Source organism: Erythrolamprus reginae, chromosome 5 (genome assembly GCF_031021105.1).
Source record: "Erythrolamprus reginae isolate rEryReg1 chromosome 5, rEryReg1.hap1, whole genome shotgun sequence".
NCBI lineage: Eukaryota > Metazoa > Chordata > Lepidosauria > Squamata > Dipsadidae > Erythrolamprus > Erythrolamprus reginae.
Window position 1 is genome coordinate 103,315,563 of NC_091954.1, and position 1,072,500 is coordinate 104,388,062.

General features: G+C 40.9%; 2 protein-coding genes across 4 annotated transcripts in view; both read left to right on the forward strand.

The window, feature by feature from the left end:
• Positions 1–59,342: 59,342 nt before the first annotated feature.
• On the forward strand, positions 59,343–695,956 carry NLGN1 (neuroligin 1). Of its 3 annotated transcripts, none has more exons than XM_070753652.1 (6): positions 59,343–59,906; positions 280,033–280,092; positions 304,705–304,857; positions 676,562–676,774; positions 688,456–689,245; positions 693,045–695,956. In XM_070753652.1, the coding sequence occupies exons 1-6, from the start codon at positions 59,393–59,395 to the stop codon at positions 693,859–693,861; spliced, it is 2,547 nt and encodes an 848-aa protein (XP_070609753.1). In that variant the 5' UTR covers positions 59,343–59,392; the 3' UTR covers positions 693,862–695,956. The 3 variants fall into 3 exon arrangements, with proteins under 3 accessions (XP_070609753.1, XP_070609754.1, XP_070609755.1); XM_070753653.1 differs by having other exon boundaries at positions 676,562–676,747; XM_070753654.1 differs by lacking the exon at positions 59,343–59,906 and adding an exon at positions 94,658–94,728 and having other exon boundaries at positions 676,562–676,747.
• A 349,964-nt stretch (positions 695,957–1,045,920) lies between these two features.
• NAALADL2 (N-acetylated alpha-linked acidic dipeptidase like 2) overlaps positions 1,045,921–1,072,500 on the forward strand; it is a 716,175-nt gene continuing 689,595 nt past the window's right edge. The window contains exon 1 of the mRNA XM_070753658.1: positions 1,045,921–1,046,091. The gene's annotated coding sequence lies outside the window, so the exon portion shown is untranslated. The remainder of the gene's footprint in view (positions 1,046,092–1,072,500) is intronic.

Sequence of the window (1,072,500 nt, forward strand, 5' to 3'; positions counted from 1 at the left end):
ACTGAAGTTTATTACATCCAGTTTCAATCAACAGAGACTTTGGAAAAAGTGCATCTAAGATGATTAAAGGCCTGGAGACTAAAATATATGAACAATTCAATTCAATTCAATTTATTAGATCTGTATGCTGCCCCTCTCTGAAAACTCGGGGCGGCTCACAACAACAATAAAAACAGTATAACAATGGAACAAATCTAATAATAAAATTACATTAAAACCCCCCAACAATTTAAAAACCATACAACACATACATACCAAACATAAAATATAAGAAAGCCTGGGGGAGATGTCTTAATTCCCCCATGCCTAGCGATATAGTAACTTGCGAAAGACAAGGAGGGTGGGGGCTGTTCTAATCTCTGGGAGGAGTTGATTCCAGAGGGCCGGTGCCGCCACAGAGAAGGCTCTTCGCCTGGGGCCCGCCAAACGACATTGTTTGGTCGATGGGACCCGGAGAAGGCCAACTCTGTGGGACCTTATCGGCCGCTGGGATTCGTGCAGTAGAATGCGGTTCCGGAGGTTTCTGGTCCAATGCCATGAAGGGCTTTAAAGAACAGATACAAGATTTGGGTTTGGCTGTCCTAAGAAAAGAAATAATACAGGCAGTTCTCAAATTATAGTGATTTGTTTAGTGACTGAAGTATATAATGGCACTGGGGAAAAATGACTGTATTCATAAGTCGAGGACTCCCTATATGTGTTTTTTCTTGTGTTTTTTCTTAACGGCTATTATAGTCTATGAACTTGTTAATGGACTCCAGCCTAAAGGTTGGAAAATCTTTGCCCCATAAAGCAGCGATGGGCTGCTGTCCCCACAAGAGGGGGAACAGTGGGGGTAGTAAGATTAGGCACTATTTATTGAATACTTAATAGTTTTTTTTAATTGTCCATCCTTCTCTTAGTATGATCCTTAATTACTTTTAACATAGGAAATACAGTGTTCCCTCATGACTTCGCGGTTCACCTGTCGCGGTTTCAGTACATCACAGATTTTTTTAATGTAGCAACCCGACGAGGAAGTGAAGGGAGGGGGCGTGGCCTGCTGGTCCCCTCAGTTCACTTCCTCTGGCAGGGCGGCGCAAGCCCCGCCCCACCCTGAGCAGCACCCTGCAGCTGGGCAGTTCCCCACTCCCCAAAATAGGCTTCTTTTGCGAGTTTGATGAGCCCCCTCTGGGGAGACAGGAAGGAACAAGAAAGGGGAAGGAAGGAAGAAGACCCCCTCTCTCTGCATTGACCCCCCACCCCAAGAAGAGAGACCCCGCTGGGAGTCCTGCAGCTGGAGGGAGGAAGAGATGCTGTACAGAGAGGCAAAGCCCTTTGTTGGAGAAGGGGGCACAGATTCCTTGGGGGGCTGGGTGGATAGAAGGGGGCAGGCCTCTTGAGGGAGTGACCTTCTGCACCCTGGCCTCTGCCCTGCCATCAGGTGGCCCCCAGGAAGGCGTGAGGGGAGGGGGCCCATGCGGATGGTTGAGGAGAGCGCTCAGAGGGGGGAACCGGGTCCAGCCTGCCCTCCGTTCTCAAACATGCTGAATACTTATTCACTGATTATGAACTTTTATCCTCTCAGTGGGATAAATCAATCCTATTAAGTAGACCAGACCAAGGTATCAACTACATGGGAAGGCTACAATGACTGTTATTGAAATAAGCAGTAATAACAAAGTCTTTCAAGTCTGTTTGTGTTGTATCTTCTTCTGCTTCCTATAGTTCAGTGAAGTAGGGATTTGTCTAAACTCCTTTTGAAACTTGTGTGGACATTCTGGGCAGAAAAAATGTTTTTTTAACCCCTTGTAGCCTTTGCAAGGAAGGTTAAATTGGGACTCCAATGGGTGACCAGCAATGCGACCCCAATGGGGAAGTAGCACAGTGGAGGTGGTTGGTTGAGTAACAACAGATCCCACTTCTTTCAACTCCGTTCCCAAGTTTGATTTTAAATTATTTTTAAAATATTTTGATGTTCACGTATATACCAGTTTTAATGACTGTAAGCTGCCCAGAGTTACCCTGTGGTAAGATGGGTGGCAATGAATTTTATAAATAAAAAAATAAAATGCATAAAAACATATACATACATACATACATACATACATACATACATACATACATACATGTTGTGGTTGGCTCTGGCCCAGCTCCTGCCCCAAGGAGTGTGGAGGTGGATGTGGGGGAGACATCCACATGCCGCAGGCCTGTTTTGCTCCCAGTAGAATCTGCCGACAAAGCGTCCTCTGACCAAGGAAGCGTGAGTGACAGGGAAGAGGGGAGTTTGGCAGACAGCCCAGGAGGAGATCAGTCATCTGTATCATCCCTGGATTCTGAACAAGAATTAATGACACATCCACGCATGCATAGAGTGATGCCTAGGAGACAACAACTGAAGGATTATTACAAGAGAAAATGAGGCCACCTGTGGTTGGGTGGGGCTGCTGTAATTAGTGCTACAGATAAAAGTGCAGCCTGGTGTTTTAGCCTCATGGCAGTTTATCTGATTCATTGTTTTGTCAAGATCGTGGTTTTTGCTCTTCAAGAATTTCCCCGTTATTGGGTGAGCAATTGGACTGCATTTAACCTGTGCCTTGTGTGTACCAGAAAATCCCTTTGACATTTAAAAAGGGAGCTGTTTCTGTTTTTCTGTTTATAAAAACTTTTGGGTTTTCCTTTTATCGTGTGGTGTGTGTCTTCCTGGACTAATTACCCTGTAATTACAGGCAGTTGAGACACATACATATATAACTATCTTTGGCAAGGGTACAGTTAAGATTCCATTATTAATCATGTCATATCATGTCATGCCATCCTACTATGGCCGTAACTGGAGAATATTGATTGCTCATTGCTCATGTCTGTTCAATATTGCATTGCACAACATATCACTTTTTGCAATAATCATTAATAAATCGGGTTATAAAATTTATCACTTACAGATATAACCTCCGGTCTCTACAGGTTCTGTTTAAAATGGAAGTTTAAAATGAAATGGATGTGTAATGGTGTACAGTATGCCTTAGAAATGTTTGCTTATTGTTGTAAAAGCAGATAAAATATATATAATGCAGGGTGGCTTGATGTAATCAAACAGATGGCAGAAATGTGAAATTTAAAAAAAAGTGTTGTGAAAAGTGCTTTAATTCTTAGCAGAGTTTCTCTAAGTTGGAAAATATCTGCAGTTCCACTGATGGTGTTGTTTTGATCCCTTTAGCTCAGGTTTTTTACAGAACTGTTTTTAGGTTTGGGCATTTCGTAGAATATTCAAAACCTCTGTAAAAACATAATGGAAGTTGAAAAGTTGTGTTTTGAAAATATATGGCCAACAACTGAGATACAGCAATTGAGTAAAATGCTTTCACCCCCTTTTTCCAAAACCATTTTTGAAACCTCCTTCTATTACATGAAGATTATATTGCTATAACTGGTTTTTGTTTTTTGTTTAAAAGAGGATGCACATTGTAGTAAAGGCTCCCTGGAGCTGAGCTTGACTTCTGATGAATACCAGAACACATACAATAGTTTGCTTGCCATCATCATGGTGGTAAGATATCATTGACTTCTCCCAATGTATGTTTTCCTCTTCTTTCTCTAACCTGTCCTGCTGAGATTCCCTACTGATCTTCCATTAAAGTACAAAACTCTACCATCCTTCCAAAGATGATAAGTGTTGAACTCTCATTCTGCACTACTCTGTATAAAATAACTTTGCCTGATCTTGGAAGACAATAAAATATCTCTTCTATTTGGTATCATCTGGGATTTTTTTTTTATTCCAAAACTTTTTTAATTTTCAATAAAAAGACATACAAACTTACAAACATTTAAACACATAATAGGGGTTACAATTACCCCTCTTTTCTTGAAGTCAATTATTAATACAGAAAAAAGGATAAAATCTTAAATCTTTAAGTCAAACTAATATTCTAATTGAAAAGAAGAATTTTGTTTACATATTCTAATAAACATAGAGTTAAATTGATAAAAAAGAAAAACCAACAATAGCAACAACAAAAAATATCAATAAGATTTGATTATATACATACAGTTTTCATAACCTTATTTTCAACTTTATTCTTATCTATCCAGGTATAAACTTTATCCCAAATAATATAAAAGTCAGATTCTTCTTGATCATTCAGCCTTCTTGTCATCATATCCATCTCTGCACAATCCAAATTTTTTTTAACTACATCCTCTTTTTTGAGGACATCTTCCCCCTTCCAATTTTGTGCATAAACTATCCTGGCTGCTGTTAAGATATGTACAACCAGATCTGGTATCATCTGTTAACCCCCTGCATGAAATTGAGGAAGAAAAGAATAGACAACATGGTTTTCATAGGTATCCAGGTAACCACAATCAGTCCTTGTGCACCTAAAAGGGTTACTTGTTCTATTGAATAGTATAGTGTTTTATTTTAAAATTTTATTATTATTTATAAGATGTATATATGGCCGCCCATCTCATGGAAAGTGACTCTATTTTTAAAGAGTAGACTGGCATATTCCGTACTGAAGCAACAGTTCCATCATGATAAATGAAGGCAAATGGATCCATCATCTGCTGCGAGAGCAATCATGGGCTTTCCCAAATATGCCCATGTTACTCCAGCACTCCGCAGTTTGCATTGGTTGCCGATCAGTTTCCGGTCACAATTCAAAGTGTTGGTCATTACCTATAAAGCCCTTCATGGCACCGGACCAGGGTATCTACGAGACCGCCTTCCCAGCGACCGGTTAGGTCCCACAGAGTTGGTCTCCTCCGGGTCCCGTCAACTAAACAATGTCATTTGGTAGGACCTAGGGGAAGAGCCTCCCTCCAGAGATTAGAATTCCCCCCACCCTCCTTGCCTTTCGTAAACTCCTTAAAACCCACCTCTGCCGTCAAGCGTGGTGGAACTGAAACATCTCCCCCTGCCTATGTAGTTTTTTGTGTATGATGACTGTATGTATGTTTTTATATACAGTATTGGGGTTTCTGGTTTTTTAGACTTTTAAAAATGTATTATTGTTATTTTAGATTCCAACTATTAGATTTGTTATTATATATTGTTTTTATCATTGCTGTAAGCCGCCCCGAGTCTACGGAGAGGAGCGGCATACAAATCTAATAATAATAATAATAATAATAATCATCATCATCATCATCATCGTCGTTATTTCCATAAATGTCTTTGAGATCTATCTATGTCATTTAAGTACTTTTGGATGTTAAGAATGCAAAAGTCTATTTGTTTTCCCATTCTGGATTTTCTCCATCTTTTACCTACACTCACATACCCATAAACCTTGTACAAATAAAAATAAAGATACAAACAGCAACAATAATGGCAAATGGCATGGGCGATTGACATCGGATGCTTCATAATAGAATGGATCCATAGTGTGAGAAATCAGGAAACCCAGGCAGGTCAAATGAATATAAAGGTTTATTGCAAGCTTAAGCTCTCTAAAAGAATCTCAACTACTAATGGTCCAACCAAATTAGAAGTAGAATAGGGTCAATATGCAAGGTGGGTTGCATTTAGATCACTAGGGACAAAGGGACTCAAGACTCAGGACACATTTGACCTCTCCCTTGGAGTCAGTCTTGGTTATCTCCTATGGGACCACATTTTATGGACTTAGTCTTTGCTGACCTTAAACTATTTATGATTTTAAAAGGGCAATTATAACTTTGCAATTGTGTATTCAATTCTTTTCCCCTTCTCTCATGTTAACATTTGTCATTAAATGATTTTTTGGAAGATCTCTGGGAGACAATCCTAAAGGTTTCAGGGACTTTTTAAATTTTATTTCGAGAGCATTAGACTGAACATTTCTGCTTTAGATGATGGTGAAGTGGCATTTACTTCACTCTTTCAACTTGAAAAAAAAAATCTCTGACACATTTATAGCGGGTTGAAATTCTTTAAAGGAACTAATTCTTTTGTTCCACTGTTTCCAAGAACACGTCACATTATGGTTTCAGGGAATGTTGGAATAAAATAGTATTCTCAAAAGAGTTTGACATTGCTATAAGTATGCCAGCATTTTTAAACACTTTTCAAAAGAAATGGTAGTTGTCAGATGCTTTGCAGAGCATCCAGTTCTGTTCCATCCAAGACTCTCTAACTTGATATACTTTTTCTTAAACTTTAGAGTGGAATTTTGCCAGTTTGGGGGAAAAAATAATTTCAAAAATTAGTAGTAAAAACGAATATATTGGTTCTGGTGTCTTAATTCATCATAGACCCTTTTGTGGGTGTTGGAGTTCACAACACATTCTTAAAACTTCAAATCTAGTTCAAAAAGTTTTTCCTAATCGTAGGGAAAAAAAGACAAAATTAACTTCATCGTGATTGTATTAAATGTGAATGAGTTGAACATTTGGCTGAATATATCTAATTCTGAGGATTAACCAAAACATGGGGCAGGCTAGGAAGATAAAGCCATTGAATAGAGAGGCTATTGTGTGTATTTATTTAAATTGATACATGATACATTTCCCCAGTCACATTTTTATGACAATATCTGCAATTGTTCCACATTCAAAACTGTGCTGTGGTGGCGCAGTGGTTAGAATGCAGTAATGCAGGCTTATTCTGACTGCCAATAGTTTGATCCTGACCAGCTCAAGGTTGTCTCATTCTTTCATCCTTCCAACGCTGATAAAATAAGGACCCAGACTGTTCGGGGCAATATGCTAACTCTGTAAACTGCTTAGAGAACCACCATAAAGCAGTATGTAAGTCTAAATGCTATTGCTATTTTAAGCTTTTTTTTGTGTGGATAATGGTTTAAGCTTTTTATTTATTTATTTTCAAATTAAAGTGTATTCTCATTAACCTAGGGATGCCTCTTAAGAATTTATTTCAATAAGGTTTTGTTGATTTGGGAGGAAGAGCCGTGCATTGATTGACAGGTCCATTAGCTAGACCAGTGTTTCCCAACCTTGGGAACTTGAAGATATCTGGACTTCAACTTCCAGAATTCCCCAGCCAGCGAATGCTGGCTGGGGAATTCTGGGAGTTGAAGTCCAGATACCTTCAAGTTGCCAAGGTTGGGAAACACTGAGCTAGATATCAGATACTCCCCAATTTGATTACTTTCAGATATCCATTGCCCTGCTACCTATAAATCAGTGGTTCTCAACTTTCTAATTGCTGCGGCCCCTTAATACAATTCCTCATGGGGTGACCACCAATCATATGTCTTAGCACCACTTCTCCCAACAGAGCTTTAAGCTGATTGGCAGGAAGATAAGAGGGACACCCCACTGTAAATGGCTGATTGGTCAGATTGTAAAAATATGTTCCAAGGTGCCAGAATAGAAGCTTTAGTTCCTAACACCATGGGAAATTTGTCTTTTCCCATGGTCTTAGGTGAACCCTGTAAAATGGTCGTTCGACTCCCAAAAGGGTCCCGACCCCCAAGTTGAGAACCACTGCTAAATGATTATAGTTATAGTACAATACATTTAAAACACACCATTTTGGAAAGACTACTAGATTGTTGAAACAACTATGAAATACTCGAAATACTCTTCTCAATAGTTGAGAACATTTGTAGCTCAGGTTTGAATCGTGGGCCCTTGGGTTTCTGTGGGCTTGGTTGTTTTCTTACAGATATTTTATTATCTAACCAAGTAGCTTCATCGGTGTTAGCAGAGTTGGCTCTTTATTTCTCTACAGTAGCTGCCTCTGTCAGTGTTGGTAGGAAAGTTATTACCATAGCAGTTCCTTGATTAGGCTGTTGTTTACTCTTTGATTGGTGAATTAGTGTTACTCCCTGGTGTTAATCTGTGCTTATTTGGTTGTTGACTGCTGGTGAAGAAATGTCTTCTCCTTTTTCCCTTTTTAACTTTTTGATTGACTTTTTAAAATGGAATATAGAGCTTGTTTATCTCTATGTGCTTGTTGATGGCCTATTTTGCCTAAATGCTAGGTTTCCAGAAATTCTCTACTCTGAGAGCCAGCCTGTTGAAGATCTACTCCTACCACACATAGTAGGCAGGGAGAGGAGACCCATTGGTGACTGATCTCTTCAGCTTGTTTGTCAAGATGAAAGTGTTCTCATGCACATGGCCTTCTCAAGCTTGTAAAAATTTGGGGGCTTGGGAGGAGGGAAAGACATTTGGGGGGTGAACACTATGGAATTATTAGCAGAATTATTAGTAATTACTACTGGTATAATATAATGTTGTTTTCATAAGATGGATTTTGTAATTTGACTAAGTTCTATGTGAGATAAAATGGTTGTATATAAATAAATGGCTTTTCATCATTACATAATTATCCAGCTGTAATTCCTATGTTAGCCAACAATGTTCCCTTTATACTCTGCATGGTTTTCACTGCAATTGTCATTTGAATAATTTGTTAAGAGCTTTATTGATTGGGTTTTCTAGCACAGATAAAGAGAAAACTCTTAATGCTGAATAAGTGGGAGGATTAGCACAATGTGTTGAGTCACCAAAATGGCAGCAATAGGTAAACATGGTTTCTTTAGTAAATGGGATAAGGGAAAACCATCTTTTAAAACAACAATGATGACAACAACAATGTAATTTATTTTCCCCCCGGCAAACAGTATCATGTTCAGCCTGCTAACAATACAATACAACAATCTATCCTATACAGTGATCCCTCGAGTTTCGCGATCTCGATCTTCGCGAAACGCTATATCGCGATTTTTCAGCAATTGTGACCATCTCGATCTTCGCGAACGCTATATCGCGATTTTTCCCACCCGATGAGGTCACTCTCTTCCTTCCTTTCTCATCTTTCTTTCTCTCTCTCTTTCTCTATGTTGCTTCTTCCTCTCTCACACTCTCTTCCTCCCTCTCTCATCTCTCTTTCCTTCTCTCTCTTTCTCTCCCCTCTTGCTCTCGAGTGGCCGCCTAGCAGCTGATCTGCTCGGCAGCGCAGCAGCAGCGAGGAGCCGAAGATCTTCGGCTCCTTGCTGGTGCTGCGCTGCCGAGCAGATCAGCTGCTAGGCGGCTGAAGGAACCTTCCCTGGGTCTTCACCGCCACCTCGGATCCCGCTGATGCCCGCCCGCCGTTTGCCGCTTGCCCCGTTCGCCCGCCGCTCGCCTCGTTCGCCCGCCGCTCGCCTCGTTCGACCGACGCTCCCCTCGTTCGCCCGCCCCGTTCCCTCGCCTGGTTCGCTCGCCCCGTTCCCCCGCCTTGTTTCCCCGCCTCGTTCGCTCGCCCCGTTCCCCCGCCTCGTTCGCTCGCCCCGTTCACCCGCCTCATTTCCCCGCCTCGTTCACCCGCCTCGTTCCCCCGCCCCGTTTGCCCGCCCCGTTCACCCGCCTCGTTTCCCCGCCTCGTTCACTCGCCCCGTTCACCCGCCTCGTTTCCCCGCCTCGTTCGCTCGCCTCGTTCGCTCGCCCCGTTCCCTCGCCTGGTTCGCTCGCCCCGTTCCCCCGCCTCGTTCACTCGCCCCGTTCACCCGCCTCGTTCACTCGCCCCGTTCACCCGCCTCGTTTCCCCGCCTCGTTCGCTCGCCCCGTTCCCTCGCCTGGTTCGCTCGCCCCGTTCCCCCGCCTCGTTTCCCCGCCTCGTTCGCCCGCCTCGTTCACTCGCCCCGTTCACCCGCCTCGTTCACCCGCCTCGTTCGCTCGCCTCGTTCGCTCGCCCCGTTCCATCGCCTGGTTCGCTCGCCCCGTTCCCCCGCCTCGTTCACTCGCCCCGTTCACCCGCCTCGTTCCCCCGCCCCGTTCGCCCGCCCCGTTCACCCGCCTCGTTCACTCGCCCCGTTCACCCGCCTCGTTTCCCCGCCTCGTTCGCTCGCCTCGTTCGCTCGCCCCGTTCCCTCGCCTGGTTCGCTTGCCCCGTTCCCCCGCCTCGTTCACTCGCCCCGTTCACCCGCCTCGTTCACTCGCCCCGTTCACCCGCCTCGTTTCCCCGCCTCGTTCGCTCGCCTCGTTCGCTCGCCCCGTTCCCTCGCCCGGTTCGCTCGCCCCGTTCCCCCGCCTCGTTAACTCGCCCCGTTCACCCGCCTCGTTCACCCGCCTCGTTTCCCCGCCTCGTTCGCTCGCCTCGTTCGCTCGCCCCGTTCCCTCGCCTGGTTCGCTCGCCCCGTTCCCCCGCCTCGTTCACTCGCCCCGTTCACCCGCCTCGTTCCCCCGCCCCGTTCGCCCGCCCCGTTCACCCGCCTCGTTTCCCCGCCTCGTTCACTCGCCCCGTTCACCCGCCTCGTTTCCCCGCCTCGTTCGCTCGCCTCGTTCGCTCGCCCCGTTCCCTCGCCTGGTTCGCTCGCCCCGTTCCCCCGCCTCGTTCACTCGCCCCGTTCACCCGCCTCGTTCACTCGCCCCGTTCACCCGCCTCGTTTCCCCGCCTCGTTCGCTCGCCTCGTTTGCTCGCCCCGTTCCCTCGCCTGGTTCGCTCGCCCCGTTCCCCCGCCTTGTTTCCCCGCCTCGTTCACTCGCCCCGTTCACCCGCCTCGTTTCCCCGCCTCGTTCGCTCGCCTCGTTCGCTCGCCCCGTTCCCTCGCCTGGTTCGCTCGCCCCGTTCCCCCGCCTCGTTCACTCGCCCCGTTCACCCGCCTCGTTTCCCCGCCTCGTTCGCTCGCCTCGTTCGCTCGCCCCGTTCCCTCGCCTGGTTCGCTCGCCCCGTTCCCCCGCCCCGTTCACCCGCCCCGTTCACCCGCCTCGTTCCCCCGCCTCGTTCGCTCGCCCCGTTCCCCCGCCTCGTTTCCCCGCCTCGTTCGCTCGCCCCGTTCACCCGCCGCTGTCGGGACACCCCCCACCGCAGCACTTTGAATCCCGCCGCTTCTGCTGGATACGTGCGATCGGGGGGCGAGCTGCCACAGCCCTGGCTTCCGCGCCGCTGGTCCCACCCACCGCCCGCCAAAGACGCCCAGCGAGAAAGAGGCCTCCGAGCCGGACTTGTTGCTTCTGCCTGCCAAGAGAGCCGGGCGTAGGCAGCAGCCGAGAAAAGTCGGCGCGGAGGTCTCTTTCTCGCTGGGCGTATTTGGCTGAGGCTGCTTTCTTTTTTCCGGGGGGGGGGGAGGGAGAGAGAGCTTCTCCCCGCCACCTCTCCTCCGCCGGAGCTCTGCCGCGTGCGCCCCTTCGCAGCCCCCTCGCTCCTTGTTCTGACAGGCCCCCCCCACCGCAGCACTTTGAATCCCGCCGCTTCTGCTGGATACGGGCGTTTCACTTTCCCTCCCAGGCAAAAAGGTGCCGGCATTCTGGGATGATGGGGCCGGACTTCCCAGGCGGAAGGCGTGCCCCTCTCCCCGGCATCTTTTTGCCTGAGAGGGAAGGTGAAATGCCCCGCGTAGCAGCTGCTACGAGTGGCGTTTCACTTTCCCTCCCAGGCAAAAAGGTGCCGGCATTCTGGGATGATGGGGCCGGACTTCCCAGGCGGAAGGCGTGCCCCTCTCCCCGGCATCTTTTTGCCTGAGAGGGAAGGTGAAATGCCCCGCGTAGCAGCTGCTACGAGCGGTGTTTCACTTTCCCTCCCAGGCAAAAAGATCCGGCCCCATCATCCCAGAATGCCGGCATCTTTTTGCCTGGGAGGGAAGGTGAAATGCCCCGCGTAGCAGCTGCTATGAGCGGCGTTTCACTTTCCCTCCCAGGCAAAAAGATGCCGGCATTCTGGGATGATGGGGCCGGACTTCCCAGGCGGAAGGCGTGCCCCTCTCCCCGGCATCTTTTTGCCTGGGAGGGAAGGTGAAATGCCCCTCGTAGCAGCTGCTCCGCTTCTCAGCTGGGAAGCGGAGCTGGCAATGGCGGACGGCGCGCGCGAGCGCGGGGATACCCCAGCTCTGCTTCCCAGCTGAGAAGCGGAGCTAGGGTGTCCGCAAGCGCGCGCGCGCTTTCGGGACACCCCCAGCTCTGCTTCTCAGCTGGGAAGCGGAGCTGGCAATGGCGGACGGCGCGCGCGAGCGCGGGGATACCCCAGCTCTGCTTCCCAGCTGAGAAGCGGAGCTATGGTGTCTGCAAGCGTGCGCGCGCTTCGGGACACCCCCCCCCTCCGCTTCTCAGCTGGGAAGCGGAGCTGGCAATGGCGGGCGAAGGGCGGGCGGCGGTGGAAGTAAAAACACCATCTGCGCATGCGCAGATGGTGTTTTTACTTCCGCACCGCTACTTCGCGAAAAATCGATCATCGCGAGGGGTCCTGGAACGGAACCCTCGCGATGATCGAGGGATCACTGTACCTTTATCTATCCTAACATTTCTTCTATTCCCATATCTCTTCTATTCTTTCATTGATATGATCTATTACTATATCTTCTTTTCTATTGTTTCTTAGATATATTTTACTATGAGTATCTCCTCTATAAACTTCATCATGTATTTTACTATGTGTATATAGATATATACCCACTAAAACCCTCATTGTATTTTGGACAAAATGAGTAAGTAAGTAAGTAAGTAAGTAAGTAAGTAAGTAAGTAAGTAAGTAAGTAAGTAAGCAAGCAAATAAATAAATAAATAAATAAATAAATAAATAATTGTAATCATATAGCTGCTGCCAGAATTTCTGGATTATATTTCTGAAATAAAATAAATAAATAAAAATCTAAAATTGTAACCATCTCTTGTTGTTAAAAAGGAAGGAAAAGTTGGGAAAATATAGTTGCCTTTCTCCTTACAGACAGAATATAGAAATATAGAAATCAATATAGAAATATATTAATTTCTATTTTTTTCAAAGGAAAAATGAAAAGAAGGAATGTGCAGCTGTGTTGCCAAAAGAAAAAAAAGAGAGAGAGAGAGGAAGAGAATTAGAGAGAAAGAGATGTTATGGTCTGGATAAGCTGTATATGCATAAATCAGCTTACGTATATATAAACAGATTCATTGGTGCATAAGCGAGTGACCTACCAGCATAAATGAAATGTGTTTTTAAATAGGGTTGCAGGGCTAAGTCATGCTAGCTACCTAGTAAACCTCACTGAATGCAGTATTGAATGCAGTATTGCCAGTAGGTTTACCTAGGGATGCCCAGCGTTACAAATTCTAGTTGATGAAGAATAATTTCTGCTGCATATTTTTTCCTACACCTCTTTCAGGTTAAATGAATAGTGTTTTTTCAAAACTGGACCAAAGCAGGCATCGTGTCACCAGAAAACACTCCCCCCATCAAAGGAAATCCCTCCCTTCCTTCCCCGTTTTTTACCTAGGCAGCAAAAGCAAATTCCCTTTGACAACCGAGTATGAAATTACTAGTATTGAATCAGGCTGATTCAGCTTTGCTCCTTCCACCTGCCTTTGAAGATCTGCATGTTTTCCCAACATGCGCTATTTTATTTTTATTTTTTTCATAATTACCGACTTCATACTAGATAAATGGTCAAAGCAATGGAAACTGCAGTTTAATGTTTCCAAATGTAAAATAATGCACTTGGGGAAAAGGAATCCTCAATCTGAGTATTGCACTGGCAGTTCTGTATTAGCAAAAACTTCAGAGGAGAAGGATTTAGGGGTAGTGATTTCTGACAGTCTCAAAATGGGTGAGCAGTGTGGTCGGGTGGTAGGAAAAGCAAGTAGGATGCTTGGCTGCATAGCTAGAGGTATCTCAAGCAGGAAGAGGGAGATTGGGATCACCTTATATAGAGCGCTGTTGAGACCACATTTGGAATACTGTGTTCAGTTCTGGAGACCTCACCTACAAAAAGATATTGACAAAATTGAACGGGTCCAAAGACGGGCTACAAGAATGGTGGAAGATCTTAAGCATAAAACGTATCAGAAAAGACTTAATGAACTCAATCTGTATAGTCTGGAGGACAGAAGGAAAAGGGGGGACATGATCGAAACATTTAAATATGTCAAAGGGTTAAATAAGGTCCAGGAGGGAAGTGTTTTTAATAGGAAAGTGAACAGAAGAACAAGGGGACACAATCTGAAGTTAGTTGGGGGAAAGATCAAAAGCAACGTGAGAAAATATTATTTTACTGAAAGAGTAGTAGATCCTTGGAACAAACTTCCAGCAGATGTGGTTGGTAAATCCACAGTAACTTAAACATGCCTCTGATAAACATATATCCATCCTAAGATAAAATACAGGAAATAGTATAAGGGCAGACTAGATGGACCATGAAGTCTTCTTCTGCCATCAGTCTTCTATGTTTCTATGTTTCATAGTTAATGCTGCGCTGGGCTACCAATCTTCTAGCAGCAGTTGAAAACAGGTGGGGCTGATTCTGAACGGAAAGCTATTTGTTCCAGTTTTTAGATACAAGAAATGTCCTGCCCCATAACTTTCTCAGCTCATCAACCTGCCTGCCTTGCCTCCCCTTTTCCACCAATACCAACCAGCAAAGGGTCCAAGAACAGTATTGGCCCCAGGGCATCCTTCAAGAGCAAATTGAGTTATTGGGAAGGACAGCTTGCCATAGAAGGCACCAGCTTCCACTTTCTTAGCAGCCTTTAAAGAACGCTTGGATAACCACTTGTCAAGCACTATTATAGAAGGGTATTTAATAGCTTGTCTGGGGAAATCAGGTGTGGGACATACCATTTTAACAGAAGTGCTGCTGCTTCCAAAGGTTGGGAAAATCATTGCTTTCGGCCATACGTGCTTCTCTATGGCCCAACTCTACCATTTTTATTTTGAAAACTTCATTTCAGCCAATGCGTCTAAATAAAACAATTTAGAAATCCTGCATTCACATCTTGAAAGGAAATTTTAAAAAGTATGCATGAGAAAAAAATGAATTCAGGATAAGAGAGTTCTAAAGCACTGGAGTTGCTTTTTGTAAAGAATCTATTATTTATTTTCCTTCCTTCTTTCTTTCTTTCTTTCTTTCCTTCTTCCCTTCTTCCCTCCCCTTCTTTTTTTCAACAGTTATTGAATAGAATAGAACAGCATAGCATAGCATAGGATAGAATAGCACAGAATAGAATTTTATTGGCCAAGTGTGATTGGACACACAAGGAATTTGTCTTGGTGCATATGCTTTCATAAAAGAAAATATAGATTTGTCAAGAATCATATGGTACAACACTTAATGATTGTCATAGGGGTCAAATAAGCAATGCAAAATAATAAAAATCTTAGGATACAAGCAACAAGTTACAGTCACACAGTCCTAAGTGGGAGGAAAAGGCTGATAGGAATGAGAAGAAAAAACTAATAGAAATAGAAATGCAGATTTAGTAAAAAGTGACAGTGTTGAGGGAATTGTTTGTTTAGTAGGGTGATGGCATTCGGGGGGAAAAAACTGTTCTTGTGTCTTGGTGTGCAGTGCTCTGTAGCGACGTTTTGAGGGTAGGAGTTGAAACAATTTGTGTCTAGGATGTGAGGGATCGGTAAATATTTTCCCCACCCTCTTTTTGACTCGTGCAGTATACAGGTCCTCAATGGAAGGCAGGTTGGCAGCAATTGTTTTTTCTGCAGTTCTGATGATCCTCTGAAGTCTGTGTCGGTCCTGTTGGGTTGTAGCACCAAACTAGACAGTTATAGAGGTGCAGATGACAGACTCAATGATTCCTCTGTAGAACTGTATCAGCAGCTCCTTGGGCAGTTTGAGTTTCCTGAGCTGGCGCAGAAAGAACATTCTTTGTTGTGCTTTTTTGATGATGTTTTTGATGTTAGGTAATCCCTGACTGTAAATACACAATAAATAGTACAATAGTTTATCAGAGAGTTTTCCTATAGGAAAGTTTAGGGAAAAGTCTGTTAGAATGAATGTAAAGAGGTTATAAATGACTTCTACATTCATAGACATTGGAAGAAAAAAGCTGTGTCAGCCTACCGTGGCACAAAATTAGGAATCTGTTAGTGATTAACAAACCATATTTAAAAAGATAACTTTCATAAGCTGAAAAAATGTTACCAGGTTTTAGAAAAACAAAACAAACAAAAAACAACAAACAAAAGAAATGTTATGGATGCCTTTAAATACCGTATTTTTCGCTCCATAAGACGCAGTTTTTTTCAACCCAAAGTAGGATGAAAAATCAGCCACGTCTTATGGAGCGAAGATGCAGGCAGGGAGGGGGGGAGGCGCTGGAGCAGAGGGGGGGCCGCGATATACTCATCTGGAGACCGCCGCCTCTGTCGCCGCCTCTCCTCTTCCCAACCCCGAAGAGAGCCGCGCCTTTCGGCCTCCGGAAGTGCTGGGCCGGGGGACGCCTCCACCGCACAGGTTTAGGAGGCGGAGCGGCACCGGAGGAGCGTTGGCGGTTCCGAGCCTTTGGGAAGGCTACGGGAATCGCTTCAGGAGGCGGGGAGGTCTCGAAGCACCGTTCACGGTGTCTTCGCCCCCGCTAGCCACTTCCGCCCGGCTGAAAACAAAACAGCTCCAAAAGTCGGACGGGCTCCCGGGAGGCGGTGCGCGACTGTTTCCTCTTTGCTGCAGAGCCACACGGAGGCGAAGACACGGTGCCCGGCCACGCTCCGCCTCCCGGGAGCCCAGCCGATTTTTGGAGCCGTTTTGTTTTCAGCTGGGCTCCCGGGAGGCGGAGCGTGGCCGGGCACCATGTCTTTGCCTCCGCGCGCCGCCTCCGCCTGGCCGAAAACAAAACGGCTCCAAAAGTCGGACGGGCTCCCGGGAGGCGGTGCGCGACTGTTTCCTCTTCGCTGCAGAGCTGCCGGGCAGAGGCGAAGACAACGGCGCCCTCCACTCTCTCTCCCTCTCTCTCTCTCTCTTTTTCTCTCTGTTGCCGGCGTGGTGAACGAGAGAGAAAGAGAGAGAGAAAGAAAGGAGGGGAGAAAGAATGAGAAAGAAAGCGAGAAAGTAAGCAAGAGAGAAAGACAGGGAAAGAAAGCAAGAGAAAGAGAAAGAGAGGGGGGAAGAATGGGGAGGGAAAGACATAGAGGGAGGGAAGGAGGGAGAGAGAAAGAACAAAAAAGAGGGAGGAAGGAAGAGAGAAAGGAAGAGGGATGGAGAGAGAGGGAATGAAAGATGAAGGAAGGGAGAGAGAAAGGGGGAGGGAGAGATAGAAAGGAGGGAGAAGGGGGTAGTTAGGGAGAGGGAAAAGGAAGGGCTTGGAGAAAGGTAGGGGAAAGAAAGATAGAAAGGAAAGAGGGAGGGAGAGATAGAAAGGAAAAAGGGAGGGAGGAAAGAGGGAGGGAGAGATAGAAAGGAAAGAGGGAGGGAAAGATAGAAAGAAAAGAGGGAGGGAGAGATAGAAAGGAAAGTGGGAGGGAGGAAAGAGGGAGGAAGACATAGAAAGGATAGAATTATGGATGCAAGAACTTGCTCATGTGTGATAGCTACTTTTTGGCTCAAAATATTTTTGTTCTATTTTCCTCCTCTAAAATCTAGGTGCGTCTTATCAGCAGGTGCATCTTATAGAGCGAAAAATACGGTAATGCAAAGTTAATTTTGGAACCTAGCATGGAATTAGTGGACACATTTCTTTTAAATCGTACAGTGGCTGCAAGTGCAATCTAATTTTGTCAGAAAATTGAAAATGCTTATTGATGAATACTAATGGAATTTACAAACTTTTAAGATTATGACTTTCACTTTGCTTTTATTCATTGATCAAATTGTGGTCCTTTTAAACATTTGCTGAAAAACAGAGTTAATCTGTTTTTCTAAATTGTTCGTAATATTTGAAATATATCTAATGGTTGGTATACGGTTCCACAAGTAGCCATTAGCTCTAATACTTGTTCTTTAACTTTCATACATTTCAATTAATTTAAATTATAATCTATTCTAAAATTGTGTCATAATATTGGGTGGAGAAAACAATTCAAATCCACCAAAAACCTTTGTATATCTAACATTTTTATCTTGATATAAACTGATATGTATAGTATTAATAAGCTTTCTTTACTCTTTAAGCTGTTGTTTTTGGGGGGTGGGGTGTTATACTTTGATGTTCTGTCGAGATCTCTGGTAGAATCCTCCCGAAAATTCACAGATACAAGTTTCAGACAAACACACATTTGAAAATTCAAAACAATATTCTTTATACCGAAAATCCAAATAAACTAAGCACTCTTTTTGTATAGCAAAGAGCACTCATCTCCAAACAAACTGGTAATTTGTACAAGTCCCTTATCAGTTCTGTGATACTTAGCTTGCAGCTGTGAGGCAATTCACAGTCCTTCTTTCACAAAGTGAAACACACTTTGCTCTGGTTTAGTTTCAAAGTGGGGAAAAATCAGCACACAAAGGTCGAAGTCAGCAAGGCAGGCCTGAAACACAATGATCAGATAATCCTCCACAATGGCCAAACCCACAGGCTGCTATTAATAGCAGCCTCACTAATTACCACAGCCGCACCCAACCACAGGTGGCCTCATTTTCTTTGATAATAATCTCTCAGTTGTTGTTGCCTATGCATCGCTCTCCGCATGCGTGGCTGTATCATTAACTCTTGTTCCGAATCCAAGGAGGGGCTAGATAATTGATCTCCTTCGGAGCTGTCTGCCACACTCTCCTCCTCCCTGTCACTCATGTTTTCTTGGTCAGAGGAGCCTTCATCAGCAGACTCCACCGGGAGCAAAACAGGCCTGCGGCATGTGGATGTCTCCCCCACATCCACAGTCCTTGGGACAGGAGCTGGGCCAGAGCTAACCACAACATTTTGCTCTGTTAAAATATTGATATTTTCTTTTGTTGTATTGTGTATTTTTTCTTTTATAAATATATTGTTACTACATTATTTATCTTTTTGTGGGGAAAGTGGTCTGGAAATTTGGTTTTTTATAATCAACCAAGAGAATTGATGAATCTATCTCTGTCCTATGGCTATTTCTACATATACTGTAATATACTGTATACAGATATACTATAATCACTATTTTTATTGAGTTAATAATGCCTAGAAATCCAAGCATGCTTTTGACTAATGCATAAAAATGAGCTTGGATTAAAGTAAGTTAAAATAAATATGTAGCAAGTATAATAAGAATGTGTATTAGCCGAGATGTAGATACAAAATACATAAGCTGATTGAATGTAGGAAGAAACTGATGTACGGGAATTAGTTTTCAGTTACTTACATTAAAAGCATTGGAATTACTTTGCCAGAAATGATTTAAAATCACTCAGGTAAGTACTCTTGAGTTCAATCCATCTCTACATTTTTCTTCATATAAAGCTTAATAAATGTGAAATTGTATAAATGTGAAAAGCTACTGGCTAATCGTGAAACAAAACCAATGAAGAAATACTGTCTAGCACAGTGTTTCAAACTCGATTACATTGAAGACTACATCAGGGTTGTGTTTGATCTCAGGGGGCTGGATGGTAATGCCCAGGTAGGCTTGACCAGGGTGGGTATGGCCATCTCAACATCACTCCCATTAGTGGTACCTGTGGTGGCCTGGGTGGGGCTGAAAGGGACCACTTTTGCTAGTTCAATGGCACCTCTACTTAAGAACTTAATTCATTCTGTAACCAGGTTCTTAAGTAGAAAGGCTTGTAAGTAGAAGCAATTTTTCCCATAGGAATCAATGTAAAAGCAAATAATGTGTTGTGGTTAGCTCTGGCCCTGCTCCTGCCCCAAGGACTGTGGATGTGGGGGGGACATCCACATGCTGCAGGCCTGTTTTGCCCCCCCCCCCCCGGTGGAATCTGCTGATGAAGGCTCCTCTGACCAAAAAGACATGAGTGACAGGGAGGAGGAGAGTGTGGCAGACAGCTCAGAAGGAGATCAATTATCTAGCTCCTCCTTGGATTCAGAACAAGAGTTAATGATACAGCCACGCATGCGGAGAGCAATGCATATGCAACAACAACTGAGAGATTATTATCAAAGAAAATGAGGCCACCTGTGGTTGGGTGGGGCTGTGGTAATTAGTGAGGCTCCTATAAATAGCAGCCTGTGGGTTTGGCCATTGTGGAGGATTATCTGATCATTGTGTTTCGTGCCTGTCTTGCTGACTTCAATCTTGGTGTGTTGCTTTTCCCCCGCTTTGAAACTAAACCAGAGCAAAGTGTGTTTCACTTTGTGAAAGAAGAAGGACTGTGAATTGCCTCACAGCTGCAAGCTAAGTTTCTCAGAACTGATAAGGGACTTGTACAAATTACCAGTTTGTTTGGAGACGAGTGCTCTTTGCTATACAAAAAGAGTGCTTAGTTTATTTGAATTTTCATTATAAAGAACATTGTTTTGAATTTTCAAATGTGTGTGTGTCTGAAATCTGTACCTGTGAATTTTCGGGAGGATTCTACCAGAGAGCTCGACAGAACATTAAGTAGAAAGGTTTGTAAGTAGAAGCAATTTTTCCCATCGGAATCAATGTAAAAGCAAATAATGTATGCAAACCCATTAGAAAAGAAATAAAAGCTCGGAATTTGGGTGGGAGGAGGAAGAAGAAGAGAAGAAGGACAGTTGCTGCCAAAGGAAGAAGGTGAGGTGAGGGGAATCAAAAAAATCCAAAACTTTTAGCTTAAATAAAAAAGAGGGACTCTAAGGCAGCGAGGAGGTACATACACCTCCCATACACCCAGCGCGAGGCTGCCTCCCATACACTGCGCCAGAGAAAGAAACCCAGGCGGGTTGACTGAAAGGCGGCGTCTGCTGCTGCCTGCTTTAGCTTCCTTCCCATGCTGAAGGGTTCCCCTCTCCTCTCGCTCGCTCACTCGCTTTGTAGCCAGCACCTTTCCTTCACTGTGGTGACTCCTCAGTTTGGTTGAAACCGAGTTGATCCGGCCGGGGCGAAGCGACCTCTTTTGCCTTTCCACGCACAGATGCTCCAGGAGGCAACCTGGTGCCAGGTGTATCAGAGGCAGCATGAGGGAGTCACCACAGCGAAGTGGTTTATTCCCTCTCCAAGCGCCCAGAGAAAGGAAAACGCTCCGTTCGCTCTAGACTGTCAAAGCCCCCTTAAAGGCTCCTCTGGCAGCCCAGAAAAGCCTGAGATGGTTTGGATTAAAGGGGGAATCACAGGAAACTGGCCAGGCCTTCGTGCTACTCTCAAATTTCCTGGGAAAATTTTCCGAACTCAGATTCTTAAGTAGGAGATAATTTTTGAGAAGAGGCAAAAAAATCTTGAGCACACGGTTCTTATCTAGAAAAGTTATTAAGTAGAGGCGTTCTTAGGTAGAGGTACTACTGTAGTTTGTCTTGCTAGCACTCTGCCAGAGAAAATGGAGCTCGAGGGGGGGGGGCAAAAATATTTTCATTGACAGGGACCGTAGGTTGATCCTTTGCTGTTTCCAGGGTGGTCCCCCAGGCCAGGTCTAAACACTTTGTGAGTTGCATCCACCCCGTATGTGTGTGAGAGTTTGAAGCCCCTGGTCTAGCACAATTACGTTCTATATATGATTTTGTGTGTGTGTGTTTAGACATAATTAAATGCCCAGTACAGTAAACAAAATAAGATGTAATAGATTAGACCAAACTTTTGCGGTAGTCATCCTTCAGTTCACATTGGTCAAGGGGACCCATAGGATCAAGCAGATACAAGTTTGGAAGTCTATTTAATGGACAGAAATAGAACAGCACTCTCTCTATTCTGGCTGTGGTATTGGAAATACAGTTATATAAACCTTTTCAACACCTGAAATAATTGGATTCTGACATCAGGCAAAACCTGAATAAATTGAAAAAGCATCCAGTGTGGAATTTTATTTACTCTTGTTTACCCCTTTGACCAATTCTCTCCTTCTATAATTAATCACTATATGTGTGTGTGTAGTCTTTTTTCATCTTGTAAAACTTAAGTGTTTTTAATAGGAAAGTGAACACAAGAACAAGGGGACACAATCTAAAGTTAGTTGGGGGAAAGATCAAAAGCAACATGAGAAAATATTATTTTACTGAAAGAGTAGTAGATCCTTGGAACAAACTTCCAGCAGATGTGGTAGATAAATCCACAGTAACTGAATTTAAACATGCCTGGGATAAACATATATCCATCCTAAGATAAAATACAGAAAATAGTATAAGGGCAGACTAGATGGACCAGGAGGTCTTTTTCTGCCGTCAGACTTCTATGTTTCTATGTTTCTAAGTTAATTAATAAAATATTTAATGAAGAATTTTACCAAATGCCCTTTAAGCTATCTGGCTAGGTTCATATTCACATTTTTTATTCATATTCTCAAGAATTCTAAAATATAGTAAGAAGGGTTTTACCTTGCCTTTCTGTATATTAATACTCTTGTCTGTAATGATGCTCTATGCCAGCTTTCTAAGAATAGACATTAACTTAAACAAATCTAAAATTTTCTATATATTCCCCAAATTCTTTTTTTAATGATTGAAATTACATTGACCTTACCTTAAGTTGGTAATAATACGGTCAACTCTTCACCTCTTCTAATTGTTCCATGTCCCTCTTCTCCATTTAACACCGCCTAAAGAGCTTATTCAGGCAGGAGAAGAAGCAATGGTTGGAAACTAATCAAGAAGAGAAGCAACTTAGAGTAAGGAGAAATTTCCCAACAGTTAGAACAATTATTCAGTGAAACAATTTGCCTCCAGAAGTTATGAAAGTTGTGAGTTGTGAAAAGCTAATATCATCAGATAGTTTGCTTGCCTCCAAACTGCTTTTCCCAATGATCCATGTATTTTTAAATTTCTTATTGGTGTTATCATTGTGTACTTTAATGTGCATTGTTTAATTTAATGTGTTTTTAAATTTATGTTTCCTTTTGGTCTTCTAGACCAGTGTTTTTCAACCAGTGTGCCACGGCACACTAGTGTGCCGTGAGACATGATCAGGTGTGCCGCGAAGCTCAGAGAGAGAAAGCAAGCAAGAGAGAGACAGAGAAAGAGAAAGAGAACAAGAGAGAGAGAAAGAAAGCAAGAGAGAGAAAGAACAAGAGAAAGAAAGCAAGAGAGAGAGAAAGAGAGGGAGGGAAGGAGAGAGAGAGAGAGAAAGACATAGAGGGAGGTAGGGAGGGAGAGAGAAAGAGAGCAAAAAAGAGGAGGGGAGGAAGAGAAAGAAAGAGGGAGAGAGAAAGAGAGCGAAATGGAGGAAGAGAGAGAGAGAGATAATTTTTTTGTCCAAATTTTTTTTAGCGGCCCCCCCCCGCTCAATGTGCCCCAGGGTTTTGTAAATGTAAAAAATGTGCCGCGGCTCAAAAAAGGTTGAAAATCACTGTTCTAGACCAGTGTTTCCCAACCTTGGCAACTTTAAGATATTTGGACTTCAACTCCCAGAATTCCCCAGCCAGCATTCGCTTGCTGGGGAATTCTGGGAGTTGAAGTCCAGATATCTTCAAGTTGACAAGGTTGGGAAATGCTGTTCTAGACCCACTTTGTTTTTCTTTCTTAAAGATTAAGTCTACATTTCTAAGATGGTTGTCACATCATAAAGAGAAACTGTAGAGGTTTGAACCTGTTGTGTTTTGATTGACATGTTTTGTTTGCTATGTTTCCAGTGTACAATATTTATTTTTTTAATGCCACATTTGAGAAATATCTTCTGGGATCAAAGATTTAAGCAGAAAAGTTCTTTAGTCTATGTAAGAGAATAAAAGGAATCAAAATAACATTGAGAAGACCAATAAATTGTTCTTGATTGCCCGAGAGGTTAGAATTTGCTTGGGTGGATTTATTTTGCAGCGTTTGAATTGTGGGAGAAACAATCTGATCAGTTGTCTGTGGAGATTCTTAGTTATCGAGGTCATGATTGTCCCAAAGGTGCCTTTTTGAGAATTGAACAGCCTTCTCTCAACAGATGGGGAGGGATACTGTAACGCTCTCTACATGGGGCTACCTTGGAAAAGTGTTCGGAAACTTCAGATCGTGCAGAATGCAGCTGCGAGAGCCATCATGGGCTTCCCTAAATATGCCCATGTCACACCAATATACAAAGTACAGTGATCCCTCGATTTGCGCGTTCTCGATTAGCGCGAAACGCTGCAACGCGGTTTTTCAAAAAATATTAATTAAAAAATAAGTCCGCGTTTTTTTTCCCTACACCACGGTTTTTCCCGCCCAATGACGTCATACTGATTGCTGATTGGCCAAAATCAGCAAAAGGAGGGAGGGTTGCCATTGCCATTGCCGCCAGCGCTGCCCCAAGAAAGCCGGTGAGAGGAAGGAAGGAGGGAAGGAGGGAGGGAGAGAAGGGAAGGAGGGAAGGAGGGAGGGTTGCCATTGCCATTGCCGCCAGCGCTGCCCTGTGGGTAGCGGCAAGGAGCCCGGAAAAATCACCATTGCATTGCCAGCCTCCGAACTTGCGTCGCTCCACCTTCTGCGCATGTGCGGCCATGGAACAAAGGGCGCGCATGCGCAGATGGTGTTTTTACTTCCGCATCCAGTATAACGCGGAAATCGGTTAGCGCGGGAGGTCTTGGAACGCAACCCCCGCGCTAACCGAGGGATCACTGTACTCACAATTCTCTACCTACTATTCTCTGTTACAGTATTTAACTACAATTCTTCAGCCACCACAAGCCACCTAAATTACAAGCCATCTAAACCATACAAAGCCACAATACCTTCAAGCCAAGCCACAAGCCACACCTATGCAAAGGTGCATTATGTACTTTTGTCAGTCAATCAGGTTACATTACAATTTGCATATTCAGTGACTAGGCAGTTTTACATTGTTAAAGTTATACAATTCTCTCTGCAATTTGGAATATTCTCTCAGGTAGGCCTGGTCCTGACAAGTAACATATTTTAAAATAATGAAGGCTATTGGTGTTTGTCCAAGGGGAAAAAAGATGAAAAAGTCACAAAGGCTATGTGAATATTGAAAAAGACTATGCCTGCAGGTGCAGAAAGTGTTACTGAGAAAGTTTTAAATATGGAAATTGTTCAATCATACAATGAGGGATTTATTTAATCTGCATGCAAAGACTGTAATCGGTGATTGATGATGGGAATGGTGCTAATATTGTCTCTGCACACAGAATGAAAATACTAAGAGTGAATGCAGAAACTATAGGGGAAAATATTCTAGCAAACAAACAGTATGTCAAGGTTCCAGATAACATCCGGACTAAATCAGTCCCTGAGTCAAAGTATTCTTCAAAGTTCCCAATTTATTTTTGGAGCCATGCTGGCAACTGTTCTGCCTGGCCTTGAGCCACCCAGGAACAAAGTAATTAATCAAGCACACACACACAGATTTGTAAAAATCAAACAAGTAATTAATCAAACACACACACGCAGATTTGTAAAAATCAAACAAGGTTTGTTCTTTATATACAGAATGCTGTACGCCTCTATGAATGCAAGAGCAATGTTAGGATATTAGTCCAGAAGGTCAGAGTTACTCAAGTCAGCACAGTACTTTCAGGTTTATGTTAGCCAATTACTCACTGCTTGAGTGTCAGAAAGTTCATAGAGATCCAAAGGCCAAAACGAAACCACGATGCATGAATGTCTCTCTCCAAAGCTGAAGGATAGACTCCCACACAAATCACTCCAACCCTCCCCTTTTTCAAGGTTGCAGCAGCGTCATTAAATCTTATCACTTGTGACCTATAATTTGTATCTGCATTTGCGCAGCTGCTCTCGTCTTCCCAGCATTCTCTACATCTGAGCATTCAGAATAGGGTTGTTCATTAACTCTTCCCCTTCTGATTCAGATGAACCTCTGGCTGGAAATCTGAGTGACTCCATTCCCCTCTCTGTCTCTCCAGTCCCTTCCTGCTCCATTTCTCTCCCTGTCTCTGCTTCTGGTTCACTGTCTGATTTGTCCTCCAGTCAGACTGGTCTTCTGTAAACAGACGGCTCCCACTCCTCTGTGTCAAAATCAGCTGCTACAGGAGCTGGCCTGAAGCCAATCACAACAGCACCTATGCAGGGAAACTTGAAACTGAGATCTCACTCAGTTAAAAGTTCACATCCCCCACCCACAACTTGTCACATTGTCCACACAGATTGTGCCACTGTGGCCAAATTCTTTCTTCTCTTCCGCCCCGGTTGGAATGCCCTTGAAATAATGTTTTGTAGTTGCCTCTGCTCCTTCCTGGAATTCTCCCCTCCCAACTCGCACATACATTTGTCTCGTAAATATAATGTGGTAAGCCATTAATTTTCATCAACTTCTGCAGCGGCTTGACTCAGTATATATTGGAAATACCCTTTAGATTTCTGATTGAAAAAATAGAACAATAAACAAAATTAGGAAGTGGCTCACAGCTTTCTGTTGGGCAAGGATGTTTGAAAGGTACAATTTATTTTTTTTAAAAACAGAATTGTGTCCATGATTGCCCCTCTGAGTTTTATATGTATCACAGATGTGCTACCAAAACCAGGCAGGACTTTCACTACAATATCACGGCTACCACCTTCATATTTTGACCATACTTTGTGGATGTTGAAAAGCAATATGAAAGGTTTTTTTTCTTCTCATTGCTGTAGGGCAAGGAGAAAGAATGTTTTTAATACTGTTTGTTGATAAAGACAATGCATATGATGAATTAGCTTGAATGATAACATGCTTTGGGTGAAGGCAGAGTTGAAGGATTGTTGCTAAATGTGATAAGACCAATGAAGGGCTGCAATTTTTTTTACTACCATACTGTGGGTGTGGCTTATTGTGTGGGTGTGGCTTGATGGTCATGTGACCAAGTGGGAGTGGCTTGACAACCATGTGGCTGGGGTGGCTTAAAGGTCATGTGACTGGGTGGGAGTGGCTTACCGACCAAGATAAGTTTTCGAATAGGTGCTTGGACTCTTTTTCAGTTGACTAAGTCACATTATTTGAATAGCCACAAAAAAGGACAAAGGATACACATGTACAGCATTATTTGTTGAGGAGCACAGTAACATTTTAAGGTTTTGTACTGAACCCACAAAGTTCAGTATGATAACAGATTAGGCAAGTAGCTCAATTTTATTTTTATTTATTAGATTTGTATGCTGCCCCTCTCTGTAGACTCTTTAATTTCTTTAATTGCTATAAATGTTCAGTCCTAGATAATGATTAAAACGCTTAAAGCGTTTATGAGTAAAACCATACTATTTAATTATTTCCTATTTTAAAAATAATTAAGGATCATACTAAGATACTAGAGAAGGAAGGACAATTTAAAAAAACCTATTAAGTATTCAATAAATAGTGCATAAACCTACTTACCCAGTTATGGGCAGCCCATAACTGGGTAAGACCATAGTTGATGAAAATAAAATAAGTATGAGAATAAGTGAGTGTGCTGGAAGATCAGAGTATTTTTGCTAATGTGATAGCAAAGAATTGTTCTGTAGCCTACAGGCAGCACAATATCGGATTAAAAAAAAACTTTAGAGACTACAAACAATCCACAGGCCTTGCTTGATGACAGTGGACTTCCTATTACTAAAAATGGCAAGTAATGTTGTTTTTTATTGAGCCAACAAAGTGCTAAATCTCCACCATGCTTTCAGGAAGCCCTGAAAACAGGCTGTATATTAATAATGTGTGGATTCTGCAGTCCCTTTGTAAGTAGTCACTTTGGTTTGAATACAAATTCATAGCAGAGAATGAACCTTGGTCTTAACCTTGGGTCTGCCTGTATTTGTTCTTATGCAGTGCTCTCCAGCAGTCTTTGAGAACTAATAGACAAACATGTTGATCAAAAAAAAAGACTTGTCCATAGACACCATGCTTCATCTTCTCTATACAGTGATCTCTCGGTTAGCGCGGGGATTACGTTCCAAGACCTCCCGCGCTAACCGATTTCCGCGTTATACTGGATGCGGAAGTAAAAACCACCATCTGCGCATGTGCGCCATTTTTTTCATGGCCGCACATGCGCAGGTGGTGGAGTTTGCGTGTGGGCGGCGGGGAAGACCAAGGGAAGATTCCTTCAGCCGCCCAACAGCTGATCTGCTCCGCAGCGCGGAAGCAGCGAGGAGCCGAAGATGGGGTAAAGGCAAAGGGGAAACCCCATCTTCGGCTCCTCGCTGCTGCCGCGCTGCGGAGCGGATCAGGTGTTGCCGCTTGCCAGTCCAGGCCCCCCTGGATGAGCGGCCCCGCATGGCCCCAGCGTCGGACTCCGAACGCCGAAACCGGAAGGGGCGAGGTGGGGGAGAACGGGAGGCTCAGCATTCCGTCAGTCGCAGCGCTGGCTGTCAACTTTTCTTTTTAGCACTGGGGAGGCAAGTCAGCTCCTGCCCAGTTTTAAAAAGAAAAGTTGACAGCCAGCGATTGTTCCGCTGCCGCCAGCATGGCCTGGCTGGCAGCGGAAGATGTAACGGAGCCCACGGGGGATTCGCCTTCCTCCCACCCGCAGCCGAGACTGATCGTGGGCTCCTTCGCAACCTCGGAGAGCTTCCAGGGCATGAAAGCTCACGAAAACCAGGAAGCTCTCCGAGGTTGCGAAGGAGCCCACGATCAGTCGGCTGCCGGCAGGAGGAAAGCGAATGCCACGGGGCTGGGCTCGGCTCCCCCCTCGGCTCCCCCCCTTACCAGCCCCGCCGCGGAAGGCTCCATTCTGTTCCCTGCCGGCCCGATTGAGCGGCCGGCGGTCTCCATTCAGGGAACAGACGTCCACCCCCTCCTCGGAGTCCCCGGCACCCAGCGTCCCCACGCCGCCTCCACCTCCCGGTAATGCGCCCGACCTCTGCCTCTCTCTTTCTCTCTCATATACCACGCCGGCAACAGGGAGAGAAAGAGAGAGAGAACTAGCGTGGACTTATTTTTTATTTTTTAATATTTTATTTTTTTAATTAATATTTTTTGAAAAACCGCGTTGCAGCGTTTCGCGCTAATCGAGAACGCGCAAATCGAGGGATCACTGTATACTGTATTTATACAGTTCACTGAATCTTGAGACCACCCTCTCCTCCTATGAAAGCAACCTTGGTTTCTCTAAATGCATATAAGTACACTTGCAGATAGTTGTCCTAAATGCGACATAGGAAGTAATAACATTTTATTTGGCAGTGTGCCAAACATGGCACCACTATACAGTGGAACACAAGATCCGCTAGAGTAAGAATGGATTGTATATTGCTTTTTATGCACTTTTAAATATTTGACGTTGGCTTGTAATTCTAATAATAATGCGATAGACCGATTGATAAATAGGGTTATAATTTAAGTATTTTAATCTCTTAATAGCTTATTAATTTGCCATTTTGACGTTCTAGTAGCTGAATATATTAATATTTTATTTACTTAGTAATGTAGCAATTTACTAATTTGAATAAATCTGAGCTTTACGACTCCCTATGGAATTGTGCTCTGTACACAGATTGTGTGATGCTAAAGGACTATGGCTCTGAAAATGAATCTATCTAAGATTAAAGTAGGGATTATCACTGAGAAAATGGTGTGAACAGTGGTATGTTATTCATACATGGCAAAGTACTGTAAATGCATTTGTGTGTGCAGTAAAGGTGGAAATGTACAGGAAATTCCTGAAATATACAAAAGGTAATGGACAAGAAGGAGAGTGATATACAGTGATCCCCCGGTTATTGCGTTCCCGACCATTGCGAACAGGCTAATTTGCGATTTTTGAACCCGGAAGTCAAAACACCATCTGCGCATGCATGACCTTTTTTTCTATGGGCACGCATGCGTAGATGGTGCCGGGCAGATCAGCTGCTGGGCGGCTTCCCTAGGTCTTCCCCCTCTTGGCGGGCATCAGCGAGGAGTTTCCCCACCGCCCACGCAAACTCCTCGCTGCTGCCGCTTCGCTCGGGCCGCTTCCCAGCTGAGTACTCAACTGGGAAGCGGCCCGAGCGAACGGCTTGTCCGCAGCCTGCCTGCCCGCGCGCCCGCGGCTCGCGCGCCCTTCTCCTGCCCACGCCGTTCGCTCGGGCCGCTTCCCAGCTGAGTACTCAGCTGGGAAGCGGCCCGAGCGAACGGCTTGTCCGCAGCCTGCCTGCCTGTGCGCCCGCGGCTCGTGCGCCCTTCTCCCGCCCACGCCATTCGCTCGGGCCGCTTCCCAGCTGAGTAGTCAGCTGGGAAGCGGCCCGAGCGAACGGCTTGTCCGCAGCCTGCCTGCCCGCGCGCCCTTCTCCCGCCCACGCCGTTTGCTCCCCCTCTTGCTGGCGGGAGGGCGAGAAGCCCTCCCCAGCACCCGCTCGCCCGCCCTTCGCCGCTTGCCCGCCCTTTGCCGCTCGCCCGCCCTTCGCCCGGCCACCCGCCGTTCGCTCGCTGCTCACCCGGGTTTGGGGGGGTGCTGGCAAGCCACCCATGCCGGCGGTGACGTTTTAAAACAGCCGCGCGGCTTTCCAATGAGTCCCGAAGACAAACGCAGAAGTTTGACGTTTGTCTTCGGGACTCATTGGAAAGCCGCGCGGCTGTTTTAAAACGTCGCCGCCGGCATGGGCGGCTTCCTAGCAACCCCCCAAACCCGGGTTGGGGGTCCGGGGGGTGCTGGCAAGCCGCCCATGCCGGCGGCGACGTTTTAAAACAGGAACCCCAATCTTCGGCTCCTCGCTAGCGCTGCGGGAGTAAAAACACCATCTGCGCATGCGCAGATGGTGTTTTTACTTCCGCAGCGCTACTTCGCGAAAACCCGATCATTGCTAGGGGTCCTGGAACGGAACCCTCGCAATGATCGGGGGGATCACTGTATCTATCTATCTATCTATCTATCTATCTATCTATCTATCTATCTATCTATCTATCTATCTATCTATCTATCTATCTATTGGATTTGTATGCCGCCCCTCTCCGCAGACTCGGGGCGGTTAACAGCAATAATAAGACAGCATATAATAATAATCCAATACTAAAAACAATTAAAAACCCATTATAATAAAAACCAAACAGACATACAGACATATCATGCATAAAATTGTAAAGTCCTAGGGGGAAAGGGTATCTAAATTCTCCCATGCCTGGCGGCAGAGGTGGGTTTTAAGTAGTTTACAAAAGGCAAGGAGGGTGGGGGCAATTCTAATCTCTGGGGGGAGTTGGTTCCAGGGGGCCGGGGCAGCCACAGAGAAGGCTCTTCCCCTGGGTTCCGCCAAGCGGCATTGTTTAGTTGACAGGACCTGGAGAAGACCCACTCTGTGGGACCTAACTGGTCGCTGGGATTCGTGCAGCAGAAGGTGGTCCCGGAAATAATCTGGTCCGGTGCCATGAAGGGCTTTAGAGGTCATAACCAACACTTTGAATTGTGACCGGAAACTGATCGGCAACCAATGCAGACTGCGGAGTGTTGGTGTAACATGTGATATAAGTTCTGTTGCAAAGTGAAAATGCTTGTTTGTAAGTTGTGTTCTTAACTACTTTATACAATAAGAGAAGACCAGCTGCTTGAAGCTAGTCGGCGGTTGCGGCAGGGCGCAGGGGCATAATGTAGTTTGAGGGCGGGGCATTGAGTCTTATATAGAGGCAGGCTTGCCACCCACCGCCCGCTTTTCCCTGCAGCTCATTGGCACAATTGCAGGCACCTGCCCGCCCTCACCTTTTCTCAGTGTGGCTAGTGGTCACCTACAGGGGCCGAGTAGGAATTTTTGGCACCGCAACGCACTTACGTTTCAGCCATTTTTTCGCCTACTCCACATTATATGGAACCCACATTGCATATCTGACTTCAACACAATTGGGAAAGTCCAGAAATATTTCACAATAAGAGTTCTTCACTCCTCTTCTCACAACAAAATACCTTACTCCGCCAGACTTGAAATTCTTGGTTTAGACAACTTACAACTCCGTCGTCTCCATTCCGAATTTATTACGTGATCGTGTGTTGTTGCGCTTGAAGTTGAAGTAGTCACTAAACATGTTACTGTGTGTCTGAATGTAGCACTAATCTGAAACTATTTAAAATAACAGTGTCCTTTGTTTTAGGATCACATGGACAGTACAGAAGGCAGCTGTGCAATTTCAAGAAAAATTGCAGCTACTTGGAAAAGTTGCTTTAGAATATGTTACACGTTTTATATTTTAGATTTATTGGGTACCTACCGGATAATTTGTTGGTTATTCACCCTGACAGATTTGTTGCTTAAATTGACTGATGGTGATGTCTACTGTCTGTTTTTTTTTACATTCTTTAAAATTGTATTTGTATTTTATCTTTTCAGCTTGGGAATCACAATACCTTGCTTTTTTAATATATAAATTAAAAATCAAAGAAAAATTGCTATGTTTGCACCCCCCAAGCTTTCCAAATACAGCTTTGGGATAGATTTGAATTGTTGAAATGCCCTTAAAATTGTTTCCTCTGTTGCAGACAGGCATATTAAGACTGAACTACAATACCTTGCCCGAAGCCACTTCATACTTTTAAAACAGTGCTGTGATTTAAATTGGATACTGTCTGTGCTAAATAACATGGGAGCATGGCATTTACCATAGATTCTATCGCTAAATGGAATTCTATCACTAGATTCTATCATAAATGGCAGTCAGCCATTTAATACTTCTGACTTTGCTTGATAGGTTGCAATTTTGAAAAAAAAAAAAAGAATTTGGAGGTCCCAACCTGTGTTTTGCCCAGTTCTGAATTCGTGTAATTTAGTGTGATATTGCCTAGCAACCACAATGTAATGAGATTTAGTGCAACTGCCTAGAACCATAACATATTCCTTTCCCATCTCACATTTTTAAACTTTATGATGGGTCTGTAATAGCGGTGATATTTGCATCACATTTTGTTCCGTCGTTTGCCCGTCACCCAATTTTGGAGGTTCGCCCCGTGATGAACTACAACCTAATCACATGGATAGTGTTTACAATGCCTAGCAGATTAAAGTGCAGTGGGCAAGCTTGTGATTTTGTGTGGCACTGCTCAACCCGTGACCATTTTAGAGATATTTTCTTACCTAAACAGAGGAAAAAGTGAGTGAGCAAAACAAGCAGGGAAAACAGGAGTAATGTCTTCTTGCTGGTTTCCCATTGAGTGCAGAGAAGAGCTATGAAGATAATTAGGGGAATGGATTGAAGAACAGTTGCTAGAACTGGGGATGTCTACTTTAATAAAAAGAAGGACCAGGGGAGACATGATAGCAGTCTTCCAATATCTGAGCGGTTGCCACAAAGAAGAGGGAGTCAAGCTATTCTCCAAAGCACCTGAGTATAGAACAAAAAGCAATGGATGGAAACTAAACAAGGAGAGAAGCAACTTAGAACGAAGGAGAAATTTCCTGATAGGTGTTGTACATACTCTTGATCAGTTGGAGGATGATGAAGATATTGAGGACTCAGATTCAGATAGAGTTTATGAAGTAGTGGGGTGCCCGGGGTTACAGGTAGTAGAACAGGTGGGAGGCCAGCCACAGGATGGGGCTATGAGTTCAGGATCTAGTGAGGGAGAATCAGACGCGTGCTGGGTTAATCCTAAATTCAGAAGAATTCAGAAACGTAGAGAGCAAAGGTCTGGAAGAAGATATTAAGGAGAGGAATGGGTTAAATATTGTAGTGAGGTAATTGGCACGTCAGGGGGCTTGTGGAGAAGAAGGGTGGTGTTTCAACGTTGCCGACAAGAAATATGAAGGGTTTTTTTCGCCATGCTAAAGTAAGCCAAAGTATTTTGTATTGTATTTAGTCAGAGTGGCTGTTTTTTATAGCTATGTAGTTAGGAAATAAATCTTGTCTAAGTTAAGCAGGAAAAGGAATGTGAGGAATGCTGCTAGAAGAGAGATAACGGACCGAATGATGTCGGAAATGTGCTGAAGTACAGGAGAGCAGAGAAATAAATGGAATTGCTTTATTCATAAAATGATGCATTTAATGAGAGTTATTTGTAATTACTAAACTTCTACCAGAAACCAGAACAATAGTTAGAACAATTAATCAGTGGATCAACTTGCCTCCAGATGTTGTGAATGCTCCAACACTGGAAGTTTTTAAGAAGATGTTGGATAACTACTTGTCTGAAGTGATGTAGGGTTTCCTGCCTAAGCAGGGGGTTGGATTAGAAGATCTCCAAGGTCCCTTCCAACTCTGTTATTCTGTTCTGTCCCTCTGTGGCAGACGTTCCTTTTGTAAAACAACATTTTTAAAATGTTGCGACGTCACGTTGGCGCACAGTTTTTTTCAAAGGGAAAAGAACGCCGGGGCAAGCACAGTTTGTGTGTATGTGTGTGTGAACTACAGTGGCGGCTTCCTTCAGCCTGCGCGGTAGCTGAGAGAAGCCGGTCTCTCTCAGCAGTCAGCAGTGATGGGTTGTTAACAATACAGGGAGGGTTTTAAAAGTCCAAATACTCATTAAATACACACAAAAATAGCATTCCTCTACTTCACGGAAATTCATTTTTCGTGGGTGGTCTTGGAACGTATCCCCCATGAAAAACGAGGGATCACTGTATATAGGTAGATATGAACTTAGCTAGCGGCAAGGTCCAGATATTTTGCAAAGTCATAATGCAGTTTGCTCATGTGTTATCCTGATGTGCAAGATTTGTTGATGGGATCAGTGCAAGGGTGACTTCTAACTTACCTTGACACCGATTTGCTTCCTCTTGTGCCAAGTGCATGTGCCGTGCGCGCACACATGCACAGTGCTGAAAATTCACCAAAAATTCACGTCATATTCCAGGCGTAAATTGTTTCAACTCCTACCTTCAAAACAAAGCTACAGAACACTGCACACCAGACTGTTTTTCCCCAAATGCCGTCACTCTGCTAAACACATAATTCCCTTTTATTTTATGTACCCTGAGTTCATATGCACCTAGACAAACTCCTCCTGTGTCCAATCACACTTGGCCAATAAAAAAAAGTATATTTTATTCTATTCCATTAGCACGAATTCAGACAGAAAAAATAAATCATTGTAGGCCTTTTATAGAAAAACTTTGGGAAAATATGATCCCTCCTCCCTTTGTAATAGCAAATTTGTTCTCTCCTACCCCTATTTTTATTTTCATGCGTGTAAGAAACATTTTTGCGCCACAATTTTACTGCTGTCATCACCACAGACTTTATAGATCTGAGAGGTGTGAGCATATTACCTTTAGCCATATTGCTTTTTCTTGTCTGAAACCTTAAGGGTCTTGCAGCCACGTTCTCATTCTAAAACCTCATAAAAAAACCAGTCTTGCCTCCATGCGTATTAATTTAATTTCCTCTCTATAAAGCAGCTGAGAAGAAATACAAACAAACACGCACGCACACCCTTGCATACTGACTTGTTCTCACACAAATGCATTTAAAGCTAGCAATGACAGACAAGTAGGCATGGGGCTAATTAGCCTTAATTATGCCTTACAGGTGCCAATGAGGAAGTTTTAATTAAGAATAAAACAAGGTAATTATGAAATTGAACTTTAGAACACACAAGTGATGTGATAACCAGAGACGTACCAGGGAAACTCAACTCTAGCTCAGTGTCAGAGTTTGTAAGTGCGTTTTGACTTAGGCCCAAGATCCTAATTTGGTCACTTTCCAAAGATTCATTAGAATCCTTAGAACAGGGGGTGTCAAACATGGGGCCCATGGGCCAGATGATGATGATGATGATTATTATTATTATTATCATTAAATATCTACAGAGAGGGGCGGCATACAAATCCAATAAATAAACAAATAATAATAATAATAATAATAATAATAATAATAATAATAATAATAATAATAAATAAAAACAACAACAACAACTGACAGAATCAGATATGAAAGATCAGTGCCATGGATAAATTCTAGTTCAGAAGATTTATTGTTCAAGCCCATACAGAAGGATCTACAGTGATCCCTCGATTTTCGCGATCTCAATCTTCGCGAAACGCTATATCGCGATTTTTCCACCCGATGACATCACTCCTTTCCTTTCTCATCTTTCTTTCTCTCTCTCTTTCTCTATCTTGCTTCTTCCTCTCTCACACTCTCTTCCTCCCTCTCTCATCTCTTTCTTTCCTTCTCTCTCTTTCTCTATCTCTCCCCCTCTTGCTCTTGAGCGGCAAGCGAGCAGCCGGGCGGGCGGGTGAACGGGCAAGCGGCAAGCGATCTTGGGGTTTCCCCTTTGCCTGGGCGGCGGGAAGACCCAGGGAAGGTTCCTTCGGCCACCCAGCAGCTGATCTGCTCCGCAGCGCGGCAGCAGCGAGGAGCCGAAGATGGGGTTTCCCCTTTGCCTGGGCAACGGGGAAACCCCATCTTCGGCTCCTCGCTGCTGCCGCGCTGCGGAGCAGATCAGCTGCTGGGCGGCCGAAGGAACCTTCCCTGGGTGCCGCCCGCCGCCCACGCAAACTCCACCATCTGCGCATGTGCGGCCATGGAAAAAAGGGCGCGCATGCGCAGATGGTGTTTTTGCTTCCGCAACCCTACATCGCGAAAAATCGATTATCGCGAGGGGTCTTGGAACGGAACCCTCGCGATACTCGAGGGATCACTGTAGTCAACTAACGCACTAAATTGGCGCTAGATAAGGATTAAAGGAATTCAAAGGGCAGTAGACTATGATCATTTGTGGCAACGTAAGGACTCTAGACTGCTGATATGTTTTAACTCTACCTCCCAGCTCTGCCTGCTTTTCTCCTAGAGAAAGTAGGCATACCGACTTTTCTTCAGGACACATTATAGAAAGCTTCAGGACAGATTATAGAAAGCTTTTCCACCATGCAGTAGAGTTTTGAAATGTAGTGATTCAAATGCAGTATACCTAAAGGAGTGTGAGTTTCCATGGCTCCACACTACATTGGCTTTACTCGGGGTGTGGCTCAGCAGTTATGCAGCTGCTGAGACATGCTAGAGTAAGTAAGTAAATAAAGAAAATTGGGGTGACAGGTAGGTCAGAGAAATGAGCTGTTTCTAACCACCAGTCTGTTATTGTGAGCTCAAGATTGTTAATGGCCTTTTGTTCTACTGTATGTTGAAGGGAGATGCAACAGGCAAATAGCTTACAGTGTGTGATATGTTTCCTTCCTATTAAAATGCTAAATGGGACAAGGGAGGGAATGAAGCTACCCTTCTTGGCAGGTTTCCTAATGTGAGAGCTTTGATAGATTTGCTAAACAGCACATTAGAAGGTCAAATCTTATTTATGTCATTCCATGACTAGTCCCAGATTACTAAATTCAGTGCAAATTATAACAAATTAATTCCTCACTGATCCAAGGCTAATATGTCTAGCAACCGTAATGGTTGGTTTTTTTTTCCAAATTTCATTACTCAAGGAAAGGAAGCACACTTCTATCCGGAAAAGATTAATATTTTGCAGGGAAAGGCATACAATATATACATTCATGGACACATGGAACTTTAATAGTTTAAAATGTTCTTAGCTTGTTTACGTTTGTGTTAAGTAAAATGAAAAGGATCACTTTTCACAGCCCAGAAAGTCAACCCTACATGTATGAAAGTGAAAATGGTGCAGAACTAACTCTTCATACAGTAATTGCCCCTGATTTGTTAGATGCATGTAGCAATATAAACTCAAGGGTTGTAGGTTCTTTAGAACTAAGTTTCCTGTGTGGGTTAATTCATGTACTGTATTCATTTTAGAGCAAGTTTGATGTAGTGGTTGATGCTAGGTGATTTGGACCATCACTCTCTCTCAGATCAATCTTGCTCACAGAGTTGTTCAAAAAGTTGGAAGGAAGGGTGCAACATACAGTATATCACGTTGAGCTTGTGAAAGCAGGTTCTCTCACCTCTACCTTGTTCCATTTGCCAACAAGGGACAGGTCTCAACATTTGAGGACTGGTGAATACTGTACAATTATAGGAGAGAGGTCTCTATTTAGTATTCTTGTGATGGCTTACCTATGGCACGAGTGACATAGGTGGCACATGGAGCCATATCTTAGGGCACATGAGTTGTTGCCCTATATCAACTCCAACATGCACGTGCACACTGGCCCACTGATATAATAATAATAATAATAATAATAATAATAATAATAATAATAATAATAATATTATTATTATTATTATTATTATTATTATTATTATTTAGATTTGTATGCTGCCCCTCTTCGAGGACTCGCAACAATAAAACATATACAAATCCAATATTTAAAAAGTCTTTAAACCCCCCCCTATTAAAACAGTCATACAGCCCAAACACACTATCCATAAAGTCAAAGGCAGCTAAGGATATATCAATTCCTCCATTTGCTGAATTCCAGAGAGCGGGGGAGGCAATTTTCACCCTCGCCAGGCTTCAGGAAAGCCTATGAAGGGTGAAAAACAGACCCAGCAGGCCTATTGGAAGTTTGTTTTTTCGAATTTGTCGTAGGCCCGTTGTGCCATTTTTGGCCTTCTCCAGGCTTCAGGATGCTTCCTGAAGCCTGAGGAGGATGAAAAACAGCCTAAACTTCCGGTACGCCCGTTTGCCATCCATAGGTTGGCTCCATTTTCGCTACCCCATTGCATTCCCCCCCTCCCATCCAGGCAGTAGCCCACCCCTGGAGAAGGCCCTTATTCTGGATCCCACCAGATGTATCTCATTAGGGGATGGGACCCGCAGCATTCCTTGCCTCTCCAAACTGCTAGGGAAGGAAACTTCTTAATTCATTTTCCCCTGTTCAAACTCTAAGCTTTGCTGTCTCTTTTCCCTCTGGAATTTATCCCCTCCCTCCTGGGTTTCCAGACTACATTCCATCACAATTCCCAACTGTGGTTGTAAATTGAGAACTCCTTATATAGCATAAGTGGAGGGCAATCAAATTGTCGTTATATCTCCTGAATTGTTTGTGTAAGTCAGAATATTTGAACATATACTGTCTTGGTAATCATTTGCTAGGCGAGAATTAGAAACGTTTATCACATTAAGCATTTATCTTTGTTATAAAAATGAAATATGGAATATAGGGGAAGTGTGTGGGGCATATTCCACTTGCCAACACTACTGGTGAGCTTCCTGCAGAGCTCTGTGACTTTGGCACACGCGCACACTTGCGTCGGAGTGAGATTTGCTTCCTGTACATGTGCAGGAAACCAAATCTCACATGAGGATGTACATGAACATGAGATTTTGGTGATTTTTGCTGATTTTTTTGCTTCCGTGCATGCGTAGAAGCAAAAAATTGGCAAAGACCACTGAAATCTCATGCTCCCCTGCGTCCTCATAGAGAAGTCTGTATTTTAAATTTGCTCCTGTATTCTGCAGTTATAGGGCATTATTTTATTTTTTAAAATAAATTTCTTTATTGAGTTTTCACATATAGTTCAAATCACACATTATTCTGTTTTACAGATTATAAACCATCTCTTTTAAAATTCTTATAATAAATTTTTACCTGTTACATTCCATTATATACATTATATTTCATACTTTTATATTCTAATATTTATTATATTCAATAACTGGTAAATAAAACTTTTTACAAGGTAACTGTAGATTGTTTCCATTGTACTATTGCTTCTTATTATATTGTTTTTATATTCTCTTTTGAACCCATTCATGCCATTTTTGCCATGTTCGTTTTGATTCCATGATTTTGTTTCCCTTGATTGAGTTAGTGAGTTCGTCCATCTCCACGCATGTATATATCTTATCTATAATTAATTCTTCCATTGGGGTCTGGTCATTTTTCCAGAGTTGTGCTATCGCAATTATTATTATTATTATTATTATTATTATTATTATTATTATTATTATTTATTAGATTTGTATGCCGCCCCTCTCCGAAGACTCGGGGCGGCTCACAACAGTAATAGAAACAATATAACAGTGAAACAAATCTAATATTAAAAATAAAACATATATAAAACCCCAGCAATTAAAACCATACAACACATTATTTCTACCTTTACTTTCTTACTCTCCTCCAAGTTGCATATTTACAATTCTGCAAATTGACTGAAGTATTCAGACCGTTTAAGAGTTAACCACAAATCGCTAAAAGGAATAAACATTCACTTCAGTACCCATTATATTCCAAGCCAGCACATCTGTCATTTTAAATTTAATTCTGTATTACTTAGCTGTCTAAAACTTTGCATGTAAGTGACAAGAATTATCCCCCCTTTTTTTCCTTTCTTTTCTTTTTGTTTTTAATGTGGAAAATCACATATATTTTTTTGTCACCTACACACTCGATAAAATGTCATAGTTCTGCTCTGCATTAAGAAGTTTGGAAAATAAATAACTGGGTTTTTTGTTTGTAAATCCTCCATTAAAGTATAGACATGGTTTAAGAAAGAGAGAAAGGGCAAAAAACATTTTAATGTAACTTTGGTTCTACATCCAAATTAATGTGATAATAAAGTGAAGTGGGTTGTCAGTGTTAAATCAGTTTGTTTTTATTAAAATAACAACAGTGATAAATTCAACTCATCATCCTATGGAACTGAAGGATAGGTGTAACCAGAGGTGGATTTTTTTCCAGTTTGGACCAGTTCACCTGAACCAGTAGAAACCTGTTGGCGATGTCATGGAACCAGATTGGTTGCTGCTCCTACGTGGAAGCTGCTATCTTTTTTTTTTTTAATGATTTTTTGGAATATTTTTATTTTGGAATTTTTTAAATTTTTTTTTCTTTGGAGCATGCACAGAAGCTGAATTTACGGCACTGCTCCTGCATTGCTATCTTGTTTTCAGCTTTTTTGGGGGGGGGGATTTTTTTCTGATTTTTTTTGCTACTGCACATGTACACATGTGCAAAGCATGCATGCGGCCGTGCAGTCTTGCCACGCAAAGTGGGAGGAAATTCCGGCAGCAAGGTTATTTAGAACCCATCCCTGGATGTAACAGGTAGTTTTCACTTAGCTATAATAATTGGGACTGGCAATTCTGTTGCTAAGTGCCAAATGGATAAAGTGTATCTTCATGTCTAAGTCCATTTTGATAGTACAGTGATACCTCGTCTTACAAACGCCTCGTCATTCAAACTTTTCGAGATACAAACACGGGGTTTAAGATTTTTTTTGCCTCTTCTTACAAACTATTTTCACCTTACAAACCCACCGCCGCTGCTGGGATGCCCCACCTCCCTACTTCCGTTGCCAGCGAAGCGCTCGTTTTTGCAATGCTGGGATTTCCCTGCTGGGATTCCCCTGCAGCATCGCAAAAACACAGAAGTCTGGAGGTGTGGTTTCCCATGGAGGGGAGCTTCAAGGAAATCCCAGTAGTGCAAAAACGGAGGCTTCGGCTGGCAAAAGGGATGAATTTTGGGCTGGCACGCATTAATCGCTTTTCCATTGATTCCTATGGGAAACATTGTTTCGTCTTACAAACTTTTCACCTTAAGAACCTCGTCCCGGAACCAATTAAGTTTGTAAGACAAGGTATCACTGTATTAATGTAAATAAAATTACCTTCCTTTTTTTTCTCTTTGTACCTGGTCCTTGTATGAAGTCAAAATTTATCATTGCATTAAAAAGTAAGTGAGACTGCTTTGGTTGTCAAGTGTTTAAAAAAGTCGCAAAGCCTATTTTAAAGATTTGCTTACAGTATATTGTAATATTTCTGTTGCTATCAAATGTAAACCCACACTTCAATATTACTTATTACAACACTCAAGTTGGAAGCTCAAATGTCTGTTTTTTTCTCCCCTCTTATGTATTTACTTACTCCAGTGTATTTACTTGGGTTCTCTTGTACAGTTTTCTTACTTTTCAAATACAGTATACACATGTATATAAATTGTAAATAGAAGGTATTCTGCCTTCATTCAAAACTACTAGTAACAATTCCTGTGAGAATCTGAATATAATTTTAACAATCTGAAGTTAGTTGGGGGAAAGAGCAAAAGCAACATGAGAAAATATTATTTTACTGAAAGAGTAGTAAATCCTTGGAACAAACTTCCAGCAGATGTGGTTGGTAAATCCACAGTAACTGAATTTAAACATGCCTGGGATAAACATATATCCATTGTAAGATAAAATACAGGAAATAGTATAAGGGCAGACTAGATGGACCATGAGGTCTTTTTCTGCCGTCAGTCTTCTATGTTTCTATGTGATTGTGCAGATTTATGACAGCAACTTTGGCAATCCCAGTTCTCATAGTTAGGTGAAGCCTGTGCCATTGCAGCATCCTATCTTTGTGTGATTCCCATTTGCGATCTCCAACCAACTTCTCCAGTGGCTTTTGTTTGCTAGCAGGGAAAATTGCAAATTGTGACCACTGATCATGGGCTGCTGCCATGACATAATTGTGAATCAGTTGCCAAGCATGCAAATCATGATCATGTAGCTAAGAGGAAACTACGATGGTTCCAACTGTGAGGATCCATTGCAAATCTCCTTTGTTGAGTACGGTTGTGACTTTGAATCGTTGCTTAATAAGTGATTGTTTAGTGAAGACTACCTATAGTGCGAGGATATCAGATTAATGGCCCGTGGATGAATGCTTAGATCTGGCAAGCAGGGCTGTCCTGGCAACAGAAAAGGACAGGCTCGTGGTGCCTCTGCCATAGAAAATGGACCCCGAGCTCTATTTTTGGCTATGACAGCCTCCTGAAGCCTACGTGCAGCCCTCCTGAGCTCCTTTTTCACCGGCAGAGGGTTGCAAGAAGCCATCAAAGCTGAAAATGGAGCTCCAGAGCCAGTTTTCACTGGTGGAGTGCTCAGGCCCCCACAAGCTCTCCCCAACATGAATGATGTCGAGCTGGCCATGCCCACCCTGGTCACTCCTCCCAGATCAATTCATCCCTGATGCCGCCCTCAATGAAATCAAGTTTGACACCGCTGCTACAGGGCAATCTGCCTCTAGGCCAGGGTTTCTCAATTATTTTCTGTTACGTCCCCCCATAGGAAGAAGTAAACATTTCATGCCCCTCCAACTCTCCACTGGAATGATTGTTTGCAATAATCAGTACATTTTTGCTGAAAAATCTCAAACGGCTTATCAGTGTGATTGGGGTGTAATGTATTTACCATATTTTTCAGAGTATAAGACGCACCTTAGTTTTTGGGGAGGAAAATTGGGAAAAGAATCTGCTTGCCAGGTATTCATCTGGCTAGCGTCCTTAGTCTGGTCAGCTTCAGCACATTATTTTATCCCCTGGTTAAGGGCTTTAAAAAATTATTCTGAGACAGTAACAATGAAAGAGTTTGCAAGCCAGTAAGAGCTGGGAACATCATTATTAGTACCTGGTTGGGTGTGGAAGTAAACATTTGGAGCAAGTTAGACCAATGGGGAAAAAAACCCTGCTAAGATTTAGGGCCCCTTCGCAGAGAGTAACAATGAAAGAGCTTGGTTAGGGCTGGAAAGAAATGTCTGGAACAAGTAAAGCAATGAAAAAACTCCCTACAAAGACAGGGTTTGGAATACATTATTGGCAGAGTAACAATGCAAGAGCTTGCAAGCCGGTAAGAGCCTGGGAGCATTGTTAGCACCTAAGGGTTGGAAAGAAACTTACTCAGAGCAAGTTAGAGCAATGGAAAAAACCCTTCGAAAGACTTGGGGCTTAGAAAACATTCTTCTCAAAAAGAAACAATGAAAGAGCCTGCAAGGTAAGAGTTGGGAAGATCATTAGCAGCTAGTTAGGGCTGGGGGGGAAAACCCCTACATTCAGAGTATAAGATGAACCCAAATTATCAGCCTCTTTTGGGAAGGAGTCTTATACACTGAAAAATACAGTAAGTGTCACCTTAATTTATTTGGCTTCATGCTGTCCGCTACCAACTTTTTTAGACACAGGAAACATATCGGTCTTTCCTCATCTCCCACCATAGTCACAGTTGAAGCCAAATACTACATAAGCGTCATTATATCTCCTCTTAGCTTTTGGGAGACTTACATTTGTCTCATTATTTCCATCTCTCCCCTCCTTTCTTTTCATTCCTCTTAAATATTTTTCCGTGGTGTCTCTTAAGGATTTGTTTTACGCAGTTCATATTTCCGTCTCTGTGGTGTGTGCTATTGTTCAGTGCAAAAATCCCCTACTCCCTACGATTAAAAAAAAGAACATTCCCTGGGGTCACGTGCACCCCCTGGTATCGCTCCGCACTCCCCCCGGGGCGCCTGCCCCACTATTTGAGAAACACTACTTTAGGCTGATGATGATGTGTTGCTATCTCTCATACTATTTGTTGTGGTTAGCTCTGGCCCTGTTCCGGCCCCAAGGACTGTGGATGTGGGGGAGACATCCACATGCTGCAGGCCTGTTTTGCCCCCGGTGGAATCTGCTGATGAAGGCTTCTCTGACCAAGAAGACATGAGTGACAGGGAGGAGGAGAGTGTGGCAGACAGCTCAGAAGGAGATCAATTATCTAGCTCCTCCTTGGATTCAGAACAAGATTTAATGATACAGCCACGCATGAGGAGAGCGATGCATAGGCAACAACAACTGAGAGATTATTATCAAAGAAAATGAGGCCACCTGTGGTTGGGTGGGGCTGTGGTGATTAGTGAGGCTGCTATAAATAGCAGCCTGTGGGTTTGGCCATTGTGGAGGATTATCTGATCATTGTGTTTCGTGACTGCTTTACTGACTTTGACTTTTTGTGTGCTGATTTTTCCCCGCTTTGAAACTAAACCAGAGCAAAGTGTGTTTCACTTTGTGAAAGAAGAAGGACTGTGAATTGCCTCACAGCTGCAAGCTAAGTATCACAGAACTGATAAGGGACTTGTACAAATTACCAGTTTGTTTGGAGACGAGTGCTCTTTGCTATACCAAAAGAGGGCTTGGTTTAAGTGAATTTTCATTATAAAGAACATTGTTTTGAATTTTCAAACGTGCGTGTGTCTGAAATTTGTACCTGTGAATTTTTGGGAGGATTCTACCAGAGAGCCCGACAGAACACTATTTGGCCTAAAAACAGCACTGCACATGCAATAGAGCTCAAAATTCATCACATAAAAACAGGGTTTCCATTTTTTTTTGTTAAACACCCTCAAATTCATGCCTGGCAACTGAATAGGATGAGTATACCTGCAAGTATTTCACACTATTGGAAAACAAGGAAAGTTTGTGTTTGTTGGCTTTGATACCGTAAGATGTGCCGCATAGAGTGAATTTGGAATATAGATCTCCAAACCAATTTAAGCAAAGCCTCACACTCTGATATTTATCATATTCTTCCAAAAGCGTTTGCTTCACTCTCCTATTTATAATTCTGAAATGTCATACGGCTATCGCTTTAGACAAGCTATATAAATTGCCCTCAGCAGTCTTCAGTTTTAAGAGTAGTCCTGTGTACCAATGAAGGTACATAGGGATATTTATAGCTCAGGATTGAAATGAGGAATCTTTGGTGCTCTATGAATTTGGTTATTTTGGTTCAGACGTTTCATTACCCAAACCAGATAACATTATCAGTGCTGGTAAAAGAGTTGAGTTTGTTCCCAGTTTCTGTTCCAGTGGCTTGCCCTGTCAATGTTGATGTGGGTGCACTCATGTATGTTCAATTATGGATCAATAGAAGCTCAATTGTATCTGGCCATAGGTCTATAATAAACAGATTTTAAATTTGTATTTCCTTGTTTGTATTTGCAGCTATTAATGCAAATCTGAATCCAGAGGGCTGCATTTTCTTTTACTACCATACTGTGGGCGTGGCTTATTTTGTGGGTGTTGCTTGATGGTCATGTGACTGGGTAGGAGTGAATTGCCCGCCATGTGACCCGATGGGAGTGGCTTGATAATCATGTGGCCGGCGGGTGGCTTAAAGGTCATGTGACTGGGTGGGAGTGGCTTACCGACGAAGATATGTTTTCTAATACGTACTTGGACTTTTTTTCAGTCGGTTAAGTCACATTATTTGAATAGCCACGAAAAGGACAAATGATAGACAGCATTATTTGTTGAGGAGCACAGTAACATTTTAAGGTTTTGTACTGAACCCACAAGGTTCAGTATGATAACAGATTAGGCAAGTAGCTCAATTTTCTTTAATTGCTATAAAAGTTCAGTTCTAGATAATGATTCAAATGATTAAAGCATTTATGGGTAAAAACATACTATTTAATTATTTCCTATTTTAAAAGTAATTAAGGACCATACTAGGGTACTAGAGAAAGGAGGACAATAAAAAAAACTATGAAGTATTCAATAAATACTGCATAAACTTGCTACCGCCACTGCGTTTCTCCATTGCATCTGGAAGGAGAGTCCAACATGGGTAATACTCCAATCCTATTGGTAGAGACTGAGTTAAAAATTTACATATTAATTGAGCACCGCCCCCTCTGCTCTCCCCATGAGCCAGTTTTAAAAACTCAGTCTCAGAGTAGAGACATACTGAGTTGTGGCTTAAGAGTTTAAGTACTTTAAAATAGTAAAAATAGTAAAATAAAATGTTGTTACCGTTTTAATCCTTTTCTTTGTGTTTCAGATGCAGAAGACTGAAGAGGATCAGATGGTCAGGGGTCTGTCCTCAGCGGACAACACCCCCAACGAATCTTCTCAGGGGTTGTTTGCCTTCCCCCAGTGGGAGCACCCCATGGAGAAGCACCCAGCCTGGGGGTCCCTGGTCTCCGAGACCATACCGGGGCTGTCAGCCAAAGGTGGGGGGGTCCGCCCCCCCCCCACTGGGAGGCTTGAGAAAGGCGCGCACGGAGCGGGCGAAGCCGAGTGCCTCACAGCTGACAGGGAAGTCAGCGGAGCGGCCGCTAGAGCCGCCGCGGAAGCCGCAGCCGCCAGAACCGCCAAGCGCCCTAAAGGGGATCGCAGCGGGTACCAGCCACCCTTGGAGTACAGGACGGGGCGGGGAGACCCTCCCCGGTAACGGAGGGGCCCCACAGCGGCCCGAGGAGCCACGGAAGCTGGGCGCCGCCATTTTGAATGCGGCTGGAGCGGCAAGGCGTCTTTGGGGGCGAAAATGTTTATTAAGGCGGCAAACAAGCGTGAACGGGCGGAGCAGCCCTAGTGCGCAGGCGCAGGCCCAGGGAGGCTAAAGGCGCCATTTTCTGGGTGATTCTGATGAGGATAGCGAGATCCAAGCTACCGGTGGTCAGAAAGACACAAGCCTGGGCTAATATTGAGAAGGAGGTTCACATCTTATTCAACAGCCGTGAGTACTATGGAGGAGCATCAAGGGAAGGAGGTCCCCAGCTCTCCTGCCTCATCTAAGGACAAGGCAAAGGGAAGGCCAAAGAGAAAGCAAAATCACACTCATCTGCCTCTTCCTCCTCCATTAAAGAGGCTGAAAAACGTATTAAAGCGTTGGAAAAAAAGCTGGAAGCAGCATTACAGGCATCCCCAGTGGGTCTCCCTCTGACTCAGAGGCAGCCTTCAGACCCTATGTCACCCCCATCTACCTTTGGGCCTACAGGGGTTACGCCAGAAGGGGACTGGTCACCGGATAGGCAGTTTCTGCCCCTGCCCCAGGTTATGCCTTCGCCCAGCACATCCTGGGCCAGACCAGGCTCGGCAGCACAGGCAACAAGAGGCCTCCAGGGGCCAACAGCCACCTTTACGCCCACAGCGGCGGGCTTGCGCTCCCAGCCCGGGGCGTGGCAGAATTTGCCCCCAGACCTGCAGGACTTTATCGCAAATGCGTACTCGCAGGGCATGGCTCCAGGGGTGCAGCAGTATGGAGGGCCTCCTCAACAAGCGACAGGTTCATGGTCGGCACCGCCCCCCTCGGGTTTTGTTTCCTTATTGGAAGAGCAGGAACAGTTTGAGGACAGTGAACCAGAATATGGCTTTTCCGAGGATGAGACTACACCCGAACAAGCTCCTTCGGTTGGCCTGTTCAAACCAGCGCTCTTCAGAACCTTATTGTCTAAAGCCAAGCAAGTGATGAATCTGCCTGGCTCAGCTAAGACTCCAGAAACCGCTGAGTCGGGTCAAACTTCGGCCTCGCTACTGGAAGAGCCTCAACCCGAGTCCGACCATTTTCCTGAGTCAGGCATTTTCGTAAAAGGGATAAAAAAGACCTTGGCAGCAGCCAGCGGCGGCTCAAGGGCCTTCCAACCTCGAGAGGAAATTTTATACCTTTGACGAGGAGGTGGAAAAGCTGCTCGAATTTCCCCCAATCGACCAGCCGGTCGTTACGCTTGTCTCCAGCGCGTTGGTTCCCTCAGAGACCGGGGAATGCTTAAGACCAGAGGAGAGGAAAGCGGAGACATTACTACGTAAAGCACACCAGATGTCTGGCTGGGAATTCTGGGCAGCGGCGGCAGCGTCATTCATCAACCGCACCTCGCTCATGTGGATCAAGGAAATGCAATCCCGCCTAGGGCCCGAGGACGGGCGCCTCCGCCAGGACTTAAGTAAGCTATTGGCGGTGACAGAATTTTCGGCGTACGCCACTCTTCACGCGGCCAAGTTCTCCACCAGAAGCATGGCAACCACATTGTCATCGCGCCGCCTGCTGTGGCTATGGAACTGTCAGGCGGATCTTAAATCTAAGTGGCGCCTAGCCTCCGGCCCCTTCCAAGGCTCCACCCTCTTCGGGGACTTGTTGGAGAAAGTCTTAGTGGAGGACAAAGATAAGAGGAAAGTACTTCCTAGAGCTAACAGGCGACCGGACAGGAGGTTCACACCTTATTCAAGGCGCCAGTCCTTTCGTTGGGAACCCTCCACCGGCCTCGCTCAGAACCAAAGGTCCTTCTCCCAGGGACAGTACAACCAACAGTCCTATAGGAGTGACCGTGGCTCCTTTCAGGACAGGACAAGGGGCTATCATCAATCCAGGAGACCCTTTCGTGGAAACGCTCAAAGAGGGTTCAAACGCACAAAATGACGCGACCGGCCCTCAGCCAATCAGAGGGAAACTACAGGGGTTCTACACGGCCTGGCAAGCGACATCCTCCGACAGATGGGCCATAGCAACAGTTACACAAGGGCTCCGATTGGAATTCATCCAACCACCTCCCAGCCGTTTCCTGCGCTGTCCCATAATAAAGGACATTTCAAAGAAACTACAATTGCGCAAAGAAATCTCACATCTGTTAGACATCCAGGCCATAGAATTGGTTCCGCAACAGGACGAGGGCAAGGGATTTTATTCCATGATTTTCATCGTCCCCAAACCCTCAGGAGGCTGCAGGTTGATCCTCAACCTGAAGCAACTGAACCTCTTCATAAAATACCAAAGGTTCAGGATGCACTCCTTGCAGACCATTCTGGCTTCCATCCGATACCGAGACATTTTAACATCCATCGACCTCAAGGAGGCATATCTGCATGTCCCTATTCATCTGGACCATCGCAGATTTCTCAGATTTTTCACCGAAGGCAGACACTACCAGTACAGGGCCATGCCATTCGGCCTGTCATCGGCCCTAAGGACGTTTACGAAGCTCCTGGACGTACTGACTGCCAGCTTAAGAGCACGATCCATCAGGCTGATGGCGTACCTGGACGACATAGTCATTTTGTCCAGGTCCCAGGTAGCTGCAGAGAGAGATCTCAACGAGACAGTTCGCACATTAGAACTCCATGGCTTCACAATCAATGTGGCGAAAAGCCAGTTGGTACCTACCACCAAGCTACTATATCTAGGAGCTATTATAGACACGCAAGAGGGCACGGTGTCATTGTCACCAGAGAGACAGGACAACATCTGGCGATTGATTTCCGGTCTTCGCAAGGGGCCAATATCATTATCGCTGCTGTCAAAAATATTGGGAACCCTGGTGTCAGCCATTGGCATCGTTCCCTGGGCCAGGTTCCATATCAGGACACTGCAGTGGTTCCTGCTTCCCGCTCAGAGGATCAAGGTGAGCCATTCCCACAGACAAGTCTGCTTGCCACAGAGGGTCAGGGAGTCCTTAAAATGGTGGACATCTGCCGCCATAAACAAGGGATCCCCCTTCCAGATAACAGATCAGGTCATTCTGACCACTGACGTCAGTCTTACCGGATGGGGAGCTCACATTGGAGTTCACATGGCTCAAGGTCTGTGGACAGCGGAGGACCTTTCATCGGTCAACATAAACTTCCTGGAATCAAAAGCTGTGTTTCTAGCACTAAAGGCATTTGCTCCCCTGGTTCAACCACAGCACGTGTTGGTGCTCATGGACAATGTGGCGACCAGAGCTCACTTGAACCACCAAGGGGGCACAAGGTCGCAGCGTCTCATGGAGGAGACGGAGGCACTATTCCGCTGGGCCGAACAACATCTGCAGTCCCTAGCAGCGGAGCACATTGCGGGGATCACCAATACAATTGGCTGAGCCGCTCCACCTTGGATCCATCGGAATGGAGGCTGGATCCGGCCCTGTTTCAACAGGTGGTGAGTCGGTTTGGACTTCCATTAGTCGGTTTGGACTTCCATTAGTGGACCTTTTCGCCAGTCCCCTGAACGCTCAACTTCCAAGGTTCTACACGAGGTTTCCGGCACCAGGCGCAGAGGAGGTCAACGCTCTCCTAACATCCTGGCCGCCAGGACTACTCTATGCGTTTCCACCAACAAATCTTATACCAAGAGTAGTGGAGAAGATCCTGAGGGAAAGAGCGGAGGTGTTGCTGGTGGCTCCACACTGGCCTCGACGTCCGTGGTTCTCCAACCTGGTGGCACTGTTGGTGTCAACCCCATGGAGGATTCCGGACCGGATGATATCCCTCAGCCAGGGGAACCTGCAACATCCAGATCCCCAGTGGCTTCAACTGACCGTTTGGCACTTGAACGGGTCAGGTTACGAGGATTAAAGCTACCGGAGAAAGTCATCAACACCATGCAGGCTGAAAGGCGTCCATCTACCTCCCGGATTTATCAGACGACATGGGCAGCCTTTTGCGGCTTCTGCGACAAACAGCAAATCAATACTGGACAAGCTTACAGTTCTGGAGTTCCTGCAGGCTGGCCTTGATCGTGGCCTAGCTCCAAATACACTAAAACGCCATGTGGCAGCCCTCATGACCATGATACAGGTTGAGGGAGTCCGTTCCTTGGCTTACCATCCTTGGGTTAAGGATTTTCTACGGGGAGCTGCAAACCAACATTCCCCACTGATTCGGAGGTTTCCCTCATGGGACCTCCAATTGGTCCTCAAAGCCTTGACAAAACCACCGTTTGAACCTTTGAGATCAATACCGTTGCGACTGCTGTCAATCAAAACAGCCTTCCTAGTGGCTATTACGTCGGCACAAAGAGTGTCAGAGTTAGCTGCCTTATCAGTACGCCCTGACCTCTGTATCTTTTACCCAGACCGAGTGGTGCTGAGATTGGATCCTTCCTTTATACCAAAGGTAAACTCAGAGTTCCACAGGAAACAGGAACTCATCCTGCCTGATTTTTGCGCCCATGGCAGTCACCCATCGGAATTGCGATGGCATAAGATCGATGTACGCCGTGCGGTCAAGATTTACATTAGACGCACAGAGACTTTTCGGAAGACGGAAAAATTGTTTGTTTCGTTCTCATCGGATAAAAAGGGACTTGGACTTTCATCTGTTTCCATTAGTCGTTGGATCAGGGACTGTATTGCGGACACATACAGAGCTCGTAACCAACCGGTTCCACCGGGAGTGACTGCTCACTCAACGAGGAGTGCGGCGACCTCAGCAGCCTGGGCCACCCAGGCGTCCATAGATGACATCTGTAGAGCTGCAACGTGGTCGGTTCCGTCACCTTTCATACGGCATTTTAAGTTGGACTCCTTCGCTTCCGCAGAGGCGGCATTTGGGAGACGTGTGTTGCAACGAGTTTGTTTATCTCCAACGTCCCTGACAAGACCTTCTCCCTCCCATGGGCCGTAAATCTCTGGTATATCCCATGTTGGACTCTCCTTCCAGATGCAATGGAGAAGAACCGTTGTACCTACCTGAACGGTCTTCTCAGTGCACTGGGAGGAGAGTCCAAACCCACCCGGTATAGTTTGGGTGCAGGGACGCCGGAGTAGGCAGTTAGTCAGTTATTAGTTGTTAACAATAAAACTTGGTTATCCTCTTACTATGGTTCTTTCGTTTTTAAAACTGGCTCATGGGGAGAGCAGAGGGGGCGATGCTCAATTAATATGTAAATTTTTAACTCAGTCTCTACCAATAGGATTGGAGTATTACCCATGTTGGACTCTCCTTCCAGTGCACTGAGAAGACCGTTCAGGTAGGTACAACGGTTCTTCTCCTCCCCATGGGGACAGTAGTCCATTACTGGTTGAGGCCCAAATATCCTGCGTATGGTCCAATATTTTCTCCAGGCATTGAATAAACATGAGGAATGCTTTTTCAATAACTAGGATATATTAGTAAGAAATAAAATAGAAACTTATTTAATAATGTCCTGATTATTTACAATTTACCTGATTTATTTTTCAATGCATTTTGGTGCCCGTTAGTTGGTTCATATATAAATCTTGTTTTTCCATTAACGAGCGACTTAACCATTAAGCAAATCAGCATGACATTACAGTAATGAATGATGTCCTTTTAATGGAGAGGTCGTTAATTTTGATAAATTCTTTGTGCAAAAAGTTGAGTGAATTATATATTCATCAAGAACAAAACAAGATTTATGTATTGAGGTTCTGGGAGTCAGCGTCAGGAATTATTATTATTTTTTTAAAAAAACCCATGATTCCTAAATTTATGTTTTCAAAAATAAAAGCGAAATTTTATTTGTTAGAAAAAAAGTCTTTGTAGGTGTATTCTGTGGAACCTGATTGTTCTGTTGGGCTCTGTGGTAGAATCCTCCCAAAAATTCACAGGTACAAATTTCAGACACACACACGTTTGAAAATTCAAAACACTGTTCTTTATAATGAAAATTCACTTAAACTAAGCCCTCTTTTGGTATAGCAAAGAGCACTCGTCTCCAAACAAACTGGTAATTTATGCAAGTCCCTTATCAGTTGTGTGATACTTAGCTTGCAGCTGTGAGGCAATTCACAGTCCTTCTTCTTTCACAAAGTGAAACACACTTTGCTCTTGTTTAGTTTCAAAGTGAGGAAAAATCAGCACACAAAAAGTCAAAGTCAGTAAAGCAGTCACGAAACACAACGATCAGATAATCCTCCACAATGGCCAAACCCACAGGCTGCTGTTTATAGCAGCCTCACTAATTACCACAGCCCCACCCAAACACAGGTGGCCTCGTTTTCTTTGATAATAATCTCTCAGTTGTTGTTGCCTATGCATCGCTCTCTGCATGCGTGGCTGTATCATTAACTCTTGTTCTGAATCCAAGGAGGAGCTAGATAATTGATCTCCTTCTGAGCTGTCTGCCACACTCTCCTCCTCCCTGTCACTCATATCTTCTTGGTCAGAGGAGCCTTCATCAGCAGATTCCACCGGGGGCAAAACAGGCCTGCAGCATGTGGATGTCTCCCCCACATCCACAGTCCTTGGGGCAGGAGCTGGGCCAGAGCTAACCACAACACTGATCAAGACTGGACAGTACACTTTTCAGTGCATGGCTTACAGTATTTCACACCTTTCTGTGCAAGGCATGAAAGATCAGTGATGCAGCATGAATAGATTCTTCCAACAGATCTATTGAAGTGAAAAATTGTCTGGGCCTATAGTTTTGGATAGAAGTTATTCAAGTGAAGATACAATGCAGTAGAATTGAGTACTCTATATAATACTATATAGAATGCTATAATATTATATTATGCAGATCCAGAAATAGAGATACAAAGAAGGGATTTATTTTTTCTCAGCTTGTTAAAATTTCTATTCAACCTTCGTAAATAATGGGAGATTCAGAAGGCATATTTTTTCATATAACATGTGGCACAAAGATGGATGGCTTTAATATTAAAAAGTCTGAAGAAATGAATAGAGTACAAATAGTTCTTGAGTTATGACCATTTATTTAGTGTCTGTTTTGAAGTTATGATGGACCCCCCTGATTCTGAAGTTTTGATTAATGTCCTTTATCCTATCTTGATAACTAGTGATGGGCGAACCCAACGGTGTTTGGGTTCGGAAAGTTTGGATGAACTTCGTGCAAAATTCGGTCGAACCTGAACCCGAACGGTTCGTGACGTCAAAGCTCCGCCCCCGGAATCTGTTCGTGGGAGGGATACTCTAGCTCCTTCAAAGGGAGGTCTTTTCATGTTAAAAAAAAATATTTTTATTTTTACGAAAAAGAACGCCGCAGCGGCACCGCAAACAAAGGGAAGTCCTTTCACGTGAACATAAAAACTTTTATTTTTACATGAAAAGACCTCTCTTTGCTTGCAGCGCCGCTGCGGCATTCTTTTTTGTAAAAATAAATTAGGAGCCCATCACTTGGTACAGTGATACCTCGTGATACGAACCCCTCACCATACGAACAATCCGAGATACGAACCTGGGGTTCGGAAATTTTTTGCCTCTTCTTCCGAACTTTTTCCATCTTACGAACCCGCCGCCTGAATGCTGAACCCAGAAGTTCAGCAAATGTTCGGGTTCGGGTGGCCGCCGAGAAGCCTCGCCACCTGGTTGTTGCTTTTTGAAACAGCCGGGGGGCTTCTCGGCGTCCTCCCGAACCCGAACGCCAAACCCGAACTTTTGCCGAACTTCTGGGTTTGGCGTTCAGGAGGCCGCCAAGAAGCCCCTGCGTCCAGCTGTCGCCTTTTGAAACAGCCAGGGGGCTTCTCGGCGTTCTCCCGAACGCCGAACCGGGAAGTTCAACAAAAGTTCGGGTTTACCGTTCGGGTTCGAGAGGACGCCGAGAAGCCCCCCAGCTGTTTCAAAAGGTGACAGCTGGGCAGCGGGGCTTCTCGGTGGCCACCCGAACCTGAACTTTTGCTGAACTTCCGGGTTCGGCATTGGGAGAACGCTGAGAAGCGCTCGACTGTTTCAAAAGGTGACAGCCGGGCGGCAGTGGTTTTTTGCGTTTTTTTTCTTGCACACATTAATTCATTTTACATTGTTTCCTATGGGAAACAATGTTTCGTCTTACGAACCTTTTGCCTTACGAACCTCCTCCGGGAACCAATTAGGTTCGTAAGACGAGGTATTACTGTATATGTACAGCATATTTATATCTACCTATATCAGTAGTTGGTTCAAAATGCTTTTGCTACCGTTTTGCGCATCCCGGGCATGTGGGCAGAGTCTCCCGCCTTTGCCAGTACCAGTTCATGGAACTGGTCTGAACTGGGAACAACCCACCACTAACATATACCTGTAAATAAGCATGTATCTTATATATCCATATTTATAAGCCCAACAGTAAGTGCCGTTCATATTATCTTTGAACTTTGAATCTTTATACAAAATAATAATTATCCTTTAAGAAGTATCTGTCAAGTATTTTGAATAGATGTTGAATTGTAGTATTTGCAGTATTACAGAAAAGAGAAAGAAAAAAAGAAAGATTATCTCCAATTCTCTACATTCCAGACAGATTTTCTGATCCCTTGTGGAGAATGATGGATATACGCCTGCCTTAATGCATTTTTACAGAAAACTGTATTAATGCAGTTAATTAAAACAGTTTTTACAGAAAACATGTTATTAAAATTAGAAAAGAGATGATAAAGCGTGAGTGAAATAGCCCAAAAGCTCCTTTTATTGCTTTATTGCCTTTGGAGAAAGATTGTTCAAAAAATATGCACCCCTCCCTGCTATTCTATGCCGCTTTTTATAATCTCCTTTGTAAAATAAGTTAAATGCCAAAGCAGATGGGCTTTTAAGCAGATTCACCTTTTGAATTTGCTCTGCAAAATTATGTAAGGCGCTGATAAAATATATTCTCATTAGAAACTGCTAATTCTCCTTTTAATAAAAAAACAACCCAGTCTCTTTCTAGTAAAGGTGAACTGTATTTTCTTGTATATTTCTTTTATAGGCAATAAAATGCACTTGGAGGGGGGGGGGAAGCAAAAATAATATGATTCTTAGTGAACAATGTTTTTCAGAGAACTCCGCTAGTTGCCTTCATTACAGAGGAAACATGGAGGAAAAAAAGAATTTGGAATTTTAGAACAGTGAATGGCAAGTTAAAAAGTTACTTAGATAAGATATAGCGCCTGAGCAATGTGCTAGAACAGTGATGGCAAATCTTTTTTTACTCTGGTGCCGAAAGAGCATGGGCGTGTGCTATCCCATGTTACACCAACACTCCGCAGTCTGCATTGGTTGCCGAACAGTTTCTGATCACAATTCAAAGTGTTGGTTATGACCTATAAAGCCCTTCATGGCACCAGACCAGACTATCTCAGGGACCGCCTTCTGCTGCATGAATCCCAGCAACCAGTTAGGTCCCACAGAGTGGGCCTTCTCTGGGTCCTGTCAACTAAACAATGCCGCTTGGCGGGATCCAGGGGAAGAGCCTTCTCTGTGGCGGCCCCGGCCCTCTGGAACCAACTCCCCCCAGAGATTAGAATTTCCCCCACCCTCCCTGCCTTTCGTAAGCTACTTAAAACCCACCTCTGCCACCAGGCATGGGGGAATTGAGATACTCTTTCCCCCTAGACCGTTACAATTTTATGCATGGTATGTTTGTATGTCTGTTTGGTTTTTATTATAATGGGTTTTTAATTGTTTTTAGTATTGGATTATTATTATATGCTGGCTTATTATTGCTGTTAGCTGCCCCGAGTCTTCGGAGAGGGGCGGCATACAAGTCCAATCAATCAATCAATCAATCAATCAATCAATCAATCAATAAATAAATAAATAAATAAATAAATCGCATATCCATGAGTGCCCACACCCATAATTCAATGCCTGGGGAGGGCAAAAACATCTCCCCCTGTCCCTCGGAGGCCTTCTGGAGGCTGGAATTGGCCTGTTTGCACATTCAATTATACACATTCAACCTTGCTTACTGCGATAGGGTAAAAACGCCCTCCCCATCCCTCAGGAGGCTCTCTGTAAGCCAAAAACGCCCTCCCAGAGCCTCTGTGCAAGCCAAAAATCAGATGTCTGGCACACACATGCACACTGGACTAAGCTAGGGCAACGACTCACATGCCAGCACATATGGCTCCGCAGGCCACCTATGGCACCTGTGCCATAGGCTCGCCATCACTGTGCTAGAATATAGAATAACAAAGTTGGGAGGCACCTTGGAGGACTTGGAGGACCTTGGAGGAATTAAGTTCTTAAGTAGAGGTACCACTGTATGTTTGGGGTCTAATTAATCTGTTATCAGTACAGTGTTCCCTCGATTTTCGCAGGTTCGAACTTCGCGAATAGCCTATACCATGGTTTTTTAAAAAATATTAATTAAAAAATACTTCACGGTTTTTTTCCTATACCACGGTTTTTCCCACCCGATGATGTCATACGTCATCGCCAAACTAATAATTTTTGCAAATAAATAACAAAAAAAAATTATTGTTAATAAATAATTATGTTTATAAATATCAGGATCACTAAGTATCTTATTCAATGGTAAGTACCAATAATAATGGTGAGTAAATGGTTGTTAAGGGAATGGGAAATGGTAATTTAGGGGTTTAAAGTGTTAAGGGATGGCTTGTGATACTGTCCACAGCCAAAAATGGTGTACAGTGATCCCTCGAGTTTCGCGATCTCGATCTTCGCGAAACGCTATATCGCAATTTTTCCACCCGATGACATCACTCTCTTCCTTCCTTTCTCATCTTTCTTTCTCTCTCTCTTTCTCTATCTTGCTTCTTCCTCTCTCACACTCTCTTCCTCCCTCTCTCATCTCTTTCTTTCCTTCTCTCTCTTTCTCTATCTCTCCCCCTCTTGCTGGCGGGCGGCGGGTGGCGGGCGGGCGAGCGGGGGCATCAGCGAGGAGCCGGGGTTTCCGCTTTGCGTGGGCGGCCGGGAAGACCCAGGGAAGGTTCCTTTGGCCGCCCAGCAGCTGATCTGCTCGGTAGCGCAGCAGCAGCGAGGAGCCGAATCGGGGTTTCCCCGCACGCAAAGGAGATAGTCCTTAACTTACAACAATTAATCAACACAGGAAAAAGTGACAATTTTTCACACTTATGACCGTTCCAACGTGGATGCGTGATCAAAATTCAGATTCTTGGCATCTGACTCACAGTTATTTCAGTTTAAGAAATTTGAGAAATTGTTAATTTAAGAAAATACATACTAGGTGCTGGTGTTGTGACAGCAGGACCTAAAAATAGAAGAAATAACTTCTGTGAGTGAGGATGGCAGAATGATGGGGAGGAATTACAGGGTTGTACAGTGGTATCTCTACTTAAGAACTTAATTCATTCCGTGACCAGGTTCTTAAGTAGAAAAGTTTGTAAGTAGAAGCAATTTTTCCCATAGGAATCAATGTAAAAGAAAATAATGCGTGCAAACCCATTAGGAAAGAAATAAAAGCTTGGAATTTGGTTGGGAGGAGGAGGAGAAAGAAGAGGAGGAGGAGGAGGACAGTCGCTGCTGAAGGAAGAAGGTGAGGTGAGGGGAATGAAAAACAAATCAAAAACTTTAAGGCTTTAAAAAAACCAAGGAACTCTAAGACAGCAAGGAGGAGCACGTGTCTCTCATACACCCGGCGTGAGGCTGCCTCCCATACACTGCGTCAGAAAGAGAAACCCAGAGGGAATGGCAGGAAACTGGCTGGGCCTTCGTGCCGCTCTCAAATTCCTGGGAAAATTTTCCGGGCTCAGGTTCTTAAGTAGAAAATGGTTCTTAAGAAGAGGCAAAAAAATTCTTGAACACACGGTTCTTATCTAGAAAAGTTGTTAAGTAGAGGTGTTCTTAGGTACAGGTACCACTGTATTATATTACCATTATTATCATAATCTTTTATTTTATACTTTTGTATTACAGTATTATTATTATTATTATTATTATTGGTGACTTTCTGACAAGCTAAATCAATGGGGGAGCCAGATTCACTTAACAACCTATTTACTAACTTATCAACTGCAGTGATTCACAGAAAAGTCTTAAAATGAGGCAAAACTCACTTACCAAATGTCTCATTTGGCTAGAGAAATTGTGGTCGTAAGTCAAGGACTACCAGTATTGTAACTCTTCCTTGCTTCACAAGACCATGAGGCATTTGCTATCTATTTCAAGTGATTTTAATTGCTATTTTTAACGTATTGCAAGTCAGATTTTTTTTTTCAGGACTAAGCCAAACTATTCAGAAAAACCTGGTTGTAAATTTTTCTTTAACTTATTCAACAACCCAGGATGATTTCATAAGGAAATAATATGTTTTCATATGTGAGGATTACTGAAGGAGCAGTAGAAAGAATTAGGCTCTTTGGATCAAACCATATTTTCATAAGTTACTTCTAAACTAGTATATTGGAAGAATTAATTATATTTTGCTGACTGCTGGTAATATATTTTATATCATCCAGGTTCTCTGTAGAAGTTTCATACCACCTTAATGTTTCCTGCCTCTCTCAGAGTTGTATAAAATTATAATTGATTTGTGGTTCCAAATTGCCTAATATTAATCAGTTTGAAATTGATCACAAAGCCTCTTTGTTAGTTAAAGAATGCAGCATTACAAATAAACTGTATGCACATTAATTCCAGCTCTTAAATCCATGTGTCCAGTTGTAGAAAAGTAAAAATAAATGCTGCATTTCTCTAAAGAAATTCAGCAAATGACATCATAAATAACTGGTTAATCAGTCTTTTATCTTCCATTTCGGGAAACTGTAAATTACTTGCATATATTTTTTTTACATGGCTCTGGTCACTATTAATAAACGCGCAGTAACTTGTAAAACATGTACTGTAGTTATTATTCTGCCTATATTAATTCTTTCATACTAATGATTTACTTTTCATTTTCTCCAGGCTATAGACCTGAAGTTAACTGGAATTGATTTATAAGTGAGGAATCTGTATTAAATGGATGCTCTCTTCATCTTGCTACAGTGGAAAACTGAAATGTCAATCGAATGAAGCCTGATAAATAGGACTCTGAAGATGCTGTATCAGCAAGAATGAAACCATTGGAAGTTACCATACAAAGAACCTTTTGGGTATTCTTAGACATTTGATTTTTGATTTTTTCCCCCCTGGTTTCCGTGGGAGGGACAAATCCTCCTTTCTGCCTTGCTGGATATAAACCACCTTGTTTTAACCATAGATGTACAACTCATGTGGGACCATGGCTTTTCCAATATCTGTATGGCTGAACTATGTGTGGAGGGCAACGAAAGCTCGCTTGTTGCACATGGGATTGGATGTCACATTTACCTTTTGCGTGCTTGGGTTCTTGATTCACATGGCCGCCGTATCATCTCAAAAGTTGGATGATATTGACCCCGTGGTGACTACCAATTTTGGGAAGGTGCGGGGGATGAAGAAGGAATTGAACAATGAAATTTTGGGGCCGGTGATTGAGTTCCTTGGAGTTCCTTACGCTGCCCCGCCTATTGGAGAACACCGATTTCAACCGCCCGAGCCACCTTCTCCATGGCCGGACATCAAAAACGCAACGCAATTTGCACCAGTGTGTCCTCAAAACATCATTGAGGGCAGATTACCCGAAGTCATGCTTCCCGTTTGGTTTACGAATAACTTGGATATAGTTTCTACTTTCGTACAAGATCAGAATGAGGACTGCCTCTATTTGAATATATATGTCCCAACTGAAGATGGTGAGTTATTTACTTCTGGAGCAGGGGGGAAACTTTTGTTTACTTTTCTGTTTGATATTTCTTTAAACAATGAAACCATGTGTACTGGTAGCCAGCACGGCTTTTTCTGTCTGCATGCTAATTTTTTTCCCTTGTTTTTTTTTTTTAAACCTGTGTGCATGTGGCTTTTCTATGTATGCATCAGTACTTAGCCAATGCTGTCCTTTTTCCTCTCTTAGTCTAGACTCCTTTTCAGCACGTTTATCCTTAGGTCAAAGTTGGTACCCAATTCTCATTCCCATTGACTCCTGAGAAAGATGCATCAACATCTCGATCCATTGCATGGATAGGCAAGAAGGAGACTCTTCTGCGCTCAAACGATACATATAATAAGCAGCCCATATCGAAGCTAATGGTATTGCATGCTCCTACCGTCTATCATTGGAGCTCCATGTTATTTTCTAGTCTTCTATTCATTTTTCAGTCAAAAGAATATCCAAGGAATGTGCCAGAAAACCCGGCAAGAAAATTTGTAGAAAAGGAGGTATGTATAAAAGTGGACACATAAGAATCCTGGGTTGGAAAACAAAATAAAAACTTAAACTGTTCAAAACCGTAGGGAGGAACCCCACCAGCATTCTAAAAGAGGATCAGGTTGTTGCTGTGGGTACAGAAAGAAAAAAAAGTTCATAAATAATAGGGTTGGAAACCAACGAAATAGGACAAACGTTTTAGAAACAAGAAGCATTAATGCACAGGGTATTGGAGAGTTGTTTGTATGTAATCATCCAATAAAGAAGTGGAGTTCAGTGGTAATGTGTGCTTTTCACATGTAGAGCCAATGACTTAGTAGAGAGTTTAATGAGCTGAAGCTTTTATAGCCTCGATTCCCTTGAATGCGACAGAGACGATGTTTGTAGTTGCTGTATAAAATTACTCCCCCTCCCCACTCCCGGGTATCTGATTAAAAGACTGAATGCTGTTTCCAAAGAGATAGAATTACAGTTACTTTCTTCTGGCGGAAGAAAAAGTATGGATTGTAAAGTAATTACTTTGTTTGCCAGGTTGATCGTTTCATATTATTTGGACTGAAAGTGTACATAACACTTCATACTGGATTTATATTGCTAGTAATACACAGTTTTGTTTTGTATTGGATATCATATCACAGAGGGAGATATAGTCGACTATCATCAATTGACAAATGTTTTCAGATTAGGTTTTGTTTGGGGTTTTTTGAGGTGTTATATTGAAGATTTTGAATTGTTTTCCTTTGTATTTTCAATTTTGTTTAGCTTTGCAATGCTAATTGACTGTTTATCAAAACAAAGTATTGTGGCAATCAGTTTAATTGAGCATTCAATTAAAACCTTTATGGCAACATAACGTCCTTCAACTATCACCAATACAATCAAACCTTTGACAATGATCATTTGACAAGCCATTGACATATTTGCTAGTTTTCTTTCTTTGCTTTACAAATCTGTTCAGTGGGGGAAAATGATGTCATTCAACTTTATTTCTCAAATCAATAGTTCTGGAAACACCCATAGCTTTTGCTATTTTATTTTTTATTTCCTGAATATTAAAAATGGAAATGGTCAACATTTGAATTGAACTGAAATAAAATTCATGAGTTTTCTATTTGTATTGATAGAGTTCAGGTGATTGGTTTATGAAGCTGGGAATAACTTTGGGAAGAAAATATTTTAATACTTCTTTATCATGAATTACATCCAGTAAGAAAATATTGGCTTACTGTATATTAATCAGATTGCTTGTTTCATAGTTTGTTAACTACCGCTAAACTAAAGTTTGAAGTGGGATATAATGCTACCTAATACAAAAATTAATTAATGGTAGCATACTGTCCAAGGAAGATCACTGCTTCATAAGCTTATAACACCTCAAATAATTTTCTAGATTGATTCATTATTTTCATGTTTGAAAAGTATGTCAGTAAATTTTACTTTATGCATAAGATGTAGAAATCTGAGGCGACTAAAGAGAAGAGCGATGTAGAATATAATTACACAATTATAACCACATTAAATGCTAGTCAGGTACTATAATACATTCTGTATTCTGTGACATTTGAAAGTTCTGTTCCAACACTAGCACCTTAGAATATTTACTTGTTTACAAATTAAAATCAAACATTGTAACAATGAGGTAAGATTAATATGATTACCTTTGGATTGTGAACTTACAATTCTTTCAGAAAACAGAAGAGAAAAATATTCCTGATTTGTTTCAAAGATTCTTCCTTCCCACTGCTTCAAAATTTTTCTTCTATTAAGAAAGTTTTTTTTTTTAAAAAATGGATCTAGAAATAAAAATGGAGGTTGATTATTTCTCTCATTCTTCCAGTGTTGCTAAAGTTGAAAGACTTTATCTTAATTTGCACTTTCTTTCTTACCAGTAGAGTCTATAGAGGGCTATGTGATCAGATACAATATACCACTGACCTATTAACTTGAATTAGCTTATTTTCTATGTTTGTACAGTACATTGAATCATAAGCTAACTAAACAGGCTGGACTTTTCAATGAGTCATAAAAAACCAAGATGTGGTTAAAACTTTCGATTAAATTAGCAAATTAATCTCACACTACTAACCAGAGCATACAAAACTTTTGCCAGACCAACACTTGAATACAGCTCATCTGTCGGGATCCACATCACATTTCTGACATAAACAGTTTAGAAAATGTCCAGAGATACTTTACTAGAAGAGCCCTCCACTCCTCCAATCTAAACAGAATACCCTATGCAATGAGACTTATAATCCTAGGTTTAGAAAGCTAAGAACTATGTCTTAGTTTAAGACTTTAAACTCGACCTAAGCATAGCCCATAAAATAATTTGCTATGTCTTACCTGTCAATGATTACTTTAGCTTCAACCACAACAACACATGAGCTCACAACAGATGCAAACTTAAAGTAAACCGCTCCAAACTCAACTGCAGGACTTTAGTAACCAAGTAGTTGATGCATGGAACTCACTACCTGGCTCTGTAGTATCATCACCTAACCCGCCAAACTTTCCCTTTAGACTATCCACTGTTCACCTCTCCTGATTCCTAAGAAGTCAGTAAGGGGCATCTATAAGTGCACCAGGTGCCCTGGCCTAATTTTCTCTTACTAGTATCATGTATATAAACATTGTTATACCTTTGTATATCAGTTCATACTTAAGTGAATGAATGAATGAATAAATAAACAAACAAACAAACAAACAAACAAATTTAAATTCTGTACAATGTTTAGCAATTTAAACAGTTGTGTAAATCAGCTATTGCGGTATCCTAATCCTGAATTAATAATACACACATCCCCTTGTTCCAACTCTTCTTTAGAAGCTTGATTTAGATTCCCTTGGACATAGATTCCATATGTCCAAGGGTCCATTCCATAGGAGTAAGATACAACTCATTCAAAGTATTATGCGTGAGAGAAAGAAGGTGAAGACAGACCCTCCCTAACAGTTCACAGGCTTTATTGTAGATGCAGATAGTAGAATCTTCAGTCTTAAGTATAAAACTTATCAGGAAAGATTTAATGAATACAATCTGTATAGTCTGGAGGACAGAAGAGAAAGGGGGGACATGATCGAAACATTTAAATATGTTAAAGGGTTAAATAAGATTCAGGAGGGAAGTGTTTTTTTAATAGGAGAGTGAAACAAGGGGGCACAATCTGAGGTTAGTTGGGGGAAAGATTAGAAGCAACATAAGAAAATATTATTTTACTGAAAGAGTAGTAGATGCTTGTAACAAACTTCCAGCAGACCTGGTTGGTAAATCCACAGTAACTGAATTTAAACATGCCTGCGATAAATAAATATCCACCCTAATATAAAATACAGGAAATAAGGACAGACTAGATGGACCTTGAGGTCTTTTTCTGCCGTCAATCTTCTATGTTTCTATGTTTCTATGTCTGCAAGACTGATCTCAGGCCCCAGACCAAGTGTGACATGTGGCTATTCTTCCAAACTGAGTTATTTATTGTTTCACATGTACAACCATGGTCTCCTTTCTAATTCTATCCCACATACAGAGCCACAATGTGCAAGGGATACTGACTGAGTTGAGATCCTTTCCCCGAGGACTCTCTCTCTCTATTGCTATAAATACTGTTTGACTTTTCATATAGTATTAATATATAGACAGTTGACGTACAGGCACATTAGAAGGTGAGATGAGCCCATATTGTCTTGCATGCTCTCTTATTCAGACCCAGAGGCTACTTTATGGGCAAATGTCACCATTCAGATCTGGATCCTATGGGGAGATGCCAGTAAAACCCCCTCTCTGGTTTAAAACAGTGATGCTAAAAGTCTGTTGATATTCTGTGGCAAAACATTCAATTGATAAACAACACTGCAGCTTTTCCAGAGTCTGCTACTTCTATTGTATTGTGTTGAGTTCTATTATGCTGCCAAAATGTATGAACTAGCTTACAGTGACCATACCTTCTTTAATATGAAGGACAATCCTTTATTCTCACAAAGCTGCGGATTTTGATTTATTTGTGTTTCCAAAACTCATTTGGTCATCAATTTACAAGTATAATTGTGTCAAAATTGCTAAGTGAGACAGTTGTTAAGTGAATTTTGCACCTTGATGACCTTTCTTGCCACAATTGTTAAATGAATCTTGGCTGTTACTCAGTTAGTAACACAATTGTCTTCGGAGAGGGGCGGCATACAAATCTAAATAATAAATAAATAAATAAATAAATAAATTGTACAATAAATCTGGTTTTCCCATTCTTTGCTTGTCATAAAGTTGCAAAATATGGTCACATGAACCCTGGAAACTGCAACCGTCATAGTAAGAACCAAGTGGCCCACCAGAAGTTGGGAAACAGGCCATTTCCAGCCTCCAGAGGGCCTTTGGGGGCGGGGGAAGCTGTTTTTGCCCTCCCCAGGCATTGAATTATGGATGTGGGCACTTGCACATCCATGACAGTAAGCATGCACACTCATTTGGCACCTGAGGGGAAAAAAGTATCACTGGTATAGAGTTTACTGCTTAGCAAGGGGTTGGATTAGAAAACTTCCAAGGTCCCTTCCAACTTTATTACAGTAGTACGTCGTGATACGAACCCCTTGTCATACGAACTTTTCGAGATACGAACCTGGGGTTCGAAATTTTTTTGCCCTTTTTACGAACTTTTTTCGCCTTATCAACCCACCGCCGCTGGGATGCCCCGCTTCCGGACACTTTTCTGGGTGCCGCTGCCCGGCTGTCACCTTCCGAAACAGCCGGAGCCCTTCTTGGCGTTCTCCCGAATGCCGAACCTGGAAGTTCTGCAAAAGTTTGGGTTTGGGTTTGGGTTCGGGAGAATGCTGAGAAGCGCCGCCGCCCGGCTGTCACCTTCGCAGAAGAGCCGTGGAGCTGCCATCCGGCTCAAACAGAGGTGGGGAATCCCAATAGGAAATTCCAGGGGCAGAGCTTTGACGTCAGGGCTGTCACCTTCACAGAAGAGCCGTAGAGCTGTCGTATGGCTGAAACGGAAGTGGGGAATCCCAATAGGGAATTCCAGGGGCGGAGCTTTGACATCACGGAGACATCCTTCCTGGCTGGCCGAAACATGGACTAGATAGATAGATAGATAGATAGATAGATAGATAGATAGAGAGAGAGAGAGAGAGAGAGAGAGAGAGAGATATTAGATAGATAGATAGATAGATAGATAGATAGATAGATGATAGATAGATAGATAGATAGATAGATAGATGATAGATTAGATAGATAGATAGATAGATAGATAGATAGATAGATAGATAGATAGATAGATAGATAGATAGATTTGTCAGTCATGAGCAGATTGTCTATCAATGTAGCTTTTGTATAGACAAGTCCAAATAGTCCTGGACTTGTGACCACATTTCGGATCAGAATTTCTGTTACTAAGCAAGGTATTTAAGGGTTGGAATGTGTGGTTTTTTGCATTTCTTTTCTTTGTTTGTTTTAATTAAAGCATTCTTTATGTGCCCCCCCCATCCCAGTCAGTGTATATGTCACCACATATTATCCTTTTGTGTTTTGCTCCCCCTTTTTTTAGCATTTAATGAAATGCAATAAAAAAGCATTTTAAATAACTGCAGCCTGTTAGGTATCCTGCAACTGCCATTTGCCCACCTTCAGCATAGCATAAGCTGTTTTAGACTCAGTGAATAATATGTTTAGAGAAAGTTGTGGCCACCCTGAGGTTTTCTGACGATATGAATACATTTTAAAATACAGTTCATATAAAAATGGCTAGTTGTAGCTCTAGCAGCTTTTGCAAGTTCAATTCATTTCTTAGGAGACTTAATTTTTCCTGCAGCCTTTTTTTTTTTTGTGGTATTATGAAGACGCCACGTATTGGCTCTGAGGTTTGCAGATGACCAGAACAATGTGTATCAAGAGAAATCAGAAGGCTCTTTGGAACAGTAGCCACTCTGCACCGCTCTGTCTACTTTGTATGAAAATGACTGCAGCAATGTACTGTACATGCCTCAACTAATGTGCATTGCAGCCCTGGTCTTGGCTGTTGTGCTGTTTATCAAGCATGTGCAAATTAGCTGAGTGACTTTCCCCTGCTATTATGAAGCATTGATTTTGCATAGTCATATAAGTAAAGAGGTGAAGTTTTATCATTGTTAAAAGTACAAACACCAATCAGACGGCATCAACAATACCAGCAAGTTTATTTATTTTATTTATTTTATTTATTCATTTGTCCAATACACAAATACATAGGAAGAAAATAGACATGTGGTAATATACATAAGGGTAAAAGTGAACTTAGAGGAGAGGATATATAAAAGGAAGAGAACATATATGATAGGTGAAAGAAAGGAAAGACAATTGGACAGGGGACGAAAGGCACACCAGTGCACTTATGTACGCCCCTTACTGGCCTCTTAGGAACCTGGAGAGGTCAATCGTGGAGAGTCAAAGGAAGAAATGTTGGGGGTTAGGGGTTGATAAAGAGGTATCTGTAGGTGCAGAAATGGCCAAATTAATCATTTTAATCAAAGGAAAGAACACATCCAAATTTGTTTCTTACTTGAAAGCTGCTTTTAGATTTTGTGCTTGAGAAAGAAGAAAGTGACGTGAACATTGTCATGAACAGTGATATGAACATGTTGATTAGATAAACTTGCTGTTATAGAAATGTATAGCCTAAAAACCAATGAATAAACTTTTTTTTTTTAAAAGAAATGTATAGCCTAAGTATGCAAAAGTAAAAAGTTGAGGCTGCAACATTAATAACTAATTATCTCAGATAATCCCCACTTGGTTAAAGACTTTGGTATACTAATAACAAAAGATTTAAGTGCCAAAGCCCACTGCAACAACATAGCCAAGAAGGCTTCAAGAGTTGTAAACCTAATCCTACGTAGCTTCTGCTCTGGCAATCTCACAGTGCTTATAAGAGCTTACAAAACTTTTGCCAGACCCATCCTCGAATACAGCTCATCTGTTTGGAACCCATATCGCATCTCAGACATTAACACCCTTGAAAATGTCCAAAGATACTTCACCAGAAGAGCCCTTCACTCCTCCACTAGAAATAGAATACCCTACGAGACTAGACTTTCAATCCTGGGCCTAGAAAGCTTGGAACTAAGACGCTTTAAACAAGATCTAAGTATTGCCCACAAGATCATATGCTGCAACATCCTGCCTGTCGGCGACTACTTCAGCTTCAACCACAACAACACAAGAGCACACAACAGATTTAAACTTAATATTAACCGCTCCAAACTTGACTGTAAAAAATATGACTTCAGTAACCGAGTTGTCGAAGCGTGGAACTCATTACCGGACTCCATAGTGTCATCCCCAAACCCCCAACACTTTACCCTTAGATTATCTACGGTTGACCTATCCAGATTCCTAAGAGGTCAGTAAGGGGCAAGTACAAGTGCACTAGAATGCCTTCTGTCCCCTGTCCTATTGCTCTCCTATATGTCCTATACCTTTGTTCTATTCCTATATCTCTTCTTCTGTTCTTTCATTGATATGTTCTATTATTATTATATCTTCTTTTCTATTCTTTCATAGATATATTTTACCATGAGTATCTCCTCTATAACCTTCATCATGTATTTTACTATGTGTATATAGATATATACCCACTAAAACTCTCATTGTGTATTGAACTAACTAACTAATTAACTAACTAAGCAAACAAACAAACAAACAAACAAACTTTAATCTACTGCGCTGAAAAGAGCTGGAAGTTAATATAATTCCCCCCCCCTGTTTTTTCCTTCATCCCCTCCTTTTCTAGTCTGCTTTCCCACCATCTTTATTTTTACTTGTGTTTTATATTTTGATCACATACACACACATACACACAAAGAGGCTTCTGTTGTTAAGCAGCTGGTGAATTTGAACTGCGGAGCAATGAAGAGGTTTGACCTTCTAAATGCTCTTCTAACTTTTTAAGTCCGTTTAATGCTATGCTGAATATTTGCTGCTGACCTTTGGTCCATTGAATTGTGTGTATTGGGGGTGGAGATAAAATGTACTGTCTATTTCAAGACCTAGGTAAGAATAATTACATTTATGGCATGATAGCATGAAATACCATCTTCGTTTTGGTTGCTTCACCTGGAATCCATTCAGTGTTGTTGTTTTTTAAAAATAAATAAAAAAAAATAAAAATAAAAAGTAAGAACTGTAACTGGATTGCTGCTGTAATACGTGTGAAACACATTTCCTCTTTTAATAATAATAATAATAATAATAATAATAATAATAATAATAATAATTATTATTATTATTATTATTATTATTATTTATTAGATTTTTATGCTGCCCCTCTCCGAAGACTCATCTTGGTTTTGGATGAGTGGATACATAGGAAATTTCATTATTTCCAAATATTATTATTATTATTAATTATTATTATTATTATTATTATTATTATTATTATTATTATTATTATTTCGATTTGTATGCCACCCTCTCCGTAGACTCGGGACGGTTCACAAAAATAATAGTAAAATATATGACAAATCTAATAATTAAAAGTCATTAAAAACCCCTTATTTAAAAAGAAACATACATACAAACCTACCATGCATAAACTGTATAGGCCCGGGGGAGATGTCTCAGTTCCCCCATGCCTGGTGGCAGAGGTGGGTTTAAAGAAGTTCACGAAAGGCAAGGAGGGTGGGGGCAGTTCTAATCTCCGGGGGGAGCTGGTTCCAGAAGGTTGGGGCCACCACAGAGAAGGCTCTTCCCCTGGATCCCGCCAGACGACATTGTTTAGTCGATGGGACCCGGAGAAGGCCAACTCTGTGGGACCTAATCGGTCGCTGGGATTTGTGCGGCAGAAGGCGGTCTCGGAGATATTCTGGCCCGATGCCATGAAGGGCTTTATAGGTGATGACCAACACTTTGAATTGTGACCGGAAACTGATTGGCAATCAATGCAGACTGCGGAGTGTTGGAGTAACATGGGCTTACTTGGGGAAGCCCATGATTGCTCTCGCAGCTGCATTCTGCACGATCTGAAATTTCTGAACCCTTTTCAAAGGTAGCCCCATGTAGAGATCAATCAATCTTATTGTTAAATTATAGCAACCATTGGAGATGTTTAGATAGTCCCTTGTAGGTTGGCTCTTTCTTGCTTACATTAAATGATTCTTATGGAAATTACACATACAGCAGCACCTGGCAGGAATTTTCTGCATGCCATTATTATAGCATGCATGCTTATATCTAAAGAAATCTACTCTGCTCTTATAAAAAAAAAGAATATGGAAGAGATTTATACGGGTATTGTTTATAAGCAGAAGGTAGGATGTAAACATATTAAATACTTCATCGCATCCAGATTAGACTGTCAATTAAGTGTGGAACTGGATGTTTATGATAATTAGGTGGGGGTTTTTTTGCCAAGTGTCAAGGCAGTGATCAGGTGCCCAGACAATTGGTTATTTTGGGTCAAAAGACAATAAGCACATCAGTGAATAATGGGATTTTAAGCTTTATTATTAGCTCAAGAAAACAGATTTAAAAGCATAACATAGAAAGCATAAATACCAGGCAAAATGATACCCAAATCTCTTACAAGCTGTCAGGAGCTCTTTAATAATGACAGCAGAGATGTCTGCGTGACTAGTTTCCACAATACCCAATTCTAGATTCTTTGCAGAATCTCCTTGCTTAAAGGCTAGTCCTGGGGATTTTGTTAAAATCTGCCACCCTGACTTCATGGTCCTGTTTCTGTGGTCACGAGACTGCAAGCCATCGATCTTGACGTTGCGTTGGGAATTGAAAATCTGAGGTTTTCACAGATTTACAGCTATGTCAAGTTTTCCACCCTCTTCTCTTTTATTCAGTAAACTAGAGTAAAAAGACAAGCAGGTTAGCTCAGAAGGAGTTCAAGGCTTCTAGGCCAGTGAGGGTGAACCTTTTTTGGCTCTTGTGCCAAAAGGGTGTGCATGTGCGAAATAGTATTTGTATGTGTGTCCACACACCTAATGCAATGTTCTCCCGTCTGCATGTGTGCTGCCCCCCCCGTATGTGCACAATCTCCCCGTGTTCGACCTTCGTGTCTGTGCACAGGCCTCACTGAAATCTTTCTAGTAGGCTTCTTGGGTGTTTTTTTGCTCTCTCCAGGGTTCAGGAAAGCCTCCTGAAGAGTGAAACATGGCCAAAAGGGCCAACCGGAAGTTTGGAAATGAACTTCCGGTTGGGCCGGTGGGTTCCCCAAGCTTCCGAAGGCTTTCCTGAACCCTGAATGTGTGCTGAAACAGACATAGGGCAATGCCTCACATGCCCTCAGATATGGCTCCGCCTGCCACCTGGCACATGTGCCATAGTTTCACCATCACTACTCTATGCTTTTCTTAAACAAGGATGAGATGTAAAAATATATCATTAAAACTCCTTGGAATAACGATAGTCTTCTACATTGCTATGGCAGGCAGCTATTTAGCTGGCTCAAAAATCATAACCATATTTAAAATTTCATCGCCGTAGTTTTTTCCCCTAAACTAACTCATCTGAAAGAAACCAAAAAGTGTGACGATTAGTACTGAATTTAGGAATGGCTTTTTTTAATTTAAAAAAAAATCTTTCTCCCATAGGTGATATTCTGAATTAGATTTTGATAGATGCTGGCATAGTAAATTGAATAGCAGTACAGTGGTTCCTCTACTTACAAACTTAATTTTTTCCTTGACTAGGTTCTTAAGTAGAAAAGTTTGTAAGAAGAAGCAATTTTTCCCATAGGACTCAATGTAAAATCAAATAATGCGTGCGACTTACAGGGAGGGTGGAGGCCCTGTTTCCTCCCAGGAGATTCCTAGAGAGGCTCCATGGAGGATTCTCCCCACCTTTTCAGCCCTGTTTCCTCCCAGGAGATTCCTAGAGAGGCCCCACAGAGGCTGCTCCCTGCCTTTTCTGGTTACAGTTTTGGAGGCTCGGGATTGTAAGTGGAATATGGTTCTTGAGAAGAGGCAAAAAAATCTTGAACACCCGATTCTTACCTAGAAAAGCTCGTAAGTAGAGGTGTTTGTAGGTAGAGGTACCACTATATTTGCATAACATGCTTAGTTTGATTTTTGTACATTTTTTAGAATGTGTATAATATATTGAAACATACTAACCAAACAGACTGAGATGGGTTTTTGTTTTTACATCAAGGCAAGTCCCCTCAAATTAATCAAGAACAACAGACACCAAACATACCAGGATGTGTGAAAGCAACTGCTAGGTCATTGCCTGGCCTTAGGAAATACATTGTGTGAACTCAACCAATTATTAATCTAAGGAGACCTGGTTTTCCAAGCTTGGAAACCTTGAGGCAATCACTTTTTTGAATTTCTACATTGTTTTGTTGTGAGTATAAAAGGGAGAATACAACATTAGTAGTTTTTGAAGGATAAGCAAAGTTATAATGGTACTCTGTGTTGTCAGAAGAATAATCCGCGGTTCCAACTCCAGCTGGGCTCGCAAGAATCTATAAAATAAAATAAATAAAAATGAGATCCAGACAGCTGTGGGAAAAGTAGAAATATTTATATCTAAAAGCAAAACAGCTTGCTTTTCTTGCACCAACATCAATGGGGAAGCTGATGAAAAGTTGCAATCAAGTGAGGTACGCGGTTAATTGAGTGCCAAAGTCTTCAGTTCACAAATCAAACCACACCCAGCCACCGGTATTTATAGAAGGAAGGCAGCTCAGGTCTCGCAGTGTTCGCCTTAGAACAAGGACAGAAACACCAGCCTGAAGATGACGAGTGAGACCTCGTCGAAACGTCGCCAGAAATTTCCAAGAATTATCCTCTAGGTTACAGTATCCAATCCCTTCAGCATACATACACACACACACACACACACACACACACAATATCTTTAATAAAAGAAACTATTTATAATATATCACATACTTCATAAAATAAAGTTCCATATGTTTAAGATCTAAACAATGAGTAAATGTTGTGTTACATCATTATATATTTCTCATCTTTGCCATCAGGCTTCCAAAATTTAAATTAAATTCTCATATTTCTGTTTTTCCCAAAATTAACCTACTACTAATACATACGTATCTCTTAATTTTCTATCCAATCATAAAACGTCCCCCAATTTTAAAATCTTCTCGACTTTGCACTTTATGATCACAATGCTTAATGAGGACAATTCCAGCCTCCACTACAGTGATACCTCTACCTAAGAACGCCTCTACTTATGAACTTTTCTAGATAAGAACTGGCTGTTCAAGATTTTCTTGCCGCTTCTCAAGAACCATTTCCCAATTACAAACCCGAAACTGTAACTGAAAAAGGCAGGGAGAAGCCTCCGTGGGGCCTCTCTAGGAATCTCCTGGGAGGAAACAAGGCCGGAATCTCCTGGGAGGAAACAGGGCCTCCACTCTCCCTGTAGTTTCCCCAATCACACACATTATTTCCTTTTACATTGATTCCTATTGGAAAAATTGCTTCTTCTTACAAACATTTCTACTTAAGAACCTGGTCACAGAACAAATTAAGTTCGTTGTACAGTCATTGTTGTACATACTGCTGATCAGTTGGAGGATGATGAAGATATTGAGGACTCGGATTCAGATAGCGTTTATGAATTAGTGGGGGGCCCAGGGTTACAGGTAGTAGAACAGGTGGGAGGCCAGCCACAGGATGGGACTATGAGTTCAGGATCTAGCAAGGGAGAATCAGATGCTCGCTGGGTTAACCCTAAATTCAGAAGGGTTCAAAAACGTAGAGAACAGAGGTCTGGAAGAAGATATTAAGGAGAGGAATGGGTTAAATACTGCAGTGATGTATTTGGCATGCCAGGGGGTCAGTGGAGAAGAAGGGTGGAATTTCAACGTTGCCGAAGGGAAAATGGATGTGTTTTTGCCGTGCTAAAGTAAGCAAAAGTAGTTCTGTGTTGTTAACTGTCAGTTCTGCTGTTTTTCAAAGTTATGCTGTTAGGAAAATAAATCTTGTTAAGTGGAGCAGCAGGAGGAATGTGAGGAATGCAACTAAGAGAGATAACGGACCAAGTGCATGTATGGAATGTGTTTGAATTAAAGGAGAGCAGAGAAATAAATGGAGTTTCTTTATTCATGAAATGATGCATTTAATAAGAGTTGTTTGTAATTGCTAAAGTTCTACCAGAAACCAGAACAGTCATTAACTGAGGACTACCTATAAACAACAGATAGTTATATGTTCCTCAGCCCTGAAGCTAAATTCATTCTGGAAAGTCATAATTTGACTTCATAATCTACACCAGTGCTGCCTCAAAGGATCAAGCACAATCATTTGCATTCATTCAGTTTCAGATAACTTTGTCAGGTATTTCTTTTTCTTTCCTTATACTACTTAAATACCTCTCCTATGCAGCTTTTCAACTCATAATTCACCCAGTCAGATAATGAACCAAACATTTATCTAGTGCAGAACTTTAGATTCTTTTGTAATCTAAAGCTGTTAGTATCACCAAACAATATGAGAATGCTTACATTTAACATAAAATGTTTGAAATTGCCATCCTTTGTATTGTGATCTTTCTTGTAAAAGTAAGACTTATTGGATGGGCTGCCAGGTGCTACATGTGAAAATTCATTCCTCTTTTCTGCCTGTACTAAATTCATATTTAAGAACGAAAGCTTAAGAATGAATATGTGCTTTGCTTTATTGCCTTCATAACTTCCCTTTGACTTCTGTCAAAACTGCAATCTTATGCCTACCAGAAAGAAAAGTCATTGAAAAATAAAAAAAACATTTCTGTGTTCGTGTGTGTGTGTGAGAGAGAGAGAGAGAGAAAGGGGAAGGAGGGAGGGAAAGAAGAAAAAGAAGGAAGGGAAGGGAGAGAGGGAGGGAGGGAAGAAAAGAAAAAAGGGAGGGAAAGAAGAATAGAATGAAAAGTAAGGAAAGAAAGAAAGAAAGAAGGGAGGGAGGCAGGGAGCGAGGGAAAGAAGAATAGAAAGAAAAGGGAGGAAAGAAAGAAGGAAGGAGGAGGAAAATAATAATAATAATAATAATAATAATAATAATAATAATAATAATAATAATATAATTATTATTATTATTAAAATTATTATTATTATTTATTAGATTTGTATGTCGCCCCTCTCCATAGACTCGGGGCGGCTCACAACAATAACAAAGACAATGTAAGAACAAATCTAATAATTTAAAAAACACTAAAAACCAACCCCATTATTAAAAGCAAGCATACACACAAACATACCATGTATAAACTCTATAGGCCCGGGGGAAATGTCTCAGTTCCCCCATGCCTGACGGCAGAGACAGGTCTTAAGAACTTTACGAAAGGCAAGGAGGGTGGGGGCAGTTCTGATCTCTGGGGGGAGCTGGTTCCAGAGGGTCAGGGCTGCCACAGAGAAGCCTCTACTCCTGGTTTCGCCAAACGACATTGTTTCGTCGATGGGACCCGGAGAAGGCCAACTCTGTGGGACCTAACCGGTTGCTGGAATTCGCGCGGCAGAAGGCGGTCTCGCAGGTATTCTGGTCCGATGCCATGAAGATAGAAAGCTGGGATACAATATCAATTGCCTTCTTCAGGGAAAAAGTTAGATTTAGACTAAAGAAAATTCATTGCAGAATAGAATACTACACTCCAACCAGTAGGCACCACTAGGCAGTCTCAGCAGATCTTGAAAAACTAAGGAAGATTGGATTGCTGAGCTTTAGATTGCGCTGGGATATTTAAATAAAATCAAGGTGGCACTGGAAAGCCATGTCTATATTGTTGCCAAGAAACTACCACAGCATGTCCATGAAGTCATCAAGGTTTTTTTTCCCTGTAGCCGTTCATTGATTTTATAAGTGCAACACACTGTAGTTGTTTTATACATAGCATAAAGGTTAAAAAAGAAACAATATATGCAGTGCTATCTTCATTTTAGATGTCAAAAAGGTTTTGTGGCTCTTGAGGATTTTTTTTTCCCCTGTGGGAGATGGGTCCTAATACTGTAGTTCTTTGAGTGTTTAAGGTTGCCAACCCCGGTCTAGTCTAGTGAAAATAAGGACTGGGATGACTTGATAGCAGTGTTCCAATATTCGAGAAGCTGCCACAGAGAAGGTCAACCTATTTTCCAAAGCATAAGAAGGCAAGGCAAGAAACAAACAATCAGCCCCTTCTCTTGAATGGTATAAGGCAGTGATGACTAACCTATGGCACCGGAGCCAAAGGTGGCACATGGAGCCATATCTGCTGGCACACAAGCTCTTGCCCTTGCCCAGCTCCAGTGTGCATGTGTGGCTGGCCAGCTGATTTTGGCTTGCACAGAGACTCTCGGAGGGCATTTTTGGCCTCCAGAGAGCCTCTAGGGAGATGGTGGAAGGCGTTTTACCCTCCTCAGCTTCAGGGAAGCCTTTGGAGCCTGGGGAGTGTTCTGTTGGGCTCTCTGGTAGACTCCTCCCAAAAATTCACAGGTACAAATTTCAGACACACACACGTTTGAAAATTCAAAACAATGTTCTTTATAATGAAAATTCACTTAAACTAAGGCCTCTTTTGGTATAGCAAAGAGCACTTGTCTCCAAACAAACTGGTAATTTGTACAAGTCCCTTATCAGTTCTGTGATACTTAGCTTGCAGCTGTGAGGTAATTCACAGTCCTTCTTCTTTCACAAAGTGAAACACACTTTGCTCTGGTTTAGTTTCAAAGCGGGGAAAAATCAGCACACAAAAGGTCAAAATCAGTAAAGCAGTCATGAAACACAACGATCAGATAATCCTCCACAATGGCCAAACCCACAGGCTGCTATTTATAGCAGCCTCACTAATTACCACAGCCCCACCCAACCACAGGTGGCCTCCTTTTCTTTGATAATAATCTCTCAGTTGTTGTTGCCTATGCATCGTTCTCCGCATGCGTGGCTGTATCATTAACTCTTGTTCTGAATCCAAGGAGGAGCTAGATAATTGATCTCCTTCTGAGCTGTCTGCCATGCTCTCCTCCTCCCTGTCACTTATGTCTTCTTGGTCAGAGGATCCTTCATCATCAGATTCTACCCGGGGGCAAAACAGGCCTGCAGCATGTGGATGTCTCCCCCACATCCACAGTCCTTGGGGCAGGAGCAGGGCCAGAGCTAACCACAACAGGGAGGGTGAAACATGAGCCTACTGGGCCCACAAGAAGTTGGGAAACAGTCCATTTACGGCCTCCAGATGACCTCTGGTGGGTGGTAGAAGCACTTTTTTGCTCTCCCCAGGTATTGAATTATGGGTGTAGGCACTCATGCATACGTGATAGTGCACATACATGCTTTTACGGCACTTGAGGAAAAAAAAGATTTGCCATCAGTGTTATAGGTTCTCCTTCTTGTGCAGGGGACTGCACTAGAAGACCTCCAAGGTTCTTTGCTACTCTGTTATTCTATGTCTGTCAGTTACGATAATGTTCATCAACCTTGGCAACTTTATGATTAATTATTCCCAGAATTCCCTAGTTGATATTTGCAGGGTTTGATTTATTTTTTTCTAAGTTTTGATATTCAAGCTTATTATTAAGTGTCTGAAAATACTAGATTTTTATTCTTGAAATGTCTTTTCTGGAATTGCTATTTAAAGCATGCCTTTGATTCAAAGCTGGGATTCATTCACATGACACTGTTAACCAAAAATATGGCTTTATCAGCAAATTTAATCTCACAGTGTCCCACTTATTTTTTTTTTATTTCTCTCCTGAGAAATGGGAATGGTGTGGGTTTTAAGCTGCTATCTATACTGTATTATAAGTTAAACACAATATCCAAATGTAGATTATGTCCGAGTTCTGATTGCTGCAAATCACAGGATAGAGCCATGGTTTGTGATGGTTTTGAAGTACAGTGGTACCTCTGCTTAAGAACTTAATTCGTTCCAATTCCAGGTTCTTAAGTAGAAAAGTTTGTAAGTAGAAGCAATTTTTCCCATATAAATCAATGTAAAAGCAAATAAATCATGCAAACCCATTAGGGAAGAAATAAAAGCTCGGAATTTGGGTGGGAGGAGGAGGAAGAAGAAGAAGAGAACAGTCGCTGCCCAGAACGAAGGGAGTGTTTCTTTTCTTTGGGTGCTGGCAGAGGTTTATTCCCACTCCAAGCACCCAGAGAAAGGAAAACACTCCATTCCCTCTAGACTGCCAAAGCCTCCTTAAGCGCCAATGAAAGGCTCCTCTGGCAGCCCAGAAAAGCCCAAGATGGCCGGGATTAAAGGGGGAATGGCAGGAAACTGGCTGGGCTTTCGTGCTGTTCTCAAATTTCCTTGGAAATTTTTCTGGGCTCGGGTTCTTAAGTAGAAAATGGTTCTTAAGAAGAGACAAAAAAAATATTGAACACCCGGTTCTTATCTGGAAAATTTCTTAAGTAGAGGCGTTTGTAGGTAGAGATACCACTGTATACATTCTATGTTGAAAAGACTTCTCCAACAAGAAAACACAGAGTTTTGAACACCGCACTACACCAGTCATTTCGTGCAATAACATACAGTATACCAGAAGATTGACTACATTATTTTATGATTAAATAAGTCTGCCAGTCTGCCTGATGTCTATATCCAACCATTCTTCATTTTTATTTATGTACATCTAACCTTTGTTTTATGTCCCATGCCAATAAAACAGTGTCAAATTTTAATTTATTCAGGTCTGTCCATTAAACAAAGCACTGACTAATTTAAATATGCTGAGGAGTATGGCTTAGATATCTTAATAATCCATTTATCTGAGAATGTCTCAATTATTAAAATGTTAATAATCTACTAATTGTCTTCCTTTAGCATTTGGCTAGCTCTCTTCAGTGTACATTTCAGATTTCTTCTCAGTTTCTTCCACATTTACACATTACAATATTAACAGATACAGCATAAAGAGAGATGAGTTAGGTATGATAGCCAAAAATAAAAAAAAATGTGCCTGGTGGCATAGTTTCAAATTTATTCCTTCTAATAAAGTCTGTTAGCCTGAAAAATGCTAGGAGGCTGTTTTCCAGTACTATTAGTTATATACAGTGAAGAACTGAAAAAAAAATTTACTACCACACTGTGGGCATGGCTTATTTTGTGGGTGTGGCTTGCTGGCCATGTGACCAGGTAGGAGTGGCTTGACAATCATGTGCCTGGGGATGGCTTAATAGTCATGTGACTGGCTTAAAAGTGGCCAACTTGACATCACTCACATCAAGGGTTTGGGTTAGGGTTAGGGTTAGGGTGCCTGGCCTCTCCTCGCCTCAAAGTGATAAAATTTCCCTATCTATTTACTATTACTGAGCATTCAAAATATACTATTTAATCTTGTGTATATATGCCATATGTGTACATAACCATTACACACAGGCATACAAAAATATACATTATCTACTATATAAACTGCATGTTTCAATGAACAGAGTCAATGGTCAGTAATTTGGAACAGGCTGAACTGTACGGCAAGGCCAAAATTCCTTTTCCTGGTGATGCGGTTTTTAGATAAACAAAGTAAGGCAGGATATAGGTTTCTTTTCCGATAACTGTATATTTTTTGGGGGGGATAGGGTGGGCTCATTGGCAAGACTATGGCAAATGACAGGATAGCAGTGTTCCAGTATTTGAGGGACTGCCACAAAGAAGAGAGAGTCAACCTATTCTGCAAGGCACCAGAAATTAATCAATGATATAATTGATGTAGAACTAAGGAAAGATTTCCTGAAAGCTAGAACAATTAATCAGTGGAACGTCTTGACTCCAGAAGTTGTGACTGGAGGTTTTTGAGAAGAGATTGGACAGTCATTGGACTGAAATGTTGTAGAATTTCCTGCTTGAGGAGGGGTTGGACTAGAAGACCTCCAAGTTCCCTTCAAACTCTATAATTCTGTTAAATTTCCCAGATACCTGGTTCATCAGGCCTTACCAAGGCTCTAGGCTTGTCCTTAGGAATGGAATGTTTCCTGAATCACTCTTCGGAGAGGGGCGGCATACAAATCTAAGTAATAAATAAATAAAGTAATAAATATGCCATTGTATAAATGAAGGCCATTATTCTGTGTTCTGCACTTTGAGACAGCAGTAAACAGGACATGTTCTTCTGGAGGATTCATAATGTCTCCACTGTGTCGTTTGCTTTTATTTCAGGACACTATTTCCAATCCCCTTGACTATTCTTTGCACCTGGTCCAATTTGTATGAAATCTTCCTTTAAAATGTAGCGGAGCCCAGAATACTTGAAGTAGGATCTGCCTAATGTAGCATAAAATGGAATAATTACTTCCCATGTTTTGGAAATCGTATTTCTTTGATGCAGTCTAAAATTATGCTCACCCTTTTGCAGCTTTCCTATGAAGCTTATGATCAACGACAATTCAAAGATTTCTTTCATATACCAAGCAAGCAATTTCTCATCTCCTTTTCCTTGGCATTTGATGCCGTTTTCCCGCATCTCCATTAAAATCTCACAGTGTTATTTCCAGCCACTTCTCTTATCTTATCAAGCGTGCTTTTAATATGGCTTTTGTCTTTTAGAACATTAATGATCTCATTTGGCGTGGTGTCATCTGCAGTTCCCTCCGTTAGCTTTTTTTTTTGGGGGGGGGGGAGAGAGGTTGGTACTGTTTATAGTGGAAGACAGTAATAATGGAGATGGGTTTTTACCTTTATGGATGTTGTCTGAAAAGAATATACATGCAGTATAAAAAGATGTAATATGTGTCTTTTGGGTAAAGGATCGCAGCGCTAATAGGTAGAGAACAGATGGTAACAGTTTTAAAGTACCGCCATTACCATGGATTTTACGGTATTTCCCATGTAATGCTTTTTATTCCTGAGGGCTCTCCGACATTGACTTGATACGTTTATCAGGAAGCTTGACTGGAACTAAGTAGGAATTAGGATGCTCACATTTTACTGGCTGAAAAGTGCATGGGAATCTTTCTTTTGCTCATGTTAGTATAGAGTATCTGCTGTAATAATAAGCCTGGGGTGTCCATTCACCCTGTTGGCGTTAGCTATGTTGTTTGATAGTCAGATGGGTGGCATATACATTTAAAATTGGTTTAGAAACATAGAAACATAGAAGTCTGACGGCAGAAAAAGACCTTCTGGTCCATCTTGTCTGCCCTTATACTATTTTCTGTATTTTATCCTAGGATGGATATATGTTTATCCCAGGCATGTTTAAATTCAGTTACTGTGGATTTATCTACCACGTCTGCTGGAAGTTTATTCCAAGGATCTACTACTCTTTCAGTAAAATAATATTTTCTCATGTTGCTTTTGATCTTTCCCCCAACTAACTTCAGATTGTGTCCCCTTGTTCTTGTGTTCACTTTCCTACAAAAACACTTCCCTCCTGGACCTTATTTAACCTTTTAATATATTTAAATGTTTCGATCATGTCCCCCCTTTTCCTTCTGTCTTCCAGACTATACAGATTGAGTTCATTAAGTCTTTCCTGATACGTTTTATGCTTAAGACCTTCCACCATTCATGTAGCCCGTCTTTGGACCCGTTCAATTTTGTCAATATCTTTTTGTAGGTGAGGTCTCCAGAACTAAACACTGTATTCCAAATCATAGTTCCCTCTAAGCTGAGCAGTGAGCAATGGCTCACTTAAAAATCATCATCAACTCAAGAGTTTTTCAAACCTGCCCAGAAGCTGAGAGGGAAAGAGTGAGAGGGAAAGAGTGCCGCCCAGTCCCGAAGGGACTGCCGCTCAGACACTATACTTTTCTGCCCACCCCCCAAAAAATTTAGAGGGAACACTGTTCCAAATGTGGTCTCACCAGCATTCTATATAGCGGGATCATAATCTCCCTCTTCCTGCTTGTTATACCTCTAGCTATGCAGCCAAGCATCCTACTTGCTTTCCCTACCGCCTGACTGCACTGTTCACCCATTTTGAGACTGTCAGAAATCACTACCCCTAAATCCTTTTCTTCTGAAGTATTTGCTAACACAGAACTGCCAATACAATACTCAGATTGAGGATTCCTTTTCCCCAAGTGCATTATTTTACATTTGGAAACATTAAACTGCAGTTTCCATTGTTTTGACCATTCATCTAGTAAAGCTAAATCATTTACCATATTACAGACGCCTCCAGGAATATCAACCCTATTGCACACTTTAGAGTCATCGGCAAATAGGCAAACCTTCCCTACCAAACCTTCCCCTATGTCACTCACAAACAGTTTGATGTAAAAACTGATTGTGAGCAATCCTATACTGCAACCAAAGTATTGGATTTCAGAAAAACAAATTTTAATGCAATGGGGGAATATTTAAATAATGAATGAAAGGGGAGGGATAAAATGGCAGGAGCGAGCACCCAGTGGACTGTATTTAAAAAGGCCATCTTAAAAGCCACTGGACTGTACCTAAGGTAAATAACTAAAGGTAAAAGGAAATATTATTTTACTGAATGAGTAGTAGATCCTTGGAACAAACTTCCAGCAGACGTGGTTGGTAAATCCCCAGTAACTGAATTTAAACATGCCTGGGATAAACATATATCCATCCTAAGATAAAATACAAAAAATAGTATAAGGGCAGACTAGATGGACCATGAGGTCTTTTTCTGTCGTCAGTCTTCTATGTTTCTAAGAAATAAAATAAAATAGGACTTGTAAAATCCACAATATGACTCAGACACCTTATGCTGAAGGTGCTTTTTCAAAAGGCAACATGACTTCATTTTTCCTTGAAGACATTTCGCTTCTGTAAGAAAAATTAGGGGCCTATATATTAATTAAGAGAATTCTGTAGCATATTTTGGCAATAGAAACTCTTGGTTCCAATAACAGGCCTGTCCAACTCTGAGCAAGGGAAAAGTGACGCAAGGCAAGGAGATAAACAAGAAGATAAATATCAATTAAGGATGAAATGTCAAAAAGGGACTCGAAGGATAACAAGGAGAAAATGGAGTAGAAGTATTGGAGATAAACAACTCTAAATAGGGACAGAAGGAAGGGGCGTAAACAAGACATCAAGAAATCTTTAAAAGACGCACCCTGTATTCAGTGAACCACCCCCAGAGATCCACGGGTGCCTCTCCATGACCTCTTTGGGTCACTGTATGCATACTGGTCTCTTTTTTTCTTTATTTTGTTGTCAATAAAGTATTTTTCCTTTTATTCTCTTGGTCTCCTGGAGATTTTTCTAACAGCTTCTCATCCCAAGAAGCTTCTAAAGAACTCTCTTCAGAACTGGAGAAGCTTCTTGGATATGAAACAAAACATCCTCAAATAAAAAACAAAACTCCAGTTGCCTTTTAGAAAAGCACCTCCGGGACAAACATGACCTAGATGATTGAGAATCTCCACCTTATATTTTAAGCAAACGGTGGAGGCAGGAAAATAAAATAGGATGTATTGATTGATTGATTGATTGATTGATTGATTGATTCATTCGTTCGTTCGTTCGTTCGTTCGTTCGTTTGTTTTGTCCAATACACAATAATACACAATGAGGGTTATAAAGGATATAATCCAGTGATGGGCAACCTTTTGAGCTTGGTGTGTCAAAATTCGCCAAAAAACTGAGCATAACTCGGGTGGTGTGTCACCTTGAGAAAAAAACTGGGCGGCATAGAAGTATATATATATATATATAGGTAGGTAGGTAGGTATATAGGTAGATAGGTAGGTAGGTAGGTAGATAGACAGATAAACAAACAAAAAATAAATATAAATATAAATAAATAATAAATCCCTTCTTTTTTATTAAAAGAAATTAATAATAAAACAAAACCAAACTCTATTACTATTAAAACTAAAACAACCAGCAAATTCAAAAACATAACTATTAATAAAAACAGGTGAGGGTTGGGGTTTTTCTTTCTCTGTTATTATTTAAGTGCTTTTACCATATGCTTTAAATCAGTGATTTTCAACCTTTTTTGAGCCGCGGTACATTTTTTACATTTACAAAATCCTGGGGCACACCACCAACCAAAATGACACAAATCTAATAAATAAATAAATAAATACATACATACATACATACATACATACATACATACATACATACATACATAACCCCCTCATATATACAATCCCATGTAACATCCCCTTATAAATACAGTCAATCATCAATCATCCCTCCTGAAATTTATACCACTGTCTCATTTCTGGGTACTTCTCCTGTCCTTCCCCCTTTTCTCTCTCATGTTTCTCATTTCTCTCTCTTCCTCCCTTTTCCCCTCATTCCTTCTCCCTCTCACTTCTCCTCTTTTTCCATCCCTGTCTCTCTCCCCCCCTTATGTGTGTGTGTGTATACACTCACCATTTCCAAAACAGTTGAGGGCTGGTTTTTTTTAATCTTTTATTCTTTTCAAAAACAGGTGTGGGCTGGGGGGGGGGGGTTTCTTATTATTTGGATGCTTTTTACCATATGCTTCAAGAATCACCTCTCTCTCTCTTTTGTTTCTCTCTCCTCTCATTCTCTGCCTCAATCATTTTCTCATTTCTCCTTTTTTCTCCCCTTTTTGTTCTCATTTCTCTCGCTCTCCTTTCCTCTCCCTATCTGTCTTGCTTTCTCTCTCTTGCTATCTTTTTTTCTCTCTTGCTTTCCTTCTCTCTCTCTCTCGTTCTCTCTTATTTTCTTTCTCTCTCTCTCTTGTTCTTTCTCTCTAATGCTTTCTCTCTCTTGTTCTTTCTCTCTCTCTTATTTTCTCTCACTCTCTCTCTCATGCTTTCTCTTGTTCTTTTAAAAAAATTTAAAAAGTGTGGGCGCACGCTACTACGCATGCGTGAGTTCTGACATCCATAATTCGCTACCCCTCCTCTCTCTCTTTCTCTCTCCTCCTTCCTCTCTCATCTCTCTTTCCTTTCTCTCATTCCCTCTTTCTATCTATCCTTTCTATCTCACTCTTTCCTTCTCTCCCTCCCTTTCTCTCTTTCCTTTCTCTCATTCCCTCTTTCTCTCTATCCTTTCTATCTCTCACTCTTTCCTTCTCTCCCTCCCTTTCTCTCTCTTTCCTTTCTCTCATTCCCTCTTTCTCTCTATCCTTTCTATCTCTCACTCTTTCCTTCTCTCCCTCCCTTTCTCTCTCTTTCCTTTCTCTCATTCCCTTTCTCTCTATCCTTTCTATCTCTCACTCGAACGACGGAGCCGAAAGGCAAACGGTGCATCCCTCCAGAAGCAGCAAAAGCCGCCCTAAGCGGCGGGGCGCACCGTTTGCCTTTCGGCTCCATCGTTCAGGCTTTTGCTGCTGGTGGAGAGGGGGTTGGCAGTGCCGAAAGGCAAACGGCGCACCCCGCCGCTTAGGGCGGCTTTTGCTGCTTCTGGAGGGGTGGGCGCCGATGCAGCAAAAGCCTAAGCGGCGGGGTGCACCGTATGCCTTTCGGCACCGCCAACCTCCCCTCCACCAGCAGCAAAAGCCTGAACGATGGAGCCGAAAGGCAAACGGTGCATCCCTCCAGAAGCAGCGAAAGTCTAAGCGGCAGGGCGCACCGTTTGCCTTTGGTGCCTTCCCCTCCACCAGCAGCACAAGCCTGAATGACGGAGCCGAAAGGCAAACGGTGCATCCCTCCAGAAGCAGCAAAAGCCTAAGCGGCGGGGCGCGCCGTTTGCCTTTGGCGCCTTCCCCTCCACCAGCAGCAAAAGCCTGAACGACGGAGCCGAAAGGCAAACGGCGCGCCCCACCGCTTAGGGCGGCTTTTGCTGCTTCTGGAGGGGTGGGCGCCGATGCAGCAAAAGCCTAAGCGGCGGGGTGCACCGTTTGCCTTTCGGCACCGCCAACCCCCCCTCCACCAGCAGCAAAAGCCTGAACGACGGAGCCGAAAGGCAAACGGCGCGCCCCGCCGCTTAGGCTTTTGCTGCTTCTGGGGGGGTGCACCGTTTGCCTTTCGGCTCCGTCGTTCAGGCTTTTGCTGCTCGTGGAGGGGGTGTGTGTTGGCGGTGCCGATGCCAAATGCTTTCCCTCCGCGGTGGGGGGTGCAAATGGCGCGACGTCTACGCAGGGTTTTTTTTTAGACTCTCTTTTTTGCGAGCCCGGCATGATTTTTTTAAATTACAAATTAATAATAACCCCTCATCCTTCCCCTCTTCCCCTCCCTCTTTTTCTCCTTCTCTCCCTTTATATTTAACCCTTCCTTCCTCTCTCCCTCTCTCCCTCTCTCCCTCTCTCCCTCTCTTTCACTTTTCTCTTTGGTGAACCCCCCAAACTGTTCAGACTCAAGAAAAAGCTTATCAAGGGGGGTGGGGGGGTTGTGAAAATCTAGTTATGAGCCGCCAAAAGAGGAAGCAAATGGTGCGACGTCCACGCAGGGTTTTTTTTCCACTCTCTTTTTTGCGAGCCCGGCATGATTTTTTTAAATTACAAATTAATAACCCGGTAAGGGTTTACCTGTAACAGCTATAAGAGAAACGGCAATTAAGTTATTCAGCCCTCCCCGATGCGATCGACCCAAGGTGAGGAGACACCATGCGCTGCTCATCGAGGGAAAGAAGCGAAGGAGGGGAGGGGAGGTTGGAGTAGATTTCCTGGCGGAGCGATATGGGATGAGCAGTTTAATGTAAGCAAAGTAGGACCCCGGGTAAATAGCCCTGGGAGTGAAATTAAAATTGCAACCGGCGCAATTTTTTAAAAAATTGGTGCAAAACAAAATTAAGGGGAGAGGAAAAATAATAATAATAATTGCAGTTGCTGTACTTGCAGTCGGTGGGAAATTGGAAAGGGGGGAGATTTGCATCTTCACCACTCTAAGCTCCCTGTTTCTCCGGCGGCCGCGTGTCACCTAAAATGGCTTCGCGTGTCACTGCTGACACGCGTGTCATAGGTTCGCCATCACTGATATAATCAGATATAATGTATTAAAGGGGGAATAGAGGAGAAAATATAGGAGTGAAATATAACTATGAGAGAATAGCAGAAAAAGTTATAGGTATAGAAGCAAAGATATAGGAGATATAGGAGAGACAATAGGACAGGGGATGGTAGGCATTCTGGTATACTTATGTACGCCCCTTACTGACCTCTTAGGAACTTGGTGAGGTCAACCGTGGATAGTCTAAGGGTAAAGTATTGGGGGTTAGGGGATGATACTACAGAGTCCAGTAGTGAATTCCACACTTCGACAACTCAATTACTAAAGTCGTCTTTTTTACAGTCAGGTTTGGAGCAGTTAATATTAAGCTTGTATCTGTTGTGGGCTCTTGTGTTGTTGTGGTTGAAGCTGAAATAGTCTTTGATAGGCAGGAAATTGCAGCATATGAGCTTGTGGGCAATACTTAGATCATGTTTGAGGCGTCTTAGTTCTAAGCTTTCTAGACCCAGGATTGTAAGTCTAGTTTCGTAGGGTGTTCTATTACAGCTCTTCTGGTGAAGTATCTCTGGACATTTTCGAGGGTGTTAATGTCTGAGATGCGATATGGGTTCCAAACAGATGAGCTATATTCTAGGATGGGTTTGGTGAAAGTTTTATAAGCTCTGGTAAGTAGTGTGAGATTGCCAGAGCGGAAGCTACATAGGATTAAATTAACAACTCTTAAAGCCTTCTTGGCTTTAAGAGTTGTTAATCTAACCCTACGTGTTTGCCATCTTGAGCTATTATTGTAGAATGTGTTTGCCATCTTGAGCTATTATTGTAGAAATAATGAAGTCAGGAAATGACAAAACAAATAAGTAAGCAAGCAGCACCAGGGGATGAAGAATGGAGTCATGCAGCAGAAGAATAAGAAGAAAGTTGGTGCATGGGTTTCAATTTTATAGAAAAGACAGTTGGCTGAGAATAAGTCATGAGAATCAAGATGGTGTATCACATTAGAATTTGGGAAATCCCCAAGATTTCCCAAAGACTGAAGAGATGGCATTAAAAGCCATAGTAGAGTTTGTTTAGCTTCTGCCTGTCATGTTGTGAAAATCCAATCATTTGTCAACAGTGATTTATGATGTGGGATGATGCATGAAACCATCCAATTATGCTATATTCAATACACTAACACAGTTAAGCAAACTGCCCTACAACTGTGCAAATCCAGCCAGTGTGGTTGATTTATGGCATGAACCCAGCCAATTGAACTAATTCGGTAGTCCATGGTTAAGAAAATCAAGAGTTGCCACAAGAAGGGAAAATGCCCCGTTTTTATGCCTCGCCTAATTTATAGAGTTGCTTTGAAAATAGACGGATTTGGATCAAATGAGTTTGCCTCCAGATGCGCAATTCTAATAGGCATAAAATTGAAGCGCTGAGAAATGAGTTGCTATCTGATTTCAGGTGCGCTGTATTTTATTTGAAAGTGAGTTAGGAAGGGGAAGATATGCAAGACATTTAATAGGAAGTAATCATATGCCATATAAATGCACAGCATTCTGTGACTGAGAAACTTCTGTAGATGACATTTTACCCATTTTAAGAGGCTTCTTGCAAGTACGATTTCACTGAAAATCAGGTATTTATACAATTACCGTAATTATATCTATGCATCTGCTGTGTGTATCTATAATTATTTCATTAAAAACTGTAATTATAACATAATTGCAGGTGAAAACGAAGTGTTTGGAGCACATTGCAGAAATCCTTAATATGGGTGAACTCAGAATCATTTTACAGCTATGTACTTTATTTTCATGGAAATATCAGAAGTATTACCACAGCTAGTGAACTGGCTGCAAATATTATGCCGAAATCATTTTTTTTTTCTTTCCTGGCAGAAAACATTACATACAGACTAATATATGTTGTGGTTGGCTCTGGCCCAGCTCCTGCCCCAGGGAATGGGGAGGTGGATGCAGGAGAAACTTCAACATGTCACAGGCCTGTGTTATTGCCGACAGAATCAGTTCAGGGTTTAGTTTCCTCGGACGAAGAAGAAGGTGGGAGTGACTCGGCAGAGGAGGGCTTGGCACACAGCCAAGGCAGTCAATCTCCCTTATCTATTCAGATGATGGCATTTTGGATCCACGCAAGCACAGAATTATGCGTAGAAGAGACCAAGTAAGAACACATTACAGGAAATAAGGGAGGCCACCTGTGTTTGGGTGGGGCTCCAGTAATTAGGGCTGCTGCTATAAATAGCAGCATATGGGTTTGGCCATTGTGGAAGAATATCTGATTGCAATTTGTCAGGATTCTTGTGTGCTGGACTTTGTTGCTTTTTCACGCCTTTGAAACCAAAGCAGAGTAACGTGTGTGTGTGTCACTTTGTTGGGAGAAGAAGGGGTGTGAAGTTTCTTCACAGCTGCTAGCTAAGTACTTAATGACTGCTTAAGGGAAATTGTACAGACTACCCGGTTGTTTTGGGACGAGTGCTCTTTGCAATGCAAAAAGAGTGCTTTAGTTTATTTTGAATTTTGTGATAAAGAACATTGTTTTGAATTTTCAAACATGTGTGTGTGTCTGAAATTTGTACCCTTGAATATTCGGGAGGCTCCTATCAGAGAGCCCAGCAGAACAATATATATGCCAGAAAATCCCCCCACCTCCACATCGTGGTAGCTATTTATGTAGTTTACTTTAGAAAAGATGAAAAAAAATAATGACAATCCTTACAGAAAATCCAAAAGAAACAGCAGATCCCACAGGGGAAAGGAGATTAATAGGGACACCAAGTAGCATTAATTAATGCTAATGTATACACATATACAAAAATTGTCATTGAAAGGTGATATGTGGGAATGACTTTAGAAGAGAGGAGGGGGAGTTGCAAACTAGACACCAGTCAGACAAAAGGCAGCCAAGCCTGCAGAAGGAATGGGAGCATAAGAAATCTTCCCTAGTTTCCTAATCTGTAAAGGGGAAGGAGTAGACGTTTCAAGCTTTTTGTCAATGTAATAGTTATACTGGAATGAATATTTCTGGTTATGTTTCTGTGTGCACTACTCAGAACTCTAACACCTTTAGAGAAAGGGCAGACTTCTCTACAATAAGAACTTCTTAGCAATCGTTGGAAAAAACAAATGCTACAACATCGTGAGTTCAGAAAACATTCTTACATTCAACAGGAATATACCTAATGCAGTGAAGGGCTGCAAAAAAATTTACTACCACACTGTGGGCGTGGCTTATATTGTGATAAGCCTTCCCGGCTTGCAGGATTTTTTCATTGCTACTCCAGCCCCTAAGTCTTTGCAGTCTTGTTTTCATTGCTATTCCCTTTGAAAAAGGTTTTTTTCAGCCCCAACCAGGGGATAAAATGATGTGCTGAAGCTGACCAGACTTAAGACACTAGCCAGATGAATACTTTGTAGGTAGATTTTTTCCCCTATTTTCCTCCACTAAAACTAAAGTGTTTTTTGTACTTTGGTGCATCTTATACTCTGAAAAATTCGGTAGTCAACAATGTTTAACTAATAGTGAACCCTGAAGTACAGATCTAGTTCTCTAGAAATGTGGGGCTTCAGCCAATGGAAGAGGTAAAATCTTTAAGTCAGGTCCAGCTCCTGATGACTTGACATCAGGGGTATCCAACCTATAAGACTAGTGGATTTCAATTTCAAGAAGTCTACAGCAATTTTGAAGTCCACAAGTCTTAAAGTTGTCAAGGATGATGGTTTGGCACAGCTTTTTATCTTGTGTGTGTCTGTGTGTGTTTTTCTCCCCAGCCTAAAGTTTGATACTCACTTTGAGCTTCCCATCTAAGTACTGACCAGACGCAACCTTGCATAGTGCCCAAACCCAGATAGGCCAGATGCCTTCAACTGATGCTTTGAAAATGACTCAGAATGTGGTTGTTGACTTCTTTTAGCAACTGCAACAAGGATGGATACATTCAGTCATATCAGAAATCTTTTATAATCCATGCGTACCTTTTTTCTTAGTGTGTGAGGGAGGGCAAGAAGAGATATTACACAACACTCAATGCCTCTGAGAACTGCTTCCTTGAAGTATATTATGAAATTGCTTCAGCATCCTGAGTCCTAACCCTACCAGTACAAGTTCCCAAAATAACTAATGAATTGCTTTCCTCAAAACTCCAGAGAAATTAGGAGTCAGTCAAGGAAGAATGAAAAGAGAAAGGACTATAAATAAATGGAATGCATCAACCTAGTACAGTGGAACCTCTACTTACAAACTTAATTCATTCCGTGATCAGGTTCTTAAATAGAAAGGTTTATAAGAAGAAGCAATTTTTCCCATAGGAATCAATGTAAAATCAAATACCACAGGGGATGTGGAGGCCCTGTTTCCTCCCAGGAGATTCCTAGAGAGGCCCCACGGAGGTTTCTCCCTACATTTTCCGGCCCTGTTTCCTCCCAGGAGTTTTCTAGAGAGGCCCCACAGAGGCTTCTCCCTGCCTTTTCTGGTTACAGTTTCGGAGGCTCAGGTTTGTAAGTGGAAAATGGTTTTTGAGAAGAGGCAAAAAAGTCTTGAACACCCGGTTCTTATCTAGAAAAGTTCGTAAGTAGAGGTGTTTGTAGGTAGAGGTACCACTGTATAACTATTTTTTCTACATCTGCTTTTTCCCCTTCTGATTTTCAGATTCCTTCTGCTAACTTTTTTGTTGCCCGTCATAGCATAGGCATATGCAGGGTGTCAAAATGGCCGCCCGTGGGCCAGATGCATCACGCATAGGCCACACCCATCCCAGCTCCGCAAAGGGAAAAAATAATGCTACATCATGTTATGGCAATGTAATACAGCAAGTTTGACATTCATGGCATATCATCTTCATTATTAAGTTCTAAATCAAAATAACTAACAGAATATTAAAATCTGCTGTCTGCCATAGCGCTTTGATGCTTAAACACTGGAACTAAAATCCTAGGATTAGAAGCATTATCACAAAATGTGGGGCTTGTTTGAAAAAAAAGTCGATTGAGTGGAATAGGCTATTTTATTTAGCTTGACGATAAATCCTATCCCCAATACAGTTATACATTGTTCCTTTAAAATAAATGGGATTTTTTTTAACCCCGCTTACTGAGAAATAAATTGAACCTGACAGGAATTTCTTCTTAATACATCTGTATGCATCATTTTATTTTTTTCAGCAGTTTCAGTGTTATATATGGTCCTCCATAACTTTGTTCTATCCTGTTTCCATACCAAGATCTAAATAAATTTATGTTCATGTGCAATTTCACCAAATTCACAGCTACTTTGTCTGCATTTTCAGATACACATTTTGTATGGAGGTTTTGAACAAAAAAGCAGGTAGTTCTTGTCTGCTTCAGTAAATTCAGACAAAAAAAATTGCACCACCAAATTTAGCAAGATTATATTCCAAAGGATAATTCTGCAAATTAGTCTTGAAAGAAAGGTAGTTGCTTACAAATGTGGCTTAAGTGAATACTTTCTCCATTGTGGAGGTCTGCATAAAACAACTTTTGAATGATAAAAAATTACATAAACTTGTAGAAAGTGAATTTCATGGAAATAGCTGGATTTGTCCAACATTTTAAATTAAAATCCAAATAGTGAATTTTAAGCTATCATCAAATCAACATAGTGCAGTTTAATTATGTTGTGTGCAAAACAACCAGTATGGGTTCTTTTGAGACATTTTGCATACAGTTGAATTCTAGAAGCAAAACATGTATGGATGGAAATATAACTTGATAGATCCAGCCATCTAGGTCTATCTATCAGATATATTAAGTCACGGGAATAATAATTCATCTTTGTTTAACTGCATAGACTACCCTGAGGAGTTTACAACAGGTAGCCTTTATGGAGACCCAATTCAAAAAGAAATGGGGACTTAACAGGAAATTCCATGGATCATTTCCCTTGCTATCTACAATTAGGTTTACCAGATGTCTGCACAGGCAAAGGAGGATACAGGCCATTTGAAAGGAGGATACACACAGTTTAGCTCTCTTGGCATCTGCTGCAAAAATTATAGCAAAAAAAGTAAAAACAAAGCCAAAATTCTACATACAATATACATAAAACGAATCTTCCTAGCATCAGAAAAAACACTTTTGTTATGAGGTAAAAGCCTTCACTGTCGTAACTGATTAGGATCTTGTCAATCTCAAATGCAAACTAATCAATACAAGAAGCGTAATTAACAAGATGTCTGAATTCTTCCTACTAAACACTGACACCTTTGACATTATTTTTGCCTGAGAAACATGGCTAAATGCAACCTTCCCTGACTCCATCATCACAGCAAGAAACTACCTTGTCTTCGAGGTCTGAACGTGAAACCCGCAGAGGAGGCAGAGTAGCTATCTTCTACAAAAAGACACTAAACCTAAAAAGATCTCACCCTTGCTGAAAGCATCATCTGTGATCTATTCTTATATGCCACACTTGGTTCCTACTTTGTTGCAGAGCCCGACACTACAACATTACACGTGCCCGAGACTATAACCTCACTGCTAATGTGGACAACCTCCTGCCCATGGAGACATCAATCTACCTCACATCAACTGAATCCTAAACAAATGAATGACTGAACCTATCCATACAGCCCTATTATTATTATTATTATTATTATTATTATTATTATTATTATCATCATCATCATCATCATCATCATCATCATCATCATCATTTATTAGATTTGTATGCCGCCCCTCTCCGAAGACTTGGGGCGGCTCACAACAGTAATAAAAACAAAATAGTAGTGGAACAAATCTAACATTAAAAAACATATAAAACCCTATCATTATTTTAAAAAACCAAACAGCACATTCATACCAAACATAAAATATATATATATAAAAAAAGCCTGGGGGAAAGGTGTCTCAACTCCCCCATGCCTGGCGGTATAAATGAGTCTTGAGTAGTTTACGAAAGACAAGGAGGGTGGGGGCAATTCTAGTCTCCGGGGGGGAGTTGGTTCCAGAGGGCCGGGGGCCGCCACAAAGGAGGCTATTCCCCTGGGCCCCACAAAATGACATTGTTTAGTCGACGGGACCCGGAGAAGGCCAACTCTGTGGGACCTTATCGGTCGCTGGGTCGTGCGGTAGCAGGCGGTTCCGAAGGTACTCTGGTCCACTGCCATGTAGGGCTTTAAAGGTCATAACCAACACTTTGAATTGTGACCGGAAACCAATGCAAGCCACGGAGTGTTGAAGAAACGTGGGCGAATCTTGGAAGCCCCACGATGGCTCTCGCAGCTGCGTTCTGCACAATCTGAAGTTTCCGAACACTTTTCAAAGGTAGACAACTATACAATGCTGTTACCAATCTGGGGCTCGACCAGTGATGGGCTATCAAAATTTTTACTACCACACTGTGGATGTGGCTTATGCATTTTGTTTCAACATCTTTCAGTGCAAATTGGATGCTCTGGGATGGAGATCCATTTTCGCTACGCCACTGGTTCTACCCCGTCCGGGCAGTAGCCTGATTATCTGCTATATAAAGTGTATATACAGTGTTCCCTCACTTTTCGCAGGGGATGTGTTCCGAGACTGCCCGCGGAAGTCGAATTTCTGTGAAGTAGAGATGCAGAAATAAATACACTATTTTTGGCTATGAACAGTATCACAAGCCTTCCCTTAACACTTTAAACCCCTAAATTGCAATTTTCCATTCCCTTAGCAACCATTCAGATTATTACTCACCATGTTTATTTATTAAAGTTTATTAAAAACAATATTTATTAAAGGCAGATGAAAGTTTGGCGATGACATATGATGTCATCGGGTAGGAAAAACCATGGTATAGGGAAAAAACCTGCAAAATATTTTTTAATTAGTATTTTTGAAAAACCGTGATATAGACTTTCCGCGAAGTTCGAACCCGCGAAAATCGAGGGAACACTGTACTCACATGCACGCACAGCTCTTCTAAAATTATACACATTCAAACTCATTTACTGCAATAGGAAAAACATACCCAGGGCCCAGAAGATCAGAAAAGGAGCAATGGATAGAAGCTGACCAAGGAGAGATTCAACCTAGAAATAAGGAAGAACTTTCTGATGATGAGAGCAATCAACCAGTGGAACGGCTTGCCTGCGGAGGTAGTGAACGCTCCAACATTAGATACTTTCGAGAAGAGATTGAACTGCCATTTATCTGGGGTTTCCTGCACTATCAGGGTTTGGACTAGAAAACCTATAAGGACCCTTCCAACTCTAATAAATAAATAAATAAAAACAACTTTTTAAAAGCCAACTATGAACTCAAAGACACCAACCTCTCAACTCTGGCAAACTCTATTCTCAGGCTGTAACTCTGCTGATGACCTCTATAACATCTTCTTGCTTAAGGTCAAAAGAACTATCAGACTACATGTACCACTAATAACCATCCTAACCAAGAAAAACAAAGTACCCATATCAATAAGAAAGCTACAATCCAAAAAAAACCCCCAACCCTCTGGTGAAAAAACAAAACAGGCTATATAGCCAACTTCAAAAAGGAGTTTAAGTAAGAAAAGGAGGAGAAAGGAGGAACTAAGCCATCCTCCAATCAGATTGAATCTACATAGGCTGGGGAAAGAGCAACTGACTCAGAACTGTGAATCTGAGTAAGAAAAGGAGGAGAAAGGTAGGGTGTGTGTAGGTATTTTGCAAGATGAGTGTGGGAGTATGGTGAGAGATCTGTATCCTGGTTGAGTTATATTTTTGTATCCTGGTTCAGTTATATAATTCATTCCGTGACCAGGTTCTTAAGTAGAAAAGTGTGTAAGAAGAAGCAATTTTTCCCATAGGAATCAATGTAAAAGCAAATAATGTGTGTGATTGGGGAAACCACAGAGAGGGTGGAGGCCCTGTTTCCTCCCAGGAGATTCCTAGAGAGGCCCCACGGAGGTTTCTTCCCTCCTTTTCTGGCCCTGTTCCCTCCCAGGAGATTCCTAGAGATGCCCCACGGAGGTTTCTTCCCTCCTTTTCTGGCCCTGTTCCCTCCCAGGAGATTCCTAGAGAGGCTCCACGGAGACTTTTCCCCTCCTTTTCCAACCCTGTTTCCTCCCAGGAGATTCCTAGAGAGGCCCCATGGAGGCTTCTCCCCTCCTTTTCCGGTCCTGTTTCCTCCCAGGAATTCCCAGAGAGGCCCCACGGAGGCTTCTCCCTGCCTTTTCCAGTTACAGTTTCAGAGGCTCAGGTTTGTAAGTGGAAAATGGTTCTTGAGAAGAGACAAAATAGTCTTGAACACCCGGTTGTTATCTGGAAAAGTTCATAAGTAGAGGCGTTCTTAATTGGAGGTGCCAGTGTATTGTATGTATGCGTATATATATATATGTGTGTGTGTGTGTGTGTGTGTATGTGTATATATATTATTTCATGTGCTTGTGTGTGTGTGTGTATGTGTATATATATTATTTCATGTGCTCAAATGCCTGAACAGGGCGACCCATTAGGTAGACCCATGCACATCAAGAAAGCTTTCAATTTGTTGTTTGCCATTTCTCATACAGGGAGTGAAAGTTCATTTCCAAATGCTGATAGCGTGTTTAAGACATTTTCTCCCAGTTTCCATATCCTCTTTAGTTTCAGATCACAGGTGCGCAAAGCAATTTCAGAATAAAGGAGAACTCATCAGTGCATTATAGCAGAGGAATTGGGTTTGCAAAGAGTTTAGATAGCTAGAAGTGAAAGGTTTTAAAGATATCTCAGTTTGATCTCTGTGATCCTGAAGGGTACAAATTTGCCCTGCAGCTGAAGTATGAATGATAGCAGATAGAGTTGATTTAATTTTCCCTAGCGCTCAGTCTTGTATGAGCACTTTAATTGTTCAGCTATAAGACTTCCACTTGAAACTTCACAAGTGGAAGATAAACAGATAAACAAGACCAACACAGTGATTAGATTCTCACTGCGCTAAGCCACAGTTTGTTGGCAAAGCTGCAATTTCCAAGCAATCTAAAGTACATCGAGTCAAAACTAAACCCAGACCAGTAATATTTTTCCATAATATAGAGAAAAACCCATTCATGAAAATAGTATTTGCGTTTAAACTTGATTTTGGCTTCATTCAAAATGTAGGTTTCTGTATTAGCAACCTTATTATCTCCCCCATTTCCTATTTAAATTTGGCATATTTAAATTCCTTGGGTAATAGGACAATGCTATGGCTTAATTTAAACTCATAGGTTTATCATACGGTGAATATTATTTGGACATAAGTATAACCAGGTTTCAAGTAACTTCAAAGTGTTGGTAATGACCTATAAAGCCCTACATGGCATCAGACCAGAATACCTATGGGACCACCTTCTGCTGCACGAATCCCAGCGGACAATTAGGTCCCACAGAGTCAGCCTTCTCCAGGTCCCATCGACTAAACAATGTCGTCTGGCGGGACCTAGGGGAAGAGCCTTCTCTGTGGTGGCCCCAGCCCTCTGGAATCAACTCCCCCCTGAGATTTGAATTGCCCCCACCCTCCTTGCCTTACGTAAGATGTTGAAGACCCATCTATACTGCCAAGCATGGGGGGATTGATTTCTCCCCTTCTCTTTCCTGACTCAACATATGAGATTGGTATGATTGTTTTAGAATTGTTAGTTTTATATAATAATGGGGTTTTTAATATAGTTTATATTGGATTTCTATTTTAATGTATCTACTGTTGTTGTGATCTGCTCCGAGTCCTCGGAGAGGGGCGGCATACAAATCCAATAAATAATAATAATAACAATAACAACAACAACAACAACAACAATAATAATAATAATAATAACTTGTATTCTTCAATCCTTTTTTCTATCTACTCTCACATATAGTCAGTTATTACAAGATTCTTAAATAAATATGATATTTTTAAACTGTTTTAAACTTATTCATGAATGTTTTATAAGCTTCCTTTTTTTCAAGCCATTCGTAGAATTCTTTCCATATTTCGTAATACTGTTTCATGATGTTTTGGTTCAAGAAAGTTCTCTAGTATGCTGAACTAATAGAGCTATAAAAAATACCCATTATACTATAAGACTGAATAGCTTCTATCACAGGGATGGCGAACCTTTTTTCCCATGGGTGCCAAAAGTCTGTGCATGTGCGAATGGCCACACCCATAATTCAATGTTTGGGGAGGGTTAAAATGGCCTCCCCCTCCCCCTGGAGGTCCTCTGGAGGCCAGAAATGGCCTGTTTTCCAACTTCCGGTGGGCCTAATAGGACCATTTTTCACACTCCCCAGGCTCTAAAGGCTTCCCTGGAGCCTGGAGAGGGCAAAAATACCCACCCCCATTTCTCTGGAGGCCCTCTATAAGCCAAAAAGGCCCTCTCATAGCCTTCCTGTGAGCCGAAAATCAACTGGAGCTGAGCTTTGGCAATGCCAGCAGGTATGGCTCCACGTGCCACCTGTGGCACCTTTGCCATAGGTTCGCCATCACTGTTCAATCAGGTAGAACCAACCGTTTTTGTAATAGAGTAGGAAGCTATCTGGGTTGCAAAAATATAAATGCACACTAGATGGCAGTCAAAAGAAGCAGAAGCATCTAATGCTGGGGTAGGCAATTAATTTCCCCAAGGGGTCACATCAGAAATTGGGATTGTCATTGCAGGCCAAACCAATAGGGCTGTGAGGGGGGGGGGGGGTAGAGAAGACATTACTTTTCAAAATAAAAGCAATCCATGTGGGCTAGCCAGGAAACACCCAAAGGGCCGGATGTGGTCTAGTAAAATGCCTAGGTCTGATTTTACATTTAGTTGATGACTAGTGGTTATCTACAATAGAGTTACACTGTTGTTTTGCAGTTGAAAGTGTCCACATTTTTTCCATGCTATTTTTGTGATAAGGGGGACCAAAATTTTGTTTCCTTTCCTTTTCTGTGAGTTTTTGGTTCATACCAAGCTTTCAAAGATGTAACACAGTTTCATTGGGGTTTTTTTTTTTTCTTATCAAACATTGACGGGGATTTTTATTACATTTATAAGCTGTAGAAAAACATTCAGCGACATGCATATCTATAGTCTCCTAGCACTATGGTAGATAGATACAGTATATGCTCTTTATATTTTTCTAATCAGGCAAACTAACCTGTTAGTGATGTGGTTAACAGCAGGCTTCTGACTTTTAGAGCAATTCTGTACAAAGTATTGGTTTCTATGGAAATAGCTGGAGATGAGTCCATCTCACAAAGGAATTTAAAAACAAATCACCTGAGCTTTTATATAAATCCATCATGATGATAGAAAACATTCGGAGTCATTTGAGTTCAGCGCATCTCTATTTAGATAATCCTTTCATTGTCTCCAACTTTTGGAACAAAATTACCTTTTAATTGAAGGAGCGAAAGGCAGTGCAAGAGCTCTCATTCTTCTTCCACAGTTGTCGATTCTTCATCATCATCATCATCATCTTCAAAATAAAATTCACCTATTTGAAAGCTCCTGTAAGTTCAGTTCAGAAACACCAAATAATTCAAGCTTGGTGTTGGTCGCTCCAGGCTTGACTGTGGGGAATATGGCTTTGGCAGTCGAGTTGTCGAAGCGTGGAACTCTTTACCGGACTCAGTAGTGTCAACCCCTAACCCCCAACATTTCTCCCTTAGACTATCCACGATTGACCTCTCCAGGTTCCTAAGAGGTCAGTAAGGGGCGTACATAAATGCACTGGTGTGCCTTTCGCCCCCTGTCCAATTGTCTCTCCTTATCTCATATATCATATATCTTTACTTTCTTTCATATATCTTCTCCTCTACTTTTATATCTTTTCTTTATATATAATACTTCATGTCTATCCTCTTCAGTATGTATTGTGTATTGGACTAAATCAATCAATCAATCAATAGTTCAGTTTGTTATTCACGAGATGTGCAAGAATCCATATTTTTTTCCGGATCTGCTTGCTTTCAGTGAACAAGTTTCATTTATTTAGAACTTGTCCTCTCCCGCCATTGGCAATTTTTCAATTAAACCTGAAGCTCTGTCTTTTCACAGTAGCTTGATTTGTAGCAATTAATTATCAGTCAATATTGTTTATCACAATGACACCTGCTGATCAATGCTAGTTGTACATTTAAAGCTGTAGTTCCAGGAGCTAAAAATTGACAGTCCATTTTTTTTTTACTACTGGTTCCGTGGGCATGGCTTGGGGGATATGGCAGGGGAATGATACTGTAAGATCTCAATTCCCACTCCGGTTACTGCAAAATTCCCATTTCTGTCCAATCACCTGGGACTCAGAAGGCAAAGAATAGATGGGGGTGGGGCCAGTCAGAACTACTCAAAATTTCTGTTATTGAAACCCACTTCTGGTGTCGAATCCTAAACTGGGGAAAGAAAAAGCTGAGAAGCTCATCTAAAAGTCAACAAATCTGCCCAGCTACAGACCACAAAGAATGCAGCACACACAAAGTCTGTACAATTTACAGTTAGTTTATTAATTAAGGATTACTAATGAGCTTTATTAATAGTCATCAAACACAAATATAGTTTAAAGCAGTCTTTTCTGAACACTGACTGTTAATTCAGCTTCATTAACAGGCAGCACAAATCCATAAAATAATAATCCAATTCTGAGTTGGCAAAATGCCCAGAAGCAATTTGCAGGAAAAAATGCCAAGAGAGAGAACAAGGGCCGATCAGACATTTCTAGAATCAGGACACCAAGGGATATGAATGAAGTTGCTTCCTGCAAATTGGATCCTTCATCATCATCCCTTCAATAGGCTAGGGGAGTGGCCAATTAGCCCTAAGCCTTACTTCTGAGGGGACCTCTTCCTGATGGGAGCTTCTGAAGGCCCTGACTGAATCTTTGCCTCTGGTATCTTGTCCTCACCAGCTTCTTTACTGTCCAACTCAGGTGCCAGCTGCACAGGCCTCTGGTGCATCACCACATCAGCCTCTTTGGTGTCAGAATCAGCTACCAGCTGCACGGGCTGCTGGTGGGTCACAACAGAATTATATTCTTCTCACTAATTGTCTGTATCAAAATTGATCTTGAAGAGTTTCTTTGTTCCACATAAGTACATTAGGCTTTGAAGTGTTTCCTTCTCTGGGAAGCTGACTCATGTTTATATATAGAATACACAAGTAAACACTTTAATCCCAGTAATTTAAACTCTTTAGAAAATTGTCCAAAATTGCAGGACTTTAGTACTTCATGCATCTGGGCATTCACAAATTTGCATATCATTCTGCAAAATGTAGCCATGTGAGTTCAGATACAACTAACTGGAAACCAGACCCAGGGAGTTTAATTCAGACACCTCTTATCAGAATGTCTAGACGTTGATCGTCACAATCGGCAGCTAACAGCTGATCAATGCTATTGGTGCTTATAGTTCTCTTTTCAGTAGTTAGTTGTAGCCCACCCATCACTCTTTTGATTGAAATCTTAACAGCTGTTAATAGAGAAAAAAGCACCTGGATACAGTTTACCTCTGGTGATTCTTGAGGCTGAGGTGTATACTTTGGATAACAGATTGATCCACAAAACATGTTTATTGAGGTCTATTTATTTATTTATTTTATTTTTATTTATTTGTTTTTGTCAAGTATGTATTGGTAGTATACAATGATATAACAATGTTTATATACATGATACTAGTAAGAGAGAAACATACAGTTTATGCATGGTATGTTTGTGTGTATGTTTTGCTTTTTAATAAGGGGTTTTTAGTCACTTTTAATTATTAGATTTGTTATACATTGTTTTATTATTGTGAGATGCCCCGAGTCTACGGAGAGGGGCGGCATACAAATCTAATAAATAATAATAAAATAATAATAATAATAATAATAATAATAATAATAATAATAATAATAATAATAATGATGGGACGGAAGGCATGGTGGTGCACTTATGCACGCCCCTTACTGACCTCCTAGGAAACATAGGAGATTTAGCCGCGAGGGGGGCGTGAGGCTTCACCCACCTGCCCAGACACCACCATTTGGGTTCTTTTACCCTCCGCGCATGCACAAAGAATTCTGTGCATGCGCAGAGGATAAAAGAACCCAAATGGTGGCATCCCAGGAGGGCAGAGCCTGGCGCTCCCTTTGCAACCAGCTCTTCAATGACCCACAAGCTTGAGCAAACCGGGAGCATTTAACCCCTGGTTTTATCCTACTGTCTTCTGAAAGGTTATAGTTAATATGCCATCTTAATGAGTACTTAGCGTATCTTTGTTATGTGCATACATAAAATAGAAGTGGAAATGATCCTTGTCAGATGGCATATAGATAAAAGCTGCGCAGGCTTCCCAAAATTACTCAAAAGAATTGTTTCAGAGCTTACCGAAGTGCCAAACCTCTTGCTATACATTAAAGCAGTGTTTCCCAACCTTGGCAACTTGAAGATATCTGGACTTCAACTCCCAGAATTCCCCAGCCAGCGAATACTGGCTGGGGAATTCTGGGAGTTGAAGTCCAGATACCTTCAAGTTGCCAAGGTTGGGAAACACTGCATTAAAGTATGGACAACCTTTTTCATGTGAACTTTAAAATGTGAACTTTGTGTGAGACTCAAACACACACACCCCTATTGCTGCTTTAAGAATTGTATTAAAGACACACCGGCTAATTATTTGACTCACCTACACAGTGTTCTGTCAGGCTCTCTGGTAGACTCCTCCCGAAAATTCACAGGTACAAATTTCAGACACACAGACGTTTGAAAATTCAAAACAATGTTCTTTATAATGAAAAGTCATTTAACCTAAGCCCTCTTTTGGTATAGCAAAGAGCACTCGTCTCCAAACAAACTGGTAATTTGTACAAGTCCCTTATCAGTCCTGAGATACTTAGCTTGCAGCTGTGAGGTAATTCACAGTCCTTCTTCTTTCACAAAATGAAACACACTTTGCTCTGGTTTAGTTTCGAAGCGGGGAAAAATCAGCACACAAAAAGTCAAAGTCAGTAAAGCAGTCACGAAACACAACGATCAGATAATCCTCCACAATGGCCAAACCCACAGGCTGCTCTTTATAGCAGCCTCACTAATTACCACAGCCCCACCCAACCACAAGTGGCCTCATTTTCTTTGATAATAATCTCTCAGTTGTTGTTGCCTATGCATCGCTCTCCACATGCGAGACTGTATCATTAACTCTTGTTCTGAATCCAAGGAGGAGCTAGATAATTGATCTCCTTCTGAGCTGTCTGCCACACTCTCCTCCTCCCTGTCACTCATGTTGTCTTGGTCAGAGGAGCCTTCATCAGCAGATTCCACCAGGGGCAAAACAGGCCTGCAGCATGTGGATGTCTCCCCCACATCCACAGTCCTTGGGGCAGGAGCTGGGCCAGAACTAACCACAACACACAGTAGTATTTTTAAGTTGGTTTTAAGTTCTTTTCATATCTCCATGTACAGAAATGTGCAGTTGGTCATCCCATCAATAATGAACACGAATATCTTTGTTTAAAAGGAAATATCTCACATATAAGGCAATGGCAAACATTTTTCAACTCCCCCAAGTGAGATATTCACCAAAGATGTTAATTAAAGAGCTCAGCTTGGCTAGGCAAAATTTGTTTTCTCCTGCCTCCATTTTCAAATTGCAAGTTTAATCCATTCCGTTTATGATTTTTTAAAAAACATTTTTACCCAACTTGCTATTTGCTTTTATTGATCAGACATTTGTCCTATTTTATCTTTGATTTTCTGTTGCATTCAGCAGGATTCTAAACATTCTGTGCACCCAGTCAGAGATGGATGGGTTGAGTGACAGAATGAAAGGGAACACAAAGGAAATGTTTCTGTTTGATTAGTGTTAGCTCCAAGAAAAGAGGTTCATAACTGCATATAAATAGCTACAAAGAACTCTTCCAAGTGCTAAATATATTCTTTAAACCAGGAGCGCTGGTGATGCAGTAGTTAGAATGCAGTATTACAGGCTAATTCTGCCCACAGTCTGCAATTCGATCCTAATGAGAGTAACTCCACTTTCTATCTTTCTAAATTTGATAAAATGAGGGTTCAGATTGTTTGGAGCAATATTCTGACAGTGTAAACCACTTAGAGAGGTATAGCACTATGGAGCAACATATAAGCCCAAGTGTTATTTTTGTTGCTATTATTGCTGTTAGGGTTTGGATATGATGAATGCTGTTATTTGATATGATGCACGCTATTGACCAATCTGAATCTCTGAGAAATCTGGCTTGTATGAACTGCCAAGAACGCTAGCTGGATTAGGCCCTGTTTCAGTACAGTGGCACCTCTACTTACGAACTTAATTTGTTCCATGACCAGATTCTTAAGTAGAAAAGTTTGTAAGAAGAAGCAATTTTTCTCATAGGAATCAATGTAAAAGCAAATAATGTGTGCGATTGGGGAAAACGCCTCTACTTACAAAATTTTCTAGATAAGAACCGTGTGTTCAAGATTCTTTTGCCTCTTCTCAAGAACCATTTTCCATTTACAAACCCAAGCCTCCAAAATTGTAACCAGAAAAGGCAGAGAGAAGGCTCTGTGGAGCCTCTCTAGGAACCTCCTGGGAGGAAACAGGGCCAGAAAAGGCAGGGAGAAATCTCTGTGGGGCCTCTCTAGGAATCTCCTGGGAGGAAACAGGGCCGGAAAGGAGGGGAGAAGCCTCCGTGGGGCCTCTCTAGGAATCTACTGGGAGGAAATGGTGGAAATCACACTCATGCACAGATGGTGCAATTGCACACACAGTGCATGGGGGAGTCACATGAATCCTGTGCGCAAAAGCTGTGCGCATGCCCAGATGGTGCAGTTTTGCATGCAGCTCACAGGGGAAGAGCCGCATATTAGTGTGAATGGCACACGTGCATGAGAGCACACTATGTGTGCACCCATTTTGCACTGTTAGGTGTAAAAGGTCCGCCACCACTTCCTACTCTCTACCCCCAAAATTATTAAAAATATATGCACAAGGTCACTTTGCAATGATTTTAATGAGATTTTCAATCTCTTCTAGGTTTGTCTCCATGTACATAGTAATATGATTCACGGTCTTCATAAATCAAGAAAGATTAATTTCTTTTCTTCAGAGTTTTCATGAAAACTCATCTCAACCCAGGTAGCAACGTAAAACTCATTAACATTTTAGATGCTAGAAAAAAGCATAGAAATCTGTTCCATCTAATATCCGGGTTCATGGAACTCTTAGGACGTTAGGATATTTTTAATAGTAGTCGTATCCTCTTTCTGGATTACTCACATCTAATATTGTCTGATTCTGAATTAATCTGGTTGTGCAGCTATTTTGTTATAGCCTAAACTTTTGGCATAATTTATCTTTTTTTTTAAAAAAAAATAACGAGAGGGGAATATATGGTTGTTCCAATTCATAAAGCCACCAAATGTAGCCATTATTCATGGAAACCACTAGGCCTAGGTCAGGGAATAAAATCATTTTTTGTTTTCTGTTTTTTGAAAGGGGAAGATTTATTTTCTTTGCAAGCCATTATATAAAATTAATTCTAATCCTAATCTTTGATGCTAACCCTGTATTGGAACCCATCCAACTGCTCCAAAATTTTGTGTTCAATAGAAGAAAAAAAACTATTTTGAATAGTTTCCTTAATACAAGTAATTATGAAATTACTAGCACACTTTGGATTAGAATTTTCATTGCTACTTTACTAGAAGAAAATACTTTACTAAAATAGCTCTCCACTCGCAACAGACTACCCTACACAACTAGACATACAATCCTAGGTTTAGAAAGCTTAGAACTACAGTATGTCGCCTTAAACACGACCTAAGCATAGCTCATAAAATCACCTCCCCTCCTGACCAATGAATGCTTTAGTTTGACTGTTGAATGAATGATATTGATAGGTTTTTAATTAGTATTTTAAGATTTTTTTAAAGGTATAAATTGGATTGTTATTATTGTTTCCCGTTTTTCTGTACATGCTGTGAGCCGCCCCGATTCCTTGGAGAGGGGCGGCATACAAATCCAATTAAATCTAAATCTAAATCTACTACAATGTCCTTCCTGTCAATGACTACTTCAGCTTCAATCACAACAATACACAAGCACACAACAGATACAAACATAAAGTAAACCACTCCAAACTCGACTGCAGGAAATATGACTTTAGTAACCCAGTAGTTGATGCCTGGAACTCACAACCTGACTCTATAGTATCATCACCTAACCCCCAAAACTTTACCCTTAGACTATCCCCTATTGACATCCCCTGATTCCTAAGAGGTCAGTAAGGGGTGTGCATAAGTGCACCAGCGTGCCTTCTGTCCCCTGCCATAACGTTTCTCTTTTACTAGTATCATGTATATAAACATTGTTACTATCTTTGTATACTACGAATACTTACTTGACAAAACAAACAAACAAATAAATAAATAAACTGACGTCGGTGTTAAATGAACTGTGCTCACTTTTAGCACTGTTTTGCTGTGATTGTTAAGCGAATCACCATGAACATTAAGCAGATTATGCTGAGGACAAAGAAATATTAACTTGTGAAACAAACACAGATTACATTGATTATGCAATTTGAATTAATTTTCCTTTGCACTAAAATCTATTTTATACATTTGAACAATTTATTTAGAAGAAGAGGAGAAGAAAAAGATGGCAGTTAGAAAAGAAGCAAGGAACTCTGACTGCAGAATCACCAGGCTGCCACATGCTTAATCTTTTTCTTGCTCCTCTATGAGATTATGCTACCTTAAAATGACTGTAATTGAACAAAAGCTACATAATTTTTTTCCATCTAGTGCATCCTTTTTAAATATTAGGTCTAAGCTTTTCAAGTAGGTTGATACACAGTTGCTTTCTTTTGAGAATTTTGTTATTAGCTCTGGATTAAGGAAAGTAAAATTAATGTTGGGCTTTTTTCTTGGGTTTGCATGTCGTGGGTTTAGCCTACTTTAAATTAAACTGGAAATACCTAGTTGAAAATCAAAGGGCATGTTTAGTGGTATTAAGCATCTGAAGGGCTTAATGCCTCTATTTTTACCTTTAACAATTTTCTCATTACATTCCTGGACACATCTGCGCAAGCTCTGACAGGTTTCATGGCCATCGTTGGTCTCTGAAGATTTTAAATAGCAGTAACCATCTGGAGTTGACTTAAGCAGAGGAGAAGACTTAAAACTTCCAAGACTTTCTAAGATTATCTTAGTGCTGGAGATCCAAACCCAGTGACATTGACATTTGATTTCATAATATATTGACCACAATATATTATTATATTATATCTGAGTTGGCAGCTCTATCAATCAGACAGGACCTCTGCCAGTTCCATCAGGACAAGATGGTTCTGCGCCTGGATCCCACCTTTCTACCCAAGGTCAGTTCCATGTTCCACAGATCCCAGGATATTGTCTTACCTTCCTTCTGTCTTCAACAAAATCATCCCCTGGCAAATAGATGGCACACTCTGGACCTTACTAGAGCACTGAAAATTTATATTCAGCGCACAGGACCCATTCGGAGGTCTGAAGCACTCTTTGTGGCCTATCATCCCAGATCCATGGGATCCAAAGTGTCTTCAACAGTAATAGGCCGTTGGATTAGAGGGACCATATCTAAAGCCTATGAGTCAGCTTCCCTCTCCATTCCAAAGAACATTACAGCGCATTCCACCAGAAGTGCTGCCACATCTGCCGCTTGGGCGACTCAAGCCCCATTGGAAGAAGTCTGCAAAGCAGCCACTTGGGCCTCGCCAAACTCCTTCATAAGGAGTTTGACGTAAGATCGATTCTTACGTTTCAGCGGACGCTGCCTTCGGCAGAAGGGTACTCCAATCCGTTATCTCTCACGATAGCGAACTAATCCCACCCTAGGGACTTATCTATTGGGTATGTCCCACGTGACTGCTGGACCCGCTCCTTCAGTACGGAGAATAGGCGTTGATTGCTTACCTGAACGCCTCTTCTCGTACGGTGAGCGGGTACAGCAGTCACTTCCCTCCCCTTTATGTGGTCTTCTATGACTTCTTTAACCTACCTTTCTTCTAACACATGAGAGTTGAACATTATGGAGCTTTCACATCTGAGCCTAAGTCTACGGATTCGCAAATTCTGGGGAAGGGGCGGATCCAGCAGGCTTTTTTAATACTAGGCTCAGTCCCATCGGATTGGACAGGAGAAACCCACGTGACTTCTGTACCCGCTCACCGTACGAGAAGAGGCGTTCAGGTAAGCAATCAACGCCTATTCCCTTGACTGGCAACTGAGTTTTGCCGCAACAGAGGCATTTGGTGGCTTTTGCTAAGAGGTAACACCAAAGCAAGCAGCTAGCGAGAGATAAGCTTGAAGGACAATGCAGAAATTAAATTTGGCTCCTGCTTTTAAAATCGTAGGCTATTGATATTGTTTATTTTACGACTGTGTCAGGACACTTTCTCTTTTGGACGCCTAAAAATTCAGTATACAAATTTGAGATGGAAACTGTCAAGGTATTCCAATTAGCTCTTGCAGCATTTCCCTTCCTTTTAAGCATTTTTCTTTGTTTGGGAAGAGACATAAAAGACAAAAACAATGAATTTTCTCACTGTTCCTTGTGCTTGCTGTAAGTATGTCAACATCAAAGTGGTGTTCATACATCACTTGAATCATGAAGACACTGTTATTCTTGCTGGGCTCCTGCAGTAGAAAAAAAGCAGCTAAATGAATTGTGGAAATGCTTGTCCTGGTTTGTTTAGCAAGGCGTGCAAATTGTGAATGGTGGCTTCTTCCTGGTCTATCATCACAACTGGAATCCAGAAATGAAACATGATTGTCGCCTCCAGAGTTGGGCTGCTAAGGTGGAACTTGGGGTTTTGGTGGACAGCTCAATGAAGATGTCAACCCAGTGCGCAGCAGCAGTAAAAGAAAAAGCAAATCCCATGCTTGGTATGATTAGGAAGAGAATCGAAAATAAGTCAGTAAGTGTTGATCGATGGTGAGACCACACTTGGAGTACTGTGTACAGTTCTGGACTCCCAGAATTCTCCAGCCTGCATTCGCTCACTGCGGAATTCTGGGAGTTGAAGTCCAAATACAGTGATACCTCATGATACGAACTTAATTGGTTCCAGAAGGAGGTTCGTAAGGTAAAAAGTTTGTAAGACAAAACAATGTTTCCCATAGGAATCAATGTAAAAGCAAATAATGCATGCAAATCATTCAGGAAAATCCCAAACTTTAGAAGGGAGGCGAACAGAGGGCAGGGAGGAGCAGCTAAAGGGGGCGGGTGGAAGAAGCAAGGCTAGGCTAAAGGGTGAGTGGGAAGGAAGAAAGGCAAGGGGGGCACCCTTCCCTTTTCTTTCTTCAAAAGACACCCTTTCAGTGCCTGTGCAAGCACGCTGTTCTCCTACTTTTTAAAATGCAAACTCTTTCCCCCTCCAAGCCACCCCTCCCTTTTCTTTCTCCAAAAAAGGGGGGGAAAGAAACCCCTTCATCCCAGCAGCAGCAGCTTGGGTTCGTAAGGTGAAAATAGTTCGGAAGAAGAGGCAAAAAAATCTTAAACACCGGGTTCGTATCTCGAACAGTTCGTTAAAAGAGGCGTTCGCAAGATGAGTTACCACTGTATCTTCAAGTTGCCAAGGTTGGAAAACACTGTTATACAGCATGAAGAGAATAATATTGTAGATAAATGTACAATCACCCTTGTGGAGAGATGGGCTAAAAATAAATTTAATACATAAATCAAAATAAAATACAGTAGTGGGTATGTATGCATGTATGTATATATGCATGTATGTATGAATTTGTAATAAATATAACCATGGAATGGATAGCAACCATATCATTACAAAGAAATACACTTCTGTAAGTGTTGCGTGGGCATTTGTGGGGTTTTTCCCCCCCAAAAAAATCTAATGTGAGAACTGGTAGTATACAATAGAGCAGTGGACTTTTAAAAGAGATTGCTTACTTGCATGTTTTATGGCACCACCTAAGCCCTTGACAAGTGACTAAATCAGATACTGTAGGTTTCTCCTGCCTCTTCCCTCGCTTTTCAAACCCCACATGAGTAGAAAAAGAAAAGTAATAGGATGAATATGAACTCTGATCTACTTATTGCATTTAGTTGGTTCTTTTGGTGACTGGAGCACTGTGTTTATAGATTTATGAGCATGGCTTGAAAGGGGGAGGGGGAGCTTACAGTGGTACTTTTACCTAAGAATGCCTCTATTTACAAACTTTTCTAGATAAGAACCGGATGTTGAAGATTTTTTTGCCTCTTCTCAAGAACCATTTTCCACTTACAAACCCCAGCCTCCGAAAGTGTAACCGGAAAAGGCAGGGAAAAGCCTCCGTGGGGCCTCTCTAGGAATCTCCTGGGAGGAAACAAGGCCAGAAAAGGTGGGGGGAAGCCTCCGTGGGGCCTCTCTAGGAATCTCCTGGGACGAAACAGGGCTGGAAAAGGCAGGGCAAAGCCTCTGTGTGGCCTCTCTAGGAATCACCTGGGAGGAAACAGGACCACAAAAGGTGGGGAGAAGCCTCCGTGGGGCCTCTTTAGGAATCACCTGGGAGGAAACAGGGCCTCTACCATATCTGTGGTTTTCCCCCATCGCATGCATTTGATTTTAGATTGACTCCTATGGGAAAAATTGCTTTTTCTTACAAACTTTTCTACTTAAGAACCTGGTCACGGAACGAATTAAGTTTGTAAGTACAGATACCACTGTATTTTCTTAACAAGGCTCCATTTGCCTGCAACAAAAGATTCTTAGAAGTTAGAGCTGTAAATACCCCTGCTTTTCTTTTGTTCTTTTCCATATGAAGATGTCCATATGTGTCTGTGGGTGACCAACATTTAGCCATTCTTCTAATCTCATGGGAGCTACACCTGGAGACTCATGACAAGCCTTCTTGTTAAGAGGAAAGGTAATTTGAGGCTCCTTTCCAATATATAGTGAATCATTCTGTAAGTCTCCATCAGTGCTGCTGCACTGAAGTTAGAAGAAGCCACTTATCTAGCAAGGACAGATTGTGGCCACATGGGTTGAATGATGACCTTTCCATTTGTCAGGCTATAGACAAAACATTTTTAGTGACTTTCATGCCAAAACAGAAATGCCTAGGGAGTTGTTGTTATTGTTTTTTTCCTGTAGAGAATTGTGAGGTAAAACTGTAACTGTGTATAAGATTAAACTGCCATGTAGAAAATTGTCCCATTGACTCTGCTGACTCAGGTGCTGAAAGGGCCACGTTTAGGCCGACCAGGAAGGATGTCTTTGTGACGTCAAAGCTCTGCCCATGGAATTCCCTATTGGGATTCCCCACCTCCCTTTCAGCCTCCAGATCGGCCGAAAACGCCGCCTCCGATTGCAAAAACGGCACTCTGTTGGGCGGCGCCACCCGGCTGTAACCTTCTAAAACAGCCGGGCGCTTCTCGGCGGCCTCCGGAACTCGGACCCGAACTTTTGCCGAACTTCCGGGTTCAGCGTTCGGGAGAAAACCGAGAAGCCCCCCGGCTGTTTCAGAAGGTGACAGTTCGGGTTCAGGAAAATGCCGAGAAGCCCCCCGGCTGTTTTAAAAGGTGATAGCCGGGTGGCGGCGCCCAGCGGAGCACCATTTTGCGATCTGCAGTGTGTTCGTAAGTCAAAAAAAGTTTGTAAGAAGAGGCAAAACATTTCCGAACCCTGGGTTCGTATCTCGAAATGTTCGGATCACGAGGGATTCGTATCATGAGGTACCACTGTATCTACTTTCCCTGGCTCTGAAAAATCCACTACAGATAATGATTGGTCCTAGGCCTGCAATTGATAAAACCTCATAGGGAATTCTGTTGATAATCAAAAATATATCATCAATTTCAAATACTTGCAGATGAATGAATGAATGAATGAATGAATGAATGAATGAATACATACATACATACATACATGCATGCATGCATGCGTGCATGCATACATACGAAAAAGACCTGAGGGAGGAATAATCCTAATTTATTTATTTTGGTCCAGCAGCTAAATAGATTAACTGAATTGATGTGAAGACTCTACTTTCCAAAGCCTAGAAGCTAGAAGGGTGCCATGTTTTGTATAAGGATTATACATAATACTTTTCATATTTTATTTGAATGTTGAAATATTGCACTTACAAAGTATTATATGTTCAAAATTTGAGTGTAAAAGCCATTTTAACTAAACAATGTAAAAATCAATAGTACATATATAAATACTCAAGCATATCTCCCTATGTTTATTTAGACATGTTAAGTACTTAACCAATCCTACTTAACCAATTGGACCACTTGTCTATCTGGTCCAGTAGTCTAAACCAGTGGTCCCCAACCTTTTGGGCACTAGGGACCGGTTCTTTGGAGAAAGAGTTTTCTGTGGACCAGCAGGAGTATGATTTCATGTGCTGCCTGCCATCCCGCTGATAGGGTTTCCCTTGTTTATTGATTGATTGATTGTTAGAGTTGAAAGGGACCATGAAGGCCATCAACCCCCTGCCCAAGCAGGAACCCTATAGCACACCAGTCAAGTGGCAGTTCAATCTTTTCTTAAAAATGTCCCGAGTGTTGGAGTTCACAACATCCGCTGGTAGGTTGTTCCATTGGTTGATCGCTCTGACCGTCAGGAAGTTCCTCCTTATCTCCATGTTGAATCTCTCCTTGGTCACCTTCCAGCCATTGTTCCTTGTCCGGCCCTCTGGTGCCCTGAAGAATAAAGTGATCCCCTCCTCTCTGTGACATCCCCTCGTATACTTGTAGACTGCTATCATGTCCGCTCTGGCCCTCCTTTTCTCTAAGCTATCCATCCCCAGTTCCCTCAGTCTCTCTTCGTAAGTCTTGGTTTCCAATCCCTTAATCATCTTGGTTGCTCTTTTTTGCACCTTCTCCAGAGTTTAAATGTCTCTTTTGAAGTGTGGTTGTTGGCGTGGATCAATTTTTGGCATGCTGTGGACCACTGCCCGAGATTGGGGACAATATAAATTATGAGGTCAGTAAACTGAGGACCCAGATTGTTGGGGCAATAACCTGCCTCTGTAAAACACTAGAGAATGTTGTAAAGTACTTTGGAATGGTATATAAGTCTAATTTCCATTGATATTATTAGTTCTCACAAAGATAAATAAAAGGAGGAAGGAGGAAAGAACATTCTGACTTGTATGAGGCTGTTAAAATCTGTTAATAAAAATAGACTAAGCCTGGATGACTTTGGTATCCTAGTCTGGTCTACCTTGAATGGATGACATCTGTCCCATCTCTAGCTGCACCCTCTGTTCAGCTGATAATCAGCCACAACTATCTAGAATTAAATGTGTGAGCGGGGGAAAATAATATCATGCACTCCCCCTTAGACAGATAAGTACTGGATGGTAATCCTTTCATAATAGTAGAAAGGGCATAAGAGCCAGATTTGAAAGAACTAATATAATTATCCAGAACACTTATCTATTATCCAAAGCGAGTGTCACTTTTTAAATAATTTTCCTCATATGGTACAGTAATTTCCCTGCTCATTGTTGGCTGTTCATTGATATCACGATCTGGATTCAGTACTTCTCTTTCATTTGAAGAAATAAATAAAATAAATGTGAATCTATGCCTTCCATAAGAACATAAGGGGAGCCATGCTGAATCAGGCCAAAGCCCATCAAGTCCAGCATTCTGTGTCCCTTTCCCTTGACCCCCAACAAATGGTACTCAAGGGAATCCTGCCTGCCTCAACCAACAAAGAAGCAGCACATGGACATACGTTTTAATAACCACCGATACAATTGGCATCCATGAATCTGTCTAATCCTGCAAAAAAGGGCAACAAGTATGATCAAGGAAATGCAGCATCTCCCTTATGAAACCAGGTTGCAACACCTGGGTCTCTACAGCCTTGAAAGACGGCGTTTAAGGGGTGACTTGATTGAAGTGTATCAAATCATGCATGGGATAGAAAAGGTGGATAGAGAAAAAATATTTTCTCTATCACACAATAGTAGGACGAGGGGGCACTCCCTAAAGCTCATAGGTAAGAAAGTGAGGACAAATCAAGGGAAATATTTCTTCATCCAGAGGGTCATTGGTTTATGGAATTCACTTCCAGAAGAGGTCATGACAGCTGTCAGCCTGGATAGCTTCAAGGCACGATTAGACAGATTCATGGATGCCATGTGTATCTGTGGTTATTGAAACGGATGTCCAAGTGCCGCCACTATGTTGGTTGAGGCAGGCAGGATTCCCTTGGGTACCATTTGTTGGGGGTCAAAGGAAAGGGAGGGTTTTGTCCTCTTTTGACTTGGACCTGTATACTGCATGAGTCAAAAAAAGGGCAGGGATAATATTTACTGACCCCTCGCATCCTGGACATAAACTGTTTCAACTTCTACCCTCAAAACATCGCTACAGAGCACTGCACACCAAGACAACTAGACACAAGAACAGTTTTTCCCCGAACGCCATCAATCTACTAAACAAATAATTCCCTCAACACTGTCAGACTTTTTACTAAATCTGCACTTCTCTTCTACTAGTTTTTCTCATCATTCCTATCCTTTTCCTTCCACTTAGGATGTATGACTGTAACTTGTTGCTTGTATCCTAAGATTTTTTAATTAATATTGATTGTTTCTTCATTGCTTATTTGACCCCTATGACAATCATTAAACCACATGATTCTTGACAAATGTATCTTTTTCTTTTATGTATTCTGAGAGCATCTGCACCAAGACAAATTTGTATTTGTATTTGGATTTATTAGATTTGTATGCCGCCCCTCTCCGAAGACTCGGGGCGGCTAACAACAATAAAAAAGACAATGTGAACAAATCTAATATTAAAAATAATCTTAAAAACCCCAATTTAAAGAACCAATCATACATACAAGCATACCATGTATAAATTCTATAAGCCTAGGGGGAAGGGAAAATTTCAATTCCCCCATGCCTGACGACAGAGGTGGGTTTTAAGGAGCTTGCGAAAGGCAAGGAGGGTGGGGACAACTCTGATATCTGGGGGGAGCTGGTTCCAGAGGGTCGGGGCCGCCACAGAGAAGGCTCTTCTCCTGGGTCCCGCCAAATGACATTGTTTAGTCGACAGGACCCGGAGAAGGCCAACTCCGTGGGACCTAACTGGTCGCTGTGATTCGTGCGGCAGAAGGCGGTCCCGGAGATATTGTGGTTCGACACCATGAAGGGGTTTATAGGTCATAACCAACACTTTGAATTATGGCCAGTAATTGATCAGCAACCAATGCAGACTGCGGAGTGTTGGCATAACATGGGCAGATTTAGGGAAGCCCATGATAGCTCTCGCAGCTGCATTCTGCACGATCTGAAGTTTCCAAACACTTTTCAAATTCCTTGTGTGTCCAATCACACTTGGCCAGTAAAATTCTATTCTATTCTATTTTCTGCTCAAGATCCCCAGGTACAATTGGTGGGCCACTGTGTGACACAGAATGCTGGACTCAATGGGCTTTGGCCCGATTCACCATGGCTCTTCTTATGTTCTTATCGGTTGTTTTCATCCAAGTTCATCCAGTCATGGCGGTTTCTTGGATAAGAAACAAAATGTTTTGTGCTTCTTCCTCCTTGAGGAAAACAAAACAAAACAGTCTAGTTGCCTTTTATAAGAGCATCTTTGAGACAATTGTGACCTGGACGACTGAAAATCTCCACAGACATTGCTACGGATGATTAAAGATTACTGGAAAAGCTGAACAGTTGCTGAAATGATTCCCTTGATGTGGTCTCCATCCCTGAAGTACTGAACTTCTGCTCTCAATTGTAAGAGAAGGTTAACACGGAATTGGCATGTGGCCAGTTTTGTCTGGAGTAAAGGGCATAATAAATGCCAGAAGCATATGATTATGGTTTACTTCTCTCCTAATTAGATATGATCAGCTTTCTGTTAATTAAATTCTACTGTGGCTTGATTGCTAAAGGCATAAAGCTGTCAGGACTTAAGTAAATTTTCCGACTCATGGTTTCCCACCCTACCCCCTCATCCTCTTTGCCATGCATTGTTGCAGAACACATTCTGTTGATTGGATTAAAATTCTTTTATTTTAGAATTTCATGCCTCCCATGTATAAGATAATCTTACGGTTGAAACGTGTATTTCTTGGACGGAGTGATAAGGTCTGTGATGGACTCCTATAGGTAGGATCAGGCACACAGAACACACACACACACACACAAAAAATCATATTCATTTTATACATTTATAATGTTTATAGACCTGCTCATAGAATCACGGAGTTTGCAGGCATCTAAGAGATCATCATATACTACACCACGTACACTGCATGATTGATATCACCATCTCCTATAGAGAATTATCTAGCCTCTGTTTGAAAACCTTCTGCATAGGGAAGAAACCACTACAGGCAGTAATCTAGCACACTTCAGTGGAGCCACATGTTCCTAGTCAATATGAGGAGAGAACATGAGAGAAAACATTTTCATTTGAGGGAAATTCAGTGAAATATAATAAGTAATTCCTAATTCCGTACATTATTACCATCAAACTTTGCCTAGGATGAATTACTCTAAGAAATATCTATTACTGATTGATCAATATATTGTTTGTTTGATTGATTGATTATAACCCATCTATGATCTGCTGCCAAGATAAATTGGGAAAACAATCTGAAACATGTTAACTAGCAGTCATACTAGCTGTAAAGTCAAAAATTCGAAATCCCTCAAATATCGGGAAAAGATATAAAGGGTGCAGAGAAGAGCAACAAAGAAGATTAGGGGACTGCAGGCTAAAACATATGAAGAATGGTTGCAGGAACTGGGTATTTCTAGTTTAATGAAAAGGACTACAGGAGACATGGTAACAATTCAAAGTGTTGGTCATCACCTATAAAGCCCTTCATGGCACCGGACCAGGATACCTGCGAGACCACCTTCTGCCGCACGAATCCCAGAGACCGGTTAGGTCCCACAGAGTTGGTCTTCTCCGGGTCCCGTCGACTAAACAATGCCATCTGGCGGGACCCAGGGGAAGAGCCTTCTCTGTGGCGGCCCCGGCCCTCTGGAATCAGCTCCCTCCAGAGATTAGGACTGCCCCTACCCTCCCTGCCTTTCGTAAACTCCTCAAAACCCACCTCTGTCGTCAAGTGTGGGGGAACTGAGACTTCTCCCCCTGCCTATGTAGTATTTGTGTATGATAGGATTGTATGTATGTTTTTATATATTGGGGTTCCTTGTTTTTAGACTTTTAAATGTATTATCGTTATTTTTATATTTTAATTATTATATTTGTCATCATGTACTGTTTTTATCACTGTTGTGAGTCACCCCGAGTCTCCGGAGAGGGGCGGCATACCAGTCTAATAAATCATAATCAAATCAATCAATCAATCAATCAATCAATCAGTGTTCCAATATCTCAGGTTGCCACAAAGAAGAGGGAGTGAAGTTATTCTCCAAAGCACCTGAGGGTAGAACAAGAAGCAATGGATGGAAAATAAACAAGAAGAGAATCAACTTAGAACTAAGGATAAATTTCCTGACAGTTAGAACAATTAATCAGTGGAACAGTTTGCCTCCAGAAGTTGTGAATGTTCCAACACTGGAAGTTTTTAAGAAGGTGTTGGATAACCATTTGTCTGAAGTTGTATATGTTTTCCTGCCTACGGAGGGGTTGGACTAGAAAACCTCCAAGGTCCCTTCCAACCCTGTTGTTGCTGTTATTATTAATAATAATATTATGAATATTATTATTAATATCATTTGGGAAATACTGTTTTAAAAGATACGAGTTGAGAAAGAAACTGAATGGAAGTTGTGAGGTACGTTCCTGAAATTGTTAAAACCTAGATTTAAATAAATGGGAAAGTGCAGGATTATGCCAGGTTAAGTTACTTTAAACAATCTATTCATCAATGATTAATTGTATTCCATTGAAAAAAATAATGGAATAATTAACCTATTACACAAAATATGGCACCACATAAACCCAGCTATATAAAATATAATTCATGGGTATTTTATTTTTCACTCTCCAGCAAATCTATTAGTTTTAAAGCATTCATCAATGAATAGGAGCAGTTAGGATTAATTGCCGACTATAAACACAATAAAAATAATATTCTTATAAGCAAACAAACTAGATTTGATAAAATAATACCTTACACTCCAATCCGTCATTTTAATTTCTAGCTAATGCAGTGTTAAGCCCAGTGATGGAGTGTTTTAGTCATACATTTAAAATCTCTCTGACTCTCTCTCTCTCCTTTCCTATATTCATTTCTCTGCTTCAGATCTGTTTAGTTTGCAGTTTGAAAAGTTTAAATTGAAAGCTGGGGAGAAGAGTCTTTGATCTGTATCACCTCTAAATATAAACAACATTACAGTTCAAAGTGAAACCTACCATCCTATATGAATAATATTCCATACAATAACTCACATCATTTTATAAAACTCAGAGAAAATAGACCATTATCTAAAAGTGTCAACTTTGATCTACATCATTTCCTTATTACAAATGTTCTTGTGCCTGAGACTTTCTGCTCAGATGTAAATGACTTATTTTTCTCTTACAAAAGCTGAGGACTCGCTCCCCCCTCCATTTTTTCTCTCCCTATGTGGAGTTTATAATGCTAATCTCTTTTGATCTCTGCTACTTCACATAGAATATTAGTTTATGTCTTAAAATAACAAGATGAAGCTCCCACGGAGATTGTCAAAACAACTCCAAACATTAGAGTAATGGCATTGTTTCATAACTATTATGGCTAAATTCTGCCCTAATATGCATTTTATGTAGACAGAAATATAGCAGCATAAGTATATCTAATGACTTAGTTCCCAGATTTAGAAACACATGGATGGGTGTAGACATAATGGAGAGAGATATGTTGTCTTTGAAGTGGAAATAATACAGTTCAGGGTTGGCTGCAGCATGCACCATAATGTATAAGCGCTGGTGAATTCCATAGTTTGAACACATTTAGATATATCTGAATAAATGCAGAAATTGCTTCAAATGAGAATAAATGCAAAAGCAGCACTGGTTTTTATAACCAGAAGCATCTACAGGCACTCTGAAATCCATTTGCATTTTGCCATGGGAATATTAGTACATATGATATTTAGTCCAAGCTGAAATTTTGTCCTTCTCACAAGAACCTAAAACGGTGAACATCATATGTGCTCTTTCTCTTTTCCTTTTATTGCCCTCTGTTTTTAATTCTCTTAGCATTCCTTTGAAACAAGTAAAACTAGAATGGTGTTACAATTCAATACAAAGAGACATTGAAACTCTGGAGAAGGTGCAAAAAAGAGCAACCAAGATGATTAAGGGACTGGAAACCAAGACTTACGAAGAGAGACTGAGGGAACTGGGCATGGATAGCCTAGAGAAAAGGAGAGCCAGAGCGGACATGATAGCAGTCTACAAGTATACGAGGGGATGTCACAGAGAGGAGGGGATCACTTTATTCTCCAGGGCACCAGAGGGCCGGATGAGGAGCAATGGCTGGAAGCTGACCAAGGAGAGATTCAACATGGAGATAAGGAGGAACTTCCTGACGGTCAGAGCGATCAACCAATGGAACAACCTACCAGTGGACGTTGTGAACTCCAACACTCTGGACATTTTAAAGAGAAGATTGAACTGCCACTTGACTGGTGTGCTATAGGGTTCCTGCTTGGGCAGGGGGTTGAACTCGATGGCCTTCATGGTCCCTTTCAACTCTAACAATAAATAAATAGGACAATTATTATTGGCCTTCAGCACATCTTAGTGGGAATTAGATAAATATATACATGATGGAACCAAAACCAGCCAGTACAAAGTTGTTGTTCCTCTAGGGCAGTGATGACGGACCTATGGCATGGGTGCCATAGGTGGCACACGGAGCCATACCTGCTGGCACGCAAGCCGTTGCCCTAGCTCAGCTCCAACATGCATATGTGTGCTGGCCAGCTAATTTTTGGCTCACACAGAGGCTCTGGGAGGGCATTTTTGGCTTCCCAAGAGCCTCCAGGGGGATGGGGAAGGGCATTGCTACCCTCCACGGGCTCCAAGGAAGCCTTTGGAGCCTGGGGAGGGCGAAACACAAGCCTACTGGGCCCACCAGAAGTTGGAAAACAGTCTGTTTACGTCCTCCAGAGGGCCTCTGGGGAGCTGTTTTTGTTCTCCCCGGGCATTGAATTATGGGTGTAGGCACTCATGCTTACGTGATAGTGTGCACACATGCTTTTTTGGTACCCGAGGAAAAAAGGTTTGCCATCGCTAGTATAGGGTCTTCTTCTTGTGCAGGGGACTGCACTAGAGATCTCCAAGGTCATTTCCTACTTTGGGCCTCCTGGCTGTTTTTGTCCTCCCCAGGCATTGAATTATGGGTGTACACACTCGCGCATGTGTGATAGCACCCACCCGTGCTCTTTTGGCACCTGTGGAAAAAAGGTTCATCATCACTGCTCTAGGGTATCCTGCACCACTATGAGGTTGGACTAGAACAGTGAGTTTCAACCCTTTTTTGAGCCGCGGCACATTTTTTATATTTACAAAATCCTGGGGCACACCGCCAACCAAAATGGCACAAAATGACACTCTAACACAGTACATATTATACATAGAGTTAATAATATAGTTTCTATATGTATTTATACTCAGTGTGAAATCATGGCCCTGTTTCGATGAACACAAAGGGATATCCTGGCAGGAATTTATTTATTTATTTATTTATTAAATTTATATGCCGCCCCTCTCCGTAGACTCGGGGCGGCTCACAGCAGTGATAGAAACAATGTACAATACAAATCTAATAATACGAAGTTAAAAACCCATAATTAAAAAAAACCATGCACACAACACACCATACATAAATTATAGAGAGAATATATTTCAATTCCCCCATGCCTGACGGCAGAGGTGGGTTTTGAGAAGTTTACGAAAAGCAAGGAGGGTGGGGGAAATTCTGATCTCTGGGGGGAGTTGGTTCCAGAGGGCCGGGGCCGCCATAGAGAAGGCTCTTCCTCTGGGTCCCGCCAAATGACAAAATGGTATGGTAGAAAGACACACACGAAGCTCTTCCTGAACAGTTCTCAGTCTCTCTCTGTTTTTAGTTTTTATCACAGTCAAGCTTGAGAAGCTCAGCTCACATAGATATGTGGTTGAAAACAGGAGCAATCTTTGTTGACCAGAATGGGGAACTCCTTGGCAACAGATAACCAAAAACTGTCCAAAGGAAGATCAGCAAACTTTAGCTTTTAAACCACGATTAGGAATCGGGACCACGGGGAGGAGTAGCAGCTTCAACTACTTGCCATGGCCACACAATGACAAGTTTGCGGCAGCCCGAGTGGGGACCTTCCTCGGTGTGGATGAGAGGCGGCCTGCTATTGGTTCATCGCTAGTGGTCGGGATGAATCCTAGAAGGTGATTGGTCAGCGAACGTTCCCTGTGCCTCTTCCTGTCGATGATAGCTGGAGGGATTGTGAGGGGAATGTTTATGTTCCGATGGAGGTGGCTGGCGGCGGGCCAGATAAATGGCCTCCGCGGGCCGTATCCGGCACATGGCCCGTAGTTTGGGGACCCATGTTTAATTTCCCCAAGGCACACCTGACCATGGCTCACGGCACGCTACTGTGCCGCGGCACACTGATTGAAAAACACTGGACCAGAAGACCCACAGGGTCCCTTCCAACACAAACTATAAATTTTAAAAAGTCTAGGCTTTGCTTGAACACAACCAATGATGGGAAAAAATCATTACTTCTCAGAAAAGTTAGTTTCACTTAAATGTTCACTTAAAAGCAAGTAGGATGCTTGGCTGCATAGCTAGAGGTATAACAAGCAGGAAGAGGGAGATTGTGATCCCCTTATATAGAGCGCTGGTGAGACCACATTTGGAATACTGTATTCAGTTCTGGAGACCTCACCTACAAAAAGATATTGACAAAATTGAACGGGTCCAAAGACGGGCTACAAGAATGGTGGAAGGTCTTAAGCGTAAAACGTATCAGGAAAGACTTCATGAACTCAATCTGTATAGTCTGGAGGACAGAAGGAAAAGGGGGGACATGATCGAAACATTTAAATATGTTAAAGGGTTAAATAGGGTTCAGGAGGGAAGTGTTTTTAATAGGAAAGTGAACACAAGAACAAGGGGACACAATCTGAAGTTAGTTGGGGGAATGATCAAAGGCAACATGAGAAAATATTATTTTACTGAAAGAGTAGTAGATCCTTGGAACAAACTTTCAGCAGACGTGGTTGGTAAATCCACAGTAACTGAATTTAAACATGCCTGGGATAAACATATATCCATTGTAAGATAAAATACAGGAAATAGTATAAGGGCAGACTAGATGGACCATGAGGTCTTTTTCTGCCGTCAGTCTTCTATGTTTCTATGTTTCTATGTGCTGGCTAACTATTCAAAGATTCAACTGGAATCTGTTTTTCTCTAATTGAAATCATGATTCCGTGACCTATATAACGTGGAGCATACTTTGGTGAGTCATGGACATAAGGATGAGTGTGCTAGCTCATTGTTTTCCTTCTATAGAGGAAATTATCGTGCTAGTGGTCGGGATGAATCCTAGAAGGTGATTGGTCAGCGAACGTTCCCTGTGGCTCTTCCTGTCGATGATAGCTGGAGGGATTGTGAGGGGAATGTTTATGTTCCGATGGAGGTGGCTGGCGGCGGGCCAGATAAATGGCCTCCGCGGGCCGTATCCGGCACATGGCCCGTAGTTTGGGGACCCATGTTTAATTTCCCCAAGGCACACCTGACCATGGCTCACGGCACGCTACTGTGCCGCGGCACACTGATTGAAAAACACTGGACCAGAAGACCCACAGGGTCCCTTCCAACACAAACTATAAATTTTAAAAAGTCTAGGCTTTGCTTGAACACAACCAATGATGGGAAAAAATCATTACTTCTCAGAAAAGTTAGTTTCACTTAAATGTTCACTTAAAAGCAAGTAGGATGCTTGGCTGCATAGCTAGAGGTATAACAAGCAGGAAGAGGGAGATTGTGATCCCCTTATATAGAGCGCTGGTGAGACCACATTTGGAATACTGTATTCAGTTCTGGAGACCTCACCTACAAAAAGATATTGACAAAATTGAACGGGTCCAAAGACGGGCTACAAGAATGGTGGAAGGTCTTAAGCGTAAAACGTATCAGGAAAGACTTCATGAACTCAATCTGTATAGTCTGGAGGACAGAAGGAAAAGGGGGGACATGATCGAAACATTTAAATATGTTAAAGGGTTAAATAGGGTTCAGGAGGGAAGTGTTTTTAATAGGAAAGTGAACACAAGAACAAGGGGACACAATCTGAAGTTAGTTGGGGGAATGATCAAAGGCAACATGAGAAAATATTATTTTACTGAAAGAGTAGTAGATCCTTGGAACAAACTTTCAGCAGACGTGGTTGGTAAATCCACAGTAACTGAATTTAAACATGCCTGGGATAAACATATATCCATTGTAAGATAAAATACAGGAAATAGTATAAGGGCAGACTAGATGGACCATGAGGTCTTTTTCTGCCGTCAGTCTTCTATGTTTCTATGTTTCTATGTGCTGGCTAACTATTCAAAGATTCAACTGGAATCTGTTTTTCTCTAATTGAAATCATGATTCCGTGACCTATATAACGTGGAGCATACTTTGGTGAGTCATGGACATAAGGATGAGTGTGCTAGCTCATTGTTTTCCTTCTATAGAGGAAATTATCGTGCTATGGAGAATCTGTTCCATTTATAGTCACTTTATTTCAGAGCTGGTCTACCATTAGGTAGAATGATAGTAGCCTCAGGAGAGTAATGTTACAAAGATGACCATTAACTTAGGGTCAATAAGTTACCACATGACCTGTCTTTTGCTGTCTGAACTAACTTCTGTCTCCAGGTGCAAAACAGAATGATCCATTACTAGAGTCATTGCATGACAAAGATGAAACATGGTACAAATTTTAAAGAAAAGATCATAGCAGTTCTTGGGAAGAAGGAAAAAAATACTGCTAAAAATAACTAGAGGTAATAGTCGCATTTGTCCATCCTGGGTGATTTGGGCTTTCAAAAATTCTTTGTATAACAAACTGATTAGAAGGAAAAGAAAGAAGGACTGTATTTGAGATATATCTGTATTAGGATATAAGATAATACAGGTAGTAACTAGTGTCAGATTATAGAGCAGGGTTCTCCCAAAGCATATTAGAAAGAAGCAGATGGCAAATTCTCAATTTTGAAAAAAATAACAATCCTGCTATTAAAGTCAGGATTATTTCCAATTTCTGGAAGTTACTCAGTTCCGTTGCCTGATAGACAAAGGGGAAACCAATTTTATATTTTAAAAAATCTGAGTTGTTGATTTAGAATACGTTGATAAGATATGGTCCAGTTTGCATTAACTCTTCTGTTTTGACTCAGCTTCCCGAACATGACAAACCCTCTGACGTGAACTCAGAGATTATTAGGCATGCCAGCAGCATTGGCAAAAAGTTCCCAAAACTTCCCCAAAAGTCCTTCCATATTTATTTTTATTTATTTGTTTTTTTGTTTGTTTATTTATTTATTTATCATACAAATATATTATTGTAGTATGTTTAACATAATATAAGTATAAAGTAGGGATAGAAAAGACAAAAAAGTCATTAGGACAGGGACCGTAGGCACAAAGGTGCACTTATACACGCCCCTTACAGACCTCTTAGAAAAGGGGAGAGGTCTATTGTAGATAATGTGCGGTTGAAGATTTTGGGATCCGGGGAAGAAACAACAGAACCCTGTAGTGAATTCCAGATGTTGACCACTCTATTGCTGAAATCGTATTTTCTGCAGTCTGGAGCGATTTACATTTTGTTTGTATCTATTGCGTGCTCTTGTGTTGTTGTTAAAGGCGAAGTAGTCGCCAACAGGGAGTACATTGAGATGTATGTTTTTATGAACAACGGTTAAATCAGTTCAGAGGCGGCATAGCTGTAAATTTTCTAAACATAGTAATTGAAGTCTGGAGGAGTAAGGTAATTTGTTGTGTGAAGAGGAGTTGAGGGCTCTTCTTGTGAAGTATTTCTGGACTCCTTCAATTGTATTAATGTCTGTTATGCAGTGTAGATTCCATACAGGTGAGCTGTATTCAAGAATTGGTCTGACAAATATTTTATATGCTCTAGTTAGTAGATGGAAGATGAATAGTTGTCTGCCACACCTATTCATCTCCACCTCCTGCCTTTTATCCCCAGAACTAGGGTGGGGCTTTGTTAGCAATGGTGTCTCTTCCTCCCCTAGCATCAGACCATGAATTTCCACTGCTCTCCCCTTCCCTGCCTTCTGCACATCTGCACTCCAAGTACTGGACCCAGCTGTTCCTCTTCTTCTTCATCAGTCACCTCCATCACTTGGGGGCTGTTGACTCTCCATCTGAGGGCTGATGGATAGCTCAGGCTCCGCTTCTCTCTCTCTCTCTCTCCCTCTCTTCCTCCCTCCCTCTCTCTCTCTCTGCCAACTCCATTTCCTCTTCCACCTCAGAACTTCCAGGTTTCCCTGATGCTGACCCTGACTCCCATGCCTCCTCCTCCAATTTGGCTACTGGAGGGTCTGGTGGCTGATTGGCCATCACATCTTCTTTTAATTTTCAGACACCTACAGTTGGAATCAGTGATGGGCTGCCAAAATTTTTACTGCCACACTATGGACATAGCTTATTTTGTAGATGTGGCTTGATGGTCATGTGACTGGGTAGGAGTGGCTTGCTGGCTATGTGACCATGTGGGAGTGGCTTGACAATCATGAGATGGAGAGGTGGCTTAAAAGTCATGTGACTGGGTAGGAGTGGCTTGCCGGCCATGTGACCACATGGGAGTGGCTTAACAATCATGACACTGGGGGGTGGCTTAAAAGTCATGTGACTGGGTGGGAGTGGCTTACCAACCAAGATAAGTTTTCAAATACACGGTAGGTGCTTGGACTCTTTTTCAGTTGATTAAGTCACATTATTTGAACAACCACAAGAAGGACAAATGATAGACAGCATTACTTTTTGAGGAGCACAGTAACATTTTAAGGTTTTGTACTGAACCCCCAAGGTTCAGTAGAATAACAGATTAGGCAAGTAGCTCAATTTTCTTTAATTGCTATAAAAGTTCAGTTCTAGATAATGATTAAAATGATTAAAGCGTTTATGGGTAAAAACATGCAGTTTAATTATTTCCTATTTTAAAAGTAATTAAGGATCATATTAAGGTAGTAGAGAAGGAAGGACAATAAAAAAACTATTAAGTGTGTCCTCTCCCCCTGTGGGAACAGCAGCCCATCATTGATTAGAATGGCCCGGTTCTGAATAAGAGATTTGTCTTGACTTTGATTGTATAGAATAGAATAGAATATAATTTTATTGGCCAAGTGTGATTGGACACACAAGGAATTTGTCTTGGTGCATATGCTCTCAACGTACATAAAATAAAATATACATTTGTCAAGAATCATGTGATACAACACTTAATGATTGTCATAGGGGTCAAATAAGCAATGAAGAAGCAATATTAATAAAAATCTTAGGATATACGCAACAAGTTACAGTCATACAGTCAACATGGGAGGAAATGGGTGATAGGAATGATGAGAAAAACTAGTAGAATAGAAGTGCAGATTTAGTAGAAAGTCTGACAGTTTTGAGGGAATTATTTGTTTAGTAGAGTGATGGCGTTCGGGAAAAAACTGTTCTTGTGTCTAGTTGTCTTGGTGTGCAGTGCTCTGTAGCGACGTTTTGAGGGTAGGAGTTGAAACAATTTGTGTCCAGGATGCGAGGGGTCAGTAAATATTTTACCCGCCCTCTTTTTGGCTCGTGCAGTATACAGGTCCTCAATGGAAGGCAGATTGGCAGCAATTGTTTTTTCTGCAATTCTGATTATCCTCTGAAGTCTGTGTCGGTCCTGTTGGGTTGCAGCACCAAACCAGACAGTTATAGAGGTGCAGATGACAGACTCAATGATTCCTCTGTATAATGTATAGGAGTAGCATTGAGGGCAAAATTAGGCATGCTCCCCATCTGAAATTTCTCTTTTTGATGTTGTTACAGACCAGAGTCTGTAAATCTCAGAGTTTCAGAACATTGATGATGTTTAATTTGATACTACACTACAGGACTGTAAGAAAAAGGGTATAAAAGATGAGGATGTGTCTCATAGCATGGCCACCGATTGTAGCTGCTCCTTGCTGGACCTAGCTGTCATCCCTGGACCTCATTGCAATGAGTTTTTGATGTCAGTTGTGTTTTTAATGATGGCTTTTTCTCATGTTCTCAATTGCTCATGAAATAAACCTCTGAATATCAAAGCAAGATTTATTGTTTATGGTTTTTTCTATGTTCCTATTTTTGTTAGGAAAAAATATATATTTTTCTCACAGTACAAATTGTACACTCACTAAACTTGATAATAGCAAGTTAATTTTTTTTCATTTGTCCCAATTGTAAACTATAATATTCAAAGAAGCATAAGGAATTTAAAAAGCTTTATTTGACATAGTCTTCTTTCCTCCTTTCTAACCTAAAAGATTAGGAAATTCTTTTTTTTTTTGATCTGCCAGAGTTGTTTGTTTTTTTGAAAAATGCCAAGAAAATAAATGAAAACAGCAGACAGTAGCTCATGGCAAGGTGATATAAAATGTCTTTATGACCTTCCTTCAAAGTTTTAAAATGAGAATTGAGGAAGACTGATGTCTTGATGGATAATTGGCACTTAACTTCTCCCTAACTTGAAATACCTTCTAAAATGCAGGAAGAGATTTATAATAATGTTATTGTAGGCATCATTCTAAACAATATCTTTTGGATATTGTTAGATATTTGGAGATCCTCATAAACAAAATCAGTACTGTATAATTTTGTTGGATCTCACCTTGACACATCATATTACTCAAGATCTGGTTATTCGGATTAAAAAATGAATTTGATTTACCAGTAAAATCAAGAATCTGCTCTTATTAAACTCAAGGCAGGGAGTTTTTAGAGGTTTCACAAAGGTGCTGCCTAAATTCTGAATTTTCCCAAGATTTTGACATTCCAGATTGTGATGTAGTCCAGCATTTGAGTGGGAAAATGCTCAAACTCTATGGGTTGATGCATCTGAAGCTAGTTGTTAGGACTTCAAGTTGCTGGTTGCACAGAGAAGTTGCCTAGTAAAGAAATTCCTTGTTGAAGTCCGTCCCTGTCATTATTCCCATAACTAACACAAATGATTTAGATTTATTCCTGGTATGGAGCCAATACATTTTCTTAATAGAAACATAGAAACATAGAAGATTGACGGCAGAAAAAACCCTCATGGTCCATCTAGTCTGCCCTTATACTATTTCCTGTATTTTATCTTAGGATGGATATATGTTTATCCCAGGCATGTTTAAATTCAGCTACTATGGATTTACCGACCATGTCTGCTGAAAGTTTGTTCCAAGCATCTACTACTCTTTCAGTAAAATAATATTTTCTCACGTTGCTTTTGATCTTTCCCCCAACTAACTTCAGATTGTGTCCCCTTGTTCTTGTGTTCACTTTCCTATTAAAAACACTTCCCTCCTGAACCTTATCTAGCCCTTGAACATATTTAAATGTTTCGATCATGTCCCCCCTTTTCCCTTCTGTCCTCCAGACTATACAGATTGAGTTCATTAAGTCTTTCCTGATAAGTTTTATGCTTAAGACCTTCCACCATTCTTGTAGCCCGTCTGTAGAATATCCATGTTTAATTATGAATGAACATTTGTGTGAACAGGTAAATCTCAACTAATGACCACAATTGACCCCCAACATCGAGACATTTGTTAAGTAAATTTTATCCCATTTTATGACCTTTCTTGGCACAGTTGTACAGTGAACCAGAGCAGTTATTTAGTTAGTAACGTGGTTGTTGAGTGAAACCAGCTACCCCATTGATTTTTCTTGTCAGAGGGTCAAAAATTGTGATTCCATGATCCCAGGACTCTACAACTATCATAAAAGTGAACTAATTGCCAAGCATCCGAATTTTTGTGACATGGCCTTGGGAATGCTGCAGTGGTTGTATATGTGAAAACATGGTCGTAAGTCACTTTTTTCAATACTGCTGTAACAGTGAATTGTCAGTAAATGAATTGTTGTAAGTCAAGGACTGCCTGTACTTATACCACGTGATTCCTTAATTCTATTCTTCAGATTTAATTTTCTTCATCATCTGTGGTATATTGAACCATAAAAATAAACAAATGTATTGGGTTCATATAGAACAATAAGCCACAGAACGCTTCTTGGAATGGAGTTTTACAATAAAATGCCTCCTAAAACACATGTAAGCACACTGGCCTTGCCTCCAGTTTAAAACAAACAAAGCTAGAGTTTTGATCAGCCAATATAACATAGTGATTAAGGCCTTGAATTAGGGATGAATGTTCAGTAGGTCCAAATCTACTCCCAGTCATAGATAATATTGGGCCAATCATTTTCTCTCAGTTCAACTTGCCTTGTGGGACAAATATGGAGGACAGACATCTTTCAGCTGTGGCGAGGGGGGCATTTGCCCAGGTTCGCCTGGTGCACCAGTTGCGGCCCTATTTGGACCGGGAGTCACTGCTCACAGTCACTCATGCCCTCATCACCTCGAGGCTCGACTACTGTAACGCTCTCTACATGGGGCTACCTTTGAAGAGTTTTCGGAAACTTCAGATCGTGCAGAATGCAGTTGCAAGAGCAATCATGGGCTTCCCCAAATATGCCCATGTTACTCCAACACTCCGCAGTCTGCATTGGTTGCCAATCAGTTTCCGGTCACAATTCAAAGTGTTGGTCATCACCTATAAAGCCCTTCATGGCACCAGACCAGGGTATCTGCGAGACCGCCTTCTGCCGCACGAATCCCAGTGACCGGTTAGGTCCCACAGAGTTGGTCTCTTCCAGGTCCCGTCAACTAAACAATGTCACTTGGCGGGACCCATGGGAAGAGCCTTCTCTGTGGCAGCTCCGACCCTCTGGTATCAGCTCCCTCCAGAGATTAGAACTGCCCCCACCCTCCTTGCCTTTCGTAAACTCCTTAAAACCCACCTCTGCCGTCAAGCGTGGGGGAACTGAGACATCTCCCCCTGCCTATGTAGTTTTTGTGTATGATATGACTGTATGTATGTTTTTATATATTGGGGTTTCTTGTTTTTTAGACTTTTTAAATGTATTATTGTTATTTTAGATACTATTAGATTTGTTATTATATATTGTTTTTATCATTGCGGTAAGCCGCCCCGAGTCTACGGAGAGGGGCGGCATACAAATCTAATAAATAATAATAATAATAATCTTCCTCAAGCTTCTGGAGAAAATATGAAATATAAATCTAACCAGTAAAGAAATCAACAAACAGAGCATATTGTTTGTGGTTGCAGCCTTCAAGTCTTTAATGAACTTGCTTAATTGCATTGTGTGCACACAGCACTTAGATAATTAGAAATGCATCTGATTTGTCTTAGCTATTCAGTATTCCATTAACAATGGGTAGAAGTGGAAAACAGTGCTTGGGGTGTTCACAAGGTGTAATAAAAATACTGTATAAAGTTGGTAGTCCCAATGGTATAATTGACATTCCACCCATTTTTATACAGTGCTTATTTTTCCATATGTTATGGACGTTCCTGGAATATAATACAAACATAATAGTAATAATAATAATAATAATAATAATAATAATAATAATAATAATAATAATTTAAAAAAATAGATTTGTATGCCGCCCCTCTCCAAAGACTCTGGGCGGCTCACAACAACATAAACAGTGTACAAATCCAATTATTAAAAAATACAGTTTAAAACCCTTATAATAAAATAATCACACAACCCAATCAAACCATACACCAACCTTGACAATTGGGGTGTGTGTTAATTTCCCCATGCCTGGCGGCAAAGATGAGTTTTTAATAACTTACGAAAGGCGAGGAGGGTGAGGGCAGTCCTAATCTCTGGGGGGGGAGTTGTTTCCAGAGGGCCGGGGCTGCCACAGAGAAGGCTCTTCCCCTGGGTCCCACCTGACGACATTGTTTAGTTGATGGGACCCGGAGAAGGCCAACCCTGTGGGACCTAATCGGCCACTGGGATTCATGCGACAGAAGGCGGTCTCGGAGGTATTCTGGTCCGATGCCATGTAGGACTTTATAGATAACATAATAAGCAATTTATACAATTTATGTATGGTATGTCTGTGTATATGTCTGGTTTAATAATGGGTTTTTTAAAAAAAAATTATTAGATTTGGGTTAATTTTTTAAATTTATTAGATTTGTTGTGAATTGTTTTATTATATGTTGTGAGCCGCCCCGAGTCTACGGAGAGGGGCGGCATACAAATCAAATCAAACCAAACAAACAAACATAATACAAACTTATTTTGAAATAAAGGCTTCTATAAATCAACTCTTATAGGAATAATTACATTAGTGGGCTATTTTTCTGTATTCTTCTACAACTGTATTTTTTGCCTGTACATTATTATTTTATTTCATGTATTTGGTAGATGGCAATGTTGTTGGTTCATCTAAGTTCCGATTAATTCAGGGGATAGTGGACTAGGTCAGTTTATAATGCCATTTGCTATGATTGCATTCTTTATACAATGCTGTTTCCCCCCCCTCCACCCTTCGTATCCAATTACATGAAATCGTTTCGCTGTTTCTGTGGTAGATGACTCTTCACACAATACTGTGGAAAGAAAACATGACAATTAAATGGGGACAACACTGGAGGCCTGTACAAGATTGTTTTGAAAAAGTAGAATGAATTAGGACGTCCCTAAAGTCCCTTGTGTCATTGAAAGGCTTCTCCGATCAAACTAAGTTTTCCTGTGACTATCTCGTCCAAGTTACCTTCCCTACCTGTTCGCATTGTGATGGAAGTGTGTGTTTTGTGCGCATGTGCTTTGCTTGCTGGTGCACTCATTTCACATAACGCAAAACACCTGGAAATTGCCATCTGCGCATGTGCAGAACCCTTTGCGCATATGTAGAGGAGGGGTTTTTTGCAAGCGGCAGCGACCGGAGGACCGTTTCATGAGCGTGAATTTCTGTTACCGGTTCTAAAGAACCAGTCTAACCAGTAATTGAATGCTGCCTCCACAGGTGGGGGGGATGAAGTCATGGTAGTAAGTTTATACAGTGGAACCCCGACATAAGAGCTGCTCTACTTACGAGCAACTCGAGATAAGAGCTGGGAGGGGAGAGATATTTTTGTTCTACTTACAAGCCCAAATTCGCTAACTTCCGCGTTCGGCTTCAGGAGACAGCTGCGAAGCGGCGCACGTGTTTTAAAAGGTTGCAGCCGGCCTGGGGGGCTCGGGGGGTGCTTGCAGCCGGCCTGGGGGGCTTGCCAGCACCCCCCCGAGCCCCCCAGGCCGGCTGCAACCTTTTAAAACATGCGCGCGGCTTCGCAGCTGTCTCCTGAAGCTGAACGCGGAAGTTAGCTCTTTTTCTTTCTCTCTTTTACCTTCCCTTCCTCTATTTCTTCTTTTCTTTCTCCTTCCCACCTTCTTCCCTCCCTCCCTCCCTCCACTCATTCCTCTCTTACTCTCCCCTTTCATAAGTTTCCTTGCTTCCTTCCTCTGTTCCTGTCCCTTCCCTCTTTCCTTCCTTCCTTCCCACCCCCCGTCCATTCATTCACCCATTCCTCTCTTGATCGCTTAAAGCCGGTCCCTGGTGCAATAAGGGTTGGGGACCTCTGTCCTACAGGATTGGGTGGCAGAGAAGTTGAACATATGTAAATTTAAAAGTTTAAGAAAGTTTACAAGTTAAGTGAAAGAAACTTCATTATTCATTTATATGTACATGTACATTTCTTCATTAAAAACTTGTCTTTCTGCATAATTTAGACTAACTTTGTGAGTTTTTTGAGGGCTGGAACCAATTAAAATTATTTACATTAATTCCTATGGGGAAAAGTCGTTCGAGATAAGAGCTGCTCGACTTAAGAGCCCAGGTCCGGAACGAATTAAACTCGTATCTCGAGGTACCACTGTACACTATTTATTGAATCCTTAATAGTTTTTTTATTATCCTTCCTTCTCTAGTACCTTAGTATGATCCTTAATTACTTTCAAAATAGGAAATAATGAAATAGTATGTTTTTACCCATAAACACTTTAATTATTTTAATCATTATCTAGAACTGAACTTTTATAGCAATTAAAGAAAGTTGAGCTATTTGCCTAATCTGTTATCATACTGAACCTTGAGGGTTCAGTCCAAAACCTTAAAATGTTACTGTGCTCCTCAAAAATAATGTTGTCTATCATTTGCCCTTTTTCTGGCTGTTCAAATAATGTGACTTAATCAACTGAAAAAGGGTCCAAGTCATCTTGGTAGGTAAGCCACTCCCACCCGGTCACATGACCTTTAAACCATCCCCAGTCACATGATTGTCAAGCCACTCCCACCTGGTCACATGGCTGGCAAGCCACTCCTACTTGGTCACATAACCATCAAGCCACACTCTCAAAATAAGTCAGGCCCACAGTGTGGCAGTAAAAATTTTGGCAGCCCATCACTGGGTACAAACCACCATTGATTGTCTCATGAAAAAGGACCTAGGACAGACAAGAATCCATACAACCAAAATACACATTTGCAAAAGGAAGGAGCAAGGGTGAAGAAAACAGTAAAATTTGATCAGTGCCACAGCTGAGAAGACCTTTTCCCTTACAAAAATGAGATCATAGATGTTTTTAACTATTTACCATAACATTGGAAAAGTATAGTGTACGTTCCTGGTGGCATCACAGCTTAAAACAGGTCCTGGTGTTGGATGCAAATATTTAAGTCATGGATTTAATGATGTATGTTTTAAACATGCCCATGAAAACCTATGAATGGAGTCAAAGCAATGCTTCCCACAGATTCTAAGGCATCCTTCACTATCTTTTCCTTCTTGAAGACTATTCAGAAATTAGAACTGGGCCAGGATGTACAAATATCAATTGGGAAGTGACCAAAATGTGAGTGACGGTAAGCAAGGATTCTTGGACCACAAATTTGTACAATCGGCACATAAGACAAATAAAAAGAGTGTTACCATTATGAAATTCAAACAAGTGTGGAAATGCATTTGTTTACCAAACAATACATGAGCACTGTTTGGCTAAGAAAATTTGCTGCTCCTCAATTGACAATATGGTCGACTCCTGGTTCTCTGGCAGCTCTGAAAAGTTGCTGTCTTATTCTCACTGTATCCTCATAAATTATTTCATCAGAACAACGTCCTGAAACTCTAGCTCCTTGTGAATGAAAGAAAGATTGGTTGGCTGGAAGGGATTCCCAAAGTAGCATTTTATTGGATGAATGTGGCATGGATTCAGTTTTATTAACTGATGCAAAAGCAATCTTATTTTGATGAACTGTGTTTGTATTTTAGCTTGAATTATCTTGTTTTCTAAAAAATACGTTTTACCTTAAATTCAATTTTAATGATCAATAGTCCTCTTTTATTTTGTTTAAAAAAAGAAAGGAAAAATGAATCTCTAGGGTCAGCTTCATTCTGAAGCTTCTACTTAGTTTCAACTGAACAACAAGGTGAGAACTATTATCACTCACCAGGCACCAACAAAAAAGATATTTGAGAAGATGCTTTTCACATCTCACGGTGTGAGTATTGATTAAGCCTTGGATACATATACTTCAAGTGTCTAACCAGCTTTGAGGAGTGGCGTGACAATCACTGTTTTTTTCCTTTGAGACTTAGTAAGCAGACTAGGTTACCCCCAAAAAATTGAGATATAAATAATGTTTGCTGCTCCAATGTACTCATAAACCACCACATAGACACCTCTAAACTGGTAACAGCTGTATTGGAGAATGTCAGCATATTCCTTAATTTAGTGATGGGTTCTAATTATCTTGCAACCAGTTTGCTTGCTCGTGTGCCATCTGAGCACACGGGCATGCACAGTGCCAAAAACTCAGCTTTTGTGCATGCACAGAACCAAAAAATAGCTTCTGTACATGTGCAGAAGCCAAAAACAAAATGGTAGCATCTAGGACGCTGCCGACAGAGCCAATTCAGGGACCTGTCCAGCTGGTGATCGCTCCTGGTTTGGCAAAAAGGGTGGGTGGGTGGAATTACCACTGCTGCTTCTATAGAACCAGTCCAAACGGGGAGCAACCCACCTGATTCAATCTGTTATATATATAGTTCTTGTTTAATAACCACACATCAGGTAGTATTTTGATTTTACGTATTGCCCTCTAACAAGCCCTAGAAGATAGGTCTCTGGTTTTAATTGTAAATCGAATTGCAGTACAGTGTTCCCTCAATTTTCACGGGGGATGCGTTCCGAGAACGCCCGCGAAAGTTGAATTTCCACGAAGTAGAGATGCGGAAGTAAAAACACAATTTTTGGCTATGGACAGTATCACAAGCCTTCCCTTAACACTTTAAACCCCTAAATTACCATTTCCCATTCCCTTAACAACCATTTATTCACCATTATTACTGGTACTCACCATTGAATAAGACACTTAGTGATCCTGATATTTATAAACATATTTATTTATTAACAATAATTATTATTATTTTGTTATTTATTTGCAAAAAATATTATTTTTTGTTATTTATTTGCAAAAATTATTATGTAATCGGGCAGGAAAAACCGTGGTATAGAAAAAAACCAGCGAAGTATTTTTTTAATTAATTTTTTTTGAAAAACCATGGTATAGGCTATTAGCAAAGTTCGAACCCGCGAAAATCGAGGGAACACTGTATATCTTTTATCCATCCTTTAATTTTTAGCCAATAATTACGTGCCTGGGGGCATAACCACCACAGGTGATAGTAAGTTCCAAAATCTTTTTTACATTTCCAGCATATGGGATCTATATTAGGATAGATCTTAGCCAACCTGGCGGGAGCATAATGCCATCGGTAAAACATCTTATAGAGGTTTTCCTTATACGGTACCGATAATGTTAATTTATAGTTTTCTTTCCACAGTTTTGTCCATTCTTCTAAGTGAATTGGATACCCAAAATTCTTTATCCATGCCAACATGCTGTCTTTTACTATTTCTTCTAAGTTATCAAATTTTATTAAATAATTATACATTTTTGTTACGAATTTTGTGGGTGGGCCTAATAAAATTTTGCCTATTATATTTAATTTAGGGCTTATTCCATATTCTTCAGAATCAATTTTATATCTATTTTGAAGTTGTGTATATGGAAACCAATCTATATGTTTCCCTTCAGCTTCTAAAGTTTGTCTGGATTTAAGTTTACCGTCCTGGTCTAACAGTTCATCATATGTTCTCACTAGTGATGGGCGAACCCAGCGAAGTTCGAGTTCGGCGGTTTCAGGCGAACTTTTCAAAAAATTCTAGTGACGTCACAGAACCCTGAACCCAAACCCAAACCGAACTCCGAACTTTTTAAAAAAGAGATCCGTGGAAGGCAGCGCAGCCCTGTGCTTGCCCACACAAATTAAATTTGCAGGAGGGTGAACGGGGACGCAGAGTAGCAGGCATCACCTTTTTCACAGTAATTCCGTGTGACGGAAGGCCATGCGCTCTGTGGCGCCATCGATCTCTGACCTCTGTGACCAGTAGTAACAGCTTGAGGCTTCAGCTTACACAGAAAAAGGAAAGGCAAAGAAAGAAGGTGGTCCTGCGGTTGCCCACAAATTAAATTGAGAGTTAGCGCTAGTGGTTCTGTCTTGCATAGAAAAGGAAGGGCAGAGAAAGAAGGTGGTCCTGCGGTTGCCCACAAATTAAATTGAGAGTCGGCGCTAGTGGCTTTGTCTTGCGTAGAAAAGGAAAGGCAGAGAAAGAAGGTGGTCCTGCGGTTGCCCACAAATTAAATTGAGAGTTAGCGCTAGTGGCTCTGTCTTGCATAGAAAAGGAAAGGCAGAGAAAGAAGGTGGTCCTGCGGTTGCCCACAAATTAAATTGAGAGTCGGCGCTAGTGGCTTTGTCTTGCGTAGAAAAGGAAAGGCAGAGAAAGAAGGTGGTCCTGCGGTTGCCCACAAATTAAATTGAGAGTCGGCGCTAGTGGCTTTGTCTTGCATAGAAAAGGAAAGGCAGAGAAAGAAGGTGGTCCTGCGGTTGCCCACAAATTAAATTGAGAGATAGCGCTAGTGGCTTTGTCTTGCGTAGAAAAGGAAAGGCAGAGAAAGAAGGTGGTCCTGCGGTTGCCCACAAATTAAATTGAGAGTTAGCGCTAGTGGCTCTGTCTTGCATAGAAAAGGAAAGGCAGAGAAAGAAGGTGGTCCTGCGGTTGCCCACAAATTAAATTGAGAGTTGGCACTAGTGGCTTTGTCTTGCGTAGAAAAGGAAAGGCAGAGAAAGAAGGTGGTCCTGCGGTTGCCCACAAATTAAATTGAGAGTCGGCGCTAGTGGCTTTGTCTTGCGTAGAAAAGGAAAGGCAGAGAAAGAAGATGTCCCTGCGGTTGACCCAAAATTACATTTAGAGAGAGTGAACAGGGGGACGCAGAGTAGCAGGAGGACACAACAGCAGCCACCCACCAGATTTTGCACAGCAGTCCTGTATGATTGGAGGGCGTGCGCTCTGTGGCGCGCTGGGTCACTGGCCACTGTGGGTTTCCATGGTGGATGTCCTTGAACCACTTGAAAGAATGCTTTATGGCTGCTTTATGAAAATCAATGCTTTATGAAAATCACCCGTCCCATGTTCCCATAAACATCAGGCCTTTTATAGATAGTGTGGCAAGCCGTTAATTTATCACCAACTTCTACACAGGTTTTTAATGTATCGAATGGGATGGGGTAAGCTAGGATTTCAAACCACTAATCAAATCTTAGAATGTTGTGCATAAAAGTAGGATGGATGGACACACAGTACAGGCCTGTTTTGTGTAAAATGGAGCAGCAAGATTTGGAGTGGCGGGAAGCATGATTTGCTCTTGGCTCTGGAACTGGAACAACAACAAAAAAAAACCCAAGCCCAGAAGCTGCAATACATATATAAATTTAAAGAGAATTTCAAACCTGCTCTTCCTTATGGGGACTCTTAGGAAGACAGTAGGTAGTCATAATCAATATCTTACAACTGCTCCAATGGGTCATTTCTGTTTGCAGATGATTATATAATAAGCTAACAATGGGCTTGCAAACCCTTTTTCTCAACAGAAAATCAATGCCGAAATTGCAGCATGTAACACAATAGATGGAGCATCAAGTGAGCTACATCAGACAGTTTCTTAAATACCACAGAAACAAAACAAAAAACCACTGCAGAGGCATTCCCTTTTGAAAACATTCCTTTCATGCCTCAGATCCATCAAGCTCCGTAGCTTCTCCTCTGACAGGGAACAGCTCTCTGAGGTCACAGGGTAGGCAACAATTTCTATCTGACAGGGATTGAACTGGGATCTTTGTGAAGCAAAGCATGTGATTTAACAGGGAGCTTTGACTCACCCTCCACATTCTGCATTAATGGAAACGGCGATGATACAAGAAAGAGGCCGGGAATGAAATGAGTAAACCCCCTCTGTAATGTGGACTTAAAACTCTTTTAGTGCAGAAAGTGCATCAGTTCCTGATTTCCGCTGAACCATGAAGGTGAATTGACCAGTCATTTCAATGCTTGATAAGCCATTCCTGGTATGAAATATAAAGCAAGCTTCTTCAGTCACTGTGTTGACCATGGGTCAATGTTTTCATCTATTCTTTAAAAAAAAAACCCCTCCTCTGCACTTAATTCTTAAAACAAGGAATTCCACCGAGATCCCCATCTTGTCCATTAAACAGAAATGGAAGCGGGATGCTTAACCACTTTAGAATTGCAACTTTGTTCTGGTACAATAAAAACAGAATGTTGCATGGAAAAGGGGTTAGTTTAAAGATGTAATACCAGAATGGATAATGGAACCCATTAGAACTCATCTTCTGAACTTATTATTTATTTATTATTTATTAATCGGGTTAAAATGGCACTAATTGAATTAAAAATTAAATAGTTATCTAAAATCCCAAATATTAAAATCAATCATACCCATTCGTACAACGATCATACAAACATTTGTTGGCCAGGGACCAAGATCTAATCAGCCCACACCTGATGACATAAATGAGTCTTCACACTCTTATGAAAGGTGAGGAGGGTGGGGGCAGTACATATCTCTGGGGGGAGCTGATTCCAAAGGGTTGGGGCCTCCACAGAGAAGGCTCTTCCCCTAGGCCCCGCGAAACGACATTGTCTAGTTGACGGGACCTGGAGAAGGCCGACTTTGTGGCACCAAACCGGTTGGTGGGATATAAAGATGTCAGGACCCTATGATACACAAAAAATAATGATTCATAATGAGTCTTGTTAGTTAGGTTTCTTGTCAAAAAGGCAAAGGATTAAAATTCCAAATCTTGGAAATGGAATTAAACCCACATTTTATCCTTTGTTAAAGGGTGGGGTATCTCCTTGAACCTCTTTCTTCCTAGAATGTTGTGCTTCAAGGCTTTTTCTAAGATAAGATAAATCTGAAACATCTTATTTGCACATCATTAATTATGTTTTGAGATATTCCTGTTTCTTCCGAGCTCCAGAGACTCTCTTACAAGAGTTTCTTGTATTACAGATGGCCTGGATAGGAGCTGCATTACAATTGCACCAAGTACATGAAAAACAGCTCACCGGTGGCCATAATGTAAATAAGTTTTTGTCAGCTTTGATCCTTCAGGTATTGGCTAAGATTTCTGGGAGTTGTAGTCCTCTGGAGAGTACAAGGTTAAAGAAGGGAGTTGTAGTCAGACAACTTACAAGAAAAAGTTGTTTGCTTGGCTCATCCCATGACTGTTTGGTTCCAAGCAGGAGAATATTTGACAGAAAAGGAAGATCATGAATAATAAAGTTGTTTCCCGAATGCAAAAATAAATGAAGAAAAAATATTGTAACAGCTGTAAACATCTACTGTAGTTTGATTTGATAAGCAGCTCTGTGACTTTCAACTCAAACATAATGTTTCCTGTCATCCCAATGCAAAATAGATTTGACTATCTTTTTTCTTTGGGATAGTGATGAAATGAAAAGAAATCTATTTCAATGGATTGCAGTAGAAGGCAGAAATAATGGCTGAATTATACAATTCTAATTTCAATTATCCTGTGCAAAAAAGATGCTAGGCTCATACCAAACCATGTCACTGCAAAATTAGCATCCCCATGAGAGACTCTACTTTTACATGACAGGAAAGTTTAAAAAAAAACCACATTGAAATTAATTAATGCATTTAAAATTTAGGATGTGGTCTCTTACTTTGAGAGAATGGTTCATTTTTTAAAAAATTACTTGGTTGTTATAGGAAGTATATTCGTTTTTACCATTACAATTATTATAGGAATCATTGAGGAAGATTTATTCCTTTAGGACAGCGATGGCGAACCTATGGCACAGGTGTCACAAGTGGCACACGGAGCAATATTTGCCAGCACACATGCCATTGCCTTAGCTCAGCTCCAGCACGCTTGTGCAAATTGGCCAGCTGATTTTTGGCTCACATGGAGACTCTGGAAGGGCATTTTCAGCTTCAGGAGTGCCTCCGGAGGGATGGGGGAGGGCGTTTTTGCCCTCCCCGGGATCCATGGTGTTCTGCCTGGCTAATTGCAATTAGCCACCCACGAGTCCAGAATTAAGTCAAACACACAGCAATTGAATCAAGAAAGTCTCTTTTATGTACAGAGGCTAAAATGCCAGCTTGAAATGCAAAACCAATTACTGTTTTACTAGTCCCAAAGGGTTACAGTTACTCACACCAAAAGTTCACTTGACACACTGAGGCTAGTGCCAGAATAGAGTGATTTATGAATCAATAAAGCCAGAGTTCCGCACTCCAATTCTGCACAGCCTTTTCTGGCTTGAATGTCACAGAGTTCACACAAATCCCAAAACCAGAAATCAAACCACGCTGCTCAATTTTCTTCCTTCTTCCAAAACGCTAACGATAAACACCCACACCCAGCACTCCAACCCTCCCTTTTTATCAGGGTTTCAGCCACATAATTAACTTCTGAACAGCTGCACTCCAATATCTGTTTTTACGCCTGCGCAGCTGTTCCTGCCTTCCCAAGATCCTGTGGGGATCCCAAGACATGTGGGGATTCAAGATAGGGTTATTCATGACGTCCTCCCCTTCTGAGTCCGAAGATCCTCTAGCTGGGGGGGCTAACTTGTGGGGTGGCTGCATCCATTCCCCTGTCTGTCTCTTCCCCCTCACTGCTTTCCTCTGCCTGCAATTCGGCTTCACTGTCTGAGTCGTCTTGTTGCAACCAAACCTGGCCTTTTATAAACAGATGACTCCCATTGTTCCACATCAAAATCCCCAGCTTATAGGAGCTGGCCTGGAGCCAAACACAACACAGGGAAGCCTCTGGAGCCTGGGGAGGGTGAAAAACAGGCCTACCAGGCCTACCAGAAGTTGGAAAATGGACTGTTTCTGGCCTCCATAGGGCCTCCGGACGGGCAGGGGAGGGAACTTTCCCCCCCCAGGCATTGAATTATGGGTGTGGGCAATTACACAGGTGCATTAGTGTGTGCATATGCGCTTTTGATACCTGAGGGGAAAAAAGGTTCACCATCACTGCTTTAGGACATCATGCCCACAACACAGTTGGTAAAATTACAGTATGCACAGTGCTGAAAAATCCTGGGAAAAAGACAAAAACAAAATGGCAGCCACATGCCCAATGCTGGAAACTGGGCTTCTGCGCATGCTCAGAATACCAAAGATATTTCACCCAAAGAGCCCTTCACTCCTCCACTCGAAACAGAATATCCTACGAAAATAGACTAACAATCCTGGATCTAAAAAGCCTAGAACTACGACGCCTAAAACACGATCTGAGTATTGCCCACAAGATCATATGCTGCCATGTCCTACCAGTCAATGACTACTTCAGCTTCAACCGCAACAACACAAGAGCACGCAACAGATTCAAACTTAATACGAACCACGCCAAACTTGACCATAAAAAATATGATTTCAACAATCGAGTTATCGAAGCTTGGAACTCATTACCGGACTCAATTGTGTCAACCCCTAACCCCCAACACTTCTCCCTTAGACTCTCCACGATTGACCTCTCCAGGTTCCTAAGAGGCCAGTAAGGGGCGTACATAAGTGCACTGGTGTGCCTTTCGTCCCCTGTCCAATTGTCTTTCCTTTCTTTCTCCTATCTTATATATTCTCTTCCTTTCATATATCCTCTCCTCTAAGTTCACCTTCACCCTCTTTTATATTATCACATGTCTATTTTCTTCCTATGTATTTATGTATTGGACAAATGAATAAATAAAATAAAATAAATAAATATTTTTTTTAAAAAACACCACTATTTTTTTTTAAAAAAAGATTGTAGTACCCACAGACTGGCTCCTCAAAGTTAAGATCAGGAGCCCACATGGTAGTGAACACAAGGTGTTCTTTCCGTTCTTTCTGCTCTTTTTTCTCCCACCCACTTCCATCTTGTGTGAGAGAGGGATGACCGCAAAGTCCCCCCCATTATTAGCCCTTTGAGATAGTCCAGTCAAAGTGACCAATCAAGATTACTTCATTGAACCACAGTACCCTGACAGTTGAAGAAGCCTTAGCTTACGGGTTGCTTGGTGCTTTCTGAGCTTGGTGGTTTTATTGCAAATGTTTCATTGCCCAACCAGATAATATCATTGGTGCTAGAGAAGAGTGGGGTTTACTTGCTGTTTATATATACAAGTAGCTAGTCCTGTCAGTGTTGGTGGATGTGTTCTTGATGGTTTCTTGACTAGGCTGTTGTTTATTGTTAGCTTGTTTGTCTGCATTGTTAGTTCCTTGATGGGGTATTGTTTACTTGATTTATTCATTCTTTTTATTAAATGTGTTTGCTGCCCATCTCATTGACTCTTGGTGGCTTACAACATCAAAATAAAACTGATAGTTCTTCTAATGGTAATCTTGGTATTTATCTATGTTCATATGGATGTTGATTGCTGGTGAGAATGTGTTTTGGTGTTTTTGTTTCCTATGGGGATTTTTAATTGTCTCTTTAGAGTGGTATGTAGATATTGTTTACTTCTCGGTGCCTCTTGATGGGCGATTTGTCTGAGTGTCAGGCCTTCAGGAATTTATTTATTTATTTATTCATTTATTCATTCATTAATTCATTAATTCATTGATTCATTGATTCATTGATTCATTCATTGATTCATTCATTGATTCATTGATTCATTCCATTTCTTATGCTGCCCTTCTCCTTAGACTCAGGGTGGCTTACAACATGTTAGCAATAACACTTTTTAACAGAGCCAGCATATTGCCCCCACAATTCGGGCCCTCATTTTACCCACCTCGGAAGGATGGAAGGCTGAGCCAGTGATGAGATTTGAACCGCTGACCTGCAGATCTAGCAATCAGCTTTACTGCACTCTACCCACTGCACCATCTCGGCTCATTATCTGTCATTTTTGGACTTGGCTTGATCTAGGATGCTCACAGTTTCCCAGACTTGTCCACGAGTTGTAAAATTAAGGCATTTTCAACACTCGTTCACCAGTAGACTTTGCTTCTTCGGTGTCGTCCACGATTATGCACCTAGCAGAATAAAAGAAAAGTCAGATACAGTACATCTCTTTTCTTGATGGTGTCAGCCACGTTCTCCCTTGCCAAGGCCACAGCTATTTATAACCATAGCCCATAGGCAGGAAGGCCTGTGTACCCGTAGTGCTGTTTTTGCTTTCCAGTGACTCGCATTATTGCTACCACATTAACTCAAGATAACTATGTCAATAACTCTTGCTGTCCCACCAAAGACACACAAACACACATAGTCAAGTGCTAATAAATACAATTAACACAAGGACCTGCAGCGAAAGTCCTTGGATTTCTTTTGCAGCAATATGATTAAGGGAATAATAATGATAATAAAATAATAATAAAGTCTGCAGAACAGTCTGTACTCCTTTCCTGTACTGTGAACTGCAAGGCTTTTATGTATTTACAGATTGCATCACACAAGATGCTTATCCTGATTACTAAATGGATCTATTTTCTAGGTTTTCACAAAAAATTGACTCATAACCCACAGTCCTTGTTCAAGCACAATGGCAACAGTATGCAAAACCACACATGTACGGCACGCATGCATGCACACAAAACATCCCCACCTAGGGTTTGTAATCTGAGAGTAGATTTTAAAGAAATAAAAACAAAACTAGATTTCATTTTGTTGAATTCTGCAAATATTATCCTCAGCTGTTACAGTAGAAACATAGAAGATTGATGGCAAAAAAAGACCTCATGATCCATCTAGTCTGCCCTTATACTATTTCCTGTATTTTATCTTAGGATGGGTATATGTTTATCCCAGGAATGTTTAAATTGAGTTAATGTGGAAGTTTGTTCCAATCATCCATTACTCTTTCAGTAAAATAATATTTTTTCACATTGCTTCTGATCTTTTCCCCAACTAACCTCAGATTGTGCCCCCTTGTTCTTGTGCTCACCTTCCTATTAAAAACACTGAACTTTATTTAACCCTTAACATATTTAAATGTTTAAATCATGTCCCCCCCCTTTCCCTTCTGTCCTCCAGAAATCACTACCCCTAAATCAGTGAAGGGCTACCAAAATTTTTACTACCACACTGTGGGCGTGGATTATGCATTTTCTTTCAACATCTTTCAGTGCAAATTGGGTGCTCTGGGGTGGAGCTCCATTTTCGCTACCCCACTGTGTCCCCCCTCCATCCAGGCAGTAGCCTACCCCTGCCCTAAATCCTTCTCTTCTGAAATTTTTGCTAACACAGAATGCCAATACAATACTCAGATTGAGGATTCCTTTTCCCCAAGTGCAGTAGGGAATGTAAATTTCAAAATACACATGGCAATCACTCTATTAAAACTGATGTCCTGTGGATTTTATCCCCCCAAGCAGGATTACAAAATGTAAAGCTTACAATCTTGCCTAGACAAGCTGGTTAGAATGCAGTATTGTAGGCCAACTCTGCTCACTGCCAGGAGTTCGATGTAAAGCTTACAATCTTGCCTAGACAAGCTGGTAGGGCAATGGTTAGAATGCAATATTGTAGGCCAATTCTGCTCACTGCCAGGATTTCGATCCTAATTAGATCAGGGTTGACTCAATCTTCCATCCTTTCAAGATCAGTAAGATGAGGACCCAGATTATTTGGGACAATCGTTCAATTTTCAGTCCCTAGTCATTTCATGATTGAATTATGGTCATGCACTGTACCTTGAAGAGAATTCAGTAGCTACAACAGAGTTTTGGGGTCCCCAAGAATTGTCAGTCACTGCTCCACAAACATCTCCTAGAGAGAAGAGCCTATTAAACAGGATAAAACTGAATTCTAAGTAGATTCAGTATTACTTTTATTGTACATGTAATCTATAGAGAAAAGATTTTTAATGACTTAATACAAGGTTCGACAAACCCAGGCGCCTGGTCGCCAGTGGCGCCTAGAAAATGTTGTCTGGCGCCTAGAAAATGTTGCCTGCTGTACTGTATGTCAGCGTTTCCCAACCGGTGTGCCGCCTGGGCAGGGCGCTGCGGTGCCTCTGACCTCTCCGCTCCTGCCCGATGCCGCGGTTTCTGGCGCTCTCCTGCTGGGTCCCAAAGAAGGCAGGCAGGAAGGAGAGCTCCATTCTTCGCGCCTTTTTCCCGCCTTCCTTCTTTGGGGCCCAGCAGGAGAGCGCCAGAAACCGCGGCATCGAGCAGGAACCGGGAGGTCGGAGGCACTGGCACGGCAGCGCCCGCCCAGCTGAAGGTTCCCTGTCGTCATCGGCAAGTGTCCTTTGGGGCCCGGCGGGAGGGCACTGGCGGTGGGAGCGGGGGGGGGGGGCCGCGGCTGCAGCGGCACAGGCAGTCGCGGGGAGATGGCGGGGGGAGCGGGGGGCGGCTAAAGCGGCCCCGGGCACCGTTCCCTGTACGCTTTTCCAGGGGCGCGCAGGGAGCCGCGGCCACCCGCCCGCCTACCGGATTTCCCTCCGCGCGGCTGGGGAGGTGGATTCGCCGCCCCCGCCAGCCCGATCTCCCTCCAGTGGCTGGTGACGTAGTTCTACCGCCCTTGCCAGCCTGATCTCCCTCCGTGGGGGGGTGGGGGGCGACGAACCGACGACCGGGGGCTGTCCGTCCGTGTTGGGTGGTGCAAGGCAGGCACAGGCAGCCCCAGGGGAGAACAAGGGAGGGAGAGAAAGGAAAGAGAGAGTAAGGGAGGGAGAGAAAATTGAATGAAGGAGGGAGAGAAAGAAAGAGTAAGAAGCAGAAAGGATAGAGAAAAAGGAAGAGAAAGGGAGGGGGAGAAAGGAAAGAGGGAGGAAGGGGGGGAGAGAAAATTGAATGCAGGAGGGAGAGAAAGAAAGAGTAAGAAGTAGAAAGGATAGAGATAAAGGAAGAGAAAGAGGGGGAGAAAGGAAAGAGGGAGGGAGGCGGGAGAGAAAATTGAATGAAGGAGGGAGAGAAAGAAAGAGTAAGAAGTAGAAAGGATAGAGAAAAAGGAAGAGAAAGGGAGGGAGAGAAAGGAAAGAGGGAGGAAGGGGGGGAGAGAAAATTGAATGAAGGAGGGAGAGAAAGAAAGAGTAAGAAGTAGAAAGGATAGAGAAAAAGGAAGAGAAAGGGAGGGAGAGAAAGGAAAGAGAGAGAAAGGGAGAGAAAGGGAGGGAGAGAAAATTGAATGAAGGAGGGAGAGAAAGAAAGAGTAAGAAGTAGAAAGGATAGAGAAAAAGGAAGAGAAAGGGAGGGGGAGAAAGGAAAGAGGGAGGAAGGGGGAGAGAAAGAAGATATGAAGGAGGGAGAAAAAGAAAGAGAGATAGGAAGGAAAGAGGGAGAGAAAGGAATGAGAGAGAAAGGGAGGGAGAGAAAGGGAATGAAAGAGGGAGAAGGGGTGAGAGATAGAAAGGATAGACAGAAAGGGAGAGAAAGGAAAGAGAGAAAGGGAAGGAGAGGAAGGAAAGAGATGAGAGAGGAAGGAGGAGACAGAAAGAGAGGAAGGAAGGAAGAGAGAAAGAAAGAGGGATGGAGAGAGAAAGGAAGGAAGAGAGAGAAAGAGGGAGGGAGAGAGAAATAGAGCGAAAGGGAGGAAGAGAGATTTTTTTTGTCCAAACTTTTTTTAGCGCCCCCCCCCCCATGTTCCCCAGGATTTTGAAAATATGAAAAATGTGCCGCGGCTCCAAAAAGGTTGGGAAACACTGCTGTATGTGTATACAGTATATTTTTCCCGCCTTGTGTTTACGCCCAGAAATGGTACATCTTGGCTTCCGTAGCTCCGCCCATCAACCTCGGAGCGAGCTGCTTTCCCAGCGTCCCCTGCGCTTGCGTGCGTCTCTCCCTCCCCCCCTTGCCTCCATTCCGCCTCCTACTCGAACCCCTTCACTCCCCCCCCACCGCACACAGACGCTCCGATCTTGGCCGCTCACCCGCCTTCGGAGAGAAGCGGAAGCCCCTCCCCTCCCGGCGTTAGGTTTTGTTCATTCCTCCTCCGGCCGCGTGCGCGGTGACTTCCGACCAGTAACCCCTCCTCCCCCCTCCCCCCCTCACCCGCGTCCCCGGCCCGGTCTCCCTTTCCTTCTTCTCTGTTTCGGTTTCTGACTAACGGTCTCCCCTCGGATCCCGACGGGAGTACAGCAGAGCCGGCTCGGCGGAGCCAGGCCTGCGCCGGGGGGGGAGGGGGTGAAAGCGATGTCAGGTGGAGACTCGGCAAAAAACCAAGTTTGCTTAAAAAAAATTCTGGCTCCTAAATTTTTTGGCTGGCTCCTAGATTCTGAACAACTTTGTCGACCCCTGACTTAATAAATTCCAGTGAAAAGTATATTGATTTATTAGGACCTTATTAGAACCTCTTTTGTCTTTCTTTTCTCTGCTCTCCTCTGCTCTGCTCTCCACTCCTCTCCTTCCTTTATATGCTCTCTACATGGGGTTACCTTTGAAAAGTGTTCGGAAACTTCAGGTCGTGCAGAATGCAGCTGCGAGAGCCATCATGGGCTTTCCAAAATATGCCCATGTTACACCAACACTCCGCAGTCTGCATTGGTTGCCGATCAGTTTCCGGTCACAATTCAAAGTGTTGGTTATGACCTATAAAGCCCTTCATGGCACCGGACCAGATTATCTCAGGGACCGCCTTCTGCTGCATGAATCCCAGCGACCAGTTAGGTCCCACAGAGTGGGTCTTCTCCGGGTCCTATCAATTAAACAATGTCGCTTGGCGGGATCCAGGGGAAGAGCCTTCTCTGTGGCGGCCCCAGCCCTCTGGAACCAACTCCCCCCAGAGATTAGAATTGTTTCCACCCTCCTTGCCTTCCGTAAGCTTCTTAAAACCCACCTCTGCCGCCAGGCATGGCGGAACTGAGATACTCTTTCCCCCTAGGCCTTTACAATTTTATGCATGGTATGTCTGTATGCATGTTTGGTTTTACAATAAGGGTTTTTAACTGTTTTAATATTGGATTGTCATATGCTGTTTTACTACTGTTGTTAGCCGCCCCGAGTCTACGGAGAGGGGCGGCATACAAATCCAATAAAATCAAAACTCAAAATCAAATTTCCTTTCCTTTCCTTTTCCTTCCCTTCCCTTCCCTGTCCTTCCTTTCCTTTCCCTCTTCCACTCACCACTCTCCTTTTTCTCACTTACAAATTACACTGTAATGCCTTCCTTCAATATGAATAAATAGCTCTCTACGCTCAAATGCTTTATTGGTGGGTGATGCACTCTTTCCAATGACTTCCTGTAGAAGAGGGATTGTGCATTCTTGCAATTTTCGACCATGCTCATAAACCACTCAGGCAAGAAAATCCTGATAAAAATAAAGCAGGGCATCTGTCTGCGCTATTTGGCAGCTGGGAGCAAGAAATATCAGGTCAAGAATGTAGATCATGCTGGACAATATTTTCCGAGTTAAGGAGGAAAAAAAATCAGAAAGCATTGTATGGATAATAGCTTTCATATTACGTTTGTTGTACAGAAAATGTTAATCTCCTGCACCCAAATGGCCATTCATATAAAATAGTTGCATCTGCTTCAGAAAGAAGAAAAAAAATGGCAGATTGGAGATCCAACTGCACTTACTGTATATTGAGATAATGATTATTATTCTCTCCAAAGGATCTGAAGGCAGGACAAGAAACCAAAGACCTCATGGTCCATCTAGTCTGCCCGTATACTATTTCCTGTATTTTAGGATAGATATATGTTGTCAACTAAACATTGTCAACTAAACAATGCTGCTTGGCCGGACCCAGGGGAAGAGCCTTCTCTGTGGCGGCCCTGGCCCTCTGGAACCAACTCCCCCAGAGATTAGAATTGCCCCCACCCTCCTTGCCTTTCGTAAACCACTTAAAACCCACCTCTGCCGCCAGGCATGGGGGAATTAAGATTCCCTTTCCCCCTAGGCCTTTGCAATTTTATGCAAGGTATGTTTGTATGTATGTTTGGTTTTTTATATTAAGGGGTTTTTAATCATTTTTAGTATTGGATTATTATTGTACGCTGTTTTATGATTGCTGTTAGCCGCCCCGAGTCTTCGGAGAGGGGCGGCATATAAATCCAATAAATGAATGAATGAATGAATGAATGAATGAATGAATGAATGAATAAATAAATAAATAAATGTTTATCCCAGGCATGTTTAAATTCAGTTACTGTGGATTTACCAACCACATCTGCTGGAAGTTTATTCCAAGCACCTACTACTTTTTCAGTAAAATGCATTTCTGTAAAATGCAGTGATAATTCTGAAAGCTCCTTTGGAAATGAACAGACATCTGGGCTATTCTGTTACATAGCCTCAGTCCATCAAACGATTGAACTATCCCAAATGGAAGGGGGGGGAAATGGTTCACCAAGTGATAAATAATAAATTACTTTGTAAATGAATACATGAAATGAACCGAACCTGGCAATAAATCCAGTTGGATCCAGTCATTTACTTTTGACTCAGCGAGCTCAAATTATAGAAACATGAATTTTAGCAAGAGATCTTTAGCCGGTTTTTGCCTTTTAATTAGAAATTCAACAGCCTTAATAGAGAAAAGGTTACCCAGGAGAATTTGCAAAGAGAAAACAGGAAACACTTCAAAGGGAAGGAGGGAATTATCCAAATTTTGCTTGGCTGTTTTTCTTAATGAATCATTGCATGTACAAAAAAAATGAAAACTGAAGTCTTGACCTGTTTGGTTCAGCACCCTCTGCTAGAATACAATCTCCGATTGGCGAGAAGATCGTTTTGGCTGCACTTGTTTGAATAATTGCTAATATCTCAACTTAGCTGTGTCTCTATATGATTCCCCCCTCCCCATAACCTTTTATAGCGGGATTGTTTTGTAGCGCTGTGGTTAAAGTGCAGAACTGCAAGCAAACCCTGCCCTAAGCTTGGAGTTAGATCCTGGTGGGGCTCAAGGTTGACTCAGCGACCTGTAGCCTGTAGTACTGCATTCTAACCACTGTTGCACCAGGGCATTGTAGAATGTAGAAGCATTTTTTGCATGTTGACCCCAACAATCTGGATCCCCATTTTACCAATCTCAACACGCAAATAATGCTTCTACATTCTACAACGCCGTGGCGCAACAGTGGTTAGAATGCGGTACTGCAGGCTACCTCTGCTGACTGCCAGCTGACTGCAATTTGGCAGATCGAATCTCACCAGGCTTAAAGTTGACTCAGCCTTCCATTTCAGAGAGCCGGAGTGGCGCAGTAGGTAGAGGGCTGTACTGCAGGCCACTGAAGCTGACTGTAGATCTGTAGGTCAGCGGTTCAAATCTCATCACCAGCTCAAGGTTGACTCAGCCTTCCATCCTTCCGGGGTAGGTAAAATGAGGACGCAGATTGTGGGGGCAATAGGCTGGCTCTATTAAAAAGCGCTATTGCTAATATGTTGTAACCCTCCCTGAGTCTAAGGAGAAGGACGGTATAAAAATCAAATAAATAAATAAATAAATAAATTCTTCTGAAGTCAGTCAAATGAGTACCCAGATTGTTGGGGGCCATATGCTCATTCTGTAAACCGCTTAGAGAAGGCTGTAAAAGCACTGTGAAGTGGTATATAATTGTTATTGCTATTGCTAAACCATCCAAAGAGTGCTGTTAAGTCCTATGGGGCAATATAGAAGCCTAAATGCTATTGTCCTTGTAACATGACCTACAAAGCCCTTCCTGGAATATCTCCGGGACCGCCTTCTGCCGCACGAATCCCAGCGATCAGTTAGGTCTCACAGAGTTGGCCTTCTCTGGGTCCCGTCAACTAAACAATGTCGTTTGGCAGGACCCAGGGGAAGAGCCTTCTCTGTGGCGGCCCCGACCCTTTGGAACCAACTCCCCCCCTGATATCAGAGTTGCCCCCACCCCCCTTGCCTTTCGTAAGCTCTTTAAAACCCACCTCTGTTGTCAGGCATGGGGGAATTGAGACTTTCCCTTCCCCCTAGGCTTATAAAATTTACGCATGGTATGTCTGTCTGTATGTATGATTGGTTTCTTAAACTGGGGTTTTTAAATTAACTTAAATATTAGATTTGTTTATATTGTCTTATTATTGTTGTTAGCCGCCCCGAGTCCACGGAGAGGGGCGGCATACAAATCTGATAAATAATAATAATAAAAAATAATAATAATAACAACATATCTATTAACCAGGCATCTGAGATCTGTACTCTCAAAGAGCTGGTGGAACAACAATGGATTGTTCTGCTGATCTGAAGGTTGGACAGGGCTGGCAAGAAACCTTGACTGTCAATACTTCCCAAGTACGATTACCCCTAGAGACCTAAGATCAAATGTTAATCTATAGAGATGGCTATCATTTTTTGGTAACCAACTGCGTGGAAGATTCTTTCCTCACATAATCATTATGGATTTTGAAATTAAATTTAGAGGTTGCTTGCTTTTTTGCAAAAGAGAAATAATCTGAGCAGCAGAAGAATGGCTACAGGCATGGTCATGTTGCTCGCAATTACGTTTTTTATTTCTTATATCGTTATTGAATTTCAATATCAAATATTAAAATACAAGCTAACATAAAGGAAAAGGAAATAACAAAAACAAATTAAAAGTGCAAAAAAATCAAACCAATATTGCAATAATGACATTTTTAGTACAGAGATAATAACAATGAAAGCACCTTTCTCTAAGTTTAAACAAATAACACCAACTATAAAATATATTAAAATACAGTACTACCAATCGACATACTAAAAAACCTTGTTTTTAATATATATTGGGGTTGCTTTTATGAATTTTTAAACCTAAAACTGTAATTTAGATTACTAAATATTAGATTTGTTACTATGTACTGTTTTTGCCATTGTTGTGAGCCGCCCTGAGTCTGCGGAGAGGGGCGGCATATAAATCCAATAAATCTAATCTAATCTAATAAAATAGAATAGAATAGCAGAATTGGAAAGGACGTTGGAGGTCTTCTAGTCCTGCTTTGGAAGAAAAATCTATACTATTTCAGACAACCTGTTGTCCAAAAATATTCCTCTCTTAATTCCATTCAAAACATAGTACATTGTCAAATGTGAACAACCTTATATATATAATAATAATAAACCTATATGTCTCTAATCAGATACAGTCTGATCTTCCAATTTCAAAAATCAAGCTTAGAGTTTTATTTTCAAGTGGAATGACTTGCTTTATGAGAAAAAAAAGGGTTTTATAGTCTTACCTGCATTTAGCCTTTTGTTGACCTGCTTTATGGTTTTTCCATTTCAAATCCTAATAGCAATTAGTAGCTACTCACATCTCACGCGATTGTGCCACCGCTCTCAAAGAGCCCTTTTCTCTTTCTACCATTTCATCTACCCTTTGTCTCTCTGTCTTGCTTTCTTTCAAGGCAACAGTGGCCAATATAGGATTTCCAGTTCCCTTTGAATGTTTCTCAATAAAATTACTAAAAGAAGAACCTCAACAGTTGTACAATGGTGTGGGAGAATAGGACATAGCTCCCATGGTTTAGTGAATTATTTGCAGCCCAAGTTCAATAAAAGATAAAATGTCAAGTGTGCAATTCTTCCTCTTTTTTTTAAAAAAAAAATTTCTTTCCTGCTGACAATGAACAAATCCAAAATTGCCCACAAGGTACCTAGAAACATAGAAACATAGAAGTCTGACGGCAGAAAAAGACCTCATGGTCCATCTAGTCTGCCCTTATACTATTTTCTGTATTTTATCTTAGGATAGATATATGTTTATCCCAGGCATGTTTAAATTCAGTTACTGTGGATTTATCTACCACGTCTGCTGGAAGTTTGTTCCAAGGATCTACTACTCTTTCAGTAAAATAATATTTTCTCATGTTGCTTTTGATCTTTCCCCCAACTAACTTCAGATTGTGTTAGTTACCTTTTTCTATATCTTCCCATTGCAGCCCTTTAAAATTCCTAAATCCCCTCAAAGAGTTTTCCCCAACTTTCACAAGGGTTTGCCTTTGGGAAATGAATGACAATTCATTTTAGGCATTATTTCTTTATCGTAACCTTCCTCACTTTTGACTTCCCGCCAAAACCCAACTGTCAGCGTCTTAGCCAATCAGAGGCATTTAACAAAATTCAACTACTGTATTTACATTGCTTCAATACATAGAAACATAGAAACATAGAAGTCTGATGGCAGAAAAAGACCTCATGGTCCATCTAGTCTGCCCTTATACTATTTTCTGTATTTTATCTTAGGATGGATATATGTTTATCCCAGGCATGTTTAAATTCAGTTACTGTGGATTTATCTACCACGTCTGCTGGAAGTTTGTTCCAAGGATCTACTACTCTTTCAGTAAAATAATATTTTCTCATGTTGCTTTTGATCTTTCCCCCAACTAACCTCAGATTGTGTCCCCTTGTTCTTGTGTTCACTTTCCTATTAAAAATACTACCCTCCTGGACCTTATTTAACCCGTTAATATATTTAAATGTTTCGATCATGTCCCCCCTTTTCCTTCTGTCCTCCAGACTATACAGATTGAGTCCTTGCAGTCTTTCCTGATACGTTTTATGCTTAAGACCTTCCACCATTCTTGTAGCCCGTCTTTGGACCCGTTCAATTTTGTCAATATCTTTTTGTAGGTGAGGTCTCCAGAACTGAACACAGTATTCCAAATGTGGTCTCACCAGCATTCTATATAGTGGGATCATAATCTCCCTCTTCCTGCTTGTTATACCTCTAGCTATGCAGCCAAGCATCCTACTTGCTTTCCCTACCGCCTGACTGCACTGTTCACCCATTTTGAGACTGTCAGAAATCACTACCCCTAAATCCTTTTCTTCTGAAGTATTTGCTAACACAGAACTGCCAATACAATACTCAGATTGAGGATTCCTTTTCCCCAAGTGCATTATTTTACATTTGGAAACATTAAACTGCTCATACTCAACATTAAACATACTCAACAGATACTTTCCAGAATTGCTGAATTGCCAGGTCCCTGTTGAAAAATCTGGGAGTTGAAGGCCCAATGTATCTGGATGGTCCCGTGTTAGAGAAAGTTGCTTTAGAGGAATTAAACTGCCCCCCCTCTTTTCTCTTCAATATTAATGAGAGTTTGTTTGGACCTGGGTGTTACAGGGAAGCATTCCCCTTGCGTACTGCAGAGTTGGTGTAAAGTAAACAAATGCACATCTACAAACCCTCACAGTGAATTGAGAACGCAGAGTGCATGGAGGAAAAAATAAATCTGTAAAATCTTCCACTTTTTAAATATGTATGTTTAATCCAATATGGAATTTCACTAAATCTGAATCTTCTTAAGAGACAAAGACATTCGATTTAAATAAAAAAGATTCCACAGAATATGCCCGATGTCAGTACAGATTCAAAGAGAATTCAGAACTACTTTTCATCGGAATTCACATATGGGTGATACATGTTTTGTGGCTGTGATATGCAAATATCCAGCTAGAGAACTGGAGAAAGAGAGAAAACTTTGGTTGAAGAAATTTTGTTTCCCCCCAAATATTTTGCAGTGATAGAGTTGGATGGGAATAGAGAGATCTAGTTTGAAATATTAAGGGCTATGATACCTACCTTTCCTCTCTCAAAAACTACACGTGCAACAAAATTTACTGTTTGGAAAAGTGTCCCAGGTATATAAAACTCATAATCTCTGTGCAGGAACAGATTAATATCCAAAGTTATATTCTATACATAGATGTCAATTAATCTCTAGTATAAAAAGATAGTCAAACTTGACTTGAATCCCATTGTTTCAGCTACAGAAGATGTTCATTTACCATGGAGTGTAGCTTCTGCACATTTTATTTTTATTTATTTTATTTATTTATTTAGTCCAATACATAATACACATTGAAGAGAATACATATTTAGTAATATAACTAAAGAAACGAATAGAAGAAAAGATATAAAAGTATAGGTGAACAAATTTGAAAGGAACAAAAGATAAAGGAGATAAGGGAGAGACAATTGGACAGGGGACGGAAGGCACACTGGTGCACTTATGCACGCCCCTTACTGACCTCTAAGGAACCTGGAGAGGTCAATCGTGGATAGTCTAAGGGGAAAATGTTGGGAGTTAGGGGTTGACACTACTGAGTCAGGTAATGAGTTCAATTTATCTGCTTGGAATATCTGAAGATTATCTTGCAATTATTGGTGACACTGACAATGAAATATTATTTATCATATTTATATGACTGCCCATTCTCCGTACTGAAGGAGTGGGTCCAGCAGTCACATGGGTTGCTCCTGTCCAATCCGTTGGAACTGAGCCTAGTATTAAAAAAGACTGCTGGATCCGCCCCTTCCCCAGAATTCGCTCAGTTCGCATATCCTGCGGTTGTATTGTGAATGCTCGTTCAACATTCTAACACCTTCCCTTCGATCTTTCCTTCAAAAAGTAGTAAGATTTATTGTCTTTATTTAATTACTTGCACTAATTGCGCCAGCCGTTTAAAAGAAAAAAAGAAAAAAACGCGGCTTGGCTTTATTTCCTTGGGAGAAGTTGCGGTTTCGTTTTCCCCCGGCGGTTTTGCCGGTTACGATTCCTGCGGCCGCTTGTGGATTCTTCTAATCCCTTGGCCTGGAGGTCCTAGTGCAAGTATTTATCCATTGAAATATTGATTATTTATTGTATATAAATATTTAAGGGCTTATAAAATACCTCCTGCGGAGTGAGACGCCTTCTAGTCTCCTGGACTTAGTCGATCGCTTTTCCCTTAAGAAATTCTCAGCAGCGATCTTTTCGGCGCGAAGGCCTTCGCGCCCTTTTTTAAAAATCTAGGCCTCTCGTGTTGGCCTTCTGCCAGCCGCGTAGGCCTCAGTCCACCGCGTGGATCCGGGAGCGGGCCTTGGGGGTCCCAGGCTAAATTCTCCACCGGCTAAGCCTCCAACCAGAGTGCCTTGGTTTACTTAATTACAAAGTTTAGGGAGGCTGGCCCCGCTGGATTTGGGGGCACGAACTCTGGGTTTGCCCAGATTGTCCTCACGTTTCAGCAGCTTCGAGGCCTCGAAGCAGGATCCATTCCTCTTGGGAAGTCCTTGAAATCTTCTCCTTATAATTCAGTTATTGGCTCAGCCTTGTCTTCTGTTAATTGTCAGACTATGGCTACTTTTCCCAAGAGAGGCACAACTAAAGGTCCCAAAGAGGTTAGGCCTACTGGTAATTCTACTGAAGTTCCCCAGGCCTCTTCCTCCTCTTCCTCAGGCACCCATTCCTTAGCCAAGCCCACCAGGGCTGAGAAGAGAAGGGACCCAGCCCTACAAAAAATACATGATAAATCAGCCAAACTTTTTAAGGTGCAGGCCCAAGTGCATATCAATCCAACCCCCCCGGAGGCCTCTAACCTGCCTCTTTCTGGGGTTCCTGTGCTATCCCTGGATGAGCCAAACCTAAATCCACCCCAACCTAACCTATGGGGTTTAGGTCCAGAGGAGCCAGATATTACTGAGGATTCCTCCCAGCCAGAACCTGCTCAGGCCCTCAGGGATCCTCCGGCTTTTCCGGCTGATATTTCTTCCTTGCCTCCGGAGTTTCAGTCTATCTTGACTATTCTGACTAACACCATTGACGCTAAACTCTCATCTTTCAATGTGCCTTCTCTGTCTCATCCCCCACCACGCTCCTCCCGTCCCGTGAGTTCTTCTCCTTCCTACAGAGCCCCAGCCATGGAGGTCTCTGACTCCTCTCAGGAAGAGGATGAGGATGGGGACGCAGAAGAGGATGATGACCCATTTCAGCGTCTGTCGGAATATGAGGAATCTCAGATTAAGATTCCAGCCCCAGCTGCTATCTTTCCTTCGCAGTTTTTCAAATCTCTCCTGTTTAAAGCTAGAGTATCCACGGGGCTAGCCGGGCAAGAAAAACAGGCTACTTCTTCCTCAGACCCTCCGGAGGAAAATCTTCCTTATTTCATGGAAGAACAGGAAGACAATGAGGTAATACCTTTGCCCAAGTTGTTTAAGGATGCTTTGCTTAAACAGTGGGACCACCCAACCGTTGGCCTTACTCCCACTCCCAAGGACAAGAAACTCTACAAGCTCTTCTCCTCCTATGAGGAACTCCTAACATGTCCCAAGCCAGATGAACCAGTGAAGACACTCCACTCGACTTCTGCCATACCGGGCGAAGCAAAGGAGGTCCTCCGGCCAGAGGACAAACGACTTGAGCAAATGCTCAAAAGGAGTCTCCTTGCAGACTCATGGGCCATTAAGAGTGCTGCAGCGGCATCCTTCTTTTCCAGAGCTGTGCTCTTGTGGCTTCGTCAGCTCCAACCACACCTGCCGCCAGATGACTTACAGGGTCAACAGGATTTCAACAATATCTTCGCAGCTCCCCGATATGTAGCAGATGCTTCCCGCCAATCTTCCAGATTTGCAGCCAGGTCAGTAGCAGCCTCCACAACGGCCAGAAGACTTCTATGGCTCCGCCCTTGGCAGGCGGGAGTAAGACAGAAGTGGCAGTTAGCCATGGGTCCGCTGAAAAGTAACCTCCTCTTCGGAGACCTTCTGGACCCTCTCCTTACGGAGACCACAGACAAGAAAAAGGTCTTCGGACCTACCACCAAGAAGGCCCCTAAACCGCAGCCCTTTCGGCGCACAGGGCGTCAACAGGATCAGGGCTTCGCATTTCAAAGGAATCCAGGTCAGTATTTCCCTCGGTTTCGATCCCAATCTAGAACCACCAGGGGCAGAGGTTCCCATTATCAGAGAGGATCCTCTTCTACCAGGGCTTCCAAAAGAGCCAGATGGTAAGTTTTCCTCCTTTCCCATAGGCGGTCGCCTAGCCTGGTTCTCTTCCGACTGGCACCGTTCTTGTAAGGACCCCTGGGTCATTAACACTGTGGAAAGGGGCCTAAGGTTAGAGTTCATTTCACCTCCCCCTAACCGTTTTATTTCTTGTCTTTCTCCCAGTTCCACTCCATCTCGTATCCGAATGGAGGAGGCTATTTCTCATTGTTGACTATTAGAGCTTTCAACCGGTCCCCTCTCTCCAGAGAGGTTTAGGCTTCTATTCCATCCTCTTCATGGTCCCTAAGACCTCTGGAGGCTGGAGAGCCACCTTAGATCTAAAGAATTTGAACCGGTTCATAAAATATAGGAAATTCAAAATGCATTCCTTATCTTCCATTTTAGCAGCTCTACATCAGGGAGACTTTATGGGGTCTCTGGATCTCACGGAGGCCTACCTCCATATTCCCTTTGCCAAGGTCCATAGGAATTTTCTGCGCTTTGCCCTTCAAGGCAGGCTTTTGCAGTATAGGGCTATGCCATTTGGGCTCTCCTCAGCTCCCAGAGTCTTCACTAAACTCTTGGGATCCTTGGCAGCTCATATCCGGGCCTCTCCCATTCATATTTTATGTTATTTAGATGACATTTTAATTCATGGAAATTCCAGATCTGGTGGGGCTGCAGACCTCTGTTTTACCATGTCGGTTCTACAGAATCATGGTTCTCCATAAATCTTAAAAAGAGCCACCTTGATCCATCCACTTCCATTCTGCATCTGGGATCTATCATTAATTCCGAGATATCCCAGGTTTTCCTCTCCACTGAGAGAAAACGCAGCTTTTTGGATCTCATTGCTCGCATCCTGCCCCAGCAATCTACCTCCATTGCCACCCTATCTTCCCTTTTGGGTAAAATGGTGTCATGTATTGGTATTGTTCCCTGGGTCCGTCTTCACGTCAGGGAACTACAGTGGCTCCCATTACCCTTCCAGAGATCGGGCCACAGCAACTCGAATCGTCGCATCACCATCCCACCGACGGTTCGCAGATCCCTCAAGTGGTGGACTTCTCCAGCCCTAGACAAGGGATCTCCCTCCCGGTGCCCCGACCAGTTTGTAGTCACCACAGATGCCAGCCTCTCGGGCTGGGGAGCCCACGCCCAGGGTCTTTTAGCTCAGGGCACATGGGCACCGGAGGAGGCTTCCAGGCCCTTCAATTGGCTAGAATTAAGAGCCGTGTCTCTAGCTCTAAAACAATTCCACTCTCACATCTCCAACCAACATGGGCTGATTCTCACCGACAATATAGTCACCAAAGGCCATATTTGCAGACAGGGAGGCACAAGATCCAAGGCCCTCATGAGGGAGGCCCGAAGTTAGGCCTTTGGGCAGAGAAAACTCTCCAGTCGCTTCTAGCCGACCACATCTCGGGGAGCCTCAATGTCCAAGCGGACTGGCTCTCGCGAGTGACCTTAGATCCAGGCGAGTGGAATCTCCATCAGTCACTGTTCCACCAGATCTGCCTCAGGTTCGGCCATCCAGTGTTGGATCTATTTGCGACCAAAGCCAATGCCCAGCTCCCTCGCTTCATCTCCAGGTTCCCGTCTCCGGGAGCAGGGGCTATCAATGCTCTCAGGAGCCCTTGGCCTCCAGGTCTATTGTATGCCTTCCCTCCAATTCCAATTCTGCCAGACGTGATCAACAAAATCCTCCTGGAGAAGGCCCGAGTAATTCTGATTGCCCCTCACTGGCCTCGCAGGCCCTGGTTCGCGGACCTCCAACAACTGTCCGTCCAGGACCCCTGGCGACTCCCCGTTTCGGAGGATATGTTGCGACAGAGGGCCTCCTTCCACCCGGACCCAGAGTGGTTCCACCTCACCGCCTGGCTATTATCCGGAGGGACTTAGACCTGCGAGGGTATGACCCGGACACAGTGGAAATCATCCTGAAGTCTAGAAGAGGGTCTACCAACCGGATCTACGACCATACTTGGTCCAAATTCCATCAGTGGTGCTCGCAGGAGGGTTTTTCAGCACCATCCGCCGACACCTGGCCGCCACTTCTTCCGTCTTGGCGGGGCCTCGCAGGCAGCCCCTCCGCTCTTTTCCAGAAATCCAAGAATTTCTAAGAGGAGTGGCCATCCTCAGGCCTTCTAAAATCCACAGATATCCTACCTGGGACTTGCCACGGGTTCTCCACTCTCTTACTCAGGCACCTTACGAACCCCTGAATTCTGCGTCCCTCAGGTACCTATCCTTTAAGGTAGCATTCCTGGTGGCGATTACATCCGCCCGACGCATATCTGAGTTGGCAGCCTTTTCTATCACACAGGACCTTTGCCAGGTTTCACCAGGATAAAGTGGTTCTGCGACTGGACCCCACCTTTTCTACCAAAGGTTAGTTCCATGTTTCGCAGATCTCAGGATATCATATTATCTTCCTTCTGCCTCCAACGAGAGCATCCCCTGGCAACTAGATGGCACACTCTGGATCTCACTAGAGCGCTAAAGGTTTATATCCAACGCACAAGATCCATCCGGAGATCTGAAGCACTCTTCATAGCCTACCATCCCAGATCCTTGGGATCCAGAGTGTCTCCTACAGTAATAGGTCGTTGGATCAGAGGGACCATCTCTAAGGCCTACGAGACAGCTCCCCTTTCCATTCCAAGGAATATTACAGCGCATTCCACCAGAAGTGCTGCCACATCTGCCGCTTGGGCGACTCGGGCTCCGTTGGAAGAAGTCTGCAAGCAGCCACTTGGGCCTCGCCAAATTTCTTCATAAGGCACTACAAAATCGATTCGTACGCATCAGCGGACGCTGCCTTCGGCAGAAGAGTACTCCAATCCGTTATCTCTCACGATAGCAATGTACTCCCACCCTAGGGACCTATCTCTTGGGTATGTCCCATGTGACTGCTGGACCCACTCCTTCAGTACGGAGAATAGGCGTTGATTGCTTACCTGAACGCCTCTTCTCGTACGGTGAGTGGGTACAGCAGTCACTTCCCTCCCTATGTGTGGTCTTCTTTACCTTCTATTCTATTTTCTTATAACACATGAGAGTTGAACATTAAAGAGCTTCACTACTGAGCCTAGTCTATGGATTCGCGAATTCTGGGGAAGGGGCGGATCCAGCAGTCTTTTTTAATACTAGGCTCAGTTCCAACGGATTGGACAGGAGCAACCCATGTGACTGCTGTACCCACTCACCGTACGAGAAGAGGCGTTCAGGTAAGCAATCAACGCCTATTTAACATTAACTCTGGGAAGCATACAACAAAGTTAAAACAAGTATTAATATCATCATTCTTAAGCATTTTAAAATAATAAAAGACACAAAACTAAAATAAATTTTAAAAATGGGCAAAGAGCAGGTGTTAGGTTGGAGTTTTACATTACAAAGTCTAAAATAAATTTTAAAAACCCCAATAGATAAAATACATACACACAGTCATATCATGCACAAAATTACATAGGTAAGTGGGGGATGTCTCAGTTCCCCCAAGCCTGACGACAGAGGTGGGTTTTAAGGAGTTTACGAAAGGCAAGGAGGGTGCGGGCAATCCTAATCTCTGGGGGGAGTTGATTCCAGAGGGTCGGAGCCGCCACAGAGAAGGCTCTTCCCCTGGGTCCCACCAGACGACATTTAGTCGATGGGACCCGGAGAAGGCCAACTCTGTGGGACCTAACTGGCCCCAGAACACCCAATTTGCACTGAAAGTTGTTGAAACCAAATGCAAATAGCCACGCCCACAGTGTGATAGTAAAAATTTTGGTAGCCCATCACTGCTCAGAACCCAAAATCACTCAGATGGCTGGGCTCAATTGTACTCCATTCACATACTCACATTGTTCAGTAACTTGTTTAAGACATCTACAGCATTGCTTAATTTGCCAGGTGCAGAGATATACAGTATAATTGGGTATTGTCAGCATGCTGATGATACCTCACATCATGGTGACAGGTAAACTCACCCAGTGGCCTCATGTAGATGTTTAATAGAAGTGGTGAAAGTGTTGACTGCTGTCAGTAGGGACCAAGGATAATAAGCAGATGGCCATTCATTGGCTGCCATGATTCTAATTTATTAGAATGGATTCATCAAATACATACAAACAGAGGGCTATTCTTTCTCAGCATATGATGGTATCATTAAATTAATGAATAAACACAGAGAGCAAGCAACAAAATTATAGTGAGCTGGCTGGTTGTACTAAAGCCAATGACTTGTGAGATAATTTTGAAACAGGGATACTAAAATTGTTCCCTCCCAGTTGTATTTTACAGTGGTTTGTTCTTCTAGTTTGGGTAATAATATAATTATTCTTTATTAATTGAAACTTTGTTTTTAATGGAGTAGGTTTTACAACAATACGTAGTTTATTTATATTAACCAAGGAGAAGTTTAATAAATATTTGGCAGATTAAAATGATTTGGATTCAGAAGGTGTGTGATTGATAGATGATATAGTACATATGCTCTGACAAATGACAGTCAGAAAAGAGTCCAGTAGGAATTACAATTTCCATCTCTCTCTGTCGTAACCATCACCTGCTAACTTTATAAAGCATCAAGCTATTCCTTTTAACAGAAGGGAGGGGCATTGGTGGTGGGTCTTATGGTTTCTCTTTCAGCAAATAGGATAAGAAACATTGATGAAGACAAAAGAAGATATATGAAAAGTTTATTATAGAACCATTTAACATAAGTCATTCTGTTTTTGCACAGGTGGTCCTCCTCACCTTACAGATCATTTGTTTAGTGAACATTCAAACTTACAAAGGCACTGAAAAAAGGTGACTTATTGACATTTTTCATACTTATAACCAGGGGTGGACAACTGCCCGGACAGGGAGGGAACGCAGTAGAGCAGAAAAAATGGAGCTGCACCTCAGAGGACCCAATTTGCACGGAAAGAAGTTTGTTCATTGATTGATTGATTGATTCATTGATTCATTCATTGATTGATTGATTGATTCATTCATTCATTCATTCAATTTTTTATGCCGCCCTTCTCCTTAGACTCAAGGCAGTTTACTACATGTTAGCAATAGCACTTTTTAACAGAGCCAGCATTTTGCCCCCACAATCCGGGTCCTCATTTTACCCACCTCGGAAGGATGGAAAGCTGAGACAACCTTGAGCTGGTGATGAGATTTGAACCACTGACCTACAAGCAGACAGGTTTAGTGGCCTGCAGTACTGCACTCTACCCACTGCACCACCTCGGCTCTTACTTTACTTCTTTTAACAAACATTGATATTTTTAGCAATGTGCTAAAAGTGCTATCCACCACCTTTTTTACAGGTATTTGTACTTATTCAACAAATTCTATCCCTTTTCCAATCTCTAGTAAATGTCTTAGCCTGCTACCTGTTCTGCCGGACTCTCTGGTAGGAGCCTCCCAAAAATTCAAAGGTACAAATTTCAGACACACACACGTTTGAAAATTCAAAACAATGTTCTTTATCACAAAATTCAAAATAAACTAAGCACTCTTTTTGTATTGCAAAGAGCACTCTTCCCAAAACAACCTGGTAGTTTGTACAAGTCCCTTATCAGTGCGTAAGTACTTAGCTTGCAGCTGTACAGAAAGTCACAGCCCTTCTTCTTCCACGAAGTGAAACACACTTTGCTCTGCTTTGGTTTCAAAGTGGTGAAAAGTCAACAAAGGCCGGAGTCAGCAAGACATTCATGAAACACAACGATCAGATAATTCTCCACAAAGGCCAAACCCACATGTTGCTATTTATAGCAGCAGCACTAATTACAGCAGCCCCACCCAACCACAGGTGGCCTCATTTTCTCTTGTAATAATCCTTTAGTTGTTGCTTCCTATGCATCACTCTACGCATGCGTGGATGTGTCATTAATTCTTGTTCAGAATCCAGAGATGATACGGATGATTGATCTCCTCCTGGGCTGCCTGCCAAACTCTCCTTCTCCCTGTCACTCAGGCCTCCTTGGTCAGAGGAGACTTCGTCGGCAGATTCCACTGGGAGCAAAACAGGCCTTCTGCAGGTGGATGTCTCCCCCACATCCACCTGCACATTCCTTGGGGCAGGAGCTGGGCCAGAGCTATCCACAACACTACCCAAATGATTCAAATTGCTTTACTTTTTCCCCTCTGTTTATGTATAACTTGCAATCATTTACTTCCATTTTCCTGTCAGACATTGTATTTGGTGTTTGGTACATTGATTTTCATATCCAAACTCTTGGTTGCCTCATAAAACTGTCTTAACATTTGCTGTAGATCATTAGGAGACTTAGTCAACATCCCTAGAGGCTGAATTCACACAACAAACTGATCTTCGTATCAACCATTTGCTTAACAACATGCTGTTCATATCCACCCAGTGAGAGTTTAATTAGATGTGAGTGGAACTCAGATATGATCAAACTCTGAAAGAGGTCATGACTAGATAGATTTTGTGTTGTTTTCTTGTGCAAGAGAAAAAGCAATCCCAGGCAGATATGGTAAAAGGCAGCTTTTTTTAAAGAAAGGCAAAATATAATGTATTGTAAGACTTAATCACAAGAGGTTTTATAGTTCTCTGATGGGTCCATTGGCTTCAGTCTATGTGGAAATCAGAATTATGTTTCATTCGACTTGGAATAAAATGTCTACAACTGGGATCTTCAACCTTGACAGCTTCGCAAAATATATTAGACAATCAGTGGAAATAGAAGAATTAAGTGAAATATGTTGAAAACTGACTTGCTTTGGAATTGGAAGGAGAATGGCTGATGTACCTTGTACCTAGGATTGGTCTGACAAATGTTTTGTAAGCTATTGTTAGCAGTTCAAAATTACCAGAGAAGAAGCTGCGAAGGATTAGGTTAACAACTCTTAAAGTTTTTTTGGCAATGTTGTTGCAGTGGGCTCTAGGACTTAGGTCATTGCATATGAGTACTCCAAGGTCTTTGACAGATTGAGGGTTATCAATAAGTTCAATTCCTCCAAGTTTATATTTAGTATTCTGATTCTTTTTACCAATGTAAAAAGAGCATTTTACAGAGCTTTTAGTGGTGGAGATTTGAAGTTGCCAGGTTTTAGATCATTCTGCTACGTGGTCAAGGTCTTTTTGAAGGGTAGCAGCATTGTCGGTGGTATTAAATAGTTTGACATCTGCAAAGACATTACTCAGTCAAAGATGGGTGTGAATCTCTGCACATTTCTGAAATGAAGATGAGCAGAGATGATTCCACTTGAATCTGGAGCCATTGTAGAGAAGAACATTTGGATGCAAAACTGTTCAATGGAAGTAAAGAATTACTTCTATACAGTAAATGTTCATATTGTCTTAACAGCATGGACCTGCTATCTGGTCAGCCTTTGATCTTAAGCATTATCAATTTTAAGAAATGACTGCTTTCATTGTTTAACACAATAGTTGTATTGCATAATGTGTTGAACAATATTGAAGGCATAGTTTACCAAGTCACATTATCTGCTTTGTATGAACACCAGAAACTAGGTTTCCAAAATATATTCATAAGACATTACCTTCATATGTTGGTAGATCCACCAGATGTTTTCCGGTTAGTTACATGAGAATTTCACTTGACCAACCCTGATTATGTATCCCTGACATAATGCTACATTTTAACCTAGTAAATAGTTCAGTGTGACATATGAATTCAGAAAATCAGGTTGACTAAGTCATATTTAAGTGTATCAGAGAAGCATAGTGGCTGGACAAAATTTTATTTGATCTCATAAACACCATTCAAATCTATAAACTACTAAAGTTATCCAGTCTGTAGCCTTTAACTGGATGAAATTGTGCATTGCAGGTCAAAATATTTCCAACCAAAACACTTCAAATGGGCTATTTTACGAAATGCATCCAAAATCCAGGACCCCATGATTCCTGTGGTATTTAAATTTGGCAAAATTTATAAAACATTTGACAACATAAAAATGATCATAAAACATTTATGACACACTACATAATGTCATGAAACATTTCCTCTGGTCAACTCCAGATGTTTGATGGTGCTGTTTAGTTCAACATGGGCTACTTCCATGACAGATAGATCCCTGTATTTTTAAGAACTTTTCAAATGCATTAGAAGCTCTGTCATTGTTGAGGGTATTGAAGAATCTGACAAGGAAATATCTCTGAAAATGATGACCCAAGGGGTCATGGGTTGTCTAGATCTATTTATGAATCTTGCTTTGGCTTTCATCTTTTGTTTTCTTCATACTGGCAAATTTTTTGAAGCTCAGCTTTTCTGATCTTAATAATAGTTTAATCATTTAACATGCCTTCTTCATCTGGAACAATATATTTATCTCAGAGTCCTCTTGAAATATAAGGCTACAAGTATAAATGTACTATTGCCGTGATGGTGAATCTATGGGCATGCGTGCTATAGGTGCATTGATGGACTCCTAGAGGTATGGTCAGGTACACAGAGCCGATAGAAAAAGAAATCATTTTTTTTCTTTTTTTCCCTTCTGGGCTCTGGGTAGTCAATTTATTATTAGATTTGTATGCCGCCCCTCTCCATAGACTCAGGTATGTTTTTCCTATCGCAGTAAATGAGGTTGAATGTATAATTTTAGAAGAGCTGTACAGGCATGTGTGTACCTACACTTTATACAGTAGATAATGTATATTTTTGGGTGCCTGTGTGTAATATGTATGACATATGGCATGTATACATAGAATTAAATAGTATATTTTGGATGTTTAGTAATAGTAAGGGAAATTGTATCTCTTTGAGGTGAGGAGAGGCCAGGTACCCTAACCTAACACCTGGCAACTTGAAATATCAACCAACAAATGTTCTACCCTCCACATTGGCAAAAAGAATCCAAACCTCATATATGAACTGAATAAACAATCTCTCACTGCCAACCCACACTCAGTAAAAGACCTTGGAATACTAATATCGAATGACCTAAGTGCTAAAGCCCACTGCAAAAATATCACCAAAAAAGCTTGTAGAGCTGTTAACCTGATTCTACTCAGCTTCTGTTCTGGCAATCTCACACTACTCACAAGAGCCTACAAAACTTTTGTCAGACCCATCCTAGACTACTGCTCATCTGTCTGGAACCCATACCACATCTCAGACATCAACACCCTTGAAAACGTCCAAAGATATTTCACCAGAAGAGCCCTTCACTCCTCCACTCGAAATAGAATACCCTATGAAAATAGACTAACAATCGTGGGCCTAGAAAGCCTAGAACTACGGCGCCTAAAACACGATTTAAGTATTGCCCACAAGATTATATGCTGCAATGTCCTACCGGTCAATGACTACTTCAGCTTCAACCGCAACAACACAAGAACATGCAGCAGATTCAAACTTAATACGAACCACTCCAAACTTGACTGTAAAAAATATGACTTTAACAATCGAGTTGTTGAAGCATGGAACTCATTACCAGACTCAATAGTGTCAAGCCCAAACCCCCAACATTTTTCCCTTAGACCTCTCCAGGTTGCTAAGAGGCCAGTAAGGGGCATACATAAGTGCACTAGTGTGCCTTTCATCCCCTGTCCAATTGTCTTTCCTTTCTCTCACATATCATATATATTTTCTTCCTTTCATATATCTTCTCCTCTAAGTTCACTTTTACCCTTATATATATTACTACATGTCTATTTTCCTTCCTATGTATTTGTGTATTGGACAAATGACTAAATAAATAAATAAATAAACCCTAACCCAAACTCTTGACATGAGTGACGTCAAGTTGGCCACCTTTAAGCCAGTCATCTGACCTTTAAGCCACCCCCTGGTCACATGATCGTCAAGCCACCTGGTCACATGGCTGACAATCCACACCCACAAAATAAGCCACGCCCACAGTGTGATAGTAAAAATTTTTGTAGCCCTTCACTGCACAGGTGGCATGCTGAGTCATATGGGAGGGCATGTGAGGTGTTGCCCTATGTCAACTCTAGCACACATGTGTGCGCTACCAGTCGATTTTCATCCTTGGGGAAGGCTGTTTTTGCCCTCTGGAGGCTTCAGGAGGCTTCCCAGAACCTCCTGGAGTAGGAAAAATAGCCCAAGAGGCAAACTAGATGTTTGGAAAAATGGGAGGCCTCCTGAAGCCTGGGGATGGTGAAAAACAGTTCAATGGACCAACTGGAAGTTGGTTTTCACCCAGGCTTCACGAGTGTAGAGTACCTCCAGAACCGCCTGCTACCGCACGAATCCCAGCGGCTGATAAGGTCCCACAGAGTTGGCTTTCTCTGGGTCCCGTCGACTAAACAATGTCGTCTGGCGGGCCCCAGGGGAAGAGCCTTCTCTGTGGCGGCCTCAGCCCTCTGGAATCAACTCCCCCCGGAGATTAGAACTGCTCCCACCCTCCTTATCTTCCGTAAACTACTTAAGACCCACCTATATCGCCAGGCATGGGGGATTTGAGAAATCTTTCCCCCAGGCTTATTATAATTTATGTTTAGTATGTATGTGCTGTTTGGTTTTTAATTATGATAGGGTTTTTAGTTTTTAATATTAGATTTGTGCCATTATAATATTGTTTTTATCGTTGTTGTGAGCCGCCCCGAGTCTTCGGAGAGGGGCGGCATACAAATCTAATAAATAACAATAATAATAATAATAATAATAATAATAATAATAATAATAATAATAATAATTATTATTATTATTATTATTATTATTATTATTATTATTATTATTATTATTCAGTGAGGCCTGTGTACCTATGTGGGGGAAACATGGGGATTGTGTGCATGCACATGTGCCGCACGAATCCCAGCAACCGGTTAGGTCCCACAGAATGGGCCTTCTCCGGGTCCCGTTGACTAAACAATGTCATCTGGCAGGACCCAAGGGAAGAGCCTTCTCTGTGGTGGCTCCAACCCTCTGGAACCAACTCCCCCCAGAGATTAGGATTGCCCCCACCCTCCTTGCTTTTCGGAAACTCCTTAAAACCCACCTCTGCCATCAGGCATGGGGGAATTGAAACATCTCCCCCTTGCCCATGTAGTTTCTGGGTATGATTTGACTGTGTACTTGTTTTTTATATATTGGGGTTTCTTTTGGATTTTTTAACCTAAAACTGTCATTTAGATTGCTAAATATTAGATTTGTTACTATGTATTGTTTTTTACCATTGTTGTGAGCCGCCCCGAGTCTACGGAGAGGGGCGGCATATAAATCCAATAAATCTAATCTAATATAGTGTGCACACACACTGCCTTTTAGCATGTGAGCCAAAAAAAGGTTTGCCATAACTGTACTATTGTGTAATGCCATGCATTGTTAAAAAATATTTCGAGAGCAGGACCTCTCTGCTTTTCAATGGAATGGTCCAGAGAAGCTTTTCAGAATGACTTAAAGAATCCATACGTTGATATTTAACCTGATTCTTAAAACTCAACAGCTTCTGTCAGACTCACACGGAAGTCTAACAATTGTGCAGATACTTTAATGAATGGTTGAGAGGTGTCGCAACAACATGAGGTCCATCACCCTTTTTCCAAACTTTTGAAATGAGTCAATCTTGGATACTAAATTAGACCTGGGATATTTTTGTCAGTTCTAACATGGCTTGTGTGCTTTCTACTTGCTTCCTTAGGTTATACAGAGCTCTGGCTTCACAAGCATCACACATGGAACCATTTCCTAGGAGGATAGGGAGGTCAGAAGATGTATAAATTTAAGAATCAGAGGGCAGGTTACTACCTATTTGAGAAAGTTTGTTCTGAGTATGGGACTGCATTCAGCGGTGGGCTCTGAGCCAGAACGCTAAATTGTGCTTGCCGCTGAGGCTCAAAAGTTCTTCTTCTTATGAACTTTTCTAGATAAGAACCGGGTGTTGAAGATTTTTTTACCTCTTCTCAAGAACCATTTTCCACATACAAACCCGACCCCCCAAAACTGTAACCGAAAAAGGCAGGAAGAAGCCTCCTTGGGGATTCTCTAGGAATCTCCTGGGAGGAAACAGGGCCTCCAACCTCCCTGTGGTTTGGTTTTACATTGATTCCTATGGGAAAGTTGCTTCTTCTTACAAACTTTTCTACTTAAGAACCTAGTCACGGAACGAATTAAGTTTGTAAGTAGAGGTACCACTGTGTTTCGAAATTTGGATGAGAGAAGAACCCACACTACAACAATTTGAGCCACCCAGTATTCGTCTTTTAATCTAGAGATAAAGAAAAAAAAAATTTGCATCATTATAAAGCGACTCTGCCTATGTTAACTCTTCTACAATGCTCACATGAATGGAAGGTCAGACTCCTAACTCCATGGCCATTTCCCCATAAAAGGGATCAGAATCTTTCCACCTAGCAGCTTTATGGGTTTTGGAGTCTGTCAGTGTATGGGTATTTGCTTTGCCCCCCAAAATGACTAGATCAATGAAAGGGATATGATCAATTCAAAGTGTTGGTTATGACCTACCAAGTCCTTTATGGCATCAGACCAGAATATCACCGAGACCGCCTTCTGCCGCACGAATCCCAGTGACCGGTCAGGTCTCACAGAGTTGGCCTTCTCCGGGTCCCGTCGACGAAACAATGTCGTCTGGCGGGACCCAGGGGAAGAGCCTTCTCTGTGGCGGCCCCGACCCTCTGGAATCAACTCTCCCCAGAGATTAGGATTGCCCCCACCCTCCTTGCCTTTTGCAAACACCTTAAAACCCACCTCTGCCATCAGGCATGGGGAAATTGATTCCCCTGGACCATTTCTACTTTATGTATGGTGTATATGAGATGTATGATTGCTTTTTATATTAAGGGTTTTAAATTGTTTTAATTATTGGATTTGTATGATTTTACTGTTGTGAGCCGCTCCGAGTCTTCAGAGAGGGGCGGCATACAAATCTAATAAATAAATAAATTTCTATGCCAGGTCTGTCAAACTCCCAGCCCATGGATCGGATATGTTTGGTTTTTATAATAAGGTTTTTTTTAGCTATTTTAGTATTGGATTGGATTGTTACATGTTGTTTTTATCATTGTCATTAGCCGCCCCGAGTCTACTGAGAGGGGCGGCATACAAATCCAATAAATAAATAAATAAATAAAATCATGTGCTGACCACACACCATGGCCAGTTTGGTGAAGGGGGTAAAAAGTCCTGATACTTCATGTGACACCATCATGATTATGTAAATTTGACACCCCTGCTCGATGCTGTTTAAAGTTCGTTTCCCTTTAAGTCCTACAAAGATATCCATTAAGTCAACTCATGTACAGTTTTATAGTGTTTATAGATCATGTGGATTTTATTTTCTTTAAAAAGGTTTACAACAGGTTGCAAATAAAAACCCCAAACCCAAAGTGCATATATTTTACAAAAAGGGCTTTAAAATAGTTTTTCTTACGGAATATGTTCTCAGGTCCATGGAATATTGATGTCCTAGTGAAGTTATTCCATTAAGGGCCTCTCATTCTCCTTTTTGCTTTTTCTCTTCCTTTGCTCTTCATACATATATATTTATCACACTTCATTAAAGGTTACAACATTGGTAATTTGCGCCTGGCAATTTTGTGGCAACTCTTCTTTAATTGCAAACGCAGTGGTTGTTTAGTTAATTGGTAGCATTTTAAAATAAAGAGTTCCTGTTTATAAATTATGTATTAGCATGCAGTTTATGGATAATAGATGTGCTGATGCTATTCTTTAGTTCATTGGAAATTTTGTTAAAATTCTAGTGGCGATACAGAACAGAACCCTGATAGCTCACACTACAATTCACGGGATGTTGATACAGATGCCTGGGTGAGTCTGTTATTTTGGGTTGGGGTTTTTCTTTTTTCGAGAATCTATAACGCACCCACGGAATACCGTGGTACCTTTACTTAAGAAATTAATTCGTTCGGTGACCAGGTTCTTAAGTAGAAAAGTTTGTACGAGGAAGCAATTTTTCCTTTAGGAATCAATGTAAAAGCAAATAATGTGTGCGATTGGGGAAACCACAGGGAGGGTGAAGGCCCTGTTTCCTCCCAGGAGGTTCCTAGAGAGGCCCCATGGAGGCTTATCCCTGCCTTTTCCGGCCCTGTTTCCTCCCAGGAGGTTCCTAGAGAGGCCCCATGGAGGCTTATCCCTGCCTTTTCCGGCCCTGTTTCCTCCCAGGAGGTTCCTAGAGAGGCCCCATGGAGGCTTCTTCCTGCCTTTTCCGGTTACAGTTTTGGGGGGTTTGAGTTTGTAAGCAAAAATTGGTTCTTGAGAAGAGGCAAAAAAAATCTTAACACCTGCTTCTTATCTAGAAAAGTTCATAAGTAGAGGCATTCAAAAGTAGAGGTACCATTATATTGCAGAATTATAATTCCCAGATGATAGTGAAGATGGCAAGGATTTGTGGTTCAGCAGTGGTTCTTGAGAAGAGGCAAAAAAATCTTAACACCTGGTTCTTACCTAGAAAAGTTCGTTAGTAGAGGCGTTCAAAAGTAGAGGTACCACTATATTGCAGAACTTTAATTCCCAGATGATAGTGAAGATGGCAAGGATTTGTGGTTCTGCATCTAAAAGAGGCTGTTCTGTCTTAGGCTTCCCCACACCACAAAGGAAATTCCTCGCCAGGATAAAACTTCTTTTATTTAAATTAAATGGAATTCCTTTCTAGTAAAGACCCGGCAAACAGTTTTTCATGAGAATTCAAAGCTACAGACCTTCATCAGGCTTGGAAACTAGCCAGGCCAATATCTTTCAAACACTGTGGCAAAAATGCTTGGCAAGAAGTCAGGAACAGATCTTCACGCTAATGAATTGAACTAATTGTCTCCTGCAAACTCCCCTCCCCTTCGGCTCCTCTTTATTCCCTATGGGAGGGGCCATTCACTGTGCCTTTCCTCATGATTTCCTTAGATGTTCCCTCCCCCTGGCAGCTCTGTTCATGTGCACATTGGGCACAGGCTTCAGCTGTTTTTCTGCCCTACCAATATCCGATTCTGAAGGCAGCTGATAACTGTCGGATGGCCCTGGCCCCAGCTCTGCCTCCAACACAGAGCACTCATTAGAGCCTTTTCCCAACTCCAGGACTGGCCCATGTTCTTCCCCACTTCCTCCTCACTATCAGAGTCTGCCACCATGTCTGCTGGCCACTGGCAAGCCTTGTTTTCCTTGTTTTCAGGAATTATGGATTTTAGCCTAAGTGTAGTTCAGAGAAGAGAGAAGATGAGGTTTAAGAATGCTTGTTGGACAGCGTGATCAGCATCAAGAAAATAGATGGATTAGGCTTGGTCTTTATCCCAGAAAGTGCATAAGTTGTTTGCATAAAGTGTATAAATTTCATAAAGTGCATAAATATGTTTGGTTTTGGGGTTACTGGATGGTGCACAAGTTTTGGTAAAGTGAAAGGTGTGGCTTAACTCCCTGGGGTTTTTTTTTTTTGTAATATTTATCCTTTGTAAGTCAACAGTGGCAACTTTGAGAAGCAGAGGTTTTGTCCAGTGAAGGGCTGCAAAAATTTTTACTACCACACTGTGGCTTATTTTGTGGGTGTGGTTTGCCAGCCATGTGACCAGATGGGAGTGGCTTGACGATCATGTGACTGGAGGTGGCTTAAAGGTCATGTGACGGGCTTCAAGGTGGCCAACTTGACATCACTCATGTCAAGGATTTGGGTTAGGGTTAGGATGCCTGGCCTCTCCTCGCCTCAAAGAAATACAATTTCCCTATCTATTTACTATTACTGAACATCCAAAATATACTATTTAATTCTATGTATAGACGCCATGTGTACATACATATTACACACAGGCACACAAAAATATACATTACTCTGTAAAATGTATGTGTGTGTACACACACACATGCATGCACAGCTCTTCTAAAATAATAGATATTCAACCTCATTTAATGCAATAGGAAAAACATACCCAGAGCCCAGAAGGGAAAAAAAGGGGGAAAAATTCAAAATTTTGCTACGGGTTCTGCATACCTGACCGTACCCATAGGAGCCCATCACTAGTTTTGTCATGGAATAATACAATTAATCATATCATATTTCCATCTATTTCCCTCTTTTCTTACATTTAACTTACAATTCAGTGATGGTGCTGAGGTTTTGGAGAACTGCTTTAGAAAGCTTTCATTTCAATTTGTGCGTCACAGATTTAGGGGTGGGGGGAAGAAAGTTTTCTGTGTTCCAATGCCATATCACAGTTTAAAATTGGAGATATGGATAATTTAACACGGTGAATGAAATCTTCTGATCCTAGAGCTCCTACTGAGCTGGAGAGCAGTTACTTATTTATATGGCAAGAGACTATATCTTCTTGTTATTTAGAAACTGAGTTCCTACCCGACTTCGTAACAAGTGTACATTAATATTCACACATCTTTTAATGTCATCAAATAATTCTTTGTTAGAAAACCGAGTTGCTATAGTGCAGAAATAAATTCTCAAATGACCACATTTTCTGCAACTAATTTTATTGGATGGCATAACTTTAGTTGAGGAAAAATTTGATCCCCGTTCTGAAACTGTCTATTTTTTTGAGAAGCTGATAAGAAGAGACTCTTCCTACCTATCTACCTACCTATCTATCTATCATCGGACCAGAATATCTCATGGACCACCTTCTGTCGCACGAATCCCAGCGACCGATTAGCTCCCACAGAGTTGGCCTTCTCCGGGTCCCGTCGATGAAACAATGTCATCTGGCGGGGCCCAGGGGAAGAGCCTTCTCTGTGTCGGCCCCGACCCTCTGGAACCAAATCCCTCCAGAGATCAGAACTGCCCCCACCCTCCTTGCCTTTCGCAAACTCCTAAAAACCCATCTCTGCCATCAGGCATGGGGAAATTCATTCCCCCGGGCCGTTTCATTTTATGTATGGTTTGTTTGGGATGCATGACTGTTTTTAGAATAAGGGTTTTAAACTGTCCTTTTAAAACCATTAGATTTGTAGTATGTATCGTTGTTGTAAGCCGCTCTGAGTCTCCGAAGGCCGGCATACAAATCTAAATAATAATAATAATAATAATAATAATAATAATAATAATAATAATAATAATATCTATCTCTCTCTCTCTATCTATCTATCTATCTATCTATCTATCTATCTATCTATCTATCACCTATCAATGCACCCATCCATCCATCTATCTATCTATCTATCTATCTATCTATCTATCTATCTATCACCTATCAATGCACCCGTCTATCTATCTATCTATCTATCTATCTATCTATCTATCTATCTATCTATCTATCACCTATCAATGCACCCATCTATCTATCTATCTATCTATCTATCTATCTATCTATCTATCTATCTATCTATCTCTATCTCTCTCTCTCTCTCTCTATCTATCTATCTATCTATCTATCTATCTATCTATCTATCACCTATCAATGCACCCATCCATCCATCCATCCATCCATCTATCTATCTATCTACCTACCTACCTATCTACCTACCTAGGGATGGGCCTGGCTCCGGAACGGTGGGAACGCCGTTCCAGTAGTAGAAATGAAACTCATAGCATAGCTCCATTATTGCCGGGCTTGCACGCACCATGCATGTGCAACCGGCATGATTCCAGTGAAAAGTACTTTTTTTTTCTTCCATGCATGAGCGGAAGCAAAGAGATTGGGAATTTCCCCCCAAATCTCGCTGCTAGAAGGACCTCCCTGTGAGATTTCATCTGATGCACATGCACAGAGAGCTGAATCTCGCTGTGGTGCCTAGAGTGGCAGTTGGGGCTAGCCGCAAGAGCAGCCTTGTGTTGTGTTGTATGGTTTTAATGTTGGGTTTTAGATGTTTTTAATATTAGATTTGTTACACTGTTATTATTTTGTTGTAAGTCCCTCCGAGTCTACGGAGAGGGGCGGCATACAAATCTAATAATAATAATAATAATAATAATAATAATAATAATAATAATAATAATTATTATTATTATTATTATTATTATTATTATTATTATTATTATTATTATTATTACTACTACTACTATGTCAATACAACACAGCAAACGAGATCACTATGCTGGATTTTGTATTTCATCACCAGTCGGGCGCTTCCCAAGCACCTAAGACTGCGTGATGTAGTGGCGAATTATGTTTGCCGACCCCAGTAAAGCAGCCTTTTGCAATTGACAGATGGAGATTTTGTCAATTCTGATGGTTTTCAAATGTCCGCTGAGATCCTTTGGCACTGCGCCCAGCGTGCCAAGTACCACTGGGATCACTTTCGCTGACTTACGCCAGAGTCGTTGCAGCTTGATTTTTAGATCTTCGTATTTCACTAATTTCTCTAGCTGCTTCTCCTCAATTCTGCTGTCTCCTGGGATTGCGATGTCGATGATCCATACTTTCTTTTTCTCCACTATCAGGATGTCTGGTGTGTTATGCTTCAGAATTCGGTCAGTCGGAAGTCGGAAGTCCCACAGTAGTTTTGCTTGCTCATTTTCGGTCTTATGATCCCACCAGTTCTTTGTCACTGGGAAATGGTAGTTCCGGCATATTATTATTATTATTATTATTATTATTATTATTATTATTATTATTATTATACCTGAAAATTCAGAAAATCTAACTTGGCTACTCCAGTGTAGAGTTGTGTGTGGTTTCTTTTTCGTATACTGCTTTATCCTAAATGGCTTAAATGTGTCTCATAGGAGTGAATGTCTCCAGACAGCCTTAGTTTCAACCATAGATCCTCAGAGTAAAGTGTGCATAGGAACGTCCTGAAGATGAAATGATTTGTCGATACCTTTTTTTTTTAAAGGAATCTTCCATTCCCTTCGGTAACGTGTGATGACATCTTCATGAATAATTGCTGTGCCATTCACAGCCTATTGTTGCTGCAGAAGATGGAAAAGGCAATAAATGGAAAGGGTCATAACTGAGCAGTTTGCTCTGATGGGCACTAATGAACTGCCAGTTCAATTTGCTGGTGTGAATTCATTTCTAGTGTTTGATTTCCCCTCTAGCTACCACTGCAAGTTACTTTCTGTTAAGTGACTGCTGATAAACAGATGGTTTAACTTTTTTTCTTATTTAGGCTCTTGCACAGTGCTTTTCCACAGGGATGGCAATCTTCCCTTACTTAGGGCCCTCAGGATAAGCAGATCGAAGGAAGAAGGTCTCTTCCTTCCTTGCATATTTATAACAGCACGGTTGAGTTTCTGAGTATTTGTGGTGAACTTACTTCATTAAGAAAACTAGTAGTTGCTTGGTATGAATGTCTGCTTTTATCTCCAAACTCTATTCTTCATTGACATATTCTATTCTCATATCTTTTCTTCTATCTTTTCCCTGATATTTACTATTACATGTTTTTATTCTCTTTAATTTTCGATTTGTATTGGACAAAACAAACAAACAAACAAACAAACAAATAAACAAACAAACATGCATATCCAACAATCAGCTGGCTAGCACACATGTGCACACCAGGTTTTGGCACTGCCATCAGTGTTCCCTCTAATTTTTTTTTGGGGGGGTGGGCGGAAAAGTATAGTGTCTGAGTGGCAGTCCCTTTGGGACTGGGCGGCACAGAAATAATAAATAAATAAATAAACAAACAAACAAATAAAAAACCCACCCTGTTTTGCCTCAGAGAATTTCAAAATAAAATATTGTACTGTGTGTCTATAACAGTGAGCTCATAATAGGGCAACTCTATCACTATCAAAATGCCACTTAAATAGTTGAGCTAGTTTCAAACTAGATTTTGATTTTCTTTCTCTCTTCCTTACTCCCATTCTTTTTCTTTCTCTTTTCCTTCCTCTCTTTTTTCTATCTGTTTCTCTCTCTTCCTCTCTTCCTCTCTCTCTCCTTCCCTCTCACTCTTTCCCTCTCGGCTTCTGGGCAGGTTTGGAAAACTCTGAGTTGATGATGATTTTTAAGTGAGCGATTGCTCACTGCTCAGCTTAGACGGAACTATGCCCCTGGCCGATGAATGTATTGTGAGTTAGCTGATTGAATGGGAATGAGTGTCTTTTTATGATTTTGGGGTTTTAGACTATTAATTTAAATCAATTGGATTTAGGGTGTTATATTGTTCATTTATATGTTGTAAGCCGCCCCGAGTCCTCGCAGAGGGGTGGCATAAAAGTCCAATTAATGAATAATAATAAATAATAAACAGTTGCTAAGTAACTGGTTGTACGTTGAGGACAGTGAGAGAAGTAGCACTTGCCTTTCCAGAGTAATTTTTTAAAAAAATGTTTCCTACATTGGTGGATAGCCTCCAAGCTACAATGCCTAGAGATCATTATGTACAAAAAGAGCTAAACCATCCTGTTAGCTCACTATAGATAATTTCTTTTAAAAATCTTCATATACTACCCACAGCTAGACAATATAGAAAAGGGGTGCCAAACACAAGGCCTGTGGACTGGATCTGACCCACGACATGGTTGGTTCTGGCCCATAGGGCCATCCTGGAAAATATAAAGGGCCAATCTGCATCACTTCGCCCCGGCATACCCAATGTGAAAAGAAAACATGTCAGAAGTTTGGGGAGTGGTGTCAAGCTGGCCATGCCCACCCAGTTAGCCTCACCCAGTGAGTGGCATCAGGGTAGTCATAGAAACATAGAAGATTGACGGCACAAAAAGACCTCATGGTCCATCTAGTCTGCCCTTATACTATTTCCTGTATTTTATCTTAGGATGGATATATGTTTATCCCAGGCATGTTTAAATTCAGTTACTGTGGATTTACTAACCACGTCTGCTGAAACTTTGTTCCAAGCATCTACTACTCTTTCAGTAAAATAATATTTTCTCATGTTGCTTCTGATCTTTTCCCCATAACCTCAGATTGTGTCCCCTTGTTCTATTAAAAACACGTCCCTCCTGAACCTTATTTAGCCCTTTTAACATATTTAAATGTTTCGATCACGTCCCCCCTTTCCCCTTTGTCCTCCAGATTATACAGATTGAGTTTATTAAGTCTTTTCTGATAAGTTTTATGCTTAAGACCTTCCGCCATTTTTGTGGCCTGTCTTTGGACCCATTCAATTTTATCAATATCTTTTTGTAGGTGAGGTCTCCAGAACTGAACACAGTATTCCCAATGTGGTCTCACCAGCGCTCTCTACAGTGGGATCACAATCTCCCTCTTCCTGCTTGTTATACCTCTAGCTATGCAGCCAAGCATCCTACTTGCTTTCCCTACCGCCTGACTGCACTGTTCACTCATTTTGAGACTGTCAGAAATCACTACCCTTAAATGCTTCCCTTCTGAAGTTTTTGCTAACACAGAACTGCCAATGACAATACTCAGATTGAGGATTCTTTTTTCATGCCCACCTAGTCATGCCCACCCAGTCGGCCACCCCCCTTCCCCCAAGGTCAATCACAGCCCTGATGTGGCCCTCAATGAAATTGATTTTGACACCCTTGATGCAAAAATTAAAAGCACTAGATTGCAGGTAGGGAAAATGTGTGCTTAGTCCTTCTTGCTTTAGACACCCACACAAACATACACACGCGGACACAAGAACATTTAGATGATTTTGAACCAATGGCTCAAAAATTAAAAAGCCAAGAGCAAAACATTTGCAAAAAGAAAAAAGAAAAAAAAAGAGAAGGAAAATCACATTGTCAGGAAAGCTACAGGGATTTTCAGTTGCCAGCAGATAAGATGGACTATAAGTGTGTTGTGAAATTGCTACTTGAGATTCTTATATATTGCCCCTAAATTTATAAAGGTGGCGTGGACTTTAGGTTAATAATAAAATGGGTTCCTTCAGTAACCAATTAAATATTTGATGTGAATACAGCCACATATTCCCACAAGTCATTGTGGGAACCTCATATAGCCATGCACTAACATGCACAAGCTAGGAGCATCGAGCAAAACACATTAGGGTTGTGAATATTTGATTCTGCCCTCATTTAATTGCTTTCTAGCAGAGTTCCAGGTGATGTTTCCCTGTGTTAGACTTGGATGCAAAACAAAAAAGCTGACCTTCTGTATACCCCAGAGTCTTTTGTGCTTCAGAACAAAGTTTAAGCTAGGGAAGAATTCATTTCTTCTCTTTGCTTGCTCTCAGGAGCAAAGAATGCTCCCTTTTCTACCCTTCGCTCTCTCTGCACATATTCTGCCTTTAATTTATTTACTAATGGATGAAAGCATTGAAGAACAGTACTGAGAAAAAAGAGAGCCCCCCCTTCTACTGTTTCCCAAAGACAGCTGTGATTGAATACTGCAGCTGTTAGGATCTGCAGCTGAGGTGGGGGCAGCAAGGGAAAAAGTGTACCTCTAGATGGAATAATAATTTATGGTAATAATAATAATTTATTAGATTTCTATGCCGCCCCTCTCCGAACACTCGGAGCAGCTCGGAATGGACATGGAATGGAATGGAGTAGAATAGAATACAATACAATAGAATAGAATAGAATTCTTTATTGGCCAAGTGTGGTTGGCACACAAGGAATTTGTCTTTGGTGCCTATGCTCTCAGTGTACATAAAAGAAAAGATACATTTGTCAAGAATCATGAGGTACAATACTTAATGATTGTCATAGGGTACAAATAAGCAATGAGGAAACAAACAATATTAATAAAAATCTTAAGGATACAAGCAACAAGTTACAATCTTACAGTCATAAGTGGGGGGAAATGGGTGATAGGAACCATGTGAAGACTAATAGTAATAGTAATGCAGCTTTAGTGAAGAGTTTGACAGTGTTGAGGGAATTATTTATTTAGCAGAATGATGGCGTTTCTATATGGATCCAAATTTCAACCAGTATTGGAGCATCCAGAAGCTGGGACCAGCAACCTAGTCTTCTCTGATTATTATTATTTTAAATGTCAAGCTAAGTCCATGGATAACACTGAACAATTTAGCCAAAGTTCAGTACTTTCTTTGGTTATACACAGCAGACAGACTCTTGCCAGACTAAACCCTTACTACTGCTGGCGAAATGCATTTATCCTTAGAGATCCTAGGCAGAGATTATTTTATCGGCCTTTCTTTGTCTCTTATGTCCTTCTTGGCTGGACTGCCTCTTGTCTCCCTCCACTTTCGAGAATGTACTCCTTCCTTCCTGGGAAATTTGCAGTACATCACCCTAGCACCCAGTGAAGGGCTACCAAATTTTTACTACCATACTGTGGATGTGGGTTATGCATTTTATTTCAGCATCTTTCAGTACAAATTAGGTGCTCTAGGGTGGAACTCCATTTTCGCTACCCCACTGCATTCTCTCCCCCCCCTGTCTGGGCGGTAGACCACCCTTGCTAACACCCCTCCATGGGCACCATCTCTCACATTTACACCTCTTTCTGACTGTTTCATGTTTTGTCAAAGTATTGTGTTGTGCTCATCTATACCAGCGTTTCCCAACCTTGGCAACTTGAAGATATCTGGACTTCAACTCCCAGAATTCCAGCATTCGCTGGCTGTGGAATTCTGGGAGTTGAAGTCCAAATATCTTCAAGTTGCCAAGGTTGGGAAACACTGATCTATACTGTGTGGGCCAATGATAAAGGTTCGTTAAGCTAAATGTGGGCCCATGCACCCAATGAGCCACTTCGTGCCTTCGCAGAATATGCAGCTGTGTATGTTTTGCGGGGAAAGAACAGTTTTAGTGCTGCCTTTATTACCTACAAAATGCATGGAAACTTTAAAATTAATAGTAACCAATGTACAGTAGCAGAGCAGAAAATAAAAGGAAAGAAGCATCTGCCTCACTTTCACTCTCAGGGAGCAGGGAATGAAGAAGCACCAGGCCTTCCCATAAAACAAAGTGTTTCTCCATTCTCTCTTGCAGAATTATTTTCTTCACTCAGGGTTGTCAAAAGAGAGAGGGGTACATTGTGAAAACAATGTCCAAATTTAGTTTTTCTTGGGGGGGGTGAAACTAATTTTGTCTGAAACTTCCAGCAGACGTGGTTGGTAAATCCACAGTAACTGAATTTAAACATGCCTGGGATAAACATATATCCATCCTAAGATAAAATGCAGAAAATAGTATAAGGGCAGACTAGATGGATCATGAGGTTTTTTTCTGCCGTCAGTCTTCTATGTTTCTATGACAAACGAGTTCTTAAGAAAATATGCCTTACTCTATGGACCAAATAATTTTCATATTCCTTAATAACAATAATAACGACAGAGTTGGAAGGGACCTTGGAGGTCTTCTAGTCCAACCTCCTGCTTAGGCAGGAAACCCTGCACTACTTCAGACAGATGGTTATCCAACATATTCTTTAAAAACTTCCAGTTTTGGAACATTTACAACTTCTGGAGGCAAGGTGTTCCACTGATTAATTGTTCCAATTGTCAGGAAATTTCTCCTAAGTTCTAAGTTGCTTCTATGCTTGTTCAGCTTCCACCCAAAACCGCCACTGGTTTTGCTCTTGTAAAATTATTGGATAAATTCTTTTTCCATAAACTTGGGAGAAACCATCTACAATGGTGCCTCTACCTAATAATACCTCTACTTATGAACTTTTCTAGATAAGAACCAGGTGTTCAAGATTTTTTGCCTCTTCCCAAGAACCATTTTCCACTTACAAACCCGAGCCTCTGAAATTGTAACTGGAAAAGGCAGGGAGAAGTCTCCGTGGAGCCTCTCTAGGAATCTCCTGGGAGGTAACAGGGCCAGAAAAGGTGGGGAAAAGCCTCTGTGGGGCCTCTGTAGGAATCACCTGGGAGGAAACAGGGCCAGAAAAGGTGGGGAAAAGCCTCTGTGGGGCATCTGTAGGAATCACCTGGGAGGAAACAGGGCCGGAAAAGGTGGGGAAAAGGCTCTGTGGGGCCTCTCTAGGAATCTCCTGGGAGGAAACAGGGCTGGAAAAGGCAGGGAACAGTCTCTGTGGGGCCTCTCTAGGAATCTCCTGGGAGGTAACAGGGCCAGAAAAGGCAGGGAGAAGCCTCTGTGGAGCCTCTCTAGGAATCTCCTGGGAGGAAACAGGGCCAGAAAAGGCAGGGGGAAGCCTCTGTGGGGCCTCTCTAGGAATTTCCTGGGAGAAAACAGGGCCTCCACCCTCCCTGTGGTTTCCCCAGTCGCACACATTATTTACTTTTACATTGATTCCTATGGGAAAAATTGCTTCTTCTTACAAACTTTTCTACTTAAGAACCTCGTCACGGAACGGATTAAGTTCGTAAGTAGAGGTACCACTGTACTCAGTCCCTAAATTTGGGGCAATATTAATGTGGTCCTCACAATGTAGACAGAATCATGATTTTTTTTAAAAAAAAAATCAAACACTTTTTTAATGGTTATGGCAGAATTATTTTCAACAAGCTTCCCCCCCACACCCTCTTTTGAGTTGCAGTTGCTTTTTAAAAACCTTTTAAATTGTTCTAGCGAACAGCATAAGCTGTGTAGGTGTAAAAGACTTGAGAATTGGACTGTGTTATAAAAGCAATCCACATGCTGCTTGGAATTTGCTAATAGGCCTTGCTTTCTGCTGTGTTTGTGATGCCAATGCAAATATATTTGGCAAATTTATATTGGTGCTGTTTGTGACAGATGCACATCAATGCATTCACCTCCCTTTTTTTCCTTCTTTAACTCACATGTGGAGTGGGGGGGAGAAACAGCTTTTTTACACCTTTAATTGGGCTAATTAAACATGAGTGAAGCCTCCAATTATGACTATGTGCATGGTTTTCTTTAAAGACAGGCATAGAAATGGGGTAGGAGAAAAATTCTGTACCTGAACATTTTAACAAACCAGCACCATTTGTGATTTGCATGAGATCGTCAGCTGCATCAAATTTAGAAGCCATTCAAATGATTAGTGTGAATTTTATAATTGTATAACTTTTCTCCACTTAAAATGGAAGAGTTGAAATAGCACTAAAGGAGTGTTTCCCAACCTTGACAACTTGAAGATATTTGGACTTCAACTCCCAGAATGCCCAGCCAGTGAACGCTGGCTGGGGAATTCTGGGAGTTGAAGTCCAGATATCTTCAAGTTGCCAAGGTTGGGAAACACTGCACTAAAGGATGAAGTCAATACAGGTAGGTCTCAACTTATGACTACAATTGGGACCAGAATTTTTGTTGCTAAATAAAAAGGTTATTATTTGAGGCCATTGAGTTTTTTTGACATAGTTGTTAAGCAAACCATTCCAGTTTTAAAAATGAACTGGGTGGCCATTAAGCAAATCTGACTTACCCCATTGACTTTGTTGGAAACCAGCTGGGAAAGTTGCAAATGATAATGGTAGGGTTGCAGGAACTGGCTATGTCTAGTTCAATGAAAAGGAGAACTAGGTGAGACATGATAGCAGTGTTCCAATATCTCAGGGGTTGCCACGAAGAAGAGGGAGTCAACCTATTCTCCAAAGCACCTGAGGGTAAAACAAGAAGCAATGGGTGGAAACTAATCAAGGAGAGAAGCAACCTAAAACTAAAGAGAAAATTCCTGACAGTTAGAACAATTGATCAGTGGATCAATTCAATCAACTCCAGAAGTTGTGAATGTTCCAACACTGGAAGTTTTTAAGAAGACGTTGGATAAACATTTGGCTGAAGTAGTGTAGGGTCTCCTGCCCAAGCAGAGGGTTGGACCTACAGGGTCCCTTCCAACTCTGTTTTGTTGTTGTTGTCTCTAAACAAGAATCTGAACTACTAACAGTCAAGCAGTGAAAGGCTGCAAAAAAAAATTACTAGCACACTGTGGGTGTGGCTTGATGGTCATGTTACCGGATAGGAGTGGGTTGCCGGCCATGTGACTAGGTAGAAATGGCTTGACAATCATGTAACTGGGGGTGGTGACTGGGTGGGAGTGGTTTACCAACCAAGATAAGTTTTCAAATAGTTGATTGGACTGTTTTTCAATTGATTAAGTCACATTATTTGAATAGCCACAAAAAAGAACAAATGATAGACAGCATTATTTGTTGAGGAGCACAGTAACATTTTAAGGTTTTGTACTGAATGCACAAGGTTCAGTATGATAACAGATTAGGCAAGTAGTTTAACTTTCTTTATTTGCTATAAAAGACAATGATTACAAACACAATGATTACAATGATTACAGCGTTTATGTGTAATTAAACATACTATTTAATTATTTCCCATTTTAAAAGTAATTAAGGATTACACTAAGAGAAGGAAGGACAATAAAAAAACTATTAAGTATTCAATAAATAGTGCACAAACTTACTACCCCCACTGTGCCCCCCCCCTGGGGCGCAGCAGCCCATTACTGTGGTCAAAGCAAATTGATGGTAGATAAGAGTCAATGGAATTCAAGTAGGGCTGGATGAAGATCACTTATGGGCGTGAAGGGATTCCAAACTAATAGCCCGTTTGATCCCTCCCTTGAATTCAGCCTAGTCATCTCCTGTACTTCAGTATTGGAGCCTAGGAGATATTCAGTGTTTATTTATTTATTTATTTATTTATTAGATTTGTATGCCGCCCCTCTCCGTAGACTCGGGGCGGCTCACAACAATAACAAGAACAATGTAAGAACAAATCTAATAATTTAAAAAACACTTTAAAAAACCCTTATTAAAAGCAAACACACACACAAACATTCCATGTATAAACTGTATAGGCCCGGGGGAGATGTGTTAGTTCCCCCATGCCTGACGACAGAGATGGGTCTTAAGAACTTTACGAAAGGCAAGGAGGGTGGGGGCAGTTCTAATCTCCGGGGGGAGTTGGTTCCAGAGGGTCGGGGCCACCACAGACAAGGCTCTTCTCCTGGGTCCCGCCAAACAACATTGTTTAGTCGACGGGACCCGGAAAAGGCCAACTCTGTGGGACCTAACCGGTCGTTGGTTGCAAGGATAAAGGGTGGAGACAGACATCTGGGCTCCATGTTTGTAGATGTGTTGGATAGCCACAAAAGTTTGAATCCAGTTTATGTACCACCTCTGGCCAACCTCTGCAATAGTCTTGAAATTTCTGATTTTTTAAAATCTCTCTCGCTCTGATGTCTGAATAATCTTACAATCCTTAGCAGTTAGACTCCCCTAGTGGGCAGTAGTTGTACACGCTGCAGAGAAAGTCTTTTCTATTTTTTGAATATTTTGTATATTACAGGTATAACTCTATTAAAAGAAATATGCAGCTGTGTTTATTTCTCACAAGAATAGATACTTGCCACCTGGTACGTTCAGATATAAATACATGTTCTTAATAGAAATAAGTACCACTAGCAGGTTGGACTGTGGGTGACAACTGTTCATGCAGCAACTACAGTATTACAAAAACGAGGATAATGGACTGGAAATAAGAAACTTTCTGGAACCTGTCGTCTAAATTGCTCTTGATTTTTTGGTCTTCAGTTCTGAAAAAAAAAAGGGGGGGCAATACAGATATGATTGGTTGAGACGATTCAGGCCATTTAGAGAGCATTCTTACCCAAAACAGACATGCTAGCTCTGTGATTAGGACACAAAGTCTTAGACCAGTGATGGTGAATCTTTTTTGGCTTGGGTGCCAAAAGGGTATGTGCGTGCACTCTCTACTGCCCCCCTTATGTGTACAGGCCTAACTGAGACCAACCACTCTGTGCTTCCTCCCCCTCCTCATGTGCATAGGCCTAACTGAAGACTCCAGACTTCCGGAAGGCCCGTTGGGATGTTGTTTGCTCTCCTCTGGGTTCAGGAAAGCCTCCTGAAGCCTGGATAGAGCAAAAAATAGCCAAAAGAGCCAACCAGGAAGTTCAGAAACAAATCTCTAGTTGGCTCATTGGCCCATTTTTTACTTTCTCCAGGGTTCAGGAGGCGTTCCTGAAGCTTGGGGTGAGTGAAAACAGTCAAAAAGAAAGTCAAAGTTCAGTTGGCCAGCTCACACATGCACACTGGAGCTGACATAGGGCAGCCTTATGTGCCCTTAGATATGGCTCTGTGTGCCACCTGTGGCAGGCATGCCATAGGTTCACCATTACTGTCTTAGACCATTAAAGGCAAACAGTTTGGCAGTTCAAGACCCAAGGGCCATGGGATAGAGTGAGTTCCTGTCATTGGTCCCAGCTCTTAAGAACATAAGAAGAGCATGTTGAATCAGGCCAAAGCCAACCGAGTCCAGCATTCTGTGTCACACAGGGGCCCACCAATTGTCCATGGGGATCTTTTCTATCCCATGCATGATTTTATACACTTCTATCAAGTCACCTGTTAAACGCCATCTTTCAAGGCTGAAGAGACCCAGGCGTTGCAACCTGGTTTCATAAGGGAGGTGCTCCATTTCCTTGATCATTCTTGTTGCCCTTTTTCGCACCTTTTCCAGTTCCATTATATCCTCCTTGAGGTCCGGTGACCACAAGTGTACCCAGTACTCCAAGTGTAGTCTCACCATCGATTTGCCAACCTAGCAGTTTAAAAGCATGTACAGTAAATGCAAGTAGCACCTACAAGCACATGGCAAGATTACAGCGTTCCGCATTTTGCCATAAGCTTTTTGCTGCAGTGTGATATCTTGATGGCCGCATAACTGCAGAAACATCTCCAGACAAGGCTGGCTATTTGGCTTAAGAAACAGAGATGAGCACCATTCCCATTCCAATAGTTGGTCACAACTATTGGGGCAAAAACCTGCACAAGTATATAAGCACATAAGAAGAGCCATGCTGAATCAGGCCAAAGCCCATCGAGTCCAGCATTCTGTGTCACACAGTGGCCCACCAATTGTCCATGGGGATCTTGAGCAGAAAGAGAAGGCAAGACCCTCCCTTTCCCTTGACCCCCAACAAATGGTGCCTCTCTACCCTTACTTGCATGGTCCTCTTTACCTTTCACCTCCTTTACCTAAGGACTGGCAGGTGTTGGGCTGCACAGCAGCGCATCCTTAAGCGGCCCCTGTCTTGTGTTCCTACTGGTTTGTCACTTAAATGTCTTAATGATATCCTACCTTGAATGAGACACTTAGGAACAGCTTGCAAATTATTCCGTTCAAGCTGCAGGTTACAACATCGTCCGCTTCACTGCTGCGTCCTCTCACCAGTTTGCTCCAGGAACCAATTACCAGTCACTTTCGTTAAAGCTCCCAAATGCACGCATAAGCAGCTTTGAAGCAGTGCATGGGTGAACTTTCTTAAAGAGAGAGGAGAGGCATGGGGGAAAGCCAAGAGGGAAAGTAGACGCATCATGAAAATAAAACAGTATTTTTAATTTGTATTTTTTATTTTTGAAAAGGGAAGTTTTCAGATTTTAAATTGGAGATGTTCTGCAGGTCAGGCAACATGTTAAACCACCGCACTAGTGAGAAGCCTTTGCTGTAACTGACTTTATTCAGAAGAAGTTGGAAAAAATGAGGCTGGGGGCCTCCTTTCCTCCATAAAGCAGCCCATCAAAGCGAAGAGATCTTGTTAAAGAAAGGGAAGTGAAGCAGGCAAAGCTGAGAGCAGCTCTTCAGCTAAACAGAAATAGGAAAATACCCACTTTGAAATCAGAGGAAGAAAGCTTGCCTAAAGATTCTGTTTGTGATGCGCAAGATGCACTATTGAGAGAATACAGGAAAAAATGGTGAGCAATTATCTCCTACCAATACACTTTCCCCACTTAGCAGTTAGAAGGCTCAAATCTAGGAAGCCCCCACAGACACTTGCGCAACACCTGTTTACAAACATTAACATGGCTTCCCAGACGCAGGAAGATATATAGGTGATCCTACAGAAAAACTGCCAGGTTTCTGAAGTATTTCACCAGTAATGGACAATAGTGTTTGGCAAACCGAACCCGCACAATTCGGGTCCGTACCGAATTTTGTGGTGTTTGGCATGCTGGACCTGAACCCGAAGTTTTTAAAAAATTTGTGCTTCGGTTCGATGTTTGTGCCGAACACCGCAAAAGCCACCACCCGGCTGTGCTCTGCTGAGAAGAGGAGGAGGAGGAGCCAGGCGCCAGTGGCGGCGGAGGAAGGCAAACACCGGGGAGCTGTCGACCAGTTGGGAGGCTTGGAGGGAGGCACAAAAGGAGCTAAGGAATCCCACAAAGAGATTCCGGGGGCGGAGCTTTGACGTCACGTATACCGGCAGGTTGCTAAGGATGCCAAGGTGATCACTTCCTGGATTCCATCATTATTTTTATGTGAAACGACCTCCCTTTGCTTGGGGCACTGCTGCGGCATCCTTTTTTGTGAAAATAAAAATAAATAAAAATTAAAAATCCGTTAAAATAAAAAAAACAATGGGATTCTGGTGGCGGAGCTTTGGTGCCAGATTCTGGTGGCGGAGCTTTGGTGCCAGGGACCTTTCAGGTTCGGGTTCGGCCGAACTTTGCGTGAAGTTCGTCCGAACTTGCCGAACCCAAACACCGTTGGGTTCGCCCATCATATTGTCATGCAGCCTCTGCTGGGATTCACTGCATTTAAAAGATTTGTTTGTTTACATATAGTAAATATATAAGATTTTTATTAATATTGATTGTTTCCACATTGCTTATTTGTCTCCTATGACAATCATTAAATGTTGTACCTTAAGATTCTTGACAAATGCATGTTTTCTTTTATGTACATTTAGAGAATATGCACCAAAGACAAATTCCTTGTGTGTGCAATCCCACTTGGCCAATAAATAAATAATTCTACCGCATACAAACAAATTATGTTCATGCAATCGGCACACATAAATATTCTGTCGTTTACTCCACTACCCTAATAGTTAACAATTTACTAGCATACATTGACAGCATATAGATCAGAGAACTAAATGTTTTAGCAAATGGCTAACATTCTCCTTCTGGAATTAATTTTAGTAATTTTATCTAAACTGGAATTAACAAGCACTAGAATTACGGTCAGAACAAACTAGATGAATCAAATTATTTCTAATCTGTGTCACTGTTGCCTAGAGAATAAATCAGATCCAATTTCCATATGAATATGTAATTTGCTAAAAAAGAAAAAAAACTGTTGCAGAATTGAACGTTGAATTCCATTTAGCATAGGAACTGTCATATCAGATGGATTGGAACTGGCAAAGGTGAAATTTTTCTAAAATTACTTTAGAACAATTCACCTCTAAAATTTAGTTCGTTCTTTTGACTTGGGGATAATCAATCTATAGTAACTGTGAAGCGGAAAAGATCCAGCAGCTTTTTAAATTTATTTTTGGCTCTATTCACAAGGTATAAAATGTTATTTTTTAAATAATTGTTGAAAGAAAAAGAATTAGTGAAACTTTGCATTAATGCAAATATATACTGCTCAAAAAAATAAAGGGAACACTCAAATAACACATCTTAGAACTGAACGAATGAAATATTCTCATTGAATATTTCATTTGTACAACTGTTCCATTTGGACAACAGCATGTGAAATTGATTGTCAATCAGTTTTGCCTCCTAAGTGGACAGTTTGATTTCACAGAAGTTTGATTTATTTGGAGTTACCATATGTTGTGGTTAGCTCTGGCCCAGCTCCTGCCCCAAGGACTGTGGATGTGGGGGAGACATCCACATGCTGCAGGTCTGTTTTGCCCCCCCCCGGTGGAATCTGATGAGGAAGGCTCCTCTGACCAAGAAGACATGGGTGACAGGGAGGAGGAGAGTGTGGCAGACAGCTCAGAAGGAGATCAATTATCTAGCTCCTCCTTGGATTCAGAACAAGAGTTAATGATACAGCCACGCATGCGGAGAGCGATGCATAGGCAACAACAACTGAGAGATTATTATCAAAGAAAATGAGGCCACCTGTGGTTGGGTGGGGCTGTGGTAATTAGTGAGGCTGCTATAAATAGCAGCCTGTGGATTTGGCCACTGTGGAGGATTATCTGATAATTGTGTTTCGTGACTGCTTTACTGACTTTGACCTTTAGTGTGCTGATTTTTCCCCGCTTTGAAACTAAACCAGAGCAAAGTGTGTTTCACTTTGTGAAAGAAGAAGGACTGTGAATTGCCTCACAGCTGCAAGCTAAGTATCACAGAACTGATAAGGGACTTGTACAAATTACCAGTTTGTTTGGAGACGAGTGCTCTTTGCTATACCAAAAGAGGGCTTGGTTTAAGTGAATTTTCATTGTAAAGAACATTGTTTTGAATTTTCAAATGTGTGTGTGTCTGAAATTTGTACCTGTGAATTTTTGGGAGAATTCTACCAGAGAGCCCGACAGAACACCATATATTTTGTGTTCCCTTTATTTCTTTGAGCAGTGTACATAAAGCCTTTTTAAAGGGAAACAAAGAGATATATCACCCCCTGACAAAAGGTATCCTCTCTCTTTTTCTATGAATTTCTGTTCACACTACACTGAATTTGACTGTTTTTCTTCAAAAATGGCAAGCAAAGTTCAACATACAGTGATACCTCGTCTTACGAACCCCTCGTCATACGAACTTTTTGAAATACGAACCCGGGGTTTAAAATTCCTTTGCCTCGTCTTAAAAACCCTTTCTGTCTTATGAACCTGAGCCCGGGTCCGTGGGCTCTTTACTGTGCCTGTGCTCTCTGACTGCCGAAGGGATTCCCCTGCCTTGTGACTGTCACCGCCAGGATTTCCCATTTGCTTGCATGAGAATTCCCCATCCCCTTTTGCTTGCACCTGAGGCAGGGAACACCAGAGCTGCCCCATTTCCCTGCCACTTTCCCCTCTAGCCCTCTGCTTCCTCCGCTCCCTGCAGCCGCCCCATCCTATTGCCAAAATCCCCCCTAGCCTGCCACTTCCTTCACCCCATCTCACTGCTAAATTCATCCCTCCAAAAGCTTTCTATCTTACCCCAGATTCCCCCAAAAATCACCATTCCAAAAGCTTCCTATCTTGCAATAAATTCCCCCAAAAATCACCATTCCAAAAGCTTCCTATCTTACACTAATTTCCCCCAAAAATCACCACTTCAAAAGCTTCCTATCTTACACTAATTTTCCCCAAAAATCGCCATTCCAAAAACTTCCTATCTTGCACTAATTTCCCCCAAAAATCACCACTTTATTAGATTTGTATGCCGCCCGTCTCCGCAGACTCAGAAGACAGCATCGGAGAGGGATGGCATATAAATCTAATTATTATTATTAATAATAATATAATAATAATAATAATAATAACAACAACAACAACAACAACAGTTACTGTTATTATAATAACCGCATGAAAACAGTTACAATTGTTTTGAAGTCAGGGATCAGAAATTTTAATACGTTTAATATGTATTAAAAGCAGCCCGTTCCGAATCTGATTATCAATGCAAAGGAATTGTAATGCTAATATTAGGATGGTTTGCAATTTCAGATTTGGGATCATCCCAGAATTCCAGGTGTTTCCTTTATGCGCCAATTGATGTTTTCAAATATTTTTTGCTGGAGAGACGGAGTAACGACACGGACACCAGAGCTGGATTTAAATTGGGTCATTTTTATTAACATAAATTTGCATAATTTATTCAATACTTTGCATAAATTAGCATAATCAACTATGACCCGGAAATGGACCTGCAGGGTCAAACAAATACTTCCGGGGCGGAAATGACGTTATGCCAAAAAACATTCCTGGGCAACTCATGGGCGTATCTCGATGCAAGTCCAGGTGAGGGCCAGGCCGTCACCTGCGACCCTGCCATGCTGTGCATGAGGGGGGTCCCACCGGCTAACCCGAATCCGGGAATTAAAGGTGCAGGACCCAAAGACAGGTTCCCCCCAGCTGCTCAGGCAGAAACTCCCTCCATGAGCTTGCGGAGAACCTGTCAATCATCCCCAAAGATGCCCAAGGGAGAACGCGCGGTTGCTAAACCACCCCAGTTTTCCGCCCCTAACCTGCCTACCCAAATGACCAAAGGTAAGCCAATTAACCTAATAAATGCAAGCACCCCCTAACCGCACATCCATCACCTCAGTGTGGAATGGGCGAAAAAACAGCTCGGCTAAGAGGCAGAACTGCAAAAAATTCCCATTCGGCCCCCTAAGGGCGACCCCCTAAGCACACTGCAAAATAGTGGAGGGCGGGCGGGTGTCTGCTCGAGGCTCTGCAGTCCGAGCGAAAAGGGAGAGCCCCGGGCCTGCTCGCCCTTATATAGGGCAAGCAGGCCCTGCCCGGACCAATCAGGAGCCTGGCCAATTAGGCCCGATCTCCCGAGCGAAGTCTCGCATCGCGAGACTTCGCCCGGGATCCAAAATGGCGGCCGCCATGAGGGACCGTGTCTCCCGGTCCCTCCAGCAAAGCCTGCCGCCGGGTAAGTCCGGCGCTGCCGTTTTCAGAAGTAGACCTAGGCAGAGTATTTTGCAATAAATCTAACCTAGTTATGATCAAGCCATGTGTCGGGTAGATAGATAATCTTATTTTTCCCCCCTCAGAAGTATTAGTGGAAACTGCTTTTTAACCTTCCAGAAAGTCAGCACAGAAATTGCTGACTTTGTGATTGCCCCCAAGCCTCGTACACTGGACTATCATTCTAGTAATACATATTTTTTATATTTTTTATTTTTTTAAAAATATACTTTATTAATTTTTCCATAAAAGAACATACAAACTCACAAACATTTAAACACATAATAGGGGTTACAATTACCCCTCTTTTCTCAAAGTCAATTTTTAATACAGAAAAAAGGATAAATTCTTAAGTCTTTAAGTCAACATAGTATTCTAAATGAAAAGAAGAATTTTGTTTACATATTCTAATAAACATAGAGTTAAGTTAATAAAAAAGAAAAACCAGCAACAACAAAGAAAAAAAATTCAATAACATTTTGATATATTCATGCAATTTTCATAACCTTAATTTTAATTTTATTTTTATCTATCCATGTATAAACTTTATGCCAGATAGTGTAAAGTCAGATTCTTCTTGATCATTCAGCTTTAATACATATTTTTTAAAAGAGATGGACCATAACACTTTTGGGAGAAGGATGAGGTTACGAGAAGTTGTGAGAGCACTTAACCAAAGTGGAAGAAAGAACATCAGTGGTCATATACATTGAAATACCCATCTTAGAGAGACGTTTTGTCCTGAAAGGAAGCTCTTCTGATTACTTTCCACATCACGTTTATAACAAAAACTGTGGTATTTTAGCCATTGCTTGGTTGCCTAGGATACACAGGCTATGTAAGTCTTGGATGTTTCTGGCAGTCACACTTTCAGGCCACGGTTCTAAGGGCTGCGAGTAGCTGGTTGCTCTTTGAAGATGGAGGATAATGCTATTGAACTGGAAACAAAGTGGTTTCTTGAAAACATTTGTAGTTTTGCTAACAGATTGTCAAGAGCAACTTAATTATATAGCTTGGAGTAGTGCTGCTTATGAAACACAAGTTGTCCCAATGTAATGTAACCTACAGACAAAGTGCATGGTAAATATAATTTACTATTGATCTGTGTATGTAGTAGATTGAATGTAAGTGCTAGGAAAGAGTTGTGCGGTGTCCAGCAGTGCAGAAACAAAACAGTGACCTACTGTAGAATGATAAGAAGTTGTAAGATTGGGTGCTCTTGCAATTTAGGTTTCAAAATTTCCCTCGATCTTTGACTTGGGTATCATCTGAGTTTATTTTTTATTTATTTTTATTTATTTTATTTATTAGATTTGTATGCCGCCCCTCTCCGAAGACTTGGGGCGGCTCACAAGAACAATAATACAATATACAGAGTACAAATCCAATATAAATTAAAAACTAAATTTAAAATCCATAGATATTAAAAACAATCATTACTGCACAATCATATTGTTCTCATGTATTACAGTCAGGAAAAAAGGTGGTAGATATATACGACATAGATAGGTCTTCAACATCTTGCAGAAGGCGGGAAGAGTAGGGGCAATTTGAATCTCCGGGGGGAGTTGGTTCCAGAGGGCCGGAGCCACTAGAGAGAAGGCCCTTCCCCTGGGTCCCGCCAGATGGCATTGTTTAGTCGACAGGACCCAGAGAAGGTCAACTCTGTGGGACCTTATTGGTCGCTGGGATTCGTGCGGCAGAAGGCGGTCCCGGAGGTATTCTGGTCCGATGCCATGTAGGGCTGTATAGGTCATTACCAACACTTTGAATTGTGACCGGAAACTGATCAGCAACCAATGCCGTGGTTGCCTATTCCATAGGCAAACTTTTTAAAAGCTTTTTGTCAAGCTCCAAAACCCCAAGAGAGTTCCCTTAATTTTTGAGGAGGAAAATAAGGTGGGGAAAAAATCTGCCTACCAGGTATTCATCTGGCTAGAATCCTTACTATGGTCAGCTTCAGCACATTATTTTGTCCCTTAGTTTAGGCTTAAAAAATCAAATCAAATCTAATCAAATTATCACAGATAATCCCCACTCGATTAAAGACCTCGGTATACTAATAACACAAGATTTAAGTGCCAAAGCCCACTGCAACAACATAGCCAAGAAGGCTTCAAGAGTTGTAAACCTAATCCTACGTAGCTTCTGCTCTGGCAATCTCACACTACTTACCAGAGCTTACAAAACGTTTGCCAGACCCATCCTCGAATACAGCTCATCCGTTTGGAACCCATATCGCATCTCAGATATCAAGACCCTTGAAAATGTCCAAAGATACTTCACCAGAAGAGCCCGTCACTCCTCCACTTGAAATAGAATACCCTGTGAGACTAGACTTTCAATCCTGGGCCTAGAAAGCCTAGAACTAAGACGCCTTAAACAAGATCTAAGTATTGCCCACAAGATCATATGCTGCAACGTCCTGCCTGTCGGCGACTACTTCAGCTTCAACCACAACAACACAAGAGCACACAAAAGATTTAAACTTAATATTAACCGCTCCAAACTTGACTGTAAAAAATATGACTTCAGTAACCGAGTTGTCGAAGCGTGGAACTCATTACCGGACTCCATAGTGTCATCCCCAAACCCCCAACACTTTACCCTTAGATTATCCACGGTTGACCTATCCAGATTCCTAAGAGGTCAGTAAGGGGCGAGTACAAGTGCACTAGAGTGCCTTCGTCCCCTGTCCTATTGCTCTCCTATATCTCCTATACCTTTCTTCTATTCCTATATCTCTTCTTCTATTCTTTCATTGATATGTTCTATTACTATATCTTCTTTTCTATTCTTTCATAGATATATTTTACTATGAGTATCTCCTCTATAACCTTCATCATGTATTTTACTATATGCCCACTAAAACCCTCATTGTGTATTGGACTAACTAACTAAACAAACAAACAAACAAATAAATAAATAAGGCAGCAGCTGTGTTCCCCCTTTTTCTCCTACACAAACTGCACTGTCTGTTGCTATTTTGGAATGCAACCCCTCCCTCCTGAGAATCCAGACAACACTCCATCACATTTTCTTTCATCAATAAGATTATTGTTGTTTTGTTGATGGTTTGCCATCCAGAATCACATGCTGATTGGGTGGCCATATAAATGTATTAAATAAATAAAGACAGTCATGCCTGAAGAGAAGGTATAACAACAAATGTACTAGAGGGAATCTCCAGCAAATTCATGTTGCTTGCTGGTTCACTGAACAATTGTTGTACCCAGGTGCACAGCTGTTTATCTGTACAGAATGGTTTATACAGTACAGTTAAATCTGTTTCGCTCAAGTTACCTCTATGCTTCTATGCACAAATTCAGACCTGGCAAAGTCATTGTGTATCTGGCTGTCACAAAATAACAGCAACACAAACCCACCACATACTATAGAGAAGTAGATTGTTAACTAACTAAAAGAGTCAGATAAACTTTTGTTCCAGTTATTATCATACATACAATGTGGATATACAGTCATACCTCGTCTTACGAACCTAATTGGTTCCAGGGGGAGGTTCGTAAGATGAAAGGTTCGTAAGACGAAACATTGTTTCCCATAGGAAACAATGTAAAGTCAATTAATCCGTGCAACCAAAAAAAAGAACCGCAAAAAAACCGCTGCCGCACGGCTGTCACCTTTTAAAACAGCCTGGGGGCTTCTCAGTGACCTCCCGAACGCCGAACGCCAAACCCGAACTTCCGGGCTCGGCGTTCGGGAGGCCGCCGAGAAGCCCCCAGACTGTTTTAAAAGGTGACAGCCGGGCGGCGGGGCTTCCCAGCAGCCTCCGAACGCCGAACACGGAAGTTTGGGTTTGGCGTTCGGCTTCGGGAGACGGCTGGGAAGCCGCGCGGCTGTTTTAAAAGGTCACAGCCGGGCTGGGGGGCTTCCCAGCAACCCCCCCAGCCCGGCTGTCACCTTTTAAAACAGCCGCGCGGCTTCCCAGCAGCCTCCGAACGCCAAATCCGGAAGTTCAGGTTTGGTGTTCGTAACACGAAAAAAGTTCGTAAGAAGAGGCAATTTTTTTCTGAACCCCGGGTTCGTATCTTGAGTTGTTCGTAAGACGAGGGGTTCGTATCTTGAGGTACCACTGTATTTTCTTGAAAAACAGTTATTTCTGAAAGACATTAATCCTAAAGGCACATTTGATGTGTCTAAGCTGAGAGAGACACACACAACATAAAAAGTTAAGTGGAAAGTCCAAAAGACAGCAGAGTTACAACTTGTACATTAGTCTGGGCAGTGAAAATGACAAAGATTTCCATTATAGACTGAATAAAATTTTGGAATATATTAATTGTCAAGCCCTATTAGAAAAAAAATAATGAGATGCATAGGCCATACAATTAGATATGAATATGTGGCAGCAATTATGGGAAAGGAATTATGGGAAAGGAATTATGGGAAAGGAATTATGGGAAAGGAATTATGGGAAAGGAATTAGAAACTGACAATGTCCACAGCATTTAGAGAGAATGAATAAGATGTTTGATAGATGGCATATGTCACCAGAGAGACTAGCAAAAATGTTCAGAGATAAATCGATGAGATGTTGGAAATGTAGCTATATACCTGGTTCCTTTTATCATATGTGGTGGACTTGTATAGAAGCTAAAAGATATTGGAAAAGAATTCAAATATGGATTGAGAAGATTTTGAAACAGAATATTTAGTTATAACCTGAAATATTTTTATTAGGTATTTTGCCTGACAAATTTAATAAAGAAGAAATAAATTATTATTATTTTTATTTTTATTTTTATTTTTATTTTTATTTTTATTTTTATTTTTATTTTTATTTTTATTTTTATTTTTATTTTTATTTTTATTTTTATTTTTATTTTTATTTTTATTTTTATTTTTATTTTTATTTTTATTTTTATTTTTATTTTTATTTTTATTTTTATTTTTATTTTTATTTTTATTTTTATTTTTATTTTTATTTTTATTTTTATTTTTATTTTTATTTTTATTTTTATTTTTATTTTTTTTATTTATTTATTTATTTATTTATTTATTTATTTATTTATTTATTTATTTATTTATTAAATTTGTATGCTGCCCCTCTCCGAAGTAACTGCTTCTAGGATTGTTTACACACAGAATTGGGAATTGAACAGAATAGCAATGGATAGAGAAGTATTGACGAAGATTATGGATTGTGCTGTAATGAATTGATTTACAATGAAAATTAAAGCTAGATATAGAAGATATAGCATTTTACAAAATTTGGGGGGAAATTTATAAATGGATTGAAAATAAAAATAAATAAATAAATATATATATATAAGTATTTTGAAAGCAATCTAAAAGAATTAGTAATAAGGTTGTAAAAACCTGGATGACAAAAAGAGAAATGGTGGCAGTATTGGATAAATTATGTAACACTGACTTAAAGGGGTTAAGATCTAGGAATATGAATACAGTATTAGAAATTGGAGAACTTTCTATTATATATTTTGGTATATTATTTTTTTTCTTTTTAAATTCTATTTTAGATTAAAGTTAGTCTTTCTTTTGATTTTAGATATAATTTAGTTGTTGTAATATGAATTTATTACACAAAATGTTTATGTATGTATGTATGTATGTATGTCACATGTTTCTTTGCTGAATTTGAAAATTAAGGGAGTCTAGGATAGATCTATTTCGGCCTTATTTTGGCCTCATCAGCTAGCCATACCCTCACTGGGACTCGAACCTGCAACCTTTGCCTTGTAAGGCAGAGAATTAACTTCTAGGCTACAATATCCAATCCCTTCCCTATACACACACACACACACATACACACACACACACACACAGACCATTAGATATTGATGTATTTGTGTTTCTTCAGATATGATTGATTATGGTGATATATGTGTTTCCATTTATGTATTTTAAGGTTCAGAAAAATATAACACACACACACACACACACACACACACACACAAAAGAGAAAAAGAAAAAATGAATAATTGAAGATCCATGTATGTCTGTTAGCCACTTTTCATCCCGAGTATAATATTTTAGGGCAGCTAGTATATGCAACATTAACATTGCTAATAACTTAATTTCAAGACCTTGAATGGTTTAGCTGATTAGGTACAGTTTTTTTGTTTCCAGATTGTCTGTGTGTAAAGAAAAGGAAAATATTCTAAATTGTTCTGTGTTAAGTGCCATTTCTGTTTTGTTCTCATCATGGCCCAGCAGCAGCTAAATGACACAATAAAGATAATTACAGTATAGAATTAAGGATTTGCAGCTTGCTGAACAAGTCATATTGCCTCTTATTAATTGTCATTACAAGAAAAGCAAGGGACAGTAGTTTCCTGCACATAGCTAAATGCATGAGTTATGCATTTAACACTAATCCATTTTATATCTATTTTGCTCTTGAGATTTCTGGCTTGGAGTAAACTGTGGCATTTCAATAGCTAGCATACTAGATTATTCCTCTTCTCCAAATTTAGATCTCAGGCAAAGGAGGGATAGGAAAAATGAAATATATTTTTATCCACTTCTTATCAAGATCCCAGAAATCTATTCTCAAATAATTTAAGTGCACATACATCCTCACCACATTTACTTTTATACTGTATGTACTCCCCGAGTCCTCAGAGAGGGGTGGAATACAAATCCAATTAATAATAATAATAATAATAATAATAATAATAATAATAATAATAATAATAAATACTGCGTATGAAAATTGCATTGTTTTAGTTCTTTATTCTCCTTGCTCCTGCACATTAGTTGGTGCGAAATAATTAATTTGGTAGAAGAACATATCTTACAACCAGTAATGGGCAGCCAAAAATTTTACTGCCACACTGTGGGTGTGGCTTATTTTGCGGATGTGGCTTGATTGTCATGTGACTGGGTAGGAGTGGCTTGCAAGCCATGTGACCAGGTGGGAGTGGCTTGAACGATCATCATCGTTAAAGTGAACTGTTAAGTCCTCAACTTACAACCTCACCAGTGTCGCTCTCAATTTGCTTCCCGTTTCCTGCACTCTCCTTCCTGGGTCGCCCCCTGCCTCAGGTTGGGTAGCTAGGTGAATGGATACCGATCAGCTGTTGAGAAAAGTAGGGTTGCAATTGTGCACTATTCGAACCTGTGCAAAGCTCCCCCTTGCTACAACTGTCAGGCGTTGATATAATCTTAGCTGTGAATCTAGGAGGACACCCAAATTGCAAACCCGTTCTGAGGGGATTAATTATAAAATGGTGATTCAAGTAAAGTAAAGCAATTGCGGTGCTCTAAACTCAATAAATGGCAAATCCTAGATTAAATGAGGCATAATCAGTAATAAAAGGTGCACTAATTAATTTCCTACCCTTACCATTTGTAGTGTAATCATTCTGAAGCATTCTAAATATTTAAGCTAAAGGAAAAAACCTAGCTGCTTAAGCAAAGGCTTAACATTCTTAAGACGGTTTTCAGGATGAGAGAAAGTGTCAAAAATATAGAGACAAGTTGTAAAAATTAGTAAGTAAAGGCATTCTGAAAAATATAACTGTATATTAGAGATATTAAAAGGTTCAAAAAAGGGCAACAAGAATGATAAAGGAAATGGAGCACCTCCCTTATGATACCAGGTTACAACGCCTTGGTCTCTTCAGCCTTGAAAGGAAACACTCTCCCCCATCCCCTGGAGGCTCTCTGGAAGCTACAAACACCCTCTCAGAGCCTCTGTGTGAGCCAAAAATCAACTGGCGACATAGAAATCGAATCAATAAAATAAATAAATAAAAGAAAGAGTGTGAATAAATAGCATACACGGTTGCTTGATTTAGCACGGAGAGACAAAACCTGGCGTATTTTCTTATCTTTGGTTTCTTTTGTGAACCTGTGTTAGTCTCTGTCACCGAACAGCAGAGGTGGCTTAACTGTAGCATTGTTCAATTTGTCTTCATTGCTTAAAAATTCCCTGCAGGTAATTATATGTCCACACTTGATTAAAGACTTAGTTATGTTGGAATAACAGGCTAAAACAATTTCAGCTGTAACATAACAAAATGGTTTTCTGTTTGGCTGGGTGGCCTTGATGCCAGATATTGGCAAGAAATACAGTAGAAATTCAGTTGATTAAAATAACTGTGCTTCTGAGAAATTAAGGAAGCCGAAAAGAAAAATAGAAGAGGAACAGTACAAGAAGGAGTAAAGACCAGTAAACAGCAAAATTGGCAAGGAAGCAGTACATAAAACACAGAACATGCAATAATAGAGTTGTAAGGTACCTTGGAGGTCTTCTAGTCAACCCCCTGCCCAAGCAGGAGACGCTTTCATTTCAGTCAAATGGTTGTCTAGTACCTTTTTGAAAATCTCCACTTATTTATTTTTTTTATTTTTTTTTAATTTATTTTGTCCAATACACAATGAGGGTTTTAGTGGGTATATATCTATATACACATAGTAAAATATATGATGAAGGTTATAGAAGAGATACTCATAGTAAAATATATCTAAGAAAGAATAGAAAAGAAGGTATAGTAATAGAACATATCAATGAAAGAATAGAAGAAGAGATATAGGAATAGAAGGAAGGTATAGGAGATATAGGAGAGCAATAAGACAGAGGACAGAAGGCACTCTAGTGCACTTGTACTCGCCCCTTACTGACCTCTTAGGAATCTGGATAGGTCAACCTTGGATAATCCAAGGGTAAAGTGTTGGGGGTTTGGGGATGACACTATGGAGTCCGGTAATGAGTTCCACGCTTCGACAACTCGGTTACTGAAGTCATATTTTTTACAGTCAAGTTTGGAGCGGTTAATATTAAGTTTAAATCTGTTGTGTGCTCTTCTGTTGTTGTGGTTGAAGCTGAAGTAGTCTTGTGTTGTTGTGGTTGAAGCTGAAGTAGTCGCCGACAGGCAGGACGTTGCAGCATATGATCTTGTGGGCAATACTTAGATCTTGTTTAAGGTTCTAAACTTTCTAGGCCCAGGTTTGAAAGTCTAGTCTCGTAGGGTATTCTATTTCGAGTGAAAGAATGAAGGGCTCTTCATATTATTTTGATTCCATCTCTCTAATAATGCAGCCTAGGATTGCATTAGCTTTTTGGCTGTTGTCACACACTGTTGGCTTATATTTAAGTGACTGCCCAGTAGGACTCCAAGACCCTTCTAATAATTACTGGCATTAAGTCGTCTCACCTAGTCCTTATCTATACACTTGTTTTTTCTTGCCTAAGTGTAAAACCTTACTTTTATCTACATTGAATTTCATTTTGTTAAATATGGCCTAGAGTTCAAGTATATCAAGATCTTTTTGGATCTTGAGCTTGTCTTCTGGGATATTGACTATTCATATCAGCTTAATGCCATCTGCAAATTTAATGAGTTCCCTCTTCTAGATCATTTATGAAGGTATTGAATTGGATCTTGGGGTATACCATTGCTTATTTCCCTCCCTGTGGATGTAGTTCAGTTGAGGACTACACATTGAGCATGATTTATCAACTAGTTACAAACCCACCTGGTGGTTTTTCTGTCTATCCCATATTTTACTAGCTTTCCAAGATTAAAGTTGCAGTCTATTTTATCAAACGCTTTACTGAAATCTAAGTACACATCACATATACTGTGCCCACAGAATTTCATTGATTTGGTCACTTTGTATCTAGCTAACCTTCACCAGACCTCAAAAAAGGGTAAGCAGAGATGGACTTATTTAGCATTCAGATGGGAGAATGGATGAGAGCAACATTGAAAAATAAAAAAACATCCCAAAAGAAAGGCATGGCAAATTACTTCTCTGCATTATCGATGAAAGCGATTCAGAAATATCCAAATAACCAACAGGATTTGAAAGAATCTTTAAGAAGAAGAAGAAGTGGTAGTTATTTTCAGGTTTTTGTGTGGGGAAATTGTGTTTTAAAGCGGACCTAAGTGATTTTGCATGTAAACTTAAGTATTATCATTTGAAATGAGTTTCTTAGACATTTACAATGCAGGTCTCTAATCAGGAATGCCTTAAACATACAGAATTAATAGTTGCACAGATAGATTAGATGTGCAGTAAGGGAAATTGCATTGCATTGGCATCTTTTGGTCTCGATAGACCATGGTATCATGCTCTGGACTTCCCAGAGCATGCAGCCTGGGTAGTTTAGTGCTGTGGTTAGCTCTGGCCCAGCTCCTGCCCCAAAGAATGTGCAGGTAGATGTGGGGGAGACATCCACATGCTGCAGACCTGTTTTGCTCTCAGTGGAATCTGCCGACAAAGTCTCCTCTGACCAAGGGGGCCTGAGTGACAGGGAGGAGGAGAGTTTGGCAGACAGCCCAGGAGGAGATCAATCATTTGTATCATCTCTGGATTCTGAACAAGAATTAATGACACATCCACGCATGCGTAGAGTGATGCATTGGAAGCAACAACCAGAGGATTATTACAAGAGAAAATGAGGCCACCTGTGGTTAGGTGGGACTGCTGTAATTAGTGCTGCTGCTTTAAATAGCAGCGTGTGGGTTTGGCTGTTGTGGAGAATTATCTGATCATTGTGTTTCATGAATGTCTTGCTGACTCCGATCTTTGTTTGTTGACTTTTCACCACTTTGAAACCAAAGCAGAGCAAAGTGTGTTTCACTTCGTGGAAGAAGAAGGGCTGTGACTTTCTTCACAGCTGCAAGCTAAGTACTTACGAACTGATAAGGGACTTGTACAAACTACCCGGTTGTTTTGGGATGAGTGCTCTTTGCAATACAAAAAGAGTGCTTAGTTTATTTTGAATTTTGTGATAAAGAACATTGTTTTGAATTTTCAAACATGTGTATGTCTGAAATTTGTACCTTTGAATTTTTGGGAGGCTCCTACCAGAGAGTCCGGCAGAACAGTTAGTATGGGGGATAGACTGTTACCCAAGCAGTAGATCCCCCCCCCTCCACATCTCTGAAATAATCCAATGGAATGGCAAAGGCCAATACGATTGGTTCTAGCTATATCACAGAAATTATCAGAACGTGGCTGTTACACAGTAATGACCTGCTTCCAGAACTCCGGCTCCAGATTTTGCCTAAAGGTTTACTCTTGAAGCCTTTTCCAATGATGGATATAGCCACAAGGCAGTGGAGGTTTGCAATCAGAGTTATAAATATCTGCTGCACGAATCCCAGCAACCGATTAGGTCCCACACAGTTGGCCTTCTCCGGGTCCTGTCGATGAAAAATGTCATCTGGCGGGCCCCAGAGGGAGAGCCTTCTCTGTGGCGGCCCCGACCCTCTGGAATCAACTCCCCCGGAGATCAGGACTCCCCCCACCCTCTTTGCCTTTCGCAAACTCCTTAAAACCCACCTCTGTCGTCAGGCATGGGGAAATTGATTCCCCCGGGCCGTTCCATTTTATGTATGGTTTGTTTGAGATGTAAGAGTCTACGGAGAGGGGCGGCATACAAATCTAAATAATAATAATAATAATAATAATAATAATAATAATAATAATAATAATAATTTGTACTGTGTTTTGTTGTTGTGAGCCGCTCCAAGTCTCCGGAGAAGGGCACCATAGAAATCTAATTAATTAATTGATTGATTGATTGGTTGTTTGGTTGCTTGGTTGCTTGCTTGGTTGGTTAATTAATTAATCGATCGATTGATCGATCGATTGATTGATTGGAAAACAGAGAAGCTGATTGATAATTAAATCCCTTCCTATTTTTTGCATTTTTGTTGTGCTTGATTTTTATATATTGGGGTTTCTTTTTCTGGACTATTTAACCTAAAACTGTAATTTAGATTGCTAGATATTAGATTTGTTACTATGTACCGGTACTGTTTTTTACCATTGTTGTGAGCTGCCCCAAGTCTGTGGAGAGGGGTGGCATATAAATCCAATAAATCTAATCTAATCTAATTTTTATATTCCTGTAGTAATCCTTTCCTCTCCTAGTTCTAATCCTTTACTTTACATGACTACAGAAAAACAAAAACCCACCCCACATTAAAAAAGGCACTGTAAGGGTACATGCCTAGGGACATTTAATCTCTGTATAGGAGAGTCCTCTGATTTTATAGTACAGTAGATGGATGTCAGCAGAGAAACATGCCTGATAAATAAAGCAAGACACATTTCTGCCTCATCTACACAAATGTTACCTTTGCACACATATTGCTTCCAGCTTTACAGTGCAGGCTGTAACTTGGGTTTTCTCATTTAAAAAAGCCTTATATCTACTCTTTCATTTCATCGAGGCCTATGATTGACAGCTAGGAGTGACAGTTTTGTAGAAGGAAAGAACACACATTAACTGAAACAACAGAAGAATCGCATTGCCCTGGCTCCGTGAATTAGAAAGATGAAAGACTGGTTCATTATTATTGATTATAAATTTTCTCTGTAGCTTGAAATCACTTCCATTACTGGGTATTTTCATAAGATGTCAAAAAGACTGTAGAAACGAAGAAACAAAGAAAAATAATAATAATAACACAAATATCAAACGTACTTCTTAGAAGGACCTGGAGTAGGTATCCTCAACCAATAATAATTTAGATTGAAGCAAACACTTCATGCTTACAAGGTGAACTATTTCAATAGCTCTCTAGGTCGGCCAATCTAGAGAGTCATTGAAATAGTTCACCTTTTTTCTTTTTAAAAAATATACAGTATATTTATTAAATTTTTCCATTTTTTTAAAGTACATAATCATATTTACAGATGAATCTACATCATATATACATTCCTATCGACATTGTCTTCTAATTACTTTTAGATTTCTTGATATTTTATTTCAATGTTTCTTTTGAGTTTCTTTTTTTTTGCCCATTGGTACCATTTTGTCCAGGTTTCATAATAGTCCGATTCTTTTCGATTATTAAGTTCCATTGTCAATCTGTCCATCTCTGCACAGTCGTATATTTTCTTGATGATCTCATTGTCTTCAGGTATTTGCGGATTTTTCCAGTTCTGTGCAAATACAATCCTTGCAGCTGTTGTAATATGCAAGCTTAAATATTTTACATTTTTAGAATAGGTACCTCTCATAATACCCTGTAGAAAAAACTCTGGCATATATTCTATTTTTGTATTTGTTATTTGACACAACCAATTATTTATTTTTTTCCAATATTTTCTTGTCTCTGGACATAACCACCATAGATGAAAGAATGTGCCTTGAGTGTTTTTACATTTCCAACACATTGGACTATAACTTTTGTGCATTTTAGCTAGTCTTTTGGGTGGAAGATGCCAACGGTATAGCATTTTATATTGGTTTTCTTTGTATATTGTGGATTTTGTTAATTTGATATTTCTCTTCCAAATCTGTTCCCATTTCTCTCTATATATATATTATGGCCAACGTTTTTCGGCCAGGCAAATCATTGTACCCTTAACTATCTCCTCTGGTCTTTCATATTCCATCAGATATTTATATATTTTAGATATTGCTTTTTCTTCCAGGCCTGTCAATAGTTTGTCTAGTGGTTGGGTAGTTCTTTCTATACCTGATTGTTCCATATCCTTTTTATATCTAGATTTAATTTGTAGATATGTCCACCAATCTATATTTATATTTTGTATTATTAATTCTTCCCTACTTTTGAGTTTACAGTTCGTATCTAGATTAGATTAGATTAGATTTATTGGATTTATATGCTGCCCCTCTCCGCAAACTCGTGGCGGCTCACAACAGGGTAAAAACAGTACATAATAACAAATCCAATACCCACCATCTAATATTTCTTTGTATTTAATTTTTACTATTGAAAACCTGATAGGCACTACTGCTTATCAGTGGGTGAAGCTGCTTGAACTAAACCACTCTGGCTTAGTGTCTGGAACCATCCATGGTTGCCTATTTAGTCAATAATGTTGGTCTGGTGAAGCACAGTGTGTCTGAGAAGAGGCTCAATCAACCAGGTCATGTTTGTCTCAAAGGTGTTTTTTCCAAAAAAACCCAACCTCTCTTGGGGTTTTCCCCCCTCTTTAAAATGTTCTGCTTCTCATCTAAGAGGCTTTAAAGTTAGAACTGAAGAAGCTTCTTGGATGAGAAGTGAAACTTACACTGCAGGTCAGTGGTTCAAATCTCATCACCGGCTCAAGATTGACTCAGCCTTCCATCCTTCCAAGATGGGTAAAATAAGGACCCGGATTGTGGGGGCAATATGCTGGCTCTGTTAAAAAGTGCTATTGCTAACATGTTGCAAGATGCCCTGAGTCTAAGGAGAAGGGCGACATAAAAATCAAATAAATAAAATAAACTGCTAACCAGAGCATACAAAACTTTTGCCAGACCAATCCTTGAATACAGCTCATCTGTCTGGAACCCACACTGCATTTCAGACATAAAGAGCCCTCCACTCCTCCACTCGCAGCAGAATACCCTATGCAACTAGACTTACAATCCTAGGTTTAGAAAGCTTAGAACTACAACGCCTTAAAAACACTAAGCATAGCCCATAAAATCATTTGCTACAACGTCCTTCCTGTCAACGACTACTTCAGCTTCAACCACAACAACACATGAGCACACAACAGATACAAACTTCAACTCAACTGCAGGAAATATGACCTTAGTAACTGAGTAGTTGATGCATGGAACTCACTGCCAGACTCTGTAGTATCATAACCTAACCCCCAAAACTTTACCCTTAGACTACCCACTGTTCACCTCTCCCGATTCCTAAGAGAGTAATGGGCGTGCATAAATGCACCAGAGTGCCTTCCATCACCTGTCCTAATGTTTCTCTTTTACTAGTATCATGTATATAAATATTGTTATATCTTTCTATACCACCAATATGTACTTGACAAAACAAACAAATAAATAAAATAAATAAACTTATTTGGGGGCAGATGCTGCTTAGAAAGAGAAGACCAATAGAGATAGACATTAAAAAAGGTACTGATCTAGTAAAATGGGCTGATATATCAGATTTTTCTTTTTTTAAGGGTCAAGCTCTTGCAATGGCTCAGATTCAAAACCATGTCCACCAACACTCCGCAGTCTGCATTGGTTGCCGATCAGTTTCCGGTCACAATTCAAAGTGTTAGTCATTACCTATAAAGCCCTTCATGGCACCGGACCAGGGTATCTACAAGACCGCCTTCTGCCGCACGAATCCCAGCGACCGGTTAGGTCCCATAGAGTGGGCCTTCTCCGGGTCCCGTCAACAAAACAATGTCGCTTGGCGGGGCCCAGGGGAAAAGCCTTCTCGGTGGCGGCCCCGACCCTCTGGAATCAACTCCCCCCCGAGATTAGAATTGCCCCCACCCTCCTTGCCTTTCGTAACCTCCTTAAAACCCACCTCTGTCGTCAGGCATGGGGGAATTGAGACATTCTTTCCCCCTAAGCCTTTATAATTTATGCATGGTATGTTTGTTATATGGATGTTTAGTTTTATAATAAGGGTATTTTAGTTGTTTTTAGTATTGGATTTGCATGATGTTTTTTATTACTGTTGTTAGCCGCCCCGAGTCTACAGAGAGGGGCTGCATACAAATCCAATTAATAATAATAATAATAATAATAATAATAATAATAATAATAATAATAATAATGTCCTGCTTCAAACTGGTCAGCTCTGTTCTGTCCTGAAATTAAAATGGAGCTAGTACCCACAACTCCCATTTTGCAGATTGACCAAGTGTGCGTGTAACACTGGTTCTTCATCAGTTAGGAAAATGCCAATAAATTTCCACAGGTTGCCTGTGCCTTCCAGAAAACACCGTATAAATCTCTTTGGGTCTCTTGTCCAGCTGACTGAAGGCTCTATAAATCTTGCCATATCTCCTGTCCTCACCATCAAAGCATCCCTGGCTCTCTTCATGCCACCTGTCCCAATTCAGTGAGTTGAGGGACAAAGATTTATATATCTAGTTCCCTGCATAATAAATCTTTGTATCTTAATTCATTACACTGGGGATAGATGGCATATGGGTGAGTGGGTGAGTTTACAGTCATACACACATACACCGGATTTTTGATGGCAAAAATTGAGACAGGGATTTAGGCCAATAAAATGTTTGTGGCAAGCTCATCCCTAGCCCTCTTCCCGTAAAACCTTCCTAAATGGCAATTAAGCCATAAATTTCCAAACTTTGAATACCTGATTAATTTTTTGCTCGACAGTTGTGTGGACAGATCTACTGCTTTCTTTTGTTTCTTCCTTCCTTCCTGAAATTTACTAACCTTGACATGGGAGATATGTTGTTCATTTCCGTTTCTAATTAACAGACGAGAGGAGAGGATCAGATTTTAATGAGTGCTGTAATATAAGTGGGAACATAGAGTAGTGTGGCTTTATGGGTTCTTTTCTTTTTCCACACGTTCCCGTTTCCTTTATTCTTTCTTTTTAACTTTAAACTTTATATTTTTTAAATAATTCCTATATATTTATTTATTTATTCAATTTTTATGCCGCCCTTCTCCTTAGACTCAGGGCGGCTTACAACATGTTAGCAATAGCACTTTTTAACAGAGCCAGCCTATTGCCCCCACAATCCAGGTCCTCATTTTACCCACCTCGGAAGGATGGAAGGCGGAGTCAACCTTGAGCCGGTGATGACATTTGAACCGCTGACCTTCAGATCTACAGTCAGCTTCAGTGGCCTGCAGTACAGCACTCTACCTGCTGCGCCACACCGGCTCATTAGAATATATAAAGGAATTATTATTAATTAGGTTTAGCAATTTGGCTATAAATAATGCACTTGGGGAAAAGGAATCCTCAATCTGAGTATTGCATTGGCAGTTCTGTGTTAGCAAAAGCTTCAGAAGAGAAGGATTTAGGGGTAGTGATTTCTGACAATCTTAAAATGGGTGAGCAGTGTGTTCGGGCGGTAGGAAAAGCAAGTAGGATGCTTGGCTGCATAGCTAGAGGTATAACAAGCAGGAAGAGGGAGATTGTGATCCTCTTATATAGCGCGCTGGTGAGACCACATTTGGAATACTGTGTTCAGTTCTGGAGACCTCACCTACAAAAAGATATTGACAAAATTGAACGGGTCCAAAGACAGGCTACAAGAATGGTGGAAGGTCTTAAGTATAAAACGTATCAGGAAAGACTTAATGAACTCAATCTGTATAGTCTGGAGGACAGAAGGAAAAGGGGGGACGTGATCGAAACATTTAAATATGTTAAAGGGTTAAATAGGGTCCAGGAGGGAAGTATTTTTAATAGGAAAGTGAACACATGAACAAGGGGACAGAATCTGAAGTTAGTTGGGGGAAAGATCAAAGGCAACATGAGAAAATATTATTTTACTGAAAGAGTAGTAGATCCTTGGAACAAACTTCCAGCAGACGTGGTTGGTAAATCCACAGTAACTGAATTTAAACATGCCTGGGATAAACATATATCCATTGTAAGATAAAATACAGGAAATAGTATAAGGGCAGACTAGATGGACCATGAGGTCTTTTTCTGCCATCAATCTTCTATGTTTCTATGTTTCTATGGCTAATTTGGCAATATGGTGAGATATTATTCGGCTTTTCCTCCCCTTGATTTTGTTATTGGAAGTTTTTTCTTTGTAAATTCTCTTTTAATGGGCATGTACGATTAAAAAAAGGTTAATAAATATGCAAGAAAATTGATATGGAGGAGATATGGAGAAATTTGAATGATTTTAGCCTAACCAATTTAAGGTGATTTAAATTTGGAACAGCTTAAAAGGTGTATTAGTTAATAGCGTATTAGTATAATAGAAGAAACTGGAATAGCTATTTTTTTGTCCAGATGTCAAAAGCAAAGGAGACAGCATTGGATCTGTATAACATAATTTTAAATTTTATTTATTGTGAAGCAATTTGATGTTGTTGGTATTTTATATTGTATTGTGACTGGAGAGGAAAAAAAAATCTTTGCCGTGTGGCTGAAGATTGCAGCAAAAGTTTCTTTTCTGAAAGCTAAATAGAAAGACCTTTTTGTAAGCTATTTCTCCCTGAGAGGCATTCGTCCGAGCTATTTCATTGTTCAAGCAGGAGCTCACCCAATTCAGAGATTTTACTTCTACATCCTAATCCCTAGAAAACTAGCATCATCTTTGTTTATCTTTGTATGACTGTTTATCTTTGTGTGACTGTATGATTGTGACTGCCGCACGAATCCCACGACCAGTTAGGTCCCACAGAGTTGGCTTTCTCCGGGTCCTGTCGACTAAAAAATGTCACTTGGCAGGACCCAGGGGAAGAGCCTTCGCTGTGGCGGCCCCGGCCCTCTGGAACCAGCTCCCCCCAGAGATAAGAATTGCCCCACCCTTCTCGCCTTTCGTAAGCTCCTTAAAACCCATTTTTATCGTCAGGCATGGGGGAATTGAGATATTTATTTTAATTATTTATTTATTAGATTTGTATGCCTTCCCCCTAGGCCTATACAATTTATGCATGGTATGCTTGTGTGTATGTTCGGATTTTAATAAGGGTCTTTTAATTATTTTAAATATTTGATTTGCTATATGTTGTTCATTATTGTTGTTAGCAGCCCCGAGTCTACGGAGAGGGGCGACATACAAATCTAATAAATAGAGAGAGAGAGAGAGAGTGATAAGTTTTTATAATGTATTTTTAAATTAGGGGTTCCCCCCCCAATTTTTTAACATTAGATTTATATTTATATTGTATTGCTATTGTGTTGTGAAAAAATTGGCTAAATTAAAAAATAAAATAAAAATCTCAGTGAAAAGCTGGCTTGATCTGGTTATTTTTTTAAAAAATGGAACAAAAGCTTGCATGCTATCAGTCAAAGAAATAGGGATATAAATCCGTACTGTCATTGTGAGCTCTGCTTATGAAAGAGATGTAATACATTTTAATGCTTTTATCAACAAGAAGAGAATAAACCTTTTTCTCCTTCTGGTAAATGCTCAAGCACCATTTAGTTGCCCCAACTCCAGCCTATGCAAGGGATTACAGGGTCATTAAAAGAAAAAAAAAGTAGGACCACTCACCGCAGACAACTCACTGTGGGACAATTTTCCACGGCCATCTTGCTGTGGGAGAATTTGCTATGGAATTAGAGTTACACTAATATTGAAGAAATGATAGAATATAATTGGGCTTTTTTTGTGTGTGTGTATGATATGACTGTATGTATGTTTTTTATATATTGCGGTTTCTTGTTTTTTAGACTTTTTAAATGTATTATTGTTATTTTAGATTCTAACTATTAGATTTGTCATTGTATATTGTTTTTATCATTGCTGTGAGCCGCCCCGAGTCTACGGAGAAGGGCGGCATACAAATCTAATAAATAATAATAATAATAATAATAATAATAATAATAATAATGAAAGGATGCCAAAAAAGGGACAAAATGAAATATGAATTTCATTTGGAATATCCTGCTGTATCATTTTGAATATCCCGTTGTATGAATATCCCGCTGTAAAGAGCGCTGATGAGACCACACTTGGAATACTGTGTTCAGTTCTGGAGACCTCACCTACAAAAAGATATTGATAAAATTGAACGAGTCCAAAGAGAGGCTACAAAAATTGGTGGAAGCTCTTAAGCATAAAACTTATCAGAAAAGACTTCATGAACTCAATCTGTATAGTCTGGAGGACAAAAGGGAAAGTGGGGACATGATCGAAACATTTAAATATGTTAAATTGTTAAATAAGTTTCAGGAGGGAAGTGTTTTTAATAGGAAGGTGAACACAAGAACAAGGGGGCACAACCTGAGATTAGTTGGGGGAAAGATCAGAAGCAATGTGAGAAAATATTACTTTACTGAAATAGTAGTAGATGCTTGGAACAAACTTCCCGCAGATGTGGTTGGTAAATCCACAGTAACTGAATTTAAACATACATGGGATAAACATATATCCATCCTAAAGATGAAATACAGGAAATATTATAAGGGCAGACTAGATGGACCATGAGGTCTTTTTCTGCCGTCAGTGTTTCTAATTGAATTTTTGAATTGATCCACAGTGAGTTGTCCTGTGGTGAGTTAGCATGGCCAATTAGCCAGGGCGAGTTGGCTGAAGTGAGAGTTGTCCCATTCTGAACTAACCATATTGTTGGGAGAAAAAAAAGTACTTTCAGACAAGTTGTGCAATCATCCATCTCCAGCCTCCTTGTACAGCTGCTCAGATGACAGTATCTTACAAATTTAAGATTGTTTACATGGCTATGTAGTTAAAGAGTAAAAATCAAAATACCCGTGCAACATCCTTTGATTGCTACTGCTAAGCAACCATCCAAATGGCTACCCACATACTTAGCAATATTGTTTGTTGTACGGCATATCTTAATTTTATGACCAGAATGTAGTTGTCAGCCACTTCTGAAATGTTGCCAGGGAGACTGAATGGACTATCTATGTGAGTCACCAGGAATCATGGCTGACTTTGAAGGCCCACAAGAATAGCATCTTGGTCAATTTTATAGAATTGTTTTTTAAAAAACGTTTCCAAAGAGACAGAAATCTCACAAATAAATGCACACAGAGACAAACTCTTGAAATTGCTTAAGAAAAAGGACTTCTATGCAAGGAATCAGAAGGAGTTCATTTGGTTTGATAAAAATGTGGATTGAAATCTTACCATTTACAGCCATTTCTCTCTGCAAATTCAGCCCAGCCATCATCTTTGGAGAAACAGAACAGATAGTGACATCTTTAAGTCACCATGCTTTGGATGCAAAGAAAAAAAATCTGGTATTTTGCGTTGTAATGTTGAAGGGTTTGAGTGGGAATACATGTTCCCTGTGAATTAAAATGAAGGCACCTACAGGTAGAAGGGAAAGGACTAAAAACAAAAATCATGACATTCAACATGACTTAGGATAGTCCATCTTTAGCAAATGGTATAGAAGGAAAGAACATTTCCAAGGTTATCTACATTTTGAAGTGCCTTTTTTTTCTTATAGAGGGAGAGCAGGTTATCAGAACAAGGTTTATATCATTAAACACCAAGAAAAGTGGCTTGTTGAAATAAGGACAATCTGACCCCAAAACTGAATTGGTGAGGATGCAAAGTAAGGGCAGATTCTACTGGCTTTGTAGCTATTTCTGGATCTCATATATTACTTCATTATAAGTTGGGCACTTCTGCATTGCCCAAAAAGGACAAGAAGACACAGATTAGCATAAAATTTCATATGCTAATAGACATGTCTAAATGCAAATTTAGACCTAGTGATTATAATTTAAATAAAGAGTATAATCTCCATCACGTTGAGCTGAACTCCTAGTGACTACATGGTCATATTGTTGAGGTTTTCTTGAAAACAGTGCAGAAATGATTTGTTTGCTAGTGCTGCCTTTGTTATTTATTGATTTGTCAATTTTTAATACTGCCCAATTCCCAAACAACTTTGGGCAATTTCACAAGATTAAAAAGAAAACATTATATAGAAAAAAAGGACATACGACATCATAAAGGAATGTAGTAATAATTTGAGGGAACAACATAACACATTTTCTGTTGAGCTACAATCCTGGGATTTGTTGGTAGTTTACCTCCAATTAAGATGGATTTATTTTATTAAGCAAATTCATGTAGTTGTCCATCTACAGAACAATTTTGTGTTACACTGCTTTGTTTCTAGGAAGAGATCATTTTAACCAAACCACACACTAAGACATTGTTAGAGTAGACAGATTTTTTTCTCACAATTACCCACACAGTATAGGACAAACTTATTTTATTTATTTATTTTGTCAGTACTCATTGGTAATATACAAGGATATAAATATTGTTTATATACATGATATTGGTACTAATAATAGAAAAACATTAGTATAGGTAGGCACGTGGTGAACTTATGCATGTCCCTTACTGACCTCTTAGGAATTGGGTGAGGTCAACAGTGGATAATCTAAGGGTAAAGTTTTGAGGGTTAGGTGATGATACTACAGGGTTTGGTAGTGAGTTCCCTGCATTAACTACTTAGTTGCTAAAGTTGTATTTCCTACAGTTGAGTTTGGAGCAGTTTACTTTGAATTTGTACCTGTTGTGTGCCCATGTATTGTGTGGTTGATGCTGAAGTAGTCTTTGAAAGGAAGGACGTTGTAGCAGATGATTTGATGGTCTACCTAGGTCGTGTTTAAGGCAACGTAGTTCTAAGCTTTCTAAACCTAGGATTTTGAATCTGGTTGTATAAGGTATTCTGTTGCATGTGGAGGAGTGGAAGGCTCTTCTCATGAAGTATTTCTGGACATTTTCTAATGTTTTTATGTCAGAAATGCAGTGTGGTTGCCAGACAGATGAGCTGTATTCGAGGATTGGTCTGGCGAAATAAATAAACTTCCCCAAATTGTCTGATGAAATTTTGAAATGCTGGCTGCAAGGTCTCTTTTCTCACTTTTTATGACTGGGAAATCATTCAAGTACAAGACTGACTGCAATAGAAGAGAATATGTGTACTTCAATTGAATTGTGGGGTCCTTGTTGCTCACGAAGCTGTTTTCTTGTGACACTTCATTACCAAACTAAATGACATCATCAGTGCTAGAAGGGAGCAAGGTTTGGTGTCTGTTTATACAGAAGAGGTTTGCCCTGTCAGTGTTGGTGAGAGTGTTCTTCTCCGTACTGAAGGAGCGGGTCCAGCAGTCACTTGGGTTGCTCATGTCCAATCCGGTGGAACTGAGCCTAGTATTAAAAAAGCTTGCCGGATCCGCCCCTTCCCCAGAATTCGCTCAGTTCGCATATCCTGCGGTTGTATTGTGATAGCTCGTTCAACATTCGTTCAACATTCTAACACCTTCCCTTCGATCTTTTCCTTCAAAAATAGTAAGACTGTTTATCCTTATTTGTTTTACTTGCACTAATAGCGCCAGCCGTTTGCGGCTCGGCTTTTTTCCCTTGGAGAAGTTGCGGTTTCGTTTTCCCCCGGCGGTTTTGCCGTGTACGATCCCCGCGGCCGCTTGTGGATTCTTTTAATCCTTTGGCCTGGAGGTTCTAGTGCAAGTATTAATTGATTGCCTTATTGATTCTAATTATTGCATATATATTAAAGGGCTTAAAATATACCTCCTGCGGAGTGAGACGGCTTTCTAGTCTCCTGGACTTAGTCGATCGCTTTCCCTTTAAGGCATATTCGGAGCGATTTTTAGGCGCGAAGGCCTTCGCGCCCTTTTTAAACTAGGCCTCTCGTGTTGGCCTCCTGCCAGCCGCGTAGGCCTCAGTCCACCGCGTGGATCCCGGAGCGGGCCTTGGGGGTCCCAGGCTAAATTCTCCACCGGCTAAGCCTCCAACCAGAGTGCCTTGGTTTACTTAATTGAAAAGTTTAGGGAGGCTGGCCCCGCTGGATTTGGGGGCACGAACTCTGGGTTTGCCCAGATTGTCCTCACGTCTCAGCAGCTTCGAGGCCTCGAAGCAGGATCCATTCCTCTTGGGAAGTCCTTAAAATTCTTCTCCTTTTCTATTCAGTTATTGGCTCAGCCTTGTCTTCTGTTAAATTTCAGACTATGGCTTCCTTTCCCAAGAGAGGCACAACTAAAGGTCCCAGAGAGGCCAGGCCTACAGGCGATGAGATTACTAGTATCCCCCAGGCCTCTTCCTCCTCTTCTCCTGGGGCCCGCCCCTCGACTAAGGTCACCAGGGCCGAGAAGAGAAGGGACCTAGCCCTACAAAGAATCCATGACAAATCAGCAAAACGTTTAAAAGTGCAGGCCCAAGTACTCAGTAGTCAAGACCCCCCAGAGGCTTCTAGTTTACCTCCTTCTGGGGTCCCTGTGTTATCTCTGGATGAGCCTAACCTAGACAGACCCCAACCTAACCTATGGGGCATAGGGCCAGAGGAACCAGATATTATTGAAGATCCCTCCCAGCCAGGATCCTCCCAGGCCTTTAGGGATTCTTCTGCCATTCCTGCTGATATTTCTAATTTACCTCCTGAGGTCCAATCTATTTTTGCTGTGTTGTCTAAGGCCATTGATGCCAAACTCTCTTCCATCAATGAGCTTCCCTTACCTCCTCCTCCTCCTCGTCCCTCCCGCCCCTTGGGTTCTTCCCCAGCGGTTAGGGCTCCTATTCAGGATGATTCAGATTCCTCTCAGGACGAATATGAGGATATGGAGGATGATGAGGACCCTTTCCAAGGGCTATCAGATGATGAGGAATCCCAAATAAAGGTTCCTTCTCCAATTACCATTTTCCCTTCTCAATTATTCAAATCTCTCCTCCTCAAAGCTAGGATTTCTACGGGATTAGCGGCCCAGGAGAAACAAGCCTCCACTTCCACTGATCCCCCGGAGGAGAATTTACCTTATTTCACTGAGGAACAGGAGGATAACGAGGTAATTCCTATGCCTAAATTGTTTAAGGATGCCTTACTCAAACAGTGGGATTTCCCAGCCTCTAGTCTTAATCCCTCAACTAAAGACAGGAAGTTGTACAAACTTTCCTCTTCCTATGAAGAGCTTCTATCCTTTCCCAAACCGGATGAACCTGTCAAGATCCTTCATTCGGCAGCGGCTGTGCCGGGAGAGGCGGAGGAAGTCCTCCGCCCAGAGGACAAGCGCATTGAACAAATGCTCAAAAGAGGATTCACGGCAGATTCCTGGGCCATTAAAAGTTCTGCAGCAGCCTCCTTTTTCTCCAGAGCCACGCTGCTGTGGCTTCGCCAACTTCAACAGCATATTCCTCCCGATGACTTGAGAGGTCAACAAGACTTCAACAAGGTCTTTGCAGCTGCCCAGTACGTGGCTGATGCCACCTTGCAATCTACCAGATTTTCTGCTAAGTCTATTGCAGCCTCTACAACGGCAAGGAGACTCCTATGGATTCGCCCTTGGCAAGCGGGAGTACGCCAGAAGTGGCAGTTATCCCAGGGACCCTTAAAGCGCGACCTTCTTTTCGGTGATCTTCTGGATCCACTCCTCACGGAAACCACGGATAAGAAGAAAGTTTTGGGTCCAACCACAAAAAAGGCTACCAAAACGCAGTCCTTTCGTCGCCCGGGGCGCCAGCAAGATCAAGCGGCGTCCTATCAGAGATCTCCAGGTCAGTATTCCCCCCGCTTTCGTTCCCAAAGTAGGAACTCCAGGGGTAGAGGTTTTCGCTTCCAAAGGGGAGCTTCTTCTAACAGGGCCTCAAAAAAACCTAGATGGTAATTTTCCCTCTATTCCCATAGGGGGCCGCCTAGCTCATTTCGCCTCAAATTGGCGTCTCACCTCCAAGGACCCCTGGGTCATTGACACTGTTCAAACTGGCCTTCTTTTAGAATTTATTTCTCCTCCCCCCAAACGTTTTATTTCCTGCCCTTCTCCCAGGTCCTCCTCAGATTGTAACCGTATGGAGGAGGCCATTTCTCATCTATTGTCCATCAGAGCCATTCAACCGGTTCCTTCCGGTCAGAAGGGCCTAGGATTTTACTCCATTTTATTTATGGTTCCAAAATCCTCTGGAGGTTGGAGAGCTATTTTGGATTTAAAGAAACTAAACCTATTCATCAAATATAGGAAGTTTAAAATGCACTCCTTATCTTCTATTTTGGCCGCCATTCACTCCGGAGATTTCATGGTCTCCCTAGACCTCACTGAGGCCTACCTTCACATTCCTATAGCCAAATGCCACAGGAAGTTTTTACGTTTTTCCTTTCAAGGCAGGCATTTCCAGTATAGGGCGATGCCATTTGGCCTTTCCTCGGCCCCTCGGGTCTTTACAAAGCTCTTGGGGTCCCTGGCGGCCTATATCCGGTCGTCTCCCATTCACATTTTATGTTATCTTGATGATATTTTGATTCATGGGAACTCCCTAGAGAAAGTGAAAACAGACCTTTCTGTCACCATGTCAGTCCTTCAGGACCATGGTTTTTCCATCAACTTTGAAAAAAGTCACCTCCAACCTTCCACATCCATTTCTCACCTGGGTTCCATTATCAATTCAGAATCTTCCCAGGTTTTTCTCTCTCCCGAGAGAAAACTCAGTATAGGGGAGTTAATTTCTAACATTTTATCTAATTCTTCAGTATCCATAGTAACTCTGTCTTCCCTTTTGGGGAAGATGGTGTCATGCATAGGCATCATTCCCTGGGCTCGCCTTCATGCTAGGGAACTCCAGTGGCTCCTATTACCCTTTCAGAGATCGGGGCACAGCAACTCAAATCGGCGCATTGTCATCCCACCAAGTGTTCGCAGATCCTTCAAGTGGTGGAAGTCTCCGGCCATGGACAAAGGATCCCCGTTCAGATGCCCGGATCAATTTGTCATCACCACAGACGCCAGTCTATCGGGATGGGGCGCCCACGCCCAAGGGATGATAGCCCAGGGCACGTGGTCCCCGGAGGAAGCTTCCAGGCCAATCAATTGGCTAGAGTTAAGAGCCGTTTCCCTGGCTCTGAAGCATTTCTCTCCTCGCATTCCCAACCGGCACGTTCTCATTCTCACCGACAACATTGCCACAAAAAGCCATATCTGCAGACAGGGGGGCACGAGATCCAAAGCTCTCATGAGGGAGGCCCTCAAGTTAGGCCTTTGGGCGGAAAAACATCTTCGGTCGCTCCTAGCCGACCACATCTCGGGGAGCCTCAACGTCCAGGCGGACTGGCTATCTCGAGCAACGATAGACCCAGGAGAGTGGAATCTCCATCAGGACCTGTTCCATCAAATCAGCCTCAGATTCGGCCTACCAGTCCTGGATCTCTTCGCGACCAATGTGAACGCCCAACTCCCTCGCTTCTTTTCCAGATTTCCATCCCCGGGAGCGGAAGCAATCAATGCCCTCCGGAGTCCATGGCCTCCAGGCCTACTCTACGCATTCCCTCCAATTCCAATTCTCCCGGACGTGATTCACAAGGTTCTCACCGAGAGGGCCCGAGTAATCTTAATCGCCCCTCATTGGCCCCGCCGGCCCTGGTTCGCGGACCTCCAACAGCTGTCCGTCCAGGACCCCTGGCGACTCCCCGTTTCGGGGGATATGCTGCGGCAGGGGGCCTCATTCCATCCAGACCCGGAGTGGTTCCACCTCACCGCCTGGCTGTTATCAGGAGAGACTTAGGACTGCGTGGTCATGACCCCGATTCAGTGGAGGTCATTTTAAAGGCCAGAAGGGGTTCGACCAATCGAATCTACGACCACACGTGGTCCAAGTTTCACCAGTGGTGTCTACAGGAAGGTCTCTCCCCTCTGTGCATCCCCATACACAGAATTATTTCCTTCCTTATGCAAGGCTTCCATAAAGGACTTTCCACCAGCACCCTCCGGCATCATCTGGCAGCCATTTCATCTGTCCTAGGGGGTCCCCGCAGACAGCCTCTCCGATCCTTCCCTGAAGTTCAGGAATTCCTCAAGGGCATAGCCAACCTCAGACCTTCCAAGGTCCACAGGTATCCATCCTGGGATTTGCCACGGGTTCTCCATTCCCTCACGCAGGCACCATACGAACCCCTAAAATCGGCGTCCCTCAGGTACCTATCCTTTAAGGTAGCATTCCTGGTGGCTATTACCTCTGCCCGACGCATTTCGGAGCTGGCTGCCCTCTCAATCAGGCAGGACCTTTGTCAATTCCATCAGGACAAGGTAGTCTTGCGACTGGACCCCACCTTCTTACCCAAGGTCAGTTCCATGTTCCACAGATCTCAGGATATTGTCCTACCTTCCTTCTGCCTCCAACGAGACCATCCCTTGGCAATTAGATGGCACACCCTGGATCTCATCAGAGCGCTGAGAATCTATATCCAACGCACAGGACCCTTTCGGAGGTCAGAAGCACTTTTCATAGCCTATCATCCCAGAGTCATGGGGGCCAAAGTGTCTTCAACAGTAATAGGCCGTTGGATCAGAGGGACTATATCTAAGGCCTATGAGTCGGCCTCCCTCTCAGTTCCAAGGAACATCACAGCGCATTCCACCAGGAGCGCAGCCACCTCGGCCGCTTGGGCGACTCAAGCCCCGTTGGAGGAGGTCTGCAAAGCAGCCACTTGGGCCTCGCCAAATTCCTTCATCAGGCACTACAAGATTGATTCTTACGCTTCAGCGGACGCTGCCTTCGGCAGAAGGGTACTCCAATCCGTTATCTCACACGATAGCAATCTAATCCCACCCTAGGGACCATCTATTGGGTATGTCCCATGTGACTGCTGGACCCGCTCCTTCAGTACGGAGAATAGGCGTTGATTGCTTACCTGAACGCCTCTTCTCGTACGGTGAGCGGGTACAGCAGTCACTTCCCGCCCTTGTATGTGTCTTCTTCACCTTTCTATAATTCTTTTTTCCTCTAACAATAAGAGTTGAACACTACAGAGCTTCACAACTGAGCCTAGTCTATGGATTCGCGAATTCTGGGGAAGGGGCGGATCCGGCAAGCTTTTTTAATACTAGGCTCAGTTCCACCGGATTGGACATGAGCAACCCAAGTGACTGCTGTACCCGCTCACCGTACGAGAAGAGGCGTTCAGGTAAGCAATCAACGCCTATTTTCTTTTTGGCAAATTTGACTCTTGTTTGATGTTTGATTGTTTGAGTTGGTAGCTCCTTGACTAAAGTATTGTTTACTGCTTGATTGTTGGTCTGGTATTAATGAACATTAAGAACACTCCCCTAACACTGACAGGGCAGGGCATTTCTATATAAACAGAAAACCAAACTGTTTCTGTTTCCAATCTGACTACTTTCGATAAAGTCGACCACAATCTCCTAATCCACAAACTAGAAAAAAATGGAGTAGATTACTACACATGTAGATGGATAAACAGTTGGCTGACCAACCGCACCCAACGAGTTGTCCTCAACGGCACCAAATCCACATGGAAAAAAGTAGACAGTGGAGTACCACAGGGCTCTGTCCTGGGTCCTGTACTCTTTAACATCTTCATCAACGACCTGGACGAGGGAATAAAAGGGGAACTAATAAAATTTGCAGATGACACCAAGCTGGCGGGGGTAGCCAACACCCTTGAGGACAGGCTCAGAGTACAAGAAGACCTAGACAGACTATCACAGTGGGCCCATACCAACAAAATGAGGTTCAACACCAACAAATGCAGAGTCCTCCACCTCGGCAAAAAGAACCCTAGACATACATACAGCCTGGGAGATACCCCACTCAGCAGTAGTGACTGCGAAAGAGATCTTGGAGTCTTGGTGGACAATCAACTAAACATGAGTCAGCAATGTGCAGCAGCAGCCAAAAAAGCCAACTCAATCCTAAGCTGCATCAACAGAGGAATACGCTCCAAGACCAGGGAAGTACTAATACCACTCTACTATGCCCTGGTCAGACCCTACCTGGAGTACTGCATCCAATTTTGGTCACCTCACTACAAAAAAGACATCGAAACTCTGGAGAAGGTGCAAAAAAGAGCAACCAAAATGATTAGGGGACTCGAAACCAAGACTTACGAAGAGAGATTGAGAGAACTGGACATGGACAGCCTAGAAAAAAGAAGGTCTAGAGGGGACATGATAGCAGTTTACAGATACTTGAGGGGTTGCCACGGTGAGGAGGGGGTCTCTTTATTCCCCAGGGCACCAGAGGGCCGGATGAGGAACAATGCTTGGAAGCTGACCAAGGAGAGATTCAACCTGGAAATAAGGAAGAACTTCCTGACGGTCAGAGCGATCAACCAATGGAACTGCCTGCCAGGGGAGGTGGTGAACTTCCCAACTCTGGACACCTTCAAGAGGAGATTGGACTTCCATTTGGCTGGGGTGCTGTAGGGTTTCCTGCTCAGGCAGGGAGTTGGACTCGATGACCTAACGGTCCCTTTCAACTCTATTAATAAAATTAAAAAATAAAAATACTTACAGGGACATCTTCTGCCTCATGTGCCACGGTTAGGTCCCACAGGGTCGGCCTTCTACACGTCCCATTGGCCAGACAATGTGGTCTGGTGCAGGTGTAGGCAAAGTTGGCTCTTCTGTGGCACGTGGACTTCAACTCCCAGAATGCCTGAGCTAGCATGATTGGTTTAGGAATTCTGGGAGTTGAAGTCCATGAGAAGAGCCAACTTTGCCTACCCCTGGGACTTAGGGGAAGAGCCTTCTCTGTGGCGACCCCAGCCCTTTGCAACAAACTCCCTCCAGAAATATGCACCGCTCCCTTCCTCCTGGCCTTTCGCAAAGTTTTGAAGACCCATCTTTGTCAGCGGGCATGAGGGCTGTGAGATCAATTCCAGCCAATGCCAGGAGTGATTGACTAGGCGAATGTGGATGATTGTATTGGAATAAATGGGTTTTTTAAATCTTTTAGTTTTTTTATAGTAATTTTAATATTAGATTTCTATACACATGTATTATGCTGTATTTGTTATTTTGTACGCCATCCTGAGTCATTTGAGAAGGGTGACATTGAAGTCTAATTAATAAATAAATAATATTTACTTACTTACTTACTTACTTACTTACTTACTTACTTACTTACTTACTTACTTACTTACTTACTAGATTTCTATGCCCCCTTCTCAAACGACTCAGGGTGGTGTACAATACATACATTGATACATACATACATGCATACAGTACATACATACATACATACATACATACATACATACATACATACATACAAACATACATACATAATTCCCTTCTAGCGCTGATGATGTTACTAGTTGAGTGATGAAATATTTGCAAGAAAAAAACCAAGCTCAGAGAACAACAAGGATCCCACTCAAGATTGATTATTTATCTGTGTATTTTGTATCTCTCTCTCTTTCATCTACCAAGCAAAACATGGGAGCAATCCTTGTTTGTTTGTTCTTTAGCCTACCAACAAGAGATAACTTGAACTGAAAGCTAGCACCTGATCTCCCACCAGTTCTTTAGTTAGGAGTCTGAACTGGAACTGATTTCCCCACTATTTTTTATCTAAGTGTGAACCTCACAACTTTTTTTTTTCATTCGGGTTTTATAAAGATGAAAAGGAGTTCTGGTACAAGATTTTCAGGAAATGAACATCATTTTCAATTTAGGCTCAATATATCAATCGAATTGCTGTATAGGGATGAGATTTTCTGAGCATTCGCCCACAATGGTTTGACTGCCATTGGCTGTTCTTAAAATGATCACCTTAAACATTCATCAGTCCAGGAAGAAATTGTCTGCAGTTGAATCAAAACTTGAATCTTCCTGATGTCGGTTTGAGACTCTGATTACTACTCTACACTAGGATAAAATACAGAATAACAGCATTGAAAGAGAGCTTGGAGCTCTTCTAGTTCAACCCCCTGATTCAAGCAGGAGATCCCCCCATCATTTCAGACAACTGTATGTCCTATCTCTTTTTAAACACCTCCAATGATGGAACATCCATGACTTCTGAAAGGCAAGCTATTCCACTAATTAATTGTTCTGTCAATAATTTTTTCCATAATTCCTGGTTGATTCTCTCCTTGATTGGTTTCCATCCATTACTTCTTGTCATGTCATAGAAACATAGAAGATTGGCGGCAGAAAAAGACCTCATGGTCCATCTAGTCTGCCCTTCTACTATTTCCTGTATTTTATCTTAGGATGGATATATGTTTATCCCAGGTATGTTTAAATTCAGTGACTGTGGATTTACTAACCACGTCTGCTGGAAGTTTGTTCCAAGCATTTACTACTCTTTCAGTAAAATAATATTTTCTCATGTTATTTCTAATCTTTCCCCCAACTAACCTCAGATTGTGCCCCGTTGATCTTGTGTTCACTTTCCTACTAAAAACACTTCTCTCCAGTCCTTAGGTGTTTTGGATAATAGGTTGAACCTCTCTTCTCTGTGATAGCTCCTGAAATGTTGGAAGAGAATACAGTGTTTCCTCGATTTCCACGGGGGATGCGTTCCGAGACCGCCCACGAAAGTCGAATTTCCGCAAAGTAGAGATGCGGAAGTAAATACACCATTTTTGGCTATGGACAGTATCACAAGCCATCCTTTAACACTTTAAACCCCTAAATTACCATTTACTCACCATTATTACTGGTACTCACCATTGAATAAGACACTTAGTGATCCTGATACAGTATTTATAAACATAATTATTTATTAACAATAATTATTTATTTTGTTATTTATTTGCAAAAATTATAGTTTGGCAATGACATATGACGTCATTGGGTGGGAAAAACCGTGGTATAGGAAAAAAACCGTGAAATATTTTTTAATTAATATTTTTTGAAAAACCATGGTATAGGCTATTTGCGAAGTTCGAACCCGCGAAAATCGAGGGAACACTACATTATATAGAGTGAGAAGTAGAAACATGATAATCAGGAACTCTTTAAAATTGTTGAATATTTTATGTCCATTGTCTGGACCAACTTAACATCTGGGTATTAGGAAATTTTGAGAGTGGCAGCAGTAGAGGGTATTATAATACACTCTGAATGTTAATTGAAAAATGTTGAGTTAGGGAAAAGCCTAAGGAGGCTATTTCCCATCAAACTCTAAGTGGGATCCAAAAAAATCTGTCAACTAGAGTTGGATTTCTTGCCAGGCTGCAATTAAATCTACAGGCTTCCATTGGAGGGAGCAAAATGAAACTTGAAAAGATTCTCCCAGTATTCTGTTCATTTGAATTTTCAATCGTTTTTCCACTTATTTCAATATTTCCCAATGTGAATATTTGATTAACTGAAGCATCCAGAGGCAAAAAAGTAATCAAGCAAAACATATTCAAATATACATGACCAGGACATAAATGAAGTAAAAATGACCCTTTTGACTAAGATATTAAATTAGATTTATCACTTGCTTTATTGAAAAGCAGAGAATGTGCTGTTTTCATATTACCGCTGTTTCACAAGTGTCAGTCACCTTCAGCTACTGAATATGCCAACTTTATTAAGTAGACCACAATTGTTATTGCAGACTCAGCTATCCATTCCTCCTATTATCTGTTCTCATAGAATACTATCTGTTGTGGTTAGCTCTGGCCCAGCTCCTGCCCCAAGGACTGTGGATGTGGGGGAGACATCCACATGCTGCAGGCCTTTTTTGCCCCCGGTGGAATCTGCTGATGAAGGCTCCTCTGACCAAGAAGACATGAGTGACAGGGAGGAGGAGAGTGTGGCAGACAGCTCAGAAGGAGATCAGTTATCTAGCTCCTCCTTGGATTCAGAACAAGAGTTAATGATACAGCCACGCATGCGGAGAGCGATGCATAGGCAACAACAACTGAGAGATTATTACCAAAGAAAATGAGGCCACCTGTGGTTGGGTGGGGCTGTGGTAATTAGTGAGGCTGTTATAAATAGCAGCCTGTGGGTTTGACCATTGTGGAAGATTATCTGATTGTTGTGTTTCGTGACTGCTTTACTGACTTTGACTTTTGTGTGCTGATTTTCCCCCGCTTGTCACCAATGCGGAGTTTTGTTCAGCAGATATATTCTCAGTATGCACAGAGAGAAATATCTGCCTCTACTTTGGATCGAACTCACAGCCTCCTGACTATAAGGCGAGAACTCCACCTCTAGGCCACAAAAGCACTCATAGAACACCCTAGATTCCTTCCTTTAAATACTGCCACCTAGTGGTACCTCAGAAGCATGCCTTTTCCATGGTTGTCCTACCTTATGCAGTACCCTCCCTCCTCACTTAAGCCTTCATCCTTTAGATTTTTGGAAGTTAAGACTTGGCTTTTTACCCAGGCATTGAGAGTGAATTGTATAAATGAGTATGGAATGACAGTAACTGAAACATGGGGATGATTAAGGAGCCATGTTTTTGTTTGATTGTTTGTTTTATGGTTATGTTTTATAGTCATTGGGTTTTATCACTTTCCTGAGCCATGCTGGGTTATTTTGGCCTTACAAATATTTTAACTGAATAAAACAAAGAGAGAGGCACATTAAATTGAGCCTTTATTGGCAACCGTTGCAGGTTCAATTGACTCAAAGTCTCATAGCTACTCTACTTTGACAAGTACCTGGGTCAAAGGAGAAGGGATTGTTGCTTTGTGAGTCCACTTTGGATTCTATTGTTGCTTTGTGAATCTACTTTGGATTCTATTACTGTTAAGGAGTTAGCAGAGTTATTTAGCGTATGCACAGAGGACAAACATGGAGGTTATACCGTAGATATCCGGCTAATGTTCACATGACTACTGTAATGCTCTCTCCATGGGGCTACCTTTGAAAAGTGTTCAGAAACTTCAGATCGTGCAGAATGCAGCTGCGAGAGCAATCGTGGGCTTCCCCAGGTATGCCCATGTTACACCAACACTCTGCAGTCTGCATTGGTTGCCGATCAATTTCCGGTTACAATTCAAAGTGTTGGTTATGACCTATAAAGCCCTTCATGGCACCGGACCAGAATATCTCCGGGACCACCTTCTGCCGCACGAATCCCAACGACCAGTTAGGTCCCACAGAGTTGGCCTTCTCCGGGTCCCATCGACTAAACAATGTTGTTTGGCGGGACCCAGGAGAAGAGCCTTCTCTGTGGCAGCCCCGCCCCTCTAGAACCAGATCCCCCCGGAGATTAGAACTGCCCCCACCCTCCTTGCCTTTCATAAAGTTCTTAAGACCCATCTCTGCCGTCAGGCATGGGGAAACTGAGACATCTCCCCCGGGCCTATACAGTTTATACATGGTATGTTTGTGTGTATGTTTGCTTTTAATAACGGGGTTTTTAGTGTTTTTTTTTAATTATTAGATTTGTTTTTACTTTGTCTTTGTTATTGTTGTGAGCCGCCCCTAGTGTATGGAGAGGGGTGGCATACAAATCTAAATAATAATAATAATAATAATAATAATAATAATAATAATAATAATAATAGATATGAACAGTACTTCAAATAACTAGACTACAAAGAATAAACGTACAAATATCATTTACAGTCGACAAATAGCGTGGTCAGTTCCAGTCCTAGTCATTTACATATTACAGTAAGCAATAGTATTCTCAATACAAATACAAAGTAACTCTCATTCAATACATATAACCAACTGCAAGCTTACTTACATAATACAGATACATTAAACCAGCATATCACACAAAACAACTCCACAGCAGTCATACAGACAAACTAGCAGAAAAATAATCAATAAGAGATCAGGGAGATCTCTTATATGACATTTACTCACTGAATTGAGTACTGCAGTGTTCCCAGTATTCTTGAAAACTCTCAGAATTCCTTAGGTAGAAGACAGTGACTGAAAATTCTGGGAGTTGAAGTCCATACATCTGGAAATGGTGGGATGCCCTGAAATAAGGTCACTGATAATTTCCCTAATCTTATAATAATAATTTGTTAGATTTGTATGCCGCCCCTCTCTGAGGACTCGGAGCGCCTCTGTGCTTGGATTACTACCTCTGCAATTCTGTTCTTCTGCAATCAGGGGAGTGTAACTTAGTAGTAGAGCATGTTTTATGTAGAAGGCACCAGGTTCAATCCTTTGCAGACAAAAAGTTGATGAGAAAGTTCACACACTATGGAAGAATGGAGAGAACTGTTGCCAGGTAGACAGTTCTGGACAACTAGGACATATATGTTCTATTACTATATCTTCTTTTCTATTATTTCTTAGATATATTTTACTATAAGTATCTCCTCTATAACCTTCATCATGTATTTTACTATGTGTATATAGATAAATACCCACTAAAACCCTCATTGTGGACTAAATAAATAAGTAAGGTAAGTAAGTAAGTAAGTAAGTAAGTAAGTAAGTAAGTAAGTAAGTAAGTAAATAAATAAATAAATAAATAAATAAATAAGTCAAATTAATCTTTAGTTTCAACTTTACCTGGCCAAATACATTAAAGTTGAAACATACCAACTTGCATAAAATGTGTTTTTCTGTTTCCATTCTTTTTGTAAAGCATATCTCTGAAATGTTGTTATTGTTGCTGTTATTTTTGCAATCTAAGTACCCTGATTCAAAAGTAATTCAACCTGTCCAACTGCAGCATCCTTTCCTTCAGAATGAGAGTTTTTCACAGCTACATCTTACTGGTTTCATAAAATTCATATTGCTTTGGAGATGTCAGTTGTTATGAATCGGCTGTCATAACAAATATTTGTGGTGCAGTCTCCCCCCCTCCTTTTTTTTTTTGCTTCGGGATAAAAAAGAAAGGTTCAAGATCTTTTCATGATTAAAGAAAAATGTGTTAGAAAAATTAAAATGTTGGGTTTTTGGGGGGTATTGCAGTAAATTTGGTTATCGCTATTCTGTTATTTTTCCAATTATGAGTGTGTTACTTCTTAGAGGCAAAAAGTTGTATAAATTAGACGGGCCATCTTATGAATCCATCACCAAATGCAACATCTTTATCCTGTTTTGTTTTTACTTTATTTTTATTTGTGTTTTTAATTATAACCATAGTCTGTCTGTCTCTCGTTCTCACAGACACACACCCCTTGGAAATAATAGCAATAGCATTTAGACTTATATACCACTTCATAGTGCTTTTACAGCCCTCTCGAAGCAGTTTATAGAATCAGCAAATTGTCCCCAACAATCTGGGTCCTCATTTTACCCACCCCGGAAGGATGGAAGGCTGAGTCAACCTTGAGCCGGTGGTGAGATCTGAACTGCTGAACTTCAGCTAGCAGTTAGCTGAAGTAGCCTTCAGTGCTGCACTCTAACCAAATACCTGATCCAAACCCATAAAGTTATAGAATACATTACATAGGAGGCACGTGTGGCTGTATCATTAACTCTTGTTCTGAATCCAAGGAGGAGCTAGATAATTGGTCTCCTTCTGAGCTGTCTGCCCCACTCTCCTCCTCCCTGTCACTCATGTCTTCTTGGTCAAAGGAGCCTTCATCAGCAGATTTCACCGGGGGCAAAACAGGCCTGCAGCATGTGGATGTCTCCCCCACATCCACAGTCCTTGGGGCAGGAGCTGGGGCAGAGCTAACCACAACACCTTACCTTTAGAGATTGGTGCTATGCAATAGCTTTCTTCCCCAAGTTAGCTTTTGTTAGAAAAGGTTCGTTTTTGCTGAAACCTTTGTTACCAGTCACTTCTCTCTCCCTCCCTCCCTCCCTCTCTCTCTCTTTTGGTATATACAAAATATTTCAGCACCTTCTGTGCCTCTGAAGCTTAGATGCTAGTTTTAGTACAGTTTCATTCCAATTTAGACTCCTACCCCAGAGTCACTCGAGTTGACATTTGTTGTACATTTTCAGCCTCTGCAATATGCTTCCGATAATCCGCCTGCCAAAACTGCAAACAGGGTTTCAAATATGATCTCGTTAGTGATTTTTTTTTAAAGAAAGAACATGCAAAAGGTCTCCTAAACTTTGCAAGTTTAAGCGACTGTTTCTTGTCAAAATGCCACAAGAAGACGAGAGACCTTATTGCAAAAATGGCTAACTGTGAGTAACATCCTTCTATGGCATTTCATGACTTGTTTTGATTGTGATCTCAGATACTTTTTAAAAAGAACAGAAATTTTGGACATTAGACCTGAAGATCTGGGTATATTTTTGAAGCCCCCAGCCGAATAGTCCATCCACCATGCATGCAGGCAGGATAAAAAGTGATTTAAAACAAAAACAATAACTCCTGTTTTATTTTAAGAGTAGAATAACAGAGTTTGAAGGGACCTTGGAGGTCTTCTAGTCCAACTCCCTGCTTAGGCAGGAAACCCTACACTACTTTAGACAAATGGTTATCCAACATCTCCTTAAAAACTTCCAGTTTTGGATCATTCACAACTTATTTTTCTTCTAAGCAAGCATTTAAAAACAGTATTTTTATTCTTAGATGCACAAAAGCTGCTTTCTCTAGCCTGTAAGAACAAAGCAACTTCATTAAATGAACAGTCCTTCTAGATCTGTATTGTCCAGATTGACTGGCAGAAGCTGTCCAAAATTTCAGCAAGAGTCCTTCTCATCCTTCCCACCAGGAGCTGCGGCTAGTTGTAATTTGCACCATCTGCAGACAGAATACAAGCTTCTGTCACATAAGCCTGATCCCTTCCATTCTGCTTCTATGTTGTCGAAGCTAAAGCTGAAATGCTATTTTCAAAGATTAAAAAGTTGGAAGATCTAGAAACTATAAATGACAGGTCTGGAGAGATTCTTCGTCATCCAGGTCATGATTGTCCCAAAGGTACTTTTTCAGGAAGAAACTGGGCTTTCTTCTTTGCCTTAGTACATTGCCACCATACTGGCAATATACAATGTACATCTCATATACTTTTGTATGCTACATACTAAGTATGTAGCCCTAAACATACAGTACTTAGACCTGTTTTGTTTCTGTAAGGTGATACCTATTAGTAAATACATTAGAACCCTGGTTACCAACGTGGGGCCCATGCCCCACAGGGGGGCAATTTCATTTTTAACGGGGGCAAGTGGAACCTTGTTTAAACCTAGTTAATGCTCATTTAAGCTTTCTCCATGTGAGTACTTCACTTTTTGAATAACTCCAGATCGTGCAGAATGCAGCTGCGAGAGCAATCATGGGTTTCCCTAGGTATGCCCATGTTACACCAACACGCCGCAGTCTGCATTGCTTGCTGATCAGTTTCCAGTCATAATTCAAAGTGTTGGTTATGACCTATAAAGCCCTTCATGGCATCAGACCAGAATATCTTCAGGACCGCCTTCTGCCGCACGAATCCCAGCGACCCGTTAGGTCCCAAAGAGTTGGCCTTCTCTGGGTCCTGTCGACTAAACAATGTCAGCTGGCGGGACCCTGGGGAAGAGCCTTCTCTGTGATGGCCCCAACCCTCTGGAACCAGCTCCCCCCAGAGATTAGGATTGCCTCCACCCTCCTTGCCTTTCGAAAACTCCCTAAAACCCACCTCTGCCATCAGGCATGGGGGAACTGAGATATCTCCCTTTGCCTATGTAGTTTTATGTATGGTATGTTATATGTATGATTTTTAAACCATCGGGTTTTTAGACTTTTAATGTTAGATTTATTATTATAGACTTTTAATATTAGATTTGTCATTGTATACTGTTTTTATCACTATTGTGAGCCGGCCCGAGTCTGCGGAGGGGGGTGGCATACAAATCTGATAGATAGATAGATAGATAGATAGATAGATAGATAGATAGATAGATAGATAGATAGATAGATAGATAGATAGATGATAGATAGAAGATAGATAGATAGATAGATAGATGATAGATAGATAGATGATAGATGATAGATAGATAGATAGATGATAGATAGATAGATAGATGATAGATAGATAGATAGATGATAGATAGATAGATAGATGATAGATAGATAGATAGATGATAGATGATAGATAGATAGATAGATAGATAGATAGATGATATATAGATAGATAGATAGATGATAGATAGATAGATAGATAGATAGATAGATAGATGATAGATAGATAGATAGATAGATAGATAGATAGATAGATAGATAGATAGATAGATAGATGATAGACAGATAGATAGATGATAGACAGACAGACAGACAGACAGACAGACAAGAATTATATGTCATGGGTGGGGGAAGACCTCAGGATTTTAGAGATGCTTAGGTGGGGCATGGCCCAAAAAAGTTTGGGAACCACTGCATTAGACCAAGGATAAAGAATGCAAGATTATGCAATGACCATCCTGACTGGCTGCAATAGCAATAGTATTTAGACTTACATACCACTTCACAGTGCTTTACAGCCCTTTCTAAGTGGTTTACGGAGTCAGCATATTGCCCACAATAATCTAGGCCCTCATTTTACCCACTTTGGAAGGATGGAAGGCTGAATCAACCTTGAGCCTGGTGAGATTCGAACTGCCAAATTGCAGGCAGACCGCAGTCAGCAGAAGTAGCCTGCAGGGTTGCATTCTAACCACTGCACCACGGCGGCTCCTCTGTGGAACATCTGAAAGGAGGATTTTGCTTTAGACCAAGAGAGGACAGTATGATATTTTCTGTGTCTATCATGACTAGCCTGCATGAGTGATAATGAAAGATGATAATAAAGGAAGGGTTTGAAAGCTTCTCGCTAATACACATCGGAATCTCTGCCGTGGTGAACAGTTTGCTTTTGTTCACGCCATACAACTGCAAGGATTTTACAAAGACATTTTAATCCTATCAGTGCGACTAAAAAAGCAAATGTAGAATAGCAAATAAAAGTCTAGAACTCAAGGTTAAACTCTTCTTGTGTAATGTAGCTTTCAGGATGAGCTTGGGTCAGTCATTTTCTCTCAACCCTAGTCCATTTTCATAGGAATATAAAATTGTGCCATCCGTTTTTTTCTTTTACTAGCGAGGATCTTTTGACTGTGCAAAATGTGAAAAATAAATACATGAAATAAAACCCGGACATTTCACAGGAAGGTTAAAATCATAATGTGCTTGTCATTCAAGTGTTATTCAGATGTCCCGAAAGGGAATATGTGAAGAGACTGTGAAGAACTTCATTTCTCTGCCTTCAACTGTCCAGTGGTCATTTGGAAAATCCAAAAAACTTTATCGGAGTCCCATTTGTCTGCCTTTGGCCTTCCTATGCTGCCACAGAGCCATGGTGGTAGGTGGTAGGTTAGAACAGTGTTCCCCAACCTTGGCAACTTGAAGATATCTGGACTTCAACTCCCAGAATTCCCCAGCCAGCATTCCTTCCAAGGTTGGTAAAATGAGAACCCAATATGCTGACTCGGTAAACCGCTTAGAATAGGGGTGTCAAACTCGTAGCATCATAACAGCGTCACGTGGCATATCGTGACTTTTCCCGCCCTGGCTAAACCGGGCTTGGGCTTAGCCAGCACGTGGCACATTTGACCCACGGGCCACGGGTTTGACAGACCTGGCTTTGGGAGTGTTGGGAAGCACTATGAAGCGATATATAAGTCTAAATGCTATTCCTATTGCAATATTCATTTGGAAAATCTGCAGTGAGAACATTAATGGTTTGAAATTAACATGACTGCAAGCTTATATGTGATTAGAAACCTCTGCAGATTCCAGATCACACAGAGATCCTAAGATTCTGCCAGATTTGAACCCCACTCCAAACTTTCACCATCAGCCACAGCACTGGTTGTATACAAAGGTAGAATCAAAATTATTATTATTATTATTATTATTATTATTATTATTATTATTATTATTTATTAGATTTGTATGCCGCCCCTCTCCGAAGACTCAGGGCGGCTACTACAATATAGTAGTGGAACAAATCTAATATTAAAAACATATAAAACCCTATCATTTTTTAAAAAACCAAACAGCACATTCATACCAAACATAAAACAAACTATAAAAAAGCCTGGGGGAAAGGTGTCTCAACTCCCCCATGCCTGGCGGTATAAGTGAGTCTTGAGTAGTTTATGAAAGACAGGGAGAGTGGGGGCAGTTCTAATCTCTGGGGGGAGTTGGTTCCAGAGGGCCGGGGCCACCACAGAGAAGGCTCTTCCCCTGGAGCCCACCAAATGACATTGTTTAGTCGACGGGACCCGGAGAAGGCCAAAATTCTAAGGTAATTTGGAATTCCCCAAAAAACACTAAATGCATACAACAAATTACATTTTCTATTGCAAGGAAAAATGATCCAAGTACTAAAATGCTGAAGGGTGAAAAAGAAAGAAAGAAATTGAGCTATATGAGAATTTAGTGGCATTGTACCACTAACTGCCTTTTCCGCTTGTTTTTTTTTTTTTAATTTGACCAGAGGACAAATGAGTATAACCTCATAAAAATTCTATATTTCTCTTTCATGAATAGATCAATCATTACTATTGGCCAGCACAGAAACAAAATCCATAACACATTTTTATTAGTCACCTTAATGTGACTTGGAATGATTAAAAAGAGGAGAAAAGAACAGATTTCAAAATGTTGGAAAGGCTCCAGTTTTCCTTATACCGATGCTAATTAAGCTGCTAATTTATTTGCTGCTTAGCCACAAAAATAACGAGGCAGAGAAGGAGGGGGGGGGTTAGAACAGGTTGTAGTATTTGCTACGACAATACTTATATTCCTCAAGCTGCACATTTTATTTCCTGTTTGTTTTGCTTTTTCTCCTTGAAGGAAAAGAATGTGAACACAATCCAGCCACATTTTTAAATTCGACTTATTTTAGATGTAGAAGTGATGCCAGCATATACTCCATTTTCTTTCTCATGTCTTTAAAACCGTGTGCTTAGCTTTATTTATTGTTTTCCCAATGTTGAATCCTAAACTTAGAGTGTTTCTTTAATTGTCAATATTATAATTATTATTCTATAAAATCAACATACCTAAAATTAACATATATGTAACTAGTAGCTGGATATCCGTGCTTCGCTATGAAACTATGTGATGGGGTTTGATAAATTGACACTTAAAGCTTGAAAATTGATGAGTAGTTACAATTAGGCTTGGTATATTGACACCTAAAGCTTGAAAATTCATCTAGAATGTGTAACTCCTTAGCATCAGAACATGTTAATATAAGGCAACTGGCAGTTTGAACAGTTCTTTTCAGGTGGGGAGGGGGAGTAGAATGTCTAATAGGTCAGATGAGTCACACGCTGGCCACGCTCATGCCCATTTTAGCGAAAGGGTAGCATCAGAGCATGTTAATTTTAGGCAACTGGCAGTTTGAACAGTTCTTTTCAGGTGGGGAGGGGGAGTAGAATGTCTAATAGGTCAGATGAGTCACACGCTGGCCACGCTCATACCCATTTTAGCAAAAGGGTAGCATCAGAGCATGTTAATGCAGTATAAGGCAACTGGCAGTTGGAACAGAGTTCTTTTCAGGTGGGGAGTCTCCCATATTCTATCCTGATGGCTTAAACATTTGACCAAATAGCCTCTTGTGTATGTATGTATGAGTGGTGGGATTCAAATTCTATCACTACCAGTTCTGTGGGGGTGATGTGGTCTAGTGGGCATGGCAGGGGAAGGATACTGTAAAATCTCTATTCCCTCCCTACTCCCGGGGAAGGTTACCGCAAAATCCTCATTTCCTCACAATCATCTGGGATTTGGGAGGTAGAGAATAAATGGGGCCAGGGCCAGGCAGAGGTGGTATTTACTGGTTCTCAGAACTACTCAAAATTTCTGCTACTAGTTCTCCAGAACTGGTCAGAACCTGCTAAAACCAACCTGGTATGTATGTATGTATGTATGTATGTATGTATGAATGTATGAATGTATGAATGAATGTATGTATGTATGTATGTATGTATGTATGTATGTATGTATGTATGTATGTATGTAGAAACATAGAAACATAGAAGACTGACGGCAGAAAAAGACCTCATGGTCCATCTAGTCTGCCCTTATACTATTTCCTGTATTTTATCTTACAATGGATATATGTTTATCCCAGGCATGTTTAAATTCAGTTACTGTGGATTTACCAACCATGTCTGCTGGAAGTTTGTTCCAAGGATCTACTACTCTTTCAGTAAAATAATATTATCTCATGTTGCTTTTGATCTTTCCCCCAACTAACTTCAGATTGTGTCCCCTTGTTCTTGTGTTCATTTTCCTATTAAAAACACTTCCCTCCTGAACCTTATTTAACCCTTTAACATATTTAAATGTTTCGATCATGTCCCCCCTTTTCCTTCCGTCCTCCAGACTATACAGATTGAGTTCATTAGGTCTTTCCTGATAGGTTTTATGCTTAAGACCTTCCACCATTCTTGTAGCCCATCTTTGGACCCGTTCAATTTTGTCACTATCTTTTTGTAGGTGAGGTCTCCAGAATTGAACACAGTATTCCAAAAGTGGTCTCACCAGCGCTCTATATAAGGGGATCATAATCTCCCTCTTCCTGCTTGTTATACCTCTAGCTATGCAGCCAAGCATCCTACTTGCTTTTCCTACCGCCCGACCACACTGCTCACCCATTTTGAGACTGTCAGAAATCACTACCCCTAAATCCTTCTCTTCTGATGGATGTATGTGTGCATGTATGTGTGCATGTACACATGTATGTATCTATGTATGTATATAGGTATATGTGTGCCTTCAAATCAATCTTGACTCTTGGCAACTGCCTGGACTATTTATTTATTTCAGGGATTTATCCCATCAGAATAACAGAGTTGGAAGAGACCTTAGAGGTCTTCTGTTGCTCACTGGAAGCTTTTATAAAGAGATTGAGCATCCATTTGTCTGACATGGTATAGGATCTCCTCCTTGAGCAAAGGGGTTGGACTAGAAGACCTCTAAAGTCCCTTCCAACTCTTATTCTGTTAATCCTGGAATTTCTGGGTTTTTTCAGTTAAAAGATCTGGAAAGCATTAGATTTTAGAGGATGCAAAGAACTGACAGCTCTCTTTTTTGTTTGGAATACTTTAAAACACAGTTCCGATTGAGCAGCACATTGAACTATCTGCTTGCCAGTGTTCTAATGAAACACGTGGACAGAAATTACTCCTCAAGAGTAATTCAGAAATAAACGGAGTAGATTATGTCTCCATCATAATAGATTTTGGTTTGATTTTGTTTATCTGCAAATATATTGCTAATAGTTTAGTACAGTGGTACCTCTACTTACGAACTTAATTTGTTCAGTGACCAGGTTCTTAAGTAGAAAAGTTTGTAAGAAGAAGCCATTTTTCCCATAGGAATCAATCCAAAAGCAAATAATGTGTGCAATTGGGGAAACCACAGGGAGGGTGGAGGCCCTGTTTCCTCCCAGGAGATTCCTAGAGAGGTCCCACAGAGGCTTCTCCCTGCCATTTCCGGCCCTGTTTCCTCCCAGGAGATTCCTAGGGAGGCCCCATGGAGGCTTCTCCCTGCCTTTTCCGGTTACAGTTTTGAAGGCTCTGGTTTGTAACTGGAAAATGGTTCTTGAGAAGAGGCAAAAAAATCTTGAACACCTGGTTCTTATCTAGAAAGGTTCATAAGCAGAGGTGTTCTTAGGTAGAGGTACCACTCTTTGTACAAAGTGATAATGGTACCATGTTCCACATGAAGTAGCTTTGTGCATTCAGACATAACACGTGGGCCAGGAGTAAGCAAAAAATATTCATGTTTGTGATGGGACTTCTATTCTAGATCATTGGCTTGTGTTAGATCCAGAAGAGCATGAGGTGGAGCAGCACAGAAGGGAAATATCTAAGACTGCATTCTTATCATCTTAGTCATCATTTCAAGTTGTGAAATAGGAATCTTTCCTCCTTATTTTCTTCCAGATTTCATTGCAAATCCCATTGGAATAGACTTTATATTCAATGGGCCAAATTTCCATGCTGATTTACCTAAATTCATATAATGACATATTTAAACACATATTTGTAACTTGTCTAATTCATGAAATGGTGTCTTACTGCAAATGACACCCATTGGATTTATTTACTCTACAATTTACTGGCTCTTTGCCAGTAAAAAAATGCCCCTTGCATTAATTTGTTTTTTCACTATCATTAAAAGCCTTTCATTTCAATTATAAGAAATATAAAAATACTGGCAATTTGTTTAATTGAAAAATAAACCACATAAAATGTTCAGTTATCCATATAACCCAATCAAAATGTTACTTCTCTTCTTAGTTTAGAAAAGAATATGTGATGTTATTCTCCCTTACTTTGGAGCTGGTAAAAGCCAAAAATCTGTCAGAACAAATAAAATAGCAAACTACTATAATTCTGTAAAATTGTGACTGATTATGGAAACATAAAGTAGTCATTATTTAATTTGTTGGCCAAAAAAGCCAACACAGTTCCAGGCTGCATTAACAGAGGGATAGAATCAAGATCACGTGAATTGTTAATACCACTAAAGAATGCCTTGGTAAGGCTACACTTGGAATACTGCATTCAGTTTTGGTCACCACGGTGTAAAAATGATGTTGAGACTCTAGAAAGAGTACAGAGAAGAGCAACAAAATGATTAGGGGACTAGAGGCTAAAATATATTAAGAATGGTTGCAGGAACTGGGTATGCCTAGTTTAACGAAAAGAAGAACTAGGGGAGACATGATAGCAGTGTTCCAATATTTCAGGGGTTGCCACAAAGAAGAAGGAGTCAACCTATTCTCCAAAGCACCTGAGGGTAGATTAAGAAGCAATGGGTGGAAACTAATCAAGGAGAGAAGCAACTTAGAACTAAGGAGAAAATTCCTGACAGTTAAAACAATTGATCAGTGGAACGGCTTGCCTCCAGAAGTTGTGAATTCTCCAACACCAGGAGTTTTTAAGAAGATGTTGGATAACCATTTGTCTGAAGTAGTATAGGGCCTCCTGCCCAAGCAGGGAGTTGGACTAGAAGACCTCCAAGGTCCCTTCCAACTCTGTTGTTGTTGTTGTTGTTGTTGTTGTTGCTATCGGATTCATTTAGTAACAGTAGAAGAATAGGTCATAAAATCAGTCACAATTCACTTAATTAATTGCCTTATTTACCAATAGAAATTTGACCAATTGTGTTTGTAAATCGAGGACTCCCTGTCTATGGAAAAGTGTTTTCTTTCCATTCATGTTTGTTTTTTGTTTTTTGTTTTTTGTTTGTTGATTGGTTGATTGATTGATTGATTGATTGATTGGATTTGTATGCTGCCCCTCTCTGAGGACTTGGGGTGGCTCACAACATATCAAAAAACATTGCAATACATCTTTGTGCACATGTTGACATATGTTATTTATTAAACATTATGTTAAATGTTACGTTATATTAAATGTTATTGAGTGACTCTGGGAGGCATGTGACACCATGAAAACACAAATATAAAAATCCTCAAAGCATTAAAAAAACATTAACAACATTAAACAACTTTGAAATAATCAAGCTCTTAAACCCAGCTTATAAATGCATTTACAAACCTTGATTAAAAAATAGTAATAATAGAAGCACACCCGATATTTTGGCCCTAGCTCTTGTGAATGAGATGTGCCTTGCTGTTCTAATAGCTTCGATTAAAACACAGAAGGCATCTGAATAAAATTATATTAAATTTTCTGTCAATCCTTTGCATTCCCTGCAAAGCCCTGGAGGAATAATTCTTTTAAATACAAATCTCAGAGAAATTTAAACAATAACAGCAACAATTGTCAATTGGCTTATGTACAAAAACCGAAGCTACCCCAATGCTACCCTTGGCACCTTTTTTGCAAGACAGATGGTTATTAATGATGTGCTTAATGCTTTTATGTCTGCAGTCATTACATAATACAATTCCTTTTTACCCCATAGTGTGTTAATATAGTTTTTGTTATTAGAGGGACACTTCAGCAGATCATATTCCTACTCTTAGATAGAGCAGCTAATGCTTCTTTAATCAAATCGGCTTCTTGTTGGGCTAGAACAAAAGGATCGAGCCATCCATCTTGCACAAGACCCATTGTTAAAAGATTGAGCAGAAACAAGGAAATTCACTCTTGTGCTCCTAAAAGGTGGGTTTTCCTTTCTTCTAGCAGTTGGTGGCTTGGAGCATATGCCACCTTAGCTTGATCAGGATAGGAATGTGCTGTGTCTCTGATCAAATTCTTTGTCATTCAAGTCAAGTAGCATCTGCTCCGACGGACCCTGGTTTCCAAGGTATTTAGAAAGACAGATTTCATATCACCTGCTTTTCAGTTCTATTAGCTGGAAATACCAGTTTTTATCTTGGATCCTGCTGAAAGCGTAACGTATATTATACCACTGAGACAGAGTCACTCTCATTGACTGGCAAAAAGTAGTGAAATTAAAAATGGCATTTAGCCTCGCTGGATAATTTTAATGTTAAGGTAATTGCTAGGGCTGAGATTTCCAACATGATGGCCATCAGGAATGACTGTATGCTTGCTGGCATCTTTCTTAGTGTCTACCAGGCTACTAGCTTAACATGTGTTCAGATACTTGGTGTCTCCAACGATGCTTCTGTACCAGGCATCTATAGAGGATCTCCGCAGCATCATTTAGTTGCCCCAGGGTGAAGATATAAAGCTCGACATCACCAGCATATTGATGCACATCAGATCAACTAGACACAAGAACAGGTGTTTTTTTCCCCAAACGCCATCACTCGGCTAAACAAATAATTCCCATAATACTCAAACGATTTACTATGTCTGCACTACTATTAATCTTCTCATCGTTCCTGTCACCCATCTCCTCCCACTAATGACTATAACTTTGTTTCTTGTATCCTTACAATTTATATTGACTGGTTCCTAATATGATTTGATTGCTTATTTGTACCTGGACTATCATATATCTTATGATTCTTGATAAAACTATTATTTTCTTTTATGTATACTGAGAACATATGCAGCAAGACAAATTCCTTGTGTGTCCAATCACACTTGGCCAATAAAAAATTCTGTTCTGTTCTACTCTACCCTACCCTACCCTACCCTACCCTACTCTATTCTATTCTATTCTATTCTATTCTATTCTATTCTAAATAGATGTTTTGGAACAGGACAGAAAGAGAAAATCAAGTTTTTAACAATTTGGTTTTCTTATTGGAGTGTAGGGTTACTTAACATAATCATTATTTTGCCTTCACCCTGCATAAGTTTAACCCTTTCAGTCCCTTTTGATATAAACTCTGTTCAGATTGCTATAAATTTGAGTTTTCTACTCTGCAAAAATCATTAAAAAGATGTCTCTTCTTAGTTTGGGTAAGTTTCTATTGACTTTTTATAATTGTTCTTTGAGCAAATAAATACTTAACTGAAAATGAGCGTGCAAAACAGATACATGCAGTAATTTTTAATGCTTATTGACGATAGCCATTTGTGCAGTTTCTTAGGCTCTTTTCTTTGAATTTAATTCCTTTTCAACACAGTTATTCTGAATTTATATCTAGAAAAAACAATTTTTGTGTTTGCTTTTGTGTATGTGGTTAAATTTTAGCTGTGCCATATGCTTTGATTTTTGGAGGGGTTGCTTAAACACTAGGAGAAAAAAATAAAAACCAGCCTAGATAGACAGTTCCATCTATCTATCTATTAAATTAATATCCTCCTCTTTTTCTCTTGAGCTGATTCCAGACAATATGATGTCTCGCTGTTTCTCAAACCAATTTCAGATGCTGCTGACGGCTTTGTTTCTAACGCTTCATCCTTTGGAGTTCTTAGAATTGTCTCTGGCATAATAGCTGCCCTTTTAAAAAAAGTCAGAGCCACTCAAATACTGTGGTTCATAGATAAGAGTTTGTTGTTAGAGTCATCATTTTAAGGTTTAAGAAATCTGGCACTAGATTTCTTAATCTTAGAAGAGAATATCTGTACTTGTACTTATACTTACATGTCCATTCAGAACACTGCATAACTTTTCCCATAGGAATCAATGTAAAAGCAAATAATGTGTATGATTGGGGAAACCACAGGGAGGGTGGATGCCCTGTTTCTTCCCAGGAGATTCCTAGAGAGGCCCCACAAAGGCTTCTCCCCGCCTTTTCTGTCCCTATTTCCTTCCAGGAGATTCCTAGAGAGGCCCCACGGAGGCTTCTCCCTGCCTTTTCTGATTATAGTTTTGGAGGCTCGGGTTCTCGAGAAGATACGATATATGAGATATAGGAGAGACAATAGGACAGGGGACAGGAGGCACGCTAGTGCACTTATGCACACCCCTTACTGACCTCTTAGGAATCTGGAGAGGTCAACTGTGATAGTCTGAGGGTAAAATGTTGTGGGTGAGGGGAAGATACTATGAAGTCCGGTAATCTAATCATGGACAAATCATGGAGATAACCAATCTAGAACTAAGGAGAAATTTCCTGACAGAACAATTAACCGGTGGGAAAACTTGTCTGTTGTGAATGCTCCAACACCAGAAGTTGTTAAGAGAAAATTAGAGAACATTTGTCTGAAATGAGAATACAGTGGAACCTCAAGATACGAACTTAATTGGTTCCAGGGAAAGGTTCGTAACACGAAAGGTTCGTAAGACGAAACATTGTTTCCCATAGGAAACAATGTAAAGTCAATTAATCCGTGCAACAAAAAAAAAACAACCGCAAAAAAACGCTGCCGCCCGGCTGTCACCTTTAAAAACAGCCGGGCGGCTTCCCTCTCTCTCTCTCTCTCCTTCCTCCCTCCTCCTCCTCTTCCTCCTCCTCCCGTATTCCACCTCCCTCCCAGCCCGCTAGGCAGGCCAGTGGTCCCCGTCACGGCGGCCCGATTGAGGGGCCGGCGGTCTCCGCCAGGGAGAGCTTCCTGGCTTTCGTTCTTGTTGGATTCGTGCGTTTTCATGCCCAGGAAGCTCTCCGAAGTGAGGAGAACCGCCGCTGTCGCCGCTCGGCCGCGCCTCCTCGCCCGCCGCCCGCCCGCCTGCCCAGGATGCAGACCTGCTGCCTCGCCCTGCGCCTGCTGCCGGCCCGATCCTGCGTCTATTGCTTCTGGGCTGGTTCCATTCTGTTCCCTACCGGCCCGATTGAGGGGCCGGCGGGAGGAAAGCGAATGCCTCTCTTCGTTGCGCTGCCTGGCTGGCAGCGGAAGATGTAAACGAGCCCACGGGGCCGGTCTCCGTGGCCGACAGGGAACGGAGCCTTCCATGGCGGCTGCCTGCTGGGCTGGTAAGAGGGGGAGCCGAGCCCAGCCCCGTGAGCTCGGTTACATCTTCCGCTGCCAGCCAGGCCATGCTGGTGGAAGCGCAACAAAGAAAGGCACAATCTTTGGGGTTTTCGCTGGGGGGGGAGGAAGTTAGGAAGGTCCTACTTCTCCCCCCAGCGAAAACCCCAAAGATTGTTTGCTGCCATACGATTTAGCAGCAAAGTGACGTGGATGGATGGAAAGCTGAAACAGCCCGGTTTCAGCTTTCCATCCCTTCACGTCACTTCGCCGCTAAATCGTGTGGCAGCAAACAATCTTTGGGGTTTTCGCTGGGGGGGGGAGGAAGTTAGGAAGGTCCTACTTCTCCCCCCAGCGAAAACCCCAAAGATTGTTTGCTGCCATACGATTTAGCAGCAAAGTGACGTGGATGGATGGAAAGCTGAAACAGCCCGGTTTCAGCTTTCCATCCCTTCACGTCACTTCGCCGCTAAATCGTGTGGCAGCAAACAATCTTTGGGGTTTTCGCTGGGGGGGGGAGGAAGTTAGGAAGGTCCTACTTCTCCCCCCAGCGAAAACCCCAAAGATTGTTTGCTGCCATACGATTTAGCAGCAAAGTGACGTGGATGGATGGAAAGCTGAAACAGCCCGGTTTCAGCTTTCCATCCCTTCACGTCACTTCGCCGCTAAATCGTGTGGCAGCAAACAATCTTTGGGGTTTTCGCTGGGGGGGGGGGAGGAAGTTAGGAAGGTCCTACTTCTCCCCCCAGCGAAAACCCCAAAGATTGTTTGCTGCCATACGATTTAGCAGCAAAGTGACGTGGATGGATGGAAAGCTGAAACAGCCCGGTTTCAGCTTTCCATCCCTTCACGTCACTTCGCCGCTAAATCGTGTGGCAGCAAACAATCTTTGGGGTTTTCGCTGGGGGGGGAGGAGGAAGTTAGGAAGGTCCTACTTCTCCCCCCAGCGAAAACCCCAAAGATTGTTTGCTGCCATACGATTTAGCAGCAAAGTGACGTGGATGGATGGAAAGCTGAAACAGCCCGGTTTCAGCTTTCCATCCCTTCACGTCACTTCGCCGCTAAATCGTGTGGCAGCAAACAATCTTTGGGGTTTTCGCTGGGGGGAGGGAGGAAGTTAGGAAGGTCCTACTTCTCCCCCCAGCGAAAACCCCAAAGATTGTTTGCTGCCATACGATTTAGCAGCAAAGTGACGTGGATGGATGGAAAGCTGAAACAGCCCGGTTTCAGCTTTCCATCCCTTCACGTCACTTCGCCGCTAAATCGTGTGGCAGCAAACAATCTTTGGGGTTTTCGCTGGGGGGGGAGGAGGAAGTTAGGAAGGTCCTACTTCTCCCCCCAGCGAAAACCCCAAAGATTGTTTGCTGCCATACGATTTAGCAGCAAAGTGACGTGGATGGATGGAAAGCTGAAACAGCCCGGTTTCAGCTTTCCATCCCTTCACGTCACTTCGCCGCTAAATCGTGTGGCAGCAAACAATCTTTGGGGTTTTCGCTGGGGGGGGGGGAGGAAGTTAGGAAGGTCCTACTTCTCCCCCCAGCGAAAACCCCAAAGATTGTTTGCTGCCATACGTTTTAGCAGCAAAGTGACGTGGATGGATGGAAAGCTGAAACAGCCCGGTTTCAGCTTTCCATCCCTTCACGTCACTTCGCCGCTAAATCGTGTGGCAGCAAACAATCTTTGGGGTTTTCGCTGGGGGGGGGGGGAGGAAGTTAGGAAGGTCCTACTTCTCCCCCCAGCGAAAACCCCAAAGATTGTTTGCTGCCATACGATTTAGCGGCGAAGTGACGTGGATGGATGGAAAGCTGAAACAGGCGAAAGGCGAGGAAGCCTATTGTAGCAGCTGCCACAGCGGAGACATTTGGGGTTTTGGCTGGGGAGGGAGGGGAAGGCAGGAGGTCCGGCCCTTCATTTGCCCTCCCAGCAAAAGGCAAAGCCGCGCAGCTCCGCATCGCCGAAGGAGGCTTAACCCCACCACTCTGTCCCACCCCTCGGCCGTATCCGGCATAACTTCCTCCTGCCTATCCCCGCTCTTCTGCCGGCCACGGCCGAGGGGTGGGACAGAGGGGTGGGGTTAAGCCTCCTTCGGCGATGCGGAGCTGTGCGGCTTTGTCTTTTGCTGGGAGGGCAAATGAAGGGCCGGACCTCCTGCCTTCCCCTCCCCCCCCCAGCCAAAACCCCAAATGTCTCCGCTGTGGCAGCTGCTACAATAGGCTTCCTCGCCTTTCGCCCGTGCCTGGCGGGAGCTGAAGAGTGCTTTGCCCAGTGCAAAGTTGACAGCAAGCAGCTCCGCAGTCCCGAAAGGAGGCTTAACCCCACCCCTCTGTCCCACCCCTCGCCCGTGGCCGGCAGAAGAGCGGGGATAGGCAGGAGGAAGTTATGCCGGATACGGGCGAGGGGTGGGACAGAGGGGCGGGGTTAAGCCTCCTTTGGGGACTGCGGAGCTGCTTGCTGTCAACTTTGCACTGGGCAAAGCACTCTTCACCTCCCGCCAGGCACGGGCGAGGGCGTGGAAGCTTATTGTAGCTCGCCCATGGCCGGCAGAAGATCGCTCTTGCCCGGCTTCCCCGCGAGGCATCAGGTCAGCATTCTGGGCGGGCGGGCGGCGGACGAGGAGGGGGAAAGCCTCCTGCAGCAGCTGCCACAGCCGCCGGCTTCCCCGCCGCCCGCCCCACAGAATGCTGACCTGATGCCTCGCGCGGAAGCCGGGCAAGAGCGATCTTCTGCCGGCCATGGGCGAGCGGCAGGGAGTCGGGGCTGCTGGCAAGCGCCCCAGCCTGGCTGTGACCTTTTAAAATAGCCGGGGGGCTTCCCAGGAGCCTCCGGAAGCCAAACGCCAAACCCGAACTTCCGCGTTCGGCGTTGGGAGGCTCCTGAGAAGCCGCCCGGCTGTTTTAAAAGGTGACCGCCGGGCTGGGGGGCTTCCCAGCACCCCCCCGAACCCCGAACCTGGAAGTTCGGCAAAAGTTCGGGATTCGGGAGGTTGCTGGGAAGCCCCCCCAGCCCGGCGGTCACCTTTTAAAACAGCCCGGGGGCTTCCCAGGAGCCTCCCAATGCCGAACCCGGAAGTTCGGGTTTGGCGTTCGTAACTTGAAAAAAGTTCGTAAGAAGAGGCAAATTTTTTCTGAACCCCGGGTTCGTATCACGAATTGTTCGTAAGACGAGGGGTTCGTATCTTGAGGTACCACTGTATAGAGTTTCCTGTGTGAGCAAGGGGCTAGACTAGAAGATTTCCAAGGTCATTTCCAACTGCATCACATATGCACGACCGGCTGCTTAAACCGTCGGCCGAAATTGCCCCTGGAGCAGGGGGACGCTGCCGGCAGCTCTGCGGAGCTCTGAACTTCCGGGTTCCTTGGAACCCGGAAGTTCGGCTTCTGGCAGCGCGCCAGGTCAGCGCGCCACCTGCTGGTCGTAGGGGGAGGTCCTGGATTGCCCTATTTAAGGGCGATCCGAATAGGACCTCCTCCTTGGTTTTCCCGGTTGCTGAAGCGAACACTCGCCCACCCTCCGCTATTAACCGTGTGTCGTAAGGAGGTCACCTCGGGGCCGAATAGGAATTTTTTGCGGCCTCCCCTTTAGAGGCGGCCGTTTTTTCGCCTATTCCACACTGACGGTGAGGACTGCATTGGTTAGGGGGTGCAGCGCACTTAGATGTCAGTATAGGCCTCCCTTTGGTCACTGGGGTTTGGCAGGTTAGGGGTGGAAATGGGCAATTAGAAGTGACTGCGCATGCTCCTTTGGGCATCCTTTAAAGTGTGATGGACCGCCTCTCTCCAGGAACTAGAGGTTGGAACAACGTCGGGGATTGGAGAGAGGATATCCATGGGAATTTCCCACGGGGATTGGAGGGTGAACTCCTCCCACATGACAAAGGGGCGTGGCTTGGATCCAGGTGAAGGTGGCTACCTTCACCTGGTTCAGCAAGGAGTTTTTGCTCAATGTTGCCAAGGAAATTTCTGGTAGGAATTTCTGCCCCGTTAGTTTTGGCCTCTCAGGTCCTTAGTTATGTTTGAATTTAAATATTTAAATTTACGTATTTAAAGTTACATTATTTAAATTTATGTTAATTTAATAAAATGACCCTTATTTAATCCACAATATGTCTCAGCGTCTTTACTCCGCTTCCGGGGCAATTTATTCCCTCTGCCTTATTGTTTTGTTAGTCATATTTAATGGAAACCACCTTTTCTGTGTTCTGTTTCGTGCCCTCTTAAAAATTAAAAATAAACAAAAACAACCTCCCTATTTTCTTTCTACTTGCTTCCTCCTTTCTGCTTGCAAGAACAAATGGCATGTTTAATATATAATTCTCTGAAGAAACCTGAATACCAGTGACAGACAAGTGAAGCCTTTTCCATAATTGGCAAGAACAGTTGATCCTAGCTAAGAACAATATATTTCACTGTAACAGGAAGTGATACAAAACTTTATTCTATAACTTCAGCCCACATAGTCCTGGATAGTTATTTTATTCTCTGGAAGTGGAACGTTTTGGAATATGGGAATTAGGGGACTCTCAGTCTTTAGTTATCTGTAGGAGTTGCAGATTATTAATAGGATTATTAATTAAATCTGATTTAGGTAAGAACGAAATACTCTACAGAATTTAACTGGGTCATTCAGCGCTCAGAAAGGAAGTCTACCCTAGCAGAGAATAGATTAGACTAATAATATGATGATTCCTTGCATGTAAGTATTTTATTTGAGAAGTAGGCAGTACATTTACGTGTATTAGTTGAATCCAGGGTTTAGGTTAATGTAAAAGGCTTCGCTCCATTCCAAAATCCTTTATTTAGGGCAATCTCAGCCAACATGGGGTGAAAGTGAATGGAAATGTTAATTCCAAGATGTTTAAAGTGAGATTGTTAAGGGATGCCAGTAGTAGGAAGTAGTCACGAAGATGCCAGAGCCATCCTCGAATACAGTTCATCCGTTTGGAACCCATATCGCATCTCAGACATCAACACCCTTGAAAATGTCCAAAGATACTTCACCAGAAGAGCCCTTCACTCCTCCACTCAAAACAGAATACCCTATGAGACTAGACTTTCAATCCCGGGCCTAGAAAGCCTAGAACTAAGACGCCTTAAACAAGATCTAAGTATTGCCCACAAGATCATATGCTGCAACGTCCTGTATAGATAAGGACTAGGTGAGACGACTTAATGCCAGTAATTATTAGAAGGGTCTTGGAGTCCTACTGGGCAGTCACTTAAATATGAGCCAAAAGTGTGTGACAACAGCCAAAAAACTAATGCAATCCTAGGCTGCATTATTAGAGAGATGGAATCAAAATAATATGAAGAGCCCTTCATTCTTTCACTCGAAATAGAATACCCTACGAGACTAGACTTTCAAACCTGGGCCTAGAAAGTTTAGAACCTTAAACAAGATCTAAGTATTGCCCACAAGATCATATGCTGCAACGTCCTGCCTGTCGGCGACTACTTCAGCTTCAACCACAACAACACAAGAGCACACAACAGATTTAAACTTAATATTAACCACTCCAAACTTGACTGTAAAAAATATGACTTCAGTAACCGAGTTGTCGAAGTGTGGAACTCATTACTGGACTCCGTAGTGTCATCCCCAAACCCTCAACACTTTACCCTTAGATTATCCACAGTTGACCTATCCAGATTCCTAAGAGGTCAGTAAGGGGCGAGTACAAGTGCACTAGAGTGCCTTCCGTCCCCTGTCCTATTGCTCTCCTATATCTCCTATACCTTCCTTCTATTCCTATATCTCTTCTTCTATTCTTTCATGGATATGTTCTATTACTATATCTTCTTTTCTATTCTTTCATAGATATATTTTACTATGAGTATCTCCTCTATAACCTTCATCATGTATTTTACTATGTATATATATATACCCACTAAAACCCTCATTGTGTATTGGACTAAGTAAGTAAGTAAGTAAGTAAGTAAGTAAGTAAGTAAGTAAGTAAGTAAGTAAGTAAGTAAGTAAGTAAGTAAATAAATAAATAAATAAATAAATAAAAATCCAGTAGGTTCAGATAGGTTCTAGAGAACTGGTAGCATAAATTTTGAGTAGTTTATAGACCTGGTTGCGGAAATTTTTAGTAGTTCGAAGAACCAACAAATACCACCTCTGATTGGTCCCAGGGTGGGGTGGGAATGGAGATTTTGCAGTATCCTTCCTCTGCCACGCCCACCAAGCCACACCACGCCCACCAACCAATAGTAAAAAAATGAATTTCACCATTGGATGCATTATTATTAATTAAATTTGTATGCCGCCCCTCTCTGTAGACTGGTCTAAAGACCTCCAATTCTCATAAAAGTAGTTCTTGTCTTACATCAGTTAATTTAGTGACTTTTCTAAGTTACAATAGCTATGGAAAATTGACTTGTAATCGTTTTTCAAATTTATGCCCATTGCCTCCCCCTGGTCATGTGATTAAAATCCAGACACTTGACAAATGACTTATATTTATGATGCTTGCAATGTTCTGGGGGCATGTGATCCCCAATTGCAGTCTTCTGACAAGCAACAACGAGGGAGCCAGTCAACAGGGAAATCGGATTCACTAAACAACTAACTTACTAACTTAACAACTGCAGTGATTAACTTAACTGTGGCAAGAAAGGTCCAAATTGAGGCAAAACCCACTTAACAGAGGTCACAATTACAAAACTTTTGGGCTCAGTTGTGTTCGTAAGTTGAGGACTATCTCTACTGGAATCCCAGTTCACACAGTTTTGTGTGAACAGTTTTGTGTTCATGTGTCTTTCTTTCTTTCTTTCCGTCCTTCCTTCCTTCTTTCCTTCCTTCTTTCTTTTTCTTTCTTTCTTTCTTTCCTTCTTTCTTTCTTTCCTTTTTTTCTTTCTCATTCTTTCTTTCTTTCTTTCTTTCTCTCCTTCTTTCTTTTTCTTTCTTTCTCTTTCTTTCTTTCTTTCTCTTTTTTCTCTTTTTTCTCTTTCTTTCTTTCTTTCCTTCTGTCTTTCCTTCCTTCCTTCCTTCTTTCCTTCCTTCTTTCTTTCTTTCTTTCTTTCTCAAGGGGATCCATTCTTGTACTCAAAGCAAACCATAGAATTGATTAAGACTTGGCTACATGTTGAGTGAAAGCTTATTTAAAGAGAATGGATTTTAATGGTTTTGTTTCATGTGCGTTAAATCTCAATGAAACTGACCCTGCTCAACCTGTCATTTAGTCTTGATAAACTCCAAAATCTTCAGTCAGTCATAAAGCACAGGTATTATTTGTGAAGGGTTCCAGTTTGTAAAAGAAATGCCCTTCTTTTAATGATGTGTTCCATTTTTCAGGAAAGAACTTGAAAAATGAAGATTTTTCACCCTACTTTAAACACTCAAGAAACATATTCTTTAATAGCAATAGCATTTAGCATGTAACATATAATAGCAATAGCATTTAACATATAATAGCAATAGCATTTAGCATTTAACATATAACAGCTATAGCATTTAGCATTTAGATTCATTTACTGCTTTACAGTGCTTTATTGCCCCCAACAATCTGGGTCCTCATTTTACTGACCATGGAAGGATGGAAGGCTGAGTCAACCTTGAGTCCATCATGTTGTGAGCCGCCCCTAGTCTTCGGAGAGGGGCGGCATACAAATCTAATAAATTATTATTATTATTATTAAATTATTAATTATTATTGAGCCTACTGAGATTGGATCTGGCAAACTGCTGGCAGCCAGTGATCAGCAGAAGTAGCTTGCAGTACTGCACTCTAACCACTGCACCACTGAGGATCTAACCCTAACCCTAAAAGAACCACTTTTCTTTTTCACAATTGGGTGTGCGAGATGTTAACAGCGCAAGTTATACAGAATGCAGCTGCGAGAGCAGTCATGGGCTTCCCAAGGTATGCCCATTTAACACCAACACTCCGCAGTCTGCATTGGTTGCCGATCAATTTCCGGTCACAATTCAAAGTGTTGGTTATGACCTATAAAGCCCTTCATGGCATCAGACTAGAATATCTCCAAGGCAGCCTTCTGCTGCATGAATCCCAGCGACCGATTAGGTCCCACAGAGTGGGCCTTCTCCGGGTCCCGTCAACTAAACAATGTCGTTTGGCGGGCCCCAGGGGAAGAGCCTTCTCTGTGGCAGCCCCGACTCTCTGGAACCAGCTCCCCCCAGAGATTAGAACTGCCCCTACCCTCCTTGCCTTTTGTAAACTCAAAACCCACCTTTGTCGTCAGGCATGGGGGAACTGAGAAATCTCCCCCCGGGCCTATACAATTTATGCATGGTATGTTTGTACGTATATCTGCTTAATAATGGGGTTTTTAAAAATATTTAAAATTGTAAATTATTAGATTTGTTATGAACTGTTTTATTGTGTTGTGAGCCGCCCCGAGTCTACGGAGAGGGGCGGCATACAAATCTAATAAATAAATAAATAAAAATAAAATCTCGTGTATTGCAAAATACATAAATGACATCCTTCATGTTTTAGACTCTTCTTGTGACTTCATAAGCTGCTCTTGTGTGTGTACCTGTGTCTGCTTGCTGTGTTAAAATAACACACACACACACACACACACCTAGTTTGGTAGCATGTGTGTATGTATGTAAACTTGGAGTGAGGCAAGCATTGTACAATAATGCTATTACAGTGAGCAATTAGTTTAATTAGCTCTGATTATGGGTTGGAATTCGGAGGCAAGTGGGAGGAAAAGGTAGTGTCTTCTTAGAGAGCTAAATTCATTCGCAAATTTAACTCTCTCTGCAGAGCTGCCACCTGCATAAGGTTAGGTAGATCCCAGCTCAGTAATAAAGCAAGACATTAGGAAAGGGGAAATTAACATAGCTGCCCTTAAGACATATAAATTAGCTTTTTAGCACCGTGCAATAGGTGTTTGTGTGTTTCTTTTAAATAAACTTGCCAAATACTCGTCAGATAGTGGATCTTCTTATCACGCATTGAATACTTAATATGCAAAAGGTAACATCTGGTTATAAATGAATAGGATAGTCCAATCAAGAAACAACTGACTCAGTTCCAACTGACCGCCTTCTGCCACACGAATCCCAGCGACCGATTAGGTCCCACAGATTCGGCCTTCTCCGGGTCCCATCAACTAAACAATGTCGGTTGGCGGGCCCCAGGGTAAGAGCCTTCTCTGTGGTGGCCCCGACTCTCTGGAACCAGCTCCCCCCAGAGATTAGAACTGCCCCTACCCTCCTTGCCTTTCGTAAACTCCTCAAAACTCACCTTTGTCATCAGGCATGGGGGAATTGAGATATCTCCCCCTGGCCTATATAATTTATATATGGTATGTTTGTAGGTATGTCTGCTTAAAAATGGGGTTTTCTTAACTACTTTAAATTTTTAAATTGTAAATTATTAGATTTGTTATGAATTGTTTTATTATGTTGTGAGCTGCCCAGAGTCTACGGAAAGGGGCGGCATACAAATCTAATAAATAAATAAATAAATAAATACAGTTACATTCATATCTGAAACTGAATATGTTGGATCGCGTTCACGGCACATCGACACAAGATATAAGAATGCAAGAGAATACGTAAAACAAGGATTCGTGAAATTACTTTATGTGCCTACAACTGAACAAATTGCTGACGTGCTGAATAAACCACTGCCAGCTGACCAACACGAATACCTAGCCAAGAAAATGTGCCTTATGTGAACCAATGTCCCTGATGACTGCCAGAGAAGGGGTGTCACACTGAATATTGACAGCCCCAGAGACATTCAGAGTCATTCAGTAATGAAATAGTTAACTCTCTGTGTGTGTTCTACTAGCTCCTCCTGATATGATGTAAAATCCTGCCATGTCACCGTCTTTATCCCTTTCTCCATTTTGATACATTCATTCCTGTCTTAGCAGCCATCATGTGAAAATGTATTTTTCATTTGTCTCTCATGACATATTTTATTTTCTACTTTTATAATAAAAAGAAATCTTGCTTTGAAAACAAATGTCTGCTCTCTCAATCCATCGCCTCCAGGATGATTTAAGGTTCAAACGTACTTTAATTACACTCATCCTGACAATAACTACATTTGTCAAGGGACTGCAAGATAAAGGCACTTGTGTGTAAATAAAATAATAATAATAATAATAAATAATAATAATTTATTGGATTTGTATGCCGCCCCTCTCCGTAGACTCGGGGCGGCTAACAACAATAATAAACACAATATGTACAATCCAATAATAAAAAACAACTAAAAACCCCTATTATAAAACCAAACATACACACAAACATACCATGTATAACTTGTAATGGCCTAGGGGGAAGAGCTATCTCAAGTCCCCCATGCCTGGCAGTATAAATGAGTCTTGAGTAGTTTATGAAAGACAGGGAGGGTGGGGACCGTTCTAATCGGTGGGGGGAGTTGGTTCCAGAGGGCCGGGGATGCCACAGAGAAGGCTCTTCCCCTGAGGCCTACAAACGACATTGTTTAGTCAACGGGACCCGGAGAAGGCCAACTCTGTGGGACCTTATCGGTCGCTGGGATTCGTGCAGTAGCAGGCGGTTCCGGAGGTAATCTGGTCCATTGCCATGTAGGGCTTTAAAGGTCATGACCAACACTTTGAATTGTGACCGGAAACTGATCGGCAGCCAATGCAAGCCACGGAGTGTTGAAGAAACGTGGGCGAATCTTGGAAGCCCCACGATGGCTCTCACGGCTGCGTTCTGCACGATCTGAAGTTTCCGAACACTTTTCAAAGGTAGCCCCATGTAGAGAGTGTTACAGTAATCGAACCTCGAGGTGATGAGGGCATGAGTGACTGTGAGCAATGACTCCCTGTCCAAATAGAGCTGCAACTGGTGCACCAGGTGAACCTGGGCAAACGCCCTCCTCGCCACAGCCAAAAGATGATGTTCCAATGTCAGCTGTGGATCAAGGAGGACGCCCAAGTTGCAAACCCTCTCTGAGGGGGTCAGTAGTTTCCCCCCCCCCAGGGTAATGGATGGACAGATGGAATTGGAGGCAAGACCCACAGCCACTCCGTCTTGTCTGGGTTGAGTTTGAGTTTGTTGACACCCGTCCAGGCCCCAACAGCCTGCAGGCACCAGCACATCACTTCCACTGCTTCGCTGACTGGACATGGGGTGGAGATGTATAACTGGGTATCATCGGCGTATTGATGATACCTCACCCCATGCCCTTGGATGATCTCACCCAGCGGTTTCATGTAGATATTGAATAGCAGGGGTGTAGAAAACCCTATTCCATTCTACAGCTGATGATGTAACATAGTTGGGTAATGAAACATCTGCAAGAAAGCAACCAGGTTTCGAAAGCACTAAGGCTCCCACAGAATATGATATGGTTTGAAAGACCAGGAAGTCTGCGGAGAGGGGCGGCATACAAATCTAATAAATGAAATAAATGAAATGTTTCTGCATGCAAGCACATACACACAGAGAGAGAAATGTTTACAACAGAGTGACAGAAGAAAACAATACACCTGCATTTGAGCTCAATTTTTGGTAACTTCATAGGCCTTTCAATATTGTTTGCTTTTCAACTGCATGGGAAATATTTTGCCATTATTACTTCACGGATGCCAATTTCCTTATGTGGAAGAGCCTTCTGTTTTTCCCCTCTCTTCTTTACTGGGTTTAGGAATTTATTTCTATACACTGACTTCACTTATTGTCACTTTTATTGAAAAAAATCTGGGGGGAAAAAGGGTTGTAGAACCTCCCAAATGTACTGCCCATGTCTTCTTGTTGGCTAGAAAATGCACTACAAAATGTTGGGTTGCCAGGTAGCTTCTAATTTAGAGATCCTAACTGATGTAGAATAGAAGCAACGTATCTGGGATAAAATTAGAATTGGGGTGATCTATAGGCCTCCAGGGCAATCTGAGGAACATGACAACAAGATGGTGGATGAGATTACCCTAATGGCAGTAAAGGGAGATATTGTGGTTATGGGTGATTTCAACATGCCTGATGTTGACTGGAATATCCCCAGTGCCCTTTCATGCAAAAGTAAGAATATAGTACAGTGGTACCTCGAGATACGAGTTTAATTCGTTCCGGACCTGGGCTCTTAAGTCGAGCAGCTCTTATCTCGAATGACTTTTCCCCATAGGAATTAATGTAAATAATTTTAATTGGTTCCAGCCCTCAAAAAACTCACAAAGTTAGTCTAAATTATGCAGAAAGACATGTTTTTAATGAAGAAATGTACATGTACATATAAATGAATAATGAAGTTTCTTTCACTTAACTTGTAAACTTTCTTAAACTTTTAAATTTACATATGTTCAACTTCTCTGCCACCCAATCCTGTAGGACAGAGGTCCCCAACCCTTTTTGCACCAGGGACCGGCTTTAAGCGATCAAGAGAGGAATGGGTGAATGAATGGACGGAGGGTGGGAAGGAAGGAAGGAAAGAGGGAAGGGACAGGAACAGAGGAAGGAAGCAAGGAAACTTATGAAAGGGGAGAGTAAGAGAGGAATGAGTGAAGGGAGGGAGGGAGGGAAGAAGGTGGGAAGGAGAAAGAAAAGAAGAAATAGAGGAAGGGAAGGTAAAAGAGAGAAAGAAAAAGAGAAAGAAAGAAAGAAAGAAAGAAAGAAAGGGGGAAGGGACAGGAACAGAGGAAGGAAGCAAGGAAACTTATGAAAGGGGAGAGTAAGAGAGGAATGAGTGAAAGGAGGGAGGGAGGGAAGAAGGTGGGAAGGAGAAAGAAAAGAAGAAATAGAGGGAAGGTAAAAGAGAGAAAGAAAAAGAGCAAGAAAGAAAGCTGCAAGCCCCCCCCCGAGCCCCCCAGGCCAGCTGCAACCTTTTAAAACACGCGCGCCGCTTCGCAGCTGTCTCCTGAAGCCGAATGCGGAAGTTAGCGTTTGGCTTCAGGAGACAGCTCCTTGGCGCTTGTATCTCGAATTTGGGCTTGTAAGTAGAACAAAAATATCTCTCCCCTCCCAGCTCTTATCTCGAGTTGCTCTTAAGTAGAGCAGCTCTTATGTCGGGGTTCCACTGTAGAGGCCTTTACAGGAGCAGCTATGGCACAGCTAGTTAAGACACCAACTAGAGGGGAGAATATTCTAGATTTAGTTTTTACCAATGGGAATCGGGTTTCAGAGGTCAAGGTGGGAGAAAATTTAGGTTGCAGTGACCATCTATGTTTGTGGTTTGATGTAAAAACTGATGGTGAGCAATCCTATACTGCAACCAAAGTATTGGATTTCAGAAAAACAAATTTTAATGCAATGGGGGAATATTTAAATAATGAATTAAAGGGGAGGGATAAAATGGCAGGAGCAAGCACCCAGTGGACTGTATTAAAAAAGGCCATCTTAAAAGCCACAAGACTTTATGTAAAGCAAGTAACTAAAGGTAAAAGGAAGAAGAAACCGCTATGGTTTAGCAATGATGTAAGGGCTATAGTCAATGAAAAAAAAGCTGCCTATAGGAGGTATAAAGAGTCTGGAAGTATAGCTGATAGAGAGGTGTATAAAATGAGACAGAAGGAGGCGAAACAGATAATATATGCTGCTAAAGCCTCAAAAGAGGAAGAAATAGCAAAATCTGTAAAGAAGGGGGATAAAACCTTCTTCAGATATATTAGTGATAGGAAGAAGAAAAACTGCAGCATCACAAAGCTTAGTACCGGGAATAATACATACATTGATGGGAATAAGGAGATCGCTGACCATTTCAATAGCTACTTCTGTTCAGTTTTCTCAAAAGACACCTTACAAAATAATAATAATACTATAGAGGGATATAGCATTGCTTCCAGCTGTACGGATTCAGCTCCAGTGATCTTAGAAGCCGATGTCTTAGAAGAACTTGAAAGATTAAAGATAAATAAGGCAATGGGTCCAGATGGCATCCACCCCAGAGTTCTTAAAGAACTCAGATCTATCATTGCTACCCCCCTGACTGATTTGTTTAACAAATCCCTGTTAACAGGAGATGTTCCTGAGGATTGGAGAATGGCCAGTGTTGTGCCTATCCACAAGAAGGGCAGTAGAGAAGAAGCTGGTAACTACAGGCCAGTTAGCTTGACATCAGTTGTAGTTAAAATGATGGAGACTCTACTCAAAAAGAGGATAAATCAGCATCTAAAAAACAATAACTTATTGGACCCAAATCAGCATGGCTTTACTGAAGGCAAATCGTGTCAGACTAATCTCATTGAGTTCTTTGACTATGTCACAAAGGTGTTGGATCAAGGTGGTGCCGTGGATATTGCCTATCTGGACTTCAGCAAAGCCTTTGATACGGTTCCACATAAAGAGCTGATAGATAAATTAGTGAAGATTGGACTTAATCCCTGGATAGTTCAGTGGATTTCAAGCTGGCTGAAGCATAGACATCAGAGAGTTATTGTTAATGGCGAGTATTCTGAGCAGAGTCAGGTTACAAGCGGTGTGCCACAAGGGTCTGTTCTGGGTCCTATTCTTTTTAATATGTTTGTGAGTGACATAGGGGAAGGTTTGGTAGGGAAGGTTTGCCTATTTGCCGATGACTCTAAAGTGTGCAATAGGGTTGATATTCCTGGAGGGGTCTGTAATATGGTAAATGATTTAGCGTTACTAGATAAATGGTCAAAGCAATGGAAACTGCAGTTTAATGTTTCCAAATGTAAAATAATGCACTTGGGGAAAAGGAATCCTAAATCTGAGTATTGCATTGGCAGTTCTGTGTTAGCAAAAACTTCAGAAGAGAAGGATTTAGGGGTAGTGATTTCTGACAGTCTCAAAATGGGTGAACAGTGTGGTCGGGCGGTAGGAAAGGCAAGTAGGATGCTTGGCTGCATAGCTAGGGGTATAACAAGCAGGAAGAGGGAGATTGTGATCCCCTTATATAGAGCGCTGGTGAGACCACATTTAGAGTACTGTGTTCAGTTCTGGAGACCTCACCTACAAAAAGATATTGACAAAATTGAACGGGTCCAAAGACGGGCTACAAGAATGGTGGAAGGTCTGAAGTATAAAACGTATCAGGAAAGACTGAATGAACTCAATCTGTATAGTCTGGAAGACAGAAGGAAAAGGGGGGACATGATCGAAACATTTAAATATGTTAAAGGGTTAAATAGGGTTCAGGAGGGAAGTGTTTTTAACAGGAAAGTGAACACAAGAACAAGGGGACACAATCTGAAGTTAGTTGGGGGAAAGATCAAAGGCAACATGAGAAAATATTATTTTACTGAAAGAGTAGTAGATCCTTGGAACAAACTTCCAGCAGACGTGGTTGGGAAATCCACAGTAACTGAATTTAAACATGCCTGGGATAAACATATATCCATCCTAAGATAAAATACAGGAAATAGTAAAAGGGCAGACTAGATGGACCAAGAGGTCTTTTTCTGCCGTCAGTCTTCTATGTTTCTATGTTTCTATGTTTCTAAATTGGATTTTAGTTATGCTTGTGATACAAACACTTTATGTATTTTTTCAGACTATAAGACGCACCAGACCATAAGACTATAAGACACACCTAACACACTCCTGTTTTTGCTCTCCCCAGCAACCAGAAGCACTCTGCAGGCCAAAAATGGACCCGGTTTTGGCCTATAGAATGTTTCTGGATGCCAGGGAAGGCAAAAATGGATCAGGAGGTCAAAACCAGGCCAGTGTTCACTTTAGAGGAGTCACAGATATTTCCACCAATTTTTTTTTTTGTGGGGGGAAAGTACTGTACATCTTATGGTTCAAAAAATATGTTACAGGTTTCTTTACTATTATGTGGAACTGTTCCATCGACCATGGACACAATTAAGGCTGGTAATCTAATCTATCTATTCTTTCTAAAAAGCATTTAAGTTTCATATGAGTAAACCCATAAATGGGCAATGACATTTAAACTTCCTGGAATTATTTGGTGATGACTATGGCACATGAAAGCTTCTACTTTGTAATGTAAAGATCAGAAGTTAATTAATTAAGTGACAAAGGAAAGAGATAAAGAGAGAGAGAGAGAGAAAGGAATGAAGAAAGGAAAGAAAGAAAGAAAGAAAGAAAGAAAGAAAGAAAGAAAGAAAGAAAGAAAGAAAGAAAGAAAGAAAGAAAGAAAGAAAGAAAAAAAAATATGCCATGTAACTTTGAAACTGAGAGACAGGAAAAGCGTTTAAGCACATCTGATTGAATGTGGTCTTATAATATGAAATGGAATTGATGAATACATACAGAAAATCTTAGTTTAATGAAAAAGCAAAACAAATATATGCCAAAGGTATAAAGTTGTGATATTAATATTATTATGGTGGTATATGAAACTAAGAATTCATGGATTGGTAATAGTTGTAAATTACAATTCATAGTGATGATAACACACTAACACAAACACACACACACACACACACACCAAGAAACAGTTTTGAGAAGAACTGTCTTCCAAAGAAAAAAAGTCATTTCATTTAAGAGGCATGAAAGTGACGATGAGATGGAAGAGAATGTGATTGGGCAATTCATAGACCAAAGAATTTTTAAAGAAATATGGAGAAAGTATATGTGCATTTTTTTAAAGATCAGCCAAGTTGTTTAAACCTGTCTGTCCATGAATACACATGGCAAATGAAAGTATGTATCTAAAAGTGATTGGTTTTGATGGAGATTAAAATAATTAATGATGGATATAAGGATTTCAAGTGATCCCGAATGTGAGATAGATATAATGTCAAGAGGAGATATCAATCCAAAACAGGGCAATTGTGGGATAAACCTATGACATTCAAATCAGTATTTCCTAATCCACTTTACATTTCCAGTGCTATCAGCTTTTTAAGGCATTTTTTGGAGTGTCACAAAAACATAAAGAAAAAAAATCTTGGGTTGAATCAATTTTAGATCAAAAGAAATACATGTAATGGTCTTTAAAACTGTAACCATTAATTTGTTAATGTGGTATGTTTTAACTCATTATTCAGAGTTATTGTAACTATTTAATAATCACATTACAATGCTGTTTGTTTTATAAAGGATACTGCTGCCTTACATATAATCAAAACAGATAGAAATATTGACAGTACTTTGGGAGGTATAGACGCTGCTAACGGAACAAATTGTGTAACCAAAATATTTTCTAATATACAGTATTATCATTCTGCAGATATACTATGTTAAACTTGATGTTGTAGAAATTCAAGTAGTTTAAACACTTCATTAGCAATAAATTCAGTGTTAATACTTTTGATAATGCATGACTTCCAAACATGAATTTATCTGCAGTTTCCAGATAGGTGTTATATGCTTATTTTATGCATAGATTATAATTTATCTCCCATTTTAACAACTTGCAACTGTCTACTGCGTATAGAAAAAGAAATAGAGCTAAATCATGCCACAATATCAGAGGGATTACACAATAGCACTCTAATAATCTCTATTTTTTCAAAAACAAAACCTTGATTTGTTGCATACAATTAAAAACTAGAAGGGACTCCAAAGATAAAACTAAAAAGAAAAATAGACTGTTGAATTCCTTGAAATATTGTGTTAGAAGTAATTATTTATCCTATCCCGGCGTGGCTCCGAAGGAAACGGTGGCTACAGCAGCGGTGGCAGCTGTGGCTTCTCCTCTTCCTCCTCCTCCTTCTGCAGCTGCCTTCCCCTTGGAGCCTCCCGGCCGCAGAGGAGGCGGGGAGAGCTTTGCGCCGCAGAGGAGCCCGGTGCAGTGCTTCATCGGGAAAACTTTCAAGGAGGGTGGGAGCCCCGCCATTTGACAAGCCGCAAGGCAGCTTCCCGCAGGTGCCAGTCCACCCATGAGATTCCCTCCAGGCAGCCTGCGCTGTCTCCCCCCCACCAGCCGCCGCCCTCTGCCCTCGAACAAGGATCCCAATGCTGGCAGTAATGAGGAAAACGGGGTGAGTTTTGGGCTTGCACACATTATTCGCTTTCCCATTGATTCCTATGGGAAACATTGCTTCACCTTATGAACTTTTCACCTTACGAACCTTGTCTCGGAACCAATTAAGTTTGTCAGACGAGGTATTACTGTACTATTCAAAACACCTCAACAGCCATTAACAAGCTCATAATTAATAAAATATGTTTATTAAAATGACATTTAAAATATTCTGAGTATCTTATTTTATGTTCCATGATAAATTTTGAATAGTTGTTCTGTTCTACTAATTGGTTAGAGAGACATTCTCTGAGGATGGGTTCTAGCACGAGTCTGAAAGCTCGGAATACTAAACCTCTGGTCCCAGTGACCGAGCCAGATTGGATCTTGGAACATTATTCTGGGACACATATTCGCTTTCATTTCTGAATAGTTGTTAATCAAAATGGCTAAACCCTAAGATATGTTTTTATTTTATTATTTTATTTATTTTATTAATTGAATTTATATGCCCACCCTCCCTGGGGACTCTTTCCACTAATATATACCATATTTTTGGAGTGTAAGATACACCAGAGTATAAGACACACCTTAGTTTGGGGGGAGGAAAACAAGGAAAAAAGACCTTTGCCTCCCAGGAATTTGCCAAACAGCAAATGGCATCGGACCAGAATATCTCCGAGACCGTCTCCTGCCGCACGAATCCCAGCGACCGATTAGGTCCCACAGAGTGGGCCTTCTCCGGGTCCCGTCAACTAAACAATGTCGGTTGGCGGGCCCCAGGGGAAGAGCCTTCTCTGTGGCGGCACCGACTCTCTGGAACCAACTCCCCCCGGAGATTAGAACTGCCCCTACTCTTCCTGCCTTCCGTAAACTCCTTAAAACCCACCTTTGCCGTCAGGCATGGGGGAACTGAAACATCTCCCCTGGGCACGTTTAATTTATGCATGGTATGTCTGTGTGTGTGACTGTTAGCATATGGGGTTTTTTAAATATTTAAATATTTTAAATTGTCTGATTGCTTATGATTTGTTTTTTACATGTTGTGAGCCGCCCCGAGTCTTCGGAGAGGGGCGGCATACAAATCTAAGTAATAAATAAATAAATAATAATAAATAAACAGCATAGAACATATGCACTGTTTGCTGTGTATTTCTTTGCATGTGTACCTGACCCACAGAAATAACAAAGAATTGGAGAAATGTACATTACGGCAGTATATTAATCCCAGAAAGTTTTCGTAAACGTAATCACACTAACTTCTCCCAATTATTTAATTAGATCTACTCCAAACATGACTAAGTTGGGATTTATCTTAATACTAATACTTAATATTAACACAATACTAAAACAGGACATATCAGATTATACTTTTACAGATCTTTAAAACTGATGTAGCTTTCTGGAAGTAATCTCTGCTATTTTAAAAGAAGATACGATAGCACTGGGCCCCTTCAGATCAAGCATTTATTTTAAAAAGCTTCTTCATTTTGTTGAGTTGTCTAGAACAGTATTTCCCAACCTTGGTGACTTGAAGATATTTGGACTTTCCAAGTTGGCAAGGTTGGGAAACATTGGTCTAGAACAGCGTTTCCCAACCGGTGTTCCGCGGCACACTGGTGTGCCGCGAGACATGGCCAGGTGTGCCGCCAAGCTTCAGCTGGGCGGGGCGCTGCCAGTACTTCCGTCCTGGGGCTCCCGCTCGCAGCTGTCTCCTGCTCGATGCCGCGGTTTTCGGCGCTCTCCTGCTGGGCCCCAAAGAAGGAAGGCAGGAAGAAGGAGAGCTCCATTCTTCGCAACTTTTTCCCGCCTTCTTTCTTTGGGGCCCAGCAGGAGAGCGCCGAAAACCGCGGCATCGAGCAGGAGGCGGGGGACAGCTGCGAGCGGGAGCCCCAGGACGGAAGTACCGGCAGCGCCCCGCCCAGCTGGAGCTCCTCTTTCGTCGACGGCAAGTGTCCGATGGGAGCGGGGGGGTGGCCGCAGCGGCCGCAGGCAGTCAGGGGAGATGGCGGCGGCGAGAGGGATCGCTCTCTCTCTCTCTCTCAGCTGACTGCAAGTGGGAGCCCTGACGGTGGCGGTTGGACGTTCTGCTGGATGTCGTACATGCTGGCGCTGCGTGCCTGGCATATACGGTGTCCAGCACCACATCCAGCTGCCGCCGTCAGGGCTCCCGCTTGCAGTCAGCTGAGAGAGAGAGAGAAAGAGAGACATATAAGATGCAGAGAGAGAGAGAAAGAGAGACATAGCAAGAGAGGCAGAGAAAGAGAGACAGAGCAAGAAAGAGAGGCAGAGAAAGAGAGATAGAGAAAGAGAGAGAGAAAGAGAGACATAGCAAGAGAGGCAGAGAGAGAGAAAAAGAAAGAGAGACATAGCAAGAGAAAAAGAGAGACTTAGCAAGAGAGGCACAGAGAGAGAGAGAAAGAGAAAGAGAGACATAGCAAGAGAGACAGAGAGAGAAAGAGAGATAGCAAGAGAGGCAAAGAGAAAGAAAGAGACATATAGCAAGACAGTGAAAGAGAGAGAGAGAGCAAGAGAGAGAGAAAAAAGCAAGAAAGAGATAGCAAGAGAGACAGACAGAGAGAGCAAGGGAGAGAGAAAGACATAGAGGAAGGGAAGGAGGGAGAGAGAAAGAGAGCAAAAAAGAGAGGAAGAAAGAAAGAAAGAGGGATGGAGAGAGAGAATGAAGGGAAGGAAGGAAAAGAGAGAAAGAGGGAGAAATAGAGCGAAAGGGAGGAAGAGAGAGGGTTTTTTTGTCCAAACTTTTCTTTAGCCCGCCCCCCCCCCCCCTTTCAGTGTTCCCCAGGATTTTGAAAATACGAACAATGTGCCGCGGCTCAAAAAAGGTTGGGAAACACTGGTCTAGAACAATAACAAAGCAGTCTTTTAAAAATAAGTCTAATAATTTGAACATTCTATAGGCATTTATAGTTTGTTTATTTATTTATTTATTTATTTATTCAATTTTCATGCCGCCCTTCTCCTTAGACTCAGGGTGGCTTACAACATGTTAGCAATAGCACTTTTTAATAGAGCCAGCCTATTGCCCCCACAATCCGGGTCCTCATTTTACCCACCTCGGAAGGATAGAAGGCTGAGTCAACCTTGAGCCGGTGATGAGATTTGAACCGCTGACCTTCAGATCTACAGTCAGCAGTACAGCACTCTACCTGCTGCGCCACCCCAGCTCTTCCTTGTCGTTGACTTATCTCCCTGCAGCAAAATAAATAAATAGCCAGTTTAAGCCTTTGCCTCTCCCTGCAGCAATTTGCCTCCATGCAGCTTTAGTTTCACTTTTATTTTAGCAAGTGAGCTTGTGGACAATTTTAATCAATCAGCTGAGTGTGGGGAGGCCCATAATCAGTGACTTGTGCTAGTCAGGTTCTGATGCTGTTTGCTGCAAGAAGGTAAATTGTTGGCAGGCAGAGACCAAAGAGTGAGGGTGGTTGGGTGGATCTACATTAGGTGTATAAGACACACCCAAGTTTTCGCCCTCTTTTGGGGGATAAAAAGGTGGATCTTATACTTCCAGGGTACTTAATAGGAGACCCATCTCTTATTGTGGCACTTTCTCTTGTGGATGAAATGGAATTTCCTTTTTTTTTTAAAGGCAGCTTGATATTTTAAACCACCAATTTAATAGGTATCTATCTGTCTGAGAAGAACATCAAAGTTGCCCTTTTAGATTCTACAGATCTAACAAAGAGATCTAACTGAACTGAAAAGTGAAAAATGTACAATATTTTTGTAGGTCAAAGACTAAAGAAAAAAGTAGAAAATGAAATAGATGAATGCAGGAAAAAAGCATTTTAGTGGTTTGTATGGGAAAGATTTTACTATGTGGTAAAACTGAAATATATTTCAAATGTTATAGGCCAAGAAAAAAAATGAAAATAAAGTCATAATTACTATAATGCTGCTGTATAGTAAAGTTTAAATATAAACATAGAGAAATGCTATGGTATGGTGTGAAATATGTTATAGGTTCAATATAGAACGTGATCTTGTAATAACGTCTTAAATTAAAATGTTAAGCAAAACACAAATCTACACAATTTCATTGTATAGATATAAAAATTACAGAATAAACTCATACTTTACCCAAAATGACTAACTTTTAATGAGAAGTTTGACATAATTAATTGCTAGAAATAATTCAAAATCTCCAGCTGATATAAAAGACAGTGGCTACTGTAGTGTTCCATTGGTGAATTATCTTCAGAGGTTTTTTTTTAACATGTCTGAGAACTGTATTTAACCCCTGATGATTGAAATTTTTATTCCCTTTGGCCAAGGGAAAATGTAGAGAATTGGTTTATTCAAGTGTGTTTAGAAAACTGACAGTATTCTAGTAGAATAAATGAATGGAGTGGAATTTGGAATGGAATTTGACAGTATTCTGATTGAAAAGGTAGAGCAAGTGATATCAAATAATGAAATGGAATGAAATTTGGAATAGCAAGACATGCTCTTAAACCAACACAAACAACAAATTAAGTTTGAGAAGTTTAGTTAAGCTGCATGCAGATGAGACAATATGCAACATGGATTTTTGTTCTTTGCTCAGCCATTGGAAAATGTTCAATGAGAGAAAGGAAATGCATTGTGCATTTCTTGCCTTAAAATGTATGTGATGCCTGATGTCTGATGAGTTATTTTATGTATTTATAGATGGATGTGTAAAGAATGCTTGTGATGATGATTGAGGATAATAATGTAATGTATGTGTGCCTTTATATGCAGAGGTTGCCATGCTATTGGCCAAGAACCTGTATAACCCAAAGCAAATGTTAGACAGATGTACAAAGCAACAAGCAATAGGAATTTGAGAATTAATGTACCAAACACCAAAGTATTTGTGTTTGATGAGAAAAATAAGAGTACATTGCTTGCAGGTTGTATATACGGTAAATGGTGAATTATAATAAATAGATAACTTTTTATATTTGGGTAGACTATTAACTAAAGGTGGGAAAATGGATAAGTAAATGTTTAAATGATGCTAGTGAAATGTAGTGGATAGCATGCCATCTATTATAAGGATTTTTTTGGGGGTGGGTGGGGTTAAAATGAATAAAATGGTTGCTGCACGAATCCCAGCGACCTGTGTAGTCCCACAGAGTTGGTCTCCTAAGAGTTCTGTCAACCAAACAATGTTGGCTGGTGGGACCTAGGGGAAGAGCCTTCTCTGTGGGGGGCCCGGCTCTCTGGAATCAGCTCCCCCTGGAGATTTGCACTGCCCCCATCCTCCTTGCCTTCCCAAAGAGTCTAAAAACACATATTTGCCGTTAGGCCTGGTAACATTAGACCCTCCTCTGTCCAACAAAATGTTGTTAGCATGATTACTGTATGAATGTGAATGAATGTTTTAAATTAGAAATCGAAGAATTGTTTTAGTATATTAATTGGACAAACTATTGTCATGTATTTTGCTATAAGTTGTGAGCCACCCCAAGTCCTCGGAGAGGGGCGGCATTCAAGTCCAATAAAATAAATAAAATAAAATAAATTATTTGGTAATCCTGTAAGTAAACCTTAAGACCATCAAGAGAAACAGTAACTAAAGTAAGTTTGATGCAGTGGGGACACAAGAAACTCTCCACCATAATTAAATAAAATGAGAACTGAGAAGAACAGAAGGTAATATATTCATCACGTATGGTAGAGGTATGATCAAGGTTAGCTTGCAAGTATAAAAAGATATGGAGTAAGTGAAGCTGCTATTAAATAGTGTTGGATGTCCCAAAGGTGCTTTTTCAAAAACGTTCTTGTTTTTTCCTTGAAGAAGGGACGTTGGCAACTTACCGGCCGGCGGTGTTTGTGGCATGGGCAGGGGAAGGAGGCCGCCATGTTGGGGGCGGAGCCTGCAGCCCCACGTCAGCACAGGGGGCCGCAGTGACATCGGAACGGTGCGCTGGGCACCGATTGGTCGAGGGGCGGCTGGGGAGGCTCCCTATATAAGGGGCTTCCTCGTGGTGCCGCTCCTCTTTGTTATCGGCTCCGATCGGAGACACCCGCCCACCCTCCCTCTGTTACAGGGTGCATATGATGGGTCGCCCCTTAGGGGGTCCGAGTAGGAATTTTTGGCAGTCACAGTAGATTGGCCTAACTGTGGCTGGTTTTTTGCCTACTCCACTCTATGCGTGGGAGTGTGGTTAGGGGGTGTACTCACCAACTAGTTTCCCCCCAAGGTAACTGGGGGGAAGGCCAAAAGGGGGCGGAAATAGGCATAAGCAGCAACTGTGTGATCTCCTAGGGGCACCTCTAGTGAGGTGAGGGGCGATCTCCTTCTCGTATTACAGGGCTCGACCGGCTTGGATATGGGAGGGGGTCGCACCTGGGGCTCGCTGGCTGGGGCTTACCAGAGACCAGGGGCAAGCCATCCCACACGCCATGGGGGCGTGGCACGGGGTAGGGGGCAGGTGTAAGGTTACCACTCCCCTACGCCCAGGCAAGGAGCTTTCGCCCGAGAGTTGCTCAGAAAATGTTGGTGACAGTTGACTCCACCCCCATTTTGATTTATGCACCCCTGCAGGTCACGTGATTTAATTGGTTAATTAATTAATTGATATTGATTTAATAAAGTGACCCCATTATACCCAAACCTTCTGTGTCCGAGTGTTACTCCGCCTTTGCCGCAATTTCTCTTCTCATTCTTCAAGCTTCTTCACTTGTGGCAGAGTGATGGAGAATGGAAAGATTTATATTTTTTGCAATCATCTGGTCATTAGCACACTCTCTCTAGCACTCTCGTGCTAACGTCCAGATGAACTATCCAGAAAACCGGAACTCATATTTTGGCATATATTAATGCTATATACAGCTTCCGATCATAGTAATTTTTATAGTTGTACTAGTCATTTACATATTTAATTACAATATTTACATATTTTATATATAATATAATAATTAATAATTAATAATATATACAGTGATCCCCCGCTCGTTGCGAGGGTTCCGTTCCAGGACCCCCCGCAACGAGCGGGTTTTCGCGAAGTAGCGCTGCGGAAGTAAAAACACCATCTGCGCATGTGCAGATGGTGTTTTTAACTTCCGCAGCGCTAGCGAGGAGCCGAAGATTGGGGGCGGCGCGGCTGTTTTAAAACGTCGCCGCCGGCATGGGGGGCTTCCTAGCAGCCCCCCAAACACGGGTTGGGGGTCCAGGGGGTGCTGGCAAGCCCCCCATGCCGGCGGCGACGTTTTAAAACAGCCGCCCCGCCCCCAATCTTCGGCTCCTCGCTAGCGGGCTTTCGAGATGAGTCCTGAAGCGAATTCGCTTCAGGACTCAGCTCGAAAGCGGCGAGAGCTAGCGCCCAGCCCCGTGACATTCGCTTTCCTGCCGCCGGCAGCCGAGTGATCCTGGGCTCCTTCGCAACCTCGGAGAGCTTCCTGGGCATGAAAGCTCACGAAAACCAGGAAGCTCTCTGAGGTTGCGAAGGAGCCCACGATCACTCGGCTGCAAGCGGGAGGAAGGCGAATCCCACGGGGCTGGGCTCGGTTATCCCCCCGGCTCCCCTCCTACCAGCCCCGCCGCGGAAGGCTCCATTCTGTTCCCTGAATGGAGACCGCCGGCCGCTCAATCGGGCCGGCAGGGAACAGAATGGAGCGTTCCGCGGCGGGGCTGCTATGGGGGGGGAGATGAGCCCAGCCCCGTGACATTCGTTTTCCTGCCGCCGGCAGCCGAGTGATCGTGGGCTCCTTCGCAACCTCAGAGAGCTTCCTGGTTTTCGTGAGCTTTCATGCCCAGGAAGCTCTCCGAGGTTGCGAAGGAGCCCAGGATCACTCGGCTGCCGGCGGCAGGAAAACGAATGTCACGGGGCTGGGCTCGGTTATCCCCCCGGCTCCCCTCCTACCAGCCCCGCCGCGGAAGGCTCCATTCTGTTCCCTGAATGGAGACCGCCGGCCGCTCAATCGGGCCGGCAGGGAACAGAATGGAGCGTTCCGCGGCGGGGCTGCTATGGGGGGGGAGACGAGCCCAGCCCCGTGACATTCGTTTTCCTGCCGCCGGCAGCCGAGTGATCCTGGGCTCCTTCGCAACCTCGGAGAGCTTCCTGGGCATGAAAGCTCACGAAAACCAGGAAGCTCTCTGAGGTTGCGAAGGAGCCCACGATCACTCGGCTGCCGGCGGCAGGAAAACGAATGTCACGGGGCTGGGCTCGTCTCCCCCCCCCCCCCATAGCAGCCCCGCCGCGGAAGGCTCCATTCTGTTCCCTGAATGGAGACCGCCGGCCGCTCAATCGGGCCGGCAGGGAACAGAATGGAGCGTTCTGCGGCGGGGCTGCTATGGGGGGGAGACGAGCCCAGCCCCGTGACATTCGTTTTCCTGCCGCCGGCAGCCGAGTGATCGTGGGCTCCTTCGCAACCTCAGAGAGCTTCCTGGTTTTCGTGAGCTTTCATGCCCAGGAAGCTCTCCGAGGTTGCGAAGGAGCCCAGGATCACTCGGCTGCCGGCGGCAGGAAAACGAATGTCACGGGGCTGGGCTCGGTTATCCCCCCGGCTCCCCTCCTACCAGCCCCGCCGCGGAAGGCTCCATTCTGTTCCCTGAATGGAGACCGCCGGCCGCTCAATCGGGCCGGCAGGGAACAGAATGGAGCGTTCCGCGGCGGGGCTGCTATGGGGGGGGAGACGAGCCCAGCCCCGTGACATTCGTTTTCCTGCCGCCGGCAGCCGAGTGATCCTGGGCTCCTTCGCAACCTCGGAGAGCTTCCTGGGCATGAAAGCTCACGAAAACCAGGAAGCTCTCTGAGGTTGCGAAGGAGCCCACGATCACTCGGCTGCCGGCGGCAGGAAAACGAATGTCACGGGGCTGGGCTCGTCTCCCCCCCCCCATAGCAGCCCCGCCGCGGAAGGCTCCATTCTGTTCCCTGAATGGAGACCGCCGGCCGCTCAATCGGGCCGGCAGGGAACAGAATGGAGCGTTCTGCGGCGGGGCTGCTATGGGGGGGAGACGAGCCCAGCCCCGTGACATTCGTTTTCCTGCCGCCGGCAGCCGAGTGATCGTGGGCTCCTTCGCAACCTCAGAGAGCTTCCTGGTTTTCGTGAGCTTTCATGCCCAGGAAGCTCTCCGAGGTTGCGAAGGAGCCCAGGATCACTCGGCTGCCGGCGGCAGGAAAACGAATGTCACGGGGCTGGGCTCGGTTATCCCCCCGGCTCCCCTCCTACCACCCCCGCCGCGGAAGGCTCCATTCTGTTCCCTGAATGGAGACCGCCGGCCGCTCAATCGGGCCGGCAGGGAACAGAATGGAGCGTTCCGCGGCGGGGCTGCTATGGGGGGGGAAGACGAGCCCAGCCCCGTGACATTCGTTTTCCTGCCGCCGGCAGCCGAGTGATCCTGGGCTCCTTCGCAACCTCGGAGAGCTTCCTGGACATGAAAGCTCACGAAAACCAGGAAGCTCTCTGAGGTTGCGAAGGAGCCCACGATCACTCGGCTGCCAGCGGCAGGAAAACGAATGTCACGGGGCTGGGCTCGTCTCCCCCCCCCCATAGCAGCCCCGCCGCGGAACGCTCCATTCTGTTCCCTGAATCACTTTGAATCCAGCAGCTTCTGCTGGATACGGGCGGTGGGTGGGACGAGCGGTGAGGAAGCCAGGGGCTGTGGCAGCTCGCCCCCCCATCGCCCGTATCCAACAGAAGCGGCGGGATTCAAAGTGCTGGGGTGGGGGTGGGGTGTCCCGACAGCCCCCCACCCCAGCACTTTGAATCCAGCAGCTTCTGCTGGATACGGGCGGTGGGTGGGACGAGCGGTGCGGAAGCCAGGGGTGTGGCAGCTCGCCCCCCCATCGCCCGTATCCAGCAGAAGCGGCGGGATTCAAAGGGATTCAAGGCTAACTTCTGCGCTTGGCTTGAGGACTCAGCTGGGAAGCGGCACGGGTGTTTTAAAAGGTCTCCGCCGGCATGGGGGGCTTCCTACCCCCCCCCGAACCCCCAACCCGGGTTTGGGGGGGTGCTAAGAAGCCCCCCATGCCGGCGGAGACCTTTTAAAACACCCGTGCCGCTTCCCAACTGAGTCCCGAAGCCAAACGAACCCGGGTGGCCGGGCGAGCAGCGAGCAAATGGCGGGTGGCCGGGCGAAGGGCGGGCGAACGGAGGGCGAGCGGGTGCTGGGGGGGCTTCTCGCCCTCCCGCCAGCAAGAGGGGAAAGACCCAGGGAAGCCGCCCAGCAGCTGATCTGCCCGGCGGGGAACACCATCTACGCATGTGTGGCCATAGGAAAAAAGGGCGCACATGCGCAGATGGTGTTTTTACTTCCGGGTTGAAAAATCGCGATGTAGCCCATTCGCAATGGTCGGGGACGCAATAACCGGGGGATCACTGTAATATAATATAATATAATAATTAACAATTCCATCTGTCCGTCCGTTACCCTGGGGGCGCAACTTGGGCATCCTCCTCGATCCACAGCTCACATTAGAGAAACATCTTTCAGCTGTGGCGAGGGGGGCGTTTGCCCAGGTTCGCCTGGTGCACCAGTTGCGGCCCTATCTGGACCGGGACTCATTGCTCACAGTCACTCATGCCCTCATCACCTCGAGGTTCGACTACTGTAACGCTCTCTACATGGGGCTACCTTTGAAAAGTGTTCGGAAACTTCAGATCGTGCAGAATGCAGCTGCGAGAGCAGTCATGGGCTTACCTAGGTATGCCCATGTTTCGCCATCACTCCGAAGTCTGCATTGGTTGCCGATCAATTTCCGGTCACAATTCAAAGTGTTGGTTATGACCTTTAAAGCCCTTCATGGCATTGGACCAGAATACCTCCGAGACCGCCTCCTGCCGCACGAATCCCAGCGACCGATTAGGTCCCACAGAGTGGGCCTTCTCCGGGTCCCGTTAACTAAACAATGTCGGTTGGCAGGCCCCAGGGGAAGAGCCTTCTCTGTGGCAGCCCCGACTCTCTGGAACCAACTCCTCCTGGAGATTAGAACTGCCCCTATTCTCCCTGCCTTCCGTAAAGTTCTTAAAACCCACCTTTGCCGTCAGGCATGGGGGAACTGAAACATCTCCCCCGGGCATGTATAATTTATGTATGGTATGCTTGTGTGTGTGTTTGGGGTTCTCTTTTAAACTTTTTAAAATATTTAAATTTATTTGGATTTGTTACGATTTGTTTATGCCTTGTTGTGAGCCGCCCCGAGTCCGCGGAGAGGGGCGGCATACAAATCTAAATAATAATAAATAAATAAATAAATAAATATTTAATGATAATTTACATATTTAATTACAATTATATTTATTTTTGCAGTTTCCTGAATAAACATATAAAGTTTTTTGTATCAGAGAAACATAAGGCAGTTTAGATTTTTTTAAAATATACTGGTAGTCCTTGACTTACAACCACAATGGAGCCTGAATTTTCTGTTGCTAAGTGAGACGGTTCTTAAGGAATTTTTTCCCCATTTTATGACACTTCTTGCCACAGGGGGTTCCTGCACTGTAGTAGTTAATAGCACATTTCTTAAGTGACTTTGCTCTTGACTAAGTCTGTGGATCAGATTTATTGTAAATTTTAACTTCCTTTTTATATGAGGCGCAGGAACTGTTGGATGTGTAAGCAGAATAATTAAAACCGCTCTTGCCCCTGCGTGTATCTGGTGTACCAATCAGGGTTTATGGTCTTTTAAGTTTTTCCCCCTATGGTTATGCTTTAATCCCTTTAAACGAATAAATGTTATCTGCTCTGGTATCTCATTAACTGGAGAAGAATTACACGCTCCATAATAATTAAGCACCAATCATATTGGTATGTCAGTGCCTTGATCACATGCCCTATAGACATTCACATGTCTTCCTGCAGGCACACTTATCTCATTTGGAAGAGATACAGTATGATGTATTTTCCTCTTTGCTTTAAACCTGGTAGGTCTCCAAGGAGCAGGGTGAAAGGCTGAGTTATATTTTTTTAGTAGAAAATGAGAGCAAGGAGGAAATTTAAATGAAATTAATATACAGTTCACAAGGAGCTTCCCCTGTTTCAAATACAGCAGGGTGGTGGGTTTTTTTGTTTCTGCACCCCAGCCATTAATTGTTATTATGAGGTGCCATAATTCCGTTTGCTCCTTGCAATGCAGTCCTGGGTCACCGACCTGTGGTCCATTTCCCCATTAGTACTAATAAGTATCATGAAATAGTTGTGGCAGGAGTCAAATGTAAGATGACTTTGCAATTTGATGAACATCATAGCAATCAAGGGACTTTGTTTTACAAATAGTCTAGTTCATTTGCTAAGCAGACTATGAGGCATTATTTACAGCAAAATCCACCATTCCTACCACAAGTCATGACACTAGTTACATTTGTTGGGGTTAGGTAGTTATAATTCAGTGTCTCGGTGTACGTACTGCTTTTTGAGGTGGCTGAATTTAATTATGGCTTAATATTGTCCTAATGAGCCTGTGCTACATAGAGGCAGATATTTCTCTCTCTGGGCACATGGAGAATATATCCGCTGAATAAAACTCTGGATTGATTGATTGATTGATTGATTGATTGTTAGAGTTGAAAGGGACCATGAAGGCCTTCTAGTTCAACCCTCTGCCCAAGCAGGAACCCTATATACACCAGTCAAGTGGCAGTTCAATCTTCTCTTAAAAATGTCCAGAGTGTTGGAGTTCACAACGTCCGCTGGTAGATTGTTCCATTGCTTGATCGCTCTGACCATCAGGAAGTTCCTCCTTATCTCCATGTTGAATCTCTCCTTGGTCACCTTCCAGCCGTTGTTCCTCGTGCCCTGTAGAATAAAGTGATCCCCTCCTCTCTGTGACATCCCCTCGTATATTTGTAGACTGCTATCATGTCCGCTCTGGCCCTCCTTTTCTCTAGGCTATCCATGCCCAGTTCCCTCAGTCTCTCTTCGTAAGTCTTGGTTTCCAATCCCTTAATCATCTTGGTTGCTCTTTTTTGCACCTTCTCCAGAGCTTCAATGTCTCTTTTGAAGTGTGGTGACCAGAACTGAGTACAGTACTCCAGGATGGAGGGCAAATAAATCTTTCTTTTCCTTTTTCTCTTTTCTTCCTCTCTACATGTTTGGAGGTTAAAAACCAAAAATGAAGCAAGAAAGATGTTATTCTCTCTTGCACTACCCTGTTTTTTTCCAAGAGGAGTAAATATTAACTAACTGCCATTTTTAAATAAAATATCACCAACAGAGCTGAAGAAAAAGCCATTTTACCCACCCTTCAAGATGGAATGTTTCTTTACTTGTTTTATTATTAGATTGAGATGAGTTGGGCTGGAGGATACAGAAAAAAAAGGGAAATGGCGATAATAATTGAAGGTGAGCAGCCTGAATCTGCCTTTCTGAATACCATTTGATGCCTTTAATGACTGCGATATAGATATCATAATTCAACAAATAAAGCCTTTCTTAACATGGCAATGCAATAAAAGGGAGAAATTCATTTCCTGGATTCTTGTCAGTTATGCACCGGTCAAAAATTGCTCCTTTAGTTTCCATTTAGAAGGAGAATCACATTTTAAGTTATAGTTCAAACACTAGAAAGCTCAGTCCCACCCTTACACAAGGATTTATCTGCTGCCTCTACTGGTGTGTTGGGTCAGAACAGTTGCCATTTAAAAATGCACTTTTATGCTTAGGTTAGACTTCTACATTTTAGTTGTAACGGTAGTAGTAGTTGTTGCCTTTTTTGGCACAATGAGAGCAGTGTTCCCTCAAATTTTTTTGGGGCGGAAAAGTATAGTGTCTGAGCGGCAGTCCCTTCTGGACTGGGCGGCACAGAAATAATAAATAAATAAACAAACAAACAAACAAATTAAAAACCCACCCTGTTTTGCCTCAGAGAATTTCAAAATAAAATACTGTACTGTGTGTCTATAACAGTGAGCTCATAATAGGGCAACTCTATCAATATCAAAATGCCACTTAAATAGTTGAGCTAGTTTCAAACTAGATTTTGATTTTCTTTCTCTCTTCCTTGCTCCCATTCTTTTTCTTTCTCTTTTCCTTCCTCTCTTTTTTCTATCTGTTTCTCTCTCTTCCTCTCTCTCTCCTTCCCTCTCACTCTTTCCCTCTCGGCTTCTGGGCAGGTTTGGAAAACTCTGAGTTGATGATGATTTTTAAGTGAGCGATTGCTCACTGCTCAGCTTAGAGCAGGGGTCTCCAACCGCCGGTCCGCGGACCGGGACCGGGCCGTTGGGGGTTTTCAGCCGGTCCGCGGCGCCAGGGCCCCCTCGGCCTTTCCGCGCTGCCCACCGCCCGCCCGATTTGCCCCCTCTGCTCCTCTGCCACCTCCTGCCTTTCACCGCAGCTCCTCCCGCACCCGGAACGCACGCCCTGCCCGCCTCACATTTGCCGAGAGGACTTTCGCCCCGGGCTCTCAGCAAGGGGGCTGCATGAGAGGCGGGGCCGGCGGAAGGTGATATTCAATGTCGGGGGCGCACGGGAGGTTTTGCGCGCGCTCCCTATCTCCCTGCTAGCCCACTCGGAATACTGTATTCAAAATAAGAAAAGCCTTCGCCGGCAAAGGCTTTTCTTATTTTGAATACGTATTCCGAGTGGGCTAGCAGGGAGATAGGGAGCACGCGCAAACCCGCCCGTGCGCCCCCGACATTGAATATCACCTTCCGCCGGCCCCGCCTCTCATGCAAACCCCCTTGCTGAGAGCCCGGGGCGAAAGTCCTCTCGGCAAATGTGAGGCGGGCAGGGCGTGCGCGCGTCACCGCTGAGAAGAACGGAGAGAGAACGAGAGTGAGTGAAAGCAACAGACAGCAAGATAGAGAGAAAGTGAGAAAGAGAGAGTGAGAGAAAGGGGGGAGAGAAAGAGATAGCAAGAGAGAGAGAACAAGAGAGAGAAAGAGCGTGAGAAACAAAACAAGAGAGAAAGAGTGAGAGAGAGAGAAAGCAAAAGAGACAGAAAGAAAACAAGAGAGAGAAAGTGAGAAGAAGAGAGAGAAAGAGGGGGAGAGAGAGAGAGAGAGAGAGGGGGGAGAGAGAGAAAGAGAGGGAGAAAGAGAGGGAAAGGGGGGAGAGATAGCAAGAGAGGGAGAGAGAAAGAGAGAGGGAAAGGGGGAGAGAGGGGGGAGAGAAAGAGGAGATAAAGGAAGAGGAGAGAGAGAAAGGAAGAGAAAGAAAGAAAGAGGGATAGAAAGAGAGAGAGAGTGAGAGATGCTCAGTGAGCCTTTCTTTGAAGTTGCCTTTCTTTCTTTCTTTCTTTCTTTCTTTCTCTTTCTTTCTTTCTTTCTTGCTCTTTTTCTTTCTCTCTTTTACCTTTCCTTCCTCTATTTCTTTTCTTTCTCCTTCCTACCTTCTTCCCTCCCTCCCTCCAGTCCTTCCTCTCTTACTCTCCCCTTTCATAAGTTTCCTTGCTTCCTTCCTCTGTTCCTGTCCCTTCCCTCTTTCCTTCTTCCTTCCTTCCTTCCTTCCTTTCCTCCCTTCCTTTCCTCCCTCCATTTCTTGCTTTCCTTTTCCTTCCTCCCTTCTTTCCTCCCTCATTCCCTTCTTTCACTCCTTCCTCTCTTACTCTCCCCTTTCACACCTTTCTTTGCTTCTTTGCACCCTTCTTCTGTTCCTGTCCCTTCCCTCTTTCCTTCCTTCCTTCCCACCCTCCGTCCATTCATTCACCCATTCCTCTCTTGATCGCCCCTTTTACGGCGCCGCTGACAGCTAGCTCCCCCCCCCACCGGGCCATGGAAAACTGGTCTAGCTGAAAGCCGGTCCCTGGTGCAAAAAAGGTTGGGGACCTCTGGCTTAGAGGGAACTATGAATGAGAGCCCGAGCATTGTCTTACAGCAGTGATGGTGAACCACAGGTGGCATGCAGAACCATACCTGACAGCACGTGAGGCATTGCCCCATGTCAGCTCTGATTTTTAGCCTTCTTTTCTGTTTTTGTGAAAACCTGACCAACAGATCAACCGGAAGTTTGGAAACCAACTTCTAGTTGGCCCATTGGGCCATTTTCACCATCCCCAGGCTTCAGGAAGCCTCCCTGAACCCTAGAGATGGTGAAAAACAGGCCAATGGGAAACTCCAGATCGTGCAGAATGCAGCTGCGAGAGCAATCATGGGCTTTCCTAAATATGCCCATGTCACACCAACACTCCGCAGTCTGCATTGGTTGCCGATCAGTTTATGGTCACAATTCAAAGTGTTGGTTGTGACCTATAAAGCCCTTCATGGCACCGGACCAGATTATCTACGGGACCGCCTTCTGCTGCACGAATTCCAGTGACCGGTTAGGTCCCACAGAGTTGGCCTTCTGCGGGTCCCGTCAACTAAACAATGCCGTTTGGCGGGACCCAGGGGAAGAGCCTTCTCTGTGGCGGCCCCGGCCCTCTGGAACCAACTCCCCCCAGAGATTAGAATAGTCCCCACCCTCCTTGCCTTTCGTAAGCTCCTTAAAACCGACCTCTGCCATTAGGCATGGGGGGACTGAGATATTCTTTCCCCCTAGGCTTCTACAATTTATGCATGGTATGTTTGTATGTATGATTGGTTTTATAACAAGGGCTTTTAGCTGTTTTTAGTGTTGGATTGTCACATGTTGTTTTTACCACTGTTGTTAGCCAACCCGAGTTCACAGAGAGGGGCAGCATACAAATCCAATAAATGAATGAATGAATGAATGAATGAATGAATGAATGAATGAATGAATAAATAAATAAATAAATAAATGTTCATTTCTGAACTTCCAGTTGGCCCTAGGCTCGAGGAGTTCAGAGGATTCAGTGAGGCCTGTGTATATGTGTGAGGGGAGACAGCGGTTTGGAGTTGTTTCTGCACATGCTTGGGGAGCAACACAGGACTTATATGTATGGAGGCGAGGGCATAGATGTGGACATGCACATGTGTGCTAGTGTGCCCGCATGCACCCTTTTGGCACCCAAGCTAAAAAAGGTTCCCCTTCACTGCCTTACAGCATTGTCCATTTGTTCCTGGTTAACACGATGATGTTGAAGTGTACAAAGCATGTTCGTTTTTGATGCCAATGAGTAGGGATTTGAGTAAGCCACAACCCAGAAAGTGAGGCAAGAAAGGACACCATCTTTAACAATTGAAGATGTTCTTCTGGGTGTGTAGTATGCATTTGATGATCACCATCTCCATTTCTAATAGCATGATTTATTGCAAGGTTATGGGAATCGGGTGAAGATTTGTGGAGTTAAATATGGCCCTTATTTTATTTTATTTTATTATTTTATTATTTTTTTATTTATTTTGTCCAATACACAATGAGGGTTTTAGTGGAGATATATATATGTATATATATATATATATGACGGTCTTGGTATATTCGGGTTTCTTCCCGTGTAGGATTTGGAAATTTCTGGCGACGTTTCGATGAGGTCTCACTCATCATCTTCAGGCTGGTGTTTCTGTCCTTTTTCTCAGGCGAAGACTGCGAGACCTGAGCTGCATTCCTTCTATAAATACTGGTGGCTGGGTGTGGTTTGATGGCTCATCGAAACGTCGCCAGAAATTTCCAAATCCTACACGGGAAGAAACCCGAATATACCAAGACCGTCATACCTGTACCCGTGAAAATCTACGAAAACATATATATATATATATATATATATATATATATATATATATATATATATGTGTGTGTGTGTGTGTGTGTGTATGTATGTATGTATGTATGTATGTATGTATGTATGTGTATATATATATATATATGTATGTATGTATGTATGTATGTGTGTGTATATATATATATATATATATATATATATATATATATATATATATATATATATATATATATATATGTAGATTGTTCTGAGTTCGGGTTTTGCCCTGTGTAATATTTTGCATGTTTATGCGACGTTTCGGTGAAATCACATCCACCATCATCAGGCTGAAGTTTCCAAGCTTCGTGCTGTTGTAAAATGGAATGTTTGCAACTGTCATTTCTTCCTAGTATATAGTGTGGGGGTGGAGATTTGGTTTGAATGTAGCAAATAGATTGGGTGATTATGTTTCAGTGATCTGATTGGTTGGTGTAATCATAATTATTAGAAGGATTGACATGGTGATTTTTATGAAGTGTTTTTTGTTTAAGGCTGGTTTCCAAATTTCAAAATTCAAAATCACCATGTCAATCCTTCTAATAATTATGAATTTAGAATTTGGAAATTTGGAAACCAACCTTAAACAAAAAACACTTCATAAAAATCACCATGTCAATCCTTCTAATAGGTTTACAACTCTTGAAGCCTTCTTGGCTATATTGTTGCAGTGGGCTTTGGCACTTAAATCTTTTGTTATTAGTATACCAAGGTCTCTCCCCAGCATCACTGAATTGTGAAGCTGGATCTGTATCTGAAAGGAACATGGAAAGAGATGTCACTCTTTGCCTCAGGCAACTAACATTTTTGGCAGGGAAATCCTATGAGTGCATTTGGTTGTATTTCTCAGTCCTCTCTTCCACTGATGGTACTTTCTAATTTTCCATGGTGTGGGGTTGTGTTTGGTTTTTTTTACACTACCAATTTTGAATCAATTTACCATTTTACAGCCATGTGGAAAAAAATGATGAAAACAGAATATTTGATGCTAATTTTTTTAATGTTTCTTTGGACTGCTGTGCCTCTTTTGCCTATCCATGTTCTGGTGACTATCGCTCCCTTCTGATTTTTCTTTTGTCTGTAGTTTCTTTCAATTGTCATTTTATGCATGAGGTCTGTATTCTTTTTTTCTAACTTGGTGCTTGGCTGCCTTTTTTTTTTTCAAAAAACCTGAATGTCCTAATGATTTCACTGTACATCAGCAGGGACAAATGTCCCCCTGAGATGCATGCAAGTGACAAAAGTATGTTAGCACGAAGAAAGAGTAAAATAAATGTTTTGCTGAATTTTAGTTGTTTTGGTGTGTGCTTTCAAATTATGAGAATATGTCGTATATCCAAATAGTGTTTTTCATGGCTTTTGAATTTCTTTCTGGAGCAATTAGGGGGAAAAAACCCACTACAGAACACAGAATGCTTGAGGAAAACATTATCTATTTTCATTTGCAAAATGTGATTAATCTTGCATGGGTTAATGGTATTTTTGTCTCCTGACACCAAATGTTTTTAAAATCTTCATTCTTTTATTCTGATGAATCAGTGTGCAATGCCTTGACCTGCTAAGATGGTAATGAATTTTGTGAAAGAAACCCTTCCAGTGTTTGGTTTTTAATCCCTATTTTGGTATCTTTCATTTTTAACAAGAATGTCAGCAGGTATTCTAAAGTTCAAAGGGATTTTTATGTTCAGAACTGCATTTAAATTATATACACCAGGATGAAAAAAACACACACACCCGCCCCCAAGTCCTTACTTAGCATTGGAAATTATTAATTACTGTGGCTGGATTTAACAAAATTCAATTTGCATGTGTTAGAATGTTTCTTTTAAAACAATTTCCTTTAAAAAAAAAAAAAACACTTTATCTTGCTTTTACAATTTGGAATCTCTGTAATGTAAACCCAAAGCTAAATGGTTGTTCCCTGAAATTTATACATAAATAAATTTGTCAGTTCAGCAGATGAAAACATTCCTTGGCTGTTATTTTGTACGTTACAAGTCTTTTGATATTTTTGTTTCAATTAACAATATTCGTGCCCAGGTTTAATATAATTTCTGAACTTGCATATTTGCTTTTTACATAGAAGTTGATTAATAAGCATATACCCATTGAGAGATATTTCACTGGAAAACACATTTTCAAGCTAAAAAGATAATAATTACTTATTTCCAGGTGTGGGCTACTTCCTGGATAGGGAGGAACATAGTGGGGTAGCAAGAGCACCCAATTTGCACTGAAAGATGTTGAAAGAAAATGCAGGGTGTCCTGCATAAGCTGCGCCCACAGTGTGGTAGTAAAAATTTTGGTAGCCCTTCACTGCTTATTTCCCTTTTGGAGAGTTTTTCTCGAAACATCTTTGGAAGTATAATATTGACTTTTTTCTTCTTCTTCTTCAATCTTGTATATTCTTGAATTGTCTTTTTCCACCATTTTCTCCATTCTCAATCCTAGGTCCCCTAACAAAGAAACAGACAGATGATTTAGGTGCTAATGAAGGTGCAGAAGACGAAGGTATATTTTTTCTCCCTGCCGAACTGATTTGCATGACAAGGCTCCTCCATGAAAAACTTTTTTTCCCTTCCTTCTTTTTTTTTCTTCTTGTCTTCTTTTGAAGATGTGTTTTTTTTTAAATTCCCATTTTTGATGTGTCCTGTCTTCTTGCTTGTCGTTACATATTTTATTTTTTTTTAAAGAAAGAATGTTGTTCAGTTCTTTAAATAACAGTGATTTTTTTTGTTTTTGTTTTTTAAAGGAGGGTGTTTTGTTTTTCTTTTCTTGGGACCGACTTTTGGTGTGTTGCATCCCGACTGAATTTTGTCCATGATAACTAACACACTCTGGAAACACAAATTTCTTGCATGTTTTCTAACCTCTGTTTTGATCGATTTCACTCAATATCAAGGCGACATGTTTTGTTTCTTTTTGTCACCCACTTATTTCCATTTTTATAGAAATGTGTTTGAAAGTGTGATAAATGCTGTTATAAAAATGTTTCCTAAGCAACCATATTGCTCTGATGCTTCACATCTCAGTATCCTCAATGCAGTTTTACTGTTATGGAAAGGGAAAATGAGGGGAAAAGAGAGATCCTTAGGCAAAATATTATCTTCCAATTGGAGAACAGTTAAATGGAATCTTAGATGTTGTCCATCGTTTGTCCGTCTGTCTCTCTGTCTGTCCGTCCGTCCGTCCACCCACCCACCCGAAGAAAATGCTTAACTGAAATACTGTAGTATGTTCTGCAACCTAGAATATACACTGCTCAAAAAAATAAGGGAAACTCAAATAAAACATCCTAGATCTATAAAGCCCTTCATGGCATTGGACCAGAATATCTCTGGGACTGCCTTCTGCCGCATGAATCCCAGCGGCCGGTTAGGTCCCACAGAGTTGGCCTTCTCCGGGTCCCGTCGACTAAACAATGTCATTTGGCGGGACCCAGGAGAAGAGCCTTCTCTGTGGCGGCCCCGACCCTCTGGAACCAGCTCCCCCCAGATATCAGAGTTGCCCCCACCCTCCTTGCCTTTTGCAAGCTCCTTAAAACCCACTTCTGTCGTCAGGCATGGGGGAATTGAAATTTTTTCCCTTCCCCCTAGGCTTATAGAATTTATACATGGTATGCTTGTTTGTATGATTGGTCTCTTAAATTGGTGTTTTATAGATTGCTTTTTAATATTGGATTTGTTACATTGTTTTCTTTATTGTTGTTAGCCGCCCCGAGTCTTCGGAGAGGGGCGGCATACAAATCTAATAAATAATAATAATAATAATAATAATAATAAATCTGAATGAATGAAATATTCTCATTGAATACTTTGTTCTGTACAAAGTTGAATGTGCTGACAACAAAATGAAATTGATTGTCCATCAGTGTTGCTTCCTAAGTGGGCAGTTTGATTTCACAGAAGTTTGATTTACTTGAAATTATATTATGTTGTTTAAGTGTTCCCTTTACTTTTTTGAGCAGTATATTTTGCTACCTAAATATCCCCCCCCCCGAAATAATATTCTTGCTCTCTGAACACAATTAATTTGTAAAACCTAACTTTTCCCTGCTTTCAAGAGCCCTCCTATGCACCCATGAACTCCCAGATTCCACTATGTCATTAATTGAAAGGTTGACTAAAGAAACTGAGTTATTTATCCCTTAAAATAAAAAGAATAAACTGAAAATTGAGGGGTCAAAAGCAGAGAGATAATTAGAAAAGTGAAGTTAATTTTCCCATTAGTGCAACCACTGGAACCAAACTCATCTCATTCGGGTCAAACTGTAATATGCTCACTCCAAGCTTTTATCTCTATGTTTGACACTCTTTAAAAGGTCGTAAGCTTTGCAGGAATCTTCCATTCAAAGCACAGTCTTAGGATATTGGCATTCCTGGTTTGGGGTACTTAATTCTTAGCCTCTACAAAAGCTTTAGGATCGTTCATTTCTGACGTTAGAGAAAGAAAATTGTACTCTTTGCCATGTTTCCAAGATATACATACAGGAAGAGAAAAAAGGTTGAAATTATTCAGGTATACAGTGATCCCTCGTTTTTCACTGGGGATGCCTTCCAAGACCACCCGTAAAAACTGAATTTCCATGAAGTAGAAGAAAGATAATTTTTTCTATGTATTTAACGAGTATTTGGACTTTTAAAACCTACCCTTTGCATTAAACAGTCATTCTATAATGTTTCTCAGCTGGAACTACATGTGATTGAGGAAAAGGGCATGCTTGCGGCCGCTGTCGGCGTCTTTCATGCTGGTCGCTTCCAAAAATATTTCAAACTTCGCCATGTAGGCTGTCCAGGTCATTCTTTCTGGGTCAAAGAATTCAGGTGGCTGGACTACCGATGGAGTAGCCATGATAGCACACGGAGGGTCGATTTCCTCGTCGCCAATGTAATAACTCAAAGCAAGGTTGAATCAAATAAGGTTTATTTCGCTAACAGGACCAGGAAGTCAATTCAGTGAAGAAGCAATGGAGTATTGGGAGCTCTATACAACAACAGTTCTCCTATTTATACAGTCTAGGCCAGCAACAGGGTAGTTTTACAAAGATACATTTTAAGCACCAAAAGAAGGCAACCAATCAACATGCAATAAACAAATCTGAACTTTTGACTTTTACCCTGTCTGGGTAGGTCACCCAGGCAAATATCTAACACTACCAGTTTCTTTAATAGAGTACAGTAGTACTGTAGAAGAATTTTATGAATTTTTAATGGATTTAAGCCCCCTTTGAAAACCCGTGAAATAGCGAATCCGTGAAAGATGAACCGTGAAGTAGTGGGGGATTACTGTCTCCTATAATCATTAATTGATGAGCTATGAGAAAGTTGAATAACCAGTCTGACATTATATAAACAAATTTTTAAAAAAACAGTGTTGTTGATTATTATGATGGCTGAAAAAGAAATTTAAAAAAACTTCAAAAAACTTTTTAAAAAGGCAAGAAGTATTTCTGGCGAAATAAACCATTGGATTTTTAACATTTCCACATTTCAAGCAGTGTTCTTCTACAGACCACCACAAATTATGACCCACCAAAGTTTATGAAACAGATGGGATCAGTTGTTTAAAAGACTTACAAACCACAGGGTAAATGTTTAATAGATTGTTGAAAACACTCATGTTCTTACAGTCTCACATGAATAGCAAAATAGAGAAGTTGATCTGTTCATGACAGGCCACCATAATTAAATGGTGACTACATTAGCTTTGTAAATTAGACGGTCCACAGACCTATCCTAAGGTGATGTCTTTTCAGGTAGGAAAATACCTTCGGGATCCAACTCACACATTTTAAATTATGTTTTCTGCTGTTTTTTACTCACTGTCACAGTTTCTTACACATTGTACAACAAGTTATTAGTTATTTCCATAAACCTATTAACATTCAAAGCTCTGAGAACAATTCCCTCATTAACATTGGCCTTTCCTATACTATCAAAAATTAATAAATGGATATTAAGTGATATTAAGAGGTTCCTAATCCTAGTATTTAAGAAAGGGTGTGCTGTTTACAGAACTTGTTGAGAAATTACTTCAAAGATCAACTCTTCACCCTTCCAACTGTTGTGGCTTTTCTAATTTGTCGCATAATTGTGGGGCAGGCACTAATAGCTAGAACATCTGTCAGATTAATCAGTACTTTTTACTCTTTGGGGAAAAAAACGTAAGAATATCTGCGCAAAATAAACTTAGTTGGCAGTGACAGGAGAAATACCAGAAGTAACTCAGTTCTTTTTATGAAATTGATTGGGCGGCATCTTTTCTATTAGTAACAGGTGACTTTTGAAGTTAGTAATAGTGGCATTATCATACTTCACCAGAAGAGCCCTTCACTCCTCCACTCGAAACAGAATACCCTACGAGACTAGACTTTCAATCCTGGGCCTAGAAAGTTTAGAACTAAGACGCCTTAAACAAGATCTAAGTATTGCCCACAAGATCATAGGCTGCAACGTCCTGCCTGTCAGCGACTACTTCAGCTTCAACCACAACAACACAAGAGCACACAACAGATTTAAACTTAATATTAACCGCTCCAAACTTGACTGTAAAAAATATGACTTCAGTAACCGAGTTGTCGAAGCGTGGAACTCATTACCGGACTCCATAGTGTCATCCCCAAACCCCCAACACTTTACCCTTAGATTATCTACGGTTGACCTATCCAGATTCCTATGAGGTCAGTAAGGGGCGAGTACAAGTGCACTAGAGTGCCTTCCGTCCCCTGTCCTATTGCTCTCCTATTTCTATATCCTATATCTCCTATATCTCCTATTTCTTTCTTCTATTCCTATATCTCTTCTTCTATTCTTTCATTGATATGTTCTATTACTTTATCTTCTTTTCTATTATTTCTTAGATATATTTTACTATGAGTATCTCCTCTATAACCTTGATCATGTATTTTACTATGTGTATATAGATATATACCCACTAAAAACCTCATTGTGTATTGGACAAAATAAATAAATAAAGTTATGACAAATTATATTTAGAGGTTTCAGAATCTTTAAAAATAGAAATAGAGCATTTCATTTCCACCTGAAGCAAAGCCCCTATGGGTTGGTATGGGAAAATGAGAATAATTGGGGTTTTTTTGGAAACCTCTAAACAGAATTATGTGGAGGACTGTGTGCATTAATCAGTCAATCCCATGCTTCAGGATTCAAGTACACTTTTATACTGCATGAATGGATGATACAAAAAGCCTTAAACCTCTTTTGATATCCATGAAAATATCCCAAGTTAAAATTTCACATTATTTCAGCTTTCATTTTGCTATTGTTTTACATTTCCCTCCTTAGGGAAGTTTGCGCTGCATTATCAGTGTATTACATATTGCATTAGTAATACTTGAAGATTTGGGAAAAATAACTTCTGACAATGCACACAGGAATGAAGCTCCCATATAAATTTAAGCAATGGAGAATCTTCCAGCATTTCTATTGTCTGGTAGCGCATAATGTGAAGTCTTCTCTTAGTTTAATTACTGTTTTTCTTTCCAGAAAACTTCTTTTAAGTCTACAACCCTTCTTTTGCATATTTCAGCATTTCAATTTATTCTAGCTGTGGTTCATCAGCTTGAAAGTGGGCTAAACATAAATAGTACCATGACTCATGTATTTGTGGTCCTTGGTGCTTCCTGAACTTGGTGATCTTCTTGCAGATTTTCATTACCAAATTAGGTACCTTCATAGCACTATTTACCTAGTTTCATAATGAAATATTGAAAAGAAAGCCACCAATCTCAGAGAGTACCAGGGATCCCATAGTTTCACATTGAGCTACAGATATTCTCTTCTATCTTATATATTTCCTTGCTCAAGTCAGATTTGTCTTTCATCTAGATGGACCTCTCCTGATGGGAGGTCATCTGGATTTATTGGCTACAATTTTTGAAGGTTTTGGTTCTAAGATAGTTGAAAGGTACTATCTGACTGATAGAAAGACAATATCTCCAAGCAAGAAGGCAGAAATTCTCTCTTCTATAAACCAGAAGACTCTAACTAATTTGACTAATTTCCAATGCCTGTAATGAATCTCTCACTATTTTAAAGTGGCCCTCATTGGTACCATTGATCGAAGGATTCTGTAATTCATACATGGAACAGGCAGTGGGAAATGATTGATTGGTTACCTAGTAGAAGAACCATTCAGGAATCTCTGGGCATATTTTGAAAGTTTGTGTTTTCAATATTTTATTTACTTCTCTTTCTGGATAATCAGATACTGTATATCAAATATTATAATATGGAGGTGTTTACTTCCATTTCTGCAAAATCCCCACTCTCTTTTTCTCTAAATAGCAGGCAATCTTACATCCATACTCTGCGAGTCTTAGAATTAAATCATTTAAGAATCTCTTTTGCCTTTTGAAACCTTCCCAGATGGCTCTTGACAATAGCAGAAAAATTTGGCGTAAACCCACTCTTGTGAAATAATCATTTCATTTTTTTCCTTTGAGACTGAAGAAATAAAACAATAGTTGCCCATCCATGATTTAAATTTATTTGTCTGGTTTGTCCACCTGAAAATTATCTCTTGTATCTGCACCAGAATTTGTTTTTCCTAAGGTAGCTCTTATTTTATGAATAAAGGTGGTGGTGCAATGCTTTGAACGCAGTATGGCAGGCTGACTCTGCCCACTGGCAGCAGTTCGATCTTGACCAGCTCAAGGTTGACTCAGACTTTCATCCTTTCATGGTTGGTAAAATGAGGACCCAGATTATTGGGGGCAATATGATGACTCTAAACCATTTAGAGAAGGCTGTAAAGCAGCTGTGAAGCGGTATATAAGTCTTAGTTCTATTGCTATTATTAAAGGTCGGTCATCACCTTGAGAGATTTTTTCTGAGAGTCCAATTATTCAACCATCTTTAATAACATGTTTATGTAGCTATCAGAGTATTTACAGAACAGATAGAAAAGCAAAAATACAGAAATGTAATAATAATAATAATAATAATAATAATAATAACAACAACAACAACAATAACAACAACAACAACAATAATAATAATAATTTATTAGATTTGTATGCCGCCCCTCTCCGAAGACTCGGGGTGGCTCACAACAATAATAAAAAACAATATTATAGCGAAACAAATCTAATATTAAAAAAGAAGCATATAAAAGGTTGACTCAGCCTTCCATCCTTCCGAGGTGGGTAAAATGAGGACCCGGATTGTGGGGGCAATATGCTGGCTCTGCTAAAAAGTGCTACTGTTAACATCTGTTAAAAAGTGCTATTGCTAACATGTTGTAAGCCGCCCTGAGTCTAAGGAGAAGGGCGGCATAAAAATTGAATGAATGAATGAATGAATGAATGAATGAATGAATGAGCGAACAAACAAACAAACAAACACAAACAAACAAACAAACAAATAAATAAAACCCTATCATATTTAAAAAACAAACAACACATACATACCAAACATAAAATATAAAGAGCCTGGGGGAAAGGTGTCTCAACTCCCCCATGCCTGGCGGTATAGGTGGGTCTTGAGTAGTTTACAAAAGACAAGGAGGGTGGGGGCAGTTCTAATCTCCGGGGAGAGTTGATTCCAGAGGGCTGGGGCCGCCACAGAAAAGGCTCTTCCCCTGGGCCCCGCCAAACGACATTGTTTAGTCGACGGGACCCAGAGAAGGCCAACTCTGTGGGACCTTATCGGTCGCTGGGATTTGTGCGGTAGCAGACAATAACGAGGCTAGTACAAATGTCTATAATACAGTCATTTGATGAAGCATACACTCTGTTGTTTCCATGTGTCCAGAGTCATAGAGGCATTGTTTCTCCAGTTAGGTAACTTCACTGTATCACCCTTCAAAGGACAGTGAAGGCATGACATCATGCCAGAGCAAATGCCCTCCAGTAATTAGTTACCTTGAATTTAGTGAAGTATTTCATAGAGGAGGCAATTGTTAATTTAAGTTTTCAGAATTGAATCTGCCCTGGCTGCTCAAATGAACAGGAAATATCAAGAGTCTCATGGACCTTTGCTAATATACAATATCATGGGAAGAAGTCTGCCCTTGTTACCTCTTTGTAGGCATCTACATCCTAATTACATGAAGTACTGTGGAAATGTATTTTCAAATGTCAAGAGCAGAACCTTGTAATGGTGCAAATAGATTTATGAGCAGCTTCCTCCGATTATGAATTCTTTTGAAGTTACTCCTTCCGACATAGCAAAGTAAGAGAGAAAGAAAGAAAGAAAGCTTACTTTAACATTCCATAAATAACTTGAACAATTCTTGAGCGTACAACCTTTCTTGGGCTGAAGATCCCAATTCTTTTTAATAAAATATTTTTTTCTCCACAAATTCCATTTTTATAACAAAACACAGATGCCTTAAAATATATTAATAAGATACATATATGTTCTGTCGGGCTCTCTGGTAGAATCCTCCCCAAAAATTCAAAGGTACAAATTTCAGACACACACACGTTTGAAAATTCAAAACAATGTTTTTATAACAGAAATTCAAATAAACTAAGCACTCTTTTTGTATAGCAAAGAGCACTCGTCTCCAAACAACCTGGTAATTTGTACACGTCCCTTATCAGTTCTTAGATACCTAGCTTGCAGCTGTGAGGCAATTCACAGTCCTTCTTCTTTCACAAAGTGAAACACACTTTGCTCTGCTTTAGTTTCAAAGCAGGGAAAAATCAACACACAAAGGTCGAAGTCAGCAAGACAGACATGAAACACAATGATCAGATAATCCTCCACAGTGGCCAAAACAACACGCTCCTATTTATAGCAGCCTCACTAATTACCACAGCCCCACCCAACCACAGGTGACCTCATTTTCTTTGATAATAATCTCTCAGTTGTTGCTATCTACGCATCGCTCTCCGCATGCGTGGCTGTATCATTAACTCTTGTTCCGAATCCAAGGAGGAGAGAGATAATTGATCTCCTTCTGAGCTGTCTGCCAAACTCTCCTCCTTCCTGTCACTCATGTCTTCTTGGTCAGAGGAGCCTTCATCAGCAGTTTCCACCAGGAGCAAAACAGGCCTGTGGCATGTGGATGTCTCCCCCACATCCACATTCCTTGGGGCAGGAGCTGGGCCAGAGCTAACCACAACACATACACATTTTTAATATTTCATAAACCAATATCTTATTTTGCACTTTTTTCAACTCCTGTTCTTCAGTCTGTCTCTACACTCCCCTCCCTCAACTTTCATCCCCTCTTTCTACTTTATTACTCGTTCTCTCCCCCTTCTCCTCCCCTCCATTCATGATCTCTATTAACTCTCTATGTTTTTCTACTTTTTTCCACTCCTTCTTTTCTACCTCCCCCTTCTACTTCCTTTTCCTCCCTCTGATACCATTCCCTGTGTGTCTCTCATCCTCGCTCAACTTATATTTGGCAGACTAATATTATGTTCTTTATTTTTATGCTAATGGTGTCACTTCTCAAATAATTATTTTTGTTTCATTTCTATGTTTATAGAAACATAGAAATGTTTTGGCATATGTTACACCACTCTAATGGCACCTAATCCCCTAGTTTTATCTCCTGGTCAACCACCAATTAATTAAACTTTTATTCTTAAAACATTGCTATGACTTAATTTTACTAGCTAATTATTATTTACTCTGCCTCTTAATTTTAGGCCTTATTGCTTCCTCTCTTACTAGTAGTTTTATCTATGTTTGAGTTTCCTCCCCATTACAACCAGTTCCAAAAGCCCAATGAATAATCCACCTTGTATTTTTTAATTTATATCAAAATCTCAAGCTTGTTTTTACATTGTATTTACTTCAATGACATCAATAATCCTCAAATTCCTTTCATTGTATTATCATGTTTACAAAGTGTTCTCATCATACATCAGACATATCTTATATAAATAATAATAATTTTAGAATTTATGTTTTCTTCTAATAATTCATTTGATACAACCAGTCTTACATCAACCTAATAAAGAGTATAACACTACAAAGAAAATCTTCTTTTAATTCAATAATCACATTGTTTATTCAATCTAAACATATACCACATACTTCTAATCTTTAATCTTTCAGTTAAATTTTATTGGTCAGGAATCCTTGTTGGCTCCCTGGGGGGTTTGCCACCCCTCCCTCCCAAGCAACCTCCAGGATGGTTACGATTTGGTTCCGAATGAACCAGGTCACCCAAGCAACATTGGCATCGGGATTCCCCAGGGAGAGTGGGGGACTCCGTGCTGCCGTGGTGTTTGGCCATGCCCCTCTTCCAATTTTTAACTAACGTACAGGGGGACCCAGTCTAGATAATTGATGGGACCAGGACTAAGAATTAGATGGGTCAAGAATAAAAGTCACATTTCAATTACACAGTTAGTGAAATTTCTCCCTCATGTATTTAACCCTGCTGTTCTGTTCGGGTCGTATGTGACCCGAAGCCAAGTTTGAGTCCCTGTAAAAAATTTTCCCTGCATATCTGAAACTTGAAATTTCATGACTTTTCATCATTTCAGGGGTTCTCTCTATGAGAATTTTTTTGGGGGGGTGGGGGGCTTAGTTTTTGCTGAGCAAAAAAAGTTCCTAATGTTATGTTCGGGTCACATACGACCCGGACCGAAAACACTTCATTTGAAGTGCTTATGTTTGGTCAATTTGAAAACTTTTTTCACTTGGAAAGTAGTCTGAACATTTCTGCACACAATGATATGAAAATTGAAATGAAAACATTAATCCGTATTGGTTTATTTTGCACATAAATGTGCCGCCCCCCCCCGTTTTTGTGATTTTTTTTCAATTTATGGATAGTTTTGCTTGCAAAATCCATTCTATTTTACTGGAGTTGGTGTGGGATTGGTAGCTTGAACATTTCTGAATATAAGAAAAATATAAAGGAACTGAAAAAAATGATTCTTACTGGTTTTTTAACATCAGAAATAAGGCCTCCCCCCCCCCCCTCGGCTGCTTGCAATCATTTTCACTTTTTATTTTTTTATGCTCCAAATCCGAAATATTCTTTAAAATCTTAGGCATTCATTTACTCAATTTAACAATGCTGGTCATCAAAAAATATTTTTGGGGTGGTGGCTAATTGTTTTCTGGGCAAAAAAAAATCATAACTTAAAATCTGTTTCTGTTCGTATATGACAGGACCAAAAATATTTTTTTTAGGTACTTGAATTTAATCTTTTTGAAAACTTTTTCAACTGGAAAACTAGTTTGAACATTTATGAACATAATGATATGAAAATTGAACTGGAAAAATTGAGACTTATATTTTTATTTTGATCAAAAAGCCCCTCCCCCCATCCTTTCTGAATTTCGTGTCAATTTATATTTTTTAAGGCTACAAATCCCTAAGGAATTTTCCCCCAAAAGGTTTGATATACTAAATTGAACATTTCTGAACATGAGAAAAATATAAATGAACTGAAAAAAATGGTTCTTATTGGTTTATTTTTGCCACAAAAGGGCCACCCCCCCCGGCCTTGCTGTGTGCCATTATTGTCACTGTTTATACATATTTGTCTATAAATATTTGGAATATCCTTTTGAAAATCAACCACATTGTAGCCAGATAACTAATTTTATGAAAGAAATCCATTTTACTAAAAAAAAGTATGTAAGTTTGAAATTAACAGCATAATTTTTATATAAATTGAAATAAATTTATATGCAAAATAAACCAATATGCATCAATTTTTCCAGTTCAATTTTCATATCATTATGTTCAGAAATGTTCAAGCTACAAATCCCACACCAACTTTAGCAAAATAGAATGCATTCTGCTAGCAAAACTATCCATAAAGTAAAGACTATTTCACAAAAACGGGGGGAGGCACATTTATGTGCAAAATAAACCAATAAGGATTAATTTTTTCAGTTCAATTTTCATATCATTGTGTGCAGTAATGTTCAAGCTACCAATCCCACACCAACTTTAGTAAAATAGAATGCATTTTGCAAGCAAAACTATCCATAAATTGAAAAAAAATCACAAAAACGGGGGGGGCGGCACATTTATGTGCAAAATAAACCAATAAGGATTAATTTTTTCATTTCAATTTTCATATCATTGTGTGCAGAAATGTTCAGACTACTTTCCAAGTGAAAAAAGTTTTCAAATTGACCAAACATAAGCACTTCAAATGAAGTGTTTTCTGTCCGGGTCGTATGTGACCCGAACATATCACTAGGAACTTTTTTCGAACAGCATACAAGGGTTAATAGTTTTCCTCTTCTGTCACATTAAAACATAAAGTTCGTCATAAATTATGAAGCAGCTTGAAGAACAGTGCCAAGGCTTTGAAGGCTAAAAGTTGTATTTGCTTGGTTAGATATAAAATACATGAGTCTGGTTTGAAAGGGCCTCAAAACCTGGAGTAGGATCAGCTTCAAATTTAATTGGGGATGTACCAAAGAATAATTCTGTCAGATTGATTCATGTTAATTGGTTTTAAGATAATATTGTTACCTCCATTCTGGAGGGAAAATACTGACCGCTGATTGGCTAGACTGTCCAGCAGCTCCCTATAAAAAAGCTGGCTGTCAGAGCCTTTGTTGGGTTGTAAATAGTTGCCAAATAAAGAGCTATTGTTTTAAAGCCATTTTTGTCTGTTCTTCCATTCACCCTAACATAGAAACATAGAAGATTGACGGCAGAAAAAGACCTCATGGCCCATCTAGTCCTTACACTATTTCCTGTAATTTATCTCAGGATGGATATATGTTTATCCCAGGCATGTTTAAATTCAGTTACTGTGGATTTACCAACCACGTCTGCTGGAACTTTGTTCCAAGCATCTATTTTCTCACGTTGCTTCTGATCTTTCCCCAACTAACCGCAGATTGTGCCCCCTTGTTCTTGTGTTCACTTTCCTATTACAAACACTTCCCCACTGAATCTTATTTAACCCTTTAACATATTTAAATGTTTCAATCATGTCCCCCCCTTTTCCTTCTGTCTTCCAGACTATACAGATTGAGTTCATTAAGTCTTTCCTGATACGTTTTATGCTTAAGACCTTTCACCATTTTTGTAGCCCATCTTTGGACCCGTTCAATTTTGTCAATATCTTTTTGTATGTGAGGTCTCCAGAACTGAACACAGTTTTCCAAATGTGGTCTCACCAGTACCAGTACCAAATATAACTTGTCTTCCTTCATTTAAAGGAAGGACCACCATCAGTTGTATAAAATGCCAATGTTTTCTGGAAATCTGTTTAGCTGATAGGCTGTTAACTAGTGATGGGTGAACCGAACTCGCACAATTCGGGTCCATACCGAATTTTGCGGTGTTCGGTATGCCGAACACGAACCTGAAATTTTCTGAAACTTCGGGCAAAGTTCAGGGTTGTGTTTGGCATTCGTAGCTTTGACGTCACCGGCAGGTTGCTAAGGGCGCCAAGGTGATCACTTCCTGGATTCCATGGAATCCAGGAAGTGATCACCTTGGCATCCTTAGCAACCTGCCAGTGATGTTAAAGCTCCACCCCCAGAATCTCTTCATGGGAGGGATTCCCCAGCTCCTTCAAAGGGAGGTCTTCACGTAAAAATAAACATTGTTATTTTTATGAAAAAGGACACCTGTTTCAATGAACACAAAAGGGCAGGAATAGTAGAAAGACTCACACAAAGCTCTTCCTCAAAAGTTCTCACTCTCTCTCTGTTTTTAGTTTTTATCACAGTCAAGCTTGAGAAGCTCAGCTCACATAGATTTGTGGTTGAAAATGGGAGCAATCTTTGTTGGCCAGAATGGGGAAGTCCTTGGCAACAGATAACCAAAAACTGTCCAAAGAAAGATCAGCAAACTTTAGCTTTAAACCACGATAAGAAATCGGGACCACGGGCAGGAGTAGCAGCTTCAACTACTTGCCACGGCCACACAATGACAAGTGCCTGGCAGCCCGAGTGGGAACCTTCCTGGGTGTGGATGAGAGGCGGCCTGCTATTGCTTCATCGCTAGTGGTCGGGATGAATCCTAGAGGGTGATTGGTCAGTGAGCGTTCCCTGTGCCTCCATTCCTCCTGTCGCTGATAGCTGGAGGGATTGTGAGGGGAATGTTTACGTTCAGATGGAGGCAGCTGGCGGCGGGCTGGATAAATGCCCTCCACCGTAGTTTGTGGACCCATGTTTAATTTCCCCATGGCACACCTGACCATGTCTCATGGCTGGTTGAAAAACACTGTGCTAGAAGTTCTCTGAAGATGGGCTCCAGCATAAGCTTAGAAGACTAAACTTGGTCCCAGTGACCAAGCTAGATTGGATCTTGCAATTAAGTCCTTTGCTATATATAAATCTAATTCTGTTCAAATTGGTTTTAATGCCCAATTCTTTTATATAAGCTGAGGGGGATTATTATTATTATTATTGTTATTATTGTTGTTATTATTATTATTATTATTATTATTATTATTATTATTATTATTAATTGGATTTGTATGCCGCCCCTCTCCGCAGACTCGGGGGAGGCTAACAACAATGATAAAAAAACAGCATGTAACAATCCAATTAATAAAACAACTAAAAACCCTTATAGTAAAACCAAACATACACACAAACATACCATGCATAACTTGTAAAGGCCTAGGGGGAAAGAATATCTTAACTCCCCCATGCTTGGCAATAAAGGTGGGTCTTGTAATTTGCGAAAGACAAGGAGGGTGGGGGCCGTTCTAATCTCTGGGGGGAGTTGATTCCAGAGGGCCGGGGCTGCCATAGAGAAGGCTCTTCCCCTGGGGCCCGCCAAATGACATTGTTTGGTCGACGGGACCCGGAGAAGGCCAACTCTGTGGGACCTTATCGGCCACTGGGATTTGTGCGGTAGAAGGCGGTTCCGGATGTATTCTGGCCCAATGCCATGTAGGGCTTTAAAGGTCATTACCAACACTTTGAATTTTGACCGGAAACCGATCGGCAGCCAGTGCAGGCCACGGAGTGTTGCAGAAACATGGGCGAATCTAGGGAGCCCCACGATGGCTCTCGCGGCCGCATTCTGCACAGTCTGAAGTTTCCGAACACTTTTCAAAGGTAGCCCCATGTACAGAGCGTTGCAGTAATCGATGAAGGTATGTCTACACCGTGTTTCAGAAGTACTATCAGATCTTTCAGAACTCTGGAAAAATGGAATCCTCTCAATTCCTTTTTCCCTGCTATGTCCTTTCTGAGTGGAAAGAACCACTTTGCTTCATAGAGGTGGATTTCTTGTAGGTCAGCAGTGATATTTTTGACAGTGTAGCATGCAGAAAATTTATTTCATCTCTATTCTTATCTGCTATGGCATGTGGATAAATTGAGAGAAGTTTTCAGTACTGCCTGTCCTTAACCTTTTGGAGCATAATATTCAGAAGGAAGTCATAAAAAAAGCATTATGGAGGCTGAATTTATCCACAGAGCTCTTTATAACTTGAACTTGATTTCTTGCTAGAATACAAGGTTCAGGAAATAGATGTGACTGTTTCTCAAAAAAAGAGTCATTCTATTTGTCCCATTTGCCCAGATAAACCAAATGGTGCTACCAAGACTTCATTACTATTCACAGTCGGTGCTCTGTAATTCAATGTAATTTTAATTAAAGATGAATTCTTAAACAATCTCCTCCTGCGCTACCTACAAGCATACAATTAGCTGCTTACAGCTTCTGCTGTGAGCAGTCATTTAGTGGTTCTCAAATTAATAATTAATTTTTGGTCCCTACATTTTTGCATTCATGGTAGGAAAATAAGAAGCCAATGCTATAGGTGAAAAGCCACCATGGAGGAAAATGTTGCAGGAAGTGAGAATTATCCCTAGGTATTCTAATTAATGTTGAAACACGTGAAATACTTGATTCCATGGACAAAAACTAAATGTCAATTCAACCTGTAGTGTAATGCACAAATTGCCATTGTCCGTCACCTCTCTAAAAGAGGAACAATAATTGAAAAATGTGCAGATTTGCATAAGACAAACCAAATGGCAATATTAAAAGCATTCCAGAGTTATCTTACAAATATTCCAATGAACAGGTGAAAGTTCACTTGTTTATTTATTGATATCCTGCCTTTATTAATTTTTGTAAATATTCAGGACAACAGACATACTCGTGCAGAATGCAGCTGCGAGAGCAATCATGGACCTTCCCAGATAGGCCCAAATCTCGTCATCACTTCGCGGCCTGCACTGGCTGCCGATTAGTTTCCGGACCCAATTCAAAGTGTTGGTAATGACCTATAAAGCCCTACATGGCATCAGACCAGAATACCTACAGAACCGCCTTCTGCCACACGAATCCCAGTGGCCGATTAGGTCCCACAGAGTTGGCCTTCTCCAGGTCCCGTCGACTAAACAATGTCATTTGGCGGGATCCAGGGGAAGAGCCTTCTCTGTGGCGACCCCGGCCCTCTGGAATCAACTCCCTCCAGAGATTTGAACTGCCCCCACCCTCCTCGCCTTCTGCAAGACTCTGAAGACCTACCTATGTCACCAGGCATGGGGTAATTGATGCATTCCCTCGTTGACTAGTAAGATTTATGTGTGGTATGATTGAGTAGTATTGACTGTTTTTAAATAATAATGGGTTTTAGTTTCAGTTCATAATTATTGGATTTGTACTAAATTGTTTATTGCTGTTGGGAGCTGCCCCGAGTCTTCGGAGAGGGGTGGCATACAAGTCTAATAAATTATATTATTATTATTATTATTATTATTATTATTATTATTATTATTATTATTACTACTACTACTACTACTACTACTACTACTTAATAGTCCACCTCCTCCTATTTTTTCTACAACAGAAACACTGTGAGAAGGTTTGGTCTGACAGAGAGTGATTGACCCCAAAGTCACACAGATGGCTTTCTTGCCTAAAATGGAACTAGAACTCACAGTCTCCTGGTATTTAGCAGAAGAATCACTCAACTGGCTATCATTGCTAAGGCAGGACTAGAACTCAAGTCTCCCAGTTTTTTACTGGGTGCCTTAATCCCTAAGACAAATTGGCTTTTGGGATCTAAAGGTGATGGTTTCATGGCCAGCCTCACTTCTCTTTGGAGGGGTGGAGAGTTCCACAACAAGAATGCTATCACTGATAACCTTTCTAAAATCAATCTGCTATATAGAGCGCTGGTGAGACCACTTTTGGAATACTGTGTTCAGTTCTGGAGACCTCACCTACAAAAAGATGTTTACAAAATTGAACGGGTCCAAAGACGGGTCACAAGAATGGTGGAAGGTCTTAAGCATAAAACGTATCAGGAAAGACTTAATGGACTCAATCTGTATAGTCTGGAGGATAGAAGGAAAAGGGGGGACATGATCGAAACATTTAAATATGTTAAAGGATTAAATAGGGTCCAAGAGGGAAGTGTTTTTAATAGGAAAGTGAACACAAAAACAAGGGGACACAATCTGAAGTTAGTTGGGGGAAAGATCAAAAGCAACATGAGAAAATATTATTTTACTGAAAGAGTAGTAGATCCTTGGAACAAACTTCCAGCAGACGTGGTAGATAAATCCACAGTAACTGAATTTAAACATGCCTGGGATAAACATATATCCATCCTAAGATAAAATACAGAGAATAGTATAAGGGCAGACTAGATGGACCATGAGGTCTTTTTCTGCCGCCAGACCTCTATGTTTCTATGGTTGATGAAGAGCCATACTGTACTTCAATTGTTTAGGACTATACAAGTGAAAACGTGCATGTTGAATGTTGTTCAGACACAAGAAACAAACGAATAAGGCCATTTCCAAGATTGTTATTAGGAAGTAGCCTACAGTTTGTTCCTTTTAATTGACAGACCAAGTCAGCTATCTCATTCAGCTTAATAAAAGGGCTGATCTTGTGTTCTGTTCCTGTATCAATTGGGCCTCCTGTTGATATTTAGTCTAAACTTTTCATGATAGAATTCTAGCTATATATTTTTTTTCTACAAGACACCATTAATATTGCCCTGTATAACCATTAATACATGATCATCAGAGTGGCTTTAGTTCACCGAGGAGAAGTTTGGAAATGTCAGGGCATTGCTTAGGTTTAAGATTCGGTTTTGCTGCTGATTATAGCCTCTCAATAATAATAATAATAATAATAATAATAATAATAATAATAATAATAATAATAATAATAATAATAATAATTTATTAGATTTGTATGCCGCCCCTCTCCAAAAACTCGGGGCGGCTCACAACAATAATAAAAACAATATTATAATAGAGAAAATCTAATATTAAAAAACATATAAAACCCTATCATATTTTAAAAACCAAACAATACATTCATACCAAACATAAAACAAAATATAAAAGAGCCTGGGGGAAAGGTGTCTCAACTCCCCCATGCCTGGCGGTGTAAGTGAGTCTTGAGTAGTTTACGAAAGACAGGGAGCGTGGGGGCAGTTCTAATCTCTGGGGGGAGTTGATTCCAGAGGGGCGGGGCTGCCACAGAGAAGGCTCTTCCCCTGGGGCTCACCAATCGACATTGTTTAGTCGACGGGACCCGGAGAAGGCCAACTCTGTGGGACCTTATCAGTCGCTGGGATTTGTGCGGTAGCAGGCGGTTCCGAAGGTACTCCTCTATGTTTTGTCAAATACAGGGGGGCCTGTATTTCATCCACAAGAGCTTATCCCCCTCCTCATCTCTTCTCCAACTAAATTAGCTCTTTTATTTTCTTAGTTTAAAACTAATCAGCCAGGCTTCAAACCAATCCAAACTTAACTAAGGAAACACAACCAGCTCTTCTTCTCAAATCTATTTGGGTATTAAGTTGGCCTATTAACAAACATTGAAGACATTCGGTGATCTAGATTTTAAGAGGAATAGCTGTTTCAGAGTGGAGGTGGGTGTTCACTGTCGCATCTGCCAGCACCTTCTTAAATCAAATGTGTGTGTGGGGTTTTTTCCTAGGCAGTCGTGCGAGTCAGGGAAAAGACAAAGTTTCTTTAAGGAGTTGCTGACAGTGTGACGTCCACTCCCACTGTGCTTGAAATCAGCTTTTCCCCTTAAGATCCAGATCATTGCATAACCTTAACAAACCTTGTCCCATATATATACACTCCAGCAATTAAAGCCAGAACCGGAAGGCATGATTTATTTTGAAATAAATCACCATAACTCCATAAAAGCATAAGTTATTCTAATACGAACCTTCTCCTCTCTTTTCTGTTCTCCTTACAATTGAGTGATAAAGTTAGTGCATTTTTTTCCTGTGCATGTGACAAGGGAAAGCAGTGGCAAGGGAAAGCTTTGTTGATCTGAATTTATCACAACCAATTTTGTGATAAAGTTCCATGATTAAACCTTCCTTTATTGTGCTTATTCCTATTTAAAAAAACACAAAACCTTAGAGGTAGTCCTCAACTTATGACTACAATTGGGACCAGAATTTCTGTTGCTAAGAAATGAAATGAGTTACACCTGATTTTACAACTGCTTTTTGCCCCGCCATAAAGGGAAGGTTTGGTAGGGAAGGTTTGCCTATTTGCCGATAACTCTAAAGGGTGTAATAGGGTTGATATTACTGGAAGCGTCTGTAATATGGCAAATGATTTAGCTTTACCAAATAAGTGGTCAAAGCAATGGAAACTGCAGTTTAATGTTTCCAAATGTAAAATAATGCATTTGGGCAAAAGGAATCCTCAATCTGAGTATGGTATTGGCAGTTCTGTGTTAGCAAAAACTTCAGAAGAGAAGGATTTAGGGGTAGTGATTTCTGACAGTCTCAAAATAATAATAATAATGATAATAATGATAATAATGATAATAATGATAATAATGATAATAATGATAATAATGATAATAATGATAATAATAATAATAATAATTATTATTATTATTATTATTATTATTATTATTATTATTATTTATTAAATTTGTAGGCCGCCCCTCTCCGAAGACTCGGGGCGGCTCACAGCAATAATAGAAGACAATATAACAGTGAAACAAATCTAATATTAAAAGAAAAAAATGTATAAAACCCCAGCAGTTAAAACCATACAACACATACATACCAAACATAAACTATAAAAGCCTGGTGGAGGTGTCTCAGTTCCCCAATGCCTGGTGATATAGGTGGGTCTTGAGTAATTTGCAAAAGACAAGGAGGGTGGGGGCCGGGGGGGAGTTGATTCCAGAGGGCCGGGGTCACCACACAGAAGGCTCTTCCCTTGGGGCCCGCCAAACAACATTGTTTGGTCGACGGGACCCAGAGAAGGCCTACTCTGTGGGACCTTATCGGCCGCTGGGATTCGTGCGGTAGGAGGCGGTGAACAGAGTGAACAGTGCAGTCAGGTGGTAGGGAAAGGAAGTAGAATGATTGGCTGCATAGCTAGAGGTATAACAAGCAGGAAGATGGAGATTGTGATCCCGCTGTATAGCCTGGTGAGACCACATTTGGAATACTGTGTTCAGTTCTGGAGACCTCAGCTACAAAAATATATTGACAAAATTGAATGGGTCCAAAGATGGGCTACAAAAATGGTCTTAAGCATAAAATGTATCAGGAAAGACTTAATGAACTCAATCTGTATAGTCTGGAGGACAGAAGGAAAAGGGTGGGACATGATTGAAACATTTAAATATGCTAAAGGGCTAAGCACAAGAACAAGGGGGCACAATTTGAGATTAGTTGGGGAAAGATCAGAAGCAACATGAGAAAATATTATTTTACTGAAAGAGTAGTAGATGCTTGGAACAAACTTCCAACAGACGTGGTTGGTAAATCGACAGTAACTGAATTTAAACATGCCTGGGATAAAAATATATCCATCCTAAGATAAAATACAGGAAATGGTATAAGGGCAGACTAGATGGACCATGAGGTCATTTTCTGCCACCAATCTTCTATGTTTCTATGCCATACAGTGAATCGCTGCAGTTGTTATATGAAGCATGTAGTCATTGTGGGAATTCTGACTTCCCGTATTGACTTTGCTTGTCAGAAGCCAGGTGGGAAGGTGAACCAATGGTGATCACAAGGCCCCAGGATGCTATAACCAAGTGCCCAACTGTAATTGTGAGGATGCTGTAGCACAAGGACCAGAAGTCATGTTTCTCAGTTCTTTTTGTAACTTCAGATGGGCACTAAACAAATGGTTGTAAGTCAGGGACTACCATCCATATTAGATCCTTCAAAATGTAGATGTTTTTTTTTCCTCCTGGAAATCTAACAATTCCATGCTGCTCCCAGGCTTGCAGCTTTCTTGCCTGATTTGCAAGGACCTCCATTCCTTTCAAAGATTACTTGTAGACTACAATTCTGCATCTCTTCTCCTTTCTCACTTAGCCAGATGGCTTAATTAGAAATTTATGACAACATTAGAAGGAAACAAGTAGCTGGAAGGGTAGCCTTGCAGGCATACACTGTTTCCTTACTCATTTCCCCTAGTTTTTCTTAGAGGACTTTCTTTGCAAAGATTTAGGTGTGTCTGCACCCATAGTAAGAGAGCACATATTGAGATAGTTCGTCAAGATTGTTCAATATTTCGTATCCTAACATAGACAAAATAAACTATGGAAACTGGTGATGAGGATGTTGATACAAAGCAATCATCCAAAGCTATTATTGGTTTTTTTAAAATCTGCTATGAATTCAAAATAATGCATTAAGAAATATCTTCAGAAAGTGTCTTCAAAGTCTTTCCTGACTTTACATGGTCAATTTTAAACTGTGTTATTGCTCAGTTTTTTCTTGATGCCAAAAATTCTAGCTCATTTGTAGGATCAGTTTCCGGTCACAATTCAAAGTGTTGGATATGACCTTTAAAGCCCTACATGGCATTGGACCAGAGTACCTCCGGAACGGCCTGCTACCGCACGAATCCCAGCAACCAATAAGGTCCAACAGACTTGTCCTTCTCCGGGTCCCGTTGTCTAAACAATGTCGTTTGGCGGGCCCCAGAGGAAGAGTCTTCTCTGTGGCGGCCCCGACCCTCTGGAATCAACTCCCCCCCGGAGATTAGAACTGCCCCCACTCTCCTTGTCTTTCGTAAACTACTCAAGACCCATCTATACCACGAGGCATGGGGGAGTTCAGACACCTTTTCCCCAGGCTCTTTATATTTTATGTTTGGTATGTATGTGTTGTTTGGTTTTTAAACATGATAGGGTTTTATATGCCTCTTTTTAATATTAGATTTGTTTCGCTATAATATTGTTTTTATTATTGTTGTGAGCCGCCCTGAGTCTTCAGAGAGGGGCAGCATACAACTCTAATAAATTATTATTATTATTGTTGTTGTTGTTGTTATTATTATTATTATTATTATTATTATTATTATTATTATTATTATTACCTTCTCAGCTCTGATCTAACCCAGTGGTTGGTTCTTACTGGTTCAGATTGCTTCTAGAGAACAGGTAGTATAACTTTGTGGCCTGGGTCACTAGAACTGACAGTGACCCAAGCCTGCCACGCCCCTGAACCATCTCTTTCAGCGGCGCCGGAGATGCTGCCATCAAGGTTTTTTTGTTTCTGTGCATGCACAGAAGCTGACTTTTAAGAACTGTGCAGCGTGCCAGTGAGAAAACAGACAGAGAAGCAAACCGGAATCCATCCCTGATCTAACAAATTTGCTCTGTTTGCATCGTCAAGATGTTTCTATCACACCTACCTTTTTAATTGCAACTGCAACCTAATTAGTTTTCTCAAGTGCTAATTTGCACAGTTTATACAGAGTCCAGGAATACCAACAGTTTTAGGCTCTGGATAGATAGAAACATCTAAAATGGTGATTCTCACTCCTACCCAATTACCGAAGCACATCCAGGGACAGTATATTTGGTTGGAATTCTGGATTCCTTGACATTACTTGCGATCACAGGGAAGCTATATTACTGTTCAGGAATCAATACATTTTAAAGCTCTCAGACTGAAAGTATGGCATCTAGATCCATTATATGTTACATATCCAAAATATGGCACATTCGGGTTTCTTCCCGTGTAAGTTTGAGAGATTTTTGGCAAAGTTTTGACGCGGTCCCACTCGTCATCTTCAGGCTGGTACTTTTGTCCTTGTGCCAGGGCGAACACAGCGAGACCTGAGCTGCCTTCCCTCTATAAATACTGGTGGGTGTCTCAGTAGCTGCAAGCTGTGTTGAAACTTCCTGGTGATTCAGTGGGGTAACACCTGGGGTCATTGATGTAATTGATGTATGCTGATCAGTTGATGTTTGTGGATTGGGGGTGATATCCTGAGTAGTTGGAGCTTGCAGAATACTTAGCTGTTTTGTACTCCAGACACACATTTACAAAGATAGATAGATAGATAGATAGATAGACAGACAGACAGACAGACAGACAGACAGACAGACAGACAGACAGACAGAGAGTAACATATTTTTGCTGAATTGAAAATGAAGGGAGAGTAGTATAGAACTATTTGAAGGTTATTTCCTCTCATCAGCTAGCCATACCCTCACTGGGATTTGAACCTGTAGCCTTTGCCTTATTCTCCTAATCAGCTTTCTGGGTACCAGTGCCACTGTTATGGAACAATGGTCTTCCCCTGATCCAGATGTCTCCAACCCCGTTAGCCTTTTGTAAGGTCTTAAAAGAATTTGTTGTTCCTTCATCTTTTTGATCCAGATGGCAGGTGGTCTCTGCCTCTGTTGCCTTTGAAGACTCAGATTTGTATTTGTGACTTTGAGCGTTATGGTTGTTCCCTTAAATTATTGCTTTTAAGAGTCAGTTTTCTAAAATCAGTGACCGCATAAAGTGTACGCATACACTGTTTAGATTGTCTAAGCAACTGCCATGTATCATTCTGGCTTTTCAGCACGCAGGTATTCTGGAGGGAAAGAAACCCTACACAATGTTTCCTAAATTCAGATGGTGAATCTAGATGCAAGAAAAACTAAACAGTTCCAAAGTGCAATCATTCTTAATTTCCATTTTTGAACAGTCATGTTTTTAGGCTTCATAATAACATTAAAATGTCATGATCTGATGCTTAATAAAAGAAAACACCATAATAGCTGTTAAAGTTCAGTAAATGAAAAGAAACTTGGTTGAAAACTGTTTAAATGTAAAAAAAAAAAAAGTACACTGGGAACAAATGCATCGAAGACAAATTCCTTGTGTGTCCAATCACACTTGGCCAATATAGAATTCTATTCTATTCGTTTGTTTATCTATCTATCTATCTATCTATCTATCTATCTATCTATCTATCTATCTATCTATCTATTGGATTTGTATGCCGCCCGTCTCCAATACTAAAACAACTAAAAAACCCTTATTTATAAAATAAATATTATTATTATTCTATTCTATTCCATTCCATTCTATTCTATTTTTTAAAAAATGTAGTTTGCCATTGCCTTTTTCAACGTTTGTTTGGCTTCATTCTCTAGCCTAGAGACCTGAGATTTCTTGATGATTCTCCATTCAAGTGCTAACAAAATCCTGCAGTACTGACCTTTCCAAGATCTATCTACCATGGACCCCATTCCTAAGAGATCTGGGGGAATGGATAAATGCACCAGGATGCCTACCGTCCCTGTCCTATGGTCCCCATTTATTTGTACTCATTTCCTGTGTTCATGTCCATGTTTATACTTGTACCTGTTATCTCCTATTTCAGTGATGGTGAACCTATGCTAGGGCAACGGCACGCGGAGCGGTATCTGCTGGCACGCGAGCCATTGCCCTAGCTCAGCTCCATGTGCACATTGGCCAGCTAATTTTCGGCTGTCACGGAGGCTCTGGGAGGGCATTTTTGGCTTCCCGAGGGCCTCCGGAGGGATGGAGAAAGATGTTTTTGGGAAACCTGGAACCCAATGAGGTGAAAAACAGGCTTGCCGGGCCCACCAGAAGTTGGGAAACGGCTTATTTCTTGTGTACAGAAGGCCTCGGGGGGGGGGGGGGGGGCAGGGAAGGCAGGTATTGAATTATGGATATGGACACTTGGGCGGGTGCGATAGTGTGTACGCACGTGCTTTCAGCACCAAAGGGGAAAAAGAGTTGCCATCACTGTCCTATATGTTTGACAAGCTAAATAAATAAATGAAAATCGGCATAGATGTTACCTACCATCGCCAACAGCAGATAAAGTTGTAATAATTTACAATGTTGCTTGGGAAACATTAAAAAAAACAGCTTAGGAAAAAAGGACGACAACCTAAGACGTCTAGGCCCATTGTAACGTTCTTGAATTATCATGTTTCTTAATATTTTTCTTGCAGACATTCGAGATAGTGGGGGACCTAAACCGGTCATGGTATATATCCACGGAGGGTCTTACATGGAAGGGACTGGAAATTTATATGACGGCAGTGTGCTCGCAAGTTATGGCAACGTGATAGTCATTACTGTCAACTACCGACTTGGAGTACTTGGTAAGCAAGATTTTACTTTAATAATTGCCTTGTGTGGTTCTCTTTCTCTTGATTGGAAGATTGTAGGAACAGATGTTGATGTAGAGGTGGATTCAGATGTGGAGGTCAAGAGAATGTGGTTCTCCTTTTTATAGTGTTGCTCTACAGTAAAGGAAATACTGTATTGCAGTGTTTCCCAACCTTGGCCACTTGAAGATATCTGGAGGACTTCAACTCTCAGAATTCCCCAGCCAGCATTCACTGGTTGGGGAATTCTGGGAGTTGAAGTCCAAATATCTTCAAGTGGCCAAGGTTGGGAAACACTGCTGTATTGTGATTTGGTTGATTTGAATTTATCATTGTGTGGAGTAACCTGCAATTGTGTACTGTTCTAATGGCCAAAAGGGGGAAAAATCCATCTTTTGGAATTATATGTGGTTGCCTGTATTTGCTGTGAACATTAGAGTAATTAGTTGTACATATTGTCAAGTAATTTAAAGTGAATGGCAAATGGAAGATAAGATGCAATTGTTTCTGTTTGCCAGGAGACAAAAACGTGAACACTGTTCTGACAGGTTCATTATGTATTTCTGGATAATAAGAATGTTTGAGAAATGTTAATCACTGCCAGTGTCAGCTTTTATATTTAGCATAACACCTTAAAGCAGAAATGTATTACTACAGCTTAAGAGAATTCCAGACAGAAGAGGCTATTTCCAATAGATAATATTTTGTAGCTTTTGTTATGGAAAAGTACATTGAGGTTGTGTTGTTAACATGAAGGCAATCAAATTGGAAAGTCTGTTTCTTAGTCTATGTATAAGGTTTAGGAATCAGCTTTCTTCAAACTGGCCATAGCTGGCAAAAATTAAAATCTGTTTCAAATCATTTGCAGTTTCTCGCGATTTTGTGGACACAGTGATCTAGTTTTTTGAAGAGAGGTCTACTGGGATTGACTGTTGTGCAATGTAGTTTTTTAATTTCCATTTTATTATTATCATCTAGTCTAGATTTCAGAAGGCTTAGATTAGTAGCTGTAAATGCTTCTAAATAATGAATTTGACCTTTTGTTTTCTGAGTTCCTCTGAAGCACATCGTAAGATGCATTTAATTATTCTGGCAGTTACCAACAGCGTAAAAGAGTATGTAATACAGAGTGATAAAGCGATGTGTGATTTATAAACCTTGGTTTTCCTTAAATTGGGGGAAGATTGCTTGGTCATGTGGCTTAACTTTAGATTGTTTCTTCAACACTTGTGGGCTTGTGCTTTCCAATTGTTGGCTCTTTTGTGGAAATCACCTCTCTGCTTTTATTGGGCGATTACAAAAGGATGTGCTGGTTTAAAGATTTTTTTTAAAAAAATGAGATTTCACTTCCCTTGGTGTTGGCTTTGAATGAATTCAATCTTCAGGTCTTGAAATGTGAGGAAGCTATATGTTTTCTTCACCTGGGAATCCTTTCCTTTTTTTTGCTGGCAAAATGAACAATGCAATTTAATAGTTGTGTGTAACACAAAGTTCAGTATATATACATATATTTGCATGGCTACTTAATGAATTCTTCTCTTCCTCAGTGCAATTAAATATTGACTTAAAATCTCTAGAGACAAGTTATGCATTCATTTAAAATTATGTTTGTGGCCAGCTTGCAAAATCATCTTTCTGTTTAGCATAAATTTCTTATTTCTGTTGTGTGTGCTTCTGGGCACAGAATGTAGGATAGTCCTCCCTAAAGTCCATACAGCCATTACATTTTAAATCTATAAACCAAAGTATAAAGGATAGGAGGGTGGGAAGATATATTATCTAGAATAGAAAAATGTAATTATAAATTTGGAGACATTTTCCACTTTACAGAACAAAGGTAATTATATGCAATAGGTGGTAATATACACTCTAGTCACACATTTATTAATCCAACTGATCACCTTTACTTTTCCTTCCTTAGTGGAATAGCCATGTGATGGTAATACTACAAAGCATTGAAAAGAGGCAGAGAAGATTATAGTAGTCAAGTTTCTCCTGAGCTCATTACAAGTTGAACATACAACTCTATCGAAATGTAAAACCAGTGATTCATTGACTGCATTTTGTACTGGCTCTCATTGCTCCATATATTTTCTTCATATATATATACCTGTAGTTCCTGCAACTGGTACTTCATTAACATATGGGAATAAGCTTTTTGAATCATTTATTTGTTGCAACTACATATAACTTGTGAAAGGATGTAGACCAAACTTGGTAGGAATGGTTGAATTGTTACAGAACTGATTATCCAGTCCTGAAAAAATAGGGAAAAATAATCCTGCCTGAATTTTGTTTGGAATAATATGGATAAACTATGGCAGGCTTTCAAGATTGTTATTTTATGTTTTCATAATAACAACATTCCTCATTTTCCTGCTATCCCTATTTCTTGACTTTGACTAGGCCAAAGGTTTAATACAAATTGCCTTTCTAGTGTCAGGGTTCCAGAAAACAACCCTAATGAAATTAAACTCTGAGACTAGAAGTTCCTCAAAGTTTCAATTTATTTGAGATGTCATGTTGAACATCTAGGCAACTCTGAAAGCTTCCAGGGTTTCCCCATCCAGTTAGTTCACAACCCTGCCCCATACCACAAGCGCATCACAAGGTCCAATCAAATCTTCTCACTCAACTGGATACTGTCTCCATGAAGGTGCAGGCATTTGTTCTTGAGTAAAGAATTTTGTTTTGACTAAGTTTCTTCCACGCCAACAAAATTTTAGCCTAATTTCCTGAGCTAATATATGTGGCAATTGAAGCAAACAGAAATAATAGCTTCCAAAACAGACATTTGGGTATAATTTCCCAAAGCAGCTTACAAATATTGTAGAAATAGCAAATAATTCTACAATAAATATTGTAAAAAATCATCTGTGATATACAAAAATCCGATTTTGTAGGCTTCTGTGTGATTCTGTCCCAAATTTTATTTGTTCAGTTCATTAGGACAAATACTCTAAATTCCACATACTCACAAGAGAATAACTCCAAGTTATTAATGAGGAAAAAATAATAATTGTCTGGCAAATTGGAAATATTGTGACTCTGTGTTTGAGGAAGAGACTGGTTTTCTTTTTTTCTTTTTTTGCACAAAGTAATACTGATTTCCTGTTTCATGGCTCAGGGTTAATCCTCCTGATATTTTTTATCATGATAAATTTGGAATTCGTGATCATTTCTGAAGTTTGATGATTTAAGAAGTGACACTGTTATTTTTCATTATGATCTTGGCAGATATTTCTAAGGACTTCAAGTTTCTGAATTATGTTTGCTGTCCAGAACTGAAGCAATATAATTTTGAATGATTGCTGAAATTACCGGTATACCAAGGCATTCAGAAAGAAGAAATATCTGCTTGTTTAAAAAAATATTGAAATGTTTTTGAAACATTTGTAATACTGCTTATCGGAGCTGCTACATCACTTTAAGTGCTTCTATTTTCTTCTCACCAAAGCTTGGAAAGGCAGGTGACAGTGCCAATATGAGCTAATTTAGAACTAGCATGAATTCAACTGTGACACATCTGTTCGTCAAAAGAATACAATCATTTACAAGCTCCCCAAATCAATTGTTCATGACTTTTCTAACCACTGCATTATTTCGGAGAATTAGACAATGTATAAATGAGGCCATATCTACAGCTTGTTAACATATACCATATTTTTCGGAGTATAAGATGCACCTTAGTTTGGGGGGAGGAAAATAGGGGGGGAAATCTACCTGCTAGGTATTCATCTGGCTAGCATCCTTAGTCTGGTCAGATTCAGCACATCATTTTATCCCCTGGTTAGGGCTGAAAAAAAAACCTTTTTCAGAGGGAAGAGCAATAAAAACAAGCCTGCAAGCCAGGGAGATTGGTTAGCACATTGTTAGAGCTGAAAAAAAACCCCTTTTTTTGGAGGAAATAGCAATGAAAAGAAGCCTGCAAAGACTTAGGGCTGAAAAAATACAGTGGTACCTCATCTTACGAACGCCTCTTCTAACAAACTTTTCAAGATACGAACCCGGTGTTTAAGATTTGTTTGCCTCTTCTTCCGAACTATTTTCACCTTACGAACCCAAGCAGCTGCTGCTGGGATGAAGGGGTTTCTTTTCCCCCCTTTTTTGAAGAAAGAAAAGGGAGGGGCAGCTTGGAGGAGTAAAGATTTTGCATGCTTGCAAAGGCACTGAAACGGTGTCTTTTGAAGAAAGAAAAGAGAGGGGCGCCCCCCTTGCCTTTCTTCCTTCCCACTCACCCTTTAGCCTAGCCTTGCTTCTTCCACCCCCACCCCCCTTTAGCTGCTCCTCCCTGCCCTCTGTTCGCCTCCCTTCTAAGGTTTGGAATTTTCCTGAAGGATTTGCACACATTATTTGCTTTTACATTGATTCCTATGGGAAACATTGTTTCATCTTACGAACTTTTCACCTTATGAACCTCCTCCTGGAACCAATTAAGTTCGTATGATGAGGTACCACTGTACTTCGGAATAGCAATGAAAATAAGCCTGCAAGCCAGGAAGATTTGTTAGCACCTTGATAGAGCTAATAAACCTTTTTTGGAGGGAATAGCAATGAAAAAATCCTGCAAGTCGGCGCCTCTTTGCGAGCCAAAAATCAACTGGCCAGCACACACACGCATGTTGGAGCTGAGCTAGGACAACTGGTCATGTGCCAGCAGATATGGCTCCATGTGCCACCTGTGGCACCCATGCCATAGGTTCTCCATCACTGCTCTAGGACTAATTCTATTTTCTAAGTCTTTATTCCATTTATCCATTTAAATTCTCATATGATTAACAGTATTTTGTTTTTAAAAAATGATAGGGTTTTTATGGCAGTTGTGTTTATTATCATCCAATTTAATAACCACTTGTAGCAGATTAGTCCCAAAATGTCCAAATTGAGATGTCAGTTGATGTTGTAATTGGAAATGCTGCTACTAAGCTGCACTCATGAGATTTGTGGAGGGAAAAAATATAAATCTCACCAGACCTCCACATTCTTGCATGAGAACTTGTGTGATTGAGTTCTCTCTGAGATTAGAAATTAAAATGTTTTGCAGAAAAAGAACAGATGGTCATTTTTGTGATCTCAAATAAGCAAGTTGCATCCCTTCCTTTAAACTAAGACTCAAGAATAGGATCAAATGCATATGAGGGAGATAGATTTGGAAAAAAGATAACATCAGAGCAAGAAATAATGGTTTGTAGGTGTTGTGCTTAGCTCTGGCCCAGCTCCTGCCCTAAGGACTGTGGATGAGGGGGAGACATCCACATGCTGCAGGCCTGTTTTCCCCCCCACCCCCGGTGGAATCTGCTGATGAAGGCTCCTCTGACCAAGAAGACATGAGTGACAGGGAGGAGGAGAGTGTGGCAGACAGCTCAAAAGGAGATCAATTATCTAGCTCCTCCTTGGATTCAGAACAAGAGTTAATGATACAGCCATGCATGCGGAGAGCGATGCATAGGCAACAACAACTGAGAGATTATTATCAAAGAAAATGAGGCCACCTGTGGTTGGGTGGGGCTGTGGTAATTAGTGAGGCTGCTATAAATAGCAGCCTGTGGGTTTGGCCATTGTGGAGGATTATCTGATCCTTGTGTTTCGTGACTGCTTTACTGACTTTGACTTTTTGTGTGCTGATTTTTCCCCGCTTTGAAACTAAACCAGAGCAAAGTGTGTGTCACTTTGTGAAAGAAGAAGGACTGTGAATTGCCTCACAGCTGCAAGCTAAGTATCACAGAACTGAGAAGGGACTTGTACAAATTACCAGTTTGTTTGGAGACAAGTGCTCTTTGCTATACCAAAAGAGGGCTTAGGTTAAGTGACTTTTCATTATAAAGAACATTGTTTTGAATTTTCAAACGTGTGTGTGTCTGAAATTGTATCTGTGCATTTTGGGGAGGATTCTACCAGAGAGCTTGACAGAACAGTCAGATTGCATGTTCTGGGAGAAGTGCAGATTTAAAAAATGCATAAGTTAGAAGAGTTGTGTAAGAAATGACATGTGGGGGGGGGGAGGAATGAACCTGGGGTATGAAGAACAAAGAAGTGTACAAAATCAAATAGGACAATGTTGCATCTTCACTGCGGTGTCCCATTGCTCATCCATTACACAACATCTTTAGTGCTGAGCTTGCTGTGCTGGAAAATGTCATGCAAAAGAAATGTTTCTTATTTAATTCATTTATTAAACTTACAGCCTCCTACAAACTGACAATTCTTGGAAGCTTACAGAGTATCCAATATACAAAAGCTAAAGTATTCCCAGCATGATGAAAATAAGTAACACTGTAAAATCCTCACCAAGAACAAAAATTGCACTGTAGAAATTATAATCTTTTTTTCTTTACATATCAGAACTGCGTAACTGCAGAAGAAGAAATAAAAAGCCATTATTGTCATGCCAGTGATGGGACTTGAAGGTTAAATCCTAGGCCTATTTGGGGATCCAGCTATCTCATGCCTCTGTCACCAGCACTTATACTGCATTTCTATGTTATTGATGGGCTTAGACCAGGGTGTCAGACTCAATTTCATTGAGGCTGCATCAGGGTTGTGATTGATCTCAGGGGCCTGGGGGGAAAGGATTTGGCGAGGATGGGCATGGCCAGCTCGACATCACTCATCGAGGTTCCATTTTTTGCCAGTGGAAATGGAGCTTGGGGTGGCCACACGTGGCCCGCTCAACTCCATTTTTGGCCATTGATGCCTCCTGCAGCCTTCTGCTTCGCTGGGCTCTCTTTTTGCTGGCATAGGGCTTCGCTGGGCTCTCTTTTTGCTGGCATAGGGTTAACAGATGAAAACAGAGCCCAGACAGGCCACGTGCATTCTCCATGAGCTCCATTTTGACTGGCAGAGGCACAGCAAGCTGGTCCTTTTGGTTTTTCCAGGGCAGGCTTGCAGACCAGATCTAAGCAACCCATGGGCCATTAACCATAAAAGGACATACTCAGTTCTTGGCCCCAGACAAGCTGAAAGTAATCAGGAATAATGGAATAATATCCCCTTTCCTTCTTGTCTTTAAAACGTTTCCCCTGTTTTCACTCTATGATGCTACTGAACTACTAGGGTCGCCCAGAAAGTAATGCACCACATTTTTTCCCTCGGCCTACAGTAATGGTACAAATGTGATTATTTGAATTGTCAAGAGTGCATGTGTAAACTTTGCATTTCTTCAGACAGGTAGCGTAGCTGCAGCAGTGTTTCAAAATGGCGTCTGTAAATGATGTATATTATAAGCAGCCATTGAATTTCTCACTGCAGAGAAAGAAACTGTTGGGAACATTCACAAACATTTCTGTACAGTTTATGGAGAATCTGCAGTCGACAGAAGTATGGTTAGTCGCTGGGCACAGAGGGTGAGGCCATTAGAGGTGATTCACACAGTGCAAAAATGGCTTCATGACCAGAACAAGGAGTGGTACCAACAGGGCATACACACCCTTGTGTGTCGCTGGAAGAAGGCCATAGAATGGGATGGAGATTACAGTGATCTCTCGGTTAGCGCAGGGGTTACGTTCCAAGACCTCCCGCGCTAACCGATTTCCGCGTTATATTGGATGCGGAAGTAAAACCACCATCTGCGCATGTGCGCCATTTTTTTATGGCCGCACATGCGCAGATGGTGGAGTTTGCGTGTGGGCGGCGGGGAAGACCAAGGGAAGATTCCTTCAGCCGCCCAACAGCTGATCTGCTCCGCAGCGCGGAAGCAGCGAGGAGCCGAAGATAGGGTAAAGGCAAAGGGGAAACCCCATCTTCGGCTCCTCGCTGCTGCCGCGCTGCGGAGCGGATCAGGTGTTGGGCGGCTGAAGGAACCTTCCCTTGGTCTTCCCGCCAGATCACTTGCCGCTTGCCGCTTGCCAGTCCACACACGCCCCCCTGGATGAGCGGCCCCGCATGGCCCCAGCGCCGGACTCCGTTGCCGAACGGCGAAACCGGAAGGGGCGAGGTGGGGGAGAACGGGAGGCTCAGCATTCCGTCAGTCGCAGCGCTGGCTGTCAACTTTTCTTTTTAGCACTGGGGAGGCAAGTCAGCTCCTGCCCAGTTTTAAAAAGAAAAGTTGACAGCCAGCGATTGTTCCACTGCCACCAGCATGGAGCCCACGGGGGATTCGCCTTCCTCCCACCCGCAGCCGAGACTGATCGTGGGCTCCTTCGCAACCTCGGAGAGCTTCCAGGGCATGAAAGCTCACGAAAACCAGGAAGCTCTCCGAGGTTGCGAAGGAGCCCACGATCAGTCGGCTGCCGGCGGGAGGAAAGCGAATCCCCCGTGGGCTCCATGCTGGCGGCAGCGGAACAATCGCTGGCTGTCAACTTTTCTTTTTAAAACTGGGCAGGAGCTGACTTGCCTCCCCAGTGCTAAAAAGAAAAGTTGACAGCCAGCGCTGCGACTGCCGGAATGCTGAGCCTCCCGTTCTCCCCCACCTCGCCCCTTCCGGTTTCGCCGTTCGGCAACGGAGTCCAGCGCTGGGGCCATGCGGGGCCGCTCATCCAGGGGGGCGTGTGTGAATGCCACGGGGCTGGGCTCGGCTCCCCCCTCGGCTCCCCCCCTTACCAGCCCCGCCGCGGAAGGCTCCATTCTGTTCCCTGCTGGCCCGATTGAGCGGCCGGCGGTCTCCATTCAGGGAACAGACGTCCACCCCCTCCTCGGAGTCCCCGGCACCCAGCGTCCCCACGCCGCCTCCACCTCCCGGTAATGCGCCCGACCTCTGCCTCTCTCTTTCTCTCTCATATACCACGCCGGCAACAGGGAGAGAAAGAGAGAGAGAACTAGCGTGGACTTATTTTTTATTTTTTAATATTTTATTTTTTTAATTAATATTTTTTGAAAAACCGCGTTGCAGCGTTTCGCGCTAATCGAGAACGCGCAAATCGAGGGACCACTGTACGTGGAAAATAGGGAGTGTAGAAGAAACATCATTCTTTCTTGTGTGTAAGTTTCATTGTGTTCAATAAATAATTGTTGAATAAAAAAAATGTGGTGCATTACTTTCTGGGCGACCCTTTTACTTGAGAGTATTTACAACTGAATTTCAGGGACTTGGATAGATCAAACAGTTGCAACAAATTGCACTCAGTACAATGCAAAAGTTTATTACAACCATAATCCAGTAGTTATTTTTTAAAAGTAACGCAAGTAGAAACAAATGTATATCAAGCTAAAAAGAAAGTGCGAAATTCATATGAACTTTCAAATCCAAAAAAGGGAAGATCAGGCACCAAGAGCTACAGAACTTGAAAACCCTTAAAATATATATATCTAAACACTAGTCAAGCAGAAGAATAAGTGACAAATAGAAGTCATACCCTCTATTTCTTCTTCACTGTAGGAGCATATAGCTGAAAGAGTCTGAGTCATCCCAACAATATAAAGTACACTGATGAAAGGTAATGTTTTTGTAATGCCACATCAGGCTAGCAGAAAACAATGCATCCAGTTTAGCCCAGTAGAATTTGAGGACTGCTAAATGAGAAACAGAAATTCAATCAGAATTGAGGTGGAAGGGACTTGGAGGTCTTCTAGTCCAACCTTCCTGCTCAAACAGGAAACACTACATCAATGATGGCGAACCTTTTTTTCCTTGAGTGCTGAAAGCACCCATAATTTAGCTTTACTAGATAAATGGTCAAAGCAATGGAAACTGCAGTTTAATGTTTCCAAATATAAAATAATGCACTTGGGGAAAAGGAATCCACAATCTGAGTATTGTATTGGCAGTTCTGTGTTAGCAAAAACTTCAGAAGAGAAGGATTTAGGGGTAGTGATTTCAGACAGTCTCAAAATGGGTGAACAGTGCAGTCAAGTGGTAGGGAAAGCAAATAGGATGCTTGGCTGCATAGCTAGAGGTATAACAAGCAGGAAGAGGGAGATTATGATCCCGCTATATAGAGCAGAGGTCCCCAACCTTTTTTGCACCAGGGACCGGCTTTAAGCTAGACCAGTTTTCCATGGCCCGGTGGGGGGGGGAGCTAGCTGTCAGCGGCGCCGTAAAAGGGGCGATCAAGAGAGGAATGGGTGAATGAATGGACGGAGGGTGGGAAGGAAGGAAGGAAAGAGGGAAGGGACAGGAACAGAAGAAGGGTGCAAAGGAAGCAAGGAAAGGTGTGAAAGGGGAGAGTAAGAGAGGAAGGAGTGAAAGAAGGGAATGAGGGAGGAAAGAAGGGAGAAAGGAAAAGGAAAGCAAGAAATGGAGGGAGGAAAGGAAGGAAGGAAAGAAAGAAAGAAGGGGGGAAGGGACAGGAACAGAGGAAGGAAGCAAGGAAACTTATGAAAGGGGAGAGTAAGGGAAGAAGGTAGGAAGGAGAAAGAAAAGAAGAAATAGAGGAAGGGAAGGTAAAAGAGAGAAAGAAAAAGCAAGAAAGAAAGCAAGAAAGAGAAAGAAAGAAAGAAAGAAAGAAAGAAAGGTAACTTCAAAGAAAGGCTCACTGAGCATCTCTCACTCTCTCTCTCTCTTTCTATCCCTCTTTCTTTCTTTCTCTTCCTTTCTCTCTCTCCTCTTCCTTTATCTCCTCTCTCTCTCCCTCTCTCTTTCTCTCCCCCCTCTCTCCCCTTTCCCTCTCTCTTTCTCTCTCTCCCTCTCTTGCTATCTCTCCCCCCTTTCCCTCTCTCTTTCTCTCTCTCCCTCTCTTGCTATCTCTCCCCCCTCTCCCTCTCTCTTTCTCCCTCTCCCTCTCTTTCTCTCTCTCTCCCCCTCTTTCTCTCTCTTCTTCTCACTTTCTCTCTCTTGTTTTCTTTCTGTCTCTTTTGCTTTCTCTCTCTCTCACTCTTTCTTGTTTTCTTTCTCACGCTCTTTCTCTCTCTTGTTCTCTCTCTTGCTATCTCTTTCTCCCCCCTTTCTCTCACTCTCTCTTTTTCACTTTCTCTCTATCTTGCTGTCTGTTGCTATCACTCACTCTCGTTCTCCGTTCTTCTCAGCGGTGACGCGCGCACGCCCTGCCCGCCTCACCTTTGCGAGAGCACTTTCGCCCCGGGCTCTCAGCAAGGGGGTTTGCAGGAGAGGTGGGGCCGGCGAAGGTGATATTCAATGTCGGGGGCGCACAGGTGGTTGCACGCGCTCCCTATCTCCCTGCTAGCCCACTCGGAATATTCAAAATAAGAAAAGCCTTCGCCGGCAAAGGTTTTTCTTATTTTGAATACTCCGAGTGGGCTAGCAGGGAGATAGGGAGCGCGTGCAACCGCCCGTGCGCCCCCGACATTGAAGACCTCCGCTGAGAAAAGCCTTTGCCGGCATTTCCTCTCGGCGTCAAGGAGGCGCAGCGGCAAGCGGAGAGAGGGAAGGGGGGGCAGCGGCGTCCCTCCTGGCCTTGGCGGGCCGCCCGACCCTCCCCACCTCCTGCAAACGCGGCGGGCGGCGGGGGGAGAGCGAGGAGCCGGTTCCGGCGGGCGCGGGGCTTGGCTGGCTGGCGGGGGGAGCGCCGCTGGTGGTGCGGAAAGGCCGAGGGGGCCCTGGCGCCGCGGACCGGCTGAAAACCCCCCACGGCCCGGTGCCGGTCCGCGGACCGGCGGTTGGGGACCTCTGCGTTAAAGGGTTAAATAAGGTCCAGGAGGGATGTGTTTTTAATAGGAAAGTGAACACAAGGGGACACAATCTGAAGTTAGTTGGGGGAAAGATCAAAAGCAACATGAGAAAATATTATTTTACTGAAAGAGTAGTAGATCCTTGGAACAAACTTCCAGCAGATGTGGTAGATAAATCCACAGTAACTGAATTTAAACATGCCTGGGATAAACATATATCCATCCTAAGATAAAATACAGAAAATAGTATAAGGGCAGATTAGATGGACCATGAGGTCTTTTTCTGCCGTCAGACTTCTGTGTTTCTATGTTTCTATAATTCACTGCCTGGGGATGGTGAAAATAGCCTCCCTCTACCCACGGAGGCCTTCTGGAGACCTAAAACAGTCCATTTCCCACCATCTGGTGGGCCTGCTAGGCCCATTTTTCACCACCCCAGGCCCCAGAGGCAAAAATGCACTGCCTCATCCTCCTAGAGACTCTCCAGAAGCCAAAAATGCCCTCCCAGAGCCTCCAGATGAGCCAAAAATCAGATGGCCAGCACATTAGAGCTGAGCTAGGGTAACGGCTCCTATGCCAGCAGATATGGCTCCGCGTGCCATAGGTTCACCATCACTGCACTACATCATTTCAGACAGGTGGTTGTCCTGTCTCTTCTTAAAAACCTTCAATGATTAAATACTCACAAGTTATGAAAGCAAGTTGTTCCACTGGGATAATTGTTCTCACTGTTAGGCAGTTCTGCCTTAATTTCAGGTTGCTTCTCTCCTTAGTTTTCATCCATTGTTTCTTCTCCTGTCCACACATGGCCCTCCCAAGCTTTGTTTTTACAGGCAGAGGCATTGTGGTCCAGCCCTTCAATGATTCCAGGATGGTCCTGTGGGCCAGATCTAAGCACCTTGCAAGCAGCATCCAGCCCACGGGCCTTGAGTTACAATTTCTTTCCTTCTTTCCTTCTTCTTTCTTTCTTTCTTTCTTTCTTTCTTTCTTTCTTTCTTTCCTTCCTTCCTTTCTTTCCTTCTTTCTTTCTCTCTCTCTTGTGAGCCAACAACCCGAATATAGGCTCTACAGCAGTCTGTCCAATACAACATAAGCTGGTTTATTTACAAAGGACAAATTTTGATAATTCCTTTTGTGATAAAAAAGATTTTAGAGAGAGCAGAGATATTTGTATAGTGGGGGAATATACGTTCAGCTTGAACACCATTATTAACCTTGACAATTTGTTAATATACAGTTCCTAATTTTTTGCAGGAAATGTTGGTTATCATGGTCTGACCCAGGGACCTCAAGAAAAGCAGACGTCTTTTAGAGTGCTTTGAAAGAAAAGTCTCAGTGTCACATTTTAACAAGTCCCAGTTTTTATTCACGGAAGCCAATTTCTCAAGCACTGACATTACTGTTTAAGTAAAAAAAAGGCATTGCTTGGCTATAAATTCAGCTTTTCCTAAACTTCTCTTTGGACTGGCCTTACTTTCTATGGAAATCAGTAGAGGGCTGCAGCTGGTATGGTCAGGTGTGCAGTCCCAGTTGGAAAAATTAAGCCGCGCATGCAGCTTCAGCTGACCGGCCAGCAGGCAGGTGCGTCAGCATGAGATTCAACTTCTGAGAATGCGCAGGAAGCCAAATCTCATGTGAGGACACTCACACGCATGAGATTTTACCAATTTTGGTGGGTTTTTGCTTCCACGGATGCACGCTTCCATGCATGAGCAGAAGCAAATAAATCAACAAAAATCAGCAAAATCACATGTGCGTGAGTGTCCTTGCCCAAGATTCTGCTTCTGAGCATGCGCAGGAAGCCAAATCTCATGTGAGGACACTCACATGAGATTTGGCTTCCTGCGACACTCATGTGCATGAGACCAATTTTTGGTGGGTTTTTGCTTCCACGCATGCACAGAAGCAAAAAAAATAACCCAAAATCTCATGTGTGTGAGTGTCCTTGCCCAAGATTCAGCTTCTGAGCATGCGCTGGAAGCCTAATCTCATGTGAGGACACTCTTGTGCATGAGATTTTACCAATTTTGGTGGTTTTTTGCTTCCACGCATGCGCAGAAGCAAAACAATTGCCCAAACTCTCATGCACGCGAGTGTCCTTGCCAAGATTCAGCTTCTGAGCATGGGCAGGAAGCCAAATATCATGTGAGGACGCTCACGCACATGAGATTTTACCACTTTTTGAGGGTTTTTGCTTCCACGCATGCACAGACGCAAAAAAATCAACAAAGGTCAGCAAAATCTCATGCGCGCGAGTGTCCTTGCCCAAGATTCCGCCTCTGAGCATGCGCAGGAAGCCGAATCTCATGTTGACGCACATGCTCGTATGTGCGTGCGCCCATTGCTGGGAATACTCCAGTAGCACAGGTGATGGACAGCCCTTCCCTGATGGAAATGGTAGGTGAATTTGAAAGGGAAACTATGTTAATATGTTTAAGTTTATCGAAAGTTCACATTAACATGTACAATTATGATTGGTTGGACTATTTTAGTGGAGAAATTGCAACAATGTCAACCCTAGCCTGTTGCTAGGCTTTGACAGTATAAATAGATAGAGACCACCGCACTTTCACCCAGACCGTTCGCGCCTATTTAGCTAAGTGAAAGCTTTTACAGAAGGTTGCCTTTAACTCAAATAAACATAATTCTTTGCAGCCAGCTGTTTCAACTCCTTTATTTCAGAAACCATGAAAGCTGAGGGAAAGGTTGGGAGAGAATTGGACTCGTTCATTAGAGAAACTCTAGTTGTTTTTATTTAGCTTTGCTTAAATATCCCATTCAATTCTGTTAGAAGCAGAAGTTAATTTACTTACAATCTCCTTAGGTTTCCTTAGATCAGCGATGGCGAACCTATGGCACGGGTTCCCACAGGTGGCACACGGAGGCATATTTGCTGGCACGCAAGTTGTTGCCCCAGCTCAGCTCCAATGTGCATGTGTGTGCCAGCTGATTTTTGGCTCACGCAGAGGCTCTGGGAAGGCATTTTTGGCTTCCAGAGAGCCTCCAAGAGGGATGGGGGAGGGCGTTTTTAGCTTCCCCTGTCTCCAGGGAAGCCTGGGGAGGGTGAAATATGAACCTACTGGGCCCACCAGGAGTTGGGAAACAGGCCATTTCCAGCATCCAGAGGGCCTCTGGGGGGCAAGGGAAGCTGTTTTCGCCCTCCCCAGGCATTGAATTATGGCTGTGGGCAATCACGCATGTGTGATAGCGCATGTCCACACTCCTTCGGCACCCGATGAAAAAAAGGTTCGCCATCACTGGCCTAGGATTTAACCTTCAAGTCCCATCATTAGCAAGAGTTCCTTGATTTCCTTCTGGATCTCTAGGTGACTTAGAATCCAAGATTTGCTCCAGAATATTTCTCCCTTTTTATTCATTCTACCCAAGCAGATTTTCTCCTCACACAGTTTCTTCAAACAGGCAATATTCAACAGGTGCACTAGAACAGTGTTTTTCAACCAGTGTGCCGTGGCACACTAGTGTGCCGCGAGACATGGTCAGGTGTGCCGCAAAGCTCAGAGAGAGAAAGAAAGCAAGAGAGAGAGAAAGAAAGAGAAAGAAAGAAAGCAAGAGAGAGAGAAAGAACAAGAGAAAGAAAGCAAGAGAGAGAGAGAGCAAGAGAGAGAAAGAAAGCAAGAGAGAGAGAGCAAGAGAGAGAAAGAAAGCAACAGAGAGAGAGAGAAAGAGAGGGAGGGAAGGACAGAGAGAGAAAGACAGAGGGAGGTAAGGAGGGAGAGAAAGAGAGCAAAAAAGAGAGGAAGGAAAGAAGAGAAAGAAAGAGGGATGGAGAGAGAGAAAGAAAGAGGAAGGAAGGGAGAGAGAGAGAATTTTTTGTCCAAACTTTTTTTAGCCCCGCCCCGCTCAATGTGCCCCAGGGTTTCATAAATATAAAAAATGTGCCGTGGCTCAAAAAAGGTTGAAAATCACTGCACTAGAAGTTGGACCACATTTGCACTGGCTCTCTAAGACAGTTATGGCAGGAAGAACTTTAATTTAAACATGAGTATCCAGGATACTCGGAGTCTTCGGAGAGGGGCGGCATACAAATCTAATTAATAATAGTAATAATAATAATAATAATAATAACAATAATAGTAATAATAGTAATAATAATAATAATAATAATAATAATAATAATAATAATAATAATAATATTTAATTTAGATACCAAATTAATTAATTGCTGGGAAGATACTCTTCCAGTCATATAGAAGGGTTATCTAGAAAGTAAGATTACAAGGTACATACTGTACCTCTCATGGGGAATGTTCGTGGGGGAAGTTGTTATTACTATCGTGTAGCAGGAAGCCAGCAGAAGTTAACAAGCCAGTGGTCAGTAGATCATTGCCTGGCATTGTGGTGAAGATTAGAGATGAGTGTCCTCATTCCATTTCCCTCCAAGTGCGAAGTCCATGCTGTACTAATATGCTATCTGAATGATAAGGGCATGAACGCTGCTGCGATGGGTACCCAGGATTTGTGCGTGATGGGTGCCCAAGATTTTTCTCGATGGTTGCTGAGTTTTGAATTTTTTGGCTGAAGGAGAATGGGTATGGTGCCACTGTATTGATTGACGTTTGCTCTCTGGAGTATGGTTATAAGCCAAAGTTTCATCTCCTGTCATTATACAGTTGAGAAAAGTCTCGCCTTCAATCTAGAAATGGTCAAGAAATTCTTGGGCAACACTGACTGTCGATTTTGTGCGCTTCAGTAAGCATCTTGGGCACCCATCGCAGCAGTGTCCATGCCCTTAGCATTCAGATAGCGTATTACAGCACAGACTTCACACTTGGAGGGAAATGGAATGAGGACATTCATCTCTAACCTTCACCACAATGCCAGTCAATGATCTACTGACCACTGGCACTGCTCATTCTCTTCCACTGGCTTCCCATTACTTGATAGTAATATCAACTTCCCCTATGAACATTCCCTGCGAGAGCTACGTGCTTTGTAGCCTTATTTTCCGGATAACCCTCATAGTTAGTCTTAATCATATTTGATGGAATTCAGTTTTCCTTCTCGTCTGCTCTGCTCCAAGAACTGGAAAACAGTTTTAAATCCCACATCCTTATTTTCGCCTCAATATGAAGTACAGTGGTACCTCTACTTAAAAACGCCTCTACTTAAGAACTTTTCTAGATAAGAACCGGGTGTTCAAGCTTTTTTTTTTGCCTCTACTTAAGAACCATTTTCTACTTAAGAACCCGAGCCCGGAAAATATTCCCAGGAAATTTGAGAGTGGCACGAAGGCCCAGCCAGTTTCCTGCCATTCCCCCTTTAATCCCGGCCATCTGGGCTGCCAGAGGAGCCTTTTGGTGGCACTTGAATGTGGCCGCTTAAGGAGGCTTTGGCAGTCCAGAGAGAACAAAGCATTTTCCTTTCTCTGGGAGCTTGGATAGAGAATAAACCTCTGCCAGTGCCCGGAGAAAAGAAACGCTCCCGTCGCTCTGGGCAGCCGAGGAATCACCAGAGTGAAGGAAAGGCACCAGTTACAAAGGGAGCCAGCGAGAGGAGAGGGGAGCCCTTCAGCATGGGAAGGAAGAAGCAGAAGGTAGCAGCAGCAGCAGCCAGTGCATGGGAGGTAGTGTATGGGAGGCAGCCTCACGCCGGGTGTATTGGAGGCACGTGCTCCTCCTCGCTGTCTCAGAGTCCCTCTTTTTTTTTAAGCCTTAAAGTTTTGGATTTTTTTTATTCCCCTCACCTCATCTTCTTCCTTTGGCAGCGACTCTCCTCCTCCTCCTCCTCCTCCTCTGTTCTGTCTGGGTTCCCCCAGACCTCAACACCAACTGGAAAAAACAGCCAGACACTCTGGTAAAAGCCAAAAGTATTTTATAACTGGAAAAAATAAGCACAGAGGAAAACCTGTTCTTCCCAACAGACAGGATATAATACGGTACAGCAGGGTCCTGATGTCCAGTCAATACAGCAAGCTTCTTGCTGGCACCCCCCCCCCCCAAGGTTTCAATAGTCAAAGGCACAAACCAGGATTCCAAGACGCCAAAGTTCACAGTCAGGTCCCACGACTCTCAAAGATAAAACTCCACAAGCCAGGAAGGATGGGTCTGCCTTTTAGCCTTTCCCAAGAGCACCACACCCAAACCCAGCTGTTGCCACTTTAATGCTGAAAGTATTTAGCCAATTGATTCCGTCTCTGAGTAGCTCTTCGTTGTCGCAGATCAATTATGGCTTGTGCACTTTCCTCTAAGGAATCCAGGCTGCTTGCTGGGGAGAGCTCCCCCTGGTGGGACTCTGGCTGTCCTCCCTCTTCTTCAGCCTGGGATTCCTCCTCCTCGTCTGTCTGCACCTCCTGTTCCTCAGCCTCTCCCTCTGAGCTGGAAACCGACAGAAGGTCAGCCGTTCCCGGAGGGGCCTCAGACGGAACCACAACATCCTCCCACCCAAATTCCGAGCTTTTCTTCCTTTCCTAATGGGTTTGCACACATTATTTGCTTTTACATTGATTCCTATGGGAAAAATTGCATCTACTTAAGAATGTTTCTACTTAAGAACCTGGGCATGGAACGAATTAAGTTCTTAAGTAGAGATACCACTGTACAGTGTTCCCTCAATTTTCACGGGTTCGAGCTTCGTGAAAAGTCTATACCACGGTTTTTCAAAAATATTAATTAAAAAACACTTCGCGGGTTTTTTCCCTATGCCATGGTTTTTCCCACCCGATGACGTCATATGTCATCGCCAAACTTTCGTCTGCCTTTAATAAATATTTTTTTTAAATAAACTTTAATAAATAAACATGGTGAGTAATAATCTGAATGGTTGCTAAGGGAATGGGAAATTGCAATTTAGGGGTTTAAAGTGTTAAGAGGAGGCTTGTGATACTGTTCATAGCCAAAAATAGTATATTTACTTCCGCATCTCTACTTCGCGGAAATTCAACTTTCGCGGGCGGTCTCAGAATGCATCACCCACGAAAAGCGAGGAAACACTGTATTCTGTAAAACCTGAATAAATAATTTATTGTTTTTCAGAGAATGTTACAGTCTCCTGTGTGTTCGTGGAAGTATAAGTAATTTCCATCTAGATCTAAATAATCAATTTTAGCTGGTTTCAAAAAGCTAAGCAGAATCAGAGTTTGTATGAAAAATCACCCAAAAAAAATGATAGAGCTGTAAACTAGATCAGGAAGTTGAAAAACCAGCTCATTGGTGGCAAATGAGTTTTAGTGCCTTATCCATTTAATGAGATAGCTATCTAAATTCTGTCATCTATCTAAAATCATGAGTGAGGTGTGTCAAAAGGTGACAGTCTGAACATATTATTGCATTTCAGATGTTCTGAAATATCTTTATACACCTTTCACAGTCTTTTTATGTTTGATAAAATGAATGAACTGCTTTGGGGAGTCTTAATTTTCTGTATGCCACCTTCAGAGCCCTTGAAGCCCGGCTGGTTAATATGGAATGGATGGGTAGTGATGAAGTCACCACTTCATGACATGTGTTTGTGAAATGTCTGTTGCCTGCAGCTGCTGTGATTTATTTTGGTAATGTTTTTTTCCTGGAACTAGTCAATCAATCAAACTGTTACACTCCAAGTAGGTCACCTTTTATTGTTACCTTTTGTTAGAAGAAAGTCAATAGGTTTGTGGTTAAGACGTTGCAATGGATGGGGCATGTCTGTTTTTTTTTTAAAATGGGTATGAAAGAAAATAATAATAAGTTACTCTTTTATAATCAAATAAAATGAAATTCAATGCAGAGAAAAGTAAAATCCTACACCTAGGTAAGAAAAACCAAAGATATACATATAAACTGGGTGAAACCACACTCAATAGCAGCGACTGTGAGAGGGATCTTGGATACTTAGAACTAAGCTTAGAACTAAGACGCCTCAAACATGATCTAAGTATTGCAACGTCCTGCCTGTCAAAGACTACTTCAGCTTCAACCACCACAACAGAAGAGCCCACAACAGATACAAGCTTAATATTAACTGCTCCAAACTTGACTGTAAAAAATACGACTTTAGTAATCGAGTTGTCGAAGCGTGGAATTCACTACCGGACTCTGTAGTATCATCCCCTAACCCCCAACACTTTACCCTTAGACTATCCACGATTGACCTCACCAAGTTCCTAAGAGGTCAGTTAGGGGCGTACATAAGTGCACCAGAGTGCCTACCGTCCCCGTCTCATATATCTTCTCTTTTTCTGCTATTCTCTCATAGTTATATTTCACTCCTTTATTTTCTCCTCTATTCCCCCTTTAATACATTCTACCTGGTTATATCCTCTATAACCCTCATTGTGTATTATTGTGTATTGGACAAAAACAAATAAATAAAAAATAAAACTTGGTGGACAATCAACTAAATAGGAGGCAGCAATGTGCAGCGGCAGCCAAAAAGCCAATGTAATCCTAAATTGCATTAAAAGAGGGATACAATATAAGACTAGGGTGGTACTAATACCACTCTATAAAGCCCTAGTTAGACCACACCTAGAGTACTACATCCAGATTTGGTCACCGCACTACAAAAAAGACATTGAAACTCTAGAGAAAGTACAGAAGAGATCAACCAGGATGATAAGGGGACTGGAAAATATATGAAGAGCTGTTGCAGGAACTGAGCATGGCCAGTCTGGTGAAGAGAAGGACCGGTGATGACATGATAGCAGTGTTTGAATATTTGAGGGGCTGCCACAGAGAGGAGGGGGTCAGGCTGTTTTCCAAAGCACCAGAGAGCCAGACAAGGAACAATGTATGGAAACTGATCAAGGAGAGATTCAACCTGGAAAAAGGAGGATCTTTCTGACACCAAGGCAGTTAAATGAGTTGTGACTCCTTTTTGTCATCTTTTCATTGTTAAGTGAATCACTACAGATAAGTGAATTGTGTAGTCAAATCGGGGATTCCCCATTGAATTTACCTGTCAGAAGCTAAGTGGAAAGGTTATAAATGGTGATCCCAGAGACAACACAACTGCCATAAATTGCAATAAATTGCATTTATTCTGTTAAATGCATGCCAGGTGCCAAGCACCTAAATTTTGATCACCTAGCCATAGGAATGCTGCAATGGGATTAAATATGAAAAACAATCATAAGTCAGGTTTTTTTCCTGCAGTGGCATTGTAACTTTGAACGGTCACTAAATGGATGATATAAATTGATGACTACTGAAACAACTCTGAAAGTTGGCCCTTCGGAAGTATATTCAACGAACTTAATTCTGTACTTCTTATAAACAGATTGTGTTACTGATAAGACTGTAGTACTGTACTTGCCTAATTGGGTAAGAATGGATTGTAGCCTAATTTGTATGAGGCTTACAAATCGCTGCTACTTAATGATACAGTAGAAGTACTTTTGAACATAGTTACTTTATGTCTTCTGTTGGTGCCTAAATTTAGACAGCAAGAATAGATAGGAGAGCCAGTTTAGTGTAGTGGTGAATTCATTAGATTACAAGACTCGGAGACTATGAGTTCTAGTCCTGCTTTAGATACAAAGCCAACTCAGTGACCTTAGGTCAGTCCCTCTCCTCTCAACACTAGGAACTAGGCAATGGCAAATCACTTCTAAATACCTTGCCAAGAATTTTATTTATTTATTTATTTTGTCCAATACACAATGACGGTTTTAGTGGGTATATACACACACACACACACACACACACACACACACACACACATAATAAAATACATGATGAAGGTTATAGAGGAGATACTCATAGTAAAATATATCTATGAAAGAATAGAAAAGAAGATATAGTAATAGAACATATCAATGAAAGAATAGAAGAAGAGATATAGGAATAGAAGAAAGGTATAGGAGATATAGGAGAGTGTTGGTTATGACCTTTAAAGCCCTTCATGGCATTGGACCAGAATATCTCCGAGACCGCCTCCTGCCGCACGAATCCCAGCGACCGATTAGGTCCCACAGAGTGGGCCTTCTCCGGGTCCCGTCAACTAAACAATGTCGGTTGGCGGGCCCCAGGGGAAGAGCCTTCTCTGTGGTGGCACCGGCCCTCTGGAACCAACTCCCCCCGGAGATTAGAACTGCCCCTACTCTTCCTGCCTTCCGTAAACTCCTTAAAACCCACCTTTGCCGTCAGGCATGGGGGAACTGAAACATCTTCCCCTGGGCATGTCTAATTTATGTATGGTATGCTTGTGTGTATGTCTGTTAGTATATGGGGTCTTTTTTAAATCTTTAATATTTTAAATTGTCAGATTATTTATGATTTGTTTCCACGTGTTGTGAGCCGCCCCGAGTCTTCGGAGAGGGGCGGCATACAAATCTAAGTAATAAATAAATAAATAAAATAAATAGGACAGGGGATGGAAGGCACTCTAGTGCACTTGTACTCACCCCTTACTGACCTCTTAGGAATCTGGATAGGTCAACCGTGGATAATCTAAGGGTAAAGTGTTGGGGGCTTGGGGATGATACTATGGAGTCCGGTAATGAGTTCCACGCTTCGACAACTCGGTTACTGAAGTCATATTTTTTACAGTCAAGTTTGGAGCTGTTAATATTAAGTTTAAAGCTGTTGTGTGCTCTTGTGTTGTTGTGGTTGAAGCTGAAGTAGTCGCCGACAGGCAGGACGTTGCAGCATATGATCTTGTGGGCAATACGTAGATCTTGTTTAAGGCGTCTTAGTTCTAGGCTTGTGGCTGACTTGTTGAGGCAGGTGCCAGGAGCCGGGACTGAGGGTAGACTGCACCTGAGGGTAGAACAAGAAGCAATGGGTGGAAGCTAAACAAGGAAAGAAGCAACTTAGAACTAAGGAGAAATTTTCTGACAGTTAGAACAATTAATCAGTGGAACAGCTTGCCTCCAGAAGTTGTGAATGTTCCAACACTGGAAGTTTTTAAGACGATATTGGATAACCATCTGTCTGAAGTAGAGTAGGGTTTCCTGCCTGAGCAGAGGGGGTTGGACTAAAAGACCTCCAAGGTCCCTTCCAACTTTGTTGTTATTGTTATTGTTGACTCAAGCCATACATAAAGAGCGCGAGAGAGAGAGAGAGACTTCAATGGATTGGATGGATGGATGGATGGATGGAAGGAAGGATGGAAGGAAGGATAGGTAGATAGGTAGATTGTTAGGTAGGTTGATGGATGGATGGACAGACAGATGGACAGAGATACAGGTAGGTAGATAGATAAAGCTAAAATGTCACTGATGCAAGGATGCATTTTTAAAAAGTATTAATCATGGACTTTCAAAGTATGAATCCCTTTATATATATTTTTAAGATAAAGAACTCCTGCTTTATCCAATATTAAGTTGCTTTTCTGATTAACATCTTTATCTCACTATCCAACATTGTCTTAGAGTCTTCTTATTTTTACAGCTCATATTATATTATGAAGCAAAACTTAAGAAAATGTTAAATCATTAGCATATGAGTGACTGGCATATCTATTATCTTTTATGACACATTAAAAGTGCTGTCAAGAGCTGGCATTTTATTTAGTCTGCTTCTTCCGTGCCACCTCAGGCTCCCAATCCCCCCAGCTTCAGCACAAATGATAAATGATAAATGAAGGGAAGATTATATATATTATTGCCTAATTAAAGGTACATTAATGTGAAAATAAGATGAGAAATTAATAGCAAAACACATCAAGGCAGCTGTAATAGAAACTAACTTGTTTGAGCCTCCTGCATTTTTTAAAAATAGTTTTTTTATTTAAACAGTATTATTTTTAAAAAACAACATTAAAAAAACAACCACAAATACAAGTGGGGGGTGGGAGGAAAAAAACAAAGCAATACTTATCCTTTAGAATCATTTTACAGCTTTTCATATCAGCATACATAATTTGCTTTTATACTTCTCTGTTCTTCTTCCTATCCATTTACTGTACTTCTCAATAGCACTATAGTATAGTAACATTGTTATAATATATACACTATATATACATACATATATGTATGTATGTATGTATGTATGAATGTATACATACAGTATATATATATATTATATATAATTTTCAAATTAATTTTCAAATTCAGCAAAAAAAACACATGTGACATATATTGGATACTGTAGCCTAGAGGATAATTCTCTGCCTTACAAGGCAAAGGTTGCAGGTTCAAGTCCCAGTGGGTATGGCTAGCTGATGAGGACAAAATAAGGCCAAAATAGATCTATCCTAGTCTCCCTTAATTTTCACATTCAGCAAAAAAAATGTGACGTATGTATGTATGTATGTATGTATGTATGTATGTATGTATGTATGTATGTACCTAGAGGCAAAAAGGATCTGTGATGTTCCTTCAATATACCAGGGTGATCCGACATAAAAAACATATAGCCCCTCCCTGGTACAGAGCTGAAGGGATCAGGTCTGGTGGCTCAGCTGTTAATTCTCTGCCTTACAAGCTGCCAGATCAAATCCCAGTAAGGGTGTGGCTAGCTGATGAGGCCAGAACAAGGCCGAAATGGTGCCATCCTAGTCTCCCTTAATTTTAAAATTTCAGCAAAAAACATGTGATATATATGTGTGTGTGTGTGTGTGTGTGTGTGCGCACATGTATGTATGTATGTATGTATGTATGTATGTATGTATGTATGTATGTACTGTATACGTATATGTATATAATATTTTAAGAGCGACAATGGTTGCATTGACCAGTTAGGATCCTTTAACAATGGCATTCAACAGCTTTTCTTGCACACTGTCTAAATTGTGTGACCTACTTCATTGAAAACAGTTATTTTGAAATGTAAGCAGTATTCAGAGGATCAATTCTTGGCTTGTTTGAGATGCATTCCATGTCGTTGCTATGCAAGCCAGTAGCATGGCTACATATTAAGGTGCAGTTTCAATAGGTCTGGCAATTTCCTATTCTTCCTACAGATTAGTGGCTGCTCGGCTTAGGGAAATAGGTGAAGGCATTTATAGATTTATTTACACACACACACAACAGTGATGGGCTCCTACAGGTATGGTAAGGTACGCATAACTGGTAGGAAAAAAAATGATTTTTTTTTCCTTTTTTTCCCTTCCGAGCTCTGGGTATGTTTTTTCTATCATAGTAAATGAGGTTGAATGTGTATAATTTTAGAAGAGCTGTGCTGCATGTGTGTGTGTGGATCTATACAGTTTATGTAGTAGATAATGTATATTTTTGTGTGCCTGTGTATAAGTCCTCGGAGAGGGGCGGCAAGTAAGGAAGGAAGGAAGGAAGGAAGGAAGGAAGGAAGGAGTCTGCGGAGAGGGGCGGCATATAAATCCAATAAATCTAAGGAAGGAAGGAAGGAGAGAGAGAAAGAAAGAAAGAAAGAAGCAAATAAGCAAATAAATAAATAAGCAAACCCATATGGCATATACAGTGGTACCTCGAGATACGAGTTTAATTCGTTCCGGACCTGGGCTCTTAAGTCGAGCAGCTCTTATCTCGAACGACTTTTCCCCATAGGAATTAATGTAAATAATTTTAATTGGTTCCAGCCCTCAAAAAACTCACAAAGTTAGTCTAAATTATGCAGAAAGACATGTTTTTAATGAAGAAATGTACATGTACATATAAATGAATAATGAAGTTTCTTTCACTTAACTTGTAAACTTTCTTAAACTTTTAAATTTACATATGTTCAACTTCTCTGCCACCCAATCCTGTAGGACAGAGGTCCCCAACCCTTTTTGCACCAGGGACCGGCTTTAAGCGATCAAGAGAGGAATGGGTGAATGAATGGACGGAGGGTGGGAAGGAAGGAAGGAAAGAGGGAAGGGACAGGAACAGAGGAAGGAAGCAAGGAAACTTATGAAAGGGGAGAGTAAGAGAGGAATGAGTGAAGGGAGGGAGGGAGGGAAGAAGGTGGGAAGGAGAAAGAAAAGAAGAAATAGAGGAAGGGAAGGTAAAAGAGAAAGAAAAAGAGCAAGAAAGAAAGAAAGAAAAAAAGAAAGAAAGAAAGAAAGAAAGGGGGAAGGGACAGGAACAGAGGAAGGAAGCAAGGAAACTTATGAAAGGGGAGAGTAAGAGAGGAATGAGTGAAAGGAGGGAGGGAGGGAAGAAGGTGGGAAGGAGAAAGAAAAGAAGAAATAGAGGAAGGGAAGGTAAAAGAGAGAAAGAAAAAGAGCAAGAAAGAAAGCTGCAAGCACCCCCCCGAACCCCCCAGGCCGGCTGCAACCTTTTAAAACACGCGCGCCGCTTCGCAGCTGTCTCCTGAAGCCGAACGCGGAAGTTAGCATTTGGCTTCAGGAGACAGCTCCTTGGCGCTTGTATCTCGAATTTGGGCTTGTAAGTAGAACAAAAATATCTCTCCCCTCCCAGCTCTTATCTCGAGTTGCTCTTAAGTAGAGCAGCTCTTATGTCGGGGTTCCACTGTATTCATAGAATTAAATAGTATATTTTGGATGTTCAGTAATAGTAAATAGATAGGGAAATTGCATCTCTTTGAGGAGAGGAGAGGCCAGGCACCCTAAACCTAAACCCTTGATGTGAGTGACATCAAGTTGGCCACCTTTAATCCGATCACATGATCTTTAAGCCACCCCCCACCTGTCACATGGCTGGCAAGCCACACCCACAAAATAAGTCATGCCCACAGTGTGGTATTTTAAAAAAATTGCAGCCCTTTCCTCACGCACACACAAACACACAATTGCAATGTATTGCTTCTGGCTGGACTCAGGGCGACTGAATGGAGCTGAGTGTTTACTCGCCGGATGCCCTTCCTAACAACTATGCAGAGTTTACAGCAGATATTTTCTCTTTGCTCCCTGATAGAGAAACATCTGTCTTGCCTAGGATTGAGCTTTCAACCTTCTGAATGGAAAGTGAGCATCTTCACTTCTAGAGCGCCCCACTGCTCCTGTGTGTGTGTGTGTGTGTGTGTGTGTGTGTGTGTGTTTATTTATATAAAATATAAATACTGTACACATAATATTTAAAATCTTCCCATCTCATACAAAATAATCTGGGTATAAAAAAAATCATGATGCAGTGAAATCCTATATGTGGAATCCTGTGCATCCTGTTCCATTTAAAGGATTTTATTTCCTGATAGATTTACAACCTTAATTAGGCTTGTGCAGCAGGTGACCTATTAAGTCAAATGCAGCTCAGTTCATCAGCTCCGTACAATCTCCAGTTACCTGCAGGACTCGCATTTGCAAGCAAACTGAAAAACTTTACCAGGTCCCGTCAACTAGACAATGTCACTTGGCGGGACCTAGGGGAAGAGCCTTCTCTATGGGGGGCCCGCCCCCCTGGAACCAACTTCCCCCAGAGATGCACACTGCCTCCACCATCCTTGTCTTCTGCAAGAGTCTGAAAACTCATTTGTGCTATCAGGCTTAGGGCTATTAATTATTTGCCCCCTGGCTGATGAATGAAATGGATGCTTGCTGTTTGAATGGGAGTGATTGATTTTTAATGTAGGTTTTAGATTTGTTCGTTTTTAATTTAAATTGGAATTCATATGTTTTTATTGTCTTTTACATGTTGTAAGACACCCCGAGTCCTCGGAGAGGGGCTGCATATAAATCAAATAATAATAGAATAGAATAGAATAATTTAATGTAATATAATATAATATAATATCATATCATATCATATCATATCATATCATATCATATCATATAGAATAATAATAGAATAGAATAGAATAATATAATATAATATATTATAATAGAATAATAGAATAGAATAGAATAGAATAATATAATATAATTATAATATAATATAATACAGTATAATTATAATATAATATAATACAGTATAATTATAATATAATATAATATAATATAATATTGAAGTTCTTGGTCAGGAATTTTTCAAACTCCTTGACTTAAAAAACATTCCCTTCATTGGACTGAAACATTCAGTTCTTTCATTGTGTTTATACTGTAGTTGCATTTGCTCTTTTCTCATTTGCCAATAATTTGCAAGGGGAAATGCTTGCTCTTCAAATTCTCAGTAAGTAACTAAATAATTTCAGTACATTCAGGAATGCGAGGAGCACATTTCCTCCGCAACGCTCTTATCCTTGGTCCAGCTTCTGTTCCGCCCTGTGTGCCATTGTGCATTCATTACCTTTGCTTGCACTTTCATAATCAAATGTGCTACTTGTATTGATTGCGAATGAATTATTAAACATCTGAATCTGTCCTGTTTAATGCGATGTAATATTAGGCAGAAGAGAGAACTCTTACTTCATTTGCAAATTGTTCTGCGTAACTTGTTTCTAAGCATCATCATTTTTCTGCTTGTGCATACCCAGTGAAGGGCTGCAAAAATTTTTACTACCACACTGTGGGCGTGGCTTATTTTGTGGGTGTGACTTGCCGGCCATGTGGAGGTGGCTTGACAATCATGTGACCGGGGAGTGGGTTAAAGGTCATATGACTGGCCTAAAGGTGGCCAACTTGGCATCACTCACATCAAGGGTTTCGGTCAGGGTGGTTGGCCTCTCTTTGCCTCAAAGAGATACAATTTCCCTATTTGTTTGCTATTACTGAACATCCAAAATAAACTATTTAATTGTATGCATATATGCCATACATGTACACACATATTACACACAGGCACACAAAAATAATTCCAGCGAGCAGTTAGGTCCCACAGAGTTGGCCTTCTCCGGGTCCTGTCGACTAAACAATGTCTTCTGGCGGGACCCAGGGGAAGAGCCTTCTCTGTGGCGGCCCCGACTCTCTGGAACCAACTCCCCCCAGATATCAGAGTTTTCCCCACCTTCCTTGCCTTTTGCAAGCTCCTTAAAAACCCTGCTGTTCTGTTCGGGTCGTATGTGACCCGAAGCCAAGTTTGAGTCCCTGTAAAAAATTTTCCCTGCATATCTGAAACTTGAAATTTCATGTTGGTTCATCATTTCAGGGGTTCTCTCTATGAGAATTTTTTTGGGGGGGTGGGGGGCTTAGTTTTTGCTGGGCAAAAAAAGTTACAAATCTTATGTTCCTGGGTCACCCTGACCCGGACCGAAAACTCTTCATTTGCAGTGCTTATGTTTGGTCTTTTTGAAAGCTTTTTTCACTTGGAAAGTAGTCTGAACATTTCTGCACACAATGATATGAAAATTGAAATGAAAAAAGTAAATTTTATTGGTTTATTTTGCGGATATAATGCACGCCCCCCCCCGTTTTTGTGAAAAAAATTTCAATTTATGGATAGTTTTGCTTGCAAAATGCATTCTATTTTACTAAAGTTGGTGTGGGATTGGTAGCTTGAACATTTCTGAATATAAGAAAAATATAAAGGAACTGAAAAAAATGATTCTTATTGGTTTTTTAACATCAGAAATAAGGCCTCCCCCCCCCTTGGCTGCTTGCAACCATTTTCACTTTTTATTTTTTTATGCTCCAAATCCGAAATATTCTTTAAAATCTTAGGCATTCATTTACTCAATTTAACAATGCTGATCATCAAAAAATATTTTTGGGGTGGTGGCTAATTGTTTTCTGGGCAAAAAAAAATCATAACTTTGAATCTGTTTCTGTTCGTATGTGACCGGACCAAAAATATTTTTTTTAGGTACTTGAATTTGATCTTTTTGAAAACTTTTTCAACTGGAAAACTAGTTTGAACATTTATGAACATAATGATATGAAAATTGAACTGGAAAAATTGAGACTTATATTTTTATTTTGATCAAAAAGCCCCTCCCCCCATCCTTTTTTAATTTCGTGTCAATTTCTATTTTTTAAGGCTACAAATCCCTAAGGAATTTTCCCCCAAAAGGTTTGATATACTAAATTGAACATTTCTGAATATAAGAAAAATATAAATGAACTGAAAAAAATGGTTCTTATTGGTTTATTTTTGCCACAAAAGGGCCACCCCCCCTCGGCCTTGCTGTGTGCCATTATTGTCACTGTTTATACATATTTGTCTAGAAATATTTGGAATATCCTTTTGAAAATCAACCACATTGTAGCCAGAGAACTAATTTTATGAAAAAAATCCATTTTACTAAAAAAAAGTATGTAAGTTTGAAATTAACAGCATAATTTTTATATAAATTGAAATAATTGAGGCATACTTTATGTGCAAAATAAACCAATATGCATTTTTCCAGTTCAATTTTCATATCATTATGTTCAGAAATGTTCAAGCTACCAATCCCACACCAACTTTAGTAAAATAGAATGTATTTTGCTAGCAAAACTATCCATAAAGTGAAGACTATTTAAAAAAAACGGGGGGGCGTGCATTTCATCAACAAAATAAACCAATATGCATCAATTTTTCCAGTTCAATTTTCATATCATTATGTTCAGAAATGTTCAAGCTACCAATCCCATACCAACTTTAGTAAAATAGAATGCATTTTGCAAGCAAAACTATCCATAAATTGAAAAAAATTTCACAAAAACAGGGGGGGGCGTGCATTATATCCGCAAAATAAACCAATAAGATTTACTTTTTTCATTTCAATTTTCATATCATTGTGTGCAGAAATGTTCAGACTACTTTCCAAGTGAAAAAAGCTTTCAAAAAGACCAAACATAAGCACTGCAAATGAAGAGTTTTCGGTCCGGGTCAGGGTGACCCGGGAACATAAGATTTGTTACTTTTCTTAAACAGAACAGCAGGGTTAAAACCCACCTCTGTCGTCAGGCATGGCGGAATTGAAATTTTCCCTTTCCCCCTAGGCTTATAGAATTTATACATGGTATGTTTGTATGTATGATTGGTTCTTTAAATTGGGGTTTTTTTTGATTATTTCACTGTGCACACCTCTTACAGACCTCTTAGGAACCTAGTCCATCGAGAGTTCGTGAAATTGACCATCAACTGGACATTCAGGCAGTTCAGCTGGTACTATTGGAGCAGCAGAGGCAGGGCTACTATTTTATTCTGTTCCTAGTGTCAAAAACGTCAGGGAGTGGAGGGCAATTTTGAACCTCAAGGGACTAAATCAACATCTGGTTTACAGAAGGTTCAAGATGCATTTATTTTATTTTATTTATTTATTCATTTTGTCCAATACATAATACACATTGAAGAGAATAGATATGTAGTAATGTAAATAAAGAAACAAATAGAAGAAAAGATATAAAAGTATAGGTGAACAAATTTGAAAGGGAGAAAAGATAAATAGATAAGGAGAGACAATTGGACAGGGGACGGAAGGCACACTGGTGCACTTAGGCATGCCCCTTACTGACCCTAAGGAACCTGGAGAGGTCAATCGTGGATAGTCTAAGGGGAAAATGTTGGGGATTAGGGCTTGACACTACTGAGTCAGGTAATGAGTTCCACGTTTCGACAACTCAGTTGCTGAAGTCATATTTTTACAGTCAAGTTTGGAGCGGTTAATATTAAGTTTGAATCTGTTGCATGCTCTTGTGTTGTTGCGGTTGAAGCTGAAGTAGTCATCGACAGGTATAACATTACAACATATGATCTTGTGGGCAATACTTAGATCATGTTTTAGGCATCGTAGTTCTAAGCTTTCTAAAACATTCCCTTTGTTCCATCCTAGCAGGAATATGGGGTGGGGATTTCTTGACTTTTGTAGACTTCCCACAGGCAGGGGTGGGCTGCGAAGTTGGAACGGTGACATGTGCTCGCCCCCCTGGCTCTGAGTGCCGGCGTAGTCCAGCACAATTATGCCACTGCACCTGGGCAGGTAGTGCCCATGGTGTCCGTGCCCGATTTGGCTAGCTGCCCAGGTGCAGTACTAGAATTGTGCTGGACTCCAGCAGCACTCAAAGCCATGGGGGCAAGCACATGTCACTGTTCCACCTTAACAATCCACCTCTGCGCGGAGGTTTACCTCCATATCCATAGCCATCCAAACCACATATACTACCTGATTTTCTACTATGCCAAGTACCATTATCAATACACAGCTGTGCTGGCTGGAGAATTCTGGGAGTTGAAGTCCACAAGTCTTAAAGTTGCCAAGTTTGAGGACCCCTGCTGTAAGGATTCAATGTTACTCAGATGACCTGTTTATCCAGCCATGTGTGTATGTATGTGTGTGTGACTCTGTGAATCAGAATCAGACAGACATATACACTGACTGAGTCTTATCTTGTTTCCATCAAAACACTTAAAACCCTCTAAAACATTTTAAATGATTTAAAGGTGATTTTGCTGTTTGTTATAAAGCGTGGCGTTTATTGAGGGCGCCAATGTAAAATTAATATTCTGGGTTTGTATCCAATTGCCATACTACGAAATCATTTCTGAGGGACCTAGATAGAAGCTTTCCTGAAGTCAGTGTAGGACATAACGTTTTCCCATTGAAACCCAGTTTTTAATCAGAAGAGACTGGCATAATTGATGAGAGGAGCAGGGATCCAAGAATGTTGGAAAATAGATATATTTAGATATATATATATATATATATGACTGTCTTGGTATATTCGGGTTTCTTCCCGTGTAGGATTTGGAAATTTCTGGTGACGTTTCGACGAGGTCTCACTCGTCATCTTCAGGCTGGTGTTTCTGTCCTTGTTCTAGGGCAAACACAGCAAGACCTGAGCAGCCTTCCTTCTATAAATACTGGTGGCTGGGTGTGGTTTGATGGCTCAGCAATTGCCTGCTGTGTAGAAACTTCCTGGTGAGTCAGTGGAGGAAGAAACCCGAATATACCAAGACCGCCATACCTGTACCCGTGAAAATCTACGAAAACACACACACACACACACACACACACACACACACACACACACACATATATATATATATATATTATAATAATAATAATAATAATAATAATAATTATTATTATTATTATTATTATTATTATTATTATTATTTATTGGATTTGTATGCCGCCCCTCTCCGGAGCCTCGGGGCGGCTAACAGCAATAATAAGACAGCGTACAATAATAATCCAATACTAAAAACGATTAAAAACCCATTAATATAAAAACCAAACATACATACAGACATACCATGCATAAAATTGTAAAGGCCTAGGGGGAAAGAGTATCTCAATTCCCCCATGCCTGGCGGCAGAGGTGGGTTTTAAGTAGCTTACGAAAGGCAAGGAGGGTGGGGGCAGTTCTAATTTCTGGAGGGAGTTGGTTCCAGAGGGCTGGGGCCGCCACAGAGAAGGCTCTTCCCCTGGGTCCCGCCAAGCGGCATTGTTTAGTTGACGGGACCCGGAGAAGACCCACTCTGTGGGACCTAACTGGTCGCTGGGATTCGTGCAAATATATAATAGATATATTTATATTATATTCAAACATCATTGGGATTTTGCCTGCAATCTGTTATTGTGAAGTTCTGTGTTGGACTGTCTTCAAAGAGGCTTCATAAAAGTACAGTTTGTGACTGCTTGTTTCCTCTCAAGTTGTCTCTGCCAACTACAGGTAGCCCTCGACTTACAATTCTGTTGTAACTTCCTTGGCTTTTAAAGTTTCAGTGGAACTCAAAAAAGTGACTTATGACCATTTTTCGCATTTACAATCATTGTAGCATTTCAATGGTCATATGATTTACATTGGACCCTTGGCAGCTGATTCATATTTATGACAATTACAGTGTTGAGTCATGTGATTCCCCTTTTGCAACTCTCGGACAGGCAAAGACAATAGGGAAGACAGATTCACTTTAACCAACCGTTTTACTATTTTAACAACTTTAGCAATTCACTTAAGAAATGTGGTATTGAGCCAGTGCAGAAGTTGGTGAAAATCAATGCTTTGCCACACTATCTTTAGAAGGCTTGATGTTTATGGGAACTTGGGAGGGCTGATTTCATGAGCAAGCAGATACAGCCACAAAGCATGGAGAAGTTCAAGGCCAGCATATATCCACCACCTGGTCGGAACCAGTAGAAAGAATTGCCACACTGGCACAACCTGAATGGGCAACGTGACAAATTTGTGGGTGAGGGGCAAGGCATGTGAACTTTCAACTGGGTGGGTAGCTCAGGTTTGGGTTCCCCGGTGGAGGTGCCAGGATGGTCCAGAAATAAATTTAAACTTTGGGGAATGACTTGACTTGGACTCTGATTTAAATTTGGATTTAACCTGGAACCATCCTTGACATGTGGCAAGAAAAGTCGTAAAATAGGGTAAATCTTAATTAACAAACATCTCACTTAACCACATAACTTTGGGGCTCAGTTGTGGTTGTCGATCGAAGGCGACCTGCTTATTTATATTCAATTTTATTTTATTTATTTTTATTTATTTATTTTGTCCAATACACAATGAGAGTTTTAGTGGGTATATATCTATATACACATAGTAAAATACACGATGAAGGTTATAGAGGAGATACTCATACCGGTAGTAAAATATATCTAAGAAATAATAGAAAAGAAGGTATAGTAATAGAACATATCAGTGAAAGAATAGAAGAAGAGATATAGGAATAGAAGAAAGGTATAGGAGATATAGGAGAGCAATAGGGCAGGGGACGGGAGCCACACTAGTGCACTTGTACTCGCCCCTTACTGACCTCTTAGGAATCTGGATAGGTCAACCGTAGATAATCTAAGGGTAAAGTGTTGGGGGTTTGGGGATGACTCTATGGAGTCCGGCAATGAGTTCCATGCTTCGACAACTCGGTTACTGAAGTCATATTTTTTACAGTCAAGTTTGGAGTGGTTAATATTAAGTTTAAATCTGTTGTGTGCTCTTGTGTTGTTGTGGTTGAAGCTGAAGTAGTCACCAACAGGCAGGACGTTGCAGCATATGATCTTGTGGGCAATACTTAGATCTTGTTTAAAGCGTCTTAGTTCTAGGCTTTCTAGGCCCAGGATTGAAAGTCTAGTCTCGTAGGGTATTCTGTTTCGAGTGGAGGAGTGAAGGGCTCTTCTGGTGAAGTATCTTTGGACATTTTCAAGGGTGTTAACGTCTGAGATGCGATATGGGTTCCAAACAGATGAGCTGTATTCGAGGATGGGTCTGGCAAAAGTTTTGTAAGCTCTGGTAAGTAGTGTGAGATTGCCAGAGCAGAACCTACGTAGGATTAGGTTTACAACTCTTGAAGCCTTCTTGGCTATATTGTTGCAGTGGGCTTTGGCACTTAAATCTTTTGTTATCAGTATACATTGTTCATTGCAATGGTTCCTAGTGCTGATCTCAGGCTAGACTTTCAAGTGATCATTTGCCTACTGTAAGAGTATTTTTCTGCAGGAAGCTTTTATGAATGAGCGTGCTCTGATTTTGTTTTGTTTTTTTTCCCCTTCCCTTTTGGCAATGTCACTTTTTCTAAGACATTCAGAACAAGCATATCACTGAATACGGATTTATTTGCAAAGTTGTTTTTAGGGAAAAATCAGGGACCTCCTGTCAAAAAGGATAAAAGCCCAGAAGGTAGCACTGACCTGCAGTATGGGAAAACCAGCATGAGGTGAAAATTGTATTTAATCTGCAGTGTAAAGGCTGAATGGGATCTGGATGCACATGGACTCTTTTCTAAGCTGCCAGCTGGCTGATCTTAAAAATGTGCCTATAGTTGGCAGGTGTTCTCTTTTTAGTTCTTCTGTCTAGTTGCTTATTTGAGCCTCTGCTCTTCAGTTAGGGCTGCGTTAAAAATTCTGAGCACAGATATACCCTTACATCAGTGGTGGACTGCTGTTGGTTCAGACCAGTTCGGGTGAATCGGTAGTTCTGACGATCAGCTGGCCCCTGCCCTCTCCTGTCCTATATTTCATTCTTTCTGGCTCAGCTGATTTACCCGGCACAGCTGATTTCCATGCCTCCACTCGGTGAAGGGCTGCAAAATGCAGCTGCGAGAGCAATCATGGTCTTCCCAAGGTACGTCCATGTTACACCAACACTCCACAGTCTGCATTGGTTGCAGATCACTTTCCGGTCACAATTCAAAGTGTTGGTTATGACCTATAAAGCCCTTCATGGCATCGGACCAGATTACCTTCGGGACCGCCTTCTGCCGCACGAATCCCAGCGACCGGCTAGGTCCCACAGAGTTGGCCTTCTCCGGGTCCCGTCGACTAAACAATGTCGTTTGGTGGATCCCAGGGGAAGAGCCTTCTCTGTGGCGGCCCTCTGGAACCAGCTCCCCCCAGATATCATAGTTGCCCCAACCTTGCCTTTCGCAAGCTCCTTAAAACCCACCTCTGTCGTCAGGCATGGGGGAATTGAAATTTCCCTTCCCCCTAGGCTTATAGAATTTATACATGGTATGCTTATATGTATGAGTGGTTCTTTAAATTGGGGTATTTTTTAGATTATTTTTAATATTAGATTTGCCCCGAGTCTTTGGAGAGGGGCGGCATACAAATCTAATAGATAGATAGATAGATAGATAGATAGATAGATAGATAGATAGATAGATAGATAGATAGATAGATAGATAGATAGATAGATAGATACATACATACATAGATAGATACATAGATAGATACATAGATAGATACATAGATACATAGATACATAGATAGATAAAATATTTTACTACCACACTGTGGGCATGGCTTATTTTGTGGGAGTGGCTTGCCAGCCATGTGACCAGGTGGGAGTGGCTTGACCATCATGTGACTGGGGGTAGCTTAAAGGTCATGTGACTAGCTTAAAGGGGCCAACTTGATGTCACTCACATCAAGGGTTAGGGTTGGGGTGCCCAGCCTCTCCTCACCTCAAAGAGATACAATTTCCCTATCTATTTACTATTATTGAACATCCAAAATATACTATTTAATTTTATATATATATACCATATTATCTACTTTATAAACTGTATGTGTATGTACACATGCACATATGCACAGCTCTTCTAAAATTATACACTTTCAACCTCATTTACTGCAATAGGAAAAACATATCCAGAGTCCAGAAGGGAAAAAAAGAGAAAAAATCAATTTTTTTCTGCCGGTTCTGCATACCTGACTGTACCTATAGGAGCCCATCATTGCCTCCACTATTCTACTTACCAGTATTCTACTTACCAGTGTTCCTACTTAGAAGGAAAACAGCTGAGCTTCAAATTGCTGTATTTTGACCTCTGCACAAAGTGCGCAATCACTGAACCGGTTGTTAAACCAGTTGCAGCCCATCACTGCCTTACATTCTTTAATGCAGTGTTTCCCAACCTTGGCCACTTGAAGATATCTGGCCTTCAACTCCCAGAATTCCCCAGCCAGCAAATGCTGGCTGGGGAATTCTGGGAGTTGAAGGCCAGATATCTTCAAGTGGCCAAGGTTGGGAAACACTGTTTTAATATAATACTCTACCTCAGAATAACCCAGATAATAAGGAATTTGAACCACTCTAGCGCTTAGATTTACAATGTTCCAATTTCATTGGACGCTTAATAGGATTAGCATTTTGGTTTTACAGACTGCTTTGATTTATGGCGTTGAAATGGGCCATTGAAAAGACTTGCATATGGGCTAGAAGAGCACAGTGGATGATTGCCGTGCTTGAATCTGTACCATCAAAATGACAAAAATGAGTTTGCAGTCAACAGTAGCTTATCAATGAGAGATGCTTAAGTGGACAACTGCTGAGCACTGCAAGCTGAACATGGGATGGACACCCTGAATATGTGCTGAGACAAAAATTATAGAAACATAGAAGTCTGACGGCAGAAAAAGACCTCATGGTCCATCTAGTCTGCCATTTCCTGTATTTTATCTTAGGATGGATATGTGCTTATCCCAGGCATGTTTAAATTCAGTTACTGTGGATTTACCTACCACGTCTGCTGGAAGTTTGTTCCAAGGATCTACTACTCTTTCAGTAAAATAATATTTTCTCACGTTGCTTTTGATCTTTCCCCCAACTAACTTCAGATTGTGTCCTCTGGTTCTTGTGTTCACTTTCCTATTAAAAACACTTCCTTCCTGGACCTTATTTAACTCTTTGACATATTTAAATGTTACGATCATGTCCCCCCTTTTCCTTCTGTCCTCCAGACTATACAGATTGAGTTCATTAAGTCTTTCCTGATACGTTTTATGCTTAAGACCTTTCACCATTTTTGTAGCCCGTCTTTGGACCTGTTCAATTTTGTCAATATGGTTTTGTAGGTGAGGTCTCCAGAACTGAACACAGTATTCCAAATGTGGTCTCACCAGCACTCTATATAGCGGGATCATAATCTCCCTCTTCCTGCTTGTTATACCTCTAGCTATGCAGCCAAGCATCCTACTTGCTTTCCATACTGCCTGACTGCACTGTTCACCCATTTTGAGACTGTCAGAAATCACTACCCCTAAATCCTATTTTCCCCTAGCATTCTTAATCTGTGCCTGCTCTCTTCCTCCTTCTAGACATAACAATATCAATGTTCAGTTGCTTATTTCAGTTGATGTTTTTATAATCTACTATGTTTCCTAACATAGCAACAAAAGAGTTATAAGCACATTTGAGATGTCACTTGCCCTATTTGCACAACCTGAAAAGAGATATATGTACCACTAGGGGCAGCAGAACATTCTGGGGACATTGTATGATCAGCCCTGGTGTGAGTGGTGCAGTGGCCTAGAGGTAGAGCTCTCACCTCACAATCACAAGGCTGTGAGTTCGATCCTAGGTAGAGACAGATATTTCTCTCTGGGCACAGTGAGAATTTATCTGCTGAATAAAATTCTGCATTGGTGTTGTGAAGGGCATCTGGCCAATAAACACTCTCCATTCAGCTTCCTAGACTCTATCCCGCAAGGGATTATGGGGTCATAAAAATGGAAATGATGGTCACCCTTGGTGTACAGATAGAGAACAAGATTTCCACCTCTCCTGAAGCTTCAATTACAGTTATACCTCTACCTACAAATACCTCTACTTACAAATTTTTCTAGATAAGAACCAGGTGTTCAAGATTTTTTTTGCCTCTTCTCAAGAACCATTTTCCACTTACAAACCCAAGCCTCCAAAACTATAACCGGAAAAGGCAGGGAGAAGCCTCCATGGGGCCTCTCTAGGAAATTCCTAGGAGGAAATAGGGCCAGAAAAGGCAGGGAGAAGCCTCTGTGGGGTCTCTTTAGGAATCTCCTAGGAGGAAACAGGGCCGGAAAAGGTGAGGAGAAGCCTCTGTGGGGCCTCTCTAGGAATCTGCGGAGTCTGCGGAGAGGGGTGGCATACAAATCTAAGAAATTATTATTATTATTATTATTATTATTATTATTATTATTATTAATCTCCTGGGAGTGGAAACAGGGCAGGAAAAGGCGGGGAGAAGTCTCCGTGGGGCCTCTCTAGGAATCTCCTGGGACGAAACAGGATCTCCACTTTCCCTGTGGTTTCCCCAATCATACACATTATTTGCTTTTACATTGATTCCTATGGAAAAAGTTGCTTCTTCTTACAAACTTTTTTACTTAAGAACCTGGTCACGGAATGAATTAAGTTCATAAGTAGAGGTACCAATGTATTTAGGGAGAGGATCTTATACAGGTAGTTCTTGATGTATAATCACAATTGAGCCCAAACTATTTGTTGCTTAGTGACATATTTGTGCGTTTTGCCCCATTTTATGGCTTTTCTTGCCACTGTTGTGATTGATAAGTTAGTAACCTGGTTGTTAAGCGAATCCAGCTTCCCCGTTGATTTTGCTTGTTGGAAGGTTGCAAAAGGTGACCATATGACTCCGGGGCACAGCACTGGTCACAAGTATGAACCATTTGCTAAGCATTTGAATTATGCTAACATGGAGATTCTGCAAAGGTTGTAACTATAAGGATGGTCATAAGTGACATTTTTAGTGTTAACTTTGAATAATCCCTAATTGGACTGTTGTAAGTCAAGGACTATGACTACCTGTACATTGTCCTGATCAAAGCAGAAACCAATGGATTGTCATTTGCCTTTTGCTTCAAGATCTTTAGTGTGATGGTCTCACTACTCTAGGTAATTGGTTCCATTGTCAATTTGCTCTTACTCTCAAGACATTTCTATTTTTGCTCAACTGAAATCTATTACCCTTTAACACAACCCCATGAGATATAATTCTGCCCTTTAACCTCTTTATCGTTTACTCTGGGATAATCTTTCAGATAGCGAAAGATTGCTATCACATCCTATTCCGTGTTCTCTGCTTTGTGTGAAGTATGCTCAGTTCTTTTGGCTCCAGAACAATTCATCTTTCAGAAAAACCTAGATATTATTGAAGAATCCTCCATAAGCTGATAGGGAACATCAGCATCCCATCAGGCAGCTTTAAAGCCAATTAGCCAAATGGTTGTGAGAATAATCGCTGTTGTTTTCTTCTAACTCTTTGATTTCAAAGGGGAAATACTTTTCCAGGGATCCACAGCATGTGACTTTGATTGTTTGGCTGAGCTGCTGTTTTGAGAGTCGTTTGCAGGGATGAGCAGAGGGCTTACAGAAGAAGCAAGGGCTTGCGATAGCCACTGGTTTGTCTCCTTGCCAAGATTGTTCTCTATTATGCGGTATCAATGGCAAATGGCAACTCACATGCTGAAGGTAATTATTTGCCGCAACCTGTACATCTGAATTAAACCAAACTAAACAATGTCATTTGGCGGGACCCAGGAGAAGAGCCTTCTCTGTGGCGGCCCCGACCCTCTGGAATCAGCTCCCCCCAGATATCAGAGTTGCCCCTACCCACCTTGCCTTTCGCAAGCTCCTTAAAACCCACCTCTCAGTGATGGAGAACCCATGGCATGGGTGCCACAGGTGGCATGCGGAGCTATATCTGCTGGCACGCGAGCTGTTGCCCTAGCTCAGATTCAATGTGCATGGGTGTGCCGGCCAGCTGAGTTTTGGCTCACACAGAAGCTCTGGGAAGGTGTTTTTGGCTTCCAGAGAGCCTCCAGAGGGAAGCCTTCGGAGCCTGGAGAGAGTGAAATACGAATCTACTGGGCCCATCAGAAGTTGGGTATCAGGCTGTTTCCAGCCTTCAGAGGGCCTCCGTGGGGTGGAGGAATCTGTTTTTATTATTATTATTATTATTATTATTATTATTATTATTATTATTATTATTAATTGGATTTGTATGCCGCCCCTCTCTGCAGACTCGGGACGGCTAACAACAATGATAAAAACAGCATGTAGAAATCCAATTAATAAAACAACTAAAAACCCTTATAATAAAAACAAACATACAGACAAACATACCATGCATAACTTGTAATGGCCTAGGAGGAAGGAATATCTTAACTCCCCTATGCCTGGCGGCATAAATGAGTCTTGAATAGTTTACGAAAGACAGGGAGGGTGGGGGCAGTTCTAATCCCTGGGGGGAGTTGGTTCCAGAGGGCCGGGGCCGCCACAGAAAAGGCTCATCCCCTGGGGCCCGCCAAACGACATTGTTTTTTACCTTCCCCAGGCATTGAATTATGGGTGTTGGCACTCGTACATGTGCAATAGCACATGTGCACACTCTCCCACCTGAGGAAAAAAAGGTTCGCCATCACTGCTCTAGCTGATGAAGGGATATACTGAAGGTGAGCAAAGAGATTCATAAGTTTCAAAATGGCAAATTCTTGATAAGGCTGAGGTCAAAACAGAGCCCTGATTTATTTCCTGAATTTTGATGGGCAGTCTCTGGATAACTGCCTTCCCTGAAAGCTAAAGGTAGAAAATTGCACAGCATTATAGAACAATTTGCATTAAACTCCAATGGAGAATAAACAAGTTGACATTTTTTTTTTGACATACCATATTCTTAACTTACATCTCTCAAATTCCTGCCAAAGAAATCACATATCTTTTACTTTGAAATGACCTTAAATGTATAATTATGTGACCAGCTGTCCAAATACCAAGGGATTTATTTGAACTGAGGAATAAACTACAGGCGGATATTTTCAAGAGTCCTTCCCGCAAATGCTTATAAAAATTGATTAAGGACTTATTTATAATATTAAGTACTAATAATACCTCATTCTGAAGTACAGTGGTACCTCTACTTATGAACTTAATTTGTTCAGTGACCAGGTAGAAAAGTTTGTAAGAAGAAGCAATTTTTCCCCATAGGAATCAATGTAAAAGCAAATAATGTGTGTGATTGGGGAAACCACAGGGAGGGTGGAGGCCCTGTTTCCTCCCAGGAGATTCCGAGAGAGGCCCCACGGAGGCTTCTCCCCACCTTTTACAGCCCTGTTTCCTCCTAGGAGATTCCTAGACAGGCTCCATGGAGGCTTCTCCCTGCCTTTTCCGGTTACAGTTTCGGAGGCTCGTGTTTGTAAGTGGAAAATGGTTCTTGAGAAGAGGCAAAAAGATCTTGAACACCCAGTTCTTATCTAGAAAAGTTTGTAAGGAGAGTTGTTAGAGGTACCACTGTATTAAGTAATCTCTAGTATAGCAGTTCTATAAGTGCTAAAGCAAATTTATTTATTTTAGGGGGGGGAAACTTTAGGCACAAAGTCAATTGGGTCACCTTATCCAGAATAATAGAGTTGGAAGCAGCGGTGGGTTTTACATTATGTTATTACCTATTCTCTCATATTCACTCTGCTCACTTTGTCTTCTGCAAATGCTCCCTCAAAAACATGCCAACATAGGATGAAGTACAGTCAGGGCAGCTGGGTGGATCCGTTCAGGTGTACCGATCTGAACCGGCTGAATACCACTTCTGGTTAAAAGGAATCTTGGAGGTCTTCTAGTCCAGTGTTTCCCAACCTTGGCAACTTGAAGATATTTGGACTTCAACTCCCAGAAATCCCTAGCCAGCATTCGCTGGCTGGGGAATTCTGGGAGTTGAAGTCCAAATATCTTCAAGTTGCCAAGGTTGGGAAACACTGTTCTAGTCAAACCCCCTGCTTAGTCAGGAAAACTTATACATGTGATGGCAAACCTATGGCACACGTGCCACAGGGGGCATGTGGAGCCTTATGGTAGGGCACGTGAGACTTTTCTATTTTTCAGTTCCAGCTGAATTTATCCTTTAGAAAGGCTGTTTGGCCCTCTGGATGCTCTAGAGAAGCTTTCCTGAAACTCCGAGGCAAAAAAATCCTCCAATGGACAAACCGGAAGTTCATAAAAATGTACTTCCGGTTTATCCATTTGGGTATTTTTTTTAACCTAACAGCAGTGGTGGGTGGGGATAGAGCCGTACCAATATGAACCCACTGATTTTTGGCAATTCCCTGCCTGGAGTCTCTGTGTGGAAGAAGCCTTCAGCTGTGCTTCGGATGAAGGTTAAAGGTCAGCATTAAGATGAGGGGAGGCGGGAGGGCTTTTTCTGACATGGAGAATAGGGCAAAAATATTGCCAAAAATCAGTGGGTTCATATCGGTACGGCTCAACTCCATCACCACACTGATATGAACCCACCACCTACCAGGCTTCAGAAAGGCCTGTGCTCAGGGGTGGGCTGTTGCCCGGATGGGGGGGGGGAATGCATTGAGGTAGTGAAAATGAAGCTCCACCCCAGAACACCCAATTTGCACTGAAAGTGTTGAAAGAAAATGCAGGGCGTCCTGCATAAGCCACGCTCACAGCGTGGTACTAAAATTTTTAGTAGCCCTTCACTGCCTGCTAGCACACCTACATACACCCTTTTGGCACACGAACCAAAAAAGGTTCACCATCATTTCCTTATACTATTTCATACAAGTGGCTGCCCAATCTCTTTTTAAAAACCTCCAGTGCTTCAGGTATGCTGCAGCTTTATAGTTAATTTTTATAGTTAATTCTGCAGCTTCTTGTTATAATAAGCTATAATTATTAGAGGTTAATTATTATTAGTGGTTAATAACTCTTTTGCTGGATAACATAGGATCAAACATCTTAAGGAAATAAAATCTTTCTATAACCTTTGCTTGATGCCATCCTAGCAAAAAAATCTAGAAGGAGAAGGATATTAGTCTTGTGCTTGGATTTTAATACAATTTATAACAAATTAAATGCACGGCAATGCTCATGAAGTTGTGGGAACATTGATTTTAGCCCTAACAATTGCTTCCAGCATTGAAAGTGTTGAAAGAAAATGCAGGGCGTCCTGCATAAGCCAAGCCCCCAGCGTGGTACTAAAATTTTTAGTAGCCCTTCACTGCCTGCTAGCACATCCACACAAACCAAAAAAGGTTCACCATCATTGCCTTATCCTATTTCATACAAGTGGCTGCCCAATCTCTTTTTAAAAACCTCCGGTGCTGGATCACCCACAACTTCTGAAGGCAAATCATTGCGCTGATGAACTGCTCTCAGGAAATTTCTGGTTAATCCTAGGTTGTTCTCTCCTTGATTAGTTTCCATCTGTTGCTTTTTTGTCACGCCTACAGGTGCTTTGGAGAATAGGGTTTTCACACCTAGTCATACCTTCTCAGCTGGTACTGGCATTAGCCTTTCTGACAAACCAGATAATGAGCAAAAAATGCCTTGATAGCTTGGCTTTAAAACACAAATCCAAACAAACACAACACCATAACAAAATGTAAGTCTATTATAATTTTCAGTCTATCCCATTCTCATGTTTTATAGACAAAGGGTTATTCGACAAATTTTAGAATGGAAACACTGAATTTGGGTCAGGTTCTAGAGTAAAATCAACATTATATTATATTATATTACATTACATTACATTACATTACATTATATTATTTTTTTTTAATGCCGCCCTTCTCCTTAGACTCAGGGCAGCTTACAACATGTTAGCAATAGCATTTCTTAACAGAGCCAACATATTGCCCCCACAATCTGGGTCCTCATTTTACCCACCTCAGAAGGATGGAAGGCTGAGTCAGCCTTGAGCTGGTGATGAGATTTGAACCGCTGAATTGCAGATCTATCAGTTTTAGTGGCCTGCAGTACTGCACTCTACCCACTGCGCCACCTCAGCTCTTAATTGTTTTATCATTAATTGTTTTATAATCTGATTGCCCCAATTAGCACATCTAATGTAGAAGGGATGTGTCCAGAATAAATCCCTTTTATATTTAGTAAGCTATGCTTCTACCAATAAACACAGGTAGTCCTTGACTTACGATCACAATAGAGCCCCAAATTTCTGTTCTTAAGCGAAATATTTTGTAAGTGAACTTCATCAAATTTTACAACCTTTCTTGCCACCGCTGTTAAATGAATCGACGCGGTAGTTAAGGTAGTAACAGGATTATTAAATGAATCTGGCTTCCCATTGACTTTACATGTCAGAAGGTCGCAAAAGGTGATCACATGACTCTTGGACATGGCAACCATTGTAAATATAAGTGAATACAGTGATCCCCCGCTTGTTGCGAGGGTTCCGTTCCAGGAGCCCCCGCAACGAGCGGGTTTTCGCGAAGTAGCGCTGCGGAAGTAAAAACACCATCTGCGCATGTGCAGATGGTGTTTTTACTCCCACAGCGCTAGCGAGGAGCCGAAGATTGGGGGCGGCGCGGCTGTTTGCCGCCGGCATGGGGGGCTTCCTAGCAGCCCCCCAAACCTGGGTTGGGGGTCCGGGGGGCGCTGGCTCTCGGCGCTTTCGAGCTGAGTCCGGGAGCGAATTCGCTCCCGGACTCAGCTCGAAAGCGCCGAGAGCCAGCGTGGACAGGCCGTTCCTTGGCGCTGTCTCTCGGCGCTTTCGAGCTGAGTCCGGGAGCGAATTCGCTCCCGGACTCAGCTCGAAAGCGCCGAGAGACAGCGTGGACAGGCCGTTCCTTGGCGTTGTCTCTCGGCGCTTTCGAGCTGAGTCCGGGAGCGAATTCGCTCCCGGACTCAGCTCGAAAGCGCCGAGAGCCAGCGTGGACAGGCCGTTCCTTGGCGCTGTCTCTCGGCGCTTTCGAGCTGAGTCCGGGAGCGAATTCGCTCCCGGACTCAGCTCGAAAGCGCCGAGAGCCAGCGTGGACAGGCCGTTCCTTGGCGCTGTCTCTCGGCGCTTTCGAGCTGAGTCCGGGAGCGAATTCGCTCCCGGACTCAGCTCGAAAGCGCCGAGAGCCAGCGTGGACAGGCCGTTCCTTGGCGCTGTCTCTCGGCGCTTTCGAGCTGAGTCCGGGAGCGAATTCGCTCCCGGACTCAGCTCGAAAGCGCCGAGAGACAGCGTGGACAGGCCGTTCCTTGGCGCTGTCTCTCGGCGCTTTCGAGCTGAGTCCGGGAGCGAATTCGCTCCCGGACTCAGCTCGAAAGCGCCGAGAGCCAGCGTGGACAGGCCGTTCCTTGGCGCTGTCTCTCGGCGCTTTCGAGCTGAGTCCGGGAGCGAATTCGCTTCAGGACTCAGCTCGAAAGCGGCGAGAATGAACGGCGTGGGCGGGCGAAGGGCGGGCGGCAGCGAGGAGTTTGCGTGGGCGGTGGGGAAACTCCTCGCTGACGCCAGCAAGAGGGGGAAGACCCAGGAAAGCCACCCAGCAGCTGATCTCCCGGTTGCCATCTACGCATGCGTGCCCATAGAAAAAATGCACGCATGCGTAGATGGTATTTTGACTTCCGGGTTGAAAAATCGCGAAGTACCCTGTTCGCAATGGTTGGGGACGCAATAAACGGGGGATCACTGTATTGTAAATGGAACCAGCTACCTCCTGAAATCTGTACTGCCCCTACCCTACTGGCCTTCCAGAAAGCTGTAAAGATCTGGGTTTTTTCTGGCAGGTTTGGGGCCGTTGATCAGATGATGCATCATCTAGATCCGACCATAAAAGATACGCATTGGTTTTTATTATGGGTTTTAAATTGTCTTTTCAAATTGTTCCTCTTTTTAGATATTTTAAGACTAATATGTTGTTCTTTTAGGTCGTGAGCCACCCACAGTCATTAGGGAGTTGAGTGGCATACAAATTGAACTAATTAAATTTTTTAAAAATAGTCCATTGTTAGTCATCCAAATTTTTATCACGTGACCATGCGGATGCTGCAGTGGTCATAATGTTTATGTTTATGTTTATTGGATTTGTATGCCGCCCCTCTTCGTAGACTCGGGGCGGCTAACAACAGTGGTAAAAACAACATGCGACAATCCAATACTAAAACAGCTAAAAACCCTTATTTTAAAACCAATCATACATACAAACATACCATACATAAATTGTAAAAGCCTAGGGGAAAAGAATATCTCAGTTCCTCCATGCCTGACGACATAGGTGGGTTTTAAGAAGCTTACAAAAGGCAAGAAGGGTGGGGGCTATTCTAATCTCTGGGGGGAGTTGGTTCCAGAGGGCTGGGGCCGCCACAGAGAAGGCTCTTCCCCTGGGTCCCGCCAAACGACATTGTTTAGCTGATGGGACCCGGAGAAGGCCCACTCTGTGGGACCTAACTGGTCGCTGGGATTCGTGCGGCAGAAGGCGGTCCCGGAGATAATCTGGCCTGGTGCCATGAGTCTCTTTTTTCAGTGTCATTGCAACTTTGAACCGTCACTAAATGTTATAAGTTGAAAAACACCCATACTACAGCGGTAGGTTGCTTCTGGTTCCGCCTGGTCTTAAAAACGGGTAGAGATGATGGTGGGAGGCTCCGCCCACCCGCCCGACATTCTTCTGTGCATGTGCAGTAGCGTAGCGCGCACGAGAACCAGTAGTAAAGGGTTTTAGAACCCACTACTGCTATATTAGCAGCTCAGTTGTTATACAAAGTAGCAACCTAAATTCTCAAGACGTTCCATTCCATGCCCAGCCGAAATCCTATTGGTTGAATATTTAGGTATGAATCAGAATGCTTAAGAACCATTTTCCAATGACTTCTAATGAAATGACCAACCTTGGTTTCACTTTCTCTTATTTACTATGCTCTCTACATGGGGCTACCTTGGAAAAGTGTTCGGAAACTTCAGATCGTGCAGAACGCGGCTGCGAGAGCCATCGTGGGGCTTCCTAGATTTGCCCACGTCTTTGCAACACTCCGTGGCCTGCATTGGCTGCCAATCAGTTTCTGGTCACAATTCAAAGTGTTGGTTATGACCTTTAAAGCCCTACATCGCATTGGACCAGAGTATCTCCGGAACCGCCTGCTACCGCACGAATCCCAGCGACCAATAAGGTCCCACAGACTTGGCCTTCTCCGGGTCCCGTCGACTAAACAATGCCGTTTGGCGGGACCCAGGGGAACAGCCTTCTCTGTGGCGGCCCTGGCCCTCTGGAATCAACTCCCCATGGAGATTAGAAGTGCCCCCACCCTCCTTGTCTTTCATAAATTACTCAAGACCCATCTATTTATTTATTTATTTATTTATTTATTTATTTATTTATTTATTTATTTATTATTTATTTATTTATTTATTTATTTATTTATTATTTATTTATTTATTTATTTATTTATTTATTTATTTATTTATTTATTTATTTATTTATTTATTTATTTATTTATTTATTTATTTATTTATTTATTTATTTATTTATTTAGATTTGTATGCTGCCCCTCTCCGCAGACCGCCAGGCATGGGGGAGTTGAGACACCTTTCCCCCAGGCTTTTTTATATTTATGTTTGGATATGTATGTGTTGTTTGCTTTTTAAATGTGATAGGGTTTTTATGTGCTTTTTAATATTAGATTTGTTTTCGCTAGAATGTTGTTTTTATTGTTGTTGTGAGCCGCCCCGAGTCTTCGGAGAGGGGCGGCATACAAATCTAATAAATTGAATTGAATTGAATTGGGTTGCTCCCAGTTCAGCCTGGTTCTAAGAACTGATAGCGCTGGCTGGCAGTTGGAGGCTCCACCCACTCACATGGGATGCTTCTGCGCATGTGCGTACACAGAAGCTTCTGTGCATTTGCAGTAGCATCACACGTGCGTGCAAACCTGTAGTAAACGGTTTTCAGACTAAATACCGCTATATTAGCAGCTTAGTTCCTATACAAAGTCGCAAGCCAAATTCTCAAGACATTCCATTCCATGCCCAGTTGAAATGCTAAATGGTACAGGACGGCATACACTTTTCTGAGATTGCTGAGTCCGAGGATTTTGTTTTAAAGTTATTGTTTTCATTATTGGCCTATATGTCAGGACTCGGAGGAGAGTGAATGAAAATATGGCAAGAAAGAATTCTTTTTAAAACACCTTACCGATTCACAAATAGCTTTCCCCACTGTGTGTTTCCATCACCTATAGCAAGTTTGACTACCCAAATTCATTTGAAATTCAGCAAACAGAAATTGTTATTCCCTTCCTTATTTCTCCTTCTCACGCCTTTCAACAATGCTTACTGTGAAGAATTTCATATTACCAAGGTTGCATAGAAGCGCCCTGTAACTGATAAACAGAAATATCTTTACTGGAGCAGCTTCATGTAGGATACAGATGGAAATGCTAGGAAAGATAAAAGCAACAGAGGGGGGAGTGGTACCATAGTCACTCCATAATACAGTCCCTCGCCTAAACATAAATCCTGATTTAGATGAAATATTACCTGGAAGAATAGTTGTTGATTTTTTTATGACCGAAGAACATTGCTTAAGTACTTGAAGACTTCTTTGCTGGCCTTCCTTTCTGGCACCAGCATTTACAAATGAGAAGTGACCATCCTTGTACAGTGGTACCTCTACTTAGACCAGGTTCTTAAGTAGAAAAATCTGTAAGTAGAATCAATTTCTCCTATAGGAATCAATCTAAAAGCAAATAATTTGTGCAAAGCCATTTGGAAAGAAATAAAAGCTCGGAATTTGGGTGGGAGGAGGAGGAGGAGGAAGAAGAGGAAGAGGAGAGTCGCTGCCGAAGGAAGAAGGTGAGGTGAGGGGAAATTTTAAAAAAATCCAAAACTTTAAGGCATAAGGAAAAAAAAGAGGGTTATCAAGTGGAATCTGAATTTTATAAAATTTGGGAAAAAGTGTATAAATGGTGGAATTTGAGAAAAAAAGATTATTGAAGATAATAAAACAAAGTATGAAACAGTAAAATGTATAATTTTGAATGCAACTTACAGTGAAATTCAATGAATAACACGATTTCTAATAACTGAGTTTAACTATTTAATCATAATTATATAATCAATAGAAAATGTTTGAAATTTTAGGTTTATTTTTCTTTTCATTTTAGTATTGTATACAAACAGATATTTCATCGCTAAGTTCACTTCTCCGTACTGAAGGAGTGGGTCCAGCAGTCACATGGGTTGCTCTTGTCCAATCCGTTGGAACTGAGCCTAGTATTAAAAAAGAGTGCTGGATCCGCCCCTTCCCCAGAATTCGCTCAGTTCGCATATCCTGCGGTTGTATTGTGATAGCTCGTTCAACATTCTAACACCTTCCCTTCGATCTTTCCTTCAAAAAATAGTAAGATTTATTATCTTTATTTATTACTTGCACCATTGCGCCAGCCGTTTAAAGAAAAAAAGTAAAAAAGCGGCTCGGCTTTTTCCCTTAGGAGAAGTTGCGGTTTCGTTTTCCCCCGGCGGTTTTGCCGGTTACGATTCCTGCGGCCGCTAGTGGATTCTTCTAATCCCTTGGCCCGGAGGTCCTGGTGCAAGTATTTATCGATTACATTATTGATTATTTATCGTATAAATATATTTAAGGGCTTAAAATAATACCTCCTGCGGAGTGAGACGCCTTCCAGTCTCCTGGACTTAGTCGATCGCTTTTCCCTTAAGAAATTCTACGGAGCGATCTTTTTCGGCGCGAAGGCCTTCGCGCCCTTTTTTAAATCTAGGCCTCTCGTGTTGGCCTCCTGCCAGCCGCGTAGGCCTCAGTCCACCGCGTGGATCCCGGAGCGGGCCTTGGGGGTCCCAGGCTAAATTCTCCACCGGCTAAGCCTCCAACCAGAGTGCCTTGGTTTACTTAATTATAAAGTTTAGGGAGGCTGGCCCCGCTGGATTTGGGGGCACGAACTCTGGGTTTGCCCAGATTGTCCTCACTCTTCAGCAGCTTCGAGGCCTCGAAGCAGGATCCATTCCTCTTGGGAAGTCCTTGAAATTCTTCTCCTTATTATTCAGTTATTGGCTCAGCCTTGTCTTCTGTTAATTGTCAGACTATGGCTACTTTTCCCAAGAGAGGCACTACCAAAGGTCCCAAAGAGGTTAGGCCTACTGGTAATTCTACTGAAGTTCCCCAGGCCTCTTCCTCCTCCTTCTCAGGCACCCATTCCTTAGCCAAGCCCACCAGGGTTGAGAAGAGAAGGGACCCAGCCCTACAAAAAAATACATGATAAACCAAACTTTTAAGGTGCAGGCCCAAGTGCATATCAATCCAACCCCCCCGGAGGCCTCTAACCTGCCTCTTTCTGGGGTTCCTGTGCTATCCCTGGATGAGCCAAACCTAAATCCACCCCAAATTAACCTATGGGGTTTAGGTCCAGAGGAGCCAGATATTACCGAGGATTCCTCCCAGCCAGAACCTGCTCAGGCCCTCAGGGATCCTCCGGCCTTTCCGGCTGATATTTCTTCCTTGCCACCGGAGTTTCAGTCTATCTTGACTATTCTGACTAACACCATTGACGCTAAACTCTCATCTTTCAATGTGCCTTCTCTGTCTCATCCCTCTCCACGCTCCTCCCGTCCCGTGAGTTCTTCTCCTTCCTACAGAGCCCCAGCCATGGAGGTCTCTGACTCCTCTCAGGAAGAGGATGAGGACGTGGATGCAGAAGAGGATGATGACCCATTTCAGCGTCTGTCGGAAGATGAGGAATCTCAGATTAAGATTCCAGCCCCAGCTGCTATCTTTCCTTCGCAGCTTTTCAAATCTCTCCTGCTTAAGGCTAGAGTATCCACGGGGCTAGCCGGGCAAGAAAAACAGGCTACTTCTTCCTCAAATCCTCCGGAGGATAATCTTCCTTTTTTTCATGAAAGAACAGGAAGACAATGAGGTAATTCCTATGCCCAAGTTGTTTAAGGATGGCTTGCTTAAACAGTGGGACCACCCAACTGCTGGCTTTACTCCCACTCCCAAGGACTAGAAGCTCTACAAGCTCTCCTCCGTCTATGAGGAACTCCTAACATGTCCCAAGCCAGATGAACCAGTGAAGACCCTCCACTCGACTGCCGCCATGCCTGGCGAAGCAGAGGAGGTCCTCCGGCCAGAGGACAAACGACTTGAGCAATGCTCAAAAGGAGTCTTCTTGCAGACTCATGGGCCTTTAAGAGTGCTGCAGCGGCATCCTTCCTTTCCAGAGCTATGCTCTTGTGACTTCGTCAGCTCCAACCACACCTGCCTCCAGATGACTTACGGGGCCAACAGGATTTCAACAAAATCTTCGCAGCTGCCCAATATGTAGCAGATGCTACCCTCCAATCTTCCAGATTTGCAGCCAGGTCAGTAGCAGCCTCCACAACGGCCAGAAGACTTCTATGGCTCCGCCCTTGGCAGGCGGGAGTAAGACAGAAGTGGCAGTTAGCCATGGGTCCGCTGAAACGTGACCTCCTCTTCGGAGACCTTCTGGACCCTCTCCTTACAGAGACCACAGACAAGAAAAAGGTCTTGGGACCTACCACCTAGAAGGCCCCTAAACCGTAGCCCTTTCGGCGCACAGGGCGTCTACAGGATCAGAGCTTCGCATTTCAAAGGAGTCCAGGTCAGTTTTCTCCTCGGTTCGATCCCAATCTAGAACCACCAGGGGCAGAGGTTCCCGTTATCAGAGAGGATCCTCTTCTACCAGGGCTTCCAAAAGAGCCAGATGGTAAGTTTCCTCCTTTCCCATAGGCGGTCGCCTAGCCTGGTTCTCTTCCGCCTGGCACCGTTCTTGTAAGGACCCCTGGGTCATTGACACTGTGGAAAGGAGCCTAAGGTTAGAGTTCATTTCACCTCCCCCTAACCGTTTTATTTCGTGTCCTTCTCCCAGTTCCCCTCCATCTCGTATCCGAATGGAGGAGGCTATTTCTCTTTTGTTGACTATTGGAGCTTTTCAACCGGTCCCCTCTCTCCAGAGAGGTTTAGGCTTCTCCCATCCTCTTCATGGTCCCTAAGACCTCTGGAGGCTGGAGAGCCATCTTAGATCTAAAAAAATTGAACCGGTTTATAAAATATAGGATTTCAAAATGCATTCCTTATCTTCCTTTTTTAGCAGCTCTACATCTGGGAGACTTTATGGTGTCTCTGGATCTCACGGAGGCCTTCCTCCATATCCCCATTGTCAAGGTCCATAGGAAATTTCTGCGCCTTGCCTTTCAAGGCAGGCATTTTCAGTGTAAGGCCATGCCATTTGGGCTCTACTCAGCTCCCAGAGTCTTCACTAAACTCTTGGGATCCTTGGCGGCTCATATCCGGGCTTCTCCCATTCATATTTTATGTTATTTAGATGACATTTTAATTCATGGAAATTCCAGAACTGGGTGGCGGCAGACCTCTCTTTTACCATGTCGGTTCTACAGAATCATGGTTTCTCCATAAATCTTAAAAGGAGCCACCTTGATCCATCCACTTCCATTCTGCATCTGGGAACTATCATTAATTCTGAGTTATCCCAGGTTTTCCTCTCCACTGAGAGAAAACGCAGCCTTTTGGATCTCATTGCTCGCATCCTGCCCCAGCAATCTACCTCCATTGCCACCCTATCTTCCCTTTGGGTAAAATGGTGTCATCTATTGGTATTGTCCCCTGGGCCTGTCTTCACGCCAGGGAACTACAGTGGCTTCTATTACCTCCCAGAGATCGGGCCACAGCAACTCGAATCGTCGCCATTCCACCGACGGTTCGCAGATCCCTCAAGTGGTGGACTTCTCCAGCCCTAGACAAGGGATCTCCCTTCCAGTGCCCCGACCAGTTGTAGTCACCACAGATGCCAGCCTCTCGGGCTGGGGAGCCCACGCCCAGGGTCTTTTAGCTCAGGGCACATGGGCACTGGAGGAGGTTTCCAGGCCCATCAATTGATTAGAATTAAGAGCCGTGTCTCTAGCTCTAAAACAATTCCAATCTCACATCTCCAACCAGCATGTGCTGATTTTCACCGACAATGTAGCCACCAAAAGCCATATTTGCAGACAGGGAGGCACAGGAGCCTAGGCCCTCAGGAGGGAGGCCCTGAATTAGGCCTTTGGGCAGAGAAGAATCTCCAGTCGCTTCTAGCCGACCACATCTCGGGGAGCCTCAACGTCCAAGCGGACTGGCTCTCGCGAGCGACCATAGATCCAGGCGAGTGGAATCTCCATCAGTCACTGTTCCACCAAGTCTGCCTCAGGTTCGGCCATTCAGTGCTGGATCTATTGGCGACCAAAGCCAATGCCCAGCTCCCTCACTTCATCTCCAGGTTCCCGTCTCCGGGAGCAGAGGCAATCACTGCCCTCAGGAGCCCTTGGCCTCCAGGTCTATTGTATGCCTTTCCTCCAATTCCAATTCTGCCAGACGTGATCAACAAAATCCTCCTGGAGAAGGCCCGAGTAACTCTGATTGCCCCTCACTGGCCTCGCAGGCCCTGGTTCGCGGACCTCCAACAATGTCCGTCCAGGACCCCTGGCGACTCCCCGTTTTCGGAGGATAGGTCGCGACAGGGGGCCTCCTTCCATCCAGACCCAGAGTGGTTTCACCTCACCGCCTGGTTATTATCCGGAGGGACTTAGACCTGCGAGGGTATGACCCGGACACAGTGGAAATCATCCTGAAGTCTAGAAGAGGGTCTACCAACCGGATCTACGACCATACTTGGTCCAAATTCCATCATTGGTGCTTGCAGAAGGGCTTATCTCCCCTGTGTCTTCCCACCCACAGGATAATCACCTTCCTCATGAAAGGCTCCCACCAAGGCCTCTCTACCAGCACCATCCGCCGACACCTGGCCGCCATCTCTTCCGTCTTGGCGGGGCCTCGCAGGCAGCCCCTCCGCTCCCTTCCAGAAATCCAAGAATTTCTAAGAGGAGTGGCCAACTTCAGGCCTTCTAAGATCCACAGATATCTCACCTGGGACTTGCCACGGGTTCTCCACTCTCTTACTCAGGCACCTTACGAACCCCTGAACTCTGCGTCCCTCAGGTACCTATCCTTCAAGGTAGCATTCCTGGTGGCGATTACATCCGCCCGACGCATATCTGAGTTGGCAGCCCTTTCTATCAGACAGGACCTTTGTCAGTTTCACCAGGACAAGGTGGTTCTGCGACTGGACCCCACCTTTCTACCAAAGGTCAGTTCCATGTCCCACAGATCTCAGGATATCATATTACCTTCCATCTGCCTCCAACGAGAGCATCCCCTGGCAACTAGATGGCACACTCTGGTTCTCACTAGAGCGCTAAAGGTTTATATCCAACGCACAGGATCCATCCGGAGGTCTGAAGCACTCTTCATAGCCTACCATCCCAGATCCTTGGGATCCAGAGTGTCTTCTACAGTAATAGGTCGTTGGATCAGAGGGACCATCTCTAAGGCCTACGAGACAGCTTCCCTTTCCATTCCAAGGAATATTACAGCGCATTCCACCAGAAGTGCTGCCACATCTGCCGCTTGGGCGACTCAGGCTCCGTTGGAAGGAGTCTGCAAAGCAGCCACTTGGGCCTCGCCAAATTCCTTCATCAACGATTCGTACGCATCAGCGGACGCTGCCTTCGGCAGAAGAGTACTCCAATCCGTTATCTCTCACGATAGCTATGTACTCCCACCCTAGGGACCTATCTCTTGGGTATGTCCCATGTGACTGCTGGACCCACTCCTTCAGTACGGAGAATAGGCGTTGATTGCTTACCTGAACGCCTCTTCTCGTACGGTGAGTGGGTACAGCAGTCACTTCCCTCCCTTTGTGTGGTCCTCTTTACCTTCTATTCTATTTTCTTATAACACATGACAGTTGAACATTAAAGAGCTTCACTACTGAGCCTAGTCTATGGATTCGCGAATTCTGGGGAAGGGGCGGATCCAGCACTCTTTTTTAATACTAGGCTCAGTTCCAACGGATTGGACAAGAGCAACCCATGTGACTGCTGTACCCACTCACCGTACGAGAAGAGGCGTTCAGGTAAGCAATCAACGCCTATTTTCTGTATTGATCTAAAATAGAATTAGCTTTTTATTTTTGTATTAGGAAGACTTCTATAATAAGAGGAGCAATGGTAGCTCCTATATATGTTAAATGTTGCTAGTTCTGTCTGTCTTACATTTAAAAAAAATTCAAAAAAAATTATTCAAAAAAAAAAAGGCAGCGAGGAAGAGCATGTGCCTCCCATACACCTGGTGTGAGGCTGCCTCCAAGTTGATCCCGGTTGTTATCTAGAAAAGTTCTTAAGTAGAGGCATTCTTAGGTAGAGGTACCACTGTATAGGTAGTCCTTGACTTAAAGCAATTTGTTTAGTGATCATTCAAAGTTACAACGGCACTGGAAAAGCTTATGGTCGTTTTTCACACTTGTTTGTTTGTTTGTTTGTTTGTTTATTTATATATTTATATATTTATTGGATTTGTATGCTGCCCCTGCTCCATCTCTTGCATCACATGATCCAAATTGAGATGCTTGCCATATTTATGACAGTTGCAGTGTCCCGTGGTCATGTGATCCCCAAGTATGAGCCTTGGTGGCGCAGTGGTTAGAGTGCAGTACTGCAAGCTGCTTCTGCTGACTGCTGGCTATGTAGTTCACCAGTTCAGATCTCACCAGGCTCAAGGTTGACTCAGTCTTCTATCCTTCCAAGGTGGGTGAATTGTAGTAAGTCCTGTTTTTAAAGCCAGCAAAAAACCATGATTGGAACAAAAGTTTCAGTCTTTCCTGCTATAATCATATCCTGATTAGACTGGAATAGATTGGCAGCTGTCGTCTTCATTGCTCAAAATCTTACCAAGCTTCAGGTATGACTTGGCTCCATGCTACAGCTTTATAGTTTATTCTGCAGCTTCTTGTTATAATAAGCTTTAATTATTAGAGGTTAATTATTATTAGAGGTTAATAACTCTTTTGCTGGATAACAGGATCAAACATCTTAAGGAAATAAAATCTTTCTATAACCTTTACTTGATGCCATCCTAGCAAAAAATCTAGAAGGAGAAGGATATTAGTCTTGTGCTTGGATTTTAATACAATTTATAACAAATTAAATGCACGGCAATGCTCATGAAGTTGTGGGAATATTGATCTTAGCCCTAACAATTGCTTCCATCAGGACGGATTTATGCATAAACTTGAACGTATGGGTCGATGTTGGACTTCAAGTAGACCCATCTTAAGAAGGAAGCATGATTTGGACAGAGAATATGGCAATTTTGACAAAGTAACTTCTTTTGAAACGATCCAAAAGTAACTTAATTGGCATGAATAATTTAATTTCACTGGCTTGACCCTGTGTTACTAAATCCGGATTAAATCCATGGTCTCTACTTGGGTAGAATTTGAATAGAATAGAATTCTTTATTGGCCAAGTGTGATTTCACACACAATCTTTGGTGCATATGCTCTCAGTGTACATAAAAGAAAAAGATACATTTGTCAAGAATCATGAGGTACAACACTTAATGATTGTCATAGGGGTCAAATAAGCAATGAGGAAACAAACAATATTAATGAAAATTTTAAAGATACAAGCAACAAGTTACAGTTCCTCCCACAGTCCTAAGTGGGAGGAAATGGGTGATAGGAATGTTGGGGAAAAACTAGTAGTAATAATGCAGAATTAGTAAATAGTTTGACAGTGGTGAGGGAATTATTTGTTTAGCAGAGTGATGGAATTTGGAAAAAAACTGTTCTTGTATCTAATTGTCTTGGCGTGCAGTGCTCTGTAGTGACGCTTTGAGGGTAGGAGTTGAAAACTTTTATGTCCAGGATGCGAAGGGTCAGTAAATATTTTCACTGTCCTCTTGTAGTCTTGGCTTTGGGAATTAGGAAGAATTAATAGAACCATTCGATTTTCAGAAGAAGATTACTCGATCCTAAGAAATGGGAAAAAGTGAGAAAAGGAACTCAAAATGAACCTTACTTTGACTTTGTTTGGTGGGCCCCAGGGGAAGAGCCTTCTCTGTGACGGCCCCGGCCCTCTGGAATCAACTCCCCCCAGAGATTAGAACGGCCCCCACCCTCCTTGTCTTTTGAAAATTAGTCAAGACCCACCTTTGTCACCAGGCATGGGGGAGTTAGGGTATTCCTTCCCCTAGGCCATTACAACTTATGTATAGTATGTTTGTGTGTATGTTTGGTTTTTATAATAAGGGTTTTTAGTTGTTTTATTAAATTGGATTGTTACATGTTGTTTTTTATCATTGTTGTTAGCTGCCCTGAGTCTGCGGAGACGGGCGGCATACAAATCCAATAAGTAAGTAAGTAAGTAAGTAAGTAAGTAAGTAAGTAAGTAAGTAAGTAAGTAAGTAAGTAAGTAAGTAAGATGGGGCAGAGAGAAACTGTCAAGATTTCAAGTTCCTATTATCCTATTGCAAAACAGTAACAAACATTCCTGGAAACTGCCATACCTGTTCTTTGACCTTGCCATATGTCAAAGTAAAAATGCCTAGAACTGTGATGGTGAACCTTTTCAGCACCGAGTGCCAAATATGTCGAACGGAAACATCACATAAGTATATGCGTACCAGAAAAGCTGAACTTCCAGATTCTAGCGTGCATGCACATTTATCTATCTATCTATCTATCTATCTATCTATCTATCTATCTATCTATCTATCTATCTATCCATCCATGATTTGTTTTGATTTGTATGACACCCCTCTCCGTAGTCTCGACATGAATTCTCACCTGATGATCAGCTGGTTGGCGTGCATACGCAGGCCGGTTTTTGGCACTACTAAGCACGCAAAGGAATGGCGTTCAATAAAAGCCAAACCTCTGGATTCTGGTACACATGCAATAACACAAAAGCACGCGACAGGTTATCAACCTCTCCAAACTTGACTGTAAAAAATATGACTTTAGCAATCGAGTTGTCGAAGAGTGGAACTCATTACCAGACTCCGTAGTGTCAACCCCCAACATTTTTCCCTTAGACTATCCACGATTGACCTCACCAGGTTCCTTAGAGGTCAGTAAGGGGCGAGCATAAGTGCACTAGTGTGCCTTGCGTCCCCTGTCCAATTGTCTCTCCTATATTTTATATATCTTTTCTTCCATTCATATATCTTTTCCTCTATTCTTCATTGACGTATTCTATTCTCATATCTTTTCTTCTATCTTTTCCCTGATATTTACTACTACATGTTTTTATTCTCTTTAATTTTCAATTTGTATTGGACAAAATAAACAAACAAACAAACAAATAAATAAACAAACATGCATATCCAACAATCAACTGGCTAGCACACATGTGCACACCAGGTTTTGGCACTGCCATCAGTGTTCCCTCTAATTTTTTTTTTTGGGGGGTGGGCGGAAAAGTATAGTGTCTGAGCGGCAGTCCCTTTGGGACTGGGCGGCACAGAAATAATAAATAAATAAACAAACAAACAAACAAACAAACAAACAAATAAATAAACCACCCTGTTTTGCCTCAGAGAATTTCAAAATAAAATACTGTACTGTGTGTCTATAACAGTGAGCTCATAATAGGGCAACTCTATCAATATCAAAATGCCACTTAAATAGTTGAGCTAGTTTCAAACTAGATTTTGATTTTCTTTCTCTCTTCCTTACTCCCATTCTTTTTCTTTCTCTTTTCCTTCCTCTCTTTTTTCTATCTGTTTCTCTCTCTTCCTCTCTTCATCTCTCTCTCCTTCCCTCTCACTCTCTCCCTCTCGGCTTCTGGGCAGGTTTGGAAAACTCTGAGTTGATGATGATTTTTAAGTGAGCGATTGCTCACTGCTCAGCTTAGAGGGAACTATGACTGCCATGCGTGTGAAAGACAACTGATCATTATGTGTGCATGCGTGGTAGAAACCTGGAAGATAAACAAGCAAGGCCACGGATGCTAAGTCTCTCTGGGCATGTGGGCCAAGGGTTCGCCATCCCGGTCCTAGAAAATGTTCATTATAACCGCAAGCAGTGAGATTTTTAGACACGGTGCATTTATTAAAGGACAAGAAGATTATTGGGCATACTTTGCAGGTACATTAACCCATGTCTCATGTGCCTGGTGAAACATAAGGCCAAAGGCTATGTATCTTCAACTGCTCACATACTGCAATAATAATGCCGTAAAAAATACCCTGGAGCCTCTTAATGCTATTATAATAAGGACTTCTACTATTATACAGTGCAGACTTTTAAACAGAGCCATTTAAAAACTCTGTCTTTTTTTTTGTATAGTCTGCATTGCTTTTAATGAAGTAAACAATATACTGTACAAGAGAAATCTCATTTAAAAACTGGGAAAAATATTATTGAATTGAAATCCAGTCATATTACTATAAAACAACACAAACTTGGATAGTGATTAATTAATCCACCTTTTCTTTGGCTCATGCATTTCTCCGCTAATTAAATTTGTCCCATTTGTTTTGCCCTAATGTATAATTTCATTTGTTTTTAAATACATTAGCCAAACATGAAACTGCTTAAGAATATTTACATATGTTTGGATGTTGTGATTTATATTTCTTGGTTAAGGACATTTTTTGTAAAAAAAAAAAAAACCCACCCATTTGCATAATATATAAATTCTGTTTTCTGCATTATTTTGAGAGAACCATCCCAGCACATTGGAGATGCATGTTGCAGTGCAATTTAGTTGACCCTGTGGAATTTGTCCTTTTGAATTGGTAAAAGGAATGGTCAAACATCAATTAAGGAAGAGGGTATTGATTTGCTACTAAAGTAATAAAAGTTCCTTAAATGCCTTATGGCACTTTTAAGATCCATAAAAGTGCATTTTAGCATACTTCTTAATTTCTAAATACACTTTTAACCTCTTTCTGGTGCTAAAAAGGAAAATAGCAGTAGCATTTTTTTTAATAGTGTGGCCCTAGATCTTTTAAAGACTTAGAATAACTTTATTGTCACTTTGAATGTAATCGGCATACATTAAAATGAAATCTCGTTGCCTACAGCTCTCAAAGGATCACCACCTCCAATGTACACTACATAAGCATGGCAAAATAAGTAAATAATTACAAAATGATGCATAGGTCCACATGTATTACATGACACAGAGAAACAACACAGTCTAGTTTGGATATATACATGTATATGTCGAGAGAAACGAATCTTGCAAGTTTACCAAACGGATGGCATAAGGAACAAAGCTGTTACAGAATCTGATAGTCCTGCTACCCTGTTTCCCCGAAAATAAATCACCCCAAAAAGTAAGACATAGGAGAGATTTCGTAGAATTGCCTAATATAAAGCATTCCCCAAAAGTAAGACGTAGGAAACGTTTGGTTTCGCAGCATTCCCGAATGGAACATAAATTGCATCCCAAAACACTGCATCAATCAGATTTAAAACACATCCAACACCCATCCAACATGTGGCTGCATGTTTGGATGCATTTTTGCTGCAGCATCATACAGGATACAATTCATTGAAAAAAAACACGACATCCCCTGAAAATAAGACGTAGCACATCTTTGTGAGCAAAAATTAATATAAGACGCTGTCTTATTTTTGGGGAAACATGGTAGAAATACTTCTAAGCCTCCTCCCAGAGGAGAGCAACAGAAACAGACCATGCAGTGGTTGTGCGGGGTCTATAACAATGCTTTGAGCTCTAAGCACATAGCACTTATAAGCAATATAAACTCAATGTAAATCGCTCCAAACTCAACTGCAAAAAGTATGTCTTTAGTAATCGAGTGGTTGAGCCTTGGAACTCACTACCAGACTCTGTAGTGTCATCTCCTAACCCCCAAAACTTTACCCTTTGACTATCCAATGTTGACCTCTTCAGATTCCTAATAGGTCAGTAAGTGAAGTAAGTGAAAGGAAAGACTTCATGAACTCAATCTATATAGTCTGGAGGACAGAAGGAAAAGGGGGGGAACATGATCGAAACATTTAAATATGTTAAAGGGTTAAATAAGATTCAGGGGGGAAGTGTTTTTAATAGGAAAGTGAACACAAGAACAAGGGGACACAATCTGAGGTTAGTTGGGGGAAAGATCGAAAGCAACATGAAAAAATATTATTTTACTGAAAGAGTAGTAGATGGTTGGAACAAACTTTCAGCAGATGTGGTTGGTAAATCCACAGTAACTGAATTTAAACATGCCTGGGATAAACATATATCCATCCTAAGATAAAACACAGGAAATAGTATAAGGGCAGACTAGATGGACCATGAGGTATTTTTGTGCCATCAGTCTTCTATGTTTCTTTGTTTCTAAGCGCATAAGTGTGTAATAAGTGCATAAGTGCACCAACGTGCCTCCTGTCCCCTGTCCTAATGTCTCTTTAAGTCTTACTATCATCATGTATATGGATATTATTATCTCTAATGTTCTTCTAATCTTTTATTTATGTATATTAATATGATTATTTCTTCATATTTCTGCATTATGTACTTAACAAAACAAACAAATAAATAAAAATAAATTAAAAAATATCCTTCCTATAATTTTCTCAGCTGTCCTTACCATTCTCTGAATGGACTTTCTATCTAAGGCACTGCTGCCATCAAAGCAAACAGTGATGCAGTTTGTTAAAATGTCCTCGATCGTGCCAGGACAGAAGGAGAAAGATGTGCTTGTCCTCACCCAATGCAGGAAATGCACTCACTGGTTTGCACACTTCACTAAGGATGGTGTGTGGAGAGACCAGTTCAGATTGTTAGTGATCTGTACTTCCAGATACTTAATACAGTGATACCTCATCTTACAAACCTGGTTCCGGGACGAGGTTCTTAAGATGAAAGGTTTGTAAAACGAAATAATGTTTCCCATAGGAATCAATGGAAAAGCAATTAATGCGTGCAAGCCCAAAATTCACCCCTTTTGCCAGCCGGGGAGCATCAGTGAAATCGCAGCATCACAAAACCACCGAAGTCCTCAAAACCCCACTTCTGGACCTCTGTGTTTTTGTGATGCTGCGATTTCACTGAGGCTCCCCTCGCTGGGAAATCCCACCTCCGGACTTCCGTTGCCAGCGAAGCACCCGTTTTTGCGCTGCTGTGATTCCCCTGCTGGGATTCCCTTGCAGCATCACAAAAACACGGAAGTCCGGAGGTGGGGTTTCCCATGGAGGGGAGCCTCAGGGTAATCCCAGGAGCACAAAAACGGGTGCTTCGCTGGCAACAGAAGTCCAGAGGCGGGGCATCCCAGCAGCAGCGGTGGGTTTGTAAGGTGAAAATACTGTAAAAGTTTCTAAGAAGAGGCAAAAAAATCTTAAACCCCGAGTTTGTATCTCGAAAAGTTTGTATGACAAGGGGTTTGTAAGACAAGGTATCACTGTACTTCCTCTGGTAATCTATCTCCTGTTCTGAGGACTAAAGCCAACTTTTCCATCTATGACTTCATCAAATAGTTTAAGATAAAACGAGAAGGGAATAAGGGATGTGGTGGCTTAGTGGCTAAGACGCTGAGCTTGTTGATCAAAAGGTCAGCAGTTCAGCAGTTCGAATCCCTACTGTCCCTAAGCTCCCATTACTTGCCCCATCGTCTGCCAACCTAGCAGTTTGAAAGCATGAAAAAAAAAATGCAAGTAGAAAAATAGGGACCACCTTTGGTAGAAAGGTAACAGTGTTCTATGTGCCTTTGGCATTTAGTCATGCCAACCACATGACCACCAAAATGTCTTTGAACATCACTGGCTTTTTGGCTTTGAAACAGAAATGAGCACCGCCCTCTAGATTCAGGAACGCCTAGCACATATTATTATTATTATTATTATTATTATTATTATTATTATTATTATTATTATTATTATATTTGTATGCCGCCCCTCTCTGGAGACTTGGAGCGGATTACAACAACAAAACAATACAAATCCAATAGTAAAAACAGTTTTAAAAACCCTTAATATAAAAGCAGTCATACATCTCATACAAACCATACATAAAACGAAACTGTCCAGGGGAATCAATTTCCCCATGCCTGATGACAAAGGTGGGTTTTAAGGAGTTTGCAAAAGGCAAGGAGGGTGGGGGCAATCCTAATCTCTGAGGAGAGTTGATTCCAGAGGGTTGGGGCCACCACAGAGAAGGCCCCTTCTCCTGGGTCCTGCCAGACGACATTGTTTCACAAATATGTATGAGGGAAACCTTTATCTTTTATAAGGGAGATAGTATAAATGCATGGTGAAAATAAATGCATTCTCATAATTTTGGAACAGCTTAAATATTTTGGAGCTCACCATGCTCAAATATTTAACACAACTCAACATGCCAAACAATGTCATGACAAATCGTTCTCCATTCTCAAATAACTGCAGCTTTCCATGTTTTCAGGCAAAGATTTTTCCATTTGTACTGAATGAGATTTTTAATTATGAGATGCCACAGTTGGAAACTTTGCCCATGTATATCCAAAACATGTTCATTGCTGATTTTAGACTGTTATATAATGGACTGCTTCAAGGAAGAGCATTTTACCAAATAAATTGGGATTGAGTTCTTTTATTTTGAAGGATAAATGATAGATTTTCTAGAATCTTTCCGGATTGCTCATTTGCAGTCATTTTATTTGATTTCATTTGGATCTGTATCTACAGCCATCCTAACCCACTCCTGTTGTGATCATGTTATGACCCTGTTATGTGAATCATGACATAATTAATAGAACTGTGCAGTTTGAAAGCATCTGCAGTGTTTGGGATTCAAAGGAGAAAAGGTTCATCAGAGTCTAATTCAAAGCTCTGAACAGCCCTAATCGTTAATATTACATTATTCACTGTCAGGAGTTGGACTCTGAGCATAGCTGTAAATCCTGTTCTAGGCATTTAGATTCACATTCCCAAGTTGAGTAAAAAATTCATATGTGAGGCCTGGATATTGCAGTTCTGACAACAACTAGTATGAAGTGTTAGAGGCCTAAACAGTCAAGCTCTCTCTCTATGTATATCCCAACATATATATCCTATTTTTGTTTTGTTCTATCCTTTTGTTGTAATTGACCTCCTATCACCTGATTATCATGGCCCAGTGCTATTGTATCTTCTTTTAAATATCAGAGAATAATGTATACTTCCAGAAAGCCACATCAGTTTTAACAGTGTCTGTACAAGTATAGTTTGAAATGTAACAGTGTCCTTTTTAATATTAAGATAAGGCAGCTGAGTTAAACCCTGACTTAGTCATAGTCTGCGGAGAGGGGCAGCATACAAATCTAATGGATGGATGGATGGATGGATGGATGGATGGATGGATGGATGGATGGATAGATAGATAGATAGATAGATAGATAGATAGATAGATAGATAGATAGATAGATAGATAGATAGATAGATAGATAGAGTAAATCTATTTAAATAATTCAGAGGAGATAGTGTGATTACATTTAAGAAAATTTTCTGGCATTAATATACTGCCATAATGTACATTTCTCCAATTCTTTGCTATTTTTATGGGTCAGGCACACATGTACAGAAATACACAGCATACAACGTACAGTGGTACCTCTACATACGAACTCAATGCATTCTGTGACCAGTTTCTTAAGTAGAAAAGTTTGTAAGAAGAAGCAATTTTTCCCCTAGGAATCAATGTAAAAACAAATAATGTGTGTGGTTGGGGAAATCACAGGGAAGGTGGAGGCCCTGTTTCCTCCGAGGAGATTCCTAGAGAGGCCCCACGGAGGCTTCTCCCTGCCTTTTCCGGCCCTGTTTCCTCCCAGGAGATTCCTAGAGACGCCCCACGGAGGCTTCTCCCTGCCTTTTCCGGTTACAGTTTTGGAGGCTCGGGTTTGTAAGTGGAAAATGGTTCTTGAGAAGAGGCAAAAAAATCGTGAACACACGGTTCTTATCTAGAAAATTTCATAAGTAGAGGTATTCTTAGATAGAGGTACCACTGTATATCATCTGTGCTGTTTATATTGTTTGGCAAATTGCTGGGAGATAGAGGCCTTTTCCCCTTGTTTTCCTTCCTCAAAACTAAGGTGCATCTTATACTCCAGTGCATCTTGTACTCCGAAAAATATGATAATCTAATCTAGACTTCCCAAACCTTATTTCCTACAGATATTTGGTGGGAATATTGAGATTGTTGGTTTTATATTATTTAAGGTGCTCAAGGTTCAAAAATCCTACCAGAAAAATTCAACAGGGAGGGGAATGACACGAGAAATTTTACGTGCTGAGCTGTATGGGGTGAAGAAGCCATCTCCTGAATAGCTGCAGATTGCAAGGGTGATATCGTGAGTGTTTACTGATTGCCCATTATGAGTGACTGCTTCCTGCTGTGTAAGCAGAGTCTGTTACAGGCATGTAAGGCAGCCAATTCCCAGACTGTGGTTGAATAAGAAGAATTAACAAAGGTTTGGCAGGAAAGTCCAGTTTGAGATTTTTAATGGGGAATCTGTAATAAATTTTCCCTCGATCAAGAACTTGGCTGACCTTCAAAGAAGAAAAAAGAAGAAATAAAATACTTTCCGTTGGTAGTGCTCTAAGGAATAATGATGAAAAGAAGGTGACAGGAGTGTGCAAGTTTTCATTCGTGAGCTGTAATATATTTAAAGAATAGAGTAGATAGAATAGAACAGAACAGAATAGAATAGAATTCTTTATTGGCCAAGTAATGGCCAAGTAAACACAAGGAATTTGTCTTGGTGCATATGCTCTCAAAGTACATAAAAGAAAAAGATACATTTGTCAAGAATCATGTTGTACAACACTTAATGATTGTCATAGGAGTCAAATAAGCAATGGAGAAACAATCAATGTTAATAAAAATCTTAGGATACAAGCAACAAGTTACAGTCATAAAGTCCTAAATGGGAGGAAAAGGATGATAGGAATGATGAGGAAAAACTAGTAGAAATAGAAGTGCAGACTTAGTAAAAAGTTTGACAGTGTTGAGGGAATTATTTGTTTAGTAGAGTGATGGTGTTCGGGGAAAAAACTGTTCTTGTGTCTAGTTGTCTTGGTGTGCAGTGCTCTGTAGCGACGTTTTGAGGGTAGGAGTTGAAACAGTTTATGTCCAGGATGTGAGGGGTCAGTAAATATTTTCACTGCCCTCTTTTTGACTTGTGTAGTATACAGGTCTTCAATGGAAGGCAGTTTTTTTCTGCAGTTCTGATAATCCCATGAAGTCTGTGTCGGTCTTGTTGGGTTGCAAAACCAAACCAGACAGTTATAGAGGTGCAGACTCAATGATTCCTCTGTAGAACTGTATCAGCAGCTCCTTGAGCAGTTTGAGCTTCCTGAGTTGGCACAGAAAGAACATTCTTTGTTGTGCTTCTTTCATGATATTTTTGATGTTAGGTGACCATTTTAGGACTTGAGCTATACAAATACAATCTTCTTGTGATTCTTGAAGAAAACCAAGGACTGGAATAATTATCGTAAATAAGGACTCTGTGCTCAATGAGTAGAGGAGATCAACGCGTAAAGTTTATTCATCTACTTACAGGTGCAGATTCAAGTATTATTATCATTAAAAAATGGTCTTCGGACCAACCCAGATTGGGTCATACCTTACAGAGTTTAGTCCCTTTCTCATTGGCTCAAAGTATGTTTTTGCCTTACCTGCTTAAACTTTAGTGTTTTGCACATACAAAGGCACTTTGTTACCTTTTATGGTCTTTAAAACAGCTGAGCTGGTCCCTTCCCTACCCTAGAATATTCTGACAGGTGTGCTGATTTGTAACTGTGGTTCTCTTGTACATGAGCTGTCTGTTTAGAGATAATGGAGAAGGCCTTTATGTGTCTCTACACAATGAATGACTATACTTCAGCTGATAAGAATGGGTGAAGATTTATCGTCCAAAGAAGAGTTGCTGCAATAGAAACTGACAGTAGAAGCAACTCTGAATAAAGAAGACAAACAGAAGAGCAAGCTCTATGGATGAGCATAACAATAACAGCAAGAGACATAGGTGATATTCTGCACCATTAGAGGTTCAGGGAAAGATTACAGGCTTTTCTGGATAAAATTCTGATCAGCCTGTTAAATAAAATAGAGGTAGGACAGAATATAGAAAAACAGTTGGAAGTGACCTTATTCCAACCTACACAGGCAGGAGAACCTATATCAGTGATGGTGAATCTTTTTATTTATTTAGTTATTTTATTTATGTATTTATTGTCAAGTACATATTGGTAGTATACAAAGATATAACAATATGCATGATTGCATATACAAATAAATAACAATATGCGTGATATTAGTGTGTGTGAGAGAGAGAGACATTAGGACAGGGGACAGTAGGCACGCTGGTGTACTTATGCACGCCCGTAACTGACCTCTTAGGAATTGGGTGAGGTCAACAGTGGATAGTCTAAGGGTAAAGTTTTGGGGATGGGTGATGATACTACAGAGTCAGGAAGTGAGTTCCATGCATTAACTACTTGGTTACTAAAGTTGTATTTCCTACAGTCGAGTTTGAAGCAGTTTACTTTAAGTTTGTTTCTGTTGTGTGTTCGTGTATTGTTGCGGTTGAAGCTGAAGTAGTTGTTGACAGGAAGGACAGTGTAGCAGATGATTTTATAGGCTATACTTAGGTCGTGTTTCTTGTGTGCCAAAAATGGAAGTGTGTGCACTGGTGGACACATGTCACCACACAACACCCTGCACATGTGTGCATCCCCCTGCATGCAGTCCCCCATTGGGCCCTTTTTTACCTTCAGGCCTCCCTGAAGCCTCTGGAGTGTGAAAACGGCCCAATGGGCAGAAGCTCAAAAAAATGAACTTCCGGTTTGCCTGTTGTGCTATTTTTCACCTTCAGAAGGTTTCTCTCCATTTTTCCAAACTTTCTTTTTTAAAAAAATGTCTTTATTACGTTTTAAAGAGAACAAAAATAGAAAAAAATAACTTGTAATTGGTCTACAATAATTTGATTATAAGTCAGTACATTTAATATCTATATCGTAGAAATCACATAATATTAGGACATATTGAGGAGATGAGGAAAAGAAACAGAGAAACGAAAGAGATGAAAGAAAGGAAAAATGAAAGAAAAACAAAGAGAAAAGAAATATTGTTGGGAAAGAAAATAGAATAAAGAGGGAGAAAGTATAGGTAGGAAATAGAAAATAACCAGCAGTATGGCTGGTGTATTGTATCATTACGACATAAATTCCGCATGTGCCTATTGAATCATTTTTCTTACTCTGGAGGTTTCAGGGAAGCCATCTGAAGCCTGGGGAGGGTGAAAATGGCGTTCTTCAAGACCAATAATCAGTTGGTCAGTGTGCGTATGCACACTGGATCTGACATAGAGCAATGCTTTATGTGTTCTCAGATATGTTCCGCATGCCAACTTTGAAGGCAATTCATTCCACTGAATAATTGCTCTCACTGTTAGGGATTTATTCCTTAGTTCTAGGCTGGTTCTCTCTTTTATAATTTTCCATCCATTACTTTTTGTTCTGCCCTCAGAAATTTTGGAGAATAAGTCAGTGCCCCCTGGGAAAATAGCATGGTAGATTTCCAAAGGTCAGAGAGAATAGAAGAGTTGTACTAATAGATGACTCACTATATCAGAAATCAATACAGATATAGACCGATGTGAGTAATGACACTTGTGAAAAAGACTTCAGAACAGTAGGTGAAAAATGGAGGAATCTGAATTTATCATTGGTAGGAAGAGCAGCAACTATTAAAATGAACAGACTGCCAAGAATATTGTACTTATTTCAAATAATCCTGATAAAATTGGAAAAAAATATTTCTAGGAACTCAATAAAATAATACATAAGTATATTTGGCAAAGGGAAAAAAAGCAAGAATTGGTTTAAAAATGATGCAAGATATAAGAAGTAGAGGAGGCCTTTTGACTATCAAAGGGGGAACTCTACTATTAAGCTGCCATACTAACATGGATTGTATTGAGGAATACGAAATTACTGACTTTGGAAGGACATGATTTACAATTGGGGTGGTACGCCTTCCTAAGCTATGGGAAAAATAAGATACAGTCATACCTCGTCTTACGAACCTAATTGGTTCCAGGGGGAGGTTCGTAAGATAAAAGGTTCGTAAGACGAAACATTGTTTCCCATAGGAAACAATGTAAAGTCAATTAATCCGTGCAACCAAAAAACCCCCCGCAAAAAAACGCTGCCGCCCGGCTGTCACCTTTTAAAACAGCCTGGGGGCTTCTCAGCGACCTCCCAAATGCCAAACGCCAAACCCGAACTTCCGAGTTCGGCATTCGGGAGGCTGCCGAGAAGCCCCCAGGCTGTTTTAAAAGGTGACAGCTGGGCGGCGGGGCTTCCCGGCAGCCTCCGAACGCCGAACGCGGAAGTTCGGGTTTGGTGTTCGGCTTCGGGAGATGGCTGGGAAGCCGCCCGGCTGTTTTAAAAGGTCACAGCCGGGCTGGGGGGCTCCCCAGCAACCTCCCGAACCCCGGACATTTGCCAAACTTCTGGGTTCGGGGTTCGGGAGGTTGCTGGGAAGCCCCCCAGCCTGGCTGTCACCTTTTAAAACAGCCGCGCGGCTTCCTAGCAGCCTCTGAACGCCGAACGCGGAAGTTTGGGTTTGGAGTTCGGCTTCGGGAAGCTGCTGGGAAGCCGCCCGGCTGTTTTCAAAGGTCACAGCCGGGCTGGGGGGCTTCCCAGCAACCTCCCGAACCCCGAACTTTTGCCGAACTTCCGGGTTCGGGTTCGGAGGCTGTTGGAAAGCCGCGCGGCTGTTTTAAAAGGTCACAGCCGGGCTGAGATCAAAAGCAACATGAGAAAATATTATTTTACTGAAAGAGTAGTAGATCCTTGGAACAAACTTCCAGCAGATGTGGTAGATAAATCCACAGTAACTGAATTTAAACATGCCTGGGATAAACATATATCCATCCTAAGATAAAATACAGAAAACAGTATAAGGGCAGACTAGATGGACCATGAGGTCTTTTTCTGCCGTCAGACTTCTATGTTTCTATGTTTCTAAGACATCACTTAATACACACATACAGTAAGTGAAGACCAGAGAGGAATTACATTTGGGTAGATAGAGTTGATAACATTTGGAAAATGATGTTTACAAAGCAGATTTTGAATCGTTCATTTGGAGAGTCAGATGATTAGCTAGTTACACAAAACAACTGGAGAAATCAAATTAAAAATAAGGACATGCGACACCCTGGTTGCCAAGCTAAATGCCACAAATAGGGCATGAAAGAAATTACAACCTTCCACTTAGCAAACATTACTCCATGATATACCAACCTGGCATCTGGTAATTACATAGAATTGCCATGGCTGATAATCAATGATACCCATTTTAATTCTAATAAAATGTTGTCATAAATGGTTTTCGTATAATATCTTGAGAGTGGATTACAGCTAGTACATGCAGGTTAAACCATTGAGCCACATTTGGTTGTTGTAGAAACGCCTCTGGAGTCTGGGGAGGTCAAAAATGCTTCCCTGCCACCATATTGCAGGTGACCATTTAGGCCACGCCCACCATGAAGGTGTCTACCCAGCAACTGGGCACAGAACTCCTTGCTAAAACTTTCGAAGCCTGTTTGTTCCATGACCAGGTACTTAAGTAGAAAAGTTTGTAAGAAGAAACAACTTTCCCATAGGAATCAATGTAAAAGCAAATAATGCTGCAATTGGGGAAACCACAGGGAGTGTAGAGGCCCTGTTTCGTCCCAGTAGATTCCTAGAGAGGCCCCGTGAAGGCTTCTCCCCACCTTTTCTGGCCCTGTTTCCTACCAGGAGATTCCTAGAGAGGCTCCACCGAGACTTCTCCCTGCCTTTTCCCGTTACAGTTTCAGAGGCTTGGGTTTCTAAGTGGAAAATGGTTCTTGAGAAGAGGCTAAAAAATCTTGAACATCCGGTTATTATCTAGAAAAGTTTGTAAGTAGAGGCGTTCTTAGGTAGAAGTACCACTGTACTGTTCCCAATATCCTTACAGTCTTTTATATTTGTATCATACAGCGTCTGTTTCGTGGTCTGGCCTACCTGGAAAGGTTGATAGCTACTAAGAAGGAAATAATTGTTTGACTGATGACCTATCACTTAATACCTATTCAAAGTAGAGTTCAAAGGGATATCAGAGGCCTTCTAGTCCAACTCCCTGCTTGAGCAGGAAACATTTTACCATTTCAAGCAAGTGGTTCTATAGTCTCTTTTTGAAAGCCTCCAGTGATGGCGCTCCCATCACTGGTACAAAGCTACGCGGATTTGAGGTTCTGACACCTACCATCCTTCCTACCACCCTACTGTATTTTTTGGAGTATAAGACGCACTGGAGTATACGACATACCTTAGTTTTGGGGGAGGAAAATAAGGAAAAGAATCTGCTTACTAGATATTCATCTGGCTAGTGTCCTTAGTCTGGTGAGCTTCAGCACATTATTTTATCCCCTGGTTAGGGCTTTTTAAAAAACCTTATTTGGAGAAAGTAACAATGAAAGAGCTTGCAAGGTAGTAAGAGCTGGAAACATCATTAGCACCATGGAAAGAAACATTTGGAGCAAGTAGAGAATGAAGAAAAAAAACTTATATAGAAAGAGTTTGGAAAACATAGTTAGCAGAGAGTAACAATGAAAGAGCTTGCAAGCCAGTAAGAGCTGGGAACATCATTAACACTTGATTAGAGTTGGAAAGAAACCTATTCAGAGCAAGTTAGAACAATGAAGAAAAACCCTGCAAAGTCTTAGGGCTTGGAAAACATTCTTCCCAGACAGAAACAATGAAAGAGCCTGCAAGTAAGAGCTGGGAAGATCGTTAGCAGCTAGTTAGGGTGGAAAGAAAAAAAGCTACATTCAGAGTATAAGACACACCCAAATTATCAGCCTCTTTTAGGGAGGAAAAAGGGTGCATGTTATACTCTGAAAAATATAATATTTTCAGTGTCACCATGAATTTATTTATTTATTTATTTATTATTTATTTATTAGATTTGTATGCCGCCCCTCTCCGAAGACTCGGGGCAGCTCATAACAGTAATAAAAACAATATAGCAGTGGAACAAATCTAATATTAAAAAACTTATAAAACCCTATCATTTTTTAAAAAACCAAACAGCACATTCATACCAAACATAAAACAAAGTATAAAAAAGCCTGGGGGAAAGGTGTCTCAACTCCCCCATGCCTGGCGGTATAAGTGAGTCTTGAGTAGTCTTGAGAAGTAGTTTCTAATCTCCGGGGGGAGTTGGTTCCAGAGGGCCGGGGCCACCACAGAGAAGGCTCTTCCCCTGGGGCCCACCAAACGGCATTGTTTAGTCGATGGGAACCGGAGAAGGCCAACTCTGTGGAACCTTATCGGTCTCTGGGAATTATGGTATTTTATACCCAAAACCAGTGATTGTTTCCTATTTCGGGGTGGGGGGGTGGGGAAATGTGCTAAATCATGGTCACCTGCTTATAAATGAAAATGATTGAATATATGTAGTGATTGTTGATCATCCAAAATGCAGTCATGTATGTATGGGAGGAGTAGATATTGGAATTTCAAATTTTGTTTGTAATCATTTTTTTAAAGTCTGCTATTACAGTAATACCTCATCTTACGAACTTAATTGGTTCCAGGACGAGGTTCGTAAGGTGAAAAGTTCGTAAGATGAAACAATGTTTCCCATAGGAATCAATGGAAAAGCCAATAATGCATGCAAGCCGATTAGGAAAATCCAAAACATTAAGGCTTAAAAAAAAAAAGCTGCCGGCAGACGAAGCTGAGGCGAACGGAGTGGGGGGAGGGAAACCCATGGAGATCCAGAGGGGAGAATGGGGCAGGAAAGAGTGGAGAAAAACGGAGGAAACCCATGGAGATCCAGAGGGGAGAATGGGGCAGGAAAGAGTGGAGAAAAACAGAGGAAACCCATGGAGATCCAGAGGGGAGAATGGGGCAGGACAGAGTGGAGAAAAACGGAGGAAACCCATGGAGATCCAGAGGGGAGAATGGGGCAGGAAAGAGTGGAGAAAAACAGAGGAAACCCATGGAGATCCAGAGGGGAGAATGGGGCAGGAAAGAGTGGAGAAAAACGGAGGAAACCCATGGAGATCCAGAGGGGAGAATGGGGCAGGAAAGAGTGGAGAAAAACAGAGGAAACCCATGGAGATCCAGAGGGGAGAATGGGGCAGGACAGAGTGGAGAAAAACGGAGGAAACCCATGGAGATCCAGAGGGGAGAATGGGGCAGGACAGAGTGGAGAAAAACGGAGGAAACCCATGGAGATCCAGAGGGGAGAATGGGGCAGGACAGAGTGGAGAAAAACGGAGGAAACCCATGGAGATCCAGAGGGGAGAATGGGGCAGGAAAGAGTGGAGAAAAACGGAGGAAACCCATGGAGATCCAGAGGGGAGAATGGGGCAGGAAAGAGTGGAGAAAAACGGAGGAAACCCATGGAGATCCAGAGGGGAGAATGGGGCAGGAAAGAGTGGAGAAAAACGGAGGAAACCCATGGAGATCCAGAGGGGAGAATGGGGCAGGACAGAGTGGAGAAAAATGGAGGAAACCCATGGAGATTCAGAGGGGAGAATGGGGCAGGAAAGAGTGGAGAAAAACGGAGGAAACGCATGGAGATCCAGAGGGGAGAATGGGGCAGGACAGGGTGGGAAAAAACGGGAGGAACTCAAGTCTGGAGGTGGGGCATCCCAGCGGCCGGCGGCAGGTTCGTAAGGTGAAAAAAGTTTGTAAGAAGAGGCAAAAAAAATCCGAACCCTGGGTTCGTATCTTGAAAAGTTCATATGACGAGGGGTTCGTACCATGAGGTACCACTGTACTTTGAATGGCTATTAAACAACTGGTCATAAGTCAAGGACTACCCGTAAGTCCTGGACTGCCAAGCAATCAATTGTAACTTTTTGGTATTTATTTAGTAACCACTAAATGGTAATGATTTTTTTTTTCTGGCGTTCTTCTTCCCACCTTGGCTTTTTAAAGAAATAAAGGCCAGTCCATATGAACCTTATTGGCAAGTAAAAGAAAAAGAAGCTAATCAAAATGAAATGAATTTTTTAAAGCCTCCTCCTGATCTGATCGTATACTGCATACAGAAGCACAGGAAATCAATTCTCCTCCTTTTGGGGAGCGCTAGATCCCTTTCTCAAGGTATAAAACAAAATTAATCTGATTTGGAAAAAAGAAAAGAAAAAAAAAGGTCAGTATTCATTTTTGAAATGAATTTTTAAAAACTCACGTGCAAAAACTTTTTAGTGCTGGAGCAGAGAAAAAAGAAAGCTGTGCACATCCTGGAGAGCATCTCCAAAGCATCTCCAGTGGGAAAAATACAGAAGAAAAGTCACAATTCTAAGTTGACCGTAACATGGTCCTTCTATTAACTAAGACAAAGAATCTGTCAAGCCACATTCTGCTTGCCACATCAAGAAAACAAGAACTGCAAAGGTCTCAGGGAGGTATGTTGAAAGCTAGTCTCTAGTAAATAAAGAATCTTGGAAATTGTTAAGAGGAAATGTCTCAGTCTTATTCATACAGGTTCATTAATGCAGAAACTCTTCCAAGGTTTCTGGCCACCTTGTCAGTTGTCCTTATGAGACAGCCTGTCAACTGGCTTACAATGTCTTGATTGTTTATGTTTCCATCCGTTCCTCCATTCCTCTCCCTGCCATCCCATAATCTCTCACAATCACTGAACCTGAGAAAATATACATCAGAGACAAGAGTTATCAGAGGCACTAAACTTTAAATAGCTACACACCTGCCAGCACATATATAATCTTACGCAATATTTCTGGTTCAAACTTTGTTGCTTCTTTCTTAAATGGTTCACGACAAGATTTATGTTGGCTTCCTTGGATATGAATAGATTTTGACCTTGAATCTGAAGCTTTGGAACAAATGGCTCTTGGGTTTTGTTTGGGGTTTTTAATGTTTTCCTGTATAAAACAGAGGGATCTCTGGGATAGGATTTCCTTTTGTTCAAGAGGATTCCATTTGAAATTGAGACATGCATATTTGGAAAGACTACATAGCCTACACAACAAGGCAGATTGATTTCACAACAGTGGTCAAGACCAATGAAAGATACTCAAAAAGTACGTTTGAAATCACCCCAAGGTCAAGAATTTTATTTAGCTATAAAATTCACCCAGTGGTAAGTTTAAAATGAGACATAGGGGCTTGGGTCTAGGTTTCTGAAGATTCTTCTTGGTCTACAGTATGATTTGAAAACCTGGAACCTGAAGGCCATATCTGCTAGCACATAAGCTGTTGCCCTAGCATGTATGCACCGGCCTGTGTAGTATTCCTTGTGTAGGTCTAAGGTCACATTGTTGGATTAGATTAGATTAGATTAGATTTATTGGATTTATATGCCGCCCCTCTCCGCAGACTCGGGGCAAGCCCAAATGTGTTCCTAACCACATGTGGATGCTTTGTCACCTTATGCTGTTAGCATAAGTTAGCATGAGTTTTGAACTCTAGCTCTGCAACTATGGAGCTTGAAGTAGGCCTGGGAAAAATTCTGGCCTGTGGAAATTCTAGCTCGTAGCAAAATGGAACAGGAGTGTATTTGCTGACACCTCAAAGCTTACTGTCAAAACTTCTCTAGATTTGCCCTTGCAGTTTGTAACATCATGAATGCTTATTGTTCTGTGTGTATGAATGACCACATCATGTAAACTTCGCATGTACATATTTATTTTATTTATTTATTTATTTTGTCCAATACACAATGAGGGTTTTAGTGGGTATATATCTATATACACATAGTAAAATACATGATGAAGGTTATAGAGGAGATATTCATAGTAAAATATATCTAAGAAATAATAGAAAAGAAGGTATAGTAATAGAACATATCAATGAAAGAATAGAAGAAGAGATATAGGAATAGAAGAAAGGTATAGGAGATATAGGAGAGCAATAGGACAGGGGACGGAAGACACTTTAGTGCACTTGTACTCGCCCCTTACTGACCTCTTAGGAATCTGGATAGGTCAACCGTAGATAATCTAAGGGTAAATTGTTGGGGGTTTGGGGATGACACTAGGAAGTCCGCTAATGAGTTCCACGCTTCGACAACTCAGTTGCTGAAGACATATTTTTTACAGTCAAGTTTGGAGCGGTTAATATTAAGTTTAAATCTGTTGTGTGCTCTTGTGTTGTTGTAGTTGAAGCTGAAGTAGTCGCCGACAGGCAGGACGTTGCAGCATATGATCTTGTGGGCAATACTTAGATCTTGTTTAAGGCGTCTTAGTTCTAAACTTTCTAGGCCCAGGATTGAAAGTCTAGTCTCGTAGGGTATTCTATTTTGAGTGGAGGAGTGAAGGGCTCTTCTGGTGAAGTATCTTTGGACATTTTCAAGGGTGTTAATGTCTGAGATGCGATATGGGTTCCAAACAGATGAGCTGTATTCAAGGATGGGTCTGGCAAAAGTTTTGTAAGCTCTGTTCAACAAAAGTTGAAGAAAGATAATGTTCCTATAAGAAAGCTGTCTGGGAAGAAGTTTGAATTGCTTGATGGGATTGAAGGATTGCTTGGAGACTTTTGATGCATTCACTCATGGAATAAAGTTGGCTTCTTCCTCTCCTACAATGGTCTCTGCTTATCTTTGAAACCCTTCCCTGATGCAATAGGCCAGCTGATTTTTGGCTCACACGGAGCCCCTGGGAGGACATTTTCGGACTCCAGAGGGCCTCTGGGGATTGCAAAAGGGCATTTCCGGCCTCCTCAGGCTCCAAGAAAGCATCAGGCCTACTGAGCCCACCAGAAGTCGGAAAACGGGGAGTCATGCATAAATGCTCAGGCGAGGGGTAGCATAGGAGGTCACAAGCACATTTGCAGGAGGGTGGGACATGTGAGGGGCATTGAATTATGGGTGTCAACATAAATGCTCAGGGGAGGGGTAGCATAGGAGGTCACAAGCACATTTGCAGGAGGTTGGTACATGTGAGGAGCCATTGAATTATGGGTGTGAGCATGCATGCACTCGTTTTTATCACCCGAGGAAAAAAAGGATATTGTTCTCAACCATCTGGGTCTTCATTTTACCCACCTCGAGAAGGATGGAAGGCTGAGTCAAACTTGAGCCTGGTGGGATTCAAACTGTCGTTGCAGGTAGCCAGCAAGTAAAAGAAGCAGCCTGTAGTACTGAACCCTAACCACTGCGCCACCACAACAATAATCATAATCGTAAAACGGCCTCACTTTAATTTGCTAGAACTGTTCTTCTGTTCTTAAATGAAAATGGGGTGTGATCCCCTAGTCTGGCTTCTTTGGAGACCTCATTTTCATTTTTTTCCGTAAAATAAATTAAAAAATGTAACATTAAGGGGAGTGGGGGAAAAAACTAACAGAAAAATACCACCTTGGGGTGATAAAAGCATGCAATATGCAGTTAAGTGTTTGTACTAATGGGTATACACTTACAAATGTTGACAAACAGAATGAAATGAGCCCAACTAAAATGTAGTTTCCATCTCTTCATCCAAATTCACTCTGCCTATTAAGTTGTTTATTCTATGGGAAGGTTACATTGGTATCATTAAATCTGAGTGAAATTGCCCAATTTGAATTTTTGCAAAGATGATCTTAGAAGGCTTTCACAAATATTATTTTTGTGTGTGTGTGTGTGTTATTTTTCTGCATGAATTTTAAAAGGATGGAGAAAAGGATAAAACAGCTATACGCCAAAGCATTTATACAATTTTGATGAGGAATGTTTTTAATATAGTCCTTTAAGTAAGTCCTCTTGAGTTGGATGCAGAATTTAAGAATGATAACCAATCATTCATACGGTCTTTTTGGGTTTTTTTTACATTTCTCTTATGAGGAGGTAGGAAACTTCACAGTACCAAATTGCTCGATACATTTAGAAGGAAATCAACCCTGACTCTTCCTCGAAACACCTTGAGATGTTGAAGATGAAGCTCAAATACTTTGGCCACCAAATGTGAAGAGAGGACCCCTTGGAAAAGACCCTTTTGCGGGGGAAAGACTGAATGCAAACGGAGAAGGGATAGCAAAGTGAGATGATTAGTTAGTGTCATTCATGCAATGAGCATGAATTGAGTTAAATTCCGGGAGATGGACGAGGACAGGAGAGTGTTGTGTTTCTATGGCACTATGTTGTCCCACTCAGTCACATTCACACTTCAGTGTGGTTTATGGAAGGTTTTCTTCAGCATTTCTCTCCACCTAGCTTTAGAAGTGTCCCAATTGAAGCCAGCCACAAGTAAGCCCAGATTAATTCCTCAGGAAATAGCTAATTAGTCCAGAAAACAAATAGCAAGCTGCTCAGTCCAATAAACTAACATTGTTTTTGGATTCTGTGCATGTGCAGAAGCTGAGTTTTCAGGACTGCGCATTCATGCATGAGTGTTCAAAGAGACCACATAGCACGCAATGTGCGTGCAATCTATGGCGTGGGAGGAAGCGAACCCACATCTGATTATGAAATTACTTCTGGTCTGGAGTCTCACAAGCTTCCAGTGCTGCAATTACTGGAGAAGTAACTTGAGGGAAGGCACCTTCTATGTAACTTTTTGGTTTTTTCAGATCAAAATTAGTCAGGCAAAAGATATTGTGTCAAAGAAAAACACCAGAAAAAGGCTTTTCCTTCTGACAGTTGAAATAAGCTCATAACAGTAACAAAAGACATGTACGTTTAGGGGGGGGGGGGAAATTCCCCTTGGAAGCTAAACTTTATTTATTTTATTTTTATGTATTTGTTTTGTCCAATACACAATGAGGGTTTTAGTGGGTATATATCTATATACACATAGTAAAATGCATGATGAAGGGTATAGAGGAGATACTCATAGTAAAATATATCTAAGAAATAATAGAAAAGAAGGTATAGTAATAGAACATATCAATGAAAGAATAGAAGAAGAGATATAGGAATAGAAGAAAGGTATAGGAGATGTAGGAGAGCAATAGGACAGGGGACAGAAGGCACTCTAGTGCACTTGTACTCGCCCCTTACTAACCTCTTAGGAATCTGGATAGGTCAACCGTAAATAATCTAAGGGTAAAGTGTTGGGGGTTTGGGGATGACACTATGGAGTCCGGTAATGAGTTCCACACTTCGACAACTCGGTTACTGAAGTCATATTTTTTATAGTGAAGTTTGGAGCGGTTAATATTAAGTTTAAATCTGTTGTGTGCTCTTGTGTTGTTGTAGTTGAAGCTGAAGTAGTCGCCGACAGGCAGGACGTTGCAGCATATGATCTTGTGGGCAATACTTAGATCTTGTTTAGATCTAATTTCCAAGAAATTAGAAGGCAGATTTTGAAATGTTATAAATGTGGGGACACACACACACACACACACACACACACACACAAAACAAGTATAATTTCCCTGTTTTTATTGGCCTTTATGACTTATCTCCCAAGTAAACCAGTTCCCTCCTTTTCTTCCGTAAAAATATGGTCACACAAATCTATTGCCATTGTGAAATGCTTAACTAAAATTTTGGATGCCGAGTTTAGAAATAAAAAAGCATTTGAAGCAGCAAAGGTGAATTTTTAAGTCTTAGCCAAGAAATATTGGTAAACAGCTAGGAGAAAGAAATGATGGATAGAAAAAATATTGTATTCATTTTACTGTGTTTGTTTCAGCAAAACCAAATGTCACTGCACATTTTTGAGCAAGTGTTTTTTAATGATGCTTTCATAACTAGTGACCTTCAGTTTTATTATGTTCTTTTAAAAAAACATGTGCATGGAAACCAGTAAAACGAAGCTAAAATCTCATTGATTTGCTTTCCAGAGTATGAGATGTGGGTTATTGTAAAATATTCTGTGTCTTTTTATCTACACTTCATATTGTTTTGGTTTCTGGTGACAAATTAGAACAAGGTTTCTCACCCTCTTCAGACAAGAAGATACTTGGGGTTTTGAAAACCTGCAATGACTCATTGCAAAATTCCAACTCCTGGTAGAAAAAAGATATTCCATTGAGACATCAGCAGTTATAAAATATTGATTTACCAAATAATCACCTGCCAAGTTCCTAGCTCTTCCTTGCTTATATAAAGCTCTGGTCTCTGGCCACCATCCCTTGCAATGATCTAAGAAAGCGTAAGGTGTTCAAATAAAGTTGATATTAGAAACCCTTGGTTTGTTTATTTATTTATTCATTCATTCATTCATTCATTCATTCATTCATCCATTCATTGTTAGAGTTGAAAGGGACCACGAAGGCCATCAAGTTCAACCCCCTGCCCAAGCAGGAACCCTATAGTACACCAGTCAAGTGGCAGTTCAATCTTCTCTTAAAAATGTCCAGAGTGTTGGAGTTCACAACATCTGCTGGTAGGTTGTTCCATTGGTTGATCGCTCTGACCGTCAGGAAGTTCCTCCTTATCTCCATGTTGAATCTCTCCTTGGTCAGCTTCCAGCCGTTGTTCCTCGTCCGGCCCTCTGGTGCCCTGACGAATAAAGTCATCCCCTCCTCTCTGTGACATCCCCTCGTATACTTGTAGACTGCTATCATGTCCGCTCTGGCCCTCCTTTTCTCTAGGCTATCCATGCCCAGTTCCCTCAGTCTCTCTTCATAAGTCTTGGTTTCCAATCCCTTAATCATCTTGGTTGCTCTTTTTTGCACCTTCTCCAGAGTTTCAATGTCTCTTTTGAAGTGTGGTGACCAGGGCGTAGTAGAGTGGTACTTCCCTGGTCTTGGAGTGTATTCCCCTGTTGATGCAGCTTAGGATTGTGTTGGCTTTTTTAGCTGCTGCTGCACATTGTTGGCTCATGTTTAGTTGATTGTCCACCAAGACTCTGAGGTCTCCAAGGTTTATACATTACTACTTCATTTATTTTCATTTGTACTGTTTAATGCAAGGATATCAAACTCAATTTCATTGAGTTCTGCATCAGGGTTGTGTTTAACCTCAGGGGGCCTAGGTGGACATGGCCAGGGTGTCAGGCCAAAACCATTTTACTTGGGGTCTTTGGCCTGCCATATTTTATGCTATTTTAAAATGTATTCTTTGCTATGAGAATTTGGGAAGGGTAATTGCATGAGAGATGCCTACATGAAGCCATAACAAATTCCTTCTAGATTGTCAAGGTCATCCTTCGTCTTTGCACTCCTACACCTTCACAGGAGGAGATAGGAGTTTCTGCTAAGTTGGCTAGATGAAGATTGGTCAAGGTGATTGACTTGGGGGTGTGGGTCAAGTGATTGAGCTTTCAGCTGGGTGGAGAAACCCCTGAGACTTCCAATTTGTATTTCTTCCAGATGTGCCAACATGGCTCTGCTAATACATTGAACTTTGAGGAATATTTTGCCTCGGATTGTACTTTAGTTTTTGAAACTATTTGGAACCCTGACACTGGATGGGTGTGGCCAGCTCAGTGTCACTCATGTCTATATTTTGAATCTGGATTCAAATTTATTCTTCTGAATTGCAATTGAATAGTTAGTAACAACATTTTCTCTTTTTACGTATATCTGATTTTAGTCTTGGCACTAAACAATGTAAAATATAGCATTGTTTTCTCTTTTCAAAATATTGCATTAATGCTATTGCTTATGTGTATTCACCAGAGGCCTGATATAATGTATATTATTTCATGAAGAAAGTGAGCTAGCAGCAATAAAGCATATTGGAGTTGAACCAAGATGCAGCCCTTTACCTTATAGGACATGTATAGCTGGAGAACGATAAGGACCTACATCTGCTTTACAATAAGGCTTTTTATATGGTTTAGAAAACTGTAATCCTTTGTAAGCATAGCTCATGTATTGATTTATGAGAGAACAAATATGTTTTGGTAGAAAAAGCAGAGGATTCAAAATCTTAGTCTGTAGGATCTCTCTCTCTCTCTCTCTCTCTCTCACACACACACACACACCTAATAGATCTTTTAAAATTATACTAGTTTTTTTTCCCTGTAATGATCTGTAAAACTCTCCTTACCTAGAGAGTAGGGTCTAGCCCAGTGATGGTAAACCTATGGCACGGGTGCCACAGGTGGCACGCAGAGCCAAATATGCTGGCACGTGAGTCATTGCCCTAGCTCAGCTCCAACGTGCATGTGTGTGCCGGCCAGTGGATTTTTGGCTTGCGCAGAGGCTCTGGGAGGGCATTTTTGGCATCCAGGGAGCCTCCGGGGGGGGTGGGGAAAGGTGTTTTAACCTTCCTTCGGCTCCAGGGAAGCCTTTGGAGCCTGGAGAAGGTGAAACAGGAGCCCACTGGGCCCATCTGAAATTATGAAACAGGCTGTCTCCGGCCTCCAGATGGCTTCTGGAGGGGTAGGGGAAGCTACTTTCGTCCTCCCCAGGCAATGAATTATGGGTATGCGCGATATTGCACAGACATAATCTTTTGGCACCCGAGGAAAAAAAGGTTTGCCATCACTGGTCTAGCCTAACCCTTTTGGCTCCGGATGCTGAAACTGGAGTGTGCATGCTGGAACTTGGAAGGAGTAGCTCCCAGTGCGCATGCATGTGTTGTCTAGCTGCACATCCATGTCCCGGCATGTGCATGCATGCCAGACAGCTGCTCTCTTCCTGGTTCTGTCCCACACATGCGCATCAGCCAGCTAGTTGACCAGTTGTCCAATGTGCAGGTGCATGATGGTACCCAGAAGAGGAGCTGGTGATGGCGTGTGTGCCCACAGAGAGAGCTCTACGTTTCACTTCTGGCATGCGTACCATAGGTTGGCCATCATTGGTCTAGCCAATATAATAATAATAATAATAATAATAATAATAATAATAATAATAATAATAATAACAACAACAACAACAACAACAACAACAAGAACAACAACCAGGGTGGCACAGCAGGTAGAGTGCTGTACTGCAGGCCACTGAAGCTGACTAGATCTGTAGGTCAGCGGTTCAAATCTCATCACCGGCTCAAGGTTGACTCAGCCTTCCATCCTTCCGAGGTGGGTAAAATGAGGACCCGGATTGTGGGGGCAATAGGCTGGCTCTGTTAAAAAGTGCTATTGCTAATATGTTGTAAGCCACCCTGAGTCTAAGGAGAAGGGCGGCATAAAAATCGAATGAATGAATGAATGAATGAATGAATGAATGAATGAATGAATGAATGAATGGACAGACAGACAAACAAACAAATAACAGCAGCAGAGTTAGAAGGGACCTTGGAGGTCTTCTAGTCCAACCTCTTACTTAGGCAGGAAACCTTACACTACTTCAGACAAATGATTTCAACATCTGCTTAAAAACATCCAATGTTGGAGCATTCACAACTTCTGGAGACAAGCTGTTCCACGGACCAACTGTTTTGACAGTCAGGAAATTTCTCCTTAGTTCTAAGTTACTTCTCTCCTTGTTCAGTTTCCACCCATTGCTTCTTGTTCTACCCTCTGGTGTTTTGGAGAATAGCCTGACTCCCTCTTCTTTGTAGCAACCCCTGAGATATTGGAACACTGCTATCATGTCTCCCCTGGTCCTTCTTTTCATTAAACTAGCCATGCCCAGTTCCTGCAACAGTTCTTCATATGTTTTAGCCTCCAGTCTTTCGCAATAGTGGGGAATATCTGTAGCTTGGGTGTAGGACGAGGGCAGAGGTTCATGTGGGTTTGTGGGTTAGCTTCTGAACATTTTGTTTTCAGGCAAGGAAACGTCTTCAGTGGAATTTAGGGGATGCTGATGTTCTTTTGCTTATCAGAGCTTAGTGTGGTCAGTGGTGATGCAGAGGCCATGTCAAGTGAGGGTCACCTCGGGTGAGGGTCTAGTGATGGGTCTTGTAATGGGGATAAAACTCACAGGGTTATTTATTTGGCAGTAAAAAGACATCACACTGTAGTGTGACTAACACTGACTGGTACTCAGTTTATTTTGAAGCCTAATTCCAGATGCTGGTTTTGGCTACTATTTTTTCCCCATGTCATTTGCTTTGTATGTATTCCTAACTGTAACTCCGAGTAGTATGCAATAGATTTCTTTTTAAAAAAAAAAAAAGGCAAAACAAAACATTCCAATTAAATTTTGTTTTAAAATGTATTCTTCCAGGCTTTTTAATAATGAATTATGCCGTTGCAAACTTCTTCTTTTTCTGTACTGTGCTGCTTTGATGTTCCACTACAGTTTTCATTTTCTTGATTTCAATTTCTACTTTTATGGCTTGTTTTGTTTTTAACTAGAATTGTAACATTTGAGCGTAAAGTGCTTCAAGGTTTCTTTTTAAGTGGGGCAGAAATGGTTTTAAAGCTGATTTACAATTTAAAAAAAACAAACCTCCTTTTATTGCCATGCAGTGTTATGGAATGGAATTGAACGGAATAACAGAGTTGGAAGAGACCTTGGAGCAGGGGTGTGTTCCTCCTGAACTGGTAGTAGCCCACTGGTGACATCACCGACCTAGTTTGGTTGATGCCAATCCATGGGCACCACCATCTTTTAAAAAAATTAAAAATTCTTCTGAGCATGCACTGTGCATGGGGTCGCCATCTTGTTTTTGGTTTTTCTCCCTCCGATTTTTGGCACTGTACATTATTATTTATTATTATTATTATTATTATTATTATTATTATTATTATTAATTAGATTTGTATGCCGCTCCTCTCTGTAGACTCGGGGTGGTTCACAGCAATAATTATTATTATTATTATTATAATTATTATTATAATTATTATTATTATTATTATTATTATTATTATTATTATTAATTAGATTTGTATGCCGCTCCTCTCTGTAGACTCGGGGTGGCTCACAGCAATAATAATAATAATAATAATTATTATTATTATTATTATTATTATTATTATTATTATTAATTAGATTTGTATGCCGCCCCTCTCCGAAGACTCGGGGCGGCTCACAACAATAATAAAAACAATATTGTAGTAGAACAAATCTAATATTAAAAATGCTATCCCTTTCACTTTTGTTTTTCATGTTTTTATACATACATATATGTATCAGAAATAATATTTCAATACAGTAATACCTCGTCTTACAAACGCCTTGTCATACAAACTTTTCAAGATACAAACTCGGGGTTTAAGATTGTTTTGCCTCTTCTTACAAACTATTTTCACCTTACAAACCCACTGCCGCAACTGGGATGCCCCGCCTCCGGACTTCCATTGCCAGCGAAGCACCCGTTTTTGCTTGCTGGGATTCCCCTGAGGCTCCCCTCCATTGGAAACCCCACCTCCGGACTTCCGTGTTTTTGTGATGCTGCAGGGGAATCCCAGCAGCGCGAAAACAGGCACTTCGCTGGCAATGGAAGTCTGGAGGTGGGGTTTCCCAGCGAGGGGAGCCTCAGTGAAATCACAGCATCGCAAAAATACAGAAGTCCGGAGGTGGGGTTTTGAGGACTTCAGTGTTTTTGCGATGCTGCAATTTCACTGATGCTCCCTTCGCTGGGAAACCCCACCTCCGGACTTCCGTTGCTAGCGAAGTGCTCGTTTTTGTGATGCTGGGACTCCCCTGCTGGAATCCCCCTGCAGCATCGCAAAAACACAGAAGTCCGGAGGTGGGGTTTCCCATGGAGAGGAGCCTCAGGGGAATCCCAGCAGTGCAAAAATGGGTGCCTCGGCTGGCAAAAGGGGTGGATTTTGGGCTTGCACGCATTAATCACTTTTCCATTGATTCTTATGGGAAACATTGTTTCGTCTTACAAACCTTTCACCTTAAGAACCTCGTCCTGGAACCAATTAAGTTTGTAAGACAAGGTATCACTGTATTTGGCTTGGGATAGTTCTTAAATTAAAACACCTCAGGCATCCTCAGGCAAGTATAGCATTAAGGCAAACTTGCCAACGTGAAATATGTTATCCAACCATACAATTGGACTCTAGTAAAATATTTAAGAAGGAAAAAACAAATGAACAAACTGGTCCAATCTGTTCCAATTTAATGGGGTTTTCTTTTGCCTACACTTCTGGTTCTATTACAGACATTTATGAAGCTAATGGTGGATATTAAAAAAAGAGAGAAGGAAATAGATTTCTGCTTGATTTAATAGCTGTTATGCACAACATAATTTATTTATTTATTACTTAGATTTGTATGCCGCCCCTCTCCGAAGACTCGGGGCGGCTCACAACATGTAAAAAACAAATCATAAGCAATCAGACAAGTTTAAAATATTTAAATATTTAAAAAACCCCATATGCTAACAGTCACACACACAGACATACCATGCATAAATTAAACGTGCCCAGGGGGAGATGTTCAGTTCCCCCATGCCTGACGGCAAAGGTGGGTTTTGAGGAGTTTACGGAAGGCAGGAAGAGTAGGGGCAGTTCTAATCTCCGGGGGGAGTTGGTTCCAGAGAGTCGGTGCCGCCACAGAGAAGGCTCTTCCCCTGGGGCCCGCCAACCGACATTGTTTAGTTGACGGGACCCGGAGAAGGCCCACTCTGTGGGACCTAATCGGTCGCTGGGATTCGTGCGGCAGGAGGCGGTCTCGGAGATATTCTGGTCCGATGCCATGAAGGGCTTTAAAGGTCATAACCAACACTTTGAATTGTGACCGGAAATTGATCGGCAACCAACGCAGACTGCGGAGTGATGGTGAAACATGGGCATACCTAGGTAGGCCCATGACTGCTCTCGCAGCTGCATTTTGCACGATCTGAAGTTTCCGAACACTTTTCAAAGGTGGCCCCACGTAGAGAGCATTACAGTAGTCGAACCTCGAGGTGATGAGGGCATGAGTGACTGTGAGCAATGAGTCCCGGTCCAGATAGGGCCGCAACTGGTGCACCAGGCGAACCTGGGCAAACGCCCCCCTCGCCACAGCTGAAAGATGTTGTTCTAAGACACCGAACCCAGAGTTTATCAGGACACAATTACATCCAAAAAGGTTCAGTGCATTTGCACAAATGATATTTTGTTGGAAAATGAAATATCTGAGACAGAGGTTTAAAAATGTTGGTTTGTTGGTTTGTTTGTTTATAAAATTTATTGGCTGACCATCCTATTACAGAGCAGTTATGGGCAGCTTATAATGTAAAAAGATAACTATTGAAAAAGGGGTGAAATTCAAAATTTTTCCCCACCGGTTCTGTTGGCGTGGCTTGGTGGGCGTGGTGGGGCTTGGTGGGCGTGGCTTGGCAGGGAAAGGATACTGTAAAATCTCCATTCCCACCCCACTCCAGGGAAAAGATACTGCAAAATTCCCATTCCCACCCCACTCTGGGGCCAGCCAGAGGTGGTATTTGCTGGTTCTCCAAACTACTCAAAATGCTGAACCTGCTGAATTTCACCCCTGATGCAAAGGCTAAAAGATATAAGTACCCAAATAGGATCAACTGGTACCCATTTCAGCAGCCTAGCACTATTAAGAGGAGCAGCTTAAAATGCATGAATGGATGGAAGGATGATGAATTACATATTTTTTTAAAAGAGTTGCTGATGCAGATTTTGTGCATTTAGGATTGATTTAGACATAGATTTTTGGGTATGTGCTGATTTTAAGTGTTTCCTTGAAAACACTTTTTCAAGTGTTTTGTTTTAAGTACGAATATAATAGTTCCTACTAGTGATGAGTGAACCCAACAGTGTTCGGATTCGGCAAGTTCGGCCGAATTTTATGCAAAATTCATCCGAACCCGAACCGAACTCCAACTCGAACCCAAACGGGGAATCCCTCCCATGAAGAGGTTCCGGGGGTGGAGCTTTGATGTCACCGCAGGTTGCTAAGGATGCCAAGGTGATCACTTCCTGGATTCCATGTTTATTTTTACGTGAAAGGGACGCCCTTTGCTTGCAGCGCCGCTGCAGTGTCCTATTTTGTAAAAATAACAATGTTTATTTTTATGTGAAGACCTCCCTTTGAAGGAGCTGGGGAATCCCTCCAACGAAGAGATTCCGGGGGCGGAGCTTTGACGTCACCGGCAGGTTGCTAAGGATGCCAAGGTGATCACTTCCTGGATTCCATGGAATCCAGGAAATGATCACCTTGGCGTCCTTAGCAACCTGCCGGTGACGTCAAAGCTCTGAATGCCGAACACAACCCCGAACTGTGCCCGAACTTTGGAAAAATTTTGGGTTTGTGTTCGGCATACCGAACACCGCAAAATTCGGTACGGACCCGAATTGTGTGGATTCAGTTCGCCCATCACTAGTTCCTACTAAAAATTATAAATGTAAAAGGTATACACATCAAATATAAGGAAACTGCTCATCGTCTCCATTGGAACATACAAGGATTTCCAGAGCAGAGAGAAATTGTGATGTATATAGAATGAGTGCTTTCTAGAAGCATTTTGAAATGGTTGATGGCTTATCTATAGAATGTATTTGATTGTTCAGTCACATTTTTGACATCCCAGGAAAATTTGTCAAGAAGGTTTAGGATGACAGAGCTAGTCTGGTTTTAAATTTGACACAAGGGAATTGAAGTAGCAAAGATAAGAACAGCGGTCTGAATATTAATCAAATTGTATAACCTGTAAAAGCAAACTGCTGAATATCGAGTTTGGGGCCCGGTTTCATTGTGATCACAATATATGTTTCAATTTGTATCTTGAAAAGTGATAGGCCTTTTCCTTCTAAATTGGAGAATAAATATGTGAATAGGAAGATAGATATGGAAGCAAAAGACCATACATCTATCACTTACTTAAGAATAAACACACTGTTTTTTTAAAAAAAACCACATGCTCCAAAGGAGACTTTGCGCAGCATATCATGTCTTCTTGACCTGTTTTGAAGAGTTCAAATAACAAACAGTGCACTTTAATTCGTAAAATAACATAATGGTAGTCATTTGCTGAGCTGTTCCCAGCTGAGCTGTCCCAAGCCCTAAGGTATCTCCAGCCTTAAAGTGTGTTTGGAGATACACAGTCAAAGGGACCAAAACCAGAAGGAAGGAGAGGGGAGGAGATGGGAGGGTGGTAGGAAGGAAGGAAGGAAGGAAGGAAGGAAGGAAGGAAGGAAGGAAGGAAGGAAGGAAGGAAGGAAGGAAGGAAGGAAGGAAGATTTCTGTCTTGGTGTGCAATTGTATTTATTGTGTTTAATAATAATATAATAATAATAATTTAGTAATACAGTGTTCCCTCGATTTTCGCGGGGGATGCGTTCCGAGACCGCCCGCGAAAGTCGAATTTCCGTGAAGTAGAGATGCGGAAGTAAAGACACCATTTTTGGCTGTGGACAGTATCTCAAGCCTTCCCTTAACACTTTAAACCCCTAAATTACCATTTCCCATTCCCTTAACAACAATTTACTCACCATTATTACTGGTATTCACCATTGAATAAGACACTTAGTGATCCTGATATTTATAAACATAATTATTTATTAACAATAATTATTTTTTTTGTTATTTATTTGCAAAAATCATTAGTTTGGTGATGATGTATGATGTCATCGGGCGGGAAAAAATGTGGTAATTTTAATTGATATTTTTTGAAAAACCGTGGTATAGGCTATTCGCGAAGTTCGAACCCGCGAAAATCAAGGGAACGCTGTAATGTAATAATAAAACACAACATAAATTGTGTTTATTATTAAAAGTTTTAAAGAAAATATTAAAAAGTACCACTTGTTAGTACAGAATAAAAAAGAAAAAGAAAAAAATAGAAAAGGAAAACAACAAAAGTATAAAAGGAAAATATAAAAAGAAACAAAAAGAAAAAGCGTTTGATTCCGCATCCGGCAAATATAAGTACAATTACTAAGTTACCCTTTACTCTGTTTTGAAATAAAATAGAGTTCACATTTCTCAGAGTAATACCCAAGTATTTTACCTTTTCCTCAATCTTAAAACCCATTTGACCCCTATGACAGTCATTAAGGGTTGTACCATAGAAACATAGAAACATAGAAGTCTGATGGCAGAAAAAGACCTCATGGTCCATCTAGTCTGCCCTTATACTATTTTCTGTATTTTATCTCAGGATGGATATATGTTTATCCCAGGCATGTTTAAATTCAGTTACTGTGGATTTATCTACCACGTCTGCTGGAAGTTTGTTCCAAGGATCTACTACTCTTTCAGTAAAATAATATTTTCTCATGTTGCTTTTGATCTTTCCCCCAACTAACTTCAGATTGTGTCCCCTTGTTCTTGTGTTCACTTTCCTATTAAAAACACTTCCCTCCTGAACCTTATTTAACCCTTTAACATATTTAAATGTTTCGATCATGTTCCCCCTTTTCCTTCTGTCCTTCAGACTATACAGATTGAGTTCATTAAGTCTTTCCTGATATGTTTTATGCTTAAGACCTTCCACCATTCTTGTAGCCCGTCTTTGGACCCGTTCAATTTTGTCAATATCTTTTTGTAGGTGAGGTCTCCAGAACTGAACACAGTATTCCAAATGTGGTCTCACCAGCGCTCTATATAAGGGGATCATAATCTCCCTCTTCCTGCTTGTTATACCTCTAGCTATGCAGCCAAGCATCCTACTTGCTTTCCCTACCGCCTGACTGCACTGTTCACCCATTTTGAGACTGTCAGAAATCATTACCCCTAAATCCTTTTCTTTTGAAGTATTTGCTAACACAGAACTGCCAATACAATACTCAGACTGAGGATTCCTTTTCCCCAAGTGCATTATTTTACATTTGGAAACATTAAACTGCAGTTTCCATTGCTTTGACCATTTATCTAGTAAAGCTAAATCATTTACCATATTACAGACCCCTCCAGGAATATCAACCCTATTGCACACTTTAGAGTCATCGGCAAATAGGCAAACTTTCCCTACCAAACCTTCCCCTATGTCACTCACAAACATATTAAAAAGAATAGGACCCAGAACAGACCCTTGTGGCACACCGCTTGTAACCTGACTCTGCTCAGAATACTCGCCATTAACAATAACTCTCTGATGTCTATGCTTCAGCCAGCTGCAAATCCATTGAACTATCCAGGGATTAAGTCCAATCTTCACTAATTTATCTATCAGCTCTTTATGTGGAACCATATCAAAGGCTTTGCTGAAGTCCAGGTAGGCAATATCCACGGCACCACCTTTATCCAACACCTTTGTGACATAGTCAAAGAAATCAATGAGATTAGTCTGACATGATTTGCCTTCAGTAAAGCCATGCTGATTTGGGTCCAATAAGTTATTGTTTTTTAGGTGCTGATTTATCCTCTTTTTGAGTAGAGTCTCCATCATTTTAACTACAACTGATGTCAAGCTAACTGGCCTGTAGTTACCAGCTTCTGCTCTACTGCCCTTCTTGTGAATAGGCACAACACTGGCCATTCTCCAATCCTCAGGAACTTCTCGTGTTAACAAGGATTGGTTAAACAAATCAGTCAGGGGGGTAGTAATGACAGATCTGAGTTCTTTAAGAACTCTGGGGTGGATGCCATCTGGACCCATTGCCTTATTTATCTTTAATCGTTCAAGTTCTTCTAAGACATCGGCTTCTAAGATCACTGGAGCTGAATCCGTACAGCTGGAAGCAATGCTATATCCCTCTATAGTATTATTTTGTACGGTGTCTTTTGAGAAAACTGAACAGAAGTAGCTATGATTCATGACAAATGTATCTTTTTCTTTTATGTACACTGAGAGCATCTGCACCAAGTCAAATTCCTTGTGTGTCCAATCACACTTGGCCAATAAAAATTCTATTCTATTCTATTCTACTCTACTCTACTCTACTCTACTCTATTCTATTTTCTTCATTCTGTTTGATCTTTATGTGAAAATGAACATTAATCTGAACGAATTAAACATTAATATTTATTACTAATTTTAATACTTTTAATTCATTTAATTAATCACATTTGAAATTTTAATACACACAGGCACACCTTTGCAATTCCCATCCTACAGATCATAAATTGTTTATTGGTTTAAAATAAGTAGAGAGGCAAACTAGCAAAAGGAGCACACATAGATATTTACAAACTCAAGATAGAGGGCAGAAAGAGGTAAGCATGACATGACAGTTTATCGCATATAGAAATCAGCTGCACGAATCCCAGCGACCAGTTAGGTCCCACAGACAATGTTGCTTGGCGGGTCCCAGGGGAAGAGCCTTCTCTGTGGTGGCCCCGGCCCTCTGGAACCAACTCCCCCCAGAGATTAGAATTGCCCCCACCCTCCTTGCCTTTCGTAAGCTTCTTAAAACCCACCTCTGCCGCCAGGCATGGGGGAACTGAGATATTCTTTCCCCCTAGGCCTTTACAATTTTATGCATGGTATGTCTGTACAGTAGTCCCTCGCTCTATCGCGCTTCACCTGCCGCGGCTTCACTTCATCGCGGGTTTTGAAGTCAGCTTCATTTGAATGATTTTACCACACAAACAAGCGCTAGAATCCCCCAGCGGGACTCCCAAATGATAAGCGGGGCGGGGACTGAGCTCCGGCGGAGGCCCGTCCCCTCGTTCAATCCCCCTCGCCAGTGCCGAAAGGAAAAAAAAGAAAGGAACGCGACGCGGCGGGGATTTCCAGACTGGGCTCGAGGGCGGAAGAGGAAGTGCTCGAGGGCGAAAGAGAGAGAGAGAGAAAAAAAGAAACAGCCGGGGCAGCTCACCAGGGACTTTACAGCCGGGGCAAGGCAAAAAACACAACATTTGGCCGAACTTCTGCAAAGAACAGAGTAAGTAGTAGTGGGGGGGGAAGGTTAGCCGGCCGTTGCTCGCCTCCAGGCATCCGGAGCTGGTGGGAAGGAGGATAAATTCCCCATCGCGGATTTCACCTGTCGCGGCAAGGTCTGGAACGTAACTCCCGCGATAGGTGAGGGACTACTGTATGTACGTTTGGTTTTATAATAAGGGTTTTTAACTGTTTTAATATTGGATTGTTATATGCTGTTTTTATTACTGTTGTTAGCCGCCCCGAGTCTGCAGAGAGGGGCGGCATACAAATCCAATAAATAAATAAATGAAATAAATATGTGTGGTGGAGATAACCCAGTAGTGAGTCACAGTCTGTACATCTATGTTCTACTGCATTTGTTGTTGACAAGTCTATATAAATACTCTCATATTTACTATCACTTCACTTAGGAGTAGAATCAGCTCCTACCCAAATGCTAGGCATAAAAGTGAATGATTTCTATTCATTACTGTAAAGAATAATAAACCAATGTGGGCTACCTTATCACCTCCTTTTATTGTTTCCCTTTTCTCAATTCTTAATAGGGAAGGAGATACCATTATCCATTATATAAAGAATCATGGTTCCTTTGTGTTCCCCTTGCAAGACTATCAATCTTGAGAAACCATTCCTGCTTCTAAACTACTGTTGACTCTTGGTCAAAGAGAAAGCCGTAAAATTCATGGCTAGCTTTTAAGAAGAGAAAGAGCTTGTTGGTCTCTCAATTAGACAGGTTGGATAAGTAAAGTTCTCCCAGTTCTGCCCATTATTTATGAGATTCAACCTTAGTTCTGGCTGGCCATAATATTCAGCTAAGTTTGAATACAGAGTAACGTGTAATGAAGCACTAAATCAAGTTCCTCTTATTCTTTCTAAACTGTGTAGGAAAAGTTTGCGGCAATAATGTAAATGCACAAACCTAACCAGTAGTGCATATATAAGGGAACCGGTATTTCCAGAAATCTATGCTCGCTCGCTCTCGTGCATGGTTTGTGCTCTCTCCCTCTCTCCTTCCCTCCTATTGGGTATTTATTTTATTATTTATTTTTTTAGATTTCTATGCCACCCTTCTCAACTGACTCAGGGCGGCTTACAGCAGAAATAAATACAACGTTATTGAGGATTTCAGATTTGTCCACCTAGTTTTAATTAATTGGATTCAGACACTGTATTTTATTGTTCCTTTTGTATGTTGTGAGCCACCCCGAGTTCTTGGAGAGGGGTGGCATACAAATCCAATCAATAAACGAATAAACGAATGAACAAACAAACAAATAAACAAATAAATAAATGACAACACATGTAAGAAATCTAATATTAAAAAATTCTAAAAACCCATTTTCCTAAGAAACAATCACCCACATCCATCCAATTAAATTAACCATTCATGACATCAGCCAGAGTTATTTCTTAACATTTGCCAGCAAAAGTGGGTCTTCAGGGCTTTGCGAAAGGCCAGGAGGTGGGGGTGGTATGAATCTCAAGAAGGAGTTGGTTCCAAAGGGCCAGAGCCACCACAAAGAAGGCTCTCCCCCTAGGCCCCGCCAGACAATATTGCCCAGCTAACGGGACCTGGAGAAGGCCGATTCTGTGGGACGTGACCGGTCGCTGGGATAACTGAGACAGAAGACGATCCCATAGGTAATCTGGTCCTAAAACATGTAGAGGTTTATGTATGTGTCCCAAAGGTGCTTTTTCAAGAGGCAACTGTACTTTCTGGTTTTTCTTTGAAAACATTTCATTTCTCACCCAAAAAGCTTCTTCAGCTCTGACTGGATGGTGAAGAATGGAAGAAGAACCAAGTCCAGTCACCATCCAATCAGAGATGCAGAAGCTTCCTGAATGAGAGGTGAAATGTCTTCTAAGAAAAATCAGAAAGTCCAGTTGCCTCTTGGGACAAACATGACCTGGATTGTTGACCTGAAATCTCCATAGACATTTAGCTATCCTCCCTCTCCCTCCCTCTCTCCGTGTAAATCAATACAAGACCAGGGGAGCAGTGGATATACTTATTTTAGCATACTTATTAGCTTTGTTCATCCTGGGTTAATGTTATATATATACATCCACATTACTAAAGCAGAGTAATAATGTTCTGTTCCAATTCAGGTCATAGCTACACACATTTTTAATTAAATGAAGCTTCCAGATTTATCTTTCAGTTGCTCAAAGAATGCATTGAGTAATCTGCTCATTACAAAGAATCATGGATTATGGGAAAAGGTTGCACTTCATGATCACCTGATCCCAGGATGCTGCTAGTGGTGATAAATATAAGCCAGTTGCTGTTCTGTCTGGGTCCCTCCAGAGGCAAACACCAACCCAAAAAGAGAAGACAGACACACTGGTAAAAATCAAAGGCAGTTTATAGAATTCAAAGCAAACACAGGTAACAGAAAATGTCCTTACAAACAGGAACACGCTGAAACTTCAAAGATGTTTCACGAAGGCCATGAAGTAAAACAGGATTCTTGCTGTCAAAAACAACGCTGTTGATAACAAACATACGCCTCCCCCAAGTCTTCCAGTCTTCTAGGCCACAAGCCAAGATCAGAGACGCCGAGAAGCAAAGCAGGGTCACAGAACTTCCAGTTGATAACGCTCCACATGGCTGAAAGGGCTTGCCTGCCTTTTAAACCCTGCTGAGGGGAACCGCACCAAAACCCAGCTGTTGCCAATTCAGTGATGCCAATACCTTTCTAATTGGTCCCGTCTCTGAGCTGCACGTCGCTGTCTCACGTCAATTATAGCCTGTGCTTCCTCATCCAATGAGGCCAGGCTACTGGCTGTGGAGAGCCCCCACCCCGGGGCTCTCAGGCTGCTCCCCCTCATCCTCTTCCTGACTTTCCTCTCCCCCGTCTGCCTGGTCCTCCCCCTCCTGTTCACTGTCCTCCTCCTCTGGGCCTGGATCCAGCAGAGACGCAGCCGGTCCCTGAGGAGCCTCAGGCTGAATCACAACAGTTGCTAAGGGCCCCAACTGCAACCATGTGACTACAGGGAGGATGTAGTAGTCCTAAGTGCAAGTACAGGCAATAAGTTACTTTTTTCCAAGACCATCAAATATTTGAACAGTAAAGAGGACCATAAATTGAATATTAGTTACATACAATGACAATCCTTCTATTTTTTTTTTAAAAAAAAATGTGTTTATTTACCTAATAGTTATAGCCATCTATCTCATCAAAAGCAACTCTGAGTAGCATACATCAAAGTTAAGACACTTTTCATTAATAATTTTTTAAAGTATACAAACTATAAAAAAAGGTTAGCAATAAAGGTTTCCATTGCCCAGTCATGACTCTAGGGCAGTGGTTCTCAACCTGAGGGTCAAGACCCCTTTGGGGGTCGAATGACCATTTCACAGGGGTCACCTAAGACCATGGGGAAAGACAAATTTCCCATGGTGTTAGGAACAAAAGCTTCTATTCTGGCGCCTTGGAATGTGTTTTTACAATCCGACCAATCAGGCTGTAGTAGGGGTGTCCCTCTGATCTTCCTGCCAATCAGCTTATAGCTCTGTTGGGAGAATTGGCGGTAGACTTATGGTTGGGGGTCACCACAATATGAGGAACTGTATTAAGGGGTCACGGCATTAGAAAGTTTGAGAATCACTGCTCTAGGGGTTGGTACTCATCTCTGTCTCCTAGCTGAGGAAGCCAATGTCGTCTGAAGACATTTCCAGGGTCATGTGATTACACACTTGAATATAGTTTAGGTGTCAGGAACCCACACCGCATTTTGGACACAAACACTCTAGAAAACACCCAGAGAAAACACCCAGAGAAAACACCCAGAGCTCTCCACTCCTCCACTTGCAACAGAATACTCTATGCAACTAGACTTACAATCCTAGGTTTAGAAAGCTTAGAACTATGTCACTTTAAACACGACCTAAACATAGCCCATTAAATCATCTGCTACAATGTCCTTCCTGTCAATGACTACTTCAGCTTCAGCCACAACAACATATGAGCACACAACGGATACAAACTTAAAGTAAACCACTCCAAACTCGACTGCAGGAAATACAACTTTAGTAACTGAGTACAGTATTTGATGCATGGAACTAAGTACCAGACTCTGTAGTATCATCACCTAACCTGCAAAACTTTTCCCTTAGACTATCCATTGTTGACCTCTCCTGATTCCTAAGAGGTCAGTAAGGGGTGTGCATAAGTGCACCAGAATGCCTGCCATCCCCTGTCCTAATGTTTCTCTTTTACTAGTATCATGTGTTGTGGTTGGCTTTGGCCCAGCTCCTGCCCCAGGGAATGGGGAGGTGGATGCAGGGGAAAATTCAACATGTCACAGGCCTGTGTTATTGCCAACAGAATCAGATCAGAGTTTAGTTTCCTCAGACGAAGAAGGTGGGAGTGACTCGGCAGAGGAGGGCTTGGCACACAGCCAAGGAAGTCAATCTTCCTTATCTTCTATAGCTTCAGATGATAACATTTTGGATCCACACAAGCACAGAATTATGCGTAGAAGAGACCAAGTAAGAACATATTACAGGAAATAAGGGAGGCCACCTGTGTTTGGGTGGGGCTCCAGTAATTAGGGCTGCTGCTATAAATAGCAGCATGTGGGTTTGGCCATTGTGGAAGAATATCTGTTGCAGTTTCGTCAGGAATCTTGTGTGCAGGACTTTGTTGCTTTTTCATGCCTTTGAAACCAAAACAGAGCAGCGTGTGTGTGTGTCTCCCTGTGAAGTTTCTCCACAGCTGCTGGCTAAGTACTTAATGACTGCTTAAGGGACATTGTACAGATTACCCGGTTGTTTTGGGAAGAGTGCTCTTTGCAATACAAAAAGAGTGCTTAGTTTATTTTGACTTTTGTGATAAAGAACATTGTTTTGAATTTTCAAATGTGTGTGTGTGTCTGAAATTTGTATCCTTGAATTTTCGGGAGGCTCCTATCAGAGAGCCCGACAGAACAATCGTGTATATAAATATTATATCTCTATATACCACCAATACGTAGTTGACAAAACAAACAAGCAAACAAATAAATAAACAACTTGCCACACTATCTTTAGAAGGCCTGATGTTTATGAGAACTTGGAAGGGGTGATTTCATGAGCTATGCCCAACAATGAGTTTTCTTACACATTGTTGATGTCCAAAACAAATCAAACACAATTGACAGATAAACTAGATAAAAAGCAAGTTACTGACTGAGCAAGTTACCTTAATCAAAATCTGATTAGGAAGTTATCCAACCAAATTGAAGAATTGCGTAAAAGATTACTTAATCTCCTATCCCCATTTGTTTATTATTTGGCACACTGCTATCATGTCACCCTTAGTCCTTCTTTTCATAAATCTAAACGTATTCAATTCCTGCAATGTTCTTTGTACGTTTTAGCCTCCAGTCCCCTAATCATCTTTGTTGTTCTTCTCTGCACTCTCTCTAGAGTCTCAACATGTTTTTCACATCATGGCGACCAAAACTGGATGCAGTATTCCAAGTGTGGCCTTAAAGTCATATTAACACTTCATGTGATCTCCATTCTATCCCTCTGTTTATGCAGCCTACATACATACTTTCATACACAGACTATGTATATATACTATATATACCTGTGCATTTTGATTTTGGACTATATTTTCAAATGAAGCCAGTGAACATGCTGCCTGGGTTTGGAGTTCATCAATTTGATGAGCAATATTGCTATAGACTAAATTGATGGCCCAATTGTGTTTAGATTTATCTGGATACTTTCTTTTTGGCTTCTTCCATAGTTTGCCTGCGGTGTTTCAGCATATAGCATATCTTAATATATAACTAACATTTTCTTCCCTACTTTCTCTGCCCTCTTTATTCTCAATCTGAACAGAGGTAGAGTGTTACCTGCTGCTATAAAAACAATTTGTCCTAAAAATAGGCATTAATAAAATAGCCGCCTGCTGTTGTTTTTCTTTTACAGAAACTGCTTTTTAAATATTAATTTAGAATAATGCAGTAATACATATCATCAGATCCTTTGTGCACCTGCTGCTGTAAGCCAGCAGAGTTTATGCAAAAGCCACTTGGAGTTGTTTGACGCGAGATAGGCAGCAAATCAATGTCATAATAAATCAATCAATATTGCCCAACAGTGAAGAACTAGGACTGGAACCAATGTAGCATGGAAATGACCCAAGACAAACACCAAGCAGCACAGTGCTTAGTTCATGGCAACCCAGCTTATAAGAGTTACCGGTAATTGAAGTGTGTCACAATCACATGATCACAATTTGCAGTTTTCCATCCTGGTTTCCTATAAGCAAAGCCATTGGGGAAGCCAGAGGAAATCACAAGTCCTACTCCTGCTGGGGAGTATTATTATTATTATTATTATTATTATTATTATTATTATTATTATTATTAATTGGATTTGTATGCCGCCCCTCTCCTTGGACTAACAACAGTGACAAAAAACAGAATGTAAAAATCCAATACTACAACAGCTAAAAACCCTTGTTATAAAACCAACCATACATACAAATATACCATGCATAAATTGTAGAAGCATAGGGGGAAAGATTATCTTAGTTCCCCCATGCCTGACGGCAGAGGTGGGTTTTGAGGAGCTTACGAAAGGCAAGGAGGGTGGGGGCTATTCTAATCTCCGGGGGGAGTTGGTTCCAGAGGGTCAGGGCCACCACAGAGAAGGCTCTTCCCCTGGGCCCCGCCAACTGACATTGTTTAGTTGACGGGACCCGGAAAAGGCCCACTCTGTGGGACCTAACTGTCCTTTGAAGTGCACCCATCTGTTCTTATTAAGTAGCATCCACCTATTGCACCTTCCTACAGTCACATGTGACACCCACCTATCTATACTCCATCATGCCTATCTGCAACAATCCATGTGTTGGTATGTCTCAGTATAGCCAGGCTATGAGACCTTTGATATACACTGAGCAGAGAATTTTAACAGAGTGTGGATGAGTGGTAAAGCCAAAGAAAAAGACACAGACTTAGTTATGCTTAATAAGTACTATTTACATATATACAAAATAGAAACAATCCATAACAAGCACTAAGCCATCCAATATAATAAGCACTAAGCAAATACACTCCCCCCTCAAGGCAAAGCAAAAGTGAATGAGTGTTAAAGCATCATTGAGGTAAGGGGTACTGGCGCCCTCTTATGGCGAACCAGCCCAAAATATTTAAAGTGATAGTACAAGAGACTACAATAGGTAGTTTACAATGGCAAACCCTAACAACCATGTACCTTGTACCTGCCTGCCCATACCTGCTCATGGCACCCACTTGCCTCCATTCAGTGGAGCCTACTCATGGTGCCTGGCCACCCATATTCCATAGCATCTTCTGCCCGAATTGTGTTGTACTCACCTGCCAAAGTTTCATTATCTTTTCTCAGATAATGGTCAACATGAGGTCCTCACTTAACAGCCTGTACAGTCCTTGCTGAAAGATGGCAACAGGGACTGCTGGGTTCGTTGTTGCTAAACAAGGCCATCAGATGACATTACATTTTATGAGGGTCACCCAGAAAGTAATACACCACATTTTTTTTCTTCAACAATTATTTATTGAATACAATGACACTTACACACAAGAATGAATGATGTTTCTTCTACACTCCCTATTTTTCCATGTAATCTCCGTCCCATTCTATGGCCTTCTTCCAGCGAGACACAAGGGCGTGTATGCCATTTCGGTACCACTCCTTGTTCTGGTCAACGAAGCCATTTCTGCACTGTGAGAATCACCTCTTTGTCATCCTCAAAATGTGTTCTGTGACTAACATTACTTCTGTCGACTGCAGATTCTCCGTAAACTGTACACAAACGTTTGTGAATGTTCCCAACAGTTTCTTTCTCTGCAATGAGAAATTCAATAATGAAACGCTGCTTGTAATGTACATCACTTATAGACGCCATCTTGAAACACTGCTACGCTATCTGTCTGAAGAAACCCAGAATTTACACATGCACTCCTGACAATTCAAATAATGTACAGTGATACCTCTTCTTAAGAACGCCTCTATTTAAGGACTTTTCTAAATAAGAACCGGGTATTCAAGATTTTTTTGCCTCTACTTAAGAACCATTTTCTACTTAAGAACCCAAGCCCAGAAAAATTTCCCAGGAAATTTGAGAGCGGCACCAAGGCTTTATTTATTTTGTCCAATACACAATGAGGGTTTTAGTGGGTATATATCTATATACACATAGTAAAATACATGATGAAGGTTATATAGGAGATACTCATAGTAAAATATATCTAAGAAATAATAGAAAAGAAGATATAGTAATAGAACATATCAATGAAAGAATAGAAGAAGAGATATAGGAATAGAACATATCAATGAAAGAATAGAAGAAGAGATATAGGAATAGAGGAAAGGTATAGAAGATATAGGAGAGCAATAGGACAGGGGGCAGAAGGCACTCTAGTGCACTTGTACTCGGCCCTTACTGACCTCTTAGGAATCTGGATAGGTCAACCGTAGATAATCTAAGGGTAAAGTGTTGGGGGTTTGGGGATGACACTATGGAGTCCGGTAATGAGTTCCACGCTTCGACAACTCGGTTACTGAAGTCATATTTTTTACAGTCAAGTTTGGAGCAGTTAATATTAAGTTTAAATCTATTGCATGCTCTTGTGTTGTTGTGGTTGAAGCTGAAGTAGTCGCCGACAGGCAGGACGTTGCAGCATATGATCTTGTGAGCAATACTTAGATCTTGTTTAAGGCGTCTTAGTTCTAAGCTTTCTAGACCCAGGATTGAAAGTCTAGTCTCATAGGGTATTCTATTTCGAGTGGAGGAGTGAAGGGCTCTTCTGGTGAAGTATCTTTGGACATTTTCAAGGGTTTTAATGTCTGAGATGCGATATGGGTTCCAAACAGATGAGCTGTATTCGAGGATGGGTCTGGCAAAAGTTTTGTAAGCTCTGGTAAGTAGTGTGAGATTGCCAGAGCAGAAGCTACGTAGGATTAGGTTTACAACTCTTGAAGCCTTCTTGGCTATATTGTTGCAGTGGGCTTTGGCACTTAAATCTTTTGTTATTAGTATACCAAGGTCTTTAACCAAGTGGGGATTATTTCCTGCCATTCCCCCTGGGTTTCTCTCTCTGGTGCAGTGTATGGAAGGCAGCCTCACACTGGGTGTATGGGAGGCATTCTCCTCCTCACTGCCTCAGAGTCCCTCTTTTTTTTTTTTTAAGCCTTAAAGTTTTGGATTTTTTTGATTCCCCTCAACTCACCTTCTTCCTTCAGCAGCGACTCTCCTCCTCCTCTTCGTCCTCCTCCTCCTTCCCCCCCAAATTCTGAGCTTTTATTTCTTTCCTAATGGGTTTGCATGCATTATTTGCTTTTACATTGATTCCTATGGGAAAAATTGCTTCTACTTAAGAACGTTTCTACTTAAGAATCTGGACCTGGAACGAATTAAGTTCTTAAGTAGAGGTACCACTGTATATCTAAAGTTTCGCATTTGTACCATTACTGTAGGCTGAGAAAAAAAATGTGGTGCATTGCTTTCTGGCCGACCCTTGTACATCAGAATCACTTGTCAGAAATTGCAGTTGCATTTGCTGTCATAATTCAAGGACTATCTACGTGGTAATAGAGTTGGTCATTCTATTAAAAATCTGCTTGGTACTTTTTCCAGTCTTGAGGTCTAAATCTACCTGTCCACATAAATTAAGCTTCATACTTTTCTGAATTTCTTCTCTCTTTAAATCTCACAGTAGGGTCAAAAAGCCTTTGACATCTGCTAGTGATATATAGCTAGTGGTCTGTTTCATTTTTTTTTTTTTTTGGCTAGAAAAAAGGTGGTAGACATATTTCTTCAATCTACCTGGGGTTTTTTCTCCTTTTCCAAGTTGGTTGTCAGAGTTGCTTCTGTGAAAAGAAAGGAGGAGATGGAAATTGTTGGTATCCATCAATGCAGAGTAAAAATATCCATCAAAATGGGTGAACAGTGCAGTCAGTTGGTAGGGAAAGCAAGTAGGATGCTTGGCTGCATAGCTAGAGGTATAACAAGCAGGAAGAGGGAGATTATGATCCCGCTATATAGAACGCTGGTGAGACCACATTTGGAATACTGTGTTCAGTTCTGGAGACCTCACCTACAAAAATATATTGACAAAATTGAACAGGTCCAAAGCCAGGCTACAAGAATGGTGGAAGGTCTTAAGCATAAAACGTATCAGGAAAGACTTCATGAACTCAATCTGTATAGTCTGGAGGACAGAAGGAAAATGGGGGACATGATCGAAACATTTAAATATATTAAAGGGTTAAATAAGGTCCAGGAGGGAAGTATTTTTAATAGGAAAGTGAACACAAGAACAAGGGGACACAATCTGAAGTTAGTTGGGGGAAAGATCAAAAGGAACATGAGAAAATATTATTTTACTGAAAGAGTAGTAGATCCTTGGAACAAACTTCCAGCAGACGTGGTAGATAAATCCACAGTAACTGAATTTAAACATGCCTGGGATAAACATATATCCATCCTAAGATAAAATACAGAAAATAGTATAAGGGCAGACTAGATGGACCATGAGGTCTTTTTCTGCCGTCAGACTTCTATGTTTCTATGTTTCTATGAATTGTGTTCCATAGTACAGGTACTCCTCAATTCACGACCACGGTTGAGCCCTAAATTTATGTTGCTAAGTGAGAAATGTATTAAGTGAGTTTGGCCCGACTTTCATGGTGCACATTTGTTAAGTGAATCACTGCAGTTGTTTAATCAGTAACTTGGTCACTAAGTGAATCCGGCTTCCCCATTGACTTTGCTGATCAGAAAGTTGGAAAAGGGGATCACATGATCCCAGGACACTGAAACGGTCATAAATGTGAGTCAGTTGTCAAGCAGCCAAATGTAAATCAAGTGACCATGGGGATGCTGCAAAAGTCATACGTGTGAAAAATGGTCACGAGTCACTTTTTCCAGTGTCATTGTAACTTTGAAAGGTCACTAAGTGAACTGTTGTAACTTAAGTAGAGGACCACCTGTCGGAGCAGAGTGCTAGTGAGGAGTAGTTGATGTGATCAAATGTTAGCGTTGGATTCTAGGTGGTCTCTGACTTCTTCTTTTTTTGCAGATATTTTATTCCCAAACCAGGTAACAAGGGGAGTAAGATTTGTTGGCAGTTTAGATATGGTAGATTATGCCAGTATTTCCCAACCTTGGCAACTTGAAGACATTTGGACTTCAATTCCCAGAATTCCACAGCCAGTGAATGCTGGCTGGGAATTCTGGGAATTGAAGTCCAAATGTCTTCAAGTTGCCAAGGTTGGGAAACACTGGATTATGCTATCAACATTGATTGGCATGCTGTTTCTTTCTTGATTGTTCCTTGTATATTTTTATTTGTTCATTTTTTCATTGATCTTTTTTATCTAGAAGTTAGTTAATAGGTGTGGAATAAGTAAGAGGGTAGTTTGACTCTTTTGTTGGCCTCTGTTTGTCTGCTTTCTTTAATGACTTGTAGGTGAACTTTGTTTCTGTTAATGGGTAGGTTGTCAGAATGCCAACACTCTAAAAATTCTCTTGCTCATTTTTGGACCTGGCTTGGTTTTAAAAGCCTACTGTTTCTAACTGAAATAGTATTTTAATTTGTAAACGTGTTGTGAAATTAAGACATTTTCATCATATTATCTGATTGCCAATTTACAATCATTGATACATTCTGCCAAACCTATACAGACTTGTCCATCTTCATTAGCTTCTGGGGTCTTTAACTTTGGCTTTGCTTGTGAGTGCTTTGAATAGATTTGGTTGATTTGTGCGCAACTGAAAGGCCAAGTGGTTATAGCAGTGGTTGATAGCTCCAGAGACGTTTTTGAAGTATGAGTGATGTTAACTTTGTTTTGCTTGGGCCTAATCAGATTGGAACAAAGGAGCACCCATTCTCAGAAAATACAAACCAAACACACATATATTTAAAAAGGATTTGTACAAAACGAGGTCAGGCTTTTAGTCCATGTTGGCAGTGTTCCCAGTCAAATTGTCTAATAGATAAGGAGTGGGCTATGGCCGGGAGCCAAATCCAATTTAGACATTCCTCAGTGTTCTAATGTCCTTTAAACATACACTCACAAGTATTCATGTTTTCCTCAGACAGCTGCATCTCTGCACAATGAACTTAAAGGGATAACAGCAGTTTGCCAGCAAAGCATTTCTGGAATCTCATATTTAGGACCTTCACCATTACAAACATTGATTTTCCACGTCTCTTTTCCCATAAATCCTCACTTATATACTGTTTAGGAAACTGTCAATGTCTAGACTTTCTTCCATAGAGATTCGCCTTCTATAACTTTTCACATAAAGATATCACTGTCTGCTTTGTGACCTTCTTACCCTGGCATCTAATAGGGGCTCCTGATCCCCAATATCTCCCTACTCCTCTGAGTCAGACATTACCATAATTGGGGTTTCTACAGTCTCTGGTGGTTCCCCAGGTTTCTCAGGTTCCAATTCTCCCTCACTCTCAGACTCTGACTCAGCTGTCAAGAACACTGGCCTAGAGTACCAAGATGGACCCCATTCATCCTCCTCAGAATCTGTGACTAACTGAACAAATCATGGACCACTCACAACAAACCTTTCCATGGATTGCACAGGTTTTTTAACTGTATAAACGTAGACAAAAACATAGTTGGAGGCAGCTGAGGAATGTATTTCAGCAATAATTTTTCAGTGACATTGAACAAATAACCAAGAAATATTAGTTATGACCTATAAAGCCCTGCACGGCATTGGACCAGAATACTTGCAGGACCGCCTTCTGTTGCATGAGTCCCAGCGACTTGATAGGTCCCATACAGTCGGTCTTCTCCGTCTCATCCCAAATCAGTTGTATTCCATTGGAACAAAACTTGGTATGGTCTGAATGCCTCACTCCATCCTCAAAACATAACATTTTATGTTTGCTTTGAAACACTCAGAAAAGTCCATTTGTTCTTTTCTATGACTAGTAGTGCCAATACTATTGCCATGTGGAATGGCCAAGTTGAGTCCGGAGATCTTTTTTGTTCCAGTGTTGGAAAAAATATATCTGAGAACACATGTGTTTTGTTTCCAATTTGGAAAGCCCTACCATAAGCACACCTCCATTGAACAGCAATTATGTTGACCTGCAAGCCATGTCACTGACATTGATTGGCAAGAATTTTTTAGGACCACTTCCTCCACGGTAGCAGCAGAACTTCCAAAATTTTCACATGGTGCAGTCTGATTGGGAATTCTGAAAATGTGGTCACAAATCTCCTTGACATGGGAGGATATTAGAACAGGCTTTGGAAATCTGAAATCGCAGGTCAGAAGTTGTTTGCATGGAGTTGAATAGAATAGAATGGAATGGAATGGAGTAGAATGGAGTGGGATGGGATGGGATGGGATGGAATAGAATAGGAGAGTTTCAAGTGACTGGGCGTCATAGAAGTCAAATGAATGAATGAATGAGAATACATTAGAGCAGAACAGAATAGAATAGAATAGAATAGAATAGAATAGAATAGAATAGAGGAACAGAACGGAATAGACCAGAATAACCACAGAGTTGGAAGGGACCTTGGGGGTCTTCTAGTCTAACCTCCTACTTAGGCAAGAAGCCCTATTTCAGTCATGGCAAATTATTTTTGGTTTGCGTGCCCCTGGCAGGACATGGGTGGGGGTCACCTGCAGGTGTGCCGACACCAATAATTCCATGTGGAGCCCTGCACATGTGTGTATGACACACACACACATACCCGCTCCGGCACACAATGGCACACCCATTTTTGCTCTCCCCAGGCTTCCGAGCCTTTCTAGGAGCCTGGGGAGGGCGAACGGGTCATTTTTGGCCTCCGGGGGGCCTTCCCCACCCCACCCTGGAGGACCAGAAATGGCCCATTTGCCAACTTCCATTTGAACCGGAAGTTCCAGGGGTTTTTTTTAGAGCCTTTCTAGGATACTGGGGAGGGCGAAAATGGATGCCCTCACACCCTCACACCCCCAGAGGACCTCCAGAGGCCAGAAACGGCCCATTTCCCCACTTCTTTTCACTGGAAAAGCTATTCATTGCATTAATGAACAGGAGCTGGTGAAGTAGAAAGGCCACAGTCCTTGGTTTATCGTTCAAACAAAGAGTTATTGTCCTATTCTTGCCTAAAAAGTTGACCTGGATTCCTGTGATTTGTGAATGTTCTCCTTTCTCTTCCTTCATATAGTGTGACAAATCGCCTTTGTCTTATTTGTGGAAATGAGACATAAGCAACGTTGGGAAAATTTGTTGCAGTTCATTGCCATGACAGCTAATAGATGTACAGATTGGCAATTTGCTTAGTAGATTATCATTTACTGTCACATTTTTTTAATTAACATGTGATTGTCCATTGTCTTTAATCTATTTGCATCATGGGTGACAAATTTCTTCTCCTTAGGCACTGTATTTTTCTCATTGGCTGGGTGATTTTATTTTTTTTAATCTCACCCTTTATACACTTTAAAAGGGAAACCTCTTCACTGTAAGCAGTTGACTTTGATTCACTTGGGAGCTGTAACATATTTTAAGTGGCTGATTTATCATCCTTTTCCAGGGCAGTTCTAACCTTGTGTAGCCATTACAAAATATAAGTAATGGTCTGTGGTTTCTTTGAATCTTCTGAACTGTCTCTTAATCTATTCAAACCAAACTGTTTTCTTACTTACTGGTCCATAACTGGAAAAAAGTTTAAAATAATAATGAAGTTTTTCAAACTTCTTTCTATACAAAATAATGTATCTTGCATTGTTTACAGTTCTGTTGTATTTCTTTGATGAAAAGGTTAATTAAAAGCTGGATCTGTTTGGAAATGAGAAAAGGTGGAAAAATGCCAGCATGATAATGAATATTAATCTATGAAAAGCACATGTGTAAGTGCTTTAAAGTACAATTACTGTATACACAAACCGCAACATCTCCAAATCTGGAGATGTGATCTAGAGCTTCAGAAATATTCTACTTCAGGTTGAACAGATTATCCCCTTCCACATCCAAGCTTCATTGTAATTTCAATTCTCCCTTCATTTCCTATCTTATTATCCTAAAATAGAAATATTTTAAGTTCGTTATTGCACACGTTTAACCTGTAATTACGTTTCATTTATCCTCTTTGTAACAAGCGTATTTCCATAATATTTTAAAATGATAATACTATCCTACAGACATTCCTTTGGAAATAAATTCCATTCATTTCAGTGGTGCTTCCTTCTGAGTAAATGTCTCAGGATCTCAGGCTAAAAGTACCTTCTCTCAAACTTCCCATTTTAATTATGATCGTCTCTCAGAGGAAATTCAATAAATGTACTTTTTCTCTTGAGAGTATCTATGCTAATGATATTTTATCTAAAAATGCTTAATATGAGCTTTGTGTATTTATTTTGCCTGTGGTCTTGTTTACTTTTTTAGTAATGTCATATGCTGTGATGAGGAAAGAGTATCACCAAATAGTATCTGTTGTGGTTAGTTCTGCCCCAGCTCCTGCCCCAAGGACTGTGGATGTGGGGGAGACATCCACATGCTGCAGGCTTGTTTTGCCCCCGGTGGAATCTGCTGATGAAGGCTCCTCTGACCAAGAAGACATGAGTGACAGGGGGGAGGAGGAGAGGGTGGCAGACAGCTCAGAAGGAGATCAATTATGTAGCTCCTCCTTGGATTCAGAACAAGAATTAATGATACAGCCACACATGCGGAGAGCGATGCATAGGCAACAACAACTGAGAGATTATTATCAAAGAAAATGAGGCAACCTGTGGTTGGGTGGGGCTGTGGTAATTAGTGAGGCTGCTATAAAGAGCAGCCTGTGGGTTTGGCCATTGTGGAGGATTATCTGATTGTTGTGTTTCGTGCCTGCTTTGCTGACTTTGACTTTTTGTGTGCTGATTTTTCCCTGCTTTGAAACTAAACCAAAGCAAAGTGTGTTTCACTTTGTGAAAGAAGAAGGACTGTGAATTGCCTCACAGCTGCAAGCTAAGTATCACAGAACTGATAAGGGACTTGTAGAAATTACCAGTTTGTTTGGAGACAAGTGCTCTTTGCTATACCAAAAGAGGGCTTAGGTTAAGTGAATTTTCATTATAAAGAACATTGTTTTGAATTTTCAAACGTGTGTGTGTCTGAAATTTGTACCTGTGAATTTTCGGGAGGAGTCTACCAGAGAGCCCGACAGAACAGTATCAAGTAGTCCTCTAGGTATTACAGTTCACTTAGTGACCATTCAAAGTTACAACGGTATTGAAAAAAGTGACTTAGCAATAGCACTTAGGCTGATGTACCACTTCACAGTGCTTTACAGCCTTCTCTAAGCGGTTTACAGAATCAGCATATTGCCCCCAACAATTTGGCTCTTCATTTTACCTACCTCGGAAGGATGGAAGGCTGAGTCGACCTTGAGCCTGGTGAGATTTGAACTGCCAAATTGCAGGCAGGCAGCTGAAGTAGCCTGCGGTAGTGCACTCTAACCACTGCGCCTCTGCGGCTGCCACCGCGGTTTATTACCATTTTTCATGCTTATGTCCTTTGCAGCATTCGCATGGTCACATGATTTATATCCAGATGCTTGACAATTTACTCACAATTATGACGTTTATAGTATCCTGGGATCATGAATGAAGGAGTGTTTGTTGCACAGTGGTTTAGAATGTAGTATTTCAGGCTAATTCTGCTTGTATTTGATTCTGTCAGTAGTTTGATTGTGACTGGCTCAAGGTTAAGTTAGCCTTCCATCCTTTCAAGATGGGTAAAGTGAAGACCCAGATTATTGGGAGGGCAAATTGCTGACTCTGTAAACCGCTTAGAGAGAGCTGTAAAGCACTGTGCAACTTCTATTTAATTATCTGCATATCTACATACAAATGATCTATCTACAATTGACCTCTCCCCCTTTCAAAGAGGTCTGTAAGGGGCGTACATAAGCAGACCATGGTGCCTACTGTCCTTGTTTTAATGTCTTCTATCATTACTTTTTAATCATTACTTATCTAATGCTTTATTTGTGCAAATTATCTTCCTATAATTGTTTGACAAATAAATAAAAATAAATAAATAAATAATAAAATATGAACCCGTTTTGCAAGCTTGTGGTAAGCAAAGCCAATGGGAAAACCAAATTCATTTGACAATGGTGTTACTAATTTAACAATTGCAGTGATTCACTCAACAAATGTGTCAAAAAAAAGTCGTGAAATGGGGCAAAACTCACTTAACAAATTTCTCACTTAGCAACATGAATTTTGGACTCAGTTGTGGTCATAGATTGAGGATTATCTGTACTCATATCTTCAGTACATGTTATTGAACAAAACATAGAATATAAAGTATTTTTAAGTTTAATGTTTCCAAATGTAAAATAATGCACTTGGGGAAAAGGATCTGAGTATTTATTGGCAGTTCTCTGTTAGCAAAAACTTCAGAAGAGAAGGATTTAGGGGTAGTGATTTCTGACAGTCTCAAAATGGGTGAACAGTGCAGTCAGGCGGTAGGGAAAGCAAGTAGGATGCTTAGCTTCATAGCTAGAGGTATAACAAGCAGGAAGAGAGAGATTATGATCCCGCTATATAGAGTGCTGGTGAGACCACATTTGGAATACTGGGTTCAGTTCTGGAGACCTCACTTACAAAAAGATACTGACAAAATTGAACGGGTCCAAAGACGGGCTACAAGAATGGTGGAAGTCTTAAGCATAAAACATATCAGGAAAGACTTAATGAACTCAATCTGTATAGTCTGGAGGACAGAAGGAAAAGGGGGGACATGATCGAAACATTTAAATATGTTAAAGGGTTAAATAAGGTCCAGGAGGGAAGTGTTTTTAATAGGAAAGTGAACACAAGAACAAGGGGACACAATCTGAAGTTAGTTGGGGGAAAGATCAAAAGCAACATGAGAAAATATTATTTTACTGAAAGAGTAGTAGATCCTTGGAACAAACTCCCAGCAGACATGGTTGGTAAATCCACAGTAACTGAATTTAAACATGCCTGGGATAAACATATATCCATCCTAAGATAAAATACAGAAAATAGTATAAGGGCAGACTAGATGGATCATTAGGTCTTTTTCTGCCGTCAGTCGTTTCTATGTTTCTAAGTGACAGTAGCAGCCTCTTTCCTTTTTCCCTCATTGCCCCTTTCTTCCTGTTTTCTATCCAGCTACTCTTTTCTTTTTCTAGGTTAAAAGTAGCTGCAGAAGCAGCATGGCCATTCGGCAATAAATTATGGGGTTTGTTGGGATACAATTTCACATCAGGACACTCGTTTGAAAATTCTGGTTGGGTTGTCCCGGCCAAATTGGAATTGTTAAGGAGTCTGGACAGGCAATAAATAAATATTTTAAATAGACAAACAAATCTTTTTTTTATGGGGATGTTGAGAATCTTGAAAATATAAGCCGAGTAGCGCATTTTGTCTGATGGCCATTTTTCTCAAGAGTGTAGTTCTGCTTTTAAGCTGAGAAAGGATGAATTTTAAGTGAGCAATACTCAATTCATTCTATAGACTTCTCCTACAATTTGCCATTAAGCTTTTGAAATGCAGCTTGCTTACTTTGTGGAAATTTGCAGCTGTTAAAAGTGCCAATAGCTGACGAGAAACAATAAAGCAAGGAAAATGGACACAAAGTGAAATATCTGTCACTTCAACCAAGAAAAGTGAGACTTGGCAGGAGGCAGCATGCAAATCTAGCCATAATTTTGTTGAATAATACTTGTGTTTTCATAAATTTTCCTCGTTTAATTACACAACGATATGAAGGCTTTTAACCACAATAGTGAATCATTGTCAAAAACTAAAACTCTAGTCTTAAGGCAAGAATAGTCTCAAAGGAGAAACACAAGAAATGTGGAATTCTTCTGGGTTTTATGTAGAGTTGAACACTTCCACAACATATGTGGGTCCCCAGATATTGTTAAGACTTATCAGATCTGTCATCCCAGGCTTTTACCCCTGATTGGATAGCTGATTCAACTCCAAATGGTTTGGTAATAATTTAAGAAAAGGGGGTTTTCTTTTTTAGTTAATTGTAGTTTATAGATCAGTGATGGTGAACCTTTTCGACACTAAGTGCCAAAAAGGGAGAACTTCACATCCGCATGCACACTTGATATGCACACCCATGCTCATCTGGACCAGGAAGAGAAGCTACCCAGGGGGCTTGCGTGTGCCAGAAAATGAATTTCCAGTTTCTGATGCATACACGTGCACCAGCCAGCAAGTCTTTTGGTTACTGCTGTGCATGCAACAATTAGCTGGCTGGCGCACATGCTCAGTCCAGAAGATGGAAGAGCAGCTCTTCTGGTTTCTGGCACTGCCACATGAACAAAGGCCAGCTGATCATTGTGTGTGCATGTACACCAGGAACCCTGAAGAGGAACAGGTGATGTTTTGTGTGCCAGGCGACATGGCTCCACTTGCCACTTCGGGCATGTGTGCCACAGGCCATAATGGTTATAGATTATTATTACAGTTTATATTATTATAGTTATTAATAATACATTAATGAAAATATTATTATCATTGATAGATTATTATTGACAAAGGAGGGAAGGTGAGGAGAGGGGATGTGGGAGGAAAGGAAGGAAGGAAGGAGAGGGTGGAGGGCGAGGGAGGGAGGGAGGAAAGAAGGAAGGATGGAAGGAAAGAAGGGGGAAGGAAGGATGGAAGGAAAGAAGGGGGGAAGGAAGGAAGGAAAGAAAAAAGAGGGGAAGGAAAGAAGGGGGAAGGAAAGAAGGAAGGATGGAAGGAAAGAAGGGGGGAAGGAAGGAAAGAAAAAAGAAGGAAAGGAAGGAAGGAAAGAAGGGGGGAAGGAAGGATGGAAGGAAAGAAGGGGGGAGGAAGGAAGGAAAGAAAAAAGAAGAAAAGGAAGAAAGAAAGAAAGAAAGAAAGAAAGAAAGAAAGAAAGAAAGAAAGAAAGAAAGAAAGAAAGAAAAAGAAATTCTAGAGTTGAAAATTTGCTCAAAAGCATACCTTGTCCAGCAATTCTGTGGTCACCTTCCTGAAATGCTATGTTATAACTGACTCGTATGGATCTTTCTTAAGCTTATAACAATAAATGATGCAAATGTCTCCAGGCTAAAAAATTTTTGCTCCTGATCAAATGAGTGAGTGAGTGAATAGGGGTATGTGTGTGTGTCAAAATTGTGCATCTTAGGCTGTGGGAAACACTGTGCAGGCAGAAGAGCTTTAAAAGGCATCTGGGGGAATGGATTGTGATTCAGGAAATTGTAACTAAATTAACATTCCTGCAGACCCTTGCAATCTCTCCTGACCAGGGTCAGAGAATCGCAGGGAAATAAAAGATGTGAATCTGTCCACATTTGATCTCCACTCATGGCATCCATTGAAGAGTAACCTTCATTATGAAGATGACTATAACCTTGGTTAATAGCAGCGGGGTCCTTCTTTCTTGCAAAGTCTTTCTAATAAAGTGTGGGAAATCTCTTTGTATGGTTCTGTAACAAATACTTTCTTATCAGAATTTGTTGCAGAAAATCAAATCCAGAAAGCACATACAGGCAGACTGGTGCAGCAGGATTCATTTAAAATTAAAAAATTCTTTATATACAGGAATATAAGTAGAGTCGAGTTGAGTCGAATAGAATAGAACAGAACAGAATAGAATCATAATATTATGACAGTGTATATTTGTAGGACGACTGGCAGAGTCTGGGGGTAGAGTGAAAACAGGATTCAGCCTAGAATCATTATGTAGGAACAAGTAAATTAAATCCAACTCACCCTTGAGTGCCATTGGCCCTCGTCTAAATCTAATTAGGTGTCAACTGTTAGTTGAGAAGCTTCCTATTCTTTATTTTTATTTTTATTTATTCATTTGTCCAATACACAAATACATAGGAAGAAAAATAGACATGTGATAATATAAATGAGGGTGAAAGTGAACTTAGAGGAGAGGATATATGAAAGGAAGAGAATATATAAGATAGGTGAAAGAAAGGAAAAACAATTGGACAGGGGACGAAAGGCACACCGGTGCACTTATGTACGCCACTTACTGGCCTCTTAGGAACCTGGAGAGGTCAATTGTGGAGAGTGTAAGGGAGAAGTGTTGGGGGTTAGGGGTTGACACAATTGATTCCGGTAATGAGTTCCACGCTTCAATAACTCGATTGTTGAAATCATATTTTTTACAGTCAAGTTTGGAGCGGTTCGTATTAAGTTTGAATCTGTTGCGTGCTCTTCTGTTATTGCGGTTGAAGCTGAAGTAGTCATTGACTGGTAGGATGTTGCAGCATATGATCTTGTGGGCAATACTCAAATCGTGTTTTAGGCGCCGTAGTTCTAGGCTTTCTAGGCCCAGGATTGTTAGTCTATTTTCGTAGGATATTCTGTTTCCAGTGGAGGAGTGAAGGGCTCTTCTGGTGAAATATCTTTGGACATTTTCAAGGGTGTTGATGTCCGAGATGTGGTATGGGTTCCAGACAGATGAGCTGTATTCAACTATGAGTCTGGCAAAAGTTTTGTAGGCTCTTGTGAGTAGTGTGAGATTGCCTGAGCAGCTGTGTAGGATCAGGTTAACAACTCTAGAAGCTTTTTTGGTGATATTGTAGCAATAAATCAGTTTACGGGAACCTTCATGTGTGGATCTGGTCTTTTGGGCCTGACAATACTCTGAAGATATAAATGCTCGCAATCACTGGATAAAGAAAAAGAAACCAGTGATGGGGGAATCAAACATCTTTACTTCTTTCACAGAAGGCTGCTGCTAACTTTTTGCTTTATTTTCACTTTGCATTCAGTCCTCGCCCTTCTTATTCCAACCGCTATGCACAGTATATACAACTGTGTACAGTGGGAGGAGTTTAATTTCCACCTCGCCATTCAACTTCACAAATTCAGTGATAGCTCGACGTGCTATTTTATTCCTTTCCTAAGTCTCACCTTTACAATAGATTTATGTGAACTGTGGTTCAGGAGCTTGTTGTTAACTGAAGCAGTTTGTGCAACCCAAATAAAGAGAATTTATTTGCTTTTCTTCAGAAGAAAAAGGAACAAAGGGAAGATGTTAATCAATGTGACAGAATGGCATACTTGTGAAGAGCATAAACTATTTATATCTACATTTCTGTTTAATTGTTAACTATTCTTGACTGGGCATACTTTTAACTGACAACAGTGTGTGTGTGTGTGTGTGTGTGTGTGTGTGTTTCATATATATTGAATAGAAGAGAATATTTTTATTGGTCCAAGTGTGATTGAACAGATAAGGAATTTGCCGCCGGTGCATAAGCTCTCAGTATAATATAATCGTAAGATAATAGTAGAAGGTAAAAATAAAGATAAGAAGGATAGTGCTAATTAAGCCCTATTGCATGGCTAAACATCTTTAGACATAGACAATGCTGTGGATATGTATACAGTGGTACCTCTACCTAAGAACGCCTCTACTTTTGCCTCTTCTCAAGAACCATTTTACACTTACAAACCCAGGCCTCCGAAACTATAACAGTAAAAGGCAGGAAGAAGCCACTGTAGGGCCTCTCTAGGAATATCCTGGGAGGAAACAGGGCTGGAAAAAGGAGGGGTGAAGCCTCTGTGGGGCCTAGGAATCTCCAGGGAGGAAACAGGGACTTCACCCTCCCTATGGTTTCCCCAATTACACACATTATTTGCTTTTACATTGATTCCAAACTTTTCTACTTAAGAACCTGGACATGGAACGAATTAAGTTCGTAAATAGAGGTACCACTGTATATGTATATATGTATGGTATATGTCTATGAGCAGGGGTGGGCCACCCCTAGAATGAGGGGGAAAAAACACTGCTCCGGTAGGAAAAATGGAGCTGAGCGCACAGATCCAGATAATCGGCGGCCATTCATAGGCGCACCCGGTGAGATTCCAGTGATTTTCGCTGGTTTTTTTAAAAGAACCCACAAAAATCACCAAATTCTACTCACGGGAGGATGCCAAACCTTGATGCACATCTGAGAGCCCCAGCCAGCAGCAACCGCAGCTGTGGCGGCTCCGGGCTGAAGCCGCTCGGCCTGCTCGCAACACCACAGAAGAGCATGAAGAAGCATTAGCAAGCAAGCAGCGGTAAAAGTGGGGGAAAAGACCGAGTGGTTGGAACGTGGATGGGGTGGCAAGACTGAGCAGCAGGGACATGGAGGGGAACAGGCGGGGGCAGCTGGATGTCTCTTACCTGTGCAGGTGGAGCAGAAGGCTCTTCTCCTCCCTTCTCGCCCTCCGAGCTGCTGCAGCAGCCATTTTTTGCCAATTTTCATGTATTTTTTGCTTCTCTGCATGCAGGGAAGCAAAAATAATGCTGAAATTGATGAAATATTATTATTATTATTATTATTATTATTATTATTATTATTATTATTATTATGTCAGTACAACACAGCAAACGAGATCACTATGCTGGATTTCGTATTTCATCACCAGTCGGGCGCTTCCCAAGCACCTAGGACTGTGTGATGTAGCGGCGAATTATGTTTGCTGATCCCAGTAAAGCGGCCTTTTGCAATTGACAGATGGAGATTTTGTCAATTCCAATGGTTTTCAAATGTCCGCTTAGATCCTTTGGCACTGCGCCCAGCGTGCCAAGTACCACTGGGACCACTTATGCCAGAGTCGTTGCAGCTAGTTTTTCAGATCTTCGTATTTCACTAATTTCTCTAGCTGCTTCTCCTCAATTCTGCTGTCTCCTGGGATTGCGATGTCGATGATCCATACTTTCTTTTTCTCCATGATCACAATGTCTGGTGTGTTATACTTCAGAATTCGGTCAGTATGAAGTCGGAAGTCCCACAGTAGTTTTGCTTGCTCATTTTCAACCACTTTTTCGGGCTTATGATCCCACCAGTTCTTTGCCACTGGTAAATGGTAGTTCCGGCACAAGTTCCAGTGGATCATTTGTGCTGCATCATCATCATCATCATCATCATCATCATTATTATTATTATCATTATTACTATTACTCAAACATAATCAAAATCTTGCGCTTGTGCATGTCCTCGTGTGAGATTTGCCTTCTGCACATGCGTACAGGCGCGTGGCCCCGAGGTATTCCGGTAGCACCATAAAATGGCGACCCGTCACTGTGAGTCTGTGTAAAAAGCTAGAGGAAAAAATGAACACAAGCATAAATCATGCATAACACAAGGTTTATCTATAGCAAAGTCCATTAAAACTTTATGAGCACTGAACAACAGGATAAGGTGTAACAAAAGGCTGATCCCAGTAAAGCGGCCTTTTGCAATTGACAGATGGAGATTTTGTCAATTCCAATGGTTTTCAAATGTCCGCTTATATCCTTTGGCACTGCGCCCAGCGTGCCAAGTACCACTGGGACCACTTTCACTGGCTTATGCCAGAGTCGTTGCAGCTAGTTTTTCAGATCTTCGTATTTCACTAATTTCTCTAGCTGCTTCTCCTCAATTCTGCTGTCTCCTGGGATTGCGATGTCGATGATCCATACTTTCTTTTTCTCCATGATCACAATGTCTGGTGTGTTATACTTCAGAATTCGGTCAGTCTGAAGTCGGAAGTCCCACAGTAGTTTTGCTTGCTCATTTTCAACCACTTTTTCGGGCTTATGATCCCACCAGTTCTTTGCCACTGGTAAATGGTAGTTCCGGCACAAGTTCCAGTGGATCATTTGTGCCACAGCATCATCATCATCATCATCATCATCATCATCATCATTATTATTATTATCATTATTACTATTACTCAAACATAATCAAAATCTTGCGCTTGTGCATGTCCTCGTGTGAGATTTGCCTTCTGCACATGCGTACACGCGCGTGGCCCCGAGGTATTCCGGTAGCACCATAAAATGGCGACCCGTCACTGTGAGTCTGTGTAAAAAGCTAGAGGAAAAAAATGAACACAAGCATAAATCATACATAACACAAGGTTTATCTATAGCAAAGTCCATTAAAACTTTATGAGCACTGAACAACAGGATAAGGTGTAACTTTTATAAATGGTGTTTTAAGGCCCTTGGCCACTTTGATGGGTGATTTGTCACACAAAAGCAGCTCTACAGATACTCCTGTAATTGTTGACTGTGTTATTATATGAACTGCTTTCTAGGCTGATAAAGATTCAAGGGCCTGTTATGTAAACAAGAGTGTGTGGACTTCCCATATCCATGAAACCAGCCACCTTTCTCCTGGCTTCACTGGTTCACATGGAGAATCAGAAATCTAAATATCATAATATTATAATAAGGGGATAGGCTTGTAGATTCAAAGAGTTGTTTTGCTACGGTTGTGTTCCCCTCCCCCTTTCTGAAAGTATACCGCTCATAAAAATAAAGGGAACACTGAAATATCACATCCTAGATCTGAATGAAATATTCTCATTGAATACTTTGTTCTGTACAAAGTTGAATGTGCACAACAGCATGTGAAATTGATTGTCAATCAGTGTTGCTTCCTAAGTGGACAATTTGATTTCACAGAAGTTTGATTTACCTGGAGTTATATTCTCTTTGTTTAAGTGTTCCCTTTATTTATTTTTTAGCAGTGTTACATAGCTGTAATTGAAACCAGAATTTCTGTTGCTGAGCAACGTGGTTGTTCTGTTGCTAAGTAACATGGTTGTCACCGTCAGGTGCAGTAAGGTTGTTCAAAAGACTACAACTTCATTCCATGCTACCTCTAAACAAGAATCTGAACAACTAACAGTCAAGGCAAATTGGCAGTAAATAAGAATCAACAGAATTCAAAAAGAACTAGATTTAAATATTTTGTGGGTATGAAGGGACTCCAAATTTATGATGCGCTTGGACTCATCATGGTAATCTGCTATAATTACATGCTATGGCAGTCAGAATAGAATAGAAGAGAATTCTTTATTGGCCAAGTGTGATTGGACACACAAGAAATTTGTCTTTGGTGCATATGCTCTCAATTTACATAAAGGAAAATATACATTTGTCAAGAATCATGAGGCACAACACTTAAGGATTGTCATAGGGGTCAAAAAAGCAATGAAGAAACAATCAATATTAATAAAAATCTTAAGGATACAAGCAACAAGTTACAGTCATACAGTCATAAGTGGGAGGAAATGAGTGATAGGAATAATGAGAAGAAACTAGTAGTAATACAGACTTAGTTAATAGTTTGACAGTGTTGAGGGAATTATTTGTTTAGCAGAGTGATGGCGTTCGGGGAAGAAACTGTTCTTGTATCTAATTGTCTTGGTGTGCAGTGCTCTGTAGCAACGTTTTGAGGGTAGGAGTTGAAGCACTTTGTGTCCAGGAATGCAAGGGGTCAATGACCCCCCCTTTTCTCTGACCCCTATATTGATCAGCTGGACTGAGTGTGTATGACTGTGTAGTTAATGGGTTTTTTATACATGTATTTTAATTTAGTTTAAATGTTAACGTTAGATTTGTATTGTATTGTATTACAGTACTGTCTTGTTGTGAGCTGCCCCTAGTCTTCGGAGAGGAGCGGCATACAAATCTAATAAATTCAATTTAATTCAATTTTCACAGCCCTCCTTTTGACTCACGCAGTATACAGGTCCTCGATGGAGGGCAGGTTGGCAGCAATTGTTTTTTCTGCAGTTCTGATTATCCTCTGAAGTCTGTGTTTGTCTTGTTGGGTTGCAGAACCAAACCAAGTAGTTATAGAGGTGCAGATGACAGACTCAATGATTCTTCTATCAACTGTATCAGCAGTCATTAAGTGAATCACATGGTCATTGAACAAATCCAATTTTTCCTTTGCTTTTGCTTTTTGGATCACATGGTCATGGGGATAGTGTAATAGCTGTAGGTATGAGGAGCGCTTGTAAGTATGAGGACAGGCTGTTAGTCATTTTTTTTGGTGCCATTGTAACTTCAAATAGGGTCTAAACAAATACAGTGGAACCTCATGATACGAACCCCTCATGATACGAACATCTCGAGATATGAACTCGGGGTTCGGAAATTTTTTGCCTCTTGTTATGAACTTTTTCCAGCTTACAAACCCACTGCAGATCGCAAAATGGCACTCCGCTGGGCACCGCCGCCTGGCTGTCACCTTTTAAAACAGCCGGGGGGCTTCTCGGTGTTATATCAAACGCGAACTTTTTGGGTTCGGGTTTGGGAGGCCGCCAAGAAGCGCCACTGCCCGGCTGTCACCTTCTGAAACAGCCGGGGGGCTTCTCGGCATTCTCCCGAACGCCGAACCCGGAAGTTCGGCAAAACTTCGGGTTCAGGTTCCAGAGGCCGCTGAGAAGCGCCCGGCTGTTTCAGAAGGTTACAGACGGGCGGTGCCGCCTGGCGGATCACCATTTTTGCAATCGGCAGCGGCGTTTTCGGCCAATCTGGAGGCTGAAACAGAGGTGGGGAATCCCAATAGGGAATTCCATGGGCGGAGCTTTGACGTCACGAAGACGTCCTTCCTGGTCGGCCGAAACGTGGTATGGGAAACATTGTTTTGTCTTACGAACTTTTCGCCTTACGAACCACCTTCCGGCACCAATTAAGTTCGTAAGATGAGGTATTACTGTAGTTGCAATCTGCACTGGATTTTTACTAGTAAATTCAGAAATCGTCTTCTATATCAACAGATCTTTGCATTTGATGATAAAAACAGTATTGCAAACTACAGAAAACAAGAGGAAAAAACAAATTTCAAGGAGGCCTATTCTTGTTTCTCGCAGAAATGTGGGCCACAATTTATTTAAACTGCAGCATCTTATCAAAATCCTGTATGCCTTTACCTTTCATGCTTTTGTCTAGCCTTTTATTATTGTATGGTTCTTTTTAAAAACAAACAAACATATATTTGACCTATATCCTGTTAATGACTCCAGGAATACAACTAAAGCAGTATTAAAAGCATGACAGATATAAAATACAGAGAAGATATAAAATAACTAATTAATGCAGTAAATAAGGCCAACGTTGAAAGAGATAAAAGCTCCCCTGGTGAGGGATTTTATATGCCTATCTAGAATCAGTATTGGATTCAAAAGGACCCAAACTATAAACCTGTTCCATAATCAGAAGTTATGTCTCATAAGAACAGGTAAGACTTCCAAGTTCTGAAATCCAGCTCATGAGTTGAGCGTCACAAATTGTTGAGCAGTGTAAATGATTTCAACTCCTACCCTCAAAACGTCGCTGCACACCAACACAATTAGATACAAGAACAGTTTTTCCCCCCGAACGCCATCACTCTGCTAAACAAATAATTCCTTCAACAGTGTCAAACTATTTACTAAGTCTGCTACTATTTCTACTAGTTTTTTCCTCATCATTCCTATCACCCATTTCCTCCTACTTATAAATATTTACTGACCCCTCACATCCTGGACACAAATTGTTTCAACTCCTACCCTCAAAACGTCGCTACAGAGCACTGCACACCAAGACAACTAGACACAAGAACTGTTTTTTTTCCGAACGCCATCACTCTACTAAACAAATAATTCCCTCAACACTGTCTTCACTTCTATTCTACTAGTTTTTCTCATCATTCCTATCACCCATTTCCTCCCATGTTGACTGTATGACTGTAACTTGTTGCTTATATCCCAAGATTTTTATTAATATTGCTTCTTCATTGCTTATTTGACCCATATGACAATCATTAAGTGTTGTACCACATGATTCCTGACAAATGTATATTTTATTTTATGTATGCTGAGAGCATATGCACGAAGACAAATTCCTTGTGTGTCCAATCACACTTGGCCAATAAAAAATCTATTCTATTCTATTCTATTCTATTCTATTATGACTGTATGACTGTAACTTGTTGCTTGCATTCTTAAGATTTTTATTAATATTTCCTCATTGCTTATTTGACCCCTATGACAACCATTAAGTGTTGTACCTCATAATTCTTGACAAATGTATGCACCAAAGACAAATTCCTTGTGTGTGAAATCACACTTGGACAATAAAGAATTCTATTTTATTCTATTCTAACTTGGCAGAAAAAAGTTCGCAAAATTGATCACAATTCATTTTACACTTTATCACCATGCTTAGCGATGGAAATTCTGCCCCTCAATTATGATTATAAGACAAGGACTAACTGAAAGTAAATCTTCTCAAGTATTATTAGGAAAAGCATCTGATATGAGTTGCAAAAATCCAGAAAGTTTGCAGTATCTCTTTGATGCCATCCAATGTTTATCCAGCTTTGATCCGATACCCTATGGTTGGTGAATACACTTAGGCAATTCTTTTCCCATAAATGTTTTACAATTCTCAAAAATATCCCCTGCTGTACAATTGGCAGACTATTCTGTACCAAATAAACTACTGGTGGTTGCCAAGAGAGATCTTTGATATTACTTTATTTGGAACAAAAAAAAGAAGAAAGAAAAATAAACCTGGCACTAATTTTGTTCTGTACAAGGGTGTACCAGATTGAAATTATGAAAGGGCTGAGACATCAGCTGTCAGCTAGTATTAATTTCTCCAAACCATCAACTAGTGAAAAGAAGAATTTTCCTTAATGAAGTGCTTAATTTGATTAAAGAGGCTGCCTATTATGGGCACTTTAAGCTGTTCTCTTCTGTAGATTAGCTTAGCCAGACCTTCCCCCAAAAAAGGTCCGGTAAATGCCAATAGAGCTATGCAAAAGAGCAACTAGCTTGATAGCAAAAAGGACCACTTAGGGGCTTTAAAGAACTAATTAGCTAAATGAATTAATGCCCTGGTTGCTGGAGCAGGTGAAGATGACATCTGTTCCTGCCATGTTGCTGCCTCTGCTAGGGGTGCAGTTTGATATTTCTGGTAGGTTTTCATGATCTGGAAGTAGAAGGAAAGTGATACCTTATGGAAAACATCTCATCTCCCGGTTTGAGTGAAGTGTCCACCATGTGCGTTCTTTCCTTTTCATCCTGCGGAGAGGGGCGGCATACAAATCCAATAAGTAAGTTAAGTAAGTAAGTAAGTAAGTATGTAAGTAAGTAAGTAAGTAAGTAAGTAAGTAAGTAAGTAAGTAAGTAAGTAAGTAAGTAAATAAATATGTCACATGTTTTTTGCTGAATTTGAAAATTAATTAAATTAATTAAAATTAATTAAATTAAATTAAAAATTAAGGGAGACTAGGATAGATATAGATATATATATATTAGCAAAGAGACCATAGGAGGCGTGAATGTGAAATAGAAAATTGCATAGGGCAAAGGAATGATTAACTCATCAATTTTTTTTCCCGAATGTTCTTCCAGCTCTCATATGGCAGAGATGGTAGCAATACGGAAATTGTGTTCAGCTAAGATAGCAACTTAAAGAAAGAATCCAAACACTATTAAAAAGTCAATCAGAATGGAACTGGAAAGTACCTTGGGGTCAGTGATGGGCTGCCCAAAATTTTACTGCCACGCTGTGGGCGTGGCTTATTTTTTGGGTGTGGCTTGATGGTCATGTGACTGGGTAGGAATGGCTTCACAATCATGTTACCGGGTTTGGCTTAAAGGTCATGTGACGGGGTGGGAGTGGCTTACCACCAAGATAAGTTTTCCAATAGGTGCTTGGACTCTTTCAGTTGATTAAGTCACATTATTTGAACAGCCACAAAAAGGACAAATGACAGACAGCATTATTTATTGCGGAGCACAGTAACATTTTAAGGTTTTGTACTGAATCCACAAGGTTCAGTATGAGAACAGATTAGGCAAGTAGCTCAATTTTCTTTAATTTCTATAAAAGCTCAGTTGTAGATAATGGTTAAAATGATTAAAGCGTTTATGGGTAAAACATACTATTTAATTATTTTCCTGTACTGAATCCACAAGGTTCAGTATGAGAACAGATTAGGCAAGTAGCTCAATTTTCTTTAATTTCTATAAAAGCTCAGTTGTAGATAATGGTTAAAATGATTAAAGCGTTTATGGGTAAAAACATACTATTTAATTATTTTCCTGTTTTAAAAGTAATTAAGGATCATATAAGGTACTAGAGAAGGAAGGACAATAAAAAACTATTAAGTATTCAATAAATAAATGCATAAATAAATGCATAAATAAATAAATACATTAATTAATAAATAAATAAATAAATTAATTAATTAATTTACTACCTCCACTGCATTTCCCACCCCCAATGGGGGCAGCAGCATACTACCACTTGGGGTCTTATAGTCCAATTCCCAGCTCCAACAATAGCCCCTATACCAGTGATGACAAACTTTTTTTTGGTTTGTGTGCCAAAGGGGAATGTGTACATGTGCTAGCACATGCCCACACCCATTCCTACACATACACACACACACACACAAGTCCCTTCAGTGCTGACCTTGTGAATGGGCACAATCCCCCCCCAACCCCGCACATATGTGCAGGCCTCAATGAAGTCTGGGACGGTGAAAAAAAATGGCAAACCAGAAGTTCAAAAAAATTGACTTCTGTTTTACCCATTATGCTGTTTTTTGCACTCGGGGGCATCGGGAAACTTCCCTGAAGCCTCTGGAGTGCGAAAGACAGCACAGCGGGGAAACTGGAAGTCCATTCTTCCAAACGTTAAAGACTCACTTATGCCGCCAAGTTAGGGGTCATTAGACTCTACCCGCTGGCCAATGAATATATAGTACGCTTGCTGAATGAGATGTGTTCATGTTAATAGGCTTTTTGGTTTCTTTTTAAAATGTAACTCTTAATTTTAACTTATTTTTATTTCGACGTATACTGTTTTTATATGTTGTGAGCCGCCTCGAGTCTTCAGAGAGAGGCGGCATATAAATTTAATTAATTATTTAATTTATTAAATAAATGTATTAAATTTAATTTATTAATTAACAAACAAACAAACTAAGTTCTGGTTTGCCCATTGGCACGTATTCCATTGGTTAATTGTCCTCACTGTTTAGATCAAGTAATTTGCCAATTAACAGACCAGAGTCTTTCCCGTTGGTCTAATTCTATTGAGTACCCAATTTTTTCCCCAGCTAATCATATTATCTTTTACTATCTCCGTCTCTGTTTCATATCTAATTAAACATTTATACATTTTACCAATTAGTTTTTCCTCCTTTCCCATGAGTGTCCTATCTAGGCCAACCTTTCCCATTTGAAATCCTTGTCCTTCCTTATCTTTTTGGAAGGTATCTTTTATTTGAAGATAGATTCACCAATCCAATATTCTGCCTTTTTCTTCCAATTCTTCCTTGGATCTCAAATTTAATTGTTCGTTCAGTAATTGTCCTAACTGTTAAGGAGAAACTTCTTAATTGAGGATTGCTTCTCTTCTTGATTAGTTCCCACTCATTGTTTCTTGTGCTTTATTTAAAAAAAAATAAGTAATCTGTTTATTTCAGGTAGAACAGTGTTCTGCCGGGCTCTCTGGTAGGAGCCTCCCAAAAAACCAAGGGTACAAATTTCAGACACACACACGTTTGAAAATTCAAAACAATGTTCTTTATCCCAAAATTCAAAATAAACTAAGCACTCTTTTTGTATTGCAAAGAGCACTCGTGCCAAAACAACCGGGTAGTCTGTACAATTAACCTTAAGCAGTCATTAAGTACTTAGCTAGCAGCTGTGAAGAAACTTCACACCCCTTCTTCCTCCAACGAAGTGAGACACACACACACACACACGTTGCTCTGCTGTGGTTTCAAAGGCGTGAAAAATCAACAAACAAAATCCAGAAACCAGTAACACAGGATTCCTGATGAATTCCGATCAGATATTCTTCCACAACAGTCAAACCCACATGCTGCTATTTATAGCAGCAGCCCTAATCACTGGAGCCCCACCCAAACACAGGTGGCCGCTCTTATCTCCTGTAATATGTCCTTACTTGGTCTCTTCTATGCATAATTCTGCGCTTGCGTGGGTCCAAAACATCTTCATCCGAATCAATAGAAGATAAGGGAGATTGACTGCCTGGGCTGTGTTTCAAGTCCCCCTCTGCTGAGTCACTCCCACCTTCTTCTTCGTCCGAGGAAACTAAACTCTGAACTGACTCTGTTGGCAATAACACAGGCCTGTGACATGTTGAAGTTTCCCCTGCATCCACCTCCACATTCCCTGGGGCAGGAGCTGGGCCAGAGCCAACGACAACAAATAACAAGCTTGGATTGACAAGTATATCGAATTTGGGGGGGGGGGGGGGTTGCAGAGTTTTCCATGGTATCCAAAATCTACCTATGAAGTTTTGCTGCTTTTATTGATACCTTTTCTAAATTCCTAGGAAGTTTAAGATAGTGGGCAAGCTTGGTCTCTCCTGGGCAGGCTAGAAATCCAATGAATAATAATAATTAATAATAATCATTGACAGGAATTGGTTCCAGCAGGGTTATCAGTGTCAAAAACAGCAAAAGCAGGCTTGCCCAAATTCATTGTCACAGAGATAGGGAAGATATTATTCCTCCTTCAAGGTAGATTAGACTGCCAAGCCAATGCTATGTAGGTCAGTTCTACTTTTATTGAAAAGCAGGATCTTTCTTCTGGATTTCAAGTCCATTCACTTTTTGTGCAGGCAGAAGGAAAGAGGCTAGTATAGAAAAAGGCACACCTCATTCCTAAAATCAATTAGGCCACCTCAAAACCTATTCACCCCTGTCCAGAGATTTCCTATCTCTTTAGAAGTCAGATTGGGTCCATGGTGTGTACTGGATTGGTCACCTTTGAAGTGATATTCAGGAGTTTGACAGCTGCGTTGAACTCTCACTTGAGTTGGCAGGACCAGTCCGTACAGTAGAAGTGTGGCATTCTGTTAATTTAAGGCAGGGGCCTCCAAACTTGGCAATTTTAAAACTTATGAACTTCATCTTCCATGGGTGGCTGAGGAATTCTGGGATATTTATTTATTTATTCATTCATTCATTCATTCATTCATCCAATACACAAATACATAGGAAGAAAAATAGACATGTGGTAATATATATGAGGGTGAAAGTTAACTTAGAGGAGAGGATATATGAAAGGAAGAGAATATATAAGATAGGTGAAAGAAAGGAAAGACAATTGGACAGGGGACGAAAGGCACACCAGTGCACTTATGTACGCCCCTTACTGGCCTCTTAGGAACCTGGAGAGGTCAATCGTGGAGAGTCTAAGGGAGAAGTGTTGGGGGTTAGGGGTTGACACAATTGAGTCCGGTAATGAGTTCCACGCTTCGATAACTCGATTGTTGAAATCATATTTTTCACAGTCAAGTTTGGAGCGGTTCGTATTACGTTTGAATCTGTTGCGTGCTCTTGTGTTATTGCTGTTGAAGCTGAAGTAGTCATTGACCGGTAGGACATTGCAGCATATGATTTTGTGGGCAATACTCAAATCGTGTTTTAGGCGCTGTAGTTCTAGGCTTTCTAGGCCCAGGATTGTTAGTCTATTTTTGTAGGATATTCTGTTTCGAGTGGAGGAGTGAAGGGCTCTTCTGGTGAAATATCTTTGGACATTTTCAAGGGTGTTGATGTCTGAGATTAGATTAGATTAGATTTATTGGATTTATATGCCGCCATGTGGTATGGGTTCCAGACAGATTAATTAATTACATTCACAAGTCTTAAAAGTCGCCAAGTTTGGGAACCCCTACTTTAAGGGAATTCAGTGAATGTTAATACCTGGCCACAGTGAAGAATATGTGAGCTGAAAGGTAGTTTAGCTTCCCAAAGGGGGTTTTGAGGGGCAGACTTTTCATTCGATGATAAAACTCATTGGCCAGTATTCATGCAAAGATGAAACAGCCCATCACACCTCTCAACTGTTTCTCTGCATAGAAGTTAGAGCATTGTATATTATCTGCAGCAACCTCAGAAGTAGCAGAACGGCCAGTGAAGGTACAAAGCCCTTCAAAGGACTGTAATGTGCTTTGAAGCTACCTGCCTCAATTTTACCACTTTGATTTGCAATTCTGCTTCAGTCTGCTAATGTGATCGAAGTCTCACTAAAGAGAAGCCATTCTCAAAAAGCTTTGCACAGCCTTCCTCAATTCTATCAAACATCACATTTATAAGGTCTCATCAGGATCCCTAGACACAAATGTTAATTCAACCTGAAACAGAACTGTATCAAGCATTGGGTTGCTGCCGGTTCGGACCGGTTTCCATGTACCAGTGTTGAAAATTTCCACCTGCTCCCAGAAATGGCAGCGATGGCTAGTTCTCTAGTTGCTGCGGGCAGCAAAGAACCCTCTGCACATACGCAGAGGGTCATTTGTACGATGTAAGGTGCAAAACATACACTTCCATCGCCTGGTGCACCAGTTGTAGCCCTCTTTGGACAGGGAGTCATTGCTCACAGTCGATCATGTCCTCATCACCTCGAGGTTCGATTACTGCAATGCTTTCTTCATGGGGCTACCTTTGAAAAGTGTTCAGAAACTTCACATCATGCAGAACGCAGCCTCCAGGCACCGGCACATCACTTCCACTGCTTCGTTGACTGGACAAGATGTTGGATAACCACCTGTCTCAAGTAGTGTAGGGTTTCCTGCCTAATCAGGGGGTTGGACTAGAAGACCTCCAAGGTCCCTTCCAACTCTGTTGTTGTTGTTGTTGTTGTTGTTGTTATTATTATTACATCAGTTTAAGTGCTTTTGCTATTGCTATGTTTTCTTTTGCTTTCTTTTAATAGTTGTGTATTTTCTAAATGTTAAAAATACATGACAACTATACAATGATTGTTCCAGCTAATGTTATATTTTCTAAAAGGCGGTGTTATAAAGTATTATCCGGGACTCACGTCTCCTTGGTACATCATTCTGAGTTCTATACTTGGGTTTAATTTCAAATCCAGAGATGCAGTTAAGGAAAGTCTTACATTTAATAAGTACAGATTTTAGTAAACAATATTTCTCCCCCCCCAAAAAACCATAATCTCCTGTTTGATGGGTTTATTGCAGAAACGGAAAATAACTGAAATTAAGTAAAGCATCTATTAGTAACACGTAGACTTCCTATTGAAAATTAAAGCAATTCAGTTTTAAAAAATAGTTATAACGAATCCATTTATTTTTCGGTTTATGAGGCACAAACATCAGGAGAGGAACTATCATTATTATTAAGAGGCATGACAGCTGCAAACTGCTTCAATAACACCAGTAGTCAAATAGTTTCCACTGAAAACCTTTGCCTCGATTTGTTGATAACATTTACTGCTAACAGAAACACACCTGTGGGGACCACAATATGGTCGATGTTCAGTTTGCTGAAGTTATTAAGAAAAGCTGAGCCATGATTTATTAGCACTCCATGGCTAAACATTTGGAGCACAGCCAAAAGAACCTTGCTTATTGACTTAATTATTAAAATAAAAAAAGGAAGAGAAAATATACAAAACATGTATATCATCTTAGCATTTCTAAGGCACATAAAAATACAAAACAATCTTGAGGTCTAAACAGAGAAAAATGAATGTATTCTTAAAGGAAAATCATATTTTTTTCCCTTTGGAGGGCGGGAAGGAAGATGGGGAGGGAGGAAGGAAAGGAGGGAGGAGGAATTACAGAAGGGAGGGAGGGAGGGAAGAAGAAAGGAGGGGAGGAAGGAAAGGGAGAGAGGGAGAAATTACAGAAGTAAGGAAAGAAGGAAAGGGAGGGGGGAATTAGGGAAGGAAGGAAGGTTTAGTGTATAGCAAGGAACAAATGAGAAATAATGGATGATAACACTGTTTGTGCCACCAATAGTATGTTTAAGGGCACCATTTCATTTCATTTATTGGATTTATATGCCGCCCCTCTCCGAAAACTCGGGGCGGCTAACAACAATCATGAACAATGTACAGTAAAAAATCCAATACTAAAAAACTAACTTAAAACCCCTTAATATATAAAACCAGCATACGTACAAACATACCATACATACAGTTGTATCAGCCTAGGGGGAGAAGAAGTCTTAATTCCCCCATGCCTGGCGGCAGAGGTGGGTTTTGAGTAGCTTACGAAAGGCAAAGAGAGTAGGGGCAATTGTAATCTCTGGGGGGAGTTGGTTCCAGAGGGCCGGGGCCGCCACAGAGAAGGCTCTTCTCCTGGGTCCCGCCAAGTGGCATTGTTTCGTTGACGAGACCCGGAGAAGACCCACTCTGTGGGACCTAACTGGCCGCTGGGATTCGTGCAGCAGAAGGCGGTTCCTGAGATAGGAGAGCTTAGGTCTATGGTAATTATAAAAATTAAGGATGCCCTTCATGTCATACCTTTCTCTTCCTCCACACCAGAGTTGAGCAAAATCTCCTGCTTGATGTTTATAGCTGATGGGCACACCTATGGCACACATGCCATAAATGGCACGTGGAACCATATTGGTCGGCATACAACCTCAGGTCCACTGTGCATGCACTTGCCAGCCAGCTGATTTTCAGGCCTCCTGGGCCCACTTGTAGTTGAGAAACAGCCTATTTTCAGCCTCTGGATGGAGTGGGAAGGGCCATTTTTTATTCTCCCCAAACTCCAGAGCCTTTCTAGCAGCCTAGGGAAGGCAAAAATGCCCCCCCCGAGACCCACTGGAGGCAGAAAATGCCTCATTTGATAACTTCCTGTTGACCCGGAAAGCCTGGGGGGCGGGGGGGTTTGTTCTCCCCAAGCTCCAGAGCCTTTCTAGGAGCATGGGGACTATTAAAAAAGCCTTCTCTTCACCAGAGATCCTCCAAAGGCCAGAAATAGGCCATTTGTGCCCTCCGGAGGGCCTCAGGGGGGTGGGGAAGGCCATTTTTGCTCTCCCCAAGTTCCTAGAAAGGCTCTGAAGCCTGAGGAGAGCAAAAAAAAAAAAAAACCTCAACCAGAAGTTGGCAAATGGAATATTTCTGGGCTCCAGAGGACCTCCGGGTGGATGGGGAAGGCCATTTCATCCTTCCCAGGCTCCAGAATGGCTCTGAATCATGGGGAGAGCAAAAAATGGGTATACCTTTGTGTGCCTGGATCACGCATGCATGCACAGGGGCGCATGGAATTATGGATGTGGGCACGCATGCGTTTGACCCCTCACACACCACAGGCACAGATAACTCAGATAAGCAAATATTCACAATAATAAGCAAACTCATTGTCTCCTGCAAACACCACTCCCCCTTTGCGCCTATTTATTCTCTATGGGAGGAGCCATTCAGTGTCTACTTGTGCCCTTACTTCCGAGTGGACTCTTCTTCCTTAGTTGTCCCCTTTTCCTGACAGCTCTGTGCTTACATGCATCTGGAACAGCACCAACTGTTATCTCCAATTCCGAAGGCAGATGATAAATGCCGGACAGCCCTGGCTCTATCTCTGCTTCTGAGGCAGAGCACCCATCAGAGACTTCCCCAGACTCCAGGACTGGCCCAGGTTCCACCTCAACCTCCTCACTGTCCGAGTCTCCCGTCAGCTCCACTGGCAGCCAGCAGGCCACAACAAGGTCCTCTTTGAACAGAAGGTGTAAATGCAGGCAGAGTCACTGACATGAGACAGGTGGCTAGACGAACTCAATAAAGAAGATCAATAAGACCAATTAATGAGGATGTTGTCAGCCACATAGAGGGCTTTAATTTATGAGGACTCTCAAATTTGGATTTGCAGATAAATCTCTTACTAATGGGGGGAAATCTAAAGAAAATTAGAGGTCCTTCAAAGTATGAAGGACCTCTAATTACACTTTTCATCCAAGAAGCTCATCTTTTTAGAGGATGCAGATGACCAGCTGTCTGCAAGGAATATAAATCCTTCCATTCCCCACTGTCTTGTCAGACATGAAGAAGCTTCTTGGATGAGAAGCAAAACATCTTCCAAAAGAAAACAAAAAACAAGAAGTCCAGTTGCCTCTTGAAAAAGCACCTTTGTGACAACCCTGACCAATGATGGGCTCCTACAGGTATGGTCATGTATGCAGAACCATTAGAAAAAAATTAATCTTCCCCTACCCCTTCCGGGCTCTGGGTATGGTTTTCTGTTTCAGTAAATGAGGTTGAATTTGTGTATAATTTTAGAAGAGCTGTGCGCGCGTGCGCACGTGTATGTGTACGTACACATACCATTCATATACTGTAGTAGATAATGTATATTTTTGTGTGCCTATGTGTAATATCTGTTTACACATATGGCATATATACATAGAATTAAATATTTATTTTATTTTAATTTATTTATTTATTTATTTTGTCCAATACACAATACATATTGAAGAGAATAAACATGAAGTATTATAAATAAAGAGAAGATATAAAAATAGAGGAGAAGATATATGAAGGAAGAAAAGATATATGATATATGAGATAAGGAGAGACAATTGGACAGGGGACAAAAGGCAGGCTAGTGCACTTATGTACGCCTCTTACTGACCTCTTAGGAACCTGGAGAGGTCAATCGTGGATAGTCTAAGGGAGAAATGTTGGGGGTTAGGGGTTGACACTACTGAGTCCGGTAATGAGTTCCACGCTTCGACAACTCGATTGCTAAAGTCATATCTTTTACAGTCAAGCTTGGAGCGATTAATATTAAGTTTGAATTTGTTGCGTGCTCTTGTGTTGTTGCGGTTGAAGCTGAAGTAGTCATTGACAAGCAGGACGTTGCAGCATATGATTTTGTGGGCAATACTTAGATCGTGTTTTAGGCATCGTAGTTCTAAGCTTTCTAGACCTAGGATACTATATTTTGGATGTTCAGTAATAGTAAATAGATAGGGAAATTGTATCTCTTTGAGGCAAGGAGAGGCCAAGCTTCCCAACCCTAACCCAAACCCTTGACATGAGTGACATCAAGTTGGCCATCTTTAATCCAGTCACCTTTAAACTACCCCCAGTCACATGATTGTCAAGCCACTCCCACCTGGTCACGTGGCCAGCAAGCCACTCCACAAAATAAGCCACGGCCAGTGTGATAGTAAAGATTTTTGCATCCCTTCACTGACCATGACCTGGATGACTGAGAACCTAAGCAGACTTGTTTAGCTTATCAATCTGCCTGGGTTGAGTTGTATTTACTGCTTTGGGTGACTGCTTTTTTGGTTATCCTGTTTGACTAAATTAAATGTTAACATTTTCTTTCTGAGCCAAGGAAATTTATCTCCTTCCAGTTTATAGAGTGGCAGTTTCATTTTTTCCCCTCCTACTTCCTATAAATGGCTGACCTAAACAATTGGGCAGCTCAAATCCTCATACCTTTGGGATTCATGATCTTACATTAGGCCCTGCGCTGGTGAAAAGGGGGAAAGATATGAGAGCAAATTGGACAGAAAGGGGAGGAAAGCTCACATTTTCAGTATGCAAACTCACTTTCCTTGCAGCCTGTGTTTCTTGTCCTTACTTAGCTGATTTCACTGACTTTGTGCTTTTAAATCCTATTACTGAAGCTTATAAATGAATAATGCGGTCCTCGGCCTGTTGATACAGCTTTTGCCTGAACTGTACCAGCCTGACAAGCTCAAGAGATGGCAGGAAGAAAAAAAAACCAGTTCTGATTTGATCAGTTCTTTTGTTTTTGCAGAATTTACTTTTATGGATAGAGCATCATGCAGTCAATCTGTCTATATCAGGGGTGGGCAATTAATTTTGCCATAGATACTTTGGAAAATGTCCAAAGATACTTCACCAGAAGAGCCCTTCACTCCTCCACTCGGAACAGAATACCCTACGAGACTAGACTTTCAATCCTGGGCCTAGAAAGCCTAGAACTAAGACGCCTTAAACAAGATCTAAGTATTGCCCACAAGATCATATGCTGCAACGTCCTGCCTGTCGGCGACTACTTCAGCTTCAACCACAACAACACAAGAGCACACAACAGATTTAAACTTAATATTAACCGCTCCAAACTTGACTGTAAAAAATATGACTTCAGTAACCGAGTTGTCGAAGCGTGGAACTCATTACCGGACTCCATAGTGTCATCCTCAAACCCCCAACACTTTACCCTTAGATTATCTACGGTTGACCTATCCAGATTCCTAAGAGGTCAGTAAGGGGCGAGTACAAGTGCACTAGAGTGCCTTCCGTCCCCTGTCCTATTGCTCTCTTATATCTCCTATACCTTTCTTCTATTCCTATATCTCTTCTTCTATTCTTTCATTGATATGTTCTATTACTTTATCTTCTTTTCTATTATTTCTTAGATATATTTTACTATGAGTATCTACTCTATAACCTTCATCATGTATTTTATTATGTGTATATAGATATATACCCACTAAAACCCTCATTACGTATTGGAAAAAATAAATAAATAAAAATAGGGCCACATGAGAAAGTGGGATGGTTTTAGAGGGCCGGACTAATATAATTAACTCAGTTCTACCCAATACTGTATATTATTGTGTAGAACTGAGTTAATTATATTATATATTATATATTATATATTATATATTATATATTATATAATCTTGAACACCCGGTTCTTATCTAGAAAACCTGGACTGACCTCCACGGGCCGGTCACAGACAGCAGGTGGGCCGCATCCGGCCCTCGGGCCGCATCTTGCCCAGCTCTGGTCTATATGGTCACTCAGAGTTGATGGCAAACACCAATTATATTTGGGGTCCCCGAATATAAATAATGATCTCCCTTCCTATTGTTTAAAAGGCAGTATATTTTTTCAATTCTAATGGCTCCTTATTTTTGAATCAATATTGGGGAGATCTACAATCAAGATAGAAACATAGAAGCACAGAAGATTGATGGCAGAAAAAGACCTCATGGTCCATCTAATCTGCCCTTGCTCTATTTCCTGTATTTCATCTTAGGATGGATATATGTTTATCCCAGGCATGTTTAAATTCAGTTACTGTGGATTTACCAACCATGTCTTCTGGGAGTTTGTTCCAAGCATCTACTACCCTTTCAGTAAAATAATATTTTCTCACGTTGCTTCTGATCATTCCCCCAAGTAACCTCAAATTGTGCCCCCTTGTTCTTGTGTTCACTTTCCTATTAAAAACACTTCCCTCCTGAACCTTATTGAACCCTTTAACATATTTAAATGCTTCGATCATGTCCCTTCTGTCCTGCAGACTATACAGATTGAGTTCATTAAGTCTTTCCTGATAAGTTTTATGCTTAAGACTTTCCACCATTTTTGTAGCCCGTCTTTGGACCCGTTCAGTTTTATCAATATCTTTTTGTAGGTGAGGTCTCCAGAAGTGAACACAGTATTCCAAATGTGGTCTCACCAGTGCTCTATACAGAGGGATCACAATTTATTTATTTATTTATTGATTGATTGATTGATTGATTGATTGATTGAGTTGAAAGGGACCATGAAGGCCATCAAGTTCAACCCCCTGCCCAAGCAGGAACCCTATAGCACACCAGTCAAGTGGCAGTTCAATCTTCTCTTAAAAATGTCCAGAGTGTTGGAGTTCACAACGTCCGCTGGAAAGGTTGTTCCATTGGTTGATCGCTCTGACCATCAGGAAGTTTCTCCTTATCTCCATGTTGAATCTCTCCTTGATCAGCTTCCTGCCGTTGTTCCTCGTCCAGCCCTCTGGTGCCCTGGAGAATAAAGTGATCCCCTCCTCTCTGTGACACCCCCTCGTATACAATCTCCCTCTTCCTGCTTGCTATACCTCTAGCTATGCAGCCAAGCATTCTACTTGCTTTCCCTACCGCCTGACCGCACTGTTCACCCATTTTGTGACTGTCAGAAATCACTACCCCCGGCCCTACTCCTTCTCTTCTGAAGTTTTTGCTAATATATTAGTATATTTTTCAATTTCAATGGCTCCTTGTTTTGGAATCAATACAGTGGAGATCTGCAATCAAGATTTGCAGATCTACCCAGCTGTCCTTCAAGAAGCATATTTTGCATTATCTCTGAAGCCTTGAACATTAGTTCTCCCTTTCTTGTATTCTATACAAACACTGGGCACAGCTTTGACTAACTTATGAGATGCATCATTCAGCTAGGTATTTAACTGCAGGTTTTGTAAAGGAGAGTTCTCCGTACTGAAGGAGCGGGTCCAGCAGTCACATGGGTTGCTCATGTCCAATCCGGTGGAACTGAGCCTAGTATTAAAAAAGCTTGCCGGATCCGCCCCTTCCCCAGAATTCGCTCAGTTCGCATATCCTGCGGTTGTATTGTGATAGCTCGTTCAACATTCTAACACCTTCCCTTCGATCTTTCCTTCAAAAAGTAGTAAGATTTATTGTCTTTATTTAATTACTTGCACTAATTGCGCCAGCCGTTTAAAAGAAAAAAAGAAAAAAAGCGGCTCGGCTTTTTTCCTTGGGAGAAGTTGCGGTTTCGTTTTCCCCCGGCGGTTTTGCCGGTTACGATTCCTGCGGCCGCTTGTGGATTCTTCTAATCCTTTGGCCTGGAGGTCCTGGTGCAAGTATTTATCCATTGAATTATTGATTATTTATTGTATACAAATATTTAAGGGCTTATAAAATACCTCCTGCGGAGTGAGACGCCTTCTAGTCTCCTGGACTTAGTCGATCGCTTTTCCCTTAAGAAATTCTACGGAGCGATCTTTTCGGCGCGAAGGCCTTCGCGCCCTTTTTTTTAAAATCTAGGCCTCTCGTGTTGGCCTTCTGCCAGCCGCGTAGGCCTCAGTCCACCGCGTGGATCCGGGAGCGGGCCTTGGGGGTCCCAGGCTAAATTCTCCACCGGCTAAGCCTCCAACCAGAGTGCCTTGGTTTACTTAATTACAAAGTTTAGGGAGGCTGGCCCCGCTGGATTTGGGGGCACGAACTCTGGGTTTGCCCAGATTGTCCTCACGTTTCAGCAGCTTCGAGGCCTCGAAGCAGGATCCATTCCTCTTGGGAAGTCCTTGAAATCTTCTCCTTATAATTCAGTTATTGGCTCAGCCTTGTCTTCTGTTAATTGTCAGACTATGGCTACTTTTCCCAAGAGAGGCACAACTAAAGGTCCCAGAGAGGCCAGGCCTACAGGCGATGAGATTACTAGTATCCCCCAGGCCTCTTCCTCCTCTTCTCCAGGGGCCCGCCCCTCGACCAAGGTCACCAGGGCCGAGAAGAGAAGGGACCTAGCCCTACAAAAAATCCATGACAAATCAGCAAAACGTTTGAAAGTGCAGGCCCAAGTAATCAGTAGTCAAGACCCACCAGAGGCCTCTAGTCTGCCTCCTTCTGGGGTCCCTGTGTTATCTCTGGATGAGCCAAACCTAGACAGACCCCAACCTAACCTATGGGGCATAGGTCCAGAGGAACCAGATATTATTGAAGATTCCCCCCAGCCAGGATCCTCCCAGGCCTTTAGGGATTCTTCTGCCATTTCTGCTGATATTTCCAGTTTACCTCCTGAGTTCCAATCTATTTTTGCTGTGTTGTCCAAAGCCATTGATGCCAAACTCTCCACCATCAATGAGCTTCCTTTACCTCTTCCTCCTTCTCGTTCCTCCCGCCCCTTGGGTTCTTCCCCAGCGGTCAGAGCTCCTATTCAGGATGATTCAGATTCCTCCCAGGATGAATATGAGGATGTAGAGGAGGATGAAGACCCTTTTCAGGGCTTATCAGAGGATGAGGAATCCCAAATAAAAGTCCCTCCTCCAATTACTATTTTTCCTTCTCAACTATTCAAATCTCTCCTCCTCAAAGCTAGAATTTCTACGGGATTAGCGGCCCAGGAGAAACAAGCCTCCACTTCCACTGATCCCCCGGAGGAGAATTTACCTTACTTCACAGAGGAACAGGAGGATAACGAGGTAATTCCTATGCCTAAATTGTTTAAAGATGCCTTACTCAAACAGTGGGATTTTCCAGCCTCTGGCCTTAATCCCTCCACCAAGGACAGAAAGTTGTATAAACTTTCCTCTTCCTATGAAGAGCTTCTATCCTTTCCCAAACCAGATGAACCTGTCAAGATTCTTCACTCGGCAGCGGCTGTGCCAGGCGAGGCGGAGGAAGTCCTCCGCCCAGAGGACAAGCGCATCGAGCAAATGCTCAAAAGAGGATTCACCGCTGATTCCTGGGCCATTAAAAGTTCGGCAGCGGCCTCCTTCTTCTCCAGAGCCATGCTGCTGTGGCTTCGCCAACTTCAACAGCACATTCCTCCCGATGACTTGAGAGGTCAACAAGACTTCAACAAGGTCTTTGCAGCTGCCCAGTACGTGGCTGATGCCACCTTGCAATCTACTAGATTTTCTGCTAAGTCTATTGCAGCCTCTACAACGGCAAGAAGACTCCTATGGATTCGCCCTTGGCAAGCGGGAGTTCGCCAAAAGTGGCAGTTATCCCAGGGCCCCTTAAAGCGCGACCTTCTCTTCGGTGATCTTCTGGATCCACTCCTCACGGAGACCACGGACAAGAAGAAGGTTTTGGGTCCAACCACCAAAAAGGTTACCAAAACGCAGTCCTTTCGTCGCCCAGGGCGCCAGCAAGATCAAGCGGCTTCCTATCAGAGATCTCCAGGTCAGTATTCCCCCCGCTTTCGTTCCCAAGGTAGGAACTCCAGGGGTAGAGGGTTTCGTTTCCAAAGGGGAGCTTCCTCTAACAGAGCTTCAAAAAAACCTAGATGGTAATCTTACCTCCATTCCCATAGGGGGTCGCCTAGCTCATTTCGCCTCTAATTGGCGTCTCACCTCCAAGGACCCTTGGGTCATTGACACTGTTCAAACAGGCCTTCTTTTAGAATTTATTTCTCCTCCCCCTAAACGTTTTATTTCCTGCCCTTCTCCCAGGTCATCCTCAGATTGTAACCGTATGGAGGAGGCCATTTCTCATCTTTTGTCCATCAGAGCCATTCAACCGGTCCCTTCGGGTCAGAAGGGCCTAGGTTTTTACTCCATCCTATTTATGGTTCCAAAGTCCTCCGGAGGTTGGAGAGCCATTTTGGATTTAAAGAAACTAAACCTATTCATCAAATATAGGAAGTTTAAGATGCACTCCTTGTCTTCTATTTTGGCCGCCATTCACTCGGGAGATTTCATGGTCTCCTTAGACCTCACTGAGGCCTACCTTCACATTCCTATAGCCAAATGCCACAGAAAATTTTTACGTTTTTCCTTTCAAGGCAGGCATTTCCAGTATAGGGCGATGCCTTTTGGCCTTTCCTCGGCCCCTCGGGTCTTTACAAAGCTCTTGGGGTCCCTGGCGGCCTATATCCGGGCGTCTCCCATCCACATTTTATGTTATCTTGATGATATTTTAATTCATGGGAACTCCCTAGAGAGAGTGAAATCAGACCTTTCTGTCACCATGTCAGTCCTTCAGGACCATGGATTTTCCATCAACTTTGATAAAAGTCACCTCCTTCCTTCCACTTCCATTTCTCACCTGGGATCCATTATTGATTCAAAATCCTCCCAGGTTTTTCTCTCTCCCGAGAGAAAACTCAGTATAGTGGAGTTAATTTCTAACATTTTATCTAATCCTTCAGTATCCATAGTTACTCTATCTTCCCTTTTGGGGAAGATGGTGTCATGCATAGGCATCATTCCCTGGGCTCGCCTTCATGCTAGGGAACTCCAGTGGCTACTGTTGCCTTTTCAGAGATCGGGGCACAGCAACTCAAATCGACGCATTGTCATCCCACTGAGTGTTCGCAGATCCTTCAAGTGGTGGAAGTCTCCGGCCATGGACAGAGGATCCCCGTTCAGGTGCCCGGATCAATTTGTCATCACCACAGATGCCAGTCTATCGGGATAGGGCGCCCACGCCCAGGGGATGATAGCCCAGGGCACGTGGTCCCCGGAGGAAGCTTCCAGGCCAATCAATTGGCTAGAGTTAAGAGCCGTTTCCCTGGCTCTGAAGCATTTCTCTCCTCGCATTCCCAACCGGCACGTTCTCATTCTCACCAACAACATTGCCACAAAAAGCCATATCTGCAGACAGGGGGGCACGAGATCCAAGGCTCTCATGAGGGAGGCCCTCAAGTTGGGCCTTTGGGCGGAAAAACATCTCCAGTCGCTCCTAGCCGATCACATCTCGGGGAGTCTCAACGTCCAGGCGGATTGGCTATCCCGAGCAACGATAGACCCAGGAGAGTGGAACCTCCATCAAGACCTGTTCCATCAAATCACCCTCAGATTCGGCCTACCAGTCCTGGATCTCTTCGCGACCAATGCGAACGCCCAACTCCCTCGCTTCTATTCCAGATTTCCATCCCCGGGAGCGGAAGCAATCAATGCCCTCCGGAGTCCATGGCCTCCAGGCCTACTCTACGCATTTCCTCCAATTCCAATCCTCCCGGACGTGATTCACAAGGTCCTCACCGAGAGGGCCCGAGTAATCTTAATCGCCCCTCATTGGCCCCGCCGGCCCTGGTTCGCGGATCTCCAACAGCTGTCCGTCCAGGACCCTTGGCGACTCCCCGTTTCGGGGGATATGCTGCGGCAGGGGGCCTCTTTCCATCCAGACCCGGAGTGGTTCCACCTCACCGCCTGGCTGTTATCAGGAGAGATTTAGAACTGCGTGGTCATGACCCCGATTCAGTGGAGGTCATTCTAAAGGCCAGGAGGGGCTCGACCAATCGAATCTACGACCACACGTGGTCCAAGTTTCACCAGTGGTGTTTACAGGAAGGTCTCTCCCCTCTGTGCATCCCCATACACAGAATTATTTCCTTCCTTATGCAAGGCTTCCATAAAGGACTTTCCACCAGCACCCTCCGGCGTCATCTGGCAGCCATTTCATCTGTCCTAGGGGGTCCCCGCAGACAGCCTCTCCGATCCTTCCCTGAAGTTCAGGAATTCCTCAAGGGCATAGCCAACCTCAGACCTTCCAAGGTCCACAGGTATCCATCCTGGGATCTGCCACGGGTTCTCCATTCCCTCACGCAGGCACCATACGAACCCCTAAAATCGGCATCCCTCAGGTACCTATCCTTTAAGGTAGCCTTCCTGGTGGCTATTACCTCTGCCCGGCGCATTTCGGAGCTGGCTGCCCTCTCAATCAGGCAGGACCTTTGCCAATTCCATCAGGACAAGGTAGTCTTGCGACTGGACCCTACCTTCTTACCCAAGGTCAGTTCCATGTTCCACAGATCTCAGGATATTGTCCTACCTTCCTTCTGCCTCCAACGAGACCATCCCTTGGCAATTAGATGGCACACCCTGGATCTCACCAGAGCGCTGAGAATATATATCCAACGCACAGGACCCTTTCGGAGGTCAGAAGCACTTTTTGTAGCCTATCATCCCAGAGTCATGGGGGCCAAAGTGTCTTCAACAGTAATAGGCCGTTGGATCAGAGGGACTATATCTAAGGCCTATGAGTCGGCCTCCCTCTCAGTTCCAAGGAACATCACTGCGCATTCCACCAGGAGCGCAGCCACCTCGGCCGCTTGGGCGACTCAAGCCCCGTTGGAGGAGGTCTGCAAAGCAGCCACTTGGGCCTCGCCAAATTCCTTCATCAGGCACTACAAAATTGATTCTTACGCTTCAGCGGACGCTGCCTTCGGCAGAAGGGTACTCCAATCCGTTATCTCACACGATAGCAAGCTAATCCCACCCTAGGGACCATCTATTGGGTATGTCCCATGTGACTGCTGGACCCGCTCCTTCAGTACGGAGAATAGGCGTTGATTGCTTACCTGAACGCCTCTTCTCGTACGGTGAGCGGGTACAGCAGTCACTTCCCGCCCTTGTATGTGTCTTCTTTACCTTTCTATATCTTTCTTCCTCTAACAATGAGAGTTGAACACTACAGAGCTTCACAACTGAGCCTAGTCTATGGATTCGCGAATTCTGGGGAAGGGGCGGATCCGGCAAGCTTTTTTAATACTAGGCTCAGTTCCACCGGATTGGACATGAGCAACCCATGTGACTGCTGTACCCGCTCACCGTACGAGAAGAGGCGTTCAGGTAAGCAATCAACGCCTATTTCCTACAGAGCTCCCAAATGCCATTTCTGAATTAGCCAGCAGGGGACATTAAAGAGAAATGTAGCCCATGTTTTACAATCTCCAGAGCCAAACCTTTAAGTTGCTCACCCTATTCTGGCACAATATATTGAAGCACTGTTTGCAAGCTTTTAAGTCTTCATTTTGGTGTAGCGTGACATTATCCACAAAGATAAAAGATAACAAAGCTAATTGAACTGGGCATGCAATACCACACTTAATTGTTAAAAACGAAATGAAAGAATTGGTGTGGGGGAGGAGGTATTTGGACATCCATGTTTAGAAACGCTGCAGTTTTTGAGTATTTTTTATTGAAGCAAAGTGAAACTGGACTGAAGGTTTGATCAAATAGGTAGGTGAAGATTGACAGATTTCAGAATGAAATTTTAAGAGAAGAAATTGGGGGAAATCAGGGAGGCAGGAGAAAAGGAGGAAGGGGAAGGAAGGAAGGATAGATATTTGGGGAAAAGGGAAAAAATAACATGTCGTAGCAGGTGTCCTATGCTTGACTAGATATTTATTTTATTTATTTTATTTATTTATTTTGTCCAATACACAATAATACACAATGAAGGTTATAGAGGATATAGTAGAGAAGAAATATGAGATATAGGAGAGACTATGGGGCAGGGGACAGGAGGCATTCTATTGCCCTCATGTATTATGGAAAGCTAAGCAGTTGGATTTATTATTCCTCTAAAAGATTGCCATGAAATTCCAAGATTGTACACTAAACTGAAAAATCAGAAAACAATTAAGGAAGAAGGGCATGAAAAAATCACTCTCATGCAGTTCCAAAGAAAAGAATGTGCCTATGTCAATGGCCCCCAAGTTCTGCCTGTGTCAGTGGGACCAGTTCCGTGGAGAGATATTTTTTTGTAGACCGGAAGAGCCTTGTCATGCTGCCTCCATCCCACGGATGGGGCTTCACATATTGGGAACCATTGGCCTATGTCAGTGATGGCGAACCTTTTTTTCCTCAGGTGCCGAAAGAGTGTAGGCATGCATTATCATGCATGCGCGAGTGCCCACACCCATAATTCAATGCCTGGGGAGGGTGAAAACCACTTCCCTGCCCCCCCAGGCCCTCTGGAGGCTGGAAACAGCCTGTTTCCCAACTTCTGGTGGGCCCAGTAGGCTCGTGCTTCACTCTTCCCAGGCTCCCTGGAGCTGAGGGAGGATAATAATGCCTTCCCCCATCCCCTAGAGGCTTTCTGGAAGGTTAAAAATGCCCTTCCAGAGCCTCTGTGGGAGCCAAAATTCAGCTGGCTGGCAAACACATGAACTAGGGCTATGGCTCGCGTGCCAGCAGATATGGCTCTGCGTGGCACCTGTGCCATAGGTTTGCCATCACTTCCCCATGTGGTCTCTAGGATTCATCAGACTTGAATTTAGTTTTATGGATAGAGCATCACGCCAACAATCTGTCTATGTGATCACACAGAGTAGATGGCACACAGCAGTCAATAAGTCTTAGAGACATGGGACATTTGTGAGTGGATGTATCATTTACAACAGAAGCAGACACCAAGATTTTGTTTCTGCAGCCAAAGCCATGAGACCAGATGTTTCGCTGACATGAGCAAGCCTGTGCTCTTGGCATCTGGGTCAACTGTCTCTGCATCCCTCCTCCGCTTTTAACTGAGAAAATGGCTGTTGTTGTTGTTTTAATCCAACCTTAGGTGATCTTTTGGAAAGCTTGACAAACAAGAGCGGGAAGCAAAGCAGAGAGGTCAAACTAGATACCCCAGGAGGTTCTTGCTCTATGATGTAGCAGCCAAGCAAATATATATATATATATTGCTTCCAAGACACTTTGACCAGAAAATAAGAGACAACTTTCCATTTGGGACATCATTTCATTTTATTATTTGCAAAGAATAAACTCAGTAGTAGATTCCTACCAGAACAATAAAGGATACTGTACCCCAAGCCACCCCAAATCCCTTCCAAAGTCTTCCAAACTCACCTCTCCTTTCAAAATGCCTTGTTTCTCCTTGCTGCCTTTCTTCACTCCATTTGCCTTCGTTAGGACCTTGATTTGGGTGGCATATGAAGCAGCTGGAGGGGCAATTTTGGGGGGAATTTGGGGCAACGTAGGAAGGTTTTGAAGGGGCAATTTTGGGGGGAATTTGGGGCAACGTAGGAAGGTTTTGGAGGGGTGATTTTTGTGGGAATTTGGGGCAACGTAGGAAGGTTTTGGAGGGGCGATTTTTGGGGAAATTTGGGGCAATGTAGGAAGATTTTGGAGTGGCGATTTTTGGGGGAATTTGGGGCAACATAGGAAGGTTTTCCTTGCTGCCTTTCTTCACTCCATTTGCCTTCATTAGGACCTTGATTTGGGTGGCAAAGGAAGCGGCTGGAGGGGTGATTTGGGGGTGATTTGGGGCAACGTAGGAACATTTTGAAGGGGTGATTTTTGGGGGAATTGGGGGCAAGATAGGAAGGTTTTGGAGTGGCAATATTTGTGGGAAGTTGGGGCAATGCTGGAAGGTTTTGAAGGGGGAATTTGGGGGGGAATTTGGGGAAAGATAGGAAGCTTTTGGGGGAGCGATTTTGGGGGCAATTTGGAGTGGTTTTAGCAGTGAGATGGGGCAAAGGAAGCGGCAGGCTAGGGGGGATTTTGGTAGCAGGATGGGGCGGCTGCAGGGAGCAGAAGAAGCGGAGGGCTAGAGGGGAAAGTGGCAAAGAAATGGGGCAGCTCCGGTGTTCCTGGCCTCAGGTGCAAGCAAAAGGGGGCGGGGAATTCCGGCGGGGAATTCCCATGCAAGCAAATGGGAAATTCCGGCAGTGACAGTCACAAGGCAGGGGAATCCCTTCGGCAGTCAGAGACCGCAGGCGCAGTGCGAGAGCACAGGTGCAGTAAGAGTGCCTACGGACCTGGTTTTTAAGACAAGGCAAAGAAATCTTACACACTGGGTTCATATCTCGAAAAGTTTGTATGACGAGGGGTTCGTAAGACAAGGTATCATTGTATATTCCTTTCCTTTTAATATACAGTAATAACAACTTATGATTTTCTCTAAAAATGCAACAAAAATCTTTACTTCCCATCTTATCTCCTCTTTATAAACAAATACTTAAAATTTTATAATTCAAAGTTAGTCAATAAAAATCTCTTCAAAGCTACCAGAAACTATATATAAAGAACCTTGATTATTAATCTCTTTAAATAGTATCCCACAAATTAATTTTGTTGTCATTTTCTCTTAGACTCCTCTGAGAAACTGCTCCACAAGTTAACACATACCAGAAATTACAGCATCTGTGTTTTAACATTAATCAAATAAACCAACTTTGTAACTCTTTTAATACCATAGCTTACCAGTTTCTGTAAAAATACAGTGATAAAATTTTTCACCAAATCTTATCTCTAAATAAATTTTTAGAATCTTTCCATTCTATTACAGTTAAAAAAAATAAAACCTAGTTTCATCTTGATCAAATAAGTCAATGTTATATTCCTTTTCACATTTCAAAATCTTTTTAATAGTGGCCCACAAGACAATTTATTTTCATTTTCTTTGTCTTTTCCCTTAATTTTCTACATAAGTCTAACACATCTTTTTGTTGTCCAAGGTGAGAAATTATCTCATTATTATTAGTCACTCTTTTGATTTATTATTTATGTGTTCCCTTTAATGGTTAAAACATCAGCCAGTTTCATTTGTAAATCCATTGTAACTTGTAATTTGTAACTTATATTATTCTTGTAACTTGTCATTTTTAAATCAAAATTTAAAACAATCTGATTCTCAGATGTATCCTCTTCTGTCTCATCTTTTAAGTACATTTTTATGGTAGCAGGCAGTCTGAAAGGGAATTCCCGAGTGCATTGTTCACAAATACCTTTGAGTTATAATACTTTTCTCCATTCTATATCAGTGGATCACTTCCCCTTTAATTATAATTTTTAGTTCTTTCTGGTTGCCTGTAGCGTCCAGCCTTCAAAGTTTCTTCTTATGTTTTTCTCTAATCCACACAATTTCCCATGGGAAGATTTTTATATTTAGATGCAAAATCTTCATATATTTTTAATAGGATTTTACACAACCCACAGGAAGGATTCTTATAATTAATTTCAAAATCTTGATTTCCAATCCATCTGGCCCCTTGGTCCAATTTTATATTTTTAAAATCGACATTTTAATCACCCTTTCTCTGTTTAGTTCAGAATATTTTTTTAAATAAGTTGTTAAAGTTACATGAAACGTTTTTCTTCTTCTGAGGATTGAAGGAGACTAACCTGGTTTGAGGAAAACCAGTCATTCTGAAGGTACTTAATGACTAATGAGTCATTCACAAGAGATTTCAATATCTCGTTAAGAAAAGAAGTGGGTGAACCCAGTATCCAATTGAATGCTCTGAATAGGGACTTGGACAAAGCTGATTCTTTCTTGGTTCCCCGAATTCTAAAACGCACTAGAGACCACTTTCATATAATCATCTGGTTAGAAACCTCTACCGTGTTTCCCTAAAAATAAGACCCTGTCTTTAACTGTACTGTATATGTTTTCGTAGATTTTCATGGGTACAGTTATGACGATCTTGGCATATTCGGGTTTCTTCCCGTATAGGATTCAGAGATTTCTGGCAACGTTTCGATGAGGTCCCAACGTTTCGATGAGGTCATCTTCAGGCTGGTGCTTCTGTCCTTGTTCTAGGGCGAACAGGTCTCGCTGTGTTTGCCCTAGAACAAGGACAGAAGCACCAGCCTGAAGATGACGAGTGAGACCTCATCGAAACGTTGCCAGAAATCTCTGAATCCTACACAGGACATAATTATTCTTTGATAGACATGTTCAGCTTGTAATTTATTTTATATCATTCCAGCAAACTGGGCAGTTTATAAAATCTAATGCAAAAAATAGACAAGATGGTCTGGATTAAAACAGCCACTATAAAACAAAATATCAGGCTCATTTGATTAACCCAAGCTCTGAGACCAAAGTCAAGTCTTAAGAGGCATCCAGAACCATCCATATCTCTTCCCTTATATATCTGGCAGGTAAAAACAATGTAAAATTGTCCTCAGATATTTTTCAGAGTTCCATGACGTATATTGGAAATGGGTGCTTTGCAAAGCATGTTGACTTGACCAAATCACACTTAAAGCTGTGAGACCGCTGTATGTTCCAGAAGATTTGACTCGATGTAGTTGCTTCAAGTACATTCCCAGCTTGTATTTATATACATAGAAACATAGAAGACTGACGGCAGAAAAAGACCTCATGGTCCATCTAGTCTGCCCTTATACTATTTCCTGTATTTTATCTTACAATGGATATATGTTTATCCCAGGCATGTTTGAATTCAGTTACTATGGATTTGCCAACCACGTCTGCTGGAAGTTTGTTCCAAGGGTCTACTACTCTTTCAGTAAAATAATATTTTCTCACGTTGCTTTTGATCTTTCCCCCAACTGACTTCAGATTGTGTCCCCTTGTTCTTGTGTTCACTTTCCTATTAAAAACACTTCCATCCTGAACCTTATTTAACCCTTTAACATATTTAAATGTTTCGATCATGTTCCCCCTTTTTCTTCTGTCCTCCAGACCAGCGTTTCCCAACCGGTGTGCCGCAGCACACTAGTGTGCCGCGAGACACAGCCAGGTGTGCCGCGGAGCTCCTAGGGAAGCTCCAGCTGGGCGGGGCGCTGCCGGTGCCGGGGCGGGCTTTCCCGAAATGGATGGAGAATGCCCTCTCTCGCAGCCCCCTGGCTGGGAGCGCTTTCGCTGCGAGAGAGAGCTTTCTCCGTCCGTTTTGGGAATGCCCGCCCCCCCCCACTCTCTTGGGCGCTGCTCCCCTTTTCTCTCAGCCCTCCCTGGCATCGCTTCTCAATCCCTCCCTCCTTCCATCTTTCCTTCCCCTCAGCCGTTCTGTCTGGGGGTCTCCCGCTCTTCCCTTCCCCGCCTCCCAGGCTTTGCCTTCACCACCCCCACCCCCTTTTTGGTTGGCAAGGAGTCCTTTACCGCATCCTGCAGTTCGCACTCGGCTCGAGGCCGCTTTCCCTGGCTGCGCTCTTTCTTTCTCTCTCTCTCTCTCCCATGAGCTGGGGGAAGGGGAAAAAACAAACAAAAACTTCTTGCAATGGGCCCGCGTGCGCGCGCTCGTGCCCGCGTTCGTCCCTTCAGCAGCGAGGGAGGGAAGTCAGAGGGCGAGGGAGCGAGCGAGGGCTCTTGTCCTCGGTGCCCTCTGCAGCCTGCCTTCCTTCTTCTTTGCCACCGCTGAGGGACGGAGAGAAGGATAGAAAGGAAAGAGGGAGGGAGAGATAGAAAGGAAAGAGGGAGGGATAGAAAGAAAAGAGATAGAAGGGAAAGAGGGAGGGAGGAAAGAGGGAGGGAGAGATAGAAAGGAAAAAGGGAGGAAAGAGGGAGGGAGAGATAGAAAGGAAAGAGGGAGGGAGGAAAGAGGGAGGGAGAGATAGAAAGGAAAAAGGGAGGAAAGAGGGAGGGAGAGATAGAAAGGAAAGAGGGAGGGAGAGAGAGATACAATGTAAAGAGGGAGGGAGGAAAGAGGGAGGGAGAAATAGAGTGAAATGGAGGAAGAGATTTTTTTTGTCCAAACTTTTCTTTAGTCCCCACCCCCCACCCGAGAGAGAGAGAAAGAGAGACATAGCAAGAGAGAGAGAGAAAAAGAAAGAAAGAGATAGCAAGAGAGAGAGAGAGAGAAAGAGATAGCAAGAGAGAGAGAGAGAAAGAGATAGCAAGAGAGACAGAGAGAGAGACAGAGAAAGAGAGAAAGATAGAGAGCGAGAAAGAAAGAGATAGCGAGAGACACAGAAAGAGAGAGAAAGAGAGATAGCAAGAGAGAGAAAGAGACAGAGAGAGAGAGAAAGAAAGAGATAGCAAGAGAGACAGAGAAAGAGAGAGAGAGAGAAAGAGATAGCAAGAGAGACAGAGAGAGAGACAGAGAAAGAGAGAGAGATAGAGAGAGAAAAAAGAGACATAGCAAGAGAGACAGAGAAAGAGAGAGAAATAGAGAGAATGAAAGAGAGATAGCAAGAGAGGCAGAGAGAGAGCAAGGGAGAGAGAAAGACATAGAGGGAGGGAAAATGGGAGAGAGAAAAAGAGCAAAAAAGAGATGAAGAAAGAAAGAGGGATGGAGAGAGAGAAAGAAGGGAAGGAAGGAAGAGAGAGAAAGAGGGAGGGAGAAATAGAGTGAAATGGAGGAAGAGATATTTTTTTTGTCCAAACTTTTCTTTAGCCCCCCCCCCCCCCGCCCCCCCGTTCAGTGTTCCCCAGGATTTTGAAAATATGAATAATGTGCCGCGGCTCAAAAAAGGTTGGGAAACACTGCTCCAGACTATACAGATTGAGTTTGTTAAGTCTTTCCTGATATGTTTTATGCTTAAGACTTTCCACCATTTTTGTAGCCCGTCTTTGGACGCGTTCAATTTTGTCAATTTCTTTTTGTAGGTGAGGTCTCCAGAACTGAACACAGTACTCCAAATGTGGTCTCACCAGCGCTCTATATAAGGGGATCACAATCTCCCTCTTCCTGCTTGTTATACCTCTAGCTATGCAGCCAAGCATCCTACTTGCTTTTCCTACTGCCCGACCACACTGCTCACCCATTTTGAGACTGTCAGAAATCACTACCCCTAAATCCTTCTCTTCTGAAGTTTTTGCTAACACAGAACTGCCAATGCATGTGTACACAGAGGCAACACCTCTGCTGAAACTATTTATAGAGCGAGGGCATTATGCTGGTCTACCCATATGAAAATGACGGGCAAGCACTTGAAGCAGCCAAGCTGAATCTCTTGGCAATACGGCAGGGTGGAGTGCTTTGTTAAGAGAGCATAGTTTGCCAAGTGTCTCTTTAAATGCTTTGGACGGTCTTGTGGTTCCCACTGTCATAAATTTGGACCATTTAGGTAATTGAGTAGAAACACCTGTTCATTCTGGAATTAGTGATAAAGTATCCCCAACAAGCCATATATCCAGTGAACCCTACATAATTGGTTCCACTGCTGAATTGTGAGATTCAGGTATCAAATGTAGTCATCTTCTTTTAATAGATTAAAGTATAACATGCAATATCTACATTTTACAAGACAGTACACTTTCCGGTCAGATACGCCTCCTGCTGTATACCTCCCAGAGACCAATAAGTTGGCCTCCTCCAGGTCCCATAGACTAAGCAATGCAAGTTGGTGGGGCCGCAGGGGAGGGCCTTCTCTGGACAACCCCGGTTCTGTGCAACCAACACCAGAAGAGCCCTTCACTCCTCCACTCGAAATAGAATACCCTACGAGACTACACTTTCAATCCTGGACCTAGAAAGTTTAGAACTAAGACGCTTTAAACAAGATCTAAGTATTGCCCACAAGATCATATGCTGCAACATCCTGCCTGTCGGCGACTACTTCAGCTTCAACCACAACAACAGAAGAGCACACAACAGATTTAAACTTAATATTAACCGCTCCAAACTTGACTGTAAAAAATATGACTTCAATAACCGAGTTGTCGAAGCGTGGAACTCATTACCGGACTCCCTAGTGTCATCGCTTCTCAATCCCTCCCTCCTTCCATCTTCCCTAGTGTCATCCCCAAACCCCCAACACTTTACCCTTAGATTATCCATGGTTGACCTATCCAGATTCCTAAGAGGTCAGTAAGGGGCGAGTACAAGTGCACTAGAGTGCCTTCCGTCCCCTGTCCTATTGCTCTCCTATATCTCCTATACCTTTCTTCTATTCCTATATCTCTTCTTCTATTCTTTCATTGATATGTTCTATTACTATATCTTCTTTTCTATTACATGTATTTCTTAGATATATTTTACTATGAGTATCTCCTCTATAACCTTCATCATGTATTTTACTATGTGTATATAGATATATACCCACTAAAACCCTCATTGTGTATTGGACAAAATAAATAAATAAATAAAAATAAATAAGTAAATAAATATCCATACTGCTCCCACCCTCCTGGCCTTCCAAAAGGGTACAAAGACCTGGCTTTGCCAGCAGGCCTGGAGGTCATGAATTGTACATCTTTCATGGCCAAATTGTATTGAATGGTATGTATGTTTCGCTGAGTTGTGGATTTTAACTAGGGTTATTGTTTTAATATGTACTTGACTTCTTCTCCTAGGTCCCGCCAGACAACATTGTTTAGTCGATGGGACCTGGAGTATTATTTTTTTCCCTCATTTTATTCCACAGATTTGATTTCTCAATATCTTTTATCCAATATTATTAGTACCTTGATCAACAAGCTAAAAAGAAAGGTCAAGATTTTTGTATCAGAAATCTAATATGATCTCATGCAGAGGATTAAAAAAAACCCACAGTGAGGTCACTTTTGATTAAAAGTCATTCTGTGTTTAATATGAGAGTCTCATGTCTGGAGGAAGCAAATAACAACAGTTCTTCAAATGTATATCGGTCTGGCTCTTGCAGAAAGACTCAAAAGAATGTCTGTGCTAAAAGCATGGCATTGATGAAATTATTTCCTGTGACAAGTGGGAAGAATAGAAGTGCAAATGGAAGAAGGGATGACATTTTGGATTACTTCTACCATTTTCCCCCACTCTTAAAGTTTAGCCATACAACTCTGTGAAGAAAGATATCAAGGAACACAGAATTACATAGAAATTACATAGAACACAGAAAGAACAACAGTTCATACACTATCTATCTGCAAAAGGATTTATACAATTGGACTCAGACAAATATTTCAGTAAACTGAAGCAAGAACCTAGACATAAATCACTTGATATCTCATAGAAGATCAATGGCAGAAAAAGACCTCGTGGTCCATCTAGTCTGCTCTTATACTATTTCCTGTATTTTATCTTAGGGTGGATATACTGTATATTTATCCCAGGCATGTTTAAATTCAGTTACTGTGGATCTTCGGAGAGGGGCGGCATACAAATCTAAGTAATAAATAAATCTACCAACCATGTCTGCTGGAAGTTTGTTCCAAGCATGAACTGCTCTTTCAGTAAAATAATATTTTCTCATGTTGCTTCTAATATTCCCCCAACTAACCTCAGATTGTGCCTCCTTGTTCTTGTGTTCACTTTCCTATTAAAAACACTTCGCTCCTGAACCTTATTTAACTGTTTAACATATTTAAATGTTTCAATCACGTCTCCCCTTTCCCTTCTGTCCTCCAGACTATACAGATTAAGTTCATTAAGTCTTTCCTGATATGTTTTATGCTTAAGACCTTCCACAATTTTTGTAAGCTGTCTTTGAACCCGTTCAATTTTGTCAATATCTTTTTGTAGGTGAGGTCTCCAGAACTGAACACAGTATTCCAAATGTGGCATTCCAAATCTCTCTCTATTTCTTTCTGGATTGAGAACATAGCTAGATATTTTCCCCAACTCCTTGGAATCTTAGGGATGAAAGGGATCTTAGAGGTCTTCTGGTCCAACTCTTTGCCCAACACAGAAGTACTAGTATGTCTATGGAGATTTTCAGTTATCCAGGTAATGGTTGAGAGAAATACTAACATCTTCCCAGACAAATGGTTGTCCAATCTTTTCTTCAAAACCTCCAGTGAAGGAGCACATAGAAATCTGTTGTGGTTAGCTCTGGCCCAGCTCCTGCTCCAAGGAGTGTGGAGGTGGAGGTGGGGGAGACATCCACATGCCGCAGGCCTGTTTTGCTCCCAGTAGAATCTGCCGATGAAGTCTCCTCTGACCAAGGAAGTGTGAGTGACAGTGAAGAGAGGAGTTTGGCAGACAGCCCAGGATGAGATCAGTCATCTGTATCATCCCTGGATACTGAACAAGAATTAATGACACATCCACGCATACATAGAGTGATGCATAGGAGACAACAACTGAAGGATTATTACAAGAGAAAATGAGGCCACCTGTGGTTGGGTGCTGTAATTAGTGCTACACCTGCTGTAATTACACCTGCTGTAATTAGTGCTACAGATAAAAGTGCAGCCTGGTGTTTTAGCCTCACTGCAGTTTATCTGATTCATTGTTTCGTCAAGATCGTGCTTTTTGCTGTTCAGGATTGTGTGTGTGGACTCTCTGGACTTTAGAATTGGACTCAATTTCCCAGTTATTGGATGAGCAATTGGACTGCATTTAACCTGTGCCTTGTGTGTACCAGAAAATCCCTTTGATATTTAAAAAGGGAGCTGTTTATAAAAACTTTTGGGTTTTCCTTTTATTGTGTGGTGTGTGTCTTCCTGGACTAATTACCCTGTAATTACGGGTGGTTGAGACATGCCAGCAGAGCAGAAATCTAGGAGGCAAGCTGTGTTCTATTGATTAATCATCCCTATTGTCAGGAAATTCTTCCTTATTTCCAGATTGCATCTCTTTTTCCACAAGCTTCCAACCACTGCTTCTTGTTCTACCCTCAGGTGTTATGGAGAGCTAGCAAAGCTGGCTGAGGAATTCTGGGAGTTGAAGTCCGCAAGTCTTAATGTTGCAAAGGTTGGAGACCCCTGTCATGGAGAATAAATCTACACTTTCTTTCTTTCCTGTGACAGCCCTTCAAGAATTGGAGGACTACTATCCACTTTCTCTCTCCCCCTCTCCCTCTCCCTCTCTCTCTTTCTCTGGGATCTATTATATTAAAAACATCCTTTCAATTCATTTAATCCCTTTTTAAATCCTATGATCCTGGTAATATCTCATCTCATTCTCCTGAGTTCAGAATGCACCAATCTTAATTGGTATTTTTATTTAAGCAACAGATGGAAGATGTTGAAACTCTAGAAAAAGTGCAAAGAAAAGCAAGATGATTCGGGGATGGCTAAAACATATGAAGAATGGTTACAGGAACTGGGCATGGCTATTCTAGTGAAGAGAAGGACCAGGAGAGACATGATAGCAGTGTTCCAATATATGAACACCCAAAATCTTCAACCTTACATTATCTACAATAGACCTCTCCCCTTTTCTAAGAGGTCTGTAAGGGTAAGTGCACCTTTGTGCCTACCGTTCCTGTCCAAATGTCTATCTCTACTTTATACTTATATTATGTTAAACATACTACAATACAATACTATATTTGTATGACGAATAAAATAAATAAATAAAAATAAATGAAGGGCTGTCACAGAGAAGAGAGGACCAAGCTATTTCCAAAACACCTGAAACCCAGAAAAAGAAAAATAATGGAGAGATTCAACCTAGAAATAAGGAGAAATTTTCTGACAGTGGGGGGTTGGACTAGATTTTTTAAAAAAATATTTTTATTGATTTTATAATATAAAACACACACACAACATATAACAAGTGCACAGTGATTGTGCCCACTACCAGACAATCATTCGTACCCCACCACCAATCGGGGGTGTTTCTTGTATAAACCATTTTAACCAAGAGCAAATATCTTTTTTACATATTATAAAGTGATTCCAATTTGTTTCTTGTAGCTTGGTCTCGGATTCTACTCGCCATATATCGTCTTACCTTGTCCCATCGTCCCATCAGTTGTCGCAAGTCAGTTTCATTGACCAAATTCATCCTTTTGTCCATAATTTCAAAATGAATGTGGTCCACCATGTACCGGCACCAATTTTGCATTGTCCATTTTGTCGCATCCTTCCAAACCAGGACTATTACCGCCTGAGCGCTTTCTATCGCTGCTTGTTTTATTTCTCTAAATTCTCCCATCTCATTACTTTTGACTAATACTGCCATTTCCTTAGTGATTATCCACCTTATATTTAACATCCTATTAATATCCTCTTTTTGCCAAAAATTCTGCACTACTGGGCATTCCCAAAACATATGCATAAACACTCCTTTATCTTGGCACCCATGCCAACAAATACCTTTAACATTCTGCTGAAAGTATGCGAGTTGAACAGGTATGTAATACCACTTATGTAATATTTTCCTTCTCCTTTCCCTAACTCTTGTATTCTTAATTTTCCTTATATTCTCTACTATATTATTCGCATCTTGAGCCTCTACTTGTATCTCATTTTGCCACCATTTAGTCAATTCTTGGTTCACATCCCCGTCTGACTTCATTAACATCTTATATATATTACTTGCTTGTGCCTTGGTACCCTCACTTTTTTCTCTTATTATTTTCTCTAACTCTATCTCCTCTCTTAATAGTGCTTCTTTATTCTCTCTTTCATTCAAATATTTACATATTGCATTTGTTTGTAGCCATCTTCCCTTACCCAACCACCATTCTATACGATTTCTACATGGCCTCCCATCCTTCTCATATAACTGTTCTATCAAAAAGAATCCAAATATATGAACTGAATAAACAAATTCTCACAGCCAACCCACACTCAGTAAAAGACCTTGGAATACTAATATCAAATGATCTAAGTGCTAAATCCCACTGCAACAATATCGCCAAAAAGGCTTCCAGAGTTGTTAACCTGATCCTACGTAGCTTCTGCTCTGGCAATCTCACACTACTGACTAGAGCCTACAAAACTTATGCCAGACCCATTCTCGAATACAGCTCATCTGTCTGGAACCCATACCACATCTCGGACATCAACACCCTCGAAAACGTCCAAAGATATTTCACCAGAAGAGCCCTTCACTCCTCCACTCGAAACAGAATACCCTACGAAAATAGACTAACTATCCTGGGTCTTGAAAGCTTAGAACTGCGGCGCCTAAAACACGATTTAAGTATTGCCCACAAGATCATATGCTGCAACGTCCTTCCGGTCAACGACTACTTCAGCTTCAACTGCAACAACACAAGAGCACGCAACAGATTCAAACTTAATATTAACCACTCTAAACTTGACTGTAAAAAACATGACTTTAACCATCGAGTTGTCGAAGTGTGGAACTCATTACCAGACTCAATAGTGTCAACCGCTAACCCCCAAAATTCCTCCCTTAGACTCTCCACAATTGACCTCTCCAAGTTCCTAAGAGGCCAGTAAGGGGCTTACATAAGTGCACTGGTGTGCCTAACGTCCCCTGTCCAATTGTCTTTCCTTATCTCATATACAGTGATCCCTCGATTATCACGAGGGTTCCGTTCCAAGACCCCTCGCGATAATCGATTTTTCGCGATGTAGGGTTGCGGAAGTAAAAACACCATCTGCGCATGCGCGCCCTTTTTTTCATGGCTGCGCATGCGCAGATGGTGGAGTTTGCGTGGGCGGCGGGGAAGACCCAGGGAAGGTTCCTTCTGCCGCCCAGCAGCTGATCTGCTCGGTAGCGCAGCAGCAGCGAGCAGACGAAGATCGGGGTTTCCCTGCCGCCCACGCAAAGGGGAAACCCCGATTTGGCTCCTCGCTGCTGCTGCGCTACCGAGCAGATCAGCTGCTGGGCGGCCGAAGGAACCTTCCCTGGGTCTTCCTCGCTGATGCCCCCGCCCGCCCGCCCACCCGCCAGCAAGAGGGGGAGAGATAGAGAAAGAGAGAGAAGGAAAGAAAGAGATGAGAGAGGGAGGAAGAGAGTGTGAGAGAGGAAGAAGCAAGAGAGAGATAGAAAGATGAGAAAGGAAGGAAGAGAGTGACGTCATCGGGTGGGAAAAATCGCGATATAGCGTTTCGTGAAGAACGAGATCGCGAAAATCGAGGGATCACTGTATCATATATATTCTCTCCCTCTCATATATTTCTCTTCTTTTTTACTTAACTATCTTTATATATATTACTCAATGTCTATTCTCTTTCATATGTATTGTATATTGGACAAAGAATAAATAAATAAATTTTAAAAATAAATAAATAATTATCCCTCTTCCCTTGGGGTTGGACTAGATGACCTACAAGTTCCAACTTTGCTATTCTGTTCTGAAGTGTGAAAGAAAGTTCAAAACATGCTGAGAATAATCTAGAAAAAACAGAGCCATATTTTATAGGGATAGGTACATTTTGGGCAAAATTACGAGGCAGATTTCATCACAATGGTAGTTTTTCTTTCACGGTGACTCACAGAGCAGGAGATTTACAAATCAATTGGGAGGAATTAGTTGTAAGGATATGACCAAGCAAAATTGGGTACAGCGAGAAAAAAAGCCTGCCTTTGCCGAGACATTCTTCATAGTAGGAAGAATGGAAGGGGAAAAGGTAGAACATAATGCTGCCCAAATTGCCAGGTTTTATTTCAATGCGCATTTGCTGGGTGCTTTTGAGTGTGCAAAATGAGTTCGGAGATTTAGGGAGGATCCTGAATTGTGGAGATTGTCAAAAAAGGGTCAAGATTAAGACCTGAAAATCAATAATGACTAGGTAATCAAAGCCCTGCTTTTTTAAAAAGAAAAGTTTCACCTGCTTGTGAGCTGTGAATTTCTTCAGGAAATGTCCTAATGTTATTGTAATGTTAAGGAAATGTCTAATGTTATTGTATATATTTTTTCTGCCTCTATTAACCTGTTGCTTCCTTCGCTGGTGTTTTTATTTATTTGTTGTGATTAGCTCTGGCTCAGCTCCTGCCCCAAGGACTGTGGATGTGGGGGAGACATCCACATGCTGCAGGCCTGTTTTGCCCCTGGTGGAATCTGCTGATCAAGGCTCCTCTGACCAAGAAGACATGAGTGACAGGGAGGAGGAGAGTGTGGCAGACAGCTGAGAAGGAGATCAATTATCTAGCTCCTCCTTGGATTCAGAACAAGAGTTAATGATACAGCCACGCATGCGGAGAGCGATGCATAGGCAACGACAACTGAGAGATTATTATCAAAGAAAATGAGGCCACCTGTGGTTGGGTGGGGCTGTGGTACTTAGTGAGGCTGCTATAAATAGCAGCCTGTGGGTTTGGCTATTGTGGAGGATTATCTGATCGTTGTGTTTCGTGACTGCTTTACTGACTTTGACTTTTTGTGTGCTGATTTTTCCCTGCTTTGAAACTAAACCAGAGCAAAGTGTGTTTCACTTTGTGAAAGAAGAAGGACTGTGAATTGCCTCACAGCTGCAAGTTAGTATTACAGAACTGATAAGGGACTTGTACAAATTACCAGTTTGTTTGGAGACGAGTGCTCTTTGCTATACCAAAAGAGGGCTTGGTTTAAGTGAATTTTCATTATAAAGAACATTGTTTTGAATTTTCAAACGTGTGTGTGTCTGAAATTTGTACCTGTGAATTTTTGGGAGGATTCTACCAGAGAGCTCGACAGAACATTTATTTATTTATTTATTTATTATTATATTGTGTTGCAGATCCATGAAATCTGCTCTTTTTTTTCTTTCTGTGCATATAACCATGATAGCCGTGAGGTGCAAAGTAACTAACATAGCTGCAGAAGGAGAAAATGAAAATATTCCAAATGCAGATATTAACGCAGATATTAACCTGGGAAGCAGGCTTAATTTCCTCTTACATGACTTAAAGCAATGTGTGAATCCAATCATGCAAGCAAATTAAGCATCTTACTGGAAAGTTTGCTTCCCCGTTCTGCAAAGGAATCTATTTGAATACAGGCAGTTTGTTTAAGTAAGCCTTGCTCTACTTTAGGATAAAGTCCTAGATCTATCTAAAATAATAGAACTCTATTTTTAGTTACCAGCGTGCAAATGTCAAGGTTATTTTTATTAAAATACTTTAATTAAGAAGCTTTCCACTTTTAACTTCATTCTGGTCCTTGATAAGGATGTCTTAGCTTCTGTTTAATGCCACAGAGAGAGTTGAGAGTACCGTAGGAGTCCATTAAGAGAGTTCTCCAAAATACAGGAAGTTCATGTTGTCATGTTCATTTAAAAAAGAAAGTCAGAGAAGAGAGGAAGGTTGACCTATTATCCAAAACACTTTGAGGTCAGGACAAAAAATAACAGGTGGAAGATCATTGAAAGGAGATTCACTCCTCCACTCAAAACAGACTACGAGACTAGACTTTCAATCCTGGGCCTAGAAAGCCTAGAACTAAGACGCCTTTATAAGTATTGCCCACAAGATCATATGCTGCAACATCCTGCCTGTTGGCGACTACTTCAGCTTCAACCACAACAACACAAGGGCACACAACAGATTTAAACTTAATATTAACTGCTCCAAACTTGACTGTAAAAAATATGACTTCAGTAACCGAGTTGTCGAAGCATGGAACTCATTACTGGACTCCATAGTGTCATCCCCAAACCCCCAACACTTTACCCTTAGATTATCTACGGTTGACCTATCCAGATTCCTAAGAGGTCAGTAAGGGGTGAGTACAAGTGCACTAGAGTGCCTTCCGTCCCCTGTCCTATTGCTCTCCAATATCTCCTATACCTTTCTTCTATTCCTATATCTCTTCTTCTATTCTTTCATTGATATGTTCTATTACTGCATCTTCTTTTCTATTATTTCTTAGATATATTTTACTATGAGTATCTCCTCTATAACCTTCATCATGTATTTTACTGTGTGTGTGTGTGTGTGTGTGTGTATGTATATATATACGAAAACAAATATATATATATATATATATATATATATATATATATATATATATATGTCACATGTTTAAGCTGAATTTGAAAATTAAGGGAGACTAGGATAGATCTATTTCGGCCTTATTTTGGCCTCATCAGCTAGCCATACCCACTGGGACTTGAACCTGCAACCTTTGCCTTGTAAGGCAGAGAATTATCCTCTAGGCTACAGTATCCAATATATATATATATATATATATATATATATGTGTGTGTCAAATGTTTTTTGTTTTTAGCTGGAATTTTAAAATTAAGGGAGACTAGGATGGTCCCATTTCGGCCTTGTTCTGGCCTCATCAGATAGCCACACCGTTCCTTACTGGGATTTGATCCTGTGGACTCTGCCTTGTGTGGATATATATATATATATATATCCACTAAAACCCTAATTGTGTATTGGACAAAATAAATAAATAAATTCAACCTATAACCAAGGAGTAATTTCCCAAGAGCAAGAACAATTAATCAATGGAAAGGCTTATCTACAAAATTGTAGATCTTCTATCACTGTGGGTTTTCAAGAAGAGATTGGACAGCCATTTGTCCAGAATAATAGAATAAGAGAGTTGGAAGGGAACTTGGAGGTCTTCTATTCCAACCCCCTGCCCAGGCAGGAAACCTACACAACTTCAGACGAATGGTTACCCAACATCTTCTTTAAACTAGCCATGCCCAGTTCCTGCAACCATTCTTCATATGTTTTAGCCTCCAGTCATCTTTGTTGTTCTTCTCTGCACTTTTTCTAAAATCTCAACATCCTTTTTTCATCATGGTGACCAAAACTGAATGTAGTATTCCAAGTGTGGCCTTACCAAGGCCTTATAAAGTGGTATTAACACTTCACGTGATCTTGATTCTATCCCTCTGTTTAATGCAGCCTAGAACTGTGTTGGCTTTTTTGACAGCTGCTGCACACTGCTGGCTCATATTTAAATGGCTGTCCACTAGGACTCCAAGATCCCTCTCACAGTTCCCCGACAGTTCCCGACTATCCCCTCGTAATATAGAAGGGGATTGGATCAGAGGAGCTGCAAGGACATTCCAACCCTATTTTTATCAGATATCAGATTCATGTGACCTCTACTCTGAAATACCATTACATTTCAAAGAAAAGTAATCTTTTTGTTAATTTTTTTAAACTTGCAAACTCCTGGTTTTTAGAATTTTGATTAACAATCACATCAAACTATCTGCCACTAGAGTTTTGTTTTGTTTTAATCATTTGTAGTCCAATCATTTCACTCTCATAAGATGCAAGTATTTGAAGGAAATTTTCCAGTGTTTTAATTTGGATGGGATGGTACTCCAAAGTTCATTTGGAGTACCATTTCACTCTCATAAGATGCAAGTATTTGAAGGAAATTTTCCAGTGTTTTAATTTGGATGGGATGGTACTCCAAAGTTTACTAATTCCATGAACCCTGTGAATTGAACCATGAAAATTACTCAATAATTTTAACAATTGCATTTTTATAGATTCTTCCACTGCAATGAAATTATAAGTTAACTAAACAGGAAGGATTCCAACCACATACAAAGCCATAAAAACTAATTTAAAGTCTATCAGGCTTAGCATGTTTTACAAACATATACATTTAACTGTAGTTAGGTTCTTAGCTAATCTCAGTCAGTTGATGTCAACCAATATAATTGTTATTAAAGAATATCCACTTTTACTGGTTAAACTACCTTGATTATAGGTCAGATTTTTTTAAAAAAAATCTGGAGCTTTCCTGCACTACTAGTGTTAAAATTTTGTATTCATTAAGATTTGAGCCATCACAGGTCCAACTGTGATAACTTTATTGTGATTACAGCATACATTTCCAGAGGTAACTGTCAACTGCTGATCAACAGCCCTAACTCATTTGGTAGGATGGGAAAAAGTTCAAAATAGAAAAATTAGATAGATCAATTGATGCCTGAAACTCATTGTTGGGCAAAACACACACACAGACACAAAACAAACCCCAAGAGTCAAATCTTGTCTAGACATAGTATATAATTTGTATCTTACAAGTCAAACATTGCTGGTTCAAAAACCGAAATAAACTTTTATTGTTATTTTGTTTCCAAACTTCCTACTATTCCCCTTTGCTTTGCTCTATTTTCTTTTAATAAGTGCAAATCCACCATTTTACCCTTTCTCCATCACCTGAAAGATTATCCTTCCAGGTCCAAAATAGGACATTGGTCTGTAGGGAAAGTTAAGTGAATTTGTCAGCTTTCCTTCTACATTTGGTTCTTATGTGGAAATAAGAAGGTTTGGGACTCCAACTTAAATCTTATTTGGAAATAAGAAGATTTGGGACTCCAACTTAAATCTTAATTATTTAAGAAGCTCAACTTCTTAAGAATGTAGTTATAAACTACATTGCATCTCTTAGGCATTTCATGTGAAAAAAAAATACACAATTTGGATTCTCTAGACTTGTATGGGTTTTTTATTCATTCGTGTGCGACATGCACAGAAACTGACTGGGTGGATATGGTAAAGTGAGAAAATCAATAACATTTCTAGTCTGAAAACTGCCTGGGTAACTCTGGGCTTATCATTTTCAGTCCTTGACTAGCATGGTTGATTGATGGTTACAGTCCATCGCCTGAAATGAATTAGGGCCATAGGCTGTAGAAGTTTGACTTAGGTTGATAATCTATATAGCTAGCATATTCAAAATGTTATATTCAAACAGATTTGTTTTGTTTTTGGAGTTATAATTCTTCTTCTCTCCCCTGACTTTTCAGTTTTCTAAAATTAAGCATTTGTCTCAATTATTAACAAATAGAAAGAGAATCCAGATCTCACCCTTAGTGCTGTAATAACCCAAACAGCTGTCCTTCTACACTTCTGCAAATTAGGCAGCATGAAGTCACTGATCCTATCATGGCCAACCAAGAAAAATGTATGTTTATGTTGTTTTAATATCAACAAATATTCTAAGTAAGTTTAATTTGGTGAATGAGAGGAAGGGGAGAAGAAGGACACAGAGAGAGAGAGAGAGAGAGATGAACGCAACACCTTTAAAGTCATCTAGGCAAACAGAATACTTAGCAGAGACAAGACTAATTTATCACAGTGTGGTCACCATAGCAACAACAGTTCTTGCTGATCATATGACCAATGGCAGTTTCTGTTGACTGGTTCTGACTCAGTATCATTTCAGCAAAGCTTCCTCTGTTTGTCAAGTGAAAGGAAAGTCTCTTGCATTGATACTGGTAGAAAAGGCAGAAAATTGTAGCATATGAAAGCATCTCTTTGTCTTGGCTGGCTTGGCTTCTGTTAAACTTCAAGGGATGCTTTCCCACAAAGTGCTCTCATTTATACACCCTTCCAAAATGTGTTTCTGCTGCCGACTGGGAACGAATGTCAACTATGATGGCGATGCCACAAATAATGTTGGTATAAAAGCCTTCTGGTCAGTTACTGGAAAAACTTTCACACCTACAGGGCACAGTTCCAACAGTTCTGTCCACAGTTCAAAGCTCCTATAGCACAGGGGAACTACCCTTAGATTATCTATGGTTGACCTATCCAGATTCCTAAGAGGTCAGTAAGTGGCGAGTACAAGTGCACTAGAGTGCCTTGCGTCCCCTGTCCTATTGCTCTCCTATATCTCCTATACCTTTCCTCTATTCCTATATCTCTTCTTCTATTCTTTCATTGATATGTTCTATTCCTATATCTTCTTTTCTATTATTTCTTAGATATATTTTACTATGAATCTCCTCTATAACCTTCATCATGTATTTTACTATGTGTATATTGATATATACCCACTAAAACCCTCATTGTGTATTGGACAAAATAAATAAATGAATGAATGAATGAATGAATGAATGAATTAAATAAATAAAAAAATAAAAAAATTAAATTAAATTAAATTAAATTAAATTAAATTAAATTAAAAAAGGGGGGAAATGGATCCAGTAAATTATAGGTCAATCAATTTGACACCAATACCTGGGAAAAATATGTTTCCTTCTCTGGTCTACCTTGTAAAGCTGACATGAATAGGCCTTTGGTAGTGGCATCTAATTCTCACTATGAAACATGCATAAACTACGGTAAAATAAAAATTCTAAGTACTTATCAAACCATATTCATTTAAACATTACATCTCAATATATGTTCTCATTGTGCTGTGCGTATAATTAACTTTTTTGTATTTTTATTAAATATTAAAGAAGATATATACACCAACATGAAAAGAAGACAAGAACAAGAAGGGAATGGACTTAAAAGGAAAATACCAATGAGTACACAAAAGATTTAAAATGTCATGGTGATTATAATTTTCCAATAAAGCATTAATTAGTTGTAAGTAACGGAATGTATTGCACCCCTTGAACAGACTAAAATCACTATTAAACTCTAAGCTAAAAATATTGAGAACCATAGTCAGCTTTGTATGAATATTGAGCAAAATTGTAGGTTGTAATAAATCCAATCCATATTCTTAGGAAACTCTTATGTTTTAAATATCATATGAAATTAAAATATAAATTTTACATGTAGCAAGCCAAATTTGGCTTATGCTACAAATCCATGTGTTAAGCTGTAGCCTAGGGATTTATTGTAGGGATGTTCTTGTGTTGGACATAAGTACAAAATTACAATGGACATTGAAGCATTCTCCCATGATTCTTCCATTTAGGGAATCAGATGACCTTTCCAGTAAAAAGTGTATAATATATTTTCTGCATTTAATTTATGCAAAACTAATTCAGAGGGACTGGGCTCCTGTGACGTAGGGGTTTCTTAATATTTTATCTTAATCTTATTAATATAATTAAATTTTGAAATCTGCATAAATCATTTCTCAATAAGTGAATTCCTCAGCGTCTTCATTTTTATAGAAACAACCCTTTGATAAAGATATAGAAGACAGAAGGAATCTGGACTTATCGTTTTTCGATATTTATCCCAGACATGTTGGTACACTGCCATATGATTACATGATTTCTTATACATTCTTTGTTTCTTGTTTCTATTGACCCCGAGATATTTATGTAGACTATCTGAAAGTCCACTCTTTCATAGAAACATAGAAGTCTGATGGCAGAAAAAGACCTCCTGGTCCATCTAGTCTGCCCTTATACTATTTTCTGTATTTTATCTTAGGATGGATATATGTTTATCCCAGGCATGTTTAAATTCAGTTACTGTGGATTTATCTACCACGTCTGCTGGAAGTTTGTTCCAAGGATCTACTACTCTTTCAGTAAAATAATATTTTCTCACGTTGCTTTTGATCTTTCCCCCAACTAACTTCAGATTTCCACAGAGATAGTCAGTTCATAAGGGGATATAATCCAATCCAGGGGTGGGCAGCAGGCAGGACAGGGTGGAATGCAGTTCCACCAGTGGAAATTTATTTATTTATTTATTGGATTTGTATGCCACTCCTCTCCAAGGACTTGGGATGGCTCACCACATAAATGAAGCTGTGTGCCCAGCTCCAGCTGACCACCTCACCCTCCCATCCTCCTCCTCCTCCTCGGATAGTGGCAGGGAGACCAGCACTGGCAGGAGTTGCAGAGGGCCCATTTCCTCCCCCATCTTTTCTCAACAGCTGATTGGAACCCGTTCGCCTAGCTACCCAGCCTGTGGCAAGGGGTGACCCAGGAAGGAGAGCGCAGGAAACGCGAAGCAAATTGTCACCCCAGCAAGCGACACTGGTGAGGTTGTAAGTTAATGATCGTCCAAGCCACTCCCACATGTTCACATGGCTGGCAAGCCACTCCTACCCAGTCACATGCCCATCAAGCCACACCCACAAAATAAGCCACACCCACAGTGTGGCAGTAAAAAAATTGGCTGCCCATTACTGGTCCAGTCCACAATCCATGTTAAACAATTAACATCAAAACTCAATTCACAATTCAGAACTGTTAGTTTATCTTTCTGTTTTGGATTGTATAAAATCTTGATTTTAATACTTGGTTTTATATTAGACTGGATGTACTTGATTTTTCAAATCTACGCTAGTCATTTAATGTTTTATTTTCAATAGGTATTTGGATCATTTGAAAAGGAAAGTTGAGTTTTGGTAATTGTAATGGCTTCTTAACCAACAAAAATTTAGGGATTTTTTTACCTCCCCAAACTAGAAATACTTTATATTATTCCTTTCCAACTCAATATGAACTGTATTTGCTAACTTATTATTTATAAATAAACCTTTATATTTCACCCATAAATTCTTAAAACTGTAACTTTTAAATCTTTAACTTCAACTAACTATCTGGTTTGGTAGAGCAACTAAACTGCTGATCCGCATAATATACAGATTCTCAATGGAAAGTAGGCTGGTTGCACTTGCTTTAATGCAGTTCCAACAGATAGTTAGAACTGCATAAAGGCCAGTGCAATCAGCCTACTTTCCATTGAGAATCTGTATATTATGAGGATCAGCAGGACTGAGAAAATATCTATAGATCTCTCACTTCCTGAACACAAACTGTTTCAGCTCCTCTCCTCTATAATATGCGCTATAGTGCATTACATTTCAAAACAACTAGACATGGAGACAGTTTTTCTTCTTGCACTATCATTTTGTTGAACCCTTAATCCTCGTAGTATTGTTTTTTTTTAACCCATCTTGTATGGATGTAATTTTATTGTTATCCTTCTCATTTTCTCTACTACCCCCGTCTTGTTAGTATCATGTCATGATTTTTATTACTCTGTTACTCTGCATGTACATTGAGAGTTTCTGCACCAGAGACAAATTCCTTGTATCTTGGTCAAATAAAGTATTCTATTCCATTCCATTCTATGCCATTCTATTGTTTACATTTATAGTATTTTAAATCCCGTAACTAAGTGCAAGTTTTTTGGCCTTTTGGCTGAAATCAAGTGTAGCACTTTACATCATTTTTCTTGTGGAAAAATGACAGCTAATAAATCTGATTTCCTGAGTCTATTGATGGGATTTCTTGTGTCCAGAAGAGGCTACGAAGCAGAAGAAAATGAAGCTATGGTCAAAATCTAATAAAATGAGATCATAGACTTTATTCCCTGCTCCTAGTAAAACACTATCCCAAATATTGATGGCATTGCTCCGTAAACCCGGAATAGGGAACTTATGAATAATTTGTAGAAACACTCAGTTCACAGCCTCTTTTTCTATTCTCAAGAAACCTGCATACCTCATTGACTTTGTGTCTAGAACTTGATAGTTTGAGAAGTCTATGCCTATTTGATTGCTGTGTTCTTTTATTTGATGTCCAGATGTCAATATGTCTTGGCTCTCTTAAGAAAGTAACCCAATATAGGAATAAACAAAGGAGCCATGAGTAATTAATGTGCGCCACTTGGTCAAGTCTCTTTCTGCTGATATTTCAAGGAAAACTCTCCTCTGTGTTTTTTGCAAAAATAGTGACTTGACTTTACTCATTTTCAATTGTGAAAACTGGAACTGGAAAAATGAGACAGTGCCAAAAATGAAAAGTAAGATACAGTGGTACCTCATCATACAAACTTAATTGGTTCCAGGAGGAGGTTCGTAAGGTGAAAAGTTCGTAAGATGAAACAATGTTTCCCATAGGAATCAATGTAAAAGCAAATAATTGTGCAAATCCTTCAGGAAAATCCCAAACTTTAGAAGGGAGGCGAACAGAGGGCAGGGAGGAGCAGCTAAAGGGGGCGGGTGGAAGAAGCAAGGCTAGGCTAAAGGGTGAGTGGGAAGGAAGAAAGGCAAGGGGGGCGCCCCTCCCTTTTCTTTCTTCAAAAGACACCGTTTCAGTGCCTTTGCAAGCACGTTGTTCTCTGCAAAATCTTTCCTCCCCCAAGCTGCCCCTCCCTTTTCTTTCTTAAAAAGACACCATTTCAGTGCCTTTGCAAGCACGTTGCTCTCTGCAAACTCTTTCCTCCCCCAAGCTGCCCCTCCCTTTTCTTTCTTAAAAAGACACCATTTCAGTGCCTTTGCAAGCACGTTGTTCTCTGCAAAATCTTTCCTACTCCAAGCAGCCCCTCCCTTTTCTTTCTTCAAAAAAAGGGGGGGAAAGAAACCCCTTCATCCCAGCAGCAGCTGCTTGGGTTCGTAAGGTGAAAATAGTTCGGAAGAAGAGGCAAAAAAAATCTTAAACACCGGGTTCGTATCTTGAAAAGTTCGTTAGAAGAGGCGTTCGTAAGATGAGGTACCACCTATGCTAAATTTTGTAAGCTGATTTTTTTAAATTAAATTCTTTATTAGGAGATTAATGTATCAAATGAATAGCACTAAATCAAGAATATAGTATTGTCTTCTTTTCATAAAAGGACTTAGAAAGATGGCATGCTACATTATATCTTATCTCAATGTCAGGATCCTAGTTCATTTCCATGACCACAGATTGGCAGTGCCATTAGACCTGACAGTGGGCTGGTCTAATTATCTCCTTTATTTGAAAGCAATGGGAGAGAAACCCTATATAAATGCAGAAAGAACAAAAAGAAATGATACCTCATTTTCCTCCCACCGATTTGCAGTGCAGGTGAATGGACAGAAAAGTAGAATTTCTGGCTGGAAAGAAATAGATAGATTCATAGACGTATGAATGAATTGCTGTTTGCACAATCTTAAATAATTACAGTGGTACAGTGATTAGAATACAGTGCTGCAGGCTACTTCTACTGACTGGCAGCTGTTGGCTATCTGAAATTTGTCATTTCAAATCAAATCTTACCAGGCTCAAGTTGACAGAGTCTTCCATCCTTCTGAGGTGGGTAAAATGAGGACCCAAATTGCTGATTCTGTAAACGGCGGGAATTCACTATCTGACTCTGTTGTTTCTTCCCCTAACCTTCAAATCTTCAACCTTACATTATCTACAGTGGACACAGAGAACAAATTGGAATCACTCTATATTGTGTAAATATGTTGATGTTCCTGGTTTTAAAATATTATAAATTAGTTCACCCTCATTTGGTGGAGGGAGCTTTGACGTCACTGAGAGCTTTGATATCTGAAATGGGGACTCCAGGAAGGACATCTCAGTGATGTCAAAGCTCTGCCCCAGGAATCCCCTTGTGGGATTCCCCACCCCCTTTTGCACCTCCAGACCAGCCGACAGCTCCCTGGATGTTCTGAGAAGTGCCTCCGCCCAACTGTCACCTTCAGAAACAGCCGGGGCGCTTCTCGGCGGTCTCCCGAATGCCAAACTCAGAAGTTCGGCAAAAGTTCGGGTTTGGGTTCGGAAGAGCTCTGAGAAGCGCCCCGGCTGTTCTGGAAGGTGACAGCTGGGCGGCGGTGCTTCTTGGCGCTTTCCCAAGCACCGAACTCGAAAGTTCAGCAAAAGTTCAGGTTCAGGCTCAGGTGCCAAACCCAAACTTTTTAAAAAAAATTCAGGTGCCAAACTCGAACTTTGTTGGGTTTGCCCAACACTAATGATAAGGAGGAGGAGGAAGGAGTGACCAGGATAATGAAAATATAGCATTTGTCATTGCTCAAATCAGCATACAAATCTGGCTTCGGATCTCTAATGGAAAGGAATCTCTAATTAGAAATTATAATTTGGTAAACTTGAGACTATTAGTGCAGGAATGAAGCAGGGATATTAATTGTCCATCAGTCCTGGTTGGTCAAATTTGTACTTCTCTGCTTTGATCAGAGCTCAGGAGCACTGCACTATTAATATCACTGATTCATATCTTTCACATTGTCACTTCCATTTTTGCTACCGATCAAAATTCTAATACTCACAAGAAAGAAGGGGAAAAAAATATGTTCCCCTGACTATTCATTCTTCTTTGAGAATGAATAATAGCCCCCTCTATATTTTCCCGGATGGGAGTAAAATTCCATTTGTTTTTCTGGCAAGATGGTAAAAAATTTTCAGTGAGATTGGCAGTCTGCCTCTAGCCTCTGTGCTTACTGGGAGAAAACCTCAAATGGCATTATTTAGTTTTTGTTTGTATATAACTTTTGATGAATAATTCAACAGTGTGAGGGGTAAAGTTTTTTAAGGACTCACCTGGCCAGGGGCATGTAGGTCTTGGGATGTGGTTCAGTTCTTATTTTAGCAAGAACATAAACTGCAAGCAATTCCTATCCCTTATAGTTCTATGGGCAGGAGGAATTTGTTTGTGTGTGTGTGTTGAGTCTCCAAGATGTACAGAACTGAGTAAAGGACTCGAAGGTATTTCAGGGAACTTGTCAGGTAGGAAATATGACTCTGCAACACAAATAATGTTTGCATATTGTGCACAAGAGAAATCACAGGCTTGGAAGATAGATGTTTAGTAACTCAGTTTAATAGAGTAATCCATTAAATCAAATGTCTCGAGGGCAGTGTTCTGAAAAGGAATTTTTGCCTTATCTCAACAAGATGCTTTATGCAGTCTCGCTGACATTAAATGCTTAAAATTAACTTTTCCCTCTCTCCCTTGGAATATTTAAAATGTTTCAATGATCCTGATTAAGTAATGAAAATCATGCGATTGTTTCTGGCAGCAGCGTGATTTCTTCTGCTGCCTATTTTAGAATATGTTTACTACAAAGGCAGCCATCCTTATATTACTTTGTGAAGGCTACAGCATCTGAATTGCAGAAATCCAGAAGTCCTCTGGATGGCAGCAAAGAGCTGCCGAAAACTCTAAACTCTGCAGCTGTGTAATAGTGTCCCAGGTTTATGCACTGTAAATATGGTCACGATTTGTCTTTCCAATGTACCCGTGAATCTGATTGATCATAGGAAAATGCATAACTAAACTGGTGGAAATACATAATGGGTTGAAATCCAAAAATCTATCCTAAAATAAAATTAGTCTGCATTTATCAAAATTTTATGCAGTTGCAAGATGTTTATTTATTGGATTTGTATGCTGCCCCTCTCCATAGACTTTGATGTTGATATTAGTAAGAAAACCCCAAATAAGGTCATGAAAATCTGATGCTTTTGCTAGCTCTTTATCACTAGAGGTGGGGTGGCCTTTTAAATTAAAATTTAAAAAAAAAACAATAAACCCAGAGGTTTAACATGGTTGCTTTATGGATTATTTTAACAAAAAGAAAGAAAGAAAACCATGCTAGCTTAACCATATAAGTTGCTTCTGAAATGTAACCACACAATCTTGAACCGCAATCTCTGCATACCACCCTGTGGGCCAGGAATCACTGAGCCAAGGAAATTTCTGGCCCCAGAATTTATTTCTCATAGAGATCAGACTTCTACCAGCTTTTTATAGCTAGTCCAGAAATAAATACAATTGATCAAATTAATAGGAGCAAAGCATGGCTGACCTCAGTTATTTAATCTATCTAACAAAGCATGCATGGGAAGGGAGTAATACTTCAGTTCCATCTTTAGAAGTCACCCAGAAAAATGAGTTTTTATTTAAAGACGGTCCGAACCAGTCACGCTGATGAAAAATTTCCCAAATTAGAAACAGGAACAGTGGAGGGACAGCATGAAGCCAAAATTATACAGAATTCCCTTTAGAAGAAGAAACAAAGTTCAAGGATGGGGATGGGGAGGAGAGAGACTAGAACTAAACCTTGGCGACTTACAAAGGGCCTCCTAAAATTGGGTATGGTTACCCAACATGCTTCACCTGAGGGCAATCCCAATGATCAGTGGCACCGAACCCCTTTCCTATGAGAAAAAGATGGAAAGGTGTTCTGCCTGGCTTCAAGCCGCCCAAGAACAAAGTAAGGAATCAAACACACCCACTCAGATTTGTAAAAATCAAACAAGGATTGTTCTTCATGTTCAGAAAACTGAAAACCATGAAGTTTCAGAGCAATGTGAGTTTAAGTAGGCAATAAGTCAGAGTTAATTACTCTAGTCCGTGCAGGAGCCTTTCAGGCTTACAGCAACCAGCAATAACTCACAATTTGAATGTCAGCATATCACAGAGATCCAAAGGCCAAAATGAAACCACGATGCATTAATGTCCCTCTCCAAAGCTGAACAATAATCTCCCACATAGATCTCTCCAACCCTCCCCTTTTTTCAAGGTTGCATCAGCGTCATTAAGTCTCATTGCCTGTGTCCTATAATCTGTTTCTAAGCTTGCGCAGGTGCTCTTGTCTTCCCAGCATTCTCCGTACCCAAGCATTCAGAATAGGATTACTCATTAACTCTTCCCCTTCTGATTTAGATGAACCTCTGGCTGGAGAGTTGACTGAATCCATTTCCCTCTCTGTCTCTCCAGTCCCTTCCTGCTCCCTGTCTCTCCCTATCTCTGCTTCTGGTTCACTGTCTGATTTGTCCTGCAGCCAGACTGGTCTTCTGTGAACAGATGACCCCCACTCCTCTCCGTCAAAATCGACCATCATAGGAGCTGGCCTGAAGCCAAACACAACAAAAGAGATTCTACCTTTTAAAAAATGTGGATGGCATCATCAACAAAGTAAAAACAATAATGGATTATTTATTTATTTATTTAATTGGATTTGTATGCCATCCCTCTTCGAGGACTTGGGGTGACTCACAGCATATATAGTAGACATAACAATACAATAAATCCAATAAATCCAATTAATTATTTTTTAAAAAATTCTAAAACATTTTAAAAAAACATTCATTAACATTCACTCCAAACATTACACTAAAAACATTCCTTTGTCGGGGGGGAGATCTAATTACCCCAAGGCTGGAGACAATGATGAGTTTTTAAACTCTTTCGGAAGGCAAGGAGGGTGGGGGCTGTGCAAATCTCCGGGGGGAGCTGATTCCAGGGGGCTGGGCCCCCCACAGAGACGGTTCCGCCAACTGGCATTGTTTGGTTGACGGGACTCCCAGGAGACCAACTCTGTGGAACCTTACCGGACGCTGGGATTATTGGTTTGAATAGATGCTTTGAATAAAATAGGAGGGCCAAGAGTCAATCAATGAAACTGATTAGAAGAAAATTTAAAATAGATAATTATTGAAAGACATGGTTATGGATGCTGGCTCGGATAAGGTTGAGGGGGTTTGGCTTATAAATACTCAAGGAAGGGCACAAGAAGGAAATATGTGAAAATTTTGTGTCTTATGTATTTATATGCCAAGTTGCATGGTGGAACTTGTAGCCTTATCCTGTATGCCAGTGGTTCTCAACCTTTCTAGTTCCGTGACCCTTTAATGCAGTTCCACATGTTGTGGTGACCCCCTTAACCATAAGTCTAGTGCCAATTCTCCCACCAGAGCTTTAAGCTGATTGACGGGAAGGTCAGAAGGACACCCCTACTGTAAACGCCTGATTGGTCGGATTGTAAAATATGTTCCAGAATAGAAGCTTTAGTCCTAACACCATGGGAATTTTGTCTTTTCCCATGGTTTTAGGCCAGTGTTTCCCAACCTTGGCAACTTGAAGAGATCTGGACTTCAACTCCCAGAATTCCCCAGCCAGCTTTTGCTGGCTGGGGAATTCTGGGAGTTGAAGTCCAGATCTCTTCAAGATGCCAAGGTTGGGAAACACTGTTTTAGGCGACCTCTGTGAAACGGTTGTTCGACCCCCAAAGGAGTCCCGACCCCCCCCCAGTTTGAGAACCACTGTCGCATGCCTTGTCATTTTGGCATTATAGGCAGCCCTTGACTTATGACCATAATTGAGCCCAAATCATCTGTTGCTAAGAAATTGAAGATGTGACTCCAGGGTACTGCAACCGTCATTAATACATATCAGTTGCCAAGCATCTGAATTTTGTTTATGTGACTAAGGGAATTTTGCAAAGGTCATAAGTGTGAAAAATGGTGACAGGGCTCTTTTTCAATGCTATTGTAACTTCAAACGGTCACTATATGAATGGTTCTAAATCGAGGACTACTTGTTTTATGGTTAAAGGAAAAAATTCATATGTATCTGGTTAGAAACAGATACACATTAGAAGTATGTACAGAAGGGTCTATTGGTCTTCAAAAATTGGAGTTTCTTTTAAGTTGGGGGCACGAGTCTATGGAGAGGGGCGGCATACATATCTAATAAATAAGTAGTAAGTAAGTAAGTAAGTAAGTAAGTAAGTAAGTAAGTAAGTAAGTAAGTAAGTAAGTAAATAAATAGCTAGCTAGCTAGCTAGTCTGTACCAAGGATATAAGAGTGGGTAATATGCTTGTGTTTCATTTATTTTCTTGTAGGTGATATTTGACCAACCAGTATAACTATAGTTCATAAACTCATATACCAAAATATACTTCCAGTTATATGCTTCACCTTCAACTGCAACAACACACAAGCACATAATAGATTTAAACTAAATGTCAACCACTCTAAACTAGACTGCAAAAAATATGACTTCAGCAATAGAATGATCAATGGCTAGAATGCACTACCTGACTCTGTGGTTTCTATTCCCAACCCCAAAATCTTTAACCTTAGATTATCTACAATTGAGCTCTTTCCCTTTTGTAAGAGGTCTATAAGGGGCGTACATAAGCGCACCATTGTGCCTACCATCCCTGCCCTACTATTGTCTTTTATCATTAGTTTTTATCATTACTTTTCTAATGTTATGTTTATACAAATTACCATCGTATAATTATCTAACAAATAAAATAATAAAATAAAGTAAAATAAAATAAAATAAACATTATGAGCAATGAAATTGTGGACCAAAATGGGCTACATTCATCTCTCGTGCAAACTAAACTAATGTCGTTTGGCGGGTCCCAGGGAAGAGCCTTCTCTGTGGCGGCCCCAACTCTCTGGAACCAGCTCCCCCCCCGGAGATTAGAACTGCTCCCACCCTCCTTGCCTTCCGTAAACTCCTTAAAACCCACCTTTGCCGCCAGGCATGGGGGAATTGAGATATCTCCCCCGGGCCTATACAATTTATGTATGGTATGTTTGTATGTATGTCTGATTAATAATGGGGTTTTTAAAAATGTTTTTAAATTATTAGATTTGTTATGAATTGTTCTATTGCTGTTGTGAGCCGCCCCGAGTCTACGGAGAGGGGCGACATACAAATCTAATGAATAAATAAACTAATCACACCGTCTGATTTTATCATCCTCAAATTCTGTGGTTTGTAATTGACTTGGTTAAGTGAGTTTTATGAATGGAATCCTCTAAGAAGAACATATAGAGGCAAACAAACAAACAAACCATATAAAAAAAATGTATTCAATCACTCCTATAGCTCTGTTAGGCACTTATTGTTTGGTACAGGCAAACCAATGCGCACTGAATGATATTATGACAGCTTGAAACAGGAAATGGGCTCCCACAGAGCAGTTACTCTGTTCTCCACTGATCAAAATTGTTCTCAGCTTTTGGAAGTTAAATGTTAAAGGTCTTTGGCTCTTAGATTTATTTATAAAGCATTTGCTAATATTCAGTCAAAGAGGAGGTGATACCTCAAAGAACCTAGGCACATTCTATAAAGTGAAGCCATTAAAAAAATATTTGAAGATTCACAGATGAATAGAAGTAGCTTGGAACAGAGGGACATTGGGTTTTATTTATTTATTTATTTATTCATTCATTCATTCATTCATTCATTCATTCATTCATTCATTTATTTTGTCCAATACACAATGAGGGTTTTAGTGGGTATATATATATATATACACATAGTAAAATACATGATGAATGTTATAGAGGAAATACTCATAGTAAAATATATCTAAGAAATAACAGAAAAGAAGATATAGTAATAGAACATATCAATGAAAGAATAGAAGAAGAGATATAGGAATAAAAGAAAGGTATAGAAGATATAGGAGAGCAATAGGACAGGGGATGGAAGGCACTCTAGTGCATTTGTATTCGCCCCTTACTGACCTCTTAGGAATCTGGATAGGTCAACCATAGATAATCTAAGGGTAAATTGTTGGGAGTTTGGGGATGATGCATGGAGTCCAGTAATGAGTTCCATGCTTCGACAACTCAGTTACTGAAGTCATATTTTTTACAGTCAAGTTTGGAGCGGTTAATATTAAGTTTAAATCTGTTGTGTGCTCTTGTGTTGTTGTGGTTGAAGCTGAAGTAGTCGCCGACAGGCAGGACGTTGCAGCATATGATCTTGTGGGCAATACTTAGATCTTGTTTAAAGTGTCTTAGTTCTAGGCTTTCTAGGCCCAGGATTGAAAGTCTAGTCTCGTAGGGTATTCTGTTTCAAGTGGAGGAGTGAAGGGCTCTTCTGGTGAAGTATCTTTGGACATTTTCAAGGGTGTTAATGTCTGAGATGCAATATGGGTTCCAAACAGATGAACTGTATTCGAGGATGGGTCTGGCAAAAGTTTTGTAAACTCTGGTAAGTAGTGTGAGATTGCCAGAGCAGAAGCTACGTAGGATTAGGTTTACAACTCTTGAAGCCTTCTTGGCTATGTTGTTGCAGTGGGCTTTGGCACTTAAATCTTTTGTTGTTAGTATACCGAGGTCTTTAACCGAGTGGGGATTATTTGTGATAATTTGATTATTCAGTTCGTATTTTGGAGTTCAGATTCTTTTTCCCAATGTGTAGGACAGAGCATTCCTAGGTAGAAAAACAAAGTTAGTTACTGATTTTAATTTGGTACAGTGGGTCTCACAGTAGTCTCATTAGCAAGCTGTTGAAATTTAGCTCCACATGTGATGACTTTGGATTATTCATCTTTTTTGCATTTCAAAAATCAGAAAGAGACCAGAACTGTACTGATTTCCTCTATTGTTCCTGTGATGAAAGATATATTTTTGTACAATATGCTATCAGAAATCTGTTTGTATATAATTCTCCTAGATCATTGAAAAACTAAGTTGTGGCATTTTCATACTTGGTGAATATTTAGGTTCAGTGAGCCAAAACAATAATTAAACGAACTTTCTGTTTAAATATGTTTTGTTTATTGGTTTAACTTATGGTATCTTTTAAATATCAGGGCTGGATAAGTTGAAATGTAGGAAATCTCTCATAATTTTAAACCCGCCTTTAAAAAATAAATATAAAGTCACCTCAATATTTGAATAACATTGTAAGAGACTTTAACTTTTTGCCTTTTGTGAATTTAGTATCATGCCTCACATTTTCTGCCTTTTGCTAAAAAATTCCAAGAATGTATTATTACCTTTAGGAAACACAGAAAACTTCTACACCCTCAATAATTTGGACTTGAAATTCTGAAGCTTTTCATAAATATTGAGTAGGTCAATATTTAGTTGACATTATAAATGGAAAAATAGATTCAAGGGAATCTGCCAGCATCAAATCTTGGACCTAAACAAGGTTAGGTTCCTCCCCGTTTGGACCAGATTGCCCAAACTGTTAGCAATCCCCTGTTGATGTAATTTTGGTGTCACAGATCCGTTTTAGGTAATGCTGGTCTGTGGGAACTGCCATCCCCCCCCCCCCGATTTTCAAAGATTTTTGTTCCCCCCCAAAACATTCTTTTACTCAAACACTAGAGGCCATTTCAGCAAACACATTCGTTTATTTGACTTACATCTTACATTTATTCCAGTAGCACAGCTTAGTATCTAATCCAAGGTGACAATCCTGGTTTTTCTCTTAGCAAAATTACATGCTTACTTTCTTTGGTTGAAGAAATTTTCAAACAGGGGTTTCCCAGGTCCACGTTCAATCCATAGACTGTTAGTTTACTGTATTGATTAGCCCTTGGGCCATATCAAAGTGCAAAATTCCAGACACAAATTATTACTAAAATAAATCTGATAAAAACAAATCTGATTTAAAAAAATACAATTTAAAATGAATTTGGAATACAAGACATTTTAAATAAAATTGGAATAAAATATAGTTTAAAGTGAAATTGGAATAAGATGCAACAATGTAATACAGTGATCCCCCGGTTATTGCGTCCCCGACCATTGCGAATGGGCTACATCGCGATTTTTCAACCCGGAAGTAAAAACACCATCTGCGCATGTGCGCCCTTTTTTCCTATGGCCACACATGCGTAGATGGTGTTCCCCGCCGGGCAGATCAGCTGCTGGGCGGCTTCCCTGGGTCTTTCCCCTCTTGCTGGCGGGAGGGCGAGAAGCCCCCCCCAGCACCCGCTCGCCCTCCGTTCGCCCGCCCTTCGCCCGGCCACCCGCCATTTGCTCGCTGCTCGCCTGGCCACCCGGGTTCGTTTGGCTTCGGGACTCAGTTGGGAAGCGGCACGGGTGTTTTAAAAGGTCTCCGCCGGCATGGGGGGCTTCTTAGCACCCCCCAAACCCGGGTTGGGGGTTCGGGGGGGTAGGAAGCCCCCCATGCCGGCGGAGACCTTTTAAAACACCCGTGCCGCTTCCCAGCTGAGTCCTCAAGCCAAGCGCAGAAGTTAGCCTTGAATCCCTTTGAATCCCGCCGCTTCTGCTGGATACGGGCGATGGGGGGGGCGAGCTGCCACAGCCCCTGGCTTCCTCACTGCTCGTCCCACCCACCGCCCGTATCCAGCAGAAGCTGCTGGATTCAAAGTGATTCAGGGAACAGAATGGAGCGTTCCGCGGCGGGGCTGCTAAGGGGGGGGGAGCCGAGCCCAGCCCCGTGACATTCGCTTTCCTGCCACCCGCAGCCGAGTGATCCTGGGCTCCTTCGCAACCTCGGAGAGCTTCCTGGGCATGAAAGCTCACGAAAACCAGGAAGCTCTCTGAGGTTGCGAAGGAGCCCACGATCACTCGGCTGCAGGCGGCAGGAAGGCGAATGCCACGGGGCTGGGCTCGGTTATCCCCTCGGCTCCCCTCCTACCAGCCCCGCCGCGGAAGGCTCCATTCTGTTCCCTGAATGGAGACCGCCGGCCGCTCAATCGGGCCGGCAGGGAACAGAATGGAGCGTTCCGCGGCGGGGCTGGTAGGAGGGGAGCCGAGGACGGAACCGAGCCCAGCCCCGTGGCATTCGCCTTCCTGCCGCCTGCAGCCGAGTGATCGTGGGCTCCTTCGCAACCTCAGAGAGCTTCCTGGTTTTCGTGAGCTTTCATGCCCAGGAAGCTCTCCGAGGTTGCAAAGGAGCCCACGATCACTCGGCTGCAGGCGGCAGGAAGGCGAATGCCACGGGGCTGGGCTCGGTTATCCCCTCGGCTCCCCTCCTACCAGCCCCGCCGCGGAAGGCTCCATTCTGTTCCCTGAATGGAGACCGCCGGCCGCTCAATCGGGCCGGCAGGGAACAGAATGGAGCGTTCCGCGGCGGGGCTGGTAGGAGGGGAGCCGAGGACGGAACCGAGCCCAGCCCCGTGGCATTCGCCTTCCTGCCGCCTGCAGCCGAGTGATCGTGGGCTCCTTCGCAACCTCAGAGAGCTTCCTGGTTTTCGTGAGCTTTCATGCCCAGGAAGCTCTCCGAGGTTGCAAAGGAGCCCACGATCACTCGGCTGCAGGCGGCAGGAAGGCGAATGCCACGGGGCTGGGCTCGGTTATCCCCTCAGCTCCCCTCCTACCAGCCCCGCCGCGGAAGGCTCCATTCTGTTCCCTGAATGGAGACCGCCGGCCGCTCAATCGGGCCGGCAGGGAACAGAATGGAGCGTTCCGCGGCGGGGCTGGTAGGAGGGGAGCCGAGGACGGAACCGAGCCCAGCCCCGTGGCATTCGCCTTCCTGCCGCCTGCAGCCGAGTGATCGTGGGCTCCTTCGCAACCTCAGAGAGCTTCCTGGTTTTCGTGAGCTTTCATGCCCAGGAAGCTCTCCGAGGTTGCGAAGGAGCCCACGATCACTCGGCTGCAGGCGGCAGGAAGGCGAATGCCACGGGGCTGGGCTCGGTTCCGTCCTCGGCTCCCCTCCTACCAGCCCCGCCGCGGAACGCTCCATTCTGTTCCCTGCCGGCCCGATTGAGCGGCCGGCGGTCTCCATTCAGGGAACAGAATGGAGCCTTCCGCGGCGGGGCTGGTAGGAGGGGAGCCGAGGGGATAACCGAGCCCAGCCCCGTGGCATTCGCCTTCCTGCCGCCTGCAGCCGAGTGATCGTGGGCTCCTTCGCAACCTCAGAGAGCTTCCTGGTTTTCGTGAGCTTTCATGCCCAGGAAGCTCTCCGAGGTTGCGAAGGAGCCCACGATCACTCGGCTGCAGGCGGCAGGAAGGCGAATGCCACGGGGCTGGGCTCGGTTCCGTCCTCGGCTCCCCTCCTACCAGCCCCGCCGCGGAACGCTCCATTCTGTTCCCTGCCGGCCCGATTGAGCGGCCGGCGGTCTCCATTCAGGGAACAGAATGGAGCCTTCCGCGGCGGGGCTGGTAGGAGGGGAGCCGAGGGGATAACCGAGCCCAGCCCCGTGGCATTCGCCTTCCTGCCGCCTGCAGCCGAGTGATCGTGGGCTCCTTCGCAACCTCAGAGAGCTTCCTGGTTTTCGTGAGCTTTCATGCCCAGGAAGCTCTCCGAGGTTGCGAAGGAGCCCAGGGTCACTCAGCTGCGGGTGGCAGGAAAGCGAATGTCACGGGGCTGGGCTCGGCTCCCCCAGCCCCGCCGCGGAACGCTCCATTCTGTTCCCTGCCGGCCCGATTGAGCGGCCGGCGGTCTCCATTCAGGGAACAGAATGGAGCGTTCCGCGGCGGGGCTGGTAGGAGGGGAGCCGAGGGGATAACCGAGCCCAGCCCCGTGGCATTCGCCTTCCTGCCGCCTGCAGCCGAGTGATCGTGGGCTCCTTCGCAACCTCAGAGAGCTTCCTGGTTTTCGTGAGCTTTCATGCCCAGGAAGCTCTCCGAGGTTGCGAAGGAGCCCAGGGTCACTCAGCTGCGGGTGGCAGGAAAGCGAATGTCACGGGGCTGGGCTCGGCTCCCCCAGCCCCGCCGCGGAACGCTCCATTCTGTTCCCTGCCGGCCCGATTGAGCGGCCGGCGGTCTCCATTCAGGGAACAGAATGGAGCCTTCCGCGGCGGGGCTGGTAGGAGGGGAGCCGAGGGGATAACCGAGCCCAGCCCCGTGGCATTCGCCTTCCTGCAGCCGAGTGATCGTGGGCTCCTTCGCAACCTCAGAGAGCTTCCTGGTTTTCGTGAGCTTTCATGCCCAGGAAGCTCTCCGAGGTTGCGAAGGAGCCCAGGGTCACTCAGCTGCGGGTGGCAGGAAAGCGAATGTCACGGGGCTGGGCTCGGCTCCCCCAGCCCCGCCGCGGAACGCTCCATTCTGTTCCCTGCCGGCCCGATTGAGCGGCCGGCGGTCTCCATTCAGGGAACAGAATGGAGCCTTCCGCGGCGGGGCTGGTAGGAGGGGAGCCGAGGACGGAACCGAGCCCAGCCCCGTGGCATTCGCCTTCCTGCCGCCTGCAGCCGAGTGATCGTGGGCTCCTTCGCAACCTCAGAGAGTTTCCTGGTTTTCGTGAGCTTTCATGCCCAGGAAGCTCTCCGAGGTTGCGAAGGAGCCCAGGATCACTCGGCTGCGGGCGGCAGTAAAGCGAATGTCACGGGGCTGGGCGCTAGCTCTCGCCGCTTTCGAGCTGAGTCCTGAAGCGAATTCGCTTCAGGACTCATCTCGAAAGCCCGCTAGCGAGGAGCCGAAGATTGGGGGTGGCGCGGCTGTTTTAAAACGTCGCCGCCGGCATGGGGGGCTTGCCAGCACCCCCCGGACCCCCAACCTGGGTTTGGGGGGCTGCTAGGAAGCCCCCCATGCCGGCGGCGACGTTTTAAAACAGCCGCGCCGCCCCCAATCTTCGGCTCCTCGCTAGCGCTGCGGAAGTTAAAAACACCATCTGCACATGCGCAGATGGTGTTTTTACTTCCGCAGCGCTACTTCGCGAAAACCCACTCGTTGCGGGGGGTCCTTGAACGGAACCCTCGCACCGAGCGGGGGATCACTGTATATAGATAAATAAAATATTATAAAATTATATTTCGATATCATCCCTACAATCTACCCCAATCAATCCCACATATTCTGATCTCAGCTGAATCATTTTGCTCAGCTACTGTGCTGTGTTAAATGTTATTTACAGATTCTGGCTGCATATAAGAGGTAAGTTGTTTAGATATGGGGATCATAATGGGTCATTTGTTTAGTATATAAACCAAGGTATCTGTCTCTCACCATATACAGTGGTATACTTACAAACTTAGTTCATTCCGTGACCAGGTTCTTAAGTAGAAAAGTTTGTAAAAGAAGCAATTTTTCCCATAGGAATCAATGTGAAAGCAAATAATGTTTGCGATTGGGGAAACCACAGGTAGGGTGGAGGCCCTGTTTCCTCCCAGGAGATTCCTAGAGAGGCCTCACGGAGGCTTCTCTCCACATTTTCTGGCCATTTCCTCCCAGCAGATTCCTAGAGAGGCCCCACATAGGCTTCTCCTGCTTTTCACAGCCCTGTTTCCTCCCAGGAGATTCCTAGAGAGGCCCCACAGAGGCTTCTCCCTGCCTTTTCTGGTTACAGTTGCGGAGGGTCGGGTTTATAAGTGGAAAATGGTTCTTGAGAAGAGGCAAAAAAATCTTGAACACCCGGTTCTTATCTAGAAAATTTCGTAGGTAGAGGCGTTTGTAGGTAGAGGTACCACTGTACAGGCAACAATCAATATTATATGAGCCAAGTCTTCTATCTTTACTGCTCCACTAATGCAGAGATATGTATTATATGGTATACAATGGAATCTCCCATATCTGACTATTGTATCAAGCTATTTGAATCTCATTTGCATAAATATGTCCTTAAGATGTTTTGGCAGTTGTAACTTTAAATAGCTGAAAAGTATGTTGAATGTTAAAAAGTCCGGTTCTCAAATGTTGTATATAACATTTAATCCCAACTAAATTTATTTCCATGAAATGTTCTCCAGACAAATTTGATTTTGTAAAATAATTTCCTATCGGCAGTGCTTATCATAGTTAATGTCAATCTCATGGTCATCCATAGAACACCAGAGGAAGTACAATTGGCACTGTAGGTTTTGTGATGTCAACACAGAAATTGCAATAGGTTTTTAAAATTTATGCATGTCTATAACTAAGCAGGTTACAGGTAAAAAGAATGTAATGCATACTCAAAGCTAAGCATAAGCACATTACAAATAAACACACAGTATCAATCACTATCAACAGTAATCAGAGCAATGCAAAGTAATATCAGCATAACCATTAAGTGATTAATTGCCGTCCTGGTTTTAAATCTAATTTATTTGTTTGTGATGGGCAGAACATCCCATCTTGTGACTGATCATTAGTTTTCTTTGAATTTTCACATTAACCTTGGCAGCCTGCCTTTGTTGACATCATCCACTATGCAATTAATAAAAATAAATAAATCTAAAGAAATGTATGAGGTAAGCATGCTCACTTTGGCAAAAATAAGTATATTTTTAAACAAAAATATGTAAGTGTTTTCTCTGCATAGAATGAGAGGTAGCACGTTAAAATGAGTTAAATGTCTGTCTGTCTACCATGTGCCTATCTGTCTGTCTGTCTGTCTGTCTGTCTGTCTGTCTGTCTGTCTCTATCCATCCATCCATCTATCTAGTCATCTATCTATCTATCTATCTATCTATCTATCTATCTATCTAGTCATCTATCTATCTATCTATCTACCTACCTACCTACCTATCTACCTTATCTGTCTGTCTGTCTGTCCGTCCGTCCGTCCGTCCGTCCATCCATCCATCCATCCATCCATCTATCTATCTATCTATCTATCTATCCACCCATCCATCCATTCATCAATCTATCTATCATCTAGTCATCCATCCATCCATCCATCCAGGGGTGGCTTCTAACTTATCTCACTGTCAGTTCACTTCCTCCCATGCTGAATGGCTGTGCCTCATGGGGCGTGCATGATTCACGCACATGTGCATGCGCAGTGCCAAAAAAAAATTAAAAATCCTCCCCAAAAAAGCCAAAAAGAAGATGGCAATGGCTGTGCAGTGCCAAAATTCAACTTCTGCACATGCTCAGAAGGAAAAAAACCAGATTTTTTTAAAAAAAATCCAAAAAAAGATGGTGTCATCCACGGACAGGAACCGACCAAATGGGTTCTGTGATGTCATTGTGACATCATCAGTGGGAGGAGCCCACATCTGCATCCATCCATCCATTCTTCCATGCAACTTGAATATTCAACAGCAGCAAACCCTACAGCAGTAGCAAAAAGGGAATAAGGAATTAGTGGAAACTATACAGGGGGTATTTATTATGGGCAATCTTTATATTACTCCTGCTTTAGTCCCTTTATATACATAGCAATACAAAAATAGAGATGATGAAGCCATCCAGTGATTCCTCCTCTTTTCTGCACCAAGAAAGTAAAAAGTTGGTTTAATAATTTGCTTAGAGAAAATGTGCCTAACGTGAAACGTGAAGAGGAAGAAGGGTTAAATAGAGAAAAATGTGCCTAACGTCTGGTCTGTGCCTCTTGCAATATCTACCCATAATACAGAAAGATTTTCACAATTAACATTTTTCTCAGAAATGTGGTGCTTTTTACATATCTTTATTTAGCAAAGGAAGGTATCTCCGAGACCGCCTTCTGCCGCACAAATCCCAACAAACAGTTAGGTCCCACAGAGTTGGCCTTCTCCGGGTCCCGTCGACGAAACAATGTCGTCTGGTGGGAAACAGGGGAAGAGCCTTCTCTGTGGCAGCCCCAACCCTCTGAAATCAACTCCCCCTGGACATTAGGATTGCCCCCACCCTCCTTGCCTTTTGCAAACCCCTTAAATCCCATGTCTGTCATCAGGCATCGGGAAATTGATTCCACTGAACCGTTCCGTTTTATGAATGGTTTGCATGAGATGTATGATTGCTTTTATATTAAGCATTTTAAATTATTGTAACTATTGGATTTGTACTGTTTTTATTGTTGTGAGCCGCCCCGAGTCTTCGGAGAGGGGCGGCATACAAATCTAATAAATATAAAATATAATATATATATAAAGGTGGCATTTCGTCATATTTAAAATTGGGTTTTTTACATAAGTTTTTCTTTCCCTCTCCTTCCTGTCTCCACTAGTTGAAGAACTTTCTTCCTTAAATTTGACAACTTTAGGAAATAACTTTAGAGTATAATTTTTATATTTTTTTAAAAATGGAAGCGGATAAAAATTCATCCAGCCTCTCTTTGATCACTTTCGTTGTGTTTTATAGGATGCGGCTGAGAAGTTACCATTTTCAGTGACTGGGATGTTTTAAAAGGAAAATGTCTCACATTTTAAAAGTGTGATCTGGGTTGAGCTCCAGGCCCTGAAGCCCTGTGATGCATGAAACCCTTCCGACGAAAGTGTTAAATTTACAGGAGAAGCTGTTATTTTCTTATTTTCCTCATTGTGACATCGATTTGTATGGCTAACATTTTAGTAATAAAAGGCATAATGTAAAGCTGCAGCCCGCTGTGAGGGGGAAGTCTACACATTGAGTGAACACTGCAGGACCTATTCATAAATATTCATTAAGGCCTGCTTCATTGAAAATGAAATTTAAGTACTTAGGATAATGGAGGAAAAGTAGATGGAATGGCTTTCACATAAGCTGAGAAAAGAGGACTCAGAACGAGGCAAACCGAAAGAAGAGGGTGGGTGGGTGTGGAGGGGGATGATAACTGAAATTGAATATTATTACAGGATTAAAAAACTGGAGAAAGTAGGTAATTTTGAAACTAGTCCCGTCAGCTAAACAGTGTTGGTTGGCAAGTCCGCGGGGCAGAGCCTTCTCTGTGGTTGCCCCGACTTTCTGGAATCAGCTACCTCCTGAGATCCACACTGCCCCCACCTTATTGGCCTTCTTGAAAGCTGTAAAGATTCATTGGGGGGGGGTTACTAGCAAGGTGTTTGTTTGTATTTTACTTGTAAAGCATTCTTTTTACTACTGGTTCTTTGGAACTGGTAGTTAAAATGCTGTAAAAAGTTTTTAAAAGAAGCAGGAAATCCAAAAGGGCACCTTTGGTGCAGACTGCACATGTGTAGCATGTGTTTGGCATGCACCGTGCATTTGCAGGCAGCGAACCGGTGGCGACCCACATAGGATTTCACCACTGGTTATTACCCACTGATAAAGCTCTTCGTGCCGTAAGTCTAAGCTGGTTGTGAGACTGCCTATCTTTGATTATATCTGCCTAACTTTCAAGACGCAACAGAATGGGGATGTTTCAGATTCCTTCTGTGAGACAATGTCATATGGTGAAAAGCAAGAGATATATCTTTTGTACTATATCTCTTGAGATTCGGAGGCCTTCTGAATGTTGGCTTTGCCTAAGGCAGTGATGGAGAACTTATGGCCCACAGATGGCATGCGGAGCCGTATCTGCTGGCACGCGAGCCATTACCCTAGCTCAGCTCCAATGTGCCTATGCAGATCAAGGAAATGGAACACCTCCCTTATGAAACCAGGTTACAACGCCTTGGTCTCTTCAGCCTTGAAAGACGGCATTTAAGGGGTGACTTGATCGAAGTGTATAAAATCATGCATGGGATAGAAAAGGTGGATAGGGAAAAATTATTTTCTCTATCGCACAATACTAGGACAAGGGGGCACTTCCTAAAGCTCATAGGTAAGAAAGCGAGGACAAATCAAGGGAAATATTTCTACACCCAGAGGGTCATTGGTTTATGGAACTTCCAGAAGAGGTCATGACAGCTGTCATCCTGTATAGTTTCAAGGCAGGATTAGACAGATTCGTGGATGCCAACTGTATCGGTGGTTATTGAAATGGATGTCCATGTGCCATCTCTATGTTGGTTGAGGCAGGCAGGATTCCCTTGAGTACCATTTGTTGGGGGTCAAGGGAAAGGGAGGGTCTTGCCTTCTCTTTCTGCTCAAGATCCCCATGGACAATTGGTGGGCCACTGTGTGACACAGAATGCTGGACTCGATGGGCTTTGGCCTCATTCAGCATGGCTCTTCTTATGTTCTTATGTTCTTATGCCAGCCAGCTGATTTTTGGCTTGCCTGGAGACTCTGAGAGATAATTTTCAGCTTTTGGAGAGTCTCTGGAGGAATGGGAGAGGACATTTTTGCCTCTGTAAGCTGGGGATGGTGAAAAATGGGCCTACCGGGCCCACCAGAGTTTGGGAAAAGGGCTGTTTCGGGCCTCCAGGGAGTGCAGGGGAGGCCATTTTTGCTGTCCCCAGGCATTGAATTATGGCTGTGGGCCCTTGCGCATGCACAATAGCACACGCTTTCGGCACCCGGAGAAAAAAAGGTTCGCCATCACTGGCATAAGGCTTTCCATAAAAAACTGTCTTTTTTTCCCCCCAGGCATCAAGCCAGTATGTTGGCTGACCCTATTGAGTAAATGATTTGAGGGTTGACTGTATTGTGTTTTGGCTTCAGTTTCAGATGTTAATCTTTATTGTTTATCTTTGCAATTTAATTCTGGGTTTAATTCTGGGTTAGGGATGGCAGAAACACAAATTGAAAGTTTGCCCAATATGTTGCTTAGCTAAATAGACTATAGCACCAGCGGTGGGTTGCTCCCGGTTCGGCCCGGTTCTGTGCACCGGAAGCAGCATTAGGAGACTCCACCCACCTAGCGTCTCGTGCGTGCATGAACTGGTAGCAACGGGATATAGAACCCTCTACTATATAGCATCCTCTTTACAAGTTGTAAAGGTCAAAAGCCATAGGTTGTGCTGGATAAAGCCAATGCCATGGCTGTTTGCCATGACAGTAACACTGTTTTCATGGAGAGCAAGAATAATAATGGACAAGGCTGTGCTGCTTTAAAAAATATAGCTTTACTCAGTGAAGGACTTCACTTATCTTTTCCTACTGGTACCGGATTCCTGGTGTGGGTGCATGTCCCCCGCATAAAACTTTACTTCCGTGCAGGCGCCCAAAGCAAAATATTGCATGAGGATGCTTGCGCGGGTGAAAATTTTGCCAATGTTTGCCCTTTTTTTTGCATGCACAGAAGCAAAGAAAGGTGAAAATTGCCGAAATCTCATCCGTGCAAGCATCCTCATGTGAGATTTCACTTCAGGCACATGTGCAGTGTTATGCCGGGCTTCTCAATAACAGCCCCCAGTGAGAGAGGAATGCAAAGCCAAATGCACACACACCGGCTCAGAAGAAATAAAAGTCATGTATCTGAAAGAGTGTTAAAAGCACACATGTTTAAAGCAGAGTCAAATTTCTCTCACCCAGATTACAGTCCTGGAATAGAGCAATTAAGGCTGCTGTGATTCTGCACAGCTCCCCCCTCTTTGAGTCCACAAGAGTAAACTGAATTGTCCAAATAGTCAACAGAAGTCCTAGAATAGTCCAAACCTTGGCAATGATCCTTCTCCAAACGAATAAACGTTCACATGCGCACTCCCCAATGCCCATAATTTATCATCAACTGCATTAACCTAATTGCCTCAGCAACAGGAGTTCTCCCTTATCTCCTATGATGCCTGCGCAGTTGGTCCCTTCTAGCTATGAGCCTGCGCATACGGGCATCTATCCACCGATCGTCTTCCGAGTCTGATGACTCGCAAATGGGGTCATTATTATTATTATTATTATTATTATTATTATTATTATTATTAATTAGATTTAACTTAACTAATGGACTGGCTGCACCCACCTCTCCATCTCTCCTTCTGCTTCCCCCCTGTCTGACCTTGGCAATGAATCTTCACTATCAGAAGCTGTTGGCAATAATACAAGTCTCTGTGACCCTGAGGATTCTCCTAAACCAATGTCCAAATTCTCTATTTCAGGAGCTGGCCCAGAGCCAACCACAACACAGAGAAGCGAAGCCTCATGCACGGGCACATGAACATGTGTCGGGTGTTCGCTCATCTGCACTGAACTCTGGAGCCCACTAAAAAGTTCAAATAAATTGCTGATCCCATTCGTACCGGATGAGGCCCATCACTGGCCTTTCTTTTCAAATCCCCTTTTAAAAAAAAGGAAAAACCAGCACCACAAATCGGAGGAGACTAACTACAGTATAACAAAAATAGACATTAAAACAACACTTAAGGCAAGCTTTAAATAAAATGATCAAACAATTGCTAATTAAATTAAAGTAATCAGTAGTCAGCAAAACAACAGCCGCAACGACAGAAGGCCTTAAGGTACCATAAAGAATAATAGATTTATTGTCGCAAAATACATGAAATGCTATATTCCATAGAAAAAATAAATGTAGACATCAAAGAAGCATAGACGATGGCTCTTCTGCGTAAAGCTCAAAAGGAGTCCTTTGAAAGAATAGTGACTGCTAATTATTCAATCATCCCACATTTTTGCTGTTAGTTTGGGGTTATAACAAGATAAAAAAAACCCTTTCTTTTTATTTAAACCCTCAGGAAAAGAATGAAGTTTTTTGATTAACTCTAAAGTACCAAAGCAGATTCTAAAGGAAGATATCATTTCAGACTAGTAGTGGGTTGCTACCGGTATGATAAAGGATGGCACACTGGTAGCGATTGCTGCGCTGCGCCCGCAGCTTTGGTTATCTTGTATGCGCACTCGTGTGTATGCTCCAAAAATATAATTGTGACTTGGGCATCCAACTAGACATAAAGCTACTGACATCATTGGTGCTTCCTTTTCCTACAAAGAAACATAGAAACATAGATGTCTGACGGCGGAAAAAGACCTTATGGTCCATCTAGTCTGCCCTTATACAGTGGTACCTCGAGATACGAGTTTAATTCGTTCCGGACCTGGGCTCTTAAGTCGAGCAGCTCTTATCTCGAACGACTTTTCCCCATAGGAATTAATGTAAATAATTTTAATTGGTTCCAGCCCTCAAAAAACTCACAAAGTTAGTCTAAATTATGCAGAAAGACATGTTTTTAATGAAGAAATGTACATGTACATATAAATGAATAATGAAGTTTCTTTCACTTAACTTGTAAACTTTCTTAAACTTTTAAATTTACATATGTTCAACTTCTCTGCCACCCAATCCTGTAGGACAGAGGTCCCCAACCCTTTTTGCACCAGGGACCGGCTTTAAGCGATCAAGAGAGGAATGGGTGAATGAATGGACGGAGGGTGGGAAGGAAGGAAGGAAAGAGGGAAGGGACAGGAACAGAGGAAGGAAGCAAGGAAACTTATGAAAGGGGAGAGTAAGAGAGGAATGAGTGAAGGGAGGGAGGGAGGGAAGAAGGTGGGAAGGAGAAAGAAAAGAAGAAATAGAGGAAGGGAAGGTAAAAGAGAGAAAGAAAAAGAGCAAGAAAGAAAGAAAGCAAGAAAGAAAGAAAGAAAGAAAGAAAGGGGGAAGGGACAGGAACAGAGGAAGGAAGCAAGGAAACTTATGAAAGGGGAGAGTAAGAGAGGAATGAGTGAAGGGAGGGAGGGAGGGAAGAAGGTGGGAAGGAGAAAGAAAAGAAGAAATAGAGGAAGGGAAGGTAAAAGAGAGAAAGAAAAAGAGCAAGAAAGAAAGCTGCAAGCACCCCCCCGAGCCCCCCAGGCCGGCTGCAACCTTTTAAAACACGCGCGCCGCTTCGCAGCTGTCTCCTGAAGCCGAACGCGGAAGTTAGCGTTTGGCTTCAGGAGACAGCTCCTTGGCGCTTGTATGTCGAATTTGGGCTTGTAAATAGAACAAAAATATCTCTCCCCTCCCAGCTCTTATCTCGAGTTGCTCTTAAGTAGAGCAGCTCTAATGTCGGGGTTCCACTGTACTATTTTCTGTATTTTATCTTAGGATGGATATATGTTTATCCCAGGCATGTTTAAATTCAGTTACTGTGCATTTATCTACCACGTCTGCTGGAAGTTTGTTCCAAGGATCTACTACTCTTTCAGTAAAATAATATTTTCTCATGTTGCTTTTGATCTTTCCCCCAACTAACTTCAGATTGTGTCCCCTTGTTCTTGTGTTCACTTTCCTATTAAAAACACTTCCCTCCTGGACCTTATTTAACCCTTTAATATATTTAAATGTTTCGATTATGTCCCTCCTTTTCCTTCTGTCCTCCAGACTGTACAGATTGAGTTCATTAAGTCTTTCCTGATACGTTTTATGCTTAAGACCTTCCACCATTCTTGTAGCCCGTCTTTGGACCCGTTCAATTTAGTCAATATCTTTTTGTAGGTGAGGTCTCCAGAACTGAACACAGTATTCCAAATGTGGTCTCACCAGCATTCTATATAGCGGGATCATAATCTCCCTCTTCCTGCTTGTTATACCTCTAGCTATGCAGCCAAGCATCCTACTTGCTTTCCCTACCGCCTGACTGCACTGTTCACCCATTTTGAGACTGTCAGAAATCACTACCCCTAAATCCTTCTCTTCTGAAGTTTTTGCTAGCACAGAACTGCCAATACAATACTCAGATTGTGGATTCAATTTCCCCAAGTGCATTATTTTACATTTGGAAACATTAAACTGCAGTTTCCATTGCTTTGACCATTTATCTAGTAAAGCTAAATCATTTACCATATTACAGACGCCTCCAGGAATATTAGAGTCATCAGCAAATAGTCATCTGCCATCAATTTTTATGTGACTACATAGATTTTTCCATGGCGATCTATGCCTTCCAATGGTGAACTCACCACCACTGTAACTATGTCCACCCACCTTACCATTGGTTGTCTTTTTCTTCTCATTTCTTCCACCTTTCCCAGCATTAGGAACTTCTCTAGGCATCTGAGTCTTCACACAATGTGTCAAGGATAACTTATTTATTTTTATTTAATTGGATTTGTATGCCGCCCCCTCTCTGTGGACTCGGGGGGGCTCACAGCATGTACAAAAACCAAAGAACAATAATGTCAATCCAATTAATAATGCATTAAAACAGTCACTAAAATTCTAATTAAGAAAAACTATCAATACCAATCATTCAACAATTATACTGAAAACATTCATTGGTCAGGGGGGAGATCTAAAAACCCCATGCCTGGCAGCAAAGATGAGTTTTTAAACTCTTTTGGAAGGCAAGGAGGGTGAGGGCAGTGCAAACCTCTGGGGGGGAGCTGATTCCAGAGGGCCAGGCCCCCCACAGAGAAGACTCTTCCCCTAGGTCCCGCCAACCAACATTATTTGGTCGACGGGACCCTGAGGAGACCAACTCTGTGGGACCTCACCGGTCGCTGGGATTCGTGCGGCAGAAGGCGATCTCGGAGATAATCTGGTCAAATCCAATTAAATAAACTTGAGCTTGGTCATTTGTTCCTTGATTGAAAACACTGATGTGAAAACTCAAGAAGAAGAAGGAGGAGAAGGAGAAGAAGAAGAAGAACAACAACAACAGCAGCAGCAGCAACAATAACAACAACAACAACAATGACAGCAGCAGCAACAGCAACCACAACAACGAGTCTACGGAGAGGGGCGGCATACAAATCTAATAAATAAACAACAACAACAACAACAACAACAACAGTGTTACACACAGGAACACAAAAATATACATTATCTACTATATAAAATTTATTTATTTACTTACTTACTTACTTACTTACTTACTTACTTACTTACTTACTTACTTACTTACTTACTTACTTACTTACTTACTTACTTACTGGATTTGTATGCCGCCCCTCTCCATACAGCTCTTCTAAAATTATACATATTCAATCTCATTTACTGCGATAGGAAAAACATACCCAGAGCCCAGAAGGGAAAAAAAGAAAAAAACCCCAAAATTTTCCTACTGGTTCTGCGTACCTGACCGTACCCATAGGAGTCCATCACGGGTACATTATGATTGAGCAAAATATCATTCTCCTCACATTCATTAAATATTTCATTCCAATACAGATTAGGCTTGGAAATTTGAAGACAGCCTTTGAATGAGGAATTAACTAGATGAATGGATAAGAGGAAAGTAGAATTCGTATGTCAAATATCATGATGATTTAAGGGCTCCACAAGTCCTCATTTCTTAGCTTTTAAATTTGGGTTTATACATGACTCAAGCTTAAGGGATGGATTTTTATTGCCTCACTTTTCTCATAATTAATCTCCCCAGACTTTTTCTTCTTCATGGGAGGCCCTCTCTTTAATTGCTTCTAAACAGTGGGATGGAATTGTGATTGGCCCCAAGACTCTCTCATCTTAGGAAGGATGTCAAAATGTGTCTCTTTAATTTAGCTTTCATATTGCCTTTAGTGATGAAGTTCGTGAGTGTTTCATTTTTTAAAAGTTATTATTGGAACTAGGTTTTCCATTACAATTCTGGTAATCAACCTTGATGAAGAATTTGTTTATTTATTTTACCTAGCCTGGGCCTATGTGTGTGTATGTCTTTGTTGCAGCTAAGGTTTTTAATTTACCGTTCTCAGCCGAGGATGTTCCACAAGATTGAAGAAATGACCTTTAAGTTGAAATAATATTCTTTAGGCATCAGGAATTAGCATTTTTCATCTATCATTCTTGTAGGCCTTGAAAATGCCTGCACATTCTGTTATGTTATTCCTGTAATGATGCTGTTGCCTTAAATGAAGCTATGTTCTTCTCAGTGGTGATTATAAACCAGAAAATGATGCTCTCCTTACTGTGTTCTGTTATTATCACCACATCTTATGAAACAAAAAAAAGTGTTTTTTTAATTAAAATAAGAAAATATTGCAATCCTATGGATACGGCATTTTATGGAAAATCTAAGCCGGATCCCAAATCTCAGCAGAGAGATTGCTTCAGCTGTGCATATGTTTTAAGCAAAAATATGAATAAGTTGTGAGATCTTTGGCATGCTCCTTGAACTTGGTTCTCTCAGGAATTTCATTACCTAACTTGATAACATCATCAGTGCAAGAAGCGAGTGGGGTTTGCTGTCTGTTTATACACTGCTCAAAAAAGTAAAGGGAACACTTAAACAACACACTACAGTGATACCTCGTCTTACAAACCCCTCGTCATACAAACTTTTCGAGATACAAACCCGGGGTTTAAGATTTTTTTGCCTCTTCTTCCAAGCTATTTTCACCTTACAAACACAAGCTGCCGGCACTGGGATGCCCCACCTCCGGACTTCCGTTGCCAGCAAAGCACCCATTTTTGCACTCCTGGGATTCCCCTGAGGCTCCCCTCCATGGGAAACACCACCTCCGGACTTCCGTGTTTTTGCGATACTGCAGGGGAATCCCAGCAGCACAAAAAAGGGTGCTTCGCTGGCAACGGAAGTCCGGCGGTGGGGTTTTGAGGACTTCTGTGTTTTTGCGATGCTGCAATTTCACTGAGGCTCCACTCCCTGGAAACCTCACCTCCGGACTTCCATTGCCAGCGAAGCACCCGTTTTTGCACTGCTGGGATTCCCCTGCAGCATCACAAAAACACGGAAATCCAGAGGTGGGGTTTCCCATGGAGGGGAGCCTCAGGGAAATCCTAGCAGCACAAAAACTTGGCTGGTAAAAGGGGTGAGTTTGCCTATTTTATTTATTTATAAAGATTAATTTGGATATATTACAATCATACTCAACATACATAATCTGGGCAACCTATGAAGGAGTCAGGTAATAAATATAGACATAAATATGTATATATGCAACCTAAAATCAGAAGGAAACAAATATCTCAGAGCCCCTTCTATCAATCAATGCTTAGATAAGCAGAGAACCAGCACTAGATAAACAAACAGGGATAAAATAATTGCTTTATTCCCTAATCAAAGAACAAATCATACCCTAGTCAAATCTCCAATGTCCCATGTACCAATGGTGATGCTTAATCTGATACTGAAGGCTCTGTAAGAAATTAACCAAGTTCAGCAAACTTCAAAAACTCAGTAGTCCCAATGTTAAATCATATGTATCCTTTATAATAGTTTTTAAAATCTTGCTCCTGGAATTGAACCTTAAAATATTGCAAAGATTGTCCAAACAAACACTTTGTGATTTATTGAACTGTTTTGTTAACTGGGTTTATTATCCTGATATTTAAATCTGGACTGATGATTAAATAGGCAAATATATTTCGGAATTAGTACAAGCCTGTCTTCCCATTTAATGCACATGTTAAAACTTTCAATGCGGAAGTTAATAAAAGGATAATTTATTTACCAACCATTTATTAATGCAAGAAAATGGTTTTATTTGCTTGGGTTGAAATACTGCAAGTATTCAGGAAAACAAATAACGGTTTTGTTTAATATATTTCTGCTATATATTTAGCAGAGTTTATTTCATGTGCTACTTGGATCACAATTTTATTTTATTATCATAATTAAACTGCAGGTGTCATTAGAAGGAGTTTTATTTGGACTTGTAAAGCACAAGGTGCGCTTTTGACTTGAAGTATTTACTATGTTAAAAATCTTAATGTTCCCAAAGGAACTAAGTGTGTGTACCGCGTTTGTTGCTTTGGTGTCAGCTGTCAGAATTTGTTGCTCTAGTAAAAATGTGAGAAAGAATATTAATACGAAGCAATTTTTGCTAAAAGCATCTCAGAAAAAAAAATGCAAGACTGGTCATTCCACAAAGACTTCAGCCTGGCAGACAGCAAAACAATATTCCAGTCCCTCACAATTATCTGAATTGAGAGATGGCTGTCAAATAAATGTTTGTTTGTTTATTTGTTTTGTCAATAAGAAACCATGATTGTAGAAGGGATTTCTCATCTTTTCAGAGTTCTTGAAGTACCCTGGAGATCTTTTTGTGGGAGAGATGGGGCATACTGTATATACATGCACACAGACACAAATATATATAATATATATATAGTGTACACACACACACACTAACTGTATATATGTGTGTGCATGTATATATGTATGTTTGTGTGTGTGTCTGTGTGTGTGTAGAGAGAAAGAGAGAGAGAGATACTATAGATAGATAGATAGATAGATAGATAGATAGATAGATAGATAGATAGATAGATAGGGAGGAAGGGGAAGACAGAGAGATAGAGATAGATAGATAGATAGATAGATAGATAGATAGATAGATAGATAGATAGATAGATAGATAGATAGATAGATAGATAGATAGATAGGGAGGAAGGGGGAGAGAGAGATAGATAGATAGATAGATAGATAGATAGATAGATAGATAGATAGATAGATAGGGAGGAAGGGGGAGAGATAGATAGATAGATAGATAGATAGATAGATAGATAGATAGATAGATAGATAGATAGATAGATAGATAATTTTCTGTCCAAATCACCTTGGTATTCTCAAATGTGGGAGGAAGCAATTTTGCTTTCCTTTTGCCTCTCGGTCCAACACAGGGCCCATTCCAAGGCAGATAATTTTTTTATTGCCGACAACTATAATTTTACAAGGTTACATATTTTTGCTGATAAGTGATTTCCTCTGCGTGTTGTATCAGTTGGTGAATTATTCTATTTTCTATTTTCTTTTTCTTTTTTTAATTTTGTAGGCCAACCACCTACTGGGCTTATTTGCTTTTTTTAAAAAAAATGTTTGTTTAAGATTGTTCTTTTAAATAAGGGATGTTTTAACATTAAAAAGAGACATAAGTACTTGCATTGTAGATGATAGGTTGTCACTGACTTACGAACAGTCCCTTAGCAACCGTTTGAAGTTACCATGAATCCATCTGTCACATGACAGCAGCAGCAGAATAAAGTTCAAAATCACTGTGAGATTATGCCATGCAATTTATAAAATAATCTGACCTAGTAACGTTGAAGAGAAATTGGCGACAGATAACCGTCAATGGACGCCAAGGGGAACTTGACCGAGGTCTCTTTCGGGGGCATAGAGACACCCGACTGATGAAGTGCTCAGGCTCATCCTCAGGCTCAGCATTGCTATCTCCTACAGGAACTACTTCAGGGAGCAACCCAGGTTGCAATTTATGATGGCCTCCCATACTGTGAGGGTGATGTGAATAAAATTTGGGCATTCAGTAACCTTTGCTGCTTTTATGGCCATTTGTCATGGTCCCATAACTTCATTTTATGATGGTTTTGCTGGAAACCGGCTTTTAATTCCAATTTTAGGCAAAACCTGGCCATAATTTGTTTGTTTGTTTGTTTATTTTATTTATTTGTTTGCTTTGTCAAGTCCATATTGGAGGTATGTAAATATAGAATAATATTCACATACATGATACTAGTAAAAAATAAAAAGAGACATTAGATATAAGAATATTCATATACATGATACTAGTAAAAAAAATAAAAGAAACCTTAGGACAGGGGACGGAAGGCATTCTGGTGCACTTATGCACGTCCCTTACTGACCTCTTAGGAATCGGAACGGTCAACAGTAGATAGTCTAATGGTAAAGTTTGGGGGTTAGGCGATGATACTGCAGAGTCTGATAGTGAGTTTCATACATCAACTACTCGGTTAGTAAAGTCGTATTTCCTGCAGTCGAGTTTGGAGCGGTTTACATTAAGTTTGTATCTGTTGTGTGTTCGTGTGTTGTTGTGGTTGAAGCTGAAGTAGTCGTTGACGGGAACGATGTTGTAGCATATAATTTTATGTGCTATTTATTTTATTTATTTGTTTATTGGATTTGTATGCCGCCCCTCTCTGTATGCTTAGATCGTATTTAAGGCGACATAGTTCTAAGCTTTCTAAACCTAGGATTGTAAGTCTAGTTTCATACGATATTCGGTTACAAATGGACGAATGAAGGGCTCTTCTGGTAAAGTATCTCTAGAGTGTTTATGTCCGAAATGCAGTGTGGGTTCCAGACAGATGAGCTGTATTCAAGGATTGGTCTGGCAAAAGTTTTGTATATTCTGGTTAGTAGTAAAACAAACCTTGGTTTTGTTTTAACAAACATGGCAACTTCTAGCGACCACCTCAAAAAAGGTTGTAGAGCTGGTACGACTTATGAAAGTGGTGAGCAGACTCCATTACCATCATAGCTCGAGGACTACCCATAATATGAATCCTCAGCTACCTTAGGCTTCACAGTTCATGCACCAAACAGCAAATCTTGTGTAAAGCTTTAAAATGGTGAGGAGAACTCCAAAGCTGTTTTTCTTCAGCCTTAATAATCACAAACCAGCTCTCCAGGCTATATTGATTCATTGTGGAGTTTTATTTTTCTGCCTTTAATGGCAAACAATCCCCCTTTGAAGCACTACAGGGCCGGAAATCTAAGAAGCCTTTTGCATGAATGTTCATGTTTGCTTACAACTTTGTCGGCTAAAATAATTCATTGATCGCTAATCACTGTGGTTGTTTGCACACAATAGCTTCCCTATATTGCACTAAACTGTCCTGAGGCAGCAAGGTGCCACAGGAAGCAATCGATAATAAAGTCTCATGAAGTTTTTAATGATAAAACATTGAAAGGCTTTTTCCCTCTTCTAATTCTCTCTGTCTCGCTCGCTCTCTCTCTTGGTTGAAAGGCAGGAAAAAAATATTTTGCTGGCCAGTGAACTCTCACTTTTCAGAAGCTTGGTGCAAATAACTTTTTGAAATCCTCTATCAAATTTGTGGGTAGAAAAACAATTGGGTAGAATTTATAAGTACAGCGGTACCTCTACCTAAGAACGCCTCTATTTATGAATTTTTCTAGATAACAAACGGGTGTTCAAGATTTTTTCGCCTCTTCTCAAGAACCATTTTCCACCTACACACCTGAGCCTCCGAAACTGTAACCGGAAAAGGCAGGGAGAAGCCTCCTTTGGGTCTCTCTGGAATCTCCTGGGAGGAAACAGGGCTGGAAAAGGCAAGGAGAAGCCTCCATGGGGCCTCTCTAGCCAGAGAGAGAAACCCAGGCAGGGGAGAGGGGGGAACCTCCCATTCCTTTGACCGAAAGGCGGCTGTACAGAGCGAAGGGAGCGTTTCTTTTCTCTGGGTGCTGGCAGAGGTTTATTCCCGAGAGAAAGGAAATTGTTTCATTCGCTCTGGACTGCCAAAGCCTCCTTAAGCACCATCAAAAGGCTCCTCTGGCAGCCCAGAAAATCCCGAGATGGCTGGGATTAAAGTGGGAATGGCAGGAAACTGGCCAGGCCTTCATGCCGCTCTCAAATTTCCTGGGAAATTTTGGGGGGCTCGGGTTCTTAAGAAAATGGTTCTTAAGAAGAGGCAAAAAAATCTTGAACACCCGGTTCTTATCTAGAAAAATTCTTAAGTAGCGGCATTCTTAAGTAGAAGTACCATTGTATTACAAACACACTGAAATACAGTATGTCCTCTGTTGGTACATTAAAATACAAACACACCATTTATGAACACATATTTTTGCAAAATCAAGTTTTTCATAAGTTTTTCACTTCGTGGCTGGCAGGGGAATTCTGGGAGTTGAAGTCCACATGTCTTTAAAGAAGAGGAACACTACTTTAACCTGTTGTCTATCACTATGTGATTGATGAACTCTCAAATCTTCAAAACCTAAGCTTATGATTATCTTATCCTTTCTTCTGTTTTAAATTATTCATGGGAAGGTAGAGAAAGCTTTAATGGTGGGTAAGCGTCTGGATACCATTTCCACATTTTATTTTCAATCTCAATTTAATGGCCTATCCCAAAATATCACAGAATTCTTCTCATCATACAGATTCAGTCATTGGGTGTCAGTTAGCATTTGCATGCTGCATAGTTCAGCATGGCACTCCAATTATTCAATGCTCAATCATGGTGTGTAATCATGATTTGTTCACCAAACTACCCAAACCTCTCAGAGTGATGCCTGAAATTAAATCTCTGCGGCTTGCATTCAGCTTATGAAAAATTGAAGAGCAGCCCATTTTCACAAAACACGATAAGCACAAAACAAAATACAAATTAATTTTAAATCCTCCTAACAGCACTTTATCAAGTCAAGGGAACTTTTGTTTGATTAAAAACAGCCATCCAGATTCATGTCTTTAATTAGCAACAAGCATTTCTAAATGCTTGTTGATTGACCATCAAAATCATCCTATGTCCTAATTCCGGACCTACAGTACTTCATGTTGGAGTTAAGAAATCGCAATATGTATAATAATAATAATAATAATAATAATAATAATAATAATAATAATAATAATTTATTGGATTTGTATGCCGCCCCTCTCCGTAGACTCGGGGCAGCTAACAACAGTGATTAAAACAGCATGTGACAATCCAATAATAAAACAACTAAAAACCCTTATTATAAAACCAAACATACACACAGGCATACCATGCATAACTTGTAATGGCCTAGGGGGAAGGAATATCTCAACTCCCCCATGTCTGGCAGTATAAATGAGTCTTGAGTAGTTTACGAAAGACAGGGAGGGTGGGGGCAATTGTAATCTCCGGGGGGGAGTTGGTTCCAGAGGGCCGGGGCCGCCACAGGGAAGGCTCTTCCCCTGGGGCCCACCAAACGACATTGTTTAGTCGACGGGACCCAGAAAAGGCCAACTCTGTGGGACCTTATCAGTCGCTGGGATTCGTGCGGTAGCAGGCGGTTCCGGAGGTAGTCTGGTCCAAAGCCATGTAGGGCTTTAAAGGTCATGACCAACACTTTCAGTTGTGACCGGAAACTGATCGGCAGCCAATGCATCTGCTCATTTGACCTCCAAATTCAACATGTATTAGTAAAATTTGCCTGCTTTCCCCCCCCCTACCACTCCACCCCCAGACTCATGCATAAAATTAGGAATAATTATGGAACTGTTTTTTATGGTGTTCAGCCTGAATCTGCATAATCCTAGGCATTTCGATTTATCAACTTATCGTTGTACCGTATTTGACTTTCGTGTTTGTGTTAACCCCTGAGATATTGGAACACTGCTATTGTGTCTCCCCTGGTCAATGAAGCGATGCCAAAATTTTTACTACCACATTTTGAGCGTGGTTTATGCAGGACACCCTGCATTTTCTTTCAACATCTTTCAGTGCAAATTGGGTGCTCTGGGGTGGAGCTCCATTTTCGCTACCCCACTGCGTTCTATCCTGTCTGGGCAGTAACTCACCCCTGCCCCTGGTTCTTCTTTCCATTAAACTAGACATACCTAGTTCCTGCAAACATTCTTCATATGTTTTAGCCTTTCTTTCTTTCTTTCTTTCTTTCTTTCTTTCTTTCTTTCTTTCTTTCTTTCTTTCTTTCTTTCTTTCTTTCTTTCTTTCTTTCTTTCTTCTTCCTTCCTTCCTTCCCTCCCTCCCTCCCTCCCTCCCTCCCTCCTTCCTTCCCTCCCTCCCTCCCTCCTTTCCTCCTTCCCTCCCTCCCTCCCTTCCTTCCTTACTCCTTCCCTCCCTGCCAGCCTATAATCTTACCACTTAATTGATTCCACTTAATACATAGTACGGGGAGCCAGAAATAACTCCCTCCCCCCATTTCCATAGTTTTTAAATATAGAGATGAAGTCTGATCGTTGTGATATTTATTTATTGTGGTGTATTTATTTATTACATTTATATACTGCCCACCTTGGGTAGGTTAGTATGGAGAATAGACTGTATCAGAGCTTGAGACCATGGTTTTTCGAGACTGAAGGATGCCAATGCATACTGCCCATCTCACTGTTTGAGGTGACTAAAATAAACTACTGAATGAAGTATTTGAAACAAATCGCTGCATATGCATGCAAAACAAAATAGTAAGCAAAGGAATAATGAAATAACCCCCGTAATCTGCAAATGTGCACACAATAGAATTAGCAGAGGCAGCCCTATTAATAATGAGTTATATTGCTCCATCAATTACCTGTCACAGTTTGCCACTGAAGAATGGAGTCTAATAAATTCTATTTCCTACTGTTCTAGAGCATTCACCATTCATTCACAGGGAGCTTTTAATTTACAGGGATGTGAAATTACATTGGACCCAACATTTATTAAAGAAAAGGCAATGGCAGAGACAGGTCTATTTTTAAAAAAAACAAAAAAAACAAAACAACTTCAGACAAATAATCATAAAAATCAAGAGTTGTCCTTGATCCTTGAAATTTTGAATTTTTTAGATTAACAATGGTCCAAGGAGCAAATATATACAGCCTGAAACACAAAGTGGCTATGCACTTGAACCACTGTTAGATGCACTTTCCCTCCAGTATTTTTGAAGGCAGCAAACTACAATAAACCTTCATGAAAAAGAGAGGTTCAAAGTTTCATTCAATTAAAAAGTTTACTTTTTACAGTAGCTCTTACATCGTTTGATTGATGCAAAGACTTGCATGAGAAATGCCATGGTTTGTCCCACATCACAAGAATGATTTACACTTGTCTGCCACTCTTCCCTTCCATCAACTTTAATAAATTAAAAAAAAATGACATGAGAATTGGGTGCTTTGATTTTCATGGGCATCTGTTGGAAAGGGCAAGGAAGGTGAAATTTTAAAAAGTGCTGGTTCGAGCTTCTTTTACACCAAAAAGCATGTGTGTGTGTGTGTATTGAGTATTGTGACACTGTACACACAAATGCAAGAGGTAGAAGTTGGACAATATTGTAATTTCATCATTCTCGTGACCTTCTCAGTCTCTGGAAATGCCATTCAATGGAAAGAATAGAGAGCGCCTCAGTGGCGCAGTGGTTAGAGTGCAGTACTGCAAGCTAGTTCTACTGATCACTGGCTGCTAGCAGTTTGGCAGATAGAATCTCAGTAGGCTCAAGCTTGACTCAGCCTTCCATCCTTCCAAGGTCGGTAAAATGAGGATCCAGATTGTTGGGGGCAATATGCTTACTCTCTGTAAATTGCTTAGAAATGGCTTCTTTTCTTCCTTCCTTCCTTCCTTCCTTCCTTCCTTCCTTCCTTCCTTCCTTCCTTCCCTCCCTCCCTCCCTTCCTTCCTCTCTCCCTCCTTGGAACCTGGCGGTTACCATGACAAGTATCTGTGAGCCCATTCATACTCTTGATCATCATATTGCCTGTGCCTAATAAAAATATCCAATTAGGTGTTTAAATCTTAGAGTTGTGGTGGCACAGTGGTTAGAATGTTCCAGGCTAATGCTGCCCAATGCCAGGGGTTTGATCCTGACTGGCTCAAGTTAACTCAGCCTTCCACCCTCTGAGATCAGTAAAATGAGGACCAGATTGTTGGGGGTAATATGCTGACCCATTTAGAGAGGACTGAAAAGCACTATGGAGTGATACGCATGTCTAAGTGTTATTACTATGGCTAAATCTAGAGTTAAGAGCATCAAAATGAACAACTATTTATTCACATGAAGCAGGAATTTAGTTCTTGTTGAACCATAAATCATGCCCAATTTTTTCTTCAACACATGTTAGCAGAATTTCCTCTTTGGGAGAAATATATATTTCTAAGACTTTTTCTGTTTTATGATGTGCAATGTGGAAAGAAGAGATAAAGGAAATCTTTTAGTTAGTTCTCAGTTGTATATAAAGCTTTCTCCCTTAAAAAAAAACTTTTTTAAAAAAATCAGTCTGTAACATCCTATCTACAGTACCCACCTACCAAGCTTGCTATTTATTTACTGATCATGCTTTGCTTGGTGCTCCATTGCACATTGCTTATATTTCACACATAGTCCAAAATTGGAATGACAGCACTGCACTTCTGTTTTCCTGTTATATCCCAAGCTGCCCATCAAATATGCTGCAAAGAGCACGTATAGAGGGTACCTAACCGAATTCAGTCTTTTATGCTATTCATGGACCTTGAGGCAGAAAACTCATATTGTAAAAAGAGGTTGCCATGTATTGGACAGATTCTGTCCCTCAAGGACAGAAGAGAAAGCTGTGTAGAGGTAGAAGGTTACTGTTGTGGCCTGTTTGCCACCAATATCTGAATCAGATGAGGAAGAGGCATGGCTGGGCAGCAGGCAGGACGGGGTGGAACGCAGCTTAGCTACAAGGCCTGATGGCCCAGACCCAGGAAGGAGAGCAGGGGAAACACGAAGTAAATTGTCGCCACAGCGAGCGACACTGGTGAGGTTGTAAGTCGAGAATTTAACAGTTTACTTGAATGATGTTGATCGTTCAAGCCACTCCAACTGGTCACATGGCCTGCAATCCACTCCTACCCAGTCACATGACCGTCAAGCCACACCCACAGTGTGGCTGTAAAAATATTGGCAGGCCATTACTGGTCATAACCATTTGTTTACTTATTTAGTTACTTATTTGTTTGTTTGTTTGTTTATTTATTTATTTATTTTTATTTATTCAACTTCTATGCCGCACAATCCCAAAAGACTCAGGGCGGCTTACCAAAATATGCTATTTAATTCTATGTATATATGCTATATATGCGCGTACATATTACACATAGGCGCACAAAAATATACATTATCTACAATATAAACTGTATGTGCATGTACAATAATAATATAAATACAATATAAATAGATACAAAGCAATAAAAAGAAGTCAAAAATTATCTAAGACTAAAACCCCATAATAAAAAAGCCATTTGTTATAAAAAAGACAGTCAACAGCCCACAGGTCTGGTGGCAGATGAGGAAGAGGAGGAACAGCAGGGTCCAGTGCCTATTGCGCTAATGCACAGAAGGCAGAGGAGAGGAGAGCAATGTAAATCTATTGGCCAGTCCTTGGAACAGAGGAGCCACTCATTTACTGCGATAGGAAAAGCATACCTAGAGCCCAGAAGGGGAAAAAAAAGAAAATCTGCGTACCTGACTGTACCCGTAGGAGACCATCAATGATCAGCCTGCCTGACAGACTTGTAAGCTTGTGGTGAGACAGAGAGATAAACAGAGAGACATTTGCCAGGGCTGGCGCCCCAAATAAAGGGAACATTTGTTTAAATGCAGAAGGTTTGTCATGTTTGTCATGTTTCGGAGTCAGGGCAGAAAAATTCCCCCTTCCAAGACTCAGGGACATGAACCAGGCGTCCTCCTCGGCTTCCTTTTTAAGGAGAAGTTGGCATTCTGTTCAATGCTAGCTTCCTACATCATCTTTTTTTCTCCAGATATATTTTTGGTCCTCTATGTGCCTTATCAACTTTTTAAAAAAGCAAGGTAGAGTGGCGTTTGGATGCAATGTGTTATCCAGATAGTTAATATATCCATTGCTGAGCAAAAGAATAAAGGGAAAATGGTATAAAGAAGCAGAGCAAGATCATATGTGAAATGGATCAACAAAAAAGACTGGCTGATAGCTTTCTGGTGTTTTTCAGCTCTTTATGACCATTATAGCTGTCATATTGGAAATGGTAGCCCTCTAAAACCCATCCAAGTGCCCACAATTTGAAATATACTAAATAAATTCCAGATGTGCTCACCAGTCCAAAATGCCCTACTGAGCTATTTATTAATGTCTTACTGCTAAATGGGGGGGGGCACATTGGAGGGCTACCTTCTCTCCCTTGCATTATTTTTAAATGCCATAACCTGTCATCTTTACATAGAGGTATTCCATTTCATTATGTGCAAGATTCAAACAATATCAGGAATGAAATGTGCGTATAGAATTAGGAAAGAGTTTAATTTCATTATGCTTTTTCACTTTTGTGTGTTTCAAAAATACCAGTCTCTATATGATTTTTTTTCCCCTAAAAGATTTTGGTATGTACTTTTCCTAAATATGTCAATAGGGTATATTTAAGGGGAAAAAATTCAAATCGCTTTTAAATTATTGGAAAACTGCAGACTATGCCACACATCTTCCTTCTGTTTCTCCACTGTGCTTGAAGGATGCTTCGTATAAATATTCAGATGTCATAAATTTTACATCAATTTCTAATAGCAGCGAGGGGTAGGGGGAAAAAAAAGGACAATGATATTCTACATCAAGCTTGATATTAGCACGCTAAATTTTGTTCCAAGAAGTGCTATTTCAAGAAGCAAGATTTGCAGCTCATGGACTTCCATTGCTAGCAGATCTTGCTATATCTTGAACCTCCAAAGGTTGCTGAACTACAACCCCTTCTGTTGATTAGATCAGTGTTTCCCAACCTTGGCAACTTGAAGATATTTGGACTTCAAAAATTCTGGGAGTTGAAGTCCAGATATCTTAAGTAGCTAAGGTTGGGAAACACTGGACCAGATAGTCATAAAAACCAGATGTTTCAGTTGCAACATTCTGGCTTCCATTTTGGCTTTTTTTAAAAAAGAACATATTCTGCAGATACTCTTGACATATGGTTTTTAAAGTGCACAAAGTTTACAATGTAAGATTGCCTATTTCACTGCTGATAAACATAATTCAAGGAGGAAGTTAATGAAGAAAGCAGCTACCAAATTCTTTAAATGGGACCACATAACACCAATCTGGAAATCCCTATCCTGGCTAAGCCCACCTCAAGGAGTTAACTTGACAATATTGAAATCTTAATTTAGCAGATGTCAATACAATGGTATGCTGCACACAATGGATCGGATATCTATCCAGATTTCCACCCATCCTGTAATAACAACTTCATTGTTGTTGAACAGTTTTTCCCCGAACGCCATCACTCTACTAAACAAATAATTCCCTCAACACTGTCAGACTTTCTACTAAATCTGCACTTCTATTCTACTAGCTTTTCTCATCATTCCTATCACCCATTTCCTCCCATGTTGACTGTATGACTGTAACTTGTTGCTTATGTCCTAAGATTTTATTAATATTGCTTCTTCATTGCTTATTTGACCCCTATGACAATCATTACGTGTTGTACCACATGATTCTTGACAAATGCATATTTTATGTTATGTACACTGAGAGCATATGCACCAAGACAAATTCCTTGTGTGTTCAATCACACTTGGCCAATAAACTTCTATTCTATTCTATTCTGTTGTTAGTTACAAAGTCATATTCGACCCATTGTGACCCCAGGGACAACATTCCTCTAGGCCAGTGATGGCAAACTTTTTTCCCTCTGGTGCTGAAGGAGTGTGCATGCACATTATCGCGCATACGTGAATGCCCACACTCATAATTCAAAACAGCTTCCCCAGCCCCCTGGAGACCAGAAATTTGTTTCCCAACATCTGGAGGGCCCAGTAGGCTCATGTTTCACCCTCCCCAGGCTCCAAAGGTTTCTCTGGAGCCGGTGGAGAGTAAAAACATCCTCCCCCATCCCCCCAGAGGCTCCCTGGAAGCCCAAAATGCCCTCTCAGTGTCTCTGTGCAAGCCAAAAAGCAGCTGTATGGCATGCACATTGGAGCTGAGCTATGGCATCTTGTGTACCATTAGATATGGCTCTGCGTGCCACCTGTGGCACCTGTGCCATAGGTTCACTATCACTGCTCTAGGCTTTCCCCCAGAGTTTAAATTCCATTTAAATTCATGCTGACTGTTTCAGTGACTCCATCCATCTACCTCATTCTCTGCCATTCCCTTCTTCTTTTGCCCTCAATCGTTCCCAGCATTAGGCTCTTCTCCAGTGAGTCCTTCCTTCTCATTAGGTGGCCAAAGTATTTGAGTTTTATCTTCAGGATCTGGATTTATAAAGAGCAGTCAGGGTTGATCTCCTGTAGGACTGATCGGTTTGATTGCCCTGCAGTCCAAGGGATTTGCAGGAGTCTTCTCCAGTATTACAGTTCAAAGACCACCATTCTTCAACGCTCAGCCTTTCTTATGATCCAACTTTCACAGCCATACATTGCAACTGGGAAAACTGTAGCCCATTATCCATCCAAGGATGATATCATTAGGCAGATAATGTCAAGCATGTCATATGTGCCAGCATTGATTGTGGAGTGGCAGAAATAATGTTCTGTCTGTAAAGATGTAGACATAGGTGAAGATGTTATCATGCAAAGACATTGGATGATGTCAATTGACAGAAAGGATGGAAGTTGTGTCATTTGAAGAATGATGTCATCATGTGGAGGACATACATCACATCAATGATCTACGTTTGCATGAATGGACATTCATAAATAACCAACACCACCTTTTCCACATTTAGCAAGGATTAATTTCATGTAAAACTTCAAATAATGTAGGACTCAAATAGTCAAAACAATGCTTTCCCAATTCCATATTAACATCTGTAGATAAACAGACTTGTTGTTTGTGATCACATTTGGCGTAGAGGCTCTAAGGATAACGCCCTGCCCTTCCTATGGTACCTTTATTTCTGAAATGGTCTACTTATGAGACTGCATTTGGAATACTGTGTTCAGTTCTGGAGACCTCACCTACAAAAAGATATTGATAAAATTGAACAGATCCAAAGACGGGCTACAAAAATGGTGGAAGGTCTTAAGCATAAAATTTATCAGGAAAGACTTAATGAACTCAATCTGTATAGTCTGGAGGACAGAAAGGAAAGGGGGGACATGATCGAAACATGTAAATATGTTAAAGGGTTAAATAAGGTTCAGGGGGGGGAGTGTTTTTAATAGGAAAGTGAACACAAGAACAAGGGGGCACAATCTGAAGTTAGTTGGGGGAAAGATCAAAAGCAACATTAGAAAATGTGAGAAAATATTATTTTACTGAAAGAGTAGTAGATACTTGGAATAATAATAATAATAATAATAATAATAATAATAATAATAATAATAATAACAACAACAACAACAACAACAATTTATTAGATTTGAATGCCACCCCTCTCCGAAGACTCCAGCAGACGTGGTTGGTAAATCCACAGTCACTGAATTTAAACATGCCTGGGATAAACATATATCCATCCTAAGATAAAATACAGGAAATAGCAAAAGGGCAGATGGACCATGAGGTCTTTTTCTGCCCTCAATCTTCTATGTTTCTATGACTCTTTTATTTGTTTGTTTTGCCTTAATTGACGTTTTGTATCTCAATTTTACTGCTCTGCATTCCTCACAACATCATCACCTTCGTTTGTTGAATTTTAAACGATTCCCCTTTTTGCTTGATTTTAACAATCAGATGCAGGCTATTATACAAATGAATGTTTCTGGTACATATGCCTCTTCTCTCTGTTGCAAATCATATCAAAGGGCCAATCTAACACAATGCTTCAGTTTTCTTACTACTACAGTAGTTGATGGAATGCAGGATGGTGTTTGCATCGATTTGCCTAAAAAAAAAATAGTTTTTTTCTTTGCGAATTTAAGGTGCCCTGAATTTGAGAAAGGAAGGCGGGGTGCAAATGTTTTATGCATGGGGATTATGCCATTTGCTTCTGGCACCTGGCAAGCAAAGTCTCAGAATGAAAAGCCACAGGAAGTGCTTTTGCCTTAGCAATTCCCATGTAAGCTTATGAATTTCACAATTTCTTTTTACTCCTAACGTCAGACTCCGGGACTTGCATAATGAGCCCTGTCAAATTTACACGGAGGCATGTTTTATTCAGCATGATGACCTAGAAATTCTTCTATTATTTCTAACACCAAATGCAAAGTTGGAAAAAACTTTTTGTCAGATTTTTTTTTGGGGGGGGAGAGAATGTGTGTCTTTGTGTGTTTGTGTATGTGTAAAGAGAGAGAGAGAGAGAGAGAGAGAGAGAGAGATGGAGCAGGTGAGAGAGAGAGAGAGAGCTAAAAAATAACCTCTCTTGTTGGTATTGCTGTGCTGCTATAATTGCTATTGCCTCTTTTATTCTTGTAGAAATATTCCTGGTTTGTAAATAAACATTGGAGCAGTTACTGTACAGTACTCCAAATCCAGGATACAGTGGTACTTACGAACTTAATTCGTTCCGTGACCAGGTTCTTAAGTAGAAAAGTTTGTAAGAAGAAGCAATTTTCCCCTTAGGAATCAATGTAAAAGCATATAATGCATGCTATTGGGGAAACCACAGGGAGGATGGAGGCCCTGTTTCCTCCCAGGAGATTCCTAGAGAGGACCAACAGAGACTTCTCCCTGCCGTTTCCGGTTACAGTTTCGGAGGCTCAGGTTTGTAAGTGGAAAATGGTTTTTGAGAAGAGATTAAAAAAATCTTGAACTCCCGGTTCTTATCTAGAAAAGTTCATAAGTATGAATCCCAGCAACCGATTCAGTCCTACAGAGTTGGCCTTCTCCGGGTTCCGTCGACAAAACAATGTCGTTTGGCGGGACCCAGGGGAAGAGCCTTCTCTGTCTCGGCCCCGGTCCTCTGGAATCAACTCCCCCCAGAGATTAGGACTGCCTCCACCCTCCTTGCCTTCCGCAAAGTCTTAAAAACCCACCTATGTAGCCAGGCATGGGGAAATTGATTCCCCCGGCTGTCCCATTTTATGCATGGTTTGTTGAGTTGTGTGATTGTTTTTAATAAGGGTTTCTTAATATGTTCTCTTTTAATATTGGATTTGTAGACTTTATTGTTTGTTGGAAGCCAGTCCAAGTCCTTGGAGTGGGGTGGTATGCAAATCTAATAAATAAATAAATAAGTAAATAAGTAAGTACGTAAGTAAGTAGAAGCATTCTTAGGTAGCGGTACCACTGTACTGCATATTTTGAAAACTAAACAAATCCATTGCTGTTCAATGTCACTGCTGTGCTGCCCTTGTTCTATCCTTTTTTCACAGCCGCCACTTCACAACAACTACTACTACTACCGCTTCAATCTCTGTCACTAAGTACCAAACATCTGATGGCACACAAGCAAATTCTTTGTAATCTGCAAATATTTTTTCAGGTTTTAGTTTGGCCCTAGTACTTTATGGGTTGTGCAGTGCCTATTCTTTAGCAACTCTTAGCAACAATATTAATTGGGGATGAGTAGAACTGAATTCAATATCATCCAAGTTTTACCTACACCTATTCCATGTTCTAAATCAGCAGCAGACAAACATTTGATTGTCAAGGAATACTCTTCAAATTTGGTGTGGGTGTGTGGGTGTTTGTGGGTGTGGTGGGAGGTGCAAATGGAGTGAAAATGTCTTATATGTGGGAAAGATTGGTATTGAACAGAGATTTATGTTTTGCACTGATGTATCTGTTTTAAATCTTAGGTTGTAAATAAGTGTTTTTTGGGTGAGACCAGACCAACCCGGCAGTGAAGGGCTGCAAAAATTCTTACTACCACACTGTGGGCGTGGCTTATTTCATGGGTGTGGATTGCCAACTATGTGACCAGGGGGGAGTGGCTTGATGGTCATGCGACCGGAGGTGGCTTAAAGGTCATGTGACTGGCTTATAAGTGGCCAACTTGACGTCACTCATGTCAAGGGTTTGGGTTAGGGTGCCTGGCCTCTCACGTCAAAGGGATACAATTACCCTTACTATTATTGAACATCCAAAATATACTATTTAATTCTATGTATATATGCCTTATGTGTACATACCCACAGGCACAGAAAAATATACATTATGTACAATATAAAGTGTATATACAAACACACACACACACGCACAGCTCTTCTAACATTATGCAACCTCATTTACTGCAATTAGAAAAACATACCCAGAGCCCAGAAGGGGAAAAAAAGAAAAAAAATCAATTTTTTTCTACCAGTTCTGCATACCTGACTTTACACATAGGAGGCCTTCACTGGATGGAGCAAACTGCTTCTACTTTCACCTTTCGGCCCCAATCCAGGAGCCTTCACAGGCAGTGTCTTTCATGACAAACTCTTTTTCTGTTGAATTTATATTTTACTGTCAAAGAATTAAAGGGAGGCTAGTATAGGTCCATTTCACGCTATTTCCAGTTTAGCCCTACCCTTTTCTGGGATTAGCCCAGGTTCGAATCCCAGAAAGGTTATGGCTAGCTGATGAAAGATAAATAGCTTGAAATAGATCTATACTGATTTCCCTTTATTTCTTTGTGGGTAAAACATAAATTCAAGATCTTGTCTGGAGGACAGAAGGAAAAGGGGGGACATGATCGAAACATTTAAATATGCTAAAAGGTTAAATAAGGTCCAGGAGGGAAGTGTTTTTAATAGGAAAGTGAACACAAGAACAAGGGGGCACAATCTGAAGTTAGTTGGGGGAAAGATCAAAAGCAACGTGAGAAAATATTATTTTACTGAAAGAGTAGTAGATCCTTGGAACAAACTTCCAGCAGACGTGGTTGGTAAATCCACAGTAACTGAATTTAAACATGCCTGGGATAAACATATATCCATCCTAAGATAAAACACAGAAAATAGTATAAGGGCAGACTAGATGGATCATGAGGTCTTTTTCTGCCGTCAGTCTTCTATGTTTCCATGTTTCTATCTTAGATTGTTGTTTCACTTCTCTTCCCGCCCTTCAAAATGTGAAAAATAGGATGTCAATTTTCCATAGTCAGTGGGGAATTTGAAGGCTTTGCCCCTCCTTCCTATAAAAACCCCAGGGTTCACAAGCACTTCTACCTCCACAGGTTGTCTGACTCTGCTTTAAATTATTCTAATTCTGACAGATTTGGGGAAAATTAGGAAAGTAATCTTAGACATAAGCAACAACAGATGGGACAGGAGATCATTAGAAGGTGATCTCATCACATGAGCTCAGTCTGGGCTGCCAAAAGCCCAGTAAAATATGTTTGAGTTGTTCAAAACTACTACACCTTAATGAGCTCCCTAATAAATTGAGCTGGGAGTTCCTATCTCAGTTTCCACAATCCTGTACTTTACTTCTACTCCTTGCATTAAAAATACATTAAAGAGGTCTGTGTAATTCTTTCTCCCTTCCATGTTTGTGCTCTGATTTAAGGAGCTTCACTATAAGAATCAGTTTAAAATTTATTACAGTTGCAGTTATTAAGCAGCAACCTTTGTAATTAGCCGTGGCTAGTTAGTTAGTTAGCTAGCTAGCTAGCTAGCTAGCTAGCTAGCTAGCTAGTTAGTTAGTTAGTTAGTTAGTTAGTACATTTATATACTTCTCATTTTACTATCAAGTGGCCCTGGCCGGTTTACAAGATTAAAAGAAACCCAACAATGTAAAACCTTAAAATGATAAATATAGTAGTACTCTAGATACGAGCTGCTCCACATGCGAGTATTCCAAGTTACGAGCCGCGACGCGAGTGAAATTTCTGTTCGACACCCGAGCTCAAATTCGGGATACGAGCCGAGCTTCCGCTAGGTGGCGCAAGAATCTCGTTGCTTCCAGTTATCTCGGCGTGAAAAATAAAGTCTAAAGGCATTCGTTCGAGATGCGAGTTGATCAACTTATGAGCTCGGGTCTGGAACAAATTAAACTCGTATGTCGAGGTACCACTGCAGTAACATTAAAATTAACAAAAATAAGTTCAGGGAGAAATCAGTATAGGCTGGAAGAGGTGTCTTCTTTTAATTTACTACACACTTCCAGTATGCAATGCCCCTATTATAGTCCCAAACTAAGTGGCAGGATCAGATTTTCTCCAAGCAACTTAAACAAATGCCATAAATGACTTTAAAGGTGATAGCCAGCACTTTAAGAAACAAACTGGCATCCAACACAGCTTCCACAACAGAGATGTTACAAGGGCTTTGGAATCATCTCCCCCAAAGATTTGCACTGCACTAACCCTCCCAGCCTTTGGAAGGCTCTAAAAACACACCTTTGCTGGCAGGCCTGGGATCACTGAGTTGTGACATCGTGCACCAACCAAATGGTAGGATTATGATATGAATGAGTGGCTTGAATGGTTTTAATATTAGGGTTTTTATGGTTAGTTTTAATGGGTTATAATATTTATAGGGGAGTTTTCTAATTTTTAGGATTAGCTTTTAGATTAGTTTGGATTTCTCATATTTTGTATTTTGTATTATTTTATGTTGTAAGCCGACCTGAGTCTATGGAGAAGGGCAGTCTAGAAGTCCAATTAATTAATTAATTAATTGATTGATTGATTGATTGATTGATTAATTAATTAATTAATTAATTAATTAATTAATTAATACAATGGCAAACCACTTTTGAAAAAACTTGCCAAAAAAATTGCAGGGGTTTAGCCAGTTTGTAGGCAGGAGTCAACAAGTCAACTCAAAGCCAACCTCCCCCAAAGTATCTCTGCTTTACTTATAAAAACCCTACTGATTATCCACAATATTTTCCCTTTTGAAGACCTTCTGGATTGTGACCACACAATAGTGATAGATATTGCACACAACTATTGGAAATATCTCATGGCTGAGTGCCATCTCAACATTGACAATGATGATGTTCTCCTTTCAGTCATATCTGAGTCTTGCCAATTCTGTGAGCCAGGTCTTTCTATGTCTTCTGATCTTGCACTACTTCTCTGAATTGTTCTATGCTTTGCCTAATGTCAGCTTTTACAATGTCCATCCACTGTGGTCTTTGATAGCCTAGTTTCCTTTTAAGTTTTTTTTAAAACATTAAAGTTATTTTTTTAAGTGTTGTACTGTACATTATGATTCTTGACAAATGTATATTTTCTTTTATGTACACTGAGAGCATATGCACCAAAGACAAATTCCCTGTGTGTCCAATCACACTTGGCCAATAAAGCTTTCTCCCACATGAAATGGCTAAAATAAGTTTCTAATCTTAACATTAGAAACATAAAATCAAGTGTAATGACAAGCACTTGCAGTGTCCCATTATTTTACATTTATTTTCTGGTCCAGCAAGTCTTAGATTTGCTTAATTAAGTTATATAAAACAGTTGAAGGATACAGCCTTAGTATTTTGTGTTACCTATACGTTTTTAATCTCTAGCCACCGGTGAAAATCTGCAATTATCTTAATTATGCTCTGGTAGAAATATTACTTGAAATAACTTGATAGAGACACAAATATTTTGACTGTTCTTATTAAACACAAATATGTGTTGATGCTGCAACATATGCAAATTGGAACTCTCAAAGTAAGAAAAAGAGAGAAGTGAATGTAAAAACAAAAATAAAGAGTTAAAAGGGGAGAAAATGTAAAATCATATCCTTCCAGTAGTTGCATGCATTCAAAATCAATACAGATCCTTGGCATGTGGCTCTTTGATCCCTGGGATAGCTATAATAAAATATTCAGGCACGAATTTGACAATTTTTAATAAGCTACTATTAAGACGTATTCTATATTGTAAGAGATGGCACCCACAGAGTGTGAGCTGGTGCAATGAATTACAGGAAAGGAAGAAGCACATTCCAGAAAGTGGTAGGAGACAAGAGACAATATAGCCTGGAGCTGGACAGAAGAAGAGAGTTTAGATAGCAACTCCCTAGAATCTGCCAGGGTATATTCATTAGGCTGAGAGTAGCAAACATTTAATTTTGGCAAGATTCTGTCTTTTGTGTGTAAACAATTAAGAAGTAGCGACTGCGAAAGAGACCTCGGAGTCTTGGTGGACAATCAACTAAACATGAGCCAACAATGTGCAGCAGCAGCTAAAAAAGCCAACACAATCCTAAGCTGCATCAACAGGGGAATACACTCCAAGACCAGGGAAGTCTTAATACCACTCTACTACGCCCTGGTCCGACCACACCTGGAGGACTGTATTCAGTTCTGGTCACCACACTTCAAAAGAGACATTGAAACTCTGGAGAAGGTGCAAAAAACAGCAACCAAGATGATTAAGGGATTGGAAACCAAGACCTACGAAGAGAGACTGAGGGAACTGGTCAGGGATAGCCTAGAGAAAAGGAGGGCCAGAGCGGACATAATAGCAGTCTACAAGTATACGAGGGGATATCACAGAAAGGAGGGGATCACTTTATTCTCCAGGGCACCAGAGGGCCGGACGAGGAACAATGGCTGGAAGCTGGCCAAGGAAAGATTCAACATGGAGATAAGGAGGAACTTCCTGATGGTCAGAGCGATCAACCAATGGAACAACCTACCAGCGGACGTTGTGAACTCCAACACTCTGGACATTTTTAAGAGAAGATTGAACTGCCACTTGACTGGTGTGCTATAGGGTTCCTGCTTGGGCAGGGGGTTGAACTTGATGGCCTTCATGGTCCCTTTCAACTCTAACAATAAATAAATAAATAAATAAATAAATAAATAAATACAGGTATCATAAGCTTATCGTCATTAAATTCCTACAAACAATCTAAATCTGCCCTTGCTTGAATTCTGCTTTTTGGTGTGAATTTAGCAGGGAAATTTAATTACTAGATTTCTTGTATATAGACTTGAACAATAAGTTATATTGGGGCATGTTGGAGAGGGTGTCAGCTAGAAAGTTCCTCCCCCTTCGGATGTGCTTTAGTATGAAGTTGAAACAGCATTGAACCCAAGGGACTTGTTTGTGGGGTCTTGAGGGCCTCCAGATTTTTGTGGTCAGTCCAGACTTTGAATGGTTTCTGGCCCCCTTCCACCAGGTGCCGCCAGGTTAGCAGTGCCCATCTTACAACAAACCAGGGATAGGCTCCTACGGGTATAGTCAGGTACGCTCAACCGGTAGAAAAAGTTTGAATTTTGTTATTTTTTTCCCTTCTGGGCTCTGGGTATGTTTTTCCTATCACAGTAAATGAGGTTGAATGTGTATAATTTTAGAAGAGCTGTGTGTGTGTGTACATACACATATAGTTTGTATAGTAGATAATGTATATTTTTGTGTGCCTGTGTGTAATATGTACGTACACATATGGCATATATACATAGAATGAAATAGTATGTTTTGGATGTTCAGTAACAGTAAATAGATAGGGGAAATTGTATCTCTTTGAGGCAAGGAGAGGCCAGGCACCCTAACCCAAACCCTTGACATGAGTGACATCAAGTTGTCCACCTTTAAGCCAGTCATATAAGCCACTCCCCGGCCACATGATTGTCAAGCCACCTCCACATGGCCGGCAAGCCACACCCACAAAATAAGCCACACCCACAGTGTGGTAGTAAAAATTTTTGCAGCCCTTCACTGGGTATGCACAAGCAGAAAAATGATGATGCTTAGAAACAAGTTACGCAGAACAATTTGCAAATGAAGTAAGAGTTCTCTCTTCTGCCTAATATTACATCGCCTTAAACAGGACAGATTCAGATGTTTAATAATTCATTCACAATCAATACAAGTAGCACATTTGATTATGAAAGTGCAAGCAAAGGTAATGAATGCACAATGGCACACAGTGTGGGACAGAAGCTGGACCACATGACCTTTACGCTACCCCTGGTCCCATAATCATCAAGCCACTCCCACCTGGTCACATGGTCAGCAAGCCACATCCACAAAATAAGCCAAGCCCACAGTGTGGTAGTAAAAATTTTTGCAGCCCTTCACTGTATCAAACGCCTCTTTTTCCCATACGTCTCCCTGTGTCCCATCGTCTCCCTGTGTCCATGAGCTTGATCATGGCTTGTAGCCTGCCATTGACTTTTATGGCCACTCAGAACCACTCGGAGAGTCCGTTTGGGATGTCCCAGTAAGCAGTTACCTGGGTGATTTGCTTGTCCAGGATTGTTCTGAAAAAAGCCAGTCTGGTTCCTTGGTGCAGTGTTTCCCAACCTTGGCAACTTAAAGATATTTGGACTTCAACTCCCAGAATTCCCCAGCCAGAGAATGCTGGCTGGGGAATTCTGGGAGTTGAAGTCCAGTTATCTTCAAGTTGCCAAGGTTGGGAAATACTGCCTTAGTGTATATGCTGGCTCTGTTAAAAAATGCTATTTCTAACATGTTGTAAGCCGTCCTGAGTCTAAGGAGAAGGGCAGCATAAAAAAATGAATAAAATAAATAAAGATTCTGTTTTCATTATCATCTCCCATTTACGGTGTTCCAACAATGCAATGGACTAAAGTCTTAAATATTGCAGTGGAAGTTAGGAAGAAGTAGTGTTCACTAACCTAACATATATGTTTCTTTGAGTGTTCCTGTTACTCTGATGGGCACATGTCAGGGGCTTGGCAGGGGGTTAAAAGAGCATCATTTATATTAAAAATTCCTTTCATCCTTTTATGATCAACCCTCATTATAAAATTTCAATAAATACAGACAGGAAGGCAAGGTTCAAATAAAGGTAAATATTTCTCTTTCAGAAAGTATATTTCTGCCATAAAAGGAGGATATCCTAGGATCCTCGAAATCTTCCTCTTTGACCCTTAGGATTGAAGCCTTAGTTTTGTATGTGTCTTAGAAAGCACTGCAGGAAATAAAAAAATACAAAGCAGATTTATGCATTTTTATTGGGTGGCATAACTATCTGTCACTGCAGAGGGATAAGTAAGTGAAGACTCAACAAATCTAGCTCAGAGATTGACAGGTAGCTATTTACCATAAGCATTTGTTTGCCGGCACAGAAAATCCAGGGATAAAGTTGCCCTCAATTAGCTACCGGTAATATTTTGTACCAAGTTGTTTCTAAGAATCATCTAGTTAGTTTCTAACATATACACTGTGAACATATAAATTTAATGGTACAATACTGGTTTCAATTTTTGTGTGTCACGGTGTGTTCAGCTTTTTTTGTTAACCGAAACTATATAACCACACACATATCTCCAAATCTTTTACATATTTCCAAATGTAAAATAATGCACTTGGGGAAAAGGAATCCTCAATCTGAATATTGCATTGGCAGTTCTGTTTTAGCAAAAACTTCAAAAGAGAAGGATTTAGGGGTAGTGATTTCTGACCGTCTCAAAATGGGTGAGCAGTGTGGTCGGGCAGTAGGAAAAGCAAGTAGGATGCTTGTCTGCATAGCTAGAGGTATAACAAGAGGGAGATTGTGATCCCCTTATATAGAGCGCTGGTGAGACCAAACCTACAAAAAGATATAGACAAAATTGAACGGGTCCAAAGACGGGCTACAAGAATAGTGGAAGGTCTTCAGCATAAAACGTATCAGGAAAGACTTAATGAACTCAATCTGTATAGTCTGGAGGACAGAAGGAAAAGGGGGGACATGATCGAAACATTTAAATATGCTAAAGGGTTAAATAAGGTTCAGGAGGGAAGTGTTTTTAATAGGAAAGTGAACACAAGAACAAGGGGACACAATCTGAAGTTAGTTGGGGGAAAGATCAAAAACAACGTGAGAAAATATTATTTTACTGAAAGAGTAGTAGATCCTTGGAACAAACCTCCAGCAGACGTGGTTGGTAAATCCACAGTAACTGAATTTAAACATGCCTGGGATAAACATATATCCATTGTAAGATAAAATACAGGAAATAGTATAAGGGCAGACGAGATGGACCATGAGGTCTTTTTCTGCCATCAGTCTTCTATGTTTCTATGTTTCTATCTACAGTGATCCCTCAATTTTTGCGATCTCGTTCTTCGCGAAACGCTATATCGCGATTTTTCCCACCCGATGACGTCACTCTCTTCCTTCCTTTCTCATCTTTCTTTCTCTCTCTCTTTATCTTGCTTCTTCCTCTCTCACACTCTCTTCCTCCCTCTCTCATCTCTTTCTTTCCTTCTCTCTCTTTCTCTATCTCTCCCCCTCTTGCTGGCGAGCGGCGGGCGGGGCGGGCGGGCGAGCGGGGCATCAGCGAGGAAGACCCAGGAAAGGTTCCTTCGGCCGCCCAGCAGCTGATCTGCTCGGCAGCGCGGCAGCAGCGAGGAGCCGAATCGGGGTTTCCCCTTTGCGTGGGCGGCGGGGAAACCCCGATCTTCGTCTGCTCGCTGCTGCTGCGCTGCCGAGCAGATCAGCTGCTGGGCGGCCGAAGGAACCTTCCCTGGGTCTTCCCCGCCGCCCACGCAAACTCCACCATCTGCGCATGCACGGCCATGAAAAAAGGGCGAGCATGCACAGATGGTGTTTTTACTTCCGCAACCGTACATCGCGAAAAATCGATTATCGTGAGGGGTCTTGGAACGGAACCCTCGCGATAATCGAGGGATCACTGTATTGTGTTGATGGATATGCTGACGTTTCGCAATAATGTTGGCAATAAGTAGGGGAAAAATACACTTGTATAACTGTTCACTGCATCTTCACTCATAAGTGTCTGAATGTTCAGATTTTGTCTGTGAGATTTGTCCCATAACACTGCAGACAGGCTAATCAAATGGCATGCTGGATAGTGAGAGGCAGTAAAATACTCGTACAGAAACACTCAAATCTAAAAGTGATTAAAATTGACTTGAAACTTCAATATCAAGAAATTCTATATTGCACACAAGAGGGGACAGGTGAGGGAAAAAATAAGTAAAGGTTAATATATCTAAGGAAGTAGTTCTCAGTGGCAGGATTTAAAGATAGGGAGGTAAAGCATTCTGAAATATTAGCTAGAAACACGATTCCTAGCGGACATTGTGGCCTTATGGAATTCACAACACTTGGCTTTTTCACTTTTTCCAGGCTCATACTGTGGTACACATCACTGTTTTTGAATCCTGAGAAGATTATCTCTGCCAGGGAGTGCTGCTTAGGTTCATAGAGTGAGGAACAGAGGTGAGACCTGTAAAATACAAAGATATTACGGTAGATGCTTCTGCTTAAACCCCTACTATATCTCTCCCACTGAGGAATAAGGCATGAAGAACAACAACAACTTGAGGCCAACATGATAGTAACTTACTCTTAGCCGACACTATATCAGGACTGATCATTAAATCAATGATAGTTTTCATTTTATTCATTATTTAGATTTACAAGCCTTACAAAATAAATCCAAACTGGCCAGCTATTATATTCACCTGAAATTGCATCCACATCCTTCTTTTAAAGTAGCAGTTCCTTTCTCTTAAATGCTCTTGATCTCATTAATGATGCTGTTTATTTTCCAGGCAACTAAATCATCAAAATTAAGGACTTGGACGAGAGACGCTTTCTAATTGGCTGGTTGCTTGAGCTAGCAGAATAATTGATTGGCACCACAATCACTTATATATGGTTAAGGGAAATATATGGTGATTATTCGGTTTTGTGCTGGCATACTAGTTAAATCTAGAAAGGAGTCTGAGGTTTAAAAAGTAACTAATTGGATGTGTTAGATGGTAAACTTATTTACAGGTAGTCTTTGACTTATGATCACAACTGAACCCAAAATTTCTGTTGCTGCGAGACATTTGTTAAATCAGTTTTGTTCTATTTCAGGAGGGAAGTGTTTTTAATAGGAAAGTGAACACAAGAACAAGGGGACACAATCTGAAGTTAGTTGGGGGAAAGATCAAAAGCAACGTGATAAAATATTATTTTACTGAAAGAGTAGTAGATCCTTGGAACAAACTTCCAGCAGACGTGGTTGATAAATCCACAGTAACCGAATTTAAACATTCCTGGGATAAACATATATCCATCCTAAGATAAAATACAGGAAATAGTATAAGGGCAGACTAGATGGACCATGAGGTCTTTTTCTGCCGTCAGTCTTCTATGTTTCTATGTTTCTATTTTATGACTTTTTTTTTACCATAGTTGTTACTGCAGATGTTAAATTAGTAACAACATTTGTTAAGTGAATCTACAGTAGCTTCCCCATTGAATTTGCTTGTCAGTAGATGGCAAAAGGGGATTACATAACCTTAGGACATTGCAAGTGTCATGAATTTGAGTCAATTGTCACCTGTCTGAATTTTGATCCCATGGACTATGGGGATGCTGAACACGGCACACAAAATTTTCACATGTGTAAAAAATGGCCATGAGTCACTTTTTTCAGTGTCGCTTGTGGTTTTGAATGCAGAATAGAACAGAACAGAATAAAATAGAATAGAATAGAATAGAATTCTTTATTCAAGAAATTTGTCATTGGTGCATAAAAGAAAAGATACATTTGTCCAGAATCATGAGATACAGCATGTAGTAATAGTCATAGGGTTCAAATAAGCAATCAGGAAATAATCAATATTAGTATAAATCGTAAGGATACAAGCAACAAGTTACAATCATACAGTCATAAGTAGGAGGAGATGGGTGATAGGAATGATGAGACGACTAATAGTGGTAATGTAGCCTTAGTGAATAGTTTCACAGTGGTGAGAGAATTATTTGATGGTGCTTGTGAAAAAACTGTCTTGGTGTGCAGTTCTCTGTAGTGACGTTTTGAGGGTAGGAGTTGAAACAATCGGCCGCTGGGATTTGTGTAGCAGAAGACGGTCCCAGAGGTATTCTGGTCCGATGCCAATAATAATTAAAGGATAGCAGAATAACCAATAATAATTAAAGGATAGCAGAATAACCAATAATAATTAAAGGATAGCAGAATAAACCATCATGACTATACACCAGATCTGTGATGGCGAACCTATGGCACCTATGCCACAAGTGGCACGCAGAGCTTTATCGGTGGGCATGCATGCTCAGTTATGGCACATATGTGCAAACCAGCCAGCTGATTTTTTAGCGTTCTGAGCGCATGGGAGTTGGAAAACAGCCTTTTTTCAGCCTCTGGAGGGGGTTGAGAAGTCCTGTTTTTTGCTCTCCCAAAGCTCCAGCGCCTTTCCAGGAGCCTGAGCATATGTGTGAAAAACAGGCATGCCATTGTGTTCCCGAAGCAAGGGGGGTGACATGTATGGGGGTGTCCACAAGAAGGGCAGTAGAGAAGAAGCTGGAAACTACAGGCCAGTTAGCTTGACATCAGTTGTAGTTAAAATGATGGAGACTCTACTCAAAAAGAGGATAAATCAGCATCTAAAAAACAATAACTTATTGGACCCAAATCAGCATGGCTTTACTGAAGGCAAATCGTGTCAGACTAATCTCATAGAGTTCTTTGACTATGTCACAAAGGTGTTGGATCAAGGTGGTGCCGTGGATATTGCCTATCTGGACTTCAGCAAAGCCTTTGATACGGTTCCACATAAAGAGCTGATAGATAAATTAGTGAAGATTGGACTTAATCCCTGGATAGTTCAGTGGATTTCAAGCTGGCTGAAGCATAGACATCAGAGAGTTATTGTTAATGGCGAGTATTCTGAGCAGAGACAGGTTACAAGCGGTGTGCCACAAGGGTCTGTTCTGGGTCCTATTCTTTTTAATATGTTTGTGAGTGACATAGGGGAAGGTTTGGTAGGGAAGGTTTGCCTATTTGCCGATGACTCTAAAGTGTGCAATAGGGTTGATATTCCTGGAGGGGTCTGTAATATGGTAAATGATTTAGCGTTACTAGATAAATGGTCAAAGCAATGGAAACTGCAGTTTAATGTTTCCAGATGTAAAATAGTGCACTTGGGGAAAAGGAATCCTAAATCTGAGTATTGCATTGGCAGTTCTGTGTTAGCAAAAACTTCAGAAGAGAAGGATTTAGGGGTAGTGATTTCTGACAGTCTCAAAATGGGTGAGCAGTGTGGTCGGGCAGTAGGAAAGGCAAGTAGGATGCTTGGCTGCATAGCTAGAGGTATAACAAGCAGGAAGAGGGAGATTGTGATCCCCTTATATAGAGCGCTGGTGAGACCACATTTGGAGTACTGTGTTCAGTTCTGGAGACCTCACCTACAAAAAGATATTGACAAAATTGAACGGGTCCAAAGACGGGCTACAAGAATGGTGGAAGGTCTGAAGTATAAAACGTATCAGGAAAGACTTAATGAACTCAATCTGTATAGTCTGGAAGACAGAAGGAAAAGGGGGGGACATGATCGAAACATTTAAATATGTTAAAGGGTTAAATAGGGTTCAGGAGGGAAGTGTTTTTAACAGGAAAGTGAACACAAGAACAAGGGGACACAATCTGAAGTTAGTTGGGGGAAAGATCAAAGGCAACATGAGAAAGTATTATTTTACTGAAAGAGTAGTAGATCCTTGGAACAAACTTCCAGCAGACGTGGTTGGTAAATCCACAGTAACCGAATTTAAACATGCCTGGGATAAACATATATCCATTGTAAGATAAAATACAGGAAATAGTAAAAGGGCAGACTAGATGGACCATGGGGTCTTTTTCTGCCGTCAGTCTTCTATGTTTCTATGTTTCTATGTGTTTGCATGGAATTATGGGTGTGGGCACACACACTTATGACCTCCCACGCCCCCCTTTGGGCATGCAAACCCCAAAATGTTCATCAACCCTGCAGTAGATCATGAAAATGTTGAAATCATATCTTCAGCTATGAATATGACAAAGCACCATGTTAATTAGCAAGCTATTTAAGGAAGGTGTGGGTAACATGATAATTAGGTGGATTTAATGGGCTCAAAACTATACTTACCAGATGTTTAATGTTTTCTCCATTAAAAGTAGAATTAAGTAAGACCTTGGATCTAAATTTTCCACTCTTCCACTCTTGGATGAAAAGATGGAGAAAATGCATATTTGCATTTGCAGATTATACAATATTAAGTGGTATAGTTAATATCTTAGAAAAATAAAATAAAATTCAAAATGCTCTTGTTAATTTAGGGAAATGGACTGAAAATAACAAAGTGAAATTTAATGAAGACAATCACTAAGTATTTTACTTAGGAAATGAAAATCAAAAGAAGAAATGCGGGAATGGTAATAGTTGGTTTGGTCATGGTACTTATAAAAACATCTTAAAGTAGTAATTGATTGCCAACTGAATAAGAGCCAATAGTGTGATCTTAAAGCAAAAGAGACAAAAATAGCCTTTAACTTACATAAATATAATTTTTGAATTGTTTGAAACAATCTAATAAGAAAAATAATTTAATAATGTACCAATTGGTCAGAGCAATGATTGCCTCCTTTTTACTGAATATACTCAAGAAGATGCTATATTGTCATTAGATCACTGTTCAGCTGCTCCTATATTTTACAGTCTGATGAATATAATATTGCCAGGATCATCTGTTAATAAGTGATACTTGGAGTTCTGTTAAACTCATACTTGTATTACTAGTGATTGTATCAGTCCATCTTTTCTTTGGCAAATTTCTTTTCTGATTGCAGTAGAAGTTACAGGTTCTTCTGAACTCTTTTGTTTTCTGTTTCCAAAATATTCAATAGTCTGCACCTCTATAGCTGTCTGGTTTGGTGCTGCAACCTAACAGGACAGAAACAGACTTCAGAGGATAATCAGAACTGCAGAAAAAACAATTGCTGCCAACCTGCCTTCCATTGAGGACCTGTATACTGCACAAGTCAAAAAGAGGGCAGGGAAAATATTTACTGACCCCTCACATCCTGGACACAAATTGTTTCAACTCCTACCCTCAAAACCTCGCTACAGAGCACTGCACACCAAGACAACTAGACATAAGAACAGTTTTTTTCCAAACGCCATCACTCTATTAAACAAATAATTCCCTCAACACTGTCAGACTTTCTACTAAATCTGCACTTCTATTCTACTAGTTTTTCTCACCATTCCTATCACCCATTTCCTCCCATGTTGACTGTATGACTGTAACTTGTTGCTTATATCCTAAGATTTTTATTAATATTGCTTCTTCATTGCTTATTTGACCCCTGTGACAATCATTAAGTGTTGTATCACATGATTCTTGACAAATGTATATCTTATTTTATGGACGCCGAGAGCATATGCACCAAGACAAATTCCTAGTGTGTCACACTTGGCCAATAAAAATTCTATTCTATTCTATTCTATTCTTCAAAAGTCTTAGTGCTTTTAATGAATATTTCTGAATTGAGCTTTCTATCCCCATTAAGCATTCTTAAACCTCACTGAGCTGTTCTGATACTTTTTAAAAAAAAAATTAAATATATATTGTTCGACTAATAGCTTTGTTGAACCTACCTGCAATTTACCTTTTGAACAGTGTCATTTAGGGGGATGAAACTTTGCAATTGAAGAATTGGGCTGTTTTGTTTAAGAAAGTGGCCTGGATTTTAAGAAAATTATTCCTTTCTGTCTAAGAATATGAATTGTAATAACACATTGACTCAGTGGACAGTTAGAAACAGACTGTTCCGATCTACCTCATTATCTGACCTTAATTTACTTAGGGACATAATTTTATCATGCCTGAATATATTTAAAACTAAAATATCTTATAACATTTTTAAAAATACATGCAAGAATTTTGAAACATTAATGGAAAACTGGTGGCTTCATTAGCATAGCATAGAACATGGAATTTCTTAATAACAACAGAATTACAGAGTTGGAAAGTACTTTGTAAATCATCTAATCCAACTCCCTGCCCAAGCATCATTTCTGACAGATGTCAGTCCAGTCTCTTCTTGAAGGATTCCAGTGAAGAAGCTCCCACAATTTCTGAAGGCGAGCTGTTCCAGTGGTTGATTGTTCTCACTATGAAAAAATTTCCCTTAGTCCTTGGTTGAATCTCTCCTTGATCAGTTTCCATCCAGTATTCCTTCTCTGGCTTTCAGGTACTTTGGAAAATAGGTCAATCCCCTCCTCTCTATGAAAGCCCCTGAAATATTGGAACACTGCTATCAGTTCACTCTTGGTCCTTCTCTTCACTAGATTAGTCATGCCCACTTCCTGTAATTGTTCTTTATATGTTTTAGCCTCCATGCTATTAATCATCTTTGTTGCTCTTCTCTGCACTATTTATTTATTTTGTCCAATACACAATGAGGGTTTTAGTGGATATATATCTATATACATATATTAAAATACATGATGAATGTTATAGAGGAGATACTCATAGTAAAATATATCTAAGAAATAATAGAAAAGAAGATATAGTAATAGAACATATCAATGAAAGAATAGAAGAAGAGATATAGGAATAGAAGAAAGGTATAGGAGATATAGGACAGCAATAGGACAGGGGACGGAAGGCACTCTAGTGCACTTGTACTCGCCCCTTACTGACCTCTTAGGAATCTGGATAGGTCAACCGGAGATAATCTAAGGGTAAAGTGTTGGGGGGTTGGGGATGACACTGTGGAGTCCAGTAATGAATTCCATGCTTCGACAACTCGGTTACTGAAGTCATATTTTTTACAGTCAAGTTTGGAGCGGTTAATATTAAGTTTAAATCTGTTGTGTGCTCTTGTATTGTTGTGGTTGAAGCTGAAGTAGTCGCCGAAAGGCAGGACGTTGCAGCATATGATCTTGTGGGCAATACTTAGATCTTGTTTAAGGCGTCTTAGTTCTAAACTTTCTAGGCCCAGGATTGAAAGTCTAGTCTCGTAGGGTATTCTATTTCGAGTGGAGGAGTGAAGGGCTCTTCTGGTGAAGTATCTTTGGACATTTTCAAGGGTGTTAATGTCTGAGATGCGATATGGGTTCCAAACAGATGAGCTGTATTCGAGGATGGGTCTGGCAAAAGTTTTGTAAGCTCTGGTAAGTAGTGTGAGATTGCCAGAGCAGAAGCTACGTAGGATTAGGTTTACAACTCTTGAAGCCTTCTTGGCTATATTGTTGCAGTGGGCTTTGGCACTTAAATCTTTTGTTATTAGTATACCAAGGTCTTTAACCGAGTGGGGATTATCTGTGATAATTTGATTATTCAGTTCGTATTTGGACTCTTTCTAGAGTCTCAACATCTTTTTATAACGTGGTGACCCAAAACTGGATGTTTTATTCTAGGTGTGGTCTTACTAAGGATTTATAGAGTGGCATTGGTAGCTCACATGATCTTGGCAACAATATGACAGTGGTTTGACCTTGTTATCTCCAAAGGCTTTTATTTTCAGTCTGGTCTACAACTTAGCGGTTTCTCCAATTAGATAGGGCTTTTTCTGAGATCAACTAAGATCAACGGGATTCTTTCACCTAGATGGTCATTTCATATATGGCATCATTGAAAAACTACTCTCTCTCTATTTTTTGCTCTTCAGTTTCTGGAAAGTGATATGTTGTCCTCTTTCATTCCCCAAAAGTGAAAGTTTTAGAGTGGTAGTGGTTGTGCCATTAATTCTACAGTGAACCATCCTGACAGTCTTGGATATTTTTTGTGTATTTCTTCCCTTGAAGAAGGAGGCACAAAGACGGATCTATGTATGAATAAAGTGAATGAGTTATGTCAGTAGCAGTTTATCTTGGTTGTCAACCATAGATTGATGTTACAGGTATGGAGCAATTGTCTATGCAATTGGCGACTTGATTAATCGCACAGCCCAGGATAGATATAACAATATAGAAGTCTTGAGATAATGACATTTTGATTTCCGACAGACATTAGTAAACATTCCATAGCTGCGCCAGCTGCAAAATGAATTTGTAATCTTGACTATTTCATATAGCAACATTTCTTATTAATTTCACTACGTGGCAAGAACAAACCGAAGACATTTTGTAGATAAGTGTTTAGCAAATTACACCGTTTGCTTCTGGCACCTGCCTTTGTATCTTGTTCAGGATATATGCCTTTGAGGTTAAAATCCGATTCTCAGTTGGAAGAAACTGCCATGGATCTGAATATATGTGCACAGGATTGTTGCTTTCTCATCTTATTTTCCCTCTCTCAAAAATATTTAGCATTGTTTTCCAGCAATTGAAATATTATTTAGGCGTGAAAAAATACCATGGATTGTCCCTTCCCTTCTGGAGATTTCATGATTATGCTTGAATGGCATTTGGCTTTTATATACAGTGGTACCTCTGCCTTATGAACTTTTCTAGATAAGAACCAGGTGTTAAATTTTTTTTTGCCTCTTCTCAAGAACCATTTTCCACTTACAAACCCGAAACTGTAACTGGAAAAGGCAGGAAGAAGCCTCCATGGGGCCTGTCTAGGAAAATCCTGGGATGAAACAGGGCCGGAAAAGGTGGGGAGAAGCGACTGTGGGGCCTCTCTAGGAATCTCCTGGGAGGAAACAGGGCCTCCACCCTCCCTGTGGTTTCCACAGTCACACACAATATTTGCTTTTATATTGATTACTATGGGAAAAATTGCCTCTTCTTACAAACTTTTCTACTTAAGAACTTGGTCACGGAACGAATTAAGTTCGTAAGTAGAGGTACCACTGTAGATAATAATTTATAAGAATTTATTAGATTTGTATGCCGCCCCTCTCCGAAGACTTGGAGCAGAGATAGGACCAAAATGTTTGAGCAGTACAGTGGCCTACAGGTGGAGCTGTCACCTCACTATCAAGAGGTTGTGAGTTCAATCCTGGCTAGCGGCAGATATTTATCTCTTTGGGTGCAATGAGTAATTGCAAACTCCTCATGGGCACCGGTCTCCATTCAGTTGCTATGACTCCACCCTGATACAAGGGATTACAGAATCGTTAAAAGGGGGGGGGGACTAACTAGCTTGAGAAGAAGATTGTGCTACACAGATTTATATATCTGTGGTGTAAAGCTAAAACAGGGATACCCAAGCACTTTATTAGGATTTTTCCAAATGAATGATCTCAGGTATCACAAATATGCAGATTTATTTTTATTTTTATTTTTGCATTGCGACCCTACATGCCCCTCTATCACAGTGATGGTGAACTTATTTTCTCTCAGGTAACAAAAAAACTTGGGTGCATGCTATTACGCATGTGTGAGTGCCCACACCCATAATTCAATGCCTGGGGAGGGCGAAAACAGCTTCCCCCACCCCCCCACAGGCTCTCTGAAGGCCGGAAATGGCCTGTTTTCCAACCTCTGGTGGGCCCAGTAGGCTCGTGTTTCACCCTCCCCAGGCTCCAAAGGCTTTCCTGGAGCCAGGGGAGGTTAAAAATGCCCTCCCCCACCCCCCGGAGGCTCTCTGGAAGCCAATGACGCCCTTTCAGAGCCTCTGTGCGAGCCAAAAATCAGCTGGTGGGCACACACATGCACATTGGAATTGAGCTAGGGCAATGGCTCACATGCCAGCAGATATGGCTCCATGTGCCGCCCGTGGCACCCATTCCATAAGTTTGCCTTCACTGCTCTATCAGTTCCATTATCATAAAGCAAGTCCTTGAAATATGTTTGTCAATAACTTTGGAGATAAAATACTCAGTGGTGAATAAGTTATGTGGACATAAGACCAGTCATACTTCATTAAATCTTCTTCAGTCAACTTTGTCAAAGACTTCCTTAAGTATCATGTTATAATCTCAAGTCATGAGATGCAGTCTGCATGAAGATACAGTCTTGTTTTCCTGTAAAGTAGAGATACTGCTTTAAGTTAAGCTGTCATGCTGCTTCTCAAATTCTACTCATACAAGGCTTTAAAGGATTGCAAACTGAATTGATGGGACGGAAAGGAACAAGGTAGCAATTTCAGTCCCCAAGGCAGTTCTGAGGTTCAGAACGAGGTGTTAAAATGGGTTTTTTGCCAACTTGCTCAGCCAAATTAATGGAAGCGTTTATGAGTAATAAACAGTATAAATCCATTGTATGCAGGTGTACACATTTGAATAAAAAAACAAAACAAAGGGACATGCTTTAACAACCACTCGCAGAATAAATATAGACAACTGAAATTCTTAAAAAAAAAAAAAATCTTTATTGAATATTCACATTTAAAACAACAGAAACAAAGACCAAAAAAACATTCCAACAAAAACATAACATACAAAAGCATACTACTTTATAATATATAGGTTACTTTGGTATCAGAACTTAAGCATCTAACAATTAATATATGTGCCAACTGTTCTGCTGACCCTTGTTCCTTACAGCCTATCTATATTTTATTGTATTTCGTGTTCTAACTTCATTGTAAACTTCGCTTTATAAATTACATGGTTTATATCTCTTTGTGTTTCTTTTTCTGGGTCACATTATTTCTCATTACTGTGAATTGGTATTTCGATGATGATGATGATGATGATAATAATAATAATAATAATAATAATAATAATAATAATAATAATTTATTAGATTTGTATGCCGCCCCTCTCCGAAGACTCGGGGCAGCTCACAACAATGATAAAAAACAATATTATAATGGCACAAATCTAATGTTAAAAAAACTAAAAACCCTATCATAATTAAAAACCAAACAGCACATACATACCAAACATAAATTATAATAAGCCTGGGGAAAAGATGTCTCAAATCCCCCATGCCTGGCGGTATAGGTGGGTCTTAAGTAGTTTATGGAAGACAAGGAGGGTGGGAGCAGTTCTAATCTCCGGGGGGAGTTGATTCCAGAGGGCCGGGGCCACCACAGAGAAGGCTCTTCCCCTGGGGCCCGCCAGACGACATTGTTTAGTCGACGGGACCTGGAGAAGGCCAACTCTGTGGGACCTTATCGGCCGATAGGAGTCAATGAATGAGTTTAGCAACAGTTTGTCTGCTTCTTTAGCTGACCACAGTTAAAAGGATTTATACAATGTTAAAGTTTCAAATATTTTTTTGTCTTAACCATGCATACCACCTATCCCAAGTGTTTTAAAATTCTGTATTGTCTTTTTCCTGAAGTTCCAATGTTAACTCAAGTTCTTAAGATTCTCCTTCTTCCATTTCTACTTGACCTAGCATAAACTATAATTACTTTAACTATTCTTATTTAAATCCTCTTTATTCAACCAGTTCATTATCATAATATCCCTTCACATCCTCTCTTAAGCATGCAAATGCTTGTTTGCTTCACATAATCATGATTCAATGGAGTTACATGCACATGCAGATTCTTATCTTTCTTGATAAGTCACTCTCCGGGTTTATAATTATGTTAATTGCTCTTCTCTTCTTCTCTACAATTTATGAAACACTTTCTAACATTAAAATAAGCAGGAATGAATACTTTATCCCAGATGCAATTATACACTCTTTATTAAGAGGGACTACCGCTTTCCCAAATCTGTAATATAATAATTGCATTTTAAAACAATTGCAAGACAATGAATGTAAACAGAAAACACAGACACTGTTCAACTAAATTTTGTTCTCAAAGTCTATTTATCTTACTCTTCTCCGCAAGGGCTGTTTCCTTCATGTTTGTGACCAAAGAGAGGCAATTAAAATTAATGGTGATACAGTTTAATGGGACAAAAGCATCTCTAATCCCTGTGGATAAATGATTTCTCGTTGCAATTTATCTTCCCGCATGTTTCTTGTTAAAATATGTAAATAAGCACAGAACACCCTGCAGTCATTTTCATTAGCTTTTCTAGTGTCACTGGAAATATGTTAGCATTTGGGATGATGAGTGACCCCTCGTGAGGTGTAGAGGTAGCCCAGTGATAATTGTGCATTGAAATCTATGGTGGTAGCTGTAGCGGTAGGTCGGTTCATCAGCAAACAAATGTTGTTATTCTCCCACTAATTTAAAGAAGGGAAATGCTTAATGGCAGCATCTTTGAATATAAAGGCTATACTTCATAGCTGCTGTCCAGGGTGTGCTATAAGTGAACATTAAGCAAAGGCAATTTGGGTGGGTTTATATATGCGTTTGTGAAAGCAATCTTTTTTTTCTCATTATAGTAATAGCCTGAAGAATCAGATTAAGAATGGAGTTGGAAGGGACCTTGAAAGTTTCTAGCGCAACCCCTTGCTCAAGCAAAAGACCCTATACCTTTTCAGACAAGATCAGTGATGGCTAACCTTTTTTCTCCTGGGTGCCAATAGAATGTGCCTGAAGAGGGCGAAAACAGCTTCCCCGGTCCCCCAGAGTCCCTTTGGAGGCCAGAAATGGCCTCTTTCCCAAGTTCTGGTGGGCCCAGTAGGCTCGTTTTCCACCCTCCCCAGGCTCCAAAGACTTTCCTGGAGCAAGGGGAGGGTAAAAATGCCCTCCGTCATGCCCTCCGGAAGCTCTCTGGAAGCCAAAAATGCCCTCCCAGAGCCTCTGTGCGAGCCAAAAATCAACTGGCTGGTGCATACATGCATACTGGAGTTGAGCTAGAGTAACAGCTCTCATGCCAGCAGATATGGCTCCGCGTGCCACCTATAGCTCCCGTGCCATAGATTCGCTTTCATTGGACAAGAGGCTATCCAGGCTTTAGTTAAAAACCTACAGTGATGAAGCACCCACAATTACTGAAGGCAAGCTGTTCCACTGGTTAATTGTCCTCGCTGTTAGGAAACTTCTCTTTAATTCCAGGTAGCTTCTCTCCTACATTAGTCTCCATCCATTATTTGTCCTGCTTTCTGATGCTTTCTATGACTGTAACTTGTTGCTTGTACCTTTACGATGTATACCAATATTGATTGTTTCCTGATTTATTATTATTATTATTATTATTATTATTATTATTATTATTATTATTATTATTATTATTATCACTACAACAGAGTTGGAAGGGACCTTCTAGTCCAACCCCCAGCTTCGGCAAAAAACCCTACATTACTTCAGACATTTGTACCCAGGTTTAGGCAGCAAGTGGAACGGCATGGAACGCCATTCCACTGGCGGAAATGGAGCTGCATGTACAGCTCCATCACTGCTGCCCATGCACATGCATGCACGCACCGTCCACACGAGTTTTGGCTTCTGCGCATGTGCAGCAGTCGAATCTCACCACCCAGCCAGCAGCCCCAGCCAGCTGCCCTGTGGCCACTGGCAGCTGACCGCTGGCCATAGGGCTGGGTCTTGTGAAGTGTGGCAGTGGTCAGTCCCGGCCGGGGGCCACCAGTTTGAAGAAATCCTCCAAGAAGGAGCGCAGGTTATCGGGAAATGCAGGCGATAGGGGAGCGAAGTGGAGAATTTCTTCCCGCTGGTGGCTCCCGGGCAGGATTGACCAGGGCGCCTCTGCCGTTGCTGCTGCTGCAGCCGGCTGGCGGTAGCAGAAGTCAATTATCCAGGAAGAAGAGCAGCTCACAGTCACTCATGCCCTCATCACCTCGAGGTTCGACTACTGTAACGCTCTCTACATGGGGCTACCTTTGAAAAGTGTTTGGAAACTCCATTCGTGCAGAATGCAGCTGCGAGAACAATCATGGGCTTCCCTAAATATGCCCATGTTACACCAACACTCCGCAGTCTGCATTGGTTGCCGATCAATTTCCGGTCACAATTCAAAGTGTTGGTTATGACCTTTAAAGCCCTTCATGGCATCGGACCAGAATATCTCCGAGACCGCCTTCTGCCGCACGAATCCCAGCATCCGATTAGGTCCCACAGAGTGGGCCTTCTCCGGGTCCCGTCAACCAAACAATGTTGGTTGGCGGGCCCCAAGGGAAGAGCCTTCTCTGTGATGGCCCCAACTCTCTGGAACCAGCTCCCCCCAGAGATTGGAACTGCCGCTACCCTCCTTGCCTTTCGTGAACTCTTTAAAACCCACCTTTATCGTCAGGCATGGGGGAACTGAGACATCTCCCCCGGGCCTATTCAATTCAATTTATGTACGGTATGCTTGTATGTATGTTTGCTTAAATAATGGGGTTTTTTAATATTTTAAATTGTAAATTATTAGATTTGTCGTGAACTGTTTTATTGTGTTGTGAGCCGCCCCGAGTCTACGGAAAAGGGCGGCATACAAATCTAATAAATAATAATAATAATAATCATCATCATCATCATCATCTCGTCGGGGAAACTCTGGCAAATGGGCAATGGGGGAGCAACATCTCCTTCCTGGAAGATTTCTTTCCCCTGGTGGCTCCTGGGTGGAACTGCTTCGGGCTGATTCTGTGCATGTGCAGGAAGCTGAAGGGTGGGTGCGCACTCCCCCCCCCCCGGAGCATTCCAGTAGGGCTACAAATGGCTGCCTTTACTGTTTGTACCCTATGACTATCATTAAGGATTGTACCTCATGATTCTTGACCAATGTATCTTTTCTTTTATGTACACTGAGAGCATATGCACCAATGACAATTTCCTTGTGTGTCCAATCACACTTGGCCAATAAAGAATTCTATTCTTTGGGAAATAAATTGATTCCCTCTTCTTTGCGACAGCCCATCAGATACTGGAATACTGCTATCATGTCCCCCCTAGTCCTTCTTTTCTCTATTCTAGCCATGCCCTAATCCTGCAATCATTCTTCATATGGACTGGACTGCTATTGGACTAGTGTGATGTAGAGTCTTCAGCACCAGCAGGGGGTTGGACTAGATGACCTGCAAGGTCCCTTCCAACTCTAATAATAAATAAATATGTTTTAGAAAAAAAAGGATTTGACCCAATCTGTTTTTAGCAAGGATCAATGCATCCAAATCACTTTTCTCTATGTGAAGTTTTGTTGCCTTGTTATCTTTCATGACTCTTAGCTGACACAATGCCATTTTTTACTGTCACATGGCAATAACTTTGCAACCTATGGAAGAAGCTTTCTATGGGGCTTTCTATGGATACAGTGATACATCGTCTTACAAACCCCTCATCATACAAACTTTTCGAGATACAAACCCGGGGTTTAAGATTTTTTTGCCTCTTCTTCCAAACTATTTTCACCTTACAAATCCAAGCCGGCTCCACTGGGATGCCCTGCCTCTGGACATCTGCTGCCAGTGCAGCACCTGTTTTTGTGCTGCTGGGATTCCCCTGAGGCTCCCCTCCATGGGGAAACACCACCTCCGGACTTCCATGTTTTTGCGATGCTGCAGGGAGATCCCAGCAGTGCCAAAATGGGCACTTCGCTGGCAACGGAAGTCTGGAGGTGGGGTTTCCCAGCGACGGGAGCCTCAGCGAAATCGCAGCATCACAAAAACACAAAAGTTTTGAGGACTTCCGTGTTTTTGTGATGCTGCAATTTCGCTGAGGCTCCCCTCATTGGGAAACCCCACCTCCGGACTTCCATTGCCAGTGAAGCACCCGTTTTTGCACTGCTGGGATTCCCCTGCAGCATCACAAAAACACGGAAGTCCGGAGGTGGGGTTTTCCATGGAGGGGAGCCTCAGGGGTATCCCAGCAGTGCAAAAATGGGCGCTTCAGCTGGCAAAAGGGGTGAGTTTTCGGCTTGCACGCATTAATTGCTTTTCCATTGATTCCTATGGGAAACATTTTTTCGTCTTACAAACCTTGTCCCGGAACAAATTAAGTTCGTAAGACGAGATATCACTGTACTTTGAATATATGAACATTAAGTGTTCTTCTAGATACTTAAGACCTGGGTTTTTCTTTAAAGTGCACAGAGTGGAATTATAGTAAAGTTGAAATACAGTATTAAGAAGTGCTTTTACTCACATACAGCTGCACCAACCTGTTACTTTTGCTGCCGTCTTACCAAGAAGCTATTTGGAGATAAGAATTCCTAACAAAGATATTGTCTAGTCTTGCAAACTGATCATAAATGCCTACCCAGGAATCTTGATGGAAGAACCAAATAAGCACTTGTGACAAATAAGTTGTTTTCTCTGTCCAAATCACTAAGATTCTTTGTTTTGTAACTGCTTCTTCTTTTTTACTAGGGAATCTTTCTGATCCCCCCATCCCCTTAAATACCTTTTTTTTTAAAAAAAAAGATGTCATTTCAATTTTCCCTTTAACTGCTGTAAGACTTTTTGGTCAATAGATGGAGTAGCAGATCATAAACCTATCAGTTTTCCCACTGTGGCATCCTCTATTGACACTGAGAATGAGGGGGAGGAAAAAATATTGTGACCTGGCCATTGAAACTCCAAGGCTATGGATGAAACATGTAAGAGTGATACCCATTGTTATCAGGGTATCATTTCCATGAATTTCATAAAACACATCAAGAAATTGCAGCTTCCTGTAATAACACCAGTGGAACTGCAAAAAACTGTGCTACTCGGAACATCATATATTTTAAGAAGATACTTGGTTGATACCTATGACACTTTATTTATTTACTTATTTATTTATTTATTTAGTTAGTTAGTTAGTTAGTTAGTTAGTTAGTTAGTCCAATACACAATACATATTGAAGAGGATAGACATGAAGTATTATGTATAAAGAAAAGATATAAAAGTAGAGAAGAACATATATGAAAGGAAGAAAAGATATATGATATGTGAGATAAGGAGAGACAATTGGACAGGGGTCGAAAGGCAGGCTAGTGCACTTATGTACGCCCCTTACTGACCTCTTAGGAACCTGGAGAGGTCAATCGTGGATAGTCTAAGGGAGAAATGTTGGGGTTAGGGGTTGACACTACTGAGTCTGGTAATGAGTTCCACGCTTCGACAACTCAATTGCTAAAGTCATATTTTTTTACAGTCAAGCTTGGAGCGATTAATATTAAGTTTGAATTTGTTGTTGCGGTTAAAGCTGGCAGCAACCTGTATCAACCATTAACACCAATCAATGTTATTTGTGATGCATTAAATGTTCAGTTGACTGAGTTTCACATAGGAATAAAAGACAACATCAGCAGCAGCAGCAGCAACAACAACAACAACAACAACAACAACAACAATAGATATCCAGATATTCCAAAAACATATTTTTCCCATTGCTCACTTATTAATGCTTGCTTTATAGTAGATAACTATTTTTTTTACAGAATGTTCTCCATAAACCCAGCAAAACAATTATTTCGCCAGGACTGAATATTTATTGGTGTCAAAATTTGGGGGGGGGGGGGGAACGCTGAATATTTATCAACAAGAATGCCTTTAGCATGCAGAGCAATGCAGTGACTTAACAATTGCTGACTTCACAATTGCTGAGTAACAAAGCATAAGGCATCTCCTCTGGGAGATTTTGGCTTGCTTGGGTTCATCTACTTTTTAGAGCATGGGTCCTCAAATTATGGCCCAGGGGTTGCATGTGAATGAATGTTACTAGAAGGGTTATTAATTGTTTTTATATTTTATTTGATATTATAACTTTTATAGTGTTTTTATGTGTTGTTAGCCACCCAGAGTACACTGGAGTTGGGCAGCATACAAATCTTGTTAAATAAGATTTGTAGTTAATGCAGTTTAATGTTTCCAAATGTATAATAATGCACTTGGGCAAAAGGAATTGGCAGTTCTGTGTTAGCAAAAACTTCAGAAGAGAAGGATTATAGGGTGGTGATTTCTGACAGTCTCAAAATGGGTGAACAGTGCAGTCAGGCAGTAGGGAAAGCAAGTAGAATGCTTGGCTGCATTGAAACGGTCCAAAGACGGGCTACAAAAATGGTAGAAGGTCTTAAGCATAAAACTTATCAGGAAAGACTTCATGAACTTAATCTGTATACTCTGGAGGACAGAAGGAAAAGGGGAGACATGATCGAAACATCTAATTATGTTAAAGGGTTAAATAAGGTTCAGTAGGGGAATGTTTTCAATATGAAAGTAGACACAAGAACAAGGGAGCACAATCTGAGGTTACTTGGGAGAAAGATTAGAAGTAACATGAGAAAATATTATTTTACTGAAAGAGTAGTAGATGCTTGGAACAAGCTTCCAGCAGACGTGGTTGGTAAATACACAGTAACTGGATTTAAACATGCCTGGGATAAACATATATCCATCCTAAGATAAAATACAAGAAACAGTATAAAAACAGACTAGAGGGACCATGAGGTATTTTTCTGCCATCAATCTTCTATGTTTCTCTATTTCTATAAGTAAGTAAGTAAGTAAGCAAGTAAATAAGGCTTGCCAAAGCCATTAATCCAGCCCATGCAGGACCACCAGGATGCCCTCACCATATCACCCTACCTACTCTTTGGCCCAGAACAGGACGTACCTTTGTGAGCCCTGGGAGTGGAACTGAATGGAAATTCCAACAATTTTGACCTGCAGAGATGCTCTGGAGGCTGGGGAGATGAAGAACTGGGCACACAGATACTCCAGGAGGCAAAAAAATAGGTGAAAATGCCCCATATTACAAAAATAAATGGGCCATTTTGGCCTGCAGAGTGCTTCTGGAGACGGGACGAAGTGAAAAATGTGGGGCACAAATGCCCCAGGAGGCCAAAAACAGGCGAAAACTGCCTCCCCCACCACCTCCAGGAGACAGAGAGAGGGAGGGGGACGGAGAAGAATTGCTGTAAAACTGAATTTCCTGAAGTGAACCAATAGACTCCTAAACAACTGAAAAAATGAACTAGTCCAAAAAAAACGTCAACCAAAAGAGCAACATGTAAACAAAAGCAAATAAAACACCCCGTGGGCAAAACAAATTAAAGTGTGCATTGTTTAATGGACTTTTAAATTGGCCATTTAGATTATATTGGCTGGGCCATGTGTCCATCTGGTCACATGGCTTCGCTACACCCACCCAGTCACATGACCACTTAGCCACGCCCAGCCAACTAGTCCAGTCCCCCACAGCCTAAAAGACTGTGAATGGGCCCCCTATTTAAAAAGTTTGAGGACCCCTGTTTTTGAGTAAGAAATGGTCTAGCTTCTGATAACTTGGACTGTTCCAACAGTATAAATATTTTGCTTAGTGTACTGTAATGAAAAATACTTTGGAAAGATGCTTGTTCGGCAGTGCCTGCTTGATTAAATCTTAAGTACATGAAAAGGCTCTTATGTTAATCTCTAACATGAAATCAAGAGCTAGCAAGTCAGTCTAGTAATTAACAGCCAAACACATCAATTAGTATCTACTAAAACGCAGCTTCTTTACTGTTTTAATTACGTGTTGCCCCTGTCTCTGCTTTCTTTTTGTATTAAAGATGCTCTCATTATTTATCCTGAAGTCTGGGGTGATACAATGCTAGCTTATTTAAGTCATAATTTATCCTAAGATAACATCTCTTGCCCTCATTTCAACCTTTGATCTGTTTACACATTCACAGGGATAAGTGACATGTTGACATGAACAGGAGGGGAATTACAGTTTAGAATTTAAAATTTAGAGGGGGGTTTCCATCCATGTAGACATTATCACAAAACCCATGACAAGCTCTTATCTATAGTTTCTCTTTTTCTCTGGAGAAACATAGTGTTTGTTAAAGTCTTCAGGCTGGTCATTGAAACACTTGAGAATCTTTTATTCCTGGCCACAAAGGAAGTGTTGCTAATTTGGGACACTGACCACAAGATAACATTGCACAGTACAATCCTAAGCATAGCTATTCAGAGTGTGGAACGATTGGGTTTATACTACTAAATGACTCAGAAAATATCACAGCACTACAATATAATATACAATATACAGCACTACGAGTCTACGGAGAGGGGCGGCATACAAATGTAAATAATAATAATAATAATAATAATAATAATTAATAATAATAATAATAAATCTTATTTGAGGTTAACTTATTATTCACCACTAATGGAAAATCTTGAGGCAGGCATTTGACAGCTAACCTTGTAGTCTAAGGCATTGGTTTTTCTTTTAAATTATGGATATACAATTTTTATCTTTTCCAATTTGACTTGGTTTCCTTTATTTTAGTTTTGAATTAGTCTGAATCTTCCTCCTTTTTCAGTGGGACGGTAGGATTTTTAGGATGTTCAGTGACTAATATTAAGGTAACTAAATTCAATTTGCACCCTCAGATTCCATGCCTAAAACAGTGTTACCTCTACTTACGAACCTAATTCATTCCATGAGCAGGTTCTTAAGTGGAAAAGTTTGTAAAAAGAAACATTTCTTCTCATAGGAATCAATGTAAAAGCAAATAATGCATGCGATTGGGGAAACCACAGGGAGGGTGGAGGCCGTTTCCTCCCAGGTGATTCCTAGAGAGGCCCCACGGAGGCTTCTCCCCACCTTTTCCAGTTACGGTTTCGGAAGCTCAGGTTTTTAAGTGGAAAATGGTTCTTGAGAAGAGGCAAAAAAATCTTGAACACCCGGTTCTTATCTAGAAAAGTTCATAGGTAGAGGCATTCTTAGGTAGAGGTACCTATAGAGGTACCAGCCAAATGCCATTCAAGTACCCATAATCTATAGCAGTGTTTCCCAACCTTTTTTGAGCCGCGGCACATTATTCATGTTTTCAAAATTCTGGGGAACACTGAAGGGGGGGCGGGGGGGCTAAAGAAAAGTTTGGACAAAAAAAATATCTCTTCCTCCATTTCACTCTATTTCTCCCTCCCTCTTTCTCTCTCTTCCTTCCTTCCCTTCTTTCTCTCCATCCCTCTTTCTTTCTTCCTCTCTTTTTTGCTCTCTTTCTCTCTCCCTCCTTCCCTCCCTCTATGTCTTTCCCTCTCCCTCCTTCCCCCTTTCTTTCTCTCTCTCTCTTGCTTTCTTTCCCTCTCTTTCTCTTGCTTTCTTTCTCTCATTCTCTCTCCCCTCCTTTTTCTCTCTCTCTCTCTTTCTCTCTCGTTCACCACGCCAGCAACAGAGAGAAAAAGAAAGAGCGAGAGAGAGCCGGAGAGAGAGTGGAGTGCGCAGCAGCCATCAGCCTCCTCGCCCTCTCAGACATCCCCAGCGCCCGGCCTCGCGCCGCCTCCCGTTAGCCCGGCCGAAAGCCACACAGTCCCAGACTCCCGGATTGCTCGCTTCTCCGGCCAGCGCGGCGCTTTCCTGGGCAGATGGCTTTGCTGACCGGAGAAGCGAGCGATCCGGGAGTCCGGGACTGTGTGGCTTTGCGCCATGAAGAGAAAACGGCAGCAGGGAAAAGTCGGCCGTTTTCTCTTCATTGCGCAAAGCCACACAGTCCCGGACTCCCGGATTGCTCGCCCCAAGGCAGGAGGCAGCGGCGGAGGAGAGTGGACGGATCGGGCGGGCAATGGGGCAGGGCGGAGAAGCCAGGGGCGCGTTTGGCCAGAGGCACCGTGGGGAGGCAGGGGCAGGGAGGTGCGGCAGTAGGTGCCTCCGGCCAAACGCGCCCCTGGCTTCTCCGCCCTGCCCCATTGCCCGCCCGATCCACCCACTCTCCTCCGCCGCCTCTCACAGCGGCACAGCTGACGGTGTCTCGCGGCACACTAGTGTGCCGCGGCACACCGGTTGGGAAACGCTGATCTATAGCACGAGGAGGTAAACTGATGTTCTCCAGCTATTGGAACAATATTCCCAACAATGCCTTTGGATTTAATGAAGACTGTGGTTCATATTCTTTTGACTGAAGACTAAAACATCTAGAAGACACCAAAACACCTATTATTGACCTATTGATTTTCTAAGATGCCCAACTGTAGATAGTTTTGGTCAGCCTACAAAAAAATAGCAACTACATAAATAACACACATTTATTTAATCTACCAATTAAACTGTAATTCGAGGATATAAGATTAAGACTCCCAGGGAAAGATCCTATTTATGAAGACCAGGGCTAAATAGTAACAAAACTACTATAGAAAACAGTACTATTAAATTCTTGTCAAACATCCAGGGAAGAACCTAAAAATACTTTCCTGTTAATTTCATAATTGCCTGCAAAAATATGTTAGTAAATGTTATTAAACATTTTACCTTCAGATTGAAGGTACTTTGCAGGTTAGTGCAACTGCCATATTCTGGGAAAGCTAGAACACATATATAAAGTACAATCACATAAAGAGAAACAGCTGCTCATGATAGCTAGATAGATAGCTAGATAAATAGATAGCTGGTTGGATGGATGGATGGATGGATGGATGGATGGGCAGATTTCATAGATTGATTGATAGATAGACTTTCAGTACAGTTGAAGACCAAGTGGCTTTGTTTATATATTAAGCCCGAGGGTGATGTAATGGGTTGGTTTGGGATCTTCTTGTGGTTCAATGCTCACACAGCAATTTTTTGATTAGGTTATAATGCAGTCTGTGGTGTAACCCAGCAACGGGCTAATTCAATAATTATTTAATCAAGTAGTGCAAACATGACCATTATCTCCCTGGCTTTGGGTGGTGGTGGGGGAAGAATCTGGCGGCTAGAACATGAATCATTCCCAAGCATTTATTTAATAATTTTTTTTTAAGGATAGTGCAATAATAATAATAATAATAATAATAATAATAATAATAATAATAATAATAATAATTCATTAGATTTGTATGCTGCCCCTCTCCGAAGACTCAGGGTGGCTCACAACAATAATAATAACAGTATACAATATAACAAATCTAATATTAAGAATGATCTAAAACCCATCATTTAAAAAATCATACAACACAAGCATACCATACATAAACTATATAAGCCCGGGGGAGATGTCTCAATTCCCCCATGCCTGGCGATATAGGTGGGTCTTGAGCAATTTACAAAAGGCAAGGAGGGTGGGGGCAATTCTGATCTCTGGGGGGAGTTGGTTCCAGAGGACCAGGGCCGCCACAGAGAAGGCTATTCCCCTGGGGCCCGTCAGACGACATTGTTTAGTCGACGGGACCCAGAGAAGGGCAACTCTGTGGGACCTTATCAGGCGCTGGGATTCGTGCAGCAGAAGACGATCCCAGAGATATTCTGGTCCGATGCCATGAAGGGCTTTATAGGTCATTACCAACACTTTGAATTGTGACCGGAAACTGATCGGCAGCCAGTGCAAGCCATGGAGTGTTGAAGAAACGTGGGCAAACCTAGCTAACCCCACAATGGCTCTCGCGGCCGCATTCTGCACGATCTGAAGTTTCCGAAAAACTTTTCAAAGGTAGCCCCATGTAGAGATATAATTTGCAAAATAATTATTTTGCAAGTCTGGAGAAGTGACTATAAACTTGACTTGATCTTCCTTCTTTCTGCTGTTTTCACAGGCTCTAATGAACTTCTTTCTTTTCTTGTCGGTCATTCTAAACTGTTTCTCTTTGTCTGTCTTTGTCTTTCCTACTATTGTTTAGAAGAAATCACTGACAACAGATGACTAAAAGGAATCCAATGGAAAGAGAATATAGGTAGGGAGACCTTGTGACCTTTTGAGCTGGGTCGTTTGCTATTAGATGTTTCATTACTCAAGTTGGTAACATCACTCAAAGAGCACCAAGAACTTCACATTTGCAAGGAATGTAGCATGATTGTAATGGTAGACCACTGAACTAGAGTCTGGGCTTGGACTAGAAGATGATATTGAGGATATTTCAGCTCTTATAGCTATGGTAGTGATAAATTCTATGCATAATAAACAAAAAACTTCATTTTTCAGGCCTTGGCATCTCTCAGTAAACATGCAGGGTTGCTGCCACTTAATGTGAACTATAAAATATAGTTCTCTGAATTAGTACAAGACAATTTTCTAAGTTTGAATGTTAACCTTATTATCATTTATTCATGAAAAAATGCTTGAATTTCACAAAAGCTTTATGGAGCTTTTGTTGTATGAAGCTTTCTTGGTTTTTCTTAAAAAAAATACAGTAGTTGGAATGCTTCTGAAACTCAAATCAATATAAACTTCTCAATAAAGTAGGAGTGAACTGGCCACTTTGATTTATCTCAATGCATATTATTATATGTACTCTTATACCTATTTTCTTTTGGAGGTCTAGAAGCAAAAATTGATTTCTTGGATATCTGTTCCCAAGAAATTATTCTGCTTTTTGATTATTAGGTTTCTGCTTCAGTTTTTTCCCAGCAAAAAGCCCATAAAAGGTTTTCATTTCCTTATAAAAGCTTACCATCTTATCTCTGACTAAACAGGTTAGTTTTGTCAACTTTGCTAGTTCTACCATCTTGACAATCAATTCCTCTGTTGTGCATATTTCTCCAACTTTGTGCTCATAATAGTCTTGTAATCTCTGTAGTCATAATAGTCTTGCTGCAATTGCAATATATAAAATAAGACTTTTCTAATTGACTACTTATAATTTCCAATGTATCTTCTTCTGTGGCTTTTTTACAAGTCACCATGTATGGTAAAATGCTTTCACATCTCCAGCAAATATTGCACAAGTATTTTGGAATGACAGAGTTGGAAGTTACTTTGGAGGTCTTCTAATCTAATTAGAACATCATCTTTCGGCTGTGGCGAGGGGGACGTTTGCCGGGTCCGCCTGGTGCACCAGTTGCGGCCCTATCTGGACTGGGAGTCACTGATCACGGTCGCTCATGCCCTTATCTACTCAAGGTTCGACTACTGCAATGCTACATGGGGCTACCCTTGAAGAGTGTTCGGAAACTTCAGCTCGTCCAAAATGCAGCCGTGCGAGCAGTCTTGGGCTTTCCAAGAAATGTCCATATCTCACCATCACTCCACGGACTGCATTGGCTACCAATTTGTTTCCGAACACAATTCAAAGTGTTGGTTATGACCTATAAAGCCCTATATGGCATAGGACCAGATTATCTCCGAGACCGCCTTCTGCCGCACGAATCCCAGCGACCTGTGAGGTCCCACAGAGTTGGTCTCCTTAGGGTCCCGTCGGCCAAACAATGTCAGCTGGCAGGACCTAAGGGAAGAGCCTTCTCTGTGGGGGCCCCGACCCTCTGGAATCAGCTCCCCCCAGAGATTTGTACTGCCCCCACCCTCCTTGCCTTCCGAAAAAGTTTAAAAACTCATCTTTGCCGCCAGGCCTGGGGTTCCTTAGACCTTCCCCCCTGGCCGATGAATGCTTAGTTTGACTGCTGAGTGAATGATATTGATAGTTTTTGATTAGAATTTTAACATTGTTTTGTAAGGTATAATTGGATTGTTATTATTGTTTCCTGTTTTTCTGTACATTCTGTGAGACGCCCCGAGTCCTCGGAGAGGGGCGGCATATAAATCCAATTAAATAAATAAATAAATAATCCAAATCCCTGCTCAAATAGGAGAGTTTAACTCATTGACATCAACATTGATTAAAAGTACCTTTATACATCTTAGATAATTTCTTTGGTGACATATGCCAGTCGTACCTAGTTTTGTTAGTGTTCTCTAATAAACAAATATACATATACAAATCCCAAACAAAATAGAGGAGTTTATATAAGTAGGAGGCCATCAATGAAAATCACTTTTCCTAAGTTATATAGTTTACATCTAACAATGAAAGCATAAGAGTGGGGTCTTGTTCAAAGCTTTCAAAACATAGCCTTGCTCAGAAGGCGGCCACTGCCTTAAATAATTGATCCCAAGACGTTTAAGAGTTTAAGCTTAAATGTCATTCCTTTCAGCGAGCTAATATGTAATAAAGCATAATTTCTTGTTAGACTCCTGTTGTATATGTGTATTAAAATGATTCAACGTCAATGTGAGGTCTAACTAATCAAAATAAAATTGGCAGATTGCAAAAGCTTTCAGCCCAGATTCTTGATTATCCATTCTTGAGTTGTGAATTGGCTCAGCTAAGGTTACTGTACAATGCAACTAATGTTAACACTGACATTAAACCATGAGTAGCAATTTTAGTGTGAGAATCAAAAGCCAGCTTGCTGGTGGGAAAGCGCTAAGCCCCTCGAGACAAGGACAATGGATGAGGAGATGAAAGACTTAAAATAAGAGGAAATAATTAGGGTTTAAAATATCAGTAGCCTTGTAAGGCTTACTCAGAAAAACACCAGGTTCTTAGAAATCTGCAAATCATCTAAGAGACAACAAAGAACACAATCAGAAGCAAAGGATCATGCATGGATATACCATAATCTTGTTATGGAAGACCTAGAACATAAGAACATAAGAAGAGCCATGCTGAATCAGGCCAAAGCCCACTGAGTCCAGCATTCTGCGTCACGCAGTGGCCCACCAATCATCCATGGGGATCTTGAGCAGAAAGAGAAGGCAAAACTCTCCCTTTCCCCTGACTCCCAACTGTTCTGTCTGGGTCACCCCAGACGCCAGCACCAACCAAAAAGAGTAGCCAGACACACTGGTAAAAAGCAAAGGCAGTTTATATAATTCAAAGCAAACGCAGGTAACAAAAACTGTTGTTACAGACAGGAATGCTATGAAGCTTCACAGAGGTTTCACGAAGGCCAGGCAATAAAACAGGATTCTTGCTGGCAAAAACAACGCTGGAGATAATAAAACCCACACCTCCCCCAAGTCTTCCAGACTTCTATGCCACAAGCCAAGATCAGAGACGCCGAGGATCGAAGCAAGGTCACAGGACTCCCAATTGTAAGGGCGGGCCTGCCTTTTCAACCCTGCTGAGGAGAACCACACCCAAACCCAGCTGTTGACAATTCAGGGATGGAAATACCTTTCTAATTGGCCCCGTCTTTGAGCTGCTCGTCGCTGCCTCATGTCTATTATAGCCTGTGCGTCTTCATCCAATGAATCCAGGCTACTAGCTGGGGAGAGCCCCCCCCCGGGGGTCTCAGGCTGCTCTCCATCCTCCTCTTCCTGACGTTCCTCTCCCCCGTCTGCCTGGTCCTGTTCCTCTCCCCCTCCTGTTCACTGTCCTCCTCCTCTGGGCATGGATCCGGCAGAGATCCAGCCGGTCCCTGAGGAGCCTCAGGCTGAATCACAACACCAACAAATGGTACAAATGGACCTGCTATGAATGGGTAAGATGATATGTCCGGATGAAGAGGAAGAATGGAGAAACCAACTCAGAGTGTTATGAGAAAAGGAAACAACCAATTTTTTTTTTAAGTATGCATCAAAATCATAATCCCAGCTGAACAATTTTTTTAAAAAAAGAGCAATACGGCACAGAACAGAACTTACTGTCTACTTCAGTCTATGTAATTAGGCTGGTATACAAAATAGACAAATAAACAATAAAGTATAAACTTTAGTAATATAGATACAGGCAGTCATGGGCTCCTCCCCCCATGGCCAGTGGAATGGCACGGGAATGGTATAACCAATAGCTTTCGGCCTGGGAATGGCACTATGAACAGATTCCCAGTGAAAATCGACAGTTTTTTATTTCTGGGCATGCGCGGAAGCAAAAATCTCGGCAAAAATAGCCAAATCCCAAAGCAAATTCTGCATGTGCAGAAGCCAAATCTCGCACAGGGCATGCAAGTGCATGTGTTGGGACCATGCGCTCCCTTGCCAGCCGATGACAACCGTCCAGTTAGGGTACAATTAACATTGTTGTTAATCTGAAATCCTACAGAGGAACAAGCTCTGAATAACTTTTCTAACAGACAATACTCTGTCTAGCTGTATTCCAAAACCATCCGTGATGCCGACTCAATTCCCGCCCTTTTGATTTCTTGCATACAAAAATAAAAATAAAATAAGAATGGAAATATTAAACTATCATTATATGAAACAAACTGCCTCTGCAAATGTGTCCATATATCTTAGAAAAGAACGTAATTTGCATTTACAACCCATCATGCACTTAATTAGGAAACACACCCATATATCTTGAAAAGAACAAAAGTAAGATGTAATAATAACTTTTTCTCAATGGAAAAGAAGGCTGATGGATAAATTTGCATTCTTGTAGTTGATCATGCCTCATAAAGACAACCATTATTTCATTGAGAAGCTCTTTTCCCTGAAAGCCATTTTATTAGAGAACTCGCACTATGCTCTCAATATTCAAACATTTGCATCTGTTAAATAAAACCCAAACCACATTGTTGGTAACATTAAGCTAATGATAAAATACTCTCTTTTATTCAAGGATAAAATATGGTCATAGGCCATGGAAAGTCAAACATTGGAGGCAGAATTAAATGAACATGGTTAGAAAAGCTGAAAAAATGGCTGGGTTGACTGGGAAGAATCCTTCCATGTTACAATATCTTGATATAGTTCTCTCTTGCAATTGTACAATTATCCTTTCTATCCTTGCTTTTTAATTTAATTCACAGGACATAGAATAATATAGTTGGAAGGGACCTTGGAGATCTTATAGTCCAATCTGCTGCTCCAATGATGGAGAACCTTTTTTGGTTCGCGGGGGAGATAATGAGGAGGACATGTACATGCCCAGTCATAATTCCATGTGCCCCCATTTCACACACACACACACACACACACACACACACACACGCTCCTGGTACCCAATGGCACACCCTTTTTTGCTCTCCCCAGGCTTCGGAGCATGGGGAGGGTGAAAACGGCCCTCCCAATACCCACTGAAGGTCCTCCAGAGGCAGAAAATGGCCCATCTACCAACTTCTGCTTAAAACGGATGGCCCGTTTTTTTGCTCTTCCCAAGTTCCAAAGCCTTTCTAGGAGCCTAGAGAGGGCAAAAACAGCCTCCCTCCCCCAGAGGTCCTCCAGAGGCTGGAAACATTCATTCATTCATTCATTCATTCATTCATTCATTCATTCATTCATTCATTCATTCATTCATTCATTTTTAATTGGACTTGTATGCTGCCCCTCTCCCTGGACTCAGCTCGGCTCACAACATATCAATGAAAAATACAATATATAAAATACATCTAAATCCAATTAACATAAATAGCTTAAAATATTCTAAAAAGTTAAACATTTAAAAATCGTTCATTCAAATGCACATTGCAGACATCCTACACAGTCAATGGCCAGAGGCTGGGGTCTAGTCTTACAAAAGACGAGGGTGGGAACAGTGCGAATCCCTGTGGGGCTCAGAGGACTGGGCCCCCCACAGAAAAGGCTCTTCCCCTAGGACGCGCCAAGTGACATTCCTTTTGCTGACTTCCGGTTGGACTGGAAGTTCCATTCTTTTGCTTTCTCAAGACTACATAGCCTTTCTAGGAGCCTGGGGAGGGTGAAAACAGCCTCCCACCCCCAAGGCCATCCAGAGGCCAGAAATGATCCTTTTCAAGAGACTTGTGCTCGCCTGCCTACTGATATAGCTCCACATGCCACTTGTATGCCATAGGTTAATGTGTGCCATAGATTCACACGTGGCATGTGTGACATAACCCTACACCATTTCAGATAATCAGTTGTCCAGTCTCTTTTTGATAGCGTCCAGTGATGGAAAACCCACAACTTCTGAAGACAAGCTGTTCCATTGGTTGATTGCTCTCACCATTAGGAATATGTTCAGAATGGAAGAAACTAGAATTAAAAGTGTAAGTTGGGAGGACTGAGAAATTACTGTGACAAAGGATTTAGGAAATGCCCTACATGGCATTGGACCAGATTACCTCCGGAACTGCCTGCTACCGCACGAATCCCAGCGACTGATAAGGTCCCACAGAGTTGGCCTTCTCAGGGTCCCGTCAACTAAACAATGTCATTTGGCAGGCCCCAGGGGAAGAGCCTTATCTGTGGCGGTCCCGACCCTCTGGAAACAACTCCCCCCGGAGATTAGAATTGCTCCCACCCTCCCTGTCTTTCGTAAACTACTCAAGACTCATTTATACCGCCAGGCATGGGGGAGTTGAGATATTCCTTCTCCCTAGGCCATTACAAGTTATGCATGGTATGTTTGTGTGTATGTTTGGTTTTATTATAAGGGTTTTTAGTTGTTTTATTATTGGATTGTCACATGCTGTTTTTATTATTGTTGTTAGCCGCCCCGAGTCTACGGAGACGGGCGGCATACAAATCCAATAAATTATTATTATTATTATTATTATTATTATTATTATTATTATTATTATTATATGGGACAGGGTTCAGCTTATTCATCGTTTTTCATTTTTATACCTAAGCAATATTGAGTTTAATTATTTTCCTCTCCCCATCACTTGAAGATAGCAATCTACTATGCATCTAGGTAGGAGTAAATCCTTTTTAAAAGGAGCAGAATTATTTATGTGTACAGTATTGTGCTGTTAGTACTAGGTGACTTAAATTATCATGATGGCGAGTCCCCTGAGAGCAGAAATGTGCAGTGTCGGTGGCAAAAACAGTTCTAATCCCCTGGGATAGAACAGTTTGTAAATTGAATTAAATTATTCAAATAATTGAATCATCTGTTCAGATGTACTTTGGATATACAATTTAATTATTCTGTTATGAGTTTGTAAAGCATTTAAATGTAGGTGCTTTTATTTTATTTTTCCTGCTTGGCCCAGGTTAAAATAGCTGATTTTCCAGTAATAATGTATAGTTTTAAGACTGGACCACAAGGAAGTCTGAGTGCTGAAGAATTGATGGTTTTGAATTGTGCAAAATCTCCTTGGCTTGCAAGGAGATCAAATCAGTCAACCCTAAAGGAAATCAACCCTGACTCTTCTTTGTAAGTAAAGATACTGAAGCTGAAGCTCAAATGCTTTGGCCAGCCAATGAGAAAATAGGACACATTATGAGAAATCCTGATATAGGGAGAGATTGAAGGCAAAAGAAGAAGAGGATGGCTGAGGATGATGAGTTGGCTAGATAGTGTCATAAACACAATGAACATGAATTTGGGCAAACTCTGGAAGACAGTGGAAGATAAAGGAATCTGGTGTGCATGAGATAGCAAAGACTTAATAACTGAATAGGAAGAGCAGGAAGAGGAAAGAGGGAAATTATGGCCCAGGTGAGACCACATTTGGAGTACTGTGTTCAGTTCTGGAGACCTCACGTACGAAAAGATATTGACAAAATTGAACGGGTCCAAAGATGGGCTACAAAAATGGTGGAAGGTCTTGAGCATAAAACTTATCAGGAAAGACTTAATGAACCCAATCTGTATAGTGTGGAGGACAGAAGGGAATGGGGGGACATGATAGAAACATTTAAATATGTTAAAAGGGTTAAATAAGGTCCAGGAGGGAAGTGTTTTTAATAGGAAAGTGAACACAAGAACAAGGGGACTCAATTTGAAGTTAGTTGGGGGAAAGATCAAAAGCAACGTGAGAAAATATTATTTTACTGAAAGAGTAGTTCATGCTTGAAACAAACTTCCAGCAGACATGGTTGGTAAATCCACAGTAAATGAATTTAAACATGCCTGGGATAAACATATATCCATCCCAAGATAAAATACAGGAAATAGAGTAAGGACAGACAAGATGGACCATGAGGTCTTTTTCTGCCGTCAATCTTCTATGTTTCTATGAATAAAAATAACAACAAAAACAGAAATAGCAGAGGGATGATAGGCAAAAAATTGGGAAATCATGGTATTGCATTATGTTTATAGCTGACAAATTAGTAGATATAGGATACATAATATCTTTTGATCACAGTTAGCCTTTTCAGACCACAAATTGGTTAACAGGACCCCCTGAAATTCAGTAAGCATCTTTTAACCTGATGGCTTGCCTCTGCTCACTTTCATTTGTACATTGGTTTTTTCCCCCCACAAGCATTAAGTATAGTTGTATAAACCAGTGGTTCTCAACCTTTCTAATGCCACGACCCCTTAATGCAGTTTCTCATGTTGTGGTGACCCTCAATCATATGTCTAGCACCAATTCTTCCAACAGAGCTTTCAGATGATTGGCAGGAAGGTAAGAGGGACACACCCACTGTAAATGCCTGATTGATTGCATTGTAAAACATATACAGTATTCCAAGGTGCCAGAATAGAAGCTTTAGTTCCTAACCCCATGAGAAATTTGTCTTTTCCTATGGACTTGGGCAACCCCTGTGAAACAGTTGTTCAACTGTTGGGGGTTGACACCACGGAGTCTGGGATTGAGTTCCACGCTTCAACAAGGGGTCCCAACCCCCAGGTTGAGAACCATTGGTCTATTTTTATTATTTATTTATTTATTTTTGTCCAATACGAATTGAAAGTTAAAGAGAATAAAAACATGTAGTAGTAAACATCAGGGAAGGGATAGAAGAAGAGATATGAGAATAGAATACATCAATGAAGAGTAGAAGAAGGATATATGGATGGGAGAAAAGATATATAAAATATAGGAGAGACAATTGGACAGGGGACGGAAGACACACTAGTGCACTTATGCTCGCCCCTTACTGACCTCTAAGGAATCTGGAGAAGTCAACCATGGAAAGTCTAAGGGAAAAATGTTGGGGGTTGGGGGTTGACACCACGGAGTCTGGTATTGAGTTCCACGCTTCAACAACTCGATTGCTAAAGTCATATTTTTTACAGTCAAGTTTGGAGCGGTTGATAGTAAGTTTGAACCTGTTGTGTGCTCTTGTGTTATTGCGGTTGAAGCTGAAGTAGTTGTTGACAGGCAGGATGTTGCAGCATGTGATCTTGTGGGCTAAACCCTGTCTATGCAGTCAGAAAACCTGTTATATGTATTCCTGGGAGTCCTATATTGCTGAAGGAAGAACACATAGAAGTTGGTATTTTTCACAATTTAATTTTGCAATGGTATGAGCAAATGACCTTGGGATGGTGGGAGTGAGTGATGTGACGCTTCCTAGGGGATGATCAGATAAGAGCAGATAATATCTGTATAATGGGCAAGGAGAAAATTCAGAATGGGACTTTTCTAAGCTCCATGAGAACTTCTGCTGTAAAAAAAAAGAGATAGTGGGAGTTTTGTACTATTAGACTTGCAAGATTCCTTAAATGTAGCCTTATAATAAAGTAGAGTTATCTCATCTATCTGATCTATCTGGGAAAGTTGACATCAGTCTTGCAAGTACAGATCTCATGCCATCTTTTTTACAGTCTGAAAATGGAAGAAAAGTTCTCTTTCAGGTTTCTTTGGACGTTTTGGGCTATCTCCTCTCTTCTCTTATTGTTCCTTGTGCAGCATCATTTCTTATGTCTCTCCCAGCATCGTTCCTGTTGGTATGTCTCGGTATAGCTAGGCTATGAGACCTTTGACATATACTGAGCAGAGAATTTTAACAGAGTGTGGATATGTGGTAAAGCCAAAGAAAATGACACAGACTTAGTTATCCTTAATAATTACTATTTACATATATACAAAATAGAAACAATCCATAACAAGCACTAAGCAAATACACTCTAATAAACACTAAGCAAATACACTCCCCCCTCAAGGCAAAGCAAAAGCGAATGAGCGATAAAGCATCATTGAGGGAAAGGAGTACTGGCGCCCTCTTATGGCGAACCAGCCTAAAATATTTAAAGTGATAGTACAAGAGACTACAATAGGTAGCTTACAATGGCAAACCCTAACAACCATGTACCTTGTACTAACAGTTCCATCTAGTAATACACATTCTGAATTGCCTGTATACATTTTGCCCATGGGAACATGGTTCATAACAAGTTTATACCGCATTCTGCCTCAAGGAACCAACATCTATGAATTAGGTTGGATTAATATCCTGCTAAAAACAGGACTAATTCAAGAATTCACCTGAAATCTAATTAGTAAGCCATTTGCCCGCTCTGGTCTTTTCCCAAGATATATTTTGATGTGAACTTCTGTATTCATCACATCTTTCCAGTAGCAGACCAGTTTTACATCTTGTTAAGCATATATTAATTTCTAAATATTGGAGAGGGGATACTACTGACCGAAATTTCAACCCATGAAATCTGTGTTTTTGAGATATCTATTTCAGCTGATTATGCTTTCAAATTAAAAGGCCATTACTTGTTACTGGAGTAAATTAACAATTTTATAGATGGTAATTAACGTTGTTGTTAATTGATTCCTCACGAACAAAATAGTAAGAGAAAATACACACTAGAAACACACACAATTTTAAATGTATGTGTATTTGTAACAGTAGGTTTCCTATAAAAATACTATTTATTGGCAGAAGCAATAACTGAAAAGGCTTCACAATCTGTTTGAAAATCTGCAGCACCCTTTATTAAATCGCATTTATGTATGCAGTACTTCTAAAAATAAATAAATCCCTTCTTCAAATGATTATCGAAAAACAATAAGAAAGTGTTGAATAAGAAAGGAACTAGATAGAAATTTTATAAAAGGCCTGATGTGCAGAAGGACATTTTTCATGAACTTCAGTTCACAATTCTAGAACTGAGATTGAATGGGGATTTAGAAGAACACAGCAGCCATTCATCCTCAAGAGATTAAGAATAGTAATACTGAACATAATATTGCCTTGTACGTCAACGATAAATGTGATAAAAATTTATAACTACACATTCAAAGAAGTATTGATTCTTGGTAAAAAAAAATACTTCAAAGACTGCAGAATGCTGCACCAATGGTTTTGCCAATCTCTATGTTTTCCTTACTCTTTATAAAATAGATTTTACATCTTTTATGTTTTTTTAAGTTTTCTTTTAAAATAGGTTTTTCATTCTTCTGTAAACGTAATTCATTATTCAATGAGCCTATTTCTAATTAATCTGGGACAGAAGTGGGTTCCTTCTGGTTTGGACCGGTTCTATAGAACTGGGGGTAACTTGGAGGCTTCGGTTGCTGGAACCAGGTCTGCCATGCCCCTGAGCCAGTTCTCTCTGTGGTACCATTTGATTTTTATCACTGTGTGTCCCTGAGCGAACTGGCAGTGAATAAAAGCAGAACCCACCCCTGATATGGGGCTGTAAGAAATCATATAAATAGATTCTGGTTATTATGATAAAGATGAGATAGATGGATGGATGGATGGATGGATGGATGGATGGATGGATGGATGGATGGATAGGATAGGATAGGTTAGGTTAGGTTGTTGGTTGGTTGGTGGGGTGGGTGGGTGGGTTTTGGTTGGTAGGTAGGTAGGTAGGCAGGTAGGTAGGTACAGAGGTAGACTGCTAGGGTGTAACAGTGACATGTGCTTGCCCCCATGGCTCTGAGTGCTAGCGAAGTCCAGTGCAATTAACAAAATCACACGCGGACACGCAGGTGCGCCCAGGTGTAGTAGCAGAATTGTGTTGGAATTATGGATAGATAGGAGTGTGAGAGAGGTGGGGACAGAAAGAGAAAGACAGACAGACAGACAGACAGACAGACAGATATTATATTGTGTTGATTTGTAGAAGTTTTATGCTAGGCAATTTGCAGGGAGTTAAACCCAGTTCCACATTCACTTACATTGTCTTATGCCAAGGAAACATGTTTGATTAATTTGCCTTAAGCCTGGTGCAAGCATATTTTTATTTTTAGAAGTGATGTGCTTTAAGGATGAGTAATAACTTTGTTTTGTTTCTTTTTTCAGAAGTACCCATCAAAGCTTGCAAATGTCTCTAAATAGGAAGGAAAGAACGTACGGGGTTCTCCCCCCCCCCTCAATTAATGGAGTGGGAGAGAGTAAAAATGAGGACTCAATCTGTTCATATAGGAGCCTGTAAATGTTTAGCCCCTAAAGTATGGGTTAATCCCAGTTTAATTACTATTCAGTCACAACTGGTGTATATAATTATATTTTCCTCTTTTCTTTCTTTCTTTTTTTCTTCCTTCCTTCCTTCCTTCCTTCCTTCCTTCCTTTCTTTCTTTCTTTCTTTCTTTCTTTCTTTCTTACTAACTACTACATTGCAAGCAGTAGAACATAGTCCTATCTGTAAAGCAAATGGCTGTAGTTAATGAATTTGGCTGGTATGCATGAATGGGAATTACAGTTCTTTTTTAAAAAGCAAAACAAGCAAAAATCGTTGGCAGAGTTTAGATATTTATTACAAATGGGATGGAGAGAAACAAACAAGCGAGAATATGGGAGAGAAAGTGAAACTAATAGATTTAGTTCTTTTTGCATGCTTTAAACTTGTCTGCGCCTTATGCCTTGCGTACATTTTTGTGTGTACCAGTGATCCCCCGGTTATTGCGTTCCCGATCATTGCGAACGGGCTAATTTGCGATTTTGCAACCCGGAAGTAAAAACACCATCTGCGCATGCGCGCCCTTTTTTCTATGGGCACGCATGCGTAGATGGCGCCGGGCAGATCAGCTGCTGGGCGGCTTCCCTAGGTCTTCCCCCTCTTGCTGGCGGGAGGGCGAGCAGCGGGCATCAGCAAGGAGTTTCCCCACCGCCCACGCAAACTCCTCGCTGCCGCCCGCCCTTCGCCCGCCCACGCCGTTCATTCTCGCCGCTTCCCAGCTGAGTCCTGAAGCGAATTCGCTTCAGGACTCAACTGGAAAGCGGCGAGAGCGAGCGCGAGCGAACGGCTTGTCCGCCGCCCGCTCGCGCATCGCCCGCCCACGCCGTTCATTCTCGCCGCTTCCCAGCTGAGTCCTGAAGCGAATTCGCTTCAGGACTCAGCTGGAAAGCGGCGAGAGCGAGCGCGAGCGAATGGCTTGTCCACCGCCAGCTCGCGCATCGCCCGCCCACGCATCGCCCGCCCACGCCGTTCATTCTCGCCACTTCCCAGCTGAGTCCTGAAGCAAATTCGATTCAGGACTCAGCTGGAAAGCGGCGAGAGCAAGCGCGAGCGAACGGCTTGTCCGCCGCCTGCCTGCCCGCTAACGAGGAGCCAAAGATTGGGGGCGGCGCGGCTGTTTTAAAACATCGCCGCCGGCATGGGGGGCTTGCCAGCACCCCCCGGACCCCCAACCCGGGTTTGGGGGGCTGCTAGGAAGCCCCCCATGCTGGCGGCGACATTTTAAAACAGCCGCGCGGCTTCCCAATGAGTCCCGAAGACAAACGTGGAAGACAAAAGTAGCGCTGCGGAAGTAAAAACACCATCTGCGCATGCGCAGATGGTGTTTTTACTTCCGCAGCGCTACTTCGCGAAAACCCGCTCATTGCGGGGGGTCCTGGAACGGAACCCTCGCAATGATCGGGGGATCACTGTAATGGAGATCTTTTCGTTGCTACCATAAAAGAATAATAATAAATATTGCACTTTGTATTCATATTTATATCTTGGGGGGATATAAGTATAAATAAATATTGCTATTTAGGTAATGTTCAATTCTCTTCCCAGAGGCTTAGGAGTCGTTCTATGACAGAGAAGGGTGGTCTCTAAATATGGTTTGAGAGAGCCAGTCTAGTGACTAAGGCAGGAGTGTCAAACTTGTGTCGTCATTTTGTTCTCACGTGACATATTGTAACTTTCCCCTTTGCTAAATCAGAAGTGAGTGTGGCCAGTTCATGACCATCCAGCCTGTGGGCCGCAAGTTCTTGGCAACAACATAGGCAAGAAGGCTTCAAGAGTTGTAAACCTAATCCTACATAGCTTCTGCTCTGGCAATCTCACACTACTTACCAGAGTTTACAAAACTTTTGCCAGACCCATCCTCGAATACAGCTCATCTGTTTGGAACCCATATCACATCTCAGACATCAACACCCTTGAAAATGTCCAAAGATATTTCACCAGAAGAGCCCTTCACTCCTCCACTCGAAATAGAATACCCTACGAGACTAGACTTTCAACCCTGGGTCTAGAAAGCTTAGAACTAAGACGCCTTAAACAAGATCTAAGTATTGCCCACAAGATCATATGCTGCAACGTCCTGCCTGTCGGCGACTACTCCAGCTTCAACCACAACAACACAAGAGCACACAACAGATTTAAACTTAATATTAACCGCTCCAAACTTGACTGTAAAAAATATTACTTCAGTAACCGAGTTGTCGAAGCATGGAACTCATTACCGGACTCCATAGTGTCATCCCCAAACCCCCAACACTTTACCCTTAGATTATCTACGGTTGACCTATCCAGATTCCTAAGAGGTCAGTAAGGGGCGAGTACAAGTGCACTAGAGTGCCTTCCGTCCCCTGTCCTATTGCTCTCCTATATCTCCTATACCTTTCGTCTATTCCTATATCTCTTCTTCTATTCTTTCATTGATATGTTCTATTACTATACCTTCTTTTCTATTATTTCTTAGATATATTTTACTATGAGTATCTCCTCTATAACCTTCATCATGTATTTTACTGTGTATATAGATATATACCCACTAAAACCCTCATTGTGTATTGGACAAAATAAATAAATAAATAAAAATAAATAAATGGTTTGGGAGAATGCAGTATGTCTGGACAACAAAATAGACTGATTTCCTTTTGGTTTCTCTTTCCCAAAGCTGCAGGATATTCAGACACATTAAAATAAATGATACAATTAAAGTTAAGTAGCTGATGCTATTTATTTTCAGCAGATTTGTTATTCGGAAGGCTTTCCAGTCAGATAGCAATTGCATGGATTTTTCTCTTTTATTAATGTAATATATTATTTGCTTAATTATTGTTATGAAAATATTTGAAGGTGTTGAAAACTCACAACACAATCCTTACATCATAAGGATTGTTTTTCTCAGTAGAGGCTGCTAACAGAATGTTGCCAAGGGTAACCGGGGGAAAAACTAATTCTGGTTTGAATGCGTAAGAGTGCCTGTATAAATGTTTGTTTTTGTATTATGCTTCAGTCAACATACAGATAGTCGTCAATGTATAACCTCAATTGAGCCTTGCAATTTCCACTGCCAAGCAAGACTGTTGTTGAGTTTTGCCCCATTTTACATTTTTTGCCACAGTTGTTAAGTGAATCGTTGCAGTTGCTAAGCCAGTAACCCAGTTCCAAGGTGAACCCAGCTTCCCCATTGAAATTACTTATCAGAAGACTGTGGTTGGAAGGAAAATATAGAATTGTGCTGGACTCTGCTAGCGCTAAGAGCCACGGGGAAAGCACACGTCACCGTTCCAACTTAGCAGCCCACTTCTGATGACAGAGGTAGGTAGGTAGATAGATGAGTAGGTAGGTAGACATGTAGATGATAGACAGACAGACAGACAGGCACATACATACAGTGGTATCTCTACTTAAGAACGCCTCTACTTAAGAAGCTTTCTGTTGTGGTTAGCGCTGCCCCAGCTCCTGCCCCAAGGACTGTGGATGTGGGGGAGACATCCACATGCTGCAGGCCTGTTTTGCCCCCAGTGGAATCTGCTGATGAAGGCTCCTCTGACCAAGACATGAGTGACAGGGAAGAGGAGAGTGTGGCAGACAGCTCAGAAGGAGATCAATTATCTAGCTCCTCCTTGGATTCAGAACAAGAGTTAATGATACAGCCACGCATGCGGAGAGCGATGCATGGGCAACAACAACTAAGAGATTATTATCAAAGAAAATGAGGCCACCTGTGGTTGGGTGGGGCTGTGGTAATTAGTGAGGCTGCTATAAATAGCAGCCTGTTGGTTTGGCCATTGTGGAGGATTATCTGATCATTGTGTTTCGTGCCTGCTTTGCTGACTGTGACCTTTTGTGTGCTGATTTTTCCCGGCTTTGAAACTAAACCAGAGCAAAGTGTGTTTCACTTTGTGAAAGAAGAAAGACTGTGAATTGCCTCACAGCTGCAAGCTAAGTATCACAGAACTGTAAGGGACTTGTACAAATTACCAGTTTGTTTGGAGACGAGTGCTCTTTGCTATACAAAAAGAGGGCTTAGTTTAAGTGAATTTTCATTATAAAGAACATTGTTTTGAATTTTCAAACGTGTGTGTGTCTGAAATTTGTACCTGTGAATTTTTGGGAGGAGTCTACCAGAGAACCCGGCAGAACACTTTCTAGATAAGAACTGGGTGTTCAGGATTTTTTTGCCTCTTCTTAAGAACCATTTTCTACTTAAGAACCCGAGCCCGGAAAAATTGCCCAGGAAATTTGAGAGTGGCACGAAGGCCTGGCCAGTTTCCTGCCATTCCCCCTTTAATCCCTACCATCTGGGCTGCCAGAGGAGCCTTTTGGTGGCGCTTAAGGAGGCTTTGGCAGTCCAGAGCAAATGAAGCATTGTCCTTTTTCTGGGCGCTTGGACGGGGAATAAACCTCTGTCAGCGCCCAGAGAAAAGAAATGTTCCCTTCATTCTGTGCAGCCGAGGAGTCACCATAGTCACTGGAAAGGCGCCACCTACAAAGCGAGCGAGGAAGAGGAGAGGGGAGCCCTTCAGCATGGGAAGGAAGAGGCAGTAGGTAGCAGCAGCAGCAGCCAGTATATGGGAGGCAGCCACCCCGAGTCTACGGAGAGGGGTGGCATACAAATCTAATAAATAATAATAATAATAATAATAATAATAATAATAATGATGATGATAATAATAATAATGGGAGGCGCGTGCTCCTCCTCGCTGCCATAGAGTCCCTCTTTTTTTTTAAGCCTTAAAGGTTTGAATTTTTTTTATTCCCCTCACCTCACTTTATTCCTTCAGCAGTGACTGTCCTCCTCTACTTCCTTCTCCTCCTCCTCCTCCCACCCAAATTCCGAGCTTTTATTTCTTTCCTAATGGGTTTGCACGCTTTGATTCCTATGGGAAAAATTGCTTCTACTTAAGAACGTTTCTACTTAGGAACCTGGTCACGGAACGAATTAAGTTCTTAAGTAGAGGTACCACTGTATATATTTATTTGCAACTCCTAGCCAGATCCAGCTCACATTTGAACCCAGTCCTTTTCCCTCCAAACCAATTGTTCTGTTTCTAGTTCTGTTTCATTTTCAGAGTATTATTTTTGCCAATGGGTAAAGAGACAGACAGATGGTCAGAAGACTAATCTCCTTTAGGTAATTTATTTTTAATGTTCTTTCTAGCGGGAAAGAATAAAAAGAAAAAAAAATCCATAGTAACATGAGACCAGTGGCAATATCTTCACTCTTAATAATGTTGTATTTTGCCTGAAGGCTGTCACGAGTATTGCAAATAAGATTCCTAAATTGTGATCTTATTTCATAAGTTTCGTAAGGTGGCTATTTTCATCCTGAAATCTATGCTATTTGCTGCAATCACCTGATGTGTAAGTTCAGACTGCCACACACATTCCTTACTCTGTGTCCTCGAAACATACAATGGTTTCCCATTCTTTGAACTGAATACAGAAACAGTTTTGCAATAGTAGTGATATATTAATTCATTCCCATATTAATAAAGCATTGTGGCTTATTAAGCACAGAGAAAGAAGCCTCAAGTTCAAGAGTGAAAGTCATACGAAATATATATGATGCAATATATCTAGTTTGGAATGTTTAGAATTTTAGATTATTGAATATGGTCCAACCATTGTATTCCAGTTGCATCAGGGCTCTTTTTAAATATGAGACGGACTGTAATGCAATAAAAAACCATGGTGGCCCAGTGGTTAGAACACAGATTATAGGCTGACTCTGCCCACTTACAGGAGCTCCATCATAACTGCTTCAAGGTTGACTCAGCCTTCCATCTTTCCAAGGTGAGTAAAATGAGGACCCAGATTGTTGAGGGTCATATGCTGACTCTGTAAACTGCTTAGAACAGTGTTTCCCAACCTTGGCAACTTGAAGATATTTGGACTTCAAAACCCAGAATGCTGGCTGGGGAATTCTGGGAGTTGAAGTCCAGATATCTTCAAGTTGCCAAGGTTGGGAAACACTGGCTTAGAACATAAGAACATAAGAAGAGCCATGCTGAATCAAGCCAAAGTCCATCAAGTCCAGCATTCTGTGTCACACAGTGGCCCACTAACTGTACATGAGGCTCTTGAGCAGAAAGAGAAGGCAAGACCTTCCCTTTCCCCTGACCCCCAACAAATGGTACCCAAGGGAATCCTGCCTGCCTCAACCAACATAGAGGCGGCACTTGGACATCCATTTCAATAACCACCGATACACTTGGCACCCATGAATCTGTCTAATCCTGCCTTGAAGTTATCAAGGCTGACCTCTTATGGAAGTGAATTCCATAAACTAATGACCCTCTGGGTGAATAAATATCTCATTTTATTTGTCCTCACTTTTTTACCTAGGAGTTTTAGGGTGTGACCCCTCGTCCTAATATTGTGTGATAGAGAGAAAAAAATCTCTATCCACCTTTTCTATCCCATGCATGATTTTATACGTTTCAATCAAGTCACCAATTAAACACCATCTTTCAAGGCTGAAGAGACCAAGGCTGGCTGTGAAGTACTAGAGAGGGCTGTAAAGTACTATGAAGCAGTATAGTAGTCTAAATGCTATTGCTATTAATGCTATTGGCATGCAGTCAGGTAACTTCATATCATAGGATCTCATGTTTTTGATGAGAATACTAAATAGCTATACTGTCTCTTGATGTGAATTATCCTTCTAATACTTCATTAATATTATATGCCTAGACTTACTTGTTCTAATACAGGGATGTCAAACTTGATTTCATGGAGAGTTGTACCAGGGTTGTGTTTGGCCATTGAGGGCAAGGGTGGGTCTGGCCAGCTCACCATCAGTAGCTGTGGGGGCCCGAGTGCTCGGACAGCGAAAACAGGCTCCCAAGCTCTATTTTTGGCTGACAGCCTCCTGAAACCCTTTGCTGCAGAAGCACCACTGACCAGTCCTTCACTATTTCCAGGGTAGCCCTGGTGGCCAGATCTAGCCCCTGGGCCTTGAGTTTGACACCACTGTTCTAATCGGAGCAGCTTTTAGCAATAACAATAGCATTTAGATTTATATACCGCTTCACAGTGCTTGACAGCCTTCTCTAAGCGGTTTACAGAGAGTAAACATATTGCCCCCAACAATCTGGGTCCTCATTGTACCGACCTTGGAAGGATGGAAGGCTGAGTCAACCTTGAGCCTTATGAGATTCGATCTGCCAAACCCCTGGCAGCCGGTGATCAGCAGAAGTAGCTTGCAGTACTGCACTCTAACCACGGCACTACTGAAGCTCTTTTGTTATTTATTGATTATAGCTTAAACTCTACTTGAATCACAGGCACATTAATATTATTTTCTTTTTACTTGCAACTCTACAAACTGATTGAGATATTATATAAGCTGATTAACGAGCATTGGTGTTTGGCCCACTTTACTCAAAACAATCATTTATAACAAAGCAGGGCAGAGATTTTCCAACATAGAAAATTTGTCACAGTACTGAAATGCATAAAGCAAAACAAGTTCTCATCTCATGCTTTAGAATTTCACAACACTGTCCGTAGGCTTAATTAGAGGGTTAAAAGATTTGGTTTATTAGTTTGTTTAGCAAACGAAAATGGCTTTGTATTTCAAAATTTGAAGGGAAATGTAACAGGTCAGCGCTGAAAAGAAAGAAAGTGTTTCGTTATTATTTCCTTCTTGGAAAAAGAAAGAGCTAAAATAGAAGCATGGCATCAATTTATTACTCCTGCAGCTGGAAACCAGTGTTTCTCTGCAGGAGATCTCAGCACCATTGCAGGTGGAACAGACAGGACATTACCCCATGTGGTTCACTATTGATGACATCATAGTCTTTTATTGATGATAGGGTCATTTGTAGTGAACGACCACAAAGTTTCACTAGTTTCCCACTCTGAGAATTAACAGGAGCTGCAAAAAATTCTTCCTTTGCACCCATTATTCATTATTATGTTATCTAAGAACTGAATACAGTGGTTCCTCTACCTAAGAATGCCTCTACTTACGAACTTCTCTAGATAAGAACCGGGTGTTCAAGATTTTTTTGCCTCTTCTCAAAACCATTTCCCACTTACAAACCCGAGCCTCTGAAACTATAACTGGAAACGGCAGGGAGAAGCCTCCATGGGGCCTCTCTAGGAATCTCCTGGGAGGAAACGGGGCCTCCACCCTCCCTGTGGTTTCCCCAATTGCACACATTCTTTGGTTGTACATTGATTCCAATGGGAAAAATTGCTTCTTCTTACAAACTTTTCTACTTAAGAACCTGGTCACGGAACGAATTAAGTTCGTAAATAGAGGTACCACTGATAGAGATTCACTGAGCATTACATGAATTGCTTGGGTCTTGTAAAGGAGGAGTTACCTATGAGCCATTAAATCTCTCATGCTGGACACCGTGTCTTTTTTTGCCTTGGCATATTTTTAAAGGCCCAACTCTGGCTTTAAAAATGACTTGTGTAATCATTGATTTATTTTCGAGAGTGTGCATGCATGTGTTTTTTATAGGGAGATTATTTTATTTTAAAGATGAATGCAGTGCCATTACTTAATGGCTGGCCATTTTAAATAGCCCCCTCCCTCCATTTTGGGGGGGGCTTAATGATGCTTAATCACTTCATTATTATCCTGTTATTCCATTGTTATTCTACAATTTCAAACCCTACCCAAAGTATTGTGTTTGTAGGCTAATGTTCTGCAGTTTCCTTGCTCTTTGTGTTCACACACACACAAACACACACACACACACACATGCCCCAGTTGCTATCTTGTGTTTATTAATGTTTGAAAGAAAACTTACCAGAACATAATTGGTTTTAAATTGGTTTTAAATTGTAATTAGAAGTGAAGTAAGTCATAACTCGTATGTTTTGTATTTTTTAATCACAACAAAATTAAGTAGGGTTGATTTGACATTTAGTAATAACTCATAGATTGGCTGAGCTGTGATCTATCCAGGGGGAGAATACTAACTGTAGAGAGTCAGGAACAGAAACGACATCATCACCGTTTGATACACTTTGACCAAGAAACCTACAGACCTATTCAATGAGTAACATTCGTCAGCATATAAACATGATATTTTTCATTAGGCGTTGTCTGCCATTCTCTTGAAAGGCATATTTGCCTCTAACACCTGCACAATAAATCTTTTAGACTTTCCCATTTTTGCACATCTTTGCTGTAGTCTATTATTGATATAGTACAATCAGGAATAGCATACTGGGGATTATAAGAACCAGGCAGTTTCTAAATGCCACTGAAAGGACAAAACTTCCTTGGTTTGGTCGGATGGATGGATGGATATATAGAAGATAGATAGATAGGTAGACAGGTAGGTAGGTAGATATATTGACCCTTATAACCATTGGCATCGGACCAGGATACCTGTGAGACCGCCTTCTGCCGCATGAATCCCAGTGACTGGTTAGGTCCCACAGAATTGGCCTTCTCTGGGTCCCGTCGACTAAACAATGTCATCTGGCGGGACCCAGGGGAAGAGGGGAAGAGCCTTCTCTGTGGTGGCTCTGACCCTCTGGAACCAGCTCCTTCCAGAGATTAGGATTGCCCCCACCCTCCTTGCCTTTCGTAAACTCCTTAAAACCCACCTCTGCCATTAGGCATGGGGGAATTGAAACATCTCCCCCTTGCCCATGTAGTTTTTGTGTATGATTCGATTGTGTGCTTGTTTTTTATATATTGGGGTTTCTTTTTTTTTGGACTTTTTAACCTAAAACTGTAATTTAGATTACTAAATATTAGATTTGTTACTATGTACTGTTTTTACCATTGTTGTGAGCCGCCCCGAGTCTGTGGAGAGGGGCGGCATATAAATCCAATAAATCTAATCTAATCTAATCTAAGTTACAGCAGCACTGAAAAGGTGACACAGTCTCTCTTTGCACTGTCAACAATTGCAGTAACCCCATAGTCATGTGGTCTTAATTTGAGTGTTGGACAACCAGTGTGTAGTTAACAACAGTTGCGATTCATGGGGGGCCATGCAACCACCATTTGCAGCCTTCCCAGTGAAAGCCAATGGAGGAAGCCAGATCTCATGTTTAATTAACATGAGATTCACATCACAAACTTGCAGCTATTCATTTAACAACCATGGCAAACAAGCTTGTAAAATCAGATGCAACTAATTTACCAACACCTTGCTTAGCAACGAAAATCCTGGCTCCAATTCTGATTATAAGTCAAGGTCTAACTGTATTAGAAAGTTTCTGTTGAATTTTAGTTAAAATCTCCTTCCTTGCAATTTCTTCTTGCTTGGAACAACCCGGATTCTGCCCTATCTTCTTCAAAATAGCATTTAAGAGATATAAAGAAACCTGTCCTAACTCACCACCATTTTCTCTTCTTCAGGCTAATTATACCCAATATTCCTTTTATTATTTTTCTTCTGGGCATCCTGACATGCCCCAGTTCACCAATGTCCTTTCTAAGGGACAATAGTAAATTCAATATTCTGGATGTGATCTGAGCAGAACAGGAAAAAAAAAAGGACAATGATTTCTTTTGATCTTGATACTGTACTTGAAGCAGCCTAAGATTACATTTATTTATTTATTTTGCAGCTGCATCATATACTGGGGTCCTGTCCAGTTTGTAATGGACTATACACAGTTCTGTCCATTACAAACTGGACAGGACCTCAGTAAATGATGATTTTTCTGATTTTTATCTTACTAAAATGTAGGGCAGTTTGTTGTATCCAAGTTTATTCCCCTATTTAAAATATCTGGATTCTATGCTATGAGGTATTGAGTGAGATTCCCAGATCCCTCTATTTTATTAGTAGCCTCTTTTATGCAAAATGACACTCATCTCTATTTTGCAAAAAACCTTCCATGTTTTGACATAGGTAAGGTCTATTCCATTCCATTTTTGTCCATTTTAATCAAACCACTGATAAAACACAGCATAATGAGGTTCATTTCTTCAGCCTCCAACTTTACAAGTACAATTTAAAGCCATCTAATTCAGTGATGGATTCTAAATTGGATTGCCACTGGTTTGCACGCACATGGCCAACATTTTATTAATTTATTAATTTATTTATTAATCACATTTATAAGCCGACCAACACCTTTGGGACTCTGGATGGCATACAACATGTAAAAACATTATAAAGACAGTCTAAAACCCATTAACCCAGAAGCAACCCACCGCTGATCTAATTGCTCTGCACATCTCTGTGAAAAAGTATCTTCCTTCTTCCAAAAGTACTGTACTGTATTTTTCGGAGTATAAGACTTACCTTTTTCCTCCCTAAAAGAGGCTGATAATTTGGGTGCGTCTTATACTCTGAATGTAGCTTTTCTTTCCCCCAGCCCTAACTAGCTGTTAACAATCTTCCCAGCTCTTACCTTGTAGGCTCTTTCATTGTTTCTCTCTGCAAAGAATGTTTTCCAAGCTCTAAGTCTTTGCAGGGTTTTTTTTCATTGCTCTAACTTGCTCTGAATAAGTTTTTTTCCAGCCCTAACCAGATGCTATGATGTTCCCAGCTCTTATCGGCTTGCAAGCTCTTTCATTGTTACTCTCTGCAAAGAAACTTTTCCAAACCATGTCTTTGTAGGGTTTTTTGCCATTCTCTACTTGCTCTGAATATGTTTCTTTCCAGCCCTAACCAGGTGCTAATAATGTTCCCAGCTCTTACCAGCTTGCAAGCTTTTTCATTGTTACTCTCTCCAAATAAAGTTTTTTTAAGCCCTAAAAAGGGGATAAAATAATGTGCTAGCAAGATGAATACCTGGTAAGCAGATTCTTTTCCTTATATTCCTTCCCCAAAACTAAGGTGCGTCTTATACTCTGAAAAATACGGTATCTTTTGGAGAAGATAGCTGTTTTGAAAATGCAAATGAGACCATGTTTTTTCCCCCTGCTCCTCCATATTCTTACTGTCAGGGTTCCAAATATCATCCAAAATTAAATCAGAATCCAAGTCATAGTATTCCTGAAAGTCCCAATTTATTGATAGAGCCATATTGGTACATCTGGGTGAAACCCGAATCTGAAGTCCTCCGGGTTTCACCACCCAGTTGAAAGTTCAAGTCCTTGTCCCCACACCCACAAATTAACCACATTGTCCAATTGTTGCATATGGTCTCAGTGTACATAAATACAAGGCAAAGGTTGCAGGTTCAAGTCCCAGTGAGGGTATGGCTAGCTGATTATATATATTAAGACAATTCAGACAAATTTACTTATTATTTGAAAATATGGTTTGTAGCCTGGATGCCCCCTGAAGTGGGACTGAAAGGCAAAAGGAAGCAATATGCTCCTCCCAAATTAATCATAAAAACTGTGACAGTGCTGAAAGTTTGCAGATGTAAGTGGTTAAAATATGGATGATGTTTACTTATGGATTAGTTCTATAACTTATTAAAGAGAGTGCATCTGTTTCTGATGATAGGAAGAATATGATTATTGTTATCTTGTACAAAAGTAAAGGTAGCAAGAGTAAATGCAAAAACTATAGCAGAATTAGTTGTGCATGGGAAACGTCTGATAGAATTTTGATTGAGAGGGTTACAAATGATAATGGTGAGGGAACTTTGTCCATGCATCTATTTTTGTTTGCAATTAATGCTACTTAGTTGGCTGAGAATCTGAAGGATTTGCGACCTGTGTTGAACAGATTATACGATGCGGCAGAGTACATAGATCTGAAAATAAATATTTTAAAGACCAGCAGTTGAAATGAAAAATTAAGCTATACAGAAATGGTGATAAACTACAGCAATTAGAAGAAGAGAATTAAAAGAATTTGTGTGGAGCACTTCCTAAGGATGGAAAGAAGAAATGTTATACAGTATACAAATTAGTAGAATAAGAACAAGATGCTATACCAGTGATAGCGGACCTGTTTCTCCTCAGGTGCCAAAATTGTGGGCATGCAAGGTATTTCCACTACCAATTCTACAGAACCTGTCAGAACCTGCTGGAATATGCCCCCCCCCCCTTACAAAAGTATTGTATACATGGTTGACTTGCAAAGATAGACATACTGTATATGGAAGGTTACAGTGAATATATATTTATATTTATATATATTTATTGGATTTGTATGCCGCCCCTCTCCGTAGACTCGGGGCAGCTAACAACAATGATAAAAACAGCATGTAACAATCCAATTAATAAAACAACTAAAAACCCTTATTATAAAACCAAACATACACACAAACATACCATGCATAACTTGTAATGGCCTACGGGGAAGGAATATTTTAACTCCCCCCTGCCTGGCGGCATAAGTGAGTCTTGAGTAGTTTGCGAAAGACAGGGAGGGTGGGGGCAGTTCTAATCTCCGGGGGGGGAGTTGATTCCAGAGGGTCGGGGCCGCCACAGAGAAGGCTCTTCCCCTGGGGCCCATCAAACGACATTGTTTAGTCGACGGGACCCGGAGAAGGCCAACTCTGTGGGACCTTATCGGTCGCTGGGATTCGTGCGGTAGCAGGCGGTTACAGAGGTTCATGATAACCTTTAACATTTTTCACCCAAAAAAGAAAGGTGTCTTGGTTACACATCCCCGATTTTTTGCAATGGAATATTCAGAACAAAATAAGGCACTGAAAATTGAAACGACACGTGTTGAAAAAAATCTGTGAACAAGGATTATATGAGAAAAATGCTTAAGAAGCATATACTGGATTAAGATATACATATTAGTATAAATTGACATAACACACATGGACATTTTTATGTCAACTTTAAAAAAAAAAATACAGACAGATTTAAAAAAATAAAAAATAAGTAAAAGCTAATTTAATTCTTCCTTCCCTGCCATCCAAAGTGAATTTTAGTGTAGGGAAGAAAGGAATTGAGTCTATGTGCAGTCTTCCACTCATATAACATTTAGATAAAATTCATAAGGATGAGATATAAATGCAACACATAAAGCATAAATCAATATGGAGTAGGTCATCATATTTTGGAATACCAAGATAACATAATGACATTCATCTAATCACATAAATGAAAATACATTTAAAATAAACTTTACATTTGCAAAGATTTCCTGTCTATTGTGATATTTTAAATATAGGATATTGTGTCATATCTTTCTATTAGCCCTCTTGTTCTACCACCTCTTACAATTATCAAAGTAGAGACCTTTTAAGTTTCTAGGTTCTATAATAGTATAATAGTAGTCACCTCGAGAAGGGCGGCATAGAAATCTAATAAATAAATAAAATAAAATAAATAAATAAATATCTCCAGACTTAAAATTCACACCCAACTTCAAAAATGTAATCAAAAAAGCACAACAAACTGCACCAACTCAGAATGCGTAGATTGTCAAAAGAGCTGCTGATATAGTTCTACAATTATTGAGTCTGTAATTTGCATCTCTATAACTGTCTGGTTTGTTACCCCAACCAAACAAGACACAGACTTCAATTGAGAGTTAGAACTGCAGAAAAGGCACTTGCTACCAACTTACCTTCCATTCAGGACCTGTATACTGCACTAGCCAGAAAGAGGGCTGTGAAAATATCTACAGACCCTTCAAATTATGGACATAAACTGGTTCAACTTCTTCCTTCAAGGTGAAATTATAGGGCATTCCGTGCCCAAACAAATACAGTGATACCTCGTCTTACAAACCCCTTGTCATACAAACTTTTCGAGATACAAACCCGGGGTTTAAGATTTTTTTGCCTCTTCTTCCAAACTATTTTCACCTTACAAACACAAGCTGCCGCCACTGGGATGCCCCACCTCCGGACCTCTGTTACCAGCAAAGCGCCCGTTTTTGCGCTGCTGGGATTCCCCTGAGACTCCCCTCCATGGGAAACACCACCTCCAGACTTCCGTGTTTTTGCGATGCTGCAGGGGAATCCCAGCAGCACAAAAATGGCTAATTCGCTGGCAACAGAAGTCCAGAGGTGGGGTTTCCCATGGAGGGGAGTCTCAGGGAAATCACAGCAGCGCAAAAACAGGCGTTTCGAGGACTTCCATGTTTTTGCAATGCTGCAATTTTGCTAAGGCTCCCCTCACTGGGAAACCCCACCTCTGGACTTCCATTGCCAGCGAAGCACCTGTTTTTGCACTGCTGGGATTCCCATGCTGGGATTCCCCTACAGCATCACAAAAACATGGAAGTCCAGAGGTGGGGTTTCCCATGGAGGGGAGCCTCAGGGAAATCTCAGCAGTGCAAAAACGGGTGCTTCGGCTGGCAAAAGGTGTAAGTTTTGGACTTACACGCATTAATCGCTTTTCCATTTGATTCCTATGGGAAACATTGTTTCATCTTACAAACTTTTCACCTTACAAACCTCGTCCCGGAACCAATTAAGTTCGTAAGATGAGATATCACTGTAGATGCAAGGACAGGGGTTTTTTTTCCCCCTTGTCATCATTCAGCTAAAATACTAATTCCTACAACACTGTCAACTACATAGTAGATTATCTACAGTTGACCTATCCAGATTCCTAAGAGGTCAGTAAGGGGCAAGTACAAGTGCACTAGAGTGCCTTCCGTCCCCTGTCCTATTGCTCTCCTATATCTCCTATACCTTTCTTCTATTCCTATATCTCTTCTTCTATTCTTTCATTGATATGTTCTATTACTATATCTTCTTTTCTATTCTTTCATAGATATATAGATATATTTTACTATGAGTATCTCCTCTATAACCTTCATCATGTATTTTACTATGTGTATATCCACTAAAACTCTCATTGTGTATTGGACAAAATAAATAAATAAATAAATAAATAAATAAATAAATAAATAAATAAATAAATAAAAATAAATAAATACTGAGAACTTATGCACTGGAGACAAATTCCTTGCATGTCCAAACATACTTGGCCAATAAAGAATTCTATTCTGTTCTGTCCGTTCCATCCTGTCCCATCCATTCCATTATGGTGATTAAACAACTCATTCAAGTTATATAGAATTGGGACTTCACATCTTCTTTTGAAAATATTTGCTCTTTAGTTCAATCAATGTACCAGAAACATGAATGTAATGCAGTTTGTAAGAGTTTGAACAAAACAAACATGATTATGTGTCTTTTTACATGCGTATTGTACGACAGAAATGATGGAGGAATACTCATTACATACAGAGCTAAGCAATAAAATATGGTTTGAAAATAACATATTCAAAATCCCTAAAAATCCAATTTCAAATCAGTGAATGTTATTAAACATGAATCATAGAAATCAGCTACCAAGTAATTATTTTAGCCACAGCCTAGTCTTTTCTTCCTGTCCTCATCAAACTTAACTTGTAATCATGACTGTAAAATGAAGGAAATGTAATACAAACTTAAGTACCTAACACATTCATTTGTATGTCCATTGATTTGAATGTTCCCATCCAAGTTCTATTATCTTTCTGTCATTCAGACAATTCTCTTAGATTGCATTGCAAGTGCATTCATTAACTCTTGATATATATATATATGCAAAAAAAAATCCCATTTTCTGTTCCAGAAATGGAGTTACTCTATTAAAGATGGCCATGCAATGACATCCTAAAAATTCCCTTTTTCCCCACTCTCCTATTTTGCATCAATGGCTATGGGAATCGTTTGCTAATGCAACAGTTTTATTCTTCCACCCAGCTGTGATACGTCTTTAAATGAAGTCCCACTGCTGTTTTACTAATGCTTCAAAAGTTCTCGCCTTGGATCTGCTGTGACCTTGGTGTTGTGTGCCATTTGTGCATCATTAAAAGGTGGTAATGAAGTTCTGCTGCGGCGCAGATTGTAAAAGGTCAAGCAGAAAGTTGAGAGCCAATGAGGATGAGAAGAGAAATTGTGCTGGCGGCAGAGGTTGAGGGATTCATTATATTGATGTGGTGGGGTTTTCAGGAGAGTAATAACTGGCCTTGCAGAAGAATGTAAATCTTCCCCGCTTCTTAGTCAAGACTCTGCTTCCTTTTGATTTGTGAGGGTATATTTTTATAGAGAGTACAGGAAAAGTCACTACTTTCTGTAGGAAATTCCTTGGAAGTTGTTAGTGTTTGGAAGGAAAGAAGCACAAAACATAGAAGCATAGAAGATTGACAGCAGAAAAAGACATCCTGGTCCATCATTTTTTTTTAATTTATTCATTCATTCATTCATTCATTCATTCATTCATTCATTCATTCATTCATTCATTCATTCATTGGATTTGTATGCCGCCCCTCTCCGCAGACTCAGGGCGGCTAACAACAGTAATAAAACAGCATATGATAATAATCCAATACTAAAAACAGTTAAAAACCAATTATTATAAAAACCAAACATACATACAGACATACCATGCATAAAATTGTAAAGGCCTAGGGGGAAAGAGTTTCCTCAATTCCCCCATGCCTGGCGGCAGAGGTGGGTTTTAAGCAGCTTACAAAAGGCAAGGAGGGTGGGGGCAATTCTAATCTCTGAGGGGAGTTGGTTCCAGAGGGCCGGGGCTGCCACAGAGAAGGCTCTTCCCCTGGGTCCCGCCAAGCGACATTGTTTAATTGATGGGACCCAGAGAAGACCCACTCTGTTGGACCATCTATTCTGCACTTATACTATTTCCTGTATTTTATCTTAGGATGTATCTATGTTTATCCCAGGCATGTGTAGATTCAGTTACTGTGGATTTACCAACCACGTCTGCTGAAAGTTTGTTCCAAGCATCTACTAGTCATTCAGTCAAATAATATTTTCTCAAGTTGCTTCCCCCAAGTAACCTCAGTTTGTGCCCCCTTGCTCTTGTGTTCACTTTCCTATTAAAAACACTTCCCTCCTGAACCTTATTTAACCCTTTAACATATTTTAATGTTTCGATCATGTCCCCCCTTTTCCTTCTGTCCTCCAGACTATAGAGATTGAGTTCATTAAGTATTTCCTGATACGTTTTATGCTTAAGACCTTCCACTATTCTTGTAGCCGGTCTTTGGACCCGTTCAATTTTGTCAATATCTTTTTGTAGGTGAGGTCTCCAGAACTGAACACAGTATTCCAAATGTGGTCTCACCAGCGCTCTATATAAGGGGATCACAATCTCCCTCTTCCTGCTTGTTATACCTCTAGCTATGCAGCCAAGCATCCTACTTGCTTTTCCTACCGCCCGACCACACTGTTCACCCATTTTGAGACTGTCAGAAATCACTACCCCTAAATCCTTCTCTTCTGAAGTTTTTGCTAACACAGAACTGCCAATGCAATACTCAGATTGAGGATTCCTTTTCCCCAAGTGCATTATTTTACATTTGGAAACATTAAACTGCAGTTTCCATTGCTTTGACCATTAATCTAGTAAAGCTAAATCATTTACCATATTACAGACCCCTCCAGGAACATCAACCCTATTGCACACTTTAGAGTCATCGGCAAATAGGCAAACCTTCGCTACCAAACCTTCCCCTATGTCACTCACAAACATATTAAAAATAATATTATTGAATCATTGAATCATTGAGTCATTGAATTGAGTCATTGAATTCTGAATGATTCCAAAACTGATGGTTAGGTTGGTAAGTGTTGTGTATTCCTCCAAAAATCTGTAGCTGCACAGAGGAAATTTTCTTTTGACCTTGCAGGATTTTGTTGCATACGCCAATAAATAAGGCAATTCAGCTCTCCCAAGACTGCTCAGTTAGACAGCGTATTAATATCAAGGAATTAGTGCTTGTAAAATGCAAAGTGACACACTCTTAAAATGGCTTTCAAGTATAAATACATCACAGCTGCTCTTCCAGTGACACAATATCTATACCCATCACTCAAATCCCTACACTTAGCACACAAAGGACCCATGTGCACAGTGAAGGCTTGAAGATATCAAAGAGAAAGCTTGCCAGAAAAGAGCACCTCATTTGCAATGCTTGAGGCACTCTCAAAGAGATGACACTCATGTCTTTCCATGATTGACAGTACTCAGGAACGCAGCTACAGACATTTCTATAAAGCCATATAAACAAAGGTGGTACAGCTGTTCACTTAACAGGTGTCCAATTACACAAAACCTGGGAACATACAAAAGTCAATTGAGGCTTCAAACCTGCTAGTAAGATGACTCAGAACAGAGAAGGTTCTTCACAGTTTTGATTGCCATGATGTAAAAAGGATGTGGCGACTCTAGAAAGAGTGCAGAGAAGAACAACAAAAATGACTAGGGGACTGGAGGCTAAAACATACGAAGAACGGTTGCAGGAACTGGGTATGTCTAGTTTAATGGAAGGAAAGACTAGGAGAGACATGATAGCAGTTTTCCAATATCTCGGGGGTTGCCACAAAGAAGAGGGAGTCAAACTATTGTCCAAAGTATCTGAGGGTAGCACAAAAAGCAGTCGGTGGAAACTAATCAAGGAGAGAAGCAACTTAGAACTAAGAAGAAAATTCCTGGCAGTTAGAACAATTAATCCGTGGAATAATTTGCCTCCCGAAGTTTTGAATGCTTAAGAAGATGCTGGATAACCATTTGTTTGAAGTGGTGTGGGGTTTCCTATCTAAACAGGGAGTTAGACTAGAACAGCGTTTCCCAACCGGTGTGCCACGGCACACTAGTGTGCCGCGAGACATGGTCAGGTGTGCCGCGAAGCTCCTAGGGAAGCTCCAGCTGAGCGGGGCGCTGGCGGTGCCTCCGACCTGGAGCTCCCACTCGCAGCTGTCCCCCGGCTCCTGCCCGATGCCGCTGCTTCCTGCGCTCTCCTGCTGGGCCCCAAAGAAGGAAGGCGGGAAAAAGGAGAGCTTCATTCTTCGCGCCTCCTTTTTCCCGCCTTCCTTCTTTGGGGCCCAGCAGGAGAGCGCCAGAAACCGCGGCATCGGGCAGGAGCCGGGGGACAGCTGCGAGTGGGAGCTCCAAGTTGGAGGCACCGCCAGCGCCCCGCCCAGCTGGAGCTTCCCTGGCGTCGGCAGCAAGTGTCCTTTGGGGCCCAGTGGGAGGGCACTGGCGGTGGGAGCGGGAGGTGCCGGCTGCAGCGGCCCCAGGCAGTCGCGGGGAGATGGCAGCGGCGAGAGGGAGCTCCAGGGTGGAGGCACTGACGGTGGCGATTGGACGTGCTGCTGGACTCCGTACATGCTGGCGCTGTGGGGCTGGCATATACGGCGTCCAGCAGCACGTCCAGCTGCCGCCGTCAGGGCTCCCGCTCGCAGTCAGCCGAGAGAGAGAGAGAGAGAGAGAAAGAAAGAGAGACATAGCAAGAGAGACAGAGAGAGAGAGAAAGAGAGACAGAGAAAGAGATAGCAAGAGAGGCAGAGAGAAAGAAAGAGACATATAGCAAGAGACAGTGAAAGAGAGAGAGAGCAAGAAAGAGAGAAAAAAGCAAGAGATAGCAAGAGAGACAGAGAGAGAGAGAGAGAGAGAGAGCAATGGAGAGAGAAAGACATAGAGGAAGGGAAGGAGGGAGAGAGAAAGAGAGCAAAAAAGAGAGGAAGAAAGAAAGAGGGATGGAGAGAGAGAAAGAAGGGAAGGAAGGAAAAGAGGGAGAAATAGAAAGGGAGGAAGAGATTTTTTTTTGTCCAAACTTTTCTTTAGCGCCCCCCCCCCCCCCGTTCAATGTTCCCCAGGATTTTGAAAATATGAATAATGTGCCACGGCTCAAAAAAGGTTGGGAAACACTGGACTAGAAGACTTCCAAAGTCCCTTACAATGCTGCTATTCTATTCTACTCTACTCTACTCCACTCCACTCCACGTTTCAGGCAAATAGAGTCCTGATATCTGTTAGTCCTTCAAAGTAAGTTTGGTTTCTACAAAAACACTGTATCAGGGTTTATATACTGCTCAAAATAATAATAATAAAGGGAACACTTAAACAACAGAATATAACTCCAAGTAAATCAAACTTCTGTAAAATCAAACTGCCCAGTTAGGAAGCAACACTGATTGACAATCAATTTCATTTAGTTGTCAGCACATTCAGCTTTGTAGGGAACAAAGTATTCAGTGAGAATATTTCATTCATTCAGATCTAGGATGTGTTATTTGAGTGTTCCCTTTATTTGTTTCAGCAGTGTACTTCGTTTTTCTATTGGGGTGATGATTAAAAAGAATGCTATAATGATAAAACCAGGGGTGAAATACTCCTGATTTGCTCATCCCTGTGGGTCATTGGAGAGCTAGTCCCAAAGGGAGCGCAAGGCTCTGCCCAATTGCCAGGATAATTAATTAATTAATTAATTAATTATTATTATTATTATTATTATTATTATTATTAATAATAATAATAATAGCAGCAACATCAGCAGCAGCAACAACAACAAAAAGAAGAAGTTGGAAGGGATCTTGGAGGTCTTCTAGTCCAACCCCCTGCTTAGGCAGGAAACCCTACACTACTTCAGACAGATGGTCATCCAACATCTCCTTTAAAACTTCCACAGTTGGAGCACTCACAACTTCTGGAGGCAAGCTGTTCCATGGATTAATTGTTCTAACTGTCAGGAAATTTTCTCCTTACTTCTAAGTTGCTTCTCTTCTTATTTAGTTTCTACCCATTGCTTCTTGTTCTACCCTCAGGTGCTTTGGAGAATAGGTTGACTCCTTCTTCTTTGTGGCAACCCCTGAGATATTGCAATACTGCTATCATGTCTTGCCTAGTCCTTCTTTTCATTAAATTAGACATACCCAATTCCTGCAACTGTTCTTCATATATTTTAGCCTCCAGTCCCCTAATCAGCTTTGTTGCTCTTCTCTCTACTTTCAAGTTTCTCAACATCCTTTTTGCATCGTGGGAACTTCTTGCATTTTTTTACCCTCTGCACATGCACAGAATGCTTTGCGCATGCAAAGAGGGTAAAGGAACCCAAATGGTGATGTCTGGGTGGGTGGGCGGAGCCTCACACCCCCTTCATGAATGGCTCTATGATGACCCACAGGCACGAAGGAACCAGGAGCATTTCACCTTTAGATAAAACCATTGTTTTGTGGCCCAGTTAAGAATAGAAAGCTCTTCTCTATATTAAACATTAAGTACTGGTGATGAGAAATTTTGCTTGTACAAGACAGGGATACCCAAACTTGGCAACTTTAAGGCTTGTGGACTTCAACTCCCAGAATTCTCCAGGCAGCAATGAAGAATTGAAGGTCCATAAGTCTTAAAGTTGTCAAGTTTGAAGACCTCTGGTGTAAGACTTTATAAATGCCTTTCATAGGCATATGTTTGTGCAGGATTTAAATACTTGGAAACAAAACCTAGCATTTGTTTGTGCTTTAAAGGTACTCAATGAAGGGAAAATTACTGGTCTGACCAAGTGTTCATCATGTTTGCAAACCTGGCTTTTAGAGGTCTCAAGTGCCATTAGTCCTAATGACATAAACAGAATAATTCAGATAATTGAGATGGTGAAAAAATAAGGCCATGCAACTAATTTAAAACTTGTTATTTATCCAAGAATTAAAAAATAAAATCCTTACTCCTGTTTTCTAAAGACCTAATCATTCAGATATATCCTCTTCTGCATTTAGTGATGGGCTGCTACGGGTACGGTCAGGTATGCAGAACCGGTAGAAAACTTTTGGTCAGGAATGCAAACCTGTAGAATTTTGATTTTTTTTTTCTTTCTTTTTTTCCCTTCTGGGCTCTGGGTATGTTTTTCCTATCACAGTAAATGAGATTGAATGTGTATAATTTTATGTACATACACATACAGTTTATATAGGAGATAATGTATATTTTTATGTACCTCTGTGTAATATGTATATACACATATGGCATATATACATAGAATTAAATAGTATATTTTGGATGTTCATAATAGTAAATAGACAAGGAAATTGTATCTCTTTGAGGCAAGGAAAGGCCAGGCACCCTAACCCTTGACATGAGTGATGTCAAGTTGGCCACTTTTAAGCCAGTCACATGACCTTTAAGCCACCCCCACTCACATGATCATCAAGTCACTCCCATTTGGTCAAATGGCCGGCAAGCCACACCCACAAAAGAAGCCACGCCCACAGCAGTAGTAAAAGTTTTGTGGGCCTTCACTGCTCTGTGCTTACCAGTGCTTCTTGTTCTCTTTAACAATTAATGTCTGTCTGTAGACATTAGTGACTAATTTTGTGGCTGCACAACTTTGAAAATATCTTTAAGATGGCCTCTTCTTCTGTGTGGCAGCCCCACAAAGATTGTTACGCCATCAATAAATTGAGGCTGGTCCCACAGTAACTTGTTTTTCTTGTACTGAATGAAAATAGCCACTTTTATTTTCAAAGTCTTTTTAATTTTTACAAATGAAGGGAATGAAAACAATACAAGTGGCAGAAAATTTATCTACCGGTAGTAGTGGTTGAACTTCTCTTCTCAACTGTGTTTACTACCCATTAGAGTCAATCTTGCTGAAAAGCAAGGAGTTTCAATCAATCCATCAGAACAAGAAAAATATATGTAGTTTTATCTCCCTTGCTTTGAGAATAGTTGGCTTCCTCTTTTGTGTGGCAATCCCTCAGTTAAGAATAGAAAGCTCTTCTCTATATTAAACATTAAGTACTGGTGATGAGAAATTTTGCTTGTACAAGACAGGGGTCCCCAAACGTGGCAACTTTAAGGCTTGTGGACTTCAACTCCCAGAATTCTCCAGGCAATCCCTCAAATACTGGACTGCTACCATTAGAGGAGGTTTAGTAGCTATCAGGAATCATGGCCCGCCATTCACCATTCAGTTCTTAACCAAATGTTTCAAGACACTGCAATTCATAGACATAAATTCAATTTACAAACATGAGTACATCTATGCTCTGAATTAATTTGTTTTATTAATTTTTAATATAATAGAGATAAAACATGAAATAAGTAAGTAAATCTCTTGTGGAGGTATGTATCAATCAATCTAATTGCCAGGGTTGGATGCATTTTTAAAAATTCTAATTTTCCACTTTCTACGAGTTTTGAGTTCTTAATGATTCTTGTCATTGGCACAAAGCACACATTGTTTGGAAAACAATTTCCCTGATCTGTGATTTCTGAAAAACAAGTTTTACATGAATAATAGTTCAGCTGCATTGAGATCCTGAGTCTTCATATTTACAATATTCAAACCAAATCAGGAAATGTGTTGTTCCAAACAAACTTTTCCACTTCTCTCTTCTTTGTCTTGGAAGTACAATGACATTCAACAACTCAGCATCTTTTGTTCTAAGACAGCTCTTATCCTCCAGACTCTACCAAGCTTGTTGTAGTGGGAATTGTTTTCCATCGCTTTCTGGGGATTGATTTGTAACTTTTCTTCAATGCATAGCTCTCCCAGAAGCTTTTAAAGACTTTCCCTGCACAGTGCTATTCTGCCAAGATTATTTTATATCTGATTCATTGCACTTTCATTGCACATTGTGCTGGTGTTGAGCCACTATCTTGGAGTCTACGGAGAGGGGCGGCATACAAATCCAATAAATAAATAAATAAAATAAAATAAATAAAACCAGCTCAGTGAAGACCTTAACTACAGTGGGTCCCTGAAGGATCTTTCAAGCTATCCTGTCACAGATCTCTTCTGTTCAAAATTCATAAAATGTTGGAATGATCATTCTACCTCTGACCTAATGTTTTCCCTCAGCAATCTAGAACATTCTTTAAGAAGCATCCAGTCTCCCTCCTGTTTTTTGTTCATTTTTTTTAAACTTTAATGGACAGGCCCAACCTCCACTGATATCTGCTAAAAATGTGGTGATTGTTAGGAGTAAATGAAGAATAAGAATGGAGGCAGCCCTTGATTTAAGACCACAATAGATCCCAATATTTCCCTAGCTAAGAAAGAGAGGTGTTAGGTGGGCTTTGCCCCATTTTATAACCTTTCTTGAGCCAGTTTTTAACTGAATCACTGCAATTGTTAAGTTGGTAGTGTGGTTGTTAAGTGAATCTGGTTTATTTATTTTATTTATTTTATTCTTTGTCCAATATACAATGCATATGGAAGAGAATAAACATTAAGTAATATATCTAAAGATAGTAAGTAAAAAAGAAGAGAAGTAGAAGAGAGGGAGAGAATATATATGATATATGAGATAAGGAAAGACAATTGGACAGGGGATGTTAGGCACACCAGTGCACTTATGTACGCCCCTTCATTGCATGTCAGAAGGTCACAAAAGGGGATCACATGAACCCAGGACCGTATAATCATCATAAGTACAGTGGTACCTCTACCTACAAAATCCCCTATGTATGAATTTTGCTAGATAAGAACTGGGTGTTCAAGATTTTTTTGCCTCTTCTCAAGAACCATTTTCCACTTACAAACCCGAGCCTCCGAAACTGTAACTGGAAAAGTCAGGGAGAAGCCTCTGTGGGGCCTCTCTAAGAATCTCCTGGGAGGAAAGAGGGCCGGAAAAGGTAGGGAGAAGCCTCTGTGGGGCCTCTCTAGGAATCTCCTGGGAGGAAACAGGGCCGGAAAAGGTAGGGAGAAGCCTCTGTGGGGCCTCTCTAGGAATCTCCTGGGAGGAAACAGGGCCTCCACCATCCCCGTGGTTTCCCCAATTACACGCATTATTTGCTTTTACATTGATTCCTATGGGAAAAATTGCTTCTTCTTACAAACGTTTCTACTTAAGAACCTGGTCAAGGAACGAATTAAGTTCACAAGTAGATGTACCACTGTACATGACAATTACACAGTGTCTGAAATTTGTTCTTGTGTGACCATGGGGATGCTGCAATAAATCATTGTAAATCAAGGAGTACTGGTGGTACCCAATTCGTACAAATGTGTAAGATTTTGATGAGGTTTCCAACAGTTACCTTTTCTTGGCAGTCTTCCATTCTACTTCTAGCTTTCAACTTTCCCTGCTGCCTAGCAAATCAATTTCAATCTTTGCCAGCTCCCTCCCTCCCTCTGTCTCTATTTCTACCTCATCTTCTTCCATTCTATATTTGTTTGTTTGTCAAGCTTAACAGATATAAGTATAAACATGATTAGGAATATAGGAAATTGATAAAAAATAAATGAGGACAATAGGACAGGGACAGTAGGCATGTTGGTGCACTTATGCACACCCCTTACAGACCTTTTAGGAATGGGGTGAGGTCAGGTTGGGCTGCTGCCCGGATGGGGGGGGAGGGGAATGCAGTGGGGCAGCAAAAATTGGAGCTCCACCCCAGAGCATCACAAAACACAGAAGTCCGGAGGTGAGGTTTCCCATGGAGGGGAGCCTCAAGGGAATCCCAGCAGCGCAAAAATAGGCGCTTCGGCTGGCAAAAGGGGTGAGTTTTGGACTTGCACGCATTAATTGCTTTGCATTGATTCCTATGGGAAACATTGTTTCGTCTTACAAACTTTTCACCTTACAAACCTCGTCCCGGAACCAATTAAGTTCGTAAGACGAGGTATCACTGTAAATACATATCTTGTAAATTAATCCTACCATTAGACATGGTAGACAAGAATGCAATTTTTATTTCAGCTCATAAGATTATGAAGTTCAGTGACAGAAAATAGGCCTGATTCTTCTACACCTGTGATTATGAACAGCACAAAATCTGCCAACTCACCTAGATAACAGGTTGGAGGCTAAAAGGCTCGGCAGAGATCATCTCTTTCATTTCCACCATGCCTTTAGAGAGCAAATTTTCGCTGCATGTGATTTCCCCCTGGTCTGTGATTCTGAATGACCTGGACTTGTTTGTAATAAGGCATCAATTTTCCGTTTTTCTGACTCTCTCTATAGTATACGTATTCTATATATGTATGCTTGCATGTATTTCTCTAGGTACTTTGTTTAGCTCTCTACACAATTTGCTGCAATTTCAAGTCAACTGGTTACTGAATCAAATGTAAGTGCACTTAATAAAACATAGGACAAGGCTGTGACAGTATCAAGTATCCTTTTAACCCTATGATTTAATCCACTTAGGTAGCCAGGATTGAATCTTCTTTAGAATAGAATAGAATAGAATAGAATAGAATAGACCTTTATTGGCCAAGTTTGATTGGACACACAAGGAATTTGTCTTGGTGCATATGCTCTCAGCGTACATAAAATAAAATATACATTTGTCAAGAATCATGTGGTACAACACTTAATGATTGTCATGGGGTCAAATAAGCAATGAAGAAGCAATATTAATAAAAATCTTAGGATATAAGCAACAAGTTACAGTCATACAGTCAACATGGGAGGAAATGGGTGAAAGGAATGATGAGAAAAACTAGTAGAATAGAAGTGCAAATTTAGTAGAAAGTCTGACAGTGTTGAGGGAATTATTTGTTTAGTAGAGTGATGGCGTTCGGGAAAAAACTGTTCTTGTGTCTAGTTGTCTTGGTGTGCAGTGCTCTGTAGCGACGTTTTGAGGGTAGGAGTTGAAACAATTTATGTCCAGGGTGTGAGGGGTCAGTAAATATTTTCCCCGCCCTCTTTTTGACTCATGCAGTATACAGGTCCTCAATGGAAGGCAGGTTGGCAGCAATTGTTTTTTCTGCAGTTCTGATTCTCCTCTGAAGTCTGTGTCGGTCCTGTTGGGTTGCAGCACCAAACCAGACAGTTATAGAGGTGCAGATGACAGACTCAATGATTCCTCTGTAGAACTGTATCAGCAGCTCCTTGGGCAGTTTGAGCTTCCTGAGCTGGCGCAGAAAGAACATTCCTTGTTGTGCTTTTTTGATGATGTTTTTGATGTTAGGTGACCATTTTAGGTCTTGAGATAGTGAAACATAGTGAAACAATAATATTTCACAAGACTGAATGGCTGTGGGTCCTTCCTCCTAAAGACAATCCCATCTGCCCATCTTTGGTCCTGGGGGGAGAAGCAATTTCCCCCTCAGATAGGGTTCGCAACTTGGGTGAATCTCAGCTGTCGCTAGAGAGGCTTTTGCACAAGTTCATCTTGTCTACCGGTTGTGGCGCTACCTCGAAAAGGAGGTCCTCTGTGCAGTCATTCATGCCTTCATCTCCTCTTGTCTTGACTATTACAATGCGCTCTACGTGGGGCTACGTGGGGCTACCCTTGAAGAGTGTTCGGAGATTTCAGCTGGTGTAAAATGCAGCGGTACTTGCAATAATGGGTGTACCAAAGTATGCCCATATTACTCCATCTTTTACATGAGCTGCATTGTTTGCCAGTCGGTCTTCAAACACAATTCAAGGTGTTGGTTATTACCTTTAAAGCCTTAAATGGCTGAGAGAGAGACTATTTACGTGACTGGCTCTTCCATATTTCATTGCGGCCAGTAAGGGCCCACAGAGTCGGCCTTCTCTAGGTCCCATCCACCAAACAATGTCAGTTGGCAGTATCTTGGGGAAGAGCCTTCTCTGTGGTGGCACCGATCCTGTGGAATCAATTGCCCCCAGAGATTCTCCTCCCTACCGGTCTTCCGGAAAACTGCTAAGACCTGGCTTTTCCGGCAGGCCCGGAATTTGATTGATTGTAATGTAGGCATGGGTTTTTAGGATATTACTGTTTTTGCTATATTGTTAATTTTATTGTTGTATTTTTATTGCTTTTTTACTATTGTTGTATTTATGACTGTTGTTAGCTGCTCTAAGTCTGTTTTGAAATGAGTGGTATATAAATACAATCAATCAATCAATCAATCAATCAATAAACAAATAAATAAACCCCAGGAAGAAATCTCAACTCTCCCCTTAAAAAAATGAAAAGAAAGAAAGAAAGAAAACAAAAATGCTCACTTCTCTTTGGGTTAAAATAATTTTCATTTGTACATTGTTTAGCACATACTACTTTTAATTTGACCATAGGGAAAATGGCTATCTTTCTGTTATTAGAAATTATGCTTCTTATTTGCAAACCCTAGTCTCTGGCTACCACAAGCTATTTCAAGTGTTCCCTTCAGAGATTCTGCTTTAGACTTCTAATTAGTTGGCATGGTTTTGGTCAGTCTTGTCAATTTTAGTTTATCCTTCTTAGTTTTAAGATGACCCTGTATGTACTTGATCCTTCACGACTTCCCGTTAGGATTTGTGCCAATAATTTTAAGATTAATTTATCTTTAATGTCATGCTCTATTTGAGTGCCTCTTAAAGCTGCTATCTGCACCTTTTGCTTAAAAAAGGCCCAATGTCATCCCTGTAAATTAATGCCTTAACTCCCTCTCCCAGACTTTTAGATTGTAGGGAATAAAGCAGTACAGTGGTACCTCTACCTACAAATGCCTCTAACTTTTCTAGATAACAAACGGGTGTTCAAGATTTTTTTGCCTCTTCTCAAGAACCATTTTCCACTTACAAACCTGAGCCTCTGAAACTGTAACCGGAAAAGGCAGCGGGAAACCTCCGTGGGGACTCTCTAGGAATCTCCTGGAAGGAAACAGGGCTGGAAAAGGCGGGGAGAAGCCTCCGTGGGGCCTCTCTAGGAATCTCCTGGGAGGAAACAGGGCCTCCACCTTCCCCGTGGTTTCCCCAATCACATGCATTATTTGTTTTTACATTGATTCTTCTTACAAACTTTACTGCTTAAGAACCTGGTCACGGAACAAATTAAGTTTGTAAAAAGAGGCACCACTGTACTTTGCCACCTATTGTTGAAAGGTCTCCCTTTTCACCTTTGCTTCTAAATTTTCTTCAGGTGTAATGATCACCTGGCTATTGAATGAATTTCAATTTAATTCAATTCAATTCAACTTATTTATTTATTTGATCGATTAATCGATTGATCGATTTCGGCGCCACCCTTTTCCTGGGACTCGGGGCAGCTCACAACAGGTAAAAATCTAAATAACGTTACTATATTACTATATTAAAATCCCCATAATTAAAAGTTAACAACACATTCATCCATCATCCATCACACATTCATTCATTGGGTGGGGCAAGGTGTTAAAATTCCAACATTGCTGATCAGATTTTAGGGACTTGTTTATGATGGGGCAAAGTTTATTTGATTTTGATCTCCTCCTTCAGTTAGAATCCTTCAACTGGAATCAGGTGAAAGTGGTTCAAAGTGAAATTTGAATTGGGTTTTTATCTTTCAAGAACCCCATTTAAAATTTATTTATTTATTTATTTATTTATTGGATTTGTATGCCGTTCCTCTCCGTAGACTCGGGGCGGCTAACAACAATGATAAAAACAGCATGTAACAATCCAATTAATAAAACAACTAAAAACCCTTATAATAAAACCAAACATACACACAAACATACCATGCATAACTTGTAATGGCCTAGGGGGAAGGAATATCTTAACTCCCCCATGCCTGGCGGCATAAATGAGTCTTGAGTAGTTTATGGAAGTCAGGGAGGGTAGGGGCAGTTCTAATCTCTGGGGGGGAGTTGGTTCCAGAGGGCCGGGGCCGCCACAGAGAAGGCTCTTCCCCTGGGGCCCGCCAAACGACATTGTTTAGTCAACGGGACCCGGAGAAGGCCAACTCTGTGGGACCTTATCAGTCGCTGGGATTCGTGCGGTAGCAGACTTTTCCAGAGGTAAAAGAGATGGAAAATACAAGTATGGTACTAAAGAGTTACATGCATGAGTTACACATCAAAAAAATTATCAGCCTAATTTCTAATTTGAAAGGGGAGCAAACTATTGTCACAGTTAGTAATAGTAGTAGTAGTAGTAGTAGTAGTAGTAGTAGAGACAACAGCAGCAATAGTAGTAATCATATAGTAGTGATAGAAAAGGGTCAGATTGGTTCAAATTTTGCAGTTTTCTACTGCTATGTTATAAAGTATTTTTGGGAAGTTCAGTAGAACCAAATGAAGATGAGAAATGAAGTTATGCGCAGTGCAGTGTGCCACTTCACTGAGCTTATAAACAAAGTTACTCCCTTGTTTTTGGTATAGTTGAGCTTGTTGGATTTAGTGACCGGAAAAAAATTCAATCCTTAGGGACAACGATTAGATCTTAGGACTGTCCTGTTTCTTCCAATTAAGCTTCCTATATGTAGGATTAGATGTTATATATTTATACCCAGGGATGTGTAAATAAAGACTGAAGAAACCTTCGTTGCATAGCAGCTCTTAGAGTCAAATTATTTATTTTATTGCAGATCACTAAACTTTTTTTTTGTTTTATGGCCTAAAATTAAATGGATGTCACTCATGGTTTGGGAATAGAATACCATACATTTATATTAAAATGTATGGTATTCCATAATATTAAAAATTCAGAAATCAATTATGTGCTGCCTAGGCACATAATTGCATCTTTTTTCCCCCTCCTGTCTTTTTCTTGTAACAGAAGCCAATGCATTTATTTAGAGTGACATCTCACTCCTTGCTTGGTTTGGCTTGGTTTGGCATGATGAGAATGATAATGATGATAATACAATTTTTTTTAAAGGCCTCTTGGCTCTTTCTTTGGAATTTCTCAATATAGAAAGATAATGAAAATACAATGTACAGTATAACATGGTCAACAGATTTGTTTTTACTAATGCAGAAAATTTGAAAGGCTGGAATGCGTAAATTAAATAGAAAAACAACATAGAAACATAGAAGACTGACGGCAGAAAAAGACCTCATGGTCCATCTAGTCTGCCCTTATACTATTTCCTGTATTTCATCTTAGGATGGATATATGTTTATCCCAGGCATGTTTAAATTCAGTTACTGTGGATTTATCCACCACGTCTGCTGGAAGTTTGTTCCAAGGATCTACTACTCTTTCAGTGAAATAATATTTTCTCACATTGCTTTTGATCTTTCCCCCAACTAACTTCAGATTGTGTCCCCTTGTTCTTGTGTTCACTTTCCTATTAAAAACACTTCCCTCCTGAACCTTATTTAACCCTTTAACATATTTAAATGTTTCGATCATGTCCCCCCTTTTCCTTCTGTCCTCCAGATTATACAGATTGAGTTCATTAAGTCTTTCCTGATACGTTTTATGGTTAAGACCTTCCACCATTCTTGTAGCCCGTCTTTGGACCCGTTCAGTTTTGTCAATATCTTTTTGTAGGTGAGGTCTCCAGAACTGAACACAGTATTCCAAATGTGACATCCCTTTGTCATTTCTCCTCTTCTCCATTACATGGGAAAATGCCCCCCCCCCCTAAAAAAAATTAAAAAGTAGACACTTGTGTTGCACATAAAAAGGTATCCATAAACATTTTCCTTCTCCTATCTAAATTACTCTTGAATTAGAATATTCAGATCAATAAAATACTTTAAAATATCTGTCAATGGTACAGAAGATTTGGGTTTTATAGGGTTATCTTGTTTTGACTTTAGTGATATAGATATTAAATTAATTGGGTTTCAGAAATCAAAAGACAGATTGCAAAAGCATTTTGATTTCCTGAAAAAAAAAGTACTTTTCAATCATTTTCCCCCCAAAGATAGCACAAAACACCAAAAGATTATTTCATTTGCCGTTCTTAGATTAATTACTTCTTGCTGGAAATAAATCTTGAACTGGCATGAGATTTGAAACTCTTTTGTAAAAACAATTATAATGCTAAAAAGGCAAGCAAAGCAAACAAACAAACAAATTGTTGAATCCATAACATGAAAACATAAAAAGTACTTTTGAATAAATTAAAAAATATATTTTGAAATGGGAAGCTCAGTTGTTAACTTCATGGATAATCATATTATAGTGACTTTGTTAGCCTTTTGACCTCAAGCTAAACTGAAGCCTGGACAGATTCCCTGATTCAACAACAACGCACATGGTTTACCTATCTATAATATCTCATATACAGTAAAAGAGATGGAAATGCTGATTTGTATTTTAGGATATCGTGATTCAAACTTATTTGTGCTGGACAGAGTACGGTAATTTACACTTTTGTATTTTCTTAATTTATTCATTTAGCAATAACAACAACATTTAGGCTTATATACTACTCCACAGTGCTTTACAGCCCTCTCTAAGGGTTTACACAGAGAGCATACTACAGTAATACCTCATCTTATGAACTTAATTGGTTCCAGGATGAGGTTCGTAAGGTGAAAAGTTCATAAGATGAAACAATGTTTCCCATAGGAATCAATGGAAAAGGCAATAATGCGTGCAAGCCGATTAGGAAAATCCAAAACATTAAGGCTTTAAAAAAAAAAGTTGCCGGCAGATGAAGCTGAGGCGAACGGAGTGGGGGGAGGGAAACCCATGGAGATCCAGAGGGGAGAATGGTGCAAGACAGGGTGGGGAAAAACGGAGGAAACCCATGGAGATCCAGAGGGGAGAATGGTGCAAGACAGGGTGGGGAAAAACGGGGGAAACCCATGGAGATCCAGAGGGGAGAATGGTGCAAGACAGGGTGGGGAAAAACGGGGGAAACCCATGGAGATCCAGAGGGGAGAATGGTGCAAGACAGGGTGGAGAAAAACGGGGGAAACCCATGGAGATCCAGAGGGGAGAATGGTGCAAGACAGGGTGGGGAAAAACAGGGGAAACCCATGGAGATCCAGAGGGGAGAATGGGGCAGGACAGGGTGGGGAAAAACGGGTGAAACCCATGGAGATCCAGAGGGGAGAATGGGGCAGGACAGGGTGGGGAAAAATGGGGGAACCCCATGGAGATCCAGAGGGGAGAATGGGGCAGGACAGGGTGGGGAAAAACAGGGGAAACCCATGGAGATCCAGAGGGGAGAATGGTGCAAGATAGGGTGGGGAAAAACGGGAGGAACTCAAGTCTGGAGGTGGGGCATCCCAGCGGCCGGCGGCAGGTTCGTAAGGTGAAAAAAGTTCATAAGAAGAGGCAAAAAAATTCCGAACCCTGGGTTCGTATTTTGAAAAGTTCGTATGACGAGGGGTTCGTATCATGAGGTACCACTGTATCACCAATAATCTGGGGCCCTCATTTTACCAACTTCAGAAGGATGGACAGCTGAGTCAACTTTGAACTGGCAGTCAGCTGAAAAAACCTGAAGTATTGCGTTCTAACCACTTTGCCATGTATTTAAGTCAAAGTAGATGGCAAGAAAGAAAGAGAGGTAGAGAGAGGGGGAAGAGGGAAGGAAGGATGGAAAGAAAGAAGAAAGGAAGGAAGGAAGGAAGGAAGGGCCAGCTAATGTGATCCAGAATAATATACAGTAATACAATGAAGAATATAGCACAGAAAACAATTAATTCAAATCTATTGCCAAGCTAAACAAAAAAATAAATAAATAAATAAATAAATAAATAAATAAATAAATAAATACTCCTATAACATGACATCCCATCTATTTGTTTTTGAAATGGTGACAGGAAAATTATCTTTTAGTTAAGGGTGTGTTCTGCCTGCGTGTTTCAGCCACCCATAATTACAGGGTAATTAGTCCAGGAAGACACACACCACACGATAAAAGGAAAATCCAAAAGTTTAAGGTAAACTATTCCAGGTTTGATTGCAGGAAATTCGACTTCAGAAACAGAGTGGTCAAGGTCTGGAATGTTGTCAGTGTTCCAACTAACATCTAAGGTTAAATCAGAGTCCAAGGCAAATACTTCCTCAAAGTTCCAATTTATTCTGAATTATCTTAGCACATTTCTGGAGAAACCTGGATCAGATTTTCCCAGGACTTCTACTTCCAGGTTACAGTTCATTCTCCTGTCCCACACTCATAGGTTTGTCCCATGGACCACTAATCTTCTGCCACCAGGTCCATACATGCCCACCTTCTTCCGGCCTGGTGCTGACCAACGATGACCTTGAAACTCTAAAAGGAATTTATTTTGTCTACCTCTAACTCCTCATGCAACCGCCCCTTACCTCTTCCCACAGCAAGAAATATTCCAAAAGAACATAGCATAATGTGACAGGCCAAAACCTCCAAGTATTCTGGCTTTGGCCTGACAAATGTGCTACCTGATTCTATGGTTTCTTCCCCAAACTCCCAAAACTTTAACCTTAGATTTATTGATTGATTTACTTATTTATTTACTTATTTACTTATCTGTCTGTCTGTCTGTCCGTCCGTCCGTCCGTCCGTCCGTCCATCCATCCATCCATCCATCCATCCATCCATTGGACTTTTATGCCGCCCCTCTCCGGGGACTCACTTTTTGACCTCACCCAGTGAAGGGCTACCAAAATTTTTACTACCACACTGTGGGCGTGGCTTATGCAGGACGCCCTGCATTTTCTTTCAACATCTTTCAGTGCAAATTGGGTGCTCTGGGGTGGAGCTCCATTTTTGCTACCCCGTCCGGGCAGTAGCCCACCCCTGCTTGCAACTCTCACAATTCCCCAGCCAACATGCAACATTAAAATTGTCAACACTACTTTTGAGGGTCACATGACATCATGACAACTTAGAACTAAGAAGAAATTTCCTGACAGTTAGAACAATTAATCAGTGGAACAGCTTGCCTCCAGAAGTTGTGAATGCTCCAACACTGGAAGTTTTTAAGATGTTGGATAACCATTTTTCTGAAGTAGTGTACGGTTTCCTGCCTAAATGGGGTTGGACTAGAAGACCTCCAAGATCCCTTCCTATTCTGTTATTATATATTATATTACATCATGTTGTTTGGTCTTGGGTTTGCGCTCATGCAAAATCTCAATAACTCCTGCTATTTCCATGGATGGGAAATTTCCAACTCTTCCTTCTGAACCTACAAAGCCCTGAAAAACAAATCTTAAAAAAAAAGGAAAAAGGAAAAAGCAATCTGGTGATTTCTAAGCTGGCTAATCTTTTCTGTTACTAGTTTGAGAGTAGGCAGGCAGTTCCAGCTGGTCTATTGCTAATTAATTCTAGTTAATTTCAGCTCCATTCATTTGCCTGGGTTAAGGTACAATTCAGTATGTTTATTTAGAAACTCAAGTAGAGGAGACAGAAATACTCCATTGCTCTTTAGAATTAAAGAAAACATAGACTTTGGTAATTTACATCTATCATGGTTTTAATTATACGACCCTATCAGGAATCTTCACATCTGAGAATATTTACAGTGGTTGTTTCTGTATTTAAATCTATTACAGTGATACCTCATCTTACAAACGCCTCGTCATACAAACTTTTCGAGATATAAACCTGGGATTTAAGATTTTTTTGCCTCTTCTTACAAACTATTTTCACCTTACAAACTCACTGCCGCCTCTGGGATGCCCCGTCTCCGGACTTATGTTGCCAGGGAAGCACCAGTTTTTGCACTGCTGGGATTCCCCTGAGGCTCCCCTCCATGGGAAACCCCACCTCCAGACTTCCGTGTTTTTGTGATGCTGCAGGGGAATCCCAGCAGGGGAATCCCAGCAGTGCAAAAACGGGCGCTTCACTGGCAACAGAAGTCCGGAGGTGGGGTTTCCCAGCAAGGGGAGCATCAGCAAAATTGCAGCATCGCAAAAACACAGAGGTCTGGAGGTGGGGTTTTGAGGACTTCGGTGTTTTTGCGATGCTTCGATTTCACTGATGCTCCCTTTGCTGGGAAATCCCACCTCCGGACTTCCGTTGCCAGCGAAGCACCCATTTTTGCGATGCTGGGATTCCCCTGCTGGAATTCCCCTGCAGCATCACAAAAACATGGAAGTCCAGAGGTGGGGTTTCACATGCAGGGGTGCCTCAGGGGAATCCCAGCAGCGCATGTCGGCTGGCAAAAGGGGTGAATGTTGGGCTTGCACGCATTAATCGCTTTTCCATTGATTCCTATGGGAAACATTGTTTCGTCTTACAAACTTTTCACCTTAAGAACCTCGTCCCGGAACCAATTAAGTTTATAAGACAAGGTATCACTGTACAGCCAGTCACTCCATTAGACTCTGGGCAGCTTAAAAAATACAGAAACTCTTAAATGCAAGCATTTTTATTCTTTTATTTGCGTCTCATATAAGTGTCTATGAGTCCTTTTTCTTTTCTTCCAATGCTTTAATTCTATATTATTTATTTATCTTCGAAAATGAATAAAACACCTGTCTCCCCCCCTCTCTCTCTCACACCCACATGGTACAACGCTTATATAGCCAAAATTCATAAAGAACTTTCTACAAGGCGATGAATGTGTTTGCTTTGACAGGCACCAAATGTTTATGATGTCATCTTAATTCCAAATATTACGGGTGCAGAAAGGAGGCAGTAATGGCGCTGCACAAAATTATGCCTTGCCAACAGATAACCCAATCCAACTTTCAATCACCAGCATGCATATCCTTTGAAGTGTAGTTGTTAAGAAATGAAAGGGCTTTTCAGATGCTAAAAATGAAAGCGTGAATAGAAATTTTGTGGGAGAGGCAGAATACACAATATATACACATATAGAGGAGAGGGTGGGAGAAATTGTCTTTCTTAAGTTTTTCATGACGAGAGAGAAGATAATTGAAGTTATTAACTGTATCTTGATCGGCTCATTGGACAGTTTAAGTGATGCAAGGAATTCAAGATAATGGATAGCTAAATTGATGATTGAAGAGTGAAGGGGAAATCTGATCTCTTTGGGGATTGAAAATCAACAATCTATTAAATTCATGGGAAGACCTGAAAGAGAGAATAGCAGATTTCTTTGTACTACTGAGGCCGCATTAATTAAACATGGCTGTTAAGATTGAGGACTGCCTGGAGAATTGTAATAGTAATGAGATTCTCTGTCTTGAAATAAATGTAGCAACCACACCATAAGGTATGCTGACAGACAATTAAATCTCTTTATCAATCCAGCTTTTTCCGTGAAAGGAAATCTCATATGGCTGCCATAAAATAAACTTAGATGGGGAAGCATAAATCTCATATCCTTGTATTGTCAGTTCAACACCCAGATTATGAGAAGCAAAGTTCTCAATATGGATATTTGTGTTCGTTTTAAAGATGCATTTTAAAGGTGTCAGTAAAGTTTAGTAAGACATCCAAAGTTGCATAAAATGTCACGACAGGGATGGGTGGACACTTGAGGCGTATTTACTCAGTAGGAATAAGAAACATTTTAAATATAACTTTATGGTTATAAACAACTCCACTCGAAATAGAATACCCTATGAGACTAGACTTTCAATCCTGGGCCTAGAAAGTTTAGAACTAAGACGCCTTAAACAAGATCTAAGTATTGCACACAAGATCATATGCTGCAACGTCCTGCCTGTCGGCGACTACTTCAGCTTCAACCACAACAACACAAGAGCACACAACAGATTTAAACTTAATATTAACCGCTCCAATCTTGACTGTAAAAAATATGACTTCAGTAACCAAGTTGTCGAAGCGTGGAACTCATTACTGGACTCCATAGTGTCATCCCCATACCCCCAACACTTTACCCTTAGATTATCTCCGGTTGACCTATCCAGATTCCTAAGAGGTCAGTAAGGGGCGAGTACAAGTGCACTAGAGTGCCTTCCGTCCCCTGTCCTATTGCTTTCCGATATCTCCTATACCTTTCTTCTATTCCTATGTCTCTTCTTCTATTCTTTCATTGATATGTTCTGTTACTATATCTTCTTTTCTATTATTTCTTAGATATATTTTACTATGAGTATCTCCTCTATAACCATCATCATGTATTTTACTATGTGTATATAGATATATACCCACTAAAAACCCTCATTGTGTATTGGACAAAATAAATAAATAAAATAATTAAAAAACTTTGCTATACCACTCTGTAAAGCCTTAGTAAAACGACACCTAGAATACTGCATCCAGTTTTGGTCCTTATAAAAAAAATGTTGAATCCTTAGAAAGAATGCAGAGAAGAGCAACAAAGATGAATAAGAGCCTGGAGGCTAAAATATGAAGAACAGTTATAAGAACCGGGCATGGATAGTCTAGTGAAGAGAAGGACAGAAGTGACAAGATAGCAGTGTTCAAATATTTGTCACAAAGAGGAGGGATACAATCTATTTTCCAAAGCACCTGAAGGTCAGGCAAGGAACAATGGGTGGAAACTGGTCAAGGAGAGATTCAACCTAGAAATAAGGACAAATTTTCTGACAGTGAGAATAATCAACCAATGGAACAGCTTGCCTTCAAAAGTTGTGGGTGCTTCTTCATTGGAGGCTTTCAAGAAGAGACTGAATAAAAAAATAAATTAAAAAAAGGGGAGCAGATGTATAGAGAAATATAGTTATACTGTCAAGTTGTTTATTTGTGTAAATATGAAACAAGTTCAATGAGAAAAGAAGAAATAAAAGCATGAGATTTACAGTATATTGAAAAAAAGAAGAAGAGACTGAATAGGCACTTGTCAGATATAGTATAGTGCAGTGATGGCAAACTTTTTTTCCCTCTGGTGCCGAAAGCGCATGCACAAGTGCTATCATGCTTGCCCACACCCATAATTCAATGTCCCCCTTGCTCCATGCCCCCTATGCAAGTATGTGTGACACACAACCCTTCCCCCACTCTTTCATTTCCCAACTTTGAGTGGGCAGAGTAGACCCATTATCGCCCACACCAGCTCCAGAGGCAGTCTTGGAGCCTGGGGAGGGCAAAAACGCCCTCCCTTGCCCCCTGGAGGCTTCTGGAGGCTGAAAATGCCCTTCCAAAGCCTCCCAAAATCAGCTGACTGTTAAGCGCATGTGCCCTGGAGGTGAGCTAGAGCATAGGTTTGCGTGCCAGCAGATATGGCTCTGCATGCCATCTGTGGCACGTGTGTCATAGGTTCACCATCACAAGTACAGTAGTACCTCTAGATACGAGTTGAATTCGTTCCAGAACCGAGCTTGTATGTCGATCAACTCGCATCTCGAACAAATGCCTTTAGACTTTGTTTTTCCCCGCCGAGATAACCAGAAGCAAGGATTCTTGCGCCACCTAATGGAAGCTCAGCTCGTATCCCGAATTTGAGCTCGGGTGTCGAACAGAAATTTCGCTCCTGTTGTGGCTCGTAACTTGGAATGCTCGCATGTGGAGCAGCTCGTATCTAGAGGTACTACTGTATAGGGACTCCTGCTTAAGCAAAGGGTTAGACTGGATAACCTACAAGGTCCCATCTAACCCTGTTATTATGTATTCTATTCTGTATTATTTATACTTATAGTCTTTTTTTATTTATATAAAATAAATTAAGACTCAGTAGTCTATAGTATTATGCCTTTATTTAGTATGTCTATTTAGTTACCATATTTTTCGGTGTACAAGACACACCTTTTTCCTCCCTAAAAGAGGCTGATAATTAGGGTGTATCTTATACTCTGAATGTAGCTTTTTTGGGGGGGGGTTCACCAGACATAATTAGCTGCTAACAATCTTCCCAGCTCTTACCTTGCAGGCTCTTTCATTGTTTCTCTCTGTGAAGAATGTTTTCCAAGCCCTAAGTCTTTGCAGGGTTTGTTTCATTACTCTAACTTGCTTTGAGTAATTTCCAGCCCTAACCAAGTGCTAACAATGTTCCCAGCTCTTACAGGCTTGCAAGCTCTTTCATTGTTACTTTCTACCAATAATATATCCCAACTCTATCCTGAATTAAGGGATTATAGGGTCATAAAAAGTCAGAATATGCATGGCTGCCAAACACTGAAACTGGACAATGAATTCTCCCCAAAACAAACAAGCTAGACAATTAAAAATTCAAATAAGCATGGGACTCAAGTTCATCCCATCCCATCCTCATCCCCTTGACACAGGAATGCCAGTTATCCTGCCCCAATAATTTGAAGGCCAAGGGTTGGGACCTGGTTTTGTACATAGGAAAGATCACTGATTATTAGTGATGGGCGAACCAAACCCGCACAATTCGGGTTCGTATCGAATTTTGCGGTGTTAAGTATGCCGAACACAAACACGAATTTTTTTTTTTCAAACTTCGGGCAAAGTTCGGGGTCGTGTTCGGCATTCGGAGCTTTGACGTCACCGGCAGGTTGCTAAGGATGCCAAGGTGATCACTTCCTGGATTCCATGGAATCCAGGAAGTGATCACCTTGGCATCCTTAGCAACCTGCTGGTGACATCAAAGCTCTGCTCCCGGAATCTCTTCATGGGAGGGATTCCCCATTCGGGTTCAAGTTTGGTTCGGCCGAATTTTGCGTAAAGTTCATCTGAACTTGCCGAACCCGAACACCGTTGGGTTCGCCCATCACTACTGATTATAACCCTTGGCTTTATGTGGATAATCATTACTGGACATTTCTTTTTCTCTGAATATATAAATATACAGTAGGTCAGATGAATTTGCATGATCACCTTAATGCAGCTTTCTTTGAAGTCACAAAAACTGTCTCGGATGGTTTCTCTTTACTTGAAACTCTCCTGTATTTTGAAAGTATTAAATTCAACTCTACTGAGCATTGCATTTTACTGGGGTTTATATCTAGAATTTCATATTTTCTTTCTACAAAACACCCACACTTACAATGAATAATCTGTCTTGCTTCCACTTCAGGCTGTAGTTCAAGCTGGGCTACATTAAAAGAGGTTACAACTTGATTTGAGGTTTATTTCTGGCTTGGTCTCTCTGCTGCTGACGGGTGTTTTAACCCTGACTCTTTTCTTTGCAGAATTTGTCATTTTATATTACACAGGGAAACAGTTGAGATAAGCCAATAAACCTAGGACACCCATTGTAGTCTCTAAGGATACCAACTCTTGACCTATAACTAGCTTTGATGAGTCTTCATAGCTACAAAGCAGGAGAAAATTTGAGCAAACATATTTTCCCATCAGATTTTTCGAACATTTCCCAGTCAGTGTGGTATAATGGATTAGAGATACTTTAATTCAACTTAACTTCACTTATACTGCAGAGCTTACAGGGTGACATAAGGCCAGTCAATCTCTCTCAGTGCAATTTACCTCACACAGTTGTTGCCGTGGTACCCTTAGAGAAAAAGGTAGAACATAAACACAATGATATTGGGATAAATACTCATCTTAGATACCTTTGGCTTTCTTGTTCATCTTGTTCAAATGTCATTTCTGATCAATTCAATGGAATTCTGAAGAATCAGGGCCAGAGGTTTATGCAGTAGATAGAGAGCAGTGAGGGGAGGGGAGCTTTTAGCTATACAATGGTACCTCATCTTACGAACGCCTCTTCTAATGAACTTTTCGAGATACGAACCCGGTGTTTAAGATTTTTTTGCCTCTTCTTCCGAACTATTTTCACCTTACGAACCCAAGCTGCTGCTGCTGGGATGAAGGGGTTTCTTTCCCCCCCCTTTTTTGAAGAAAGAAAAGGGAGGGGCGGCTTGGAGGGGGAAAGACTTTGCATTAACAAAAGTAGTAGAACAGTCTGCTTGCAGAGGCACTGAAAGCGTGTCTTTTGAAGAAAGAAAGGGGAGGGGCGGCTTGGAGGGGGAAAGAGTTTGCAGAGAACAGCGTGCTGGCAGAGGCACTGAAAGGGTGTCTTTTGAAGAAAGAAAAGGGAGGGGCGCCCCCCTTGCCTTTCCTTCTTCCCACTCATCCTTTAGCCTAGCCTTGCTTCTTCCACCCGCCCCCTTTAGTTGCTCCTCCCTGCCCTCTGTTCACCTCCCTTCTAAAGTTTGGGATTTTCCTGAAGGATTTGCACGCATTATTTGCTTTTACATTGATTCCTATGGGAAACATTGTTTCGTCTTACAATCTTTTCACCTTACGAACCTCCTCCTGGAACCAATTAAGTTCGTATCATGAGGTACCACTGTACTTTATTTATTAAAATATTTGAAGGGACAAAATAAATAACTACATGAAAGAAGAAAATAAAAAAAGAGAGACAGATTGGATAAGAGAACTTGGATTTGATCCAAAGACCACTCCCTTCTTATAACTCTAAGTAATCCTGTTCAGAAGGGTATAATTACAGATACAGTGTAATTCATTATAATGAACACATATGCACGACATTGTATTATTGTTAATGGCGAGTATTCTGAGCAGAGTCAGGTTACAAGCGGTGTGCCACAAGGATCTGTTCTGGGTCCTATTCTTTTTAATATATTTGTGAGTGACATAGGGGAAGGTTTGGTAGGGAAGGTTTGCCTATTTGCCGATGACTCTAAAGTGTGCAATAGGGTTGATATTCCTGGAGGCGTCTGTAATATGGTAAATGATTTAGCTTTACTAGATAAATGGTCTAAGCAATGGAAACTGCAGTTTAATGTTTCCAAATGTAAAATAATGCACTTGGGGAAAAGGAATCCTCAATCTGAGTATTGTATTGGCAGTTCAGTGTTGGCAAATACTTCAAAAGAAAAGGATTTAGGGGTAGTGATTTCTGACAGTCTCAAAATGGGTGAACAGTGCAGTCAGGCGGTAGGGAAAGCAAGTAGGATGGTTGGCTGCATAGCTAGAGGTATAACAAGCAGGAAGAGGGAGATTATGATCCCACTATATAGAATGCTGGTGAGACCACATTTGGAATACTGTGTTCAGTTCTGGAGACCTCACCTACAAAAAGATATTGACAAAATTGAACGGGTCCAAAGACGGGCTACAAGAATGGTGGAAGGTCTTAAGCATAAAACGTATCAGGAAAGACTTAATGAACTCAATCTGTATAGTCTGGAGGACAGAAGGAAAAGGGGGGACATGATCGAAACATTTAAATATATTAAAGGGTTAAATAAGGTCCAGGAGGGAAGTGTTTTTAATAGGAAAGTGAACACAAGAACAAGGGGACACAATCTGAAGTTAGTTGGGGGAAAGATCAAAAGCAACATGAGAAAATATTATTTTACTGAAAGAGTAGTAGATCCTTGGAACAAACTTCCAGCAGATGTGGTAGATAAATCCACAGTAACTGAATTTAAACATGCCTGGGATAAACATATATCCATCCTAAGATAAAATACAGAAAATAGTATAAGGGCAGACTAGATGGACCATGAGGTCTTTTTCTGCCGTCAGACTTCTATTATGAGCTGTGGTTGCACAGTAGTAAGAATACAGTATGGCAAGTTAATTCTGCTGATTGCCAGCAGTTCGATTCTCACCTGCTCAAGGCTGATTCAGCCTTTCACCCTTCAGAGGTCGGTAAAATGAGGACCCAGATTATTGGGGGAAATATGCTGATTCTGTAAGCCACTTAAAGTGGGCTGTAAACAGTGATGGGCTACCAAAATGTTTACTACCACACTGTGAGCGTGGCTTATGCATTTGTTTCAACATCTTTCAGTGCAAATTGGGTGCTCTGGGATTGAGCTTCAAATTTTGCTACCGGTACTGCATTCCTGACCATACCTGTAGGAGCCATTCACTAGCTGTAAAGCACCACAAAGTTGTATATAAGTGTGCTATTGTATGGTTGCAGCATTTTCAAATATTTATTCATTTCATCAGGACAGGAATATTGTGTCAACAGATATATTAGTCCTTAAAGTTAGGCTATACAGTAATCCCCCGTTTTTCGTGGGAGATGCGTTCTAAGACCACCTGTGAAAAATGAATTTCCATAAAGTAGAGGAAATATATATATATATATTTATGTATTCAACAGACTTTTTAATGGACCTTTAAAACCCACCCTTTGTCATTCTATAATGTTTCTCAGCTGGAACTACTTATGTTATCCTACCAGTTTCTTTAATAGAGTACAGTAGTGCTGTAGAAAAATTTTATGAATTTTTAATGGATTTAAAATTTTCAATGGATTTAATGGATTTAAGCCCCCTTTGAAAACCCGTAAAGTCGCGAATCCGCAAAAGATGAACCGTGAAGTAGCGAGGGATTACTGTATTCCAGTTGGAGTTCTCCTTCGTTCAAAAGGGAACAAAGGAAGAAGGAAAGAAAGAAGGAAGGAAGGAAAGAAAGAAAGAAAGAAAGAAAGAAAAAAGAAAGAAGGCAAGAAAGAAAGAAAAAAGGAAGGAAGGAAGGAAGGAAGGAAGGAAGGAAGGAAGGAAGGAAGGGGGGAGTGAATTTCTTGATCGCTCACCAAACCCAAGCTATACAATTTTCAAGACATCACCAATTTGCATAGAGAGTCATAAATTCCATCTCATTATGCTTATCAAAATGCATGTAGCCCTGAATGCCATCTATTGTGCTGCGCATCAGACACGGAGGGGCAGTGTATTGAGCTAAATCTTTGGAAGTTCTTTTGTAGGTAATGCTTAATGCAATTCCTTTTATTAGAGCTGTGGCATGTGCAGCATTCTTGAACGCTGGCAGCAATCCAGATCCATTCTGGAGAGATTTCGTCTTCTTTTCTTTTTCTGCCCTTGAATTTCACTTCAGGGTAACGCACTTGAAGAGACCGAAGGCAAACAATACCGTGAGAATCACATATATTTCTTAATGGCAAATACCATTTTAATGTCTTTGCTGCTAAGCTTTTTAAAAGCTCGTAAAATTTCATGGCGGGACAATGGTTCAGCTCCATTATTTTGGTTACTCTTTTTCCCCAAAGCACATCACACAATAGATTGTTTCATTCCCTAAACTAGGGTTGGTACGCTGCCATCTTCTTTTCTTAGCTCTGCCACGGCCAAGTAATAGATTTGGTGGGTATAGAGAAAGATTTGAAATTCACCGTCTGCTTTCCCATTTCTGCCTCATTCAACACAGTCTCCAAAAGAGAAAACTGGGAATTGCTTTTTAGATGCATTGCCCTCATCTTCTTCCAATCCAGCCAAATAGTGTGCTGGGTGAGATATCAGAAAAATTGTAGCCCTTTACAACTACAGCATTCAATCCAGCTCCCTAAAGAGGTATTGGGAAATGGCTCGTTAGGTACATACAAATGGGGCCTTCAACTTTATGTTATAATATTTTCTTCCTTTTATCATCCCATTACTTCCTCTGATTTTCTTTTCTAGAGGAATCTTAACTTTCTGGGACTACTGATCAAGTTTAAAATATATTGTCTAGGCTTACATAGCTGGCATAACCAAATTAATAATAATAATGATGATGGTGGTGGTGGTGGTGGTGATGATGATGTAATTTTGAGTCTTCAGAGAGGGGCGGCATACAAATCTAATAAATTATTATTATTATTATTATTATTATTATTATTATTATTATTATTATTATTATGTCAATACAACACAGCAAACGAGATCACTATGCTGGATTTCATATTTCATCACCAGTCGGGTGCTTCCCAAGCACCTAGGACTGCATGATGTAGCAGCAAATTATGTTTGCCAATCCCAGTAAAGTGGCCTTTTGCAATTGACAGATGGAGATTTTGTCAATTCCGATGGTTTTCAAATGTCCGCTGAGATCCTTTGGCACTGCGCCCAGCGTGCCAAGTACCACTGGGATCACTTTCACTGGCTTATGCCAGAGTCGTTGCAGCTTGATTTTTAGATCTTCGTATTTCACTAATTTCTCTAGCTGCTTCTCAATTCTGCTGTCTCCTGGGATTGCGATGTCGATGATCCATACTTTCTTTTTCTCCACAATCAGGATGTCTGGTGTGTTATGCTTCAGAATTCGGTCAGTCTGAAGTCGGAAGTCCCACAGTAGTTTTGCTTGCTCATTTTCGACCACTTTTTCGGGCTTATGATCCCACCAGTTCTTTGCTACTGGTAAATGGTAGTTCCGGCACAAGTTCCAGTGGATCATCTGTGCCACAGCATCATGTCTATGCTTGTAGTCAGTCTGTGCAATCTTTTTGCAGCAGCTGAGTATGTGATCGATTGTTTCATCTGTTTCTTTACAGAGTCTGCACTTTGGATTGTCTGTTGATTTTTCAATTCTGGCTTTGACAGCATTTGTTCTAATAGCCTATTCTTGTGCCGCCAGTATTAGTCCTTCTGTCTCCTTTTTGAGTGTTCCACTTGTAAGCCACATTATTATTATTATTATTATTATTATTATTATTATTATTATTATTATTATTTAGATTTGTATGCCGCCCCTCTGTGAGGACTCAAACTTGCATCACTTGTCATTTCCAAAGGAATAACACAATTGCAACTAAATATGAGAGAGAGAGAGAGAGAGAGAGAAGGAAAGAGACAGAAGGGGAAAGAGAAAGAAAGAAAAAAAGAAGGAGGAGGAGAAGGGAGGGAGGGAAGGAAGGAAAGAAAGAGAGAGACAGAGAGACAGAGACAGAAAGAGAGACAAGGAAAGAGAGAAGGAAAGACAGAGAGAACAGGACAAAAAAATGAAAGAAAGAGAGAGGGTCACATAGAGAATAAAAGAGAGGGAAAATAGAAAGAGAGTGAAAGAGAGAGAGATTATATATAAAAGATGTAAGTTCCTTGAAGGGCAAATATTTTTTTAAAAAACCTGGTAAAAGGATAGAAGTCGGTGCCACAATCATCCTTTCCCCATCTTTCAATACTTTCTTAGATGGTATTGCACCAATTTCTGGAGGGAGATAATTCCAGAGGGTAGGTGCTGCAAGTAAGTATATTTCCTAGGTTTTGCATTTTTTAATTGGACTTGGAACAAATGGTAGCAGATCTTTCTGATCTGACCTTGTGGTTGTGCACAGCACTTTGGCCCAATCAATTATCCGGGCAGATAAGTGAATTAAGATTTCAATACCCTCATTTTTTTTCTTCGGACATTCTTCCTGATTTCTAGTAGAACCCTCTTTTCCTCGAAAAAAAAGAGAGAGAGAGACTAACTATAACTAAAATAATACTAATATCATTAGCATTATAAATTACTATTTAAAATTAAAACTGATATCCTGTAAGTTATAATATTATCACGTTTAATAGATTAAAAGGACTATACCTTAACTTGAATTGAATCTGATCATAGCCGCAGATAAAATTAAAACGAGTGTGTGTGTTTATTAAACAAACCAAAAACCCATTCCTTTTCTTCTTTGCAGATTAAACTGCTGTCAATCACATCATATATTTCATTTTGAAGGTTTTCCAGTCCGATGTACAGTGTATGTGATTTGTTTGATGTCATCTGCATTAGCATTCTGATAAATATGCTGAATATAAAGTAGCAAGAATGATTTGAAGTCAGCACGCTACCATGGCTGTCTGTTTCATATTAAATTCTAAACTTTTCTCTCTTTTTTGGCATGTCAAAGAAAAGAGATTCTGTATAGTCTCCAGAAACAAACAAACCAAAAATCAAAGTTCTGTTAAAGAGGTATTAATCACTTAAGATTAATACTTGGACCCGAATTAAGTTTTAATGATATTAAATACCAAAAGCTTTTCAAATATTTGCTGCAACTGTAATCAACAAGAAGAGACATTTTAGTACCTTTGGTGGACATGTAAAAAAAAGTATACATTTTTAGACTTAATTAGAGCCAATAATATAGAATATTTTAAAGATTTGTATACAGTTGAAATCGGAGATTTTTCTTTTCAGATAACCAGCTGGAAAGAATTAGGAAATTTTGTTTGTTGTTTTTCTTTTTTAAATAATTTTGTTTTTATATGTGACAACTGCAGTGAAACTCTTATATGCACAACAGTGAAAACATTCAATTTTATTTAAAATGTAGGAGGAATGGATAGTGGAGGTGATGAACTGACTGAGACACTAAATTGGTTGCTTTAAATAGACATTCCCAAAAACCTCCCCATTATGCTGGAAGTGCAAAAAAGAAAGAGGCATGTTCTATCATCAATGGTGGACATGCGTACAAGCAAAAAATTTCTGGAATAAAATAACAGACTGGTTAAAAGAAATAGTAAAAACGAATTTGAAAAAACCCCAGAATTGTATCTACAGTATTGTGTATTTTTAATTTAAAAAATGGAAAAAGAGGTAAGATATTTAGTTATACACATATTAACAGCTGCCAGGATAGCATATGCCCAACAATGGAAAATGGATAAAGCACGGGAAGAAGATATAGTAATTAAAAAAATATTGGACTGTGTGGAGATGGACAGGTTATCTAAAAAACTAGCGGGAAAGGAAGATTCAGACTATTATAAAATATGGGCAAAATTTTATGACTGCTTAAAGGAAAGAGCAGCAAAGAAATAAATAAAAATTCAAGCAAAGCAACACGTCAAATAAAAGAATTAAAGAATTAATACTATGTGAAAGAAGTAAAATTCTCTGATCGAATATTCAAGAAAAAGTGGGGAAACTTTCATTTCCCAAATGTTGTATGTGTATGTTTTTGTGTATTGTTTTTTTTCTTTTTGTTATATTTGAAAACAAACAAACAAGTAAATAAAAAAGGTGCTCTTTAAACCAAATGTTTCAAGATAAAGAAGTGAGAAATCTGGAAAATAAATAAATAAATAAATAGACATAGGACATTGCCTAAGTTTCAGGATGATGGGAAACCAGATTACACCAAAAGAAAAAGAGAAAATGACTCCTGAGCTCCATTTTTGGCTGCGATGGCCTCTTGCAACCCTCTGCCAGCGAAAATGGAGCTCGGGGGGGCAACCCTCTCAAGCTCTATTTCCGCTGGCAGACGCAGTGCAGGCCAGTCCTTCCCTGTTTCTAGGGCAGCTCTGTATCCAGCCTCTGGGTTCCAGGTGATCCTGCCACACCCAAATAAAATAAAATAATAAAATAATATAAAAAGTGCTGAGGTCTAGAATAAAAATACAGTGGTATCTCTACTTAAGAACGCCTCTACTTAAGAACTTTTTCTAGATAAGAACCAGGTGTTCAAGATTTTTTTTTGCCTCTTCTTAAGAACCATTTTCTACTTAAGAACCTGAGCCCGGAAAAATTTCCCAGGAAATTTGAAAGCGGCACGAAGGCCCGGCCAGTTTCCTGCCATTCCCCCTTTAATCCCAGCATCTCGGGATTTTCTGGGCTGCCAGAGGAGCCTTTCGGTGATGCTTAAGGAGGCTTTGGCAGTCCAGAGCGAATGAAGCATTTTCCTTTCTCTTGGCGCTTGGAGAGGGAATAGACCTCTGCCAGTGCCCAGAGAAAAAAGAAACACTCCCTTCGCTCTGGGCAGTCACCTTTCAGTCAAAGGAGCGGGAGGTTTCCGCCTGCCTGGGTTTCTCTCTCTTGCGCAGTGTATGGGAGGCAGCCTCGTGGAGGGGGTATGGGAAGCGCATGCTCCTCCTCCCCACCCCAGAGCCCCTCTTTTTTTTTAAGCCTTAAAATTTTGGATTTTTTTTTATTCACCTCACCTTCTTCCTTCGGCAGCAACTGTCCTCCTCCTCCTCTTCCTCCTCCTTCTCCTCCTCCCACCCAAATTCCAAGCTTTTGTTTATTTCCTAATGAGCTTGCACACATTATTTGCTTTTACATTGATTCCTATCGAAAAAATGCTTCTACTTACAAACTTTTCTACTTAAGAACCTGGTCACGGAACAAATTAAGTTCTTAAGTAGAGGTAGAGGGGAATTGTGGGAGTTGAAGTCCAGATATCTTCAAGTTGCCAAGGTTGGGAAACACTGGTCTATATGACTATTCCATTGTAAGGACTATTGTATGTAGTAAGAACTATGTGTTCTATTTATTTTATTTTATTTTATTTTATACCAACAAACATACAAACAACATTAAACATTTATACTTATCTATATGCATAATAATTAATATTTTACAATTCTGTTTTTATTACATTATATTTCCTTAATAATAATTCCTTTTCTTGTTTTTTTTTTCTATCCAGTTATACAGTTTCTCCCACACTCTGTAGTAGTTCTTATTTTGTTTATCCTGTAATTCATACGTTAATTTACTTAATTTAGCGCAGTCTAACATTTTCTTAATCACCATCTCTTCATTTGGTGTCTTTTCTTGTTTCCAAGTTTGTGCGAATGCCAATCTTGCTGATGTTAGTATGTGTGTGTCTTCTTTGCTATTCCTAATAAATACATTTCTGGTTTTGTTTCTAATTTATATTCCAATATTTCTTCCAGCCAGTTCTAGTCCAAAATTTTCTTGCTTCCGGGCATAACCACCAGATGTGATAATATGAAGAACTATGTGTTCTAATGTTGGTCTGTATATGTGTTGAGTAAGGATTGCATTGTATTTAGAATATTGATTGCTGTATTTTGTGCATGACTAGGAGTGTTACTATGATACTTGCCTAATATCTCTGGGATATTAGCTGCATATTTTCTACCTCCACGTTTTCCTCTGTGAATCCCATGTAACTCTTAGGAGTAGCCCAGCTTACTCCTTAACACCTAACATACTGAAGCATGCAGAACAGTGTTACCTTCCTGCTTAAGTGGTGCCTATTTATCTACTTGCATTTGCATGCTTTTGACTTGCTAGATTGGCAGTAGCTGGGCCAAGAACGGCAACTAACCCCATCACATAATACTTAGGTCTTGAACTACCAGATTTCCAGTGAACAAACTCATCATCTTAACTGCTAGGCTACCGCGGCCCTGAAATAATATATATTATTTTAAAATGACATTCTCAACTTCACCAAATTACAGCAGAGGCTGATCTACTTACTACAGTGCTACCTCGACATATGAGTTTAATTCGTGCCAGAGCCGACCTCGTATGTCGATCAATTCGTATCTCGAACGAATGCATTTAGATTTGGCTTTTTGCGCTGAGATAACTGGGAAAAATGGAATTCTTGCGCCACCAAGTGGACGCTCGGCTCGTATTCCCGAATTTGAGCTCAGGTGTCGAACAGAAATTTTGCTCGCATCTCAGCTCGTAACTTGGAATACTCGTATGTGGAGCAGCTCGTATCTAGAGGTACTACTGTACTTGAATGGGAACTTATCAGAAAATGCCAGGAGAGCTGGCCAGACTGAAAAGCAAGTAATAATCCCAGAACTCCTTGGCTTCCATGTTGTTCCATTTGGAGAACGGTCAAATGCGACAAATAACTTTATTGTGATAGTTTGAAAAAGAAAAGTGGATTAACTCATTTTGTCACAACATGGAAACACTTTGGAAAAAATGTAACAATAAGTCATTTGCTCATTTCAATTTTTGCTAGTCAACTATTCTTACAGATGTGGCTAATCACAATAGATCTCCAGGCTTTCAGAATTCACTTTCTAATGTCCCTCAATGGCTTCAGAGATATAATCTCAACAATCATATGCTGATACTACTTTTATTTGGGACTCAGAATCTTGAGGATGTCTAGTTGTCACAATGCCACTAGCCAACTCTATCGAAAAAGAGGTTGAGTCCCAAATGTTGTTCTAACTTGACTACCTTGTTAGAATTTAAGATAAACTCTAGTTCTCCAGGTGGATGCTAAAGTAGTGGAGAGCATCAATCAACCTTGTAAAAAATAAACCAGTCGACACTAAAGCCTGTCAAGTGTCTAATAGGGGAACTAGCAAATAAGAACCTTAAGGACATTTTGAAAAGTCCGGAGATTGAATCCAAATTCTCTCCTTTTAAAATAAATTCAGCCAACCCTGAAGTCTGCCCCATGGGTTAAATGAAAAGTCAGTCTGCTAAAGGCTGTTTTTACTAGAAGCTAGATCATGGCAGGGAAACATAAAAATATAATACTCTCTGCTATTTCCAAAGATCCCAAAACTGATGATACTATCTTATTTCTTTTGCATAAAAATTGTTATTACAATTTTTAAATTTGTTTCATTTATTTATTTGTAGGCCGCCCTTCTCTAGCGAACTCAGGGTGGCTTACAACAATAAAAACAATTAGAAAGTTAAAATATTAACTTTGTAATAATTAAAAAACAAGTAAAAAAAATAGAACCCAATATAAACATCATATAGTCATCACTCATTCATACTATTGGCCAGAGCGGAGAACTATCACTCAATGGCCCCAGGCCTGACAGCATAAGTGTATTTTCAATGCCTTTCAGAAGGTGAGGAGGGTGGGGGCGTTACGAATCTCTGGGGGGAGTTGATCCCAGAGGACTGGGGCCATAAGAGAGAAGGCTCTTCCCCATGATCCCACCAACTGGCATTACTTGCTGACGGGACCTGGAGAAAGCCGACTGTGCATCTTAACCGTTTGCTGGGACATGCGAGGCAGAAGACAGTTCCATAAATAATCTGGTCCTATGCCATGTAGGGCTTTGTAGGTAGTAACCAATGAGTTGAATTGTGTTCGGATACTGATCAGAAGCCAGTGCAATTCGTAGAGTGCTGGACTAATATGGGTATATTTTGGTACACATTTCACATTTCATCAATTCTCCACAAGTTAGTATCCGGATGCAATTCAAGGTGTCAGTTATTATCTTTAAAGCCCTACGTGGCTCAGGGCCAGGTTATCTTTGGGACCACCTCCTACTGCATAGCTCACAATGCCCAGTAAGATCCCAGAGTTGGGCTCTTTCAAGTTCCGTTGACTAAACAATGTCAACTGGCGGGCCTGCAGGTGAGAGCCTTCTCTATGGTTGCCCCAACCCTCTAGAATTGACAGCTGAAACTGTGCGAACCGGGAAAAACCCATCTCTGGTCCTAAACCAAATGCAGCAGTTGTTAAACGAACAAATGGTTTACTGTGGGAGGAATTTTGTTGAAAACTGGAAATAAGTTCTGGTTTTTAGCAAAACCATTGTAAAACATGGTCTTATGAGTGAGCCTGACCCTCAGAACTTTGAATCCAGGTTATAAATTTGGGTTGGACTAGAAGACTTCCAAGGTCCCTTCCAACTTGGTTATTCTATTCTAAGTCACTGTTTCTTAAATTCAATCATAACCTGGAATCATCACTAAATGACTGGTTGTAAGGACTATCTGTAGTACAAAACTGGTTCACGCACAACTCTGTATCTTTCTACCCACATCCCATCAGGTTCCTTCAAAAAAGAGCATTTTTGAAATCTAGATGTACCTCCATTCCATTGTTCCTCTTTAGAAGAATTTATCTTGTCAGAATTAGAATTCATTCACCCAGGGATAGAGCTGAGAAAATGAACATTCAAAGGAATGGTGCATTTCTGTCGGTCTTGAAAGTATTGTTTATTATTATTTTTAATCTCCATGTTGATAACACTTCATTCTTTTGCGTTATAATTTCTCTCCTAAAAAGAATGAGGAAATAGAATTAATACAGTTTCTAAGATTAATCCAGAATAATTTATTGTCTGGGCTTTGTCAATGACTTTGATTTCAGTTATTATAAAGGGATATATACTGTACCTCTCAAAGCAATGCAACTTCTGTATTTTTTTTTTAACATTTCTTATGGAGAATCATGAATGTTCATGAAGAAAGGCAAGGACGATGTTTTATCAGCTGTCCTTGCTCGGTGAATGACCTAAATATTTTAAGAGAACAGTTTTGCTTCTTCAGCTAAAAGTAACACTATACCATAATATATTTAGTATGCAAATGTTGCAATGGCTTTCAACTTACCCTAATCAGAACAAGGACTAATAAACCTACAGAATGGAGACAAGATAGAGCTGATATTGAGTAGATGGTTGTAAAACTGAAAACACCTAATATACAAACTAAGGAGAGAAAAGGAAAAGGTCAGAGGATTGCTTATTAGGTACAACCCAAAATGGCAGTTAATCTGTTAATTAATCTGTTCTCGTTATCTGGTTACCCTATTGCAAAAACTATTGGTAAACCTACTTCTAAGTCTGTTTTCCATCTTTTTTCTTTATATCAATGTACTTTCAAATTTATTATTTTGTTTCTTCATTATTAATCAATTTGCGGAATACCCCATGTACTCCAATGAATATTTCTTAAAGAAAACAGAATATACTTACGAACTTAATTCGTTCCATGACCAGGTTCTTAAGTAGAAAAGTTTGTAAGAAGAAGCAATTTTTCCCATATGAATCAATGTAAAAGCAAATAATGTGTACGATTGCAGAAACCACAGGGAGGGTGGAGGCCCTGTTTCCTCCCAGGAGATTCCTAGAGAGGCCCCACGGAGGCTTCTCCCTGCCTTTTCTGGTTACAGTTTCGGAGGCTTGGGTTTGTAAGTGGAAAATAGTTCTTGAGAAGAGGCAAAAAAATCTTGAACACACACACACACACACACAAATATATATAAAATCATACATTGAAATTGATACTAGTAATATATTAAAATTAACAAATTGAATCCTAGTGAAAGAGTTGTATTTTTACAGGCAGTGCTGGATATGTTCTTTCCACCAGGGGTAGGTTCCAACTTACCTTGCCACTGGTTCTCTTCTTCCCTTGTTATGTGGAGGAACTGCGCTTGCGCAGTGCCAAAAATTCACAATTAAAAAAAAAAACCAAAGCCAAGATGGTGGCGCACACGCAGTGCCAGAAACTCAGCTTCTGTGCATGTGCAGAAGAAAAAATCAGCAAAGTCCCCAAAAAACCTTCCCCCCCCCAAAAAAAACAGCTAGGCCCAGAGTGTGGTAGTAAAAAGAAATTGTAGCCCTTCCCTGAATATAGCTAATTGAACTCTTCATATGTGGATCTGATTACTCAGGCCTGACACAGTCATGGTTATCAAAGTACAGTGGTACCTCATGATACGAATTTAATTGGTTCCAGGAGGAGGTTCGTAAGGTGAAAAGTTCATAAGACGAAACAATGTTTCCCATAGGAATCAATGTAAAAGCAAATAATGCATGCAAATCCTTCAGGAAAATCCCAAACTTTAGAAGGGAGGGGAACAGAGGGCAGGGAGAAGCAGCTAAAGGGGGTGGGTGGAAGAAGCAAGGCTAGGCTAAAGGGTGAGTGGGAAGGAAGAAAGGCAAGGGGGGCGCCCCTCCCTTTTCTTTCTTCAAAAGACACCCTTTCAGTGCCTGTGCAAGCACGCTGTTCTCCTATTTTTTTAAATGCAAACTCTTTCCCCCTCCAAGCCGCCCCTCCCTTTTCTTTCTTCAAAAAAGGGGGGGAAAAGAAACCCCTTCATCCCAGCAGCAGCGGCTTGGGTTCGTAAGGTGAAAATAGTTCGGAAGAAGAGGCAAAAAAATCTTAAGCACCGGGTTCGTATCTCGAAAAGTTTGTTAGAAGAGGCGTTCGTAAGATGAGGTATCACTGTATATATACTGCATATATAAATACACCTTGGTTCAAATCCCAGTAAAAGGGTATGGCTACCTGATAAAGACAAATAAGCCCGAAATAGATCTATAGTAGTCTCCCTTCCTTTTCATTATCAGCAAAAATATGTTACATATGTGTGTGTGTGTTTTTTTCTCATGACTGACAAATGCTAATCCAGGGTTAATGTGGACCAGACACTTCTAAACTATGTTTTGCCATCTTCATGGGTGTTCCGTCTTTGGAAAACATGATGACTTTACATACGGGTTGCCTATTTTCCAACAGCTTCTCTGGATTTAATATCATCTTGTTCTCCCTCATACCATTATTGAATTTCGGCAAGATTCAAGAACACCCATTGCTTTCTTGGAGTTGAATGGTGCAAAGTATAGAGATTAGTGTAATCACAATATTGATGATATCCCACCCTCATACTCCACTTATTCTCTCCTGCAGTTTCATATAGATTTTGAACAGCATGGATGGCAGGAGGAAATCTTGTGGGATATTGTTAATAGGTGACAGCAGAGCTCCCAATATCTCATCCTGTAGGACAATGGCATTGTTTATGTTACTGCAAACAAGTAAGAGGTCCAGGAGAACAAACTATCTAACCAAACAATTTTAAAGACAACCAGTTGTCAAGCACAAAAGATTAGAACCACACATGAAGTTCCAATTAAACTGATTTATTACTACTCAGACCTGGCATAGGAATCTGCTCAATTAATGTTTGATTGATTGATTGATTGATTGATTGATTGATTGGATTTATATGCCTCCTCTCTGTGGACTTGGGGCAACTTAGAATACATCAAAAGACAATATACAATATAAATATCTAAAAATCCAATTAATTAAACTTGCTCTAAAACCTGTAATAACATTTAAAAATCACTCATACCCCTTTGAACATATACAGTGGTACCTCTATTTAAGAACTTATTTCGTTCCGTGACCAGGTTCTTAAGTAGAAAAGTTTGTAAGTAGAAGCAATTTTTCCCATAGGAATCAATGCAAAAGCAAATAATGCGTGCAAACCCATTAGGAAAGAAATAAAAGCTCGGAATTTGGGTGGGAGGAAGAAGAAGAGGAGGCGGACAGTCGCTGCTGAAGGAAGAAGGTGAGGGGAATCAAAAATATCCAAAACCTAAGGCTTAAAAAAAAGAGGGACTCTGAGGCGGCGAGGAGGAGCACCGCCTCCCATACACCTGGCACAAGGCTGCCTCCCATACACTGCACCAGAGAGTAAAACCCAGGGGGAATGGCAGGAAAATGGCCTGGCCTTCGTGCCGCTCTCAAATTTCCTGGGAAATTTTTCTGGGCTTAAGAAGAGGCAAAAAATCTTGAATACCTGGTTCTTATCTAGAAAAGTTCTTAAATAGAGGCATTCTTAGGTTGAGGTAACACTGTATACAGACATACCTACATTCATTGGCCACTATTTCATTAAACTAGAAATAGTGATAGTAATAGCACTTAGACTTGTATATAGCTTCACAATGGTTTACAGCCCTTTCTAAGCAGTTTACAAAGTCTGCACATTGCCTCCAATAGTCTGGATCCACATTTTACCCACCTCAGAAGGATGAAAGGCTAAGACAACCTTGAGTCAGTGAGAATCGAACTGCGGGCCGTCAGCAAAATTAACCTGCAATACTGCATTCTAATCCAGGGATGAGTTCTAACTTACCTCACTGCCGATTCGCTTCTTCTTGTGATGCATGGGCATGCACACACTTTGCGTGCTTGCACATATGCATGCTGCCCTGAGTGGCTTTCAGAAGGGTGGCCTAGAAGTCAAACAAACAAACAAATAAATAAATAAATAAATTTGCAGTAGCAAAAAAATCAGGAAATACCCCCCCCCCCCCAAAAAAAGCTGGAAACAATATGGTGACACATGCGCTGTGCCAGAAACTCAGCTTATTTTTAAAGATGGCGGCCTCCACAATCCAGTTCTGTGATGTCATCATGATGTCACTAACCAGTTGCTACCAGTTCAGGCGAACCGGTACGAACCGAGTAGAACCTACCTTTTTTCTAACCTCTACGCCATATCCAATTCTTGCAATTGTGTGTGTATGTTTGGTTTTATAATAGGGGTTTTTAGTTGTTTTTTATTATTGGATTGTACATGTTGTGTTTATTATTGTTGTTAGCCACCCCGAGTCTACGGAGAGGGGCGGCATACAAATCCAATAAATTATTATTATTATTATTATTATTATTATTATTATTATTATTAATTCTTCAGCATATGTTTTAGCCTCCAGTCCTCTAATCATCTTTGCTACTCTTCAATGCATTATTTCCAGGGACTAAACATCTTTTTTTAATATTGTGGCAATCAAAACTTGTTGCAGTATTCCAAGTGCGACTTGTCAAGGCATTACAAACAAGACCTGGCCTTAATATACTAGTGACTACATAGTAGTTCTAGGTTGATTCTTCTTTTGATTGCACTCCCAGATTCTGTCACACCATATCCTACATCAGAACAGTTACTACTGTTATTAATTAACTAAATTAATTGAATTCATCCAACCCTCTTAGAGGTTCTTAGTACCATATACCAATTGAAATGCCAAATGCAATGTGTCTAAATAATCCAAATCATTCTGAAATTTTTTTCTTGTGAATTTTCTGGATTTCTTTGAATCTTAGAGCTGGTAGATAATGCTGTTGTAATTTATCTTATTTTATCTATTGCATTTATTATCGATTGTATTGAAGGATTGCTTGGAGACTTTTGATGCTTTTTCGCACATGGAATAAAGTTGGCTGCTTCTTTTCCTAAAAAGAGGAAAAGAAAAAAAATATTTCCCCTTGAGTTTTAATTGAGGTATGAGGATCCAAGGAAATTACATTAGTGTTAAAGATTAGATAGTATTACAGGCAAATGGAATTTAAATTGATTCTTTTCCATCAAGGTGATTCTTAAATGGATTCTGTCTTCTAAACAGGTGGAACAAGAGAGAAAGAATTTAAACTTACAATCATATTTCCCAATCAATATCTATTTAGTTTTGAGAGGTATGGACCTTTCAGTAAAACACCATATGTCGGGCCATTCTCTATTAGCAAGGCAAAATACTGCAAGGATGTATTTCTCACCAGGCAAAGGCTTTGTAAGATTTATAATAGGTACACTATGGGGTCATTATGAAGTTATTCTGCAAATTGCTGGGCATCTGATATGAGCTGTTTATATTGCAGTCAATTTCATTTTCTTTACTTCTTTTTCTTGCCTGTTCTACATGAAGGGTTAGAAGCAATTGTTTTTTAAATGGAAGATACATTTCCCACCTGTTCTTTGTTTTGATAACTGGCCTTCTAGCTGGTTGTTTACTTTTGATTGTGTCACATATTTTTATCCCCATCTTCTTTGTCATCTTTCAGATAGAAAATGGATGAAATATTTGGAGGCCTTTTTGTGCTTTCCCCCCCAAATCCAACAGGACTCCGTCTGTCTGTCTGTCTGTCTACTCTATCTATCTATCATCTATCTATCTATCATCTATCTATCTATCTATCAATCAATCATCTATCTATTTATCTATCTATCATCTATCTATCTATCTATCTATCATCTATCTATCAGCTATCTATCAGCTATCTATCTATCTATCATCTATCTATCTATCTATCATCTATCTATCTATCTATCTATCTATCATCTATCTATCTATCTATCATCTATCTGTCTATCATCTATCTATCTATCTATCTATCATCTATCTATCTATCTATCTATCATCTATCTATCATCTATCTATCTATCATCTATCTATCTATCTATCTATCATCTATTATCTATCTATCTATCATCTATCTATCATCTATCTATCTATCTATCTATCTATCTATCATCTATCTATCTATCTATCTATCATCTATCTATCTATCATCTATCTATCATCTATCTATCTATCTATCATCTATCTATCTATCATCTATCTATCTATCTATCTATCTATCTATCAATCAATCATCTATCTATTTATCTATCTATCATCTATCTATCTATCTATCTATCATCTATCTATCAGCTATCTATCTATCTATCTATCTATCATCTATCTATCTATCATCTATCTATCTATCTATCTATCTATCATCTATCTATCTATCTATCATCTATCTATCTATCATCTATCTATCTATCTATCATCTATCTATCTATCATCTATCTATCTATCTATCATCTATCTATCTATCTATCTATCATCTATCTATCTATCATCTATCTATCTATCATCTATCTATCTATCTATCATCTATTATCTATCTATCTATCATCTATCTATCTATCTATCTATCATCTATCTATCTATCATCTATCTATCATCTATCTATCTATCATCTATCTATCTATCATCTATCTATCTATCTATCATCTATCATCTATCATCTATCTATCTATCATCTATCTATATCTATCTATCTATCTATCTATCATCTATCTATCTATCATCTATCTATCTAACTATCTAACTATCTGACTATCTATCTACCTACCTACCTATTTACCTACTTACCTACCTATCTATCTATCTAATCTATCATCTATCTATCATCTATGATTTATAACTTAAAGTTTTTTTAAACTCTGAGAGCTTATTCACCTATGCATTGAAGACAAACGCCTTGTGTGTTCAATCACACTTGGCCAATAAAGAATTATGTTCTATCCTGTTCTGTTCTATCTATATCACTATTTCTGTAGATGGAAGCAACATTCCTATCATTTTCACTACAAAAGTGATATTTTTCTGCAGAGTGTCCTGTCTATAGAACAATCTATTCTCTCAAATGCTGTCCACCTGAATCCAACAATTTAAGAACATTGTATATTTCACTTGATTTAAAGAAATATCTAAAAAAAAACAATACAAAGGAGGATAATGATGTTAATGTAGGATTTTCTGGTCGTGTGATAGTAGATTAGGACTGGACTGAAAATAATTTTTAACACAGTCTATGGCAGTGTTAGGGAAGCTATGGCACGCATGCCACAGGTGGAACGTGGAGTCATATCTGAGGCCACATGTGGCGTTGCCCTATGTCAGCTACAGCGAGCTTGTGCATGCTGGCCAGCTGATTTTTGGCCTTCTTTTTGGCTGTTTTCGCTCTCCCCAGGGCTCAGGAAAGCCTCTGAAGCAAGGGGAGAGCGAAAAACAGCCCAACAGGCCTCCTGGAAGTCCAGAGGCCTGTGTGTATGTGCGGGAGGGAAGTGTGGGGTTTATGTGCAAGAATGGGGGGAGTGGGGGGTTGCGTGTGTAAAATACAGATGGGCGAATGTGGATTCAAGTAAACTGTTTATTGTAGTAATCAACACAGGACAACTCAACAACTCAAAGTCTTCGGACAGGGGCGGCATACAAATCTAATAAATTATTATTATTATTATTATTATTATTATTATTATTATTATTATTATTATTTTACCTCAGGTGACGGTTATTTATATTGAGAGCTTACTGACAGCTAGCCAATCACTTGCTGTTACTACAGCTCTCAACCAATCAGTGGCTCCTGATAGTCTCCCATTATATCTGCTGCCACCTAGGGGCCAATGAGGATAGTGCCTCTGTGGGAAGAGCATTGCATTATGGGTGTGGGCACACATAGCATGCTATCGCACGCCAAGGCACACACTCCCTTTGGTAGTCAAGCCGAAAAAGATCCACCATCACTGGTCTATGGAGATTCTTAGTCATCCAGGTTATGGTTGTCCCATAGGTGCTTTCTCAAAGTGGTAACTGGTCTTTCTGGTTTTTCTTTGAAGACATTTCGCTTGTCTTCCAAGAAGCTTCTGAAGAAACTTCTCATCCAAGAAGCTTCTAAAGAAACTTCTTGGATGAGAAGTGAAAATCTTCAAAGAAAAAACGGAAAGTCCAGTTGCCTCTTTTTTTAAAAAGCACCTTTTGGACTGAAAACATTCAAATAATAGCAGGAGAAGAGAATATATAGTACATAGCTCGGGGTTTAATTCTTGGTGCTTTCTGAGCTTGCAAATGTTTCTTTACCTAACTAGGTAAGAAATGTCTGCAAGCTAATGACCAAGCTCAGAGAGCACCAAGGACCTCGCAATCATATAATAAGGGAGTATCTTCCAAGAAAAGAATGCTTAAATCTATTCTTGGCTGTACCTTTGGCTGATAATATGGAATCAGAATGCTTTATCTTTTCTATAGTGATATGATCCTTGTCAAAATAATCCTTTGGAGAAGAGTTTTCTAGCACATGAACAATTTGCTCAAATTATATCCACTTTATCTTCTTTCCTGGTAATGGCCATCTAAGTCTGATTTAACACAAGGTGCTGTTTTTAATTGTTATAAGGTTCTCAGGGATCTTCCAAGAAATGAAACAAGGCTGTGGCAGTATTTCACCCTCTATTCCACCTTAATTTTTTTTTTAGTATTGTTTAATGTTCTTCCCATTGCTAGATCCTAACCACTTAAAATATCCTCATCCTTAACACCTCACAGTCTGTTATCTATTTCAATATATTAGGGGTTGCCACCAGAAAAGGGAGTCAAACTATTCTCCAAAGCACCTGAGGGTAGAACAAGATGCAATAGGTGGAAATTGATCAAGGAGAAATTTCCTGACAGAACATGGAACAGTTTGCCTCCAGAAGTTGTAAATGCTCCAACACTATAAGTTTTTAAGATGATGATGGTGGTGATGGTGATGATTGTTATTGTTATTGTTATTATTGTCAATACAACACAACAAACGAGATCACTATGCTGGATTTCATATTTCATCACCAGTCGGGTGATGTTTGCCGGTCCCAGTAAAGCGGCCTTTTGCAATTGGCAGGTGGAGATTTTGTCAATTCCGATGGTTTTTAAATGTGAGCGGGTGCTGCCAGAAGCATAAATGCTGCCAGCGCTGCTTCCACCCAAGCCTTCTGCTTGCACCTCAGGCAGGAGGTGGCCACGTGAGGCTGGAGGGGAGCCAGGCAGGAGAGAGAGAAGCTTGTCCGAGGCCAGGAAGGAGGAAAGAGGAAAAAAGCAAGGAGTGCAGCAGCAGCAGGGAATAAAAGGAGAGCTGGGCCAAGACCAGTAATCCAGGAAGTGACAACCGTCAATCAGCTGGATCTGTGCACACATGTTCATTTCCACCAGTGGAACTGCATTCCACCCCGTCCTGCCTGCTGCCCACCCCTGGGTGGTGCACATGCGGAGGGCACACATTGGGTGGGGCACATATACAGGAGGCAGGCACAAATATGTGGGGGTGGGGCTTGCACAGGGGGGCATGCACATTGCATTTGGGAATTCAGGAGCATGCTTCAGGCACTCAGTCCTGTAAAAGTTAGCTATCCCTATCCTATATATGACAAAATATATGACAAAGTTCAATGAAATAGGTAGATATTTGGACAACCATAATAGAGATATATTGCTCAAAAAATAAAATAAAGGGAACACTCAAATAACACATCCTAGATCTGAATGAATGAAATATTCTCATTGAATACTTGGTTCTGTACAAATTTGAATGTGCACAACAGCATGTGAAATGGATTGTCAATCAGGGTTGTTTCCTAAGTGGACAGTTTGATTTCACAGAAATCAAATTTACTTGGAAATATATTGTGTTGTTTAAGTGTTCCCTTTATTTTTTTGAGCACTGTAGATTCTATCATATCTCAAGACCTAAAATGGTCACTTGTTGTGGTTGGCTCTGGCCCAGCTCCTGCCCCAAGGAATGTGGAGGTGGATGCAGGGAAAACATCAACATGTCATAGGCCTGTTTTATTGCCGACAGAGGCAGGTAGTGCAGTTTCCTTGGACAAAGAAGAAGGTGAGGGCGACTTGGAAGAGGGGGACTTGGCACTCAACCCAGGAAGCCAATCTCCATTATCTTCGATCGATTCGAATGTGGAAGTCTTGGACCACGCAGGCGCAGAGTTATGCGTAGAAGAGACCAATTGAGGACATATTACAGGAGATAAGAGAGGCCACCTGTGTTTGGGTGGGGCTCTAGTAATTAGAGCTGCTGATACAAATAGCAGCATGTTGGTTTGGCCGTTGTGGAAGTTTATCTGATAGCAGTTCTTCAGGACCGTGTTTTGCTGTTTTCTGGACTTTGTTTGTTGATTTTTCACGCCTTTGAAACAAAAGCAGAGCAAAGTGTGTGTGTCTCACTTTGTTGGATGAAGAGGGGCTTTGACGTTTCTTCACAGCTGCTAGCTAAGTACTTAAGGACTGATTAAGGGAATTTTACAGCCTACAAGGTTGTTTTGGGACGAGTGCTCTTCGCAATAAAAAGAGGGTGCTTTGTTTCTTTTGAATTTTGTGATAAAGAACATTGTTTTGAATTTTCAAACGTGTGTGTGTCTGAAATTTGTACCCTTGAATTTTCGGGAGGCTCATATCAGAGAGCCCAGCAGAACAGTCACCTAACGTCAAAAACGTAATCAAAAGAGCACAACAAATAATGTTATTTCTATGCCAACTCAGAAAGCTCAAACTGCCCAAGGAGCTACTGATACTGATACAGACTCCAGAGGATAATCAGAACTGCAGAAAAAAAACAATTACTACTGGACTTGTAAAGTGCTCCCTTTATTTTTTTTTGAGCAGTGTATATTTGCCCTACATTTCTAGGTTAAGCTATCTTTGTCCAAGTGTTGCCTTGGATAATTCTTATGGGAAAACCAACAAAATCTTTGGATATGTCTGCATTATAAATTTAAAGCGCTTCAAATATCAGACTTTCTCTCTCTGGGGTTTTTCAGCCGCAGTTCTGTAATAGAATGGTAGAAATCTTTAAAAGCAATGTCACCAAATTCCAATTAACAGAAGTGGTTGGCAGCAAACCTCTCTTTCTTTGGGTGAATGAGGCTGGTGTGTTGGTAGCATTCTCAGAATGAGTGAATGCTGTATCTGATGATTTAATTTGGCCCCGTCAACTGGCATTGATCCCAGCAACATTATTTTCTAACTTCCAGTTGTCCCTATGTATCCTGCTCGGGAATTATTTTTTATGTCTTCCCCTAAGGGAATCATTGTACTAGTAAAGAATTGTGTTCTTGTCATTTTAATGTAAGTATCCACTGTGCTAGTATTCACTGTGCTGATACTGGGCTTCTATGTTAAACTAGGCCACTCCTGGCTGTTATGGAAATTGGTAGGGATATAAACATTAAACACCTATTGTGTGTTGGGTTTTTCCAGTGCATGGACTATCTCCTTAAAAAAGAACTTTTGATTTAAATTGAGTTTAAAAGTTAGGAAGTGTTTTGTCACTGGCATCAGTTGGAGTGTGATTTTTTTCAACTTCCTGCTCTAATCTACAACCTTCTCTGCATATTTCTTTCGGACTAAATAGATACAATCCTTAGCTTTCTCAAGAACATAACTATCAACACTGATTTTTTTTTTTAAAAAGCATTCAGTATCAATCAGCTCCAACTATGACTACCTTCTGAAAGTGCATAAAATCCTGATTTGGTGTTAAGAAGATTTTGTTTATAATTTTTCTAGTTTCATGTATTTAATATGTGGATTTTCAAACTTGTACCTAGATATTGTGTATTGTGTGTTTTAATGCTGTGAGTACTGTTGGGCGAACCGAACCTGCACAATCCGGGTCCATACTGAATTTTGCAGTGTTCGGCATGCCGGACCTGAATCTGAAATTTTAAAAAAATTCGTGCTCCGGTTAAAAAAATTCGTGCTCCGGTTCGGCATTCGTGCCAAACACGCAAAGTGCCACCACCCGGCTGTCCTCTACGTTAACAACTCTTGAAGCCTTTTTGGCAATGTTGTCGCAATGGGCTTTGGCTCTTGGGTCATTTGATATGAGTATTTCAAGGTCTTTGACAAAGTGAGGGTTGTCTGCAAGGTTTTGTTTATTCAGCTTGTATTTGGTGTTCTGATTCTTTTTGCTAATGTGTAGGACAGAACATTTATTGTTTGAGATTTGGAGTTGCCAGATGTTTGGCCATTCTGATACATTATTTTTGTAATGTTTTATCAAATCAAATCCAAATCAAAGTTGTGGATAGCAGTGTGTTGGTAAAAAGAAAACATTTCCCATTTTTGTTCTGTCGAGCTCCCTGGTAGAATCCTCCCAAAAATGCACAGATACAATTTCAGACACACACACGTTTGAAAATTCAAAACAATGTTCTTTATAATGAAAATTCACTGAAACCAAGCCCTCTTTTGGTATAGCAAAGAGCACTCGTCTCCAAACAAACTGGTAATTTGAACAAGTCCCTTATCAGTTCTGTGATACTTAGCTTGCAGCTGTGAGGCAATTCACAGTCCTTCTTCTTTCACAAAGTGAAACACACTTTGCTCTGGTTTAGTTTCAAAATGGGGGAAAATCAGCACACAAAGGTCGAAGTCAGCAAGGCAGGCACGAAACACAACGATCAGATAATCCTCCACAATGGCCAAACTCACAGGCTGCTATTTATAGCAGCCTCACTAATTACCACAGCCCCACTCAATCACAGGTGGCCTCATTTTCTTTGATAATAATCTCTCAGTTGTTGTTGCCTATGCATCGCTCTCCGCATGCGTGGCTGTATCATTAATTCTTGTTCTGAATCCAAGGAGGAGCTAGATAATTGATCTCCTTCTGAGCTGTCTGCCACACTCTCCTCCTCCCTGTCACTCATGTCTTCTTGGTCAGAGGAGCCTTCATCAGCAGATTCCACCGGGGGCAAAACAGGCCTGCAGCATGTGGATGTCTCCCCCACATCCACAGTCCTTGGGGCAGGAGCTGGGCCAGAGCTAACCACAACAATTTTTAAAAGGTTTTTCAGAAGGAATAATTTTGATGGCTGAGGCAGAGGGACATATATGCTTGTCAGAGTTTTTAATCTGCTGAAAAGCCCTGAAATGTCCACGTTCCCCTGGAATGACCATCAAAATGATGCCTCATCATGAGGTGCCATTTTCTTTTATTCAGAAGGGACGTTTTTGTCAGGAATTAAAAATGGGCTGTGGTAGAAGCAGTAACCATGAAGGAGCAATCCCTTCCTTTACACATAAATAATCAAATCTACTTTTTTGGTCTCTGAATGAGATCCTGAAAATGTCTATTTTCAGGGTTTCTTCTAACTTTAATTCATCTCTTCTAGAAGGCCACTGAGAAAAGCAAGGGAAATAATGATGAGTTCAGTTTGTACAATATGGTTTTCTGTACTAAAGACTGGCTTATGTACTTTAGTCCAGTAATCTTTTCAAGAGGATTTTAAGTTAAGTTATTCCCACATTAAAAATGAGGGACTGATAACGGAGAGAATAGCTTGCTATAGCCTGGCAGCTGGTGGTCAGTAGAAGTAGCCTGCAGTATTGCACTCTGCACCACCCCAGCTCATGTGAGGAGCCTTTATATTTTTCCTGGGGGAAGTTTATTACTCAAATTTGAACTGTCCTACCCTTCTTTCTTCCTTCCTTTCTTGACAAACCAACAGAGGAAAAATTATTTCCAGTTGGTCAGTTATTAGTATTTTGACCGCTCTTTCTTACTCTCTGTTCTGCCGGACTCTCTGGTAGGAGCCTCCCGAAAATTCAAGGGTACAATTTTCAGACACACACGTTTGAAAATTCAAAACAATGTTCTTTATCACAAAATTCAAAATAAACTAAGCACTCTTTTTGTATTGCAAAGAGCACTCGTCCCAAAACAACTGGGTAGTCTGTACAATTTCCCTTAAGCAGTCATTAAGTACTTAGCTAGCAGCTGTGAAGAAACTTCACACTACTTCTTCTTCCAACAAAGTGAGACACACACACACACATGTTGCTCTGTTTTGGTTTCAAAGGCGTGAAAAATCAACAAAGTCCAGAAAACAGCAACACACGATTCCTGAAGAACTGCGATCAGATACTCTTTCACAACGGCCAAACCCACATGCTGCTATTTATAGCAGCAGCCCTAATTACTGGAGCCCCACCCAACCACAGGTGGCCTCATTTTCTCTTGTAATAATCCTTCAGTTGTTGTCTCCTATGCATCATTCTATGCATGCGTGGATGTGTCATTAATTCTTGTTCAGAATCCAAGGATGATACAAGTGATTGATCTCCTCCTGGGCTGTCTGCCAAACTCCCCTCTTCCCTGTCACTCATGCTTCCTTGGTCAGAGGAGGCTTCGTTGGCAGATTCCATCGGGAGCAAAACAGGCCTGCGGCATGTGGATGTTTCCCCCACATCCACCTGCACATTCCTTGGGGCAGGAGCTGGGCTAACCACAACATTCTCAATCTTAGATTTTCTTTCCACTTAGCAGTTTAACATGGAGCAACATGATTGTTGAAGAAGATTCCTGGATACTCTAATTTTAGTACCAGCTTTCTTCTGCTTCCCACCTTGGTTCTTATCCATTTTACATCTCCAAGTTAGAGAAGATACTTATTTAGTATCTTCTTTAACTTAATTAAGATAATTCCAACCATGAATTGCTATTAGTATTGTGGTGCACCCTACTCAAAACATCTTTTTGAGTAGACCTACACATTCTTAAATGCATTGATTAATCATAGAAAATACTTATTTAGTCATTTTCATTATGAAAAAGCAATTTAATGCTCTACTGAAATTAAGATTATCTATGTTTATCCCAAATGTTATTATATTGCCACCGTTTTTATTGGCTGACATAAGGCCGGCTTCCTTCATAATCCTCATCAAGTGGAAGAAATTGACCATTTATTTGATCATATTTTATGTTCATTTAATACAAAGAAGCTGTTTCATAGTTTGCTTCCCGTGGTAACACATCACAAGTGTTGATTGGTTTTAGATTGCACAGGATTGCAGCTGTCTCCGAAAATCTTACTATATTTCCTCTGTGAATTTAGCTTAAAGTTAACTATCCTGCGTAATGAGCTCCTTTTTCCCATTGTCTTATAAGAAATGTTTAAAACAAGTACATTAATTACACCTTTAAGTGTTCTGGTTAGCTCTGGCCCAAGGACTGTGGATGTGAGGGAGACATCCACATGCTGCAGGCCTGTTTTGCCCCCGGTGGAATCTGATGATGAAGGCTCCTCTGACCAAGAAGACATGAGTGACAGGGAGGAGGAGAGTGTGGCAGACAGCTCAGAAGGAGATCAATTATCTAGCTCCTCCTTGGATTCAGAACAAGAGTTAATGATACAGCCACGCATGCGGAGAGTGATGCATAGGCAACAACAACTGAGATGTTATTATCAAACCTGGTCTGTGGCTGGCCTATTTGGGTTGGGCAGCTTCTAAAAAATGCAACTCTAACAGGAGAGCCTTACAAAGTCCAGAAACTGAAGCAAGTATAAAATTCAAAATTTCATCTATCCAAATTCCTATTTTTTTCAAGTAGGCCTGCGTCCCAACAACTTCTTAATGTCCCAATCCTTCCTTCTACTGTGTTTTCCCCTCTTAACAACAGTCTCATATCTTCTCCAAAGTCAACTCTGCATTTCTTTACAGGTTATAAGTTTTATGTTTTAAGTTAGTGTTATGCTGCTGCCACTTTATATCAAGAAAGGAATTGGGGAGGGGATCTTTAGCCCAGGTCTTTTGAGTAAACTAATCATCATCATCATATAAAATTAAACATTGCATATCAGTTTACTGATGCTCAACAAATATGTTTGTACTTAAGGGCAAGAAAAAAAATGAAACAAGATAGTATCTAGCATCTTGGTGGCTGGGCAGAATACTTTTACCCATCCCCAATTCAATCTTAGCTTCAGCAATTGTATTTATACATATCGAAATATAATGACTGCATTTCATTTCCCTTGGTATGAATTATAATACTCATATGAAGTCTATGAATTGGCTGGAGATTTATGTTGGTGTCATTAAAAGCACAACTGGTCCATTATGGTTTCATTCTGGGGAGGCCTGTGGTGTTTTAGGAGACTCAATTAAAAACCATCTCTGCTTATTGGTTAAAAAGACAAATGTTTTAAAGATTTCCCTGTTCTGCTTCAAGGACTATGGTACACATGGAAATTGGTAAGCTTTGTATTGTCCTTCGAGATTGTTGTAATTCCCTTATTCTACAGCAGCCAGATTTGTGCAATGTATTAGAGAAAGATATATTTGATGAAATCTGCCCAATTGCAGTGAAGCTTACAGAAGGAAAATAATGGAAAATGTGAGCCAAAGTTTCTCCATTGAGAATTTGAAGTTTATGCTTTCAAAAGATGTTGAGATATTTCATAAGCTTAATAAAAGCCAGCTGCCCTTGATATTCTCCAGAAAAGTAGACAGATCTTAACTTTGCTTTGATCAATACACACAGAATAAAATGCTACGTTTTATGTTTGAAAGTGGCCCAGCTAGGTGACAGTAGGAAAATAAATGGAAAAATTCCTCAATGCATTCAGCTCTCCTCACTCTGTTTAATGACATTATTAGTTGGCAGCAAACTGATAAACTGAAATAAAAAATGGAAAGAATGTTTGTGAAATTGTAATAGTAGCATCAAAGGATAATTTATTTTAAACCACGAGAAGGGCAGAAAATTAACCGGAGGTGTTCAAAGGCCCAGCAAAGCCTGTTTTTTTCTTGGTATTGCCCTTAAGTTTTCCTTTGTGAATCAAAATTATAAATGTAAAAATTTTTTTTTACCCTTCTAAACTTTTTCAGATTTCTTCCATTTTCACATTTCTGTTTTACTTTTCTCCTAAAAAACTACATTCACTATAAATGTGCTCCATCATTTGAAGGAAAAGACACAGAGCACTTGGAAGCTGTCAGTTCGGCTATCTGGGAGAGGGAAGACTGAAAAACCAATAATGGATAAATTCTTCATTTGGTCTAATCTCTTTTAAACTACAGTGATACCTTGTCTTACAAACTTAATTGGTTCCGGGACGAGGTTCTTAAGGTGAAAAGTTTGTAAGACGAAACAATGTTTCCCATAGGAATCAATGGAAAAGCGATTAATGTGTGCAAGCCCAAAATTCACCCCTTTTGCCAGCCGAAGCACCTGTGTTTGCGCTACTGGGATTTCCCTGAGGCTCCCCTCCATGGGAAACCCCACCTCCGTGTGATACTGCAGGGGAATCCCAGCAGGGGAATCCCAACATCACAAAAACAAGCAATGGAAGTCCAGAGGTGGGGTTTCCCAGCGAAGGGAGTATCAGTGAAATCGCAGCATCGCAAAAACACTGAAGTCCTTGAAACCCCACCTCTGGACCTCTGTGTTTTTGCAATGCTGCGATTTCAATGAGGTTCCCCTCGCTGGGAATCCCCAACCTCTGGACTTCCATTGCCAGTAAAGCGCCCGTTTTTGCGCTGCTGGGATTCCCCTGCAGCATCACAAAAACACGGAAGTCTGGAGGTGGGGTTTCCCATGGAGGGGAGCCTCAGGGAAAACCCTGCAGCACAAAAATGGGTGCTTCACTGGCAACGGAAGTCCGGAGGTAGGGCATCTCAGCGGTGGTGGTGGGTTTGTAAGGTGAAAATAGTTTGTAAGAACAGGCAAAAAAATCTTAAACCCCGGGTTTGTATCTCGAAAACTTTGTATGATGAGGCGTTTGTAAGACGAGGTATCACTGTATTTCAAATGATAGCAGTAGCGCTTAGGTTTATATTTATTTATTATTTATTAATTGGACTTATATGCCGCCCTTCTCCGAAGACACAGGGTGGCGCACAACATATAAAAGAAATACAGAGAGCATATGCACCAAAAACAACTTCGCTGTGTGTCCAATTACACTTGACCAATAAAGAATTCTAATCTAATCTAAATGCTATTGTGATTGCTATACTATAAGATTGCTACTTTGTTTTTGCTGTTGCGAATTTGAAAGTGTTGCTTGTCTTTGACTGTGTTTGCCATCTTAATGCTCATTAAGTCACACTATAGGATTGTACTCCACAAGCCATTTTTAGTTTTACTGCCCTGAATAATGTATCTTTAATCATGGTGAAACTTGTGCACTTATTTCTGATTTTGACTTCCTGTTCTTTAACTAGTTTCTCTTTTTTTATCATAGTATTAATAATTTTTGACAGAGGACCTTCTGTAAAATTCAGAACTATAACTTCAAACATCAAATAAAATTCCAGGAAAAAATACAATTGCAAAGTAGTTCTTTATTGGAAGTGTACAATGTACTACTCTTTCTTAATTCCTCTTCATAGAACTTAGTTTTCAGTCCTAAAATCATTTTGTTACTGTAAACTATTTAAAGCTATTCTCTGAATTTTGTCTGAAACCTTAAAATGCAGTATCAGGAACTGGACACAATACTAATCAACAGGAAAAAAACCAGAATGAAAAATGAAAGATTAAGAGATAAAACAAAAAACACACACAAGGAAAAGGACAATCTTTACAAGATAAAAGAGGACAGAATTATATATACTCAAAACCAGCAGCCACATGTTTGGTTGCAAATGCCTAGTAAACAGAACAATTAAGTAAAAATAGACCTACCGGTATAGAAGCAACTCTAGGGAGTATGTTTCTGTTCTTTCACTCTGTCTTTCCTCTTGATTTTCTCCAGGACTGCTTAAAGGTGTCTTATTGGAACAGAGAATGTGATTCACTCTAAGTCCATTGTCCAATTTGCTGTCATTCAGTAAAGCTTAGTGTCGGCCCAAGAACTGGGTATTGCAGTAAAAAGAGACTGAAATAATTCTGTAAGAATTGTTACTGCATCGTTTCCCCTAGACCCGTAATGATGAATCTATGGCATGCAAGCCAGAAGCGGCACACAGTGTCATCTATTTGGGCATACTCGCCATCGCCCGTTGGTCTTCCGTGTTCCAGCATGCCAGCCAGCTGGTCTTCAGGCTTGCAGGCGTGCCAAAAACCAGAAAACCAACTACCTAGTGCTCATGTACATGATGGGCAGCTTCTCTTCAGGCTTCCTTTGCATGTAAGTGCACCGCACACCTGGTCTTCCGGTTTCTGGCATGCATGCATAAGCAAATATTAGCTGGGTGGGCACATATACATCTGGAACCGCCTTCTACCACACGAATCCCAGCGGCCGATAAGGTCCCACAGAGTTGGCCTTCTCCGGGTCCCGTTGACCAAACAATGTCGTTTGGCGGGCCCCAGGGGAAGAGCCTTCTCTGTGGTGGCCCCGGCCCTCTGGAACCAACTCCCCCCAGATATTAGAACGGCCCCCACCCTCCTTGTCTTTCACAAATTACTTAAGACCCACCTTTGTCGCCAGGCATGGGGGAGTTAAGTTATCCTTTCCCCCTAGGCCAGGGGTCGACAAAGTTGTTCAGAATCTAGGAGCCAGCCAAAAAATTTAGGAGCCAGAATTTTTTTTAAGCAAACTTGGTTTTTTGCCGAGTCTCCACCTGACATCGCTTTCACCCCCTCTGTCTCCTCCTTCCTCTCTCATCTCTTTCCTTCCTCTCCCTCCCTTTCTCTCTTTCCTTTCTCTCCCTTTCTGTCTATCCTTTCTATCTCTCACCCCTTCTCCCTCTTTCATTCCCTTTCTCTCCCTCCCTTTCTCTCTCATTCCTTTCTCTCCCTCTTTCCTTCCTATCTCTCTTTCTTTTTCTCCCTCCTTCATATCTTCTTTCTCTCCCCCTTCCTCCCTCTTTCCTTTCTCCCCCTCCCTTTCTCTTCCTTTTTCTCTATCCTTTCTACTTCTTACTCTTTCTTTCTCTCCCTCCTTCATTCAATTTTCTCTCCCTCCCTTTCTCTCCCTTTCTCTCTCTTTCCTTTCTCTCCCTCCCTTTCTCTTCCTTTTTCTCTATCCTTTCTACTTCTTACTCTTTCTTTCTCTCCCTCCTTCATTCAATTTTCTCTCCCCCCTTCCTCCCTCTTTCCTTTCTCCCCCTCCCTTTCTCTTCCTTTTTCTCTATCCTTTCTGCTTCTTACTCTTTCTTTCTCTCCCTCCTTCATTCAATTTTCTCTCCCTCCCTTACTCTCTCTTTCCTTTCTCTCCCTCCCTTGTTCTCCCCTGGGGCTGCCTGTGCCTGCCCTGCACCACCCAACACGGACGGACAGCCCCCGGTCGTCGGTTCGTCGCCCCCCACCCCCCCACGGAGGGAGATCAGGCTGGCGAGGGCGGTAGAACTACGTCACCAGCCACTGGAGGGAGATCGGGCTGGCGGGGGCGGCGAATCCACCTCCCCAGCCGCGCGGAGGGAAATCCGGTAGGCGGGCGGGTGGCCGCGGCTCCCTGCGCGCCCCTGGAAAAGCGTACAGGGAACGGTGCCCGGGGCCGCTTTAGCCGCCCCCCCTCCCCCCGCCATCTCCCCGCGACTGCCTGTGCCGCTGCAGCCGCGGCCCCCCCCCCCCGCTCCCACCGCCAGTGCCCTCCCGCCGGGCAACCAAAGGACACTTGCCGATGACGACAGGGAACCTTCAGCTGGGCGGGCGCTGCCGTGCCGGTGCCTCCGACCTCCCGGTTCCTGCTCGATGCCGCGGTTTCTGGCGCTCTCCTGCTGGGCCCCAAAGAAGGAAGGCGGGAAAAAGGCGCGAAGAATGGAGGTCTCCTTCCTGCCTGCCTTCTTTGGGACCCAGCAGGAGAGCGCCAGAAACCGCGGCATCGGGCAGGAGCGGAGAGGTCAGAGGCACCGCAGCGCCCTTCTAGGCGCCAGACAACATTTTCTAGGCGCCACTGGTGACCAGGCGCCTGGGTTTGTCGAACCTTGCCCTAGGCTATTACAAGTTATGCATGGTATGTTTGTGTGTATGTTTGGTTTTTTATAATAAGGGTTTTTTAGTTGTTTTTATTAATTGGATTGTTCATGTTGTTTTACCATTGTTGTTAGCCACCCCGAGTCTGCGGAGAGGGGCTGCATTCAAATCCAAATAATAATAATAATAATAATAATAATAATAATAATAATAATAATAATAATAATAATAATATGTTTACTGGAAACCAGAAGATCATCTGCCTAGCACATGCATGCCAAAACTGGTTTGCCAACACTCAAGCAAAGGTTGCCTCTCCTGCCACTACTGGTGTGCATGCGGCTTTGGGTCTCTGGCATGCATGCATGTGTGTCCAAGTGAGATTTTGCCTCTGCGCATGCACAGAAGCAAAATCTCGCTGGGATGCAGACATGTGCATGCCAGAGACCTGAATCCACATGCGCAGCTCCATTTTTTTTTAAAATAATTTTATTTATTGATTTTTAACAATTTTAAAATCACACAACATAAAACAGTGCGTAGTGAAATGTGAATTGTGCCCACCACCCTGACATACACACATTCCCCACCACCAAATTGGGGGTATTTCTTTTATAATCCACTTAACCCAAGAGCAATATATCTGTCTACATATTATAGAGTGATTCTAGTTTATTTCATGTAGCTTGGTCTCGGATTCTACTCGTCATATATCGTCTTACCTTGTCCCACCGTCCCATCAGCCGTCCCAAATCAGTTTCATTATCCAAATTTATCCTTTTTTCCATAATTTCAAATTGAATATGATCCACCATGTACCTATACCAATTTTGCATTGTCCATTTTGTCGCATCCTTCCAACCCAAAACTATTACTGCCTGAGCACTTTCTATTGCTGCTTTTTTTATTTCTCTAAATTCTCCCATCGCATTGCTTTTTACTAGTACTGCCATTTCCTTAGTGATTGTCCATTGTATATTTAACATTCCATTGATATCCTCTTTCACTTTTTGCCAAAATTCCTGCACTATCGGGCATTCCCAAAACATATGCATAAACACTCCTTTATCTTGACAACCATGCCAACAATTCCCCCTGACATTCTGCTGAAAATGTGCAAATTGAACGGGAGTAAAATACCACTTATGTAATATTTTCCTTCTCATTTCCCTAATTCTTGTATTTTTAATTTTCCTTATATCTTCTACTATATTTTCCATTTCTTGTACCTCTACTAATATCTCATTTTGCCACCATTTAGTCAATCCATCAATCGTGTCCCCATCTGACTGCACTAGCAGTTTGTATATATTAGTTGCTTGCGCCTTTATCCCCTCACTTTTTTCTCTTATTATTTTCTCTAACCCTGTCTCCTCCCGCCATAATACTTCTTTATTCTCCCTTTCATTTAGATATTTACATATTGCATTTATTTGTAACCACCTTCCCTTACCTAACCACCATTCTATACGATTTCTACTTGGCCTGCCATCCTTCTCGTATAACTGTTCTATCTTAGTTATCCCTCTTCCCTTCAACTCTCCTATAACCCTATTTAAGTTAATTTCGTTTTCTCTATTTATTACATAAAGTGATGACAGTTTAGATTTATATAATCCTATTTTCCCTTGCCATTTTTTCCAAATTTCCATAGTCCCTTTCATTGGGCCTATTAATTTACCTATATCTCTCCTATTCCACTTCCTAAAAATTAATTCTCTATTATTCATCCCGTTTATCTGTTTTTCCAATTTCGCCCATTTATTTTCACTTAATTGCAACTCCATTAACCTTTCCATTTGAAAAGCTTCCCTATACAGCTCCAAACATGGAACACCCCATCCCCCCTCTTTTTCATTCGCAATTAACCACTTTTTTCTTATTCTTGGTCTCTTATCTTCTTCAATCCAATAATTTAATTTTTTATCCCACTCTTTAACCTTACATACCGATAACCCCCCCGACAGCACCTGAAATAGGTACATCATCTTGGGAGCTATCATCATTTTTAAAGCTCTTATTTTAGAGAGTCTCCTTAGCTTTTTATCTTTCCAGCTCCTCATCTGTTTCAACATTTTCCTCCATGTTATTCTATAATTAATCTCTTCCATTTTCCCTGGGTTTTTTAATAACCAAATTCCCAAATATTTTATTTTTTTAAGTCCTAATTTCAACCCTGATTCTTTCCTAATTTCTATCTGCGCAGCTCCATTTTTACTACTGGCGCGGCATCCTCATCCATACCAGTAGGAAACTGATTCTGAACACTGCCCTAGAGATTTTCTCTGCAAAGCGGAAACACTAGCTAACATGTTGACAAGGGTTTTACATTCTTCCTTCTAATATTTTTTTTAAAAAAAACATTATTTTATTTCTACTTGGAATGAATTACATAAGATTAATTGTACACAACACCATTGCCTGAAAACACACACATTTATGTAAAAATGCAGGCATAGGTTAGTTTACTTTCGCTTGCTTGCTTTATTTATAGCGATCATGTTTTTACTTCCACTTGCTTGCTTGATTCATAGCTATCATAAAAACTTCCAAATATAAATAGAGCCAAAGAATAAAGAGAAAGACATAGGAGTCCAGAAAATGAACATTTACAGAAAAAAAAATGTGAAAAGAAAGTGACTTTCAACTTCTTGTACAAAAGATACAAGTAAAGCTTAAATTCAAGCATTAGTTTAAAATTATAGTATCCGCTTTTTTCAAATGCTCAATAGTTTTTACCAGTCATCAAATTTATGCATTGAGCTTAAAATATTTCACATTTTTGTAGCATAATATATGTATTTTATATTTATACTAGGCTTTATATTTTATACAAATTTGGTATATCTTTAAAAGCGGAAAGTAGCATTCGAGAATTCTGGAATTTTGGAAAAATGTATACATTCCAATTAGAATATTCATTGCAGCAGAGGCGGAGTAATGACACAGACACAAGAGCTGGATTTAAAATGGGTCATTTTATTAATTAAATTTGCATAATTTATTTAAATAAATTAGCATAAATTAACTATAACCCTAAACAAGGACCCACAGGGTCAAACAATTACTTCCGGGGCGGAAAATGACGTCAGAAAAACTTCCGGGGCAACTTATGGGCATAGCTCCATGCTGATCCAGGTGAGGGGCCATGCCCTCACCTGACTCACTGCCATGCACCTGAATGTGGGAGGTCTCGCCGTCTATCCCATACAAGGGGAAAGAAATGGGCGGGACCCAAAAACAGGTTCCCCCCAATTGCTCAGGTTGCTTCCACCATGAGCCTTTGGAGAGAACCTGTCAATCATCCCCAAAGATGCCCAACGGAGAACACGCAGTTGCTAAACACCACCCAGTTTTCCGCCCCTAACCTGCCTACCCAAATGACCAAAGGTAAGTCAATTAGCCTAAACGGGGAGCGATGCACCCCCTAACTGCCTATTCATCACCGCAGTGTGGAAGAGGCGAAAAAATGGTCACAGAAAATACCGCAACTGCCAAAAATTCCTATTCGGCCCCCCTAAGGGCGACCCCCCTTGGCACACTGAAAGTTAGGGAGGGCGGGTGGGTGTTTGCTTCGTCATCATCCAGGGCGAAAAGGAGGCCCTGGAGCCTGACCAGCCTTTTTATAGGGCTGCAGGCTCCGCCCTTGGATGATGTCACTGGGAAGGCCGAAGCCTCCCAGGAGCTGGCCGAGGGTCGTGTCTCCCTGGCCCTGCAGAAAAACAGGCCGGGGATGAAGTCACTAGCCAGGTATTTGGATTATAGAAATCATGAATGGGTTCTGGCTCATCTCGCTGCTGGTTCACTTCCTAACGCATCACGTGATTTGTGTGCAGCGCTAAAATCCCAGCTTCTGTGCATGCAAGCCGGAAGTGGTCCTGGTCTGGCCCTCTGGTGTCCTGGAAAATAGTGTGACCTCCTCGTCTCTGTGGCAACAAAATGTTGTGCCTGGTTGTGTGCTTTTGAGTGGGGTGTTAAGTTATTGGTTGTTGTTTCCTATTCTGGATACTTTGTAGAGTTGGTTAAATTGATAAGGGTTTTGAGACAGTCCCAAACATTGAACGACATGATGTATGATTATTAATGTTGGCTTTCAAACATATGCTAGCTTCCTTAAAGTATCATTTTATCTCAGCCTTCTAAGAGAAAATCAAAAGCATTATCTACCGAGGAATTGACATGTTCCATGTTCCTTCCCCCTAGGCTTATAAAATTTATGCATGGTACGCTAGTGTGTATGATTGGTTTTAATTTGTGGTGTTTTTTAAAGTAATTTAAATATTGGATTTGTCTTACATTGTATTGCTATTGCTGTGAGCCGCCCCGAGTCTGCGGAGAGGGGCGGCATACAAATCTGATTAAACTTAAACTTAAACTTATCGTGGTGTGAAAAGTCTTTCTTTCTTTGTATTGGATAACCTCAGCTCCTGTGTAAAAACACGTTCACAATTTACTTTACTAAACTTGGGAAAAATCCAAACAGCAATGTAAAAAAGGGGGGGAGGGGGGGAGAGTTAACACGAAAGCATTATGTTTGTCTCCACTGCTTTATAGTTAGAGCTGGAAGATACTAAATTGGGTAAGTGTAGATGTTTCCCTTGAACTCTTTTATTGTGCACTGGATTGGAAAAGGCTTAAGAAATGTAATATGTTTTTTTTCCCCCTCTCACAAAGGGGCAGCTTTCTGAGTTGCACATTTTATTTCATTCCTATCAGTTTCATTAAACCAAAACATGCTTCTGGGGGATTGGGAGGGGTGTATTACTTCAGTGTCTCCATAAAGGCTTTGTAATGTTGTCAGTCTTGTGTTACTGTACACTCTCTGTAATATAAACTAAATCCCTGAACTCCTAAATGCATCTAGTGAGTGTCAAACATTAAAGGCTGTGGATTGAATTTTCTGGCCTTATCTTTGCTAGCTGACCCCTTGTGGTGGAATTCAGTGTAAGTGATGTCATCTGGGTGGGTAATGAAACATCTACAAGCAATCGATCAAGCCCAAAGAGAATAGAATAGAATAGAATTTTATTGGCCAAGTGTGATTGGACACACAAGGAATTTGTCTTGGTGCTTATTCTCTCAGCGTACATAAAATAAAATATACATTTGTCAAGAATCATGTGGTACGACACTTAATGATTGTCATAGGGGTCAAATAAGCAATGAAGAAGCAATATTAATAAAAATATTAGGATACAAGCAACAAGTTACAGCCATACAGTCAACATGGGAGGAAATGGGTGATAGGGATGATGAGAAAAACTAATAGAATAGAAGTGCAGATTTAGTAGAAAGTCTGACAGTGTTGAGGGAATTATTTGTTTAGTAGAGTGATGGCGTTCAGGAAAAAAGTGTTCTTGTGTCTAGTTGTCTTGGTGTGCAGCGCTCTGTAGCGACGTTTTGAGGGTAGGAGTTGAAACAGTTTGTGTCCAGGATGTGAGGGTTCAGTAAATATTTCCCCGCCCTCTTTTTGACTCGTGCAGTATACAGGTCCTCAATGGAAGGCAGGTTGGCAGCAATTGTTTTTTCTACACTTCTGATTATCCTCTGAACTCTGTGTCGGTCTTGTTGAGTTGCAGACAGTTATAGACATGCAGATGACAGACTCAATGATTCCTCTGTAGAACTGTATCAGCAGCTCCTTGGGCAGTTTGAGCTTCCTGAGCTGGTGCAGAAAGAACATTCTTTGTTGTGCTTTTTTGATGATGTTTTTGATGTTAGGTGACCATTTTAGGTCTTAAGTATATGATAGAACCGAGAAATTTGAAGGTCTCTACTGTTGATACTGTGTTGTCTAGTATTGGGAGAGGTGGAAGGGTGGAAGGGTTTCTCCTAAAGTCTACCACCATTTCTACGGCATCAAGAACACCACATTGGGCTACATGTATTCTCTTCTATTGATCGGTCGTTCTTTTGGTAGTGTCCAGGGACTTCAGACTGCTGATAAGTCTTTCTCTGGATATGAGTTCTTAGTTCAATCAACCAAGAGAGGGTTTCTTGGTGTTGGTGGTTCATTCAGGATCTCCCTCCACAATCTATTGCAGCTGGTATTAACTCTTGCACAATTTCAGCAGTGGCCAAAAAGACATTTTTCCATCCGCATCCACAGTTCAACTTGTACTGTTTTTTCTTTTTTTAAAAAATAATCTTTATTAAGTTTCTACATATTAAAAAAAATCCAAACAAACAAAACATACAAAACATAAAAAGAAAAAAAAAGAAATAAAAATGAAGAAAAGTTGACAGACAAATCAGCTTATAGACCTATAGAACATATAGAGCGTTCATTTTCAGTGGTGTTCGATACATGCATATTGTGGTTGGCTCTGGCCCAGCTCCTGCCCCAAGGAATGTGGAGGTGGATGTGGGGGAAACAGCCACATGCCACAGGTCTGTTTTGCTCCCGATAGAATCTCCCGATGAAGGCTCCTCTGACGAAGGAAGCGTGAGTGGCAGGGAAGAGGGGAGTTTGGCAGACAGTCCAGGAGGAGATCAATCATCCTTATCATCCCTGGATTCTGAACAAGAACTTATGATGGACCGACATATGTGCAGGAGAGAACAAATGAAGGATTATTACAAGAGATAAGTGAGGCCACCTGTGGTTGGGTGGGGCTGCTGTAATTAGTGCTACAGGTAAAAAGAGCAGCGTGCTGGTTTAGCCTTGTGGAAGTTTATCTGATTCATAGTTTCGTCAAGATTGTGGTTTTGCTGTTTCCCTGTTCAAGACTGTATGTGGACTTTCTGGACTTTGGAATTGGACTCAACTTCCCAGTTACTGGGTGAGAAATTGGATTGCATTTAACCTATGCCTTGTGTGTACCAGAAAATCCCTTTGACATTTAAAAAGGGAGTTTTTTCTGCTTTTCTGTTGATGAAGACTTTTGGTTTTCCTTCTATCGTGTGGTGTGTGTCTTTTTGGACTAATTACCCTGTAATTACGGACAGTTGGGACACGCCGGCAGAACACATGCAAATAGTTAGTTATTTGCTTATCATCAGTTAATATTTTCTTTCACTACATACATATATTTATTTCCTGTATAAAATACATAATTTGTCAACCATATTGTTGACTATCTCTATCAAGCGACCTCAACTTGTGCTGCCTTTCATTGTTCTTGCTCCCCACTTTTCCTCCTTTTATCGTTTTCTTTTGTTCAAAGTGGAACAGTTATAGGTCTCTGCTTTTATTGTGTTTTATCTTTCAGATGATTTTATCTGTTTTTATTGTTTTATCAAGAGCCTCTTGATAACGAATATAGAAACTAAATAGGATTGTTAGCTAGGCAGACAGGCTTATAGCTAATGCATTGCTAATGCATTGCAATGGACACAATTGTCCTCAGAGGTGGGCTGCTAAGGTGGACTGGTGACGTGTGCTCACCCCCGTGGCTCTGAGTGTTAGCGGAGTCCAGTGCAATTGTACTGCACGTGTGCAGGTAGCAAAATTGCACACAGAGATGCAGGTGCGCCCGTGTTTCGGCATGTTTTCTGCTTCCGTACATGCATCGAAACACGGGTGCCCCTGTGTCTCCATGCACGATTTTGCTACCTGCACACGTGCAGTATCATAATTGTGCTGGACTCCACTAGCACTCAGAGCCACGGGAGCGAGCACACATCCCCATTCCACCTTAGCAGCCCACCTCTGATTGTCCTAGGCTCAGTTCTTGATGTCATCCATTCACACTTTGGTTCGATATTTGAAAGAATACAGAGATCCATATTTTTCATTCAAGTTGTCAATAAAATGTGTCAGTCCCTCATCTACACTTATTTTACTGGGCCAATTACTTCATAGGTGAAAAAAGAGAAAAAATATCGACGTAGGAAGTAATATTTAAGGGGTGATGATAGTACAGGCTACATGCTACCACTTAACCTCATTAAATCCATGATTCTGACCAAAGCCCTATAAAAATCATTGTTTTGAAATCCACTATTTCTCTTAGAACCCTTCTGTTTATTTTCCTTTTGGTGTACTTGCAATATACCTCGGGCCCAGCCAAGAATTCTTTCCTCTAGGGAAGCTGATAAAATTCTGCTTTCAGAAGATGTTTGACAGCTCCATCCAGGAGAAGTTCCTGATCTTTTAAAGAATTTATTCCTTGCAGTATATATATACAGTATATATATTATCCTCCTGAACCTAGACTCCTATAGCACTCTACCTGCTGCGCCACCCCGGCTAATAACAAACGAGAGACTAAAGAAAGTGGTGCTAATGAACTTGCTGACCTGCTTGGGGTCAGTTCCCTACATTTTCATAAGGTGGCCTCTAAATAATAATAATAAAAATATTTGGAGGGTGACTTTAGTAAATTTACACCAATTTAGATCAAAGGAATTTAGTAAATGGAATGATTACACTTTCCAGAACACTGTCTGTGTCAGAAATGTTAGCTGCATCTGATTATAGAATTGCAGTTCAATTTTTGAATCACATTATAAAATATTGACAATAAAATGTAGGTGATTGATCTTTTGTTCTTCTCTGTCAATCATTCTAGATATGGAGTAGTTAATGTGATTATGCCGGAGAGAATGTAGACTTAAAACAACTGTAGACATGGTCCCCCAAGCAGGGGTGGGTTCCTCCCAGTTCAAACCAGTTTGGACTAACCAGTAGCACCCAGCTGGTGATGTCACAATGATGTCACTGACCCGTTCAGTCAGTGCTTTTCCATGGGTACCGCTATCTTTTTTTTAAAAATGATTTTTCCCCCCTGAATTTTTTAAATTTATTTTTTCTTCTGAGCATGTGCAGAAGAATTTACGGCATTGTGCATGCAGTTGCTATCTTGCTTGGGGCTTTTTTTTCCCTGGATTTTTTGCCACTGCACATGCATGCAAAGCACAGATGTGCCTGCGAGGCGCACCCATGCATCATGGGAGGAAGCAAACCGACAGCAACATAAGTAGGAATCCACCCCTGCCCTCAAGTAATGTCAACACTGTCAAACTATTTACTAAGTCTGCACTACTATTACTACTAGTTTTTTCTCATCATCCCTATCACCCATTTCCTCCCACTTATGACTGTATGACTGTAACTGGTTGCTTGAATCCTTAAGATTTTTGTTAATATTGTTTCTTCATTGCTTATTTGACCCATTATGCCAATCATTAAGTGTTGTACCACATGATTCTTCACAATTGTATCTTTTCTTTTATGTGCACTGAGAGCAGATGTACCAAAGACAAATTCTTTGTGTGTCCAATCACATTTGGCCAATAAAGAATTCTATATGTTTTGATCTCCAGAATGTATTTATTGTTTATTATTTATTGATTTTGTCCAATACAAAATGAGGGTTTTATTTATTTTATTTATTTATTTATTTATTTATTTATTGGATTTGTATGCCGCCCCTCTCCGAAGACTCGGGGCAGCTAACAGCAATAATAAGACAGCATATAATAATAATCCAATACTAAAAACAATTAAAAACCATTATAATAAAAACCATACAGACATACCATGCATAAAATTGTAACAGCCTAGGGGGAAAGAGTATCTCAGTTCCCCCATGCCTGGTGGCAGAGGTGGGTTTTAAGTAGCTTATGAAAGGCAAGGAGGGTGGGGGCAATTCTAATCTCTGGGGGAAGTTGGTTCCAGAGGGCCGGGGTCACCACAGAGAAGGCTCTTCCCCTGGGTCCCGCCAAGCAGCATTGTTTAGTTGACGGAACCCGGAGAAGACCCACTCTGTGGGATCTAACTGGTCGCTGGGATTCGTGCAGCAGAAGGTGGTCCCGGAGATAATCTGGTCCGGTGCCATGAAGGGCTTTATTGGTCATAACCAACACTTTGAATTGTGACCGGAAACTGATCAGCAACCAATACAGACTGCGGAGTGTTGGTGTAACATGGGCATATTTGGAAAAGCCCATGATTGCTCTCGCAGCTGCATTCTGCACGATCTGAAGTTTCCAAACACTTTTCAAAGGTACCCCCATGTAGAGAACGTTACAGTAGTCGAGCCTTGAGGTGATGAGGGCATGAGTGACTGAGCAGTGACTCCCGGTCCAAATAGGGTCGCAACTGGTGCACCAGGTGAACCTGGGCGAACGCCGCCCTCGCCACAGCTGAAAGATGTTTCTCTAATGTGAGCTGTGGATCGAGGAGGATGCCCAAGTTGCGAACCCTCTCTGAGGGGGTCAATGATTCTCCCCCCAGGGTAATGGACGGCCAGATGGAATTGTCCTTGGGAGGCAAGACCCACAGCCACTCCGTCTTGTCTGGGTTGAGTTTGAGTTTGTTGGTATACACATAGTAAAATACATGATGAAGGTTATAGAAGATATACTCATAGTAAAATGTATCTAAGAAAGAATTGAAGAGAAGATATACGAACATTTCAATGAACGTATCAATGAAAGAATAGAAGAAGAGATATAGGAATAGAAGAAAGGTATAGGAGATATAGGAGAGCAATAGGACAGGGGATGGAAGGCACTCTAGTGCACTTGTACTCGCCCCTTACTGACCTCTTAGGAATCTGGATAGGTCAACCGTACATAATCTAAGGGTAAAGTGTTAGGGGTTTGGGGATGACACTATGAAGTCCGGTAATGAGTTCCACGCTTCGACAACTCGGTTACTGAAGTCATATTTTTTACAGTCAAGTTTGGAGCGGTTAATATTAAGTTTAAATCTGCTGTGTGCTCTTGTGTTGTTGTTGTTGAAGCTGAAGTAATCGCCGACAGGCAGGACGTTGCAGCATATGATCTTGTGGGCAATACTTAGATCTTGTTTAAGGCGTCTTAGTTCTCTGACAATATCAAACCACACCTTCTGCTTACTTCAGACCCTGGGAAGGACTTGATGGGTGTTCAAAAATGCTAAATCCAGTCTAAACATTTAACTCACTTAGTGATCAACCATACTAATTTAGGTCAATAAAGAATTCTATTCTATTCTATTCTATTCAGCACTGCAATTGGACCATCCAGAACTTCATGATAGAATTTATGTGTATTTTCTCAATTTGAAGGAAATCTTCAAATGGGATCTTTAGAGAATCTATGCTACAAATATATTAATTGCATCTAGTTGTCCAGAATTTCTTTGAAGTCAGGCAGCATCTAAATCTAAAATCCAAATTATTGTAATACTGGACGTGAGTTGCTTCATTTACCCCAAACTATGAACACTTGCTTCCCTTTCTAGCTGAATCAACTGTGACATATTTACTAAAGTTCTCCTTGTACTGGTCCATCCCTTTATAGAGATCCCTTTTTAAAAGTGAACCAATGACATACGAATAGCACCAAACCTCTATCATGGTAAATAAGTGAGTGACATTCAACAACTGGATACTCACATTGATGATGATGCTAGTTGAATTCTGAAACGTTGTGACCAAACTACCAATCTCAAGTAAGCACTAAGGACTTGAATTCAGCAAAAGTTTTTGATCATTTTATTTAAGCTAAAAAGGTTGACAATCTCCAAATGTTTGAGGACATATGTTTGAGGACATATCAGCCAAGAGGATTGACACACGGGAATCCATGGCATATTTGTCATCCCCCTTAGGTAATAATAATAATAATAATAATAATAATAATAATAATAATAATAATAATATAATAATAATAATAATAATTTATTAGATTTGTATGCTGCCCCTCTCCAAAGACTCGGGGCGGCTCACAACAATAACAAAAACAATATAATATTAATACAAATCTAATATTTAAACAAGTATATATAAAACCCCAACAATTAAAACCATACAACACATGCATACCAAACATAAAATATAAAAGCCTGGGGAAAGTGTCTCAGTTCCCCCATGCCTGGCGATAAAGGTGGGTCTTGAGTAATTTGCGAAAGACAAGGAGGGTGGGGGCCATTCTAATCTCTGGGGGGAGTTGATTCCAGAGGGCCGGGGCCGCCACAGAGAAGGCTCTTCCCCTGGGGTCCGCCAAACGACATTGTTTTGTTGACGGGACCCGGAGAATGCCAACTCTGTGGGACCTAATCGGCCACTGGGATTCATGCAGTAGAAGGCGGTTCCGGAGGTATTCTGGTCCACTGCCACGTAGGGCTTTCGTAGGTACCATTTGTAGGTACCATTCGTAGGAGCCCAAAATTAAATAAAAATCAATATGTTAAAGGAAATCTCATGTTTGCATGATCTATAATAGAAACATAGAGACATAGAAATCTGACGGCAGAAAAAGACCTCATGGTCTATATCTGTATATCTAAACCGTACGGGCATAATTTGGGTCAAAAGTTGAGGCATCAGTGTCTCAATATGTAAATCTATTCCTGCAATGTTTCCCCAAATGTCAGGTTCTGGTGGAAAAAATGTGTTGGGTACATATTACATCATTTTAATTTGCATTCACTAACTAATAAATGAAGTGGAATTTAATTAGGTTTCCATTTTAGTTCTCTATTTTGCAATGCTGTCATAAAATACACACAAAGTACATTCAGGAATTAATATATTAAGAGAAAATAGCATTCCAAAATCACGTCTTGCAAAAACACATTTGTGGAAAAATGCCATTTTTTAAAATGCATATGCATTTGCATAAACAACCGAGAATAATTTTTTATGCTCACTTAAAGATAACAAGCCGATAACAGAAATGCACAAACCTTTTCTAGTAATAAATATGTACAAAAATTCTCAAGTTATTGATGCAGTAAAAAGTTTATTTAATTACAATTTCCACTACAGGGTGTATGTTTTTCTGTTTTTCTGTAATATTTCTTGCTGCCAACTGCTGTAGAAGCTCTTCTGTATATAGAGAAGCCACTCGAACTGACCGATGAACACTGTGCTCACAAATTAACCAATGAGAAATGAACATTATCTTCAACAAACTAAGTATGGAACTAAGTATCTTCTCACCTTCCTTCAATCCTAGTTTTCATTTTCAATTGGGACCAAAAAAAAACCCCAACACCATTAATATTATACTGCTGGGCTTCTCGTTAACAGCTCCCAGTGAGAGAGGAATGCAAAGTTAAACACACACACGCCAGCTCAAAAGAAATAAAAGTAATTTATCTGAAACAGTGTTAAAAGCACACACGTTTAAGCAGAGTCAAATTTCTCACACCCGGATTACAGTCCTGGAATGCAGTCAAAAGCAGGAACAAAATAGAGCAATTAAGGCAGCTGTGATTCTGCACAGCTCCCCTCTCTTTGAGTCCACAACAGTAAACTGTGAATTGTCTGAATGTCAACAGAAGTCATGGAATAGACCAAACCTTGGCAATGATCCTTCTCCAAATGAATAAACACCCACGTGCTCATTCCCCAACACCTGCAATTTAACATTAACCTAATTGCCTCAGCCACAGGTATTCTCCCTTATCTCCTATGATACCTGCGCAATTGGTCCCTTCTAGCCATGAGCCTGCGCATACGAGCGTCTATCCACCGATCCTCCTCCGAGTCTGATGACTCGCTAATGGGGTTATTAACTAATGGGCTGGCTGCACCCATCTCTCCGTCTGATTCTGCTTCCCCACCATCTGACTTTGGCAATGAATCTTCACTATCAGAAGCTGTTGGCAATAATGCAAGTCTCTGTGACCCTGAGGATTCCCCTAAACCAACGTCCAAATTCCCTGTTGCAGGAGCTGGCCCAGAGCCAACCACAACAAATATTATATCACTGACTGTTGTATTACCACTTGTTCTGATAACCGGCTGTGGAGATCTTCAGGTTACCTTAGTTTATTTGTCATCTCCTCCTTTTCTTCTTGCTTCTTTTTGTCCTTTGATATTCGCGGTGGGTGGGTGTTTGCCTGTATTTCAAATGATCTAGGCAGTCCAATATATTTGGGTAAACAGTTCCAAACAGGTAGTGACCCTCTGGTGATGTCATGATGACATCATAGATTCAGTTTGGTCGGTGTCTGTCTGTAGGTGCCACCTTTTTTAAAAAAAAATATTTGTTTTCTGATTTTTTTAAAAAAAAATATTCTGAGCATGCACAGAAGCCAAGTTTCGGGCACTGTACATGTGATTGCCATTCTGTTTTTAGCTTTTAAAAATCTTATTTGGATTTTTTGGCACTGCGTATGTTTGCCTGTGCGAAGTCCATCCACGAGATGTACCCACGTGGCGTGGGAGGAAGCAAACCAGCAGTGAAGTAAGTTAGAACCTGTTGTGGTTAGCTCTGGCCCAGCTTCTGCCCCAAGGAATGTGGATGTGGGGGAGACATTCACTTGCCGCAGGCCTGTTTTGCTCCCCGTGGAATCTGCTAATGAAGGCTCCTCTGACCAAGAAGACATGAGTGACAGGGAGGAGGAGAGTGTGCCAGTCAGCTCAGAAGGAGATCAATTATCTATCTCCTCCTTGGATTCGGAACAAGAGTTAATGATACAGCCACACACATGGAGAACGATGCATAGGAAGCAACAACTGAGAGATTATTATCAAAGAAAATGAGGCCACCTGTGGTTGGGTGGGGCTGTGGTAATGAGTGAGGCTGCTATAAATAACAGCGTGTTATTTTGGCCACTGTGGAGGATTATCTGATCCTTGTGTTTTCGTGCCTGTCTTGTTTACTTCAACCTTTGTGTGTTGATTTTTCCCCGCTTTGAAACTAAAGCAGAGCAAAGTGTGTTTCACTTTGTGAAAGAAGAAGGACTGTGAGTTGCCTCACAGCTGCAAGCTAAGTATCTAAGAACTGATAAGGAACTTGTACAAATTACCAGGTTGTTTGGAGTTGAGTGCTCTTTGTTATACAAAAAGAGTGCTTCGTTTATTTGAATTTTCGTTATAAAGAACATTGTTTTGAACTTTCAAACGTGTGTGTGTCTGAAATTTGTACCTTTGAATTTTTGGGAGGATTCTACCAGAGAGCTCAACAGAGCAGAACCCATCTCTGGTACACAGACAGAGAAAGCTGGAAGACATAGTGGTGGAGCTATTCCATTGATTCTAGATTCAGTCCCTGTATTTTCAAGTCAGGTTGATTATCGTGAGTTCAGTTTTGTTCAGTGTCTACTATTGTCAATCTAACTTCATTCTCTCTTGTTTCTCTATCAGCTTGTGATTTTAAAGTTAATAAACTCTGCCATAAAATGTATGCATTTTATGCCGTATTTCCCAGTAAGATCTCAATCTTTACTCAATTACCTATAATATACTTTTTTCATACACAGTCTTTTTAATATATCCAATTTTGCAAGCAATTTTACCTTTTTTTCCTAATACAAAATCCAGGAGGGAAAATATGCAACTTTTGTATAGGCCTGTTTTATCAGAGCAAATTTATCCAAATGTAATTTACATTAAACTGCAAAATAAATAAATGATTCTCCCTAGGTAGTTCTCAAGGCGTCCCTGCCCCCCCCTTTTTTTTTCTTTTTGCAATGTGACTGATGAAAACTGACAGCACAATTTCTCTCCAGTCTGACATGGGGAACAGATTAAAATACCTGTTCTGGCTTTAAAATGCACATTGCACGAGAAAGAACAAAAGCTAGGAAAATGTAAAAACATCTCTATCCCAACTCAGCGTTATCTGTTAGTATAATTTGACCCTACTTTTTTTGGCAACCTCAAAGGGGAATCAGGGGTAGGAATGTTAAGGTAGGAACACCTTTGAAAAGTGTTCGGAAAGTTCAGATCGTGCAGAATGCAGCTGCGAGAGCAATCATGGGCTTTCCCAAATATGCCCATGTCACACCAACACTCCGCAGTCTGCATTGGTTGCTGATCAGTTTCCGGTCACAATTCAAAGTGTTGGTTATGACCTATAAAGCCCTTCATGGCACCGGATCAGAATATCTCCGGGACCGCCTCCTGCTGCACAAATCCCAGCGACCGGTTAGGTTCCACAGAGTTGGCCTTCTCCGGGTCCCCTCAACTAAACAATGTCATTTGGCGGGACCCAGGAGAAGAGCCTTCTCTGTGGTGACCCCGACCCTCTGGAACCAGCTCCCCCCAGATATCAGAGTTGCCCCCACCCTCCTTGCCTTTCGCAAGCTCCTTAAAACCCACCTCTGTTGTCAGGCATGGGGGAATTGAATTTTTTTTCTCCCTTCCCACTAGGCTTATAGAATTTATACATGGTATGTTTGTTGGTATGATTGGTCTCTTAAATTGAGGTTTTTTTAGATTACTTTTTAATATTAGATTTGTTACATTGTTTTTTATTGTTGTTAGCCGCCCCGAGTCTTCGGAGAGGGGCGGCATACAAATCTAAATAAACTAAACTAAACTAAACTTAAGGTTTTTACTCTTAGTCTAATGATTTTTGAACTATGGATTATGAGTCTTGATACACTCAGGATTTAGATCCCGTAACCTTTTCCACTCTCTTGAATTGATTCTGCTCTATCAAGTCTCTCTGCTTCATTCTTTGGTATCTTAAACACGGTTTCCCTGTGTTTAAGATGTCAATTGAGCCTCATTCATCGTAGTCTTGGGGATGGGAGTTTTATTAACTGTTTTTTAAACTACAGTGATCCCTCGAGTATCGCGAGGGTTACGTTCCAAGACCCCTCGCGATACTCGATTTTTCGCGATATAGTGGTGCGGAAGTAAAAACACCATCTGCGCATGCGCGCCCTCGCGCATGTGCAGATGGTGTTTTTTACTTCCGCACTTGGGAAGACCCCCGCCCAACAGCTGAGGACCCGCCTGCCCGCCGCCGCACCGCTCGTGCCGCCGCTGCTGGCGCGAGCAACGCCGCTTCCCAGCTGAGTGGCGCGAGCAACGGCGTGGGTGGGCGAAGGGCGGGCGCGCGGACAAGGGGCGCACGAGCGGCGTGGCGGCCGAACAAACGGCGGCCGCACGAGCAACGCAAGCGGCGTGGCGGCCGGACAAATGGCGGCCGCGCCTGGCGGCAGCACGAGCAACACGAACAGCGTGGCGGCCGAACAAACGGCGGCCGCACGAGCAACGCAAGCGGCGTGGCGGCCGGACTAATGGCGGCCGCGCCTGGCGGCAGCACGAGCAACACAAACAGCGTGGCGGCCGAACAAACGGCGGCCGCACGAGCAACGCAAGCGGCGTGGCGGCCGGACAAATGGCGGCCGCGCCTGGCGGCAGCACGAGCAACACGAACGGCGTGGCGGCCAAACAAACGGCGGCCGCACGAGCAACGCAAGCAGCGTGGCGGCCGGACAAACGGATTCTCCTCCGACCTGCCCTCACCTTAGCTTCCAGCTGATGCTTCGATCCTTGGAAGAGGCCAGAGCGCCTTTCTGCACCACACTCTGCGCTCGGGTTCCTTTCCGGAAGATGGAAGTTTCTCTCCTTCCATCCTTTCTAGCAATACAATACTCGATGGTTAAAACCATTTTAACCATCGAGTATTGTACTGTATTGCTAGAAAGGATGGAAAGAGAGAAACTTCCATCTTCCGGAAAGGAACCCGAGCGCAGAGTGTGGTGCAGAAAGGCGCTCTGGCCTCTTCCAAGGATCGAAGCATCAGCTGGAAGCTAAGGTGAGGGCAGGTCGGAGGAGAATCCGTTTGTCCGGCCGCCACGCCGCTTATTAGATTTGTATGCCGCCCCTCTTTGCAGACTCGGGACGGCTCACAACAATAATAATAACAATGTGATAATGTAACAAATATAATATTTAAAAGAAAGCATCTAAAACTCCATCATTTAAAAAAAAACATACAACACAAGCATACCATACATAAAACTATATAAGCCTGGGGATGATGTCTCAATTCCCCCATGCCTGCGGTTATGGGTGGGTGTTAAGCAATTTACGAAAGACAAGAAGGGTGGGGGCAGTTCTGATCTCTGGGGGGAGTTGATTCCAGAGGGCTGGGGCCACCACAGAGAAGGCTCTTCCCCTGGGTCCCGCAAGACAACACTGTTTAGTCGATAGGACCCGGAGAAGGCCAACTCTGTGGGAACTTATCGGCCGCTGGGATTCGTGCGGCAGAATCTTTCGTCCTTCGCAGTGCTTTCTACCTTCCTGCTCCATAACAACACAGAATAGGACTAACCAAAAGCCATTTGACAATCTAGAATTTATTTTGAACAGTCTAAGCATGTGTAGTACTGGGTCTATAAGCAGAGGTTGTATTCTGCTGGTTTGCCACTACCGGGCAAACCGGTAGTGGCAATCTGCAGATAGACATATCCACCTGCCCCAGCATTATGCTGTCTAATTTTGCATGTTTCGAAGATGCACACATGCGTACCAGCCCCGCACATGAGGAAAGCACATGCATGGAAGGAGGGGCTTGAGCTAGCAAAGCGAGTGCACATGTGTGCTGAACTTTGCAAACCGATAAGGAAGGTTAGTGAATAGCACTTCTGTCTATCAACTTACTACAATCATAACCCCATAATAACTATAGCAGTAAATGTGAAGTTGCCTTTTACTGCCTTGATGCTGATATTCTGAGTTGGGAATAAAATCTATTTTGTTGTAGTAGAAGGGGATAATGTATATATTTAAAATAGAATGTGCAGATGTGTAGGTGTTTGGCTGCTTGCAAGATTGTTTCTACTGAAGTCTGCAGAAGTTGGGTATTAATACTTTTTGTTGCTTTTTGAGTTCCTTTCGAGTGCTGAATCCCAAATCTTTAGCCTTGAAATTCAGCCCTAAGCACTCCCACTATCTTCCTGATTTTCATTTATTCTCCATATCTATGGTTCTGATGGCATATGGTCAATTATTCCACTGCCTTTGTAATAGAAGTAAAAGTGTCAACAAAGAATATGTGTTATATTATTTGTAATTTGTACAGCCCTGGTCCCTATTAACCTCTTGGATATAGATCTCATGGTAACCCATTCCACATTGTCCTTTTGAACCTCTTGATGGCTTTGGGATTCCATCAACCATGGTGCCTTATGGTGCCTTAGTCAATGAGAAGTGGGGATTAATTGTTCAATTTTAACCTTTGACAAAGTTGATTTTCGTTACTTAATACACAATCTTCTAGAACAAAGAATAGGAAAGGAAAGGAGAAAATTAACCAGAACTAAATGCTTTGGCTTGCTTTTTACTTAGCTATAAAATAATCTGAAAGACTATTACCTTAAAATTTGGGCCTTCCTTAAGTAAGGCCCTTATTCAGGGATGGGTTGTGACTTACCTCACTGTTGGTTCGCTTCCTTCTGCGCCTCGTGGGTATGCATGCATTGGGCACCCCGCATGCCAAGCAAAAAACGAGAAGCTATTTTTTGGCTTCTGTGCATGCGCAGAAGCCAAAAACAAGTTGGTGGTGCCTATGGCACTGCCATTAGAGCCGGTTCATGGGTGTGGCCAACCAGCGATCATTCCTGGTTTTTTTAAAATTTATTTTAATTTATTAGATTTGTATGCCGCCCCTCTCCGTAGACTCGGGGTGGCTCACAACAATAACAAAGGCAATGTAAGAACAAATCTAATAATTTAAAAAACACTAAAAACCCCATTATTAAAAGCAAGCATACACACAAACATACCATGTATAAACTGTATAGGCCCGGGGGAGATGTCTCAGTTCCCCCATGCCTGACGGCAAAGATGGGTCTTAAGAACTTTACGAAAGGTAAGGAGGGTGATCTCTGGGGGGAGTTGGTTCCAGAGGGTCGGGGCCGCCACAGAGAAGGCTCTTCTCCTGGCAAGCGGGGGCAAATTCCTCCTACTAGTTCTAAGGAACCGGTCTGAATTGGGTGCAACCCACCTCTGCCCTTATTTAAATTTTTAAGTAAGCTTCCTCAAAGGTCTTATTTAAAATATTTCTACAATCCAAAAATTTGGGGTTGTTGTTCTTTTTTAAAAAAAATATCACCCAAGAGAATGCCAATACACTTTGTGAAATCATGTTCTAAACCTTATTATGTCTAACTTCTAACATATTGGAGGATTTTTATTCCTATAGTATTTCTAGAGAACAGAATAGATTTAATTTAAAAGGATGTGTGGATGAAAGAATTCATTTTTATTTAGTTAATGCCAAAGGCCACTGTTACAAATATTTAAAAATGGATGGAGCAGACCATTGCCTTGATGAATTCATCACCTTTATGGCACCTCTGCATAATTTGATGCCATAAACATGTGCAGGAAGATTGAATTGGAAATAATAAATGATTTATTTCCAAACAAGTACCCACTTCTCCTTAAACCTTTAATCCCACTGAAATGAAATGCTGAAGGATTTTGCTACAAAATGTATTGGGGGGGAAAATATTTATGGAACAATTTAATAAAATTGCAATGGATCCCAAGCAAAGAGATTCTGTTCTTTTTATGTTACCTGGGTGTCCTCAAATAAGCTTTGTTTTATGCTAAGTGCCACTAAGAATCATTCACACAATCAGTTTCAGCAATAGCAAATGTGTGAGGGTTTTTTCCTTTTAAAAAATATAAAATCAATTGTTGCCAAAATTAACTAGTGCAAATGTTGAGGTCAAATGTTATGAATGCAACATTTTTGAATTGTGTGTCAAACATTTGAGCCAAGCTAAAAGGTTGTATAGTTGGTAATTTTACAGGATCCTTCATCCTGACAACAGCACACTATCAAGAGAGAAACTTGGTTTGTATGGGGAATCCAACAAGTTACAATTAAAACTCCCTGCTTTGTCAACCGTGCCACTTTCAAGTTAATATAACCAGTGATTAAAGCAGGAACTAGAATTAGTAGCAGTGATATCAAAATTCTTGTAGTAAATATACCATATACAGAAAATCTCAAGCAAAAACTTAGCCTTGAATTGACAAAGTCTGGAATTTTGGAAGCTACTTATATTGAATGTGATGATGGATTTATCTGGTTTAATACTCTTTACTCTGAGTGACCAAGTTTCAAAGATTTCTGTGATACAATTTTTCTTAGCTTTGATGATGTCAGACCTTGAACGCCCAACATACTGCATTTAAAGTCTCTGCTTTCTCTGAGAGGGTTTTTAAGAACCTAAGAAGAGCCATGCTGAATCAGGCCAAAGCCCATCGAGTCCAGCATTCTGTGTCACACAGTGGCCCACCAATTGTCCATGGGGATCTTGAGCAGAAAGAGAAGACAAGACCCTCCCTTTCCCCTGACCCCCCAACAAATGATACTCAAGGGAATCCTGCCTGCCTCAACCAACATAGAGGTGGCACATGGACATCTGTTTCAATAACCACGGATACACTTGGCAACCATGAATCTGTCTAATCCTGCCTTGAAAGTATCCAGGCTGACAGCTGTCACGACCTCTTCTGGAAGTGAATTCCATAAACCAACGACCCTCTGGGTAAAGAAATATTTCCCTTGATTTGTCCTCACTTTCTTACCTATGAGCTTTGGGGAGTGCCCCCTTGTCCTAGTATTGATAGAGAAAGAATTTTTCTCTATACAACTTTTCTATCCAATTGGTGTCCTTTTTAAAAAAGAAATTGGTTAAATATACATATACATTTAACTCGTACAGTACATGCTACATTGTTTTCTCAGTAGGATGGAACAATGACCCTCCCAGGCCTGCCAGCAAAGCCAGGCATATACACATACATATTCATACAACTATTAAAAATTACTAAGCTTTCGTCAGTCCCTATTGATTTCATCAGAGTATTAAAATCCGCATTCATTTATAACTATATCTGGTGCTCACATTTCTAGGACAATTCTATATACAATTCTATATACAATTCTATATACAATATATATATATATATACTGTATATATATATATATATATATATATATATATATATATATATATATATACACACACACAATTCTATATACAATATATATATATATATATATATATATATATATATATATACACACACACACAATTCTATATATATATATATATATATATAGATAGAGAGAGAGAGAGAGAGAGAGAGAGAGTGTTGTTATTTATTGGTTTCTTAGATACAAGTCACAATTTGGAGTTTCCTAGGAAACCTGAGGCTTTTTTTTTGCCAAAGAATTTCTCAAGATAAAACCCTGCTGCCCACCTCTGGTATAGAACAATAAAGAATCCAGCAGCCAACAGAAGCCTGGAAGGGGGAAAAAAATTAAGGAATAATTAGAGGAATGGCAAAAGAGAAGATAGTAATCTTCAAGCATCGCAAAGGCTATCAAGCAGAGCCTGTTATTGTTGAACTCATTAAAAAGGAGGATGGGAAGCAATAAGTTTAAGGAACATGAGTATGGTCATACCATTACTAATGATAAGTGCTGTCCAAAAATGGAACAGAATGCCTTGGGAGATGGCAGACTCCATTTACACATTATGAAGTAGAGGATAGCTAAATAACTTTCTTTAAAATGGAGCAATGGATTCATCGAAAGGGGAAGGGCAGGGGTTGGATTTAAGATTAAGATTTATTACATTTGTATGCAGCCCCTCTCTGAAGACTTGGGGCGGCTCACAACAACAACAACACAATACATAGAATACAAATCCAATAGCGTTAAAAACTGAGATTTAAAACCCCATAGATATGAAAAGCAATCGTTACTGCACAATCACACAATTCTCATATATTACAGTCAGGAAAAAAGGTGGTGGTGGGGGAAGAGTTATTCATTCCCCCCATGCCTGGCGACATAGATAGGTCTTCAATGTCTTGCAGAAGGTGGGAAGGGTAGGGGCAATTCGAATCTCCGGGGGGAGTTGATTCCAGAGGGCCGGGGCCGCCACAGAGAAGGCTCTTCCCCTGGGTCCTGCCGATGGGACCCGGAGAAGGCCAAGTCTGTGGGACCTGATTGGCCGTTGGGATTCGTGATCTCTAAGGAGATCACTTATTTTCCATGTAGTGCTGTTACAAAAATGGTGTCTTTTGATCTTGACCCAAGTAGTGTACTCTACAGAAAAGCATTTTTGAATCACATATAGCTGTGATGGTGAACCTACGGCACACATGCCAACTGTGGTACCATATCCGAGTACATACGAGGCATTGCCCTGTGTTAGCTCCAGCATGTATGTGTGTGCTGGCCAATTGATTTTCAGCCTTGTAGAAGGCTGTTTTCAACCTCCAGAGGCTTCAGGAAAAACAGACTTCTGGTTTGTCCGTTGGGCCATTTTTCGCACTCCAGAGGCTTCAGGAAAGCCTCCCGAAGCCTGGGGATGGCAAAAAAACAGCCAATGGGCCAACCAGAAGTCCCTTTCTGAACTACCAGTTGGCCAGTTCGGTCAATTTTGCCATCCCCAGACTTTTTGTCATCCAGAGGCTTCCGTCGGGAGGCTCTGTATTGCCCAAATTCTCCCCACTGCTATGGGGGAGGGTTTGAACAACATATGTATGTTCATCCTAGTCCTCTTGAATTTATCAGTAGCTTTCAAGACCATGGTATCATTCACGACCATGTCTGGGGAGTTGGAAGCATTCTTTTGTAGTGATTCTCCTTCCTCTGCAGCTAATGCCACCTAGTGTTGGGGAAGGGAGGAAGCAGAGAGATCCAGTTCTAGGCCCTTCTTATATGGGGAGTGCCATGGAAATCATCTATTTCAGGTATGGATGAGACTGGAAAGTGAGGTTATTTAACAGCATGCAGTGCAGAATCATCACTATGGCCATGGTACTCAGTTATACGAGGGTTGCCCAGAAAGTAATGCACCACATTTTTTTTCTCAACTTACAGTAATGCAAAACTTTAGATATACATTATTTGAATTGTCAGGAATGCATTTTTTCAGACAGATAGCGTAGCTGCAGCAGTGTTTCGAAATAGCATCTGTAAGTGATGTACGATACAAGCAGCATGTCATCATTGAATTTATCACTGTGGAGAAAGGAACTGTTGAGAACATTCACAAATATTTGTGTACAGTTTATGGAGAAACTGCAGTCGACAGAAGTACGGTTAGTCGCTGGGCACAGAGGCCATTAGAAGACGGTTCAGCAGAGCTCCAAGGCTTCATGACCAGACAGCACATCCCCGCCCTTGTGTTTCGCTGGAGGAAGGCCATAGAATGGGACGGAGATTACATGGAAAAATAGGGAGTGTAGAAGAAACTTCATTCTTTCTTTTGTGTAAGTTTCATTGTGTTCAATTGTTGAAGAAAAAAACATGTGGTGCATTACATTCTGGGCGACCCTTGTATATTTTCGCCTCATGCTGGGTGGGTGATTTTATTTATTTATTTATTTATTTATTTATTTATTATTTTATTCATTTATTATTTTATTCATTTATTATTTTATTGATTGATTGATTGATTGATTGATTGGATTTGTATGCCGCCCCTCTCAGTGAACTCGGGGCGGCTAACAACAGTGGTAAAAACAGCATGTGACAACCCAATACTAAAAACAGCTAAAAACCCTTGTTATAAAACCAATCATACATACAAACATACCATGCATAAATTATAGAAGCCTAGGGGGAAAGAATATCTCAGTCCCCCCATGCCTGACGGCAGAGGTGGGTTTTAAGAAGCTTACGAAAGGCAAGGAGGGTGGGGGCTATTCTAATCTCTGGGGGGAGTTGGTTCCAGAGGGCCAGGGCCGCCACAGAGAAGGCTCTTCCCCTGGGTCCCGCCAAACGGCATTGTTTAGTTGACAGGACCTGGAGAAGGCCCACTCTGTGGGACCTAACTGGTCACTGGGATTCGTGCGGCAGAAGGCGGTCCCGGAGATAATCTGGTCCAGTGCCATGAAGGGCTTTATGTGATGCCATTCAGGTAGGTAAAACTTTTAGAAAGTAGCACTCCTATTTAATTCACACATACAGCATCCAGTACACTTACCTTTGATTGGCAGTTTAGGCTTTCAGCCTTGGCTCTACTGAGATATATGACTGATTGCTTATTGACCATTAAGCAGTTAGATTTCCAATTTTCTATTGTGCTTTTTGTTTGCTTGTTTGAACCAAAGAAATGCCCAGCTGATACCTATTTGGAAAACAGATGTTATATAGTGCTTAATGTTTCTATGAGAATCCCGAATGTTGTCTCTGTGGAGGTAGAAAATAAAGGAATCAAATAAGAAAAGGAAATGAATGTAATGATATCCTTCCTAAACTACTTGCTAATACTCCAGAGGCCTACTTTGAGTTAACTGGCGATTTTTCATAGGCAAGATCTAATATCTGAGTATAAATTACTTTTCATGATGACTATTCCCTAATTGAAGGACACCAATGTGTAATTTGCACACATGCAGCAGGAATTACTCTAACTTCAATTAACTGGAATGGAATTGAAAATCTTTCTCAGTCTCACTTCTTTCTCATTTTCTCTCGGAATATGGGAGTACTGTTTGACATCTTGTATTTGCTTAAATTATTATGGAGAATTAGAGAGAAATGAAAGAGAGAGGAAATTGGTTTCAACAGACTGTTTTAGGATAGTGTTTGTTGTGGTTGGATCACAGCCAGTTCTTTTACTCACAGACTCTGAAGAGGAGGAACTGGGTCCGTCTGAGCCCCATAGGCCTATGTGGCTGTCAGAGGAGTCAGATAGTGAGGGTGAGGAAGGAGTGGAGAGTGAAGGTCCCACAGAGAATAGAGAACACCCAGCTAGGGCCTTGTCTGGGTCTAATGAAGAGAGGGAGATTGTAGATCCTATTTTAGATGCATGAGTGAGAAGAATGCGTGGGAGACAAGAGCAGTTACGCAGACATAGAGGGAGGACTTGAATATTGCTCTGTGCAGTGTGTAATCACAGAGTGATTAAAAGAGGAGGTGACTGGGAAGTTCCCTTTGCAGGAAATCAACGTTTCTAACTACAAGAGGTGGGTAAAATGAGGAAACAGATTGTTGGGGGCAATATGCTGATTTTGTAAACCGCTTAGAGAGGGCTGTAAATGCACTATGAAGTGGTATATAAGTCTAAGTACTATTGCTATTGCTATATTGCACTGATGGTGAACTATTTTTGCCTTGGGTGCCAAAAGGGTATGTGCGCGCACGATAGTATGCAGATTATTATTATTATTATTATTATTATTATTATTATTATTATTATTATTAATTAGATTTTTGTGCCGCTCCTCTCCGAAGACTCAGAGCGACTCACAACAATGAAGCACAGTACAAATCCAATTATTAAAAACAATTTAAAACCCTTAACATAAAAACAATCATACATCCCAGACATACCATACATAAAACGGAATGGTCCATAATGCAGGAGGGGAGGGGTGGAAACAGCCAGCAATTTAACTACAATGTCTTCTTGAAAATTTCCAATGATGGACCACCCATAACTTTCAGAGTTAGCATTAGAGAACATATCGCCCATAACTTCCAGAGGAGCATTAGAGAACATATCACTTCCATCAGAAAAGATGGAAAATCCCTGTGTCTCTAGGAAAGGTATTTGAGAATGTGTGGACCATCTGGGAAAAGTTAATCCGTGAGCTCATTAACTGCGGAGGAATAAGCAATACCATACGAAACTAGACTTACAATCCTGGGCCTAGAAAACGCCTTAAACATGATCTAAGTATTGCCCACAAGATTATATGCTGCAATGTCCTGCCTGTCAACGACTACTTCAGCTTCAACCACAACAACACAAGAGCACATAACAGATTCAAGCTCAATATTAACCGCTCCAAACTTGACTGTAAAAAATACGACTTTAGTAATAGAGCTGTTGAAGCGTGGAACTCATTACCGGACTCCGTAGTATCATCCCCTAACCCCCAACATTTTACCCTTAGACTGTCCACGGTTGACCTCTCCAGATTCCTAAGAGGTCAGTAAGGGGCGTGCATAAGTGCACTAGAGTGCCTTCCGACCCCTGTCCTATTGTCTCTCCTATATCCCATATATCTTCTGTTCTATCCCTATATCTTTCTTCTATTCTCTCATTGATTATTTTATCCTATACTCTCTCTTCTATTCTTTCTCTAATTCTATTTCCTCAAAGCTGTCCTCTATTACCTTCATTGTGTATTATTGTGTATTGGACAAAATAAATAAATAAAATAAATAAGATAAATAAAACCTCAGAAGAAGAAACAAATATCAGCGGCGGAGATGCCAAAAAGTCAAGTTACAAACTTTGCAATTAAAGCCCTGGTCTTTTTAAAATTATTATTATTGTTGTTGTTGTTGTTGTTGTTGTTGTTGTTGTTATTTATTGGATTTGTATGCCGCCCCTCTCCACAGACTCGGGGTGGCTAACAACAGCAGTAAAACAGTACAACAAAATCCAATACTAAAAAACAGTTTAAAACCCATTATATAAAAACCAATCATACATACAAACATACCATACATAAAATTGTGAAGGCCTAGGGGAAAAGTGTATCTTAGTTCCCCCATGCCTGGCGGCAGAGGTGGGTTTTAAGCAGCTTACGAAAGGCAAGGAGGGTGGGGGCAATTCTAATCTCTGGGGGGAGTTAGTTCCAGAGGGTCGGGGCCACCACAGAGAAGGCTCTTCCTCTGGGTCCTGCCAAATGACATTGTTTGGTTGACGGGACCCGGAGAAGACCCACTTTGTGGGACCTAACTGGTCGCTGGGATTCATGCAGCAGAAGGCGGTCCCTGAGATATTCTGGCCCAGTGCCATGAAGGGCTTTATAACCAATACTTTGAATTGTCACCGGAAACTGATCGGCAACCAATGCAGACTGCGGAGTGTTGGAGTAACATGGGCATATTTGGGAAAGCCCATGATTGCTCTCGCAGCTGCATTCTGCATGATCTGAAGTTTCCGAACACTTTTCAAAGGTAGCCCCATGTAGAGAGTGTTGCAGTAGTCGAGCCTCGAGGTGATGAGGGCATGAGTGACTGTGAGTAGTGACTCCCGGTCCAAATAGGGCCACAACTGGCGCACCAGGCGAACCTGGGCAAACGCCCCCCTCGCCACAGCTGAAAGGTGTTTCTCTAATGTGAGCTGTGGATCGAGGAGGACACCCAAGTTGCGAACCCTCTCTGAGGGGGTCAATGATTCTCCCCCCAGGGTAATGGACGGACAGATGGAATTGTCCTTGGGAGGCAGAACCCACAGCCACTCCGTCTTGTCTGGGTTGAGTTTGAGATTGTTGACACCCATCCAGGCCCCAACAGCCTCCAGGCCCCGGCACATCACTTCCACTGCTTCGTTGACTGGACATGGGGTGGAGATGTATAACTGGGTATCATCGGCATATTGATGATACCTCACCCCATGCCCTTGGATGATCTCACCCATTTTAACATACATGTGTCATGTTCAATGCACGTTGAACAAGAGGAGACTTCAGTCATGCGGTTGCATACAACAGCTTGATTTTTGGGGAGACACCACTTCTGGCAGGCGCCCCTGGAAGGAACTTTTTCAAGGCTTATGCAGATTCATATGAGATCAGACACTTTTTCAAACACAGATAGAATTTGGAGTCTCGTACCATGACTATCTTTCTTTTGGTAGCAACAGGAATAAGCAGCATGATTTCTATCCACTGCACACTTCTGTTAAATCTTCTTATGTTTTTACAATAAAGCTCTGTCTCTGTGATTTTTTTTTAAATGAGAGAGGTTGAAATTGAATCAATGCTTTATCTACTCCCCTGCTTTATGAAAAGCGATTCCTATTCTCTTTAAGTGAAAACTGAAATAGCCATGAGCTGAGCTACCACCAACGAGGCAAGATTTTTGATAAAAGATAAATTTGTTGCTTAGTTTCTTTAAAGTCTGTGTACAGAGGGAGGGAGTAGACATAGAAACATAGAACAGTGTTTCCCAACCTTGGGAACTTGAAGATATTTGGACTTCAACTCCCAGAATTCCCCAGCCAGCAAATGCTGGCTGGGGAATTCTGGGAGTTGAAGTCCAAATACCTTCAAGTTGCCAAGGTTGGGAAACACTGACATAGAAGACTGACGGCAGAAAAAGACCTCATGATCCATCTAGCCTGTCCTTATACTATTTTCTGTATTTTATCTTAGGATGGATATATGTTTATCCATATGTTTCAGATTGTGTCCCCTTGTTCTTGTGTTCACTTTCCTATTAAAAACACTTCCCTCCTGGACCTTATTTAACCCTTTAACATATTTAAATGTCCAATCGTGTCCCCCCTTTTCCTTCTGTCCTCCAGACTATACAGATTGAGTTCATTAAGTGTTTCCTGATACGTTTTATGCTTAAGACCTTCCACCGTTCTTGTAGCCCGTCTTTGGACCCGTTCAATTTTGTCAATATCTTTTTGTAGGTGAGGTCTCCAGAACTGAACACAGTATTCCAAATGTGGTCTCACCAGCACTCTATATAGCGGGATCATAATCTCCCTCTTCCTGCTTGTTATACCTCTAGCTAGACCTCCAGATTTTATTCACAGGGACAGAAATATTGCTATGGACTGTATCTGAAGAGTTTGTTCAGTGTAACCGGGTAATTCTCCCCCCCCCCCACGCTTATATATGCATTCATTATGGTGCAATATCTTTCAGGTGGTGGTTCTGGGAAAACCCATATAAGTCAGCATGAATGACTTATATCCAAAAATTCTCTAGGAGTTGAACACAATTGAATTGGGTACATGAATTTACATTTGAAATCTGCCTCTTTTCTAAAGCAGCTGTTTGAATAAAAACTAAAAGGCTGCAAGTGGACAAAAGGAGACTAACAACTGATTTTGTCACCGTTGTAGGGGCAGAATGGATGTGGATTTAATAGGCCACATCTCTCTCTCTCAAACACATAACACAGAATCACGTTAATCCAAAGCCATTGATTGGAACCTGGAAGGGAGATGGGCAGTTAAGAAGTGTGAAATAGCTGTCAATCAAATTCTTCTTTGAAGTTACTAACTCTGATTTGGTAGATGCCAGCCATTGGTGCATTGGTGCAGTTTATGAGATTTATCTGTCCCAAAGATGCTTTTCCAAATAGCAACTCTTTCTGCCTAAGCAATTCATGGAAAGTCCTTAAGAAAAGAGAAGCAGCTTGTTCAAAAATCAGCAACCGATCCTCTAGGAAATGAATTTGGCCAATGTTAAATGCAGGCACGGCTGTTTCTCCTAGGTTACTTTTGCAGCTGAAACCCAGGGAGATCGATACGATTGATGTAGGTTGTACAAGGTGGTTGGAAACGGTGTGCATACATCTCAATTTGGCTGCACAGAAACAAAATTAATAATGAAAAGGCATGAACACACAGGACGTGTTAGATCTAAGGATCCAAAGGTCTTCAGGAAGAACAGTTTCAAAGGCCACCCTCAGGATAGCCCTTTGGGTTTTTCTGCACTCCACAAAATGAAAGAGAAGGAAGCATGAGATTCTCCTGGGGAAAAAAAATCATATTCAAGTTGCAGAGTTTTCAGCAGCAAAGGGGCACGTGACTTCTCCATCAAACAGGTTCTTGCTCGCCTAAATTACTTAAGAGAAGCAGAGATAGAGGAAAGGCTTAAGAGAAATGGAGGCACAGGAGAGGCTCTTTCTTCAGAATAACATACAACTACAGACTTAAGGGCTGTTAGGGCCTTTAAGGTTACAAGGAATGTACTTCAATGAAGTGACAGGTACCTTATACATACTGTTCAATTTACAGTGCACTTACATTTGTGCAGAAACCCTCTACAGCCTGATTGGTTTCTTGAGATGTTTTCCTCTCAAAATGCTAGGCAGAAATGCAGTGTACCCCTGTTTTGGGCCTAGTAGGCTTCCTGGGAGCGAAAACTGGCCTCATGGGGGCCCCAGTTTTGAGCCTAGGAACCCTCCCTGCACTTACTGGGAGTCAAAATGGGGTGAATGGGGCAGGGAGGGACAGAGCCAGCTAGCAATTTAATTACCGGTTCACTCAAACCACCCTGAACCGGCTTTAATCCCACCACTAGAGCTAGAATCCAAACATATTCAGGAGTACATTGTGTTTACAAAATTCACTTCTGATAATTTCTTTGCATTTAGTTGCCTGGTTTGCTCCTCGGGAAGTGGGTGACCAAACCCTGATACCGCAACAGAACAGTGATGGAGTGAGGGAAGAATACTGGTTTAACCCTAGTAGAGCTAAGAAGGGTTTAAAGCTATTCATTTTAGACTGGAGTCACAAACCGCCATGAGGGTAGTAGGAAAAGTAAGTTTGCTAGGATTTGTTGAGGTTGTGATTGAATACGAAGTGAGGGAAATATCTTGCAACCTCTTTCCATTGTTGAGCTTAAGTGCTCCTGACCAACCTTATAGGAACCGTGGTGGCACAGTGCAGTGATGGGCTGCCAAAATTTTTACTGCCACACTGTGGGTGTGGCTTGATTTGTGGGTGTGACTTGATGGTCATGTGATCGAGTAGGAGTGGCTTGCCGGCCATGTGACTAGGTGGAAGTGGCTTGACAATCATGGCTTAAAAGTCATGTGACTGGGTGGCAGTGGCTTACCGACAAAGATATGTTTTCAAATAGGTGCTTGGACTCTTTTTCAGTCGATTAAGTCACATTATTTGAGTAGCCAAAAAAGGACAAATGATAGCCATATTTGTTGAGGAGCACAGTAACATTTTAAGGTTTTGTACTGAATCCACAAGGTTCAGTATGATTACAGATTAGGAAAGTAGCTCAATTTTCTTTAATTGCTATAAAAGTTCAGTTCTAGATAATGATTAAAATTATTAAAGCGTTTATGGGTTAAAACACACTATTTAATTATTTCCTGTTTTAAAAGTAATTAAGGATCATACTAAGGTTACTAGGAAGGACAATTTTAAAAACCTAAGTATTCAATAAATCGTGCATCAAGGTTCACTTAGCCTTCCATCCTTCCGAGGTTGGTAAAATGGGAACCCAGATTGTTGGTGACAATATGCTGACATTGTAAGCCATTCTTAGAGTGCTGTAAAACACTTTGGAATGGTACATAAGTCTAAGTATTCTAGCTCCTCCTATTATTATACGAAAATCACACTTTTATGAAAATGTCAGCCTCTTTTACTGATTCCTATCCTGCCTGCCAATCTCTACTACTCTACCTTAATTTACGACCGTAATATAGGCCAACATTTCTGTTATTTTAAGCAGAGACAGAGTTAAATTTTATGACTTTTCTTGCCCCAGTTGTTAAGGGGATCACTGAGTTGTTAAATTAGTAAAACAAGTATTAATGAATTTGACTTTGCTTGACAGAAAATCATAAAAGGTGATCACATGACCCCAAGATACTGTAATTGTCATAAATATAAGTTAGTTGCTAAGTGTCTGAATTTTTATCTTGTGATCAAAATGGTCGTAAGTGTGGAAACTGGCCATAAGTCACTTTTTGCAGTGCTGTTACAACTTTGGTTACTAAACAAACTGTTGTAAGTAGAGAACTACCTGTACTGGGAATACATTTCTGTAATTCTAAGTTTATTCACTTGGAAACTATTGCATTTTAGTACATCCTACACTGAGTAGATTGTTGAACACCTTGTTTATAATTGAATTATAAATGCATGAATTTAATAAAGGTGAGGGCTACTTTATGCCACCAGTCTCATTTATTCTTTCAACAAGGCTGGGCTTCCAAAATAAAATATACTGCTAGTTCAATAGGCCATTTGCTAGATACATTTTTTTTTCTGGGTATTTTTTTCAGCAGATTGTTAAGGCTCCTGTAAAAAGTTTATTTCATTTATTTTATTGAGGCTTATCTTACTCTTGGTGGACATTAAACCTTTACCATGTATTTCTTTATATGACTTTCGTCTCTATGGGAGATAGGCAAAATAATGATTGTTGGGCTGTCCTTAGGACATCTATCAGAGTGCTCCAGATGGAGGCAGAGGGAGAAGGTTAACTGATGGGCCTCCAGAGCAAGGCAGTATAAGACAAGTGTGAATGCTATATTCAATACATATCCAGCTGCAAAAGAGCCTACATAGCTTTGTATCTGAATATCCTTTCATTATGGATTCTTTTTCGTGTGTTACCCGGGCAATATGCTAAACAGCATTGTTGTTTAAATGCTACTACAGTCCATCTTATTGAGGTATACCACTATGTGTGGGCCTACATGTAGTATAGGTAGTCCTGGATTTACGGTCACAATTGAGCCCAACATTTATGTTGCACAGTGAAATATTTGTTAAGTGAGTTTTGTCCCATTTGTTAAGCGAATCGCCACAGCGGTTAAGTTAGTAACACAGTTGATAAGTGAATGTGGTTTGCCCATTGACTTGGCATGCCAGAAGATTGCAGAAGCTGATTGCATAACCACAAGATACTGCAACTATCATAAATATGAGTCAATTGCCAAGCATCTGAATTTTGATCATGTGACCATGGGGATGCTGCAAATAGCCATGTAATTTTATATTAATTGTTTTTATATAATAATAATAGTAGTAGTAGTAGTAGTAGTAGTAACAGTAATAATAATAATAATAATAATAATAATAATAATAATAATAATAATAATTTATTCGATTTGTATGCCGCCCCTCTCCGCAGACTTGGGGCGGCTCACAACAATATATGTTGTAAGCTGCCCCAAGTCTTCGGAGAGAGGCGGCATAGAAATCCACTGAATGAATGAATGAACTAATGAACGAATGAATGAATGAATAACTAGTCAACGAAGCGGTGGAAGTGATGTGCCGGTGCCTGGAGGCTGTTGGGGCCTGGATGGGTGTCAACAGACTCAAGCTCAACCCGGATAAGACGGAGTGGCTGTGGGTTTTGCCTCCCAAGGACAATCCCATCTGTCCGTCTGTTACCCTGGGGGGGGGAATTATTGACCCCCTCAGAGAGGGCCCGCAACTTGGGCGTCCTCCTCGATCCACAGCTCACATTAGAAAACCATCTCTCAGCTGTGGCGAGGGGGGCGTTTGCCCAGGTTCGCCTGGTGCACCAGTTGCGGCCCTATCTGGACCAGGACTCATTGCTCACAGTCACTCATGCCCTCATCACCTCGAGGTTCGACTAGTGTAATGCTCTCTACATGGGACTACCTTTGAAAAGTGTTCGGAAACTTCAGATCGTGCAGAATGCAGCTGCGAGAGCAGTCATGGGCTTACCCAGGTATGCCCATGTTTCACCATCACTCCACAGTCTGCATTGGCTGTCGATCAGTTTCCGGTCACAATTCAAAGTGTTGGTTATGACCTTTAAAGCCCTTCATGGCATCGGACCAGAATATCTCCGAGACCGCCTTCTGCCGCACGAATCCCAGCGACCGATTAGGTCCCACAGAGTGGGCCTCCTCCGGGTCCCGTCAACTAAACAATGTTGGTTGGCGGGCCCCAGGGGGAGAGCCTTCTCTGTGGCGGCACTGACTCTCTGGAACCAACTCCCCCCGGAGATCAGAACTGCCCCTACTCTTCCTGCCTTCCGTAAACTTCTCAAAACCCACCTTTGCTGTCAGGCATGGGGAAACTAAACATCTCCCCCTGGGCCCGCGGAATTTATACATGGTATGCTTGTGTGTGTGTATGTTAGTACAGTATAGGTTTTTTTAAAAACTTTTAATATTTTAATTAATTGGATTATGTATTGGATTGTTTTTCACTTGTTGTGAGCCGCCCCGAGTCTTCGGAGAGGGGCGGCATACAAATCCAAATAATAAATAAATAAATAAATAAATAAACTAAATGTCATAAGGGTGAAAAATGGTCATTAACTCACAAGTGGTGATGCATACCCTTATTCGTCACTGCGGCAGCCCAGCTCCAAATGGCTCAAGGCCCAGTAGTGGACCACGGCCCAGGGGTTGGAAAGCCCTGTTATTGATTACCCAGCCTCTGAGTCGTACAATGTACAGGAGACTGAAACTGAATGCTGTCATTTAAAGTTTTAATTTTTTTCTGCTTGGCAGCCTTTCATTTTCTGTAGCACAGAGCCAATTCTGTCGAGTGCCTAGAACAAGGCCCGGGGACTGGATCTGGCCCACTGGGTGCTTAGAATTGGCCCATGGGGGCCACTCTGGAAACAGTGAAGGACTGGCCTCTGCCAGCAAAAACATAGCTGAGGGAGGCTATACAAGGCCCATGTAGTCACCATTCTGGCTACAACAGCCTCCTGCAGCCTCCTATCAGTGAAAACAGAGGGCTGGGGAGACAGTGGGCTCTATTTTCCCTGGCAGAGGGCTACAGAAGGCAGTCGCAATTGAAAATGGAGCCTTGGGTGATGTTGAGCTGGCCATATCTCCTGGCTACGTGCCTCACCCCTGCCCCCAAAATCAAACACAACCCTGATGTGGCCCTCAGTGAAATCGATTTTGGCACCCCTGGCCTAGAACATCTAGAGCTGTGAGTATGTTTTCCCTCTCTGGTTTATGCAGATTTTACATGCAAAGAAACCAGTCATTTCCTCCAAGGATTCTGGAGTTAGGAAAACTTCACCTAAATAAATGATAACAAGACTAGGAATGCACATCTTTAGAGAGATAGCTGTCCACCGGGAGTAGGTAAGGGTGTAGTTTCAGGTAATAAAGAACATGCATAGCAACATCATCATAGAAATGCAATGAACTGTGTTTTTCTGCCACTTGTCAGAATGCAAGGACACAATGCGCGCTGACATCTTCCCCAGTGTGTTATTATTTGAGTTTTTTCACAGTTTACTGAAAGCGCTGTCATTTCTAGGAGTACTTCATTTTCTTGAAAACAAAATTCACCTTTCAAAACTTTAGCAAAGCAGAATACAGTGATATCTCATCTTACAAACCCCTCATCATACAAATTTTTCGAGATACAAACCCGGGGTTTAAGATTTTTTTGCCTCTTTTTTTCACCTTACAAACCCAAGCCGCCACCACGGGGATCCCCTGCCTCTGGACTTCTGTTGCCAGCACAGCGCCTGTTTTTGCGCTTCTGGGATTCCTCTGAGGCTCCCCTCCATGGGAAACACCACCTCTGGACTTATGTGTTTTTGCGATGCTGCATGGGAATCCCAGCAGTGTAAAAATGGGCGCTTTTCTGGCAACGGAAGTCCGGAGGTGGGGTTTCCCAGAGAGGGGAGCCTCAGCGAAATCATAGCATCACAAAAACACGGAAGTCAGGAGATGGGGTGTCAAGGACTTCTGTGTTTTTACGATGCAGCAATTTCGCTGAGGCTCCCCTCTCTGGGAAACCCCACTTCCGGACTTCCGTTGCCAGCAAAGCACCCATTTTTGCACTGCTGGGATTCCCCTGCAGCATCACAAAAACACGGAAGTCTGGAGGTGGGGTTTCCCATGGAGGGGAGCTTCAGGGGAATCCCAGCACTGCAAAAATAGATGCTTCAGCTGGCAAAAGGGGTGAGTTTTGGGCTTGCACGCATTAATCGCTTTTCCATTGATTCCTATGAGAAACATTGTTTCGTCCTACAAACTTTTCACCTTACAAACCTCGTCCCGGAACCAATTAAGTTCGTAAGACGAGGTATCACTGTAGTGTAATTCTTCTAGACATCAGAACAATTGCACCTCTACATTGGATAAGGGATATCCATGTTAAATACATTTTTGAGGTGGTTGTCCCCATTTTTATATTGATTCTGGAAATTCATGGATCAACAATGCATAGACTTTAGACACATAAGATATATTCTAGTAGTAAGGATTTTGTTTCCTTTAAGGGTCTGAAACGATTGGTGGTGTATCTTGTTTTCTACAGAATTGTAGGATTTTGTTGTTGATGATGTTGTTTGTGGTGGTGGTGGTATCCTGCATGATGATGCAGGATACTCCATTATCAAAAACATCGGGAATTACTACATAAAACAGACTATTTGGCAAATCCAAAGCCATCCTATGAGATAAAGAAAAATAGAAGTTCTCTTTTTCTCAACAAAGCAGTTGGAACAGCCTTCAGACAATTAAAGCCCAAGTCTTTCCTGGCTCTTGGTATAGGGTTCCCTGCCTGAGCAGGAGGTTGGACTAGAAGATCTCCAATGTCCCTTATTTTTCAGAGAGAGATTTAGATACAATTGAAAGTTCTGCTATCTGAAGAGTGACAGTCCATAACTTTGGTGTTTGCTTACTTTGCAGATTTTCCTATGCTTAAATTCTACTGTGTTATTTGTAAGTCATTCAGAGAATCCTGAAATAGAGTGACATATAAGATAGCACAACAAATAAATGCTAAATAAAAATTACGGGAGATATAATCATTTCTCAGGATTTGAGCCATTAAAGCAGAGGTCCCCAACCTTTTTTGCACCAGGGACCGGCTTTAAGCTAGACCAGTTTTCCATGGCCCGGTGAGGGGGGGGGGGGGAGAGCTAGCTGTCAGCGGCGCCGTAAAAGGGGCGATCAAGAGAGGAATGGGTGAATGAATGGACGGAGGGTGGGAAGGAAGGAAGGAAAGAGGGAAGGGACAGGAACAAAAGAAGGGTGCAAAGGAAGCAAGGAAAGGTGTGAAAGGGGAGAGTAAGAGAGGAAGGAGTGAAAGAAGGGAATGAGGGAGGAAGGAAGGGAGGAAGGAAAAGGAAAGCAAGAAATGGAGGGAGGAAAGGAAGGAAAGAAAGAAAGAAAGAAAGAAAGAAAGGGGAAGGGACAGGAACAGAGGAAGGAAGCAAGGAAACTTATGAAAGGGGAGAGTAAGGGAAGAAGGTAGGAAGGAGAAAGAAAAGAAGAAATAGAGGAAGGGAAGGTAAAAGAGAGAAAGAAAAAGAGCAAGAAAGAAAGCAAGAAAGAGAAAGAAAGAAAGGCAACTTCAAAGAAAGGCTCACTGAGCATCTCTCACTCTCTCTCTCTTTCTATCCCTCTTTCTTTCTTTCTCTTCCTTTCTCTCTCTCCTCTTCCTTTATCTCCTCTCTCTCTCCCTCTCTCTTTCTCTCCCCCTCTCTCCCCCTTTCCCTCTCTCCCTCTCTTGCTATCTCTCCCCCCTCTCCCTCTCTCTTTGTCCCTCTCTTTCTCTCTCTCCCCCCTCTCTCTTTCTCTCTCTCTCCCCCTCTTTCTCTCTCTTCTTCTCACTTTCTCTCTCTTGTTTTCTTTCTGTCTCTTTTGCTTTCTCTCTCTCTCACTCTTTCTTGTTTTCTTTCTCACGCTCTTTCTCTCTCTTGTTCTCTCTCTTGCTATCTCTTTCTCTCCCCCCCCTTTCTCACTCTCTCTTTCTCACTTTCTCTCTATCTTGCTGTCTGTTGCTCTCACTCACTCTCGTTCTCTCTCCATTCTTCTCAGCGATGACGCGCGCACGCCCTGCCCGCCTCACCTTTGCGAGAGCACTTTCGCCCCGGGCTCTCAGCAAGGGGGTTTGGAGGAGAGGCGGGGCCGGCGAAGGTGATATTGAATGTCGGGGGAGAACGGGCGGCTGCAAGCGCTCCCTATCCCCCTGCTAGCCCACTCGGAATATTCAAAATAAGAAAAGCCTTCGCCGGCAAAGGTTTTTCTTATTTTGAATATTCCGAGTGGGCTAGCAGGGAGATAGGGAGCGCGTGCAAATACCCGTTCTCCCCCGACATTCAATATCACCTTCGCCGGCCTCCGCTGAGGAAAGCCTTTGCCGGCATTTCCTCTCGTTGTCAAGGAGGCGCAGCGGCGGGCGGAGAGAGGGAAGGAGGGGGGGGGGGGCAGCGGCGTCCCTCCTGGCCTTGGCGGGCCGCCCAACCCTCCCCACCTCCTGCAAACGCGGCGGGCGGCGGGTGGAGAGCGAGGAGCCGGTTCCGGCGGGCGCGGGGCTTGGCTGGCTGGCGGGGGGAGCGCCGCTGGTGATGCGGAAAGGCCGAGGGGGCCCTGGCGCCGCGGACCGGCTGAAAAGCTCCAACGGCCCGGTCCCGGTCCGCGGACCGGCGGTTGGGGACCTCTGCATTAAAGGACATCTTGAAAAGTAAACATCACTGTTTGTTCATCGGGATGTCTTGTGATATCTCCAAATGTCTTTCAGATGTCACATATGTGAAAATCAGTTTTTTAGAGACATTAGTATTACAACCAGGAAATGAATTCCCTCTGTTCAACAGAAAAGGTTTTATCAGCTGTACATACTTGTTTACTTGCAAGTGTGATTGACCACTTTGATATAAAATATCATAAAAACAAACTTTAGCAAGGCGTTTAAATGTTTAGGACCAATAGACTATAATTATGTGTCACTGAAGTTCTTATTAGAACAATTTTCTTCCTTAAGCCCAAGAAGATAGAAAACCCATAACTACCTCATTTTTTCTTCTCTTATTACAGTTATTAATAAAATATCATTCTTATCACCGATTATGCAAAGGGCATTATAGATATGCCAACCCATATTTTTATTAACGAATGAAATGGATTTTTTTTTCTTCTCCTCATAATTAAAGGTTGTTTCCACAGTTTCTGTAATTAAACCCTGTTATGAACAGAAGTATGTTATTTGAGGGGGGGAAATTAATGAAAGGTTCACTGAATCTTGGTCTTTCTAAAGCAACTTCTGAACTTTTGCCCTCTGGAAAAATTGAAGGATTTAATCCCAGTTCTCTGCTTCCAGTGATGAACTGTAGGGTTAAAGATTGATATTTGCAATTTTCTGTGCCTCTTAGACAAAGTTTGCTAATGGCCTTTAAGTTCTGGCCTTTGAAGCCTTTAAATTACAGAAAGCCACACAATTTGGAAATGAGAACAATGGGCAGAGAGCTGGGGCTGAATCTAGCATATTGTACAAACCAATAGGGGTTGGTTCCTTGGTTGCGCTCTGGAAGAAAAATTGTGTCATGAATTGAAATGAACTTCTGTATGTGATACACTGATGCTCTCTTCCTTCAGCTCCTTCTCCTTATTATCTTAAAAATACAGTGGAACCTCAAGATACGAACTTAATTGGTTCCAGGGAAAGGTTCGTAACACGAAAGGTTCGTAAGACGAAACATTGTTTCCCATAGGAAACAATGTAAAGTCAATTAATCCGTGCAACAAAAAAAAAACAACCGCAAAAAAACGCTGCCGCCCGGCTGTCACCTTTAAAAACAGCCGGGCGGCTTCCCTCTCTCTCTCTCTCCTTCCTCCCTCCTCCTCCTCTTCCTCCTCCTCCCGTATTCCACCTCCCTCCCAGCCCGCTAGGCAGGCCAGTGGTCCCCGTCACGGCGGCCCGATTGAGGGGCCGGCGGTCTCCGCCAGGGAGAGCTTCCTGGCTTTCGTTCTTGTTGGATTCGCGCGTTTTCATGCCCAGGAAGCTCTCCGAAGTGAGGAGAACCGCCGCTGTCGCCGCTCGGCCGCGCCTCCTCGCCCGCCGCCCGCCCGCCTGCCCAGGATGCAGACCTGCTGCCTCGCCCTGCGCCTGCTGCCGGCCCGATCCTGCGTCTATTGCTTCTGGGCTGGTTCCATTCTGTTCCCTACCGGCCCGATTGAGGGGCCGGCGGGAGGAAAGCGAATGCCTCTCTTCGTTGCGCTGCCTGGCTGGCAGCGGAAGATGTAAACGAGCCCACGGGGCCGGTCTCCGTGGCCGACAGGGAACGGAGCCTTCCATGGCGGCTGCCTGCTGGGCTGGTAAGAGGGGGAGCCGAGCCCAGCCCCGTGAGCTCGGTTACATCTTCCGCTGCCAGCCAGGCCATGCTGGTGGAAGCGCAACAAAGAAAGGCACAATCTTTGGGGTTTTCGCTGGGGGGGGAGGAAGTTAGGAAGGTCCTACCTCTCCCCCCAGCGAAAACCCCAAAGATTGTTTGCTGCCATACGATTTAGCAGCAAAGTGACGTGGATGGATGGAAAGCTGAAACAGCCCGGTTTCAGCTTTCCATCCCTTCACGTCACTTCGCCGCTAAATCGTGTGGCAGCAAACAATCTTTGGGGTTTTCGCTGGGGGGGGAGGAGGAAGTTAGGAAGGTCCTACTTCTCCCCCCAGCGAAAACCCCAAAGATTGTTTGCTGCCATACGATTTAGCAGCAAAGTGACGTGGATGGATGGAAAGCTGAAACAGCCCGGTTTCAGCTTTCCATCCCTTCACGTCACTTCGCCGCTAAATCGTGTGGCAGCAAACAATCTTTGGGGTTTTCGCTGGGGGGGGGGAGGAAGTTAGGAAGGTCCTACTTCTCCCCCCAGCGAAAACCCCAAAGATTGTTTGCTGCCATACGATTTAGCAGCAAAGTGACGTGGATGGATGGAAAGCTGAAACAGCCCGGTTTCAGCTTTCCATCCCTTCACGTCACTTCGCCGCTAAATCGTGTGGCAGCAAATAATCTTTGGGGTTTTCGCTGGGGGGGGGGGAGGAAGTTAGGAAGGTCCTACTTCTCCCCCCAGCGAAAACCCCAAAGATTGTTTGCTGCCATACGATTTAGCGGCGAAGTGACGTGGATGGATGGAAAGCTGAAACAGGCGAAAGGCGAGGAAGCCTATTGTAGCAGCTGCCACAGCGGAGACATTTGGGGTTTTGGCTGGGGAGGGAGGGGAAGGCAGGAGGTCCGGCCCTTCATTTGCCCTCCCAGCAAAAGGCAAAGCCGCGCAGCTCCGCATCGCCGAAGGAGGCTTAACCCCACCACTCTGTCCCACCCCTCGGCCGTATCCGGCATAACTTCCTCCTGCCTATCCCCGCTCTTCTGCCGGCCACGGCCGAGGGGTGGGACAGAGGGGGTTAAGCCTCCTTCGGCGATGCGGAGCTGTGCGGCTTTGTCTTTTGCTGGGAGGGCAAATGAAGGGCCGGACCTCCTGCCTTCCCCTCCCCCCCCCAGCCAAAACCCCAAATGTCTCCGCTGTGGCAGCTGCTACAATAGGCTTCCTCGCCTTTCGCCCGTGCCTGGCGGGAGCTGAAGAGTGCTTTGCCCAGTGCAAAGTTGACAGCAAGCAGCTCCGCAGTCCCGAAAGGAGGCTTAACCCCACCCCTCTGTCCCACCCCTCGCCCGTGGCCGGCAGAAGAGCGGGGATAGGCAGGAGGAAGTTATGCCGGATACGGGCGAGGGGTGGGACAGAGGGGCGGGGTTAAGCCTCCTTTGGGGACTGCGGAGCTGCTTGCTGTCAACTTTGCACTGGGCAAAGCACTCTTCACCTCCCGCCAGGCACGGGCGAGGGCGTGGAAGCTTATTGTAGCTCGCCCATGGCCGGCAGAAGATCGCTCTTGCCCGGCTTCCCCGCGAGGCATCAGGTCAGCATTCTGGGCGGGCGGGCGGCGGACGAGGAGGGGGAAAGCCTCCTGCAGCAGCTGCCACAGCCGCCGGCTTCCCCGCCGCCCGCCCCACAGAATGCTGACCTGATGCCTCGCGCGGAAGCCGGGCAAGAGCGATCTTCTGCCGGTCATGGGCGAGCGGCAGGGAGTCGGGGCTGCTGGCAAGCGCCCCAGCCTGGCTGTGACCTTTTAAAACAGCCGGGGGGCTTCCCAGGAGCCTCCGGAAGCCAAACGCCAAACCCGAACTTCCGCGTTCGGCGTTGGGAGGCTCCTGAGAAGCCGCCCGGCTGTTTTAAAAGGTGACCGCCGGGCTGGGGGGCTTCCCAGCACCCCCCCGAACCCCGAACCTGGAAGTTCGGCAAAAGTTCGGGATTCGGGAGGTTGCTGGGAAGCCCCCCAGCCCGGCGGTCACATTTTAAAACAGCCCGGGGGCTTCCCAGGAGCCTCCCAATGCCGAACCCGGAAGTTCGGGTTTGGCGTTCGTAACTTGAAAAAAGTTCGTAAGAAGAGGCAAATTTTTTCTGAACCCCGGGTTCGTATCACGAATTGTTCGTAAGACGAGGGGTTCGTATCTTGAGGTACCACTGTACATATCATACGTACGTACATACATACATACAGTGATGGGCTGCCAAAATTTTTACTGCCGCACTGTGGGCATGGCTTATTTGTAGGTGTGTCTTGATGGTTGTGTGACCGGGGTAGGAGTGGCTTATCATCCATGTGACCAGGTGGGAGTGGCTTGAAAAATCATGTGACCTGGGAGTGCCTTAAAGGTCATGTGACTGGGTGGAAATATCTTAATGACCAAGATAGGTTTTCAAATAGATGCTTGGACTCGTTTTCAGTCAGTTCAGTCACATTATTTGAATAGCCACAAAAAGGACTGATGATAGACAGCATTATTTGTCGAGGAACACAGTAACACTTTCAGGTTTTGTACTCAACCCCCAAGGTTCAGTATGATAACAGATTAGGCAAGTAGCTCAATTTTCTTTAATTGCTATAAAAATCCAGTTCTAGATAATGATTAAAATGATTAAAGCATTTATGGGTAAAATATACTCTTTAATTATTTCCAATTTTAAAAGTAATTAAGGATCATAGAATCATAGAGTTGGAAGGGACCTCGAGGGTCATCAAGTCCAACCCCCTGCTCAATGCAGGATACATTAAACCATCCCAGAAAGATGACTGTCCAGTCTCTGTTTGAAGACCTCCAGTGAAGGCGAGCCCACCACCTCCTATGGCAAACTGTTCCACTGGTTTATCACCCTTACTGTTAGACAGTTTTTTCTGATATATAATCTAAATCTACTCCCTTGCAATTTCATTCCATTGTTTCTAGTCCTTCCATGCTGATCCCTCTGCTCTGTGACAGCCCTTCAGATATTTGTAGACAATTATCAAGTCTCCTCTCAATCTTCTCCTTTGGAGACTAAATGTCATAAGGGTACTAAGGTACGAAGCCCAGCGGCCGATAAGGTCCCACAGAGTTGGCCTTCTCTGGGTCCCGTCGACTAAACAATGATGTCTGGCGGGACCCAGGGGAAGAGCCTTCTTTGTGGCAGCCCTGGCCCTCTGGAATCAACTCCCCCCTCCTTGTCTTTCATAAATTGCTTAAGACCCACCTATATCGCCAGGCATGGGGGAATTGAGACATCTCCCCCAGGCTTATGTAGTTTTATGTATGGTATGCATGTGTTGCATGGTTTTTAAATGTTGGGTTTTTAATGTGTTTTCTTTTAAACATTTGATTTGTCACATTGTACATTGTTTTATTATTGTTGTGAGCCGCCCCGAGTCTGCGGAGAGGGACGGCATACAAATCTAATAAATTATTATTTTATTTATTTATTTATTTATTTATTTGTTTATTAGATTTGTATGCCGCCCCTCTCCGAAGACTTGGGGCGGCTCACAACAATAAAAACAATATTATAGCAAAACAAATCTAATATTAAAAGAAGCATTTAAAACCCTATCATATATTTAAAAACCAAACAGCACATTCATACCAAACATGAAATAAAATATAAAGAAGCCTGGGGGAAAGGTGTCTCAACTCCCCCATGCCTGGCGGTATAAATGAGTCTTGAGTAATTTACAAAAGACAAGGAGGGTGGAGGCAGTTCTAATCTCTGGGGGAAGTTGATTCCAGAGGGCCGGGGCCACCACAGAGAAGGCTCTTCCCCTGGGGCCTGCCAAACGACATTGTTTAGTCGACGGGACCTGGAGAAGGCCAACTCTGTGGGACCTTATCAGCCGCTGGGATTCATACCTTAGTACCCTTATGACATTTAGTTATCGGCTGCTGGGATTCGTGCGGTAGTAGGCGGTTCCGGAGGTACTCTGGTCCAATGCCATGTAGGGCTTTAAACACTTTGAATTGTGACCGGAAACTGATCGGCAGCCAATGCAGACCACGAGTGTTGTAGAAACGTGGGCGAATCTGGGAAGCCCCACGATGGCTCTCGCGGCTGCGTTCTGCACGATCTGAAGTTTCCGAACACTTTTCAAATACCTATTATTAGTATTATTAGTAGTATTATTATTAGTATTATTATTAGGATTCAATAAATAGTGCATAAGCTTACTACCCCCATTACTGCATACATACATACATACATACATACATACATACATACATACATACATACATACAGCACATAGCTAATACAGATACAAATGAAAACGACCTCAGCCAGACTGGCCTTTCCTGTGTCTGCTCAATGGGAAATGTAAATGATACCTAATGAGCTCCAACGTATGGCCTCCCTGAGCTTTAAAACAAATTGCAAGGGAAGTGTCAGTTAGCGTGCCACTCTGTACTGAAATCAGCCTTCGAAAGCCTTCAGTCATTTATAATGCATAGCGTCATTACAATAAATACCCAAGGATTTGTAGTGGGAATGATGAGTCATTTGTAAATGGTTGCAAAGTAGATAAAGAACAAAATGTATTTCCGTAGCGTTTAACTCCTGATACGTTTGAAAGCGGTTGGCCTGATGAAAACAGCTCAGCCGTAATCTGAAATGTGCAGTAATTTTTATTTTTCTCTAATGTGTTTTCTCTCCCCCCACCCCTCTTTCTTTCTTCTCTTTTGACTTGCAGGTTTCTTGAGCACTGGGGATCAAGCAGCTAAAGGGAATTATGGCCTTCTTGATCTCATTCAGGCCTTGAGATGGACTAGTGAAAATATTGGGTTCTTTGGGGGCGACCCGCTGAGAATAACTGTCTTTGGATCTGGCGCCGGCGGTTCATGTGTCAATCTCTTGACTTTATCCCATTATTCTGAAGGTAACCGTTGGAGCAATTCAACCAAAGGTATTATTGCAGGTTGCAAATTTTGATGATTTTGGTGTCTGCATGCCACCACCATGCCTACTCTGTCATGCTCTTGCATATATGTTCTTGATGTACCTAGATAGTGTCCTTCCACACCAAAAAATAAGTCCACTTTTGATTTGAGGTTACGTACTGTGCCTACAATTCATGCAAACTTAATTTCTATGTATTTCTTCTGCTGTAACAGTTTTTCTCTCTCCTATACATGTATGTATGTTTGTCTCTGTGTAATAGATTTAGTTGAGTTAGTTAGAAACATAGAACATTGATGGCAGAAAAAGACCTCATAGTCCATCTAGTCTCCCCTTATACTATTTCCTGTATTTTATCTTAGGATGAATATATGTTTATCCAAGGCATGTTTAAATTCAGTTACTGTGGATTTACCAACCACATCTGCTGGAAGTTTGTTCCAAGCATCTACTACTCTTTCAGTAAAATAATATTTTCTCATGTTGCTTCTGATCTTTCCCCCAACTAACCTCAGAATGTGCCCCCTGTTCTTGTGTTCACTTTCCTATTAAAAACACTTTCCTCCTGGACTTTATTTAACCCTTTAACATATTTAAATGTTTTGATCATGTCCCCCCTTTCCCTTCTGTCCTCCAGACTATACAGATTGAGTTCATTAGGTCTTTCCTGATAAGTTTTATGCTTAAGACCTTCCACCATTTTTGTAGTTTGTTTAGTTTAGCTAATCTAGTTTAGTTAGGCTTCAGGAAATTGTATAATAATTACAGTCACAAGTACAATCAGGGGGCATTGATAATTAAACCAACATATAAGCAACACACCTGCAATAGCAATGACACCTAGAGTTATATACCACTTTACAGTGCTCTACAGTCCTCCCTTAAGTGGTTTACAGAGTGAGCATATTTTCCCCAACAATTTGGGTCCTCGTTTTATCCACTTCGAAAGGATGGAAGGCTGAGTCAATTTTGAGCCTGGTGAGATTTGAACTGTCAAACTGCAGGCAACCGGCAGTCAGCAAAAGTAGACTGCAGTACTGCACTCTAACCACTGCGCCACCGGGACTCAATCATAATTCCAGAAGGGGTGTGAACTGAATAGTGCAGATGCAAATTATAAAGTGTTTGTTTGTTTGTTTATTAATGCATTACTTTTTTGTAGCAAAACACATTCCACAGTAAGCAGTAAGTAAATAAAAAAATGTAAAAATGCATTTTAATGGCATAATAATTGCCAGTTATTTATAAACTATATTAATATTTTCCCATTCATGAGCAAACATTTGGAAAATTATCAGCTGTGATCCACAACGTAATCTAGCTACACTGAGCTGTATGTCACTACCGTACTTACTGCATGAAGAAAAGGTTAATGGCATTTTGTATAAATATTTTTTTTTTATTTTTTGTATCGCACATTTCTATGTTGAGCAGTGTGCTCTCTATGTGTCCAAGATGTTAACATGCGAACATACATCATCGTCATTGTCATTACAGTCATATATACTGTATATATTAACAAATATTCAGTAACATATAAGCAAATATGCAATAACATCCATCATATTATATTGTCTTCCATTATGGTGTCAATTATATAACAATCAAAGTAAAATAATAAATAAATAAACAAATAAACCATCTGTTTTCCTTTTTCATATACACCATATTTCATTCAATTTTACAACTATAGTCCATCTCTTTCCATGTTCCTTCTCTTTCCTTCTTTTACCTTCTCCCCAAGGTTGATGGTATTGAAGACTCTGGATCCCTCATACTAGCTGCTTTTGCAGTTTGGTTCTTCTTTTCATGATTAAGTTATATACTGAGTATAACACATTTTTTTAAAAAAAATTCAATCCATATTGAAACCCACCATTATCTAATGTAACAATGTGGTTTCAAAGGCATGGATTCAAAGGAGATATTTTTTCATTTGGCAGTTTTTTACACAATGATGTGATGCCATGATGGCCAGCAGGGTAGGTGGGTTGGAAATGAGGATTAGATGAAATCATAATAATTACCATTATAATTTATTAGATTTCTAGACTCAGAGAGGTTCACAACAAAAACAGCAATATAACAAATCCAATATATTAAAAGGCATCTAAAAACCCATTATTAAAACCATGCAACACAATCATACCATACATAAACAATATAAGCCCAGGGGCATCTTCATTTCCCCATGCTTGGCAACATAGGTGGGTCTTCAATAGCTTACAAAATGCAAGGAGGGTGGGGGCAGTTCTGATCTCCGGGGGAAGTTGATTCCAGAGGGCCGGGGCCGCCACAGACAAGGCTCTTCTCCTGGAGCCCACCAGATGACATTGTTTAGTTGACAGGACCCAGAGAAGGCCAACTCTGTGGGACTTTATCGGTCGCTGGGATTCGTGCGGCAGAAGACAGTTCCGAAATCATGTCTATTAATGCCTACTGATCATAATTGGAAGATGTATTCAGATGTTTCTGATGGTTGAAAGAAGCCCATTCCTAAAGTCAAAGTTGTGAGCTTTCAAAAGTGTTTCAAAATCTCTTGAGACTCCATTAAAACTGTAAATTTGAAAAGCTGTATATTCAGTTTGATCCATCAATATTTTCTAAAGTTTTTAAACACATAGGTTGGAACAAAGGGTTTTTTTTCCTTGTCCTCATTAGAATTCGATGAAAGCAGAAGTACAGTTTATGGCAGCAAAACATTTTCTTGTGAGAAAGTAGGTGTATATTTTATTTCCATTTCTACATCTATGTCTTTCAAGATATCTAATAAGAAACATTTTCTGTAGCGAACGTTAGTGACATTTGCACCATTCAAAGTCTAGTTTATGATTGTAGGCCTATTTATGGCACAATTAATAGTAGGAAAATGGCAAACTCATTTACTATGAAGAAAATGAGCACTTATTTCAAGAAAGCTTTTATTTTGAATCTGTTGTAAATTACACCTGGTACCCAAGGAAAAGACTAAAATTATAGATATAGAGAGTTATTACTGTGGTTTTTACTTTACTCAGTATGTTTTGCTGCGTGGAAAGCTAGAAGCCAGGGAAAACATTAGCATCTACTATTTAGCACATTTATACCATTTACCATAAAATATAATAAAAAATAAAATAAAAAGCAAAAACAAAAACAACACTACTATCCACATTTTCTTTTCTATAGACTCGCTTGCAAGAAGAGAAACTAATAATAGGTTTCTCATGTTTTGTTAATATGGACTTACATACTTTAACATTGCAAATTTAACAAGAAACTTTTAAACGTTGAGAAAGGGCTGTCCAAAATAGCTCTGTTTAAATCAGTGTTCATCATTATAGAGAAAATTGGGGTGTGGGGGTGTGGGGGAGAATCATGCTTTTTATTGGACTATCACAATATCACGGCTTAAGCAGGTTGAGCTTTTCATGGGAAATCGTTTTAGTCTATTTTTAATTATTGAGTGAATCGTTTTGATGTAATAATCTGTGGCACCTTTATAGAAGCCTATGAAAAAAGTTTCCACTTAAAATTGGGATATAAATGACTCATTCATTCTCTGTCTTCTCTCTTCTTTTAATTTGTGTAATTTCAATCTCTTTGTGACAGCCTATGACTAATAATTACATTCAAATGGCAACTTACCTCTCTTTGCCCTCCAAACCAAAACCAGAACCACAATTTATTTCCAATTCTGATTTAGCAAGCAAGCCTAAATTACTGTTACAAGACTGGATGTACTTAGTAAATGATGGTCTGCCTGAATATTTGTTTGTTTGTTTGTTTTTGTTTGTTATGTTTATAGTATAAACATAAACAAAAGCAGGTAGCTATAGGTAAATTTGGACAGTAGGACAGGGACGGGAGGCACAATGGTGTGTAAAGCACTGTGAAGCTGTATATAAATAAGTCTAAGTGCTATTGCTATTGCTATTTTGAAATGCACCTGGTGTTTCCTGATGAATGTTCTCTTAGAAGCAAATGTTGCAAACTTCACTGCATCCACTTGGGAACCACTGCCATAGTAGATTTCAAGCATGAATCCGTTCGCTCTCTCACTGTTTAATTTTTTGAATTTCTTAGTACAGGGATGGCGAACCTTTTCTCCCTCGGGTGCAAAAAGATCACGTGTGCATGCTATCACACATGTATGAGTGCCCACACCCATAATTCAATGCCTGGGGAGGGCAAAAACAGATTCCCCCACCCATTGTCAGTGAAGGGCTACCAAAACCTTTACTAATCGTTAAATATTTTAATTAATTGGACTGTTGTGACTGTTTTTACTTGTTGTGAGCCGCCCCGAGTCTTCGGAGAGGGGCGGCATACAAGTCCAACTAATAAAATAAATAAATAAATAATAAACAAATAACACACTGTGGGCGTGGCTTATGCAGGACACCCTGCATTTTCTTTCAACATGTTTCAGTGCAAATTAGGTGCTCTGGGGCAGAGCTCCATTTTTGCTATCCCACTGCGTTCCCCTCGTCCAGGCAGTAGCCCATCCCTGGGTATCGTTAATTTCAGTGTCCTTTCTTGTATGAGATTACAAGCAGTTTTAGGTGCCAAGCTTTCATGCACCATCAGGAGAACTGACGAGGTTTCAAGGTTTTGCCAATATTGAATAATGTCCAGGTCCCTGTAGCTGTGTTGGGTTGCTGCCGGTTTGGACTGGTTCTTTAGAACTAGTTGCTACGACTCCAAGTTGAGAAAGAACCATTTTTCTATATCCATGAAAGTGGGCTTGTCCACCCACCCACCCCTGGGTTATACTCTGGTGGGGGTTCCTACCTTTTGCCGCTGCCAGAACACTCCCGGAGACCAGCGTAGGCACACACGTTTCTGCCGGGTGGGCGCCCACGTCTTTGTGTGAAGAACGGAGAACGGCTCAAAGAGAGGCAAGACATATGTAAGAGTGAATGAAGCCAACTTTATTTTACCACCCAGCTCTCTTATAATGAATGTTATCTCTTACACTACTTTAGCTATTACATGCGCAGTTTTACATGATGTGGTAACATGCATACAATGAATAATCCAGCATTGTTAATGTTGCAAGTGCAAGGACACAAGGACAGAACTTTAAGAGTAACTTTAGGGAGTCTTGTCAGCAGGCAAAGAATGTGCTTTGATGGTGGAAAGTCACTCCTGTTACATTTTGCTACAGGCTAGAATTTCCCCAGGCTTGAACTTTCCCAGGCCTACCAAGAACTCCATGTTTGCCAGGCTTGAGCAAAAAAACATGCTAACTTACACTAACAGTTTATAATGTGAACTGAGCATCCATGTGTGGCTTTGTGTCACATCTGGGCTTGCCCAACCATGTGACCTTTGACCCATAGAAGGAATACTGCACCGGAAGCCAAATGTTGTGTAAGGACAAGTATGAAAGCATGAGTTCGGCAATTTTCACCGATATTCTTGCTTCTGCACATGCACAAAAGCCAAATCTTGCATGGGTGCACACGTGAACATGTCAGGGGCTCAGAGATGCATGCACATCTCTGTTTGCGCTACCGGAACCCCAATCCCAGCTGTACCAGGTGCAACCTACTACTGGTTATACTAACCTTTTACCTCTGCTTCCAAAGCCCAGCTGATCAGGGGTGGCCGATTGAATTACTGCTCCGCAGCTGTTTCCTGTGCTCCTTGCCTAGTTTGCAATGTCAAAGTTCTATTTCCTCTGAACTTTGTACGCACATGCAGCAAAGCACACACTCAGGAAATCGGTTGTAAAGCCGGTGGCAATTCATCACTGCTTTGGAGTGTGTAGGCTGCTCATATGTCAGCCTTTTCAGTATCATTGCAACTTCAAATAGTAGTTAAATGAATTATTGTGAACAACCTGTACCTCTACTTATGAATGCCTCTACTTACAAACTTTTCTAGATAAGAACCGGGTGTTCAAGATTTTTTTTGCCTCTTCTCAAGAACCATTTTCCAGTTACAAACTCGAGCCTTCGAAACTGTAAACGGAAAAGGCAGGGAGAAGCCTCCATGGAGCCTCTCTAGGAATCTCCTGGGAGGAAACAGGGTCAGAAAAGGTGGGAGAAGCCTCCGTGGGACCTCTCTAGGAATCTCCTTGGAGGAAACAGGGCCAGAAAAAGTGGGGAGAAGCCTCCATGGGTCCTCTCTTGGAATCTCCTGGGAGGAAACAGGGCCGGAAAAGATGGGGAGAAGCCTCCATGGGGCCTCTCTAGGAATCTCCTGGGAGGAAACAGGGCCAGAAAAGGTGGGGAGAAGCCTCCATGTGTCCTCTCTTGGAATCTCCTGGGAGGAAAAAGGGACGGAAAAGGTGGGGAGAAGCTTCCATGGGGCCTCTCTTGGAATCTCCTGGGAGGAAACAGGACCGGAAAAGGCAGGGAGAAGCCTCCATGGGGCCTCTCTTGGAATCTCCTGGGAGGAAACAGGGCCGGAAAAGGCGGGGAGAAGCCTCCATGGGGCCTCTATAGGAATCTCCTGGGAGGAAACAGGGCCGGAAAAGTTGGGGAGAAGCCTCCATGTGTCCTCTCTTGGAATCTCCTGGGAGGAAACAGGGCTGGAAAAGTTGGGGAGAAGCCTCCATGTGGCCTCTCTTGGAATCTCCTGGGAGGAAACAGGGCCGGAAAAGGTGGGGAGAAGCCTCCATGTGGCCTCTCTAGGAATCTCCTGGGAGGAAACAGGGCCTCCATCCTCCCTGTGGTTTCCCCAATCGCATGCATTATTTGCTTTACATTGATTCCTATGGGAAAAGTTGCTTCTTCTAACAAACTTTTCTACTTAAGAACCTGGTGACGGAACGAATTAAGTTCATAAGTAGAGGTACCACTGTACTTGCATAAGATCTTTTTGGAACGTTTAAACTTTCCACTGCCTTTAAATGATGCTGAGAACTATTAAATCGCATGGTCCTGTTTTTCTAGTCAGGGAGATCATTCCTTGACTGCAGAGAAGGATTCTTATTTTCCAATTTATTTTTTTGATTCTCACCTGTCAGGTTCTTGAAGTCACATTCATTCAATTAAAATACCTTATTTTACGATTGCCTGACTGGCCTCTACAGTTAATTGCTTATGCTGCTCTAATCCTTCAAGAGAAGTGCTTCCAAATATATAGGACTGTAGGAGAAAAGTCACACCTTTGAATCAATAAAGCAGCCGAATCTTTCTCTAGCTCCACAACATTAATTCCTAATCTACTCCAGGTTGTTTTTGAGATTTCACCTTTGAACCATGGGTATGTAAGAGAAAAGCTTTGGATTGCTCCGAAATGCCTCTGAAAAAGAATGTGTAGAAAACCTAAAGTGATGTAACATGCATTTCATGCATTTCCTGATAGATTCAATAGCAAGTTAGAAATTATTTAAATATACCCACAGAGAAACATGCATACACACATTTATTTATTTATTTATTTATTTATTTTGTCCAATACACAATGAAGGTTATACAGAATATACTCGTAGAATATATCACAGAAAGAACAGAAGAGAACATATAAGAATAAAATATGTCAATGAAGGATAGAGGAGAAGATATAGGAATAGAAGAAAAGATATAGGAGATATAGGAGAAACAATTGGACAGGGGATGGAAGGCACACTGGTGCATTTATGCACGCCCCCTTACTGACCTCTGAGAAATCTGCAGAGGTCAATTGTGGATAGTCTAAGGGTAAAATGGTTGGGGGTTAGGGGATGACACTACGGAGTCCGGTAATGAGTTCCACGTTTCGACAACTCGATTACTAAAGTCGTATTCCTTACAGTCAAGTTTGGAGCGGTTAATATTAAGTTTGCATCTGTTGCGTGCTCTTGTGTTGTCGTGGTTGAAACTGAAGTAGTCATTGACCGGTAGGACATTGCAGCATATGATCTTGTGGGCAATACCAAAATCGTGTTTTAAGTGCCGTAGTTCTAGGCTTTCTAGGCCCTGGATTGTTAGTCTATTTTTGTAGGATATTCTGTTTCGAGTGGAGAAGTGAAGGGCTCTTCTGGTGAAATATCTTTGGATATTTTCAAGGGTGTTGATGTCTGAGAGGTGGTATGGGTTCCAGACAGATGAGCAGTAGTCTAGGATGGGTCTGGCAAAAGTTTTGTAGGCTCTCGTGAGTACTATGAGATTGCCTGAGCAGAAGCTGTGTAGGATCAGGTTAACAACTCTAGAAGCTTTTTTGGCGATATTGTTGCAGTGAGATTTAGCACTTAGGTCATTCAATATTAGTATTCCAAGGTCTTTTACTGAGGGTGGGTTGGCAGTGAGAGATTGTTTATTCAGTTCGTATGTGCGGTTTGGATTCTTTTTGCCGATGTGGAGGGTAGAGCATTTGTTGGTTGATATTTGAAGTTGCCAGGTGTTAGACCAGTCTGAGACAAAGTCCAGGTCTTTTTGGAGAGTGAGTATGTTGTCAGTGGTGTTGAAAAGTTTCACATCATCAGCAAAAAGAACACAGTTGCTTTCGATATGGTCACAGAGGTCATTGATGTAGAGAATGAAGAGAGTAGGACCTAGTACGCTTCCCTGGGGAATGCCACTTATGACAGGGACGGGGTACACCCACAGAGAAATATGCATACACACATTTATTTTTTAATTTTGTCCAATACACAATGAAGGTTATAGAGAATATACTCATACCCTGTTTCCCCGAAAATAAGACATACCCCGAAAGTAAGGCATGTCAGAGGTTTTGCAGAATTTGTTAATATAAGGCACCCCCCCCCCCCCGAAAATAAGGCGTAGTCAAGTTTACATACAGTACGGTGGAAAAACATATGGTACCATTCAAAGCTGTTCATAGCGGTACCGTAATAATATGGCGTCCCCTGCTGGCCCCTTCCATTGCTTTGTACTGTCCAGTACAGCAGACACAGTCTGCTGCTGTCTCACCGCCATTACAGTCTCCACTACAGTGTGTAGACTGTAGTTCCTCTGGTGGCCGGAAGCTGCAATAGCGGGAATATACTGTTGTACCATATAAGTGCCGTCGTTTGTGTGTGTGTGTGCCATACTGACAGGTACCGTACCGTAATCAGTGTACTGTACAGTACACTTTCTTTGGGGGTGTCAGCTTTTCTGCCTGTGAATTTGTCTTATTTGAGAAATATAAGGCACCCCTGAAAATAAGACATAGCACAACTTTTGGAGCAAAAATTAATATAAGACAGTGTCTTATTTTCGGGAAAACACGGTAGTAGAATATATCACAGAAAGAATAGAAGAGAAGATATAAGAATAAAATATATCAATGAAGGATAGAGAAGATATAGGAATGGAAGAAAAGATGTAGGAGATATAGGAGAAACAATTGGAGAGGGGATGGAAGGCACACTGGTGCACTTATGCACGCCCCTTACTGACCTCTGAGGAATCTGCAGAGGTCAATCGTGGATAGTCTAAGGGTAAAATGGTTGGGGGTTAGGGGATGACACTACGGAGTCCGGTAATGAATGCCACGCTTTGACAACTCGATTACTAAAGTCGTATTCTTTACAGTCAAGTTTGGAGCGGTTAATATTAAGCTTGAATTTATTGTGTGCTCTTGTGTTGTCGTGGTTGAAGCTGAAGTAGTCTTGACAGGCAGGACATTACAGCATGCGATCTTGTGGGAAATACTTAGATCGTCGTAGTTCTAAGCTTTCTAGATCCAGGATTGTAAGTCTAGTTTTGTAGTGTATTCTGTTTCGACTGGAGGAGTGAAGGCCATGACATTATAGCAGTCATGGCAAACCTATGGCATGGGTGCCACAGGTGGCACACGGAGCCATATCTGAGTGCCCTATGTCAGCTCCAGCGTGCATGTGTGCCCTGGTCAGCTGATTTTGGGGGTTGTTTTCAGCCATTTTTGCTCTCCCCAGGCTTCAGGAAAGCCCCCTGAACCCTGGGAATGGTGAAAAAATAGCCAATGAGCCTACTGGAGGTCTGAAGGCTTCAGTGAGGCCAGTTCACATGCGCAGGGGAACAGTGTGTGGGGTTCTGCGAATACCTGGGGGGCAGTGCGTGGGTTGTACATATGTGTGGGTGTAGGGCATTGCATTATGGATGTGGGCACCCACATGCATGCTATCGTGCATGCACAAACCTTTTTGGAACACGATCCAAAAATGGTTCACCATCACTACACTATAGCAATAGCATTTAAACTTATATACCGCTTGTTAGTACATTGGTACTCACCTGTATTGGGGTTGCCATGTAGTAAACTACCAATGGTCGTCTATGCAAAGAAGTAATATGTCTTTAAGAGCTTTGGCTGGTTTGGCCATAAGAGGGCGCTGGTACCATTCCCTATGGGGGGAGTTATCTTTGAGAGTAGCTGTGTGGGATTTGTACTCTGTTGTTGATATTTGTATATATTTGTAAATAATACTTTGTTAAATACTAAGTCTGTGTATTTACTGGTTAACCCACATAATTAAACCACTGCTATCACTCTGCTGTGTGTATGTCAACGGTTTCACTCAGGGCTGCACAAAGACATACTAACACCGCTTCATAGTGCTTTTAAAGCCCTCTCTAAGTGGTAAGATTTTAAAACCAGTTCAACTTTTGGCTTAATCCAAACTTAGGAAACATGATAAAATATGTCACTGAATGGTTTTCTATGGTTTGTATTAAACTCTATGATATAAGTAACCAACAGAGAAGCAACAAGCTATAAATAAAATAAATTAAGCACAGATTCACAAGGCTTTCTGGTTAAAAAAAAAAAAACTTCCTGTAGCATTTCATGTAACCATGCTTCAAAAAGTGGCACATTCTTCCTGAATTATACCTTGAAAGAGAGCAACAAATCGTTGTACATTAATCTTTTGCAGCACTGTTTCAACCTCCACTAAATTATCTAGGCCGTATGCAAACACCTAGAATAACACTGTGCAATCAATTGTTCCCCATTTCATATATTTATTTTCTTTCTTTTCCCCACTTAAATATCTCAGAATTGGCAGTTGACTACTGCACATTGATGGAAAGTTAAATATCTCTCTGATTTAAAAAAAAAAGCTTGCAAAAAATGAACTGAGATTTTATTCCTTGTCTGACTTGGCTTATTACCAAAACTGTAGTTTATCCTATTTGTTTCCTTATTCAGTCTTCTGGAAACTGGGAGGGAAGCTTTTTCATAAAATATGAATCCCCATTTTTAGCAATTTGAAAAGGGGGCTCCTTCAAATTGGATAATGAAGTATGCCACAAAGCTTGGTTAAACGCATAATCAGGATTTTTAAAAATCAGTATGTTTGTAGTTGCTAATAGTTATTTTCAAAGTTTTATATGGAAGCAGCCTTCTAGTAGATTGTGCTCTCTTTCATTATTATTTTATAATAATTATGTGTAGCTCATATTTGGACATGTATGTTGCATACTTTAGTTGTCCATTTTTCAACCGATCGAGTTTTTCTTCTTCCTACTGTTCGCTTTCTCGTCTTTTTCTATATTTTTTTCTTTCCTAATTACCTATAGAAATAGTAGGAAGGACGTTAGAGGAGCTACTCCTGCCATACACAGTCTCAGTAGTTGTCTTGAAAGGTTCATTGGATCATTAATACCACATTATACAAAATGTTCCCTATCCGCCAGTCTTCTTCAGCTGTGTGGTAGTAGTATTTGTGCGAGTACTAATTATATTGTAATGCTGAAATCTTAATTCAGATACTTTAAGCATGTGATCTATTATCCTCATCAAGTAACATTTTCCACTAACTTTATCCTCTACTTTATCACACAGGACTTTTCCAAAGAGCAATAGCTCAAAGTGGAACAGCTCTTTCCAGCTGGGCAGTCAGTTTTCAGCCCGCCAAATATGCCAGGATGTTAGCAACAAAAGTTGGATGCAATGTATCGGACACCGTAGAATTAGTAGAATGTCTACAGAAGAAACCATTTCGAGAACTTGTCGATCAGGATATTCAACCGGCCCGATACCACATAGCCTTTGGTCCAGTTATTGATGGGGATGTGATACCAGATGACCCTCAGATACTGATGGAACAAGGAGAATTCCTCAATTATGACATTATGTTGGGTGTTAACCAAGGAGAAGGGCTCAAATTTGTGGAAAACATTGTTGACAGTGAAGACGGCATATCTGCTAGTGATTTTGACTTTGCTGTCTCAAACTTTGTCGATAACTTATATGGATACCCGGAAGGCAAAGACATTTTGAGAGAAACTATTAAATTTATGTACACAGATTGGGCAGACAGACACAATCCTGAAACAAGAAGAAAAACACTCTTGGCTTTATTTACCGATCACCAGTGGGTTGCACCAGCAGTGGCTACCGCTGATCTTCATTCAAACTTTGGATCGCCTACATATTTTTATGCCTTCTATCACCATTGCCAAACAGATCAGGTTCCTGCATGGGCAGATGCTGCTCATGGAGATGAAGTTCCGTATGTATTAGGAATTCCCATGATTGGTCCCACTGAATTGTTTCCTTGTAATTTTTCAAAAAATGACATCATGCTAAGTGCAGTGGTGATGACCTATTGGACCAACTTTGCAAAGACTGGGTAAGTCCTGGAGTAGTACCTAGATGTTCACGTAGATCAAGAACCAATCAACAAGATCATAGTTCCCCATCACACCATACAATATTACATATTATATTATAAAATATTATAGATATTATAGGTATATATAATATTATTTATATATATACTGTTATATATATATAAAGGCTCTTTTCCTTTTCACTTATCAACAAAAATATGCAACCATGTAAATTATAGTTTGTCGACTATAAAAACAATTTGTGTGCCTTGGAATGGCCCCTGTGTGGGACCGAGGGGCAAAAGGAAAGGAAAGTTGCTATCTCCCATATTTGGGGATACCAGGATGATTTCGACAGAAAATCAACCACATGGCTCTTCCCTGGTAAAAGCTGATTCAGAGGCGAGCCTGCAGCATAGAGTAACCTGTGTGTAATATACTGCCTTGCATGCAGCACGCTACAGGTTCAAATCCCAGTAGGGTATGTCTGACTGATGAGACCATAACAAGTTCGAAATATATCTATAACAGGCTCCCTTCCTTTTTACTTCTCAGTAAAAATATGTAATCATATATGTGTGTGTGTGTGTACATATATACATACATACATATACATACACAAACACACATACACACAATATATATGTATATGTATGTATCACATGTTTTTGCTTAATTTTTAAAATTAAGGGAGACTAGGATAGCACTATTTCAGACTTGTTCTGGCCTCATCAGCTAGCCATACCCTTACTGGGATTTGATCCTGTAGCTTCTGCCTTGTAAGGCAGAGAATTAACCTCTAGGCCACAGGATCTGATCCCTTCAGCTTTGTATATATGTATGCATATGTATAGAGGTATGTGTATATATGTATATGTATATACATATATACACATACATATATATACAGTGGTACCTCTGCCTAAGAACGCCTCTACTTAGAAACTTTTCTAGGTAAGAACCAGGTGTTCGAGATTTTTTTGCCTCTTTTCAAGAACCATTTTCCACTTACAAACCCGAGCCTCCGAAACTGTAACCGGAAAAGGTGGAGAGAAGCCTCTGTGGGGCCTCTTTAGGAATCTCCTGGGAGGAAACAGGGCCTCCACCCTCCCTGTGGTTTCCCCAATCACACACATTATTTGCTTTTATATTGATTCCTATGGGAAAAATTGCTTCTTCTTACAAACTTTTCTACTTAAGGACCTGGTCACGGAATGAATTAAGTTCGTAAGTAGAGGTACCATTGTATTCCCCACAAGCCCTAACAAATTCACTGGAAAAGAAAACTATTTCTGATGAAGGATCATTAAAATTTACAGTTGATTGAATTTTAATCCTCTGACCATTTTCTCTCATATAGAAAAAAAACCACCTCCTTTCTTTTCTGCTTCAGGCAGAAAGGAGTAGGAGACAGATGTTTGAGAAAGGTGGGTAGAACTCATTTGGAGGAATTCTAGCAAGATCTGATGATAAATAACCTCCAGCACATGTACCAGTGTATATAAAGGGACAAATTGCAGTGAATTGATTGATGCATAGATAACATATCTACAGCAGCAGTAAGTGAACAAATAACCCTGCATTATAAGGTCATTGCAGGGCAGAGGTGAGTTTTAGCAGGTTCTGATCCATTTTGGAGAACTGGTAGCAGAAATTTTGAGTAGTTTGGAGAACTGGTAAATGCCATCTTTGACTTGTCCCACTCCTATCGATTCTTTGCCTCCCGAGTCCCAGCTGATTGGGTGGAAATGGGGATTTTGCAGCAGCCTTCCCCTGGAGAGGGGAGGGAATGGCGATTTTACCATATCCTTCCACTGCCATTCCCACCAAGCCACGTCTACCAAGCCACGCCCACAGAACTAATAGTAAAAATGTTTGAATCCTACCACTGCTATACTCCTTTTGAATATCAGAGTGTAACCCAGAAAATAATCCAAGTTCAGTCACTGCTTCTGCAAATAAGAAAAAAGAAACCTACTAAAGAACCACTGTAAATCAGTAATTCATACATTACCTAGAAGGTTCCAGCTGATCGGGAGGAAATTGGATTTTGTAGAATGGAGATTTTGCAGTATCGTTCCCCTACCAAGTCACACTAAGCCACGCCCACAGAACTGGTAGGGGGGAAAAATTGAATCCCACCATTGTCACAGGCATTACAATGAGTTGATAAATTCAGAATCTTGGAATAGTCTGAAAGTCCTTCTTGTAGTTACAATGTTGCCAGCAGGTAGCATGAAAATAATTGCTTGATTTATGGCTGCAAACACATCCATTGCTACCATACTTCATGTAACATTAAAAAAAAAAAAATTAAAGTATTTGAGACAGATTATTCATGAAAGATTGGATAAAGACAATCTTCACCTTCAAAATTATTATCTTCGTCAAAATTAACTCGAGGCTCGACTACTGTAACACTCTCTACATGGGGCTACCTTTGAAAAGGGTTCGGAAACTTCAGATCGTGCAGAATGCAGCTGCGAGAGCAATCATGGGCTTTCCCAAATATGCCCATGTTACACCAACACTCCGCAGTCTGCATTGGTTTCCGGTCACAATTCAAAGTGTTGGTTATGACTTATAAAGCCCTTCATGGCCGCGGACCAGATTATCTCAGGGACCGCCTTCTGCTGCACGAATCCCAGCGACCAGTTAGGTCTCACAGAGTGGGTCTTCTCCAGGTCCTGTCAACTAAACAATGCTGCTTGGCGGGACCCAGGGGAAGAGCCTTCTCTATGGCAGCCCCGGCCCTCTGGAACCAACTCCCCCCAGAAATTAGAATTGCCCCCACCCTCCTTGCCTTTCGTAAGCTGCTTAAAACCCACCTCTGCCACCAGGCATGGGGGAATTGAGATACTCTTTCCCCCTAGACCTTTACAATTTTATGCATGGTATGTCTGTATGTATGTTTGGTTTTTATATTAATGGGTTTTTAATCGTTTTTGGTATTGGATTATTATTGTATGCTGTCTTATTATTGCTGTTAGCCGCCCCGAGTCTCCGGAGAGGGGCAGTATACAAATCCAATAAATAAATAAATAAATAAAATACAAACAAGTAAATAAGCTCAAGGATGAAAATTGGCTTTACTGCTAAATCAGAGATATGAAAGAAGTTTAGGTTGGACAGGTACTTATATTTAGAGACTTTTTACAAACACACAAATATAATTTTTGCATAAAAATATATATACCAATGGCTTAAAACATATTTTAGTGGAAATAAACAGGTAATAACAATAGCAGAATTTGTTAAATTTATTTATTTATTTGGTTGGATTTCTCCCTTCCCCCTTCTCCACAGACTAAATAACTTGAATAAAAATGGTCAGACTAATGGCTAATATACAATATGCATTATAGACTGGCTTTAAATGAAACTAAATTCCCACCAGAGATAACCAGCCAGCTATTATAGGAAAACAATTGTTTGAACCTTGATTTTGCTAATGCAATATTATATTATTGCACTCGTATATTATTGTTGTGAAGCTAATAATAATGCTAATCAGGATGATGAACATGACATAATGGAACCTGAACTGAATCTTTTTGTTATATTTTTCTCTGTGCTTAGAAAAAATTGGATCTAGATTTAAAATACTTAAAATAATGAGTTTTAATTTAGCAGTGAACTTAGTTCCATTCATTTCATGGAGTCTGTTTTTAATATGACTAAGGCTCAATGTTAGTCATATTCCTAATTCATCCTAATTTAATGTGTTTTGTGAGATGTCCTGCTAAGCAGGTAAAAATACTTTTAAAAGAAATAGCAATTTTTTTAAAAAAAGCTTGACATTTCCTGTTTTCCTCTTAGGGATCCCAATCAACCAGTTCCACAAGACACTAAGTTCATCCACACAAAACCTAATCGCTTTGAGGAGGTAGCATGGACCAGATACTCTCAAAAAGATCAACTTTATCTTCACATTGGATTAAAACCACGAGTGAAGGAACATTACAGAGCTAACAAGGTGAATCTGTGGTTGGAACTAGTACCTCACCTGCACAATCTTAATGACATTTCACAGTATACCTCTACAACAACTAAAGTGCCATCAACTGATATTACTTTCAGGCCAACCCGGAAAAATTTGGTACCTGTAACATCAGCTTTTCCTACAGCCAAGCAAGATGATCCCAAACAACCACCGAGTCTAATTTCAGGAGATCAGAGAGACTATTCCACGGAGTTGAGTGTCACCATCGCTGTGGGAGCATCTTTGTTGTTCTTGAACATTTTAGCCTTTGCAGCATTATACTACAAAAAGGACAAGAGGAGACATGATGTCCATCGGAGATGTAGCCCCCAGCGTACAACTGCCAATGATCTCACCCACGCACAAGAAGAGGAAATAATGTCCCTCCAAATGAAGCACAGTGACTTGGGTCATGAATGTGAATCCATTCATCCACACGAGGTGGTTCTTAGGACCGCCTGCCCCCCAGACTACACACTAGCTATGAGAAGGTCACCTGATGATATTCCTTTAATGACCCCCAATACGATTACGATGATTCCAAACACTATACCTGGGATTCAACCCTTACACACATTTAATACATTTACAGGTGGACAGAACAGCACTCTGCCCCATCCACATCCTCATTCACATTCAACAACTAGGGTATAGCCAAACAAGAGGATATGAACTTTTATTTTTTGGGGTGGATTCCAGTGGGTTATAATTGCTGAAGACTTAACTTGGCTTTCAACCCTACAAGACTCTTATTATTTAAATTTGGAGAAATAGTATGTGAATATACATATCGAGAACTCGAGGGAGTTGGGGGGAAAATGAATTGTACATATATACAAATGAACTTTAAAAAAAAAGAGAAAGCAATTGCTTGAAGCAATTGCCTTGAATGGTACTTTTTACATTCACACTCTATTAATTATTATTTTTTTGAGGGTTTAAGTTACATGATGGAATTAGGCACGTGCAAAACAGGAGTGGGAGAGAAACTACAGCTGAATTTTTTTAAAAAAGTTCTATAAATATGCACAAGAGACACATTGATGGAATGTCACATCATTTGCACCGGTTTTTATTTGGAACTGTTTTCTTGTGTAGACCATATTTATACCTTTGAATCAGTGTCCAAAGCATCAGAGCTGTTCAAGGCCTTAGGTACAAGCTCGTGTGCTAAGATCTGCCAGGGTTTTTTGGTTGTTGTTTTTTTTAACCATGTTCTGAAAATCTGGCAGCTTCAATATTATCACACAAGTGCTGTCGGAATAAACATTGTGGGAATAAAGGAACTGAATATTTTTTCGCACAACGTGCATGATAATTTATTATGCTTGGTGGGTGTGCTGCTGATTAAGCTGTCATTAAAATATTTTCTCATGTCATTGGAGTGTCCAACAGAAACTCATTTCCTTGATTGGCCTAAGTGAAGGAAGGTTTGTTTTCTAAGGGGTGGGGAAGGAAATTGTAAATAAACCCCTGCCTTCCATTAATAGAGGTCTCTGCAGTAGTTTCTAGAGAGAGATTTGATGGTATGTGCCAATTTTTCCCAACTCAAGGTCCTCCAGATGCATTGGGCTTATTTTTGGTGCAAAATTGACAGTGGTCCAAGATATCTGATGGACAACATGTTGAGAAAATATCCTCTAAGGGTTCTGCATTGAACTAATGTGAAACGTAAATGCAATGGTAATCTCTCCCTACTCCATCACCACCAAAATTTAATAGGGTGTCTTTTGATGAACTAAACCCCATTTGGGTCTAGTTTCATTACAATCTCTTCCACATACATCCGTAATAGTTCAATGAACAGAACTACAACCACATCAAAAGAACAAGGAAGGTTCCAAGATTTATTTGCTTAGGAATATGTTGCCAGAGGTAAAAGTGACCTTGCCGAAAATGATCACAACAAATACAACTTTCACGAATTCATAGGGCCAATTATATTGCATGAGGATGTACACAATTTCCAAGTTACTCCCTTTTTTGCTTTGTGTACCATCAGAGTGTACAAGAAAGGAGATTCCTGTACTTTATTAGATACTGCAATTGGAATAATAATGTGGAATAATCTGGAAATGTTTAATTCTGCATCTTGTTTAATATTGTCTGGATCTGAAAAGAAAAGTAGGCTAAAATGACAGGATGTTTTTGCCCCTTTGCCCTTACGGTTACTTTTCAATTTTTTTTAAAAAAAATGGTCTGTTGTGGTCATTTTAAAAAAAAAGTTTGTATGTGTAATCATACATTTATATATTTAAAAAAGAGGAAAAAATTAAGATGGACTTAAGAGCACAGCCCTGGTGATTACAGTTTCTCTTTTCCTGTATTATATTTCTATTAGAGTACAGTTATGTGATTTTTATTTTATTTTGCATTTTTTCAAATGACTAGCAATTTTGATAGTTTGTAAGATAACGCGCAGAACTTTCTCTGACAAACTAACTGCAGTAACAGAAAATGTTTCTTTTCAGTTACTCTTTTTCAAGATTGAAAGCTTATTACACATACAACAAATTGTATACAACTTGACGGGGACAATTCTTTGTACTTCAGGGCCACTAACGCTGGCTCTACTGAGTGAAAAAAATAAAAAGCTAATCTGAATAATGAACATTATAATTATTCCAATGCTAAGAGACCTGGTTATCTGCTCATTAAAGAGCCGAAGTGTTTATTGCTGTTTTGTCATTTTTTAAAAAATGAAGTAATGGTAACTGTCTCAGAATAAAGAGTTATTTCTTGAGATCAATCTGGCTTTTGAAGACTTTTGTATGCTTCTACGAGATCAGATGTATTTGTATAGACCTCAGTCTATGTTTGGATCACTTTCTCTCTGGTTATGAATATTGAAGTCATTAGCTGTGACCCATTGTATACTTGCAGGGTAGGATCTGTCACCAAACTTTTATAATGTATAGGATTAGGATCCTTGATTTTCCAATAATATTTCCCAATATGGGTTCAAAAAAAGTGTTTGCAAATTATTTCATGCACACAGACACATATCATATTTTGTCCCTGCCACCACAAAAAAAAGCATTTTTCTGCAAAAAGAAAACATTTGATCAAGCTTAAATGTTATCAGCGACCCTGGCAAAAACAGGTAGTCCTTGACTTATGACCACAATTGAGCCCCACATTTTTGTCGTTAAGTGAATTTTGCCCCATTTTAAAACCTTTCTTTGCACCAATTGTTAAGGGAATCTCTGCAGTTGTTAAATTAGGAACATGGTTGTTAAGTAAATCTGGATCCCCCATTGATTTTGCTTGTCAGAAGGTCAGAAAAGGGTGTCACATGACTCCAGGACATTGCAAATGTCATAAATATGAGTCAGTTGCCTAGTACGGCATGTCAAGCTTTTCAGCTTTCAATTTCCAAACATTAAGGGTGCTCAGAAAGTTGTGACATATCTTGGAGATCGTAGAGATATTTTGGTTACTCTAATTTAGCTGTGCTTGGTAAGTAATATTGGAATAAATCTTCATCAGTTCCAAGTGAGGATAAAGACACTGGAAACATGGGGGCTGATTGAAAAGATGGTTTATTGGTGGATAGGACCACATGGATTTAAGGACCTGGGCAGCTGACCACATGGAGAAAAGAAGGAGTATTATTTTTACCCTCTCTTGGGACTTGCCCTTGAGCTTCCTGTTCCTGTGGCAAGGACATGGGTTGTATTAGTTGCTGTCAGACTCCCATGGGGCTACACAAGGTTTTATGAGTCAAGCTTGGTTGAAACTTAGGTTGATGCAATGCAGTTCCTATTGTAGCCGAATCGGTTTGCTCTGAAGGATAATCCCATCATTCTGGAGCTGAAGGCCTTTTGTCTTGTAGATAGACTGTTCCAGTCCTTCTGGGACTATTAAGAAAGGTATGAGGCTGCTTTCCAAAAGCCTGTTTATTCTTTTCTCATCTAGGGAAATGTAATAAAATATTCTGCCTTTCCCAAAATATTTCATTCATCTAGGAGAGGGGTTTTGGGTACTAACTTTTTACAGTAACTACATAAATACTATAACTCTTTAGCATTTTGTTTGTTTCCTTTGAAAGCCAAGGGTCTGAATTTTGATCATGGAGATGCTGCAATGATCATTTTTTCAGCATCGTTGTAACTTTGAATGGTCACTAAATGAACTGTTGTAAGTTGAGAACTACCGGTACATGTGTGTGTATATATGTTTGGAATATACTGTATATATATCACTTATCAGCAAAAATGTGACATGTATATTATAGTTCATTGACTATAAAAACAATTATCTTCCTTTGGATATGACCCCAGGTGGAACCAAGAAGCAAAGAGGAAAGCAGGATACTTCCTCCCATATTTGGGTACACCAGGGTGATTCGACTGAAAACAAACATATGCTTCTTCCCTGGTACAAGTTGATTCAGAAGCGAGCATGTAGCCTAGAGGTTAAAATCCTGCTTTGCAGGCAGAAGTCTACAGGTTCAAATCCTGATAAGAGTATGTCTAGCTGATGAGAACATAATAAGCATGAAATAGATCTATTCTAGTCTCCTTTCCTTATCAGCTAAAATATGTTCACATACACACACATACACTCATATCCAAACATTTCTTTTAACTGTATTTAAAATTAATACAGATTAAGATTGATTATCTCAGTGATCAAAACGAATCACCTTTTTCAGATGCCTTTTTCTGCTGTTTCCCCCAGTAGAAGTTAAAACAGGGAGTCTTCAAAATTCCAGGTGCTCTATTTGCAATTTCTGCCTGATGTGGTTGTGACTGTGACCTGCCAAATGTAAAACCAATAAAAAGAACTGTTTGCCATTGGATAACTCTCATTGAATTGGAAGGTTGTATTTTGAAACGTGATTGATGGGAGCCTATAGATTATTGTGAGTTCGGGTTTTTGCCCTGTAATATTTTGAGTGTCTTTGCGACATTTCAGCAAAATTGCATTCACCATCCTCAGGCTGAAGTTATTGGCTTCGTGCTGCTCTGAGTATGGTTTGTTTTAAATAAAACCTAGAATAACACATTGAAATTCATCAGAAACCATCTGGGTGTGGACTTCTTAACATTATTGGTACCAAATAAATGTCTATGATAAGTTCATGCCAGACACAAATCTCTTTAGAGACATTAGGAAAAGTGCAGAGAAGAGCAACAAAGATGATTAGGGGACTGGAGGCTAAAACATAAAAATAATTGAGGACTAGGGGTGACTTGATAGCAGTGTTCCAATATCTAAGGGTTGCTTATTACAAAGAAAAGGGGGTTATGCTATTCTCCAAAGCACCTGTGGATAAGACAAGAAGCAATGGGTGGAAACTAACCATGGAGAAATTTCCTGACATTTAGAACAATTAATCAGTGGCCACCAGAAGTTCTGGCTGCTCCAACACAGGAGGAGGTTTTTAAGAAGAGACTGGACAGTCACTTATCTGGAATAGCAATAGCATTTAGACTTATATACCGCTTCGCAGTGCTTTACAACTCTCTCTAAGCGGTTTACAGAGAGTAAGCCTATTGCCCCTAACAATCTGGGTCCTCATTTTACCGACCTTGGAAAGATGGAAGGCTAAGTCAACCTTGAGTCTACTGAGATTCGATCTGCCAAACCCCTGGCAGCCAGTGATCAGCAGAAGTAGCCTGCAATACTGCACTCTAACCACTGCACCACGGAGGCCCTGAATGGTACAGGGTTTCCTGTCTGAGCAGGAGATTGGATTAAAAGTCCTCCAAGGTCCCTTCCAACTCTGTTATTATGTTTTATTTTATTAATTCTGAACTATCTAGTCTATTTATAGCCTTTTCTATATATGCAATCTTTGGTTTAGTTAAAAGTGATAAATCTAGGTGTGGTGCCATATTCAACCTATCATTTGGGTGGGGAATCTATCAATCAACCATTGCATTATAATAGAATGCTGGAAATACTTCACTCTGAATTATGCCAGAGAAGTCACTGCTTAATAATAAAGAGTAATGAAACAAAAGAGAACATGACTGAGAACTCGGGGCGTAATCTCATCAAGTTATTTTCAATTAAATATAATTATACTTATTTCCTGTGAGTTCTTATTTGGTTAGTTCTCCGTATTGTTTCCTCCCAAATTCCAGCATAAAGCTCCCAGCAAGTCTAGCCAAAACTGAGTGTGTTCTTGAACCACATCTCTCATACACAAAGTCATACACATCAGTTTGATAGCTTTTGTTATTCTTTTCACAAAATCAGGGAGGGCCACAGTTTCTCATTCCGGTCCTGCATAGTTGACAGTGGAAGGCAATAGTCACATTTCAGATGGAGATGCTCCGTTTGGAATTCCATTCTAATATTTGAACTGATTTTGATGAAGAGAAGATTTATCTCACAGATCTACAAAGTGATGTGGAATGCGAACACTGTTATTGTATATGAAAGAACAAACACCATTATGAATATGCAAAGTTGTAGAAAGCACCAGATCAAATGCTTGTGTGCAACAGGAGAACTCCATTATAGAGAACAGAAATTAAAGTCATCACACCTCCATAGATAAACCCATTACAGTATTTTTTTGCTATTTCCATCTTATATAACTTTTGTTAGTTAGCATTGATGCAAAAGTGTAGAATGTCATAGAGTTCTAAAACTTCTAAACTAGCATTTAAACATAAATCAACTTGAAACATAAACTGGTGAAAAATAGTTATATATATATATATGTAGATTGTTCTGAGTTCGGGTTTTGCCCTGTGTAATATTTTGCATGTCTATGCGACGTTTCGGTGAAATCACATTCACCATCATCAGGCTGAAGTTTTAAGCTTCGTGTTGCTGTAAATATGGAAATTCCATATTTACAGCAACACAAAGCTTAAAACTTCAGCCTGATGATGGTGAATGTGATTTCACCGAAACGTCGCATAGACATGCAAAATATTACACAGGGCAAAACCCGGCCTCATCAGCTAGCCATACCCACTGGGACTTGTACCTGCAACCTTTGCTTTGTAAGGCAGAGAATTATCCTCTAGGCTACAGTATCCAATCCCTTCAGCTCTGCACCAGGGAAGCGTTACATATTTTTGTGTCAAATCACTCTGGTGTATTGAAGGAACATCACAGCTCCTTATTTGCCTCTCGGCCCAACCCAGGGCCATTTCCAAGGCAGTTAATTTTATTGATAGCCGACAATTCTGTCTGTATGTGTCACATGTTTTTTTACTGAATTTGAAAATTAAGGGAGACTAGGATAGATCTATTTCGGCCTTATTTTGGCCTCATCAGCTAGCCATACCCACTCTGTGTGTGTGTGTGTGTGTGTGTGTGTGTGTGTGTGTATAACAAGAGATATTTGGATATGATTTCCCCCTTTTCAAAATCTAGACATTCAGAAAATTAAATTGAAAGTGATACAATTTTCTTTCAAGCATGTATATTTCTGCAACCAAGGTTTGAAATGGATCAAAGAAAGTTTACAGTTAGCATTTCATGTTGTAATACCTATTTTCTTCATATGTACACATACAATTTTGCACTCATTGAAGAGGGAAAAATAATGCACCTCCATGAGAAAAATAATGCTATGGACTGATTCCTCATACATTATCCATTTTCCTAATGCATCTTGAAAATGTAGACCATCTAGAGAATATATCTGCAAGACTTTTGATGGAATACAACTCGAGGAAAGAAAAATCACTCCATTCCTTACTTCTGATGACAGGTATCTCAGTGCCTCCCAAAGTAGAGCATATTGTCAGTGGAATGCAGCATCTTAATGACTAGAATGCTCAATTCTGCCTGTCAAAAGCTCATTGGATTTTTTTTTGTCTCCCCATCCAATCATAAATTCCAATTAAATCACTCTACCTACATTGCTTTGATGGATACTGTGCATTAAAAAAAAAGAAGAATTAAGACAGACATATAAACAGGGTGGAAACACTAGCATCTTTGCTGGTCTATATGTTTTGATGTCATGGGGCAAATTCTAATGTCTTGAAATTGTTTGCGTGAAAACAATGAGCTATACATTTATGCAATTCCTATGGTGGATGCATACTGTGAATGGAAACAGTGATACTGTGTTCCCTAACGCTGAATGCAGGCTTGGGTGGTGCTGGTTTCTGAAAGGTAACATTTTGCTGAAACTGCTTTTGACGGAGCCCTGGTGCAATATTGCAGGCAAACTCTGCCCACAGCCTGGAGTTCAATCCTGATTGGTCTCAAGGTTGACTCAGCCTTCCACCCTTCTGAGGTCAGTAAAATGAGGACCCAGATTGTTGGGAGACATTGTAAACCATCCAGAGTGCCCTATAAATCACTATGGGGTACATCTAAATTTCATGCTATTGAAATTGCTGTTCTAAAATTAAAGTTTTAGATAGTGAGTGAACCTAATCCATTTTATTTTCAGAAGACTGATTTGCTAGACATATTAGAAATAAAAATAACAGAGTTGGAAGGAACTTTAGAGGTCTTGTAGGCCAACCCCCTCCTTAGGCAGGAAACTACACCACTTCAGACAAATGGTTATCCAACATCTTAAAAACTTCCAGTGTTGGAGCATTCACAACTTCTGGAGGCAAGCTGTTCCACGGATTAATTGTTCTAACTGTCAGGAAATTCTCCTTAGTTCTAAGTTGCTTAGTTTCCACCCATTGTTCCTTGTCTTACCCTCAGATTTTTGGAGAATAGCTTGACTCCCACTTCTTTGTAGCAGCCCCTGAGATATTGGAACACTGCTATCATGTCTCCCCTGGTCCTTCTTTGCATTAAACTACACATGCCCAGTTCCTGCAACCTTTCTTCATATGTTTTAGCCTCCAGTCCCCTAATCATTTTTGTTGCTCTTCTATGCACTCTTTCTAGAGTCTCAACATCCTTTTTACATCGTGGCGACCAAAACTGAATGCAGTACTCTAAGTGTGGCCTTACCAAGGCCTTGTAAAGTGATATTAACACTTCACGTGAAGATTATGGCAAAGATAATGAAACAACAAATCAGCAAACAACTGGGACAGAACAGTTTGCTTCTAGGTGTTCATTGATTTGTTGCTTGATTATCTTTGCCATAATTTTTTTTTATTTTGTCCAATACACAATAATACACAATGAAGGTTATAGAGGATATAGTAGAGAAGAAATATGAGATATAGGACAGACTATAGGACAGGGGATGGAAGGCACTCTAGTGCGCTTATGTTCGCCCCTTACTGACCTCTTAGGAATCTGGAGAGGTCAACCGTGGATAGTCTAAGGGTAAAATGTTGGGGGTTAGGGGATGATACTACGGAGTCCGGTAATGAGTTCCACGCTTCAACAACCTGATTACTAAAGTCATATTTTTTACACTCAAGTTTGGAGCGGCTAATGTTAAGCTTGAATCTGTTGTGTGCTCTTGTGTTGTTGTGGTTGAAGCTGAAGTAGTCGCCGACAGGCAGGACGTTGCAGCATATGATCTTGTGGGCAATACTTAGATCTTGTTTAAGGCATCTTAATTCTAAACTTTCTAGGCCCAGGATTGTAAGTCTAGTTTCGTAGGGTATTCTGTTTCGAGTGGAGGAATGAAGGGCTCTTCTTATGAAGTATCTTTGAACATTTTCAAGGGTGTTAATGTCTGAGATGCGATATGGGTTCCAAACAGATGAGCTGTATTCGAGGATGGGTCTGGCTAACGTTTTGTAAGCTCTGGTAAGTAGTGTGAGATTTCCAGAGCAGAAGCTACGTAGGATTAAATTAACAACTCTTGAGGCCTTCTTAGCGATGTTGTTGCAGTGGCTTTGGCACTTAGATCTTTAGTTATTAGTATCCCGATGTCCTTGACCATGTGGGGATTATCTGTGATAATTTGTTTATTAAGTTTGTATTTGAAGTTCTGATTCTTTTTGCCGATGTGTAGGACAGAGCATTTGCTGGTTGAGATTTGGAGTTGCCATCATAGTTCCCTCTAAGCTGAGCAGTGAGCAATCGCTCACTTAAAAATCATCATCAACTCAGAGTTTTCCAAACCTGCCCAGAAGCCGAGAGGGAAAGAGTGAGAGGGAAGGAGAGAGAGAGGAAGAGAGGAAGAGAGAGAAACAGATAGAAAAAAGAGAGGAAGGAAAAGAGAAAGAAAAAGTACGGGAGTATGGAAGAGAGAAAGAAAATCAAAATCTAGTTTGAAACTAGCTCAGCTATTTAAGTGGCATTTTGATATTGATAGAGTTGCCCTATTATGAGCTCACTGTTATAGACACACAGTACAGTATTTTATTTTGAAATTCTCTGAGGCAAAACAGGGTGGGTTTTTTGTTTGTTTGTTTGTTTATTTATTTGTTTTTTTTATTTTTTTTAATTATTTCTGTGCCGCCCAGTCTCGAAGGGACTGCCGCTCAGACACTATACTTTTCCGCCCACCCCCCAAAAAAATTAGAGAGAACACTGGTTGCCATGTGTTGGACCAGTCAGAAACTGAGTCTAGTTTTTTTTTGTAGGGTAGTTATGTTATCAGTGGTGTTGAAGAGTTTTACATCATTTGCAAAAAGAACACAATTGCTTGTGATGAGGTCGCAAAGGTCGTCGATGTAGAGAATGAATAATCTTCCCTGATATTGAGGTCAGGTTATTAGGTCTGTCGTTTTCTGGATCTATTCCCTCCCCCCTTTTTTTGAAGATGGAACTACATCAGCTCTTTTCCAGTCCTCTGGCAGTTGTCCAGTGCTACAGGATCTTTGAAAGATGTAGATCAGTAGTTCTGAGATCTCATCTGCCAGTTCCTTCAGAACCTTGGGGTATAATCCATCTGGACCTGGTGATTTGAAACCGTCTAGGATAGACATGTGTTCACTTACCATTTTCTTCCCTATTTTAACTTATGTTCCTAATTTTTTTTGTGGTGCTGTTTTTGATAGGTTGGACTGGGTCCCCCCCCCCCCTTTGTGTAAAAACAAATGCAAAAAATTAGTTAAATACTTCTGCATTCTTTCTGTTGCTTGTCATCTTTTTTACACTTTCTCCCAGCAATGGACCAATTATTTCCTTGATTTTTTTTCTTGTTTTTAACATGTTGGAAGAAGCCTTTTTTGTTGTTAATTTTTACTTTGGTCGCAAGCCTTTGTTCATTGTGAGCCATAGCTTTCCTTACTTCATCTTTATAGGTTTCGGGCTATTTGCTAGTATTCTGTCTTAGTTATTTGCCCCATTTTCCACTTTTTATTCTTGTTCTTTTGGTCTTTCAATTTGTCAGAGAGTTCTTTATGCAGCCATGCTGGTTTCTTTTGAGAGTTGTTGGTGTGTGTCCCCCCCCCCTTTGGTATTGTGCTAAACTGGACTTTTATCTTACTTTTCAAAATTTTCCCAAGCTTCTTGAGTTGTTTTCCCCCTGAGGATTATCATCCATGGAATCCTTCCGAAGCTGCCTCTAAGTTTATTGAAATTAGCTGTCTTAAAGTCTAAGACTCTAGTTTGACTCTACTATTTGGGCTTGCATAATGTTGAATTCCAATATTGCATGGCCACTTGCCTCCAAGGTTCCTGTAGATTCAACATCTTTTATCATTTCATGTTAATGAAAATTAAGTCTAATATGGGTGATTTTTGTTGTTGTTCCCTTCTCTACTTTTTGGGAAAGTTTGCTAGGTTTGTTAGGAACTTGTTGGATCTTGGATTGTGGTGCAGTGTTTGTCTCCCAGTTGATGTCAGGATAGTTAAAATTCCCCAATATTATTGTGAGGTGCTTCCTACATAACTTAGCTGACTAGCGAAAAGTTTATCTATTTCCTCTGTTTGTTTGGGTGACCTATAGCAGGGGTCCCCAACCACCGGGCCGCGGACCAGTACCGGGCCGCGGGGCATGTTGCACCGGTCCGTGGAGCCAGCAGCTGCCGGCCCTCATGCCGCCACCCCCTCCCTCCAGCGCTTCGCCTCCCGCCGGGCAAGAGGCCTCGGGAGGCAGGTTCTGCTGGCCACAGGACGATGGATGGGACAGAGGGGCGGGAAGGACCGAGAGGCTCAAGCCTCTTTTGGCTTATGCCGCGGGCGCTTTTGCGTTTTTGGCTGGGGGGAGGCAGGAGGGCCAGCCTGACCCCCTCTCTCCAGCGCTTAGCCTCCCGCTGGGCAAGAGGGCTTGGGAGGCAGGTTCTGCCGGCCACAGGGCAATGGCGGGAAAGAGGGGCGGGGAGGACCAGCACCCCCATGCTTAATCCCGTCCCCAACCACACCCCTTTCCGCCCCCACTGGGCCATAGAAAAATTGTCTTGCTGAAACTGGTCCCTGGTGGAAAAAACGTTGGGGAACACTGACCTATAGTATACACCATGGGTCCTCAAGCTACGGTCTGCAGGCCGCATGCAGACCATCAAAGCCATTAATCCAGCCCACATAGGACCATGACGCTGTCCCACCCATATTGACTTGTCCACCTTTGCACACCTTCATGAACCCCACAGCTGGAATTAAAAGGTAAGGCCAACAATTTTGGTCTACAGGGATTTTCTGGAGATGGGGCAGGTGAAAAATGGGGTGCACAGGAGCCCCAGGAGCCAAAAACCTGGAAATGGTTCATTCTTGCCCCCAAAACAGATTGGTTTTGCCTGTTTTTGGCCTGCAGAATGCTGCTGGAGGCAGGGGAGGTGAAAAATGGACACACAGATGCCCATGGGGCCAAAAAATGGATGAGCACAACAAGAGAGAGAGAGAGACAGAGAGAGAGAGACAGAGAGAGAGAAAAGAGAGAGAAGAGAGAGACATTTTTCAAGCTCCTTGGGACTGAGAAGAATTGCTGCAACTGGAACACTAGACTCCCAAACAATTGAAAAAATGATCTAGTAAAAATAAAAGTCAACCAAAAGAGCAGCAGGCAAAGAAAAAGAAATAAAACACCCTCCAGGAGCAAAACAAATTAAACTTTAATTCGTGTGTATTGTTTAATGCAGTGTTTCCCAACCTTGGCAACTTGAAGATATCTGGACTTCAACTCCCAGAATTCCCCAGCCAGCATTTGCTGGCTGGGGAATTCTGGGAGTTGAAGTCCAAATATCTTCAAGTTACCAAGGTTGGGAAACACTGGTTTAATGGACTGTTAAATTGGCCATGGCCACCTAGTCACATGACCTAGCCACGCCCACCCAGCTAGTCCTGCTCCCCAAACAATCTGAAAAACTGTAAACTGACCCCCTGTTTAAAAAGTTTGAGGACCCCTGGTATAAACCTATGACAATGCCATTTCCCCCACCATTTAATATTGACCCAAATGCATTCAAGATAATTTTCATTATTGTTGTGCTCTATATGTTGTGCTCAGGCTTCCATCCTTCCGAGATGGGTAAAATGAGGACCCGGATTGTGGGGGCAATATGCTGGCTCTGTTAAAAGGTGCTATTGCTAACATGTTGTAAGCCGCCCTGAGTCTAAGGAGAATAAATAAACAAAATAAATAAATATTTCTGTAGAGATGTAGTTATTTCTTATACAGTGATCCCCCGTTTATTGCGTCCCCAACCATTGCGAACAGGGTACTTCGCTATTTTTCAACCCGGAAGTCAAAATACCATCTACGCATGCGTGCCCGTGGGCACGCATGCGTAGATGGCAACCGGGAGATCAGCTGCTGGGCGGCTTCCCTGAGTCTTCCCCCTCTTGCTGGCGTCAGCGAGGAGTTTCCCCACCGCCCACGCAAACTCCTCGCTGCCGCCCGCCCTTCGCCCGCCCACGCCGTTCATTCTCGGCGCTTTCGAGCTGAGTCCGGGAGCGAATTCGCTCCCGGATTAAGCTCGAAAGCGGCGAGAATGAACGGCGTGGAAAAGCCGTTCCTTGCCTTTCGTTCTCGGCGCTTTCCAGCTGAGTCCGGGAGCGAATTCGCTCCCGGATTCAGCTCGAAAGCGGTGAGAATGAATGGCGTGGAAAAGCCGTTCCTTGCCTTTCGTTCTCGGCGCTTTCCAGCTGAGTCCGGGAGCGAATTCGCTCCCGGATTCAGCTCGAAAGCGGCGAGAATGAACGGTGTGGAAAAGCCGTTCCTTGCCTTTCGTTCTCGGCGCTTTCCAGCTGAGTCCGGGAGCGAATTCGCTCCCGGATTCAGCTCGAAAGCGGCGAGAATGAACGGCGTGGAAAAGCCGTTCCTTGCCTTTCGTTCTCGGCGCTTTCCAGCTGAGTCCGGGAGCTAGTTCGCTCCCGGATTCAGCTCGAAAGCGGCGAGAATGAACGGCGTGGAAAAGCCGTTCCTTGCCTTTCGTTCTCGGCGCTTTCGAGCTGAGTCCGGGAGCGAATTCGCTCCCGGATTCAGCTTGAAAGCGGCGAGAGCCAGCGCCCCCCGGACCCCCAACCCGGGTTTGGGGGGCTGCTAGGAAGCCCTCCATGCCGGCGGCAAACAGCCGCGCCCCCCCAATCTTCGGCTCCTCGCTAGCGCTGTGGGAGTAAAAACACCATCTGCACATGCGCAGATGGTGTTTTTACTTCCGCAGCGCTACTTCGCGAAAACCCGCTCGTTGCGGGGGGTCCTGGAATGGAACCCTCGCAACGAGCGGGGGATCACTGTATATAGTGCAACTCCACCTCCTCTTTTATTTGGTCTATTTATTTTAAATAATTTAAATCCCTCTAGCTGTGTGATCCATTTGTGGGTTTCATCCCGCCAAGTAATGGCAACAATATCCCATTTACTTGAATTTCTCATCTCCCCTGTTTATTCCTCATACTCTGTGCATTGTATATAGACATTTGAGTCCACTGGTTAATTGTTTGGACATGAAATTTATCCTTGTTTCTAGGTTGGTTCTCTCCTTGATTACAGTATTTTCTACCCATTGTTCCTTGTTCTTCCTTTGGATGCTTTGGAGAAAATTCTTCTCTGTGACAGCACCTCAAATATTGGAAGACTGCTCTCATGTCACCCCTAGTCCTTCTTTTCATCAAACCAGACCTGCCCAATTCCTGCAACTGTTCTTTATAAGTTATAGCTTCCAGTCAACATTTTGTATTTTGATAAGGAGAGGGGGTATTTTGGTTTAACTTTTCATATTCTGCAAATGCTTTTTTTTCCTGTTCAAAATATTACCCCTTTAGTTGGTTACTTGCAAATACTATGGCATCACAGATGTTTGCAATCCAATGTAGGTACACATTAAACAATTTGATTATCTGTGTGAAAACAGCTGCTCCAAAATAAAGGTTAAAAGTGTGGAAACTTGCTACCGGAGCTTGTGTATAGTGTAAGGGTGCATGCGTTAATCTTATTCTTTCTGCCAGCTTGTCAAGATTCATGCGGCAAGCGGGGGTGAGAATTATGTTTCTTCTTTCACTTTAAATTAAAAATATCATTTAGCCCTTCATCTGTGGTCTCCAAAGAAATTTTTCTTCCTTGAAACATAGATCACAGAAACTGATTTTTCCCCTGATTGGATTTAATTCTCCTATAGTGGCAGCCAATAATGGATTCCAATAATCAGCTCCTGTATACTTGACAAGTCTTATAGCTCACTAACATACATGTATTTCAGAGACAGAGAATAGTGGAATTGCAAGGGACCTTGGAGGTCTTCTAGTCCAACCCCCTGCTCAGATAAGAAACTGTTCTGTCCGACCCAATTAATAAGTAGTCATTGGGTTCAAATTAAAACTCAGAAACAATATTACAAAGTTGTTGTGGTTAGTTCTGGCCCAGCTCCTGCCTCAAGGAATGTGTAGGTGGATGTGGGGGAAACATCCACATGCTGCAGGCCTGTTTTGCTCCCGATGGAATCTAACGACGAAGCCTGCTCTGACCAAGGAAGTGTGAGTGACAGGGAAGAGGGGAGTTTGGCAGACAGCCCAGGAGGAGATCAATCATCTGTATCATCCCTGGATTCTGAACAAGAATTAATGACAAATCCACGCATGCGTAGAGTGATGCATAGGAGACAACAACTGAAGGATTATTACAAGAGAAAATGAGGCCACCTGTGGTTGGGTGGGGCTGCTGTAATTACTGCTACAGATAAAAGTACAGCCTGGTGTTTTAGGCTCATGGCAGTTTATCTGATTCATTGTTTCGTCAAGATCGTGGTTTTTGTGCTGTTCAAGATTGTGTGTAGACTCTCTGGACTTTAGAATTTGACGCAATTTCCCAGTTATTGGGTGAGCAATTGGATTACATTTAACCTGTGCCTTGTGTGTACCAGAAAATCCCTTTGACATTTAAAAAGGGAGCTGTTTCTGTTTTTCTGTTTATAAAAACGTTTGGGTTTTCCTTTTATTGTGTGGTGTGTGTCTTCCTGGACTAATTACCCTGTAATTATGGACAGTTGAAACACGCCGGCAGAACACAAAGTAGAATGGTCTATTTAAAAAATTAACTTGCTTAAAGCAGGTATTAAAGCAAAGGAATGTCCGTTTACTGCCAAAGTCCAGTGTTATCTGGAAAGCTGATAAGAAACAGTGAAAAGGCTGAGGTGGCGCAGCAGGTTAGAGTGCATTACTTCAGGCCACTAAAACCTGACTGTAAATCTGCAGGTCAGCGGTTCAAATCTCATCACCGGCTCAAGGTTGACTCAGCCTTCCATCCTTCTGAGGTGAGTAAAATCAAGACCCGGATTGTGGGGACAATATGCTGGCCCTGCTTTTAAAACATGTTGTAAGCCACCATGAGTCTAAGGAGAAGGGCAGCATAAAAAAATTGAATACATTAAATAAATAAATGAATGAATGAAAGCTGATAAGAAACAGTGAAAAGGCTGAGGTGGCGCAGCAGGTTAGAGTGCAGTACTTCAGGCCACTAAAACCTGACTGTAAATCTGCAGGTCAGCGGTTCAAATCTCATCACCGGCTCAAGGTTGACTCAGCCTTCCATCCTTCTGAGGTGAGTAAAATGAAGACCCGGATTGTGGGGACAATATGCTGGCCCTGCTTTTAAAACATGTTGTAAGCCACCATGAGTCTAAGGAGAAGGGCAGCATAAAAAAATTGAATACATTAAATAAATAAATGAATAAATGAATGAATGAAGGAGAAGGGCAGCATAAAAAAATTGAATACATTAAATAAATAAATGAATGAATGAACGAACAAACAAACAAACAAACAAACAAACAAACAAACAAATAGTCGTAAATTATAGTCAGTAGTTCCACTGAATGGATACTCACAAATGCCTTCTCAGAGACTAGGATTACAAAGCTGCAGAAAGGTTTTAAGAGGGGAACTCTTGAGCTGCTCTTTTCCTCTGTGTGCAAAAACGTTGATCTTCTGTAAGGGGCGTGCATAAGTGCACCAGTGTGCCTTCCATCCCCCGTCCAATTGTCTCTCCTTATCTCATTTATCTTTTCTTCCTTTCAAATTTGTTCACATATACTTTTATATCTTTTCTTCTATTCGTTTCTTTAATTATATTACTACATATCTATTCTCTTCAATGTGTATTATGTATTGGAATAGATAGATAGATAGATAGATAGATAGATAGATAGATAGATAGATAGATAGATAGATAGATAGACAGATAAATAAATAAATAAACCTCCCCTTTTCCTTTCCTTGAATGCATGCTACGCATAACGTATTCAAGGCCTCAATCTGTGTCATCAAGGCATTCAAGGCCTCAAGGTATTCAAGGCCTCAATCTGCGTCATCGTAACTGCTCTTGTCTCCCACACAGTCTTCTAACACTTACATCCAATATTGGGTCCATAATCTCCCCCTTCTCATCGGACCCAGACAAGGCCCCAGCTGGGCATTCCTTAATTTCTGAAGGTTCCCCAATTTCTACCTCTCCCTCACTTTCACTGTCATGCTCCTCTGACAGCCACGCTGTCCTATGCTCCCCAGACCAACCCGGTTCATCTTCCTCAGAATCCATGATCACAGGGGCTGGACTTGAGCCAACCACAACAGAAACCCTATACCTTTTCATACAAGTGGCTTTCCAATCTCTTCTTTAAAATGTCCAGTGTTGGAGCACCTGCGACTTCTGGAGGCAAGTTGTTCCACTGGTTACTTTGTTTTGTCAAAAAAATTATTCTTGTTTCTAGGTTGGTTTTCTCCTTGATTATGGTAGTTTCCACCCATTGCTCCTTGTCCTGCCTTCAGATGCCATGCCTGACAAATATAGATTTGTCAAGAATCATGTGGTACAACACTTAATGATTGTCATAGGTGTCAAATAAGCAATGAAGAAACAATCAATATTAATAAAAAAATTAGGATACAAATAACAAGTGACAGTCATACAGTCCTAAGTGGGAGGAAAAGGGGATAGGAATGATGAGAAAAAACCAGTAGAAATAGAAGTGCAGACTTAGTAAAAAGTTTGATAGCATTGAGGGAATTATTTGTTTAGTAGAGTGATGGCGTTCGGAAAAAAACTGTTCTTGTGTCTATTTGTCTTGGTGTGCAGTGCTCTGTAGCGACGTTTTGAGGGTAGGAGCTGAAACAATTTGTGTCCAGGGTGTGAGGAGTCAGTAAATATTTTCACCAGCCTCTTTTTGATTTGTGCAGTAGACAGGTCCTTGATGGAAGTCAGTTTGGCAGCCATTGTTTTTTCTGCAGTTCTGATGATCCTCTGAACTCTGTGTTTGTCTTGTTGGGTTGCAGCACCAAACCAGACAGTTATAGAGGTGCAATGACAGACTCAATGATTCCTCTGTAGAACTGTATCAGCAGCTCCTTGGGCAATTTAATAACAGCAAACACCATAGTATTTTTGAAATTCTCAAAACACACATGAGAAGCTGAGGTCCATGTGCACATTTTCTCATCCGAAGCAAAGGCATTCTGTTCTGCTCCAAAACCATTGCCTGTTTTACTACTTGCCTTCCATTATACATGTTACACAATTAATATTGATGTGGGTCTTGTTTGCTGGATATCTTGCTGCTTTCTATCATGATGTCTCTTATTCATGACTGCAAAGTTGTTTCAGGAGGACAGAATAGACGGTTAGGATTCCAGATGGGTCAGACAATCGTGCCAAGTACTGTGTTGTAGACGGTTACTTGGATATGTATGAATTGCTTTTTTTTGTTGTTCTAAAAGTCAAAGCCAAGGTTATGCTGAAAGCAGGCACAAATAGAAAAGTACTTCAAAGCACATTAAGCCTTTTTTTAAAAAGCTAATTTGAATCCTGCACTGCTGTAAGGCTTTTTCTCTAAATATACAACAAGTCTGAACAAACTGTGTAAAAAACTGAAGTGGTTCAGAATAACGCATTTAGACGATGGCAACAAAACAGCTGAGAAAGCTCTTGCTTCCCTTAAAACATGACAGAGCCCTTCTTGAAGACCTCGGAAATATGGACAGTTTGTAATAAAGCATTTTCTCCTCGCAGAGCTGCTGTTAAAATATTCAGGGAGAGGGGAAAGGCTGTTCTCTCATTATAAAAGTTGCTTTAGGCGAGACAGATGGTAAGACTCCTTTGGTGTGCTTCTTTGGAAGAGTTCGGCTTTATTTTGCATCTCTGCTAATAACATTCCCCAAAATGTTCTTAGGCTCAGATGCCCACTTAAGACATCTCCTGTCATGATGGAATAAGATAATAATTAGAGATGAGCTGGAGCCTATTTATTCTCGTGTCCATTTTTCATGTCATTTAGGATCAACCCTGAATGTGGGGAGGAAGCGGCAGGTTCTCATTATCTCCTCCTTCTCGTCCACTCCACAGTTAGTTCCGCTTTGCTTTTCCTTCTGAAAAATAATGACTTGACAATGGGAGCTCTGTAGAAAATGAATATGGCATCTGCCCAGCACAGATTGGCGGTAGGACATATGTAGCTTCGAGACATCCCGATGTCTATTGTCTCCTTCTGTTTCTCCATCAAATCCTTAAGGATTTGATAAGGAGATTTCTCCTCATCTTCAGAGTTGAGTTGGTGAGTTTGCTGTATTCATAAAACCACGGGCGGCTCTGTAGTAAAGTTTCTCACACTGTCTTCATTTATTAAATGTTGCCCAGAGTCATGTTTGTGAGAAGGGTAGCTATGCAAATCTGATAGATAAATAATTAAAAGGGAGGAGGGTAAAGGAGGCCCTGCATATTTTACCGGTTGATCGCTCTCACCATGAGAAAGTTCCTATTTCCATATTGATTCTCTTTGGTCAGCTTCCATCCATTATTTGTTTTTATTTATTTATTTTGTTTTGTCAAGTATGTATTGGTGGTGTACAGAGATATAATAATACAGTGATACCTTGTCTTACAAACTTAATTGGTTCCGGGACGAAGTTCTTAAGGTGAAAAGTTTGTAAGACGAAACAATGTTTCCCATAGGAATCAATGGAAAAGCGCTTAATGCGTGCAAGCCCAAAATTCACTCCTTTTGCCAGCCGAAGCGCCCGTTTTTGTGCTGCTGGGATTCCCAAGGCTCCCCTCCATGGGAAACTCCACCTCCCGACTTCTGTGTTTTTGTGATGTTGCAGGGGAATCCCAGCAGTGCAAAAGAGCACTTCGCTGGCAACGGAAGTCCGGAGGTGGGGTTTCCCAGCAAGGGGAGCCTCAGTGAAATCACAGCATCGCAAAAACACAGAGGTCCGGAGGTGAGGTTTCCCATGGAGGGGAGCCTCAGGGGAATCTCAGCAGCGCAAAAACGGGTGCTTCGCTGGCAACGGAAGTACGGAGGTGGGGCATCCCAGCAGCGGCGGTGGGTTTGTAAGGGGAAAATAGTTTGTAAGAAGAGGCAAAAAAATCTTAAACCCCGGGTTTGTATCTTGAAAAGTTTGTATGACGAGGCGTTTGTAAGACGAGGTATCACTGTATTTATATACATGATGCAATTCCCTTTTGCCTTAAGCAACATTATGCAGGATGCTGAAAAGAAAAAAAGAGCTTGTTTATTTGTTCGTTTTGTCAAGTATGTATTGGTGATATACAATATTTATATGCATGATACTAGTAAAAGAGAAACATTAGGACAAGGGACGCAAGGCACTCTGGTTCACTTATGCATAGAGACGCATACCATATTTACAATATCAAGGGCACAAATATTTGTTTGTTTGTTTAGTCATATAGGTATTGGTGCTATACAAAGATATAGCAATATTTATATACATGATACTAGTAAAGGAGAAACATTAGGATGGGGGGTGGAAGGCATGCTGGTGCACTTATGCACACACATTACTGAACTCTTAGGAATCGGGAGAGGTCAACAGTGGATAGTCTAAGGGTAAGGTTTTGGGTTTTAGGTGATGATACTACAGAGTCTGGTAGTGAGTTCCATGCATCAACTACTCGGTTACTAAAGTCGTATTTCCAGCAGTCAAGTTGGGAGCGGTTTACTTTAAGTTTGTATCTGTCATGTGCTTGTGTGTTGTTGTGGTTGAAGCTGAAGTAGTCATTGACAGGAACGACGTTGCAGCAGATGATTTAATGGGCTATGCTTAGGTTGTATTTTAGGCAACATGGTTCTAAGCTTTTTAAACTAGGATTGTAAGTCTAGTTGCGTAGGGTATTCTGTTGCGAGTGGAAGAGTGGAAGGATCTTTTAGTAAAGTATCTCTTGATGTTTTCTAGAGTGTTTATGTCCGAAATGTAGTGTGGGTTCCAGGCAGATGAGCTATATTCAAGGATTGGTCTGGGGAAAGTTTTGTATGTTCCGGTTAGTAGTGTGAGATTACCGGAACACAAGCTATGTAGGATTAGTTTAACAACTCTTGAAGCCTTTTTGGTGATGTTGTTGTAGTGGGCTTTGGGTACTTAGGTCATTTGATATGAATAATCCAAGGTCTTTTACAGAGTGAGTGTTGTCTGTAAGGTCTTGTTTATTCAGCTTATATTAGATGTTCCTTATTATTATTCCTTGTCTGGACTTCTGATGTTTTGGAGAACAGCCTGACCTCCTCCTCTCTGTGGTAGCCCCTCAAGTATTGGAACACTGCCATAGAATAGGATAGGATAGGATAGAAGAGAAGAGAAGAGAAGAGAAGAGTTCTGGATATAGTATTCCATGTGTCGACTTACTAAGACATAATAAAGTAGTATTAACACTTGCATGTGATACTTACATTTGCAAGCTTTTGAACTACAAGGTTGGCAGGAGCCAGGTTGAGGATGGGAGCTCCAGGTCTCGAACCTGGGCTGCCAGCTTTCCAAATAAATAAAAGACAAAATAAATAAATCTCCCTGACAGGATAGTTGTGGTGCTTCCACAGCCTCTCTTGCTCATACTACAAGTAAAATAGGGTATGAAAGTTTCACTGGGCAACAAATGTTCCCTGCTTCCATTTTACTAATTCTGCAGGAAAACAGATATTTATCTCAGCTTCCCTGAGATCTTTTGATATGTCAGACAGTATTATATCTCATCATTGTTTGATGTAGTTTAATCTTACCTCGTCACTACATTGTCCTCAGAAAAGCTCTGTTGTGTTTTGCGTTTTATTTGCCATCAGTGGTAAATAAATGATGATGCCCTTTCAAATATCAGCGCTACCTAAATTCTTATTACCTGGGTTTTACTTGTTGCATCTGAAAGTTTTGCAGGCAGAAAATTGGGGGGGGGGGGGCTAGAAGCATCTAAAGTGGTGCCGTGCTTCTTCAGTTTCTAGGATGTGTTCTGTCGGGCTCTCTGGTAGAATCCTCCCAAAAATTCACAGGTACAAATTCCAGACACACACACGTTTGAAAATTCAAAACAATGTTCTTTATAATGAAAATTCACTTAAACTAAGCCCTCTTTTGGTATAGCAAAGAGCACTCATCTCCAAATAAACTGGTAATTTGTACAAGTCCCTTATCAGTTCTGTGATACTTAGCTTGCAGCTGTGAGGCAATTTACAGTCCTTCTTCTTTCACAAAGTGAAACACACTTTGCCCTGGTTTAGTTTCGAAGCGGGGAAAAATCAGCACACAAAAAGTCAAAGTCAGTAAAGCAGTCACGAAACACAACAATCAGATAATCCTCCACAATGGCCAAACCCACAGGCTGCTCTTTATAGCAGCCTCACTAATTACCACAGCCCCACCCAACCACAGGTGGCCTCGTTTTCTTTGATAATAATCTCTCAGTTGTTGCTGCCTATGCATCGCTCTCCGCATGCGTGGCTGTATCTTTAACTCTTGTTCTGAATCCAAGGAGGAGCTAGATAATTGATCTCCTTCTGAGCTGTCTGCCACACTCTCCTCCTCCCTGTCACTCATGTCTTCTTGGTCAGAGGAGCCTTCATTAGCAGATTCCACCGGGGGCAAAACAGGCCTGCAGCATGTGGATGTCTCCCCCGCATCCACAGTCCTTGGGGCAGGAGCTGGGCCAGAGCTAACCACAACAGGATGTGTAACTGGAATAGATAGCATAATTTACGGTACTTCAGAATTTGAAACTTATGATTGAGGTACTCTACTATAATCTAAATTGGCCTTTAGAAAGTTTTCTCCTATTGTCCACATATGGATCTCTGGAGTACCTTCCCCTAATAAAATCCATGGGTTTCTTTTTTTTAATTAAAAATATTTTATTTAAAACAAAACACATAAGGAAACACACACACGCACACAAATGAAAAACACACATTTCTGGGATGATTACATCCCAATTCCCGTCAGAATTACAAATGGAGATGTATACATTTTTACATTACTTGAGAATATTTTTGCCTGTTTATTTAATTTTACATTTCATAAGAAAAGAAAAGATCAAAAAAGAAAGAAAAGAAAAGAAAGACATAGAAATATCTAGTTTCAGTTAAAAAGATAAACATATCAGTTATTGATCTTTTCAAACCTCGCGTTTTTCTTCACTTAGTTAGCCATTTCTTTGTTTTAACCAATTGTAAAATTTATCCCATACCCTATAATAATTCATTTCCTCCTTCCTCCTTCTAATTTCTTGGTCAACATATCCATCTCGGCACATTCCATAACTTTTTAAATTATCATTTCTCCTCTTGGTGTGTCCTCGCTTTTCCATAATTGGGCATATATTATCTTAGCCACTGTTAAATTATGGGCAGTCAAGTATTTATTTTCTTTTTTATATACTTTGTTAAAAATCCCTAATAAAAAAAAAATCCAGCTTTTTCTCTATTTCCTCCTTTAGAATTTCTGTTAACCATTGAGGGTTAAAAGGTGAAAAAGCCATGGGTTAAAATATTAAAAGCCGTGTGTTTCTTATGGCAGTCTACCATCTTTCTCTGGTCCCTATCGACATGGTGCAAAGGAAATAAAAATGTTGGTGAGAGAAGACTTTTTGCCACCTTCTTAAATGCTTATTTTGTGAATGTTACTGCCAGGGAAGGAAGGGTTATAAATTAATCCTCTGCTCCTCTCATGCTGTGATCTCTCCGGAATTCACCTAATGATGTAGCAATTGGATTTAAAACAGAAAGCCTCTCCCATCTTCCCAGTGGGGAATTTTAAAATCTTAATGCTGTGGAGGATAGATCATTTATATATGAAAATGTGTGCAGTGACACTGCAGGAGAGTAGCAAAGAGGTTTAGTGGGCTGCATCTCTAAAGATGTCTTGGTACATAAAAGGGTTTTGTAGATATCTCTCTAACCTTAGAAATAGATTTTTCTTTTTAGTTGTCATTTAGATGTCAGGGTTCTAAGTAATACACCCGTAATCCGAGGCAGGTAGATTTCTCAAAGAGTAGTTTTATTGGGTATATCATATTGAAAACCGACCCTGAAGGTTCATTAATTAAAAGTAAAAGTTTTTCCATTTCCCCAAAAAAATCAGTCACATGGTCCAAACAAGATGGTGTCTGGTTGCCTGGTAACATCATTCCTCCTCTCTCTGACCAGGTGTTAGAATGCCCTTGATTCCCAGAGGAAAGTATTTTATTTTGGCTACAAAACTCAAGCTGTTTCTATTCCCCTCTCCCTATCAGCTTCAGTGAGCCAACACTGAAACCTCAAAATGGTTTCAGTCAGGTCAGCTTCAGGGTTGACATTAGATGCTGGATTTGTTCCTTCTCTGTGGAAGCCCCGGCCCTCTGGAGTCAACTCCCCCTGGAGATTAGAACTGCCCCCATACTCCTTGTCTTTCGTAAATTACTCAAGACCCATCTATACCGCCAGGCATGGGGGAGTTGAGAGACCTTTCCCCCAGGCTTTTTTAAAATATATATTTATGTTTGGGTATGTATGTGTTGTTTGCTTTTTTAAATATGATAGGGTTTTATGTGCTTTTTAATATTAGATTTGTTTTCACTGGAATATTGTTTTTATTATTGTTGTGAGCCGCCCTAAGTCTTTGGAGAGGGGCGGCATACAAATCTAATAAATTGAATTGAATTGAATTGTTGATTGAAAGATTGGCACCACTGGCTCCTTGGCTTGAAAACAGATGACTACTGCCATCTACAGTCTGTTCTGCTCCAGCTACAGACCACAAAGAACACAGCACACACAAAATCTGTACAAACCTTAGTTTACTAATTAAGGACTACTAATGAGATTTCTTACTAGTTGTCAAACACAAATACAGTGGTACCTCTACCTATGAACGCCTCTACTTATGAACTTTTCTAGATAAGAACCGGGTGTTCAAGATTATTTTGCCTCGCAGTGGGGTAGCAAAAATGGAGCTCCACCCCAGAGCACCCAATTTGCACTGAAAGATGTTGAAAGAAAATGCACAGCGCCCTGTATAAGCCACACCCACAGTGTGGTAGTAAAAAATTTGGTAGTCCTTCACTGGGTACCACTGTACAGTTTAAAGCAGTCTTTTCTGAACACCGGCTGTTAATTCAACTTCATTAACAGCTAGTACGACTCCATGAAATAATAATTCAATTCTGAGTAAATAATCTTGTAGATAACAGAAATCTTACAGTGGTTGGCAAAATGCCCAGAAGCAATTTGCAGGAAAAATGCCAAGGGAGAGAACAAGAGCTGATTAGACATTTCTTGAGTCAAGACACAAAGTAATATGAACAAAGTTGTTTCCTGCAAAAGCAGTTGAAAAACAGGCAAACAGGCAAGTAGATCAATAGGTATCACTTCAGTGGGAAGGTAACAACACTGTACCAGGGGCAGATTCCTCTTACCTTTTCCTACTGGTGCGCTGCATACACATCACGATGTTTTGCACATGCACGAACTCGCTATGCTCGCACACGCACATCCTCTACTATGTTTTTGCTTCCATGTATGCATAGAGGGATGATTTTCCTTCTGCACATGCTGAGAGAGCCAAAAAATCACCGAAAATTAGACATGTATGGATGGTCAAAGACCATTGTACCAAAACTGCACAATGGACCCATCGTACCAAAACTGCATAAGCGGCGGGCCACTACCAGAGCAGTAGACCGGACCATACCGCTAGGAGTCCACCTCTGCCCTAGAGTCAGACATGACTGGGACAGGGAAACCTTTTCATGAGTAAGACTCTGATTTTCATTTTTATCCTCTGGGTTTTGGAGGAATTTTGGAGAAAGCATCCTTTTGACTCACTTCAAAAAATGCTAAGCCTACATTCAGGATCACGATGCAGCTTTCATGAATTTTGTGCCGGTTAGAAACAATCCCTAACTTTCCACAATAGTCCCAGGGGGGAAGGGAAGCTCCCCATAAAGATGTTCAATAGCCATTGTCCCCCCTGTGGCTCTTAATTTTTGTGTCTTCTGCCTCGAAATGCCAAGCAACCGCTTTACCAATTTTGGCAATGTGCATCTCTGAGGTATTAAATGATGCTTGCAATTCATCTCCACAGCTGGAATTGTTTAGGAGGAAAGTTGAAGAGTTAAGGCTCGGGTAGATGAATGACAAAGGGCAAGTGGCAGGTATTGAAAACTCAAAGACAACCAAGAAGAGAGTGAAGGAGGGGGGTGGAAAGGAGTAAAGGGAAAACAATTGTAAGTTGAGCCAGGCAAGGAAGCAGAGAATTCTGAAGACCTTTGAAATTGAAACTTTTCCAATGAGATTTGAAAGGAGAATTAGTTCTGCCCTCAATTAAGATGAGAACAGTTATAAGAGTGTTTCAGCTGCATATAAAAGAATTACAGCAAATAGATTTGTTTTATATTCTGCTAACACATGACGGTCCTACCTTCCTTTTTTTTATCCACACAAGCAATCTTGAGAGGTACAATGGACTAAGAGGGACTGACTTGAAGCTACCCAGTCATTTTGTAATTTATTTATTAGACTCTGTTCGGCCTGGCTCTCTGGTAGAAGCCTCCCGAAATTTCACGGGTACAAATTTCAGACACACACACGTTTGAAAGTTCAAAACAATGTCCTTTATCACAAAATTCAAAAGAAACAAAGCACCATTTTTGTATTGCAAAGAGCACTCTTCCCCAAAACTACCTTGTAGGCTGTACAAGTCCCTTAATCAGTCCTTAAGTACTTAGCTAGTAGCTGTGAAGAAACGTCACAGCCCTCCTTCTTCCCACTAAGTGAAACACACAAACACTTTACTCTGCTTTGGTGTTAAAGGCGTGAAAAATCCACAAACAAAGTTCAGAAACAGCAAGGCACGATCCTGAAGAACTGCGATCAGATAATCTTCCACAACGGCCAAACTAGCACGCTACTATTTATAGCAGCAGCTCTAATTACTGGAGCCCCACCCAAATACAGGTGGCCTCTCTTATGTCCTGTAATATTTCCTCAATTGGTCTCTTCAATGCATAAGTCTGCGCCTGTGTGAGTCTAACACTTCATCATCTGAATGAACCGAAGATAATGGTGATTGGCTTCCTGGGCTGTGTGCCAAGCCCCCCTCTTCCAAGTCACCCCACCTTCTTCTTCGTCCAAGGAAACTGCACTACCTGACTCTGTCGGCAACAAAACAGGCCTAGGACATGTTGCCGTTTCCCCTGCCTCCACCTCCACATTCCCTGGGGCAGGAGCTGGGCCAGAGCCAACCACAACAGACTCAGACCAAAGGAATCTTCAATTCAGATCTCCCTGAATTTAAAAATTGCACTTTAAAAAAAAAAAGTACATTGTGTGTAGTCTACTTTTAGAAAAAGAAACTTCTGATACAATCTAGATTGCAGACCCCAGAATGAACAACTAACAGATCAGAGCTGATTGAAATGTTTAATTTAATTTGGAGTGTTGGAAGAAATATCCATCTGGTTCAGTTCCAAGTGGGGAGAAAGACGCAGGAAACATGGAGGATGATTAGAAAGATGCTTTAATGAAACAGAACCATCAAGCACATGTGATTCTGGGTTGCTGACCATGTGGAGTGGAGAGTGAGGGTTATTTATACCCTCCCTTGGGCCTTGCCCTTGAGCTTCCTGTTCCTGTGCAAGCAATGTATTCTATTGGTTGTTGTAGGGGCCACTGCTAACTTTGTAGGCTGTCTGAATCCCAGACTTGGTTGAAACGTGCTGGGTGATCCAGTGAAGGGGTTTGTTGGGCCATGCGGTAAGCTCTGTTACTAGATGGTAGAGGGCTAATCCTATTCTTTCCTGAGAGGTCATGTCCTAATCCCATTATCCTAGAGCTGATGGTCTTTTGTCTTGTAGGTAGGTTGGCCCAGTCCTGCTGGCGCTATTAAGAAAGGTAGGGGCTGCTTTCCAATAGCCTGTTTCTCCTTTTAGGAAATACAGTGGTACCTCTACCTACAAATGTCTCTACTTAAGAACTTTTCTAGATAAGAATCGGGTGTTCAAGATTTTTTTTGCCTCTTCTTAGGAATCATTTTCTACTTAAGAACCTGAGCCAGGAAAAACTTCCCAGGAAATTTGAGAGCGGCACGAAGGCCCGGCCAGTTTCCTGCCATTCCCCCTGGGTTTTTCTCTCTCTGGTGCAGTGTATGGGAGGTAGCCTCGCACCGGGTGTATGGGAGGTGCGTGCTCCTCCTCGCCACATAAGAGTCCCTCTTTTTCTTTTTTTAAATCCTTAAAATTTTGGAATTTTTTGATTCACCTCACCACACTTTCTTCCTTCGGCAGCGACTGTCCTCCTCCTCTTCTTCCTCCTCCTCCCACCCAAATTCCGAGCTTTTATTTCTTTCCTAATGGGTTTGCACACATTATTTGTTTATACATTGATTCCTATGGGAAAAATTGCTTCTACTTACAAACTTTTCTACTTAAGAACCTGGTCACGGAATGAATTAAGTTCTTAATTCTGTATAAGATTCTGCCTTTTTAAATATTTCCCAAAATATATCATTCTTCTAGGAGAAGGTAACTTTCTACACGAGTTAACATTTTTTTTAAAAAACCCAAAAACTGTTTGCTAATTTTCCATTTCATTCAAGAACTTGGATGAAAGTCAGATCAAATAATTGGTTCCTTACTTTTAGTTTAGTTCTTCTGCTTAATTTCTCTGGATATTCCTTAACATTACCATTAACTTTTCATTCATTATTTTTTTCTGATTCTACCCTTCATATCCACCTAGAAAACAATAATTCTTCTGCCTATGTACAATGGAGATAATTGGCCACTTGTCTGTTTGGAGAGAGAACAATGGGATTTGCTAAAAATAAACAACTAGTGTAGGTAGGAATCTTTTAAAGAAAGTTTTTATAATTGCCTTTTGGGGACAAAGTGCAAATGTGCAATTTAACAGCGCAAGTACCTTACTTAAAAACCTTATTTTGACTGATCCAGGGGGTAAAGGTTGACTGAAAATTGCATCTTGTGATAAAACATTATTCACTTCATCACACATAAGATTTTCAATTTTGCTCCTGAAGTGAAGAAACTGACTTTTTACATTTTTTCTTGACTTTTCATTTGTTCTCTCTCACATCAGACTCCATCCCACTAACACACAAAACCCTTTGATATATATAATTTTATAGTACTGTGTCTTCAGGGTCAAAAAAGGGCACTTATTTTGGTTGTACTATTGTTATGAATTAAGAACATTAAGAACATTTTTCACAGAATTGCATTCATTACCAAATCAAAATCAAGCAACATGTTCTAGATCATACATTAGCTTCAGTTATGAGAACTTACAATTAATCTGTTTGAGGAAAAAACTTGCATTTGATAAGAATGCAGAACCATCCTATTTTTGCATCAGGAGAACATATTACTCCAAATTTAGAGGACAACCAAATGAAGTTTTCAAAGGATCTGAAGTTAATTTAATTATCACGTTTAAGAGTTCTCCAATACTATAAAATATAATGAACCATAACAACTGTTATGCCAGGCATCACGTTACAAGCCCCAATTAAGTCTGAAGTGGAAATTAAAATACACACTCTCTTGTAAAGTAAACAAAGGCAGTTTATCACAAAGAAAAAATATGGCCCAAATGCACTTTTATCAACCAAACTGCTCTCCCACAAACCACAAACTTTGAAGGCTGTGATAAGCCAAAAGAAAAGCAAAACAGATAAAGGAAGCTGTGAAGACGTCACAGTCACCACCCCCTTCAAGAGTCCTAAAGCCAAACTTAACTGTGAATTAGTCCAAGAGTCCTGGTAAAATCCTGAAACAGTTCAAAGAGTTCTTGTGAAATCCTGATGTAAAATACAGTTCTCTCTCTCTCCAAACGGATAATTTCCCACGCCGAGAGACAACAACGCTGGCAATTTATCAGCAGCCCCATTAGCCTAGGTGTTCTCCTTTATTTTCTATAGTACTTGCACAGTTGTTCTTTCCTTTTCACAAACCTGCGCCTGCAAGCACAGAAGCTTCCCTTGACACAGACGCTTCACTGTCGGGAGTTGTTGGCAGTCAAACCGGCCTCTGATAATGTGAGGATTCTCCTACATCAACCCCCACAGTCCTTGGAGCAGGAGCTGGCCCATAACCAACCACAACAAACAACGACAACAACAAAATAATGAGTGGATCAGTGGTGGGATGTCAGGCCAAAGCCATTGTTGACTTGGAGACTTTGGCCTGCCATACTTTATTCTGTATAATGTATTCTTGCTGTGAGAATTTGGGAGAAGCTGTTGCATGAGCGATGCAGAGGGTTTTTTATACCTTCTCTTGGTCTTTGCACTTGAGCTTCCTGCTCCTATGCAAGATCATGTATTTTATTGGCTATTGTCAGACTCCCATGGGGTCATGTAGGGGTTGTCAGGGTCATAGCTGGCTCTATAGGTTGTCTGAACTAAGTTTGTTTGAAGTTTCTTAGGGTAAAAGGCGAAAGATTTATACGATCTGAAGAGAAACTAGAGTAGAGAATATAAGGAAAACTAAGAATACAAGAGTTAGGGAAATGAGAAGGAAAATAATACATAAGTGGTATTACACACCCATTCAACTCGCATACTTTCAGCAGAATGTTAAAGGTATTTGTTGGCATGGGTGCTGTTGTGGTTAGCTCTGGCCCAGCTCCTGCCCCAAGGACTGTGGATGTGGGGGAGACATCCACATGCTGCAGGCCTGTTTTGCCCCCAGTGGAATCTGATGATGAAGGCTCCTCTGACCAAGAAGACATGAGTGACAGGGAGGAGGAGAGTGGGGCAGACAGCTCAGAAGGAGATCAATTATCTAGCTCCTCCTTGGATTCAGAACAAGAGTTAATGATACAGTCACGCATGTGGAGAGCGATGCATAGGCAACTACAACTGAGAGATTATTATCAAAGAAAATGAGGCCACCTGTGGTTGGGTGGGGCTGTGGTAATTAGTGAGGCTGCTATAAATAGCAGCCTGTGGGTTTGGCCATTGTGGAGGATTATCTGATCATTTGTTGTGTTTCATGACTGCTTTCCTGACTTTGACTTTTTGTGTGCTGATTTTTCCCTGCTTTGAACCTAAACCAGAGCAAAGTGTGTTTCACTTTGTGAAAGAAGGACTTTGAATTGCCTCACAGCTGCAAGCTAAGTGCACAGGACTGATAAGGGACTTGTATAAATTACCAGGTTTTTTGGAGACCAGTGCTCTTTGCTATACCAAAAGAGGGCTTAGTTTAAGTGAATTTTCATTATAAAGAACATTGTTTTGAATTTTCAAACGTGTGTGTGTGTCTGAAATTTGTACCTGTGAATTTTTGGGAGGATTCTACCAGAGAGTCCAACAGAACAGGTGCCAAGATAAAGGAGTGTTTATGCATATGTTTTGGAAATGCCCAGTAGTGCAGAATTTTTGGCAAAAAGTGCAAGAGGATATTAATAGGATGTTAAATATAAGATGGATAATTACTAAGGAAATGGCAGTATTAGTTAAAAGTAATGAGATGGGAGAATTCAGAGAAATAAAACAAACAGCGATAGAAAGCGCTCAGGCAGTAATAGTCTTGGGTTGGAAGGACGCGACAAAATGGACAATGCAAAATTGGTACCGGTACATGGTGGACCACATTCATTTTGAAATTATAGATAAAAGGATGAATTTGATTAATGAAACTGATTTGCGACAACTGATGGGACGATGGGACATGGTAAGACGATATATGGCAAGTAGAATCCGAGACCAAGCTATAAGAAACAAGTTGGAATCACTGTATAATATGTAAATAAATATTTCGCTCTTGGGTTAAAATGGTTTATACAAGAAACACCCCCGATTGGTGGTGGGGTACGAATGTTTGTCTGGTGGTGGGCACAATCACTGAGCACTTGTTATATGTTGCGTGTGTGTTTTTATATTATAAAATCAATTTAAATTTTTTTTTAAAAAATGAAGTTTCTTAGGGTGATGCAATGTTCTTAGGAGATTGTGTATTTCCTGTAATTTATCTTTAACTTATTATTTAATAATAATAATAATTGTATTTGCACAATTGTATTTGCACAACAATACCAAAAGATACTGAAGTATTTAAAAAAATTATAGAATGTGCAGAACTAGATATGATGACTAAACGTTTAAATAACCAAACTGAAACAGAATATTATAAAATATGGGACAAAGTATATGATTGGTGGAATTTTAAAAATGGTATAATTAATTATAATATAGAATGAAATAGTAAGTAGTATTACTAATAATTTTTCCTTTTTTCCTTTTGTATAAGTATAGAATATTTTATAATATAAAGAAATTTAATTAATATGTTTAATATTAAAAATATAGAGTTGAATCTAACAAGAATGTAACTTACATGTGTGGTATTTCTGCTTAGATCTGATTATAGTCAGGATTTTTTATATTTTTGTATTAGATAGACTTCTACGACAAGCGGAGCAATGGTAGCTCCTTAAATGTTTAGTGTTGTATGTATTTGCTTGTCTTTTTAAAAATTCAATAAATTTTTTTTTTTTAAAGGAGATTGTGTGTTGTAGTTAGCTCTGGCCCAGCTCCTGCCCCAAGGACTGTGGATGTGGGGGAGACATCCACATGCAGCAGGCCTGTTTTGCCCCCGGTGGAATCTGCTGATGAAGGCTCCTCTGACCAAGAAGACATGAGTGACAGGGAGGAGGAGAGTGGGGCAGACAGCTCAGAAGGAGATCAATTATCTAGCTCCTCCTTGGATTCAGAACAAGAGTTAATGATACAGCCACACATGCGGAGAGCGATACATAGGCAACAACAACTGAGAGATTATTATCAAAGAAAATGAGGCCACCTGTGGTTGGGTGGGGCTGTGGTCATTAGTGAGGCTGCTATAAATAGCAGCCTGTGGGTTTGGCCATTGTGGAGGATTATCTGATCGTTGAGTTTCGTGACTGTTTTACTGACTTTGACCTTTTGCGTGCTGATTTTTCCCCACTTTGAAACTAAACCAGGGCAAAGTGTGTTTCACTTAGTGAAAGAAGAAGGACTGTGAATTGCCTCACAGCTGCAAGCTAAGTATCACAGAACTGATAAGGGACTTGTACAAATTACCAGTTTGTTTGGAGATGAGTGCTCTTTGCTATACCAAAAGAGCGCTTGGTTTAAGTGAATGTTCATTATAAAGAACATTGTTTTGAATTTTCAAACGTGTGTGTGTCTGAAATTTGTACCTGTGAATTTTTGGGAGGATTCTACCAGAGAGCCAGACAGAACATTGTGCAATGTAGTATACTCTGTGTCTTAGTGGGTTAATCCTATTAGATCTTGAAGGGCCATGTCTTAATCCCTTCACACTGAAGGTCTTTTGCTTTTCAATAGACTGGCCCAGTTTTTCTTAATAGGCACAAAATATCCACTGGGAACAGGGACTTAGGGCTCCGAGTTTCTGTCTCCCTTAATATTTTTTAATTTCTCTTTTAGGGAAAATATTTTATTCTGACTTTTTTAAATATTCCTCAAAATGTTTCATTCTTGTAGATATTGCCACCATTCTGTCTTTTGGCCTAAAGTTTCTAGTTCTGCTCTTGATTTAATTTCTCCATTGATATTTATTATATCTTTGTATCTTATTCTGTTATTTTTTTAATGGAAGTTAGGATGTACGTAGGCTTCTAGAGGTACATACCATATTGGGATTCCTTTATATAATTGATCCCTAACTTTTTTCCAGGTATGTAACAAGGATTTTCTAATAAGGTGGTTTATCAAAGTATTTGTGAGTTTTTCATTCCCTCCCCCCCCATAAGTAAGAATGCCAACCTGAATGGAGGTCATGACCCTCTAGATTTAACAGTCTGGTGTTAGTTAAAAGTATCCATTCCCTTATCGACATTAGAGACGTCGCATTATAATGATCTTTCCATATCGGTAGGGCAAGACCTCCTTCTTCCTTCCTTTCTTGCATGTATTTAAGTCGGATTCTGGGACGTTTATTTTGCCAAATAAAATTGCTAGTTAATTTATTCAATTTTGTAAAAAAAAGTCTTGTTTAAGGTGGATTGGGATTGTCTGGAATAGAAATATAATTTTTGGTAGTATATTAAGTTTAATGGCTGCAATTCTTCCCAATAGAGAAAGTTGCAATTTCTTCCATTTCTCTATCTCTTTTTGAATTTTGTCGATTAGTTTATCGTAATTATCTTCTTTTAAGCTTGAAACCTTTGCTGTTAGGTTGATACCTAAATATTTAATGGATATCCATTCTTCTAGGAAGTTGGTTGCTGGTTTCCCACAGTATGTTTCCAGGGACACATATGCCTCTTCGACACACACCAAGAAAACATCCTTCCAAATAGCATTCCTTTGCTCGATCAGTTCCTGTATCTGCAGCTGGTGACTTGGAGGACACAATCCAACACCCAGAATTGTTTGCACATTGATCAACATTAGGTTCGATACTTATACATATCCCTCAGCAAATGACTCAATGGTAGCAGCTGCTCACACATGGAGACAAGCCATGGCTCTCCTTATAAAGTGTTCTCTTTCCAGCCAAACCAATGGTAATGTAAGACAATTTTCTGCCAGCAACCATTTCCACAATGCCAACTCAGAGCGATATCAGAAATCTAGCATGTTGTAGAAAGTCATTCACAATCCCAGTTATTGCCGCCGCTGCTGTTTTAAATAATCTTTCTAATTGTACCAGTCATTGATCAGAGCTTTGTTGTCTGAATTCTAAAAAGGCAATGAAATCTGAAGAAACACCAAGTGTTCTTTTTGTTTTTGTTCCAAATGTGCATGTTTTTTTTTTCTTCCACAGCTGTCATGTATAATTTTGCTGTATGAAATATTTTCAGGTTCATCCCGGTCAGTGCTGTGTATGCAGAATAGCACCGTGTGGTGCTCAGGTCAGTTCTCCTCTCTTTCCAGTGGGATAGCCAACTCAGATCTAACTAAAAATTATGGAGCCTGAGTCCAAGACCCCATTCACATAAATAACACGAAGAGACCCAATTTGCTCCGGTGGTTAAGACAGCAGGCTAGAAGCCAGGGGACTGGAACTTCTAGTGCTACCCAAGTCATGGGTAGCTTTGGGCTAATTACCAGGATTCTGTGAGTTCTAGTCCCATTTAAGGCATGAAAGCTGGCTGGCTGATTTTGGGTTAATTATCAGGAGACTGTGAGTTCTAATCCTGCCTTAGGTATGAAAACTGGCTAGGTGATTGAGAAACAGTCTCTCTCTCTCTCTCCTCCCCTTCCCCCTTCCTCCCTCCCTCTCCCTCTCTCCCTCCCCGCCCTGCTCTCATTCTCTCTCCAATTCATCTTACAGGACCAGATTACCTCCAGAACTGCCTGCTACCGCACAAATCCCAGCGACCAATAAGGTCCCACAGAGTTGGCATTCTCTGGGTCCCGTCGACTAAACAATGTCGTTTGGCAGGCCCCAGGGGAAGAGCCTTCTCTGTGGCGGCCCCGGCCTTCTGGAACCAACTCCCCCCGTAAACTACTCAAGATTCACTTATGCCGCCAGGCATGGGGGAGTTGAGATATTCCTTCCCCCTAGGCCATTACAAGTTATGCATGGTATATTTGTGTGTATGTTTGGTTTTAAAATAAGGGTTTTTAGTTGTCTTATTATTGGATTGTTACATGCTGTTTTTATCATTGTTGTTAGCCGCCCCGAGTCTACAAATCCAATAAATAGATAGATAGATAGATAGATAGATAGATAGATAGATAGATAGATAGATAGATAGATAAATAAATAAATATTATTTTGGGAGATAGGAGGAGGAAGTATTCTGTGTGATTGCTGCCTTATTTATAAAAATAAATTAAAAATAAAGGCAGCATACCAATTAATTAATATTTCCCATTCTTGAACAATGTTATTGAAAGATGGGGAAAGAGACTATGCTATTATTTGCATCATAGAGACTCATACCATATTTACAATATCAAGGGCATAAATATTTGTTTGTTTGTTGGTTTGTTTGTTTGTTTAGTCATATAGGTATTGGTGCTATACAAAGGTATAACAATATTTATATACATGATACTAGTAAAGGAGAAACATTAGGACGGGGGACGGAAGGGATGCTGATGCACTTATGCACACACATTACTGACCTCTTAGGAATCAGAAGAGGTCAACAGTGGATAGTCTAAGGGTAAAGTAATTGGGGGTTAGGTGATGATTCTACAGAGTTAGGTAGTGAGTTTCATGCATCAGCTACTCGGTTACTAAAGTTGTATTTCCAGCAATTCGAGTTTGGAGCAGTTTAAATTTGTATCTGTCGTGTGCTCGTGTTTTGTTGTGGTTGAAGCTGAAGTAGTTGTTGCGAGGAAGGATGATTTTATGGGCTATGCCTAGGTCGTGTTTAAGGCAATGTAGTTCTAAGCTTTCTAAACCTAGAATTGTAAGTCTAGTTGCGTAGGGTATTCGGTTGCGATTGGAGGAGTGGAGTGAATAATACTATTCATGTAATAGTATTACATGAAATAATAATCCCTGCATTATAAGAAATAACAGCTCTTACAGACTGAGGTCTGTATAGGGCTACAATAACTAAGGATTGAGTTTAAATCTCTTATTTTTTCCTAATAACAAAATAAAAAAAGAAGATAAAAACATCTAAAAATAGTCACACAGCTGAGTTTTATGATGTTGTTATCTTATTGTGATTTCAAAACTCATTTAATAAATAAATAAAAGCTGTGTGGGATATTTTTTGTAGAACTATTCCCAAGTGTAAGAGTTTAGAAAGAAGTTGAATATAGTTTATAGAACTGGCAGCAAAGAGCAAAAGACAGACATATTATCCTTGATGTTGTTGCTGGTAAAATAATGCCAACATACTACGATATTCTTGAAAAGCAATAAGACGGATGTTATTTCTACTCACTAAACTGACATTATTGGTTCACCCTCACCGGTCTGTTTCTATGTTAACTGCAGAAATAAGAGAATTTATTATATACGGGACGTCGCATATTTCTTCAACATATAACGGGCCAAAATTCATGGCATGAAATAAGACATCAGTATGGCAACAACTATCTCGTCTGTAAATTACAGCAAGACCAGGCATGTTCTCTATTCAGTGATTTCCCAACTAATTCTGATTTGCTGAAACAAAATATGCCAGATGACATCTTCTCTCATTTAACACGTTTGAGATTGAAGTCAGGAAACTAAACAAACAAATGGAATTGGCTCTGCTTTATCATACAGAGTTCATATATTCCATTATCTGATATGGAAAATTATTCTAAATCTCCCAATCACCCCCCTCTCTTGGCAGACAGCCGTATTTCTGCAAGCAGTGGGCAATTTAAATGTGTTGGTTGGTTTCTTATTAGATTTATAGTTTATTGTGTCAGTGAAGCTCACCATTTGAAATAATGGCTAACAACTTAATAGATAGGGCCAAAGGAGAGTCAGAAATAAAGATGAGAATTATGGGCACATTCAAGCATCATGAGGTTCTTGGCTAAAGAGCAGCCAACCACAAGCTCATCCAAGGGATTCAGCAAAGGGATGTCTTAACTTTTCCCCACTACAGGTAGCCCTTGACTTACGACAGTTCATTTAGTGACCCACTGTGGATGTGGGGGAGACATCCACATGCTGCAGGCCTGTTTTGCCCCCAGTGGAATCTGCTGATGAAGGCTCCTCTGACCAAGAAGACATGAGTGACAGGGAGGAGGAGAGTGTGGCAGACAGCTCAGAAGGAGATCAATTATCTAGGTCCTCCTTGGATTCAGAACAAGAGTTAATGATACAGCCACGCATGCGGAGAGCGATGCATAGGCAGCAACAAGTGAGAGATTATTATCAAAGAAAATGAGGCCACCTGTGGTTCGGTGGGGCTGTGGTAATTAGTGAGGCTGCTATAAATAGCAGCCTGTGGGTTTGGCCATTGTGGAGGATTATCTGATCGTGTTTCGTGACTGCTTTAATGACTTTGACCTTTTGTGTGCTGATTTTTCCCCACTTTGAAACTAAACCAGAGCAAAGTGTGTTTAACTTTGTGAAAGAAGAAGGACTATGAATTGCCTCACAGCTGCAAGCTAAGTATCACAGAACTGATAAGGGACTGGTGCAATTTACCAGTTTGTTCGGAGATGAGTGCTCTTTGCTATACCAAAAGAGGGCTTGGTTTAAGTGAATTTTCATTATAAAGAACATTGTTTTGAATTTTCAAATGTGTGTGTGTCTGAAATTGTATCTGTGCATTTTTGGGAGGATTCTACCAGTGAGCTCAGAAGAACACAACTGGACTAAAAAAAAAAAAATCTTACAATGGTTTTCCCAATTAAGGGCTTCACACTTGTAGCATCCTCATGGTCAGATGATCAAAATTCAGGTGCCTTGCAAATGGTTCCTATTTATGATGCTTGCAGTGTCCTGTGAAAATCAACTCCACAGGAAGACTAACAATATATTTTATTATGATAGCCACAGTAATAAAATCTTATAAGCCCCATTGTACTGTATGTTATGTTCAACATATAGTAGATGTATGTTAAATGTAGGTTAAAACATACAGTAGTAGATCAGAGAGGTGTTTTCCCTGAGTAGACTTGTTAGACTTCTATGCCCCTCTTCTTCAAGCAACTCAGAGCGGCATACAACATAATGAAAACAATATGTGAAAAGAAATCTAATTGTTGTTTAAAAAAGAATTATTAATAAAACCGTTAAAAGCCCCTGTATGCATAGAAACATAGAAACATAGAAAACTGACGGCAGAAAAAGACCTCATGATCCATCTAGTCTGCCCTTATACTATTTTCTGTATTTTATCTTAGGATGGATATATGTTTATCCAAGCATGTTTAAATTCAGTTACCAACCACGTCTGCTGGAAGTTTGTTCCAAGGATCTGCTACTCTTTCAGTAAAATAATATTTTCTCATGTTGCTTTTGAGCTTTCCCCCAACTAGCTTCAGATTGTGCCCCCTTGTTCTTGTGTTCACTTTCCTATTAAAAACACTTCCCTCCTGGACCTTATTTAACCCTTTAACATATTTAAATGTTTCGATCATGTCCCCCCTTTTCCTTCTGTCCTCCAGACTATACAGATTGGGTTCATGAAGTCTTTCCTGATATGTTTTATGCTTAAGACCTTCCACCATTCTTGTAGCCCGTCTTTGGACCCGTTCAATTTTGTCAATATCATTTTGTAGATGAGGTCTCCAGAACTGGACACAGTATTCCAAATGTGGTTTCACCAGCACTCTATATAGCGGGATCATAATCTCCTTCTTCCTGCTTGTTATACCTCTAGCTATGCAGCCAAGCATCCTACTTGCTTTCCCTACCGCCTGACTGCACTGTTCACCCATTTTGAGACTGTCAGAAATCACTACCCTGAAATCCTTTTCTTCTGAAGTTTTTGCTAACACAGAACTGCCAATACAATATTCAGATTGAGGATTCCTTTTCCCCAAGTGCATTATTTTACATTTGCTTTGACCATTTATCTAGTAAAGCTAAATCATTTGCCATATTACAGACGCCTCCAATATGTGAAAAAAAAATCTAATTATTGTTTTAAAAAGAATTATTAATAAAACCATATAAAGCCCCCATATGCAGTCATTCCCATTCATTCCATTCAATCATTCACAACACCAGCCAGAGACAATCTCGTCTCTCACGGCCCCCATGCCCACCGGCAAAGGTAGATCGTCAGGGCTTTCCATGTATCTCCAGAGGTAGTTCATTCCAGAGGGCCAGGGCCACTACAGAGAAGGTTCTTTCCTAGTCCCCACCAGACGACATTGTCTGGCCAACGAGACCTGGAGAAGACCGAATCTGTGGAACCTAACCAGTCACTAGGGTGCATGAGGCAGAAGACGGTCCTATAGGTAATCTGGTCCTAAGCCATATAGGGCTTTGTAGGTCATAACCAGCACTTTGAATTGTGTCCGTAGATCAATTGTGCCTGGTGACCTTCCTTCCCAGGACTTAAAGAGTATTTTTAACTTGCTTTATCTGGATGATTCTTGCCTTTTTCTGGCAACGGCATCTCCTTTATTCTACAAGAGCAGGTGGCTGTCCTTCCCATAACCTTGTTCTCTGCCGTGTGCAGCTTTATAGGTGATAGGCAGCACCTTCATTTACATCTTGAAAATTACTGTAAATCCATGAAGCCTAAAGCAATGAAGGGGACATCTATAAGAACCTGTGATTTTGCATTCTTGGCTAACTACTGCTCTTCGAGGACACTCTACATAAGACACATTGCCTTAGTACCATTGGGAGGTGACTAAGACATGAAAAAGCATGGGCAGGACCACACAATCTACTAATTATTAATAGGCTACTTAAATTTCAAAGAGATGCAATGTTTCAGTGCAAAATACTGAGCCTTAATTAGAAGCTTCTGATAAAATTTTAAACATCTTCACTTCCTTATTTTATTAAGTTTTCAGTTGGTAAGATGAACTATGCTGCAAAAACTCACTACCTTTTACTAACTTTCTTCTTTAGTAGACTTGTGACCTTTGCAGATTGTAACCACCATCTATAGATAGATAGATAGATAGATAGATAGATAGATAGATAGATAGATAGATAGATAGATAGATAGATAGACTTGTGACTTTTGCAGATTGTAACCACCATCTATAGATACCGTGTTTCCCCCAAAAGCCCCACTGTGTCTTACTTTGGGGGTATGTCTTACATTGTCCCGGGCACCGGGGCCGGCTCGTCTTCGGGCGCGGGGAGCTGCCGGAAAGGAGGCGGGCGCCGACCTCGACGTTCGGCGGGTTGCGGGGAGCATCCCCTCGCCGCTCCCGGCAATGTTTCTCGGCAGGGGAGGCCAACTCCGCGGCGACACGGATGCTCGGCTGGCTGGCTAAAGGCAGGTCAAGGGGTGGATGGGCAGTCAAAAAGGGTGAGCGGCCGCCGCTGTGCCCTCCTTCGCCCGCCTCCTTTCCGGCAGTTCCCTGCGCGCCCCTCGCCTTCGCTCGCCGCGGCGCCACCGCCTCTTCCCCTGCCGAGGCTCAGCTGCAAGCGGCTCCGAGGCGAGCGGAAAGGAGGCGGGCGAAGGAGGGCGCAGCTCCGGCCGCTCGCCTCGGAGCCGAGCGGCCTCGCTGGCCGCTTGCAGCTGAGCCTCGGCAGGGGAAGAGGCGGTGGCGCCGCTGCGAGCGAAGGCGAGGGGCGCGCAGGGAGCTGCCGGAAAGGAGGATGGTGAAGGAGGGCGCAGCTCCGGCCGCTCGCCTCGGAGCCGCTCGGCCTCGCTGGCCGCTTGCAGCTGAGCCTTGGCAGGGGAAGCGGCCAGCGAGGCCGATCGGCTCCGAGGCGAGCGGCTGGAGCTGCGCCCTCCTTCACCAGCCTCCTTTCCGGCAGCTCCCTGCGCGCCCCTTGCCTTCGCTCGCCGCGGCGCCACCGCCTCTTCCCCTGCCGAGGCTCAGCTGCAAGCGGCCAGCGAGGCCGCTCGGCTCCGAGGCGAGCGGAAAGGAGGCGGGCGAAGGAGGGCACAGCTCCGGCCGCTCGCCTCGGAGCCGATCGGCCTCGCTGGCCGCTTGCAGCTGAGCCTCGGCAGGGGAAGAGGCGGTGGCGCCGCGGCGAGCGAAGGCGAGGGGCGCGCGGGGAACTTGGAAGCAATGTCATCGCCCCCCCCGCAATACCGTTTATACCGTGTTTCCCCGAAAGTAAGACATATGTCTTACTTTCGGGGTATGGCTTATATAAGCCAACCCCCCTGAAACCCCCCATATGTCTTACAATCGGGGGGGGTCTTACTATCGGGGAAACACGGTAGCTAGATAGATAGGTAGGTAGGTAGGTAGGTAGACAGACAGACAGACAGACAGACAGATAGATACGTAGAAACGTAGAAACATAGAAGATTGACAGCAGAAAAAGACCTCATGGTCCATCTAGTCTGCCCTTAAACTATTTCCTGTATTTTATCTTAGGATGGGTATATGTTTATCCCAGGCATGTTTAAATTCAGTTACTGTGGATTTACCAACCATGTCTGCTGGGAGTTTGTTCCAAGGATCTACTACTCTGTCAGTAAAATAATATTTTCTCATGTTGCTTCTGATCTTTCCCCAACTAACTTCACATTGTGCCCTCTTGTTCTTGTGTTCACTTTCCTATTAAAAACACTTCCCCCCTGAACCTTATTTAACCAATCCTTATTTAACCTGATAGATAATGTATTTTATTTTATAATACAAAAAAATCATTTTCTATTTAAACAATGTGTTGTCAGAGTGCTTATAGAGACATACATCAATATTTTACTTTCAAATTTAATTATAAATTATATTAGCCGCCCCGAATCCACGGAGAGGGGCGGCATACAAATCCAATAAGTAAGTAAGTAAGTAAGTAAGTAAGTAAGTAAGTAAGTAAGTAAGTAAGTAAGTAAGTAAACAAACAAACAAACAAACAAACAAACAAATATATTCATTTAATAATATTTAACCTTTTTAACATCTTCCATTTTAATATTAATCAAAACAACCCAAAATTATTTTTCTGTTTACTTTCTCACTTTTATCATATTCCCCCAGTTTTACAATCTTCTTCTCCTCCTCTCCCTTCCTACTTCCTTTCCTTTCTTCTCTCTTTCTCCTTTCTCCTTTTCACCATTTCCATCGCTTTCCTTTCTTTCCCTCTCTTCTTTTCCCTCTCTACCTCCTTCTTCCTTCATCCTCTCTTCTTTTTTCAGCCATTCTCCTCTCTTCTGCCCTACTTCCTTCCAATCCCTCCCACTCCTCCGTTCTTCCCACTGTTACTTTCAGTTATTTACCATCTACAATTTATTTCTTGATATATTACTAAAAACAGACTTAATATTATAAATTACCTTGACGACATTAATCATCCTCACTTCTTTCAGTTTTGTTTAATTTTATTTTACTTCTTTTTTTCCAATGTTCATCTTCTTTCTCCTCTTCTTCATAACTTTATTGTAAACAAGACATTGCCCTGGTCTCTTCTTTTAATTTCAACTATAATTTTGCGTTTCCTTATTTTTTAAACTTTATTCATTTTATTTTTATACAGACAATATCACTACAAGCCCTTCAATTTTCAGCGTTTACTATATTAACCCCTGGTAGAAACATTATACATCTGTATTTATATTTTAGTATTCACTATATAGTTTATATTTAAAAAAACATTTAAGATAGTTATTTAAACACAATTAAATAATAACACAAATAAATAGATATTTTCTAATATCTATGTTCTTCATCACATCTTAAATCATATCTATATTCTTCATCACATCTTAAATCATGATTAAAAAAGAAGCCATATTACTAGTTTTCATCTTTCACATTTATATCTTTTTCTTCTTAATTTGAATATCTATATTTCATTTTATTTCTAAACATTATAACCTTATATACTAAACTTATTTGAAAACCACTTAAATGGTCAAACACAATTAAGTCAACTAGAATGTCTCTTCAAACTTTTTCTTTTGGTCTCTCAAAAATTCCATCTCTCATAACTTCCTCTCCCCATCCCTTCTGTCGGTTTGCTCCCCACCCCTGTTATTTCTGTATCTATACTTTATTTTCTTTTTAATTATTTTGTAACTTTTTAAGTGTATTATTTAATTAAGTTTCTTCCAACCTCTTAAGATCTTCCCACTAGTACACCCTTTATTTCATAGCTGGGGTTTTTGAAATATGCATTTTCCCCTGTCTATTTTTTTATATATATCACTGTAAATCCCAGTGAAATTATTTATCTGTTTTTTGCTTTCTATTTTTTTTTACCTTCTATGTTTTTGCCTTGGTTCTCCAACACTATATTTTCTACATATTTTGTATCATCCAACATTACTTCTAGTTTCTCATCATCTTTTACCAATTTTAAAACTTCACATATAGTCTTTGAGATCGCCATCAATTCTCCATATATCCACAGTTCCATTTTATCCATCTCACTGTCTTTAGGGTTTTACTATTATAACTTTCTTGATTCAAACTTAATATTCACTTGGCCTCTTTAAATTTTATTTTTCTAGTATCCATATACTGTATCCAATTTTATTCTGTTTCTTTCCAAGTCAAAGCTTTGTTATTTTCCATTTGAAGTTAAAATCAAGACCAAATTCTATAGTTCAAAGCAATCAATCCTTGAAGAGTTTCATAGTTTCAAAACTTTCAAAATAGTTTTCTGTAAGCAAGGTCAAACCACATCTGCACATCACTTTCCTTTTTTCCCCATTTTTCACTTCATTTCCTTATTTTATTATGGTTTCAGTTGATAAGATGAACTATGCTGCAAAGCCTCACTACCTTTTACCAAATTTCTTGCTTAGTAGACTTGTGACCTTTGCAGATTGGAACTACTTCTCATCTTGATGTTTGTCTTCATGCCATCCGAGGGAATTTGTCTAAAAATATTCCCTTCATTGGAAAAACATCCTCTAATGATTATGTTATTCTAATGAAGTGATTAGGTCTTCTTATCCCTGCTGTGGATGCTATTAAACCAAGTACAAATGTTTAGCCTGCTGGGGCTACTCTCTAGGCGAAACTCAAATGACCCTCTTGTGAGTCTAACTATTATTATTTGACTTTCTTTGCCCTTGGTAATTTCTCAGCTGTTTGGAAAGTGTGCATGCACTACACAAGATCCACAAGAACAAACATAGCTCAATAGAAGAGAATATTTGTAGCTCAGGGTTGAACTGCGAATCCTTGGTGGCCACTTGTTTTCATGCAGAGATTTCATTACCCAATCAGGTAACATCATCAGTGGAGTTTCCTCTTTGTCTATATAAAGTGGTCTGCCCTTATGGTCGGGCGGTAGGCAAAGCAAGTAGGATGCTTGGCTGCATAGCTAGAGGTATAACAAGCAGGAAGAGGGAGATTGTGATCCCTTTATATAGAGCGCTGGTGAGATCACATTTGGAATACTGTGTTCAGTTCTGGAGACCTCACCTACAAAAAGATATTGACAAAATTGAACGGGTCCAAAGACGGGCTACAAGAATGGTGGGAGGTCTTAAGTATAAAACGTATCAGGAAAGACTTAATGAACTCAATCTGTATAGTCTGGAGAACAGAAGGAAAAGGGGGGACATGATCGAAACATTTAAATATGTTAAAGGGTTAAATAAGGTTCAGGAGGGAAGTGTTTTTAATAGGAAAGTGAACACAAGAACAAGGGGACACAATCTGAAGTTAGTTGGGGGAAAGACCAAAGGCAACATGAGAAAATATTATTTTACTGAAAGAGTAGTAGATCCTTGGAACAAACTTCCAGCAGACGTGGTTGGTAAATCCACAGTAACTGAATTTAAACATGCCTGGGATAAACATATATCCATTGTAAGGTAAAATACAGAAAATAGTATAAGGGCAGACTAGATGGACCATGAGGTCTTTTTCTGCCGTCAGTCTTCTATGTTTCTATGTTTCTACAATATTGGTAGGAGTGTTCTTGGGCTTTTGGTTATTGAGTAGGTAGATTCCTTAATTTGACTATAGTTCACTGCTTAGGGTTAATTTCTGGTTATCAGGTTGATTGCTGGCAAATGTTGTGATTTTTTACCTTTTTTGTTGTCTCATTTGAATGGTGTGTAGATGTTGTTTATCCATATGTGTCTTTTGATGGCTGAGTTGACTGTGCACTGGGTTTCCAAGAACTCTCTACTGTTTTAGACTTAACATGATGTAGGATGCTTACAATCTCCCCGTTAAAACTATGGAGAAGTTTGACTATGTATTGTGCAATCAATTTTTCATCATGTCTTCTGACTGCTAGTTGGTATTCATGGGTGTACTCTGATAGTCTTCTACCTGTTTGTGCCAAATAGTGGTTCTTGGACACCTTAAACTGTACATTGTAGATTACTCCCTTTTTTCCCCTAAAGCAACTGAGTTTTGCAGGGCAGGTCACTTGTACATAAACAGAGAGCAAACCATACCCCCTTATAGTGCTAATGATGTTATCTAGTTGAGTAATGGGTAATTACTCCACCCCGAGTTTACGGAGAGGGGCGGCATACAAATCTAATAAATAATAATAATCTGCAACAAAACAACCAAGCTCAGAGACCATCAAACACCCCATATATATAGTTTACCTGCTTGGAGTACAAGGCTTATATTGTTTTCCTAATTGCTAAGTGATGCATATCTAAGAATATGTGTTAACCCACAAGAAGCAACTGGTGTGATATTTCATAGCTCACAAGTGTGCGGGCCTATTCTACAAGCTGCATTTTACTCCGTCTGTTAGTATAACATTCATTGGAGTTTATTTTTGAATGTATTTTATGGAATGAGCCATTCCCTCAAAAGTCATTGACATAATTTAGAAGTCTCTAATTGTGAATCGCGGATGGTATAAAAGAAATTAAATAATAGGTTTCCAATATGTTACTTAGATTCTGAAAAGAAAATTGTTCAAAATTAGTTCAAAACGAACTACAGTAGTCCCTCACTATACCGCGCTTCATCTACTGCGGCTTCACTTCATCGCGGGTTTCTGAGGAAGTCGATCGGCAGATTTAAACAGCCCGCCGAACTCGATTGGCAGGTTTTTCAAAAAAAAAAAAATCTAAAATTGTAAATACTGTATTTAAATACTGTATCTAAAATAAATACTGTATGGGAAGGGTTTATAAACACTTAAAACAATGAAAACTTACCAAACAATTACAATATAAATACTTAAATAAGTACTATCAGTCGATAAATTCCCCATCGCGGATTTCACCTATCGCAGCCAGGTCTGGAATGTAACACCAGCGATAGGTGAGGGACCACTGTAATCAAAAGTTCAAAAATAATGTGTGTGTGTTTGTGTGTGTATATATATATGCAAAATATTACACAGGGCAAAACCCGAACTCAGAACAATCTACATACATATACCCGTGAAAATTTACGAAAACAAATATATATATATATATATATATATATATATATATATATATATATATATATATTTGCTTTCGTAGATTTTCACGGGTACAGGTATGATGGTCTTGTCATATTCGGGTTTCTTCCCGTGTAGGATTTGGAAATTTCTGGCGACGTTTCGACGAGGTCCCACTCGTCATCTTCAGGCTGGTGTTTCTGTCCTTGTTCTAGGGCGAACATCTGTGTATATATATATATATATGTGTGTGTGTGTGTGTGTATTATCAGCAAAATATGTTACATACATACATACATGTATATACATATACATACATACACACACACATGTATATATTCATTATCATGTCTTCTTGAAATTCTGTCTTTGTTTTTATAGATAAATGCCCAGTACATATACAAATAATAAAAAAGATTTTGCTGCTGCCAAAAATCTTGAGAAGAAACAAGATAAAATACCTTTTCTACAAAACCCGTAAATCAAATTACAGGATATGCTGGTAATCTTTAAATTGACAAACTACTTGTAGGTTAAGGAAGACAGAGAAAAAAACCTTCTAATTTGAAAAAATGGCAACTTTCTCTGTCCTCTCTCCAGTAAATGGATACTGGAGAAAAGAGCTATTTTGCCATGTTATAAGACTGATGAGCTGATATCTCTTTTATAATACCTTTTAGAAATTCTTGGTAACTAAGAAATTGTACTAAATTGAAAGGAGCTTACTCTCAAGATCCATCTAGTCTGCCCTTATACTGTTTCCTGTATTTTATCTTAGGATGGATATATGTTTATCCCAGGCATGTTTAAATTCAGTTATTGTGGATTTATCAACCACGTCTGCTGGAAGTTTGTTCCAAGCATCTACTACTCTTTCAGTAAAGATCTTTCCCCAACTAACCTTAGATTGTCCCCCCTTGTTCTTGTGTTCACTTCCCTCCTGAACCTTATTTAACCCTTTAACATATTTAAATGTTTCGATCATGTCCCCCCTTTTCCTTCTGTCCTCCAGACTATACAGATTGAGTTCATTAAGTCTTTCCTGAAACGTTTTATGCTTAAGACCTTCCACCATTTTTGTCGCCCGTCTTTGGACCCGTTCAATTTGATCAACATCTTTTTGTAGGCGAGGTCCCCGGAACTGAACGCAGTATTCCGAATGTGGTCTCACTAGCGCTCTGTACAGTGGGATCACAATCTCCCTCTTCCTGCTTCTTATACCTCTATCTATGCAGCCACACATTCTATTTGCTTTCCCTACCGCCTGACCACACTGTTCACCCATTTTGAGACTGTCAGAAATCACTACCCCCTACTCCTTCTCTTCTGAAGTTTTTGCTTAAATAGATCTAAAGGGATGAATACATTCCTAAGTATCATATGTAGTTTAATGCATTGGTAACACAAAGGAACAAATGTGGTGGTAGTGGTGTTCCACTTACCTTCCCTACCAGTTCACATCGCGTTGCCTATGTCATGTCAAGGAAATGACTCTTTGGCAGATGTGCAGAAGCCTTTGCACATGTGCAGAGAGTTTTTTGCAAGCTGCTTTGAAGGAATGTTGACCGGAGAACTGGTTCGGGGATGTGCCCACCTTGCCATCGCTGCCAGTTCGGTGAATGGGGACAAATTTCAGCCACTGGTTCAGGCGAAATAATCTGAACTGGCAACAAATTACCACTGAAACAAATGCTAATCAACCTGTTCTATCAGGCTCTCTGGTAGACTCCTCCCAAAAATTCACAGGTACAAATTTCAGACACACACACGTTTGAAAATTCAAAACAATGTTCTTTATAATGAAAATTCACTTAAACTAAGCCCTCTTTTGGTATAGCAAAGAGGACTCCTCTCCAATCAAACTGGTAATTTGTACAAGTCCCTTATCAGTTCTGTGATACTTAGCTTGCAGCTGTGAGGCAATTCACAGTCCTTCTTCTTTCACAAAGTGAAACACACTTTGCTCTGGTTTAGTTTCAAAGCGGGGAAAAATCAGCACACAAAAGGTCAAAGTCAGTAAAGCAGTCACCAAACACAACGATCAGATAATCCTCCACAATGGCCAAACCCACAGGCTGCTCTTTATAGCAGCCTCACTAATTACCACAGCCCCACCCAACCACAGGTGGCCTCATTTTCTTTGATAATAATCTCTCAGTTGTTGTTGTTGCCTATGCATCACTCTCTACATGCGTGGCTGTATCATTAACTCTTGTTCTGAATCCAAGGAGGAGCTAGATAATTGATCCCCTTCTGAGCTGTCTGCCACATTCTCCTCCTCCCTGTCACTCATGTCTTCTTGGTCAGAGGAGCCTTCATCATCAGATTCCACCGGGGGGGGGGGCAAAACAGGCCTGCAGCATGTGGATGTGTCCCCCACATCCACAGTCCTTGGGGCAGGAGCTGGGCCAGAGCTAACCACAACACAACCATACTTTTTGCTGCATCCCTGGAAATAAACACACACACACACACACATCCTGCTACAAGTATTATGAATTGAGGATGTGGGAAATTACTAAATGACCTTGCGTAACCAACCAATATCAGATCTAGAGATGAGATGAATTTCCAAGGGATGTTATGAGAGCCTCCCGCATCTCTGTTTTTCTCCGATCATTTCCACATTTCATTTGCACCATCTGGAAACACAGAAAGCCAATCCCAATACTCTAAAAGGAAGATGGAGAAGGGTGTATCTTAAAGAAGACGTACCTTTACTCCCAGCTCACCATCATCTGGGAAGCAATTTATTATCTTGATGGTTCCTACAGTACGCTTTCTGCCAAGGCCATCACAAAAGAAATCAAGTAGGATTCAGACCCCAGTGTCCTCATCTAAATAGCAATCACAGTAGTGTGTTTGAAATTATAAGGCTTTAATAAGAGCTCAATTGCTTTAGACTGCACCAGGATCACTGAGTCCGGCTAGAAATTCTTCAGGGGGGGAAGAAACCCCAACAGATTAAATTGACTAAACTGCCTTTTAATTTTGGCCGGTGAAGAGAGTGAAAATGGGAAAGGGCAATGAAGGAATGGAGAAAATTGAGACTTGACATGAACAGATGCAAGTCTAATAAAGTTGACGGAATTGGAGTCACTTCCACCAGTTTGGCCTCTTCTTTTTCAAGAAGTGATTATGCATGCCATTGAAAAAGATGCAAATGCCAATATTTGCTACTGAATGCATGCAAAGCATCTCTGGCTGGTGTTTAAAGAGACTGACTTGAACCAGTCAATGTGCCCCAAGGAATCTGTTAATGCTCATGCTGAAGTTCAGCGCTTGTAAATTATCCTGTATAAAAAGAGACAACAAAAGACCAAGACCAAGGTGAAGTTCTTGCCATTGAGCAAGAACAAAATTCGCACACGAGATGAGAGGTAGAAAGGAAGCTCAGGTTCCGGTCTCACAACTTTTTGCTGAGAGAGAGAGTGAGAGAGAGAGCGAGAGAGAAAGCAAGAGAGAGAGAGAGAAAGCAAGAGAGAGAGAGAGAAAGATAGAGAAACAGAGAGTGAGAGAGAGAAAGAGAAAGCGAGAGAGAAAGAAAAGAGAGAAAGAGAGAGAAAGCAAGAGTGAGAGAGAAAGAAAGCAAGAGAGAGAGAAAGAGAGAGAAAGAAAGCAAGAGAGAGAGAAAGAGAGAGAAACAGAGAGTGAGTGAGAGAGAGAAAGCAAGAGAGAGAGAGAGAAGGAGAGGAAGAGAGAGAGAGTGAACAATGAGCAAAAAGGGAGGAAAAAAGAGAAATGAGAAAATGATTGAGGCAGAGAATGAGAGGAAAGAGAGAGAAACAAAAGAGAGAGAGAAATGACTCTTGATTTAAAGCATATGATAAAAAGCACCCAAAGAATAAGAGAGAAAAAACCCCAGCCCTCACCTGTTTTTGGAAATGGTTCAAGAGTGTGTACACACACACACATACACACACACACAAGGGTGGGGAGGAGACAGGGATGGAAAAAGAGAGGAGAGTGTCTTAGGGTGTCATTTTGTGTCATTTTGGTTGGTGGTGTGCCCCAGGATTTTGTAAATGTAAAAAATGTGTTGCGGCTCAAAAAAGGTTGAAAATCACTGGTCTAGACCCATGATGGCGAACCTATGGCATGTTTGCCACAAGTGGCACGAGGAGCCATATTGGTGGGTATGTGAACTCAGGTCTGGCGTGCATGCATGTGCTGGTCAGATGATTTTTGGGCCTTCTGGGACCAGTGGGAGTCGGGAAACAGGCTGTTTTCAGGGTCTGGAGGGGGTGGGAAGGCTGTTTTTGCCCTCCCCAGGCTCCTAGAACTTGGGGAAAGCAAAAAATATTTACCTGGAATTTGTCAAATGGGCCATTTTCTGCCTCAGGAGGGCAGAAGGCTCGAGGTTCCTAGAAAGCCTCTGAAGCTTGGGGAGAGCAAAAAACTGGGCATGCCATCTCATACCAACAGTGGGGGATTGTGCATGGAATTATGGGTGTGGACATGCATGCAGATGATCCTCCCTAACTCCCCCTTTTTGGCAGATGAACCAAAAAAAGGTTCACCATCACTGATCTAGAACGGGGGTGTCAAACCTGAGGCCTGCGGGCAGTGGTGGACCTTCTACCGCACGAATCCCAGCGGCCGATAAGGTCGCACAGAGTTGGTCTTCTCCGGGTCCCGTTGACCAAACAATGTTGTTTGGCGGGCCCCAGGGGAAGAGCCTTCTCTGTGGCGGCCCCGGCCCTCTGGAATCAACTCCCCCCAGAGATTAGAATGTCCCCCACCCTCCTTGTCTTTCGCAAATTACTCAAGACCCACCTTTATCGCCAGGCATGGGGGAACTGAGACATCCTCCCCCAGGCTTTTATATTTTATGTTTGGTATGTATGTGTTGTATGGTTTTAAATTGTTGGGGTTTTAGATATGTTTTATTTTAATATTAGATTTGTTTCACTGTTATATTGTTTCTATTGTTGTTGTGAGTCTTCGAAGAGGGGCGGCATACAAATCTAATTAATAATAATAATAATAATAATAATAATAATAATAATAATAATAATGAGCCAGAACGCTAAATTGCACTTGCTGCCCTGGCTCGTAAGTTCTTGCGGGACCAGCGTGATTTTGCTGTTGCACCTGTGGAGGAAGCAAAATCGCGCATGGAACCACAGGTGCGCCCGTGTTTCAGTGAGGTTTTTTTGCTTCTGTGCATGCTGAAACATGGACGCCCCTGTGGCTCCGTGCATGATTTTGCTTCCTCCACAGGCGCAGCAGCAAAATCATGCTGGTTCCACAATAACTTACAAGCCGCGGCGGCGAGCGCAATTTAGCGTTCCAGCTTATAGCCCACCGCTGCCTATGGGACAGATATGGCCCATGGGACTACCTTGGAAACAGCAAAGGACCAGTCTGTGGTGCCTCTTCCAGCAAAAATAGAGGTCACGAGGGCCACCTGCAGCCCTCCCGAGCTCTGTTTTCACTGGTAGAGGGTTGCATGAGGCTGTTGCAACTGAAAATGGATCTCGGGATCCTGTTTCTGTTAACGGAACACTCAGGCTGCCACAGGTGCCCCTGACATGAGTAGTGTTGAGCTGGCCATGCCCACACTGGCTACAAACACACACACAAAGTCACAACCCTGATGCAGCCCTCAATGGAATTGATCTGCATTAATTGTTTTTCTACTGACCCATATTTTTAGAACTTAATATTTATTACAGAAAAATCCCCTTAAACTTTGTGATTTTCTATGGGTATAAATCTCAACAGGAACAATGGAAGGACAATAATTTAGATAGGCAGATTAAAATGTCAACAAGGAAATCCTTTGATTATTTTTCTCTCAGAAAGATCAGTACCCCCTCATTGATTTCAGCATTACAAATGAATACCGAACTACAATCCCAAAAGAATCACAAAAATAAAGCAGCATTTTTGCGAGGTTTTACTTCACATGAAAAATTTATCAAACCAAAATCCAGATTATTTGTTGCGGCTTATTTTTAAGTTGCTGTTGGACTATGATTCAGAAAGTCAGCTATCAAACATTTTATGATTAAATAGATGAAATTCAAATATATATTGACAGGCAACAGTGGGAAAATCAGTGAACGATAGGTAATTACATTTAGAGAAAATTGGCATTTGACTGATGGCATATTGTTCACAAAAACAGATAATTTATTTCCTTGAAATTGTTGGAAATGTAGCAATCAATTTTTGATATTGGTAGCAAACTCAGCAATATTGGAAATCAATTTATAACAGACTGGAACCTATTGTAAAAGTGGATTTCTCTTTCAGAGTGTTATTTTCTTTTCAATGTTACTAAACCTTATATTCCTATGGTGATTACAGATCTGGCATAGTATTAGTAACATCTGCTAAGCTTTTTTATCATGTCTTCTTGGAAATTATGAACAATTTCTTCTCAACAACAATGACAAATTATGAAATATGTATCAGTGATAAAACTACTCGATAAAACAAATATGATAAAAAATTAATAATGAAGAAACAATTTTTAAATGACAGTCTTACCAGGTTTCTATTATAAACAAAGTTTCATTTTTCTTAATTTAAGATTACAGTATGATACAGTATGCCCCGCCTCCGGACTTCCGTGTTTTTGTGATACTGCGATTTCCCTGAGGCTCCCCTCGCTGGGAAACCTCACCTCTGGACTTCCCTTGCCAGCAGAGTGCCCGCTTTTCTGCTACTGGGTTTCCCCTGAGGCTCCCCTCCATGGGAAACCCAACTTCCAGACTTCCGTGTTTTTGCAATGCTGCGATTTTCCTGAGGCTCCCCTCGCTGGGATTCCCTTCATTTTTGCTGGCACTGCTTTGAATCCCAGCAGCATCGCAACAACACAGAAGTTTGGAGGTGGGGTTTCCCAGGGAGGGGAGCCTCAGAGGAATCCCAGCAGTGCAAAAACGGGCGCTTCGGCTGGCAACATAAGTCCAGAGGCGGGGATTCACAGCGGCGTAAGGCAAAAGGGGTGAGTTTTGGGATTGCACACATTATTCCTATGGGAAACATTTTTTCATCTTACAAACTTTTCACCTTACGAACCTCGTCAGGGAACGAATTAAGTTCGTAAGACGAGGTAACAATGTAGTAAATAATTTTCTTAAAACATTATTGAGCATGGATATTCTGCTCAAGCCTACATTATGATCAAGACACGGATGAAAGTGACTGAATGGTTTTAACATATGGGTTTTAGGATAAGTTTTTAATTGGATTTTAGAACATTATAATGGGTCTTAGGTTTTGAATTTAGTTTTAACTTTGATTTCTAACATGCTATTTTCTGTGTATTTATTTTTACGTTGTAAGCTGCCCTGAGTCTGCGGAGAAGGGTGGCCTAGAAATAAAAATAATAGATAAATAATAAATAAATAATGCTACATGTTTGCAATGTATACATGTAGGCACTGAGGCTTGCAAAATGTGCTTTAGGACTTGGTGTTATAAGTCAATTAGATTTGCTCAACCAGCCATAGCCAACTCAAGCCATGGTTCATAATGTATGATTCCAGCCATTCAATGCATACACTTCTTGAAAGGCATTATAATTTTCAGATACTCTCTACAATGTCAGTGATATAAGGTAAAGGCAGTGAAGGGCTGCAAAAAAATTTACCATCACACTGTGGGCGTGGCTTCTTGTGTGGGTGTGGCTTGACAATCATGTGACCAGGGGGTCACTTAAAGGTCATGTGACTGGGTGGGAGTGGCTTACCAACCAAGATAAATTTTCAAATAGGTGCTTGGACTCTTTTTCAGTTGATTAAGTCATGTTATTTGAATAGTCACAAAAAGGACAAATGATAGGCAGCATTATTTATTGAGGAGCACAGTAACATTTTAAGATTTTGTACTGAACCCACAAGGTTCAGTATGGTAACAGATTAGGCAAGTAGCTCAATTTTCTTTCATTACTATAAAAGTTCAGTTCTAGATAAATATTAAAGTGTTTATGGGTAAAAACATACTATTTAATTATTTTCTATTTTAAATGTAATTAAGGATCATACTATGGTACTAGAGGAGGAAGGACAATACAAAAATCTATTAAGTATTCAATAAATAGTGCATAAACTTACTAACCCCACTCTACCTTCCACCCCACCCCACCCGATGGGGGCGGCAGCCCATTACTGCCAGTTACACAGCACTAAGGATTCAAACCATTGAATTGCCAACCTTTTGATCAACAAGCTCAACCTCTAAATTTACCCAGTCCTATTATACTACTATATTTTCTTTCTTTTTTATTTATTTATTCATTTGTCCAATACACAAATACATAGGAAGAAAGATAGACATGTGATAATATAAAAGAGGGTGAAAGTGAACTTAGAGGAGAGGATATATGAAAGGAAGAGAATATATAAGATAAGTGAGAGAAAGGAAAGACAATTGGACAGGGGACGAAAGGCACACCAGTGTACTTATGTACGCCCCTTACTGGCCTCTTAGGAACCTGGAGAGGTCAATCGTGGAGAGTCTAAGGGAGAAGTGTTGGGGGTTAGGGGTTGACACAATTGAATCCGGTAAAGAGTTCCACGCTTCGATAACTCGATTGTTGAAATCATATTTTTTACAGTCAAGTTTGGAGCGGTTCATATTAAGTTTGAATCTGTTGCGTGCTCTTGTGTTATTGCGGTTGAAGCTGAAATAGTCATTAACCGGTAGGACGTTGCAGCATATGATCTTGTGGGCAATACTCAAATCGTGTTTTAGGCGCTGTAGTTCTAGGCTTTCTAGGCCCAGGATTGCTAGTCTATTCTCGTAGGATATTCTGTTTCGAGTGGAGGAGTGAAGGGCTCTTCTGGTGAAATATCTTTGGACATTTTCAAGGGTGTTGATGTCTGAGATGTGGTATGGATTCCAGACAGATGAGCAGTAGTCTAGGATGGGTCTGGCAAAAGTTTTGTAGGCTCTTGTGAGTAGTGTGAGATTGCCTGAGCAGAAGCTGCGTAGGATCAAGTTAACAACTCTAGAGGCTTTTTTGGCGATATTGTTGCAGTGGGCTTTAGCACTTAGGTCATTCAATATTAGTATTCCAAGGTCTTTTACAGAGTGTGGGTTAGCATTGATTATTCAGTTCGTATGTGCGGTTTGGATTATTATCTCCTAAACACAAACTAGGTTTATGCTTCACACTGAGCAACAATTTATTAAAAAAACCACTTTGTTAAATAAGCCAGTATCCATAGTTTACAGAAAGCCATAAATCATTGTTTATGAACTACATTGATTAAAGTCTAGATGATGAGTCAGAAGGATATGAGCTCTGTGATAGAACTGGAAGGGACTTTGAGACCTAATTTACTTCAAATCAATTTTTTATTGAAAGCAAATATTTTCTTGGCAACAAGTCACACAAAAATCAATAATTTTTATTAGGCTGTCGGGACAGTACATTTTGCAAGTTGTAGACAAGGATGATTTTAGTGTAATTTGCTAACTCCATCACTAGAGCATGTGTATATTTCTCTGTATGCTTGAATGGGACCATCACGAAATATTCCAGTAACTGGAACCTTATCCTAAGGCTTAAATTCTAATGCACAAGATACATGCAACTAGGCAAGTCAAGAAGAATGGCATTCAACTTCAGCCAGATCGAAATGAACCGAGATTAAAAGCTGCACATTCTGTGATTACGTTTACATAGCCCACGTGGCCTAAGCTCTTGAAGGCTTGAAGCATTTTAATTCTACAGATATACTTTAATTCCTTCTGTTCCTGCACATGGCTCATTTTGCAATTTGCAATGATGCTATCAAAAGCACATTCTTCTATTAAAGAACATATACCATCTTTTTAGCATTTAGCATTAATGTGTACTGATTGTTCTTCAGGTTTTGTTCTTCCTCTAGGCTTCACTCTCTCCTTCACTTGTGGAATCATTTCAAATTAGAAATATCTATTTGGTTATCTTTCCCCATATCTATGAAACACAAACTGGATCCTTACTGTTGTGGTTAGCTCTGGCCCAGCTCCTGCCCCAAGGAATGTGCAGGTGGATCTGGGGGAGACATCCACTTGCCACAGGCCTGTTTTGCTCCCGGTGGAATCTGCCGACGAAGCCTCCTCTGACCAAGGAAGCGTGAGTGACAGGGAAGAGGGGAGTTTGGCAGACAGCCCAGGAGGAGATCAGTCATCTGTATCATTCCTGGATTCTGAACAAGAATTAATGACACATCCACGCATGCGTAGAATGATGCATAAGAGACAACAACTGAAGGATTATTACAAGAGAAAATGAGGCCACCTGTGGTTGGGTGCGGCTGCTGTAATTAGTGCTACAGATAAAAGTGCAGCTTGGTGTTTTAGTCCCATGGCAGTTTATCTGATTCATTGTTTCGTCAAGATCATGGTTTTTGTGCTGTTCAAGATTGTGTGTGGACTCTCTGGACTTTGGAATTGGACTCAATTTCCCAGTTATTGGGTGAGCAATTGGATTGCATTTAACCTGTGCCTTGAGTGTACTAGAAAATCCCTTTGACATTTAAAAAGGGAGCTGTTTCTGTTTTTCTGTTTATAAAAACTTTTGGGTTTTCCTTTTATCATGTGGTGTGTGTCTTCCTGGACTAATTACCCTGTAATTACGGGTGGTTGAAAAACGCTGGCAGAACACTTACCATCAGTGAAGCAATAGTATTGAGCAATGGGTTTTCATGTTTAGTGGATAATCCAGGTGTTTTCACATCTCTTTGCTAGAGAAAATTGTATGCTTCTTATTATTTATTTAACTGGATTGCAGAATACATGATGCATTCCAATGCATTCCAATAGAAGAAATAGAAAATGGATTTAAATTGCACGAACAATTATCAGCAACCTACAAGATGCTGATACCTGGTAGTGATGAAGATTTGTTTTGCTGCTCAGTTAAAAAAAACCAAAACCCAAACCTAAAATTATGTAATGGTAGTAGACTTTCTTTTTCTAGGCTTAATTTTTTTATTTATTTATTTATTTTTGTGAAGCATATACAGTATAAGATTACAGTAAAAGTATAAACATGTATCCATGAGATGATTTTGAGTACATGAGAACAGTAGGACAGGAACAGTAGGCACGTTGGTGCGCTTATGCATGCTATTTACTGACTTACTTACTTCACAAGAATAGTGACATAAATTTTAAACTAAAGATAAGTTGCTCTCTTGAGAGAACGAGTCTGATAGATCTACACAAAATAGTAAAGTACAAAAGCCTCAGAATGACAATTTAGATGTGTATTGTCAAGGTCTAGCTTGTTTCATTAGGCAAAATTATTGTCAGGAATTCTTGGTCCCATAAGTATCTTATTCACTAGATAGATAGATAGATAGATAGATAGATAGATAGATAGATAGATAGATAGATAGATAGATAGATAGATAGATAGATAGATGAGAGAGAGAGAGAGAGAGATATATATTAGATAGATAGATAGATAGATAGATAGATAGATAGATAGATAGATAGATAGATAGATAGATAGATAGATAGATAGCATTCTTTATGTAATTATTTGGAGCCTGGTTTCCAAGAAACTAATTTGTAACATCCATAAACTCATTTTAGGTCATCTTTAGAATAAATCTGTGCGATAAATTTCCCAAAATTGAAGCAGAGGCTCACTGGGAATTATAATTTCAGCCTTTCAGATTTAAGTCCAAACGGACATATTGGGAGAGTTGCTTTCTCTCATCTAAGGAATTATTTTCTTCTGGAGACATCTCATAATATAAATGATTCAATGATTCTTCATCATTCTAATTTCCTTCTTTGACGTTATTGTTACCGTATATACACTTCTTTCTCCCCTTCCCACAATCTATGTCTTAATTTGGTTAGTTGCTTTAATATATCGCTACCTATCCAAAGACCTTAGAAAGATGGGATGAACGTCTGTTTTAAAAATTTAGCCATATGTAACCATGATTTATTTGCAGTTAATATGTCAACACTTGGTATTTATGAGTGTGTATTCCAGGCCCCTTACCTTATTACACATCTGTGACAAAATTGGATGGTTCTTTAGAATTACTACATTGGTGATATATTGCAAGAGGCAATCAATTAGGAGACAAGTCTAAGCTTAGTGCCTATTCCTTCTTCGGTCGTAGTGATTGCACTTTGGAATTGGAGGTTAGGCCCAACCTAATCCTACAGGTGTTTAAAATATGCTTGTTCCTGGTGAGGAAAGCTAATCTCCGGGACCGCCTTCTGCCGCACGAATCCCAGTAACCAGTTAGGTCCCACAGAGTTTGCCTTCTTCGGGTCCCGTCGACTAAACAATGTTGTCTGACAGGACCCAGGGGAAGAGCCTTTTCTGTGGCGGCCCCGACCCTCTGGAACCAGCTCCCCCTGGAGATTAGGATTGCCCCCACCCTCCTTGCCTTTCATAAACTTCTTAAAACCCACCTCTGCCGTCAGGCATGGGGGAACTGAGATAGCTGCCCCACGCCTATATAGTTTATGTATGGTATGTTGTGTGCATGTTTTTTAAATTATGGGCTTTTAGTTTTTAAATATTAGATTTGTATTGTACAGTACATTGTTTTCTATTACTGCTGTAAGCTGCCCCGAGTCTACAGAGAGGGGCGGCATACAAATTTTTTTATTATTATTATTATTATTATTATTATTATTATTATTATTATTATTATTACTAATAATAATAATAACCTAGATAGCATACTAAAAAGTAGAGACATTACCCTGCTAACAAAAGTGCATATAGTTAAGGCTATTATTTTCTCAGTTGCAATGAATAGCGGTGAAAGCTGAGCGCCAAAGAATTGAGGCCTTTGAACTATAATGCTGGGGAAGACTTCTGCAAGTCCCTTGGACTGCAAGCTGATCAAACTGGTTAGTCCTAGAGGAGATCAATCCTTACTGCTCTTTGGAAGGGCAGATCCCGAAGATAAAAATCAAATTATTATTAATTATTATTATTATTAATTGGATTTCTATGCCGCCCCTCTCCGCAGACTCGGGGGGGCTTACAACATACAAATTACAATGAAAATCAATCCGATTAAAAATTGCATAACTATTTAAAATTCCAAGCTATATTAAAACCAATCATATCCATTTGTACAACAGCCATACAGTCATTCATTGCCCGGGGGGTTAAGATCTAATTGTCCCAAGCCTGTTGACATAAATGAGTCTTAAGACTCTTACAAAAGGCAAAGAGGGTGGGGGCGAATCTCCATGGGGAGCTGGTTTCAGAGGGCTGGGGCCCCACAGAGAAGGTTCTTTCCCTAGGTCCCGCCAAGCGACATTGCCTAGTTGACGGGACCTGGAGAAGGCTGACTTTGTGGGACCTAACTGGTCTCTAGGACAGTGTTTCCCAACCTTGGCAACTTGAAGATATCTGGACTTCAACTCCCAGAATTCCCCAGCCAGCGTTTGCTGGCTGGGGAATTCTGGGAGTTGAAGTCCAGATATCTTCAAGTTGCCAAGGTTGGGAAACACTGCTCTAGGATTCATGTGGCAGGAGGCGGTCCCAGAGGTGTTTTCCCAAAAATAAGACCCTGTCTTATATATATATTTTAACCCTGAAATAAGTGCTTGGACTCATTGCCATGCACTCAAAAGCCTGATTGGGCTTATTATCAGGGGATGTCTTATTTTGGGGAAAACAGGGTATGTTGGCCACCTAATGAGAAGGAAGGCCTCGCTGTAGAAGAACCTAATGCTGGGAAAGATTGAGGGCACAAGAAGAGGGGGATTAATATGTCGGAAGAAGACCCCTTCGGAAACAGAGAACAGGTGTATTGAAATTGGTCGGCAGAACTCAGCCGCAACTAACTTGACTGATATTTATACAGGAACTTTGCTGACAGAACCACCAATCATGTAGCCGTATTATGCCCACCCAAACAGGGCTTCCCAACAACAGCCAATGGCTGCAGGGAAGGTTTTATCCAATCGGATCTGCTGCGGATACATAACAGGGATGACAGAGAATGAGGTGGCTGGATGGAGTCACTGAAGCAGTCGGCGTGAACCTAACCCAAGAAGACCAAAAATAAAAGGGATGATTTCCCTATTTCCCACACAGCTGAATCTTACCAAATTGGAGTGAAGAATCACGGCTGGGGTATTGAGGTGCAGCTGGGTTGTCACCCAAGTCTGCTTCTGAGCAGAAGTTGAGCCGATGTTCGAGACTGCCTTCAACTCAGGTGAGATGAAAGAGTCACCTAGGGGGCGCTCTTTCAGTGCTGGTAGAACACGGACTATGAGATGAATTGTGAAAATGGAGAAGTCTTCAAGGAGAACAAAGCATGGTTCCTCGGCTACAGACTGAGTCTTAAAGGGGTGTGTATGGTGCAGGTGGTGCCATTTATACCTTCACAGACTTAATCCTGATTTGCTAAATGGTTTTTCCATTCTTGGAGGCTAGTTCCACCTACTAAGGAGAACAGGAAGACCTGGAGGAATGTTGTCTATGAGGTCGCGATGGGTCACACACAATTTTGCAACTAACAACAATAATCCTATAGGTCTGCTATACAATCCTAAGATTGGATTTCATTGCTAATTCTATTTATTTATTTATTTATTTATTTTGTCCAATACATAATACACATTGAGGAGAAAGATATGTAATAATATAAGTAAAGAAAAGAATAGAAGAAAAGATATAAAAGTATAGGTGAACATATTTGAAAGGAAGAAAAGATAAATGAGATAAGGAGAGACAATTGGACAGGGGACGGAAGGCACACTAGTGCACTTATGCACGCCCCTTACTGACCTCTAAGGAACCTGGAGAGGTCAATCATGGATAGTCTAAGGGAAAAATGTTTGGGGTTAGGGGTTGACACTACTGAGTCAGGTAATGAGTTCCACGCTTCGACAACTCGGTTGCTGAAGTCATATTTTTTACAGTCAAGTTTGCAGTGGTTAATATTAAGTTTGAATCTGTTGCGTGCTCTTGTGCTGTTGCGATTGAAGCTGAAGTAGTCATTGACAGGTAGAACGTTGCAGCATATGATCTTGTGGGCAATACTTAGATCGTGTTTTAGGCGACGTAGTTCTAAGCTTTCTAGACCTAGGATTGATAGTCTGCTTTCGTAGGGCATTCTGTTTCGAGTGGAGGAGTGAAGGGCTCTTCTGGTGAAGTATCTTTGGACGTTTTCAAGGGTGTTGATGTCCGAGATGTGGTATGGGTTCCAGGGTGTGCGGTTGAGCCTCTATTTGGTTATGTTGAGTATGTTGTTAGTTTTAGGTCAGCTTTTATATTTCTTGATTGTTTTGTTTCTGCTATGATGGTTGTATCATGTTGTTAGAGATATATGTGTCATATATCTCTGTGTGGAGAGATGCAGCCATGTAAACTGAGTGAATAAATACACAAATAAATAAAATTCATGCTAATAGTTACTAAATATACTGTAGGGAGGGTTGCTATGGTATTATCAGCTTTACTGCATTTGCTTCTAAGCCTTGTCTAACCTTGGTGACAATTGATTAATGGGTAATTGATTCCAAATGAAGAAAGAAACACTGCATTTTCTGTTGGCCTTCAAAGCAATTGAAGGGATATTAACATTTCTTAGCTCGACTTAGGTTTCTCTGAGCTGAAAGCTTCCCTCCAGCTGTTTTGGCCTAAGAAGTGATAAATACTGCAGACATGCGAGTTACATTATTGTAACATTGCTTTCTTTCAGCAACAGTTGTCAGAGTGTATATTACGTTTTAGAAAGCCATTAAGGGCTCAGTAGGAATGAATTTTTTGCTTCCCTCTCTAAGTCTCAGATAACAAAACACCATCTTTGTAATTGTGCTGTCATCAATTATTGCTATTGCAATTGTTATATTTTGTACATTTGCATTTTGTAAAAACAAAGCAAAACAAAAAGCCTTCCCAGATGTATCATTTACATGCGAAGCTTTGTTACCACAAAGCAGAGATCATAGATTCATCAAGTTCAGTTTTGTTCCTAATCTCTGGTATTTCCAGTCTGACAATGAAAGTTCTGCTAGCAAAGGATGTGTTCGTTCTTCTACTCCCGCCTCCTGCACTCACAGGAAATCCTGTATCAATGATGGCGATTATGGCGAACCCTTTTTTCCTCAGGTGCCGAAAGAGCACGCTTGTGCGCTATCCCACATGTGTGAGGGCCCATATCCATAATTCTTTAAAAAAATATTTATTGATTTTAAAAAGAATATTTCTGATATAATTTTTTGTACAGGTCTTAATCCGTATCTATTACCTTTTACATATAGAATAGAATAGAATAGAATAGAATAGAATTTTATTGACCAAGTGTGATTGGACGCACAAGGAATTTGTCTTGGTGCATATGCTCTCAGCGTACATAAAATAAAATATACATTTGTCAAGAATCATGTGGTACAACACTTAATGATTGTCATAGGGGTCAAATAAGCAATGAAGAAACAATATTAATAAAAGTCTTAGGATACAAGCAACAAGTTACAGACATACAGTCAACATGGGAGGAAATGGGTGATAGGAATGATGAGAAAAACTAGTAGAATAGAAGTGCAGATTTAGTAGAAAGTCTGACAGTGTTGAGGGAATTATTTGTTTAGTAGAGTGATGGCGTTCGGGAAAAAACTGTTCTTGTGTCTAGTTGTCTTGGTGTGCAGTGCTCTGTAGTGACGTTTTGAGGGTAGGAATTGAAACAAATTGTGTCCAGGATGTGAGGGGTCAGTAAATATTTTCCCTGCCCTCTTTTTGACTCGTGCAGTATACTGGTCCTCAATGGAAGGCAGGTTGGCAGCAATTGTTTTTTCTACAGTTCTGATTATCCTCTGAAGTCTGTGTCAGTCCTGTTGGGTTGCAGTACCAAAACAAACAGTTATAGAAGTACAGTTCCTTTCTCTGTATATTCTATTAAATTATGTACATTCAAATATATTAGATTTGATTAGATTATATATATATAATAAAGCATAGTATTAGAAAATAGAAAAAAAATGGAATATCAATGAGCATGAATTCTTTTAGTTTCTGTAACTAAGTAATTATCAATCATAAGTGTTTATTTCGCTTATTTCTATTACTATTGCAAAATGTTTATTTTTATTTCTACATATAACGATACTCTGTATTGTTATTTTTTATTTTGAATCCATTTGTGCCATGTTTCTTTATTTTCTTTATTTGTTGTTCCCTTAATTCAGTGTTTCCCAACCTTGGCAACTTGAAGGTATCTGGACTTCAATTTCCAGAATTCCCCAGCCAGCATTCGCTGGCTGGAGAATTCTGGGAGTTGAAGTCCAGATATCTTCAAGTTGTCAAGGTTGGGAAACACTGCCTTAATTGAGTTTGTCATTTCATCCATCTCTGCCCACACCCATAATTCAATACCTGGGAGGGCGAAAACACCTTCTCCCACCCTCCAGGAGCTCTCTAGAGGCCGGAAACAGCCTTTCCTCCAACTTCTGGTGGGCCCAGTAGGGTCATATTTCACCCTCACCAGGCTCCAAAGGCTTCCCTGGAGCTGGGAGAGGGTAAAAACGCACCCCCCCATCTCCTGGAGGCTTTGTGGAAGCCAAAAATGCCATATTAGGGCCTCTGTGCGAGCAAAAACCAGCTGGCCAGCACACATATGCACATTGGAGCTGAGCTAGGGCAATGGCTTGTGTGCCAGCAGATATGATTCCACGTGCCAACTGTGGCACTTGTGCCATAGGTTCGCCATCACTGCCCTATACCATTTTAGACAAGTGATTTCCAATCTCTATTAAAAAATCTCCACTGAACGATTAACCACAACTTCTCGAGGCAAATCTCTCCCTGATTAACTGCTCTAACCAGTGAAGGGGTGCACAATTTTTTACTACCACTCTGTGGGTGTGGCTTATTTTGTGGGTGTGGCTTTCTCGGCCATGTGACCAGGTAGGAATGGCTTGATAATCATGTGACCGGGGGTGGCTTAAAGGCCACGTGACTGGCTTAAAGGTGGCCAGCTGGACGTCACTCACGTCGAGGGTTTGAGTTAGGGTTAGGGTGCCTGGCCTCTCTTCGGCTCAAAGAGATACAATTTCTCTATTTACTATTACTGAACATCCAAAATATACTATTTAATTCTATATATAGATGCCATATGTGTACAGGCACACAAAAATCTACATTATCTACTATATAAACTGTATGTCAATTTTAGCTTTTCAGACACTATCTGTACAATTCCAGGCTACTTGTCTACTTCTCCTTGGAGATCCCATATTACATTACCTGTCTTTCCCCTCCCCCCCATTTTCAGAATTTTAATAAATGTGTTTTGTGATGTCATTGGCTTTTTCTACTGCTTTTCATTTGTCTGTAGTGAAAGAATTTAAAATTTTGCTTTTAAGTGCTTTCTTTTTAAGGAACTCCTTTCCAAGTTCAGTGGTTTTCTTTTCCATATAATCTTCTTTGTGATTGCTTTGGATTTCTTTGACTCCAAAACATGTATTTAGCTACACTCAGTTTTACTTTTCTTTATAACTCTAAAATGTATTAACTTTATGAAAGAGAAAGTTTGTCAGTAAAAAACCCAAGAATTTCTTGAAGATCTCCTGGCGGAAGGACCACTGTACTGTTTAAAATATATCGGCACTTCTATATTATTAACATGAGGTTTATACATAAATTTAACAATTATTTTGTATTTTTATAGATATTGAAGTCACAGTTTTATAGCTTTGTACTAATAATTCTCATTTTTAGTTTTTTCGTTTCTATTTTTTATTTAGTGTTGTTGTTTTTAACTATTTTAGTACAGGTTCCAATATCTTATATTGAGATTCAACTTAAGTCTGCCAGCTGGCTTGAGACCCAGTGCTTGGTGTGGCTGATGGGTTAGAGAAATCTCTATCCCAGTATCAATTGTTCTCTTAGGGTATTTTAATTTTTTAATTGCCTTGTATTACCTTTTTACTGTGCTATAAACCACCTGGAGCCACTGTTACAGGGATAGGAATGAAAATAATAATAATAATAATAATAATAATAATAATAATAATAACAACAACAACAACAACAACAACAATAACAACAACAATAATAATAAAGTGGGACTTCCGACTCACCACATTTTGGAACATAATACACCAGACATCATGATTGTGGAGAAAAAGAAAGTATGGATCATCAACATCACAATCCCAGGAGACAGCAGAATTGAGGAAACGCAGCTAGATAAATTTGTAAAATACGAAGATCTGAAAATCAAGCTGCAATGACTCCAGCATAAGCCAGTGAAAGTGGTCCCAGTCATAGTTCCCTCTAAGCTGAGCAGGTGAGCAATCGCTCACTTAAAAATCATCATCAACTCAGAGTTTTCCAAACCTGCCCAGAAGCCGAGAGGGAAATTTTATTATTATTTCTGTGTCGCCCAGTCCCGAAGGGACTGCCGCTCAGACACTATACTTTTCCGGCCACCCCAAAAAATTTTTAGAGAGAACACTGGTCCCAGTGATCCTTGGCACGCTCAGCGCAGTGCCAAAGGGTCTCAGCGGACATTTGAAAACCATCGGAATTGACAAAATCTCCATCTGTCAATTGCAAAAGGGATCACCACACATAATTTGCCGCTACATTACACATCCCTAGATGCTTGGGAAGCGCCTGACAGGTGATGAAATACGAAATCCAGCATAGTGACCTTGTTTGCTGTGTTGTATTGTTGATATAATAACAACAATAACAACAAGTAGCAACAACAACAAGTTTTCAGTTGTCGAAAACTGAAGCGCACATAATACAATCCAGACTCACAGTAAAAGAATTGGGAAAAAAAATCACAAAATATCGTAACTTGGCCATGATTAACGTGATTATGGATGAAACATGCAACGTGATACCCATTGTCATTGGGGAACTTGGTACCATGTCCAAGAATTTTACAAGATACATGAAGGAATTGCAGTTTCTGCAATAACATCAGCAGAACTGCAAAACTCTTGTACATCATACATTTTATGAAGATACTTGATTGATATCTAGGATGCTGGTAGCAACCCGTATCAACTATCAGTGCCAGTAATATTTGTGATACAGTGTTCCCTCGATTTCTGTGGGGGATGAAAATCGAATTTCCGCGAAGTAGAGATACGGAAGTAAATACACCATTTTTGGCTATGGACAGTATCACAAGCCTTCCCTTAACACTTTAAACCCCTAAATTACCATTTCCCATTCCCTTAACAGCCATTTACTCACCATTATTATTGGTACTCACCATTGAATAAGACACTTAGTGATCCTGATATTTATAAATGTAATTATTTATTAACAATAATTTTTTTTTTGTTATTTATTTGTAAAAATTATTAGTTTGGCAATGACATATGACGTCATTGGGTGGGAAAAACTGTGGTATAGAAAAAAACCTGCGAAGTATTTTTTAAATTAATATTATTTGAAAAACCGTGGTATAGGCTATTCGCGAAGTTTGAACCCGCGAAAATCGAGGGAACACTGTACATTTAAAAATATTCAGTTGACTGAGTTTCTTGTTTAATGAATAAAAGACATAGAAAAACAATAACACCAATGACAAAAGATTTCTCACTTAAAATCTCCTAGCAAGCTCCGATCAACATTCTCAGATTTGTTCCTTTGAAATAAACTGTCTTACAGACTTACAGCAATCTCTGCTCAGTAAGCAGCTCCACAATTGAGAATATGATAGGGAGGACAATCAGTAGCTAACCAGGAAAGGACATTTTCACTTCACACAGTGAGCACATCATGCAGTCCCTAAAAATGTACTTCTTTTTCTGGTCACACGTCTGTCTCTTCCATTTATTGAATTCCATTGTCAACTCCACTGTTCAATCTCATTGTTCCTTTGCTCCCTAAGAACTTCCTACTTTTTCTCAAAAGACTGTGAATTCCATAGGATACAACAACATATTGTGATATCCAGTGATGAGTCAGCAAGTTGTTTTCATAGACAAGAAAGAAAATATTGCATTCTTGAAGGAGAGAAGGGGGTGAGACCAATTAATTTTACAAACAAGAATGCATTATTCTAGCATGAGATGGGAAATTAATCACTGAAATCAATGTATGCAAGTAGAATACTGTTTTTAAAAAAATACATATTAATTTAGCAATATAACTATGTATTTTATTCAAATGTGCCCCATTATGTCACTCAAAATTTAAGGTAGATTATAAATAGCAAACTATAATAACACTTTAGCAGCAATGAATGAATCTACAAAACAGAAGGAATTTTGAATTGTCAATCTTCTTGTTTTGCAGAAGATCCAGGCAGGTAATTTCAAAACAAATACAGTGATACCTTGTCTTACAAACGCCTCATCATACAAACTTTTCGAGATACAAACCCGGGGTTTAAGATTTTTTTTGCCTCTTCTTACAAACTATTTTCACCTTACAAACCCACTGCTGCCACTGGGATGCCCCGCCTCCAGACTTCCATTGCCAATGAAGCACCAGTTTTTGTGCTGCTGGGATTCCCCTGAGGCTCCCTTCCATGGGAAACCCCACCTCCGGACTTCCATGTTCCATGTTTTTGTGATGCTGCAACAGAAGTCCAGAGGTGGGGTTTCCCAGCAAGGGGAGCCTCAGGGAAATCCCAACATCGCAAAAACACAGGTCCAGAGGTGGGGTTTCGAGGACTTCAATGTTTTTGCGATGCTGCGATTTCACTGATGCTCCCTACGCTGGGAAACCCCACCTCTGGACTTCCGTTGCCAGCGAGCTTGTTTTTGCGATGCTGGGATTCCCCTGCTGGGATTCCCCTGCAGCATCGCAAAAACACAGAAGTCCAGAGGTGGGGTTTCCCATGGAGGGGAGCCTCAGGGGAATCCCAACAGTGCAAAAATGGGTGCTTTGGCTGGCAAAACGGGTGAATTTTGGGTTTGCACGCATTAATCGCTTTTCCATTGATTCTTATGGGAAACATTGTTTCACCTTACAAACTTTTCACCTTAAGAACCTCGTCCCAGAACCAATTAAGTTTGTAAGACAAGGTATCACTGTATATGTATTTACTCTGGAATACATTTCAGACTCGAAAGGAATTCGCTCTTACATTTAAAAAAATGTGTGGCCCCAGAGCATGGCGTATAACTCTTTTCCATGGTTTTTGATTATTTTCTTCAGAGTTTGAGGAAATTATGGGCCATAACAATTATGTACCAATATTTTAAAGGATAAAACAGATTGGAGTACGTAGGAGGTAATGGCTAGTACATGATAAAGAAAAGGAGGTGAAGAATATAGTAACTGAGTGGGGAGTAGCAAAACAGAAGTTGAACTTTATTGCATGCTGTTCCAGTAATTGCAACATTTCTGTCTGCGTAGTAATTTTCTTCGCTGCCAAGGCCCATTTCAATATCGTCCTTAAAGTTTGCATTATTTTATTCTGCAGTCGGCTCTGATGATTTTTGATTCTCTATGTTGTTCTTTCCAAAGCTGACATATTCCTTTTAGATAATATCTAATCTTTGGATTTGATTTGTAATAGCACATTATTTTGTTGTCGTTTTCAGATTTTATATCCAGCAGCCTGTTTGTGACCAGCATCCCTGAATTCCAACATCTAGTTGGTCTTTGTTGCCTTGGACAATGACCAATCCAGTATGGATTTCTGTAAATTACCTTTCACCAAATTGTTTATGAAAGTGACACCCTTTTTCTGGCTCCTCTGATAAGACTTGTCCAGTATGGTTGACCCTCTGGCACAGATGTCACCTTCCTCAGAGCATGCAAAGCTGACAACTATGTCACGGTACGGCCTCATTGAATCTATGCAATTCATAGAATCATAGAGCTGGAAGGAAATCTTAGGGCCCAGCTGAAGGCAAACACCTTATATTATCCCAGTCAAGTTTTGAAAACCTTCAGTGTTGGAGCACTCACAACTCGAGGAGGCAACTTCCATTAATTGTTGTCAGAAAATTTCTCCTTGCTTCTAGGTTGGATCTCTCATTAACAGGCTTCCATCTATTGTTTGTCCTACTCTCTGGAGGTTTAGAGAATAAGTCAATTTTCCCTCCATTGCAACAGTCCCTCCCCCCTAAATTATTCTCTTCAATAGGCCAGACAATTCCTTCAACCATTTCTCATAAATTGGATTTATTGTATTGTTATGTCTACTATATATGCTGTGAGCTGCCCCGAGTCCTCAGAGAGGGGTGGCATACAAATTCAATTAAATGAATGAATGAATGAATGAATGAATGAATGTTTTGATCTTCAGACTGTATTTGTTGCTGTGATAATAATATCAAACCACACCTTCTGCTTACCTCAGACCCTGGGAAAGATTTGACAAGTGTTCAAAAATGTTAAATCCAGTAATGCAGCCTTAATGAAGTTTGACAGTGTTGTTGTTGTTGTTGTTGTTATTATTATTATTTAGATTTGTATGCCGCCCTTCTCAGAAGACAGGCGGTGTTGAGGGAATTGTTTAGCAGAGTGATGGAGTTGGGGTAGAATGGTCTTGTGTCTAATTGTCTTTGTGTGTAAATACACAACTAAATAAATAATAAAGGTGGGATGTTGAACAAACAGATAAACAAAAACACAAATAATCCAGCCATCCCTTGCTTTCTCTGATCGAAGTCACAGAAATGCCCACATAATAAACATTTTCCACTTTCAGGAACCAGGTTTTATTTTTGTCAAGTATGTATTCGTAGTATACAAAGATATGACAATATACATGATACTAGTAAGAGAGAAACTTTAGGACGGGACGGTAGGCACGCTGGTGCACTTATGCACGCCTTGGGAGCATCATTCTCTCGCTCCGGCCTCAGCAAGCCGTTCTCTCTTCCCTGCGTTTCTGCTCGCCCTTCTCCCGGTTCACTGAGGGAAACATTCCCACGGCCCATTCCATCCTTCTGTATCATAAGCACGGAGCGTTATGGTCGGGATGTGTGTTTGTGTGTGAAGGCGGCAGGGTGAGCAAAGGGGGAAAAAAGCTACCGCTTCTCCCTCCCTCCCTCCCGCTTTACGGCTGCTGAAACCCCTTTCCTCTCCTCCTTCCACCACCCCCCTCCTCCGGAGAGCCCAGTGTCGGCCTTCAGCGTCCGTCCTCCTTCCTTTTTATTTTAAGGTAAACCGCAGCCGATCCCGAGGGGATGGGAGAGGAGAGGAGGGTGGTGGTAGGGATTGAGGGAAGAGCCGTAGACGGTGGGCGGAAAGTTGGAAGAAGTCCAGGCGAGGCGCGCGTGCGCGCTCCCTCGCTCGCAAGAGCTTCGCCAAGTGGCGCGCGCGCGCGCGCGACGTTCCAGGTCGGCGGAAAAGAAGGCGCGCTCCCCCGCGCGCGCCGCTGATTGCTGTAGCTGCCGCTCTGGTGAGGCGGCTGCAACTTTTTATACGTGTAGCGGCATTTCGAGAGCGGGGATGGGGTTGGGCGGGTGGTGTCGCAATTGGGTTTAGGTTGTTTTTCTCCCCCCTTCTTCCTCTGGAGAGCCTAGCATGAGCCGATCCGGTCGTGAGGAGGAGGAAAAAGACGGGGAGAAAGTGGAGGCTTCTTAAGACTCTCCTCACCACAATGCAGGCGGCGGAGCTCTTTGGCACAGAAGGCGGTCTGAGGCATTTTCCCCCCCCCTGAGGAGTGTTTGAAGAGAATAAAAGGGTTGTCTTTGTGCAACCGGTTTACACGCTGTACATTTCAACAAAACTATTTCTAAACAAGCAAACAAAACCCACCCAAAACATTCCGCCTCCCTCCGTAGCCTTCCGCGACCTGGCGCTTTTGCGAAGCCGGGCAAGCGGGCTGGGAATTTGGCCAGCGTGACGTAGAAGATTTAGAGAGAGGGAAAAGACCGCGAAAAAAAGGGGAAAAAATCCGCGCCACGGATTACGCCTTAAACCGGGCACCGAGATTAATATGGAAGTGTTGGCCGAACCGACGAGTTCAACTCCTAGGCGGTACAACTCGGGGGAAGGAAACGTCCACTAAGCTGCTCTGTGGCTAGGTTTTGCGGAGGTTGGGTGCCAATTTTTCAACGGGGTGTCTCTGAGGTAGGGCTCAGCTGCGCGTAGGCTTGCAAATTCCTCTCTATATATACATATAGCCAGTTTGGGAATTTTAATCAGGATAGGTGTCTGTGAGGTAGGGCTCAGCTGCGCCTAGCATGAGCCGACCCGGTCGTGAGGAGGAGGAAAAAGATGGGGAGAAAGTGGAGGCTTCTTAAAACTCTCCTCACCTCATCTTAATGCAGGCTGCGGAGCTCTTCGGCACAGAGGGCGCTCTGTCTATCTATCTATCTATCTATCTATCTATCTATCTATCTATCTATCTATCTATCTATCTATCTATCTATCTATCTATCTATCTATCTATCTATCTATCTATATCTATATCTATCATAGAACACTGACGGCAGAAAAAGACCTCATGGTCCATCTAGTCTGCCTTTATACTATTTCCTGTATTATCTTACAATGGATATATGTTTATCCCAGGCATGTTTAAATTCAGTTACTGAGGATTTACCAACCATGTCTGCTGGAAGTTTGTTCCAAGGATCTACTACTCTTTCAGTAAAATAATATTTTCTCATGTTGCCTTTGATCTTTCCCCCAACAAACTTCAGATTGTGTCCCCTTGTTGTTGTGTTCACTTTCCTATTAAAAACACTTCCCTCCTGAACCTTATTTAACCCTTTAACATATTTGTTTTGAACATGTTCCCTCTTTTCCTTCTGTTCTCCAGACTATACAGATCTATCTATCTATCTATCTATCTATCTATCTATCTATCTATCTATCTATCTATCTATCTATCTATCTATCTATCTATCTATCTTAATCACCAGTTTGTGAATTTTAATCAGGATAGGGCCTTGCTTTAGCAGGCGCTGGACTCCTCTATGATTTCTTTCCACGGATTTATATGCTGGGGTTTCTTAGTGGTCTTCCATCAAACTATTAAATCAAGACTGGTGCTGCATTGTTTGCTTGAGTAAGGTTGGGTAGGTGCTGCCACCTACTGTAGCACAGGCCAATGATTAGGTGCTATAGAAGGAGGGAAAAGTTACTTAAATCCGATACCCCCAATCAAAACCAAGGCCATATAAGCATAATTATTACCATCATAACCACTATGCTGAAGCAAACCGTAAGAGGAACACGTCCTCTTCCTGGATTTGTTTTGTTTTGTATAACCAACCTTTCACTGGTCTCTGCCAATTTCCACGTTTGTCTTTATTTTTAAAAAATTTAAATACAATTTATTCAAACACGTTTTCATTAAAATATAAATTATTATTATTATTATTATTATTATTATTATTATTATTATTATTATATTAATACATTATTGTTTAATAATAATAATAATAATAATAATAATAATAAAAAAATATATAAATGATAATAAACATCCTAGGGGAAATGGGAAAAGAAAAGTACTGTACATGATAAAAGAGAAAAAGAAAAGCACAGGCTTCCAATTTTTTCAGCATAATAGGATAAAAAATAAAATTATAGCCTCCTTTTACTTTTTTACATACTAGCAATTTCTATAACAAGACATCCCAAATGGGCAAATCCCAAAGTCAAAATTTAATATTTTTTTCCTGTTGAGCACAATGTTTGGAAGCAATTTCCAAGTAGAAACATACATACATACACACACACACACAGTGAAGGGCTACCAATTTTTTTACTACCACACTGTGGCTTATGCATTTTCTTTCAACATCTTTGAGTGCAAATTGGGTGCTTTGGGGTGGAGCTCCATTTTCGATACCCCACTGCATTCTCCCCCATCTGGGCAGTAGCCCACCCCTGCATACACACACACACATACACACACACACACTTAATAAAACCAGTTATTTTTGCCATATTTTCTACCTCCGACATTTTTCCTGTACATTCAATGTAAGGATTGATAAATCTTTCATTTTATGCGGATAAAGAATGTTTGCTTCACCTTTACAGGAGGTGAAGAAAAATCTTCCCGTGGAAGCGCTGGTTATAGTTGTCCCAAAGGTGCTTTTTCAAGAGGCAACTGGACTTTCTAGTTTTTGTTTGAAGATGCTTCGCTTCTCATCCAGTCAGATCTGAAGAAACTCCTTGGATGAAAAGCAAAACATCTTGAAAGAATAGAAAATAGAACAGAACAGAATAGAATAGAATAGAATAGGCCAAGTGTGATTGAACACACAAGGCATTTGTCTTGGCGCATAAGTCTCAGTGTACATAAAGAAAAGATAAGTTCATTAAGAATGATAAGGTACAATACTTAATTATAGTCCGGGTACAAATAAGCAATCCACTCATATTAGGAACCAGTCAATATAAATTGTAAGGGTACAAGCAACAAAGTTACAGTTGTACACTCATTTGTGGGAGGAGATGGGTGATGGGAACGACCAGGAGATTAATAGTAGTGCAAACTTAGTAAATAGTTTGAAAGTGTTGAGGGAGTTATTTATTTAGCAGAGTGGTGGCATTACAGGAAAAAAACTTCTTGTGTCTAGTTGTTCTTGGGTGAAGTGGTCTATAGTGTTGTTTTGAGGGTAGGTGTTGAAACAGTTTGTGTCCAGGATGTGAAGTGTCTGTAAATATTTTTAGAAAACCCAGAAAGTCCAGTTGCCTCTTGAAAAAACACCTTTAAGATAAATATCATCTGGATGATTCTCTCCAGAGACTCTGATTATAGATTTAGTTTGGAAAGTTTGTGCCATTTGCTCTGACCATGGGCATTTTTTCATTGGCATTCTGATTGCACAAGACCGGTTTAAGTTTGGTTCATTCAACATGCCAAACCATAGTGTGATTAAATTTTCTTGGGGTTTGACGTATTTTGAGAATCTATCAATGGTGGTTTGCTAGTCATATTTTATGGTTTAGTGGGTTGTGGAAACAAAAACATTTGTGGTTTATTGAATCCCCAGGGGAACCATGTTTTACCATGCCTTTTGTCTAACACAATTACTCTTTGCATAATACATTAAACTAAAGTAGCCAATAACAATTTAGCATTTGGTACTGTACAGATCTGTGGCTAGTTTATGATTGAATGTGTCAATATAAAGCAAGGTTTTATCTAGCGTAGATGAGATTAATATCACATGAACATATTTAATTTAGGTGAAAGTAATATAAGTAGAGTTCTAGCCTGACTTTATGACTGTACAGAAATAACCCACACTGGATTTAATGGTTCAGTGGCAGCTTTATTAAGCCGTAAACCCAACTAACCTCTGCAATACCTTTTTAAGAGCATATACAGCTATACCCTTAAAGAAATTTATTTGGGAGTAATTTAAGTCAATTAGAATATAATGAATTAGTACCTAATTTGGAAGGAAATAAACAGATCTCGAAAGGAACATGCTTTGGGATTGTGTAGAGAGTGAAATTCATAGAAACAAGAAGAGTTGTTTTACAGTGTTGATCCTGTCTTCTAACTTAACCTGCTGTTGTGTTCGCATGTATTAAATACTTGTACTGTTTTGGGTGTAATGAAATGTAATCAGTGTGTAGCAAAAAGTAAACAAACCCCCCCCCCCCCCCCCACTCATAGTAAGAACCCCTAAAATGAGGAAAAGTCAATTAATCACAAGTTTCAGATCCGCATGACAATCTACAGGGTCTCAAATTTCATTTCGGGTCATATAGATCCGAGCATAGTAGTAGGGTTAAGATATGAAATAGGATGAGCTGGTGCACGTAGTCCTCAAATTGCAACACTTGAGTCCAAAATTTCTGTTGCTACATGAGACAGTTGTTAATTTTTTGAATTTTGTTCCACTTTATGATGTTTCTCACCCCAGTTGAGTTAGTAATGTGATTGATAAGTGAATCTGGCTTCCCCATTGACACTGCTCATCAGAAGGTCACAAAAGACCATCACATGACCCCAGGAGACCAAGACCATCCTAAATATGAGTCACTTGCCAAGCGTCTGAATTAGCATTATATAATCATGGATGTTCTGGACCTGGACTGGGATCTGGCTGGGTGCTCCAAGAATACGAGCTTTACAGGCTTGTAATTTTCAAAACATTTATTTTATTTTTCCTTCCACATTGGATTTCGTCAATTACAGTTCTGGCATGCAAAACGCATTGCAATCTCACAGACTAAACTATGGAGTTATAATTCTTTCTAAAATAACAGGCTGTCTACTTCAAAACATCTTCTTATCTCAGGGTCAGGTTCACACGATCAAAAAACAGTTTATCATACAATATAAAACTCACTTCTCCAGAGAAACGGCATACACCCCCATTTTGTTTTTAGTACTTTGAAGAAAAGCATCTATCTTTTCCGGTCAATTCCGGATGTGATGTAATTAATTAATTTACACACTCTGAATAGCATATTAAAACCTCTTCCCCCCTGTTCTGCCAGGCTCCTGAAAATTCAAGGGTACAAATTTCAGACACACACACGTTTGAAAATTCAAAACAATGTTCTTTATCACAAAATTCAAAATAAACAAAGCACTCTTTTTGTACTGCAAAGAGCACTCTTCCCAAAACAACCGGGTAATCTGTACAATTTTCCTTAAGCAGTCATTAAGTACTTAGCTAGCAGCTGTGAAGACATTTCACACCCCTTTTTCTTCCAACTAAGACAAACACACACGTTGCTCTGCTATGGTTTTAAAGGCGTGAAAAAGCAACAAAGTCCAGCAACACAAGATTTCTGATGAACTCTGATCAGATATTCTTCCACAATTGCCAAACCCACATGCTGCTATTTATAGCAGCAGCCCTAATTACTCCAGCCCCACCCAAACACAGGTGGCCTCCCTTATTTCCTGTAATATGTTCTTATTTGGTCTCTTCTACGCATAATTCTGCGCTTGCGTGGGTCCAAAATGTCATCATTTGAATCAACAGAAGATAAGGGAGAGTGACTGCCTGGGCTGTATGCCAAGTCCCCCTCTGCTGAGTCACTCCCACCTTCTTCTTCGTCAGAGGAAACTAAACTCTGAACTGATTCTGTCGGCAACAACACAGGCCTGTGACATGTTGAATTTTCCCCTGCATCCACCTCCCCATTCCCTGGGGCAGGAGCTGGGCCAGAGCCAACCACAACACCCCCAAGTTCACCTTTCCTTTTCTGTGACCTTCTGAACTTTGCACTTAACCAAGGACTCCATTCTATACCCACATTACCTGAAGAAGCATTACTCAGCATACTTTTGTGGAATGGCTGTTCTATTTCATTTTCATCATCACTAGCCTCCTCCACATCTCTTAAATCAGCGTAATTATCAGCTTCTACATCATCTCCATCTTCTGAATCTGACAATTCCAAAGGCTGGCAGGGAACACTCACAACAATGGGGGATGCTGCAATGGTTGTAAGTGTGAAAAAATGGTCATAAGTCACTTTTTTCAATGTTGTTGTAATTCGGATGGTTGCTAAATGAACTATTATAAGTTGAGATCTTGAGGACTACCTGTACATGTGGATAACCTGTTTGCATTTACTTTATAACGTGCTTGGAATTTGCACTTCGTTGTGATTGAAATGGTCTCATTAAATGTGGTTCATAAGTTCCGGTTGATTAAATTTCTGCTGAAGAATGTTTTAATGATTTCTATTGGAATAGTAAAGCTTCTAGTTTTCAGTGGAAGTTTATTCCGAAAGTAAATACTGATCTAAATTCAGTTAAAGCTACTCCTTAATAAGGACACTTTAAGTCTGCAAGATCCTGCTCTTAAATGCTTGCAGCATTCAGAACATGATTTACTACCAAGTTTTATTTGCCCCTGATACCAGCTTGCTATGTAGCTTGCTTGGTTCGGTTTCATGCTCTATTAAATTCTGAGAAAACTGGAAAATAATTGGTCTGACATATTAATCTGCGTAATGCAAATAAATGTGATTCATCCTGCACAAAGGCATATTATTTTTAATATGGTATTTCTTTTATATATGTATATATGCTAGATTTTAATGCTGTCCTGCATTCATTAAAATTAGACCTGACAATCTACAAATATATTTTGTAGTAATATGATTGGTGGGTTTGTCATAATAATTTTAACTTTATTGCTGAACATCATTGCCTTCAGTTAGTCATCCAGAAGAGTATTTAGTTATTTGTTTTCAATATGTTTGGGTTATGGTTTTTAAATCTGTGTGCAATTAATGATTAATTGATAATGTAGCCTTTTACATTAAATATTTTGCAGATATAGACAAATTGAACTGCATTCCGCTTGTTATCATCTAAGTAGATTAGTAATCTACCCTATGGAACATAGAATAACAGAGTTGAAAGGAATCTTCGAGGTCCTCTAGTCCAACTCCCTGGTAAGAGACCCTATACCATTTCATACAATTGACTGTCGAGTCAAAGTCTCAAATGACTCACAACTTCTCAAGATGCTTTTCCACTGGTTAATTTCTCTTTAGTTTTAGGTTGTTTCTTTCCTTGTTTACTTTTCATCCAGTATTTCATGTGCCATGTTTTGGAGAATAGCTTAACCTCCTTTTCTTTGTGGTAGTCCATCAAATCTTGAAACACTGCTATATGTCACATCTAGCCCTTAAACTAAACATACCCAATTCCAGCAACATACCTATTCTTCATATATTTTAGCCTCCAGTCCCTTAATCATCTTTATTGCTCTTCTCTGCATTCTATAACACAAAGTGAACTGGTGATGTTATCTAATTTGACTAATGAAATATCTGCAAGAAAACAACGAAGCTCAGCCCTGCACTACAAATATTCTTTCATCAGTTTTCCTTCCCCCCCCCCCCCCCCGAAAATTGCAGAGTAACAGTAGGAAAATGGTCTTACTCTCTATGATCTTCCTACATATTGCCTATTTATTATTCTTTCCTTGGTCATGTCATCACACTACACCACACCTGGGCTTATTATTTCTTATAATAACAGGATTTTTTCTCTTTTTTAAACAACAGCCTAGGCTAGGGTAAAATAGGATTATGCTCAGTATGTTGTTGAGCAAGCCATTGTCTGAGAATATTTCATCAAACAAGTAGCCCTGTTAAATCATAATACAGTTACTCCTCAACATACAATATCAGCTGAGCTTGGCTATTCTAGTTGTATGTTGCAAATATTGTAAAGTAGGTGGTCACCTGGCCAACCTTATTTTATAATCTTTTTTGTTTGTTTCTTTGCAGTGGTTATTAAGTGTATGTGGCAGGTATAAAGTGAACACCAATGGTGGCTAGGCCAATGCTGGAGTTATTAAGGAAACCCATTGTTCGCTATGGGTCAAGTTTTGTCAGAAGAAAATACTGGTAAACAGTGACTGTGGTTCAATGCAAATGACTATAAATGCAGTTTCCAAGTACTGTATCCTTAAGTCTAGTTACTCGACATGCCACCAAAACTTCAAAACTGGGTTGTAATAGCTTTTTTGGGGGAAAGGGGGCTGTTGTAACATTGAATGGTCATAAATAGAAGACAAACTATATGTTTTATTGTATCTAATGTACTGTTTGAATCTGGCCATTGTTCTTCATGGGCTTTTGTATTCCCTTCTAGATGTCAATCATCCTGGGTATAATACTGAAAAAACAATCTAGAGGCAAGCATGTGTGTGTGAATCCACTCTTGTCTCCATTTCTATTCATTGCTTTAAAGAACTCTTTGATTTTCATATTTCATGTTAAGTTTCTCTTGTTGCTTCATGCTATGCCTAAAAAAATGAAAGCAATGAAAAAAGTAAGTGTCAAGGTTCCAGGTAGGGAAACCTGAATTTGAGTTCCCCACCCAGTTGAAAATTCACATCCCTTGTCTCCCACCCACATACTGGTCATGTTGCCCAATCAGATTGTGCCAGTGTGTCAAATCCTCCTTCTGCTTCCACCCAGGTGGGTGAGCATAGGATGGCCTTTGTGGCTGCATCTGCTCTCTTATGAAAATCACCTCTCCCAAGCTCCCATAAACATCAAGCCTTCTATAGATAGTGTGGCAAGCCATTAATTTATCACCAACTTCTGCACCAGCTTGACAATAAGCTTAGCCTTGTTTGTTTGTTTGTGTTTATTTGTTTGTTTGTCAAAGTAATGATTTAGTTGCTTGCAAATCTCAGGCTCTTTGTGCTATTCATTGGTTCCCATGATATGTCAGACAGTATTCCTGTTATTTATACAACTTGAGCCTGTTACATACAAAATCCTTTTATCTTCTGCAGATAGCTGTTACATATTCTATTTTGTTGCAGTTTGGAGGATACTAAATTGATGGGAGAAGGGATGTGTGAAAATATAGGTTCCTCAAATTATATGAACAGAAACTTTTTCTATTGCAGGGAAGAACACTATCCAGTTCCCATAGCTGGAGTGTAGGCATCTTTCTCCTAACTAGGGTAATGCCAAATTTAGGGCATTTAGAATGGACAGAATTTTAAAGAAATGATGAGTAAAGATATAAACTGAGGTAAGGGAGGAGTACGGCCTAAAATTAAGAGGTACAACAGATAATGAAAATGTCAGGAAGATATAGCAATTGATTTGGAAGAAAATTGAAAATTAAGGGTTGGAGACCCAGGCGACAAAAATAGGAGAGAGCATTAGAATAACAGTAGATATACCAAGAAGATCTATCTATCTATCTATGGATAAGGGAAAAGATATATGTTTAAGAGTAGCACCGATGTTGGTGTGAAGTCAGGGTTTTGAATTGCTAGTCTGTTAACTAAAAAATGAATTAGAGGTACTAAGGGAAGGGTAAGAGGAAGAAGAAGAAGTAGAAAAGCAACATGAGAAAATATTCTTTTATCAAAAGCAACATGAGAAAATATTAGATTAGATTAGATTAGATTTATTGGGTTTATATGCTGCCCCTCTCCGCAGACTCGGGGTGGCTCACAACAATGGCAAAAACAGTACATAGTGACAAATCTAATATTTACCAATCTAATTACAGTTTTAGGTTAAAAAATTCATAAAAGCAACCCCAATATATATAAAAAACAAGCACACAATCAATCATACGCCAAAACTACATGGGCAAGGGGGAGATGTTTCAATTCCCCCATGCCTGACAGCAGAGGTGGGTTTTAAGGAGTTTACGAAAGGCAAGGAGGGTGGGGGCAATCCTAATCTGTGGGGGGAGCTGGTTCCAAGGATCTACTGCTGAAAGAGTAGATCCTTGGAACAAACTTCCAGCAGACATGGTTGGTAAATCCACAGTAACTGAATTTAAACATGCCCAGGATAAACATATATCCATCCTAAGTTAAAATACAGGAAATAGTATAAGGGCAGACTAGATGGATCATGAGGTCTTTTTCTGCCGCCAGTCTTCTATGTTTCTATGTTTCTAGAAAGGAAGGAGATAAAGGGAGGGAAGTAGTATGAAATATAGAAGGAAAATAGACAGGAGATAAAAGTACAAAAGGTGCAAATTTAGGATATTTCTTTATGGTAGTTTGGACAGAAATGTATAACTATGTATGCTTTAATATTATAGTGTAGGTATGGATGTTTATGTAAAGATGGTGAAAAAATTAAAATTGCTTTAAATTCCTACACCTAGAATATAGGCATCTTTTTCCTAAATAGGGTAATGCCAAAGTGACAAAATGTAGGTCATGACATCATTGCCCTAGTCCAAGCCCACTATACACACATGCACACAGATAAGGCTTAAAACAGGTACAGGCAATGAGATGCAGAATGTTTGTGCAACCAAAGTGCTATTAAAGTTAAAAAGTGCTATTGCTAACATGTTGTAAGCCGCCCTGAGTCTAAGGAGAAGGGCGGCATAAAAGATCGAATGAATGAATGAATGAATGATGCTTCAGTAAAATCCCAATCACACATGAGCTGGCCTGCAAATAAGCTCCAAATAGCAAGAATCCAAAGCCACAGGTAGCTAGGTCATGTACTGTGAGCCCCACTGGGTAGAGCAAACCAAGAATTAACTTCATAGACAAACTAAGATTGCTTTGGTCATATACTATCAAGTTGATTTTGACCAGGGGTGTCAAACTGGATTTCTTCGAGGGCCAGATCAGCATTGTAGTTCCCCACAGGCCAGGCTGCGGGGGAGGGGGAAAGAATAGATGGCTCCTGCAGCATCCTGCCGGCCAAAACAGGGAATGAGTGGCCACACACAGTCTCTCTGTGCCCTGCTTTGGCTGACAAAGTGCTGCAGGAGACCATCCAGGCCAAAAATACAGAGGCCATGTGCAGCCTCCCTCCCCCGTGCCCTGTTTTGGCTGGCAGAGTGGTACAAGAGATCTGTAACAGTCTCCTGAATGAGAAGTGGGTCAGACTAGATGGCCACTGAGGTCCCTTCCGTCTCTATCATTCTATAAGTCTCCTGAATGAGAATGGGGGTCAGACTAGAAGGTCACTGAGGTCCCTTCCCTCTCCATCATTCTGTAAGTCTCCTGAATAAAAAGTGGGTCAGACTAGATGGCCATTGAGGTCCCTTCCATCTCTATCATTCTCTAAGTCTCCTGAATAAGAAGGGGGGTCAGACTAGATGGCCACTGAAGTCCCTTCCCTCTCTATCATTCTGTAACAGTCTCCTGAATGAGAAGGGGGGTCAGACTAGATAGCCACTGAGGTCCCTTCCCTCTCTATCATTCTGTAAGTCTCCTGAATGAGAAGGGGGGTCAGACTAGATGGCCACTGAGGTCCCTTCCTTCTCTATCATTCTGTAACAGTCTCCTGAATGAGAAGGGGGTCAGACTAGATGGCCACTGAGGTCCCTTCCCTCTCTATCATTCTGTAACAGTCTCCTGAATGAGAAGGGGGTCAGACTAGATGGCCACTGAGATCCCTTCCCTCTATCATTCCACTGGTGTGTGTGTGTGTGTGCATGAAAGAGCAAACTGTCCCATTCTTTCCTTCCAAAAGTAGCATTTTGTTAGAACCGTACTGACTGGATGGTGGCGAAATGTCCCATGTGGCCAAAAGGCTATGGCTGAATGTGGATTTTTGTGATGAAAGGGCTGGGGCGAAGAGCTAGGGGCCTTTGGGCGAGGGAGATAATGCAGCGGCCTATCAGCTGCTGCGGAAGAAAGAGCTTCATCCAACTGGCGGAGGCAAAATGTCCTAAACCCTTTGAATTTGTGATTTAGCCAACAGCATATGGTTGTACATAGTACATAAGGGTAAGACTTTGTATTGCAATGTATTTGTCATGAGTGGATTGTTCTCGACTTCCTAGCGCCTTACCTATTTGGTGCATTGTTAAAATGGTATTTTCCATCTTCTCCACATATAAACCTTGCAGATGCAGCAGTGACCATAGTGACAATGAATTAGGGGCTTCCATTGGCTGCTTGAAGCTCTCGTGCACATACATAACTGCCTTGCTCATATGGCAAAGTGACAGTGACTGAAGCACAGAGTCCATCTACCAGCTACCTATCAGTAGTTGTCCCACCACAGTTTGACAGACAGTTCTACGTTCAATCCATGGAGAACTGTTGGCATTTGGAGCATACATTATTGAATGGAAGGAAGGAAGGAAGGAAAGAAGATGCAATGTTTTAGTAGTAAATACTTTTCCTGATTTATTTATTTAGTTAGTTAATTAGTTAGTCCAATACATAATACACATTGAAGAGAATAGATATGTAGTAATATAAATAAAGAAAAGAATAGGAGAAAAGATATAAAAGTATAGGTGAACATATTTGAAAGGAAGAAAAGATAAATGAGATAAGGAGAGACAATTGCACAGGGGACGGAAGGCACACTGGTGCACTTATGCACCATTCTTTGGAGCAGTGATTTTCAACCTTTTTTGAGCCGCAGCACATTTTTTATATTTACGAAACCCTGGGGCACATTGAGCGGGGGGAGGGTGGGGGCTAAAAAAAGTTTGGACAAAAAAATTCTCTCTCTTCTTCCCTTTCGCTCTATTTCTCTCTCCCTCTCTCCTTCTCTCCCTTCCTTCTTTCTCTCTCCATCCCTCTTTCTTTCTCTTCCTTCCTTCCTCTCTTTTTTGCTCCCTTTCTCTCTCCCTCCCTACCTCCCTCTATGTCTTTCTCTCTCTCCTTCCCCTCCCTCTCTTTCTCTCTCTCTTGCTTTCTCTCTCTCTCTTGTTCTCTTTCTCTCTCGCTCTTTCTCTCTCTTGCTTTCTTTCTCTCTCTCTCTCTTGCTTTCTTTCTCTCTTGCTTTCTTTCTCTCTCTGAGCTTCGCGGCACACCTGACCATGTCTCACAGCACACTAGTGTGCCGCGGCACACTGGTTGAAAAACACTGCTTTGAGGTTTGTATTCTTCAGTCCTATAAATCTAGGAACCAGATTTGAAAGAATTCAGACACTGAACTGAGTTAGAGCTCTCAGAATTTTAGCCATCAAGTTATTGGAAACACATTTTTGTCTTGAGCTCTATCCATTTGTACATACCTTTAGCGCACTCTTAGGTGAACCTTTCACTTGGTGGACAGTATGGGCAGCCTTGGGAAGACTGAATAAGACTCACTAAACTACTTCTTGACATTTAAAGTTTGACAACCAGAACAGAAATCAAGTTGAAAGGTGAAGTCAGATAAGCTGTTAGGTGTCTTGTATGAATTCTTCACTTTTCTCTGGAGACGATTTTTTTTAGCAGCCCTGGTAAAGCAGAAGTAGAAGGTCATTGAGATAAATGAAATATGCCTGGGTCATTCCAGATTGCTAAGTGATGCTGACATTTTTGCGTTCTGAGCTCTTAAGATCACAAGGCAGTGATTGGAGAAGGCTGATTACACAGAAATAGTATGCAGGAGTTGGTCAAAAGAGCACAGAGAATAACTTTTCAGATGTGTTTGACAAGTGCTAGCTGTAGCGCCCTTTCAAAGTGATGTTAAAAGAAGGTATGCTAAAAAAAAGCAATGGCTGTCCTTGTGTTAGGATAATAGAACAGAACAGAACAGAATAGAATAGAATTTTATTGGCCAAGTGTGATTGGGCACACAAGGAATTTGTCTTGGTGCACATGCTCTCAGTGTACATAAAGGAAAAGATAAATTCATCAAGAATCGTAAGGTAGAACACAATGAAAGCCTGGATACATATAAGCAATCAAATCATATAAGGAATATATTCACTATTCAGATTTATAGTAGTTTCATGGATGAAGATGATCTTAATTTAATTTATTAGAGTTTTAAGGTGTCCAACTCCTTGCGGACTCTTAATGCCATTGCTTTCATTCACTGTCTGATTTTTACCTAACAAATTGGAAAAACGGGTCCTATTTTATTTGTGCCATTCTAAAAATCAACACAGAATTCAAATCAGACGATTCTTTATAAATTTTTGTATTTTTGAAGACATTTTTCCTAACTTGCACAGTTGGTGAGAGTTTGTGCTTGCACTGCCATGCTATATTCATTTGGGGTATTGTTTTTCTAAAAAAAAATATGAGTTGTGAAACATGTCACAACTTTCTGAAAAGAAACATTATGAGTTGTGAAACATGTCACAACTTTCTGAAAAGAATTGATTTCAGGACCTGGTCTTTTTTTTTTTAATTACCCTGAAAATTCAGAGAGTAAATTAGCTCATTGACAACCTTGGGTTAAAAGCGGAAACTACTTCTGTTGTGAAGTAAAATTATAGTTATATCTGTGTAGTCATCAGGAATCAAATTAAACTTGAAGCCATTTTTTACCATGTAAACTTGTCTGCTGTTTGGCAAAACCGCTCCAAGGACTATTGGAACTCTGCTTTATTGTACTAAAGTACAATAACAAAAATTTGGACGAGTGACAGCTTACTTTTGCCCCATTCTTATTCCACAAAGAACCAGTGGCATTATATGGAGTCTTGCTTAAGCTTACCATTTTCTTAGGGATGAGATTTCGCTTCCTGTCTCTTTTAACGGCTTTTGTATGCCTTTGTTATCTCTGTCTCCCTCCATAATGTGTGGCAAATATTACGAAAACCCTCAGATTCTCTTATGGGGCAAACTTTCATTTTTGCCATTGTGGCGCAGTGGTTAGAATTTGGTATTGCAAGCTAATTCTGCTGACTGCTGATAGCTAGCAATTCGGCAGTTTGAATCTCACTGGGTCTAGGTTGATTCGGCCTTGATTGAGCGGTGGGTTCCTCCAGGTTCGGACCAGATTGCCTGAACTGGTAGTGACCCGCTAGTGACGTGGCAATGGCATCAGGGATCTGGTTGGACCGGTTCCAGACTGTGGCCGCTGCCATCTTTTGGGGGGAATTTTTCCATGTTTCGGTGGTTTCTCCTCTTCTCCTGTTGAAAAAGGGCCCTCATGCCAGCCCCTGGGCTAATTACTTACCTTTATTTCTTTGCCCAAAGCACAGCTGATCAGCTCCTCAGCTGTGTTTCGGGTTGAATCCTGCTACTGAGCATGCGTGGAAGCGAAATTGCACAAGGGGACACGTGATGCATGATGCAAACTGGTGCACATGATGCAAACTGGCACATTGTGATGCGAACCAGTGGTGAAGATAAGTGGAACCCACCCCTGCTTCTATCCTTCTGAGTTCAATAAAAGAAAGACTCAGATTGTTGGGAGCAATGTGCTGACTATGTAAACCACATAGAAAGGGACTAATAAAGCACTGTGGCATATAGGTGCTATTGCCATTATTGAAAACTTAACCTATGTAAAAAAAAGTTTTTTCTCTTCAATTCTCTGGTATTATTTGGATTTACAAGTTTGCATAACTGTTAATGGACTTTAATTTGGGTCTTCTTCAACTCTTCATGATATGGGTTTTCCAGTCCTTTGTTATCATGGTTTCCTAAACTTCTGACTATAATGGTTTATTTTACCTAACAGGTCAATGTTTGACTGTTTTTATTCAAGAAATGGTGAACACATCTTTGCAATATGGAATGGAATGACATCTAAACTTGGATTCTCCTTATAGGGTGATATGCAACTAAGCACTATATTGCATCATATTCCAAACATTGTCTTTAAATACCAGGGATATTTATAAATTGGCTTGTAAATTTAAAATTGCAAAGAGAACCTTTGGGGGGTTTTCTAAGCAATTCTTACTTAAATTGTCCAACTGGTAGGAGATTGAAATTGAACAGCAAACTCCTTAAAATATTTAACTTGCTCAATGACCTAGTTGTGCACTATAAAACCCTTTCTAAAAGAGTAGGAACACCTGTGTTTTGGAGTAGTTAATTTCAAAGAATCCCCTAGTGTAACCCAGCAATAAAGCTTTAAGGCATCTTTGGAGACCTATAACAGGTCTCCAGACAAAATGGCTACATCATCAAGGGAAAGACAAGTAGAAATAAGGAAAGGGATAAAGGATGGAGAATAAGATTTTGACTTGGCATCCACATTGTCATTAATATAAAGGTTAAACAACAGCAGGGCAAAGATGCAGCCTAATTTGGTACTTTGCAAGTTGTGATAGATTCAGTTAAATTGCTTAGGCACTTACCAGCTTGGTTTGAATGGTAATATCAAGATGTTTAAAAGTAGTTTAAAGAGACATCAGTTGATTGAAGTGGTAGTTAATTTCCTCCCATCTTTCACATGGTGTTGCATCAAATACTGCCCTTAAGTCTATAAATGCAATACAAGTGGCATCTCTAGGCAAATTGTAATATTTCTCGGTGGGATGGTGTTCTTTAATGCATTGGTCCATTCTAAATCAACCAGACCTAGAGCAACTAAAAGTTCTCAAAGGACATCCCATCCAAGTGCTCATAATTAAACGTGGCATATAATTTTCTGGTAATGGGTAAAAGCCAGTCATTAGGGATACCCAAGGAATTATTTATAGTTGTGAAAAGAAGGGCTAGCACAGCAACCCACCATGCCCCATGCCTATTTGTCTAATAAAAGATTCAGTGTTGAAACACAGAAGGTCAGCCTGAGGGCATTTCGAGAGAAGTTCGTCAAGAAGCTGAATCCAGACAATTCCATACGCTTTTATCCTGTCCCGAATACACTTTTTAGAGCAGTGTTTTTCAACCAGTGTGCCGTGGCATACTAGTGTGCCATGAGACATGGTCAGGTGTGCCGTGAAGCTCAGAGAGAGAAAGAAAACAAGAGAAAGAAAGAAAGAAAGAGAGAGAGTGAAAGAAAGCAAGAGAGAGAGAAAGCAAGAGAGAGAGAAAGAGAACAAGAGAGAGAGGGAAAGAAAGCAAGAGAGAGAGAAAGAGAGAGAGAAAGAAAGCAAGAGAGAGAGAGAAAGAGAGAAAGAAAGAAAGAAAGAGAGTGAGACAGAGAAAGAAAGCAAGAGAGAGAGAAAAAGAGAGAAAGAAAGAAAAGAGAGAGAAAGAAAGAAAGAGAAAGGGAGAGAAAGAGAACAAGAGAGAGAAAGCAAGCAAGAGAGATAGAGAGCAAGAGAGAGAGAGAGAAAGAAAGAAAGAGAGAGGAGAAATAGAGGGAGGGAAGGCGGGAGAAAGACATAGAGGGAGGTAGGGAGGGAGAGAGAAAGAGAGCAAAAAAGAGAGGAAGGAAGGGAGAAAGAGAGGGATGGAGAGAGAAATAGAGCAAAAAGGAGGAAGAGAGAGAGAGATAATTTTTTTGTCCAAACTTTTTTTAGCCCCCCCCTCCCCCCTCAATGTGCTCCAGGGTTTTGTAATTGTAAAAAATGTGCAGCGGTTCAAAAAAGGTTGAAAATCACTGTTTTAGAGGACAAAATGTGCAGTTTTTTCAGAGACCCTGATGATATCAATGTTTTAAATTTTGGATTTGGGCTTTATTTTAGGACATGTTAGCCATCATCAACCTGACAGATGGCACTCTGGTGGAAAGAATCAGATGGTTTGGCCATCCTTGGTATCCTTGTGGCTTTATATACTGCTCAAAAATAAAATAAAATAAAGGGAACACTCAAATAACACATCCTAGATCTGAATGAATGTAATATTCTCACTGAATACTTTGTTCTGTATAAAGTTCAATGTGCACAACAGCATGTGAAATTGATTGTCAATCAGTGTTGCTTCCTACGTGGACAGTTTGATTTCACAGAAGTTTGATTTACTTGGAGTTATATTGTGTTGTTTAAGTGTTCCCTTTATTTTATTTTTTTGAGCAGTGTATATTATACCAAGGATCCCCAACCTCCTGAGCTGTGGAAAGGCACCAGTCAGTGTCCCTCAGGAACCAGGCTGCACAAGCGAGCAAAGCCACATTCGCACACACTGAGGATACAGGAAGCACATGAAATCACACACCCCGATCTATGGGGAAAAACACCCTGCACAGAACAGGTGGCCAAAAAGTTGTGGGTTGTTATATTACACTATGCCAATGATGGCTAAGCTTTTCCTTGCAAAGTGCTGAAAGTGCATGCATGCCCATAATGCAATTTGTTCATTTATTATTTATTGTTTATTTATTAGTGTGGCTTTACCAAGGTATTGTAAACTGGTATTAACACTTTACTTGATCTTGATTCCATCCCTCTGTTTATGCAACCTGACTTTTTTGGCAGCTGCTGCACACTGCTGGCTCATATTTAAATTATTTTCCACTGGAACTCCAAGATCCCTTTCACAGTTACTATTGTTGAGTAGTTTTACAGCTATCCTCTATAGTGGTCAGATTTCAGAATAAAGTACCGTACTCATTCATTCATTCATTCATTCATTCATTCATTCATTCATTCTTTCTTTCTTTCTTTCATTCTTTCATTCATTCATTCATTCATTCATTCATTCATTCATTCATTCAATCAATTTTTATGCCGCCCTTCTCCTTAGACTCAGGGCAGCTTACAACATGTTAGCAATAGCACTTTTTAACAGAGCCAGCCTATTGCCCCCACAATCCGGGTCCTTGATTTTGATTTTCATATCAACGTTATTTCTGGAAAAAAAACTTGTACTAGCTAGAATTAGCAAGCAAGTTGAGATTTTGCTCTAACCAACATTGGAACAATGGCATCAAACAGGTCCCTTTGTTGTTTTAGCCTACCATTGATTGCTATGGTCACTTAGTGTGTCAAGAACCCCATAGCAACATGTTGGGTTTACTGTCATGGAAACATCAGAGATTGGCACATTCATTCTGGAATACATTCCCCCAATCCTAAAATTCATAAGGCTCCTAATCTATAATTACATATTTCTCTATTGCAGGGCTTGACCAGACCATGTATGACAGTTCTGTCAATGATTCCTTCTTTCTCTCATCTAATCTTTGGAATCTTTGGAGAAGGGCGGCATATAAATCTAATTAATAATAATAATAATAATAATAATAATAATAATAATAATAATTATTATTATTATTAATAATAATAACACTACTACTACTAATAATAATAGTAATAATAGTAATAATAATAATAATAATAATAATAATAATAATAATAATAATAATTCAACTTGTTCTTGTATACTGTTTTATTCTACAATTTGGGTTTTGATTTTTCTTTTTCTTGATTGCAAAAACCCGTTCAATAAAGGTAGTTCTCAACTTATGTTCATTTATTGACTGTTTGAAGTCACAGCAGCATTGGAAAAAGTGACATGATCATTTTTCACACAACCATTGTAGCATTCCCATGGTCATGTGAGCAAAATTCGGATGATTGGCAATTGGTTCATATTTATAAATGTTGGGCTTATAACCAATGTTAGAATCTTAAATTTAAAACAGAGTATATATGGCAGTGGTGGTTGTTCAGACAATAGCACAAACTAATAAGTGTATAAATATTATTTACATTTATTCAGTAGTAGTAAGTAAACAGTCCACTTCATACATATACAAATCAAGCAATCATATACAAACCAGATTTCAGAATATACAATTATATACATACAGCAGCTAACCAATAATATTCCCCTTCAGAATACACAGTTCTATATACATATATAATTCTATTATATTTCTCTCCTGCAGAACACACAGTTCTATATAATACCATAAGTATTACTTACATACATAATACATAGATCAATATTTAGCACACGGCACGTCTATCGTATAGTCACACAAACAAAAGTAGCAAAGAGTGAGATCAGGGAGTTAGCGTTAGCAAGAACAATGGAGCAATAGTAAGCATTAGCAAGAATAACCACAATAACAACAGAGAGCAACACATCTGACTCCCTTTTGTAGCTAACTGACGTCCTAGCCCTTAAAGTAACATTATACTAAATCCTCCAAACTTATATTGCTGGTTAGTTCATATATTGACAAACCCAACTGATGAAGTAGGTAGTACTGACAGTAACATTTTTGGTGCCTCAAGGTCATGTAATCTCCTTTTGTGACCTAACAAAGTCAATGGGGAAGCCAGAACCACTTAGCCATTGTTATTAACTTCATAACTGCTATGATTCACTTAACAACTGGATAAGGAAAGGTCTTAAAATGGGGCAAAATTCACTTAACAATGGAAATTTTAGACTCAATTGTGATCGTAAGTCGAGGACTATCTATATTTCCAATAATGAGATGGAGTATACAAAGGTAATAAATATATAAATTATCCCTTTCAATGGCTTTAGTTCGGTGAGCCATATTCTATTATTCTGAGTGAATAAGCAAGGGTCATATTTTACAATCTAGCATAATCTAATAAGATTTTATGGAAAGAAAGCAAAATTTTAGCAACTGTGATACATTTTTTGTCTGTATTGTACAAGAAACTATGCAAGGCATATATTATGAAGACAAATGTACAATGCCTGCTGAATAGTTAATGGTTAGAAAGGTTTATTTTGACAAAGCTTTAACTAGGTATCTATATAATATAATTAGTGAGGAGTGGGATTTCCTCTTGATGAAAAACTCACGTGCGTTAGCAGTTTTCATGTTGAGTTTAGCATATTTTATAACTTTCTGCTTGTCTTCCCCAAAGAGATGTGCTTGCTTACTAAGCACAGTGCAAGGGGATGTTTTTGTGGCTGTATGTTATCTTTACAGTGGTCTTTGTGTTGAGTACATCATCCTGTTCCCTAGAAGTGCAATAGTTTGAGAAGGATGATAAAGGGGAAGAGTTATGGCACCCTATCTTACCTGTTTCACTACACTGTTGCATTTATTCTTTAATTTATTTCTGAGCATGTTGCAAGTGAGCCAACCGGTGTTTGTGAAAAAGTACTTCGGCTACATTTTTGGGGGATGAGTAAAGTCATATCGTTTTGCTAAAAGCTTGTACAGTAGATGATAAATGATAGGTCTGTATTTCCAGTTCTTGGCCACAAATGCTTTTCCTGGATGAAAGATGTGTGTTTTTAGCTTGCATTGCTGGTTTGGTGTCAGTTTTTATTGTTTTCATTCATTCTTTGCCAAAATATTGATTTAACTAATGCCTGTGTAGTTTCCTACAATTAATACAATAGTTAACAGTTTGATCGGCTGGCATTCTTTTTACTTTTTTTCCAAAAGAAAAAAAAATAATGACTCTTCCCAGAATTATTTTAAGGCGAATTTATATATTTTGATTAATTATGCTCAAATTTCTGGAGATATAAGGAGAGCAGTCAATGTTTAGAATCCTTTGAATGAGAGAAAACCAGAGACTTTTTTTTACTTGTATACATTTATTTGTATACATTTACAGATCCTTGCAGAGAGAATGATTTTGGTTAATTTATTTTTTTCTGTTTCCATATACATCTGAATATGATGATGTTATCCATTTAGTAGTGTTTTGACTCTTGGGGTTTCTATGGACCAGGTCTGTCTACATCAGAGGTGTCAAACTTGTGGCCCGTCCATGCCCGATTTAGCAAAGGGGAAAAACTTATGATATGTCACATGATGACCAAGTGACACCATGAGTTTGATATCCGTGCTCTACGTCTGATCTTGCACTACATTGAATACATACTCTATTAATTTGTTGACACAGAATAGAAGTCAAAAGTGGCCAAGTTTGAAAAACATTTTATTAGGTTCTTATGGGCAGACACATTTCTCTTGCCTATAAAATTCTGCTTGCTCTTTTAATCCCTGACATGAATGTAAAATCCCCTCTTGTTCTTGAAAGTCCTGCTCTTTCAAGTAAAGTAAGTATAAGTAGAAAATTTTACAGATCTTAATCTCCCCCCCCCCCCATAAAATAAAGTGAACAAAATGGCTTATGGTCTTTGGCTAATTCCATTCCTTCCTTGTTCTGTGCTGAAATATAAAACCTGTACATACAAGCACATGTAATTTTGGTGACGTTTGTCATTTTAACAGATTAACAGAGTTGGAAGGGACCTTGCAGGTCATCTAGTCCAACCCCCTGCCCAAGCAAAAGATCCTGCATCTGCCTCTACATAGGATCGAACTGAACCTCCAGATTATGAGGTAAGAGCTCCACCTCTAGGCCACAGCAGCTGGACCTTGCCTAAACTGGGATGGTTGATCACTCCCAGTTGTCTTCTACTAATAGCTTTCATTATAAGGAGGTTGTCCATCCGTCTTGAAGTATGTGTCAGAAAGGTTGACCGGTAACCATACAACATGATAGGAAGATAATACAGCCATAAAATGTAGGAGTAAAGAACATTTATGCTCATGTTTCAAACGTATGTGGGACCCCTGAACTCAGCAACCTAGAATGGCAGGTTGGAATGTAGCAACCTGTTGTGTATGAGACTTGTAGGATCCAATCTGGGTTGGTGAGTGGAACTAGAGGTTTAGTCTTCTGAACTTTTGGACTCGTGCTGGAGCCCAACATCAGGGAATCTTTCTCTCACTAGACATTCAGATGAATATGTGTGTCAGGCCGAAGCCATCATTTGATTTGGAGAACTTTGGCCTGCCCCATATTATACATGAGACTGTATTCGTGTTGTGGGGATTTGGGAAGGGAAGTAGAAATGTAGCCATAACAAATTTATTCTAGATTCTCAAGGAAATTCTTTGTTCGACACCTGCCTGGAAGTGGATAGGAGTAATGGACACAAAGGAGACTGGTCAATGTGATGAACTTGGGGGGGTGGGAACAAGGGAATGAACTTTAAACTGGGTGGAGAAACCCTGGTAGTCTTAGATTTGGGTTTCTCCCAGATGTTCCAACATAGCTCCACTAATAAATTGGAACTCTGAGGAACGCTATGCCTCAGACTCTGATTTAGTTTCGGATGCTATTTGGAACACTGACAGTGTGGTTTTATTATCATAACTTTAAAAGTGTGATGTATTTCAAATGAAGCTGAGATAGGGAGGAGGGCTTAAAAAGAGAAATAGTTCTTTTCGTCTTTGTGGAAGCAGAATGCCAGTGTAAAATAATTCTACTCCTACTTCATGAACTGATGCCATTACATGTCACTTGTAACTATTGTGAATACAACCAGATGAAAGTCTGCTTTGCAATGGCAGAGACAGAATGTCCTGCAGTAGACATTACTTTGAATCAGATTCTTTAGGCTCACACAGATAAAGGGGTTCAAACAAGCCAAGGTTCGGAAAAAGGCTGTGAGATGAAAACTGAGCCCCTGAAGTGACAAAGTGCAGACGATAACTTCTCACTTTGCAGAACTAGTGGCTCTCGGTCTATTACAAGGGCAGGAAAGAAGAAATTACTTGAACCTTTAGACATATAAGTGGCTTGAATCCTAGTTTGCCGTAGCTACCTTTCCTCATAATTAAAGACCTCCCTACATCTGCAGTAAACATACATTATCAGAGTTGTGTCCTTCAATCTCTGACAAGTGAAGCCTGACCTTGTGGTTGTGACCTGTGGTTTGTTCATTTTAGACGTTACTTATCATGCAATGTGTCTCCATGTGGTATTCAGCATTTGAAGAAGAATAAAATATAATGAATAAAGAATAAAATACGAAGTCCCCAGAGAGGGGCGGCATACAAATCCAATTTATTTATTTATTTATTAGATTTGTATGCCACCCCTCTCCGAGGACTCAGGGCGGCTCACAAATAATAAATAAGTAATAAGTAATAAGTAATACGCCAGGGGAGTTTGATTCATTCAGCTTGGATATTATAAGTAGTAAGTAGTAAGTAGTAAGTAATAAGTACTAAGTAATAAGTAATAAGTAATTAAATAATGCAAAAAGAAAGAAAGAAAAAAGGTAAGGTCCAGTAATGCACTTTTGACCCTGAGTAATGAAGTAGTATCTTTATAGGATTTCAGACAGTGATGAAATCTACTTACCTTCACTACCAGTTTGGAAGCGCAAGTGCGCCACCATCAACATAATTTTTCACCCTCTGCACATGCACAGAGGGTTAAAAACAAGAAAATAGCAACATCCAGGCAGGTGAGCAAAGCCTCATGCTGCCACTGCTAACGGTTCTCCAAACCCTCAGCGGCCGCCATTACCGAGCTGAAGCGGTAGCATTTCATCCCTAATTTCAAATGCTGACGTTGGATATAGAAATGCAATGGTACCTCTACCTACAAACGCCTCTACTTATGAACTTTTCTAGATAAGAACCAGGTGTTCAAGATTTTTTTCCCTCTTCTCAAGAACCATTTTCCACTTACAAACCTGAGCCTCCAAAACTGTAACCGGAAAAGGCAAGGAGAAGCCTCTGTGGGGCCTTTCTAGGAATCTCCTAGGAGGAAACAGAGCTGGAAAAGGCAGGGAGAAGCCTCCATGGGGCCTCTCTAGGAATCTCCTGGGAGGAAACAACGCCTTACCCTCCCTGTGGTTGCCCCAATCGCATGGATTATTTGCTTTTACATTGATTCCTATGGAAAAAATTGCTTCTTCTTACAAACTTTTCTACTTAAGAACCTGGTCACAGAACGAATTAAGTTCACTGTGCTTGTCAATTATCAGTGTCCTTGGGATATGCTTTATTGGTGGACTATTCTACAGAGCATTAACGGAGTAAATTTGCAAGTTCAAGGGACATATAACGCAAAAGCTCCTTTGATTCATTCAGATGAAATGAATATCTAATATTAAGCATCTTTAATGACAGCCACATTTGGAGTACGCCAGGGGAGTTTGATTCATTCAGCTTGGATATTATTAGTGCAGAATTATCCATTAATTTTATAATGCCAATTTTATTCCGTTTCTCTTCTTCTCATTTTTGTACTTGGTTGATATTGTCTTTATTATGCCTATTGTAAAGTTTGCACCATGGATATCTTAAGTGGCTTTTTATGTTCTTTGCTAGCTGCTGAGAATCTTTAGGATTGTCGCTGGAGAGAAATGGGTTTAATGAACAAAATAAAATATCTGAAATATGCTTCAGTTTTCCAAATATGGTCACAGTTAATGGGATAAGTAGTATGTTGTACCATTACAGTACAGTATACTGAATGTCCTCTGATAGACAAATATCTTTATACAGGTATATAAGACGTTATAGCTGTACAAAATATAATATATTGTATATTATATAATTACAATATATTGTATATTATACAGCATTATACCTGTATATTTCTAAAGATATGCAGTATCTTTCTACCAAGTTGGTAGAAAGATTCTGTATTCTATCATCACTTGAGTTTCCCTAATCATGCTAAGCTCAGGGTTATCATTTGTTAAATTCAGTATAGTTTGTCCATTAGCTGTACAATTTTGGGAAAAAGTGAAACTGCCTTAAGATACTAAAAATTGATGCTATATTTGCATTTCTCAATACTCCGAAGCCTTTTTTTTTTTAGAGTGAATCTATCTGTAATATAGAGAGTTTTTGGGACTCAGCTAGCTTATGCATATAAGTAATATTATTTTAAAAAATTACAAAACAACTGGAGCACCACTCGAACATTATGAACATCGCCATCAGTCAATTGCAAAAGGCAAGTTCACTTGGAACAGATTACATTCTGTAATGAAATATTTAATATCATCAAATAACATTGATTGCCCACAAGATCATATGTTGCAACGTCCTACCGGTCAATGACTACTTCAGCTTCAACTGCAACAACACAAGAGCACGCAACAGATTCAAACTTAATACCAACCGCTCCAAACTTGACTGTAAAAAATATGATTTCAACAATCGAGTTATTGAAGCGTGGAACTTATTACTGGACTCAATTGTGTCAACCCCTAACCCCCAACATTTCTCCCTTAGACTCTCCACGATTGACCTCTCCAGGTTCCTAAGAGGCCAGTGCACTGGTGTGCCTTTCGTCCCCTGTACAATTGTCTTTCCTTTCTCTCACTTATCATATATATTCTCTTTCTTTCATATATCCTCTCCTCTAAGTTCACTTTTACCCTTATATATATTACTACATGTCTATTTTTCTTCCTATGTATTTGTGTATTGGACAAATGTATGAATAAATAAATAAAATAAATAAAATAAATAAAATAAATAAAATAAATAAAATAAATAAAATAAATAAAAAATAAATAAAATAAATAAAATAAATAAAATAAATAAAATAAATAAATAAAATAAATAAAATAAATAAAATAAATAAAATAAATAAAATAAATAAAATAAATAAACATCATCTGCCTATCCCAAGATTTTGGGGAAAAGTTGGTAGGTGGCTAAAACTGCAAAATCCAGTCTAAACAGCTGGCTGGCTATGCAACCAAACATACCGTAATTAGAGTTAAAACAAAAAAGAATTGAGCAGGCTTTTATGTTATTATTTTTACTGTACCCGTTTTAATCATTCCATACTATAGGAATTGGGATTAAATATTCTTTATCCTCCTTTTAGAATGTTGAAGGTCACTTGTTCTTTTGAAATATGTAAAACTTTCTACAACTGAAAAACCTAAAGGAAGCAATTCATTGTGTCCCATGCTCTATAGTTCTACAATGCAATTTTAAACATGTAAATTTGACTTAAATTGGGCCATTAGCTTGCAGATTATGAATATTTAACCTTAGCAATTTTAGTGATTCATATTACATTTGCTAGCTTTCTTTTTAAAGAAGGAACATTTCTAATATATCTTTATCCCCATTTCTAATGGTCCTAAAATACTGTTATAGTTATTCACCACTAACCTCAATATAAACGTTTCCGTCAACAAGGATTACTCAGCTCATACATTAACACTATTAAATTAAATGTTGAATAGCAAAAAAGTGTGAATGGGAAAAAATAATCCCCCCCAAAAGGAATTAATTAAAATAAGGAATCATTCCAACTTAAAGAGAATAAATTTTGTGAGGCTACTGAAATGTATTAGATATTACAAATTCAGTGTTTCCCAACCTTGGAAACTTGAAGATATCTGGACTTCAACTCCCAGAATTCTGGGAGAAACACTGGTCTGTTAAGCAGTTGGTTGATCTGGATTTCATAGAAAAGCTAACTTTTGCTCTGGCGATGACTTTCAAAATCATTTCTATGTTTGGATTTTCCTGTCATCTGAATTAAAAATGTAATTCAGAAGAAAACCAGGAGCTGTGGTGGTACAGTGGTTAAAATGTAGTAGTGCAGGCTGACTCTGCCCACTGCTAGGAGTTTGAGCCTGACTGGCTCAAGATTGACTCAGCCCTACATGTTTCCGAAGTTGGTAAAATGAGAACTTAGATGGTTAGGGGCAATATGCAGAGTCTGTAACCACCCAGAGAGTAGTGTAAAATACTTGGGAAGGTATATAAATCCAATGTTATTGCTATTCAGAATTCTAAAATTTAGAATTGCAAAATGCAACTTGTGCCCTACGAATCTCAGCGACTGGCTAGGTCCCACAGAGTTGGCCTTCTCCAGGTCCCGTCAACCAGACAATGTCGCTTGGCACGGCCTAGGAGAAGGGCCTTCTCTGTGGGGGGCCCAGCCCTCTGGAATCAGCTCCCCCCAGAGATATGCATTGCTAACACCCTCCTCATCTTATATAAGAGTCGTTGCCTTCTTCTTCTTCTTCTTCTTCTTCTTCTTCTTCTTCTTCTTCTTCTTCTTCTTCTCCTCCTCCTCCTCCTCCTCCTCCTCCTCCTCCTCCTCATCATTTGTTGTTGCTGTTGTTGTTGTTATTATTATTATTACTATTATTATTATTATTATTATTATTATTATTATTATTATTATTATTATTATTATTTAGACTTGTATGCCACCCTTCTCCGAGGACTAGGGGTGGCTAATTTAGCTAATTAATTGGATTTACCATTGCATTTTATTGTTTTTTATTATATGTTATAAGCCGCCCCAAGTTTTCAGAGAGGGCGGCATAGAAATCCAACAAACAAACCAACAAACTTCTAAAGGTTGAGTCAGGTATGCCACTATTCCAGCTGGTAATGCACAGCCAAAGCTGGGTACAGTTGGATACACTTAATATTTGAATGGGAATATAAATCTCTCTCTCTCTGTGTTTGTATCCAAATGATGTTAAAGCAATGGCATCAGGAAAAATTAAATAGCTCTGAAACAAGAGCTTCAGAATAAAATTCAGGGTGGAACAATGTTCAGGGATAGTTTTCACTTGACTTCCCTACCGGTTCACAAATGCATGTGTGTGCCCACAAAGTTGCTTCACTCTCGTGCGCCACCTTCACACATGCGCACAGCGCCCACACACGGCTTTACTTGCACCTGAGCATTCCACACATGCACACAGCCTCAAAAATGTGCACAAGTGGGATAGCATAGAGCCATTACCAGTTTGGCCGAACCAGACAAAAACGGCTGAATACCACCTCTGAACATGTTATCAGGGTTGCATCCAACCCCCTAATAGCCTACAGCTGAGGTGGTGCAGCAAGTAGAGTGCTGTACTGCAGGCCACTAAAGCTGAGTGTAGATCTGTAGGTCAGCAGTTCAAATCTCATCACCGGCTCAAGGTTGACTCAGCCTTCCACCCTTCCGAGGTGGGTAAAATGAGGACCCGGATTGTGGGGGCAACATGCTGGCTCTGTTAAAAAGTGCTATTGCTAACTTGTTGTAAGTCGCCCTGAGTCTAAGGAGAAGGGCGGCATAAAAAAATTGAATAAATAAATAAAAATAAATATTAAACAGGATTTTTTCTTTCTTTTTGCTTTAGCATCTTTGGAATTGGATGGATAATATACATAGATTTTCATAGCATTGGATTGCTAAAAAATTAAAATATTATACTTCAGTTACAGTTGTTGATTGCCTGCTTGAAAAATTTAAATCTACAAAAAGTTTGAATGCAAATGTTGGGAAGTGAAAATTTAAACACAAAGCACCAAAAATAATAAATGCTTACCGTATTTGCTTTTAAGAGGAAAAAAAATCCCAAAGTTTTGTTTTACAAAGTGTTATTTTGTAATTATAATTTCCTTTTACATATACTCTCACCTTTTCCCAGAATGATATGCAGCTGGTGTTTTTCTATTTCACAGGTTTCAAAGCTTGTTTACAGAGAAAATATGAAAAAAAAAAAGATCAGTTGTAACTATTGTTACATACCGCGTCACTGCCTTAAAGAAACATTGCACTTTGAAATGCTTCTTTATATTCTGTGCTTGAATATAAAGCTTAAATTGTTTCATATCGTGGTAGTTAACACTACTAACTCCTAGGAGTTAGACTTGATGGGACTCAGCTTTATTGGGTATTTAGAATTTGGAACATTCACTAAATAAATTGTTGTTAAGGACTGACCATAGACTATTATTCTCTATAGCCTGCGGGAATAGAATAGAATAATAAATTTTATTTATTTATTTATTTATTTATTTATTTATTTTGTCCAATACATAATACACATTGAAGAGAAATATGTAATAATATAAGTAAAGAAAAGAATAGGGGCGGCATACAAATCTAAATAATAAAATAATAAAATAAATAAATAAATATAAAAGAATAGGTGAACATATTTGAAAGGAAGAAAAGATAAATGAGATAAGGAGAGACAATTGGACAGGGGACGGAAGGCACTCTGGTGCACTTATGCATGCCCCTTACTGACCTCTAAGGAACCTGGAGAGGTCAATCGTGGATAGTCTAAGGGAAAAATGTTGGGGATAGGGGTTGACACTACTGAGTCAGATAATGAGTTTCACGCTTCGACAACTCGGTTGCTGATGTCATATTTTTTACAGTCAAGTTTGGAGCGGTTAATATTAAGTTTGAATCTATTGTGTGCTCTTGTTTTGTTGTGATTGAAGCTGAAATAGTCATTGACAGGTAGAACGTTGCAGCATATGATCTTTTGGGCAATACTTAGATCGTGTTTTAGGCGACGTAGTTCTAAGCTTTCTAGACCTAGGATTGATAGTCTGCTTTCGTAGGGCATTCTGTTTCGAGTGGAGGAGTGAAGGGCTCTAACAGAGGTGGAAGTGACCTTGGAGATCCTCTAGTCCAATAGGCAGGAAACCCTATACCAGTGATGGCAAACCTATGGCATGGGTACCACAGGTGGCACGCGGAGCCATATCTGCTGGCACTTGAGCTGTTGCCCTAGCTCAGCCCCCACATGCATGTGTGTGCCGCACAGCTGATTTTTGGCTTGCACAGAGGCTCTGGGAGGGTGTTTTTGGCTTCCAGAAAGCCTCTGGGGGATGGGGGAGGGCATTTTTACCCTCCCCTGGCTCCAGGGAAGACTTTGAAGCCTGGGGAGGGCGAAGGACAAGCCTACTGGGTCCAGCTGAAGTTAGGAAACAGGTTGTTTCCAACCTCCAGAGGGCCTCCAGGGGGGTGAGGGAAGGTGTTTTTGCCCTCCCCAGTCAATGAATTATGAGTGTGGGCACTTACACATGCATGATAGCACATGAACATGCTTTCTCCGTACTAAAGGAGTGGGTCCAGCAGTCACATGGGTTGCTCCTGTCCAATCCGGTGGGACTGAGCCTAGTATTAAAAAAGCCTGCTGGATCCGCCCCTTCCCCAGAATTCGCTCAGTCCGTGATCCTTCGCGGTCGTGTGATAGCTCGTTCTCTCTCAAACACCTTCCCTTCGACTCCTTTCTTCAAAAACAGTAAGAAATTTCCATTATTTTAGCTTGCCGGCAGTGGTTTTTTTCTCAGCCCTACAGGGCTTCGAGTTGGGGGAGGAGTAGCGGCACAGCCAATTCCCGGTCTTTTCCCTCCGTGCTGTGCTGGGGCCGGCTCGGAATTTTACATATTCCTACGGTCTGGAGGTCCTGCCGAGGCAAGCCACAGTCATAAATTATCAAGGGCTATTTACCTCCCGCCGTGTGGGACTTAACCGTCTCCCGGACTTAGTTTTCCCCTCCGTTTGTAACAGATACGGAGCGGTTGATTTGGCGCGAAGGCTCTCGTGCCCAGTAACTCGCACTTTCGGTTTTGCCTGGCTTGGTCAGCCATTAGTGCGTTCAGTCCGCCGCTTGACCCTGGAGTAGCTGTGAGTCCCTCAGGCCTATTCTCCACAGAAGTGGCCTCCAACCAGTGTGCCTTGGTTTTTTCTTCTTAATTTAAGTTTCGTGAGGCCTGCCACACTGCATTTAGGGACACGAACTCTCGGTATCGTCCGGATTGCCCCTAAGTCGCAGCCGCTCCTGGGCCTAGGAGCAGGGTCACTTCTCCTCTTGGGAAAGCTCACAAAATCCTTCTCCCCCCTAATTTCTTGGCTCAAGCCTTGTCTTCTGTAATTTGTTCAGACTATGGCTTCTTTTCCCAAGAGAGGCACAAATAAAGGTCCCAAAGAGGTTAGGCCTACTAGTGATGAATCTAATATCCCCCAGGCCTCTTCCTACTCTTCTTCAGGGGCCCATTCCCTGGCTAAGACCACTAGGGCTGAGAAGAGAAGGGACCTAGCCCTACAAAAAATATATTATAAATCAGCCAAACGTTTAAAGGTGCAGGCCCAAGTGCATTCAACCCCCCCGGAGGCTTCTAACCTGCCTCTCTCTGGGGTTCCTGTGCTTTCTCTGGATGAGCCAAACCTAAATCCACCCCAACCTAACTTATGGGGCTTAGGTCCAGAGGAGCCAGATATTACTGAGGATTCCTCCCAGCCAGATCCTTCTCAGGCCTTCAGGGATCCCTCTAATTTCCCGGCTGATATTTCTACCTTGCCTCCGGAGTTTCAGCCTATATTGTCTGTCTTGACTAAAACCATTGATGCTAAACTCTCGGCTATCAATGTTCCCTCCTTGTCTCATCCTCTACCTCGCCCCTCCCGTCCCGTGGGTTCTCCTTCTTCCTACAGAGCCCCACTCACAGAGGATTTTGATTCCTCTGATGAAGAGGATGTGGATGCAGAGGAGGATGATGACCCCTTTCAACGTCTGTCGGAAGATGAGGAATCTCAAATTAAGATACCAGCCCCAGCTGCTATATTTCCATCGCAGCTCTTCAAATCTCTCCTTCTCAAGGCAAGGGCATCTACGGGGCTAGCCGCACAGGAAAAGCAGGCCACTCCTTCCACAGACCCTCCGGAGGAAAATCTTCCTTATTTCATGGATGAACAGGAAGACAATGAGGTAATTCCTATGCCCAAACTATTTAGGGACGCCCTGCTTAAGCAGTGGGACCATCCTACCTCTGGCTTCTCCCCCACTTCTAAGGACAAGAAGTTGTACAAGCTCTCCCCCTCTTACAAGGAGCTGCTAACCTGTCCTAAACCAGATGAGCCGGTTAAGACCCTGCATTCGACAGCTGCCATGCCTGGTGAAGCAGAGGAGGTCCTCTGTCCTGAAGACAAGCGCCTTGAGCAAATGCTCAAGAGAGGATTCTTCGCAGACGCATGGGCCATTAAGAGTGCAGCGGCAGCATCCTTCTTCTCCAGAGCTATGCTCTTGTGGCTTCGCCAGCTCCAACAACACTTGCCTCCAGATGACCTTCGAGGTCAACAAGATTTCAACAAAATCTTCGCAGCTGCCCAATACATAGCGGATGCTACTCTCCAATCTTCCAGGTTTGCAGCCAGGTCAGTAGCGGCTTCCAGTACGGCCAGAAGAATTCTATGGCTCCGTCCCTGGCAAGCGGGAGTAAGACAGAAGTGGCAACTTGCCAGGGGTCCTCTGAAACGCAATCTCCTTTTCGGAGATCTCCTGGACCCTCTCCTTACAGAGACCACGGATAAGAAAAGGGTCTTGGGCCCTACCACCAAGAAGGCCCCTAAACCACAGTCCTAGGTTCAAGGCTTCGCCTTTCAAAGGAATCCAGGTCAGTATTCCCCTCGTTTTCGAACCCAACCTAGTATCTCTAGGGGCAGGGGTTCCCGTTACCAGAGAGGATCCTCCTCTTCCAGAGCTTCCAAGAAGTCCAGATGGTGAGTCTCCATCCTTCCCTATTGGAGGTCGCCTGGCTTGGTTTTCCTCTGCCTGGCACCGTTCTTGTCAGGATCCCTGGGTCATCGACATTATAGAACAGGGCCTTCACTTAGAGTTCATTTCTCTCCCCCCTAAGCGTTTTTATTTCTTGTCCCTCTCCCAGCTCTTCTTCATCTCGTTTCCGAATGGAGGAAGCTATCTCCCATTTGTTAGCTATTAGAGCTATCCAACCGGTCCCCTCTCTCCAGAGAGGCTCAGGCTTTTACTCCATCCTCTTCATGGTCCCTAAGGCCTCTGGAGGCTGGAGAGCCATCCTAGACCTTAAAAAAATTGAACCTATTCATTAGGTATAGGAAATTTAAAATGCATTCCCTATCCTCCATCCTAGCCGCCCTGCACCCTGGGGATTTCATGGTTTCCCTGGATCTTACGGAGGCCCACCTACATATCCCCATTACCACAGGCCACAGGAAATTCTTACGTTTTACCTTCCAAGGCAAACATTTCCAGTATACGGCCATGCCATTTGGGCCCTCATCGGCTCCCAGAGTCTTTACTAAGCTCTTGGGTTCCTTGGCGGCTCATATCCGGGCCACGCCCCTCCATATTTTATGTTATCTAGATGACATTTTAGTTCATGGAGACTCTAGGGATGGAGTGGTTGCAGATCTCTCTTCCACTATGTCGGTCCTTCAGAACCATGGTTTTTCTATTAACTTCAAAAAGAGCCACCTTATCCCAACTACTTCTATTCTACATCTGGGAACTATCATTAACTCTGAAATATCCCAGGTTTTTCTCTCTCCCGAGAGAAAACACAGTATGTTGGATCTCATTGCTCGTATTCTATCTCAGCAATCTGCCTCCATTGTCACCCTATCTTCCCTGCTGGGGAAGATGGTGTCATGCGTTGGCATCGTTCCCTGGGCTCGTCTCCATGCTAGGGAACTACAGTGGCTTCTGTTACCATTCCAGAGATCGGGGCACAGCAACTCACTCGTCGCATCGCCATCCCTCCGACAGTTCGCAGATTCCTCAAGGGGTGGACTTCTCCAGCCCTAAACAAGGGATCTCCTTTCAGGTGCCCGGACCAGTTTGTGGTCACCACAGATGCCAGCCTATCCGGCTGGGGTGCCCATGACCAGGGCCTAATAGCCCAAGGCACGTGGTCACCAGAGGAAGCTTCCAGGCCCATCAATTGGCTAGAACTCAGAGCAGTGTCTTTAGCCCTAAAACAATTCAAACCTCACATCTCCAACCAGCATGTGCTGATTCTTACCGACAACTTAGCCATAAAGAGTCACATCTGCAGACAGGGAGGCACAAGATCCAAGTCTCTCATGAGGGAGGCCCTAAAATTAGGGCTTTGGGCGGAGAAACATCTCCAGTTAGTTCTAGCCGACCACATCTCGGGCAGTCTCAATGTCCAAGCGGACTGGCTCTCGCGGGCGACCATAGATCCAGGAGAGTGGAGTCTCCATCACGCACTGTTCCACCAAATCTGCCTCAGATTCGGCCATCTAGTGCTGGATCTATTTGCGTCAAAGACAATGCCCAGCTCCCTCGCTTCTCCTCAAGGTTTCCATCCCCGAGAGCGGAAGAGATCAATGCTCTCAGGTCCTCTTGGCCTCCAGGGCTACTGTACGCCTTTCCTCCAATTCCAATTCTTCCAGACGTGATCCACAAAATTATTCTGGAGAAGGCCCAAGTAATTCTGATCGCCCCCCACTGGCCTCGCAGGCCATGGTTCGCGGATCTTCAGAAGCTGTCCGCGCAGGCCCCCTGGCGTCTCCCCGTTTCGGAGGATATGTTGCGGCAGGGAGCCTCCTTTCATCCAGACCCAGAGTGGTTCCACCTCACTGCCTGGCTATTATCAGGAGAGACCTAGACCTGCGAGGATACGACCCTGACACAGTGGAAGTCATCCTTAAATCTAGAAGTAGGTCTACCAGCCGGATATACGACCGCACGTGGTCCAAATTCCACCAGTGGTGCTCTCAGGAGGGCTTATCTCCCCTGTGTCTTCCCATCCACAGGATAATTGCCTTCCTAATGTAGGGTTTCCACCAAGGTCTCTCCACCAGCACCATCCGTCACCAATTAGCTGCTATCTCTTCTGTCTTGGCGGGGCCTCGCAGGCAGCCTCTCCGCTCCTTTCCGGAAGTCCAAGAATTTCTCAGAGGAGTGGCCAACATCAGACCTTCTAAGGTCCACAGATATCCTTCCTGGGACTTGCCACGGGTTCGATATTCCCTTACTCAGGCACCCTACGAACCCCTGAAATCTGCGTCCCTCAGGTACCTATATTTCAAGGTAGATTTCCTGGTGGCGATTACATCCGCCCGACGCATCTCTGAGTTGGCAGCCCTTTCTATCTGTCAGTTCCACCAGGACAAAGTGGTTCTGCGACTGGATCCCACCTTTCTACCCAAGGTTAGTTCCATGTTCCACAGATCCCAGGATATTGTCTTACCTTCTTTCTGTCTCCAACGAGAGCATCCCTTGGCAATTAGATGGCACACTCTGGATCTCACAAGAGCGCTAAAGATTTATATCCAACGCACAAGACCTTTCGAAGGTCTGAGGCACTCTTCGTGACCTACCATCCCAGATCCCTGGGAGCCAAAGCATCATCATCTGTAATTGGCCGTTGGATCAGTGGCACCATTGCAAAAGCTTATGAGTCAGCCTCCCTTCCTATTCCATGGAATATCACCGCGCACTCTACCAGAAGTGCTGCCACATCTGCCGCTTGGGCAACTCAAGCTCCGTTGGAAGAAGTGTGCAAAGCAGCCACTTGGGCCTCGCCAAATTCCTTCATCAGACACTACAAAATAGATACGTACACCTCAGCGGATGCTGCCTTCGGCAGAAGAGTACTCCAATCCGTTATTTCTCACAAGGGCAATCTAACCCCGCCCTAGGGACCTATCTCTTGGGTATGTCCCATGTGACTGCTGGACCCACTCCTTTAGTACGGAGAATAGGCGTTGATCGCTTACCTGAACGCCTCTTCTCGTACGGTGAGTGGGTACAGCAGTCACCTCCCTCCCTTTGTGTGGTGTCTGTCATCTCTATCACCTTCTTTCTACCTTTCTACTAACACATGAGAGATGAACACCTTTGAGCTTCACAACTGAGCCTAGTCTACGGATTCGCGAATTCTGGGGAAGGGGCGGATCCAGCAGGCTTTTTTAATACTAGGCTCAGTCCCACCGGATTGGACAGGAGCAACCCATGTGACTGCTGTACCCACTCACCGTACGAGAAGAGGCGTTCAGGTAAGCGATCAACGCCTATTTTCAGCACCTGAGGGAAAAAAGGTTCACCATCACTGCCCTATACCAGGGACAGGCAAAGTTGGCTCTTCTATGACTTGTGGACTTCAACTCCCAGAATTCCTGAGGCAAGTATGCTAGTTGAGGAATTCTGGGATATGAAGTTCATATGTCATAGAAGAGCCAACTTTGCCTACCCCTGCCCTATACCATCTCAGATAAATGGTTATCTAATACCTTTTTAAAGTTTCCAGTGTTGGAGCATTCACAACTTCTGAAGACAAGTTGTTCCACTGATTAATTGTTCTAACTGTAGGAAATATCTCCTTAGGTTGCTTCTTTCCTTGATCAGTTTTTCACCCATTGCTTCTTGTTCTACCCTCAGGTGCTTTGGAGAATAGCTTGACTCCTTCTTTGTGGCAATCCCCAAGATATTGGAACACTGCTAGTCCTTTTTTTTCATCAGACTAGACATAGCCAGTTCCAGCAACCCTTCTTTATAAATTTTATCCTCCAGTCTTTATTCACCTGTGTTGCTCTCCTCTGCACTTGTTCTAGAGTTTCCACATCTTTTTTTTTTGAATTGTGGTGACCAAACTGGATGTAGTAATCCAAGGGTGGCCTTACCAAGGCATTGTAAAGTATTAATACTGCATACAATCTTGATTCTATCATTCTCTTTATGCAGCCTAGACTGGCTTTTTAGCACCCTGATGACTCATATTTATTTATTTTATTTTATTTTTATTTATTTTGTCCAAAACACAATGAAGTTACAGGGGATATACACATGATGATGATGATGATGATGATGATGATGATGATAATAATAATAATAATAATAATAATAATAATAATAATAATAATTGCAATCCCAGGGGACAGCAGAATTTAGGAGAAGCAGCTAGAGAAATTAGTGAAATACGAAGATCTAAAGATCGAGCTGCAACAACTCTGGCATAAGTCAGTGAAAGTGGTCCCAGTGGTACTTGGCACACTGGGCGCAGTGCCAAAGGATCTCAGCGGATATTTGAAAACCATCGGAATTGACAAAATCTCCACCTGTCAATTGAAAAAGGGATTGGCAACCATAATTTGCCGCTATATCACGCAGTCCTAGGTGCTTGGGAAGCGCCCAACTGGTGATGAAATACGAAATCCAGCATAGTGATCTCGTTTGCTGTGTTGCATTGACATAATATTAATATCAATATCAATATCAATATCAATAACAATAACAATAACAATAACAATAACAATAACAATAATAATAATCTATTAGATTTGTATGCCGCCCCTCTCCGAAGACTCACAACAACAATAAAACAACGTTACAATGGAAAACAAATCTAATATTAAAAAACAGTTAAAAACCCATCATTTAATACATCAATAGAGAATAGAGGAGAAGATGTAGGAATGATATAAAACATAGGAAGAGTAGTAGAAGAAGAGATAGAGATATAGTGATAGAAGTGAAAAATAAAGAGTTAAAGAAGCAACAATAGGACAGGAGATGCTTGTGCACTTATTCTCTACTGATTCTCTACTAGGACTCAAAGATCCCTCTCACAGTTACTACTATTCAGCGAGGTACCACATACACTGTAACTGTGCATTTTGTTTTTCTTGCCTAAATGTCTTCGAAAGGGGCGGCATACAAATCTAATAAATAATAATAATATCAAAGATTCACCATCACGGTTCTAGGGTGCTAGCTATTCCTCCTAGCTTGGTGGTGTCTGAAAATTTGATGAGTTATTTATGAATTTATGAATTTATGAATTTATTTTATGAATTTATGAATTTATGAATTTATTAATTTATTAATTTATTAATTTATTAATTTATTAATTTATGAATTTATGAATTTATGAATTTATTAATTTATTAATTTATTAATTTATTAATTTATTAATTTATTAATTTATTAATTTATTAATTTATTAATTTATTAATTTATTAATTTATTAATTTATTAATTTATTAATTTATTAATTTATTAATTTATTAATTTATTAATTTATATGTCGCCCCTCTCCGTAGACTTGGGGCGGCTAACAACAATAATAAGACAATATAAACAAATCTAATGTTTAAGTTTAAGTTAAATTAAAAAAACCTAATTTAAGAAACCAATCATACTTACAGACATACCAAGCATAAATTTTATAAGCCTAGGGGGAAGGGAATATCTCAATTCCCCCAGGCCTGATGACAGAGGTGGGTTTTAAGGAGCTTACGAAAGGCAAGGAGGGTGGGGACAACTCTGATTTCTGAGGGGAGTTGGTTCCAGAGGGTTGGGGCTGCCACAGAGAAGGCTCTTCCCCTGGGTCCCGCCAGACGGCATTGTTTAGTCAATGGGACATGGAGAAGGCCAACTCTGTGGGACCTAACTGGTCGCTGGGATTCGTGCGGCAGAAGGCGGTCCCACAGATATTCTGGTCCAATGCCATGAAGGGCTTTATAGGTCATAACCAACACTTTGAATTGTGACCGGAAACCGATCAGCAACCAATCCCCTCTATCCCCTTGTCCAAATCATTGATGAAGGGCTACCAAAATTTTTACTACCACACTGTGGACGTGGCTTATGCAGGACGTACTGTGCTTTCTTTCCATATCTTTCAGTGCAAATTGGGTGCTCTGGGGTAGAGCTCCATTTTCACTACCCCACTGTGTTTTCTCCTATCCGGGCAGTAGCCGACCCCTGCTTAAGAGCACCCCATAGCATACTTCCATCCATGCAATGTTACATGTAATTCCCTACAACAGTTTCTGCCTTAGCTGTAGTCCTAGCTTGATGCCAAAAAGCACAAAATTTGCAGATTTTTCCTGTGTCATTTCACTCCCACTTTTCAGCAGCACAATGAAAATTTGCTCTCTGAAGAAAGAATGGTCTCAGAGGTTTGTGCCATTTTTTTAATTAATATTTTTGATGGGAGCCTCCAAAGAATTTGGTTTCTTTTTATAAATTGGTTCATATTGGAGGACCCCCCCCTCTACTCATCAACCCACCACTTACCATTGTTTCCAAATTTGTGATCCATGGCATCATGAGTTCCCAGGGTCTGTGCGGTGGCTGAAAACTTTACTGATTTTTGTAGAAAAATCTATTGATCTCTATGGTTAGCTTGTCTGGAGCTTTGGACTATGTGTGTGTGTGTGTGTGTGTGTGTGTGTGTGTGTGTGTAGTACTTTCATTGTGATTGAACCCAGCGGATTTCTCCTTGAAGTGACACAATTTTAATTAACCAGGAATTTAATTAGAAATGATAATGTTTTGCCGATGACTATTTGTTTGTTTGTTTGTTTGTTTGTTTGTTTGTTTGTTTGTTGTGAGCCGCTCTGAGTCTCCAGAGAGGGGCGGCATACAAATCTAATAAATAATAATAATAATAATAATAATAATAATAATAATAATGATAACAACAATAACAATATCTATCTATCATCTATCTATCTATCTATCTATCTATCTATCTATCTATCTATCTATCTATCTATCTATCTATCTATCTATCTATCTATCTATCCTGCCCATCTCCTCATGAACTCAGGGAACCTAGCCAATACTTTAAAACAGTGATGGCAAACCTATGTCATGGGTGCCACAGGTGGCACACTGAGCCATATTTGCTGGCACATGATCCATTGCCCTAGCTCAGCTCCAACATGCATGTGTGTGCCAACCAGCTGATTTTTGGCTTGCACAGAGGCTCTGGGAGGAAGTTTTTGGCTTCCAGGGAGCTTCCGACAGGATGGGAGAGGGCATTTTTACTCTTCCTGGGCTCTAGGAAAGCTTTTGGAGCCTGGGGAGGGTGAAACACAAGCCTACTAGTCCCACCATAAGTTGGGAAATGGGCTGTTTCTTGTCTCCAGAGGATGTCTGGGATGCAGGGGAAGTGGTTTTCACACTCCCCAGGCATTGAATTATGGGTGTGGGCATTAGGGCATGTGCGATAGCAGACATGCGTGCTCTTTTGGCACCTTTCAAAGGTTCTATACATTATATGCACGTGTTACGCACAACGTTGTTGTCTATTTGTTACTCTGGGACCAGTAAACAATTCAGGAGGAAAAAAAAACCCTGTCCCAAATAGATCTTTCAGATAGGGTTATTATGTTATGAGTAATAATGATTCCAAGCAAGCACTCTGTGTAATTTCAGTGTCAGCTGCCTTCCCAGGGAAATTGCTGTCTGACTTGAATTCCCTGTGTGAATTGGTGATAATTCTATGCATAAATAATAATTTGCAATTAGCTTTTCTTAAAAAATAACAAAAACAAAAGCACAAGCTTCATTGATCTTGTACATGGATGGCATGGTTTTAAGTACACCCCAGAGGATGCTAACAATTTTACAACCGTAGTCTCATGCTGGGAATATATATAAAAAGAGAGGAAGGAGGGGGAAAAGCAAGTCCCCCTTTGAATGCATATCTTTTCTTTAGTGCTATGAATGTTGTCTTTTGCCTTCTTGCCTGGGGATTTACAGGCACCTAATAAAATTTTGAAGGTTTGGGGAGAAGAATTTAGGAGTCATCTGCTGGGAGAGGGAAAGATGCAGAGTGCTATCTAACTGGGAAAAGAAATGAAAGCCAGAGGGGATGAAACAATAAAAGGACTTTTTTTTGTTTATCCTTCCTAACTGGAAGAATAAAAGTAAACGTAATCTTTAGGAAGGAAAAAAGAAAATAAAGCCACAAATTAAGCATGGAAATTATTATTAAAGTTGGTCTCGTGACTGTTGTGGTTAGCTCTGGCCCAGCTCCTGCCCAAAGGACTGTGGATGTGGGGGAGACATCCACATGCTGCAGGCCTGTTTTGCCCCCAGTGGAATCTGCTGATGAAGGCTCCTCTGACCAAGAAGACATGAGTGACAGGGAGGAGGAGAGTGTGGCAGACAGCTCAGAAGGAGATCAATTTTCTATGGATTCAGAACAAGAGTTCATGATACAGCCATGCATGCAGAGAGCGATGCATAGGCAACAACAACTGAGAGATTATTATCAAAGAAAATGAGGCCACCTGTGGTTGGGTGGGGCTGTAGTAATTAGTGAGGCTGCTATAAATAGCAGCCTGTGGGTTTGGCCATTGTGGAGGATTATCTGATTGTTGTGTTTCGTGACTGCTTTACTGACTTTGACTTTTTGTGGGATGATTTTTCCCGCTTTGAAACTAAACCAGAGCAAAGTGTGTTTCACTTTGTGAAAGAAGGACTGTGAATTGCCTCACAGCTGCAAGCTAAGTCTCACAGAACTGATAAGGGACTTGTACAAATTACCAGTTTGTTTGGAGACGAGTGCTCTTTGCTATACCAAAAGAGGGCTTAGTTTAAGTGACTTTTCATTATAAAGAACATTGTTTTGAATTTTCAAATGTGTGTGTGTCTGAAATTTGTACCTGTGAATTTTTGGGAGGAGTCTACCAGAGAGCCCGACAGAACAGTGACTGGATTTGGCATTTTTATCCATCTATTGAGTTCTTCCAAAGGATCTGAGATTGGCACATGATGATGATGATGATGATGATGATGATGATGATGATGATTGCCTGAAGAAGTTGTGAAGATGTTGTGTTAGTATGTCTCGGTGCAAAACCTTCAACATACATTAAGCAGAGTTGTTGTGGGTGTAGGTAATGTGGGTTAGCCAGATAACGATTCAGACTTAGTATCAATGTATGTATATACAACAATATTATTATTTACAAATATACAGAATCACAATATAATACTCTTAATAGTTTACAAACCATGCACACAGCAAGAATATAGCTCACAGACAAAATATATCGCTAAGAAAGTAACTCCTCCCCAAAGGGAATGGTGCTGGCACCCTCTTATGGCCAACCATTAATATTTCCTTAAAGGTACAGTCTTTATTTTTTATAAACTAACATTGTTATTTACTATATGGCAACACCCAAGTAGGTTACGTACAATGTACTAACAGGTTGGATAACCATCTGTCTGAAGTAGTTTTGGATTTTCTGCCTAAGCAGGGACTTAGACTAGTAGATCTCCATAGTCCCTTCCAACTCTGTTATGATGATGATGATGATGATGATGATGATGATGATGATGATGATATCTACAGTGGTTAGAATGCAGTATTGCAGGCTAACTCTGTCACAAGTTGATTCAGCCTTCCTTTCTTCTGAGGTTGGTAAAATGAGATTGTTGGGGGCAATATGTTGACTCTGTAAACCACTGACAGTGCTGTAAAAAAAACCTGGAGTGGTATATGAGTCTATTGTCATTGATACAGTTAGATTCACAATCTAAGAATTTAATAACTCAAGTCCAAACCAATTATTGAAACCTACATACAAGAATCTAGTTAATTAAAAGCCAGCACTAAATTGGGGCTAGGTAAGACTTCCTTATCTTATCCTTATTATAAGGAATTCCCAAAGGGAAGGGACATAGATCTCTTGTGGCACTGCAGTGATTCCAAACTGATAATACATTTAACTCCACCCTCTAGTTCAGTGGTTTCAACCTGGGGTTGGGACACCTTTGGGGGTTGAATGACCGTTTCACAGGGGTCACCTAAGTCCATGGGAAAAGACAAATTTCCCATGGTGATAGAAACTAAAGCTTCTATTCTTGATCCTTGGATCATATTTTTAATATCTGACCAATCAGTCATTTATAATGGGGGTGTCCTTCTGACCTTTCTTCCAATCAGCTTAAAGCTCTGTTGGGAGAATTGGTGAAAGACTTATGGGTGGGGGGTCACCACAACACGGAGAACTGTATTAAAGGGTCGCCGGGTTAAAAAGGCTGAGAACCATTGCTCTAGCTCTTGTCAACTCTTCTCCTGCATTTATCTTATTGGTAGATTTGATAATGTTTCTTTTCTTGATTGATGCCTATTTCCCCTCCATACTCCCTCCCCACGCCCTGCTTTTTCTCCTGGAATTTCTATGTTATTATTATTATTATTTATTCAATTTGTATGCCGCCCCTCTCCGTAGACTTTAAGCAATATGTTCTTTAAGCAATATGATAAATTTGACTGCCTCCACCTTTTAATGCCTAGTGCCCTCTTGATGAATTGGACGTGAATTCCTGATAAGTTTGGCCATTGAGAGAACTGAAGTCGTATCACCACTTACAAAAATCTGATGGTGCAAAATTGGCGTGTGCAATGAAATTAGTAAAGACAAGCTCAAGGAGTGCAAATGCCAAATATTAGCATCCCCCCCTCCAAAAAAAAAAAAAAGATGGGAAGGGTGCTGTCTTAAATATTAATGAAATTCTATAAATACAGTGGTACCTCCACTTACCAACTTAATTCATTCAGTGACCAGGTTCTTAAGTAGAAAAGTTTGTAAAAAGAAGCAATTTTCCCCATAGGAATCAATGTAGAAACAAATAATGCATGCAATTAAGGAAACCGCAGGGAGGATGGAGGCCCTATTTCCTCCCAGGAGATTCCTAGAGAGGCCCCATAGAGGCTTCTTCCTGCTTTTTCCAGCTCTGTTTCCTCCCAGGAGATTCCTAAAGAGGTCCCAAGGAGGCTTCTCCCTGTCTTTTCTGGTTATAGTTTTGGAGGCTCAGGTTTGTAAGTGGAAAATGGTTCTTGAGAAGAGGCAAAAAAATCTTGAATACCCGGTTCTTATCTAGAAAAGTTCGTAAGTAGAGGCGTTCTTAGGTAGAGGTACCAGGGTACTTTGATGGTCATTTGGATGGCTCTAGAAGACAAACTGCATCATATACCAAACCCTGAGTGTTATAATGCCTAGTTGTTTTTAAGCAGTTATGGGGAAAGCTGAATATAAATAAGACTAAACAAACAAGATAGTTTCCAGAGGGTAGAGTCCCAATAAAAAAACATGGTGGTTGTTTTTTTTTAATTTGTTACAAGAAGGAAATTTATCAATGGTAATAGTTTTTCCCCCTCCAGTAGCAAATAGCAGAATTATATTTAGTGAATGGAAGAGAAAGGGAAAATATCTCAATCCTATTTGCTTTCCCTACCTAAACAAATCACATGTGATTATGCACTTAATGTATTGTGTAATTTGGCCCTCAGTAACAATCGCTGATGAATTAAATGGTGCTTATTCCTCCAGTTAAGTGAACAACCATAATCACAAATGTAACAAACATAAGGCGACATAGAGGCTTTCTTTTCTCTGATGACTGAATGGTGGTGGGAATATCCTTTCAAAACCTTTCGCTACAGCAATAGACGAAAGCCTTTGACTGTCTTTAAAATTGAGACCCTGTTTGGTGAATTTTTTTTAATCCCCTTAGATAAAAAGAGGTGGAGAGTTCCTGCTGCAAAAGAACCAAATAAATACCGTGTTTCCCCGAAAGTAAGACAGTGTCTTACTTTCTTTTTACCCCCAAAAGCCCCACTACGTCTTACTTTCGGGGTATGTCTTACATTGGAAAAAAATTGAAAGGGTTGCGTTCCCGAAGGCATCTCCCCAGAGTCCAGAAGGGCAGCTGCGGGACAGGAGCCTCGTGAGCCCTTTTCCAAGTTCAACCTCAGGGCTCCAAGCGGCGTGCACGCGTGGAGCCACAGACGCGTGTTGGGGAAGCGTGTGTCTGGAGGGGAGGAGCCGCTCTGCGCAGTTGGACAGCCCCACCTGCCTGCCGGAAAGGAGGCGGGCAAAGGAGGGCGCAGCTCCGGCCGCTCGCCTCGGAGCCGGTCGGCCTCACTGGCCGCTTGCAGCCAAGCCTGGGCAGGACTCGGTTGCTGGGACGAGCGCCTTCGCTGCAAGCCACTGCCCGCTCGGCTCGCTTCGGACCAGCGCCGTCCTTCGCTTTGCCAAGCCGGGGAAGAGGCGGTGGCACCACGGCGAGGCTAAGGTGAGGGGCGCGCGGGGAGCTTGGAAGCGACGTCATCGGGCTCCCCCCCCGGCAATACCCCCGTGTTTCCCCGAAAGTAAGACATATGTCTTACTTTCGGGGCATGGCTTATATTAGCCGACCCCCCTGAAGCCCCTGATACGTCTTACAATCGGGGGTGTCTTACTATCGTGGAAACAGGGTAGCTAAAAATAAATAAATAAATTAAACGCCAGATGCTATCTCCATAATCTCTAGTTCAATGAGCTTCATCCAAGTGCGAAAATGAAAATTTTTAACCTGCCAAGCAGACTGAAATGAGAGGGGTGGAAAATTTGCAACTTAATAACAATAAAGGCTTCTGAAAACTTGCTGGCCAATGGAGTATTGTTTTGTCCAAGGTCACGTTTAAAGTTTTATTTTTATTTATTTATTTATGTCATGGAAAGTTGAGTGTAAAAGAAATGGCAGGGACAGTATGAATAGCCAAGGTTATCTGATGTCTGGAATGAGTGATGCTTCCAGCTTTATTTGTTTAAAAGTAAGCAGAGTTTTCCTTTTTTGACTGCAAAGGAGAAGAAAGATTGTCCTATTCTTTAAGGTAAGGATAAAGTCAATGGAACAAGTAACAAAAGAGGAGACAAAAAGGAAAATATCTGAATTACTGTATGTCTTTGAAGGCAATATTTCATCTTTGCAATGGACATTTGGTAATATATTCTTGATAGCATAGTTTAGAAAGTACAAATTCTCCATGCAGAAGCAGAAAGCGATGTCCTACTTTGTAAGAAAATGGGTCACTATTTGGAGACAGCATTAATTCTGGCATCTGAAATGCTTTAAAATCCAAACAATTTTGTGACAGAGAAAAATCCAAGGTGATCATTTTATTCATTATTTTCCCCCAAAAAGCATTTAGATTTCATGCCACTTTTAACAGAAGGCTTAATGAACAAGCCACAATTGGCTTGGTGGGCAGAATGCTCAGCAATTAATTATGATTGATAAAACTACATTAAAATTAAATGCAGTATATAATAACACATGAAGCAGGCTTTTTATGTTATATTAAAACAAGGTTTTTCAAGCATGCTTTGCTTCATAAGCCGTGTGGTTTTATTTGCCAGGCAGATTAATCCACAAAGAGTAGAGTTCTACATCATTCTAAAATGATAGTACGTTAATGATTTAATGACTTAAACTCAATATGTGAACTAGGGTTGATTTTTTTTAAAATAATCCATGTTTGGTAGCTTTGTGTAAGTCTAACATTGTAAGTATTAACAGTAGTTTCAATCATCACTAAAATTCAGATGTCACTTTCACTAACAACTCAAAACCTTAATTGCTTGCAGAGGAAACTGATGTTTTTAGCTGGTGTGTATGAATGCATCTGTGTGTAGATATTTGTGGGTGTGCAAACATTTTTCCTTATGCTGCATTTTTCTAAAATAAAAGTTTAATCCAGAATAACAGAATTGAAAGGGACCCTGGAGGTCTTGTACTCCAAACCCCTGTTCAAGTAGGAAACCCTGTACTATTTCAGACAAATGGTTATCTAATTTCTTCTTTAAAAAATCACCAGTTTTGGAGCATCCACAATCTTTAGAGTCAAGTTGCTCTACTGATCAATTGTTTTAACTGTCGATACATTTCTCCCCAGTTTTAGGTTTCTTCTCTACATGATTAGTTTCCATCCGTTTCCTTTTGTTCTGCCTTCAGGTGTTTTGGAGAATAGCTTGACTCCCTCTTCTTTGTGACAACCTCACAAATATTGGAACACTGCTATCATATCACCCCTAGTTCTTCTTTCCATTAAATTAATTCAAGAGTCTTCTTTGTTTTTCTTACCGTTTTTTGTTCCCAGTTTCATCTCTTCAGGTGTTCTTTTCAGGCTTTTCCTGTCCTTTTCACCTGGCATTTAGTCTTCTCTCCCTGTTTCCGACTCCACAGTCCTTTTTTTTCTTTCCTTGTTCCATAATACACTATTCAGACATTTTGTGTTATTAAAGTATTAGTTGTTCAGGTGGACTACAGTGAAGCTCCATACTTTGATGGAAGCTTGGCCTGCTATTTATATTCTTTCAGCTAAGACTTAATGTTGAAGTCATGTTCAGTGATTGTGTTCACCTCACATGCTCAATTAAGTCAGGAGAGATCTAGCAAAGAGTCAAGTGATGAAGGTCAGGCAAAGCATTACGGCCAACCTAGTTAGTATGACCTTTGTTCATTTTTGTTTTAACTTAATGCATTTTGCCAACTCGGAAAACAGATTAATTCAATAAGCAGGTTAATTAAGAGGTGGGACTCAGCCATTGTGTAAATTCAGGCCAGGATTTGTCTGCCTATGTTGTGCTTCTGTACTGCCTTCTCTTAAAATAATTGGTAGGGCCGTGGTGGCACAGTGGTTAGAGTGCAGTACTGCAGGTTCCTTCTGCTGATTACCGGCTGCCCGCAGTTTGGCAGATTGAATCTCACCAGGCTCAAGGTTGCGTCAGCCTTCCATCCTTCCGAGGTCGGTAAAATAAGGACCCATATTGTTGGTGGCAAGATGCTGACTCTGTAAACCGTTTAGAGAGGGCTGTAAAGCACTATGGAGCAGTATATATGTCTAAGTGCTATTGCTATTGCAAAGAGAGACACTTAAAAAGTTGATGAGAGATTGATCATTGTGGAGAAATCTTTGTAAGTCTGGAGTCCACAATTCCTGGTCCACAGACCGCTGCTGGGCACATCAACTGTGGGGAACTGGGCTGTGCTAGTGGGCATGCATGCAAAGCTGCATTTGCACAAGTAACATGCAAAAGCATCCTCTCTCCTCTTCATGCTGCCACCCCCGCCACCACAAGTCTGCAGAGCCAGAAAGATATGTGGGATCACTAATAGGCAACACTGAGTTGATGATCAGAATAGAGCTGGAAGGGACCTCGGAAGCCTTTTTAGTCCAGCCCCCTGCTCAAGCAGGAGATCCTATACCCATGATGGCAAACCTATGGCACATGTCGACGAAACAATGTCGTCTGGTGGGACCCAGGGGAAGAGCCTTCTCTGTGGCAGCCCCGACCCTCTGGAACCAACTCCACCCAGAGATTTGGATTCCCCCCACCCTCCTTGCCTTTTGCAAACTCCTTAAAACCCACCTCTGCTGTCAGGCATGGGGAAATTGATTCCCCTGGGCCGGTTCCGCTTTACATATGTATGAGACATATGATTATTTTTTATATTAAGGGTTTTAAATTGTTTTTAACCATTGGATTTGTATTGTTCTGCTGTTGTGAGCAGCTCTGAGTCTCCGGAGAGGGGCAGCATACAAATCTAATAGATAGATAGATAGATAGATAGATAGATAGATAGATAGATAGATAGATAGATAGATAGATACTGCATACTGCACGAGTCAAAAAGAGGGTGGGGAAAATATTTACTGACCACTCACATCCTGGACATAAACTGTTTCAACTCCGACCCTCAAAACATCGCTACAGAATACTACACACCAAGACAAGTAGACACAAGAAGAGGTTTTTTCCCTAATGCCATCACTCTGCTAAAGAATTAATTCCCTCACCACTGTCAAACTATTCACTAAGGCTGCATTACTATTAGTCTTCTCATCATTCCTATCACCCATCTCCTCCCATAAATCTGTATGGCTGTAACTTGATGCTTGTATCCTTACAATTTATATTAATATTGATTGTTTCCTGATTGCTTATTTGTACCCTATGATAATCATTAAGTGATGTACCTCATGATTCTTGACAAATGTATCTTTTCTTTTATGTACACTGAGAGCATATGCACCAAAGACAAATTTATTGTGTGTCCAATCACACTTGGCCAACAAAGGATCCTATCCTGTCCATTCCATTCCATTCCATTCCAGTCCAACCCAACCCAACCCAACCCAACCCAACCCAACCCAACCCAACCCAATCCAATCTGAATGAGGACAAATTCCCAGCTCTTTATCTTTCTCAGCAACTTCTGTCCCCTTAAGCAACTTCCTTGCTTTGTTTTTAACACACTTTAGTTTGTTTGGATTCAGAAACCTGAGGAGACCACTGCTTCAAGGCTTTTAATTTTCTTAGCTGTCATACAATGTGGCATTTCAGGTCAGTTCAAGTGCTCTTAATCTAATATCTGCTGCAATGAAACTGTGAGCGTATCAGTCAATATGAAGTAAAATCTATGGCACATAGCGAGTGGGAAGGAACAGGTAGTCCTAGACCAGTGATGGCAAACCTTTTTTCCCTCAGCTGCCAAAAAAGTGTGGGTGTGCGCTATTGCATATGCGTGAGTGCCCACACTCATAATTCAGTGCCTGGGGAGAGTAAAAACAGCTTCCCCTGCCCCCTGGAGGCCCTCTGGAGGAAGGAAATGGCCTGTTTCCCAACTTCTGGTGGGCCCAGTAAACTCATGTTTTGCCCACCCCAGGCTCCAATGTTTTCCCTGGAGCCAGGAGAAAGTTAAACCACTGTCTCCCACCCCACTGGAGGCTCTCTGGAGCGCCACTCAAGAACTTCTGTGTGAGACAAAAATCACACACATGCATGTTGAAGCGGAACTAGGGCAACGGCTCGCGTGCCAGCAGATATGGCTCTGTGTGCCACCTGTAGTACCCGTGCCATAGATTCGCCATCATTTTCCTAGGACCTAAACAACAGCTCATTTTGTGGCCATTCAAAGTTACAACGGTACTGAAAAAAGTAACTTACGACCATTTTCGACAGTTTTGACTAGTAATGGGCAGCCAAAATTGAAAGAAAGAAAAAACGAGGAAAGAATGTAACATGCACTACAGTGTCCCCTTGACTTTTGCGGGGGATGCGTTCCAAGACCACCCGCAAAAGTCAAATTTCCATGAAGTAGAGATGCGGAAGTAATTACACTATTTCTGGTTAAGAACAGTATCGCAGAACATCCCCAAACACTTAAAAAACCCATAAATTACAATTTTCCATTCCCTTAACAACCTTTAGATTATTACTCACCATTATTACTGGTACTCATCATTGAAGAAGATACTTAATGATCCTGATACTTATTAACATAATTATTTATTAACAATAACTTGGCGATGATGTATGACATCATGGGGGGAGGGGACCGTGGTGTAGAAAAAACCCCCGTAAAGTATTTTTTTAATATTTTTTGAAAAACGGTGGTATAGATTTTCTGTGAATGTTGGACCCGCGAAAGTCAAGGGGACACTGTATATTTTTCTCTGGAAGAAAAATAAAAATCTGAAAACACTGTTTTGTGCAAACTTTCAACATTGAACTTAACTGTTAATTTTAACTAATAATGTTTAGATTAGATTAGATTAGATTACTAGAGTTGGAAGGGACATTGTAGGTCATCTACTCCAACTCCCTGCTCAAGCAGGAGTCCCTACACCATTTCAATCTTCTCTTGAAAGTCTCAAGTGTCGGAGCTCTCACAACCTCCGCAGGCAAGCTGTTCCATTGGTTGATAACTCTCACTGTCAGAAAGTTTCTCCTTATTTCCAGGTCGAATCTCTCCTTGGTCAGTTTCCATCCATTATTCCTTGTCTGATCTTCTGGTGCCTTGGTCTCCCTCCTCTGTGTGGTAGCCCCTCAAGTATTGGAGCACTGCTATCAAGTGTCCCCTGGTCCTTCTCTTTGCCAGATTGGCCATGCCCAGTTCCTGCAACTACTCTATATGTTATAGTCTCCAGTCCCCTAATTTGCCTGGATGCTCTACTCTGATCTTTCTCTAGAATTTCAATGTCTGTTTTGTAATGTGGTGACCAAGACTGGATGCAGTACTCTAGATGGGATCTAACTAATCTTGCATGTTTGTCCTAATTGCTTTTACATCTGTTTGTAATGCCTGGATTTTATTTATTTATTTTTATTTATTTTAATTGGATTGGTATGCTGCCCTTCTCCAAGGACTCGGGGCGGCTCACAGCATGTACAAAGACGCACTAGTACAATTAATACAATTAATATACATAAAAATAATCTTTTAAAATTCTAACTTTGAAAACTTTATTAACATTCATTCTATAAAATCATACTAAAAACTAATAACCCCAGGCCTGATGAAAAATATGAGTTTTTGAACTCTTTCGAAAGGAAAGGATGGTGTGGGCAGCACAAGTCTCCGAGGGGAGCTGATTTCAGAGGGATGGGGCCCCCACAGAGAAGGCTCTTTCCCTAGGTCCCGCCAGCCAACATTGTTTGGTCAATGGGACGCTAAAGAAACCAACTCTGTGGGACCTCACCGGTCGCTGGGATTCGTGCGCCAGAATGTGGTCTCGGAAATAGTCTGTCCCTATGTCATGCAGGGCTTTATAGGTCATAACCAACACTTTGAATTGTGGCCGGAAACAGATCGGTAGCCAATGCAGTCCACAGAGTGATGATGAGATATGGGCATGTCTTGGAAGGCCCAAAACTGCTTGCGCGGCTTTGGATGGACCACTCCGGTTGCCTCAATGTACACAATCCTCCCATATACTTCCAGATGGTGCTGAACAAAGGATGGCCTTGAATCTTCTTGAAAGAATGTGGCTAGTATATTTCCCTCACCAGCAACCGCAGTACAATTCTACTTGTGGCAGGCCAAAGTCTCTTACTGAAAATGCTGGCTTGGGCCTGACAGGCACCTCCCCTCTCAAGACAAGAAACACAGAGGGCTAATTGTACGGTGGCTTGGGCCTGACACTACCCTTTGTTTTCAGTAGGAAATACCCAAGCAGTCCAGAGATTTTGAATTAAATTGTGGCATTGACCTAGTAATTGAGCTTACTTGATTTCCCCCTTCCATTTTTCTTTCTATTGTGATTTCAAGTGCCTCAGTCTGAAGAGGGAATTCATTAAAGTAGGGCATTAAATGGAGCCATCAGTAAATTTTCTCACCTCTGGTTATATTCTTCTGATGGTTTGGCCTTTCCCTCTTGTTCTCCTTTTAAGGGCCATTTGGTTAAGCATGTCTGGGGAAGGGTAAGTTCTTGATTATAATGACTGTATTTAGAAACTCTTGTAAAGAAACGAAAGATGACCATGTTCCAATATGTAAAAGCAAAGGAGGATCACCAACATCTTTAGTTGATGGCTGAAAACGATCAGCATTGAGACTGGAAAATAATATTTGTAGCTCAAGATTGAACTTTTCATTTCCAAACTAGGTAACATAATCAGTGTTTGTAGGGAGTGGGCTTTGCTCTCTTTTTAATGTACTTGTGGCTTGCCCTCCCAGTGTTGGTAGAGTTGCTTTTGGTGGTTCATTCATCAGGCTAATGTTTACTTTTGTTGGAATTGGTGGTTCTTTAATTAGGGTATTTACTTCTTGACTGTTGATATAGTGTTAATCTTGGTGCTGATTTCTGGGTTTTGATTGCTGATAAGGAGGCTTTTTGGTGTTTTGTTTTGGGGCATTCTCAACTTCTGGAGGCAAGCCGTTCCACTGATCAACCGTTCTGACTATCAGGAAATTTCTCCTTAGTTACTTATCTCCTTGTTTAGTTTCCACCCATTCCTTCTTGTTCTACCCTCAGGTGCTTTGGAGAATAGGTTGACTCCTTCTTCTTTTTGGCAACCCCTGAGATATTGGAACACTGCTATCATGTCTCCCCTGGTCCTTCTTTTCATTAAACCAGCCATGCCCAGTTCTTGGAACCGTTCTTCATATGTTTTAGCCTCTAGTCTCCTAATTATCTTTATTGCTCTTCTCTGCAATAAAGTCTCAACATCCTTTTTGCATCGTGGTGACCAAGCCTGAATGCAGGATTCCAATTGTGGTCTTACCAAGGCCAAAGTGGTATTAACACTTCATGTGATCTTGATTCTATCCCTTTGTTAATGCAGCCTAGAAATGTCTTGGCTTTTTTTTGACAGCTGCTGCACACTGCTGGCTCATATTTAAATGGTTGTCCAGGACTCTAAGATCCCTCTCACAGTTACTACTGTTGAGCAATGTATCACATATACTGTACCTGTGCATTTTGTTTTTCTTGCCTACATGTTAGATAGTGCCCATTGTTCAAGTTTCTCAAGATCCTTCTGTATTTTATTCTCTTTTGTATTTCCTTTTTCGCCTTTTGATTATTGCTTTTGAATGGAATCTAGATATTATTTATCTCTATGTGCCCATTGATGGCTGAGATGTTTGAGTGTCAGGCTACCAGAAACTATCCAGCATTTTTTAATTTATTGGCTACCAAGGTTAGAATGCTGAGCTAATGATCGGCAGGCTCATGTTCAAGACTCACTACTGCCATGAGTTGTCTTGCTGTCCCATGGGTGACTGTAAATAGAGAAATGGCTTCTCATCCCAGTAGGCAAATTCACAGGGGTGTGAAAAGTGTCCCTAACTGGGTGTCCTCTGGCCACCAAATCTTTTTGCATTTCAACACTTCTGACATGCAAATATTCAACACTTCTGACATGCAAATATTACAGTAGTACTGCTAGTTTAATTGTAGTGTTTCCATATTTGGTCAGAATTTTACATTTGTTTCAGGTTAGGGTTATCGTGATTCATATTGCCTCTCAATGCAGTGATACCTTGTCTTACGGTCTTAATTGGTTCCGGGACCAGGTTTGTAAGGTGAAAAGTTTGTAAGACGAAACAATGTTTCCCATAGGAATCATTGGAAAAGCAATTAATGCGTGCAACCCCCAAACTCATCCCTTTTGCCAGCTGAAGCGCCCATTTTTGCGCTGCTGGGATTCCCCTGAGGCTTCCCTCCATGGGAAACCCCACCTCTGGACTTCCGTGTTTTTGTGATGCTGCAGGGGAATCCCAGCAGGGGAATCCCAGCAGCGCAATAATGGGTGCTTTGCTGGCAACGGAAGTCCCGAGGTGGGGTTTCCAGCGAGGGGAGCCTCAGCAAAATTGCAGCATCGCAAAAACATGGAAGTCTTCAAAACCGGACTTCTGTTGCCAGCGAAGCGCCTAGTTTTGCACTGCTGGGATTCCCCTGAGGCTCCCCTCCATGGGAAATGCCACTTCCAGACTTCCGTGTTTTTGTAATGCTGCGATTTCGCTGAGGCTCCCCTCGCTGGAAACTCCACCTCCAGACTTCTGTTTCCAGCGAAGTGCCCTTTTTTGCGCTGCTGGGATTCCCCTGTACCATCGCAAAAACACGGAAGTCTGGAAGTGGCATTTCCCATGGAGGGGAGCCTCAGGGGAATCCCAGCAGTGCAAAACTAGGCGCTTTGCTGGCAACAGAAGTCCGGAGGCAGGGCATCCCAGTGGCGGCGGCGGCTTGGGTTTGTAAGGTGAAAATAGTTTGGAAGAAGAGGCAAAAAAATCTTAAACCCCAGGTTTGTATCTCAAAAGGTTTGCATGACAAGGGGTTTGTAAGATGAGATATCACTGTATTAGGCTTTGGACCCTTCTTCAATTGAAAGACTTAACTGATATTTTCCATATGTGCCAATTTGGTTGTTTGTGTTTGATCTGGGGGAGAAATGAGCCACTTAAGCTAAAAAATAAAAAAAAAAGCCAAAAGGAAAATAATTTACTAATTTCATACTAGATTATAGTGTGGAAATATATATATTTTGTCAACAGTGGCATAAGGTAAATTTTTGTGACACTTTTAATTGTAGTGTTTTCAAATCCATGCCTTTGGATAACTCATGTTCAAGTTGCTAAGATTTTATTTGCCTTGTTCAGTCTAATTTAAAAACGTTTTGGTGTAATAATCACCGCATTGGTCTGATGATGCTTAGAAAAGAGTGGAGCGCTTTCAGTGATTTTAGAGGAAAACATTTCCGCACACTGATTACTAGCTTTGTTTTGCCTCTTAACTCTTAACCCTGAAATGGAATATTTTATTGGAAAGTTAACCCAATGAGTTTTGAATAGTCAAGATAAATCTTGTAGCATTATTTACCATAAATAGTCTAGATTGCTAGTGATAAACATAGATCAGGATTGGTGTTGTTTTTTCCCCCTTCCACCAAAATAATAATAATAATAATAATAATAATAATAATAATAATAATAATAAATTAATAATAATAAATTATTAATAATAATACATTATTATTATTATTATTAACAACAACAACAACAACAACAATAATAATAATAATAATAATAATAATAATAATAATAATAATAAAGGGCAAGGATTTTGATTTTACAATAGAATAGAATTATTTATTGGCCAAGTGTGATTGGACACACACAGGGAATTTGTCATTGGTAGATATGTTCTCAGTGTACATAAAAGAAAATATACATTTGTTAAGAATCATGAGGTTAACACTTAATGATTGTCATGGGGATCAAATAAGCAATGAAGAACCAATCAATATTTATAAAGATTGTAAGGATACAAGCAACAAGTTTCAGTCATACGGTCATATGTGGGAGGAGATGGGTGATAAGAATGATAAGAATAAACTAATAGTAATAGTAGTGCAGACTTTATAAATAGTTTGACAGTGTTGAGGGAATAATTTATTTAGCATAGCGATGGTGTTTTGAATGTTCTTGTGTCTTGTTGTCTTGGCGTGCAGTGCCCTGTAGTGACATTTATCAGTTATATCAGTATATCAGTTAAAGATCTCTATTTGTTTCTGTGGATGAATGCTGTCTTTAATGAATTGCTCCTAATTGCATACTGCTTAAGAAATTTAATGTCGGTACCTTATAGAAAGAAGGAAAATCAAGGTAAGCCTCCTAAAGATTAGACTGTATTATTTGAGCCTGTGTAATTTCATTTTAAGATGAAATTTCAGTCAAACTGAGATCCTCCCTTTGTATTTCTTGATAAAGAGGTCTATCAACAGTCTATTTGCTTGGCAAGGCCATAGCGGCTGCATATTGAGATACGCAAAAACTGTATCTCCAGAGTTTGAATGAGAGAGAATATGTGGTGTCAAAGGAAAAGGTTAAACATATTCATGAATGCAAAACCAAAGATGAAGAAAAAATCAGGTTCTTCTTAAACTGAATGACTTCAATAGGGTACATGTATGGCTTTTTCTCAGCGACGGAATGTGGATGGGCAAGGTAGATAGGCCCTTTGTTAAGTTAAAATAGGTTTCAAATTCAATTTTGAAGCATGACAAATGACTGTTGTGGAAGAAAACTTTCTGAGCACTAAGGGAGTCTTGCCCACACACACACCAGTTATTCTACAACTATTCAAAGCTTCACGTATCATAAGCCTGTAGGAGATAACATTCTTAATCCCTAATAATGTGCATACAGTATCGTACATAAGAATCAATATGATATAGATGATTAGGATTAAGTGTGGCCGTCTCGTGTCTTTTGCAGCTTTTATTGTGCTGTACATCGTGCTTTGCTGTTTGAAGCACCTTCTGTTCAATGAGATATTCTTCTTAAGTCCTATTTGAAATCCGAGGAAGCTTGAGGAGACAAAAGAGAACTCTTTCTCCTACGTAGCAGATTTATTTTTTAATTACCACATGATGAGAACATCACAAAGAGAAGAAAACATTCAGTGTACACATAGACCTTGACTTACAACAGTTCATTTAGAGGTAAACTCCTTAAAACCCACCTCTGTCGTCAGGCATGGGGAAATTGATTCCCCTGGGCCGTTTCCATTTTATGTATGGTTTGTATGAGACGTATGATTGTTTTTTTCATTAAGGGGTTTTAAACTGTTTTTGATTATTGGATTTGTACTGTTTTTATTGTTGTGAGCCCTCCCGAGTCCTCGGAGAGGGGCGGCATACAAATCTAAATAATAATAATAATAATAATAATAATAATAATAATAATAATAATAATAATAATTTGACTCATTGCCACACAGCTGGATCATAAAACACCTGGAAGTCATTGGAGTCAATGAAAACATCAGGAAATTCATAGAAAAGGCGATGAAATATTGGAAGACTGAGCTTTTTGTTGGGAATGAAAGCTATGGACTGATCAACATCAGAAGGGGCATCTTCCAGGGGCACTCTTTGTCCCCATTGCTATTCATCATCGCTATAATCCCGCTGTCACTCATCCTACAGAAAACAAACCTAGGCTACCAAACTTCTAGGAATTCACCAAAAATTTCACGCCTGCTGTATATGGATGACCTGAAGTTGTACGGAAAATCAGAAACTGAGATACAGTCACTAACCAACACTGTGTGAATCTTCAGCAATGACATCAGCATGGAGTTTGGCCTGGATAAATGTGCCACAGTGGCACTGAAAAAGGGGAAAATCACTGAAAGTGAGGACATTGAAATGCCAAATGGTCAAACCATCAAGTGCCACCAGCCAGAAGCCTTCAGATACTTGGGCATCTTGCAACTGGATAATATCAAGCATGGCCATGTGAAAACTGTGATCAGCAAAGAGTACATCCAGAGGACCAGAAAAATTTTGAAGAGCAAACTGAATGGTGGCAACACTATCAAGGCTATAAATACGTGGGCCATACCTGTCATTAGATACACAGCTGGCATAGTGAACTGGACTCAAGCAGAGCTGGACAACCTGGACAGGAAAATCAGAAAATTAATGACAATCAATCATGCACTATACCCCCGCAGTGACGTTGACAGGCTGTATTTACCAAGGAAAATAGGTGGCAGAGGACTTTTGCAAGTGAAGCAGACAGTAGAAGAAGAGAAGCATGCATTAGCTATGTGAAGGGGAGCAAAGAGTTAGCGTTGATGGAGGTCAACAATAGGAAGCTTCTCAAGGTGAAGCAAACTAAGGACCAGTACAGAAAAAATGTAACTCAATGTCGTATGGACAGTTGGCGGAACAAAGCATTGCATGGCCAGTTCTTGGAGAAGATTGCAGGCAAAGTGGATAAAGAAAAGGCCTGGTCATGGCTTACAAGTGGAACACTCAAAAAAGAGACAGAAGGACTAATACTGGCGGCACAAGAACAGGCCATTAGAACAAATGCTGTCAAAGCCAGAATTGAAAAATCAACAGATGATCCAAAGTGCAGACTCTGTAAAGAAACAGATGAAACAATAGATCACATACTTAGCTGCTGCAAAAAGATTGCACAGACTGACTACAAGCATAGACATGATACTGTGGCACAGATGCTCCACTGGAACTTGTGCCGGAACTACCATTTACCAATGGCAAAGAACTGGTGGGATCATAAGCCTGAAAAAGTGGTCGAAAATGAGCAAGCAAAACTACTGTGGGACTTCCGACTTCAGACTGACCGAATTCTGAAGCATAACACACCAGACATCCTGATTGTGGAGAAAAAGAAAGTATGGATCATCGACATCGCAATCCCAGGAGACAGCAGAATTGAGGAGAAGCAGCTAGAGAAATTAGTGAAATACGAAGATCTAAAAATTGAGCTGCAACGACTCTGGCATAAGCCAGTGAAAGTGGTCCCAGTGGTACTTAGCACGCTGGGCGCAGTACCAAAGGATCTGAGTGGACATTTGAAAACCATTAGAATTGACAAAATCTCCATCTGTCAATTGCAAAAGGCCGCTTTACTGGGGTCGGCAAACATAATTCGCCGCTATGTCACGCAGTCCTAGGTGCTTGGGAAGCGCCCGACTGGTGATGAAATACGAAATCCAGCATAGTGATCTCGTTTGCTGTGTTGTACTGACATAATAATAATAATAATAATAATAATTATTATTATTATTATTATTATTATTATTATTATTATTATTATTATTATTTTCTTCCTTTACAAGTCCAATGCAAATGTAGAAATTCAACAAAATGGTTGAATTTTAAAAGTCATTTGTTGTCATTTGAAGGCATTATCTCCAACCTTATGCACAACTCAGTCTATTAAACTGTGAGTATAAAATATAAAAGGAATATTAATTTCAGGCTATGTTCTCTAACTCCCTCAGTCTTTGGAATAAGGAATGATTACCAGTGTCTTATTCACAGGTATTCATGACTTAAAATTATTATCCTGATAATTAAGCAAAATTGCTCTTTGTTCAGATGTCTGCAGTTACTATTTATTAACATATAAAGGTTCTGTGCTGTGGTTATACTTAGGTATGACAAATTAATTAACATTTCTGAATAATGTTTAGCATTTTATTCTATAATTTAAGTCCTGGATGGAGCCAACCTTATCTAAATGGCTTAGTTAAAACACTGGGAAAATTGACTGTGTGAATGATTAATTCATATTTTATACTTATTTATTGTTTAATTTTTTTTATCAGATAATAGATGTGTTTATCCCAAGCATTTAAAAACTCAATTAATTGATGATTGACCTACTATCTCTACAGTTGGTTCCACTACTCTTTCTGTGAATTAGTACTTTAGAACAATACTTTGGACTTCCCTCCTGTCAGTTTCAAGTTATGCCATCATGTTCTATTAACAGTGTCAGGTTGGGTATTTGGGAAAGAAAGACCCTTGACTCCATTTATAGCAAAAGGTAATTTTTTATTGACATGATTACTTACGGGACTGCCTTCTGCCGCATAAATCTCAGCGACCGATCAGGACCCACAGAGTTGGCCTTCTCCAGGTCTGGTCAACCAGACAATGTCATTTGGCAGGTCCTAGGGGAAGAGCCTTCTCTGTGGCGGCCCCGGCCCTCTGGAATCAGCTCCCTCCAGAGTTTCGTACTGCCCCCACCCTCCTCGCCTTTGACAAAAGCCTTAAGACCCATCTATGTCACCATGCGTGGGGCAACTTGTATATGCCCCCACTCTCTGTTCTGACCATTAATGTTATGTGTGGGTATGATTGAGTAAATTGACTGTTTTTTAAATTAATGGGTTTTTAGCTACATTTTTACCTATTAGATTTGTATACTTATTGTTTGCATTGTATGTTGTGAGCCGTCCTGGGTCCCCGGAGAGGGACAGCATACAAGTCAAGTCAAGTCAAGTCAAGTCAAGTCAAGAGGTAATGTTGTAAAGCATCTCTTTGATGGACAGTTGCATTCTGTTCCCATGCATGTATCCTTGGATTGTTCAAGGTACCCATACTTTTTGGAGTATAAGACTCACCTTAGTTTTGGGGAAGGAAAACAAGGAAAAAAGGCCTCTGTCTCCCAGCAATTTGCCAAACAGCAAGCAGCACAGATGATATTCACTGATTGCTGTGTATTTCTGTGCATGTGTGCCTGATCCATAGAAATAGCAAAGAATTGGAGAAATGTAAATTATGGCAGTATAGTAATGCCATAAAGCTTTCTGGTACTTACAGTACTTTCCGGTACTGTAATATGGAATCATATAGAGCTATTTCCTGTTCTCTCTCTTCCCCCTCCCTCCTTCCCTCCCCAATAAGGCATTGACTGTCCAGAAGAACTTTTGATGGCAAAGATAGGAGACAGTATTATATTTGAAAACAAAAACCTGGATGCCAAAAGTACATGAGCATTATCAAGATTGAGTATGTTTTAATAGGGAAATTAATGTGGGGGAGGGAACAACCAATACAGTATATACATATATTGAATGCACTGCCACGTATCTTTTCTTTTAACTTTTTGTTTTGTTTTATAAATAAAAAAAACCTTTTTAATATATTTTTTTAAAGATGTTGAACTTGCTGGATGAGGCAAAACCTGATAAGATGCTAATCCTATCTCATGGGGTTTCACTCTCTGCTGAAACTAATCTCATTAAGTTAAAACCACCTGAGGCTTAAGAGAGAGATATACACTGCCAGGAGAAATTATATTTATCCCAACCTGGAGAAGCAAAAAGGGGAAGGAAAGAGAAACCACATCAGTTTACACCTTGCTTTTGACTTTGTCAGTTTTGAATTACCAGGTCATTTGTATCCCTGGGGAAAGTTATTAGCTCATCTGGCTGTACAATTACGTACCTTATCTAATAATCAGTTACAGGGACCTGTTCCAACTTCACGAATTGCCCTTTCTTTATCCACCTATTTGAAAATCATTTCGGGTGGAAAATAATGTTCAAATGGCAGTTGATTACTTGGGGGTTACTCAGGTCTGCTGGTACTTCAGAAATAATTTTGGAAAAGGGGTTAGATTGGAAACCTAAACAGCATTTATCTATAGCTGTTTAAAGTAGTGATGGATTTTCTCAGGATGGCATAGTTGCCCTCTACAATTATCATATAGTCCCAGGAAAAGATGTGGCTGGTTTAAAATAAGGGTTTTGAACGGGGATTTTATTTTTTAACCTGCATGCTCCTTTTAAAGTTAGATGTAACCTTTTCTTGAGTGAAGAAATGAGATATGCAGAATCAATTGTCATTTGTTATATAAAATTATTACTATTGACTTTAATATCATTGAAAGAAAGCTAGGTGTTAAAGCTACAGCTAGCATTTATTATTTATCGCAGGCTCTTGTATTCTGCATTTAAATGACTTTCTTTTTGCTATGTATTAGTAAAAAAAAAAAGCATACTTTCCCCCATCATTTAAAAATGTATTTTGTAACACTATCACTGGGAATGATGCTCTGCAAAACATAAGATAAAAGATCTTTTTTTGAATTGCTGACAGTTTTAGAGTCATTATCAGTGATGGCAGATGTAGTCTTCTTTTGAATGCATTATTTCCCAACTTTATTGTCATCCAGAGTTATCTTGGTTTCTTTAAAAAGTGTCATCTGTTTTCTCTCCTGCTCTCACATATGGCCTGCTGGATGTCACCTGTCTTGCTTTCTTCAACTCTGGTCTCGCAGCCACCTTTTCAGTGAAATCTAGGGCACAATTCTTGAATTTCAACACTTCGCTGTGACTTAAATCCCATGAAGCTGAATATAGATACACTACAGCCCTGTTCTTTGTTCTTACTCTATCATTTCTTCCATATGGGAACGTAAATTATTTTACTTTTTCACACCAACACAGTTTCAAATATTTCTGTTCTGAACCAGCCTTCGCATATTTACTCACAAGTTTAAAAAAAACATTTTTATAAAAGGACAGTCACAGTCTTTTATTTACATGGATTTTAAAAAATGCAATTAGTCCCAACAAATCAGGGTTTAGCCAAGAAATCTGACTTGTTTGCTTGTATACTAGAAACAAATGGTTGTCTGTGACAACTGGCCACTCCGCAAACCCCTCCTATTTATTTCCCACCCATGATGTTGGAAGTTCAGGGTGAAATACAGTGTTCCCTCAATTTTCACGGGTTCGAACTTCGCAAAAAGTCTATACCATGGTTTTTCAAAAATATTAATTAAAAAATACTTTGCGGGTTTTTTCCCTATACCACGGTTTTTCCCACCCGATGACATCATATGTCATCGCCAAACTTTTGTCTGCTTTTAATAAATATTTTTTAAAATAAACTTTAATAAATAAACATGGTGAGTAATAATCTAAATTGATGCTAAGGGAATGGAAAATTGCAATTTGGGGGTTTAAAGTGTTAAGGGAAGGTTTTTCATACTGTTCATAGCCAAAAATAGTGTATTTACTTCCGCATCTCTACTTCGCAGAAATTCTACTTTCGCGGGTGGTCTCGGAACGCATCCCCCGCGAAAAGCGAGGGAACACTGTAATGACAAAAGTGCCACTTTTCCTGGCTATTGAACAACCTTGCTGTTATCCCCTTTTAATGCTATTAACTCTTGCACTATTAAATCTATTATGTCCACCAGGAAAAGTCATATGCCTTGTATTAATTTAATTCAGAAGAATCTTTGGTTTTGCCCTTGTTCTGTCCTGTCTCATCTCTACCTCTTTTGGAGTGCAACCCCAGGCATGCTGTTCAAAGACTACATGTGATCCTCAGCCTGAAAAACATTACCAATCCCTCCCTAGCATGGAAAGAGAAAGAAAGAGCATCAAATAATAGTGCCTCATTATTAAAAAAGTAGCATTTTCAAAAGCCAACACACTGGGTTAATAGCTTGCCCTGTGGGGACAATAATTAGTCAGGAGCAATTGTAGACCAATTAAAGTAATAATAAAATGTGAACTAAAAACTCCTCCTTTTTGTCTCAGCTTTGTGGTTTCGGAATTTATTAAAAAATAAAAGGGGAATATTAAGACAACCCGTGGACACATTATCATTGATTTATTGGAGGTTTTTTTTAAAAAAAATGAATTAAAGATAATTTAGCTGTTCGGAGAACAAATCTTTTGTACGATGCGAACAAAACGTAGTCTCTGTATAGTTCAAACGATTTTGGATATATTGAGCAAAACTTGCTAGGAAATTGGATTCAAAAAATATCTCGCAATTAAACCCACAGTGCAAGACATAATTACCGCAGAACATTTGAATGCTGTATTCTTAATTATTTCTAACTTCTTATGAAACTATTTTCCACTTTAAGTACATCTTATATTAAAAATAGCAGAGATGGAAAGGACCTGAGAGGTCTTCTAATTCAACCCACTGCTTAAGAACGAAATCCTACACTACCTCAGACAAATGGTTATCCAACATCTTCTTAAAAACTTTCAGTATTGGAGAGTTCACAACCTCTGGATCCAAATTGTTCCATGGATTAATTGTTCTAACTGTCAGGAAATTTCTCCTTAGTTCTAAGCTGCTTCTTTCCTTGTTTAGTTTCCACTCATTGTTTCTTGTTGTATCTTATGTGAATAGTTTGACTCCCTCTTCTTTGTGGCAATCCCTGAGATACTGGAACACTGCTATCATGTCTTCCCTGGTCCTTCTTTTCATTAAACTGGACATACCCACTTTGTGCAACTGTTCTTCATATGTTTTAGCCTCCAGTCCCCTAATCCTCTTTGTTGCTCTTCTCTGCACTCTTTCTAGAGTCTCAACATTTTTTTTTACATTGTGGAGACCAAAACATCTTTACATGATACACTTTTCAAAACCCAGTGAAGAGCTCCTATGAGTTCCTATTTACTATGAGTATCTCCTCTATAACCTTCATCATGTATTTTACTATGTGTATATAGATATATACCCACTAAAAACCTCATTGTGTATTGGACAAAATAAATAAAAATAAATAAATAAATAAATAAATAAATAAATAAATAAATAAATAAATGTTTGAGGATTTTGTATTTAATCTGTGCCTAACTCATTCGGATCTGACCCGCTTTTCAGATTGAGATGCATTTGGGATGGACAGCCATATGCATCTAATTAATTAATTAATTAATTAATTAATGTTCATTGGAACATACTCATCTGGCTATTTGCATTTGAGGGACTGGGGAAAAATTGTGTAAAAATGTTAAGTTTTTTAAAATAACAACAATAATAAATTTTGTAGATTAAGATCCTTGATTTCTCTCTACATGGGGCTACCTTTGAAAAGTGTTTGGAAACTTCAAATCATGCAGAATATGGCCTAGATACGCCCATGTCTCGTCAACACTGCACTGCACTGGCTGCCAATCAGTTTCCGGTCACAATTCAAAGTGTTGGTTATGACATATAAAGCCCTCCATGGCATCGGACCAGAATACCTCCAGGACCGTCTTCTGCCGCATGAATCCCAGCGGCCGATTAGGTCCCACAGAGTTGGCCTTCTCCGGGTCCCATCGACTGAGCAATGTTGTCTGGTGGGGCCCAGGGGAAGAGCCTTCTCTGTGGCGGCCCTGGCCCTCTGGAACCAACTCCCCCTGGAGATCAGAACTGCCCCCACCCTCCTCGCCTTTTGCAAGTTGTTGAAAACTCACCTTTGTCGCCAGGCATGGAGAAATTGACGTTCCCACTAACAATCTTGGTTTATGTATGGTTTGATTGGAGAGGGGCGGCATACAAATCTAATAAAAAGGTTTGCCATCACTGATATAGGGTTTCTTGCTTGAGCAGGGGGTTGGACTAGAAGGGCCCTTCCAACTCTGTTATTATAATATATATATAAGCACTGGAATTACAGCACACTCAGAATAACTTTGTAGGTGCTTTCCCCATCAGTAATCCCTCATGAGAAAAATTCCATAAGGGAAAATATGCATTCGCTGGTAACAAGCCAGAACAATGCAAAACACAGATACTTAATAGTAACAGATGTTTTGGCAGGCATTTTAAAAATTCAGGATCATATCCAAAACGGTGCGAGAAAGCCTAAGCACTGATTATGTTATAAGGTGGGTTTATATACTACCTATTACTTCTGAGTGACAGGCCAAAATTCCTATTTTCTGTAACAGAATTGCTTACTGAGTAAGATAATTCACATACCAGCAATGTGGCAGGGTGCCAGGAAATTATCCAATGTTCTGCTGTTAAGTTTTGAGCAGAAATGCTATGGTGAGCTTCTTGTTTAATTATTATTACTCTCAGTGTTTCAGCTGGGTTAAAAGTAGGACACATTGACCTAGGAAGGGATCTTGCTAAAGGACAAGGTGGGATTTCGGTACATCAAATACTTGGTTTGCTGAAATTAGAAGAGGTGTGTGTGTGTGTGTGTTGGGGCGGGAGGGGGGATGTGTCACAGTAGTCTTAACACAGAATCTCATTAAAGCAGCTGTCAGTGTTCTTCTATTTTACCATCACTTCCTCAGTTCCATAAGATGCAACTGTCATTTTGAGTGAACGTCGTGCCAAAGAGGCATTTACAAATAAATGAAAAATGTCACAACTGATTTTCCTGGTTTTGGAATACGGGGTGTCAGCTTTGTCACCAACTGTCTGTGTTACTTCCCCTTTTTTTCAGATTTCCCAGGTGGGCATCAGGAAATACTTTTTTGAGGGCGGTAGGCCTTTTTCCCTTGAGTTTTTTTCTGTGATCTTTGGTTAGTTTAGGGCAGTAAATCTTTTTTTCCCAAAGAGCGTGCATAGGCGCTATCATACGAATATCCATATGAATGCCCATATCCATAATTCAATGCCTGGGGAGGACAAAAACAGCTCCCCCTGGAGGCCCTCTGGAGGCTGGAAATGGCCTGTTTCCCAACATCTGATGGGCCCAGTATAGTGATGGACTACCAAAATTTTCACTACCATACTGTGGGTGTGGCTTATGCATTTTATTTCAACATCTTTCAGTGCAAATTGGATGGTCTGGAGTGGAGCTCCATTTTCACTACCCCACTGCGTTTCCTCCCCATCCGGGCAGTAGCCCACCCTTGATTATCTACTATATAAATTTTTATTTATTTATTTATTTTTGTCAAACAATTATAGGGTGTTAATTTGTACAAATAAATCATTAGTAATGATAAAAAGTAACAAAAGAAGACAATAGGACAGGGAAGGTAGGCACAATGGTGCGCTTATGCACGCCCCTTACAGACCTCTTAGAAAGGGGGAGAGGTGAATTGTAGATAGTCTAAAGATTTTGGGGTTTGGAGAAGAAACCACAGAGTCAGGTAGTGCATTCCAGGCGTTGATTACTCTGTTGCTGAAATCGCATTTTTTGCAGTCAAGTTTGGAGCGGTTGACATTTAGTTTAAATCGATTTCGTGCTCGTGTGTTGTTGCGGTTGAAGGTGAAGTAGTCATTAACAGGTAGGACATTTTTGTATATGATTTTATGAACTATAATTAAGTCAGAACAGAGATGATGGAGTTGTAAATTGTCTAATCCAAGAATTTCAAGTCTGGCGGAGTAAGTTATTTTGTTGTGAGAAGAAGAGTGAAGGACTCTTCTTGGGAAATATTTCTGGACTCTCTCAATTGTGTTGATGTCAGATATGCAATGTGGATTCCATACAGGTGAGCTGTATTCTAGGATTGGTCTGACAAATGTTTTGTAAGCTCTTGTTAGCAGTTCAAAATTACCATAAAGTGTATGTACACATACACACACACACACACACACAGCTCTTCTAAAATTATTTATTTATTTATTTATTGATTGATTGATTGGTTGATTGATTGATTGGATTTGTATGCCGCCCCTCTCCGGAGACTCGGGGCGGCTAACAGCAACAATAAAGCAGTGTACAATAGTAGTCTGATGTTAGAAACAATTAAAAAACCCTTTAATATAAAAAATCAAACATACATACATACATACCATGCATAGAATTGTAAAGGCCTTGGGGGAAGAGGGTCTCAATTCCCCCATGCCTGACGGCAGAGGTGGGTTTTAAGCAGCTTATGAAAGGCAAGGAGGGTGGGGGCAATTCTAATCTTTGGGGGGAGTTGGTTCCAGAGGGCCGGGGCCGCCACAGAGAAGGCTCTTCCCCTGGGTCCCGCCAAGCAACATTCTTTAGTTGACAGGACCCGGAGAAGATCCACTCTGTGGGACCTAACTGGTCGCTGGGATTCGTGCAGCAGAAGGCGGTCCCTGAGATAATCTGGTCCGGTGCCATGAAGGGCTTTATAGGTCATAACCAACACTTTGAATTGTGACCGGAAACTGATCGGCAACCAATGCAGACTGCGGAGTGTTGGTGTAACATGGGCATATTTGGGAAAGCCCATGATTGCTCTCGCAGCTGCATTCTGCATGATCTGAAGTTTCCGAACATTTTATACACATTATACACATTCAACCTCATTTACTGTGATAAGAAAAACATACCCAGAGCCCAGAAAGGAAAAAAACGGGGGAGGAGGGGGAATCAAAATTTTGCTATAAGTACTGTGTACCTGATCAAAATTTTGCTACAGGTTCTGACCGTACCCGCAGGAGCCCATCACTGGCACAGTAGGTTCGTGTTTTGCTCTGCCCCAGCTCCAAAGGCTTCCTTGGAGCCAGGGGAGGGTAAAAATGCCTTCTCCCCCCACCCACCCCGGCTCTCTGGAAGCCAAAAACACCCTCTCAGAAGCTCTGTGTGAGTCAAAAATCAGCTAGCCAGCACACACATGCAGGTTGGAGCTGGGCTAGGGCAACAGCTCGTGTGCCAGCAGATATGGCTCCACGTGTCATTTGTGGCACCCATGCCATAGGTTCGCCATCACTGGTTTATGGGTAGTTATTTGGGTCAGGGGCTCTGCAGAGACTCCCCTAGTTTGTCTCTCCATTTTTTTGTGACTGGGCAAGGGAAAGCGACGATGATTTTAGCACTGCAATCTTTCTAGCGGAATTGTTAGCAAAGGGATGGTGATAATTCACAATGGTTTTCTCCCTCCCACTCTTATTTTTCGAGTACTTACAAGAATATTGTGCCCAGCATCTGCTTGTTTATAGAAGTCATTCGTTTCCTTGCCTGAATAACATTCCGGTTCTTTAAATATAATTGTTGGCAATTCTTTTAGGGTGCATTTTCCTATTGAAAGAAATTGTTCCTGCAAATTTATGTCATTAGAAAATTATGCAGAAGGATGGAGTTGTAGGAAATTGTCTTTGGTATAGAACAATATTTTTTTTAAGTCTACATTACATATTTATACTGCAGATTCATTGCACTGTAGAACTCCTTTTTTGCTTAGGAGTTTTTATTCATTATTTATTAAAGAAATGTATACAGCCACCCAACTTGTGCAAAGGTGACTCCAGGTGGCTTGCAGCATTGGAAAATTAATCCTCCATTCCTCCTGGCAGCAGCTATACAACCAAATCAGTCACCTGGTCAGTTCCCTCTCCATTTGTGGTCCACAGGTCTGCTGACAAAAGTGTGTTTTTAGAAAAGCAGCAGAGTGAGGACCAACTGCTCCTCAATGGGAATGATGTTCCATCGAGAAGGCTCTTTTTCAAGGTCCCACTAAATGTCCATCTCTAACATGCCTTGCCTTGACATCTTGATAGTCGGGTGGATGTAATAGCCCCATGTAGAGAGCATTACAGTAGTCGAGCCTTGAGGTGATGAGGGCATGAGTGACTGTGAGCAACGATTCCCGGTCCAAATAGGGCTGCAACTGGTGCACCAGGCGAACCTGGGCAAATGCCCCGCTCGCCACAGCTGAAAGATGTTTCTCTAATGTGAGCTGTGGATCGAGGAGGACGCCCAAGTTGTCACATTATTTGTGGCTCTGGCTTTGCAGAGTGCTTACTTCTTTTCTGCTGTGGCTGATCTTCTGTCCTCAGATATCTGGCAGCTTTGGTGGATCAACAGGTGCCATGTAGATCAATCTTGTCCCAGAGTTTCCCTGGAGTGGTATCAATATTGAGAGACTTGAAGGCGGCTTTCAATGTGTCTCTGTATCACTTCCTTTGACCCAACTGTGCAATCACTTTCCTTTAGACAGCTCACTATAGAGGAGCTGTTTCAGGATGTGATGGTCTGGCATCCTTATTTATTTATTAGATTTGTATGCCGCCCCTCTCCGCAGACTCGGGGCGGCTCACAACAACAATAATAACAATATACAATGTAACAAATCTAATATTAAAAGAAAGTATCTAAAAACCCGTCATTAAAAAAAAGTATGCAACTCAAACATACCATACATAAACTCTATAAGCCTGGGGGAGAAGTCTCAATTCCTCCCATGCCTGGCGATATAGGTGGGTCTTAAGCAATTTATGAAAGGCAAGGTGGGGGGACAGTTCTGATCTCTGGGGAGAGTTGATTCTAGAGGGCCAGGGCCGCCACAGACAAGGTTCTTCCCATGGGGCCCGCCAGACGACATTGTTTAGTCAACGGGACCCTGAGAAGGCCAACTATGTGGGACCTTATCGGCCGCTGGGATTCGTGCGGCAGAAGACGGTCCTTGCAACATGGCTTGCCCAGCGTGCCTGGGCTTTCATCAGTAGGGTGGGAATTGATGAGAGGCCTGTTCTAAAGAGGACTTCTTCATGATGGCAGGCATAGAGACAGAGAGTCTTACAGCCCACATCCCATTGAGTGGAAGAGAAATTTCTGCTTGAAAAAGAGGGATCCGTAGATAGCAAGAGATCTTTTTCTTCCTAGGAAATCTAAATAATTTTTTCATGGATCCTGCTGGAAGCAAATTTGAATGCAAGTGGACCTATACAAAATTAATGCTAGCAGAAATAAAGCAGAGCTAGTATTCTTCCTTTTCCAGAGAACAATACATGATGGATATCGATGAAAGAAGCAATTGCTGTTTTCAAATGTACAAACGCAGGAAAGGCATATCCAAGGTTTTTAAAAATTAAAATTATATTACAGCAAAATGTGTCTGTTTTTATGCAGCAAATCTTTTCCTCTTTCCCCCAAAGTCATTTCACCTCCCGAACAGAAAGAAAGGACTGTCACCAGCCTTAGAGATGAGAAATTTGCTTACATTTTCACTCCAGATAAAGCTTTCATATTGCTACTGTGTCTTGGTGGTGCAATGGTTAGAGTGCAGTACTGCAGGCTACTTCTGCTTGCTGTCTGCAATTTGGCAGTTGAATTCCACTAGGCTCAAATTTTACTCACCTTTCCATCTTTTCGAGGTTTGGACCCAAATTGTTGGGGACGATATGTTGACTGTAAACTACTTAGAGATGGCTGTAAAGCACTGCTTTTGCTGCTATTTCTAATCCAGAGTACTAGAGCTTTAGCCCATGCTGTCCTGCCCATCTTCCTCACTCAGGGCAATAGAATATTATGTTTTCATTTCTCTTTTAGAATAGAATAGAATAGAATTTTATTGGCCAAGTGTGATTGGACACACAAGGAATTTGTCTTGGTGCATATGCTCTCAGCATACATAAAATAAAATATACATTTGTCAAGAATCATGTGGTATGACACTTAATGATTGTCATAGGGGTCAAATAAGCAATGAAGAAGCAATATTAATAAAAATCTTAGGATATAAGCAACAAGTTACAGTCATACAGTCAACATGGGAGGAAGTGGGTGATAGGAATGATGAGAAAAACTAGTAGAATAGAAGTGCAGATTTAGTAGAAAGTCTGACAGTGTTGAGGGAATTATTTGTTTAGTAGAGTGATGGCGTTTTATTATATAAGATGCCAACAAGAAGATAATTCTAAACCCAGGTTACCAAATTTCAGGCGATGAAGGAAGATCTAGATCTGGGTGTAATAGAATAGAATAGAATTCTTTATTGGCCAAGTGTGATTGGACACACAAGGAATTTGTCTTGGTGCATATGATCTCAGTGTACATAAAATTATCTAATGATCTCAAACTCCGAGAGAAGAAATGGTTTTGCGTGCTCATGGACCCAACATCCCGAAGATGCTTTTTCAGGAGGCAACTGGACTTCGTTTTTTCTTTGAAGATGTTTCACTTCTCAACCAAGCTTCTTCAGCTCTGACAGGATAGTGGGGAATGGAAGGGCTTAGTTATACAATTTGGGCTGATCACCCTTTGAATGGTATAGGACAGTGATGGCGAATCTTTGGCACGGGTGCCACGGGTGCCACGTAGAGTCATATCTGCTGGCACGCAAGCTGTTACCCTAGATCAGCTCCAATGTGCATTTGCATGCTGGTCAGCTGATCTTGGCTTACCCGGAGGCTCTGGGACGGCATTTTCAGTTTCCGGAGAGTCTCCAGGGGGGATGGGGGAGGGCATTTTTACCTCTGGAGACTGGGGAGGGTGAAAAACATGCCTCCTGGGCCCACCAGAGTTTGGGAAATGGTCTGTTTTAGGCCTCCAGAGGACCTCAGTGTGTGGGGGATAGGCCATTTTCACTGTCTCCAGGCATTGAATTATGTATGTGGGCACTCACGCATGCACGATGTGTCAGGATTAAACAATACCCTGAGGTAATATCCTAATGCAGAAGGAAGGATTACGAAGAGAATGCTGAGTTATTCTGAGTTAACTGAGTATACAGCAACCTGATTGGGGGATAAATATATAAATAAGTAAGCGCTTGTGTCCTTGCTTGCTTGCTGTTGATATGCTGTTGATTTCCCTGTTGCTGTTGCAGTTGGTTCCTGTGAGTTGATGTAATGGAGATAGTTGTAAAGGCAGTAGTGACATACTAGTAGTGATTTACATATAGTAAGGTAGAATACAGATAGTAGTGTAAATAAGAAGTAAATACAGTGGTACCTAGGTTCTCGACCACAATTCGTTCTGGAAGTGTGGTCGAGAACCAATTTGGTTGAGAACTGAAACAATTTAAGATAAATTCCCCTCCTCAGTTGTCTCTCCCTCTAGCTTGCCTGCTTCTGTCCCCATGTCTCTCTCTCTCTCTCTGTGTAGTTTGCCGGCTTCAGTTCTCTCGATCGCCCGCTTCTGTCCCTGGCTTTCTCTCTCTCTGTGCAGTTTGCCGGCTTCTGTCTTCAGCTCTCTCGAGTGTTCGAGTTCCAAATATTTGTTCGGATTTCAGGGCAAAAGTTTCTTGAATTTCCTGGTCCAATACTGATTTGTTCGAACCGAGAAGCGTTTGAAAACCGAGGTACCACTGTATATTTTTGCAAGAAACCCTGCTGCTGTGTTTCATTGAAGACTTCAGCTTCATATCTACTGGTCTGTGGTTGGCTGGGTTCCGAAGGTGCAGCTCTGACACAATGCCTATGCATACCCACTTTTGGCACCCGAGGAGTAAAAGGTTTGCCAATACTGGTATACGAATGGGAATGGATTTCCAGAGGGGGGAAAATGTAGACTACAGGAACATGGAACATTACTTGGGTGAACCTGAGGACACAGATAAACCTCTAAGTGCTTCAATGACTATCTGAAACAGGAATGGCGAACCTATGGCACGGGTCCCACAAGTGGCACGCAGAGCCATACCTGCTGGTACGCAAGCCATTGCCCTAGCTTAGCTCCAACATGTTTGCCAGCCAGCTGATTTTTGACTCGCACAGAGGCTCTGGGAGGGCGGTTTTGGTTTTCAGAGAGACTCTGGGGGGATGGAAGCAAGCTACTGCCTGGACGGGATGGAACACAGTGGAGTATCAAAAATTATTTATTAGATTATTATTTATTAGATTATCCACCCCAGAGCACCCAATTTGCACTCAAAGATGAAAGAAAATGCAGGGCATCCTGCATAAGCCACACCCACAGTGTGGTAGTAAAAAATTTGGTAGCCCTTCACTGGATGGAGGAGGGCATTTTTAACCTCCCTGGCTCCAGGGAAACCTTTGGAGCCTGGGGAGGGTGAAACATGAGTCTACTGGGCCCACCAGAAGTTGGGAAACAGGCCATTTTCAGCCTCCAGAGGGCCTCCGGGGAATGGGAGAAGCTGTTTTCATCCTCCCCAGGCATTGAATTATGGGTGTGGGCATTCGCGCATGCACAATAGTGCGCGTGCATGATCTTTCAGCACCCAAGGAAAAAAAGGTTCACCATCACTGCTCTAAAAGGATGCAAATAATCAGCTGTCCGCAAGATAGATCCTTCCATTCCCCACTATTCTGTCAGAACCTGAAGTAGCTTCTTGGATGAGAAGGAAAATATTTTCAAACAAAAATAAAGTCCAGTTTCCTCCTGAAAAAAGACCCTTTGGAACAACCATGACCTGGTTGACAGTTTCTATGGACCCAACTATAGAAACATTTTAAAATTCAAAATGTAACAGTTTCATCGTTTGTTAACGTTTGTTAACGTTTGTTAAGTAATTGGCATCTAGTAGCAACTTTTCCATTTAACCATCAACAGTTCTCAGTCATTTCTGAACAGCAGCCTTTGGTCGCTGGTGTAGCAAACTTGTTCTTCGTTATCTGTAAAAAAAAAAAATATATATTATTTTTTTGTTAATAGCCTGGAGGAAAAGATCTGAATTTAAACGTTCTATTGCTGTTTATATTTATTGCTGAGTTTAAGCTTAAAGTGATTGTTTGATTCCTATATTTTCAATATTATTGTAAAAAGCACCTAGTGGTATGAGCTGCGCAGCCTAGAAACAGGGTGAAAAGACTAAATAAGTAGGTAAGCAAATATTGTATGCAATCCTATGCATGTGCTATTTTTTTCTTATGACTCACCAATAAGTTACAAAATGAAGTATGCGTCTGAAAGACTGAGCGGCTGCTCACAAAAATTTTATGCCCCAGTAAAATTGGGTTAGAGACTTAAAAGCACTCTCAGGCTTTGTATATCTTTCGTACTCTCCCACTACCACCGCGACTGCCCTTTTTAACAGTCAAATGTTTTATTCTATTAAAAGAAATGGAAGGGAAGAAAACACCTAAATTCAATTAAACAGTAGAAGAGAATATTTTTTTCTCCAGTATCAGTTGCTATGCTTGCAGTAATAATCCTGGATTTAAATTTTAAATGAAAGATACAGATATTGCATGCTTAATTCATGCTTGTAAGGAAACACGTCAGTCTCTCATTGGGGGAGCTAATTTCTATTAATGGTGGTATCAGTTTATAAGTATGGCTTTTGGTTAGGTCTGCAAAATATTCAATTTTAGATTTTTCTTTTTTTACAACAAGCAGCAGAAAGCCTTAAACTGAGATCAGAACCCAGACTGAGAGAACAAATATAACCCCTTAAATCTGTTGCTTAAAGGGGTTTAAGTTATGGCAGAATACCTTTGAATAAACAGATGGGAGTCCAGTGAATTAATTTGACAGATCATATATACAGTATATATATATATATATATATATATATATATATATATGTGTGTGTGTGTGTGTGTGTGTGTGTGTGTGTGTGTGTGTGTGTTGAGGGGGAGGGGGCTCCATTCCCCGCCCCGAGTCTACGAAGAGGGCGGCATACAAATCTAATAAATAATAATAATAATAATAATAATAATAATAATAATAATTCAGTTGCTAGGCAACATTTTTGCAGGTCTGCTAATCTGGCCAACACCTTGTTGATTAACCCTCATTTTCATACTTTTATAAATCTTTTATATAAATCCATATTTTTATAAATCTGGAAGGAAAAATAAACTTTACTTGCTTATATGATCTCCCATCACTATCAGGTCAGCCGCCCCGAGTCTTAAATTATGGGGTTTTAGATATTTTTTAAATATTAGATTTGTACTGTACATTGTTTTTTATTATTGTTGTGAGCCGCCCCGAGTCTACGGAGAGGGGCGGCATACAAATCAATCAATCAATCAATCAATCATCAATCAATCAATCAAATAAATACAAGTCTAATAAATTATTACATTATTATTATTATTTAATGGGAAACATAGCCTACTGTTTACAAATCTATATGCGACTAAACCTGTCATAATCCTTTAACTGGGCAAAATGTTGCGTGTAACATAGGACAACAGTTTTTAACCAAGTGGGGTGACTTGCAAAATGTGTCCAAAATCTAGGGCTGCAAAGGGATTAGAATTTAGGAAAGCTGGGGATGCTTTAGTGCTATTGGCTGTTGAGGAGTCATTTTCAATATTCTCTGACAGTTTCCCAGCCATTCTCAGAATCCCTTGTTCATTCCCCCACCCTGCAGCAGTCACTTATCTGCCTGCTGGAAAGGGGAGGGAAAGGAAGGAGGGAAGGAGGGAGGGAGGGAAGGAAGGAAGGACAGAAGGAAGGAAGGAAGAAGGGAAGGAAGGAAAGAAGGAGGGAAGGAGGGAAGGAAGGAGGGAAGGATTGTGTTGATGTCAGATATGCAATGTGGATTCCATACAGGTGAACTATTCTAGGATTGGTCTGACAAATGTTTTGTAAGCTCTTGTTAGCAGTTCAAAATTTCCATAAAGTGTATGCACACATACACACACACACACACAGAGAGAGAGAGAGAGAGAGCTCTTCTAAAATTATACACATTCAAACTCATTTACTGCGATAGGAAAAATAAACCCAGAGCCCAGAAGGGGAAAAAAGGGGGGGAAAATAATCAAAATTTTGCTACTGGTACTGCGTACCTGACCGTACCCATAGGAGCCCATCACTGTATTTGAAGGAACACAAAGATAGAATTCAGTAAGATATTTTAATTCCAAAAATTAACATTAAGAAAGCTACTACGCTAGACCTTATAGTCACAGCTACTAGTTTTATATGAAGGGTATCCATGTGTAAATCCATTAGAGATAAAACAAGTGGGAATTTAGTAGAATTAGCAAACTAACACAAGGTGATATGATGTATCTGTTCTTAGAAGGGAATTCCAGAGAGATAACAGTTGCTTCTAATGAGATTGCCATTAAAAAAACAAAAAACTAGGAGAGGAAGATGTTTGATAGTTGCTCTACTTTGGGATGCTTGTCTTATCTTGTCAATTAACACTCATTTAAAAAAGCTTCTTCAAGGGTAATTTTTAATTGCTTATAAAATACATGCTAAATGCTTTTATAGCAACCATTCGTTTTTTTCACGGCCCATTATTGCTTTCAAATAAAGTGCTAATAAAAAGGACTACTGAAATACCTCTTGATAGCTTTAAACAAACATCCACTATTCCTATCTGTCTCAACCAGCAGGCATAAGATTACAGGAATTGTAGTGAACAATGGATTTCATTTCGCTGGTTTTCCTGCTCTGCAGGAATAATTTATCTACCACAATGCAACTCCACCTTTAAAAACAGGGTCACCAAATCTATTTTCAATCAAGCAGATCTGCTACATAAGTAGTGCTCTCGTCAATGTTCATGACAATCATCTCAGAAGGAGAAATCGCTGTATCACTCATTGTGGCTGACCAACTAATCATACCATTATTATTGCATATTCATTAATGTTGAGAAAGTTAAATATAAACCAGTGAAATGATGGAGGTCAGCAACTGGGAGAAAGAGTTAAATAATAAACATAAAATGTAGATTTTTGTGGTTGCTACTGTTAGAAGAAAACTTTGGTCTGGTTCCAGGAGAAAGACACTGGTAATAAAATGGAGGCTGGTTGGAAAGAAGGACTCTTTTTATTGATGAGTATTTATTTTTATTTGTTTATTTATTTATTTATTTATTTATTTATTTATTTATTAGATTTGTATCTAATAAATATAGATTTGTATTAGATTTGTATCTAGTTTTATCTGAAGTTAGTTGGGGGAAAGATCAAAGGCAACATGAGAAAATATTATTTTACTGAAAGAGTAGAAGATCGTTGGAACAAACTTCCAGCAGACGTGGTTGGTAAATCCACAGTAACTGAATTTAAACATGCCTGGGATAAACATTGTAAGATCAAATACAGGAAATAGTATAAGGGCAGACTAGATGGACCATGAGGTCTTTTTCTGCCGTCAGTCTTCTATGTTTCTATGTTTCTATGTATGCCGCCCCTCTCCGTAGACTCGGGGCGGCTAACAACAGTAATAAACAGCATGTAGCAAATCTAATGTTTAAAATAATTTTAAAAAACCTTATTAAAACCAAACATACACACAAACATACCATGCATAAATTGTATAGGCCTAGGGGGAAAAGGGTAGTTCAGTTCCCCCATGCCTGATGACAGAGGTGGGTTTTGAGGAGCTTACGAAAGGCAAGGAGGGTGGGGGCAATTCTGATCTCCGGGGGGAGCTGGTTCCAGAGGGTCGGAGCCACCACAGAGAAGGCTTTTCTCCTGGGTCCCTCCAGATGACATTGTTTAGTTGACGGGACCTGAAGAAAACTGACTCTGTGGGACCTAACCAGTCGCTGGGATTCGTGTGGCAGAAGGTGGACCTGGATGTATTCTGGTCCGATGCCATGAAGGGCTTTAAAGGTCATAACCAACACTTTGAATTGTGACCGGAAACTGATCGGCAACCAATGCAGATTGTGGAGTGTTGGTGTAACATGGGCCTATTTAGGAAAGCCCATGATTGCTCTCGGAGCTGCATTCTGCACGATCTAAAGTTTCCGAACACTTTTCAAAGGTAGCACCATGTAGAGAGCGTTACAGTAGTCGAGCCTCGAGGTGATGAGGGCATGAGTGACTGTGAGCAGTGACTCCCGGTCCAAATAGGGCCGCAACTAGTGCACCAGCATGTAGAACCAACAACAGCATGTAGTTCTGGGACAGCTGAAGAATTGGTTTGATGAGTGTGTGGAATTTTATAGGTTTCTGGGTTGTGCATGTAGGGAGCCTTGTGTCTTTAGCTATTCTAATGGTGGTGGGTTAATCCTATCAGGTCCTAAAAAGCATGCCCTGACTTTTTTAATCCCATCCCATGTTTTGTTTGTGAGTAGATTGCCCCAGTGTTACTTAGTGGGGACAAAATATCCATCTGTAAAGACTTCAGACATCTTCTGGAGGCTGTTGGGGCTGCTTTCTGCCTTCATTACGTTTTTCTTTCCTCCCTTTCTCCTTTGGGAAAATATAATAGTCTGCCTCTCTTAGTACAGTGTTCCCTCGATTTTCGCGAGTTCGAACTTCGCGAATAGCCTATACCACGGTTTTTCAAAAAATATTAATTAAAAAATACTTCGCTGTTTTTTTCCTATACCACGGTTTTTCCCACCCAATGACATCATATGTCATCGCCAAACTAATAATTTTTGCAAATAAATAATAAAAATAATAATTATTGCTAATAAATAATTATGTTTATAAATATCAGGATCACTAAGTGTCTTATTCAATGGTGAGTACCAGTAATAATGATGAGTAAATGGTTGTTAAGGGAATGGGAAATGGTAATTTAGAGGTTTAAAGTGTTAAGGGATGGCTTGTGATACTGTCCATAGCCAAAAATGGTGTATTTACTTCCGCATTTCTACTTCGCGGAAATTCGATTTTCGCGGGCGGTCTCGGAACGCATCCCCCCGCGAAAATCGAGGGAACACTGTATTATCCAAAATATTTCATTCTCTAGGGCAGTGACGGCGAACCTACAGCATGGGTGCCACAAGTGGCACACGGAGCCATATCTGCTGGCACACAAGTCCTTATCCTAGCTCAACTCCAACAGAGTGTCAGGCCAAAGCCTTTGTGTGGAGTTAGAGAGTTCGGCCTGTCACAACACAAGGGGGGATGGGAGGGGCAGTGAGTAGTCGGAGGGGATTTATTTCTCAGGTGCTATTTGGAACGCTGACACAGAGGCTTCCAGAGAGCCTCCGAGGGATGGGGCAAGGCATTTTTAGCACCCCCAGCTCCAGGGAAGCCTTTGGAGCCTGGGGAGGGCAAAACACAAGCATACTGGGCCTACCAGGAGCCTCCGAGGGGCTGGGTAAGCTGTTTTTCGCCCTACCCAGGCATTGAATTATGGATGTGGGCACTCCTGCATGCATGATAGTGTGCGCACACGCTCTTTCGACACCCAAGGGGAAAAAAGGTTCACCATCACGGCTAGCTATTTATTTATTTATTCATTTATTCATTTATTCATTCATTCATTCATTCATTCATTCATTCATTCATTCATTCATTTGATTTTTATGCCGCCCTTCTCCTTAGACTCAGGGCGGCTTACAACATGTTAGCAATAGCACTTTTTAACAGAGCCAGCATATTGCCCCCACAATCTGGGTTCTCATTTTACCCACCTCGGAAGGATGGAAGGCTGAGTCAACCTTGAGCCGGTGATGAGATTTGAACCGCTGACCTTCAGATCTACAGTCAGCTTCAGTGGCCTGCAGTACAGCACTCTACCTGCTGCGCCACCCCGGCTCTCTATAGGGGCAGAGGGCTTTCCGTACTACCTATTGCTAAAATGACGTCCAGTTCATGTCATTTCACAAATTAAACATGCACTGATGTTTTACTAATCATGCTCTTTTTTCCACATCTGAATCTGAAATTTGACAATAGATAGCATCACAACTATTAAAAGAGCTGAATCATCTATAGTAGTGCTTTTAAACCTAGGTAACTTTAAAAAATGTGGGCTTGAACTCCCAGAATTCCACAGCTAGTAATTCATTAAAGACATTGAAGCTGTGAAGTACTGGAGGGCTAACATTTTTCCCTCACAGAAACCCTCTGGGTTTATACCGTGGTCTCATTTTCAGACTTGGTTAGCAGCTTAGTTCCAACACCAGTATTCCAGTGAGATGCCTCACTTGGCATTCTCTAGCTTGCAACCTCCGGCAAAAAAAAAAAATGTATTCATGAAATGACTTGCTTGCAGAAGTTGTGAGTGCCCCAAAACTGGAGGGTTTTTTTTAAAAATTAAAAAACAGATTCAATTCAATTCAATTTATTAGATTTGTATGCTGCCCCTCACTGAAAACTCGGGGCGGCTCACAACAATAATAAAAACAATATAACAGTAAACAAATCTAATATTAGATATATAAGAAAAATATAAAAAACCCCAACAATTAAAACCATACAACACATACGTACCAAACATAAAATATAAAAGCCTGGGGGAGATGTCTCAGTTCTCCCATGCCTGGTGATCTGAAATTGTGTAGGACTTGTATAGAGTTTCATGCCGAGCATGAGATTGGACTAGAAGACCTCCACGGTCCCTTCCAACTCTAGGCAGAGTCTCTCCAATGAGCTGCTCTCCTTCCTGGAAGATTTCTTCCCGCTGGTGGCTCCTGGGTGGGATTGACCGCCGCAGCTCCTGCTGGCTGGCAGCATCGGCAGAGGCGCCCCAGTCAATTTCACCCAGAAGCCACCAATGGGAAGAAATCCACCAGGAAGCTGAGCCCAGAAAGCACGTGCTGTTGCTGCTGGCTGGGGCGGTGAGATTCAGCTGCTGCACATGTGCAGAAGCTGAATCTTGCGTGCACTGCGCATGCATATGCATGCACAACCGGCGATGATGGAGCTGCGTGCACAGCTTCATTTTCGCTAGTGGAACGGCGTCCCACGCCATGGTACTTGCCACCCAGCCCTGGGTTCACCATCACGACAGTAGACTGTCTTGAAAAACTTGTATAATTTAGGTTAGTTGGAGAGGTTGCAAAAGCTTCAGTTTTCCTTTTGGAATGTGAGATTATTTGATCATGCCCCATGCTTGTAATCAGACTCCTGTGGGGGCATGTTTGCCTGAATCAAGATTGGTTAAATCCTGGAGGGTGATATGGTGTCCCTAGATTATTTTGTAACACAGAGAGTGCTGCTGCTAGATAATCCTATTATGCGCTAAAGGGTCATTCATTAATCCCATCACCCTGGAGCTGAAGGTCTATTGTTTTGTAGATAGTCTGGCCCCGTCTTTCTTAATGGGCACCAAATATCTGCTGGAGTCAGGGAGCCGAAGCTTTGAGTTTCTGTCTTTAGAAACACGTTTCTCCTCCTTTAGGGGAAATAGAATATTCTTCACTTTTTAAATTTTTCTCAAAATATTTCAGAGTTTCCCATACTTTCGACTTTACCAGGCATCAAATATATTTCCTATTCATTATCTTTATGATTCTCTGAATTAAACCAGGATTCTATTTGATCAGAGGACCTGCATACTGAAGGATTTAAAAGGGTGTTTTACTTTTAACAATTTTAACAATTTCTGAATAGAAATCCCAGTAAAGAAAATCCTAGTAAAATTCCCACAGGTGATATGTGGATTTAAAGTTCTCATTGTAGTTAGGAGATGTCTAGGGGGTTTATCTAAATATCCTGGGATTTTCTTCTTCTTCTTCTGGATCATCGTCTTCATTAATCTGCAAGTAGTGGGCCATCTAATGATAAGGAAGGACTCACTGGAGAAGAGCCTAGTGTTGAAAAAGAGTAAGGGCAAAAGAAGAAGGGGATAGCAGAGAATGAGGTGGCTGGATGGTGTTGTGGTTGGCTCTGGCCCAGCTCCTGCCCCAAGGAATGTAGAGGTGGATGCAGGGGAAACATCAACATGTCAACATGTCAACAACAAGAAGGGGAAACATCAACATGTCAACATGTCAACAACAAGACGAAGGTGGGGGTAACTTGGAAGAGGGGGGCTTGGCACATAGCCTAGGAAGCCAATCTCCATTATCTTCGGTCGATTCGGATGCGGAAGTCTTGGACCCACGCAGGCGCAGAGTTATGCGTAGAAGAGACCAATTGAGGACATATTACAGGAGATAAGAGAGGCCACCTGTGTTTGGGTGGGGCTCTAGTAATTATAGCTGCTGATACAAATAGCAGCGTGTTGGTTTGGCCGTTGTGGACGATTATCTAATAAAATAAAATTTTAATCCCCGAGAAAACAGAAAAAAGCTTCTCACAAAGGGAAAAGAAGTTTGAAAAATTAGAAGATAAAATCACTTGTACCAAGGTCTCGTTGATAATGTTTCTCTCTCTTAGTGGTGAGATTATCGCTTCAGATGCTTTAGGGTGGAATCTTTCTTCCTGTTTCTTCTACAATTGAAACCATTTCTCCATACTTGCATTCTTTTGATCCAAAGGAAAGATCTGGTGGATCTCATATTTCTCTTTCATTTCTGATACTCTTGTGTCCTTTCTGAAGTTTGCAAAAAAATAAAATAAAAATTTAAATCTGGTTCAAAAGTTGCAGAAAAATCAATCTAAGATAAGGATTAAAATTGCATGTCTAATTCATGAAGACACAATCTTACTTTATTGTATATCTGAATACACACACACACACACACACACACACGCTTACTATATTTACTATATTATTTTACGCTGTAAAAATATTAGGGAGATGGTCTAGTATTACTGTACATATAAATTCATTCGCAGACTAATTTTAGAGTATTCAAATTAATTCATTTAAGCCTTATAAATATGGATTTATTAAGCAAATCAGAAAGGAGCTCTTGCCTTAAACGCTACAATGGGGTATCTTAAAAGGGCTCATAAGGCAACAGAATATTTTAAGTAGTGACTATTTTCCAGGGGAGATCAAAAGTAATTAAAAAGAACTATAAGTAATCCTTTAGCATTGCACGTTAATGCCGAAAAGAAGTGAATTAATCTTCTCTCATTGTATGGTAATTCACAACTCAGACTGTTAATTCTAACAGACTGTATTTTAATCCTGTAGAATAATATAAGGTCCCCATACATATAGCTATCACAGCGTCTTTCTTTGCCTAAGAAATAAAATAAGACCGTGTGATGATTCTTTTAAGCAAAAATAATCACCTTCAGAATTAACTGATATTAATTTTGAGTCTGACGTCATTGCACCTTGACTACTGGTTTGTTTACAATATGGTTTTTCTTTTCTTAATTATATAGTATTTTAATCATTGTATATATTTTATCAGCCACTCATTTCATCTTTTTCAGGTAGCCATACCCTTACAGATAGATAGATAGATAGATAGATAGATAGATAGAGAGAGAGAGAGAGAGAGAGAGAGAGAGAGAGAGAGAGAGAGAGAGAGAGAGAGAGAGATTAAACTATTATGGATTTTAATCTAAGTGTAAAGATAACAACAAGAATTTTCTTATTTCATGATTTTCAGATATTGGGAAAAGAACCAACATCTGTCTCCTTTTATTTGTATATTTTAATATTAATTTTTAATACTGATTGTTTTCATTATTATGAGTGTTTTATAGTGATTGATTTTATACTGTAGTTTTATTTGGTTATATACTATCTAGAGTCAGCTATATAATGACAACTATATAAATTTGTTTAATAAATAAAATAAATCAATAAATTTTTGTTGGCCTTGGCCAGAACAAACCAACCTAATTTGAAATCTCATCATTAATCACCCATGTGTTTTTCTTCCTTGGGAATGAAAGTCATTTTTAAAATAGATTTAACATAAATCTAGCTAAAACTGTAAAAATTGGATTCCTAGTAAGTCATTTTAGAATGTCATATTGTCAGTCGTAAATGACTACAAAACCGTAACATTTTGACCTCTGTGAATGGCTTGTTTACACTAAAATTCAGAATCGGAGATAGTTTCAAAGCAATTGATAAATCATAAAGGAAAAACTACTTTGAAAAATAACGAATGTCATAAATATTATTATAAATTTTTAATGGGTGAAAATCCCATTGCTGTGTCATTTAGCAGAATCAGTTCAAGAAATTTCACCGGCAATACACATCTTATTATAGATACGGTAAATGCTTTAAAAGAGATAAAGGAAGCATTTTGCTAAAAGCCTCAGATTAGATATTATTTGACATGATGGTCTATAAAGACTACATTACCTATTAGTTATGACAGTTAATGTTATGTTTGCCTGAAAATGAGAATGAATAAGGAACAGAAAATAGTTGCGGAGTCCTTAGTATACTTTGAACTTAGTTGTTTGCTTGCAAGTCAAGAGTTAAATGCTCCTGGTTTGCTCATGCCTATCAGGTGTTGGAGAGCCGGTAGTCAAGGGAGCTCTGTCCACCCGCCCGGATGTCCCCATTTGGGTTGTTTTACCTTCTGCGCATGCACAGAACGCTTTGCGAATCCGTACAGGGTAAAAAATGGTGGCATCCGAGCTAGTGTTCAGTTCTGGAGACCTCACCTACAAAAAGATATTGACAAAATTGAACGGGTCCAAAGATGGGCTACAAGAATGGTGGAAGGTCTTAAGCATAAAACATATCAGGAAAGACTTAATGAACTCAATCTGTATAGTCTGGAGGACAGAAGGAAAAGGGGGGACATGATCGAAACATTTAAATATGTTAAAGGGTTAAATAAGGTCCAGGAGGGAAGTGTTTTTAATAGGAAAGTGAACACAAGAACAAGGGGACACAATCTGAAGTTAGTTGGGGGAAAGATCAAAAGCAACATGAGAAAATATTATTTTACTGAAAGAGTAGTAGACCCTTGGAACAAACTTCCAGCAGACGTGGTTGATAAATCCACAGTAACTGAATTTAAACATGCCTGGGATAAACATATATCCATCCTAAGATAAAATACATAAAATAGTATAAGGGCAGACTAGATGGATCATGAGGTCTTATTCTGCCGTCAGTCTTCTATGTTTCTAAGTGGGCGGAGCCTCGCACTCCCTTCGCGATCGGCTTTCCAACAACCAATAGGCACGAGCGAACCAAGAGCATTTCACCCGTGTTACAAACATTTCATTACTTGATGAGGTACTATCATCAGTGCTAATGAGTGCATGGTTTGCTCCTTGTTTGTATACAATAGGTTGCCCTGCCAGTGTTATATTCTCCTTGTTAGTTCCTTGTTTTGGATACTATAATATCATCCCAGTTTTGTTTTCCTTCTGAGCAAAGAGGCAAAACACTAAACAAATTATCAAGATAGAACAAACTTGCCGATCAGTTTCCGGTCACAATTCAAAGTGTTGGTTATGACCTATGAAGCCCTTCATGGCAGTGGACCAGATTATGTCAGGGACCACCTTCTGCCGCACGAATCCCAGCGGCCAGTTAGGTCCCACAGAGTGGGTCTTCTCTGGGTCCCGTCAACTAAACAATGCCACTTGGCGGGACCCAGGGGAAGAGCCTTCTCTGTGGCGGCCCCCACCCTCCTTGCCCCCACCCTCCTTGCCTTTCGTAAGCTACTTAAAACCCACCTCTGCCGCCAGGCATGGGGGAATTAAGACTTCTTTTCCCCCTAGGCCATTACAACTGTATACATAGTATGTTTGTATGTATGTTTGGTTTTTATATATTAAGGGGTTTTAATTTGCTTTTAGTATTGGATTTTATTGTATATTGTTCATGATTGTTGTTAGCTGCCCCGAATTTTCGGAGAGGGGCGGCATATAAATCCAATAAAACTTAAACTTAAACTTAATTGAAAGGTGTTATGTATTTGTGTTTTCTATATTGCTTTTTTTTCTGTTTTAGATTATTATTATTTCCTTGTTTTAGTGGGAAAGAAAGTTGTACACCACTAATAAATGAGAAGACATTAAATGTTGTAGGCTTAGGTGGGTTTAATATAATCAAATTTCCACTGTGGCTCCCCCCCCCCAGATTGGTCAGTGGTAGACCAATGGGTTGTCACTTACCTCACTGCTGGTTTGCTTTCTCACATGCTGCACGGGCGTGCGTGCATGTGTTATGCTACGAGAATCCAGCTTCTGCACATTCACAGAAGCAAATAACAGCTGTGCATGCACAGAAGCAAAAAATAAGATGGCGCTGCCACCACCGAGAGAGCCAGTTTGCGGGTATTTCCAGCTGGTTATTGGTGGCAGTTCAGCGAGTGGGGAAAAATTCCCGCTACTAGTTCTAAAGAATCAGCTTGAACTGGCAGAAACCCACCTCTGTCTCTCTCTCTCTTACACATAAGTGTGCCTACCCATTTGAGTATTTTAATTGCTTTAGGTATCAATAAAATAAGGTTCATTTGTTTGGAAGCAAGTATCTTGCAACTACTTTTATTGTCGTGCAGTTAATTTGTGGTTTTCTTTTTATTTTGTGCATCCCTTTCGTAGGCAGCTATAAATCAATTATTTCCCATCAAAAAGGGATGCCTGATCTTATATTAAGTGCTTCTGAAGTGAAGCGATACACATGGCAACTTAAAGTTCCCATCATGCGTCCGCCCACATGCCATAAAAACACAAAGTTCAAATTGCAACATTTCTCATTGTTCCATTGTCTGTGGTGCAAGAATTCAAGTATTTACAGTATAATTGTAGACTATAGAGTTTTGGTTCTTGAAATTCCTTCTGTATTTTATGCTGATGATTAAAAACTCTCCTAATCTCATTTTCTACAAGAAGGTATTTATTTCATTAGCTGTTGCAATCGTCACACAATTTTGAGTGGGTCATAATCTTATATATAAGTAGGATTAAAACAGAGAAAAAAAGAACAATAAACATTTCATTAAAAAAAATCTCCCTTGTTGGGAGAGTTTTGCACATGAGGAAGATAACCCCACCAACTAACCACAGTTCACAACTATACCTAATTGAAGTCTTCAATGAGAAACACTGCCGCAGGCTTTCTTGTAAAAATATTTTTTTAGTTTTTTTCTTAGCAAAAGGGACCTTGCAAGTCATCAAGTCCAACCCACCGCTTAAGCAGGAGACCCTACACTACCCCAGCCAGATGGCAGTCCAATCTCCTCTTGGAAATGTCCAAAGTTGGGGAGTTCACAACCTCCGCTGGCAGGCCGTTCCACTGGTTGATCGCTCTGACTGTCAGGAAGTTCTTCCTTGTTTCTCGGTTGAATCTCTCCTTGGTCAGCTTCCAACCGTTGTTCCTCATCTGGCCCTCTGGTGCCCTGGAAAACAGCGTGGCCCCCTCTTCTCTGTGGCAACCCCTCAAGCACCTGTAAACTGTTCTCATGTACCCCCTGGCCCTTCTTTTCTCTAGGCTATCCATGCCCGTGTTTCTCTCAATAAACTATAACAATACTATCATACAACTCCTATTACATCCACCACTGCAACCACAAACAAAGCACTAACCACCAAAGCACTAAGCACAAACCACTGAACCACAAACCATTAACTTCAAACCACACCCATGCAAGGGTGCCTTTTCCTTTATATAGATTACATCCAATCAGGTTGCAGCACAGTTAGCAAACCCATGATTACATACTGATTATGGCTTGTATCAGCCTTTCCCATGGTTGCAGACCATTTTCTTCCATTGTAATATCAGTTCCAGAAATAAACTTATTTCTGACATCCCTATATTTTTAAAAAAATACTGTTCATAAAACTGGGTATACTTCTACACAGAAGGGATCCTTTGCAAATCTCAATGGCCTGTTGAAATAACCATGCTTTGATTGCCTTCTTGAATCTCCAGAGAAATACCAGAGAAGGGGCCCGGTGATCAAGATCTCCAAGTGGAGAAACATTCATAATTTTAATCTAAGATTTAAGGGTTCTCCTGTTCTCCTTGATAATGGTGGTACTTCTCTATTGCTTCTTAATATCTGTAGAGTAAATCAGTCACACTGAAGAATAAGTAAAACAATTCTCTTTAATGGCAGCATTTCAAAAAGGCGGAAGTAACCTCTCTTCGACAGAAAATGTGACTGGCTGTCAAAGACAAATCACTTATTAAAGTAAACAATAATGATTTGTACCTCTCTCAAAACCTGAGAAGTACTACTTCAATCTGTCTTTAGATGTATTATCACTAACAAGGTCTCCAAGGACATATGGCAAAACTACTTAGCTACCAGCTCAACTGCTGCATGGTTAGGTTCCCAAGGGGTTATTTGTCTTGAATTAGATGGGGGAGAATTGAAGAAATGCAAGGCAATCTAGAGAAGGCACCACAACCTAATTTCAATGGTCAATATATCACATGAAGAGAAAAAAGGCAGAACGTTAATCCAAAGTATAAACAGTATTATAAAACCGTCAGTACTCCCGGAAACTACTGCCGGAAAATCAGCAAGAAAAAAAACCTGGGGAAATAATTCCCCCATAAATCTTTTTTAAAATCCATTTAAAAAAAAAAACAGGGCAGCGCCCACAGACAGACAGACATCTGTGATATCACCATGATGTCACCAGTGACTTTCTACCAGTTTGGGCGAACCAGTCCGAACTGGGAAGAAGCCACCTCTGTTCCAATGTATATTTACAATGCAGATAGTCCTCGACTTATGACTACAATTGAACTCCAAATTTCTCTTGCTTAGCAAGACAGTTGAAAAGTGAGATTTGCAAAAAAAAAATTACCTTTCTTGCCACACTTGTTCAGTGAATCACTGCCGTTATTAAGTTGGTTACACGGTTGTTAGTGAATCTGGGTTCCTCCTTGACTTTGCTTGTCAGAAGGTTGCAAAAGATGATTGCATGATCCCAAGAGACTACAACTGTCATAAATGTGGATCACTTGCCCAGCAAGTGCCCAGTGGGGCAATTAGATCTAGACCCCCTGACCAATAAATGTGATGCATGGTGTGATTGAATTGTTGATTGATTAATTTGTGGCATACAAATCTAAATAATAATAATAATAATAATAATAATAATAATAATAATAATAATAATAATGCAAATTTTGATCATGCAAAACATGGGAATGCTGCAATGGTTATGAGCTTGAAAAATGATCATAAGTTAATTTTTTCAATGTTGTAATTCAAATAGTTCAAATTAAACAAATTAGACTAAATCAAGGACTACATGTGTGCTAAGATATAAACAGGATTTCCAAGAGATATGTGACAAAAACTGTCCCATTTCATATACATTAGGTTAAGGTATCAACCCATTTATGGATATGTAGGGCTGAAAGTTTTATTTTTTGAAAACAATGCAATCCCCATGGTTCTGTTCCAAATAAATGACAAGCCAACATGCGTGTAATGATCATCAAGCAAACAGCACAATTATCTACTTGACTTGTGTCATCACACACACATATCATTTGCCCCCGCCTAACCTCTGTTTATGAACACAGTGTTTTATAGACACACATATACACACAAGAAACTCACAACAAATTAATGCTCATAAACAGTCTTTTCAATATACAGTGATCCCCCGGTTATTGCGTCCCCGACCATTGCGAACAGGGTAATTCGCGATTTTTCAACCCGGAAGTCAAAATACCATCTACGCATGCGTGCCGGGCACGCATGCGTAGATGGCAGCGGCTTCCCTGGGTCTTCCCCCTCTTGCTGGCGTCAGCGAGGAGTTTCCCCACCGCCCACGCAAACTCCTCGCTGCCGCTCGCCCGCCCTTCGCCTGCCCACGCCGTTCGCTCCCCCCTCTTGCTGTCGGGAGGACGAGAAGCTCTCCCCAGCACCCGCTCGCCCGCCCTTCGCCCTGGCGGAGAAATTCCAGCCCCCACCTGGTCCCGCCCGATCCTCCTCCCTGAGGCAGCTCGCCCTCCCATGGCCACTTCCTCCACCCTCTATTGCAAGCCTCTCTCCTCCCATATTCTGCCCCCCTCCCAGCTTCCAAGCCGCATTCGCCTTCTTCCGCCACCACCAGCATCCAGCTCCTGGCCAAGCAGCCAGGAAAGCCGAGCCGGGCGTGGCGGGGAACATCGGCGCGGGAGGCAGGAGACGGCCGCCGTCACCGCCATACGCGGCTCGGCTTCCCTGGCTGCTGCTCCGGTCGCCCGATCATCTCCTGCCTCCCGTGCCGATGTTCCCTGCCAAGCCTGGCTCGGATTCCCTGGCTGCTTGGCCGGGGGGGGGGGCCTTGGCCGAAAGGAGCTGGAGACGCAGAGCTGAACACACCCCTTCATCCCCAAAGGCCGGCCTTTTTGTCTGGGAGGGAAGATGACGTGCCGGTGGCACAGGGGCGAGGGGCGGGAGGCAAATCGCTGCGTCTCCAGCCCCTTTTGGCCGAGCCCTCCCCCTCCGGCCAAGCAGCCAGGGAAGCCGAACTGGGCTTGGCGGGGAACATCGGCACGGGAGGCAGCTTCTGCCGGACATGGGCAATGGGCGGGACAGAGAAGCGGGGAGAATCAGGAGGCTCCTTTGGCAGCTGGGGGCTGCCTGGCTTTGTTGTTTTGGCTGCAGCGGGTGCCAGGCAGCCTCCAGCCGCCAAAGGAACCTCCTGATTCTTCCCGCTTCTCTGTCCCGCCCATTGCCCGTGTCCGGCAGAAGCTGCTGCCTTATTGCTCTTTGCCGGCGGGATGCAAAGTGCTGGGGTGGGAGGGTGTCCTGACAGCCCCCCCACCCATATGCTTCGCCTCCCGCCGGGCAAGAGCGCTCGGGTGGCAACTTCTTCTAGATACGGGCGATGGGCGGGACAGAGAAGCGGGGAGAATCAGGAGGTTCCTTTGGCGGCTGGAGGCTGCCTGTCACCCGCTGCAGCCAAAACAACAAAGCAGGGCAGCCCCCAGCTGCCAAAGGAGCCTCCTGATTCTCCCTGCTTCTCTGTCCCGCCCATTGCCCGTATCTAGAAGAAGCTGCCACCCGAGCGCTCTTGCCCGGCGGGAGGTGAAGCATTGGGGTGGGGGGGCTGTCAGGACACTCCCCCACCCCAGCACTTTGCATCCCGCCGGCGAAGAGCAATCAGGTGACGGAAGGCAGCCGCTTGGGCCGAGAGGAGCCGGCCTTGATCCGCCAACGCGCGCTACGATCTTCCGGGCCAGCCAGGCTCAGCGGATCAAGGCCGGCTCCTCTCGGCCCAAGCGGCTGCCTTGATCCGCTGAGCCTGGCTCGCCCGGAAGATCGTAGCGAGCGTTGGAGACAGGCTTTGAGTTTTGGCTGCGGGGCGAGGGAGTTAGGAAAGTCCTACTTCTCCCCCCGCAGCCAAAACTCAAAGCCTGTCTCCTGCTGCCCGGTTTAGCCAGGACACGAGCGGCGAAATGACTTGGAGGAATGGTTTCAGCTTCACATTCCTCCAAGTCATTTCGCCGCTCGTGTCCTGGCTAAACCGGGCAGCAGGAGACAGGCGGTGGGCTGGGAGCCGCAGGCGAAAGGAGCTCGGGCATTGTTCTCCGGACCCCGCCCGCAGCCTGGAGAGGGAAAGGGCCGCCGCGGGGCTGAGCGGGCGGGGTCCGGAGAACAATGCCTGGCGCCGCGCTCCGATGCCCGAGCTCCTTTCGCCTGCGGCTCCCAGCAGCACTTTGAATCCAGCAGCTTCTGCTGGATACGGGCGGTGGGTGGGACGAGCAGCGCGGAAGCCAGGGGCTGTGGCAGCTCGCCCCCCCATCGCCCGTATCCAGCAGAAGCGGCGGGATTCAAAGGGATTCAAGGCTAACCTCTGCGCTTGGCTTGAGGACTCAGCTCGGAAGCTGCACGGGTGTTTTAAAAGGTCTCCGCCGGCATGGGGGGCTTCCTACCACCTCCCGAACCCCCAACTCGGGTTTGGGGGGGTGCTAAGAAGCCCCCCATGCCGGCGGAAACCTTTTAAAACACCCGTGCAGCTTCCGAGCTGAGTCCTCAATCTTCGGCTCCTCGCTAGCGCTGCGGAAGTAAAAATACCATCTGCACATGCGCAGATGGTGTTTGTACTTCCGCAGCGCTACTTCGCGAAAACCCGCTCGTTGCGGGGGTTCCTGGAACGGAACCCTCGCAACGAGCGGGGGGATCACTGTATTCATATCACATTATGCAATCAAATGGTAGGAAAATGGGGAAAAAATATAAATGACTATGCTGAGTTCATTTTCCCCCTCTTTCTTCTTTTATTTTTGAATATGAAATGCAATTTTTTTTTAAAATTCAGTATCTCTTCTAGTGGATGCCATCACACCCACCTACTCAATCCATTTCATATGTCGGATGAAATGGTCCCTGCCTACAGAAATGTGAAAGTTGTCACCAAGGAAACCCAGCCTTCTAGATCTTTTCCCTCTCTAAATATATTAGTTTTCATTAAAATCTGATAGATTTTCTCAAAAATTACAAAGCAGAGCAAGTTGCCATCACGTCCTTCAGTACCTATAGAAATGAGCTTTTACTAAATGAAAACAAATGTTATTAACCTTGGCTTTTGGTTCTACTAATAACTGGCTATCTACAAATGTGACATTGTAATTGTTGACATTGTACTCTCTTGAACTGTGCTCTACAGTATTTTTACCTGTCAGCCAATTAGGTTTTGCCTCGCTGCCAAAACCGGGGTAAAATTTTTAGCCCTAGACGTTTCAGGAATTTTAGCACCACGCAGATTTGCAAAATGAATGTTCACATTTGAGAAAGAAAAATCCACTCTGGTGACCTGGAAAATAGAATGATCCCCTCCTCTCTGTGGCAACTCCTCAAATACCTGTATACTGCTATCATGTCCCCTCTGGTCCTCATTTTCTTTAGGCTATCCATGCCCAGTGTTGTGGTTGGCTCTGGCCCAGCTCCTGCCCCAAGGAATGTGGAGGTGGATGCAAGGGAAACATCAACATGTCATAGGGCTGTTTTATTGCCGACAGAGGCAGGTAGTGCAGTTTCCTCGGACGAAGAAGAAGGTGGGGGTGACTTGGAAGAAAGGGGCTTGGCACACAGCCCAGGAAGCCAATCTCCATTATCTTTGGTCGATTTGGATGCGGAAGTCTTGGACCCACACAGGCGCAGAGCTATGCGTAGAAGAGACCAATTGAGGACATATTACAGGAGATAAGAGAGGCCACCTGTGTTTGAGTGGGGCTCCAGTAATTAGAGCTGCTGATATAAATAGCAGCGTGTTGGTTTGGCCGTTGTGGAAGATTATCTGATCATAGTTCTTCAGGACCGTGTTATGCTGTTTTCCGGACTTTGTTGATTTTTCACACCTTTGAAACCAAAACAAAGCAAAGTGTGTGTGTCTCACTTCGTTGGAAGAAGGAGGGCTGTGACGTTTCTCCACAGCTGCTACCTAAGTACTTAAGGACTGATTAAGGGAAATTAAATTGAATAAATAAATAAAAATAAATAAATACATAGATAGATAATTAATTAATTAATTAATTAATTAATAAGGCTCTGTTTGCTACCTGTGGCACCCGTGCCATAGATTTACCATCACTGTTATAGACAGTGAAGTGATGTCATAGCAGATTCTACAATATGAATTATCGGTCTTCACAGGTCAATTATCCTGCTACTTTAGTTTCCATACTATCAGCTGTACCTCAAAAGAATCACAACAACTTGCCTTGTTCAGTAAACCTGCAATGTGCCAGGAAAGTGAGCACAAGAACAAGGGGGCACAATCTGAGTTTAGCTGGGGAAAAGATCAGAAGCAACGTGAGAAAATATTTGAGTGAAGGAGTAGTAGATGCTTGGAACAAACTTCCAGCAGACGTGGTTGGTAAATCCACAGTAACTGAATTTAAACATGCCTGGGATAAACATATATCCATCCTAAGATAAAATACAGGAAAGACTAGATGGACCAGGAGGTCTTTTTCTGCCATCAATCTTCTATGTTTCTATGATTTATATTATCATCCGAACCCTCTGTATAATGTTCAGATAATGAAAAGGAGTTAGAAACTAATGTTGGTATTTCTTTAAGGAAGGAATTGGCAAAGTCATGGCATTTCCATAGAGACAGTAATCATTGTTCCACAGCTGGTGTTAAACACATCTGTTTTGGGAAACTCGATATTAATTTAATAATACTCAGATGGCCAGTTCAACTACAGTTGAGAGGCAAAAATTCAAAGAAAAACAGCTCGGCCCAATATTCACAGAGACTGTTTATATTACACTGGTGGATGAAGGACCTCATTCAAAGGCTTCCCCCAAAGTGTGCTTGAACTTGGTTAATTGATCTTTGGGGCATAATCTGTTATTCTGCTATCTTGAACCGTGATAACTGCTGCTCTTAGTAGGCCACTGTGTTTTCTTTCAATGTCAAGGCCAGCATTTTTGAAACAAAGTAAACCAAGTGAAGTCCCTGTTCCCTAGATAACCTGGCTGTGTGTGATTTAGTATTGTTCTTTCAAGTGGTTGGCTGGAATAATTGGCCAAGTAAAAGAGCTGCCAGTTACCTCTTCTGCATGTTTGTGTTTTATCTAAGAGAATGATCAACTCACAAGGATATCAGTGTGTTGTGGTTGGCTCTGGCCCAGCTCCTGCCCCAGGGAATGTGGAGGAGGATGCAGGAGAAACTTCAACATATCATAGGCCCGTGTTATTGCCGACAGAGTCAGTTCAGAGTTTAGTTTCCTCGGACGAAGAAGAAGGTGGGAGTGACTTGGAAGAGGGGGACTTGGCACACAGCCCAGGCAGTCAATCTCCCTTATCTTCCACTGATTCGGATAAGGAAGTCTTGGACCCACGCAAACGCAGAATTATGCATAGAAGAGACCAAGTAAGGACATATTACAGGAGATAAGAGAAGCCACCTGTGTTTGGGTGGGGCTCCAGTAATTAGGGCTGCTGTTATAAATAGCAGCGTGTGTGTTTGGCCGTTGTGGAAGAGTATCTGATCACAGTTCTTCAGGAATCGTGTGTTGCTGTTTTCTGGACTTTGTTTGTTGATTTTTCACGCCTTTGAAACCAAAGCAGAGGAATGTGTGTGTGTGTGTCTCACTTTGTTGGAAGAAGAAGGGGTGTGAAGTTTCTTCACAGCTGCTAACTAAGTACTTAATGACTGCTTAAGGGAAATTGTACAGGCTACCCGGTTGTTTTGGGATGAGTGCTCTTTGTGATAAAGAACATTGTTTTGAATTTTCAAATGTTTGTGTGTCTGAAATTTGTAACCTTGAATTTTCGGGAGGCTCCTACCAGAGAGCCCGGCAGAACGCAGTGGAATGTGTATACCAATGGAACTGTAATAAAAAGCTGATGGTAAGAATAACAGAATTAGAAAGGACCTTAAAGATCTTTTAGATCAGTGATAGCAAACCTATGGCATGGGTGCCATAGGTGGCACACGGAGCTATATCTGCTGGCATGCAAGCCATTGCCCTAGCTCAGCTCCAATGTGTCTGTCTATGCTGGCCAGCTGATTTGTGGCTCACACAGAGCTTTTGGGAGGGTGTTTTTGGCTTCCAGAGAGCCTCTGGGTGGATGGGGGCGGGCATTTTTACCCTCCCCTGGTTCCAGGGAAGCCTTTGGAGCCTGGGGAGAGCAAAGCATGAGCCTGCTGGACTCAACAGAAGTTGGGAAACAGGCTGTTTGCAGCCACCAGAAGGCCTCTGGAGTGGGGTGGGGGGAGGACTGTTTTTGCCTTCCCAGTCATTGAATTATTGGTGTGGGCACTCCCCCATGCGCAAATAGCATGCCCCCTTGCTCTTTCGGCACCCAAGGGAAAAAAGGTTCACCATCACTGCTCTAGACCAACCCCCTATCAAGCAGGAAATCCTATATTATTGCAGACAAATGACTGTACAATGTCTTCTTAAAATCCTACAGTATTGGAGCACCCACAATGTCTAGAGGCAAGTCATTCCACTGGTTTATTCTAATTATGGAGAACTTTTTCCTTAGTTCTAGGTTGTTTCTCCCCTTGATTATTTCCCATCCATTGCTTCTTATTCTTCCTTTTGATGCTTTGGAGAATAGGTTTATCCCCCCCTTCTTTGTGGTAGCTCCTTAGATCAGTGGTCTTCAAACTTGGCAACTTTAAGACTTGTGGATGGCTGGTACATCTGGCTGGATAAAAAGACACTATACAACTCCATCATGATCCTTTTACCCTTCACCCAAACAATTATCCCACAAATGTATAAAATAACATTATGAATCATTGATAAAAGGATGAACAAATTCAAAACGACAAAACCTAAACTCTAACTCAAGTTTAGAAACCTAAAACTTTCATTTATATTGATAGTAAAGATCTTAAAAGCTGTAGAGTAATCGGGTCAACAGATAAGTTGACACTATTTACGACATTTGATAAATTTATTTCTTCTTTCTTCTTTTTACTTTTTTATTTTTCCTCTTCTCTTTCCTTCCCCCTTTTCTCTCTTTTTCAGCTTTATTTTCTTCCTTATTTTCTTGTGTATTTTGATTTATAACTGTATACTCTAAATTCATATACATTTGTACCAATATTCACATAGTACTTTTGCTTTATGTATCCCCTCCCCTATTTATCTTCAATAAAGATTATACTTTCTTTAAAAAAAAAGACTTGTGGATTTCAACACACTAAATTCTGGGAATTGAAGTCCACAAGTCTTAAAGTTACCAAGTTTGGGGACCACTGCCTTAGATATTGGAACACTGCCCAGCTTTGAAGAGTTCCTTTGGAGAGCCAGCTACATTTTGACTGTAAAGAGTGCATTACCTGAAGAGACTTTCTTACAGTTAGTTACTTATAACAACTTGAGTTTTCAACATAGCTCAAACCCTATATTATACAAAGAAAGAAATAAGCATGCAGTCTTGGGCACACAAGCAGTCTGCCTAGGCAAGTCTATAAAATGAAAGGAAAATCATCATATTACCTGTGGACATGAACTGACCAGAAGCTAGCAGTATGCATTCATTTATTAACAAAAGAAAAACCAAAATGAAAGATGAGAGGAAAGGCATTTTTCAATTGTTATAACAAAGAAATGAATGCAAGATACACTAATGAGCAAATGCCCTACATTTGTTTCTTACATGAGTGCTACTTATTTGGTAGTCTTTTAGTTTCCCTTAGCAACCAGAACAGGTCAGGTGGAGATTACTAGGAAGGTATGGGAAGAGAGAGAGAGAGGAAAAAAAGATTTCTGTGATAAACTCTCAATTTTCCAACTACGTCTTAGCAGAAGCGGCAGAATCTTTAGCAATGTTTTGATGGGTCTTGCAAATAAGCCTTATATATATAAAATAGCAAATGAGGGGTTTACAGGGGCCTACACAATCTGTGAAAAAGATAAGAATTGGGGAAACCTACATTTTTTTAAAAAAGGTTCTGTTTTTCCTCCAAAATTAACAGCACCTAGCTTGATCTCAGTATAAAGCAGGATTAGCCTTGGTTAAGTACCAAGTGGCAAATCCCATCGATGTAGAATAAATCTTCGGCATGCAAGCTTTCTTGAAAAGGAATGATGCAAGACTTTTAAGAAGGGACTGTACAACCACTTGTCTGAAATGATATAGGGTCACCTGCTTGAGCACGGGGTTGGATTAGAAGACCTCCAAAGTCCTTTCCAACTTGGTTATTCTGTTATTATTAAATTGAAAAGCGGACAGTGGTAAATCGTACATTACTAAGAAGGTAACATGGTCACATGCAAATAGATATCAGGAATGAGACAGTAATGAAGGACATTTTATATTTAGATTTTTATTGGTCGGAACTAATCTTTTGTTGGAAGAAATATCCAGGTCCAGGAGCAAGTTACTAGAAATAAAATAGAGGCTGCAGGCTGATTGAAAAGAAGGTCCATTTCAGTGGTATGTTCTAACTTACCGTGCTGCCGAATCGCTTACTGTTATTTATTTTTATTTATTTATTGGATTTATAAGCCACCCCTCTCCGAGGACTCGGGGCGGCTTACAGCATATGAAAGACAATAAAACATCTTAAGTCCAATTTAAATTTAAAAACTAACTCATCTAAAACCCAAGTACTTTAAGAATCAATCACTCCCACTCAAATAGCAAAAGTATATTACATTCATCAGCCAGGGGTCAAGTAATTAATAGCCCCAAACCTGATGGCACAAATGAGTTTTAAAATTCTTGCGAAAGGCGAGGAGGGTGGGGGTGGGGTGAATCTCTGGGGGGAGCTGATTCCAGAGGGCTGGAGCCCCCACAGAGAAGGGTCTTCCCCTAGGTCCCGCCAAGTGACATTGTTTAGTTGACGGGACCTGGAGAAGACTGATCCTGTGGGACTTGGCCGGTCACTGGGACTCAAGTGGCAGGGGGCAGTCCCATAAATCATCTGGTCTGATGCCATGTAGGCCTTCCTCCCATGCCACATGGTATGTGCACACTTCACGCACGCAAGCACAGTGGCAAAATATCCACAAAAATCCTCTCCCCCAAAAATTTGAAATCAAAATGGCGGCCACAGGCACAGTGTCAGAAACTCAGTTTCTGCACATGTGCAGAAAATAAAAATCCCCCCCAATTTTTAAAAAATATCCAATTTTTTAAAAAAAAGATGATAGTGTTCACGGACCGGCACTGATTGAACTGGTTCTATGACCTCAACATGACATCACAATGACATCATGGCAGGCAATCATCTCTTGTGCCTGTGTTAACTTTTTTGCAATGAAGGAACTTGTATTCTGAAAGGGTGTTGTTCAATTCCTATTGTGGCTAATATTTTTCATCTTCTGTTGAAACTTGAGTGAGGGACTGCTTTCCAATCCTTAAATTCTATGCCTTAGTTAACTCTCAAACTTTGCTGCAAGGAGTTTTGAAATATTCTGTCTTGAATGGATTTCTGCCTGCAATATTTGCTTTGCTTATGAATAGAGTTGTCTAGATACTTGTTCTCCTCTTTCAATAAGCTCTTAGTTAACTCTCAAACTTTGCTGCAAGGAGTTTTGAAATATTCTGTCTTGAATGGATTTCTGCCTGCAATATTTGCTTTGCTTATGAATAGAGTTGTCTAGATACTTGTTCTCCTCTTTCAATAAGCTCTTCATCTCTTCAGTGCTGGCACTCACTGTGGGCCATTAAGAAAGACAAGGGGCTGCTTTTTGTCTTTAAGAGCATGCTCTCCTTTAGAGAAATAAAATATTTTGCCTTTTTAATATTTCCCAAAATACAGTAGTACCTCGTGATACAAACCCCTCGTCATACGAACTTTTTTCGCCTTACGAACCTGCCGCCGGCGGCGGGATGCCCCGCTTCCAGACGCTCCACTCCACTCCAGCTGTCACCTTCCAAAACAGCCGGGGCGCTTCTCGGCGTTCTCCTGAACGCCGAACCCAGAAGTTCGGCAAAAGTTCAGGTTTGGGTTTGGGTTCAGGAGAATGCCAAGAAGTGCTGCCGCCCAGCTATCACCTTTCCAGAAGAGCCGTGGAGCTTTCAGACGGTTGGGAGGCTCAAACGGAGGTGGGGAATCCCAATAGGGAATTCCAGGGATGGAGCTTTGACGTCACGGAGATGTCCTTCCTGGCGGGCCGAAACGGGGACCTAGTATTGTATGATAGAGAAAATAATTTTTCTCTATCCACCTTTTAGGCACAAGTGAAGCAGGAGCATTTTATAAGAACATAAGAAGAGCCATGCTGAATTGGGCCAAAGCCCATCGAGTCCAGCATTCTGTGTCACACAGTGGCCCACCAATTGTACATGGGGATGTTGAGCAGAAAGAGAAGGCAAAACCCTCCCTTTCCCTTGACCCCCAACAAATGGTACTCAAGGGAATCCTGCCTGCCTCAGCCAACATAGAGGCGGCACTTGGACATCTGTTTCAATAACCACCGATACACTTGGCATCCATGAATCTGTCTAATCCTGGCTTGAAGCTATCCAGGCTGACAGCTGTCATGACTTCTTCTGGAAGTGAATTCCATAAACCAATGACCCTCTGGGTAAAGAAATATTTCCTTTTATTTGTCCTCACTTTTTTGAGCTTTAGGGAGTTCCCCCGCATCCTAGTATTGTGTGATACAGAAAATAATTTTTCTCTATCCACCTTTTCTATCCCATTCATGATTTTATACACTTCGATCAAGTAATCTGTTAAACACTTTATTTCAAGACTGAAGAGACCAAGGCGTTGCAACCTGGTTTCATAAGGGAGGTGCTCCATTTCCTTGATCAATTGATCTTGATCTTCTTTCCTTTGATCTTCTTTCCTTTCCTGCCGGCAATTCTGATTAAAAGACTAAAATCCTCAAGTGGTGTTTGATTATGGCATGATGGGGAAGAAAGGATGTGAACTTTTAACTGGCAATAAATTTGAACTTTGAGGAGTACTTTGACTTGGACGCTGATTTAGATCGGATGCTACCTGGAACCTTGACAGTATTATTTAAAAAGTAACCTGTCTTCTCTCCAAATATTTCATCACTGATGCATGAACATGCATATGTATGGTTGCATGTGTGTCTGCAAAACAACATTCTCACTTTTGTACCTGGCATCTGAATATAATAGCCAAAGAAGGAATGGGGAAATAGATCTATGGGCAAAGCACAGCATTGCATAAAATCTATATGCCAGCAAGAATATATTCTCTATGCTCAACCTACCATGCATAAATATTAGGCAAATGCATTTTAACCTCTGGTGGAATCATGCAGAAAGTTACTTAATGTGGGTTTTTTTACATTATATAAATAAACTGTGTGCTTATGAGCAACTAATACAATTATTCTCTCTCTCAGGCAGACCCAGAATTTAAACTGTATACTTTTTGTCCCCTCCCCTCCCCTCCCCTTTTCTTGTCTTATTCTCTTTTGTTTCTGAAATTCTATTGTTCAAAATCAACTTTTCTTCCCCCCTCACCACCAACACATTGGTTTTTGTTGGGCTCTTTCATGTCCCTTGTGTTTTTAATTAACATTTCAAAATCTCAGCTTCTTTGACTATTTTGAATAATCCAAGCTCATCTGCATTTCAATAGCACACCTCTGAAATTGTACAGGTTTCGTATTAAACACCAATTAACATTTTCCTTTCTCTGCCTCAGAACAGTCTAGGCTCCCTGAAAAACTTTAATAACAACCTTTGGGTTCATGTGACACTTAAAATATTTAAACAAAAGATATTATAGGGGGAAGAAATTAAAGCAAAATAGCTAGCGCGAGCAAAGAGCAATGAATATATAACAATGAATATAGCTGTATTCTTTATAATGACTTTGGCCAGCCATGATTCATTCTTTATTTAGATAGATAGATTGGGATTCCCAGTAGTTAATCAAACATAATATTTAAATTTATATACCTTAGAATCAGTATTAAAAAGTTTTCTAAGTTTTTTCTTTTGTGAAAGAGAAAACACTTGACCAAGGCCCCTTAATTTCTGAGTCACTGAGTAATTTTGCTCAAAGAATAGAATAGAATTTTATTGGCCAAGTGTGATTGGACACACCAGGAATTTGTCTTGGTGCATATGCTCTCAGCGTACATAAAGGAAAAAAATACATTTGTCAAGAATCATGTGGTACAACACTTAATGATTGTCAAAGGTTTTTTTTTGCCTCTTCTCAAGAACCATTTTCCACTTACAACCCCGAGCCTCTAAAACTGTAACTGGAAAAGGCAGGGAGAAGACTCCATGGGGCCTCTCTAGGAATCTCCTAGGAGGAAACAGGGCTGGAAAAGGCAGGGAGAAGCCTCTGTGGGGCTTCTCTAGGAATCTCCTGGGAGAAAACAGGGCCGGAAAAGGTGGGAAAAAGCCTCAATGGGCCTCTCTAGGAATCTCCTGGGAGCAAAAAGGGCCGGGAAAGACAGGGAGAAGTCTCCATGGACCCTCTCTAGGAATCTCCTGGGAGAAAACAGGGCCTCCCCCCTCCCTGTGGTTCCCCCAATCGCACATATTATTTGCTTTTACACTGAATCCTATGGGAAAAATTGCTTTTTCTTACAAACTTTTCTACTTAAGAACCTGGTCACAGAACGAATTAAGTTCGTAAGTAGAGGTATCACTGTATTTTGGATGTATCAAAATCAGCAAGTTGTGGAATTTCAAAATTTAGGGGATCTGTGTTTAAATTGCAGCGATTAGAATTAGGTCCTTTTTTATTATATAGCCACCAAGTCATCAAATGTTCCCCTTTTCCAGTAAATGCATGTCGAATTGAAGCCTGAGCAGCCTTACTAGTTTGCTACTCTACCCAACATCTGGAGTCTGTTTTCAGCTAATTATAAATTGTGCTTAAGGGACTTGATAAGTGATGATTTAGGTTTTAGATTTTTTTTTCTTTTGCATGTGTACATCTGTTTTCCTTTACACCCTAATCTGAAAGCAGCCGGCATCAGCATTTCATTAGCAAATCAAAACTGAACATCTTTCTCTTCTCATGATTTCTGTGTTTCAAAGCTACCGCAAGATGAATTGGACTTTTTGGATGCAAATCCCAAGAGCGGGGTTCATAAGGAAGTTATGAATAATTATCCACTTCTATACGGGTGGTTTAGAATGGGAGCATCTCTTCCCTCCAACTTACTTCTGTGCTAAAGCTTTAGGATTCTTGAGCATGCTCCTCCTCGTCTCTCTCTCAAACAAACAAACAAAAACTGAATTTAGGCAATGTGCTTATGCTGTATGCAGAATAGTTATTTTTCTTCTTGTCCTTTTAAAGGCCACATTCTCATGAAATCATTAGTTGAGTGGGCGCATGGTTATATTTCAGCACCAAAATTGACAGGATCAGAGTCTCTCTCTCTCTCTCTCTCTCCTTTCTCTTTCTAGCTTACTCATTTCTCTCATTCTTCTCTTTCTCATCTTTTTTCTCTTTTTCTCACCTTTCTTTCTCTTTCTCTCCCCCTATATTTGTTTCTCTTTTTCTGTTTGTCATTTCTCTCCATCTCTCTTTTTCTTTTTCTCACTCTCTTCATCTCATTTTTCTCTTTTTAAATCTTTTTATCTCTTTCTTTCAAACTCTTTCTTCTTTCTCTCTTTCATTTCTCTCGCACACTATTTATTACATCTCTCTCTGTCTGTTTCACTCATCTTTCTCTCTCATTCTCATTCTCTAATTTTTCTCTTTCTCATCTTCCTTTATCTCTTTCTCCCCCTTCTATTTGCTTCTCTCTTTCTTTCTGTCATTTTTCTCTCTCTCTCTTTCTCCTTATGTTTTCTTTCTCTTTTTCTTCATCTCATGTTTCTCTTTTTTTATCTCTCTTTATCTTTCTTTCAAACTTTCTTCCCTTCTCGCTTCCATTTTTCTCTCTTTTTATCACATCTCTCTCTGTCTCACTCATCCTTCTCTCTCTCTCTCATTCTTATTTTCTTATTTTCTCTTTCTCATCTTTTTTTCTCCCCGCTCTATTTGTCTCTCTTATTCTGTCGGGTCATTTCTCTCTCTTTTTCCTCTCTTTTTCTCTTTCTTTCTCTTTTCATCTCATGTCCCTCTTTTTATCTCTCTTTCTCTATCATTTCTCTCTTTTATCACTCTTTTCTATCTCTTTCTTCCTTTGTCTCTCTTTATCCTCTCTCACTTCTCAAACATCGAACTTAAACATTGGGTGTGAATGAAATTCAAAATGGTGAAAAACAAAATGAAATTCAACGGTGGAAAAAGTAAGGTTCTACATTTAGGCAAGAAAAACAAAATGCACAGGTGCAGTATAAGTGGTAGCTTGCTCAACAGTAGTAATTGTGAGAGGGATCTTAGAGTCCTAGTGGACAACCATTTAAATATGAGCCAGCAGTGTGCAGCAGCTGCCAAAAACCCCAACACAGGTCTGGACTACATTAACAGAGGGATAGAAACAAGATCACATGAAGTATTAATGCCACTTTAGAATGCTTTGGTAAGCCCATACTTGGAATACTGCATTCAGTTTTGGTTGCCATGATGTAAGAAAGATGTTGAAACTCTAGAAACACTGCAGAGATGAGCAACAAAGATTATTAGGGGACTAGAGGCTAAAATATATGAAGAATGGTTGCAGGAACTGAGTGTGTCTAGTTTAATGAAAAGAAGGAGGAGAGATGACATGGTAGCAGTAGTCCAATATCTCAGAGGTTGCCACAAAGAAGTCAAGCTATTATTCCAAAGCACCTGAGGGCAGGATAACAACAAGAGATGGAAACTAATCAAGGAGAGAAGCAATCTAGAACTAAGAAGAAATTTCAGTTAAAAGACAGTTAAAACAATTAATCAGTGGAACAATGTCTCTAGAATTTGTGAATGCTCCAATATTGGATGTTTTAAAGAAAAGATTGCACAACTATTTGTCTGAAATGGTATAGGGCAGTGATGGCTAACCTTTTTTTCCCCTAAGGTGCTGAAAGAGTGTGGGCATGGGTTGTCACGCATGCACAAGTGCCCACACCATAATTGGGGAGGGCAAAAACAGCTTCTCTCACCCCCTGGAGGCCATCGGGAGGCTGGAAATGGCCTGTTTCCCAACTTCTGGTGGGCCCAAAAGGCTCATGTTTTGCCCTCCCCAGGCTCCAAAGGCTTCCCTAGAGCTGGGGGATGGTAAAAACGTCCTCCCCCATCCCACCGGAGGATTTTTGGAAGCCAAAAACGCCCTCCCAGAGCCGCCGTGTGAGCCAAAAATCAGCTGGCTGGCACACACATGCACATTGGAACTGAGCTAGGGCAACAGCTCGCATGCTAGCAGATATGGCTCCATGTGCCACTTGTGGCACCCATGCCATAGTTTTGCCATCACTGGTATAGGGTTTCCTGCCTTAGGAGGGGATAGGACTTGAAGATCTCAAAAGTTCCTTTCAACTCTATTATTCTATGTGTTTTAGACTGGCAAGGTTCCTATCCATGGGCAAACAATGGTAAAGAAATTCTTCCTGTTCCTTGTTTCTGACATCACCACAGTAGAATAAAGTGGAACAATGACTCAATCAACCATGATTTAACTAGAGGACTATCCTTGGTTCAAATTCAAACCTCTTTTTGTTCCACTCCTGTTCTGCCTGGCTCTCTGATAGGAGCCTCCTGAAAATTCAAGGATACAAATTTCAGACACACACACATTTGAAAATTCAAAACAATATTCTTTATCACAAAATAAACTAAGCACTCTTTTTGTATTGCAAAGAGCACTCTTCCCAAAACAACCAGGTAGTCTGTACAATTGCCCTTAAGCACTCATTAAGTACTTAGCCAGCAGCTGTGAAGAAGCTTCACACCCCTTCTTCTTCCAACAAAGTGACACACACACACACACACACACACACAAACACACACACACATGTTGCTCTGCTTTGGTTTCAAAGATGTGAAAAAACAACAAAGTCCAGCACACAAGATCCCTGACGAACTGCAACAGATATTCTTCCACAATGGCCAAACCCACATGCTGCTATTTATAGCAGCAACCCTACTCACTGGAGCCCCACCCAAACACAGGTGGCCTCACTTATTTCCTGTAATATGTTCTTACTTGGTCTCTTCTACGCATAATTCTGCACTTGCGTGGGTCCAAAATGTCATCATCTGAATCAAGGGAAGATAAGGGAGATTGACTGCCTGGGCTGTGTGCCAAGCCCTCCTCTGCTGAGTCACTCCCACCTTCTTCTTCGTCCGAGGAAACTAAACTCTGAACTGATTCTGTCGGCAATAACACAGGCCTGTTACATGTTGAAGTTTCCCCTGCATCCACCTCTCCATTCCCTGGGGCAGGAGCTGGGCCAGAGCCAATCACAACAACTCCTATCCCCCATCTTATGATTTCTGGGACCATCAAATTCCAGAATTCTTGCTTTTGCTTGTGTAACAATCATTGATCAATATAATAGATGGATTGTATTCATGGCATTTTATACAAATTGGAAATAGCAGGCTTCAAAGGAGAAAGTCTGCCAAATTCTACAAGGAGAGAACCGAAGTTCCAGTTGGCATGACGAGTTGGATTGAGACTACAAAGGGGAAAAAAAAATTGTACAAGCCGCATAATTTGAAGCATTTGTTGACAGATGTCTCACTGCTCATAAGGAACAGCCAAACCGTTGCTATTTCCCCCCTCATCCTTTGAAATATGTATTACTATTATTACAGAGATACTAATGGATTTCAAGAACTCGAGTTAAAGACAGAATAATAGAAATCTATAATTATGCTGGATGGATAAACTCAGCAGTTCTGTAAAGCTGATGAAAAAATTGCTAGTTTTATGGGCAGGCTGAAGGACAATTTATTATTCCAAAACCAACTTGCAAAAACATTATATCAGCAAACTCATACCACACACATATTGTCTAATGGTTATTTGATAATTAGAAACTATTTTTTGTTCTCTGAATGCAGTGAAGAAAATAATAAACCCATAGAGTCATGGAATGTAGATTCCATGGATGGGTGCTTAGGTACTTGTGGTGGCATTTGAGAATGACCTTGGGAGAATGGTCTCAAAGACAACGACTAGGGAATCAATACTTAGGTAAGAGATAACAACCTGCAATTAGACAAAGGGCAAAGTTGGAATCAAAGATCATGTGAAGTGCTAATACCACTTTATAATGCCTTGGTAAGACCACACTTGGAATATTGCATTCAGTTTTGGTTGCCATGGTGTAAACAGATGTTGAGACTCTAGAAATAGTGCAGAGAAGAGTAACGAAGAAGATTAGGGGATTGGTGGCTAAAACAGATGAAGAACGGTTGCAGGAATTGATTAAGTCTAGTTTAATGAATAAAAGGACTAGTGGCTGTATCAATTCATCAATGACTGAAAATTTGGGTGTGTTTTATGCTCTGAATGTAGTTTTTTTAAGTTTCCCCCCCCAGCCCATACCATGTGCTAGTGATCTTCCCAGCTCTTAACTTGCAGGTTTTTTCATTGTTACTGTCTCCAAAGAATGCTTTTCCAGCCCTAAGTCACTGCAGGTTGTTTTTCATAGCTCTACTTGCTCCGAGTAAGTTTGTTTCCAGCCCTAACGAGGTACTAACAATGTTCCCAGGTTTTACTGACTTGCAGACTCTTTCATTTTTACTCTCTCTGAATAAGGTACTTTTAAAGCCCTTACCTACTTGCTTTTCCTACCGCCCGACCACACTGCTCACCCATTTTGAGACTGTCAGAAATCACTACCCCTAAATCCTTCTCTTCTGAAGTTTTTGCTAACACAGAACTACCAATGCAATACTCAGATTGAGGATTCCTTTTCCCCGAGTGCATTATTTTACATTTGGAAACATTAAACTGCAGTTTCCATTGCTTTGATCATTTATCTAGTAAAGCTAAATCATTTACCATATTACAGACCCCTCCAGGAATATCAACCCTATTGCACACTTTAGAGTCATCGGCAAATAGGCAAACCTTCCTTACCAAACCTTCCCCTATGTCACTCACAAACATATTAAAAAGAATAGGACCCAGAACAGACCCTTGTGGCACACCGCTTGTAACCTGTCTCTGCTCAGAATACTCGCCATTAACAATAACTCTCTGATGTCTACGCTTCAGCCAGCTTCAAATCCACTGAACTATCCAGGAATTAAGTCTTCTGGTCCCTATGTTCCTACACAAAAACTAAGGTGCATCTTATACTCTGGTGTGTTTTATATTCCAAAAAATACGGCATATAAAGTTATAAATTGACAAAATAAAAACAATTGAAATTATGTGTCATGGAGATACCTCAAAGCACCTCCACAATACTATAAAGATGCTGAAAAGCATCTCATTTCCATGATACATAATTTATATACTGTTAAAGTTTTCTTCCAGTGAATCAAGTGAAATTAAATGGTGAGAAATTCTGCCAAGATTAACTAAGCTTTCTTCAGATCCCTGAATGAGGGAGCCCCAAAACATGAGCTTTTTGTTGTATATTTTGGAGTTTGGGTAAAAGTTGAGGGAGTCAATTTAACCATCAAAGCTTCTACCCATAATAAAAAAGGTTCCTGCTTCCACCAGTTTTGGACAATTATTGAGCCAACAGGATTTGCGTTATAAATTCCTGGATTATGTATTGTCCATAATTCACAATCCATAATCTACATGATTATGGATTATGGATTGTCAAGAATCGTACACCTCATGATTCTTTACAAATGTATCTTTTCTTTTATGTACTATGAAAGCATTTGCACCAAAGACAAATTCCTTGGGTGTCCAATCACCCTTGGCCAACAAAGGATTCCATTTTTTTCTGTTAAAAGAAAATCTTCACAGAAGATCTAAAGAAATAAGATAAACACAAACAAATTTGGTTTAAGTATTCATGATTGTTTCTGTCTTCTGTATCAGATTAATTTTATTCCTTCTCTTTTTGTATTGTGCTACGTTTAATTTAACACTGCATATTCGTTCCTCAATATATAGACTTGCTAATAATGCAAAATTGTGTTTTTAATTCCCAGTGATACTTAATCTAACATTGCATTTACCTCCCTTCTTAACTAATCTTCTGCCTCCCCGAACAGACTTGATTAAAAAGGTTGCATTTATTAAAGAAAGAGAGAAATGGCCACACTATATCAACTTGAATATAGCAATGCATAATATTCAAGTAACTCTTATTATTATGTTTAATATGCAGAAGAGTTATTCTCTTGCTTGCTTGCTGACAGGGGATACCAATTCAATAGTCTTCTTTTGTGCTCTAGTATAATTACACTTAGTTTATGTTATCAGAGTGGTGCATAACCACTTTAAGTTATTAATCCAAAGATACAGGCCTACAAATCAGTCATATGATCCCTATTTAGGACAGGGATTGTAGAACAGCGGTCCCCAACATTTTGTGCATCAGGGACTGGTTCCGTGGAGAAATGTTTTTCCATGGACCAGAAAGGGTGTGGTTTTGCTTACTGCCTACATCCTGTGATGGGGGCTTAACTTATTTGAACGGCCCATTTCTGGCATGCTGTGGACCGGTGGCAGTCCACATATTGAGGTTTGTAGAATATTCCATGAATTCTGTTGTAGAATATTCCATGAATTACAGAAAAGGTAACATCTTGTGTACTGTTTTCACCCCTCTATTTGAGTCATGGTGGTGCAGTGGTTAGAATACAGTACTATAGGGTGCTTCTGCTGTCTGCAATTTGTCAGTTCAAATCTTACCATGTTCAAGGTTGATTCAGTCTTCCATCCTTCCAAAGTTGTTGGGGGAAATAGGCTGACTCTGTAAACCACTTAGAGAGGACTGTAAAGCACTGTATAGTAGTATACAACATCATAAAAAATGTCATCAAAATAGCACAACAAAGGATGTTCCTTCTGCACCAAATTAGGAAGCTCAAACTGCCTAAGGAGCTGCTGATACAGTTCTACAGAGGAATCATTGAGTCTGTCATCTACACCTCTATAACTGTTTGGTTTGGTTCTGCAACCCAACAAGACCAACACAGACTTCAGAGGATAATCAGAACTGCAGAAAAAACAGTTGCTGCCAACCTGCCTTCCACTGAGGATCCGTGTGCTGCATGAGTCAAAAAGTGGGCCGTGAAAATTTTTTCTGACCCCTTGCATCCTGGACATAAACTGTTTCAACTCCTACCTTCAAAACGACACAAGAACAGTTTTTTCCCCCCGAACGTCATCAATCTGCTAAACAAATAATCCCCTCAAAACTGTCTAACTATTTAGTAAGTCTGCACTACTATTACTACTAGTTTTTTTCTCATCATTCCTATCACCCATTTCCTCCCACTTATGATTGTATGACTGTAACTTGTTGCTTGTATTCTTAAGATTATTATTAATATTGATCATTTCCACATTGCTTATTTGACCCCTATGACAATCATTAAGTGTTGTGCCACATGATTTGTGACAAATGTATCTTTTTCTTTTATGTATACTGAGAGCATTATGCACCAAAGACAAATTCCTGGTGTGTCCAATCACACTTGGCCAATAAAGAATTCTATTCTATTCTATTCTATTCTATTCTATTCTATTCTATTCTATTCTATATAAATCTAAGTGCTATTGCTGTTGCTATTTGTTCCCTGTCCTTATCAATGTGGCCTTTCTTGAATTATCTTGAATATCTGAAAACTTTTGATTGGTTTTTTGAATAGATTTATTAACTTACAAGAAGACACTTCTGCACATGAGGATTGCATGCACAAAAGCTTCTTTTAGCTATTAGATCCATCCGAGGAGGCATTAGGAGTAACACAAACACCCAGCTTCACCTTGTTTGTATATTCATCCTGTCCAGTGATTTTTATAGTATTAATGCTGCTTTTCTAAATCCCTCGACCTTACCTCCTCCTCATTAGTGGTGCATATTCCATTCTGTCCTCAGGCTCCTTGTACAGAAAGAAAGTTTATGGATGTTCTCTAGCATCTAACAACTCACATAGGGTCTGTGATATGGAGAGACCTAGCGCGTGCCAATTTCTTAAGGCAAAATATAAAATGCATTGTGTAGTGGACTTTCTCATTTCATTTTCTTCATGGTCAGCATTGGAGACCACCATGAGTTATCAAAGAGAAACGTGGTTCTTATTTTCATCTCAGGCAGGCATGTTTTGTTGAAATACATTTTTTAAAAAATCTGAAAAAAGAAGACTAATCTTTACTGCAAATAGATTAATCTTATTTATTAATTAATTAATTCATTTGTATGCTGCCCACTCCCGAAGGACTCTGGGTGGCTAATCTTGATCAGGCCACTGCGTTTTATACAGGTTATAAACACAATTTAACAATTTATCATTTTCAGCTTATGAACACAATTAGGACCAGAAATTATGTGGCTAAGCAAGGTGGTTGATAAAGGAGTTTCATCAGATTTTATGACCTTTTCATAGTGAAGGGCTACCAAAATTTTTACTACCACACTGCGGCCGTGGCTTATGCAGGATGCCCTGCATACTATTTCAATATCTTTTTGTACAAATTGGGTGCTCTGGGGTGGAGCTCCATTTTCGCTACCCCACTGTGCCCCTCCCCCCATCCTGGCAGTAGCCCACCCCTGCCTTTTCACCAGTTAAGTGAATCATTGCAGTAATATAAAGCCCTTCATAGCATCGGGCCAGAATATCTCCAGGACCGCCTTCTGCCGCTCGAATCCCAGCGACCAGTTAGGTCCCACAGAGTTGGCCTTCTCCGGGTCCCGTCGACTAAACAATGTCGTCTGGTGGGACCCAGGGGAAGAGCCTTCTCTGTGGTGGCTCTGACCCTCTGGAACCAGCTCTCCCCAGAGATTAGGATTGCCCCCACCCTCCTTGCCTTTCGGAAACTCCTTAAAACCCACCTCTGCCGTCAGGCATGGGGGAATTGAAACATCTCCCCCTTGCCCATGTAGGTTTTGTGTATGATTCGATCGTGTGCTTGTTTTTTATATATTGGGGTTCTTTTGGATTTTTTAACTTAAAACCATTGTTTAGATTGCTAAATATTAGATTTGTTACTATGTATTGTTTACCATTGTTGTGAGCCGCCCCGAGTCTACAGAGAGGGGCGGCATATAAATCCAATAAATCTAATCTAATCTAATCGAATACAGGGAATTTATGTGGTCATTAAGCAAAACCAGATTTTCCCATTCACTTTGGTTGTAAGTTGAGGAGTACCTGTATTGGCAAAGAGAAAAAGTCAAAATAAAGTAGGATGATACAAATTATAGCTTTCCATTTCACAATGCTCTGTATGATGATGTTAATCATTTAGTTGTGTCCGACTCTTGAGGTTTCTATGAGTCCACGTCTTTCCACATCTTCCGACTCTGCACTTTTTCTTTGGGATTTTCTATGTTCCGGCTGGTGTCCACTTTGTTTGTGTCCAGCCACTGTGTTTTTTGGTGGTCTGGTTTCCTTTTACTGCTAGCTCTTGCCATATAACTGCCATTTAATTGGCAGTTCTGTGTTAGCAAATACTTCAAAAGAAAAGGATTTAGGGGTAGTGATTTCTGACAGTCTCAAAATGGGTGAGCAGTGTGGTTGGGCAATAGGAAAAGCAAGTAGGATGCTTGGCTGCATAGCTAGAGATATAACAAGCAGGAAGAGGGAGATTATGATCCCGCTATATAGAGTGCTGGTGAGACCACATTTGGAATACTGTGTTCAGTTCTGGAGACCTCACCTACAAAAAGATATTGACAAAATTGAACGGGTCCAAAGACGGGCTACAAGAATGGTGGAAGGTCTTAAGCATAAAACGTATCAGGAAAGACTTCATGAACTCAATCTGTATAGTCTGGAGGACAGAAGGAAAAGGGGGGACATGATCGAAACATTTAGATATGTTAAAGGGTTAAATAAGGTTCAGGAGGGAAATGTTTTTAATAGGAAAGTGAACACAAGAACAAGGGGACACAATCTGAAGTTAGTTGGGGGAATGATCAAAGGCAACATGAGAAAATATTATTTTACTGAAAGAGTAGTAGATCCTTGGAACAAACTTCCAGCAGACGTGGTAGATAAATCCACAGTAACTGAATTTAAACATGCCTGGGATAAACATATATCCATCCTAAGATAAAATACAGAAAATAGTATAAGGGCAGACTAGATGGACCATGAGGTCTTTTTCTGCCGTCAATCTTCTATGTTTCTATGTTTCTATAATTCCTTCTTCCAGTGAATTCCTCCACATGACCTGGCAGAAGTATGTGAAATGGAGTTTTATGATTTTGTTTTCCAGTGACATGTCCAGATTTCTGATATATAACATCCAATATCTGGAAGAATTGTCATAGCTATTACATCTCTTTTTTAATTTTGCTTTAATATTTCAATTTACATGTCTGTTGTGGTTGGCTCTGGCCCAGCTCCTGCCCCAAGGAATGTGGAGGTGGATGCAGGGGAAACATCAACATGTCATAGGCCTGTTTTATTGCCGACAGAGTCAGGTAGTGCAGTTTCCTCGGACGAAGAAGAAGGTGGGGGAGACTTGGAAGAGGGGGGCTTGGCACACAGCCCAGGAAGCCAATCTCCATTATCTTCGGTCAATTCGGATGCGGAAGTTTTGGACCCACGCAGGCGCAGAGTTATGCTTAGAAGAGACCAATTGAGGACATATTACAGGAGATAAGAGAGGTCACTTGTGTTTGGATGGAGCTCTAGCGATTAGAGCTGCTGATACAAATAGCAGCGTGTTGGTTTGGCCATTGTGGAAGATTATCTGATCGCAGTTCTTCAGGACCGTGCCTTGCTGTTTTCCGGACTTTGTTGATTTTTCACGCCTTTGAAACCAAAACGGAGCAAAGTGTGTGTGTCTCACTTCGTTGGAAGAAGGAGGGCTGTGACGTTTCTTCACAGCTGCTAGCTAAGTACTTAAGGACTGATTAAGCCTACAAGGTTGTTTTGGGACGAGTGCTCTTTGCAATACAAAAAGGGTGCTTTGTTTCTTTTGAATTTTGTGATAAAGAACATTGTTTTGAATTTTCAAATGTGTGTGTGTCTGAAATTTGTACCCTTGAATTTTCGGGAGGCTCATACCTGAGAGCCCGGCAGAACACATATCAATAAACATTTTTAACAGTACTGTGTCATATGTTTCATATAATTATTTACATTTATTTCTATACATCTTTGTTTCTCTGTTCTAACCAATTATGCCACTTATTGTATACTGCATAAAAATCTGTTTCTTCTTTGCCTTTCATTGCTAATGTAATTTTGTACATCTCTGCACATTCCAGTATCTTATGCATTATCCTTTCATTGCTTGATACGTTTTCCAACATTGAGTGTATATACATCTTGCTGTGGTTACTATATTCTTTGCATTGGGACATTGCCACCACATGGGATTAAAAAGTTCCATCCTTCTCTGGAGGTTTTTAAGAAGAGAGATTAGACAAAGACGTGTCTGAAATGGTATAGGGTTTCCTGCCTGAGCAGGAGTTTAGACTCGAAGACATCCAAGATCCCTTCCAACTCTGTATTCTGTCACTTGCAATATTACATGTTTTTGAACTGCTGGGTGGGCAGAAGCTATGGATTGAAGTATGGGGGCTTACTCCTTCTAACAAGACTGGGCTCAAACTGCTGAGTGCAGACCATTTCTGATCAAGAATTCCAGTATCATTAAGCTTCTGCACCACTGTGTCCTCTACTTAGAAACATAGAAACATAGAAGACTGATGGCAGAAAAAGACCTCATGATCCATCTAGTCTGCCCTTATACTATTTCCTGTATTTTATCTTAGGATGGATATATGTTTATCCCAGGCATGTTTAAATTCAGTTACTGTGGATTTACCAACCACGTCTGCTGGAAGTTTGTTCCAAGGATCTACTACTCTTTCAATAAAATAATATTTTCTCATGTTGCTTTTGATTTCCCTCCCAACTAACTTCAGATTGTGTCCCCATGTTCTTGTGTTCAATTTCCTATTAAAAACACTTCCTTCCTGAACCTTATTTAATTCTTTAACATATTTAAATGTTTCAATCATGTCCCCCCCCCTTTTCTTTCTGCCCTCCAGACTATACAGATTGAGTTCATTAAGCCTTTCCTGATAGGTTTTATGCTTAAGACCTTCCACCATTCTTGTAGCCTGTGTTTAGACCACGTTCAATTTTGTCAATATGTTTTTGTAGGTGAGGTCTCCAGAACTGAACACAGTATTCCAAATGTGGTCTCACCAGCACTCTATATAGCGGGATCACAATCTCCCTCTTCCTGCTTGTTATACCTCTAGCTATGCAGCCAAGCATTCTACTTGTTTTTCCTACCGCCCGACCACACTGCTCACCTATTTTGAGACTGTCAAAAATCACTACCCCTAAGTCCTTCTCTTCTGAAGTTTTTGCTAACACAGAACTGCCAATACAATACTCAGATTGAGGATTCCTTTTCCCCAAATGCATTATTTTACATTTGGAAACTTATATCTGTAAGGCCAGGCAAAAGCAGAAACATGTATTGAGGGACATTTGCTGGTTATTTCAAAAGAGGCTGGGCCAGAAATGTGTCACTTAAGATGCTTTGACTTGGCCTTTTCCCAACTGTATGAACTCTATGATGGATTGTGAATGAAGAGATTGGCTCACTGATCTTTTGTTCTTGCATGTTTGTACTGCTTTGTCTTTTGTCATTTCCTCAAGCAAACAATAATTTGATACATTACCATGACAGTTAGATAATCAAAGACTCTTTCATGTGTGGTTTGTCAGATGGCAATCAGAGCAATGTTTGGTTTAAATATTCAGGATGCAGCAATCAAATATAAAAGAGAATATTCATCAGGCAATTTTAGCTAAACTTTTAGACGGTAAAATGGATCCTGACAAACTGAATCAATTTGGAAATTGAGTTTTTCATTGAGATGTAGTTGAATGGCATTGTTAAGATCTACTTTTATTCCCCTGATCTGATTCATTGCTTTAAAATATAATTAAATGTGATAACATTTTCTCCATAACATTTTGTTAAACTTTTGATATTGTTCCACATACCTAAATGGTACAGCTAAGAATTTTCCCTCCCAATAATAAGCAGAGGTCTGCCTGAGGTTTGGCAACTGACATATTTAATTTCTGTAGCTTCCATGAAAAATGATATATATCATCATGTAGAATTATGAAAATCATCTTAAAAACAGCAGTTGGCATAAATAGTTTGTGGTCATCTTTGCCACATTATTTATAGTTTAAAAATGTGGATAATGGGAGGTTATTCCTAAAGCTGGTTTTACCAGCAGATTTTGATGCTACAGATTCTTTTAATTCATTAGGTCATTACTCAAAAATAGTTCTGAATAAATGGAAAATGCCACAGCGAGGTTGTTTTGCCTAAACTAATAGGAGTGTGGAGAAAACAAGTATTTGTAAAATAATCCTGCTCCAATAACGTGGCTTGCATTGGCTGCTGATCGGTTTCCGGTCACAATTCAAAGTGTTGGTCATGACCTTTAAAGCTCTACATGGCATTGGACCAGAGTACCTCTGGAACCGCATGCTACCGCACGAATCCCAGACCGATAAGGTCCCACAGAGTTGGCCTTCTCTGGGTCCCGTCGACTAAACAATGTCGTTTGGCGGGCCCCAGGGGAAGAGCCTTCTCTGTGGCGGCCCCAGCCCTCTGGAACCAACTCCCTCCGGAGATTAGAACTGCCCCCACCCTCCTTGTCTTTCATAAACTACTCAAGACTCATTTATTTTATTTTATTTTTATTTATTTATTATTTAGATTTGTATGCCGCCCCTCTCCGCAGACTTATACTGCCAGGCATAGAGGAGTTGAGACACCTTTCCCCCAGGCTTTTTTATACTTTGTTTTATGTTTGGTCTGAATGTGCTGTTTGGTTTTTTAAATATGAAAGGGTTTTATATGTTTTTTAATATTAGATTTGCTCCACTACTATATTGTTTTTATTACTGTTGTGAGCCGCCCCGAGTCTTTGGAGAGGGGCGGCATACAAATCTAATAAATAATAATAATAAAAATACAGTGTTGATGCCTTTATTTGTTTATTTTTTGTAATGGGAGAATTTTGTTGTGGAGAAAGATATGTGGACTTCTTGTTATCTGGATTAATTCCCAGCGCATTCTCTCGTCTCTTGAAATATTTGCTATATGTTTCTGCATGGTTTCCCCAAAGTGCCAGCGGCATATTATCAATTAATTGTTTGGACTAACTCCTAGTTATTGAGATTTAATGTCATAATGGGATGCTGCATAGCAACTGAACTTTCAAGGACATAATACTAGAAGCAGATGCTGTTAATTGTGCATGTGTGTGTGTGTATGTTTCTCTCTCTCTGTCTCTGTGTGTCTGTATGTGAGAGAAATTGTCATTGCTGTTTTCATCCAGCCGCTCTTCACTTGTTGATATGTTCCATAACAACACATTCAAATATTTCTGGAGAACTGAAGTGGTGCTTGGCCAGGAAAGTACGGTTTGAATGATTGATAGATGCACCAGAGGTGGGTTCTAACTTACCGTATTTTTCAGTGTATAAGATGCACCTTTTTCGTCCCTAAAAGAAGCTGACAATTAGGATGTGTCTTATACTCTGACTGTAGCTTTTTTTCCCCACAGCCCTAACTAGCTACTAACAATCTTCCCAGCTCTTACCTTGCAGGCCCTTTCATTGTTTCTCTCTGTGAAGAATGTTTTCCAAGCCCTAAGTCTTTGCATGGTTTTTAAATTACTCTTAACTTGCTCTGAGTAAGTTTCTTTCCAGCCCTAACCAGATGCTAACAATGTTACCAGCATTTATTTATTTATTTATTTATGTATGTATGTATGTATGTATGTATGTATGTATGTATGTATGTATGTTGAAAGGGACCTTGCAGGTCATCAAGTCCAACCCCCTGCTTAAGCAGGAAATCGTACAGCACCCCAGCCAAATGACAGTTCAATCTCCTCTTGAAAATGTCCAGAGTTGGGGAGTTCACAACTCCCCAACTCTTACTCGCTTGCAAGCACTTTCATTGGTACTCCCTGCGAAGAATGTATTCCAAACCCTGTCTTTGATTTTTTTTTTCCATTCTCTATTTGTTCCAAATATTTCTTTCCAGCTTTCCACCTAACCAGGTGCTAACAATCTTCCCAGCTTTTGCCGGCTTGCAAGCTCTTTCATTGTTACTCTCTGCCAAAAATGTATTCCAAACCCTGTCTTTGTAGGGTTCTTTATATTCAGAAAATTGCAAACCACGGAGTTTCAGAACAATTGTTAGTTTAACAGTTCAATAGGTCAGAGTTAATTACTCCTTTCAGGCTTATGTCTGTCAGAAATAACTCATAAATTGAATGGCAAAATGTCCAGAAATCCACAGCCAACACAAAACCACAATTCATCAAACTTTCTTCAATGCTGAATGATAGACTCCCACACAAATCACTCCAACCCTCCCCTTTTTCAAGGTTCCAGCAGTGTCATTAACTCTTTATCACATGTGACCTATAATTTGTTTTTGCATTTGCGCAGCTGCTCTTGTCTTCCCAGCATTCTCTGCACCCGAGCATTCAGAATAGGGTGGTTCGTTAACTCTTCCCCTTCTGATTCAGATGAACCTCTGGCTGGAGATCTGACTGACTCCCTTCCCCTCTCTATCTCTCCAGTCCCTTCTTGCTCCCTTTCTCTCCCTGTCTCTGCTTCTGGTTCACTGTCTGATTCCTCCTCCAGCCAGACTGGTCTTCTGTAAACAGGCGGCTCCCACTCCTCTGCGTCAAAATCAGCGACCACAGGAGCTGGCCTGAAGCCAACCACAACATTCTGTGATGTGTTTCTGTCAAATTGCAGGCAACAGGCAGTCAACAGTATTAATCTGCACTATTGCATTCTAATCCTTGCACCAACACAGCTCTATCATAGAATAATAGAATTGCAAGAGTTATTATTATTATTATTATTATTATTATTATTATTATTATTATTATTATTTATTAGATTTGTATGCCGCCCCTCTCCGTAGACTTGGGGCGGCTCACAACAGCAATAGTACAATACATAATAAATCTAATAATTAAAAAATCACTAAAAACCCCTTATTAAAAGAAACATGCACACAAACATACCATGCATAAACTGTGTAGGCCCAGGGGAGATGTCTCAGTTCCCCCACGCCTGGCGGCAGAGGTGGGTTTTAAGAAGCTTACGAAAGGCAAGGAGGGTGGGGGCAGTTCTAATCTCCGGGGGGAGCTGGTTCCAGAGGGTTGGGGCTGCCACAGAGAAGGCTCTTCCCCTGGGTCCCGCCAGACGACATTGTTTAGTCGACGGGACCTGGAGAAGGCCAACTCTATGGGACCTAACCGGTCGCTGGGATTCGTGTGGCAGAAGGCGGTCTCGGAGATATTCTGGCCTGATGCCATGAAGGGCTTTATAGGTCATGACCAACACTTTGAATTGTGACCGGAAACTGATTGGCAACCAATGCAGACTGTGGAGTGTTGGTGTAACATGGGCATACCTAGGTAAGCCCATGATTGCTCTCACAGCTGCATTCTGCATGATCTGAAGTTTCCGAACACTCTTCAAAGGTAGCCCCATGTAGAGAGCGTTATAGTAGTCGAATCTCGAGGTGATGAGGGCATGAGTGACTGTGAGCAGTGTTACAGTTGGAAGGGATTATTCAGGTTATCGACTCTGACTCCCCTGCTCGATGCAGAATCTAAATTAAATCCATTTGTTGTCTAGCCTTGGTTTGAACTCATCCAATAAAGACAGACTACCACTTTTCTTGGTAAGTAGACCCACTGTCAAACTTCTTTAAATGTCAGGGCATTTTTTTCTTACATTTAATTAGAATCTACCTTTCTGTAACATAAATACAATATTGTGTGTCTTCTAAAAGGATAGAAAATGATTATTTTTTCACCTTCTTCCATGTGACCTCAGTTTTCAAGAGTGTCTTTGTGTTCTCCCTGAGCTTTCTTTTCTCAAGGTTAAGCTTTTATCTAACAACGGCACTTTTCCACAATTAGAAACCACCTCTACCTTCTCTGAAAGTGTGTGGTGTGTTGTGCCCAGAATTGGATACCAAGCTCAATACAAAATATAGGTAGCCCTTGACCTATGACCACAATTGAGGGGAAAATTTCTGTTGCTAGTGTGAGACAATTGTTAAGTGAGTTTAGTCCAATTTTACGACATTTCTTTTCACAGTTGCAAGGTAAATAAATCAGAGTGCATTTGGAAAATACCTTGAGGTCCTATAGTCCAACCCTATACTAGTGATGGCTAACCTTTTTCTCATCGCGTACTGAAAGCATGTGTGTGTGCACAACAGCACATGCATGTGTGAAAGCACTTAAATGCAATGTGGCTCTGTGCATACACACATAATCCCCCATGCTCCCCCTATGCTCACACAATCTCCAATGCTCTCATTGCCCCCAGCTCATGCATGAGTGATTCTCCCTCCCCCATTTTGGGGCAGCCCCTGGGATCAAAAATTGTTTTGTGATACATTTCCTGTCTCTCTAGGATTTGCCTCTATTTGCTCCTTGTGAGCCACTTCCTGTTCCTGTTGTATATATGTCCTCTCTCTCTCTCTCTCTCCCCCTCATATGTATGTAGGCAGTAATGGGCAGCAAAATATTTTACTGCCACAGTGTGGGTGTGGCTTATTTTGTGGGTGTGGCTTAATGGTCATGTGATTGGGAAGGAGTGGCTTGCTGACCATGTGATCAGGTGGAAGTGGCTTGAACGATCATCATAGTTCAAGTGAACTGTTAAGTCCTTGACTTACAACCTTACCAGTGTTGCTCGCTGGGGTGACGATTTGCTTCGAATTTCCCGCGCTCTTTTTCCTGGGTCGCCCTCCCCACACCAGGCTGGGTAGCTAGGCGAACAGGTGCTGCCAGAAGCATAAATGCTGCCAGTGCCGCTTCCACCCACACCTTCTGCTTGCACCTCAGGTGGGAGGTGGCCATGTGAGGCTGGAGAGAGGGAAGCTCGTCTGAGGCCAAGAAGGAGGAAAGAGGAAAAAAGCAAGGAGCGTAGATGCAGCAGCAGCAGCAGGGAAAAAAAGGAGAGCCGAGCTGAGACCAGTAATCCAGGAAGTAACAGCTGCCGATCAGCTGGAGCTGTGCACGCATCTTCATTTCCGCCGGTGGAACTATGTTCCACCCCGTCCTGCCTGCTGCCCACTCCTGTATGTATGTATGTATGTATGTATGTATGTATGTATGTATGTATGTATGTATGTATATATGTATCTTTTTGCCTCTTGGCCCCATTAAGGGCCATATTCCAAGGCACATAAGCTTTTTGTAGCCGACAACTATAAGCTATAAGTGTAACATATTTTTGCTGGTTATGAAAAGGAAAGGAGGTTACAATAGATCTATTTTGGGCTTCTTTCTTTCTTTCTTTCTTTCTTTCTTTCTTTCTTTCTTTCTTTCTTTCTCTCTCTCTCTCTCTCTCTCTCCTTTTCTTTCTTTCAAAGAAAGACATGGAGTAATAGGCCAATGAGCTAATAGATATGTGCTGAATTTGAAATTCAGTTGAGATTGTTTCTGTGTACTCCTGATGGTCTCTTTATATAGCAAACTCCCTACTTGGTTACTTGAGGTTTTTGGCAGGTTGTTTGACTAGGTTATGCATTATAAGAATCTAAAGCAAGGATTTGGGGCAGTCCAGCATACACTGTCTGGTCTGCAGATGCATCTGAAAGCTTAGCATATTCATAGTCCTTTAAAGCTCCATCTGTTAAATAATTTTCACTTGGCTGAGACAGGAGGTTGAATTGCAAATAACAGTAATATTTCAGGAAATTTCATTTCTAAGGCCACCAGGACTTTTATCCTGGCCTTTCAGCACTACGGGAGGAAAAAAAGAGAGAGAGAAGCTTCAGACCTTGCCCCTTCTCCGTGACTGAAGCATTATTGCTGCTATCTCAGCCAGCCAGATCTCATTGGAAGAGAGGAACCAAAGATATTTGATAGATCAAGAACTTGGGTGAGCAGTTTCAGAAGTGAAATTGGCTTTGGAAGAAGCGATCTCTGGTCTTTCTTCTTATTATATATTTTTTTTTTTAAAAAATGATATTATGCAAATCCTGAGAAAACAATTAACCTCTTAAAATTATTGCTGCTTTGAGTGCTTATTCATGAAAAAGACAAGGTTTTTTTAAAAAAAGCCTAACGAGTCCTACTTTTTTTTACTGGCTACTCATTGTAATTTCTTTCCCTGACTTCTGTCTTTCTTAACTGCTTGCAGCAGTTCAGGTAATGCACAATAGTATTGGAAGAAAAGGCTGACGGCTTTTGTGTCCTTTTGTAATTGAGATTCTGGAGTATATGGATGCATTACAGCAGAGCTAACAAAGGAATGCAGTCTTCTATTCAATGCTCCAGACTGTATAGTCAATGAGGCTCGACTAATAATAGCACGAAGGCAGATTAAACTCAGGAACAGTACTTTTATTCTAAATAAGCTTTCTAAAGATGTAATGTAATCAATCAGATTTGAATTGGAAGTACAGTGGTACCTCTACCTACAGTAGTACCTCTAAGAATGCCTCTACTTAAGAACTTTTCTAGATAAGAACCGGGTGTTCAAGATATTTTTGCCTCTTCTCAAGAACCATTTTCTACGTAAGAACCCCAGGAAATTTGAGAGCGGCACGAAGGCCCGGCCAGTTTCCTGCTATTTCCCCTGGTTTTCTCTCTCTGGCGCAGTGTATAGGAGGCAGCCTTGCGTCGGGTGTATGGGAGGCACATGTTCCTCCTCGCTGCTTCAGAGTCCCTCTTAAAGTTTTGGATTTTTTTGATTCAGCGACTCTCCTCCTCCTCTTCTTCCTCCTCCTTCTCCTCCCATCCAAATTCCAAGCTTTTATTTCTTTCCTAATGTGTTTGCACACATTATTTGCTTTTACATTGATTCCTATGGGAAAAATTGCTTCTACTTACAAACTTTTCTACTTAAGAACCTGGTCACGGAACAAATTAAGTTCTTAAGTAGAGGTACCACCGTACAGCTATTCCTTGGCTTACGACCACAATACAGCCAAAATTCCTGTGGCTAAACAAGACATTTTTTAATAGCACTTACCAATACTACTTAGACTTGTATACTGCTTCACAATGCTTTCTACAGCCCTCTCTTAAGTTGTTTACAGACTCAGCAACAATCTGGCTCCTGATTGTATGCATCTCGGAAGGATGGAAGGCTGAGTCAGGAGGTGAGAATCGAACTACCAAACTGCTGGCAGTCATTAAAAAATACCCTGCAGTGAACAACTGCAGTTGTTAATTTAGTAACAAGTTTGTTAAATGAATCTGGCTTCTCCATTGACACAGCTTATTGAAAAGTCACAAAAGGTGATCCCAGGACCCAAAAACCCTGCAGCCGTCATAAACGTGAACCAGTTGCCAAGCATCCAAATTTTGATCATGTGGCCATGGGGGGCTTTCCAATAGTTGTAAGTGTGAAAAATGGTTATAAGCAATGATGGGCTGCCAAGATTTTTATTGCCTCACTGTAGACTTGGCTTATTTTGGGGATGTGGCTTGATGGTCATGTGCCCAGGTAGGAGTGGCTTGCCGGTCATAGGACCAGGTGGGAGTGGCTTGACAATCATGTGACCGGAGTTGGCTTAAAGGTCATGTGACTGGGTGGGAGTGGCTTGCCAACCAAGATAAGTTATTATTATTATTATTATTATTATTATTTATTATTATTTATTAGATTTGTATGCCGCCCCCCTCCGTAGACTCGGGGCGGCTAACAGCAATAAAGTTTTCAAATAGATTCTTGGATTCTTTTTCAGTCACATTATTTGAATAGCCACAAAAGGACAAATGATAGACAGCATTATTTGTTGAGGAGCACAGTTACATTTTAAAATTTGGACTGAACCACAAGGTTCAGTATGATAACAGATTAGGCAAATAGCTCAATTTTCTTTAATTGCTAGATAATGATTGAAATGCTTAAAGCATTTATGGGTAAAAATATACTATTTAATTATTTCCTATTTTAAAAAAATAATTAAGGATCATACTAAAGTACTAGAGAAGGAAGAACAATAAAACACCTATTAAATATTCAATAAATAGTGCATAAACTTACTACCGCCACCTTCCCCCCCTCCCCCCGTTACTGGTTATATGTCACTTTTTCTTTGTAGCTGCAACTTCAAATAGTCCATTAAATGAATGAGTCAAGGGCTACCTGCTTCATTATAGACTAAACCAGAGTGTTATTCAATTAGTCTTCAATTTACGACCAAAAGGCTCTCTTACGCAGACAGTTTTATGTAGCACAAAGGATACATAGAGAGAAAAGTTAGGCATATAGCTTTTATAAGATGTATTCTTGAGACTGATGTTGCCATGAAATCAAGCTTGATTTCATATAAATAATAAAACATGAAGAATCTCTAATGCACTGCTCAACTTTGGGGGGGAAAATCACAGTAATTCAGAATTAATGTTTACATGAGAAACATTCTCCAATTCCCAACTACTTTCTTTTCCTCTGCTTTAATAAACCAGTAACACTTAATATTTAGAAGAATAATGGATAATACTGTACAGTATTTAAGAAAAAGAATATCATGCTTAAGTTCTCGAACATAAATAACACAACATAACTAAAAGCCATAGCGACCATTTTATTTATTTATTTAAAATTGCCAAATATGTTTGTTATGATGCATATATGTTTTACAAACTGTTGTAGGAAAAGAAAATGCAGCACTATTGACAATTTCAGGGGGATTGGATGAAATAGAATTCATATCCATTTTCACTGAACGATACCATATGCTCTCTGGATGATTAGAAACTCTGAAACAGTATTTCAGTATGCTAAGAGTTGAAGTCCTCATATTTTGAAGTTTTGAGAAACATTGCTCTACAATAATTTTGTAAGTCATTCAGAGAGTGAACAGCAGTATAGATTTCCCACAGACTTCCAAGCTCAGCATTTTACCAAGTACACTTAGGGAAGACATCTGAATCACCTACAAATCCAGTCAGCGAAGCAGTGGAAGTGATGTGTCGGTGCTTGGAGGCTGTTAGGGTCTGGATGGGTGTCAACAGGTTCAAAGTAAACCCTGACAAGACGGAGTGGCTGTGGGTTTTGCCTCCCAAGGACTATTCCATCTGTTCATTCATTATCCTGGGGGGGGATTATTAACCCCCTCGGAGAGGGTCCGCAACTTGGGCGTCCTCCTCGATCCACAGCTAACATTAGAGCATCATCTTTTGGCTGTGGTGAGGAGGGCATTTGCCCAGGTTCGCCTGGTGCACCACTCGTGGCCCTATTTGGACAGGGAGTCACTGCTCACAGTCACTCATACCCTCATCACCTCGAAGCTCAACTACTACATGGGGCCACCTTTGAAAAGTGTTTGGAAACTTCAGATTGGGCAGAATGCGCCCGTGAGAGCAATCATGGGTTTCCCTCGATATATCAATGTCTCGTCAACACTCCACGGCCTACACTGGCTGCCGATCAATTTCCGGTCACAATTCAAAGTGTTGGTTATGACCTATAAAGCCCTACATGGCATCGGACCAGAATACCTTTGGGACCGCCTTCTGCCGCACGAATCCCAGAGACCAGTTATATGACAGTTCAGAAAAAAATGACATTTGACAAGGCTCAGGGAAAAGAAGGGGATAATAGAGATGGAACATTTTTGATTTAAAAAAAAAAACCTTGACATTGCTTGATTTTACTTCTAAGAGTCTTATTCTTTAGCTTGCTCAAATAAACTTTAATGTCATATAATTTGATTTCTTTTCATTTGTCCTTTGTCCTTTTTCACAACATTCTTCAAAGCTTTAACAAGCCTGTTTTTTAAGTCCAATAATAAAATAAATATAAATATAAATACATTTCATTATCAGCAAAAATATGTTACAGAGTTTTTTTCTGTAGAATCACCCACATATGGGATGGAATTTACTGCCTGTAAGGCAGATGCTTTAACCTCTAGAGCAGTGTTTCCCAACCTTGACAACTTGCAGGTATCTGGACTTCAACTCCCAGAATCCCCCATTCTGGGAGTTGAAGTCCAGATAACTTCAAGTTGCCAAGGTTGGGAAACACTGCTCTAGAGAAGCTGCCCAGAGTCCTGTGGGATGGGGCAACATCCAAATCCAAATCCAAATCAATAAATAAATAAACCACAAGTTCTCCTCCGCTCAGCTTGTATCAGGGAAGAGTTATATGTTTTTTTCCCTCTGTTGAATCACTCTGGTATATCCAAATATGAGAGGGAGCATACTGCTTTCTTTTTGCCTCTCAGGCCCCTAGAGGGGCCATATCCAAGGCAGTTAAATTTTTATAACCGACAAACTATATTCTATATGTGTAACATATTTTTGCTGATAATGAAAAGGAAAGGATACTAGTATAGATCAAGTTTCAAGCTGTTTTGCTGTCATCAGCTAACATAACGTTGCTGGGATTTGAATTCGATGGAAACAAACATATAACTCTTCCCTGGTACAAGCTAAGAGGAGGAGAACCTGTGGTCTAGAGATTAAATCAGGTTACAGCCGGGCTCCCCAGGTTCAAATCCCAGTAAGAGTATTAGAGGGTATGGCTAGTTGATGAGAGCAAAATAGCTTTAAGATGCTTCAGATCGTGCAGAACGCGGCCGCGAGAGCCATCGTGGGGCTTCCTAGATTTGCCCACGTTTCTGCAACACTTCGTGGCCTGCATTGGCTGCCGATCAGTTTCCGGTCACAATTCAAAGTATTGGTTATGACTTTTAAAGCTCTGCATGGCATTGGACCAGAGTACCTCTGGAACCACCTGCTACCGCACGAATCCCAGCGACTGATAAGGTCCAACAGAGTTGGCCTTCTCCTGGTCCCGTCGATCAAACAATGTCATTTGGTGGGCCCCAGGGGAAGAGCCTTCTCTGTGGCAGACCTGGCCCTCTGGAATCAATCCCCTCCGGAGATTAGAACTGCCCCAACACTCCTTGTCTTTCATAAATTACTCAAGACCCATCTATACTGCCAGGCATGGGGGAGTTGAGACACCTTTCCCCCAGGCTTTTTTATATTTATGTTTGGGTATGTATATGTTGTTTGCTTTTTAAAATATGATAGGGTTTTATGTGCTTTTTAGTATTAGATTTGTTTTCGCTGGAATATTGTTTTTATTATTGTTGTGAGCCGCCCCGAGTCTTCGGAGAGGGGCGGCATACAAATCTAATAAATTGAATTGAATTGAATCTATCCTAGTATCCCTTCCTTTTCAGTATCAGAAATAAACATGTTACATATATAGAATATAGTTTGTCGGCTATACAAATTTAACTGCCTTGGATATGAGCCCTAGAGTGGCCGAGAGGCAAAATGGAAACAGTATGCTCCCTCCCATATTTGGGTATATGTCAGGCCCAAAGTATTATGTGAGTGGAATGTGATTTATTTCTCAATTGCTATTTGGTTCGCTGACAGTATACCAGGGTGATTCAACGAAAAACAACAACAACAACCCATAACTCTTCCCTGGTACAAGCTGCGAGGAGGAGAACCTGTGGTCTAGAGGTTAAAGCTACTACCTTATAGGCAGACTCCCCAGGTTCAAATCCCTGTAAGTGTATGGCTAGCTGAGCTAGAAATAGATCTATACAAGTCTCCCTTCCTTTTCATTCTCAGCAAAAATATGTTACTTACTTACACACACACACACACATCTCTCCACTCCCCCTCTCCAGGTCGTTCTCTTGACTTATTATTTGTAGTTTCCTTTTGATTTTTAAACCGTCGATCCATTTCTTTTATATACCTGGTGAACCATTAACAATTGTTGGCATTGTTTAATTAGTCTGTTAATCTAGTGGTATAAATGACACACTTCTATCCTACTCCATGTTCAGTAGTTTCAATGTGATAGTTGCTGAATAAACTCTGACATCGAAATTAATCTCTGAATTCCCCAATTCATCACAAATAAATATTTGTCCAAAGTGGTCCATATTGAATATTCTGGCAGTTTAGTGCAAATTCCTTGTTAAAATGAATAGAATATCTAAATGACCTTAAATCATGACAGAAATGTTGTTTCCTTTGGTTGATAAATAGTACATGTCCTTTTCTCAGGAGTGTAAGTTTATCCTGGAATTAATTGTCTTTGTAAAAAAAAAAGATGAGAAAAAAACCATTAAAACTGTGTTTAGCAGCTGGATTTAACATCTGCCTTGACAAGGCCATTAATGCTTGATTAATTAGTTAATTTATGAGACTGTGGGAAAATATCAAGAGCACCTAAGTAATTTAGGAGCTATAAAAAAAACTCAAAATCTTAGCACCCTCAATCACATAGCTTTTTCATTCACAAATTGTATCATCTTTCTTTACATTTATTAATTGTAATTTGGTATCTCACACGTAGTAACAAAAATTACTGGTATGTTTTATATTAAAATATCAACGTTATCATTTAGGAAAGCCAGAATATGGCTAAAAAATAAGTACATTTCACTTTTAAATACTGTATGTTAAAAATTCATTGGGCTATGAAGAGGCAAGTCATAGCTCATCTGAACATTTCTGAAATAATAATAAATATTTACATGCTTGGATAACACTTAATACAGTGATACCTCATCTTACAAACCCCTTGTCATACAAACTTTTCGAGATACAACCCCGGGGTTTAAGATTTTTTTGCCTCTTCTTCCAAACTATTTTCACCTTACAAGCCAAAACCACCACCACTGGAATGTCCTGCCTCCGGACTTCTGTTGGCAGCAAAGTGCCCATTTTTGCACTGCTGGGATTTCCCTGAGGCTCCCCTCCATGGGAAACACCACCTCCGGACTTCCGTGTTTTTGCAATGCTGCAGGGGAATCCCAGCAGCGCAAAAACAGGCACTTTTCCATTGATTCCTATGGGAAACATTGTTTTGTCTTACAAACTTTTCACCTTACAAACCTCGTCCATGAACCAATTAAGTTCGTAAGATGAGGTATCACTGTACTTATATTTTTAAAAGAAGATAATGTTGGGAAGATAAACACTAACTTCTCTAATAATTCAGCCTGGTACTTCATCATCATGACTTTAGGGCAGAATCAATTTTCATTATTCCTATATTTCAAACTCCAAAAAGGCCTTACATTTTAATTCAACTATCATAATTCAAACTCCAAAAAGGCCTTACATTTTAATTCAGCTATCATAGTTTTGCTCATGCGCACGTTTTCACATGTCCTTGTACAGTAGCCTTCAGAAGATAGATAGGCCACTGCCATGGGTTTGAAATTGATGGATTCTCTTCCTGATAAGAAAAGATGCTGAGCTGGAAGGTGGGGTCAAATGTGTTATTAGCTTAACTATTCAACTGAACACATAAACCTTATTGAGGTAAATACCTGGACTGTGTCTTTTTTTATACCAAGCCACACCCAGAACTGAAACTGGCACAAAAAAATAATAATTCCGTGCATCTTCCTATGTAAGGGAAACATAGAAACATAGAAGTCTGACGGCAGAAAAAGACCTCATGATCCATCTAGTCTGCCCTTATACTATTTTCTGTATTTTATCTTAGGATAGATATACATGTTTAAATTTAGTTACTGTGGATTTATCTACTACATCTGCTGGAAGTTTGTTCCAAGGATCTACTACTCTTTCAGTAAAATAATATTTTCTCCTGTTGCTTTTGATCTTTCCCCCAACTTACATCCCTTTCATCCCTTGCCTCATCAACTAAGCCCAATGGAGAATTCCCTAATAAAGAGCTATCCCTTTCATAACATAAGAACTATGCTTGTTTAACTCAAAATAGCTACATTACCTGATCCCAGGTTTTGTTTAAATGCAGAATGGAGATTTGCAAGGAAAACCTACCTGCTTATTTCCCCTAAACTTTAATTCAAAACATGTTGCCCTAACCAGGGGCTATTTAACCTTATCATCCATCAATTTGTAATAATCCTCTTTAAAGTTCTTCAAGTTGATAGAAATTATGACATCCTGTTACAGTGTGGATCACCACAAATTAAAACAAAAAAAAAGTTGAAGAACTGAAAAGGGTACAGAAAAAAAGGCAAACAAAATAATCAAGAGGACAGAAGTGTTCTTCTACGAGGAAGAATTATAAGCTTTAGGCCTTTTTTAATTCAGTTTTTAAAAATGCAGAAACCCGCAGAAACAGCATGTACCTGTTAAATTGCTTTTGGCTCACACTGATGTGTACTAATAATTTATTCTATGTATAATTTTAAGCTCCCTTAATTTGCAGGGAAAGAAGCTGTTTTTGAAATATTTGGGGTGGCACCTTTCTTAATTATGAATGGATAAGTCAGTGTGGAAATCTTTTCTTCGTTGCACAATTACCTCTCTAGTGGTTTGCACCTTGGTCCCAGACTTCATACTTTATTTTAAAAAATTACCAAAGTACCTATATTTCATGCAAAATTTAGACACGCATTATTGTTGCAACTTCTGGCACTGGGAAGTTGGAATCTTTGTAACAAACTGGCAAACTCATTTGTTATTAAACAATATACAGCACACTTGTATGGAACCTGCATTGCATATCAGACATTAATACAATTGAGAGTGTCCATAAATATTTCACAAGAAGAGTCCTTTGCTCTTTCTCCTGCAACAAAATACCTTACTCCAGCAGCCTTGAAATACTGAATATTAGACGATTTACCAGTCCACCACCTCTGAACTGATCACAAAATCATATACCAAAATGTCCTTCCTGTTAAAGAGAACTTCACCTTCAACCACAACAACAAACCATCACATAATAGATTCAAACCAAATTTAAACCGCTCGAAACTAGACTGCAGAAAATACAACTTCAGCAATAGAGTGATCAATTCCAGGCATTGATCACTTTATTGCTGAAGTTGCATTTTGTATGCCTGGAATTCACTACTTGACTCTTTTGTTTCTTCCCAAAACCTTCAAAGTCTTCAATCTTAGATTGTCTACAGTTGACCTCTCCCCTTTTCTAAGAGTTCTTTAAGGGGCGTGCATAAGGGCACCATTGTGCCTATCATCCCTGTCCTACTGTCCTATTGTCTTCTTTTATCATTACTTTCTATGTTTATATAAAATACTATCCTATACTTGATTGACATATGTATGTATGTATGTATGTATGTATGTATGTATGTATGTACTGTATGTATGAATGCATGTATGTATGAATATAACATATTTTTGCTGATAATGAAAAGGAAGGGAGACTAATATCAACCAACAAATGCTCTACCCTCCACATCGGCGAAAAGAATCTAAACCTCATATATATACTGAATAAACAAAATCTCACAGCCAACCCCCACTCAGTAAAAGACCTTGGAATACTAATATCAAATGACCTAAGTGCTAAAGCCCACTGCAACAATATCGCCCAAAAGGCTTCTAGAGTTGTTAACCTGATCCTACGCAGCTTCTGCTCCGGCAATCTCACACTACTCACCAGAGCCTACAAAACTTTTGCCAGGCCCATCCTTGAATACAGTTCATCTGTCTGGAACCCATACCACATCTCGGACATCAACGCCCTAGAAAATGTCCAAAGATACTTCACCAGAAGAGCCCTTCACTCCTCCACTCGAAACAGAATGCCCTACGAAAGCAGACTATCAATCCTAGGTCTAGAAAGCTTAGAACTACAACGCCTAAAACACAATCTAAGTATTGCCCACAAAATCATATGCTGCAACGTCCTGCCTGTCAATGACTACTTCAGCTTCAACCGCAAGAACACAAGAACACGCAACAAATTCAAACTTAATATTAATCGCTCCAAGCTTGACTGTAAAAATATGACTTTAGCAATCGAGTTGTCGAAGCGTGGAACTCATTACCGGACTCAGTAGTGTCAACCCCTAACCCCCAACATTTCTCCCTTAGACTATCCACGATTGATCTCTCCAGGTTCCCAAGAGGTCAGTAAGGGGCGTATGTAAGTGCACTAGTGTGTCTTTCATCCCCTGTCCAATTGTCTCTCCTTATCTCATATATCATATATCTTTTCTCCTCTATTTTTATATCTTTTCTTTATATATAATACTTCATGTCTATTCTCTTCAATATGTATTGTGTATTGGACAAAATAAATAAATAAAAATAAAATAAATAAGTACTATAGATCTATTTCAAGATACACTCATAAACACAAACACACATATACATACATAAAAACATTTGTGTATCCACATCCATATAAATGTGTATACATGTTTCTGATAGAAAAAGACATAAATCAACTGTTCCTTGGTTGTCTTTAGCATGAGGTTTTTTTAACATGAGCTAGCATGATTTCCCCCCCTTTTTTCCCCTTCTCTTCCCTGATTCTAAGGGTTTTAACCCCAAACACTTTCATCTACCATGTGTTTAAAGCTGGACAGGTGACAGTAAAACCTCTGCTGTTGTTGTTTCTTAAACTTTGACCTTGACAGACACATGTAGCATTTTCTTGTTTCATGACAGTATATCCTCCACATAAAGTTTATCAAGTGCCATAGTGCAAAGACATACGAAAGCAGTAGGGCCCAAGGAAAGGAAAAAAGATCTAGGAGCTTTGTAGTGTTTTGAGCCCTTTCTATTATCTGGTGGCAGAGATCAAGGCTACCTATTTTTCAATTGCACAATAAATCTGTCAGCAGGACCCTTACAAATAGTAATTTTCTGTCTCCATGAGGATTTCTATCTCCAAACCAGGCCCTCCTTGCACCTCCTCCTCCGAGTCACCTTGAAATGAGTGGCACACTGGCCCTTCCCTGTTTTTGCCTAGGTTTCTTTTTTCTTTTCCTTCACGGTAGCAAATAAAACTTCCCCAGAGAATCCAAGTGCTTCTTGTTCACTCTGTTTTAAGATTCTTTCCATCACGATACTGCATTTATCAATTAGCACAGTGATGGTGAACCTATGGCACACGTGTCACAGATGGCACACGGAGCCACATCTGCCAGCACATGAGCTGTTGCCTTAGCTCAGCTCCAACATGGCCAGCTGATTTTCAGTTCGCACAGAGGCTTTGGAAAGGGGTTTTCAGCTTCTGGAGGTCCTCTACGGAGGTGGGGAATGCATCTTTGACCTCCACAGGCTCCAGGGAAGCCTCTAGAGTCTGGGGATTCTAGTTTTATGCTTAAGACCTTCCACCAACTTTTCACAAGAAGTTGGAAAACGGGCCATTTCCAGCCTCCAGAGGGCCTCCAGGAGAGCAGGGGAGGCCATTTTTGCCTTTGCTAGGCATTGAATTATGGGTGTGGGCACTCACGCATAGGTGATAGTGCGCGAACATGCACTTTCGGCACCCTAGGAAAGAAAGATTCACCATCACTGAATTAGCACATTCCTTCTCTTCCCTACAGCTGGTCTTTCTTAAACATGACAGGTGGTTCCAGGCAGACCAAAGGGATCAAAAACATAGAACGCCAGCTCTGCACAACTAACCCTGATTTGGAAATTTTACTTAAACATAGAAACATAGAAGATTGACAGCAGAAAAAGACCTCATGGTTCAGCTAGTCTGCCCTTATATTATGTCCTGTATTTTATCTAGGGGTGGATATATGTTTATCCCGGGCATGTTTAAATTTAGTTACTGTGGATTTACCAACCACGTCTGCTGGAAGTTTGTTCCAAGCATCTACTACTCTTTCAGTAAAATAATATTTTCTCACGTTGCTTCTGATCTTTCCCCCAACAAACCTCAGATTGTGCCCCCTTGTTCTTGTGTTCACTTTCCTATTAAAAACACTTTCCTCCTGAACCTTATTTAACCCTTTAACATATTTAAATGTTTTGATCATGTCCCCCCTTTCCCTTCTGTCCTCCAGACTATACAGATTGAGTTCATGAAGTCTTTCCTCATTAGTTTTATGCTTAAGATCTTCCACCATTTTTGTAGCCTGTGTTTGGACCCGTTCAATTTTATCCATATCTTTTTTGTAGGTGAGGCCTCCAGAACTGAACAGAGTATTCCAAATGTGGTCTCACCAGCACTCTATACAGCGAGATCACAATCTCCCTTTTCCTGCTTGTTACACCTCTAGCTCTGCAGCCAAGCATTCTACTTGCTGCAGCTGCATTAAGCTGCAGTTGCCTCGTTTTGCCCTGTTGAAATCATGAGCATTGATTGTATTTATTGCTGGCTTTGCTGTATCGCAAAATGATGTGCAAGAATAATAATGTTCTTTTATTTGAAATAGATACTTGTGTATGTCTAGATGTAGATGGTAATCAGATTTAATGCATCGGAACTATTTCAGACTATTGCTTAAAGATACGTTAGTCTTTTAGGAAGTCAGCGCACTTGCAGACCCACAAACACACACACATAAGCTTTTCTAGAATCAAATAATTCATTTTTCTATACTACCAGTAATACACTCCAGGAAGTTCCTCCAACAGTGAAGTTTTATGAATGATTCTTTTGTATCTATTGAGAAAACTGGGGTATTCCATTCAGGATCCATTGACTGAAATCCAGACCAGCCTATTCACAAACAAAATGCCTTCAGCCACAGCCCCCCTCCCCACCCCAAGGCTGGACATGATAGGATTAAGAATTTACATTTCCCCCACCAGTGAGGGGCTGCCAAAAATTTTACTGCCACACTGTGGGTGTGTCTTATTTTGTGGGTGTAGCTTGATGGTCATGTGACTGGGTAGGAGTGGCTTGACAATCATGTGATTGGGAGTAGCTTAAAGATCATGTGACTGGGTGGGAGCGGCTTACCAACCAATATAAGTTTTCAAATAGGTGCTTGGACTCTTTTTTTAGTTGATTAAGCAACATTTGAATAGCCACAAAAAGGACAAATTATAGACAGCATTATTTGTTGAGGTGCACAGCAAGATTTTAAGGTTCAGTATGATAACAGATTAGGCAAGTAGCTCAATTTTCTTTAATTGCTATAAAAGTCCGGTTCTAATAACGATTAAAATGATTAATATATTTATGGGTAGAAACATACTACAGTGGAACCCCGACATAAGAGCTGCTCGACTTAAGAGCTACTCGAGATAAGAGCTGGGAGAGGAGAGACATTTTTTTATTTTATTTTATTTATTACTTGGATTTGTATGCCGCCCCTCTCTGCGATACGAGCCGAGAAGAGCCGGGCTGGCTTACTTTCCTTCCTTCCCGCGCTGATGCAGAGCCACTCGAACAAAGCGTCGCGCCCCTCTGATGCTTTCGGCGGCTTCCGAAGCGACGCTTGGCTCTTTTGCCGCCAAAAGCGTCAGGGGGGCGTGACGCTTTGTTCGAGTGGCTCTGCATCAGCGCAGGAAGGAAGGAAAGTAAGCCAGCCCGGCTCTTCTCGGCTCGTATCCCGGCACTTGGTGAGTGGAGAGGCGGTCGCCTCCCCTGCCGCCCCACTCTGGGGGTCCTTGGCTTCTGCTGGGGGTGGGGGGATCCGAACGCTGTTTTGAATTTCACATTCCGAGTGGCCCAAACGCCAAAGGCGAACTTCCGCACCTCAGGAGTTAGCTCGCAAACGGCGCGGCTGTTTTAAAACATTGCTGCCGGCCTGGGGGGGGAGAGGGAAAGGGGGGAGAGGGGGGAGAGAAAGAGAGAGGGAGAGAGAGAAAGAGAGAGGGAAAGGGGGGAGAGGGGGGAGAGAAAGAGAGAGGGATAGAAAGAGAGAGAGAGAGAGTGAGAGATGCTCAGTGAGCTTTTCTTTGAAGTTGCCTTTCTTTCTTTCTTTCTTTCTTTCTTTCTTTCTCTCTCTCTTTCTTTTTCTCTCTTGCTCTCTTGCTCTCTTGCTCTTTCATTCTTTTTTCTTTCTCTTTCTTTCTTTCTTTCTCTTTCTTTCTTTCTTTCTCTTTCTTTCTTTCTTTCTCTTTCTTTCTTTCTTTCTCTTTCTTTCTTTCTTTCTTTCTTTCTCTTGCTTTCTCTCCTTCCTTCCCTCCTTCCATTTCTTTCATTCTCCCTCTCTATTTTTATTTCTCTTTCATTTTCTTTCTTTCTCTCTTGCTTGCTTTCTTTCTTGCTCTTTTTCTTTCTCTCTTTTACCTTCCCTTCCTCTATTTCTTGCTTTCCTTTTCCTTCCTCCCTTCTTTCCTCCCTCTACAGGATTGGGTGGCAGTGAAGTTACTCTCCCCTTTCATAAGTTTCCTTGCTTCCTTCCTCTGTTCCTGTCCCTTCACCCTTTCTTTCTTCCTTTCTTTCTTCCTTCCTTTCTTTCTTTCCTTCCTTCCTTTCCTCCCTCCATTTCTTGCTTTCCTTTTCCTTCCTCCCTTCTTTCCTCCCTCTACAGGATTGGGTGGCAGTGAAGTTGAATAAATAACTACAGTTTAATGAATAAAAATAAAAGTTTGCCATGTTGATTGTTTTGGGTAAAAAGAGGAAGGGAAGGAAAGCTCTCAGCTTATCATCTTATTAATAAGTAAAGTTACATTTATTCTTGCAATGTCTTTTTGCATAATTTAGACTAACTTTGTGAGTTTTTTGAGGGCTGGAACCAATTAAAATTATTTACATTAATTCCTATGGGGAAAAGTCGTTCGAGATAAGAGCTGCTCGACTTAAGAGCGCAGGTCCGGAACGAATTAAACTCGTATCTTGAGGTACCACTGTATTTAATTATTTCCTATTTTAAAAGTAATTAAGGATCATACTAAGGTACTAGGAGAAGGAAGGACAATAAAAAAGCTATTAAGTATTCAATAAATAGCACATAAACTTACTACTCCCACTGCTCCCTGGTGGGGGCAGCAGCACATTAGTGCCCCACACCTAAATTCTAAAGACAAGTCATGACCTTTAGGACATAATAGGATTTACCTATCACGATTAAAAATAGCAAAATATGCAAGGATCGCAACATTGAACAACCCCCTGGAACATCTCAATCACCAAAATCCAGAACCCTATAAAAATCCATCTACTCACTCAGCCATTTTGTCAACCACCCCAGAAACATGCTGCTGTCGCTGACGTTTCTGGAAACCAAATAAACAGAGATCTCCTTTCCTTGTAGCCAGCCTCTATTTTATTTCTAGAGTTTTTCTCCGGGCTTGGAACTGCACTGGACTATTCTTCCAACAGTCTCTCTATATTTGTAATAATAATTAAATAATAATAATAATTTATTAGATTTGTATTCCGTCCCTCTCCGAAGACTCGGAGCTGCTCACAACATATACTCATTTTGCATTCCAAAAGTTTGGGAGGTTTAGTTGCAAATATGTCTATCCATTCATTTAATCTAGAATGAAAAAACAAACAAACCAGAATTGATTTTTTTTTTAAATTGAAGAAAATTGGACGCATTATTACCTGAGATTTGATTGCAGATTTCAAAACAATGTAAGAGGTTAAAACAGGTTGATTACATTGTATTCATTATATAATGCACTGTTTTTGAATTGTGTTTTCTTAAGGTGTATTTTTGACATTGTAAAGTCTATCTCAAATCAATTTGATTCTAAAGCCTCCTTCACAATTACAAGTATCAAATAAACTATCATTAGTGTTTGGAGCCCTGGTGGCTCAGTGGTTGGGCAGGCAAACTCTGCCCAACTCTTGGAGTTCGATCCTGACATGGTTCAATGTTGATTCAATTTTCCATCCTTCTGAGGTCAGTAAGGTCGCAGATTTTGGTGGGGACAATATGTTGACATTGTAAACTGCTCAGAGAATGCTATAAAGCACTAGAGAGCAGTATAGAAGTCTAACTCCTATTGAGCGTTCTAGCAAACTTGCACAAGGAGTGAACATGTGTTGTAGTCCTGATATACTTTGCAACTTGCATGCACTACCTGATCAAAATGCATTTGCAGTGAAAAATATCACAAAGGTCATAGTTTGTAAATAGCTCCACTCGGGAAATAAGCTTTTGACTTTATCATGGATATGCTTCATAGTGCTTAAGGTGTGTTGGTCTAATAGCAAGGAGATTCTTGTACAAAATCTTGCTCCTCCACAAATCCCTTGGATTAATCTCTTTGAACCTAACCTATTTCACAAGATGCTTGTAAGTGTAAAATATACCAAGCAAAAAACATGTATGATGCTGAGCTGCTTGGAGAAAAAGCAGGATGGAAGCTTAGTAAAGAAACTTCGACACAAGGAAAAACCACTACAGATTTCCCTCGATTTTCGTGGGTTCGAACTTTGCGAAAAGTCTATACCACAGTTTTTCAAAAATATTAATTAAAAAATACTTCGTGGGTTTTTTCCCCTATACCACGTTTTTTCCTGCCTGATGACGTCATGTGTCATCGCCAAACTTTTGTCTGCCTTTAATAAAAATTTTTAAAAGAAACTTTAATAAACAAACATGGTGAGTAATAATCTAAATGGTTTCTAATGGAATGGGAAATTGCAATTTAGGGGTTTAAAGTGTTAAGGGAAGGCTTGTGATATTGTTCATAGCCAAAAATAGTGTATTTACTTCCGCATCTCTACTTCGCGGAAATTCGACTTTCGCAGGCAGTCTCGGAACGCATCCCCCGTGAAAATCGAGGGAACAATGTACATCTTTTCGAATGAAATCAGGGCTCTGTGCTAATGTGAAGCGGAGAATCCACCGTACAGTACTAAGATCACTTGTAAACTCTGAATCCTATTTTTCTGGTCTCAGAGTTTTGGATTTTTTCCCTCAACTATGATTGGTGACTTCCACATTGTGAACAATTTATGTCAAGAACATATTAAAGTTGGAATTTACAGAGGTGGGATTCAGCAAGTTCTGACCAGTTCTTGAGAACTGGTAGCAGAAATTTTGAGTAGTTCGGAGAACTGATAAATACCACTTCTGACTGCCCCTGCCTCCATCTGTTCTCTGTCTCAGCTGATCAGGGGAAATGGAGATTTTGCAGTATCCTTCCCTTGGAGTGTGGAGGGAATGGAGATTTTGCAGTATCCTTCCCCTGCCACGCCCCCCAAACCGCGCCCACGAAGCTAAGACCACAGAACCCCATCATTGAATATGCGTCTTAACATAAGCTGAACCCAGTTCAAACTCATATGTCCCCAAGAAACGTATGAAATTCTACCCACCAGTCAGTCATGCCCCTGCAGTCACCCATACCCACTCAGTCACACCCATCTGGTCCCCTGAGGTCAATCACAGCCCTGATGTGGCCCTGAATGAAATTGAGTTTGACACCACTAATATAGTACATTTTCATTTTTATCTGTGTCTTTCATTTCTGACTGCTGACTTTGTCACCGTGGTAAGGATTTTGATCCTCTGGTTTATCCAGTTTTGAAGCATCTCATTCCAGGAGTCTATCATAAGATAAAAGTTCTTTGGAATGTAGGTGAAATGCTCCACTAAGTGTTGATTGAAAATTGTAGTACTCAAATCCTTTCCTTCAGGTGTGCAAGGATTTCAGAAGTCGTTCTCCTTTTGAAAAGAGCGAGTTAGCAAAATGAAAGCATGATCATTCCACGCTAAGAGGATTTTGGTGATTAGGAAGAGAACTTTAGGGCACACACTGATTTCAAAGAAGAACAAGAAGTAAAGGAAATCAATGTCCAAGCAGGGCTAAATCATTCAATCTAAGATTAAAGTGCTTACCACAAACTTACACCTATTAACTCAGGGTTCAGCTTTTTGTCTGTCCTGTGTATAAGACGTCACAAGGAACTACAGTGGTACCTCTACTTACGAACGTAATTCATTCTGTGACCAGGTTCTTAAGTAGAAAAATTTGTAAGAAGAAGCAATTTTTCCCATGGGAATCAATGTAAAAGCAAATAATGCGTGCGATTGGGAGGGTGGAGCCATGTTTCTTCCCAGCAGATTCCTAGAGAGGCTTCTCCCCACCTTTTCTGGCCCTATTTCCTCCCAGGAGATTCCTAGAGAGGCCTCATGGAGGCTTCTCCCCGCCTTTTCCGGCCCTATTTCCCCCTAGGAGATTCCTAGAGAGGTCACACGGAGGCTTCTCCCTATCTTTTCTGCCCTTGTTTCCTTCAGGAGATTCCTAGAGAGGGCCAATGGAGGCTTCACCCTGTCTTTTCCGGTTACAGTTTCGGAGGCTTGGGTTTGTAATAAGTGGGAAACGGTTCTTGAGAAGAAGCAAAAAAATCTTGAACGCCCGGTTCTTATGTAGAAAAGTTTGTAAGTAGAGGCATTGGTAGGTAGAGGTACCAATGTATTTATCTTTGTGTATTCCTTCTTTTTTTAAAACCCTGCTTTACTGAACAGAGCTTTAAGTTAATGTCAGATATATCTGACATTAGAATTTAAAAGAATAATATTTCTGTAAATCTCAGAGCTGGCACTATTTCAAATGGCCGCTATAAAGATTCCTAAAATAGGTAGTTTTCGACCTTCAACAGTCCATTTAGTGAGAGTTCAAAGTTACCACATCACCCAATAAAAAGTGACTTGTGACCATTTCCCCTCACTTATGACTGTTGCAATCTTCCCATGGTCATTTGATTAAAATTCAGATGCTTGGCAGCTGAATCCTATTTATGATGGTTATAATGTGTCATGGTCATGTGATCATCTTTTGCAACAAGCAAAATCAATGGGGCACTCAGATTTGCTTAATAACTGACCTAAGTGTTCAGAAACTTCAGATCGTGCAGAACGCAGCCGCGAGAGCCATCGTGGGGCTTCCAAGATTTGCCCATGTTTCCTCAACACTCCGTGGCTTGCATTGGCTGCCGATCAGTTTCCAGTCACAATTCAAAATGTTGGTCATGACCTTTAAAGCCCTACATGGCTTTGGACTTGACTACCTCTGGAACCGCCTGCTACTGCACGAATCCCAGTGACCGATAAGGTCCCACAGAGTTGGCCTTCTCCAGGTCCCGTCGACTAAACAATGTTGTTTGGCGGGCCCCAGGGGAAGAGCCTTCTCTATGGCGGCCCTGGCCCTCTGGAACCAATTCCCCCCAGAGATTAGAATTGCCCCCACCCTTCCTGTCTTTCATAAACTACTCAAGACTCATTTATACCGCCAGGCATGAGGGAGTTGAGATATTCCTTCCCCCTAGGCCATTACAAGTTATGCATGGTATGTCTGTGTGTATGTTTGGTTTTATAATAAGGGTTTTTAGTTGTTTTATTATTGGATTGTCACATGCTGTTTTTATCATTGTTGTTAGCCGCCCCGAGTCTGCGGAGAGGGGCGGCATACAAATCCAATAAATTATTATTATTATTATTATTATTATTATTATTATTATTATTAATTAATAATTATAATAAAATGGAATGGAATAGGAATAGAAACAGGAATAATAAAAATAGAAATAGAAATAGAGTTGGAAGGGACCTTCTAGTTCAGCTTCCTACTCAAGCAGGAGAAACAGGTGTGTAGCTCACAGTTCGGCCCTATTCTTAGAACTGGTCGCACCAGCAGTAGAAGGCTCCGCCCAGCGGTGGGCTACGAGCCGGAATGCTAAATTGCGCTCGCCGCCGCATCTTGTAAGTTCTTGCGGGGCTAGCGTGATTTTGCTGCTGCACCTGTGGAGGCAGCAAAATTGCTCACGGAACCTCAGGTGCGCCCGTGTTTTGGTGAGGTGAGGTGTTTTTGTCCTTTTTTGCATGCCAAAACATGGGCGCACCTGTGGATTCATGCGCAATTTTGCTGCCTCCACATGTGCAGCAGCAAAATCACGCTGGCCCTGTAAGAACTTATGAGCCGCGGCGGTGGCAAGCACAATTCAGCATTCCAGCTTGTAGCCCGCCACTGGCTCTGGCCACCCACCTAGAACACTTCTGCGCATGCACAGAAGCATCGTGCATGAACGAACCTGCAGTAAAAGGTTTTATAACCCACTACTGAGCAGAGGCTATATCAGTGATAGTGAACCTTTTTCCCCTTGGGTGCTGAAAGAACATGTGCACCTGCTATTGTACAAGCTTGAGTGTCCACACCCATAATTCAATGCCTGGGGAGGGCGAAAACAGATCCCCCCACCTCCTGAAGGCCCTCTGGAGGCCGGAATGGCCTGTTTCCCAACATCTGGCAGATCCAGTAGGCTTGTGTTTTGCCCTCCCCAGGCTCCAAAGGCTTCTCTGGAGCCAGGGAAAATGCCCTCCCCATCCCCCCAAAGGCTCGCTGGAAGCTGTGTAAACCAAACATCAGCTGGCCGGCATATTGGAGCTGAGCTAGGGCAGCAGCTCATATACCAGCTGATATGGATCCACATGCCACCTGTGGCAACCGTACCATAGGTTCGCCATCAGTGACTTGTACCATTTAACACAAGTGACTGTGTAGTCTCCTCTTAAAAATCTCCAGTGATGGTGCTCCAACGATTTCTGAAAGCAAGCTGTTCCACTGTTTAATTGTTCCCTCTGTTAGGATCTTGCTCCTTAATTCCAGGTTGCTTTTCTGTTTGATTAGTTTTCATCCATTTTTTCTTGCCTTGACTTCTGGTGCTTTGGAGAAGCATTTGACCCTCTCTCCTTTGTGTTAGCTCCACAAATACTGGAATACAGTGTTCCCTCGATTTCCGTGGGTTCAAACTTCGCGAATAGCCTATACCATGGTTTTTCAAAAAATATTAATGAAAAAAATACTTCACCTTTTTTTCCCCTATACAATGTTCTCTCGATTTCCGCGGGGGATGCATTCCGAGACCGCCCGCGAAAGTTGAATTTCCACGAAGTAGAGATGCGGAAGTAAATACACCATTTTTGGCTATGGACAGTATCACAAGCCTTCCCTTAACACTTTAAACCCCTAAATTACCATTTCCCATTCCCTTAACAACCATTTACTCACCATTATTATTAGTACTCACCATTGAATAAGACACTTAGTGATCCTGATATTTATAAACATAATTATTTATTAACAATAATTATTTTTTTTGTTATTTTTTGCAAAAATTATTAGTTTGGCGATGACATATGACGTCATTGGGTGGGAAAAACCGTGGTATAGGGAAAAAAACGCGAAGTATTTTTTAATTAATATTTTTTGAAAAACCGTGGTATAGGCTATTCGCGAAGTTCGAACCTGCGAAAATCGAGGGAACAATGTACCACAGTTTTTCCCACCCGATGATGTCATATGTCATTGCCAAACTAATAATTTTTGCAAATAAATAACAAAAAAAATTATTATTGTTAATAAATAACTATGTTTATAAATATCAGGATCACTAAGTGTCTTATTCAATGATGAGTACCAGTAATAATGGTGAGTAAATGGTTGTTAAGGGAATGGGAAATGATAATTTAGGGGTTTAAAGTGTTAAGGGAAGGCTTGTGATACTGTCCATAGCAAAAAATGGTGTATTTACTTCCGCATCTCTACTTCGCGGAAATTCGACTTTCACGGGTGGTCTTGGAACGCATCCCCCGTGGAAATCGAGGGAACACTGTACTTCTATCATGTCACCCATAATTCTTTTTTTCCTTAGACCAGCCAGACCCAAATCCTGCAGCTGTTCTTCACAGGTTTTAGTCTCCAGGCCTTTGACTCCAAGCTACTAATGTAACAACCCTGCTGATGAACTTAACAACTGTGGGAAGAAAGTTCGTAAAATGAGATCAAATTCATTTAGCAAATGTCTTGCTTAGTAACAGAAATTTTGGGCTCAACTGTGTTGAGGACTACCTGTGCATGCTTTTAAAAAAAATAAAAATAAAAAGACGAGACTCCTCTCATACATTCAAGTATGCAGTTTTTCCAATGTATTCTTCCTCTTTTGGATGTCAAATATACAGGTGTGAATTTGCCATTTGTTGCTAACATCATCTTTTTGCTCTGTTTCACTCTCATTGAAATCCATGGCAGATTTCTTTGGCATCTTCTGTGCATTGTGTTTGCTGGGGTTAAAATCCCAACAACCAAACCTCTGTCTGGAAAAATAGAATTGAAACATGAACACAGTATTGGTCTTGGTAATTGTCTCACAGCTCACGTCAATTGCACGGTCACATAAGTACATTATAGAGCATTTGGGTAGCGCAGAAAATGTCAAAGTGATGAGGATTTTCAGTGTCTGGCCATGCAGGAAGCAGGAAGAGCCACCCTGAGTCTACAGAGAGGGGCAGCAAACAAATCTAATAAAGTATTATTATTAAGAGGGAGATTGTGGTCCTGCTGTATAGAGCGCTAGTGAGACCACATTTGAAATACTGTGTTCAGTTCTGGAGACCTCACCTACAAAAAGATATTGACAAAATTGAACGAGTCCAAAGACAGGCTACAAGAATGGTGGAAGGTCTTAAGCATAAACCTTCTCAGGAAAGACTTGATGAATTCAATCTGTATAGTCTGGAGGACAGAAGGGAAAAGGGGGACATGATCAAAACATTTAAATATGTTAAAGGGTTAAGTAAGGTTCAGGAGGGAAGTGTTTTCAATAGGAAAGTGAACATAATAACAATTGGGGACAATCTGAGGTTAGTTGGGGAAAAGGTCAGAAGCAACATGAGAAAATATTATTTTACTGAAAGAGTAGTAGATGCTTGAAACAAACTTCCAGCAGACGTGGTTGGTAAATCCACAGTAACTGAATTTAAACATGCCTGGGATAAACATATCCATCCTAAGATCAAATACAGGAAATAGTATAAGGGCAGACTAGCTGAACCACGAGGTCTTTTTCTGCCGTCAATCTTCTATGTTTCTATGTTTAAGTAAAATTTCCATATCAGGGTTAGTTGTGCAGACTATGTTTCTATGTGTTCTTCTATCCATTGTCGTGGGAAAATAATATTTCATTAAGTTTGTAAAAAACACTCCCCGCACCAAAAACAGCGCAAATCATCTCGTCACAAATACTGATCAAGCTATTTGCAAACGCTTGCCCAGGGATGTCAGAGGATAGTCTGAGGAATAGCTCTGTTGCCTTTGCTGACAGATTTCAAAGACTGATGGCTTGCTATTAGGGTAATGCACATCTGCTGATGTATGTCAGCAGTGAGTCAAAACAGCTTTTGAGATTATGCTGCTAACATGCTGAGAGAAGGAACTGAGTCAATGGCTAACCAGCGTTGGCTGCGCCAGGGGCAACAGAAGTTCCTTTGATGTGAGTTGCTGGTAGAATATATGTAAAAGCATTTAAGGCAAATCGGATTCCTTATAAGCAGCTTTCCCTTGGACAACAGGTTTTTTGCTTTGACCGAGGGCAGATGTACTAAAACGACTTTTATAGATGAGTGCAAATGGCAATAGAAAAACTGTTTACCACACGGACAACCTGCTGAGAGTGTGAAACACAGAAATAATGGTTAAGGCAAGTTTGGAATAAAAGAGTTATTTGAATGGGATGGAATGAGTGTTCAAGAGGGCAGGAGAGCAGCGATAACCTCATAGGCTGATAGTAATTACGGATCCAGTATTGCCACCTCTTGGCTAAAGCAGAGAATTGTTGGATTTGAGCATCTGTGAAGGTGCTTGGATGTGAACTAGATTTCTCTTTGGAGGGCCAGGGTAAATCCTTGAGTTTTGCTTTTTTGTTTTTACATTCCCTGTAAAAGATGTCCATCCGCGCCCCCCCCCCCCAAAAAAAATGACTTAGTTCAGGTTGTTCCGTAATAGAATTCAACTTTATTGGGAAACATGACCCGCCAAACCCAGTGAGATTTATTTCTATGTAGATCCAAAATTAATGCAAGGTTTTGCAGGTACAGTGGTATCTCTATTTAAGAACTTAATTCATTCCATGACCAGGTTCTTAAGTAGAAAAGCTTTTAAGTAGAAGCAATTTTCCCCATAAGAATCAATGTAAAAGCAAATAATGTGTGCAATTGGGGAAACCACAGGTAGGGTGGGGGCCCTGTTTCCTCCCAGGAGATAATGCGTGCAAACCCATTAGGAAAGAAATAAAAGCTTGAAATTTGGTTGGTAGGAGGAAGAAGAGGAGGAGGACAGTCACTGGCCGGAGCAAAGGGAGCATTTCTTTTCTCTGGGCACTGGCAGAGAGGTTTATTCCCTCTCCAAGCACCCAGGGAAAGGAAAATGCTTTGTTCGCTCTGGACTGCCAAAGCCTCCGTAAGCATCACCGAAAGACTCCTCTGGCAGCCCAGAAAAGTCCGAGATGGCTGGGATTAAAGGGGGAATGGCAGGAAACTGGCCAGGCCTTCATGCCGCTCTCAAAGTTCCTGGGAATTTTTTCCGGGCTCAGGTAGTTAAGTAGAAAATGATTCTTGAGAAGAGGCAAAAAAAAATTATTGAACACCCGGTTCTTATCTAGAAAGGTTCTTAGGTACCATTGTAGTCATATAAATTGCAAGGCTTTGTTTAATGACCGTTTGAAGTTACAACAGCCTTGGGAAAAAAAAAGAGACCTGTGATCATTTTTCAGACTTATGACCGTTACAGCCTCTCCATAATCCCATGATCAAAATTCAGATGCTTTGCAACTGGCTCATATGTATGACATTTGCAATGTCCCAGGGTTGTAGTCAGTATCGGGTTCCTACCAGTACGGATGAGAATGCTGCACAATAGTATCCACCAGACACCAGTAGCTGGGTCTATGGCGGGTGCACATGTCCTGGTGAGATTTTGCGCAGGAATCAAAATCTTGTAAGGGAATGCATGCACGTGTGAGATTTTGGTGATTTTTTTGCTTCTGCACAGAATTCTGAAGAATTTTGATTGTTGCAACATGTGTTTTCTTTTTTCTCCTTTATAACAACAACAATAACAACAGAGTTGGAATGGACCTTAAAGGGTCTTCTCGTCCGACCACCTGCTTAAGCAGCTAACCCTACACTACTTCAGACAAATGGTTATCTAATGTCTTCTTTAAAACTTCCAGTGTTGGAGCATTCACAATTTATTTATTTATTATAGGGTGGTAATTTGTACAAATAAAACATTAGATAAGTAATGATAGAAAGTAACAAAAGAAGACAATAGAACAGGGACGGTAGCCACAGTGGTGTGCTTATGCACGCCCCTTACAGACCTCTTAGAAAGGGGGAGAGGTCAAGTGAGCCAGGGTGGCGCAGCAGGTAGAGTGTTGTACTGCAGGCCACTGAAGCTGACTTGTAGATCTGAAGGTCAGCGGTTCAAATCTCATCACCAGCTCAAGGTTGACTCAGCCTTCCATCCTTCAGAGGTGGGTAAAATGAGGACCTGGATTGTGGGAGCAATATCCTAGCTCTGTTTAAAAAGTGCTATTGCTAACATGTTGTAAGCCGCCCTGAGTCTAAGGAGAAGGGCAGCATAAAAATCGAATGAATGAATGAATGAATGAATGAATAAACAAATAAATAAATAAATAAATAAATAAATAAATAATTGTAGATAGTCTAAGGCTAAAGGTTTTGGGATTAGGAGTAGAAACCACAGAATCAGGTAGTGCATTCCAGGCGTTGATTACTCTGTTGCTGAAGTCGTATTTTTTGCAGTCAAGTTTGGAGCGGTTGACATTTAGGTTAAATCGATTTCGTGCTCATGTGTTGTTGCAGTTGAAGGTGAAGTAGTTGTTAACAGGACATTTCGGTATATGATTTTATGAACTATAATTAAGTCGGAACGGAGACGACGGAGTTGTAAGTTGTCTAAACCAAGAATTTCAAGTCTGGCGGGGTAAGGTATTTTGTTGTGGGAGGAGGAGTGAAGGACTCTTCTTGTGAAATATTTCTGGACTCTCTCAATTGTGTTGATGTCAGATATGCAATGTGGGTTCCATAAAGGCGAGCTGTATTCTACGATTGGTCTGACAAATGTTTTGTAAGCTCTTGTTAGCAGTTAGCAGGCAAGCTGTTCCACTGATTAATTGTTCTATCTGTAAGGAAATTGAATTTTGAATTTGAATTTATTAGATTTGTATGCCACCCCTCTCCGAAGACTTTCTGCTTAGTTCTAAGTTACTTAGGTTAATATAAACATTTTGTATCTATACAGTATATATATACACCAGGGGAAAGTTCATGGGCTGCTGTCCATAGGGGGTGGGTGGGGATAGAAAAATGGAGCTTGCATATAGCACAGGGGTTCTCAACCTTTCTAATGCTGCGACCTCTTCATACAGTTTCTCATCTTGTGGTGACCCCCAACCATAAGTCTAGCACCAATTCTCCCAACAGAGCTTTAAGCTGATTGGCAGTCAGAAGGACACCCTCACTGTAGACATCAGATGGGTGGGATTGTAAAAATATGTTCCAATGTGCCAGAATAGAAGCTTTAGTTCCTAACACCATGGAAAATTTGTCTTTTCCCAAATGGTCTTAGGTGACCCCTGTGAAATGGTCAAAGGAGTCCCGACCCCCAGGTTGAGAACCATTGATATAGCAGATAATGTATATTTTTGAGTGCCTGTGCATAATATGTATATACACATATGGCATATATACATATAGGATTAAATAACATATTTTAGGTGTTCAGTAATAGTAAATGTCTGGTATGTCTTTGAGGTGACTTGTGCTCGTCAGAAAACCAAATTACAAACGGAAGTACAGTGATACCTTGTCTTACAAACTTAATTGGTTCCGGGACGTGGTTCTTAACGTGAAAAGTTTGTAAGATGAAACAATGTGTCCCATAGGAATCAATGGAAAAGCGATTAATGCTTGCAAGCCCAAAATTCACCCCTTTTGCCAGCCAAAGCACCTGTTTTTGCGCTGCTGGGATTCCCCTGAGGCTCCCCTCCATGGGAAACCCCACCTCCGAACTTCTGTGTTTATGCGATGCTGCAATTTCACTGAGGCTCCCCTTGCTGGGAAACCCCACCTCCGAACTTCGGTTGCCAGCGAAGCGCCCGTTTTTGCGCTGCTGGGATTCTCCTGCAGCATCACAAAAACACAGAAGTCCAGAGATGGGGTTCCCCATGGAGGGGAGCCTCAGGGGAATCCCAGCAACACAAAAACGGGCGCTTCGCTGGCAACGGAAGTCCGGAGGTGGGGCATCCCAGCGGCGGCAGTGGGTTTGTAAGGTGAAAATAGTTTGTAAGAAGAGGCAAAAGAATCTTAAACCCTGGGTTTGTATCTCGCAAAGTTTGTATGACGAGGCGTTTGCAAGACGAGGTATCACTGTATATATAGATAATCTCTGAACCTATTTGTCTGGCATTTGACAAACACCTTTGCTAGGAAAGCAATGCCATCCTTCCATATATTTTTTTTTCTCTCTCTGTAGGTATGAATGTGTATATAATAGGAAAAATAATAGGAAAAGAAGCAACAGTAGAAAGAAATGAAATAAGATATGTCCATGAAGAAAACAAATTTAGTAATCCCCAGAATGAACTGATAAATTTGAAGCAAATCTGTAGTTATTACTTTCACAGCAGGTGTAGTATGCATATAAGCAGAGTTTTGAAGCTTATAAATTATTTAACATGTTTTTACATGTGCATTCATGCATTCAGTTGTCATAGGGTAATATGCCAACACATATTCTAATTTACATACAGAATGAAATGTATGGTTTGGCCATCCACATGCATGCATGTTTATTCTGTGTATCATGGGTAATTCAACAGGCTAATTTAAACATACCAAGGAAATATAGTTATTTTGTGTTTAGTGTTGCAGATTTTCACATATTTTTCTTTTACCGCTTTAAAAAAAATAGAACAACTGCATGTGCTTTCATATTCAACATCGTGGAGTTTTATAGAAAATGTAGTCTAGCATACACTTTAAAATATTCCCAAGGATCACATTAGCTTTAATAGTATAATTTCAAAACATATTTTTGGAGAGAAGAAACCAGGAAATATTGTTCTTCCACTTTTAATAACCGTAGAGTTCCTTTTTTTATTTTTTTTTGCAGCCCATATTACACACCTGCTCACTCATGTTGTACTACAATTGGTCTGGAAGTTTTCCCAATCCTTTTAAAAAAATTTGTGTGGAAGGTGGGAGGAAGTCTTTAAGAATATTATCCTCTGGGATTTAACCACTCTGGGATTTAAATGCTTCTTCCTCCTTTTGAAAGCTTCAGAGTCGTTCCAGATTTTACTCTGCTAGTTATTGCTGAGTAGAGGGGGGTATGCTCTTCTCTGTTTCAAGACCATTGAAGCAGTGCTGTCAGTGCTTTTCCCCCAGGTCTTCTTGTCCTCTAATAATTAATTTAATAATAATTTATTAGATTTGTATGCTGCCCCTCTCCGAAGACTCGGGGCGGCTCACAACAACAATAACAAAACGGTACAAATCTAATAGTTAAAAACTAAAGTTAAAAACCCACTATCATTAAAAAACAATTGATACTACATCCTCTACCATCCTCTGGAGTCCATTTAAGCTCACATCTACTGCTTCAGTGACTCCATCCAGCCACCTCATTCTCTGTCATTGTTTTCTTCTTTTGCCCTCAATCTTTTCCAGTGTTAGGCTCTTCTCCAGGGAGTCCTTCCTTCTCATTAAGTGGCCAAAGGATTTGAGTTTTATCTTCAGGATCTGGCCTTCTAATGAGCAGTCAGGTTTGGTCTCCTCTTGGACTGACGATTTGATTGCCTTGCCGTCCAAAGGACTCGGAGGTGTTTTCTCCAGCACTATAGTTCAAAGCCCTCAATTCTTTGGTGCTCAGCAAAAGAATCACAATCACATTTGGGTGTCAACAGACTCAAGCTCAACCCTGTCCGTCCATTACCCTGGGGGGGGGGGAAATCACTGACCCCCTCGGAGAGGGTCCGCAACTTGGGCGTCCTCCTCGATCCACAGCTCACATTAGAGAAACAGCTGTGGCGAGGGGGTCTTTGCCCAGGTCCGCCTGGTGCACCAGTTGCGGCCCTATTTGGACCAGGAGTCACTGCTCACAGTCACTCATGCCCTCATCACCTTGACTACAGGCTCGACTACTGTAACGCTCTCTACATGGGGTACCTTTGAAAAGTGTTCGGAAACTTCAGATCGTGCAGAATGCAGCTGCGAGAACTATCATGGGCTTCCCTAAATATGCCCATGTCACACCAACACTCCGCAGTTTGCATTGGTTGCTGATCGGTTTCTGGTCACATTTCAAAGTGTTGGTTATGACCTATAAAGCCCTTCATGGCATCGGACCAGAATACCTCCGGGACCGCCTTCTGCCGTACGAATCCCAGCGACCAGTTAGGTCCCACAGAGTTGGCCGTCTCCGGATCCCGTCAACTAAACAATGCCATTTGGTGGGACCCAGGGGAAGAGCCTTCTCTGTGGCGGCCCCGGCCCTCTGGAACCAATTCCCCCCAGATATCAGAGTTGCCCCCACCCTCCTTGCCTTTCGTAAGCTCCTTAAAACCCATCTCTGTCGTCAGGCATGGGGGAATTGAGATATTCCCTTCCCCTAGGCTTATAAAAAATTTATGCATGGTATGTCTGTATGTATGATTGGTCTCTCAAATTGGGGTTTCTTTTTAAAATTAACTTAAATATCAGATTTATTTATATTGTTTTATTACTGTTGTTAGCAGCCCCGAGTCTGCGGAGAGTCTGCGGCATACAAATTTGATTAATCAATAAATAAATAAATAAATTTGGCCAATAAAGAATTCTATTTAGGGTTTCCAGCTTCAGTAGAGAGTTGGTCTAGAAAACCTCCAAGGTTCCTCCCAATTCTGTCATTCTGTTTTTATAATTATATTTTTACAAATAACTCAAGGCAGCGAACATATCCAACACACGTTCCTACTTCCTCCTGTGTGTTGGACTGAGGAGAGAGTGACTGGCCAAATTTAACCAACTAGCTTTCAGGGCTAAGGCGGGACTTGAATTCACAGTCATAACTGTAAAGTACCTTAACCATTTAATCAGACTGTTTATACTTCATGTATGCATGTATTCATTCCTGCTGCATCAAAGGAAAGGATCCCTTAAATCAAGATCTTCAATTAGTACCAGCCATTTCAGTGAGACATAAGGGAAATGTGGCAGTTTGGAAAAAATCTGAAGAATTGTATACTCATGGTTTGTGTGAATAAACTAGAGTTGAGAAAGAATAACTTGTAATATAATTGCAAGCAGAGAACATTGTGATGAGTTTTGAGAGCTCTGTTTTGATACTGATATGTACACCTACTACATCCTCTTATCCTACTTCAAAAGCTTGAAAAGGAAACTGCCAACTCCAATGAGCAATGAAGAGTTAAAAAGAACAGTCACAGTAAGTCTGGAGAGTGAAAGGGTAATTGCTACAGAAGAAAATAGATACTACAAGGTCCTCATGCAGAAAATAATCCAGAAATCCAAGATCACTGAAAATTGAAACAGAAAATATCTCCAAGGAACTAGATTGAGAGTGATAGCTGCAAAACTACCGAAGATTTTAACACAATAAAAAGAATTAGAAGGGACCTTGGGTTTTTTTTAGTCCAACCCCCTGCTCAAGCAAGAAACCCTATAACATTTCAGACAAATAATTAGACAATTATTCAGACAAATCTAATAAATTATTATAAATTATTAAATTATAAATTATTTCAGACAAATGGTTGTCCAATCTCTTCTTAAAAACATCCAGTGTTGGAGCACTTATAACTTCTGAAGGCAAGTCTTCCCACTGTTGGTTCTCTCCTTGATTAGTTTCCATTAGTTTCCATCCTTTGTTTCTTGTCCTTAAAATGAAAGGTTTTATACTGAAGACTACTAGTACAGTGGAAAGACTGTCTTGATTTTGAAATTAACAACTCTGTTGCATTTGACCTTTATTTCTTTGCCATACTCTCTGACTAAGTTAATTTTCTCTTTGATGAGTTTCCACTCATTATTTATTTTCCTACCTTCAGGTGCTTTAGAGCAGTGTTTCCCAACCTTGGCAACTTGAAGATATCTGGACTTCAACTCCCAGAATACCCCAGGCAGCAAATGCTGGCTGGGGAATTCTGGGAGTTGAAGTCCAGATATCTTCAAGTTGCCAAGGTTGGGAAACACTGCTTTAGAGAATACATTGACTCCCTCTTCTCTGTGGCAGACCCTTAGATATTAGAACACTGTTATCATGTCGCCCCTAGTCTTTTGTTTCATTAAACTAGCCATACCCAATTCCCACAATCATTCTTTGTTTGTTTGTTTGTTTTTTTAATTCTCCAGGCCTTTATAATAATCTTTATTGCTCTTCTCTGCATAGAAACATAGAAGATTGACGGCAGAAAAAGACCTCATGGTCCATCTAGTCTGCCCTTATACTATTTCCTGTATTTTATCTTAGAATGGATATATGTTTATCCCAGGCATGTTACTGTGGATTTACCAACCACGGCTGCTGGAAGTTTGTTCTAAGCATCTACTACTCTTTCAGTAAAATAATATTTTCTCACGTTACTTCTAATCTTTTCCCCAGCTAACCTCAGATTGTGCCCCCTTGATCTTGTGTTCACTTTCCTATTAAAAACATTTCTCTCCAGTCCTCAGGTGTTTTGGATAATAGGTTGAACCTCTCTTCTCTGTGATAGCTCATCAGGAGAGCAGCTCATCAGGGAGACTCTGGCAAATGGGTGACAGGGGAGCATCATATAGAAACATAGAAGATTGACAGCAGAAAAAGACCTCATGGTCCATCTAGTCTGCCCTTATACTATTTCCTGCATTTTATCTTAGGATGGATATATGTTTATCCCAAGCATGTTTAAATTCAGTTACTGTGGATTTACCAACCACATCTGCTGGAAGTTTGTTCCAAGCATCTACTACTCTTTCAGTAAAATAATATTTTCTCACATTACTTCTAATCTTTCCTCCAACTAATCTCAGATTGTGCCCCCTTGTTCTTGTGTTCACTTTCCTATTAAAAACACTTCTCTCCTGAACCTTATTTAACCCTTTAACATATTTAAATGTTTTGATCATGTCCCCCCTTTTTCGATCATGTCCCCCCCCCACTCTCTTTTAAGAAACTCAACATCTTTTTAATATCATGGTGATCAAAGTTAGATGCAATATTTCAAGTGTGGTCTTAGCAATGCATTATAAAGTGGTATTAATACTTCATGTAATCTTGATTCTATTCCAATGTTAATGATGACTAGGACTGTATTGGCTGTTTTTGGCAATGGTAACTCTTCTGTACAGAAGATATATTGGTAACTACTACTTATAACATAGGGGCAACCCTTCCTTCCTTCCTTCCTTCCTTCCTTCCTTCCTTCCTTCCTTCCTTCCTTCCTTCCCCTCCTTTCTAAATTATAGAAATACTTTGATATTCTGGTGCAATACTGCTTTGTTAACCGCTCTGTGACTGAAAATCACAGTACGTGAATATTCTAAATAGATGAATAGGCTCCAGGAATGTCAATGTCAAATTTGAAAGCACAGGGATATTTCTTTGAGAAGATTAGGACAGACATTTCCCATTTGCAAATATGTTCCAATTTAGCCATTAATGGCCAAAGCTACAGAGCAATTTGTACTTTAAAAGAGAGTCAAAGAATATTATTAAGAAGCATCTATTTTACGTTTTGTGAATTTGTGGGTGGGTTAAGAAGAAGTCGATTTCTAATGCGATACACATGTAAATGTGTAATTATTAGGATAAATAATTCAAAGGAATTTGTTCATTTCCTGAGAAAGAGAAAGCTTTGCTTGCAGTTGGAATTGCATGTAGCGCCTTGCCTAACTTGTGTTCAGATACTGCATAATCTGCTAAAAGGAATGATACAGCCATTGTACTGATGAATGGTTGCATTCAATAGCATTAAAGAAAATTTATGTTAAAGCAACTGTCACTAAAAACATTAATTAATCAAAGACACTTGCACGCTAGACTTTAATTTGATTTCTGTTAGACATCGATACTACATTAGCTAATTTTTGGTTTAATGACGATCATAAAGTGGCCCCTCCACCCCTAATTCTCTAAACTTTCACATTTATCTTAATATTCTGGCTTATTTTAGGGAGATGATGGTATTCCTGCAGATTTATATTTATTATCCCCGGACACGTTTATGCCTATAATCATCAAATGAAATGCTCTAAACTGAACCCACTTGTAATTGTTCCATTGTAGTCATTTGTTGTTTTTCCTCAGTTTCATGCTTTAAAATGAATTTATGTGCTGGTTTTGTGCAGGCTGGTGTGGCAGATGAAGATTTATTCAGTTACGCATCATAACAGGAAGTGATGAATCAATGAAAATTAGAGTTGGACAGGTAAGCAGAGATGTTGGATAAGTGTTTCTATAGCAGGGTCTCATGGCAGCTTTAATAGGGATGGTTACAGTGCTTTGAAAACAAAGATCATGGGAAATGTTCGTGGGAATCTTACAACAATTAATCAGGGTTATAATGTTGTTTATATTTAATTATAATGCAAACAACTAAAATTATATTAAATATGATCACTTCTATAATTACAACAAAGTAAAAATATGTAAAGCAATATCAATTAAGTAATCATATCTAAAATGTAAATGAATTATAGTTACAAAGAATGTATTGTGGGATATACACATGGAAATTTAAACAACAACAACAAATGAACAAACAGCAATTATGACAATATTGCAATGTCTATTTTACCTTCATTGTGAAGGTAAGGACATTTTGAAGTGTAGTTTTCTTCAATATTGGCTGTTTTTTTGTCATTCCACCAAGTTGTAAGAGTATGGTAATCAATTGTTTACATCATTCTAAGGTCTTTTTGAATTACATTAAGCCTTACTATTAGGAGATAATATTCCAATAGTTTTCATTGAGTTGTCAAAATATGAGAGGAAACAATAATTATTTGTTGTAGATTATGATATGTGGGTAATCTACAGTTAGGTTCATAGTCTAAGACTGGTGGAAATTTAATAATTTATTAAGGACCTAAGAATTATTAAAGCAGGTGCCTAAGATTATAGGCAATTCAAAGCAGGTCTTTTTATAAAATTAGGGTCTTCTATGTCTGATAAATTTAATATTCCCAGATAGTTTTCACCACATAATTTTTGTATTATAGTTATGTTCTAAGACATAAATTTAACATAAATTTAAATTGATTACAGCTGCCCAATCTCATATCGTTCGGGTGGCTTATAAATACAAATATAAAACTATTAAAAAGTTTAAATACTGTATATAATAATTGCCCTGAAAGCCTTTCCAATGACTAAGACTGATGCAGCTGCAGTGGCTAAGACACACAAATTCTTTATTGACGGCTTTAATTCATACTATCAGACCAAAGGAATTGCTTCATTAATAAGGTAATTAGTGGTTTGAGGCAGGCTTTGGGGATTAATATGAGGCGATACTGTTTGTATTGTTCAGTTACATACATATTTACAATAATTATGCATTCATAGTTGGGTCGGTGGTTGTGTTGCACACTGCGTTCCATTCAGCATCCAAAATGCATCAGGGTGGCTTGCCACAAATGCTGTTGATATGGCTCAATACTACTTTTAATCCTAATTATTCTATATCTACAGTATATATTTACATATGCTGTACTGCTATGACCTATTTTATTCTCTCAGTGTTGAATGTCCTATGTCTATAATTTGTAGGTGCTTCTGACCCAAATAAATAAAAATAAAAATTAATAGGGTATATATATATATAGTATATACAATACATATATTATTTGTTTGTTTGTTTGTTTGTTTGTTTGTTTGTTTGTTTGTTTGTTTGTTTGTTTGTTTATTTTATTTATTTATTTATTTATTTATTTATTTATTTATTAGATTTGTATGCCGCCCCTTTCCGTAGATTCGGGGTGGCTCACAACATAATAAAACAATTCATAACGAATCTAATAATTTACAATTTAAAAATTTAAAGTAATTAAGAAAACCCCATTTTTAAGTAGACATACCAACAAACATACAATACATAAATTATATAGGCCCGGGGGAGATATCTCAATTCCCCCATGCCTGACGTCAAAGGTGGGTTTTGAGGAGTTTACGAAAGGCGAGGAGGGTAGGGGCAGTTATAATCTCTGGGGGGAGCTGGTTCCAGAGAATCAGGGCCGCCACACAGAAGGCTCTTCCCCTGGGGCCCGCCAACCGACATTGTTTAGTTGACGGGACCCGGAGAAGGCCGACTCTGTGGGACCTAATCGGTTTCTGGGATTCGTGCAGCAGAAGGCGGTCTCGGAGATATTCTGGTCCGATGCCATGAAGGGCTTTATAGGTCATAACCAACACTTTGAATTGTGACCGGAAATTGATCGGCAACCAATGCAAACTGCGGAGTGTTGGTGTAACATGGGCATTTTTGGGAAAGCCCATGACTGCTCTGGCAGCTGCATTCTGCACGATCTGAAGTTTCCGAACACTTTTCAAAGGTAGAAGATATATAAATATATATATATATATAATATATTTATTTATAATCTTATAAATATATAAGATTAGCAATTTCCATTCCATTTGAGGAATATTTTATTAGCATGACACATAGCCATAAAACACCCCATTTGAAGCAAAATCCATTGAATCTATTTGGAAAGATCATCAAGAGCAACCAATGGACTGTGACAATAATACAGCGTTAGGTAAAGTCACATCTAGCCACATTATGTGCATATTTGTTATTTATTATTAAAATATGCTTTCCGTGGCTTTCATGCCAAAGGCACACAAAAAAATCCCATACATTTAAACATGCAGATCTGAATCCTTTCGTCTTAAAGAAAAATGGTAAATAATAATCTGAAAGATGATCCATCCAGAGGGCAATAAAGAACATCAGTTTTGATATAACAGTTGGGTGCAATAAAATTTTCATAGCAGGAGACTTTTAGTGCTAGATGCAAACAGACCTACAAGACAGGTTTAAGTTCTCCAGAACTTAAAAGGGTGTTTGCTAGATTCAGCTGGTTTCCAATATATTCAGCTTTTTCCATGTGATCAAAGCAAAGAACTCTGCTGTGGTTGGTTCAGTAGTTAGGAATGAACTGGATAATATGCACTCAAGGTGTTCTGCCGGGCTCTCTGATAGGAGCCTCCCGAAAATTCAAGGATACAAATTTCAGACACACCCACGTTTGAAAATTCAAAACAATGTTCTTTATCACAAAAGTCAAAATAAACTAAGCACTCTTTTTGTATTGCAAAGAGCACTCATCCCAAAACAACCGGGTAGTCTGTACAATGTCCCTTAAGCAGTCATTAAGTACTTAGCCAGTAGCTGTGGAGAAACTTCACACCCCTTCTTCTTCCAACGAAGTGAGACACACACACACATTGCTCTGCTTTGGTTTCAAAGGCGTGAAAAAGCAACAAAGTCCAGCACACAAAATTCCTGATGAAACTGCGAACAGATATTCTTCCACAACAGCCAAACCCACACGCTGCTATTTATAGCAGCAGCCCTAATTACTGGAGCCCCACCCAAACACAGGTGGCCTCCCTTATTTCCTGTAATATGTTCTTACTTGGTCTCTTCTACGCATAATTCTGTGCTTGCATGGGTCCAAAATGTTGTCATCTGAAGCAATAGAAGAAAAGGAAGATTGACTGCCTTGGTTGTGTGCCAAGCCCTCCTCTGCCGAGTCACTCCCACCTTCTTCTTCGTCCAAGGAAACTAAACTCTGCACTGATTCTGTCATCAATAACACAGGCCTGTGACATGTTGAAGTTTCCCCTGCATCCACCTCCCCATTCCCTCGGGCAGGAGCTGGGCCAGAGCCAACCACAACACAAGGTAGAGGGATTTTTTGAATTTTTTAAAATAAATTTTATTCACTTTTAAAAACAAAATACAAAAACCCCACAAATGCATCACATTTAAACATATTTTACATTCTACATTTCTGTATCTTCGGTTTACATTCTTTATATACCTATAATCATTCTATTTTCTTTTACTTTCGAACCAATTGTAAAGTTTCCCCCATACGGTATAAAATTCTTTTTCTTGACAGTTCTGAAGTTCTGCAACTATTTACTAAGTCTGCACTTCTATTTCTACTAGTTTTGCTCAACATACAATTCAAGAGTTGTTAATCTAATCCTACGTAGCTTCTGCTCTGGCAATCTCACACTACTTACCAGAGCTTACAAAACTTTTGCCAGACCATCCTTGAATATAGCTCATCTGTTTGGAACCCATACCGCATCTCAGACATTAACACTCTCGAAAATGTCCAGAGATACTTATCCCAAATTCCACTAAATCCTTCTTTATATCTGCTTTGTATTTGGAAATATGGTAGTCAATCAATGTACTTCCCTTTGTCTTCAAGTTCTTCCCTGGTTTTCAAATGGTAGAGCAGTGGTCCCCAACGTTTTTTCCACCAGGGACCAGTTTCAGCAAGACAATTTTTCTATGGCCTGGTGGGGGCGGAAAGGGGTGTGGTTGGGGGTGGGATTAAGCATGGGGGTGCTGGTCCTCCCCGCCCCTCTTTCCCGCCATCGCCCTGTGGCCGGCAGAACCTGCCTCCCAAGCCCTCTTGCCCAGCAGGGGCTAAGCGCTGGAGACAGGGGGTCAGGCTGGCCCTCCTGCCTGCCCCCAGCCAAAAACGCAAAAGTGCCCCGCGGCAGAAGCCAAAAGAGGCTTGAGCCTCTCGGTCCTTCCCGCCCCTCTGTCCCGTCCATCGTCCTGTGGCCGGCAGAACCTGCCTCCCGAGGCCTCTTGCCCGGCGGGAGGCGAAGCGCTGGAGGGAGGGGGTGGCGGCATGAGGGTCGGCAGCTGCTGACTCCACGGACCGGTGCAACATGCCCCGCGGCCCGGTACTGGTCCGCGGCCCGGTGGTTGGGGACCCCTGTGGTAGAGGGTTTTTTTTGTATGTGCTGCAATGTCCAAGTCATTAAAATGAAACAAAATTTAGCAAAATGAAGAAAAACTTAACTAGAAAACTTAACAAAATGAAGAAGCTTTTTAAAATAACTACTTGATCTGAAGAGGCCCAGTGCTATTGTATCTTTAAAATTGCAGAGAATAACCATACTTCCAGAAAGCCACATTGATTTTAAAAATCTGTAAAAGTACAATCTGAAATGTAACAATGTCCTGTTTAGCATTAACATAAGGCAGCTGAGTTAAACCTTGACTTAGTCATGTTTGGAGTAGATCTATTTAAATAATTGGGATGAGTTAGTGTGGCTACATTTAAGAAAACTTGGTGGCATTAATATACTTCCATAATGCACATTTCTCCAATTCTTTGCTGTTTCTATGGGTCAGGCCCATATGCACAGAAATACACAGCAAAGAGTGTATATCATCTTTACTGTTTGCTATTTGCTGGGAGATAAATTGCTGAGAGGCAGAGGCAGAATTTCAAGAGATAACAAAATGAATAACAAGTAGCTATGGTACATATTGGAATCTTTATTTATTTATAAGCTAAATAATATACTGTATTTATGTTTATATCAATTATATATATATATATATATATATATATATATATATATATATATATATATATATATATATATATGTAGATTGTTCTGAGTTCGGGTTTTGCCCTGTGTAATGTTTTGCATGTCTATGCGACGTTTCGGTGAAATCACATTCACCATCATCAGGCTGGAGTTCCAATCTTTGTGTTTTTGCAAATGAATATTAGCAATATGGTGAATGTGATTTCACCGAAACGTCGCATAGACATGCAAAACATTACACAGGGCAAAACCCGAACTCAGAACTATCTACATACATATACCCGTGAAAATTTACGAAAACAAATATATATATATATATATATATATATATATATATATATATATATATATATATAATAAAAACATATGTGTATGTGTGTATATCACTTTGTGTATATACACATACATATATTGGTGGCATATGTTAAATTTATATACCAGCCATCACACTCTCAAGAATATACTGAGGTCTTCAGAAAGAGATATTGGGTTTTTCTATTCTTAAAAAAAATGTTGCCTTCAAGCAACATTTGAAAGTTTTGTTATACTTTTTCATAAGAACTATGGATATGCAAGAAGACACAATGTACAAAAATGTGCTGAGTCTCATATAACACTTAGATTTCAGTTTTTATGTGTTTCCTACCCCAGATTGGCAAGAAATTGCACTATTGATTTTCCATAAGCTTGTTTAAAATTAGGCTCTAGACACCACTGTGTATAGATATAGATATAGATAGATATAGATATAGATATAGATATAGATATAGATAGATAGATAGATAGAGATAGATAGATAGATAGATAGATAGATAGATAGATAGATATAGATATAGATATAGGTAGATAGGTAGATAGGTAGATAGGTAGATAGATATAGATATAGATAGATGGATAGATGGATAGATGGATAGATGGATAGATAGGTAGATTAATAAATATAGATATAGATAGGTAGATAGATGATAGATAGATAGACAGACAGACAGACAGACAGACAGACAGACAGACAGAAATATAGATATAGATAGATATAGATATAGATATAGATAGATAGATAGATAGATAGATATACAGATATATAGTTTTTTCCCCCGAACGCCATCACTCTACTAAACAAATAATTCCCTCAACACTGTCAGACTTTCTACTAAATCTGCACTTCTATTCTACTAATTTTTCTCATCATTCCTATCACCCATTTCCTCCCATGTTGACTGTATGACTGTAACTTGTTGCTTATATCCTAAGATTTTTATTAATATTGCTTCTTCATTGCTTATTTGACCCCTATGACAATCATTAAGTGTTGTACCACATGATTATTGACAAATGTATATTTTATTTTATGTACGCTGAGAGCATATGCACCAAGACAAATTCCTTGTGTGTCCAATCACACTTGGCCAATAAAATTCTATTCTATTCTATTCTATTCTATTCTATTCTATTCTATTCCAGATATAGACATAGACATAGACATAGATATAGATATAGATAGATATAGGTATAGATATAAAGATGTCGAAGGCTGATGTTACCTGATCTCCCAATATAACTGTAGGCTACGTCTTCAAGAAACTTGCACAGGTGTAATACAAAATATAAAATATTGGACAGCAAATGATGTTTATCCCATAAATCAAAACGTCTTCATTTAGCTTTCAGTAATTATATTGCTTGACTTAGTTTAGGAGCTGAATCATACATACAATAAGTGCATCCCACATGATTTGGTTTATGTGATAACACTACTTAATTCACTACCTCGGTTGCATTTATGGTCATCTGCTTGGTTGATTGGAAAGTGTCTTAATCAGATAACTTTTCAGGCCAGCTGAGAGTTACCAACTTATTTCATTAAGGGTATATGCACAAGGTTTCCCCCCACCCCCTTCCACTCAACTGCAAGCAGAAAATAAAATTTCTTATAACACCCCCCACCCCCCCCCACCCCGAACGATTTGCTTTATGAGCTTCAGATAGCAAATTAATCACTGGAAAGGCTACAAAAAGCTGGTGGGCTTTTTGTAGTCTTTCCAATGGTCGATAGTTGTCTACATCCGAGGAGGCAATTTTTTTTGAGGGGGGAGAGCTATTAAAATAAGTGAGGGGGAAACTGGTAACAATGACCAAGTTTAAAAGCTCAGGGTGGGGAAAATAAAACAGAAGTCTTACAGGTCATATAAATCTACAACTTTTGATTTAGCTACATTTAGAAACATAGAAACATAGAAGGCTGACGGCAGAAAAAGACCTCATGGTCCATCTAGTCTGCCCTTATACTATTTTCTTTATTTTATCTTAGGATGGATCTATGTTTATCCCAGGCATGTTTAAATTCAGTTACTGTGGATTTATCAACCACGTCTGCTGGAAGTTACTCTTTCAGTAAAATAATATTTTCTCACGTTGCTTTTGATCTTTCCCCCAACTAACTTCAGATTGTGTCCCCTTGTTCTTGTGTTCACTTTCCTATTAATTTAGTCATATTTATCCGTATATTTAGCCATATTTAGCCATAAGTACATCAGCGTGGCTACCATCCCTATCCTAATGTTCCCATTTATTTGTACAGTGTTCCCTCAATTTTCGCGGGTTCGAACTTCGCGAAAAGTCTATACCACGGTTTTTCAAAAATATTAATTAAAAAATACTTTGCAGTATTTTTCCCTATACCATGGTTTTTTCTGCCCGATGACATCATATGTCATCGCCAAACATTTGTCCACCTTTAATAAATATTTTTTTAAATAAACTTTAATAAATAAACATGGTGAGTAATACAGTAATCTAAATGGTTGCTAAGGGAATGGGAAATCGCAATTTAAAGTTTTATGGGAAGGCTTGTGATACTGTTCATAGCCAAAAATAGTGTATTTACTTCCATATCTCTACTTTGCGGAAATTTGACTTTCGCGGGCAGTCTCGGAACGCATCCCCCGCGAAAAGTGAGGGAACACTGTATTCATTTCCTTCATTCATGTCCACATTCATATTTCTACCTGCTACCCAGTAATGGGCAGCCAAATTTTTTACAGCCACACTGTGGTTGTGGCTTATTTTGTGGGTGTGGCTTAATGGTCATGCGACTGGGTAAGAGTGGCTTGCCAGCTATGTGATCAGGTGGGAGTGGCTTGAACAATCATCATTCAAGTGAACTGTTAAGTCTTTGACTTACAACCTTACCAGTGTCGCTCATTAGGGTGACAATTTGATTCGCATTTCCCGCACTCTCCTTCCTGGGTCGTCCCCCTCACCTCAGGCTTGGTAGCTAGGCGAATGGGTGCTGCCAGAAGCATAAATGCTGCCAACACCGCTTCCACCATGCCTTCTGCTTGCACCTCAGGCAGGAGGTGGCCACATGAGGCTGGAGGGGAGCTGGGCAGGAGACAGGGAAGCTCATCCAAGGCCAGGAAGGAGAAAAGAGGAAAAAAGCAAGGAGCGCAGATGCAGCAGCAGCAGGGGGAAAAATGAGAGCCGAACCAAGACCAGTAATCCAGGAAGTGACAGCTGCTGATCAGCTGGAGCTTTGCATGCATCTTCATTTCTGCCGGTGGAACTGCGTTCCACCCCGTCCTGCCCGCTGCCTACCCCTGCTGCTACCTTGTACACATATTTGATAAACTAATAAATATAAACAAACATACACACACACACACACACACTTAAGCTAAATGGGTCAAAATGATTTGTAAGATCTCTCTTTCTCTCCCTCTTCTTCCCCTTCTCTTTCTCCCTCTCCCTCCCTCCCCGATCAAAATAGCTGGTGGGCCTTTTGTTAGAAAAAAAATGTTGTCTCCATTTGCAACCCTCCAACTTTGACTCAAACCAGGGTTTTTCTGGAGATAAAAAAACCAGACAAAAAGATTGCAGAGTTATTGAAGAAACTAGGAATTAGCCTTGCATACTCTCGCAATAGTCGATAAAGTGGATGAATAATCATATAATCACTGTACTGTTTCCATGGCCATCATCAATCTAACAATTGGATATAGTCACTTTGTTTTAATTGATTTCAATTATTAATGATAAAGTGGAAAAACATGTCAATAATGTAATTATGATTCTTTATTATGTTGAGCTGGATTTTCACTGGAGGTAGCTAAAGTTCAGCAAATAAAATTAAGGCTGTCCTTTATACCATTTTTTTCCCTTTTCAAATAAAGCCTTTGCCACCTTATATGCCTTACCTTGTATCTCTTGAATAGTTCCATATAAGATTGATCAGGGTTGTGTTTTCTCCTTGTGGCTCAAACCTTGTATTCCCTCATGAGGTTCAATATACATATTGAGCATTGTATCTTAGAAAGGACATTGTCCCTGCATGTTAGAATTATTATTATCATGTTTATTCATTAAATGAAATTCAGTTAACTGAACATTCAAAAATGCATCACAAATACTGGTGCTAATAGTTGATATGGGTTTCTGCCAGCGTCCTAGGTATCAACCAAGTACCTTCTTAAGATGTACGATGTTCTGAGTAGTGCAGTCCTGCTGGTTTTATTGCAGGAAGCTGTAATTTCATGATGGACATGGTACTAAATACTCCGATGATATGTGGTATCACTGTTACATGTTTCATCCATAATAATGCAGTTTCAATGGCCAGGTCATTTTTTTTTGTGTGATTTCCCCCCCAATTCTTTTTCTTTGACTCTGGTGTCTCCTGGTACAGTGATATCAATAAATTCATACATTTCGGGTTTTAGCAACTGTGTTATTTGGCGTGTTCTGTTTCAAATGATGATGCATTGTTGTTGGTGTTGATGTTGCAGAGTTAGCCAGAGGTTTTGTTCTGACCTGGCTCCCAAACACAACAAATCCTCTGTTGTTAAATAAATGTCTCCTTAGTTAGGAGCCCCAGCAAAAAGTTTCTTTCTTTCATAGCAGGCTAACAAATCTGTCCTGCAAGGAGATGAATAGTTGTGTGCAGTGAAGGGCTACCAAACTTTTTACTACCACACTGTGGGCGTGGCTCATGCAAGACACCCTGCATTTTCTTTCAACATCTTTCAGTGCAAATTGGGTGCTCTTGGGTGGAGCTCCATTTTTGCTACCCCACTGTGTTCCCCCCTGTCCGGGCAGTAGCGTGTGCCACACCTATTCATCTCCCTCCTTATATCCTCAGAACTAGGGTGAGGCCCAAATCCTAAGGATAAGTCAATAGATTTCCACTGCTCTGCTCTCCTCTTCCTTCTGCTCATCCTTGCATCAGGCACTGGACCCAGCTGGACTCTTTCTTATCAGCAACCTCCAGACCTCAGGGATGTTGACTCTTCATCCAAGGGCTGATGGATGGCCCAGGGTCTACCACTGTCTCTATTTCTGATAGCTCCATTCCTTCTTTCCCCTTGGAGCTGTCAGATTGCATTGATGCTGGCCCTGATTCCCACGCTGCCTCATCTGATTCGGCTGCTAGAGGGGTCGGTGGCCATATGCCACCAGAGGTTTAGACTGCAGTTGGAATTTTTATCCACCTGTTTGTTCTATCCCAGGCTTACGCAGCTTGAAAATAAAGGAGGAATCCACACATTGATATTTCAAACCAGTCCTTTCAGAAGCCAAAGTCATGCATGTGAGATAATCTTGGCAAGTTTCTCAGAGAGGGTAATTAAGAGATAACAGTTCCACAGCTAGACTGTTGCCAAAGATCAAAGCTACTCGCATTCCTTCATGAGATAAGGAGTCTCCAGTTTCACAGACTTACTTTTACAGCTTTCCAGCATCTCAACAGACAGGGCAAAGATTTTAGCAGGAAAATAACAGTTGTCTAGCATAACCTGGCTGAGACCTCAAACATCATCCGATCCCATTGCAAAACATTGGAACTCTACACCGAATTACCCATACACCACCCTTAAATACCTATAAGAAATGGTCAACAATTCCCTAGAGTTACAAACTACAAACTACTTCCTTTTCCCATACAAATATTCTTGTCTTTTTCTTAATCTTCTAAAGCGGGCATCTAGCAGAAGCTCCTGACCTTCCTCCTCCTTTAAGCCAAACTCTACTATCATTGGCATATCCACCACCTCTAGTGGTCCTTCAGTTTCATCCAAGTCTATTTCTCCCTCACTCTCATTCTCTGCATCAGCTGGCAATACCACTGGCCCAGGGTACCAAGCTGGGCCTGGCTCATCCTCCCCAGAATCTATCATTACCAGAGTTGGATGAGGAGCACTCACAACACTTACTGAGTGCTTCCCAAGGACTCCAGATAGGTGGATGTTGTGAAGAACCTTCTTGCATGAGAAGTGAAACATTTTCAAGGGAAAAAAACCCTCAAGAAAGTCCAGGTTCCTTTGGAAAAGCATCTTTGGGATGAGTTCTTCCATTTTATTTTTTACCTACTTCCTTTATCCAAGTTGTATTCTTGTTGTATTTCCTTTGGTTGTCCCATAGCTGTAGAAATAGAGATGGAGAAGGGTGGTGGTGGTTTCAATTCAGAAATCCAAAATCCGTAAAGTATATAATATAAAGTATAATCCTCACCAAAAAAAAAAAAAATCCTGGATGTCAAGTAAAGGCCATTAAACATATATTCTGTGTGTAACAAGCAGGGTTTAAAGCAATAAGTGGGTGGAGGAAGCCGATTGCCAGATGCAAATTGGTCAGTGGAACAGCACGAGTAAAGCTTATTCTTTGAAAGTAGCTTTAAAAAACCCAATCCATTGGCAGTGATTTGCAGATTCTAAAGTAATCATTCAGCTAATTGCTAGAACTACAGCCTTGGAAAGGGAAGACTTTTTGCAATAGGCTGGCTATAGTATAAAAACATGATTGCAAAGCTCATTGAGAGATTATGCTGGGGTGGATAGATACATGGAACAATTATTCTCCTCTGGTCTTCCTTTTATGTAGAAATCATTAAATTGTTCCATACAGAAAAAAAGTCTATTTACTTTACATGTGCCTTATGCACATTTTTGGAACACAAATGTAAAAAAAAAGATTAAGCATCAGCCCTTCATTTGCTTCATGCCCAAACCCATAAATGTTTTGGCCTGTGGTCTGGAACACTATGTTATTTTATGAATAATGTATACAAATGGCTTTCCACAGATATGTGAGACCCTAGGAAGCCTATTGCAGAATTTCCCATTCATATTTAATTACACTTTAGTGATGAAGCTTGAATATCCCAATTATCCTGCCTTTAAGATGATATCATTAGGCAATACTAAACCAACACAGATTGGCAGAGAAGTTGAAGTAGTAACTCATAGGATTAAAGGTTCCCAAGGATGGTGTAAATGTAGACTTGAAATGAACACATGCCTTTTATTTGGGAGAAAGACTATGATAGGTCTAGATAAGTGATTTTCAACCTTTTTTGAGTTGCGGCACATTTTTTACATTTACAAAATCCTGGGGCACACCACCAAAATCCCGGGGCACACCACAAACCAGCCTCTCCTTCTCTCTCTCTCTCTCCCTCTCTTATTTTCTCTCTCTCTCTCTCTCTTTCTTTCTTTCTCTCTCTCTCTCTCTTTCTCTCTCTTTCTTTCTTTCTTTCTCACTCATTCTCTCTCTCTCTCTTTCTCTCTTTTGCTTTCTTTCTCTCACTCACTCTGTTTCTCTCTCCCCCTCTCTTTCTCTTTCTCTCTCTCTCTCTCTGTGTCTCGCTCTCCTTTTCTATCTCTCTCTGTTGCTCTCTCTCTCGTACACCACACCGACAACAGCGGCATCAGGCAGTAGCTGCGGGGAGGCGGCAGGGCGAGCGGCTGCGACCGGGAGCAAAAAGTTGCGAGACCGGAAGCTGAGCTTCCTTCTTTGCGGCTCAAATCTCCTGGGCTAATGTCCCCATGGCACACCTGACCATGTCTCGTGGCACACTGGTTGAAAAACACTGGTCTAGATAAAATTTCAAAGTCTAGAGACATCACAGTCACTCAATCAAATGCAAAGCCTCCTATATTTGTCATAGGAGCAAAAATTTGGAGCAAAGCTTTGTCCAAATAGATGCCTATTTGGAACTTCTGGATGTACATTTTTATATGTTTGATAGTTGGGGATAGTTGGATAATAATATATTAAAATTGATATGCCGATGCAACATAAGTATAAAATGAATAGATATTTGAATATTTTGTCAATGTCTTTTTTGTGTTTGTATTGTTTTTTAAAAAAACTAATTAAAATATTTTAAAAAAGAAATAATGGATGGAAACCGATCAAGCAGAAATTCAACCTAGCAATAAGGAGAAATAGAAACATAGAAACACAGAAACATAGAAGACTGACGGCAGAAAAAGACCTCATGGTCCATCTAGTCTGCCCTTATACTATTTCCTGTATTTTATCTTACAATGGATATATGTTTATCCCTGGCATGTTTAAATTCAGTTACTGTGGATTTATCAACCATGTCTGCTGGATGTTTGTTCCAAGGATCTACTACTCTTTCAGTAAAATAATATTTTCTCATGTTGCTTCTGATCTTCCCCCAACTAACTTCAGATTGTGTCCCCTTGTTCTTGTGTTCACCTTTCTATTAAAAACACTTCCCTCCTGAACCTTATTTAACCCTTTAACATATTTAAATGTTTCGATCATGTCCCCCCTTTTCCTTCTAGTATATAGTCAAATTTTCTGACTATGAGAACAATCAACCAATGGAACATGTTTGCCTTCAGAGGTTCTGAGAGCTTCATCACTGGAAACTTTCCAGAAGAGACTGGACTGCCATTTGTCAGGAATGGTGTAGCTCTCCTGCTTGGGCAGGGGGTTGGACTAGAAGACCTTTAAAGTCCCTTCCAGCTCTGTTAATCTGTTAAAATCTCTGCTAGTAGAATCCCACAAGTTCCACAAGGAAGGAGCCCAGCAGAAAAGTCTCTTCTTCCTAACCCCAGCTGCTTCAGTTCCTTAGCAAATGGGCTCCACCACAGGCCTCTTCTGCTGGTGTGAGTGGGGTGGCCTTGCCCCAAGAGGGAGAGACTACTCCTCGGTTATCCTGGACCCATACCATGCAGGGCTCTAAAGGTAACAACCAACATCAAGTATCATGCCTTTCCCCCCCCACATTAAGCTGTTATATATTTTTTAAAGCAGTGGTTCTCAACCTGGGGGTCGGGACCTCTTTGAACGGGGTCGAATGAACATTTCACAGGGGTGTTAGGAAATACAATTTCCCATGGTGTTTGGAACTAAAGCTTCTATTCTGGCACCTTGGAACATATAAATATTTTACAAATCTGGCCAATCGTGTGTTTACAATGGGAATGTCCCTCTGACCTTCCTGCCAATCAGCTGACAGCTCTATTGGGAGAATTGGTGCTAGACTTATGGTAGGGGGTCACCACAACATGAGGAACAGTATTAAGGGATTGCGGCATTAGAAAGGTTGAGAACCACTGTTTTAAAGCACTGCTTAGCTTTGATTCTGTCCAGCAAACGTATTTAATATCCAATGTGTATTTGAAAAAGTGCATTTTGCCTTTCTTTAAATATGTAAAATGCTTTTTCTTCAAGCACTTTAAAAGCGTTTGGAGAATTGAGCAGTGAGCCCCTTTATCTCCCTCCCCTTCCCAACAATGTTTCTGGGCTAAGGCTAGGATTTTTTTTTTTGCAAGATTCTTGTTTATTCTTCTTTATAGTAGCCCAGTTATTTAGGTCACTGTTATTCCATGAAGAGAACTACACTTGTGGGAATAAAGATTTCTCAATACAATTAATTTCTCGGTGTAACTCACTACATTTATGGTACACCTACAACCCTCTGAGATGGGCTCCCGTAAACAGCATTTGATGTGTTTTCCCTGCCCTCAGTCATACCACTAGAATATCTTTCTTGAAAAACAACTATGAATTCTGAGCTTACCGTTCTTGGTGGAATTATTTCTTACAAGCCTGAGGAAAAATTGTTACAACAGAGTACTTCAGTTATTTCTCTACAAAAATATAAAACAAGGTGTGTGTGTGTGTGAGAGAGAGAGAGAGAGAGAGAGAGAGGGAGAGGGAGAGAGAGAGATTGTGATAGAGATTTGTATAGGATAAATTGTTAACTTGTAAAGAGTATTTTGAAAATCTGACCTTAATCTTTTTCTGTCGATGGTCTTATTGATCCCCTTCCATCTAATATGATAACAGTTTTTCTGGGCCATGTTATTTAAAAATAAAAATACAACACAACTCTAGAGAATCATCAAGGAAGCCAAAGACCTACAGCCCCATACAGAAAACAAGACATCACTAACATCCTCATCAAATTACATGAGGAACATCATGTACATCAAATTGCATCCATGGAGTAGACAATAGGCTCCAAACAATCAGAAACTCATGGTACAGTCATCCAAATACAGTGGTACCTCTACCTAAGACCTTCTCTACTTACGAACTTTTCTAGATAAGAACCAGATGTTCAAGATTTATTTTTGCCTCTTCTCAAGAACCATTTTCCACTTACAAACTCGAGCCTCCAAAATTGTAACCGGAAAAGTCAGGGAGAAGCTTCCATGGGGTCTCTCTAGGAATCTCCTGGGAGGAAACAGGGCCGGAAAAGGCAGGAAGAAGCCTCTGTGGGGCTTCTCTAGGAATCTCCTGGGAGGAAACAGGGCCAGAAAAGGCAGGAGGAAGCCTCTGTGGGGCCTCTCTAGGAATCTCCTGGGAGGAAACAGAGCTAGAAAAGTGGGGGAGAAGTCTCCGTGGGGCCTCTCTAGGAATCTCCTGGGAGGAAACAGGGCCCCCACCCGCCCGGTGGTTTCCCCAATCGCACACATTATTTACTTTTACATTGATTCCTATGGGGAAAATTGCTTCTTCTTACAATCTTTTCTATTTAAGAACCTGGTCACGGAACGAATTAAGTTCGTAAGTAGAGGTACCACTGTACCTTCTTTCTCTAAAATGATTTACCACCCTATACATGTAGTCCTCGACTTACAGCAGTTCTCTTAGTGGCCATTCAAAATTACAACAGCACTGGAAAAAGTGACTTACGACCATTTTTTTCACACTTGGGACCATTGCAGCATTCCCATGGTCATATGATCCAAATTCAGAAACATGGCAACTGACTCATATTTAGATGGTTACAATTTCCTGGGGTCACATGATCACCTTTTATGTCCTTCTGACAAGCAAAAGTTGGTGGGAATGCCAGATTCACTTAACAACCGAGTTCTGGTCCAAGCGTAGGAATGCTTTTCTCAGACAGCTAGAACTCCAGGCAAACAGGAAAATCATGCAGATTATGTTTATTGTCTGGCATCCGCATATCATAGACTTATATATTTACGATGAGCTCTTCAAGATATTCATATCTTGATTGTAAGCTGCCCTGATTCCAAAGGGATTAGGTGACATAGAAGTCAAACAATTAAATTAAATTAAATTAAATTAAATTAAATTAAATTAAATTAAATTAAATTAAATTAAATTAAATTAAATTAAATTAAATTAAATTAAATTAAATTAAATTAAATTAAATTAAATTAAATTAAATTAAATTAAATTAATTACTTGTAGGTGAAAAGAGATACATTTCCCTCCATCTTCTGGCTGCTGCATGGTCCTTTATTATGACTTAAAATGCCCACTGGTATGCATGGCACAATTACCCAGCAACTGAGGTATAGCTCAATGTCATGGACTACATTACCCAGAGTGCAATCTCTGACTACATTCCCCATAATGCAGTCTCTTAAAGAAACAACTCTTAATCCGAGCTAAATATCCCCCTAGTCCAGTGATGGTAAACCTTTTGTTCCTCTGGTGCTGAAAACCTATGCGTGTGTGCTACAAGCGTGAGTACCCACACACATAATTCAATGCCTGGGGAGGGTGAAAATAGCCTCCTCCACTCACTGGATGGTAGAAATTGACATCTTCCCAAGTTCTGGTGGCCCCGTAGGCCCGTTTTTCACCCTCCCCAGGATCTGGTTGTTTCCCTGGAACCTGGTGAGGGCAAAAATGCCCTCCCTCATTTATTTATTTATTTATTTATTTATTAGATTTGTGTGCTGCCCTTCTCTGAGGACTCTTGTCCATACCCCTGGAGGTCCTCTGGAAGCCAAAAATGCCCTCCCAGAGCCTCTGTGCAAGTTGAAAATCAGCTGGCAATACACACATGTACCTTGGAGCTAAGCTAAGGCAACTGCTTGCATGCCAGTAGATATGGCACTGCGTGCCACCTGTCATTGCCCTAGTCCCGAGATGAGCAAAGTTGGCTCTTCTATGATATATGGACTTCAACTCCCAGAATTCCTGAGCTAGCATGATTGGCTCAGGAATTCTGGGAGTTGAAGTCCACAAGTCATAGAAGAGCCAACTTTGCCTACACTTGCCCTAGTCTATCAGCACAACTGTGTAATTGTGTTACTCACTTAACAATTGCAGTGATTCAGCTAACAACTGTGACAAGAAAGGTTGTAAAATAGGGCAAAACTCACTTAACAACTGTCTTGCCTAGCAATATTTATTTATTTATTTATTCATTCATTCATTCATTCATTCATTCATTCATTCATTCATTCATTCAATTTTTCTGCCTCCCTTCTCCGTAGACTCAGGGTGGTTTGCAACATGTTAGCAACAGCACTTTTTAACAGAGCCAGCATATTGCCCCCACAATCCGGGTCCTCATTTTACCCACCACGGAAGGATGGAAGGCTGAGTCAACCTTGAGCCAGTGATGAGATTTGAACCGCTGACCTACAGATCTACAGTCACCTTCAGTGGCCTACAGTACAGCATTCTACCTGCTGCACCACCCCGGCTCTCTGTATACATGTTGAGCTGAATTATGGTCATAAGTCAAGGATTATACATGCACTATCTGATGAAGCAAATCAAGAGGACTGGGAATAACTGTTGTTTAAAAAAATTGTTCAGTTCTCCTGAGCTCTCATCCATTTTTGGTATCTGCATCATCCCTCTGTGTAAACCCACCATATTTCCATCCATCAGTTTTGCACAGGGCTTGATTCTTAGAATCTTGTTGTTAACTCACTGGCTTTGGATTTGTGACTTTGTTGGCCAGACTCCTTGTCTCTTGTGTAGTGCCCCGAGGCTGTACATCCTGCAGATGGTGACAAAATATAAAAAGGTCTAGTCAACAAATAGCTCTAGACGCACAAACATACCCACCACACAAATTTAGCACATGACATTTGTGCAAAAATCTCCATACTAGCCATGCTCACTTTGTTTGTCACAGTGCACCTCCTGGGGATTAATGGTTGTCTGAGGTTAATGGCCCTTGGCTATGCTCTGGGCCATCAACTTTTCAATGTTGCTCATTAATTCACACAAAATGCCAAGCATCAAGTTGATAATAGCTTTATTTGGGTTCTCTCTCTCTCTTAGAATCCAGTTCAGAAGTCCCACATTTAGAACTTAATGACACTGCATCACCTAATGTTTTGCTGATATTTCCACTCGGTGTCAACTCAAGAGGACCATGCTTAAATAGCAGTTGTTGGGTTTTGTTAAAAGTGCACCTAGAGAGCTGTTGGAAGTTGAGCACTCTTCCTGGATGCAAAATGCACAACTGATTTGGAAACCAAAGGACTGCAGGCAACATCTGTTTGCTATGAGTCAAAGATCTTCTGGCTTTGAATTGTATACAAGCCACAAATGTACGCACATCACAGACTTGCTGTTAACTGTTGTTCTTTTTTTCCCCAAGAGGACAAAGGAGTGCTGTTTTGTTTTTAGATACGGTAATTGGGTTTCAAACATTTATGCAGATGTGAAGTGTGTCGTTCTATCATTGCCAAGCCCCAGAGGGCTGTCAGTTAAATTATTCTGAATAATGCTATCTGTATTCTGATATGGAACTGCTCAAAATTAGCATTATGAGAACCTCCAACTATGAGATCAAGGTTTGAATTTTCTCTCTCCTATTTTCACAGGGAAGAAATGTTAAGCATCTGGTCTCATTTCTTAACAAGACACAATTTATTTACATATTTATCTATCTATCTATCTATCTATCTATCTATCTATCTATCTATCTATCTATCTATCTATCTATCTATCTATCTATCTATCTATCTATCTATCTATCTACCTACCTACCTACCGACCTACCTACTTACTTATTTTGTCCAAAACACAATGAAGGTTACAGAGGATATACTCATAGTAGAATATATCAATGAAAGAGTAGAAGAGAAGATATTTAGGAATAGAAGAAAAGATATAGGAGAGACACTACGAAGTAATTATTTGCAAAACCTCAATCCAGGATATCTGCAAAACTGGGATTGGCTTGCTCCATTCATGTTTGACAGAAGGGGTTCTACTGTGGATCCCATTAACCATTGAGGGAGAGAGGGAGGGAGGGAGAGGAAACATACTACTGTGCAGTTCATCTGTGAACATGCACATACACAGAAAGAGAGAGAGAGAGAGAAGAGAGAAAGAAAAGAGAGAGAAAGAGATAGGGTTCTTTCAGTTCAGAAAACACATGCTATTGTGCACCTGGGATTCGATTTATTACTTTTGTTTTGCCAAGTACATATTGGGGGTATGAAAAAATATAATAACATTCATATACGTTATACTATTAAAAAATAAACAATAAACATTAGGACAGGGGATGGAATGCACGCTGATGCACTTATGCAAGCTCCTTACTGACCTCTTAGGAATCGGGAGAGGTCAACAGTGGATAGTCTAAGGGTAAAGTTGTGGGGGTTAGGAGATGATACTACATTGTTTGGTAGTAAGTTCCTTGCATCAACTACTGACACCCACATACACATATACACACATACACAGAGAGAGGGGGGCTTCTTTCAGTTCTCAAAAGTCTTGCTGTTAAATAGAAACATAGAAAAAGATCTCATGGTCCATCTAGTCGGCCCTTATACTATTTCCTGTATTTTATCTTAGGATGGATATATGTTTATCCCAGGTGCAGGTCATCTGTGAACATGGAGGTGGTTCTGCATTCCCAGTTTGGATGTGCTGAGTGAAGTGTAATGGAAGTTCATTTGGTGATGCTGCTCACAGTTTTTTTTATCAGTTTTTGGCAGTGCCTGTCTTCAAAGCCGGTGGAAACTTAGCCATAGCTATGTAGATTAGATAAATAAATCTATCTTCATTAATTTGGAGGGATATCCAATAAAAGGTATCTAGTTCAGGGAGAAAATCCAGTGAATGAATTATCATTTTTACTTCCTTTCCATTTCCAAAATTCTGAGCAGAACCTGTGAACTAAAAAAAGGTTGTGCATTTTTTTTTTCAACTTATCTATAATACGGGATCCTTTTTCAATTCTCACCAGGTCTCTTAGAACATATTTACTTATCTTTGCCTGGCATGATGGGGAAGATAAATAAACAGTGCAGTTCTAATAGTGAATACTGGATGTCAGAGGCTTACATTTCACAATATAGAATGGGCTCCTCAGGTAATTAAACTTTAGATGGGCTGCTTTACTTTCCTGGTCTAAAAGTAGATGGACTTGATATCTGTCCTATTTGAATCCTTTGTTAAAACAATAATGACTTTTTCAATCTCCTGAGCATTTAACAAATCCTTAAAATAAGATTATATATATGGGGTGTGGTTTTATATCTATCTAATATGTATTTTCGAATGTACAGTGATACCTCTAACTACAAACGCCTCTACTTACGAACTTTTCTAGATAAGAACCGGGTGTTCAAGATTTTTTTGCCTCTTCTCAAGAACCATTTTCCACTTACAAACCCGAGCCTCCGAAACTGTAATTGGAAAATGCAGGGAGAAGCCTCCATGGGGCCTCTCTAGAAATCTCCTGGGAGGGAACAGGGCCTCCAGCCTCCCTGTGGTTTCCCCAATCACACACATTATTTGCTTTTACATTGATTCCTATGGGGAAAAAATGCTTCTTCTTACAAACATTTCTACTTAAGAACCTGGTCACGGAACAAATTAAGTTCGTAAGTAGAGATACCACTATACTTTAAATTATTGGCCACATACTGTTCTGCCTGACTGGCTCGGCAATGAATAATAGTCCAGTGAAAAGAAATCAAACACACACGTGCTCTGCTAATCAGCAAACTTGTATTAGATAAACAAAAATAGCTTACTCAAAAAAACAGTTCTTAATGTCCGAAAACAATGCAAGGCTTACTTCAGCCAAATACAAAAAACACAGGGAAAAGCAAACAAAGACAACCTGGAATGAGCAAAGACGTTTCAGGAGTCCTTTTGAATCTTTGAAGCAAACAGCAAGTCGCAGAGTTTTCACCTCCCACTTGTCTGACAAAGCTGGGTTAAACACTCCAACGGCACAGAAACTTCAAAGCAGGAACCACAAAACAACACAGATAAATAGACACAGTTTGCCTTGGCCCTTGTTCCCTTTTTATCCCTTTAGCCCTCATTAAGGGAACCACATCCAACCCAGGTGCTCCTATAATGATTTGTAATACTCCTTAAAGCTATCCCTTCTTTGCATAGCTCTTCGGCTATATAGATCAATATATTGATCTGCAGACGAACTGAGCGAGGAAAGACTGTCTGAGGGACTGCAGGCCAAATCCCCTGGGCTGTCTGCTGAATCCTCCTGGCTGTCTGCCACATCTTCCTGGCTGTCTGCCACATCTTCCTGGCTGTCAGCCAGGTTTTCAAATTCACTTTGTGCCACGTCTCTCCCATCTGTGGGAGCAACGGCTGGCCCAGGCCCAAACAAACACATACTATTCCTTTATGACAAAACTTTAGAATGTTTGGCAGTTCCACAAACTTTTCATCCTGAAAGATGCACACATACACACACAAAAAAATGCTTCTCTCATCTTCCTAGTTTCTGCTCCACAAAAATACTTCTCTCATCTTTCAGCTTCAGCTGTGGGATATTCACAATAACTAAAAGGAAATCCTTCTTAATGTGATGATGGGTTTTGACACGATGAGAAATCGGCATGTCCATCCACTGGGAGAGTTTGAAAAGAAATCCAGAAAACTCAAGAGTTAGGGCTATCAGCGGCTTCTAGCTGCAATGAGCATGCATACTTTCAGAGATCATATTAAGAGATCTTGCCATATCAATGAACTTGACTGGAATGTGCTGTCATGTCTGATTTTGAACGTACCATGTTCATCTTCCTTTCTTCAACTCAAGCAAGCAGTCAGACTGGCTTTTAGTCTGATTTGACAGAGTTTGTCTTATTTTCTCAGTCTATTATTGTGCTAGATAAACAGATATGTGTAGAGTATTTAATCTCTATCCATTGTAGCTGCTTCTTTATTTTCTGTAAAGTGCATTTTAATATTATTCTGAAAGTATAACAGTAATATGTACCGTGTCCTACTATTTCATATTCTATAGAAACAAGATGGTGTGTGTTGTGGTTGGCTCTGGGCCAGCTCCTGCAACAGGGAATTTGGACTTTGGTTTAGGGGAATCCTCAGGGTCACAGAGACTTGTATTATTGCCAGCAGCTTCTGATAGTGAAGATTCATTGCCAAGGTCAGATGACGGGGAAGCAGAATCAGATGGAGAGATGGGTGCAGCCAGCTCATTAGTTATTGACCCCATTAGTGAGTCATCAGACTTGGAGGAGGATCAGTGGATAGATGCCTGTATGCGCAGGCTCATGACTAGAAGGGACCATCTACACAGGTATCATCGGAGATAAGGGAGAACACCGGTTGCTTAGGCAATTAGGTTAATGGGGTTGATGATAAATTACAGGCGTTGGGGAATAAGCGCATGTGGGTGTTTATTCGTTTGGAGAAGGATCATTGCCAAGGTTTGGACTATTCCAGGATTTTTGTTGACTCTTTGGACCATTCACAGTTAACTCTTGTGGACTCAAAGAAGGGAGAGTTGTGAGGAATCACAGCTGCCTTAATTGTTCTCGTTTGTTCCTGCTTTTGTCCACATTCCAGGACTGTTATCTGGGTGAGAGAAATTTGACTCTGCTTAAACGTGTGTGCTTTTAACACTGTTTCAGATAAACTACTTTTATTTCTTCTGGCCGGCATGTGTGTGTATGACTTTGCATTCCTCTCTCACTGGGGGCTGTTAACGAGAAGCCCAGCATAACAGTGTGAATGAAGAATTAAAAGAACTCTGGGAAGTTCATGAAGGTGCTTTGAAGGCTGTTTTAGCTATCAGTGTGTCTTTGCTTATGTACAGAGAAAATGTCTGCTGGGATCTTTGGTGAAGTATTGGAATCTGTTCAGAGGTGAAGGAGGGATCTTCCTCCTCTGCAGAAGAAGCGAGATCTATGAGATGTTGGCTTTCTATCTCTGCTTGTTCATCCCACTCCAATGCCTCCTGTTCTCCAATGCGCTGCTTAGGAGAGTCCAACATGGGTTATACTCTAGTCTTATTGGTAGGGACTGAGTTTAAAATTTAAATATTTAAATTGGCTATGCCCCCTAGCCGTCCTGGAGGGTTCAGTTTTTTAAACTCAGTCATAGAGTAGGGACGTAGGGACGTGCCTGCTTCTCAGATAGCTTTGCATTCCTCTCTCACTGGGGGCTGTTAACGAGAAGCCCAGCATAACAGTGTGAATGAAGAATTAAAAGAACTCTGGGAAGTTCATGAAGGTGCTTTGAAGGCTGTTTTAGCTATCAGTGTGTCTTTGCTTATGTACAGAGAAAATGTCTGTTGAAAACCTTCTGTTGTTTCAAGGGCTTTGGTGAAGTTTGTGATGCGTTGCCTCTTCTTGTTTTTTCCCATGTTGGTTAATTGTGAAAACCTCCAGTGTCCCGCTGATATTTTATATCAGTATCTTAGATTTGTTTAATATAATCCTTTGCACGAGTTATATTCTCATGTTTTACTACTCAATTTTAGCATATTATACTGCATTTTAACTTATTATTTATTCAAATTCCCTCTATTTTAGCCAATTTTATTGCATTTTAACCAGTCACAGTTTTATGACGACCGATGTGGTCCTTTTCCTCACTTTGATATGGTCGATTGACTAATCAAATAAGGTTGATATTGATATTGGTGAAGTATTGTGCCTGCATGTCTACTGGAGATTCTCAATCATATAAGGTCATGGTTGTCCCAAAGGTGCTTTTCCTCTTCAAAAGGAAACTGGACTTTCTTGGTTTTTATTCCTTTAAAAATGTTTTGCTTCTTCAAGTGAATGCTTCTTGGATGAGAAGTTAAGGTTTTCAAAGAAAGAAAGAAACAACAAAGTACAAATTCCCTTTTGAAAAAAAAGAGAGCACCTTTGACACGATTGTGTCTGTTTATACACAAACATGCACAGATTCCTAGGAACAGGTATTTGAAAGAGCCACATGAACTTCCAAGGACATAAGAATTTTAATATTTCAGAGACAAGATGTTTGCCAATACATCTCTTTCTAATGTTTTTCACAGGGGATTTTTCAGTGTTCCATGTTGCAAATGGGTATTTTAATTTCTCAGAAAATAATAGTCTAGGCCAGTGATGGTTAACCTTTTTTGGTACACATGCCAAAAGGTGTGTGTGTAGGCAGGGTGGGCAGCAGGCAGGAAGGGGTGGAACACAGTTCCACTGGTAGAAATGAAGATGTGTGCACAGCTCCAGCTGATTGGTGGCCGTCACTTCCTGGATTACTGGTCTCGGCTCAGCTCTCCTTTTTTCCCCTGCTGCTGCGTTCCTTGCTTTTTTTCTCTTTCCTCCTTCCTGGACTCAGACGAGCTTCCCTCTCTCCTGCCCAGCTCCCCTCCAGCCTCACACGACCACCTCCCGCCTGAGGTGCAAGCAAAAGGCATGGGTAGAAGCAGCCCTGGCAGAAATTATGCTTCTGGCAGCAATCTTTTGCCTAGCTACCCAGCCTGAGGCGGGAAGAGCGACCCAGGAAGGAGATCACGGGAAACGCGAAGCAAATTGTCACCCCAGCGAGCGACACTAGTAAGGTAGTAAGTCGAAGACTTAACAGTTCACTTGAACGATGATGATTGTTCAAGCCACTCCCACCTGGTCACATGGCCAGCAAGCCACTCCTACCCAGTCACATGACCATTAAGCCACACCCACAAAATAAATCACACCCACAATGTGGCAGTAGAAATTTTGGCTTCCCCGTTACTGTGTGTAGGTGTGCTAGCATGCATCCACATGCTCATATCTCTTCCCTCCCCTCCACGCATGTGCAACTCCCATGCTTCCCCCTGTGCATGTGTACATGTCCACTGGTAGGCAGTGGTGGGTTCCTACTGGTGCAGTCCAGAGTGCCTGGCTACTAACTGATGATACAATTTTTGGCAATCCGTCTCCATGTCGGAAGAAGCCCTCCCAGCTGCCCTCGTCTTAATGTCAATCTTTATTCTTCTTCCAAAACACAGCTGAGAAGCTCCTTCTCAGGAGACACTGGGGGAAAAAATTGCCAGAAATTGCATCATCGGTGGGGTCCTACCGGTGCGACCATGCCAGTGCTGGTAGATGAAAAAAAAGGCCCAAATTGGCAAAACGGAAGTGTGTTTTTCCAAACTTCCGGTTTGTCCGGTTTTGCCTCTGGGTTTAAGGGAAACTTCCCTGAAGCATCTGGAAGATGAAACAGCCTTTCCCAAGGCTGAAAATCAGCTGGCCAGCACACGCATGGGCGCTGGAGCTGAAACATGGAAAAGTCCTGTGAGTCCTCCCATATGGCTTTGCATGCCACCTGTGCGCCATAAGTTCGCCATCACGGGTCATGGAGCTTTTGCCTTTGATCCTAGGTATTGCTGGTTAGCAGTACAATATTATTTGTATATCTTTGAGATTTTAAGATAGAGTTGGCTGTATACAGATTAAAAACTATGCCCTGTTAGTCTGCCAATGTCACTTGAGTGGATGGGCCATAAAATGTGATTACATGATGAACAGATCAGGAAGCAGAACATTTCATTCCTTTTAGTACCACAAATGAGATCACCTATTCATGGCTTTACTTGATCTTCTATGTATGGGAAAAGAATCTTAGATTAGATTAGATTAGATTATTATTAGAGTTGGAAGAGACCTTGTAGGTCTCCTTTGACCCCTTGTTCAACAGGAATCCCTACACCATTTCAGACAAATGGCCATCCAATCTCCCCTCGAAAGTCTCAAGTGTTGGAGCTCTCACAACCTCTTTAGGAAAGCTGTTCCACTGGTTGATTACTCTTACCATCAGAAACTTCATCCTTATTTCCAGGTTGTTGTTGTTGTTGTTGTTGTTGTTGTTATTATTATTATTATTATTATTATTATTATTATTATTATTATTTATTAGACTCTCCAAGGACCTGGAGCAGCATAAAAGTCTAATAAAGGTTGAATCTCTCCTTCAACTTTCAGCTTTCATCCGTCATTCCTTGTCTGACCATCTGTTGCCCTGGAAAACAGCCTGACCCCCTCCTGTCTGTGACAGCCCCTCAAGTATTGGAACACTGCTATCATGTCTCCCCCTGGTCCTTCTCTTTGCCAGACTGGCCATGCTCAGTTCTTGCAACTACTCTTTGTAAATTTTATTTTTTCATATGTATGGAACAAATATCTTATATTTATTCCTTTCAATTTTATTAGGGATTCCATAGGTGTTGTGAATAAAAATATATAGTTTCATCCTTGCATCCATAACATTTTCATTAGGAATTAGTTGGGTATTTTGAATCAGAATATATAGCTTCACCCATGCAGAATAATGGAAAATGCAGAGCAACCTTGTATTAAATCTGCTGCATGTTCACCTAACCATCTCTAGCATTTTAAAGTTCAGTGTCACAACAATTCAGTGTTCTAGAAATAACTAGATTTTGCACTGCTGTGATCCAATAAACTACCTGAGCATTCAGTCCATCTGTAATGTCATTTTCTTTGATTTTAAAAGCAACAGATGAAAATAGTTGGGAATTTATTTCACAAATCACTATATTAAGAAAAGAAATATAGTTTAGATCACGAGCAAATTTAGAGTGAAAAAAATGTACAATATACATCTTTGTTGTAGGGCATCTGTAGCAGAGCAATTCTAATTAACTACCTACGAACAAGTTCGCTGAATAAAATAGTGGGTTTCCCCCCCCAACTAAATGCATATGATATTGCAACTTAAAACTGCAAAACGGGAAGGAAGTGCAGCTAATTGCTAAATAAAATGTGCATGAAAAGACCAATTGTTTGAATTCAAGATAGCAATTTCCCATTTGTTGTTAATCTTGCCCGTGATCTGTCTGAAATTATATTTATGAAAGAAGTTACAATTTCAGTACAAAAATACTCCTTGGAGATCGATATTCTGAGCTCTTGACTTGTGGGATCTGATGCTTGACTGGGCAGGTTTGGGGGATTCTGGAAGCTCTCTCAAGTTTCATATCACACCCTTCTTATGCCCCATAAGTCAAAGGGTGGGTTCGCATAGGATAGATAGTCCTCTGACTGTGATTACTTCACTTTTGTTTAATCCTAGCAATTTTAAGATGGAGCAGAATTCCCCAGTCCGACATCTTAAAGTTGCTACAATTCCGTCGTCTCCATTCCAACTTAATTATAGTTCATAAAATCATATACCAAAATGTCCTACCTGTTAATGACTACTTCATCTTCAACCACAACAACATACGAGCACGAAATCGATTTAAACTAAATGTCAACCGCTCCAAACTTGACTGCAAAAAACCCGACTTCAGCAACAGAGTAATCAACGCCTGGAATGCACTACCTGATTCTGTAGTTTCTTCTCCTAATCCCAAAACCTTTAACCTTAGATTATCTACAATTGACCTCTCCCACTTTCTAAGAGGTCTGTAAGGGGCGTGCATAAGCTCACCGTTGTGCCTACCGTTCCTGTCCTATTGTCTACCCTATAATTGCTAAGGTTAAATCTCTCCTTGGTCAGTTTTTGTCCATTATTCCTTATCTGGTCTTCTGGTGCTTTGGAGAACAGCCTAATCCCCTCCTGTCTGTGGCAGCCCCTCAAGTATTGGAACGCTGCTATCATGTCTCCCCTGGTCCTTCTCTTCGCCAGACTACCCATGCTCAGTTTCTGCAACCGCTCTTCGTATATTTTATTTTTTCATATGTATATTCATATTTATGGAATAAATATCTTACATTTATTCCATACAATTGTATTAGGGATTCCATAGGTGGTTGTGAATAGAAATATCATCCATGCATCCATAGCATTTTCATTAGGAATTCCTTGGGTATCCTGAATCAGAATATATAGTTTCAGTTTTTCGGCTCTTTGAACATGGACAGAAGGAAAGTCGTCCCTCTGCACATGAGCAGAAGCAAAATTGTACTGGGGGATTTGTGCACGCAACATTGTGGCGCGCATGCAGCACATCAGTAGGATAAGGTAAGGGGAACGGGAATTCTGGGAGTTAAAGTCCAGATATCTTCAAGTTGCCAAGGTTGGGAAACACTGTATCTAGTCCAATCCTCTGCTTATGCAGGAAACCCTACACTACTTCAGACAAATGGTTATCCAACATTTTCTTTAAAATTTCCAGTGTTGGGGCATTCACAACTTCTGGAGGCAAGCTGTTCCACTGATTAATTGTTCTAACTGTCAGGAAATTTCTCCTTAGTTCTAAATTACTTCTCTCCTTGTTCAGCTTCCATCCATTGCTTCTTGTTCTACCCTCAGGTGCTTTGGAGAATAGTATATAATACTATAGTATATAATAGTATATAAACAGTCCCTTATTGCAAACCCCAAGATATAATGGAGAATTTCCTTGCAATTTTAAAGACGAGAATTAGTGTCTGGAAATTTAAGGGATAGTGAACGAAGGAGAAAAAAAATATGGTCCCAAGCAAGCAAATAGGACAGCTGTATTCTTTAATTGTGCCAGATTAATAAAATGTAATTTTTTACAGCCCGTTTGCAACAGGCCACTGGGGAATACATTTTATTACCGTTTGGGGTGTCTTCTAGTTAATAAATTCATGTCTTTTGAGGATAAGCATTCAAATCCCAGATACAAGTTTATTAAAATTGTAATAGTTCTTGGAGACCATAAAAGGAAATGAAGTGCGCAAAATGTGCATTTCCAGAGCACAGCTTTCAAACCATTTTTTTACATGACTAATTTTCAACATCTCCAGCAGAGGCCGTGCAGTGTGGCTGAAATTAAATAATAAATATTTAACCAACTGCGGTTCCTTATCTACACGCCTCCCAAATATTGCTGCCTTTGCCCTTAATCCTTCATTAAACCATAAATGTTACAGCACTAGTGACGTTGTTTAGAGTCAGAATAAGATTTCAAATTGTTTTTTTTAACAGTGAAAATTAAGAGTAGCTTACTGTAAAAGGTCACTATATAATAATAATAATAATAATAATAATAATAATAATAATAATAATGCCCCCACCCTCCTTACCGTTCGTAAACTCCTTAAAACCCACCTCTGCGTCCAGGCCTGGGGGAATTGAGATATCTCCCCCAGGCCTATGTAATTTATGTATGGTATGTTTGTGTGTATGTCTTGTTTTTAAATCAGGGGTTTTCAGATATTTTTAAATATTAGATTCGTTATTGTACATTATTTTTATTAATGTTGTGAGCCGTCCCGAGTCTACGGAGAGGGGCTGCATACAAATCTAATAAATAATAATAAATAAATAATAGTAATAATCTGACCAGTCTTATGCTACTTGGAAGATTCTGAATAGGTTTAGAGCCTAAATGTAAAGCTGATATGATCAAGTTGTGGCTCTTAGCTATGCAAATGTGTAAAAACATATAGTCCGCCCATCTCAATGGAGGGGTACTATTGGTATGGAGATACTATCAGTCGACGCCATCATACCGGTAGCAAAAATTGAGTTGTGCATACAGCTCCGCGTCTCTGGCATATGTGTGTGCACGTCCAAGTGAGATTTTGCTTGTGCACATTCACAGGGAGCAAAATCTTGAGATTTTGCGCGTGTAACATTTTGAAATTTTTTTGTTTTCATGCATGCATGGAAGCGGAAAAAAAATCACTGCAATATCTCTCACGTCTCCTTGCATGAGTGCATGGAGTAATGGGCAGCCAAAATTTTTACTGCCACACTAGAAACATAGAAGATTGACGGCAGAAAAAGACCTCACGGTCCATCTAGTCTTCCCTTATACTATTTCTTGTATTTTATCTTAGGATGGAAATATGTTTATCCCAGGCAGGTTTAAATTCAATTACTGTGGATTTACCAACCATGTCTCCTGGAAGTTTGTTCCTAGCATCTACTAGTCTTTCAGTAAAATAATATTTTCTCACATTATTTCTAATCTTTAGCCCAACTAACCTCAAATAGTGCCCCCTTGTTTTTGTGTTCACATTCCTATTGAAAACACTTCTCTCCTGAACCTTATTTAACCCTTTAACATATTTAAATGTTTCGATCATGTCCCCCCTTTCCCTTCTGTCCTCCAGACTATACAGATTGAGTTCATTAAGTCTTTACTGATAGGTTTTATGCTTAAGACCTTCCACTGTGGGTGTGGTTTATTTTGTGGATGTGGCTTAATGGTCATGTGGTTTGCCAGCCCTTTGAGCAGGTGGGAATGGCTTGAATGATCATCATCATTCAAGTGAACTGTTAAGTCCTCTACTTACAACCTTACCAGTGTCGCTCACTGGGGTGACAATTTGCTTCGTGTTTCCTGTGCTTCCTTACTGGGTTGCCCCCCCCCCACTTCAGGCTGTGTAGCTAGGTGAACGGGTACTGCCACAAGCATAAATGCTGTCTACGCTGCTTCCACCCATGCCTTCTGCTTGCACCTCAGACAGGAGGTGGCCGCAGGAGGTTGGAGGGGAGGCAGGCAGGAGAGAGGGAAACTCATCCGAGGCCAGGAAGGAGGAAAGAGGAAAAAAGCAAGGAGCGCAGATGCAGCAGCAGGGGAAAAAAAGGAGAGCTGAGCCGAGACCAGTAATCCAGGAAGTGACAGCCGCCAATCAGCTGGAACTGCACAAACATCTTCATTTCCGCTGGTGGAACTTCATTTCCTGCCTTTTGCCCAACCCTGGTAACCCATGTGGTAACCCCCGCCTGGACCATCTGCTGGTATGTCAGCTACTACCCAGAAACATGTACTGATAATGACTTATTTTTGGCCAATGACAAAGTCAAGAAGGCGGCTTCATTCTGGCAATGTAAAGTTTGGAAGAAGAAGAATCTGAAGGAGGATGGCATAGATGCTCTAGACATATATCTTATCTCTCCTAATGATGACCATTTCACTAATCATGTTGGTCTTGTTCAATATTTACAGAGGCTCTAAAATATATCTCAGTACCCAGACATAATTACTGTACTCCTACTGACAGAAGAAAAAGGATAGCTACAATTTGCTAATTTCTTCCAGATGAGTCAGTCAATAGCTTTTTCATATTGATGGGCTTTTAGTGTCAGATAACTTTACTTCTGATCACTTTTGGTAATACAGTGATCCCTCGGTTAGCGCGGGGGTTACGTTCCAAGACCTCCCGCGCTAACCGATTTCCGCGTTATACTGGATGCGGAAGTAAAAAACCTTCTGCGCATGCGCGCCCTGGCCGCACATGCGCAGAAGGTGGAGCGACGCTGGAGCGGCAGAGCCGAGCACGCCTTCCGCCCGGGAAGTCCTGCCCCTTCATCCCCACCCCTCGCCCCTGTGGTCGGCGGGGATGAAAGGGCAGGACTCCCTGGGTGGAAGGCGTGCTCGGCTCTGCCGCTCCAGCCCCTTTCGGCCGAGCCTCCCTAGCCAAGCGACTGCCTTCCGTCGCAGCAGGGAACATCGGCGCAGGAGGCAGGAGAGGACCGGGCGACCGGAGAAGCAGCGCTGCCGCCGCCATGCCTGGCTCGACTTCCCTGGCTGCTTGGCCGGGGAGGCTCGGCCGAAAGGGGCTGGAGCGGCAGAGCCGAGCACGCCTTCCACCCAGGGAGTCCTGCCCTTTCATCCCCGCCGACCACAGGGGCGAGGGGTGGGGATGAAGGGGCAGGACTTCCCGGGCGGAAGGCGTGCTCGGCTCTGCCGCTCCAGCCCCTTTCGGCCGAGCCTCCCCGGCCAAGCGGCAGCCTTCCACCGGGAGGCTCAGCATTCCGTCAGTCGTAGCGCTGGCTGTCAACTTTTCTTTTTAGCACTGGGGAGGCAAGTCAGCTCCTGCCCAGTTTTAAAAAGAAAAGTTGACAGCCAGCGATTGTTCCGCTGCCGCCAGCATGGCCTGGCTGGCAGCGGAAGATGTAACGGAGCCCACGGGGGATTCGCCTTCCTCCCACCCGCAGCCGAGACTAATCGTGGGCTCCTTCGCAACCTCGGAGAGCTTCCGGGGCATGAAAGCTCACGAAAACCAGGAAGCTCTCCGAGGTTGCGAAGGAGCCCACGATCAGTCGGCTGCCGGCGGGAGGAAAGCGAATGCCACGGGGCTGGGCTCGGCTCCCCCCTCGGCTCCCCCCCTTACCAGCCCCGCCGCGGAAGGCTCCATTCTGTTCCCTGCCGGCCCGATTGAGCGGCCGGCGGTCTCCATTCAGGGAACAGAATAAAAAAAAAATTATTTTTTAATATTTTATTTTTTTAAATAATATTTTTTGAAAAACCGCGTTGCAGCGTTTCGCGCTAATCGAGAACGCGCAAGTCGAGGGACCACTGTATTCAGATTTGTTCATCCATCCATCTGTTGCATCCGCCTATTAATTTATCATTTTAAAACATTTTATTTTATTTATTTATTTTGTCCAATAAACAATAATACACAATGAAGGTCATAGAGGATATAGTAGAGAAGAAATACGAGATATAGGAGAGACTATAGGACAGGGGACGGAAGGCACTCTAGTGCGTTTATGTACGCTCCTTATTGACCTCTTAGGAATCTGAATAGGTCAACCGTGGATAATCTAAGGGTAAAATGTTGGGGGTTAGGGGATGATGCTACAGAGTCCGGTAATGAGTTCCACGCTTTGACAACCTGATTACTAAAGTCATATTTTTTACAGTCAAGTTTGGAGCGGTTAATATTAAGTTTAAATCTGTTGTGTGCTCTTGTGTTGTTGTGGTTGAAGCTGAAGTGGTCTTTGACAGGCAGGACATTGCAGCATATGATCTTGTGGGCAATACTTAGATCATGTTTAAGGCGTCGTAGTTCTAAGCTTTCAAGACCCAGGATTGTAAGTCAAGTTTCGAAGGGAATTCTGTTTCAAGTGGAGGAATGCAGGGCTCTTCTTGTGAAGTATCTTTGAACATTTTCAAGGGTGTTAATGTCTGAGATGCGATATGGGTTCCAAACAGATGAGCTGTATTCGAGGATGGATCTGGCAAACGTTTTGTAAGCTCTGGTAAATAGTGTGAGATTTTCAAAGCAGAAGCTACGTAGGATTAGATTAACAACTCTTGAGGCCTTCTTAGCGATGTTGTTGCAGTGGGCTTTGCCACTTAAATATTTAGTTATTAGTATTCCGAGGTCCTTGACTGAGTGGGGATTGTCTGTGATAATTCATGTGCAAATACGTTGTTGGAGAGTATACCACGATCTTATTTCTTAAAACAATTTTTAAAAACATATTTTGATGTTCTCTGATTTTTCTTCAGCCAAGAATTATTTTTTAATATATATTTGCGGTGCAACAGTCATGAATCAAGATAATTTAGAGCGGAATGTGCAAACGTATATTACATGGGACAATCATTAGCTTTCCTTCTTTTCTTTTGCATAGGTAATGCTGCTAATTTTTGAGATGCTTTGTGCTTATGCATTGGGCTAAGTAGTGCTGCACAAGGGACCAATAACAAGATCATCAAATTAACATTACTTATAAGAAGTGATATGTTGGGGTTGAATCATATTTGAAACCCATGCCATATAACTAGGAAGATGTCTTTTTAAATAGGCAACATTTCACCTTAGGGAACTCTAATCAGGACAATAGTGACATTTTTCTTCCATATTATGACTCACGTTCCAGTCTTGTGCTACATGCTAAATGTACAGAAATCTGGATGTTGAAAATACTTGGTTTAAAAGTCATGCAAACATTCCCTTTCACAAGAAAGTCATATCCTCAAACTACTGTATTAGAAAAGAAAGGACATGCTATGTCAGCTTTGAAATAATTGTTTCAAAATTAATTGGCATCCAGGAAGACAAAATAATTGAAAAGCTATCCTTCAGATCATAACCAAAGCCAAAGCAGAGTAGCTTAAGCATCTGATTTAAATAGACCTATAGACTAGCAGTGTTTCCCAACCTTGGCAACTTGAAGATATTTGGACTTCAACTCCCAGAATTCCCCAGCCAGCGAATGCTGGCTGGGGAATTCTGGGAGTTGAAGTCCAGATATCTTCAAGTTGCCAAGGTTGGGAAACACTGCTATAGAGAACCAGTTGGGTATAACAATCATATTTATCTATCTATCTATCTATCTATCTATCTATCTATCTATCTATCTATCTATCTATCTATCTATCTATCTATCTATCTATCTATTGTTAGAGTTGGAAGGGACCATGCGGGTCATCAAGTCCAACCCCCTGCCTAAGCAGGAACCCTATAGCATCCCAGCCAAATGGCAGCCCAATTTCCTCTTCAAAATGTCCAGAGTATTGGAGTTTACAACGTCCGCTGGTAGGTTGTTCCACTGGTTGATCATTCTGACCATCAGAAAGTTTTTCCTTATTTCCAGGTTGAATCTTTCCTTGGTCAGCTTCCAGCTGTTGTTCCTCGTCTGGCCCTCCGGTGCCCTGGAGAATAGAGTGATCCCCTCCTCTCTGTGGCAACCCCTCGTATACCTGTAGACTGCTATCATGTCCGCTCTGGCCCTCCTTTTCTCTAGGCTATCCATGCCCAGTTCCCGCAGTCTCTCTTCGTAAGTCTTGGTTTCTAGTCCCCTGATCATTTTGGTTGCTCTTTTCTGCACTTTCTCCAGAGTTTCAATGTCTTTTTTGAAGTGTGGTGACCAGAACTGAACACAGTACTCCAGGTGTGGTCTGACCAGGGCGTAGTAGAGTGAGTAATTAAGAGAGCAGGCTACAAATTGGGAGAGTTCTGGTCCCACCCTAGATACTGTTCTATCCCAAGCCTACACAGATTGAAAACAAAGGAGGAATCCACACACTGATGTTTTGAATAGAAAGCAGCATTTATACAAGCCAAATTCATGCATGCCAGGGCATCTTGGCAGCTTCTCAGTGAGGGGAGTTAAAAGATATCAGTCCAGCTGCTAGGCTGCTGCCGCAGATCAAAGCTAATTATGCACTCGTTCATGAGATAGAGCAGGGGTCCCCAAACTTTTTACACAGGGGGCCAGTTTACTGTCCCTCAGACTGTTGGAGGGCCGGACTATAAAAAAAACCTATGAACAAATCCCTATGCACACTGCACAAATCTTATTTAAAGTAAAAAACAAAATGGGAACAAATACAATATTTAAAATAAAGAAGTAATTAAATAATTAAGTAATAAAGTAATTTATACTTCTTTATTAACAAGTAAATTTAAACTTAAATCAACAAACCCCCTCCATTTCTCCTTCCTTCCTTCCTTCCTTTCCTCCCTCACTCCTTCATCTCCATTTCTCTCTTCCCTCTCTCTTTTCTTCCTTCTCTCATTTGTTTCATTTTCCTCTCCCTTGTTTTCTCTCCATCATTTTCTCATTTTTCTCTTTTCTCTCTCTCACTTTCCATCTGTCCCCCCTTTCTCTCTTCCTCTCTATCTCTCCCTCTTTCTCTCTCTCATTCTTTCTCTGTGCCTCTCTCTCTTTTTCTTTGTCTCACTCATTCTCTTTCTCTCTCCCTCTTTGTATCTCTCCCTCTTTCTCTCTCTCCCTTTCTCTCTATCTCGCTCCTATCCTCCCCGCCCCTTGCCTCTGTACCGCCTCCTCGCTCAGCAGCAGACCGCGGTGAGTTGACAGGAGATTCGGGAGCTTATTATATCTATTGATAAAATCTTGTGGGCTGCTGCGGGCCGGATAAATTGCCTCAGCGGGCCGCATCCGGCCCCCGGGCCGTAGTTTGGGGACCGCTGAGATAGAGTCTCCAGTTTCATTGACTTACATGTCCAGCTTCGCAGTCTCTCTGCAGAAAAGGCACTTTTACTCCAAGGATTTCAGCTGAGAAATAACAGTTGGCTAGTGTAACATAGAAGGGACCCCAAACATCAACAGACTCCATTACAAAATGCTAAAACTCCAGTAGATGGACAAGCTCTGACTCCTCATTGATTGTTCATAAAACATACCTAATTTTAATTCACATTTACTATTGCAACTACAACTGCATGAAGGACAGTTACAATCCCCACCTGTTTTCCTGTTGGACAGAAAGATTTTTTTTTTAAAAAGTAAAAATTTGGCAACTGAGGTTAAGAAGAGATGTGGAATTTGTTTCTTATCTCCATTAGAACTGAGTAGAAATCTTTAGGGAACTGGCAGGAAGTTCTAGCAAAACTAAAAATAGGGTTGTCCAACCTTGACAACGAGGGAACTTCATCTCCCAAAGTTCCTCAACTAGTTGTGTAGCTAACCATTTGCCTCTGTCAGTAGAAGTATTCTAGTTATGTCAGGATATTGAGATATATTTTAGAATCTTTGTAAATCGTTGACTTACAGGTCTTAAAATTCCCAAGGGTAGACACCCCTTTATGAAAACTTTCCTGAAATCATAAATCACATATGCTCCATGAGCTGCCCTGGCAGATTAGTCTCCAGTCACAATTCAAAGTGTTGGTTATAGAAACATAGAAGTCTGACGGCAGAAAAATACCTCATGGTCCATCTAGTCTGCCCTTATACTATTTCCTGTATTTTATCTTAGGATGGATATATGTTTATCCCAGGCATGTTTAAATTCAGTTACTGTGGATTTATCTACCACGTCTGCTGGAAGTTTGTTCCAAGGATCTACTACTCTTTCAGTAAAATTATATTTTCTCATGTTGCTTTTGATCTTTCCCCCAACTAACTTCAGATTGTGTCCCCTTGTTCTTGTGTTCACTTTCCTATTAAAAACACTTCCCTCCTGAACCTTATTTAACCCTTTAACATATTTAAATGCTTCGATCATGTCCCCCCTTTCAATCATGTCCCCTCTCCAGACTGTACAGATTGAATTCATTAAGACTTTCCTGATACATTATTACCTATAGAGCCCTACATGGCTTAGGGCCAGAATATTTATGGGACCATCTCCTGCCATATACTTCCCAGAGACCAATAAGATCACAAAGGGTTGGCCTTCTCCGGGTCCCATGGACTAAGCAATGCAGGTTATCGTGACTGTGGGGGAGGGCCTTATCGGTGGCCGCCCCAGCTCTATGGAATCAACTCCCCCCCGATGTCCATACTGCTTCCACCCTGCTGGCCTTCCAAAAGGCTACGAAAACCTGGTTTTGCCGGCAGGCCATGAACTTTACATCTCTCGTGGCCAAATTGTATTGAATGGTATGTACTGAATGTGTGGATTGGATTGTTGAGTTGTGGGTTTTAACTGGGGTTATTATTTTAATTTATATTTGACTTCTTTTTATTGTAAAGTGCATTTTTATATTGTTGTAAGCTGCCCTGAGTCCTTCGGGAGTGGGCAGCATAGAAGTAGAATATATAATAATAATAATGATAATGATAATGATAATGATAATGATAATAATAATAATAATAATAATAATAATAATAATAATAATAATAATAATATAGCTGTTTTGAAAGCAATATCAAGCCCAAGAAACAGGAACATCTCTAAACACAATCAAGAAATGAAATTTCAGACTTATCAAATAAATGGACTCTTAATGCAAATATTTCAGGAAAAAGAAGTGCAAAAGAGTTCACCATAATGAACTCATTCATATAAGAGGACTAGAAGTCAGTTCCTATCCCAGCTTCTAAGATTCTGTATTCTAACCCAAACCTCTTGGCATTAAAACTCACTGAAGAAACTTTTTGTGAATCATAATTCTCTGATTCTGTGCTACAGTTCAGGGCTTGACATGGGGATGATTACGTTAAAGAAACAAAATCTCAGATTAATGAAGAAACAGTAAGCGGATAGACCCTTAGGATAGCAAAACAGCAGAGGCTGATTATTTTATCCAGTTGCCTTGAACAAATAAATTAACTGTCAGAAATTTGCTTCATTTGGGAAAAGAAATTACCATATGCAAGTTCCATAAAGAAAAGCCCTTATATTCAGTTTTGCTCCTTTTGTTATTTACTTGACCATGAATCCTTCTTCCACAAGAACAGAAACATGTCAGGAAAAGTATATAATTTCTATTGTATCTTTTAAAAAAGTACTTTTTCATCTCTATGGGTTAGTATGCATCTTCCTCAAACTCATGTCCTCTATCGGAGATTTGACAATTTAAGAGTTTGTGGTAGTATGGATTGAAGTGAGGGCTCTATTAGCATTCTCTATTGCTTGGTTCTTCTCCATTGGTAAGAGTATTGGATCTTGAGAATTGATTGTTGCTGGTTTATCTATGATCTTGTGCCTCATATCCACTACTGTGCTTGATAGTAGACGGAATAGTGACATTCCAGCTTTAGGCTTTGGCTACACATGCAGCTGTTTCTCAATTAATAATAATAATAAAAATAATAATTTATTGGATTTGTATGCCGCCCCTCTCCATAGACTCGGGGCGGCTAACAACAATGATAAAAACAACATGTGACAATCCAATAATAAAACAGCTAAAAAACCTTATTTATAAAAACCAAACATACACACAAACATACCATGCATAACTTGTAATGGCCTAGGGGGAAGGAATATCTCAACTCCCCCATGCCTGGCGGTATAAATGAGTCTTGAGTAGTTTACGAAAGACAGGGAGGGTGGGGGCAATTCTAATCTCCGAGGGGAGTTGGTTCCAGAGGACCAGGGCTGCCACAGAGAAGGCTCTTCCCCTGGGGCCCGCCAAACGGCATTGTTTAGTCGACGGGACCCGGAGAAGGCCAACTCTGTGGGACCTTATCGGTCGCTGGGATTCGTGCGGTAGCAGGCGGTTCCGGAGGTAATCTGGTCCAATGCCATGTAGGGCTTTAAAGGTCATGACCAACACTTTGAATTGTGACCGGAAACTGATCGGCAGCCAATGCAAGCCACGGAGTGTTGAAGAAACATGGGCGAATCTTGGAAGCCCTACGATGGCTCTCGCGGCTGCGTTCTGCACGATCTGAAGTTTACGAACACTTTTCAAAGGTAGCCCCATGTAGAGAGTGTTGCAGTAATCGAATTAGTGTGGATGTAGGTCTTTTGTCCATCCATATGTCCACTGTCTGGGGTTTAATTTGCTCTACATATACAGTTGTGCATGCACTGTCTTCCTTTAATAAACATGCTTTCTACCATAGCTTCTGTTTTTCAGCACATTCAGTACATATTTTTAAATAACAAAAAAATAAGATTGCAAAACATAGATGATGGAATATAAGCTCATTTTTGTTCATTTATTGCAGAGATGGGGAAGTTACAATTCTCTGGCTACTGCTGAACTATAATGAATTGGAAATAAAAATACCATTTCACTATGGCTTAGTTAATAAAAACAAATAAACAACTATTCAATCCAATTTGCTTCAGAATAGTCATAAAGAAATCTTTTGCTAACTAATCAACAGCACTTAGTCATTTGCTAACATTGTGCATGATTTCTAATTACTGGTCTAGTTTGTCACTATTTAAAACAATCAAAGATAATTGCCCATATATAGATTTTCTCGTGGGCTGCAGTGATATTTTTAGTTGTATTGTTCCAGTTTCTTTTTTAAAACCCCAAACTTCTCTGAACCATTACATCTTAAATTGGACTTTGAAAAGAAATATATTGTATTAAAATAATTAAGGGGAAGAGAACATTCTACTGAACAGCTTTTAAAAAAACAACAACAACAACAGCAGCAAGGACAATGTCATGGTCTTTATTTTGTGATCCCTGGAGATTTCTTTGAGTCAACTTTTTTGTAAATGAAGCTTTGATTTAAAAAAGAATATTCTTTCTTATAGCTGCATTACATCAGTAATGCAGCTATAAGAAAGCTATAATACATCAGGTCTGTATTTGTTTCCCTTTAGTGAAAATCAGCAGTTAAATCAAGGAAATGGAGCACCTCCTTTATGAAACCAGGTTGCAACACCTTGGTCTCTACAGTCTTGAAAGATGGCATATAAGAAGTGACTTGATGGAAGTGTATAAAATCATGCATGGGATAGAGAAAAAAAAATTCTCTACCAATACGAGGACAAGGGAGCACTCCCTAAAGCTCATAGGTAAAAAAGTGAGGACAAATCAAGGGAAATATTTCTTCACCCAGAGGGTCATTGGCTTATGGAATTCACTTCCAGAAGAGGTTGTGACAGCTGTAAGCCTTGATAGCTTCAAGGCAGGATTAGACAGATTCATGGATGCCAAGTGTATCGGTGGTTATTGAAACAGATGTCTATGTTGGTTGAGGCAGGCAGGATTCCCTTGAGTACCACTTGTTGGGGGTCAAGGGAAAGGGAGGGTTTTGCCTTCTCTTTCTGCTCAAGATCCCCATGTACAATTGGTGGGCCACTGTGTGACACAGAATGCTGGACTCGATGGGCTTTGGCCCAATTCAGCATGGCTCTTCTTATGTTCTTATAAAATGCTCCTGCTTCGCTTGTGCCTATCGGTCGCCGGAGAGCTGGTCGCGAAGGGACCGTGAGGCTCCACCCACCCACCCGGACACTTCCATTTGGGTTCTTTTATCCTCTGGGCATACTCAGATCATTCTGTGCATGTGCAGAGGGTAAAAGAATCCAAATGGCAGTGTCTCGGTGGGTGGGTGGAGTCTCATGCTCCCTTCGCAACCACCGCTACAGCGACCAATAGGCACAAGCGAACCGGGAACATTAAAATGTACTGTCTGAATACAATAATTAATATAAAATAGTTAGTGGGCTGTATAAATATCTTGATAGTGAGGAATTTCTAGTCATTTTATTTGAAATGTATTTTTTTTTCTTATTTGGCTATTTTACATTTTCCACCCTCATGTCCGTTTCCTTTCTTCTTATGGAAATTCTTCCTATGTGAAGCTTTATATAGACTTTTGAATTGAAACATAGGAGAGAAGGGGGAAAGAAAATTTGAAAGCTCAGTGGTAGAGTTAGGACAGTTCCTCTGTAGAAGGGAAATTAGCATTTGATCACAGGATTTCAAGAGGAACTGATGTCACTAAAATTGTGCTGTGTCTATAATTGTATGTATCAGTTATGATGATTTCTAGAAAAGGATGCTCTAACGTAGTCCTTGGTTATCATTTATTTAAATTACTGAGTGTGGTCTACATAGGTTGTCCTTATATATGTGGAATGCAATGGCTCAAGTACTTATAGAGACTTCTGGTTTCACTATAACTGATTGCAGGGTTTATCTATCTATCTATCTATCTATCTATCTATCTTTATCTATCTATCTATCTATCTATCTATCTATCTATCTATCTATCTATCTCTATCTATCTATCTATCTATCTCTCTCTCTCTCTCTCTCTCTCTCTCTCTCTCTATCTATCTATCTATCTATCTATATCTATCTATCTACCTATCTATCTTTATCTATCTATCTATCTATCTATCTATCTATCTATCTATCTATCTATCTATCTATCTATCTATCTATCTATCTACCTACCTACCTACTTCTGGTTTCACTATAACTGATTGCAGGGTTTATCTATCTATCTATCTATCTATCTATCTATCTATCTATCTATCTTTATCTATCTATCTATCTATCTATCTATCTCTCTCTCTCTCTCTCTCTCTCTCTCTATCTATCTATCTATCTATCTATCTATCTATCTATCTATCTATATCTATCTATCTACCTATCTATCTTTATCTATCTATCTATCTATCTATCTATCTATCTATCTATCTATCTATCTATCTATCTATCTATCTCTATCTATCTATCTATCTATCTTTATCTATCTATCTATCTATCTCTATCTATCTATCTATCTTTATCTATCTATCTATCTATCTATCTATCTATCTATCTATCTATCTATCTATCTATCTATCTATCTACCTACCTACCTACCTACCTACCTACCTATCTTTATCTATCTATCTGTCTGTCTATCTATCTATCTATCTTCTATCTATCTATCATCTATCCATCTATCCATCCACATCTTAAGTTACCAAATTTGAGAAACATTTCTGTGGATCATGACTCTTGAGTTTTTGCATTTAAGGCAATTGTTTAAGAAGTAATAATGAAGAACTGGGCATAGTTATGAGGTTATTATTCTCCCTTTATTTTCTTTTAAAAATTGCATATTTATAAAGATGCCATTCACAGGCTGTCACTGTTTTGCTCTAGGTCTTACACGGATCTTTGTTATATTCTGTCATGCTCTATTTAAATTGCACAGAATGCTGAGACCTAAGAATAAACAACTGTGAGGTTTAGTGTTGCCAGTGAAATTTTGCCTAAAGTTAAATTTGAAGTGAATTTTGGATTTCCTGCTCAAAAATTGAGGAGGCGTGAGGGAAGATTTATGAAACTTGCAAAATGTCTCATATTTTACACAATCTTAGATTTTTTTTCTTTTCTCTTCCTATTACTGGAAAGTTTTTGCTAATAAGATGATTATGTTAGAAAATTAGTTCTGGAGACCTCACCTACAAAAAGATATTGACAAAATTGAACGGGTCCAAAGACGGGCTACAAGAATGGTGGATGGTCTTAAGCATAAAACGTATCAGGAAAGACTTAATGAACTCAATCTGTATAGTCTGGAGGACAGAAGGAAAAGAGGGGACATGATCGAAACATTTAAATATGTTAAAGGGTTAAATAAGGTTCAGGGGGGAAGTGTTTTTAATAGGAAAGTGAACACAAGAACAAGGGGACACAATCTGAAGTTAGTTGGGGGAAAGATCAAAAACAACGTGAGAAAATATTATTTTATTGAAAGAGTAGTAGATCCTTGGAACAAACTTTCAGCAGACAGGAAATAGTATAAGGGCAGACTAGATGGACCATGAGGTCTTTTTCTGCCATCAGTCTTCTATGTTTCTCTGTCATGCAGAGGCCTTTTGCCCATTTTACAACTTTTCTTGTCACATTTCTTAAGCATATCGCCGAAGTTGTTAAGTTAGTAACACAATTGTTAAAATGAATCAGGCTTCCCCATTGACTTTGCTCACATGACCCTCTTTGCAATCATCATAAATGCAGGCCAGTTCATTAAATAGATGCTTGTATATTGAGTTCCCGCAGTCTTTCTTCGTAAGTCTTGGTTTCTAGACCCCTGATCATTTTGGTTGCTCTTTTCTGCACCTTCTCCAGAGTTTCAATGTCTTTTTTGAAGTGTGGTGACCAGAACTGAACACAGTACTCCAGGTATGGTCTGACCAGGGTGTGGTAGAGTGGTATTAAGACTTCCCTGGTCTTGGAGTGTATTCCCCTGTTGATGCAGTTTAGGATTGTGTTGGCTTTTTTGGTTGCTGCTGCACATTGTTGGCTTATGTTTAGTTGATAATCCACCAAGACTCCGAGATCTCTTTCACCGTCGCTACTGCTGAGAGGGGTTTCTCCGAGGTTGTATGTGTGTCCAGGTTTTTTTTTTACCTAGGTGAAGGATTTTGCTCTTGTCGATGTTGAACATAAACTTTAAGCATACAGACATCATGATGAATTTGGGACTTGGAGATTAATGTTAATTTCTTTAAAAAAAAATATCAGGCAGGTTTTTTTATCAGGTATTTAAAGAGTAGTACATTTACAACCTTTGATCTTGGTGTCTAAAATATAAAATCCCCAGAAGAGCAGAAGATATGATCAAGTTTAGTAACATTTTTCTTTTAACAAATTCTGCTTCCACTGATAAGTTTTTTTTCCCATTCAGTCAGGAAGCTGAAGGAAGGCTTCACTGTCTGTTTCTTTAAGAAATTTGCTGAGCCTTTCTTACTATGAGAAAACTTTGAGGTAATTAATCTAGAAGTACAGGAAGAATGTTTACGAAGGCTGTGTAAATGTTAGTATAAGTGAGAATGTTGTGTACATGAAGCAAAAAGATCAGATTTCTCCAGCGATCACCTGGGACAGTCTGATAATTAACATTTAATAATGTTGGGATTGTATTATTGAGCAAAGATATAATGTCACATATACCACATGTTGTTTCTAGTGTGGAAAACTGAACATTGGTTATAATTTATTGACTTTTAATTTAGGATATATTGAAACTTGAGCTAATCTTCCTTTCTCCCTCCCTTCCTTCATTATAATATCTTTTACTTTACAGCAGGGGTGCCAAACTCAATTTCATTGAGGACTGCATCAAGATTGTATTTTTGATTTTTGGGGGGGGGAGCATGGCCAACTTGACATCACTCACTTGTGTCAGGGGAGCCTGTGGTGGCCCGAGAGCTTTGCTAGCAAAAACATCTGAACTCCATTTTTGGATGTTACGGACTCTTGTAATCTTCTGCTGTGCCCATCCGAAACTCAGTTTTTGCTGGCAGAGGCACTGCAGGGTGGTTCTATGAGCTAGATCTAAGTTCCCTATGGGGTGGGTCTATCCCCTAGGCCAGTGATGGCGAACCTATGGCAGGGGTGCCACAGGTGGCACACAGAGCCATACCTGCTGGCAGGTGAGCCATTATTATTATTATTATTATTATTATTATTATTATTATTTATTAGATATGTATGCTGCCCCTCTCCGAAGACTCGGAGCAGCTCACAACAGCAAAGCACAGTACAAATCCAATGATTAAAACGGTTAAAACCCTTAATATAAAAACAGTCATACATCCCAAACAAACCATACATAAAACAGAATGGCCAGGGGGAATCAATTTCTCCATGCCTGGCGGCAGAAGTGGGTTTTTAGGAGTTTGCGAAAGGCAAGGAGGGTGGGGGCAGTCCTGATCTCCGGGAGGAGTTGATTCCAGAGGATCGGGGCCCTCACAGAGAAGGCTCTTCCCCTAGGTCCCGCCAGACGACATTGTTTTGTCGACGGGATCCGGAGAAGGCCAACTCTGTGGGACCGAATCGGTCGCTAGGATTCGTGCGGCAGAAGGCAGTCCCAGAGATATTCTGGTTCGATGCCATGAAGGGCTACTTCAGCTCCAACGTGCGTGTGTGTGCCGGCCAGCTGATTTTTGGCTCTCATAAAGGCTCCGGGAGGGCATTTTTGGCTTCCAGAGAGCCTCCAGGGGGATGGGGGAGAGTGTTTTTACCCTCCCCTGGCTCTAGGGAAGCCTTTGGAACTTGGGAGGATGAAACATGAGCCTAGTGGGACAACCAGAAGTTGAGAAAGAGGCCGTTTCCTGCTTCTAGAAGGTCTCCGGGGGGCAGGTGAAGCTGTTTTCGCCCTCCCCAGGCATTGAATTATGGGTGTGGGCACTCAAGCAAGCATGATAGCATGCATACATGCTCTTTCATTTGAATGACAAAAAGACTTCTAATTCACTTTCTTTGGATGGCGTTTTGAGTTTATTTACTTGCTGGAAAACAGCATAAGTATTTTTACAGGGTTTATGTTTTCAGCACACTGCAGTATTACCCCCTAAATTTCCCCCAAAGAGAAGAGATCATTGCACTCATAAGAAGTATAATTCCAGGTTCCCTTTATTCTACCAACACAATTGTTTTGAAATGTTCCTTCATTGTCTTTGTTTTCTTTCTTTTTTCTTTTTGAAAATAATTACCAGAAGCAATCTACGGTATTTCCCATCACATTGAAAGATGATAAATGACATAGAGGGGGGAAAATAATCACTAACATTTCTTTTAGGATACATGGGACTAGAGATATGTATATGAGGTGGAAAAGTCATAGAAAATTCACTCATTCTATTTATATAATTTATAATACATTCTCTCATCTGCAGATTCTGGGGGTTTAGCTAGAGGAACACAAGGAAGTACATTCAACTCTTTTGGCATCTTTGGCCTGTTATAACTTGAATTAATATAATATTAAGAGAATGACTTTGACTCTACTGACTTTGTCAACGGCTTCCCCATTGACTTTGTTGGTCAGAAGGTCACAAAAGATTATCATGTGACCCCCTTGAGACTGCAACTGTCATAAATAGTAACCAGTTGCCAAGCATCTGAATTTTGTTCACATGACCATTGAGATGCTGCAACAGTTGTAAGTGTGAAAAATGTTCATATGTCAGTTTTTCCAGTACCATTTTAACAGCTGCTGAGGAATCATTGAGTCTGCCATCTGCACCTCTATAAATGTCCGATTTGGTTCTGCAACCTAACAAGACAGACACAGACTTCAGAGGATAATCAAAACTGCAGAAAAAAACAATTTCTGCCAACTTGCCTTCCATTCAGTATATTGCACAAGTCAAAAAGAGGTTCGTGAAAATATTTACTGACCCCTCACATCTTGGATATACACTGTTTCAACTCCTATCCTCAAAACATAGCTACAGGGCACTGCACACCAAAACAACTAGACAGAAGAACAGTTTTTCCCCAAACGCCATCACTCTGCTAAACAACTAATTCCCTCAACACTGTCAAGCTATTTACTAAGTCTGCATTACTATTACTACTGGTTTTTTCCCATCATTCCTATCACCCATTTCCTCCCATCTATGACTGTACAACTGTGACTTGTTGCTTGTATCCTTAAGATTTTTATTAATATTGATTATTTGCTTATTTGACCCCTATGACAATCATTAACTGTTGCATCTCATGATTCTTGACAAATGTATATTTTCTTTTATGTGCACTGAGAGCATATGCACCAAAGTCAAATTCCTTGTGTGCCCAATCACACTTGGCCAATAAAGAATTTTGTTTTTTTCTATTCCAAGAACTCACTCATCGAAAGTTTTCTAAGTTGAGAAATAGCTGTTGACTATAACTATGAATTCTTTTATCAGAATTTATAATTGATATATTGGCCAAAAGTATTCATTCAAAATGCTATATTTTTAATAGTCTTTTTACTGTCTTTTTAAAAGAATTTTATCTCTCAGGAATTCACTGTTATTTCTATATGAAAGAAAGAGATAATAATGCTTTCTCTGGCATTAATGCCTTCTGTATGGTAACAGAACAACGAGTTACTAAAGCAATCACAGTCCATCTAAAGACAAGCACTTTTGAACGTTGGGTTCAAAAGTGCTTGTCTTTAGTGCTTACATTGGAAAAAGGCTTAAGGCAAATATAAAATTCAATTGAAATCAATTGGATTTAAGAACCCTTAACTAGATAGAATGAACAGACAGAATTTTGTCCAGTCAAAATCAATGACTCTCAGATTAATTGTACACATTATCCTTCTCCTTGTTTTTATTTTTAAATTATCAGGCTGAATTAGAGCAGTATTTCTCAATTATTTTCTATTATGTCCCCCCCAGGAAGAAGTAAACATTTCATGCCCCCCCAACTCTCCACTGGTACAATTGTTTGACTACCTACCAGACCGCCTTCTGCCGCACGAATCCCAGCGGCCGATTAGGTCCCACAGAGTTGGCCTTCTCCGGGTCCCGTCGACAAAACAATGTCCTCTGGCAGGACCCAGGGGAAGAGCCTTCTTTGTGTCAGCCCCAGTCATCTGGAATCAACTCCCCCCGGAGATTCGAACTACCGCTACCCTCCTTAAAATGTTGAAGACTCACCTTTGCCACCAGGCATGGGGGGACTAATCTCCCCCCTCCTTTTTTGCTGACCTTATTGTGTTTATTATGTTTTTTATTTAGTTGGGCTGAGTGTGTATGACTGTGTAATAGATAAGCTTTTATAATGTATTTTTAAATTAGTTTTTTCAATTTTTAGCATTAGATTTTTGCTATTGTGTTGTGAGCTGCCCCAAGTCTTCAGAGGGGAGCGGCATACAAATCTAAATAATAATAATAATAATAATAATAATAATAATAATAATAATAATAATAGTAATAATAATATTCCACATGCTTTCACTGAAAAAACTTAATTGGCTTATCAGCGTGATTGTGGTGTAATGTGTGTGAGTGACACCTTAATTTATTTGGCTTCATGCTGTCCGCTGCCAACATTTTTAGACTCAGTAAACATACCGGTTTTTTCTCGTCTCCCACCGTAGTCACAGGGAAGCCAAGCACTAAATATGCTTCATCATATTTCTTAATCTTAGCTTTCAGGAAGCTTACGTTTGTCTCATTATCTCCATCTCTCTCCTCCTTTGTTTTCATCCCTGTTCAATATTTTTCCATGATGTCTCTTAAGGGTTTGTTATTTGCACTTCATGTCTCCTATTCTGTGCTGTGTGCTATTGTTCGGTGCAAAAAACCCCCTACTTCCTGTGCAAAAAAAAAATCATGTTTCTTGGGGTCACGCTCACACTCCAAACATTGCTCTGTCTCCCCCCCCCCCCGACGGGGAAACTGCACCACTATTTGAGAAGCACAATTTATTTATTTATTTATTTATTTATTTATTTATTACTTAGATTTGTATGCCGCCCCTCTCCGAAGACTCGGGGCGGCTCACAACATGTAAAAACAAATCATAAGCAATCAGGCAAATTTAAAATATTTAAATATTTAAAAAACCCATATACTAACAGTCATACACACAGACATACCATGCATAAATTAAACGTGCCCAGGGGGAGATGTTTCAGTTCCCCCATGCCTGACGGCAAAGGTGGGTTTTAAGGAGTTTACGGAAGGCAGGAAGAGTAGGGGCAGTTCTAATCTCCGGGGGGAGTTGGTTCCATTACACAATGTGTAATCAGTTATTGTTATTTCTGTCAAATCACTAAAATTCAGCAAAAATATGTTTCACATCCAGAATATAGTTTGTCGGTTATGAAAAATTAACTGCCTTGGATATGGCCTTGAGTTGGGCCGAGAGGCAAAAGGAAGCATTAAGCTCCTCCCCTATTTTGGTATGTCAGGGTGATTCGACAATACTTCCCTGGTACAAAGCTGAAAGGATGAGATCCTGTGGCCTAGAATTTAATTCTCTGACTTGTAAGGCAGAGACTACAGGTTCAAATCCCAGTGAGGGTATGGCTAGCTGATGAGAGGAAACAACCTCAAAATAGATCTAGACTAGTCTCCCTTCATTTTCAATTCAGTAAAAATATGTTACATATATCTATGAAAACACATATATATACATACACACTGCTTAAAAAAATAAAGGGAACACTCAAATAACACATCCTAGATCTGAATAAATGAAATATTCTCATTGAATATGTTGTTCTGTACAAAGTTGAATGTGCAGAACAGCATGTGAAATTGATTGTCAATCAATGTTGCTTCCTAAGTGGACAGTTTGATTTCACAGAAATTTGATTTACTTGGAGTTATATTGTGTTGTTTAAGTGTTTCCTTTATTTTTTTGAACAGTGTGTGTGTGTGTGTGTGTGTAATACATACGCCTAATTGTGGTATGATCAAATACAAGAAATTAAAACTAAATCAATGAATTTGTCTCTCTTTCACACACACATAGAAGATTGATGGCAGAAAAAGACCTCTTGGTCCATCTAGTCTGCCCTTATACCGTTTCCTGTATTTTATCTTAGGATGGATATATGTTTATCCCAGGCATGTTACTGTGGATTTACCAACCACATCTGCTGGAAGTTTGTTCCAAGGATCTACTACTATTTCAGTCAAATAATATTTTCTCACATTGCTTCTGATCTTCTAAGCTCAGATTGTGGTCCCTTGTTCTCGTATTCACTTTCCCATTAAAAACACTTCCCTCCTGAACCTTATTTATCCCTTTAACCTATTTAAATGTTTCGATAATTTCCCCTCTTTCCAGTGATGGGCTAACAAAAATTTTACTACCACACTGTGGGCGTGGCTTATGCATTTTGTTTCAACATCTTTCAGTGCAAATTGGGTGCTCTTGGTTGGAGCTCCAAATTTTACTACCTGTACTGCATACCTGAACATAGCCATAGGAGCCCATCACTGCCCCTTTCCCTTCAGACCCCCAGACTTTACAGATTGGGTTCATTAAGTCTTTCCTGATAAGTTTTATGATTAAGACCTTCCATCATTTTTGTAGCAACCCCCCCCCTCTGTGTATGTGTTTATATTACCCTGTTTCCCCGATAGTAAGACACCCCCGATTGTAAGATGTATTGGGGGTTTCAGGGGGGGTCGGCTAATATAAGCCATACCCCGAAAGTAAGACATATGTCTTACTTTCGGGGAAACACGGGGGGTATTGCCGCCTCCCTCTCATCTAGCTGCACGCCGCCTCCTGCCCACGTCCGCACCGTCCCCCTCTCCGTACGTCGCCGCGCCTTCCCCTGCACTTGTCACTGCCGCCTCTGCAAATTTACTCGGGCACGTCCCTACTCCAAAGAAACCTCCCACCCCCCGCCCGTCACAGAAGGTAAAATGCATATACACTAAAAAACCCACATTTTACACAGTTTTTTTTAGCTGTCAGTGCCTCTTTAACAATATAAGACATACCCCGAAAGTAAGACATAGTGGGGCTTTTGGGGATAAAAAGAAAGTAAGACACTGTCTTACTTTCGGGGAAACACGGTAGCACAGACACATGGAAACATTTTAGCCTGATCTGATTCCTCCGTCTTCATAAAGGACCTGACAAAATGGGATGCCACAGGAAACTTTTGGAATCTTGTAATTCAGACTCAGACAATGGTTTAAGGGGTAATTTTCCTAAGGAGTAGCAACAAGGTGGGAGGCCCCTGAAACATATGGATGCTATTCTGGCATATGGAAAAGCTTAGGAGCACCAATCACATAAATTAAGCTGTCATTAAAAACAGCCGTTCCTCCCTTCCATGGTTAGCATCCTAGCATCCTCATCTCATCCTACATTGACACGATGCCCACCGCAATTTGCTAATTCTGGAACTTGAGTAAATGACACAAATTATTTAGCCCAGCTTTGCTTAGACAGATGGGAAAGCTCAACCAGGGGATTTCTTTTGCAGAAGCAGTGCCCTGTCAAGTATGTTTCATCTTCTGCCTGAGCAAACTTATGTCATTTGTCTTCCCACTGATGTTGACTTATCTAACCCATATGGGTTTGCTTTTAATATTTCAACTCGGATTTTGACCAACTGTATAAACTGGAGCCGATCCGGTGGAGTATACTCAGTTCCTGATTGCGCTTTGACCCTACAAGTCAGTCCTTATGTTGTTACATCTGCAGAGCTTATTAGCAAGACACCCACAGCTTTCTATTTTGATTGGCTGCATAACAAAATGCACATCAGGCTTGTAAAAAGATCAGGGGGAGAAAAACATTATCAGCAGCAGGAGCCTAGAGTCATTATGCAGTTAACGTCTGGCTTTGATCCGAAATCTCATTCCCACCAAATTTACATTGGTGACTTTAAGGGAAATTGTCCTTTAATTAGGCTGAAGTAAATGAGAGGTAAAAGCAGACTCTTTTGCCTTATATTTCACTGTGCAAAATGATTATAATTCACTCTTCCATCTCCTTTTAATAAGTCAAATTGCATGCGATGTGAAGTTAAATGCTTTTCCCCCTATAGAATGAGGTTGGAGGATAAATGTCTCAGGTTGTTTTGTACATCAAAATAGCATGCTCAGAAATATTCATTTCTTGTTCTCGGTTTTCTATTTTTATTTTGGGGAGTTCTCCCCACACTCCTTATATTTGTTATGATGTTCTGAAGTCATCTGTGTTCCACTTCCTGAAATATTGATTTTTTTCCCCCTTTGCCAGAACATATGCTTGAAAAAAAATCAATATGATTTATATTGGGAATTGCCAGTGACATTATAGTTTAAACTCTGCTAAGAGCTGGTTCCTTGCAAACCTTAAAAATAATGCTAATATGTCAACTGGTGCTTGTGAATTAGAAATAAAACTATACAAGATTAAGATACTTGGGACAGTTATTCTCTTTTACTTGGTCTCGGTTTATTTCATTGAAAATAAAATGAAGGCAACATCAAGTGGAAGGAAAAATTCGGACTCGGAGAAAGTTGAAGGTCTGTAAATAGGAACTGAAGCCTATATCTATATCCCCAAACTCCAAAAACTTTAACCTTAGATTGTCTACAGTCGACCTTTCCCCGTTTCTAAGAGATCTTTGACTATGTCACAAAGGTGTTGGATGAAGGTGGTGCCATGGATATTGCCTACCTGGACTTCAGCAAAGCCTTTGATACGGTTCCACATAAAGAACTGATAGATAAATTAGTGAAGATTGGACTTAATCCCTGGATAGTTCAATGGATTTGCAGCTGGCTGAAGCGTAGACATCAAAGAGTTATTGTTAATGGCGAGTATTCTGAGCAGAGACAGGTTACAAGCGGTGTGCCACAAGGGTCTGTTCTGGGTCCTATTCTTTTTAATATGTTTGTGAGTGACATGGGGAAGGCTTGGTAGGGAAGGTTTGCCTATTTGACGATGACTCTAAAGTGTGCAACAGGGTTGATATTCCTGGAGGCGTCTATAATATGGTAAATGATTTAGCTTTACTAGATAAATGGTCAAAGCAATGGAAACTGCAGTTTAATGTTTCCAAATGTAAAATAATGCAGTTGGGGAAAAGGAATCCTCAATCTGAGTATTGTATTGGCAGTTCTGTTGTAGCAAATACTTCAAAAGAAAAGGATTTAGGGGTAGTGATTTCTGACAGTCTCAAAATGGGTGAACAGTGCAGTCAGGTGGTAGGGAAAGCAAGTAGGATGCTTGGCTGCATAGCTAGAGGTATAACAAGCAGGAAGAGGGAGATTATGATCCCGCTATAGAGAATGCTGGTGAGACCACATTGGGAATACTGTGTTCAGTTCTGAAGACCTCACCTACAAAAAGATATTGACAAAATTGAACGGGTCCAAAGACGGGCTACAAGAATGGTGGAAGGTCTTAAGCATAAAACGTATCAGGAAAGACTTCATGAACTCAATCTGTATAGTCCGGAGGACAGAAGGAAAAGGGGGGACATGATCGAAACATTTAAATATATTAAAGGGTTAAATAAGGTCCAGGAGGGAAGTGTTTTTAATAGGAAAGTGAACACAAGAACAAGGGGACACAATCTGAAGTTAGTTGGGGGAAAGATCAAAAGCAACATGAGAAAATATTATTTTACTGAAAGAGTAGTAGATCCTTGGAACAAACTTCCAGCAGACGTGGTAGATAAATCCACAGTAACTGAATTTAAACATGCCTGGGATAAACATATATCCATCCTGTGATAAAATACAGAAAATAGTATAAGGGCAGACTAGATGGACCATGAGGTCTTATTCTGCCGTCAGACTTCTATGTTTCTATGTTTCTATGATCTGTAAGCGGCATGCATAAGTACACCATTGTGCCTACCGTCCCTGTCCTACTGTCCTATTGTCCTCTTTTATAATTACTTTTTACTTATGTTATGTTTATACAAATTACTACTATCCTATACATGTTTGACAAGCAAGCAAGCAAGCAAGCAAACAAACAAACAAATAAATAATAATAAATAAAAATTTTAAAAAAAATTCTGGCAAAGGAGCAAAACCAAGGGCTACACGTTAAATTAAAGAATAAAGTAAGATTATTTTTTTCTTCTCCTTATTGTGGTAAAAGCTGAGAGGTTAGAAACATAGCAACATAGATGATTGACGGCAGAAAAAGACCTCATGGTCCATCTAGTATGCCGTTATACTATTTCCTGTATTTTATCTTAGGATGGATCTATATTTATCCCAGGCATGTTTAAATTCAGTTACTGTGGATTTACCAACCACGTCTGCTGGAAGTTTGTTCCAATTATCTACTACTCCTTCAGTCAAATAATATTTTCTCATGTTACTTCTGATCTTTCCCCCAACTAACTTCAGATTTTGCCCCCTTGTTCTTGTGTTCACTTTCCTATTAAAAACACTTCCCTCCTGGACCTTATTTAACCCTTTAACATATTTAAATTTTTCAATCATGTCCCCCCTTTCCCTTCTGTCCTCCAGATTGAGTTCATGAAGTCTTTCCTGATAAGTTTTATGCTTAAGACCTTCCACCATTTTTGTAGCCCGTCTTTGGACCCGTTCAATTTTGTCAATATCTTTTTGTAGGTGAGGTCTCCAGAACTGAACACAGTATTCCAAATGTTGTCTCACCAGCACTCTATACAGCGGGATCACAATCTCTCTCTTCCTGTACGTCTTGATCACCTGCTGCAATGCTCATCCACATTATATTATATTAGTGGAAATTAACCAAAGAGGGAAGTAACCTGAAATTAAGGCAAAACCTGCTAATAGTGAGAACAATTAACCAGCAGAACAACTTGCCTTCAGAAGTTGTGGGTGCTTCCCAAAAAAACCTGGACTCCTCCTTGAACGGGGGGTTGGACTAGAAGACCTCCAAGGTCTCCTCCAGCTCTATGCAGTTTCTGATTGATATGCTGGATATACAATGTACATGTGCATTGTACAGTTTAATTTGTCAAAGTTTACATTTTATTTTATTTCGTTATTTCATCATAATCTTAAAGCGTTTTCAGGTTTGCACATGAATGCAATTAAAATGATTTATTGCTGAAATGCAGTTGGACCAAGATGATAGGTGAACCTGTTCATTAGTTTGATCATTGCTAGCATGTTCAGTCTGATTGACAGATGGAAGGATTTATTTGGAGCTCTGGCACATGATCATCACATTCGTTGTTGACATTTCTTTTAGGTTTATTGGATTTATATGCCACCCTTCTCCGCAATTTGCAGTTTCTCTATTGTCTCAGTAGTGAGATGGGCAACCACATAAATTGCTTAAATAAATAGTAACTGGTATGGAATAGATAGCTCAAGTCACAAAGCACCACTATATTATGATCTGCAAAAAAATGCTTAGGGAGTCCATTATGAAATTCTTGCCTATAATGCTAAGAATGAAAGATGTGGGCTCTGGCATTATCAGGACCCTGGAGAGTTCATTTCAGAAGTGTTAGCATCTGGGATGAATCCCTAATAAAATGCCTTCATTGCTTCAACAGCAGCAGCCTTAAAAAAGCTGGGAAGTCATGTTGAATGCAGTAGTACAGGGTACTTCTGTTGACTGTTGGCTGCCAGCAGTTTGGCAGTTTGACTCTCTCCAGCTCAAGGTTGACTCAGCCTTCCATCCTTCCGAGGTGGGTAAAATGACCCAGATTATTGGGGGCAATAATCTGACTCTATAAACTGCTTAGAGAGGGCTGTAAAGCACTGTGAAGCAGTATATAATAGACCAGAATACCTTCGGAACCATCTTCTGCCGCACGAATCCGTCTTCTGCCGTACGAATCCCAGCGACCGATAAGGTCCCACAGAGTTGGCCTTTCCGGGTCCCATCGACTAAACAATGTCGTCTGGCAGGCCCCAAGGGAAGAGCCTTCTCTGTGGTGGCCCTGGCCCTCTGGAATCAACTTCCCCCAGAGATCAGAACCACCCCCACCCTCCTTGCCTTTCATAAGTTGTTAAAGACCCACCTATGTCACCAGGCTTATATAGTTTACATATGGTATGGTTGTGTTCTATGGTTTTAATGATGGATTTTAGATGTTTTTAATATTAGATTTGTTACATTGCTATTATTTTGTTGTGAGCCGCTCCGAGTCTATGGAGAGGGATGGCATACAAATCTAATAAATTAAATTAATTAAATTAAATTAAACATAAGTCTAAGTGCTATTGCTAATCCTACATAAACTATGGAAGAGACATCTCTGAGTCAGTAAACCTAGATAATCAGCTAAGCATTTATTTATTCCACCTTTATTATTTATTACCTTCACTCCTCTACCCGAAACAGAATACCCTACGAAACTAGATTTACAATCCTGGGTCTTAAAAGCTTAGAACTACGTCTTAAACATGATCTAAGTATTGCCCACAAGATCATATGCTGCAATGTCCTGCCTATCAAAGACTACTTCAGCATCAACCACAACAACACAAGAGCACACAACAGATTCAAGCTTAATATTAACTGCTCCAAACTTGACTGTAAAAAATACAAGTTGTTGAAGCGTGGAAATCATTACCAGACTCTGTTGTGTCATCCCCTAACCCCCAACACTTTACGCTTAGACTATCCATGGTTGACCTCTCCAGATTCTTAAGAGGTCAGTAAGGGGCGTGCATAAGTGCATTAGAGTGCCTTCCGTCCCCTGTCCTATAGTCTCTCCTATATCTCGTATATCTTCTCTACTATATCTCTATAAGCTTCATTGTATATTATTCTGTATTGATCTAACTAACTAACTAACTAACTAACTAACTAACTAACTAACTAACTAACTAACTAAATAAATAAATAAATAAATAAATAAATAAATAAATAAATATCCAACACGTCTCCCGCTTCCTATTTCCCCCACAACAATAGTTCTCTGAAATGAATGTCTATGGAGTTTCTGAGTCATCCAGATCATGGTTGGTTTTTTTCAAAAGGCCACTGGGTTTTCTGGTTTTTCTTTGAAGACATTTCACTTCTCATGCAAGAAGCTTCTTGAGCTGTGCTATCATGAGATCTGTGCTTGGCACTCACTAAGGATCTCCTGAAACATGTGCAAATCTCTGGCCTTGCTACAGCCAGCCAAGAAGTCATGATAGGGGGAGGAAGGTTGCCCGAAGGGAAGCCAGGGCTGGCAATCATTACTAAGTACACACAGAGAGAAGGGGAAAGAGGGGGAGAAACAGATAGAGATGGGGAAAAGAGAGAGATGAAGGAGAGAGAGATGGGTGAGTGGGGAGGAAGGGAGAGGGAAAGAGAGAAAGAATGATAAGGGGGAGAAAAAGAAGTGGAAAGAGTAAGAGAGGGAAAAGAGAGAGAGAGATAGAGATACAGTGATCCCTCGATTTTCGCGATCTCAATCTTCGCGAAACGCTATATCGCGATTTTTACACCCGATGACGTCACTCCTTTCCTTTCTCATCTTTCTCTCTCTTTCTCTATCTTGCTTCTTCCTCTCTCACACTCTCTTCCTCCCTCTCTCATCTCTTTCTTTCCTTCTCTCTCTTTCTCTATCTCTCCCCCTCTTGCTCTCGAGCGGCAAGTGAGCAGCCGGGCGGGCGGGTGAACGGGCAAGCGGCAAGCGGCAAGCGAGCGGCTGGGTGGGCGGGTGACGGGCAAGCGGCAATCGAGCAGCCGGGCAGGCGGGTGAACGGGCAAGCGGCAAGCAGCAAGCGAGCAGCTGGGCGGGCGGGTGATGGGCAAGCGGCAAGCGGCAAACGATCTTGGGGTTTCCCCTTTGCCTGGGCGGCGGGAAGACCCAGGGAAGGTTCCTTCGGCCACCCAGCAGCTGATCTGCTCCGCAGCGCGGCAGCAGCAAGGAGCCGAAGATGGGGTTTCCCCTTTGCCTGGGCAACGGGGAAACCCCATCTTCGGCTCCTCGCTGCTGCCATGCTGCGGAGCAGATCAGCTGCTGGGCGGCCGAAGGAACCTTCCCTGGGTGACGCCCGCCGCCCACGCAAACTCCACCATCTGCGCATGTGCGGCCATGAAAAAAAGGGCGCGCATGTGCAGATGGTGTTTTTACTTCCGCAACCCTACATCGCGAAAAATCGATTATCGCGAGGGGTCTTGGAACGGAACCCTCGCGATACTCAAGGGATCACTGTACCTTTTTCTCATAGAAAAACAGACGCACAAAATCTGCGTAGGCGTAACTGGAGGGGTGTCGTGTGACTCGGTGGGAGTGACATTGGGTTGACCACTCCCGCCCAGGAGTAGCTCTGGGTGTTTTGTTTTCTCTGGGAAATGGGTCCAAATGGCTCTTTGAGTTTTTAAGGTTGCCGACCCCTGTTCTAGATCACCATCAACCCAGTTTTCATCCTGTCTCTGTATGTCAGGGGTGTCAAACTTGCATCATCACGGTGTTGTCACATGAAATATCATGACTTTTTCCCCCTTCACTAAACTGGACATGGGCATGGCCAGTGTGTGATGCATCCAGCCTGCGGATCGTGGGTTTGACACCCCTGATGTAGGTGAATACTTTCTGTTACCCTTGTTCTCCAGGATTTTTTGTTTTGTGATTCTAGTTTTATGGTTGAGCCCTACCCCTCTATTCATTCATGAACCCTACCCCTCTATTCATTCATGAACATGCTAAGGATAACACGGAAACACTTTTCATAACAAAGCTAACAAAAATGGGATATTTTTCTTCTGGGAAGTCTATTCTGCCTGTTGGTGGAACCTCTAAGTGAATAATGCAACACTAAAAAGTCTCAATAAAGTAACCAATTAAAATCAATGGAATACATAAAACAAACCTTTAACCTATGCCATCAACTGATCCATTTGTTTCTTCCTTGACTTCTCTAGCTCATCTGGATGCAAAAAAGATACAGTGAGATGCAAAAAGCACAATAAAATGTTCAATTAACACAACACAGTAAAAATGTCCAATTACAAATCGAACTAGGTAAAACATGCTACAAGTGATTCCCCGTTAAACGCTTTTAAAATGTTCCCACCCAGCTCCAGCTCATACAGGAAACGTTTTATTAAACACTTGCAGCAACTGTTCAGCCTTTAATCTTAGTGGTTTTCTAAGGGGGGAATTAACATATGGACCCTGTGAAGGGAAAAAAATTCTAACATATATGTCTTCAGTTAAACCAGATCCTCTTACAGTTCTAGAAGTTACTATTAGTTTCAGTATGAGAGAATTAATCATCTTTATTACTAGATAAATGGAGCTCATTACAAAGAAAAAAGTACCTGAGATATATATTTATGCGAGCTGGCTTTTAATGTCATTTTTAAGGGTTAAGCCAAAATGCCTCACCTTCATTGTGATGATTTATGTGAAATGGCTATATCAGTTGATTTAAGTGGGAGAAATTTAGAGTTAGGAAGATAAATGTAATTACTTGCTTCTTTCAGAGTTCCTTTTAGAATCTGTCAGTTGCCAAAAAGACCTTGCTGGTGCATTTTTACATTTTTTTTAAAGAAAGCTTAGAACTACGACGCCTAAAACATGATCTAAATATTGCCCACAAAACATAGGCTGCAACGTCCTGCCTGTCAATGACTACTTCAGCTTCAACCGCAACAACACAAGAGCACACAACAAATTCCAATTTAATATTAATCTCTCCAAGCTTGACTGTAAAAAATATGACTTTAGCAATCGAGTTGTCGAAGCATGGAACTCATTACCGGACTCAATAGTGTCAACCCCTAACCCCCAACATTTCTCCCTTAAACTATCCACGATTGACCTCTCCAGGTTCCTAAGAGGTCAGTAAGGGGCGTACATAAGTGCACTAGCCTGCCTTTCATCCCCTGTCCAATTGTCTCTCCTTATCTGATATATCATATATCTTTTCTTCCTTCATATATCTTCTCCTCTATTTTTATATCTTCTCTTTATATATAATATTTCATGTCTATTCTCTTCAATATGTATTGTGTATTGGACAAAATAAATAAATAAATAAAAATAAAATAAATAAATCAAGACTTTGATCGCTAAACACAATAGAAGGATATTGTCAGGAGTTAGGAAATGAGGACACAACTTTTAGCTTATCTTTTGGAAGGTACTTAATGATCTTTAGGATCATGCTTTCTTTTGACCATTTAGGTGATTATTTATAAGTTTATAGGTTTGTGGCAGAAATCACAAGAGCAAAAAAAAGCTGACTGATATAGCTAATAAGTAATATTAGTATTACTAATATTACTCACTAGTGTTCTGCCGGCGTGTTTCAACCGCCTGTAATTACAGGGTAATTAGTCCAGGAAGACACACACCACATGATAAAAGGAAAACCCAAAGGTTTTTATAAACAGAAAAACAGAAACAGCTACCTTTTTAAATGTCAAAGGGGTTTTCCTGTACACCCAAGGCACAGGTTAAATGCAATCCAATTGCTCACCCAGTAACTGGGAAATTGAGTCCAATTCTAAAGTCCAGAGAGTCCACACACAATCTTGAACAGCACAAAAACAATGATCTTGATGAAACAATGAATCAGGTAAACTGCCATGAGACTAAAACACCAGGCTGCACTTTTATCTGTAGCACTAATTACAGCAGCCCCACCCAACCACAGGTGGCCTCATTATCTCTTGTAATAATCCTTCAGCTGTTGTCTCCTATGCATCACTCTACGCATGCATGGATGTGTCATTAATTCTTGTTCAGAATCCAGGGATGATACAGATGATTGATCTCCTCCTGGGCTGTCTGCCAAACTCCCCTCTTCCCTGTCACTCACGCTTCCTTGGTCAGAGGAGGCTTTGTCGGCAGATTCCATCGGGAGCGAAACAGGCCTGCGTCATGTGGATGTTTTCCCCACATCCACCTGCACATTCCTTGGGGCAGGAGCTGGGCCAGAGCTAACCACAACAACAGAGCTAACCACAACAATTAGTAATAAATTATAAATTATAATTAAAAGTTGCATTCCTAATGAGGAATAAAAATTCATGTAAAAGCTATACAGTGATACCTCATCTTACAAACGCCTCATCATACAAACTTTTTGAGATACAAACCCGGGGTTTAAGATTTTTTTGCCTCTTCTTACAAACTATTTTCACCCTACAAACCCACTGCTGCCACTGGGATGCCCCACCTTCAGACTTCTGTTGCCAGCGAAGCACCCATTTTTGCACTGCTGAGATTCCCCTGAGGCTCCCCTCCATGGGAAACCCCATCTCTGGACTTCCGTGTTTTTGTGATGCTGCAGGGGCATCCCAGCAGGAAAATCCCAGTAGCACAAAAACGGGTGCTTCGGCTGGCAAAAGGGGTGAATTTTGGGCTTGTACGCATTAACCGCTTTTCCAATGATTCCTATGGGAAACATTGTTTCGTCTTACAAACTTCTCACCTTAAGAACCTTGTCCCGGAACCAATTAAGTTTGTAAGACAAGGTATCACGGTACTTTAAAATAGGAGTCTCCCAACACTGGGCCATGGACCAGCACTGAGCCCTGTCATGCCAGAAACTGGACCTCATAAACATGCAAAGCCGCATCCATAGGATGGAAGCAGCATGCAGAACCATACCCCAATTCCACAGAAAAAACTCTGTCCATTCCTGGTGCTCAAAACGTTGGGGGCCCCTGCCTTAAAAACCCTGGACCAAATTTTGGTCTAGGATTCAAAATTGGTTGAAAGAAATGTTAAAGTATGAACGGGAAATGAAACCTGAAATGTATCCTTTGGGAATAATTAAGAGGACAGCATAGAAAGGAAGATTACTATTTGATAACACATATACAGTGATACCTTGTCTTACAAACTTAATTGGTTCCGGGACGAGGTTCTTAAGGTGAAAAGTTTGTAAGATGAAACAATGTTTCCCATAGGAATCAATGGAAAAGCGATTAATGCGTGCAAGCCCAAATTTCACCCCTTTTGCCAGCCGTTTTTGCGCCGCTGGGATTCCCCTGAGGCCCCCCTCCATGGGAAACCCCACCTCTGGACTTCCGTTGCCAGCGAAGCACCCGTTTTTGCGCTGCTGGGATTCCAGAGGTGGTGTTTCCCATGGAGGGGAGCCTCAGGGGAATTCCAGCAGCGCAAAAACGGGCGCTTCACTGGCAACGGAAGTCTGGAGGCAGGTGGCAGTGGGTTTGTAAGATGAAAATAGTTTGTAAGAAAAGGCAAAAAAATCTTAAACCCCAGGTTTGTATCTCGAAAAGTTTGTATGACGAGGCGTTTGTAAGACGAGGTATCACTGTATCAGCAAGGTTGGTGTTTGCACAAACATGGGAAAAGGAAAATATACCAAATGAAGAAATGGTTATTAGGAAAATGTTAGATTGTGCCAAATTAAGCAAATTAACATATGAATTACAGAATAAACAAAATAAAGGCTATTACTATTGGGGAAAACTATATAGTTGGAGAGAAAAGAAAAAAAGAACCGAATTAATGTTTAAGAAAAAGAATAGTTGAAAACAGAATTTTAACATATTAAGTTGATTGGCCTTGTGGTTGTTTTATGTTTGTAAGTATGTTTGTATGTTGATTTCTGTTTTGTTTTGTTTTTCATTATTAAAATAATAAAAAATATTAAAAAATAAAGAAACCTGGGGTGGTCACACACTGTTCAGCCAAAATGATGAGGCCAGTGATGGCAAACCTTTTTTGATTGTGTGCCTAAAGGGTGTGTGTGTGCTGGCACGCGTGCACTTGCCCACATCCATTCCTTCCCCTACTCATGTGCACCCCCATGCTGCCTCTGTGCATGCACACAATCCCCCCATCCCTTCACATGCACACAGGCCTCACTGGAATCTGGGACGGTATAAAAACCAGGCAAACAGGCAAATTGTAAGTTTGGAAAAATGGACTTCTGGTTTGCTCGCTGGGCTGTTTTTCATACTCTGAGCCTTCAGGAAGCTTCCTTGAAGCCTCCAGAGGGTGAAACGGCCTTCCCTAAGGATGAAAATCAGCTGGCTAGTTCACGCAATGTCGCGCATACCCTCCAATTTGGCTCTGCTTGCCGCCTGTGGCACGAGTGCCATAGATTCGCCATCACAGGCCACTGGCTAATATTTCTTGCCCTTTGCTCTCTGAATCCTTCAACCTTCAACCGTAACAACACACGAGCACGAAATCAATTTAAACTAAATGTCAACCGCTCCAAACTTGACTGCAAAAAATACGACTTCAGCAACAGAGTAATCAACGCCTGGAATGCACTACCTGATTCTGTGGTTTCTACTCCTAATCCCAAAACCTTTAGCCTTAGACTATCTACAATTGACCTCTCCCCCTTTCTAAGAGGTCTGTAAGGGGCGTGCATAAGCGCACCATCGTGCCTACCGTCCCTGTCCTATGGTCTTCTTTTGTTACTGTTTATCATTACTTATGTAATGTTTTATTTGTACAAATGACCACCCTATAATTGTTTGACAAAATAAATAAATAAATAAATAAATAAACAAATAAATAAGTAAGCAGACAAATAAATAAACAAACAAACAAACAAACAAATAAATATAACTAATTCAATAGAGACATATTGTTTTCTATAGATAATTTTAACAAACTGATGGCGTAGACTACAACATTTTTTTTCTTTCTCTTGGAAATGTTCTTGTCTTTGAAATCTAAGCAGTAAGATGCTTTCCAAATAGTTAAAGATGTTTTTTTTAATAGCTGTAGGTTATACACCTGGGCTGGATAAATGCCAAACATTGCTGAACTATAAATATTTGTGGCCTTAGGCAACATGGTCAGTCATGAAGGATATCAGGAGCTAGAAATTTAATCATGTCCCACAGATTTCCCACTCCTGCTTTATACTGACACTAAAGATCTACATTGACAAAATGCTCCCGGCAACAAAATTGGTGGGAGAGAGGTCTTGAAAATCCTGTTTTCCCAGGGTTCTTGGACAACTTGTTATGAAGCCTATAATAACCACTTTATGGAGATGCAGATTTCGTACCTAAACTTATTTTCCCTTCCTCCAAGAATGCATCCACTTAGGATAGACCCTTATTGTAGTTTTGAGCTTTGAATTTTCACACTTTTGTTCAAAATATACTGCTCAAAAAAATAAAGGGAACACTCAAATGACACATCGTAGATCTGAATGAATGAAATATTCTCATTGAATACTTTTGTTCTATACAAAATTGAATGTGCACAACAGCATGTGAAACTTATTGTCAAATCAGTGTTGCTTCCTAAGTGGATAGTTTGATTTCACAGAAGTTTGATTTACTTGGAGTTATATTGCGTTGTTTAAGTGTTCCCTTTATTTTTTTGAGAAGTGTAGTTCATCTTTTTCTTCCTCAGAGTTCCAACTTTTTTAGACCCTGACTGTGAATTCTTTCCTTTTCCTCTCTCCAAAACCAATTGAAACTTCTAAACTTCAGCTTGGAAAGACTTAGGATGCTCCAACTGAAAGTATTTGCCCTTCAAATATTCAGATTTTCTGCTTGATCTTGCCACTTTCATACTGAAATATGACTTACTGTCAAGTTTATCTCTCTACATACTTTCTTTATAGTTTTGCATTAGACTAAACCAGTGATTTTCAACCTTTTTTGAGCCGCGGCACATTTTTTACATTTACAAAACCATGGGGCACATTGAGGGGGGGGGGCGCTAAAAAAAGTTTGGACAAAAAAATTCTCTATTCCTCCCTTTTGCTCTACAGTATTTCTCTCTCCCTCTTTTTTTCTCTCTCTCTCCATCCCTCTTTCTCTCTTGCTTCTTTCCTCTTTTTTGCTCTCTTTCTGTCTCCCTCCCTACTTCCCTCTATGTCTTTCTCTCTCCCACCTTCCCTCCCTCTCTTTCTCTCTCTCTCTCTTGCTTTCTTTCTCTCTCTCTCTCTTGCTCTCTCTCTTGCTTTCTTTCTCTCTTGTTCTCTTTCTGTCTTTCTTTCTCTCTCTCGCTTTCTTTCTCTCTCTTGCTTGCTTTCTCTCTTGTTTTCTTTTTCTCTCTTGCTCTTTCTTTCTCTTGTTTTCTTTATCTCTCTGAGCTTCGCGGCACACCTGACCATGTCTCGCGGCACACTAGTGTGCCACGGCACACTGGTTGAAAAACACTGGACTAAACAACGATACGAAACAATCTGATAGTGTTACTATTCTTTAGAGAGAAAAAAAATAAGAAAGAAACCTGTGATTTTAATACCAAAAACATAAGTAATAACTCCCATTTCCCTGGAATAACATTTAACTTCTCAATACTAGATGCCAATTTTCCTTTCTTCAAGTTTTGTTTCGGCAACTAATAACACTATTTTTATCCTTGTGCTATTAAGGCAAAACAGTGGTATTTGCCCAGTTGATGCTTAGATGTCACATATGTACACACATACACATATGTCAATCAGGATGACATCTTTAATGCTCCTCACAAAAATGTATAACATATAACACATAAGGCTAGACTGGTTCTTTTCATGATTCCATCAGTCCAAGGAACATCGTGGATCAGCATTTTGCTTTTTCCAGTGAAAAAAACTGAAGTTTCTGAGTTGTTTGCAAGCAGAAGATGGATTTATACCTCTTTCCAACCATTATTCCATTTAAGTGCTAATTTGAAGCATACTATCCACAACATGAAGTAGCCACGAGTCTTTAAAATGAATAAACCTAGATAGATTTATCCTCCATTAATTTACCCAGTGCACTTTTAAAGCCATCGTGTCTTGTGGTTATAAATTTCAATAGGTTAAAAATGTCCCCTTACAAATGCTTGTTTGTTGATTTGAAACCCTTTCCATTCAGCTTTGCTTTATAACCCCTGGTCTTTATGATTTGGATTTTCGCTCTACGTCTTGATGTTACTCTCGGTTGCATATTCTTTCACTTAGATGATTGTAAGAATTATCTATAGAATCTAGGCATATAAGGCCTAGATAGATATAAAACACACTCTTATTAGAGTACTGAACATCCGAACTTTGGACCGCGAGCCTTGCCAGAAAATGCAAAAGGAGAGAAAAACATATTTACATCCTGTATCAGGGATGAAGAAATCCTATTTTCCAGGCCAAGAAACATTCATAAAGGGAAATAACAGCTTGATGGATTAATCTAGAAAGTTCTGAGGAACTATGATGAAATTGGATGCAAGACAACCCCATATATGGACAAATAATGGACAGGAAGGAGGGGTGTAAACAACACATTAAAAAAACCTATATAAGATGATCCTTGTAGTTGGGTACTTTACCTTCAGAGATACATGGGTATTCTTCCTGTGGCTTCTCCAGGTCCCTGTATGATCCTGTATAGTCATGCGGGAAAACATGTTTTATGTTATGTTATGTTTGCTATATGTTTCTATGTTTTATATCATGTTGTTAATAAAGACTTTTGGCTTTTATTCTCCTGGTCTGGGGAATTTTTCTGACAATGATTACCGTAAATATTAATTATGTTTAATTAAATTTGCTTGACTTATACCCTTTAAAAAATTTTTTTTGCCCTCTCACCTCCAGTTTTTGTCAGCCTTTTGGAGCGGTGTCTCAGCTGACTGTTCAAAATCTATGTGTCTCCCTTACTTTGAAAAAGGCTACATTCCCCTGTCCTAAATGCACACTGATTCTAAAACATGCCTTAAAGCTCCTTTTGAAAGAGTGTTTTTAAAAGTTAAATATCATTAACTTATTAAAAGAATCAACAGTGATTGCTTGGGACACCAACTGCCAACCTTTCGTGGCCAAGGTCATGTTTGACACTGTCAGTCATGGTTCTTCAAAGAAAACTGCTCCCACAGATTGCTTCTCAGTCTTAAATGAGAGAGCAAGGAGGACATGGACACAGACAAAACACCAATTAATCAGAAGACATGGTGATAATTGTTCCCTTCTGTGCTTTGTAGCTTACTGTCATTATTCCAGTAGATATACGCAAAGCACCAGTCACTCACCATTTTGATCATACAGCCAAAGGGAAATCCAAGACATTCATTAAAATGAATATGACTTTGCAGGTTGGGTGCCTTCCTTTGAAGCATCTTGCTGTCCTTTATTACACTAATTACAATGACACTTTAGTTGCGTACAGCAAGGGTCAGGTAGTTGTCAAGGGAGATAAGTGAAAGCCTCTTAAAGCCCATGAGTTAGGTCAGATAAACCCTTTTCAGTTCTTTTTAAGCGATTCCCTCGTGAAGGGATCAGTAAGGCAGGAACGGAAGGCTGCCTATAAATATAACTATTTATATTTAACTATTTATATAACTATAACTATTGAATATGCATTGGCTGATCCAATGCATATTCAATAGTTGTAAAAGCATTACCTGTGAGTACCCTTGTGCTACTAGTCTTGTTTTGTATATTTTCTCATCATTTGGTTTTTGTTTAATTCTATAGACGCATCGTGTACCAATAATCTTCTTGTTCGTTGGAACTCTTTTTTCTTTTGTTTTATTTAAGAGAGACTGCAAGTCTTCTATCTGATCACTTGACATTTGATTGATGAAGGACTGAGAGAATAATTTCTTCTTACGTTTAGCAGGCATTACAGAGTTTCGTTGCTTTTAGATTTAATAGGTTAAACCGACCTCTGCTACCATGTCAGAATTAGCCATAAATTAGGGTCCGTTTGAACCTTAATAAATCAATTCTGGATGATGGAGCAATGGAGTGAGAGAGAGCATTTGTTTTAAAAACAAGGTTTCTTTTTATTAAAAAAGTAGAAAAAATAAAATATGCCATGAGAGGCAAATAAAATACATCTTCACATGATGGCTGCTAACAAAGGACTGACAATATAAAATGGAGAATATCATAAAGACAGATGTGATGCATAAATGATGTGGCAGGATTTTACATCATAATGGGAGGACCTTTAAAAAACACACAGTTAACTATTTAATTACTAAATAACTCTAAATGTCTCTGGGGCTGTCAATATTCAGCGTGACAGGGAATGTTTCTGAAATTGTACAATCCAAGTCTAGCTGTTGATTGAAGCTGCAACCACTTTCCTCAAAGTAGAATAAGTAATGTGGATAGTATTCTTTCTGATATTCAGGGTTGTGGGGGGAAAGGAATCAAATGATATTTTCAACAAGTACTTGTGCAACATCCACCAGTTTGTCTCAAGGGATGGGGGAAAGAGATGAAGATTTTATCTGTACTGAATCTGTAGCTGCCTGTGCAAAAATATATAGCAATTACAGTTTTCAGAAATATGAAATAACGTTTCACCTATACGAGAGAGCTTCCCTAATATGCAGAAAACCCCAATGACTTCTGGGAAATGGATGGAGAAAATATTCTATTCTATTCTATTCTGTTTTATTCTATTCTTTTCTTGCTAAATTATGATCATATTACTTTGCTATTTGTATGTACACTGAGAGCATATGCACCAGAGACAAATCCCTTGTGTGTTAAATCATGCTTGGCTAATAGAGTATTCTGTTCTATTCCGTTCCATTTCTTCCTTTGTTCCTGGTTCCACATGTTGTCATTGTACATGATACCCATTGCAAAAGTGCCAGGGCATTTTTTTTTAAAGGAACTAACCTGGTGATACAGTAATTTAGTATATTAGATTATGTAACATAGCTGGATGTTATAAAGGATCCGAGTGATATGAAACACTCCAGGAGCCAATAGTAGCTACGGGGCATCCAGATGTCTTATGTTATTGCTTTTTTATTAGTTTTTTTTTCCAAAGCAACTTCTGCCCCTCTGCTTCCTTTGGCTAAACTACAATTTTCTAAAACAATTATTTCTAAAATAATTCTTTAGAGTCAGAAACATAAATTTCATTAGGGAAAAAGACTTTTGCAAGTGGAAAATTTAGAGAATTAAATATGAGTTTCTTATCTGTAATAGATTTAGAACAAATTGGGTATTATACAATGAATTGTTATAATGATGATGATGATGATGATGATAATAATAATAATAATAATAATAATAATAATAATAATAATAATAATAATTTATTAGATTTGTATGCCGCCCCTCTGCGGAGACTTGGAGCGTCTCACAACAATAACAACAATGTGACAAATTACATATTCGGTAAACTAATTCATAATTCTCTGCCCTCTCAGATTCTTTCTGTCTCTTTTAGCTTTTTAGTTTCTTTCTTCAGAAAGCCTTATGGGTTAATCAACTTCTTTCTCCTTTCTTTCCAATTTATAATTGTCTACCTCTATTTGTGTGGAAAGTACTTTGCTGGCTTCCAAAAAAACGTGCATGTAAAGAAAATGGGATATTATGTTTGAATTCCATTTTTAATCTCTCACTTTGAAAACAGATTTTGCCATTAGTTGTGGAAAATCCTTTGTCAGGTGAAGTCAGAATAGCTATTTTTGTTGTTAAGCCCAATATTCAGTCATATGACTAAGTGCAAACATTTTGAGACCGAACAAAGCTGTGCAATATTTCATTACTTGCAAAACCTTAGTAGCTTTTCTTTCTTCCAGCCAGTAAATGAAAATTTCACACATTTATGAACATGCAGTCTTTTAAACTGACAGAGCTGTTTTGCAATCAATGCAATTTTCATAATTTGGCTGTACTAGATACCAGGTTAAAGTCTTCGTTTCTCTAGTTTTTCCCATTATGTTTTGACTTGATGTTTTTGAATGAACAATTAACCAGTGGAAAAAGTTAACCAGTGAGAAAAATTAACCAATGGAACAGTTTACTTTCAGAAGGTGTGAGTGATTCATCATTAGAGTAGAGATTGGACATCAACTTATTTAGAATGGTATAGGGCTGTGAGGCAAGCTATGGCATGAGTTGATGACCACATAAATTTAAATGAAAGAAAAGTGGGGGGGGGGAAAATGAACTGGCTTTTGGAATCCATTCTTGAATTTAAAGGAAAGGAAAGAAAAATGGGGGAAAGTAACATACTTTTGAAAATGCTTTATTTATTTATTTATTCATTCATTCATTCATTCAGTCTTCGGAGAGGGGCGGCATACAAATCCAAGTAATAAATAATAATAAATAAATAAATTCATTTTATTTATTTATTCCAATACACAATGAGGGTTTTAGTGGGTATATATCTATATACACATAGTAAAATACATGATGAAGGTTATAGAGGAGATACTCATAGTAAAATATATCTAAGAAATAATAGAAAAGAAGGTATAGGAATAGAACATATCAATGAAAGAACAGAAGAAGAGATATAGGAATAGAAGAAAGGTATAGGAGTCATAGGAGAGCAATAGGACAGGGGACGGAAGGCACTCTTGTGCACTTGTACTCGCCCCTTACTGACCTCTTAGAAATCTTGATAGGTCAACCGTAAATAATCTAAGGGTAAAGTGTTGGGGGTTTGGGGATGACACTATGGAGTGCGGTAATTTCCTTTGATTTAGAATATAAAGAAAAGTGGAATAAAAGAAGTGGCATATACTTTCCCAGGGAATTTGCACAGGATTAATATTTAGCCTACTACGATGAAGGAATAAAATGTCATTTAATTGCATTTATGTCATTATGCTGTAACATTCTGCTATTAGTTTCCAGCTATTTTTTTCTTCAGGCAAGGCAGGAATGATGGCTTTGAGTATAGCTATGAATATACTGAGCAGACAAGGGAGTAATATTTGTGAAGATAATTTATTACATGCTTAAAAAGTAGTATACAATAGCAAGCTCCAACATTTCAGGTTTCTACTGATTTTGTTTCTATTTGACGTACGTCAAAGGATGTCAATTTGTGTGTAAAAGATTGCTGTGTTTTGTAGTGTGTATTAAAAAAGAAGAGAGGGAGAGCAAAATGAAAGTGATAATCCCTTCACTGAATAACAAAAATTGGAATTACGTAGAAGGAAACTTGATGTTCAGTTTTTATGGTAATCTAAGAAGGATTAACACCAAAATCTTACTTCTTAGCAATGTTAAGGCATTACTTAGATTTTTCCTAGCCCAGCAATTTAAGGGGCGGGTGGGGGGGGAATTAAGAACCTATTTCTTACTGGATAAGAGAGATGTAAGGCTTTAATTAATCAGATTTGACCTCAAACCTTATGTGCAATTTTGAGCACAAAACTGGACCATGAAAGAGAAGGACGATAAAGGTGATTGGGGCAAGTCATCTCTAGAGATAACGAATTGAGGAAATCAGTGATAAATTTATCTTCTTTATTGATTTCAGAAAAGCAGATGTCTGTTGAATTTTTGAAAGAAAGAAGACTCAGTGTATATAAACAAAGAGGCAAAGAAACAATGAAAACCAGCAATCGTGTGAATAGGAGCTTGGTTCTTTGAGCAAGGCTTTATAGTCACTGCAATATCCCCATGTTTAAGTGCCAAATTGCCAGGTGGAAGAAGATAGGGACCAGAATAAAGCTCAAAAGTACTACAAGTTTATTCCATGCCACTTATACCCAAGCGGTCAATATAAATTGATGCCAGGAAAGAGTCAACAGACGTCAAGATAGGCTGGATTTATGTCTTGTATGAACCAAAGTAGAGACTTCAGATATATTATGACCCTGCCCTTGAACTCAGATTGGTTTATTTACTTATTTATTTATTTATTGGATTTGTATGCCGCCTCTCTCCATAGACTCGGGGTGGCTAACAACAGTCATAAAAACAGCATATAACAATCCAATATTAAAACAGTTAAAAACCCTTATTATAAAACCAAACAGACATAGACATACCATGCATAAAATTGTAAAGGCCTAGGGGGAAACAGTATCTCAGTTCCCCCATGCCTGGTGGCAGAGGTGGGTTTTAAGAAGCTTACGAAAGGCAAGGAGGGTAGGGGCAATTCTAATCTCTGGGGGGAGTTGGTTCCAGAGGGCCAGGGCCACCACAGAGAAGGCTCTTCCCCTGGGTCCCGCCAAACAACATTGTTTAGTTGACGGGACCTGGAGAAGACCCACTCTGTGGGACCTAACTGGTCGCTGGGATTCATGCAGCAGAAGGTGGTCCCTGGTTGTCTCCTATGCAAGTAGATAAGCTGTAGAGTTTGTTTGTTTTATTTGTCAAACATGTATAGATAGTAGTTTGTATAAACATAACATAAGTATAAAGCAATGATAAAAGAGGACAATAGGACAGGGACGGTAGGCACAATGGTGTGCTTATGCACGCCCTTACAGACTTCTTAGAATCGGATAGAGGTCAACTGTAAACAATCTAAGGTTAAAATTTTTGGGGAAGGAACTACAGAGTCAGGTAGTGCATTCCAGGCATTGATCGCTCTATTGCTGAAGTTGTATTTTCTGCAGTCACGTTTAGAGCGGTTTACATTTAGTTTAAATCTATTACGTGTTTGTGTAGTGTTGCGGTTGAGGGTGAAGTAGTCATTAACTGGAAGGACATTTTGATGTATGATTTTATGAACTACAGTTAGATCAGATCGGAGGTGACATAGTTGTAAATTGTCTAATTGCAGAATTTCAAGTCTGGTGGAAGAAGGTATTTTGTTGGTAGTGGAGGAATGAAGGACTCTTACTGTGATATATTTCTCTCTTGATTGTATTAATGTCTGATGATATAATAATAATAATAATAATAATAATAATAATAATAATAATAATAATTATTATTATTATTATTTATCAGATTTGTATGCCGCCCCTCTCCGAAGTCTTGGGGCGGCTCACAACAACGAGAAAAACAATATTATACTGGCACAAATCTAATATTAAAAAAAACTAAAAACCCTACCATAATTAAAAAACAAACAGCACATACATACCAAACATAAATTATAATAAGCCTGGGAGAAAGGTGTCTCAAATCCCCCATGCTTGGCGGTATAGGTGGGTCTTAAGTAGTTTACGGAAGACAAGGAGGGTGGGAGCAGTTCTAATCTCCGGGGGGAGTTGATTCCAGAGGGCCGGGGCCACCACAGAGAAGGCTCTTCCCCTGGGGCCCACCAGACGACATTGTTTAGTCGACGGGACCCGGAGAAGGCCAACTCTGTGGGACCTTATTGGCCGCTGGGATTCGTGTGGTAGCAGGCGGTTCCGGAGGTACTCTGGTCCAATGCCATGTAGGGCTTTAAAGGTCATGATCAACACTTTGAATTGTGACCGGAAACTAATCGGCTGCCAATGCAGGCCACGGAGTGTTGTAGATACGTGATATGCAATAAGGGTTCCAGACAGCTCATCTGTATTTTAGAATAGGTCTAACAAATATTTTGTATGCTCTAGTTAGCAGTGCAATGTTGCCAGGGAAGAAGCTACATGATTAGATTAACAACTCCTAGTGCTTTTTTGGCAATAATGTTACAGTGGGCTCCAGGACTTAGGTCATTGGATATGAATACTCCAAGGTCTTTGACAGAGTGAGGGTCATCTACAAGTTCATTTCCTCCAAGTTTGTATTTTGTATTCTGATTCTTTTTGCCAATATGTAAGGCAGTGCATTTGTCTTGTGAAAAGCTTTGGGCGATTTTCTAACTCCCATGACAATAAACTTGACAATAACATGCCTTCTTTTTCTTCCTCTACTTTTTCTCTTCTTCCTCCTTTTCTTCTTCTTCTTCTTCTTCTTCTTCTTCTTCTTCTTCTTCTTCTTCTTCTTCTTCTTCTTCCCTTTTCTTCTCCTCCTTCTTGGTGTTCCTCTTCTTTTTTTTTTAAAGAAAGAAGAATACTAAGTTTGTGGGTTGTACAAGAGCTGTCAAAATTCCCTCCCAAGGAACGTTTTGCTCCCAGGTTGTATCCTCAACACACCCCTTCAAAGATCAGCTCATTCACACAATCTGTATATACCTTTTATTTCTATCCACTAAACTAATCTATGTCCTGTCAAGTGTGAAATGTGCCATTTTGTGAACTGCATATTCATATACTGGAGATGCTGTTGTGATGGATTGTTACTGACAGGTGATAAAAGCTGTCCCCCTGTCCGTTTCCCCCTCTTGCGTCTTCCTGAATCCCAATATGCTGGTTGGCCTGGTCCCGTGATGGTGAACCTATTGCACGTATGCCACAAGTGGCACACAGAGCCATATCGGTGGGCACACAAGCTCAGTTGATTTTCAGGCCTTCTGGACCCATTGGGAATTGGAAAACAGCTTGTTTTCAGCCTTCGGAGAAGGTGGGGAAGACCCATTGTTGGCTCTCCCCAAGCTTGACTGGCCAAGTCTCTTTGGTTGTGTAACATGACGATTATATGGACCAAACACAGTGAAATCAGACAACTGCATTTCAATTAGCAGAGATAATCTTTTTTCAAAACCAATCTCTTCTCTGCAGACATTGCAGAGTAAATATTTGCAGAGTAAATGGCAGTAGCAACCCTGAGTCAAAATTTGTCATCATTCATTTCCTTACATTGAACAGTGGGTGGGAGAGAGCATCATTCAAGCTACATGCGGTCCTGTCTCTGTGATATACCAAAGGAACTTCAGATTATGCTCTTGTGACTCAGTATCCAAAGTACAAATTTTTGGTGTCATATTATTATTTTTTTTTGGGGGGGGGGGGGGTAGACCAAAAATTTGATAGTAACCTCCCAAATTCTCCAAATATCCCACTAAATGAACATAGCAGCCGCATCAAAGGGAAAGCAGGAACCTATTTCTGCCTCTGGATAAATTAAGAAAAAAAATAAACGTGTAGTTGATTTCTTTGTACTAAATTAGGCCACTGATTCATCTAAGGCTACGTAAGACTATTTTAAAAGTAACATAATTGCTGGGAGATCAAAATTGTTCTCACTTCGCTTGCAGTAAACATACGGCATGTTACACAGCCATATATAATACCCTGACATATTGCTTGTACATAAGTATTTTTCTTAGCCAGGCTATTTTTGGAAGCTTAGCTGGGTTTGTTTTTGGAAGCTAAAACCAAAGGGTCTCCCTCTTGGCCCAAACAAAATAAGCTTTTTTTGAGCCAAGCTACTGTGTGCGCAGTAATGGGCAGCCAAAATTTTTACGACCACACTGTGGGTGTGGCTTATTTTGTGGGTGTGGCTTAATTGTCATGTGACTGGGTAGGACTGGCTTGCCGGCCATCAACTTACAACCTTACCAATGTTCTTCGCTGGGGTGACAATTTGTTTCGTGTTTCCTGCGCTCTCCTTCCTGGGTCGCCCCCACTCCTCAGCCTGGGTAGTTAGGCGAACGGGTGCTGCCAGAAGCATAAATGCTGTCAGCGCTGCTTCTACCTACACCTTCTGCTTGCACTTTAGGCGGGAGGTGGCCACGGGAGGGTGGAGGGGAGCCGGGCAGGAGAGAGGGAAGCTCGTCCGAGGCCAGGAAGGAGGAAAGAGGAAAAAAGCAAGCAGCAGAAGGGGAAAAAAAGGAGAGTCAAGCCGAGAGCAATAATCCAGGAAGTGACAGCCGCCCATCAGCTGGAGCTGTGCACGCATCTTCATTTCTGCTGGTGGAACTGTGTTCCACCCCGTCCTGCCTGCTGCACACCCCTGTGTGCATATAAATGCTCATGCATAAGCAGTTGCTTTGTCTGTTGTCTGTTATCTGGACAAAATAAAGAGAGAGAGATGTGTGTTAAACCAAAGAAACAAAAAATAGATCAGCTAAACAGTGGCAAACTGTTTGTTAATTTATTTTATTTAATTTGTCCAACATGTATGAGATCACAAGTATAAGCATAAAAATGAATATGAACACAGGAAATGCGTACGAACAAATGGGGACAGTAGGCACATTTACAGACCTCTTAGGAATGGGGTGAGGTCCACGATAGACAGTTTAAGGTTGAAACTATGGGGATTTGATGAAGTAACAATGGAGTTGTGTAGAGCATGCCAGGTATTGACCATTCTATTCCTGAAGTCGTGTTTTCTGCAATTGAGTTTGAAGCAGTTTATATTAAGTTTTATCTATTGTGTGTTCGTGCATTATTGTGGTTGAAGCTGAAGTAGTCATTGACAGGTAGGATGTTGTAGCACATAATTTTGTGTACTATGCATAGGTTAGACCGTAATTGGCATAGATGTAGGTTGTCCAAGCCCAAATTTCAAACCTGGTGGTATGAAGTATTCTGTTATGATCAAAGGAGTAGAGTACTCTTCTCGTGAAACGCCTTTAGACTTGCTCAATTGTATTAATGTATGATATACAGTGTGGATTCCAGGCAGATGAGCTGTATTCAAGAACTGGTCTAGCAAAGGTTTTGTATGCCCCAGTTTGCAGTACAATATTACCGGAGAAGAAGCTTTGCAAGATTAGGTTAACAACTCTTATTAAGTGTTCTATAAGAGAGGAGATCCTACATAAAATCCCCAGAAAATCTTTCAATTGCATATGCAGATCTCTAGGTGTCTTGGTCAGATAAGCAAAATTTCTAAGATAGCCCAGCAATCTGGTTTTAAGTAGCAACCAACTGCTTAAATTACACTCGAAATAGAATACCCTATGAGACTAGACTTTCAATCCTGGCCCTAGAAAGTTTAGAACTAAGACGCCTTAAACAAGATCTAAGTATTGCCCACAAGATCATATGTTGCAACGTCCTGCCTGTCGGCGACTACTTCAGCTTCAACCACAACAACACAAGAGCACACAACAGATTTAAACTTAATATTAACCGCTCGAAACTTGACTGTAAAAAATATGACTTCAGTAACTGAGTCATCGAAGCATGGAACTCATTACCGGACTCCATAGTGTCACCCCAAACCCCCAACACTTTACCCTTAGATTATCTATGGTTGACCTATCCAGATTCCTAACAGGTCAGTAAGGGGCGAGTACAAGTGCACTAGAGTGCCTTCCGTCCCCTGTCCTATTGCTCTCCTATATCTCCTATACCTTTCTTCTATTCCTATATCTCTTCTATTCTTTCATTGATGTGTTCTATTACTATACCTTCTTTTCTATTATTTCTTAGATATATTTTACTATGAGTATCTCCTCTATAACCTTCATCATGTATTTTACTATGTGTATATAGATATATACCCACTAAAACCCTCATTGTGTATTGGACAAAATAAATAAATAAATAAATAAAACAGTGGTAACTATTGAACCCCTGTAGCAGGACCCTCACCAGTAAGCATGTGAGCTGCTGTATTTTGTATCAGTTTCTCAGTGGTCCTCCAGGGCAGCCCCATGTTGAGTAAATTACAGTAATCTAGGTAAAGAGTAGGTGTAGGCATGAGTTTTCAGTGCATTATGTTCCATGTAAGGTTGAAAGGTAATAAAGAAAGCTTCTTAGCTATGGCCTTTACCCAGTCCCTCTACTAGAAGCTCAGACACAAAGATTATGAATTTGATTTTGCTGAGAAAAGCATCAAATATAGTATAGAATGGGAATCAGTGAGCTTTTGTTAGCTTTTTTTGGTCTTGTTTCAGTTAAGTTTAAATCTATTCCCCCCCCCCCTCTAACAGCTTTCATAAACTAGGTCATGAGTTCTACAGTAACTCCCATGTGGCTTGGTGTGGAGATATACAACAGGATTTCTTCAATGTGTTGATGATACTTCATACTAAATAATAGATTATTTCTCTTAATAACTTTAAACCGATTTTAAACAGGATAGGAAAGAAAATCAAGCTTGATGGCATTTCTTAGCAGATCATTCAAGGAGTCCAAATATAACTCTTGCTCAGGGATGGGCTCCTAAGGGTATGGACAGGTACACAGAACTGGTAGAAAAAATTTGGCCAAGTACGCAGAACCGGTAGAAAAATTTTGACAGGAGAAGTTCCTGAGGATTGGAGAATGGCCAGTGTTGTGCCTATTCACAAGAAGGGCAGTAGAGAAGAAGCTGGTAACTACAGGCCAGTTAGCTTGACATCAGTTGTAGTTAAAATGATGGAGACTCTACTCAAAAAGAGGATAAATCAGCACCTAAAAAACAATAACTTATTAGACCCAAATCAGCATGGCTTTACTGAAGGCAAATCATGTCAGACTAATCTCATTGATTTCTTTGACTATGTCACAAAGGTGTTGGATGAAGGTGGTGCCGTGGATATTGCCTACCTGGACTTCAGCAAAGCCTTTGATACGGTTCCACATAAAGAGCTGATAGATAAATTAGTGAAGATTGGACTTAATCCCTGGATACTTCAGTGGATTTGCAGCTGGCTGAAGCATAGACATCAGAGAGTTATTGTTAACGGCGAGTATTCTGAGCAGAGTCAGGTTACAAGCGGTGTGCCACAAGGATCTGTTCTGGGTCCTATTCTTTTTAATATATTTGTGAGTGACATAGGGGAAGGTTTGGTAGGGAAGGTTTGCCTATTTGACGATGACTCTAAAGTGTGCAATAGGGTTGATATTTCTGGAGGCGTCTGTAATATGGTAAATGATTTAGCTTTACTAGATAAATGGTCTAAGCAATGGAAACTGCAGTTTAATGTTTCCAAATGTAAAATAATGCACTTGGGGAAAAGGAATCCTCAATCTGAGTATTGTATTGGCAGTTCAGTGTTGGCAAATACTTCAAAAGAAAAGGATTTAGGGGTAGTGATTTCTGACAGTCTCAAAATGGGTGAACAGTGCAGTCAGGCGGTAGGGAAAGCAAGTAGGATGCTTGGCTGCATAGCTAGAGGTATAACAAGCAGGAAGAGGGAGATTGTGATTCCCTTATATAGAGCGCTGGTGAGACCACATTTGGAATACTGTGTTCAGTTCTGGAGACCTCACCTACAAAAAGATATTGACAAAATTGAACGGGTCCAAAGACGGGCTACAAGAATGGTGGAAGGTCTTAAGCATAAAACGTATCAGGAAAGACTTCATGAACTCAATCTGTATAGTCTGGAGGACAGAAGGAAAAGGGGGGACATGATCGAAACATTTCAATATATTAAAGGGTTAAATAAGGTCCAGGAGGGAAGGGTTTTTAATAGGAAAGTGAACACAAGAACAAGGGGACACAATCTGAAGTTAGTTGGGGGAAAGATCAAAAGCAACATGAGAAAATATTATTTTACTGAAAGAGTAGTAGATCCTTGGAACAAACTTCCAGCAGATGTGGTAGATAAATCCACAGTAACTGAATTTAAACATGCCTGGGATAAACATATATCCATCCTAAGATAAAATACAGAAAATAGTATAAGGGCAGACTAGATGGACCATGAGGTCTTTTTCTGCCGTCAGACTTCTATGTTTCTATGTTTCTATGATGTTTTTTTCTTTCTTTCCCCTCTGGTCTCTGGGTATATTGTTCCTATCACAGTAAATGAGGTTGGATCTGTGTATAATTTTAGAAGAGTTGTGTGTGCGTGTAGATAATATATATTTTTGTGTGCTTGTGTGTAATATGTATGTACACATATGGTATATATACATAGAATTAAGTAATTGTCAGCGACAGTAATATATTTTGGATGTTCAGTAATAGTAAATAGTAAATAGATAGGGAAATTGTATCTCTTTGAGGCAAGGAGAGGCCAGGCACCCTAACCCTTGACGTGAGTGATGTCAAGTTGGCCACCTTTAAGCCAGTCACATGCCCTTTAAGCCACCCCCGGTCACATGATTGTTAAGCCACTCCTACCTGATCACATGGCCAGCAAGCCACACCCACAAAATAAGCAAGGCCCATAGTGTTTATTTATTTATTAGATTTGTATGCCGCCCCTCTCCGTAGACTCGGGGCGGCTAACAACAGTAATAAACAGCATGTAACAAATCTAATGTTTGAAATACTTAAAAAACCCTTATTAAAACCAAACATACACACAAACATACCATGCATAAATTGTATAGGCCTAGGGGGAAAAGGGTAGTTCAGTTCCCCCAAGCCTGACGACAGAGGTGGGTTTTAAGGAGCTTACGAAAGGCAAGGAGGGTGGGGGCAATTCTGATCTCCGGGGGGGGGGGAGCTGGTTCCAGAGGGTTGGGGCCACCACAGAGAAGGCTTATCCCCTGGGTCCCGCCAGATGACATTGTTTAGTTGACGGGACCCGAAGAAGACCGACTCTGTGGGACCTAACCGGTCACTGGGATTCATGCGGCAGAAGGCGGACCCAGATGTATTCTGTTTTGGTATTTAAAAAAATTGCAGCCCTTCACTGGTCTACCAATAACTCTTTCCATTACTTACTGGACCTTCCCAGTCAGATAAGAGCAGGAAAAAAAATGATTCCGGCTCTTAACCCTCACACAGTCCAGAAAATCACCTAGACATCTAGGATAATGATAATGTTCTAATATTCTCTCTCTCCATATTTTGCCACAAATAAGGCAGTGACCAAGGTGGTTTGTGCTTCAGGTCTGAGCTTGAATCCTGACTGCCACAGGCTGAGGTAATTTTCATCTTCCAGACCCTCTGTAACTGTAAGTTCCCAACTAGCACGCCCAAAACAGGAGAGATGGAGCTAGAATACTCATTGCTCATTTTTATGGGATCCATAGTTCATTTGTAAGGGCTATGTGGATGAGCTAAGTTCACTTCCTTGAGTTTCACAGGCAAAAAAAAAAAAATCCAGGAAATTTCACAAGAGGTGATCCTATCAATAGATTCCAACTCAGAGCAAATCAGTGCAATTTTTTTTATTACCACACTGTGGGTGTGGCTTATTTTGTGGGTGTGGCTTGCCGGCCATATGACCAGGTAGGAATAGCTTGATGATCATGTGACTGGGGAGGTGGCTTAAAGATCATGTGACTGGCTTAAAAGTGGCCAACTTGATGTCACTCACGTCAAGGGTTTGGGTTAGGGTGCCTGGCCTCTCCTCACCTCAATTTCCCGATCTATTTATTATTACTGAACATCCAAAATATACTATTTAATTTTATGTATATATGCAGTATATGTACATATACTGTATATTACACACAGGCACACAAAAATATACATTATCTGCTATATAAATTGTATGTGTATGTACATACACACATACATGCACAGCTCTTCTAAAATTATATATATTTAACCTCATTTACTCTGATAGGAAAAACATACTTCAAAAGAGACATTGAAACTCTGGAGAAGGTGCAAAGAAGAGCAACCAAGATGATTAAGGGATTGGAAACCAAGACTTACGAAGAGAGACTGAGGGAACTGGGCATGGACAGCCTAGAGAAAAGGAGGTCCAGAGCGGACATGATAGCAGTCTACAAGTATACGAGGGGATGTCACAGAGAGGAGGGGATCACTTTATTCTTCAGGGCACCAGAGGGCCGGATGAGGAACAACGGCTGGAAGCTGACCAAGGAGAGATTCAACATGGAGATAAGGAGGAACTTCCTGACGGTCAGAGCGATCAACCAATGGAACAACCTACCAGCGGACGTTGTGAACTCCAACACTCTGGACATTTTTAAGAGAAGATTGAACTGCCACTTGACTGGTGTACTATAGGGTTCCTGCTTGGGCAGGGGGTTGAACTCGACGGCCTTCATGGTCCCTTTCAACTCTAACAACCAACCAACCAACCAACCAACCAACCAACCAACCAACCAACCAACCAACCAACAAACAAACAAACAAACAAACAAACACCCAGAGCCCAGAAGGGGAAAAAAGCAAAAAATCAAAAAAATCAATGTTTTTCTACCAGTTCTGCATACCTGACCATACCTGTAGGAGCCCATCACTGGACCAAATGCTCAGTCTGACAATTGCAATTTATACTAATAGGTTCTTCTGGCCCATCCTTTTAAACAGTGCAGCTGATCTTCATTATGTAAGTGCAGAAACGTCAGAGAAACCTAGCCTTTTGGATCAACCCATGATTAATTAGATACCTCCACCAAATCATTGTGTACATCAGTGTGGATAATGTTGTCTTGTATGGTTGGATGGCAGATATTCACATGCAGTTTCCATCTGCTCAATTTTAGAAAACATAGAGAGTTTGCCTCTTAAGATTTAACTTGGAATGAGCAAAAAGGCAACAAAAAAGTATCTTCCACAACATTTTGCTAAGAATTTGCTTAGACTGCAATGTGTAAATGTTGGCCCTGCTGGTCAAAGCTTTTTAGAAGATACCTTCTGTCAAATTCATTCAATTCCCCTTGCAGTAGAAGAGAAATCAATATAATATTTCTATTTTTCTGAGTGGGAAAATGATGCGGTTAGCTTCCCCCTTCCAAAACAAAGGAAAAAAAAAGTTTTTTTTGTGTTATATCACTGTCAAAGCAGTTTGCTGTTTTCTAGATGGTAAAACATCAGACTCAAAAGAAAACCAAAGGTGAAATGTCATTGCTCCAGGCTGGATACAAAGTTATTTGTGTTGAGGAAAACTTTTCTAAAAATGGACTAAAATTTTAAAGAATTATTGCTTTCTCCTTAAATATTCATTCCCTCACAGCTTTGGGGGAAGCAGATTAACAACAACAACAACAGAGTTGGAAGGGTCTTCGGAGAGGGGCAGCATATAAATCCAATAAATAAATAAAAAAATAAAATAAGGGACCTTGGAGGTCTTCTAGTCCAACCCCCTACTTAGGCAGGAAACCCTACACTACTTCAGACAAATGGTTACCCAACATCTTAAAAACTTCCAGTGTTGGAGCATTCACAACTTCTGGAGGCAAGCTGTTCCACTGGTTAATTGTTCTAACTGTCAGGAAATTCCTCCTTAATTCTAAGTTACTTCTTCTTCTTCTTCTTCTTCTTCTACTTCTTCTTCTTCTTCTTCTTCTTCTTCTTCTTCTTATTATTATTATTATTATTATTATTATTATTATTATTATTATTATTATTATTTGGATTTGTATGCCACCCCTCTCTGCAGATTCGGAGTTTCCACCCATTGCTTCTTGTTCTACCCTCAGGTGCTTTGGAGAATGGGTTGACTCCTTCTTTGTGGCAACCTCTGAGATATTGGAACACTGCTATCATGTCTCCCCTAGTCCTTCTTTTCATTAAACTAGACATGGCCAGTTCCTGCAACCGTTCTTCATATGTTTTAGCCTCCAGTCCTTTAATCATCCTAGTTTTGCTTCTCTGTACTCTTTCTAGAGTCTCAACATCCTTTTTGCACAGCGGTGACCAAAACTGAATGCAGGTAGGTAGCCCATATTTAAAGCAAAGTTCTGGCCTGCAAATTATACCGGTGGGTAGACAGTTGACCAACCCTGTAGATGATACCTGTTGTGGTTAGCTCTGGCCCAGCTCCTGCCCCAAGGACTGTGGATGTGGGGGAGACATCCACATGCCGCAGGCCTGTTTTGCTCCCAGTGGAAAGGCTTCTCTGACCAAAGAGACATGAGTGACAGGGAGGAGGAGAGTGTGGCAGACAGCTCAGAAGGAGATTGATTATCTAGCTCCTCCTTGGATTCAGAACAAGAGTTAATGATACAGCCACGCATGCGGAGAGTGATGCATAGGCAACAACAACTGAAAGATTATTATCAAAGAAAATGAGGCCACCTGTGGTTGGGTGGGGCTGTGGTAATTAGTGAGGCTGCTATAAATAGCAGCCTGTGGGTTTGGCCATTGTAGAGGATTATCTGATCGTTGTGTTTCGTGCCTGCTTTGCTGACTTTGACCTTTGTGTGCTGATTTTCCCCCGCTTTGAAACTAAACCAGGGCAAAGTGTGTTTCACTTTGTGAAAGAAGAAGGACTGTGAATTGCCTCACAGCTGCAAGTTAAGTATCTCAGAACTGATAAGGGACTTGTAGAAATTACCAGTTTGTTTGGAGACGAGTGCTCTTTGCTATACCAAAAGAGGGCTTAGTTTAAGTGAATTTTCATTATAAAGAACATTGTTTTGAATTTTCAAACGTGTGTGTGTCTGAAATTTGTACCTGTGGATTTTTGGGAGGAGTCTACAGAACAGGAATAAAAAAAATGTGTAGTCCATAACTTTTATACAACATATTAGCAACCATTTTGTGATCCCAAGATCATCTTAATGGGGGGGGGGGGGGGGCATTCGGGGCAACTATCTAAAGTGTATCCTTTTCTGGAGGGCTTTAAAAGGTTAAAATACTCCATTAAGTGGTGTCATCTAACCAAACTTTGATTGATGTCCCTAAAGCTAAGCAGGCTTAGGCATTGCCCATCCTTGGATGGGAGATCAGAGGAAATCCAAGGGCTGTAGGGAAAATTGGGAGGGGGGGGTGAATCCTTGAAGAAGGCATGGCAAATCATTCTCCATGAAATTACTGAAGGCAGAACTCAACTTGAAGACCTATTATCCTTCAAGGGGAAAATTGGCATGTCACGCCTTGCAGGGTTATCTATTACACCTCTTAGAAATGCAAAATTCCTCAGTCAAGAGGCCTGTTTTGTATCCTTCCCATGCTTACTTTGAGAATGTGCTTTTCTACATGCTACAGGATGTGGGGCCTAATAGCGCCTCGAGGTGACAAAACATATGCACTCCAGTACAAACTACTTGCTATCTTATATATCAAAAGCACCTGAAATGGGTGCATTTCTTTTATAACATATTTGCCTGATATTCTAATAACCTGATTGCACCCAGAGTGTGATGGCCTTCATTTGTCCCAGTTCCCATAACTACACAAAGTGGGCTTGGGGCAACATGGTTGAGCACTATGGGAATTAAAGCCGGTAGCCATCTTTTTAGACCACATTTTTCAGAGTATAGAAGGACAGAAGGAAAAGGGGGGACATGATCGAAACATTTAAATATATTAAAGGGTTAAACAAGGTCCAGGAGGGAAGTGTTTTTAAAAGGAAAGTTAACACAAGAACAAGGGGACACAATCTGAAGTTAGTTGGGGGAAAGATCAAAAGCAACATGAGAAAATATTATTTGACTGAAAGAGTAGTAGATCCTTGGAACAAACTTCCAGCAGACGTTGTAGATAAATCCACAGTAACTGAATTTAAACATGCCTGGGATAAACATATATCCATCCTAAGATAAAATACAGAAAATAGTATAAGGGCAGACTAGATGGACCAGGAGGTCTTTTTCTGCCGTCAGACTTCTATGTTTCTATGTTTCTATATAAGATGCACCTTAATTTGAGGGAGGAAAGTAGGGGAAAAATCTGCTTACCAGGTATTCATCTGGCTGCTGTCCTTAGTCTGGTCAGCTTCAGCACATCATTTTATCCCCTGGCTAGGGCGGGGGGGGGGATTCCCAGAGTTGCAGTGAAAACAAGCCTGCAAAGACTTAGGGCTCGAAAAAAACATCTTAGGAGTAGCAATTAAAAAGTCCTACAAGCCTGAAAAAACTTTTTCAGAGGGAGTAGCAATGAAAACAAGCCTGCAAAGACTTAGGGCTAGAAAAAAACGTCTTAGGAGTAGCAATGAAAAAGTCGTACAAGTCTGAAAAAACCTAGATAATTGATCTCCTTCTGAGCTGTCTTCCACACTCTCCTCCTCCCTGTCACTCATGTTTTCTTGATCAGAGGAGCCTTCATCAGCAGATTCCACCAGAGGCAAAACAGGCCTGCAGCATGTGGATGTCTCCCCCACATCCACAGTCCTTGGGGCAGGAGCTGGGCCAGAGCTAACCACAACAGGAAGGATACTGCAAAATCTCCATTTCCCCTGATCAGCAGAGGCAGAGAATAGATGGAGGCAGGGGCAGTCAGAAGTGGTATTTATCAGTTCTCCGAACTACTCAAAATTTCTGCTACCAGTTCTCAGGAACTGGTCAGAACTTGCTGAATCCCCACCTCTGTAAATTCCAACTTTAATGTGTCCTTGACATAAATTGTTTGCAATGTGGAAGTCACCAATCATAGATGGGGGGAAAAAATCTAAAACTCTGAGACAATTCCTAATTTAGAAAACGAAAGCATCTCACAGTAGTTTGAAGAGCCTTCTACCTAGAGTGGGGACCACAAACAGATAGTAAATAAAAGAAGAATAAATACCAATGCTGTAACATTGAATAGTATCCAATCCTCTCCTCCATCCCTCTCACTCTCCCTCCCTCCCTCCCTTCCTCCTTCCCCTCTCTTTCTCTCCAGAGTGCATCATTTAGTTAAAAATAGATTAAAAATCTCTTGGCTGTGACTATTGTCAAGGAAGATGTTGAATCTCAAAATACATAAATTAACATACCACTTTACTACTTTTCAGATACATTGTTCTCGTGGTTGTTTAATCAGTTAACTAAGACATCTTACTATGTGTTACAGATTGGGGGGAAGGGGGCACAATCCACAATTCTAGGCCAGAATTGACACCTTCCAAGACCTGCCATGTCTAGTCGATTTGAATAGACTTCAATTAAGGGACCTTGGAGCTCTGATTAATTAAAGAAAACAAAAATCTAGAATGCAGTGAAACTGAAACCTGTTCATTGTGTTTTTCTGTTTACCTCTTTATGTTGTTTTCACTTGAGCATTTCTGGGAAGCAAATGAACTCAAGACTTTTTTTTTAATTTCCTGAAAGCAAATGAACTCAAAATGGTTTTAGTGGCTTTGAATGGTTATGATCAGTGAAGGGCTGCAAAAATTTTGAGTACCACACTGTGGCGTGGCTTATTTTGTGAGTATCGCTTGCCAGTCATGTGACCAGGTAGGAGTGGCTTGATGATCATGTGACTGGGTGGTGGCGGCTTAAAGGTCATGTGACTGGATTAAAGGTGGCCAACTTGGCATCACTCACGTCAAGGGTTTGGAGATAGAGATACAATTTCCCTATCTGTTTACTATAACTGAACATTCTAAAATTATAAACATTCAAGCTCATTTACTACGATAGGAAAAACATACCCAGAGTCCAGAAGGGGAAAAAGTTTTTTTTTAATTTTTTTTTTAAATGATGGTGGCCCCAGGAAGTGATGTCATCAGCAGGCCCCAGGAAGTGATGTCAACCCAGCATGATAGTCATGTGAGCCACTGGGCTTCTTCCTTGAAGAAATAAGTTGTTCTCGTAAGTTGTTGGTAAGAAACTGAGCAGGGCTTGTAATAAATGTACCTACAACCATTAACATTTCAAAATCCTCTTATTTTAAAGAGAGAAATAATAGGAAAACAATCTCTACCGAGGCCTGTTTGTAAGTGTGAATTCCCCTCTCCTTTCCTTCTGATGAAACGTCCCTTTGCCTTCAGCACTTTCAACTCTTTCAGTTTTTATTGTCACCTTAATTGTCTTCCTGGGCTTGGAAAGACCCTGCGCTTTGAAGGGCAAAATAAAATTTCGCTATTGCTTTGCCTTGGACTTTCACTTTTCGAGAACACTGCCATATTTTATATTACGGGTTGCCTTGCTTGGCTGATCTCTCCTCTAAATGAAAGGACCCAGTGGTGATTGAGTAGGTCCCAATCTGGCTACTTCATTTTCAATGGTTTTTACAAGTGCTTTTGAAATGTGCATCCGAGAGAAGGAAACAAACACTTCCTTCTTATGAAGGAAAACACTTCAGCCCATCATTGCTTTAAGTGTGACTGCAAACATGTCTTTCAGCCAGAGATTATCTCTTAGAATTATGGATATGCATAGGTTTTCACTATCAAAAATTCAAGATTTACTGCAGGGAATACAACACTACACAAAACGTACGTGGATGATGTTTCTGCTGAAATACTGTATTTTCCAGAGTATAAAGTCACACCTTTCTCCTCCCTAAAAGAGGCTGAAAATTTGGGTGCATTTTATATTCTGTATTCTGCCGGCATGTCCCAACCGCCCGTAATTACAGGGTAATTAGTCCAAACAGACACACACCACACGATAGAAGGAAAACAAAAGGTCTTTATCAACAGAAAAGCAGAAACAACTCCCTTTTAAAATGTCAAAGGGATTTTCTGGTATACACAAGGCACAGGTTAAATGCAATCCAATTTCTCACCAGGTAACTGGGAAATTGAGTCCAATTCCAAAGTCCAGAAATTCCACACACAGTCTTGAACAGAGAAACAGCAAACCACAATCTCGTTAGTGACAGGGAAGAGGGGAGTTTGGCAGACAGCCCAGGAGGAGATCAATCATCTGTATCATCCCTGGATTCTGAACAAGAATTAATGACATATCCACACATGTGTAGAGTAATGCATAGGAGACAACAACTGAAGGATTATTACAAGAGAAAATGAGGCCACCTGTGGTTGGGTGGGGCTGCTGTAATTAGTGCTACAGATAAAAGTGCAGCTTGGTGTTTTAGCCTCATGGCAGTTTATCTGATTCATTGTTTCGTCAAGATCGTGGTTTTTGTGCTGTTCAAGATTGTGTGTGGACTCTCTGGACTTTAGAATTGGACTCAATTTCCCAGTTATTGGGTGAGCAATTGGATTGCATTTCACCTGCGCCTTGTGTGTACCAGAAAATTCCTTTGACATTTAAAAAGGGAGCTGTTTCTGTTTTTCTGTTTATAAAAACTTTTCGGTTTTCCTTTTATCGTGTGGTGTGTGTCTTCCTGGACCAATTACCCTGTAATTACGGGCGGTTGAAACATGCCGGCAGAACAGTATGCATGCATGCATGTATGTATGTATGTATTCATTCATACTGTTATTGAATTAGGGCATTATGGGGTCATAAAAAAGGGAGTTTATCTCATGTTTTAATTCCTGTATTTTGTAATCTCATATGAATAATTTTGTCTTTATTTTAGTCTAACAATATGTATCTTTATTTTAAATTTAATTATAGAATGATGACTATATTTTAGTTCTGGGCTGGTCTATGATTGGGATAAGTGAATTATAATTTACTAACCACTTTTGGAGGCAGCTGCATTGGATGTTTTTGGAAATCCCGTGCAATTCTTGGTCATGAAAATGGATTTGTTACACATTGTTATTATTTCATTTTTTAAGACATAGCTAAGATCCAACGACTGAATTTCACCAAAAAGTTGCAAAAAGAAAAGTATGATTTCATTGGTTTTCATTGCTGGCTTTTAATTATTTGACCTGACTGTGTACAGTAAATGTTTCAGTGCAAAATTATGGTTAATCCTTGTCTTTTCCTATTCATGTCAGTGTGCCGCTTTGTGAAGAAGGAACAAGAGCTATTAAAGATGTTCTAATTGATACAGTAAGGTGGCTTTAAGAAGAAAAAGAAAAGCAAATTCAATGAAAAGCATGGCATCAGGATTGTTGAGTGTAGAATGCCACCCCGGTTTCAGCAATTTGTGGGGGATGTAGAAGACAGATGGGAGATGAGAATGTAAAGTTAATTAGAAATGCAATGTGTGAATTATTAGAGGAAGTGATTAGTGCGCTGAACTAGCTGTCAATCTGGATTGCTATGCAGTTGCTGACTTGTCCGACTGAAGAATAGTTTTTAAATGATGAAAGAGCTACTCCTCCTCACAGGCTTTTTATTTATCAAGCTGTCTTGAACAAGGGACATTTGCGTGACGGGTCTGTAACAGATTATGATTTTGTAGATCGCGCCAGCGTGTGAGGCAAGGATGAAATGAGGAACAAGAGTTGTTTCCATATGGGCTGTCATTGCAAGTGGCAGCTTCTCGGTTCACCTGTTTATGTGCTTGGTTACATAAGGTCAACATCTAGAGTAGGTTGAATGGTTTTCTTCACTCTGTCTTGTGGGATCACAGTATAACCAGGCCATAGGTGTGTGTGTGTGTGTGTGTGAGAGAGAGAGAGAGACAGAGACAGAGATAGAGAGAGAGAGAGACAGAGACAGAGAGAGACAGAGACAGAGAGAGACAGAGAAAGGGAGAGACAGAGAGAGAGAAAGAGAAACAGAGAGACAGAGAGACAGAGATAGAGAGACAGAGACAGAGAGACACAGAGAGAGAGAAATAGAAAGAGAGAGACACACACAGACAGACAGAGAGAGACATAGAGAGAGAGACAGAGAAAGAGAGAGACAGAGAGAGAGAGAAAGAGACAGAGAGAGAAAGAAAGAGAGAGAGAGCCAAAGAGGGACACAGAGAGACAGAGACACAGAGAGACAGAGACAGAGAGAGAGAGACAGAGAGACACACATAGAGAGAGACAGAGAGACAGAGACATAGAGAGACAGAGACAGAGAGAGACAGAGAGACACAGAGAGAGAGAGAGAGACAGAGAAAGAGAGAGAGATAGAGAGACAGAGAGAGATGGCGAGAGAGACAGAGACATAGAGAGACATAGAGACACACACACAGAGAGAGACAGAGACAGAGACATAGAGAGACATAGAGACACACAGAGACAGAGAGAGACAGAGACAGAGAGAGACAGAGAGACACAGAGAGAGAGAGAGACAGAGAAAGAGAGAGAGATAGAGAGACAGAGAGAGATGGCGAGAGAGACAGAGACATAGAGAGACATAGAGACACAGAGAGAGAGAGAGAGACAGAGAGACACAGAGAGAGAGACACACACACAGAGAAAGAGACAGACAGAGAGACAGAGACAAAGAGGGAGAGAGGGAGAGAGGCAAAGGGAGAGATGAGAGTAAGAGAGAGAGAGAGAGAGAGAGAGAGATTTGTACTGACTGCTTAAACCAATTCCCTATACTGACTCCATCCACCTATCTCTAAATCCCCACGGATAAAGTATACATTAAAGAGGATATTTCAGCTGTGTCTTTCTTAAACAGCAAAATCTTCCAGGGAATTGTCATATCATGTCACACTGATGCTTATTGTTTTCTTCTTGATCTTGTCTTTCTCATCTTTCAGACCAACTTACACTTTATTTCTGGCACTATTCCAAAGCTTCTTTGAGTTGAATCCAGTTTGTGGTAACTGTATACTATATTATTATTATGCCTCTAACTAATATGGAAAAAAATTAGTTTTCCATCATCTTTTGACCTACTAGGCCACAGACCCAGGATTCCTGGTGGTCTCTCATCCAATTATAACCTAGATACAACCCTGCTTCGGATTTGGAATAGCTAAGGTCACTTAGGTCCTGCCATCTGCTTTAAATTCTATTTCTCAGATCCCAGCCAATGTCAAATTATCACCATGTTACCTGACTACATTTTTTTCAGCGTTTGATGTCATTAGTCATTCACACAGGGATATAAGATTTAATTGGAGCCATCATGCTTTCAAGCATGCCCAAGAAAAATATAGCTGGATTCCAGTTTTGTTTAGTGAGCTGCTGAAATCCTAGGGATTTGATTAATTTAGTTTAAGAAGTGAATGGCTTATTTAAAAAGCAGTCTGTGATCTGTCCTTAGAATATTCTAATATGAGTATTGCCCCATAGAACTTTAGTTCTTGTGGACTTCAGAAAGTTAATACAGTGTTCCCTCGATTTTCGCGGGCGATGCGTTCCGAGACTGCCCGCGAAAGTCAAATTTCCGCGAATTAGAGATGTGGAAGTAAATACACTATTTTTGGCTATGAACAGTATCACAAGCCTTCCCTTAACACTTTAAACCCCTAAATTGCAATTTCCCATTCCCTTAGCAACCATTTATATTATTACTCACCATGTTTATTTATTAAAGTTTATTTTAAAAAATATTAATTAAAGGCAGACAAAAGTTTGGTGATGACATATGACGTCATTGGGCGGGAAAAACTGTGGTATAGGGAAAAAACCCGCGAAGTATTTTTAATACATATTTTTGAAAAACCGTGGTGTAGACTTTTTGCGAAGTTTGAACCTGCGAAAAATGAAAGAACACTGTAAATTCTTTTCTCCCCCATAACTGCTCTTTCAATGAAAGTAGTTCCTTAACGTTTCCTTTACCACGCGGTAAGTGTATACAGAACACAAATTCTAGTCACATGCACACAAAACCAAATTAGGAACATATGTGCAAAATAGCAATGGGCAATAGCCAGCGAAGGGCTGCAAACATTTTTACTACCACACTGTGGGCGTGGCTTATTTTGTGGGTGTGGCTTGCTGGTCATGTGACCAAGTAAGAGTGGCTTGATGATCATGTGACTGGGTGCTGGCTTAAAGGTCATGTGACTGGCTTAAAGGTGGCCAACTTGACATCACTCATGTCAAGGGTTTGGGTTAGGGTGCCTGGTCCCTCCTCGCCTCAAAGAGATACAATTTCCCTTCCTATTACTGAACATCCAAAATATACTATTTAATTCTATGTATATAAGCCATATCTGTACATACATATTACACACAGGGACACAAAAATATACATTATCTACTATATAAAATGTATGTATGCACACACATGCAGAGCTCTTCTAAAATTATACACATTCAACCTCATTTACTGCAATAGGAAAAACATACCCAGAACCCAGAAGGGAAGGGGGGGGGGGATTCAAAGTTTTAAAAATTTATTTATTTTATTTTTATTTATTCAATTTTTATGCCGCCCTTCTCCTTAGACTCAGGGCGGCTTACAACATGTTAGCAATAGCACTTTTTTAACAGAGCCAGCATATTGCCCCCACAATCCGGGTCCTCACTTTACCCACCTCGGAAGGATGGAAGGCTAAGTCAACCTTGAGCCGGTGATGAGATTTGAACCGCTGACCTACAGATCTACAATCAGCTTCAGTGGCCTGCAGTATAGCACTCTACCTATTGCGCCACCCCAGCTCTTTTCTATCAGTTCTGCGTACCTGACTGTACCCATTTGCTGGCTGGGGAATTCTGGGAGTTGAAGTCCAGATCTCTTCAAGATGCCAAGGTTGGGAAACACTGATCTAGTCCAACATCTCATTCAAGCAGGAGTCCCTACCACTTCAGACAGATGGCAGTCCAATTTCCTCTTGAAGGTCTTAAGTGTTGGAGCTCTCACAACCTCTGTAGGCAAGCTGTTCCATTGGTTGATCACTCTCACTGTCAGAAAGTTTCTCCTTATTTCCAGGTTGAATATCTCCTTGGTAAGTTTCCATCCATCGTTCCTAGTCTGGACTTCTGGTGCCTTGGAAAACAGCCTGACACCTTCCTTTCTGTGATAACCCCTCAAGTATTGGAACACTGCTATCATGTCTCCTCTGGTCCTTCTCTTCGCTAGACTGTCCATGCCCAGTTCCTGCAACCGCTCTTCATAAGTTATAGTTCCCAGTCCCCTAATCATCCTGGTTGATCTCCTCTGCACTTTCTCTAGAGTTCCATCATCTTTTTTGTAGCGTGGTGACCAAAACTGGGTCCAGTACTCTAGGTGTGGTCAAATTAAGGCTTTATAGAGTAGTATTAGTACCTCCCTAGTCCTATATTGTATCCCTCTATTAATGCAGTTTAGGATTGCATTGGCTTTCTTGACTGCTACTCCACACTGTTGGCTCACGTTGAGCTGGTTGTCTGCTATGACTCCAAGATCCCTCTCGCAGTTACTACTATTGAGTGTGGTTTCACCCAGTACATATGTATATTTTGGTGGGGTTTTTTACCTAAGTGTAGGACTTTAGTTTTTTTTCTGTATTGAATTTAATTTTATTAGATAGGGCCCAGTGTTCAAGTCTGACAAGATCCATCTGGATTTTGAGCCTGTCCTCTAGGGTGTTAGCTATTCCTACCAGCTTAGTATCATCTGCAAATTGGATTAGTTCCTCTTCTATTCCCTCATCTAAGTCATTTATGAAGATATTAAAGAGTACTGGGCCTAAAACCTTGTGGGACCCCACTGCATACTTCTTTCCATGTAGACTAAAACCCATTGCTGAGTACAGTTAGTCAGCCAGTTGTTAATTCGTCTTGTCATGTAGTTGTCTATCCCACTTTTTTCTTGCTTATGTAGAAGTCAGTTGAGATCTACTTTATCAAATGCTTTGCTGGAATCTAAGTAAATGATGTCCACATTATTTCACTGATCTACTAATTTAGTCACAATGAACAAGAATGAGATGAGGTTGGTTTGGCAGGATTTGTTCTTAATCAAACCATGTTGGTTTCTCCTTATTATTTTGTTTGTCTCTAGCTCATAGCATATCTGTTTTTTTAACCTTTTTTTCTGGTATTTTCCCAGGTATTGATGTTAGGCTGAATGGTCTGTATTTACCTAGATCTGGTCCCCCCCCCCCCCTTTTTTTGAAGATTGAAATCACATCAGCTCTTTTCTCTTTATATGTATATAAAGCTGCTTTTCTTTGCTATATATAAAACCCAGAAAAATCCTCAAATTAATGTCTAATATGTAGGCCTAACCATTGAGTTTTGGTTGCCAAGCAACCAGGGAACTTAAACTTAAGTCCCTAAAGAATAAATAGAAGATTCAGCAAACTGGGGTCATTTTTAGAGCAGATGATGAAGAATTATTTGAATGTGGTCTTATTGTGTATATCTTAATAATTTAATTGCATATATGTTAATTTTATATGTTTTCCTCTTTTTCTCTAGGCTTTGATGAAAGATGTAGGAAAAACGATATTTTCAGTATAATTAGAAAAATATATTTTTACTTTCTGAAACTAAGCTGGGAGGTGAGGCGGGGTGTTAAAAAGGAGTGGGAACCTGTTGACAATCTTAGATATTTGGGGTTTATGAAATGCTGGCCTAGTTTAGGAAGGACACCTTAATATCTTAAGACTTTTACCTGTTTACTATATAGAAAAGCAGAAGGCTTACTAAAATGTCCATATCTGCCTGCTGAAATCTTGAAAACATATAAGATATAATGATATGTAGAAATGGCCTAGGGCAGGGGTAGGCAAAGTTGGCTCTTCTATGACATGTGGACTTCAACTCCCAGAATTCCTGAGCTAGTTGGATTGGCTCAGGAATTCTGGGAGTTGAAGTCCACAAGTCATAGAAGAGCCAACTTTGCCTACCCCTGGCATAGGGAGACGGGAGAAGAGATGTTACCTGGGAGTAGAAACCTGCAGCTATATAATGGACAGAGAAAGAAACTCAAAAAGGATCCTCTCAAACTTACCAGACTCTAAAAAGCAATAGCTCAAGGTTTGTCTTTTCAGATTTGCAAGGTTCTGCTAATGTAGCTGAACAATAAAGTAGAATTAAATCATCTAGTCCTGTTTCCTGTCTGGTTTACCTGGAAAGCTGGCAGAGATAGAATACTTTATGAGGACTTCAGTTTAGAGGGGAGAAAATTATTTTCTCTCCATTGTGTATGGCTCCTATTTCTTCAAGAATAAAATTGGTTTCAGAAATACTTCTCCTTTCAGTGCTTATTTAATCACATACTATATGTCAGGAAGGAATTTACTGGTTTCCCCAGGATAGGTACATTCAAAGTTTTTTATATATATATGTAGCAATGGAAGTGTTAATGGAAGCCCAGTGCAAGTACTACAAGATTGATAGGTGGATTTTCCAACTCTGTTGAAATCTTTAATGACAGACAGCCCACCAATTCCTAACCTTTTATTGCTTGAACCGTTATATAGTTGTTTGTAATGCTTATTTGTGTTCTCCTTTCTTGTCATTTGAAACCATCAATTCAGGTCTTACTATATGGAGCAACAGAAAAGAAATTTACTTCCTCATTTTTGTAACAACTCTTTGGATACTTGACGATGGCAATTTAATTGCCGCCCCGAGTCTTCGGAGAGGGGCGGCATACAAATCTAAGTAATAAATAATAAAATAAATAAGTGCATCACCTATAAGTTAAATGCTTTCTTCAAACTGTCCCCCGGTGAAATAATCTAACATGACATTATTGATCAGAATCTTCCTTGTGTGAGATATATTTTTACACATATGCAGGTGCAAGTGTAGAACACGAAAGGGTGAAGATCCCACTACAGAGAGCTCTGGAGGAAACATTATCCAGACTTTTTAATCAGAGTTCAAGTCAGGGCATAGCATGACCACTGCGATACCACTGGGTACACTTATGAGTATAGGAGTGTGATTTTCTTTTTATAATAACTTTTTATGGGTTGTTTTTTTTTATTTGTAATGTTTTAACCTCAGTTAACTGTTCGACTTCTTTTACTGTTTTGTATTTATTCTTATTGTATTTGTAGCGCTGTTGTAAGCCTACAAAAAGATCCTCACCTACAAAAAGATACTGACAAAATTGAACGGGTCCAAAGATGAGCTACAAGAATGGTGGAAGGTCTTAAGCATAAAACTCATCAGGAAAGACTTCATGAACTCAATCAGACAGAAGGAAAAGGACACGATAGAAACATTTAAATATGTTAAAGTGTTAAATAAAATTCAGGAGGGAAGTGTTTTCAATAGGAAAGTGAACACAAGAACAAGTGGGCACTATCTGAGGTTAGTTGCGGGAAAGATTAGAAGTAATGTGAGAAAATATTATTTGACTGAAAGAGTAGTAGATTCTTTTAACAAACTTCCAGCAGACGTGGTTGGTAAATCCACAGTAACTGAATTTAAACATGCCTGGGATAAACATAGATCCATCCTAAGATAAAATACAGGAAAGAGTATAAGGGCAGACTAGATGGACCATGACGTCTTTTTCTGCCATCAGTCTTCTATGTTTTTATGTTTCTAAGCTGCCCTGAGTCCTTCAGGATTGGGTGGCATAGAAGTCAAACAAACAAACAAACAAACAAACAAACAAACAGACAAACAGACAAACAAACAAATTTGATAGTTGTTGTTGCCAATATGGGAGTAACGCACATCTTATGGGTGCTCAACAGACTTTAATACAATTGATTATGGTATTCTTCTGGACTGCTTACAACAGTATTTCCCAATTTTTCCAGGGCAAGGGGAGAAGAGGGGATAATTTTGTGTGAGCCCAACTACATGTGCATGTGTGCACTGCTTCATTTGTGTGAATGGTGGATGCCAATGCCCACTGCTTGTGTAAGTGCCTGGGGCTGTGCATGCCAGTACCTGTTACATGTGCACGAGGGGCTGCATGCACCAACATCTACCACTTCTGTGAGTGGGACTGCATGCACTCGCATGCGTGGGGCTGTGCCACACACATGCTTATTCACCTCTGGGTTCGTCTTGTTTCAAATAGCCGTGGCCTGGTAGCATTAGATTGGGGTGCTAGGGGTTTGCAGAGTTAGATCGGGGTGGTTAGATCGGGGTGCTAGGGGTTTGCAGGGTTTTGGATGAACCTCTGGCTATAATTCTGTGCAGTTTGGAGAACACCCAAATCCCACTCCTGGCTGGCCCCACCACCTCTCCCCTCCTAGGAGTCCCCACATGGTCCATTTTGGATGCAGGTAAGTACAGGATGGACACGGAGGCTCAGAGAGGGCAAAAAATGGGCCTACCGGAAGTTCAGGAAGGGTGGAGATGGGCCCATTTCTGGCCGCTGGAGCCTCTGGGAGACCAGTTTCATCCCACCGGAGGCTTGCAAAAATCTTCTGGAGCCCAGGGAGTCAAAAACACCCCCTTGGCTGTGATGCAGGAGGCCAACTAGGACATGCCCACCATTGCTATGCCCACCCAGCAACTGGGCAGAGAACCCTTTGCTAAAAATTTTGAAGCTCACCTTTGTGTTACATCCCTGACTTATAAGACTTCTGCTGCTTAGTGTTCTGCGGTCCTGCACCTTTCCTTATGAATTAATCAAGATGGCAGAGGTCAAACTCAAAGCCTCTAATTTGGGAGGTGTCACTTGTTCTTATTCATCTCATTTAATATGTTCGTGTTGAGTGAGGTCATCCATTGACCTAAGCTCAGATCTTATCAAGACTCTGATATGCCTGACTGATCAAGTGATGCTGTCAAGATCTTGCCCCAGTGCCTGGAGCTTATTGAATCTAAATGGGGAGGAACTGAGTTAAGCACTTCAACACTTGGGACTTTCAAGGGGAGATTGGACTGCCATTTGCCATTTGTCAGAAATGGTTTAGGAACTCCTGCCTGAGCTATTGATGTCTAGGAATTCTGGGAGTTGAAGTCCCATGCAAATGGCATCTAGAAAAGTTGAAGCAACTCATTTCACATATTTTAACATACCCCCTAAAAGTGCTTCTCTGGACGAGATGACCTACAAGGTCACTTCCAACTCTAAATAATAATAATAATAATAATAATAATAATAATAATAATAATAATAATCCAAGTTGTAATATCATTTCATGATTGTGCGATTCTCTGACATTGAGAATTTCTGCCGCTTTTTGATTTGTAAGGTTTGTTTGTTTTGTTCCTGTAGCTCATTTGTCGATGGCTGCCCAGGTTCCACAGCAGCCACCATGGTCCTTTTTATCCTGGGCGACGACCAAGCCAGTATGGACTTCTTTTTGTTTTGTCTCTCCATTATTTAAATGGGTTAGGTACGTTTAGTCTGGCTCCTCTGCTTTGACCACTCCGGCAAGGTTAGACCTACCAGTAGTTTACACTACCACTGGGACAGCTCTCAGCTTCATTGAAGCACACAAGCCCCACTACTACGACAAGGCGTACCCATCAGTGGGGTGGTGCATTGGCTGGGAAAGCCAGAATTGAAAAATCAACAGACAATCCAAAGTGCAGATTCTGTAAAGAAACAGATGAAACAGTCGATCACATACTCAGCTGCTGCAAAAAGATCGCACAGACTGACTACAAGCATAGACATGATGCTGTGGCACAGATGATCCACTGGAACTTGTGCCGGAACTACCATTTACCAGTGGCAAAGAACTGGTGGGATCATAAGCCCGAAAAAGTGGTCGAAAATGAGCAAGCAAAACTACTGTGGGCCTTCCGACTTCAGACTGACCGAATTCTGAAGCATAACACACCAGACATTGTGATCGTGGAGAAAAAGAAAGTATGGATCATCGACATCGCAATCCCAGGAGACAGCAGAATTGAGGAGAAGCATTAGCTGAAATTAGTGAAATATGAAGATCTAAAAATCGAGCTGCAACGACTCTGGCATAAGCCCGTGAAAGTGGTCCCAGTGGTACTTGGCACGCTGGGCGCAGTACCAAAGGATCTCAGCGGACATTTGAAAACCATCGGAATTGACAAAATCTCCATCTGTCAATTGCAAAAGGCCGCTTTACTGGGATCGGCAAACATAATTCACTGCTACATCACACAGCCCTAGGTGCTTGGGAAGCGCCCGACTGGTGATGAAATATGAAATCCAGCATGGTGATCTCGTTTGCTGTGTTGCACTGAAATGATGATGATGATGATGATGATGATGATGATGTCTAAGCAAGACCGTTGAGACTGAAGTATTCTCCATCTTTAGTTCTGAATGGGGTTGAACCTTCATGGGATTGTGAAAGATTTTGCAGAGACCAGTCCTATGCTACAACACCATTCCTGGACTGGGATGCCTTTGGATGCTCTGCAGTGTTTAAGCCTTGCTCATCTTTTGTGTGGACTGCTATAGCATCCTCTCCATGTGGCAGCCTTTGAAGGTCACTCAGTAGTTTTAATTGGTCTAGAAGTCATGGGTGTATAATAATATGCCTATGTTAACCCCTCTACTCTGATAGTTGCAGTACATTTTGGTCACAATTCAAGGTCCTTCTTCCCTCTTACACAACCCAAAATGGTAAAGGTTCTCTCTTGTTATTTCTACCAATCCTTTAAGATTGACATGCTTGAGTTCTACCCATTCTGAAATGTCCCAAGAAGCCATGGTGTTTGCCCTCTGAAACGGCATCCATCTTGAAATGAACACCTCTGACCTTGCTCTATTTTATACCTGGCTTGAAGACCTGGCTTTATCTCATGGATTTAGGATTGGGTAGGATGTGACCTCCTCCTATGAGCAGTGTTGCAATTTTCAGTGGATGGGCCCTCTTCCTTTTCAGTTGTGCTGGATATTTTATATTTGTATCCTACCCAGAGTAACTGAGGAATTGGATATCCCAGCGACCGGTTAGGTCCCACAGAGTTGGCCTTCTCCAGGTCACGTCGACTAAACAATGTCATTTGGCGGGACCCAGGAGAAGAGCCTTCTCTGTGGCGGCCCCGACCCTCTGGAACCAGCTCCCCCCAGATATCAGAGTTGCCCCCACCCTCCTTGCCTTTCGCAAGCTGCTTAAAACCCACCTCTGTCGTCAGGCATGGGGGAATTGAAATTTTTTCCCTTCCCCCTAGGCTTATAGAATTTATACATGGTATGCTTGTTTGTATGATTGGTCTTTTAAATTGGGGGTTTTTAGATTATTTTTTAATATTAGATTTGTTACATTGTTTTCTTTATTGTTGTTAGCCGCCCTGAGTCTTCGGAGAGGGGCAGCACACAAATCTAATAAATAAATAAATAAATAAATATCCTTATACCGGTGAATTATAAATGATTAAAATTAGTAAAGATAAGCTACAACTATCTTTTTGGGAAAAAAATATTCCAGAAGTTCACAAATGAACAGAGGGAGTAAACAGCAATTGGGAATTGTGCTCTTGAACTTCTGTACACATAAGTGGCACTTGTATATAGTGACAGATATGGAACCATGAAAACGATGGAATCTAAAGACACATTGAGCATCTCTGTGTATAATTATGTACATAAGGCCTGTAGCACTGGAGTTGAGGGAGGAAGCTGTTGCTCCCCCAAGTGTGTCTTTTGAAGAAATGAAAAGGAGTATTGAGTGCATTTTAAGTGCCTTGGAAACAAGTGGAAAATGTGCTTTTTATGGTGTTCTGAAGAAGCTCCCCCCCAAATTATATTTCTTAAGAAATAGTGAATATGATGTGTAGGACAAATAAGGAAACAAACATACGAGGAAAGCTTTGGTAGTCCTACAAATGCTATGGAAAGCACAAACATAGCCCTTTTTTATTCGTTTACTTGGAACACTCTGTGCTTCTTCAGAACCACAGGCAGAAGAGCTATTTAAAAGGTGATTGTGTTCTTGTTTTCCATAATGAAATTTAAGTTAATGCAAAATGCCTACAAACGAATGGCCTGCTAAGGCACAGAATAGGTAATTATCAGAAGCTAAGGCAGAAATAGTATGTAAAGGAGAGACTCAGTGGTGGTGCTAAAATATCATTTTATAGCCAACCTTTATCATATTAATTGTGTTAGAAGTGTTAAAAAAAAATACATGTATAATATGGCCATGAAACACAATGAGGTTTAGTGTAAATAACTTCAACTTTGGTTCAGTGTACAGAATATTAGAGACAGTTAATATCTTCGCTACGTAAGCCGCTGAAGCAGCTAGCTACAGATTTGAATTTAAAGACTGAGCAGGGTCTGATGGAGTTCACTGTGGAAACCTAACACTGGAGCTAAACCTAAAGTCAAGAAAATATCTTAATAGAAGTAGAAGTAGGAGTAAACTTCCATAGTAAAAATTGCATTGGTATTAGGAGAGGAGCTGAATTCAAAAGTGACTAAATTAGGTCCCACAGAGTTGGCCTTCTCCAGGTCCCGTCGACCAAACAATGTCGGCTGGCGGGACCCAGGGGAAGAGCCTTCTATGTGGCGGCCCCGGCCCTCTGGAATCAACTCCCTCCAGATATTCGAATAGCCCCCATCCTCCTCGCCTTCTGTAAAATAGTGAAGACCCACTTTTGTCGCCAGGCGTGGGGATAATTACCACCTTTCCATCTTTTTATTATATTTTTGGCCTTACTGCATGATAGATTAGGTTGAATGTATGTGACTGCATAGTTAGGGGTTTTATTATGTTATTAATGTCTTTTTAAATGAATTAATTTTTTTATTATTAGATTTGTAATGTATTGTATTACTGCTATGCTGTGAGCCGCCCTGAGTCTTCGGAGAGGGGCGGCATACAAATCTAATAAACTAGCTAACTAAATCAAGTGCTTAACACTGGAGGTTTTAAAGAAGAGAACAACAATTTCTCTAAAATCATGCAGGATTTCCTGCCTGAACAGGGGTTGGACTATGGTCCCTTTCAATTCTGTTATCTTGTTATTAAAGCAAAGCTCCATAAGGTTATTTGTTCTGCTTCTAACAGTGGTGGTTTCTGAAGTTCATGAATTTTCTTTTGTTTCTTCCCAGAACCCAGTATTAGGGGGTTAGCGATCGGCCACTATGAATTGGCCGGTAAATCATATCTTGTTTTGATGAGTAGGCAGTATACTGTAGAATATTTTTCATAAATACATATATAAATAAAACCCAGTTACCATTTCTGTAGTTTTGCATTCTTGTCTCATGTACACTAAAAACTCAAACCTGGCCAAGGCTCAGAGATTATTTTATATCTGCAGTTCAGTGTGCCCCGAAACTATCTCTTCAACAAAAAATGAGTGGAATACAACATTGACATTACAGTGTTTTCTTGCTTTAGTTCAGAGTTTTCCAAAGTTGCCAAGTGGACTTCAACTTCCAGAATCTCCCAGCTGGATAGGGCCAGGTTTTGGCAGAAGTGCTTCACTTTCAAATTTTGCTACCTGCTAGAGATTTATTTATTTATTCTCAATTGACTCAAGGCAGCAATGACACCACTGAGAAGACACCACTATTGACCTCTACTGCTGCTACTTACTGCTTGTGCTTCTGAAGTCACTTGTTGTAAAAATAATAATAATTAATAATAATTTATTAGATTTGTATGCTGCCCCCTCCACAGACTTGGGGCAGCTCACAACAATATTTATTTATTTATCTATCTATCTATCTATCTATCTATCTATCTATCTATCTATCTATCTATCTATCTATCTATCTATCTATCTATCTATTAGATTTGTATGCCGCCCCTCTCCGAAGACTCGGGGCGGCTCACAACAATGATAAAAACAGTATTATAGTGAAACAAATCTAATATTAAAAAGAAATATTTAAAACCCTATTACATTAAAACCAGACAACACATACATACCAAACATAAAATATAAAGAGCCTGGGGGAAAGGTGTCTCAAATCCCCCATGCCTGGCGGTATAGATGGGTCTTGAGTAGTTTATGAAAGACAAGGAGGTCATAACCAACATAATAATAATAACAATCTGATAATGTAACAAATCTAATATTTAAAAGAAAGCATCTAAAATCCCATCATTTAAAAAACCATACAACACAAGCATACCATACATAAAACTATATAACCCTGGGGGAGATGTCTCAATTCCCCCATGCCTGGTGATATAGATGGGTCTTAAGCAATTTACGAAAGAAAAGGAGGCTGGGAGCAATTCTGATCTCTGGGAGGAGTTGATTCCAGAGTGCTGGGGCCACCACAGAGAAGGCTCTTCCCCTGGGTCCCACCAGACAACATTGTTTAATTGATGGGACCCGGAGAAGGCCAACTCTGTGGGATCTTATTGGCCGCTGGGATTTGCACGGCTGAAGTCATATTTTTTGCAGTCTAGTTTAGAGCGGTTGACATTTAGTTTAAATCTATTATGTTTCCCTATGTGTTGTTGCAGTTGAAGGTGAACAATTTGCTAACAGGTACGACATTTTGGTATGATTTTATGAATAATAGTTAGATCGGAACAGAGACACTGGAGTTGTAAGTTGTCTTACAACTAGATCGAGTGACAAAAAAATGAGTGGTTTTAATGCATCTGTGATGAACCTGAATTGAGGTTGCTTTAGGCCAACATACTCGTTGTTAGCTCCATCAACCTTGAATATCTTACATATCCTCCCAAATTAATACACATAAAAATTTATAAAATAATAAAGTCAAAATAAAGCCTTCAATGTTTCCTTTGATATATAGTTTACTTATGGCAGATACCTATTTTCTTGGCTTGATATTAAAAGCAACACTAATACTAAGGTGAAATCCAATTTTTATGGGCAATAGAAACATCACAGAAAAATTGATAATTAAAGGGGTAAGCAGCTGTGTTTCTTTCTCCTCCATCCTTTTAAACTCCAGGACATATTTTCACAACAATATTTTTTTCAAGACGATTTACAACTACCATGCAGCCAAACTCAGTGGGACTAGTTTCTGAATACTTACATTAAGCTTGTTACATTAATCTGTTAGCAGTTATTGCATCTCATATATAATTGCCTGTCAGCCCTTGATGCTGTTTTGGAAAAAAAAACCTCCAGACATCCTGAAATCCTGAACCATAAAATAACTTCAAGAAAGACATGAATTGTGGACACAGATCTTCTTATCTAAAGGGAAAAAAAGGATTGTAGCTAAAAAATGTTGGTCCTTGTGATTTATAACTTAAAATATATGAGTGTGCAAACCAGATATCCTTTCCAAATTAAAAAAAAAATGAAATACTCCTCTGTTAAAGTTTTTTATTGTTATTTTTTGGGAGAAAGTATACTTCCTATCTCTTGTAGATAATCTAATTGGTTATTATGTTATATAACTCTTCTGTCGGGCTCTCTGGTAGAATCCTCCCAAAAATTCACAGGTACAAATTTCAGACGCACACACGTTTGAAAATTCAAAACAATGTTCTTTATAATGAAAAGTCACTTAAACTAAGCCCTCTTTTGGTATAGCAAAGAGCACTGGTCTCCAAACAAACTGGTAATTTATACAAGTCCCTTATCAGTTCTGTGATACTTAGCTTGCAGCTGTGAAGTAATTCACAGTCCTTCTTTCACAAAGTGAAACACACTTTGCTCTGGTTTAGTTTCAAAGCGGGGAAAAATCAGCACACAAAAAGTCAAAGTCAATAAAGCAGTTACGAAACACAACGATCAGATAATCCTCCACATGGCCAAACCCACAGGCTGCTATTATAGCAGCCTCACTAATTACCACAGCCCCACCCAACCACAGGTGGCCTCATTTTCTTTCATAATAATCTCTCAGTTGTTGCTGCCTATGCATCGCTCTCCGCATGCGTGTCTGTATCATTAACTCTTGTTCTGAATCCAAGGAGGAGCTAGATAATTGACCTCCTTCTGAGCTGTCTGCCATACTCTCCTCCTCCCTGTCACTCATGTCTTCTTGGTCAGAGGAGCCTTCATCAGCAGATTCCACCAGGAGCAAAACAGGCCTGCAGCATGTAGATGTCTCCCCCACATCCACAGTCCTTGGGGCAAGAGCTGGGCCAGAGCTAACCACAACAATAACATTGTTTTCTGATGCATATGGCACATATCTGTAAAGAGTGAGGTTAACACAACTGCCTGCATTGAGAACCTGACTATATTTATTTCCAACATTCTGTACATAATAGTTTCTTTTTTTCTTTTTTGGGGCAGATTTAGATATTTTATGGATCATTGACCTATGTTAAAATTTACATTTGAAAAAACAAAACCCCAAAGAGGATTGACTTCAAAGAACATGAAAGAGAGAAAAGAACTTGGAGCAAAATGGATTTTAAGAGAGTATCAGTCCAAAGGATAATAACCCCTTTTGGAGAAATTCAATTACTAATAATATTGTCATACCATTTTAGCTGGATTACTACCTCTTCGGCTTTTTAGTATAAAAGAAGTCTTAGCAACTTTAATGGGACTCAAAGATAATTGAACAATCAACTGACTCTCATATCAGCATTCCTTAAGCTTACATTTGTGACTTACACAATAGCATAATAGGTCATTCATGCTACATTTTTTAAAAAGAGGTATTTTTCTGCCATATCTAGTCCAATGGTTTCTTTCTGTGGAGCTTGATGGGATTAGGCAGTTCTTGAAAAGAATGTACTGTAGAAGTATATTTCATTTAGTTTTGTAGAAATTTCACTAACTGGATTGTCTTGTGTAGTTCCTCAAATGTTTCACCCAAACTTTCAAATGTACTCCAAATTTTACTATAGGCAAAATTCAAACCAACTTTGGAATCTTCTGAACTTTCATGCAAATGATTACAGTCAATTAGCTATTGGCTTCCTTGAAATCTCAAACTATTCTGCTTCAATCTTTCATCCAGGTTTTGGACAGATTTGCTGTCAGGCTTCCAAAACTAAGAAAAACACGTGATGATGATCCTTTTAAGTAGATGTCTTTATTTTTTCCACACTTTAGACTGAATCTTGCCAAACGGAAGTATTCTACTGTCTACATCAATCACATACCACAAGAACTATTAGGGAGGGTCTGTCTTCACCCTTTTTCTCTCACACAAAATTGTTTATTTTATTTATTTATTTTGTCCAGTACACAATAATACACAATGAAGGTTATAGAGGATATATACGAGTAGAATGTATCAAAGAGTATAGAAGAGAAATATAGGATTAAAATATAACTAGAGAGAATAGCAGAAAATATAAGAGATAAAAAAGATATAATAGATAGATGATGAGTAGAAGAGATAGAAGAGATAGGTGAGAAGATATAGGAGATATAGGAGAGACTATAGGACAGGGGACGATAGGCAGTCTGGTGCACTTATGTACTTATGGTCTAGTGGTTAAGACACCATGCTAGATGTTGTGGTTAGCTCTGGCCCAGCTCCTGCCCCAAGGACTGTGGATGTTGGAGAGACATCCACATGCTGCAGGCCTGTTTTGCCCCTGGTGGAATCTGCTGATGAAGGCTCCTCTGACCAAGAAGACATGAGTGACAGGGAGGAGGAGAGCGTGGCAGACAGCTCAGAAGGAGATCAATTATCTAGCTCCTCCTTCGATTTGGAACAAGAGTTAATGATAGAGCCACGCATGTGGAGAGCGATGCATAGGCAACAACAACTGAGAGATTATTATCAAAGAATATGAGGCCACCTGTGGTTGGGTGGGGCTGTGGTAATTAGTGAGGCTGCTATAAATAGCAGCCTGTGGGTTTGGCCGTTGTGGAGGATTATCTGATCGTTGTGTTTCGTGACTGCTTTACTGACTTTGACCTTTTGTGTGCTGATTTTTCACCGCTTTGAAACTAAACCAGAGCAAAGTGTGTTTCACTTTGTGAAAGAAGAAGGACTGTGAATTACCTCACAGCTGCAAGCTAAGTATCACAGAATTGATAAGGGACTTGTACAAATTACCAGTTTGTTTGGAGACAAGTGCTCTTCGCTATACTAAAAGAGGGCTTAGTTTAAGTGACTTTTCATTATAAAGAACATTGTTTTTAATTTTCAAACGTGTGTGTGTGTGTCTGAAATTTGTACCTGTGTATTTTTGGGAGAAGTCTACCAGATAGCCCGAGAGAACACTAGAAAGCAGTAGAACATGAGTTCAAGTCTTGCCTTAGCCGTGAAAGCCTGCTAGTTGACTTTGGGTCAGTCACTCTCTCTCAGCCCAGCCCACATAGTTGTTATTGTGAGGAAAATGGGAAGTGGAAAGTGTGTTAGATATGTTCCCCATATCTAACAGGATACAAACTGCTACAGAGAAAGTAGATGCTCACAGCAAAGGAATCTAATGAAGGAAAAGAGGGAATGAGATCTTGCCCATATCACATTTTTTGTTTTTTGTTTGTTTGTTTTTTTCACTTACGGTACATATTGGTGATATATAAAGATACAATATTTATATATACAGTATCATACCAGTAAAAGAGTCTTTGGAGAGGGGCAGCATACAAATCTAATAAATAATAATTAGGGCAGGGGATGGAAGGCACTCTGGTGCACTTATGCACGCTCCTTACTGATCTCTTAGGAATTGGGAGAGGTCAAGAGTGGATAGTCTAAGGGCAAAGTTTTGGGGATTAGGTGATGATACTACAGAGTCTGGTAGTGAGTTCCATGCATCAACTATTCGGTTACTGAAGTCATATTTCCTGCAGTCGAGTTTAGAATGGTTTACTTTAAGCTTGTATCTGTTGTGTGCTCATGTGTGTTGTTGTGGTTGAAGCTGAAGTATGATAGGAAGAACGTTGTTTAGGTCGTGTTTAAGATGACATAGTTCTAAGCTTTCTAAACCTAGGAGTGTAAGTCTAATAGTGTAGGGTATTCTGTTATGAGTGGAGGAGTAGAGGGCTCTTCTAGTAAAGTATCTCTGGACATTTCCTAAGGTGTTTACGTCCAAAATGTGGTGCAGGTTCCAGACAGATGAGCTGCATTCAAGGATTGGGCTGGCAAAAGTTTTATATGCTCTGGTTGGTAATGTGAGATTACCAGAGCAGAAGCTACGTAGGATTAGGTTAACAACTCTTGAAGACTTTTGGGTGATGTTGTTGCAGTGGACTTTGGCACTTAGGTCATTTGATATTGTTCCAAGGTCTTTTATGGAGTGAGGGTTGTCTTGTTTATTCAGCTTGTGTTTGGTGTTCTGATTCTTTTTGCCAATGTGTAGGACAGAGCATTTTTTTGGTTGAGATTTGGAGTTGCCAAATGTTTGACCATTTAGACACAAAGTCAAGGTCTTTTTGAAGAGTACCTGAGTTATCGGTGGTGTTGAAAATTTTGACATCATCTGTGAAGAGAACGCAGTTGCTTGTCATTATTATTATTATTTATTTATTCTTTGTCCAATATACAATACATATGGAAGAAAATAGACATTAAGTAATATATATACATATGGAAGAAAATAGACATTAAGTAATATATATAGGGATAGTAAGTAAAAAGAAGAGAAGTAGATGAGAGGGAGAGAATATATATGATATATGAGAAAAGGAAAGACAATTGGACAGGGGACGTAAGGCACATCAGTGCACTTATGTACGCCCCTTACTGGCCTCTTAGGAACCTGGAGAGGTCAATTGTGGAGAGTCTAAGGGAGAAATGTTGGGGGTTGGGAGTTGACACTATTGAGTCTGGTAATGAGTTCCACGCTTCGACAACTCGATTGTTAAAGTCATGTTAAAGTCATGTGATCGCAAAGGTAATTTAAATAGAGTATGAAGAGTGTTGGTCCAAGTATGCTGCCTTGGGGTATGCCACTCTTAACTGGAACAGGATTAGATATGGCTCTCCCTATTTTGATAACTTGTTGTTTGTTTGATAGGAATGCAGTTATCCAACTATGGAGAGATCCTAAGATTCCATAGGATTTGAGTTTTAGAAGTAGTTTGTCATGAACCACTGAGTCGAAGGCTTTACAGAAGTCAATATAAATTACATCTATAGATTTGTCCTGATAAAGATGTGTAGTCCATATGTTTTTGCAGTGGAGGAGGTGCAGGTTTCAGGATAATTTTTTTCTGAAACCAAATTGTTTGTTAGAGAGTAGGTTGTTAGTTTCTAGGTGGAGATTAATTGATTGGTTTATGATTGATTCCATGACTCTTGCGTAGAAGAGAAAAGTCTTTAGAATATCTGAAGGCCATTTATCTCTTGTTGAAAGTTTTCAGAAAAATGTGATGCTGCAATGAATCAAAGTTAGCAAAACGTAGAATTATGTTCTGCTTCTGAAGCGGATGTTAGGTTAATTTGGTGATGAGAGAAAATTATAAAGCACCTATGTTTTTCAAAAAGCAATGAAACAGAGGGCCACGAGGGGTTAAGTGTTGCTACAACCAGTCTGCATGAAAAGTAGACATTATATTCAAAATGTCAGAATGCATGGGTGGCATTCACCTGTTCTGCAGAAACGTAGTTCCTTGAATGGACTATGGGCTAAAATAATTCAATGTGCAACAGAATTAATACAAATTTCTACTGCCTTCCAAATTACAGTGATGTTTGCAATATGCAATTTTTTTCCCCATCAGTTTTGGAATTTAGATTTCATCGTGCATTCTGCCGCACGAATCCCAGCGACCGATTAGGTCCCACAGAGTGGGCCTTCTCCGGGTCCCGTCAACTAAACAATGTCGGTTGGCGGGCCCCAGGGGAAGAGCCTTCTCTGTGGCGGCCCCGACCCTCTGGAACCAACTCCCCCCCCGAGATTAGAACTGCCCCTACTCTCCCTGCCTTCCGTAAACTCCTTAAAACCCACCTTTGTCGTCAGGCATGGGGGAACTGAAACACCTCCCCCGGGCATGTACATTTTATGTATGGTATGTTTGAGTGTGTGTTTGTTAGCAAAATGGGGTTCTTTTAAATATTTTAAATTATATTTGGATTTGTTATAAATTGTTGTGTTATGCTGTGAGCCACCCCGAGTCTGCGGAGAGGGGCGGCATACAAATCTAAATAATAAATAAATAAATAAATAAATTTTGTAATGTCAGCAGCATGGAAATTATATGCTTTCTATTTGATAAGTATTTTTAAAAGCTCTGCATGGAGGGCAACATGATGGGAGATACTGGAGCTGTACCTTTAAAAGGAAACATCCATTTTGAAAGTTTCAAGAAGGGTAAATACAGTACATATGAAAAATTGAATAACTGAACTTTCTCCTACTTGTAGTCTGCCAAAGAGCCAGAGACAAAGGGAATAGAGTAGTGCTCCACATGCGAGTATTCCAAGTTACGAGCCACGACGGGAGCGAAATTTCTGTTCCACACCCGAGCTCAAATTCGGGATATGAGCCAAGCTTCCACTAGGTGGCGCAAGAATCCTTGCTTCTGGTTATCTCAGCGGGGAAAAACAAAGTCTAAAGCCAATTGTTCCAGCTACGAGTTGATCGACATAGGAGCTCCATTCTGGAACGAATTAAACTCGTATCTAGAGGTACTACTGTATTTTGTTGTACAATAGGAGATGAAATATTTGGTGGCCTAAGACTTGTGTGAAAACTTTGGGAGGGATTAAAAGCTACAGTTTCTAGGACCTATCTGTGGAGATTCTCAGTTATCCAGGTCATGGTTATCCCAAGACTGCTTTCTCAATAGGTAAATAGACTTTCTCTGTTTTTTCCTTGAAGACATTTTGCTTCTCATTCAAGAAGCTTCATGTCAGCATTCCAGAAAAACCAAACTCCCATTAAAAATTCAACGTTTTTTAGACAGGCATTTTCTCGGAGTTCCCATTTATTAGAGTAGGCATACTGGCACATCTGGGAAAACCCGAATCTAAGAGTTCTGGGTTTTCCCTCACTAAATCAAAACCACAAATACAACCCCTGCACCCATCAGTCCATCCCATGGTCCCAAAACCATCGATCACAACTGGAGCTGTTAGTACAAGGTACATGGTTGTTAGGGTTTGCCATTGTAAACTACCTATTGTAGTCTCTTGTACTATCACTTTAAATATTTTGGGCTGGTTCACCATAAGAGGGCGCCAGTGCTCCTTCCCTCAATGATGCTTTAACACTCATTCGTTTTTGCTTTGCCTTGAGGGGGGAGTGTATTTGCTTAGTGCTTATTATATTGTATGGCTTAGTGCTTGTTATGGATTGTTTCTGTTTTGTATATATGTAAATAGTACTTATTAAGCATAACTAAGTCTGTGTCTTTTTCTTTGGCTTTACCACACATCCACACTCTTAAAATTTTCTGCTCAGTGTATGTCAAAGCTCTCATAGCCTAGCTATACTGAGACATACCAACAGGAGCCATCCCTTCAACCACTCTTCCTCCAGGGGCAGGAAGACATTGACCAAAAAGGAGAATGCTATTATCTCTAACTACATTCCCTCTACTAAATCCCTCCTCCTAATTTCCTAAGAATGTGGCAGCGTGGAACCTTTTGATGCTAATATGGCTTCCAAAGCTCTATACTTCGGTTACAACTGAAGAAGTTTCTTGGATGAGAAGCGAATGTCATCAAGGAAAACAAAACAAAAAGTCTAGGTACCTCTTGAAAAAGCACCCTTGGGACAACCATAATCCAGATGACTGATAATTTTTCATCTTTCGTATTACATTCTCCTATTGGTATCTTATGATTATATTGCTCTGTTGTTTGTACACTGAGAATTTATGCACCAGAGACAAATTTCTTGTGTGTCTAATCACACGTCGAATAAAGTGTTTTGTTCTGTTCCATTCTACTCTGTTCCGTTCTTGTAAGTCACAATGGAAGGAAAGAATGCAATAGATTTTGCAGATAATTCAGCAGCATGACTGGAAGGAATTCCATGCCAATAAATTCAATGACTAGTTTTTGTCCTGTAACTGCTGAATGCTTACTCTACGTTATTATGGATAAGTAGAAAAATGGGACTCAGAAAGGGACTGATAATTTTTCTCTCCTTTACTAGCTTTCACATCTGGTGGGATTTACACTAAATGGACATAAAAGTAGAATATTCTATTCCAATAGAAAAGGAATCCAATAGAAAACTTGCTTTCCGGCTGTATAGAGTGCTGGTGAGACCACATTTGGAATACTGTGTTCAGTTCTGGAGACCTCACCTACAAAAAGATATCGATAAAATTGAACGGGTCCAAAGATGGGCTACAAGAATGGTGGAAGGTCTTAAGCATAAAACTTATCAGGAAAGACTTCATGAACTCAATCTGTATGGAGGATAGAAGTGAAAGGGGGGGGGACATGATCGAAACATTTAAATATGTTAAATAAGGTTCAGGAGAGAAGTGCTTTAATAGGAAAGTGAACACAAGAACATGTGGGCACAATCTGAGGTTAGTTGGGGAAAAGATTAGATGTAACGTAACATATTATTTGACTGAAAGAGTAGCAGATTCTTGGAACAAACTTCCAGCAGACGTGGTTGGTAAATCCACAGTAACTGAATTTAAACATGCCTGGGATAAACATATATCCACCCTAAGATAAAATACAGGAAATAGTATAAGGGCAGACTAGATGGACCATAATGTCTTTTTCTGCCATCAATCTTCTATGTTTCTATGTTTGTTAAATGTACAACTTTTGGACTTCAAGATAGCTGAAATTCTGGAAATCAAAGTCCGCAAGTCGTAAAATTGGAGACCCCTGTAACAGAATACAGTGGTACCTCATCTTACGAACGCCTCTTCTAACGAACTTTTCAAGATACGAACCCGGTGTTTAAGATTTTTTTGCCTCTTCTTCCAAACTATTTTCACCTTACGAACCCAAGCAGCTGCTGCTGGGATGAAGGGGTTTCTTTTCCCCCCCCCTTTTTTTGAAGAAAGAAAAGGGAGGGGCTGCTTGGAGTAGGAAAGATTTTGCAGAGAACAACGTGCTTGCAAAGGCGCCGAAAGGGTGTCTTTTTAAGAAAGAAAAGGGAGGAGGGAGGGGCAGCTTGGGGGAGGAAAAATTTTGCAGAGAACAACCTGCTTGCAAAGGCACTGAAACGGTGTCTTTTGAAGAAAGAAAAGGGAGGGGCAGCTTGGAGGAAAGATTTTGCAGAGAACAACGTGCTTGCAAAGGCACTGAAAGGGTGTCTTTTTAAGAAAGAAAAGGGAGGAGGGAGGGGCAGCTTGGGGGAGGAAAATTTTTGCAGAGAACAACATGCTTGCAAAGGCACTGAAACGGTGTCTTTTGAAGAAAGAAAAGGGAGGGGCGCCCCCCTTGCCTTTCTTCCTTCCCACTCACCCTTTAGCCTAGCCTTGCTTCTTCCACCCGCCCCCTTTTGCTGCTCCTCCCTGCCCTCTGTTCGCCTCCCTTCTAAAGTTTGGGATTTTCCTGAAGGATTTGCATGCATTATTCGCTTTTACATTGATTCCTATGGGAAACATTGTTTCATCTTACGAACTTTTCACCTTTCGAACCTCCTCCTGGAACCAATTAAGTTCGTATGATGAGGTACCACTGTATTGTCATAGGACTGAAGAGTGATGATGTTTGTTGTTTTGAGAAAATTGCTTTGTTTACTTATTTGGAAAATAATATTAAAGTTGTAGAAAGTCTATACCTGGCGACAGAAGGCAAGCAATGTAAAGCTGGAATTGGCTTGGATGGAAAAAGGCATGGAAATGTGGTTGATGGATCTGAATGTATTCACATATTGAACATTCTTCAACTGTGTGCACAGCAGCATGCCAAAGGTGTGTGACAGGGTTGCATCCTTTTCACAGATCTTTTGCTCCTCATCCAAAATTTATGCATGGATTTTTGTTTTCATTCCTTTTTTTCCTGTAAGGAATTCATTTCCTTACACTAACATTTCTGCTTTTATTTTGCATCTCATCATCTCTTTACTTTTTATTTTCTTTCACCATCATCTTAATTAGAATGTTTTATATGAGCGACTTGATCTGCAACCTCAAACTCTGTGAAATAACGTTGAGTTGCCCCTATTTTTTAAAAAAAGAAAAATAATGGGGCTAAAAGTATCATTTTTAGAGAGAGCAAAATAAGAAACCTGTGACACTGGAGTGGAATCTATAAAAATATAAAGAGCTTTGTGCTTTTTAAAATACAGACACTCAACTGTCACTGAGATAGAACTTCATAGACTGTTTTTGGTGAATATAGAAATGTAATTGTTGGGGAAAATCTATTGCAAATGCCAGATTATATGTGAATATATGAAAATTTAATGTGTTCCAGCACAGCATGGGGCACTAAAGAAAACCCTAGATGTTTCTTATATACATTTCATTTGACCTTGAGCATGAAAGTTTTGTGTTTGAAGGATTTACAGTTAAAAAAAGCCCCCACCACCATCAGATTTCAAAATGAACCTGCAAAATATCCTCCAACATATGCCAGAAGGGAAATAAAGGAACCCATCCATTCTAGAGACCCTAAGAAGCTTCTACAAAGAAGTCAAGGTCAACCTATTCTCCAAAACACTTGAAAGCAGCAGCGGACCAGATTATCTCAGGCACTGCCTTCTGCTGCACGAATCCCAGCGACCAGTTAGGTCCCACAGAGTGGGCCTTCTCCAGGTCCTGTAAACTAAACAATGTTGTTTGGCGGGACCCAGGGGAAGAACCTTCTCTGTGGCGGCCCCGGCCCTTTGGAACCCCTCCCCCCAGAGATTAGAATTGCCCGCACCCGCCTTGATTTTCGTAAACTTCTTAAAACCTACCTATGCTGTCAGGCATGGGGGAACTGAGATATTCTTTCCCCCTAGGCCTTTAAAATTTACGCATGGTATGTCTGTATGTATGTTTGGTTTTTATAATAATTTTTTTTTAGTTATTTTAGTATTGGATTGGATTGTTACATGCTGTTTTTATCATTGTTGTTAGCCGCCCCGAGTCTACAGAGAGGGGCGGCATACAAATCCAATAAGTAAGTAAGTAAGTAAGTAAGTAAGTAAGTAAGTAAGTAAGTAAGTAAGTAAGTAGCCATGGGTGCACAGTACCATATTTTTGGAGTATAACATGCACCTTATTCCTCCAAAAAAGAGTATGCATCTTATACTCTGAATGTAGCCCCTCCCTCAAATTGAAGTTTCAGAGGCTGAAAAAAGTTTCTGAAATGGAGCTTCAGGGGGGGGGGAAGCCTCTAAAATGAAGGTTTCAGAGGCAAGGAAAAAAGCAAGGGGCAAAGCTCACAACCAATGTACTTATTGCTAAAATTCACCCCTGGAAAAAGTGGATTGAGGGTAGTCCAGGAGGCAATGCACCTAAAAATACCACAAGCACTAAATACTGACACTAAATCCCAAACGATTTAGCCACCAAATGTGAAGAGAGGACTTTGATTGCATTTTATGTTTTGGAAGACAATAGTACTGTCTTTGAAACAGGGACCTGATTTCCAAATTTTCACTTTCTAAAAATGCTTCTTTGCGTCTGTTGTGATTCAGCCTGAGGCTCCTCAGGGACCGGCTGGATCTCTGCCGGATCCATGCCCAGAGGAGGAGGACAGTGAACAGGAGCTGGAGGACCAGGCAGACGGGGGAGAGGAACGTCAGGAAGAGGAGGAGGGAGAGCAGCCTGAGACCCCCAGGGGGGGCCTCTCCCCAGCTAGTAGCCTGGATTCATTGGATGAAGACGCACAGGCTATAATAGACATGCGGCAGCGACGTGCAGCTCAAAGAAGGGGCCAATTAGAAAGGTATTTCCATCCCTGAATTGGCAACAGCTGGGTTTGGGTGTGGTTCTCCTCAGCAGGGTTGAAAAGGCTGGCCCGCCCTTACAGTCTTGTGGAGAGTTATCAATTGGGAGTCCTGTGACCTTGCTTTGATTCTCGGCGTCTCTGATCTTGGCTTGTGGCCTAGAAATCTGGAAGACTTGGGGGAGGCGTGGGTTTTATTATCTCCAGCGTTGTTTTTGCCAGCAAGAATCCTGTTTTATTGCCTGGCCTTCGTGAAACCTCTGTGAAGCTTCATAGTGTTCCTGTCTGTAAGAACAGTTTTTGTTACCTGTGTTTGCTTTAAATTATATAAACTGCCTTTGCTTTTTACCAGTGTGTCTAATATTCTTTTTGGTTGGTGTTGGCGTCTGGGAGGACCCAGACAGAACAGCGTCTATGTGAGTTCTAGAGGAAGCAAGGCTGATGTTAAAGGCATGACACATGTTTTCATTCAACATCCCAAAAGTAAAAGAGGGAGGTATTAAGGGGGAGAAGCTTACAAGTGTAAAGAAAGTATTTTAGCCTTTCATCTTAGCCTTTCATGAATTTTTTTTAAAGGCAAAGATATATTATTTCCCTTGGCATCTAAAGGAGTAAAAGACGAAGTAAAGAAGAGAAAAGTAGAGGGAGATATTGCAACAGATCATTTCAGTAGCTCCATCAAAACTGGAGGATAGGTATATACAATAATCCAGATGATTATTTGATAAGATTCGGGGCATAATAAAGTCACAGAACTCATTCTGTAGCTGCTAAGTCACCCTTTCACTTTCATTACGAATTTGAAATTTTATGCTGTACCTAAGTGTTTTCTGGTAGTGCTAGAAAAGCACTTTTTAACTTTTTTTTCATGGACAGGAAGAGGAGGAGGGAGGGAGGGAGGGAGGGAAGAAAGGAAGGAAACATTTAAATATGTCAACGGGTTAAATAAGGTTCAGGAAGGAAGTGTTTTTAATAGGAAAGTGAACAAAAGAACAAGGGGACACAATCTGAAGTTAGTTGGGGGGAAAATCAAAAGCAACGTGAGAAAATATTATTTTACTGAAAGAGTAGTAGATCCTTGGAACAAACTTCCAGCAGATGTGGTTGGTAAATCCACAGTAATTCAATTTAAACATGCCTGGGATAAACATAGATGCATCCTAAGATAAAATACAGAGAATAGTATAAGGGCAGACTAGATGGATCATGAGGTCTTTTTCTGCCGTCAGTCTTCTATGTTTCTAGGAAGGAAGGAAGGAAGGAAGGAAGGAAGGAAGGAAGGAAGGAAGGAAGGAAGGAAGGAAGGAAGGAAGGGCTGTGAAGGGAACTTCCTTCTCTTCCTTCATCTCTTTCCGAATAGTTGAGCGAGATGCAAAGGTCTATCTATATATATTTAGCAAATATTCAGGAATGGGGTCAGAAAGCAGAATTTAAATACTTTAGTCTTTCAAAGTCTTGATTGTTATCATATAGAGAGCAGGTGCACATTCGTTTTTCTGTCACACGTGTGTACAAGTTAATTGCAAAAGACCTCATGCATGGTTTGCAATGGAAAAATTTAATTTGGACCGGAGAGTTAATTGTTTTTCGGGGATGTTATCTTTTAACATCAATGGGGTATTAATTCTAAAACAAACCCTGTACTTTTTCTGTCGGTAAAAATGCCTGATCGGCTTACTACATTTTGATCCAGGCAAAGATTGTTTCTGTGTGTTACAAACATTGAAATCAGGGCTAGAAAATTACTTTTCCCAAGAAATGGGAAACTAGAAATTATTGTGAGAACCAATAGGTTAATATTAATTTTATTATTTATTTATTTATTTATTTATTTATTTATTTATTTATCCAATACACAAGTATATAGGAAGAAAATAGACATGTGATAATATAAAAGGGTGAAAGTGGGCTTAGAGGAGAGGATATATGACAGGAAGAGAATATATAAGATAGGTGAAAGAAAGGAAAGACAATTGGACAGGGAACGAAAGGCACACCAGTGCACTTATGTACGCCCCTTACTGGCCTCTTAGGAATCTGGAGAGGTCAATCGTGGAGAGTCTAAGGGAGAAGTGTTGGGGGTTAGGGGTTGACACAATTGAGTCCGGTAATGAGTTCCACGCTTCGATAACTCGATTGTTGAAATCATATTTTTTACAGTCAAGTTTGGCGTGGTTCGTATTGAGTTTGAATTTGTTGCGTGCTCTTGTGTTGTTGCGGTTGAAGCTGAAGTAGTCATTGACTGGTAGGACATTGCAGCATATGATCTTGTGGGCAATACTCAAATCATGTTTTAGACGCCGTAGTTCTAGGCTTTCTAGGCCTAGGATTGTAAGTCTATTTTTGTAGGATATTCTGTTTCGAGTGGCAGAGTGAAGGGCTCTTCTGGTGAAATACCTTTGGACATTTTCAAGGGTGTTGATGTCTGAGATGTGGTATGGGTTCCAGACAGATGAGCAGTAGTCTAAGATGGGTCTGGCAAAAGTTTTGTAGGATCTTGTGAGTAGAGTGAGATTGCCTGAGCAGAAGCTGCGTAGGATCAGGTTAACAACTCTAGAGGCTTTTTTGGCGATATTGTTGCAGTGGGCTTTAGTACTTAGGTCATTCGATATTAGTATTCCAAGGTCTTTTACAGAATGTGGGTTAGCCATGAGAGGTTGTTTATTCAGTTCGTATGTGCGGTTAGGATTCTTTTTGCCAATGTGGAGGGTAGAGCATTTGTTGGTTGATATTTGAAGTTGCCAGGTGTTAGACTTTATTGCTTTATAAATATCAGTAAATGATTGTATATAGTTTTGATCAGCTGCTACTGTTAAGAATAGGTTGTTATTTATATTTGTTTTCCAATTTCTGATTAACCTTATCCGGGTCAGACAGGGCCAGTTCTTGAAAAATGCCCAGGTCAAATCTGGCGTTCCAAATAACATCAGGTACATAAATAAGGGTACAAACCTTGGCCTTCTCTCAACTTCCAATTTATTGGCAGGGCCTTGTTGGTTACGAACTGTAGTCATCCTGATTCTAACTTTTCCTACAGTTCTCCATTAATGTTAAGGTTCATCCCTTGTCCCCACACCCACAAGTTCATCACATGGACCACTCCGGTTCTCCCAACGTCCACAATCCTCCCCTGTACTTCCGGCTGGTGCTGAACAAAGGATGACCTTGAATCTTCTGGAAAGAATTTATTGTGGCTAGTATCTTTCCCTCTCATGCAACCACCCCTCCCCAATTCCCACAGTACTATTCTACTTGTGGCAGGCCAAAGCCTCTAGCTCAAAACAATGGCTTTGGCCTGACAGTCTAAATGAAAATTAAAACAACATATTTCAAAAAATGGAGTAATCTCAGAGAGAGAGAGAGTTAATTAAGCCTCTGCTAAAAATCACATGCCACGGAAATTTGGCTCTGCTGGAGCCAGTAAATTTCTTCATTTTGTCTGCATCTCACCTTCTGCTTGTGGGAGAAAAGTAAATGCAAGACATTTTGCCATGGATACATCTAAAAGACATTTTCTTTTGCACTGGGAAAATATGCCATCTTCCTCTGGCATATGTTTCCCACAGTCTTCCAATTAACCCCTGCATAGTTTCAAGATTTGCATGCTTTGTAGAGGAATCTGATTTCAAGATAGAATATAATCTTTCATCTGACACAACGAGAGCAGACCACACCTGAGCAGGTTTGGACAAGAGAGAATAGTCCCTTTTCTGTAATATTGGCTTGCGATGAATAATGGGAGGAAGCCAACTCTTGTGTTTATTTCCTTACAGAGATGATTACAATTATGAAAGGAAGGTGGTGGAACATTGAATGCAATGTGAGGAACTCGAAATGGTCATTGTATTCAGAGCTGGTAGAAAAGTTACGCTGGTTCGCTCCTTGATGCGTTTACATCCATTGTTCCTTGTCTGGCCTTCAGGTGCTTTGGGAAATAGATTGACCTTCTCCGCTCTACAACAGCCCCTCAAATATTGGAATACTGCTATCATGTCACCCCTGCTTCTATTTTTACTAGCCTAGCCATGCTCAGCTCCTGCAATTGCTCGTATGTTTGTCTTTGTTACTCTTCTCCGCACTCTTTCCAAAGTTCCTACATCTTTTTTGTAATGTGGTGAACAAAACTGTATGCAGCAGTAGTGGGAGGTCATGAGCTCCTCCCCCCCGCCCACGTGGGGGGACACTGTCCAGCCAGTGGAAATGGTCCAGGAATGGCACGACTGATAGAGTTCGGCCCAGGAACAACACAACGGAAAGATTCCTGGGGAAAATCGACAGTATTTTTGCTTCTGCATATGCGTGTTGTGAGCCGCTCCAAGTCTCCGGAGAGGGGCGGCATACAAATCTGAATGATGATGATGATGATGATGATGATGATGATGGAAGCAAAAAACCCCTGGTAAAAATAGCGGAAATCACACTTGCATTCGTGAGATTTTGGCTACTTTCAACATAATTTTTGCTTCCCTGGATGCACAAAAGCAAGAAAACAGCGAAAATAGCCAAAATCTCATGAGCTTTGGCTTGCTGAGCATGTGCAGGAGTGAAATCTCATGCACGGCATATGTTGGGAGCCTGCGCCCCCGTGCTAGCTATCAAATTTGAGAGCGGCATGAAGGCCCAGCCAGTTTCCTGCCATTCCCCCTGGGTTTCTCTCTGGCGCAGTGTATGGGAGGCAGCCTTGTTGTACCAGGTGTATGGGAGGATCATGCTCATCCTCACTGCCTCAGAGTCCCTCTTTTTTTTCTTAAGCCTTAAAGTTTTGGATTTTTTTGATTCCCCTCACCTCACCTTCTTCTTTCTGCAGCAACTGTCCTCCTCCTCCTCTTCCTCTTCCTCCTCCCACCCAAATTCTGAGCTTTTATTTCTTTCCTAATGGGTTTGCACGCATTATTTTCTTTTACATTGATTCCTATGGGAAAAATTGCTTCTACTTACAAACTTTTCTACGTAAGAACCTGGTCACGGAATGAATTAAGTTCTTAAGTAGAGATACCACTGTACTTATGTATGTTTTTTTTAAAAAACCACACCAACAAATGGGGAAACAAGATACAGTAGTCCCTCACTTATCGCTGGTGTTACGTTCCAGACCTGGCCGCGATAGGTGAAATCCACAATGGGGAATTTATCGACTGATAGTACTTATTTAAGTATTTATATTGTAATTGTTTGGTAAGTTTTCATTGTTTTAAGTGTTTATAAACCCTTCCCACACAGTATTTATTTTAGATACAGTATTTAAATATAGTATTTACAATTTTAGATATATTTTTTTAAAAAAACCTGCCGATCGAGTTCGGCGGGCTGTTTAAATCTGCCCATCGATTTCCTCAGAAACCTGCGAACCAGCGAAGATCCGCGAATGATTTTTCTCATTAATATTTCTTGAAAACCCGCGATGAAGTGAAGCCGCAGTAGGTGAAGCGCGGTATAGCGAGGGATTACTGCACTCTAAATGCATATGAAATTGGAAGTGGTCAGAAATGGAATGATTTATCTAGGAAACCTGGGTATCTGAGGTGTGTGAATACATCCTAAAATAGCTGTCACAATCATATGCTTGCAAGTTCAGTCACCTCTTTAAACTCAGTTGCAGAGGTGATTTATTTGAATTTACTTCAAATCAAAGTACAAGTAGCCCTCGTCTTACAACTGTAATTGAGCCCTGAATTAGGATCGTAAATCACAATCCTTAACAACTCTGTCTGATTTTACAACTCTTTAACTGCGGTTGTTAGATGAATGTTGTTATATGAGCCAGTTTTCCTCAACTGGTATTTTTTCCCTCCAGAATAAATTTTTGGAAGTTTCTTTCTGGAAGTAAATGCCAGAAATCAGTAAAAAATTGCTAAAAATTGTGCTTCTATGAGTCAGCTGCCAAATTCCAAAAATGTGATCATGGTGTGTGTGTGTGTGTTTGTGTCTGTGTGTTTGTGTGAAATTGTCATAAGTCCAGAACTGAGTTATAAGTAGCTCTTGGGAAATCTGTTGTGATTTTTAAAAATCACTAAGCAACAGGTTTTTAATTATTTGCATCCATTCAACATTTCATGCAGCTCTACCGGTCCTTATCTGTCTTTTGTTGATGCAAATAATGATACTATGAAGAACAACCACAGGATAATATTCAGAAGTATACAACTTTCAATTAAAAAAGCAACAACTATTAATCAGAGAAAGCTAGTCAGACTTGTCTAAGAAGCTGCTTGATGAAGTTTGACCAATGTTCTCTCATTTAACAATTCTCGTAGGTTTGTTGTGACTCTAACAGGAGCATGAGAAAATGTAATACTTTGGCAGATGACTAGTTTGTAAAAGCACTAAAAGCAAAAAATGTTGGGATTTTTCTTTATTTTCAATTTTTCTCCCCCAAAGGGGTTGGAAAATATATGTCAATAAATTAATTAATCTTCCTATAATCTAAGCAGAATAATGAATCCTGCATTTTTCTGTAAGATGATAGCTTGGAAAAACATTTCCCATGTTTAAATAATAATAAGAAAAAAACACAGCGAGACAAAGCAACCTAAAATAGCCGTGTTTCTTCCTTTTTTGCATATTGGAACATAATAACACATAGCCTGCTTAATTGGATGGCATTTTACAGAGTGTTCTAAATGGGGACAAATTACTGTACTATTGGCACCTATGTAATGCTATATTTTACAGCATATATTAGTTTAATATGCAGGGTATTTGCACAATAAGGTTGTTAAGTCTGTTTGCTTTGCTCCGTAAATGCCAAAATAAAATAAATCATGGGAGCTTTGTTTTGTTTTGTTTAAGAAACAACAACTCAGTTTTGTTTAAGAAACAACAACTCAGCAACTCATTCCCTAGGAACCTTTTACTGGGTTTGTTTGTTTATTTATTTGCTTGTTTATTTATTTATTTATTATTTCTATTTATTTATTTATTTGTTTGTTTTTTGCTTGCTTGCTTATTTATTTATTTATTATTTTTATTTGTTTGTTTGTTTTCTTGCTTGCTTATTTGTTTGTTTATTTATTTATTTATTTATTTACTTACTTACTTACTTATTTATTTGCTGCCGCTCTCTGAGGACTCAGGGCGGCTTACAACATATGAAAAAGACAATTAAAAAACATTTTAAATCCAATTAGCTTAAAATAAACCAGTTTAAGAACCCCAATTCATTTCCAATCACTTGCTCCCATTCACACAACAACCATACATTTCATTTCAATGGCCGGGGGGGGGGGGGAAATACTAAATAGCCCCAAGCCTGACGGCACAAATAATTCTTCAGACGCTTGCAAAAGATGACGGGGGCAGTACGAATCTCCGGGAGGAGCTAGTTCCAGAGGGCGGGAGCCCCCACAGAGAAGGCTCTTCCCCTAGGTCCTGCCAAGCGACATTGTCCAGTTGAAGGGACCTGGAGAAGGCCGATTCTGTGGGACCTTACTGGTTGCCGGGACTCATGCGGCAGGAGGCAGATTACCATAAGTAATCTGGTCCGATGCCATGTAGGGCTTTATAGATCATAACCATCACTTTGAATTGTGTCCGGAAACCAATTGGCAGCCAGTGCAGCCTGCGTAGTGCTGGAGAGACATGGGTATACCTGGGAAGGTCCATGACCGCTCACGTGGCTGCATATTGCACAATTTGTAGTTTCCCAATACTCTTCAAAGGCAGCCCCAAGTCGAGAGCATTGCAGCAGTCAAACCTCGAGGTGATAAGGGCATGAGTGACTGTGAGTAGAGACTCCCTGTCCAGCCATCAGTTGGCTGCAACTGGTGCACCAGGCAAACCTGGGCGAATGCCCCCCCCCCCCTCGCCACAGCTCAAAGATGATGTTCTAAAGTCAGCTGTGGATCCAGGAGGACACCCATGTTACGGACTCTTTCTGAGGGAGTCAAAAGTTCCCTCCTCAGAGCAATGGATGGACAGATGGAGGTGTCCCTGGGAGGCAGAAGCCCCAGCACTCCGTCTTGTCATCCATCCAAAACCTAACAAACATCTTTCAGCTGTGGTCAGGGGGGCGTTTGCCTGGTGCAACAGTTGCGGCCCTATTTGGACCGGGAGTCACTGCTCACAGTCACTCATGCCCTCATCACCTCGAGGCTCGACTGCTGTAATGCTCTCTACATGGGGCTACCTTTGAAAAGTGTTCGGAAACTTCAGATCGTGCAGAATGCAGCTGCGAGAGCAATCATGGGCTTCCCAAGGTATGCCCATGTCACATCAACACTCCGCAGTCTGCATTGGTTGCCGATCAGTTTCCGGTCACAATTCAAAGTGTTGGTTATGACCTATAAAGTCCTTCATGGCATCGGACCAGAATATCTCCGGGACCGCCTTCTGCCACACGAATCCCAGTGACCAGTTAGGTCCCACAGAGTTGGACTTCTCCGGGTCCCGTCAACTAAACAATGCCATCTGGTGGGACCCAGGAGAAGAGCCTTCTCTGTGGCAGCCCCGATCCTCTGGAACCAACTCCCCCCAGAGATCAGAGTTGCCCCCATCCTTCTTGTCTTTCATAAGGTCCTTAAAACCCACCTCTGTCGTCAGGCATGGGGAAATTGAGATATTCCCTTCCCCCTAGGCTTATAAAATGTATGCTTGGTATGTCTGTATGTATGATTGGTTTCTCAAATTAGGGTTTTTTAATTTAACTTAAAGTTAAATATTAGATTTGTTTATATTGTCTTATTGTTGTTAGTCGCCCCGAGTCTACTGAGAGGGGCGGCATACAAATCTGATGAATGAATGAATGAATGAATGAATGAATGAATGAATAAATAAATAAATAAATAACAGCCTCCAAATACCAGCACATTATTTCCACTGCTTCACTCTTACATGATAGAAACATAGAAACACAGAAGACCGACGGCATAAAAAGACCTCATGATCCATCTAATCTGCCCTTATACTATTTCCTGTATTTTTATCCCAGGATGGATACATGTCTATCCCAGGCATGTTTAAATTTGGTTAGTGTGGATTTACCAACCATGTCTGCTGGAAGTTTGTTCCAAGGATCTACTACTCTTTCAGTAAAATAATATTTTCTCATGTTGCTTTTGATCTTGATAAAGGAGAAAAGTAAATACTTCTTCAAAATGAAAAAGATATACCACAGATCATATTGAATTCTTCTCTCTCTTTTTTTCTTGCTTAGAGGTCTAGGGCAGCTGATTTTCCCTTTCAGAGTCCCATGCAGCCCTGGGTCCTTTCCTAATGCCACAGCTAAATCTGCCTTATAGTTAAGGGGCAAAAGTAAGTGTTGATTTTGGAGATAATCTTTGAAAAAGTTCAGCTTTTGCTGCCCAGAGGAAAAAAACTGAGCCCATATAATGGTTTAAAGGCATGACACTGAGAGACAAGCAGAAAAACTTGAAAATTGACAACAGGCAGATAAGTAACAATTGAGTCCACAGAAGGAATAGAATAGAATTCTTTATTGGCCAAGTGTGATTGGACACACAAGGAATTTATCTTTGGTGCACAAATTATCAGTGTACATAAAAGATAGAAGTGATAAAAAAATACCACTTACATCTTTTATATATAGGGATGTGACAATAGGAATATTGTCACATAACTACAGTATATATAAATATAAACATAGGGATGTGACAATATCCTTATATTTTTATAAGTTATCTTTATATATATATATATATATATATATATATATATATATATATATATATATATATATGTCACATGTTTAAGCTGAATTTGAAAATTAAGGGAGACTAGGATAGATCTATTTCGGCCTTATTTTGGCCTCATCAGCTAGCCATACCCACTGGGACTTGAACCTGCAACCTTTGCCTTGTAAGGCAGAGAATTATCCTCTAGGCTACAGTATCCAATCCCTTCAGCTCTGTACCAGGGAAGGGTTACATTTTGTGTCGAATCACCCTGGTATATTGAAGGAACATCACAGCTCCTTTTTTGCCTCTCGGCCCAACCCAGGACCATTTCCAAGGCAGTTAATTTTTTTATTGATAGCCGACAATTCTATCTGTATGTGTCACATGTTTAAGCTGAATTTGAAAATTAAGGGAGACTAGGATAGATCTATTTCGGCCTTATTTTGGCCTCATCAGCTAGCCATACCCACTGTATATATACACTGTATATATACTGTATATATACACTGTATATATACACTGTATATATATATATATGAGGCCAAAATAAGGCCGAAATAGATCTATCCTAGTCTCCCTTAATTTTCAAATTCAGCTTAAACATGTGACATATATATATATATATATATATATATATATATATCTTTATATGTGACTATATAAAGATATAGGAATAGGGATGTGGCAAGCATCACAAACTGGACCCTCCTTAGTTTCTTGAAGGGGCAGAAATGTGCTTTCAGATTTATTTATTTTTTATTTATTTTATTTATTTTTTTTGTCCAATACACAATAATACACAATGAAGGTTATAGAGGATATAGTAGAGAAGAAATACGAGATATAGGAGAGACTATAGGACAGGGGACGGAAGGCACACTAGTGCACTTATGTATGCCCCTTACTGACCTCTTAGGAATCTGGAGAGGTCAACCGTGGATAGTCTAAGGGTAAAATGTTGGGGATTAGGGGATGATACTACGGTTTAATACAAGGTTGTATTAAAGTCAAGGTAAAGGTTCCCCTCGCTCATATGTGCTAGTTGTTCCTGTCTCTAGGGGTGTGTGTGCACATTTCCGTTTCAAAGCTGAAGAGCCAGCTCTATCCGAAGACGTCTCCATTGCCGTGTGGCCAGAATGATTAGATGCTGGAGGTGCCCAGAATGCTGTTACCTTCCCGCCCAAGATGGTCCCTATTTTTCTACTTGCATTTTTATGTGCTGTCTCATTGCTAGCTTGGCAGAAGCTGGGGCAAGTAATCGGAGCTCACCCCGTTACACGGTGCTAGGGATCTGAACTGCCGAACTGCCATCCTTTCTGATCGTCACGCTTAGCATCTTAGCCCTTGAGCCACCACGTCCCCTGTGTTAATGTACAACATGTTAGCAATAGCACCTTTTAACAGAGCCAGCATATTGCCCTCACTGTCAGGAAATTCCTTCTTATTTCCAAGTTGGATCTCCCTCTAACTGACATTCATTTTCTACTTCTAGGTGTGCTTCTTGTCTGGACTAATCTTATTTATTTGTTTGTTTGTTTGTTTGTTTGTTTGTTTGTTTAGTCAAGTACATATTGGTAGTATACAAAGATATAACAATACTTATATACATGATACTAGTAAGAGAGAAACATAAGGACATACGAAAATCCCCCTGACCAATGATTTTTTTTTTGGTGTGTGTGTGATTGTCGAATGAATGGTTATTGGAAGTTTTTTAAAGAAGAATTTTTAGGATTGATTTTTAATGTATTATTAATTCGATTATTTAGTATTGTTTCTTGTATATGCTGTGAGCCGCCCTGAGTCCTTGGAGGGGGGCGGCATACAAATCCAATTAAATAAATAAAAATAAATAAGAATAGGGGACGAAAGGCACGGTGATGCACTTATGCATGCCCCTTAATGACCTCTTAGGAATTAGGAGAGGTCAACAAGGGATAGCCTAAGGGTAAAATTTTGGGGGTTAGGTGATGATACTACCGAGTCAGCTAATGAGTTCCATGCATTAACTACTTAATGCATGGATTACCAAAGTCTTATTTCTTGCAGTCGAGTTTAGAGGGGTTTACTTTAAGTTTGTATTTGTTGTGTGTTATTGTGTGTTGTTGTGGTTGAAGCAGAAGTAGTCGCTGACAGGAAGGATGTTGTATTATTATTATTATTATTATTATTATTATTATTATTATTATTATTAATTAGATTTGTATGCCGCCCCTCTTCGAAGACTTGGAGCAGATGATTTTTATGGGCTATGCTTAGGTCTTAGTTCGTAAGCTGACAGCCACAAAAATTCTGTCTTCTGTTCTACTTTCTTCTTGGGGCCATGCAGAAAAGACAGAGGCAGTGGACAAACCGGCCCAAACGTGTTGAGACTGATATGACTATTGCAACATATTCCCTGCTTGTTAAAAACATTTCCCCCCCTTCTGGAGCACTTGCAAATGCTCATTTATTATGCTGACTGCACGAGTAAAATTGCCCATTTGCAACAAAGTAGAAGCATATGCAAATATTATTCCTCTAATTCAGATAGAAGTGAGAATTGAAAAAATAAACACACTCCGAATCAAACTCAAACCGTGACGGTTTCATAAAGTACACAAAACATGTCGTTTCCTTGTCAACATGACAGAGGTAGTTTTCCTTTGCCTGCTTTTAAAATGTTGTTCCTCTTTCCCAATCTAGTTTTAAGTGGTGTGATTTCTTGGTAATCACCTGTCCAATTAATTAAGATGGCCAAAGTCAGAAAATTGCTGAAGCTTTAAACTGTAGAGATGGCACGTGCTTAAGAATATTTCTTTCTTTCCTGTCACAGCTAACAAACTTGATGTGTTGTTTAATTTCACACATGGAGGTCGACGTGGTTGTAAAGCATGACAGTGGAGGGAGAATGTAAGTGGTGTAATTAGTGTAATGAGAAGCAGAATCATTTAGAGCTTTGCTCCACCGAACCTATGGCACGGCTGCCAGAAATGGCACACAGAGCCAACTCTCAGGGCACATGAGCTATCTTCCGGGTTCCAGCACACCGGCCCGCTTAAGACCTTCCACCATTCTTGTTGCCCGTCTTTGGACCCGTTCAATTTTGTCAATATCTTTTTGTAGGTGAGGTCTCCAGAACTGAACACAGTATTCCAAATGTGGTCTCACCAGCACTCTATATAGCGGGATCACAATCTCCCTCTTCCTGCTTGTTATACCTCTAGCTATGCAGCCAAGCATCCTACTTGCTTTTCCTACTGCCCGACCTTCAAACAGTTGTTTTAAATCTAGCCTATTGTATTCTCTATCTATCTATCTATCTATCTATCTATCTATCTATCTATCTATCTATCTATCTATCATCTCTATCTTTATGTAAATAATTCCACAGGCTCCTTCTGATGAGTCCAAATTCATTCCACTTTCTTATAGAACCCCCGGCTTCAGTTCAATCACTCAGAAAAGTCCCTGAAAATCACGGACTTTGAACAGGCAGCTTTCTCTGAAAAAGATATAAGACTAAAAGTGAGAGGAGAAAATATGGAACTTTGTAAACATATGAAATATTGTATATTACCAAGTAGAAATAATCTATGAAAACGGGTGTAGATCTGTGTTTAAATATTGCGATGGCTAAAAATGAAAAAAAACCCCACCAATTTAAAATAATTTAAAAAACATTTAAGCAATGTTTAAAAATGAAAAACATTTTTTTTTAAAGTGAGAGGAGAGAGGGAGGGGAAAGGAGGAAGGAAGAGGAAGAGGAGGTCGGGACTAGATTGGGTAGGTTGATTCCAAAGTCAGTCATTTGGCGATTGTGTCCGAAGAACATGTAAATTCAACTGGAGAGATCAAAAGAGCTGATGTCACCTTACAGCAAAACAGGTCAGGCAAGCCCAGGTAACTGAGGAAGGCAAGCTGCTAATTATTCCAGGGAGAGAGGGGAAAAAATAAGGTGTACGGTTACACGCAGCCGAAGGAAATCAGGAGGTCAAACTTTCTTCGTCACCGATTCCACTACCTGGATCGTTCCTTTCCGCAAACCCAACACGTACACACAATCACATACCCCAGAACCTGGCAGAGAAGGATATAGGCTTCCCAAATTCTCCCACTGCCAGGTGAGTGTGTGCGTACGTCTCTATATGTGGGCTAACAGATGAGATCATGCCCTGAGCGGGATTAAATTTCAAGGCAGTTAATGGCCCGTTCTCTGCATGAACAAGAATACCTGGTGTGGGCTCTGCTGGTACATGAGAACCTTCTTGGGAAACAAGGAAACCCCCACCCCACCCTTGCTGTTTTTGTGGGTTTTGTGGTGGTGGGTGGGGTGGAAATACTGCTTCAGTTCATAGGAGGAGATGGTTGGATTTTACTGAAGTTTTAACAGGGTGAAAAGGTGCCAGGGATGGGTTGAAATCAGCCAGGCATTCCAAGGGCTTGGGATCTTTGCAGTTTTATTTTACAGAGGAGAAGGTTTATTTGAAGAGGAGGAGGAGGAAAAGAAAGGAGAGGAAGGCAAGAGTATGTTTCTCAGTGAGGAATCAAGTAAGTGAGAAGATAATATGTTATAACCAGCAAAACACAGTGATTTGCTAGTTATCAGAAGAGCAGATAAATTGTTCTACAAAAAAAAATTCCACCCCTTATTTAGAAAAGCCTTTTAGCTTCTTTTGTAGCATCTGCCCTACAGTTTGATAATGGCTAATCCTGTGCAAAGACACCTAGGCTGGGGGGATGGACGAGCAAAAAGGGGGCTGCTTTAGGCTGTAATTGGTAGATGGTTGATGCTGCAGCGTGAACTTGGTTGCTATAGAATATTATTTGGGTTGCAGCTGTATTGTCCAGATTAAGAACCCTGATGGTAGCCTTCCCAACACGTTGTTTGTTTTTCCTTGGTGGTAAATGTTTTGATGCCATTCCTTTGCTAAACCTTTTCAATGCAATTTGCTACTTAGCAATCACGGAACGTTTACAACATTGTTGTACTTCCATCTATCTACTCACGGAGTTCTTAAGACAGAAATTACTATCATTATGCAATCCTTCTGGACAGATAGCTGAAATACATTCTGATGGTGTTGCAACATGGTGTGATGGCATATATCACTTGAAAGGACCCCAGGGGTCAACATTTTCAGTGATGGATCCCTCCACTGGGACAGTTAACTGCATTATGTTTGGGTTGCCCAATCTCGGTAAAGTTTTTGACGACTCATGATGGCTTTTCTGGAGGGAGGTGCAGTATGAAATTAAGAATCCTTTTACTCCAAAAATGTAGTTAAACTGTAGGTTGTTAGTTTATGTATATGTTCTTTCATTCTTTTTACTCTATTTTTCCCTATTATAAAGTGCCTAAATTTTCTGGAATGTAATGGCATATCTCTGGGAAATAAATAAATAGATGGATGGATGGATGGATGGATGGACAGATGGATGGACGGATGGACAGATGGACGGATGGGTGGACACACAAATAAATGGTATATATCTTATCAAATAAATATCTGTAACTGTATGTATAGGCTAGTGGACTTAACAATACTTTTAGTTCTTTATTGGTCCTCAGTCTGGATTACGCAGACTGGGTCAATCAAGGTCACATGATTGGGTTAAAGATGGCTAACTAGACGTCACTCATGTCAACGGTTTGGGTTAGGGTGCCCGGCCTCTCCTTGCCTCAAAAAGATACAATTTCCCTATCTAGTTACTCTTACTGAACATCCAAAATATACTATTTAATTCTATGTATATATGCCATATGTGTACATAGATATTATACACAGGCACACAAAAATATACATTATCTACTATATAAAATGTATATGTATGTACACTCACATGCGCACGCACAGCTCTTCTAAAATTATACACATTCAACCTCATTTACTGCAATAGGAAAAAAATATACCCTGAGCCCAGAAGGGAATAAAGGAAAAATATTCAAAATTCTTCTACCGGTTCTGTGTACCTGACCAAAATATTTTTCTACCAGTTCTGCATACATGGCTGTACACATAGGAGCCCATCACTGAATATAACTATCTGGATTTTTTTTTAAAAAAAAACACACATATTTGTAGATTTGAATATTGTAATTCATAGAGTTTCATTTTGCCTGCTTTAGTCTGAAGCGAGCAGAATGAAATTTGGGGCAAGGAGAAAGTGTATAGACTTTTTTTTGGTTACTTGATTCAGTTCAAAAAAGAGCCTGCTTTCTGTTGTGGTTGGCTCTGGCCCAGCTCCTGCCCCAAGGAATGTGGAGGTGGATGCAGGGGAAACATCAACATGTCATAGGCCTGTTTTATTACCGACAGAGTCAGGTAGTGCAGTTTCCTCGGATGAAGAAGAAGGTGGGGGAGACTTGGAAGAGGGGGGCTTGGCACACAGCCCAGGAAGCCAATCTCCATTATCTTCGGTCGATTCGGATGAGGAAGTGTTAGACCCACGCATGCGCAGAATTATGCATCGAAGAGACCAATTGAAGAAATATTACAGGAGATAAGAGAGGCCACCTGTGTTTGGGTGGGGCTCCAGTAATTAGAGCTGCTGATATAAATAGCAGCATGCTGGCTTGGCTGTTGTGGAAGATTATCTGATCGTTGTTTTCTTCAGAACCGTGCTTTGCTGTTTCTGGACTTTGTTGATTTTTCACGACTTTGAAACCAAAGCAGAGCAAAGTGTGTGTGTGTTTCACTTCATGGAAGAAGGAGGGCTGTGACGTTCCTTCACAGCTGCTAGCTAAGTACTTAAGGACTGATTAAGGGGATTGTACAGACTACCAGGTTGTATTGGGACGAGTGCTCTTTGCAATACAAAAAGGGTGCTTTGTTTCTTTTGAATTTTTGTGATAAAGAACATTGTTTTTGAACTTTCAAGTGTGTGTGTGTGTCTGAAATTTGTACCCTTGAATTTTCGGGAGACTCATACCTTAGAGCCCGGCAGAACACTTTCCCTTTACCGATTGCTAGTAATCAGGATCTGGTTTACGAAAATCTAAAGGACTATGTGATGCTAGCAAAGATGTACTCCTATTAACCATTAGGTTGTGTCTGAGCTCTAGCATTGGCCTATTTGAAATGAAGGACCTGACAGGTGCAGCTATGATGGAAAAATAGATGAGGTCGTACTAAACACTTTCATTTCATTGATAGCATGTGGGAACTGACAACTGATGCAGCTGTAGGACATACGAGTGCAAAATAGATGGAGTCATATTAAGTATGCCTGGACCGGATCAGAATTTTTTTGTGTGGTCCTTTTTGTATTTTGGGATTGGGAGAGATTTAACTGAAATTTAGTTGACTTTTTATTGTGGTTGATTTGATATTAAATCTATTTACACTAAAATTGTAATGTTTTCCAAATTGGGAAGTCTTCTGACTTTTTCAGGGCTATCTAGAAAATGGGATGAGGTTTGCATGCAACTTTGACAATGCTTAGGAACTGGCTGTGCTTGGTGGAAAAAAAAATAGGTCCCCAAATTTGTGATTCATCCCACCTTTTTATGCACCCACCAATAAAGTCTAGTCTATTTCATTCCCTCAATTCCTTTTTGAAAATGGTTGTGTAAAAGTTGCATTGAATTATGCATTTTGAATCAAATTCCTCCAGAAAATATTTCCTTTCCAAGCGTCTTGACATTCTTTTTCATTGTAGTACTCTTGGGAAATAAGGAGAGTGCGGCTTAATTAATGGTTGAACGCCACATTAATTTAGGAGTCAGATCAATTTTGTATCAGAATTTGCCATGGCCTTTTAACACCAAGCATTCTTCCACATACTGTGCCCATACAACGCATCCAATCAAGGCTGTTAAACACCTAATGACTCCATGTGCAGAGTGCGCAAAGCTTGGTTCCTTTTAACCTTGAAATTTTTGTGTGTATTGTTTATTTGTTTTGGGGTTTGCTTACTGTGCGTCCAACCCAGCCAATTTACATCGTTGATGGCTTAATGTCTTGTGCAAATCAGAAAGTGGGTTATTTTACTATCCAGAGGAAACGTGATGTATTAGAGCAGCTGCTGTGCACCAATGCAACAGAACATGAATTTCAAGATGTGTGCTGTGAGAGAATCTCATGTGGGCCATGACAAGTAGCTGAATTAAATAGTTGGAAATGGCAGGCACATAGTCTTGGAATCAATGACTACATGGTTTTCAGCCACAAGTAACAGAATTCAGGGATTCTCTCGTGGTGTGATCCACATTATAATGTTCTCATATGAAATGTTGGCAGGTGGTATACTTGTTCTGAGCTACTTTTACAACCATCTTTGAATAAAAATAGAAAAATTCCTTGTTGAACTCCAGGGCTTTTGGACTTTGTAACAATTTCCTAGGGAAAGAAGATCTTTAGTTCAATGTTGCAGGACAGTGATGGTGAACCTATGGCACAGGTGCCACAGGTGGCACACAAGCCATTGCCCTAGCTTAGCTCCAATGTGCATGTGTGTGCTGGCCAGCTGATTTTTGGCTCACACAGATCCTCTGGGAAGGTTTTTTTTGGATTGAGTCTTGGGTGGGTGAAACACGAGCCTACTGGCCCCACAAGAAATTGGGAAATAGGCTGTTTCTACCCTCCAGAGGGCCTCTGGGGAATAGTGGAAGCTATTTTGCCCTCCCTAGGCATTGAATTATAGGTGTGGGTACTCATGTATAATGCTCACCTACGCTCTTTCGGCACCCGAGGAAAAAAATGGTTTGCCATCACTGGTGTAGGGCCAGCACATATTTAGGAAAAGAAAAATGTAAAATGACTATTTCCTTTCATCATCAATTTTGTTTTCCACAAAGTAATGCATTACAGAAGGACTAATATACAGAAAATAGTATAAGGGGAAGAGCCTTCTCTGTGGCGGCCCCAGCCCTCTGGAACCAATTCCCCCCAGAGATTAGAATTGCCCCCACCCTCCTTGGCTTTCGTAAACTGCTTAAAACCCACCTCTGCCGCCAGGCATGGGGGAATTGAGATACGCTTTCTCCCTAGGCCTTTACAATTTTATGCATGGTATGTATGTACGTATGTTTGGTTTTATAATAAGGGTTTTTAACTGTTTTAGTATTGGATTATTATTATATGCTGTTTTATTGCTGTTGTTAGCCGCCCCGAGTCTGCGGAGAGGGGCGGCATACAAATCCAATAAATAGATAGATAGATAGATAGATAGATAGATAGATAGATAGATAGATAGATAGAGAAAGAAAGAAAGAAAGAAAGAAAGACTAGATGGACCATGAGGTCTTTTTCTGCCGTCAGACTTCTATGTTCTATGTTTCTATATATTGATGGTTAAGCCCTAGTATAGTCCATGCCCTAGTATCCCCAGTTAAATCTGGAATGAATCATTCCATTGTGGTTCCTGAAAAACTTTGCTCTACATATAAATAATCAAAACAGCACAACAAAATCTTTCTTAAAAAACTGTCCAAAATATTAAGCCAAATTATCATTGCTGAAAGGTTTATCTATTCATTAAATTTAAGGAGATTTAAATTTAATCTCTTTGTTTATTTCTACAAGAAGATTAAGTTGTAGAATAGAATTTCCAAGTATGTTAAACATACTTCTAAATCTTAATATTCAATGCCACAATGTTTTGTGGCTCTTTTTAAACTAATAACTATCTCACCATTGATTATAATATGCACTGTGAAAAATATGGTATCTCTCATGCATAATCAATAAAGGTTCACCAAATTGTTAGAAAATCCTTACCAGCTATACTTACCTTCTTTCTTTCTCTTTTTCTTTCTCTCTCCCTCCCTTTCTCTCCTTCTCCCTTCCTCTCTTCATTTCCCTTTCTTTCTCCCTCTTCCTCTCCTTTTCCTTCCCCCTCTCTTCTTCCTCCTCCTCCTCTTTTTTCTCCTTCTCTTCCTACTTCTCCTTCTTCTTCCCGTTTTATTTATCTTTAGATAATTTCAACATTGGGTCTACTTGCCAGTATTGAATCCACAAAGAGGGTTTAAAAACCTGTTCTAGCAGATATTAGCAATAACATTATCCATGCTTCATGCATCACACATTTTCACATGGAGCTAACCAAGGGTCTGACACAATGTCTTAATTAATTGCTTTTTCCTATTTCAATGATTTATTTTACCCAAATACAAGAAGACAGAAATAACCTACCTTCCCCATGAACCAGTTAATTGATAGGAACAATATGAAAAAGCATAAGGCTGACAAATCACACCCAGAAGGTTGTGTTATGACTAGTATTAGAAGAGGTGAGATAAAATCACAGACATGGTCACTCTGTACTATCTATCTATCTATCTATCTATCTATCTATCTATCTATCTATCTATCTATCTATCTATCTATCTATCTATCTATCTATCTATCTATCTATCTGTCATCTATCTGTCATCTATCTATCTATTATCTATCTATCTATCTATCTATCTATCTATCTATCTATCTATCTATCTATCTATCTATGCATGGATAAGGTTACAGACAAAGCATAAACATTAATTTGAATACATAAGAATTATAAGCTTGGTTTAGTCTATGATTTCCTTCTCCATGAAAGAGGCTTTTGTTTTATTCTTAACTCATTCTCTGAGTATTTTAAGGCTTCTTCTACAGTAGATATTGTTTCCCTTCTCTTGTTGCACAATAAGGCCATTTGTTTCCTGCAAGGATGGGATTTATTCTATTCTCTAAACTAATTGGTAATATTGACTCTGCATATGATTAATGGTTATTTTCTGCATTTGGGGGGCCCAGTGCTCACTTAATTTGGGTTGCTCTGCATTGATTTTCATTGTTCATTCCCCAGATTATGAGAAGGAAACAAGTCCTTTAAATGAACAAAGAAAACATCTTTTTGAAAGTAGCAGGAAGGCTTTTCGTTCTTTTAATAAGCTTCACATTCCCTTCAAAGCCAAACCGTGTACAGTATATTCTTTGCAAAGAAGCTTTGAGAGCAAACCTTAACATATGGCTTCCGACTATGGAGTGGCTTATTTTTTTTTTAATGGCTAGAATGGCAAATTGATTATCTGCTATTGCCAAATTGCAAATGAGTGGACTGTACTTTCAGCCTGGCTGAAGCAAACTCAGCTTAGATTGATGGATCACACAGAAACCTGGAAATGTTGATTTTTGTAAAAGGGAAGCAGGGTTAAAACCTGCTTCGAGTTATCGAAGCATGGAACTCATTGCCGGACTCAATTGTGTCAACCCCTAACCCCCAACACTTTTCACTTAGACTCTACACGATCGACCTCTCCAGGTTCCTAAGAGGCCAGTAAGGGGCGTACATAAGTGCACTGGTGTGCCTTTCATCCCCTGTCCAATTGTCTTTCCTTTCTTTCACCTATCTTATATATTCTCTTCCTTTCATATATCCTCTCCTCCAAGTTCACGTTCACCCTCTTTTATATTATCACATGTCTATTTTTCTTCCTATGTATTTGTGTATTGGACAAACAAACAAACAAACAAACAAACAAACAAACAAACAAAATGGTTTTCCTTGAAACAGTACCCCCATTTCAGTTTGGAAATGGAAGAGGAAAATTCTAACTTTCCATCTCTGGGCTTTCAACTCACTTGGATTTAGGAAACTTTCCAATTTTTCCAGGTGCACCTGCCTGATTGTTGCATAGCACAGAAGCCTAGCTAAGTACAGGGGGAGCTGAAGGTCTCTGTTTTCCTGCAAGGCATGAGAGAGAGAAAGAGGCAGCCAGCTGAGTGGATCCGAGGGCTGATATTTATTCTTTTCTTTCTTCAGTTTTGTAGCCGTGCTTTCCAGAAAGGTCAAGCAACATATAGAAATAAAATAAACCTGCAATTTATTTTATTTATTTATTTGTTTTGTCAAGTACATATTGGTGGTATACAAAGATATAATAATGTTTATAAATGTGATACTAGTAAGAGAGAAACACTAGGACAGGGGACGGAAGACACGCTGGTGCACTTATGCACGCCCCTTACTGACCTCTTAGGAATTGGGAGAGGTCAATAGTGGATAGTCTAAGGGCAAAGTTTTGGGGGTTGGGTGATGATACTACAGAGTCAGGTAGTGAATTCAATGCATTAACTACTCAGTTACTAAAGTCGTATTTCCTGCGGTCGAGTTTGGAGCGGTTTATTTTAAGTTTGTGTCTGTTGTGTGCTTGTGTATTGTTGTGGTTGAAACTGAAGTAGTCGTTGACAGGAAGGAGGATGTAGCAGATGATTTTATGGGCTATGCTAGGTCGTGTTTAAGATGATGTAGTTCTAAGCTTTCTAAGCCTAGGATTGTAAGTCGTTGCATGGGTATTCTGTTGCGAGTGGAAGGGTCTTCTAGTAAAGTATTTCTGGACATTTCCTGGAATGTTTATGTGTGAAATGAGGTGTGGGTTCCAAACTGATGAGCTGTATTCAAGGATTCATCTGGTGAAAAATGTGTATGTTCTGGTTAGTAGTGTGAGATTACCAGCGTAGAAGCTATGTAGGATTAGGTGGCCTTTGATACCTTGGTCATTTGATATGAGTATGCCAAGGTATTTTATGGAGTGAGGTCCGTCTATAAGGTTTTGCTTGTTTCAAAAATGTCCACCTTGCTCCTGTTTTCCCATAGAGGATGAAATCTTAGGAAATCTTTATATTCAAGTTCTTTTGGAGATCAGGGCATATTTGGAAGATTGAGAACAGGCCAAGTTAAGCCCTTTGTCAACTACTGAAGACAGTTCCCAATTTAGAACCATACCTTACTTAAGCCGAGAATTATGATCATCAGTCATGCCAATTGCTAAACCCATGTGGCCAGGCTCAATTTTACAACCTTTTTTTTTACTTTAGTCATTAAGTGAATCACCATGGTGGTTAAATAAAAATACGGTCTGAGATAGACTTTTTTTGTATGAGAAACTGGAAGTAAACACCAATATTTCTGGCAAAAAACAACAACCATCCAATGTAATTGCAGTCATGTAATGGTGGGATATTGCAAATGATTGTAATGCATGGCAATTTTCCAAAATGCAATCATGTGATCTTATGGAGGGGCTGTTGGAATTTAGAATAGAGTTGTAAGTAACCTTGGGGTACTCTATCATAACTAGTCACATATGTTCCTCTTGCCTTCTAAGTGCTCACTAAGAAAGGATTTTTTTCAAAATGACCATTGGAGCATGAGTATTTCTTATATTATTATTATTAACAAGCTCTGATGCTAAGGTGTTCTACTTCCCCCTCCCCACCTGAAAAGAAATCTGATCCAAATGCAAAACACAAGCAGAGGCGTTTCAGTTTCACTTTTACTTTCACTGCAACAAGCAGCTTTACTACAGAACAGCTGGGCTAAGCCACACACAGACACCTTACTGTCTCCTTGCTTACATAGCAAATACTGTTTGAGTTTCCAAATATCCCTCAACTTTCTCACACAGGATCATAGCCAGATTAAAACCAATGGATGCTGGTAGACAGAAACAGATACTTTCCCCCTTATTTTCCTCCTCAGTTAGATGAATCTGTTCCTTCTACTGCAACACCAGTTAAAGGGAAAAGGGGGTAAAAATGCAGGAAAAGATTTACAGATGTGTTTAGGAAAAAACAAGTAAGGGAAGCTGCCTGTTTCTCCCATGGCCAGTTCTATGTGACATTCTCTAGAGTCAGTTGACCCAACAGCCCGGTCATCCTCCAGTCAAATAGCAAAACCAGGAGTGCTGTTTACAGGGAGGTCCTGAGCGGTCCTGAGAAATTCATCTAAGGGACAAATTTGCTATGCAAACAATGATTACATCTGTAACAGAAACTTAGCTTACCATCTCTAATGAAATAATACAGTCCCTTTTTTAACTATTCATTGATTTTCAAACTTTAAGTGCCAATTTATCAAGTCCCATCACATAGTTTCATAGGGAAGCATGGGTGTTTAGCTAGTTGATTCATAATTTTATTTTATTTTATTTTATTTTATTGGATTTGTATGCCGCCCCTCTCCGTAGACTCAGGGCGGCTAACAACAGTAGTAAACCGCGGCTAACAACAGTAGTAAACAGTAATATGACAATCCAATATAAACAGTTTAAAACCCCTATTGTAAAACCAACATACATACAGACATACCATGCATAAAATTGTAAAGGCCTAGGGGGAAAGAGTATCTCAATTCCCCCATGCCTGGCGTCAGAGGTGGGTTTTAAGAAGCTTACAAAAGGCAAGGAGGGTGGAAGCAATTCTAATCTCTGGGGGGAGTTGGTTCCAGAGGGTCGGGGCCACCACAGAGAAGGATCTTCCCCTGGGTCCCGCCAAGCGACATTGTTTAGTTGAAGGGACCCGGAGAAGACCCATTCTGTTGGACCTAACTGGTCGCTGGGATTCGTGCAGCAGAAGGTGGTCCCTGAGATAGTCTGGTCCGGTGCCATGAAGGGCTTTATAGGTCATAACCAACACTTTGAATTGTGACCGGAAACTGATCAGCAACCAGTGCAGACTGCGGAGTGTTGGTGTAACATGGGCATATTTGGGAAAGCCCATGATTGCTCTCGCAGCTGCATTCTGCACGACCTGAAGTTTCCGATCACTTTTCAAAGGTAGCCCCATGTAGAGAGCGTTACAGTAGTCGAGCCTCGAGGTGATGAGGGCATGAGTGACTGTGAGCAGTGACTCCCGGTCCAAATAGGGCCACAACTGGTGCACCAGGCAAACCTGGGCAAACGTCTCCCTCGCCACAGCCGAAAGGTGTTTCTCTAATGTGAGCTGTGGATCGAGGAGGATGCCCAAGTTGCAGACCCTCTCTGAGGGGGTCAGTAGTTTCCCCCCCAGGGTGATGGACGGGCAGATGGAATTGTCCTTGGGAGGCAAGACCCACAGCCACTCCGTCTTACCAGCGTTGAGTTTGAGTCTGTTGACACCCACCCAGGCCCCAACAGCCTCCAGACACCGGCACATCACATAAAATAGCTGCTATTGTGGTATGAGTCCATACATGTGTTTCCTAGAAAGCCATTTAACAAGGTTGCTCCTCATCCTTCCTTTGTAAAATTCTGGGAAGTTTCTTGGCATCCTGAACCCAAAAGGTCTTTTTCTCCAAAGGAAGACATAGTTCCAAGCAAAGTGATGGCTTGTAGCCAGCTGTAGTCATTATTTTTGAATTATGTCTTCTGAATTGATAAGGGCAGCCCGGAGGCACTGTAGGAAATACAGGAGATGTTGTCGGAGGGTGCTTGGCTTTCCAACTTGCTGACTACCTGCTTATTAGTTTATTTAAAATTGAAACAAAAAGAAAATGAGAAGTCCTGGTAAATGCCAAGGCTGCAGGCACAAGACTGAGATATCACTTCCGATTTCTGGAGTTATGAAATATATTCAGCCTCTGCATTCTCAACTCTCTCTCTCTCTTACAAACCAGGGTGTAGCTTCAACTAAGGAGCATGAAGACATAAATAGCCTGAAGTAGCTAGGCAATCCAGTGGAAAAATACAAGTAAAAGGATGACCCAACATAACAGCTAAAAATAGGAATAAACATAGACATGGCGGGAATGATAGAACTTTGTTAGCGAAAATTTACGAGCCACACACCAGCGAATGAATACCTTGTTGTATAGCAATAATGGCGAATCTATGACATGGGTGCTACAGGTGGCACGCAGATCCATATCTGCTGGCACGCGAGCTGTTGCCCTAGCTTAGCTCCAACATGCATGTGTGTGCCAGCCAGCTGAGTTTTGGCTCACACAGAGGCTCTGGGAGGGTGGTTTGGGCTTCCAAAGAGCCTCCACGGCGATGTGGGAGGACGTCTTTACCCTTCCCTGGGTTCAGGGAAGCCTTTGGAGCCTGGGGAGGGTGAAACACAAGCCTACAGGGCCCAACAGAAGTGTGTGTGCTGGCCAGCTGATTTTTGGCTCACACGGAGGCTCTGGGAGGGCAATTTTGGATTCCAGAGAGTCTTTGAGGGGGATGGAGGAGGGCATTTTACCTTCCCCCAGCTCCAAGGAAGCCTTTGGAGCCTGGGGAAAGCGAAACACAAGTCTACAGAGCCCACCAATTGCACGCACGCACGCTCTTTCGGCACCCGAGGAAAAAAAAGGTTTTGCCATCACTGGAATATATGGTAAAATTAAAGACATGGCATGGACATACCTTGGAATTATGATCAGTATCAAACCAAGCTTCCAAGTCCCAATCTTGATTTTTTTTTCTGAATATTTTTCTTCTTCTCTGAATTCATGTTGATTTGCATTATTGGTACGCATGATAAATTTCCTTTTTTCGACTTATTCCCCATTTACGAAAAACAGTGTGTTAAATCTGCACATTTCTAACAGGTTAGTGTTATATAACTTTTAAGATAATGTTACTGCAATCACGCGCTCCACCTGATATGTCAGTGTGTTGTATATCTTCAATCTCATCAAAGCCTAAGGAGATGGTGGAGTGGTTTCTAAATCTAAGGAACTGCCCTTATGAATTCAAATTCTACAGGTGGGTTGCATTGTTTATTTACTTACCACATAAACTAGTTTTGTGTTTTCATTATTTTCTGTTGTATTTCTTCTTTACAATGAAAACCTTTACATATGGTAATGGAACCTAATGTTTTACTTTACACATTTATATAAATACTGTGTATATAAAGTGTGTGTGTGTTCGTGTTTGTGTATCTATCTCTATATCATCTATATCTGTCTGTCTGTCTGTCTGTCTGTCTGTCTGTCTGTCTGTCTGTCTGTCTGTCTGTCTGTCTGTCTGTCTATCTATCTATCTATCTATCTATCTATCTATCTATCTATCTATCTATCTATCTATCTATCTATCCATGCATCGATGCATCCATCCATGCATCCATCTATCTATTTACCTACCTACCTACCTACCTATCTATCTACCCATCCACCTATCCCATTTAATTATTATTTTTCAAATAAGACAGGAAATCTTTCAATACACCTTCATGCCTAAAGCAGGACTAGAACTTACAGTCTCCTAGTGATTGGCCCCAAATCACCCAGCCAACCTTCCATGGCTAACGTGGGACTAAAGCTCATGGCCTCCTAATTTCTAGATTGCTCCTTTAACCACTAGGCCCAATTGACTCTCATATTGACCCGGATTGTGGGGGCAATATGCTGTCTCTGTTAAAAAGTGCTATTGCTAACATGTTGTAAGCCGCCCTGAGTCTAAGGAGAAGGGCGACATAAAAATCAAACAAACAAACACAGAGACAGACAGACAAACAAACAAACAAACAAACAAACAAACAAACAAACAAACAAACAAATAAATAAATAAAAACCAGTTGGTTGGTTGTACAGGTGCAATTATTCCAATCTGATTATTGTGAACTTCCTCCCTGAAGACATCCCATATTCCTAATAGTTTTCTGAAGTTCATTTGTAAACAATCCAGTTTCTTGTCAATCATGGAAGAGCAACTATTCAATAAAGTGATGAGGGTGTTTCCATCCCAAAGTGGATATTTGTCAAAGAAAAAGTAGAAATTATAAAACTATTGCTCATCTCTTCCCCCCCCCCAGGACTCCCTTTGATGCACACAATTGACAAAAACATTCTTAACTCAGGGTGTTTGCTTTGTCTCAACAGTCAGTTTTTTGCATCTAATTTCTTTCTCATTGTCTCCCTGCCCAAATATTGCTGCTACTACTATTTATTGTTTGGGGGATGGGGGCTTGCATTAATGGAATCCAGTCTTTTCTATAGTTTCTATTATTATTTTTTCTCCTTTCTGAATTAAATATTGTCAGTGTGGATATATTTGTGAATTGGAATAGGCATAGCAACAGGTCAGCCAATGAGGGCTGTTTGGTGACTGAAACAGTTTGGGCATTGCTTAGCTTAACAGTCTCTGTATATAGAAGAGTTCCTTTGTTTTGCTGCCCCGGGTCTCTGTACCTATTTACAATCTCTTCTCTCTACCATGCTGAAAAAAACCCAATATGGGTATTGTATATTTCCCTGATGTGTTATTATACATATAAATAAGTTTTGAATCCTGCTGAATTGTCCTGCTGCAACAAACTCTGACAAATATTTCATAACTCAGCTAAACAAAAGGCAACAGGGACAGTTTCAACCGCTGAAGTGTTTCCATGATGATCACGAAGGAGGCACTTATGTGAAAAACAGAGGATTGGAGTTAGTCACCCATGATGATTTTCTTCATCTTCACAGCAGATTCCATAAGATAGTTTCAAAATTGTACTCCAAGGAAACTTAGGAGTTTAATAAGTTTTAGTGAAAAGTTCATGAATGGGAACTCTAAAATACAGGTAGCTCTGAGTTGCAACTCAGAATGCCCTGATGAAATAGTCCCTTTTGATATACATTAAGCTGCATCAAAAATTCCAGGAAGTATAATTTCAAGAAACCAACAGTGTCTATGAAGATTCTCAGTCATCCAGATCATAGTTGTCCCAAAGATGCTTTTTGAAGAGGTATCTTCTGGCTTTTCTTTGAAGACATTTTGCTTTTCATCCAAGAAGCTGCTTCAGCTCTGACTGGATGGTGGGAAATGAATGGTTTTACATTTGCAGACAACTGGTCATTTGCATTATTTTAAATGAGGAGATGATATTATTAGAATTATTAAAACTGCCCAGAACATCATTGGGCTCCAGCTACCCACCCTGGATGACATCTTCACATCTCGCTGTTCTAGGAAGGTGCATACCATTCTCAAAGACTCTTCTCATCCTGCTTACAATCTCTTTGAACTGTTGCCTTCTGGCAGAAGATACAGAACAACTAGAACTCGGACCACACGTTTCATGAATAGTTTTTATCCCGGAGCTATACTCGCACTTAACAACGAACTAAAGAGTCACCATCAGTGAACTGTTGGACAATATTACTCGGTTTGTCTGTATCTTCTGCCGGAAGGTTGAGTGGTTCAGGGTGGGGAATTTGTAGTGGGTGGGACATTTTATTCTATTTTTTATTCTATTTTTAAATTTTATGTATGGTGGGACTGGTCTCTGGGTGTCACACGACTTTCGTTGCCAATGACAATTCGTTGTTTTGACAATGACAATAAATTTATTATTATTATCTATCTCCAGTCCAAAACACAGTCCTTTCAACAGTTCTAAGAAGGCACTACTCCATACCCACTTGCAAAATCATGACCCTGATGATACAGATAAATCTGTATAGAAGCTTCTTGGATGAGAAGTGAAATATCTTCAAATAAAAACAAGGAAGTCCAATTGCCTCTTGAAAAAGCATCTTTGGGATTAGAAACCAACAGGTCTGGCAGACTGATCTAGTCAATAATAATAATAATAATAATAATAATAATAATAATAATAACAACAACAACAACAACAACAATAACAATAATAACAACAATAACAACAATAACTCCGAGTCTTCGGAGAGGGGCGGCATACAAATCCAAATAATAAATAAATAAATAATAAATAAATAAAATAACAACAATAACAACAACAACAACAACAACAACAATAATAATAATAATAATAATAATAATAATAATAATAATAATAATAATAATTTATTGGATTTGTATGCCGCCCCTCTCCGCAGACTCGGGGCAGCTAACAACAATAATAAACACAACATGTACAATCCAATAATAAAAAACAACTAAAAAACCCTATTATAAAACCAAACATACACACAAACATACCATGCAGAACTTGTAATGGCCTATGGGGAAGAACTATCTCAACTCCCCCATGCCTGGCGGTATAAATGAGTCTTGAGTAGTTTACGAAAGACAGGGAGGGTGGGGGCAGTTCTAATCTCCGGGGGGAGTTGGTTCCAGAGGGCCGGGGCCACCACAGAGAAGGCTCTTCCCCTGGGGCCCGCCAAATGACATTGTTTAGTTGACGGGACCCGGAGAAGGCCAACTCTGTGGGACCTTATCGGTCGCTGGGATTCGTGCGGTAGCAGGCGGTTCCGGAGGTAATCTGGTCCAATGCCATGTAGGGCTTTAAAGGTCATGACCAACACTTTGAATTGTGACCGGAAACTGATCAGCAGCCAATGCAAGCCACGGAGTGTTGAAGAAATGACGGCGAATCTTGGAAGCCCCACAATGGCTCTCACGGCTGCGTTCTGCACGATCATTGGTCTGGCTTTCAGTTCAATGGGACATTGCCCTTTATAAGTCAGTATAACAGAAATTGGAAGACCAACAGGTTATGGAGAAGTAAGCTTGGGCTTTGTCAAAGGACATAATTTAAACAGTGATTTTTAAATGTATGTTGTGGTATAAACTGAAATTATCCATTGATGCAATTGATTGCTCATGGTACATGGCGGCCTTGGGCTTTTAAAGCCATACCCATGATAGTACAGTATGTTCTAGTAGAAAACAATTTGTTTTCTTGTTTGCTTTGTTTCTGATAAATGCATCAGCTTGCTCTTGGAATCTGGAGCAGAAGTGACTAATGATTAACCACTAGCAATATTGGAAGCAGGAAGTAAACAAGGAAGAACAGTTATTTCTACAGTAAATGCACATGAGCGTATATACATTATCCATTACATCTGAAGTTTTGTTAATTAAACAAAACTCATTCTCAGGCTTGTTGGCGGTATGTGTATTCCTCAATCTCAGCTCCTCTATCAGAGGTCCAGGAGTTTCAGGTTCTGCACAGTATCTTAGATCTTCTTAGCATCAAACTCTTCTGGATAGGACAGGGGTCTTCTGGATATGGCAGCCAATGGCTCTGGAGTCGTGTGTGGCTCTTTTATCCCTCTGCTGAGTCTCCCTGTTGCTCAAAATATGCCTCACAAGCACCAGCATGTGATTTATTGAGCTTTTTGATCCATCTTTTTTTATGGAGTTCAAAATGCTTTTGTTGTATGCAGAAATAAAAATGTTGTTTTCTCTGCAGTGGGTCATTGATTTTATAAATGCAACACATTCTAGTTGTGTTATACATAGCATAAAGGTAAAAAATGATATATGCAGTGTTATCTACATTTTAGATGTCAAAAGGGCTTTGTGGCTCCCAGTGTTTTCTTTTCTGTGGGAAATGGGTCCAAATGGCTCTTCTGAGTATTTAAGGTTGCCGACCCCTGGGATAGAACATTCTTATGCTGTTTCTGGATCTGTTGGAGCTTAGCAATCCCAGCCCCAATTCTATCACATAGAAACATAGAAACATAGAAGACTGACGGCAGAAAAAGACCTCATGGTCCATCTAGTCTGCCCTTATACTATTTCCTGTATTTTATCTTACAATGGATATATGTTTATGCCAGGCATGTTTAAATTCAGTTACTGTGGATTTACCAACCACGTCTGCGGGAAGTTTGTTCCAAGGATCTACTACTCTTTCAGTAAAATAATATTTTCTCATGTTGCCTTTGATCTTTCCCCCAACTAACTTCAGATTGTGTCCCCTTGTTCTTGTGTTCACTTTCCTATTAAAAACACTTCCCTCCTGAACCTTATTTAACCCTTTAACATATTTAAATGTTTCGATCATGTCCCCCCTTTTCCTTCTGTCCTCCAGACTATACAGATTGAGTTCATTAAGTCTTTCCTGATACGTTTTATGCTTAAGACCCTCCACCATTCTTGTAGCCCGTCTTTGAACCCGTTCAATTTTGTCAATATCTTTTTGTAGGTGAGGTCTCCAGAACTGAACACAGTACTCCAAATGTGGTCTCACCAGCGCTCTATATAAGGGGATCACAATCTCCCTCTTCCTGCTTGTTATACCTCTAGCTATGCAGCCAAGCATCCTACTTGCTTTTCCTACCGCCCGACCACACTGCTCACCCATTTTGAGACTGTCAGAAATCACTACCCCTAAATCCTTCTCTTCTGAAGTTTTTGCTAACACAGAATACTCAGATTGAGGATTCCTTTTCCCCAAGTGCATTATTTTACATTTGGAAACATCACCACAAGGATCTCTTGGGTGTTTACTTCCTACATCCTCTCTAGTTCCCCTTTCAGGCTGTGGTACTTCTCCAGCTTCTCATATTCTTTTTCCCTTTGTTTCCGTCACTTGGGACTTCTATATCAATCTTGTCTTCTAGCAAGATGTCTGGTTGACTGAACATCTCCTTCTTGTCAGTCTGGATCTGGAAATCTCACAGGTTCTTAGCCCTGTTATTCTCCATGACCGTCTATGGAAGTTCCCGTGTTTGGGAGCATCTCGTCCATAACAGACATTCTTGTATACAATGCTAGCTACTTGGTTGTGCTGTTCAATAATAAGCTGTTCCTGTTTGCACCTTGCCACTAAAAGTTAGATTGTTATTGAGACCTCTTTGTCTCTGAGCCCTCCCTGAAGAGTGGCTGAATGATCCAGAGGTATTTGGGGCACTAGGCTTTGATGCAGGAGACCAGGATTCAAGTTCCAGCTGGTACCTACATTAACAGTAGTATTCCCTAGGTAAAGATCTCTAAAACTTCACTTTCTCACTGCAGATAGTGATAACAATAGCAGTTAGACTGATATACCACTTTACAGTGCTTTACAACTCTCTCTAATTGGTATACAAAGTCATCATATTTCACCCATTGATCTAGGTCCCCATTTTACCCACCTTTGAAGGATGGAAGGCTTGAGTCTATTGAGATTCAATCTGCCAAATTGCAGGCAGCTAGCAGTCAGCGGAAGGAGCCTGCAGTACTGCACTCTAACCACTGTGCCACTGTGGCTTTCATGAAATGATATAATCTAGGAGAATCATATAAACCCAGATTAACAACATTCACATTGGATGGGGGACAATCTGATAAGTGGGCTACTGTCCCCCCTTTTCCTTCTGTCCTCCAGACTTTACAGATTGAGTTCATGAAGTCTTGCCTGATACTTATGCTTAAGACCTTCCACCATTTTTGTAACCCGTCTTTGGACCCGTTCAATTTTGTCAATATCTTTTTGTAGGTGAGGTCTCCAGAACTGAACACAGTATTCCAAATGTGGTCTCACCAGCGCTCTATATAGCGGGATCACAATCTCCCTCTTCCTGCTTGTTATACCTCTAACTATGCAGTCAAGCATCCTACTTGCTTTCCCTACCACCTGACTGCACTGCTCACCCATTTTGAGACTGTCAGAAATCACTACCCCTAAATCCTTCTCTTCTGAAGTTTTTGCTAACACAGAACTGCCAACCGTCCTTCTAAGGTCAGTAAAATGAGGACCCAGATTGTTGGGTGCAATATGCTTCCTCTCTGTAAACCACTTATTGAAGACTGTAAAGCACCGCGGAGCGGTATATACAGTAGGTCTAAATGCTAATTGCTATTGCTAAGATGGGGGATGCTAAGAATGCAACAAATCTGGAATGAATTCTTCCAATCCATTATCACATTTAGCATTCCCATGTATGTACAAGTGCCAGATACAACACATTTCTAGATATGTTTTGTCCTATCATTTTGTTCTAAAGTAGTGCATTAGGGGAGTGAATTGTGTGAATGCTGGAATTTGGAGATTGAGTGAATCTGTGTCCAATCCTTAGTGTAAAAATGTCAGGACTGGCATGTTGCTGATTAGTTAATTTGTCAATTCATTCTTTCTAGAGACACAACCCATCACTAGTTAAATTGTTCTTATTGCCAAGACCTTTCTTTTAATGTTCAGCCAAACCTCTTTTTCTTATACCTTACACCGCAATTAAATGCAAAACTGTCCTTGTGAGAAACTAGAACAGGTCTTTCCTTTTTTGTATCTAACAGCTTTTCAAATTCTTGAAGGCCTTTGTAGTTCAATCAAAAGCCTACAGTCAGAGACATGCTAGAAAGGAATAGAGAGGGTCGTCTGATATAGCTGTGGCCTTTTGTTCCTATATTCCAAACACTGGTGGGCTTGGGCAGACATACACGGTCCATAATTATGAAAGATGTAGCTCTGCATGACAGCACATATTTTAGTTGTTCAGAGTATCGCCTGTCAATCCTGGCAGCTTAAACCAACCAGCAGAATTATGAAAGATGTTTTGCTTGGACTACTGGAGTGCAGCCAGACATGAATTTCTGAGTGCCAGTACAATTTTTTTAAGCACCAAAGAGTCGTTTCCATTACCTATTCAGGCATTACCACATTGTTGATCTGCAGCAATTTTGAATTAATTTTATGCCAAAAGGAGTAAAATGATAGGGCAGTATTTGAAGCACACACAAGGATTTGGATTTGATCCAGTTTTGAAATCTAATTCATGCTTCCCAAAGGAAGCAAATCTGGTTTTCCTAGAAATCCTCCCCCACTTTTTTGGGGGGTAATTTTTTAAACAAATTCTCCATTCAAACTTTTTCAATACATTTGGAAATATTTTCATATTATAATAAAAAACTATATCGAGTTAGTACGTTATATATAATTAATGTCCCCCAAAAATTATTAGTTCCAAATGAATTACTTCCAGTGTCAATCCAATCCCCCCCCAACCTTGACGTATAATTTTGTCATCTAGGTATCTAATTTTCTTCAAATTGAATTCAAGCTTAATTTCTTTTAAAACCTTATTAAATTAATATTCTCCTCCTTTAGTACTTCAAATATGCCATAGTGCCTACTCCTCCTTTTTATGTATTCTCTCAAAATCCTTACAAGAAAGAAAACTTTATCCACTACAAACAATAACAAAGAAAGAAAATTATAATTCAAAAAAAGAAAGAGAAAGAAAAGAGAAAAGTAGAAAAAGAGAAAAAAGGAAAGAGCAAGATAAACAAGGAGAAAAACCAAACTCTATAATTATAGGAATATTAAAACAATATAAAAATTCCAGATCATAATCAATTAATATTCAAATATTTATCACTTAATTGTCATTATCTATCCCAATAATTTCAATAACCCTTGATAGAAAATTCGTGTTTATTGTGTTAAAAAAATAATAATCAAGAATTGATTGAGGCAGCTTTTTATATCTTCTTAATTTCAACTGCAAACATTTCTTAGTTTCTGCTTAATATTAAGGTTTTCTTTTATTTAACTGAGAGAATTCCTAGTGGGTTTTAAAAACCCAGTAGTATGCTATGACAGTTTTAAATTTTGTATTCCTTGGCACGATTTAATGTGAGGTTTTTCTTCCAGTGTTAAATTTTATGCTTAGTTTGAATAGCCTAACTATTGGGCAACCTTATACTCCTTATGTGAATAACTCCTATTCACATTATTCTATCCAGGTACTGTCCAATTTAAACAACTGAGAATAACTTTAAATCAAGCAATAAAATACAGGATTGCAGCAAAAATGTGCAATATCCAGATTTAGCAAAGAGATTTTCCTTTTTAGTTCATTTCGATTGGACTACAGGGTTCATGAATCATGGGGAATAATTTACATGTTTTAAAACATTTTATAATTAATACTTTTGCCCTTTTTTAAAAAAAATCTGAAGACCTATTATGTGATCTGCCTAATCTGTCATGAATTGTAACAAGAGTAATGAACCTCTAAAATATAACTAATGCAACCCGATCCAAAGTGATGAGCTATGATCTAACAAAATGATGAGCCTTGATCTATAGGCAGTCTTCAACTTACAACCACAAATGAGTGCAATTTCTTTTTTTGCTAAGCGAGGTAGTTAAGTGAGTTTCCCATCATTTTATGATCTTTCTTGCCACAGTTGTGAATCAATGAAACTATTGAGTTAGTATGTAACTTTGTTGAAGTACACTGGGAGCATATATCTTTTCTTTTAGGTACACTGAGAGTTTGTTTGTTTGTTTGTTTGTTTGTTTGTTTGTTTGACTTTTATGCCATCCAATCCCATAGGCACCAAAGACAAATTCCTTGTGTGTCCAATCACACTTAGCCAACAAAGAATTCTATTCTATTCTATTCTATTCCATTCCACTCCACTCCACTCCACTCCACTCTACTCTACTCCACTCTACTCCTCTCTCCTACCCTACCCTACACTACTCTATTCGCATGATAGTTAAATGAATCTGACTTCCCCATTGACTTTGCTTGGTAGAACCTTGCAAATGATGATCACATGACCCCAACATCAATATGAACCCATTGCCAAGAGTCTGAATTTTGATAACATAATTATGAAGAGGGAGAAGTTGAAATACCATTTTCAGGCATTCTTTTCAGTGGCATTGTCATATTGAGCAATCACTAAACAAACTGTTATAAGTTGACGACTGTCTATATTTTTCCTGTTGGAAATTGATTTTTCTTCTTGTGCCATATATGATATGGGACATGTTGGCAATCCTATTTTTTTATCCACAGCCATACAAAAAAATGCTGTTGAGTTTTGTCCAAACCAGTCCAGTCCCTTAGATTTTGAAGCCATGATGTTCTTCTGCCTGGATTTTCAGTCTTTCTCTGGAGGATTAAGTGAAGCGTGCCATATTTTTCTGGGTGTCTCATCACAGATCTGAAATATTCTAACTTTTGCTTTTTCATGGTTTTGAGGATTTCCCTTGGTTTTCCTTCAATGTCTGCGGAGAGGGGCGGCATACAAATCCAATAAATAAATAAATGTAAATTGATGCAGACTTATTTATCCCAACAGAAATGTGTCCATCTTCCCCCAAATACTGAGGATTGCCAAGATATCAGGATAAATAGTATACCTTTAATTCTTCCCAACTTTCCTCAATGGGTGATATATTTTGGGGGGGTCCTGTTTTTTTTTTTGGAAGAAATTTAAAGTACTGCCTTGCTTCTGTGACCTATAATAATAAATATAAATATAAATATAAATATAAATATAAATATAAATATAAATATAAATATAAATATAAATATAAATATAAATATAAATATAAATATAAATATAAATATAAATATAAATATAAATATAAATATAAATATAAATATAAATATAAATATAAATATAAATATAAATATAAATATAAATATAAATATAAATATAAATATAAATATAAATAATATAAATAATTTATTAGATTTGTATGCCGCCCCTCTCCAAAGACTCGGGGCGGCTATAAGTTAGGGATGTCCAACCTTGATAACTTTAAGGCTTGTAGACTTCCCACTCCCAGAATTCCCCAGCCAGCCATGCTCTAAATTGAAGTTTATAAGTCTTAAAGTTGCCAAGGTTGGATATCCCTGCCATAATTAGCTTGAATAGCCTTCTGCCTGAGTAATAAACGAAAGAAGAATAAATACCAATGCAGAATAATATTGAATATCTTCCTAGCAAGTCTAAAATCCTACTCTCTCTCTCTCTCTTTTTAATTTCTTCCCTCCCTCCCATCCTCTCTTTCTGTCTCCACCCCACCTTTTTGTTGTTGCAATACTAGGAAAAAAATATTGGGATTTGGGGATATATTTATTTCTTGCAATATTTTAGAGCAGTTATTTTCTTCTTTTCTTCCTCCTGAACTAGAAGGTTAATGTCTCTCAATGTTCCCCTCTTAACCCAAGACAAACATCCAAGATTTCATCCTTGGCTTGGATTGCAGTTTGATAGAGAAGGGCCAGTCTCTCCATCCAGTATTGTTTCTCTTTTCCCAAAGTTAACCTCGCTGTGATAGGGATGGCATTTTAGCAAGGTCCGCATCTCCCTCCTCCCTGCTTTATTTTATCATCCAGAATATTGCTAGCATATAAATCCCAGGGAAATGTACTTGTCCAAGGTGTCAGAATCTATTTGATGGACTCATCCTGGTTGGTAACTTGTCTTGTACTGTGCACTTGAGTGTCGCCTAAGATGCTTGCATAGCCGCCAAATGAAATATCAGTGCATTTCCCAAGTGGTGAATAATTCAAAATGGCATAGTTGCAAGATTTCCAATGTCTCAAATTGCTGTCACAGGTAGAATTTATTATTATTAATGCCTGGCAGAGATATTCTCCTACAGTTTTTCCCCCCGCTACCTGCCCTGCTTCCAATAGATGAGTTTCCTTCTCAGCTTGTTTAAAAACAGAAGATTGTGCTTTGCTTCTATCTATTCCTTTGCAAAGGAACTAAATAGTGTGTAGCTTTTTTTTTTAACTGTACAATTCAGTGCAGGTTGGAAACCACCAGGCTTCCCATGAGTTAATTATATCTCAAGAGATCATTTATTAGGGTAATCCTTCTACTGGGCTTTCTCCGCAGCCTATGTACCATCAATGCTTATGGGCACGTTGTACGGTGAATTCACTAGCTGGACTAGGGGGACGGAGTGGCACAGTGACTTAATGACACTGGAACTGATAGCCAGACATGGTTTGTGCTCCTAACGGTTCAATGGGGTAAAGTCCCACTGCTCACTCCCTGGCTACTGCCCACCCAGCAGTTAAGAAGCATGCAATATGGAAGAGTCGGGGTGGCGCAGTGGGTAGAGTGAAGTACTGCAGGCCATTAAAGCTGATTGACTGCTAGATCTGCATGTCAGCGGTTCAAATCTCATCACCAGCTCAAGGTTGACTCAGCCTTCCATCCTTCTGAGGTGGGTAAAATGAGGACCCGGATTGTGGGGGCTATCTATCTATCTATCTATCTATCTATCTATCTATCTATCTATCTATCTATCTATCTATCTATCTACCTACCTACCTACCTACCTACCTACCTACCTACCTACCTGTTCTGCCGTGCTCTATGGTATGAGCCTCCTGAAAATTCAAGGGTAAAAAATTCAGACACACACACACATGTTGAAAATTCAAAAACAATGTTTTTTATCACAAAACTCAAAAGAAACAAAGCACCCTTTTTGTATTGCAAAGAGCACTCTTCCCAAAAACAACCTTGTAGGTTGTAAAAACCCCTTAAACCGTCCTTAGGTACTTAGCTAGCAGCTGTTAACGTCACAGCCCTCTTTCTTCCATGAGGTAAAACTCACACACTTTGCTCTGCCGTGGTTTCAAAGTCTTGAAAAATCAACAAACAGAGTCCTGAAACAGCAAGTCACATCCCAAACCAGTACGATCAGATAATCTTCCATAATGGCAAAGCCAGCATGCTGCTATTTTATCAGCAGCTCTAATTACTGGAGCCCCACCCAACCACAGGTGGCCTCTTATCTCCTGTAATATGTCTTAAGTTGTTCTCTCCTATGCATTGCTCTACGCATGCGTGGGTCGGTCATACGTTCCTCATCTGAATCCAAAGAAGATAAGGAAGATTGATCTCCTCCTGGGCTGGCAGCCAAGCCCCCCTCTTCCATCCCACCCACACTTTTGTGTATTGTTATATGGGTATCTGCATTTGTGTGTGCAGACAGCGGAAGACATTGTTGGACCTGGCTTACCACAAGACAAGGCAACACAACACAGGGCGAGGCAAGGTGGGAGGAGAGGCTGGAAGAGCCAGCAACCCGAGCACAAGGCCTAGGCGGGCCTCATTTTTCACGCAGAATGAAAAATCTGTTGTGAACAGAAATAGGTAGAGACGGCTTGTCTGCAGGTTTAAAGAATATTGCGTACTATCCTGCATTTTTCCCAAAGGGGTTTATAATACTACAAGCCTCCTGTTGCAGCTGAAAGGACTATTACATGACTCAGACCTTTTGAAATGATTATAATAGTTGTAACAGGGGCTAAAATGAGCTGGTGCCTCAGAGAGCATAAAACTAATGCACAGATATGCCCCACTCTTGAGTGCTGGCAATTATTTATGATTTGACTTCAGAAAACTAGGTTGGGAAGAGTCTACATGTTTGGGCCAAAAGAAACAATCTTCTTTACTCATGTACAAGATAATTTGATTAGAATGTCACTGAACTATAAGCACACAAAAATAGCGGAATGAAATTTTCACACTGTGTATTACAGAGTCAAACCAATTTTATCCTGCTTTGTCCGAGCCTCTAATTTCTGCTTACTGCTTCATTTTTCTCTATTGCTGTATTTTTCTTTTTCCTATTTTTTCCCCCCTTTCTCTTAAGTGTCTATATGGGTATATCCACATTAATATCCATGTGACATTTGAGCAAAGTGTTAAATAATAGGATGCTTGCATGAAGACAGGCCTGCTATGAAAACTATTGAAACACTTTCCTACTCCTTCTCTCAGCGGTTACACAGAAAGCTGTAGAGTTTAAATCAGTGCTTGACTCGTTTATACACTATTCTCCAGTAGATCAAGGAAGGTTAAAAAGAGACTTGCTTGAGCTGGCATCATAAAGGACGTCAAACATCTACCAAAAGTATTTGGTAGCATGAAGCCTAGTCTGCATTGGTTGCCGATCAATTTCCGGTCACAATTCAAAGTGTTGGTTATGACCTATAAAGCCCTTCATGGCATCGGACCGGAATATCTCCGAGACCGCCTTCTGCCGCACGAATCCCAGCGACCGATTAGGTGCCACAGAGTGGGCCTTCTCCAGGTCCCGTCGACTAAACAATGCCGGTTGGCGGGCCCCAGGGGAAGAGCCTTCTCTGTGGTGGCCCCGACTCTCTGGAACCAGCTCCCCCCGGAGATTAGAACTGCCCCTACCCACCTTTGTCGTCAAGCATGGGGGAACTGAGATATCTCCCCCAGGCCTATACAATGTATGTATGGTATGTTTGTATGTATGTCTGCTTAATAATGGGGTTTTTTAAATATTTTAAATTGTAAATTATTAGATTTGTCATGAACTATGTTATTGTGTTGTGAGCCGCCCCGAGTCTACGGAGAAAGGCGGCATACAAATCTAATAAAT

Excerpts from the sequence above, each read along its gene's own strand:
- NLGN1 (XM_070753652.1), top strand. The coding sequence starts at position 59,393 with ATGTACAACTCATGTGGGACCATGGCTTTTCCAATATCTGTATGGCTG. Across the intron at positions 59,907-280,032 it reads ATATGTCCCAACTGAAGATG|GTCCCCTAACAAAGAAACAG; the intron begins GTGAGTTATTTA and ends TCTCAATCCTAG. Across the intron at positions 280,093-304,704 it reads TGAAGGTGCAGAAGACGAAG|ACATTCGAGATAGTGGGGGA; the intron begins GTATATTTTTTC and ends TTTTTCTTGCAG.